This window comes from Anticarsia gemmatalis, chromosome 4 (genome assembly GCF_050436995.1).
Source record: "Anticarsia gemmatalis isolate Benzon Research Colony breed Stoneville strain chromosome 4, ilAntGemm2 primary, whole genome shotgun sequence".
In the NCBI taxonomy this organism is placed as follows: domain Eukaryota; kingdom Metazoa; phylum Arthropoda; class Insecta; order Lepidoptera; family Erebidae; genus Anticarsia; species Anticarsia gemmatalis.
The window spans coordinates 4,719,276-5,872,708 of record NC_134748.1 but is presented as its reverse complement, the minus strand read 5'-3'; the positions used below and the strand labels follow the sequence as shown (position 1 = coordinate 5,872,708).

Sequence of the window (1,153,433 nt, the reverse complement as noted above, 5' to 3'; positions counted from 1 at the left end):
TACGATTAAACTCGGCGCGCTGACATTCGTCATGACTGTAAACACAGTATGGCCTCAATATCATCTAATGGTCACATTGAAAAATGACGTACACGAACAGGAAGGTCAAAAACCTTCATAAAATATCCTATTGTATAAATATGTTACTAAAACTGATAATGCAACAGAAGACAAACGATGCATTTTGAAGAGAAACACGAATCGATTTACCGTCATAAAGTGCATTGCCCCCGAGCCAAGTCGATGCTCGACATGTGATGCAGATAATTGTTTTATTATTGCATTTCATTGTCATCGGACGATAACTTCATCTCGCTGCTGATTAAACTTCCGAAAAATCTCGCAAAGTAGGTCAAATAATAACTGAGTTGTGTACAGATAATAATGTATGCATGCATATTGTTTTTCCATTGTCGATAAAATTAGCCCAAAGCTTTGGACATATTATTATGCATGTAGTGACATTATCCTTATTGCAGACAACGCGCGTTGTACTTGTAAACTGCTTTTCTATATAGGTAGCTAAGTATTCTTCTGAAAATAAAGGTGTAAATACAAATTTCTTCGAACAAGTAATTTGCTGTCAAAGATTAATGACTCAAATATTCAGTTTTTCTTTAGCAGTGCCGTAACCGTTATGCACACAAAGCGACCCAGATAAGCCTTATTGATTTTGAGTAACAAAAGTTTTGTGTTCCCTTTGCGGCACGGCGCTAAGTGGCAACCCACCGAGCACTGTTAGGGATGGCACATTCCCCAGATAAGATAGCGCCTTCCTCGAGTTCTTGCCGCATTGCAATCCGCTCAGTCATCTGACTCTCACTCGTTCCCAAGAAACAGTCTGCAATATTGCTCGAAACACTCATTTACTCTAAGGGCACGACGATAAGTCCTAACCGATTCAGTTACATCTGAGTATTCAATAATCTCACCGGATGTATAATTCAAACAGTCATACATTTCGACGTGTGAGATACTTGATATCTTGTGACAAGCGTCAAGAATATGAAATACAAAAAGGGCTAAGATACGTTTGAATCTCTAGCCTTGACAGCGTCGTAATTAATATGCGTATTATCGATCCATCCTTACTTTATTTGAAAACGCGGGTCAGTGCAAGTCTATAAAGATAACTGATGCAGCTGGCTGAACTCGTAAAACGGGACAAACGAAGCGTTTGTGCGTCCAAGTTTTATTACTCCATAATAATGTGTGTGTGAGTTTATTCAATTATCGATACTGAGAACCAATGTCACGGGATGAGTGATTTACGTCGCGTTGCTTGCCACTAGTTGCCACTGTGCGATGATCTCAATATTGTAGTCTGTAACTCTGTACGGTAGGTGCGGGGAAACATAATGAAGAGACAAGTGTTCCAGCCGCAGCGTAGCAACAGATAACAAAACTCAGACGCTACAGATCTTAGAATCGAATTAACTAATTGGAAAGGTTTCGTCGCCAGCCAATTGGTCCTGTCGAGCTTATTCGTATTTATCGCTGGATATACACGGCCGCATATTCGGCAGGTCTGTTCAATGTAACTAATTTGTTATGAACAATTATTTTAAAGTGCAGAATTCATCATATTGAGATTCTGTATTAATCAATCTACGGAGTCACGTCATCGCGTGAAGCTGTTTTTCTTTGTACAACTAGCAACGATGGCTGTCGATTCAGTTCACTTATCAACAAGCTTATTCAGTAGGTGCCCTAGGTGATATACTTAGTAAACATGCGTCACTAGATATGCGTTGCAATATTAAAACTACAGTAACATTTTTGTTCGACGCAATAGTATTACGTATGTTTGCGCGAGTCGTCCAGCCTGCGCACGCGAATGGACGTGTGAACACACATCTTATTCCCATGGTTAGTACCTACTGCTGAAACTCTAACCGCAGACTAATATGAGCATAAATTTTAGTAAACTTTTAAAAATACTCCCACAGAAACGTCTTTAATTACAGAATGTACAGAAAAGTTTACAAAAATAGGTTTTACTGAAAGAATAGGTTCATTAACGACAAATCTTCCCCGGCAACCTACGTGAACTCTTCAACAGCAAAATCTTTATTGTTTAATTATGGTGATTTTTTTATGGATTCCTTTTAACACAGTGTAATACAAAGACTCGGTAATAAAGAGTAGCCCGACTCACGATTGATTACGCAATTAAAGAATACTAGATCTACGTATATTGTCGTACATGTTTCTACTTATATTTGCAAAATAATTATTCCCCAAGGCAATTTTATAGTCTGCAGTAAAATTGTTGGTTTTATGTTGACATCAATCAAATTATCCTAGCAGGGAACGCGTAAACAGGAACTATAATATTAATGCTGATATAGGCTGTATACTGTTATTGTTATAAAACAGAGTAAATTAAATTGCTCATTGCAAACAACGTAAAATCTTTATGTTGGTACTTCGATATCCTTGCACTGAAGACTAATAAAGTTGTAGCGGTGATAAACTTGAGTAAGTACAACTTTAATTCTCTACTCATCTACGTATTTATTACTTACCGTACATTTTCCAATATTCAACTGTAATGAATACATTATTAAATTTTAGCATTTTTAACAAATATCAATCAGTCTAGCTATTTTCTGCATTATCTGCATTGTTCTTGCAGCGTTTAACAACAGTTAAAACTTTTAACTGCTTTTTTATTATGATTAGCTCCTGTCAAATAGATTTCACAAAATATTTCTACGGTTCTTTTACGTAATTGACTACAGAGGAAACCAACCACGAGGATATAAATATGCATTGTAAGTATTGCTACCGAGGTAGGTAGAATACTGGTTTCCAAGTACTGGTCGTCAGCTGTCTTCCAAAAATTTCAGTTAAATTCAGTTGAACCGTGAATGAATCGCGACGTTAATGTATTTGTCACGTCTGAGGTATTAATAGAGCGTACACTCATCACCTTAATGGAAACTCATTGAGTAGTGTCGGTGGTCCGGCGCCGGGTGTGCGTCGCCGCGCCGTATCGCACGCGGCTTCCCGGAACGATGCTGACGTGAGCTCGCCAGAGCTTCTGTTAGGACAGCAAAGTCGTAGAGACGACGTCTTATATTTTGTTTCGTAGGATTTCAAAAACTTGACAGTATTCTCTATCAATAATAATTCTCTATTGCTTCGCTTCGCTTCCACACCCAATGAGTCGCTATCAATTCAGGATATGAAGAGGTTATAGTAAATTCAAGCTGTGCTTTAATTTACTTTTCTATTAAGAACCTTGTTAAGACCACACCTAATGAATACGTTGCCACTTGTCTTGTCTATACTGATTTCAGGCTTCAGCAACTTGTTCAATGATCCATCCTTGCATAACGTCCTTGGCTACCATAACACTTCGTCTTATTAGACTTCGTAAATAATAAACTATGCACTAAAGAACCACTAAGCGATCGTGTCGTGGTATTCGTGCATAAATCTAAGATAATGTCTACACAAAAGGGAATGTTATTCTGTAAATAAAGGAGTCGATTACAAAATGCCATCAGGCGAATAGGCACCTATCCGGATGAATAATCTTAGACAAAATAATAATAAATTGTTTACAACAACCGATAAATTGTAATTGAAGTTCTGTTTAATATTTATACCACCGTGACGGGGCTTTAATAAAAACTAGCGATTGTTGGCTACATCTCAATCATACCATATTGTGATCTATGACACGCAGTTCATGAATAACTGAATCTTAATGAATAACTCTCAGATGTAAAATAATTAATTCCTGTAGGTATACTTTCGTTTGTACGTATTATTTTCTATCTTACACAATGTCCAACAGAAATATAATCATAGTTTCATAAATAAAATTAAAGGAGACATTTTAATAAGCATTTTTTTACTCGGATGCTACGCGACGTAAATTGTTTTTCAGAGTTTTTCTCCAACATTCTCTCTTCGAACTTTTTGAAACAAAATAGCTACTCCCATCGGTCTTTTCCACTATTAACGTAACAATCCCTTGCACCTTACGTCACCTCATAGGAGTAATGGTCTATTTGCAATCGACACCATGTTTCAAACAGGCACATAGTATTGAATACTTACAGGAACTTAGACGCAATATAACGTTATAATAATTCTATGAATGGAAAAATCCGTTTACGGGTCTGTGCTTATCTTTTCCTGTAAGTTATTAGGTCAACAAAGGGGAATCGGCCTATTTAACGGTGCATGAAGTTGAACCAAGTACAAATAACGTATTACTTGTATGCTCGGGCTTTTTTCATTTGCTACAATAAAATTGATGAAAGGTATAATAGAAAATGAACTGAATAATACAGAAACGAGACATATAAAATGTACCAAATGTACTTACTTACCTACCTAACTTATTTTTACACAGCAACTAAGTAGCTAGTTTGTTATTATCATGTTTAGTAATACTTATTTATTACCATCATAACATTTATTGCAGTTTTTGTCATTAGGTATCATTATTATAACAATCTTATTAATAAAAAAGCCCTGAAGCTTACTTAAGATAGGTGAAACTCAATTTGCGAGGCATGCGAACAAAAATAAACACGATACGCATTAGCATCGCATACCTATGCAAAAAGTGATAGTTTTGTCATGACGCGCTACACCTGCATCACCTGCATAATTAGGTATGTGTGAACCGAGTGAGGATTACCATTCATGGTAATTCAGAGTTCGTTATGCTGCGTGCAGATGGTGAATCACGCTCAGTCCGCCAGGCGCCTACAGCCATCGAGTCCGTCGACCAACCGAGCCTTGACTATTACGCATTGCCCATAAATTTAGACACTTTTGGAGAATGAATGGCCATTATCAAATGGTAGCCTACATGCGCATAATAGGCATTATTTATAGAATTCCAACTACTCATAAAATTAAACGATGTTTCATCGGTATTAGTTTTAAACTTCTGAGTAATTAAAACATCTGTAACAAGTAGGCAATTGCGGTTAATTCTGGACTCAAGTCCAGATATACAATTCATTTTGATGAATCACATAAAATAAGAGATTTGTACCTCCGGAAATAGCTCGATAAACAAAATTACATACTTACTAATAAAAGCTTAGTGTAAGTTGTTATTTCATGCAACTGCCGCGCAGGAGGTTTAGGTTCGAATCAACGATAGGGACAAAATTATTATTCAGTTTTTCAGTTTAGAAATAGTTATAATGTTAAATGTAAAAAATAATAAGTATGTTTAACTCGTATCGTAACACAAAAAAAAATTATGCAACTAGTTAAAAAAATTCAATCTTTAAGTGAATTCTTAGAAATTAGTTTTGAATAATATCTTTCCACAATCTTGAATCGTTTTTGTTTGTGAGATTTTAATAACATACGAGACAGATCTCACAATAAAACACTGATATTGTTTATTAGAGCAGTGATAGCCGAGTGGTATAAGTTAGTACCTGCTACGCAAGAGGTTGCAGGTTCGAACCTGAGGCAACACACCATAGACTTTTCGAAGTTTTGTGTGTATTAGAAATAATTATATTATCACTTGTTCCAACGGTAAAGGAAAACGTCGTGATGCTACCTTGCATGCCTGAGATTTCTTTAACACAGTTCTTGAAGGTATGCAAAGTCAGTTAGTCAGCGTGGTGGACTCAGGCCTAATCCCTCCCTCATTACGCAAGGAGACTCTTTCCCATTCTTGCTGGATACTAGGTATATTAAAGTAATTGAAAATTCTCTAATGGTAGCGGACAACAATAGGCACATGTCAATAGACTCAAAAGTGCTAGTGTCAAACAGAATAAGAAAAAAAAGGAACTGTCAATGACAAGTCCAGAGAACTTGCGTTCTTTCTACCTGTCATCACTATTTCAATTGTCAATATTTGTCAATGTCAAAATTGTCAAAACAAGGCGGGTTGAACCGGCTGGACTGAAAGAAAACAGTTACGGAATTAAAAAACTACATTGTACATATTACCAATCTTCACCTATTCTCAAAGGTTCGTTTATGCATTCAAAACAAATTCTTATCAACCATAACTTTAATATGTGTTTGTACTCGTTTTTAAATAAACGATTTCTGTTTCAGTTTCCAGATTTTGGCGCGAAATATTTCAGTGCATTCAGTGCATCCGTGTCATCACATAATTTAATAAACAACCAATAGGAAAATGGATAAGAGGAAACAATTTAAAGGTCCGCCACCAAAAAGGTTTAAATCGGGCGATGACGATGAGGATAATGAAATGCCATGCAGTTTCGAAGAGCAGCTAGCCTTTATGGACAGTGGTGAGTTTGAATCTCAAGTAGTATTTGGAGAAGGACCGGAAAATCAATCTACAAACATGAAGTGGTCCCGACCTCCTCCACCTTCGCTTGATCCCAAGAAAGAGAAATTAGTATTCCAGCAACTGGATATTGATAACTACATCGGTCAACCTATGCATGGTATGCCTGGTTCACAACTGGCTCCTGTGCCTATCATGAGAATGTATGGTATTACAATGGATGGGAATTCTGTGTGCTGTCATGTACATGGGTTTACCCCTTATTTCTATGTAACAGTTCCTGCCAATTTCACTGAATCATCATGTAATGAATTGAAAACAAGCTTAAATAAAGCCATATTGGAAGATTTGCGTTCTAATAAAGACAATTTGAAAGAAACTGCATTAGAGGTGCGTCTTGTTAAAGCTAAATCTTTAATGTACTATCAAGGTGACAGTGATATAACATTTGCAAGAGTGTCTGTAGCATTACCAAAGTTGATTGCAGCAGCTAAAAGATTAATGGAAAGACAACCAATATCATTTGGTCTTATGGATCCAAAGTTTTATGAAAGTAACATTGATTTTGATATCCGTTTCATGGTAGACACTTCTGTTGTTGGCTGCAGTTGGATTGAACTTCCTGTAGGTGAATGGTTCCTTAGGACAAAGGACACTCATTTTAAACCTGAGTCTAGGTGCCAGATTGAGGTTGATGTAGCCTGGAATGCATTCATAGCACATCAACCTGAAGGAGAATGGTCCAAAGTTGCACCATTTAGAATCCTCAGCTTTGATATTGAATGTGCTGGCAGGAAGGGTGTCTTCCCAGAACCTCAACATGATCCTGTGATTCAAATTGCTTCCATGGTGATTAGACAAGGAGAAATGGAACCATATGTAAGAAATGTGTTTACATTAAAAACTTGTGCTCCTATAGTTGGATCTCAAGTTCTCAGCTTTGAATCAGAATCTGAGATGCTAGCTAAGTGGTCTGATTTCTTCCGTGAACTTGATCCTGACATAATCACTGGATACAACATAAATAATTTTGATTGGCCTTACCTGATAAACAGAGCTAAACATTTAAAAGTCAGTAACTTTGACTTTTTAGGGAGAATCAGAAATATCAGATCTGTTATAAAAGATTCTGTATTGCAGTCCAAACAAATGGGCAGAAGAGAAAATAAGAGTATTAACTTTGAAGGAAGAGTTCCTTTTGATCTCTTGTTGGTTCTTGTACGTGATTATAAATTAAGATCATATACTCTAAATGCTGTAAGTTATCATTTTCTTCAAGAGCAAAAAGAGGATGTGCATCACAGCATCATTGCAGATCTACAAAATGAAAATGAACAAACTCGCAGAAGACTTGCTATGTACTGCTTAAAAGATGCCTATCTGCCTCTCAAACTTTTAAACAAGTTAATGTGTATCATTAATTATATGGAAATGGCAAGGGTAACAGGTGTTCCTCTACTGTGCCTACTTACTAGAGGCCAACAAATAAAAGTGGTTAGTCAATTGCTAAGAAAAGCCAAAGATGCTGGATATTTGATGCCAGCCTATCATGGCCAAGGCTCAGAGGAACAATTTGAAGGTGCCACTGTTATTGAACCTAAAAAAGGTTATTATGCAGATCCTATCTCTACCCTTGATTTTGCATCTCTGTATCCTAGTATTATGATGGCACATAATCTGTGTTATACTACTTTAGTCCCTCCCAGTATGCAAAGTAAAGTTGATTTGAATAAAGATGACTTCACTATAACACCATCTAAGAATATGTTTGTCAAATCAAACATAAGAAAGGGTCTGCTGCCTGAAATATTAGAGTCTCTGCTGGCAGCAAGAAAAAAAGCAAAGGCAGATTTAAAAAACGAAAAAGACCCATTCAAAAGATCTGTATTAGATGGTAGACAACTTGCTTTGAAGATCAGTGCTAATTCTGTCTATGGATTTACTGGTGCACAAGTGGGAAAATTACCCTGTTTGGAAATTTCTGGAAGTGTTACTGCCTATGGCAGAACTATGATAGAATTTACAAAAGGAGAGGTTGAAAAGAAATATACAAAGGCCAATGGTTATAAAGAAGATGCCATTGTAATTTATGGTGACACTGACTCTGTAATGGTTAAGTTTGGTGTTAAAACTCTAGAGGAAAGTATGGAATTAGGTAGAGAGGCTGCTGATTTTGTTACTGAAAAATTTGTTAAACCAATTAAATTGGAATTCGAAAAAGTTTACTATCCATACTTACTTATTAACAAGAAAAGATATGCAGGACTTTATTTCACAAAGCCAGATAAATATGATAAAATGGATTGCAAAGGTATTGAAACTGTCAGAAGAGACAATTGTCCCTTAGTATCTAACATGATGAGCACATGCCTTCAAAAGTTGCTTATTGATAGGGATCCAGATGGTGCTGTGAATTATGCTAAACAAATAATAGCTGATTTATTATGTAATCGTATAGATATTTCGCAACTTGTTATCACTAAAGAATTAACTAAAAATGATTATGCTGCTAAACAGGCTCATGTAGAATTGGCTAACAAAATGAGGAAAAGAGATGCTGGTACTGCACCTAAGCTTGGTGACAGAGTTCCTTATGTAATATGTTGTGCAACTAAAAACACTCCAGCATACCAGAAAGCTGAAGATCCCATATATGTATTGGAGAATAGTGTACCAATAGATTTCGGTTATTATATGGAAAATCAACTATCTAAGCCACTTCTGAGAATATTTGAGCCAATATTGGGCGAGAAGGCTGAATCACTACTTCTCAAAGGAGAGCACACTAGAACAAAAGCTATGGTTACATCTAAAGTAGGTGCTTTAGCTGCTTTCACCAAGAAAAAAGAAAAATGTATTGGTTGTAAAACTGTTATGCCCAATGATACTGTTAAAGCTTTATGCAATCATTGTTCAACGAAAGAAAAAGACATTTATATCAGAGAAATATTTAAAGTGAGACAACTTCAGGAGAAGTTTGCCCGACTATGGACTGAGTGTCAGAGGTGTCAAGGAAGTCTGCATGAAGAAGTCCTGTGCACAAATAGAGACTGCACTATTTTCTACATGAGAAAGAAAATGGGTATAGAATTAGACACTCAAGAGAAAACTGTTCTTAGATTTGGTGAACCTTCATGGTAAATTTGATTCACTATTAAGCCTTAAGTATTTTATTCTCATATCTATTATGTAACAATGAATTTTTGAGTTTTAAATAAAAATGTTCCCATTACATATCTACTTGTTTTATTATATTTCAGCTGTTATACATTATACAATGTGAAAAAGTTACATTTTTGACTGAAAGAAGATCCAACATCAACATTTAACAACACAATGAGTTGGTGATTAACAAATAAGATAGCATTATGAATTGATTCACAATAAAACATGACACTTGGAATGTATATTAACAGTTCGTTTACACACTTTTTAATTTAATATTTTTTTACACTTACATGAGTAACTATTGCTTGTACTGAGAGAACGAAAGTAAATAATATGAGAAAATAGGTACTAGTAAGTCTATAACACCCTACATTTTAATTGAACAGTTAAAGATTATTTAAATAAGGACTGACTAATTCTACACAACTAAGAAACATAATAAAAAGCCAAGAATATTAACAGCTGCTTAATTATATCACAGGAGTATATTATTATGCAAGCGTGATATAAGTACATGAGTAGGAAACTTAAACTTCCAAACTAAAAATTATTTCGACAGCAAATAAAAAGTGTGACTTAAGTACAGTATAATTTATATGGTGGATATGTATATATTATATGCATGTAATAGATGCTCAATAATTCATTAATACTGGTATCCTTTACAAAATTTTAAATCTGAAAGTATAGTAACTTCACAAAAACATATCACATGGGACTTTAAATGAATATACAGACCAATACATTGGTAACTATACTAAAATAAATAAATTAATATTCATCACTACATAAATAGTTCTATAAACAAATCCTTTTTCCAGCTCAATTTAAATAATACAATTCCTTGCAACATTATAATAGGTATAAGTAATGCAAATAGTAATATTTGACCTTAATTGCATTATCAGTGTCTTTATTATTGAGTATAATACGAGCTATTATTGCGTAACTAAAGATATAAAGAAAGTTATTTTTTACATTTTGACTATAGTAACAGGAATGTGTTTATTCAAGTGTTTCACCTATTCTCTTGAGATAGAGTTCGTGTTATACTTTGTCTAGGTGTCTTGATAGCAGGCTGCGCTTTGATGGAGCTGTTGGTCTTTGGAATAGGCATGTCAAATGGTGAATTAGGTCCAACTGTTGAAGTTAATCTCATGATGTCTTCTAGTGTTCTGATGAAGGTGTCACACGTAGCTGTGAGTAAACTTGACGCGTCGTCGATTTTCTGGAAAGTATAAAAAAATGTGTAAGTTTTATTTTAAATGATTACATCTTCACTTAAAGTTGTGTTCTACAAAAACATTAATTGACAACTATTCTGATTTTAAAATAATGTTGCTAGAAGCCTTACAAATCTTCATAACAGAGACAAAGTCTTATGAGAGTCTTGTTTAAATTATCAGATTTATTATTTGTAGAAATATAACAATAGTATTATATACTATATACCTGTATCTCTGGTCCACCATCAGCAGTAGCAGCACTCTTCACAGCATGGACTTGCTGCATCATCAGGTCACAGTACAACCGAAGCTCAGACTTCTTGTGGCTCAGAGAGTTTGCATCATCTAAGGCTGCAACTGGTAGGACAAACTGTTATATACTATGTAATGAAAGGGCACGTCAAGTAACCTGGTAGAATAGTAGACTTCAGCCTTATCTATCTTTAGGCCAGGGGCTCCCAACCTTTCCTTAGGGACCACTTTTATATTGTTCTTGTTAGCAGGGACCACTATGTAACCACTATGTATTTTAAAAACAAAGTGTAATAACCATCCTGAAAATTTTATAGTCATTCATGTACCACCGGTTGGGAACCACTGCTTTAGGCAATAGCAGAGCCATGCCCAGTATTATGTGGAACGATAACAGAAGTTTTTGAATTCAACTTCTCAATTATTTTAATGTATAGGTAAATAAATATATTTCATAATTAAAGCCATACTTAAAGATGAAGGTTGATAATAATAAAGTTAAGTGCTATACAATATCTTATCTTAATAACTTTATTTTCTACATACATATAGAATATCACACCTGTCATACATGAAGGTATAGCAGAGGTGTAATACACCCACATTTAGCCATGAAACATATAAGTACTAATAACAAGCACTCTTAACATCTTAAACTTTAATTTCTACTTTGATTATAAATAAGGTAGCTTTTAACAAGTAAATTATGATTTCATACCATTCAATTCCTTAGAGTCCACACATGCTTTGGCACTTCCTAATGCAACCAGCCACTTTTGCCTCTCCTGTGGCGATGGTGCTCTCAGGTACATGTGCTGCTGTCCAGGTATTACTAGATCCAGTCTAGTGTTATCTATGGTATTTACTAAACAAAAAATAATAATAATTTGTTATTAGGTCATTCTTACTTATAATATAAGCTCAGTATGATGGTTGAATTCAATTTACTTTTGCTTATTTGACGCAATATGTAATGTTTCATCTGTAACATGTAGATTTAAATGGAAATTCTGTACTTTCAGACAAACTAATAAGTGTTTGTTAAGATTAGACTAATTACCTGACAGTCTAGCTATTTACCTACTGATAACACTAATGGATTACTGATAGTAAAAACTACATGGTTGAATAGTGCCATACCACTGCTGCTAATACACTCACACATATAGACTTTCAAATCAATACTACTTTCATTTCATGAAACTGGTTCTTAACATAATTATCGAACCTATTAACTATTAATGAATTTTACATCACTCACCATTAATTTGGCAGACAGATACTTTAACAGAACCTTTGCACCCTTGACTCACTTCTTCCTGCGATTTATAATAGGAAATAACACCGTTTTCTAATATAAACCACCGGGTTTGCCAACCTGGAACATTAACAATATGTTGTTGTACATATTATCTTTGGAAAGAATTTAAATTTATGAAGAAGGTTCAAATGCAAATAAATATAACATATCACCATTCCAGTAATTAGTCCACTTCCACAGAACCCCTTCCATTTTCAATTTAGCCTGTTTTGTCCTTTATTATTTTGTTTTATTTATATTTACTTGCATTCAGAAACAAATGGGAATTTTCGTCTTGTTGGATTGAAAATGTCAAAACTGCGATCTGTCAACATGACATGACAGCATTCGCAAAATAAAAAGAAATAAAAACCGTAAATAGAGTTTTATTCCTATAAAACCGTAATTTATCCTTATTATAATGCTGAGTCGACGCCGAATCATCGAATGATAGCCATTAAAAAAAAAGCAAAATATAGATGATGATTGATTTTATTAAATTCATCGATAATTTTGATTAGGTACCTTTGTTTGAAACGTGCTACAGTATTTGTTTCTACTGAATGTTAACAAATTGCATTTGTCTAATGGTTACCAAACACGACGAAAACCGAATATTTTTTTTGGTTTTTCGTTAATTCAGTAGCGAAACAGAATAAAAAAAGCATAGACAATTTGATGAGGCTCAGAATGGCATGCATTAGCTATCATGTTGGCCTGCTATAAAAAAAGTGGCTCATTTTGCATAAAACAAAATAAATAAACTTAGTCAAAAGGCACCTGGCACATCTCTTTCATTTACAACTAGTTTTAAGTGCACATTCTTAATTTAATAAAGTTTCTTCCTTTCATTACCAAATCTTTATCTAGGGCTTCTAAATATATATGGACCACCGTCAATAGGTACTCATAAAAATATTCTTATTTGAAACAAGATTAGCATTGACTTTGGATTCGATTGACATCTCTATTGTGATGAACGCCGAACGGTCAGTTAGTTAAACGTCAAAACTAAACTACAATTGGGGGAAGGGTGTGGTGAAATTCGTTGTCTTGTAAAAAGTAGTTGATGGTTGTTTTCGCTAAAGATAAATGAAACAAACCAATATGAATAAATACATAATATCTAGTATTGCTATATTGTACTTTTCAGTCTCAAACGGTAAGTAACAAAGAAAAACGTTACGATACAAACACATATAACTTTGTTGTGGTTGTTTACGAACTATTGTTTATTAGTTTTAGCTCTGGAGTGTTATGTGTGTGAAAACCAAGAGGATAATAACGAGAAATGCGTGAAAACTATCAAGAATTGCGAGTACAATCAAGATGTTTGTTTGACTGAGATAAAATGGGGGAGCACACCGTACTGGTCACAAGGGGCTAAGAAACAGTATTACATTTCTAAGCGGTGTTCAAATAGGACAGAATGCGCTAAAACAAGACAACGATACATGCCGCTATGTACACACATTTGGTATCAGGATTGGGTGTGCTCAGATTGTTGTCTGGGTGACCGCTGTAACTATTTTGTGATTGTAAGTATCTGTTTATATTATCATTCAATTGGTTAATACGAGTCACCTTACTAGGAATACTATTCTTTGTATTGGTCTCATTAAACAACTTTAATGCAAACTTGCCCAATAAATATCTATACCACTAAGATTTTATTTTATGAAAGTGCTTCATAATTGTATGTAAATAAATCAGAAGAGTTACACTGTAATTTGAGTAGTAATTATTAATATTAATTTTATTTTTTTCAGAGTGGAGTGGATGCTGTAAAGCCAGTATTATTCACATTGTCGGGACTGCTATTAATTAAGGTTTTGTTATTATAAAGACTACTAAAGCTACTAGTTGCCCTAATCTTATTCTAAAATAAGTGATGACTCCACAGTGCACTAAGAATAGTTTATGAAGAGTAACTTTTTTAATATAGAAGGATACCAATCTGTAAAAAATAATTAATGATTCTTAACTTTTATAAAACTTGGTCTGTAAATAGATACATATTAACAAAGGTGAAAAATGCTTACAGTTGCTATTTCTATCTTTATCAAGCTATCAAATTTAAAGTTTAATCTCATCAGAAAACCTCAATAACTTAAGCTGAAGATCTATCCTGTGTTCATTGTATAATAATTTTATGATAATCAATTATTTAGATACTGCATTTACTTGCTTTGAAATGACTAGACTTAAGATCTGCACTTTAATGTTTGAAGCTACTTAACTTTTTTTATTTACTTATTGAGTATACCTATTTGTTATTTATTTTACATGAATCTCATTAAAGGTAACTTGGAAGACTGCCAAAATTATTTCATCAGAAAACAAGAGTTGATTCAAACATTATATGTTCCATTCAAACGATGCTATATATAAATCTTTATCTAAATAATTAGTGATAATACTATTTTGTTAAGAATGATGTTAAAAATATATTTCTAAATTATAATATTGTATAATGTAATCTACAACAAACAATCTTTAATGGCACAATATGGTGGCCTTCTCTGTTATCATAAAATGTGTGTTCATTGTGTGTATCTCTAAAAAATATAAGCATGCAAATCAAGTGTGAACTGACATTTTGTATTTAAAACCATGAGCACAAGTGTCCATGATACTTTTATTGTTTTATATATTTTTTTATTGTATTGAATTTATACAAACATTTATGACTTTATTCAGTGCCTGTTAATCATGGTGTATTTACTGTCAAACTATGGCAGCAATTATTTTATAATTTTCTTAATGCTAATGTGACACGAAGCTGAGCTTATAAACAGCATCTATTGGTTAAGATTTGTTATGAAAATCTGATTATGTATAAGACAATCAAGTGATAGTGTTTACTGATCCGTCCAATCAAGTGTTTCATCTTGTACCATTGTATTATATTTAAGTGTCATTTTTTGTAACTGAATACCTATGTGACTTAATATCATTATAAGTAATTTTATACAAAATCTTTTTTATTTTTTCTAGTCCTATCATTCCAACAGCTTTTCTTGATCCAAAAAATACTAATTATCATCAAATTAAATCACTGCCTTCATATTTCCAAGTGGTAAACAGTGTTTGCCACTACCAATCAGACATTTTCGAGAGGTTTGATTCCTATGTCGTAATGAGTGGGGTTTTCTAATTTCTTTCAATATCAAAGATCTAAAAGGGATCATGACATAGGTAGAGGAGCAGAATCAAAGGTATACTTGAATTAGCTATTTCATTCACGCAGTTCTCGTCAAACCTTTTAGTTTTAAATGTTTATCTCCGTTATTATTCTAAGCTTCCGCTATACAACTACCGAGCTGGTTAATGGTTGAAAAATATTATTTATCAAATAAAATATCATATATATAATTCAATAAGTCCCCAACCCGCACTTGCCCAGCGTGGTGGACTCAAGGCCTAACCCCTCCCTCATTACGGGAGGAGACCCTTGCCCAGCAGTGGGACATTAATGGGTTAAATTTATTTTATTATTATTACTAAACTATTTCAATAAATATATTGCGAATGGGTTGCCTAAAAAGTTCCAGACCATGATAATATTCATTATAATATTTAGTTTCGCTGTTTAGTGTTCTCTTCCTGTCTGACTTATAACTTAAATCATAGTTAAACAATTCATGAATCCTACACAAATTTTGTACAGAGTGTACCTATAATAATTTGAGTACCTATACACTGATTAGCTCTTTTATGTAGAAGTCGGCAAGTTTCCTAAAAACTCTGACCTCTGAAGTAACCCGCCGTATGTGAAATGTTAATAAATCACTTGCTTGATCGTGCGTGGCCAGCCTTAACTAAAAGTATAGTCTGTGGTAATGTCTACCAGAGAGTCAAGTGCCATCCATCCATCGCTTTCAGCCAACTGCCAAGTGCCAGCAGCCTACACCAGCAAGCGGTAGCGGCAGAAATCTTCCCTTTAGCACCAAAAGTGAAATAATTATCCTCCTACGATGAATTGGAATTCAATAAGTGTATTTAATTACAAACCGCTGGCTTGTGCGATAATATTGGTAAGTAATAACTATTTTATAATGTCATTCTTCATTTCGTAAAAAGTCGAATAGATTGTTGATTTTATGGTCTATTATGAATAAGTAATTGCTGTATAATTGTTAAGGATTGTTATGTTTCAGATATGCCATAGTTTTTACAATCCCACCGATAGCGGTGCTGTGCAAATTACACAAGGAAATTTGGATATGGTGTTAGGTGAGTCGCTTACATATTCCACGTTTTCTAGAAGGATTAATTTACTTTCCTATTATGCGGTAACTTGCTATCACTCCTTTTCCCCACTGTGTCACTGTACTTGCCTATGTGACATAATATGTTTATTGTTGTTTCAATTCTTCATTTGAATATTTTTGTGTATTGGTTTGACTTATTTTTCCTGGTAACTCTCTGGTTCTGATTGAAATGGTTATTCATACATAAGTAATATTGTATACATTGGATTATTTGCTAATCTTATACAAGATTCCCTCATATTATATCTAAGTGTTTCATTAGATATTTTTTCTTATTTCTCCTGAAGTTCACAAAGCCACATCATCAGAATTATGTAAACAGATATCAATTTGTCACAATTGGAACTACTTGTAAACAAACATTTATCTATTTTTACTTACAAACACTATTTATGTATGAAAACAATGGTTAGTGAGAGATTGTTGTTGCCTATTGTTAGTATATTCTTTGTCATGCATACTGTACATACATACTATATTAACAGTGTAATGCTCTATTTCTTAACAGGCTACATACTCTAGAACTGCTTACAAGCTATAATTAAAATAAACCAAGGTTTATTATAATAATGCAAACAATACATTTTTTGTTTTTTTTACAGCTTCCAATGAAATAGTATTTATTAATTTTTATGCTGAATGGTGTAAGTTCAGTAATATGCTGATGCCAATTTTTGATGAGGCAGCTGATGAAGTAGGCAAAGCAGGCTATGACACAGGGAAGGTAGTTATGGGCAAAGTGGACTGTGACCGAGAAGGTTCTGTCGCAACCAGGTTCCATATTACCAAATATCCTACTTTGAAAATGTTCAGGAATGGATTACCTGCCAAAAAAGAATATAGAGGTAAGACCTGGTATCATATCCCTATAATAGAATACATTTTATTTATCTTTATTTGTAAACAAACCTCTACCTCTCTTAATATTATTCACCATTACTCTACAGGTCAAAGATCAGTTGAAGCTTTTGCTGAATTCATCAAGAAGCAATTGACAGACCCAGTGGTCACTTTTGGTGCATTGAAGGAGTTACATGATCTCAGTGAGGAGAAGAGGCACATAATTGGCTACATGGACAGGAGGGATCAGCCTGAGTATGAGACATTCAGAAGAGTGGCTGCTAACCTGAAGGATGAGTGCCAATTCCATGTTGGGTTTGGTGATGCTTCACAGCAAATGCATCCCCCTGGTGAGACTTCTTACTCTGCCTATAATTAAACACTGATTTTCTTATCACTACTTTCATAAGGCAATTAATTGTTTATCAATACAGCATTTTGCAAGCTTGGTTTATCAGTGATTGTGAATTTCCTAATAGAAAAACCCGGTAACTACACAGTTGCAGATTAAAAGATGCTGTTTTGTTATTAATGCAGGTCATACATAACTTCCTCATAGCTTGAAGGTTCACAAATATTTTCTGATTTGGTTTAAATAGAAATAATATAAAAAATACTCATAAAGACATCTACACTGAGAGAAATCTCTTATCATTTATTTGACTGATTAGTCATTACAGTAAATTTAACTTGTTGATAACATTCTTCTAGAAATATTTGTACACTTCTGTACATCTCATTAAGCAACATTTTTTTATTAATATTTGCATAGCTGATTTTAACTAGTGACTGCTGATCAACTTACATTTTCATATTGCACTCTTTATATCACTGCAAGGACACACCTGTGTTTATAATACAATATGTTTCATTAAGTTAGTACATGCATGTATGTTAATGAAAAACCTTGAGGAAATCAAGTGAGCATTCTTTTACTTTCATAAAATCACATTTACACATTATGGCAATAAAAAAAAATTGTGATGAAAAAATATATAACTATTACCTATCCCTCTCATATGAAATTATGAAGATGGTGTCTATATATAAAAAAAAATTACAAAAATAATATAATCTAAATATTTTTTATTTCCAGGCCAGCCAATAGTTGTATTTAGAACAGACCGGAAGGTCTCCACAGAGCCTGATGAGACATACAAAGGTTCCCTGTTGAGTTTTGATGAGTTGTACAAGTGGGCTCAAGAGAAGTGCATACCTATTGTGCGGGAAATTACATTTGAGAATGCTGAAGAACTAACTGAAGAGGGATTGCCATTCCTGATTCTGTTCCATCATCCTACTGATACTGAGAGTGTGAAGCAGTACAAAGAAGTCATTATGAGAGAACTTGAGGGAGAAAAACGTAAGTAAAACTCTTTGTAAAGATAGATCATTTAAAGACTTTAGGCCTAATCTCTTACTCATTCTGACAGGACACCCTAGCTTTATTAGAGGAACATTTATGGGTTATATTACCTAGTATTTCTATTATAGAAGATGTCTGATACAGGTTACAAAATGTGACTTTCAATTATGCCCTAAGAACACTTTTTATTTTAACGACCTTGAGTGGTGTAGAGATTTGTTTCATATTTGAAACAGTAATATTAAGTTCCCACGATTCATGAAATTATATCATAGAACAGTGGCATACTTACAATCTGGTTTTGCAAAGGACAAACTAAGCAAATAATTAATTATTTTAAGCAAAACACAGGCACTGCCTAGTTTAGCACCACTTTCTAGTTCTTATGTTTAAATAATAAACTTAGCTTGAAGTGAAATCGACTAGTAACCACTGTTTATAACATTAAATGTTTGTAAAGGTAGTTTCCTGTTGATATTTCCTTTATGAATGAGTTTACGCTGTAAAGATGGGGAACTACTGTAAACTGTTACTTCATGCGATAGTTCACGTTCTACCATCACTGAGCGGGCTACCTATTGCGGAAAAATACGTATTTTACATACTCCTTAACCTATTATCCTTTATAAATATTTTTATGTATCGGACTCACGATCGAAGATTGTACATATTGCTTTATTGTTCTAAACGCTAAACTACATATTTATGTACGATCGTGCCTTGCTTAGAGACCCCTGACTTACTTACAGTTTTATGGAGAAACAGATTTCTAGTAGAACTACAACAGAACATAGTAATAATAAGCATCTTTCTATCCTCGAAAAAAGCCCTAGAATCCAATCCGTTTTCTAGCAGTATTTATACTATTTATTGATTTGCTAATATACCTTTATGCAATTTCAGAAAACGTAAACTTCTTAACGGCTGACGGAGTTCGCTTCGAGCACCCGCTGCATCACCTCGGCAAAACGATCCAGGACCTGCCGCTGATCGCCATCGACTCCTTCCGTCACATGTACATGTTCCCAGACTACAAGGAAATGGAGAAGCCCGGCAGACTGAAGCAGTTCCTCCTAGATCTCTACTCTGGAAAACTGCATAGGTATGTAATTCATATACTTTTTAAAAGCTTTGGTTGTTATGTTACAAAAATAGTTTTTTTTTATTAGATGTTTATGCCTTCGGCGCGGTCGGTAGTATATCCGACTACTATGGGTATTTCCTAAATTATATCAAAATATTTCTCAGTGGTAGCCCGAAGTTTGGTAACGTGTAGTAAATAGTAATATACCCGTTGGGTCAATGGCAAAACGTGGTTGTAATTCATACACCTCTACCTACACCTTCAAGTAAAACAGGCATAATACTATGCATGTTTAAATGCAAAAATGGCGAATCTGTTTTAAAAAAAAATGTCTTAATATCGATAAACACGATAATAAGTAGTTGTAAGAATTTATCAAAACTAAAATACTTTACGACTCTGTACCGATATCATATTATTATACAAATTGACAATAACATTGTTATCTGAATACCTTTGATAAACATACATTAGGTTGAGTGGGGAAATTACCAGTTTCTATAGTCCAACAACTTTGTAGAGAGCCTTCACATACACGATTTATCTAGATTATAGTGAATAATTCTGTGTATACCCATACAAAAGAAGCTGTATCAGACAGGCCGCCGTCCGCTGTATATGCGGCGGTCACCTATGTTCTTAATTATATAATTTATATATTTTTTCCCACCAGTAATCTTGCATACAATGCTCTCTACTAAGTTATTAGACTATAGGAGGCATCATTTGTTGATAGATGACTCAGCTTGACACTTAAAAAACGCATACATCACACTTTCACTTCATCACAGTACCAAATTCAAAGAACATTTTCTAACAATCTTCAGACTCATAATAAAATAATATAAAACGATAATCTCGTTTAAACTTCACACAAACACAGACAAAAGTATCATAATATCATTTTATGATGAGAATTTTGTTATTTTATAAAACTGTGTGATGAATTGAGTAACACGAGAGCATTGTTTTCATTTATAAAGGTTAACTTATGTAATAATTACAATCTCGAATACTAAATTAGATGTATTTTATGAGGTTAGCTTGATAATATACAGATGCTTATATTATGACGATATGAAAAATCTATATAATACAAACTTCGGTTGTAGATTTGTTCCGTATACAACTATTCCTTAACTCGGGAGATTATGAGAAAACATACCAAGTTATTTGAAATGCTAAGTTGCTTTTTAATTTACACTTATATACACACATTACACACAAAAATGATTTACACATATATAATAATAATTGACATTATTTTTCTCGCCAAGCTGTATACTATAGCTTGTTGGCTTGAATCCAAGGGACAACATTTTCTAATATCAGGCGGTCGCACAAAGTGCTCAACATAATCATAGTTACGTTGTTTTATACATGTACTCATGTACTACTAACTTCCTTCAGTAATAAAACTTGTCAACACTGTTAAAGGAACACCGTGAACAATGACCGCAACGCACTTTTATTAATGTGGTGAAACATTGCATTTGACACTGCAATAAAATAGTTAAACGGTTAATAATAACATGGCGTTTGTTTTATATCGATTGGCAAAAACATTAAAATTTGTTATGGATTTTATTTCAAGTCCATAATATAGGTAATGACCAGTGGTAATTTAAATAATATATTTACGACCATGCATAAATTGCCACACAACATCAGTAGGTTTTATATGAAGGCGTACGCTATAAGTCCTTTAAATGCACGGCTCACAAACAAAAGCAAAACCACAAGGCAACCGCCTGTGCCCGATTTTCGTTGCACAATAAACCATGCGAGTTTTATTCTAACAACGGAACTTGCACAATAATTAGTAAATAAAATATCCATAAAGACATTATATAGTTCATAAACAAATAGTATATTTACTTATGAATGTTTATCATAAATAGTGTGTCTCTCTTTATAGCAAATTAAACAGTTTTACAGTTTACGAATCACTATCACGCTAATTAACTGGTTTGTTAGTTATTGAGGCTATTCCAACCATTTTTATACTTTTAACGATAAGAAAAGTAATAAAATGTTGGTTTTTATTGGTTGGTGTTATAATGTTTTTCATTAATCTGTTACAGGGAGTTCCACTACGGTCCAGACCCAGACACACCGGTATTGAACTTAGACGTGAAGGTGACCACTCCGCCAGAATCTACCTTCAAGAAGCTAGCGCCCTCCAAGAACAGATACACCCTCCTTAGAGACGAATTATAAGGTCGCTGCACTTAGGTCACGAATTTAGTATAAGTCACATACTAAAGAAATACCTTATTGTATAAAAATCGTTTTATCTCGTTTTTTCTTAATGTTGTCTATTTCTTTCCTTTGTTGTATATGTCGGAATTATTACTGAATTATGTTCTTTTCTTGGTTGCGAACTAACTCAGTTGTTTGATCCATTTATTATCTGCATACTCGCTATCGTTTAAACAATGAAATTGCGTACTCAAGTCATATACGAGGGTTTTATTACTTGATCACATGATGCGATTACGCGATTAGATTGCTGTTTATATTTATTTATATTTTTCTTTTTAATTTATTACACGAATGTAGTTAAATATTTTTAATGCACTCTTTCTTGGTCCCGTAGTGTTTCTACGTATAATGTAGGCTGTAGTTGATTATTTGATATACTTAAGTTTTGCATTTGAATGTCCACTACCGACTACTTAACAAATAAGCAATCAATTGCCTGAAATGTAAGACCTCAAACTTCTGTATTTTATTCGGATAATGCGTGGTATGTGTATGTGAGCGCGTGAGAGTGAATGAGAGGGCTTTCGCGGTAGAACTATTTATTCAGTACATTAATTGTAAAAATATTTTGAATGGTGGAAATGTCGGTCGCTGTCTTCCACTTTGTATATAAAACTGCTCACTCCCTTCTTTTTGATATTACACTATCTCCAAAAACATTTTTGTTACAAAAGTATGTTAATATTGTCTTTTATCTTGGTAAATTGTTGAAAATGAATTAATTTATTACATATGAGAATCACAATGGACTCAAATTGTACGCAAGACCAAACTTGTTTTATTATAAGTACCGATGTATTTAAATATTGTGATTCAAATATCTATAAGTCTTATTGTGATTGATGATGTCTTATTTGTATTCAAATATTAATGCCAAGTTGCACTGAAAGAGCAGCTGCGCTTTACCTTACTCGGTTTATTGAATCTCGTTTGCAAGTTTTGTAATTACATACTGAACTGGCTAAAAGGATTCATTTTTAAATGTTAGGCAACGAATGCCTGCGCGTTGTTGCTCTTTCAGTGAAATTTGTCTCATATTATGGACTACAATGTGAATCTATTCGGTATGAAACCTCCCTGTGACGAGATAAAACATTCCTCGATCTAAACTGAATAGTCATTATTTACTTATTGTATAATTATAAAGTGAAATGGTTGTACAAATGTATGTTTTGTGACGTGTGTTGTAATAAATTTTTTCGAGCCGAAAATCAGAATTTTATTGGTTAGTAAATAATGCTAATGTGATTTTTCGATCTTCACTGTTATAATTTTATAACTGCCTTGTCTAGAAAGGAAGATTCGCAAGTATCGCCATTAGTTATTAGTGGTTATACAGTAGTATACACTAATGCTTCTGTAACTTTCCTCAAAACTTCTTCAGTTCATAGCCTTTGAAATAACGTATCTAAAATCGCTTATTTAATCCGCCCGATTTCGTGAAGATAGGTCATTTTTGGGGTCTCAAAGTATCATGTCTCCGAAACAGAGATATGTACCTTATTTAACTTCAATGATATCGTGTCGACATAAGTCCAGGGCATATGGGCAACCGTCTGGTCCACTCCCTGTATTTTTATTCGATTTACTTTTTAAAGTCCAGATTTATTATCCATGAAAGTTTTGTGTCTGTTAACGGGTATTGTACAAAATGTAAACACTGTAATGGCACCGATTTATTAATAAAAAATAGTCAGATGAATATTGATCTCAAACAATAGCGATCTAATCGGTCGTAAACAACACTATTCATAGCTAGTTTTGCTAGTTTAAAAGAAATACGGTAGATGGCGTACAAGGCGCGTTCAATCGTTAACGCGACCCTAACGTTAACTGAAAGTAGTTCTTAACTCGTTGTATATGTGGCGCTAGTAGTCACGAATCGAAACTGAAGGTGAAATGATAAAATTTAAGTCCTTACTGTTGTTGTTCTCTGCTCCCATCTCGATTAAGGCATTTATGCACTTACCTACTAGCTACTGCCCGCGACTTTGTCTGCGTGAAAAGATTTCCCGGTGTAAATATCTTTGGTAAATCCAGGTTTTATGCTCTTGTCTGTATGCTGAATTCTATTCAAATCCATCCTGTAGATTTACCCAACGTGAAAGAGTAAATAATATAAGTACACACGTCTTCTAATCTTTCCTCACAAACTTTCGCATTTAAAATAATAGTAAGTAGGATTTATTCTTCTACAAATAAAACAACTGCTTGGATTTTGTATGAATGACGGGAATTCGCATTAACAAACATATGATAAATTATGTATAGTGTAGTTATTATTGTTCATGCGTGCTTTCATTTTTCAGTAGCTTCAGGGTTGTCTTCCAGTACCTACCTATACTTATTTTTTAAATATGTCTCAAAAATACTAGGTACTACAATTTAAATATCAGGGTAGGTACCTACCTAATGATCATTACTTAAAGGGACAGTCGTGATTTCTCATTGGTCTGTTGGGCAGTTCGCATCATGGGTGGCCCCATTATTTTAATTAGTTCTAGTTCAGTTGTAACGTGTAAGTTCAGATATTATTACAGTTTATCATTTTCACAACAGTATTACTCTAAAGAAATATTTTGGATCACCGGTTACCAAGGCCTTATATGAATTTTATTAGTAGATAACAAAAATATAATATAATATTCGAATAACTGTTCATTTCAGTGATTTCTGAAGGGTTCATATCCAAACTTAACAAAAGTTAAGCAATCCCATGGTAACTACCTATCCTGGCCACTTTATGGTGAGAGTTGAAGGAACACCGTCAGGTTTTTAGTCGGTATGCCCAAATTAAAGCCGGAACGCCTAGTAATAGTGCTCGCGAACACCAATGTCCTATGTAACTACCTTCCTACATAGAGGTAAAGAAGCGATCATAATTCACAAAATACTCGAATCTATGAGGTACAGGTTCTATTAGTTTGTTGTAGGTATAGTTTGTTTGTTGTATCTATTATTTGGTTCTATTAGTATTTTTATAGATTGTTCTAAGCTAATAAGTCTGATGAATCCATCCATCTATTGGTATTGCTTAACTTTTTCTGTTTGTCTTCTTTTATAGAGTTTGACTCTAAATTATGAAAATTATCTTTTATTTGGGTAGTAGCTTTCCAGCTTCTATTTTTTTGCGAAGCTTACATCCACCCCGATATAAATTTCTGTCCGTAATAATTTCATATTAAAAGCCCATTCCGATTTTTTGGATCATAATAATAAAATCAATTGTTTTGTCTCCTCTCTATAAACTTGACACTAATGGCTACGCTCATTCATATTTCCTTAATTACGAACAAGGACGGTCATTTTACAAAAAAAGGATCCTAATGAGAGCAATAGATTGGCGTCAAAAACGTGTCATCGTTATATGTGTGCCGAACTGCTTGTTGTGTAAAACAAACTGCGCTCGAGATGTCGTTTTTACTGATGTGGGGCAATTTCGGCTGTCAGGTCAAAGAGAGAGGTGCGTTTGTAAACGGCCGCGGCGCCACAGGGTGCCATGCTCCGCAGAAATCTTTTACCTACTCCGTATATTTTTTGTGCAGTCCGAGTAGACTTCGCTTTCAGTGTGTGATTTTTGATGATGACGGTTTAGACTGTACAAATAGAATTTAGGCTTTGGTTGCTAATTTTATGAGTTTATTTTTAGTGATATTTCTACTAAACTGCGTCTAGCATAAAAACTTGATTATCTCAACATGGGTAGGTATACTAGGTATCATTCATATTATAAAGGGCTCTACATGAACGAAGAGTCCTTAGCTCGACAATATAATTCCGGAGGTACCTATTCTAGATTTTGTTATTTATATTAACCAGCTTACCTAACGTTCGATTAGTTTCGAGTCTATCACTTAATCTTTAAAACTAAGACCTTAGGTATACTCCAATCGCTATCGAGGTGAATCTACTGTACCTGTGAACGATATATAAAGTGATAAGGGTCGGAGCTTTAAAATGCATACCAGTAAGCATCACGAAACTATCTTGTAAATATAAGTTCGGTTTACGATATAAGCACCAAGATAATAATCATAAATCAATCATAGAACAAACATTTTTTCTTCGCTACTGCTTTACGCAACGATTTGACGGACACAATGGAGTGACAAGGGCGCATCTCTGGTGCGAACCTGTGCATCTCTCATTGTTCTCGACAGGTACATCGGTGATCTTGTTACACCCTCACAATGCACTTCACTCCTTTAAAATACGCGAAACTGAGCGGAATTCCGATCAGATAACAACGATGTCCGTAATCATACAATAGCGATGTAAAACTTATTCGTAACCTGCGTTACATTTGAGCTTTTTACGCCTTTTGTTAGAACGTGTGTATCGTGTTTCGTAAAAAAATATAACAAAATGTGTGATAAAAATGTGAAGTGTCATGTATTCAATAAGCTAATACACATGGCATTTTGATCCTCAAGTAATCTGGAAATGGTACCTGCTTAAGTCTGCCAAAATTACTTAATTTTTAACGTTAGTTCGTTCCAACAAACAACTGAACGCCAAAATTACCGAGTATTTGCAAAGGTAGAGATATAGACAACACTAGAACTAGAAATGTCTATTTCGAATTGATTCAACTCACTGCGGTTAAATACTTAGATACATAGATACAATACATATCTACTACTTATTGGGAAAACAATGCTATGGAAACGTAATTGGCTATTGAGGATTTCTTCTTTGGTTATTAACTTATAGTTTTATTATAAACTTGTAGGTACTTTTGTTAAATAAACCATAAAGAAAGATCTCTATCAGAATTACAAAAGCAACTAAACAAGCATAAAATGTTTCAAAAAGAACGTTTAAGACGCACAATTTACTTCATATTCGGTTGTAGCGTCAGTAGCGTGGGTGCCGGGCTGGCTACCACAATAGTTGCAATCCGACACCGCGTCGGTACTTTGTAAGTTCTCATAAAGCGCCAGATTCATTGAAGCACCCTGACAAAAGTACCAAAGACAGGAAGTGAAGGACAGCGTGCGATAGAACCAATTACCCGCCCACGTTATAAGAAACCTGTAATTAGTGTAAAATACACCGAGCTCTTGAACGGAAACGGCCGCGTTCGCTCGATTCAGATGTCGATATTCGCTAATAATTTTATGATACCATAATCTGTGGCCACGTGTAGTAAGAGAGCTGCCTGTATGCGGGTGTCATACATTGTCTTATGGTATCTTGTTTTATCTAAACTATGTTGTAGCTAGATTTCTCGAGAAGGTAGGCGAGAGAAATCTAAGCGCTATTACTAGATGATAGAAAAATCAAATATTGATTATGAAAAATTTTGTTACAAAATAACTGGTTATAAAGAAGTTTTTAAGGTTTGTATAATAGTAACTACAGGTTTGTATAGAAGAGAAGATATTGTAAAGATTTCATATGATGCCTCATGGTGATGATTACTATGTTAATATTATTGTTAAATACAATCTGGTCCAAAAGCAATATTCTTAGCACGTTGTGTAATATTAGTACCTGCAATGTCTTTATATATGGAAAGTGACAATTGATTTTTATTGCATCGTGTTCCATGATTTTAATTGCATTTCACGCACCGCCAAATAATGAAAAAGCACTTCACCTGATGCACTATGTCAACAAAAGCGGCGATACAAAATAAAATGTATCAAAGCACCGGCAAATATGTTTCACATGCAATATCGGTGCAGTACCGAAGGCAGGCTAGCAAAATGACAAACTACTGCCTTTTTTTGTACATAAAAATACAGTAGTTTGAAGATTTATGGCGAGAGGAGACGATCATAGGACATTAGTAGCCGGCATTGTACGTCATTGTCCACGGCATGTGGGCTTTGTACGATGAACGCCGACTTCGGCACAGTAGCATGTCTCTCGGTCCTTTCAGCCGAACCTATTGTTCTACAGAATCGTAAACATGTCGACAGGTTAACGCATTTGTACTAGAATATACGTATAACAGTAGTAAGTTCGTAGAAACATGTACGACAAAGAAATGAGGAAGCTTTTTAAATCACTAAACTGTGAGTGAATGTAAAGTAATTATGGGCTTTTATTGCACTTGTTCAGTATCGCCTTCACAAATGAAGGAGAATATCAAGTATTGTTTCTCCAATAGTTTTTTTTGACAATGCTTAACTTATGAAAAGACTAGATTGGCAAGAATAATAGTGGTTGCAGAATCTAAAGAGTTTGCTAAATCAGGAGTCGTTGAAGTCGTTTGTTTATGTTTCCTCAAATATATAAAGCAAATATCAGGTCAGACAGGTTAGAACTGCCGTTGCATTATTATTTTTCAATATCGATTGGATATTGCTGCTTAACTGCATTAACTGGAGCTGTAGCAGAAAACATCTATAGCATTATTGGTCGGTTATTTTATATGGTAGATGACCACACCAGCTAAAGCAACTCTACTAATGATTAGGAAACATTTAAATAATTATCTAAAACATATTTTCCCAGGCGCTCGAAACACTGATAACAAAACACCCAAAAATAAACAACATACACTTGTACTTGGAAAGGCAATTATAGAAATAAAAAATATAAACATTAAATTTCGTTGAAGGAAGAAAAGGGAACGTCTCTAAGCGGCGCGGTGTTTAGTAAAACAAAAGCAGAGAGAACGATTTAACAAACTGCCATATTTTAACAACGTGTAATTAAAGGTTTGGCTCCGCTCGAATATGCATAAATCATGCGTCTGCCGCAAACTGCCGACCGAAATAGAGAAAAAATTAAATACATTAAGCTCTCCTGGTCTCTGCTGGGAACTGATTCAACTAAAGAAATTATCTTTGTAGGGTAAGTTCGCCCTATCGCGTCCATCACCTAAATCGCGTCCATTTTTCGAACCTGCCTATAAAAATACTTGCAAATAAATGTAATATCACACTGATGAACGTGAATGTTATTACTGTCAATATTTCAATGTGTACGAAGTACGCACACATAGACAAAAGCTCCGAGTGCCTATTTAATCTGAGTAAAAAAAAAGATTAAGTTTGGTTGTTCAACAACGGAGTGCGGACGAGTGGGATTTTAGTAAAAAAATAGTGTGCAGCGGCGCATTTGACGGTAAGTCTCTTTATGTTTTATGTGAAATTGAGGATACATAGATGTTTCGAGACATGAATCATAGCAAAAACTAATTATATTAATTACTAATTTGCTTTTTTTATCTATTTAATAGTTAAAACAGGGTGGACGCGAAGTGCTACACTGAATTTATTAAACTACCACTTTGCGTCCACGATGGACGCGAACTCGTCCATTTACGTTTTAGTTAGTTGTTTATTTTTAAGTGATTAAAATATTAAAATAAATTGGGTTTTCGTTCCTTTTTTTATTAAAATTACACAATTGTAATACCCAATTTGCGTCCACATATTAAGATTGTAGAAAAAGTACCAATGATAGATCGAACACGTGGACGCAAACTATTCCTATAGGCTATATAATCTTGTAACAAATCGCGTCCGTTTTTATTAAATAATCGCTCTATTTTTTGTAAAATACTGATATCAGGATAAATATAAATATTTTGTTTTATTCAGTATTTTAAATCTAGTAGGTCCAATAAAATGTTTTCTGTGATTCTTTTTTCTGTTTAAGATGAGTTCTTTAGAGTCAAACAAGAAGAAGGAAAAGAAAACTTATACAGAAGAAGATTTTAAGTAAGCGCTAAGCGACATTCGAGAGAAAAAGAAATGTGTAAAGATTATGGAATTCCCAAGACCACAATATTGGATAAAATCAGTGGGCGCTGACCAGATGGAGTAAAGAAACCGGGATCAGAACCAACGCTAAGTGTAGATGGTGAAAAAAAGGTAGTTGAATGGCTTCTCAACATATCCAAATGTGGATTCCCAGTGAAAAAACAGGAATTATTGGATACTGTTCAGAAAATCATTCGAAACGGGGAGATTAAAAATAAATTCAAAGATGACCACCCAGGTCAAAGTGGATTGAAATTTTTTTGGCCAGAATTATAGAAATATCTCTTAAGAATGCGGAGGGCATTAATAAAGCTAGAGCCCAAGGAACAGAAGAATCAATCAGATTGTGGTTTAGAGAACTTAAATAATATTTGGAAAGTATGAATCAGAAAGATATTTTAAGTGATCCAAAAAGAATTTTCAATGGAGACGAAAGCGGTTTTGCTTTCTGTCCAAAAACAGGAAAAGTTTTACGTCCAAGAGATTTTTTTAACAATTATATTCTTAAATAAATAAATTAATAAAATTTAGTGTTTTTTAATATTTCCTTTATAATATCACCCCCTCATACCTTTTCTAAGCTGGTGGACGCGAAATAGTCCCAGGGTGGACGCAATTTGGATTTTGTGGACGCAAAGTAGGTGAAATGCCTAATTCTGTGGTTTGCCTTTTCTTAAAAAAAACTCATGATATTACAAACGAAACTGAAAGTTAATATTAAATTAGACTATATAGTCACCACATTACATACATTTTTTCATTGAAACTAGTGCTGCAACATTTTTATTTTCTCCTTCAAACTTGCTAACTGCACTAAATGGACGCGAACAGGCGAAATGACCCTATGACGTTGACGGCACTGGCCATGTTAATGTAATTAGTTTAATTTTATAAGTGGTAATCTTACTAAGACTTAACATTAACAAGGTAACTGAGATATATTATTAAAAGTCTGTCGCCGACAAAACAATCTCATACGAAAGACATCAACGGATAACGTCTTTTAATACCAATTAGAAATTATTTACTTTCATTTCATTATTCTAAATTATACATAGGTACATCATTTGAAATTATTAGAAACTTTATTTATTGTCGATTGCAAAAGGTCTCATAAGTACGTATTAAGGCCCGTTATTATGGTTCCGCTAATCCGCGTGGAGATAAAGTTCAAAGTAAACAGTGTTAACGTAACCTTTGTTTGGACGGTTGTCGTCTCGCTCTTTCTCCCGTCCTCGAGCCGAACTGGTAAGCTCATAACTCACGGGGCAGGGTGGGGTGTGTCGGAGGCTGTGGCGGGCGGGGCGGGGGGCGCGGGGTGGTGCGCGCGCGCCGCTCGCTCCCTCGGGGCAGCGGGGCCGGGGCGAGGTGACAACCGCTTGTTACGTCTATTCCAAGCCAGTTATTAAAAACGTCTCGGCGCGAACGGTGCGCCGCCCTGTAATTATCCAGTTGAAGGTTTCGTCGCGCAACGTTGTCACCACTGTCCCCGGAAATGCAATACGTGGATCCGCCCGCGCAACAGGTCCGTCCGCCCGCCCACTAATATACCACATTACAGTTTACGTAAAATAATATACGCGCAATCATTTGCCATTAAAGTTTCTAAATTGATGAACTAAATTTTAGGCTCATAATTCAGTGGCCGCGAATTGTTTCTGTAGTTGCTCCTAAGTTTTTGTAACTAATAATTCGTTACGTCTTGCAGATGATGAACATGATGAGTGGCTACGGTTGTGGTTACGGGCGCGGTGATGCGATATCACCCGCCTCGGACCTGTCGTCGTGCAGCAGTGCGTCCTCGGGAGCATGGTGCGCGCCCCCAGCGTGGCGCGAGCTGCCTCCCTACCCGCCGCAGTACCCGGCCTATTGGCCGCCGACACCCGCGGCTGCTGAAGAGGCTCGTGAACTTCAGCGGCGCTGCGCCAAGTGTCGCTGTCCCAACTGCCTCACCGAAGCCGCCGGTTTCGGTCCAAACTACGGCAAGGACGGTGCGAAACGAGAGCATGTGTGTCACGTCCCTGGATGTGGGAAAGTTTACGGCAAAACGTCGCATCTTAAAGCTCATCTCCGCTGGCACACCGGCGAACGTCCATTCGTGTGCAACTGGCTTTTTTGCGGCAAGAGATTCACGAGATCTGATGAGTTACAACGCCATTTACGAACACACACCGGCGAGAAGAGGTTCGCGTGTCAACTCTGCCCGAAACGGTTTATGCGCTCCGATCATCTCGCTAAACATGTGAAAACTCACGCGAATGTCTCAAGGAAAAACAAGAAATCGAAGGAGGATGACAAGGAAGAAACGTCGAGCACCACAAGTGATAAACCGGAGCGTGCAGTAGAGCCGCAAGCTGTGCCTGCGCCCAGTGCGCCCGCGCCGACTGTAGGCAGTACAAATTATGGAACAGTACCATCAGTGGCCGTCGCAAGTGCTCCGAAGCAGATGTCGTTGAATTACGCAGCAGTAGCGCCTAACATGATGCCGAGTGCACCTAACTACAACAGTGGCGCGATGTTCGGCAGTGGTATGATGAGTGGCTGGTATCCTGAAGTGCGGCAGGACACGCTGTACGCGCGGCACGGGGCGGCCGCGCGCGACCACCGCGTCTACCAGCAGTACCCCACGCCCATCACCACGTACCAGTGCGCTACCAAGGATAATTACACCATGTTTCAGGGACACTATAATTTACAACCACCAGTGGCTTTAGGGCAATAAGTGTTTCATATGTCTCATTGTTTGGTGTACGACCAGGATACTATTAAGGTTTGAACATTTCAAAGAAAACTTGCATGTGTCCATATTCGTAATATTTTAAAATAAAATCATTTAAGTTACCAGGTAAATTTAAATGTGATTGTAAAATAGCTGTACATTAAGTAATGTATTAAACATGTGCCTTTTTGTTGTTGTATATGCGATACGTATTTTGATTAAGAAGATTAAATAAAAATATGTTCAAGACTATTTCTACTTTTAATTAATCCGTTCATCCCGCATATCAGACAGTAATTACTTCAGAATACTATCAAACACTCGTGAAGCTGAAGCTTTCGTTTTTTCTTTATAGTCTTTATTTATTTTCTGTAGTCCGTAATTTCATAGCTGATCAATGAATAAAATCATGCAAATAAGCAATGAAATGTACAATTTGTAAAATGTATGTCTACTATTTGACCCTATTCATTGAATAGGGTCAAATAATAGTTTGATTATGTTAACGACACATATATGTAGGTAGTTACAAAACGCACTTCATTCAAAACACATAATTATGTAAAATATCTAAAAATGTGTGTTGCCTACATATACAATGAACTCTAACCTGTTACATGATAGCTTTGGCAACGAGAGGCGGTACACAACTTCATTCAATTTTACAAATTATCATATTAATGGTTAAATATTCAATACATTATGAAAATAAGAAACCAGCATCCATAAATCAAGAGCGATCGGTGTAAAATAAGTATAAATTATGATCTTAATCACTGATCGAGTCATAGATAACGCAAGCTTAAATATATTTTTTAGCATCATCAAATAAATTCATGATTGTATTAAAACGAAACAGGTTCGAGAGTATCTTTGATGGTGTTTTGATGTTTTATAACTTGAAAAATGTAATTTACTAGTCGATGTAATGATCTAAGATTGATTCTTGCTTTTTGCCTGTTCGTGTAATTATAGGTCATGTGTTTTAAATATACGATAGGTAAGTAGAATCCCTCCTTCTATTAATATTCCTGTTCACACATCACTCTGATAGATAGGATTTTCAATGATAACGCATATTTTAATTAAACTGTGCAGTTTTATCGAAACTAACAATCAATATCAAGGCGTGCCTGGCCTCTAGGAGAAAACGGAATAGTACGCGATATAGAAATGTCGCAAATATTGTAGTCAGTAATGACATGCAGTAACTAATGTCTCAAGCTGTAAGGTTTTTAAAGTTACCAACTTATAAATATTAATTAGTCTATAACCGCCCCGGGGTGTATACTTTTCCACTACCAAATTATATCTTAATCGGATTAGCAATTTTCCTATGCATATAAACTTTCACATTCATCATTTAAAGTAAGTATTGATAATACTTACGATATTTGAAATCGTGCTGCCATTTGTGTGGAAACGATTTCCATAATAAGGTATAGATTCCACTGATATGATCTCACTGCAATATTGTTCTTTGTTTCATTTACTCTGAACGAGGAACATTATGCAAAAGGTCATTTGATTTGTTCTACAATTATGTCTGCTCAATAATGAAGTCACAAAGTTTCTACGTTTATAACTCTTTCAAGCTGAATTTACTAAATAGATTTTGCTATTATTTGGCTCGCAGAAAATATCCATATATATCTATAATGATCGCATTACCAGTTATACTTATACACGATGTCATGCAAATGGCACGGAAAGGTTCTACCGCCAGAATCTAAAGGTCTAAAAACATGTTAACCCAGAAATTACTTTTAAAACGAATTAGATTATAACTTTTGGTGGCAACGCTTGCGCAAACTTACTACTTATTTACTAGTAGTATTCGTTGTATGATGATAGTATCAACGGATTTTAATTAAAATTATAAGGGCATGCTACGTACTCGCCGGTGCTACGAAAGTGCTACGCAGCGCTACGAGTAAAGTTCAACTTAATTAACGCGCATCTATTATATTTTTTGGACGCGACTGTCGGTGTTATTTGCTTAAAAATAATACACTGAGCTGGGTAGACAGGTTTGGTGAGAGATTTATTATTTATGTTGTGACATTCTAGTGTTGGTTGGTAAGTTATTTTGGCATTTAAGTTTATGTAGCGGAGAGTAGATGGTTTGATTGTTAAAAGTGAATTAAAAAATAAGTGAAGTAGTTTTTAACTCTTGACTGCATAGTATTATTGTATTGTATTTTATAAGGATTCTGTGGTGTAGAGTATGTAGTGAGTAGTGTGTGGTAGATGCGTCCTCCCGTCACAAGATGGCGTTAGGTGTTTAGTGACGCGACGTCGGCGGCGCGTCACCGCGCTGCGACGTAATTGCACGCTGCTATTATCTGGGCGGCGCCCGGCGCGCATGGCGGCCGGTGCGAGCGGGATGCACTCGATAATACGTAAAACAAAACGAGGGAGTAATAATGGTAAAAAACGAGCAGCACGCAAATTATAGTGAGAAATGAGGCAGCCGGTAGCGGTGGGGGCTCGCGTGGTGCGGTGGGGGCCGGCGCGCGGCAGTCGCGCTCGCTCGGCGCACGCAGACCGCCCGCGCCGCCTGCGCCGCGCCTCGCGAGTGTAGTGACTGTGTGACATGCGCCAGCAGCCGCCAACACCCGCCACCACCGCGGCACCGGCGCCATGAGCGGCAAGGGCTCCTCCTCTCCGGACCTGCTCATGAATGTGAGTCCCCGCTCACAACACTTACCATACTTCTGCCACATTTAATATACTTCTTACTAACAATAAACGACTATTTACTTCTTTATCTCACTAACCGGCTTATCACTGCTGACAGTTGGGTTTACGAACACAAATAATATTATCAATATACCTATCTGTAGGCTCTACGTTACTTCAATTCCTATCCTGTATCCTATTCCTACTGAACATCACAAATAATTTATAGACAGCCTACTGTTTTCTGAAGTATAACCTTAACTCCAGGCAAACTTTAAGTTGCCTTATTTCTTTAGTTCCAAAAGTAATAAAGTTAACTTAGACTTTGGTTAAATTAACGAATGGTACCTAACTTAATATGGCAAAGCTACTTTATGAACATGGTCATTGAAAGATTTAGTACACAAAAGTCAGTTAGGTATCCTGTATTAAGTTAGTTTTAAGCCCGGCACTTTTGCACTCACTATGCTAAGTTACTGTGACAAAAATTTTTTAATGAACATAAATCATTAACTTTGTTAAAGTATAGTAGATAAATAAAAATATAATAAATGAAAACATCTGGTACAAGTTAGTTTATGACAGAAGTTAATCATGAAGCACGATTTTAAGGAAGCGTGGCTAATGGATATGTTATAGTAATCATAAATAAATAAACTTATTATAAGTGTATCCGAAGAATACTTCACGGTTTACAAAGTTAAATTTTGAAGAACAAACCGAGCCAAATAGGTGAGTGTATGAAGCGGTTTGTTAGTGTTTGGGGCACCCCCGGGTATTGTCGATTTAGCACGCACCATAAGCGGCACATTACCCGCGATTGAGTCTGCGGCCTGCGAGCAGTGCGAGCAGCGCGCGACTCCCTCGAGCCCTAACCTCTATTACTATTCATGGCCGCCCCCGCGGGTCGAGTGGACTGCCCCACCCGCACCAAAATATACCCGACCGTAAGAGAAAACATTATGTGTAAATTTTCTTCATATTGCCGTGCCTTTGAATAATAATTCGGTCGCCGTTTACTCGCTCCTACGTCCTGAATAATAAATCCTACCGTAATTTGTTCAAATAGCATAAGTAGGAAATTGGAATGGCTCCTGCATTATGTATCTTTTTAACGGTGTGGAACAAATCACTGCATTGTGAGTTACCTGCTAGTTATAGAACACAATTTACTATTCGTCCGGGCGGCTAAAACTCGGTAGGACTGTTTATTATTTATAAAGCGATATCCGTCACATAAACGTCACTATTATTATCTGAAAATAGGCCATTAAATTTCGTTCCGAACATCACTAGCACTTCATAAAAACCTTAAAGTTAATTCAATTAAATGAAGTCAAATAAAATAAAGGCCGTGCCGCACTTTAGAGCGGTGTATCGAATCCTTAATGACACATAGAGGCTTCGTCCATTTTCTACCCAATTTCCTTTTCATATTAGTTTAATCTAGAGGCAGGACTACTGGCGCCAAAAATTATGCCGCGACGGCCGTGTCGGGCGCGGGCGGCTAATCTGTTTAGCGTTATATTGTAGGCCGCCCGGCTCCTTTGTGCGGTGAAAAAGGAAGAAATTTATGCGTTTCGGCGTTGTGTGTGAGTTTTTTGTGAGAATGTAATTAATAATTCGGCGGCAAAACTAACAGTGTTTTCGTTGTAACGTCGCCTCGTTGATTGATGTCCAATGCCACGGTTGCAATTAGTACGCACGAACAAAAGATCTTGTTCTATTCTTTTATCTTGACTCTACAACTAGTATTTAGATCACCCACGTTAAATAAGAATAAATTGTTTATGAAGTAACAATTTTTATCTTATCCTAGGCATTAAATGCGCCCATGACATACGTTTTATGGAAATCATTGACTGCTGATTTTTATAATTTTATCCACGTATCAATTATACAATAATTTACCAAAATTTACCCTCTATCGAATGTATAAACAGATTTATCAAATCTGCCCACGTGAAGTCATGGAACTGTGTTCGAAAGCTTATTGAACATTTTGAAAGTGTTTCAAAACGTGTTGGAGCGGCGCGCTGGCGCTGGCGTTGTACGGCGCGCGGTGCGTGGGCGCAGGATGCCTAGTCACGCCGCAACCGCCCGGCTCAGGTGTATCATGCAGAGCGATTGTTTGTTTTGTTACACTTGCTACCTAGATGACTCATCTTTAACAAAAGTAGGCCTATCACAATAGCAACAAATTTTACTGTTACTACTCCTGTGAATTTATTTTTTAAAGTATAAGTTCAATTTTCAGGCGGCAAGCTCATAACAATTTCTCCAACTGGTAAATAAAATGGAATACTAACATTAAAGAGCTAAATACCGTTTTGGAAACTAAAAAGCGGCAACAAGTAGGGTGCCAATTACCGCGCGTCTCACGTCACGCCTCACTCAGTGGCCGCACATCAGCTACTCCTGTCACTTTATTTAGATAGCGGAGGATACGAGCAATTCCGAGCAAGTCGACTGTGTTATTTGGCCGGTTGGAGCGCGAACGTACCGTTGGCTGAGAGTCGCCGCACTCGCCGCCACTCGGCACTGGTGCGGCAACATTTTAATTGACCACGCGATGTTGTGCCGCGTCTCGGCCGACTTTTTCTCCACTCCTCAAATTGCTCTAAAGTGCTTAATGAGAGATGCGTGCAATCGCCGTTTCCCCGTACGAGAGGCTGCTCTTATTTTACATACATAAATAGTTCAACACGACGAACTAATGCCGATTCTCGGTACTGTAATTGCGCCTGTGACAGGCTTCCGTCGCCTTTCCAGAGGCTGGCGGTTAAACGCCAAACGTCGGCGTCGCCTAAATTATAGTTATTTCGCATTAATAGCGTACACATCGACTAGTGCGTGCGCATGCGGCTCCAGGCACCATTGACATTTGCAACCAACATATTCAACTCGTTCGAGAACAATTTATTTGATGGATACGTGACTAGAAAATAAATAAGTGCAATTACATCCTTGCCTCTGAAAATGTTCACAGTCTTGATAAAGTATTTAGCAATATAATAAAGACATTTCAATTTCATGGAGTAGTCAGCTCGCTTGTGTTCAGCATCATAATAATATAATCATTGTCATATTATATTATTATCTAAAATGCTATTAAATACAATTTGATATTAAACGTAACATGGTATCTACCTGGCATTTCTGAGAGATTGTTTAATTTCAAAAATCAAGATCAGATTAGTGTTAATACTTAAAACATGTTACAAATCGTCCTTGTCGCCAGAAAATACAATTAAAAGTATTTTTACAAAGAAACGTGTGAAGAAAAAACCGGTATAACAGGGGTTTTATGAACACACAATAATTCACATACACAAATATTTGAAGTATAATGTCATTTTAATTTATGCGAAACACACGGATATTACATTACGCACAAAACATTTTTTTGCAAAGACACACATGAAGGGACATAGTTTGTAAACCTAATAATTTCCTCTCATCAGTATTATCCGTTGCGAAGTATAGGATGTGTACAACGTGGTTAATACCAGGAAACTGATAATAATGTTCTTGACATGTACTTGTATCCATTTAATGTTATTTTTATGGCAGGACCATTTTGACGGTGTAGTGTGATAGATAAATTCTTTTGTTCCACATTATTATTCTACAGCTAGCTTCCCATTGATATAAACGACGTTGCCAAGTTAAGATATTAAATTAATATGGTAAAAAAACTGCGAATAAGGCGATAATTGATCATCGACTTGTGCCATGGGGCGGCGTAAATTCCCTTAAGTTTCTTTGACATATAAGTATTTTACACACGCCAGTAAATATGTTTTAATAATAAGTAAATGTTTTTGATAAAAATGTAGTTGGGGTAAATTGCTTTCGATAATGATGATGAAACACGATAAGATTGTACTTGATACTGTATGTGTGTTTTGTCATAACATCGAGCTGCAGTTTCAATTAATATTTTAGTAATTAATTCAATTCAATAAAAAAAATGAGACACATAAATATGATTAAACTCTCGACTTAACAGACTTCTTAATCTTTTTCCTCCATTTCGCTGTATCATTAACATCGTCTTCGGAAGCGCCACATTCGCTCATGCCTTTCCGCACTCCAGTTTCCCAATTTTTTTCGGCTGTCCTTTGGATTTTTGACCGGGGAGGGAAAGCTGTAGTGCCTTGTTATCATCGAAATCTGGTGGCCGCCGGCTATACGAGATATTTTTTGTAAAATTATTCAGTTAAGTTGTGACAAAATTAACTGTAATGTGGAAAAATATTACAATTTTCTGTGCTATATTGTTCATCGAACTATAAAACACATTATAAGTCTACAGTTCAGTAACATGATCTGTGTTCAGCGTAATCCGTGTCTATTTGTAAAATAGTTTTATAATTTTCTGTGACACAAAATTAACTCTTATTGAGAGTTTATATATAATCATCTAGCTATTTAAATATTTTACAAGAAATTATTTGAAAGAGCAGTGATAGCTGAGCGGTTATAATAGCACGTAAGTGGTAGAGGATTCGTACAAGAGGCAACACACCAATGACTTTTCGAAGTTAAGTGTGTGAAATTATTATCACTTGTTCCAACACCGGTGAAGGAAAACATCGTGATGCAACCTTGCATGCCTGAGAGTCTTTAAAACAGTTCTTGAAGATATGGAAAGAAATAGCTACCCGGCTGTCGGTAGTCGATAGTAGTAGAGAATAGAGCTGCTGCATAGTGGCTATCAAATAGTTGTCCACTGAGAGACGTCATAGCCCCCTAGAGTTATTTCACACTTTTCCCCAATACTACAGAAATGTTATACCTACTACAGACAAAGAATAAAGAAATGCCCGGTTTAGTAGTAAATTGAAAACTCATTATATGAGACTGGTTTTTCGCAGAAGCATTTATTTATAATGACGCTGTGTCATTTTGTTTCAATATCCATCGCAGGTATTTTTAAGGGTACAGATTTTAAAACCGGTCGAATGATCATAGCAACATGGCCGCCATTCGCAATCCAATTAATTTACTCATTAAATCCCAGATCGTATTACAAGATACAGTTGTTAGTTGTGTATTTTTATGAACGCATCTTCCCAACTTATTTATTCCATGGGCGTTTGTTATGTACACTATTTTATTGCTTAGTAACTGAACATCGTATTGTCACAAGATAAGAATAGAATAATTTAAAAATTTCCTGAGGATGTTTATTTATCGAATTATTTAATTATTTTTATTAATTATTTATTTTTACGTTTTTTATGTACTTGGTTAAAAATTTTCACCCCTCTCGATTGCTAGGACTCTGGGTCTCCCTTGTCCAGCTGAGCTCCATAGTAACGGGGTTTTATTTGTCTAGTAAGCTACATTCGAAATATACCTAGTTTCGGTGAAAACTTTTAAAATTAATATTTTCTTTCGTAAAACATGTCCCAAACGAGAAATCTGTAATTTCTTTGCGTGATTCAATAATGCAATATAATATTGAATCGTAATCAATTCATACACCAAAGGCGTAAAAGTCACAGCTATCATAAAATCAATGAATCAAACACAGCTCTATCCGCCACGCCATGAACACAAAAAAGCCTTATTACACCATCCACGTTCTTCAAAAACTCGTTCAGTGAGTACCAAACGTGTCCATAATTACCAGCGATACTTTTTATACGTGATGACGTCACAGGACCTGTTCCCGGTTGACATCGACCTCGCCAATGGCGGGCCGACGCGCCGCGATTGGTCCTACAATCTTATGATCTCTGCTTTTTATTGCTACGTAATGTGAGTTCATTCGAATGTTACTATAATCTATTTTTGAGGTGAAATAAACAGTGGTAGGGCTATCACAGTTTCTAATTGGTCCATGTAAACGAATGTTGATGTTCAAAAATCCTTAAATGCAAAGTGCTTTAAGAATATACCTCTGTTTAAAACGTAAACATAGTAGGTCTCATTAAAGACCACCCCTGGGGTCATTAGTAAGATAACAATGCATTTTTGTATGGAAAAAAATCGCCAACTTTGTTGTGTAACTCACGAGTTTCTTGTTTAAAAAGAGTGGCAGTCTTTATACAATACACGCAGTCGTACACTTTAGGCATTATGGTGTCCTACTTACCCGTATTTATGAAATGCAAGCGATACTCATCGCCTCACCCGGTTATTGGTACTTATGCCGTTACTTCACTAAGTGTGAAACTGACATTTTAAAGATGAAGATACCTACTATACCTAGATATTATCCAGTCACGACTTATTCATGAAATTTCATAAATATTTGTAAATATGCTTGCATACATAATTTATGATAAAAATATGCAAATATTCCGTGTAAATTCAATGTTTATATTTATAAACATAAACATGTTAATGATTACAAATAACATTAGTTTTAAAATTAATGTAAAAGTATGATAAATCGTGGAGGGCGGGAAAATATTAATTTTATGATTATTTTCTGCTATAAGTTATCTTCTCGTTCACTTAACTTATAACATAATTTAATTATTTACATGTATCTGGAAGACCAGCGGGTAATTGAAATTTAAAAAAATCCACAATACATAACAATTCTTTAAAAGAAAATTAACAGAAGAAATGCTTTTTGTACCCTATTTTTTACGAACATGTTTTTTTTACCTAAAACATAAATCTATAGATAGGAGTGCATCATTTCCGGAACAAGTCGTTTTGTCGTGAGTATATTTTCCGGGATGAAGTAGTATTACCATAAAACAGCAGTTTGCTTTTTCTGCGCCGACTCGACTGGAAGACTGCACGTGACCAGATGCAACATGTTTCCGTAAACAAAATCGATTACATATAGAAATGTAATGCATTTGAATAATTTTACTATAGTGAGTATTGCTGGCTATTCAACATCGTGATAGTACTTCGCATGCATGAGAGTTCTTTCAAACAGACCTTGAAGTTTCCAACCTGCACTAAGACAGCGTGTTGAACTGAAAGTCTTAGCCATTATTTTAATGTAAAGAAACCCTTATCCAGCTGACGGACATTAATGGGTAATAAATTGACTATTCTTTACAAGCAGCGAAACACGAATTGCAATTAAACCTGTTAATAACAAATTACTGTCGTTGTCATGAAAGAAATGTGATAGTAGACAATTGGATCTTGGACTTTTAAATTATTACTGTTTCTCTTATTCCAACAGTTTCTGATGTATTTATAGGCATAGCATACACCTATTTCTTTATTAAGCTTGTTAGTTCTGAAGGAAACTAAAAATAACATCATAAACATAATTTAGACTTAAAAAAAACGCTTCCAGGAGACACTAACGATCTGGAAGTTATAATGAACTTGCTATTAAGTCATTTGATGTACACGTTGTTTATTTCTAGCATAGATACAGTAGTACAAAAGCATTTTTAGCGTTTGTATTAAAGTGTGATACAATCTTAGTAACGACATTCTGAGTTATCAAATGATCTCATGATAGAACGTGAGTGGTCGCGCCGCGCCGTCGACCGAGGTGTCGCTCTCTTTGTTCCTAAGCCCACAATGTTGCTCATATTATACGTAATTATTATAATGATTTCTGAGTAAGCGATTAAAATGTATATGGGGTTATACACTTGATACGAACATGGCCAAATGATATTAATGCTTGGATAAACTAATGCGCAATAACCAGGCTGTTGTCATGTTCCTTTCCTAATATGTCGCCCAACTTAATGAATATGAAGACTATTGAATAATGATTACGGTCAAGTTGGCAGTTTAACATCGTTCCTAGGTAATTTATTTAAATATATTATGAGTTTAATGATCGAAGGTTTCGCGTGACGGTTCAGCGTGTTTTGCATTTAATTGCTGACAGGTTTAGTCTTCTATGACCTAAAGACCCGTTATTATTCCTAACAAATTGTTTATTTGGGATATAAAGATATCTGAGTTATTTATTTTACCTAATATGTGTTTTGCTGGTCGGGTATGGGATGTGTTCTAATTTTTTTTTGAATACTGAAATATAATTATGATCATAATAATAATTAATAATGAAATAAACATAATGACATGAATGTATCTCTATACACCTTAGACTTCACCTTTGGGGTAAGGTTATAGTTATAAAAGTAATCCGTCTTTTATACACCCTTTGATACTCGGCAATAGAGTGCTAAGTTACACAACATTTTGTGATAATCGTGTGTAACCCCACCGATCAGTTTCCACATCATTAAACGCAGTACAACGTTTCCTCCACGCACTTTCCTTGACGTTTATTTTTGCGCTTTTTCCTGTATTCTTTGTGATGTTGTATTTTTTATTAGAAAATGCATCGTGTGAACAACTTCTATGTGGGATGCGTTGGTTTTTTACTGCTTATCTACTTATGAGTAAATGCTGTTTTCACTGTGACGTCAATACATATTATGTACGAGTATTTTTCATTTCTCTGTTTTGATTCTGAAGTATACTTACATTATTATTTTACTTCTTTTTATACCATTTGATGTACAAAATTAAATCTCTGTATGGTTTTATAATTAAATTTTTTAGGATTCTTTAAAGATTTGCAAACGATAAGTCCAAGAATGAATAAAAATATTTGTTCATAACCACTCTCTTTGACTACTTACTACTTCGATCAACATCATCCCTTTAAAATATGTCTTAGCTCTGTAACAAACAAGATATGAAATGCTTATATTAACATGTCAGTTAAGTGTGCTAATAATATATGAACCCATTGAGTGAATGCTACTGGAACTATCAACATTAAATTTATCTTTTAAAGAACTTTAAAGGTGTTCAGTAATAACAATTAATTGGCCAATGCTACCTGTCCACGAACCACCCGCACGCATGCACCGAACCCCATTGTAAAACGCAACTCAAAGGTCACTCACAAATGACAGGATTGAAGTCTTTAATTAGTAGTTTCAATATCTTCAATAATACTTAATTGTTTGTTTCGTGAATGAAAGAGTTTCTGTGTAGTGCTTGTTTGTCGCCGCCTGCACTGATGGCCGAGTGCGCCGGCGCAGGGCCGCGTCACGCGACTCGCGCGCCGCCCCGAGCACGACGATTATAATTTCGAGCGCCGATCAACATGAAAATGAAGGTTCATAAATTTATTAGACATAGTGTCGGCTGATCCGCCTCAGGCCCGCATTATACAAAATATGTCAAGAATTAAGCATTATCATACTGAGAATGTTTTTACGCAGATAAAAACAATGTAATACGCCGTTAATCGATGGAGCCAGCAGAGGTATCTACCCAATATATTTTCAAAATCGGCCTCATGGATAGTCGTGAGGAATTCTAATCTTTAAATGTCTACATACGATGATATACTCGCACTTATAAGGTCATACGTAAATAAATTGGAATATTCAAAAGCTTTAACGTGTAATATCATCAGTGTCAATTAATTTCAATCACGTACATCCACACGTAATATTGCAGATATATCGTTGATATTGAGTGACCCAGTCGCCGGCGCGTAAGATTGATATGCGCAATTTTCAGATACGAGCTTTTGATCCTAAACAGAGATATCGGGCCCACGTCCAGCGCGAGGGCAAACTTATAAAATGTAAATTTATTGCGCGATATTTTACATGAATTCAAATTGACCGCAATATATCGCTTGCCTTTACATTACATCACGTAATTACGCCGCGCACAATTATTATAATTTTCCTATAATCGTGCCCGTGAGGACGTGCGAAAAAACATTTTTAAAAGGTAATTCACACTGATTTATGGTTGGTACCGAGGATTCATTAATTTATCAAACAATCTGTAAATCATCTATTTTAAGTAATACTTTGTACACAGTCGACGGTTGTAGTGAAAAGGTCATTAAGTCGACGAGTAATTATAACGTAAACATCTGCATCCACAACAAGTGGTCACGGAAACCGACGAGCGCTCCACGCATCTAATCAACGGTGATTCATCTAAAGAAATATAAAAATTAATTATACACTATGTTCTCAAATCTTACCTGAAATCGTGCTTTTAATTATAACCTGCGTGCAATGATTTATCGCAGACACACGTGTGCCGATGATTTATGTTATCTAGTACTCAAAAAGTCCAAACATTTTTCCACCAGTGATAATATTTCTAAAAGTTAGGAGTATTTGTTCGGTTATTAAGTGCCGTCGTTAAAACTATTAATTACTAAGAATAGAATTGCGATTGAAGTCCAAGAGTCGGTTCCTCGCGTAGTGCGCGTGAAAGTGGACACCTTTCACATAACTAGCCTTAATTAAATCTACGGGTGTAATTATGTCCTTTGCCCCATTTGTTCGGTTGGATTTATTATACATAATTACAGAGCACGACGTCTTTCAAATTCTCTGTAGTACTGAATACGTGATCGGCTAAATTATTCCTCCACTTGGAACAGTAGAAATTTAATTGTGAGGATAGTAAATTTTTGATCAAATAACACCTGAAATAAGCTTCACCGCGACATGAACAGCGTCTAAAAGGCTGATAATTAAAGGCGGTGATTAAGGCGTGTCTCCTAGCAATTAACTTACATATTCCCATTTCTAAGTTAGAATTGTTAAACGACAATACGTAGCTGTTTGTGAATATCAAGTAGTTCCACCGATGGAATATTTAGTGGCCTTACTCAAGAACGTTAACTAAATGTCACTAAATGGATATTTCATTAGCGTTGTAAACTAACAATTAGCTTAATGAATATTCATATAAGAAAATTGTCGAGCAAAAATGTAAATGTAAATGGACATCATATTTTAAGTGTCAAAATATTGACTAAAATATGGGATAGGCATATCAGGTTGATAGGCAATCTAAATAAAATTCTATTTTCAATATAATGAAACAATTTATTTGCGAAAAAAGGCAATGTCCGTTTAACACGGTTCTGTTACTGAAAAAGCAAAACTGTCTAAAAATAGTCATTGAAGCGTTTGAATGTGAGATAAATTCAGTTTCGTCTTATAGACTTGTTGGCTCTTGACTTAATGTGACTTTTATTGCGTTCCACTTCCAGTCTCATTGTGTGGCCCCTCTTGTACCGACATCGACAGTACGTTTCAGCCGTTTGCGACTCAACTGTTATGTGACTTTAATACTTTCTTGGTAAACGTTATGGTTTGGCGGTGTCGTTTTCATCATTTTATGAAGAGAGATGTGCATTGAGGCCGAGCACTACTCTAATAAATCGGAGTCTAATTAATATGTGATTTACGTAGATACGCCTTTACGATTAAGACAAACAGGCCTATCTCTTATTGTATGAAACAAATACTGTTGTTATTATTTCTTACTAGCGGACTGTGCCGACTTCGTCCGGGTATAGTATAATTTTATCCCGTTGATAATATTCCCATGATAATATTACATTTTTTTTTAAATAGTTTTACCAATTTGGTTTAGTAGTTCAAAAGTTATGCGCGTACAATGGCGTACGTACATTTCGGTGATGCATTTTCATTTATTTAGATAATATTTTACATTAATACGAACTCTACCAAAACATTTTTAAGCCAAAAAGATGCAAGAGAGCTAGTATTAAAGTGGTGGTGGTTACAAAACAAACAATGGTTGGTGCCCCCATGGGCCATAAAGGCAAATCAGCCATATGTTGTGTCAAGCGCGGCAATGGGGGCGAGCGGGGAAGTGACCGCCGTCATTCATCATACGACCGCAAATAGCTCGGTGTTTTCATTTTCACTACAGTGTGCGGTAAAAACGTCAAACCGACTATATTTGGGATAGTAGTTCCGTGAAACTTCGAAAATTGACTTTTTTGTTACTGAATTGATGAATTTTACTTTGTATGCTTAAGTTTTATATTATACAGCTACATTATAACACTTGCTTACCAAGAGTTCACATTGTTTATTATGTCTTACCCGTTGAGTTTTGTCTAGATAATTGAAGTTGTGTATTTCACAGTGACTATCAGTAATATGAGTAAACACTCAATTCTAATTGGTTCCTATTAAATAAAATAAATAGACAGAAACACCGTTAATCATCCCCTAGTTTATGTCACAATATTATCTGGCCTACTGTTACTCTTACCCACGATCAACAATTTTCTAAGTAACGGTACCCTAACATAACTAGTCCACAGCGATAAAGCCGTTAACGCTTTTCGCCATAATATTTTTTTCTACAAACATATGAAATGCAATATTTTACACAAAGGGGAGTTTGTGGTCGTAATGATGAGCGAGTAATATTTCTCTTCCGCCCTGTATTAGGTAATGAACCTTAATTGGTTTATTAAGGCTCTCTTCTGAATACACTTGAGTGTGAAACGCATTACGTTCTAACGTCAAGTCACTTCCGCTATCTAAAGGAGCGTAAAAATCGAAAAGGAATAAAAAATTATGTGTGCGGAAATAGCAGCCATTTGTGTTCATTTATTTCACTGTCGTTTTGAAATTCTTTAAGACATAGACAGCTTTGGCAGACGTTTAGCATGACCTTAGTCTGAGCGCTCTTATTTAAGACATTTGTTTCTCGGAAATGTTGTGCGTATTCCTGCGCGCCGCACGCTACGAAATTCTTTCTAACTAATCTCAAAGGCATGTTCACACGCTCCATGCAACTCGCATTTGATATCATGCAATCTGTGATGTCACTTATCCAGATTTTTATCTAGATCCAACTGCCACTGGAAATTATAAAATATTCAGCTATAATTTGTAACAATAGCTTTAAAGTAGTCTAAAGTTCATAAATATTTACTCTAGACAGTTCAGAATATCCAATATCGAATTATCAATAATCTTAGCTGTCTGTCATTACCTAGAACAAGATAACATAATGATGTTGTTAAGTCTAATAGGTCGTCGCTCTTCTCAATGGAATCCATTATATATCAAATACGTGAGCAATTGTGGTCTGTATCTACTAGCACTAATGATGTTCTACATCTTGCAAACATTTACTTAGAATAGAGACATATACGTAGCAATAAAATACTCCAATTGTTATTAACGTTTGGAGTTTTGGATTAAACATATTTTTGAAGCAGCAAAAGTACCCTAGACTGCTTCAAGTTTCTGAAATAGTAATAAGAGGTATGTCTACATTTGTTTATCAACCGTGAGCAATCATCATATTTAAACATTCCTCATACCCTATCTATGCGATCGATTTAGGTAAACTTGAATATGAAAGTAATTCTGAAAGAATTATTTACTAGTAGAGTCTGTGCTATGTTTTTAACCATAATTCAAAGCTGCACAAAGAGTTTATACAGTGATTGTTCTGTATCTTGATTCGCGACATTCCGTCCCCTAGTTTCTGTAAATGGAGACCGTGCGTCGGTTGCTAAGCGCGAGCGCGAATTAATTTTCACCACAATTACTCGGTCGCGTTACTAATTGAGACATCAAAGGCCGGCGACGGATGGTCGCCAGCCTATGTTTGTTGTCACTCTTTGTATTAAAATATTTAACTAATGCCTCATCCCTATTGCGGTTTTGTTACGACGGCGGATTTAATTGGAATGGTTTAACAAAAGAAAATACAGATTATATTCTTTAGTCTCATCTGCATCGCTAGATATAAACTCTTCTTCTTCCATGAAAGGCATTCTTGTTGTTGACTGACCGCGTCATAGATTCCTGCTTTGTTTTTCTTCGGCGTTGATGTAAATAACAATTATTCCTTGTACATAAATTATTCCTACACAAATTCTAAATCCATGTCTCCTACGTGGGCGGCCAATAGTAATGTTAGTCGACTATCAGCGCTCTATATCTATTAGAATTGTATAGAGTACGTCGGTATCGGTACGTAGAGTCTAATATAATTATGCTGAGGTTAGTTACATTGTATATCGATATGGCCAGTTTTATCTAATGTTACCAAATACATATTCATAGTTATAATTGGATCCACGAGTTAAATCGATTCAGTAAATTACTAGCGACAACTTAATTACTTTAAAGGCGGTCCAATAACTAAAAAGTAAACAAGAACGTCTATTTAATATGCAATACTCCGTTTGCTTACTCACGTCAAATCGCCATTACATTGAACTACAGAACCATTTAAAAGACAATGTTGTTCTGTGTTTGTTTTATACAGCTAAACTGTCTAGCTGATAGGTCGATCCATAAAAATATAATGCCTAGTAGCTACATACATATATGACTACATGTACGGTGTGTGTAGTTCAGTCATATTGTGTCCATTAAGGTGTTGGCGGACGGCGACGCACTGTGTGCCCTGACCGACCAACCGCAATATGGGGTCACGTGATAATGCCTGCGTAATTACGCCACCATTACCCACCAGCATGCACAAACACCGCACTTCTTGTTACACGATCAAATGTCTCAGACGTGACTCGTTGCTACCAATATAAGCATTATCTAGATTTGAAATAAATTATTCAGAGGCGCGACCGACGGGCGCCTGCCTCGTACTCACTTCAAGGGCGAATAAGTAGCATTCGTAATCACTGAGTAATATTTAATACTTATCAGTACCTATTTACCATAAAAAAACTCACGTCATACCCTAGTAAGTGTGTCAATACATAACTTTCGAATATCACGGCACGATGCCCAAAGGAATCGATAAAATGAAAATTGGTGCGATCAAAAGCCGAAAGGTGTCGGCTTGATATTAATGGTCTCGTGTAAGCCACATCAATAACTACGCGGTTTACGTGTGGGTGTACAACAAAATGATGCAGTTATTTGGCGTAGAGATAATAACAGTACAAAGTATAGAACGTTTATTGAACTGTTTGTTTGGAGGCTGGAACCGATGGAATGTTATGTCGACAAAAATGAGCAACAGTGTATTTTGAGTGATTACGCTCGAAGGCTGGATGGCAGGCTGAGGAATCTCTGACAGCGCTGATTGTCAAGATGTTTGCGAGACGAACAATCGATCGAGCTCTCCGTGTACAATTTGCGTAGTGGCAGCTCCTCCGGCAATTTGTGTCCGTCGCCTTCGTCTGCCGTTACTCGGTAAACGCTACTGGAATATTGTGCAGCCTGTGGTTGAGTTCCCACTTTTAAACGCACAGTCGTCCGGACGAGTGAGATACATGCTAATTATGGGCAATTTTCAAAATCGATCGCCGAGCTTTTGCCCTGCTTGCGGCTTCCTGCGTTGGCTCGTTCTCGAGAAAACGTAAGCAAACAAGCCACTTGAAATACCGCTTTAGAGTTTTATTTGCGGTTAGGTTTACTCCTTACATCTAGTTATGTGTCTAACTTACTACTGGTATGTGTACTGAGCTGACAGTGGCCGAGACTTGTTTGTAAAATACAAAATCATTACAAAAGTGAATTATGAGCATCCGAACGGAGGCTTGCTCTAGCTACCATTTAATAAAGGTATCATCGAGATATCGACGGTTTGATCTGATGACTGGTTGCGCAATAGCAAGCGCAGTTAGATCGAATTATCGAGCGATCGATGGTTTCTAGATTGCATCTCAATAATCCTTGTCCGAGATATCGCTCCAGATTGCGCGGCGAACGTGCGTCCAGCTACTATCTATGCCTTCCTGAATCGAGCGTAATGAAAACCTGGAACACTTTACTCGCACTCGCCGAGTATTCTGCGATGTTTTTTGTTTGAGTCTGATGTTAGTCTAATAATGGCACACGTTTAGAATGTATATTAGGTATGCGCATCTTGGTCGGCGATGTCGTTGAAACTGCACGCCGGTGACCGTCGGGACGCGGTAATTGATGACGTCGCGGGCAAGCGGTGTCCGCCCATTTTCCGTCAATTTTCGTCACTTGAGTGATGGTAGAACGTCCCGCCCCCAGTGCACCCCGCCACCCGCGCCACCCCCTCAGACGCCCGCGAACGGCACGCGCCGCGCTAAATTTAAATGGGATGAACTTGTAACGGGCGGCCGCCGTCAAGGAATGTAACCGGCATGATACGTTAATCATACATTTGTGACAGTTACATTCATTCTGAGACTTCACTGAGACAACAAGAAAAAATGCACATTGAGGTTCTCCGTTTGTCTTCTCGTATCATTTATAAGTTTGTATCACATGTTATTATTATCATGTGCTATTGATGATCATTTTAATACATTCATTAATGTGCAAAGCATTCAATTTACATTTGTGCAAGTAGGTGCAACCGTACCTCTCAATCTCTGCAATAAATAAGTTCCACTTAATGTTGGCACTACCCTCACGAGTCGCAAAGTCAGCTATAGACAAAAGCTTCCTAATTCCCGTGCAGTAACAATAGCCCATGGGGATATAAATAAGGTGGGAGCACTTAATGAACACATAAACTGAAGAGAGGTAGCGGACCGGGAGACAGACGGTTGCCATGACAACGGTGAGACAAGGACTCTGAAGAGGGACCGTTGACTTTTGTTAGCTTTGAGTGTACGAGTGTTACGGAATTTTCAGTAATTTCCTCTTGAGTTGCTAAGTAAATGGCCTATTAGAGGCAAACATCACACGTACAATACTGAAAACTGAAACAAACTGTTATTAAAAATGCGATGATAAAAGAAAGATATCAAATACCAAATATTGGAGACAAAACATCATTCACGTATCAAAGAAGTTTGGTTTGTTTTATAGATGTAGGTATAATAACATGAGGAACGTTGTTCTTTCGCACATACAATATATATTTTTTTTAAATTGTCTATTAGGAGATGCCCTATAACGAAATGGGAATAAATAGTTCCGTCACTTCACTTGTAAGCAATTGGGTAGATACCTTTATTCAAACTGTACCTACTACCTTTATCAGTCAGATATATGTCTGCGTAAAGTTAAATGAATAAACCAACGAACAGAAAGTAATCTCCGTTGTCTGATAAAGGCTCAGTAATTTCCGAGCACAGAACTGGTCCGCCCCTGAGATACATGCAAGCTCTTATCTACATTATTATATAGAGTGGGCAGCAGTACTTTAATCTGAAACTTAAGAAATCACCTACTGTTAAAGCTAGATCAAGAACATTCCGTAATAAAGATAAATTAGTATCCCGATCTTAAGAAATTGATCGGGAAACTTGAGAGAAGATCTTTGAACAGCAGTCCTTCAGTAGTCTATGTATTTCCTATTGCATTTTTCTTAGATTTTCACTGTATGACAAAAGGTTTATTCTTTTTAGGCTGTTTTCAAAGTTTCTCCGAAGCCATTCCTGTTAACCAAGAAAAAAGTGTATTTAAATAATATGTACTCAGATATAGGAGATTAATTTTTTTGACGTCAATTGTGTAGTGATCTTAATAAACCGATGGTTAGACAATCGGAATTATTCGAGAAATGTTGTTCTTACACAAGTTGGCGCTGATCAAAAGGTATATAAGTAATGCAAAAAAATATGTCGGCCACGAATCAATAACGGCAAGCATAATTCATTACCGCCCATCTGCATTCTGCATATCTATTTAAATGCAGAAAAATCGTTTCTCGTACATTAAATTCATGAATTCAATATCTATAAACAGCCCTTAGCGCAGGAAATAATCATTCATAAAAATTGTCTTGCTGTTAAAGTGCTATTTGTCGGCGAATGTACTGACTCCGAGAGGAGTTTTTGCTGGTTTGACTCAAAACAATCAATAAAACAGTCGTATAGGGGCCAACCTCTCTGATGAGCGTCATCATGCGATGCCAAGCACGTGTTACTTTTTATTATGCCTATTATGCTGTCAGGTGAAAAAAATATTAAGTATATTTAAGTGTTGCTATTGTCTTTTTCTGTGTAATTGCTTCGAGGCATTGACATTGATTTCGGCGTTTAAGGTGTTCCGTAAACTTTGTCTTTTTTTAGAATATTTTTTGTGTCCTATTAATATCTCCACTATTTAGACTAAATGATCTACATGCAAATTGGTAGAGCCTTAGAATTTAAATTAAATTAGGTGAGTTCATGAGTAGAAAACTTCATGTTTTGAAATTGTCCTAAATCTAAATGGCTCATCTTTGATGTCCTTCACAATAAATGAGATGACAGTCTGATTCCCCGTATCATTTACTCTGTTAGTGGAATTGAATGCTTGAGTGCTCTATAATTACAGGTACACAGACAGCTTGCAAATAAAGTATAACATTGTTTCTTGTGATGAAATCATTGAGACGAACAATTGGAACATTGCGTCGCATCGTAATTGGTGTTGATAGACAATTTCGTAAAACTGCGATAAGCTCGAGCTATTATAAGCTAACAATTGCACGTTGTCAATATAATTGTAGGTATCATAACGTCTTTACATAAGTTCATTATATACCTATCAGTGTTTAAGTGGATGTTGAATGTCGCGTGCGTTCCGAGTGATTTATTAATGCATGCGATTACGATGATCTACTTAAAACACTAACACGTTTGCGAATAGTTCATATTGTACTTAACTCAGTCTCTATTGTGAAAACTTAAACGTTAATTCTATGGTGTAGACGACTTTGTGGACTCAGTACCTATCCATTAACGCCAGTGTCTAGGTAATCACAAAAATCGAAAGACGATATTCCTGTTGTTCTCGTGATAGGAGAAATTCTTTCATGTATAACAAATTGTAATACATTATTTATATTAAATTATTTAATTGGATGAGTGTACACGTATATCTGCTGAATAATGAATATTAATATTGTCCTGTGGAGTGAGTAGTGTTGAGACAGAGCGTGATATCACCGCGGGCCGGTTGACGCAACCGCTGCGGTTGTAAATAGCGGCGGGCGGGGCCAATCGATACAGCCTCGATACCGCGTGATTTACCTAACAAATAATAAAGGAACGCATCCACCAATCCAATGCTCTTATCGATAATTAATTCCGTTAATACACACCCGATGTTAATTAACTCCGTGAGAACTCGATACCAAAGGTGAAAACTAATTTAACGTTGATTAGTGTTGTCGATAGTCGTATAATCTAATCGGAATTATAATCTCGATTGTAAAAATATTACAATGTTTGAAATACGGTAAACGTTAATCGAACATCATAGTAAAGATATTTAGATCCCGTAAACATAAACGTTAACGTTAAATAAATTACATTTCATGGTATACCTTTTTGTCATAATTGCGTGACCCCAAGCTAGATATTACATACTTATACGAAAGCGTCGGCTTCAGCTGACCACTAATCGAAAATCGCTGAGAGCAAACTTTACCGGTGTTCGAACTTACAAAGACGACCCGAGGCGAAAACTCCGTAGTGTAGGGACTTGTGACAAGCGGCGGCGTCACGCTGCCTACACACCACGGAAACGCTCCGCTCATGCATTATTCAAAAGCGAAGGCAAATACAAATAAATAGGCACGAAATAAATACAAACAGGCTGAATGGAGCCACGACGGTGGGCGGGGCCGCGCGACATAAATATCGCTCGGGCTGTCATAAGAGCGGCGGATATCTGGCCGGGCTATTTCGGACGAGACGCTTATTCGCCTTACGCCGACTTGTCCAACAACCAACTTTTATAATACCGCACTTAGATTCGTAGAATTATAACCGCAATAAATTTGACGCGCTTGACAAATATCTATATAATCGTTGGTCTGATTTATCTTTAGTGTTAATCAGATAGCAATCTGAGATCATAGTTATTTACATATAATTACGGAACGTTTAATAAATTGCAAGTAAATTATAAGGAATGCGAATTCAAGAAATACCTGAAATATTAATTTCAATTATAATCTCATGGCGATATCTTTGTATTCTGGGCGTATTTATGCAGGACCTGAAGCAGCAACAACAACCTTATCTACTTAGCGCTTTAAACATTTACCTAACAAATGTGACATTTATGATTTTATATAATATATTATATAATAGCTTTATGAAAAGAAAACTTTATCCGAATTAAATGTAAATAAATTAAGTCGGTAATAAAATAATGATGATGCCCGGCAATCGATAAACAGTTAGTCAAATTATGAAGTCTATTCACAAAGTCACACGTGATGTTCAATAAAGCATCGATAATGTAATTATAATTTTGCGTAATTATATTGTTTTGATGAAGGAGCAGATTGTTTAATCAGCCGCAGCTGTTATATGTCACAGGCTTATTATTATGACATGGGCACTGGCTATTATGTATGCAATATTTATCTTGCGCGCATGCGTGCGCGTTGCTCGCTACGTGCGCTCTCGTCCCCGCTCTGCCTTAAATTACGTGCAATTTATTGCTTAAGGGCCACTTTAAATTATCGTATAATAATTTACGAACAATTATTTCATCAAAACTATAATGACAGATACGAGGTTAAATCTCGATGCTGCCTACGTTACTGACCACACGTAAGAAACATCACGTAACGTACACGTAAATATCTAGAAAGCGTTTTTATTAACATATCAGAGCCACTTTCTGTAGATCTCTTGAATCTCTCGGTCAACCGGTCCTATTTACATGATTCTTAGATTTGTATTATCATGAATATTCTATTCAGTGGATGGAAAACAGTCTATTTAGCTTTAAACTACTTAGATAAAAAGTAATGGATTCATTGATTCGAACACCATTTTATAATCGCAATAAAATAATTCGATTTAATTTTATTGATCCTTATTACTGTCCCACTGCTGACTATGTCTCTTTTCCCGTAATGAGGGAAGTGCCTCGAGTCCACAACGCTGGCCAAGTGCAGTTTGGGAAGTTTAGTCATGCAACGTTTCATCACGAGATTTTCCTTTTAAGGATAAGTGAAAGTTATTTCTAATACAGACATATTATCTTCTAAAAGTCTTTGGTATGTTGCCTTAAGTTCGAACATATTTTAATACTTAAACGTTGGTGTACAGTAAATTTTGGTAATGTTGATCGTTGCAGGTTTTAATAACTCATTGTGGTTATTTAAGGTAGTCTAATGGAATATAATTGGTAGGTAATTTGTGGAACATAAAATTTTAATTGAATCCCGGAGTCAATTTCGCGATATCTCGAGTAAAAAGCGCTGCGTCGCCCACTTGTCCGCTGCTCGTAAATTGCGCGAATCGCCATAAATTGCATAAAATCGCCAATTACAAGGATAATGTCGGGAGCGGCGCGCGGCGCGGACGCACGGCTCGCGCATGCGCTCTTACGACGTGCCAAAATCAACTCAATCCACAACCTCTTTAAGCTCGAATAGAATAGCCTCAATAATGTAATAATTAAGGTGCTCTGATCTTATAACGGAATTAATCCGAGAATATTCCACGTCACGTGTCACGTAATCGCTGTTCCACTACGATCCTATATTTAACCCCTGCTCGTGATTGAATTTTCCGTTTACTTTTTTCGCCACTTTACCTCTAGTTGATTTCTAAGCTTATTTATGAATTTCTGTTTATTTCTAAATCTTCAAAGCCAAACACTTAAAAATTAAATAGGTACACACTAAAATACCTAAGCAATTACTTATTTGGCATCCCATAATAACAAATCACAATTTATTGGCAAATCGAAAAAAAAACTAGTTACATTTTTTCTTTTTCTTGCACTTTAGTTACGTTAAACAAAAAGATTCCATGTTTTATCACAAAGTGTGCAAATAAAGGCTATCTAGGTTCGAGTTAGAGCGTGATGTAGTGAGGCTGCAGGTCGGGTGCGCGCGCGGTGACGGAGTAATGGACAGCTCACGAGCGCGCCATTACGTACCGTCCAGCTGCCCAACTTGCGCATGGACACCATAACCGCCTAGTAACTATATCTCTTTCACATTTTATTCTACATCGATACCAGAACAAATACATGTAAATTAAATGATAAAGTAAGAGTCTGCTTTGGAGCTTTTAGAGAAAGGTAATTTGCTTACTTTATAAAGACTATTATAAAATAAGTCAGTTATGTAGGATATAATGCTCATGTATTAAACAGGTAGGTCGTGACGTAAATGTTGTGCATGTATTTAAGCAATCAGCAGGTAATTTCGATGAGATGGCTGCTGACCTATTCGACCGCTGTTATCTTAATCCGCAGCGTTAAATACATAATGATGCCAATTTAGTCTTAAAATTTTAGCACGAAAATCTCATCAAGTCGGGAATAATATTGTCCTTTAAAACGCGAAGTCCTTTGCGGACGGGATCGCCCGAATAAAAGGCGGTGTTATTATGTTGGTAAAACAAAATTCCCCATAATGGCCTCATTATGTGGCGAAAATTGCCCGAGAGCTTTTTTGTGTGGTAATATAAATGTATTTGTAATAGCTTTTAGAAATATTGCGAAGAAGCGGGTCAGGAATCGAGCGGCGTCTGATTACCAAAACTTAATTTATTTTCATCTTTATAAAAAAGGTTCTATAAAAATTGTCCGCTCGGCGTGGGAAACGACCCTGTCGCCGGCGGCCTCTATTACGTCATTATTTTCTATATTAGATTGTATATTAAATGGAAGATTAATAGGAAATCGATACGCTTAATGACCTGGCCGTGTGTTTAAAATTATCTCGACTACACGCCAGTTTGGTGCTCGAATCATTGCTAGACATGAGGATGTGTGTACCGCTTCATAGAGATTAGAACCCGCACTATATGAGTCTTTAGACTCAATTAAGGTAATATATTTGCTTATTTTGAAAACGAAGCTAACGATCAAGATTTCGCAACCCACTTAATAGAGGCGATACTTATCAGAGCACTTTCCGCAAAACGTCACCGCGCAATTTGCTAAACTACGCGTTGATTTACGGCGCAATAAAATAACCAATTGACGATAATAATGAGTGCGGCTCAATTGGTGCTAATAAAGTCGGTGAATGTTAATGAATCGCTTTTCGGTGCGTTGTGAGATGTGTCATAAAACGAGCCACTGGTTCGGGTGTCGCGGCCGCTCCGCCGCGGGAGGCCGAGGGGAGCCTAATTGATTTGTGCCCCAGGCCACAATCAAAACAGATCGTATTTTATAAGACGTATCCCCGGCAGAGGGCGAGGGTGCATGCCACTAAAGCAAAGTTGGCGATGCTGCTGGGCTTTGGTGGGTGCAGGTTCGATTTTGTGACATTTTAACTGGCGAATTAAACCGTCTATATTCTGTAATGAAATAGAAATTTACAACTCGTGTCTTATTCAAATGGATGCAACTATAAGCAAAAAATGTATTTCTTAGTGAAACGAGAGTTGCTTTAAGTTTTCTAAAAACAAAAACTTCTTAAATTTTTATTTTAGAATCATAAAGAGCGCAATTATCTTTACATGACGCAAGAAGAATATAAATCGCCTTTACCGACTCTAGCCTTTCGTCTCTGAAAAGAACATCAAAGGTAAACAAAGTGTGTGTAAAACAAAATGCAAAAAACATATTTTAATAAAATATTTAAATCGTTTAAAAAAGTGAAGCTACCGACCCACGAGCAGTTGCAAATTGTAATGTGTTCAGTGATCAAACACAAGAAAATCAAATGATCATTTGATAAATAGTCCCCGGGGGTGAAACGCGTCGCGCTGTTAATGCGGTCAACTTACCCCCGCGCTCGCGCTATGGGAACAAGCGGAACACTCGGAACGAACCATGAGAAAATCTCATGTTTAGATATGCCACTTGATTTTATAATGGTTCTATTTTGTTACACTTGTGAAGATTTGAGTGTATGTTTATTTTGCATAGACGTTATTTTAAGCACCGGTATGATGTGTACATACTTAATATGTGTATTGATACTGATAGAGGTGATTAATAAACTTTAACCACCTAAATTATAAAATGGTGTGTGTTGTTGTAAGAGTGACTAAAATGGTTTTGTAAAATTAGACTTAACGACAGTACCACGTTTAAGTAAAAGATGCAGTATTATAATTACATGAAGTTGTGTAACGTTTGGCGATCTCATGGAGTAAAGTCAAGTAAAGCGGCGGAGATACCGAATGAAAGTCTTCGAAGGCACTTTAAGAGGTGTAAATATTTAACTGGTTTGATTACGTAAAGTGAATGAGAAGAGTAGTATCCTAAAATGTAAATAATGTGTGAAATCTGCATTTTGCTCTAACTATTGTAAGTCACAATTCCAATAAGCGTCACTTCAAAGCTCTTGCTTCTACGTGATTCAGTTCACTCTAGCTCATAAAAAGTTCGTTCATAATAAATGCTGAGGTTTAAGTACGTTCTAAATAAGATCTTTTCAGTAGCAGAAAGTGCAGAAACCAATCCTGTACCTTATGAATGTCGTCGTAACTCACTATAAAGTTATAAAACTAAAGAGCTAGGTGATTATTTGAGAAGTCGAAATGTCGCTCTATTTAAACAAGGAAAGCATCCGTCAGTTGATTAGAGATTAGAACTATTATAATTTGCATTTACTTTTATTTGATTTAATATACCTAACAAGCACAGCGCAATTTTCCTATTTCTTAGTGAAGCGCTTGCAAGGTTTTCTATAAAAAGCTACTCTATTCAGGAACATTAGCAAAATAAAAGCAAGTTGACCTCTTGTACCAATCCAAAAGAGAACAGTAGCTAAAAATTCATTGGTTACAGACAATAGTTAGCGGTTGTTTCCTAGTATTTTGTCCGGGGGCTATGTGCGGGCAGTAAATAGATCAGGACATTAATCACTGCGCCTGATTCGAGTCGACGCGAGGGACAACTCCTCTCTCGTGCAATAAATCTTCTTGGCAACTGCATTGCGGTACGAGCGCGTTGAAAAATTGCCGATTCAAATAAACATGCCAGCGTGATTGCGTACTGTGAAATATATTAGGTGAACTACATTAGTATTTGATGTTTGGTTAGTACAGTACTGTGGGTGGTATCGTTTGTTTGCAATGAAATTTCATACAATAAAATAATTCTGTGAATTTATCTCTGAATATAATGGACGTACAACTTAAAAAGTATTTTGTTTCTAACATAATAATGTACTATAATTAACACCAATATAAAATGTTTGACTAAAGTCGGTTTTCTCAATGAGGTACTTATCTATATTCATATACCTCTAAATCTGTAATGTAAAAGTGTACATTAAGTTAACTAATCGAAGCAAATTTAAATCAATTATATATCATTTTATTACCATCCTCAATATATTTCTATTTGTAAAAAAATAGAACTGCGTTTCAGATTCAGAACAAATAGAAAAGGAGTTTATTACGATGTTTAAAAAGATCATGTACATGACTAAATATAGCATGTAGCGTCCAAGCACACGTGCACAAAGAATGCGCATGTAGCATGCGCCCACGCATCCACATTGTATGCAAATCGCGGGTCGCAGGTCGCCATTCGCGGCGCATACGCCGACCACGCTCGAACTGGGCATTGTTTTTTTGTGAACCCTTATTGGTCCATTCTTTTGGTACCTTACCTTTATTTGTTCTGATACCTCAATAATATTTATCAAGTTTGTGAATGCACGCCATTACCTGATAGATGTAAACTTTGATATAAGTTATTGTAGGATTTAGTTAGATTCGCTACATAAGAAAATCAAACTTTAAGAATAAAAAAATAGTGCGTAGCAAGTGTATGAACACGCGTTTTTGGTAGAGATCAAAGAATGTCTGTATTTTCTTGAATTGAGTTTGAGAAGGACATTCTATTTGCCTATGTTATTTCGTGGTGAGCTGATTATAGAGCAATACTTTAAGATTTATTCTCTACGATAGATTTATGTTGACAATAATAAATTGTTACCATGATCGGAGCATCTTCAGAAATGGAGAATGTTACTAGGTATGCCAAATCGCTTGAAATTTTGACACAGTATAGCCTGTGTGTATACATATAAACTAGTTTTTGTTTCAGTCAAAAATACCGAATAGTTTTGATTTTATAAGCATTCAAAGTTTCGAAAAATATCGAGTCCCGCTAACAGCCGCGTGAGCGGCTGTGACGTCACACTACATTACCGCGCCGCGCGGGCCGCGTCCCGCTTAGTATTAAGTCGCCAATCGTTGTTGTAGGTGTAATAGCTTGCGTAGTATTTTGTTGTGTTTTCGTCCGCTTATGTATAAAATAACTTATAATAATAGTAAATACTATTCGATTAATAAAATGGATAAAGGATTTTAAAAAGGGCAATCGGATAATCTACCTAAAATAAATGGAATAATGGTTGCGAATTATTTGTGAAACAAATAGAGGTTTTGTTGCTTCCGAAATCATACTTAATATTATAAATTTGAAAGTTTGTGAGAATGTACATATGTACATACATAAGTACATAAGTACATAAGTAATACATACAATAACATACATTTGTCATTGTATGTATGTATGTATGTACATATGTTTGTATATGTATGTATGTATGTACGTATGTATGTATGTAAGTATGTACGTATGTAAGTATGTATGGATGTTTGTTACTCTTTCACGCAAATTTGACTGAACCGATTAAGATGAAATTTGATATATAGCTGAAGAACCAGAATAACACATAGACTACTTCTTATCCTCGAGTTCCCGAAGGATCGGGATTTACGCGGGAAGGGTTTCCATGCGGACGAAGTCGTGGGCGGCTTCTAGTATATTATACATAGGTATAATAAGTAATAATGTTAGATATTTACGATCACTGCATATTTATTGTAATGAAACAGTTTTTAACCGAAATAATCGCATACTTATCGATTTTACATTTTTCCTGCCGCAGTAAAGTCAATAAACTCGCGATCAATCCGGTTAGAAATTGTTTCATTATAAGATGAAGTTATTTATTATTACTTATGTACTTACCTACATAATACTAAATTACATTTAGGCAAAACATATGATTTCCTAGTATTTGAATTGAACATTTTTAAAAGTATTTAGGAATAATTTCAACGTACCGAGCGCGTGACCGCAAGCGGACTGTGTGAGCCAGACTGAGCAAGTGTAGAGTGACGTCACACCGTCACCGAGAACTAGCGTCGTGCGGTTACAACTTGTTTTACTTATAAATCGAAAACTAATTGACGTATCGAAGTAATTCTTTCACCAGTATTTTTTATTTTTAAACGAGAATATGGAGTGCTAAAAATCAAAATTAGGTAACATTCTCCATTTTGCAAATATAACTTTCATAAAAAAATGTACTAGAATAATGGCCAATCGTTCCAATTTTTTAGTTTAAAAAATAGTAAAGCGGTATTCGTTCGCGGTGCAAAGAGCATGAATGGCCGACAATCTGCCGCGTCATGACGTGAATGCCATTGTGTCTCGAAATCACGACAACGACACGACATGTGTGCCGTGCTCACTCGACTCTAATTGTGAATGAATGGGGGTCAGAGATCGTCCGCTCGCTTCAATATCGATACCTATTTCCTGTTATGAATACCATACTTCTTATTTACATTCTATCGACAATGTTAATTTTGTCAAATGTGACGGGCAACATCCTGCGTTTCTTTTGTTTGTGACAAGGACGCTTTTGTAATCAGTCGTGTTATTGCCATAGTTATTATCATAGCTATGTGCATGTATATTTCATAAATGCCATGTCTGTAGAGCGAGGTAGAAAACGTATCGCTACAATTGCAAATATTCATAGAGAAACAAAGATGATCGCATTGTAACATTATGGTGTAATGTGGTCTTCAAGAAACCAAATTGTTTATTTGCGCTACATTCGTATTATACTCACAAAATAAAAAAATCTTCACACAATATCTGCATCTAAACTAAGTAAGACATCCACATAATAACAATATGTAGGTACTTTTATTAATATGTAAAGCTGGCCCACTCGTGGTGGCTTCAAAATTATTCAAATAGGAAAGTCAATTAGGAGGCTACAGTGTCTGATCTCCGCCAGAGATAAAACCCTCATGTAATTAAGTTCAAACTTTACTTCTTCTTTGATACTCAAGTTTTCAACGTTTTAACGGTCACTCTACAATAGGGGAGCGTAGTGTCTATTATTATTCATGCACGATACTTGTTAAATTATGTTTTTATTTAAAAAGCACCTATTCCACGTCGTGTCACAATTTTCTCAATTATTTATAGCATTCATATTCATCTAGAATGACAAAACGGTAGTATAACGGCATAACGCATAGTATTTAGTACTTTTATAAGGTAATTATGCATTAGAGTTTCTATATCGAGACAAGAAAAAAAAAACATGTAATACATTTTATGAAATATTTCCATTACGCGCCATCACCACAAGTCGTGTATAAAAGTGCGACAAGGCGAGTGAGTGGTTTTCCCCGCCAGCCATCGCCACCGATCACGTCTAGATATGAAATCAAATGACCGATGCCTGGCAGCGGTGAGCTAATCCCCAATAAGCTGACCAGATAGAACAATATACCGGCGAGTCCTGGCCGCATCCAGAAATTTACTGTCCATAATTACAGGGTTGGCTCAGTTAATTGCAGGCGGGCTCGTCCCGCCGTGCGTCGCTCGCTTTTTTTGACTAAATAAAAATTGACTAATATTCATAATAAATAATGAACTCTCCGTTCTCAGGATTACGCTATGTAGATATACGAGAGATTAATATTTTTTGAGGTTTAATCGAATGATCGCGGATGCCGAGCGAACAAGTTTTAAAAATATATTCTGGTGCTTGAAAAACACAAGTTAAATATTATGTGTTATCATATTGATATATGATTTAAGTATAGTTGGTTTCAAATAATGGTACCAAATCCTTTGTAATAGTCTCGGAAATCTTGGTTGTTTTATTCTATACAAACATACCTCATCCTGAGATTCACAAAAGCTCGAGTCACGTCATCAGGCTATTAGGATAAGAATAAGTGTGATGAGCAAGTGTCCGTCTCGAGCAACAAAATTATGTTAACAAGAACTGAGCCATTAAGCCCTAATTTAAAACTCAAAAACAATGCATATAAATGAATGATTGACCGATGATTGACCACAAGATACGGCCTTCACTTAAAAAGACAAGACTTTTGAAATATAATTTGCATGTAAACTATTTAAAAAAGAATCCAGAAACATCTAATAAATTTCCTTGTATCAGATGATTTATCGCATGACCTATCGAGAGTATATTTTAGTAAACATATCATAATTTAGGGAACGAGGCAAAAACTCGTTCACCTCGTTGCATGTTGCTCGTTGTTGCTGCAGGCTCTTCTTATAATTGTAGGGTTTCACCCAAAAGCCCTCAATTATAAAATAATAGCAGATGTGGATCATAGTAATAACAATTATTATCACGCTCGCTCGCTATCATTATGGTTGAAATATGGCCGATGCGGCGTCGTATGCAAACTTTGGAATTTTGCCGCGTTCGCGCCGCGATCCATCGTCCGCGCCAGACTGTCTCACTTATCATCTAGATATTAACTGGTTCAACTACATGTTTTATGTACTTTTGACCTCACCAACATTGTCGATGGGATATTGAATCCCATTCAACGCATATTGGTTCGAAAAAGATAAATACACAAACAAATAATTAGCCTGACCTGTGTCCATCTATTGCAGAGGATTCGGGTGGCGTCAGACAACAAATAATCCAACATATAGGAAAAGGCGTATTCTATCAAACATGTAGGTGATTATAATCTTTTGCACAAAAAAACTGTAATAAAGTCGTGACATACTAAATTCAGATGTTAAGTTTAATAACTAGGTAATAAGCGCAAACAATTTGGTTGATACAAGTCGTTGGCAGAATGGCTCGCAAAAATCATTAAAAATTGCTGACCGACTGACTTAATAGATGAACGCGGAACATTATACGGTCCGTTCACTGTATATAATTATATGTTGAAGTCGCGGTATATTTGACCGTACATAATAATGTTAACTTGTAATGCGGCGATTATTCAAATTCTCGAACAAGTGGCCCGCCCCGCCTCTTTGCAATCGCAATCTTAATAAACACTTCCTAGGTGCACTACTAACTTATTTTTATTCTTTTGATACGTTGACCGCTGCGTGTACTTTTAATTAAAGATAAGTTTTAATTAAACGCGAGATGAAGGTTGACTGGTCGTCCCTTTAAACCTTTGGACTTTACTTGTGAGCTCTACCTTACCTTCCCTATTGAAATCTAGTTGTTGTTGTAAAAATCAAGCTTTTAGTCTACTTTTGAAATATCAGCCCTTATAATCTGACTTCTTGTTTGATGTAGAAAAAAAAAACGTTGAGAGGCTGTTATGTTACAACATATTTATCAAGTGTAGAAGTAGAATTAACATTTTTAAAAATCGTATGATGCCTGTGTTCCTTTTTTACTTAAAATGTAAAATATCTTTCGTCTAAAATAATGTAGAATAAGATTATATTGGTGTGTAAAAATTACTAGGTTCATATAATCCCTGCCTAGTTACAGGTACAGCGCTAATAAACTTTCAATAAAATTGATAAGTGTCATTAAACTTTACTGTTAAAACTGCGGCGAATAGCTTCACCTGTGAGAACTTAGTACAGGATGACCACGTTTTGCCTAGTATGATATGAAACAACTACGATGGCTATGGTGGAGTATAAAACATTGCTGAAGTAAAATCAATGAAGATGGTACTTGAATAGTGATAAAAGCTTTTATTTTGAACGAGAAAACAGAAACGAGATGCAGCAGATGCCGACTTGTGTATTTCAGTTGATTTTAAATAGTCGAAAGAACGCGATGTATGTCGCCAGAACAAGTGAGTGTGCAAAGTTCCTAAGGTATGTGCAATTGGCCGGCCAAGTATCTATGAAGCTTGCCATGCGGTGGCGCGGGCTCGCGGACTGCGTGCACCGCATCGCTATGCGCCCGTCATTACATCGGCAGCCCCGCCGATTAATCATTGCAGCTCTACCGGATAATTCGGCGGTTGATTTAGTGAAAAACAACGTGTTATTACGGGATAAATCTCTATCTAGAAAAGCTAAGAAGGCCTAAGCGCTCCTCTGATTTATGGCGCCCCCGGCCATCGCCGAGTTGCGTTTGATTTGTGATTCCCAGACAACTTTGTTGTTTTCATCTTTAGTTGAATTTTAATTAATGGCTCACAAATTATACGGTTTAGTGTGTAATTATACTTTATTTTATCACTGATTATTGCCTTTTCGATAGTACCTACGTTTGAGATTCTGTGATTTATTTCAACGATTCGGTTAAAAAACATAATTATATCATATATAAGTGAAGATTACAATGATATCTATAAACTGCGAGTAAGATAAATCTATAAGATTTATGACATACCAATCAATACAGGCATTTTGGTGTAAAATATAAATAAAACAGGTTCATTGCCTTCAGCCATGATTTTAATACATCTGCGCAGAACATACTATTAACACATTTATACTGTCCAATTATAATTAATTCACTGTATGTCGTTTTAAAAATACGAGGATTTAAAAATACGTTTTCCGTAAGTTGCCAATGATTCATAAATTAAAATAACACGTTTTTGAAGGTGCATCTGTTGATAATGCTCCATTGTACTTTCTGTAGTACACCATACTCGTAATCAATCAGTAATATTTATCAGCTACTTTTTCTATGACTATCGTGACGTAATAAAAGCTCGATGTTCATATCTAATACACACTACCTCTATGTGATTGGTATAGTTTTTATAGGTAGATGCGTAAAGTCGAGGTCCGACGACTTACCCTTTGGTATCGGCTTGGTCGTAATGCTCGCGCGAAGATAATATCTTGATTTATTGCGGCTATCGACCTCACCCCCGCGCCCCTCCCTTGCTCCTGACCGCACACCGCCCCCCGACTCTAAGTTCACCTGATTTGCGTTCTTTCGTCATTAATATTAAGCTTCATAGATAGCCAAGATTGTATAATGCCTGGCTGGATAATTGGAATGCGTGTAAGATAAGGAAAACACTATAACGCTCAATAATTAATAAATCTATCGGCGGTTCATCTGAGGCATTTAGAGGCGTACTCCGTGGCGGGAAATTAATGAAGTCTTCCGCGGAGTGTTTCGCGGTTTAATAGCGGCTATTAATTTTATCTCAACAACGGACATCGCCACGACGCGCCCGTGTACACCTATAAGCGTCTCTCCTATCCGCAATGCGAGCTCGGCTATAATAATATCTGAACCACTTTAATGATACTTTATTCATTATTTCATCCTGCTAAGCCAGATCTGTTACAGCAAATTGATTTGTAACAAATTAGGCAGTAGATCTTGCCCGATCCGTAATTTGTCCATTTCGTCAAAGTAGTTTTGAAAGATTTAACGTTATTAAATGGTTCACATTATATGGTATGAGTATCTAACTACATAGATAATTTAATATTATAACAGCACCTAACATAGAGAAAGCAGTTTTCTAAATGTACGGTCATGAAATATAAATTCTCGATTAAGTTTTCAATTAACAACCGCTATTATTTCTTTATACGTTGCGGTTATCTCTTTTTATAATTGGAAAAATTCATCTCGGGCGTCGTGTAGGCAACTCTCACATTGAGCGCGCTCTGCGAGAGCGTACTTATATGGTAATCGGTGCTTTGTCAGTGTCTCAGAGCATGATCGTGTTTCATGTGTGCCGCGCCGGACATAATATGCACTCTCTGTACTCTTATGTTTCGTACCTCAAAATCACAACTGTTCAAAAGGAAAGTATTTCATCCGTCAAACAATATGATGATGGTACAAACAGTAAACGGATTTAAGACCCTCTTTCGTGCCAAAGTTAAATCCTTAAGCGCGGCGTAAGTATTCAATAAAATATTCTTCAGTCGTAAAGTGAAGCGCGGCGCAACGAGCGGCATTCATCACAAAAAACGCCAAGTAGAAGCTTCGACAAGCTCACAAAAGCTCGTAAAAGCTCTCGACTATTATGTAGTTATTGTTACAGGGTGGAAACACCATTATTACACGGGTTCGCCGGTTTATTTTGTTGTTTGGCACTATGCGGCGCGCTGGTGCCGGGCCCGGCCGACTGCTCGCCGCGCCTCGCCCTGTCCACTCACTGACACGATACACGCGCTTCACATGTGCTTTTCAGACATACTTGCTATATAATTATTTATGCTCGCTGAATATAACGACTATAACATTTTGAAACGCTGCGGCTCTAGCTTAATTCAAGGAAATACTGTTGATAACCATAATATTTAATAGTTCATATTGATTTTGGCAAATTTGAAATTATTTTCATGATGAGATTTTCATCAGATAAGGAATAATAGCCATTTATAAATGTAAATTAAGTTAGTTTGATAAAATTATTATTTCTTGGACACCACACGTCCACACTATATTATTCCAGATATCAAACGACTGCTCATTAGCTATTTTTTTAATAGGGATGACTCTCGTTATACACTGTTTCAAACATCAAATTGTTTAGCTTGACTCTACCTTGCCAACTCATACCAAACCCACGCGATTTACTTGTAAATAACCCTCGCAATCTTATTGTGAAACACCTTATATCCTTGCAAAACACTTCAGGTACTTAACTCATTCAAGTGCTCATGTTTAAAGTACCAACAGTACCAACCCAAACCGTGTTACAATTTGTTATCTCTATAAGATCTAATACAGCATTCAACAAATTTCAATATTTCACAACACAATTCGCTCTCGACGCTTAATCCTATTATGTTCGTAAACAGTAGAGTGACATGCATCAAGTGAACATCTCGACACTGCGATGTTCATTGTGTCGACACTCCATGTTCACACAGGAGCGGATCAGCGGAAACATTTCCAAAGCCTTTATTCCGGGATTACGCGAAATTTTGCATAGGAAACTGTCGTCCAATGTCCTGCTATTGAAACATGAATGAGTCCGTATGAATGGAGATAATCCGAGTACGTCAACAATACGCCTGCACCAAAAGACCAAATCACACGTGTTGTCAATGAAATATGGATAGCGTTTAAGATATCTGTGTGAATTCGATTATCTTTGGTTGTGCCTTATCGAGATGTAGCGTAAAATATTACACCTTCACACAATAGAGATGTGAATACAAATGATGGAGCCGATAATCTATTCAATATTTTTGCACGGTAGCGAGCTACTATTATCAATGCAATTCCACATAATGGGTGCTTACTGTCTAGACTTTCAAATGATGACTAACTTTTTTTAAGTCGTTGCGATATAAAACTATAAAACGAAATCGTTATGCCTCCACGTACCGAGTTTAACAATTAAAACGGATAAATCCTTAATTTTACGACCCATAAAAATCACATTAAACTTTCAAACTCATCATACATCTAGTAGAATAAAGATGAATAATGAATGCAATAGTTAAGCCAACGGTTATCTGGGTACTCCGGTGTGGCGGAAGTTGGTGTAAGATTGCAACCGGATACATTGCATTGCGATGCACCCCTTCTATTCCACGCAAGCAACTGTGTGCTCGGATTGCACAATACACCACTTGAAGGAACGAGTGTACGTGTAGCTACCTCAATACGGAGACCATAACTTGAAACCATTGCCAAGTGCGTTTTGTTCGAAACTTGAATTTAAAAATGGATTATAATTTTACTGGCCATTCTTTTTTCTGGGTTTATAAGGTTCGCTAGTTTGTTTCCCATAGACATACTGTTAGCTTTTTATTTAATAACAGTTGTCGTAAGTTTTTATTTAATTACTTTAATTGACTATGTACACTTATAATCATTTCTGTGCTGTTGCTATTTTAATTTCCTAACTTTGAAACTTTCGCGTATGTTGTTTTGTTAAGTATAACGTAGTATTCAGGAATTAACACGAACATGTATTTTACATTGGAAATACTAAAGTTATATTGACTGTGGTCATAGGCTGTTACAATGCATAAATTTCGTCGCTAATATCATATAATAGAATCATATAATATCATGTAATACATATAATAGAATAACGACAAATTTTGAATTTTGAAAAGTAAATATCTTATTAAATCCAATTTAGATATAGCCTCAAAACAGAATATTTAAATAGGTACTTTATTCTCAAAGTTACAATAAACTTTGAAATATCCTAAATAACTCATGAAACGAATAAACTAACTTTCCTTACTTAAACTTGTAGGATTTATTATTAATTTAGATTTAAATAATTAAAGAGAGAGCCTTGCTTCAATGTAATATGAATACAGTAAAATATTTCTGACACGAATAAATATAGAATAATACGCTTTAGTAATGAAAGGAGTACAGTGTTGTTTTGTGATTGCAATCCGATACGGGTTCGAGTCCAGGGCGGCACTGGGCGGCGACGAGGGCGGCGCGCCTGCGCACGCGACGCAGCGTTGACGCGACTCTGTGACGAAATATAATAAAACCATTGATTATTATTTTGTATTATTATATTGTCGCTTTTACAAATAAAAAATATAGGTCATTATTTGGTACGCAATGGGGCTCAAAGAATTCTTTGTTGTATTTAGAATGTAGAGTGCTATATAATATACCAGATATACGAGTACTAGCAGAATGTTTTTTATTCATATATTTCTTGATACCATGCACCTAGACATCATTTATATATCTTACTCTATCACAATATTATCTGATTGTTCTACTAATCATACTTAATGTTGAACAGAAGAATGCGTGTTCGCAATAAACATATCTTCTCAATGTTGGCTGGACAGTGTCACGTAAAGACACCAATCTACAATCTATCTATCAGTCGTCATACTAAAGTTAAAAACGTAAACTTAGTACGAGCATATAGAGTTCCTACGCCACGTATACAGAGCAACAGAAACATTGTTCACGCAAAATGTTACACATAACCTCTCCATATGATACCAGTGTTCTTTAATACGTACAACACGAATAACAATAGAAGCAAATCCGCGAAGCTGTGGGTCGCGGCATGTGCGTACTGTGTGTAGTTCGCGTCGCGTCGCGTCGCTTGCACAGCGTGCGCGCCGCGATTACAATAATTATGATCGCACGCGCCGCACCTACTTCCCTCTAATCACTATCATTTGCGCATGTTATTCTATATTCTATACAAAATGTTCGCCCTATCGCCCGCTGACATCGACTTGACGTTAGGTCCAGCTAAATAATAATAGTGTAACGTAATCTTATCGCGAGAAATCGCGACTCAATTCGTTTAAAAATTACTTGAATACACTATCTTTTTTTTTGTTTGGCTTCGTAGCGATCCTAGCTTTATGCCTAATTCCAGCAATAATACAGTATTGGGTAAATTATCAATAAATATTTTAAAGTCGCAATTTTTCGAATGCTAAGCAACCATGTTCAAACAAAAGTCCTACTACTCTATCTTCACGATCGAGTACAGTACCTCTATTCTGTACCACTATCGACTACCGGTTGTCGGTAGTGGTAGAGAATCGAGGTACATTACCTTGATTCTCTACCACTATCGACTACCGACAACCGGCTAGCTATCGACATTTTGTCATTTAGAATTTATTGCCAAAATGTTTCCTACGACACCCGTCAGAGGCGCTGATCAGATTTTCATACAAAATTACTCGATGACAGTTCGGTTGTCGGTAGTCGATAGTAGTAGAGAATCGAGGCACTGTTCGCAAAGTACATTTTCTAAATTGACAACTGTCAACCTCTTTTAACTGCATAGATAAAATAAACTATAAAACACCGCGGCAGTTTTATGTGTTTCAGTAAATATCAGCTATTTGTTAAAGTATCGTGTTCCGGTAAAAGTATAAACCTCTTTGAAACGGCCACAACATTAGTTTTCATTCACATCTTCAAGTCCATCCTTCATTTTTCAATTTAACATAATTTCTTCAGGTTTTTTACGTAATCTCAGTGTAACTATTGTTAAATTTGCATCCAATCTCTCTATATCCGGTTACACGTAAAATTACAATTTCTATAAGTAAATCGATATTAAATCCTGCTAGAACATCTGTTGTGTGGCATCACGTGACTATTTCGCATGATACCAACATTGAAAGGAAAGTGTATCCTGTCATATGAGCCGTATCCGCCCCCGCACAGATTGGGACAGTAAAAAATGGACCAATTTTTATAATAGTCGCATGGGGTAACGATCCCGATGTTCTTTATTATAAACCGGAAACATTTATTACTTTTGGATGGTGTAAAATGGTACTTATTATATATACTTACGATTTATATGTTGATCGGTAACATACTTACATAACCACTATCTGCGTAGAAAGAAGATGACGATTTAATGAGACTTGACAATTTTACAATTTTGCATGCAAATGTACAGATACAACTAAGTACTAATTTCTAAGTTGACTGCAATTACTGATGAAATCAGTTAGTTGCGGGAGGTAACGACTTCCTCGGGAAAATGCGTCGTTCGTCCATGACGGCATAGTTACTAGTTATTAGGTTTCCTTTCCAATCACCGTCTCATAGCTTACAGAAATAGAAATACTCATTACAGAATTTAATAGGTCTCCGTTAGTAAAGGCTTATAAGAAAAATAACGACGATAATAACAGTACTCTATATTTTTCAAAAGGCAACTTCACTTACAACGTAATTTTGCTACACTACCGATAAATAAAAATAGGGTTGGTTTTGCTAAAGAAACACATAGAAATCAAGCGGCGCTTTAGACTTTCCATTGTACAAAAAGGGTCAGTACAATGTAGTGAAACAATCAAAGCTTTTATTTAGTAACGCAGCGAGTGCGTTATCGTAGTACATTAGTTTTGCGTGTGCGGCCGAGCTCCCGCCCTCGAGCCGCCCTGCGCCATGCGCCGCCCCGCGCGTAAACAAACGCGCAGAGGCTCGGAGCGCGGCCCGCGAGCGAGACGCAAGACCGCAAGCGAGACGACAACTCGCGCACCGGACCGCGAACCCTACAATTAGTAGGATTAGTAGGCGAGATTCGCTCGCCGCATCGATTCGTTACGAGATAATTGCTCCTCAAAATTTTCCTTTGACATGAAAAAATGTCACGCGTGTGCTAAAGTGTGTTTCCCGGTGTCGTATTAGAATCTGATGTGCCGCAATGAACTGTGCGTACTACCAACAACACGCGGGCTCGCACCCCGTCCCGCATAATGTCAACAATAATTACTTCAACGAGGTAAATACTCTTTTAAATAAATACTCTTTTCTTTTATGAACATTTTAAAATAACTTATTATTTTAAATGACAATTTTATTCTCTATTTTATTTTTTCCTATTAATTATTTTTATTCTAATCAGACTGTGTGTGGCAAAATAAAATCAAAATAAATATTTTAAATTAATTATTTGAATTGAATCCTGGCTCTTTTAATTTGTTAAAAGATTTTATTTATTGCCGTGATTTGTTATAAGCAAGGTTTATCAATTAATTATGTAGTGTTTTAGCGCACAACAACTTATAATTACGGCGCAATTTACAACGTTATCAAGTTGCTAGTTTCAATATACCTAAATATCTGGACGAAAACTTGATTACTGGGTAATTAACTTCTATTCACAACGCAATCATAATTACTGTAAACCGACACCGTTTTTTGTGGAAAAATTGCAACGTTTATTAGGCTTCTCACAATACAATAATTAGCTATTTCATTGATTACGTTCGAATTAGTTGGAAGACGCAAAAAATCGTTCACGCTTTTGACAAACAAAGAGTTTGGTGAATATAACAAAGGCCTGCGCATATTGGGTTCAGTTTACAAAAGGCAGAATGAGAATAAAAATATTTAATTGGTGTGATTACGTGCGTGATTATGGCACAAACACCTCCCGGGGTCCGCCGCGACTCGCGCGACCCACAATAAGCCGTTAGCCGCCTTTCTTCTATTGTTGCTCCTTATAATGCCAGTTTGTTATTTAATTGATTTTTGATAAATATACAATACGATTCAGTTTATTATCGGTGCCTTAGTAAGTTCAAGGAACGTTTTACTTGGAAAAATGTTACTTGTAAATGAATAAAGAAATTTATAGTACAGTTTGATTAATTAGCTTAAACATTTTTTAATAAAGTGTTCATTCGATGTTTGCGTGTCTCGATTCTGAAAACGAATCGTTAACGAGTAAAAAGTATAATTGTATATAATCCATTTAATTCTCGCAATATAATCACTTAAAAGCTAGCCCATAAATAAACTGATTTCGTTTTAAATCATCTTTAAAGCAAGTAAAACGTATATCAAAAAAGATTTAAATCAAAAGATGTCTATCCGAGTAAGTAGTTCGGTATACATTAGTCATTGGCTGAATGTATAATTATCATAATGCGGTATAAAATATTTTTTCGAGTTACAATGGCGAGTCATCGTAATTAAACGTACGATTCACTCCTACTGTTAGAACCGGTGACCAAACACTACGCGGGACAATCACCTGCCGTAACATTAACCTGGTATATTTCTTTGTACAAAGATTTTCCCAAAAAACTAAATTTCCTTATAATTTTTATCATAAGTGATAACAGCAAAAACCCTTAGATACAGGGTTGAAGGTGGCACTCAGGAACTACTAGTCGCTATCGTATGTCAAAATACTTTTTTTAACATCCGATTTCTACATAGTCGAATAACTTTACTGTAGAGTGATTTTTTCGTCTCTAAGAAACTTTCCGTACAATATCTGTTTAGACTGATTCTAATAATGGAGAAATCAGACCAAATAATTTCAAATGCTGAGCCCTTTACCATAGTCCCATAGTCTCGAAGATTCCTTATTATGCTTTCGTGTATTATCGTGCAAGTACAATATGCTTAAAGAATTACGCTTCTGAATAAATACTGCATTAAATAATTACTGGAACATATGTGTAGAACGCAACACTGCACACAAATTAACCTAACCCATTGAATAAAGAAATCTTCTTGGAACTATTTGCAAATGTAAAATCAGTCACGATATTTTCCTCATCGGCATCACTCGAATAAAAACGCCCACTAAATAATATAATTAGGATTGACTCAAACCGTCAGCAACAGGACAGTGTCTTTTCCGTAATTAAAGTTGAAAAGCGAGCAGTGTAAGGATTTCTACGAAATCAAACGAAGCTCGGGAAACGCTGACGTATATCGCTCGATAACTCCGCAAATCTTGTTCATGCGTTCACCTAAAATCCAGCAACATTTAATAGAACCACTGTTGAAATAACGAAACATTTTGTCGAGTTCTCAGGTTTCAAATATTTTTGTCAAAGTTCACATGCAAAACGGAAAAAAACTGGAAACACAATTACGGCCATTTCGCAAAACTGACGCTAACATGGGACTAAAAAATCCGGTATTCTAATTTCCTTGGCTATCTGCGGCTAGGTAGCGGGGGAGGGTTGAGGGCCGGGGTGCACACTGTTGGGTCTCGCAATTACGGGGCCCATAATTACAGGGCTAGCGGCCGCGCGGCGCCGAAACCAGCCCGCTCAGCGTTCAGCCCCGCTCCGACCGACTCTCCTGGCGTAATTAAAAAAGCTCCAAATTAAATTCGCTCGCTCGTGTGTACGGCCCCGACTTATGATATTAACTTTTTAGGGACTTTCTAATTAGTTTTTTGTTTTTCTACATTGACTGATGGGAAAATAGGAAATCAACAATGGGCAGCTTTTTGTTCGATATCAATTTTGGTTCTGGATATCGAATTTATGCTGACCGTTAGGTTTTTGTTTTTAGTCTTTATAAGTCCTTACTGAATTGGCAAATTCTACTGAGATTCAGTATGACCCACTTAAGTTATTTTCTCTTTGTATCATTACGACTCAAGTCTTATTATTCCTTACTTTCGTTATTGAACAATTTCACGATATTCATGACATTTTCTCTTGTTCCAGGTTAGTATCGACCCCGTGACGGCAGATCACAAGGATATGAAGATATTAGTAAGTACAGCATTTGTTATTATGTTTGTTTATATATTTGTGACTTTAGCACTAACAATGTGAGCTATCTCATCAACTGTTGACGTTCAATGATACAGTTCTGTTAGTCTATCGTTACGGTTATGTAGAACAATCATCATACTGGTGTACTTATAAGTTTCTTCTCAAATCCCATTTAAAGCTTACTTTCCTACTCTCTCCTAGATATTAATCACGACAACGCTAGCTTTGTTTATTGGCCGTAATAATAAAAGACAAGGAATAACTTTCTTAACTTACGCAAATTAACATCTATCAGGTAGTCCGTTTCTCTATTGAAGACACGTAGACACGTAGTTACGTACATAAAGGCTTGAAGTCGATATCTTGTCGTTCCAAATTCCAGAGCTTTGTCTTTATTAGGCGAACCTTCCCAGAATCTTAGTACGGTTAGGATTAAGCTAGTGGTGATTAGGTTACTGTTGTAGGATTTAAAATGTTATCGTATAATTTGAAGGATATCTTAACCTAAACGTGAGGTATATTTCATTATCGAAGTACAAACATCTTAATAGTAGCATTACAAATTGCACATGTAGATATCGTGTAATTCTAATTCATTTGCATTGCAATTCCTTAATCATTTCTGAGCGGTCTATTACAATTTTCCGGCACGAACCGGTAAAATTATATCGGAACGAATATTGAATGACGAAATCGGTAAGGCTGTAATTTTGATTTGTCGTCATCGAAGGCTTTTGATTCGATGGACACTGTGAAATGTGCATTGTGAGCGATGAGAGCCGCGAGTAATGCATTCGTCACGGGCCGGGCGCTTCGTGCGCGTGCGCAACACCACGTGACGCTATCCATGACAATGTACTGCTAAGATATTGTGATGCTTTATGAAAGATTTAAGATTGCTTAATGTGAAGCTCTCTTGTGTATGATATAGGAATTATTTTGATGGACATCTTGCGGTCTATTATAGAATAATGTAGAGATTTTTTTCTCACTTTAACTGATTACACTTTTGCATGACTTCTATCTAACCACTTATTAGCTCGACTTAAAATCAATTTCTATTTGCTAAAGTTAGATGAAATTAGAAACTAGTGGGATTATTATTCGTTGTTGACCTTTTATTACCACAGTAAATACACAATTAATTGTATAGAACTAACTCGCAGACAACCTTTGCTAACCTTTTATATGTTAGGTCAACTTACTTAAAACATAGGACCACGTACCTTAAAGGATTTCGTTGTAACCATTATAACTGCGATTCGTAAGCTGGAAATGTTTTTTCGGGTAAAAAAGTCACTTGAGTGTTGTGAGGAGCAAACCATCTAAAAACAAAGATAAAACAATGATCTATTAGCAATATTCGCGTAGAAATTAATCATTTTCAAATCAGTCTTTATAATGCCTCTATTAGACACGGAACCAGAAGTCGTTAAACAAGTATTGTTCATTTAGTTTTACGTAATTATTTGAATACAATACAACAATATTCGCAAACAGATTCGCTATCTCTACCGTCTAAGCTCGATTGCTTGTTTCACTTTACGTTGCGAACATTAAGCGCAATTCAAAAGGCTATCGATGTATGGTACAATGAGCATTGAGGGTTCGGGAGACGCCGCGGGCAGCGCCTAGTGTGTGGCCCGCCGTAGGAATATTAACAAATTATGTTGCTACAGCGACAATGGATAAACAAACATTATGTTAAGGTATCAATAGAATTGTGTTTGAAGATACTAGGCGATCGTGCCTTGGAGATTTGATTGGTTATAAATGATTAGATGGTACAATTATTCGGATGGGTAATAAATTTTGTTAGATATTGATATACTTAGATATTGCTAATTCCTTGTAGTATTTTTTTTGAGCAATAAGTTCACTCTACCACTTTACAAATTTTTAATTTAATAAATATCTCATACTACTATTATTCTGAGTATAATTGGAAATAGAAAATTTTGTAATGATCTTTAGTTCTACAAGTTTCTCGCCTTGTACTTTAAAAAGCTGAGCAGTGTCTGCCTACTTTCGAGGTTTTAAACATTTTGCTATTTTTTAAAGAAATAATTTTCAAAGATAACTCACGAATAGTTCGTGAGTTATCTTTGAAAATTATTTCTTACTAGCTGACCCGCGCAACTTCGCTTGCGTCACATAAGATAATCATAATTTTCCCTGTTTTTTAAACATTTTTCACTGGTACTCGGCTCCTATTGATCGTAGCGTGATGATATATAGCCTATAACCTTCCTCGATAAATGGTCTATCTAACACTGAAAGAATTTTTCAAATCGGACCAGTAGTTCCTGAGATTAGCGCGTTCAAACAAACAAACAAACAAACTCTTCAGCTTTATAATATTAGTATAGATAATATTATGCAGACAGTGCAATGTCAATATTGTGTTGTCCAATAATATTTATATTTATATCAAAACGTACCAGTACAGAATGCACTTTTAACCTACAATGCGCTCTTACACAATCAATACCAATCATTTATTTCTATCCAACCCGCTCTACCTTTGTCGTCACACACTAACAAAAGAAGTAAAACTTTTACTTCACACTGTTTCTGCTAACTATTGTTTTCGAAACTGTTTAATAGGCGATGGACAATGACAGGTTATCATTTGATTGGCTACAACTCGAAACTGTTTGAAACTAAGACTGTAACTAGCGTACTAAGGTGTTATTAAAACTTCTTGTAGGTGTAAGCCAAGGAGCTCATACTTTATTTGTCACTTGTGGTAGTATGACGCAAATGTGGATTCTTGAAAAAGGTCTTTCAATAAAATATTTGACTGCCTCCGTGGCACAGTGGTTAAGGAGACTACGCAGCTACATTGCGTCGGGAGGTCGTGGGTTTGATTCCATTGATGCGCGATCCACAAATAATAGTTTCGGGTTTGGTTGAGCTTTGTGTCTGTTGTCTGTAAAACTCCACGCGACAAAAGAGCTAATCTTAGTGCGGGAGTTGTCTTCTGGATGGAGACAATTTACAAAATTTGGCAATGATAGACATAGTAGGTACCTATATGTTCGTAGGTGTAGATATCAGTTTCCTATGAAACACCAATGTTAACTGGCTGTGATCTGGATGATGCGGGCCGGCGTCGGACACTTCCGCCTATTTCCGCCACGGCTCGTGACGCCGGCCAGTTATTTGGTGTCAACTACATATCTGATAGAGGAAATCGCCACTACAAACTACCTGCTCTATTCGTTGTTAGTAGGCGTAGGCTGAGATTACAAAGATTGTGCTGTCCACTGGTTGAAGGACAAAATTTTCCTTCTACGCGAGATGCTTGGGTTGTAAACTGTATTGCTTGCGATGATGCTGATGACGGCTTTAATGAATACTATATGAAATTATTAAATGATGTACAGAGTGACTTAAATGAAGTATATGAAATAATGTGTATGTCTGTATGCAAACAGATGTCCATCTAAATGGCACTTTTCAATCAATTTGTCTTTGATTTACTGTAGTAAGAGTAGGACGATTACATTACGCGTGGGTTGGATTTTTCATTTCATTGCAGCGATGGGCTCGCGGTAACGCCTATCGTGAAATTTCCATATAATTTGATTTCTTCCGCACACGCCGCCCTTTCACGTCGTAATTTCACATCTCAGCGTGAGTTTCGTGTTCAAATTAAAATGTTTATTGCGTTAAGCGGAGTTCGCACGGTCGCCCATGAGCGGGCTGAGCATTTTTATTTCGTTATCCCGGACACGCCCACACACCCCGTCCCGCACCCCTCGCCGCTCACCTCGCCACGATTTCACTATTTTACGAACCCGATGGCACCCCTGTCTAATGTCGCTATAATGCCTCGCGACTGTCATTTCCTGTCTGTTCCCAATAGGATGTCGTACCTTGAGAGCAACAGTATAAAGTTCACTATTGTTTGCATCATTGACAGAGCATTTTACTCGTGTTATGCGTGTCATAAAACTATTAGCCGTTTAAGCTATTCTCGAAGCGACGACGTTCCTCTAAGAATATTTAGCGGTCTGAAGGAACTCTGGTGTCGGGGCGCGGAAGGGCGCCATCATATTTTTTCTAACAAACTTTGGTGCCGTTTTTTCACGTTCCATTACAAATTATTTGGTCGTGTTTATAATGTTTTTTGTGGTGAGCATTATATTTCATTATGTTTAACACCTTGTTGGTCGTTCACCCGAGCTATTAGACGCGTAATAACGTTCTGTCAGCTGTTCTGTGTGTAGGGGAAATGCTATGAGTAAATGATTTTATAACGGCAAGATTTTAAACAAACGAATATTTAGAATTAGTTCCCTATATTGTAGAGAGAAACAACTTTCTGTTAACCAAGACATTACATAGTCGTGTCTTTTCTCCTAAGGAACAAGTTTTACACGTTCATAAACTGTAAGAGAGTTGTTAGAAGTGCTTTAACAACTTAGCGTTTCAGTGCCTATGGCTTATTCTGCAAAGCTATGACTAAGTTGTATCTTTGTTAGAGGATTGCCTTTGGGTTTACCAATAACTTGAAGAACTAAAACACTATCGCATTTATTTCATGTTGTTGCCTTGTTTTAAAGCATGATTGTCACCTCTCTATGACAAAAACATTTACCCTGAAACTGATTTTTTTCTTTTTAAAGATTATGCGGGATAGCTAGTCACATTTTTATCGGTTTTTTAACATACGTACACATACATACCTAACACCATGTCTGTTATAGACTAGAAGGTGTATACTGAGGTGCAAGAAATACTCACGTTTCGCCATTTCCAATGTCAGTCCCACTTAAGAGGGGTAGAGTCCTGCCATACCAGGCACGCCATATACCAGGCACGCTACCAAACTCTAGGCTACTGTCGAGAAATTCCTCAAGACATAGCTTTTAAGTGTGCCAAAGGTTCTTAAATGTACTGAAACAGTCACCTTATTTTAATTTGCGCATTAAACAATAAATTGCTAGACAATAAAAAGTCGTAGTGACTTTTTACTGTCTAGCAATTTATTGTTTAATTATTTTTAACAACAATTTGTCAACTTTTATTAATACAGGTAATTCTATTAAAATATTTATAGGTATATAGATTTAACTGATAATAATTAAGATAATTGAGGCGCCCATAGCCAGTTGCGCTCACCGGTCGGTAAACGATCAGTGGGTGAAGCGACCATTGGCGCGGTCATTCCGTAAATGGGTGACCGCATAGTGGTATTTGAACTGGGCGTCTCCGTGCTTCGGAGGGCACGTTAAAAGTCGGTCCCGGTTGTTGTCTACTAAGACAACAGTCGTTAAGCCATGTCAAAGGCCTCTCGGGCGGCTTCAACAACTTTGACACTAGGTTGACCACTAACCATACGATAAACAAACATTAAGATAATGTACTCTTTAAGATATAAAGTAAAACCAGGCTTTACCTACTTAAGGCATTTCGAACCACAATCGACTAAACGATAGAATCGATTTTCCAAATGGACAATTGATCAATCGCTTACGTTTATAAGTATTTTTATCGTGCGTAAATTTTCTTTGTGTTCTTTATAACCGAGTGCAAAAAAAGATGAGGATCTCAATTCGACGCGAAATGATATGTTCGCCATTTGTACAAGTCCCCGTAACACACATTCAATTACTTGTAACAGTTTTTTCAAGCGTGTAGTAGGTAATGTGATAAAAGGAAGCATGCCCAATAGTGTCTTAATTGCAAGAATAAAGAAAAATGCCTGTACACATCAGATAGATATGTGCATAACTGCATGCGTTGTCCTTTTTTCTCTTACGGTATGCGTATACATTTCTCGCCTCACAGGTCTTTTGTTATTAACGTAGCGTTGTGGGTCCTAGAAGCAAATGTACAGGCCTGTTGAAGAGCATTGTTTCTGACTTTTTACATCTTTAAGGGCTAGTTTCACATTTTACATTCAAGTGTCAAGATATCCTATCAGTTAAATTAAGTTACAGTAGTAAATATGAAACCAACTGTCAAAATTACATATAATACTTACTCTATCAACTAAGCCACAGACGTGTGATGGGTACCTGTAAAAAAATCTCTTGATTGTAACTTCAATGACTTAAATGTTGATAAAAGGTTTTGCCTCCCACGAAATTAGGCTTTAATCGAGCTAATTCACCCACAATTTTTTGGAGTTCTATCTACCCTAGGCTAATATGTGTTAGAAATATGTATTGATGACTTTTTGACAGTAGATGAAAACTTTGCAAGTGAATACGAAGTCTCCATGCCGCTCTAGGTAGCATGGTGGGCATGCCTAATTCCTTTTATTCTGGGAAGAGTTTGAAAAGGAGTGGGACAGTAGATAAGTATGTAGCTAAATATTTGAAATTGTAAATTTTTATTTCAATTTATTTCAAATTGTTCTTTCTTGCAAACATAAAAACACTAACCTATTTTTTTTTACCAATCCTCTTTATTTAAACAGGTAATTGCTTACCATCAGTTAATTAAATTACCTATTTAAATCCTTCAAAAGAAAAGAGAAAAGTAAACATAATATATACTTAATAAACTTGTAAGTAGATAGGTATTAAATCTGCTTTTCTAACCTAACTGCTACTGTTGTACCATGCATTTAGTCGGCCGGAAAATACACATTAACTTTAATACACTACTTTATTTTATTCAATTATTAAAATAAGTAGGCAAGTGTCTTTAATTTGTACGTACATTAACAATTAGCAAAATGGCAGAGTAAAGAGAGCCCATTACTACTGAATACTTTTTGCACCAACATTAAACTTTACAACTATCAAAGAAATTATTCAAGAACAAGCCTAACGATTCGTAAGGGTAACAGTACATTACACGTAGACAAGACAACAACACAAAGTGCGCCAACTAAGCAATAATTTGAAACAAAAAAGTTTATGCAAATCGAGGGAGCCGAAATAAAATGGAGTCTGGTCGTGCGAGCGCGTGCGATCGATACGCCCGCCCTGCGACCTTGCGGGCGGGCCGGGGAGTGGGCGGGGCGCGGTAAGAGGCTGGGATTGGTGAGCCCCGCCTACCGGCACACCCCCCTCCCCCGCGGCGGAGCCTCCCCCGCTGTAGTGGGCGCTCGTCGGTTTATGGTCTCGCAAACGTCGGTCGCGCCGCTCACCGCACGTCGTCGCGCCATGTTCGCGGGAACAAGTGTCACTTGGTAATGTTCGTACTGTTGGTACTGTTCGTAGTTGTCCTGTGCGGTATGTGTCGCGTTTAGTGTTGTTCGAGCTGTTCGTTACTGTCACGATGATCACTGACATGTACGCGCCGCTGCCGGCGCCGCCGACCAACAAGACCATTGTAAGTTGTTCAACTATTTGTTGTGACGTTTCATAAAACAGCTGCTTCATCAAACATTGTGAAGATGGAGTACCGTGTTTTGATTTTCATATTTATTTTGTTCACATGCTTATATATTGGGGAGTAAATGATCTACTGCGGTGTTATTTGTGATTTCGCATGATTTTATCGTTAGAAAAAGATTGTATGAATTCCAATTGGATAAAATTGTACTTACTTAGTTAATATTTTTTTGTTGTTCTTTTGTATCTTTCTTCATCCATAGCACAATAAGCGTGATAAAGGTTGGGTATAATATGATACAACATTTATGCCTACTGGTTAGATCTTTAACTCCTGAAGCTATGATGTAACCCTCCAAAGACACCAAAATTAATTGATACTTACAAACTCACTTTAGAAACAACAACAATCTAGTATGTACCAGTAGTTTTATAAATATACCGTTTTTACAACCGTCGGCATGTTGCATCTCTACACTTATAAACCTGTCAAACTATGACAGAGGTTAACAACAATGCTACCTGATTTAATACAACGCCATTTTATAGTTAATCAATTTAATTTTATCTTGTTTTATCCTTATTTTATTACGATCTGCAATGACCGTCTTACTTACCTGGTATAAAAACCTTGTTTTCATAAATACTTGGCCAACTTTTTATTAGTTTTTATGCAAGTTAAACCCGACTGTAGCTGACCGTAGATATTATTATTATTTTTGAATTCACCTAAATCCGTAGGTATCCCACAGCTGGGCAGAGGCCGATGTTTCATTGTTTTTAATCAACCTGAATTCGTCTCTCGCTGTTGAACAAAGGCTCTATATCAAAAGAAAAACCTAGAATCACGTTCACGTCACACTGTTCTTTATTATTTAGTATGTTGATCTCTGAACCATTCGTGTCGTATTGCAATAAGAGACAATGTAACGAATAACACTCGGCATATTATAATTAATGAAATAATTACGGTTTCACGTGTTGGGACCTTTTTCTCAGATTTTTCATACATTGTTGCATGTAGTTTGTTATATCTCTACGATCTCCAAGTTCTCATATAGGTACTTATAAGTATCTACTTACTAAGTACTACTTATACCTGTCTATCTATTTTCGAAAAAGTGACATCTCACATTACAGAAACATCCTACTTGTGCCCTTTTGAAATTGCATGTCTGATTATTTTATTTTATTACCTTATTGCAATGCAAAATCTGTGAAAAGTATATTTTTCATAATAAATTTTCCGCAATGCCCCCCTTGTTTTCCTCTAGCTAAAGTACCTATCTTGTGTAGTTTTCTTTTTGTATTTGCATCTTCATTTATTACTATCTCTAACTGTTACATATTGACAAATACTTACTTATTTGTTCTAATTCTTGGTTCTAATTCTCGAAAAAACACGAACTTACATATAACCGAGATACTCGCGCCTTATCTAAATTAATTTGTGGAGAAACTAATTAAATCCTCTCCCTATAAATCCTATCAACAAATACCTTTTTTATCCAAACCAAATTAAATACCGATAGCTCAATTTCACCTACAAACACGTCCCCACCTCTCATTGTGAAAAGGATGTTCAATCAAACCAATCGAATCAAACAATACCTTCCATTCGACTCCATTTGTTTCCTGTTCCATCCATCTTCCGACAAAAATATTTGTCAACGGAACATACAAATCAATGGAGCGATTAAATTCAATCAAATCTTTCAATTTTATTCGTCTTTTGTAACAGAGAACAATGTGTATTGTTCTGAAAATAATGTTTGGAAGATTATTTAGTTATGTTAATATCTATTGAACAATAGCTAGGTATATTATTGGCAATCATTGATTTGAATCTCTTGAAAACGTGGGCTCGCGTGCGGTTTAAGTAATACCGTTACACATCCTTGGGATACGGAATAAGGTAACTGACTATAGGTAATTCAAGTTGTTATAGTTTATGTAGAGTGAGTTATAAATTTTGCTCTTTGCTGTCAGTGCGTCTAGTTATTCGATTCTCAGTTTTCCTTCCTCCTTTACCAGGCGCCGGAGGAAAACTGATTTTCAGTCTGAGTTTGTTACGCTAGATGCCAACTTCAACCTTGTTGGGAATTAGATTGAAATGAAAACGGTTGAGTCTCTGTAAAACTTTTTTATATTTATTATATTTAAACAGATTTATTTTAAGACTTTTCATTAAAGTGGAAGTCACTGAAATTTTCTAGGTATTAATCAATGATTCTTCTTACCTATAAAGCAATAGGTTAAAAGTAAATTCAATGAAAAGATTAGGTTTAAGTAAAAGAGAAACAAAAAATACGAGTGCAAAATCGGAATAATACACTAAAACGGACTATAAAACCGTAAAACCGTGGCGTACATCAGTTGTAAAACTCTTAACCGAGTCAGTCAGGCACTTCACACAACAAATCAAGAACTTTCATCTATCCGCACTTCAGTTCCATACATCGGAGCCATTATGCGTGTCTAATAGATTTTTTTTGGCGCTGTCCCATTCACAGCGAGCGCAGCGTGAAGTCCCTTCAATGGCCATTGTGGCATTGAACCGAATCGACGACCGACAAACTTTTATTTGTAATGCTCCTAAATGGCTGTTATGGGGATTAAGGTACTCTGCTTTGTCATCGTACCATGAGACTCGCAAATCCGATGTTCTGTCGTCGCTGTAGTATTGTAGCGTATCGCTAAATGACCAAATGCTATTATCGTAGTACAAGCAACCACAATACGTCTCGAGATCCGTCACTTTTGATAGAGAATGCGCTTTGTGTTACAGTTTGCTTAGGATTAAACACTTTAACTTCGGGATGAAACCACTTACAGTTAAAATGTTTAGTTAGACAATTTTTTTCTGATAGGATTCGGTATCTGTTAGTTTGACATGCATGTTTTTATGGTGACAATAAGAGTAACATTTAAATAGAATCAAAGAAGTAAAAATTCTTTCTCTTTAACGAGCAAATAAACTCTCATTAAGTAGAGCTCTAAATGAAATAAGTACCTACTTACCCTCATTTACCTTGACGTCATCAACCCTAACAAACAATTAATAACTCAAATCTATTAATATAAGACAACACATGCTTCAAACACAATTCTAATTAAAATACTTGTCGCATGAACCAATTATTTAAAAAAATAAGTGTCGTATCGGTAGCGGCCGCCGTCGGCACCCGCCATAATTCTTTTTTATAGCACCAACTTCTCGTGTTAACCCGTTCATTGACAAAAGGTATTTAAATGAAGCTGTCATGGCGGTAATATTTAGTGCGCGGGCGCATTCCTGCAGACAGTTAAACTCTCGTCACGTGACAGTTGGTTTTAGATTGATGCAGTGGCTTATCTGTTAAATTGATATTTATGTTGCTACACAGAGATATGGTTGATACACAATAAATGCCTGTAATGACTATAAGCTTGATGATAGAAGCAGATTGTCCGCTTTCCAGAAAATTGCAGTGTCTTTTTATAATAAACTAGAGTTGGTGTAAGAAACTTAGTAAATAAAAATTCTGATTGCAGACTTTTTTTCCATTGCTAAACTACCATAAATCCTTGCTCGGAAGAAATATAAATTGATAGCCTAATATGTATAGAATCACCTGCAGAGAACGGCACAAACGTTTTCAAAAGCATCTCGTTAAGTTATTTACGTTGGTATCCGTCAACGCGACGGGTGCCGGCGACAAATTTAACAATGTTAGTCGCGCGTCTGTCGCAGCTACGCTTAAAAAAAATCACTAATGAAGTGCAAATCTGTCAGTGCGCGTGTTACGACGATTTATTGTCGTACGTCTAATTGTTTTGTCGACATTTGGTGCTCTGCTTTATATTCGCTTTATTCGCGGATCGCCTGCGAATTAATCTTTATAATTGTTTAAAAATAATTACCCAGTTTTAATTATAGGCCATTTGTCATAAGAATTTTAAACGGTTTTTATTTGACATTTTGACGGCGGTATGAACATAAAACTTGTTTCTTAAACCCTATAAGGGCTATGAATTCCACCTGTTTCTAAGCCCGATAGTCTTACTAGCTTCGGCCCATAAATATTATAATGTGTCCATCAATTAGGTTAAGTAATTACCGCAAGTAAACGTGGAAACACCAGAAGGCAAAACATAACTGACACCCTGTTCTGCAACATGTACAAAAAATCAATAACAAGTGTCAGACAAGAAACTCCTCACAATATTTCAAAGTTGCACTCATAGTTATTAGGCAAATACGTGCAAGCTACATTTAAAACCGTACATTATATTAAGTGGTGGGACTTCAACCAGATCTATCGTCAATTATCTATAGTTTGAGGCGCAATGAGCCTTATTATTGTAGGTAACATGTACAGAAGAAAAACGGCTCAACCGCAACGCAAGTGCAGTTTCCTCCCGCAACCACAAATGACCTTTTAATACTCCTTGTTAGACGTTAATTTTGTACCGTTACACATAATTGTTGGAGTTTAAAAGGCGTTTACGCCTTTCTCGATATCATGCTTGAGTATTTGATCTTATTTCTTTTGACGTTGTTGCAACCGCTAATTTTGTTCAGGGTCGTTTTGAAATGTGTCCACTTAACTGTCAATGTGTACCAACTCTTTTTATGCATGCAATAATAATTATGTTACAAATAGCATTGGTATTAATGTTTTGAAAAGTTACTTTCGAATTCCTAACACTGGTTTGAACCTTTTCATCGGTGTCTTAGACTGACTTTAAATATTTAATATCGGACACCAAATTGCACCTTGTCAGGTGTGAATTGTCATCAATTTGTTGTCAAACACAATATAAACTGTTATTACTAAAAGGTATTCGGCCTACCTATTAAGTAAATATTTAGGCTATTCTGACATCCTTTAAGAAAATCTAAAATACTTTGAAGCGATTCGATTTTCTCTCAAATATTTTCCAACGTTTACTATACCCTCCATTACAGCTTACAAAAGGCGTTGTTCTTCCCATTTTTTATGCAGATATTTTCCATAAATTCGCATATGACGACATTCCTTCATAAAACCAAGCAACAGTATAAAAAGTGTTTAGCCTTCAAAAGGTGCATTTGAAGTATTTGTTTGGAACGTAACGAGTACTCTGACTAAATGTGAGAAGTCGTTAAGAAGATGTATTGCATGCGCATGAGCAAATACATTTGAACTGTAAAGATGGCTGGTGTAAATACACATATAATTATACAATTTATTACCGATGTTTTAGTACTTAACTTATAATTATATTGGTACGAGCAATGGGTCATGTCACATATGCCAAATAAGAGAAGAGAATGCATTAGGTTTCCATGTGTTATAAAAAGATTATCCATAAAATGTATTTTTTCGGTTTATGTAAAGTTTTCTTATTCGAAATATTTTCGAATATTCAACAAGTAATTGTAGATGATACCTAATGCTTCCTTGCACTAAAATGTCAAAGAGGCTTCTACGGAATACATAAATTATAGTGTTAAACTGACTCTACTTATTGACCAACAAGGAAGATTTTCTTATGTACGGAGACTAGAAGACCAACCTACGCATAATGTACAAAGTAAAAAAAAGCGGTTTAAAATATTCTTAAGTAATAGATGCAAAACTTAACGAAGTGTGGTAAAATTCGTTTCGCTTTAGAAAAAATAACAAGTTACTTGACGCCATCACAGGCATGTTCCAGGAAATTATTTACATTCTCGACGTAATTGCATTAAAACAATCTACCATGTTAAATGTTATCACAATAATAAGGCTATTTATGCCTTTTTCTGTCCAGTTTTTTCAGTTAAGTAAATAAGAACGATAATAGTAAGTATGCCGATCGATTCACATATTCTATATTCTTTTGTAAACATATTTGTTTTATTTCATTTATAATAAGCAAGTCGTGAAAGACTCCTCGAAGCAATCAATCCAATAATCGCTAAACAAACTATCGGAGCACAGATTCGTTGCATCTCACAGTCGCCGCCACAATCACCCTCGATGATTACTTTCGAAGGGCTCTTTTGTACCTCTTTGTTGTTACCGCCCTCGGTTAATAGTGGTCTCCGCCGACGCTCCCGACAACCGAAGGAAACTAATATAGTCGCTCCGAACCCTTGAGACTTAAAAGTGTCGGTCCGATTTGGGAGTCATTAATGTCATCAAAATCGCTCCAGACAGCTCCTGGATATTCCACTGCCAGAATTGTGCTGAGGCATTATGCGCTTTGTGCTATCTGATACAAAGAATAAAATGGAATAGACGTGAGGTTAGATGGTCGAGCTGTGATTTTGCAACTCATTGCATTAGCCCGGCTTGTTAGTGTGTGGAGTAGTGCCGGGGCGGCTCGGAGGCCCGTAATGAAGGCAAGCTGCAAGTCACGGGCCCAGAGGCGCCGCCGCCGCACGTCAGCGCCGTCATCACGCGCCCTGTCAATACGTGATGGCCCGACAACGGAGAAGGTTATTTTCGAAGATGCAGCACCACTAATTAATGCCTTCTACCGGGCAAAAAAAGTTTCAAGAAGCGGCGTTTTCATTGTTCTACTGTCAACTCTAATGTGTTGAAGTATTAGACTAATGCGTGTTACATCATGTTGACATTAGTGGCCATTAAAGAGATCGAGAACTAAATCAATATTGAATCTTTTATTATAAAGGTGTTGTTTTGTTGAAAGGGAATGAAGTATTAGTGTGTGGCCAACAATTAATTTAACACTTAAGGTTGGTACAAGCGTGTGGGTCCGCGGTCGCGCCCCGCTGCGGCCGCCGGCGCCTCCCGCTGCGGCTCTGACACCGATACCACCATTCATACCAGCGCCGAACCGCTGTTATCACCATACCCGATTATTTATGAACCCGAAGTGACTCTCTCTTCTATATTGTGTCACTTGTTTTGGGAACAAAACCCTGATTTGATCACAAATCATCACAACCTCCAACCACAACGTGTAGTGTTTTAACTATAGTTGTTGAAAGAATCCTATAAACGTATTATGGATCCTTTTTTGTTCAGAATCTTTTTACATGGTCTAAATCCTAAATCATCTAGTCATATTTGTAGTTCCAGGAACTTTTAATACTGCGCCATCATTAAAATATGCTATTGTCATCGAACATGGCCGGTACAATTTTTCCAACAAACAAAATGATTCATCGCGTACGGAAATCTAAATTATTTTCACAAGGACGAGCTATAAAATTTTAAACGATGTATTCTATTACCGTAGAACCAGCGTCCCATACATTAGAAGATATATCGGAAATTGCAACTATTTACTATGAGCATCCGGCTTTTAAGTGTAAATTTTCCGGTGGTAATTTGTAGAACTCAAACAAAATGCTCCTTGTAGTGTGGCGGCCATTAAATGCACTCGCCTGTCATGTTATGAATCCGGATGTCTATGCCAGAGGGGACACACTCACTTTTAAACTGAAAGATGAAACAGACGAGCTATTTGTCAATACTTTTGTGTATTGTGTTTCACGGGACATTTGTTTTTAAAATGGAACTCTTTATTAAACTGTCTTGAAGAATATGTTTGTTGATATTTTTAATCTGTCACGAACATATATTTTTTATACGTACCATAATTGTCATTATCAGAAATAACCTTCCTATTTCTTAACATTTTACTTCCCGCATAAATCGCAACAAACCCTCTACGACTAAAAGTCCCATGATTTCGGCAACATCTTCCTGTCTTCCCGTGATATCCGAGGGTCGTGAGCCATTAGCTCCCTCCGGCTATATATCACGTCCTCTCGACTTCGGTAACCACCATGAATACTCGACGCACACTCGACTTTAAACCGCGCCTGACTTTGATAGCCTTAATGCACTTACGAGTACATTGTTAATCTTATACAGAGTATCGATCGCATCATCGTTTGTCAAAATCATTTTACGATGCTTAGACGTCTATTACTTTAATTTTATGAACATAATCTTGTTTATTAATCTTAATATTTTGTATAAGGAGTGCTGACAGGTTTAGGACGGAGGTGCAAAAACAAATTTACAGTAAAAACTCTCGTGGGTATAAACCGTAATTATGTTCAAATGTTTGCCGATAGTCCACGACATGGCTCTATGTATGGACGAGAGCAATTATTTAAAGTAGATAGAATGGTCTCGCATCTGACAAGCGGCACAGCGGTGCGTTGCGGTCTGCGGTCAATCCATTCAGGTGGTGTTCATTCATAACAACTCGCCACAACTGCCCATCGGACGTGTGGAAACGTTTAGTACAATTTGACTACGCTTGTACACTGAAATGCGCTATTCTAGCAATCGTTGTGAACGTTTCAACAGTTTCTGTTTACAAATGTTCCCTCATATTTTACTCTATCGTTTCATTCGTATCAGTTTTCAAAAAAGAATAGTACCTACCTATGTTTTGTATTTCATTTTTGTAACTGAAAAAAGATTCACACTTTTAGTGGTTTTCTGTTAGATTCTCTTCTATTCTATCATATGGTTTTTGTTATAACATTTCTTTGAATTCTCTAAAGTTTTATTCCAAAAAAGAAGTTGCTTGTTCGATTGCCTTTTAGTATCGATTATAAAACGAGTACTTAATACATCTGTGGGAATCAATCTCTAGGCGTGAAATATCGTACGGAGAACTTATAGAATTAGATTAAAGCGATGAAATCGTAGATATCACAGGCGAGTACGTATCGATAAGTGGAAATAGGTTCGATGATGAGGTGCATTGGTGGTCGCGTGGCTGGCGCGACCGCCCGCCGCGGGTACAACACTATGCTAATTCAATTGTGTTACGAGAGCGGATAGCTGCGATCGCGATACCATCTACTCCGCCCGCATTATCATAATAATGCGCGAGTCACGTCGCGCCCGCGCCCGCGTCCGCCCCCGCGCCCGCCTGTGCCCGGCTGTCGACACGCACCTCCATACACGACAGCGTTGTTTTATTACCATATCAGTACAAGATATGTAACAGTCGTATCGTACTATCAAATGTACCTGCAAGGCTATCCACTTGAAATGTAGTCTGAATGACATAGAGTCGATGGCTCTGGCGTAATCCACATTATACTCTACTAGCGCTATAAAGTTATTTAACAAGAAAATCTTTAACCAGTTCTGAATGAATCACTTAATCTCCAAAACCACATCAAAATCCGATGCTTAGTTATGGGATACTCTAGCTATCTTTGTGGTTATCTAATTTCTCATTTCAAAAAATGAGAAATTGAAAAATTACGTACTTAACCAAATCGTTATTATAACTAATAACGTTAATATAGGTGTAAAAACAAAATAAATGCAGTGCAAATTATACCCATAATAGGTAAAATCAGTAAAAGAAATACTTGGATCTAATCGATTCGTCGAAGTGTTGAAAAGCGGCGAAAGCTGTTCTCAGCGATCAGCGGGCGCGGTTCGCCCGCGGCACCTAACCGTACCCATACTTCTTACCGACTATTACATTCATCTAGCGGGATGCAAATTGAATTATGGGACTTTTTGTGGCCGTTCAATTGTGTTGTACCGAGGCTTTGTTCTTCCGCCGCGCGGCTACGTGACGACGGAACACTCAACACTCGCGCTCGAGCCGCTTGCTGTCTCTCCTCGCCCGCGATTGTTCGCCAACACTTTTCGTGACGCCAAATTATAGTCTTTTGTTTTATTATCTAATTGTTGCTATTGTTATAAGTAAGTAATGGACTTTACCAATGCGGTTCGCGAACATGATTGAAAATATTACTGTTTCGTGCTGTAATACCACAATAGCACGATATCTCAGAGGCTAGAGTGCTAAAATAGATGTATGGATACTGATAATGAAATCATTCCGCGCCATTATAGTACATATATCGAGTCTTGTTCTGTTCTCAATGTGCGTATTATTGGTAGAGTCGTTACATTGTATTAGTTTTTGTGCGTGTAAGGAACCTATATAATTAGCTGCACATAGGCAAGCAAATGAACCCATTTACGCAGAAGAAAATATGGTAGAAACGTTGGTATTTCGTAATTAGTGTAAAACAAAGAGTTGAATGCATAATTGTTCGTTTTTATGAGTCGACTGCTCTATACCGTTGTGTTGTGCGCCGACTCTTTGTGGTTTAGGCCCCGGAGGCCGGTGCGTCGTAATTTTCTCAGCAATTAATATCCTACGCTGTTCAATTAGTTAAATGTAAAAAAATATGAAACAGAAGTTGAAGGAAATTACGAGGCCGCATTTAAAATGGTGCCGAGTTATTATATCAACTGAGACCGGATGAAATGTCAACTAATTGTGATATCTGTTATATATCGACATGTGTCACTGCGGTTTTTATAGAATGTCACATTTTATAAGCTCTTAAAACATTTGTTTTATAACATAATTACTTAAATTGTCATGCATGAGGACACACGCGATTTCAAAGAACTTGTCCCCTTTAGGCTATTGCACGAACGACGAATATATAGCGTAGAATGAAATAAAATAATGGAAAAAGTCACTTGCAAACATATTGAGAGGAACACGTCAAACAATAGTTGTAGCTCTAAGTACAGCAAGGTTAGAATGTAAACTAGTCGAACAAATCAGGGCAGGTCGTAACTAATGGAAAAGCGACTCGCGTGCCCTCCGGGCTATGTTCCAACCATTTTATTTGTTTGTTACTATCGTATAAATGGAGCTAATTATAATAATTTCATTGGAAATTACTGGCATTAAGCTGCTACCAAAAATACGTGAGTTTAACAACTTTTTCCTTTTTTTTCTTGGAACTGTCGGCGGAGAGACGCGGGCCCGACGGCGATGTGCCACGCACGCAATGCGAATGTATTTGCACCGCGACCTTGAATGTGCACGCTCCGAGTCTATTTTAATAGCTTGTTTTATAATAAGGAGGCATTGTACTTGTACACCATGTAATGTAGAGGTACATCCTATAACGACGTCGTCAACTGTTTATGAGCACAAAGCGTAGTAAGAAAGGTTTGCACTCGTGTTTAAATCGTCTCGATATTTTTTAAATAAGGTAATTATATACGTTTAAAATATACAAAAACTACAAAAGTGCCGAGCCATGCAACAGCAATCTGCACATTGTTTAAGTTTCATATTGTAATTACAAAATATCATGTTCTCAAAGTTGGTAACATGCATAGTTCATAGCAAACGTTTGTAAGCTGCACCTCTTGTGTACATACCTGTTATGTTAACATACATTATGTATGTATAGTCATTTGAACACAATCACAAAAGACAGACAAAGGCATCGGAGAAGGGGGTCCCTTGTTTCCATTCGTCGGTCGATTGTTTTTTATCACGCTGGAACTGGTTTTCAAATTGGTGCACCTATTATCTGGTCCCAGCCGGTGAAGGTCGACCGACAATATAACATTTTGGAGCAAATTCTTACACGCAAAATATTACTTGGTCATTTTACTGACATGTTTTGATGTGGCTTTTTAGGGCAGACACGGCAAAATGGTTGGAACTAATTATAACAATAAGCTTGTTAATGTTATATAAAAATTACATCAATTAAAATTTACATCATTTCATATTAACACAAACAAAATAAAAGAATACAATACACGAACCAAATTTTAACAAAAAATAGCGGCTCGTGCGATTATCCTTATAATTTCCATCAAACATACATTAATGTTCTACACAAGTTTGTATGATCCGTGTGTTTTCTGTGTCGGGGCATGAAGGCTTTGCCCGAGGCTTAATGTTCGGACAACTAGTGGGCGCCGCACGCCCGTATCCGACACATTACCACACAATTTCAGCGGCTTATCAAATTTAAAGGCTCACATTACGGCTTAGGCGTTGCTCGTGAATATTAACAAAGCATTAGAAGTTGTATTTTTGAAACTTACACGGTTTATTTTCAGTCTTTAGTATGTTAAATAACCTTTGAAGATCCTATAAAATGCCTCTATATATGGGCGATATACGTTACAGCCTTACAGCGACGACAAAAGCTATTGACGTGTGCGTGGGTGTTATACATATTTTCTGACTAAAGTGGATATATTATTTTACGATAGAGTAAACTATATATTATAAGTTAACGCAATATTTTAAAATTTATTCAAAACGGTGCACGGTGTGGACAAAAACTACGTATCATCCATATTCAAAACCAGCCATAAAAGAGCAAGTAATAGGATATGCAAGGAAATATATCAAAAATATTGTCTTATTAAAAGTCGGCGAGGTTCAATAGAGCATGACAACTTGTATCGGAACAAAAAGCTAAAGTTGGCCGCATATGGCGACGGCAGCACACATGCGCGTCAAAGCCGGACCGCACCGCGTCACTTATTACCTTTTGGGGACGACACGATACCGACATGACGGTGATAATGGACAACTTAGTCTCAAAGCCTCAACGGATATAGTAGCTGCTACTTTCACTGTAACTGAAGACTCTTGTAATAGGCTAAACTATTTGTAACAAAATATTTGTAACTCTTCAAAATACAATAATTGATATCAAATTATATTGATTTGATCTACCAGTCGAAGATTTGACAAACATGGAAGTGCATATTTATTCTACATAGCCTCACAGTCATAGAATTTCTGTTGGTCTCATAACAACAACAACACATTTTACTCTACACTTTTAGCTTGGGTAACGTCTAGTGCAGTGACCGTGTCGGAACCAAACCGTAATGTCAAGAAGAGCCTTCGATAATTTCCATTTAAATAAATAATTTGTTTCGGCTCAATTTGAGCGATCTGCCATGTGGCTTGCGCCTAATGACCTCAGTTAAATAGCGCGGTTTCACGCCTTCACTCACCGACATTCATGTGTTCAAACAGCCCTCGTTCACATACTGTTCAGAAGTTCTTTACATTAATATATATTCACTTCCGTTTTTTGATATACCTAATTAGCTGATTTGTTGAGCGATGGAGGGAGATCGCATAGGACCGAGTAGTTTAGCGGTGGGACACATCAGAAGACTAATAACAATTGAGCAAATACTAGACAAAGATCATGTATGAAGACTTTTTTAGTAAATGTAGAGCAAACTTTATCTATACTAATATTATAAAGCTGAAGAGTTTGTTTGTTTGTTTGTTTGTTTGTTTGTTTGAACGCGCTAATCTCAGGAACTACTGGTCCGATTTGAAAAATTCTTTCATTGATAGATAGCCCATTTATCGAGGAAGGCTATAGGCTATATATCATCACGCTACGACCATTAGGAGCGGATTAGTAACGAAACATGTTACAAAAACGGGGAAAATGATGACTCATTCTCTCTTACGTGACGCAAGCGAAGTTGCGCGGGTCAGCTAGTCATAATTATGTGCACGTTTCTTCCAGAATGCAATACAACGCATTGATCTGCTTCGATAACTTCCGTCTATTAACAATATTGTAAGCATTAGAACAATGTTAAACCAATTACGACACAATTGATAGACAATTACACAGTTGTTAAACTTACATACCTCGCCTGAACTACAACTAAGTATTACTTATAATAACAGTAATCGTTGTTCAGACTCCTAATCATAATATCAGTAGATAAATACTTAGGCTAACACTTTTGCGCAATTTAATCATCGTCCAACGTTCATAAAATAAAAATTCTTATTTAGATGCACACCTACATACACAGACAAACTTTTTATAATTTACTTTAATAATGGTATACATAGATTCTATGAAATCATAAAAATATTAATGAACATCTGATAAAAAGCTAAAAACACGAAAAATCCCGCAGCAAGCGATCTAAGTAACAAAAGTGATCTAATTAACTGTAATTAACCTGCCAGTGAGAGTTTCACACATCAACGAGAGCGTTCGCGTGCAAGACGAACCTTAATGTGGAAATAATGTTCCGAAGTCATTATCTTTTACTTAATTCATACAACTTATTTTTACGACATCATACATCGTTTGGCCTACACTCGGCTTGCACTGAAGTAGACACGCTCTATGCTAAAGCTCACATTATAGGAAGAGCCGATCAATATTCCCCCTCGTAAGTGTCAAGTGACAAATAGCACTGTGAACCCTTTAACGGCTGCGAACGTCGCTGCCATAATTAGCGACAGTGTACCGAGTCGCGGCAAATTATTTTGTAATTTGATGTCATATCCTCGCTTCATTAATTGGATAGAACCGATAAATGAGCGATGATTATTCATTCCTAACAAGCTGCGAATGCAGAAAAATATGTTTTTTACGTAAACGTTTCATCATTTTTATCTTTACATCGAGATATTCTTTTTTAAAATTAAATACATATTCATAGGTATTATTATAGGTATTATAAGTTATAAAATTGAAATAATTAAGTCAACGCTTATGCAATTTGCATCAAATGGATAAAAGTAATTTGTATTGCGACACGACATCAAAGCTAACAATGTGTCATAAATTGTTGGTTCCAAATTAGTTGGTTGCAGTTTACATTAGAATCGATGGGGTGTAGAGGGTGGCGATGCTCGGCTGGAGGCGAGCGAGGCGACGCGCGGCGGCGACACGGCGTACTGTTTCACCCGGAATTAACTCGATAATTCCCTAATTGTGCAATTACCCATTGGCAATTTAGTCTCGGCTTATCGACCCAAATCACATCAATTGCCTCAGAAGTGGGTCGTTCTTAACTTTGTTGCCGTAGGATATTAAAATGATATTCATTGCACTATTTCAGATTTGTATAATAGTTGTTTAAACTTATTTTGGATTGTAGGTTTTACTATACTTATTTATATTTATTGGTAAACTTTTATCAGAACAACATTATTAAAATATGTGTGTTGTAAGTTATTAAGACGATATCTACCCCTCTATCAACTTTATGTATATGTGTATATGTTACTGTAAAAGCCCGAACGGTGGTAAATCCTAAGATTTTCCGGTATAACCTAAAATTTACCAACTCGCAATGGTAAAAGTCCGAACAATTCTTTTATTTCGAACTTTTACCTATATTCACTTGATGATGTCGAGATGTCGCCGGAGCCCCGCTTCGCGGGGCTCCTCCTGCTGGGTGGTTAAAAAAAAATAACCACGAAGGCTAAGGTGGGAGCTTCGCTTCGCTCGCTCCCACCTTAGCCTTCTAACCTAACCTACCCATGTCGCTGTGCTCAAAACTCCTTCTTTATAACTATGTCACAGTATATAATTATACCGTGAAATAGTTAGAAACATAGTTATTTACCGGAAAATCTTAGGATTTGCCACAGTTCGGGCTTTTACAGTAACATATGCATATAATACCCAATCAATATTATTATCGTGTATAATAAGATTGTCTGTCGAATAAAGATTAGTCTCATTATATTCAATAACGTGTTGTCGAAAATATATTAGCTCATAAGTATAGTTATGAATTTTATGAAATACAATTTTGTGTATAACGACTTCACGATCATGTTAATAACACGTCGAGAGCTAAGCGTTTCGGTTGAATATTCATTTCGGTTCATCATAATTTCGGTAGATAATTTTAAATTATCCAATCTGCGCGAAGCCGCGGCCATTTCTCTGACCATGGGATACGTTAGCCTTCAGTTGCCACGATTTATTGCTTCACACGTTAATTTGATAATGCTGCTCTTTATATTTACAGTACATGTTATACAATTTCTGTTACAGTTAATACTCCAAATAATAAAGCTTCAATACACACGTAAACATTTTTTAATATTGTATAACGTAACTTCAGTATGACGTGTATATTTCCTAATATCTAAGTCGCATTATTAAGTAATCCGATACGCTTAGTCATTGATACATCCGGTCGCCTTTCGAAATATATGTAGAGCAATGAGAGCAAAGCTTGGTTTCAACAACTATGTTTGTGCGTGTACCTGCTTTGAACCATAATTGGGTAAATCTTTTGACAAGCACGTCAACTCTAGAGCCGTAGAAATACCGGAAGACAATTATCAAAATGTAGAGTCGATTTGTTCTTCATATTTATGTACTAAGATCTCTGCATAATTCGCTTAATCGCATTTCAGATTCGTTTCCTACTAATTAAAATGTTTTTAAACAAACATTTTGCTGAAGGTTGTGTGTAGTTGAAGGCGTTTTTACATTGAAGGAGGTTATAAATACCATTTAGGTAATTAACGTAATTATACAGGCTTGAAGATATTGTTTGTCGATAGTCAAATTGGACCTTGAAAGTACTACCGATAAATAAGTAGTTAAGATATTAAAACTAGATAGGAACAGAGTTACACGTCATGTAAACGATTAACATCACCTCACATGCATGGTAATGCATGACAAGATCATCTTAGCATAATGGTAAACACTTCATATATTATACTGGTTTTTAAATACTACTATTTACTGAAAAAATAAAATACTTGATAATGAGGCCCAATGTAGACACAGGCTCTTGATATGTAACCGCATAAACTTTATAAATTTTTAATATTTTGTTTTTCAAAAAGGGCTATCTCGAAACAGAAAAAAACCTAATCTACCAAAAGTCACCTTTATCCTCGATCGAGTACATTTACCCATAATTACAGTAAGACGATGTTGTGAACCGTGTCAGCTGCGAGTGGCTGCGACTACCTGACCTGGTGATACTACAATTTTGTGTTCACATTAGGTAATCTCGTTTTATTTCATCTCATATTTTTTACGACAAAAGATCTTCGTCATTTTTGACAAGGAAAGCCATCAACATTGTATAATGTGGCTGTGGCGCCGGCGAGTCGGGGCTCGGCTGACGCGTCATCTACGCTTTGATCCAATCTCGAGGCGCGTTCGGTTGACGACCAATTACCCGGTATCACTCTGTTTCGGCCTGCGCCCGCGCCCAAATGGAACATAATGCCTAGGGTAATTATGACTACAGCCATCTCGCCGCTCGCTGTACAATCAATTCAAACCATTCGTCGCCTAATACCTATTATCTATAATTCGAAATAGATTTCAGATTGGTGTCGATTTTATACCTTTTATTTTCAATAGCGACATTCACGAAATCGAATTGTCGAATCAATTTGAGCGTCATTACGGTCTTTGGCGTTTCTGTTGAGACCGACTCTATCACGAGCAATTTTAAGCTCATATAACATTTCTGTGAGCCCAATTTCGGTGAAAAAGAGTTGCTTGGCGACAAAATTTCACAAAATATAGTAAAATTAAAATTAAAATGATTGTGAGGTACAGTTGTAGATCAAGACAACAAACATAATAATTCTGTAATTGAGAGCAAATAATAATTCGTGAAGGTAATGTGCTCGTACACTGGGGACGTAAGTGCGGCCGCAATTTGGCGGAGTTTTATTATTTTTTTATGGTAATTGTAATTGTCGAGTTAATTGAGAGCGCAGCCATATTTACAACTCAGCTCCGTAGATCTTGACGTTTGATAGCGCATGGGCCGCCCCCATTATTTCTATTTACTAGAATGCCGCCGCTCGCCTACAACGGTAGGTATTAATAATACGTCGTGAGCTGTAATTATAACTATACATAATACATCTGCGAGTACCAACCATTAGAAAGAATAGACTAAGCTCTCGTACTTTCGTAGCAATCAATGCAGAGACTCTAATCTTTTAAAATAATGTAAATAGGTAGTCTAATGTTTAGATAGTGTAATATAAAATGAACACATTAAAAATCTCTACAAGCGAAAAATCGCGTGAAGGTAGGTATTAAATAAAAAATAGTGTGATGAATTATGAAGACCTATTTAGGGGTGGGCTTATACTCGTTATACTCGAACCTAATGAATGAACATATTTTTTAAGTATAATATGAACTTAAAGGTATCACAATCAACAATAAGGGCTAGTACACACCACGGCGCAACAGCTGCGCCAATCACAATAAACAGGGCGTGGTCGTACACCCTCCCTCAGCCCGCGCCTCACCTAACCCCTCCCCTCTCACCGCTCGGCCCCGTGTCGTGATCCCCGAATTATATTATTGCATACAATGGAACTTTTTTATCAAGCCATTGTGTCTCACATGGGGTGAAATATCCGGCCGGATGCTCTTATGGATCTCACCTTTATTTAGCAAAAAGAACATCAACGAACGGATTATTATTCTTTGAGATCGCGCTTGTGATGTTGAGTATAGGTATAATATTGAAACTATCGTTTTTAGATAGGTATGATGAGATATTATAATGATTTTAACAATCAGTGAATGAAACCTAAATACTTATAGCAAAACAGATAAAAGTAATACGCTCAATATCAATAAAGTTTAGAGCTAAGTTTTACGACATCCAGTGACGGTGTAGGCTGCATTATTAATTACAACGTCCCGCGGCTGTGCGGTAGCGGCAGGGAGCTGTCACCGCGTCCGCCTAATTGTAAATACACTACCTAAGCTCCTCATAATTTATTTTTATTATTTCTTTAGCCTCGAGGCACCACCGGCACCACAATATCAGTTCACAAATAAATAAGGCTATAAATCTGATTTGACACTTCTACCGATTCCCACGACTAAAACACAGACGCATAATTAAACCCCAATATAAAATATTAGCTTTTTATTCAAAATGATTAACTATTCATTTTCTGTCGTTCCAGGAACACCCGAGCTTACGCGGTACGCCTCTGGCGATGCTGGCGGCCCAGTGCAACAAACTGTCCAGTAAATCGCCTCCACCGCTGGCGGACGCCGCCGTGGGCAAGGGCTTCCACCCGTGGAAGAAGAGTCCCGGCGCGCATTCTCCGCCCGGTGCCGGTGTCACGCCGCGCTCACAGCCGCCCGCTTGCAGTCCGTATGGACGTGCACCCACGTCATGTGCAGCCGCGCCCTCGTACGGCAATGATCTCTATTTCCCGTCATCGGGAGACCAACTCCTAGGCAAAAGTGAATCCAGTGCAAGTCTCGGTTCCATGTATTCACGTCATCCCTATGAATCTTGGCCGTTCAATGTAGGAGGTGGTGGAGGCAGTGGAGCTTTAAAGGCAGCTGAAATGGGTGGCGTCAGCGCCGTCGGAAGCACATGGTGGGATGTACACAGCGGATGGCTCGACGTCGGCGGACAGATGGCAAATTACGCCGGCCAGGATTACTCACAGCTCACACACTCACTTTCGGGTGGCGCACATTTATTACCACCCGCACCGCACCTACTACAGGACGCTTATAAGTCTGTACTGCCTACACAAGGATCTTTTGGACTGCACGCTCCAGGTTCCCCGGCCCCACCTGCACAAGCACCTTCGCCGAGGTCACAGCGACGCTACGCTGGACGAGCCACCTGCGACTGCCCTAACTGCCAGGAGGCGGAAAGGCTCGGACCGGCAGGCGCACACCTTCGTAAGAAAAACATACACAGCTGTCATATACCCGGCTGCGGTAAAGTTTACGGCAAAACGTCCCACCTGAAAGCACACTTACGCTGGCACACTGGTGAACGGCCTTTCGTTTGCAATTGGCTGTTTTGTGGCAAGAGATTTACTCGGTCCGATGAACTACAACGACACCTAAGAACACATACTGGGGAGAAAAGATTCGCGTGTCCAGTGTGCAATAAAAGATTCATGAGGTCAGATCACCTAGCGAAGCACGTGAAGACTCACAACGGTGGCAAGAAGGGCAGCTCAGAGTCGTGCTCGGACTCGGAGGAGAACAGCCAGGGCGAGGGCGGCGCGGGCGGTCGGTCGCCGGAGCACCCGCTCGACGTGAAGCCGAGCCCGCTAGTGTGACGGGGGCGCGCGGCGCTCGCCGGGCCGCACCACGGGCCGCTCCTGTGATGCCGCGCGAGCAGCCGCCCGCACGCCGCCCTGTACATACCACATATCACTACACTGTAACATAGACACACGTGTAACTATAGACAATGTGCCCGCGCCGCTTCACGCGTACGTGTATGTATTTGTTGTGAGACTTAAAGTGTTGTACAGTATAGATACTATTACTAAATAATTATCTCATATTATAGCTAGATATTGTATGTTAAATTAGTTTAAGTAGATACACTCTTTAGTCCAAAATTGCAGATATAATTTATTTTAACAATACCTCAGCATGTTTCAAAAAGATTGTTTATTTATTGTACAGACCTAAGACATGTAAAAGTCATTGTGCTCATAAACAAACATAATATATGTAGTCGGAAAGTGAAATTGATGATGATTTTAAACTACTACAACATACAAGTATGCTATATTGGTAGTACTACATACTATGTGATGTTGTTTTTATCATCACTGAAATGGTATTGCAATCTATAATTAAATGCATATTTAACTTTTAAGAAGCTAATAAAATAACAAAAGAATGTTAAAAGGAACACATATCCTGACCATTATTGTTTATGAGCATAATAAATATAAAAGTAAACTGTAGATTAATGAAAATAATAACAAATTATTGTGTTGCATAACATTCTTAATCTGTCTGTAATATTTGCCCATTACGGGAAAAATATGTTTCTCAAAATATTTTCCTTCTATCGTCTCATGCGCCCGCGCAAGTCGATACTGAAGACTATTGGTGATAATTGTTAGCTTGACAACTATAATTGTAAAATTTATAATATAATGTATATTGTACAAAATTGTGCGAATTAAAAAATGCCTGAAATTGATTTTATAAAAATTGAATATATTTTTCCGAGTGGATATCTGCATTTTTATTTCAAAGCCCAAAAATTGCATACATTTTTCTTATCATCATATTACAACAAGTACCAATTTCCCTTAAACGATTTTCATGCATGACAAACTAACCCCCGGTTTCTGAGGTACTTACATTTAGCGGTAGTTTATCTATTTAATAGCATTTAAGCTCAGTTTGAATGGATAAACTACCGCTAAATGTGCCTCAGAAACCGGGCATAAGTATGGCATTATAAAAGAATGAGTAGCAAAAACAGTAATCTGTTACAGAAAACATTCGAAAAATACAAACACAAAAAATCAAAGATCCACAAAACAAAAAATAAGAGACAACTAATGAGGTAGCTTATTTTATTGAATAACACATTAAAAAGAGCTTCGAAACTAAACAAACAGTAAGCCATTTGATACCCTCTACTGACATCTACTGTTTTAATCAACATGAACCCACAAATGAATTTTGCACAAGTACTCATATAAATGAAAATGTCTTCGAACCCATACAAAATTAATTTGATTCAGACTTTATTACAAGGGAATAAGAGAACTCTTGGTCTGACGATTGACGTGGTGATTACGACATTTTTGGTTAAGAGTAATTTGGGACGCAAAGAGGGCGACGTTCGTCGTAAAAAGCGAATTGAAACCACAAATGACGAGGGGAGCATAGTAAAGATAACAACACATTGAGCTTACACTACGCTATCAAAACTAACACCGTATTACTGAGTACCTATGAATGGAGCAGCTGGTAAGTTGAACTTTAACATACGCCAAGGGAAAAGGTCTGCGGACGGGCTCTGATCGGCAGATCGATCGACTGAAAGGGGCAAACTAATTTTTAGGACCATTGAGCCCATAACGTAATCAATACAGTGTACTATTGCATCTGTATAAACATTAATCCTCCCGTAAAACGAATAGCAGCGGATGTTTTATCACTTTCGATGTAGTGGCGTAAGCTACAGCTGTATGTGTATTAAGTGTCGCCTCTGCGGGTGGGCGCTCGTGCCGTAAAAACCGAGCTCATCTCCAACACGGGTACATTACACCGCAGAGCGCCGGCCTAGCACAATCTGCGTTTTATTAATGACGACACTACGGTGGTCCCGCACTTCTAGCACAATCATGTGTCAAACACGAGGCTACTGTTTTCATTCAGTTTATCTGATTACTTTTACGTTGATGGGTGTATTAACTTTACAAAGGAGAGATAACTTTGTTGCATAATCAAGATGCGACCACTTTTTTCGTAATTTCTTCAGTCTATGAAGACTATAGGCCATAGGGTATCTGGATAAAAAAACAGTTTATTGATTGGACTATCTTTACCTGGCTCTATCTGAACGTATGAAATTGCATACTACATTCTTGTGACTTAAACCACAAATAATAATTACTTCATCGAATCGAAACTAAGAAGGTTTTCATAAGCACTCTCATAATCTGTTCGAAATCATCAAACCAAACTCAATTTACCGATTCTATTAAATAGATACCAGCAGGGTCTAAACAGATACAAGTAAATACATTAAAGTCAATACTAACAGAATTACAAGAAGCGGGCTTACATCTGATTAAACATGAGATTATACAATTAATCAAGTATAAATGATCTCTATAATCACATAACGTTGGCCGTTACCGTCGGGAGACTTCGTAATCAAATTGAATCCTACCCTTATGCCCTTTCACACAGATTTATCGGCCCTAACCGAATTATGCGTAAACTGATTGAAACGAGGGAGGGCTTGTTAACTGTTTTATATTCTAGAGGAGTACTGTCCCCAGTCTGGGAAGTACAGTCACAATATTTGCACAAATATAAGTAAGTGTGTTATAATTCGCCGACAAAATGACAGATGAATTGATTTTTTACTAGTTTGAACACTGTTTTAAGTAGAGATTGTTCCATAAATTATATGTAATATACTCGTATATAGTAGCCTCTATAAAAAACTTAAACTAATGGTATTTAAAAGCAGTAGACTTCATAATGCACCTAGTCGAGGGCTTGGTTTGAGAATTTCGTTCGACTCGTTTGCGTAGTAGCTTTGATAAAGCCTTTGTAGGTATACAAAGTAGTGACTGTGAGACGAGAACCAAAGTCAAAAATACCATCGCAAAACAATATCTGTATTTCGAGTGTGCATTGCGCAATTCTAGGTAGGTATATTGATTTATCAATTTAGGTTGTAATACATAAGCTATAAGTGTTAATTGAAGTTTCTTACATCTTCATCGTTAGTGTAGATCAATACATGTAGAGTCTTCTCTGCTGCAAGGAAATTTTAAATTACAAACACTGTAGGCCAGCTTGAATTTAAGCCATTAAAATTACATATAGAATATATGTAATTTTAATGGCTTTCAAGTCGTAGCTTAAACTCACTAAACATGCTAATAACATATTTATTCCTCACAAAATATCCTTTCAGTCTCGCAAACTGACAAGAGCGAGGTTGTTTACACTTTGTATTGATTTATGTTTCCTAAAGACAGGTGCTTTGACTTAGTTTAGTTGTCTCTTCGAAACGTTCCGAATACTTACCTTTTGCTTTGGACGTTCAAGATCCTTTGAGCGTTTATGTCGCTCGGATTTCAGTACTGTCGGGACATCTTTTGAACACACCTGTAAAAGCTGAATTTCAGTTACTATTATATTATTATGTATCTCGCCACAACTAAAGGTACGTTTAATAGCTTACGGATAAACATCGATAGCATATTGTCTTACTGGACATTATAAATGATATACGTGTACAAAATGGCGTGTCAATTTATTTAACTTAAGCTGATCTGACGTGAATGTTATATAGAATAACGTTTAATAAAGATGTAAATGGAAAAGGGCTGTTTGTATTATTATTTTTAATGAATACCATTTTACTTCTACTAATATTTCAAAAGATATGATATCAGCTTGTCATCCTTTCTCTCCTTTATCGAGTTTACTGTTAATTTCATATAAATCATCGATATGTGGATGATATTATTTATCGATATAAGATTGATACGATCAATATAAACGCACGCCATAATTATTAGGTAGTAGTTCTTCAATTAATAACACAACTATCATCAATATATTTTATGCTCGCAAAGATAGCCTCTGAATCCGAAACCCTATTTAAATCATTTAAGTATTAAATAACTTAAAACAGTCTTCAATTTATCAAGAAGTTTTTTATGACGTCGTACTATAGATTACATTTTAAATGACGAACTTTCGTTACTCGATAGTAGAGAATGCGCTACTTATTATAAAAAGGTTACATAATAATAACAAACAACTCACTGCTATACCATTAGTAAAGCTCCTACAATAACCCAACTTACTTCAGGTTTATCTCATCGCTTCACTATTACGAATTTTAGTGTACCCATTTGTCATATATAAAATACGCACAATAGCTTTAGCCCTATAGACGTATGGATGTCATTGAAGCGAAGGAAGTTTGTAAGGGTCATACCAAAGCAAGTGCCGTTCTCTAGACTCTGCCTACCACTATGGGAAGAAGGCATGATTTTACGTATGTATGTATGTACGAGTATGTACAATAGCCGGTTTTCAGGAGTGTCTCTTTCACTTATTGTAGTAAAGGGAAACTCATTCGTATTCGCATATTGTGCGCTAGTCCTTACACTTATCGATGGAGAGACAGTACGCACATCAAAGGGTGAACATTAACCGAGTCGTTAAACAGACTGACATTTGTGCCACCTGCTTGAAGTTTTACTTATGACTGCGAAATATTTCCGTACCTACAGACTATTGGACATTTTTAGTGTCTATTGGACATTCAGTGACAGCATTTACTTAGTCACATGTATTTGCTTAAAAATTCCCGAGAATTTGGAAATTTTGACTTTCAAGCTTTCGCGTTGTATGTTTTGCTTATTTATATAAAAGATAGATACGGGAATTTACGCGAACAAACATTTTACCTTAGAAAAAATTCTCATTTCCATTCGTATAGACTATATACTTTTAGTAGTTCGCTTTTAGTCATTGACTCTACCTATTTTTAGTGGATGGCTGTGAATCTTTATTTATAACCTCCTGAAGCCATCCTCATACACTGTATGTTAGCAGAAGCAATCACACGATAGTAAGGACATAGCTAGCCTACCACAAATGATGACGCATAAAAATATAATACATGCCAAAATCATCCTAAGACAAAAACTTTTACTTAGTATCTTCTAAAATTAACCTTCCAAAATCCTCAGCCTTCTCGCCCTAATAGATTTATTTAACACGCTAACTCATTAACCGTTTTAAATAGGAACATTAGATTATTATATTAATTTGACCAGGTAATGATCATGATTATTCATGATATATAAAAAAATGTATTCATTTCTAGTTGCAAGCAACCGCTTTTGATTGGCTGGCAACTTGGGGTGACTTTGTTAAAGATAGTTATATCCTTAATTAACGTAATTGCCAGACCACACATGCGAATTCTTTCTTAGAAACATTGGATTATTTTTGAAAGGTTACAACACAGTTTTGTGTACAAGTGCAATATAAAGCATGCTCTATAAAGTTATGAATTATCAATAGCGCGATCGTTTTAAAGGTTATCCATTTATGAAACGTCTTTAATCGTACTTGATGTTTTAACTCCACTTGTGAAGTACCTTCCGAAGATCTATTCTTGATTCATAGAACACTTATTCGTCAGATAGCCGCAAGCGATGTGTTCGCTCGTAAAACTTTCTTTATAAACGGTCCGTTCGTTTAGGTCATAGGTAAGTTTTGAAGCACTGTTAGTTCTGAGAACGTCCACATCTTAAACTAATAATGACAGTCACGGTGACTCTGAACCCTTCAGTGAGAGACTACAGTGAAGCAGTCAGTCATCGACAGCAGGCGGACACATGTACTTGAACACTTGAAATAAAACAGTGTTCATTAACAAGTTATGATTAATATCGACACATAAATTGTAAGTCGTCAGCTCAAAGCGCCGCCACGTGGTGCTGACACCTTCCGAGAAACGATGTCACCATACTAACTTTATATTAATTGGATACTTTTTGGGAACGTTTACAAAGTATAACAAGGCCTGTGTATTAATAAGTTTCTTCGGTATTTTTTACGAAATCTGCAAGAGAGTAACTCTGTGATTACTTGTAGGATTCAAAGACGTTTGTTGCTGTATACCTTTGCAGATCAGTGAGGACCCATTAGATTTCGTGAGATATGTCACAGTTGTGAGCTTGACAAAGTTTTTATATATGTATGTTTTTTCATGCAACATGGCACTAAAAATATCCTAGCGAGAGGAGAATAATTACGCCTCCGAAAAATCTTATTATTGCTACACATTTTCGTGCAGCGTCACATCTACATCATAGTGCGTCTACATAACGCAAGAATTTTTTTTAAGACATTAAGCTTTTTAATATCTGATATAAAATATAAAATATAGTAATTTAAATTAATTTCTTGGTGTGAAAAATATTATCGCAGGATATTAAATTATTTATCAGTTACTTTAAAAAACGTTTAATTAAAGTTGAGTGAAGTTGCGAACAACACCGACTACAAGTAAAGATATAATCTTTAGTCTACAGAAGGTAAGTTTTTTACATATCATTACTTATACCACAAGTAAAAGTTCTTCACCTAAATTCACTTAATATGATATGTAGAGACCTTTAGAGCAGGTCGAAATACGATTAAAATTCTACAGAGATGTAAATTTATTGGGAGCGCGGAAAACTGACTCTAGATATGGATGCTTTGTGTTGTCTGGTCAATGTATTAGATAGTTAGCAACATTATGCAAAAGTTAAACACAAAAGTTGGCAAATCTGTGAAACATTGTTGCAAAGAGCGGCGGAAACACAGGCAGTTTACAACTTTTTAACAACTCTGGCCGGTCGCAGTAAATCACATGGTTTAGTTTAGACCCCCTTCAGAAGTAATATCGACTTCTTCGAACTCCCATTAATCCGCCATACTTCAATATGTGAAGGGAAACGTCGAGACACAAAAGAGAACGCATTTAGCAAACACACAAAATATAATTCATGTATTCGAAATAAACTCGAAAGTAAGACGAAACTGAATGAAACAACTTTGAATGTCTAATTTCACTGACAAAAACAAAAGACGTACCCTTGTGTTTTTTTATTCGACGACACGACTATTGGAGCTGTCAGTGCGCATCATTTAAAGAAGTAGCTCTCTGCGATCTTTCCGACTCACGTGACGTATTGCCACAAAGGAACAGAGAAACACGAGGAATCGTATATTTTTCATACGATATGATTTAGTACGCTATAAAGCAAAAATGAAAGATAATAATAGATATAGGTTAGGGTTAGGCTAACCTAACCATAATATATATATAGAGAGATATAATTGTTCCCTTGTGTGTAAAATATACCATTCACGTAAAAAACGACTTTTATAACTCATGCTGCTCACATTAATTGTCAAAAAGTCTATCATAAACGGCAATAGCATATTTTAGTTCTGAAATTATAATTTATTTTCAAACGAAATTATATTCAAAGAACAGTCCATCCGTCGCTGTTCGCCGAAGGGCAAATCTCCGTTAAAACGTATACAGTATAACTGTGACGGTAGCTGTCAAGTTAAAATGTTTTAATTTAGTGCGCGGTTCGTCACACGCGGGACCGCGCATATCCGCCATCCGCCGCGCCATTTGACACTCTCTACGTTCCGAGAGGTGATAAATCTCCACAACACGCCGCCACTAATCACGGAAATGAAAACAACCCTTCACTTGACTCGTTTACATTTAATGTTCTGCTTAAATGACGACGTTAAGACAAACGTCACAAGATATTAATATTTGAACTTGGAGTAATGATTTAGGAGCGCTTCGACGCACAAACAAATAAAAGTCTTTTCCGATCCCCGAATCACCCTTTGTCGCGATTGACATCGGCGCGGAAAACAAACAATTTACCTATTTCCCGACGCGTCGCACAAAGATCAAACACTGGTTAATAAAGAGGCGACGACGATGCCAATAAAGACTGGGGGCGTCGAGTTCGCACACACGCCACACACAGGGAATTTAAAATTTGTAAATACGCACCCGCCGCGAATACGACTCGTCTTTTTGTGACGTGATAAAATAATGACACCAAATTGCTAATAGGGGTTCACTCGTTGCACTGTGTTTAATTCCCTTCCTTTGACGGGGGCGCTCAGTTAACAAGAACTTTGAGTAGGTAGTAGCTAGGTTTATATTATACTATTCAAGTAATTAACATGTGGGTGTAGATATTAGACAAAAAGCCATTCTCCTATAGAGTAGTACGTCATCAACGAGATGAAACGATCCCCTAAGGTCACAGGGCGAGATATTGTTTGCAATGCTAAAAAGATGATGCAAATTAGCGCATCTATTCAGTAAATTGAAAACTGCTCTGTCATTTGACGGCGCTTAGGGGAGCTTTTCAATCAGCCCTCGTTGGGAGACTTTAAGTATTAAAGCAATCTCGTATTGCGTCACTTTATTAGTTTGTGCTTTATTTTGTTCTTTTGATGTTGGAGAGTAATCGAGCTACTTTGTGTATGCAGTTTATTGATGCTAATTTTACTTTTGAATTAGAAGAGAATCGGCGGTAGGTATGTAATTTAGTAAGAAATATATGTGTGTAGACTAGATACATAATATAATGGCATTACAGTCGCCGTGCACACATCATTAAGTTTTAAAAGAAAGTCGGAAACGAGTGAATCTCATTACCATAGCTACACATTCTGCGGTGATATAAGCGGAATAGGAATGAGCTGGAGACTGCGACATGAATGACAAAGTGGATGCAAATGTCATCTTTGTCGGCGAGAGCTGCCATCGCGGATCAAACGGCGGTACGATCTGTAACAACTAAATGATATTCAAAATTCCTTTTCATGTCGATTTATTAGGAGAAAGTTGCGATCAGAGGTTACTCTCCAGGTTTGTCCTCTTTGAAAGTAAAGACACGGCCATTATACAAATGTCAGTTTTATATAATGTACCTGCATAGCAGGTTTATATGTCTTTTTAGGACAGAAGTGTTCTTCTCTAAAAATATTTTCTATAAAGACACGCCTAAGAAATCCTGATTATCGGACAAATAAGTAGCAACTATTCTGGATACCAAAAAAAACAAGTTCAAACATATAATTTTATACGACGGCAAAAATAATTACCGTAGACTAGATTATTATGATTGAAAATAGTCGTAGAAGCAGCTGTACGAATTAAAAGAATTAACACCAATATGGCAGTATTTTTTTTGAGACGCGTGACTGTTGTTAATGAATGTCGTGTGTCGAGACAAAAACAGGAATTCCGACGTACTAATATAAATCACTCAGTTATGCGGTGTCGGGACCTTTAATTAATTATGTGGATTCCACCCACTGAACATTGAGTATTACACAAAAAATATTTGACACACTTTCTTTGAGATAATTCGATGATATTCGGATAATCTTATTGTTTACAATTATACCTATTTCAGCATAGAAATCATAACTTACAGTAATTTGAAATGTTATCCATTCTTAGGATATAATTTTTTTTTTTTTTAAGTGTCCAATGTCATATTCGTTTTCTGACAACTTCTGAACTAACTGCGGGTTTAGTCATATCGATACATTTAGGTATGTCCATTGCTGTCGGGTGTTTGTAAATGTCGATTTGTAGTTTCTTAATACCTACAAAACTAGTAGGTCTTCCTTGAGTAATTAAAGTATTGTACTCATCGACTATTTCAAACTAACGCAAATGAATTAGATTACGGGTATATTTCAACGAAGTTTGCTCATTGTTTCATTATCTACTCATCAGTATGATTACACATTAGTAATTATCGATGGAAATGAGCTATCTAACTGCTCGGAACCACATAATAGATTATTATTTATTCAATCGTATAAGAACATTCGTGGAATTAACTAAGAGGTACTTAAAACATTACACAAGCTATATGGAACCACATTTTTTTAAGTATACAGAAAGGAATAAGTACTTTTGTGTTGTAACAATGTGTCGTTAGCGTATAGTTCAACATGAATATTGTGAAAAGTGTTAGATTTCATAAAATTTAGTGGGCGGGAGCGACGACGTCTGCGCACGCGCTGCCGGATGCGGAAGTATGTAATTACGTCGCGATTTCGCAAAAATGTCTCAATCGACCCTCGACAGATGGCGCGCGACCCGAATTGTTCAAACATTCTTTGAATAGTTCAGCTGTTTGTGTGTTCTGTACCGCCCACTCCTATTCTTCATCACAATGTGCCAACGTTCGTGACACAGTTGAACATGCCTGAAAACTCACACTTTATCGGACACCATTAACAAAAACACCAATAAGAAACAGAAAATGCAGTACACAAAGGGAAAATCTATCAATTTCTACCTTTGTGCTGTCGAAAATTAATAAACACGGGGCAATTTCGCGGTTTTATTGTGCACCTAACCGGCCGCGCTGTATTGAACACTTTTGTTTAGAGCCGGTCCGGTGCGAATAAAATATGAATAAAATAAATTATTGAATGTCTTTTTAATAAAGCGCTTATTGTTTTATCGGCATAATGGCTGGCTCCATTGTGGTGCGGCGCCGCCCAGCCTTATTCCGGGGACAATACACCAAATAATAAATAGTCGTATTTTGTTGAGATTTTCTGCGCTCGGTCGCTTCGCCGTTGTTCTGTTAATTGGTGACCAAAATAAATTAATTGAATTAGATCGCTCGAGGAGCGCTGACACGTCGGTAGCTAAATGTTTGGACGTTTCGTAATTAAGCTTTGCAAGTGAAGTCATTTGCTTTAATTTAATAACCTCATTGTTTTTCGTGTTGGGAAAATATAATCGTGAAGGGTATTTATAAGTTTTGAATTGGGATGTCGTTAAAATCCTTTCAGTTGTTCATGCATGACACGCAAGTAGACATTCTCATTGTTGTGGCTACAAATCGTACAGTTTAAATGTTTCTAAAAAGAAGAAGCTTATTAAACATCATTTAACAAAACGCTAGTCATGTTTGCGAATAGCCTTTATGAGTGACTTCGCAGATACTCGTAATGCAACAAATTATTTAATAACACTCTCTGAACGGCTACATCATTGTTTACAAGAATAATGTATCAATTTATTATTGAATTAAGTGAGATCATTTTATAGAGGAATACTAGTATCTGCACGCCACTTTAGCTGCGGAAATATCCACAATACTTAATTGGTTTTTCGGCGATATTATTAGTTATAGATACCGTCAAACATAATTTATAGATCCATGTTATTTATTCATTATGATAGTTTTCTAATTATAATACAATTAAAAATTATGTAGCAGTTTTAGAGATCAACGCATACAACCATACAAAATCTACTTTTCTTATTATTAGTACCGATCAGTATAGACAATGTTTATTAATATCTATAACTAAAGCTTTCAATACCTTATAAAGAGACCCAATGATTCTGACTCATGCATTCCATAAATGTTGACTAAGATATTGACTCATGGAAAAATATTATTATAGTAACTTAAGATTAATCGCACTTGTATGCGCTATAAAACTTTATTATTATGTATTTAATCTATTAGAACTTTATTGTCTTGTTGTTAAATAGATAGGTATTTATTAATCTCTTATGTCTATGTCAACATAGTATAATTAATTACATAGTAATCATTCCTAGTACACCTAGTCTTAAGAACTTTTATTTAATCATAACAAAGTGCTATACATTTAAGCTTCAAATATAGAGATCAACGATATAAGCTTACAGTCTAACACAAAGGCGCTAACTTACATGACATTATTATGCTATTTTGATATTAGCTTCTTTGGAAACAAACAATAGCTTTCGTCGACATTGCAATTATTTAAAAAAAACTGCATTACTTAAAAAAAGACTTTTAAGTTAGCGTAATTTAAAATTGAAATTGATTTAATTATCTGTATTTTCACTGATTCCAAGTCTTACTAAGTAAGTATATCCGGCTTATCCGGAAAACCCGTCTTATTTTTCAGGATAAATAAAGATTTTGTAAAGGGTAAACTGTCATCTTTCATTTCGATTATAATTAAGTTAGAGAGATCGTGATATAGTTCAAAACATTTTAGGAACATTTAAAATAATCTCAACTAATCCTCTCCCTAATTCCATCTAGCGGCGAGTAGGGAAAGCACAGGCGGGCCAGGAATGTCAGGATAAGGGTAATAATTTAAACGAAAATTACAACATGCACAACGATTCTATTTATAATATAATATAGATAATTTACAGAAGGAAGGGCTTGAACACCGGAAAAAGAGACAACATTGTGTTTGAAATAGTTTGCGGTTAGAACGTAACTAAGTACTTATTGACGCGACAGTTTGATGACTACTTGAACAAAACTTTCTACCGTTCGCTGCAGTTCATTGTTGAGGCACTTTCTTATTTCTTTATACGAGTAATTACCTTTTAAAAAATTAAACGGTGGTGAGTTTAACAAAAGCCAGTAGCGGGGTAGAGTGGAGTTGAAAAGCGTAGGAAGTAATTAGGGCGGCGGCAGATGGCGCGCGGCGCGTCTTGTCGGTGCGACCGCAACCGTCCCGGAGCGGCTACGTGGTGGCTACAGTCAACCATGCAGCGAGCAGCCACACAACACACATGCCTGTGATACGTGCTTCTACTGCGATATGCGAATAAGTATTAATTAGACGTAATTATACGAAAAGCTGAAAGTCGACTGGTAGAAATACCAAATTATCGACTGAAGTCTGCCTGGAATTAATATTCTAAATGATTATGTTGGGTTACTACGTGATACAAAATAACTAATCATGGTATACAGCCACATGGCCAGAGACATCCAAGTAGTTCAAGCAGTAACTCTACATACTTTAACACAATTTGTATCAATTAAAGAAAGATGCCTTCTCCATTAATTAGTTAGTTATTTAAAAGCGGATAGTATAACTGGAATTCCTCAATGTCTATCAACAATGGTTAGTTTGGTAAAATGGTTTCCAAGTCTTATCTAACTTTAACAATAATTCGAAGACAGAAACCACAGGCTAATAGGAAGCAATTGATAACGGAAATATTTAGCTAACTTTGTTACTGAATGAAGACATATTTTAAAGTGGGCAGTTTTTGCCACAACCACAAACGATGTCCATTATCAAATAAAGTTTTGCGCCAACAAATACTTTAGTGTGTTTTTATTTTAAAACGTCGATAATGGTATGGTTAGGTAGATATAACAGGCAAGTATAAATAAATAAATGTAGGTAGGTATAGTAAAATGTTTTCAGTTAATTTCCTAATCGAAGAAAAACTTTTTAGATTAAATGATTACTTTAAAAGTTTTCAATTCAAACATGTTAAATAATGTCATGAGTAAACTGTAGATCTCTGAAAGACAATTTTTTTACCTAAACTGATTGGCATAAAATATCAATAAAATGGTCTGTTTTAAATGACAATAAATAGCCAAGAAATCCCACAGGCTTATTCGTTGTAAAAAGTTCAAAATAAACAAACACCAAGGATCTATGGAGTACATACATTGACACTAGTATGTTTGATCAATAACTGGCAAAAACTTTCTGTGTTGAAGTAAACAGCAAACAATACTCTATAAGTATTTGTAAAAGCAAACATGAGTCCCGCTGAGCGTTATTCAAATACTTCGACACTATTGTACATTTAAAGTAGGTACCTACATAATATAATAAATTGATCGGCCAGAATCGGCCCCAAATCACTAAGGTAAATAATTTGTCGAGACTAATTACTAGTTACTTGTCTAGATAAAATATTGTACCTATACAATAATAAAAAAATAATCCAATTATGTTAGAAGGTCTGAATCCCGATAAGAGGCCGACAAACTTAATTCTATCTTAACCCAATAGCGTATAACTGAATAGATCATGAAAGGTAGGTATATTATAATTTTTGAGATCTCACAAGACGTTTACTTATACTTACAGGTATTTTAGCACAAGGGCAATATAAAGTTACCAATTAGTAAACGTTTATGGGACAATTTATTAGTTCGATAATGGTCAATACATTCAAATGGTGGTCGCGGTTAAACCTGAACTAATAGGTACGATACAATAAGTAAGTAACTTCAAACTGAGTACAGTTTAAGGAATATTCCGCTATTTATCAGAAATAGTTTTAGTTCTATAAAAGTTCTATTTTCTATGGGGTTTTCCATTCATTTATATCAATCCAACTCTTTGACAAGTCATGTTTACAGAAATATAATTCCTCCAAACAAACAACAATAGTTCAATACGTCAGGCTAATGTGACAAAATGCCGAAAATTACCCTCATTATTGATGGGAACAGTGAACAATGGTCTCATAGCGTACAAGGAGCGATCGCAGCTGGTGACGCGACGAACTCGCGACCACCGCTCTCTGCCCATTCTCTATGCCTTTTTGACTTTGATTTATCGGTTTTTTATGCCCTATTCACCCGTCACGGTTACTTTAAATTATATTCCAGTATCGCTAAACTGCCACTCATGTTAACACAATACAATCCTTACAGTATTAAGTTTAAAGTCCATTTTAAAATGCGACCATTTCGGGTCACGGTTCAACCAAATGTAGCGAAGTGCGAAACGTTCACAGTTGCGTCCGCGCAGAGTATCGCTACATCATCTCTTAATAGTAGGGGATGAAGAGTTTTTATTACATTTTCATAGTAATTTGCTTTTGTTAGGGAACAATAATGTTATTGTGCTGTTCGATTTTAAAGCAAATATGTGCAAGTTTGGAGGGAGTTACGGGGACACGGTACACACCCTCTTTAGTAGATAAATACAAAGTATACTTAGTAAATTAACTTTTGATGACTAAAGTAAATCTTTGGAGAATGTGACCTTTGACAAAGAGGCATTGAATAGATATAGACTTTGATAATAAGCTCATACTTTTAAATAAGTAAGTACCTACAGTGACATAATAAACACTGTATACATAATTTTTACTAAGACAAGATGTTACTGCTAAATATTATGTCACCAACGTTGATAGTGAACTGATAAGATTAGATATCTACCCGTATTTTGATTGAGTAAGGTGAACTTGTTACCTTAATGTAAGCTAGTCGACTAAAGCTTTTAGTTGGATTTGTTTAACGTTACTCTATTTCTCTCAAACAATTAACAATTCAAACACAGCTCCTTACATCCAATGCTATCGCCTTCTAACTAAACACACACCAGCGGTCTACTTCAAAAATAAGTTGAATTAGGTTTATTTCAAAAGGCGCGAAATTAACAACAGCTCACACTTTTTCATCGATAACCAATCATTTTTATTTGCCTTCTTTTCCAAATTTCATTCATGAACACACACAATACGAAGACCAAACATTTATCGACGTCGAACAATCCGCGACAAAAATTCCCATTTGTCATATCATGGAATCGTAAAACGAAGAAGACCCACGAGGCATAATAAAACCGATTTGCAATTCTGTGGAGTATAGAAGTGAAAATGATAGCTGACAAAAGTCATTCGGAAGATTCGTGCTCATTGTGCGGGGAGATATGACAAAAGTGTAGCGAACTGTTCGGTAGCCAACAATGCGGCGGCAACCGAGAGCGGCAATTTGTCAGCATCGACAATACCGCTCGACATATTGACCATTATTTATGGAGCTTTGTGAAATACGCGCACGGTTTTATTGCGGGAACGATTTAACATCGTGTATTACACGCGATGACGTCGCATACACTTTGTTGCAACCGACTTATGACTCTGAGGCAAGAAACAAAAGCTCATGTTTTATTAAAATCAAGTAAATATAAGCAACATAATTGTAAAGTTAGTAAAAAATCGGGATTACGTAATGAGTGGGCTTCGATAGCTTCGGGCGTTTACTTATTGTTCAGAGTAAAAAGCATAGCGAAATGAATTAGTGCGGGGATGTTGGTTAGTGTTCTTTATTCGCGCAACAATCGTTGAGGCGGTGCGGCGCCGCCCCGGCCGCCCCCGCAGCTGCCGCGCTTTGTGAGAACACGCGTCGCGCTGCAAGATGCGACTAAGGTACGATTCAGACCAACCGGCTCGCGTCGGGCCGGACCGGGCGGCATTTTACAATGCGGTAAAGAACATTGAATTGTATCAACAGTAAATACAGTTCATATTTGCAAGCAACTTACGCATAGCTATCTCCGTCGGCATCCCGCGACGCGTCGCGACCTGCCGCGACCTGTCGCAGAATGCGTTCGGCTGTCGCGACGGCCGACCGGCCCCGACCGGCTCCGAACGGCGCCGTCGGCATCCAATCGGCTGCCGTCGGGTCCGTTCGGAGCCGGTCAGCTGTGCGTCGTGAAATACGAACGGAGATTACGGTGCAGCAACTAGCGAATCATTGAAGTTGTGTTCTTCAAGCGACAGTTAACATATTAAAATCAAAAATGGATACGGAAGAAAAACTAATTTCTTTAGTCCAGACATATGATTGGATTCCAGCGGACGCTGTCGGCTGCCGCGGCACGCGTGCGGCTACCGCGGCAGCCGTACGCATACCGCAGTAGCGGTACGGCTCCGGCGGACGCGTTCGGCTGCCGCGGCACACGTTCGGCTGCCGCGGCACGCGTACGGCTCCGTTCCGATGCGGGCCGACGCTAGCCGGTTGGTCTGAATCGTACCTAAGCCTGCTTTATCAGCATCCATTCATATTTTATGAGTATGATACACGCGACCAAGAAGCACATCACCAAAACGAAATACTAACCTTGTCCGTACACAAAAACTTTTTGTTCATTCTTGACACCCGTTACCACTAACTCTACATAACGACCTACAGTTAAGTTAGCATTCCTACTTCCATTTGGAAATTATAAGTTAATACTTATTAGGTAAAGTAATGATTCAGTTTTACAAACTTAGAAACAATTTCTCTTTACATAATTATTGGGGAAATAGAGCAATAGTTTTTAATTTTTCTAGCTAAGCACATTTTTAATCAACTTTTTTGCCTTCTTAATTATTTTTCTTTCGAGAAATACTTTTTTCTGTTACGCCGTTAAAAGTACTTAACAACTATAATAAAAGATGTTGGACATGTCATTCAATACTATCATTTTCGCGGTCAACAAAACAGTCATAAAAATGTACCGAGCGCAATTTATTAACGGTAATCTGAATTATAGGTTGTGATGCTATGTCACCGCACATTGCATGTCGTGCAACAGTTAGGTTCCGCACCAATACAGCCTGGATGAATACCGATGAATGGTGATGAATACAAATGCACTTCGGGGCGGAGCGCTCCCCGAACGTTTTTACGCCATTTGTGAAAGAACAAATGGCATGTTACATCCACGCCCAGAAACAACGGGAAACGCAGTAATTAAAAACCCAATAAACAATAATATTATTCCTTAATTACCATTAAATATTCGCATTACTGATCCACTGAGCATAGTAAGCATGCGTTGAATTAATCATAATTAATATCTAGTTACAACTTTCGTGCAGAAACTACGTTAATGGAAACATTTTTTGTAGAACATTAACAATGTTGATACGGCATTAATATCGACACTTGTTAATAAATAATAATATTGTTTAATAATCCGCTAACATTAAATATTGACACGCCATCTGTGGCATTAACTTAGAAACATTAAATACGCCATCTCGCGGAGAGTAGCAGCTCTAAGGACTCACGTGTATATTAGCTGAAAGATTGGGTTTATAAAACCCTTACACTTCTTTCTTCTTACCCGTTCTTTCGCTTTTTTTGACTTAATTTAAGATAATGTACAATAGCAAGCACTAGATTGATGCAAAAAATATAAATATAAAGTGAGTATGTGTTTAACCCGACCTCCCCTTAATATATCGTTTCTTACTTCTCTTGTATCGCATATAGATGAAATAAGTAGTTTTATTTTTAGTAGCTCTATATTATTTACTTGAGATTTTTTTAGATTCGTTTCGCAAAATTATTTCTTCATGCCTCTTATATCCGAATGTGTAGGCCTCGTTACACAATCTACTGAGTTAGCTCCTGGTGGCGAGCGTACAGCCTGGGTATGTTACTATAAGGCTTGACTATAAAGCTTGGAAAATAAATGTAATTCGATAAGTAGACTGATGCAGTGCGGCAGGAAATTACGAAACTTCTTTCCAACCAACATATGCATGTACAATTTTAGATTAACATTTTTTTTTTTACCAACGGAAAAAAACATAAATTGCATCAATTACAGAATGAAATATCAACAGTCTCGTTAATCTATATTTAGCAGGTGTCCCCAAACAATGATATCTCGATAAATGGGACACGAACCCGCAATCGGTCCCCACACTCCCCACATGAACATGAATGATCATTTCATTTCTTCAAATATGTTAATTATGATACAATCTTTGTCAAATTTGAGACAATTTGGGGTAATAAAATAAAGTTTTATGTCGCATTTACTTTGATGCGGTCTCTTGTAGCATATAATTATCAAACAAAAGGGACTCGGCAGAACGACCGGCCGGACCACCGCCTTCCAGACGCATTTTCCTACATTAATGACTTTTTAAATTACGATAATTTGACAAAAAGAATGACGTAAAAGATGAATGGCAGGTACTATTAGTTTTATCACAGAAGGCCTCTACTTAATTTGTTTGTAACCAGCCGTCAGTGAATAACTTTAATAGATCTCAAATTAAATCAATTGAACCACTCTCCGTAGCATAATTTTACTCCTTTTAGGTAATGCGCAAAAACTTTGTTGCCTGAAATTTCTGTCATTACTTTTGAAACATTGATGGTACTTTTAATACAACAAATTGGTTTGAATTTTAAAACACATTCGTTTTGATAAAGATTGCCACCCTAAATGTCTTTTTTTTTTCAAAATTTATAGGTATATTTTCATTCAAATAGTTATTGAATATTGACAAAGAAAATAACAAAGCCTTTACATTATTAGACACTAAAGTCCTTGCTTGTTTGTAAAAAGCTAATTTCTTTTGTAACAACAATTTACTAAGTATGCTTCTAACCAATGCAAATTGTTCAATCATTTGTCGATCCAACTACAATTTATTCGTAGAACGAACTGACGTCAATAACTGGCTGTATTTGCGAAGAAATCATTATAAAAATTGACGTTCACTTCTTTGTCATTTTCCTTTCAGAAAATGGTAGGCTACGGCCCGGCCTCAATCATAGCGAGTCTTTTGTTAATGCGTTCCCGTTACAGTCCCACGGAAACACAGGTATCACTGCAAACACCGACTCTATAATCTTGTTGTAGCCTCCTATTATGCATACAACACACCAGTCGGTAGGACAATGAAAAAAATCCCATTGGTACATGGAAAATCTAATGCTATTAGTGTCTATTACAGAGAACACACGTATTGTGAAAATAGGTAGTGTGAAAATTACCTTTTTTATACAGTGACAATGTTGGTCGCGGCGTAGTGTTGTGACAGCTGAAATTGAAATTTTAAAACAATAATGACAGAGGAACGCCGAGGCTTTATTTATTTTGCATTGTCTAAGTGCCGGTGGCGACATCGTCGTGGAAAAACTTACTTAAATATACATAAGTTGATGATGGCTTTGCGCCTTCTTTCCACAACAATTTTATTGATTTCCTTTTTTAATCGTGCAAATTATTGGTTTGGTATAAAGAAACGTTTGTTTTCTTGCAATTGCTTTTTAATTGCAGGAAACAAAGAATTTTCACTGACTTTTTTAATAAACATTGTAGTTTTCTTTTGCGTGAATGTACTGAGTATTTTATAAAAAAAAATAACAATCGTTAAAATAAGTCTTTAAATATAATCGTTAAAATAAATCGTTGCTTTAGGTGGGATATTTTCATCACTTTTTCAGTAATAGGTATGTTACTTACTATTAAACGCTCCCGCACGGAACAGAAGTATGGAATGGAAACTTAACAAAATAAATAAATTACTTACGATGTGGCATAATAATATTCGTTTTTTTACTATGCCTGTGAGAACCGCAAGTTATATATCACAGCTCCTGATTGTAAAACGAGTCTGAAGAATTCATCATTTTAGTCTAAACATGAGTTTCAGTTTTCATTATGCATTAAATATGGGATTGTTCATATGATCACTGATATCCTGCTGTAGATTTAAATGTACTACATTTAAATTTGTATCTACAGCCATATCAAAAACATTGATAGAGTCGACAGCGACAGTCACTTCTTACCGCTTCGAAGTTAATATAAAATGAACGAATCGATTTCCGTTATAAATAAGTATCTCTTCAATAACACGAAACGGACACTCTCAATTGATAGGTACAACTCAAGCTGTAAGTCTATAGTTTTCAAAGATAAAAGAAAACTATAAAAGCCGTGAAGTAAAATTGACATCGCAGAAAATTTCCACATAACAGGCAACTGCAAGTAGTGGTCAGGTGTTGCAGTCGCAGTGCCTGTAGCATCGAATCAATTTGCAACAGTATTCCTGCGACCCGCTGTCCGATACGGTTGGTTCCCCTGCCCGTAATCACTGTGATCGTGGTACTAGTGAGCCTGCGGGCCCGATTATGTCATTAGATGCAGCTCTGACTGTCCCGGATATCGAACCGATGAAATGTTCAATACGAATAGCCGACAGCTATCGATCAACCAATTGTCTTCAATGATACGTTGAGTAAAAAAGCTGTTGCTTGTCATTATCAATACTTTCAAGTTGTTAAGAAAAATTATGTCTCGGGTCCATTTTTCTTACGGGTCCGCTAGCGGTATAACGAAAAAATATTACCATAGTATTTTATTTTAAAATCAGACCATATAATATACTTTAAGCTAAAATAGAAGCCCCTCTTGAGACCTTATGAGATAGCACCATTGTCTTATAAGACATTACACTCCAATATGTGAAATCAAAATCTATAACTTCATTGGTGATAATGGCGGCCATTGCAGCACAATTTAATTGTTTATTGGAAATCTAAGGTAGGTACGTTAATGAGATCTTCAGTTATAAAAATGAAATAAGTGTGCAATTGAATTAGTTTGTAAAATTCCACCTACCTCTACCTAAGCCGGATCTCTGTAATCAGAAATTGAAACCAAATTTAAAAATCAGTAACACAAACGTTTGTTTTGAAGTTAAGCTCAGTATTCGGAGCAGCTCGCATCTACCTCAGCGTAGCGAGATTAAAGTAGATTGTGCGGGTGTGGGCGTGGCTTCGCCGCCGATTGGACCGCCCGACGCCAATGCGTGTGCGCCGCACGGTAGCCGACACACACATATTCTCATTATGTGCTTCGATAAATAAAACATACGCCGCACAAAATGTTATGTTATTTTCATGAGTTTTCAATATTTTATTGCGCCATGCATCACGAACTATCCGAGAACCGTAATTTGAAATTACTCTAGGTTGGCATCCGGCGATTACGATGCACTATGATCATTCCGTAAATAATACATACTTATGTGTAAGAAACATTTAAAATGCATAAATATGACATACCCCGAGGCGCTGCGCTCGTTTAAGAAATGTGACCTTAGGAATAAATAAGCAGTGTTGCCATCCTACCAAACCTGCCAGTCAGCTACCTAAGAACGTTTAAAAGTCTGATATTACCAGTAATTGAAGACGTCGGATCATTAAGCCTGCCGGGGCTGGTTCTATGTTGATTACTCGTAGTTATCAAGAATTTGAGCATCGATCGACCTATTACACAGGTCCGAGGACCACGGGCGCTTCTTCGTAATAACCATGATGATACCTGAAATTATATGATTTGTAAGGAATTTTGTTGAAAATGGCGAAAACATTACAGAAAAGTACAGGGGTCGTAACGACGCCGGGCGGCGCGCTGGCCCCGGGGCGAACGCTCAGGCCGTATGCAAATTAAACGTAATCAAAATAATAATTTGGTATGAGGCGAGGAGGGCAGGCGAACCGCTGAAGAGCGAAGCTCTCGCTCTGGCGGGCGGCACCAGCGCCGGCCAGAAAGGAAAAACACCTGCGCCGCCGTCCATCGGAAATGCAAATAGCCTGCGCCCGATTCGCTTTTATTATTTTGTATTGTTTCAACTAAGGTAATTACACACGCGATAGCGGCTTAATGCGCGATATTACTGTAAGTGGAATGAAATATTTCAGTAGTGATTATATGGTTAAGCAGGGCAGTCAAAACGTGATGAAGTCCGCTATATAAACTATGTAAGTCAATTACTTTAATAGTGCTTTCTAGTAGCAATAATACTTGTTTGTAAGAATTATACACACGTAAGTAATTATGCGTCGTTTCAACTATGTTAATGGTCCGATATTACTACTTTGTTAATGGAATAAAACGTTATTTTACCTACCTTTTGAAACAGGCGCGTCATACTTTTTTACATAAAGAAACAATTGCAAACTGTAGCTACGGCTATTCAAAAGATGATACCTGAATGCTGAACGTTGACGAGTAATCAGCAGTACATTACATACTCTGAACTAACCACGACTTAACGGGCGGTGTAGACTTGTAGAGCCAGTAAAGTCAACTCTATCTTAAAGAACATTATATTACGTTTATTCGATACCCTGTTTCACATATATCCCAATAATTAAAAATTATATTAAAGATAACAGATCTTTGCTGGTTTCACACCTCAATCAAGCATACCTAAACAGCATCATCTGAGTCACTAACCACTGGACATATGTACATACAAGTTAACAATTCTAAATAGAAAGTCACCGATTCTATGTCGATTATAGACAACTTTCTCTAATGTTCAATAGAAAATCATTTTATTTTCACTCATTGCAAGCAGGTCTAATCCAGTTTCTGAACTTAGCCCTGACAATTTGCCTTGCGATCACTACCGTTGCAAACTGACCGAAACATCTAGCGAACTATGTACCTAAACAAAAACGTTTTGTAATGGCAGTCCTAAATATTTTGCAAAAAACTTCAAAGGGTCAGTGATTGTATAGGGGGCAAAAATACTAAGTAGGTACGCATTACCCTAAATAATGTTTGATTGCGTGAATCGTCGAATAAACTACGGAAATATTATAAATCTAAATAAAAAATATACATATTATGTATCATACATTTACATTCGAAAAAATCCATGTATTTACTTTCTTTATTACAATTACATTTTTGAGATGGGATAGGGAGCTTATTACTTTTCAAACCAAAAAAGTACTTATGCTTTACCTACTCTGCAGGCGAATTTAAGCCGCGTAGTACCTACTACACAAGCATAGCAGCTGATAGTAGATACCTATTGCAACGCAAAGACACAAAAGTCATGAAATCATTTTATTCCGAACGATTGCATCTTTGCAGATATTAGTGTTACATAGTTACATCATTATGCATTGATAGCTGGGCGGTTGAATACTCACGATTTTAACCTGATAATAACTCAGATGCGAGAACAAATTGAGGTCTACCATTCAAAATGGTATTGCTGCAGGCTAACGAATAGATAAAGGTTATCTCTATTATATACTTGTTTAATACCTATTGGCTATTTATGTTGTTGAATCACAGGAATCAAAGGTCATGGCATGACACTATAAGAAGTGCTGAGTGTCCTAACCTATTAAAACCTATACGAGCATACTGTACTGTAGTGTTTCTGGATACACCTAAAAAGATTCCCAAGACTTCATTTACATCGATAATTATCCGTGATCGACTGACTCTAAGATAAAGATCCAAGTTACCTAACTTTTTGAAATGAGTTTTGTTGGCTTCAGAAAGAATCACCAGCAAAATCAGCCTTTGCGTGTTTTCGTGTGTCTTTGTGTGTGTTGTATTGCAACTAATTATATCCTTTATTTTAAAATTACTTGTTTATAGATTGTTAAATTGCAGAAAATAAGTATGTAGGTAAGTACCTACAGCAAAATCAATTTCAATTCTAAGTATTACATGACAACATTACGTCACGCTCGTCAACATTGCTGCAATCACGTCTATGAAACTCTACGCCTATTTCACTAGTTCCACGAACAAGGTACGATGCAAAGTACCACCAGATACCCACAATGCACTGCTGTTGTCAGAGCTACCGTTTAATTAAGGTCACGCTTGGCTTCTCGCCGGCCAGTGGTTATCTGCGGTTAGAACCGTCACGCCGCACGCCAATTGGTCGCGATTAAAAATAATTTTCATTTTTGATGTCATTTCGCCCATTACTGGATCCCCTGATGCGAGTAATTCCTCTTTACGAGGACCTCCATATCATATTAGTACGGTACTGTAAACCTATGTGTATGCTAATTCCAGGTTATTTACGTCAAAGGTAATCACGTTGTTACCTGTGCTGTGTGCGCACTATGTATTAGAATGGCTAGTGCATAGAAGCATTGTTACATACAACTATTATAGAATTATTGTAGGCTTGATTCAATTAACTAACAGGTACAAGAGCTACTCTAACTGCCCCTATGGTACAAAACAGTTTGTATTCGCTACATTTGAGTGGTAGATAAGTTTCTACTCCAACAATAAGAACCTAAATATAAATTATTCATCCAAAGCAGTTTATTCCGTGCCCTTTTTTGGGGATTCGAGTGTCTTTGAGCTTGAATAATTTATTTTTACATAAATAATCAATCACATTCTAGGTAAATTCTACTACTCTACGCGATAAAAATGCGAAAAATATGATTTCATTTCAAGTATGCATGTCGATTTCAGAGTATTTTAGCCTTAGGAACTTCAAATAGTATCGGACTTATATCCAACAGTAGTGAATACATAAAATACCCACACAGCACATGTATGTAAGTAAATACCTTACCTACATATACTTCCATACATAAGCAATACTTAACCGACACAAGGGCAATGGTTATTACGCAAATTACCACAAATAATAGGCCGGTGACAATTAGATGATTTTCTTGACTGAATACCAATTGGCGGGTGTCTTCCATAGCCTACATACGAATGAACACGTGACGAGATAATTTACATGTCAAACAGATGCTGTTATAAAGAAAAAAAATATATTCAATATTATTTATATAGCTAGGCTAACTTTTATTCACAATATAAACTCTATGCCTCCTTTTAGGAAGACACTGATTGATGATAAGTAATGAATAGAAAAAATCAAGTAAGCGAATAAAATAATAGCCTCTGAATCTCAAGCACCGACGTAATAAAATCAAAATTTCATATTTTATTTCGTTTCTGGCGTGTGAGCGCTACTAATCTAGGTGCATACATCATGGTACTAACATACTTCTACAAGCATTGCAAAGTTGTATCAAACCGTATAACAACTCAAAAAGATACGTAGATTTTTTATTTGTAACTTGAAGCTTTGTAAACATTCAGATTTCATTTCATAAACTTTAATTGATAGGTATACATGAATCGTCTTAATCACGGTTGGTAAACCGATCATAAAAAGTAAAAACATTCGCAACAACGGTACCAACATTACCAACAACCTGTACTCCTGGATCCTCATTACCATACGAGTTAATACCGAAACGATTCGAGTTCACGCTTTTACCGGCAGTCGGCATTATCGGTGGTTCGGCGGCGGCAGTGCGTTAGATGTGCGCAATTTGCCTCCATTTGCCGTAATGACAGACCGCGATTCTGCTCATGGATGCTGCATAATGAGCCGATCCCGATTGATCTACGTATGCAGCTATACCTACCCGCAGTAGTCTGCAACGAATGGTCTAGCATTACTGTACAGTAATTAGAAGTGATTGGAGCCATTTGCTCAGGACGTTGGCTTCACGTATATATGTATCTACGTGCTACAAACGTTGTTATTATACGGTAGCTTTGTTGTATTGTGTAAGCATCTATAGTCGTTTTTAATTCTTTAATGAAAGATAATAAGTTTACAATGTTGCTCGACTTCGAATTGCGGATAAGTACTGTTCGCATTGTAGTTGCAAGACAAATTGGCGATTACAGTCAGCGTTAAAAAGGCTACTCGCTACTCCTATAAGATCTTGCGAAGTATTCCTATACGAAGTTATTTTCTTGTACATTAGGAATTAAATCAGTCGGCATAATTAACAATGTCCTTTAAACATAGGGACTATCCCTCTGGTGGTCCGAATCAATAAGTTTAAGCAGTCCAAACCAAAAACAGAAATTTTGATAGATAACACAAGTCGACAAAAAAAAATTTTTTTTTGAGCCTGTGTTTTAGTGGATATTTTCTGATTATATTAATCAAAAAGAAAACAGGAATAACATTAATAATAAATAAAGTTTGCTTTTGTACTTTATATAACGAAAACTAAATATGTAGGGTTTTGGCAGATTTTTTGAAGAGCCGTTGCATTTATGACTCAAAACCAGGGGTGAGGGGTCTGGGGGTGCGAAGTGGGTGGTAGCAGAGTGTCATGGCAGTATGCGCGTGCGCATTTAAAAGGAATAACACATTTTTTTGCGTCACGGGCTCTAAAAATGGCATCGAAAAAGTGTAAAAACGACGTGGACTCTTTTTGCTACATTTGTGATGAATTTATTAAAGTGAGAGCCAATAAAATTTGCTTATCATCAAATAAGGCATTTTGTGAAGCCTATGAAGCTTACTTTAACATGTCAGTACGAAATCAGGATAAAATATGGGCACCTCACTTCTAGGAATAACTGCAAAAACACTTTAGAAGGTAAGAAAATACTCCTTATATTGAATGAACATTTATATGCCTATATACATATTTTTTTAAATATACATTACATGTGTACATCGTTAATTATTGTTATTAATATTTTTTTCAGCCTGGTACTGAGGAGAGAAAAAAAAGATGAAGTTTGAAGTACCATGAATATGGAGAGAGCCTACTGACACATCAAGTTCCTATTTTCACACAAAAAAAAACCAAAAGTATTCATTTCTAAAAAAAAATTGTATCCTTTTTGTATTTTGTGTTTCTTTATGCCTTATTTCATCATTTAAATTAATAAAAATATATAAATCATAACTTTTTTACTCTTATATATTTATAATTAGTATGTGGAAAAAAGAGCTTTACCATTAAAACTTAAAATTCGTTCTAAAAGCTACAAAAGCAAACTTTATTAGATAAAAATATTATTTCCTTATTAAGTTAGGTATACGTAATCAAAATCAAAGGTACAGAACTCAGACTCAAAATTCGTGTTGACCAATGTAATTCAAGCAGTATTCGCGATTCTCTACCGCCGGCACTATCGAATATCGAGCGTTTGACGTTTAAAATGTACAACAAAAATAGTTTTTCAGCGCCCGCTAGAACCGCTCTGATCAGATACTCAGGTAGAATTTCTCGATAGCTAGCTAAAATTGCTCATTCACATTACAAGAACGAAGTAGCTACATATGATTTAATTCTTCCATAGATAACTCACTTCTGGAACCGAATGTACATGTATGTAGAGCTCCTAATTGTTTCGTTAGCGTATTTTTTTCAGATGCTCAACAATTGCATTGCAGTACGACGGCTAGACTGACCACACAATTTGCTTGCTGCAATTCTATCAATACAGACATTACTAACAAAACAAAATCTCCAATTTAAGGGTTGTTTAAACAAAACGAGGTAGCGTTGCCGAGTGTGCTGTACCATAACGAATGAGTTACAAAAGCATATGTTTTGAGGCCTAGAGCACACCTTATCATTTACCACATTACGTGCGCAATGATTATAGTAATCTGCTCATGAGGGCACAATAGCGCTGCACTCGCCGTGCCACCACATGTGATATGGAACACACAGGGTGATCCCGTATTTCAACAACCGATTTTTTCAAATAACTTTGCCTGGGATTGAAGTAATACTATTTTTAATCATTGCTTATTCTGTTCCAATCTAAAATGAAAGTTTAAAAAAGTTGTATTTATACAAAAGTGTAGAGACACGAATATTACGCACTCTCGTGCCCAATATCAGCAATAGTCTGTCGCTATACACGGTATCATAAAGAAGCCGAATTTTTATATTTTTCGGTCGACCTATCGATTTTTAATTAAATAATTCTAAATTTTTCAATATCGGGAACGCTATTTCAATGGCAAAGTGTATATTATTTATGTTTTAATTTAAACAAATTTAGATGAATATTGTCATTCGTACTTAATGCCGACGGCACACATAACTGGAAAATGAAAGAACGGGTTCATAAATAAAATAAACTTCTCATTGCATTATTCAAACAATAAGTTAAAAACCAGTAAGATTGGAACACGATGTATTTACAATTGTATAAATTTAATAGAAAATATGACCCTTTCACTGTTCCACATAATTAAGGAGTGCGCGACGGCACAAAGCGCCGATCGGCTACGTTTGTTAAAAATGTTTTATACGTTGGAATCGGTTGACAATGGCGCGCCGCGGTACCCTTTCTTCGACAATTTGCCGCGCAGCAGTCTCCGGAAGTCAGACCCTCACCCTGGAATTACTGATCCTTAGGCTCTCCAGGACTCTTATTGTTGAACTAAGAACTCCGCCCCGCAAGAACTTTAACTTGACACGACAGCACGTGACACGCTCTCTGTTCAATTTGAAAGAAAAGGGGTTTCTCGTAAGACCGTTACTAGTCTCAAATTGCGTTTTAAGAAAACGAGAGTGGAATGTACCTTACAACCGTTTCACAGTATCGCTTGGAGCTCAACGTGATTCCACAGACAACTATCATACCGATAGCAGGATAATCTGAAGTTATTCAGGCTAACTAGCCTGGTAAGGTGCAAGCGAAACTTCTTTTCAATACGTGGTCTTTACAAAAGTGAGAACTTATTTTGTTTCTTGTTAGGTAGATATGCTCTAGAGTTTACAAAATAGATATTGCATTCGTACTATTGTACTATTTTAATTGGATTTCAAGATTATTTCTGACGTCGTTCACATTTTGCTAATATCTATTTTACTCACCTAATCATATTAAGAAATGAAAAAGGAGGTCTTTACCTCCTTATAAAGATTTAAGTTTAGATATTTCGTATAAGTTTTGGTAAATTTCTTATTAGAAATCAATCATCATCTCATCATGATAACCAAAGAAAATCTCGCCGACAGTTAATCGATGGCACCGGTACATTTCAACACATCGGCTATCAATACTGTAGTCTAAAATTATCTCGTTGGGTCCGTCTGTGACCTTGTCCACCCATGAACTTGCAACCACTGATTACCGAATTACCGGACCCCTTGCCTATACTTACTGCGGCGATTTAAATAATAAATATCTTATCTAAATAACACCCAAACATTGTTTTGCCCTCAACGATCACGAGGTAATGACGTACATTAACTCTGATCACTAATAAAATTAGGCTCGCCACGTAATTTGACTTAATTTTGCCAGAACCATGTCTGAATCAGACGGTCAGACCCATGCGTTATTAATGCAAGATGTATTTCAAGAACAAAGACCTAATCGACTGATTCCGACTAAACGTTATTACTTAAATATGATCTGAAATATGGACCCTCCCCTATTTCTCATTTATATAGAATTTCCTCGAAAAATTAATACTTACATTTTATTATACCAACATTATACAGTGAAGTCAATGATACAGCGAAAAGCGTTAAACATAATCATGTAGAATATTAAAAAGTTCTTAACTATCGTGTATCGAGAAAACCAGTGAGATAGACCATTTTTGATGCGACTGGGTGACAGATATTTGTCATATCCTCTTACTCAAATCCTACCTTTGAAGAGCACAATCCTTAGCCTCGATTGTTGTGAATTTTGATTCTTCTCTGCCGGTAAGCCGATTGAAAATCTTAGGTAGGCTTGAAAGTCACATGTGTAGGACTTTGGCTTGAACAAATTACCTACTAGGCTTACTAAATTACATAAAAGAAAAGAAAGATTTACTGTCATTAGTGCGTACACACTTATAATACTATGCTCTTAGTTTTCTTATAGTCAACTTAACATCTCTACGCACTTTTCCCGTCCATAATTATCAAGCCGCTTTACGTTTTATGATCTCACCAACAATCCGTGGTACGTGGGTAATGCATTCAGTAGGAGCGTCGTTCACAGAGCGACTACTAATTACTCCGCCATATTAGTTAATTGTTCCCGCCTCCCCGCGCTCTCCCGCCACGCTTCGTGCTCCAATAATTGCACCTACTATTTCCGTTACTATACATTTTTTTGCAATCAATAAGAAGTACTTGTTTTGTACGATATTTACAGAATTTGAAGTGATTCTACGGTTCTTTGTTTATGTGATGTAAGATGACCACTACTAAGTAAATAAAAAAACATTTCAACACTAAAATGAGCAAAGAAGTAAAAAATAATTTAACTAGCCCAAATTTCCTAAATATAAAACTTACTTTATAGGTGTTTTGATACGTGACTAAGCGTTGTTGCGTCGGGAGACAGCTAAGTTGCCTAACTTTTGGAATACTTAAACCAACAAGCCAAACATAATACCTCCTTCATGGGAGAGGGAATAACTTAAGATAGACCGAATTACAAATGAGAGAGTACTCTGTTAAAACTCTTTAGTCATAGACAATCATATTATAATCTCCAACTGGCTGCCACTTGTGTAAAAAATTACATTGACGCCATTAGCTTTTTCTTCTTAATATTTTCTTTTTTTGTTCACATAGGGCTTTAGTCATATTTTTTTGGGGCAATGTAGCCAGATGTATCATCCAGAATATGTGAAACCTTTTTGTATAGATCTTTATGATTTCCTCTCGTCGTTTTTTTTCGTTGAAAATTCAAATAGGTGGAGTAAGTGGTTAGTGGTTACCTAAATAAATATTATTGGACAACTCACACACGGTCATTTGATTCCAAACTAAGCAGAGCTTGTACTATGGTAACCAAATAACTGATAAGCATACTTATATACTTCTAAATACATACTTATATAGATACATTAACATCCAGGCTCAGAACAAATACTCGTGCTCATCACACAAAGATTTGTTCCGGGTGGGATTCGAACCCACCACACGCGGCGCTACGGTTATTGCGTTATTGTTTACCTCCCTCCTGACTTTTAGAAGTAGATAAATGTGAATTATTAAACTATCTATACACATATTATGTTAGTATGTACGCAATAACTATATAGGCGTGTGTAAATTGCGATATATGACATGATGATCAAAGCTTAAGTAAGTACCTATAGTTAAAAAATAAACAAATGTTATGTATCGTTATGTACTTAATTTTTATTAGTTTTGTATCAACCTGTCGGAAGTTTAGGTATAGATATTCCCCATAAATTTGTGTCGAGGCTTTTAAATATAAGGAACAGGTATCTTTCAGCGGTAATTTCAAACTTACCTAGTTACTAATTTATCACGCATAACTGTCATATTTTCGCGCAAGCATCTTCTTTGACTAAGTAAGTCCGCTCCTCGTTCTTAATATCATTCATTAGTAACCAGTCCCAATTAGGTAACTATTTTATGCGTACTGATTTTCCAGCTGAATTACCAGAAAGGTCTTAAGATTCTCTGATCACACAAACCAGAGTGGGATTTGATTCCGCAAGAGACGTGGCGGCCATTGAAGCGAGATGACCACCGATTATTGCGCCTTGGTGTTTGTCTGCATTTCTTCAAGTGACCAACAAGGGTATTGATAAAACAAACCCGAGTCTAGTAAATTCATTAGGTATAGCACTTTTTGACGAATCGTTTAGCACTTATCCTAGGGGTGAGCGTGCTAGCTAGAAACGGCTGATACTTCGATCACTATTGATCCTTTGTGTCACATTAATGAGCACTAGTGGTAAGTAGGTACCTACCTAAGTATCTACTTATTTGATATTTAATATATACCTGGTATAAATTATGAAAACATTTAATATACCTAGGCTGTATTGCTCAAAATGGTTGAAGTGATCATTTTCAAAATAATTATTTTTGTGATTTAACTAATTTCCTATATGACAATAATATTGACTAACTAAGAATAAGAGTTGATCTCTTCGTGGTCTGTTAATTCTATGGGTGAGTACCTACCTAAGATTCAGCGTTTTAAAAGACAAATCTAATCTCGAATACTTATTCAATTCTTGATACATTTTCTGTCATCAGTAAACTAAACTGTTAAACCAATTCGATAGCAAGTTACGGCTATTGGACACTAGATGGCGTATCCGAGTGGTTCAGAAGAATTCGTTTTCAAAACGTTATTATTCGTCTAATTAGATTAAAGTCTAGGAGTTTACCTTTGTCTTATTCATATTTGACTCATGGGTATACTTAGCTAAATGAAGAAAGAAGAACCTTGTTGAACGGTTGTGTCCAGGTATTTTGTAAGTGAATCGCGTGTGCCACCTGCATTTAAATTGAAATGCTTAAACTATTTGATATTAAATAGATTGGTGTATTATTTAAGATTTCACATGTAAATGGTTGGGCGAGGCGTCCGGCATGCGTGCCGCGGGCGGTGGGCGTGCGCCGGCGGCCTGACCAATGGCGACCAAGAACCGCAAAACATACCGAATATTTTCCCTTTTTTCAACGGGCAGTTACAATAATTGAGCTTATTTGCATATTTTGACCATTACTCGGGAAACACATGAGATATATAAATATGATTCGATTAGCTTTGCAGTTAGGTAAAGTGCGGTAAACTACTCATACCACTACTTACTCACACTTTATGAAATGGAGTGATGTAGGCGAATTACAATGAACATAGGTACCTATCGTTGAGCTAGGAGACAAACGTTACAAAAATAGTATCCACTTCACATTAAATTTTGCTATATGTACAATAAGTATATATATAAAGAAATTTCCTGCTTATTACTGTACTACATTAGGTACTCATTACATAGGTACATATTATTATGCCTTTGTAGCGCGGTCAGTAGTGTGTGCGACTGATGATCTTTTGACTTGACTTTGACTGGTTTTGGGTTCAATCACTGAACTGAAAACTGAGAAAAGTGCTATTTGACTTTTCTAATTTATGTTACAATATCTTTTAGAAACGCTGGGCACGTTACTAAACTCCGGGAATGGACTCGCCCTTCCTATGAAATTTTCATACACCTCTCCCTGCATGTTTAGATAGAACAAGCGTGTTATGTAGATATGTATGTAATAAAATCTGTTTAGTTACTTAGGTACCTATTCGTTTTAAAATATCTACGCAACCTATTCAAGTGTATCAAATATTTTTTCGCATAAGGGTTATTTTAAGATCTTAAGGAAAACTATTACTTAAAGTAACAAAAAATAATAAAAACGTGGCAATAGGTAGAATAGACGACTGATAGTTATTAGCACTGGGTTTACGGTCAACTTGTATTTTAAAACACCTACTGTTTCAAGTTGTTTGGCGACACCAATCGGTACCTAACTACCTACCTTTAAATTGTCTTCTTCTTTATATTCTAGCTCTACGTGAAATACGAAATTTATCACATATTTGAAGTTTTACGTAGGTATCTCAAAGATCATGTAGTACATCATTATAATAATAAAAAATAAAGTAGTGGCCTAAAAGCACTTTGTTAAATGTATAAGATATATAGGTCAAATTGCCTCTTTGCACAATAAGTATTTTTTTTAAATATAGTAGAACCTTCTATTGGCTCTATGTTATATAAGATCGACTAAAATCAATTTCAATAACTAAAATCTGATCTTAAGGGTTGCAAGAAATAAAATGTAAAGTGAAAATGTTGCAGAATTGTGAGAATTGGCTATTCTGTCATGTGTCAGGTGATGTCAAAACTTTTGTGTCAAATTCATAATTTAGTGAATAAAATTATTCTGTAGTGGAAATTAGTTGGTCATTCAGTTTTTATATTAAGACTTATATAAATTTATGATATAAAGTACTTAAATTAAAGACTAAGTCAGTAATCACAGGTCTCCTGTGAGCTGAGTAGTTTTATGCGAACAATACAAATAAAGTTTCAATTATTTGTGGGCCTATTTTAAAACCCCAAAAGGTTTGTGTTGACCTAGACACATATTATAATTAGATTTATTTTCCCCATTGTTCAAGTATAACCAAATCATTTAGTTAATTTAAAACTCAATAGTCATTTGTGACCCAATTGTTATATTGGTGTAATGGCATGCTTGATGTGTCAATGATTGTTTTTTTTTTCCTCAGATGCAAATAAACTCAGACCCACGTCGTGCAGACAGGGAGCGTCGCTTTAAACCGCCGCCGCCTACGTCAGCACCAGCAGAAGACCTTACAACAGATTATATGAACATCTTAGGTACATATTTTCTCTTATCTCTGTACACAACCTTGGCCAAGATTTAACTGTACCTACAGCAAATAGTGGCTTATAACTAATACTACTGTGACTACTTCCAGGTATGGTGTTCTCTATGTGTGGTCTCATGATGCGCCTGAAATGGTGTGCTTGGACCGCTGTCTTCTGTTCCAGCATTAGTTTTGCTAACTCCAGAGTTTCAGATGATACAAAACAGGTAAGATGTCAGCAGCATTATTTATGTTATATTTAAAATGTGTTGAACCCTAAAGCTGCCTTATTATTTACATTTTGATGTTTACACTAAGAGTTCTATTAATGCTTTCTTTTTTTTTCAGATTGTAAGCTCTTTTATGCTGTCAATATCTGCTGTTGTCATGTCCTATCTACAAAATCCTGCTCCAATGTCTCCACCATGGGCCGCCCTTACAACATAGCCAAATCATAACATATCATTAACTTATTAATAATATAAAATTAAAGATTTTTAATTGTCTCCTCAGATTGTTTCATTTCAAAGTTCAATTTACCAACTAAGTAGCCTTGTCTGGCTGATTTAATTTGAGTAATTAAAAATACTGGAAAGTAGGTAACAATAAATATGTTGTATGTAGATTATGTTATGCTATTGAGCATAGCTGTATCCTACCCAAGACGATTATAATACTTTTTACACGAATCTAGAGCTGTAAGTCATGGCCGTGTTTAGCGATCTTGAGGTTTTAAAATACGTAATAGCGTTCTTAACACAGAGACAGAACCTAGACATCACTCATAAAATTTTTGCCTTCTAAAGAGAATGTACTCTAGTAATTAAGATTACTAGTGCGTAAAATTAAATCAGTGATTTCATTTTATTCCTGTCGCTTAGAAATGATCGTTAGCAGCTATATTATTATAAATTAATTGTTTGAGCATTCTATTTTTATCTCGAGCAGGTTCAGGTTACTTTTCCGTTTCTAGACGTAACATTTTCTGCCAACTGATTTTGACACGCTGTCATGTCATGTTGCACTTGTCGCAGTGACCTTTTTACTCTGTGGCAAAATTGCCGGATGGGATTTCGTGCACGTTAGCGCTAATTTTCTATGGCTAATACTCTAATAAGTTAAAGTATTTTAACTTAAAACCTGAAGTTTTTAACTTCCAATAAAACTGTGCGTCGGTTTGTCTGAATCTACGAATATATCAGGTAAATTTCTGTCTAGTACTTGAGGTTATCTTTAACGATAAAAATAACATTCTAGATCATTATTTCGCCTTTAATTTGTTTCTAGCCCGGTATACTGGTTTAATTCTCATAAAGCAGTCTATAAAACCCTGCTATATTGTGTTTAATTTGTACGAAAACACGAGTTAAACTATTTACAGCTGTTGGATATAAACACTACCTTTGAAGCCCAATGAATCGTCTAGAACCTGCAGCTTATTAATTAATCACAAGCGGTGATTGAATAACCATAATATACCTGTATTTATTTAGGATTAGCGAAGTATTGTGTATTTTGTTATGTACTAAATCATAGAGATTATGTTTACCTACTTTCTTTCAAACTTTATTTTCATAAATTCTGGTTCCTATATGAATAAAGTTAATAAACTATGTGTTTATGTTCAATATGTTTTGTTGTACCATTTACAGAATGCCTCCTAAAAAGGTTGAAGAGCCCGAGAAAAAGCCACTCATTGGAAGAGTTGGTACAAACTTGAAAGTTGGAATAGTTGGTGTCCCTAATGTGGGGAAATCGACATTTTTCAACGTCCTCACCAAGAGCCAGGCTGCTGCTGAGAACTTCCCTTTCTGCACCATTGATCCTAATGAAAATAAGTATATTTTTATTTTATTATCAAGACTTTCATGGTCAAAATCCTCTAGCTAGCTAATCTGTAAAATCTGTGTAATAACTTCTATGTTTTATATTATTATTGTTGGTATTTTTATAAAAAAAAATGATGGCAGGGTAAGATAAATAGATTTAGATTGGATGTCTGTCAAGCTCTGCGGGTAATACTGTAATAAACATCTTGCTTTTTCTCCTAAATATTTAAACTTGCACACTGGTATTCTGTATTTCATGTTATACTACAGGGCTTAGTAACATTAACTCTGAATTATTTTAACCTAAATGCTTGAAAGTATTTATTGACACTCAAAAGTGTTTAAGTTGTAATATATTAGTACAAGCCAGTCACACAAAAAAAAACTATTATTTAAAACTTTCAAGAGAATGCAATATTTTGACTAATTCATAATTTTGACAGATGTCAGTATTAATCTTTCCAAGATAATTTTGTCCAAACATGGCTAAAAATGAAGATAATTTAGACCTGGATGATGTAAATAATCTAAAAGATGTGTGGGTGCAAGAGGCTGTAGTATACAGTGGAGACACGAAAATTATCAATGACCAAACTCATGAGCCGGAACAAGAGTTACCTCTGCTAGCAGCTGCAGTACTCGGCATTAACAATACAGCAACACCTACACCTCATACATCTAAGTATGCCAACATTTGGACTGACATAGACACGCAAGAAATGTATTTAAATGAAAAACCAACATGTTACTTGATTGTTGGTAAACCAGGCCTAGGTGCCTACAGTCTTGGTGAAGCAATGGCTAAGAAATATAACTGTGTACACTTATGTCCTAGAAATATTATAAATGACGAAATATCACAAGGCAGTAACACTGGAATGTGCATGGATTTTAATATGAAACACAATAATGTTTGCTCATACCGATCTGTATTAAAGATGCTCAAACAAAAGTTGAAGTCTCCCACAGTTCATCACAGAGGATATGTAATAAGTGGCATTCCAATACTCACAGCTAATAATAGGCCTTATAACTTGGTCAGAACAAAACATAGTGAAGAAGCTGCTTTTATTGTGACTGAACTTTTGGTTGATTTGGTTATGAATTTAAAGAAGAAAAAAGGTAGAAAGACTCAAGTTAATCCAGAAAGTGGTGAAACCTCCGCAACCAGTTTAAATATGGAAGAAGGTGAACAATTTCCAGAAGAAGAGGAGGAACAGCAAGAAGAGGAAGCTGAACAACCTGCTGAGGAACAAGAAGTTATTGCAGAACTACCCAAGTTTCATTTGGACAGATGCTCTAAAGTATTTTACAATGTGAAGACATTTTATGAAACTACACAAGCTGGATTGCTACAACAACTTCAAGAATTATTCCATTTAAGTTTAAAGCCAGATATTATTATTTACATTACCTGTCCAGATGCTGATGTTATAACAAAAAAGAGCCACAAATATATTAATTATAAAAATGGTCAGAATACTACTGAACCATTTGTCAACAAAGTTGAATCAGAGCTGAGATGGCCTACCAAATATCACATAACTGAATATCAGAACCCACATGATTTACATGTTTTTAATCCTAAATATAATTGTAGACCTCCCATCAACTTTAAAAAGAAGGCCATAGACCAAATATGTAATTACAGAGAATTAATATTACCTTTTATTGAAAAGAAAATTATGGACTATGATCCTAAGCAAGTTATCAAGTTAGATGGACGCACTTCAACTTACCAAATGATGTATCAAATATCAGAGAGGTTGCTTTTGATGGATGTTAAACCTATTTTCATTCCAGAACCTTTATACATAGAAGAACCTCCAGAGGATTTTGAAGAATTTTGGAAAATGGTTGAAGAAACAAACATCATTCAAAGTGGTGTTTTGAAATTCCGACACTATGCTTCTCCTTGGTTAAATAGATGTCCAGTTGAACTTAAAAAGCGGCAATCAGTAATTGGAAAACCAAAATTTGCTGTTAAGTTTTTCAAACATGTGTATTTGTTGTCTTCACTTCCAAACTTTATTGCATTTTGTAGGAACCCACGACCTTACTTAAAACTACATTACTTAGAACCAACTTGTAGAATGATTGTAGTAGGAACAAAGTCATCTGGAAAAACTATGACAGCTGAGTGTCTATCATTGATTTTTGATACTCCAATCACTAATTTTCAAAAAGTCTTTGAAGTTGAACATGAAAAAAAGTATCAAACATTTGCTACAAACATTCTTTCAGAATTAATAGCGACCATTGAAGATGCGAGATTCGCCTCCTGGCAAAGTAAAGAACTCGATAGAATTACTATGTTAAATAATTGGAACACTTCAGTGCTAAAAGTGTTGAAGGAATATTTTCCATTGTTAATAGAAAGATTCAAATTTGCTAGTGAAGTACAACTACAAGAAACTGAAAGCTCAGATGAAAAACAAGAAGGTAAGGAAGGTGAGGGATCAGATGTCATATCTAGTACGGAGGAAGAGTCTGAACAAGTGGTTGTAGAAGAAAAGCCACAAGCTGATCCCGAGTTTTTGAAACAATTTAATGAATACCGGGAACGTCTTTCTTTTCTCCCGATTTTAGATAATGTGGACGAGTGCCAATCTGCTTTACAAAATCAAAATTTGTACCGATATGCACCTCTCGAATTGACCACAGTTCCTGAAACCCCGGCAGTACCTGTTCTAGGTGATGAGGATGTCAATAAAGCCATTTCGAATTATATCGCAGCTAACGATTTAAAAAAGGAAATCGAACCTACTATTGAAGAAATGATGACTGAAATAAAGAGAATCATAACCACAGTAGATACTACTCATCAGCAAGAAACAAATTCAAAGGAATTTTTTGGAAGATATATAATTGATGACTTCCCCACTGATCCTGAATATTGGGAATATCTCAACGAAGCTAATTTACTCCCAGATTATACTATAGCAACTATGGAAAATAGAGAACTCGAACCCGAACTAATAATGCATTATTTGAACATTGAAAAATGTATGAAAAATTATTACGAGACAATATTATCTGTTAAAGACCCACTATTTATCCTATCTAAGCAACAGAAAAAGAAATTGTCAGACAATAGAGCTAAAATTGACGTGAAGACAATAGTGCACAATGTAGTAGACGCAAGTGTTACTTATGATGATGTTGATGATGCTAGTCCTTACGCGACAGAACCAAGTGCTGAAGCGATGGCATCTTTTACTGAATCTGTCGAAAAATTTCGCGAAGGCTGGGATAACGTAAAAGTTAAGTTGGAAGATAAATTTAAATGTTATATTGAAGTAGAGCTTGAAAATAAAACGGATGTTGAACTATTAGAAGAAATACTTTTAAATATCCGTCAGGGTTATTTTCTAAAAAGTGAGCCAAATGAGGACGAGGAAATGGAGCCAGACGAAGAAAACATTCCTAAAGATCTTCTTACTTACAACAACCCCATAAATCTAGGTGAAACCAGTGTTTACTGCCCCTATACATTCTTTAACTATGGAGTCTTATGGGAGGGTAAACAAGAATTTTCTTTAAAATATGACAATAAGATCCATTATTTAGCTAAAGAAGAATTTGTCGAATTATTTCAGCAAGACGTGACGAAATATCAGGCATATAATAAACCGAATAAAAAGTGGCCGAAATTGAAAATCTGCGTCACCGGTTGTATTGGCAGTGGAACTTCAACATTAGCCAAGCGGCTAGCTACAGAGCTCGGATTACTACACGTTGATTTTGCTCACATCCTCAATAATTTTTATATGCCGAGACATTACAAAAAAGTTGGCCGCCCCTATGAAAATCCGTTTAAGGATGTAACTTTGGAAGAAGAAGGTGTGGTAGAGTTCCAAATGGACGAAGAAAACCCTAATCTCTTAGCTGATATTTTAGCCAACGAAAATGAATTCAGAAGGATGATTTATAATTATTATGAACGTGCACAACCCATACTTCCTTTAGTAATGCACAAGATAATTAAGAAATTGTGGAGCGAAAATCCTTACGTCTCGAAAGGCTTTGTTTTGGACGGTTACCCACGATTACAGCAGGATATTGAAGATATGGTTCAATGTGTTTGTATCCCTGATTTAGTGATAGAAGTAGACAGTACTTCGGAGACAACCCTCGAAAGACTTGGTCCTGTATTATTTAAAAGGTGGAAATTACAATTAAAGGAGGCCAAAGAGCAACATAGAAAATTTTTAGAACATGAACATAATGAATGGATGAAGTTATTAACGAAGAAAATCGTTGTGAAAGTTATAATCGAGGACATTCTGGATCAAATACCAATTGAGGAGGTGCCAATAAAAAGTGAAGCTGACCATCGTTCCGTCGAAAGCTTTATTGTTGACGCGCACCCGGCGGGTTCAGCCAACGTAGATCCAAAGGTATTTACGGCTTATAATGAGACAATAGAAGAGATCCCAATGCCTGTGGACACACGTGAATGGGAAGTACCCAACGAAGTTCGAGAAGGAATAGATTCCAGACTTGAAGCCATTCATGAGGCTGATTATGAAAGCATGCAAGCATTAAAAGACATCGTCACTGATAACAAAATCAAACTGGTGACTATCGACGGAACAAAACCTTTTTACAAAGTTTTCAGAAAGGCTCTATCTAAATTAACACAATTGAGAAACAGAACTAGTTCACTTTTTGAACAGACTTACATAATCAGTACTGATATAGCGGACGTTTTACTCACACAGGGGTATTGCTTCCTAAGTAAATTTGGTCGTCTATGTCCTGTCTACGTGCACGAAAATCCACAAACAATTCTTCACTCGTATAAAATAAGTAGACGCAAGGGGAAACTTTTTCCTGTGGTTCATCGTTCATTTATTTATTTCATAAGCAGTGAAGATAATGTCATTAAATTCAGATCAGACCCCTTAAAATATATAACTAGTGAAGAAATTAAATCTTTTAAACCGTATCCCTTAAGAATTGCAGTTATTGGGACACCAAAATCTGGAAGAAGTACGCTAGCATCAAACATAGCAAAACTAAACTATTTGATATGTATATCCAGAGGGAAGGCATTACGAAGTATATTAGATAATATGCACTGGACTGAGTTAGCTTCCAGAATCTCTAAAAAGCTTTATAACGGAGAAATTGTTGACTTTGATGATCTAATGAGTGCTGTTCAAACTATCGCTATTGACCATCGCACTGTCACTCATGGGTTTGTATTGGATGGGTTACCTAGCACGCCTTCAGAGGGCATGCTCTTAGCAAAGTATGGTCTTTATCCAAATATTATTTTTGATATTTCTGCTACTAAGGATATTGTAGTAGATAATTGTCAAAATGAAGTCTATTACGACATTATTAAATATAAACCGCCGTATTCTGAATCATACATGGACAATCGATATGCGAAATGGACCCAAAGGGGTTACAAAATCAGACAGTGGATTAATAGTGATTATCAAAATATTTGTATTCTAGATGGTAACGCGTCAAAGTGGCAGTGCTGGCAAGACGCATCTGATGCTATCAAGGAGTTAATTTCGAAAATTTATTATTACCTAACTAATGTTGAAACTAAAATAGTGCCTGCTCACGCCATGGCCATTTCAAATGAAATATTTGAACATAAGGCTTCGTCATTTAAGAATTTCTGCCCGGCATGCCTTCGTAAAAATGTTTTGAGACATATTGACTCTCGCGGTGATAAAAGAGGCGTAGTTCAATACAAAAACAGATTTTATTGGATTTGTGACAATCACATGAAAATAGTTTTAATGTTTCCCGATTATTATCTGACCAAAACGGCAAACATCCCTGAAGTCCCTGCGGTAGTTCATGTTATAAGCGCTGATAATGTGTACGAAAACGGGATCTGTATAGTTACATATGCGGAAAATTTACCAGGACAAAGGCTTGAACGAGGGACAAGTGAATTTGCCGCATCCTATAAACGCAAAACTTACCTGTTTTGTAGTGAACGTTGTCTTCACAAATTCTTAGATAAACCTCATCTTTACTCAGACATTACAGTATTCGAGGCATCCAGCTCGTTTCCTCGCTTGTCTTTGAATAAATTGCCCGACCTCGGTTATTTGGAACAAACATTAGGTAACATGTTAACTGAAGCGTGCTGCTCAGTTAATGCTGTTCGACCTAAGTATCCAGGCCTTAATTTCTCACATTCGGCATTAATTTACATAGCGTTGTATCTCAAGACGCACAACCCTCGTTTACCAAAAGAAAAGTTCTTATTTTATCAGAAGGCTTTGAAAATATTTGAATCTCGTAGCAAACTAATATTAGACTTGGGTTTGCGCATGAGGTCTATGGAAAATCCTTTTAGTAGTTACCCTAAATGTCGTCATGATAAGTCTAGAAGATGTTCATACGTGTCTGGAGCAGGCGAAATGTCGACTACTGGCTCGAGACCTTCGTCTATTATATCATCCTCGAGGGATTAACGCTTTTATTTTTAGTTTGAATTTAGATTAATTAAACACATACTTAATTGCTTACTACTTAACTTACTTAATAAAATGATTTAAAAATACTTGAATTTTACTATTTAATAATGTCAAGCACAAAAGCCAAAAGGTCAGAATTTTTAAATAATATATTGTTTTAATAAGTCTCTTTTCATCAGATGTTTAACCTTTTATTTTCTTTCAGCACGTAGGGTACCAGTTCCGGACGAAAGATTTGACTACCTCTGCGAATACCACAAGCCTGCCAGGTAAAGACTCCTTTTATTGATCTTGCTTATTTACTCAGTAACTAAATGTAAAACAAGGGTAGATCTGGTTCACGTAGAATTTCTGTGGAATTCTAAATTTTATTGTCTATAAAATTATGAAAATCTGTTGTAATTTTTTTATAGGAGTAGGCTAGCGCCTGGTAAATTTTGAATCAATAAATATTTGAGAGCTAAAATTGAAATGTGGTAATCATGTCAATGTATGTATATTTCCAGCAAGGTTCCAGCCTTCTTGAATGTGGTTGATATTGCTGGTCTGGTGCGCGGTGCGGCCGAGGGTCAAGGACTTGGAAATGCCTTCTTGTCTCACATCAAAGCCTGCGACGCTATTTTCAACCTTTGCCGTAAGTTTATTGTAATATACACGGATAATTAACACTGTCACTGCCAACAACCTACTGAGTTCAAAATACCGAGTGGGTTGATGGCATCAAAAGTTTTAAGAGCTATCTCTGAAAACTGAGTAGGCAGTTTTCAGAGATAGTGGCACTTAGATATACGTACAACGTATTATTTTTTATTTACTTAAAATATTGGGTGCCATGTAAAGTTGATATAGCACTGGCTCTATTCTTGAAACCGTCTTTCTAAAATCAAGATAAAAATAACATTTTTTATATAGCACAACACTTTTTATATAACCGTTTGTTTCGTAATATTATAGGTGCTTTCGACGACGAGGACGTGATTCACGTAGACGGTGACGTGAACCCAGTGAGGGATTTGGAGACCATCGGCGAAGAACTAAGATTAAAGGACGAAGAACAGCTATTGCAGAACATTGAGAAACTCGACCGCAACGTCAACCGTGGAGGTGAAAAGAAACTTAAGCCTGAATATGTAAGTATACGTCAATTATGAAGAGCTTGGCAGCGCAGTGGTATAAGTGGTCGCTACGTCACTACCAGTGCGTCGAGAGGTCGTGGGTTCGATGCCACTTCGTAGAATTTATAAATTCACTAGCCCTAAATATTGCCGCATCAATTAACGTTTATGTATTTTCTTTAATTTCAGGACGCCCTGCAGAAAATTAAGACAATCTTAGTAGATGAAAAGAAACACATTCGATTTGGTGATTGGAGTGCGGCCGATGTAAGTTTTATGTCTTTACCTTAAAGTTATCTCATTATTTTGTGGCATATAATAATATAATAAATATGTACGGTTTGATTTCAGATTGAAGTGCTGAACAAATATTTGTTTTTGACATCGAAACCCGCTCTGTACCTCGTCAACTTATCGGAAAAGGATTATATCCGCAAGAAGAATAAATGGTTTGTTTACACTTTTAATCCAAGAATTCTAGAATATTAGAGCATAGAAATGTATGAATATTGACAAGATTTCCAAGTCTAAACGTTTACCTTCTCATTTATTGCGTTTCCTATATTTCATTGCAAAAATAATATTCATTGCTAAAATAATAGCTTATTTAATTATACAACGTGTTTCCAGGTTACCAAAACTGAAAGAATGGATTGACAAGAATGATCCCGGCGCGCCTCTGATCCCGTTCTCCGGAGCATTCGAGACTAAACTTGTTGAGATGGACGCTGCTGAGCGACAGGCCTACTTGAAGGAAAACAACCTCTCTAGGTATGTCACCTTGTGTTCTTTATAATAAAGCCCAAAATCAAAGAGCACATGGCCACAAACACTATCAGCCAGTAATATCTTAAGACCTTAAGACCAGAAAAGGCGAATTCGTCGAGATTCTATTGCGCCTAGTATCTAGTTACGCGTCGAATTCGCCCCTTCTGTAGTTTTGAAGACTTCAAATGCGATCAGAAGTTTTCCATGTAATCAGATCTATTTCATATCCAGTGCAGTTGAGTGAGTTTTGACGAAATTTCGATAAATTATAATAAACTAAGTTATGATTTATTTATTTTTATTACAGTGCTCTAGATAAGATCATCGTGCAAGGGTACAAAGCGCTACAGTTAGAATATTTCTTCACTGCCGGACCTGATGAAGTGAAAGCTTGGACTATTCAGGTACGAGGCCATTTCCACACTACGCTTATTGTAAAACGATTCATACATAATATCGCGAATGCTGTTATACCCGAAGTTGTAAGCAGAAATGCATGAATTACACCCACATTTCGCTATTAACAATGTTAGTCCCATTAAAAAGGGGCGAAATTTTTGCCATTTACCGGGCACTTTACCATCCCCCTCTCCCTGCTAAGAAATATTCTAATATAAATTACAAATAACCAATAGTACAGTAGATCAGCAGTTGGATATAATGCCGACCGCGTCACAATGGGAGTCAGTCCTATAGTAGGATTTATATGCTTTATTTAGATTGGACATTGCCTATCCAATGGAGGTACTTATAGGAACTTTTATTATTTTACAGAAAGGTACAAAGGCACCACAGGCCGCTGGCAGAATCCACACTGACTTTGAAAAAGGGTTCATCATGGCTGAGGTGATGCACTATAAGGACTTCAAAGAAGAGGGCACTGAAGCCGCCTGCAAAGCTGCCGGCAAATACAGACAACAGGGTAAGCACAAATAACATATTTAAACTAAAAACCAACTAAAGGGATGCCAATAAAACAGTATATAAATCTGTGAATATAACAGTATACTGTAATCCAACGAAAATTCAATATTCGGTACTGTCCTACCCCATTCCTAAGATAGAGTAGTTCGTGAATGTCCACAAATTATGAATTAAAATCTGATCAGCCCTCAAATAATTTAAAATGTCGGTCGCTCACTTATTGATTGTACCGACTATAAGCACACGACTACACTCTCTATAAATAAATAATACGCGACTACACACTCTACACCGAATCTATTTTTCTACGTAAACAGTTGAATATTAATTTATATTTTTTGCATCTACAGGACGTAACTACGTCGTTGAGGATGGCGACATCATCTTCTTCAAGTTCAACGCGGGCGCCGGTCTAAAAGACGCTAAGAAAAAATGACGTGACAAGGTACTTCTGCTCTTGGTACACTTACTGTACCTCAACCTCGTTCTCTACTCACTACTACACGTCGCTTAAATACGCTACGGTTTTACACTTTAACAATAAAGGCGTGATAATAATATCTATGTATTTATAATCTTATAATAAAAGCTTGTTGATGTTTGTACAATTCACTTTATTTAAGACATAATTGTACTTAGAGTTAATGTTCGAATTATAATACTTCAACAAATTCTTCGATGCGTGTCACTTGTGCCTCCTTTTCAGGTTCGTCGTCTATTTCTGAGAACATTTTTTCTAACACCATTCTTAGTTGTTTTATGAAACGTTTTAGATTGATGTGAGATAGAATGCCTTGTTCTGTGACGGGAGCTAACTTCTCTTTGTCTTTTTCGGACTTTTTAAATACATTGTTTAAGATGTATGATAACGCTTGTGTTACTGCCTCTTCCCATTCCTAGAACAGAATAGTAATGTACATATTATATCATGTAGTAGGTGCGTAATGCATAAATAAAATATTGTAAAAACATAACTTACTTGATAATGTTCATAAAGTGAACTCAAACACATCATTTCCTCTATCAAAGTGACTTTCAAGTCATCTCTAGGGCATTGTTTTAATAAATAAATTACTAGATTCCCGACAGCTGTCATAGCACTACCAGCTCTGAAAAAAGTAATTTACTTTAGTAGTTCAGATATTCTTACACATTTATTGGTATAACTTGTTGGACATACATACCTACAAACAGTCTCCTTACACTTAATAATACCATACACAACCTTGATCAGTCGCTTGTGAGTATCTTTCATAAGAAATTCTAATGGCTCGCAGTCTCCAGGCGGTAACGAGCCATATTGTACGAGAAGTCTCTTCTGTACTACTGTGAACTGCTTCTGAAGTACATTGAGCTCATCCTATTGAAAATAAAAATGTATTTTCAACAAATATATCCATAAAACTTTAAAGAAGTAGATAAATAGTCATTGTTAAACTGAGTATAGAATGCCAAAAAATGTAAAAGCGATTAAATCAACCCTTCGATGTTACAAAGAGGCCGACTTCGCACGTGCACCTACTAGGTATACTTTCACTACATTGTGCATACGAATACAGGCACAGTCTTTAAATTGAACACAATCTTACCTCTAAATCTTTTAGCTTTATTCTTTCCTTCGCGTGAGTTTCAACGCATTTTAAAAACCTATGAGTTAATTGCTTAATAAATTCCTTATCATACTTCAATTTAAAGCGAAAATCTTTCACAGCCATCCTTTTATAGTGGTCCGTTATCCGAATGAGAAAGTGATCTAATATCGATATCATTTCTGTAAAGTCTTCTGCCTCTATCGAGTATTGTTCAACATCAGTCTTCAAAGTTATATACTTTTTAGTTGATCTATAAACGAAAGTTAAATTGTTCCCGAATTTTGTAAGCTCTTCTTCTGAGAAATCTAAAATATAAAATGTATTATCATATTACAATATTATTCTTTCACAAAACAAATTTAGCGAAAATATATAATTACCTGTAAATATCTTTGAAAATTCTAAACATGAATGGTTTGTTTCTATTCGTAACTTTAAGTGGCTTTCGGCAGGATTCTGTACTGGCGTACAGTAAAGACTTAACGGCAGCAAAACTCTTCTGGACATTACTATTATCTTTCCAGAAGTATCGGTGACAGTGAGTATTATTTTCACCCTACTCTCAGTGATATCGGCTTCACTAGTAAGGAACACCTGATTTTCTATAATTTCAGTCCCATTAATGCTGTCGAGACAAATCGTTGGCTCCGAACAAGAAAACGGAGACGAACAAACGTATGTAACTTGAACACTCTTGATAAAATTTGGTTCTTCACAAGTCAATATCACAATAACTGGACACATTAATAAATGGAGAGCCTCATCATTATCGCCAGTAAATTCTTGAAATAGATTTTGCACTGGTTTTCCAACGTCTGCTTTTATTTTGAGTATTTGTTCCACGATTGATCTTTGGTTACCTGCGTCTGAAAAAGACGTGTGACATAGAATGAGGAATCATGCATATTCTCAGATATAGCAACGCGTTCATTCGACATTCCTACCTTCATTGTTGTTGAGAATCTTCCGCAATGATTCTTCAACAACTTCCAATTCGGCTTGCACTTGTTCGGGATCAGTAACGTCATTGATCATGGGAGGAGCGTTTGAGTTCAAATCTGGTTCTGTGCTCAGATAACCAACATTTACAACTCCTTTGTTGGAAAGCGTTACTAAACCTCCTGGTAGGGACTTGAGAAAGCATCGGGAGATAGATATTGCCGGGGTCAAAAGTGAACAAGACCATAGTAAAGTAGTGCCCTCGTAGATAAATAATTTAGAATCGTCTGATGTTACCATGATGAGTTGACGTGCTCCAGGCTCTGAAAGTAACATTTAGACAGAAGATCTCTCATAGTGCCGTATTTTCTCAATGAAAACTACTGATTGTAGCCATATAAAAACCCATGGGTCCTAAGAACAAATTCGATTGAATTCGACTCACCGTAATACCAACCAATGAGGTAAGCATAAAAACAAATGGGCATAAAATCGAACTTAATCATGAACTTCATGAGCCCATTGTCCTGAAAACAGTAGAGATGTCTCTCGCCGAGTGCCACTATACTTGAAAAATTGTTACTGGTCTGCAAATCATAAAGAATTTCGATGATTTTTAAAGTAATCAAAAGTTTAAGCGGTACAGTACTAACACAAGTTGAGATCGTAAATAATTTACCTGAATCACTTGAATACGAGATATTTCTTCACCAGAATTATACACCCATTGTGGTATATTCTTTTTATTCTGCCTTACATTTAGTTCACTGAACTCTCGGAGCTGTTGATAACTAATATGAAATATTAGGTTATTGAATATATTCCAACTTAGATGAATAAAGAGTTAAGTAGATTTTATGTTATTTACCTGTAAATTTCTAGCACCCATGTTGATTTACATATAACGAAAGAATCGCTACTTGGAATGTAGGCCACCGGCGAAGGAATAATAACATCATTGAAAATGCACATGAACAAAAATGCATCTTGATCGAAGAAACTCAAGCTGCCATCAAGGCCGAGTATGCAGATGAAATCTCTCGTTTTAATATTACCAAACGGACCGTAAGTTAAACTGTCTGCTTTACGAGTGAACGAGTGTTTAATCACAGGAGCCAAGAAGTTTTGATTACCTGGAATTTCCCAAAATATATTATATTGTAACTGCAGACAGGTACCTTGAACGATTCCTCGCGACATTGATATTTCGAGCATTTCCGCCCCAGCCCTAAACAAAATTGAATGACGCGCAAGTCGCGTGATTGCGACTTGATAATGACGCACCTAGGCTAGCACGTAGTAGAGCCCATGGTAAAGTTAAGTTCATTTTTATATCAACTATAAGGATTTATTGTACAATTGGATGAAAGGTGAAATTACAGCAGAGGCCAATGGTCTTTGGTCAGCAGAGGTCATTGACCTCTCTGAAAGTTTCTCCATGATGCGCTCGGTGCGTCATAGGCCATGAATCGGTTATTAGGTAGGTTATTTAGAAAGTATTTTTTTAAGCAGTCAATAATACAACACAGCGCAATCGCCATTGTTTGTGTCCATCTTATCACAGGTGCAATTCCCGCGCCGGGCTCCCTTAATGACTCACAATCTCACAATCTGTTTGATTTCTTTCTGTCTGCGCCAAAGGTTGAGAATGTAACTTATTCTAACGTAAGTAACTATACGAATTAGGAGTTGCAGAGATACTTGTATTATCATTAAAAAGAAAGATTTTTCAACTGGAATGCTGTTTTTACTCGTCTGGGTGTGGAAAACAAACAACAAGTTATGCAACATTTCTACCAAAAACCTGTTCGGCGCTATACCTACTGCTAAAGTTAAATAAATTTATAACACTTACCAGCTTCTATGTGACCGTCTTTCCTCTTCAAATAGAAAACTTCGTAATTCTGAGGATGCAGTACTATGATCTGACGATCTTCTGCGCCACTACAAATGAATGTCTAGATTACACATCGTAGTAATTTATTTAGTTACCTAAGCAAGGAGGGAATTCATCGAGTTTCTGATAGGCCACGGAGTTACTGGGATTTTCTCACACCGCCTTTGTACAGTAGGTAAAGGTAAATAGTTCGGGCTTGAAAACTTTTGTTGCTGTATCTACCTACCTATCCGTATTAAACGGATCTGTAGATCAAAGCCACCTGTAACCCTAGGGAACTTCTTACGTGACTTGAACCTGACTTTTGTCGGCTTAATTCACGCTGGTAGATCTGCAACACTTAGTTTCGCCTTCGGGAAAACGCAAGTGTTGTTGCCGGGAATTCCTAATGCATTATAAAGATTCTTAGAAGTAGGTAATATAAAACGTACTGTCTGTAACTTTTGGATTTGAGGTCGTCGGAGGAGAGGAGCACGACAGATTCTGTTAAGTAATTACCTAGAAACTTTAAGTTTGTTTTCGAGAGTAGGCTGTAACAGTAATTTAATCAGATGCATTGTGGGATGACACGATTTACGCAAATCTAAACTTACCTACATGTTATACCTATTTAATAATGAATTACTTAAATAGGTATAAAATAAAAAAAATAATCATGTAAACTCATGAACTTGTGAGGTAAGTAGTTGGTAGATAGTGTAGGTACAGTACCCTACCTGCTAAAAGTATGTACTTACCAATGTCGAGTATGACAACTGAATATCTTAATGGGTTGTTTGGATTTAAAAAAGCTCAAGAATACTTACGCGGTAAATTTCCCGGTTTCAATTTGTAATATAATGTCACTGAGCTGGCTTTCTAACAAAACTTGCGACGACTCGCCTTCTGGTTTGTATACTTTTAAAAGAGATTCTTCACCAACTAATATACAATCGTTATCAGGATAGGAATTGAATTTGTCCACTTTAAGACAGTTGGCATTTTGTATTCCTTCATTTGACTGCTCATTTTGCAGGGCACCGTTGGACCACCATTGCTTAACTTTAAATATGGACATTTCCGTAACCTTCTTATGTTATAATTAAGTAATTTTAATATCATCTGCTTATTGTACCTATTCAGTTGTCATAGAAACGTAGCTGTTAAATTTCGTAAACAAAGACCGTCTAAAAATAGGTAAAATATAGATCGAGCAGAGGCTAGTCAAAGGGTATCTACGCTTTTATACCTACATGTTGATAGAAATAATCAAATTACAAATAACTATCTATTTTAATAAAGAAAATAAATTATTTTATAATTCCTTTATAATATTGCTTAACATTACAATGTAGCGAAGGATTATAAAAAGAACGCCATCTCTCGTCGAAGCTCTAAAGTTACTATCCATATAATCTACAGAAGCTACAGAAGACTAAGGCCCAGCGCAGACAGACCGGAATAATCCTCGCGCGGTCTCGAGCATTTTCTTTACGGCTCGCGGATGCTCGAGCATGCTCGCGACTGCTCGAGCCTGCGCGAGGAAAACTTTCTAGGTTACCATTCTTCATTAAACAGGCCAGTTTTCGTGAAAATTCGTCAACGATGGTAGACTGGGCCATGATTATAATTGCTCTTTTGACTGAAGAAGAATAAAAATGACGTTCTCTCTCTTTAAACTCAGTAACAACATTGAAATTTTTCGTACGATGCTCGCGCGTCCTCGAGTATGCGCGGGGATACCCGCGCATGCTCGAGGACGCGCGAGCATTTTTTGTCAGGTTCAAGCAATTATGCACTTTATTTTAATTAATTTAAAGTTGATTTTCAAGTGCGTTAAAAAAATCCTCTCCGCTGCGCTCCTCTTGGTCTGCGCTGGGCCTTAATCCATCAGAATAGATGGCAGAAACCATAGCATACAAATAATCATAATACTTAGGGCAGTGACCATTACCTGCTGATAAATGACGACACAAGAGTTTATTGACCTTGTAAGGTCACAGAATTATAAAATGTCGTTGACCTGCGTTGACCATCTACAAACTCAAAGGTCAATGACCTTGATATAAAATTAGTTCCTTAATTTGACCTTTTTTAGCGTTAGGGCTAATTCTTGAGGGATTACAGTACACCATGCCATTAGACCATGTGTTCTATGGTCTCAACTAGTCTCAAGAAGTTCAGTCCTTGCGTAGAAAATACACCTACATAAGGACAGGTTAAGTTAAGGCTTTTACGTCCGAAAAATCCTTCGAATTAAATCCGGGACGAAAATAAAATAAAAAAAACATAGCCATTACATTTGGTCTGCTTGGTGGTGACCAAGCAGACCAAATTCCGGGATATTTGAAATGATGAAAAAATATATATTTTTACAGATACCTACAACACTTAAATCCAATTGATGCCATACTCATTATTCATACCAATATTTTTAAGGGTTTAGTAGTTGGTAGTTCATTAAAGGGGGTTAATTTTGAACGTAGGTATATTTAAACCTATTTACCATTTTTTACCATGGAAGTAATAGTACTAACTGGAAGGATCACTAAGACCGAATTCGCGAGCCTCACTTCTAAGGCCCTCTGTCCCTTTCTAGAAGGTGTCCATACTAAAGCGGAATCGTGGATAAACTTGAGACTACTGAATATACACAGTGACGAAATTTTGTCATAACCTTACAAACCATCGATTTTTACTCATCACGCAGGCTAACCTGGTCACAACTACTCCACCCATCATAAAACTCAATACCTTTATTTATTAAATCATCTACCTGAGCAATAAAATGAATGAAAAAAAACTGAATCAAAAGATGTATGGGCATACATGTAAACTTTTAGGGCTCATAGAATCACTTTTTACTGTAAACATTAAACAAAAGCAATTATTTGGTAAAGCTGTTAAATGCTTTGAAATAAGAACAAAATATGTATGATGTCCACAAAAATGTTAAATGAGAGTGACACTACAATACAAAAAAACTCGGAACTATTTATGCTGGGCCGGTGCTTAATTTGCTTGATTTTTCTGTGTTGCTAGAAATAACAATTTCAATTTCCTTGCTGTTTAAAATTGGGACAAACATTTCAAGATACAAACTATCCTTAGTGTGCATCAAGACTAATAAATTATAAGTTGCCCACATCGTACAGCGGCAAATGTTAGAAAGGGGCAAAGGCCCTTAATAGTAAGTCTCACTCGCGACCGTTTTTCGAACAGACATTAGAACTATCAGAAGTAAACTCATAATAACAAGCAGTAAAGTATGAATTTATTTGATATATTTTTCTTGGTGATTCTTCCAGTTATTATTACTACTTCCATGTTTTTTATTTAGATTGTCTGTACTTACGCTTTATATGCTTGCAACACTGACTTCTTCCCCTCCACAAAGAATACCCATGAAGAATACGCGGAGTATAGACAAGATTATAAATCAGAGGAGAGCATAGACTAACAAAGTAGTGTGCTTTTACGACTGTCATTGTTTGCATCGAAACAAATTTTGCGATATCCATAAGCTTTACTGAAAGTTGAGAATTGTGAACTACTGAAAATTTATTAACGAAAACGTGTTGAGATCGTCTTTTTGTCTTCAATTTTCTAAGCAAGTTGTGAAAATGGAGGACGGTCCTCAAAACAATGGTGGTGCTGGTGGAGAATCTGAACAAAGACCAAACGGTGGCGGTGGCGATGAAGGCGACGCATTAGGAAGTCATGATTCTTCACGAGGTGCGCGCTACGCTCGTATGCCTGTTGAGAGAAACGCTCCCTATTACAACATGGGCCACAAGTCACGCGGTATGGCAATTATTTTTAACCACGAACATTTTAATATTCACAGTCTGAAAAGCCGCACTGGTACTAACGTAGACAGTGATAATCTCTCAAAAGTTCTTAAGAGTTTGGGATTTACTGTTACAATTTTGCATAATCTGACATCAAGTGAGGTCCTCGGCTATATTCGTCAAATTGCTGATATGAATCACTCTGATAATGATTGCCTGCTTATTGCCGTGTTGACCCACGGAGAGATGGGTGTATTGTATGCTAAGGATACTCACTATAAACCAGACAATCTATGGTCACAATTTACTGCTGATAAATGCCCTACATTAGCTGGTAAACCAAAGCTGTTCTTTATTCAGGCTTGTCAAGGAGACAAGTTAGATGCTGGTATTGAACTTAATCGAACTGAGACTGATGGATCTCCTGCATCATCATACAAAATTCCAATTCATGCAGACTTCTTGATTGTTTTCTCCACTGTTCCTGGCTATTATTCTTGGAGGAATACCACACGTGGATCCTGGTTTATGCAAGCATTGTGTGATGAGTTGCGGTATGCAGGCACTGAGAGGGACATCTTGACTTTGTTAACTTTTGTTGCTCAGAGAGTTGCACTGGACTTTGAATCTAACACGCCTGATATGTTGCCTATGCACCAGCAGAAACAAGTTCCTTGCATCACCACTATGCTCACTCGTCTTCTTGTGTTTGGTAAAAAGTAATTTTATGCATTCTGTTGTCATACCTATGTTAGGTATCCAAATAGTATATAGTTTTATATAATGTAAGTATTTTTGGAAATATTCCTAATTCCTTAGAAAATAATGTTCAATGGCTGTTAAAAATAAAGATTTATGGCTAGGTGCATTCTTGAGATTATCTGTTTTGCATTTCTTTTTTATAAGTCTGTTTTATTTTGTGCTCTGTTATATAACTATATAACATGCCATATTTGTCACAAATAATTTACTGTAATGATTAATTATACAATTAATGTAAGCTGTGAGGTGTCCATTCTGCTCATTTTAGGTATTTATGGATCTCAGAATTTGAACGCACAATTTGCATGGTAAATTAAATCGAGGTTGCTCAAATTATTATATATTATAAAAAAACGTATGTGAAACTTTGGTGTCATAAATGATTTGAAATAAAAGTATTGTGCAATTTATATTTGGCATAACATCATGTACTTAAATTTAGAGTATGAGTCATAGCATGTATTAAAAGCAATTCAATTTTAATGTAAATTTTACATATCAGAAATTTTAAAATGTTCCAAAATTGTCTTATCCTTATAGGCTCCTTAGAAAATTCCCAAGTTACTCATAAAATGACAATTTTTATGGCTAACATACAATTTAAACTTTTGTTTTAATTTTGTCTTAATTCTAGTGCCTAAAGACATTTTAGAATAGAAGCATTTATTGTTGTATTAGTTGATAATGTTAAAAATATTCCACTATCACCAGTTATGTTAGTTTTCAACTATTTTTATTTTGGTGATGGCTTGTAAAGGTGTCTGTTTGCATGATGGGTGTCATAATAAAGAAATTATTAGTAAAATAGAAATGTTCTATTTAAGTAGTTGCAATGTATCCAAGTAGTGTGTTAAAGAATCTCATTATTAAATATTTAGATTGAGTCCATGTGATTGAACTGACTGATTTATCATTAGTCTGAGTAGTATTGAAATTATCTATGAGGAGTAGAAGCAATGCATTTATATTCATAAAATGTGTGTGGAATTATATTATATTTTGAATAAGTAATTGAAATTGTGCCTTCCTCAATATTTAAAATGTATTTTAGATACAATTATAATTTGAAAATGTTCTATATTTAAACAACTCCTCATAGATTTTTGAAGCAATGAAATGACTGGTTCGTATTTTTATAAATGCTTATATTTAATACATGCATAAAGTAAGCAATAAACTTCTTCCAAACTTAATCCTTTGTTTTAATTATACATGTCATTTTACTTACTAAATAAGTTGCGTAATATTATCGTTTGATAATATTATATATCAGAAAAGTGAACAACCCTCCCTCATTACGGTAGGAGACCCTAGCCCAAAATTAAAGCAGGTTAAATTTATTTAAATTTTATAATATTCGAGATGATAGCGATTCACGCGCAGTTTACAAATGATTAGCAATCAAATCGGCAACATTGCATTTCATTACATCATAATATTTATTCACGACAGTCTTACCATAAGAACACGTTACCTATATCAATATTCCTCTTACACCATAAAAACACTCATAGTTGTTGAGTGGTACTATACCTATATGTACTGCAATTTCTAAGTAGTAAAGCAGGGTTATCTACCCTACAAGTGCTTTGTTATCCTACATTGGCTATGAATGCTACGATGCAATGTGTGTTATCGACTATTGCATTGCGTCCTTCGTTCTCTGGTGTACTATGTATGTAATCTATTGCGCATTGGTACCTACATATATTGCCGCTTCAATAACTTGTTATTCTGTAATATAATTTGTGAGTAAATAAACAATAATCCTTCCTCCTAATTCGATATTAATCATATTATTCTATTGTTCTACTACGGTTTGGCAATGTAGGAAACGTATTATTGTATAATCTTTTTATTATAACACCATTGTTAACTCACAATATGTGCCGCTGCGTAGTTTGTACTGGAGTGACTTAAGAGATAAGTAGTATTCGTCATTTAAATTATTTTTAAAATAGGTATGTGTCCCGAGAACTAATTATTGGTTTACATTATGCTCTTTTAATTGAAATCGGGGTGGTCTATAAAAAGTTAAATAAAAAGTATGCTAACTAATCAGGTCCAGACAAACTTACGAATATTGAAAATTACCAGAATTAATTATTAGCTACTGCTTTCTAACCGTTGTGGAAGGTCGTTAGTGCGATGGTCACTGACTCACATAGCGCCGATAAAAAAACATATAAACACTGTGTATAATGGTTTCTCTAGAGTATCTTACAATTACAAAAAAATGCTTTAGTATATGGTAAAATAAAAGACAATATAGAAAATGATAAAATATAATAAAGTGAATAATTTACATTTAATATTTGGCTTAAACTAACAGGACTGTATACCGTGTGCCTTTTCTCTCAGCTCCCAACATTGATCCCAGAACTGACTGAGCCTCTGTTCGTGGTTAGCGCAGAAGTGTTTGAAGTCTCGCAACATTCGCATTTGGAAGCCTTCGTCTCCTGTCGCAGGTGTTTGTGATGATTTTAGCTTTTTAGATATCATATGATTCCATGACCACAGGAATCCCATCTGAAAAAATAGAATTCTATGAAATTTAACAATTTTATTATAGTTTTTACAGAACTTTCCACATTGGTGACAAAATAGAAATCAAGTATATACGCAACTATCGCATAAAAAACTTTTCTACTTTTGCTGTAGTTACCTATTAAAACATCTTATCAATAAAAGTGTTTGTGGTATCATAGTGATAAGAGCACCGCAAATGTACTAGGTAATATCCTTACCCTTCGGCTGTTATCGTAGTCGTCCTTATTTTTACCGGTCACATGCCTCGTTATGTAGCCCTCGTGGGGACTCGGTGCCGCTTCGGGATGAACTGGATATCTGAATTGAAACATAGATGACACAAAGATAGGTTAACAATTAATTTGATCCTATTGCTCATATGGCTCATAAGTACGACTAAGTATGCATTTCTATTGTAACAGTATCATCACCTGCTACAACAGTGCATTTATTTACTTTTATTGAAAAACAGTTACACACTTATCTTAATTAAAAATATTAACAATCATTTTTATGCAAATGTGTAGCTCACAACGTTGTCCACGTATTATTAGTAGAAAAAATATTGTAAGGAAAAGTATAGCAATGTTAAGTGATTGTAAAGTCAGCAAGCCACACTTTGGAAACTCATGCCTAGCCATGACAACTCCCTCGCCTCTAAGACTTTGTAAGAATAGCTTATTTTAAAATCGTGTATTAGGGAAACGTTGTAATACACTAGAAATTGTCAGTGTTAAAATTACCTGCTATTCAAAGGTCTGTTGGCAGGCTTTGTTCTCAGCGCCTTCTGTTCCGACTTGACAGTAGTAGGTATCAATATGAACATGTTGCCAGTTACGTGCACGTACAAATGATCGCCCACGCCCGCTTCATGTGACGTACTTTCAACTGTGCACTTTATAAAACCGAAACGACCGACTATGGCTTCTTGGAATAAGAATAATCGTTCTAGCCATGTTACTTCGGGAAAACCTGTGAACAGAAAAAGTAAAGTCAACGGCTTGTTTAAGGGAAATTCTCTACACGTCATAATGATTCTTATAAACCCACAAAGTCTTTAGTTTTTATAGTTATTGTGAACTTGTATGACTTTTACTGACGCATTCACTTAATTGCAAGCGTTTGTATCAAACTTATTATTAGCTATCTTTACCTTCGAATAGCGCAGTTTTACTTCTAAGCAGGGGTTCCTCATTCAGCGGAACGTATATAGGCCCTCTAAGCGGGTCAGACTTCAATGTGAAAGGTAAGGCTAGCGGGTCGGCAGGTATTGGAACCATTTGTAGTCTGCAACTCTGAGCTTTACGTGCCCAGCCAAATATCTAAAAAATAAAAGGAATTGTTATATACCGATTTACTAGTAATAAACTGACCAATATTCGGCGACTGTGGCCAGTTAAATTGAACTTGTCAGTGGCGCAGGAGTTCAATTGTAGTGGCCATGAAGGAGTGTTTGCACAATACACACGTACACTTAATACTTCATCAATCCTACAACTCAGTAGAACGGCTGACTGACATGAATTACGGGAAGTCAGGTGCAAGTCCAGCAGTTTCACGTGTTCTCCGAGACACGGAGATCGACGTCACCACATAACGTAGGTAAAGAGTTCTCCAAGAAACGCAGGTAGACGTCACCACCTAGCGCACTTTGGGAAATCTCTAATAAAAAGTCTCGAAGCTTTCAATAGTCTTTTTGAACCGAGCCGGGATTTGATCCTGACACTTCGTGATGTATTAAGCGGAGTTATAGTTTAGTAGTTTACCAATTCAGCGACGATGTTTCCGGAGGCAACAGCCCACTGTATACACATCTCATAGGCCTGGTCTGGACGGAACGTGGCTTGGTATCGCGCGTGGCCCCATTCGATGCGGTCGCTCTTGTTGTTCACATCTATGTCTAGGTGCGTGTTCTTGTATAGAGGCACTGCAATAGAGTAAGTTAAATGAGTTTTGGGTATCATTACAATTTATGCAAATAAATAATAATTATAATGTCCTCCTAGCCGATATACGGCTACGGCGGTCAGTTTCATTGAAACTGGCCATCTATGCAGGACTTTGTTTATAGTGTCCAAGTGTGTGCACAATACACAGGTACACTCTCTATTCCATCACTCTCATAGTCTGGTGGGACGGATAACCGACACGACCAGTGAGAGGTAAGGCGCAATAAGGTAAATAAATAACTAGAGTTAGAGCGGGATATATCTTAAATTATGAATTTTCTAGAAGTTAATTGCTGAGATTTAAAAATATACAAATACATAAAGTACAACCAGACCCGAAACGACTATCTGCGAATCACTCAAATATTTGTTCCAGATGGGAATCGAACCCATGACGGGACTTGTGACGCACGGTTAGGCGTGTGGCGACCACCTTAACCATTGCACCGTACACTATTTTGCTACAACTAAAGTATCGCAACTATAAGTGCTCTGATCTGTGTAACAGGCAAAATTGCAGGAAATGAGTTACACAGCATGTAATTAATTATTTAATTTAAAAGACACTATCTCATGAAACTATTGATACAAAAATACGTACTGTCACTATCACTTCCAAGTTGCATGTAACTCGTGTCAATATTATCACATAGGAAGGCAGGCACGCCCGTGTCATCGGTGACGGGGCTAGAGCCGGATATGTCGATAGCTCCCGTGATGCTCCCGGCCGGGACGAGCGGCGACCGAGGACCTAACACTTCTACCTCCATCCATTCGTTCTCGAAGCTTTGCAGGTCGCCTAGAGGCTTCACGTATTCTGGCATACTGTCTGTATGGGTAGAAACGATTAGTTAGTTTTGTAATTTTAATAAGAGCGCATCAATAGCTTAGAGTAAATATAAATTTAACTATAGTCCAAAAACTTAGTAGAGAGTTTTGTACGCAAGGTTTGCAGCTGTCGGAGTTATACAAAATTCAGAATTTAGTAGGTCAGAGACCGCAGGCTTATGCAGCTGACAGTGGCTGTCCGATATATCTACTTTATTTTGGAAAAACAGCAGTATTCAATCCAAACTAAAAATTCATCCATGCCAAGACTCTGTACTGAGTTGTCGGACTGTAAGTGACGATGTGATGTACCTTTTTCTTTTTTCTGAGGTAGTATGTGATACATGTAGTAGCCAACTACAAAACGCTTTGATGTATCGCCTGACGCGTGACAAATCATTCGTTCTTGGAGTAATTTCTGGAAGAAAAATTGTTTATGAAGAGCGGCGCAAGTCATAGGGTATTATCATAAGGGTAGTTAGAACATGAAGGTGTCGTAATTTTGCTTAGGTGACGTAACTACAGGCCTTCCCATTATTCCATACACTTTGGAAATCAATTACTGCCTATAGAGAGACGATATTCATAAATAGTTTTACCTCCATAATGCTCGTAGCTTTTTCATAAGTCACTCCCTCCATGTTAGCCTGCAGCCAATGTATAGCGTATATGGACACAAAAGTGTGGGACGGAAGGCTGACAGTCTGTTGCAGGAAGCCCACGCCGAGCGTCGGGCTGCGCATGCGCTCCACTACCTCGACCAATGTCGCGTTTGCTTTTAGTTTTGGTTCTAGTACTCTGTAAAAAAAAACTTCAATTTAGGAAACCGCCATGATAATGTACTGCTTCACCATATCTGGATAAGTATCAGATAGCTTAATCGATGGAAAGTTGCCATTTGTTTGTATACATGTGTTGTTATTTATCTAGCAAATGGGTTATAAACAGATGCACATAGGCTGTGAAATTGGCCATTAGTTGATACTAGATTAATATAGCCCATTTCCCAATTTGTTTATATTTTGAAATAATTAATAATTTTATAGATTTTTAAACTTACCCATCGTCATAAGTGTCGTCACTCTCACCAGTCTGAGATTGTGTTCTCTCCAGAACCGTTTTCACAGCGACCCTAAAGTAACAAGCATGTTTTAGTAAAGTTCTACAAATTATACAACTTTTTATAACAAAGGTAATAATTAAGCTGATTATTCCAAACGCTCAAGCTGCCAAGCAGAAGTAATAGAAAATTATGATGAACTATACACCACCAAAATTAGAATTTGAAATAACTTACAGAAATATTTGGTTCGACGTTCAAGTGGTTTATTGCAGATATTTATGAAGCCTATAATATGAAATATTTCTACACATATCTTTACCCTTTACTAGTTAAATATAAGTATATTAGCCCCAACTGTATCGTTAAATAATACTACTACTATTATATTTACCACCCCTGTATTATGATGCATTTACTAGTGAGCATATCCCTGCATTGTGCTATCTACATGACTTGCAACCTGTGCGTAAATATACGTATACGTGTACGTAATCAGATGCCAGACCAAAATTTTGGCACTTTGCAACATATTTTTGGTCGTATACCCGATATACTAAAGTGATGACTGTCTAACACAATAATATGCTCTATGCGTAATAGTAAAACCGGTGTGTCTATTTTTCCAGTTTATTTACACGAGTCTATTGTTAGGATGGGTATTATATGCATTGTATCTTTTTAACAGTATTATTACTAAATCTGCAAATTCTAGAGTGTCGATCTAAAAGTCATGATGAAGCGAACTGGTATACTTACTTGTGGCTTTGACTAGTGTTTAGTGACTTAGTAGGTGATAGTTGCTGCAATGAAACATTCAATAAGGATAAGAATAAGCAACTGATAGGAGAGGCACGGGCAAGCATTCGATGATAGCTTAGCAGCAGAGAAATAACCGTGTCATTAATTTATTGGCATTGCAAAGGATATCTGTAAAAATCATAGTTATATCTTCTAGTTAAAAGGTAATAAGTCTACAAAAATATTTAAATAAAAAGGAGCTTATATGTTTAAATAATATTACATATAGTGATTATTTACTGACATGGAACAGATAACGAAAAATGTGAGTTAATAAAACGTATATAGCGGGTCAGGTTCATGGGTATAATGTTAACAAAGTGAAGAATTTGCACAAGCCCAGCACACCATGCGACTTACACATCGAGCAATCCTTAATTATTCAATGCATTCTTTCATTCACGCTTCATCATTACGTAGGTCGAAACGTGTATGTAAAAATACATAGAAAACCACTGTGTAGTTTTAAAATAGAACATCTTTAACCATTTGTGAGCTGACGTCCAGACACAATAGAAAAGAAAATCTCGTAGTTATGCTTTAGTGTATAGGTTAAAGATGATATTTTTAAAAATACACAATGGACATAGGATACGTAGGTGTGTCGTAGTACTGACATGGCTTCCATCCTGAGCCGCGGCCGATCGTGCAGTCGGGTGCTGCCCACGCGCTCCCTGAACGGAGAGTTCGAAACACCGCCCTGATACACCACACACAACACTCACTTTAACACGACAGTTATCACTTAGATTTTAGCATAACATTCAAAATAGTTCTGTAATGTACAGTCCATGCAACATAATCATGTGGATTTTTTTTTCATCAAGTAGATAATAATTTATACACATAGAGAGCTAGTTTGCTGTTAGTAGTTCGTTGTGTACTTTTTGTTCACCTTACCTTGTTCAATCTTGAACGTAGATTGTCTCTGTCATATTTTTCTATCGACTGTACATTACAGTTGAAAGTGTACCTAACATTATAACTGTACCTCAATATCTGAATGTAGGTATAAATGTGTTGCAAAAATATCACTTGATTATTTATCATTCTATTTTATATGTTATGTCGTTGACTACATAGAAAACTAAAGAAACTAAAAATAAACAAAGAAGCGAGCAAACAAAAGATGTTTCAGTTTTGGGTGCATTCCGTGCATAATATTGCATAATTTTATAATAAGCAGTGCAAATATATACGCAGTTTGCATGTACAATGTGGTCGATCTCATACAAAGATACTGTAACAGGTACATTGTAGAACACTAGAGTCGGCTTGACAAGAAGAAATCTTTGATTTTTATTGAATAATGCAGAGCAAACTTTTCATAGTAAACTGCATAATGCAATATCATTTCAAAAACTGCTTTTTATCGTTGAATGGAACGTATTGTTTGGGATTTAAATCACAATATACATTGGGAATTGTTGGCTGCAGTAGACTTAAAGTGACATCCACCTGGCGAAGCCTAAGCTGCACTGTTATCGATAAAATTACGATTAATCAGTGAAATTAGTACCTACTGTGTTTTCATTAAACTGTTAAAATTAGTCTGTGTGAGTTAAGGTCTAAGGGTGTGAAGATTAGAAGGTCAAACGCCACTCCAATGTTAGGTTAATACAAATTAACATCAATAGTTTACAAACCCTTTTTGAATGGAGCCAATGAGATGAGTGCGCAAATATGCCACAGAAAATAACATCGAAATTATAAAATTTTGATCTCGAATTTAACAAAAACATATAAATTGAAGCGATCAAACGATCAGACCGAAGGTTACGTGTGAATTATTTATTGGAATATTGTTAAATTATATTCACACTAAAACCACTTGGAGGTCTGTCCCATTTGATCGTGGCACAAACTGAAAAGTGTCGTAAGGGATCTGGCGTGGAGACGGAGGGAGTGGCGAAGGTGGCTATACACTAAATAATAACTAACGTAGACGTGACACTAAAAGGTCGCTGTGTGATTATAATAAAGTAAATTTTGAAAAGTGAGTGTGTAACTTAATCCAATCATCAAGAGATATAATTCGTCTAAAAGATAATATTGACCATCATTGTAATCATGTAAAATAATAACATGTTAAAAAAATATAACGAACTATCGATGGAAAACTCAATAAAATTATAAGTGTCTGATTCAATGCGGGCACGATTCAATTGATGGTCAATTTGCGAGTGAATAACGCAGCTTAGTGCGATATTAGTTGGCAGAACGGGTTGCTTTGCTTGATTGTTGTCTCCGTCGTTATCCTCGCAGAGGTAGGTGGTCATGTCTACGTAACGGAACAATATGTTATTATTTAGTGTAGTGTGGGGGCGGTACCTGGTTTCGCGTGAGGATGGAGGTGGAGGTGGAGTGTCGGCGCCGCGTCAGCGCCGAGTCCGCGCCGCCCGCTGCCATCGCCATCTGCAGCACCCACACCTTACAAGGGACCCTTACACCGGGCCCTGGGGCCCTGGGACCCTGTGACGTCACTCGACACGCCGGAAAACTGTCGCCTCCCTCCGACCGAACGCCCCCAATAACGGTATTGAGAGCCCGCGATCTTGAGGCATATTGCTGACGCGATTATCGCACACACGTGTTTAGACCACAGAGCGGAGCCGTGATGTTTGTCAACTAACGACGTAGTAAAATAATTTTTGAAGCGACGCTAGTACCTGTACAGCTACGCCAAAGTATTCGACGTCGTCAATAATAAATTGTTCCTTGAAAATGTAGATAGCAAATGCGTAGTGACAGAAAATAATATATTTGTGAAGCAAAATTTCTACATCACACCAAGGCAGCTGATGCAGCTGATATACGCCCGGTCTGCGGTCTGTGGTATTAATTGTACTCTAGTTAATATCATGCGCTCAGACTCAAACAAGAAATTACAAATAACACATAATGTGCAACATAAAATATATGAAACATCATTGAAATTATTCACATGCCCACATAACAGAACAACATACAATTGGGGAGGACAATATGACATTATTACAATTATAGGGGGGTCAAATATTGAAGGTTTATAAATTAAAAGATAATTATTTTAGTAGATCAACATGCGTCTTACTCGCCAGTGAAATTTAAAATTTCATGTTTGAGTGAACAGTTTAGGACAAATCTCTGTAAATCAATACAGTGTAAATATTTTTGGATATAAAATCGAAAATAAGCAATCAACATCTACGTATTAGGTATTTAGGAATGGTGCTCAACTACAGTACATGCAGTGCAAGTAGTAGGTAACTACGTGACATTCTGTGCAAATACATGCTCAGTGCTTCACTTATAAACATTATTTGTAAACTGTTATTATGATTACATCGGACAATGTCTATAAGTGATATAAATTTAATTATGTACAATACATGGGTACATATTATGCACAAAAATTATATAACATAAAAAATGGATTCCAATTGTAAGATTTGAAAAAAAAGTTAAGTACTGGTGTTGAGTTGTCTTTGCGAGATAAGATTTCATATCGATAAAATTTAAGAAAAAAAAAACTGTAATTTGGAGCTTTATACACTGTTTTAGTCGGAAATATTCACAGTTTAGAAAATCTGTATCAAGTCACGATAAAAACTTTATTTAAACTTCTCATTATAGTTTTAACATGAAATCTTATCTCTTGTGTCCATACTTACCCTCTGCTTGTTAGGTCTTTTAACTTTATTGAAGTACTGTTCAGTCATTTTGAGGAAGCCATCGGTCAACTGATCGAGATCGTGTCTCGTTGGTGTGGGGTATATGTCGCAGTGCGTTGTTTCATCCTCCATTATTTGTTTCGTAGCTGGATTGTTTAGCGGTAAGAGGAGAGTTCGAAACCGCCAGTATTTCAAAGCCTTAAAAATACATGCGAAAGTTTTAATAAGCTGTTATTTTAGAAAAGCATCATAACTTCACACTTTCAGAAGTAATTTCTATAATTATTTCTACTATTCTACCGCAGTGGTCAACTGCGGGGTGGTTTCATAAAGAGTTGCAAAAGTTTTGTTTCTTTGTACATTTTATTTTAATTCTCCATTAGGCAACACTAATTTAACTTGGGAGTCATCTTAGAAATATCGTAGAATATGCTACTTATGAAATTAAGGGAAAGTATTTTTTAATCTCAAGACATAATTAAGCTAATTTGCATTCATGGTCATAAATGTAAAAAAAAAACAGGCATAATAATAAAAAAAAAAAAACTTATTAACACATACAGTTAGTCACACTTGAAGCAAGTTTGTTAGTATTCTAATAAGTGTGACCTTCATACCATGATATTCACCTCAACGAGAGCGAAGTCTGTGTCCCCTCGGGTACAAATATAATGGTCCATGTAATTCCAGTTGTATGTCTCTAACTTCTCGGTGGTGAACGACACCCATGACACTTCGTATGTGTCGTGGTTCGGGGCGTGGAAACGGTAGCGGTAGTGGATGTTGAACGGCGGGTAGGGATGTCTGAAATATGGAAAATTATATTGATAAAACATTAAAATTAGTTAAGGTACTTCAAGGCCTCCATAGCACACTAGTTAGGGTGGTCGCTGTCCCACTACCACTGCCTTAGAAGGTCGTGGGTTCGCTTTCCACACTAATAAATTGTTTTTGTGATCAACAATAAGTTTTTTGGATCTGTTGCTACTTTGTGTCAGATATTTGAATGTTGGTCCTGCGACGCAAGGGGAATCCGTATTACACCAGTTGACTTTCTTAAGGAGAAGATATAAATAAAATCTTCCAGATTTTCTAAATAGAATGGGGACATTAAGGTAAAGACAACGAACGATAAAAGGAATTTCAAATAACAGGACAACACACTAACTGTTGCATCAATAGTATCGGTACTCTAATCTATTGTTGCCTCATTCACATTCATACATCTTGTCATACAAAACCTAATGTTTTTTTAAATATATAACTACTTTACCTGGGTCTATATCTAGTAACAGTAATAGTAGATCCGACTAGCGTGAGCTTGTGGAATATTCTGCCGATAGAGAGCAAGTATCGTTTAGTAGGCGCTGCGTTAGATTGCTTGCCGATCTGCGGGGCCACTTTGGATGGCGGAGGCGCGGCCGTCGATGGACAGTGAGATTCTATCACCTCGTTTTCGTTCACTCCTACTATAAGTTGGAAACCCTGTAATATGAAGAATTATAATGTTAAGGTTAGGTTTCAATTTAAAAAAAATGTTTTAGAGAATGTGTTTCAATGCAAAATAGTTGGACCCTTTACAATAAAGAACTGTAGTACAATATTTATACCTACTCAGTCTGCTTTTTACAAGACGTTGATTATATCTTACGGCACATTTCTTAACGAGCTACGTATTAAAAAGCATTGTTTGTTTATATGAGACTCAATTTAAAGTTTAGGGCAAAAAAGCGAAATGTATTTGGTGATATAGGTCTAAACCGTCTGCAAACGTGCAATAAGAATCGATCTTTTTAACAGGAAACAGACGAATCAAAATCTAAAAGTATCGATGCTTACCTGAGCCAATCTCTGCGACACCAGCTCCTTAAAAACTTCCATAGTTGTCAAAGGTTCCTTATAAATGGCTCTGTTCTTAGCAAAGTCCGCATTAACGTCATCCGGCAACAGATTGTAGTCAGACACTAAATAATCGTTCTGCAACGAACGCTTGTCCGGGAAATAATCCGTCGTTATCGGCAAGCAAGCCGGGATTGTCAATGATTTCCAGTCCACACCTGGTAAAACATTACATGTTATAGAAACTGTATTGGTAAGATGAAAATAAGCCTGAAAATATTAAACGTTGAAATAGATTTTTCTATAGAAGTGTCTTAGGTTTAAAATTGCACGTGTTGGGTGTGTGCTTGAAATACTTTTTAAAGTCTGTCTTAAAATATTTTTGTATCCTTCTTATTTTGATCACAATGCAATCTATACTTTTTATAAACCCTCTCCCCAAGAATGTACGTCTCATTATATTTACAATGCTACCTACAAGCATGTCAAAAACTCTGCTAAGCAAATATCAGCCTTATTTTATTAAAGTCAAGCCTTAATTTTAAAGCTTCTGTGTTATTTACAATATCGGAGATTTTTATAACCCTTTAATATAATAAATTACAATATTACAAATATAATTTTACTGTGCATATGGAAAGTGAATGATATGAAGTGAATATGTGCTATTGTTATTGTAAAAAGCGTTACTTTTGAAAAAGCATGCTTTTGTTTGCCAATATAAAATGCAGCTAGAGTGTAAGCTTTACTTGATACTGTTGGTATAGATATTCTTATTTTAATATATTTTAATTAAATGACGGTCAAGTCAAAGATAAAATATATCCATGGAGTAAAGCTTCCACTCACAGCTTGCAAGAATATCTTCTATGTGCAGTGTGAAAAGTTTAAGCGTTATAGAAGCCTTTTGGAGTTTGTGCATCTTATTACATAACATTTTGCGGTCATCGCGTACATAAATACATATTTAAATTACCTGTATAAATAATTCTTATATTTGCTTATAAAGCTAAAATTTTAAATAGAAATAACATCCCCCGTAGCATATAATAATTATACTAATTAACACATAATAGTAATGCAAAAAACTACTCAATGCAAATCCAATAAATGGAATATCAAACCTATAGCTCGGTTCGCTTCGATCCAATGAGGTTTGAAGATAATTTTCAACGCGATGGTATCATGAAACATCAAAAATGAAGTGAACATTTAATAAAAATAATATATATTTTATCATGAATTCCAATCTGAACACCTTTGTGCACTGTTGTACTAATGTCAGTGAAACACACTCCTATTCCCTTAAAAAATATGTACGAAATTAATTCAAATAGATCTCCTAGACAGTTAATTGAGTAAAATGTATATAAAATATACCAAGTTATGTGAGTTATTACATGCCAATGCTACATGCGGTTGACTAAAACATCTAGAAGAAATATTTGAAATTAATTCCTTTCTGCGGTGAACTGTGTCTTATAGTTGTCAAATCGAGTTGTCGAATAGTGAGATCATGATGTAAGTTACCTAAAGATATCTACGATACAAGATGGGAGTTAGCTGTGATGACTCTGAAATATATTTACACTAAACAAATGTTATTATTGAACACAATTTGGACGCACGGTAGTGCTACCGCTAAGTCAATAGTCAAAGTCAAAATAACATTTTACCAACATTTATTTAACTTGAAATTACTATTTTTTTAACCCATTACTGTCCCACTGCTGGGGTCTCCTCCCGAACGAGGGACGGGTAAGGCCTTGAGTCCACCACGCTGGCCAAGTGCGGGTTAAGGACTATGCATCAAGAAATGTGTTAAACTATTTTAATTACTAAATTATAATAATCAAAAATCAATCAGAGTTAATGTTAGAAATTTGAAATTATATCATAAACAAAATTGTAGTTAATAATCTAATAACAATAATCTTAATTATGATTCCTTCAAACAGGCCTTAAATATTAAGGTAACCTAAAGTTAGTAATGTACCTATATTCAGTCTGAACTCGAGTTAAGACCTTTTAACTCTGTTCTTCCGAACCAAATGCCAACACAATGCATAACTTTACATATTTTTACAGTACCAACCTGTCGTAAGCGCCGGGGTCCATTCCTGTTCACCAGTCGCGCCCCATAGTAAGGCAAGTGATGCGTTATTTGTTGTAGAAGGCGTAGTTGAAGCTACGCCGAGGACTGCTAAAGTTCCTGATGCGGATATCATACGTTTACGACCCATTACATTACCTGGGAAAAAGTATATACTTCATACTGTTGTTGTGGCAAATAAGAGGTATTAAATAGTACCAATGTAAATAAAATATACGAGTTTGCATCAAATTCTGTAAGATTTCAGATCGGCTAAAGAGCTGTGGATTAGTTTCTTAATAAAAAGTCTCTTGATAAGGTTTTGTCTTTTATTAATCAGTTACTCACCATCAACCTGATAAATAGAATGGTTGTTATTAATAATAGAGGTCCCATTCTCTTTAGGTATGTTATTTTCGCGGTGTTCTTCAGTCCTCGATGCTGGCTCGCCGGCTGGTCGCGCTTGGTAATGATGCTGTTGTATCAGCACCCCCGTCGGTCCTGGACAAAAACAAAATGCTCAATTATTTAAAGCATTCTTCGGAAAACGTAGGAGGTCAAGTTTCTCTCACGCAGGTTCTGTGCATATGATTGTAGATTGTACCTATAATATGCATACAGATTGCCGATCTATGTGGGCATAGAACAAAAAACTTTGACAGTAGTTATGTATATTTTAAAAAATAAATACGTTTCCTTTTACTATATTAAGGTATTTTGGCATCATAAGGCTCGAAACCATAATGTATGTGATAAAGATGATATAGACATCAGTGTTTGAGCAATGTGGGCCTCATACAAAAGATTTGTTAAAAGAGTATTATTTTACATTATCGGTTTAATATTAATATTTAGTAATTAATATGTCCCTTATTTACCTTTTGGAAATATATGTGTCCATCTTCGTCTATTACTAGTCAGTTTAACGGTCACGTGTGAAGGGTCGAAGGGGTTGATAAGCGCTCTGCCGGTCCTTATCACGGGCTTGTGTGAAGATATCGAGCTGCGTGGGGACAACCTATTGCTTGATAACGGGGAGTCCGTCGCATCGCTGTTTGTGTCGTACGCTCCTTGTTTGTCTGTTGATAAACAAATTATTATCAATTCTTTTAATAGTATAATAGTATACACACCATTAGTATACTTATGATATTACATCTACTATAATATTGCGCAATGTTATGATTTAGTGTTAAATATTTTAACGTCAAAAAATAACTTGTAAGCGTTACTTATGTCTAAAGGTCTATACCTAATATCTTTAACAGGTATGCAATATATGAGTGATTGTTGAATTATACCTACTATATTCGAGCCATTACAAACGAGCGAACTACGTGACAATATATAATTTTATTGGACTCTGACTCACACTTTATCATACAATTTTTTTTTATATTGACGTAGTTCGAACGTTTGTAATAGCTCAAGAACATCGATAAGAATGTTGACTAAAATATACTGTGGCTTATTGTGGCCTGTGGCCAAAGGCCTCTACCATATGACTTACTACTACTACCACTATTAGTGAGAATGTCAGCAACAGTGTGATGAATGTCTGGGTCGGACATCTTCCTGTGGTGCATAGTAGATGTGGGAGGGCTCCGTCTATTCATGCCTTCCAAGCCGGCTACCGAGGTCTTCTTTGTCCGCGTCACCCTTTGCACACTGAGAAAAGTAGGAAATAAATGGTAACTCCCGCTAATACAATACTGTTTACTTGTCTTTTTAGATTTAACTATGTGATTGTTAAGTCTAAATTAGGTCCAATAATAAGGAACACTATTAAAATTCGTCATCAGATAGATGTAAATTAGCTTAAAAATTCGTTTTTATCAAGCCTTCTAAGAAGGGTCTAGTATAGTGAAATCTCACCACGTGCTATGCGCCGGTGGCAACTGAAACACTTGTGCGTCATACGCGTCATAATCAAATATTGAATTATGCATGTACTCGTCCTCCTTCAACAGCTTCCCTTTACGCTCATCCTCATACATTTTCCTAAGCGGTTCTTGACTTTTACGAGGCGGTAACTTTATTCTGGGAATAAAATTCGAATACGCCACCTTCTTGTTCGTCGAATAAAATGATAAATTAATCCAATGCGGCATTGAATAGTCATCTATGGAGTTTAAATTATTGTCTTTATTGTGGAACTTGAGGAGTGGGACGGCGTGTAAGGGCTGTTCTCCAACACAGACTAAATCGCTGCCAACTCCATTGTCAATGATGCGTTGTTTGGTGACATTCGTCAGTTCTCTGTCGACTTCAAACACGCCTACTCCGGGCGTAATGACCACGCTTAGCTGTCCAGTGCGGTCGAAACATCTATCCAAGTAATGTTTTTCGAAGACTGAAAAGCAAACAAAGAATATGAAGAAAATGCTGCAGTTGTAATAATATAAATGTGTGTGATTATCAACTTTACCATTCAAGCTCATATTTAACACTTCAAGAAAGTTCCCCTGGGCTGCTGTAGAGTTGATTGCTGTCGGAATTTCCATGTTAGGTCGCTCATGGTATTGCAGCACAATCTTTTGGTAGTCAGTAAATAAACGTCTCAGTTGTAGTAAGACGTTGGACCAGTCTTCATATCTCTCATTCTGAACTGCCACCCTAAATACAATTCATAGATATATGTAGTTTTTTATATAAAATTTGCAATTAAATAAAACTTTAAGATGTGTTTTTTTTGTACCTGTAAAAGTCCTCATAAAATCGGCCTCTGTAATCTTTTTGTAGGCATTCTTTCATGTGCTGAGGGAATTCTTCTAAGGACTTGGCTTTATAAAAAGTTCTTGAGAACAAAACGATGGTCACTTCATGGTTGCTGCCATTTTTCTACACAACAAAATAACGAGTATTAGGCCAAATACAGAGCAAATTTGATGTTAAATAATGTTCGGAATATTTCTCTTACCTTCCACTTAGCAAATAGTTCAGCAAGGAATCCGTTAACAGCCTTTTCGAAATACAAATCACCGTGTATATCGAAATCCCACATTTCAGAAGACATTTGTATGAAAAGATAGACCATTGAGGTAGAAGATCTGAACACAATCTTGGTGTCTTCTGTGATGACGCCACAAGCCACTCTGTCACCTTGGGACCACATCTCGTACACCTGGCAACGTATAGCACCTCCGCAATACTCTATTTTTTTATTCAAGTACACACAGGTGCTGACCTAAAACACATTACGAAACGACTTTAGGACAAGAGAAAAGAAAACCGAAGCGTAAAGTTAGGCATTACGCAAAATACATAAAGTAAATCAGTTCACGTGTAGACTTTACCAAATTATTCTTCAACCTCCACATTTCCGACCTTCCCATATATTGATCTTTGAAAGTGAGCTCGACTGAGTCAAGAGCCACATCGGCCACATTTACTATGTTAACATACACATCTGCAAATGTTCTTAATTGAAATGTTGTGGCTATGCTCTGTTCCACGCTGATTGTATCTGGAAAACAAAACCAGCTTTAAACACGTTTCGGCGGACGTCTATTTGGCCGTGGTCGCGGTAATCCGATTCTATCATAAAGAATAACCATGTTACGCGAATGTTTCAATTATAGTTAGTAGGCTTAGTAATTTTAATATACTAAATCCATTCTATTATACAAAGTTAGCAAAGGATTGAAATCTGTATGAGTGATTGGAAATCTCTTATTCAATTGAATCAATATCTTCTAATAGAAAGTAATAGTCTTCCAATAAAAAAATTACATTATAAACTTGACTTTGTACACCTCCAAGTGCCCTATTTTATCTCATGTTGGTAGTTCCTTTGTCAAACAAAGATGTCATTTCTACTATATGTGTCAGTGACACTAGACAACTGTAATCAGCTGTTGACATTGACCCCCTTATCTTTTACTGATAGGAAGGCAATAATAGGCTATTGAAAGTATAATAGGAGGAACATCAAAACAAATTCATTCAGAAAATGAATATGAGTTTGTGAAAAACTTTTTTTTTAAATTTTACAGGTTTTTGTTTACAATTTTTTACGTTCTTCTTTTTTATTTTGACCTGTAGTTGGTAGACATGCAGAATCAGACAGGCATGGTTTAAATTCTTGTGCCATAATTCGCTTAACAATTTAAAACAGATAGTATCACTAATAATATGATAAAACCAAAATAAGAACCATCTGTTTTCAGGTGTGTCACAGTACTGTCCAGGGAAATCAAAATAAGTCAAATCATAGAACTTTCTACTTATATGTCTTTACCCTCTTATTCATTGATTGCAATTTATCTTTGTTGACTTTCAATAAGTATGTGAAGATACCTTAATGTCTTATTGAATTTTGATATGAATGATTCAATATATAATATATAGGAATAAATCTTTATCAGTTGTTGCCATCAATTCATTCCCTTACCCAACACATTATAATTTAATATGAAAGGTGTGATTTAACAAGATCTTCTGGTTGGACCTTCCATAGTTGTTACAAAGTTCTTAAAAAGTTAAACGCATATGAGGATCTTACAACAGATAAGTATATAAATATTTAAAATGATAGTACAAAATATATTAGCACTTATACAGACACATCTACAACTATTTGTTGAAACATTTTTAATATTACATAGTTATCGGAATTCAGATCTCATGGAGTTAAGATCGCATGAAACTTACCTCTGCCTCGTCCAGCAGCATCCACCTTGGCAACTTGCAGTAACAAACGTGGATAATCATTGTCAGGATGGTATATTTCAACAATGTCCTTCTCTTTCAATCCAGGGTAATCTTTGAGGTTTATTATAAGATCACTCGCTGAAATTATTAATATTATTTAGTAACATCTACATTTACAAGATCAGAAAACTGATGAATCACAGTAAAAGCATAACTACCCTACAATAATTTGAATAAAAACATATTACATATTATATAGTGATTTTAATAACAATGTTATAATTATATTAGAACTAGTTATTACACAGTTCATTTGAAAGGATAGTCAAGCGATTGAAATATCGTCCACAAGCAGTTTAAAGTATAATCAGCTCCATTTTACAAGTACAATAACATGAGTAACTTAAAAATAAGTTGAGAATTTACTATATTTGTTATGACTTATTGTTGTTTGACTTGTAATACAAAAATGAAACTAGAATTACGAAGAACTAAAATAGTTAACAAAATCTCTACATTTTACAAGGAATTTTATAATGTTATGAGGGTACTTACTGCTGAAGCTAGACTGGTGGACGATAAGCTTAAACGACTTCATTTTGGAAATGTTTGCAAAGTTCACTATTATTAAGCTACAAAATAATAAAACACAACAACAACAGTCATTGTAGAATTTTGATGATGAAAATAATTGATAAAATTAAATTCTAGCCAAACAACAACATCAATCTTCAAACAAAATTTTGGCTATGGCATCTTTGACACAAATGACAATAATAAATGTCAAAGCATACATAGACAGTAGAGCGATGAAGTTGCCAACCAATTAGGTAGTCGAATATTTGGACTTTAATTAGTTGTTAATATTTAAATTGTATTATTTTAAGCAGTGGCAGTAATATCACATCACCGAGGATAATCTTAAAGGTTTTAGTTTTTTAACTTTCTTAAAGTTGATCATATTTTTTACTTATTTTTAAACACTCGTATAATTGACAGATACACGACACAATTCCTCAACACTAATATTAAAAGTCTCAAAATGACATTATTGTCATTTGTCAATGTAAAAATGTCAATAACTTTGACTTTTGAGTTCGTCAACATTAGAAACGGTATTTCGAAAAATATCTTGGAGTAATATGGTCCTGATATTAGAAATATAAATAAAAACGTAGGAGTGCTTTAGACATAATGTATTTATCGGACTTTAAAGATTTAGTTAGCAGCTTAGCTGTAGTAACTACAGTCTTACAATTTTTATCAGGCGTGTAAGTGAGAATACAATTCCATGGCAATATGTTTGCATTAATTAGAGGCATTGTGTATTGATTTCTATGAGACTTTGTATTGTATTGTTTTAGGCTGGTGTGTAAGCAATATGTTGTTAATAGAACTACGGCCGAGGCCTCGCCATTACCATTTATTTGCGGTGTGTTGTCGTAAGTAGCAGGAATTAGAAAAAAGTACTTTACACAATTAATATTAGATCATTTTGAGTATAACTCATAACGTTCTCATTTTTTTTCAACAGGTGCTGCCTTTGGTTCCTCTATGGATTAGTAAAGCAAGATAATTTAATTATTTTAGTTAATATGATTGGCCTAACGCTAATGGTAGCATATACAATTGTATTTTATATTTTTACGTTTAAGAAATCAACCGTTTTAAAACAAGGGCTACTTACACTCGCATATGTGATAATAATGGTGATTTATGTTACTTTTGAAGAGGACAATGATGTACTTTTAGTCAGACTGGGTAAGAATTAGTTCTCATTATTCTTATTACACTAAGCTGTATAGATCTGTGATGAATCACCAATTGTTTGAGTGTAAAACCACCTACTCCCATAAACTTAAAATAGCAAGAACAGGTTTCTACAATTCTAATATAATATTATTAATTATGTTTCAGGAATAATGTCTTGTTCTCTCACACTGATAACAATTGCGGCCCCAATGAGCAAGCTGTTACATGTACTGAGGGTTAAAAGCACTGAATGTCTTCCATTCCCAATGATACTGATGTCATTTTTTGTCTCCACTTTCTGGTTCCTATATGGTATGATAGAAGAGGATAGCTATCTATTGGTAAGTCTCCTTCAAGGATGTAATCTCCATTAGAATAGATTGTTTAAATGATAATGTATTCATGTAATAACAATAGTTAACATTAGTATTTAAATACCAGACTAGTGTTTTAGAGACTGGCAGCATTTATTATAATTAGGTATCTATTTGGTAATAATATGGTTATATGTATTGTTGGACATTTATACATCAATTCATAATATCACTCTTGTTATACTCAAAGGTTTGACTAGACATGTATGAGATACACCAGCATTTCAACATTTATATTTTTAGACCCATGTTACAAAGGGCGAGCCTTTAATAAATATTTGTCTATAAATTACTTTGCTATGAAGTTCTTAACTACTTGTATACATTGGTCCCAGATACTCCTTGATACTCTTGATACTGTCTGTACAAGTCAGATTTTTTAATTAAAAAATATAGTATTACTTCTGGCCTTTACAATAATCTACTCTAGTTTTAACACGTTCCCTGCCCGCGACGCGTATGTGCGTTCTACAAAACGCACATACGCGTCAGGGGCAGCGAACGTGTTAATAAAGAGTTTGTAGTCAAAGCATGAAAAAGCAATAACATGTATTGTACCGTGTCATAAAATATTTATTACTCATGAAAGGAATTCAATGCAGTGTTATATCTAGACTGCATGCCAGCCACTTGATTTGAAACAATAATGAGGTAGCATGCAGTTAGATATTAATATGTATCACAGTAAATGTAATTCAAGTGTACTGTATTGTATAAGTGGACAGTAACTATGATCTAATCTCTACCTTATCAAGACCTTGCTGTTTCATGTCTATTATTACACCACCCTCATACCACTTATCAGTCTAAACTGTATTTTATCATAATATTGATTATCACTTAAGTATGTTCTTTTTTTATAATTACAGATGACCAACTTTGTGGGTGCTGTGCTGGCCATGTCCCAACTGTCCTTATTTGTGATATACCCCAACAAGCCAATGTCGCCAAGCATAGGAAAAAGTATTTTAGCATAAGTCTGATTGTTGGTTGTGCTGTGAAACTATGCATTTAGTTATCTTGTTATGATAGTTTGAATTTATTTATTAGTAGTGATTGAGATTGTTTTATAGAATTTATTGAGATCTGATTGTAGTGTTTAAGAATTAATTTTAAGAAAAATATCTTATGTGCCAGTATCAATTACAGTATTGTTTCTCGTAATTATATGTAGGCTGGTAAAGATACAAAGGCAATAAACATAGTTAAAACTATGTAAATGTTGCGAAGAAGAGAATAGAGAATGAAATAAGATCATATTTTATTAAAGAGATGGATTGAGATTTCATAATAATTTAATGCTTAGGTACAAAATATTTTTCTAATATAGACAATGTTGACTTATAGTAACTAATGTTACATAACATTAAAGCTTGAAAAGTCATTCGATGTGTTTAATTAATATATCTTTAACACATTATCCTTTTGTTGTGTCATTATATTGTTATCTCTAAGTTACTGGTTTGCAGCATGTGCCCAAATTGGGTATTATATATTGCTAACAATTTATTTTTAATGGCGGAAATGATTTAGATAACAGACACAGTTGTGTGCATTACAAGAGATATTTAAATAATATATTAATATATCAGTCATTAGCTGTAATAGCAAAATGACAGTCTATTTAATGATTTTTTATCCTTGTTTGCTTTTTGGACGCGTAAGTTTGGCAGCACTTGATAAATAACAGGAGTATCCTTTTTTTTGTTTATGCTCCGTTTGAACATGCGAACAATGACTAGCAAACAGGCGCATATATTATACCTATCTACTATTTTATACCTTGAGATGTACTTGTATAGTTAGGTTTCAGGTGTAGATTTAAGTCAGTAAATTCACGGTCGGGATTCGAACCCACAAATCTGTTTTAATCCTCTACAAACCTCCGTTTTATATTGTACTTACCCACAGGCAACCTACAAAAAAGCAATAAACAAACACATTTTAATGCATTAAATATATTTTATATTCATAATATAATTTTCAGAGAAAATACACAGGTAAATAGGTAAATTTTAACAAGCTATTCAAAGATAACATTTTAAAAATTAGCAAATGCGTAATTTATCACAGTTGGATAGGTAAAAAATACTTAGGTTCTCAAAAACAATTTGTAGGGAAGTCAACATTTATCCATTTTTTGACAAACGCAAAACAAACGTTCTCGTCGCCCATGTACACATTTCCCGAGGCCTCTGTAGTTACTGATAACACTAATTGGGCCTATTATACTTCTCTCGAAATTTTTACGCAACACCGTTGCCTCATATGAAGTGTTGCCTGGTGCCATCGTGAACGCTACAACATAGTATAAACTCACTTTGTCTTTGTCGTAATAAAAATGTATCCTTAAAATAGTTTTTAGTGCCAGACTCATACAACCCCAGCATCGCTGAGTCTTTATAGTTTTTATCATGGATGTAATATGATCTACAACAACATTAACACTTTTTTGACCTTCTGTGTCCTGAACTGGAAGAGGGTATAGTTTGTGGCAACTGCACCATTTCTCATGAATAGCTACGTCTTCACACGTTCGATTACTAGATATTAAATTAAATGTACTATGGCAATTTGGACAGCCTTTAGGTGGTTCGTCAGTAACATTACTGCAAACAGCTAATCGTTTTATATCTAGGAGTGTGCTGTAAATATCATACGGCGTCACCAGCTTAAATTGGTTTATTACTACAGCTCGAACTTCAAAAGGATATCTTCCTTTAAAATATACTGGTAGCCAAATAAAGAACATTGGCATTCGATCATCGTAATAACCTTCCCAACTCAACCTCTTTGTACCAAAACGTATGCCGTGATCGCTAAAAAATATAACGAAAGTCTTTGCTAGTGACCCCGTATAGGACAGTTGGTTGAAAAAGTTTTCTACAATTTTATCCGCCTCATGTGGATAGCTTTTTGCATCGTGACTAAAAGAGTTTATCCAAAAAAATCCAAAGAATGATTCTCTTTTATATGTACTTGCAAAGTCCAATGCATAGTCTAGCACCTGTTGTCCCGAGCAGACCATACCTGCGCATAGAAAGGTGCTATTCCTGCGCTTACGTTCACCTTTAAGAAAGAATGGCCGCATATAATGATCTGTCGGTGGTTTCCGGAATTCATAGTCGTTTGTAAAAGTGTCTGGTAACTGAAGATAGTCCTCTCCGTAGGCTGTTACATATCCCGCTTTTTTAAATGTACTCCAAATCATGTGATCATTGCAATTATCCATTCTTCCTAAACATTCTTTAACAATAGTCGACATATTGTTACCGGTGAGCGCTGCCATTAGGTTTGGTAAGGTATTCTCGGCAATCTGCAACAATAAGGGAGATTTTAATCAAACAAATTAATTTTCCTCAAATACTGCTTGCTAGTTGAGTCATATAGATAAGAGTACCTTATGATATCCTCGATTACTAATCCAATAGTCATTCCTAAAATGATCCATAGTTCTTGGAAGTGATTGTACGACGCGAGACAGCGACATTGAATCTAATCCTATCATTAGTACATTATATCTTGATGGGCATTTAACTTCTTCATTTTCAGACACGTTCATTTTTTTAGTGAATGCAAACATATCGTCGTAAATAGTGTATGTTCCATTTTTATCTGTGTATTCAAAACATTGCACGTTTATAAAGTCCGTCTGTAAAGTGATTTTGCTATTATCTTCGAACTTTGTGCAATTCGAAAACCTGAAAGAAAAACTAAATGAATCGAACTGTTCCCATCATTATTTAACCTTCGTGGGGGTAGGAAACAGACGTTTTATAGAAAAAATAAGGATAGGTACAGCTAGCAGCGTATTAAGTTATCCCACTGCAAGTCTATATTCCAATTAATTATTTATTTCATTGTATGACATTTACACAGGTTGTCAATTGTTTACAAGTTTAGTTACAAAGCTATTTTTAAGTAAGTTAGCCATGTGATGGTGTCAGGAAGTAAACTGGGTCTGGAACTGGGCCCTCAAGTGGCCCAGAGTACGCGTACAAGGGACATCTTTGTCATCATGTGGTCCGTAATCTAGTCATCTTCACCAACATCCCATGGTCTACTTCCTTGCTCTAACATAATCGTCAGAAAATGTATTCTATTATAGTTATACTTACGCTATTCTGCCCTCTCGACGTAATTCATCAGTCTGTATTATAAATTTATAGCAGCAGTCAAATCGTTTGCCACTATGTTTCATGTATTTGTGAAGAATATTTGATTTTATAAAGGCTTGCACGGTGGTGCCATCAACTTTTCTTAAAAATACTGCTCTTTTTCCACAAGTTACCTTTCGTTTTGTGTTATTGCTAATAGATTTTACGTAGTCGACCATTACTATAGGTATTTTGCAGCCTGCAGTGTCGATCATTTTTGCTGAAATAATATTATTTGCATTAAGTATACTAACTTAAAAATATCTGTCGGATGCTAATAACTTCTTGTGCTACGTTTATTTTATTTTATTGTGATAAGATGTACTTATACCTACTGGTTGAAGCTTGGGTCAGTTTAAAAGTCCCTACGTGGTTTTGTAACTTACGTAATTCTAGTAAACTAAAATATTAAATAAACATAACTGGCCATGACTGGTAAGCTATGAGTTTAAGAAGGTTGGAAGTTTTTACGTAAAGAATTTATTCAGAGCTCCAAAGCAAGGGGTAAATAACTGCGATAAACAAAACGTATACAGGAAGGGAATAAAAACACTTATACAACACTGTACCTTCAAAAACGCCATCTAATTCAAACAAGTCATCTCTTTCGTCACCCATTTTAACATCTTTGTACAACTCGTCTAACGGAATGCCTTTAATTGGAGTTCCTCTTTTTATCTCTTCTGTCGTTATTATTATTTTTTCTTTATGTCCAACATGTCCATACAATTTTATAAAAGACAATCGATACCAGTAGTATAAAATGACGGTAACAAAACATGAAAATATTATTAAAACACCGACTGCTATTTTCATTTGTCTCATGTTTGATTTCCGCAGTAATTTTCTTAGCCTGAAATATGAAAATATTATGTGTTCACTTCGGTAACATGAACTACTGGTCGTTAATGAATTTACAGCTAAAGGATTTTATACTTATTCGAATAATAAACCGTGCTGTTTGATTGTAGGTACTTAGTTCGATTACTTCTATTTTAAGTAGGTAAAACATTTTTTCTACTATCTTTAGCGTAGGTAGCGTAGGCATCTTTGACTTTGGTATTAAACCTAAATCGAAGTCATACGTGGTTCCTAGTTGCACACCAACTATATAGCAATTAATAGCTACCTAAGGTATAAATTTGAATAATAGTTAAATTATAATTAGTCCAAAGGTCTTCGTTTCGTAGTTTTTAAAGTCACTTTAGAACCACTGACAAACCTTGTTATTGGAGATCTTATTATTTTGAACGCTTTTAAACAAACACGGCTGCATCTTCCTGAAGCTTTGTTCACTTTCATTATCAACAATTTAAATGTGAAACAAACTGTCAACGAAACGACCACAATCGTGAATGACTGAAGTTCTAACTATATTTCTAACTACAATGAAGTTGTGATGTTTACACCGGTATCTAGTACATAAATACGCGTGCGATGTATTAAACATCCACCATTGTCTAACAAACAATATCATTTTGTAAACATACAATTATTTCCAATTCTAAATGCTAATTTGTTTTCGTGTGCAAATAATCTTTTGAACGTTGTTTTAGAAGCTACGTCGTAGCACGAAGCTACGAAACTCGGCTTTCAGAAATAATTGTGCTATATCCACAGAAAAAATCTCAACTGCTTACTACTTTACCTCCTTTTATTTTAAAATAATTAAATAGTTCATAAATATAACCCAAGTTAAATCTTAAACATATTAATGTTGTTGGAACCATTTCTCTCCCTTTAAAAGCTGCTACGAACAAACGTGTTTAAATCAATTTAGCTCAGAATCTAGGACTCTATTGTCAACTGCAGCTATTTTTATCTTCCTATTGACATACAAAACGAAGTAAATAATGACTATTTTGATGGACTTACCCATTTTATAACACGAAATTGCTTAAACGTATAGGCTCATCTTAAAGTTTGTTAATAAAAAACACTAATTGGTAAAATTCTGTTCAAAATAGAGAGGGTTTTAACATTTATAAGAAAATATGCCGACTTGGGATGCTGGGGTGCCATTGTGTCTCTCAATTCTATGACGAATCTACGCATGCGTACATTAAGATGAATGGAAGGTAGAGATAGGTACACCAGTTTAATATACTTTGTAAACAAAAAGATAAGATTTTGATAATTGACCCAGATAAAATCTGTAAAACGTTAATATTTATATTTACAGAGATAATAGGCAATTTCTTAGATCAATTTCTCTTTTTATACTCGACAACAACGTTTTAAGAAAACGGATACATTGAAAAAAAAACTAGTTTGCTGAAAAACTTATGCATCAGAATATACATATATATTACGAAACGTAACGTATTAAAATACGTTTATGATATATCAGTAAAACTTATTTAAAGTTATTTAACTTATACCTTGACATTTTCCTCTAAACGACATCTAGCGGCGAATTTCCAAACATAAAGGAAAGGCTCGGAAAACTAGTATCCGGAGGTTTCAATCGTAGACACATTAACTCACCAGTTTTGCGATAGATGACGTTAGTTATGTTGGGAAGACAATATATGATAGAGTCAATAAACAATGTTGTAACTAAACAAATGACAATCTTAATGTCATCTTATCTTTTTTATTATTCATCTTACTTAAGCCAATTTATGTTTACGTTTACTATCTTATATCTTCATAAATTGAAATTATGGTCCAATGGCGGAACTTGATGTTTAACGATTGAACTAAATAAAATCATTTGTCAATGATATCGTCGCGTTGCAGAGTTTTGCTTTTGCGTTCACCTAATATAAAACTTCACATTACTTTATCGCTTATTGCGTTATTCATAATTTCGTATTTGTTATGGTTTGATTAAAAATAGTAAAGTTGTGTAATAAAACACTAGTGTTTATAATGAAATTAATTTAATAAATACATTATCACATTCACACACATAACCACACTATATTACAATAAGTTACACTCGACTGCGCTTAGCCAGGTATATTCACACAAACACATAAAACTTAAATAAAAATTCTTAATTATACGTTTTATAATCATCTGCAGAGTATGAAATAATAATGGTGTCTGTGCCAAATGCCTTGTGAACGAAAAAATATATTTACAATCATTTTCTGCGGGCATTGAGCTGGTGTTTTTATAAATATGCCGCGATGTGATCATTGCAGTGGGAGTTGATCTGGAAAATTCTGCGCAGATGGCACTAATGAGGCTTAAGTAAATCGTAAAACAGATTCCTAGAATATTTTGATGCACTTTAATTTATGCAACGCACTTTTTGTGGCTCTGGATGCCAGTAATCCAAGCGTTAGTTTACGTTCCTTTAAGATAGAGCACAATTTGCAATTGATCATCTCGCAGCAAATACACTTTATCTGATCTACGTCTAATTGCCAAGTAATAGTCACGGGTATCACTCTTCAGTCTTGTTTTATACGTGGCTTAATTATAATGCTTAAATTACATACTTTATAAACCATATTTATTAATATGAGCAAATATTTTAGAAGAATATTTTGTGTTAACTTCAGCCGTGTCTAAAGTGCTTATTTAAAACTGTGCAAAGAATTCTATTTACATGAGTAAAGGATGTAATTTTCAGCTAAAATACTAGATTTATAAGTGATTTGGTGAATACTTACAGGAGATTATCCAAATTTGCAAGTTTCTATAAAATATTGAATGTTGATAAACTAACTAAGAACATTTTAAGGTCACTATAAATCCGTACAACTTTTTCTTACTGTATTAATTCGTTAATATGTAAAGGGTTGACCGTTTTTAATCGGAATATTGAGCACTGAGATCCAGCCATGGATTGTCCACTAGAGTCGTAAGTAACAGTCTATCGGCACTTCAAGGAGACTGCGGTGGTGCCGGACATTCTGCAAAAAATACAAGTGTAATTTAATTACGGCATTGTTATGCCGTACGGCGTTCTGTTGCTGTATCGTTTGAACACTATTGTTCGCGTAACGGCACCATTTATCGTGACGAATCGACGATATGCAGAACGACGCTCATATTTCACATGTTTGGTCAAGTGGTCACCTAACAGTTCCTGTCAGAAATCATTATATTGCGTGCATTGTAGTGGTTCCAATAAATGCTTTGTTTACGTCACTAGGTTACAACCTATTTCATTAGTATTAACTTTTTATAACGTTTAAATCAAAAGTCGATTGTGTATAAGTAGGTAATCTGTAGCTTATGAGCGTCTATTGTTGTAACGCAACTTCGTTATAAACAGTTAATAGGAGTATGATGACTCCGTTCCGCCTTTTGAGCAGCACATATCTCATGTACGTAGTTGGATACCTAGGTATTCATTACCTGCAGCTGTCCAGGTAACTGTCCAGCAGAAAGTAATTAGACTCAACAACAAGCACATTCTTAACTTAGACCAGATTTATCATAACTGCTATCTTGGTTCACCGTTCCCAACACTGTTCGTATTACAGATACCTACAGTCCAGTTTAATTCTCTACCCATTTTTCTTTGGTGCCTTATTAATAACTGTATTTTTTAGTATAGGTTTTTGTCGATACTTACTACATACACTGCAGGCAATCTCATCGCTGTTGTCGCCGCATCCGTCGCGTCCCGAGCAAGCGACAGCGGTACTCCTGCACCGTCCGTTCCCGCAGCGGAATGGACAAAAGTCTGCCGCACGCCATCTGAATAAACATTATAAACGTGTCACACTAACTACCATAAGGTAAGGTCAAATATTTGGACAAACACCGTTACAGGTCGCACGTGTGATGGTTACGAAATGCATTTGTAAACACCTTACAGATTAGCCTCAGGGATTATTCACTATCGTCCCATATTTTTTCAACCCACTAACAGTTAAAATGTCATTATCGCTGGCCTGCATGTCTTTACAATTTTTAGTGATTAATATTGTATGATGAGTTAAACGGTGTATTGGTACTGAACTATTGAGTAACCAGTAGACCCACGCTCTACCTTATTAGCAACCAACAAAAGGATTCAACCTAGTTCATAAGAAATAAAATCAATAAAATGAAATGAGTTAAGAAACTACCAGAAAATGCTTCTCATGAAATTATGATACTTCTCTTTTCTCGACTGAAAACTTTTCAGGTGCGCTGGTTATTGCACAAGAGATCTTTCTTACAATATAGTGTTTTAATAATCATAATTATTATTGTTTAATAAGTAAAAAATAGTCTATCATTTTCCATTTTCGTGAAAAATAAACGTAATCTTGTGTTTTCATTAATAAGTAGGTACATAAGAGTACGTCAACTTTACACCGACTAGTAAAACTCTATTCTCCACCGCATATAAAATGTATTTCTTAAAAATGAATAAGGGAGATGCACGAAGTAAATCCATTAACTTAAAAAAATGTAAAGCCTCAAAAACAAAATATCACACTTTCACAAATGGTTGAAAAATGACAAACGCACTGATCCATTAATTAAGTTTTTGAATAAGCGTTGTCATTTGTTTGCATTGTTTCTATTATGTATGACACATATTTATAATTTTAAGCATCTTTTAAGTGAACATTCTCTTGCGTGGCTTATGTTTCTCGTACCATACGCCTGCAGCCATAAAACGATACAGTTAGTTTGTCAGAAAGGCTCGAATAAAATAGCAAGGCAATAAAACACAACGATTACGATGTCGCTGAATGATCTATGTTAGAACTACGCTTTATCGGTGTTTGCCGTTAGATACGCAACTTCTATGTTCCCATTGTAAATACTTAATGTGTTTATGTTATTAATATATTTATGACGGACATTCAACTTTATTTTATTTATTTAAATTTAGGTTTAAATGCCACACGGAGTAGGTAAGTAGTATCGATGCGATCAGCTGCTTTGCGAAATTAATTCCAGGTTAGAAACGATTTTATTAAGAAACACATTCATTGATAGCCATTAACTTTCAACTAGGAAATAAGTACGATTTCAGTTATTAACATGTCAAATAGACGGCGGATAAGGATATATTGTACTGTATAATTATCACTTTTAATTTACTCATACACGATTCGATCGTGCGATTGACAATTAAATACATAAGTAAGTATTTTTTCTTACCTTGATTGTTCATTACATAGATGTGGAGGCTCGTCAGATGCATCTTTGCAAGAAATTATGGCATTACAGAATTCGTACTCTGGTAAGCATTCACCAGAACCACACCTGAATGTATGCCTTGGACATCTGGAAAACAAGGAAGTTATAAACTATTTGTCTTATACGTAGTTTGGTTATGTTTTGTTTTTTATTGGCTATAAAAGGCTTTATGCTAAAATTGTTTCCATTACAATAGTTCAACGGCACTACAATCCCACGATGATTTGAATAGAAATCCGCGTATAGTCATTGAACTTCATTCACAATAATTGAATCGTATTCATACAACTCATTATATTTCCATTTTCCCAACATTCACGCACTTTCTATACCCTTTAAACAAGGAAATTATTGCATCAATCATTTCGTTTCCTTGTTTATTCTGAGAGTTCGACTTGACTTCTTCAGTTATTTAGAAAACAGGACTAAGTATACGGTCATGTTGTTGACACCGAGGTCAGAGAAAAGGTATTTTTTCGCAGAAAGCACGCACTGACCGGGCAATTGCAAAATTGCGTCTAGTGCGTACAGGTCAGGGGTGGACAACTTGATTAAACCCAAGATCTACTTTCTTCTGGTCAAACTTTCTGCGTACTGCCGACTGGGTTATTACAACAAATAAGTAAATAAATTACCTATCTGTGAAATAGTACTGGTGGTCAACCTGTTGGCCATCACAGGACCTTATAAAATATTTAAGAATATGTCTATAAAATTTATTGCAATGCTGTAATCATACCCCTTACGCCGCGTCGCTCTGCAGTTCTTTTCATCCTCTCCACCAGGGCATTGAGGAGTTCCATCACATCTGGACGCTCTTGAAACACAAGGAGACCCGGGACCACCACATCTAAATGAGTTTATTGGACAACGCTCGCCTGATAACTCTGTGAACCAAAGTTAATTAATAAGTTTAGGAAGTGTTTATTTTGAAATATGTGATTTGATGATGATGATGATAATGAAAATGAGACGCTTTTTTGGATTGATGCCCCTAAATATGATTAAAGTTTATAAGTTTAAAATGTTTTGGTTTATGGTTCTTGACAGACCTGCGCTAGTAACCCAACACCAAAGGGTAAAGTAATAAGAGAAGTCAAGAGTTGGTCCGGGAATTTGTTTATGAATTAAATTTCACTTCATACAAATTTATATATCTACTTCACATATACATTTAATTATATGTATGAGACAAACTTAAAGGTACTGGTTGTGGAATTCTTTACTATTATGTAGAGACGTAAACTTAACTCTACATTGTTACAAAGCGGTAATAAATGGATAGTGGGTAAGGTCCATCGTTTACATGTTGGAAGGTTACGGGGTCATTCACGATGAAGTATGTTTAGAACTTTCAGAATTTATAGTTTACGAGAATCATAATCAATGTATTTGTTGTCGTAAAATCTTGAGGAACACATCACACAGTATTTTAAGTCCTGTGTACCTAATTATTATCTATTGGCCTTTTCACCCCTTACCCAATAAAAATGTTAATGCATTGTTAGTTCCCTTTTCCCGGAAACTAGTGATTTAAATTAAAATTAGTGACTTGAATGAAGATGAAAGATGTGCATAAAGATTATAAGTGCATAGTGTACAAACCTCTACCAGTACCTTCGCACTTTTCATCGGATCCGTCGGGGCAGTCCTTGCGGCCGTCGCACACGAAGTACCAACTTATACAAGTTCCTGTTGACCGACACTATAAACATACAAAACATTAGGATGAATTAGAACTCATATCGCGAACAACGCCAAGAGGCAATAGTTCGATATATTTTTTCTCCTACAGAAAACTTTTAAAACTATCGTGACTTTAAATATATTAAAATTTAAAACGGTGATTTTTAGTCACGTCAGTGCCCGTGACTAAAATGTAAGTAGGTTGATTTGTGGGGTAGTAAAAAGGTATCGTAACCTTTAAAAGTCCCATCGCGATGAAGACGTTTTACATTTTAATTTTATATAGCAAAAAATACCTTGACTGAGTTATTACGTCTCAAGTCAGTTCTCAGTGTAGATGTATCCGGCTTTCCATAATTAATTTCAAAAGAACAGATGTCTCAATGGATGTGGAAATGCAGGTATATAGTGTCGGAATAGAATCCCAGTCGAGAGACTCAACAAGAAATGTTTCATGTTTGATTGTAGTACGTTTCCGTCATTTGTTTTTGTTAGACACAGGAATTACCTATTGCTGAAGCGAAAAGTTTTTATCAACCATAGAAAAAAACATATATCAATAGAATACGAGACAATTACCTATGTATACATATAGCACAAAAAATATTACTGACTGAAGACTGATTTACATAAAATATATGCGATTATGTAAATGCTATGTCATAACAAATCTTTTATTCATATAATTATAGGCAGTGAAAATATAATTTTAATGCAGTCTTGCCACTAATGCACATGTGACTCATGTGGGTGCAACTAGCAATAAGTGCATAAAGCACTTCCTTTCCGTTCTAGGTTAAAAGGGAACGTTATACTTACTTGGAACGTGTTTGGCAGGCAGCCTCTATTGCGAGCAGAGCACGCCGACGTTGAGTTTGTGCGATATGTGCAGTCACATTTCTTGTTGAGGCAACGAGAGTAGGGATCCACTTGCTGGCACTGTGTGTCTGTCAGACACGGATTACCCAAAGATGTCGGCCCGAGGTCAAACACTAGAGGAAGTTCTGGCCGGTAACGATGCTTATCTAAAATAATACGACTCATTTAACTCTTTATCTTATACTGTCTAAGGCAAGAGGTTTTTAGAAAATGAAAAGTAAATACCTTTAAGCGATGATTTCTTTTGATGTCCACCTTTCTTATTTCCTGTACTAGATTGTTCCTTTGATGAACTGCCTTTTTTGTTAGTTTTCTTATCTGTTGAAGGTTGTGTAACAACCCTGTAGATCGGTTGGTCATTTGCATGTAAATTAGCAGTCATTTCATCTACCCTTACTGTTTCGTTCGGTTCGCCGTCTTTTCTGTTTGATACTGGTAAACGCTTCGTTGGTTCCGCAGTCGGCACTTTCATAACAGCCTGCATCAAGGGGCTGTCTTCATGGCTATTAAATACGTCATTCTTATTCGAGTAGAGGGGTAATTTGCTCGGTTGAATATCGTCTGAACTAATCACAGACACTGGGGATCCAAAGGAATTATGAGAAGTTGACGTTTGTTGAACTGTAGGACTAGGCTCTTTATAAACCACAGTGCCATTTGTGGGTACTACGACCGAGTCAAGTTCAGCTACCACTGCTTCCGTCGCATATGGCGGTACTTTTGTTGGCACACATTTGTCTCCAATTTGCTTGAAGTAGCTATTGCAAGCACATCTTCCAAAAAGATTAAGAATCACAAATTCGCAACGGCTATCCTTGTCCCATAAGCGACAATGTTCATTGCTATAACAGACGTGACCGGGAGGCGCGGCTGAAAGAACAAGATAAAACACGTATCACATGAAGTTTTTTCAGTTTTACGCTAAATTGGCGCACGTGAATCGTTAGTTGAATAAAATACACCCAGGCATTTGTCTACTTCGTGACTATTGATGCACTCACTCGTTTGTAGCAATTTCCCGAGCCTCGGCATACGGTCTACCATTACATGCTCTAATAGTTGGCCAGTTACAGTTTTGACTTGTTTTTATGCATGTAGGTATCAAATAGTTTATTTCGTTATAAAAGGTGCATAAACTTAGTGCATTTATCATAATTATTAAAACGTATTCCGTCGTACCTCTCGTCTACAATTTGATTAAGTGTCGTGAACGTAAAACGCAAATGGTAATATGATTGGCTATTATATGTTAATCAGGAACAGTAAAGCGCAACACGCAACTAAGTATTTGATTACGACGACCTACTCGTACTCATTATGGAATAGTTGTTTTCCTAGCGTCGCGGTTACTATCCGTGTTTTTATTAAATCAATTTTAGAAATATCAAGTAACATTACGACGTCAATCATTCTATTTTGTCTAACTGTTTCCATTTCTAGTACCCGGCGCAATACGCGGAATTATTTCATGATTTACCGTGTCTGCCTTTGATTTGAACTTGTAACCTTTTTGCGGAACGAGATAGATCCGCTAATTGCAGATTGTATCCACCTTTCATCATGGTTGATATGTTTGATTTAAATGTTCGTACGGTTAGAGGTAACGAGGTCAGATAATAAAATGACAGCGTTATTCGTGATCTAGATTCTTAATCTACATATCTTTATGGTGGCATCTTGGCATGTAAAGAATTTATTTATAGAGCTATACTTACGAGTTCTCACAGCGCGGTTTACAATACTCGCATTATGAATTTATGAGTGATAATAAGCGCAGTTCACATGAGCAGACGCCGCCGGTGAATTTGACAGAACAATTACCTCATTTTTCTCACAGAGCTGTTACGATAAATCGCGGAAATAAGGTCTGTTAAGCCATCTGAACCTACTCACGAGTAGAATAGGAGGGTCTATTAGGGAACCGCTATTAGCTTTTATTGGGCTCTTAATGTTACTAATCCCTAACTGGGAAAATGCGCTGTAACGATTCTAAAGCTAAATAAAAACCAGATCATATAAATAAATGGTAATAATATGCACGCAGGTATGTCCTTTTCTTGTATGCTATCGAAAGAAATCGAGAAGATTGAAACCGATGATTTCTCCAGACTCGGTAAACGTCTTAATTATTTACGATCTATTAATCTGCAAATCAAATAATTAATTACTGCAATGAGGTAGCTAATAGCCGTCGCTCGGGCGGATTTTTACGGAGTACGTCGAAACGAAGATAGAGGTCATCTTTATGGATGACATTAAATCTGTACTTTCATCCGGTTTATAGAATTACACGCCTTATTCGTTTCGATACAGTACAGTAAGTTCGTCCGTGACTCGTGCACTTCGGTATGAGACGACCGAAACATTCAAATGAAATCGAAAGTCATCGATATATTGTTAAACTCTTTTGAAAGGAAATTCCGCTATACTTCAGCCTCCGCAGTTCGAATTATATTGTTGTTATGTACCCACTGATGTCATCAAGAGAAAACATTGTTGTGTACCTGAGTTATGTTATAGTTTTTACGTCTAGGTGATTTGCAAAGGCAGATTCCAATAAAATATCAATCTGACAGGATCTAATAAACGCTAATCGTTGTAATTTATATTTTGTTTATATATCGTTTGAGAATTAATATTATTTAAATGTCAATTTGAATAGTTTTAATGACGCTTACATAACCGCACAAATAACAAAGATATAATTTAATCATGAATTCTCAATTAATTAGGTTTTTTTCCTCAACTATGACTGACTATAAAAGTATAATTAGAATATAATTTTAATAGTAGGAAGGAATGCGCATTGTATGGCATCGAACAATGTTGATATTTCCCTGCAATTATACGCATTCGGCGAGAGTGACACTTTTCCTGTGAAAAACTAATGGATAGCCTCGTTACGCTAGTTAAACAACCATTTAAAAAGTGTTTCAACGGTTATAAAAACAATATTACGCACTTTTCCTTTTATTATTTAGTCATAAAAACTGGTATTGGAAAATTCTAAATCAATTTGTTCCTCGATGTTTTCTGTAGATTTACGACTGATTGTTGTTTACTTATAACGACATTCTAACATTTTAGCACAGCAAAGCGTGTAGTAATAGACAGTTGACAAGCACAAGAATGTTTTGCTACAATCGGAATGTTGTATGCCGTTAACTTAAAAAAACGATTTTGCAGAAATTCAATCAATAGGTTCATACTTATGTATGACCATGTCCCAAATAATTTATATTGAGAAACAGCGGCCTAATTACTGTTGGCATATGAATAGAGTTACTTACGTGAGAGGCAAGTATGTTTCCTGAACTGTAGGTGTCCATCGGTACATCGGCACACTCCTTCAAGACACGCACTGTACGCCACTTTGAGAGTACACTGCTCCGATACCGTACATTCTGACCCCAACAGCGTGGCTGTAACAAAACACTACATTGTATCACATTGTACCTTACACTAGAATCTGCATAGACAATGTAAATAATTCGCAGCAAGTTCTGTTGCAATTGAATCGTGATACTGCTATTACAGTTTGTATGTTAAAGTTGCAGGATCGGTGAAATCTAAATTGAATTTTTCACCTAAAGTAGAGTCTGAGTAGGGCAATCTATAGAGTCGCAATAACGTTATAATTTCCATCTAATACTTTGTCTATTCTATCAGTGAATGCGGCTGTAATCTCCGGTCTGGATTCCATAAGAATATTGATCATAGGACATTAATTACTCAGTAGCAGATAGGTCGTGGTGATGTACAATCAGTATGGATGATGAGTGAAGAGGTTCCAGCTATCGACGGTACACATCAATTATGTGTAGGTAAATTTATAATACCTAATACATTCTTGTCACGGATGTCAAGGCATTGCAATTCATATTGGATTCCTGATCGCCATAGCTAATTTATTAATACTTCGTGAGACCACTTTCTAGAGCCTATGTAACGAATCAAGGTGTCAAAAAGCTATTTTTAATCGTTGTCCATTTCTCCGCGCGCGGTTCACGACAAAGCAGCCGTGTTGTATTTTTAAATCGTTTAACAGCTTCTGTGAAATATGAAGCATAAACTTAAAAAAAGGTGATAAAAAATAAAGCATGTCGTTATTGACCACGCGAGCACAGACTTTGATGAAAGTCTCAAACATAATACGCATAATATTACGTTATGACAACCAACATACCACTACAGTGTAAAGTTATTTTATTTACTTTCTAGACAAACAAAAAAGCACGTTCCTTCAAATATTTAGTCTTTAGAAAGACGTAGCAAAAAGTCAAAAATATTGTAACAACTGCAATCACCAACAAGACCATGATTTAAATATTATTCTACAATAACATCAATTCCGTTTGGGTGCAAAAAACGTTTCAGACTTGAAATAGAAAAACGGTATGCTAAAACTTGGAAGAGAAAAGTTTTTTAAAGCGATACGAGTGACAGTGCAGTGAATGACGGGTTCACGACCCGAAGGCGTGTGCGACCCTATTTGATTTCAAGTTCACCGTTGGTCCGTTTATACGGGTGTGGTCGACAATTTGCGTCCAATACATAACAAGGTCCTGCTTACTCCTTCATGAACTATATTAAGGTCGATACTTTTTGATGTCTCAGGAATTCTGTTTGTGTTTACGTTTAGATTAACAAAAAGATAAAACAGGATTTAGTTCGTAGAAGCAACATGTTTATGCATAACACGACTTTCAAGCGTTTAACCATAAATAATAGCGTCACGCCGCCCGACACCGGTTGCTGTCCGAGCGGCAGTTCACAAGAATATCATAGGTAGCTGCAATTAACTCACTAAAATATACAAGATGGATTTATTTACGACGCCTACATTGACCGGCCACCGTTTTTGATTGATATCTCTATTAAATGTTCACATTTCAGCGACGGCAACTTCTATTTGTTGACTAATACGGTTTCTACAATAACATAATCTACATATTTAGTACACATTTACATTTAAATGTTGAATATTTTTAAAACGACCAAACATCATTTAATTCTCTTCATAATTGATCGGTTACACCATTAAAGTGAAGGTACACATAAGAATATTTCGGCAGTTAAGTCAATCAATAAACATACGTGTCACCGATTTAATTGAAAGCCGTTATAATGGTGATTATGTTAAATCATTAAACATTATTTACACACGTTTGCTTTTAGCGAGTAGATGCGGTGCGACGTGGAATGGTTCGCAAACGCTTTCGGTGCTTGTTACAATTATAATTATTATTTTATATTTATCGCAGTTACGATCTACGACGTCTGACACATTAATCCCAAAACGAAGACCACAAAGGTGAATACTTACGTTTATTAGATTTGGCACGCCACTGACAACCGTGAAAAGAGTGTATGTGCGTGACTTTTCGATTTCCAATCCGGAGATTATAATCTTGTTATACAAAGTCAAGGCCAATTCGATTCGTGTAATGAATATAGTGTGAATGAAACGATGTCATTAATTGTCTATTCATTCACTGTGTTTTACATCGAAGCGCATGTTGTACAATGCTGCTCGGTGAACTTTAGTGAAGTAATTCTAGGAAGGCGACGTGCATAGTCGGAGACCCTGTATAGGGAACTATCTTTATAACGGTTATCTAGTCATAGGCGACCTAAATCACCATCTTGGTAATTCACGGGAACATACACTGATCCAATTATGTATAACATACTCTGATGTCTGTTGATCGACAACTTTATACATGTAAGTAAAAATAAAATGCGAGCAAGTAAATTAAGATATTCAAACATGTTGTGAACCTTTCATTATAATTTGTAAATTAAAGAAAGCGTTGTGTTTATAAACATTATAACAATGCTATGAAAAAAGGACGAAACATTGAAACAATGGAAAAGTAAAAGCAAAGGAGCATTTCCCAGAAATGAAATTATGACAGTGATTGTTAAAATAGCAAGTGTATTTTGATGAAGATTAACGTTATTAATTAGCATTAGTCGGTAGATGAGTCGGTACAGTTACATTATTTACAAACTCAGATCCGCGGACCCGCGACGATCTTTGCGAACCGCTATATTTTCTGTTATACTCGATCCTGTAGAATTTTCAGTACACTCGTTTTTGCTCCAATTTTTAAGCTTTAAACACTTTAAGCTCTGAAAGTCAATACATCATCCCAGAACAAAATATGTACATTAATGATCTAAGACACACTTTTCGCAGTCAAAATTTACCGAGCATCGATAAAATATAATAGTTATATCAGGGTAGAAATGGTAACTACGACTGTAAGAAATGACAGAAAACGTAAGAAAAGGCATTGGGGCATTGAACTCTCAAGTACTTACTTGCCTTAACTAGTAGGTGTTCCGTGATAATACACAAGAATTTTAAAATCCAAGTTAATTTTCCACCGATTTGGATATCCTAATTCATACCACATTTTTGTACATTATAAAGGTCCATTATAAAGTCAGATAAAGGTGGAATCTCTACGTATTTTCAGGCGTTTCTTGAGCCTTACGATACTTACATTGCAAGAAATTGTACGCTTGTTAGTTATGCATATCTGGGTTAATGGATGCAAAATGGGCGTGTATAGCGTTCAGAAAAACTGTATGTCATGCTTCCATGCCTTGACATGGTACGAAGACGAGGATTTGTATGTATTCCCATGCTTTTATAACTTAACTACTATGACATGCAAATACTTATGTGTCATATTTTCGAAAAAGTTTTACGTCGTCGACGCAATAAAATGCGGAACTAACGTGCTCTTTTATACGTCACTTTCTTTAATGTGCCCTTAGAAAGTTTACTAATTCTATGTGTGTAAGCAAAATTTTACATGCTTTTTAGAAATATTTGTGTGTTACGTCTGTCTGCAACGCTTCAAGCAATAAACACCATTTTATGCATACCGTTATTACAGAGAATAAACTAATCGTTGGCGTATCTGATGCCATCTGCATTCGTAATGCCACTTCTTTACCCATGAGTTTCATGAAATTTAGTTTCGCTGCGTCCTACATAATTATTAGCAGTCTTAAAATTTTTACTTATGTTTTTATTATTGGCTGCAAACTTTCTACCGCTGCACACTAAAGTAAATGTTAAAATCTCATCTATATTTTAAGAATTCAATATAATAATAAACCTTCCACTTTACTTGAACATTAATGGACCGTTATATTCACAGCAGATTGATAGTATGTGAAATAAACATCGAGCTCAGTAACGGTTAGTCCTAGTAAATAAATGAAATGGATAAGAGTCCCTACATTTCATATCCCTCGAAGGATAGCGGGACCAATTTACGGCGGGCAAACCGGACGATAAGTCAGTGGAAGCTTGCCGACGGTCGCACTCGTAATCATCAACAAGTTTATTTAAATTGGTACCTACCACAAATAAACGCAATGGATATATTCGCTCGAAGGTCCACGCACACGAAGCTTCACAGACAAGGATTTATTAGTGCCATATTATCAGTTATTTAGCTACAAACGGTAATGAGACTATGAATATAACTTTTCGATCTTAAATGTCCTGGGAATATCACATTTCTGAGTTTATTATGTTCAGTGACTTGAACTTAACTATAGTTAGCAGTTGTATGTACCAATTTACTAGTCTGCCGCACAGTCGCGTTCTATTTTTGTGATCGTTCGATACGAATGTAGCGTGATCAAGTTAGTTTGTCTTTATAAGGAAATTTGGCACACACAGTTTTATACTATTCGACATACTACGAGTATTTACGTTTCCATTTTGTTATTTGGTAGAACTCTTGGTAGAGTTCATGATAAATTAGCATTAAATTTTAGGAGGACCAATTATAAACAGACGTTTGAATGGTATCAATAGCGATGGTATAATATTTATATTTAAATTGGAATAAATCCGGCTACGGTATAAAAAGCGAAAGAAATAATAATTCATCTTATCCTAACAACGTAGATAACCTTTAAGATGCAACAGCTGCAAGTATTGACAAGTAATAAACTATAAAGGTATCTATTAGCATTAAGTTAATTAAAAATTCACGCATAAACGGCTTAATCATGAATGTAGGAATTCTAGTGTCTTCGTTCTTAAAGGTTTATGTATTCATAGTGGGTCACTAGAATAAACATTGAGCTATAAAAATAATTTATTGCAAGAACACGGCTATACATTATGGTAAACAATGTTGATACGACGCTTTTTGTTTTTTTCATTTTGTAACTGGCCGTAGAAATACAGGTTAGCACTGAAGTGCTTATTAAATTATCTACCGACCTTTTTCATCATAATGCGACAATTACTGGACATTGCTTTTAAATCAATAAAAAAAGACTTTACGATGCAACTCCCGCGAATATGCAGATTGATAGTCAAAATAGAAGGATATAAAGATTTTTTTGTAAGAAAAACTATATATCATCTCTCAGATTTAAAATCAGTCACAGTGATCAGTTATCTGATCAATAGGCAATCTAAAATGACATCATCGCAATTACTGACTTGGGTTGTCAAATCTATAATTGCAGTATCACGAAGAACGCTATTTTGATTCTATGAAAAAAGATTACGATTATTTCGAACCGCTGTTGACCGATGTAGTGTACATCAAACGGTACGTATTTTCTGTTATTGTGTGTGATATATCTGATGATTGCTCACGCTTGGCACACTGACCACGAGGAAGTTTGAGATGACAAGCTGACAGCTCGCGTCTGCACCGCTCGCTTACCCTCCTTACAACATTGATTATCTTCATAATAATGACTTCCTCGATTTAAGGAAGGTACCTAAGATGTTTATTTTGATATTAACAACTGTGGTTTGAACTTTTCCCGGTATTTGTAATTCGGCGTAGACAGTTTCACAGTTAATAAAAAGCCTACCCAACTGATGTTTATGAGCCTGTGAATCTATAAATTTACGGTAATATAGCCTTCAAGTTATTAAATAAAAGACGCAGATGAACTGAATATAAGTCATAAAATTAGTGTGTTTTACGACTTGGTGGTATAATATTGATGTATTAGATGGCGGTATCCCAGGAAACACTTTACGATAGCGGCGCACACATACCGTCCGATACCTTTCTCATAAATACCTAGAAGTAATAAAGTAAATATGTGTGTAATGCCATTTACTTTACAAGCGCTGAGCGCAAGACACACCGAGAAAGGACGAGATGGGAATTATGATTATTGATTACCCTGTTAGTATGGCGCGAGCTAGCGGACCTGTGTTCAATCCTGGTTAGAAATGTCGTTTGACTGGACCCGCTCCGCAAAGTATGCTACTAGCCGCATCCGTGAGTAGTTCCTCTTTAATGCATTCATCTTAGCACATGTATCTAATTAAAGGTCGTGGGCAAACAGTGTTAATAAAAGCCCGTTATAGCAGTTCACGTAGAGCCGTAGAGCCAAATCCGTAAACAACAAAATTTCGTTTACTGTACCGGTCCTTATCCAAAAACAAGCGCGACATAATCGGCGAATGAACCGTTGTAATCCACCCATGATCCAGTTGTTCGTTTTCGGATTCGAACTTTTGTGGCAAAGAAAGTGAGACGAGCGTGGGATCATAGGACTATCAAAATAAAAGATCTGCGATATTGTCCGATAGTATCGAGTTCGCATAGCATCCAATTGGTTTTGGTAACCGCGCTTTTGGCGAAACGAAATCGAATGATTCTAGTAAGATACAGTCTAGACAAAATAAGATGTTTTTTCTTCTTAGTCTTTCGTGCTTTTATTCAGCCTCTGTTAAACTTCCATTAATAGCGTTATCCGAGTGTGTGTCTAACTGAATGGTTTTATTTATGCTAAATGTAGTGAAAGCAAAGAGAGAATGCAGAACATTAACGTTTGTTGTTTAAGTATCTTTCAGTATCAGTCACTTCACTTTTATAATGATACAACACAATAAAGAATCAACTTGGCCTATACAATGATCGTCAACATCAATAAACATTTCGATTGATCATTACAGCATTCACAAAATGTGATTGGAAAGCGAAATTTGATTTCGGTAATATGAAATTTAATTTTGATGTCCTATGATGAAAACTGCCACTATTAGTTGATAGCTATTGATCATCCGAGTGAAAGTAATTTGTTAGTCCCGCCACAGAGTTTACCACATGAGAATGATTAGGTAAGGTATTGGCAATATGAACGTCGACGGAAGGTGGAAACCGCGATCCAAAGTGCCTCAATTACGTACGGGGCGGACACGTTTGAGGAAAAAAGGATAAAATTGTGCTTCAATACATAATGGTGCAAAAAGTCTCTTTGAAAGAAGTCAGTGAACAAAAAGGAAAGTGTAACTTACATTCAAGACAAGTGGAGTTGTCAACCCGTGCGTAGTACGGTTGACACGTACAAATGCCTTTTTCGCAATGGGAGTTGGTGACGCCGCATTCAGTGCTGGCCCGGCAGCGTGCCCCGAGGTACGATGCACTGTTATCTGCCTGTACTATCTGCAAGAAAAAAAAACTTTAGTGTTAACTTTCATGCCTGGTCTTTGTACATTTTTATTTTTTTGAGTTAGGTTTGATCAAAAATATTTTTCTTTAAATTGTATAACTTCATTAATTTCCTCGTAGAGTTCTTTGTACTTAGAAATTTATAAGATCTTGTAATAGCGGAGTATTATCTATAATGAAAAATCATTACATGTCGTAAAAAATTACGACTTGTTAGGAGTAAGTATTGCTTTTACAGCTCTATATATAATATTTCCCTGCGCATTTGCTTTGCATTTGCATGCCAAGGGAAGGTACCCCTCGCGATGATTTACAATGATCGTAATAACGCAGGCGTATTAATCACGTCTGCCGCAGCAAACATTTCCAAGAATGCTCCTCAGACTGCCACCTCTTGAGTTAAGTCTTGTGTATTTCGTGGTTTTGTGTTATTTTTAAATTTCACGCTGGATATTTTTACTTGCTCCATAAGGGCAACGTTCTTGTGTAAACTTGCATGTCGACCTTGGCAACTAGAACATCCTTCATGCGAGTAAGTAAGCAGTGAGCACGTATGCTCAAATGCGTGAAGAAATGAACATGTTTTAGGAGCGGATTACGATTCGTTCCACTTCGTTTGTGTTTGTGTATTATGTCATTGTTGCAAATTGCTATGACATTCCTAGTTGTAACATTGTCTTCGCTTCTATGAGGATGTCCGCTCCGCCTACGGATACCCTGTGATACATCATCCTCGATACATTTCTGACAGAAATCATTACGTCTACGTCTTTCTTACCGTCTGAAAATTATCTATTTTCGGCAAACCGTCCGATGTAGAGTTTACGCTTAATATGACATCAGAGTTTAAAATCAACGAGTGTGTTACATCGTAATATCGACCGAAATTAAAATTGTATGAAACGGTTCGGAATCGTAGTATAACTTATTCAAGCTCCGGAAACACGAAATTATACAAAAAGGAAGGAGGGTCGGTAGTACGTAAGTATTTACGTACCTAAGTCTCTACATTATTCATGAGAAAAACGTTTTGTGAAGCTATCTCGCACAGCGATGAAAAACGAATCACTGCGCAGATTATACTTGATACATGAACAAATCACGTACGAGATGTATACAGAACGTTATTTCGTTTGCTGTTGATAATTGCATTCAAGCCTCGTTAGGAATAAAGTAATTACTTCCTTTCTTAAGTAACGGACGTATCGTGTTCTTCTCTCAGGTATAGTGATTTAGTGACCCAATTTCGATGCAACCAAATTTAGTATAACCAGTTTTTTGTTTAAGAAAGCATTGTTACGAATCCAAACGAGCAAACGCAAAAACGCGTCCGTTACCGTACCTATCATGCGGATTGCGGTTACTTCGATTGTATGTAATGTTAACAATTATCCGACGAAACTTATTTAGCCGTATGATTTGGTTTCACCGCGTCGTTGGCGCGTAAATGACCCAAGCACGAACGTAGCTCTCTCATCAATTTCCTGGTAAATCACTAACCACCCATAAGTCTATACTTACTGCTCAATATCCACAGGTCGTGCAAGTAGATATTTTATAATTTCTGTTTTGCTATTGTGGAGTAAATTTATTTGCGGAAATTACGGAAGCCTAAAAACGGTAATGATCTAGAAACTTACCTTTCTAATGCAAAAAAGTTATTGGTGTAAAGCAAATAACTCGTTTATCTGCGAATACAGCGACACTAACAAGTCGTCGAGTGTCACGATTACAGTCAGGTGAAAGATAACTTTCATTCCTTTGATGGCAGTAATGACGTTTGAGTAGCATTTGATCACTCTTTAACACTCCATTAATAATAATGACATTATAAAATACTTTACAATATGACAATTAGTGTTATTCAACTCGCGAGGTTTTCTCTAAAGTAAAACCGGCTGGCTGCTGGTGCGATCTCTATCAGTCCATTACGTACATTACCATATCGTGTAATTGCGTTACGTGACATAACAGCTCATATTAATTGTTTTAATTACCCACCCTTCTAGGAGATATTATCTGCGAGCCAAATGAAATGTGAGTAGTTATTTTTTAATGAAGTAAATCGACGTAATCACGGGATCCATGAGAGCGTAACGCTATACTACGATTATTACTATGTGCCACATAGAATGTAGCGTTTACTCGTGAGACTTCATGTTACCCAAACATGCTCTGTTTTTACACCAATTGGTTGTGTACGACAATAGTAACGACATTGAACTCGGTAAGAAGATAACTGTTGTGCCTTGAGAAAGCACGAAGGGAAGCAATTGACACATCGGGACATGACGAGAATATATGTGAGGATAGTTGGTAATAAATACTTGTGCTTTTACCAGCCTTCGCCGCAAATGTATTATGCAGGGCTTACCATATACGGGAAAGAGTTACGCGCGAAGAATGAACATGCTATGAATCATTCTGATTTTAAAACTCTACATTTTTAACGAAAACAGGTGACAGATACAACAACAGTTACGTTTAGTTGGACATATTATTATGAACCATTGATTAGAAAATACGGCTTACGTAAGCTTTGGAATAAAACACTTGTGCATTTCTGTTTTTTTTTATTCCTCGGAAAAATTCAATCAGATTGTATATTTCCAAATGAATGACAAATAAATTTATCCCTACTATTCTATCGGAAAACTAAACGAAATTAAATGACCGTTGACAAACGCATGTATCATAAAAAACTTTATTTCCGCAATCGTCTTGTCATTTCCTTCGTACATACGTATTTAAAGGGGATTTAAGAAAAAAATGTTGTGTATCATTTCTTATTTCCACACGGATGAAGACTAAGATCATCAGATAATGCTGTAATGGGTGCTCTTGATGCAAGGATACAAGTTTCCCTTGATGACGTCATAAAGCCTAATGAGGCAGCCATTAATGAGAAGTTTTTGTAGCGAACGATATTATTGTGTGGTCTAGGTACTTACGTCATTATTACAGGAAAATGTGCACACACTGAAGTAAAAATGGCGAAAGCAATTTGGTTTTCTGACTCTAAGGAAAGTTTAGTCCGAAGATTCAGTGCTAAATCTTGGGCTTTGTGACAGGGAAAGTACCTCTGAAGAAATCTTATTTGCTCGAAACGGCGATAAACTTTATAGTTAACGTCGTGTGATTTATATTCACCTGTTGTAGCTCTATAAATAGCACTGTTACTTAGTGGTAGAGGTCCCGTGATATCGTCGCACACAAATTTAATTAGCAGATATATTTAAATCGTAAAACGTCGTTAATCGTCGCCCCTAACCCTCAAAATGGTTACACAAATTACACATAGATGCCACAAATATAAATCTACCAATAACATTAACCCTGAACTCAGCAGAAATGTTATTGAATAACAAAATGGCATGTGTAAAATTTATGGCTGAGCTAGAGTAACAATACAAAAGGCAACAGTCATTCCAGTGAACAATAGACAGGTTGGGTGTAAACCGCATGAGAATATTGCACGTTGCGGTCACCATGGTTATCACCGCAACTTACGCACAAAAAAAAAAGGGATAAACTATGAAAATTCCACAAAATGTACAGGTAACAGCAAAGAGCCATAACTCCAGCCGGTATCTATCGGTGACAAATTTCACGTCAATAACCTAAACGCAAAATGTTTTATTAATCAAGAAAGCTGATTTTGCGGTAATATTCTGTATATAAATATTCATATCACTATTAATTTGAACATTATTACAACCAAATGATTTAATGAACGGCTCCAAAATATTTTGTTAACAAGACATCTAGCGGATTCTTTTACGCCATTCAAAACATTTAGTAGAGCAAAAATTTGCATATTCGCAAATTTTGAAGATATATATGGTCGAAACATCCATAATAACTGTAGGTCACGAGGAGTTGATTTAAATAAAATACGACAAAGCAGTCATTAACATTAGCGACTAAATCAGAAACAGTTATTAAGTAACTGTATTGACGACAACATCAGATTGTTATAAGAAAATTATGTTAATTCTGTAAGCGAGTTTGAATGCGGAAATCTTCGAAGGAATTGATATTCTGTCACGCGAAACATCAACTACGGGCAGTATGAACGATGCGCTGTTTGCCAATCAAGGCTTATTCTTAACTCCACTTAGTTATTCCAGACGGTGTAGAGACGCACCACACATGAAATATGAAGTGTATGACGATTGTTTAAGACTCAATTCTTGATATTCCGTAAAACGGAAGTGAACGTGCAAGTGTAGGCTCTAAGTATTAAAACAAGAAACGCACCAGTGTGTGCTTATATTGATTAACTGATGTGAAACACGCTTCAAATTGTTTACGTATTGTATATGGAGGGGCATTTTTGAAATAGCTTTTTCTTCCTTCTAAAAATGTTATAAAAAAGTCATAAAACGTTAAGTTCCCTTTGTCACGAAAAAAGTTCGGTTGTATAGTCTAATAAGACTAATAACCCATAATCTAAGGTCGGAATGAAACAATACGACAGAAGTAGTTAAAGTTATTACAATTGCCATAAACCTCACATGATGAAAGTATTTTCTAAAGAATGTAGAGTGATGGATAATTTAATGCATCAATGCTTTCGATATCATTTACGTACGAGAAAAGTAGCAATTACTTTGGTAATTAAAGATAACTACCTATCTTACCATATCATTAAGTAATGAGTAGGCACCCTGGAATAATTAAAAGGAAAATATGACGAGGTCTAAAATCATGATGTGTATATTCTTGGGTTTTATGTAAGCTGTAAGGCAGCAAGTGCTTCCCGGACGTATTCAGTGACACAAGTCGTGCGCGGAGACGTGCGCTTGCGCAGCTCGCGCGCTACAGCTCGTACTTCCCATGCGCGAGTGAACTTGCGCGACGTGTAGTGGTCGATGACCGGGCACGCGCCCTCGCTGCGATCGGCGAAGTCAATGGGCACAGCATCTATGACGTCTCATTTTATATTGCACTGATATCCGATCTCCGAGGATAAAGTATCACGGCCATTGTTAACACCGCAAAGGACAGGCGCGCCGCGCCGTTCTGACGTAATTCTCTCGGCTTAGCGATACTTTATTGTCAAAGGAGCTAGCCGAGAGATCTAGTTGAGCATTGTCTCATATTACATCATTACAGCGCATCATCTTCTGGTAGGTGTTTTATAAGTTTACCGTCCGGTTATTTAAGAAGGATAATTCTGTCAGCTTTTCAGTCTGCTTGGGAAAACATTTTCGGCCACTTTTTCTTAGGTAATTCAAAAGAGGTGTTCTCAGATATCTAAATGAAAACCATACACATATCGCAGTCACATGCTGTATTGTCAACAAATGTGTTTTTGTCAAATAAAACACATAAGATACCAAGTTTTAATGTGGTTTTTAAACTGTCATGTTCTTTTTATCGCATTAGCTCGTCAAGTCATAACTGATATGACTGTGTTACATTTATATTACAAACAAAATCAGGCTAAAACATTCTCACATTGATGGTCCACGACCTTCATTCACAGTCAACTTATAATCTCATCAGTTGTTCCATATCTCGACTCCCAATATCAATCGCTTGGGAATTTTGGAGTGAACTTTTCTGTGTCAAAGTTGAACCGTTAAGTGGTGCAGTTAGCGTTCGGATAGGTTCACGATTTCGCCAAAGTTAACAATAGAAATTGTATCACAGATATTATATTCTATTAATACTTTCTTTCTACGAACGAGTTGCTTCTTTTGTTGTTAATGGATGTTGAAATGCGCACAAAAAATTGTCTTATCCAATTTTTTCTTGATTTATAACTATTATCTTCAACCATATCGGGTCTTTTGTACTATGGCCGGAAATACGGATTTTAAAATTATATTTGTAACCTGTTTTACTTACAGCTGTTTTTGTTAATGATTTAACACTATCAAGTTCTGTTTTCAGGTTATCCAATGTAGGCTATGTTTTGAACATTCAGTAAGTGAGAGTATGCTCAGAATAATGACGATACTTACAGAAGGCGATAATAAAACAAATAATGCATACCAAGTAAAATGTAGGTAGTGTTTCTTATTAGTCGAAATGCATCCTTAAGTAATTGGTCTTTACAGTTTATTTTGGACCAATGCCCACATTCCGTTGCTTTTATACATCTACAATCGCATAGGTACTTAAGAGAAAAAATTAAGTGTTTTAACACAATCTCCAGATTATTGATACTTTCCCCTAATGGCGGCTTAAAAATAATTACAAAAATATGCAGAAATTCGCAGTGATAGTAAGTGGCAAGCATTCTTTTTTATTGTAAGTAATTAATAACTTGAGAATGCTTTCTCCTAAATTCTCGAAAAATATCGTAGTCATCTACATCCTTACGCAATGAATCGTTTATAAAGGAGTTATATGTTGCGAAATAGAATAACGATGACTTTATTGGTTTGCAATATTGGCATTTCCCCGGGGGGCGCACCCTCGCAGCACCGTCTAGACTACAGAGCGGGATCAACTTATTTTAAGCATCTGCAAATAGAAGAGCTCTTGTAAACAAGTTTTCTTTAATAGAATGAAATATTGTTAGCTTTCGCCGCTGTATCTTGGAAAAGAAAATTTATCGAGAGTACTTTCTTTTAAAATAAGTTTATTTTTATCATAAACTTTCTTAGGGATCAATGAAGTTATTAGAGACAAGATTGAACGAACACATTTATAATAGCGCGTGTCATGGTCTAGTATAGTGTAGGGTACAGTGAACACTATAAATATGTGCGTAATCTGTATAATTGATCGTGTCAATACCGAGTAGCAGTCGATGAGCCATGTAATGAGTAACAAGACGCTGGCCGCTTTTTCATACATGCCTCGCGTGTCTAGTATTGGACCAGGTCATGTTCGGCATCCATAAATTGTTCAGAGGTTTATTCATAAATTAGCAATATAAAACTAGTTCCAAGACGGTTACATAGAGAAAAAATATTTGTCATATTTATTCGACCGGAAGAATTTAATTATGAATACAGACATGTATTTTGGATGTAGCAAAAAAGTAACAGTACCACTCAACATTTATGAAACGCAAATGCAATTAATACGTCAGTAACAATACAGAGAAATCACGATACCTTCTTGTAAATTTTAATTATTCGAGAACTCATAAATTTCGTATGTCTAGAAAGTGCAGAGTAATCGCACAATTTATTTAATTTCACATGACGCTGTCAGACACGTCTCGAGATAGAAACATTTTAATAACGTTTGCTCTCACCCCTATAGATTGCGGTTGAAAACCTAATCTTCTTTCCCCGGTCCGTGCGCCGATCTGATGCCGAGTCTATAATTGGGTATTAACGTTAATACCTCTACATTACGAGACTCCCGCTCTTAACACAAAGAGTACATTCATAAGCGTATCTTGATATCTCTTATGTACATGTACTATGAGTATGCAATAACGAATTAGTATAACAGCGACATATCTGTTCTCATAGCGGAACTAAAGTTAAACGCAGAATACATTACTTGTTTAGCGCCTAGCACAGGTTGTGGGAGCCAGGTGGGGAAATCAGGTTCGTAATGTGTTCACAGGTGATGAACTGCAACCTGTAATACCGCTACTTGAACTATTATGGGAGTCTAACACATGAACGATTCAACAAAATGAAAATAAACGAATCGACAGACGTTTTAAAAGCAATTGAGTCGTGCGTTTGGTGAGCAAGTTACATTATTACGAAGCCACATTATTGATACGTTTATTTTTTCTATTTATATTTGATTGTACGACGTAAAGTTGGTCTGAGCGTTGTATTTGTCATCATCAAAACATTAACGAGGACAAATTTACTAGGTTCAATTAATTTGTGGAGCGCTTAGGGTAGGGTGTATCAATTGTTATATTCGGCCGCGTGTCCGACCGGCGGATTACAAATATTATAGAAACGCCGTAATTCGGACAGTGATTTATAGAGCGGGGGTGTGTGCCACCCTCGCTTCGAGGGGCACCGTCCACCGCGTATCGCAAACAACATTGATTTCTAGAAACGAGACACAAGTTTGAGTTGTGTCAGTCTCGCGTTATGTAATACGGGTATGTGCCCGCTACAATCTTTTCCATGACATCTCTGATTTCCCAGATGTGCTGCACGAACTGGACCAAACTTGTCGAGGTTATGTGTGTGAAATGTCACATATTTCTCTTTTATTCGTCCAATTTTCCACCTACATACACGAAAACATGTTACAGTTTGAAGTAATCAAATAAACACGGAGGGACCTCGTTTCGGCTACATGTCGTCCATTTGCTTTTATGGGAATCGTGATAAAGCGAGCCAAAAATATATTTTCAACTATAATGTTATGTTTTCCGTGTTTCTCAGTGAAGTGGCAAGCGAGTGCAAATTCTGTTCATCCATAACAATAACGGTTTTCAGTCAAAAGAGAGTTCAACGGCGATCGCTAATTTTTTGTGTTGTTCTTTTGTGCTGGAACTAACTGTGTTAATTAATTACAATTATCCTGATTAGAGTTATTAGTGATAGAGGTAAGTGGGTCGCGTATCATGTGTCAGTGTTTGTGACGGCTCGCGGTCGTGGCCGACGTCCGCGAGTGTCCGCGACAACTTTTTGCGCTGCCTCCACAGACATCGCCTGTCATCGGCGTAATGGTTACTTAATTGAATTAAACACTCGCCTCGCAAAAAACTAATAGATGAATGAATAAACATTTTGATCGCTTTTTTGTTTGTACAGTTAATAATCAATTCTGATACAAATAACTAATCGGATTCAATAAGCCTCAAAACCTATTAACTGTAATGAAAATAGAGTATTTAAAATTTAACAATCTAATTTACTTATTCAATTGCAACTCGTAGAAGCATAATGTATAATAGAATACGGGAATTAACGCGAACACGCATTTTACCTTAAAATGCCTAACGTTTCGGCTTAGGTTGCACTCGTAGAAGCTTTTTCTTATATAGAAACTGAAGTAATAGTATCGTAAAATGAGGAAAACGACAACTGTTACTAGCATGCATAACTTCTAGCATTTAAAGTATCCGCCTAATGTAGATTGTAGAGTCAACAGAAAACGACTCGTCAAGTTGAGAGGTACGCGCATTAAGCAGTTGCGGCTTCAATTTAAATTATTTAACTGATTTAGCTTAGATTAAGCGTGATGCAAATAAAGTCGCAGCTTTGTGTACTCGTAAAGAAGTTTCTAAAGATTTCTAGTAATTGCACAATGATCGTAAATTTCAACTGTTTACGATGCTGTGTTACAAAGTTGGCGTGTCAGTAACTTGTCTTAATAATATGTGTATTAAATCCGATACATGCACGTAATTTAGATACAATGTTCAAAAGTGGGCCTGATGGACTTTCCAAGCTGGTTAGAATTTCTAAAGGCTTTTACTGTACTTATATGGATCGATAGGGCGTAGGTCGTAGGCACAGCGACCTGACCATTGACGGCACGCAACGGTACTGATGGACTTAGCACTTACCGCTAACGTGCAGTTATGTGTATTTATTATATTTTATTATATGCAGGATCATAACACCGGGAATGTCTAATAAAAACATCCCTATTACCTCGGCTCTATCATTAATGCTAAAACTACCTTATAAACCATCGCAGTAGGTGGCCAGGCGACTGAATTGAAAGGAATTCTTAGGAACGTAGAAGGAATATTTAATACCATGTCTTCGCTGTCAGGGCTTGATTTTATAATAATGAAAGCTGTTTTTCCGTCACGTCGCCTCGTATATTAATGGAAAGAGTATTAGCTAAAATGGTCTTGGTGAAACTTGAATGCTTTTCGTATTTATACAGAAGATGTTTTGTAAACAACAACATAAATGTGATAAAGAAAGCAAGTTTTTCTATGAAAATAAAAGAAGTGCGATAAAAGAGGGTGCTAAGTTATGCACAATTTCTTTTAAACGCATCGGGCTGTGAATAGCTATTCAAATAGGGAGCTGAAAAAAATGCTCATTTTCTATCGTGCTCTATTCAAACTTATCGCTAAAACCGCTTTTAAATCGATGAAATAATTAAAACTCGGAAACTTATTTTTAAATTTATGAATTGTTAATGAGGCTATACAGCAATAATTGATTATGGATCAATTCATTTTCACTTTAAGCGCACTTAAGTAAGTACATAACGGAGGTCGTTGTATCTATTTTCAGATCCAACGCGTGGCGATGCAGCCTGCGAGCATAGAGAGATATTATAACATTTTGCTTTACCGTGCTTGATCAATTCCATAAATACGTGGTAAATGGTCAAATATGTCCTGGGAATCTTAAATACTCCTAACATTAAATCTATACTAATAATAATAATAATCTATACTAATATTATAAAGCTGAAGAGTTTGTTTGTTTGTATGTTTGAACGCGCTAATCTCAGGAACTACAAGTCCGATTTGAAAAATTCTTTCAGTGTTAGATAGCCCATTTATCGAGGAAGGACATAGGCTATATATCATCACGCTACAACCGACAGGAGCAGAGTACCAGTGAAAAATGTTACAAAAACGGGGAAAATTTTGACCCTTTCTCTCTTATGTGACGCAAGCGAAGTTGCGCGAGTCAGCTAGTGTAATGATACACGGACATCAACTAGCTCGACAAGACGTTTCGTTCATGAACACAAATAACACTCGTTACGAGTCACTTCGGATTAGTATAATGTTACAAGATAAATACACCACTTGGAGATTAAGATAATACCTAGATAGATGTCTGTTTCTCTTTACTAATGCACTGCTCAAAAGTACACGTTAAAAATTAATGTGATTATATTTAATCAATGAATAGTTGCTATCTTTTTTTTAAGTGTGTGTGGTCGGAGACAGGTGTTTATCATTAGGCTTAGTTGTAGGTAATGATTTTCTGTATAAAATATGAGCATTTGATGGGTTTATTATTTTTATAACAATCGGTGTTTTATTTTTTGCACATCATGACAAGTTTTGAAAATAGGTAGTGCGACAAAATGATAGAAAACGAAAATAAAGTCATGGAAACACGTGATATTTTATGCAATAAAAAAGGGTCTTTGTAACATGAAACCAGCTCAAGAATTCCAGGGTTGATGAAGATAGACGTGGGTAGAGGATGTGCTGACCCTGCATAAGTAGTTTAGAACCGAAGACAGTGCAGAGAATAAATATATAAATGTATGATGTATATTCATAGTGACGTAGGTACTGTAAGTCTCTACTTACTCCCACTTGATGTGTTATGTCTGTCTATGTTTAGATATAAATAAACTAGGGTCATTAAGATAGCTATCAGTCTTTACTCCTGCTGTTGCAGGAGTAAAGACTGATAGAACTTAGGTATGTTTTTATCTTTAGGTGTTGCAAATAAAGATAAAAACATACCTAAGTTCTGCGCGGGATCTCAAATTATGTCACTAAATAAACGCTTATTATTTTGGTAGCTATTATATAGCTTATTTCATCGATCATCGAAAACAAATATTCGTGAAAAATTCGTTATTTTCGCTTATGTCTGCATACTGCCTACACCGCGCCGAAAAGTATAATAAAGTAAGGAATAGTCATAAACTAACACCTTCCACATTTTACGAATTTAAATTTTTCGTTTTCACGAATCTTAGTAGGCTCTCAGACCCGAATCCATATTCCTGACTAACTACATATTATAAGTATATTGACAAAGTCCAAAGGTATTAGAAGACATATCCTTATCTCTCTGTTTTAATTACTCAGAACAATAAAACCTTGTTAGCAGCGAGTTATGTTATAACTGCTTATTAGACAGTAAAACAAATAATATACCAAGTTATTTATAGTACTGTAAACATACATACAATCACACGTAGCCGTTCGCTATAGCTTGACAACCTAGTATGGAGCCTTGGCGTGCACGAACTATCAAGATTATAATTAAGAATTCTACATATTTCCAAAAATAAATGCTTTATCAAACAGGCACACAGGCCACCGTAAACATGAGGGTCATTGATGTTCTAAATTTTCAATTTTGTATACCTCCGCCAACCGTGAACCTTAAATACAAGGTTCTGTACTTAGTTGTTGGACTATAGTACTTAAATGTTCCCACACAGGTATATCCTGTGGTATTCCAGCTAAACGCTTAATGACAAGGGAACGACAAGCGAAGGTTGTGTGACAGGTGACACGACGTGCTGAATCATATTGAAGTACTATAATTAAATAACTACACATCTAATTGTATGGCACCTAGACAGTAGCGGCTCCTGATAGTTACAAGTAAATTTATTACAAGAAACTAATATGTAACAGTCACGAATACCTGTCATCTACAACATTCTCAAATTTATTACTAATGAAACCTTACAAAGATGTCGTAATCCATCAAGCCTTTACTGTTTACTAAATTTATTTGAAGTTAACATGCATCGAATGTTTTGTTTTACACCGTAATATGACACTTGATGCATATTTATGCTCCTGGCTGTAATGAACAGCTAATTTAATAAATTATTGCTCCGTTATATTATAACTTTAGTACACGATTACTAGCCTGGAAGTACAGTTACGATAGAGCCAACGGAAATTAATAAAAGGGTTTGTATATTGATCATTACCAAGGTGCTACAATTTTCCTTCGGTTATTACGCGTTGAAATCTATAAAATTATTTATGCACCTTGAGTATACAGTTCTGTTTAATTACTAAGAAAGATTACTTTAAATTCTTTGAGTGAATTTCCCGGTGTTGAACTGTCGTTCGTTTCCACTCTCTACTAGAAGACTCTTGGGTTTTTGATACTGACTGCCTAAAGTAACAATTACCGTTAATCGTACATAATTCAATTCATAATTCCCACATCTCTCGACTCATTGTCAAAAAGCATATTACGACGTATTTGTTTGTTTCTTTAGTAACAATAGACTAATAAAATATTTACCTACACTTAACGGTTTGTTAGCTATCATAGTATCACGACTGCTCCTTGGTGAAACTGGTATGAAACCACATACATCAGATTCGGTTAAGTGAGACAGGACGACGCCAATGTAAGACGTCAAGTTTTACGTTTACAGGAAAAGGCACAAACGCGAACATAAAACTTTTGTGTGTGAGTACTTTAATACGGGATAAAACGTATTATTCATTGTAAAAATTACTGTTTTTAATGCTATTTGACATATTTCTCCTAAAAATTAATGAAAAATCTCTTAAATTGTACACTGTAGAAAATACAGCAGTAAAGAGTAATACAAGTACTTAGTAGTAGTTGTTATAGTTCTGCTTACATGCTTTAGTTACATGAGTGCTTCCATTTGAAAAAATAACATCGCAGTTGACGGAGAAACTTAAAAGCCAAATTTTTAATAGCTTGATTGAGTTTGAAGAAGACTACTAGGTTATGCATGATAAATATTTTCTTATCTCTCACTATTTTCATATTAAACACGCACGTAGAACTCGCCAATGACACTGAATAAAAAATGCTAGACTGACATGATTGTCGTTAAAATATGTAATCTACCCAGTTAATCTCGATGACAAAACAAACAAAAAGATTGACGATGACAAGGTAATGATCAAATCAATTAATTAATTTGATTTACCGTATTATTGTAAGTCATGCGACTCGACATTTTATCGAATTTTAATAACATCCTTTAGACTGCGTTTTTATCGATTCCAAATCGATTCGACATCAAGTTCATTGTACGCCAAGAGGTTAACTGAGATTAGTATCTATTAATAAGATTAACTTATAAGGCGATTCAGAGAAACATCTATTTATGCGCATAAAAGGATCGAACGAATGACTGAATGACCAACGAACAAAATAAGCTGATGGACTGAATTATTCAACGTCATTTCACTCAAATCGCTTGCATTTAGAATTCAAATTGACGGCGAGAATGCCTACTTTGTAAGTAAATACTGGGTATGTACGTAAATAGTTGGCTTTATGTCAATCTCATAATAGAAAAGGGTGTATAGGTGTAAACAACTTTAAATACTTAGCCACACATACTAGTAGTTTTCACTTGTACGGAAAATGGTTACATCAATATGTAGTATTATTATTTTTACCACAAGATCGACCGCCCACAAAGTCCAAAGGATCTGTCACGTGTATTTACAACTAAAAGGTATGCGGAATGTTCGTAAATTTCTTTGACATGGATCATGACTATCAAAGACTAGTTTTTCCAAACCGGAACATGCCGAATGTTTTTGGGGAACCTACTTAATTTTCAAAGACTAATTAGTGGTCAATCAACCAGGAAAATACAAATTGAAGCTAAAATTTGTTTTTACGAAAGTAAATCTACAAGAACATGTAAAACCCATTCGCTAATTGTTTGACTAATAGACACAGAGTGTGTAAACTTATACGTATCTACTTACATACATGTAAGACTCACTTTCAATACCGTCATAAGTGCAGTTAGTATATTATGTACATAATGGTACGCATATCTACGCATTATTCAATTATTCAGTGTTCCTGCAAAGAAACAGATTACGTATTCACTTTTTGTATTCAAGAATGACACTCCAATAAGACTTGCTTGTATTTATATGTAGAGCCGTCTAACAAACTACGACGCTATCTGTATAGTTATCGTAAATTGGCTAAGGCTTGAAAAAACCAATTTAATTCATTGAAAAAAAATCTTCTATTATGCAACGATAATTGGTTTGGGTCGTTGACTCGAAGACGCGGCAATACACATATGACATGATATGGATTCTTTTTTTCTCTAATTATTTTTTTTGCAATCACTTTCTCACTTGCTTTTTATGCAAGACCACGAGGTGCTTTGAATCGTTTAATGTGGTTTGTTACGCATGAGTAGCAAGTGGAAGATTAAAAAAAGTATCTAATTAATTTAAAAAATGTTGTACGCGAACGCACGTGCTCATTCATTGAATTACAACTAGTATTTTTTTAGATTGATAAACTACGAGGAAGGATTGTCGACACTGTATGATAAACCTATTAACTTTTTCAGCACACAGATGCCAACATTGCATTAAGCCGACATATATTTCTTATTTATGGATGGCAGGTAGTGATAAATGACTATAATTACTACGAAAATTATCTAAATTTCAAATTAGTATGAAGTTAGAATTCTAACAAGCGCAAAGGAAACAAATTGTAGGCAGTAAAGTTTATGATGCTCCTTACGGTTGTGTTTTGGTTGTGGTCTCATTGCATCGACAAGGAGAGTCGCAATAAAAACAGTGCGCGCGGTAATTGACTACCCTCCGCTCCCGGCGTTCCCTAATTGCATAGCCGGAGACGATTCTCACGCGCGCGACTGAAGATCAGACACCGAACGAATAAGACCGTCGTTATGTAACTTTAATCAAAATTCTGTGAATAGCGGCAGGGGACTTCGCATCTCAACCCAAACGCACGACACTTAACAATAATGCTAAGTAAATTAATATCTTTGTTGACAACAAAACATGAAGCCGGCGACGATGCTCCGAGGGTCGACTAACCGGTGATGAAATATCGGTCTTGCTATAGAAACGTAGAGTTTGGTACTGAGCGATCATGAATAAATATAAAAATATAGGTAGGTACTCCAGATATTTACTAGTAACCTAAATATAGTAAATAAATAAAATCTACGTTAATAAAAATTAACAAAATAAGTTTAATAAGTATTCATTTTTACGCTTTACAAAGATATCTTACAATAATGACTGAAGATGCAAATGTCATCTTTAAATACTCTAAACACAAATGTATTCAAAGCAATTGTAATGTTCCCATATGAAACAGAAAAATGCGACTTGAATTTATACGCATCACACTGATTCACACTACTTCCTTTTAGCTTTCCTTTCACGATCATAGCGGCTTTACACTAACGACGTGTAATGTGTATGGAAATGTAAGTAAAGTTGTCATCATCATTGTTTCGACCTAATTCCGCTCACTGTTAGAAGCCCTCTCATGCCACGCTTCGTGGTCCTTAGTAATAAGTATAACAGTACAAACTTATACGCTATTAACGTGTAAGTACAAATGTATGTGCAATAAAAAGAAAACAGCTTTACTATAAAACCTAATTAATCGAAAAACTAAAGTGATCATTTATAAAGATAACGCTCTGCCTACTTATAAATCAAGCTTTGCAATAAGGAACTCTACAGCGGAACAACGCTAAGTTTTATACACGGTTCGGCTAACTCATATTGGCCACAAGTTAATAACAAACCAAGCACCCATGGAACTGTTTTGTTCATATCTTATCTCTCCCGATTAAAAGTAAGTGCACTTAATATCATTATCCGTAACTTAGCGATAGAATACGCGTATTCAACAGTTTTAGTTTTCAGAAATATATTTTTAAATTAGCTTAGCCGTCTATGCCATTAAATTAAGTTTAATACTATTAGCTATCAAAACTAATCTCCGGTAAAAATCTGCTTTAGCCCGTGTGAATTTATTTTAACGCTTCAGATACGGATCATTAGGCAAGTACTGACTGTTTTTCTAATTTTGTTTATCACGTAAATTCCACTATTCAAATTCCTAGTAAATAAAAAAGGTCTGCATTTAAAACGTTTTGAATATTGAACGTCACCGTTAATCAAAACCAGCGGGATTATTTCCTACAACTTAGTGTTCTTAAGATGTGAGAAAACAATTCAGAAGTTACACTTAAGAAGTTGTGTGACTGAAAAAAATTACTAAAATATACTTACCTACTATTTAGGCAACAGAAATACTGTTTAGTAATAATCTACCTAAGTATGTATAAATAACGCAAAGAAGAAAACTAACTTACAATGGTTAAAGTAATAAATTGCAGTGTTTACGTATTTTCCTGGTTCAGGTATTTTCTGCTTATCGAAATTCTAACATTTTATGGAACCATGTTTTTTGATGATGTTCGTTAGTTGCTTCATACTTAGGTGCATGCGCAATGATAACGGATATTTGTTTTTAGCGGAATATTTCAGATTAACTGCAGTGCAATTAAAAATATCTTGAGTCTACATTTCTTGGGAAAAAATTATAGGAATTCCCTGTTTTGTATTCGACTTGCTTGTTCACAATTAAACAATAAGTAATAGAGATTTAGTTAATCCGCGACTATATGAGAATTTTAAATTATACATCCTCATCGAACATACTTTTAATGGGTACTAAAGCAATCTCGAGACTGATGAATAGGAATCATGTGAACCAGAGCTAGTAATTGGGTGCACCAGAGCGGCGCTAGTAAATTGATATGGCAAGCTAGCGGTTCTCGATCGGCGCATGCATCTACGCCCTTCGATATGTATGGCATTTCGATCCGCAAGTTCATCGTTACGGCAATCGAACGACGCTTCTGGGCGGAGATCGATTCAACTCCATGCCTCCATGCACGATGTTGCAATGGTTACAGTTACTGGACACGAGTGATATTATCTTATGGTAATTGAACTAAATGTTCTCGCTTTGATGGTACTTGAGGGACGTGAATGAAAAAATGGGTTAAATCGTCCGCGGTAATGACCGAGCTTAAGTGCGTGCATGCGACCCATTGCGCGAAATAAATGCTTGATTGCGGACGTGGTTTGTTCTCAACTTACTGTGGAATATATGAATCATGAATGGAGATTTATTGCCATAAACTAACTCCATATACGCTTTAAAAATATACTCAAGTTTGTTAACCTTCTTAGCAGGAACTGTATTAAATAAACTCACTTCCATTTAAATGATTATTAACATTTACATCGCATTTAGAATGTAGTTTTCTGAATTCCACAATTTTTAAATTAGAGCTTATTTTTGTGGATTCAAGTTTTTCATTATTCTGCATATGAAATTAGTCACGCACATTTTTTTTATAAATAACTTAATCAGCAGAATATTATTTTCCGTAAATATTTTGTTTTATCTCTCTAATTGTGCACGCAAATATATCAGTAGGTAATGATATAAATTATATGCATAAAGTTCTAACATTATGACAGAATAAACGAAAATTTATTTATTATGTTCTTGTTTGTAACTTGCCAAAAGTAAACTGCTTGCATATATATTGTCATAGAGACAAATGTCGCTTACGCCATAACAAACAAATAAGCTTACCATAATATTTATTACGATGAACAATCGTAAAAGCATCAAGGGGCTGGATAGTATAGCCATTATTCACGAATTTCACATAAACTTTATATTTTAAATTGTTTTATTTAGCAGAGTCAATTTTCCGCGAGCGCGAGCTTTCCTTTCCCGCCAAATGTTTGTTGGAGTGAGCACACCGTACGCGGCTGTTTGCTGACGCTAAGCCCGCCAAACTGAAGCAAGCCGTAAGCACCGTGAGAGAGCTTCGCGAACCGTCTCTGAATGGCCCACTCCACTAGAGGGAGAAATGGCGGGAGTCGCGGGAGGGACGATCTTGTAGGGGAAACCGCGTCAACCGCCTCCGGTAATTCACTAAGAAAAGTTATTTGACGACTAGCAGCATAGGGGATCGCTGTTGTAATAGAAAAATGAAAACGATTTGTAAAGTGAATAGGCGATTTGAAATATCGCGAACACACTCACTTAAGTATTATTATCAAAGAAAATGAGAAACAGCATGGGGAACTATTGTTATGAGTCTAAACCAATATTAGTTTCACCTCTTTTTTATGTGCATATTATATACTTATAAGGTAGCGCGTAGCAAAATTTCAGTTATCGCTAAGTCTACACTAAATTCGAATCAGATCTGTTTATAAAATTGTATCACCAAATAACTTCAGTGAATTTACCATTTTTTTATTGACGGAATGTGCCTCTCAGGCTCTTTCTTGGTAAGTCACTGCAATCTTAACAAACGATGTCATGTTTTTACGCATTTTGATAAATATTTTATTCTGCACTATCAAATTACTGAGTCGGATATAAATGTTTTAAAAATAAACTCAAGTGCTTGTTTAACTATCTGCATTCACGCAAGGGTTCGCGACACAGCACTTATTTACAGCAATGAAAATATATTAAAAGATATCTTACGAAGTCAAGTATTATGTTTTAGTAGTTAGGTATGTTTCCTACTACTGAAACTATAATATGTTGTTATTTTCCAGAGTACAAATAAGTACACAAAGGTGGTAGTTTAGTTTGCTCCGGATTACAAAAGATATCTACACCACTACACCGTTTAACTGTCAGTATTTTAATGTTGAATTAGATACACTCTCACCTTTGATTTGTACCTGCTTGATTGCTTTGTTCTTTTTTTAGACAACTTGCATAATCACGTCACGACGCATTTTTGTTGCTTGTTGGAATCGAACCGAAGACAATAGTTGGCGGAACAATTACAACGCTGGCACACATGTACTACTATCGACTCTTCTTACGTACCGTACCTACTTAGGTTAGTACTTTATGAGACTTAAGGCTTAAAGATGTTTTATCACTTGTTATCCTGCAATTAAAATTAGACTGTTAATATTATTTTCGGATTACTATACTATAGGTTCTGTACATACCTACAAAAAGTCTAGCTAACATTAGGTTTCTAGTTTGTTACGTTATTTATTTTAACATCAATTGCATGTTATATAGGTATCATGCTGTACAACACACGACATTATATAAATTACAGCGATTCGTACAGAACTAAATCGCCAAGCAGTTATAATGCAATAACTAACTTGTTTATTATAACCGCAAATTGCAAAATTAGGTTTTGGCATTTTGTATCGAGGCTCTATGTGTGGGCTGTGGTATTCCAGACAGAGCCGACCAAAACAACATTACTGTGAAAACCACAATAGACAAAAGAAATAGATTTTTGAGATTCCTTTTTTGTATTTCTAGCCACAGATTTAGAAAATTCAGTTTGCAAAAAAATAATGAGTATATGTGAAAGGACTCGGGCAGTGTCCTGTATGTACTGAGTTTTTAAAACGGAAACGTTTGTATTGTTTGCGCATTTTTCATTATCTTTGAACTCAATCAACACACCTGAGAATTTGTAGCCATGTTTTAGGTACTTATGTGCGAGAATAAAGAGAAAAGATAATATTGTCGCTGAAATTACTTTATGGGAGTCACTTTCAAATTCATGCATTTAGCGTTATCCGTCGTCAAAAGGTGAAAATAATTTCGTTCTGTAGTAAATCCATTTTATGAGGAAGTTTAGTAACTAAACAAGTATACGTAGGTAGAAACATTAAAATCTTATATGTCAAAGCAATATAAAGATTAAAATAATATTATAAAGATTTTCGCAATAGTCTATTTATTATACAATAGCTGGTATTAACTTGCACAGATAAACTGTAATCCGTGAAATTGTTAAGTTCGTTCTTGTTTACGATTTGCTGAAAGAATCAATGCGTTGTTTTTATTTTGCAATACACCTTCTCAGAAACAGTTAGAGGCACAGATTACGATTTATTTTTGATTAGATATAGTTAGCAACATAGTAGTTGGACTAATTATTTAGTACTTTTTTAATTATTGATAGTTAAAGGTCTTAGTACTTATTATTACCCTAGTTCTCTACCCACGTCGTTATCGTAAAAACAAAAGTTATAATGAGTTGTACAGTTTTTTTTGCAAGTTTTGTTGTGTACTGTACTTTATTATTAAATACTTGTACCACTTCAGACTTCCTACATATATGGTAATCATATTTAAATGCATTATGCATCCGTTTATTCGCACTAATGATATGAGTTGTATGTGTCATATCGCAATGAACATGGCTAAGCATTCCACTTTAGAAAATTGGTCTTGGATTCTCGGTCTCCTTTCAGAGTTAACCTAGATGTAAGAACGGTGATAACAACCCGCCTTAGCGGATTTCAGACAGCAGGGACTAATTAGGCATCCGTAACGAATATGATCGATAGATTTCCGACAAGCGCGGAGACTTTGATACGTATACATTGTTGATGTGCCGGTCGTAGCTTCTGTTTATCATACCTACTGTTAGAAGCATACAACACAGTAATGTTTTAAAGATTCTGATATCTATGGCATACAGTCATTAGCAAAGAGGTAGTATAGGTTCGCTTCATGTCAGATTAAGTGTCTATTACAATATTCTGAATGTGCTCAAGTCAGACGGCGCGGCAGTGATAATGATTTGCGCCTGGTGTCGTGGATTCGATTATCATATATTTACCGGAGTGGGACTGGAGAAAACGAATAGTTTTGTTGGTAGGTGGGATTTATTAGTTACAGGGTACAAAGTATGCGGGTATCTAATCAGATTTGATTTTATATGATATGGAGAGTAGGTACAATGTTGAGTGTGTATGATAACAAATTAACAACATTATGCAACGTTTGTTAAATAATATTTTGCACTCATACGAAGAGTAACATAGGAAGGATGTTATATAATATTAAATAAGAAGAGATTTTAACATTATCTTATCACGGTTCATAACATAAGTAATAGTATTTTAACATAATCAGAATCAGTTGATTTAATAACGAGTCAATGAACTCAAATGATACACGAACACTGCCATCTATGTATGATTAGAAGAACTACTTGACTTGACCTCGAGTTGGGCAGCACTCTAGCAATATTTTTCTTCACGTCCCTTGGTGGCGCTAGCATAGCTTTGCTCGTAGCCATTTCCCTGTTCAATTTATTAATATGCGCAAATTGAACGGTTTTTTCCATCATGGAGCCAAATAAGCATATTTATTCAATCGTAGTCTGTATATAAAATAGGTAAAGGCTAGAAATACTATTAGTCTAGCACCTATGTATTTCTCGCTTTGTACTGAAGGCAACTGGTTTCAAAATTGGTAATAAGATTTGTTTATTTTCATTTCCACTTCATTATTTAGTTTATGTGACATCATGAATGTATCTCTCCCGAGGAAATACACAATGTTAATAGTAAGTACTTAATAGTGTATCCGTGCATAAACATAATGTAAATTAAATTTAAACGTCACTACTTGACGAAAAACAAGCATTCATTGTTTGCTCTCATTTAAAATTACTATGAGTTACCTAAGAGGTCAAGGTGAGGCCGAAATTCAAAGTCTACAAAGAATATACTTTAAAAATGCATTTATTACAATAATAAATTAGAATAATTGTTATAAATAATGTTTAAAGAAAATACCCTTGGATCCCTTTGTGACGTATAAAAATTCATACAAATATTGGTAATAAATCATTCACAGGTTACACAAAGTCTTGTGTCTATTAGGCAGTCATTTACCTAAACTCTTCTTCAAGTTTTCAGCGAGTTTGTCCATAAATTCGAAGGTTTCGTAGTAGTCTGACCTCTTCACGTTGTTCATACCCTTAATGCAGATAGCAAGATCCTTGGTCATTACTCCAGATTCGATGGTGTCAATGCAAACCTTTTCTAAGGTTTCGGCAAAGTTCTGAAGTTCGGCGTTGTTGTCCAACTTAGCACGGTGAAGGAGACCTCTGGTCCAGGCAAAGATGGAAGCAATAGGGTTGGTGGAGGTCTCCTTGCCTTGCTGGTAGAATCGGTAATGTCTGGTTACTGTGCCGTGAGCAGCTTCCGCTTCGACGGTCTTGCCATCAGGGCAGATAAGTACAGATGTCATTAAACCGAGAGAACCGTAGCCTTGAGCAACCGAGTCAGACTGAACATCTCCGTCGTAGTTCTTGCACGCCCATACGAATCCACCTTCCGACTTCATCGCGTAAGCAACCATATCATCGATCAACCTATGTTCGTACCAAATACCGGCAGCTTCAAACTGCGATTTGTATTCCTTCTCGTAAATGTCTTGGAAGATATCCTTGAAACGGCCATCGTATTTCTTAAGGATGGTATTCTTGGTGCTCAAGTAGAGCGGGTATTTTCTGTCCAGAGCGTACTTGAATGAGGAGTGGGCGAAGTCGACGATTGATGCGTCAGTGTTGAACATACCGAGAGCTACACCAGCACCTTTGTACTCATTAACAACATGCCTGATGGGTTCACCACCGGCAGGTGTGTATACGAGCTCAAGGGTTCCGGCGCCGGGCACTACAAAGTCAGTGGCTTTGTATTGATCAGCGTGGGCGTGACGACCGATAATGATGGGCTTTTCCCAGCCAGTTACAAGACGAGGAATATTCTTGCAAATAATGGCTTCCCTGAAGACTGTTCCTCCGAGAATGTTACGGATAGTTCCATTGGGACTCTTCCACATCTTCTTCAGTTTGAATTCCTCAACTCTCTTCTCATCGGGAGTGATGGTAGCGCACTTGATGCCGACATTGTATTTCTTGACGGCTTCAGCGCAATCAATGGTAACTTGATCGTCAGTCTTATCACGATTTTCCATACCCAAGTCGTAAACATGCAGTTCAATGTCCAAGAAAGGTAAAATAAGTTTTTCCTTGATGAGATCCCAAATAATTCTGGTCATCTCATCACCAAGGATGTCAACAACGGGTCCAGCCTTTATTTTCGACATTGTGGATACCTGTAATTAAAGAAAAGAATACAATATCAATATGATGACTTGATAGAAAAAATAATACTACGAAAAACCGCAATCTCTCCTACAAAACAATCACCGAAAATTCATCAAATATACCAAATGAAATGTTACTAGTTAGGTAGTTACGTATCTTATCGCTATTGATAATGCAAACATTGCCGAACCGCAAGTGTAACCTTGGAACGTGCGAAACATGTCAACTCATAGATAGTGAGATCCTGAACTTTGTAGCGAGAGGTTAATTATTTTTATAACTTACTATTTAACAGGCTGCCGATTAGAAAACTCGTATAACAGATAACTATGAATATGATAATCAGGTCAAAGCCCTAATAAATGGCTCTTCTTATCAGTACTGAGATTTGGTTGGAGTGTTAGTTTATTATGTAAATATTAAGATCACTGTAATACAAATAGATCGAAAATATGTAAAGAATAACATAGCAACGAATTGTGATGTCAGTTAATCCTCATTTGCATCCAATGGCCAAATATTCTAAGTACATTGGTCACATACAAATGGTTGGTAATGAATAGTAATGAAATAAAATAATAAGGTACTTCCACACTGTACCCCCGGCATGTTTATTTAATTTTGATTTAAAATAAACTGAAGGCGTAGCTACATACTAATACATAATTAATTACTTAACTAATCAAAATGTGGGTGTGTCTATGTACCAATCAATCTATATACCTATGCCTATTACATTGACAAAAGAATTATTACTCACAATAAAAACATAATGTCTGAACTAATTAAGTTTCTTGTGTATTATCTGTGCAAACACAAATATCACAATGATCTTATTCAACTGTATTGCAATGCACCAATTGACGTACAATGAAATGACCTAAATGCTGTAAAGATAATAAACTATCTATTTTAATAAACATGTTTTTGGTTTTACAAATAAATTCCAGTTTTATCGTTGCATTTCAATATAATAACAACAAGAGCATGATGAAATAAACCACATGTTATTGTCTTTAATTTCATCTTCACTTTCTCACATCAGTATTTACGTAGCAGACTATCAGTTTAAAAAAAAACTTAGGCATATAGATAAAATATTGACAATGGTTTTCTTTTTTTTTCTTATAGCTAAGTACAGTTTGTAATTAATGGAGAATTACAATGATAAAAGTAACGCTGTAATTATAAATGTTACATACAACATTTAATTTCATAGATTTACTAAACAAATATATTTGTCCATAGTAATATCAAGGTAGGTATGTTGTAACCCATTGTATTGTTATCAGACAATATCAGTTAAATGATATTGGTCTATTTTACGCTGCATGGTTTATTTTTATTTATCACTATTGTTGTACTTTTTTACAGGTGGCCAGTAGATAAAGCTTGCAATCAATAAGGCCAGTTAATATCTCATGAAATGAATCAATAATAAAACCTATGGTTAGGTAAGGTTTTAATTATAAGCATACAAGGTCACTAATAATAAACAACATTATTGTAGTTTTATAAAGTACTACTTTTAACTATAGCCAGTTAAGTAAATAACTCCGAAAAAATAATGAGCAATGAATAATTAATGACTACTAAATATTTGCAGAATTTGGAAAAACAAGAATGACAAGCATTATTTTCTTTTTTTTTTTATCTAAATGCATATCTTTTCTTTTATTTAGGAATAGAGATAATCATACATATTTGTTGAACATAGAAATTGTTATCAGAAGGCTTTAAGTACAAGTCAAATACAGTTACCAAGAGTGAAAGTAAATTTCTCCAAAGCTATGCTCAAGATTGCCTCCTCTTTACAAGTGATTAGGTACCTACTTTTGCTTTCCCATACAAGTAACATCATACCAACAAAAAAAATAAAAACAAACATGCAATAAATACAGGATTTCTAAGAGCATAGAGCACACTAAGGCATTTCAATTGAGTCTGGAATGTGATGTTCATTGAATAAACAGATATGTACCTAATTGTTACGTGTACCGGAAAACCGATGAGTTCTAAAAATATATACCATACATAACCTGCACATAAAAATTATAATATGCCGAATATGAAACTGAATAAAAATATTTTGAGAGATTTTTTATAGGATACATAAACTGGTTCGTCGCGACGTTAAGAGCAAAGTCCAAAAGGCTTGAAATTATTTACCTAATAAGGCTTTGAAGCATCAGTAACTAAGTGAAACAGTGCATGAATGCATAAATATCCAGAATACGGAATAATAACATATTAAACTTAATGAATCAATGAAAGTCTTACCAATTAATGTTTCGATTCAGTTAATGATAATATTTATACGACTTAGGGCACGTCGTACTCCTCCCACTTCTTGACTGGACTGAATAAATCGGCTGATCAACTCGCCACTTGCCAACGAATGATTTATCAATATACGTGTAAGTTGAATGACTCGATTATTCACTCAAGGAAGGCCACTTCAGGGTAGTTGCTAGAATAATTTATACAAAATGAAATGCAATTTTACCTTTATTCTCGTATGTGAATCGACTGGATACTGGATAGTGGACACAGATTGTATTTTCGGGATGTGATACGTCGATAGATGACGTTTTAGTTCAGGAATTAGGATAAAATGAGAATTTTATTACTATTTGCGTATACTCTGTATGAAATGCTTTTTTAATAATAAGTTGCCTTGGAATGGTTATGTGCTCCGAGTTTTTATTGCTTATTTGCGTGGTTTTGTAAATATTCTCACTATCAAGCAAAAACAAATAAATATTTTAGTTCCTAAAAAGACTCGTTATCAAATTTTGAATAAAAAAGTTGTATTACCTACCTACCTTATCCTCTCGAGCGCCCCAACGTCAAAATTCAAATATACCGTTAAGCGTCCAGGCCAAAAATGGCGCGCGAAATTGAATTGGCGGTTGGCGTTTAAGCGCCGATTCCGTCATATTTTAATACTAACACCCTAGCCATACCTTATATATTTGAAATCTACATAAAATTTGCTATAGATTAAAAAAATAAACCACAAATAATATTTGATAGTGGTAGTACAATAGTCGGTTTAATCTGAATATTGTGTGCTTTAGGCATGTGTTTGAAGAAAGTCTAATAAATATTTTTAGGCAAAAAAAATAATATGACGAAAGGTCTTATCGTGTAGTTAATGAATAATGACATTAAAATCCAACTGTAAAATATACTCAAATCTTTAAAATTAGTTAAAAAAAGGATTTACAATATTGGTCATAAAGGAACATGTCGTTGGGTCAGATGTTGTTTAAGGTGCTCTCTGGCCTGTATCAACCACTTATTCAAGTGTGTGCATTAGATCGTCGTCTCATTTCATCAGCTTCAATGTCAAATATGTTTGAAAGGGATAAACATAGGTTTAGCATTTCGTTTTTACGTTTTTAAATGTAAGATCGTTTTGCCGTACCACGGTGGCGGGGCGCTTGACGGGGGTAGAACATTCAACCGTGACACGGTGGCCGGGCGCTTGAGAGGATAAGTTACCTACAAATTTACTTTAAAAAGGGGAAAATAATGAGAGTCGATTGGCGCTTGATGTTCTCACGAACAAAAAAGAGCAATATATCACATTAGAGCAATTTAAGGAAGACTTCGTTTTGAATTAAGGGTTTACGAAATTTTAATGTAAAAATGAAATGAAGGTTTTGTAATGTCAGGAACTTAAATTTTTTGATCGTGCAACATTATTGCCCTTCATGCCCTTCACCTCGGGCCCCGCCCCGTCAGCTCCACACCCCCTCCAAAATAATTGTTTGTTGTAAAACGTAAATGTATGTCTACAAATTACTGAAATTCATATTGATCAATATTGAACTGTGAAACAATGTTAAACTTGTAAATGAAATTGTTGTTGTTGTAGTATGTAAATAAAAAGAAACTGTGAATGAGATTGTTCCGAAATCGAAATGGTGGTGCAAAAGAATTGGAATAACGTTGATGCGTCGCAACAGAACCCAGTTTCCGAGAGTTCCACCACTTCATGGAGCTTTCAGGCACCAACCAAAACGTTGACTGTTCGGCCAAACAATACTTGCACAATGCAGGCGGTAATTATTTATTCTTCCATTCTATTTCGATGTTTTCATAGTAACAAATGTCAAAGCCATTGAAAATCCTTGAGTACAAGGACATAGGGCTATCAAAGCAGACACAATATGTTTTAAGTAAATGAATAAAATGTTTGCAGTCTAGAATTATTATCGTTTGTTTTTTAACATTACTTACGGTAATGTTGAGGGATTTAAGGGCTAATTTAAATTGTATACTTATTGTTAATAATATTCAGACTCAGTAACTATCTTTCCAATTATCTACTATCTCTTTGTAGAAGCAGCCAATAACCAGGCAAATTGCCATAAACACACTGGCAGCTATGCACAGAAGGTTCAGCCTGCCTGGACCAGTGCAGCCACACTCTAGACCTATAGCGGAGTTCAGAGCCAGTGCAAACAAATCATTGGATATGCTGCGACAAACCATACAGTCTGCTGTAACTAGGGAAATTGATCTTGTCATTAAAAAATATCTGGAGGTAAGTGTGTTTAATTTTCTTTATTGTATTTTCAAGGCATTATTTAAAATTAAATTAAGATCACAAACAATTTGATTTTTTAAATTTTTTTTTTTTTTTTTTGTTAAAAAAAGACAACTCCCGCACTAAGAATTTCTCTTGTGTCGCGGGGACTTTTACAAACATACAAACAACGGACACAAAGCACAACCAGACCCGAAACAATTATTTGTGGATCGCACAAATAATTGTTCCGTGTGGGAATCGAACCCACGACCTCCCGTTGCAGTGGTATGGGCGTGGCGACCTAAACCACTGCGCCATGGAGGCGCAGTGGTTTAGGTCAAGGTTGAAAAATTGGCCTTTTGTTATATATTTTCTCTTGTTTTTAGTTATAAGTATTTTCAAATAACTATTTGGTTTATATTTCAGAAATTCTTTGTACCTGCTGTAAATAACATAAGATTGAATCTGGGAGATGAATCAGTTAATGAAGATCAGGTATGTTCAATATTTGAATTATATTATTAAATGATGAATTATACTCATATTATTATACAAAATATACTTATCTATGTAATGAGAGAGTCAGGCTTATAAAAAAAATAATGTGTTAGTTATTCTTGGTACTAATGTTATTCCTTCTTTATATTCAGGTAAGAGCAGTCTGCAGAGCAATGTTAGATGCAACCCGTTTGTTATATACTGCTCCATCACGGCCAGCCCAAACATCATACGAAAATAGTGATTCGGAATCCAGTAACAGTGCTGACTCCAAACTTGGCATAAAACAAACAGTAAGTAACCAAATATTGATAAATTATATAAAAATATTCACTTTTGTTGATCATCCTTTTATCATGAAATGTGAAATGCGTAAGCAATTTGATAATGAAACAAAAATATTATTGCCATACCTCTTTCTTATGTAATTAAAACAGAAACAATGTTGTGTTGTCTTTATATAATTAGGCATTATGTATTGATAGAAGTTATAACATTAATTATATTTAAACTTTTTGCATCATTAGTTACAGAGTCCATCACAGAAACGTAAGGATTCCGATAATGAGATAGACTTGAACATCAAACGTAAAAAGATCAAACAGGAAGACACCACAGACAGTGCATCCTCATCACCGTTACCATCACCTGCTATTAGAGACCCTGAGAAATGGAACCCTTCAAGACTTACACAAGATACATTATTTATTATGGGCTCACATGCACATAAGGTTGGTATATTGTATCTTAAAAATATTTTGTATTTAAAAATTCACCATCGTTTAAGTTATACAGGATGATAAGTTAAATAGGACCTTACTATTCTGATGAAAATAAAATAATTGTCGATATAAAAGTAAAAAGTCCTGGGTCTTTTTTGGATCCAGCATTACAATCTGAAATTGATAAAGATATTTTCTAATGTGGCAACAGGTACTAGGATTGGGAAATTCGCGTGGACGACTCTACACAAGGCACTCTGGCTTACTAAGGTACCCAGCTGATAGTGCTGACAAAGAATGGATTGCCAGTCATAATTTAGTCAATGCTGTTGGTGGGAAGACATACATAATGGTAAGTTTATCAAATCGTTTTATCATTATTATCCTCTGTGCAGTGAACTTTACCTTATATTATTGTGATTTCCAGGTATTAGAAGACATCGAAGAACTAGCTAAGAGTGACGCTTATAGACATAACTCACTACCAATGCTTGGGGAGATGTCAGGATTCAAAGTTCCTATGTTTATGCTTCGGAAGATAAAAGCGTATGTTCTCAAAAGGGCAATCAGTGACGAAATTAGCAATGTTGGAAGTCCTATACCATCAACAAGTAACTTTCCAGAAGAGGAAAAATATAAAATAGAAGACATCAAAGTTGAACCAAATCATGATAATTTTGACAGCAACAGTTTTGATGCCAGTCAATATATTGGAAATGGGGAAAATAGCAGAGATTTTTCTGACGTTCCGACTTTGAAAGAAGATTCAGATTTCGCTGATATCAAAGTTGAGGACATTGACGATATAAAGGTTGAGAACATAAAAGTAGAAGATCTAGATGAAATAAAGGTGGAAAGTATTAAAGTTGAAGATGTTGACTTGAATAGAATGAAGGATAACTTCGGCGACATAAAAGTAGAGTCAATTAAATTGGAGGACGATGACGCTTTTGGTCTCTGTAAGGAAGAAGATGACCAAAGTCACTTAGTTGATGGCTTGCTAGATTCAGATATAGAATTTTTGAGTCGGAACTTGGGCAACATTGAGAGTGAGGCAGATGCTAGGAAAACTATTGAAAAGTTAACTGGGGCCAATCCTGATACACTCACGTTGGTTGGTGATGAATTTGATTTGGGTACCACATTGAACACTAGTAACGTAAGTTTCAAATCTTAATCTATTTCACTCGCGTATCTTTATTTAATCTTTGTAATGTACCTTTATTTGCTGTGATAAACAATTTCTCTTTAACTAATATTGAAATATAACGATAAAATGTGATGCGCAATAAAGCTTATATTGCAATATTACATACACGACATTTCTGGTCGTCAATTTTTCAGTTATTTCCAGTAGTTGAGGTGGTAGTCGTTAAGATGATCACCACAACTTTACTAAAATGTGTGAAGTTCGATCCTCACAAACATTAATCAAACTGCTTATATGTTAAAAAATATATAACAAGAGATATAAATATGTTTTTTCTATTTCCAGTTCTCAGTAAATCAAACGAAGTGCATAACGGTAGCGTCGACAACGAGCGGCATGGTGCACAGCGTGCCGGTGGCGCACCTGGCCCCGCCGCGCATCACGGGCAGCACGGTGCACTACTACACCAGCGCCGTGCCGCCCGCGCCGCGCACGCTGCACCACCTGCCGCAGGCCACCGTCACCATCCAGAGCATTCCCGGCACCACCTCGCAGATGATCCGCGGGTCAGTACTATACTTTATCCATATGCTCCATACAATTTAAGCATTGGACCAAATATTAACACATAAGTATTGTCAAAGTTACATCGAATGAATTTACCGAGAATTCAGTAGGTAGAGCCAACGAGACTAGAAACTGTACCACCATTTTTAATTGCCAAGTAGTTTTGAATCATTTGGGTCGCCATGGGTATTCTATCATTGAGCCTCTTCATCGTTAAATTAAAGTGTTGGCGTATTCCTGGAAGCGTGAAAAAAAAATTGCTCGTAATATGTTACGTCTATAAAACTAAAGTTAATTTGACTTCGGTAAATATATACACATTTTATCAAGTATTGTTTATAAAAAAGATTAGAATTATATGCCTAACATAACAAAAATATTGACAGTTTTATTTGTTTAAAATTAAGATGCTATTGACCTTTACGATTTTATCGACTGTCATTAGGCTGATTAGTTTATCATTCTACACATAACTTTTATGTGTTTACATACAAATTTATTTTCGTAATATGAGTAAATATTTTGTATTTTTGTAATTTGCAGGATACCTATCAACACAAAAACTGGAACATTTAGCACCGTGATGTCACAAGGCACAGCAAGTACAATAATTGGTTTTGGCACGCGGACATCAAACGCGACTATTATTGGAACACCTCAGTACGTCAATGTGTCATCAAAATCTTTCCCGACGGGCAACATTCTACATAACGCCATAGTATCACGAAACATCATTAATAGAAGCAATCTTGGAGCGCCTTCCTCTACAGTGTCCTTCAACGTGACTGCAGTGAGGCCAGTGCTCCACACATCGACACCAAAGATAAGTACCGTGGTCACAGCCAGTACTAGTGATTTTGATAGTATTTCCACAACCAAAGATATGATAGACAATGCTTGTAATTCTTCTGTCATGTTGAAGAAAGTACTCACTCTTGGTAGCGCGGGCGCTGCTAAGTCGTTTATGATGCATAATACTCAAAAGGTTTTGTCAACTGGGTTCGCAAATGGTGTAACTCCGCCACCTAATGTGACTATCGTTAGTTCAGGGACAAGTGGTGGTTTGATGAACAACAATAATATTGGGATGTCGTCTTCAAGTATTATGAGTCCTACGTCTGGTACGTTAAGTGCGACACACGCCACACTATCGGCTCTGTTAGCTTCAAACGCCGAGAACGCTCAGCAAGGTAAAAACTGATATTATTCCAATCTCCATTCCAAAACACATAATAATTCTTGATCTCATTAATAGTAAGATTATTTCTTCTTAAAGATTCATATTAGTGAATGACGTTTGCCAACATTAAGCTTTTTAGAGCGCAGCAGTAGAAGTAGAGTAAATGAGTATTGGGATACGTAAATAAGGGGCCTAAATAATATAATTCTTAACTTTTTCTCTCAACCCTTTACTCTCTCTGAACGTTGTAATCGATGTATTAGGTGTAATTAAAAGTCAAAATTTCAATAATTAACTAGGGATTCGGGCAATTAATCGTCTAAAATGACGATAGATATGTTTGAAGTTTCTTGATTTTTAACTAAATCACGATGGTAAACTGCCACACTGCCTACAGCCCGGTAAAGAGAGCAAGAAGGACTTATAAAGACAAATTATTTATTACAAACTGGCAGAATTGTGTAGACATACTTATAAAATGAATATTTGATTCAGGTGGGTTATGTATGCACCAATATCCTATCAATCACTACTAAAACGAATTAAGTCGTTATTATTATACAAACTGCAATAACATCCGACAGGACTGGAGTAGGCTCCTAGCTGGTATCCTGACACATTTTATAAATCCATTTTATTATAAAATCATAGTTACAATATTGTTACTCTTATTGATCTCTTGTCTACACCTTTCTGTAACATGTTACATCAGTATTACTTTATTCTTATACAATTATAATAATATTGCTGTAAACCAAGTAACATATTTTATGTACATAAATAATTGATGTGTGTGCAGAGCCAATATATTATGTACTTGTTGAATCTACCTCTTGTGTTACCTGAATATAGGTGATTTCCAAATAGTTGGAGGTCTATGGTTGTGTATGTATTATTTATTATAAAAGTACAAAAGATGACTGCATGAGTCAGTATTATTTGTGTAGTATTTGGTGTTGTGTAGAATGTCACAATTATTTACATAATGGTAGGTTAATCTGTGTTGCTGTATCAGGGTATTTCTTAAGAAAACAATTGTTAATGTAGGCTTCTTCCCTAACATTTACTTCTTTCAACTACTTTTATTAAACTCACTTTGACTGACTATTTCAGTTTAGAATTTGAATAATACACAAAAATCTTTATATTTTTTGATGATGTATGAAAAACTTTTTATGTAGACGTTCTACGATTTTTATTAGCCATTCTTTCTTCTACACATTTGATACAACTGTGTTCGAGATATGTAAACGTAATGTAAGGATGTTAGGCCAATCTAGATTTAGTGTTAGGCACCAATGCTATGATAATAGGTGTAATTTGTTCATAAAGAACAAATTATTTAATGTGTAGGAACTGTAGGAAGTGAATAGTTTAGAATGACAGGATCTTTCTCAAGATAAAACCGGCTTTTTTCATGAAATTTCGTTGTTGATAATTTTGCAAAATAATATAAGAAAACTTTTTGTGACTATAAGTTACATTTCACTTCGTTTTCGAAGTGTTACCTGAATTATAATTGTGTTGTCCGACTAGTAGTAAATGAGAATAATCACTATCTAAGCTACTCATCTCAGCAGTTTTTATTTGTTATAGAATGTTAAGGTACTTGTTTTTATTATGAAAATGTGCCAAAGTTATGCCAAGAATGTGTTATGGTTGTAGATTTTAGGATTTTTTTTAAGTCTGTTAGTACATATTTGCTAATGCCTGTTTTACCTGCTAATGACGCAACTGCTTCTTATGCTTCAAAAGGCCATTAAATGAATACTATTTAACTTACACATAATGTAAGTGGAATCTAAACGAATGTTCTCAAAAAAATATCGTGCAATATATTGTTTTTATTTCCTTGGTTAGTGTTGTTTGATATTAAAGACTGCATCTGATAATCTTCGCGCATGAAAAAGTTTTTTGGAGGTAGAAAATCACGAAAGACTTCTTCAGATGCGTGCGACTAGAAAACTGTAGCCTAGACCGTGGTAGCGCGTCGACCCAAAGTTCGGAAAGAACTGGTTATGTCTTTATAAAATTATGGATTTTATCAGTGACATAACTTGGCAAAATTTTGCAAGTTTTGGTATGTTATTGAATATTCTGTTGCCGACTACTTGCACATTCACCACCATTACATTGTTATTTTTTACATGTGATATATAATAGAGATTTAACAACAAATGGCGAAATTTATTCAAATTGTGATAAACGATGAATGTTTTTATTTAAATATCGTTGTATCGAACGTTTCGTACCATGAATATTGCGGTCCATTATTTTTATTTTTTAAGCTTTACTGTTATCGAGCTGCAATAAATATATTTTGCTAGGTTTTGCCAGCGTATGATTTTGGCTTTAATTATTATTTGCTTGCAATATTTTTTTCTGCTTGTGTGCAATGTTATTTTATTTATTGTTTTAGGCGTTATAATGCTTTTTGTTGCAATATTGTTTTAGAGCGGCTTTTTTGTGTTTTTGCCAGCCTCTTTGTTACTGCTTAGCTTAAATGCAATCACTATGTTAAGTTTCGTAAATACAATCGTATTTGGCAACTTTGTTGTAGGTTAGTTATTTATTTTTTTATGTTTTTTACTGAACGTGTTATAAATTAAGTCTTCAAATTGTTCATGTGTATCTCAGTGCTGTGTTTGTAAAATGGCTGTGTTTTCACGTTAGTGATGTACCTTGTTCTGGTAAAGCCTAGAAAGGCGACATATCTTTTTGGAATGCATGATTCTTTATGACGCTATGGTCTATTCGAGCTTCGAAAATATTAACTGAGCCGGTCTCAATAGATAGACCTAGACAATAGACCATTGTAAAATAGAAATTCTTTCAATAATAAAGCAATAATAATTTACGGTCTTAACATTTTTTATATATATATTTTTTTTTTCATTTATAAAAGTATTTGTCGTTTCGAAGCCTGATTGACTATAATGTTACGAAATCATTCAATGATCGTTACAATGTAACGTAATGGTATTTGTTGAATCAGAATAAAGGATGATTGTTACACTGTACTTGAGTCAAATCTGAATTGAACCTTGGCATTGCCTTTGTTACAAAAATGTATGAATGGACTAATTTACATTACACAGGTCGGGCAGTAATTACTTACATGTCAAATTATAGTATGTCAGTGGTTGGTAAAAGGACAGTCATGAACACAAGTGTATAGTGGACCTTTAGTACAATCAGCCACAGAAGTGATAGTGTTCATTTTCAGAGTATGAGGTTGACTGTACTTATGCATTAGCTTAACTTATGTCTTTGACTAAAAGTTTAATTTAATAAATGAGTTGGATCGAGAATGTGACAGTATTTTTCAGATATTAATGCTTATGGTTATTTATTCAGATTCGACTCAGTGTAGTAATAATAATTAAAAACAAATAAGTAGTTCTACTAGAGCCGCCATATTGGCTAAATATAATGTAACCACTAGGTAAGAGAAGAATTCCATATTTATGGTTGTCGTGGTTGTGTCAAAGTATTGTACTTATTCCTACTTATCGTCTGTAACTGGTTGTTATTCGTATGGTAACGTATATCTAGTGAAACTTTGATCTCTCTAATTATGAATAGAATGTATTCAATGCTACTCTTATAAACTGAACTGCCATTGGTGTAGCTGGAGTCTATAGCAAAACATATTAAAGAATTTTTTGATCTTCAATCCCATTTTCTCAGTAACATCCGTTTTTAAAGTCTTTCACGTTAAGCCATATCATGCATGGACTATCTTTGGATCGGTCCGTTTTTGGCGAAGTGAAGTTACTCTGGTAAAAAGCTTATGGTTGTTTGTTTAAGCTCATATACATTTGATCGATGATGAAGCTTGCCATAGACTCTGGCTTCTCCATTGATAATTGCAGGCCTAGTGCCATTAATGTGGTAATAACCTATATCTCGCAGTACTCGTGAAACATTCTAAATCCCTATATGAAATATTTATTTTAGCCACATTAAGCTTGGTCTACTGACAGTGATAATCTAACTGGCCGCTTCGATACAGTAATCCTTATAGGATAATCTTAATTTCATATTTTTATATTCTTTTTCCCAAAAATACTAAAAGTTTCTAAGAAAGTATACGTGGGTATAAAATCTCAAATGCTTAAGCAAACTGAAAAAAAATGTAGGTAAACCTGCATAAAAACAGGAAAGTTTTAAAGTTACACTTTTGGTCTTGTTATAAGATTTGGTTTGCAGGACATTCAAATGTCCAATAAGAAAGCCTTATAAGAAATATTTTGGGCCCAATTCATGGACTCTGATTCATAATGAAAGCATGTACTATGTTTGCGTGAAACGGGATATTAGAGCGACTTAAACCGAGCGCGTATTTTTTGCCTAAACCTATTTCATGACGTACCACTGTCATCAATATATTGTGGTCCTTAATAGAAATACACGATTAGTGGACTGCAAGTCTTTTGACTGCAGTTTCATTATTTAAGAAAGGCTTATGTACCTACGTATACGGCGACGAGCGTATAGGTATACGTAATGAATACGTGCCCGGTAGCTAAGCCCTCTTAGTCCTACAATATTAAACAGCAAGTCAATAAATTCTTACTCAGTGACTATCCAATTCATACTATGTATGTATTCATAATATATTATAATTAAAATCCTTGGGTATAAGCTTGGGATAGATAACTATGTGAATTAGCACTGCCCGCTCTCAAATATACGTGTTTAAGTAAATAAATGATATGTTTAACTTAATTTTTGTTGTATGATTTGGTATCTTTACCCGTTGTTTGTTATACATTTTAGTATGTATAAGTTATGATCTAAGTAAAACTTAATTAGCAATGACTGTGTGACGGTCGAACACTGAAACGTAGTTTAAATTTCAGTAACATGCCGCACTTGTCACTTAAAAGTGTTTTTATAGTGACAGAGCGCTACTCAAATATGAGCAACTTACGTTTCTGTTTTCCTCCATAAAATAAATTTCTTATAAAGTAGGTACCTACTTATATGCCATTTATATTTTGTTATCAAATCTATGTGTACCGATTAAGTTCTTACCGGTTTTAAGGCTACTATTTAAAGACTTTATTATTGTAACAAAATTCTAATGCAATGGCTAGAAACTGAAATGAAATTTAATTTAAGTCTTATACTCCTATTGGATAAGATCCAAATTAGATTTAAACACTTGACAGAACTTCATATAAATGGTCACAATCTCAAACACTCCGCCGCGAAATGGGTACCTAGTACATAATAGGTACAGATAAATTGAATAAGTAATTAGTTACAAGAATAATACCATCTCTAAAATTATTCAGTTTGACAAAGAATCTAGGTAAAAGAAGGCCGTCTCCAAAAATATAAATAAAGCTGAACTCTGAAATGTCAGTTATAGTTAGGCAATGCAGTTCAGAACGATATCACATTTAGCAGCCAAAAGGTAGGTCACTTATTTTCGTCCAGACTAGCCTTTGGCGCGATGCTTTCTATTCTAATATAAATGAATCAATAAGGTTTAACCGAGAAAATTACTAAATCATGCTCTTCAAGGCACCTTTTGAATTCTTTGAAATTCAGTCGAGTTATTTGGAACTGTAGAGCGTTCACAATCCTTCGATGCCAGCCGATACCCACTGTAGTAGTGTCGAGAGCTTGACATATAGTTTTTTATGTCTATTTAACACGCTACAGGAGTTGATCACAATCATCAAAATCATGGTTCGTGATCATTCCTTTAAATGTTGTGTTTGTTCCTTGACTTATGGAACATTGAACAATATCTACTACATATTTCAAGAATGAACCACGCTAATGGTTCTTATGAAGGCCTATAACACTTGAAAGCTTAAGGTTTTACGGCCATGCGTGGGCTCATAAGATACGTGACTGAGACTACTTCGATCGTTATACGTTCTCGCCCTACATGACTGCGTCGACTAAAATTACGATACATGGGCCTAATATTTAACCAAGCTCATTTAATAACTAGTCAAAAAAGGCTAATTTGTGGAGATACTGAAGTGTAAATGAAGCCAGCTTTAGAATCAATGTAGTAGCATCTACTTAGTAGCGGAGCGAAAGATAATAGCACATTGGCCTAAAATTATAAAAAATCAATATAAAAATTTGGATTTGTGCGCTTTAGAAAATTATTATCTCGCTACACGCGAGTACAAATAGTCTTACAAGTTGACTAGCGTACGATCCGGTCGCACCAATGCAAACACACTGCAAACGCACACTATTTTAGATGTTATTCAAACATTAATTAGAAGTCATGAATTTCCCTTATAATTATGAACAGTGTTAATCGACCCGGATGAAATCATTACTTCAAACCGCATTAAAATTTATATTGAACTGAAAATGCAAATATCCTCAAAAAGGCACAGTAGACTAGTTTAATCCATTTCTGTATCTGCTAAAGTAGGTACTTCCATGACTCTCATTAGTCACTAAAAATATGATGAGCCTGCCTGCCTGAGCTCATCACAATATTACGTCCCCCTTTGTTGAGCGGCTGGATCCGCCGCAGCATTTATTTTAACTTAAAATAACAATGAGAACAAAGTTGCTATTGATAGCAGCAGGCGCTACATTATAATTTCAGGTTGGAACTATATTTGTGCAGACAGACTGCAGTGATTGCGCAACGTCCTACCTTCCATAAATAGATTTATCCCCATTTTCAGTTTTAGAATGGTTTTGTATTGATTTGACCGTTATATCGGTTCATCACTTCCATCTACATGCTTTGTTCGTTAGGACAGATTGAACCGACAGTATTCCACATGATAAATATTTATGTATTGCGCATGCACATTGTATATTAGCTTTTGCTTTGGGAATTTAATGAGACTACAATCTCATGCAGTCTGTATATTTTAGGTGGGTAAATGCATTATCTGGCCAAGAATACAATCCATCCAAAAGTCACAGTTGTATCTATGATTAATTTAAAATTTAAGTTAAGTTTCCATAATGTCGTAATTTTAACTTTAGATCTTATTGTGGGTCAAATTCTATGATCGTTTACGAATATATATATTATATATTAATAAAAACGGAATAAATAACACTTCAAACTATTTAACACAAAATGTAAGATCTTAAAGTATAAATTATTATGCTTAGTATTTTCGTTGGACCTGACATCCATTTGCTCGTGGGTTTTTGTCAGGCGCCAATGCGGCGTGTGCGCAACTTCGATAACTTTTGGTTAATTTTCTTTCTGGGTTTGATATGCTGTTTTGAATTTATTTATTTTTCATAAAATATACTATTTGTAGACAACGCTAACGCCGTATTAGGTACACCTTTATTACATCACAAAAAATCGAGCTTTTTGACATACTGTCAAACGTCTTTGGAACCATAAATACGTGAACTTCTCTTGTACACTTTAAGCTTTTGTATGTTTTAAAATAAAAATTATTTTATTATAATGCCGTGGTAGGGAAACCTCGCACCGATGTTTTTATTTTTTCTCGGCCGGTGAACCTTATCTTACCAGAACTGAAGCTCACTATATGCTAAGTTAAATAACCAAGCAACTGTAGTAGGCATACATACTCCTTTATCGGTTATGGATTATTGTGGTTCGATTTTTTATTTCTAAGGTTTTTAGAAATAGATTTTAAATATTCTATCATTTTTTACTTACAAAATATAAATAAAGGTAAAATTATTTTCGGCATTGGCCATTATTATTAGGACTTAAAGTTTGCCTCTCTTTTGATTATAAATGAATTACAAATTGTTTATAGATACTTATCGTACCTATACTTTGAGTACATGCTTATTTTTTCAAGACGGTTTAACATTCGGATTATTCAGAAAGTTACACAAATACCGCGTTTAACAAGTATTTGCTATTTCTCAGTTAGCGGCAAATAAGTAGTAAAAGAAATCCTAAATCTTCCTATTCTGCATACGTTATGCGGTACGTGGTATTTTTCAATTTCGTCTGAAAGGATGCCTGAACACGCGAGGTAAGCGTGAGACGGCAAACTTAAGAAACCATTTAGGTATTGCTTGCTAACTTTATTTTATATCTAAAATGTCAAATTCAAAACAGAATTAAGTTATCGCGGATTTCACAATTCTGTTAATTTTATAAGCATTTATGTAGTACCTAAATACATTTAATATTTGAAGCGATTAATCTGTGCAGTAGACAAAGTGTACGAGTAACTTGAAAACTTTATATTGCTAACATAACTTTACGAGCACCTACTACGATAAAATTATTACTTAAGTGCACAAGGTGCGCTCGTGGCTCGTAGTAGCGTTCACGTCGTAGCTCCCCGCTACGAACGTCTGACAGCACCGGCACCGGTCCGGTGACGTCAGGTACACAGGTTTTTCACTGCTACGACACGATCGCTTTAACGCCTCTGTATTGTATGCGAGTGTGACGTAACATCTGTTTTGTAGATAGAGTTTTTATGTACTCATGAAAACAATATAGGTAAATTTTCTACAATGGAGTTTAAATATGTTTATTAAGTATTTGAAACTTAAGTTTCGGCGTCAGACATCGAATACCAAATAGAATATTTTTAAAAGTTGTACTTGTTGAAACTTAATTATTAATATTAGTTTCGATAAAGTTTGGAAGTTGGGTGCTCGGGGGTGGTTCGGCGTGGCGCTCGGTGGGCGTGCTCGTCGCGCGGGCGGGGCGGAAGCGCCGCTGTGCGGGGTGGGGGGAGGGGCACGAGCACGTGCTGCGCGCTCACGTGGTGGTGCCAGCGCGCTGCTCTTCGCGTCCGTCGTGCAGACCGTATGAATAATTGTACGGAGTGAATGAATCGATGCGGCGGCAGCGCGGGCGGCGCGGGTGGCGGGCGCGGGCGGGGGCGGCCGCTGCGTGGAGGGGTGCGCCGCGGCGCGCCAGTCTCGTGCCGGTAGTCGGTAGTGCAGCCGAGCGACTCCGGGAGCCGTCCCCGCCGCGTCGTCGCTCGCTCGTAGTCGTAGTGCGCCCGCCGCCCGGCCCCGCCGGCGCCCGAGCCCATGGAAACCCAGAATCAGGATGCGGCCAGAAGCCCCGCCGAGGTGCCCAACGACCCGGGGTACGTCCACAGCCTCCAGGAACCTTCGAATCGCGCTCTTTTCCGTGTCTGATGGTCATTGTTTACTTGCAGGAAGATGTTCGTCGGAGGCCTCAGCTGGCAGACTAGTCCAGGTACGCTCGTCGGTCATCGGCCGCACTCCGCCCGCGCCTCGCACGGATTTGCATCCGATGCACAGGCCGGCGTCGGCTGACCGCCCGCTTAGGTCGCGGAAGACCGCCTCTACTAATCGTGAAATGAGAAACGCGGCTCGTTTCCAGTGATCGAGTACCGTGTTGGGTACATAAACACCGGTAAAAGTTTGATAATCAGCTGATTACTTAACGTGTTCAGAAGTTGTCGTTGTCGGTGGGCTGAAGTGGTGCACGTGATGATATCGGTGTGAGATGCGTCCGGATGGCATTTAAGGCATTGTGAGCGTGTGTAATATGCTGTAATTCAGTTATGTTATCGAGTTGTATTGGCAGTCAGGTGTGCGGTGGCGGCCATGCCGGCTGCGCGCGCACTCGCCGCCGATACTTCGGCCTCTCCACCCCTCGAGCTTGCGAGCTATTTTAGTTCTTATCACCATTGAAATTGAGTGGTGAATTCCAGTTGCATTTTCATAGCCGGCTTTTGCCCCAAACAGTTATCACAACATAACCTCAATCTTAAGTACGTAAAGCTCGGTACCGGCGCGTTTCCGCAAGTCGACTCGTCTATTCATACTTAGGTAGGACAGGACAACAATTGGCTTTAAGTAATATTTTGTAACTGAATTATCTTGTAAAATATTTGAGAAATACAAAACAAAATAGTATTTATTGTTTTATTCCAATCCTTTAACGCAAAATAGGGAAGCGGCAAAAGTAAATTATTTGGATTCTGTAAATATTTTCAATTCATCAAAATTGTAGATAACATCTAAACAAATTGCACAATAAATAGTACAAAGTATAGTTTACATTTTGATAGAGCTAGCGTCCTATTTACCAGGCAGTGTAATGAAGTCCATCAATTCTATAACGCACACAAACAAATTAATTGCGCGCTGCATCACGCAAAAGGTCCGGTGCGCGTGCGCGAGTGATGTGCCGCCCGCGGTATTAGGTCGAGCGCCCACGCTGCACTTTGATCCTCACTATATCTATGCCAACTTTGTTCTTCTCTGGAGATATCTAGGCCGCTGCATCAGCGATTACGGGCCATGCACTCGAGATATTATCGGATCTATCATCGATCCCGCGCTCCTATATTGGGACCTGTCATATCTGAGTGCAGTCCTATGTCGAGCGCACGCAGACAGAATACACGAGCTCGCACTCATGTGCCACTTTTCTATTAACGATTTACTTAACTACTTTTAGACTCAGACTACTCAAATCGTCCCGTGATCTCCTCACGTGATTAACATTATCTGCCAATTTTCGTTTTCTGTTCTCGTTACCACGAGCCTATATACATTTTTTCTTTCCGGTTCCGAGCCAATTTCTTCACAAAAATCTTGTCGCCGGTTAATGTCCTGAGTAGTTTTTTTACATAAAAACTTGTCCTCAAATGACGCTATTTGCTCAAGATGTTTGCACCTTACCGGAGTTAGTTCGATAAGATAAATTTTGATATTTGTATCACGACACACCAACCGTTATCACTTATTTTGATAGCGAATGAAGCGCCCTACTCGCGTTAAGCTCAGAGTTAGAAATATCTAAGTCGTCAATTATCGGGCTGTCTGAATTTTTTAATAAAATCAATCACAGTTTTGATAAGATTGACAGGTTCATACCTACTATTGTGCAATCTATTAATGCTACGTTGTAGACTGACGCCTGTCCGAAAACTAATCATTTTTCGTAAAATTGCCAAGAACATTTTTTCGTTCTAGTGTTTGAACAAAAATCTATTTGACATAACAGGTGATCTTTCTCAAAAATAGATTAAATAACGATAATAAAATTTAATATAGGAGACGGTGTTAGGGAGGAGGAGAGCACATTTAATTCAAATTAACGGCAAATATGATTTGTCTGTCGACAACGACATGCCTCTACATAATTTATTTATTATTCTACTATCTCAGTAACGTATTACAAACACTAATGCGTTCTCTTGATGTTCGAAATGCTGGTAGATATTATTGGAAGTAGTCATAAGGACGACGAGTCACTGAATTCACGAGTCTTCATTTCATTGGTTATTCAGATTAACGGCCCAGATATAAAAGTAAAATCAATTGTTATAATATATAAATATCGGTCTAAATATAAGGTGAGCCGATTGAAATCGTCTCTGCAATCAATTATTGAATTGGAGAAGGCCGATATTACAACTTGTTGCTGTACAATAATGGTAACAGATTTCAAAGCAAGATGATCTGTTTTGTCTTTAACACGATTAAGTAGTTTTTGCCGTCGATCGATTTTCGCATTATTAACAATGTAATTGGAATCTAGATATGTTGAATTTATGCTTAATTTTTTGTCATTTATTATTTATCACGTGCTCTCAATTCGCAAAATGTATAGATTGAATAGCTAAAAACATTTTCTTGTATCGTAAAATTTTCCGTTGTCCGATGGTCCGACGACTTAAAGTAAAAAGTTGGGATGCGGAAACCTTGATACTGTAGCGACATAATAGAGACATGTATCCAGACGGTCAAGTAATCGATTGCGATAGACTGAGCTATGTTTTCGTGCCTAGTACACGAACACTTTGTATAGTTTATATCTTACTTAGTCTCTACATTATTATGTTACAAGTTTTCATCATTAAACATCGGCAGACAGATTTTTAATATACTTAAGATAGCCTGGGAATAAGTTGTTCACAAAATGAAGGTTTCTTAAACAACAAACGACTTTCCGCTACACAATTTCTAAATTAGTATGATGAGGAAACAATCATCAAGGAAATAGCGTGAGAACGAATGTGCACCAATTATACTAAAAATTTCCAGAAACTATACTTATAGTGTAATGACATTTTAATGTCAACCACTGTTATTTTCCATCAATTGCTTCTGTGATTTCGACAAACTACTAGAAGATCGGTTGGTTATCAAGATTCAACGCATGCACTCGGTCAATCGTCCCACCAATTATAACATAAACATAATATTATGTAAATGTAGGCAGACAGTATATGCGCGGTAATGTAGGCACCATAAAATAGTACAAGGATGACATATGGCCGTACATTTATGTGCATTGTAACTAATTATTTGTAGTTTTAAAGTGATTCACGACGAGTGTATTCTAGATTTTCTGAACAAAAGGCTTCTCTATTATCTGAAATTGCTGCAGCGGACCAACATTAACGCGACTCTTGACGTTTGATTGACTTGAGACCTATAAAACTATGTAGCCACTTAAATATATTTTTATCTAGAAAAAACGGTACCCGAACTTTTACTACATGTCTGCCTACACTTTCAGAAAAATCTTATAGGGTTGTCTTATTTTAATTGTTCGGTTAAATCGCGGCCCCACATCATCGACTCATGAATATGACATTACGACATAAATATTATAAGGCAAGTAGTAAAATTAACATATCAATCGGATTAGACTTTATTAACCCTAACAGAAGAACGTAAAAAACTTTCATATTCATAATGTTATTATGATTATATGTATCATAAACATAAGACTCGTATTCTTATTAGACTTCCTCTATCAAATTGTGGCAAAAATACGTCTGAGTATCAACTCTACATAATAATGTGGTACTATATTGAGAGAGAAGAGTCTACGAAACAAATATCGCGTTTATAAATGTTGTTAAATCATTGAATAAATCTGAAGTTTTATAAATTGTATGATTTCGGGTAGAGTCGTTTAATATTGATGTCACATGAAACCAATTTAGGTGATTGAGAATATCGTTTAATCGTCTGCCATTTTTTCTTTGTACAATCTATGAATGTGTTAACAATAAAAATAGGTTTTAGTTTACAGCTTAAATAATCATATGAATACATTGGTAAACCTTTTCTATATTTACCGCAGAGGGATAACTTGTTACTACTTACTATCAACTATCGACAAACTTTTTATGAAAACCTGATCAAGCAAAGCCGTAGGAACGATTACTTCAGTGCATTTTAAATGTCGAACTCTCGATACTCGATAGTGCTTATCGACTGTAGTAAATTAGCACTAAATTAAAAATTGTAATTTACGTATCGCGTTCGTGTGGAGAATTTCGCATTCTAAAACGACTCAATAAATAGTTCTTATGAACGACGCTAGAGGCGCTGATCCAAATTTTATTAAAATGTTGTCGATATCTATTCGATAACGAAGTCAAAAGAGGTTCGTAATCTCATTTGATTATCTCACAATCATCCCTCAAACAGTAGCGCGATTTTCATCTGTCGATACCAACTATCGACAAGCGAGCGTTTGGCATTTTAAATTACTTAAAGATTCTTGCGAATAACGCTAGGGGCGCTGAACCATATTTATATGCAAAATTTGTCGATAATTAATAATCGTTAGTGGTGTGATTTGCCTCATTGAAGGAATATTTGCTTCAGAAAAAAACGGACCGATTTGTTCAGTTCGACTTGAGACGTTTAAAATGTTAGTTGTAAACAGTTGATGAGGTCGTTGCGTGCTCGTTGCCCCCAACACAATACAGATGCAAACGGGATCGACGCCGGACTCGTTACGGTTATTATCAAGACGATTGTTTGCCGCAATCGTGCCTGTGCGCACTGCGTCTTTACTTTTACTGAACCGTTTTGTTATTCAGTTCCCTTTGACTCTTTTATGAGCACGCTTCACGTATACAAATGCTTATTGATGATTGGTAATGTTAATTTCGTTAACGGTACTAGAAATTCAAACATCACTAATCACATGACACTTTTTAGACATGAAGGCGATGTTTTAAACAGCATAATAAATTACGATACACATTTATTTCCCTAAGTCGGCTCCTAACATACAGGGTGTCCCAAAACTCAACGATAATCCGAGACAGGAGGAAAGGCCAAGTCATACCGGTTCTAGGAAAAATAAAAATAAAATTCCATATCACTTAGTTCAGCAATAATAGACAATTTTCAAAAAAGTTAAAATTCCACACCCTTGGTCGCATTTTCAAGTCCTGTGATCACCAATGTCACAATTTCGCTGCGTTTTTTTTTTATTTCGTGATCTTTATTAAATATGCTATTAATCGTAAAACAAATTAATGCACAAAACATCGTTAATTTTCTAAAAAAAAGTTAAGTTTTAGTGAGTCATGGTTCACAAAAATATCGTTAGTTAACTTTGACGCTTCATATTAGAAAAAAAATGTACTACACTACCCTTGGCAAGTTATTTCAAAAGTTGGCGCATTTAATCAAGATTACAAAATGGTGCAACACTTGCCACTTTTCTTGCCAATAAAAATGTTATTTTTATTTGAACGAAGCATATCCTCACAGATGGATCGGACGCAGTGGTTGAATTTTATGGCCTCATCGCTCCCCCGATCTAAACCCAGAGATATTTTTGACTGGGAATGCATAAAAGAGAAAGTCTATTCGAAATAAATACAAAATCTATCAGATCTTCGCTAGAAAATTGACACAGCGTCAGAAGAAATAATACCAAGGAATTTTGCACAACTGGTGAAAAGGTCTTTTTTAAGGCGTTGCAGAGCCTGTATTCGTGCCAGAGGAAAGCAATTATTTTTAGTAAAGAGGTAATTGAGTTAGTCCATAACCAATATTTAATGTAATAAACATAATAGGTATTAATAATTAAAAAAAAATATTGAACGACCCATGGTTCTTATTTAATTTTTCTCCATAAACTAAAGTAATTCCGAATCGTTTTCCTCTGGCACGAATACAGGCTCTGCAACGCCTTAAAAAAGACCTTTTCACCAGTTTTGCAAAATTCCTTGGTATTATTTCTTCTGACGCTGTGTCAATTTTCTGGCGAAGTTCTGATAGATTTTGTATTTATTTCGAATAGACATTCTCTTCTATGCATTCCCAGTCAAAAATATCTCTGGGTTTAGATCGGGGGAGCGATGAGGCCATAAAATTCAACCACTGCGTCCGATCCATCTGTGAGGACATGCTTCGTTCAAATAAAAATAACATTTTTATTGGCAAGAAAAGTGGCAAGTGTTGCACCATTTTGTAATCTTGATTAAATGCGCCAACTTTTGAAATAACTTGCCAAGGGTAGTGTAGTACATTTTTTTTCTAATATGAAGCGTCAAAGTTAACTAACGATATTTTTGTGAACCATGACTCACTAAAACTTAACTTTTTTTAGAAAATTAACAATGTTTTGTACATTAATTTGTTTTACGATTAATAGCATATTTAATAAAGATCACGAAATAAAAAAAAATGCAGCGAAATTGTGACATTGGTGATCACAGGACTTGAAAATGCGACCAAGGGTGTAGAATTTTAACTTTTTTGAAAAATGTCTATTATTGCTGAACTAAGTGATATGGAATTTTTTTTTTATTTTTCCTAGAACCGGTATGACTTGGCCTTTCATCCTGTCTCGGATTATCGTTGAGTTTTGGGACACCCTGTATAATGAGACGATACATTAGACTTTGTAGGAATTTCTAAAATGCAACAAATGACAGCGATATGTTCGTCCCATCTATCCGCGTCTAAACAGTTCTATTTTTATTTCAAGTGGAGTAAAGTATGCAGTACTATTTTTATAAAAGTTCTTAGGGTTGAGTGATTATATATCTTTCTTTTATCTCTAACTAAATATGTAGAGATAACGGTATCATTGATGGACTCGAACAATTCCTTTTAAATTGATAGAAATTATCATTAAATTTCCCGTGAAGACAAAAGCTCGCGAACCCGTTTCGCACTGAAAGGGTCACAACTCAATTCCTTAGTCGATTGCGAGGAATTCACCTTCCTAGTCATCTATTATTAATCCGGAGATTTTGCATACGTTGAATAATGCAACAGCTGAGTCTCTGATGCAGAACGAACGGATTGTCCTTATTTAATTTCCACTTTGAGAGGTTCGAGGAAGCGCCGACTCGCGAACTCGGGTACCAATCAGGTAGAAACTTAGTGTTACCAACAAACATTGTTTTGCCTCGAATCGACTTCACTAATAAGTCTGCACTGTACTTATCGAGAAAGCTTCTTATTACAACTAAGAAGTGAACAGTAACACCCGTCTCGCTGCGATCATAGCGAGTAAGACATTCGTAAAACGAAACCAAGCACGTCTGGCTCTCCTAAAAAAATCTCAACAGGTGCTTTACCGTTTTAAAGTCTAATAGAAGCACAGTGAATTGTTCGACTATTTTAAAACTAAAAATAGCTAGTGTTTAAAAACATTTTAAACGAAGCGGCCAGAACAAAAAATGAATTATATTTTTATAAAAATCGAAGCTGATGCGTGTTAAATGTTCAGTATAAATCCTTTAATATGGTCCTATTGAAACGTATCCATTGGTTGAATATTTTCAAGCATACATCTCAACTGATTAAAGCCCAAAATAGTTAATACAGGCTATTCTAAATCAATGCGGGTTACTGAAAGCCGCAGGTGCTCATCAAAGCTTCAAAGCGCATTCAATGTGTATTAGCCAGAGAGGAACATTATTCCGTACTAGTCGGTCAGCGAGTGATCTGACAGGGAAAAGATTTAGCAAGTGGTCAAAGAGGAAAGAGTGTGCTCCGACTGAAGAGCCGACCGCATTACCGCAAATCGTGGTATAATCCCTCTTACAAAGAGCGCCGTGGTCGTATGCGAGCAAACAGCAGTTTGGGAGCCGGCTAGGGACCGGATACACGTTTCGTTTTGCCAGTTATTTCGGCCTGGCCGCAAATAGACATGGGAGTGCGTGTGCGAACACTTCTTTACAAACATAAATCAGGACACAAAAAAATAATAAATCATTGAGGAGCGTCTAGCTTTTAGCGCGTAATGTACGACAGGGCTGAAGTTTATTTGTTTGCGTTTTACGTCATAACTGTCTAGTCACGATCGGTATTATAAGCTCTTTTGGATTAATAGCGATTTATATCCGGCAGATCAAAATATAGCACAGCTATTTGTTTTTTATGAGACAAATAGGTAGCGTAAGCGCATCTTCATAAGTGCCGCTCATAGTAATAAAAAATTTGTTATACAGTCCCGCTGAACGATTGGAACTGTAAATAAAAGATATCTCGTTGAAAGCAGTTTCGTGTGAGATGTATCTTGGTGATAGATAACTATTTTTATGGTAAATAGTCCAGGATTAGGACGACTTTTACATTTTCTGTCACTATTAAAAATTGTATGATTCTGATTTTATGTTTACATGCATAACACCCGCATGAATATGCGTCTTCTTATTTTTTTTCGTTGAACATTGATTGACCTGAATACAAATGTGGTTCATCCGACTCACTAATAATACTGTCATATCCATTTTGTTTTATTAGCTTTTTTTCTACCCGCTGCCGAGAGCTTTGAATCAAGAATTATTGTTTAGGCAAATATCATGGAAATTATCTTTATGCTGCCAACACTATATTCATACGCTGAAAATTTAAATTGTTTCGTGTGTGATTTAAATTGTTCATATAAATCTTGTAATAATTGTTCACAACGACCTATATTGCTGTAGCGTTTGATATTTTACTAAATATTTTGTATTTAGATGTAGACATTCGGATGTTTCCAATTTTCCCGACGAGGCCGACAATCCGCCTCGGTATTCTTGTACGTATGTAGGAACAAGGAATATTTCTCTGCGGCTGCCGGCTTGCATAACTCGTGCAATCCGTGCATCCAGACGCACATCTGGGAACGTTCGGAGACGACACACGCCGCTGCGTTGTTGTCATTACTCATCTGTCGCGCACACGACTTCATGCTCCCGAGCCGCTGTCGCCGTTTACAAAACGCCACATTTCACGATTTCTTCTCACAATAACAGTCTTTAAACCTCTCGCAGCACGGCATAATTCCAATTCCCAAGTTTTTCTGTGTACATCCGCGCCGAACTTGTGAAACGACGGAGCAGCGAGTCTTCAAACGACATGCTAATTGACGGCGGCGTGAAGCGCGGGCTAAAAGCTGGGACTATTTTTTCGAATTTTTAGTCACGGTGTGATATTTGTTCTTCGAACAACTATTATAAAAAGTTCACTCGATTGACGTTACACTGCTGTGTGGCGTTACATTACAAGCAAAAATTTTGAAGTTAATTACAGAACGGTGGCTTGTATTACAATAGAGAATGACATTGTTTTATGATCTAAGAACTAATATTAGTATAACGCGTAATCGTTACCGTCAGACGTCACATACGGACTGTTATAAATTGCTTTCGTATAAAAAATAATAAAGTAATCTAAATTATAGAGTGTTGGCGTATAGTATTAGTTTGACCCTAAATCACAGTGATATGACAATCATATTTCACAAGTGACGCTTGTAAATGATGCAATGCGTATAAACGCGTTATTTTCTAAGATAAAGTATAAAGATTTTGATAACAACATTTTGATAATGTTGTAGAGACATTGCGCAGTCAAGTTTTATTACGAAGATTAGTATCTGTAAGATCCGTATCGTCGATAGCATTAAATAATATCATTTTTAATGTCATCAAACTAATTGTAGATTGTAAATTGCTATTTTTGAAACAATCAATCACCTGGTCTCGATGCGATCGTGCTTGTAATAAAACACTTGTTAAAATACCTAATCACCTGACCTTTTTTTAGAACAGTGTTCCTACAGTAAATAAAAGTCAGAGAAAATTGTCACTAGTCTCCAACCGCATCTTATTTAAGTACTTGATAAAGGAACCAGTTTTATAAACAAACCCAGAAAAAAGATTACTTGGTTCCACAGGAAAATATTTATATTCATCTACCTCCTCCTTTCATTTTCTTTACAAACAGGGGTTGATAGTTTTTATAAAATTGTCTTGATACTTGAGACATAATTCCGCCTTCATTTTTGAACGTGAAAAGAAATTAACTGTTGACTCTGCGTAATAAATATTTATCCCGGTGGTCGGAAAAGATTGTTTTAAGTCCTCCCTGAAGAAACCTTTTGGTGTTTGAAGAAGGAAGCTAAAGCGCCTTTATTAGATTTTCTCTGTTCAGTGAGATGTATCTTATACATAGTTTTATTGAGCAAGTTTCTATACTTAATTTTATTTGGGGTAGAGGCTCGCTGCGTGTTCATCTTTTACGATATTTTATGCTATGGGTATACGGACATTGATCTACCCGATTCTATCGGCATACTTGCTCTCGATAAGAGGGGCAAGTGTATTGAAGAGGTTACGGCATAGATCGATCGGGGAACTTTACAGATTTCTACTGACGCAGTAAAATTTTTAATAGGTTATTTTATTACTTAATACTTAAAAACCGTGGAGAGTTAGTAATTTTGCATTATTTATTAAAATAATTAATATAGTAATAGAGTGCTCATAATGTTTAACGTATCAGTTAAAATGAGACAAAAATGCGCCTCACACTTTTTCAGTTTATACATATCAATGTGATATGTTAATATAGACAATAAAAATGACTTACTTTAAGGCTTCTAGTAAGAATAGAATCATATCTGTTTATTTTTGGCTTTTTAGTGCAGAACATTTTTGGTCCTTGAAGACTGGTAATATTACAACTTACTACTAAAATATTTTTAACAACGCCAGGATCGCTTTACCCACTTTTACAGCTTGTACGACATATCTTAATTTACATAAAAAGTTATTAAACCAGGTACAGAAGGTATCTAGAGCGGTAGAGCTCCGTTAAAGTTGAGGAAGCACGACCGTGACATTCTTTACATGAAGTTACTTAGTCATATTACAACTCCTATATCATCACTGTAATATCACCTCGCTCCTTACGGCTAACATAATAAACGTGAACTTTGAAAGACATAAAGTATTCTATATCATTGATGTTTAACTTATTAGGTCGTACCTACATTCATTTAAACTGTTAATGTCAGTAACGTTTGAATTATATCAAAGTTCACACATTTAATTAGATAATGTGGGTGGAATACATAAATAAGATATTCTTAGACATAATTGACGTAATTCATCTTGTGTGTATGTACTGTTACCGTTTATTTATATTAGATGCGAATCACTGATTGAATAGATGAATGCGGAGTTAATAAATTAAATTGATTTTCACAAGTCTGAGGTTTCTCTCAGAATTTGTGTGCGGTTTCAGTCGGACAGTTTGACCTGAAACTTTAGAAGCTATTAATCTAATTAATAAACCTAAAGTTATAATAGTATGAGACTAATGTCTTTTAACTGCCAAAGTTATAGTATTATATAGGTATGTATCTGTTGGCCACAATGTCTAGGATTTTATTCTTAGCTCAGCAAAAGTTGAGTTGCTTTTTTGTACGATTTTTATTGCGACCTTCACGTTGGTATCATGGGTCATCATCATCTTATATATACTTCTTCATAGTTTTATAGGATATATCTTATATCAATTCTTTGATAAATAAGCATATTGATACCTCGTTTTACATTTCTTAGAAATGACAAAGTATAAGATTAGAGACATTTATGTCATCTAAAGGTAAATTAAAATGTATTTCATTAGTGTATTTTTACGACTCTTCGTAAAACTATACTTACGTCCTTGTTGTATATTATTCCGAGACAATGAGACCACAATGAGAATAAAACTACTGTATGCTTCCAGCAACATGATATCCTGTCTTTTAGCGAAATATTTCAGCTCCATTAGTTTATCCGTCTAGACTGAATTAAGCTCACACGTACATTCCACAATACTAGAATGCTGGATAATACTATTGTTGATTTTCACTACTCTAAAATAATCATTTAGTTATTATCCTTTAAAACTATATTTATGTGCAGCTATCAGTGAAGGCTGTGAAGGAAGGGTTTTTTTATTTAAGCTAGTATTTCTATCAAGTCCTTGGGAATGATGATGACTTCCAGTACGTAAAGCAATCTTAATTCTCAAAAGATTTACGAATTCCATTTTTATAGCTTCATGCTTCAAATTACTTCTATGATACATACACAAGTAATCATTTCGATGTCTGTTAACTTTAGTAAACATTGATTTTGTATTCTAACATCGAGCTGCCGAAAGTATATTCACGATATAAGGCAACGACTGAAGTACGAATTATTATTCCGGGCAGAAACGGAAGAAATCACACACATCCATGTCCCGCTTTATTTAGCCCCACTTCTGTAAATAAAGAAATGCTAAGCGCTATTTTATTAACTTCTTCAACTAACTTATTGTTGAGCGGAATAAAGATGAACGTACATTATATTTTGGCGCCGAAAGACACACTAAGCTCCGTTTTCTCAATCTCTCGCTAACATACAGAGAAAGCAGCCAAAAATAAAAGGTCACGTTCGCATTATCGGAGCTTCTATTGAAGATTATTGTCAAGTTTGTTACGATCACTGTCTAAATATGAAATGGCTTTTTTGCTAACTTACTGTGATGGACATGAGGTTGCCAGGTACATATCTTATTTACAGATCACAAACGTTTGTTTCGTTACAATCTTTTGTGATGTAGGTTGACTGGCATCGTTTGATTTCTTATATATTATATCTATAGTTCTATATGATATAAAAACTCGCGCAACTTATTTGATGTATCTAGCCGATACTTATGATTCAAGGTATCCACGTCGATATCCGTCGGTGTGGATAATTGAACGTCATCAGTTAATCATCGTGTTCAGTGTCATGCAATATTTAATTAAACCTTCATTAAGTTCGATGCGGGCGAAAGTAATTACCCCGGGCATTCCAACAAGCTCTTCTTACTTAACGACAGGCGTTATACACATTAATACCGCGTCGAACGTCTAAAGAGAGGATAATGAGATACATAATTTCTGGGAAGACAAATTAAATGGGAGGCTTTAAATTTGCTATATTTAATGTGTGTAAGCTTTATTTACGCGTGACGTGTGACGCAGCTTTAGATCAACTTTAATGATTTGCTTAATTTATCTGCTGTTGTCTTGTGTCTAGATGTCTAGGGCCCTGTAATATTCCTGATTGCGTTGGTAATGGAATCTTAAAATTACATTCCAATATCATAGGAATTAGGATGTAACGTGCTAATGTTGAAAAGTTTCTGACCAACTGCATCGAGATTACTTCCAGTGTTCAATTTACTAAAGCATTCGAGGAACTTCTCTAAAATGTTACAAGTATGATGGATATTATCAAATGTATGAGAAATTATCGCGCTTTTCACTATATTTCATTAATTTGAGCTACGTTGGTGGCATCTTCATGCAAATTTAGTTTCTAAAACGTCTGTAGCCCATTTATTAAGAACATCATTTAGACGCGGCCGTCCTACAACTTACGCACGGAATGATAAGCATCTTACAAACTTTTTAGATCAAGATTAGTAAAATGAGAGAAAATAACAAGTCTGAAAGCGTTAAAAATCAACGAGTAGTCAGAATGATGTCGGAAGCTTCTATAGTTTGTGTATTTTTGTCCACCTATAAAGTTCAAAATTTACTTTCTCGTGCATGATGTACGCGTTGAAAGCAACCGTCCATATGTTCTAAATTAAGACTTTATTTGGTAATGTTCTTCTGTACAAAAAAATACAGGGCGCATTGTGGTTCTAAGTTTGCAAGTAAGTTTACTGAAGGTAGTGTTTCAGGTGGAGCAGACTGCTGGTCTCTCCGACGTGCGGCCCACAATTAATGGCCCTTTCCGTATACTTGTGGAGCACCTAATGGATGTCCGCCGCGCTTGTCACCGATTCACTCTATTTTCTGTCTATATTCTTAAGTTTTGTTGCACATTTTATATACTTACCCAGTTTGAAATTTTCTTTAGTAGAAGAAACAAATTACGGCTCTGTCATAGACTCTTTTATACGAAATTAAAATTCTTGTAGGCTATTGACTTGTCAAATAAAATAGAGAAGCTCCACTTACGACAACTGCTGTCGGAACTTATTAAAGGTGTCTAAAAATAAATAATATAATTACGATTTATATGATAACTTATAGTGCAGGATTTATTTTCTTATAAGAAAATATAGGTGTTTCAGTTTTATGCAATGGCCACATGATTTGAGTGAAAGTGGTTGGATGAAGGCCAAGACTCATCTCTATGTCACGATATGCTCACGAATGCAGCAAAATAAACAAGTTTGTGCCTGTCCACATTTGTGATTTAACATGATTCTCGTAAACCTATTAGGCACTGGTCATTTGTTTGTAGTCAATTTGCTATTTACGTACAACTTTATGGAAAAACCTTTCCACTTCAATCCTGATATTATAAATATAAAATGTTTAAACGCAGAATGTCACAGACTGGCCACGTGTAATTTGGGATGTCGTAATACTTTTTTCTTTACAATTAATGCGAGGAAACTCGCTGGCGAATTTATTTAAATATGTTTTGGGAGTAGACTCGTTGCCTACTCATAATAAAATACTATACATTTCTTGAAAAACAGTTTTCTAATGTTGTCGAAAATATACATTGTAAGTAAACCTACAGCTACTCTGTACACAAACGATGTCACAATGTTTGAGTTGACTAAACTACATTATGAATTCGAAGCACGTTGTGATGTCGATAGCTAATTATATTAATAGGAAAATTTATAAACTTCTGATTAAAGCAAATTATTTTCAGAGACCTTTCGTCCGCACAACGCAGCGTTAGCTGTGTGTAGGCGTCAAAACATAGTCACTTGCTATTTACAAGTAAATGCAAATGTTAGCTTAGGCAAAGGGCACTCTGTACTCGAGCGCGATAACATACCGGGAAAGGGATTAAATATCGTGACTTTGTCACTTGGAGCTTGTTTGTAAACTCATATCACCAACCTCAGGTAAAATATTTCAACCAAAGTCCGACACATTAAACAAAATTAAGTCCATTACAGATAATAATGAACTCGACGAGTTATTTTTATGAATAGCTTTTTAAGATACAGAATATGACTTTACATTTTGTTATGAGGGGAATATTATATTTCTTCGAAAACACGAAATGCAACTGCGGTAACTAGCGCTGGATCTAATTATTATAAAAATTTCTAATTATTATAAGTTATACCTAGTAGTGGCATGGCAATCACCCTTATGTTTTAAAATAACCGAAAGAAGGTACAAAGATCGGTGTATAGAACTACAAGTCTTAAAATATTAATGTTATAATTTCCCCGCGTTATTTCAGGCGATGTTTTGTATGATGACGTATAAAAGCCACGTGTTCGTCGTATTCTCTTAGTAGTGGGTGTAAGCGGCCATCGACCGAAAATTGCTTAGCATTATCAAAGGCTGAGACTTCGCGAAGCCTTATCTATTCCGGCAGTAAGGTAGGTCGGTAACAGAATTAACTTAATGTTATTCAACCTTATTCAACGTATTTTTACGGCAATTTGATCTTGTTATTTCAAATTTAAGTCACGATTAGACGTAGTTGTCATTAAAATTATTGATCGTGGAGTCTATATAGAGTTTAGAAGCGATTTAATAACACATATAAAGACGGTAAGGTAAACCTCAATTGTAACAACCTAAATGATGACATATTTACGTTCCTTACGTATAATAAGATATGATTATAGTCTTAGGTCTTGAAATGACTGTAAAGAGAAAGCCTAGCGAATGGGACAGTTAATGAACAGGGTTGTTATTACATATAGTGGAAGCACCGAGGCGTTGTCGCGGGCGACGTCGCGTGACGAGCTAGTCTTCAGTGTAAAGAAATATTTCGCTTCAAGACGTGAGTGGTGAGTGACAGTTAGCTGGGTCTCAGCTGAGACTAGTTACGTTAGTTTGCGAGACGATTGCACACACGCGACCTTTGCGCGGGCGCACGCACTGCACGGCTGGCCTGTGATAGCCCGCACTAATCCACTTAGAAACCAATACCGGTGTCACGTCATTGAACTTCGTTACATAACCAATGTTTATTATCCGTCCTCATCGAGTTCCAGGAACGTCACGCCCTGCCACTACACTCTCAGTTAAATACGCTCCTACAGCGAAAATAAATAGCCGATCGTTCATTAGTCATACTCCGAACTTTATTGGCGGCCAAAACAAATTTAACTATTCATAAATCCAAACTGGTTTAGATACATTTAAATTGATTGATTGCATCTATATACGAGCCGGGATGACAAGATAAAATATGTTTATGCACTTTCAAAATAGTATCTGCATCGGTGCACTTCATAAACTTGAAAGTATTTCAGCCATGCCTCTGTGTAGTCGGGATAAAATGTACTGTGTACGTACACTGCTATGCGACGATCTGGTCGAAGATAAGAAAAATCCACGAGAACGCAATAGCAATTTCGTAGAAGTTATTACCAACATTATTTGCTGGAAATAGCAACGACTAATGACTTCATTGTTTTGAGTCTTTTCTGATCTCTTTGCTATGTTGGCACATGCATGCGGACGTATGCAGAAATAAATAAACAAAAACTTGAGTCCATTCACTCCGCGCTGACATTTCTACGACGCCGTTTCGTGCCAATCTGCCTATTTTATAGTATTCATTTTTATTGAAGCTTCGTGATAAATGTTTCCTGAAAATATATTTAATTGAACAGTTCTTGTAATTCCAGTAATGAAAGCAAATGGTTAATATCAGAGGTATTTACACCGGAATTCCAGTAACGAAATTTGACAATTGCCAGACAGGAAAACGAATATTTTTATGGGAAATTTATTTAAATAAACATTACGTTTTATTCTTTGGTTACAGATCGGCAAAAATGGTTTGTAACTTTTTTCAACTGAAGTGAAGGAAGCTTCGTTTAATGTTTAATAACGTATGCCTGTAGCCTTGTACTGGTTTTAAAAAGATTAATAAAACGTAAGCATCAAAATCTCAAGCATTTATTTTGGAATTTGCAAACATGTATTGAATGTGGCAGCAATATTGTATGTAATTAGTTATATTGGTGGGTACAACATAGTGATCAATATGCCGTGTCGCGGTCGACTGGCAACGTATTATTCTTGTTGCTCTAGATTATATGCATTTGTCGTTAAAGATTTATGTTTAGCTACACACAAGTAAAGCAAGTATTATCTTATTTAACAGAAAATAGAATATCACACGCACGTTATCGCCGAAATATTTTTTTCTGAAGATTTTCGTATCGCAGATGAGAAAAGTCATAGATTTGAAAACGATAATAAATAGGTTTGAGTCATAGTTATTTTTGAAGTACTTGAAGTTGCTTCTGATAAAACAACGCGATGAACAAATAACTAACTACACGCTGTTGTCATAATATGTCCAAGTTATTCATTTTACGACTCTGTATTTTAGGATACATTGTGTGCTGCGGTGAATTAGGATTATTTTCGCTCACGCTTTTGAACAACATAGTTTTAGGCAATTGCAATAAAACTAAGTAAAATTATGTATCTCGCAAAATTATGTGTTTTTAAATGTAAATTTAAAAATAGGGCAGAGTTAGATTTTTATTTTACTCATCATGTGACTTTCTGGATTATGTAAATTCAATATGGCGGACGTAAAACCGAAGCTAATGGTTTTAAAATTTATTTTTGACACAAAAATGTGTCAACTAAAGCACCAAACAATTTATTTAGTGTTTACGTGTAAAGTCCCCGCAGACAGGATTTATATCTCTCTTTAAAACCGCCTCAGTGTGTCAACATGACATGAAATGATTTGCTACGACATACTAGAGGGATGTAGCTCTCTAAATAAAGTAATATAGTGGCGGACACGGCGCACGCCGCGTGCTAATGCTTTAGAGTAGTGGGACTAGTCGGTAGTCACAATTCATCACGTTTTGTATGAAACAATGAATTGCCTCCATGAGTGTGTGAGCGCACAAAAGAAAAATTGTCACGAACGTGCGCTTGCGCCGTTACCGAACTCTATGTGGCCTAAATAAGCATGTTTAAATACGTCTTGTCAACTCTACGGCAGTCGCGTATACTACGTTTATTTTTCATAGTTATTGCGCGATAAAAATCTTATATCGCGACAGATATTAATTGTAAATAACTTAGATAGCGAGTGTTAAAATGTTCAGATATAGGTATTCAGGTTTATAATTTGTTGTGGATTTTGGTTTTAACTGGAAGTGATTACCTTAATATAATTTTAACGATCACTTGTAAGCGTGTTTGGCTCAATTGGCTACAGTCGCGCAAATATTGACAAATGCACGTGAGAGTTTATTAGTTACTAAAATTTTAATACGTATTTTACGACAATTGAAATAGGCATCAGCTTAGCTTTCCGTCAATCATGTTCTAGCCTAATAAACTTGAAATACGAAATTTGCTGTTGTTTTTAATTTATTTGTATTTGAACGCTCGGAGACGCACCGTACATTCCTATACTCATAAACTAGAGCAGTATTTATTTTCAAGGCAAACTACAAAGCTGAAATATTATTTTGTTATATTGTAAGTCTATAATTAAAGTGTGAAGAGAGTCGAACTGTTTCAAAAATAGCTGTTTGTGTGACACCGTAAATCTCTGTTACGACGAAACTTACTGTGTAAATCATTGGGCCATGCGCACACTTAATGGTACATTGAATTTTATTGCACACTCATAATAATAAAATTATGTCATAACCAGTAATTAACAACGAAGGCGATTATTAAATAAGATAAACAACCGCCTCTTGTTTATATTTACTTGAATTTTCTGTCAAGGGTTTGTCGACATGCGTGCTTATACAGTTAGGGTTGTTCATTTTAAATGTGATTAAAAACACCATTGTTCTGCGGGTGTACCGGTACATTTGACACAACAACACTGCGTATAACGATTCTCAATTAGTAATAAAGCGTTGGTAAACCGCAAGTCTGCAAATGCATCGCGCCGCGTAAAATCAAATTATTAGTAAGTTCACAATATTCCATTTCTATTTCCACGTAACCTCTACAGCGTTGCAGCGCTACAAATTCAACCGCTATCCGTTAATCGTGTACATTTACAATATATTAGTTTCGCAGGTAAACAACACATTTCATCGTGCGCGGCACGCGTGGTTAACGTTAACTTAATTTAATAGAAGTGCCCTATCGTAGCGTAATGATATAAATCGCGAACGCAGCGAGCTACTAACAGCTAGTTTCCAATGAATGGGTCAGTAATCATCTGCATTTGAGGCCATTATCTCAATTGGCGAGCGCTCAATGAGCGAGCGACCTCCACCGCCGGACACCGCACCCGCTCCGGTTACTCTACAATGCTTGTTTGTTTGCTTTACAATGTGCTTTTCTGTACGTACCAATTATTTTTTCAACCGAATATACCTACTTTAAAGTAATCTGCATTATTTTTGAGCTCCCATCCATACGAAGTAATAATATGCGCTTTGAAAATTAATGAGTTTACTATCTCATTAATTATATTTTGTTATCGTCGTATGTATGTGAATCTGGAACACATTATCTCGCGGAGAGTAAATCATTTGATTATGACCGATTTACCTATTTATTTATAGTAGACCTCTAAACAGTTGCGATGGCAATGTTTTAACTGAGACTCAGACATTGTTATTATCGCTGCTGTTGATAATGTAAATTACATAATAATACGTGTTGTTTAAATCTAAACATTGCAAATTTCGCATTGTTTATTGAAAAAATACTCCGGAAAATTTTATGATTATTTTTAAACTGGATATTTACTACATAAACCGTTTTGTCTGAACGCGGGAACTGTGTCGTCATTATCTTCTGTTTTAATATAACTATTAGCGTAAGTAGTTAGATAATATTAATTAATATTTATTAATAACATGACATCTTTTCCAGGTGTATCTACACTTAGTATTAACTCATAAAATGGTAATATTTATTCCGACAAATTATAATAACTCACTTCTTGTTGATGTAGACTATACTTAAGTATTTCTTATTTACCTTCACTATTGTCTCAGTCTATTATCGTAAATTACGAGCAACATCGAGTATTAGTTACCAATTGCTGCAATTGTGTGTTAGTAACAGGTGTATACTTTACGTTAGACATTGTGTTTTTAGTTACCTAGACTATTGTATTCATAGAACCGACTAGCGGTCCTAGTATTTTTATTTCGAGTTTTTATATTAAGTAGAACATGTCCAATTGAATTTTGTTTTGAGTACAAGCAGACACCAGAGTACAATCCACTCTAATATATTTAGTGTAAACAGATCGAACCTAAATCTTCCTCACCGAGTACTAGCAACGTATATGAGCATGTTAGATGTAAGATGCCACACCCCGTGCAATATAACGGTGTAATTATTGAACTACCCCCCTGCCTATACTATAAGAACATCCACTATATGAGAATTACTGACACGTTAGATTCACGGAGAAAATATTTTTCCCAGGGTTACGCAAGCGGTAATTGTGGTGGAGCACCTTAGTTGCCATCTTCCGAAGTTTGGTAAGTGAGGCACTCCATTTATACACAGTCTGCCCGACGTGATTCCGGAGAGAAATATTTTGTCGATTGTACCGCTCATGCCCTGTTCACACAGCTTATTGACACCAACAGAAACAGTGCGGAACATAACGCATAAATAGATCTTTCCCGGGAACCACCGGAAGCATATCTCACACCGTAGTCTAGCCGCTTGAGACCATACAGAGCTTACTAGATAGTTGAGCGTCTAACGGTCGATGTCACGCTATGCATGATTACGATAAGAGCACGATTATTTTACTATATCTTGTTGTTCACTTTTATGTATATTGTGACGCATTTTAGTGTTTATTGCACATTTTTGATGTATTTTTTACTTTCACCTTTTGTACTTGTATTGAAATCAATTTTGATAACTATGTTATATTCTAGCGCTACTTCGGAGGTAGGTAAAGCGGGCTGATATCAAGAAACCTCTCTTGGTAATTGTAGAAGGCTGCAGGAAGGGCTTTAGCTAGTGAACCTGAGCGCAAGCCAAGTGATCCGTGTAATGGAAGGCTGAGTTTGGCTCGGTTGCCTAGCTCCACCAGTTTTATGCATATGTTATTTATGTAGGAAGTTGCCAAACTCGACAGTATTAGTGATGTCTCATTTAGCGCTACTCGAGATTTTTGTTTGATGTTGCGGTAAGCTCATTATTTCCTTGGTAGTGGGAATACTTATTTAAATCCTGGGTAAGGGTCGAGTCGTATTTATATGCGGGTGCCGTGCAAGGCGTATGCGCCGGCAGTCGGCAGACGACACTCGCCCCTAATCCGATTATGTGTAACAAAATGCTACGCGCAGCCACTCGCCGCGACTTGGTGCGGGGACGTCGCCGCTCTCCGACTAGTTTGTGCAGTGTATGTTACATACAGCACTTGCTCGCATCGTGTACTTTGTGACTTGAATTTATGTGAGCAACACCCACCCACTACCCAGACTAACTTATAATTATCTCTTTAAACTACGTGCGATTTATTTTGCAAAACTAGTAGTAATGAGAGAGTAAAAATAGATGGTAATAAATTGACGTTTTCATCATCATCAACTATACGCTGAATATGGTTAAAGCTGTGTTATTCATTAAATATTTCTCAGAAATCGAGTTTTTGCATCCCGGAATTTTGAGTTTTACTAGTCACAGATCTTTAGAAATCTCTATAAAATCTATGAATGTAACTTGCGAGCAGTTTCCTCTCCATCATATCTTATGTACTGTAATATAATTTAACTCCTCACTAATATTGGAAAAGCAAATTTCTATTCAATTACGTCAGAAATATACAGTTTTGTTATTCTTTAAAGTTATTGAACAGCCCGTGAGAACGAGTGTCTTTATTAGAGTATTGTTTTGTAGGTAAGTGCCTTCTGTTTAATGCAAATGTCACGGTTATTTAAAAAAATATTATTTCAAAAGCAATATATCCCTCAGAAAGCTGTCAGAAATAACTTCAAATCAAGAACATAATTACATTAATCATAACAATATTATGCCTTAAGAAAAACATAAGCGTGTACAATAAAGAATTGACTAAAAGGTTCTAGCTTGCAAGTGCAAACAATTGCTTTTATGTAGTTTCCTTGACCGTTTGAATGTGGGAAGACGTGAAATGACGAGGTCCCGTGTAATCCGATTATGAGACAAAATGTTCTGTCGCACTGTTCACTTCGACCTTTCCTACCTCTCAAATTGATATGTAATTACACCATTTATAAAACTCCTTAAACTCATATTATAGCTTGATAATTTAGGGACTAAATCTTCTTTTATTTTTGGTGAGTCATGGACTTATCATTTTGGTCAGATAGCATTTAAACCAGTTTAGCGAACTTTGGTAAGTATAATAGATTTTTTTTATCGAGTTCATCAATGACACATTAAATAACTTCACAAATTCTGCTTTTTGAGTTAAGTTTAGGAATAATATATATATCGATATTATTACTATTTAAATAGATAATAAATTTAACCCATTATTGTCCCACTGCTGGGCAAGGGTTTGTAGTTTTTAGACCTTCCAAGTATGAGTAAATAAACTGTCTTCTTATTCTATAAACGTTTCCGATACGTTTGTTTCGAATTGATTTAACGATGAGACTGCCTAAAAAGAAAAAATAAACCAGGCAAGGTGGGAATGTCGATAAAAATCAATCCGTTTGGTAGCAAATGGACGCTATTGTCCAATTTTAGATGGCCTGTTTTACAGTAACATATTCAGAATCACGTATAGAAATGTATTGGTAGTTTCGCTCCACCGATAAATTTAAATATTGATACACGTAACACGGACATGTCCCATGTTTATTTAACTATTCAAAGCTCTATAATAATGAATTATTCGCTACCGTAGTGACATTGAAAGTTAGAATAAATGTTTATTGCAAATTAGATATATTTTTAACTCCACGAGCAACATAAAATAATGTTCTCGAGTCTGAGGGAATATATCATCAGATTATAATCAAGAAAACAAAACAGGTTAGATATATTACAATATGTTGAATGTGTTTCAGCAAAATTCTTAAGGTAAAAATTGTTCTTAGTTAAACCTAATCTATCGGTATCACAACAAAATGCCAATACATTAAAATAGTTTAAAATCCAGACGATTGTTTCTATCTATATGCTCATGGCCTTTCAATATTCTTTTATTTACGTTACCTCATTTTCCGTTACAAATGGAACGGACTATTGAATAACGCTTAATAAAATACACATTAACGAGTAATACAGTCAAAATTGAGTGCTATTATGTCTTTTGTGAAAGGTAAATGTTGACGGGCGTACTGAAACAACATGTCGTTTACCTGACTCATTCATTTTTGATATAACGACCGCAACAGAGTGGTTCTAACTGTACTTCGTTTCGACTTTTCATTTGCACAACAGTTTTCATATTTTGTTTTTGGATCGTCGAGGGTTTTGTTAATGGATAGGTGATCGAGTGACTGCAAAAATAAAAATAGAAAGGATATTGTTTCACAAACCATGAGCCAATGCTACGATTGCTATGGTCTTTGGCTTTTACTCGTTGACTGTGTTATTCTTTGTCATAAAGTAAACCATGGTTGAATAAATGTCCAAGTATTGTTGTAAGTTTAACTTTTTGTTATAGTAAATAGCAGATGATGGCTACGATTAAAGGAGAAATAAGGCGTAAGTCATACTTAGTAGCACTCTTGCGATGGTTTATCCACTTATCCGCGAAGAAAATACTTATAATTTGGTTACGGAGTATACAAATGCAATTTCAAAAATCTCCGTAATTTAATTTTGTGTAGCTTTACTTGTAAACGGGTTTGATCATAATCTAAAACATGTAAATAAATGCTTAATATTTAAAAGTGCTGATAGAGTGCAGATCAAGAATTGCTGCTGAAAAGTGACATATTTATTTAAAGGATGTATTTAATGTTCCCCAACTTGTTCGTGAGGATAAGTCAGTATCAATATCGAAGATTTCAATTCGATCGGATAAGTCGTTTTATATGAAGCTAAGGCAAACAAAACTCCCCTCTCGCAATGTTTATTAATAGTGTAAGCTCACAAGTTGCTGGAGAGAATTCTGAGGAATATCCTTCGTTTTTAGAACAGGAAGTAATGGTTCAATAGATTCTGACTTTTAAAAGATCTATTTTCTAAAAAACGTTGTCTAAGATATGTTTAAATCGTCACTGCCGCCAACGTCCAGCCGAATTCATGGCATCTTTAACATTTTGTAGTTATGTGAGTATTAGAAATGAATTGTCACTTGTGATTATGAAGTAAAATATTGTAGGAAATCGAAGGATTTTGAAAAGAAACCTTATCTCAGATAACTGATTTCGTCATAGTAATGGATTAGATAGAGTAGTAGAGTTTTTTTTAGAGTCTTTCATAGTTGTGCATTGAAGAGGGATGGGAAAGGGTTAAAATCAATGACAGTATTTGAAACTATCATATAACTTCCTTCTCATTACTTCTTAATAATATATTTTCCTTTTAAAGTATACTTAAAACATTGTGCATGTTTAATCTCATTACTGACTGTTATGTTCAGTGAGTCACTTCGTTAAAGAAATGATTCCACTCATGACAATAGTTGGTTTACGTGATGACAAGTCACGCCCTCATTTTGTCATACAGATTATCTAGTCAAGAGAGCCTTGGTTAAATGAATGACTGTTGAAATAGTAAGTACACTTTTCGTTGTAGAATTACATTTCTTTTTAGTTTAATAAGGTGTTTTCCTTTAGGTGTTTATTAAAAACCCTATGGAATAAGTGATAATTTCTATCTTGCAATTTGTCAAAAGACGTGAAGAAAAAAAAAAGCCTCTAACTTCATTAAAATATTAATAAACGTGCAAAACCTAACATTTGAGATGTACATATTTATTGTCCAGTTAAAAATATCTTTACAAGACAGATACATAGATATAAGCCACAAAAATAAACTCTTTTTTTTAAACCATTTTGTATTTCATTAACGACATATTTCATTTTCAAATTCATGTCTAATGTCACTATTTCCGCTTTTAATATTAGCTATAAAGACAGCTATTTTAGCGGTCGACTATAAAGGTACTAACCCACTGTAGCGCAAGCTACGCACGCCTTTGCGGCAACTATAATATATAATCGTAGCGATTGCTACAATAGGTTTATGTAGATGACTTAATTAGTGCAGTCAATTAAGCTTAAATTAGGTAAGAATCTCGGAATTCGAGATACCCAGCTGTAAGTCTGTAAATACTTGTATATTGACACCCTAAAAGTTGTCTCAAAACCTACATATGGTAGGGTGTACGCAACTATAAAATTTCAAGGTCCAAAGTCCCAAAAACCGGTTTTTTGAGCTTTTTTTGTAAATATCTCATTTCCTATGGAATTTTTGCATTCGTATTCATTACCAATATTGTACAGTATAAAATTCTCTACAAATTTTGTTTGAATTTTTTTTTTACGGTGAACCGTTTTCGAGATAGAGGGGGGAGAGCGCGCGGTCACAGGATCATTTCAAGTCAACCGGTGCCTCCGGTCGAAGATGCGCCATATATATTATAGTTGATGAACTATCGATAAATCAATGATTAATAAATATTTGTCAATTTCTATTAACTATTACAGTGAGGAAACCTTGAATGAATAAAATTTGTTAAATACATTTATTGAGGGCATGCAAAGTCCCCAACCCGCACTTGGCCAGCGTGGTGGACTCAAGGCCTAACCCCTCCCTCATTACGGGAGAAGACCCTTGCTCAGCAGTGGGACAGTAATGGGTTAAATTTATTTATTATTATAATCATTGATTTATCGATAGTTCATCAACTATATATGGCGCATCTTCGACTGGAGGCACCGGTTGACTTGAAATGATCCTGTGACCGCGCGCTCTCCGCCCTCTATCTCGAAAACGGTTCACCGTAAAAAAAAAAATTCAAACAAAATTTGTAGAGAATTTTATACTGTACAATATTGGTAATGAATACGAATGCAAAAATTCCATAGGAAATGAGATATTTACAAAAAAAGCTCAAAAAACCGGTTTTTGGGACTTTGGACCTTGAAATTTTATAATTGCGTACACCCTACCATATGTAGGTTTTGAGACAACTTTTAGGGTGTCAATATACAAGTATTTACAGACTTACAGCTGGGTATCTCGAATTCCGAGGTGAACTTACTATAATGACTGGACTAAATTTTCTTATAATATGAAAGACGTCTCTTGTAGCATGGCCGTGGGTAGCAGTGGGTTGGCAGCTTTAAAACGAGTGTACGTTCAGTAATTAATCATTGACATCTTACGTCTGGCGTCGACCTAACACGAGCATGCTTCGTTACAGCTAATCGTTGAATATTTTATATAATTCAATCAATCAGCCTGTATCAACTACTGGGTGGCTTACAATGCTCACAGTTTCGACACGCCATTTTATTGAATCTCTCATGCTCTATTTATTAGGTTACTAGTTTTTGCCGGCGGCTCTTCACGCGTGGAATTTGATTTCTACCGTCCTCGTGGGGAGAGCGAACATTTTCCGGGGTGAAAAGTCTTTATTGCTAATCAGGGATGTAGACAATCTATCCTCACAATTTCGTTTCTTTTATCGCGTGAAGATTGAATACAAGCGTTGAATCACACGGCAAATTATTTCAATCCATTTCTCTAATAATTCACATTTCACATTAACGTGATTAGTGGTAATGTGATTTTTTTATGTTTGGTTTTCATATTATCTCGAAGTCACACAATCATATCATTTATAAACGTTAGAAAATTTTGTATTTACGTATTATTTTTTGTTTTTGATCTTCACACAAAAGAATCATATGTGCCCTTCACGTCAGCCCTTTTCGTCGCTCCACTTTGTCTTAACACACCTGTCGTTGCTTATAATCTAGCTAAATGTTCAGTGATTTATCACTTGCTCTAAAAATAAACGAAACTAAACTTTTGTTCTGTCACAAGCGTTTAACTTTGTCATTATTTTGAGACTAGGTTTGCTCCCGTGACTCCGCCCACGGCGTCGTTACGTAAATAGGGTGATATTAGTTTATATTTTTGTGTAACTACGTCATGTCAATATAAAATAAATATATTGGACAATTTCTCCGACTGGACTGTAATGATAAAGCTGCACGTCAAGTCGCCCAGTAGTTTTTCTCCGGCGCGTGGACAAATAAACAACGAAGCAGAAATACCGCGTGAATAATATTTCATTAGCTTATTTATAATATACTGAACTCATTTCATTTAAATCTACCATTTCACTGACACTCTACAGTAGAACTGTGAATAACAACTCGTCTCAATTCAGCAACACAAAAACTTTCATTTCATAAAAGATTCTGCAGTTTCCTTAATATTTCGCTTTTGGTTTTACCGAAAATTTGTAAGAAAACACTAATTGTTATTTCAGATAGTTAATTGACGTGCAATGTTGTTCACCTATTTTCATAAAACAAACAGTATTGTTTTACTAAAATTCGTTATAGAAACGAAAGTGCTGTCCGCCAATAGACAGGAAACTTATTGTATTCCTAAGTAGATGTCTCATTTGACTTTTTTTCAACAAAATTAGCATGTGTGTTGTTTTAAGCAGTAAAAATCAGCTCGGGCTGGCCAACTAATGTCTACGAAGTCGGACAAAAACCGGTAACAACTAAATTAACAAATGCAAACGTTCACTTCCGTGACAGGAAAGCAACACTTATCGTGTATATTGTACGGTCGGCAACAAAGTTCGTTCACTGCCCCTAAGACGTTCATGTTAATAAGGAACTACTTTTTTGAGCTATTGTTTTTTTTAGTTGTCAATGTGTCTGTTTGTTGTTCTAAGTCCAAGTTTGTATCACGCGTTTCAGGTTACAATGCGATAGAAAATATTTATGTGCAACAAAAGAAAGTCTAAAATGGTCGACATGCATTTGTAAGACAGAAAAGCTGTTAATAGAAAAGGTAGTACAGTAGAAACAGACTTGGAACCTGGAAGAGACAACCGCATCGATCGAAGCATACCTTTGTCTATTTATAAAAGGAGTATTTGTTAGACATTTTAATTGCACGACGAAGTGTTCAACATTTGGAGTTTTCACATGATTGTGTAGTAATGAGGGTAATAATTTATTTCGAGTTCCTAGAATAGGTACATTATGTTGGAATTGTCGTTTAACGTTTTACGTAAGCTGGGTTTATTATGAATAATGATGATGTCCCTCTAATTCATTTGAATTAAAATTATGCTTTTAAAAGGTAGAGCTGTAGTTAAATGTTGGTTTAGAAATTACATTGAATCTGGTTAAGTATAATTTTGATGGGCTTAGGAAATGCAGTACAGGTTTGATAGTAGGTACAAGATCAATTCGTTGTACAAAATTAGTGATAATTTTCCAGTAGGACCTACTTAGTTCTAAGAACCAAGTAAGTTCTTAATAGTTATGAGTAATGACGACCAAATCTCTCATCATCAACATCAACACCCATTATAAAAATACTGTAAAATCGGTCCTAAAATCATGATCCACTTTATACTAAGAGAAAATACTGGCTTTTGTAGCATAAAAAAATGTCGTGAGAATATAATTCTTATTACAAAATATTTTCTAAGCGATTGTACGTCGTAATTCACCTCGTGTCATATTAGTAGTTTCGGTTAATTTGTGACGCGGAAACCGTCGAATTACTCACTATTTAGTTACTGTAACTGCTAGAAACAAGAATTCTCAAACACATGGTCCTTTTCTTTTTATTCAATCTTATTTACTAAAGCATTTTTAGTGTCTGTTTAATGTAATCCGTAATTGGAAATTAGGTCTAAAAAAATAACCCATTAATGTATCACTGCTGGGCAAGGGTCGCCTTCCATAATGAGGATACAAAACAAAAAAAAGTTATTTAGTGCTGAAATGTTACTTTCCACTATAAATTATTTGAATGAAGTTTAATACATTTAAGTAAAAAGAAGAGTAAAGATTGTTGTCGAAATAAGAAATCCGATGAAAAACCAGCATAAGGAAAAAACAAGAAATATAAATCTTTAAGAAACTATCACTTTTGAAAGCGTAAAAAGGTTGATTTTAACGTTTATTAGCACTTACGTGGTTTTTAAACCAACCATTTAACATTTTTAAAAGTATTGCTACACACACTGTTTTTATTTGGCCATTTTACTACTGGGTTATTCCCATTCCCCATACCACAAAGACTACGGCTTGAAATTGGTCAAAAGTGCGTTGACCCCTCCAATTGGCCCGCTCATTAATCAACTAACCGAAATGACTAGGTATGGAGTAGTTCATTCATTTTTTTTGTATTATGTAAGAAAATATAACGATATGTATTTCATGAATAAATAAATACATGTATATACAATTTTCAAAATCCGTTCATTACTCATTTTAGTAACTACCTGGACAAAATCAGGAAGGTAATATAAGTATAGTTGAAATTAAACTGTTCAATAAATGTATTTTTTTTACATGGAATATTATGCATGCTTCAGAATATGCTTTAAAAGATTGAATATGTGCTGCAACTCTTGGTTCTGACGTCTATTAAAATTTTCATCAGCGTAAAAAAACAAATAGAATAATCTACAAACTTTCTTAACTTATTTTCGAACGCATTAACATATTAAACTCAACAAAGTTTACTTGTTCGAGGCCAAATATTTCTATACTATTTTTATATAACAAACTTTGGGTTAAGTTATTCGCGAGTTTCAATATATTTTATACGAAAGATGCTGTGAATACTCGATGTTTGATAACATAGTAGTGATGGAAAGTTTTGTACGATTTTTGGCAATGTTTACTGTACAGGTCTAACAGTCATAATAGTAGGTATAGCATTAAATTGTTAAAATCAAAAATAAGCGTCAGGGTCAACTTTGAAAAGTAAGAAGTCGAAATTACTACTCATGCCCAACGACTTAATATTGTCATCAGAAAAGAAGCTATATTGTATTAGGGCCATTCTTAATTATGACTTGGACTCAAAGTACAACACTATACACTTTACGATTACTTTCTATGGATAAACGTACTTCCAAAATAGTTCGTTGAAAATACGCTAGAGTCGCTGATCAATTTATCAAATAAAAATTCTCAAGTGTGAAGATTTTTTATATTATTCCCGTAGTAAAAAAATCTTTACTTTAAAACAAGCTGTAGAAAACAATACTACAATAAAATTAAAACAAAACTACCATTTTAGTAACAGCACAATAGAATGAACGAGCCTATTTCAGTCGCGTTTTAGCTATTCACATACACATGTAGGTCTGAGCAATGACCAAATGAATCACCAGCGACTGCGGACAAGCTGATTGATACCTTCCTCTAGTCTAGTATTGTCTGCTACGACATTTTGCGACTTCTTAGAGAGTTTTACAATGTATAGCTGGATTATGCTGATGTTCTAGCCTCTAGCAAGTCAAATTGGAATGAATTTACTGTGAAGATAGATTCGGACGGACTTAGTTTGTTTGGTTTGTGCCTCTAATGTGTTATATATTTTGTGTAGTAGTACTAGTTCTTGATTGGATTTTTTTCCGTATTGGATGATTCATCTTAAATGCATATGTTTTTCAAGAAAAAATTTTTTTTTAGGAAGATACGAGTAGTTTTCTCTAATTAAGAATTTAAGACATTTCTTACTGTATAAAATCCGGAATAGAATTAGGATTGAAGACAACCTTTGCTTTACGTTATTTAAAAGTAATCACAAGCTCTTTTCTTTAAAGAGCTCAAATAATCATAAAGCTAATCAAATTTTTGTTACAAAATATTGTTGATAGAGCTGTGCTCACATACTCAAATTTTGTACGCGCTTATCGTATCCAGCCAGTGGTTGTAAAACGAAACATCTCTTGGTTGCGAACAAGCACTGTTCAAAACCACTAACGAACTTTCATCCCCAAAGGGGTGAGAGAGTGAAGGTAATTGTTTCAAAAATTCCACTTCATAGGCATGTAACTAGGGCGGTATATAGTGATGGCTATCTCCGATCAAAGTGCCTAACAGAATTTTCAGAAGTCCTCGGTTACCGTGGCATGCCGTGAATTCGCATACCATAGTGCATTTTTACACAGAGTTTTGGCAATCGCTCGCAGCTACCATAGCAATTTTACTTTAAATAGCTTTTGGTAAAATTAATTGGCTAATTCTTCTATCACAAAAGCTACTTATTTTTTTTAATTCACAACAAGTTCTCTGACAAAAACTTAAGTAGGTTAATCATTAACATAATATGACTATTTGTTGAGTCTTTGTAATAACTATAAGACCATTTATCGATTTTTTTCTAAACGTAATTCTGTAAGCTTAAAGTTGGCAAATATATTATCATACTTTATATTGTTACCTACTGGTAACATATGCAAACATAGCGGTTCACACTGGGTGATAATTTTTAAGGCGCCAACAAGTAACCGTGCCGCGATATATCGGGAACGACTAGGTGTTCTATCATTCTGATAAAGCAAAATGTTTTCTTTCCGAGTTCTTAAGATAAGAATCTTGTGTTTACTCGTCACAATCTGAGCGGGTAAAAAATCAGGATGTCAACGCGATAAGTGGCCCCTTATCACCAACAACTTAAACATTATAACTCCGCTAAGATTGAAGACATACAATAGACTGTGAGAACTGTGCCTTCAAATACGGAATGTTATAATGCTTAAACTATCACAAAAGCATAATGCATTCAGGCAGATGTCAATGAACCGTCGAGTGATGAATGGAAAGGGCGTGCTAGTGCAAACAAAGTTGCATTTTATTTGCGTTTCAGGGCTGAGAGTCGAATCAAACGTGAACTAACTCAGATCGTTAACATGTTGATACATGTGTATGTTGCCAAAAAATGAATGGATGAATATCTCATTTCATGTGTGTAAATTTTATATAGGTGATAAAATTAACGAGGACATTTTATTATTATGTCATAACATGACTCAGTGTTCATGAAGAGCTATAATAAAGTTTAATAATATGAGTTTTAAAGTGACGTCACTTATAATAATTCTCTTCAACCTTGTTTATTAAAATATTATTATATGGAATGCCTCACAGTCGGCCACTTCATTTAGTTGTGCGTGAACGCTCTGAAATTAAGTCACAATGACACACCGAACACAATTAAAACAAGTTTTGATTAATTAATTTGGCACATGCCGAAAATGTTATCCAATTTATAAAATTTATTGACGTCGTAACGAAATTAAGTTCTTACATTTCGTTACTTAACAATATAAATGATATGTAATATGTATGAAGCTAATTCTGCTTGTGAATTTTGTAGGACATTACTTTAATATATGATTCGATTTATAGTCATTCTTATTACAGCTTCGCCGGCATTCGAATGCTAAGCAGATAGCATGATTGGAGTAATCTTCATTTGTATGTCTACTACATATGCATGTGCCATTTCGAATTTTGTGGATAGTCCAAGAGAAGACAAGGAATATTGAACTCAAGGGAATATGTAGATAAGTCTGAGAGTTGCATCAGTCAGCTGCGCAAGCACGTATGGGACGCGTCAGCTCGTGGCGTGAAGAGTAGGTGCTCGACTGCGTAACGTCAAAATCGGGTTTCAGCAGGACATGCCCCTAAATTTGCATATCGCACATGTACTACCGCGTTCCTCTATGAAATATTCAAACAATCTACTCCTTCGCAATTTAACTTTGCAGAGAGGAAGCTCACCTTTCAGATAGCACCGACGAAAATATGCCATTAATTAAGTCATCGCATTGAAAATTCTCGGTGCACGTTCCATTTTTAAGCTTTTCTTGGCTAGGATGAAGAATAATAGTAGTGTTATGATAATTGTACGACTTGAGACTTGCGAAAAAGTAACAAACAGTGTATCCTGGAGGTCAGTGCAGCTGGCGTGTCTTTATTTAAATGTATATGGGAACATGAATAAATTAGATGCAATATCAATGCCAGATAACGACAGTAATTGCCCTATAAAGACGAGGAACGATGTCACAACGCCTAGAAACGCAATTACGTCCGCAAGCATGCTTTCACGAACATACGTAGCTATAAAACGTCCGTCCCCCCGCATTTATTGCTTACATGTCTACAGATTTTTGGGAGCTTTTGAATCAATACAATAGCTTTAAGGAGCGAGGCGCGTGTGACTGGATTGAGAATGTCGTTTTAGATAGCAGCCGACTCTCGCAAAGGAACACATTCATTGGCTGAGCAGGACTCGTCATCGCGTAAAGGATGAATTGTTCATTGATTCAAAGCGCTTTATGTCTGCTAGGTTAACTCCAATTTATTTCTATATTCAGTATGGATTTGTTTACATATGTTGGGATTACCACGTTCTTATAGAATTATTGGAGCGATCATAACTCGCATTGTTTCAAGCAAAGGGCATTTTTAATGGTCTTGTTGTATTTTTCTGATTTTATGTAAGACTAGAACTTAAGCGTTTACTTACCATTGATGTGTAATACACATACGCGTTGGTCACTATTTGTTTAGAATCAAAACAAAACGTACAACTGTAGATAAATATTGCGTAGATAAGTACGAATAAACAAGCAAAATTAAAATAGCGTAGTATTTCAAATGTTATATCGTATAACAACCTATCTAACCCAACTCAGTAGAGCAGCAAAATAATCCGATTGCCTAAATTGTGTTACAACTGGCGTAGGATTTGAAGGTTAGTTTTCTTCCTTCCGTAAACCAAAAGGAAAATAACTTTAGCATTTATATAAATCACTGGAGCAGTAGAAATATTTTTTATTTAGTTGGCCTTTTTCAAATACACTTCATGGTTTGCTTGGATACTTAAGGAATTTGTTCTATGACTCATAATTCGCATAACCGAAATGCGAGTTTTGCAGCCAAATGGATGGCAATATGGAGCGTTTGCTGAAGCGTTTTCAGAAAATAGGATACGAGATCATAAACTTCTTCTCTTCATACGGGAATAATTCAAAAATTTGGCTGGTGAGTCCATAGCGAGCACAAATGTAAGTGCACAGAGTAATATGGTCCACAATGTATGTCGGATTTAGGGTATTTCCGAAGCTCTAAGAATATATACGGCTGCAGTTCGCACTCACGAGATATTCGAACGCTCTGCCAATAGCGTACTTAGTTCAACTAGATATAATTCTTTGAGATTCTCCCAAGTGAAATGCGCGACTTAATCGAGGTGAGGGATTCCCTTAAGCGTCTCTGAATTATATTCCTAAAATTATCTCTGCATATTTATTCTCTCATAAAAGCACTTTAAGAATAGAGCATTTAAAAAAACATTGCGAATAGGCACTTTGATTTTTACCTCGATTTTATGTGTTATCGTAATAAATTTTGGAAATTAACCGTCACGCTCACACTTGTCATAACACGGTTATTAATTTCTTGTTTATGGGGTTCTAAAGTAATAACAAAGTAATTTGTGCACAGATTTAATTTATATAACAGATACGTAGTACTTCCCCTGTAGTATTTATGAAATAATGTATAAGAACATTATTTCGCGTTTACTTTGTGCAGTGTACCGTAGACTACCGCGTATCCGAATCATCGTTTAGTGTCGTTTTGTTCGGCGTGTCAGCTTTAATCTGCAACGGGAAGGGTGTTCGAAACTCACTGACTGTCCAGTTTATTCTCTGTCTACGTGAAAGCCGAAGCTACGGATTCGAAATAGAGCACATTGAAATTTAGCAACTGTCTGTCGAGGCGCATTACCGACTCCGCTACCGTATTTATAAATATTCGGCCGACGTTTTGAGCTATCCGTCCAGTTATAGGTCAGGATATTTAGAGCTTAGTTAAAAAACAACAATCACAATTTTGATTCATGCGCTGCGTATCGGCCGACGCTCTGAACGAAAGATATATGATAAAAATAGACAAGCATTCGCACGATATGATTGTATAAATATTTTTCGCGGATATTTTACTGGAACTGGCTACAATTTGGCAACAGGAATAATTCTTATTGTCAGTACGCATATTTGTTTATAAGCACATGCTATATACAATTGGAAAATGTTCTATTCCATGCAGTCGCTAAATAAGAAATACTAAAAAGAGAAAAATGCAAAGAGGGCGGACATATGCGTGTATAAACTGTCATTAAAATCAAATTTTGGCATTGTTCCAAGCCTCAGAAATATTGTTTGCCGTCTCCGCAGAACGCATAAGCACCCCGAGTCTCAAGTCTGAAGATCTTTGGTGCTTATCTTGTCCTATTATACTCTTTTATAGTTAAAATGCTATGAAATGTCGCATGATTACTCACAGACAACTTACACTGACACAGTAATTTTTAAATTCAGTTTAGTTTTAATCGAACATCGAGCTATAAACATAAGCTGTACGTGTATAAATACGTCAAAGTAACCACTAACAGTGATGCATATTGTAATAATCGTATGAGATGAAAAGATTGTGTTGAAAAGATTTTGTTTTTCTAAAAATATGTATCATTTGTAACGTTATTTAGTGGAGACGTGTGGTCTAACGAATTTTTAGCTAATGGAATAGTTTACTTCTCAACTGTGGGCACCTCGTTATTTTAACAAATAATTTGTCCATTGACATGATGGATGTTAATGTTACCACTTGTAATGGTATTTAGCACGCCTTTGAGAGAGTGATGAATCTAGGATAGCTTCCTGAATGTAACTGTTCCTTGTGCAAGTGCACTAACTACTACTCGTATAATGGGTATCTTGTATCCAAATACTGGGAACTTGGCTCTAAAGCGGCACTAATTAGGTTGATATATTGCAGTCACGTGATTGTGGATTCAAAGCCTAACTATTAATTAATCTGAGTTGAAAAACAACTTTGTTTAATACGACATCAAAGTAAGTGTGATTAAAGAAGTCTGTGACATTTCTATTTATTTTTATTGCTATGAGAAAGGGCTACTATTCCATAGAACATGTTATTTCTCACGTTTGACATTGGGAAGTTCTCGCGCGACAGGTCGACGAAACACGGCTTCCTGGAGCTCCCATTACTGTTGGTATGGAGTAGTATGGACCGAAATCTGACCTCCTCGACCATCGTGTTCCACTGATAGAAATTGTCAGGGTCAAGTACTTGTCAGCTAGTTTAGTTAACTGTACATGAGTATTTAGTTTCAGGGCGATTACTTTTTCGCTTTACATTTTTCTCAGTCATGAATAATACTATACAAAGTCATAATCTGTAAGGTAACGATGCACCGTCTATAAATCAATAGTAAATCATAGTATCAAGGTAATAAACTCCCGTAGGTTTGAGGGATACTTACATACATAATTTTCACCGAAAGCAATCGAACCCAAGTCGCGTAGAGCCAGTTATTCATAGGTCTAGAGGGAATTTTAGGGTCTTGCTCTCAAAGTTAAAATTGGATTCACGAAGATATGGGCATACGGAATTTGGATAGATAGTTATTTATAAATACAGTATATAATTTTCCAGTGGAAGAGCGGTATGAAAAAGTATTTTATTTGTCATAGAATTAATTGACGTGGAATGACAATCGAGAGGTTCATTAGTAGTCCTGCGCAACCCTAAAAATACGTCGCAGTCGTCAACAGAGCCCGACCAAAAATAAAAGCAACCCACATTGATTGATGTCGAGTCTCACGCACGCATGTTTTTGACGTCTCGCCGTCAAGAAAGGAGTGCCAACCGATGTGCCCTCGGCCGCTGCGGTTTTTTCTGTTAGTTGGAACGTAACACCGCCCGAGATGGCGCGTGGTCACATGAGCTAATGAATTTTAGACGTTTTCTTTCAAACAGGAAATTCGTCGTCACACTAAATACGATGACACCGGGCGCAACTCGGTTCAGACGGCGAACGTCGAACCGCGCTCGAGGCAGAAATAGGAATATGATTTTTATTTCGTTTCTGTAAACGAAACTACGATAGCGAATTGGCGCATTCCCTCCCACGTGTACAGTTAAAAGTGTCGCCGGGAGCAAGTTTTATTCGATATTTTCACGCAGATGATTGAGTTAGACGGCTTGCGCAGGAGGCTGGGACGCAATCTCCGGTGGCGGTGCGGAAGCCACCCCGGCCCTCCCTGCCCGCGCGCGCGCCCGCTGCACCGCCAGACAGGCCCTAGAGACGTCCCCACTACGTCTAATTAATAAATCTGATATAAGTAATTATTTATTTGAAACGCGTCCGTCAACTTTGTTTATAACCAGCCGTTTAATGCTATGAATTACTGGGAATAATACACGTGCCGACATATTGAAAATATATTAGTTATCTTATGTCTAATTTAATATGAAGAAGTTTACAGATTATCTCACGAGCTCGTATATTAGCAGCTCTTTTGATCATGCTCCTACATTTTAATTACTTGCCATCTAAATTCTAATTCTGAAATGTGAATGTGAATATATTTAGCTACAATAAAAGCTGCGGCACAATGATATTTATTAGGTGCAATAAAGCTCAGAAATAATAAAATGGCATTGAGCGGGGTGTCGTATCTTACTACTTAGTTGTAAAGCGAAGTTGTGTCGGACGCGACGGAAATTCGGGGGATATTTTCCGATCAGAGTTAGGGATCTAGTTTCCGCAGTCGCGCGATAAACAAGTTATTGGCGTTAGTGAGGGTCGAGGGGGGTGCTACAGGGTGTGAAGGGGTGCGGCGCAGGGATAACTCGCCCGTGTAATTAATAAACGAAGCGAAAGGGAATTTGAATGGATTTGATGATTTGTGAAAGTGTTTAACGCGGCTTGACGCGTTAAGATTGTTATCGCCGATCACTAACTCCGTATCGCCCTTATTCTGTGCCACTTGCACGACTATCTTATACAAATTTATGATCACCATTAATTTATAATTAAAATTCTTGCAGCACATTAGCCAAACGTTAGGTGACTATTCTAGATCAGAATAATGTGTGCAATTATAATTAATTGGCGAATAAATTTTAGTGGTCGACATCAGAACTTTTTAATCCGCCCGAAAGTTATAGTAAATGAGAATGTCTGTATCTTATGTGTTTAACTATGTGAAGTGATTTGTTTCAATTAGAAAGATGTGCGTAAAAGGGCGTGAAGTGCTTGTATATATTTCGCTCCGGTTTACACACACATATTATTGTCAGCGACGACGACGACGTGTCAAATGTCTCTCCGACCGACTCGTTGCGGCTGCAATAGAATGCAGTGCAGTGCGTTGAAAGCGACCAGACCTGTTTGCTTATCTTGACTTTTCTTATGCGAAATAATGCTTTAGTTAACCGTAATATAGGCGACAATCCTTTGCACAGTGTCACAGTTCTAGATAGCCTTCAGCTAGCAACAGTTCATTTGTTTCCGTTAGCACTTCTGGTCCACAGCTTCTTCGGGAAAGTATCAGATGTTGGGCGCTTTTTGATTAGAGATGCACGACTCTAGCCATCGACAGTTTGAAATTGAGTTCGACCGCTTTGTTGACTAAAAAGAGGATTCTATAAAAAGTTCTTGTGTGATAGAACTTTTGTGACGCGTTTGACGAACATTTTAAATACCGACGTGTTAAGTGTGCCGTCACGTGTTTGAATGTAGGTGATATATGCGTAGATATTTGCTGCAAAACACCATGATTTGTCGTTTAGCGTTCCAGTAAACAAACAGTTAGATCAACGACCTGAAATGATGTACTATTAGGTACGAAGGAAACCGCGTAGTTGAAATTATTGGTGGTTGTTTCGTACGAAAAATATTTCAATGAATTATGTTATTATACGCATTCGAGCTTGTCATTATATTATGTTGTAGGAAATATATTATTTGACCAATTAATTTTGAAAAACTTGCCATTTTATCATCGTAAGCTCACGACGTAGAGTCGGTAGAGTTAATCAAATGAAACATCTCAATCATTATCAGATCGGGTCGCGTTGCACGATGGGGACGAATGGAAGGTATTTTTACTAACAAAAATAATTGTGTGAATTTATTTTTGTTTGAAAGAATTTAAAATTTATACCTATTACTTAAATTATATGTGAATAGAGCTATATGAATAATGCTATTGTCTAATAAAGTACGTGATAATAGGTTTAAAAAAATCATAATCTCAGTTGGCCCTGAACGTTTTATTATAACATTAATTATTCAGTAGTAAAATGTTAATAGACGTATCTGTTAGGTATTTTGTGCGTTCACGCGCATAAACGTCCAACTCTACCGGCATGCGCGTAAATAAGATTTGCGAAATATTCCGCAACGACGTGACGCTTGACTGATTGATATTTATTAATTTGTTGGGATTAATAATATTTTAAGTTTTAAAAGGTCGTAACAATTTCAGTTTTTTTATATTTCTATACGCAGGTTACAGTTAAGACTTTCGTATTCTGTGATTTAAGAAACACATATAATTTTTAATCAGATAATAGCGATAATGTACTCATACATTGTTAGCGATTTTTATCATAGGTCAGTATTAATTTAACGCTTCAAGCATCTAATATTAAAACCCAACTATGTTTAGTGTTATATAAAATTATTAATATTATTTTATGGTCACTTTACGGCCATGGCAGATGATCTCTGGCCGTTGCGATAAGCGGTGTTATAACAACAAGTAAATATGAATAGTATACGACGCGTCATTACAAAGTGCAGTGAGTGCAACACGCATTACGTTATCGCGGGTTAGGTCCGTTTATCCAATTAACAAATAACGGTTAGATTACATTGATGTTGTTTTCCTCACTGGCCATAAGTAAAGGAATGATATTCACTTATAAAGGGAATGACATTTTTGATGAGCCTGAAACTGAGATGCTATGACGCTATGACGCTATGACGTAAGGCGCGATTCTGTTTCTTGGTATATTCTCTTTCCTGTGACTGTGATCGTATGTCTTATACTTGTTGGGTAATAAAAAATACTTCCATTGCATGAGGATGTACGGATGTATCTTTTTTATAAAACTACAAAAGGTAGACGTTTAAGTAGAACATTATTTAACACCTACTTTTTTAAGTTTTTGGAATCCCTATTTACTTGTAAGGGAAAGGCACATCGTAATAGCGACAAATAAGTTTAGGAAGAATGAAAAAAAAAAACATTTTATCACTGAAACCATGATGAGCATAATAATATGATCAGTCTCAATAATTTATGAATACATCAAAGTGTTATTACACAACTGTTCTCACGAACGAACGGTACTAAGGGCTATTTTTATAATCGCTTCGCTTGGCAGGCGGAATGAAATTCGCAATACGATGTTAATCCCTTCAATAGAACCGCCTCTTATGGCACTCGTGAGAAGTGCAGTTTATTTGTAGCTGAGCTCGTAATACTGTGGTAACAAGGAAACTTCAATACTTGTTGCTTACCTATACGATTATTATATAGTTCGGATCTTTTGTATGAACAATCCTTGTGGTAAAATACTCGTTATCGCTATTCTTAATACAATACAAAGTTATCAACAAACTAACTAGCTAATAAGGCAAACTGAAATATGTTTATAATAAACATTCGGTCGTGTCGTTAGATCGAACACATCCGTTTTGATTTACTGGAAGTCTTAAGTTGGTCATTCATCGTGGGATCTTCAAAGCTTAATTTTTTTATTCACATAGGTATAGTTAGTGGCCAGTTCTTGGATTGTTTTTTTATGTAATACCCAGAATTAAATGTTGCTTTCGTGATCCCGAAAGTGATAGTTCGGGTGAAGGTGTCTTTTGTACCCTTAAAGGCTATGTTGATGTTTAGTTCATAGACATTTTTTTATTAGCTGTTTGCAAATTTTAAATAAGTTAGTATTTGCAGTGTACTGTGCACCGCACCTTATGTAATAGATGTCTTGTGTAGTGACGGAGTAGTTAAAGTCGCCCGGAGGCCTTTGACTTGGTTTAACGACTGTTAAGCAACTCAAAGGTGTCTTAATTGACAACCGAACGAACCGACAACATTGGTTTACCGTCCGGTGATTGTCACTGGGTTTGAACACACGTAGCAGAGGCGCGATTTTCTACCACTACCAAATAGCTATCTAGAAATTATATATGAAAATCGGTCCAGCGCCCCTGGCGTATTAAAAAGGAACTAATGTGAAATACGCGTGCCAAACTATCGATACAATAGGAATGAGAGAAGGAAATCGTGCTTATAAAGGGCGATTACTATCACAATCGACGGAACGGATTATTGAGAAATTAGATTGAAAATCTGATCAGCGACCCAAGCGTGATCCGTAGGAACTAATAAATAAAATGTCAAACTCTTAATACCAGAAGACACGATTGTAGGAATTCGTACTGTTGCTCTAATTTATTTATTGACTAATGCAGTATGCTTCAAAAAGAGCTGTTTTGACTGACAGATGTCATTTTAATTGATTCATAAGTGCCAAAATGTATAAATCACACTAATTTGCAAACTGTCACTTGTCAGCTATTTGTCAAAACGTCTGAAATGCGTTTTGTATTTTTTAAGGTTACCTAAGTGACTGTAGCGTTCTAGTGTAGCTTCGTTATAACTCACATGATATTAAATTGTCACATATGGGAGCACTTCGTAGATCGAAATAATAGGAGCGTTCAACGTATGTAATTGAACTTAATGACATTTAACAAAGCTTATGTCTCATGTCATTCGTATTAAAAATTGTCCTTTTCAAAGTAAAGAGTGTAACATAAAGTCAGGTTCTGTAAATCTTTATGAATAAAAATGAATCATGGAAGTGTATGTACGCACCAAATCAAATATTTTTTTTTAAGTATTTTTAATTGTCAGGATATGGTTCGTATTGGATCAATGCTATCCGAGTTCCCATGGGACGAGATCAATCGGAAAAAAATAGCTATAATTCCCGAACGAAGTCGAGCCTTGCCGCTAGTATGTTATTAAAACACTCATTGCAAGTTCTCAGGTCTTTCACATGCGTAGTTTTACAACCCGGAAACATTAAATTTTTCATTTACTTTGCAAAACTTAATACTCATTGAGTTGAGTTCGCAAGAAGGTGCAGATTTATTCAGTGATTCATGTCCCACAGTGCGCATGCGCAGGTAACAGTGTAACACCGCACTGCCAAATACCGCTATTGTTGATGTATTAGCACATAAAACTGTCCTTTCAGCGGTTCGTATTAAAGTTCCGTTGTTTTTCCCCACAGACGTGTTAAGTATTAACCGCTACACTAAATTGATTGCCGTTTTGTTGCATTAAACTTTTCATTTTGTATTCGTCGCAGTGTTTAAGATGTGATTGTTTGAAGACCGTAAAAAGAGTTAGCCGTATTTTTAATTTTTTGGGTCGTTTGTGTTAAACAAGATAGATTATAAATTTTTGGTTACTAATAAATTTAACTGTAAAAACAATAACGGCATCATCCATTGCAACGACACTAGTTATAAGAAAAGACGTTTTTAATCATCAGGAAAATATTTTTCATTCGTTTGAATCTTCTGTGCGCATTGTCATTTCACGCATATTGTTAGTGTATTTTGTAACAGAATATATCTGAAAAAAGTTTGCGTGCATCACCAAATAAGTACCTACAAGAAAACACCCTAGGTATTTGGAACACTCTCCAGTTCACATTTCAGGCGAAAAATTTTAACGCTAATCGGCGCTGTCATTACAGAGTCTCGTAAATTTTTTTGTCCAAAGAATTTTGTACAAAAACATTTTTTTTCGTTGTACAGCCCTGTAATTAGTCGTGGCCTAAATCAATCAACGTTCATACCCTTTGTCATTAAGTCGTTAGTAACTTTAACATGTGCTACTGGCTGCCATGTGTTTAGGCGAATTCTGCTATTTTAAATCGACTATGATTTTTTTTCTTTTATAAACACCGTTCCCTAATCATTCATGATAGTTAGTCATTTCTATATAGTGTTTGAAGTTAAAAATTCTATTAAGTGCTATTTGAAAAATTAGTTACTGATAACTTGATACCCCATGTGACAGCATAAGATAATTTCAATCACGTTGCGTACGAATATATAGATTTGGGTTTTACAACTTTGTTGATGTAATAAAAGTGTAATACCACTCAAGGTCGCTATAATCGTAATTCGTTCATTGTGCCATTAGTTATTGACTCTCCGTCACTTAATAAGTACATTGTATAGGAAGTGATTTTCCTAGTCTTGCTGTTTATCTATAATTAGGAGAGCATCCTAATCCTTACTAATGTTTGATCATTATACTATAGAATATTATACAACGAAGTCGAAACCTTATTTCAGACAGGCACCTGTTAACAATAAAATGGATTCCATAAATATACAGTATTAATATAGCCGATCGTTTTTCTAAAATGAGATATCTATTATTATATTCCATGGACGCCAGCGGACATCCCCTGTCTGGCTGTGCGTCGTTCAGGCTTTAGACCTTTACCACGGAAATGTCACCGCTCTGACGTCAACAAAATCTTTTACTCCATGAAAATAATATACATGTATGCAGGCCGCTTTTCTCAAAAATAGAACACATTAAAATTAAATTCTAAGCATGCCAGCATTCTCTAAGTTCATAATTCTATTTTTAAAATTCACTTCACATATTTTCCAGTGTGCCAGTTACACTGTTCTCACGATACAAAGTCTTGCCGATAATTTCCATTGCAATCCGTCATGCGTTGACGTGCAGGTATATCGTCCCATCAGATTTTTCTGTTTTCAGACGCAGTGCGTGTGTTTGCTTTAGTTAAAGTCTTCTTAACAATCGATCACTGTCATGAGTACCTACTTGTATTATCAGGGGACGTTGAACTGTTTAGTGTGTTTCGTAGTCGACGCACACAAAAACTTCATTGTGACTATTAAACGATCTGATAACACACACACGTAACCCCACCGAGACCTTATCTTGTTTGCTTTGTAAAATTTTAGATGTACGTACATACCTACCTACTTACATAAATATCTGCATTTTTTGTTGAAACGAAACGAGTGTCTCTCAGGATATGAGAAACGGATTTGCAATCGAAAATAAATTTTACCCCTGGCTTAGATTGATATTGACAACATTTTCGTTCAGTCCCCTAGTCTGTCGGGGCCTGATTCTAGTATAACTGGATTTTTGTCTATTTTCACAGAGAGATTGACGTCTGATCTTTGTGACCTAACTATTTTCGATCCGAATAATCTACTGCTATCACTTGTGACATTTCTCAAGTTTGTCGTAGCCGAGCTCTGAATCGTGTCGGGTTTGAACTACTTTCTACGATATTGTTATGAATTATATAGATATTTGAAAGCTTGGGAGATTTTTTATACTCAAACCTGGGACACTTTTAAGATGACTAATACATTATATGAAGGCCTTTATCTGGTTCCAGTCCTAGTCTAGTTTGATATTGGATATATTAGTGCCTTTTTCTAAATCGTAGTAGCGTAACATCTCTGCTGTAGTCATTTAAAATATATTTTTAATGGACAGCTAGAAGCATTCTCGAAGCGCTAAGTCTCAATAAACACCGTGATGAGGCAATAATTGATAGTGCAACGATTCACTGCTCTTAAAGACAAGGCACTGTTCTCTAGGTATAGGTCTTTTTATTGCCTGAAGGTAAGTAGCCTGCCTCCTTAATTGATTTCGAATCCCCCTGTCTTGAATTCTTAGCAGCCGGTAGAGTTGTATGGAAGAAAGAAATCGATTGTACGAATCGGTACCTTTACTTATCTCTGTAAGAATGCTGATTGTATTAGCAATTCTTTCGAAATAATTTAATGGTCTATCCCAATTAGAGTTGTTAGTCGAGTAAATAACGAACTTAATTCGAACATTTTGTAAAAATACGTTGTCGTGGCGTATAAAATGTTATCATAAATCTTGCTGAGATGAAACTTGAGGGCTCTTACAGCATACATGCACATATACAAATATACACGTGAATGTCGGTGATGACGACGACACAACATCATAGCTGCACCGCACAGCATAAATCGTAGCCCGAATAATAAAGCTTGGACTTTAGCCGCGCTGAGTGCCAGGAATTCAGCGGAGAAGTTATTTGACATTTCCACAAATAACTCCATTAAGCCTAAGAGCTGATAGTTGAGTGACTACTCTATTGTTTCAAGCGTCAAATGAACACATAACGTACGAGGGAGTTGTTAAAATTTCGCAGTCGGCGGTGGTACGAGGTAAACACGCCCGACGTTGTTTATATTGTCGACCAACTTCTTAAGAAACGTGAACGTCTCTCCGTGCTCCAGATGAGATGGCTGCGTTGAGATACAAGTGTTGTTTATTTTTCTTAGCGCTCTTTTTGAATCTCAGGCTCACGGAGAAAATTATACGCAGTTTGTTTCTCAGATAGTTTAAGTGTTCTATAGGGATGGCTGGCGTCTCAAGTTAATGTTGTGTTTACATTCCGTTAAAAGGTTGTTGAGATTATTATGTCACGCTCGCTATCTAGCTTTTAATTACAACTTTTAGGTCGCGTTTTGAATAAAAGTCTGGAGTCCGAAAGGTGGAAAGTAAATTGCTATCATTCGTTACGGAATCTGTTTAAAAAGTATTCTGTACGATATGAAAAGCCTAAAGATTTCTGGTTGTGAATTAGGGTCGAGTCTAATGAGATAAACAAGAACATATTATTTTGCATAAGTACTTATAAAAACATGTATACCTTTACTTTAAGAGCAGTTACTTAGGATTAGTACAACAGGTATCTGACACTAGGAACTAATATTTTTATTGGTATTAGGAAAGTCTATTCGTATATGTAAATACACGTATCTATTTCACGCTATAAAATTAATATATTTAGTCAGTCTCGGTATAAGAGATCGCGTTGAAAATATTCGTAATTAATGTAAAATGATATTATCATTATTTAAACGTTCATTTGCTAATCACATTTCTCTGAAAGGTATCTAAGATGTTTTACCGAGAATCTCCTTATGATAGTCTGTTTCTTAGAAAAATGATATTGTTTTTCTGATATTTTTTGAACTGAGAAAAGATCCTGTAAAAACCTCTATAAACGGATTTCATACATATACAAGGTTCTTAGTTACTTTCTGAGTAAAAGTACTTTTTGAAAATAAATTACAATAAAATATTGTATAATCGTTGATATTAGCTGAATATGACTGTAGAGTACATTATGTTTTTTTAATTGAAGTATCCTTTGTCTACTAAGTATCAACTAGGAAATAAGACCTATTGAAGAGGTCAGTAGAATCACTATGACATCAATTAAATCAACTGATTTGAGTATAGAGTCGTTTTTCTCTTTTAAAGTTTATTTTACAAAAATCGTGTAGAGTACAAACTAGTAACGGATGTGACAGTACAATAGTAGTGCGGTAAATATAGGTAAAACCTATATTGCAAGCACAAATAACTTACTACTGTATTATAAGCCTGTGTGTATGTCATATCAAAATTATGATATAATAACTATACCAGAGAATAAAGTGTAGGATATGAAAAGAAACTTATTTCATGTTAATCTGTATGTGAATCATTCGACGCGAATTTGTTACTATATCTAGTTACGATAACATCGGGAGATGATAATCACGTACCAAATGAATGATTCTTCCGCGAGACATGTAGGTTATCAATATAAAAATCTCTTAAAATGGTGCGCTGGTTAATCCTAATTATTCTTTATTTTAATTGCAAAGGCCTCAATACATTTTTGTGTTCTTGACAATTCCTGTAGAGGAACGACATAGATTGGGTCGTTAACCACGCTTCACGGTTGTGACACATTTAGCCAGCCGTAGCTAATAGTAAGTACCCTGTATGTAAAGACACGCATTATATATTAGCCCGACACTGACTGATAGCCAAACAGTCCTCCGGACTTACGATAGCAGGACAGAGTATATGCACACTCCCTCAGATCTTAATTATTGTATGTAGGCCGCAGGTCCATTCATACTAGCAGCTTCAAAGACAGTCAGTTAACATTTGCATTAAATGTTTATTAATTAATCTGGCGATGAATCATGACATGTGCGTTCATGCCTTTCTAGCTGGTAGAAACTATTGTGTAATATTGCGACCGCCTTAATTTTAACCCCGTCATAAATAATTGGAACTAAATATTTGGCAAGCATATTGTATTTTATAAATCTAATTCAAAAAGCCTTATTATAAAGTAGTTTAAATCATGGTAATTAAATGTAGCAAAACATTACGATTCCATGTCAGTTTATACCAAAGCTTAAAGCTTAGTGTGCGGGTATGTCGGCGCGTGTGGTGCCTGATAACTTGCCGTAAGCCGGCGTGCTCGTGTTATCTCAACCACTACCCACTACCAATGCATGCTCTTAGCTCCTCCTGACACATATCTATTAATACCGTTTCAATGCATACTCTATTTATACAAACCACTTAGACCTAACCGATTTTCCATTTCCGTCCCACTTAAAAGTTGGCAAAAATCATAATATATTCCATTAACTACAATATTCAAGCTGAAATCCGACTAAAACTGTATGTGGATAATTCTGGAAATGTCACATCCAGAGTGGGTCAACAGTGGCGGTTTTAAATTTAAGAACAAATGACACGGTGCCTCCATTAATGTTGCAATGTTTCGGGCAGGTAGACTTGCTAACCGGGTCGGCGCGTTTATACTTAGAGCGATCGAAGCATGCTATTATTGGGTTGGATTGTTTCGGATGAACGCTTCTGGATTTCAGCTGCCTTTTCCCGCACCGGCCTGACTGACTGGTGATTAAAAGCCGAAGTAATTAACGCTCATACCCACGGATTCCCACAATAGATCATTGTCTGTTTATTGATAAAAAGCAGTTGGGATTATCTTAATGGCTGCCGGATTAATTTAAGCTTGTAGTCCACTTGATTTATTTGCAGCTAGAAATCGCAATGCTATTGCCGCTTAACTTATTACTGTAATTTGTTTCCTACGTTTAAGTCGAGTAGAATTATTATTTGTTTATGGTCAATTAGTTAGTTGACAGCTCTCGTAGTGCCTAAGTACTGTTGCATGTAGAATGTAAATCGTAAGATAATTTTACTTCAATTCAATTAAGTGAACAATTATGACCTGTAAATTGTGTAGTAATTAGCTTAAAGTAGTATACTCCTAAATATGAGTTTTGAGGTCTAACATTATTTTTTTACTAATATCCTCAATTATTACCTTACTATATAAATTAGCTCCAAATACCCCATAAGTTAATAAATAAAGTAGCTACCGATCAATTGCTGCCAGTGTTTATATTAGACTTATTGGATGTCCTGAACTCCTATACACGAGTGAGCTGTACAAAACAAAGCGAATGCAATGTTTCTAATTAAAGGAAATAGAAGGTATGTCTTAATGGAACTGCACTAACACATTTTCTTCTTGTTTCAGGTAGAATTATGCAATAAATTGCACAAGAAGTTATTTGACTCGTTCCGTCCCGATGTAGATGTGGAAGAAACGTAAGTTAACATAACGAGATTAAATCTTAGCTATAAGATTTTATGAATTATTAATTCTTTGTCCCAGACCGACTTGAATAATGTCATGTTACTGAGATTTATGGAATTACATTTTTGAAATGAACCAATTAAACGAATGTCCGCTGGCAAAATTTAATTGTAGAATTTTAATAAATCAACTATTCGTACTGTAATTCGCAGAACCATTTATTAGTTTGAAATTGATAAAAATAGTTCATTGTTAGCATTTTAGAACGAGAGTATGAATAGTTGATTTATATCCGATCGACAAAATGATGAAACGAGTCGTCTTTAGCCGTCATGGTTGTCAAGCAGTTCGATAAATCGTTGAGACAGACAATCAGTGTCAGTCATTGACCAGATGATATTGAACAAATTAATGAGAATCGATTGATATGCAATCGATGTTACCAATCGATTTGTTACAAAAAAACTTAACGTTTTGCAGCTGGCACAAAGTTCTAAGTACACGGTACGGTAGTTATGATGTGTTTACGAATAGTAATGACTTTATTTACACTGATGACGGTCAGTGCGTCACTGATAACGTTGTACGCACGCAAAATTGCCATTTACACATCATCGCAGATCTTGAATGAATTAAGAGATACCATCGCCTGACATTACCATCACAAACGTCGTAAATCGATTTAATCTAAACCCGAACAATGCGTGTGCCGTAAGTATTTACATAGTACGCAAAAGCCGAGGTATTTTAACGTCATAACATTTTTATTCGCGAAATCACAGCTAAAATTAAACGCGCCAAGAAAATAAAAGTTAATCTTAATGAGCAATAAAAATGGAATGATATCAGATTTTTTACATTTTCTCCAAAATTTAATGTTAACAATTTAAAGAGGAAAAAATTCCCTCATTGTTAGCATTAAACGCTTGCGGAGGGTGGGCGGCGTAATAATAGGACATAATATATTCAGGGCGAGTCAAATAAAATTAGCACGGTGAAAAATGTAAACGGTCCTTTTACTGCCTCGAGGACGTGTAAGTATTAGGCTGTACCGAGTGCCTTCCTTTGTAGGGGAATTCCGCACCGTTTCGGCTGCGTACGTTCTAACAGATGAAACAGAACCATTCCCATTTTTTCGCATGAGCTAATAGATTAAATTAATTAGAATGATGACTCCGACCCACATTACTTTCGCAATTTCAACTTTGCTGCCGTTACCGAGTATCAGCGTCGGCATTATCACCTAACAAACGTCTAAGAGTTGTATCTCTTACAAAAAGATACACTTCTACTAACGTTCTTTATTTGCGTAAAAGTTCCACCATTTGTTTATCAGCATCTCCAACAACGAAAGTTTTCTTTTCAGAGAACAAAGCTTAGTATAATAAATCGTTTTAAAGAATTTATAAAGATACTGATTCGTACTGTGCAGATACAAGGTTCTTCAATAATGCGTACGATAGACGTTACACTATTTTCATTTTAAATATGAACATAATTATTTATAAGCACGCATGAAAAATTGTCTAGACACCACGCTGTGAAGAATATGATCAACCCGTAATAAATAAAAATATCTATAAAAGCCAAGATGATATATTGAATACGATAGCAAAAGAAGTGTTTGAGATAATTCAACAATTTTCATGAGTCTTTGAAGTTAGTTATACGAGCTATTATAATATGAGTGAGTGTGACTTTACCGGAATAATTCTGTTTGTATCTCAGTTATCTCAATAACATAAACATCGTCGGAACATTTTGCCATCAGGCACCAATATCGTTAGCGTTTGATCTTTAAGTAGGTACAAGACGAATGTAAGAAATGGTAACAGAAGTTCGATCGGTGAAATAGTAGAGAGTAACTAAAATATACGAGGAGACTATACATAAATGAAGGCTTCAGTAGTTTTCGTGGAAGGCAGTAAATGCCTAGTTACTTTAAATTAATGCTTATTATTTGTAGAAATTCAGCTCAGTGGTAACGATAATTAATTGAATCGAATGAAGTGTGTGTAGTATTGCTAATGCGCCAGTATCGTCGCAAAATACATTTGTGTCATCTTAAAGTACAATTCATATTTAAGATACTATTGCAAGGATTATGAAACGATATTCAGAGATGGGTTTATGTTTTTGCGTATGAAATCCTTTGAACATAACTTTCGAATTGAGATAACTAGGTTTTAGCTAGATTTAAGTGCTTAAAACATTTTATTTAAGTTTATATTAAATTTGAACGTTAGAAAGTTAATACGTTGAGATACTAAAAAGAGTTTAAAACAAGTATTCTTTTACAAAAAAGATTAAATAAATCCATTCAAACTTGATGTAAGTGCAACACGAAAGTGTTTCAAAATGAAGTTGATTTTAAAAACAGTATTGCTCAAACAATGCATCTGTTGAAACATCTGGAACGTCTTCGTGAAAATTTGCTGCTTTGCAACATCTTTTTTTTGCTTGCTCCACTTTGGGAGCTCCAATAGGAAAACAGAGTGTTTACTTTACGGTAACACAAGTTTTTCATAGCTTTTGTCTCTGCTTCTAGCACTTTTCAATACGTGTTCTGAATTAAACTTGCATCTCTGTTGCCGAAATTAAAACTTCACTGAAAATACTCTAAAAGAAAATGTTTTCAACTTAAATCCTTCGTTCAAAGTCAAAAAGCAATACGTGGTCGAATTTCATGAAAGTAAAAAGCCACTTATTCTGAACAATAATTTCTTGGTCTGGCCTGGAATTGCCGCCAAACATCCAATTTTCAACATTAGCCGAACAAATGAGCGTATTAGCCTGAAAAAGGCTCTTAGCGTGTGGGTTTAGTGGCGTCGAACATATGAATGGAGTTAATTGGACAATCAGTTCATTGAGGCGTGCTGAGGCGGGCAGTTTGGCCGGCGCGGGCGACTCGCTTGCCAGTTGGCGGGATCTCCCTACCCGCTAATCAGCTCGCTGGGATATTCTTGTGGCAATCGTTAGATTGTCGAACACCGAATTGTATTTGCATTTCTCTTAATACAATTCAAAGTAGCATACTTCATTTGCATTCCTCAAATTGAATTGAAATTGCAATGTTAGTTTTAGATGAGAATCTCATTATGGATTTTATTTGCATATTACTTTATCAATGTTTGTAAGTGCTTACGTCTGAATGATATTTGCACTTCAATAAGGCTAAAGAAATTAGATTGCATTCGTCATTTGTGCGTCATAGAACCAATACCATTATCTTGAAGGCTTTGCAAACAAACTTTTCCTTTTAATTGTAGCATAGGTATTCGTTTTGCGGCGTTGGTTATCGTGATACAGTTAGAATTAGCGAGTGGTTTGGGAATAGGCCTCCGTTGGTAGATTTTTCCGCAGGCGCTCAACGGGGTGCCACTAAGTGCTGATTAAAAGTTTCATATGTTGGCAATAGGATCGAGGTTACAGGCTCTTTGAAAGTACCAGCTTCATATGTAATTCCACAAGTATTTTAACATGTCCTCTTTGTGGTTGTTTTGTTGCTTTCGTTTTGTATGTAAAACATTGTTTCGTTTGAAGTGGAGTATCAATTTAATGTTTGTTGCTCTTCTTTTTAATTAACAATGCATATTATTACAGGTGTAATATTTGATAAATAAATGTATAAAACTAGATAAGTAAATCAAAAATTAAGTTTAAAGAGTAAAAAAATAACTTCTTATTATGAATTCTAACAGGTATTCACAAAGTATTGAAGTATAGAACATTCGCATTCCAAACAAAAAATCAACACAACAACAGAGCTTTAACAAAATATGCTAAACATAAAATATGCAAAGTAATAATTCCATTGTCAAGGAAAATGCTTTGGTTTCCTGTAGAATAAACACCATAAATGACACGAACATCAACCTTTAGCGTGGCCACACGTTCGAAACATCCACTTATGCCAAAGAAAACAAAACTAGAAACAAATCAACGCTGTTAGCATAACAAAGTAAACTCCGAAGCACTTGTTAGGTGTAACCCGACCGATTTTAATGTCACTGTTTGTTGTGTGACAGTTCGAGAGGGATGTGCGTTTAGATTTTACCGGGTAATTCTGTTAAGGTGCACTCAAGTCGAAAAATCAGCACGCGTGAAGACTCGTCTGTAGGACAAGGACGACAAACAGAGAGGTGCGAAGAATTATTTCACGGTGCGTAAGCATGGTGCTAACGAGTAGTGTATGGACCCGGCCGTTGAAGGGTTGAATTTAGTATGCGAGGAGACATTGATCGTAATTGAGTTTAGACAGACTTACGACACTTACGGACTAACGTTGTTAGGCCTTTCGGAGATGAGACGAACTTGGCCTTCAGAAATCGTAGAGCGTCCAAATTGTATTTTTAGCAGGATTCTTTCTTCTTTTAGTACTTTGTGGCACAGAAAATATTGTAATTATAATGGAACGTTTTCCACTATCACGTTCTTCACTGATATGAATAACGTGAAACCCCCTAAAACACGTTTACTATAACGATAATTACATATTTGAAAGGCACTGTGCTGTAAATTGTTTACTTCCTTACATTGTTTATTAAGATTATGGTGATAGTCAGCTATGTAGGCTACTGAATAGTGGCGTACTCTAGTTGTCAACTAAGATTCGTGATATACGTATTGATCAAAGGTACATTTCAAAATTAGAAAAAAAATCCAACTATTTAAACCTTGTAGTTTCATGTCGAAAAGTAAATATAAATAGAAATAATAATTCTAGATGAAAATAGCTATATAGTTACGTTTATCATTGTTAGATTATGCAGAGAAGTTTAAAGTCCAGAATACAAGGACATAATATATACCTAGATACTTAGGCATTAATGCAATGTGACAAATGTAATACCATTCCTATATTGATAGTTCGACGCTGTGCCAACAACATTTCACTGAATAAAATATAACTAAGGAAAATTTCTCTTATACTGCCTCTGTGGCATGGTCGATAGTGTATCCGACTGTTGACCACGAAGCCCCAGGTTCGATTCCCACGTCACACAAAGTGTTGTTTGGTCTTTTTCTAATTTATATTAGACTAGCTGACCCGCGCAACTTCGCTTGCGTCACATAAGAGAGAATGAGTCAAAATTTTCCCCGTTTTTGTAACATTTTTCGTTGCTACTCCGCTCCTATTCGTCGTAGCGTGATGAAATATAGCCTATAGCCTTCCTCGATAAATGGACTATCTAACACTGTAAGAATTTTTCAAATCGGACCAGTAGTTCCTGAGATTAGCGCGTTCAAACAAACAAACAAACAAACTCTTTAGCTTTATAATATTAGTATAGATTATAATATTAGTATAGATTATTCTCAATGTTAGTCCCATGTTTGGTAAAAGGCCCGGTACATGGTAATAGGCCCGCCACTTCTTCATGGGAGGAACGTTGCTGATGTGGCAACGCGGGAATATGTCATACACCTCTACCTACACTTTTGAGAATAACAGGCGTTGTGGTGTATGTTTGTTGCCAGTATATTTTCTCTCTCTTCTCTTTCTTTTTTTGTGGTCAGTTTTGCGGTTTTGTTAATCAGTTCAGCAATAATTAACAATTGTTGAAACGTAACCAACCGCTGTTTTCTCATCATCTCGACATTGATCTACTACCTTGACTACTACTACCTACTGTGAAATTTTCCTTCATATGAATCAATATAGATTTCCTCCACTTGCTATCACTTATGTATAATATACATTAACAGGTTTTTTAAATAGATATTCTTATACAGTTTCCAATGGAATGTAGAATTAACTTACAAATACATTTTAATAGATTGAAACAAGTCTCGGTAACGTCAATAAAGGATAAAAATCTGGAGTTAAAAGATTTCCGGGTATAATCTTTTTGTACAAAGGGATTGCCCATGTAATTCTTATCCTATGTTTGTTTAAAATTTCCTTATTAATTAGAATAATTAGAAGTAACGCAATCTAATACAAACCATTGTCCTTGTAGGTATTTAATATTTCTGTGCTCAACATTTCTTGGAAGATCTAATAATGAATTTCGGTTTAAACGTAAGTACCTGAACTCTGAGTGCCGTGTCTAGAGGCATGTTTTAGTCTCTACCAAGAAACGTAGCCTTTGGAAACGGTTAATGATGTACGTAATCCTAGAAAAGACTGCGACATAATTACTCCAGACTAGATCTAAATTTACTTTAAACAAACTATACAAATTATAAGTTTAAACAAATGTTTTGGAAAGGAAAAAAACTAGATTAATTTAGCGTAAAATGACAATTCCGACAGAATGAATAAAGCACAGGAAACAATATATTAGTTGTAATTGCAGCATAATACACGCCTAACTATTTGTACCTACTGATTACATATCGCACGAATGTCGCTACGGCTCACAAAACGGAAAACAGCATACAATGATAAATGATTTAATTAGACATAAAATGGCCATAAACAGACAAGAAACATGAAAGACAAAGGAGTCTACAAATTGCTCGTAATTGTTAACTAAACTATAGGACACTTTTAATAGTTAGTACGTAATTGAGGAGGCGGGTAATTATACTCGGGTATAATTTCATTTTATTACTTTATTAAAGAGCCGCTTCTAATAACAGGCAAACGAGCCGATGCACATAGGAAATAGGCAAATATCTTCAGCATATTTTGTCACCAGTAGCGTTAAATGAAGCAATTTCCGCCCCTTAAATTGACTCTCTCTCTATAAAATTGCTTTTGAGAAATGAGTTTTAACGCTTAATTTGGTTAAGTGAGTGAAGAAACAAAAATTCTATACATAACTGAGTAACTTAGGGCTTAATTATCCAAGACTGTTTTAATTTGAGTACAGTATTAAAAATAAATTGAGAAGGGCATTCTTCTCGCTCAGATTTAGTTAACGAGTTAACGTTAGAATCTATCTAATATTGTGACAGTTTTATTGTTATAGCCGAAGAAATATTTTGATAGATTTTTAAGGAGAATCATCGAAAGGAATGGCTAATTTAAAATAAAATACGGAGGGGTGTTTTCCGGTTTAAAATCTAAAAAACGAATTGTATAAAATATGGTTATGACGACGATAAGAATTCGCATGTTTTGAAAATATAACAATGAAAAAACAATTATTTGATTAAAATACCTTTTGGAAAATTACCCATTTAAATATTTTTGGGTTAAAACGGGCTCATTATATTTTTATGCGTCCAGGGAAATTAGTCCTATTATGTTTTAAGCAGTACGTTACGGGTCTATGATTGTTTGAGATAATTTTCAATCTTATTAGGTGTTCTTGCGTTCTAATAATTATGATGATTGAAAGAGATTGATTACCTTGTCTAGTACCCAGAAAGCAGCGCTGAGCTAAGTTGTCATACTCTCTCACAGTTTAAGAATTTCAGCGATTTTTAAGACCTTAAATAACACATAGACATCAAATAGATGCTAGCCGCAAATATTATTTATAATGTATTTCAGCAAGAATGTTCATATTGCCTGTAATATTATATAATGCTAGCAATGCAAAGGCTGAGAGTAGCTTATTTCTGCGGCACGGTCAGTACTGTACCATTTAGTACAATTAATTCAACATCTGTATCGGAATTTCCATGGAATGTATCCTGGATTTCGCGATTCAAATATAGTCTTTGTTTAACATATGGGATTAGATAAATTATATTCTGTCTCACTCTGCAGAGATTACAATACATTTATGTCTTTCCAAACGACAACACAGTGGGCATTAAGCGGATTTAATGTTCATATTTATATCCCTCTTTCACGAATTAAACCTAATAGATATTGGACAGTTATATCCTGTGTTCTATTTCAAACTTTGTTTATTTCTATTGTGCCTACTGGAAATCCGTTCAGTTTGAAACTTTTTTATAAATCCAATTAACTATGTTTGTTTTAGAACTCTTTGTAATGGATATGACATTTTAGGATTTTCCATTTGCTCTAATCCAGAGAGTATTTTAGTATTCCAGAGGTATTTTAATCGAATACTGGATGCAGGTATTATGGACTCGTGCGGTGTGCGAGTAAATGTCAGAGAGCGAAAGGAAACATAAAGAATAGGACGTAAATCAGAGTAGCACATGAAGTGTAGAACGTAAATCACGACTACAAACATCCGAACAAATCGTTCGTTGCTTTAAATTGCGAGCTTCAACAATGAGTGATTATAACGGCTTAGTAGCGGTGTACGCAGGTCATTCGTATTGTGGACATCGAGAGTATAATAAGATGTAACGTCAGCCTCTAAAATACTATTTTGTGAAATTATTTAAATGTACATATCTATTTATCAGACGCAGGTAATCTATAAGATAAAGGTCAAGATAGTAAAGTCGTTGATGTACTATAAGCGTCTATATGTACTTTATCAATTCTCAGCACTCAGTCTATTAAACGAGCAATTTAGTTGTAGCTAGACTAATCGTCATAGAGACGCTTCAGGATGTACGTCTCAATCCAATCCTAGTTGTTATCACTAGATAGCACCCGTCCAAGTATTAATGTGCGCTATAAATGTGTAATATTATCACTATCTCCTCTGCAGATTTTCATAAACACACGCCGCGGAAAAATATGATAATGACATATTAATGAACACAATTTTCACGTACCAACATTTTGATAATAACAAAGCGGGGCCATAACCCTTAATGTTTGAGTCATGTAACTGAATCTTGTGTGTCATTATGCAGAGATAAGTGGTGGGAGCAGGCCGCGGTCATAACTCATGAGGTCCCCTAGACCCTTCGCGGAACTGTGGAACTGTCACGTTTCCAAGCAAGCCTTCCACCATTATTATACAAAATTGTTCAGCGGAAAGTGGCCTTATTAACCTAATTTTAGAATTACTTATTCAAATACTAATAGACGAATTTCTGTTTTCTTTCAAAGGTTAACTCAAAATAACAATCGTTGAGAATAGTAATAATAGTTATAGGTAAAGTAGGTGATGTGAAATTTAAATTGAATTAAAAGCAAGTAGTATATAACCAAAACAAGTTATGAATATTATGATAGCCATTAAAAACTACGAGTCATTTGCTCATACAAGGATTAAAAACAGATTTAAAATTTAACTAGGCGTCTATTTTATTTGAGCCGTATTCACAAAACCCTAGTAATTCCTGTTTATGGTAACTATTACGGCCATAACTATTAATAGGCAAAGTATTCCACATTCTCTTCATTATACTATCATATTAATAATACTCGATAGTCATAAACGACGAAAGGAAATTATCACATAACATGTCTGCTTTTAAATTCAGATAGACTATTAACTTCAATGACTCGACAACTTAGTATAACTTTGTAATGTAATTTAGCATGTGAGTATTAACATCTAGCGCGGTTTAATGCGTTTTGTCACTCATTATACCCTTATATTCTCAGGCAGTAAAATAACATATCTCAGTGATGTCACGTACAGAAATGTGGCATCTTCAGTTCAAGAAAGTTATTAAATCTTTTATTTATGCTGGATCTTACGTCTTTTTTCTTTGGAAAATTAGCATTAGTGACTATGTTAATATTTTCCGCGTGATTTCCCAAATAATTGGATTTAATGATTGATTGATTTTTTTTTGTAAATTACTTTAACCTAAACGGAAGACAAATAATGATATAAAAGTTTTTCTTTATTCCTGTCTGAATGTTATGTGTTAAAGTAGTCTGCCTAAAATTACAGCAGGTAGATACAATCATGCAGCGTTTTTTCCTTTATTTACAGTATGATGAAACTATGATGTCATGGAAACAAAATTGTGTTAGTCGTGTATCGTAAATTTACTATCTTTCATGGCGATAACTACGTCAGTGGATTGTTGGAGGTGTGTTTCACACCTACGTTTATCAACTCATTATAATCTCTGCGTAAACGTATTTCATAATGTTTTATGAATTTCATCATACAAACATCAGATTTTTTGTATGATCGTACTTAGCAACATAGAGCAGTGTACTTTGAAATCTCTAGACTTTATCACTGACGTCTGTCTTAGTTCCGTTTTGCGCATTTAGCTGTGATTAAAGATATACTGATATAATAAAAGGATAAGACTGGAACGATCTGATTCGTTTCGCTCGTTTGAAATTGCAGATTTCTTATGATAAATCTTGATAAAAATATGGTCATGTACTATTTTTAATTATGAATATTCAAAAAGCTTGATCAAGTTAACCTTGGCGTAAAGACAATATATACAGGTATATAATAAATATTTTAGACGAAGGAGTTTGTTTAGCGACTTAACCTGTTCATAGGAATAAGAAGAAACATTATTAGATGTATTGATTTTGCGAATGTTTTATACAGTCATTAGCGTTTCCGAGAACCATTAGTCGCAAAACCTTTCAATACATAATACGCTCTAGTAGTTAATTCTTCAATCAACGCGTCTTCCAAACAACTGGTTTATTAGTTCCTCAATAATGTCACGTCGATTTTCGAGATAAGAGCGTGACATGCTCAGAGTAGGGGTATGTCGGCATAATTGCTAACTAGCTGAGAAGGCGGATTACTGATAGATCGTAAGACGATGTTATCAGGTGGATCGATCGTCTCCGATAATAGGTATAACATATACGACGTTGTTTATCCATACGTGCAATATTCGTGTCAAAGTTCAACGACCTGATTTAAATTGCATCATACGAAAATGACGGTGGCAATTTGATAGGACTACAATTTGGCTGACTGTAAAGATCTGTAGATTGTTGGATGTTTTTTGATAGTGTATCTAATATATCCGACACTTCCTTATCGTAACATCGGACTAGTATAGATATTGCCTCATATGAATTGTAATCGTGTAATGTTCATCGTAGGAAAAAGTAATCACAGCACAGCAACACAGAATCAGTCTTCAAACTCTGAGATAGATAATACTTATAAAAAAAGCAACCTTGGTACTACTGTTTAAAAAAAAAAAATTGAGAGAAATCTCACTGTGATCCCTAAAATCGCCAACGTGTGATGAAAACAAAAGTCATTCACAAGTATTAAGAGTACTTTAAAATAAACGAACCTCAATAGAAACCCTCGCACTTGCGGTTAAAAACAATTAAAAACTCTCCGTCCTAAGTTCACAAGTGCTTAGGTGTCTGGGATATCGTAAATTGATAATGTAGAAATCGGATCCACCCCCTTAATCTTGTTCACCACAACCGGATCCCGCGCTTCCACCGTCCACAAGTTTTTAATTTGATTACAAGTCAGAATTAACGACTTACTTTTTACCCATTCTCCATTCAGCGATGGATCGAATGAATAACTTGACGTAAACGAATTAGCATTTTGATTTTGTTGAGCTTTATTTTTTTAATAAAGTTTTGTTTGCTGAGTAATGTTGTGATTGAGTTCTTAGATTCGATTTGCTTTTTAAATAAGACGATAGAACTATATTGTTTTTTAGTTGTGGTTTTAATTTGCATTGTCTGAGGGTTAACGACCTGATACAAGTCAGTGCTCTGTGTGATTAGCTTCTAGTATTACTGTATTGACTTTTACAAGCTTCTTATTTCATTAAGCAGGTTTAGGGAAATCTTAACATTAGCCACTCTTAAAATTAGTTATTATTCGAAAACAACCTATGTATATCTATAAAATATTAATATATTTTGTTCTAGAGTCATTCACAAACTAAAAAGAACAGTTGTTCCAAAGATTGATTTAAGTTGTTTCAGTCAGCGTGATGCTTGCACTAAAATGTTCATCGTTTACAGTCGCCTCGCACCTGTCTGACTATGAATAAACACCCTGGGAAAAACAAGACGCAACTGCGATTAAACCGTAAACAAAACTACTTGAAGTTCTCTTTGTAATCAAGAGCTAAGGCGACAACTTATTTCATTTACATAAACAGTTTAGCATAAGCGAGAATATTTTATCTGACTAACGAACGTCGCACCTTGCTTCTACAGGTTTTAATTTCCAATATTTAAGCGTCTGAGAAAAGGTTCTGAACTCATTGAAAACTTTTTGATGGATTTGCATGCGTTTTAAATTTCGCCAATATCAATTAAAGGGCCTTAGTTTTTTGCAAGGGTCGCTCTTAAAAGAGAAAGTAAAATTGCGGAGTTACTTTAAAGTGTTCAATGTAGAGTCATTAAAATAAGGAATGGGCGAGCGAAAAGCTCCTTTGACTAAAATTCTAATCCTTTCAATAGCGATATAGTGTAAAACCATTTGTAGAGGGCGGCCGATGCATAAATCTGTAGTTAGTTAAGCTGCGTAAGCGGCAGCTCAGCGAACGGTTAGCGCTAACCCCGACCGGGCTTGAATTAGTTGCAGCCCGCTCTAGCAGTCGTTTAATAGCAGCCGTGGCAAAGAAAACGCGCTATTAAATTAATGGGCATCGGGTTAATGGTCTAGTACTGGCTCGGGGCAGTAGACACACTGCAGAGGCATCGTATATGGTAATTACGCTTATTCGCAGGTGTGATACGAGGCGGCGACGCTCTCGTCGCCGTGAGATATTACTTAACCGTCATAAGCGTACGAACGACGTGTTAATACGTTGCGTACACGTGTACTTGCATCGCTTGTTGCGATGTAAATACGGAGTCGCTAATCGCTATCGTAATCCGGTTCAGTCGCAGGGTGCTTCGCCTGTCATTTGGTTAGCGATGTGATCATTATTGACGTCGTGTTTGCGATGCTTGTTTCACGGATTTTGGGTCTTGTTGCTTACTGTTTAACGTCAGTTAACGGTTGGTATATTGTTTATAGACTGTTTTCCGTCTAATTTTGAAAAATGTTTTCAAAATAAATTGAATATTCGCATATGAATTACGTGCTAGAATGCTTTAATTGTCAATAATGCAGTATGTTTATTCGAATGTCACTCTAATGCACACACTGTTTAATAGTAACCAAAACGCGGACTAAATTCGCATTCAAAGTAAACACTGATAATATCGAGTAAACGTAAATCTAGCCGTTTTCAATATAACCCAATAGTGTTTCGTATTCTCTCGTTTGGGTGGCGGGCGCAATCGTGTGAACGGTCCATGGTTGGTGGTTTTCCATAGAGCGTGCATTGTCGGCCGCATCTTTTTATGCCCGGTCAGTATTGTCGAGGTATAATGCAGGTACGTGAGTTTCCCACGACTCTCTCTATGCAATAGTTCGTGCGATAGTATGGATGACCGAACGATTGCGGATTCTACCTTCCTGTGATCCGATATTGTGCTATTTTCTAGGATTTTACCTAGCGAACGCTTTGTGAGGCGATGAAAAAGAAATGTACTCCTTTGATTCTTTGTGATCTTGAATATAAAAGAAAATGTTGTTGTACTCAATTGATACTATTACAGTATATTAACCCTGAGGACAAAGACCGTGAAAATATATAATAAAAGACTTTTAATTTTGTTAAAAGTAACTATATATTTGTAAATTACAATATTCTTGCAATTATCGTGTCCATTACTTCAAACTTTTCTATTGTTTAAATAAAAACTGTCAGTAAATTTACCTAAGTACTTGAATACTGTCTTTATCGTCAAAGCGCATTCACAATACTCGACATTTACAAAAACCGCTATTTGTTTTTATTTATCTGAAAACTTTTTCAAAGATTTGTAACAACTATTAATAGGTTTGGCGTGCGAACTATCAAGTTTATCCTCGTTGTTCCTGGCAGTAAAGCCGATAGGTACACGCCATGTTAAATTATGACAATCCAATAACGGGTTAGGTGGCTCGGCCTGGTCCCAAATTGTCCGTATCGACGTTGGTGCCAAGTCCTCGCACAAAGCTGCCCCGGCTCGCGACGCACACGCGCGCATCAACCTACTACACACCGCTGCCCCGATGCCAACTGAGCCCGTACCACACAGCCTAGCTAAGCTATGCTAGAACATACTCTGCTTTGGCTTTAGTTCCTTACATCTCTATCATTGAAACAGATGACCCCGACGAGTTACCGTCAATGATCTCAATATTATGTAGTCATATAATCTGCAAAATGACGACATCCTAGATACATCTTCAGTTACAAATTTGAAATCTTATTCTAACCATCTCTCTCACCCTAACAGTAATCTTGTGCTTGTAGATCTTCTTTTGCCTGAATGCTGAACTCCACAAATTTTCTCGATCATTGTTCATTTTATGGGTACGTATGACACCACTTAAATATAATAAAAGTTACTACATTGCATGGTTACAAACCAATTACTTAGTCTAAGGGATATCAAAATGTTTGGAATGACCCATTATCTCCAATTTAATCTTGTTGTGACATGCGGGATAAATAAACAGCTCAGTCCGAATAGAACTTCTCTAGTGTTTGTTTATTCAGACTATTTTCATGTAGTAGTGTGGTTATTGGAATGTTTACTTTGTTTACCGTCCATTTAATCTCACCTACAGTAAATTACGAAATGTAGGTATGGTTTAATGCTCGATGTCATTGCAGCCCACTATTATCTATAAAATATAAATCCAACAAAACAATGTCAAAGTACTTTCGAAGGTTTATTTCACTCTGTCATGTGCAAATGTAAGCAAAGAAACTATTTCACAATATCACCTAATTTTTAGTCACGAAGGCAATGATTTGCAATATCGGTATTTCGACGCTTACTCATATGCCATATGCGGAACTATGTGAATATGAGGAAAAACTATCATATTTATTTGAAAAGTTCATAGTCATGCTAGCGTATGAAGTATCGCGTAGATATTCTATCGCATTGCAGTAGTATAGATTCCTAAATGCACGCTGCCTTCAACTGTACACGTATGACGCAACACTTATGTGCAATGTACAGTCGCGATACATTGTTCGCGTAATGAACGACCTTATTATTTGAAGGTTTTCTCAAATTAGTTTTTGCTGTATGCTTGTTGACTGTATTTAACTCAAGCGGAGAGGAAATGCAATTACTCTGTGCAAACTATGAATGTTTTCTAGTTAATTGAGCTGTTTTACTTATGTAATTATGGCATTTTCATACAAAAAATCGCGTAAAACTAAAAAATTACTCGGTACCGCACTATTTTAAGTGTCGTTTTCCTTACCATATTGACTTCAAAGCAAATAAAGTTCCCTGTATTAACATAAGACTAAATATTACTATTAGTTCCCACAAAGCGATTGCTATCTGACCTCCGCGACCCAAAGGCTTAACGGTATTTGAAGGTTTAGGCTACTTGTCACTACGTTAGAGGACACTGACTTTTTACGAAGGTTGTCCCACGCTCACGCGCCGTGCCGCCTTTGTATCTACTAGTTTTCCTTCTAAACTAGATTTTTGCTCAGAATGAAGTAAATTGACAATTATTTCTAACAATAAATTATGTGACCTAAAAGAGCCTATCATAAAGGAGCAAACTGGACGCGTACCAATTTTGGGATGTTTGTTCTCCTTGAATCTGTTTGACACATTTTGTGATCAAACGTTCACATATTGTGATCAAACGAACCTCAGCCAAAATTCTGCAAGGATCAAGGCCATGCTACTCTTAACATGGCCTTGATCCTTGTAGAATTTTGGCTGAGGTTCGTTTTCATTCTTGGCACTTTTAAGATTAGCCTAATCTGACAAAAAACGCAAACCGTTCAATCATCGTACTTTGTAACGCACACGGTTAAGTGATAAGCAAGACGATTATTACCCGTTACGAGTTACTCATGTTGATACAAGCAAACACGTTTTATTAGACTCTAGATTACACTCATTAGACATAGCTGCAGTGTGGTCTCACCCACAAATAAACCAGACAAGCCCTAAAGGCGTCTAAGATGCAATTATAGGATTGCAGCGGATTATATTTCTACGTAATATGACAGGACAGCATACACCTGTTTGATATTACCGCTGTACTCCGGTTTCTGATTCACTTACATAGATAATTCACATGCACATGAGTTTGAAACTGATTGATCACGGTACGATGATGATAACTAGCTAATGAGAAACCCTGAGTCTTTAATGGAGCTTAGTATACTTTCCCACGGAGGCAGTTCTTGAGTTTATACACGAACAAGTTTGGTTTATGTTTCTATCTAGTTCGGACAGAGTCGACGATGGGCCGGAATCTCGGAGTCCCTGACATGTTGAGCTACGCAAACACGAGTTTACTAAACCTCGTTCGTTATAGTAAAAGCATCAAGCCGGCTATCTTGTCCATACTGAAATACCATTTCGTTCATGACTTCCGCAATCCAGTACTATGCGACATACTGAAATAATGAAATTTTGCGGTCGAACGCTGCGATACAGACTAATCCAATCTCCTATTATAGATGGAATAAAAATAAAAAAGGAGGTAAAACTATGGACAGACAATCAGAAAGATATCGGAGCGTGTAACTGCATGAACCGGTACGTATTTCTGAAACCAAATCGAATGGAAAATTGTCTGTTGCATGAAGTCGTACGAAGGAAAATTAACACTTAAGACGTTTATTTATAACACAAGAATAATCCGTGGGTAGTGTTTTCATTTGTAACATGTTCCACAAAGAATTCTTTTGTAATATTGTTTAAGTTAGTATTAATTTTATCGGCGTTTATGAAGTAATTGTTGAGAATATGCTCAAAGGTATGTAACCCATGACCCTATGAAGTCGAAGTACACATTATTATATACCGTTCTCATTAGGTATAAATATTTGTGCGATCCACAAAAACTATTATTATCTCATATTAATATATGCATCAACGCAAATCGTTCAATCAGTCTTAATAGCAATGTTGCGATGTGAAATGTTGTTGAAGAAAATGTATTAACTGCTTTTGATCTTTGTTAATGCTAAAATAGATATACACATCAAGACAAGATCAATCTTAAAATCTAATGTATTGACCTCTACATATAACGTAAATTATATGTAGGTTTATTGCAATGTGGTACATATTTGATGTTTATTCTAAGTATAAGAAGTTCGTAGACCACTTAATTTCCCCGATACATGCAAACACAAGACACGATCAGTCTTCACGAAGTTTTTGGTTTTACGACAAATGTCTGAATATGAGTAAAGTCGTATAAACAAGTATACCATTCGTTGAAAAACAAAGTAAACTCATTTACAATATTACTACTATTAGTCTGTCTATATGAAGCTATAAAGGCAAGGCTACACTATTCACTATTTCCGTTGTTGTGAATCCTATTACCCATCAGGTGCCATAAGCCATGGGTGGCATTAAAAACTTAGCGATGTAAAAATAACATCGTAATTTGAAAGAGCGTAAAAGTACAGTGTAGCGTAGGGGATTAACGATATCGCCACCACGCAGTCAGAAGTACTCATAAAAATACTTTTATTTCTTAGTGGTCTTTTCGTGCAAGAAATTCACTTTTGTTTGACTGAGATATAATGGTTCCGAACAAAAGATACAATTACAAAGCGTATCTATTAGAATTTATCGCGTCTTTTGTATTTCGTAGGTTTACTTACTGGTATCTATTTTGTAGCTGGATACTTAATACATGTATTTTGATATACAAAAAGATAAATGATTTAGTTGATGTTTATCAAATTTGTATAAACGAATGACAAAGAAAAAAGTGATTAGATAGTTGGGTATACCCAACTATCTAATCACTTTTTTCTGACTTAGCATTTTCCATACATCGGTTATTCTCCTTTAGTTATCTAATATAAATAACTTCAAAGGAAAAGTTAGTAAAAGTGTTCTTTAAAGAAACAGAAGCATGAAATAAAGATGCGAAGATTGAATACTGTTGCAGAAGTACTTAAAATTTGTTGTCGTAAACTGAGAAGGAACACGACGCATAAATGTTTCTATCTCATTCTTTTTATTTACTCACTTTATGTTCGCAGGGAGCTATTTAGTTGAGATGTCTACCATAAAATTTATGCAGCTTTAGTTGAAGAGTTATATTGTTTTGTAAACAATCTCTATTGTATAAAGCGCTGTACTTAACGTCAACAGTAGGTAATTGTGTTTACTTGACTACGGGTCGAGTTGACATGTTTCTAGAAATGAAAATGTCTTACTTCACTGGTATTTTTATACAACTATTTCAATGTTAGGTCAGTAACATTGGGAAGTTTACTTTTGGAACATTGTTATAGAAAGCCAAACACAATTGACACGTGTACGTGTAATGTAGCCGAGGCAGGTATATGATAACGTCGGATATGTGGGTCCACGTGACGTGATCCGGCGGACGCTGGGCGGCCGGTCGCGTGACACCAATCTCCTCATTGTTGTGTCCGCTGGTCGCAGGACGTACCAGTCAAGCCCTGCCACTGAAACAAAGAATGTCATATTACGTTACGACCAACCACTGACCACTGTTACCAATGTTCCGCTGCGTTACACCAACATCATGCCACAACTCACAAATAAATAATCGTAAACACCGCTTAACCAAATCATGACCTTATTATTCTTTTAAAATGTATTAAAATATTTCCTTTTAACGTGCCGGGAATACAATTGATAGAGTTTCAAACTTTCCGGGAATCCATTACAATTGTTATTGCGAGACCGTAAAACGTACGGAACCGTATCAGAAAAATGTGGCAACAATAAATTTTGTGGAAACTCCACTGACAGACCGTCAATCAAGCGCGGATAATGAGATTCTCATAAAACCTGCCTAACTATGAGGGTTTTAAATATAGCTCTTAACATTGTTAGCCGTTTATTTTCAACGTAAACTTGGCAGATTTCTTCTATCTTCATTTCAAGTACCTCTACCTACTTCTTTGTAGTGAAAAAATAATTTCGCTTTAAAATTATAAATATATCTGAAAATCAGTTTTATACTCAGTAAAGATTGTTTGTGTTATTAATTAATTTAAGCTCACACATAAGGCCAAGATTGTATTTAAACTTGGCTCAGTAGAGTACAGTTTTGGCATAGTAACATTACAGATATACATTTAATTACTATGCTCATCTCCGCTCAGCTTATCTGTACACCGTTTATTTGTACTTCAGTCAGACATGACCTTTACACTTGAATTTAGACTGAATCGTAATGCGGTATCAAATAAAAACTACCGAATACGATCACAGTTGAGTATCAGATTAAGCCTTCGACTGACCCATGTAAATAATTCAATACCGTCTAACACGTGTGTGGTCCTAAATGATCCGATCGCCATGATCCCCAACAAATAGGTACTTAGTGATTTACAGGAATAGAGCCGGTTGTCGCGCACCGGGATAAATGTACACGTTTCACATGGACGCGTGAGCCACCGGTCACGTTTTCCCTGCCAGCTCAACGTGGAAACCCTCTAGTGAAAACAATAACAGTAACTACCACAACTTTATATAGTTCCAATTATTATAAACTGCGCTCATTTAGGTCATTTACGTCACTAAGGCACGTTTCAGAATGAAGAATGGATTTATCGGAACCTAATTATTTGTGATTATTGACTTTTGTCACGATAAGATACTGTAATTACGTTTTTACTTAAATATTGATTGTTTATTATGCTGTGAGAATTGAGATGTCGGGAATGTGTTGTTTGACGAGTGCATGACGCGATAACGTACGACGTATTTAAATATTCAGTTGTAGGATTAAAGCTGCGTTAAGATTCCGCACCACGGCAAACTCGGTTGCGCTGCGCTGACATCGGAGGTAGGTTAATGACTCCGCAGAGGTCGCCCATTGTTTTGGTAAACAATGCAGCGACGGCGGGCGCGCCGTCAATCCTTCCAGTTATTCGCTTCACTAGGTGACGCGCCGCGACCCTTTTAGCTCTCACGTGAAAAATGTACGAGCTAAACGCGCCTTACAAAGGTTTAATTAAACCTCCGCTCGTTACACGACGTGTTTACAACAGCATTAAAACGAACTTCGTCGCAATCCGCAACAAAATGATTAATAACTCAGCACACTTCGATAGCCACTCCTCACAAAACACGGCAAAGAAATTAGAATTTTCTTTTCTTCGACGTCGCGAACAAAACAGGGTGAAGCATAATTTGAGATCATCTTGTTATGCAGCTCTGAAAACTCACTGCTGGATTGTTTCAACTTGAGCTATTTACGTCGTCCCTCACTGAAATATCCCTTCAATTAACTTTGGACAAATTAACGGGAAAGAGAAAAATATAAAAGCGGAATGGAGTGCGGGCAGAGGAGGGCAGGAGGGAAGAATAACTGGGTTCGCGGATAATTAATGGTTTCATTTATGTTTCTGCACTTGAGAGTCTTGATTGTGCTGAGTTAGGCCGCCATTTTACTTTTTTCCAGTTTCGAATTGCCATTGTTCAACTGAGACCTAATTGAAAATTGTTGAGGTTCGGCGATCACCTAACGAAGTACCCCGAATGTACCAATTATACAGTTCTTTACTTGTATATCTATTGATGACTCAATGTGCAATAGTTTGTAAATAAACTCTAATTATTTTATTTAAATTTGGCTTGAGCAGCCAATTACGATAATCTGTGACACTTCCTGAGCATTATTTGTTTAATTAAACGGTGTCAGGGTGTCGTCACCGTCGTAATTGCACTGTGCAATATATTGCAGAATTGATGGTTCTTAAGAATGTCAGTACATTAGCTGAGCGCAAGCGTTCAAATTCTCATAGATCTAACGTTATAAATGTGTGTTGCCAACCCTGTCTCTCTGTTGTGACTGTTTATGCTACAAAATGTCATCTAATTCCATACAATGTTGCCATGCTATTAATATGACAGATGTTCAAAGCATTCCGCCTTTGTTGTCGTTTTAAATTTCAAAAACGTGAATTATTTTGTTTCTCTTATTTGATGCGTGTGTGTAAAACCGGGGGAAAATCAAGTAAACTGTACTAAAGTAATTCAATTAAATGATTTCAGTCAACTGTTGAACAATTAATAACTAGAAGAGCAGACTTTGATATCAGTCGTAAACTGGTTCATATTTTACAGTGATAGTTTTATGGGCAAGCAGACTGGTCGGTCACGGGGCACTAGAGAATTTTTCATAGAACGTACGTCAATGGAGAGGTTATTGACTCAGTTCTTATAAAGATGCTTTAAAGAATTTCTATTTTTATTTCAATAAATGATGCTCGATCATGTGATGCCTATTTTTCATGCGGTTTAAACTAACATATCTATTAGTGGTCTTCCACGAAACATTAAAGGCATTCCCATTAACACAGATATTGTAGGGAATGTATAAATAAAAATCGTAGAAAATCTCGAGCCTAGTTTTAAATCAACGCAGTGAGGTCAATATTTCGTTTCGTATAATAAATTCCACGATACTGCCACCATCCATATCCCAATGAGTATTGATGGATCACAATTCACCCCATGCGAATGCATTCCATATTCGTATATTTCAAAATATTGCATATTTCAGCCACACTTTGCCCAGGAGAGGAAACTCTTCTTGTAGGGAAAAGCATAAACGCATTTAACATTTAGCTTGGTCTAAAGAATTAAACCTAGCGTTAAATCACTTTTGATAGTTTTATTAACTGTTCTAGCGATATTCAGTTCGATCAGTAGTTTAAGTCAATAATACTAGATTAAGATAATGTGTTAATAAATATCCTCCAGACAAAACTCTGGTGTGTTTTGTCCTCTGAAAGCCAAACATATGGTAGAACTCTCTAAGACAAGTGAGTGACAAGTACCAAACAGGAATAGATTTAGGAGTTCACATCCTTTCTGAAAACGACTTACAAATTAAATGAAACATAGTTCGGGTTTTACAGTGGTATAATTAAGAGGCATAATAATATGTGGACTTAGGTCATACAAACATAATGTATAACATAGGGTATATTGATTTAATTGAAGTACTTATATCTCAATGACCAAAGTCATACCATATTTAGTAAAGGACTAGTGCATGCGTCTATCAACTTAATAACTCGAGAAGAAAAATCTGTAGCACGTTACGTTTATCTAAAAGTAGATGTACCTATGTGAAAAATGCAAGTAATAAGAAACTAGGAAGTCAAAAGTCGTATTTACAAAACGCTACATTCTTCTTTAAACTTGTGAAGGAAGTAGTCTTCCTTACAAGTTTAAAGAAACATGTTCGAGCAGGTACGAGTACGACATACAAAAGTTCCCGTTTAATCTTACACCGGACTGCGAAATCGGATCGAACGGTATATGTACATATTGTTATGCAGATTCAAAGTCGGGATTCTAAACGTGTAGTATTGTTATTCTCGACACGAGAGTTGGGGCGCGTCACGATTACGTTTCGTCCCAACCCTGACCCCATGAACTCAGGGAAATGTCACGAAGACGAGACAATTTTCGCCTTTCGTGTACCAAGAGTTATACTCCGCGATTTTTATTATCTCTATAACGCCCTGTTTGGATTTCAGACATTCGATTCAAGTTTTTGAATTTGTCATATCGCTTCATTGGTGCTATTAACTTTTATTGTCTCACAGAAACATTTCTTTCACCAATGTATTGTGTTAAAGTTGTAAAATGTTTTAATTTATTTTTCCGACTTTTCTAAATTTGTTTCAAAATTATACAGCTACATTAAATCCCAACAAAGTTCGTGTATATTTTGATAACTTTCACAGCAAATTTTAATTACAGAGCTGTGGTTTAATTCTCATGCCAGCTGTTTAATACAAAATTAAAGGCCTTTCTCAGAATTTCCACGTGGATGCTTTGGGCATTGACTCCATTGAATGCTATACGGGTTGTTGACGCTCCTTAGCTTTGATAACGAATTGAACTGATTTGTTTTTGTAGAAAATAAATGATTTCGGCCATTGGAAGAATTTTCATGGCATTTCAATTATTTTGATGCAAAAACTATTCAAAATAATCAATGTGTCATACTTTATAAATGAACTTCTAAAACTACGAAAGACACATTTTAAAAACGTAATCTTAAACCATAAATAACCCTACATATAGCTAAAGAGATTAAAATGATACATTTCAAGTAGCGACGGCTACTTCGACATCCATAATTTTCGCGAAAATGTTTTTCCACTAGGCCTTACCTATTTTAAATAGTTGTTTAATGGGTACGTCCTTAATTAGAAACTGTACGGAGTGAAATTGATGCTCCTCTTCTGATTTAATGAGGAGGCAATCGCGTGATCCCTTTCGCACAGAATTGGCCCCGCCCATCGGGCGGTGAAAATCAATAACATACTCCAGAAGTGCGTTTAGTGTCGTACCTTGCTGACGTTGCTGGCAGACGGATGTAACAGTCAAAAAGCATAGACATGTAGATTTTCTGCTTACAGCTGCAGTTCACGTCGAGTCGGTGTTTTATGCAAGGCGGGTCTGGTCGATCAGCTGTTTTGTGACGTCGCCTCTATACGTATCGCAATGTCAGTCAACACACTGCACCACTCGGCCGGTAATACACGTCTGTTGTGATTGACGTCCATTAGAGCGACATGATTATGTTAGATCCTAATAACGGCCGTTCCATGTATTAATTTGAAATCGTGCGGTCGGTTTAATGATAACTATTAATGGTATTATTATTAGTCTCGATGTATCAATGCTTCGACGGAGTTAATGTTTGTTTATACATGAGTTAATAATTTATAAATGCACTATAATCAATATAAACTGTCAAAGGAGATTTAGGGGATTTATTACAGTCGTCGATTAGTAATCGTGTTCTGATTACATTACCTTATCTCGTTTTCATTGTAAGTAAGTCGTTACGTCGGAGTACTCGCCAATTAATGGTACGCTGACCTTCTTTACGGCAGCGAAACGCCGTAAACAATCTTGAGTACCATTTACACCATAAAGTTATAAGCCGCTCTTCAATTGAACAATTACATTCTTGAACGTCGTTTAAAACCCCCCGAAAAGCTTTTAGCAGAATTAATATAGCATAATAATTTCCCGCGTAACGTGTAACAGAAAGCGAGTTTCCGATAATTGCCGAAGATCCTCTCGGTAAGTTTGCTCAGACGCGAGCACCTGCATTAATTACAAGATTTAGCGTCATCCCCACCATTAATAAGGAATAAACCACTCTACTTTCTTTGTCCGCCTTTGGATGTTTATTAAACCAAAAGATTAATTACGATACCGAATTTTAAGAATTCGCAACTTTGTTGAGTCGGCGGTATTCAGAATTTAATTTAAAAATTCCGAAGTTTAACGAGACAGGTGAGCCGAACTGCTAAGCGCGTTATGAATTTTACCCCCACACGGTACTAGTTTCGGGAATTTTTCCTGACTCCGGCGAACTTTATGGCTTATCCCACACGCGTACCTATTCATGCAGAATTCATATTATAAAGCAACATATTCCTTGTTACATACTCGTCCGTATTTTGTTGCTGTTTTCCTTTAGAGAGCGCGTAAATCAAATGTCAAGAAGCAAGGATTCCCAGTTCTACCTTGTAGGTCACCGACAAATATGCCTAATATGTCTACGAAAAAATACACACACTTTTAGATAGGTATCTATGTTTCATAAGAAATATCTGCTTTATCTACGACTGTATTTGTTTCGCGTTCTACTTATATAGGTAAGCTTTTGTCTCATTATTTTCCGTCAATAAAGTGTTCCAATAAAATAGCAGTAACTTCTATACAGAAAATTTACGACATCGACAACGAATGAGTCAGTGCATAGAAACAACAACAGTTGAAACTTAGGTTGTTTCATCACTTTTAATTATTCATAAATCACCTACCGGTTAAAATTAAGATCCCGTTTGGCAAATTTTACGAGTGAAGTTTGGAAAACCTGCTTAAAATGAGACGTGTGCGCAATATTTACGTCGATATTTCATGAGTTAATACTGTTATAATTTGTGATTTGATGAAAACGTACGGGTGGTATATAAACGGGCGGTGAGCCTAGGCGCTGCTTGCGATTTAGGTCACGTCAGAATGAGTTGCATTGTCAATCTGACAAGTGCGGCGTATATCAACAGAGCCAAATGATAGTGCTTGCTGTAATGCACTTGCTATAAAAGATTGACGTGATGTTGGCAGATCTATTGATCTTACTATTTGAGGAGACGTGTGACACACGAAACGTTGTGAAATACATTTGGTCATAGATTGTTTATGTAAAAACTCAACACCAGCGCGTTGGTATTACTTCTGTAAATACTGAAGTGTAATATTTGTATTGTATTAGTACCTACTCAAAAATATTGGAATGTTTTCTAGATTTCTCTTTGCCTTGTAATATTACTAAACATATGTATATTTACACATTAATTTACATAATAATTATGTATCTTTTAAAATCAGGATGAGATATTAGTCATAATATACTCTACTATAACTATGCGATTTGTGAAGATGGATGAATATCTGTATCTCTTTCACGCAAAATGAAAAAGGAATGATTTTAAAATTAATCTAAGGACATTTTCTTAAATCCATAAATTCGCATTTGACTCTGTTAGATACTCAGGTTATAAAAATGATCCATCAGTATGACAGGGTTAGGAGATAGGGCTGTCACCGCCGGGGCGCACCTGCATTAATTAAGAGACTTATCCCTTCCATTACGAAGGAGAGAGGCCGCCAACCCTGGCCTCGAACTTTACATCGCTTCACTTGTACACTTTTGATTGATTTAGCCAAACAATACAGCCATCTATTTCCTTCAAATTATAAACAGAAATTTTGAGGTGCCGAGAAATCTATGTTTTACAGACAATGTTATTGGGAGATTTAAGAGAGAAGTGTTTTTTGACATATTGTTTGATCAGAAGCTGTAAGATAAAGAACTTGATTATAATCAAAAGTGCAATAACACTGTTTGCAGGTATCTCGCCTAATTTTAAGCATTAAGAATGACTTGTACTTGATGATTAGTTCTGCTGAGTTCCGCTAGAGGCGCTGTGCGGCGCCTTAACTGAAAAGCTACTCAATTTCAGTGCAATACTTTAGCGTTTAAACGGGTATAATTGTGCAGATATTTTATTATACAGAGTCCATTTCCTCGAGAGTAACTTCAGTTATTTCAGTGAAACATAAATATTCTAATTGAATAACTCGAATAGTTCGGCGAAATCAAACTCAGGTTCTTCCGTCGGAAAGCCAAGGGACTCAGATATTTAGTTTAATAAGTTTTGCCGCAAACTTTCTCGCTTTACTTCGTTATGACATTAATAAAGGTGTTAAATGGTCTTTAAATACCTATCCTCTCGCAATTAGATTAGGTTTGGTACTTCGGAACATTTGCTGTAAGACCGGCCGAAACTTTGAAGCGACGACATCACGCAAAGAATCAAGTCGTTTACGTTTGAAATTAATTATAGAACGATTTTCACTTGAAAAGCTAAGTCGTTGTAGTAGAAACCAGTTGATTCATGTTTTCGGAATCTTGTTATCATGGTGAATGTGCTAAAGGTGCATTTATTTTGGGTTTTTCATATACGTTGTGACGCAAGTTGGTTAGATAAAACGATTAAAATTGTATGACGAATATATTTGAAAAGTATTCATCAGTTCATAGAATATATCAAATGAAAACGCCATCAAAAAACAAGTATAACATTACAGCTTTACTTTATTCGGTGTTTGAAACAAAGAAAACTATAGCAGGTACATTTTTAGGTAGAAAATTGGGAACATAGTAGACGGCGTTCCCCTAGCCTTATTGTTGTTTTACACTATTGTTCCGACTCTGCTACGGACGGTTTAATAGCAAATCTAACAATCTGTTTGAAAAATATGAAAATCTCCGCGTTTATACGTTTACGCTCTGTTTGTGGCGGTTTTGAGTTGTATTGGACTTAATTGTATAGTGCTACATTGTTACTTGTACTAGTGGTGTTATAATATGAAGTACTGGATGTTTTAAAGGATTCATATTCCATTATTTATCAACTACTATATTTATAATGTATTTTGATGACTTATGGTTCAGTAGTAAAGTTGTACTGAGTGTCATAATATTCTTTGCACAGAGCTATACTGAAGTAGTCAAAAGAAATTATGATTTCTGCGTTATGAAATTTACAGTCAATGAAGGTATAGTACGAAATTAGTGTTTATAATAAAAACAAATACTACCGTATTTGTTATTAAAGATAGTACTTTTATATGTGTCATTATTATTACAAAAATAAATGCGACAGAATTTTGTATTAAAAAAACTTTGTATGTATTACAAGAGTATAATGAGAAAAACTGTGGTCTATTTCTCACTACTATCATCAAGGAAATAAAAAAGGATAAAACATAAAGTTGAAAAGCCTTGTTCAGAACATTATATGTTTGAGCTAGCGGTTCTTTTTTAATATCCTGTATATCTTTTATGATAAAGGTGGGGCTCCATTGTGGTATTGAGTGCACACAATAATGTCCGTGCCGTATACATCCACGAACACACGTCCTGTCTTCGAAAGTGGTTTCTCTTTCAAATTGTGTGCTACATTGATATTGGTGTGATATGTTTTCAGTTAATTTTCTCTCTTTTCTGTTTGTTTGATGGAAATGGTTATACGTATATCTTGATTAGATTTTTCATAACGATTTAAGGAAATTTATGGTAATATTGGAAAAGAATATGCCTCAAATCTATACGTTGCAAATATTTTTTTAATAAAAGTCGTTGTAAAGTACACTTATGGTTCATAATTTGTCGCAGCTATGTTGCATAATGCTCATAACTTTAAAAAATAAGCGTGACAGTTTGAGCATATTTTACGCTCGTGACTGTACTTTCATGTCCATAACCCATCCTACTTTATTAAGTCCCACAGGTTAGAGCGGCGGCAAACACGAGATCACACGACCAAAAATAAAACCCCTCACTTTCACATAAACGTCAGTTTATAAATAATATCATATAAAAAAGCTGATTTTTAAACTGAAACACAAATAAAACTAATTCGTAACTGTTTATTTACGTCAAATCGACGGCTCTGGGAAATTAAAAAGGAAAATTAAGCCTTGACTAAGATAGCAATCACACTTTCTTTTAATGCAAGACATAAAGATAAGAATAAATTGTCCTATCCGACGTAAATAGATACTCCCTGGGAAGTAGAGCTTTGCTTAAGCCGCGTCATCTGATGCTTTCAGTTGTAACTTCAACAAATCACGTACACAGAATATGTTTCGTTTTTTCTACAAATATAGCGACTAGTGTGTTGGTGACGAAAACAAAATACTGAACTGTCTTTCATTTTGTCAACTTGATCTTTTGGTGGCTTTTCAAATACTTGTAGAAGTAACCGTCTTTAAATCATTTTTATGTGTAATTATAACTTAGCTTAGTTTCAATAATAGTTAAACTGTCAAAATATTTTTATTATAGGCTTACAACAATTGCTAACTAGTCACGAAATTAAGAGCCAGCTTCTTTATTACTAAATATTAGTTGTAATTAAAGCCTTAATAAACTTATTAGTTGACTGTAAAAAATATCAGTCATAAAAACAATTTGTTGAATGTTTTTGTAGCGCACAAAACTGAAGACGCGGCTTTACGAAGCCTGTCAAAGACTTTGTATACAAGTTGTTAGTGTAAGTTTATGTGACAGCTGATGTGTTTTTGCGTAGAAAAGTTACAAATTATTGTAGTGGTGATTAAGCACTAATATAAAAACGTCGCGTGACTTTTATGAGAGTTACACTTGATGTGCAATTGAACTCGTTTTGTTAATAGGGGAGTTTGGTAATCATTCCGTGTGCTGGATAACGAGATACTTTATTTTTAGGTGATATTGTTGAAAAACGATGATCTTGGCTATTTAAAAGCGGCTTTACACAATACCTAAATTACACATTATCATAAAATAAACCCTGTATTACATTAAAATGTATAGTTTTTTCAAGTAAATTGTATTGTAAGGCTTGTATTGTTTCTAATCTTGGGAAAATAAATCTTTATGTGAACAGTAGGTCTTCATAACAGGTAGTCTTTAATATTTTACCACCTTGCTGTTATTGATACCTTAAAAAAACGTAACGTTAAGAAGAATTAAAAATATTAAACTAAATATGGCAATTGATTAATAAATAAACTGACCACGTTGTTTTTCAAACTGTTATAAGATTTTTTATCGTGTGCCTATTGTTTTATCAATATTTACTTCCTTATCATGCGTTGTTTACAAGTATTTTTAAGTAAGTAGTTCTGTTGCGACAGTTCATATGAGGTCAAAGTGTCAGGCTCTTTGACGCAACCTGGATCGACAATTAATAATTAGACCTATAAGTCAGTGTCGTCATAAAATAAGAAGTAAAAAAATATGCGTGATTATGAAATATGGGTAATTAAAGCATCATACCACCTTCAACTTCTGTACTAAGGTTAAGAATTTAGAGATACAAAATTCACTACTACTAAATTTATTTACTCGTTACTCGTTAATTGTTTTTCAGTAAGGTGATTAAATACGACAGCATGTGTATTGTGCACTTGATGACAACTATTTTAAAGCTATACATTGTTTTTTTTTTTACGATTACAGTGATTATATTATATCTTACGCCGAAACAGTACTAAACAGTGCCTTTCAATTTGACGTACTCTTCTTGTCAACTGAGATAAACAATTCGCATGCTGATCACCTTTCTCGTATCAAGAATCGTATATTATATAGATCCCATATAAGAACTAGGACCTTTAAATAAATTCGTCTTCCAATAATGAAATGTCTGACGGACTCTTCGCTAACACTGCAAGCTAACTAAAATATTGTTAATAATTACTGAATTACTGCATTTTAAAGTGCAATGCTAGAAATAATTAAGCCTATTAAATCCAATGGTGCAATTAAGTATTTAGACGATGACGTCAGTTACAATACTATATCACGTGAAGACTAACATTTCGTCTACAAGAACAATCATAATTTATACTAAACCAAGGACCATAGCAGGAAAAAAATAAGAAAAAATTGAAATTACAAATTGCGGTCTTATCGCATGCTTTTGTATTGAGCACGGGTATTTCAAGCCTAAATAAGAATTATTATCTACATTTTTCCTTGAGTCATTTTGTACGTAAAGTACACATTGTACTCTTCTAACCATTTTATTTGTGTAAGTCTACGTACGTCTATACCAAATACTAATGAAATACCTATTTGCAGTTCCAATAGTCTCAATTTCATTGGAGGAAGTGAGACGTATAACAGTAACGGTTATTGGTTCATTTGTACGTAACAAGTGTTTGTCATAACCTCATTTAGTATCGGAACTGGCCCGAGTTTACACTGGTAATTAAAATTGCTATAAATCTTGTCAACAGTGAAACAGCGACATCTAGGCTAGTTCGACGGTACTAGTGTTAGTTCTTGTGAGGGATAGGGGTGTAAAAGTTAGTTCATATTTATTCAACTGTAACACATAGAAAATTGTTTTCCTGAAATCTGGTATCTTTCTTTAATCTTATTATGATAGAGATAACTTAGTGGTAGAAAGACATGCAAATTATTTCAGTAACTTATTTTAAGTGTGTGTAAAATGTGTATTAAGTGTGTGCGAAATATGGATAAAGCTTAATATACCCATCGCTTAAGTTTCATTTTATACGTGTAGAAAATTTTATAACAAGAAATTTTATTCAGTTAAACGTTTTATTAAAAATTAGCTTCTGCGTATAAAATTCTGTACACAAGCGTAACAAAATTCCTAGACTGTTCCTAAAGATAAAAGAACGCAATATCACATAAAAAACAAAACGGCCGAGTACATAATATACCGACGTTGTCTCTTTTTATTTCGTTGTAGTAGGGCTAAAGCAGCTTCGCCCTGACCCAAAATATGTAAGTAAATATCGTCCGGACTCGTGCCTGCAGAGATTTAAATAACTAAAATATCAACCTGGCTGTACATTTCGACAACCGCGTGCCGTAAGTAAGGGGCGAGGTATGTATTGAACGTATCTACTATCGATCAAATAATAAATTCAACTAGGACGCCTTGGCTGTCACGCACACGAAATAAAATAATACAATTTGTAATGTTCGACGTCCCTATTTTTATTCGACTTTTAGAAGCGGCCTATAAATAAACCGCAAGTCGCGAGTGGGAGCGTGTCATGCGCCTGTTATTATGAAGCCCACGCGTACTCAGTGTACTACGATAAAAAGCGTGTTAAAATTCAAAGAACTTTAATTAGGTAATCGTAAATGACAAAACATACACATTACACGCGATTATGGGCGGTTATGCTACGTTCAATTAGCGAGCTTTATCGGCGGCGACACGTGTGGTCACGTGGTCACGTCACTGTGCACGTGTGTCCCGCTCCCGGCTCCACCCGTTAACGCTAACATTCCTTTAATACAAATAGCTTTTTAATATTAAATTAGATGCTACCGATTCCTTTGGTAATCATAAAACGAAACGCTTTTTTGAAAAGCTTATTGTACTTGCCAGTTACTGTTATCCTCTCCCCTTTTTTCGTTAATTTGACGAATGTATTATTCTTAGGTACTGTCACGCACAGCGATGAATTTAACTTAAATGTCAGTTTGAAAGGTTAAATAACGTTTTGTCGTGCTTGTTTTATTCAAATGTTAGAAACGTATAGAAGCTCATAAAATTTAATGTAAAATAGATCTGTACAGTCACAGTGTGATTTCTGTTTATATTTTCACGCCTCTGCATCTCGCGGTGAGGAAAGTATCTCAGGAAATCCACGATTCGCTTATAGGATTACAAGACAAGATGTTTAAACATTGTTATAATACTTTTAGTATTGTTCACACAAGATAATGCTCTTCAACTTCCTTGAGAAACTAATAATTTTTAGTTTTTGACTTTTACGACTTGGACGTGATTGTAACATTTTTTTATCATTTCGAAATAGAAAATGACTATAGATAATGACCCTAATGATATAAATGTTGATGTGATAAATTGTTTATATGCTATTTTCAAAGCCTATAGTCCCATCTGCAATTTATCACGTCGACATACGTAACATTATTCACGCGTTTTAAAATTGCTGCGCGCGGTTAAAAGAAACAAAACCATAGGACTGACACAACAGATACATATATACGTATAACACAAACCGAAAGCCCATTCCGTAAATCAATCAGTAATAAGTATGTTGGTAGGCACATCAAATATGTATTTTCAGCGAAATATTAGCCGCCTTTGTTGGGGATTTCGCAGATATTCCGGCAGGATTAAAACCCAATCTCTTTTTGTTACTCTGCCAGAAGAGATTATATTCGTAACGAATGTGCGTTGTATGTAGCTCGGAATATAATATTATTGTTATACAAAGTTGTAAAAATTATTATTACGACGCCAGTCGACAGTTTTTATTCCGCAAACTATGATATGAAAAGAAATCGAGTGGCTTTGTATTTGTTTAGGTGTGTAATTTTATTGTTTGAGTTATGTCAAGTGGGACATTGTATCGTGATAGGGATGTGCATTTTCCGACTTTATAATTGTAAAAACATTATTAAAACAAGTTAGTTAACGTACTCGAGTAATATAGCCGACATGAAAATATATAAACCTAAACCACTTACTTTTAATTGCGTAATGAAACGCAACTAAAGTTATGTTAACAACAATGGTCTTAATTCCCCGGGCGAGCCCATTATCTATATCATTCGTCCAACGTAAAAGTTTAAAACTTTTATTCATGAGTATTTAATTAATTTATGAGGTGTAAGTATTTATAACGCAAGATTAGAGATTAAAAGTCCGACATGTCGTGAAAGCTCTGATGATCCATTAAAATGTTACAATTTGCGAAAGCCGTCACAGCTAAGCTTTGAAACCATAATTTTATTCGTAGCGATCACAACTGACAAATTTAATATTCTCCCATGATGTAACGAATTAAATAAATCAAAATCGTTACCACCTGTCAGAGAACGTTCGCTCAATAAGTGCTCTTTAATGGGAACGGCGCAAATGTAACAGCCCAAATTGACGGAGCCATTTTTTTATTCCATTCATATAATGCAATGAAAATTTTAACAGAAATGCCTCTCGTCATGAGTTTGATATGTTTATTTTTTATTAACGCCTGAATAACGTTGCTATCAGTTTTATTACAATCACAATAACGTTAATTTGTTTGCAAAAATAGCAGCGAATTTCAGTAAAATGGTGAGAGCATTTTACGGAACATTCTTACAAACGCTTATGTTATTAAAGTTTCATAGCAATCAGATAAGCGGTTTAGTGTAAACACGTAACAAACAAAATGTTCCCCTTCACAATAGTTATTCGTTCCCTACACGCTGGCTTATATCGTTGCTACATCACTAAGCACTTTGTAATGTTTTGGCACTTCCTCAATGACAATCGCTTTAATCTATCCCAAACGAGACTTATCTTAAATTTTCCTATGGCAGACTAAACAAAATTAGATGCTTAAGGGAGCATTCTAGTGTGCGCGACTAACGTGTAAACAATTTAGTGACAGAAAACAAATAGCTGCGTACGTGGCCCGTCTGTTTGATCAACAGAGCGCTGCTGTGCGAAACTCAATAATTTAAGGGTTTTTATCTTTTTATTCGAGTGGGTATTAACGCAGATTCTCTCTACCAATATTTGCGCAAGTGCCGGCTGGCTGTTTGATTGCCAATGAATATTTTCGTTGTTTCATTAATCGAGCAATACTGCGCAAAAATGCAGGTGAGGCCGCTAGTTGCACTGCTTACAACCCAAATTGTCGGCGTTGTTTTTATTTTATCCACTTGCACCTTATATCTGCTGTTGTACATTTTATTAATTGACAATTCGCGAAAATTGTATTTCTGTTGACAGCGCTATACGTAGATTATCTTTTGTTGTTTTGGCACGTTTATTTTGAAAGCAAATTCACAGCGTTATTGTTTAATATCGCTGTTTGTTTCTGTGTTTGTATTGAGTTTATTAAAAATTGGATTGATTTTTCATTTGTTCACATTTTGGAAGCTCACGTTATAATAATTTATATCAACTGTTTTATTTTAATTTAAAACATTCTTTCAATATAAAATTTACGGTATGTTCATAATATCCACGCCCACGTGCGTTTATAATATTTTCAGAAACAAATTGTTTGAGAAAAATGTAGTAAGTATTGAAAATAGAACGTTTAGACGCGGTGGGGATTATCGTGCATTCTGTACGGGATTACGGGATGCGTATCGTAAAATTTTCCATGATTTATATTGGGTGTGCGAAAGTAGCCAAAGTCCGGCGTCATGTGCACGTCAGTGCGCGTGACGCGGCGGGCGCGAGCACGCATCACGCATTGGCCGCGCCCGCCGCGAGCGCGCTCCCTGCGCGTCACTACACTGTGCTGACTGGCCGCGTGACATGACATGCTCTCTGTCATGCCGCTGCCGCGTCGACACCCTGATGATACACTGTTGAACTATCATAAATCGATATCAATGTTTACGTCACGCGCACATTCGATGACACTAGTCAACAGTCAACTTAAATTTTATTGCCTAATAATTTATCAATGTCCAGTTGTCTAAAATGATCAAGTTACGTCACCCACATACGAATAAGCCAGACACTTAAAGGATTCATAAACCTTGGCAACAATTTGAACAGACGCAGCAAATATTCACATTTATTCGTGCAGAATGCGAAATAGTTATAAAGGGCGATTTTTGTGGACCATTTAAAAGAAAAATGCTATTTTGTTCCGAATGAGTTAGAGCTTTTGAAACCGAAACCGCGAACATAATTGTTATGGTTTATTTAAATCTGTTTTCCCCGCAGCTTGCGTCATCGAGCGTTTGTCTAGAGCCGTCATGTGACTTAAACGTGGCTTCCGTTATTTTCCAATGTCTAAAATTGATTGCTATCAACGATTCTAAAAATATGTGTTGTTAATGGTAAAATTATTTCACAATGTAGTGAAAAAATATCTTGGCAGTCTGGTTAAAGAAATTCAGACTATTATAATTTAACTCGTAGAACAAAGTACAAAACAGACAAAATAAAATTATGGAGATATGATGCAAATTAATGATGACTTTTCGATATGAAGTTGAAAGAGTGGTTGGTGTCATTGAACTTTATTGATGTAACAACAGATAAGAATGACTGCGTTATTGTCTTTATTAGCTGGTTACAAGAGTGACAGTTCATTATTCGTCGTATCGAGTTGAACTTCAACGGCAATTGCGATCGCTTTTATGATTGTTCAATCACGTCGAGACCACTTGCGTATTTATAGAGTTTAGCAGATTTTTATTTATTTTTTCATATCACAAGACTAATAATGTTGTGTCTGTTGAAAAAATAAATAAGTAATAGCAGTAATATGTTTGTTTTAAAACAGGAATGTTTAAATTTATTGTTACTTGAAGTTTTGTCTTTCTCCTGCCATTAGAACTCATGAAAAATTGTGACCGTCAGTGTAGCTGCGATATTTCATTAATTTTGAACGTTGCCAAATTCTATTAAGAAAAATTAATGGGAATTTTAATAAAAATAAATTTAAAGTATTTTGGGTGTGTGTAGAGTCTCGATGCGTCTCATTATGTCGAGGGGCGTGTGATAAATGAGCGTATTGGAAAACGCCTTGGCACGCCTCACACGTCACGATGACGGGATATAAATGAGTTTTATATTGTCTGTTCTCACCTAAGCCCATCTCTCAACTCGCCCTGATAACCGATCAGGAACACAACGAACGTCTAAATGTCGACTTGTTTCATTCATTTTGCGACAAGACCAACTTAGACGGCTAGTTGAAATGTTTGGCTGATGTCCAACGCTGTAAATTAACGCCTTTTTTATTGTTTTCAGGTAAAACGCTGAAAGAGATCTCAGAGGAAACAAGCGGAAGCTTCAAGTCTCGTGGTCCCCGAATCACCTACGTGACTGCGATAGTTTAATATAGCAAATGTTTGTTATTGCTGCGTAGGGTCGCCAAATGTACTGAAAGTCACTAAACACACATGTATGTACGTGTAGGCAGTACGACGATACAATAATAAACAATGGACAGAAATAGCTTAGCATTTTTATTTAGATAATTCACCAAATTTTAATATTTTATGCTACCAAGAAACTGCTCTTTAATAATGTTAATATTTACTAAACTCAAGTGGGTAGGTAAGATTCAGGTTGTGGAATAAAGGTAGGTACGGTTATAATAAAACCGTGGTAAGAATATTAGCTGTTTTAACAACAAAGAGTCGTAGCGAAGACGGTATAGACGCAATTACATGAAACTTGAAAGCAAGAGGTACCAGCGATAAAAGCTGACTAAGCAAACATCAGGCTTCCACTTAGCGACTATTGCCAAACTTTAATATAACGCGTACGTACTCGACGTCGTCATAGTGTTGGTTCAAGTGGTTTTGGCAAGCAGACGGGCCAACGTCTGCTCGACTTAATCAGGCCGCACCTTAACCGGGCTTAAGCTCAGGCACGAGACGAGCAAAACTCGTAATGAGTCGGAACCGATGAGCGCAGCCTTAACTCCGTTCTGCCTGCTCAAGTATTGTTAATAGCACCATTTTCCACTCGGAAATTTTATGTGCAATTTTTTAAAAATTCCGCACAATGTTGTAGATTTTTCGTACAATTTTTCGTCGTAATTACACGGTGTTTTTGTTTAATTTGATAAGTTGGGAATTTTGTTGACTGTAACAAACAATTGTTGTGCCATCTAACTTTGTACAATACGGTTCATTTGTGAATGTATAAATTGTAGAGACAATGGGTAGCTGCGGTACAACAGTAGTCAAATTACGAGAGATGTACAATCGGCACTGATTCCAATCTATATGCGATCGCGGTACACAAAGTAAGCGGTAATTTGCGAGTGGCAGAGTCACGTAGCGTGTTGCGCTTTCCGTCGAACGGCGATCAACAGGCGTCGAAATTTGAAAATTACCACCCATTCGTAGCAATAAATTTGTTGAGCTGTCGCTGGCAAGTGGCGACCATTCGCGATTGTAGATTGATTCGTTGATTGAAGAGGCCCATTCGTTTCAGCCGTGTACCGACCGGCACAGTCTTAATTGCCATCGGAGATTGCTGTATCGGAGTCATTATTGTTTCAATGTGAGCGTTCCTTTACATACTGCAATGTTTGCATAGCATATTTTGATTTATATAGCAGTATTGGTTTTCAATCAAAGCTAGGGGTACCATTAAATACTAGACGGATCTATTACAGCGAGAGTAATCTCGTTCAATTTAAACGAGATACTGCATTTAACAAAAATCTCTTTGTATCGTTACACTAATCACCACTACAAAAAATCTAAGCGCTTACGAAAGTAGCTGCAGTAATATACGTTAAAATTTAAATGAGAAAAGAAACTTTGTAAACAGAATCAGTGCTTTACACTTTTTCTTCCTTCCGTAGTGGTTATCTAATGAAGTAATTCGCAGTAACTGAATACGCAGAGAGAGTGTGAAATGTTCTAAAACAGTACAGTGTAAGATAATCGCGAGTCCCCGGTGGCGGACGTCAACACATTTCTTCGTAAGGTTGCTTTAGTTGCCGGGACTTCTTTTATTCAACCCACTATACCCCCTTTTTCTCGGGGCCCGTGAGTTAGGACCGTCTTGAGAAAAAAATGAGAGTAATATTGAAATGAACATGTAGAGTTAGGTTATATCAGAGCTGTAGTTTGTAACGTACGCTTTTTGGGTTAAAAAATATGTAATTTTAGGTAACTTTTGTTATTCTTCGGAAAACTGCATGAAAATGTATGAAACCTGGGATATAAAAGTGAGTTTATTTATATTTTACTTTCAAGAATTAAACCTTTTAATTGTTAAATGTATTTATCCAAAACTTCAAATTGTAGTCCATCTACACCCTTCATCTACTACGAGACATTATAAGGAAAAATTCCGTTTAACGAAAACTAGTTTCCATATTTCAATTACATATCACCGTCAGTCACATGTAGTCTGTTTCCATAAAACGATAAATTAAACCATGGTGTTTGACATAACAACGTATCTGGAAGCATTGCGACGATGTCAAGGAGTCCACGATTACGCTGAAGTGGGCAGATGTGCGAGCTAGGCATTGTCGCTCTCGACCTCCGCCGACCTACTTTATCCGACCATCGCGATTTACACGAATTGATTTTTTAAAGCACCGACGTTTTTGTCCTTAAACGTCTCAACTCATGTGACATGAATTTTCAATTTGAAATTGTAGTTTTGTTGTTCAGAAAGTAGAGTTACAAGAAATGTGTAGTGGCTGTAGTATAATTTCAAATGTTTAGATGATTGTGTTGTATTTATAATGTTCCAATTCAAATAGACGGTCAAACGACGATTATCACTAATGCAATAAAGAGTATTAAACATTTGTATTTATAATTGTATTTAATTGTTCAGTTTTTTATGGATTATCCAATTTTTAGTAAATTAATGTTGTTAACTAATTTCCGTTATATTTGTTATTTAATTTTGTGTACTTTTAACAACAATGTATAGTTTTTTTTTTAAATATTGATTTATATTTGAAACTAGTTGGTACTCGTACTAATGGTGTCGCACGGCGCCTGTTATTTTCCGTTAATTTTATCAACACCGTGAAAATTCCTGACACAATTCAGTAAATGCTTACATTGCATATAAGTCGTGTTTTGCATATGAAACAGATAAATTCCCACTAATCGGACGTAATGGTTAAACAATCGTATGTATTCTAGTCATGCGATTAATCTCTATAACGACTGTATAAATTATTCCATCGGTACAGGATCTTTGGAACCTACAATCGGGGAGATTATCCATTTAATAGGGAAGGATTTTTTTTTTACAAATTGTGTGCCTGAGAGTAATTTCCTTAGTCATGGTCTTTTTCGTACTCTGAACTTGTAAGTAGACGGATCGTTTGTAATATTGGCTCTTGAAAAGTATAATTGACAACAAATAACATCTTGGCTAATTATTGTGTATGATCCGGGTGAACCCAAGACCTCGTGATCGGTTCCACACAACCAATAAACGATCACAATCAACCAAAATTGTTATGTTTTACAACACGTGGCCTTAGTCATATGACAGTCCACGATTATAAATACCTTGATATCAAATGATGTTACATTTTGTATTAAAATACTGGTTTAATCCACGCTAATCTACTTTATCTAATTAATTAATCCCTTGTAAATTCTCTACTTAAATATCTATAAGTAAATAGGAAAGATATGCCTTGTGACAAATTTAGTTCGTGTCTGAGTGCTTCACGGTCTAAAGCCATTAAATGCAATTTATTATTTTCTCGCGGTATGAATTATTACACCCAGTCGGTCTAATATCGGCCTAGAGACTATTGCAATTAAATACTGCACTCAATAAATAATTTATTCAATTAGCTTACTTTTATGTCCACGTGATTACTATTCAACTACCGCGTCTGTTTCATTTTTTTTATATTTATCGCTACTGTAGTTTAAATGTAAAAATGTAACTGATAATAAGATAGAGTTATTTTCGCTATCATTATAGAAGACCAAGTACATATGTTCGATTCTATAATCGTTAAATTATTTCGTTTTAACAAGCTTTAAGACGAAATTTGGGCGATATATATAAGATACATCAAAGATTTTACTATTCTGGATGTAATTAAAGTAATCCTCTTATTTCGTCAAAATTTGCACAATAGAAGTAGTTGAAACTTCCCACACAATTTGTATTTAGGCGGGTGAAAGCACTAGACTCTGTAGTGTAAAACAAAAAAAAAGTATTTTCAAAATTCAAATATCTCAGCAATATGAGCAGATTTCAAACATCGGCTGTTTCCCAGCCGGGGCAAGTAGCCAGTTGAGAACCGCTCCGTGTGTAAGTGGCCTCGGCTGCCGCGAACCCATTCACTGCTCGATGACACTTAAAAATTCTTTGACAGATACAAGGCTCGGTCCCCGCCACTCGCCATCTTTTACATCCTGGAGTACAAAACCTTTTGATGTACTAACTTCATTTTTTATGTCCTTATTTTTCCGAATATGTGTGGGTAGGGTTTCGATTTTGTGGTTTGTTGATGTTACGTCTTGTTATAAAAGTGTTCCGTGATTTTAACCTGTAAAAATACTGTTGTTATTGTATTTCTAACTGTTTTTTGTAAATAGAAATAATTTTCTGATAGAGCTCAGACTGTTTATAGTTCCCGGAACAAAATTGTGCCAATAAGATTACAAAAGGCAAATATTTTAGATAAACGGATTTTTAAGAAGGTACATTATTAAGAATAAAGATAACCACGTTTTATTTACTTTGGAGTAGAAGATAAATGCGTAATAAGCGCTCGATATCTAGTTGCGTAGATATTTAGAGATTGCGAGTATTAGCTTATCTAAAAGTGATTTACAAATTCTGTTATAAAATTACATTCGATAAAAATAAAAGTAATATCTTTGCACTAATAAAATACTGACTCAGCGTGTTTTCAATTAATATCAACAGCGATTACTTAAACTAATTAGATATAAAAAATCCGAACATAAAAAAACAATAATCAAGTTTACACCGAAATATTAAACTGTAAATAGCTGTACAAAGGAGGTTGTATTAAAATCTTGTATCCAATTATTTGTCAACAACGCAGGCATAACAATCAACAAGAACACTCGGCGTGATATTGAACTTGGCCGTTGCCGCCTCTCGTTCTTAATAGTAATCATTAGGGCCAGGAATGTTGGTTGCTCTGTTATACACTTGACCTTTGACCCACCGCCTCTTAATAGGACTTTATTTACCTATTAAGTACGCAAATACCTTCATTTTGTACATCTTGTTAAATCGGCAGGTCGGATTTTGTAGTTGTAACAAATTGGCAACAGATTTTATTTGCGAATAAATTATGTTTTGGTATAAAAAATATTAATACTTAGTACATTATTGTATTCTGGTCCGTAACGTGTAACCTTGTAGGCCTCCGGCTGCGTGTCTGTTCGAATGTAAAGCTCTAGTAAACTCATATTTTTATTTCTCTGTAAGAGATTTCCACGCAGTCGTAACTTGCTGAAACAACACCGCGCTGGGACATCAACAATGCAAATATTAAAAGTGCCTTACGTTCCCCGAACTATTTTAAAATGGAAATCTCTATAATGTGGTTTGCGTTCACATTAGATGCGACAAATAAAAATTCATCAGCCACTCTTGACCGGGTCACCGCGGCCGGGTCTTTTGCGGCGAGATCGTCATCCTTTCAATTCTTGATGGCCCTCGAGAACGCTTCGTGGCTCGCCAGTGAGTATGCGGGCTAATTCACCCGTTTGTATCAGCTATTTGCGGCATCCGTTCGCCTCATTAACGGTTTACAACTCGTTTTGAACGCGTTAAATTTCATAATGCACGGCCTTAAGTACCCACCCGATTATTTTAGGGTTAGGATCAGATTCGCATGATCATTGCATGTGTCGTTATACTTGATCGTGATTTTGTTAAGTATCATTGAAGGTATATTTGTTTATATGTATATTTTAGGAATTTCAGTTAAGTTAATCTGTCCGTGATTCTTACACGTTAAACTGCTGTACCATTTTTAAAAACATACTACAGGAAATGCCCAGACTTTTTTCATCAAAATATCCATTCAAGGACATTGAAAAAAACGAGGCACTAATACAAATTCATCGAATGTAACATAATGTATGTCGAGTTCCATAAAAAGATTTTTTTTATACAATTTACAATATCCATAACCATCTGGATAGTTCGACAGGTGCTATCACAACATTTGTTAAGATTACAAAGTCCGTCAATTTTCATTCGCAAACACTTTGACAGTATGTCACATGAAATCACTACGTGTTATCGAATTACAAACGACTTTACTTGTCAATCACTCTATGATGGTCATTTTTTATGTGTGTTCTTGTTGATAACTTATCATTTGTGTTTCTAATGTTGAGCAACAATAACATCTTGTAAAACGCTATTTATACGTTATTTTATCTTATTCATTTACACCCTCATCACTATGATAGCTTACTCTCCACTTACTTAAACCCCATTCGATGTTAATTGGCATTTTATTCCAATTCCCACAGCTTCAGATTTATTTGAGTTTCAAAGTCTCAACAAAATCTTAATACAATTTCGCACACAATCAACTATGTAAATGTTATTCAAAAATAGTAGCTAAGAACCTCCTCGAACTTCGTAACAAAATAAATAATAACATTAAAATAAATAAAAACAAAACTACTAACTGCAAACAAATTCATTTAAAATTAAATTACACGAATAAAAACAAAAGCAAGTCCATTAAAACAGAGCGCAAGGCCCTTAGAATTCGTAAATTGCAAGTGAACACAAAACTTTTCGATGCATTCATTAGTGGGTTCAAAGTTTCTTAATCCCGAGCTAGGATTACACCCGCGTTGCTATTATATTCCTCATTATTGCACACAACATGTTCCATCTTACATTACACAAACCAAGATGTTTAAATAAACTTCTGTTTAAACCGTGCTCTACACAATTTACTACGTGAAGATAAAATTATGAATCTTCAAAGCTGATTTAACTCGGTTTAGTGTTGCTTTTATTGATCTCGCTTTTAATTAAAGTGATAGTCACTTCTAATTATTGGTTAAGCAATTTATTTGCAGAAACTTTTCAATTTTAGTTTTGTTTTCTATTACTCCAAACTTAATTTAACGCAGTTTAAATTAGTCGCGCCACAAACATAAAACACTGAGAGAAACTTTTAATTTGTAAATGTTAATTTCGTTCCATATTAATTTTTACTATACAGAGTTGCTTAATATTTTCATAAAACGACAAATTTAATAAAGTGCCCGTCAACGTTGAATAATTCAGTCGCGGCGGGGACGTTATACATTATTTATGATGATGACATGTCGTAGGTAACATAAGTCTATCTTTGGTCTGCGGTTTTGCATCTCGGGCACGTCGCGCCAATATTGAGAGGGAACTAGCAGCCACTCCTCGCGGACCCACTTCACATGGGAACGAACAACGGGACTCAACCACTTCAACTAACATGTTAAATATTGACGGCTAGTTGTCCGCCTCTTCATAGTCTTACGTCCTTCAATATTATTAATATTTACTGTATAATACTCATTACTCATAATGACTAAGCCCAGGTTTTATCCATGAAAATGCAATGTGCAACAATACTTTTTAAATAATTCATATTCCGCTTCGTATAAATTGTTATTTTAAAAGTTTTAAAGGTCAATTTATACCAAGGTATTTTGATGGAAACATAAAGTTCCTATTATATCAAAAAATAGATTCAAAGGCACACCTTAAATAATTTTATCTTGCTTCCGTAGTTTTGTACGAAGTAGCCATATATGAATAAATTAGGATTACGTAAAAATATTACATACTTTGTCAAAAATATATTAGGTACGTAATTTATTTTGGCTTAAAGACAGTAAGTACGTTTTATTTATTGCGAAATTATTAATTAATTTATGCGTGTCCGGTTTGAATATTAGCCATATGCTAGCGTAATATAATTTATCGTTGATACTTTTTTGTCTTCTTATCGACATACGAAAAAAGAGTTCTTATGTAAGAACTTTTAATATAAACAATGCATGAAAAGTTAACACGATTTTACTACAAATACGATCTTACGCGATCTTAATTACTACTTCGTTTTATAAAGACATACTTAAAAGCTGTACTAAATATGATTTACACTAATATCCGAGCAAACTAAACCGTAAAACGCATTTACCTCATTACAAACAAATCGTTAAAAACAAAAGTACTTACAAACATTCAAAGGAATTGCTCACAAAGGTGTGTCACGTGACTACAGTTCGTAAGACTCAGACAAGAAAGGTAACGACCTGGAACTGGCCTTAGAGAGCCTAGTTAGAGTCGTTCTGTCTAACTGGTAGAACAGATAGCTTGTTAAAGTAAAGATGCCGTATGAGCGGATTAGAAGGCTCAGTGGGCCGAGTTGTATTGGAATTTATGTTTTACCATGAGTAAGCTGTTGCGTTGTACCCTGCTATGTGACGTCATTATTTTATAAGATGTCTTTGTTGCTGGATCGGAGACAATATGTAGAGGTTAGAAAATTGATGTAAACGTTTGCGATCATTTTATGGCTTAGTTATTGCGACGAAGTATGTTTTTGAAATGTTATCAGTTTGTCAAGAACTATAAATTTTTAACTTAACTTTAGAGTATTATTGCGTCATGATATATTAGATATTGTAATGTACGACTTCGAAATATTTTTACATTTTACATAATGTAGTTAGAAGTACATTGAACAAGTTAATTCATGATGATGATGCAAGTTTAAAATGTTTAGCTAATACAAAGAAATACTCAAAATTTCAGTATTAATATACGTATTTGTTGTTAGAATGTATATATATTATTACTAATAATCTAACAATAATTATTGTTATTATGCCGTGCGTAAGTGGAACTTCTGAAATTAGATAATTTCGAGGTAAACGACATTATAGTTTATCTGTTGAGATAAGGGTATCATAATGAATGTTTCGGGTGCATGCGGGCGTTTACAATGATCTACTGCTGCTTATTATGACTAATTATGTATTTACATTACTTAAAAATTCTAGTTGAAAACATAGGCTATAAATATTAGACCTTGTGTCCATTACTAGATAGTATTGTGCCTTACCATACAAGTTTTACGCCTAGAGCGGGATTAGTTTCCATTAGGGTTGTTGTGGATGGCGATTTTTAGAAATACGAAGTTATAGCGGAGTTTTATTCAATACATCCGTACGGATGCGATTTTTTTTTATTAATGCGGATGTTTTGCGTTTGCGGATGCGGAAGCGAATATTTGCAACACTTCTGGTTTCACTAATAATATATAATCAAACATTCATCAATCAATATTTGTTTGGAAAACTACTCTTAAATTATAATACATATTATTTAAATACCTTGCTATATTTCAATAGATATTGTTAGGAAGAAAAGTACGCAGCTTGTTTTATCTCTACATACATATTTTGACTCATACTCGTTCTCACATTTCATTACACGCGCCCATCGATTGCGAGTACTACGCACTACACACACTAGTTTATTCTGCGTTGTGTTTGACAAGCTTTCTATAATATTAGTCTCGTGTAGAAGACCTACCTCAACTTACAACACATTGACGATCTACTTACCTACTCCTCATTGAATGTACCTATTCGTGTTATTAGTCGCGTAGCTGAAGTCATACTTCATGATTGGTTACCGTTTTTAGGTATATTAATAATGTAATACATGTGTTGATGTTGCAGTAGTAAGTACAGATGTATGTACGTATAGAATCAGACTTTGTGAAGGACCTTTCATTATATTTGCTACTCATAACTTATAACTTGTTACAACTACATATTGTGTGTAATCAACAACTAGCTAAATGATGTTATGTGTCTCTGCTCTATGTAAACATACAGGCGTATTAGATATAGATTCATCGAAGTTGTACTTGAATTATCATTTAAATATAATTCGTATTCTATTATTTTTCATTTACAAGGAATATCGTAATTTCTGTTTAACAAGTCTTTATAGTCAATCATATAAGCATATTGTAACACAGGCGTGAATAATCATAACAAGGTACATTGCAATAGATGCGAAACACATGTGCGCGTGCGCATCGGTGACGCGAGTTCGAACATCCCAGCGTTACACGGTCTATTTAAATCGAACTACATTGCTTTTAATGCAAATAGAAGAATCTGTAGTTTATAGACTAGACTGAAGTCCTGACTTCGCGTGGATAGGATTCATTGTAGCAACGACTTGCTGTAAGATTTATTGAGCGCATTGTATTTGCTGCTTCTGGTTATTACCAGGAATAAAGTTATAAGTTTAGATTGTTGATTTGCGATATTAAGCTTTAATGAAGTGTTAATATTGAAAGGGAGTGGTATAATAAGTTAGCAAACGAACTTTATGACTAAAAGGCTATCAGAATGAGAACAAGAAATATTTTCTTGGTAGTAGAGTCTTCCTGGAATCAATACATTAGTTTGTAAGTGAAGCCCATTGTGGGTTTGACTAGTCAGAAGTTTCTACTTTTCTTGCCGTACAAATAGAGTAACGCTAATTGAGTAACTAATATATTATTTTGGATACATGTACTTTGTAATTGGTGTAATTAAAGTCTGCGTCCAAGAGTTGACCGCAGTGTACGAGTCGTCTTTGCTACAAAAAGAGGAGCTGAATAACAAACGAAGTCTATTTTCAAGAGTGTATCAAGCCGTTGTAGTCAGTCGGATAGACTATGGGTCACTTTACTATGTGTTGCATTGGCTGTTCGAGGAGCCATTTACGCCCCATTTTCCCAATTGAGTTTGCGTCGGCCAACCAACGTTTCTAATAGATACAAGGACTTGTAAATTGATATAGCAAGTCGCACCTAAGATTTGATTAGATTTTTAGTTTTGGTTTAGTTAAATTAGGTTTGTGTTGGGAAAGCAATACTAAAAAAGAAACAGAAAATCATACGTGCCTTGTTTTAGTAACTATCTGTGACAATTTGTTATCTTTATAAAAAATATCTAACAACTTATTTCACATTAAGTAGAGTCGGTACAGCGTGTCTTATTTCTCTTTTCGTCTCTATCAGCCGTCAACTCTCTCTGAACCAGACAGCGATTAGAAAAAAATGTAATTGGGTCCCATTTTTACCCTTTGTGCTTACACATACATACAAAAGAACAAAACATAAAAGATCTATTGTATAGGTTTTCCAATGTATGTAATTTTAACAGCTAGAAAAAAAAGGTTTTTTTTTTGCAATACGCCAGGAGCGCAGATCCATTTTTCATATCAAAATGAATATCGAATGTGGATTGTGATCGCTTTTCTGAATACAGTTGGTTGCACTGTCTCTATTTCAAAAGTCGGCTTACTATTTACTTCTATGTATTTTATACAAGTCCACTTGGTCCGTATGAAAAGATATTGGAAGAAAAAGTATCCTGTGCGTTAATTCAGATTACAAAGTATCTTTGTACCAAATTTCATCAAAATCTGTTCTGTAATGTTGCGTGATTGAGTTACAAATATCCATCCAAACTTTTGCCTATATACATATTACTAGCAATTATTCTATACTTGTAGTCAACCAAATACCGTGGAAGGGTATTCAAAATCGTAAAATCGTTATATTTAGTTTAGAAGTAAAACATTGTTTCAACATGCATTTGATTTCTTAATACATATTGATATTGATTCCTTACTGATCATGAAATAATTTATAGTATTCAATCTCGAACGCAATCGTAAATTAAATATAGTTTATTTCTGTGAAATCACGACTTCTTGGAATAGAACGGCCTGAGTGAAGTGGTTCATTTGTTGCGTTTTACTTGAATTAAATTGAAAACAGTAATAAGAGATGGTTATTAAATTGTAACACAAGACATTAAGATATACAACTGATTTAATTTAATTGATGCATAAATAGATTTTGAGAATACTTGGTCTTGGAAAAGATAACCTAAGACAGTTTTGAAATAAAATCTATCTACCTAGCATATATCTTTGTTTTGAAATATTATGAGGAAAAAATAAACTTATTGGAAATTGAAATATGAAAATTCACATTCGATTCTAATGCCATGATTGACAAGCATAGCCTACCTTTCAACAGCCTTTAACTTTAACAATCATAGTCTGTATTCCTATAATTATTTCCAGTTAGTATTAAATGTAATGATAGGCTTACTGACATCGTGTTATTCACTTCGGAGGGCGTGAGACCACGAATAGTATTAAATTTTCAAAGACAGCAAAATCAATATTGTGTCGGACATTGTATGCAAAGAAAAATACACGGTGTTTTTCTAATGTCAGTGTTTAAAGGGTTCGAACTAAAGAATATTTTATGCGTTGTTGTGCCTCCTGCCTTGTGGTTATGACGCGAGAACATTGCAGGTTTGTTTATAGTTTTTTTGCGTATAAAATTATGCACGGTTATTGAGTGTTTCTGTCCTTTAATTTTGCGGCTTTCTGCTTAGTAATTTCAGTTGTTTGTTTGCTGCAAATACTGGGATATTTCCTACTACAAATTACGGTGTTTGTTACCTTCAGAGTAAAGAGAATTTATACAAAAAGTGGCAATAACGAAAAGAAAATCTATAAAATCGTTTTTTTTTATCTCTTTATTTCTAGCATTTCTTTAGTTTACTTCAGTCACTTAAAAAGTCTAAACTAGTAGCCAACTTCAAATAAGAAGTGCATAGTATATTCAGTCGGAACTATTGAAATTGTCGCAGTAACAGTAATTTATTCGAAATCTCCAGCAATATTTTAGCTATAACGACATATTGCTGCACTTTATACGATTCTTTCAATTCCAGTTCTCCAAATTAACATTCTGTAAACCAATAGAGGCAATAAAAGGCAATCTTATCGCCAAACACATAACCGTATATAACACTATCTTAAATTATCCCACCTTAGAGCCGCGCTTTCCTATACGTGATATTATTAGACTGTCCTTTCTTCTTATTGCCTATAACGTTAATTCCAAATGATAAATGTCCTTGTTGTTAAGTGCGATACTGACTATAAAACTATCATCATCCGTCGTTTTGATTCCTCATAGATTTATTCGTACAGATGTAGTTTTGTCATATTGTGTTGTAGGTATATTTTGGCGACGGAAACTGGCCGATGTTAATTTTAGCAGTTAAGAGCCAGTCATTTATTTTTAATTGCGTATTTTATACACATACTCCTTTCTAATTTATTCTATTATTTATTATACGCTAAATCAATGTAAGAAATAATGTTATTTCTTGTAGTTTGCCTATTGAATAATACTAAAATATGTTCTCGGCAAGATCTCTGAGATACTGGGCAATGCATAGTTTAAGTCAATAACTATTTCTACACTTGATATAATTGCGATGCTACATAATTTAAAGGTATAATTTGTTTGTTTATAACGACATTAATTTCAGTAGTAACTAGTCATGTTAATTTTACAAATATTAGGTGCTGAATATATCAACGGTAGCTAAAGTTCAAAGCTTGAGAATGCAAGACAAATACGAATGACGACCATTCATACATTCGTACGTACTCTATTTGCAATGTGTTGCGAAATCTAAGGTATCTGCTTCAGAGATTGAGGCCAATTATGCATTACACATATAACCGATTATAATTATCAATAAATTCATCAAAGGTTGACGCAACAAATCCTCACCGTGACGCACTCATACGACATAAGACGTAAGAACTAAATGTGGTTTACTTGTAGATATAAATAATTACACAGTAGAAACTGTATTCGTAACATTGTCACTGATCTGATTGTATCACGGAGATAAATGATGACCAGCTTTCGCTTAAAACTAATTGTTCTAATAGTAATTTCTCAATCTACCGGTGACTGTGACGAATTTGTTCAGGCACGGTGTGACGACATTATTTATAACTTTCAATTTGTTATTTGCTGATTATTTCTTGCGACTTCATTGAATTTTCTAGTTACTGTAATTAGATTGAGCGAACAATTATTTGCAGTTGTCTCCGATGAACGAAGCAATTAGTTATAAGAAAGAATTGATCTGTGAACACGACTTTCTTTCTTTGTTCTGAATTTATAGAGCTCTACTCTGTTAGATTGATGTACTACCTGAAGTGCTTCATTAAATTTATTGTAAAAAGATTATTGTCTATTTTGTTAGTCAAAATATACTTAATGTTTTTAAATGTGTTTACACAGTTAGGTATTCGAGAAAATTAATGGGCAAGGGCGTGACGGAGTATTTAACATGATTTTGTTTTTTTTTCTTAAATGTTCTCTAGTCAAAGCAGTTTATCTGCAATTTATAAAAACAATGAATATGTAATGCATTTGACTACCTTCTTGGTTATAAATAATAACATCAATCTTTAAAATGCTATGAATCTTCCATTGTGTATGAATGTTCCGTAAATTCAGATATTTCCACTGAGCTCAGAATCAGATATAACAGCTCACACAATAGCTTCTATAAAGCTTCTATGCGTGGTGCTTTGCAATTAGGTTCTTTCTCAATTGAAACGTCTTTGTCTCTGCGGGTACCGGCTTCCATAGCTTTTATTCCTTTTTGTCTTCCGCTTTGCTAAAGAGGGAAGTGGAAACTGACTTCTTTTCTACTCCTATTTTTTTATGATTAAGTTCTTTTAAAATTATCTTTTAACCCTCTAAGTTAACTTTATATTATCCTAGCACCCTGAGAACCAGCCGTGCTTTGTAAAAATAACTCACTGAAGTTAAAAAGTGATTTACGTTACAATTTTATAACCGCGTAAAAATAAGTACTTCATCAGCCATTTGGAAACCGACCTACCTCAAATCACAATGATCAAAATTTAAAGTTATTATAATGGTTTTAATGCTAACCGGTGACGATGCGGTGAACGTTGAAACGTTACTTAATTAACAATAGAGCAATTAAGTTGGTCGAACAACGCGTGTCGGGGCAAAACGAATGCCATTTCGCGGACGCGCACCACCGCCCGGCAGCGTTACGCTCCGACGGACAATGCATTTCGCTGATTTTGCTGACTACGTTTTCGCTGATCCCTAGTTTTTATGCAGATGGGATTCAGTATGTTGCGACTGAGAGGTACTAAGTTATTGCATTAGAGGAAGAGAATAATGTGACGTTCGTTGAAGCTGTTTTATGAATGGAACTGAATATTTTCTTCGCAATCGCAACAGACATTTTACAAACAATTTTCATATTGATTTTCTGTCTTTAAGTCCGCTGCAGTTCTGTAAATTATTTATGTCATATCGATCAGTGTGTATGTTTTCGTAAATTCTGGTTTTCATTTGTATTAGGATAGTGAAGTTGCACTGAGTTTATATTTGAATAAAGCCTGAAAAAGGAAAATTACAACAGATTTTTGGGAAGTGAATGAAAGCGAACCGCTAAGCCGACTTAAGACCTATTAAACTTGGCACTTCCTAACTAGTAACGGTTTCCACTTAGGGATATTTGGACATTTGCAAATAGATCTGATAATCCAACCCCCAGATATCGGTCGACACTTGTTTTAAAGTTTAATTAAATGTAATAATGTTTGGGTGATGATAAATGTCTTTAACGATATCGCCGAACAGTTTCAATTGGACGTGAAAATTATATCTAGCTTATTGGATAACGGTGTAGTTGGCTACGAAGAAATTAATTATCATTTTCTTTACGCGAAAGCGAATCGTCTTGAGGAAAAATACTTGAGATTTCATCAAGATATCAAGTGGGATGTTAAGTTCGAACATATAGTTTAAAATTTACAACTGGCTTAAACTATGAAGCAGCAAAAACTTGTAGTATTTAACCTAAAAGTTGAGTCAGGATTTAATATGGCAAATAGTATTCAGTCTTATGCATGTGCATAAATTTGTTCAAGTATATAGTACTGGGGTAATTTGAACATGATTCACGTGGTGGACATACGCGTCGTCCTTGAAAAAATACTCAACCGTAGCAATATAGCACAAGGGGTTGACGATAGTGAATATAAAGGCAGTTTGTCATATTGCAGATTTCCCCATTGTATAACAAGGTCACAGGTAATATCGTTGCCAAAATACCTGACAAAATCCATAGTCGTGGCTTACGACCGCGGGAAATGATAGGTCTATTCATAGCCGGGACCACACAGCGAAAGTAAATACATATTGTTTCTTTCTTTAGACTATTATTACGGCTTGCGTCGGAAGATAAACAGCTTATACAGTCGTTCGTTTTCTTTTATTGCTGGATCGTGAAAGAAACAAATCGCTCGCGGAAAAACTAGTCGTGCGTATGCAATATTGGGGATTCTAATATTTCCGGAGAGGTCAAAGTTTTAGTTTTGTTGTACGAGCTTTTTGAAAACATGTAACGTATCGTTCGTTTACATTTGAGCATTTTTGACGCTGCTAGTATATTATTGTTATGTTTCAGTATAACTTAATGTATGTTTTGTTTTATTTAAAGGTCAGGTTTTAAAAATGTCACGAAGAAGAGATAATGATTAAGTTAGTGCGACTAATTGTTGTTACATTGTCTACACACATGTATGCATCGTGGTTAGATTTGGTAGACTATTAATCGCACCGGTAATTTTACAAACTTGGTGTAGTAATTAGTAAAACGAAAAGGCACAGCGCCATTTTTCATATCTTTTATATCAAATGTTATTACCCACTGGGTAATGAATGTAAAACAAACAGAACAACCCTTAAACTAAATAACTTCACTGATATAGATCGATCTAAATAGCATTTTCAATGTTATGCTAACGGCATTCCCCACATAAATATACATAACAGTACCACATTATGTAAGTACGATATTAGTTATTAAAATACATGCGGTCCTCAGTTTATAACACATTCAACGTTCCTTTGAAGCCTTACATAGGCAAAGTGTAGCGAACTGCACTGTAATAAATGCAGTTATTTAAGATCACAGTCTAAGGAAATTGCATTTACTTATCGCATGCACCTTGACTCATTCTCACCTCTCGCGTTACTCCGCTACTAATGACTCAATTACACACACTTTACATTTAAAAGAACTTAAGCGTACACAATTTTCACAAGCGAAATTGAATCGTATTGCTTTACGATACCGTTCACATTTGTCTGGTTATTTTTTTTCAGTATAACACATCGCATGAAGAGTTATAATGGTAAATCAAGTTTTTTCCCGACATTAATTACATGTTGTAAACGCGATATTAATTGTTGAATTGAAATAGTGTTTGTTAATGTATGAAAGTTAATTTTATGGGGTTGTGTGTGAGGCAGTTGTTAGTTTAACTTAGGGTTATGTGCCGGTTATTATAATTACTTGCTTTATTTATTGCTTTTCAGATAACCTTTTGAAATATTGCTTTAGGAACTGTTAGGAGCAATTTCATATATGTGTCGCTGTAATTATTGAAAAATTTGTTCGATAGTAAAATGACGGTATTTCTATGTTGCTGAGTTAGAAGCAAATCACGCTAACGTAAGCGTAATCTGGCAAAGATACTTTATGGGTAATTACAAGATGTGACTGTGAAAGTTTATGTCCTTATTAACTTTCCTTAACTATAATTTCCTTCAGTTTAAGATTCAAGTTTCTACAGTGCTAAAACTGATGGTGCTGAAAGATGTACCTATACTTCTTAGCTTTTTATTTCCCATAAATGTTGCAACAGCCAGGAATCTTTGAAAAAAACGACAAAAAGTTAAAATTTTAGTGAATATCGTGAGAGACACGTCTGAAACTTTAATTCTATTGAATTATTTAAATACAATACTGTACCATGACGTCAACGGGGAAGGAATTGAATATATACGGTTTTAGTTTCGCATCATTTAGTAGGACAAATACGATTTACATAGAGATCGAAAGCTTGAAGGGGCAATAGAATGAAATGAACCAGATTATTTACTTTACTATATTATTCATTTTATTTAAGCACATAATATATTAATGCTAAAAGACATATTTCTTTAAACAGTGCTGTTGTATAAAATGTAATAATACAATTGTTTTTGTATTACAAAAATAGGCTGCCAAAAATGATTTTGTTAATACTTATAGAGTTACTTGTAACTGGTGGTGTTGTAGATGTGGTTGAATGATATCTATTCCTTGCAAAGTAAAGCAAAATACGTACATAAAATATTAGCCGTCCATAACTAAAAGTTTATTTAAAATTTTACAAAGAAACTATTCTATAAGCACCACATGTACTTGGGGCGAAACAAATTGAAAAGCAAATAAAAAGGCTTCCCGATAAAAACGACGTGAACTTTTTCAATTACAAACTTGCATGGCGCGGCCCGATGTTAAGTATGAGAACTGTACAATTTATTAGATCGATACTTACTAATATTTTACTATCATACTATAGTCTGAGAAAACTTTACAAAATCCCCACTTTACTAATTTATATGTCATATTTGTTTAGTAATAGGCTTTTTAATAAACTAGCAATTTGCTTAAAGGATCATTAAAAAAATTGAGCTATTTAGACAATACAAATAAACACCTGCGTATGATGCGCAATCTGTCATTGACACGCACCGTGCATTTGACGCATTTGTGACGCACTCTCCATGCTGATTGTAGACATTGTAGTCAACAACACATTATTACGGTTAGATAAATCAACATAATATAATCTGTAGATTAGTATGTAACACAGTGTGCAGGCCGTGTATCCGTGTTTACTAGCAAGGGACAACAAGGGTGCGAGTTAGTGCCGATATCGACGGCGGGTAGGGCACTCGCGAAAATTAAATCTCTATTAAAATTTCAGAAAAGGGACTAAACTTTTATCAGTTATGAACTTTCGTGACATTTTACGAAGAATTATTATCGCCTTATCTTCCGCACAGTTTTCCGAGGAGGGAATTCAACTTCGCCTGTATTTTCGTTCGGTGCAGTTTCTTTCAATTAGTTTGAGCTCCGTCCCCACTCACAGCGAAAGAGTCGACTTATAAAATTGACATTTCAACGCTCGATGGCGTTCACTCTCCAACGCAGACAACTTTCCGTAATGCTGAATCCATAACAATGCAGTTTTAAATAAACGAAATAATTACAAAAATAATTAAAACGGGTTTTGGAAACAAAAAATACCGTCAAAAATTTAACTGAAAAGCTACTGAAACCGCGCGTAAATTAGTCAGCATTGTGTTTCACTCCCCCGCGCGTCCCGCACCCCGCGTCCCACAAACGCAGCCAACAGTAAAAGTTAATTAAATAAAAATACCAACGGAATCCGCTCCCGCTGAGGTGTCAAACAGCAATCAGCAAATAAAGGACCGCCAATAAGTTAGCGAGGCTATTCACAGAATCGAAAAGGTTCTGATTCATTGTCACGTCTCGTTTTGATTGGACGTGCTTTGATACCGATAGCCGGGATTGCGATCGTTCAAAATTTTAATATTTTTTTACTTTCCTCATATTCGATTCTATCCGTTGCGGTTTGGCGATATTTATAACGTTTTGTTTTGTTTTGCCAAATCCCGGCTCGAGTGTTCGATTGTAACTGTTGCCGTTCATTTATTGAATCTCTATCGATGTGTTGGATTTATGAAACACGATGTATACATATTCCGGTATTATATATAGGGTTGGTGGTTGAATTGTGTTATGCGTCGAGATGCGAATGCTATAATGCATGTTGATATCATTATGGCCATTGTTTTGGCTGCTGACTTGAGCGGATATTGCACACGTGATAACGTTATCGTGCATCATTCGTGTTGGATTATGTATTTGAATCAATTCTGCATTAGTTTATGACAATACATCATAGAAAACTTTATGAATTTAGGAACCAGACGTAAATTTTATTCACAATGTTCTCTTGTAACGTATAACATTGGTTTTCTTTCACCGTTTCAAATATTCTAACCACATGTATGGATACAAAAATATGAATCATTATAGTTTCAAGTTACAATTTGGAAAGCACGTGTGTTTCATTAAACACAATAGATTTAGAAACATGTTCTTTTGATCTTTTTTCAATTAGAACACACTAGGAGAGGATCGTCAAAACTAATTAATCATAGCGAAGACTATTCTTAACCGGTTGTCAAAATAGTAAGGTCAACGCACAAACATACTTAAGAATATTATTATTTGTCAACATTATAGTGATATTTGGGTTGATGATGTTTTAAATATTCAGTATTTTATAATGACACTTTATTTTTATGTATAAAGAAACCGATACAAACGCAAACATCTGACTTAAATACATAAAATAGTTTGAGATTAATCTAGAAATTTGAATGAATCCGCAACCGTTCTCCTATGACCGGTTCGCCATTGGACTGTTCGTCGACAGGATGATTCATTTATTTCCTTTTCCCCAACAGAGTCTTTCACCTATGGACATTGCGTCGACAGAAACTTTCATCTATGTCAATTTCGACGACAGGTCTTTCCAGCTACAGAATATTCCACCGACACGACGATAAACCTATTACTCTGGTAACTACAGACCTTTTCATCTAAGGAGAATAGGCTGTCAATTTTAACACAAGCGATAAAACAAAAATATACATATCTAACAGCTACAGCTTACTGTATCTTTACTAAGAGAACAGGGTTGGTTACTTGCCTTAGAGAAGTCAAACTTTGCTTACAACATAAAGAACTTAATTCTCAAAATGAGTTAGTCTTACCTATAAAAAAGCATTAACTACTAATTTATGTAGTTTTGATTACTTACATCCTATTCGATTCTATGAAAATAAAACAACAAAATTATCTTATACGTAAGTATTGTAGTGATAATTTTATTGCATGTGCATAGATACCACAGTTGCATCCTTTACTTACTATGTATTGCACCGGAAATGATCTATGTTAATATTGCGTTACAATTCATTTATTTTACATACTACGAACATATTTATAGGTAGCAAATTTTAATTTATTTGTGAGTAGGTGCTTGCACATAACGTATAATTGTAAATAAAAGTGGGTAGTTTCATATTATCAGTAACATTTTTCTTTACTTGTTTCTGGGTGTAGTGCATCTTCGTCTTAACAATTATTTGATGCTTTTAAAATGAGTAAGTGTGAAATAGTGAAATCTAAACTACAATACTTACGTATAAGATAATTTTGTTGTTTTATTTTCATAGAATCGAATAGGATGTAAGTAATCAAAACTACATAAATGAGTAGTTAATGCTTTTTTATAGGTAAGACTAACTCATTTTGAGAATTAAGTTCTTTATGTTGTAAGCAAAGTTTGACTTCTCTGAGGCAAGTAACCAACCCTGTTCTCTTAGTAAAGATACAGTAAGCTGTAGCTGTTAGATATGTATATTTTTGTTTTATCGCTTGTGTTAAAATTGACAGCCTATTCTCCTTAGATGAAAAGGTCTGTAGTTACCAGAGTAATAGGTTTATCGTCGTGTCGGTGGAATATTCTGTAGCTGGAAAGACCTGTCGTCGAAATTGACATAGATGAAAGTTTCTGTCGACGCAATGTCCATAGGTGAAAGACTCTGTTGGGGAAAAGGAAATAAATGAATCATCCTGTCGACGAACAGTCCAATGGCGAACCGGTCATAGGAGAACGGTTGCGGATTCAAATACTATTTCTACTATAGATCTCTCTTACAGTCGTAAGTATTTCATGATCACAGCTGTAATAAGGAAATCAAACGAGATTTGGAATGTACCATCTTCGTCACAAACCGCCGAACTGACAAAGAGCTTTGTGCTGTAATCAGTAGGTTAGGCAGGAGGATTGATGACCGCAGTAAGATAGTAAACAGTCTAAACAGCAGCTGCCCATTCACCCGGTACAATCCTTTAGTCCCTGTTAAGGTGAGGTTTGATTGAAGTGGAGCCGAGCGAAGCGGATTGAACCAACTGGATTTGAAGTACAACGCTGAGACTAGAACGGAGCTTCAAGAAAACTTTACTTAAGTGTAATCTTATCTTTAGATTAGGTTCTGCTGAAGCAAATGTATGTAAGGGTTAATAATGTAGTAGACTTTAAGATGCTTCTAGATAGAGTAAGTAATAGAAAGGCAAATCAATAGTCCCAATATTGCTCAGTAGAGAACCGCCCATTGAGTTGTTACCAACAATTTTCATGTGGAATATTACCAGAAAAATGCTTAATGATGAAAAACCTATTTCTTACGTATTATTTATATTTTGGAACCCGACGCATGTACAAAGTATGCGCATACGCACAACACTTTAAGTATTACAGAGATGTTATTAATACACAAGTAATCTTTTCATATGTTTTGTTCATATCTATTTATTTCCGTATTACTATAGACGACTTAGTAAGACATAGTTGAACTCAACTGAACATGTCTCCGCTCCAGTGAAACCTTAGATTTAGTATCAAGTGCCCACACGGGATGTGATTGGGGATGGGGGCCCATTCTCAAGCGAGACCACACAGTATGCGCTGTTGTTACGAGGTACAAACAGCTCGGGTACCCACACGTGTTAGAGGAATGTATCTAGACAAACTCAAGCCTAAAAAACAATAGATCAATGAGATTTCGTGGTCGCTTAAGTTTGAATAAAGATATTTTTGAGCTTGGACGAAAACTTTTACGCCTGTGAGTACCTACATACTCCCTTTTTTACTTTGGCTTTAAGACGTTTAAATATACAGAAACTCATCTCATACAGTCACTTTCAATTCGATGTGAAGTAGAGGCAGCGAGCATCTTCATTTTTATCTTCCACTCGACCCAAACTTAGACACATGAAAACAAAGCAAACATATTGCCGACTTATACTGTCCAAGTGATCCTATGAACTTCTTAGCTTACGTAATCGAAACACGTAAACACTTGCAGCGCTACGTCCAAGGCGAGTCATGCTCGGTGACGGCGTGACGTCATTCTTCGGCCACCGTGACGTAACGGCTTGACGTTTCATTCATTATGCGGCGGTGAATGCGATCTGCGTGGTATAAAGCGTCTCTAATTATTTCCGTATCTGCCGTCATCGAAACGCGGCCAACTCTGAAAATACGACTTTTCGTATCGATCATGTGGTTTCGTGTACAGAGATTCTTTTTCAGGATTATTCGAGGCTTAATTAAAAGTTGGGATTAAAATTTAAGGGCATAAAGAAGCTTACAGTGCACCTGCTGGTTTTATCTTTCATTCAGAAACAATAATAGAAGTAAGACAGGTTTAATCTGCCTTTCAGAACATGTGACTTTGAGTCAGCTTGCCAATGTAGGTTCAAATCATTCTTGGAATGTAGCTGTATAGAATTTTGAAAAGCATTTCTTAATTGATTGTTATCACATCTTATAATATATGTAGTAGCACGGCATTCTGTTATCATACTGAAACAATCGTTCTTGCGGCGCCCGCTAGAGACGTTGATTACATTTTCATACAAGATTTCTCGATAGCTAGCCGGTTTGCCAATCGTCGATAGTGCTAGAAAATCGAATCGCTATCGATTCTATGTAACATGATATTTAAAGAAAATAAGTGATTCAAAATATTTATAAGTAGCCAGTAATATGTAGGTTTTAAGTAGGAATATGGTCAGCGATCCTCATAATAATACAAAATAAACAGTCTTTGATATTCAGAAGTTCTACTTATACTATCCAAACTCACGTAGATAGTTAACACAGAACTAGCAAGTGTCAATACAGCGTGCATCGGCTCTTTTGCTAGACGTATGGAAACTAGTTGTTGTTGGATTTGAGTTTCATAAGTGAAACTGTAACTAGAACTATCAGAGAGATCTATCTAAATACAGATGCAGTACTAACTTGTGACGTCATTTTGTAGCGCGTGGACTACGAATGACGTATTTTCAACGCAGATTTCAATTTGGAAATCGTGTAATCATGTAGTAGAATTGTAGTGTGATTCTTTATCACTATAAACTATCGACAACCGGTTAGCTATCTAAAAAAAGTACTTATGATCAGCCCCTCGAGGGGGTGCCGTCGGAACTATTTTGAATGACAAATTCTGGATACTCGATAGTACAGACTGTACGGAACCGTGCTACTTTTAATTTATTCGATACACCTAGTTACAATTCGAAGATAGCTGAACACAGTAAGCATAATCGCTTAACTATGTTTTAAAGTGGAGATATTTTCCATTCCTTGAATTTTTGGTATCCTGTATCGTGCTTAAATTGCAACTAAAAGTTGGCAGTACCGCTGAAAGATACATATAATTTCAAAGATGGCTATAATTAATAGCGGCAATTAATATTTCTATCTTTGTGAGATAACATAGCAAACGAGTTCTATTTGAGATAGTATGTTCTTCTTCGTCATTGCAGGTCTGGGCTAAATAATAGGGAACGCACGGACAGATTTATCCATCGATTAAGCAACAATGTTGCATGTAAGATTGAGGTGTGTCATCGATCTCGAAGCACTGACGATGTATTTAATTGTAGCTGGTTTAACCTTAGGTTATTTGCAGACTATGTGGAATTTAGTCTAGAGGTATGTGGCTGGAAATTCTAAAGAATGAGTTATGTGTGTCTGAGTATGTATTGAGTAAAGAAGTATTCTGATTTTCAATAGTTGTCTGTTTGATTGTTTTAATAAATAATTTTATTGATATCTGAATATGTGATTTAAGTGATCGATCAAAATATAGTAGTGGAATATCTTAAAAGCAGAGTAGTAGGAATAAGAATCTGATATTCTGATATAATAAAAAATAGTCACATAAAGATGCTATATAAAAACGCATTATAATCTTATAATAACACTGAAATCATAAAACAACTTCTGAATAAACAAGTTGAATGAGTTTTATAACTGAGCACCAACATAATATGATACATCACTTCTGTAGATGACAAACAAATGTTGTGACACGACGCGAATGGTGCTATTCATGCTCCAGGATATACATAAATAAGTTCAGAACAGGTGCGTCCTCGTCGTTCTAACAGACTAACAGTATGCACTACAATGATAACCATCTAGCCATCTCCACGTCAGGTAAGAGTGTAAGCGACGATATTTTAACGTATTTTAGACTCATAAGAGACAAACGATAAAAATCTTGCGAGAGTAAAAATTTTACGACTTGTGAAATCGGGAGCTCAGTGCAGGAGATAGCAGAATAATTTTATACTTATGATACGCTTTCGTGTGTAAAATGAATATTTTTTATCGGTAAGTACGCAGGATAACGTTTGAAGGCAATATGCGAATGATGACGACGTTCCAAATACGGAGGAATTGATAAAAATATTGGAAGACCAAAGTTTCGTGTCGGGTTTATTGTGTGCCATTGGCAACGTGGCGAGTGAAAATTTATCGACAAGATGCAGCACACAGCGTTTTGTGAATTGGCTCGCAGGCGGCAGAGTCGGCTCTATTTGTCAACTATGTATAATTTCGCTTCAACCAAGCATCGTACGGGCGACACGCTCGTTTTGTTTCCAACCGTAATAAGAACGAACATCGCTTATTGCCATCGACGTACCACAAGTATCTGTTGCACTGCGTCGCAAATTCGAAGCCGTACAGTTATTTGTCAACGTCTGTGGTTATTTCTATTGCAACTCACTGTACGGAATCAGAGCGTACCGACTTAGACAGAAACGTCGTGTTCTGACAACTGTGTTATTTTCTATGTTTATGATTTAGTGGTTTGTTAGTGACACACGATGGATGATGTAGTAGGCGTGTTCCCGATAAAATTACCACAATAACGCTTAATGCTCACGCAAAATAGAAAGCCCGTATTATATTGTCTGAAGGTAATATGAAATATGTTTTTCGTAATGAGTAGTTTGCTTCCATATTATACGTCCGTCTCTATTGCTAAAGTTCTAAGAAGAGTCGTGTCAAGAAACTATTATTGTTGTTCTGTTATTGCTATGAACAGAACTCGAAATGAATGGTGTGGAGAGGATGCAACTCTTTAGAACTAGAGTTTCGCTGAAGATACAATAAAAATGAATGATTGAAACTCGATAATTACAGAGTGTCTACAGTACTCTTGAATTGCAAATACAACTTTATTCTGTAGTTACCAAACTGTATTGTTTTCAAATCAAATATTTAGATTTTAAAGGTGTGTCCGTTTATTCTATTAGTATTTAACAGTAAATATGTTACTTAGAAAAATAACGATCGGTTGACTCGTATAAACATTACCAGCTATCTAAAATTTTATTTTCCGCTTCAAATAATAGGTAGTTAGATTTGTTTGAACCATTTTTTGGTGGTTCTATAAAATTCGAATGTCAATATATTTGATTTGAGCGTTGTGTGAATACTTAGAATTTTATGAATATGTATATGGTGTTAACGATCAAATGTAAAAATATTTTGATTGAATAATTTGTTTGAAAAGCGTCGAGCCAATGTTTTTTCTGGTTTTTTATTACTTCCATAAAACTCTTTGTAAATAAATATTTTACACATACCTATTCGTAATTTATTTCTGCGTATTTTGCGTAATTATTATAATGACTAGAGCGAAATTAAATACGCCTTTTATACTTTTGTCTTTATCGAAAGTACCATAATTGGCATAATATTATTGGTAATCAAATATTTAAATTTGTAATTTGCTCATTTTATTTCATATTGGTGTCATGCCATGTCTTAACATTTTATACAGATGTAATGAAGAAACGGCACTTATGTACCGTTATTTTGTACAACTAACAGTTTCTGAAGCAAGGAAATTGAAATTTCAAATATAATTCATTCATTTGACGTATTCTGCGTAATTACTGATTTTTGTAAAAACAATTTCTTTCTTTAATTGTATATATAGTCTATCGGTAATAAATCTATCATAAATCGTAAATCGGATTACAGTTATTATACACAAGCAATATAAAGTCGAACAATAGAATGAATATAAAATTGGTCCTATCCTGCGCTATATGGCAGTGATCGCACCATTTATTGCGTCGGAGAACAGTTGAAGTTTCCGCTTGGAGCGTACGTAAGGCTGGCTGGAGACACCAAGACACTACTCGTTCTTTTACAAGTTTTAAAACGCTTTCCATCCTCGCCCTCTGTAAAATCGCAGTTAAACCAAGATAAATGTGTGATGTGATATGTAAGAACAAAGTTTTGTTGCTTTTATCGTTCTACGATAATACTGTATTCGACAATGGTAATGTCTCTTCACGTTCAGTTTCGTTTAAATTGATTTTTGGTGAATTGTTTTAGTTCCTTGTTCAGATTTATTTAGACTTAGGAATAAACTTTACGATTTAGTGCATAAAATGACAATGTGTGGTTATAAAGTATGTAGAAAACGTATTTATATTATTAACCACTCATAAAACCACGAGTATTCCTTAATGATGGCGAAATATTATTGATATTAGTGTCGTTATTTTATGCCTACGCATTGTGCAATCCAGATACTTATATTTTAGTACTAAAGATTTCTCATAATCATAAATAAATAAATTAATTAATTGATCATGTATTTCTATTGTTTAAAAAGTTGTAATGTTTATTTTAATGGTATACGGTTCCATTATTAGATATCTGTTACTTAATTGAAATTATTGTCAAATGGGAATAAGCTGTTGGACTTTCTCTTAATAAATAACATAAGTTCATAGACACACAAACTTAATCTCATGATTGTTATTTTTCACGATTGACAATTGAAATTTCATTCAATAGTAGCCCTCAAAACCTGCCTGGCGCTGCTACCCACTGAGAATTACATTAAAAAGATAGAGATAGCACGCAATTAGCATTATCTAAAATTAATTACGTTTTAGAATTTATTTTTAAACACATAAAATTGTTTTAAACTTTTAAAAAGGATATTATTAATGCACAATCATTTAATAAAGTCGCAGAATCACTAAATTAGCAGTAGGTACCGTATTATACCACGCTGTAAGTATTTCTTAACGTGCACTGCAATACCTTTCATAGTAATAACTTTATAATAAACGGGTGCGACAATAAACAATTGACGTACGAAAGTTCCATCGAGGTCGGGTGCAGGTGCAACAGATTAAGATTGACGTAAGTCGCACGACCGTTGCAACAATGTGCGTCATTGTGGACTTGTTAAAGAAAAGGGTTTGATTGCTTGAATTATTCAATAGACTTGTTTATTCCTGGCTGAATTTGATGATTTTAAAAAAAGTTTGACGTTTGGCATTTAAAAAAGGTAGCATAACATTTTGTTCTTAATTCTAAACAGTATTTGTTTGAATGTTATACATTCGTATTCAGTGTTCTACGCCTATGGTACCTCATATAAGGATTAAGAAATGTAAAATAAACATAAGGTACAAAAATAACTCGGAAACAGTTAGCCAATGGGAACTGCCATATGTATTTTTAATTAATCCTTCGAACGTCCTCGTACAAAAGCAATTATCGCGCGGCTATGTGACTCATCAGCAGAAAGGTTAATTTTCTTCTTTATTATCCAATGGAAAGTAACAATTAAGAGCCGAGGGGATTAATTTCATTTGAACTCATGAGTGTCTTCAAAATCCTATGATTGGAATTGAAGACAATGCGCTTTCATTTTGATTATTAAAATTGTTTTTGCATAGAATCTTATTATACGTATATTTATTGAAACATTATTTAATAAAAGTTACATGATAATTGAAGCTAAATCTGGCTGAGGTCAATTTACAAACAACAATGCAAGGATTATAAAATAGTAAACAGACTAGTCGATGTGAATTTGAATTAGAGTCGGTATGTAGAGAACGCTTTATAAATAGGGTATATTGTGTCGTCTCAGCATTATAAAGTCGATGTAGTCCGCATTCAGACATCCCGCGGCCTCCAGCCTCCACTACAGACTTCCATTGTGTTCGCCCTTTTCTGACTTCAATTTAATTTCAGACGTTTTCCTACACCTTACCTTTGTATGATATTGCACAAAGACTTCATAATATTAGGCATTTTTATTCCTCTATTCCTCTTTACACGAGTACACAACAATACGTGTATGCCAAAATGATTACAGACTTAAGATCAGATTCATAGCTCCTTTACATTTTTGGACAGGTAAATATAATTCAAACGTGTCTTTGTTAAAGGCTACCTCTTACAACAATAGAATCTCTCTGGCGTCTCATTATGAAGCAACATTTTTTTGCATAACAAACAGTTCCGAAACAATAAGTAAATTCTTCTAAATTAGCTTCCGCTGTTTCTGCGCCTGCGGTGGGGACTTTCTTTTCAATGTTCGTGCGCTTCGGTATTATTTACACGTCTATTCTAGGTTTTAGCAGCGGAAACAAAGAACAAAACGAACAATAAGATAACAAACCGACAGTAATCACTTTAAAAATAGATCAATAACGATTTCTCGGCAGAGAAACGTTCGCGACCGTGAAAGAACAAAGTGGCTACTGATTTGTGGTCGTCGGCGACGTCGCATTCAGTGTCTCATTCCTAGAGAGAATGCACGATACATAGTTAGATGTTGCGGAGTGAGCATATCTCGTGTGTGGAGCAAAAAGAGCAGGCTGGCGTGTGCCCAACCAAGTACAGTCGCGGCTTGTTTCACGCGTCACATTAATTAAGCATCAGATACAATCTCGTCGAGCGATGCTGTCTGCGATATTTACGATAAGCTCTAAAACTCGTAAACAAATATTTTGAACACCAACAGGTGTTTAACACCACGTTTATTACTGGTTAGATCAAAATAACGTGTAGTATTTTAACGATTCAAAACTTTCGCGACTTGTACACATAATAATTATTAGGTGTAGTATTTTATTGGAGGCACTGCTAGTGGATAGAGGATTCGCAATTGTTCCTTATACATTGTAAATCAGAGTCGACAAGAAAGCTCGAGGCATGTGTCTCAATAACGCCTTATGTGATATGCGATAGTGTCGCTACTGGAACACGACGAGAAGACACTCTTTTTATACGTTGCGTCGATTTTCTTCTCTTTTATACTTCTAATTCAAATCTTACACAATTCATTTTCACTTTGTATGTGAAAGTTCGTGTTATTTTGGAATTGTATAATGTAAGTGTGAATAAATTACATAGGCGACGGTTTTCGTGTTGAAACATGTATATTTTTAACATATAGTCTGATTATCACAGGTAATGAATTATAAAACTTTTGTTTAGTGCATAAAACGTGGTGCCAAAGTTAGTTCAAAACTTAAAATAAATTTATTGTATGATAGCATTTTATGTTAATCTGCCATGTCAATGTAGCCATGTTTATGTAGAGATGTACATACATGTGTGTGATTTATTAATAAAGGTGATTCGAAATACTGGAAATTTATTATTACGAACTAAGAGTAAATGTTATATTATTATAATAAGACTAATAAATAATATTGGGGCCTAATCATAAACTTCAATGAAATGTGGCTTAAATACAAAATATTTTGCATAATGGAAGCGATGTGTAGAAAATTATAAAAGGAAAATGAATAATCTGTCTGTTATATCTAAAATCAAATGTATTTTGGCGTGTAATTAAAAGCCGTACCGCTAGTGCTCTGTATTTGGACCAAAAGCGTGAGACGGTGGGTGGAGGCGGCCATTTACATGAGGGGTCAGCCGGTCGTCTGCTATCTCTCTGATTTACAGCCATATTCAATTGTTACCACTGTTGTATCAACAGCTGCCACCGACAAATATATAGCACACTCTCTGTGTTCAACACCATGTACATTGTCACGTCATTTGTTCACATTAAATTTATACAAAGCATACCGCCTTTCTTTTAAACACCTAAACCCCTTTATAACGACTCAGACAGAATTAACTTAATAGAACAAATGCCACTTCAAAATATGCAAAATGCCAGCAATAGCAATACCTAAAAGATTTATATAAATGAAAATTTATTTATGACTTTTAAAGTAGAATGGAATTCTTAAAAGCGACCTCAACACAATTCAAAAAATCCGAATCTGTTATCGCACATTTACAATTCAAAGCGTTTTTTAGTTGGATTTAGAGGCGCGAATGTTCACAAAAAATGTACTAATACATTTTTCCTGGAACTGCTGGTACTGGCGATAGGAGTTTTAAAGCGCCAATGCCTTTAAAAACATATAAATGTATTAAGAGTTGAGAAAGGGGTTCATTCATACGGTACGTAGCAGGGTAAAGTAGGCTGGGTTTTCTTTGGCGGCTACGTAGGAAGGCCCGTGGTAGGTAAACAGGGTGGCACGATTTATGCGCAGTTTGAGCGGCTTTCGTTCTTTGTTCTAGGTAATGACCCCGCTTTCATCCCGGACTCAATGGGCGCGAGCAAAGAGTTCGCAGATACCGGCTACGTCGCGACTCAGCCTCGGCACTAAGTAACGGACATGTTTTTGAGTTACCAATTGTTCCGACGTAAGCTAGTTCTGAGGAAAATTGTAGGGTAGTCCGACACGGTAAGTTGAACACACTACGTTGTATATTGAAGTACATGTTCAAAGATTTATTTGCTAACAAGAGGAAAATACTTTTGTTTTAGATTGAATCTTTTTTCACAAACTAGTTACTGGAAATGGAGGTGGTTAGTGAACGTCACAATTAAAAGATCCAATATCGAATTTCAGTTCAACATTTGTGTTAAAATTCATTTCAACCAAAACGAATAATATATTAAAGAAACAACAAACGAACACGCTCAACAAACAGTAAAGATATTTAAAAGAGATGTCACAGCTTTCCCCTTGATTTATTAATATGCTAGGTGTGCGGACTCAAATGAATTTAAAGCAAAAGCGACTTAACTTTGAAAGAGTCATATTACAAATTCTGATTCAATTGGCTCTGAAACGTTTTTCACCAGTTAATAAAGGCTGTTGACGAATTGCCTTTGCATTTTCTTTTTTAAAACACGATGCACGTGATAAAACTTTCAAATAAAACACATTCACATTTAAAAGAAAGAAAGCAGTTTTTATTCGGTTCGGGTTGTTTCATACGTAATTTAAGTGTGCTATTGAGTGTCTGGCACGATATAGCTAGCACTAAAAAGGTCTATTACAAAGGTCATTCGAAGAAGCGATTCATAGTTGAAGTTAAACTCACACAGACACCTTTTTCTCGAGTACAGTCAAAACAAGCGATGACTTGAGTATGTACGTGAGTGGGCGGGGCTACGTCACTCGGCCTGTTCCCACTGTAATGACCCTATAACGGTTCGCATTATTATTTATGTTGTGTAGCTGAGAACGGCATAATAGTACCATAAGAATGAAATAAATTCTCGCAAAGTTTGAGTTCTTGGCTTGGCTTGAAAGCTGCGATAGCACTTATTGTTTCACATTTGCGAAAATGTTTTTTTAGACGTGTTTTGCATGCGTCGATTATTTCTAATTTTTTGAGGGCTCGTGATATTTTTGTGACGTGAGAAGTGTGTGATAAGTGTTGTGGGAAAATTTTGTAGTATACTTCTATATTCTATAACTTTAATAGGTATATTAGTGTGCTAGTTATTGATAATATAAGCCTATCATATTTTTCCCACTAATCAAATATATACCTATTCATTTCGTAGATGTAACATATATTATTAGAAACAGATAAAAAAATATACTCCGTCACTTTAAATAAATGTGAAATATTTAGTTATACCCACTTTTCCTATCACTATAAAATAATGATACGTTAGATTAAATACCGAAAATCGAGTCAAGAAAACTGAATTTTCAACGTCAAACCTTTTAGTACAAAAATTTGATTCCAACTGCGGCGGAGAGATGGCGCTAGTAGTAACATCGGAGACAACGGATTAATCCAATGTGTCCTTTTATTAGGAACACTGTACGGTTTAATGGACCACCGGTAGATACCTAAGTGACGTCACTAAAGCCTTTGGTAGCAGCCACAGACCGAATCGGTCCATCAGTCTCCTGTTGCTTTACACAATACCGCAAATAGCTCTTTAGTTTCCAATCTGGTTTTGTACGGATTTCCCCAATTTGTTCAATTAACTTTATAGAAAATGTCTAATGTTTATTTTATAATATCACCGCTTTCCTTTAGGATAAACCAACCGCTGTGTGATATAACAACTACATCAATACAATCAGCCAATTATCAGGTCCCATATTAAAAGATAATAAGGCTTCAGCTATTCACCGGATACTAATTTTCGAGCTGTCAACGAATTCTAAACAGAAAATCATTATTTAACTATGTTGGACTCGAAGACCTAACCCTACATTTCATAAACTACAATGACATACTTAGTTCTTCCAAAAATACAAACAAAACAAGACAAATAGAGTCATTTGTTTTAATGATATCAATTTCCCATAGAATGTCTTGTAATAATAGATTCTCTATAACTTCCCATGGGTGATCGCTAGTGATTTAGGGTTAATCATTAGTACTAATATCATGTCATTTTGGTCACCGCTGGCCGCCATTGTGCTGTCAAGTGTAGTAATTATAGCAATATATTAACCAGGACCGTCTAATATAATCTATTGGTTGCATTTGAGGCAATATTTTACAAAATCTATTGACTACAGACCTAATGTTAAATGACACATGTAGAATTAGGCAATTAATTACAAAGAACACGTGTAATTGCAAAATAAATCGCAAGTCATATGTTTCAAATTTATCTATAGAAAGATTGTGCAGATTAGCGTTCACAAATTATTCGCGACATTTTCAAATTGTTGATTTTTTTGGTCTTTAATATTTATGAAAGCTTTTAGTGAATGATAAAAAATATAAAAACTACAAAGCTTCTGATTGGGACAGGATAAAAATTCTTGTTTCAAAACCGCGTGATCGTACTACATGTCTTAATATTACGTACTGCCAGTGATTACTTTATTATACACAAAATATAAGTAGTTGATCCATTTACTAAATAACTAGAGAAAGTAAGTCAATTTCCCCGAGCTCTATTATTGATAGGTTGAAAATGAAAGTTAAGCTCGACTGGTCCAGGCATGAGCGATGACGGAACGAAAAGTGCGGCCGATCCGATGGACGTGAGCGGCACACGTAAATCTGTTGATGAATGTTCTCGAACGTACGATGTGTTTATCGGTAACAGTCGCTTAAGGTGATGCCCCGAGTTACTGGCACTTTCTGAAAGTAGAACCTAATTTAGAAGGTAAAGAGTTCGTGTATTACTTACTTTTTTATGAGGGTGAGTTTGTATCATAACTGCGGATTTGATGTACGACGTACGTGGCTCGTAGCGTGCTCTGAAAACGTATTTGGGTTTTAGTAATCATTTGGTAGATTTATTCATATGATATCTTATTTATTGTCATGATGTTTCAGTTTAATTACCCGTATTTAACAATTAACACACAACTAATAAACTAATCGTATTTTAACATCTCATAATCAAATACAATTCAGCACTATAACAAATGCTAAAATATATTTCAAAAGTTAAAACTGTTCAGCGAATATAGAGGCAAATTTAAATAAAATAACGCAACAATATCTAACCTCACACCTAGCAAGAGCTCAGTATATTCTCATAAATAAATAACGCCAATCGCCAATGGATCCGACGTTATGAATATCAGATGAATCTTCAACACCACATACTTCATTAGCACTCGTTATTCCTAACCCAATAACGTATAAATGCACTTACTATTTCTCTGGAATAAGACAATATTGTTCCAGGAAAATAAATAAATATGATATAGTGTGTTGTATTTTTAGATTGTAAGGTGGTTTCTTGTATTACTAGTTACGAGTTTGGGAAAGGTTTTGAGATCTTCAAAAGTTAACATGGAATGAGTAGTCTACTCATTTCAGTGAATGTAATGTAGTAAAGTGAATTGAAATTTTGTAAAACCGTTATGACAAATGTACAGATAAAAATTGTATGTAATGGTGAGAGCGAAATCTTAAAAACTCTGAGATTATAATAAATAAGTAGTGCTCTTTTTGATTGATTTGGTTGTTAGGTTTTTATACAAATCGTCTGTCTAATAAACTACGAATTTGTATCAAATACAAAAATAAGTTTATTGTAACTTATTTTTGTATTTGTATTTAAATATAACTAAGTTGCTTAGAATCTTGCCATCTTTAAAATTATTTGTAACATTAAAGAGCGCCTTTAGCTGTTCCTAAAGCTTGTCTTTGAACTGCAGAATAAATGAAAGATACATTACAGGTGTTTTCATATAAAATATATTATTAACACCGAGAGAGGTCTTATCATAGAAAGAGTGCAGTCAACGGCCGGGAGATGAATTAAGATGTTTTTCCTTAATGTTCTTCGCGTTATTTAATAAGGCTCTGGTTTAGGATTAATCTTACTACCCTCTGATGTACTCACTGGGTTTACGTGAATAAATATTATTTGGTTGGTGGATTTTAATTCACACGAACATAGAAGACACTGTACGTATATTAGCAGTCGATTTCAACACGTTGTAGAAAAATATTCTAGACTTTGGTAATTCGTATCTCAAAACTTGGTATTTCAAATTTTAAACAATGTAAGTTAGTGCGGAATTGCAATGACTAATAAGAATATAAAATACTTTTTTTTTAAGTTTAAGAACAAAAACAGGTGTAGTGATACTTTTGTGTCTAATACTTTTAATTTGTTTTACCTTTTCAAGATTTATTAACGCATAAAACGATAACGAACGCGCTTAAGGAAACACATAGAAAATGAGTATGTATAAACATGTTTTACTAAAGAACCACATTACAATACAACCATATACTATTGTCCTTCAAAGGTAAACTATCTTTTGTTAACCACATAAACGATGGTTTAATCGAAGATATTTCTCGAACCAAATACCTATAACCTTCAATCATCGATAAAGAAAATTAGCTGGCCATTACAATACCAAGTAAAAATGAAGTGAAAAAGGCACGCGAGCCATTAAAGAGCCCTAACGACGTTGATCAGATGAATAAATGATAGAATTTTCAATTAAGATTAGAGAGAGCGCGAAAGCGAACTTTGTTGACAATATCGGGACTTGAACCGGCGACAGGGCTTTAATACCGTTTCATCAGCTACTTTCTTACAGCCCTAATAATTGTGATTGAATTATATGAAGAACACTTTTTTCAAATTAAATTTTCTTGTAAATGATCAGGTGCGGGTTTTAAATGGTAGAGTAATCACGATCTTCTTTAATTGAATAATACTTTGGATTGATGAATCTGCGTATCATTAATTTCAGAGATTGATTTTAGTGATATATTTATGCATATTCCTATAAATAAATCTTTTAGCAAAGAAAACGAAGCTATTTACAAGGTACGCAGTGCCTAGCGAGTGCAGAAAACGTTTGCTCATAATTTTCCTAGAGGCACGTGCGTTGTCGCCGACAACTGCTTCTTGAATTACGAACTAGTTTTACATTAAATAACAAATTAATATGCGAATGTTTTCACGATTTTCCTTTTTTATTTTTTTAATTAAAAATGGTTTTAATATAACGTTTTCAATATTTTCTGGCTCTAGTATATTTTCATAAAAAAATTGAGCGCATAAATCGTGAACGGATGCCGGTTTTTTTACGTAATACAAATGAAGATTGTATTTACATTGTTCATTGTAATAATACGCATACGATTTCGAATGAATAATCAAATTGTGATACCAAATCAATTCAAATTCTACTTCCCATCTCTCCGTCGTAAATAAAAAGGAATAATTCCAGTTGTTTTAATTTTTTATGAACTTTGTAATCATTGCTAGGGAGGTGCCCAGTGAAACAAAAGGGTCTTGTTGTTCATTTATTCAGACGCCGAAGATTCTTTGCCCCCGACGAAACTTTCTTATTTCGTTTAACGATAATTAAATTATAGAATTAACCGTGGAAATTAGTTGAAAATTACGACAATACTTAGGCACGTTGTAAATGTTAATTTTTTTTCACGAAAAAAAAAAAAGGTTGTATAAGATGAAAATTGTTAATGGTCTTGCATTTTGTTTGTTCTTTTTCCATTTTTAAATTGGTTTCAGAAGCATACCGTTTTCGCTTGTTATATTTTATGGACGGTTTTTAATTTGAAACCCCAGGTGCCTTATTACTGTAGGTGTAATTTAATACACGCTGAACGTTACGTAAGAGTTTAGACAGAAGAAGGCTATGTTAGCCGCAATATTTTCACATTTCTTTACATACAAATTATATTTTAATCCTTCATAATTTAATGTCTTTTTTTCCTTAAAGAAAATGTGTTTCTTTGCGTTAAAATACTTGCATATTTTAAATTAAAACTAGTATTTATTTTTCATCAACAGAAGGCATTAAAGCGATTAGACCGTTAATAATTCATACACATACTATATTATTAAACCATAAACACTTGTTTATCGATTAACACAGTTTATCGCAGCTATTATTCATCAGTTTGTTCATAATTTAGCGCTAACGTGTTGTGAATTACTAATTAATTTATATTAATAGTATATAATTGAGGCGAATATTGTGTAAGCAACATGTTCTTGACGATAGAAATATGTAGAACATGTCCGGACGCCTGTCTAATTATAATCGATCCTCTGGAGATTGACACATGTCGTGAAGGTACCGATAGAAGAACAATGTGAAACAAGACTTTAACATTTTACTGTTCAGACTTTTTTATAAAACTTAGTACTTTTTCTTTAGGTCTTTTTCTTGTCTTTTTCATTTATCACGTGTGTCCAAAAATATTTTGTAAATAAGTACCGTATTGGCAAATGCTTTATGACGGCGGTTTAATCAGAATACTGGTGGTTTGATATCGTAGTAGTAGTCGTATGACATTATCGTTACAGAAATCTTTACAAATATTTTTTACTCACAAAGAAAATATCCTAAATATACTTAATTACGTTAAGATTGAAAAATGATAAAGCAATCCTAAGGACCATGCAAAGTCACGATCAACGTATCCAAAATACTGGTGTTATCTGAGCTATTTTTCCTTAAGGAAAAAGATCCTTGTAATAGAATATTATGATAAAATAATACCATGAAAAAACAGCCAGTTATTTTTTATTGTCATTTGATTATGGGATCAAATCATCATCACTATTTCGAGAAAAATGTTCGTACGTAAACGTTTTAACTGTGACGTGCTGATTCTAAGGAAGATAACTTAGATATTAAGACAAACTAAAGTAACAAAATATATATGAAAGGTGAAGCTTGTCACATGAAACAAAATATTAATAATCTGATATACAGGAAAAGCCGTTTTAGATACAGTTAGATTACGTATCCGTGATTTGTATATTTGCAATGGTTTTTCTAAACATTATCACTATAACATAGAACAGTAGGTTTTAAAACATAGGTGTCAGTAAGAAACTAAACTTCAATAACGTAAAATCAGTAATAATAATATTAACTGTTAGAAAATAGTTAAGAATTATGTCAACGGTACAAGGTACAGTCATCAACGGTAGACGTGGAGGATCCCGTCGTCGACTTGACGAGTGACATACCTTTTTTCCAGCGGGGAAACAAAGTACCTATGATCTATTTGTGTCCCCTCACTAATAAAAAATAACACCGACATATGCGACGCACGTGTCATCCTCAAGATTTCCTCTGAATTATTACTTCTTAATTTTCTCTCTATTCCTGTATTATACTATATTATAGTATATTTATAAAGGTTAAAAATCTAATTTAAAGACCTCTAATTAGTGAACTTGCTCTCGAAAGTGTTAATAATGTCATTAAATCTATAAATATCTGCTCATTTACGAAGTTGTTTTTGAAATTTTATTTTTGTACACCTGAATATTTCTAGAAGATGACGTTTTAATTATTGTTTTATTAGATTCTGGAAGGCATCTGGAAATAATATGCAATCAAATCATGATGATTATGATATTGGTAAAGAATACATCGACATCTTGAACAACAAGAATCTGTTTTTTTTATTAGGAGTTCTAAATGAATATTGGTAAAAGGAAATGAGTCATTTTTAAATTTTCTTTTAAGTAGGAATTACATGAGACTTTGAAAGATGACATGTAGCTATTTTAATATTTTGTGTAACCATATTTTAAACTATGTTTTGCCCACATGTAGCCGTGCTAGCATATTAATGGGGTTACCACACGATTAAAAGGGCGCCCTTTCTAATTTATGAACTCTTGTAGTCTACAAATAGTCTTCAAATTAAATATAAATGTGCTTGTTTAATAGGTGTGGTTTTCAAAAAGGTTGCTCTCTCTCCGGGACTTACCAACCCGGAAGGGATTACACTGTGAGCGATAGAATGTACCGTGTGCCCTTTATTGGCCTTTTCGTTTATATTTTAGTAAAGTTCATGAGTAGGCAGCCATATTTTTGAATATACGCACGTGATATACATAGCAAAGTTGATATTAATGCCTTTTCATGCAACTCACTTATAAACGGCAAGTAATAAAATGTAGATCAGATATACAACGACAATCATACTCTAATTCATTTTTTGTGGTTAAAAAATTAAACGACCTCTATTGGAAAGCATCTCTAATCGGGAATTCTCCGCCCCTTTGGATTTAAAGATTGTGTACACCGCCATCTAGGGAATGAAGTTGAACTCATTTCGTCACATTCTGTTGCAATGAGACGAGCCGCATTAAAGTGCATCTCGGGGTCTCGGTTACATAGACGCGAGACGACTTTTTATGAGTCTCTACGATGTACTCTATCTCAAACTGTTGTTACGTACTTTTTTCACGATTGAAACCATCGTTTTACAATACATTAATGATAATATCGACAGAATAAAGACACATGTTCGAACTCGGCAATAGATATCATGCAATCCGTTACAAATGCTCGTAAAAAAAGTAGGCAGAATTTAAATATTCACTGTGAAACAATCGAGATAGATAGCTGAAGCCATCAATTTTACTAAATGGTCCACCAATTGACAATCGATTAGATTTACCGTTTACTGTGTGTGCTAAAGCTTACGTAGGTACAATGAAAGATAGATCCATATGTACCGAGAGACGATTACAGTCAATACTTACCTTTTGCCTCCTGAGAAATCAATGGCACTTCAATATAGACTTTATTGCTTTGGGAAAAGGATTTGTAGTAATAGCAAGGAAGCCCTTAAAGGCTTAGAACGCGGCCGCAGCAACGACGAAGCATCGTCTATTTCGACGTGCTCGGTGCGTTGACCGGCCCATTTCGACGCAGCACAACAGTCGATAATTATGTTGTCAACTCACTAAAGCAAACGGGGCTATACAAAGCGGATCTGGGCCGGATCAGTCGCTTTTTGTGCACGACAAAGGCCATTACGCGATCCGTTTCCGAGCGTAAAGTCAACACTGTTATGAAGTTTTCATTGAGTTTTCGCTGGAAAATCGGCTAACGTGGGAAAGCTGCGATTGCGATTTGAATGGATAATGAGCTCCGGTGTATTCGTTAATTGAGTCGATATGTAAATAAACAGGCCGCGAGCCTCACTCAATCATTGCTGGACTCAAAGGGTAGTGCTATTTTATTGTAGCCACTGCTCTGATTGTTAGCAAACTTTACGCTGTAGTTTGTTTACGTAGGTATATATTTACTTTGTAACAAAGGGACTAAATATTTATACTGCACTAGTGAGGCTTCTATTTGCGTATTACAGTCTATAGAAAAGTTTCCAACTCGTGTATCGGTGTATTGTTAGAATTTTATACGATTAAATATTGCTGTTAAAATTAATAATTTTATTAAAAATGCAAATGAATGATCAGTGATGCAGCACTTTGTTTACCAGCTGTTGTTTGCTCTATAAATAGTTCAATAAATTTTAATTTGCAATAACAAACGTAATACAACATTTTCTATGAGTAATATGAATTTTATTCAGTACAAATGACATATCACTTAACAATTCATTGCGATCACGTTTCAATTTGTGGTCTATACAATGTAATAATTAATTTATTGTCTATTTACTCATTCGGAACTGAATCAATTTGTGCCACGCTGTGAATTATGTTTGCGGATATTTTAATATTTTTTAGAATCATGTTTATTTAATTAGTTTTGGTGATATGGTGTAAATATTTAAGTAGCTCGTTATGACTAGGTATAAAATGCAATTAAGTTAATTTAAACATACAACAGCGGGAATAATATTTACTGTTAGCTTTTAGATTGTCACTTGTGTTAAAAAACAGTAGTTTAGTATTCATAATGAAATACAACCTTACAATCCTGTCAATCTGCCTGGCATACAAGAACGATAGAAAATCAGTACCCAGAACAGAATTTTATAGAATAGCAAATGTTTTATTAATCTAACTTCATCGAATTTTTAGTTTTAGGTCATCGCACTTCTACAGTTCACATTGAACGGTATCAATTAAAACTGTCGCAACTGATTTATTTTATTGGTTTGGCAATTGATTACATTACGCCAAATTGACCGCAATGAATGGGAGTCCTACGACACCGCACTGCGTTCCATCTCTCACACCAAATATGTATATTTTTATTATATTTTTTATGATTTTTGTTTCGAATTTCTTTGTTTTATCGGTCGGTATGCTCAACTTTTTTTTATTACAAAAAGCTTAGCCAGAAATGGTAACTAATTTGATATTTGTGTCCGTCAACGCTATCAGTACATATAAGATTCCAAGTCACGATCGGGTTGATAAATGAAAATATGTAAAAATTGTCCTAATGCTTTTAGAATGCCTATATAAAATCGCTAATATTCGTTGGGCATACAGTGAAATCACGATGACTATGTAAACACGTTCACGGCAATATAGCGAAAAGGGATCGCACCTATCTATAACAAAAAAGGTATTAGATAACTATCCCAACTTCGGTTCCTGGAGGAACTATCAATCACCTCACTAATTGCGTTATTTATCTACCCTCATTCTGAAATCGCGCTGTCATCGGCCTATGTAATTTCACTTAGTGGCCTCTTTAGCCACGTATTATTTCTTAATAATTTCCCGCCACTCATCGTGGGTTAGCCACAAAAATGACAGGCTTTTCAGAACAATTTTTAGCCTATAAAGGTCAGGTGATCACTTTTTCCTATTTTGCTTGCTATAAAATGTTTAGCGCCCCTCTATTCTGAGGACATTAAAGATTCTTAAGTTTATTGACATTTTACGAAGACGGATTTCATAAAAAATATTTCTGGAACGAATATTTATGAACACATTTAGCTTTCTTTTATGTATTATTTCTCCTTAATGTAAATTATTACACAAATAGAACCAGCTGATTTGTTCTTTTGTCGTAAAACATACATATTTCATGTCTGAAGGCAACTTTCTAAGTAAAGCAATAACGCATTAGAGTTCCCAACTCGTATTCTAGAAACGTTATTTGCGGCTTTTCGTACGCACCGCATTCGAAATATAATTGACAACCCTTTCGCCATTAACTAGAATTGGGTTGTCCAGTCAATTTCTGAATGAATGATGCCCGAAGTCACCGGGTTTTGGGTCGAGCAAATCCCAAGTATGCGTGACGAAATACTTCTCAGAAATAATTTGTATAGTTTGTTGTATGCGCACGCAAATGAAATGGCCCAAACATTCGGTTGGAACTCGTTAACCAACTCGTGTTTCTGACGCCAAGATTCGGTGCCGAGTTAATTTAGGTTGTCGATGACGGCTTTTTGAAGCGATTATACACGCGTCGTTTTACACGATGTGCTAACGATTTTGCTAGAAATTACGCAAATTTATCGACTAATTAAATAGATGTTATAATATTAATAAACGCTGGAGAACAATTTAGAAGCGAACATAATTTGTAATAAGTGGTTAAATAGATACACGTTTAGAAATACAACACGTTTACGTTAAGAGCTCACCATTATTATAATTATATTATTTGAGGGCAAATTTATCGTAGGAATTGGAAGGTAAACATTTTTCGACTGTGAAAATAATAAGATTAGATATCTGGGGGCACGGAAGTGCCCCCGCAAGTCGAGCAAAAAAAAGCGGCACGGCCGTAACATCCTTTTCTCGAAGCAATTCGGGCTATTTTGACACCCCTATAATTTCGTTGTGGATAAAACAAGGAGCCTGGATTTTCAGCAACTAATCAGTCATTGTATAAACACTGTATATTTCAAATTTCATTCAATTTGAACCAGTAGTTTAAGAATGACAACTTGTTAAAATTTTGAATTTTGTCACTCACTGATTCACTGACTCACTGACTCACCGATCATCAAAAGTCTAAGGTACTTCTAGCAGACTTAGAAGCTTAAAATTTAGAATACAAATAGAGTTTAGTGTCTTAATCATGGGAAAAATTTAATATTTTCTAATTTCGGTCCAGTTTTCTAAATACACCAACTGCAACAATAACTTTGTAATCTCATATAAATGTATAAGATTACAAGGTTACATTTGCAGTTAATTAATTATTATTACTGTAGAAAATAAAATAAATAGGTGCCTACTATATGAGGCATAACGGGAGGGGGTATAAGGTGGGTAAGGGTGTTTAGCCCATGAAACTGAACAACATTCCCATAGGAAAATATGTTGAATTGTGAAAAAAAAACCTCTTTCCATACAAATTGGACTTATGTTCGCTGTACAAAAAGAAGTGAGATACCATCAAAAACATTCTGTAAAAACCTCAAGTCTCGCCGTAAAAAGTTGTGAGATCTATATAATACCAAGTCGATTAATCTATTTAGTCTCTACTTAAAGGACCTTCTGTCTTAAGTTATTACGTATGTTATTATCATACCAATTTAAAAAAAATACCTTTAAAACAATAGATCGACTTGGTCATCGCAAGAAAACACAAATTCGCCATTAACATTTCAGGAGCATTAACTTCTCGTCGTGCTGTGTAGTGTGATACATACTAATAATCAAATCATGCGATGGCCAGGTCGGTCTAATTGTTTTAAAGGTATTTTTTTTCAAATTGGCATGATAATAACATACGTAATAACTTAAGACAGAAGGTCCTTTAAGTAGAGACTAAATAGATTAATCGACTTGGTATTATATAGATCTCACAACTTTTTACGGCGAGACTTGAGGTTTTTACAGAATGTTTTTGATGGTATCTTAATATACATCACACAAAATGTCTACCTAGTCATTTACGTGGACCAGTGATTGTAATAAACGTAATAATAGGTTTATGAATGCTATATTTAAGCGGGGTATTATAAGAAGAGTTTAGGCCGGGTAACAACGAGGGTGATTCTCACTTAGTTAAATATTTTGAGGAGGATTCGCGCGCGCGTGAGGAGGGTCGGTGGCCGGCCATCCCGGCCGACTCGAGAATTCTGGCGATTGTGATGATATATGAGGGCGCATTATTTTCTTATCTTTTCTCTTTCTAACTCCACCGCCCATACTTCATTCCCGCTCGTATTATAAACGTTTTACTTTTCATATCTCGTAATAGACGCCTTGGGCCCGAATGGTGTTAGTATTACGTAAATTTCGGTAATATGTCATAGCCGTTGAACCTCTGAGCGCTCTTAGGGCCTCGTGATGATTTCATTTTGAGCCGGGAACGATATAAATTAATTTTTGTTTGAGCGTGACTCAAAGGAAATTGTTTCTTGAAAATGATACCGTATTGTAGATGAGGTTATCACAGTAAACAAGGTGGCGGCGAGACTGAGAACGAAAAATATTTTCATTCTATTGAGAGTCGGCGTAATCTTTTAATATACAGCGCTATGAGCATTTACTGCTTGTAGTGTTCCGTTTATAAACAAATTCAGTTTCATGTTGCGGGACACAAGGAAATTTAAACACGTTGATTTTTTCCTCTTGTTTGTACACGCTAGTGCTAAAATAGTGTTGAAGAATTGTAAGTTTGCTGACTATTTTCTTCAGTTTTGTTGTTCAGTGAACCGGAGCTTTAGGTAACAATGTTTAACGAATAAATAATGCAGAAAGAATCACAATGTATTTGATGATGTTGCTGTTGAATGGTGTTTAAAATGTCTCGTGTTGAAATCTTACTTAGTATAAAAGTAGATCGGAAATCGTTCATAGTATTACCGAGAATAGAAACTAGTTTAATGAATAATGACGCTTATACAAGGAATCTCAACAGGAAAACCCTGTGAAAGCACTTAAAGTTTTGACGAGATTGAAATTACATCGTATTTCATATAACCGAAGTTAGTATGCACAGATGTTAAATTGCGATTCCAACTGACAAAGGCGACAAATCTTCGCAGTGAGATTTCAGAATCTGTAGAATAAAATACATGCGATTATTCAAAGGGAGAATTCAGCACCTACGTACGAACCGTTCTGATGGACAGCTGGCTTCCATTACCATAGTTTTAAAAGTCAAAACTGGGTGACAGTTAGATTGGAGACGAAGTAAACAAGTTGACCTTGCTATCACCTTGACTCGATCCTATGTCACGTTAGTAAAGATCATATGCGGATAGCGGAACACGGCGACCTAAATGTAAGTATTCCGAATACAGATGAGTTGATCGAAACGAGAATAAGCGTATTCCAGATTATTTATCCATTTCAGCTTTATTTTGAATACGGGAATTTATTAGCGGAACTTTTTGAGGTGAACATCTTTTGACATTGAGATAAGTCAACTCGAGTTGTGATTGTTTTTTAAATAACTACCGATCCTTCATGTTACCTATCCGTAACACGATTCTCTACAGCTGAAACCATCGAGTATCGGGAGATTGACATTTAAACTAGTACTGCCAAAATAGGTTCTACGACGCCCGCTAGAGGCTCTAAACTGACTGTCACACAAACTTTTTTGATAGCCAGTTGTCGGTAGTTGGTAGTGGTACAGACTTGCGATACAGAAACGTTTTAAAACAAATTACATTACAATATACGATTGGTTATTTTTTAGTATCTATTCAATACGGAAATCTAGAAAAACTGAAAATATTAAAAGAATAGGTTCTAAAAGAAAATAGGAGCCTAAAAAGTGACGAGGAAGCAAAAACAAACTTATAATAATAAAAGACTTACCTTTTAAGTAAAATAGTATTCAAGAATATTTTAAGACATGTTTAAATCCTAGGTTTTATAGTCACATAATAATATAGTTTTATCACTACTTACTGTGTGTCTGTATTTGAAGACCTCTGTTAGTAATAGCTGAATCAGTTGGGTCAGTTTTATTATCGTGCCTATCTTGTAACTTGACCATGAGAGCCCTAGACTTTTAAATCTTGTTACAATTCACGTAAACTGTATAAATTGTATGATAGGTGTTAGAAACAGCTGGTAGAAAAACACTCTGTATATTTAAGCGGTTTAAACGAAGCATTCGTTAAACGTTAACAAATAATAGGCAGAAGTATCATGATCATAATGATATAATAACTATTAATGAAATAAATAAAATAAATTTTCCTTAAAGTGGACCAAACCACCAACATCGTTATCACCAATTTCATAAAAAAGCTCGCAAGTTATCGACCATAAGGAAGCATTCCCTGCAACTACGGCCATTGAAAACGCCCTAAATCATCGTTATAACTGTACTATCAAAATAAAACCGTCACCATACTTTGTGGAACGTCTCAATAAAATTTTATAAAATATTACACAAAAAGAATGAGACGACGGTATTTCATAATTGTGGAGCGAACAACGTCTACAAAATGTGTCGTTATACGATCAAAGCTTAATTGCATTGACCGCGCAGCCGGACGTCCGGTGATCTCCGGACAACGAAGAAAATGGATTAAAATAAAAATAGTCGCTAGTGGCTACCTTAAATCGACTTTCGGTTTAGTTGGGCTTGCCCGCTTCCTTTTTGTTTTTAAATTGTATTGGCTAGTTTGTAAGTGGGGGTTTTAAAGTCGCAGAGATAAATATCTGGTGGAATGAGATATTTTCAATTGTTAGTAGTCGGAAAAAATACAGTTTGTATCCGTGTGTAGGGATAAAGGTAGACAACAAATCTCTGAACAATAAATGAAGGGAAACAAAATCAAAAGGAAAGTCATTAAATAAAATCCAGTGGAAGTCATGACATCTCGACACATTTTCCAACGAAACAATCTCAAAACAAAAAGTTGACACAGAAAACGTGTCTCGATACAAGTTCGAACGACATTCATTGTTGTCGATATAAAAATAACGACTAACTTGTAAAACAAAATCCTTAACTTTGTATATTCGTAGAGCCGCAGGTCACATTTGGAGTTGTCGCACCGTTGTTCTTACTCGGTGGAAGCCGCAACGGAAAATAAAATTGATATCGCTCCGGCCGCGGGCGCTCCGAGAAAAAGCATTTCGAAATAAATGACTTTTTAAATTTCATCGTTGCACACAGTTTCTCTATCAATTGTCGAGGCTCGGTCCACGTAACTGGATTTTGCGACGGGCATTTATTGTGTGCGACACACAAGACATTGCGACTTTTATACTGCGACGTTGATAAGTATGAAATAAAGGACGTGGACGCAGTGCCCCGTCGACTATTGGCAATCAGTACAATTTCATAGACCGCCTTTGACTCGGTGAATACTGCTAAGTTGGCGTACAGTCAGGCAGATGCTTCTTACATGGCGTACATGATTGGTATAGGGTTCCACAAAACATGTAACCTTTTGTAAATAGAATATTTATGTAAATATTATTTAATTTTATGATCATGCCTTCCTTGATGTGGTACACGAAAGGCTCGCTGTTTATGAAAATCTCTGTTTAATATCACAAAGAATAAAATTTAAAAATGTGCTCCGCAACATTTTCAAGTAAGTACCTACAGTTCTGGCCAACATGTAAAACAAAGAAATCTCAAGCCCATAACAAACAATTCTCTAATTGAATGCTTCAAGGATTTAATTTCATAAATGAATAAATTGGTACGTTTGCTATGCATTCATTGTTTCATGAAGTATTTACGTAAAATAAAGCGTTGTTCATTTTGTAAAGGTTACATTACCGAAATGAAATTATTTAATTTCAGGAAATAAAGCGCTCTCGTGATTCATTTCATACATTTTTAAATATTTCTTTATTTAATTGCATTAACCATCCATTACAGGAAACGTGCGTATTGAAAATAAGTGACATATTTCGAAATATGTGACATTAATAATTTATTGTGTAATTACAGTAATTATTTTGCTGTAATTGTTTACTGAATATTTGCATTGTTGTTTAATTTAAAATACACATAAAATATAATATACAATTTGTTATTAAAGTAGGAAATAAAATTAATTATTTTTACAATTATCATAAATAGTAAAGTTGATTATTTTCAACCATTTTACTGTACCCTTCTGCGTATTTGCAACTACATTCTTAAAAATACACTTTTTGCAGAGCCCCTTAGAGGCTGACAAATTGAATACTCATCAAGACTTTACTGTCACTTTACGACGCAATATACTAGTAGACACTAAAGCTTAAAAACTACGTCTAGTAGCTGGAACATAGTAGCTAAAGTGTAAAACAATTACCCAACACCATGTTCTTTAAACAGCTACATGAATAAACATAATAATACCCTAGTAATACATATTTCGGGCAAATAGAATTTGTATTAAATAATAAGGAGTGCCTCAGGGTACGATTAGGTACCCACGTCATTATTTATTGAAATATTTGCTGTTTTGATCGCTATGAATTGAAGTTTAATTAGTGGACATAATACCACGAATCTATTGTGATAACATTCTCTTGTAAACTCGGTATTGTTGTTAGGAAGTAAATTGCACGATTTCAGTAAATGGAATTCCTAGATTATATTATGAAGTACTTATCTACGTATTTATTTTTTATTGTTTTTATTAAATGTTTTAAAATAATATAATATGCAGTATCCCAATGTATGCTATTAAACACGTGGTTGTATGTTGAAACATTTCATGAATTAGAAATGTCAGTTTTCACAGTAGTTTCACGAGCCAAAAGTTAGTTTAAAAGCAATTGAACAATACAATCTATCAATAAAACTATACAAGTATTGAGCACATAACACATTGCTGTTAATCCCTAAGAGAAAATAGTGTCACTATTATTTGTTTCATTGTAGCAGAGCCGATTGTGAAACTTGTGATAGCATAGCCGGCAGGTTTGTCGTAAAATGTAGTTACCAACTTGTTGTTGCTCTGTGGAATAAATGCAATGAAATACACAGCGATATCGCACATACATGATACTCATACTTTTACATTACTATATTTTTATGTGACCTATTCTACATAGTGTTTTCAAGTAGGTTACGCATTGTAATTTGTTGCAACTTGTTTCTGTATTTGTTTTGATTGTAAGCGAAATTAACAGCTCTCGAATATGTTCAATATTACCATTATTACATGCTCAGTATTACTAAATATCTGATAATCAGGCATTTGATTCAGTATGTTTTGATTTTATTATCAGAAGAATGCACAAGCCGCGGTCAGACGATGACTGTCTAGCGTCGCATCGCCCGATCTGACTATATTCCGTACTACAGTATTTCAGTGTAAACGTTTTAAACAAATTCTTATCAAAGCAGCTTGAAGAACTTCATTTAGCAACAAACAATGATAGCAGTGATCCGAGCTCAGAGAACTTCAGACACAAAAACAGTCGACTTTATCAGTGACCTGGCTCGAGAAAATTTAAAAATAAAAAAGGAGATACAAACAAATTCAATGAACCCTTACTTGGCGCGTTCTTACATGCAAAAATCCTTTGCGTCAATGAAGTTTATTCGAGTAGTTTTAGTAGAAATGTTTGCGAGAACTTTTTTGTTTCCATAGAATAGTTTAGCGAGGAGCCGATGGAATCTTTAGTTAAATCTACTACAACTTTTGCAGTGTAATATTGTAGCAATCTGCATGCCTACAGTGTAGACTTTGTTTCTTCTTACTATCCGTTTCTTTGAAAAGCAAGCTTAATAAAATTATCTTAGTAATTTGTTAAACCAGTTTACATAGAAACTGGATTTAATAACACACATACAATATCCACTGAAGAAGTAAAGGCTTTAGAAATTGCTAGTTTTAATAAAAATCATTCAATAAAAAATCATTATTTATACAAACGGATGGAGACGTCCTCAAAATCAATTGGAAATAGTTTATGTAGGTACGAATACAGTACAAAATACGACAAACACAGTGAACCGTATCCGCGAATGTAACCTAGCACTAGCATACCTTTCGAATAACAAGCGCTCGGCTAAGTGACAGAAAGTGTAATCGAATATAATGTTACATAGTTATTTAATACGGGAGGTGAAAGCATACACCGGGCGACATCGCAACATGGCAGGACAAAAACACGAGCCGTGCCGCGGTATGACTGACGTTAATGAGATGTGCGCGCCAATTTGTTTATGCGCTTACATGTGATATACTTCTTTGCATGGTGTATTTGCTATGGTAACGAATGTAACGACGGCGACTAAAGTAGCGCAAAATTATGCTGTCACAGAATGTACTACGTAATGAACGTACTCGTGTAATAAGAATTAAAAAAACAGTGCCTGTATTTTTCTTTAGAGTTTAACTCTATATCGCCGTATTTATATTTATGCCTGATTCAGCACGACAATCGATTTTGAATTTTAGTCACCGAATTTGAACAGAAAAACAAACATGATAGTTACTCGTAAACGTAATTGATTGGCTACTTATAAATGATTAAGTATCAAGTTCAGTGATTAAACATGAAGTTAACACAATTCCTTACTCTCCTTACTCCATGGTAATATCAAAATCATAGCTATCTAAAAAGGTATCATTACAATAATACGACTTGACATCTTCAACAGGCATGTCAACAGTTAAACTCATTTATTACCGACCGACAAAATAGTCAAACAAAAATCCCGCAGTCCCTCTATTAAGGTGTAGGAGTATATTTCAAGTACGGTATAATTTCATGGATCGTTCACACAATAAGGACTGCACAATTAGAACTGTAAGTCAACAGAGTGTAATGTTGGGTGATCTTGGCTGTCACAAACCGTTATTTCCATAAGTCACGTAGTGGCATCGTAACGAGCTAGGAAGGGCGACCGACAGTACTATTCTGTGATTTATTACTTGTAGTCAACTTAAACGGACTGTTTGTTAGTGTCAATATGTGTTACAATAAACCTGGGCTTGTGATCTATATGTACAGCGAGAATTAACAGCAGTAAGACAAATTAATGACTTAGAATTAGTGAGGAGCAATGTTCAAGACGCTATGTATATCTATCGTTTATAGTAAGCTTTTACGAAGGTATGATTTAAAAAAGATTTCATAATAGCTATTTGTTTATTTTTACAACCAAAACAATGTTGGAATTGATTTAATAAAATATTGCAGATAATTTTGCAACAGTAATTTAATTGACTCGAAAATTATTTATCCCACAGAGAACATAAATAAAGAAAGTACGTGTACTAAAATCCTTTGTAATCCTATGAAAATGACGCAATTCAATTTATGTTTGGTTTGTCCTATTGTAAATACGGCACCGATACGTAGATATTGACAATTCTACAGTAACAAATTGCGTTACCGCCTAAACAATTTTCGATATTTCAAATTCAAATCAAAAATAGAATACGCGGTATTCGAACAGGATTTCACATTCTATATAAAAATTGTTTCACATCGAACAACGCAAGTAACGTAGTTAATTGACGGACATAGATACGAGCATCGAATGGTTCGACCGTCGCACGTGAATTCGAATTCGATTACCGATGCGTACCACGATAGGATTCTGGAATAAGTCCGCGGCCGGCTGTCACTCCCCGTTCAAGATCATGGCCTCTCCGGCGGGATTATGTATGTGCTTCGAATGACAATCAGTTGCACCGCATAAGTTTCCAACAAATGGAACTTTTAACTGTATTTGAAATTGAAATTACGGTTTGTTTTGAGCCACAATGTATTCACGAATTTTTACAAGCCCTAGATTTTTACATATCTTGTGCGGATCGCACGGATAAACTTGTTAATTCTGATTTACTTGTAAAATTACATTTGTATTCGTCGATATTGATCACCATTCACCAATATATCGCAGTCATTTTATGAAACAAAACTTTAAAAGTAATTAATTAATTGTCATGCTGTCATGGCACTTCAGCTTTCAATAATTATTATGAAACAAAATAATAACAATCTGTGGTTTCGTTGAAAATTATGAAAGCGTACTTGACCGAATTTTACAGTGGTCGAAACAATCGCAAATTACATTAAGATTAAAAGCACGTTCGTTAGTTACATGTTGAGCTCGTATAATATTTTATAATAAAATTATTTCTTATGATTTTCCTGATCGCATGAGTCTGTAAGTGCGTAATGAAGCGGACGGGTCCTCGGAGGGCAGTACAAGGAGTCAGTGATGCGATCAGCTCACCGCATCAGGAATCAATTAGGAACGGCTGTGCGGCCACGACGTGCCTACCGCATGAATTATTGACGATGCTGCCGCTCGTACGCGCGAGTTCACGCTACTACCAGAACTCGATTGCAACTCGATAATTGTTTATTATTTCCAATGCTATTTTGTATGCGGTTGAGGTTTGGCATGATTTTAAATCGGTGTTTTTGCGAGAACTTGTTTTTTATATTCAAGTACCTATTATAGTTACGAGAAAACTATCGTAAACATCAAGCGTATACATAACAAAGGGGAATAACTAAGTGAGAATATTACTGTCAGCATTAACTAGAATTTATAATTGACTATAACATTGATCGCTTAATAATAAATCATAACTCTCTCGAAATCAGTGAAATTCATCTCTCTTTTTCATATGAGAATAAAAGCTTACCAAGCGATACAGTTTCTAGTTTCATTCGACAAAATTCGGTGGCGCAAAGCGTCGGGTTTAACAATAGCCATCTAGTGGGCCGATTAGCGAGTAAACTAGATTTCCTTGTCAGATTATACTGTCCATCATAGGTACTGAATGCACCGGAATTCAGTCCAGGTGTGTTCCCAATTGTTAGAGAAATCAGTTTATTTAGTTCATGTACGTTTGTTTAATCTACCTACAGCTTCGTTTCTGGATATTAATAAGAGATGGCGCTGCCGTATGCTTCATAAAGAAGAAAATGTATGATTGTTTTTCGTGAATTGAAAGAAAATCAATGAGTACTTTTGATTCTGTTCGATACGTAGAATAATCAGTTCTTATTGAATATGATAGTAAGTATGTAATTAAATCGACATGATATCTTTCTTAAACGAAGATCGTTTGTTATAATTTAGAATGTGTTTATTGGTTATGACAACTGCGACAGATTTGCTGAGAACTAGGACTATTTAAGTGAGTTTCAATAAGAAGAGGTCATTCACATCATAATGTATAACATATCCGTAGATATTTACTTAGGTTATAGATACTTAGGTTAGCAAACGTCGTTTTAATTCTAGTAAGAAAATGATTTGTAGTTTAGATCTTGTTTTCTTCTTTGTTCTTTGTTATCTTAGAGATAAGGCTCGGTTAAAAATCAATAGTGTATTCAAATCTATAAAAGCACTCTTATTTTATTTTTATTAACGAAGAGAAACAATATAAAAATGTTACTGAATAAACTAATATTAGTTATCATTATTTTCTTCAAGAAAAGTAACAAGTACTGCGTAGGTGAGTTTCAAAGCACTTTCAAGACAATCGTATTGCATTCAATTGTTTTTACTGAACATTACAAAAGAAAGAATAATATCTTTATTATTTCTTATTCTATCGTTTATTTTAAGTTCAGTTCACTAGTGGTTTTATATATATTTCTAAATATCATAATTTACACAACACCAGTAGCGCGATTCTCTACCACTATCGACTATTGACAACTGGCTAGCTATCGTAAAATTCTCTACTATAATCTTGTAAGCACCTCTAGCGGGCGCCGAAGGAACTATTTTATTTTTACAGTACATTTTAAATGCCCAACTCTCGATACTCGATAGTACCTACAGTGGAAAACAAGTTACCATTTAATAAAGAAAACATATTTAGAGTTTTTCATAGACATACAGATCTCTAAATATGAAAGGTAAAAGTTAATTCTTTATTGTGAGATCGTGGCAACTTTAGCTTTATTTAGAGGTACAAAATAAATAAGTAGATTACAGACTTCATGTGATTACATTTAAATGTTAGAAAGCTATTTATTCTGCTTGAAAAAAATACGTTTTGATTTCATCACGTTGGGAATTATGGTTTGAAATAAAACGATATAAATCTCATCTCGCTTTTGTTACAATGTTTATTTGAAAGTCTTTGTTTGAGAATTAAATTAATGCTTTTGTATGAATTTATGAAGACAAGTTATTGTTAAACAAAAGGTGTCAGTTACAATGTACGAATAGCTGACCGAGTGATGAATGCAACACTAAACCAAGGATTTTTTATGAAAATGTATGAATAAGTACATTTTTCGACGACTTTTACTAACTTGTCTCTACATAGTAATGTTATTGAGTAATCTCAGATGCTTAAATCCGTTCACAAACAAAACGATATCTTTTATTTTAATTATAGAAACAACAGCAATCTAGATTTAATTGAGTGAAACCAATGCTGTCCTGAAGGAAAATACTCAACAGTTCTAATGCTAACTCTTTCTAACTATAAGTACTATTTGTTCTATCTCTGTCAGACAATTCCTAACTATCTCCGAGTATAGTAACGACGTGAATCGAGACACTTGAAACTGTCGCAAAGTGGGGATTACACAAGGATCCATTTGTTTGTCATCCGTGGCCTTGCAAGTATAACACTCATTATTTTAATACCACAAAGCTTACGATATTATTGCCACTAGTTTACATATTTCTACATTCAGTTCTTAGACGGCGATTTACTTTATTTGAAAGGTGACTTTTTGAGTTTTAATAATAGATTTGTATTGTTATTTTGTTAAACTGGTGTTTCGCTGATATTCTTTACTTAGAATTCAGAAATTGTACTGTTGTAGAATGATAATATTTGTATACAGTCAGAGAAACGCTAATATTACCTACCTGGATCCTCAACACCACGCTGGTTGTTAAAATACGGGAATCAGTAAAAAAAATCTTGTAACTAAACTTTTAAGACAACAATAGAACACAGTTCAATAGCAACAGTGAGTGACAAAAGTTACATACATAACAAGGGAAACCAAGGTAAATATAAACTCGATTAATATCTAACTTCTCTCTTCTAACGTCAGTCAAAGGTTCAATCAGACACCTCAAAATCATGAAGGCTTATTATAAAACCAATCAACACGTATTTCACACCATAGCTGTAAATACAAAATAGCCCAATAATGCAATACATTGGACGTAGATATAATCGTCTGCGTATCTATTACGTATGTTAATATTTCATCATTCAATTATTGGTTTGCATCGCCCGGCGACTGTAGGCATCTACCGAATATATTCGTATTTTAGTGCATTTTGTCCGCCAATATTCAAATTCGGCGTTTTCATTAGGCATTCATATTGACGAGATGAATAACCGACTAAATGGTATGATTATTAGTGCTTTCAGCTTTTTATACGCCGCGTTTACGGTCCATATGTTATTTACATTGACATGAATAATGTCATTCAATTCAACTTAATCAAATTCGGTTTGTTCAATTGTGCGATAAAAGTCAATTTTAAATACGAATTTATGTAACACATGTTTTCATATATTGTGTGTTTCAATATAATGAAAGTTTTAAATTACACAGCCCAAGGGGACAAATTCAGAAATGTGATAAGGTACAATTTATGAAAACCGCATATTTATACTGAATGTATTTAAAGTATCAAAGAAATACTGGACCACTTTTAGTCCAGTGTGACTTTGATAAAGTTACTATTATGATTATTCCGTTACTATGCTTGTCATCACTTAAAACAAAAGTAACTCTATCTAAAAATTCACTTGATTCTAAAAGATTGCGACACAAAGCTGAAAAAAAGATTTGAACTTAATTTAATTTCATGAAAACATTTCAACGTAATTCCATTTTTTCGCTCGGGTTTTACACTTTCGCTTTTCACTAAAAAATATAACTTGAAAGTTAGACTTACAAGTTTGAAGTTAGAATTAATACTAGAGGCAACTATTTCTGCTCGTAAAATATATTTTTAACTTAAACTAGGAGTGTGAAAAAGTAGTCGTGTTGGATGATTTTGTTCTTTTACAAAACTTACTAAGCCTCGGGTGTCTGAGCGGTAGTGAAGGTATGTGAACGCGGATGTTCAGTTTGTTTCTCAGCCACTGATAGATTTTCCTGTTCGTAAATTCTCAGTAGTGGCAACGTCCCCAGTAATTGGCAACAAGCTTGCAACTCATTCCATGAAACTTAAAAGTACGAATACGGGAAAAATACTTGACAAAATATTTATTGAACCTCTTTTGCTTACACTTTTACGGAAAACAGGCATGAAGTTATAAAAAAATAGTAATAACTTTTTACGTTATTCCTTTTTACTTCCGTCATACTTTATAAATGCTAGGTACTGAAACGCATCTGCGACTTTGTAAAAGAAAATTATAAAAATGTAACAGCTGTTTGTCTTGTGCTAGTCGGAAAAGTCAACTGAAGTCATTAGATATAAAGAGGCTTTGCAGACATTGTTACTTGTAATCATATGATAGTAAATTGTTATTTAAGCTCTAAGTATTAGATCGATGAATAAAATTAGAACCAAATAAAAAGAACTGATTTATTTTATGACTGTGTACTTTCGATGTAATTATAATCGGCTTGTTTACAAAGATTATCGTCATCTAAATGCTAACAAAACATAATATTATTCACTGCTAACGTTTTGTTTAACTATTGTATTCTCACCCAACAATTTAAGACGAACATAATATTAGTCTCAAGATCATAAGTCGCGCGCACTAACAAACCGCAGTAACAATTCTAGCCACGCACTCAAGAGTATTTCAATGCTACCAAATTAGCTGTTTTGAACAAACCCCTACAAAATTCCCCTCTAGAATATTAATATAGCATCGCATCTGTTTTTGCACTACCTACTAGTTGAATAGCTCTTTTAATTAACTCCGTTATGGCAACATGTGACGTGTTTCATGCAAGTGTTCGAAAGCGGAAGTTACTCGGAGGCTTTGATCCTCAGTTTTGAGGTGTGCCGGGCTCGTGCCGGCGCATAGTAATCCATCTCGGGAGAGGAACTCGCGACAAATATCTAGTGGAAGTTATGGCTGTAGAAATAAGCATTATCGAGATTTACGTGCCCCAAAGTGTGGATAAGGCTTTTTATTTGCGTACTACAGTGTGTTTGTTTCCGCGGAGTGAGAACCGCTTTTATTTGTAGCTGTGATGTATGTGTTTAAGGTTTATTGGTTTAAATATTACATATATCTGTCTGGCAGAAGAGATTCCTAATTTGTAATGTTGAGATATAGTTAAAATTTAGCAAAAACTAATAGAGGAACTCAGTCTTCATCACCTTATTTCTTCAATAAGTACATAACAAAATGTTCTTATCTGAATTAAATCGCTGATGAGAAAGAGAAAAACACTTATAAACAAAAATATATGAATAGAATAACCTTGTGATAAACTCAAAATAAGAAAAGAAATGACTCTTTACATTTTTGATCACAACGTCATTTTTCCTCACTTGAACAACAAACGATAATAACACGTGTAAAGACTACTAAATTATTTTGTATGACGTATTGCCAGTTGAACTGAATCGATAGTTTAGTTCGTACTCAAAGTCATACATAGCTCGAACGGAACATTTCATCATTCTAGCGAACGGAACATTTAATCGACATAAATCAGTCAACTGTGAGATACTAATACAACCCTTGCGGAAACCAAACGCGGATTAACATGACGTCATAAGTATGAATGATCAAAAACGACTGGACAATTACAAAACACTCTTCCGAGCGATACAAATCCAATAAATAACTAAGCAATAAAGATTTTATATTAGCTTTGTTTTATCGCAGAGAAATGATTATATTAGTAGTAATTATCACTTAGATATGAACAGTTTTATTCAAAGGATTTTCTATGCAACACTTTCGTAATGAATACCGCGGTTTGTTTTTCATGCTGGTTAATTACTTAAGCTCTCTCTCGGTTGCGATTGAGCTTTATGTTTCTATTATTTCATGTCGATTTTGTTTCGTTGCTTTTACAATGGCTGCTATTCTGCGGTTCTGTGAGTACAATATGCAATTATGTAAGCAGATTTATTTGATTACAGCTCGTCTTAATGATGTTATAGAGTTGATAGAGTTATTGAATTGTGTATTTAGTATTTAATCTGATTGCGTCTTAATGACTGGTGTTAATTAAGATTGGAATGAGATTTAACTTTATTAGTTAGATGGGAGATAAAATCAAGTTTACAGCTGGTAGAATTAATTCTTAATTTATCTAATAAACTATGTTCTGTTCTCTCAAGTATTTATATTAATCTGTCCATTCCTAAAAACTGCTGTCCCTGTACAGTCAATCGGTATTGTAAAGACGTCGTCACCGATAAATGTAACATTGTGCTTTATAGTTTATTCAGAAAGTGCAACACTGCACTAAGCTGTGTCAGTGGCGTTCTATTTACATAACATTTTGTACTCCGGTGATGTGCCATCTACGTGTGAGACATAACCATAGCTACGAGTATGTTGCACACTCGCTCCACAAACGTCGCAGTTAGGAAAAAGAAAACGTTTCACGGCGGTTCTCTTTTCCAAAGTGCTTTTTGCGGGCACAAGTTTTTGCCTACTTAGATGGGCACAAACACATCGAAACTATCCACAGTTTATGTAATCCGAAGCGACACCGAACCACGTCTGACACTATGAATATGCGGGAGTCCGATAACTTATCTCCGATTCTTTGAATTATGTACCTACGTAGGAAATCGCCTCATAATATATTGGTATTTGAGATTGAAGTCGACTGTGAAATATGGCTTATTGGTAAAGTTTTATTGTACTTGTCACAGGTGCGATGTTCGGATGTTTTACTTTAGTTTTACCGTTACTCTCTTTATCGATTGAGTTTGGAGTTACGCTTTCGGTATTTCAAAGTTTTTACTTTTTCTACAGTTGTGCTTACATGTTATCCCGAGGTACATATGTATCTAAGTTACATTATCTTTGTATAGCGTGAGTCTTCTCTATTGTGGCAAAGGTTACCGAACAATGTTTTTACTATAATTCGATCAGGCATAGACAAAAAACACGAGTCACCTATCATGTATTCATAGCTGCTGACATAATTTGGCATTCTTTGTCCCATTACGTTTATATCAAAGCTGAATGCGTTCACAAATTGCGTTCAAAAGTATGTTTTATAAGGTGTTACACAGAATACAAGCCGCGATATTTTCAATTTCACGAAACAATTATTCCGCCATGTCATCAATCGGATTCCCGCTTTGATTGCGCGGCAAATTCGTTTTGTTTGGACACAAAAATTGCAATATAAAGAGCTGCCACATCATTCCCTTTTGGGTTAACGTAGATTGCTTCCAAAATGTAATATTGTTTGCAATTCATTTTGAACAGGCGATTGCCCACTTTTATTCCATTTATTTTTTGATTCCGATACTAACTTAATATTTAACGCGAATCGTATAATAGATCCGTGCAAAACTATGAAATTGAATTCATATAATTTAATTGAACGGAAAATCTCGAGGAGGAAATTGTAAAGAAAGTTGCGGAAGGCGCGAGTGGGGAAGTGCCCAGGGCACAATATAATACTTGAGATAGAACAAATGCGAAAGCACCTTGTTGCGCCGACTTCTTTGTGCGTCGTGTCAATAATAACACTTTCCTTTATTTTGCAGTAAAAAGAAAACTTTTTACACGTTTTATTAAGAGTTTCAAGAAATCTTATTACGCCGCGAGCGACGAACACGACTTATTAACACTTCTGATATGTGACGGAGTAGGATTAAATTTGCATATTATTGACTTCTCGAGATTAGCGACTTTTCTCCGAGAAAAGAAAGTTACTTTTTACAGAAAAAGTGTATACAAATCCTCATCTCAGAATCGGAGGAGGCTGCGACGGGCTCTCTTCTTACATAGCGACGTAATCAGACTGCAGCCTCGAGCTAATCTTGATGTACTATTCCTAGGCTCGACTATGTTCGTGTTATTGTACTCTTTTCACGTTCGTATTATTACCGGCCTCGGCTGCGTACGTACTTGCGAATTTTCAGATAAAAGAGTCGACGAACTCGGTTGGTATTTATTTAATAATACGAGGAATTGTTACTTTACATAATGACGTTGTGACTTAAAAACAAGATTTTTTACCTTGTCGGATATTGCGAAAACTTTACAAAGTTGTCTGTGTAGTTGTCAGCGTCTAAATCATAAATAAAACGCGGGCGTTTAAAGCGGATGAAGTTTAAAGGACTTAGCGGGATGAAAGTTAAAAAGCGCTGCAATTCATGCAGCGCAGGTGACCAGCGGTTTATCAGCGCGTCGCAGCCGGAGCGTCGCGGCGCATGCGACGGCGACGCGGGGCGGGAGCGGGCCGGGCGCGGGGCGGCGGCGAGCCGGCCGGACACCACACACCTATCGTGAGAGGGACCTGCGACGCCGCGCCGCGGATAATCGCCTCATTTATAAAGTTTAGCGGGACAAAGCTGCGCGAGTTTTTGATTGAAAACAAACTTAGAAGGGACAGCCTCATTTGAATAAGTATTCTGCGAATAAAGTGTGGCTTTATGTTTTCCTTTAGGTGTTTTTTTTCCTTTGTTATGCAAAACATTGTTCCACCTTGTTTAGGTACTACAACACGCTTTATTTTTGAGTGAAAGACTCTTTTGAAGTTAAGCTTTCCTGTATAAATTATTTTATTTTCACTGTATTGTTCTAAAGAGCCAGCCTTTTGAAACTTTAATGGTCGTTGCGACTCTTCATCTTGGAATCTCAGTTTATCATTGTTGGACTGTGGAATAATTCTAAGCCGTTGTGCAACAATGGAGTAGAGCGCTGCACAAATAGAAGGTAATATTAATATTGTCTGAATAGAAGAAAAAAGGCAGGACTAGAAGGTGGTAGGGACTAAGGATATTAGGTGGGTTAATGAAGTGACAAAGTCTTGACAAAAACGTGTGCATGAAGCGATTTGTGGGCGACCGCTAATGGTTGTCCCTGTGGGTCGCACTACGCTAATCGCGCACATTCTGGAACATGTTAACTGCTGCGACACTCGCTAATTGAGTCCAGACACGCTGGTGCGAGATTTGGCTGATCAACATCGTAGTGTCACTGCGATAATTCCTCAGTGGCCGGCTTCCTGTTTTTAATGCCGATGTAAAGCTGACATCACAACACAACTGTATTAATTTTGACATTGCTACGGACATGTTTTTAGATCATTTCAATGTTTTAAATAGCATAGGCATTTAGTACACTCTTAAAGACGATGAATATCATAGTATACATTACAAATGGATATACTATGTGTTTAGAACTGATAGGTACGCCACAATTAGTGACTAGTTTTGAACAAAACAAAACTTCAAGGCTGCTATCAAGTACTCTCTTCAAAAGCACTTGTCTGTGCTATAGTTTTAAGGGCAAGGCATTTAGTTTTAAACGGTCGATTTCTATTAAATTTTCGACAGGTAAAAAAGGGACGGCAATAATAGCCTCGTCTATTCACTCTAACAAGTTACTTACGATCTTTTAAGAAATATTTAATGAAGGGGCGTCGGTCGACATTCACAGTCGCAACACAATTAGAAAAAATCAATATCAATCAGGTTATTTATTGAAAGGCTCGGGGTACTCCATTGTAGTATTTTTCTTGTTTTATATTTATGAGAACGTTCATTCGAATGAAAACGTTAAAATGCCTAATAATTATGTTGTTTTAACATGTAGATTATGTAGAAAATAATGATCCACTTACTATTTCAAGGTGCAATAAAAGGACTCGTGTGCAATAAAATAATATAAAATAGATTTTTACTTCACGTATAGGACAGTTGTTCAAGTGGTCATATTAACAGGGTCTTCTAACAGCTCATAACAAAAATATACGCGAGAACTACTAAGACTTAGTGATTTCTATACTTGTAACTTCTTCCGCTATACGAAGTTTATTTTCTAGTGCGGGAGTTATTCATAAGTTTTGTATTGTTGTGAATAGAAGACTTATAAACTTCAAGTTACGTTGGTAACAATGTAAAAACGGAAGAATTAAAAATTACGTTCTCACTAATAGAACCATGCAATTATACGAGCGTGAGTCTAAAAGTCAGTATGTATTTCACAATGTCTACTAACTAGTACACTGATCTGATAAAAACTATGAACACACAAACAAGCCATTGTCACATTCGTATCGAACATAATGGTTTATTTGTTATCACGTAGTGTGCACTTTTCATAATAGTTGTGACGATTTACGCATCAATAAAATTAAAAAAGCAACGTGTGTGTGCCGTGCTGGGTGTCCACTGACAGGTGTACTGACATTTATAGCTTTTGTTGACACGTTTTATGCGAGGGCGCAGAGGAGTATGAGTTGTGGTGACATACTACTGCACGACTTTATATTGCAAACGTAACTTCTGTATTTAGCATTTCCTAGCTTTCATTGGATAAGTCAACTAAGGACTAGTATTTCCAGCGACAGTCATCTTTATATGAATGATGTTAAACAAAAATTATTTCAGACTAGAAAAATTTGCCCTTTAGTGCGTCAAAGCTACGTGTGTCACTGAATACTTAGCATTCAACTTCAGTCAGCGATAATTTAAGGCTACTAAACAAGAAAAACTACAGTAACATAAAAACACGGTGCAAGGTTTGGCAACAACTTAATTCTCACAAAACATAGAGGAAGTCATAAAACACAAATAATGTATGTCACCAAACATTTTATAAGATTACGGTATATCGTTCACATCGCTGTCTCGTTTGTTCCTCGCTTAGCTTGAAGTAAAGAACTGCCCTAAGACATGCGATGGAACCACACACCGAGCTTAGTTTAACGATCATCATAAAACGGTACAATTTTACTGCAGTTGCTAACCGCTAAGAAAAAGACACCGCCGAGCTGTCACACCAACAATGTTAATTCACCACTATTCTGAAAACTACATTACTACCTAACTACTACCTACTTTTTATTTTAGGCATAATTTAAAAAACATTTTTTTTATTTAATTCTTACATACGCTAACCACACTAATGTGTGGTTATGAAAGAAACTAATTTGTTTTGAACATTTTTAAATTTGTACCGTTTTTTTTTTCTTTTTTACCTAATATTTGTCCGCGTGAAAATTTCGTAGCGACAAAAAATATTTTGTGATAAACTGTTATGTTTTTCAGATTTGTGTTTCGATTCATTTGAATAATAAAAACAATATAATTTATGTCTCTAACGTTCCAGAATTTATTCGGCATAGCAGACAAATAAAATTGTAGAGTGAACAGCTGTTTCGTATAATAATTATAAGCTAACGAGTTTTCGTACATGTATTTACATATTTTACATACAGACATTACTGTTCTTCTTTATGTCTTAATAACACACGATTTGTTGAAAGCATTGACTTTCAACTGAAGGATTTACTGAAAGCAATCAACGTTATAGTTTACATACGCCCAGAGTTATGATCTACATGATTTAGCCAATATGCGTTCACACAAATCTACTATATTATAAACTACGATAAATTTTACAAGAGAGCCAAGCTCAGAGGTAACTAAATCACAGATAGTCGAGAAAATCCAATTATCGCTTGCACAATGGGTCACGAAACAATCTAAACTAAGAAAATTAATCTTCTGAGTCCAGAGAGGAGCTCTGTCTGTGCAAACTTAGACAATGGATTTATAGTTCATCGATTTGGGGCCATCGGTGGCTGTACGGGTATCATAGTCGGGCGTGCTTTCACAGATGTCTCAGGGTCGGGTTGCGTAGTAACTATACGCTATCGCTGTTACTCGACACTTATGAGAATGCGTATTAAGATTCAACTGCATATACCTATACGTGTGAGCAGACTGCAAATACGCGTCTAAGTACCACACGAGTGTGGGTACAAACTGTACGTAGGTGTATAACGTAATTTCATGTTCAATTCGCTTGTGTGCATGTTGAGAACTGTTGACGTCAAATAAGGATCATTAGCCAAAGCGAATGCATGTGTTCATGGTATGGTAATAACTTGTACTACTAATACCATAATGAAATGTTCAACCAGGCATTTTTAAATTGTAACACACGATTTAAAAATTCTTTAACATGCTTATGGTATGCGGAACAGTGCGGTAATATTTCAGGTTAACTATTTCATAGTAATAAACTTTTTATCGCTTGTTAAATGTGGATTTATTTTCTCAATTAGAAAATAAATTACGGTAAGTATTAGAGCACTTGATGGAACAAAAATGAGTTGGAAAACGCTTAAATAATGAGGTGTGCATCACGAAAGAAGATAATATTATATAAATTGAACGCAAAACTTCTTGGCAATCTGAATCTCGTTGAAAATGAAGCAAATAAAGTAAGAAGGCACGACGAGGGTTGCGATTGCGTCGGCCTAGCATTCCGGAAAATTTGTAAATTTAAATGCGAAAAAGTCAAATTTATTTACAGTAAAAATATATCATGGCGCTTTCACTGTAACAGGGGTTTTATTAATGCTTTTATTTTTCAATTATAGATTTTTTATATTTGTTTTGTGAATGAGTTTAGAGTTTACTCTTAGCTAATGAAATACGGTGTGGCTTAATATTAATATGTTTTAAACTTTATGTCGCACCTTTAGCATTAAACCTAGTGGTAGTAACTCGAACGTGAAACATATAAAGCATATATTTTAAAAAGGAATCCTTATTACCGGAGTACTTAGTTATATCAATAAATATTAACAAAACCTTATCGTCGTGTAAGTACATGACAGAATATGTTTATTAACAAAAAGTTACTGTTTTCAGTTCAGTCAAACAAAATGATACCACATTATAACTTTATTCATGGCACTCAAATAGTTTAATTTGCGTCGGTATACAATATTAATTGATTTGTTTTTCTGAATTGCTATCATAAATAATTGACGACTACACACGCCGAAGGTTCAGCGAATGAGATATTCACATATTGATGATGTTGCCATGTTCAAACCAAACAATGCACGCAATAACGATTGGTTGATTTCAATCTATGAAACCAATGATTTTCAGTTTCAAACAATGAAGATACTGAATAAACTATGAAAAATATATATGGAAATGAAAACGAATATAAGATTTTTTCATATATTTTTTCCTTTTTGGTATATTCATTGTTGACAGGACATTCGAAAAAGGAATGTTTGAATCAATTTCGAAAAGTTTTCTGGAGTAATCTTTTACCGGAATTAAATGAATTATTGCTTTAACACAGAAGAAAAACAAAAGGAAGGTAATCTGCATTAGTTAGGTTGATTCGAGGAAACTAAGTGCAAAGTTTGTAGAAAACAGAATTATCACTGAAAAATAAGAGAATTGATGATTTCTTTGACTTGCTAATTAGATTAGCTTACAACTTTACTGATGCTGATCTTAACTTTGTTTTTCTCTGTATAATTAAAAAACGCTTATCTTTTGAGTAGGTTAGTAAAAACATATTCGATACTTACAGTTGGTATAAACTCAATGTGCCAGCAATTTTCATAACTCTATCTCGAAATTCCAAATAAAAGAGTGCAAAATAAACAAACATTAAATAAAATGGTTGACACAAACGTAGTCGAAAACAGAATCAACAAATGCAACGAATAATATAAATAAACAAAGTATTAAAAAATTATATTTTCTTGAATTAAAATCAAAACGAGCGGCGCTGCATTCGTGAGATACGGTTGGCTGGGCGCGTTTCCTTCTAGCTGTCACAATTTTATCTTTACCTATTTTTAGTTATTACTGCTTTACATTTTTCCCTCTTTAACGTTATGTTGACGTTAATTTGACTTTGTATTCTATTATATTCCTTTGTTTATCTCCAAGGAGCGAAAAAGCAATTATTAAAAATAGTTCATCTCTTCTATGATGTAAAAGTATGTAGAACACATCTGTGAACGTCTTTATCTGGCTAATAGAAATATTTCACAATAAACCAACATTTTTAAGTCAAACCACTCACATGAATACTACAATAATATGATTGTTTTCACAAAATAAACGCGTAACGTCAAAACATTTGTACGGTATCATATATTTGGGGTACGTCGGCGCTCATTTGATTTGACACAGATATCAAATTGGCGGGCCGGTGTCCCGTCGCGGCCGTCATTCCGCCACGTTTAATATTTTAAGCATTCCGCTCACGCTCCATCTTCAACGGCCGTCCTGATTGCCGCTAAATTGAACTAAAAACTTCTTCAATGTCTCTAAAACGTTTCAATTATATCTATATTTTCGTGAATGCAAATGTTGATCTTATATTTTATACATTAATCCTCTGCTATCGTCCGATACTAAAATTCCCGAGCAGATTGCACGAATGACATCGTTTTAAACGCTCGTTCGACAATCTGTTTAAATCATGTCGTAATTTTAAATTTCTGCTTGCATTTTGAGATTAAATTTTAACTTTGCTCGATTGTAAGTAGTTTACTCGACGGCAATTTATTACCATAGCGTGTAGAAGTACGAATAGCGTTAAGATGATTTCAATAGAACGCCAACAACGGGATGAAAAGTTTAGCAATAGTGCACTCTCGGATCGTGCAATTATTGCCAACCAGAGTCCTGATTGAATTCTTAGGTCAAGTTTGCGCTCAAAGTTTGCATAAAAGAACCCTTGGAAATTAGCAGTGGGATTTTTTGTTTTTAACCGAGTTTTTGTAATTAAAAGAAAAAAGTGAAACAGGCTTACAGTTAGAACTCGCATCCAGCTGGATCCATTTGGGCGGTCCGGTTTAATATTGTAACGAAAATTCGACGTAGGTAAACTGTGTGAAATTTTCACGTTGAAATTGACCAAGCGCCAACATTTCGTTAACACGCATGTCATGTCTGCAAGTTCCGTTCGTGTTGTCGGTAGACTATTCGGAATTTAAAATGGATTCGTTTATAAAGGCATTTACTAGGGTTCGCATTTTCGATGAGGGAGAGGCGGCAGGTGAGTGAGTTGTTTGCCGGTGGGCCGCGTTCGCCAACACGAGCAAAACTCCGGACAGTTTAGTCGGCGGCGCCGTAGCCGCCCGCCCTCTATAAATCAGCCGGCGATTGACGCCTTCCTACAGGGAGTGATCTATTCTGCCCCCACCATGATACAGCTTCACTTGCAAGGATTTTTCAGCTACGGACAAGTTTCCACGTTAAAATTCACTACTATGCACTTACGTTGACGACGTTAAGTACGTACTTTTCAGTTTTCGCACAGGTACCGGCTTAAAACTCTTTTTAACGAACGCTGTGCTATACGATAAGATTAGTTTCCTAGTTAAAATCTCGTAACTTTGGTTGTCTCGAGTGTCAGTTACAAACCAAAGAGTACATAAAAAATAACAGTCATAATCCCTCAACCAAAATTCAGAAATTTTACAGAAACTTACTAACTAAATAGTAAACTAGAATATCATTCTAAAGCTCAAACTCAATGGTATAATATTACATGAAACCGAACTCTAGCAAAACATAGGCGTAAAACACCTGTGCCTATTCCTATTGGGAAATCAAGCGTGACGATATTGTCTATAACTAATCTACATATCCCATACCGTATTCAGGATTTACGATTTCAAATACAATAAGCGTATTGAAAATGAAAACACATACGTACACTTTAGTAGGGAAATAAACTGAGGGAATATATAAAGTAAGATTTTTTCGTGGCCCGAATAAATATTAGCAAGATGTTGATCTACAACTGTGCGGTAAAGACGTCACGGGCTTATATCATAAAATATAATCCGCTATATTTTACATCAAGAATACGTAATGTTTCTTAAACATGTTTTATATGTTGTTTTTTTGCTTGTTACAGGTAAAACACCGTGTTTGGAGGGATGTTTTTAATGCTGTAATGATAAGTATAGAACAATAAATTGGATAGAATAGTATCATATCAACTATTTCATTTATTTCATAAGTAACTATTGACCTAGGTTTCTTTCCATCATTGTTTTGCTAATTAACTAACTATTAATTAACTATTTTATTATGATACAGCAAAGCGGTCAACTTGAATTTACAACATTTTCTAAGTTTTGTAATCATTTTACTGCTTCATTTCTAGTTGGTAAAAACGTTTATGGTAACAAAACCTGACAAAAAGTAAGCTATCAAAGTTTCTATCTTGTTATTACGAATTCACTTTTATTTGATTTTGGCATCGGGTTTATGCACAAAAGTGATTTTTAAACCAAACACTGCCTATACGCGGCTTTTAGTTCTACAAACGTAAAACGCAAACGCAAATGCATCCCACTTGTGGTTCTGTACATATCACACAAAAACAGCTATGCCGATTGAAACGAAACTTGGTCCAAGAGCAATGGTTACATTTTCATTTTTGATTTCACGCAAATAAAAGCTGTTATTATGCTTGTAGCTGGATAGTTTTATAGCTTTCACTGAGTTCTATCGTGTATTTGTCCGGTGACAATAGATATAATAAATATTTATAGCCCACTTGTCCGATGCACATCGCTGTGGCTTGCTCACAAGCGGTGAGTTTAATATTTTACCGAGTCGCCTCACGCGCCGTCTTCAACGGGCCCTGATTGCCGTCCGATCGAAATTATATTTCACGGGCGCATTCAAAGCTCACTGGACAAGATTGCCATTCGCAGAACATGTAATATAATATAAGATATATTCTAGTAATTCGTTTGACAACGGTTCGAGAACTAGGCCTTTGGATTCGGAACGTATGCATCAAATAACATCAATTTTAAATGGAATGCGATATTGTTGCTTCTTTGAAGCGTTCATGCGTGTAAATTATGCAACGTGTCGGTCGAAATTAACACAATAAAGACAGCATAGAATTAGTTCATTAGTATTTACACAGCAAGAAGGCATGGAATTATAATTACGTGCCTTTATGTTGTTAGTGAGCGATCTTGTAGAGTTAGCAGTACACTGCTTGAGTTAAATCTCAGTTTGCTATAATAAAACAAGGAATGGACAAGTTTTAATTGTGCTTACAGAAATATTTAGCACAAATACCTAATAAACGGACATCTCTGCATAACTTATAAAATAAAGTTTACTTGAAATCTTTGTCGTTGCTCGCCTTAGGTCGTGTACTGAGCAAGAGCGTATTTGATTATGAGGAACTTGATTATAACTACAGAAAATGTTGTGACATTATTAGTGAATTATACAAACGGTATGAATAAAACACAAGTCAAATAACAAAATTTCCAGCTTCAGTGGTGTAAATATACTTCGTTACATAGTTTCACAGTATTTTTGTAGATTTTATTATGTTTGTTATAATAATTCAGCTGTGGTTTATATGTATGTACGTTATCAGGTTAACAAAATGGAGCGAAGCTAAAATATTTATTTATTCTATTTTTGAACTCACCAAACGTGTTTTTCCGCTAACAGCGTATCAAATCGCATAAATTCGTTAGCGCACCAAATGACCTGGTATTAAATCGTCCAAATCCTAATATCTATTCTCATTTTTTCTTTTTTCTCGGTGTAAGCGGGCATCGCGTGACAACCCGCCATACTTCAGACCGACCAGAAAGAGTAGCCACAGTGTTTGTTAATCTTGCTTTCATTGTGTAAAATATTTGGAAATATACCTCCGTAAAGCCTTTGTGGGCCCGGCCTAGCGGTCTATCGTTTGCCAGCAAACAATGCACGTTTAAGTGTTAAAACTGAATTAGGTAATTGAATTTTATACTAGTTGTTACTATGAAAGCGGCTTCGTTCCTTTTTAGTAACATGAAATACTGCCTAAAATGTGTCTGCTGCCGAAAATGTGGCCGTTATTATAACAATATTTAAGCTGATGATTCATATTTAAAGAAGTTGCTTGGTAACATTTACCGTTGAAATATAATGTGAAAAGTAATGTCGTCTTTCGAAATGTCAATCATAATTTCTGAGCCATCGTTCGAAATAAGACAAACAAACAAATATAAATAATACTTGGGTTCAGAAATCGTTTACTTAATAATATAAAAGGTTACGTCCCACATTCCTACTGAGTCTTTATCGAATTGAGTTCGTGATTGGGTACATTGGAAGTTCGACTGCCAATTATTGAAGGCATTAGTGGCGGGAACATCCCCATAGAGTCGCAGTCGGGAACTTGAGCGTGTGGGACATTCTGCAGTAATGTAGTCTGCGCTGTTACGCCACTGTGTTTTGCTAATGACGAATCTTGTTGTACGCTCTTTTAGCTGTTGTTGAAGTACTGACTTAGTGCTCGAAAATTGGATTAAGGCAGACAAATAAAAGCTCCTGAAATAGCTTCTGTAGCTCTCGTTTATTTTTTTATCGCTCTCTCTCTAAGTAAGCTATCTTTTGTACGAAGGTAGCTACTCCAATTACTTAAATTAAAACACGTTCGAAGTCCAATTGACTCGTAAACATATACATTTGTAGAATATCATAGTTCAAAACTAAACAGAGTAACTTTAAAACGTAATACCATTAAACTGTATCGGAATACAGAGCTAACCTTGCAACAAAACCCAAAGATATCCCCAATAGTTTAGTTCAATAGTTAATAATGAAGCAACTAGAGCTATTTTGGTACCCATTTCAATTTAAGGACAGGGCTTGCACAGAAACTTATCCGAGTTCCAACTAAAGTTTACAAGAAGCTCCATCCTTAGTGGTATTGTCTATTAAATCTACAAGATACACTTCTAGCTATCGAGATGTTTTCATACTCTATACAATGTATCCGTTTGACTTGCCGAGAATTATTCAGTAGGAGTCATTGTTTTATCGTAATTGTCGTTGGTTTTCGTTTTCGTGTGAATACGACAAATAATTAAAAATGTAAAACAAGTGGAATGCATATTAAATAGCTCGATTTATGTCGCTCCTGCCATGTTTGTTTTTAATTTCGGAAATGTGTTTTAAAGTTAATTACTCTTTATTATCGTCCAGTACAGTGATAATAATTTGGCATATTTACCGATCGTTTTATCATTAAAGGTGAAACGGTACAGGTATTTTTACTTTTACTTCATGCGGGAATATTCACGTAGTGATTTTAAAAGGGAATAATAATGAAAGATTGTTGATACGATTGTAAATTGGTACTGTTGAAGGCATTTTACTGACAATATTTATGTTGTTTTTGCCAATAACCTGCAGTTTTTAACAAGTGGTTAGTCCAGTTCCAAATTACACATTTTTCATCAGAATCCTGTCTAGGTATCAACACTAAAACAACATTTTACCTAAACATAAGGCTGTGTACACACGCGCGCGCAAACTCAATCTCCTCATGCCCTCTCGATTTTGATCCTCGAACTACCTACAAGTTCCGATCAAAGATCTGAACGTCTCGACCGGTGCTCGGCGTGACAGCTTCAAGTAATCCCAGATGGCGTGCCCGCCGATGAATTAAAGTCACTCAGACAAGTTGACTCGAGAACTGCAAGATACCTATTGTGTATACGGCTTTAGACTTCGGTTTTGTAATTAATTGTTTGCGTTGATATTTCAAGTGTTAGATGTTGCGGATTTCGAGTGGAATTTATTTGTGACTAGCTGTTACTCGCGGTTTAGCTTGCGTAGAATGTTGATGAATAGTAGTTGTGATTTCAGTTATAAGTTCTAGATTATTGATGACTCTTTCGTAGCTTAAAATTTCAATGTATGTTTTAATATAGAAGGGGTTAGACCGCACTTGAGTACGTTGGTCAAATACGTTGACAGACAAAGTCTGCTAAAAATAAAAATAATCTAAAATGGGTAACGTTGTTAGTCTGTCTGTAAAGTTCAATAAACCTCTCCCTCAGTAGACTATTAAAATGGCGCGTCTTTTCTATTCTCATTTTAATCTCAGATCGCTTACATCTGATAATAAAAAATAATATCAACTCTTAAATAAAACTTTCATCGGGGAGCTTTTTCATAACATCAATTTTGTTTAAAATTGCTACCAGTAAATTACATTGACAATTGCAATTACGCTTTTGAAAATAATGCTTCAAGCTTTAAATGTTTGTTAATTAAGTGTATTTGTAAATGATGATATTTTTCAGTAACTAATTCAAACACCTCCAATGTTCACATGTGGAATTGCAATCAAAAAGTAAATATTATAGTTCAAAATATATAATCACTTATCTTTATATCAAAATTTAACTTTATTTTATAAAATGCGTTACTTCACGAAATAGAATAAAATAATACTTGACTACTTACTCAGCTGACGATAAGCGCTGTCACAGAAAGTGCTTAGCGGCTGGCGTCGGGATTAAACGTGGATTATCCGTATAAACGAAAACAATGATACTAAACAATAAGTTAAAATCAGTAACAATATCACACGCGCCCATAAGCGCATATCTACGTACAAACAAGAGATCCCAACTTAAGGCAAACACGTGTACTTACATAACTCAGGCGTTGTGGGGAAGCAACATTATAAACAAGCCGAACTTAATATTAGACCACAACGGCACAGTTTATTCATGTCACCAGGTGTAGAAAGACGGCCTAACGCTCCAAGTTACCGTCATATTATACGTAATACGATATTCAGACACATTACACTCAACTTTACGACTCCGACTGAGGTAGAAAGCTTACGTTTATGAATCTTTAAACATCTTTTAAAATCCATATCATGACGTATTTTACGTTCACACCGAGTGTTAATATTTAGTATTCCGCGGTGTAGGAATGCTTGCGGCCGCCGATTGTACCACCACATTACGCCAGATACTCGCTTCACAATGATGAAATAATAGAAACTTCTAAATATTCGCAACAAGTTTGTAAAACCTTGGAGCAAATAATTATTTTACAATGCGAGTAATAAAGTTCGTTAAATTCGTTGCGAATTTCAAATTCTGTTACTCGATTTTGAATTTGAAACAATAAATAGCAGGAACACATAATAGGGGCGTTATTTATTGTCGTGTATTTAATTGCCGGTTCTATTTCCAAATGTAATTTATACGTAGAATAATAAATTAATGTCACATGTACAGGCTCGGAAGAGTTCTGGTGCCGATTAAAAATATGCTGACTAATATCGGCATTACTGCACATATGTATAAAGTTGATAACTGCATGTGGGTCGATGACAGTCGAGTGCATGTGCGTCGGAGTAGCTGTTGTCTGATCCCATTCACGTTTGCGATCGGCAAATGAATGGATGTCACGAAATTAGCAACGTATCGTGTGCCAGCTCATATCTCATAGAGACAGCAACGGTTGTTCTCAGAGATCACGACAATTATACGGTATTACCTGATAATATATCGTATGGGCGTTATGCAACTATCGCCCACTCAATCATTCCTTGCGACGTAACGTCAAACGTACACGTTGAGCTGCGTCTGCATGCACTACATCAGTGCACGCTGGATACACACGGACAATTGAATAAATCTACTGCTATTCTTACAAAGTATATTTCTCTGGGTTGGTTTTGCGAAGTGGAATTAATATTTTAAAGGTAAATGTTATTACAATTGAATTTCTAACTTACTACCATGTTAGTTTTGAAATAACTGTCGAATTAATTGTAGAGTCGAGCGTTTGATTCCCAAGGAAAGTTACATTGAAGTATTGAACAGCTTCTCAAATAAATTATAGTTTAGATTCACTTCAATCATACCTATTTCTAAAATAATGGTGAGAAGTTATGAATTCTATTTAATGGCAACAATCTCTGTAACATTCATATCTCCCTAAAACATGCATTAAAAATATAAAACACAAAATGGCAATACGGTATAATCCCATGAGAACTGGGTTACGATGCATGGGGGATTTGCTGTATGTAAAAGAACTGAAAAAAGCCTATTTAATCGTGTATTTTACTGGCTCATGGAAAGGATTAATAAATGCTAGATTAATTAAAATTCAGAACTTGTTCCTACATTTTCGAAGAAAATAATAAATGATGTGTATTTTACTAAAATTATCATTATTAAAATATGATTGTTTCTTTGAATTTTACGTTTGGACAACAAATTAAAACGAAATAACAACAAATATTTGAAGGTGAAATACGGTCTTTACATTTCTGGTTACAATTACCTGAAACTTGGAATATTGGGTATTGCTGAATAAAATTCAATAGGTATATCATAATAATTACTTTTCACAATAATTAGGGAGGTGATTTTGAAGAATTTCGGTAAGCCTTTGTCAACCACTTTTAAATAAAATAAAATATGAATAAAATTAAATTTATTAGTGATGTTCGGAAACAATTATTTTATACGACTATGTATTGCTGATTTATATGATCTCGGAATAAAATTTTAGTCGGTTAACGATTTCATTTAGAGGAACGAGAGCAGACCGAGGTAACTTAATGTAAGTTAGACATGGCGGGCTTACGATTCTTTATCGAGTCTATGACGTACAGTTACTTTAATTTTTAACAGTAGGTACGCAAATTCATACCATTGCCGACTATCGTAAAGAGAGCTCCTAGAGTCTTTTTTGAAAACTATTTTCCGTATGTAATTTTAAATGTCAAATGCTCAAAACTTGAAAGCACCGACTGTAGAGAATACCACTACAGACTTAAAATTAAGAAGAACTTCTATTTATCGCCGTATATTATATTTTCAATATAATTATATGTTCATAGATTTTCAAATATTTTTTTTACTTATTCTTGTATAAGTTCTACACAAATCCAGATAGTGTTACAGTATATGTTGGTAGTCAAATACACTCACATTGTGTTGCTGTATATTGTGTATGTTCTGTGTAATATCCCGAGTTGTGAGATTACTTTGGCATGTCATCGCGAAGTTTCGACAAACATTCACTGGGTAATTTTAATTATGTTTTATTAGTGAATAAGTGAGTGTACATTTAATTTTGTATAGTGTTAATGTAATTATAACTGGTTTATCATTAACATTTCGTTAAGTTTTTAATTTTAATCGTGAAAATATTTGTAGTAGATGATTTCTACAATTTAACGGAATCTTTCTTTAAGTTATTTATAACTTGATTATAATTATATAATTTACTAGCTGACCCGCGCAACTTCGCTTGCGTCACCTAAGAGAATGGGTCAAAATTTTCCCCGTTTTTGTAACATTTTTCATTGCTACTCCGCTCCTAATGACCGTAGCGTGATGTTATATAGCCTATAGCCTTGCTTGATAAATGGGCTATCTAACACTGAAAGAATTTTTCTAATCGGATCAGTAGTTCCTGAGATTAGCGCGTTCAAACAAACAAACAAACAAACAAACAAACAAACTCTTCAGCTTTATAATATTAGTATAGATGAAGAGTCACGTAGCCTTTCTAAAGCAAAAAGTAAACATCATTGTTAAATATAGACAGTATTCGTATAACACCTTTTTGTTAACAATAATCAATAGTTTAAAAAGGCTCTAACTTCAAAATAAAGCCAAATTTATACAAAGATCTACAAATATAATTTTAGGAAAATATTCCATCAACATTACAACATCACAATATGAGCAAAGTAATGTTTACAATTAATTGAAAGTGTACGTACATTACTGCGGCGTTTGTATGTTCCTCCAAGATTAGTTGACAATGTCACACGAAAGTTCCGTCAAAGTTCATCTCGGAACTTCGACGCTGTGCACCCTTAAATTGAAACAGTACAACATCTGCACTTGCTTTGATAGTTATTGGGAATAAATTACCCGTCTACTATCTTTGACCTATTTAGTTAGTTAATTTAGTTAATTTGAGATATTGAGTGACGGTTTTAGTTTATAAAATGTGTAATTACAAGTTAAGTTATAGAATTTTCACAGATTTTGAGAAAGTTTCGTGTTTTCTTCTAATGCTTGGGTTGAATTGTCTAGCTTAGTAATGAATCTTTAAATTTAAGTATCCAATTTGAAACCCAATATTAAGTATTCAAGTAATAGACCGCAATATTGAATTGAAATAATACTATGCCATAACAAATTGATCAGATAATTCCATTTTTAATTAACTAGGTATATTTTAGGCTTGTTAAGCTCAACTTTCAACCGCACTGAGCAATTAATAGTGCGTAAACTGAAGGACACATCTGTCACTAGCACGTTGATCGCTCATTGCTCATGACTAACACAGACCGAATGAATTTATATTATAGCGGACGCCTGTTTATTTACCTATCCTGCCAGTAATAAATAAACTGAACGAATACTTGGTACAGTCTTTCATTCGGGAAAACAGTATAAAAGCATATAAATACTACTTCAATCAAATAACCTAACCTTTTTTGACATACGCACTTTTGTCTACACAAGTACCAACAATAAGTGCGTATTGAGAATGAAGTGCACCTGCCGCAAACACGACCACTGCCGAAAAACGAAAAAAAAACCAATATATTACGATCGTGTATATTATGGGCGAATCTGAATGTGTCAGTGCGTAATTTATCGCGGTACGTGTTTTTTGTGGAGGTTCTCTTGACCTCATAAAACACAGAGCCGGGTGCAGGGACGAAATCAGAGGGCACTCGAACGAGCTCGGCCCGCGGCGTTCATCGAAAGTGGGAAAAACAAGCGATCGCCACTCCACCGAGACGCCCCCGATGGCACTTCACACGTCGTAGTGATTTTTACAACGCTCCCACTCGACTGTGTGGCGTTTTTCGCCCGTAATCACTTTGATGTACGCAGGTCCTTTCCGCGTTTGTTGGACTCCAAGGTGCAGACTCCCACTTGAAATTGAAATGTTTCTTTTTTATTTCGAGGACATTTTTTATATTTGAATAAAACATCAAGTAAGGTTCTATTGGCTGAAACGTATATTTCAGTGTCTGAATCTATTATTTCTGTAGAGAACTTTGCGTTCAAACGTCCATAATATAAAATCAAAGGACTAATGCAAACAATAAAAATAAAAATGGCGTTGTTTGAATAACTACAATGTTGCCACAGCGTCAAAATGTTCAAAAAGAATAGATTTGCACTTCTATCGTTATTCGAATCGCAAACGTTTGATTATTCAATATTTATGTGTCGATTGTCGAATCATCGCAAACGAATGCAGCGGGGCGAGTGAGAGATTCTCAGATTTGGACGTGTGGTTCTACGTGCTTGGCAGGTAGCCAACCGCAATACACATTTAACTGGGTGATTTTATACGCAGGACACAATTTTAAAGTAGTCTATAAACGTTAAAAGTAACATTAAGCAACTGTAGTGCTTTGTTTTTCCATTTTCTTTTCAAATTATCGTCAATGTTTTGCAGTTGGAAGATATAAATGCAAATAGACAACTATTGTCGTATCTGATACGCAGAATATGCACATTTTACACATTTGGAATGCCAGATATACGTATAATACTGCTTATATTGCTGAACAAAAATCGATTTCAACCTCCCCAATGTTGTCGCTTTCGTATTAATATGCCGCATTTTGTCAAGTCGGTTAGTGCTTTCGTTCGGTTAGGTTTTAGTTTTAAAATAGGTAAATTAAGTAGTTTGTAACAGTCCTAAAGTAAAACATCAATCAAAAATACTGGACAGCATCAGTCTTTGTTTCCGAGTAGGATAAGACAGAAGCAAACTACACTCATATTTCAAAATATGAATGGAGCATATTGCCACCGGCTTGGCACTATTCCTAATATTGTGCGGGCACTGAGTAATTTCTGACAAAAAAAAACTGAGTAAAATGTAACCCGACACTTCACAGCAAACTAGCTATCGTAACGCAACATAGTTTAAAATAAATTGCTTTAAAATGTATCTAAGTTAGTCATACAATATTACACGTCGAATGTAAAATATTTAAAACATTTTAGCAACACCTGCTATAAATTTCAAATAAAATGCCACCATCCCTTAACGCTTACGTACAACAAAACACAGGGTGGTTTAATTGAAAAATGTACCTACAAAAATGTACCTATAGTGTGTCAATTTAGTTCGGGCCGTCGCAAAACTATTACTGCGCCACTTTATTTGCTGACAGCAGTGAAAATTTGCGTCAGGCTAAGTGCCAAATTTATAACATTGGACTGTAGTACGGAAGGTTTTCACACTAATTGGTTCGGTTGGGCAAGGATTGTTAAAGATAAAATATGCGATGCGGAATGTTTTCGTTTACATATTGATTGATTCATCATTACTATTGCTTTTCAATACCGGTATGAACCAATGATATCCGTGTTTATGTTAAAAGCTTGTCAGATGTGCCGGCTTTATGCAGAGCGCATCGATTTATCTTGATCAGTGACGCGAGATCTATCACTGTATAGAATGAAATAGTAATTGCGTTGGTGCGTTCTTTTTTAAAATTGTACCATTGCATTCGAATAGAGGCAAAATTCTGAGAATAAAAAATATCGTTGTACTGGTTTGGATTTTTGTTACCTATAGAATATTGCTTTCAAAATTTGATTGAAATATGCGAAAATACTAGGAAGTTTCGGAATGAGTTATAGTAACTAATTGCTCGTTACCCTCGATTGAATTCCCCGGTGTTCGCTCTTAAAAATTGTATAATTTGAATTGTTTTCGAACGAAACATTTTCATTTACTCCAGCTATAAAATCGCGAGAACACTATTATGAAGTGAATACAAAAACGGTGCAAATCAAAAACTTCTTAAAGTTTCCCGAGATACTGTTAAACAAGTTGTTGTTTGTAAAAAATAAAGTTTTACGAAGTAATACAAAAGCAACTAAAGTGTCTGTTATCCAAGATCCAACTCCAATAATACTGAAATATAGTCGTATATTTATTTGTGGCTTCCGAACAGATCTTATTATTAGAAGCCATTTAACTTGAATTATTGCTCAATAGTAAACAGTATATATATTATGGGAACGCAAGCAAGGAGGCCAATGTTTTCGACACGGAAGTGGGTAAAAAAGGGGACAACCCGTGTTATTCTGCATTTTAATACAGCCATGTGAGTAAACATATAGTAGAAATTCTTTTATTCGTGCGATTGTAAACTTTCATATTTTATTTAAAATTGTAACAAAGTTTTTCATTTTTAGATGTTTACTAGCATGTTTACCTAAATTGGCATGGATTTCTATGCCATATTATGGTGAGTGACGTCTATAATGTTTTAGAAAGTTTCTACATCAACTTTACAATAAGACCTCAATTTTACACATGTCCCTACTTTACTAATTCAAAAACTACAACAAATTTTAACAGTCAAAGTCAAGAGTTCGCAAGAAGCAGTGTTGACCCATTTATTGAGTAAAAAATATACGAGACACGTCTGCCGGCACGTGCCGAAACATGAAATATGTTGTGAAACAGGAAAAACAAAATACTTGTGAAAATGCGGTGACATTGTATACATTGTAGTTAAACGTACAAAGGTACAGGTGCGGTGGGAAATTTTAAAATTGTGGCTGAACTTAAGACTTTAAGTGGCAGTTGCATGTTTATGTTTAGGTCACAGAGCTAAATTGAGAACAGAGTTACGTCAGTCTGGCATAATGAAATTATGATGTAGGATGAAGATTAATAGAGATAAGTTTTTGTTATTTATTACTTATACGTTAGGTAATTATACCTTATATAAAAACTCATTCCGGTTGTAAACAATTTTGTGTAGCCATTGATTTATTTTATGTAAAAATTGAAATTGATTTTGGGACAAATTATAATAATTTAAAATAGTAAATATACATGTATAAGTAGAAAGAACACATTATAATTATGCCTTTGTAACAACTTTAAAGTATTTTAGACTTCTTTGAGTAAAAGTATAATGGTTAAACAAAATATAATTATAAAATGTTTCACTCTCAAGTGCTGGTTGTGTTTCAAAGCTTAACACATAATGTAAATTTTCTTAACGTTGTATTTAATATTGTTTTTACGTAATTTGTCCGTTCATTTCGGCTGGACTCGCCGGCTAGTTTCCAATTTTATGGTGGTTGGGCAAGTGGCGTAGGCCCCTGTACACATAGGACGAATCATTTGGCAAACTTCCGTGAAAGGTAACGAAATAAACTATGCGAGAAATAAGATCAAAATCCACTTTTACGCACATGTAACGGTTAATCAGATTATTGCCGAATATCTATGTCGCTATGAATAACGAGTCTTATATGTATAAAAGGCAGTTATCATTTTACTACTAAATATATTTCACTCTAAAACAACGCTAGAGACAAAGTCAATTCGTTTACAGCGTCATATTCATGGAATAAATAAATTTTAAATGTAGTAAGGCAAGGGTCTAGTAATAGAATCTAAACTGAATATAAATTAGTATTTATAATTTCGAAAACTACCAATTTACACATTCAAATAAAAGTAGCGGCAGAGTTGTTCGCTCCAACTTTAATAAGAAATATAGCCTATTCTAAAACACCATAAAAGCGATCCGCATTTAAATCAAGCAAATTATCCTCTCCAGTCATTATAATTTGCCAAAATAAATTTATAAATTTCAGTTAGAAGGTTTTGATTCGTTTCGCCACGACCACGACAAGTTGCTCCCTACTTTTGCTGAATTCTGTACAAAAGTTAGTAGATTAAAACTGCCAATTAGGGAGCATTTGAATTCCAAGTTGTTTTAGAATTCGCGTAATTATTGTTGGATGAACAATTACAGAAAGGACCAGAATGGATATTTGACATTATTTTATTTTGATAACTGTGTTCTGTCCGCCATTTATTTCTTGGAGACTCGTTGACCAAATACAATGATTTAAGTGTTAATTGATCAGTCTGTAATATATTGTGATCCTTAAACGGGTGGACACAAAAATCTTTATGTTTCGGTCACCCATTACCACAATATGGTACTTTGCATTAAAAATGTACCTGTAATAATTGAAACCCGAGTAGTTTTCATTTATACCAGGCAAACAATACAAAAATGAACTACGGAAAATTCAAATAACTAGTATTATTTTGCACTGACAGCAGTATAATTGATAACAAATTATAAATATTTAAACGAAACAGTTTTGCTGTACTCATCAAAATGAAACTGGTATAATGACGGTGTAATTCAGTAGCAAGGTAGGTAGTTCAGGAAGTGTGGCAAGTTCCAATTTAATGGTGGCTGAGCAACTGCTGCGTCGGTGCCTCCCTCATACCACTGACAATATTAATAATTTTATTGCAAGCTAGACGTAATACGTCATTAAACTGTAAATGTTGTATAAGAAAGAAATAAAATGTTTCATTCTTGCGGCCATTATACGTTTATTATAAATTAAAGATAGCCTACGGCAGCGCTATAAAATGTTAAGTGTTTTTATTGCTGTTTTATTTAGAAGGTGTGCATGTTTTGGAAATGTGATATCAATAAAGTTTTTCTCAGAAAAGCTTGAGGTAATTTTCTTTATAGCTTTAAAGACTGAAAAACTACATGATATATATTATTCAAACGTGAATTTCTAGTACGTTTAATGTTATTTCAATATTTTGGCACTAACTTCGAATTTTTGGTGAACGTCGATATAGTGAAGAAACGCTTCAAGAGTTTAAAGTAACAAAAGTAACAACAAAAAAAAATACCTACCATGCGTTAGAGTATATATTAAACTTATCTGTTCCTTAGTTTATAAAAAACCAAATCGTGTTCAATAACTATCAAAAATCATTTAACTCTCTCGCATAGAAATTAGCAACCAAATTTTTACCGTCAACAGTTACACAAAAGAAAAGGAAAAAAACCCACATTCTCGATCCCTTGTGTCTTGAGAAGTAGCGGCCGAATAATTCAGGTGGATCCGCAGCTTGTGTTCGGATGAAAATGCTACTAGCCAAATGCTAATTTTATGGTGGTTGAACAAGTGTGCCGAAGCCACCCGCGCCGTCCTACTACTTGTAGGCGTCATCTAAATAAAATATAAATCCGAAAGGGAAAGATAACAAGGGTCCGCGAATAGTTTAGTGGGTATGAGTGTCGATGGTCTCTAATTAATTTGTTTTTCTTTAAAAAGATTGGTAGTGTTGTACCAGTTTAGTGAAATTCGGTTTGTTCTTAATGATGGGTAACTGTCATAATGTCTTTGAATCAGGACGCAAATATTATGCAAGGTTTAATCCAAAGTCCAAAAACTCTATAGACATATTTGATATATGGAATTTATCTGTATTTCTAATATATTTTATCCGATAATTCTTTACCCGTAAAAAAACACTTAAGTTGATTACAAATTCATTTGTGCTACCGTAGTAATATAAACAACCAGAAACTCATCGTTATTAATACATGAAGTTTTCATCATGCTCTTGCAATTGATGCAACAGTTCCGCTTATCGTAATTAATATGATATCCTATCTCATTTTCGGAAGTGGACGCGCAGCATTAGCGTATAATGGCTTCGTAATCAAAACGTAACATCAATATACCAAAAATATATAAAGTTCAATATTGGTTTTCGATTTATAAGCACTAACGGCCCCAGAGCGATATGTTTCGTTTAAAATATTTAAAAGCGTATTTTCACTAAACACAGAAAATATTTACAAAACGATTTCCTTTGAAACTCTTGTATGCTTTATGTAGCGCTTATAGTTTTGGAATTTAAATACATTATTATGTCGGAATTATACGCTTTTGTTCGTGTAGTTATGAGTATTTTGCGGTGAAGTATAATATAACTTTGTTTTCAGATAGTGGGCATTGCATACTATTTTGCATTTACATATTATTATTTAGTTTAACATGACATACCATGCAGTACATTCTGCTAAATAATAAGCAACATTTTAACTCTCTTTACAATTATTCACCTCGTGAAGTAAGTTATGAAGAGTGATTACAGAAACAGGTCCACCTAAAACAATCCTGTATACGTTTTAGTTCCTTGTAAAAATTGCATATGAAGATAAATGGAACAATACATAGGTATAATTACCGAAGCTTGGGACTGTTGTGGTCAAAAAACTGTACGTATTGTAAGAACGAGGTCATTCTTCACGGATCTAAAAACGTACCCTTGTATGTGTTGCTTGTGATTAATGGTAGCGTCAGCATGCAATCGTTACTTTTCATTACTGTTTGGAAGTGCAGAACCAAAGGCTGGGGTAGCGGTCAGATTAGAAAACTTCCACCCCAAACAAGTCGAAAATCGACTTTAAAAACATAGACCAACATTTGGTTTTAGAAGCACCCCCGTTATCGAATTGAAGGCAAGTTTAAATTGGAATGTATCCCGCAATAAGCCTCTCGTGATTGGCCTGTTTGTTCTTAATTAGTATTAATCGGGAACTTCACAGGTTCCGAGTAAGTTAGTATCGAGCTTTTGTTTAGAACAAATTTGATTTCGATCGTTATTATAGGCCAGACGTGCCATAACAGACGCGCCGGAAGATAGATTGTTGACGTTCTGTTTGCAAACTTTATTCATGACGTTTTTATATTTTTGCATATAAAAAGAAAGGTTATTCATCATACTCGATACATATTTTATGATATATTTATATAACTTACGTATTATAATTCGGGAGTATATTTTATGTATTAGGTAGACTGCGTCTATACAGAACCGAAAGTGATTAAACAGTGTAACGTGTCGGTTGCTGACCGGAAATTATGTAAAATACGCCTAAAAACACGGACGTGGGAAATCAGCATATTCATTTTAGAGGGAGCCCACCCGCCCTATCCATTAGTGAGTCATACGGCGGTCGCAAACAAATCTCGACGTGGATGCTCCTTGCATGTATTTAAGGCAGACGTTCGAGACGTTTTAACAAGCCAATATAAATAGAGAAACATGATACTTAATACTCGAGCTTCTTGTCGAAGCAAATCTCTTGTGACACGATAAACAGCCGGAACGTTTCTGCGGAGCGTGCGCTCACAAACATTTGCTTGACGATTCCTTCAGTCATTTGAAGGGAATGACTCTTATCGTTTTACTTTTATGGAGTGCGAATCGAAAAGGCTTCAACGTTACAAAACGAGACCCTTCTATTGTGTAGAAGTGTTGAGTGAATGTGCCATGAAAGTTCTTTGTCGTTGTACCAATACGTACTTCCAAAATACACGAGATCTCTGCTCTAAAAATAAGACCGAACTAAATATCACTGACCCGTATGTGTATAAAAATTGGCGTTGCAAAAAAAGAATCAAAATTTATTTTACAAAACAATCATTCCTAAATTCACTTAATGCACACTCACAAAATACCTTTTAAATAAGGATCTAATAGCCCTTGCGAAAAAACAAATACTTTAAGTACTCCCCTAATATACGTATGTTTGCGAGTTCATTACATATTCACTATGTTTAAACACAATTTTCTTTCCTTTGCAGAAAGCCTCCGAGACTACTTTAGCAAATTCGGCGAAATCACAGAAGTTATGGTTATGAAAGATCCTACAACGAGGCGGTCGAGGTACGTACTGATACTTCACTTCACTAACTTTCATTATCGGCGCTTCCCAGGAATACTAACTTTACCTTGTTTACATGTGCTCTGTGCACTCCACACACTCCACACGCCGAGATAAATTGATAGATTTCTATGAAAACTGGAGAAACCAAAGTTTCACAAAAAATCAAAACAGCTTTTACCGTAGATACACCTTATTTATTACCTTCGATAAAATAATATATGGACCTATAGTCAAAGTGGGTCTGCGATTGTAAGAGAACATGTAATTGGCAAATTTTGAAATATTGTAACAATATCAGAGGCATAGGAATGCTTTGTTGCATAGTTGGCGAGCGGTGGTCGGCCGGGTAGGACGGCGGCGTGAACTGACCAACTCGACTCGTACTAAAAGTTATCGGTTTGCAAATAAGTTTCATTCTATAGAGAGGCACACTCGTTTCGAAATTTGCGGTTACCTTTGAATTGTAAGCAGTTAAATGTTGGACTTCAAATTTAGGAACTTAACAATAGAACTCGAATTATTCCAACTGAATTAAGCGTTTGGACGAGTTGAATGAGGATTTCGGTATACACTTTACAGGTTGCTAAACTAAGTTCCTTTAATAGCTGTATTGCTTTGGGCATAGCTCGAATATTTCTCTACGTATTCCCTGCCGACCCTTGTTTACCTTAAAGTTTTTAAGCGTTTGTTACCTCTAATATCGATGCGGTGCTTCTAAATGAAGGCTCTTAGCCGGTTATTAGTTGGGAATTGAAATTGTTTACGTCCTTGAAAAGTCTCGAGCTTTTACAATCACTATCGCAGCGAACAACAATCAAGCCGTTACGTACACAAACTGAGTGGCTTAGCAACTCTAGAGACAAGAAATAAGTTGTCAAAGTGTCGAGCTAAAGTTGCTCCGTTAGCAGCGTCTCCTGTTAGGTAAATCGTCGGTTTCACAACTCAATATTGCCCCGCGTCCCTCCGCCCTGAAATAATATACCAAGAACCGATATTGGAGCGCCTCAGCTGGAAATCTGAATGCAGCCTGCCACCCATTACGTGCCCCGCCTCCCAGCCAAATGTAACGTAAACGTCTTTTGTTTATGCTTATTGTTACCGAGTATTAGTTTTGTACCAACACAGATTTAATTAAATTGTGATCTTGGCTTACTGACCAAAAATACGAAATGTTTTGAAGATAGCTAGATGATACCTTTTAAAGTAAATATACAATACAAGCAGCACGTATGAAATGAAACAAAAAGGTCTGGTATTTTTTGGGGTTTTAAATCTTGTGCGATTGTGTTACGCGCAGGGGAGCACAAAAGTTTTTAGGTCGACACCTTATCGTAAACGTAAATCAAGTGGACATCGGCGAAGGCGAGATGTACCGTTCTGGTGTCCTGAAAGTGATAACAGTTTAGAAGTTGTTGCCGTAAACAACGATATTAGGAGCCCGTACCTTGCATAGTTAGATACAGATATTTACGGTCAGCAATAAACTTTGTTACAAGTTGCCGATATCTACAGAAATAAGGATAAAGTAAATAAACTTGTTATGGAAGTTTGATGCCGAAAAAATGCGAATATAAGTTATGATTCAAAGCGTCTATCGTTCATCAGGATTTGCATGCATTGGTTTTCAATCATGCTACACGCAGTCGTAAGTCCCGTCTGGCTCCCGGTGTCCGCACACACCAACTTCGCCCTTAATTCTTTAGATCAAAGGCCGTTTAGTTTGGCCGCGTGGTCTCGCCCTAACTACAGCTTATGCAAGCAAAGTAAATCAATATCGAAAGTCAATGAATCAAGAGTAATATATACGGGTACATAATAAATGTGCGCTACCTGAAGGCAATATCTGAAAAATTTGCCTGCTCGATATTGCTTACAAGGGAGTTTCCTTTCTCCCCAAAATTTAATGCGTCGTTCGCATTTTTATAAAAAGAAGTAGGTAAGTGAAATAATTTGCGGTCGGTGCTTTATTTCCTTTTATTTATTTTAATGGTAGGTCTCCTTTCATTGTTTTTTCTTTAAGGCTTAGGGAAATGAGGGTTTTCGTGAAGAAAAAAAATGTGTTAACTTTGTGTACCTATCGTTATAAATGTCGGAATTTATACCGAGGTGTGAAACAAATTGGTTTAGTTATGATTGTAAAAAAAGAAAATTAATTACGGTATTAGAGTTCTGAGGCGGAGAAAGTAAAACGGATCTTTGTATCAGATTTTTGTAAACGGATGAAGATTTTTGTGGATAAATGTGACGTCCTTATACAGATTGTTGTTTTGATGTGGAGCACTTGTATGAATTTATAAAAGGTCTTATTGATGTAAGTGATGTAATTCAATATCATCTGATTTTGTAGGGCAATGTTAATATTTTCCTTAGCAGGAAAATTGGGACAAAATGTTTTTTTATATTGAGTTAAAGTATTGGGTTAAAGTTGAATATTACATAATATTAATCTGTGCTTTGCAAACTTACGATAAACTGAATTGCATACGTAGCGGAAGTCAAAGATTTTAGGGGCGTTCTTTCATTGAAAAATATAATTCCAGTTTTTGTATACGCAACCCAGCATCTGTCAACCAAACTCTATTGTCTGATTTTTCCAAACAAATTAAATTAACTTTTCCTCAAAGTATCGTGTTGATAACACCCGGCAAGTTTATTATTTGTAGGCGTTAAGTATTTAACCACAAACCATGGTTTTATTCAAGTCGTAAAAATGAAACCTTTTATCATAATTTTACGAGCCAAGCTTCTCAAAGTGGGCACCTACTTCGTGTTAAGGGTTCCATTAGATTTGATTTAGTAATTAACTAGCCTTTATACCGCGGCTGCGCTCGCACGCCTTTCGTTTTCAGCCAGCAAATTGGTCAAAAATTGCTCTATAGCTCGTTCCTTGTTAACTAAATTGGATTCAAATAGCTGACATTATGTTGTTCAGATAGGGTTACTGAGGTAATTTTTAAAGATGTTTATGATGTAACCAGTTTTAAGCTTTAAACTCTTCAATAGGTGTAAGCTATACTTAATAATAATATAAATAAAAATAAATGATATGCCCTAACTCTGTAATGCAAAATGGAAAGTCACTTGGATCACAATTCACATATTGCAAGTCGATTTATTAATATACAGGGTGTAAATGACAGCTAACCGAAAACTTTACTTGTAAGTTTGTGACACTGTATGCGCGAAATTTACTCCAACGATATTTCTCGGAAATGATTGGTTCCCGAGTTAGTCATTTTTGAGCGTTCAATGTATAGTGAACAACGCGATGTATCTCCGCGCATGCCTACGAGATTTCTGGCGGCGCACTGTGGATCGAAAATCGGCTGTAGAAGACATAGGATCTCGATGTCGCGAATGTTATTTTTTTTGATGGAAATGTATTCTGCTGATCATTACTGTTCTATAAAATGTCATATGACGTAATTGTGTGCACAAATGGAAGAGTTATAATTTTTTTAAGAAAATTTTGTATGGAGCTGACATGAAAAATGAGAATATCTCTGGAATCGCAAGGTTGGCCGTTATATCCTTGCACACTGATATAGTACTATTTATTTGTGAATTTTTGACATACTTTATATCGCGGCATCACTTGCGATTTTTTTTCTAAAAATCGTCAAAATTTTCAAAAAAAATATTTTGTTTATAATACATTTTAATGCTTAAGTATGACAATAACAAGTGTAATTTACAATATTTTTTATGCTTAGACCAAAACGTTCTAAGAAATCACAAAATCGTACTACTTCTCCTCGAATGGTGTTCTCTAAACCTCGTATAATCTTTGTTTCGGGCCTCTAAAGCTTCTTCCGAAAGACTTCCAATTAGTACAAAAGCATTTACTGCAATTATGTCCCCTCCGTGAATCAACAATTTGTGGACAGTTGATGACATGTAGTACCCATCATACAGTTCCACGTATTTGCAGCGGTTGTTCTAGCGTATTCTTAAAATTTCGGCACGTCTACAAACTCTCCAGATGTGATAGCTCTCAGAATCACAGCAAATCTGCATATTTGGTCTTCATCGAATCCAATGATCGCTGCAGTTTTACAAGGAAACTCAAAAAATCGCCTTGCTGTGTTCCCATCGTTAGTTGTGTCTAATCCACGCTTAATGATGTCGATCAAATGGTTGAGATCATCTCTGAATCGTTCTTGGATGAGTTTTTTTCGTGAATGCAGTGTCTCTTGATGGCCTTTTCCTCGTGCAGACCACTTTTTGAAGTCTAGACGATACGCTATGTGTAAAAGACATTCCGTTTATGCGGGCATGAAGTGATGATAATCCGAACTCATACACGCCAGAAGAAACGGTTTTTGACGCAATGGCATCTAACTCATTCATTTATGTGGGCTTAGCCGAATACAGGTAGAGCAGGCCGCATTTCACTTCGCTACAGCCAGATATGTAAAAATTTTGCCATCAATCATCGTCACCATTAATTGGTCACTAATTTCAGTACTTGACATTTTGAGGGTACGAGAGATTTTATTTGGTTATCCATTGCAGTTTTTTCATTTATGACGACTTCTTTGGATTCTTTCGCAAAAGTAAACTGGACTGGATGGCAATACATAGGTGAGCAGGGTTTTAGATTCACCCATACGGTATCACCGTCAGCTATCAACTTTAATGGAACCAAAGAGGTCATAAATGAGCTGGAATCATCTTCAAACCCCCTATCACCGTCAAATCCCCACCTTGGTGTTAATATCATTTGTTTATCCTGCAGTTACAAGTTCAGAATTTGGATAAGACGAAGACCTAATATGCAGATTTGCTGTGATTCTGCAAATTATCACATCTGCAGAGTTTGTAGACGTGCCGAAATTTAAAGAATACGCTAGAACAACCGCTGAAAATACGTGGAACTGTATGATGGGTACTACCTACTGCACATCATCAACTGTCCACAAATTGTTGATTCACGGAGGGGACATAATTGCAGTAAATGATAATATATAAAAATATGATAAATGATATTGTACCACTCGGAAGTCTTGCGAAAGACGCTTCAGAGGCCCGAAACAAAGATTTTAAGAGGCTCAGAGAGCACCGTTCGAGGAGGAGTAATTCGAAATTGTGATTTCTTGGAATGTTTTGGGCTAAGCATGAAAAATATTGTAAATTACACTTACTACAGTCATATTTAAGCATTAAAATGTATCATAAACATAATATATATTTTTTTAAATTTTGACGATTTTTAGAAAAAAAAAACAGATTTGCTGTGATTCTGAGAGCTATCACATCTGGAGAGTTTGTAGACGTGCCGAAATTTTAAGAATACGCTAGAACAACCGCTGCAAATACGTGGAACTGTATGATGGGTACTACATGTCATCAACTGTCCACAAATTGTTGATTCACGGAGGGGACATAATTGCAGTAAATGCTTTTGTACTAATTGGAAGTCTTTCGGAAGAAGCTTTAGAGGCCCGAAACAAAGATTATACGAGGTTCAGAGAACACCATTCGAGGAGAAGTAGTACGATTTTGTGATTTCTTAGAACGTTTTGGTCTAAGCATAAAAAATATTGTAAATTACACTTGTTATTGTCATACTTAAGCATTAAAATGTATTATAAACAAAATATTTTTTTTGAAAATTTTGACGATTTTTAGAAAAAAAATCGCAAGTGATGCCGCGATATAAAGTATGTCAAAAATTCACAAATAAATAGTACTATATCAGTGTGCAAGGATATAACGGCCAACCTTGCGATTCCAGAGATATTCTCATTTTCCATGTCAGCTCCATACAAAATTTTCTTAAAAAAATTATAACTCTTCCATTTGTGCACACAATTACGTCATATGACATTTTATAGAACAGTAATGATCAGCAGAATACATTTCCATCAAAAAAAATAACATTCGCGACATCGAGATCCTATGTCTTCTACAGCCGATTTTCGATCCACCGTGCGGCGGCGGCGCGCTGAGCGACGACATGTCGCGACGCGTCGTAGGTACGTACGCGTACCACCACGTCTATGCGCTCACTAGTATGCAACGCTATCATTAGATAACAATCTTATGTATCGTTTATGGTATCGTAAGTAGGCCCGTATGTTACAATAGCTCATAGTAAAATTGTAAGTAGGTAGGTACCTACTTGGCTTACGTGAAATCAAACAATAATAGCAAAACGTAACCAATAATAAGAAAGCGCTAAAACAAATTGTTATCAATGTCTATCAACACGCAAATACCTGGTGTATGGCGAGAGTTTGAGTACCTTTGGATCCGGACGTACAGGTGCAGAGCACGCCGTGCACTTCCACGTGCTTCACCATACATAACACATCAACATTTCTTCCTATTTACGAACACAACTGCACTTTGAAAACAATAACAACAAAAATAATAACAATAAAAACACTAACAACTCAAAACCGGAACAATAACAAGTAATAATAAACAGCAGTTCACACACGACACGACGAATAGGACATAACGAACGACACCGGTGAAGAGCTTCCGTCTTCCGCGAGCGAATTGCTCGAACTATCGATCAAAGAGAGCCGCCGGCGCGGGCGCCTCTCCGCTCACTCGCGCCGCCCCTCGCCCGCGCCACCCGCTCCCTCCGCGCCGTCCGCCCGCGCGCCGCCGATTTGGTGACGAGCGACGAGTTAGGATCCCAGCGAGAGATTAGATTCAATAAAATATTGATGTGGCATTACTATTTTTACTTGTCACAGTTGTTACTGGTTGCATTGTAGTTTTATTCAAATACCAAATAACATTACAAACATTATTGATGTAAGTTTAAAAAACTTTGATATTTATAACATAAAATCAGCTTAAAGTAAATAAAATAAACACGAAACGTTTATTTAATTAAACCATAAAAAATTTAGGTACATAACAATGATAACAATCAATATCCATTAATATTCTTATCAGAGAAACTAACTTATCATTATTCATAATCCCCGGAGAATTACTTAGCATCCATTTTGTCGCATCCCATCTATGTAACATCCACGCGCGGTCGCGGCGTCACGCGTCACTACGGCCATCTACTTTTCGAGTCGCACCGCGCTTGTATGAAGTATGAATGAGCGTGTAAATATCGAATAGAATTTTGCAAGAACAAATTTTAATGGAACAAAGCGACAATACATGTTAAATTGTTTATTAGAGATTTTTATAGCGCTAAAGAATATCAATAGGATTTTTTGTTGTTCTGTATGTATTTGTACGTGTAATAATAAGATATCACACATTTTAAATCTTATGAATTTACCTTTTATCGGAGAGCGAGATAATTATGTAATTTTCATTTTTAACATAGAACAAATACTAAGTAACGCTGCATACTAGTGAGTGTGAGTGCTTGTTCACGTTGGAACTCGCGGGCGCGGTGGCGGTCGCGAGCGCGGTGACGTGGCGATTTGTGTTCACGTTGGCCGCCAGGCGGGCGTTTGGCTCAAACTGGCTCAAACTGGTTAATCTTATTTGACATCGCGAGTGAATCGCGCCCGCCACCGCTAGTTCGACGTGAACACACACGAACATCTTCACTTGTTTGATATTGGCGCGAGCGCGCCACGCGGGCCGCGCGCGACGCCGCTAGCTCGCCCGCAACTTAGACCGCGCGAACGGTATGTACGTGAACACTTCGGTACATCGCCATATGTTTGATATTTCGCGACCGCGCCCGCCACCGCGCCCGCGAGTCAACGTGAATGAGCACTGAGGTTGACAGCTGTGTGCGTAATCGTGTCTGTGTGGCGCGCGTAGGTACGCGGCGTGACGTCGACCGTCGCGGCCGGCCGCCGCCGGCGCGGTGTCGTTGGCCGAACAGCTGATAGCGAATTTATACGTTGTTTTAATCCATTGCTGTTTTTTGTGAAAAACAGTAATATGACGGTTTTTTTTTTCATATTCATGTTGCATTGTGTAGTATTAACGAAATAATACCAGAAAAAATAAAAAAAAACGCATAAAAAATCGGAAAAATCAAGAAAAAACCGATGAAAATTTTCAACGCCATAAGCACCAGAATCGTGTCTAAAGTCATTTTTTTTCGTTTTCGGTAGGCTGTCGTTTACACCCTGTATACCTATTTTAATTGTGGTCAAGATCGTCCAGACAGAAAACAAACAATAATTTCTAATAACTGAACGATAGCATCACAAACATTCCTTACTAATTGTAGAACACAAATTGCACGTACAAATGTAGGGATAACTTCAGGGCTTGATATGTGCCCGGGTGAATAGCAGTTTATATCATCGCTGAGGCTTACATCGGCTTTAAACGAGCGCGTCTCCATTCACGCCCGTTTCATACATTTCGCTTTCCACTAAAAATCTAAAATCAATAAAGGATCACGGCATAAATGCAAAGATTACTGTTCGCTTCACTCGCAGCGTGAAAAATGTACGCGCCTTTACATGAGCCGTCCGAAATAAAACCGCGAATCACTATGAGACTGTAAGTAGCACCATAAAAGGAGGATCCTTCGTTCAAATCGCTTCGGCAAACACCTACAGAGGAATAGAGCGGTGTTAAATGAGAGGGATTGCGAGTCCCCTCTCTCCCCACCCCTCACCGCTACTTAAGACGACGTCGTATTAGTAGCTGCCTCGCAAATGGGTGAAATACTTTTTCATATTTTAACGAATCATTAAGCAATAGTTGAAGTAATGTTTGCAACTGCTTTATCGCAGCCATCGCATAGGTTTGATATCTTTTTAAAATTTATGACGTTTATGAATCTGAAAATGTAAGAAAAGTTTGATAAAATTTCAAACAAGGTTTTTCAGATTGTGAATTTTAATGGTGGGAGTTATTCCAAAGCAATTTCAATGATCACTCTTTTTTTAAACTGACATTGTAATAATATGTATATCAGTCGTTTAAGGCAGATCGTAATGTAGGTTCGGGAAAAAAAGTAGTAGAATTTGCAAGCATTATTATTGATAAGTCATTGTGATCATTTATCCGATATCAGTGCCATCTACCTTGTGCAGCTAGAACTAACAAAGAAAAGTTACGTGTGACATTTCAAATGTGGTTATTTGATATATAACCGTGATATAATAACTTGTATAACTACATATAATATTATTAATATAATAAAATAAATGCTTAAGATATAAAAAAAGACGAATATTTGTTAATAACAAATACTGATTTATTTTACTCTATTCATCATAGCATATTCTTAAATGCAATCACTAGCTTAAAAACATTCCTTAAATTAATATTTAAACTACCTTTTAGCTATAACATATTACCGTCGGCAACATCAAATCTCTATCCGATAGGATATCGAATCTAATAACCATGTTGAGGCATCAACGCCGCATTATTCTGACCGATTGCGCAGCTCCATTGCGCTATTGATAGGCTATACCGTATGTTCGCTTGTGAATTTATACTACTAATTGATATAATGAAAGGGCAATCTGTTAAGATGCATTTACGGTAGTTGCCTCTGCATTATATATTCGGTGAAATGGTTGCCTATTACCGGTCAAGGACCTTCACACATAAGTGGCCAGATTTGATGACAGCTTGATCAAATTTAATCGATACCGTCGTGAAAATTTAAGTTATTTAGTGAAATTCGAACAAGTCTTTTGCTTTCAACAATATTATCATGAACAAAAGATAGTAATAGAAGAAGAAAATAGGTACTTTGTAAGTAAATTCGAACGCATTTTAAAATGCTATTCGCAAATTGTCAGTTGCAAAAGTTCCAACGTAGAACTGAATCGTTGAAAATTTAAACTCTTCGGCGAATCCAATCCACTTGACCACCAAGTCTCGAAAACAATAGTTACGAAATTTTACCGTGTAACGTTCATTACTAGTTCGATAATCGGTCTGAAGTACCGCGGATGCATAATCAAGTAGTCGAGTCTGGGTCCGTGGGGGGTTAGGGGCGGGGAGAGAGGGGAGGGGTTAGTCGTAAAACTATTACGGCAACGTTCTGCGGCGCACTACGCCGGCTTCATTAATCGGCCATCGTATGAAGCTATCAACCAGCGTTATGATATGACGTAGGTCGACATATCGCTACGAAGTGTCTACGGGCTACGAGCCCGCTACGGGTTCTGGAGTTACTTCGACAAAATGATTAAGCTAGTTTTGAAAACTGGGGTTTATATTTTGGTGCGTGTCGCGTTGAGCGATGTGCAAGTTTTATTGTTAATTATGATGTTTTGAAACTTTTGTGCATTACTTGCGGTAAATTGATTATAAGGAGTACCATTGGTGTTGTCTGCTGTAACTGTACCGTATATGAAAAAAAATGATATAAATATGCATTAAAAACGAATAATCAAATATAACTAAGGAGTTGTTACGATGCAATTTAAAGTCATATAACTTTACAATAGTTTCCATTAACCAATTCTCCTTGATTCTTTAATTCCAATTCCAAAAGTTTAAGTGAGATACAAGTTCTCAAGATATTCTTATCCTCCCGCTAGTTGGGGTACGAAATATGCAATTAACGGTGTTCGGAACACAGTGGAACAAATTGTAGGATCAGGTAACATTGTGCCGATGAGGGCGCAATCTTCGGAAGTGGTAAAGTCGGTGGAGCGATCGCGACCGACGGCGAGCTAACAATTCTGTACCGGTGCGTCACTGCGCTCGATCGAATTGGGTTTGACGTACACTGGTGTATGGAAATCTATTATTTATTAGAATAACGTCATTCCTGGTATCAATATGGTTGCAGCAGCAGCTAAGGTTTCTTATATGCTTAGTATTAGTTGTAGATATACTTCTAGTGATTGTCTTTTTAAAAGTTTTACTACACAGTTTCTCAATAAATAATTTATCGTATATTTGCTTCAGATCAGCATTAAGTTGGTTTATTTTATGACATCGTAATAACATTCTCATTTCAAATCTCACCAGTCGCCTTTCTAATGAACTTTGAATTAAGAAAATTATTACAACTAATCGTAATAAATAATTTGATACAACTTTATTTTCTAACAATACATTAACTGTACATTTTGTAACACGAAAATTCGTTGAAACAGTTATAAGTAATTTTAACATTTTAATATTGTGTAGTTGCCGAGAGAACAATAAAATATAAATTAAAAAAGTTTAGTAAAGGTTGACAATCTGTCTAACTATTTTTTATTACCAGCTGTCTTTATTAATCCCATGTACAATATTCATTGGTCCGTACATTTTTGGAATTACAAAATAAATTAAATGAAATATTCTTATATAATAAACAAATATTCATTTGTTATTTGCTTACCGTAGTTGCTAGCGTTGTATCATATTTATTCAGGCGTAGTTCTGTTATATGCCGTCAAAATATATGTACGAGTAAATTTTTGTGGTTAATGAATTCTCTGTTTCAATTAATTTTCATTACTCATTCTGTTTATATTATTTCCAAGTGTTTGTGTGAATATGGTTCCTTTCATTATGATGCGAATAGTGTCCGCTTCATGATTGTGTATTTCTAGGAGTTCTGTTCAGAATTTGGGCAAATTAACATCAAAATATTTTATTTATTATGTTTGGATTCGTTTTTAAACATTTTGTAACCAGAAAACTCAGTAACAGAGTAACCAGGAAATCAGGAAACAGTAGGAGTCAAAAAGCTTCTAGTGTGTTGTGAACCTAACAGTCGCGTCGGGTCGTAGCAGATTGGGTCGGTCTAACAAGACCGCCCGTGTACTGTTGCATTCGCTAGCTGCACCCCGCCACTCACTCCTATTGCCTATTTGGTTAAATTTACCAGGAGCCCAGAGACGTAAGTGGGTATAACGATTTTGCTAAACGACTTCTGCGTTCGTATCGGTCAGATGTTTCCACTGTTGCTCTCAACGTGATTTTTTGAGTAGTTTCTCTATTCTGAAAGTGGGGTTGTGGTTTTTGAAACTAAAATTTTGTATTTTTGTTTCAAAATGGGGCAACATGTTTTTATAAGTGCAGGGACAACATAACGGACCAGTATATTATTATTAAGACATCTACTAAGTAACAAAATGTGTCTTCATTTAATTCATTTATATTCTAAAATAATAGCTTATAATTATTACAAGCAAACTTTGCGCGACATTCACTAAATAACTTCTAAACTATTATCCTTACATATCTACTTAGTTATAATAATATAACGTTCTGCGAAACAACTCTGATATTTAGAAATAATTCTCCACAAATTTTAATAGAACATTCAAACAATAAAATGAAAATACTGTTTTATTATCTCAAAAGGTATGTCGAAGAAGTTAACATTTAGAATATGAAATCATAAAATTAAATCAAACGTAATGAGTTTTAAGACGTCGAAATTGCTGTTACGGACTAAAATAGGTACTCGTACCTTAGTCAGTACGGCTTTAATGCCTTTTATAAATAATAATTTTCATTTTAGATACGCAAACACGGCTAATTGATACTAATAAGTCAAGAAGTAATATCAAATAAAATAAACGTCTTCAAATCCAAACACATTGACATTTTTCCCCGCATTTTACCAACGAAATTTGATATTCCCATCTCAAACTTAAAAAAAGACGTCCCAATCGGATACAGTCGCCAACGCAATTAGTTATACAATCTGTCAATTTCATAACTTTCAAAGAAGAGTGGTCTTTATTGTGTTGAGTTAACGTCTAGAGTTGTGGTTTTGTATTGTTCGCTAGAGGATTTCTATACCGATTGATATTTTTATGCGAACATGCCGTTAGCAGTGTGCCAAGGATTAAGCATTGCAATGTCGGACACAAACAAATAGACACCATTACATACGAGAAGTGATTGATTCGCGCGTCAATATTGCGTTGCCTATGGCGAGCGACTTTTGTTATGTCCTGGTAATTTGTTCGTTAAAGCCAATCTATTATGAGGAAAATAATAAAACTATTAATCAACTACACTACATTGTAGATATCGTAATAAGTTTTATATATTAAAATACGGTGGTGGTACTAATTTGAGGTCAGTCAGCAACGAGTTTTATACTCTTACACGATTAAAACCACCCTGCAATGCGTTGTCTACTCGAACGTGCATAAGATTATTGAGCGGTCTTATTTCAAAGAGGAAAATAAAATAAAAACATAAAATTCTTTACGTATCATATTAATATTTTTAATAAAAATACTCCACAAAATTATAATACAATTGTCTGTGCCACCAGTTTGCTATCTTGAAAACTATAATGTGGTAAAGTCGGACTAACTAATAAAAACGAACGTAATAAAGTCCTTGTAGTAACTGTGATTTCTAACTTATTAAATTAAACATGTAAAGCTCGCAGAACGCTTTATCCTTTTAATAACTAGGCGACTTTTAAATAACACCTTATTAAACACCCACACTCCGTTTTTCATTCAGATTAGCTTGTTGTTTTTACCCTTAATGCATACTCCAAACAGAATTTTTTGCCGTCTGCAATACTGAGATAATTTTTCAGCAGATTTGAAAAAGAATAGATGACTTGCGCGATATAATCTTTTTCTTAAAAGCAATTCAAATATTAACATCAGCTTCAGTTAATAAGATTATGGACTATCTCTTGAAATGAGTTCACGATTTTCAACTGTTTTTCTTTTTCGTGGATAGTTCGTAGCCGCGGTGACTTTATGTTTTTAATAAGGATTGGATTTATTGTTATGATATTTGTTACGCTCACTGAATGTTTTATGAGTTTGCTGTTTTGCTTGCATAGAAGGCATAGAAAATGTAGAATCTGTAGATATTGAGATTGGATCTGGAGTTATTGGCATTGAAAATCACCTGCAGGATAAATATTTTCTTTTCTGTCACGTTAGCATCAAAATGAAAATGAAATAGATATTATGTTTCATTTTTAAGGGTACAATATCTGGCCTAAGTTGATATTGTTTTATTTTGCTAATATTAACATGCCTTTATTATCTCTGAGTAATTTTGTTCTCACTACTAATACGACCTGAAAAACATTTCCAACATGCTATAAAGTAAAATTCAGATCAAAATCCTTTATAATAAAAATCTCTGCAGTTCACGTTAAGTCCAGCCAAAATAAACAATCAGCTTAGTTCTACAGAAGAAATAATTAAGGATTATATTGATTGCATTAGATTCAATGTTTGCAAAGGCCCATATTATTTCAGTTGATAATGTTTCATGGGAAGAATGCCAATAAAACAGCTTACTTTTACCACCGGTCTGCACAAAATGAAAGCCGGTGGACTTTGGTTCTCATATTTTCCAACTCATGTATTATTTATAACGACCTACCATTGGAAGTCTAGACCTAGGACCCGGTGTGAATGAGATGAATTAATGAAAAATATATCGACTCGGTACAAACTGTTCAGGTTTATTGGCGGTCTAGAAGTGATCTTGCCACCGCTGTTGTCTCCTCCTGTAGAATTTTTATCGGTTAATTTTCGATGTTGATATAATTGGAAATTGCACGTGTGGTGCTTTGAGTAAGTGGTTACCTTATTGATGTGTCGATGCAGTTGTGAGGTGACTACTGCGTTCGGCTTGCGTTTTACAAAAAAAAAATAGTTAGTGGTTATATTTTGAACGATCATCATACAAAGACACTGAGAGCTGTGTTATTTAACTAGCTATGATTTTACACACAGATTATTATCTATTGAAGCATAAACAAAAAAAAAAACACTTTTTCTTAGTATTACGGCTATAATCTATGGAAATCAACTTTTTCATAATCTTTACCAAGTAAATATAATATTTTATATCGCAAGCGAAAATTCTTTCAATATCTAGTAATCCAATCAGTTATGACAGCCTTGAATAAAAGACCATCACCTATTTATATAAATCCCTTGAAGTTATACTCCATTAACATTTATTTTGAAGGTCACAATCAGTGGAGCGAAAAGTCTTTAGTATCGACTAGACGTCCCACAGGATTAAGTTTTCTTACTTTTCTTGCATATGGAGGAGTAGGTTAGGAGGCCAAATACTAATATTTTATGAACTGAATTAGTAAGTTTCTTACAATTTTTGTTGTTACGTAAATAATTTAATACTTTGGTATATTGAGAATATACCTAGCGCGAAGCAGAAATGATCAAATCTGCAGATATTAAAGTTAGTTGGAAGGATTTTAATTCAAAAATATAGATAATAATGGCACGCGTCGTTCTTTTGGGAAAGACAAAATTTCATGTAATGTTATTTAGCAACTTAAAGTCCAAATACAGGTATACACATTAAACATTTAGGAGGGGACCTACTTACCTGCTCTTATAATTTTCACATTTTCATTAAAATGTTTTATTTCGTTATGTCACCCGTGTACATATTGTATGGAGCGCGGAGCGGAGGACGGGACGCACTCCTCGAACAGAGTAAACAATACACGAAACAAGATTAATTTTCTAGAAGATTCGCTTTCGCAGATATCTCGACTGGAATATACGATTACGTGTCATAAGTTTTATGCCCCGAAAGTTTCAAAGTAAATTCGAACATCCATCGATAAATCTTGGCGACGCTCGGAACGATTTCATTTTCGAATTTCAGGAGCGATTGCCTCCACTGTTAAAGTTTGCCTGAAAAATGTTCGCGGACGATTGACTCGCTATAAACGGAAATAAAAAGTTTTGTGTTAGAGCAATAGCGTTGTACAATGCGCATATAAAGCTAAGAAAAAGCTCCAAGGAGGATCACAATTTAAAACCCTCCTAGATTCTCCAGATTTAAAATGTGACAACTTTTTACCAGACAGCTATTCTGAAACTTTGTTGTAACGAAATCGTAATTCGAGATATTATTTTCAGTGGCGTCGCACCTTTAATGCAGTTTTTAGTTTTAATATAAAAATATAGTTAGATGAAAAACAAACTCGCCGTGGCAATAAGCGTAAACACGAAATTCATATCGCACAAGTTTAATTCAGTTAAGCTAGTGTAGCGAGAGCTGCGTTCCGCATTATCATTACTAAACAGCTTTTATTATTCCACGATATTTGGCTAGAGGGGCCTCACACGCGCGCTAATGGAATAAAAAGTAAGGTTACAAAGTAAAAAGATACAGAGCACCTCCCGCGGCGGCGGTTCGTGCGAATTTCGACTGAAAATTTTATACGTTCAATCTATTCTGAGCGCCTTTATGCTGTGTCTCGCGATCCCGCCCCCGCGCAAAACAGTTTCGTTTTCAATTATTGCCCACTTGTGGAACAGGATTCGATGGAAAAACAAAAGAGCTAGAAATGATATTTTATAGACAAGTCGCTTTATTCGATGTTTACTGCACCTCGATTTGTTCTCGAGCGAGATCTGTGATGTTTCAAGAAAATTATTGACGGAACGTGCCGGGATAGAGCCGGGCTCGACTAGATGGAGGTATATCAGACAGAAGCCCTTCGCCGCTCTTACCGACCGATTGCTTTTAATGTAACTCGAATATTTTGTTTGAATCTGTAATTTCTTTCTAGTTATAATGTAAATCTCCCTTTTTTAAGAGAATACTTTTTAGAGGCCGTAAAATTATATTGTTCGTCGTAACTTTAATTCACGTAAAGCGCTAAAAGAATTAAAATTCCAGCGAGAAAATGAGCTCTGACAAATAAACGTATTAGCTTTTATGTTCTCCAGAAACATTTTGTCCAAAAATTAATTCCGCTAAATTAATTTAAATAATTACGTTGTATCCACTACGGTCGCCTGCGATTCAATTAATAAGAACGCTTACATTTAATGGTGGTAAAACTAAAGCGGAATCTATACATTATTTATGTGTCGTGGTAAATGAAAAAAGGTCTAAATATTTTGATATTTATTCAATTTTTTTTTCTATAAATCCACGCGCTCGCTTCAACTGTACATAAATTTGACTTTATCGTGTATAAAGTTTATGTTTGCCTACATAATTATGTAAATGCAGGCGATCTTTTAACGTAAATTATTTTCAACGTTTGTTTGCTAGCGAAATAATGCAAGAGAGCCTTTCATTAGGGGAATGCACGCGTCGTTTTACATGTATTTTTGTGAGATTACAAATTTCGCGAATACCGACATGGTGTTATCTTGAAGTGAGTGCAGACGGCGAATGTGTGCTATCTGTGGAGTTGAATGAATTTTTGTTTGTTTTCATCTTTTAGAAACATTTATTTACAAGGAAGTTTGCAACTTTGTCTTATTTTATTAAAAGTTTTATCAAAACAATGCATCCTACTGTAGATAATTTCTTGCTGTATACGATATCATTTTATTAATGTATATTTTTATAAAATCTATTGGACTTAGACTATCCAAAATGAAAACGCACCACAGTGCAAAAATAAATTGAAAAATCACTTTTGATAAAGATGAAAGAAAAACCAGCTGATTGAATAAAATCGTTCTTACAGAATGGCTATCAAGTGATTTGAAAACGTTAAGCGAACGTGTGCAACTGTTGTTATCCCATTTGGACTATCGGTGGAATAAAGAGTGCAAGTTAAGCTGAAAAACAGCCTGTGCGATGTGCCCACAAAGCTTTGAGAACAAGGAGGCTACCAACCACTGAAACACACGGAACCAACACCCTGTAATTTGAAGTTGACATCGCTCTTTGAAAGCATTACATCTTGTGACTGAAAAGTAACTGTGTTTTAGTATGAACTTTGTATACTGACTATAAATAGAATATTTTTAAAATGTTGTCCATGTTATAGTCCGTTTTTACTGATTAGGTCAAACACTGTCAAAGTTCATGGTGTTATTTTAAAGACGAATAACCCGACAGCGTTTTCTAATTGAAACACATCCACATTTTGAGCTGTTTGCTGTTGATTGTACCAATAAAACGGCCTGAATTGATCCATCCAAAAATATGAAATTACATAGAATTCACACATTCTTATTTCTATAACGGTAAAGTCGAATATTCGACTTAAAAATTTGACAGTTGTGCGTGGGCACTTTAAGCGATCACATCGGACCGTCACATTCATTGTTACGTTTATTACGTGAGCATTGTTGGATGAACATTGCCAATATGTGATAAGGGAGGACATTTAAATGAGTATCGATATAACTCGGCAGTTGATGGATACGAGATATCGATTGTAACAGTCGTAGCGGATCGAACCCGGGCCGGTCCGTGGCGCAGTCGGACGACCGATCAATGCAATACGAGTACATTTTGCATAATTGATGCCCCATTCACGAGTACGGGACACTTATTCATATTCATGAATTTTACAAATTTTTCAATTTGTGCCGCCAGCAAGTGTATTTACAGTATTGCCGTGTCGTATTTGCGCCAATACAATCTGTGTAAAAGCTGAAAGGGGAGTCGCCGGTCCGTGCCGCGGCACAAACCAGCGATAAAGCTAGCCTCTAATGCGATATTTTTGATGCTACTGCCACCATCAATAGCAGTGTCGCTGTTATTGTACCTCTTGTTGTGGCTCGCTGTGTTTTTAGATTCTATCTCTGGAATTGCCGGTCAACATTTCAACTTTCTACAAATATATTTTAAGCCCGTTACTTTAAAATTCTCTGAACTAATAGCGTGAAAGAGGATTACGACTGAGTAGAATAACATTGATCAGCGTCGAAACTTGATGGACACGAAAATCGTTCAAAAGGAAAAAACTGTAACAAAACTGATTCCCAGTAGCGATGAAGCCTTGGAGGTAATGGGAGATTGTAAAAGGAGGCAATAAAAGCTTAGTATTGTGTGTGAGAACCGTAGGGGAGTCCCTGTATTGTGTTCGGGTCCGCGGAGGCCCCCAAGAATCGTCTGACCACGGACGCGGTCAAATTGTACAGAAATGAAATTATCAAGGTACGCTGCCGATTTTCCGAACCAATGAATCAAGATCCAATTCCCTTTTGTAATAGAACATCGTCGCGAAACGCGCCCATGGAGTTACACTACCCACTCAGTGGACGCTTAGGCACCGTCCACACGAGGGTAATACAGCCGCGGCATTATTTATTGTACGTCATGTAGAACATTCCATCGGATTGTCGAACGGGCTCGCGACACGCAATCCAAATAACAAATCGTGTTTTTAAACGTAACTTATTTGTTTTTCCTGTGTATTTTACGGTATTTAAGGAAAGATGTTTAGATTAAAATTTTATGGTTCACTCGGTTCATAAAACATTTTTAAAGAGATTAACATAATCAACAGGGATCTTTTACACGTGTGCGTATGATAAAACTGAATCGCTAATTTTTGGGAAAACGATGTCGGGTGAAATAGCCTAATATTATATTCAAGTGCGTAATAAACAGAGCTTAAGAGTAGTCTCGGCCTCACTAAGAGGCAGTAAGATTTGGAATTCAATTCTCGCGACCGTTTTATTCATTATTCATATCAAACGGAACGTCTACAAACATGTACGTTTTAGTAAGATTCTGCTCAGTCGTCCCGTAATCTGCGTCAAATTGACTTTTCCGGCGGAGAGCTGACGAGTCTTCGACTGTAATATGCCATAAACGACCCAAACGTATTGGACCCGATGCTAGGAGGTTGATAAATTTCGTTGATATTTGAATGCGTTATATTCCTTTCGGGTTATAGCCGACCGTCCCTTCAATAAATACTCGGGCGCCGCGAAAAATTTGTTGACTCTCTGTAAGCCCTTATTAATGAAAACCCACCGAGGGATTCTATCACAAATGAGCCATTTTGCGACGTCACACTTAAAAAGATTTAATAACGTTTGTAAAGAAAAGTTGCCGCATCACCAAAAGCTAATATTATTCCAATTCGGAAAAAAACAATTTTCTCCCGAAGTTATAAACCTACAGATTTCCATTTCTTCGCAGAGTTGGTACAAAGTAATTCCTCCGGTTCGAAGATAAATTTTACGTCATTTCCTGTCTTCTTGGTGCTCGGCAAAAATTATCAGGCATCGGCTCGCCTGAGACCATTTAAAATTAATGAATAATGTTATCTGATAATGATTTTGAAAAGTTTAATTAAAGTTTTCTTTTTCGAGATTTCGTCACTTGATCGCATGAATATCTTTATTATTTTTTATCTTGGAATAAGCGCCTTCTTTAAAAGTTTGACCGTGAATAAATTCATGATAAGCTCGGCTTAACGTAATGATTAATCTTATATTCTATTTTGTATTTTTTAATGTTCGAGACTGGAAAGTTCTTCACTGCAGCGGAGATTAAATTATATCGCATATCATTTTATGTTTCTGTGTACATTTTATAAAGTGCGGCGAGATTTCATCTGCTTTTTAAGTTACAAATACTACGAGTAGTTGTAATAATTTATTAATTGTATATATACATAAAAATATGTGTCAAACTTTGCGTTTGTCAGTATATTACGTTTATTTACATTGTTAAACAGTACCCAACTCAATCCAGGGATTGAATTACTTAATGTTTTTAACTTAATTGCAGTAGGTAAAAATGCACCAAACATTGCAAACTACATTTTGACGCGCGAATAAAACAAAAGAGAGGATTTGCAAAAAGAATCCGCTGTATTTACAGTGCACTGCGGCGAGAATAAACATTCGATTTTTTACAAAATCTTATCGCACCACAAAAGAATCGTGATGTGTGGTAGGAAAAGGCGAAACGCAAAGCCAAATATAAAGAATTTAGATCAAAAAGAGCGAAACATTTGGGAAATCGCGATAACATCATCATTCAAAGGATGAGGAATGGTGAGCTTTATACACCTTTGAGTGAGTAAAAATAAATATCTCTGGATCTACGAACCCGGATCGTCGTCTCGAAATTGCTACTACTTCTAGGAAACAACTTTAACACTTTTAGGTATTAAGTAATATGGTATTTGACGTGAACAGTTATAATGAACTATTTATTTAGTTTAGCCATAGCCTAAGAAATAAAGGAGTTATTATAAAAATAACAGACTGTGCTACCTTTCCTCAATCAAATAAAAAATGCATGATACAAACATGCAACACGCTTCACTTCGACTGCACTTCTTAAGCGATGTGTCGTTAAGGGTTTTCCAAACAAGTCGTGTTCGCAACTTAAAGAGCCTACGTTATAGTGCTTAATCGTCTGAATACAGGTACCGTCATATTTTTGCTGCGGAAGTGAATGTGGACGGTTTTAATTGAAAAGTGAGGATTCAGGAAATAAGAAGCTGCCACAGATATTCATTTTAATTATAAATTGAATCACGAAATGCTGGCTGCATAGTGCAAAATTAAAACTTTCAATATTTCACGTCAATAAATTCAAATAAATTAAAGAAAAATATAAACGTACTTAAAATTAAAAATATGGGGTATAAATAAAATTTAAATGGCATTGCTTCTCAATTATTCATTAATGACGTACGTATGCCAACTATTATGGAATATTTACCGTATGAACGCAAAAAAAATACCGTCACGAACGCAAAAGGTGAGGGGAGGGTGGTGTCGCGGTAATTGCTGGCAATTTGTAATGGGCGTGTGATTGCCGGGCGGAACGTCGACTCTAAACTGTGCTATTAATTTCGTACATTTGATTAACGAAACTACTTGTTATGCTAATGAACGCAAGCAAAGAATGCACGCTAACGTGCTAACGCGACGCCTTGTCGACACGTTGTCGAGCTTGCAATATTTTCGCTTCGCTTCCTCTGTAATTACTGCTGCGATGTTTTGAAATTTTAAAAACTTATTTATAATTTTGCTAACGAACGCTGTTTTTAGCGCTTCCCTATTGCCGACTATAGCAACACGGTCGCGATAATTCACTTGATCGTTGACAGTGCGCGTGACACGTGAAATCGGGCAGGTGTCATCGCCCTACCTTTTGAGACAATTTATCTAGTTAACTTCGCTAACAAAATCACGTTCGAGTCGTGTACCTTGGTACGTCATCGGACGCCTTCACGTTTGTGGCAATTCATGTTAAAGTCAAATTCGTGACTCGTCGATACCGCATCGATATCGATTCGATCTCAAGACAGACGGCCCGAATGAAAAGCTTACAACACGGAAAGTGATCGAACGCACGCAAACCGTTATCCGCATGGAAATTAGGAACCCTAAATATCGTTGTAAATGCTAGACGTACATACATGTCATGGCTGTACACGATAGTAAATGTGTTTATCAATAAATCTTGGGAATCATGACAATTTACGTTTTACGTCGTAAAGGGTTGAAGTCACGTTGTCGCAACATAAATCATTCATCCATCAATTGCAAAAGCGTATTGGGAAACCCACACGATATATCGTGTGTGTGTAAGGGGCGTCTTCCGCAGAGTAACAACTACTTTGAAGTCTATTCAAAGTGCATGAAGCCCGTAACCGGTCGATTTTATTACGTGTAACAGTCAAATTAAAAGAAAAAGAAGAGCCATTTTCCTTTTGTTTATTTCAGTTTTACGGAGGGGCGTCTCGTCAAAGGAATCGAAAGTGATTTTATGCATTAATTAAGACCACAGACCGAGATTTACAATTACACGGCCTCCTATAAACAAACTTGATTGCTTTACAAAAACTCAAATAACTAAGGCAGTGTCTTAAGTAGAGGTTCATTTGAATATCAAAGACGAAATTCAAATTACGGCGTTTACAATAAAGGCTCAGCCGGTACGGTATTACGAGCTGATGTAAATTTCCGATACTCATTTCGAGGATGAAGTTCAGATGTCTTAGTCGTGGTGCTTCAAACTAAGTACGCTATGAAAGTGTGAAATGTCGATACTTTAACAAGACCTCTCTTGTATTTTAAACGCTCGTTCCACCTATCTGAATCGTAAATCAAATCACGGCTAATTTTGTAATACTGGGATCGTTTTTTAGTAGCTGAACTTTATAAATGACTGGCGACCTTTACTGTGAAGGTGTCTATTCAACCTAAAATGAGACCCAAATATTCTTGCTTACCTACAATCCGTTTTTGTAGCTCCATGTCCACTTTTGTGTACCCCTATGGAATATAAAGTCGTGTCTGTATAAAGGGGAAATGTTATTTGTTTATACATTTGTTTTTGATTTACAAAAGAGGGGCTATTCGGTCGATATGAACATGAATAGGTTACAGTGCCCAAATATATTGAATCATATCTTTGTGTAGTGATGCTATAAGGGTTTGGTTAAACTGTGTTTTTTATGATCAGATATGATTTCATATTTTGCTTTATGTTTTTTTATTCACGAATGCGTTCAAATTTAGCCGTGCTCCGCTTCTCTCCTCTCAGTACTACCTCACCTCCTTTGAATATAAAAGCCTCCTATTTTTCTTTCAAAAGCAAAATAGCGTGAAAGCAACATCCCTATTTCGAAAGCGGATTAACTGTTTACAACTTGTATCGCAAAATACACTACAGTAGACCGTCAATGTCAGAAGCTACAACTTTAAATAAACACACAGAACAGTCACTTATTTTATATAAATGCCTATATTTTAATCAATATATAGGCAGCAAAAATAATTTCAAAACTCCATTAGAGATGTTCATGTTTACAAAACAGCTGACAGTCGACGCTGAACATTCACAGTCGCCTGCGTCGAAACATTTGAACGAGCGATTAGCTTAAACAACCAAAAGAATCACAGTCGAAAATAACATGAAATGGAGAGAAATAAGCAAGTCAATATTCTACCAAATAAGTTAAAAAAACTGGGAGATACGTTCCACGCTTTATTTCTCCCTTCTGACCTACAATTTATTCGATGCTTTTACGGTTGACTTAAATGCCAAAGCATCGAAGTTAAGTCGCAAATCAAGTTCTCTTTTTGGTCTTTTTACGTTGGATTTGTAAAAAAGTTATTTTGAACGGAACTTAGGTGACGCAATTGTATCGAGTACATTTGGGATGTTAGTAAAATGTTACAGAATTAGTTATTTTAGTGCCCCTTTTTATAAACCGCTTTGATTTATGATAAAACGAATTTTTAACTCGAATTAGTTTTATGTTTATTGTATAGCCATGTTAGTTAAGTAGGTTATTTCGAATAAATAAACGAAATAAACGAAAAGCATAAGCATGAGCTTAACATGCAGGCATTATGTTTTCTCAAAGATCTAGTAACATTGATATTACATAATTTATCAATAAAACACATTTCTTTTCATAACCTTTTATAAAAACTCTTTCACAAGATACTAATCTGACCTTACTCATAAAACATCTATAGATAGAGCGGCGCAATGAAAAGATTCCAAGAAACTGCAGAATCTGATTGCTTGAAATAATCAATTCAATCGTAAAATTTCATATTTAAATTCGAAACGAACTTCAACTGAACGCCGGTAATACAAATAAAATCAGAAGCAAAAGGCAGCATATTTAAATTTAATATAAATTACGAGATCAATTTTGATTTTAACTAAATTATCGTTCTAAACTTGTTTACTCGCCTCTTTCAGATAACGTGACTCCATTAGGCAGCCATAACGGTCACGAGCCGCTTCCTTTTATTACTCTCTGCAATGCTTCCTGTTGCTTCTTTTTTTCTCTGAAATATTCTGCTAATTAAGGAAGGAGTGGAGGCTGAAGATTTCCTGCTGCTCAGCAGATTACTGGCGGTATCTCCGAGGAAAATGTAACTCTCAGACGGAATTCATTTTTGTGGCTTAACTTTTTGTACGTCATTTAAAAAGTTTAAGCTGCGAAGATACCGCGAAACACGGTCTCAAATAAAACTGCACTGAGAGAGTTATTGCAAACGTTTAAATCAATTAATGTCGGCTACTGTTGAGTGAATTGCTTCTAAGATAACGCCTTCAGTAGAGGACAATAGGACTATTATGTGAGAAGCTTCATCTCGCTCCATATACGGGGGAACTAACTGGCATAATACGATCAAGCTATGATTCTGAGAGCCGAACTTGCATTGAAATGTTATACCAGGTTTGATTTCGATCGAGACGTCTGCGTATTATCTATTGAAAGCGCTTGCACTTTGTCAATTCGACAATGGATGCCGAAAACTTCTCCATCAAATACGAAAGTTGTGGATGTAATAACAGTTCGAGTAGTCGAAAATATTAAGATCGAATTTCTTCTTTGGATAAAAGATGTATTTCTTTGAAACTATTGAGTTTTATATGCACTAAAGCTTTTGTAGTATTTTTGTTATAATTTATTAAACTGATCTGACAAGACATCCTAAAGGTATGAAGTTTCTAAGACACGTATATATAAATCAGATTTATTCTATTAGCAATTCATAGTACGCTTCAAAGTAAACAGTGCCAATATCGATTAAAAGCAAGTAGATAAAGACAGCGTCTACTAAAACCCGCTCTCATATCCCTTCACAATCTAATAATTAAAACCTCAACAAAGATCGCACGTAAATTACCCTTTTACCACGCCCATATTACGTAGGTAGCTTTGTAGGTACGCATCAAATTCGGAGCATTGTTATGTAAATACTGGTGGTTCGGTTTGCTAGCGTCAGTATGCAAGACAAAGCGACGTTGACGACCGACATCGGCTGTTGCTATCAGCTCCACATCGTATGGATCCACTCGACTGGCCCTAGCCTTGTTATAGGGTTGCCAGGCGCCAAAGACGTGATTTTGGGACGTGTCGAAATGTATCTAGCCGTCAATATTCGAACGGAGTTACAAAGCACGTTGTAGACACAGAGAATGGAATTCTAATCTAAGTTTGATTGACTTATAGCTATCTCCTTACGTCGATTTATCGTGATGTAATTGTTCCTGGAATATTGATTAATTAATTATCACAGGTGCGTATTTGTCAGTCTCAGATATCAATGTTAAGTAATTACAAATAGAAGACAGAATTTAAAAAAAAACTTGATATATTAATAATGTTCTTCAAAAACGAAACCATTTTTTTACTTTTTATATGAGATAGTTTTTTTTCCGCAATGTAAAAACATTTTTTTTCGGGATCATCCTAAATACTTTGGCCTTTTGGTAACCATGGTTTGTTATAACACTGTATCATCCCACACCCTCGTGCTGATAGCTTGAGGGAATATGACGGAGAGGGCTGCGATAGTGATTACAGATTAACCCTCCAGTTACCATGTCGGACTTCTTTCTTTGCCAAATGTAAAAGCGGAATTTATGCACATATACTTAGAGTTACGGCGACGTCAGGTTTTTCTTTTCATGTTTACTCAGTATTTCTACAAATGAAAAGCATTCATATGGCTTTTTAGAATTTCTCATCTTCGACGAAACCAGCAACAAAATACAGAAACGTTTCTATTCAACTTAAGCACCAGTCTGCAACCAATTAAAAGTTGATTGCACTTAGTTCTATGATTTCATTCCACCGAACATCTCAAAAAGTCAATATCTATTGAAATAGCTTTATTTTGTTCAGTTTTTACCGAGTAAATTGTCTGACGGCCCACGTTACTGCGTAGCGCGCATAGAACAGCGAATAGAATTTTTATTCTAGCAAATTCTTATTTTCTCGAGCACTGTAACAGAGTTTACGCAGGTGCTTCTAAAACGCATAGAATTTCAAATTGCGTTTTCATTTTTTCTCTTGGGGCATCCCGGTATCAGTCGGATGCATAGCCTTGAGATGCAAAGTGTGAGGCGAACGAGAGCTTTTTATATTTGCGGCATCCACGCTTGGATTTGCATAATATTGCTTCCTTAACATTCCTCTGTAGGACTATGAAACAAAACGGAACACATCTAGGGTTCGAGGGGATTTACATGCAGGAGAATGAGTAACTGTGGGGCTCGGAGTCCGGGGGTCATCGGACTTAACGAAAAATAAAACTCCTACATTTGGTCTGTCGAGTTTCACGTGGTGGAGTATTTTGTAATTTTCGGAATGTAAATGCGTGTTGCGGTTTGTTTAATGTGATATTTTGTTCAAGTAGAAAAAGCAAAAGTAAAATACGGACAACGAGTGAATTTTCATATTGTCAAATACATGGCTAACTGCTTGTTATGTAAAAGGGTACTTATTCATATTGAACGTATATCGAAGTTCAATCACTAGAACTAACAGTCAAAAGTTATGTGTTGCAGATTCTCCTTGAACATAAGAACCATATAATATAGATCTTCTATCTTAAAGGATTGACTTGTATGAATTCTTGAAAATCCTACAAAATTGCTTCTACCATTCATCTTAATAGAATATTAGGGTACATTGTAGCAATTAGCTTTGTGTCTTTAATATATTGTTAACAGCCATGATTTTAAATGTCCAATCTGCATAATATTGCTTCTTTAATATGCCAACCGACAAAAGACTGAGGCGAAATTGCTTTTTTCAGTGCGAGAAGTCAATGAAGTCAGTGCGATAGTGGGGGCGCTTCTGATATGTTTGGCTAAGCAAATGCGATGGAAATGCGGTTCAGATTCTAAGAACCTTTTTAAAGTGTTAACGGGTTTATCAAGTGCAGTAAAAGTGTATTATATTTTAGAAATAGGCGTCTTAAATTTTATTTACGAACGCAGTCTAGTTTTTTATAGGGAATTGTGTAGAATATTTAATTTAGGTTCACATATTATGTATAGACTGACAGTGAGCGTAAGCACATGCAAAATGTCTATGCTGTAATTTGCTGAACATGCGTCCATGACAATGTGAACCAATCCCAAGGCGTAAAAGTATAATGCAGTCTTAAGATTACGTTTCAACACTCGAACAATGAAAACTTCTACAATATAAAGTAAGACTTCATAAAATAAATGCACTTTATATAGACCTGATTCATCATTAGCGTTTCAAAAGAAAAATCGTAAAAACACCGCTATGTTGAAGTCACAATCGTAAACGATGATAGTACGAACACCTGTCACTTGTAACGTTTAAAGTTTCCACCGTTCACATTGGCATTTGTCGTGCCCGTAACCTAAAAATCTGCAAACTTAAGTATTACCTTTTTTATTGCTACATTCGAAAGACATAAACCTTTCCAAGTCAAGGCGGAGATTATAAATCATAGCGTCGTAGCTTCCGTCATGCAATAAGTATGTTACAATCAATAAATTGTACCATTAAAAGTCAGACATGTTACAATAATCTCTTTCAAAAAATGTTCCCTCATAGTCGGGGTGAAATTAACAATAGATCGACTTCCCTGTCTGAAATGTGTCACATATGAGCAGGTGCTCTTTTCAATGACAGCCAACGGCGCACGTGAAGGTGACGTCGTTATTTGCTCCCGGGTTTATTTATTCGAAACTTGTGCCCGTTTCGGATGACCACCGTCCACTCACAACCTGTCACTGTATTTCCCTGACCCTTTATTTTCACTTGACAAGAATATTCCGAGCCGCGTCCTCTCGATATTACATTCCGATACGACTTTTTATTCGTGATACATTTTTCCAATTGTCTCCGTTGCACGACTCCGCAGTGCGAACTAACGGAATACAATTTTCAAACAGTTTTGATTGATAAAGGTAGACAGGTTTTCGTTTTCTTTGTTTGCGAAATTAGATTCGGGAGGTAGCGTGAAACTTCAGAGTTCCACTTGATTAATGGTGATTCGGGGGGTTCCGAGAAAAAGAAACGATTTTAGGCCATTCGATTTTCTATACAGAACGAATTACCGGATCGTTTTTATTCGGTCGGTTAAGTTTCATCTGAAAATAAGCGTGTTTAGATTTAGATGCATGAGCGCAATATTATCCCATTTGTCGAAACAACGCTCGAGCTGTGTTAATATTTGATGTGTTCTCGACTTTTCTCGAATTTAACGCGCCGATTAAACAACGTCGGGCGAAGGATTTTATGTGAATATTTAAAATGCTATATTGGTTCTAGTTCAGCAGAAAAACAAGTCCATTGTTCATGTAACATCTTGTTACGTTAATTTATCGCTATTGCTTACCAACAATAAACTTTTATGAGGGAAGTAAGATCAAGTTCAATGAAATTAGAACAAGTTTTTTGAAGTAAATCCAAGTCGTAGTACATTCTCGTTACACAGGGCAACATATTGTTGAATGCAAATTGTATTCTTGTATAAAATTGGCGAAGGTGTCAGGAACGGATAACTGCGAAGCAAATTGGACACATTGTTGCATCCCGCAGGTTGGAGGACCATTAAAATAGAAGGATTACTTTTATGGCCCAGTTGGCCCGCTTGAGATAATATCGGTAAATTTTATGGGCGTAATAAAGGGAATTCGATTTTAGCCAGTCATCTGTATGTGATTATGTAGGACCCGATATCATACAAAAGGCATTGTTATTAAAATATTTGAAATTTATGCTTAATAATATGGAAAATTCTCTGGAAACAATAGCAATGCTTCGGAGTACATTAAAACCGACAAAAAACGGGCAGTTTAATTTGGGGGATGATTTGATTTACGGAACTCATAAAAGATTCCTCTCACTAAAGAATAAGAACTTCCCAAAGTTTACATTCACACAATCAGAAAGTGGGTTAATGAGATTCCCTCAAGAAAAACATCTCGTTAAAGCATACATTATTCAAGCTTTTGCGAAGTTATTCCGCGTTCACGCGTTCATTAGGCTGGCGAATACAAACTTGCGATTCCCGTAAAGCTCCCAGACACACCCACTTATCACCCGGACAAACTATTCATAAGTATTTCGGGTAGTCGTTCCGAACGCACGCCGCCCTCCTTGTTATTTAAATTTATCACTCAACTTTTATCCTCTAAATTCATTGTAACAGGTAATATTTTACAGGTTATTAATTACGTTACGCCGGCATCCTCACGGTGTAACTCTTATTACATTATGTCAGTTGCAAATTGAAAAATTCCCGGGGCGTGTGTCCCGTCTCTCCGAAGTATTTTGGCAAAATTATTCTCATTCATTAAGTCGAGAAGTGGAGGGCGCGCTCGCGAGATTGGCGACCTACCATTCACTCGTGAGTAACGAGGTGACTTCCTGTTATTAGTTATGTTGGCAAATTGTTTTTCTTACGCTTTTATACTTACACCTTAGTTAAGCATCGAATTTATATAAAAACTTGTGCAATACTCATGTCACACGATGACAAAGTATCGTTGTGAGTTTGTTAACTTTTTGTTCACCCTCATCGACGTAATTATGAAGTTCATTTTTATTAATCAAATAACACGCGGGTGTTGTGGCACGGGGCGATTAATGTGGCCATACTTTTCCAGTAACATGTATGAGGTCAGCAGTGTCCGGTTGAGGGTTTGTAACTGAACGCTGTCCCCGGCCGCTACGCGTGTCTCCAAGTGCCAATCCATTAATTAAAACTTATTTTGTAGCGGTAAACACGATCGCTGAACGTCGACAAACAGCCGCTCCGCGTGCCTTGTTACCAACTCTGACTTACAATTATGGAGCACATTTGGCTAATAGATTAGTGTGATTAAGTAACATTGATTAAAAGGGAGCTTAGCCTGAATACCGTCGTATTTACAAAATCTAATTATATCTGAAAACTTTACGATTAAGAATTATTTATATCAGAGTATGTGTAAAATATTTACAAAGTAATGTGAAAAGTTACGATACAGCCGTACAAATATGTTATATTAAAAATCGGTTCTGAAATGCGCTGCAGCCTTCAATTTCGACATCCAATACAATCCACCCCAGAGCTTCCGCAAAGATGGAAAATCTCTCAAAGAATAGCGTTTAGCACGAGACAAAGACCGATTTAGATCTCCTCTGGCGAAGCCTTCTACCGGGCCACTATTTACTTTTCTCAAGGGACCGCGCACTTCGTCAGCCAGTGGCGTCCGAACCCAATTTTACAAAGCGAAAAACTAGCATTTTACAGCGACGCCACGCCCCCCAAATCGAATGCGATGAACATTCCAGGTACGTATATATTAACTTTGAAGCCGTATAATGTGAACGGCGCGCGACAATGAGCGGGGCAGGCGACGTGTCCTACGAGTGCCTTAGGCCATAATCCCGAAGTGTTAGCGTACGTGCCACCGCCGCCATTCGAAGATAATTCCTCCTTATAATTTCCCATGCTTAACTCGGCGTAATGAAGTTTATTCGTCGCTACTTCATTGTGAGTCGTTTGCAGCGGAGGCGGCGAGGAATGTAATCAGTTGCGAACTAATACCGTGTCGTTCGCAAAGCCCCCCTCGCGTATGGAAATGCCTCGTTGGAGCCGCCGTTAGTTCTTTTGATTGCTAGCTTCTCCTTGTCGAATTAAAACCGAGATCGAGCTCGGGTGATTTCGAGAAAATTAAAGGAGCGTTTCATTTTCAGCGATGGCTCTTTACGGTTAATATTAGTATGATTGTGGGTGCTCCTCTTGCTGTGAACTTAAGTACCCACTTATTTTGTCTTCAACGTTTATTTTAATTAAGTGAATTTCTTATCAAGGTGAGACCGTGAATGTACGTTTAAGCTCTATTATACATGAGCCCTTTTTTGAAGTGAAACCCTTTCAGACGTACACTGACTCGAACCCTCAAAGAAAATGCAAAACATGCGGTAGGACCGAAAGCGAAGTAAGATATCGCATGCGATACGCCCAAGTTCACGCAAGATTGAGTGCACGCCATTATAAACTTTAAATTACAGGGATAGGATCGAAACTTTCATATCAAAGCGACTCGGAATACTATGATTAATGCATTTTAAGAAACGTTTTAGTTGCAACAGAAAACTTTGACTCGCCGAGCGTGACGGAGCAGTGCGATGCTGCGAGGATTATGTCATAAACTAACAATAACATACGTAAAATCAACTCTATTTCAAACTTTAAAGGAGCATGTTTAACCTGAGTAAGCAGGAATGACTTAGTTAATCATGTTACCAAACGAGACAATATGTTAGTGTGACAAATATAGAGAAGCTTCCTTTTGAAGTTGAATGCCGCTATTAATTACTTAATACGTAACACGCAGCTCGCAGATAATGTCGGCGGAATATTTCACAATGACAATAATTCATTAGCAGATTCAGACGGTAGCTACTCTGAGCCCTACACTGATTTATGCAAGCCGCCCGCGTCATTATACTTGCACCCGCCCCGTTGTCGCTGACGCCTTTATTTTGGCCTCGATGCAAATTAAATTACACTCAAGTTTCGCTGACTTCGCCATACTGCTGGAAGGATAACTCGTTTCTTGTCGTTCACTAAAGACTATACATCGCATACCTAATCTTTAATGAACCATCTAGTACTTAGGAACAGTTCCACTAGCTACGCAGTCAAACTTTACTAATATAACTACACAAACATTCCCGCAAAAGACACCGAAGGGGTGGCGCATACAAAACACAACAATAAAGTTTTGCCGGATCTGCTGACCATTGCAAAAAGCGCATCGTTCGCGGCGTCCTGAGCACAATACCAACTTAAATTGTTCGTGAAAACGTTATGCACTCGACGGTTTCAATTTCCTCGCGAACTAGCCATTGCAGATGTTCGGACGACACTCATAAATATGATTTGAAAATCGTTTTATGTATAACTCATAAACTTTTATCTTCAGCGCGGGTGAGGCTCTTGGTCTAAACGGTTCCAGTTAGTTTCCTGCACAAAAGCTGCAGACGTTTTAATATCGGACCGTCTGCTAGCATGGTACGTATCTGCCAGTGTAAATTTCGCAGAAGCAAAACGACCCGCCAGCACGCCACCTCTGCCTGGTCAAATAATACCGTCCTAATGGCTAACTATTGCCTAATGTATTTTGGCGAAATGGAAATAATGTTGGAGGAGCTTCGCCCGTCCTTACCGGAGGTTGCGATTTAGATAGTGCTTAGTGCAGTCGAGACCGCCGGAACTACTGCGCTGGCTATTCAATTTCAGTTTATTAAAATACGTTATTATGGTGTTATGAATAAGACTGTGGACCCAACGGCGGTGACTACACAACTTCGATGAATACAGGCAGTGCACATTCAATATTAACTTTGTGTTTATACGGTAGATATTATTGTCAAAACTATTTGAAACTTTAACTACCAAGTATATTGTTTAGGTGGGTCAAGGAACAATCAAACATTTGTTTTATTTTAACTGTGGCTCTCTTAATACACATACTATTGTTGCTGTTGGTTTTCGAGAAATAAATAAATAGGATAGACAACATTTCTCTTATTGATGACATGCGAGTCAGTCAGTGAAACTACATAAAAATTCCAAGAGAAAAAGGCCAATAGGTACTAAATGCTAGCAAATGAGCGTTAAGGTATCCTTAGAGTGTTCTGAGCAGTCACATATTAAAAATAACTAAACACCTGACAATAACCCAAAAATTTAATAGTAATATAGAATATACAAAAAATCCTTTCCATACTTAAAACAATGAACAATGATACAAAACATTAGGTGTGAGTAAAACAATAATTTAGCGCTAAAATGTGGTCAGTGAAATGTAATTAATTACAATAACTAAACACGCAAGTACTTAGCAATGACTTTTAATTGCTCGTTCAAATAATTATAGTGAAAAGATATAATGACTGTGTTCTGTTTATGTATCGGGATTGTGTGTACTGATTTATATATCCATTAATTGCATGTGAATGTTTTATTTTATTGATAGTATTTTGTTTATAGTATTAATTGTGTTCAACGATAGATGTGAGGCTGGAGGTTTTTCAACTTTAGAAAGTATTAGGATTCATAACAGTAACTCTATTTTAGAAATATCATACTTCACTTATCGTATTTGTATACTTATCGTCAATCAATAAATATTACTCGATAATATTTTTTATCAAGTCCTATACTCGATAAAAATATTTCTATTTAGAATGGACAAAATATTGTTATCAAATGTTGCCATGGTCATTTTCCGGATTTATCACATTTGAGGTTGAACAATGTATAGAAGCTAAACCAATTCCAGTTAAACGATACAATTCGATAGAACTTGAAAATAAATTTATTTTTAAATTTAATTGTTACTGGCTGTAAAACTATTGAAAAACACAGTCACCGCCAGTAAAAGCTAGCTATCACAATAAAGTGCAATAATCACAATCCATTAATCCACAACAGGAGAGCTTTCCGTTACAGGCCACAAATTAATTACATAACACTACATAGATTACGAGCGTCTGAATAATTATTACGAATGCATTATTTTGTTGTGACGGATCGTTTCCTGGTTAATTGCGACAATTCGTGTGACCAGTAATGTTGCCAGTCATATATCATGGCCACCTGGACAGTTATAAACATGCCTCGTGACAGATAGCGAAATGGTGAATGTTTTTTTTTGCTGTAATAATTTAGGTTGTTTTTGCGTTTCGTTTATAGACTGTTGTCGTGAATTTGCACGTTCTAGTGGAAATTTTATTTATTTATTTTTTAAGAAAGACCGAGATATTATACTTACGGTTACGGAATTAGTGGCGGAAAGAAAAACAAAGAAAATACAATAAAAGAAAAAAAAATCCGTTAAATCAAAAACTTTTAACTCAAAAACGACGTGTAAGCTCTGATTAGTACTACAGTCTTTTTCAATCATACATTGTTCATGTATGATGTTACAAAATTGATTGAAAGTGACAAAACAATGTTTAACTAATCAGAGCTAGCCAGTAAAAACACGATACTGTCTACATTTATGTGTAACGTCACTTTAAAAAGAGTCTCATCAAAAATCATGCAGTAGTTTTTACTAAATGATTTATTTAACACACAGACAGACATTAATGAGTTCATTGTATAGGGAATCAGTACGTAATTTTCGAAAACTGTTTGTCACAATGTACGTTAAATAATTGAGTTCTGTATCATAAAATATTAAAGTGATTCAGTGTAGCAATTTCATTTAATTTGAATTTTCTGTGCAAATGTATTTGTTTTGGATTTGTTTATGATATTTGTAATAATATATAAATGAATTATTTAAAAGTAAAAACTTATTTATTTTACTTTATGCATCAATATTATACACTGCATTGAACATTTTGAGAAATACCTTCTCATAAATCTTTATTTATTAAAAAATATCGTTGTTTATGTAACTACACATTGTCTGTAACAATTTTTATATTTAAATATGGGACTACAACAGTAATTACAACAATCATTCAATTATTCACCCACAACCCATTCAACTATAACAGCACATCATCCGGAAATATCGCAAACATCTTAAACCATTACATATTTATAGAACATCCAATTATAATTATTTAGCCAACATTACGGCGCTGGCAATGTGTTGGCAAATACTAGACACATAATCAATAACCTGGGATATGGCCGTAGCTTATGTAATTATTAACTAAGTACACAGCGGCCTCTATCGCGGTATCCTTGTACTCATTCGACAAACAATGTCCAATGCATATTGTAAACAAATAATATGCGATGAATTATTGCTCTTGTGACATTGGCTATCGTTATATAATTATGTATTATGATTTAGATAAAATGTTTAAGATTATTGAGTTTATTACGTTTTTATTCCTAACTAATTTGCTAAAACTATTTGCAATACTTTCTGCGTCGAGTCGTTTTGGCATGAAAGAGTAACCTTCTTATATCGGTACGAATTACTGAAAGAATTATTACGTTAATGATTTCACAGAAAAGTTTCAAGAACGCGACGCGACGTCTCGGATATTTTTTAAATCTTAGCAGTAATCATGACTGTCTTGTGACAAAAAAAAAGATTTTTATGAAAACCCAGATTTCGTTTATCTGCTACAGAACATTGTTCAAAATGCATTATTTTTATTCAAAAAAGTATACACGATGCGACAGTTTGTGAAAACAGAATTTCAAAAAATGTGTTATAACGACAGGAGTTTGACAGGATTTCCTTGTAGTCTTGTATTCTGTTACACAGAACAGGAATTCACATGCCTACGTTAGATTCCATCTAATAGGCAACTGGCCTATTGGTCGAACATCGATGGGTTCTCAGAATTTAGAGACAGATAGCCAATAATAATTTGAGTGACCTGTGAATGTGTAAGCTGGTATTCAGTCAGTGGTTACTTGATATGAGAACGATTTCTCGGGATACGTGTAGCAGGACATATTGAACTATAGTTATATAAACTATAATAACTTAGCAGAGATCTTTGCATGCAAGTTTCGCTGCCGAATGATGTTATTTAAAAAATGTAGAATTTCAAACATCAGTGACTCACAGACTTATACAGCTGACGGTGACCTGTTTGATATATCTACTTTCATCACGACTATACGTACTAACTCAGTTAAAGTTAAACAAATGAAATTTTAACTAATGACTTGAAATAACGTTTTTAATTGATTGGCCGATACATACGCTCACAAAAAGAAAAAAATGCCATGTACCGAGATATATTTAACAATGAACAGTTACAAGTAAATTATGATTGGAAAATGTAGTTATTTACTAAAAAAAACACCATATGAACACTTTAATATAAGGCGAACATTGTATTTTCTTGGCTTATGTTACAAAGCTTATAATTATATTGCTTTAACGACATTTGCATACATAACGCGATTGTTCAGGATGATTGAATATTGCACTGAATTTAATTACAAGATCCTCATACCCTGCTACTTGGAGACAAGAAAAATCTACGAAACGTAGCTGTAATGTTTGGGAATTTAAAACTATAATTTATGTTTCATGGCGTGTTATGAATGTGAGTGAACGTCACACTGCTGTTTTTTTTGACATTAAATATAATATTCTCTTAGCAATTGAATTAACAAAGAATTTACAATTGATTTTAACCAATTAATGTCCCAATGCTGGGCAAGGGCCTCCTCCCGTAATAAAGGAGGCTGTTGTTCGGCTCGAGTCCACCGTACCGGCCAAGTGCGGGTTAGGGACTGTGCCTACCTTCAAGAACTGGTCCAAAGAAGTTTCCGATATGCATCTCGATGTTTTCCTTCACCGTTGGAACAAGTGATAATAAAAAAATTAGCTGTCTAATTTGCAGCTGAATTTTTATTTATACTTTCTTTAAAAACGTTGTCTTTCTTCTAAATCTAATTCATCCTTACACAACACTATTTGTCTAGTTTAAGATTGACTTGGCAACAACACTTGTACACAAGTACTTGCACTGATAAGACTAACATATGCACTGTGAATGCATTTTCGTTGAAAACGGCACAGTTTAGAACTTAGGAGTACACACATTAGGATTAGGGAGCTTTGATAACGTATAATTTAGCTTCGGATTATCAAAGATGCTACAACATTTTCTTGAAATAAAAAAGGCTGTTTAAGCCAAGCAAATAAATTATTATAAAATGAGAAAAAGGACTGAATGTCGGAACAGATGAGTGATTCCCTACTACTATCAAATATCAGAAACCGCTAGAGGCGCCAATCCAATATTTTTAAAAAACAATTGGTTCAACGCCTCTAATGGGCACCGTAAGATTTATTTTTACAGTATGTTTTAAATATCAATCTTCCGATTCTCGATGTTAATGACTGCAAAAAAATATAGAAAATTTTGTACAAGGATTCACATCTATTTCATGCTGACTACATAACATATTTAATGAAATTTTATTCAAAATGAGGAGCAGCTATTTAAAAACAAAAATTTAATTCAAAATCTAATAAATTCTAGGTTTGTGCATAACACGGTTGCATCAGATCATAATAATACTGAAAACAATAATTTTCATCGAGTTTAATTCGATTTGAGCAAACAGACGGTGAACAAAGGCGACTGGATCCGTACATTGTCAACTAACATGACTGTTTGAATCGTTCTAATCGCATTCCGGTGTACTATTAAATACCCATATGATAAGTACGTATCAATCCCTATGACATGACAATGCGATATTAGCGAGATTTGTTTCACAATCTACTGTGATTCAAGTTTATTCTAATATAACGACGTTAGTAGTTTTTGGCGATTTGGGAATATATTTGTTGGACCTCAGCGAATTGCTATAGCGACTTTATTCAGTATTTACTTCTATTGGTTTATTTACTTTACTACTTGGTTTCTAAAATTCAAAAATAGCAACCAAAAATTTACTACGAATACATTTTTCCATAAATAAACTTTATTTTCACAAGCTAAAATTCTTCTATTAACTCGCGAAACCAATGGATCGTCAAAACAATTTACAATTCACACAACAATAATGCGAAAGCAATAGCACCAAAACTACTAACTATGGAACACTCCACATCGGCATATCACAGCCAAACTTGTAACAGTCGCGAAACCTCTACAAGTCTACTAGGCTAGTAGGTTGGTAATAAATAAACAGGGTGTGTGTTCAGACCGATAAGGCTGAGTCGCACCGACGTACACCAACGAGCTGCGACACTCCCCCTCCCCGCACACTCAGAGCCTCGATAGACACCTCCACGTCATTATACATTAAACCACTGTACTGTTTTATTTGTACCAGGTCGCAAAATGCACTGAACCGGTGCCGCGATGAGATTAGGCCGTCTAAATTCGGGCTTAAATTTTAATCGCCGATTAAAGCTCACCCGTACCGACTTTCTCCCCTGTATATTGAAAATTCCAGCGTCATTTTCTTAAATGTATGCTCCTTAATCAGACTCGGATAATTATTTGAGACGGCGGGCTGACGGCGTTGTAATGCGGAATTTTAATTTAATAAAAGTGAAAGAATCAACGCGGTCAGGATAAAAACAGAAGAGTTAATACAAAAGAAATTATTCATCTAAGTGGTTTGTACAGTAATCGTGACCAGCTAGACGCGTTATTTTTCGCTCGGCTTTATTTTTACGCGGAGCTACATCGACGGCCGGTATCGAACGGGATTCTAATCAATTTAATTTATCAGGGATCCCCCCGGAGGCGGCCATTCACTTCATTTAATGCGCGTATTTTGCGGCAGAGCTGATTGTTTTGAACCATTCGGCTGTACGGTCCATTTAGATTAATTATTGGATTACTTAATTTCGCTGCGGTATATTTTATACCTTACTCGTTGTATAGAGAATATTTAGGCAAACGAACTGTTTTGTTTTTGATGCTAATTAGGTATATTGTGAATGTGAAATATTTTATTTGTATAATTGAAATAAAAGTATTTAGTTAGACCTTTAAGAACTTTATCTACGAGAATGTGTTTTGTAGGTATAACATTTAGGTTTAGTAGTAGGCTAGTAACTACGTATACATTACGGTGTTAATATTGATAGACGTCAGATAATTAGTTTTGGTTGTGAGCCACTTTCATTAATTCATTCGAATTTTACACCGCGAAAATGATTTTGACCAGAATAATTAAAGCTTAATATGTAAATAACAATGTGATCATGTTCGTAAAACTGCATTATCCTAAATTATCATAATTGATCTAACGAAACACGAGAATGAATGTTATTAAATTCAGATACATAATTACATAAACACATAATGATTTATGTATTGTAATAGAGAAGCCAAATTCGATATTGTTTACCTTACAAATTGCATCATTGATTATATTCATGCTGACCAAATTCCGTCCGGCAGTAAATCAACTTAATTTATCTACATCGTGTTCACAACACGGCTATAGAAGGCGAGTACTGACCACGTCAACGGCAGAGCCTTGCCGTAAGGAGCATTAATTATCGTCAAGATTAAATAAGAAAGGCGCCAATCGAAGAGTGGAATAAGGGCGGAATTACGACAGAGGCAGCATTTGTCCCGGCAACTAATAAAGGAGACAGTATTGCACTCGATACGTATAAATGTGCGAGCAACATTTGGGGCGTGATATTAATTTCGCCAGTAATTGCTATCGGTTTCCACCCGAGGCTGCAGCCATGAACCATGAATACGGGAGTTACCGCTATTTGTTCCTGACGTTGCGGTTTAGGGTTTTACCTCGACCCCGCTCTCTCCTATATTTATTTTCTTCGAGTTTTGTCCAAACACAATAGCCGAGTGGATTATCGGGCCCGTTTCGATAGTTCGGGACTAACGCCGCGGAAAACAATGGGCTTATTTCAAATAACACTATTGTGCGTTAAGCATACGATTAACATCCAAAAAACAAATATTTAGAGAACAATGTTTGTGCATTTTGTTATCAAACAACAATATTATTTTTAAACTGGATACAGTAATGATAATAATATATGATTACAAAAATATAACAACCGTAGTGTAAGGGTGTATACGGTTTAAGTTGGATCAATAATGTCTTTGATAAATTATCTCTAATATAATCACATATAACCTCATTGCTTTTTAAAGACAAATAGCAGTAAATCTTCACGTAGACAAGTACACTAAGACCACAATGCAAATATAATATTACGTCTGCAATCCCCTGAAGGGCTTAGACAGACGTGTATAACATCCACAATTCACTAATTATGTTAGCTCCCGTGTTATAAGGGGCGCGCAAACCATCTACCGGGTACAGTTTTAAACTCCGCACTGCTAATGAAAATGTAATAATAACACACTCCATTCTCTGTTATTCTTTAAAGTTTAAAAAATAAATTCAAGAAGCTATATCACCTCAAAACCCTCAATAAATAGTTTTATTCGACTACCGTTGGTCAGCAGTGGCTGACAAGCGATTCGTTTAAGTTGTAACCGGATAACCGTTACGGTAACAGTATCAAAATCTCTTCATACATAAATTAAAGGAACGCGGTTACGCCTGCTACCGGCTGAGCCGTTTAAGCTCCATTGTGCATAACCGAAGAGGGACAGGAAACAACAGCTCTACCTCTACCGGGAAGGTAAAATAAAAAAGCATATGCTTTAAATTTTTAAATATGTTCATGTTTTGTTTGGACTAGAGTTAAAAAGTGTTTTTGGTCTACCTCTCTTTGTAAAGCTTCTGAATTCTTTATCGTCATTTGTTACATACATTTTTACATTTACTTTATACCTTTATTCATAGTAGGCAGGTAGAAAATATGAAACGCCGGGTATTAAATTGTAATACTCCTAAAGGATTACAGAGAAGTTATATGTATTCCTTCTAGAGCACGATTTTATATCTTCGGTAAAATGTTCCTTGGTAGAGCTATTCTAAAACGATTCATGAAATTACGCCAGATTAATAGCAATATCTCAATCGTTCATCACATCAAGATAAATGGCGTAATGGAATACAATAATTATTTATTTCTGTTTATCTTTATGGCAGATCTTCTTTAAGGATACGAATTACTTATTTCAATAGAGATGTGCGTCGAGAAAATCGATAAACATATTTTTGTAGCGTCTATAAAATGTTTTTACACCGATTGGAATAACAAAAACCATTCATAAGCTTATTACCATCGTTTTGTAGGAGAGAATTGAGTTGTTCCTCTTTTGCAAGTGGAAGAAAATAAGGCACGTCCCCTTAAAGATAAGTACGACGTAACTCCATTCGGTAAAGGGCCTCTCCACTCGTAGCTCGCGTAGTGGCTCCAAGCTTAGAAGAGCCCCCACGTCTCCTGTATCGGAGTGAAGATCGGGCGAGATACGGGTTATTGGAAGGTGTACTGGAGGTCAATTAGAAGTGGTCGGGTTGCACATAGTCGGCTTGATGCGCGGTGTGAACGGAGGCCCTCGTTATTTTCAATTTCCATACACGAACGCCCTTCCCTCTATACGTTTTCGTACACGAGTATGAGATGCGAGTGTATTAAGCCATGAATCTTATAAAGACCTGAGCTGATTTAATACGTTCCCGAGGATGGGGTACGATTGTTTTCCGATGTATGAAATACTAATAAAAAGGGGATTATTGATGATTCGTTGCTGTGTACGAATATATCCGTGGAAACTTAGTGCTATGTAAGCTGCCTTAAATCATTTTTTGTATCTATACAATAAACACATATTTCATTTAGTATTTGAGTGGTACTTTTATGACAATCCAACAAAAGTATATCACAACAAATTACCTAAACAAAACCAATTAAAAGTTGTGATAAGAAAACTCTGTCGAAACGGTGGCAAAATTCAAATTAATTTAAGACATTCCACATTATCATAAGCTTTAAAAAAGGTTTTTTCCGGCATACAGTATCACAGGAAAACTCCATTATGAAACCGCTTACGTGAATTTTTAGCGAAATGAAATGAGCGTTTGTGTATAACTGCACGATATAATAAAAAAAGATTGGTACTTAAGCATTAGTTAATATGTAGGGAGTTGATTAAATTTAACATTTCTGGGATTTGAAATGAGACGCGCAATTATGTCGGGGTTTTCTTGAAAAGAGGTGTGTGGTTAATATTTATAAAAACGAGTATGTCGGGTCGAGTTGACTTTCTATTAGCGCCGTCTACGGCTCACGCCACTGAATAAAAGTGAAGAATAACAAGTTTTAGAAGGCCGAGTAGGCGTTCATAATAAACTTTTTTTATTATAAACGTTCTCTCGTTCCAGTCATGAACTTAATTGCAAAAATCATTTAGACGCCTACGAAGCCTTTAGTATAAGAATGATTAAATAAATCACCCACGCATTTTTCATTTTTAATCATACTTAATAGAATTTTAAATCATAGTCACGTTCCAAATTACTTCCCGACGTAAAAATACTAAAGCTTTGTCCCAAGAATATTATATTCTGTTGGATACAAAAAGACAAATCCAAAAAACCTTTATAAAAAAGGTTTTTCCCAACATTTTAGTTATATCTAAGTACGAAGACTCGTCTCAGCCGAAGTCGGTCGAGAGCAATCGAAGAATTATGGAACACCTCACAAAGAAACTGAGTACCCCGTACTTGACAGTTTTTTTCCCGCGAAAAGACCCACTCAAAAATATTAAGGAAGCGTTGTTATTATAACACATTCGTGGCAACACCTGTAGGTAGCGGGGCCGTCCGCGTACAACGAGAAAATTGTATTTCCATTTTTACAATTTCAATTTAGTATTAATTCGAGTCCCGAGAACGGTCGGGCGCGCCGCCACATGTAAAATATGGATCGGCTAAGTGAAATTAAAATGCTCTATAAATTGTGATTTTTGCAAGTCCTAAAGTGGAGAAGGCTTTTTATTATTTATCGCCTCCCGGCCGTGGCCAGCGCCCCGCTTACTGAAAATCGCTGTGTTATTATTCAATTTACTTGTTTGAAATATTAACTTCAATGAGAATAATCTTTGTATAATCATGTCTTGTGAATTAGATTTTTGTTTCTTTTACTTCGCACTTTTAGGTGGCCGTAATAATTTAGTATCTTGGCCAAAGGTATTATTTAAGGAAAATTGCGAGAATTTCCCACTTCAAATACTATTTTTCTATTTTAGAAGAATTTATTTGAGACTGTGTAGGACATTGAGTACCTCGTTAGTTTAGTGGTCTTGTTCCAAAGCTGTTTTATTGTTCTTACGATTTTTAGTTCTTCAAACGAGTTTATAGCAGTAGTTTGATCAAAGATTAGTCAACATTAAATGTCGCTGGAAGCGAGATCTTCGCAAAATGAAAAAGAGGCGATATTAAATTAATTCTCACTACATAATTCGAGAAACTTAAAAATACCTAACAACTTAAACTAAAAATAAAATCAGGATAAAGATTTCCAAGGACGTATTTTACTTTTAAAAAGTTCCTGAACAAACTTGAAGGTTGTGCAAAACAAATATAAGCGTCATTAGAGTGGGCCAGGCAGGTCCGTCGCGCAATCAGTGAGACAGTTCGTATCGAGTAGTGCGACGTCCTTGCCTCTGTATTCTGCGCTACTCTGTACGCTCCTCGGTGCTAATGTTTCACTTAGACTTGGAAAATGGAGGGACTTTAGGAAAGGAGTACTGGTATAGATGTATTTCTCTGTTGCAATCTGCGGGAGTCTGCCATTGTTCTATTTTTCGCTCTCTGAATAGTGATTTTTGAAGACGAAACGCTGCAGGTTTAGGATTAGTTTGAAGTGAACGTAAAGATTCGTGACTTTAGTCATCTTAGGATAATGAAAAAAAATGTTAAGTAAACAGTCGTTTTTCATATGTTTTTTCGGAAAATTAAATTGAAAATCTATTGGTATTATTATTAAAGCAAATTTTTAATTTATAAAAACTTGTGTACCTATGTTTGTAATAATTGTAATTGTATATTTACAGTGTATTTTTTCTTGTTACAGGGGCTTTGGTTTCATCACATTCGGCGACCCAGCTAGTGTAGACAAAGTTTTAGCTCAAGCAACACACGAATTAGATGGAAAAAAGGTAAGACCTCCTAATATTTAAGACATAACTACTAAAATTTTAACTATTTTGGAGATAAAACTAAGAAATAAAACTAAATGCGAACTGATTTTGAATATTTCTAACTAGAAAACAAATACTCATTAGAAGAAATCTCATAAAATAAGAATAGATGAATAGAAAACAAAGCGATACTTAAGTAACGATTGAGTGTTGTTTGATTTCGAAAGAGAGTTTCTTAGTTAGGATTAGATTGGACACTTAAATCAATAGAAGTGAACAATTCTAATCTCGTCTGTACATTGTATTGCTTTACCATACACACTTCTAATTGTATTTTTGTTTTCATTTGTAGAGTTCACTTATTGAAATAAATCCTTTTACATATATGGCTATAGACTCAGTATATTAGCAGAATTTAATCGAAGCATCTTGGTATAAAATGAAGCTCGAATAATCACTGGTTACGATTTCGTGTTAGGATAAAAGACCCAGGAAAAATTATTTCTACTTGAATGGTTATTTTTGATGGCTCGCAGACTCGTAACGTCGTGTATGCTGATTAGGACAAGGGGGCTACCCCTTGTTGGTTATAGCCGGCTATGCGATACATCCATGTCCAATGCCAGTTATGAATGTGCATAAACGTGTTTAATACGGTTTTATTATACGCGTGAAATGCCTCTTGGTGGCCTGTTTACCACAAAGGGAAAAAAACATAACATTTTACGCAAAAGTTAACAGACATGGTGACGTTAATTACGGTGTTGTATTTTACCTCTCCTCCGGCCAAATAGCCTCGGCGCCACCATATAGTGTTAAATCACGGCAGCCTTTAATATTTACACACGAAAATTTGTTTTCCTACAATTAAATTACGTCCAATTTTAAATTCGCCCGGTTGACTTGCGGCTTGCGTTAAACTTACAGTTGTGAATTTTTAATTAATTTTTAACATAAAAAGTTCAACTCTATAAATTAATTTAGTCGCTATTTTTACGTTTCATTAAACTAAAAGTTATATTGTTTTGCAAAGTTCGCTGATAAAGCACTAGGCGTATTTTTGTATGATGGAAACCGTTTTGTATTTACGCCAATTTATTACGTTCATTGTCCATTTATTCTGGCTTCGAATGTATTTTAGGAACAGATGAATGGGTCAACTGTTGCGAATGTTTTATTATACGAATATAACGAAATATTTCGATAAAGCGTACAGTTTCCGCCAAGTATCGTAGCAAAAACATAAGAGAGACTGTTATTTATATAACGTCTTGCCATTTATGTAGATAATAATCATCTTTGTATCTTGGGATTCGAGACACATTACGAGTTCTCGTTCCGAGCATTCACTGTATACAGATGGAGAAAAAAGTCGATTACTATCGCTCGCCACGAAATAATCCAGATAAATTACAGTGCCCGTCGTTGTTTACTTTGATTAAATTGTAGTCGACTGGCGGAAGATTAGCCGAAGCCTCGCAAATCGAGCGAGAAGAGAGAGCATTTTCTCAATTTACATAGAACGAACGCGGAAGATCGCGATTGTGTTTACATTCCACCATTTTATATCGACACTATTACTATTAACGAGCCAGCGCCATTATTACGCTAACAAATTAACAGCTTTATCAGTACCGATGTTGTCGATACTCAAAACAAATACCCGCCGTTTATGTGTAATGTTGCAAATTATACAAATACAAATGTATTTAAAAGGCACTCCAAATCTATCATTCGACAAAAAATATCGATACAAAAAATAAAGGGAAAAATGTTAATCGGAAAAATTTGAAAATACAGCTTTCACTGAAGATTCGGAAGAAAATTAAAACCTTTAAGAGGATTTTTAAAGCTTCGGATAATCCAGTTATTTTTTTAAATCGTAAGGTTTGCTTTGGAATTTTATTATGCCGATATTGAAAAAGTTATGATTTATAGAATCTTGCGGATGAGGTTACATAAATTATTATCTAGAACCGAACGCTGTGTAAGTGGTGTTGTGTTTTACTTCGCAAGTTACGGATAAAATATCTCCATATATTATTTATAAATAATGTGACGCTCTTTTTATGATAAATCAAAGCTATTTGCGTTTATTCGTTATTTAGACGAAATTATAACTTGGGTATTTTTGCGTTGGTTGAATATGAATTAAACTCGTGCTATGTTATCTGAACCATTCAGTTCAGTATAAAAAGACTTTGTAAAATCAATTATATATCAAGGGGATGTCCGAGTAGCGTCATAATATACACTTTCCTCCGTCAAAATTCAGATCAAACAACCAGTTCCAACAGTGATTCACCCCTGAACTGCCTTAAGATACAAAATAACGATAATGATAAAATAACTCCATAACGAAATCCGTGTATAGGCATACGTAACTAACAGGGGTGCTCAACCCTAGTCCAACCAACATTTCTATTATTAGAAACAACAGTGTCGTAATTCTAAGAACTTATTACGGTATCCATTAATTGTTACTAACGCCTACACAGTACTTGGTATAAAATAAACGTTCATATATTGTTTTCGTGTACCTGTACGTGTAAAACGTAGGTAACATACACATTTAATATTAGCTTCTAGAATTTCTTCATTTACTAATGTTAGAAGCTTTTAAGTAAAGGGAAAATTAAAGAGAGAGCCTTATAATATATTTCATCCATATTATCCAACTTTAATTCAAACATGTTTTCCACTTATTGAAAAATTCATTGACCAAATACCAATGTGTTTTATACAAAATATAAAACCCTAAAAACTATTATTTCGTTTTCATATTTTGCGTGAAATTTGACACCTAAATTTTTATTTATTTAGCAAACTCCATTTTTATATTTACAATGTGCTTTGCTATCTGTACATTACAAAAAGCTTTGGCGTAGTTTCGGACTGTAACCGATATATGGCGATAGGTTAGAGATACGACGAAATGGGCTACGGCTATAATGGAAATGAGTAGTAAGGGGAAGCCTAATACCATCAGCAACGGACTGTGGGTAAAGATAAAAGAAAGGGAAGAGTAATAGGGAAGGTAGATAGAGCTGCACCTTTGTCTGCCCTGTAGTAGGGGGAACGGGGTACGCAGAAAGTAATTATTTTTATGTAGGCTAATGTTAATCATACATCACATGACGTAATCTATTGGATGTTACTTTGAATCAATGTTTTGTTTTTATAGGATTATTACAGTTATTTAATCGGTTTGATAGATTATGAAGTATTAGGCTTTCATTTAAGAAGGTACTTTGAATTGAATGTTTGCAAGGCGTTGCACACATGATATAAGCCGACGCTCCGTAACGCGTTGTGAACATGTTTTTTAACGCTTTGGAAAAAAATAAAATACATTTTAGACTAACAAAAAAACTTGTGAGATTTCGAATTTTATTACCCCGTCATCGTCCTTATTACTAAGCTTGAATACAGGAACGTAAAAGTACATTTCTTTTGGCTGAAAATAGAGTACACGCGTAACCAATCGGGAGGTAAGAACGATACTATCCACTGACGTAATACCTACATGAAATTGCTTTCTAATGTATATGTACTGTTTCAATTCTGTTTCTAAGCGGAAAAGTTAATCGCATGTCTTTACGTCGTAAATTGTGCACATTTTTCGGGAGTATGCCTGAACATAATAGCTTTCTGCGTCATCAATATTTATTGAGAGTTTTACGATTGAACCACTAAACAGCGTGCACATGGTGCCGGGCCCTTTTGTGTACCGAATCAAAGGTCATAATGCGATATTCTACTACTAAATAATATATTTTGTCGGTATATTTTCTTTATTTATTTATTGTTGAATGTATCTTTTATGATGGCTGTATAGAGCGTATAGCCTCGGCAAGGTTATTTCATTTTCTCATAAGTATTTTTGTAAAGTAGCGCTCACTTATGATTTATTACCGGACAAGTTTTTAAGGGCGTAAAAGATATTTAGGTTCATAGTAGATATTTCAGTTGATATCTAAAACAATTTATAATCCCAATCGAAGATAAACTTTATGATTGTTAACTAACACTTTATAAACCTCAAACAAATCAGTTAAATAGAATATCTACTAATCCCAAAGTCAATAAAGCAAACTACATCTGTATTAGCAAACAAACTTAAAACGATACAACAACTCAAACCAAGTTAATAAAACAAAACTTATTAAATACGTACGTTTTTGATAAATTAATATCAGCTATCATAATAAATTCAATTCGATATTGAACGTATCTAACACTATCTCGGGGCGGCTCCATCCCTCAAGTACAACTAAACTTTCCCCATTTATATTTTATTAAAGAGGAAATATTGAAACTTATTTAGTTCCTCATCCAAGTTTGTTCCAAGGCTCATCGATTTGAAACGTTTCAAAATAACTAGGTTGTTGTAAAGAAAGAAATTTTATTCTGTTTAAGTCGGATACGATTGTATTCAAATGTCTTTTGTTTAGTGTAGTAGAAAATAAAATTTGTGAAATACTATCTTTAATGTAGATTTTTAAAACGGGTTTTATGCGCTACAGTAATACAATAACGGTTCTGTATTGTAACGTGACTGAATATAATGTGATACAGATTTATTTAGGAAATTACACACGTGCAAGTGAACTTTTACAGCGATGTACATAGTCTAAAAAAAGTTAAAAAGATACTTTTTAGAGGTATATTTCAAAAATCTTTATTTTATTTTATATCTCTCATAAAATTGTTAAAAATATAAACTTCAATCACTTTACCATGTCACTCCAAATTAAGTTCTTTAAAAAACTCTACCAAAAATAAAAATCATTCAATCAACATTTTTCGTTTGACTTTCACAAAATACCAATTTTTTATACAGAAAAATAAAATAGCATACAAACGTTTCAGAATCGGTACTCTTTCAAATAGTTCACAAAAGGCATGAAAAGCGTAAAACCTGGATTAATCATACTAATACAGTTGATGAAAGTAAAGGATAACGAGTTGGACAAAAAATCTGATATTTTGTTGAACTCCGATATTAAATCTGCACTGACCTTTAACAAGTAATATGAATATTGAAACGAGTATTTATTATTTTGGATTAAATATAGATTTTGTATGATATCAATTGAAATAAATGTTAAGCCTAATGTTGGCTTGGATTTTCATGCAATTTTTTCTTAACGAATTGATCTGTATGTCTACGTGATTGATCGTTATAATGAATCTATAAAGTTAGTCCTTTTTGGTTGACGCTTTGCGTAATACTTAAAAAATACTCTGGATGGTAATTGCACTTTTTTGTACAGATTTTTATAGTTGTGAGATACAATCAATCGATTTGACTTATAAAAGATACAGGAATCAACTAGCAATCTTTCACTATATTACAAAAGGCACATTCGATATAAGCGACATCGCACTCCTTAAAAAACTCCGTGATCCAATAATATATTGTTTTAAAATTCGAAATACCTGACGTTCAATATTGCAGATAGACGCGAAGAATGTCAAAGGTGGACCGACATATCCATTTCGATATTAAAAGATTCATCAATGAACGTTTAAATAAAATTACAAAAATAAATCTGGCAGCGCTTTAGGCGATACGTCGATGGACAGTGGGCAGTGCATTGTGCTTCGAATGAATTTGTAGTGACAGGCCACTGGGCCATAGCTCGCAGGGCCTGTCCAGACCAATAACACTTAGTTGACGTTTATAATACCTGTTGGCAGATGATGCCAGTGTGAATATGCTCGGATTTTACTCTCTTTTCACTTTATTTATAACTGACCTAGGTTAATCTACTTCTATTCTATGACTACACTAAATATATTTTTCCTTTACTGGTAATTTTTTGTATTATATTTTACCCACTTCAATATTTGAGATGGCTCCCAAATTTAACTTAAACAACATCGACCACAAAATAAATATTTATGATTTGTACATATTTTACCGGTTCAAAGCCGAAATCATTTTTTCCTTAAACGGACCCATCCGTTGGAATTATTTTAAAAACAATTTTAATGACATACTTGTGGGGAATATATATAGACAATTTATTTTTTCTCGTTTAAACAAAATTTCATAAATTGTTTTGTGCAAAGTTCCGTTTTTAAATGTGTTCACAATAAACTTTGAACTGAATGAATGTTTCTTTTTATAGTCTGCACTTCACCAGATTAATAAACAAACGACCTAACACATTGACCAAGCAATAAAGCATTCATTATGATGTCTGGTCGAGCAATTATTATAACTCGGCGAATAATGATGATGTGAAGCCACCCCCGACGGCCCCGACAGACAGACGCAGATTTTGTCTGTACATTTTTACAACTTGTCTAAATGTTACTTTTAGAAGTGTTTAATACATGTATATTTTCCACAATACATGTTATTCACATTTATTCCTGTCCTTAAAGCTGTAGAAACTATTTTTTAGAAGAAACGCATTTTTTTTAAATCTGCCATGTAAAAATCTGAAGATTTACATTATAACGTCGAAGGATAAATATATTCTATAGAACCTGGTGTTGTCAAACGCATCTGTTTTGATTTAGCACTCTCGAAACCCTGTAAAAGCGATTGATATTAATCTCAATTCTGATCTAAATTCTCACATGTCTGTAGATGTGCGGCTGTCCTTAGACGACGATAGAGTGCGACGTCAAGTGGACAATCATAACGTTATCGACGTATTGTCAGAGCGACGCGGATGTGGACACAAATGTCTCCCCTCATCTCGCGTAAATGGCATAAATGGCGTTTACGATCCCGCATTAATAAATCACGAATTTTAAAATATAGAGGCGGCATTTTTCGGAAAATTAAAATTTTCACTTCCACGGGAAATGTTCGATGTTTTATGCGGTTTCATATCGGTGCCTGTTTAAAAATATGATGCACTTTGTAACGCGGTACTGACGGAAACACGCTGACACACATGCTTGACCAGCATTTATTGGTTGCAAATTACTTTTATTACTATTTTATTGTAATGTTTTGAGGTAATTTGGTTTCGGTAGAGCACATTTCAGTAATCCTGAATAATTAATTCAGGAAACATTAAGCTTTTTTGTTCGTTTATAAGTATAGTATATTCTGTTTTGACAACAACAAGACTCAGAAAGTCCAAGAATTTGGATTAGTAAAGCTCAACACACAAGATAATGTAATACAATGTTCTCTGTTTCATTAAAATAACAGACCGCCCTAAAGAGGTAGCGATTAAACTGTCCTAATTGTTTCAGACTTCCTCCAAAATATGAAAGTAAAATGTCTGTTACACTAACAAGAACTTTTGTATAATGAATAAAGTTTAAAATGGAACACACTTTTCATTTTAAGTGGCCGTTAGGGCCTATCAAGCCATTATGACTATGGAAGAGGACCGTATTTTTTTCCTTCTCTACCGTCTGTCTTTGACGCCTTATCTGGCATCTTTCTTTGCGAAAATACGATACGGCAACAACCAGTCTGCGTGAGAGTCAATTAAAAAATGAGCGTTATTTTTTTGAAACATTTTGCTAAAATAGTTAAAACCGCGCTCCGTAACGAATTGCGCCGTGAAAAAAAGCCTTTTATTTTGTAAGTTATATGGGCTTTTATTTGGAGGCCAATTAAAAATTCCTTTTCCCGCTATACGCGGTCCCTAGGGCTCCCTTTTGTCGCGGCCGGATCTGCGTGGAGCCTCCACCCGACTGAGATGACTCTTAAATTTCATCTAGTGAGCCCTAACGAGACAACGAGAAACTGTCTGGAATTTATCGAGACAGACTAAATATAACTTTTTCTTGCTTAAAATTACACTCACCTGCTTACTGGAACGAATGAAATGTTTTTAAGTATAAATATTTTTAATAATGTTTGTATCACCGTATCAATTTGAAAAATATGAAGAATAAATATACGAAGTATGAGAAGTTTACGAGGCTATAATTTTGTTGAAGGATAACAAATATTTGGCGTAAAATAAACAGGGTGTATTTAAAATCTCTTTTTAAGCAAACTCTAAACATTATTTTTCTCTACAATGCAAAACAAATAGCGAGGAACCAAATAGTCCGTCGACGGTCAGTCAAGTGTAAAAAGTGCTTAATTAAATTCCGATGCGTATCCCGCCGAATCACGTTCGCCTTTAAACGCATTTAATTCGCCATGATCATAAATTCATATTGCCACCTAACACGTTCACCGTTCTCTGGCTGAATTCGAAAATACGACACGGCTATACTAGTCGCCGTCGTCCATGGAAATAAAATGCTTTCCAATGCAGCCATTGAAGTATGTTACGGTGCAGCAGCATAAATTTGCTGTAGTACGCTATTTGAATTATTGCATAACTTGTAAACACGTTTAGACCAGGCGCGCTCGCAACTCGGGGACATTCCTTTTTTCTCTTATCGACACCTTTAAAATATGGAGCGCACGCGTTTCAGGATATAAGTACATTTTGCGAGTGAACGCCGTGCTCCGATGCATTATATCAACTTTTTTAATTTAACTGTAATTTATTTTCCACATAGATTTTCTAGAATATTCCCTGGTTTACACGGATCTTAAATCTCTAACGATAATAGAGCGATACGCTTAGATTTACACCATGGTTTAAAATCTTTATTGTAGGGTTACAGCGTTTTCTTCCATTTTAGAGAGGTTCTCGCGGACGGAGCGTTGCGGAATATTCCTGAAGTGAAAGTTAATTTTCAAATAAGTATAACAAGTCTCGTTCCACGTAAACGCTCTTGTTATGTTATGCTCCCCGTAGTTAGTAGTTAGCGGTAACGTCTAGAGCGGCTACTCGGTTCGCTAAGTGATTTTTATCGTCCGACGATTACGTTCCGACAACATTGAGAACACACATTTGTGTGGCACCACTACATAATGTAGCCTCGGCTTGTTTTTGCGCTGGATTACCCGTTTAAACAAACAGAGCAGCCGGAACACCAAATAAAGGGAAATACTAACCGACGCCCGCGTTATTCTTACAAAATTAACTCATAACGCCAAGAGCTCGTTGATTTTTTTTCGTCCGTAATCTGCTTTAATGGGCACGGGGCCAGTCGCTTTCGTAAATCGGCTGCACGCGACCACCGCGAAATGGGAATCTTTAAATAGTGTACATACATTTTTGATGTCGTTTTAATGTCACGCTCAGGCCCGATTGTGGCAACAATTAGCGTTATAACGAGTTCATTAATGATGGACGATATAAAGGCATTTTTAAAAACTGTGAGCTTTTATTCGCTGCAAGATAACAGCTGGCCGTAAACCACTGCGCCGTTCAAAATTCTAGGTTTTTATAGGATTGGCTTTTAAATTTAAAAAGTGTGAGATAAAAAAGAAATATATGGCAAGGAAAAAAACGCCAAGAGAATTTAATAAAGGGATTAAGTTTATGATACATATGTAAATGTATATTACAGGCGTAGGCTGGAGAAAAACAAACGCTTCGCATGCGGCCCCGAAATAATAAGTTGAAGTAGAGTTCATGTCCCGCCCGCCCACCTGAAGAGATTGGGGGGACAGGAATGCTTAATATAGAGTCCTTTACTTGCACCGGGTCGCCAAATAACATTGCCGACTTCGCCAGCATTACCTACAAACGCTACGCTCTCTCCTCGTGACTGATTTTCTTGAGTTTTGTCTTTATTATTTTAGAGAGGTTTTACTGCAAATACTACAACATTTCTTTGACTTATAGTTTCCAAAGTTGTATTTACTACTGAAACTGTAAATATTATTAATATTTTTACTAGAATATGAAACTTTCCAGATATTTTTTTGAATAGTTAGTGTCATTGCAAACAATCCGACGCCCATAGCAAGGCTATCCGCAATCCACAAACTAAATAATATACCAAGTATTTTGCTTGCATGTTTACGTTCGGCTGACAGGCATTCATTCTATGCACGAAAAGTTTCTCCCAGTCGTGTCAGTTCAGAACTTCCCGAGCTCGGACATCAGGAACCGTAGATAGTTGCACAATGGAATAAAGTAACATCGGAAGCTCGTTGGAGTTAATAAATAATACAGAGCCAGAGTGACATGCGCAGAGTGCAGTTGGTAGCGAGCGCCCTAAGTCTGTTTTGACTGCAAATATCTGCGCCGGATGTCTGCCGGACCGGCCGACGTAGATTGTTTGGTAACTAGATAGGTCATTGATCAATCAAACAAACAGGATTAGAGAACTGCCTGGCTGGCCGCTGCGCTTGACGTGATCGAGTTCTTGGATTTATGAACTTGTGGCCTAAGGATAGCGCACAGCTAAATACGCTGTGATGTATTTGCACGTGAATTACCTATGCACACACTTACATGTAGAACTCACTGGACACTTGATTAAGTTAAGCGATAAATTATTGAGATAAAACTAAAATAAGGCACTTGGGTTGATTTCTTATTTATAATATTGAAAAAGCGCCTGTAAACAGAGAAGAAGCAAAAATATCAACACTGTTCAATCAAATAAATGTTTCATAGAAAAGACACTGAAATATAAAACGTTAAACTAAAACTCACATACCGAAACATAAAGCTAAAAAGTGCAACAAAACCAGTGCATTCTGACAAAAGGTGCAGCACATCCAGTGAGCTGGCGCTATCAGCGACGGACGGGGCGAGTGCGTAATCTTTGTCTCACGAGACCGCCGACCACATTGTGCTAATGCTCAGGCTTTTGTGCTGACCTGAATCGCTAGATAAGCTTCAACTTTGTCCGACCAGTCAATGTATTGAAATTTTAAGCAATTTTACATGCTTTTATTTAGTTCACGTAAATGTGCTGCAAATCTTTTCAGTTTGTTGAATGAATGGATTTTTTTAGACCTTTTATAGTGTAATGGCAGACATTATTGAAACTTTTTCTTTATAAGTAGCCGTTGGTGCGAATGATATTGAAGTTAAATCCAAAGTCAATCGTATTTTCGTACAAAATATCGTTTTTATTTACTAGGCATTTTTTTGCATTTCATTTCTCATTTTTTTATTATAACCATTATTGATCGAATGATTAGATAAGTAAAATACGACGCGGCTTCTTTTCTATTTGTGATCGTACACCTTAATTAAATAAGCATTCACATGTTTACAGAAAAACAATATCTAATAGCAAGAGCGATTATAATATAAATGGAACAACATGACGGCCCCTCGTGGGGTGAAGCAAATAAACGACGGTAACACTTAAACAAATGTAAACGAAATTAACAAGGGCATTAAGAAAAGAGAACTATGTCGTTAAGGTCCCAGGCAATTGTAGTCGACGTGTTACACACAGTGAAGGAAAGGGGCGATGAATAAAACACACGTTAATAGACCTACGTCTAAGAACACAAAGCGCCCACATTAGCGCCTAACAAATAAGGTGCCTCTGATGGATAAGATTACGTCTCTCCTCTTCCGCCGTTTACGCTTTCGACGCCGGTGTTTAAGAGAAAGTAATATCTGACAAAGTGGATAAAATATATTTCGGCTGCACTTAGATGCGGAGCGTGGCCGAGGAGGGCAGCGTGTCGGTTCCCACGCGGCCGCCTATCTCCTGTTACACCCAAAAGAATCCCATTTTTTTTCTCACAGAATTAAACGAGCGATAAAATTCTTGCGACGTCGCATGAAAATGTGCGTTACCTGCCTTGCATATTTATGCGTGCCCCAGTAATGACGTTTGTCGAGCCTCCACCCTAGCCCGGTTTCATTACTGCTTGTCTCACCGAGCGTTAAACCAAACCCTACTTTATAAACAATCTGTGTCAAGTGTTTTCCGATCGCGTCGCAACTTGTTTGCATTTTTCTCTACAGAATGAGTTAAAACTGTATCAATTAAAATAACCACGTAACATTGTTGGCGTGCTATTATTTGTCTACGTTGACGCGAGCCTCGTTAAGTCTTTCTTGTTGAGGTGTTTTGCCGCAGCCTTCTCTTTCCAGTGTGCTGAAAGTCTATGAAGGCGTCTCGTTCTCGCAATGGCATTTTCACTAGCTTATGCTAAGAATGTGGGTACATAAGTCGTCACTAAACATTAACTCTGGCTTAAGTGTGCAATATCATTTATCTCGGCTGCGAGGGTAAATATTGTTCTTAATTTAATTCAAGTTAGTGTGAGCGCACGTGGATGACGGCGTGGCGTAGCGCGAGCTGCGAGCCGCAAGTCGCGCGTTGCACATCGAATATTTCAAGGGGGAACGGCGCAGAATATACTCGCAATAGCTCGCCCCTAATCTTGAGCCAAGTCGAGTGTTGCACCTGCAGCCAAATTCGTTCCAATTAGGAGGAGTTAGAGTGCGCGTTGCTGACTGAACAGCAAATGATGCGGTCCCCACTTAACGCCGCCCGGGGCGACACTTACATGTCGTCTGCACGTAAATAAATTCAGTTACCGCTTGCACTGAGTGCACGTCATTAAACTTTCTTGTCCTTAACTCAACCTCGACGTGTGACGTTTGTTAATTATCAGAATTTAACACGTTGATCGAATTGCGTTCGCAGAATGTTCTCTTGTTAACTTCGCTACTGTTTGATGTTTAGAATGTAAGCTTATCAAATATAGCATACAAATTACACTTATTTGGAATACCATTCAATTCATATATGATTTGAAATAGACTCTATAATCTGATGTACGTGTCATAATTATCAATACAGCTTTAATATGCGCAATGTTTAATAATACCTTGTAGGTACTTTGTAGTGTGATAGGTTAAACAATAAACGGAAACAATGAACTTTTTATTGCGGCACGTTACCGCAATGACTTGAAAATACACAACACATCGATAAAACTGTTTGCTTGATATAAAATTTAACGTAATCGACTTTACGTCGATGCCGTCGTAGCGAGTACATAAAGTGAACATGCTCTTTTGCTACCAGTAGTGATATCCCACTAATGTGCTTTCGCCTACAATCTTTTCTTGCGATGACACGCTAAAATTTTCCGTTCGCATAAATGAATTTGTATTCTATGCTGTATAGATTAAAGAACAGTTTAGTTTATATGACGTATTTGGAGTTAGGATAATTCGAAAGTTAAGGTCGGTGATGTCAATCTTTATCGTAAGGGAAGTTGTAGGAAGGGGGAGGTCGAGCCGGCTGAGGGTGCGCCGCTGCGTCGATTGTAATCACGCAAATGGCTCCATATCAAAATGTCACATTTGTATCGATGTTTTCCTGTCATTTTGCGCAGGAGTATGAACTTTTTAGAGCCCTATTACAAACTTGGTGCTGTTTCATACCCGCACACCGTAATGAATAGGACAGATTGATAAGATAAGTAAATCATTGCCACGATATACTCTTACGAGGGGAGCAGGCTAAAATTAATCGTGTGTTAATAATCACCTTAAATAAGATCTATGCACAATACACCGTAAGTTTACGCTCGCGACAATGATATCATAATTCGCCAACATGATGTCCCCAAAATTAAAGCACAAAAATGCATTTTAGGGATTTGATAAAGATTTCGTTTCACTGTTTCTTATCTCGGCCATTTTCTTCCCTCTTCCGAGTATTGTTAAATTCATTTTTATTTTTGTGGAAGTAGCAAACGTTGCTATAGATAAGAATGCCACCGCATTTTATAAATTCAATTACAAATGAAATGACATTTCGGATGTACAAAAGGCGTCGTTTCAAAAAGCAATTATCGTTAAACGTTTACGAAACAATAAAAAAATCACGGGGTCACGTATTAAACAGTCTTTTTGGTGAGTTTGGTTTTATTTTTCTATCGACGCAGGCTGCCGGCTAGCCACTGACTGCGATCGCCTCCATTAAAATAACTCGTTAAAATTTATCATCGACCCGCTTAATCGCTTTAGCGCCACCATCTGCGATTTTATGATTTTTCTGCTTGCTCTGTATACTTTCGTGGTCATTTTACAACGTTTACAAAATTGCTTGCGTGAGGTGGTTAAAAGCTTTCCAACAACGTTTTACGTCTCCTCTTTGCGGGTAGTGATATTTTTTGTGGCAGCCTCACGTGGGTTGCGTCGTTCGTTATAATAATTACAATTTACATTTTCATCAAAAAATAGGAATTATCTTGGTGGAAATCCAATTTAATCAAATTACACAGGATTTTCTGCAGCCGTGGTGTTCCGTGGCGCACTCAGAAGATAATTAAATAATTAAGAATGTATGAATGACGCTGTAAAGCGGTTTCCCTGATATTGTAATAATGCAGTCCTCTTGGGCGAAATCTTTTAAATTATTCTCTCACGCTTTTGCTTCGTAATTACGCGGACGTGGATGCCTACCGGCTCCGTCTATTGTGCGGTGTACGACTTAAAATGTAAGTAATATTTAAAAGTTTGGTGAATAAAATTGTTCTTCTAAATTAATTTAAAAAATATATTAATTTAGAAGTCAATATAAGTAAGAACCGTAGTATGATTTTTTTATTATTTTAATTGATCTTTAAACAACCTCAAATAAAACATAGTAAACATAATTGTCCTAGTTCTAGTCACAGTTTTGTAACTAATTAAAGAAAGCAAATAGCCAATAACATTCATTGTAAAGAAGCTCGCTTTAATTCAAACGAATAACGTTAAACCGTACATGTCCATACTTATAAACCTACATTTCTCTACATTCGTAGTTTAAAAGTAAGACTTGCACTAAAAAATCCTGGAGCATTTCTGCTGAATGTGGAAAACGTTCGACAAAACGGTTAGCACGAGTGGAAATGAAACGTTTTACCTCTAAAATGTCAAAGGTAGCTTCTTTGGGTTTATATTTTGCGTTTATAGCGGTCAACGGCGCGTCGAGATACGAGCAAAAAGACCAGGAGCGACCGCTCGCTGCCGGGAGAAAATCTGAGGGCTTAAACAGTGCCACGTATGAAATAGTAGAGCTCGGTTACATGAAAAAGACGAGAGGCGAAATCGAGTGACAGGACCACGGCGCAGGATTTTCAGTCCGATGGTTTTTTGCAGCCGGGATTTTAGGACTGGACATTGCAGCCGCAGAGACGATGCGAATTTATCGTGCCCGCTTCCCAGGCGGACGTGCGGTCCATGATTAGTTGGGGCCGACGCGACTCACTGATTTTTTTACATTTTCAAAGTCACCTACTCTACTAAAATTAAAAACATTCTACAACCCCAACTTACATGCTTTGATCTGAATTATGTTAAAATGTTGTGTTTTCAATTTCAGATTGACCCCAAAGTGGCCTTCCCCAGGAGAGCACACCCAAAGGTAAGCTTTTGATAACATTTCATCACGTTGCGGTTAGACGTAAATTGAAAATTAAACCTTTATAATAAACTCATTCCGACATTGTATTGCCACAAAACGGCGAAGCAGCGTAGCAAAGTTACGACATATTGTGACTGTAAAACAAGCGGTTCAACGCGGTTTGTTTATTTTCAAACATTTACACAAAATATTATTTTAGGCTGGACATAACTCTCGCTCGCTATTAAGATGTTGGTCCACGATGCATAAATAACTAAGGGCTAATAATTTAGTATGCGGGCTGTGATGCCGGGCTCGTCCGTAACCTAGATAGTCCTGTGATTGAATCGCATAACAGTCTATTTAGTCCATTTCCTTTTTCCCCCGTTTGCGTGAGTACGTTTATTTAATCTTGTATACGAATAGCATTATAAATGGATTAGGAAAACAATCATATTTCATTTTACTTTTACATTGCTTATAACGCAATTTTCTTTTAGTGCAATAATATAGAGCACGTTATATGTACGGTAAATTTTATTCGTACCAAAAGTATTAACAATTTTTTCAACCAATGGCTGTGCACACAAACCTTAAAGTAAAACATGTAAATATTATTTTAATTTACTTGCAACCAACTCAAAAGATTATTAAAAAACCGCATAATGTAGATACTTTAGAATTCAGCAGCGATACTATAATATTTTCGAGTACGGGCGAATTCAGCACATATTTATCAAGTTAATAAAAATAATGAATTCCAAAGAGAGGTTGTGTTTACAGAAGATTGCAATCAATCGTTAGCAATTGGTAAATACCCGTACTTATGTACTAGGTATTTCGATGCATCAATACTTGTTACAAAAGTAAAAAAGTTTTTATCATCGTTGCCATTCAGTGAAAAAGTTGATGTAAGATTTTAGCATTTACACCATGTTAAATTAAAATATTAGAAACCAAAATGCACTGTTCCGAGAGTTTACATCATAATACAATGTTAATTTTCTCTGAAGCCTTGAAAACAAACGTGTATAATTTTTCGCCGAGCTAACCGGATTTTTGTGCGCATAATTTCACAAGTTTTTACTTAACACAAAATATTAAGCTCACAATAGTAAACACTAGTTTTGCGGCTCCGGCAAGTGTAAGTTATCATTGGTGGGTGCAAGCCGCATTTAATGTAAATTGGCGTCAGGCTCGCCGCTCGGCTCGGCCGCATCCAAACGTTTTTACTTTCAAGTAGCCTGATACTTGAGGTTTTATTTGACCTCGCACAGAATAGACGGTAAGCTCTTGCTTTTGTATTTGCACTGTTGAATACTAGAGTGTAGTCAATTGATAATTTCCACCCGTACTAAACGGACGCGAGAGAGTTTCGTGAGGTGAAAATGAGAAAGTCGACGGTGTTGTTTTGTATTAACGTTTATAAAACTTGAGGTTGTCGGGGAGTCTTGCAACAAGTGAATTTCCTCAAGAGATGCTGAAGATAAGCGAGTCTAGGGTGGCGTGCGCTTAATTTTGAGTACAAAACAAATAAATATAATAAAAATGTCTAACATTTGCAAATTCCAAAAATCCGCGGATAGAGTCGGCACGCTACCTCCTTCTTTTTATATGGACATTAAACGTGATGGATGGTTTTAAAACATCACGTTATATTACTCTATCCGGGCAGCCAGTGCGGTGTTGCGTGGCCGGTCAAAGGGGATGCCGGCTATGCGAATTACATGAATACATTAAGGGAGCACTGCCTCGTACATGTTACACTGTAATGCTCACGAATAAATTTAGACCATGTTCCTTCATCATAGCACCGAACGGCTACCATGTAGATATGGAAATTATGAATATAGATTCCGCTTATTATTCACTCCCAATCGATCGCTTAGCAACGGGCCCTTGCGCAGTTCGAGATAAAATAAATTCGAAAAGTTTGTCCAAAACAAAATGTTTGCTGACATAAACAATTGCCAGAAAAACCAAGATAATATTTTTTGTTCGCCTAATTAATTGCTATGATAAACGACGCACAAAATCGGATGATTTTGTCAGTGCCTTGTGGGGGCGAAATTCAAATTTCTGATTATCGTTTGCCGCCGCTTCTGCTTTCCCTTCTTACGCAAACAATGGAAAAAAGGGGACACCGCTTCCAAGGCGCAAGCTAAGAACAAAACAAACGAATTTTTAATATCGTCTTTATCGATAATTGAGACTCTCTCGAAAACCTCTTATTTTGAAAAGTTTTAGAGACTGCAAAAGAGGAATGGTGAAAGAAAATGGAATTGGAAGAAAAAACTTTTTTCATCTTCTTTGTTTGACATTGACAGTCACTAAACTTTGTATTTTCACAGTGGATCTATTTAATTTAGAATTGATTCAGCGGTATTTAATTGTCCAGTCAGCATCTGGCAGATGACTACGGCAGATATTAAAATTTTATATTTTTGGAATCTCTCGCTTTTATACCTGTCTAATCTGGATTATTCGTAAAAAAATATTGGCTCCCGACTGCTTTCTTTGTGTTAAAGTCGATAATTCTTCTGTCTGTCACAATTTTCCTGCTATTCTAAAAACATTTCTATATGTATGTGGAATTGTTTGTGTCTCTCGCAGATGTTAAAGATATGCCATAATTTCAGCAGTAGCACAATAGCGTAATAATATTTAACCTCGGATGCAGATGAATAGAATATAAACTGGTACGTTGCAAGTGCATAGGAAATCACGCACAGCCGCGAGCAACATTACCTATCTATTATCTGGCAGTACATACATACAGTATACAGCAAGTTTCTTGCGAGTAAATACCGGTGGGTAGTAGGACGGGGATGCAGGGGAACAAAGGCTAATATGTCATCGCGGCCAACTTAATTGACGCGGTTTCCGCAGCGACGCGGCGGAACGCAGCCGTCAGCGTTTCCTCCGCTTACATATTTATACGGAGCGACTGTGCTGCTCTCCGACTCTCCTGCTCCCGCCCTCAAATAATACATGTACGCTTTTAATTCCAACGGATGTGCACTAAATTTAATATAGCATACACTTCTTGGAAGGATTTTGGATTGTCAATAAGTCATGAGTGTCGTTGAACTTTAGGAAATGTCACATAAAAATACCTGTACCGATGTTTCCATTTATATGCCAGGACTGGCGGTTAAATACAAAGGTATAAATGGCTGATCAAAAGGTCCTTTCACTCCAAAAATAAATAAGCAAGTTACAAAAATAAATACATATGGAAGCGATGGCTGAAGCTTATTATCGATAGACAATACAGACGCGGAGATGAGATTATATTTAACATGAGTTCGAATCGCCTGCCCAGAGTTTATCACAGGTGATTTCAATTAAAAAGCTTTAATCGACCCCGAAACGGTCGCCGAAATCGGCGGCATTTGTAATCACCGCGGCGTGAGTTTATACTCTTTAATGGACTTTGCAGAAGTAGTTTCAACTCTACTTACGGCTAAGATATTTGAGGAAAAACTACCCGCCACCTACCGCAGTAAGTGGTGAAGTTGCCGAACTATGGCAGACGTGGAGGGTATGGGCGGCGTGGCGTGGCGCGCGCCCTGGCGGGCCCACTTGGCGCGATTTAACGTGTTTCATTAAAACGTTTTGTCGGTGTAATCGCAAGTAATTTAAGTGAAGAGAGCCGAGCTTCCGACTTTGTAAGTATTTTGTGTTTTCTTTTTTAATTACTTCGTTTTAACTTTGTTGTCGGGCTTTTAAAAGCTGACTGACAGCCAAATAACGAAGTTCTTTATAACTATTTAGGGAGGATTTAATGAAATTGTAAACTTTTATGCTAAAACACTTCATTAAAATGATTATACAAACATGTCTAGACAATCGTCCAAGTTAACAATACTAAGTTAAGTGATTTATAAGCCCCATTTTTATTAGGTAGGTAACTATTGAGATGTTACATCTTACGGGTCTAAAAATAGCAACAATAAACTGCACTTCATGAAATTCAAAAACAAATAGCTACTAGCATGCCAGAACGTAATAATTTTAACTTAAACGCATCGCTATAATCGTCTAAAATATCCCACAAAACCGAGTAAATCGCAATAATTTAGCTATAACAAGCTATGGTTGTTAAACAAGAGGCTGTGAATGATGTAAGCGCAGCAGGCTGCGGTCGCGGGACTTATGCGCCGCTGGACGCTAGTTATGACCCAGCCCCGCCATAAGTCACCTCCTACATCTGTTCCATCACTCCGGAGGTGTGCCACCAGCTTTATATAGAAATTAAAATTAATCTCAAAGCGGCTAATTCAATATTTACAATGGTTAAACAGTGTTTACGTAGGCACAAGTTTGAATTGTCTGAACCGACGGTACAAACGGTGTAAGAAAATTAAATGTTTTATGATAAAAAATGTCGAATGTAAATTTTCTTTCTTTGCTACTGATTGCATTTATGTGCAAATTCTAATTATTGAGCGTTCAGTGCGTGAATTGTGAATTTGAGTTTTCAATAAGACATTTTCTATATTCACCTGCAGTATTCATAAAAAAGCCCAAACAAAATAAATTAAAAACAAAATTAAATGACGTATTTTAATTAGTCAGTATACACATCGTCGTTTATATCTACAAGGGACAACACACGATATTGAAAGGGTGCGCAGTAAATGCCCATAAACGTCCTCACTGTCAAAACAAACGCGCAAATGAGTATATAACTCACGCGACCGTTCTGCATAAATCCCAACTTTTACCCAAAACTGAAGCGGTTAACACTCGTTAATTTATATATAAACCTTTATAAATAAACTAACGAAATAAGTGGGTGTTTACCAACTGTTATGCGTCGTATTCGTAGAGAAAACAAAACGGATTGCACGCCACTAGTGGTGTAGCGTGACGTAGAAACCACGGTCGCTGTTAACTTTTACTTCCATAAAGTTGACGTTGACACGAAGAACATATGAAGCCGTGAGTCTGATCGTTTGTTGTCAAGACACGAGTAAATTGTTATGGCTTGAGACACTAACCCTAAAAACAACCGATGATCTACTTTTTAACTTTAGGAAACTTGTGGAGATAACTAAAGTTTTTATTTTATCATTTTGTTGTAGTATTGTAACTGTCGGTTCGGTATAATCAAACTTTGTTATAGAAATTAATTCGGATACAAAATAAAAGTCTTACCCATGAAAAGCAAAGCTTAATGTTATAAGTATTTCATTCATGTTGTCAACATTTATAAAATACTAGCTGACCCGCGCAATTTCGCTTGCGTCACATAAGAGAGAATGGGTCAGAATTTTCCACGTTTTTGTAACACTTTTTACTGTTACTCTGCTCCTATTATTCGTAGCGTGATGATACAAAATATGCTTTTTTTTTTTCACGAAAAATATTCTCAAAATTATTTATATCTCTTAATATATGTAACGAAGTTGCGCTAAGGCACATCCGTCATTAAAACAGTTGCCATGACAACGGAATTTTGTTAATTCAATGTCATTATAATATTGATTATTCGCGACTTAATTCGCCACCTGAATTTTCCCGGGAAATGCGTCATTTTCCCGGGATAAAAAGTAGCCTATGTCCTTTCTCGAGTATCAAAATATCTCCATACCAAATTTCATGCAAATCGGTTCAGTAGTTTAGGCGTGATTGAGTAGCAGACAGACAGACAGACAGACAGACAGACAGACAGACAGACAGACAGACAGACATACAGACAGAGTTACTTTCGCATTTATAATATTAGTATGGATTTCGTAAACAGGAATTAATAAACGAAAAGTATTCAACTCTTTATAAAAATATTATCTCCAAAACTGTGAGACGCAAGAATCCGGTCATCTAAAGCAAAAGTTTCACCTACAAGTGGATAGCATACTTCGTAAAGAAATTGCATTTAATCATGTTGAGACCTCGTAACTTTGCTTCCACTTCGTATATTTTATGAATTTCAAACATACTTCTCGTCAACAATTACTTTAATAAAAAAAAAGTTCTTATTATAGGCTTTTACGACAAATACTTTTGTGAAATTAAAAAGTTTTGTGGAAAGTACTCGATCAGATCGCTCGTTGGTGAATTCTTTCTTGTGTGGGAGGAGTATGGGAGTAATTTTCATCGGAACTTGGTTAGGTGGAAGTTTGTTCGATTGTATCAACTGTATTGCGATACTTGAAGCGTACACTGTTTATAGTTTTTATGATCAAGGGCCGGTGGACAACGGTATAGTTTTCTTGAAGATGTCGTTCAAACTTTTAATTAACTGAGTACCTAACTATTGCAGATTTGTTACATGAGTTATTTATCCCAATAATTCTTCGGATCGGAATTTCATATTTATTTAAAGCAGAAAAAGACCCAGTTTACTTTGCAAACAACAACTTAACATCATAAGTTTCAATTCAGTTGAACAACCTACACAATGTAATGGCCAACAAAATAAACTAATTTTTCCATTTTATAATATCGTCGTTCATTCATGTTTTAAACACTGTTTTAGTCTGTGGCAATGTGACGGGAAATGTGTAATCATCAGCGCCTAAATAATAGCAATATTAATTAATAACTTGAAAGTCAACACCCTTCACCCTGTCATTAGTTTGAACAGAGACGCACGAGTATATCAATCATTAGTTGCGTTATCGCGCCGGCACACGACGTGCCTTCAGCCAACTTCGTCATCTCATGTTTGTGTTATTTGTTGAATATTTCAGCGAAGACCTAATTTCATTAATTTAAACGTATGTACCATCGTTCCGGCGCGGGCATGCGCCCGGCTGCCTCCGCGCGACCGGTGTTATTTCGAACCTGATAAAAAATTACACACCTTTGTTTTTAGTCCGAATTTAACGCTGTAAACTGGATTTTGAAAAGGCCGGGGATCAGTGCGGCTTTGCGCATGCCCACCACCGTTACTTTTCAACCCGAAATTCCTAACCGCGAATTTAATATTTAATCTCACCCTTGTCTAGAACATTTACCGGCCGAGTGTGTCCCGAAATACTTTCCCTATCTGCGGGAGAGGCATACATTGGTTAGGTACAGTTTTTTAATCGCTCGGCCACCACTTGACGTGCGGTCGTGATGGATGGCGGCCTGTACCCGGGTCACGTTTTGTCATTTTATTAATACTTAAATTGGTCACCCGTGACGCGGCCGAAATGTGAAGAGGACAAAGCTTAATACAACACTTTAATATTTTTGTTGCAGCTCGTTTGACCCACGTATGAAATTGGAAACTTGGGCGCGCTACAGAATTAATTCGCACTATTAGTCAAACGAACCTTGTTTCACAATGTCGACACCTCGGGTATTACACGATTTTTTAAAATATAAAGTCGGCTACAAAATACAGTTTCATAAAGGCCGTTTGACATTGTAAACATGAGATATTTTAACTGTAGGTGGGTGAGAATAACTCTATAATACTGGGTCGCTTCATTTACAAGCCCCAAGCATCATGTCCGGTGCGCCGTCATAGCTACGAGTAGAACATGTAGCTACACAACACAAGTAGGTAGGTACGTCTCAAAACATATTAGCGAAGTAAGTTAGCAAGCGCAGTCCGCCCTGGGTTAATGGGGTGTCATAGCACATGATGGGTGGCCCGCCTTACGAGTTACCAGCTCATCAGGAGCACACGACGATCGACGATCGCACCGACACCCTTTTATTGACACTCAGTTTTACACTGAAATATGGACTGAGGTAACGTGAAAATAGGGGCTTTTAACGTTGTTGTAGCGTATCGATGAAATTTTCGGAGCTTAGTTGCTAATGTAATATTCGCCTGAACAATAAAACTGACCTGAAATAGAATAAGTATGGGTGCAGGGTGGTTCAAACACTAGAATAATGTAGATTTAAGTGATACTGAAATATTCATTTATTCATTCTCATTTTCCGGCTGTTCTCTATGATGGAGGTAGAAAAATTATTCGCTACTTATTCCGAATGTAGCTCTTTTTACATATCCAGGCAAAGTTGGAGATAACTGCTGTGTAGCAACTACAATAAACCTAGTACAAAGAGGTGTATTACTATTTGAATGTACTTTTAATTTTTTAAACAAATTAGCACTTACTTTTAAAAGCTTGCGTAATTGGTCAAACATTCTGCTAATTATGCGGTCCCGGTAGTTCATTTTCAGGTCGGTTTTTCTGTCGGGAAATGTTCAATAAAAGCCCGGAGTTTAGAATTATTTTAGGTATTACGGTAGTCGGTTTTAGCTCCTATTAAATTTTACCCAGTTATACTACACGTGTAAAATATAAAAAATATCGTTTTATAATCTACATGAAACGAATTTAAATTAGATACTGGAGTTATATCAAAGCCTACGTATTTCCTGGTAATCTAAGTTTGTATCTTTTCAAGGAATTGCTGATCCTCGTACAAAGTCTATGTAAACACACTCAATCTTTATATAATGTAATAAAATTATAATTGTCGTAGTATTAGAATAATTCAAGTAAGTTTACACATTAAAATGAAAACTTAATGAAACTTAACATCATACCTAGTCCCATGAAAGTTTAGGCTGAGGTACACATTTCGTTGGTTATGTTAAGTCCGTAGTAATCCATGTAATATTAAATGGGCTAGTGTGGTGCCATCTGACGGATAAGATGCAAAACTTTGTTGTATGACTGAAGATAAAGCTATGGACCTGAAATTAAATCATATAATAAGTTGTGCTTTAAACAGAGCTGTATAAAATATTATTATAAAAATATTTTGTTATTTTAACAACTGCGCTTTTTTGTTTATCAAAATCTAATATAAAATATGAAAGGTGTTGTAAAAAGTAGTTTAAATTAAATCATCAAAGGCCTTATAATCCAAACTCATTTCACATAATTTAAAACTTCAAAAAATCAATACCCGAATACGCGATCCCAAAAATTTATTATACGGAGATATTTCAAAACTTTTCACTAACATTTCACCCCTTTATTACGACAACAATATTCGAAAAGTTTCAAGTATAAAACTCTTTTAATAACAAAACACTTTACAAAGACATCTCGGATATAACACGCGAGTGTGTTGTAAAGGACTAATGACACGTCATCGCACGAGCCCGCCCACACGCTCCGACGATCACCGAACATTTCTCCGGTAATAAGTTTATCGACCATCGAGACTAGAGCTCATTTCATCTTTTTAACCGCTCGGGTGGGTAGCATTAATGTTTCAAACTAGCTTTAGTTTATTACACTTTAAGTGTGTGTTGACTTTTATAAGATTTTTGTTAAACGATTCAGGTGTAATCATTTGTTTTTATTCGATCCTTTTTATTTGTAAACATTTTCAATGTGCCTTATAAAACTATTTCTTAACAATGTTGAATGTTAAAAATATAAACTTACTAACTAAATTAGTTTACACGCCAGTGGAAGGAACAGTCAGCCTATTTAAACATCATAAAATGTATTTTTAATCACTACACTCTGAGAAACTAAAATAAGGCACTTAGAAACTTCCAGTAAGTTTTCCATCAAACATTTGAACGCAAAAAGTTTACTTGATCTCCCACTGGATCAATGTGTGAAGGCGCCACTCCATCACGGGTCGCTCTTATAATCTGTCTGGAGCAACTAATTGTATCACTCTAGTTATTAGGGTCCAACTTATTACTCGAACTTTTCTATATTTTATGACGGCCCTGAAGAAAATTAAATTAAACACGACTAAGTAAGTAACAAAACTTTCGCATTCACAATATTAGTTCAGATTATTACCCACCTGTTCTTCTAACAAAGTACTCGAGTAATCTATATTGCTTTTAACAGTTATTACGACTTGGTCGAGGTCACGACTTTCCTTCGCTGAGGGCGTGAAACTCGTCTAACACATTTTGTCAAGCTTATCTATTATGTATCTCCCTAACAGACCTCGAAACAGTTTTCTCTAAATGGATACTATTACCACAACTGCGTTAGTCAGCTGAACCTTTCCACGCACTTCAGTGAACTTCATCCATCAGCGATCCACGTTTTCAAAGGTTCCGCTTCCACAAAGCTTTACCTGTTTGCATCGAATCGAAATGAGAATTGCATCGAAAAGCTTGCCAACAAGATAATACAATCTGTACCTCATCTTCCGTACAATATAAAACTCTCAACCTGCAAAGTAAATGCACCTTCAAAAAGCGAAGAGTAGCAATCTAGCGGGGAATAATTTTTCCGTGCGATTGCGATGCGATGTTTTGGCGCATCGTTCGACAAATAGCCGCGCAGCGTCGCAGTCCGCAGGGCGGTCCGCTGACGCTACAATATCTGCCACCCGCGCCCGCTCGCAGAGGCACCGGCAACTAGGAAAAAATGCCGAGATTGGCGAGGAGAGCGCCGCAGCCTTGGGGTGTCGGCCGCCAATTCGCCACGTTGCAACACGGAGATTGTACCGTCTGTTTTGTTTGCCTCTTACCGTCTTATTTCCGCGCGGAGAAATTGTATGAAAGTGCATCTGACTTAAAATTGTTATTCTGCAAGTTCCCAAAAAAATTCTCTCGAAACAAAGTAACTCCCCGGAGAACTCCGATTACACTCGAAATAAAAACACAGAAGCAGAACACGAAAAAGAAAAATTCACGCGGGTACCACAATTCACGTCTCGGATTTTTCAGCCGCAAACGATAGTTAACGCTATCTAGTTAGTAGTTAAATAGCTCATTCTCATTCTTGGAAACGTTCCCTAACGTAATAAACGACAAGAGTAGGAAGCTTCGCGTGAAAGTTGAGAGCGTATGCTATCTCATGCAAATTACGGCAGATTTATCATAAGACGTCTCCGTAATTGCGACGTGAGGAGATATGGCGGGAGCGCTTAAAGCCACTCTCCAGAAAAAAGGCAATTAAAGGGATAAACTGGAGCAGTTAGGTCGGGCGTCACGCTTGCGATATCTCTGGAGAGGTGGCGGTGGCGGCAAGTCGCGAGAGAGCGCGGCGCGACGCGGCGCGACGTAGCCGCGTGCGTGCCCGCGCGCCACCCGCCTTCAGACCCCACCGAACATGTAAAGGGCGTGGAGCAATATCATAGACTACAGACTGGAGACGGGGGTGGAACATCCGCCACTGACGCTATTGCACTTGAAGCTTTACAAAGCTAAAAGCAATACAGTTATTTGATTTAAGTCGGGTGTGTACCACCGCCTTCCGCTGGATTGTGTTTGTTCTGGTTTGGCAGATGTCAAAGTTGTATGTTTTGAAACAGAGCCTCACTGTTGTTTGCGATGTTTGTTTCGAGATAGATGGTATTAGTTACCTATACCTACGTACCTAGTCGACATGAATGCATCATGACATATAACTTTACAATGCGACCACACCACGTATCAATCGTGCACAGGCATTGAGTTAAGCTAATGACATTAATTAATAACGCGTTGGCTACCTATTATAAAACAGCTAATCATTTCAATTACAAATACAATGTGGTTAATGGTGTTCATTGTAAAACTTTGTTTTGCACTTGTTGTACCGGACCAGAAGCAGGTTAATACAATGTTTGTGAAGCACATTTTTTGCTAGTAAATAAACACAAACAGCACTCGACAAAAGCCACTCGAAGTTGGACAGTGAAAGCAATAATCAAAACGAGGTCCATCAAAATAATGATTTGGTGTATGAGGACGATATGTGACATTCGGTACGGTAATTAATGCAAATCATTGGTTGGACGTGCGATTGATTCCGGACTAGCGGAAAGCCGATCAATTACGTTAATGAGCTCCTGGATCCATATCGCTGACGTTTCAATATTATGCAAATGCTTACGCTTATTTGCTGAGTAAGGGCGACCGTACACACTCAGGACCGACACCGTATGGTTCAATCTTACGACCCAGTCTTGTTAATCGACGGTTAAGATAACTGCCGATTGCCAGTAACGGCCAATTCCGAAATGCATATTAACTTCTTGACTTACCTACACGGAAGCTAAGGGTAGCTAAGTGTAAGCAATTTTAATCTCAGTGTAAAATTTAAAACTAGTTTCGTTTTTGTATCAGATTTTAAATTTAAGAAAATATTTTTGTGAAAGACCTATAACTGAAACAGCTTAAAAATGTATATTCGAAACAAAGTTAAATAAAAAATCACTTCATAAAAATAAGCCATTTATACTAAATCTACGTTCAAATCGCTCCGGTAATTCTATCTCCGTATTTTGTAAGTCTGCAATAACCTCACTGGTAACGGCCATTCACTAGATATGCACCTTTAAGTTGTTCCCGCGCAATTTGTCGATTACTTTGTATCCAATCGGCTGTAATATTTTAAGGGGAATCTGTTATAATGAATCTTCGGTACCGCGTCAGACTATCCTTCAGTGATATATTTTATTTTATTAGTAGTTGCGGGGTAATGTAACGTTGTTTTATGTTTTGTCTGCAAAAAAAAATTTCTAATACTACATAGATAAAGCTTTTATAACAACAAAATTTCTTCTGTGATATAGAAATAAATAAAGTGATACATCTTTAAAAAATATAATTTAATGTTAGAATAATGTATAGAACTTTAGCAGTTAGTCGCATAATAATTTATATTAACTATAACTTTTGAATAATACCGAAGACTAGAGAAGACTTAATATTATTATATCAACTGACTGAACTATAGATCGGAATGACATTTCGGGCCGGTAATTGTCATAAAATCTAATACCATTTCACGTCCCGTATAATGTCATATTGTCCGGCTAAAGGTTTCATTTTAATCGTATAATCCATCTGTGTGAAACGCACTTCGGATTAACTAGTTTCCCCTAGGCCGGCCTAGTAACAGACTCACTTAAAACGGATTAGTTCAGTCAACCAGCTTGTCATAGTAACTGCTCAACAATACTAGATACACTGAAGAATCTTCTCCTATTAAAATCACGGATGACAGCTATTAAAACTGATAATTTGTTTCTTTTTATTCAGTTATGGAATGATTTCTTCGTCTACAGATATTAAATATTTCTGCACGAGTAACTTAATTATTTATAACAATTTTTTACTGAAATATGTAAAGTAAGTTTGATGTTAGTACTATAGCTAAAAAAATATTCCAAGCCTGAGACCTTTACACTTTTCCACATATTTTATTTAATGACTGGAATAAATATTTCTGACCAGTGTTATTAAATTTTCTAGAAAATCCTTATGTTCCGGATTAAAAAACCTATAGCAAATTCTAAACAGGGAAAAGAAAATATCAACATATTAGTAGCAAAAAGAAACTCATTCGAACTCGGAAACAACATTTTTGAACAAAACTTGTTTACCTTATTAAACTTATTGTATTGCTAACTTTTATGAAACCGACTTTTTGACTAGGGCTTACCTTGTCAAAAACATAATTACGTCTTTTGTTAGTTTGACAACAAAAGCTAGATATAATCTTGGCCAGTGTGTTCCCAGCCGTATTCCATATCGTAAGCCGATCAATGGCTAATGAGCCCTAGGTGTATCGGAACCGTTTCAATATTATGCAAATGCTATCAGCTAGTCGCCTGAAAGCCTCGGCCGTCTCTGTAACGTTACTTAACGATAACGAAAGCGTTCCCGATACAGAATAGGTTTATTTTCATAATTTTAATAGAGTTGCGTTTTAAGGCGCTCGCCCACTGAAAGTGGAATTGTTGCCAAAAAAAGCTATCCACTTTATTAATTTTGCTGACAACTTCATATTTCAACCGCATTTCTTTCCACCTCTATACGTGCTACATACTTTTCTAGGTTTAAAATAAGTGGCAGACTATATTCCAAATTAAGTCTTTGCTTATGCCATAACGATCTTAAGAAAATAAAATACATTTTCGCCCTCTTTATTTCACTAGAAAAAAATACATGTCTATTAACCCGACAACACACAACCCCATAAAGCACAAGCAGAAACAACAGCATAACTCCGCAGAGAAAACATCGGAACAACATACCTCAATGTCGAAAACGACGGTTGTGCCCACTTACAATATTCCACTTATGTGCAATAAACTGTATCAAACAAATAAAGGACTACTATAAGCGTTCTTGTTGGACGTAATATCATGTTAGTAGTCATAAAAAGTACGCGGATTGAGTGTAAACAAGGGTGGGCTGAGATGTCGGAACCGCAATGCACCAATGTGACGTAGTTCCTTGTAGGGTGACACTGACTAGCTCGTTTATCAAAGTCAATATCGGCTGTCGTATGTATAGCTTGCGTAGTACGCGTGTGTGCCTAATATCATTGATTTTGATGTGCTGCTGTCGATCTGGAGGGACGGTTTTTCATTTAAAGCTCGTTGGTCTTATGTCTATGTTCCTTGCTATAAATTCACTAAGCCTTATATTTGTCTATTAATGTAACGCTGAGCTCAAGTTAGAAATGCTCGGTCGAAACCAAACTTAAAAAAAACGCAATAAATAACAGGTATTTTGATTTTACTACCAATATGCTCTTTAAATATTGAGTATACCTATTCATTTTCATAACATTATCTACATTTGAATAGACCAAATCCTAATAAAAGCAGCATTTAAAATTATTATTTTCTGCTAAATCTAAATTTTTGCTGTATAACTTTTATCGTACAATACAATTTTGATAAATCCCGAGATTGGGCATTGGCTTTAGATAACTGAAATGATACAAGTTTCACAAATATATTTCAAATAGTTTTCAGAAAAAGCCTATTTTATTATTACATTTGACAAAAGAAAAAGTTTTTGTAATACGCTTAAGTTTTTCATACATTACGGTAAGCCAATAAAAGTTTTGATAGATACGTGTAATAAATAGAATAAAAGACTAGATAAATATAATTAACTATGTGCCTAAAGTGTAATGTTGAACCACCGGTGGAATGTCTAAGGATCTCTCACTAAAAGACGGCTTAGTTCCCAGCTTAAGGTATAAACTACTCTTTATCCCGGTCGAAAGTTCCCCAGAGACATATAACTAATAAATATCCAAAATTTATTACAGTTTTCACGTGAAGTCATATGTAAAAATTGCTTTAAGCTTACGTAGCGTTTTATCTTAATACCAAAATCTTCGTATATTCATTCAGAAGTAAGCCTTTTTTAACAAGAGTCGTTCTCAGACTCTATCTGTATAAATATTTGCGTTTTATTCACTAATATCACCCCAGTGGCCGTATGAAACACTAAATAGAAAACTCCAAAACACCCAAGGAACGGTACACGGCCGTACAATTTGTCCTGAAAACGCTGTTTACAAAAGGACCTAAAATATATTCGTACATTGTAAATAGCGCCTGAACTCCGAGGCAAGATGTTATGCTAATATCGTAAATATTATTTCTTAGCTGGAAAACGTAATTGAAACCGCGGCGACTTTCTCGGAAAATACATCATAATTAAAATTCTGTTACACCGTACATCTAGAATTGAATTTTAACCGGCTTTTCGTACTAAGCTTAGTTCCGTAGCTATCACATGTCGGAAAACTTATTTGAATAACAACGCATACAATAAACGCTGCCGTGCATAACGGTACGAAGGCGTTTGACAGGAACAGAATAACCCGCCCCGTATCGCAAGAAACAATACAACGCGCAATACTGACATAAATCAAATTTTTGTATTCGTACGGACTCGATATTTCTGATATTAAAACTCGAGTCACGGTGGGTCCCGCGTCTCGCAAGATCGCCGCCCGTACACTCGGCAACTATTAAAAATAGAGAACACTCCTGAGCGTATTTCAGTTGTCATATTTCACGGTTTGGCCGATGCTGTATAAACACGTTCCCCGTTCAATCATCCAGCGATAGGCGGCGCCGGTGCGAATAAATCAAGTCTCTCACTTTTTCACCTGCCACACACAAAAGCTTTCGCACTGAAACTTGATTCGGGTTATTTCTGACGAAATATCAGCCTATTTGTTATACTATTGATACCGACGCACGTGCGCCGCGTAAGTTTGTACTTGTTGACGAGAGGGGATTGAGTGAAAATTGCTTTCCGACAATGTGCATAGAATTTGATGGCACCCGGTGCCGACTCACGTGGATGTTACGGGTTTTTTCGATGAAAATAAGTTCTGATTTGCCACCAAGGGTATATGATATCAACCACATGTCAATACAACTACGATATATATCAAAAATACAATATCCTAAACAAATAGCGACACATAATGGCTCACTACCGCCAATGAAGATGACAAATAGATACTTCTCTATTATCTTTTTGTCACCACGGATGTTACAACAAAAGTTATAGTTAACCAAATATCAGATGGATAATATTTAACTAAGAAGTATAAGCATATAACATTTAAAACAATTCAAGATGGAGCTCTATATTCATAAAAGATAATCCAACGAACCGAATAACATTCAAGCGCTACCTAGATTTACTACGACACTTATCATGTAATATGATTCATTTTTCTTCAAAAAGAAAATACTACATAACAGAAAGACGTGACTTCCCTATGCATACCGTAAAAAACTCTTTACTTTATCACAAACATAACAATAACTCAGGCGAGTCGTTGATACCGACAGTGTATCGCAGCATCGTAAATATCATACTCGAACACCTTCAGTGTGTAATAATTCAATTATGGGGTAAAAACGCGTCACGTATCGTTGGTGATAGCACAATCTTGGATCACGATCTAGCTAAGGAAGCTGTGAGGCGTCTCATTGCGGCGTCGGTAAGTGCCTATTTAGACTACGTAGCCTCTTACGTCGACGGGGGCCGATAGCGTAATCCGAATCGGCGTGTATTGTGCGTCGTCGCGGTACGCCGTACGCCAGGCGCCAAGCGGACTATTCCGAGAGCCTATAATCTTTGCCGTAAATGGATTTAATGCAAATTTCTCCACGGCCGTTTCAATGGACTGATAAAAATGCTTACCTTACTCCTTTTGTGTAGTTCAAATTGTTTTTCATTGTTAGTGTTGGATTTTGTAGAGATTTTGGTTAGCTTACTACAAATAGGAACTAAACTTCCGTGTTCCATAATTGTTATTTCTTTGGAATGGATTTTCCTATTGCCTAATTTATATTTCAATTCATTTTCATTGTTATATTTCAATTGTACTCGTCGATTGAATTTCTTTAATTAAGCTCTTCTACAAAACTTTGGCTTATTCCGTCACTATTTTTGTCAAGAAAGCCTCGAATTCTACAACAAAGGAAATTACAAAGGAAAAAATGCAATATGTGTTCCATGAGCCTATAAGAATAACAATAAAAACAAGAAACAGAAAAAACACTTCTATAAGACATGTGCGTGCGATTTAGTAAACAATAACATCGTGTAAGCAAACGAACAACTACACAATTTTATTACGAACTACTAGTAGTATTCCCGGAATTTCCCCGACGTGGATTTCCTTATAAGAATCAGAATATAATCCGCAATAAAGAAAGAGTTATATCAATCGAATGTTACCTATGTTTTTCTGTCTTACAATTTCCTTCTTTGCAGCGAAATATGTATTACAAGGAAAATAGCAAAACGTTTTGTATAAAATCCTTTGATAAAACTACATAGTGGATACTAATTTAGGACTTTAAGAATGTCAAGTTCTTTTTCATAGAAACTTAAAAGTATAACTTTGATAAAAACATCGCCAATGTGTAGGGTTCCTAAGTGTGATTCGCGTCAAAGGCATAAAATATTTTAATTACTAATAAGTACAACATACTAAATAGCTCACTCCATACTCTTACCACATACATTTTATTCTAATGAATACAAACATGTTAGTAACAATAGGTATGCGAAAGCACTCACTATGCAGCAAATCCTATCAAGCTCTCAACCGCAATTATTGCAATTACATTCCAAAGTTCAATCAGAACTAAAATGAAACGTTGTAAAGCATTCGGTCAAATACGCCGATCGTGGGGAAGGGTGTACATAACTCAGACAGATTTACATAAACACAGCTCAGTCTTGCGGCTGTTATCATTCAATTAAATAAGACTTTGCGATACCAAAACCACACCTGTTACGTGGACTCGAAATCTATTTCGACTTCTATTAACTAATGATTTCCGTCCCGAATTTGAAACTTTGAATTCGTTTTAATTGTTTCCGCTACAAGTTTGATTATAAAATAATTTTAAATTGAAAAAGTCGTTAAGTATTAAAACGTTATTACATCACTTTGGTATCGCGCAATACATTTTCTTCTGCAAATTAAAAGCCTGGCTTACATTTTTCGTATTTCCTGTTAATATTTACGGGATGGCGCGATCAATCTTGATTTAATAAAGTGATAATAACGTCATCAATACGGCCTCTTATGAAATATCCATCGTATTATCGTAAAGACTATTCATATTTAAATAAAATTAAAGAGTCTACCGTGACCGCGAACGATGTTAAGGGCGTGTAAAATGAAAATTATATTTAAAACAATAAGCTTGAAATAATCCGTAAAGTGAGTTTAATTTCAGGTATCTTTTGGAAATGATAAATTAATATTTATGCGGTTAATGCATGCTGTCGCTGATGGCTCGGTGCTAAGTGGCTACTGCGCATATCGATCAATTTACATTATTAAGCACTGCTTTATGTTGCTTGTTCTGAATGGGTCACCTTTATGTAGTCAGAATAATAATAATACGTTATTAAAATTCAGCGCGTGACAATAATACTTATATGTAGGTGCACTTGAAGTCTAAACGTATTATTATAGTGAACATTGTTACTATCTAAATGATTGAATACTAATAAAGTTTACTAAAAGACTTATTCCTTCGGTTTTAGCTTTCTGAGTAAGACGTGTGTATTTTTCATATTATATTATACTAGCTGACCCGCGCAACTTCGCTTGCGTCACATAAGAGAGAATGGGTCAGAATTTTACACGTTTTTGTAACACTTTTTTACTGTTACTCTGCTCCTATCGGTCGTAGCGTGATGATATAAAATATCCTTTTTTTTTTCACGAAAATTATTCTTAAAATTATTTATATCTCTTAATATAACGAGGTCGCGCTAAGGCATATCCGCCATTAAAACAGTTGCCATGACAACGGAATTTTGTTAATTTAATGTCATTATAATATTGATTATTCGCGACTTCGATCGCCACCTGAATTTTCCCGGGAAATTCGTCATTTTCCCGGGGTAAAAAGTAGCCTATGTCCTTTCTCGGGTATCAAAATATCTCCATACCAAATTTCATGCAAATTGGTTCAGTAGTTTAGGCGTGATTGAGTAGCAGACAGACAGACAGACAGACAGAAAGACAGACAGACAGAGTTACTTTCGCATTTATAATATTAGTATGGAAGTATGGATGTATTTAAAAAATGTAATTATTTAACGAACAAAGCTTTTGCTTTTAACGAAACTTTGACGTCATATGTATCGTGTAAAACCACGAGTAAAACTAAATCTATGCTTAAAAGCGTAACGGCTAAAATTTCTCTACTCCGTGGTTGTTCACAACAAGACGTGTTACAACAAAGCTAGTTAAAATTCCACTAAGAATGTGTTACTCTAACCGTGTTTGTACATCCACTATATTATTTCCCATAATATTCTTTCGCTTTGCAACAAATAAGTTAGAGTAAGTTCGGGTGAAATGCGACACAGCTTACGGCGCTTTGTCATCGTGTATTATACTCGTAAGCCCTCACTTGAGATACCTACCAGATATACTGCGTCTTGGCTTTGTCTCTCTATATTGGTGCATTGTAAGGATATTGAAATCTACAAAATTTTCACGATAAATCTCGCAGTTTTCATAAATAAGATTCGATTGTATACGGCTTTGCGATTTGCATGAGTTGTTATGACTTTGACATGTATTCAAGCGTAAGTTTTTAATCATTTTAAGAGTAAATATTTTATCGTTTTTGCAATAAATATAGTTTTAAGCAAACGTTTGATTTCAAATTTAAGTTCACGAATATTAATGACATAATTAAAAACTAAGAACAAATATTTGTTAATTAGTTCTAATAACACAGTGCTCGATAAATTGATATGAAATTTCATTTTAGAGATTTTTAATTTATGGTTTTTGAGAGACTTTTTAATTTGTCATGTTGTGCTGTATTATATTACGTAAATTATTCCAATCTAGTAGAATAGCACTGTACGCCACAAAGGCTACCTTTCAAACCAAATATCGATGTAAAACCGAAGCTAACTAACCAAGTTTGCCTATACAAAAGTACATCGCCGCACCGCATACATTACGCTAAAGCCTGAGCAGCTTCAAATAGCGACGCACCAGACGGCTATACATCCAGTAATCAATGACTAGGTATCATCGAAGCACTGCGGCCTCGTCAATCCACTAACAGACGATTCGCCAACATTAATCTTATCAATTCAGAACGGGAGCTTAACCACGTTGCTTAGAATTTGAATACCGCATTCAAACGGTGTGTGTTTCGCCCTATGCACTCATACGTGTTCGAAATGCGTGAGAGACTTGGAGATTTGTGCGTGAAAGACAACGGCTTGGGACGTTCGCTATTGTTTCTGATGTTTAAGATCGGTTTATGTGGTGTGGAAATACGTGAATGTAAGTGTATGTTTTAGTCGTTTAAGACAGGACTCGTTCAGTAGAAATAAAACGTTGTTTTATAAAATGGGGCTGACATTATAACAAGACTGCAACGTGATATGAATAAACATGATGAAGTAGAAATAAAAAATGGATCTTTATTGACTCTAGTATCAAGCTCGTTTGATATGTAATCTCATCTGTGACCACTAGACCAACGAGTCAGTTATTAAAATGTTTTACCGAAATACAATATACCGCACCGGAAAACTTTATGCATTCATACGAACGTTTCCAATTTTGTACAACAAACATATTTAAATATTTCACATACCAATTAAGTCCACCTGAAAATAATGCAAACAATAAAAGTCACGCGAAAATCCATATCCGAAATTCAAGATGAAACCGCAGAATAAAGTAATGACAAACAGTTGACCAACTTCGGCCATTCCACCCAATCAAGTGTTTTAAACGTGAATATGTTGGTGAAAATGCGCAGCAAAAGACAGGTATGAAAGTACGATATACTGAGGAGAGCCAATCAGTTCTATTTGCATTTCAGTAGTCGCCATTATAGCGAATCTCTCGCCGCGTCGAATGCTACAACCCAACACTGAATTTGTGAATGAATTTCTGTCGAAATGTATTTAAAGCGTTTATTAACTGCGTGCCAAGCCAGAAGCGTCCTGGATAATGAAGCTTTTGCTATCAACTCTAAATTGTTATTTAACTTAGCAGTCCTGATGCATTTACCATTGAAATGCGCGCTTTCAATGATATTGTTAATATAAACGGCTGCAAATGTATTTTATTACTGTTAATTAACGCCAGTAAGTATTCAATGCGGATGTTTATTCGTGATTATAAAGGCGTTGATTTTGTTTAATATTGTGGTGTAGTGAAATGTTTTAAATAGTAAATGCTCTGTGAATACTGGAAAACTCGCATAAATATGGCAAGTAATTACAATAAGAAGCGAGATCGTGGAAAATCACTGGGTAGCGAGTCGCAATTAGCGGACGAACACCCAACGGAAATAAATAAGGATATTAGCTTCCCCACCGCAGATCCGACTCAGGATAAAAATTATATTATTGTGTTTGCTATACAGTTGTACGTGTACGATCCCTCGCCAAGCTTGCATTAAATAATTCTTCGTTCTTATTTGTAGTTTTAGTACGAGTTATAAAAGTAAGCGACATGATTGATTAACCGCACACAATATATTATAAAACTTGGAACTAATGTTTTTAAGTGCTATGACATCATGGCTCCGATCAATTTACCCCTTTGTTCGTTCGAAGAAAATAAGACAAACAACTTGCGCTGGACGTGGATAAAACGGCAAAAACGTACAACTTTCTGACAAACAAAACAAGTATTTTTATGGGAATTGTATTTGGTATTAGAAATATTTAAATCTTAAGTGTAGAATTAAGACTAACAGCACACAGTAACGAAAATAGCTTAAATAGGCAAACTTTTCACAATAAATTATGCGATAACCAATCTAAACAATTACCAAAGTATATCAAGAGCTGATCAAAAAAATATATCTTATTAGCAATTATCAAAATATATTCTGAAATAGGTGTATTATTTCAATGTAACAAATATTCTGTTATTTAACGAGTGGCTAACGGGTTAAGCTAGGATTAAGTAGGACTACACACTTTCCGTTCTTAATACAATGAGGAAAAGAACCAGAATGAGGTTCTATCTAATCCACGGCTTAAACTGTTGGCCGGCGAACTTATTAATTGATATTTACATTAAGAAGTGGTACAATAAAATAACGAAGAAAAAAGCCTTATAAACGATCTTATATTTGTTCTAGGTAAAAGGTTAGTACTTAGGTACACTGTCTGGGTATTTGCTAGCAAACAACAATTTAGTTTAGGCTACAAACATGCTACTATTATTTCTCGTTCTCTAATAGTGTTAACGTTAGAATGTGATGGAACAAATATATTTGTTTGTCAATATAAAAGGACACACGTGTCGCAGATTTAAAAACATTTCATGGAATTATGAGGCACAAATTAATATTTTTGAACTACTTATTATAAAAATATTTATTAAGTACAAACTATTTCTTATTAATTATTTATTATTATTAATAAGATATTAAAAAAACTGCATACTCTTTTTAAAAACGAACATTTGTCAACTGTAATGACAAAATACAAAACACAAAAGCAAAGCGTCGGAATAAAATAAAAAAAAAACAAAACAATCTTAAAGCAAATATTCCGTGGGATTGCAACAATGTAATCAACTATGAATGAATCAAAGCACGGCAAAGAAATATATCCAAGTGATACAATATAAATAAAAGCATGAGTAAAACGCGAGATAATCATTATAGTGGAGTGTATCGTTATAGTGAGCGATCGAAGCTGTGGGCAGGCAAATGGCACGCGGGACCCAGTCGTGATTAGGTCGGGGACTGCAACGGCCAACGCACCGCTATCGTCTTTTAGATAGAGAAATATTGTTTCGGATTATGTCTTCGTACCTTTTTGTTTTAGTTTGGGTATGGAGTTTACTTGTGGGTTGGTATCGATTTTTTTATCTCTGGTAAAAACACTGACATGTTGATGGTCATCGTAATCAAACGTTTATATTGGGCATTTTTTAATTTCACAATGATAATACAATTTTATTTACTAGTGAATTTAATGCTGGCTAGATATAAATTGCAGTATCTCGTGTTATTAACGATGTTCTTACGTGTAAATATAAGAACGCTAATTACTGACCATTTGAATGAGCCTTCAGGCATGCAGCTCGTATTTCTAGCTCACACTTGAGAAAGGTAAGCATTATTATTGCGCAGCTCCTCGTTTTATTCAACAGCCGGTCCCTAACGCTTCTCTTCGCTAAAACCGATTCCTTGTTACTTGATTTCTGCATTTCGAAAAAGCGTAAATATTTTCCTCCTGGGTGCTTTTGCAGCTATGAAGAATTCAATGGTCGTTCAACATTTCGAATTATTAAATTGTAATGTAACGAAATTCGTTTCGGCGTGTGTAAATAAGTGTATTTTCATTTATTTATCCACTCTTTTATTCCGCGTCATAAGGGAAATATTTATGTTGGAGCTGCCTAAAATAACATTGAAATCAATATAACGGCTAAAGGCTTTGATGTCGTTGCGGATTATTGTGTTATCAATGAAACGCCGTGATGGATCACTTTTTTACTGGCCAAATACTATTTTCCTGTAAAGTTACAGTGTGTAAGTGCAATTTTGTGTTGGATCCGAAATAAAATTTGCTATGTATTTCACGTTCATGTCACGTTCTATTTTTGTAGAGTAAGCAAAATTTTCAGGAAGTGCATTACGGAATGGATTGATATACTTTGAGGTAACGCATACCCACGCTAACGGGATTTCATATCGCAACTAAAAATGTTTCACTCATGTTTATAATTTCATAAGTGCAGCAAATAATAAAACAAATTTACAAACTTGTAATTACTTTGGAAAACGACGCAGCAGAATTGATTTAATTTGGTTCATAACCAATGGCTGTTTTCGCGGAAGAGCCTATACATCAAGGGTTTCAGCAAAAGGCCCGGTAAGCACGCATTTCATTTGAGTAAGTGGCGAAGTGGGGTCGTGCTCCTGCCACAACTTTGTGCTCTAGAACTTTGGCCTTTTCTAATTTAAACGCTGCTCAACCGTACGGAATGCCAAAACAAATACTTTAAAAATCAACCAAACGAATTCCCATAAACGCATTTGTGCCCATCTATCTAAATAAAGGATTGGATTGAAAAGCTATCAATCCAATTTTGCTTTTTTGCGAGTTTTAATAAAAATTGAAACATATTTCGGTTTCTGGTAAAAGCTAAGTACATTCGGGGCTTTTCCTGTGTTTTTTTTTCCTTTGTAAGAGATTGCGCTAAGTGATCACATTTCGATATTAAACCATTTGCCGAAGGCCGGTGCCGGCTACGTATTTCATTTTACTGAGTGTCTGACGTGAATTTTGGAGACTTGCTTTTTGTCGAAATTATTTTCCAATCTTTTTATTACATCTAGTGTCAATTTTGCTGTCTCCTTTTTATCAATGCCCTTTTATTCAACGTGTCTTTTGCAAACAAGATTGATTATTTGCCTGACACTCCATTGAACTTTTGCGGTTTTGACAAATTCTAATATCTTCGTAATGAATTGGATCGAAAAATACTGTGCTTTCGTTTATTTTTGAATTAACTTTCAAATTATCATTTGTACTCGCGTAATTGTTCGGGTCGTTGGATTTGCCGCGTTTTACACAAATCTTCCCATTACAATAGACCCAAAACCTTAATCCTAGCAAAAACGAGCCTCACACATTTGCATAACTACGTACGAGTATTACGTGGCACAGTAAAAACTTCATGATTATGCCGCCTGTAATCTGTTATTTTACAAGTTCCCCTTCGATGTTCAAATTAGTGAACTTCGAACTAAACTTTGACGTTAAATAAAAAAGTCTTTATTCGCGAGTATCTCGGCTTGAAATAGTGAAGTTTTGATACGATGAAAACATTTTCGTTTTTTTTAACTTTTCCGTAGCTTTTAAATTAATTACATCAGCATATTCCTTTGAAATACATTTTATTTGGGGTAAGGTTGGATTGTGCTGCACGTAGCAATTTGTGTTTGCGAAATTTTAGAATTACAGTCGAATTCAAGCGGAGCATTCATGTAAAGAAATAGATGATCTCTTGCCCAACGTTGAAAGAGGAAAGTGTAGCTCGTTTCCTGCTCGATCCAGCGCGTGCTTAAGCTTGTATTGCGTTATATTATTTATTTTGTTTGAAATAAATATAAAATATATGGCGGCACTGTACGTAGTTGAAGAAACTTTAATTTATTTATGTAACATGATAAATAGCTTACTCGGCATTTTATCATACGCTTTAGTACGTCAAATGTATTTACAGTGCCAAAACGTACAAAACAATAAGTACAACAGCCAAGGTAAAATAAATATAAACCGTATGAACAATCCGTGCACAACCGAAGATGTTGAAATATGAGACAGAAATTACGTCGTATTTATTTTATGATGCATTTCATTTTGTTCCCGCGTAGTTGTACAAGTCCTCCCCCACTGTTGTAACAGCATTCGGAATTGAAACTTGCAAGATGCTTTCGTGAAGTTCCTTCGCTATACAACTCCCAGTTTCTTCACTCATTAAGTTCATTAACAAGATTCAGCGTCAGTATTTTTGATGCTCTCAGCTCGCTTTCAATATTTTCTATTCGTATAATTCACTTTGTGTTATGCCCGACGTCTGTGTAAGCGAAAATATTTCAGAAACGCTTTGAATGTCGATGTTTTATGTTTGAGGTAAATAATTTAAGCACTTGTGAAAACTTCGTTCTCTTGATTAACGGGGCTCAATTAGGTACTTAAAGTTAAACATTTCCAACAGCGCTACTGTGTAATTGTTAAGCAATGTTCATCGGCTACTGAAACAAAATTCTAAGTACGACGCTTAAAATAATACTTAACTCTCCTTTATGTAAGTCTCGAGCGTTTCAAAAACGACCCAACATTTCAATCTGGGAAAGTGCATAATTTAAAGAAACCGCAACGGGAAAACAGTAAAATGAATCTTGAAAAATCTTAGACACGTAATACAATGCCTGGATTTAGACTCAAATTTCAAGATTTTAAATATTACAATGTACTTCGTCGAACTGCAGTGCGGGCTCTGTAAATTCCATTTAGCTAAATAGCTTTTGAGAGAGATAAGAATCTACCATACAATGCTTGCCTGCTTCGAGCGGGAAAGTAAGAAAATTGAAAAGAGAGTCGCCAAGTAAGACTGCACCGTCGATGGTCCGATTTCAGGAACCCGAGATTTCGAATTACTAACGTCGTAAAAATTGAGCGTCTGTAAACACTTGCGACTCAAGCTTAGACTGAAGTTTTTGTCGGACGGGAACCTCTCGGTCTAGCAATCTTGGTTTTAATAAGTATATAACGTTCCCAAGATGTACCTGTGAGTAGAGGATTTACATAATCATTACCATATCTGGCGCAGTGGCGCGCGTATTATGCCCGAGAGGTTAATAATGCTATTTTCTCGCCACGTTTTCACGTTGCTATTTCACGTTATCGACCCCCTTTATCTGCGTCGTCATTGTTACTAGCCACTGGCGGAACGGTCTGCCTTGGCCCTCTAATACTCCATGGGCAAGTCTCATGACGCTTTTGCTTCGGTTCTACCTTGTTATGGTAATAATGGGAATGTTGTGTGCAATCTACTGATGTAATGTGTGTGTTTATCGTACAGCTCTCCTATGAACCCAGTCCGTGCAGGATTAGTTTAAATCAGATTTGTACCTTTAATGACTGTAACTAACCCTAATGGGGTGGATAGGTTACAAGTGCTTCATTATTTCCCTCTCTGTGGTTTTGTTTGTCATACTTCTAACTAATATTGTGTAAAGGATACTTTGGTTTGTTTGATTGTATAGCGGGGATTTAAACTAAAATACCTTTGCGGATTTAATTGTGGTTTATTTTGTTTCACAATGAAAATTCTATTTAGTTTTCAGTGCCCATGATCACGGAAAGGCAACTTGCCACGTTTACATTCCGTAGGCTTTTTTATTTGTCTTTTTAATCAATCCGGTATTTCGCTTATTTTTTTAGTAAACCTATAATTTTTTTTTCCGTAACTACAATTTTATCGCACCACTTACAAAATAATAAAAACAAAACGATTTTACCACTCAGTAAAAAGCGTGTTAACAAATAATGTGTTATAATAAACATATTGTAATTCCGCCACAAACAAATTAAAAAATATTAAAATTGGGGAACACAATTAGGATTGAACAAGTTTCAATGTAGAGAATAATTCTCGTTACGTTGAAGAGTCAGGACGCGACAAGACGAGTGTGTCGGTGCGTGGCGAGCACACATGCGCGGAAGTCGGCTCTACTTACTCTAAGTCTATTTAACGGATCGCGGACTTCGTTCCTTCAAAAATAGATAAGTAAGCGCTCATGCGTCACAGTACTTCAAATTACTTTTTGCATGGCGGACTGAATGGAAGAATTGAACCGACAAAATGGTCCCCACTGCTGGTAACGAATGTGTCATTTCCAACTGAAATGTGAACCCGAATATTAATTCGCATTGTGTCTATTCTCCATATTGTTCTGCTTTTTATATCTGTTTTATAAGCTCTACTTATTTAGTATAGAATATCTTTATAAAGGTTAGTTTTAATCACGTCTTGTTCTGTTTATTGGATAATAATTAAGCTACAATTTTGCCACTGTTCAAAACAGATAGGCATGTTTATCTTTAGTTTCGTAACTTAGGAAGTTTTCCCTTCTAAGTCCTTTTGCACGACATGATGTCAACTACACTAAACTACTGATAGTGTTTATTATGAAGTTTTTGTTTTGCTAACAAAACATATTTTAACGTTTTAATTTAAGAGCGAAGATGTTTTGAAATAATTAAGGTGTAACGTAACTATGCATATTTCATACAAAGAAATGATGTATGTGAGCAAGATTTTATTACCTTTCAATTTATAAATGAAACTAAGCTAAAAATATTATACCTACGTATAAAATATCTCACAAAATTATAATGTAATATTTTATGTTGAATACGTAAAGGTTAACGTTCGATATATCGCCGAGTCACCTTATTTTCACCCGTCAGCGATCTATAATCACACACAGATATGATTTAGTATTAAGAACAACTAAAAGCAGCCGAGCGAACTTACGCAATGGCCAATAAATCTAAACTTTGGAAGAAAGTAATTCTGTTTCTATGCTGAATGTGCGACACGATATAATCGTACCTATTTGTTTTGTTGCTCAAGCTTTATTTTACTTTTCGCGACATAATGGCTAAACCATAGGCGTAGGTAAAAATCAAGTAAACTTTACACCGACACAATAGGGATAGTATCTCGGCGAGTAAACACAAAATCTCTTAGAATTTTCACTTGGATGGTTAAGAGCGTGCTTTGTCACTGAAATAGGAGTTTTTCAGTGGAACAGTTACCTTTATAAGGACTTAACGTCGCAGGAAACGGGCGTCTAAGTATACGAGCGCAGGGGCGCCCTCTCGTTGCTGATAACAGAATTATCCGAATGACGCCATCTGTCTTTTAAATGTGCACCTTACTTTCGGGCCCTGTACGTTGTTGGTGTCACACACACGTATCGCCGTAGACTTTTTAAATATTCATGTATTGTTTGCTTATCAATTATTTAAACTGGTTATATGTTATTTAACGTCTTCCATTCGTTTAAGTTTGGGTACATTATGTTAATGTTGTGTACAGTGATTGGTGTGCCATCGCTATGAAGGCTGTTGAATTAAATAGTAGGTAGTTCTGACGGTTAACATTCATGTAGGGGGAATAGGTTTTTAATAATTGTTTTACTTTAACCAAGGTTTAGTCATTTATATTTCACAAATAAACACTTACTAAACTGAGAATACATCTCAATACTTAACCGTAAATGATATAATTGACTATAAACGTTTCCACATACGAACATAGTATTAGTAATATCTACGAGTCAATCAATTGGGCTGCCCAACTGGGTAATTATCGTAATAACTCTGTGAGAGTAGAGATTGTAGCGTTCGTAGCGGGCTCTACGGGAGGTCTACGTTAGCCAGAGAAGTTTTACGACATAATAGGAATACCATTCCATGTAATATATTACCAAATCAATAGATCAGGTTTGTTCTTCATGTCAACTTGTTAAGACAATTGCTTAGTTAATTTTATCACTAGTAAAATATTCGGTAAATTGGATTACCTACTACGAAAGGCTATTAACAAATGAACGTTTTGAGTAGTAATATTAAATGCAAGAAAAATATAATCCTCTTCAAATAAAAGTTTTAACTATCGATTTCGAATTTGACATTTAGTGCTTTAAAGTAATTTAGATCACATTTTGTCCGCTAGAGGCGCTGTTTGAATATACCAAACAAAAAGATACCGCTAAACGACACGATGATTGGAAACAAACCATAAAACTATTTGCAATCGAAATACAGTATATCTATTGTAGGTACCAGAAACAAACAGACAATGTGTAATGTTGTCCACAATTAACACTCCATCTCGCTCATAGTTTCCTTAAAATATTTGTCCATATCCAACAAGAAGCGGAAGGTGTCACCAGTTAATTTGTACTAATATTTGTGCTGTTCCGTCTTGGTTGTAGTTAACCGCATAATGCATTAACTGATTACCACCGCGATCCATCTTGCGATGCGTCGGACACGCTCCACCCTACGTCTTGGGTGCCTCGTTTAGAACGCACTGGAGTTTAGTGGGTCAGTAAGTGATGACAAACGGGCGACAGTTTTTTTCTTTATAAGTTCGTAATATTCTCAACTTGGTGAAGTTTTTTTTTAAATGATTAGAACAGTGAAAGTGTGAATCAAGAGGTAGCAAATACGCTTGAATATACAACAAAAATGCATTTCGATGTTAGTTTTCAATAAAAATACCCATCTGCAACAAATTATAAGAAAACGTTCTCGAATTATAATATTAAATAGCAAAGAGTTAATTTAAAGTTACTTATTTAATAGATAGATATTTCACTATATTGATTATGCGGATTAAAATTTTGATACGTTTTGAAAAATCACTACACAAAAATACTGTTTAAATGTTAGGAAAAACCTACACCAACATTCAGTAGCGAGTAAATATTGAAGGCAAGTATACTTTCACAGTGTAAACGTTCCACATACACAGACGATAACGACCACGATAGTTATTTTACAACGGAAGATAGGTGTTCCCATAATAACTTTAACGTGAGTTTAATTTGAACTATCAGTATGTAGGTTCATTAGTGAGCATGCTGATGTATCGCTTCTGTTGCCACTTCCCACGTGCTCGTAGTCGTGTACCTTCGTACTTCACACAAACTGTTATATCCTCTTCGCACTTCCTTGCATCCTGGTAATGTATTTTTTCACCGTATTTTATGTCAAATTATCTATTCGGCAGCAGCCCCGCTCCTCAACCCACGTATGCCAAACACACATTTGCAACTCCATTATTTATCCCCTTAAGACGATACATGTAAGCCAGTAAATATTGCGTTCTGTTTAAAGAAAAGTATGTTAAACACGCACGTTTGCGGCTTTTGTTGTTGAGAGATGTATCTGGGACGATGATTTCGTTTCGCGCCAATGAACACATTTTTTTCATTTTGAAGGAAAATCAAGAGTATAAGAGCATTAAAAATCTCTTGCCTTTTTGTGTGTACCTTTATGGCTTGTGAAGAGGATATTTACGATAGAAAATATTCGTTGATGTTTTCTGATAAAAATGTTTTTCTCATCTTTTACTCTAATGAGAATAAGCAGAGGAGGCGATAAATTGAAATTTATTTCTTCGTAGAACGCGCACACATACTTATATAAATATTTATTACTTATTAAAGTCGGTAGCAATTCATTAAACAGGTTTTACGAGTTATTCAAATGAGATTTATAACTCAGAAAATGTGTAACATTGAGTTGTTCCTCACAAATTAAGCGGATACAAAATCGGGCTATTACGATTGTCCGGTTTGATTCGGTTTAACCGGATAACTAATAGAATAACAAGCGATCCCGGAGCGCACTACAAAACTTCTGAGGAAGTTTTCTTATATTTAATAAAATGACTGGTGTTTGTCGAACTTTTCCAGCGCACAAATTATAAGTAAGGAACACAAATAATAGTTGACGTAGGGCCCGGGGCGGTCGAGGCCGGGGGGCCACGCTGGCGGGGGTGCGGGGTGCGGCCGGGGCGAGGCGGTAATCAGCCCGGACAGTAATTCGGGAGCCTTAAGGGTGTGATCGGTTAGCGCAGACAAGGGTACCACCACTAGCATCCTTAGAGAGAAGAAATACTTTAGTTCAACATTTCCGATGTGGTTTTGTTTTGTAGCTCTTCGAGATTAGGCAATTTCTCAATAAACATGCGACCGGGCAGGCAGCTGCTATTGCTTAGTTTGCGAGACGTCTCCGGAGAAATTAATGTAATGTGGAATATAAGTTAGGGCACCGTAATAAGATTGGGTTCGATGTTTCTGTCTGTTTCATCTCCTAGTTTGTTTAGGTGTGCGATATAATAGACTATTGCGAGTAAGTTGTAATAAGTTGGCTCCGCTACCGTCTCGCTAATCTAACGTAGTTAAAACAACTTTTATGGTAACGAATATGATACGTACGCAGACAGGCAAACTTGTACGTCAGTCAGAAAGAGCTCAAAGAGAAATGTTAACGAAGCAATGGCAACAAAAACCGCAACTTTATCCCAATTAAGTTCGGTTTGAATCTTTGAACGGAATAGAGGAGTAACGTCAGTCTACGTAACACTCATCGGTTTTGAGTACACAGCCGACCATTGAGGGCTCTTGAGGCCCTCTACTCGGTAGACTTCGGGTATCTTTGCACCTTAATTACACTCAGCTACGGTATAAGTACGACACGTATCTCCAACGCTTGCCGAAAAAGGGGAATGAAAAAAATCGAAAATCGAGACCTTTCTGCATGAAAAGCCCGAGAGCCTTTCACAGAAGATTTTAAGACATTAGAATGTTTCTCTCAAATTGAGAGTCGACTTCGATTAACTTTGATGTATTTTATTTTAGGACGGCGCGACGCGAGGCTAAGACAAACGCTTCACAATGCTAAATGTTTACAAAGATTTCGCACTTCGAATTCGAACTTTCGCTTTGTGACCGACTTTCGTTGACGGTGAACATTCGCTATTTAATGCGTGTACCATTTTTTCCAAACATCTGTTTACTTTGTAAGATTTGAATTCGGAGAAAATGTTTTATCTAAGACAAATCAATAATGTGAGAATTTTTCCTTCATGTTATAAAAAGAAGGTCGCGAGAAAATTGTGACATGACAGAATAAATAATAGAAGAGACTGTTAACGTCCACATTTTCTATTTTTTATTAAAAAAACTTCACTATGAGATAACAGCGTGGAAATGGTTTGCGAGTGAGATCCTTAATCAAAGCAAATTTGGTCGCAATGTGTATTTTTAATAAGCTTTTTGCAATCATCATCACTTCAATATGTCAGGTTTTATGTCTGCTACAGACGCAACGTTTTGATGGATTTTAATGTTTCAGGTGTCATTAGATTCCTCACAATCCCTCGAGTGGCATAAACACACTGCGTAACAAAGGAAAAATGAGAGTGGCGGTCGCAAACCTCAACTTTTTAGTTTATACGTTACGCAGTCGGGATTTTTAATATTTTTTAAATTTACTCGTTAGAAATGTTTTTGAGCACTTGTGGCTGTTTTTAAAAAGAGGCTTACCTGGAATTGTTTATTTAGGAAACCATTTTGTCTATTTTGATATATGAATGGCTCTCCCTAAAAAGCTAATTATTAAACTTTATCATTTTGTCAACACAAGCAGTATTTGCTTTCAACCGACTTCTTAGTTTTGTTATTTTTTTTTTTTTATAAGCTTTTCCTAATCGCACCGACAACAATAACTAGGTAATATACAATACGGTTGACACTACTATAAAAGTCAATATTCGGCCCGAATTAGTATTTCAATAACATACAAATATTGCCAATACACTATTCAATTACCTAAAAAGTGTAACAGCAACTTGACAATACATAATAAACGAACAACGGCAAGAAAAGAGGAAATCGTGATTCACAAATGAACTACAAGCACTTCTCAGAAATGAAATCGATTTTCTTATAACATTTATAACACACTCAACGTTTCTCTAACAAGTTGTTTCTTTGTACATTTCAGGAAGAGACTTACAACCATGCGATATTCTTTTGAAGTGGTTACCAATTAAATGTGTATTGCCTTTAAGTGCTTGTTCACGTTGGAACTCGCGGGCGCGGTGGCGGTCGCGAGCGCGGGGACGTGGCGATTTGTGTTCACGTTGGCCGCCAGGCGGGCGTTTGGTTCAAACTGGCTCAAACTGGTTGATCTTACTTGACGTCGCGAGTGAATCGCGCCCGCCACCGCTAGTTCGACGTGAACACACACGAACATCTTCACTTGTTTGATATTGAACAACGTGTTGTGTTTGATTGTCAACGTGAATGAGCACTAAGTGCTCATTCACGTTGACTCGCGGGCGCGGTGGCGGGCGCGGTCGCGAAATATCAAACATATGGCGATGTACCGAAGTGTTCACGTACAAACCGTTCGCGCGGTCTAAGTCGCGGGCGAGCTAGCGGCGTCGCGCGCGGCCCGCGTGGCGCGCTCGCGCCAATATCAAACAAGTGAAGATGTTCGTGTGTGTTCACGTCGAACTAGCGGTGGCGGGCGCGATTCACTCGCGATGTCAAGTGAGATTAACCAGTTTGAGCCAGTTTGAGCCAAACGCCCGCCTGGCGGCCAACGTGAACACAAATCGTACGTCCCCGCGCTCGCGACCGCCACCGCGCCCGCGAGTTCCAACGTGAACAAGCACTAAATCGAATACACCTTAGAATTTCTCTCTAGAAAAAGATACAAAATATTTTAAGCTCTAAAAGGTATAAAATATAATACTTCCTGTTTTCTATAGCGACTAAGGACAAGTCTAGACAGCAATGTCGTGTGCGTCTTGATCATTTGAGCATCGATGAACTCGGGTCAATGAACTCTGTATACCTCTGCAATTGCCTTATGATGCAGCGCAGTCTACTGTAATGAGATTCAATTCACACTACACCAAACGAACTATTAGTTGAAGTACTCAAATATAGTAAAAAGTATTTTGAATTCAAATTAGTTCTATTCGAGTATTCGAGAAACAAGGATTTTTACGTAGGCGTAGAGCCGCGGGCGGACGCTGATTTTAAAATAAAGTTCATAAAAAAGTGTGATTTTTATTGTTTTATTCTTAAATCTCGTAACACCTTACTAAGCAACAAAAGTTTTGTACCTAACTTAGTTACTAATAATATTACACAAGTAATAGTGTGCAACAAATATTGGTATAACATAACCTGGTCGAAGTCCTCGGAGCTCAGTTGGTAATATTCAGCTTTTCTGAGCGCGCGCCGAAGCCTAGTAAAGCCTGTCTTATCTGCCAACTTTTACATTATCTGCCGAACTCTTCCATAAATTTGAGCCCAAGTCTACTTACGCTTATCAAGTCAAAACTACCTAAGCGTGTATTTATTTGTTTCTATTTTCTGGCTGATTGACTCTGCAACTTGTACGGAAGCGACGGCGGTGTGGGTGGCCTACCTTGCGAAAGTTCCTCGCCCCTGATTCGAAATCAGTTAATGCAAAAGTTTATTTTTATAAGTAAGATTACACGGGAGTTTGGATAGAAGTTTGCAGGAGCAGCTTTCTTTCGGAAATCCCACAAAGTATGGAAGAAACGATGCTCGGGACTGGGTTCGAGGATTAATACTGAATTTAAAATGATTTTGGGACTCTTTTCCGTTTTGTTGATGTCCGCGAACTTTGTTATGTTGTATATCATTGGCTAACTTTAACTTTCTATCGAGTTTAACAAGATTTACAGTCCTTTTATTTATAAAAATATTTAAAATAAATACGGTTAACAAGAAGAACTTAATTTGGCCACCAATTTGGGTGACATATTGTTTTGCTGACAAGGGTAGCGTTGTTATAATTTTATGAGAAGCAATAGCACTATGATTACATCATTCGTGGCTATTTTCACCTACTTGTAAACAATTACCAAGCTTAATACGGTTAAACCATTGTATCGCGTTATCGTTCGTACACGTCCAATCGTCAGAATTTATGTACGCTTCCCGATGGAGCTCATAAACATTGTAAAACTTCCGGCAGATGGTGGGCAGGCACCCGATTATGTTGCTACGCAGCGGACCTCCCCGCAATGTTATAATATCATGACGCCGACCTAACAATTGTAGCCGTATGTGTAAAATTTAAAACGTATGTTTTGTTAAGCGGATTTTCAAAAACAAACAAAAAGTTTGTAAGCGCAATTGTTATCATCGCTTTAGCTCGGTTTGGTTTGGATTAATACTTAATACGACGGGAACGAAGATATGATGAACCAACTTTGTGTGGTGTTATTTTATGGGAAGCCGCGGTAATATACGGTATGAATAAAAAGCGCTAGCTTAAATTACTTTAAAGTTCCAAGCCACCACTTATGAAGGCTTCAATTAAAATTTTGTTCCGTGCTTAAAATCTATTAAAAGTTAATCTCCATCCTTCTTGGCCATCAAAGAGCGGGCTACGGTTAAAAATCTCGATACGGCTACATAATTTTCGCGACATTCACTCAGTCACAATACGCCATTAACGTTTGAGCGACGTAGCCTCTAATTCACGTTTAAAAGCCTGCACTCGACTCAAAGTCAGCTGTAATTTAGTCTTAGCCAGCAATACCCGCTAAAAATCTAATTTGTCAAGATGTTGCGGCCACTAGAATTATTATATGAAGCGATTACTGAGATATTTTCATGAGAAATTAAGTCAATTTCACTCAACGTTACACTAATGATACAGATTCGCAAAAACGTAATTTTCAGCGATTCTGAAATGTATTCTGTAATTAGAAAGACGTTAGAGACGTGTTCATGAATGATTGTGAAATTTTGCTGATGTTTTATGTCTAAAAACTTAATTTGCAGACAATTTAAAACCTTTTCAATTTGTGTTTGCGAATAATGTACGTTTTTTGATGGCAACCGTAGATAAAATTAAATAATGTAACTGTTTTTTATTACTAGTAAATTATTACAACAAACCATATTTTCATAGTGCAATATGTACTAATCACAATAGTATTCCAAAAAACTTTACTATAGGTATGTAGTTTGAATAAAACATAATAGGCAAAGTACTTAATCAGAATCCTATGTTTGGCCATGGAACTAAAAAGCAAACAAATTTATTAAAATGAACTCCAATAAATCAAAATTTACACCGCTTTCCATTATACAATTCAGTCGCTCATTTTATATTTAGCCTCGCAGCTAGGCCGGCAAATAATATATACTAATTAATTGAGTAGAAATCGTTGTTAATCTCTCAGGATATAATTGAAACGAAGTGGTACAAATAATTAACGATATAAGCGACAAATACAAAGTGGAGTGTAAGTACGTAGGCAATGGATGGAAATTATTAATCACAACCTGTCACGGTGTAAGATAAAAGAGACCTAAATAAATGGAGAAAGATTTGTTGGGCTGACTTTACGATTCAACAATTTTAGATTACTACGGAACTAGATAGGAGGCCATCGCTGCTCCGCCTTTCAATCTTCTGTTTCATTATTTCTACCTTGTTTATTTGGAAAGATACAATAAAGTAAAAATAGCGAACAATTTGTTTCATATTTGTGTATTGTTTCGTATTCCGATCGTATGTTAAATAAAAACTGTGCTTACGTTTTCGAATTTCGCAAAAATTGGAATTACATTTAAAAATGTTATTTTTCTTATTTTATTTTTGCATACGGCGCTTTTGAATTTTCTTTATGAAATTCAGTTTAATACATGTGTATGTATGCGTGCATAAATAAAATCACGCCTTTTTTCCATAGGGGTAGGCAGAGGCCTGAGAAAAATTGCGTTTTGTGCAAGTACATAATGATGCAAAGTTATCGTTAATTACGCCATTAGGCTCTATTTTGAGTTGCCCGACGGCAGATGCCAGCGACTTGTCTAGAAGTGACAGCATATTGCATTAGCAATCTGTCTGTCAAAATTGATTTATGAGGATTGTGAAATGATAAACAGCTATGAATTGATTAGGAAAAGATGTCGTATATTCCAAAAATCTTCTTAATGTGTCGGTTTGTTATCTAAAACATTTCTAGTACATAGTAACTACAACACACTTGGATATTAAGTTTTTCAAGTTCCCCGTGAATCTATGTAGTTAAAGTAATTTGAATGAATCTTTTTTGTTTTTAAATAATAATATAAGATTCAATGCGCTTGATTAGTATATGCTCACTAACGCCATCTACAGCACGTTTTGAGCACTACAATATTTCAGTTAAGACACGTTACCTGGAACGTTTACTCTCATAATATTGTAGAACCATTTCCTGTTCTATGAATTGTGTTGATACAAGTTTACACCTAATGCTTTATTATGAACGATTTGTTTTCATGGGCTGCCAGAGACACGCAGGTCGTGGGTTGTGGGCCCTCACGCACCGGTGCACCGGACCTTAGGCGTCGGGTGTATTGTTAGCGAGCGCGTTTAGCGATTTTATAAGAAGAATGTCTTGAAATAAGTAAGATAGAATAGGTTAACGATGGCTTAAAAGCGTTTTTGATTATGTTTGAAAGAATGACAAAGGTCTATAAGTTCTACTAGATAAACAAGTTACACTAGCACTTTAATAGAAATAATGACAGTTCACTTCATTATCTAGTTAATGGATTTTAGAATTGAATAGTAATAAAAATCCTTATAAACGCTTGCTTCTACCATATTAGTAGGCTGAGTTGAGTTTAAGAATTTTATCTTTAAGTACACAGACATACAAACAAAACAATTAGTAACTAAATACCAAATAGTTTACCACATTAAGTAAATAGTATCACTAAAAACATATCCTAACATCGAGTTAATGGGTTAAGTAGGTGGAGAGAGTTGTAACTGTTTCTCCTTTGAAATATATTTAGAAGTTCCACTCAAGTGATTCAAGGATAAGAGATGTTCGTGAGCATATTGTTACTTTATAGAGCCAAGTAACTGCCAAAGGATATACATGATACAGTAGATTACTTCAGTGATTGTGAAATTATGATCGTGTATTGGCGTTTTGCTTTGATATTTTGTATGTTGGAATGATGATTGGGATATGGAGTTTATATTTGTTCTTCTAAACTTAGATAAAAATGTTATATGTTTTGAAACTTAATCAGAAAATTAGTTGTTAGGTAAAAGTCCTTTTTATTTGATGCTACTTGCGGTTAGATAAGATGAGATCAGCACGTTGTGTATCTCAGTGGACAACTAGTGAATTTTAAATTGTTAGACACTATCCAGTACATTTGTGAGTTGACGTGAAGTGTTAATCAGAATCACGATAATCTAAGGGATAAAATAATGTATAACATGGGGTTTTTTAATAGTTGTCAAGTGAGACACACAGACAGACAATTTTCAGTCCAAACCTTTGCTCCAATATTGTCTATAAGCTAAAAAGTATCACACAACAATACTTCTTTAAAGGCATTATAACAAAAATAAATTAGATAGTTCACGTGATTTCTACTTTATTTGAATCATGGAATAAAAATGGCGAGACTGATGAAACGAATTATGGTTTCAATAATATTAAAATTGCCAATTTATCTGCCATGGAAGTAATATTAGATTTGGATACGCTCAAACACGTAATACTATTCTACCGTTACTTAGGTATTTACTAAAAATAGGCATGAATAAAGCTTATTAGAATTGAACTTTTATAAATGTAACAAGACTTACAATGGTATTAATTTTTCCTTTCTTTTTTTCAGGTAAGACAAATCAGCTAAGAGTTCGGTGAACAAGGTAACTTCGCCCACACACATTACGCACACCTGAAACAGTAAACAAAAAGAAATTCTGTAAGAAGCTGGCGTTCACAAACCAAAAAATCCTTTACGTTTTCAGTAATGTTCTTGAAATCATAGACTATTGTTTGAGCCAACGTACGCGACAAAAACATACCTCAAACCTCATTCGAAACTAAATTCGGAATTTGTAACAAGGAGACCGAACGATTGTTTCGGGTACGCAATACGAAAGTTTAATAATAATAATTCCGTTATCATAATCACTAGTTTACAATACCATTATAGCAAATGTAACAATAGGCCGGTGTAACGGCACATCCGCCTTACTTTACATCCCAAACTATTGAATGCTGGTTAAATTGCCTTCACACCAGTTTACGATAGCTAAAATGCGATAACCCGTAGGTATTGTAATAAGCAATTTATTTTAAAATATACGAGTTAACGCGTTATTGCCACCCCTCCACATAAAATCCAATTTTCTAAAAATCCAATGAGTCCTTTCAATTTGAATTGAGTTTTTATCGACGCTTATATTGTATTAACCGGCTATCAGTAATAAAAACAGTAAATTAAGATATTGGCCATGATGATTTATTCTTTTTTTTGCGAATAAAGTGATAATTTAAATAATGTGATTCAGATGGTGTCGATATTGTCGAAACGAACGATTCTAATAAACGCATCCAAGTCTACAAAGTCTTTACTCGTAAGAATTATATCATTCATCCTTAAAATGGATTCCAAAGGAGGAAAGCAATTTCATTTGTGAGAACCTGCTCCTGCTTATAATCCGTCCGAGGTAATAACATTTCATATTCGTAATAGAATCATTTTGCGTCGCCCGGAAACTTTATAGTCTCATTTTCATTGAAAGCGTTTAGTAGGAATAAACTTGTAGAATATTTGATGCACGGCCGTGGCAAACGCGCACAATCTCCGGACTGGCTTGCCCGGCTAATCAACCAAGTCCTTGACAACAGTTTTTCGTCATTGTTTAAATATTACATAGTGCTGTCGAAATTGGATTGATACATATTTTATGAAGGAGAGATTCCACCACGAGTTAGATTAAAGACAATCTATGTTAGCGTTGATACGCAAAAGCTTTTAGGTTTTGGTAAAGTTATAGCCTGAAGTTTTGTCTTTACGCCTTGAATATGTAGCGACGCGACGGTTTAGAAGACTTACGTTAGTGATTTCAATAAAAAATCCAGTACTACGGTGGTATTTACTAATACAATTTTATAACTGCTTGCAGTATGTATTATAATGGCTTTAGCTCGTATATACATATTATACATATATTAATAAGATATCACTGAACGCCCTGTATTTATTTGTTTGGTTCACCAATTAAAAATGAAGGGAGTGTATGTGCACATAACATTATATCAGTCTCATAATAGGTAGAACGTAATGTAACAAGATTTTTGCCCAAGAATTACCTCGAATTCCTCAGCACATAGCAGTTTGTTACATCGCACAATTGTTTACCTGCCGTGTTTTATACGGCGATGGCGCTTAATGATAATTAATTGACGATAATTAAACGCAACGTGTAACATCCATTTTGCGCGTAAGCCCAGACACCTTTAGTCTTGCGAGAGATCCGTGTACGTATATATCAAAATGATGTATGTAGGTAAATCTATACTGTAAATATTACATGGAGGTTATTAGCACACAGGTATATAAAGTAAATATACTGATGAACGTACATTTATGTACACATTTTGAAGAAACCCTATCTCCGTTTACTTTTGAGTACGTAAAACCGGTTGTAATAACATTATGTCCACTTTAAATGAAACGTATCACTATCAATACACATTCCATCGTACCATATAGTAAAATTGAAAATATTTCTCTTATTATCATAAATGTTATCATATCAACTTTCAATAATAATCGACAATCAAATAGTTTTCGAAAATGTTGTGTGAAAGAGTGCTCAGCGCCCCTGGCGTGTTTTTCAAGAACTATTTTTAAATGTCGAGTACACGCTTTTAATTATTTCGGACTGTAAAAAATCGCGCTACGTGTCAAAACGAGTTTAGTATGTTGACAGTATTTATATATTTATGTTTTTGACTGTATCATATAATAAAGTAGTGCTGTACTTAGGCGTAGGTGTAAAATACACGTACTTATTATACTAGGATGACAACAAATTAGCGACAAAACGACATGAGTGTTTTGCCTGCTTAAAGCCTTTAAAATTTACTGGTTAGTGTACATACGTAGGTATGAAAATAAATATACTGGGGAACTGACTAAAGGTTTTACAGAAAATAATACTTAATACTAGTTAATGAAATTTAAATGTAGTTTTGTTTAAAGTTTATTTTAAGTGGTATAGTGAAAGTTTGTGTGATTAATATTTTACAACACACAACACATAGGCTTAGATATATGGAATATTTGAAATGTGAATATTTGGTCAAAACAGATATTTTTTTTAGCATTTTCAATGTTGATAGTAAGTAAGTATATTGAAATCGCCAGATATTGTGTATATTTGAACAAGTACTCGTTTATTTCAATATAGTTCCGACTATTAAGAGTTCACTGTAGATTTTGCAATGTCACTAAGCAATTTTACAAATATTTTATTTACGAAAAAGCTTGGTTTGCCGTTTATATCGATGCTACCTCGATTGCGTTCATACACTCCCATATATTTTGTACCTGTAATCAATGGTATTTTATGGCTAATAATTCATCGTAATAGCTTTCATGGACATATGGTTTAGCGGCAATTAGGTCAATTACTCCGTACGTAACGATAAATTTTACAAAACTTCGTACTCATTTTAAGATTTTATTTTTCTGTATTTTTTTAAATAACGTTATTTTTATAACTACGTTCCATAGTGACAAATAGTTGTTATTGTTGGTACTTAATAGGTTCTAAATGAGTCTTCAGTTTCAATTCCTGTACAGTAGGGTCTGTATTGACTCAATTTACTTAAATTTACTAAATAGAGTGGATACTGCACGTTTATTTTCACCAAAAAGTTCAAAGGTCTGACATAAGAAGGTGGCTATAGATACCTCGTGGGCACAGTTCCAAATTTCAGGCTGCTACTGAAAATTTCCTGACCAAAAAACTGAATAACAATTTGTTTGACCTGGATACGTAACCAAAACCCTAGGATCAGCTGACGTGCATACAATCATATAAAAAATTGAAATAATATTTACTTTATAAAGGAATTTTAAGTGTCAACATTCAGAAGTAGTTGTGATTCAGACAGCACCACCGCAATAAAGTAGTAAGTACAATTAAATCCGTCTTCTATCATAAAGCTTAATTAATTGTCAGCACATAAAAATACTCTGATCTAAAGGTATATGCATTACTCGTGTTGTGGTACACACGACAAAGACTTTCCAGGAAATTGTTAATTAAATCCAAAAGCCGTAAGTAAAGGTGGTTTTGCCATCATAAAAGTTCCCCTATGAGCACCCACCGGTATGTAAGATTACGTTCACAGTATTAGCAATTACAATAGAAATTGCACTTTATGATGGTATTATAGGGTGGATATTAGCTTGACAAGATCATTTGTGTTTGTGAATCCAAACACCTATTGTGATTATTGACTTGGATTAGTTATCTCGCTTGTTGTGACATGCACATGCTCTTTATCTATTGAGACGAGAACATTTGTCTAATTATATCTGAGCGCTGTAGCTCCCCTATTTATTTACTTAGGTATTTACTCTGTCTACGGCTTTTACATGCATAAAAATACTTAGGATTATTTTCTCAACTCAGTTTACTCAGACATTCTGTTTATCTTGTTTTAAGCTCATTCAATTTAAGCCAGTCTCATTTCACTTGGAAAAATTGTGCGTATGTTTGTTCTAAAGAAGTGTTCGCTTATGAACATTGAGCAAACGTGTCTACAAAATAAAGAAGCCACTCAGGTGTAACTCAATAAAGCGTACATAGATGTTAAGGGCTGTAAATTCGAATTTTTATCATCACTCGGGCGGGCGCGAAGAGAAATTCTAATTTGTTGTGTTATCGAATTCATCGGAGGGTGGAAGTGCGTAGTTACCTCGAGAGGTGAGCTGGCGCCGCACGAGTTCCCGCCAGGACAAGATTTATGTAAGGACTTTTGTGTTTGTACGAGTAGTTAAGCAGGGGCGCGGGGCACGCCGACGCCCGCGACGCTCATATACATTCGCTTTTACTCACTCCAGATACCTAACAAAGTATAGAGAGCCCACCTTTTGTCTATCCTCTCGCATCCGCTACAGTTTTCTTCAACGAGAAGGAGGAAAAATACGGCTCGTTTTAAAATTCCACGCGTACGTACGTAGAGACACGTAGAAGTTACTTTTTCTTTTTTTTGCAATTTCTCGCCATAGACACATCATCTGGCGTGGATGAGTTTTTGTTGGGACGTAGGAAGTTCCTTTGTCTCCGCTATGAAAGTCAGAACTGTTGTAAGGAATATCCAGCACGGAGTGCCGTATAGGCATTGTTTCGAGAAAAATCTAAGCTTAGACTTTTGCGTTGCAGCGCTGCGTCTGGGAGCAACACGTGGCACGTGCCTCTAAGTAATGAAATCTACTCGAGTTTAATTAAAAACTCCTTCGAGCATGACCGTTAACCAATAAACTATAATACCTTTTATGTAAAAGCTTGCCTCGTTAACATCATAGCGGTATTAGTTGAAGTAAAAGGTGGGAGGGTCATACATAAAAAGTTATGAATCAAGGATTTGCTGTAAAAATGCTTGTTTAAAAGCCAGTAAAGCAAGGATTACGAGTATTTTGCTAACCCTTTGCGACTCTATTATGTTGAATTATACGAAATTTTGCGAGAATTTTTCTATTTAATGTAGAAAATATTCGCAATTTTCATTGTATTTAGAAGATATGTCAAATCTGACTCGCATAGTATATGTATATATTTTGAAGTAACCTTCACGCCCGTACACCTGAAAATATTTTTATACCACTCATTTTTACAAATAATAGTAAAAGACAATATCACCACAATAACGTAATAAAATTACAAAGATCAATCGCGTGGTGCTGATTCACGGACATAAGTATTTAATCATCTAAAACACTGTGTCATTTAAGAGAACATGACAAATTCGACCAATTACTCAAACACATTGAAATAAATCAATTTATTTACTTGATGATACATTGCGTTTAAAAGTGAGAGCCTTACTTTGATCCCGAAACCTCGGACTTGGTCTCCTGAATATAATTAAAGCAATACAATTAAGTAAGATGAATGATGTTTCTTATGAACAATCGTTGCAACGCCTGGGTACTATGTAGGCTTGTCCCAAAGGATTTCAGCGGCCAAGACAACGTGCCATAGTCTTCACGTTATTGCCTCAATTAATCATAACTTTGTGTTAGTGAAATTTCTCTAGTGGGTAGAGTGTAGGCCATTGGTGCATGAACTCACGAAGGCATGAAATTGGTTCGCAAAACCTTAACGTTCGCCTCTTATAACTAGGACGGGAGTGATTTTGAAATTTTGACAAAGCGTACTTATCATAATAATATTTCGTCTAATTACTTCAGCGTCGTTCTCAGAATTAATGTATTATAAGATGATTGTGTCGAGTTACGAGAATCTAGGTTAGTACCTGAGCCTATGTCTGCTTTTGGCTTTAATTAAAATTGAACTTTATGTAATATAGACTGGTAGGTTTATCTAATATTGTTATATCTTCGAACGGTGGAACACTGTGTTTGCTTTTCAAGTCGACTACTCTATGTACCTAATTTCAACTAACAATTTCTGTAATATGCGACGCATGATAAAAATATCCGCTATTCTACTATTAAAAAGCATGTGGTTGCTCCTGCTTAAAGTTGTCTCTTGTTGAAAAGTAAAAATCCAGTAAGAATGTTTAAAATGTTCTATTCCATAAACCGCAAACATAGTTTATCATTCGTGTCAAGCACCATAAACATGTGACCATAAAAACGTCATGGCAAAAATAACAGCCGACAATTACATAACATCATTATACCGACACCGTTAGTATACATAGGTAGAACATCGTCTTGAGAGACGGTACATCGACGTGATAACTTTTGGACGATCGCCCATTTCGTAGTTTGAATTAATTGCTATATTGTGGAAAGGATGCTGCAAATTGCACAAACAGAGCTAAGGCCAGCTTCGTGACAGAACGTGTGCATAGAATTATGATAATAGTTTTAAGGAGTTCAACAATTTAGATGCGCCAAATTTTCAGTTTGCCGTTCGCACCGTAGCAAGTGCTACGTCCGTGGAGGTCGTAGCGCCAGCTACGGAGATGTAGACACCTTTTATTTATGCCTTGTTCACAAGTTCAGGTGACTACTACAACAGTTGTCATATTATTATTTCAACAAAATATTAAGTTGAGAATACTGCTGATGCGGATATGTTATACTTTATTTGTTTTTTTTTTCTAATTCACAGGAATACGTTACTAAGTCGAATTAAGTAGTTTTGCAGTGCATTGAATATGGCTACTTTATAATTTTACTCGACTACGTATGAATACGATATTAGATATGGCAAACTTTTTTTATTCAAATGTTATTAATAACACGAATGTATGATTCGAGGCAACAATTTTTATAAAATGTTTCTATATACGAGTGAATTCGTATACAAATATTTTATTTCACAAAACTTTTAGAACACATAAAAAAATCATAAATTCACAAACATAGTTTGCAAATAAAACACGAAACCTAATTGTACTACTGCATTGGCAAGTTATCGGCTTTTTCTGTTTTATTTTTATTTGATGCATTTTGGCCTAAGCTGATAAATTTAGTATGTATTGCTCGATCCTTTTTTAAAACACTAAATAAAATTACTGGAAAAACTACATTCTAGGGCCAAATACCTTTAACGGCGTAATTTTATAGTACGCTCATTAGATTGGCACATAATCTGATTACGTTGATCGGAAAGTTAAATGCAAGCACTAAAGCACTTTGTATTACAATTTTCTCGAGTAAAAAATATGAAGAAATAAATTTCCTCTATTGAAACCATCAGGGTGTCTTTACAACTGATATGATGTACACACCTTTAAAGATAAGTATTAAAACTTACAGAAAATTATACTATATAAATTTCTCTATACAATAATTTTATACTTAGTTAAATGTTTTCATAAACGAAGCGACAATTTGCTATACTATAAAATTAATGGATCCACTTATAAGTATTTGCAATATACTGTGCTATAAAAAACGGTTTTATTTTTAATTTAACTTGAACGTATTGTCGTTGGGAAGTGGCAGGCTGGCGGTACTCGTATGGCGCAATTAATTGGTATTAGTGTGTGAGGTCGTGCGTTCCATTTGCCACTTATTTTTCACGTTACGAAAACTCGAGTGCCGAGGGCAGGCGCTCGCGCCACCGGATTATTGAATTAAAGTTGATAAGTGTATTAGCCAGTGTTGTTGCTCCATTCTCTTGATTAATGGGCGACCGTTGCTTTTTCTCTCTCATTTATATGATAATGAGTCGGCAGCCGCGACCGAACACAATTATTATGTGTAAATGAATGTAGTTGGAGGTGAAATCGCTTTTTGAAAAACGACCAACTACACAGCGAATTCGAAATGATCAGTGCGCGCTCGTGAATACGAATACGCGGAATTTAAAACGTTAAATGTTCGATGTTTTAACTAAAATTAACTTTGCTTATTTTCGCAACGGGATTATGTTAATTAAGTAGCTGCCGTTTCGACGGTGAAATTGTAATCGAAAACGCCTAATGTTTATTTACTTAATCAGTTTGTTTTGTAATACAATGACGAATTAATGAAATTAATTGAAATTTACATTTCAACACAAATACATGCTTTTAGGCTTTTATTGTGTTTTTTACATTCAACTCGTGAACGTGCAGAGTGAGATATGTAACAATTTAACGTGGCAACGTAAATGTATGAGAATAACAAACAGCGAAACTGCCATGAAGATAATGTTCGTTTCAAACGTTTCCATCTCTGACACTAGGTGGCACTACAGCAAGCGGTGCAACAAAAACCGTGCCACAAAAATACGCAGCAATTTTAAAAACACAAACAAAATTACTCGCACTCACGTTGGCTTATTTCAAAAAATAAAAATTGGGATGCGTGACGTAAGTACTACGAGCGCATTCGGTACAGAAGGTGGAATAAAGTGGTTCGTGCCCGCGTTGGTCGCGGCTCGGTACACCGCGCTGTCTGCTATTTAATTCCCCTTTGTTTAATACAATCTACAGGGAACACCGGCAGGGTTACGTTATGATGACATTTGGATTTGCTATGTGTAATATAGTGCGCTCAGGAGGGAATGAAATCCGGAAATATGAGTGCATCGTCGCGAGCCGTGAAAGCACTCCTTTCACCCGGAGCCATTCGTGTTCCTTGGATATTAATGATGTCAAACGAAGAGCGTCTTTGTCTGAGAATTGACGAGTTTCCACGGAAACTACTTCATTTGTTTGAACTAGACGCACTTTGACAAAACCTCTGTATTTGTACCTTGTGTTTTCATGGTATTCTCTAATGTAAACTCACGTATGCCATCTCATTGATATTAAACTCTGGCACGATTATATTGAAATTGGATCAATATTTTTGAAACATTATTATAGTTTTTATACTGGCTTATCTGCACGAAAATAAAAAATAATTCAATGGCTCGCGAGTTTTTTATCACATAAAAAAAACAGAAAGTAACTTCTTTGAAAGGAGCATTAATAATTTACTAGTCTGCAATACAATTCACAAGTTTTAGGTTTGCTAGAGCATTTTACTTTGCAAAAATTCATGGTAGGTAAATCTAACGGAACTTAAGTTTTCACCAAAGAGCGCGCTACCCGACACTAGAACAATACGGCGCTGTAAAATTCTATTTAGCCGTTCTGAAAAGGCCGTCAATCTGAGCGAGATGCCCCGACAGCTATCAACAGATAGCCGCGGGCTCACATGACAGCCTCCACGGCGGTACGCGCAAACCAATCCGACAGACGATCACCTAACAGAAAGGCTTCGAGCAATTTTACCTGTCCATTACTCACTCGCCGTTCAGTCATCACCCGTCTCGGAGAACAAAATTTCAATATTTGCACTTTCACAACTCGCCCACACCCAATTTTTGGTCCCATTTGACATCAAGTAACATTGTCATAGTACGGGTGGAACTTCCAACGGTTCGCCTCGAATCCTTATTGAACATCGAAGTTTATTAAGCGAAAACGGATGCCACCGGTGCTCGCGCGTCCAACACTACCTAACTTTCCATAACAAAGCGCTGAGGAAAGACGAAAACATACCAAAAAGTCGTTCCTCTACAATAGCAAAGTTTACTCCGTAGGTCGGTGGAACTGTTGCAAAAAATATGACGTTTGAAAAATTACACGCATTCACAAATCATGCGGGGCCCCCTTTGTGAAAACTTTCGAATCGCACAATGGTCTACAACTCGTTCTTGAGACGCTAAATTCTTTGCCCGTATACGGCGCGTGTTTACCTATTTTCGTTCTCTACAAACTAATTGGTTGCTCGGTACAAAATTCATATCGCGGCACTCCACGGGAGAGAAAATAAATTGTGTCAAAAATCTCTCGTTAGGGCGTGAAGTAATAATAAATCACAGAGTCCATAACACACCTGAACAAGTGTACCGGGCCGGACAAAAACGTCGAACGTTTTACGAATCGAAATACAAAATTCCATTTGGTGCCGTCGAGAGGAAATGAAGCAATTAATTCAGCAGATGGCGTCGCAGTGCGAGCATTAATCATCGACTAATCGTAACTGCAGTCTTCGATTTATCCGCGCCGGCACCAGGGACAGAGATGCGCGTCGATCGCACGTCACGTTTTATTATAATCTTGTTTGCGTTCCAAATGTTCTATTTGAACGTTTAAAAAGCTATTTGTGTATCGTCATCCAGTATTCATATGAATATCATTTGAATTCTTAGTTCTGTTTACACTGTGTAGGTACACTCGCCTTTTATGTAGTTATCGTATATATCACATTATTTGTTTATGTAAATCAGTTCAACAATAGCTTATGCGTGACTGTGAAATGTATCTATAATTATTAGTTAAGATTACCATCGATGTGGCCATTAATTTTCAATTTCACGAGCTGCTAAATAATTGGTTCTATCTGCATTTAATAACAGTGAAACATCAAACAGATTCGTATCTCGTCCTCAAACAATGTCGGATCATTTTGCTAATATAAAATCTTAATTCAAGAATTACGTCAATCAATGACAAAAGTGCTCTAAACTCGGCTTTCTTTACTAAATTAACACCGATACAATCTATTGTCGCATTGACGGCCTTCAAAACTTATCTCCGTAATTAATTTCTCTTTGAAAATTTAATAATGGTACAGTGAGAAGGCAATTAAAAATGGATTATACGTAAAAATGAAGCAAGTGGCGCGTTTAAGAGTCGGAATCGAACCGAAAGCGGGTAGATTAAGGCACTTGTCCGCTCGGGATTACCGGACAAGCTAGTGGTAATGAAATTCGCCCCGAGGAAATGGCGGGATACAGAGGCCTAGTGTTTTAAGCTCTGTCCAGGCAACCGCTGATTGTATTTGATGAGAGTTTTATCTGTTTTGTTCTATCGGAGGCGCAATCGTCGCACAATCATGCCGATTTAACTTTGTTCGCCTTTGTTTAATTGTTGTTATTTCGGATTTGAAGTCGCGTCGATCAACTGGCTTAAGATTTGTTTGCGATCTTAATTAATGTTACTCGCTCGTGGTGGGTTTTAGTACAGAATTATTTGATTCAGAGTTATAAATTGGATCGCAACAAATAGCATCGCAATAAAATATCGTTAATCGAATAAGTACGTGCAATACAGTGTCGCGCTGGTAAATAAAAGTGTTTAAGCTGCTAGTGTAATCACTAACGTAGATTTCATTGTTGCGAATTTACTGGAATAAAGAAAAAATCTTCTGGAATTGCTATCGATAGAGTATATATACTAGTTTAAAAAATATTTGCTGGCGTATTGAATAGTAACGGAGTCTAGAGAGAAATCCCAGGTTCGAGTCCCAAGCTGTAGTAAATATTGTTACGTTTTCTGTGAATTCCCACTAACACTCCGGGCTAGTTTGGAACTCTGCCCGAATATATGAGAATAGACTGCCTAAAATAGCAAGATAAATGCATGTATATACAGGCCGATAACTGACTTTCGATATGTTAGTCGTCATACGTCGGTCGATGTTCACTAAACGATATAGTATACTCGTATGTAACTTCGAATACTTAAGTAGAAATATTCTTTCTCTCTTTTTTCCTCTGCCTTTAAATACGACACAAAACTCAATCAAAGCTTCCTCTCAGTAGCGAAAAGTCCTCTATCTAACTTTCACAAGAATCAGATCGTCAATAATGACGTCACATGTACACCAAATCAAAATGTATTCACGCACGCTTACCGCTCGGAAAACTTTTCAGCACTGATTAGGGGTGCTCACTCAAAACTATCGGAGCGTGGCATCGGGGCCCCGAGGAGACGTCGATTCTTACCGGTCCCTATAGACTGGCGGCCGAGCGTGCCTTACGTCAGTTCTACAGATTGTGATCCAATTAGGGGCTGCGCATCCTCTTACGTATTTAACTGGACGGCACACCGATCGTTTTGCTGGTAGACACACAAAGGTCTGTGACAACCCTGGGGAGTACGCGCTTACGAATTGTTTATTATTTTATGAGTGCTGTGATACGATTTCAGTGTTTGTGGATGTCGTTATGTGATTTTTTTGTTGAAAAACCTTTTTTAAGCTGTGATAAATTGACTGTTGGAAGTTTATTTCAAACTGTTCTAGAAGACTTTTGTAAAATTGTCTAGCTCGTACCGAGTCAGTCTGGTCGACAATAGAGTGGATTAAATATTTACTGCAGTTCCATTTTATAAATCCAATCACCGAGATTGTTTTCGTTATTACAATCCGCAAGCATTGATTAACGGGACTTAAATAATATTTTTTTATAAAAAAAAAACCATCCAAAACTGTCTTGAAATATAGAAATAAAATAGCACAGGACTGTATCCTTTCTAATTAGAAACAGACACATTCAAACAGTCACAAAACATTAACGGATCAAGTGCACTAAATCCAACAATATAGGCTACAATAACATTTGACGGGTGTTCAGAACAAACTATTCGCCATAATCTGACGATGACTGCAGCTTGCATCTTTACGTTTGCAACTAAGTGCGGCCAACTGGTGCGCCCGACGTTAGGAAAGTCCTACTGTTTCGCCGTCTTAACTTACTATCACTTCCAAACCACCCGTTTGATTTAACTGTTAACGAATGCTTTCTACCAACTTCTGTTTGCAATTTTCTGGGTTAATTCAAATGGAGTTGTGTTGAGCATTTGTGTTTTGATTGCGAGTGTGCTAAATTAGTTTTAAATTGTATATTGATTTGATTAATGTGTTTGATACTTGCAGTTCTTTTTTGATTCTCGTGTTTGTTAAATTAAATCTTAACATAAACCCTTGTTTATTCGAAAGGAGACCCTTATGCAGCAGTGGGACAGCCAAGGGCTGAAAAAAATATTAAAGACACATTTTCACTTATAAGTTTAACGACAAATATATTTTATTATGATGAAGTCAATAAAAGTTATATATTCTTTAAAACATCAATAAATAACAAACCAATTATTAACTAAATTATCCGAATCATACTAACATTGACCTAAAAAAGTAGAAAAACAAATTAAGTATTTTCCGAAAATAACAAACCAACAAATATTTAATACTCCTCAATATTTATTAGAAATACGTTTATTAAATTGCGGAGATAGCAAAAATTTGTTGGAAAGCGTAGCGATGTAAAGTTTGAAGATGTTTAACGGTGAAAGTATCAAGGGAATATATTAAGTTGGCAACAAGTTCAAGATAGGTGCTCTACGATAAGAAGCAAATAATATTGAAAAACGTACGTAACTCTGTACCTATCTGCGTAACATTATGTACCTGGGAGGAATTGAAAACAGTTTTTGATAGTCTGTAGCAATGAAAACTTATGAACTAGGCACTTCAGAGGGGCAATTTCCTACTACTATTGACTAACGACAACCAGCTAGCTATCGAGAAATGGTATGCGAAAATCGAATCAGCGCCGCTAGCGGGCACCACAGGAACTATTTTTGCAGTTCCTTTTAAATGTCAAACTCTCGGTACTCGTTAATACTGACCAGAAAATTAACCATCAAAATGGTGGTTTTAATTCAAATACAAATAACAATTTATCTAAAACAATCTCAATAACCATTACATACAAAAGCTGTGCGTTACTTATTGAATAATAAAATAAGTATACAACAATACTGTTACTCAGTATTTAAAACGTTTCTTTTCACATTAAAAAGTACAATCCTATATTTCTATTAGCAGCTCTAACACACTACAAAGCGTCTAATCTTTCTACAGTAACATCATGAACACTCCTCGAGCTAATCACTCAGTATCTATAATCACGGTACACAGCATCTACAAGACCATCACAGCTGTCAGTACACCAAGCATATAATTAATCACGCTGGCAAACAAAAGAAGCCCTTTACTGATACTTACAGGACTTGACACACTTTTTATACCCGGTTTTTCCGATATTTTCTATGCAGTTCGAGATAATGATTAAGGAAATCGTGAGTTTTAAATTCTTTTTTTGTCGTAATATATTTTTGAGATAGAGGTCTTTTAAGTTTGATTAATTATTATTCTAAAAGCAGCTTTTTAGGTAGATATAAAAGTAATAATTTGACTTCGGTAAAAAAATTCTTCTTTATACAGTTATTATTTTTATATATCACTTATAAATCACAGAATGAATCGTTTAAAAGTTATTATACTTTAGTCAATGATTAACAACCAACGCATGTCCATATTTTCTTCAATGAAATCAATTTATTATTCACGAAAATTGGTACAATCTCATCGGTACTTCCGAAACATGTAAATTGTACATTTTATTTACTACAGATTCGCACAAAATACAGATTTTATCAATTACACCCTCACTTACCATTCTGGAAATGCCCGAAAACAGAAATTGCTGTATTATACCTTAACATTATATTTAAAGAAAAAGTAGCGTCGAATATTCTTGCAAAACTAAAGGAATATTAAAGGCGCGGCTATAATTGAGGCCCTTCCACCCCAATCTCAGGTAGAAACCTATTATTTTTCATATCTCTGGTTCCCTTGCAATTGCCGTATAAATAAATAAATAATATAGCACCTAGGAATCATTCGGGCAGAGGAACATTGGGTATGCATCGATATAGATATTAATATTTAATGTTTTGTAGGTCTGTTGTGTTTGGATTTATATTTTATTTATAAAATGTTTCTGATAACATTCAAATCTATTTGTGGTATACATGCGATGTCGGGTTCTTCCTAGGTTAAGAAATATCGACCGTTGCAGGGCGTTCGTGTTGAATTTTTAATATGCAAACCCTTATAGCTTCCCTCTATAAACATTAGTACTTCAATCAACTCTAGGTACAGAATACCCTTTAGGTTTGATCACCGTCTGTCCCCTAAGGGGCCCGTCGTGAGTAAACACACAATTACTTTCCCCCTACAAAACGTACCAAAAATACAAAAAGTAGACGCATTTAGATTTAAGCCATGTACCTTTAATCGGGCCCGCATATTCACCCTACAGGTAGACGTACCTATTATTTTTCATATCTATGCTTCCGTGCCTCGGCAACGATTACTTTTAATTTCAACCGTTGAAAAGCATGTTGTACATTGTAAAAAGTGTTTGTGAAACATATTTTTAATGAACGCCATCGAGTTACGGCTTTGACGTGTGTTTTAGGTCGAGTTGGCGCGATTGTTTAATGGGAAACTAGTGAACATGAACAATTTAGAGACAATGCATTCGACTGAATCGGGAGCGATATGTATTTATCAATAGATAGCTATCACAAACTGTTTATTTTGTTAGTACAGGATGAAGTGTTACTTACGGTACATAAAATACATATTTATCAAACGTTGTAACTTACATACACTTAACAGTAATTGCAATACGTTAATTCCTGAATTGAAATGTTTTAAAATAAAACTCAATCAAAAGTCTTTTAAGTACAAAGATATTTTAAAAACTTAGGAACACTATATTAAAATTAATATTATAAGACACCCGGGAAATGTAACGACCGGATAGTAACGTATTAATTTGATAGAAATAACGCAATAATTGTCTAGTAACCAATTTTTTGTTGTACCGAGATTACAACAAAAAAGGAAACATACTCATACTCTAAACCATTACAATTCGTTATAACCCATATGTTTTTTGCAAGTGCTATCAAATCAACTATCTCGAAGGTAACAAGGACACTTAGAGCTAAATTCACAGTTAATGAAAAAGTGTCTGATAACGTTCTAGATAAAGTGACAGCATTTATAATAACAATCTTCAAAATTTACCAGATAAGTTACCCGATACTTATTCAGCAATTGTGAAGATACTTAAAAGGCTAGCAAGTGTATAGTAAATACCAGTGAGTTGAGTTAGACGGCGCGACGCCGACTATCCATGACAGCGTCTACCAGACGAATAACAGACTATCACGTTTAGTACGTGTGAGGGAGGGTAATGTTCTAGGCCTATAGTTTTTAAGCGTTGATTTATTGTAGAATAGCAGTCTTCAAGGTTGCGAGTAAATTTCTTGGTAAGATTGTTCTAGGCCTATTGAGTAGAAGTTTGAAATGTAGTTATTTTTACTTATACTATGGTTTTATTGAATACAAAATTGAAATTTTCGATTCTAATCATTTTAAAATTTTATGAAGTGTAAATTCAAATTGGTTTGCCTAAATTAGTATCAGCGCTATTATCAATTTTGTAAAAGTATGTTTGTATTAGTTTATCAAGAATTAAGAAAAACAAACATCAAACTTAAACCAACGCTTAGAAGCCAAGAATACAAATAGTAAAGTCAACCATTTGTATAATACGTATTATTATTATTGATCTAGCGTAAAAGTTTACGAACAAATACAACAACACATTGTACGTGACATATTTGTGCGAGATATTGCTTTATACTGAGTTTTGAATAGCTCAAGTGCTCCAACTTATTGTAAAATAATACAATGTTTCAAAGACCAAGTTTTATGTTTCTCGAGTCTCTACCCCATATTACATTCGTCAGTGTCTTACAACTTTTATTGCAGCGCGTATGATAGATACACACACCACAATCTCGTCTGGATCAACAGCATTTCTCATCTAAACTATAAAACAAAATCGTACAACAACCGCCTAAACAATTTCAAAATGGAACAAGGGTGGCCGTACTTTGTATAAAAATGCCAAGACGTCAACCGTTTACAAATAACTCCTTTCCTTCGCAAGGGTAATTTTTGTTTTCCTCTTTACCGAAAGTTATGACACAAATATGAAAACATTAAATTTGAATCGCGGCCAAATATGTTAAGTTCTTGAGGGTATGCAGGACACGAGTGGACTGCGAATACTAATCGCTGGGCCGCGGGCGCGCACTCAAAAACCGTGGAGGCGTTTTAGCTACGCCGTAGACACGTGCTACGACAGGCTTGCAGGCTACGACCGTGTACTTGAGTTTCTCTTCTGTCCTTGAACAGTTTCAGAAGCACGTATGATTTTATTGATTTACGATTAAATATCTTTTTGTTTGTAAATTAGTAAGTATTTAATAAATAAGTACTTCTAGCCATTATACTACCTATCAATAAATTAGGACGTTCAAACAATGAGTCAGCAATAAGGCGCGCGGATGTTTCCTCGTTTTAGCCACGTTATAATTTTAATTTAGGCATATCATCGAGAAAGTTATTATTTTTATATCATGAAAAAATAACTTTCTCAAACAATGATGTTAACTACTTAATTTTGATCATAATAAAAATATTGATGCATTTTTATAAGATGTTCATTTATTACGATCAATCGATGCTAATTAGTAGGTGAGCGTTCGACACCAAGTTCCATCGTAAGAATATTTCAGAGCCGCCGCGGTGATAAATCAAACTCGAAACCGTAATGAAAGCGAACGGATCGCGTCGCGAAGAGAAGGGAGGAAAAAATATCACGGAAAAAATCAGGTGCGTCCCCCGGTCGGGTGCCGAGAGAAAAACAGTCGGTCGGGCGTCGGGGGTGGTGGGCGGGGGTGGGTGGTGGCGGTCGATGCGGGGGGCGGGCGCTTGGGCGGGCGACGCGTGCGCGAACCTGCCCCCGGCCGGCGGGCGCGCGGTGGCGCGGCGCCGGCGGCCACACTCCCAGCGGCACCGTCGCTCGTCGCTCGTCGCCCGCGTACCGTCCGCCGCACACTCCGCGCCGCCGCCGCTCCGACCGCGCCGACGCCGGCCCGCGCCGCGCGACCAAACACTCGCGTGTCCGCTCCCACTTTACATGTCCAAAGTGCTTAAGTCAGTGCTTCCCATCGCGACCGCGAGAGTGCTCCCGCAGCCTATTCACGAGCCGGACCCGACCTGCACGCCGTTCAGGGTTAGTAGCCTGTCCGTGACATCCGTGCACTGGTCCGAGAGTGCAGCCGGTGTCAGTGTTTCATGACGCACGTTACAAAAAGTTTATTTCGGGAGAGCAAAGTTTGGTAAAGTTGAAGAGTGCGCGCCGCGTCGGATGCACATTGCCCCAGCCGCAAGTGGTTCCTATCGGCCGGGCGGCGCCGTCGTGTCGCTCCCTCTCCCGCTCCTCTCGACCCTCACTAAAAACAACAAACAGATCAATCGACCTGTTATATTCATACAGACACTCAAAATACAAATCTTCGCTATGCTATTTTGTTTGGCGCAAACGGATCCAAATAGACTAACAACAACCAGGGTATTTTGTTTTTCTGCCTAAATATTGCGATAAGATAAGAGTCGCTACACTAATAGCTAGAAATAAAATTGTGGAATCGCATGTAACGGTGATATTAGCTGTGAACGTTTCAAGTTTACCTACTTTTTTCTTAAATTAGTCCGTAGACGATTTTGTAGAAACTAAAATTCATACATTTATTTATACTGTTTTATTATAGTTAAAACAAAATTTGCATTACGATAGAATAATTAAAAAGTGATTTATGTGCAGGAAAATTTTAAAATAGAATTTATATGAAATAAAGTGAGAATAAATTTTGTTCACGCAGCAAAATAAGCGCGGTATTGCATCGGACTAAGTTTTTAGAGTTCGTAAAACTTTTCCTATTTACCCGGCGGGTAAATGTTTGACAAAAATATTTTTGGAGCTAAAAATACGGCTACGAGCTCTTTGTGACGTGTATTTCTGTTTTTGATGTGTATTTCTATTGAAATCGAAATTATGCTTTACCCGGAATTAATTGCCATTTCCATAAAAATTGCAACACAAAATATGCATTTTTGGCAAATTTTGATAAAAAATTATTATTTTGTAAAATAATTCGTATAATCGCCAAAACATGTGTTAATTTAAAATGTAAGTATTCAATTCTTTATTGAAATGTGTAAAGCTAAGAAAGGAAACGAAAAATAAAAAAAATCCGCTTTATCAAATTGTTATAATTGAAATTGTCTCTCCCGAAAATAATTCTAATCGGCAATGAGACAGAAGTCCGGTGCAATGGTAAGTTGAACAGCTGCATCATGACACCTGTAGGTATTCAACCCAAGTGCGTGGGTTACGGCGACCAATCTTGCTTCACCGGTTGTCGCTTATAAAATGATATCCATGTCGCAATTTCCCCTTTTACCTTCATCACTTCCCATTTAAAGCAATATAACCGCCAAATATTTTTTTGTAATTTATCCCGTAATAAAATATTTTTTTCTATTTTTTCACATAAAATTGCCAAAAAAAAAATGTTTATCGCAATATCAAAATCTTTAAAGTATTTTTGAACACGGAAATAATAATAATTACAATTATTGTAACGTGAAATTTTATTATCGAGATTACCAATTAATTAATTTCATTTCACAGTACTTGGGAATACGCCCACGCTACTGCTGTTTGTTATAACGGAAATATCCTATTAAATTTTTGGTATCGAAGTAAATAGATAGCTGGCAGTTGATTAGTTTCGTAATGAAATTCCTATCCTTCTGGTTATTAATTACGGCATAATTTCACAGAACACAAGTATTATTTTAATTAGTCTAACGCGTTATATTGGTTTATATGTTAACATAATCTATATAACGTAAAGAAATCGAATTCAATCGCAAATCTAAATCTTTATTACCACCATTACTAAATGTTCAGTAGGTTTTTTTATAATTTTACCGAATAATACTAGAAATAATAAAATAACAAATAACTTATGTATTCTTAAAAGTTTTCATACGGATATAAAAATTATTTAACAATAAACCTCACCGGTAGAAAGTTAAATCTCAGCAAAAAAACATCTACGTGCGAATGTATTCAACAAAATGTAGTAAATATGAGCCAAAAAATAATTGAAATCGTATTTATTTTGGAAAAATATTACGGACGGTCAAATGAAAAAACATCGCATTCGCATTTCTCGCAAAATACCTATTCATGACTTTTGTTTCTTTCGCTACCTTTTTTACAATCCATTTTACACGGATGATCATTTAAAAGGCTGAAAATATTCAACGAGATTTTCTGTTCATCGAATTTTATCATATCACGGCCAGTGAATATAAATTTTGCTCATTCTATAATAGAATTTTATACGTAAATAAAATATGTGAACCATTCACCCCATAACAGGAAATACAAATTTTGAAACTTCTTTGAAAACTACTTGATGATCTATAGTAAGATATTATTGTACAAAAATGTATACTTAAATCGCGCAATTCGCGCTAAAATCTCCCCGTAATTATTAAATTTGGAAATCAGTTGGCAAGATATAAATACCAAATGATTCCAATCGTACTATATTTAGACATTAACGTTAGTATATGATGCAATCCTCGCAGTTTCGGCAATGTTCCGGACTCATACTTCAACCGTTTAATATTCAAAAGGAAATAATAATCAGCATAAAACCATTATAAAAGTGACAATAAATCTATCGTTAAAATATTGATCATAATTATCGGAAGCAAAAAATCATTATACAGCCTTTATTTAGAATCCCATACACGGAAACACTCTTCAACTTTACCTCTTAGATATTCAAAGACTGGATCAGCCTTCGATAAAATGCGAATAGATTCCCTATAGTATTAAGCCGTAATCCTTCCTTCCCGACAAAATAGTTGTACAACTGTACATCTCTTTTCAGCCCGTAGAGAATTAGTTCAGGAGATTACAGGCCTAACAATTTCCTAACATAAACTTGGTATCTTGAGTTGACTCTTTTAAATATAACCTATTTAGAAAGTAAACATTGACCCCATTTTTTCCCCTTAAAAAAATCTCCGGGCACCCGCAGTTCCTTTAGAAACGTTTGAAGTCACTTATAGGAGTAATATATAGGATGGAACCGTTGTAATAGTACACACATAATTAAGGGTTGCTAGCCCATTGCTTACAAGTACCGCATTAACCCTTTTCTGTCTATTAAGCATTGCTCTGAGTATGGGAAGTTGAGCAGATGTTTCTTTCGGCTGGTTAGGTTTAGCCTTGTCTTTGACGAGCATTCCGAAGGCTTGTCTCATATAATAATTATCCTCAGGAATCGGGATCGACATCTTAACACGCCTTTGAAGTTTAAATATATTTGTTCCAAACGGCTAGCAACATCTACATTATCTTCCGTGAGAATAATGCCTTTTTATGATCCAAACAATATTCCTCAACATACTTCTCAGTAAATCTCACCGCTTAATGAACTAGAAAAATATTAAGTCACCATATTAGGTAACTTGGATCGTCAAAACAAATCTGTCCCTTTACAGTGTTTCCACCATAAAACTCCGCTAAATATAACAGAACTTTTACGATGAAAACGTCGTAAATTTACTACAGAATGACGCGATCTCTATTATCATACGCAATGACTAATAATAATATATGAAGAACGTGACCATCTGCAAAGTTCATGTTTCCATTGCCGGTCTTGTAAAGTGTGAATAATCACCCTTATTCAAGTATTACGGAAACGGTTAACGTAGATGATACAATTACATTTCCTCATATTATTATGACAGCTAATTTACGCTTTGCGTGATGTCCCCGTAGAAAAATACTATTGTGACACAAACCTTATTTTTCATTGTTATACTTTACCATAAAAAATATATGTGAGATTATGATAGCCGAATATTGTTTAATGTTCCGTGTTGTATTAAGGGACAAATTGATTTTTAAATTACCCGATACATATTATTGTGCACAAGTAACAATACCATGAGACAATTTAATGTCCAATATTGAAAAGTCTAATTAAAATCCGTGTCGAGGCATTAAAAACTGCAATTTGGTATGCATTTAAGTTCCTTTAATACAATTAATAATATCGTATTCCAAAACTTAATAAAAAATACAACGACCGTTGATAAAATTACAATTAAACAAGGTGTGGTTATTTTACAACCTCATTACATTTAGTCAAACGTCAAAACTTTGGTCACGAAGCATTTTAACAGTTTTTTCCTATGAAGTTTTTTCATGAAGGTTTAATCAAGTTTTCTGGGAAAATGTCCATCAAATACAGGTGTCATGTATTGATAGATTAAATTTTCAAAGGAAGAGCGACTCCCTCAAAAAAAGTTTGTACGTGCTGTCAATGAACCGAATACGGCGAAGAGCCGTGGTAGAGTAAAAAATATGTGGACTTTACTAGGAATGATTATAATAGCGGAACAGACTGCAATGTATCTTGATTTCGCTTTAAAGAGATAATAAGAATAAATAAATCCTTTCCGTAAAATATTATGCAGTCATTTTTATACGAAAATTCTAGGTAGATTAAATTTGACTTTTTACACAACGTTATAATTTTAACCGATTTTCCTTATGCTTATACATAGGTGGCTTCTATGTTATCAAAAGGATAATCGAGAAATAAAAACTGGCAAGTACAAAGCTGAAAATAATTCCATCGAAATTTAAAATAAATAATGCATTCGGAAACACTTTCTAAAATATATTCGCACCTCTAATGTCGATGCCAAGAGAAATATAAACAGACTTTCAAACGTCTAATGGTTTTCGAACGGACAACTATATTCCATTGATATTTCAATAATAGATCAATTTTAGTTTGACCTTATTCTGAGATGTGTTTTACAAAGATTGGCAGTAGAAAGTGATGATGACCGATGGGTTATGACGTCATAACTCGAAATATATTTAGCAACTGTGATAAAAATAAACAGACTTGATCGTGAGTTCGTTGCGATTGATGGCCACTTCTATATTTTGCTTCCATCTTCGTCTGATGAAGAATATTTAGATCAACGTGTCTAGAAAAGAAAGTAGGCCGATGTATTTCAAGGAAAATTAAGTGCAAAACATAAAAATAAATATACAACGGAGACAAAACATGCGATTTATATTGAGATAATTATTCAAACTAAAATACGAACTGAAAAATCACTACGCACAGCGCGGCGCTTTGAAGTTAAGACTTCGGAAACTATGAAGTTAATTAATAATAAAATATCTCAACACTGTATATTTACAACGGACCGATACGAAAAATTTAAGACAAAAAAACTGATTTTCATCTTATGTTTAACAAAGCCAACGCAATAGCATAGCGATTACTTTCCACTTACACACTACACACAGATTATACATAAAATATTCTTTGCAATACTCGTAACAAAATACAGACATATCAACCCGTTATCCACTCTCACACTAACTCAAGAAGTTTTATAAACCTTAACAGCAATGCGATGTACCTTGTCTCCTTGATAGTAAACACAGCTAATGATCGAAGAGGGATGATGATAGATGGCACTAACATGTCTACGCACACCTAACAGTCTTGTTTGTCCGACATGATATAATATTATATCACAGTATATAGTATTGATTGCTTTCCCAACAATATCTTTATTGTTATTATTGTTCTGTTAGTGCGTAGAATATTCGGTTGAGGATGAACGGATTTAGATATGGAATATTGTAGAGAATAGAGATGCATATTTAGAGTAGTTTCTACCTCGAATAATCTAACTCGAAACTTCCATTTTAAAAGAAGCTTAAGCGAATTTATTTGATTGGCTAAAAAAAGACTGGAAATCAGAATTGTGGTTCTAAAAACAATTACTATTTAGAACACATTGGAATATTTATTTTGTATGAAAAATGCATACAAAATCGAAGAACAATTTGATACCTTAAAAAAAAATTGGAAAAGAAATTTAGCACAAACCAGTAAAAGTCCACTTAAAAAAGAATATATTACTTTATTATAAACTACCAAATTTTATACTCTTGATGTTAACGGTCATCGCAAGTAACTTTATGAATTAGTAGCGTTATAGTTTTAGAACTAATGTTTACAATATCTTGAGATCAAAAAGAAAGAAGATACTCGATTTTAAGCCGATATTGAGAACTCTTTAGTATATTAAAACACTTTCAAATACATCAAAGAATGTATTTTATGTATGAGAAAGATTTGATTTTATGATTGGGTTATTTCGCAGAAAAAGATAAGTCTAGGAGATTAAAAAGCCGATATTCATTTATTCAAGCACGTGGACTAAAGAGGTTTTAAAAATGTTTAAAAAAGATATGTTTTTTGCTAAAATATGTGACTTTTTATTTTAAAATCTATACGACATAGTAAAATGACAATACATTTTTCAGACTCTGAAGCACTTTCTCTGAAAACTTTGGTCTTTGTGGAAAAATCCTTGAAATTTGTAGGTCGCATCTTGAAAACAACGGTGTAACGAGGTTGTAAGGTTGGCAACTCTATAACAAGCACTTTACGAATGACATTCACGCACTAAAGAGCTTATAAGGTCATTATTTTTATAAGCTTTTATTATTCTCAATAAGTTAGTGTGTTAAGTTTGGTGGCTCAATTTATTACGAAGTTTATTCTATAACTTATTTTCTAAAGTACCTACTACAATTGTTCAAGAAAATTTTATATCCAATATTGTCAGTGTAACATAGCATCCGATAAAAAAAAGAAAAAGCAAAATCTTTCCGATCACGGAAATGTGCCAGCAACCGTTCTTGTAACATAATTTTAACTTTTTCTTACTTGCTTATTTTCGTAATTTCCAAAAATCATCTTATTCTATTTCGATTTGCCCTAAGTACTCCCTACTAATGACGCTATCTAAAATATCTGTTCAGTATCAGAGTAAGGAAAATTACTTTGGGGAATGTAATTCTCTCTCATCTTTTAAAAGGCTTCCATAATCGCATCAATCAGCTATTAGCTAATTTGGTTACACAGAATTTTCCGATTCCAAAATATCCTTTTCGCTTTCAAACGAATATGAAATAATACTTTGACGATTATATCGAATGATAATTATGTTTTCAATAAAATACATGTTAAAGAAAACTGTTGCGAATATGTAATTCAAAACGAAAAAACCTTTCATTTGTAGCCAATAACGATTTTGAAAGAATAATTACAATAGATATTAATATAAGTCGATGGTTAAATATTTAATTAGATGATTCTTATTTAATTCAGATTATACAAAAGCACAAAGGTAAATTACACTCAAGCTACGCTATTTTATAATTCACGTAGCTGGCCACATATAAAACTTATTACTTTCTTCTTTACCTACGATACACGCGACTTTCCAGTTCAAGGAAATCTACAAATATCATACAATACGACGAACGAATACGATTGAATTGATCAAATATTCCCGTTCAAAGATCATAAGGTAACATGCAAGACCGCGTCGTTTAACTAAATAGCTCGTATTTGCCCAGTAATTGACCACGGTTGAATATAAAACAACACTCGACATTGCCGTTAGCTGTTTGACTGAATAATAGTGGTTGTTCTAGTTGTAATTACTTAGTAGTTTGTTTTGAAGCTTATTATTATAGCGCGCCCACTGCTTCCCACGGGAAGCGAGGGTTGAGGCTGTAGTTATTAATTCATAACTTCCCATGTACGCTGAAGCCTCGATAATCTTCCACTTTTTGACCGTAATTGGTATATTTGTTTCTGCAGACAAATTGGATTAAATAGATTATGGCAAGCGCCCAGGTTCTTGTTATATTTCCTGGGAAAAAGGAGGCGTTGATGTAACATCTTCAATTGGATATTTTTGGGAAGTTTATGTTATCATTTTTACGATCAAAATTTCAATCGAAATGTAATAACTATGCTTGCTGACTTCAACATTAAGCTCAAAATTTGAACTAAACTTCTTAATGTAATGGTTTGTTAAGAAGTCTTGTCAAGAATTTTATTCGATTATCTTGTAAATGGACGATAAGTTGACTTTCTTTGCTATATAAAAGGTTGGTGAATTAGGCATAATAAAATTCTTTCCTGCGAGGGGCGCTTGTTCATGTCCAGTCAACTGTGAGAGGGACTAAATAAAATAAAAGAAAACAATATATTAAAGTACTACGTTTTAAACAAACATTATTCTATTCTTGATTAAAAATGTTAACACTATTTCAAGCTTTTCAACGTTAACACCTAAGATTTTGTAATAAAAATGATCACAAAATACCTGAGCGTTATTATAAATACCCGTGCGAAGCTATTTTTACTGAATCTCGCGAAATAATTAAAACTACGTACCTACTCGTAACGTATTAAAATACACATATTTTAAATATACATGGGCACTTGCAAGTAATCGCTTTAACTTATTTTAACTCAAATTAAAGTGAAACGCAAACACCTCTCTTGCCTCGATTCAAAGTTTCATACTTATGTAGTTTCAATACTCGTAGTTGTAAAACTTTCTCTATGATGGTAGCACATTAATTACTAACCGTTGGCGGGGGTAAAGCCCAATAGGACGGTGTATTAAGTTTAACCATGTAGATTTACGATCAAACCCTTTCATTAAACAGGTATTAAGGCGACAGATAAGCCTGTACATTACGCACTTGTTCATACAATTTGGGAGTTTGCATGAAAGGTTTATAGGCACAAATGAAACTGCCCGACCCGACTGACTCAATACAACTATCCACCCTAATACATAAACGTTGCGGTTTAATTTATGTACGTACGAACTTTCCTTGAATACCTAGTGAGGTTTCAATTCTCAGAAATTCGAATGGTTACATTCGTAAAATCAAAATTGCAACTATCTCGTTTCTAGGGATACAGTTTGGAATGTAATTCAACTTTATCGTCCTAACTCTGAACTTTAATGTTCATTACAACTAATTGATGTATTGTTAGCACGTTTTACATAGTGGATAAAGTTTCTTCGCTTTCTTTAATTCCAAAGTATAAATATTTGAACGATACAATAAATGTTTATAATGCAGTAATGAAACTACTGAATGAATTCAGTTTTATCGCGTTTAAACGATGCAATTTAATGTGAACAGATTTTAACGAGACGTGAAGTTTAAGTGAACCGTAGATAAATATACTGTAACAGTTAGTGAGTTTTAGTGTTTACTTTAAAAACTAATGCAGCTTTCAATTTAACTTTTACGGGAAAATTGTCGGATTAAAGCGTTAATTTAGCCGAGGTGTACGTTAGATGGCAGCCCCTTGTTTCATTTTGCACTTACAAAGAGCAATCGATTTTAAAGCTCGCTGGATTGAAAATTATATGAGGAGCCTTAGAGAGCGGGCGGGTGCGGGTGTGCTGTGTTCGTGAGCCGCCAATGCGCTTGTCTTTCGGTTCAGTGGGCTTTCTTTAAATTGGCGACGGCTCCGCCGCTGGCCGCTCCGCTTATTGCATCCCCCGCCCGCAGCGTCGCGACGTCCACGATATTGCCTCCATTCGACCTTTAAGCAAATAGAATTTCCCAGTCTGTAAATAGGATAGCGTTATAGGTAAATCTTAGGCGTGTTCTCGCGTCGTTTACGGGTAAAAGGTAGAAATTCAATTTTTATCGACGTACTCGATTACCATCGGGCCGAGGCGAGCCACAGCCGGTAGCGCGCGTTTGCTCCTTTGCCAAATTTGTGCGTGATGAAGGACAATCCTTCACCGCTCGTCGGGATATTGTCTCGTTTTAGCGGGTTCCAGGCGTTCTATTCATATTCATGTTCAGGGCTCGGCGAGGCCAACGAAATGCCATACAATGTCGTTTTTATTCTGACGAGTGAACGCCAAGAAAGTTGCGTGCCGCGAGGATTTTCATCATGGGACCTATCAAATAATAACGAGGTCGTCCTTCTCAACGGTGCTCCGCCCGATATCGTGGCTCGATCTATTCGGAACAATCGTGGACGATCTTTTGTATTTTATGATAATACATGTCATTGTTATTTAGTCAATCGTTTTTGTATTCACTCATGTTACATAAAATGTTACGCGTTGTACGACGACATAAGTATATAATTTGATTGTAGCATGACTTTAAATAGTTTGGAGTCGGTTATATTGATTGAGCGCTTATATCTGTGTATCAGCGAAACGGTTGGTTAATAGATGGAAGGAACTTTCGTCTGCAGGAGAGCGGCGGTCCGCCTTAAGCCTATTGTCGCGCGCACGAGTCATCACGAATTCTACCCACGATCTGCTCTAAGGTTTATTGTAATTTACAAAACTGACGGAGGTTTTGTTGCTATCATTCCGTTGAACGTTTGTTTTGTTACCGCAAAGCTTGGCGAGGGACGGCCAGGTTCGGGGATTACGCTTCTTAAATGAAGTTCCATGTATACCTAAACATACTTGAGTTTTGATAGGCTTCTTTCAACATACTTTATGTATTAAATATTATATTAGAATTACAATTTATATCAGATGTCCTTCGTATACACGAGCAAAAGATCAACAAAAATAAAAACAACAAATTTCTAATAATTTTATTACGAAATCCTTTTGTAACATGCGGTAAACAAATTCATCAGGTCCTACCCTTTGGTCTCAAATTATTTTCACGTACACATTATATATTTTACGGAGGGCGGAAGGCTACTAATGGCATAAATTGAAGAGCGAGCGCTGGAAGCAACCACAGGATTTTGCGTATTTGAAATTCAGTTACTCGGTGTGCGCAGCGTAGCGACGGTTCGAAGCGATCGCTTGTAGACCCCACGTTATATTTTCTATAGAACGAAGGAGATGGATCGCTTTAAAACTCGCTAGTGGAACCAGAATTTGAAATTTGCATCCCGCCGTATCAGGAGTAGTGAAACGTTGTAAGTGGTGTGCCTCGGAACGTGGTTTCGAAATGTTCACGATGTGGCTCGAAATTCGTGTTCCGTTATGCAGTTTAGGAACACAATTAGTCTTTTTGGCTGTTTATTTTGATGTTCCAGAGTTATGGGTGGAAGTTTAGCTTGTTTTATTCACAATCTACGGGAAAAGCTTCAGCCATTCTATGTACAAGCACATATATTTATCTGTGATATGCTAGAACAACATACATATTATCGTTCGCTTTTACGTTACTGTAACATCAAAAATATTTACATGAATCATAAATTATGATTAGTCAAATATTCTAGACTTGAAAAGATCAAAGCGAAAACTGCGTCACCTGAAGATATTGAGGTGACTATAGTTGTATAGACGGCGATCCCATTACAAATGCATCGGGTTGTCTGCTCGAGTGACAGCGACGCGGCGGGGCAAGACGATGCTCTGTATAGCGTCATATCAATCACCATTGCCGTACAGTCGGATCCCTTGGCACTTGGCCTAGATTCCAAATTACACAAATTTACGTAGTGGGCCTAACCGCTGCCGTTAGCCCGGCGCGGGGATTAAGCCTAGAGCGCAGCTTACATCGGATACACCCGCCCCCAATACCACGCTCAACCGATGCCCAATCTTTATACTTACTACATTTTTAGTACGCCATACTTTGACATCCAACTTGCGCATAAATAAGCCCTTAATACACAAGTTAATAAGTAGAAAAGTTTGAATAAACTCATCTTAACTCGTCAATGTTGAGAGCCATCAGCGACTGTCTACTTTGGTGAAAGTTAACGTTAAGTAGGATTTGCGTTAAACTTACGTTTCCTCGAAAGGATTAAAGTAATAGCAACGACATATTTAGCAAATTGTAAGTTCTATTTTATCTTCGATACGTTGATATATTATGCGGTGGTTTGGATGAATATTTGAGCGGCAATTTGAGATCTGTTTCGGGCGCTACCGAATCGTAATTTATAGAGATTCAAGACGTGGGCGTAAGAACTATTTGTTATGTATCGTTTTTGCCGTTTCTCGGCGTATCGTTGTTATAGTAAACACGCGTAATACCCTTTCATTTATAACTCCCGTTGCGGTTCTTGATATAGGCTCGCCCTTAATTCCGACTTAATTAGTGTCACGCAAGTTCCATAATCCTAGGCTCGAGCATCGTACGACCGTTCTTAAAATGGAGATTAGTGCGGCAAATATCTCGAACTCCGCTATCCGTTCATAAAGCCACTACTACACTACGCCGCTCCCGGGATAAATATTCAGTTGGGGAGCCGTAAGGGTGATTTATCTGAGAAAAATCTTGGTGTATATTCTTACTCTGCTTGCTAATTGTTACATATGCCCGGCGATTGAGTTATATACCAATTTGTGTAACGAATGCTACAAGAATACTCGTAACACAGAGAAGGATAAACTAAAACTTAAGTAGCTTTTCTACTCGGTAATTCGGTGAAGATTTTAAAGTATGTAACTATATTTTGTGTTCACTGTCGCAACATGTCGGCACGAAGAGTCAACTGCGACGAGGAATTCTAAAAGAACTGAACATAAACATAGTATTTTGTGTACGGAAGTCCTTCCGCGGTCGCGTACAACGGATGTGCAGGAAAACGCTTGCATACTGAGTAGGCGTGCCTAAAAGACACTGCGGACTTTAGTTTACCTACAGCGGATTACACGAAACTTAAACATGCCACCTAAATCTGCGACAAACCGTTAGAACCGAAGCATTTAGCTCACTGGCTTTACGGCCCCGAGCCTCTAACTACGTAAAATTAAAGCCCGATTCTAAATAGCGCCACTTCACTTTATTCTTTAGATTAATTGAATTTGTGTCGCTCTATTTTTGCAGAATGACTATTTCTAAAAAAATATAGGTTGTGTATTAACTTTTGACACCTCTCACCTCATTTTGGTTAAGCTCATTAAAATTTTAATCTTACTCCCAGCCGGACGTCAGGGAGTATTATTTCTAGATTGTCCCCCAATATGTCACTCCACAAATTAGTCACGGATTTGTTAGTGCCGATCGACGGCGATTTTATTTTTAACGAGACATCAAACATTATCGAGGGCCCCCGAGGAGTTACTCAAGCGCCTGTTTACAAATAAGAAACGTCGAGGAGACGAGTGCGTAATAAATTTTATAACACAGCATCGATTCGGATTCGAACGTAATAATAATATATCGGCTGGAAATATTGGAATGTGTCGGTGCGCTCGGCGCGCATCTTAAAATAGACCCTCATCAAAGACAAGCAGGTTTGCAGCTGTAAATCCATTTCAGTGTGGCTTGTCCGCATTATAAATTGGGGCGTACATATGTATGGGCGCAACTTTGTTTGTGTGGCGTTTAAACAGAATGAACGTGAGCGAGGTGTCCTGCGACCTCGCGTTTCCATCTCATGTCGCACCACATTCGTTTGCGTTTTCTATTAACATGTCCGGGACACTATTAGGGCGGCTAGATGGATGTTGTAATTTGATTTCGTATACATTCGCCGAATTAGAGGAAAACTGCTAGTACATACAAAGACGCGCGCGCTACGATGTTTTAGCATTAGGATTTGCAATTCCAATTTGTGCAAACAGTAAATGCAGAAATTATTCAGAGTTAGCGAAATTTTAAAATGTAAGCTGAATATTTTATAGAATACAATGTTAAAAAAGTCGTCGTCATTATCAACAATGTCACTCCGTTGACAAACTACTTGTGTATGATAATTTGAGTCATATTGCATTTGATGAAACGCGGTACGCGAGCCGGGGTTCGCTGAGCACTCTAGACGACCGCAGTGCATAGATTTGCATTTTACGGTTTTGATACGTTGAGCGAATATTCAGTGCGGTGTCGGCGTAGGTATCTTTTCAATTCGACGCGGCGGGCGCCGAGTGGCCGCTCGAGGGCGCTCGAGTAGTGGCGCGTGCTCGAGTGCCGCGCGCGATGCGCCTGCGCAACGCTCCCCCCTCGCCCCCTACAACATCGCGCGCCCCCCACTCGCTCCACTCCCCATCCTTCGAAGGTTATTACAATTAACTACAACGCCGAGTTAAGCCTCAATTTGGCACAAGTTACTGCTGTCGTTAGAGACTAAATTGTGCTATTTCAGCGTTTTTTTTACTGATTTGGTATTCAGTTTGAAAAATATAGGCAACAGTTTTTCGTATAAACTGAGGAAAAATATTCTAAGATCCCAAACATGAAGTCTTTAAGGACGTGCCGTTATTCGTGGTCGCGTGGCACGGAAGTCGGCCATATTGCGGCGTGTCAGCTGGTCGCAGACGGAAGCGTCGTCAGCAGCGCTAGTACAAGACGAACATTTAGCTAGTTTTATGTCTTGCCACTCATAAAACTTCGTACATTTGTCTAGTACGTTGTGTCTGAGGCTATAGAGTAGTATTACAAAGTGATATTTTGTGGTCAGGGTCGAAACTTAAACATTACGCTAACCGAATATGCATAATATAGTTTTAGGTACGTCCACATTCACAAATAAAAACCAACCACACGAAGTTCAATCTTTGAAAATCGATTGAATTCGCTCAAAGCGAATTTCTGTGGACTCTTATCTATAGAATTGCTTTGTATGTTGCACTCCAAAAGTCTGGACCACCGGCATGGAGAATAAATCATGCGTCAAACACACCCATCGAAGGGGGAGAGGGCGAGAATCTGTCGTATGGGGCGCAGGGACAGCGCTTCCGAACCATTCATTCATTCGTCCGAGATTCATCACGTCACCGACTCATTGGCCGACCAATTAGTGACGCCGATTCATTTTCTTTATTCTTCCTCAAGAAATAGATACCTACCGCCGAAAGTTAATATCGGATTACTTATTTTCCTTTTCGCTGAATTGTACCAGAATCAAGGTTTTGGCAAACGTGAGTGATATGATTTGACGAGAGAAATATCCAAATAGCCGCTGAAGGACCTCCTTACTTGAGTAATAAAATTTTCATATTCATATGATATCCATTATTAAATTTCAAAAGAGATTACGATCTCGTAATCGTGAAATATAACATTTTCTATTTCAGCGAGCTCGTTTGAGGAGGACGCTTAAAATTTATCGACTCTGGACTTGCTTGGTATAAAAGTGCAAAAGTTTTCCACGAAACGCACAATTTACTACGTTTCTGGCGAGTTCAAACTAGATTTAATTCAGCCGCTGTACACATATAAGCTATATATTATGTAGGTAATTATTTTGTGCAAAGTTTAATCCTGCAATGCGCCATTGCCGAATTCATGTTTGAATTAAAAAATATTAGTATACGGTACTAATATAAATTGAGAATTCCTTTTGCTTAAAATTATAAATATGTCAAGTATTTGTGTGTGTTTCTGAGGTATAAATAATTAATTGTCGTCCTTTGATACCACTTTCCAGACGTCTAATTTTATATTCTATTTGCCATTCAACTGTGTGTAAAGGATATAATTTAACTAATTTCCAACATGTGTGCGAGAGGAGCTGAACATTTTCGTGAGTAGTAGAGTACATACCTTTTGTATAATTAAACTGCGGGCAAACCCAGTTTAAGTTTAATCCTATAGCCTCTTGACACCGCACTCCCGCCCGGAGGGGAGCTTATTTTGTTCGTCAACACTATCGACCGATGTGTAGACGAAAGCGCTCAACCGCGCTACAAGTGTCACTCGAAATACAACTGTTATACTTATGTAACACGGTTTGTTTTCCAATGTGCTATTGTGGGGACGCCGTTTTCTTTTTGTAGGGATAGAGAAAAAATATAAGGCATATAGAGTTCAGTCAGCCGGCGATCATTCATAAGGATTGCATGTTTTGTAAGCAGCCTCCGTCATCCGCGACAGTTGTTCCTGTAGTTTGTATTTATTTACTCTTACTGATGGCACTCACACATTCGGCGGCGGAGGAGGGGTTCGGTGACGTCGAGTAGTTTGCTTAGAGTAAGAACAGTTAAGTGACACTTAGGATGGATTCGTATCACGGCGTAGTGCCTGTACAATTGTGTTGTTAGTCGAGGCGCTCTGTAGTCTGACATCAATTGAATTTTATGCCTTCGCATTAAATAGGTTAAATGTTAGCGCTTTACTAGGTAAACAAAAGATATATTCATCCTATTGTGTCCCTACATTGTTATTTACATCGAATCTGTTGTGTTCAGCATAACAAAATAAACTTGCCTCCATAAACAACAGTTCTTAGAATTGGTGTAATGTTTGTTAAAATCATACTATCATGTGAACTAATATGCGTCGAACTTAAAATATTTTTTCCAATTTTGTGCAAATTAATTTATTATAATTTCTAACTTATCAAACAACATTTTATTTTTATTAATAAGTATGTGGCAGTAGTATTATAACCGTAGTTCGCAAAAATGTATTCATTTCAAGCCAAAACTACAAACCGTATTCCTAAGAAAAGAAAATACATAAATAGTCCAGTCATTATAGTAAGTTCACCTCGGAATTCGAGATACCCAGCTGTAAGTCTGTAAATACTTGTATATTGACACCCTAAAAGTTGTCTCAAAACCTACATATGGTAGGGTGTACGCAACTATAAAATTTCAAGGTCCAAAGTCCCAAAAACCGGTTTTTTGAGCTTTTTTTGTAAATATCTCATTTCCTATGGAATTTTTGCATTCGTATTCATTACCAATATTGTACAGTATAAAATTCTCTACAAATTTTGTTTGAATTTTTTTTTTTACGGTGAACCGTTTTCGAGATAGAGGGGGGAAAGCGCGCGGTCACAGGATCATTTCAAGTCAACCGGTGCCTCCGGTCGAAGATGCGCCATATATAGTTGATGAACTATCGATAAATCAATGATTATAATAATAAATAAATTTAACCCATTACTGTCCCACTGCTGAGCAAGGGTCTTCTCCCGTAATGAGGGAGGGGTTAGGCCTTGAGTCCACCACGCTGGCCAAGTGCGGGTTGGGGACTTTGCATGCCCTCAATAAATGTATTTAACAAATTTTATTCATGCAAGGTTTCCTCACGATGTTTTCCTTCACCGTTGGAGCATGTGACAATTATTTCTAATACACACATAACTTCGAAAAGTCATTGGTGTCATCATTTTCTTCATAATTATATTAAATCTATATCTTTTCAATAATACTGATTTATTTGTTTTTTTTTCATCATGTAAGAAGTTATTAATATTAATTAGGTTAAAATTCAAATATAGTGCCTATATTTTCATGAAAAACTCTGCAATTACATGGGCTGGTAAGTGTTGATAAGTTAATGAATACTGAATAAAAAGTGGATAGGTTATGAAAAAAATGATAATAGAATAGAAATAGAAATTGACAAATATTTATTAATCATTGATTTATCGATAGTTCATCAACTATAATATATATGGCGCATCTTCGACCGGAGGCACCGGTTGACTTGAAATGATCCTGTGACCGCGCGCTTTCCCCCCTCTATCTCGAAAACGGTTCACCGTAAAAAAAAAAATTCAAACAAAATTTGTAGAGAATTTTATACTGTACAATATTGGTAATGAATACGAATGCAAAAATTCCATAGGAAATGAGATATTAACAAAAAAAGCTCAAAAAACCGGTTTTTGGGACTTTGGACCTTGAAATTTTATAGTTGCGTACACCCTACCATATGTAGGTTTTGAGACAACTTTTAGGGTGTCAATATACAAGTATTTACAGACTTACAGCTGGGTATCTCGAATTCCGAGATTCTTACCTAATTTAAGCTTAATTGACTGCACTAAAAAACAAACGCAAAACAAATACAGACACATACTGCATGTTTCAAATGTGTAAGCTTAAAGTTTTCTTTAATGTTAGTTCTTTTACCGCGACATTTATTGTTTATTTACAAACTCTGTTCCCACTGAGCAAAAGTAATAATAAATCCGAATGTAAAGTTGAAGTTTGCGTTAAAAGAATGTCCGATTGTCCAGTCCCCTGGTGTTTTAATGAATGCTCTTGGCAACCCCGCGACGGCTTACAACATTTAGGTCCTTATTACGCATTCTCGACATTTGCTTAATGTATGAAAATTTGAAAGAACGAACCATGTTGATGGTACTCGAAACAAAATAATTGCTACGGTCGCGCGGTCCCGGATTCGGCCTCGACATTCATTATTCACTTTTTATTTCGCCCTCCCCTCGGCTTATAATTTGACTCGAAACATAAAATCAAGTTTTATTTGATTATGCGTAGCAAAAAAGAAAAATTCCAAGTATCTTGTATCCTTCACTTTTAATAGGGAGAGGAATCTTTACATTATGTTTCACTTAAAAAGTTCATTTACGTTATCTTCAATGATACAGCTCGGTACAAAGGGGATTTATATAGTTTTTTCTAGAATAAGTAAGAACACCATTTTATCTTTGTCTATCATTGTATTTGAGTCACGCAAAATTCAAATTTTATCGTCTGACGATATACAAAGATTCGATTTTGAATATTCAAAATAGAAGCAGAATTTCAACTACACATCCATCTCGTACACTTACATCACGTCTGCATACTCCAAACAAAGCAACCTCAGTCAATCTTACAATAGCCTAGGGTTGGTATAGGCATAGTTTTTGCATTTAGCAAGAAAGGGGAGTTAGCGGCAAGGCGTCCCGGCGTCTCGCTTTCATCCACTCGCTGGGTGCTACTACATAAAAGAAAGTACGTACATGCGCTATGAACGAACCCTTACATATATGCATTTCTGATGTATTCCGAATGGCTTTCGATGACAAGTGCACTGAGCCGGTTCACTTTTTAGGTGCCTAAATGCTGCCATTGTTTCGGGAGCTCTTATGGAACGATTTCTGAAGTATGAAGTTGGTATAGTCGGTTTTTGAGAGGGTTATAAAAGCTGTTTGATCTGAAAAAAAAATAGATTTCTATGAATATAAAACGATATTATACCATCAACAATCAAAATCACATTAGAGGCTATGGCTGGTGGCAATGTAGATACATTTAACTGTACAGAATGAAGTAGTCTTTTGTTCGCGAGTCGAGGGCTGCGTACGAGTAACAGGAGGTAAAAAACTGAAAGAAGCAATATCCGAGACCTCTTCATACCTACTCCATCCGTTCCTTTCCACCATTGTACGGATCCTCTTTAAATTTTTCATGGGCTTATCAACGCATCGATCAGGCGTTATTTATTCAGCTCACGATGTAATTCTGAGAAGTTTGTTCATTTACATGTATTCGTTTTTTTCGTATTTACTTGTTTGTGCTCGCTTTATCGGATATTGAATGAAAACGTACGTCGACTTCGGAAAATTTTCGTTTATATGATTTATTAAAATGTTTATGGTATTAGGTATCTTCGTTGATTCGTTTCCCGTAAAATAAAACCCTCGATTGTTTATTAGAGAGCGATGCGCTTTGCACGTAGAGGTGTTAATTGAATAGTAACACTGAATCATTTCAATTTCACAACAATGGTAGATGGAGGAGACACAGCGATTTGTTATTCCTGGAATTAACTAGTCTGGAGAGCGACAGACAGTGAGCATCAGTACGAGATAGAGATTAATACTGTGCAAGTGTCGGTGAAGCCGAGAAGCAATAACGTTTCGTTAATGTCTCCCATTTAGAACGTACGCGGTTAGTGTCTTGCGTCGCTTGACATCGCACGCCACAACCGACTACGTACTTATTTCACGTCGTGTCGCCTCCCCACCGAACTAACGAGACTGGCACCCTAAGCCCTGGAATCACCATTTGCCATCCGTGCGGTCTGTGTATTGTTACAAATGGCATAGATCTGTTCGAAGACGCCCCGTGCGAGAGCTAATGAGCTGTGAAGTAGATAAGGTGTGCGACACGAGAAGACGGGATCATCCCCTATCTATGCGAAATGCTCACTGCGCCGAGCCAAACGCCGCCGATACATATTTAGATATATAGTTATAATGTTGCCAACGAATAAGATAAACTTTCTATACAGTACGTATCAGAATTTCATACGTTGTTTGCAAATTTTGTAACATGAATTTGCACGATGGAATGCCAGTTTGTGTACGAAAATCAATTTTCGTTTCCACCAAAATACTTTTCACCGAAACTTTCCCGGCAAACGCACAAAATGGAGTGAACAAAAAATTGAATGAATGATAGGGAGGTCACATTCTATCCTGTGGGTGTAATAATAATGAAAAATACGTGCTTCAAAATACGCATTTATTCAGGAAGACAAAGAACAGACAAGCGGGCCAGAGGCTGTGGGCAAACAAAAATGAAATGCAACGTCAGCGTCGGGTGGGTCGGTCGACCTTTGTGCCCTCGCAGCGCGACGATCCCCCGAAATTCTCTGTGTAAAAATTGATTAATATTGTCCCAACCGCCTCTGCCGCAATAAGTGGTGTATATATTCACTCTTTCATGTTGTGTAAAACTCTTCAAAGAAAACGTTTCCAACTGTATTCCACTAGCAATAATCTATTTTTTTTACAAAAAGCGAAATAGGTGTGCAGCGTAGAGTGGATTTGGAACAATAAAAAATAACCATTTGAAGGAATTGTACGAGTGAGACTGCTGACGTTGGATGCATTTATGCGTTTAGTTTCATGTCGTTGTCACGTTGCGCTACAAAATGGAATATGCTCCGGATAAAAACATTGTAATATTTTACTTACATCTTTCAGTACAAACGCCTGAAAAATGTACGTATACGGACGTTTTAATTTTTCGACCGATAAAGTTTATGGCGTTTATTACCAAAAATATAGGTGGCGACATTTCTGTGCGGTACGGAAGCGTCGTTGGTTTGAAACGTAAAAATGTGAGCGCAGCGTGCACGGTGCTTGTGCACATTATGAATTGAGTTAGAGCAACTCGTAAGCCGGCACGCGGCACGTAAAGTGACGGCATGGACGGTGGTGGTGCTGGACGGTGGACTCTACGTAATTGGTGTGTGTAGCTTTTTGTCGTGCTGCGGCCGTTCGGTGTTTGCCGCTCGCGGTCAAGTTAGACTAAATTAAATTGTTGTATTTTTCACAACAAAATGACTGTGACGTACTCGTCGGTTACCACCGCGTCCTAACGAGGCCGACGCTAATGTTGTTTGGTCGACGATGCACGTACCAAAATTTTTGACTCGCGCACTACCATAGTTAAATTTCAAATAAACTAATTTTGTTTTTACAAACCTTTATCATATTTTACTGCTCGCTGCGTTTACTTTCGATTCATTAAATTGACCAGTTTGTTTTTACAAGTTAGTCGTAAAATGTTGCTTAGAAATATTTACGAGTATGACAGGATTATAAAATGTTCAATGTCTTTTAATACCCGATGTTTTACACCGGCTTTGTGTGATCTATTAAAAATAAAATGAGAGGTGTCAAACGCATTATGAACCCTAACAATTAATAGGAGCAATCAAAGGTAACGCGTACCAATTTAGGGCGCGGGCTAAAAATTGGATATGCGGTGAATAATAATTTTCCCAGTGGAGTGAACTGCGTTGTCCACATTTAAGGTAATTGCCAACAGTTTCGGCTGACGTGGCGGCCGGTAAGCCTGACACTCGCTCCCATGGGACCACCCTTTACAATCCCATTTATAAATGCCGCTTAATCAAATTTTTATTTATCGCTCCCTGAGTATTTTAGCCGTATGAATCGGTGATTATTATAATCCAACGTCAAAGCTTTGTAATTATTGGTAATTTATAATCAGACGTACGAAACTTTTATGTTTATTTCTTAATATTAAATTAACGATTTAATACACTGGATTATTTTCTTTAGTAATTTTAATTTTATTTATTTATATGCATTTAATTTTGAATCATTAAGTTATAGTAAGATAGGTATAGAACATATATCACGTGTCTTAGCATTGAATATAAATCTATCAAATTTTATATTTTACGGGCAAAAAGGTTGATGGGTACTACACATATTACCCGGCCAATGCGGTTATCGATCAGTCAGACTGGCCGTCGTGTACATAAATAAAAAAAGTATGATCATGATCCGTTTGCACCTTCTTTTTATAGCCACTTCGCAGTATATCATTTATATTGAACACGGAAAAATATTCCCCTAAAATTTTATACGTTCATTGGTTTCATTGGGGTTACGGCAGTAACTATAGCAACGTAATAATGATATAAAAGTATACAACTTTACAACGCTCACGTTTTAATGGAAATATTTTTGCTTGAAACAATTTATGAAGAATCTCCCTTTGAAATTATACGTAAGAGCATACATACATATGATGTAGAGGAGGCATTGTATTTTAGTATCTATCAAAGCATTTTCCAATTCCGATATGAGATTAAATTAATGTGGTTCGAATATTAAAGTTGACATAACAGCATATATAGAGATGCCTGTTTCACACGAAATAAATGTGTCGAGTATGCAGTAATATTAACAGACTAGTTATTTTTATACATTATAATCATAAAGCTGAGGCAGTAATACGATTTCAGTTTATTTCTCCTATTCCCAGGGCATTGAACTGACGTTCAATGAAAATACTGTTTGTTTTGGCGGTTGCCCACCAAATGTTTGCCTTACGATTTCATAGTACTTTTGATACACTTCATTTTTTCTCAAGTAACTGCGGCGACGACGGTCTTGCTTATGAAAATAACCTAACAAAACGTGTAAACCGACTTTGTTTGCTAAAGTTGTACGACGTCTAAAAAGCTCTAAAATTTCCGCAACACAGGTAAAGGTGTATTAAACTTACTTTGTCAGAGTTCCCTGCGGCTCTATAGAACATGCGGAAAAAAATTAAAACAGTATAAAAACGCGTTGATTCGGTGAGACAACATGACGGGGGGCGCAGGGAAGCGTTGTCACACTTGAGATTTACAGGGAAAAGGCAGAAGGAGGGCGGGGTGCGCGGGGCGAGGGGGAGCGCCACTTGGACACGTAGCGGACGCCCCCCGCCGCACCTCACACCCGCCGTGCCACTTATTCATCATTTACGTACATTTGAGTGTGATTTCGTTTGGGATCGTCCCAGAACTCCGGCCCTCTTACTCACTTACATTAGTTACATTAGACGTTACCGAATCTTGTTTTATTCAATTTCCACATCGCTATTATCTTTCGCCACTCATAGTAATAGGGATTCCTTTCTGACGCGTAATAATATTTCTCGTTACTGCTCCCTCAAAGGTTTAAGGGATTGTATGTATTGTTATATGAAAGCAATATTATTTATTTTACTCAAAACTCAGCGAGCTGAATATATGAGATTGTATCCTTGAGGTAGAACCGCTGACAATTTATTTGGGCATGTAAAGTACGTTTACTGTTACACAAAATTTTGCTTACGATATTACCTGTAGGCGAGGGCTATAAACATTTTAATTCTCAAGGCTCAACTTTACCACCTGACATAATTCTATCAGGTTATACGAGAAAACTCTAACAATACGGGAAAATTGAGTCCACATTTCTACAGGCGACCGCTGAGTTTGAAAAACGCCAGCACAACAGCTCACAGGGGGTTAATTGTTTGACTTTTGTCGTTAACTTTACCGGTCATATGATACGTAAATGTCGGGTGAAGCTTGCTCCCTTACGTACACGACATCTGCTAACTTTGTCGTGACGTCATAATTATAGTATCGAGCTCGGCTCCGGTTCCTACCTCGTTACCGATAAGATACCCCGTGAAAATCTCGACGACCATTGTTAACTTGACGCGGCGTGCATTTTTTCCTCTATTATTACCGCGCATAAATATTCAAGGAGAAAACAGGTACCGGCCTTTGAGATCGAGCCGTGCAGCGATATTGACATTATAATGAATCCCCCTTTAAACGTCTACGCTTTGATTGGTGAAATATGCAATGAATAAATAAAATTAGCTACACGCTCAACGATGATCCCGTGTAGTTAGATGAGATAGATTTACATTTTACAAATCTACAAGATTTTAAGATGATTTCTTGCAAGAGTAGTTTCTCCGACTAAGTTAAATAAGCATTTTTAGCGGACGTACAGACGTACTATGTTCAGACCGACATAGTAGTATGTCTGAGGCCGTTATTATCCTCCAAAACCATTATGTATTATGCGTTCTTCAGAAATATCTCTTAGTAACCTTTGCGAGAGGATTGCATAATATATTAACGGTAATTATTTCAACATTTTGCTCTCGCCGACTGTGCGTTGCTTTCACTTCTCTTCCAATTGTTTGTACGTTATGAACTATCCGAACAAATTATGCGGAATCCCGACACATGGATGCTCTCTTTTGTGCTTACTATTCATATAAGCTGATGCTCATAAAAAAAATATCTGAGTAAAAACGGAATTCATTGAAAAATTAAACTCGTTGATAAAATATTTTTTGCCCAATTTGCAAAATTGGTTTGTTTACGTGTTGATTCATCGTTATCATATTTTATTGAATCCGAACTCACAATATCATGTTTGTTTCAGATGGTCACCAGGACAAAGAAAATCTTCGTAGGAGGGCTATCGGCACCCACAACGCTTGAAGACGTAAAGAATTACTTTGAACAATTCGGACCGGTGAGTACCTATTGCAATGTTTTATCGACACGTTAGGTTAGGTTAGTCGTTATCGGAGTGTAGTCGCGTAGCTCGGCTGCTACGGCTATTAGCAGAACGAATGGAAGCGTTTAGCCGACATATTCCACGCAACGTGTCTGCGTTGCGAGCGCAAAGTTGCGCCAACTTCGTTCGCGAAATTTAATTTTCACCAAACTTTTTGGAAAAGTGTACTGAATTTGCGCTGTCATGTCTCATTTGTTATTAGGCAACGCTAATTTTACCCGCAGCTAAATCATTTCGTGCACATAATAATTAAACACGTTACCCTCAAATTTGGCGCGTCGGTCAAACTTGCAAACTGTGTTATTGTGATTATATGCTCGCTTTACTTGTTTTGATGGAAATTCATAATACAGCAGCTTAGTTCCGAGCGATTAAACTGTAGATAGTACTCATTTTTATTTAGAACGAATACCGTTATATAAAATTGAAGCTTTCAGTTAAATTAATGTTGTTTTAATGGATACTAAATAACAAAGCCGTGATTTAAATCAAGGAAACAATTTCTCTGTCCCGTATTGTCTCAGGTCGATATTGAATAAGACTGTCGTCTTAGCACCAATCTATCGTCTCGTTTCTCGAATGGCGTCACTCGAAAAGAGACCTTTGTTAGACTATTTAAAGTTAATATTCGCGTGGCGATGCGCGCGTGCCTGTAAGTCTGCGATAACTTGGTCTTTGTCTGGCGGCCGCGACTCGCGCAGGTGTCTATCAACAAAAGTTTCGTCGTAATTAGCCCCGTATCTAGCGTGGATGCGGACTAAGGAACTTTTCAGAATTCAACATTGGCTACAGCCGGGGAGTCATTGTGCCAGCTCTCAAAGTAATCGGAGCCTGCCAGCCGCCCGCGACGATCAAGACCTTCATTACCTATTATGAGAGTTTAGAATAAAGCCAACGAGTTTTTCGGAGTGAATGTGATTGATGCCGAGCGAAGGAAATATCCCGGGAGAGATAAAAGGAATTTAATGAAGAGTCTTTAAGAATAATGATTAAGGGAATGGTTATTCCTTTTGGTCGGCGGCCTAATGATGGGGTCTTTCAATTACTTTTTGTGACTACGAAATATTGTGTAACCGCAATTATTCTAATTAAATACGAGATGCAAAGAAATAGCCGGCTTGTCAAATACAACAAAAATATTCATAAAGCTGGATTGATATAAATTAGAAAGTATTGTTTTACTAAACAAATCAAGAATGTATGGCCGATAAAAATTTAATGTAAAAACGAACCTATCTTAATTCATTTTCCTAGGCTAATACCGCCGCTTACAAGCGTGTTGTTTAATAGGCCTTTAATATCTCTACATATATTATGCCTAAGGAAGTAAATATATTACGAAATACCATTATTACATTCAAGAACGCACACCGAGAATTCTGATTACAAATTAATTCAATAACATTGAAGCCGTGCACTGTGCTCCCGAGCCGGCGTCATTTCGTAAGGGTGTCACATTTTGAGCAAGTTTAATTAACAATCTAGTCGCTTTTGTAGGTGCCTTCATTAGTGTATTTGTGGATAAACATTGCGCAAACTCGACGCGTGTGAGGCTCGTGCGAGAGGCGAGCGGCACGACTTGAGATCTTACATCAAGTCGGCCGAGTCACGTGCTCCCGGTACACAAGCGGGTGTTGTGACTGGCGCGCCCAAGCCTACGCACTCGTCGCCTGTATGCGTAGTACACTCCGTGACTCCGATATCCCGATACCGGCGTTCTCCCTACGTGCGAGCTTTTCGAATGCAAACTGTCTCAGAATATCAAATGAGCCACTTAAATACCGAACACAATGACTACGCCCACCTGAAGCAAAGGCCGCGGGGACGCATGCACGCAACGCCGCCGTAAATGAAAGCCCGTCGGGCCGGGGGTGGGCGAGGTTCAACCCCGGTAACGATTTCCTTCAGATAATGGAGAATTTTCTGATGAAAGCTGCTCGACAGTGCCCTTTCAAGGATTTAGGAACCGTCGGATTTATGGGCCGAACGGTCGACGCAAATTTTGTTCGTCACGACATAGTTCTGCCTATCGCATGCATAATAGCGATCTGTTCGCAAGATTTCTCCGTGAGAGCATTCTTTCATTGAAGAACTTTTAAGTGGGACTGCTGGGGTAGAACTGCAGAACTAAAGAGTTATGGAGATAACGTGCCTTCGGTAGTTTAATCTGCACAGATGTGGCGAGTAAAAAAAAGAACAGATTGCAGCGAGTTAATTTTATGGCGCGAGAACGCTTAAGCTAAAACAAACACGTACGGCAAATTACTTCCGGGCATACATTTTGTGAAACAGTTTTAAGGTGAAGGTAATTTGCCAAATCCAGTTGTTTATTAATGTACTCACGTTATTCTTGCAAGGAGCTATCCTGCTGAATACTTATTGAGTTATAAATACTATCTTGGAACGGGGCGTTAGCGTGTTTATGTTGGACGTTTTTAAAACGCGAAATTGTTTGAGAATATGAAAACATAGTTTCGAAACTTAGAAAACATTGTATATGAATGAGAGCGATTTATCACAATAGTCAAGTATACGTTACACGATAATTTAATTAACGCAGATACATGACCGAAATCATTAATTACTCGGCACATTACCTTATCCGAGCCAATAACCTTCATTAGATGTTATCTAGACATTTAAGCCCAATCAGGTTGTAATAGTCAGATCACTTAGTCGAAACAAGATACTGGTACAATTGTAGCATTATCGAGTATCTCCTTAACTAGGTAGTAGGAAGTTAGCTAAGCTCTCATATCAGATATCACTGGCTAGTTTTCACATGATACATTGATTTGCCGGACAATTAACACATGTTTTTTAACTGTTTCTCTGGCGAAAAGAAGTGATTTCGCTCATTCCTACAACTCGCTTATTATCACGAAAATAAATTCTGAATTCAACCATTATTAGTACGCCATATTCACAACACATACATAACTTTTTGTTGGTACTTTGATAGATGAAGACTTAACCAAATTTAGTCTAAACCAAGCTTCAGTACTGAAATAAATTAATGGTCCATTATTAAGAATCTGATCAGCAAAACGAAAGTCTGCAGGATATTACATAGAAAGTTGAAACAATTCAAATAACTAATTTCAAACAGAAATTAATTTGAAACGTTTTACGAGAACCGCAACAAAATTCAAATGGTGGTTTGGAAATCAAGAAAACAGAACTCTTATATAATATGTAAATCGCAGTTGAATTCACTTGAAAGTCGAAGCTGCCGCTCCGAGATGCCGACTTAAAAATTAATTAGCCGAACGACCGGTGTAATCGCTGAAGCCAGTACCGATTAAGAGTTATCTGGAAGGGACGGCGCCGGGAATGTTGACTCCATCGGCCGGTGCGAGAATGCCCTTTCCCTCGCCTCCCGAATGCCGCTTAGGCTCTTCTAGCTTCCCGCCCAGCGGCCTCCGCCTGCCAATCTCTGCCCCCAGTCGACAGAAAACGCACACTTGGCCCTCACAATTTCACCACGGATTGCTTATATTTTATTTTTTTCTCTTCTCATGAAAATGTATGCCGTCTTTATCTGTCTATCTGCCTCGCTAAAGCGATCTTATATTTAATGTTAAGCGGACAACTTTATTCACAACAATTTTGGGCGGAATGTTTAAGTAAAAATGCTTTCTTTCTGTGAATATTATTTTTAGATTTGGTAACGCGAGAAAAATAACCGATTATATTCCATCCGCCAACGTAATTGTTTAGTGATATTTTCAAGGGAATTTACGTCAAATTACTCCAACCTTGTTTTGTAAAATGAAATTATGTGAAATGAGTAAAGTATTTTTCATAATCAGATTGTACTAAAATTGTGAATGATAGCTGTGAATCTAATGGTATTTCCTCGTAATTTAGCGCCTTGTGTTGTAGACTGAAGGGCTCTAGGCAGTGACGTTGAAGTTTCCCAACCAATATAAAGTTAGTGCGCGTTCGCTAAGCGTCGCACGCACAAGAGGGTGTCTTTGAGGAAGTTCCGTTGCATGCTTGATTCGCTATTGTTTTAGCCGTCGAGCGAGACCAAACTCTGACCGTCGCAGCTCCGTCGATAACTAGTACGCAAGTGTGTTGCCTTGCGATCCAACTTGCACGATTACTTGTTATTATCTCAACATACGCTGTTAACTTTGTATCGGCTATCGACATGTTCTCCCCGAGTCTTGACTGCGACTGGTGGCGGGAATTGTGAACAGAGTTGCTCTGCACACGACTGCATAAGTGCATATGGCTGGGGAGTGCTGTTTGTGCAATTGTTTCAAATTTGAAACGCTTTGATTTCACTTAGTTTCTTCGATTGTGCATTTGATTATTACTTTGAGGTGGTTTAGTACTTCGATGTATTAGTTTTCATGATAGTACTTTATCTATGATATAGTTTCTCTAAGCTCCCACATGTGAATTCTCAATTAATTTTATCCAAAATTACTTACAGGAATCATGTTATGAGAAACCACACACTTGAAAAAGTACTTATAACGAGGAACCGCGAGTTATTTTTATTTACCCATAATGTTATCATAGGACATAAACCTCGAGTAGTTATTGCAAAATTCAGGGTATATCGTCGAGTGTATTTGACCAGGGTAAACAGACGAAAACCGGTAGGTAGTCAACTTTAACGCGCTCACTATCTAAACATCGTTTAATGTCAACAGTACTCGAACTGTGACTGAGGCGGGTCAGGAATTCGGCTCAACTATCGTGTAGTTACCTACGATATCATCGGAGGCCGTATATCAATCAGTTGTTACAACGCTCCACGGTTGTCGTTTATCTTCGGGCCCGCTCGGATCTGTCTGTCCAGATTCGTGCATTGTTCCGACATTAGCCAGGGCCGCCGAAACGGTGGATGTCTGAAATGCCAGTGCGGTAGTATAACGTTCCTGTTGCAAGCGCATCGAGCGCCCGATAGCGTTTCCAATTTCCTGACTTAAATTGCTCTAATTTGGTTATGCGCTGACGGGTGATCGAAGGCTGCTAACGCTGACCACCGGCGACACTCGCTTTTTGCTTTGTAATTTTGGTAGTGTTTGTTTACATTTCCCTTTTGTGTCTATATTTTTGTTTATAGTTACAGTGAAATTGAATTTGGTCACTTGAGTGCCGTACTCTATCCGAGTCACGTCATATTTTTTGGGAAAATATTCCATAAGTACTTACAATTCTCCAGCAATACTTTTTATTTTAAAGAATCTCAGCTTTACCTTATCGTGTATGCAGAGAGGCATTTATTTTTCCGTTGTAAAACAAAACCCTACTGTAGGCACGTATATATTAGGGTAATGGAGAACTAATTACCCTCTCGACCGGTTTACAGAACCACGCAATTGTTCCTTAAGGACCTCTACACTTTCTAAATATTTCTATACATTTTCTGTTCCGTGCGCTCGAATACCTACCTACTTCAAAATATGTGTGCTATGAAGAAATTGTGGACTGTATTATTAGAATGTACAGATTATTATTTTATAACGTTTTGTTCAAATGGACATATTACTGAAGTTGTACTTGATTCAATTACGGCTTTGTGTTTAGCGCACTAAAAGATAAAATACTATTGCAAGATATTGGTACAAAAATATGACTATCGTGAATTTGCAGACTTGTAAAGTGAAGTTTTTTATGCTCATAAACCCTTAAACAGTTTGAGACATAAAAAAGCAAAGTAAAACAAAATAAATCGCGCTAAAATCCGTAAAACTAGTTCAATTTCAATGAATGGATTAGCATAAAATTTACTTTGATCACTAAATTTTTTAGGTTAATTTTAAACCTTCCAGCCTGTTACGACTCCCGAGGGAAGTGTTGGGGTTGTCTATTCAATGTCAAGACCAACACTTTCGTACAATTTATATTCAAAGTATCTGTTTACTTTTAAACGCTTAAATGGCTTTTGAAAATCGCTATAAATTGTTCGAATAAAAAGAGCCCAAAAACCAAAATGGAACAGGAAAACAGCTGACTATATGTATTTATAACGAATTAAACATTTATAGAATCACGGTATCGGAATATCGAATAAAAATCTATGGGACAAAAAATATATTCGAGTTTAAAAACAAAATCATACGACACTCGGTCTCTTACATTTGAAATATAAATTGAAACGATAATATCTTCTATTATGCAAGTACGTAGGTTTATTTTTGTGTGAGCGAACTAAACGTACATTGATGTAATAGTTTTCTTCACGTGAGGTATAGGGGCGAGCTCTACAATAGGGTCGCCATATGTCGAAATATTTGAATAAATCGGTACATTTAAGTGACACTTTTGATTATAATTCCTAATCCCTTCTTGTAATAGGTTTTATACCGAAACACATTTCAAACGAAATAACATAAGGGAACTTGTACTCAACACAAAGACAACATTACATGTTAAATTAAGTATAAACGAGATTATCGTGATACAGTCCTGTATTATTAACACTAAATAAATATCAGCCTAAATTCACAAGTTCACTGAACTACGGGTCCCTACGAAGGACTAAACACACATTAAAACCTCATACACGCTCATTTGCTCCCACTAAACGCACACATGCACACTTTTCCTTTTTCCAAATACGAAAAATCCTCGTAACAAACGTCTTAAGATGGTAACCCTATTTGGGATAAACGTACCCCGCGGGCGAGCGATTTGTATTAGCCGTCTAGTACTGTACTCGTAATTGTCGACGCTGGAGGCTACATCGCACACTCTACTTCGTAAGAGGGGCAAATCCAAAAAAAAGTAATGAGAAACCTCCAATCGATAGCCTCTTTCCTTGTCTCGTTCGAACTTGCTCATTATTCTATTAGAGTTTTGTGTTTTGATTTGTCGCTCGTATCGGCATGTGATTTTGCGGCAAGGAAAATATGAAAGATATTTTTCTTAATTAAAATATCGAAAGGTACTTACAGTGATTTGAAAAGTAGAACGTGCTTGAAAAGTACTTTTGCTGTACCTACTCAATTTGTTTGGAGGCTGACCAGCATAATTATATTTTCAGATATTTACATAACATGCCTATCTTCTACAATTTTCATTGTAGTTTCATATTTAACTTTTTGGTCGTGATTTCAAATAACAGTAGAATTTACTTACAAGTCTTGAATTTACTGCTTCAATAAAAAACTCGCCTACAAAAACAAAAAATAATGACCACTTTAGTCAATCCCCACTAAAATCACAGCACCGTTTTAACCGTATAAAATGTTTTTACACTGGTACACGGAATATAAATTTATAAACTCAATTGAAATGCTATAAATACAATTCACGCGTCAACTGCTTGATCCCGTTACAATGTTCGAGTTGATGGGCCGATATAAGCCGATCATTTGCAATATAAAAATAAATGAAAAACAACTGTACCGCCGGGAACTGCGTTCTATCTGCTGAGGTTAATTCCGGTTTTGTATTATCCGGTATTGTTTGACGACCTATATGATGTACTATACCAGCCTTTTGTTTGTCCGGGTTTGTTGCGAACTCAATGTTTTCATTACATACTGCTTTTTATTCGTTTTTTAGCGGCGGTCTACAGATAAATCAGCCTCTTTGAGGTTTAATATTCTTCAGTTATGATTTAGGGTGTTAAATATTTTTATATTTAATTTAAAATGGTTTTCCTCGAGCTCATTAAAAAGCATTTCTAAATTTCACAATTCTTAAATATCTGTTATTGAAACACTGTAACGTGTTTATACAAAATATATAATAACATTCTCAGAAGTTGCTGTAATAATTAAAATATGTCATCCGCTATTCGAATGACTCGCAGTTTCCATTCCTGGAGATTATAATATTAATACGGCAAATAAACTCCCTCAGAGCTGTATTTAAATAGTCGAGGAAAACAAATACACAATTATACATACATAACAATATATCAGGATACACTAGATTACCATTTTCTTCTCTTTAATTCTTGCAAAGATTTATCTTATGTGTTTTCCGATTTACAAGTAAAATGGGAAACCGTTTTAAAATAGGAACAAACATTACGCATATTACATCTTAGCACTCACTAGTAATACAAAAGAAATAGCGTTTCGGTTGATACAGATACATACTGCAAATTAATATTAATATCCTGCGCGTACAATAATTAACATTAGCGGGTACACGCAGCAAAACTACATTAATACGTTACGTGATAATTATATCAAATATACTTACTGAGATTCACTTATCTAATACCTAACCGAAGGATCGTCTCAAACGAGAAAATCAACGTAGGCATATGAATGAGCTTGCTACAGATAGACTCGCCTTATTCAAAACTCTTATAGAATCTCAAAAGGTTCGTTCCACGCGCGTGTGTACGAACTCACTTCGCCGACCACGTTATAAACTTGCCTGAAGATGATTTGAGCATCAATTACTCCCCTCATTTCTTTCAATCTGACGTTAATTAAAGTATTTTAATTTCGCAATCCCCTTGTCTTCGCACCGTATATAATTCTTTGTTCTCACATCGACTTTTCCTATAAAAAACGGCTTTGCATGTGGATCAAGCTGTTATATTATTCCTAAATTTTGATTGCCTCGTAGAAATCCGTCCGGATTCAGAGGAGGGGCTCTTCGTTTTTTCATTTCAGTTCCGAGGGACAATTAGGTATGCTAATTCATTTATTTTATGACGGGTTTGAGCAAAAAATTCTGGGAAAAGATCACTTTTGGATGGAGATGACAAGTGTGGCGTTTGTATTTACAGGACAAAAAAGAAACAAAATGTCCTTATCCCGCAATCATTCGAGCTGAGCTAGAAATATGTTAATAAATTCGCTTAGGTTTCTTATTTATTTCTGCTTTACTTTAAATATTCCACTTGAATAGCCACGTGTTATGTAAATAAATGTACGAGTGTACGAGCGAGCCCTAATATTGTCACACATTGCGTACTGCTAAATAATCAGTTCCTATAAACATTTAGAGGGGATGGAAGGAATTCACGTCGCGCACAGAGGCAACGGGACACGGTAAACATAATTAGGCGAACGGCCATGTTGATTGGACTAGACGCGCCGACACTTCCCGGAAGAAATTGCACGTGAAAGGTAATATTTCACTCGGATGAGATCCTTTGATACGCATCTTGGTCACGGCACTTCTGTTTTATACATAAAATAAGATTAAATTTCCTAGACATCCACATCTTTTCCTGTGACTCGAACAAATTAAAATTTTTATCGAATAATTCTCTCTTGCAAAAATAAGTTTTACACACGAAGTAATCGTAACTTTGTCATAAAAAATCCAGGTTCGCTTGTTTCGCTGGCGAGTAATGGTTATTTTCAATAGTTAAATTCAAAACGGCCGGGATCGACACGAACATTGTTTACTTAAGTATCTTCGCGCCGGGTTCATCCGGAACAAAGTTTGAATTATATTGTTAATGTTAACATTCGGTACGCAAACTAACGTAACTGGAGTATTGTTAACAAGTTTCAGTTTGTTTTATCACTTACGCATTATCCTGTGACGTGAGGAGGAAACGACGAAAAATAACAACAGGAGCGGGCGGGAGGTGACAATTCAAACTGTCAAATAATTCAAGATGCGGCACGGCGTTTCTCACAATCAGCGAGATCTACAGCCGTTGCGAGCGAGACACCGTACGCTCCTTTTTTCCATTCGGTTTGTTTATTTCTCGTTTCACCTTATAAATATAAGAGTTCGGCATCTCTGCACGAATTCCCAAGATGAAAAGGTATTTTTCACACGCGGAGTGCGGCGCGCCATTGCGCCTCGCAACGGCTAAACTGTATTCACTGCAAAGCTTTACGGTATCGATGGATGACTTATCATCATATTTATTTCAATACTTGTACGTGTACGTATGTAACATACTTTCAATACAAAGTATTTACTCTGTATTATAAACCAGTGTTAACTCTTCGAGCTACATAAACATTGTCTACTGTTGAAATTAACATAACCTAACATGGATTGCAGTCATTTACATAATGAAGCATTATAAATACAAGAGGATCAATACCATTACATAAACCGATTAATAAGTTAAATATTGAGTAGAGGTGGTCATTCTATCACCGTTAAATAAATAACGATTGACGCTATTTAATCGTCGCAACAGCATTGCTCACTTGCAGCATATCGTCGTAACGTCGCATTTTCGTTACGGTAAAAAAACAAAAGCAAAGCGTGCCCAAAGTAATAAAGCCACTCGATTTCCGCTACTCAGAATTGAGAGAATTAAAGTTCTTTTAAAGCAAAGTTGATTTTAGTATACGCGGAATGTATCCAGAGTAATAAGAATTCCCTAGTGGGGCGGTCCGCGCGGGGCAGGGGCAGGTACTTTGGCGAAAAAACGATGATGAAGCACGATCATGTCGTCGAGATCCCCCGCCTAGCTGACTGACAAATTGTCGAACATTTTTTTCGCTAAAATTCCTTTCCTTCGAATCCAATTATTGAGTCTCACCGATAGAACAGTTCAGTGTCTTTAGTTGGTCCTGCGCGAAGCTTATTTACTTGTTCCACTCGACGCGATCTTGGGTTATTTTTAACTGTTGGCTGAGCCGCGGCTGCGCTCGCTCACATAAATTGTGTGCGCTTTGGGTTTGGGTTTGTTTTAGTGTTGCAAATATCAAAAAGACGTGGAGAGGTCGACTGAATATTGTCTCCGGCGAGGGCGCGCAGGCGGCCGGAAGGGCTGATGGAGTAATATTTCCAATGCAAACATATTTTCGGTGCGCTCTAATTTTATTCTGCTCCACGTTTGGTACAATAGGATGTGCAATTTCGTTCAGCTGAGGCTGCCTAAATTGGTCTGTTATGCAAGCATCAAATAAAAGCGAGTGTGTGTAAGCATTCCGTAATATAATATGAGCGATGTTGAAATAAGCTTACCATTTGGAGAACAATTCAACGAATACGTTGAATTTGTTATTGCTTGATTCGAAAAGCGCATCTAAAATATGCTTTCAGCACTCCACGTTTTTCATTTCTGACTTTGGTTTGTAAGTTACCAAGCATACGACAGCTAATATGTGTGTTGGATAATAAATGTTGCAGAATTTTCTCGTAGCATTTCAAGTGTTTATTCAGCCGTTTTACTCTGGAAACCTATTGTTTGATTTGTTTTCTGCGAAGCAAAATAAACAATCGTATTACAACAAAGCGGCACAAGTGTGTTTAATAACTTGCAGTATTATATATCAACTCGTAATTCGTACGAAAGCCACAAAAGTGACGTTCATGAAAACGTTATGGTGTCACAGAGAGTCAAAGCGCAGCCATCAGCGCGTGATGTCAAACATATATCTGCCAACTGTTTCCCAGAACGCGGGAAATATGTAGTATTGACAGCTGTAAAATATAAACATGCAGATAATACAACACGCCCGCGTCGACCATCTCCCTAAACGGTAGAGCCCACTACCAACACTCTAACTCGATACAAACCGTGATAAAGGTTCGATTGTATGCAGTAAATAAAATATGACTTGGCCATATTTCCACTTTCGTTTCTTCTCGTTTTATGTCCCTTTTTTCTGGCCTCCCTGGGAAACCGTTCATACAAAATACCTTTCCGATATTGCCCAACTTTATTAGCATCGGGCACGTGTTTTTATATCTGAAATATCTTTCACTTCTGCGGCACTTCTGTGGAATAAAGATTGCCACATGTGCTCCGACATTATATCATGATATATAAGAAAAGTTATTTCCTTTCATTCCTGTAATTTATTATAAGTGCTATCGGTGTTGAGACCTGGCAAGAAGACGCGATTTCATTTGCAACAACTTGCGTCGTTTATCAATACGCGAGCCTTAATAAAACTGTTTTATTAGAACGACGAATTTTGTCATCTTTTTAAGAGCATCGTTTACGGCCGAACGTGATGGAGAATATAATTTTAAATATTCCGCTTAATTTAAAGTGCGTGGTCTGAAATCGGGCATGAATTGAGCTTACGGCGCAAATAAATAGCTTCTTCGAAAGCTATCCTGAAAGCGAATTAGAATAATGCGCTGCGATTTGGCGTTTCAACAAACGAGAGCGCAGAACGGCCCTCGGTGGATTATTCGGCTGTTCGGGTGGGTTCGGCTGAATTTGGGTATAAATGGAGGTGTCGTGACTATAAGGGAGATTCACGATCGGCTGAGGAAGCACACTGTATCGGATAGTGCAAGAATCAATCGTATGAATGTGGAACATTACAATACATGAGGATTTTTTGTTAGAAAACAAAATGGGATCAACGAGGAAAGTAGAAACAAAGTGTAGGCAAATTGGTTGAATAAGAAAAGCATTATCAGATTAAATTTGTACATCGAAATTTAAAAAAAATGTGTATGATAAAATAAAAAAAGTAAGACGAAGCAAGATTCAACGATGATGTTCTGAAATCTTTCCAATTTTATATAACGCATGATAAAGAAACCGCGTTGCTTAGTAACAAAACATTCACTCAAAACGTATGAAAGAACACGACTACATTAAAGAAAGTATACAAGCAAAAGTTAGCAATGACAATAAAAATCTGAAAGATATAAAAACGTCGCAGTAACATATAAATGTCACATTAACAATGTGCAAAATCATACAAAGATACGTAATGTTCCGAAGTAAATAGAGTACAAAATAAATTGTCACACCGTACTTTTGTCGTTTGCTACCTTTACATTGTTATAAAAAATAATCGTCACTGTAATCTAAGGAATGGATGTTATAAGGATATGTTCTTACTACGCAAGAAAGTAAACACTACCTTTTTTCAAACAAAGACTACCACGAATGTTCGTATTGCTAACATATCAAAGTGAAAAAATTAAAAGAATGACAAACAATAAAATAATTTGACACTTTTTTTTAAAAATTAACTAACTTTTTTGTTTAAATAATTAATTTAGTTACAATACATTTAACAAACACTTGAAAATGATTTTAAGATAATCATAAACAAGATTTAAAGTAAATAAAATTTTCTCTATTTCAAACACTGCACGCAAACGTAAAACTAACGAATAATATTCCGAAAATAGCAAAATTCAACCACATAACAACCTCAACATGTAACTGGCAAAACCGCAAAAGATCCTTATAATATTCCCCGTAATCTTCAGCAGTGTAACCGCAGAGAAAATGTATTTCATTACGAACATTAATAAGTAGCATCACAAGTACACACATAAGCTGTTCTCGCGTCGGATCAAATGGCGACCTGTCCCCGTGATGCTAATGTATGCGATTAATGGAATTACTTACGAGTGCGACGCCACTACGCCACGGAATATTCTCGTCTATGTATTCTGAAGATGGTTTTAGTAAAGGTTTTTTGGAACATGATATCAGGTTTTGCGTTACAAATTTTCTCGAAGCCTTAAAAAGTCTTTAGGCACTTAAAGTCATAGTTTGGCTTTAAGGAAAAATATGGCAATTGAAATGGTATAAAAATGTATTAGACAGAATAAACGAAATCTGATATCAACTTATTAACTGTTATTCAAATAACTCACATTGGTTCAAAAGACCGCGGATATTATTATAAAAAATAAAGCTTTAAAAATAAATATTCAATAACTAACTAAACAAAAGTAAACAAACTGTGTTGCGATACGTAATATCGTAATCTTCATTTCATACGTTTTGTCATAATACAAAAGATCGTAAATCAAGAAATTGCCAATAAATAAGTTGCAATAAAGTATACTATCATGGAGGAGCTTAACTCATTTTTGAATTATTGGACGGCGGGAGATCTCATACGGCGCGCAACATGTGTTTTATATCATCTCATCTCTGCTGTATTTCGTAACATCAAGCTACATAACAGTACGTACCAGATTGAAAACGGAGAAACTACACAGAGGATTCAATATAGCAAAGGAACGAGAAATAGGAAGCCGAGTTGCATTCATACATGTTGAAAAGTCATAATATGATTTCGAATCGAATGCGGCGCGTATGTACGTTTTTATGGTCTTTGTAAGCTCTTCGAATAAAATTTTATTCAAATGTAACCCCATCTTTATACATCCACAGGCTTAGGGACGTACGTACGTTCATCTTTTGGGATATCCGATGATTTGAGCTCTCCATATATTCCGCGTGTACTTTATCTTTTACATTACTTTAAATCCCCACCATCGTTTTTATCCTTGTAGAGTTTCAATAAAAATCTCTTGTTCCTCAAAATATTCATAACAGGAAAATATCTGTTCGCCGGTTATTTAATACTTTAGCGCTGGACGTCCAAATTTTCCGCAGTTTCGCCTTTTCAAAATTTTGTCTATTAACTACCGATCCTAAAACTTTTTATGGCCCAACATGAAGCTTTAAATACTCTCAAATGCCGTCCTTAAAATCAATAAAGGCGTACTTTCATCAGCGTCCAAGTAATAAAACCTGCTTAACTGTTATCCGCGGCGATGGAATTAGATAATGTATCTTTGTGAAAAGTTCTTTTTACTAAGTTTAAAGCTGTAAAAAATCTAATTGCTATAGCAATAAATATTTGGCGTTCGGAGCGTGGTGTCGCTGTGAATGTCGATAGGGCAGGAGTGTTCTGTAATGCATGTCAATAAGGATCCTTACAATTTACACAGGTTCCGGTGTAACCAAATTCTTGCCGTCATACATTTCGAGGATTTGATTTAGTGGATACTTTACATGTAAATCTTTGATTGCGTTAGACACTACCTGGAATAGAGGGATAATTTCATTTCTGAGATAGATAGTTTTAGTACCCGAGCTATCTTAATATTTCACAACGTTCCATAATTTTATAAGATTAAAGTCCAGGCTGACATTGAAGATGAAACTCGTCTCACTGTAAAAATCTTTTTGAAAAAAATAATCTGATTCTATTACAAAGATACGACCATTACCCAAATTGTCAAAGAAAAAATAAGCCACTCAAACCCCTAGATATTATTTCACATTTCGTAGACAACTAAACAAGAGCAGCGATATAAAAATAAAACCGTCAATAATCCACAAAATTTTCCGCGACGTTCACCTTTATTCTCTACGTCATAAACTGTCTGATTTGTCATATCAACTCATAACTCAAGGCATCGGTGGGCAAGATTTAGATTCGGGTATTGCTGTCAATCTGAAAAAAACGTCACCGCTTTCGTGTCCTCAGCCAAATTGACACTATGACGTAGGTATAGCGGAAACGCGAACCCTTTTAACGTCAGTTGTATATGGGTTTTTGATGTATCCCCCACGATGCAAACAGATCACGATGTGTCTTTTCAAACGTCCCTAGTAACTAGCTAGTTCAGATTATAGAGTAACTTTCCTTGACTTTGTATAGCCATGTGATTTCCGGAATAATATCAATACCCATTTTAGAGAAAAATGGGTAGGAGAAGACATATTCACAAAGCTTAAGTAAAAGACTTGTTGAAAATTAATGGCTACTAATATGTTTTGAAAGGTATTGGTAGGAAATTTTGGACTTAATCAATATGTTAATTACAATCTCAACCTCTTGGCCCGTATTGGTACATTTGGTACACAGAGGCTTTATCCTCAAATCGTCTTACCGCAAACAACGCACTTGGCAAGCTTGAGAAAGCAGTTTAATACTATTAACACTCGACACAAGTGGACAGTGTATAGACAAAGACATTTGGGTATCTGAGAAGTAATAAAATTGATACAAATCCTACTTTTTTTTAAGTGAATGCACGTTTTTTAAAGTTATTATTGTGTTTTAAAGAGCACTGTGAACCAACTGTGAACTATAAAAAAATATTTGTTTCATAAACTTTCACAAGATATTATTAAACGACCAAGTAAGAGAGATATTATTAGTACTAACGAAAACTACTTGCCTTTGATTTTAATAACCACGTACCTTTCAACAAGAAGCATAAAAATATACATTACAAAACATCATAAACTAATCCTACACCAGAAATATATCCTAACGATATAAATTGACATGAAACAGTACCTCAAGTCGGGAATACTAAAGGACATTTTATTGTCTCAATTACGCTAAGAGTGAGTTTGAATCTCTTTGTCTTATAATAAACAAATCTAACTTTTGTTCAGGTTGGCTGAGTCTGGTATCTGTCAAAGCATTCCGAAGAAAACAACAAATCTAGTAGAGAACCTTCGGAGTTTGCACGTTATTTGTTACGTTAGGAGATATTTGATTTCGTTATATGGAGCTACTTACATTAAATTTTAGGAAGCATTTTCGTGAATGTGGGTCACACATGTTTCTACTTTTACCTGACAGTGACTTCGTTTTATATTTGTTTTGTTTTGGATACGACGGGAATGTTCATCAATTTTACGAAAATTAAAGTTAGAAAAAAAAACTTAGGTATTATGATTTGAATAAGAACACGATCTCCAATTTATGGTAGAAAAAAAAAACAGGATTGTATTGATTTATTTTGAACGTTTTTTACTTATAACATTGTTATTGTTTTCAATACCGGCGTAAACGAACTCAAAGTACAAAAGAACCGGCACTATTTACAAAGTGCAACAAAACATCAAAACCAAGCTCAGTTATTAAGCAAAAAACTTAAAGCAAATTAAAACTCGCATATTTTGCACAACCTCAAGCACCCTCGACCGGACAATTCAAAAGAAATCAAGTCTTGGCTTCTTACCCTTTAATGTCTCGCTTTTACGGAGACCATAAGACTGGGGTAGGTAAAAAACAAAGTGGAAGTAAATAAACATTAAACACAAGTACTTAGAACGTTTTCATTAGAGAGCAACACTGCAAGCTTGTGCCGACAGACAACGATTATTACGAGGAAATACTAATTACTGATGATACTCGACACTTTAAGTGTTATGGTAGATTTTTTACAAGCTTTTGTTGCATGTACGGGCATAATGTACACATGTTGCAAGCATATTTGGAGCCGGGTTTATAAGCAATTTGGTGTGTAATAGGGAACGAATTTCAAGAGTATTTACTCGCGTTGAAAATATTTTTTACGCTGTCATTAACAAACTACATTATGTTATGATATATTATTATTTATTTATTAGCATTGGTTGCTTAACTCCCATAAAAGATAGAATTACTTTAAGCTTTTCTTATTGATGTCTGAAAAGATTCCTTAATAGATACATTACTATTTAAAGAAATTCAAATTAGCATATAAAAACGTGAAAAGCGGTATCATTGCCACTAGTTAATAAAGCAGAGTTACAGTAATCAGATCGCATCGCGAGTCGCGATAATTCAGTAAACAAACTATAACAATGTTACCGACAGCTATTGTAGTTCGACTGTTTACTTTTATTAGTGTGCCTTTGATAGCTGCAAGTGTCGTTGTTTTTATGGCTCCAAGCTCAGTACCTAATCATTTAATATTAAACTGCTTTGACCGCCACTCCAGCAATGTAATATAAAGGAAATTGCTGATGTAATACAGTTTTGTTTAGATAAAGTCGTGGTGATTTAAAATTGATACTTATCGGGGAATATTGCAGTCATTTACGTTTTTCTGTCGCTATTGTAAACAGTTATTTGCGGTTTAATGTACCATGATTTGATGTTTATTATATTACCTATTGTACTGTTTATTTTGCATCATCTTTCTATACAACTACTGTTTCCGTGAATAATATAAACGGTATGAAAAAGTTAGACAATGAAAAGATAGATGAATTTTAACTGGTATTTCTTTCAGTTACTGTCTCCGTAATCTTTCCGTTGACGTAAAACCGCTCAGGGAACTTAAAACCACTCTAAATAGATTACCTATTTCAAGTTACTTTTATTTTGTTTTTTAACAGAATGGACAAAAAAGTGCTACCTGTTATGCATTGAACGTAAAGCGTTTTAAAAATGCAACAACATATATGAAAAGGTTGAAAACTGGCTCAACAACAGTTTTAGTTGAGTTTATTTTATCCCAACAGCGTACCGCGACTTAGTTTAGGTGAAGTAAATATAAAATACATTTATTTACCTCTTACAACAATATAATGTATTTAGAAATTATATTTTATAATCTTCCTGCACATTCAAAGCGTATTCTTTGTACAAAATTAAGTACGTAAAAAGTGTTAATAGCCAAACCAACTTTAGTCACAATGATTATAATTTCAGGAGGATTTTGTTAATGGACAACACTAGCCTGTATTGTATTTTAAACCAACCGCTTGCGCTGCATAAAATTATGATATTATCCTAATGTGTGAGTATTAACACGCCGTAACGGATATTGTATTACAATCTATTATGTTTAGATGCGTTCAATGTTTGATAATTGCGTTATAATTCGTGTAACCTTAGCTACCTACTTAATGTATTAACAGCTATTATTTTAACATAAAACTCATGTCCTGAAATCTGGTTAAAAACATCAATAACAATTCTTTACTTTAAATGTTTTTGACAAACACTAAAGTTAGCGACAAATAAAACTATTGTCAAAGAATGATAAAAGCCAGTTTCCCTTGGTGTGTATCTCGATCAATATCGCCCGGGGCGCACACCTGTACGCCGTGTAACACAAATAACCAAGGAGTCCTGATAAAGCCCCGCAGTCCACACATCGAGAGCGGGCGGTCGCAGAGATTTATACGACGTTTTTATAGTTCGCCACGGACGTTCCTTGTTTTAATTTCGCGCAAGGATCAACGCGTTTCTCGGCCGTCGGCGGCTGTGGCCCTACTGCGGCGGTGTCTAGCGCCCCTATTTTGCCGCGAGCCTAATGTCGCGAGGCGACGAAATTTATCGCGCCGCTTGTAATTCCGCCCCGCGAGTGCCACCCCGCGCCGTCACCCGCGTCACCCCGTCACCCGACAACACACTTATAACGTTTTCTAATGAAATTGTCCACAAACTCCCGCTCGCCGCAACCCCCGGCCCGTCGACGCCGCCGGATGAACCGAAAAAAGTACAGCTCGCGTTACTAATGGCTTCATTTATCACAGTCACTAACAGTGATACACCGCAACGACGTTTTATATTTAATTTGGCTCTCTGCGGAATAAATTACGGTAATATCGAGCCCAGAACGATAAAGGACGAACGGCAGCCTTCTTGAGTTATCGGGACAGGTCATAGTACTAAGACTGTAATCTTCTTGGATTAATTTGTTCGTGGCTAAGTGATAAGTTAGCCGGCGCACCCGCGTCGATCGAAACTTACTGTGTCGCTCTATGTGGACACTGAGTCGACGAGTTGTCGGAACGATTACACTGTTTCGTGTCGATACGCCAGAGGAACGTACAAAGTTAGTGAGCGAAACGAATACGGCGACACGAGAGCAGTCTTGAAAAGTTATTCGACAATAAAGATAACGTTCATGTGGACGTTTAGTGAGACGTGTAGTAAATTAAAACAATAAGGCGTATTGCACGCGTCAGGTCGACGGTGAATGGCGGCGGGAACGAGCAAAAATGGTTGCAAACACATTGAAATAAAGAAGTGTTTCTTGGCACTTATCGCGAATTGTGGTTCTCTTTACAGGTCGGTTTATGCCCCACGTAATTCAAAGCCCATGGAGCCTGACATATCGTAGTAGTTTACTACGAACGATAAACAATCACAGAGATAGAACGGCACACGTATGTTTTCTAGCAACTAGTGTTTAGTGTTATCTTAAGAGGCGTTTCTAGGCACTGAATTAATGAGTGCTCTTACGGTAACTTTGCATTTGCTTTACCAAATAAACACATGCACTTGCTACGAATAATAAATTCTACCTACATCATGTCGTACAAAGTTTAAGTGCAAAAATTATTTACTATTTTATTAAAACACCTTTTCAGACCAATATCGTTCGAGAATATGCAACATTTACACCTAAAATTCAGTTCTAATGTTCGTATTTTTATAATTGTCAGTCGCATAAACTCTAATTTATCATTTGATAATTGAGTAGCTGACGTAATCAATACTTGTACAATATCTCAACATCCGAAACACAAATAACTCAAAACAAACCACACGTCTTTAAACAGTTATACATGTCCACGAAACCATTCAGTATATTTCTAACTACCACAATTCGGCAGTACGTAGGCATTCGCTCGCATTACCGTCTACATCGCGAGATTAAAGTAAGCCCACATTTAAACAGCGAACCGCGTAATTTGGCAACTGAGCTGTGATTAGATAGTGCTTCACTCTCGTTAGCTTAATGAGAATGGCTTTGTTAACCTTTGCTTTAAACATTAAACAGATATCTCGAAACAGAAATTGTGATTGTTACGTATTATGTCATGTGTGATCGAGATATCGCGTGTGTACCGATCGGTTTGTTGATAAAAATGGGTTACGGTTCTAACTTTTATGCTTAGGAAAATAATAGAATTTATGTTATTTGAATCGCAAAACGGATTCAGCGCAATTTTTATGTGATTTATAACCATGTTATTTGACCAAAGGTAATCAACAGATGTTAAAATAATTGTGCCAAATATAATTATTTTAGTAAGTACCAACTCCATTCTAAAAGAAGCAAAGTTAGGTAAGATGTTAAAAATTCGATATAAAATGTTTTACATTCACACTTTGCAACAAAGATACAAAGCAACGAGAAAAAGAACATAAATCAGAAGACCTGTACGCAGTTCCTTGTAGTCCTAAATCTGAAATTACTTCCACGAAGTTTGGCGAACTCCAACATGAAACAGCTACCTCCTAAAAACTTACACAACGTACCCTACAAATTTCATACCCACTTATCAAGGTAAAACCTCTGAAAAACCTTATTCGTGGCTGTTCGCATTCTTTCGTAAACACAAAATAGTTGGGTGCATAGCTAAGTTGAGAGTTGGATGCGAGTGTGGAGAGACTTACATTTGGGAAGCAATGTAAATCGTCGCGGAGAAGGCGAACTTCGCAAGATATCCGACGAAAGGACAAGACGCTAATATATGCGCAATCGTGCACACCACGTATTGTTGCCTAATGCCGAGTTTGTCGGCCACTTCTATTTACACTTTGCAAGTCGCAAGTTGTAAGTCGCAAGCTCATTTAGATGCAGTTTCAAGTTAGGTCATCTAAATGTTTCAAATTTTTGGTTAGAATTTAGTGTATTTTGAAAGAAGATATATTTATTCTTGTTCAAGAATGTCGCCGTATTCTACATGCAAACTATACAAGGATTTGGATTGAATTGATTTGATGATCGCTTTAGGTCAGTTTTTAGGAAAGAATAAAGATGGGTGGAAGATATAGATTTAATAATTACGTCTCTCTACGCTTATTTCAAATGGATGTGCCATAAACAACATACAAACGCGTTTTCCAAGTACATGGAAACTACTGATATCTACATAAAACAAACATTACTATGAGTCATCACTATAATTAACTTGTACTTTGAATGCAATGCCAGCCACTCTGAAGTACGACCAACTTATTTTTGTCTAGTTCTATGATCCATTGTTTTCAAGTCTGTGCTGTCACACAAACAATAATACAGCTAATTCCTTTGTATCTACACCTTTGTCTCGTTGCTATTAAAATACAAGCGGGCTTCCGGATTCTAGCAACTGGGGCCATTTCTTAGGCCCTTTTCGCTTAGTTAATTTAAATTAATTTATTCCTTGCTCATCCTGGCGCGGAGTAAACTTCATTGTCGTATTTTAACCGTGAATATGACCCACCTACGCCGAACCACTTATTTTCACGCACCGCGTAATTGTTTAAATTTTGTAAAATAATCCTTTGTAATCTTTATTGTTTTTGAATGTGTGTTTATTTTGTAGTTAATTCTACTTACAAAATGTACAGATTGCGGTAAAGTTCGTTTGCAAATTGTACAGTGATTCTCATAATGTCGAGTTAGCAGAATGTAAATACACCTTAAACCTTTTAACCGCAGTAAACCAAAACACGGGCACACAAGTATAAAATATCCATAAAGAAATGTAAATAGTTAAACTGTAACGTCTATGAAAAGAACCTTTACATTCGCCTCAAACAATCCGCTCTGCTGTGAGAATTTGACTGAAGAATAGTGTTTGTATTTCATTATCAACAAAAGCTTCGTTGAAAAGATGACGCTCAGCGCAAATTCGAGGTATAGCCGCCCACGAGCAAACTCGAGAAAAGCCGCACTCAGGCCGGGCCCGAGATATTTCGCAGTCGTATTTACTCAGGCGTGCCTAAATTGTTTGCTTACATGTTTGACGCGCCGCACGCAACTCTCATTATGGCGAACGAAGCTTTGTTCAGACTTAGACAACATATTGTTACATCCGATGGAGCTCAATGTTCTTTATATGTTTATTTTTATCATTACAGGTAAGTTCCTGAAGCGTTTGCGGCTCTTTCATGGCGCTGCGGTGAGAGTATCTCTTTGTGTTTACATTATTTTAATAATGCGAAGATGCATTCGCTTTTGTATCGTATTATCGTTACATTTTCAAATGGACTGAGATAATTGTTATCCTACAAAGAGATGGGACACTGACAGCGTTCGTGTTTACTACTTAGTGTCTTTTAACGGGACGCTCTAGGGTTGAAAGATACAGGCATTAGACATACCACTTAGCAACCGTAAACATTCATTACGTTTCTTCCCACGCGGGGGCAGGTTGGCACACTTAATTGTTCATACAACAAGCCAGCTGGGAATTGGCTCTAAATGTTCCTGTGTCCGGGCTTTGGTCGTACCACAAACGCGCTACGCGGTCGTTCTCCACAGCACTGAGGAGTGCGAGCCAAAATCGACCGCGCACTCTCATATCTTAGCTTGATTTTCGCGGGAAAGCCGAACCGAGTTCGAGCGAAGAGGGCCGTGATGGAAAGCGCAATAGGCGGCCGTTTACACCTGCGATTCTTCTTCATCTTACCCTAAACTGGCGCGCCGCTTTACCTAAAGTAATTATGCCACATAACGTATTAGTCTTTTGGGAGCGAACACGTGTTGGAAACGCTTAATCACTTACTTTACATTTGCGTACGCAAATAATCCGTTAATTTAATTTCGGTGGTGGTATTTATGACGCTTATTTAATTTATTATCATATCAAAGTGTAGGCTTTATTTAGCGGGTTTTGTGTGCGTGCGAATAAACGTTAATAATGAAATCATGTAACAGTACACAGGGGAAAAATTTTAACGATTTCATAATGTTGACGGTTAGAGCCGTTTTTCTACATTGTAATTTGTACTCCCGGTAATAACCGTCTCGTTATTTTTATAACGTACTTACTTGTCGATGTCGGAGCAAAGTTTTGTTCAGTTAGGAGGAATATAATATTGATCATTTCCGAATCTCAGTATCATCTGTCGTAAAACGCATTCGGTCGCGTGTTTGTCCCCATCTCGCTTAAATCGCTTCGAGCCCTCCTCGCCATTGATATTTATGCTTTTTTCGGGATTCTTTTGGAGGGTAAGTTGTTTTGAAACTTTCCTTTTGGGAAGGAATGGCCGGGTTCACTGGATTAATGTAACTAGAGTGTTGTAATTGGTTGAGAAGTTATTACTTTTCTGTTTCTTTTCGAGAAAAACATAAAGCAATTGTGCAAGTTCGCTGAGAGTGATTTATTTTTATTCTGTGGAACATCTTTTCTGAACTTAAAAACAATGTCGAGGAGAGCTTTGTATATCTTACTGATTTATTATTTATTGCGTTTTGGTTTGATAAAAAAACACTCAAAACTTCCGCGCCATAAATTATCTTTTTTTTGTATTTTTTGCCTTATTTGTATGTAGAGTCCCTGATATTTATGGTGTAATGGATTAGGTTTTTAATTTATAGGATATCAAGACCAAATAAGTATGACCAATAGAAGCTACTAAAAATATTTATCCGGATACTACATTCGTCTTGTACATAAAATATACGGCGGAAAGCCTTATAAAACGTATCGATGATAAGCAAATACCCAAAACCTTCATTGCCATCGATTTATAACTGAACCAAACATTTGTTTCGACTCTAGTGAAACGGCCTTAAAAATATCCGGTCCAGAAAATAAATAACAAAAGCCATTTTATCTGACAGGACCTTGTTTGAAATCATAACAAATAGCCTTTTAGAAAACCGCATCCCAACCCGAAGTGTCGTACAAAAAGGGGTTTCGTAAACACATTACAAATCTTTGCCGCGGCAACGGGCAGTTAAGAGGGATGTCAATGAAATCCCCCTTCTCGGACTATTCGTTATGTGTCTTAATGGATTACATGGAATAAAGTAGGCATCGACAAAACAAAAGGCCTACCCCGAAAATCTCCGACCACATAGTTTGCGGGCTAAAACTAAATTTATTACATTTGACCTTAGTAATTCTTGCCAAAGGTTTTCTATCCTAAATGTGTAATAGCCAGTTACGGCTTTCAAAGGTACGGCTCGCGTTCGCCCGCTGCGGTTTTATACGCAACTAAATATTTTATGAGTTACAAAATAGTTGCGTAAAAGTTCCAGTTTTGGTTTGATCCTATCAATAAAATACTTTTATAACAATAACTGAATTGATATTTTATTCGTATTTAGTTTTGTGATACCTCTTTAAATATGAATGTCACCGCGGGCCGTCAATGTTACGTTCCAACAATCTTAGTCGTAAAATAATATATTATAGAAAATCATGTGATTTTATAAAGTACCGATATATCTATAATAAAATAATATCTATCCAATAATGATTGTGTAATTGTGTACTGAAACCAATTTCTAGCACTCAACTGAATATCTCATAATGCTATTTTCTTCCTAAAGATTTTGTTGACAGTCATCGTACCATGCCATCTCATGTAAATAAAACAAATTCTGAATTCAGTTCTTAATAATATCTAAGAAAATATATAGAACTTATATTCCTTCCCAAGGTTTTCCACGAAACATCGTATCCAAAGTTTTGAGATCAATCACTTTCAAATGATAACTCTCCATAATTTATTAAGATAGATTTATTACAAGACTTGGAATAATAATAAATTTATTCTTGCAAAATTATTACTCAAGTGTTTGCAGCTGACCTCAAAACTCTCTTAAAACTAACCGTATCAATGTTACAAACGTACTCGCTAAATATTGAAATTCATTTTGCAATATTCAAGTAAAACATCTAAAATATTAAATACGGATTTATTCCCCTAGCGACGCATTATACCATGAACATGGTAAATAAACACGCATTTTAGTGTATCCCGCCTGCAATGGGATTGCACAGTTCGATGCTCATCATATGAAAACTTATTTCTGCACCGATCGCCTCGATTACCTGTTCACGGGCCGTTTTGCAAGTTATACAGATGCGTTCCACTTTGAACGTGCTCATTTCGCGCCCTTTGAAGCCGCTGCGTTTAGAAACGTTTGATTTCAACTCTTTCGTCGTGATTCGCGCCGCGCCTGAGCGACGCGTTCCGCCTTTACATTCTGTAACAAATGAAGAGCTGCACAAGGAAAAGTTTTTAATTCGCCTAATGCACACGGAGTACCTGTCTTTTCCTAACTAAAGTGCACTCTTCTACGGCTTCGCTGCGACGCCGGCACGCTGAGCGTTCTGTCACATCGACTGTTGCATTGTGAGCAGTTTATTTTAGCTCCGTCTTGAATGCATCCCATTTTTCTCAAGGCAGACTTTTTAAAAAATGGACGTGTTGTTTTTGTTACATTGATATAAGTACGGCGTGTTTGTGTGGATATATACGGGTGTCGTCATTAGAATTATTTCAGAAACGTTTTAAGTTATTAAAGCTCTACTAGAGATCTTGAAAGTCATTAGGAGATATGGAACATAAAGAACTTCAAATTATAATGAATAATAATAAAATAAACCGTCTTAATCTTAATGAGATCGAGCACTAATTATCTCTAATTAGTTAGAAAAACAAAGAAACCATGGCAAGTGCGATTTGTTAGGCGCTTAATCAGACTTAATGATTACTTTGATTTTCATCTCCCGCCCAACGAAACGAGAAACTTAATGAAAAGTCAAGCAAACTCAGTCGAATACAAATTTTAGCATTAGTATGCAAGAGTAAAGTTTTTATTCAATATAACTTGCAATGTTTTATCTTTCGTTTGTCTTACTCGCATCAGCAATGCACAAGTTATTGTTACGTACAAACGCTGAATCGAGTTCTCTGTTTATGAATTGTTTATCTTTTAATTTCTCTGCTCCATTGAAATTGTATACAAATTATATCAAAACAATATTGAAGTAAGACGAAGACTTGTATAACGCTAATATGCTTACACTTGAGAGAGTGTAATGGGTACGCTTTTCCCGTTAATACCAGGACAAACATTTCTTGTAGCCTATGTCGTAGTATTCAGAATAGACTTATCTGTCTTCTCACATATGCAAATGACTTACGATAAAAACTCTTAGAGGAAAATTGTTGATTTAGTGTCTAGCTGTCAACTCAGCAGACTTGGTTAGTTCCGTAGTCGTCTCGTCCTCGTCGCACGGCATCGAGTGCCGCCTCCTACCCGCCACCTAATTCTGATATGAATATGAAATTGTATGTAAATGTCGGCCAAATGTTGCCGCGCAAGTTGACAACTCGACAGCGCTGTAAATATACGGGTAACGTTGCACCGACTAGGTATACCGAAACATGCGAGTTCGTAGTTTACGACCGACTGCGACTGTTTGAATAAATTGTTTAGATTGTCGTCTATGTACATACTTACCGCGCGAACCCGTGCAAAGGTGCCGAGCGCGACGCCACAATCCACGCAAGCCGGGAATTCGTATAGGAACACAGTTAATATAATGCGGAGTGCCCTCGCACCGCAACACTCTAACGAGAGCAATATCACCTAACTACGTTCAGCGGAAGCACCCCTTCTGTTTTAAACTAGAATCCATTTCACGACTACAAACTCCACAAATGTGCATTTTCTGGTGCGGAGCGCTCCGCCGACGCGCCACAAAGTTAAGTTTTACCACTTGCCATAATTACCAATAAAACGTGTTTCTGCTGATGGCACGTCAACTTAGGCCGCATCAGAATTATGAAGTTGCCGTCTGCCTCCGTGACACCGCGTTATTGCCGACATTTTAGCCTGATTATCTTTAATTAAAAAGTTGTTTTAGGCCTCCTTGCCGAAATACCAAGTTATTAAAAGAAATTGTCGAGACCCCGCGAAGTGGTAACTCACTGAATTGTCATAATTAGATTAAAAAAGACCGACTGAACTAGGATTTTGGACAGAGATTTCCCAAACCATAATTTACAATTGTGTATACAAACGGAGTTAGCTCGTTTCTGCACCGACGTAGGAGAACGGGTTTAAACGCATCGTATGCTCAAAGAATATTGACAGATATGATCACTTCTCGATTGGAGCTCGGCCAACAATGTCTAGATTTTCTGTACGATTTGTAACTCGATACCCTGGCTTCCGTTTAGAATAGATGTGCCATTTTAGAGTGTTGTGTCTCTCTCGAGTTCGACATGCGTTCCTGAGATATTTACGACGTTATGCACTTCATGCATTTTCATGATATATGTATATGCGTACGTACAGTCGATTACGCAGGCGAGTTATTATTTGTCATTTTTGCGTGTAATTCGGAATCGTTTTTTACTTGAATTATGGAACGAATATTGTATTCATACAGTTGAGTTTGTTTTAATATTGATGGGCGCGTTACATTGATACGTTTGAATATTTGTGGGGGTGCGGACGAGCGCGGGGCGCGCGCGGGCGAGCGGGCGCGGGCCGCTCGCGTCATATGATTCCTTTTATTTATTTTAATCAAATGTGCCGCTTGTTGTTTTGATGCGGCGAGGTTTGCTGTCGTGGCAGTTTGCATGCTCCACATTCGCCCATGAATTCCGGTGTGCGGACCTGCGGATAGATGAATGCTTTAACATTTTACATATCCGACGAATGAATTCGTTTTCCCAACTGACGGTTTTTCATTTTATTCAGTTATTTGATACGTTTTATATTTATACCAGCCGGCGTGTTGTCTTTGTCGAGTTTACTCTCGGGTATTGTTACAATATAGGAATTCATACTGGTGTGCAACTGTGCAGTGTCGTGCGTTACTGAAACGTACCATGTCGATGGCCGATTTATTTGTTCGATTAACAAAAATGGCGCCTGTACTAACGTGTGACCACTTCCCCAATAAAAAAATAAAAAACTTGACTGTATGTAAACATACGAATCGGTGTTCGCTACATTTAATTTATTTTTCATTTCTTGACGATGGGTACTGAGTAGTATGAAAATATTTGAAATTCTTAGGACGTACAAAATTTGTTACAATCCAAATGCACGTTATTATTCAACATAGCTAATGGTAGCAATGTCTAGCATTTTAATCTGAATAATTCGAAACCACAGCTCATTATAAAGCGTACACAGAGTAAAAGGAACAGAGAAATCGCCGAGGATAATGAAAATCTCGGATGTCGTATTTCTTTTTGAAATTGGTTCACATTTCTTTGTAACTGTGCGTGCGGTAGGCTGCGGTTCGATTGTGCAGGGCCAATCAATAGTTATGAGTGCGGGGTAGGCAGGGTCCGCAGTAACGTGGCGCCGCTTGCACACGGCGGGGGACAGTAATCATTTAAAAATGGTGAGCACCCATTGTGAAACGCATCTCGACGATTGCCGTTTACGTTCTACAATCAGATCGTCCTACCTCTCTCTCATATCGACTTTTTCCACTTCGTTTGTTGCGCCCGGTTTGGGAATAGTTTTTGTTTCAACCGGACTAATCAACGCCCGTACATGGCCGCCCGACCGGGCTTTTCCATTTTGTTTCAGAATAAAATATTCCGTAGTTTATTGTACAATCGGTCATAATAGTTATGAAATTTTGAACAAACGCTCTCTATTAATTTTGTGTAAGTTAACACACTGAAAGCGCTTTATTCATTCGTCCAATATTAAATGTTGCAAAAAGAGTGTTTTAAAGTTTACATTATGAATAATCTCTGTAACTGCTCAACCGTTTTGTTCATCGATCGTTTAAATAGCTTGGGGAGCACTTTTATTTTAAAACCATTTAAAATGTGAAACACATTTCCACATTACACGAGCAAATATTTTTGCACTTAACTTGTGAGTTTTATTTCTTTGAAAGTGCTGTAATAACCTTGTGGTATTACCGCTGCTTTCCTATGAAAGCAGTTCAGGCTTGGACTGAAGGCACGCATTTGAATCCTCTGCAAATTAGAACCGATTTAATATTTAATACCTCTTTTGAAAAAACTCCTCCATGGCATACGTATATTAGATACATACTTGTCCCATTTCACAACCGTAGCTGAACAAAAATCTCTCGAAACAATGTATTTTAGTAAAAAAAAGAATAAGAAGAAAAGATTTCAATTAACATTGCTTTCAAAATCGTACGTAATAAAGTAGAGTAATTGTCAATTGAAAACATAATTCAAATACAGGTAAGACACTCCCAAATGTTAGTTAAAAGCACCCGCAAGTTACGGGCTAGGTAAACCGGAGTCCCACTACTGAATTATGGAATTTACATAATATTATTAAATAATCACGTTTGCCACGTCGCTTACAGCGTTTTGCTCCTGCAAATGATTTCGCAGGAGTAATTGTGGTCGTGCGGTGCAAATATCGATTTACATGCCACTGTATAATTCACGGGTTGAATAATGTATTACCTTTCATTAGCACATTGGCCAGTCCCGAGGCGTATTTGCACATAAATTCGCTTACCCACACCCTCAAGGAAGCCTTACGTGTGAACGATTATATCCTTCGAAGCGAATATGCCATACGAATCCCCTTTTGTTTTTTATTTTTTTCGCCGATTGTTTTATTGTGGGAAGATGTTTATGTCTTATTTATTGTAAAATATGCTGGTAGATGTAATGTATTGGTTTAAGAAACCACGAAAATATTGTTAGCAGTTTTATGTGGGTTCGAAAACAAATGTTATTGTTCTCCAACACATAAAACAAGAAAAAATGGTGACTAGCCTAAATATTGAAATAATACTTCAAATCTAAACGTTACTATAACACAACTCTTCCTAACTATTCACAATAAAAACTACAACTCCCAACCCATTTTACGTACTAAATAAACATTTGAAAATTGAATTTAATTTCAACCGAAAACCAAAACATTACATTTATCTATCACACAAAAATAGTCACCACATAATATCCCTCTGAAAATAGCATTCAAACCGCGAGGGACCGAAGCGACCGGTTAATTACATTATTGATATTTTACAGATACCACTGATGAATCTAATGATTGACAATCATTGTCCATTTACAGGCAATTTAAACGTGACTGGCTAGGAATAGAGTTCGTTGTTCTATTGTGTGTACATTAAGGTCAGCGGTCGTAATGTTGCTCCTTACAACTTGTTTCAAATGTTGTATTGTCGAAATGAAATTTGATTCTATGAATGTAGAGCTTTTATGTCTATACCTACTACTAAGGTTGTCATCACAAAATAATTACGGTTTTAATAATTACAAAAGTTGCAGTGTATTTTTGGAACAGGAAGGTCCTTTTACTAAATTAAATGAATTTTCCTCGTCATAATATTAGCTGAATATACAGAAATAACATTGTTTTGTTTGCCAATAACTAAATACCCATGGGGCCACGAGTTTTATGAACAAACTTTCTCAAAGTTCAATATATAACAATGATTCATAACCACTTTTAATTACACACACAGCGTTAGAAGGCAACAAATCTCTGTAATATACGACTTTATTCCACAAAATAATACACCTAATAGCTAAGTATAGCGCGATACTTACGAAGTCCAATAATTGCAGGCTTAACGCGGCACGCGTGCTATTACCTCAGAAACGGCTCACCTCAATCATTATAATGCCCGTTTAATTATTATTCATTGCGCGACCACCGGCGGTCGTCTACAGCTCCACGAACACCCATCTCCATTCGCGATCATTACACCGCAAAAACCTCTCCGATCAACCCTCCAGTATTAGTCTGATCGATGTATTTACAGTGTCGTTTTAGTTTTAATTAAGCTACAGCTTGCCCGTTAAGCCGGACCGCGCAGTAAAATGGACTGCGCGGCGCGTGCGGTGCGTTAATAAGCCAGCGCGAATTTAACTCGGAGCGTGGACCGTAAATGAGAATCGCCAATAAATCGGGCATTATAATAAACATTAACGTTATTGTTTCCCGTTAAACGGCCCCCGCCCCCCTCGCCGCGCCGCAGGTGCCACCACAACAATCCGCTCGGAATTTCAACGACTTCAATTATTGAGTGCCTACGAAAACCGAACCCTTTGGCTCCTCAAGGGGCCGGACTGTCCATTTCACCGGACGATAATGCCGTGTGGCACGCGGGATGTACCTACATTAAATAAGCCGTTATATCCGCATCCCTTTTTGTATTTTTTCATGCGAAACATTTTGAATTTAATTATAAACTACAAAAGTACGCCTTTGACCGAACGTTTTATTTATTACAAAAAGATCGATTGAAGCTTGTTCATATTTTATTATGATGTTCTGTTTATTGCTTATCGCGTTGAGAACTAATCAAATATTTATACTTGTAAAGCATCTTTCGCCACAGCATGAATATAAGATGTCCAGCGGTAAGGAAACCGTGATACGATTAAAAATTTACATAATTTGCAACGTACATTATTATTATCCATTGTTATCATTATAAAAAACATGACTTATAAATCTATACAAATAATAATGATAAATAAGTAATCTAACTTCATGAAATTGACTGATGAATTCAGTCAATTTCATTTCATAATAATATTATTATCTACTATGACTACATTTTACAGTGCCCGTTCACTTCCTAGTAATAACCCTCTAAAACTTTACGAACTATTCCTCTTACATTTTATTTTAACACGTTAACTGCCACGTCAGGCACCGGTACCTGACGCACCTAGTATCTGTTAGGGCCATGTCAGACACGGGGGACTGACGCAGATGCATATATTTCAAATCAACCCAAGGAGCCGTCTGGCACGTTTATCGCATTTTTCTTTACGGTAATTGACTGACAAGGCCCCAGAGAAACTATGTGCAGCTTGGCCCACCATTTTCATGATTGGAACGAAAATTAAATAGGAAAAATAAAATACGACACTATGAAATTTTGCAAATGCTTTTTATTTGGCGAAATAATAACATTATTATCGGCGTTACCGCTGAGAGAATTAGAAATAAAATAAAATAAATAGTATTAGAAGAAAAACAAAATTTTAAATTTTTTTATGTTCTTCATTGAAACATTTTAGACAATAATGTGGTTCATTGGGACAATTTGGACAATAGGTATTTACTTGCTTCGTTTTCCTTCTCGCATGATTTCTATCCACTGTTTCTACATTAATCTTATAACACCTCGAGCAATATTTACGAGATTTTTTTACATTTGATTTTTTTTTATTTTTTTTTTACTTTGAGTCAAATTTTGCTTTTCCAGTTCGTCAATAACTTGTAGATCAAGTAACGATAGTTCAAAATCATCCATATTATCAATAATCGACATTATTAGTAATAGTAATCGTCACATAAATAACTTTATCTGAGAGCAATAAATTTACGCGCCTACTTCGACAACTATTTAGCAACGACTAAAAAAATGCATTTACTGCATGCTAGAGACCCCCGACAGGTTGCAACGTGCAAGGAGCGAACTATTTAGGTACTTACAGTCAACCGATCGCAGCCCGCAGTGAACGAAAAGTTTTCCCGCGCAAATGCAAAATACGCGCGGCCGCAATATTATTACTTGTTTCATGACAATGCCTGACAAAATGCCTGACATGGCGCAATAGGTATATTTTATACCGTTTGGGCTTTGTCAGTCACATATGCCTGACAAATTTCTTTTTACCTAAATCTTACATAAATAATCATGGAAATTAATACGACATGATCAATTATCGTAATTTATGTCAATATGTTACATTTCAGAAAAATAAAAAAATGACGTCATAAAATTTTGTATTTTTTTATCTTGGCAGTTAACGTGTTAAAGACTTTATCGGAAAGTGAATCTCACCTTTAGAAAATAGTTTCAGTATACGAAACGTATTTTTACAGATTATTATCACTACAATTTACCGGAAAACTTTTAAACAGAGGAGAATAAAGTACAAAAGAAGCCACACCTAAGGTATTTCCTAACTATATAGTGCGGTTAAGGCATTATCGAAACTAAATTAGGGTGGTTACACACACGCGTCACGTTGTCACTAATCTCGACTCTTAGCGCAATCTCGAGCCATTCCAGTGAGAAAACAATGCAGCCACCTTTCACGGGAACAAAGAGGAGAAATAACAAAAGAATGGACTGGACGAATCGCTGTACTGCGAATTATCGGACCGGCTCTAACACACGTGCGAGTGCCGCTGATCGCCCTTTAAAACGAACGCTCCAAAGAGAAAAAATCACTACACAATTGAAGTAGAAGGTACGTTTAACACAAGGAAAGTAAATATCAGTATGATGCAACGTGCGGTCGAACCTTTTACATTTTTGGTATTTACTATGTGACCGCTTTGTGTAACTTCAGTTGCAGCGAGGCTTTGTGTTAAAAAGTTCGCGCGTCCGCCGGTCCGTCTATACTAAACAGGGGGTTAGCCGCTGGAATTTCACCGACTTTTTTCTGTTTTATGATTGACAGCACACGGGCCGTGTTCGGTCGCGCGTTCCATGTCCAGCGGGCCGTGATCCGCTACTAAGAGAGCTACCTACGCCCGTCGGTTTTCCCACATCGTCACACGTTGCATAATACAAAAGCTCTCTGAATACATTTGTTACATCCAGACTCGAACCATCGAACTGCACACAAAAGTCATCCTCTCGAAAAGGGGACGAACAATGCAAAAATAGAACCTCCTTAATTTGCGTCTAATTAGGAAAATGAAATCGCTGCTTTCAATGTGTGCCTAAGCGTAGAAAAAAATAGGTTCGTCTCGTTAAAACTTTCGTCTGCAAATATAAAATTCAATTTCTGAATGAGCGCAAAAAATCTTCTACCTTGTTTTTCGCGTTCATTTTGCATCAACCGACGTAGAATCCTAATTATCTTTCCCAGTTAAGCTTAAGTGAATTATTCCAGCCGCCCACTGTGGCGCACAAACAAAACGGCACTGAGTTCGCAACCTCAGTCGAAAATACTAAAACATTAAAGAGCATTCCCGGCGTACGTATAATATCCGCTAAGTAGTAAATATATGCGGCGCATAAGCCCGCTATCTTGGCGGAGGTAACAGAGCTGCGCTTTAGCCGGCTCAACTTTTAATAACGCCCGCAAAATCATCTAATTAATCTGATTACGGACGGACCCGCACGCCGACGCAACACTCCGCACTAATGCTTACTTCTGAGCATTAAACAAACTTATTTGTCCCATGTAGTGCCACTCGGATTAGTCAGGCGGACCTTGGCCTGTCTCCCTCGTAGATTAGCACGGGCTTTCAGAGGTCCCGGACAAATACAACCAACCATCATTCGTTTTTCGAATTACGTCATGTTATTATTTATAAAGCATGTTTGTAATACCCCTCTATCAAAGCTTTCACTAGCACGTCAAGTATTTGCCTATCTTGAACGGTATTTTTTACGGCTAAAGATACAAAACTTAATCGACACATGAAAAAAATCGTAAAATTTAGAGCAGAGGAATTCCATTAAACCCGTCTTTGAGATTGAAATTGTTTTTACCTAGGCATTTCAAATATTCTCCCAAAAGATACATCCTTTTGGATAAAGTTGGGATACAGTCTTGCCCATACCCATTTTCCGGTTCAATGCTTACCTCTTTACGACTTACTGCTGATAGAGATTTCCCTATTTTATTGTTACATGGAAATACAACGTATAACTTATATTAAGAAAATGGTAGGTAGTGAATCTAAGCATAATGTTTGAATATGACCTTTCAAGTTGAGTAAATAAGTAATTAGGAAAAGTGATGGTAATATTTGTATCACATTTTCTCTAGGGTTGGCTTAAGAAAGTACACAGAGTTCCGGCTCCTTTCAAGCTTAAGATTAAATACAAAAATGCGGTAATTATCCGTAGCAGAATGTCAGTAAAGATGTAAGAGGCGAATATCAGATTTCAGGCGGGCCTGTATGTTTGTGTGCGCCCCCTATAAGTGTAATTACGTGGGCTCGAGACCGCTCCTTCAGCCGGCTTCACGCACACGATGAATGAGATCTGCCACTAATGGAGATCTTATCTTTACTCCAAGATGGAGTAAGGTGGCCGTCCTTAACAGTATAAACTTTGTTATGTATAATACAGGGACTTATCTTAGCCAAATAGGACAGCCCAGTCCAGGTCATAAATAAGGCCCGGCTTTGATTTCTGAAGGTGACCCTCGCTTTGTACGTTCTTCGGGGTCGAGGATCGTGAGATCCCTTTTAATAGTTTCCAAGGAAATCTTACTTAATTCGCATAATGATCACGTAATCCTTAATACTAATCGGGACCTCTATAAATTATGTACTAGAGTTCACATTGTGAAGACCGTTATCGGTGCTTTCTTGGTGACTTTGTCCTTTACAGATATGTACTTTGGTATTAATTTCTCAGCAATTACCCGCTAATCCGTTTTCTTCTCAAATTAAATATTTAAGTCGGCAATTTGTGGCGCTTCCGCTTTACACAGCGCTGTACAAAGAAGAGAGGACTATTTGGTGAAAGTAATTTTCAAAATTATATTGTTACTTCGCCTTTAGATCTTGTAATAATTATCTCTGGTCTGCTTTAACAACCATTTAATTTGAGTAGGAAATTAAGACTCGCTTTACATTAAATTGTTCTTGATAAGGAGTCAAACGATACGCGACAAATCATAATTTTCTCATAACGATTTCGTAACGTGTCTGTTTAAATACGTTGCTAAAATTACTCACAATTAAAATTTTATACAAGGCGAACGTGAAGATATTATTTGTATACCGATAACTTTATACGCGTACCTACTTTGCTTCCTTGAACAATGCGATATGAAAATCAATCGAAACTCCATTCAACTTAGCTTTTCAAAAAAGAGCTCAGTGATTTCGATAAAAGGCAAAGCCTATTGGCAGAACGAATCGAGGGGCAGAATACAGAAGGAGGTTCGGTGCGGGCGGCGAGTGCAGATAGGCAGCTCGAGCGACACGAATGCGACATTTCAATTTGAGTATATATTATTCATGGTAATGCGTTAAAAGCGCCAGCATACAAGTCGCTGTGAGCGAGCGCGGGTACGGGCGCGGCAGCGAGCGCGGCGTCGAGTAATCGCCGTGCACGTGCCGCGGCCAGATACATAATAATATGTATATTCAATGTGTGCTTTAAAATTGTCGTTTCGCGCCATTTGCAGTTGCCGCGCCGGCCCGCCCGATGTGCTTCGCTTATAAAGTGACTCCGCGAAATGTGGCACTCATTTTTATTTATCGACACTCCACGAAATCGCTTTTTACCTATCACTGAACAAAAGTTTTTGTTGTATGTACAAAATCTGCAATAGAGTAAAAAATATAGAGAAATGGTGTTTCCGTACGTGATATGTTTCCGATTAATGAAATAGCCCGAGGGGTGGCTGCGTATTGAGCCGATACAAACAAGATATATTGAATACCGTACATAAATCTGGTACGGCTATAGAACCGAGTGAATCCGTTGGTACCGCAACATTACCGGCGTAAATGTTCAAATAATTCCTATGCACGCATTCCGAAGCGGATTCCAAAAGTGATATCTATGAGGCCGCTACCAGCTTAGAGCGTTGTTCAATTATTGTCTAAAGGTTGTTTGTTTAATTCATAAGCAGGGTAAAAGGAAAATATATAAATATAGATGATTTTTTATAATATTATGATACTTAAAATTTAATATATACCTTAAAACCCACTCATTGCTTATACTGCACGTACGAAACGAATAACTACCAAAGCCGGGACAGATTTGTGACATTTTTATTTATTTGTCAAATAATACTTATTTTGTAGTTTTTCATAGAGCATTACAATGTATATATGACTATCGCGATTATAGGGTTCAGATAGTTTCTATGAAAAGTATTTAAAAGGGGCATCCTAAAAATTAATCAATGGACAGCGGGTATTCCACAAATGTGGCGGGGATAGGTAAAGATAATATTATATTGGTGCAAACATTGTAGTGTGTTTAACGGACAGGGGGTAATGTAGGAGTGTGCGTGCGAGTGCCGAAGAGGTCGAACTGTGGCCAACATCTATTATTCATCGCCGAAGACACGGGAACGAAATTTGTGTAAGTGTGTTGTGATCCAACCAATCTCACAATCTTTATTTCATTCTCCATAAATGGATTACATAGTTCTCGAACCTTGTTGCGTTCGCGACTTTTTGTCTACCCTCCGAACGATTCGTGTAGTACTTATTAATGCATAGCCAACTTTTCGCACATTGTGAATGAGGAGTCATTTACGTGATTAGTTTGCGCGGATTTTTTTAGCAATTCTGTTAAAAGGTTGCCTGGGACATGTCATTTTGGATGGTATATTTTAGGTTGCACGTGATATGTTTTTATAAATCTTTACCGAGGGTTTTACAAAATATTTTCTAGGCGATATATAGGTACTCAAAAACCGTATACAACTGTACAAGTACTTAGTATTCTTATAGAAGTGTCAATCCCAATATTTAGTTTGAATTTCAAAGGTTAGGTACCTAGGAAGATTTCGAATAGAAGCGGTTGTTTGCGGTGTTGGCTACGCTGGCACGCTGGATGTGTGTGGCGGCGTGTGGCGGCGCGTGCGTACGCATGCAGTGTGCTGCGGCTGCGTGTGATGGATGACACTCAATATATCAGCCGCTACATGCTCGCCGAGCCGCCCCCTCGCCTCATCTAACGAATATTAATCAAGTTTATACGCAGCCTTATATCGTACAGAGCGGACCTCTTAATTTTCTTCAACTTATTATTTTTCTCCTTCAAATATACGTGTGTAATTTTTTCTCAGCTCTTTATGTTGGCGAAAACAATCCCTCATTTGAATTGGCGAATCGTGCCTCTTACGCGAATCCCCTTCCCTAATTTACTTACGTGGAACTTTAAGGCTCTCGTGCTCATAAAAAACTTGTACTCAACATACATATTGAACTTTATAATTTATATGAGGGTAGTTAAGCAGTTAAAGGCCTGGAAACCTTTCCTCAAAGCCGTCTTAAAAAATTGAGGAAATTCCGCGGGGACTCACCTGTGACCCTCTTCGGTGCCATCGTTTTATCGGTACCCTGAGACATAAATTACAAGTAAAAGTAATCGTTGAAACTTTCCTGTAGCAGGCCGGAGGGCCAGAAGCTTGGAATTTGTGCAGAATTACCTGCCACTGGTTTTAAGACTTGTAATTTATCAGAGAAGGCCCCCACGCCTCGATCGGCCGTAGGCCGGCGGCGTCCTCCCGCCCGGAAAATGGCCCGTATCGTTATTCGAAGGATCTGCCGGAAAATATTAGTTTCGACGTTACCATTACTACTTGTTACAAAAGCAATAAGCATTTAGATGTCTTCTTAACACATTACAAATCTGTAAATAAGAAAAAAAGACTTGGAATAAAGACATTAGTTAAAGTACGGTTGGTGGTTTCTGCGTACGGTATCTGGGAAAAAGGCGGGTTTTGATTGACGCTGGTAATCGGCTTAATGTAACCTCGAGGCAAGTTTTGCGCGGCACACAAACGACTGGTTAAATTCGGAGGTCGACGCAAAGTGACGCAATCTCTCACACGTCACACAGAAGGAGCTTTTCATATAATTCATTTCCCTATTCATATTTGTCTTAGAAGCTGACTCAAGCACGTACTAAAAAAATCTAAAAAGAAGTTACGCATTAAGCTGATACTGTTTTGCTTTTTGAATAATTGAAAATGCTTTACGGAATACTCCTTTACATTTAAGTACAAAATCTGTCCGAGAAGTTTTCAGGAAACGTGAATAATTACTCAGTAGATAATATCTCGTAAAACCATTTGATTGTAAAAGAAAAAAAGGTACGCAACGTGAGTGTCGCGTGCCCCGATCGTTGACCTCTAGATATCCTCTCGTCGAATTCCGCATACCCAATAGGAAAACTTGTCTGCCTTATGGTTTATACTCGTCGTTCAAGTTTACGTGACTGGAAATAGTAAAATCGGATGATGATGTTGATAATGTAGGTCGTAATGGGCCATTGCCAATAAAACCTTATAGGTAAGCGATGGATTAAAAGGAACTGGGTCAGGGCAAGGCCCATACCTTATAAAAATAACGCGCTTTGGTAGGTGGCTCCCGTGTACTAAATGTCGGAAGTGCCAATCGCGTTATCTATCCACCGAAGCCTACCTGCTGTGCAAACAATACGCAAACTAAACTCGCTTACTAACCAAATACGTTCAGTTGATCGACAACGTTCGCCTTGAAAGTAGTTTGAACAAAGTTTTCATCTAGATTACGAGTTTCGCGTAAATATGTGAACACATCAAAGACATAAAAGTTAATAGTTACAGTCATGATAAAAGTGTCTTTACAGGTAAAATAGTATCGGGCAAATGGAACGGCCAATCACACTAAGTTTCTTTTAGTTAGTACTTTAGACTAAAAGGAAAGTTACATGCACTCAATAGGAGACCGCTTAAAAAGTTTCCTTCGGAAACGTCAATGGAAAAAGCAGGCGCGCAACTTCGCAATATCGCCACTTGTCCCGGCCAAATGAATAATTATTGAAATTTAAATTCTTATTTTGAGTCTCATTACGAAGTTTGAAAAGGGTCATGCTTTTTGTATAATTAAAGAGCTTTCCATTTTGTGACGCTAACTTGAGATCTGTTGGGAAATTAATTGAAATATTTTAAATCAATTTACCTATTGGTTCCTAGCGCTGAGCACTAATAGATGGGTGAGGCAAAATTTATTCGATGTAGGATGAGAATATTTATAGATGACTGTGTACTTGGCAAGTATGCGAGGTGGTGGTGTCAGAGCGGTGCGGTGGTGGCGGGGTCGCTCGCGGACGTGGTCATGTTTTGTGCGCGGGTCATTTGCGCCCATCGTTACCAACAGCAGGCGTCGCCCGCACGCACAACAATCTCTTCATTTTCACACGGAATTTTACACTCATAGTAAACGTTAAAACTCATTTTCGTGTTCCATTTTTTCTCCCTCCAACGTTCACCAAATTTTGTATTACCTCGTTTATTGTGAAGATTACTGCCAGATATTAAACATTAAATATTTACAACGGATTTTCCATTCCATCTATTGTTACTTACTAGTTTCGATCTTCAGACAGATACGACCCTAAGTCAATATCGTAAGTTCCGGCCGCAAACTTAGCGACCGCAGTGGCCGGTCGAAAGTTTCATGTGGCTGATAATTTACATAATAGAAGACTAGGTCTATCCACTATCGGGGTCATCCAAACTTCTGTGGATTAGAGCTTTCACGGGCAAGGCTTATCGGATTTTGAACGAATTTGGGGTTGCTTGCGATAGCGACGTCATTATCGATATCCGATTTATATGCAGATTGGGAGTGAAGTGGCTGTGGCGTGGGCGCGGCTGTGACGTCACGCGCCGCTGCCGCCGCGAGCGCGCCGCACGCCGCCGCTCGCTCGCCGCACTACACATAAATAATCCCACTCGCCGACCGTCGTCTTCAACTTTGTCTTATTTGAAGATTATACAATTAATCCCTTCCCTTTACATTCCCGTCGGAACTGAGATCCTTGTACAACTTTTGCGCACTCGACCCGACGAAGACAGAACCTCCATTGTGAGGATTTAACAATTTCACCCGCCTCGTTGCATTTCACAGAGTAATAATAAAACATCACAATGGATGTCAACTCTATTCAAGATGAGTATCCAAGACGGAGAGCGTCAGTGGCATAATTCAACAAATCAGATATGATGAAAGAATTATTTTCTTTGGGTAGGGCTGTTTCGGAACCGTAACAATATTATTATATCTTTATTCAATACGTAAAGACGGTAATAGGGTAAATTTTGTTGTTGTATTTGTACTCTCAATGATAACAATGAAGCATCAGAAATGTAAATGTTATCTCACTTAAATATGTCAGTAGATAGCTACAGAGAGCAGTGCTCATAAAACACATTTTATACTTGTATTGGAAGTTTTTAGTTCACGTGTAGCGGCGGATGCCAAGCGCTGGTACAGATTGCGTTCATTCCCGCTCTGACGAGTCTCGTAAACAATAAGTAATTTCGAAAATGGAGGCGAACGTATGAAAGCGTGGCTTTCCCCATAGGTAATGACTGGCAACAATCTACATAAGACTAACGAGTGAAACTTCAGTGGCGTCATTATGTTGTAGCGATCGCTCGGGCGGCGTCGAACGCTCGCTCGTTCGCCATTTTTCACCCTGTTGTATAATCTAAACCGTATTTATACTATCCGATACCGACCGACACAGTAAATCAATTAAGCGAACCTGCACAAGTTTCGGTTGCAATTAAGCTGTTTATATTAGGTATTAGCTACAGTTTATCAACGTAACAGTGTGTGCACGTGAATAATTAAAGTAAAACACCATTTGCAACACAGTTTCAATCACGAACGAAGAATATTTACGTTATCTGTCGGCCGGCACGCTCGCGCCGAACCTACCAGTTATGCCAATTAGACCTCTATTTGTGTTATGTTCAATCGTTCAATAATAGCTTACTGGTACTACTGCTACTGAATAATGATAGGCTATTAGATAAAAAGCACTTTGGCGCCTATCACGATGGATGAGTCGAAACCGTTTGAAATTTCGAGTGCCCATTTATTACCCGTTTGTCGTTTAGAAAATGTTTAACGTCAAATTCATGTTGTTGCCGTTCAACAATTCATGTTTCCGTAAATTTTCGCCAAAGTTTATAGCAAAAAAAGGCAACTTTGATGCCAACACATCATTCATCTTTCAACCGAGCTGTCTATTATGAGTTGCAGTTTTTAAAAAGTTGGTAATTAACACCGGCCCGCAGTCCAGGCCAGGTCCCAACTTTTGAAGTGTTCACAAAGTTCGGAAAATACCCCAATAATTAAAAGCGAGGGGCTAGGATCATGACTTTTTGTTCAGTTTGCATGATTGGACGAGTCACGTAATTAAAAGAAGCCAGTACTCGCATAGAGACTCGTCTCGAGTGACATTTCACTATTATTTTATTACTGAACGCGGAAATCATTGAAGCACAATGTTTTCTTTTTATTTACTTTTGCTTATACCAATAATAAAGAAAACCAATGTTATTATGGCGTAGAGAAGTTCTTTATACAAAGCTCAATGTGCCTTTGATGTCCGAGACATTCATTCATTCAAGTCTATAGATAACAATAGATCTGTCTTTTGAAGTGTTTCAACAATTTCGGAAACGTGGATTTTCAATCATCAACTGTACTCATAATTTATTATATAAATAAATATGTTTTGTGAATTAAAAGAGAATAATATGGATTTTAATCAAAAGATTGTTGCAGTATTCAGTAGAAGCGTGTACGTAATATAACTACATCAAACAATAATCGTATTTACTTTTTTATACATTTTTACAAGTATATTGTTACAAGGGAACGTACTCGTACGAGTATAAGTACAGTTCTTACAAAAGTTATGTCCATAATAATGTTTGCATGGAAAATTCGTGTCTACAAAATTCAATAAGTGGAACTGATATAGTGGGCCGTTTGTTCGTTCAACGGTATTTCCCGTTTGTCTGGCACTCAAGCGCAGGTTAATAAGTAATGAAGCGGATTCGGCCGAGTTTTGTTTGTTAAAGTGATTATTCAAATACGAAAAACGATTTCGGGTTTTCCTAAACTTCCCTCATATTTTATTCACAGATTTTTTTACGGTTCGGGGAATACGTAATTTTATAAGTTTGACGTTTCAAGTTTTTATGAGCTAGATTTTAGTTTCGAAAATCGCAATAATCAGAAATATCTTCAATTGTAATTATTAATCTTGTTACTTTTTTGTAGCTGTCGAAAGTTATATTGTGTACAGATAGTACTATATGTATATAGCAAAATATAGAAAGCAACGCAAGTAACTATCGTCGGTACGTAATAAAAATAAATAGAGTAGGTTTAGTGTGTCACTGCGGCGTTTGTTTTTTTCTCTACACAGATTTTTCATGATGGAATTTTGTTACATTTTAAATGAAAATAGTTTTACTGTACACGTCTAGGATTATCTTACAAAGAAAAAACTTACGACCTCATTGAAATAAGTTTTAAAAAATATTGAAAATATCGGTGCTCAAGCTTTTTTTTTTTTTTCTTGTATTAAGGTCACATTTAAATAAACAAATTGTTAGAGTATTGCGAAACGAAGAATACTTTCAGATTGAACTTTACACGTTGCTGTGCAATACATATATTTTGTGACGCCGCGCTATTTTTCTGTTTCCATGCAACAAACACGGAGAAATAAAGTTTATTGTCTGGAGAAGGAGATTGTACGCGAGAGTTTGCGCCTCCGCGAGGTTAACGTCTCGAAATGAAATATTTGAATTTATCCTAGGATTAGGAAAACTTCGCTGCTTTTTTTTCTATCCAAATCCCGAACGTTGTAGTAAAATCCTTCGTAATTTGACACGCCAATAACCAGTCGTACAATAAAACCAGAACTTTGTTGAACAAACGAAATACGTATTCCGCTCGAACAGTTCCAGAGACTTCTAATATTTAATTACTGTTGTCCGATAAAGTATACTTAAGGGGTATGTTAATAAGGAAACGGCGAGTTCTCGCCGGGAAAACTTTCCTAAGAAAACTAATCCCATCCCGAGATTATTTCCAGTGGTTCCCAATCAATTCGCCTATAAAAGCACAAGGATAAAACGTTGCTATCCTCGGGGAGTTTCCTCCACAGAGAATCATTACGAAAATACGACAAAATTGTAGACTGTCTGTTGCCGAGAAGGGGTGTTATTTATGGAGGCCAGAGGCTGGAGAGTGTATCTGAGTGGCTCTATTAGCTCAACTAATATTTTCTTCTTCTAGTTAATTGTTATGTCGCCTTTAAGAGCAGGTGGCTTGTCCCATTAGGCCGCCGCGGGCGAGTTAATGCCGAGACACGAAACTTGAGAGCCACTGAGGGAACTCCGACCCGCGGAAATATTTAAACAAATTAAAACTTTTTCTTTATGCCATTTCCCGAACAGTATTCTTATTGTGATTCGTTTTTATTGAGTTAGCTCGCAGTTTTTTTTACAACTAGATTAAAGGCATACTCAACAACTACCAAGATCTCGGGATCCGTTTGTTTTTAATGAAGTGAAAGCTTCAAAGTTTGAAAATACATTTAAAACGAGATGTCTTTTAGTTAGTGTACACGTAAACACAAAACTTCATCTAATGAAACTCAAGGAAGCTTGTACCACTTAGCAAATAAATGTCAAACTTGGTTTGCCAATATAACTCCTTACAAGAGCGGGTTTAAACGATACTAACAAACCAAGCATTGTTAGCAACACTGCGTTGATTGACGTCGGGTTGACCAGCCCTGGCCATTCGGAACTCGAGTCCAAGTAACAAGATGCATAGTTCCGGAATTCCTTGTAACAACTGACAGTTCGAATTTCAAATATTAGTTGTAGAATGAGTAATGGTATTTGTTCAGGATCTCATTTGCATGGCATCTAAAAACAGATAACTCGTCGATGGTTTGGTTGGAATTTAATTTGTGTGCGTATACTCTGGAACTGGACTAGTTTGCTGTATTTAAATTATTCTACCTCTTTGTAAATAAGAAAAGTATGTGAGATTTTTAGTTGATGATTGAAATTTGTTTAAGAAAACATATTTATCGTGTTATATTAACCATGAATTAAATGAATGGCTAGTTAATAACCGTTTATTTAGAAAATTGTGTCTAGCAAAAATCCCGTATGCTTTTTCTTAATTCGACAACATTTCATACGTTAAATTCATTAGAAGAGAGATAATATTGCGTGAACCAAATGCTTTCAAAGAGAAAAAACATAAAATATATTCTCAAAATTTCATTTCCGTTGCAACGTAGCCTAGGGGTAAACGCACGCGAGTATAAACAGGGTATGTTTAGAAATGTGACGTCACAGACAGGCTGACAAACAAACAAATCTGTCTGCATCGCGACTGATTTGTTTGAACGGCGCGATTCGCGATTGTTCGCAATGTTCAGATATTAGTTCATCGCGGGTGTTAGCGCGCTATCGCGCCGGCTTTGATGAATCGCGGTGCTAAATGTAATCTACGTACTGCTGTTTCGTGTTTGTTGTGTTTTCTAATAGTGATTTTGGATTTATATTCCCTTGCGGGCGATTGATGTGGTTGCGCTGTGTATACTGTGATCACTGTTTTTCGTAGCGTTTCGTAGCAAAATGCTACGGTTCGTAGCGCTATAATCCTATTATATTCGATTCGGCTTTTAAATATTTATTCAATTGCGAACAATTACACAGACTTGGTTTAATAAACATAATATATTATAACAGGAAATGACAAGTTTATAACTAGCGAGTTTACAAACAAAAAATAATATTGAAATATAATTATATTTGCTTTTCATTAAGTTTGATTGGAATACGATAGCGCGTACCAATATGTTCATACAATTGCAGGGTTCCTAGAAAACTTGTTATTATAAAATCGAATGGAATATACGTTACATACGATATGCGTGTATACAATTTCTTTTATATATTCGTATATTTGAAAACGTCGAAAACAGAGTAATGTATAGATAAACGACGAGATTCAACCTATAAAATATTTTATCTCGGTTTCATCCAATCCTACATCCGCAAACTTTATCACCGCTTCCTAATGTCCCGCAAAATCTTAACAGCAACAACAAAAGTAAAAAATGTTGTGTTCACATAGCGAATTATTGCGACAGGTATCCTCAGGGACACACCGAGTGTCACTCCGTTAAATGAAATACTTAATAATGGAGGCAGCTTAGCACAAACGTAGTGACATTAAAGAAAATTGGCCCTTTTGTTACACCACCACTTTATTGATATCATTTTAGTAATAGCTCACTATAGTTTCAAGATATTATCTTTGTATGTGTAAACATGGCCTGCGATTGTCATGGCGTGTTTTATTAATCAAACACAATTTTATTGCTGTTTGTACACGGTGTATTATTAAACCGTGAATGTTAGTTAGTTTATGTAAAACTGTTACATTGATTCCTGTGTGATTGCATTTTTAACACGCGACTGGAATAGTACAGTAACACTTTTAAATACTTTAGTGAAACTTTGTCATGACTTAGTTTACACGTTATTCAGAGTATTTTGAAAAGAACTCATTTAGTTGTTTCTGTGATGATATTTCAGAAACAAACTTCCCTTATTTATTTTTCCGAAAGTTATATTAACACAAATCAGTCTTCCCGCTTCCCTTTACCTGGCTTTACTTCCTGCACCATTAAATTATCGTATATTTAGCAATTCTTCCACTATGTATTATTTTATACGAGAAAACAAACGGAATCAGAAATCCGTTTTCCTCCTACGTCGCTTGCTCCAGAAAAATAAGCAAAGGTTTTTCATTCGTGTTTGTAGCACAACGCGGAAATAAATCACACATAAAAGCTCAGTGTTGTACAGATACAGACCCTCCAAACTTGTACGGTAAGGAGTTAAACAGCCGCCAGTGCTCCAGAGTGGCGTGTGTATGTGACATAGTGAATTGCATATAACGATTTTATCTTAAATATGTTTGCAACTAACGATCAGGGCTTGTTATTTGTAAATTCGTCGATTGGTTCAGTTCAATTATAACTACAATTTACTAAGGTTCACTTTGTAGTTATAGACAATGGTTCCTTGTTATACTTGGTTCTGTAAAGTGTCAAACTTTAAGAGTACTGTGGCCATACACAACAGTATAATATTTGTACATAAACAATCACTAAAACCTGTGTTTTATTCCCGCCATGTCCGGCGCTCAACTATAAAAATTCCGGCCGTCTACGGCGAACATTGTCTCCAATTTCGCTCACTTACCCCGGACTCGTTGTGAAAAATATTCGAGCAAGAGTGGAATTAGCAAAGTTCCCGGGAATCCCGTGCGAGGGCGCCACACATCGCCCGAATATTAAAAGGCGAATTAGAGTGGTCACGCCTCGATGCGTTCATAAATGTTCTTATTTGGGCTCAACTTGTTAGACCACTTGTGGTTACGTGACTGTAGCTGGCTGTAAAATTGGGTTTTTCACTGTGCCTACGTATGTAACATAAAATGTGGTTTGAATTCATAGAGTATTGTGGACATAGGACTTAGCTGACTCGCACGTTCATGTTGTAGGTTTACCGTCTTTACGGACATCAACCGGACGCTTCTGCAAACAGGCCCGATGAAAAACGGTACGAAATCGTATTATCAACGATGTTTAGCTGAGCAAACGTTGTAACGACATACTCGAGATTAGTTCACAATACACACAAAAACAAATTAAAAGTTAAATCACTAGAAATTAAATCGACCAGTAATCAGATACAAACATTAACTCAAAAGACACCTCCGAGGTTCGCATTGATCACGACCGAAGTTCGGTTTTACCGTAACGTCGCCCTAGGGACCAACCCCGAATGCCGATCGGCCGTCCCTGTCGCACGCACTCGATCACAAATGCGAAAGAAGGTAATGACGCGACGTAGGCCTCACAAATTGACCGTAACAATACCGCATTAGGTCACAATCTATGTCGCAAGAATACAACATAATCTATTTTTTTCTTGGTAAAATCTTTATTGATTCGGTCAAACAACGGACGGACGATCCCGTATTATGATGAAATAAGTATTACGATTGGTCTATTTTGCTGTCTCCCTGACTGAAGTAATAAATTCTATCATTTATATAAGTTAAAAGATATTTATTGCTTTGCTATGACGCAATACTGGCAGGTTTTTCCTATTCTTATCATTTAAGGTTTCCGCGTAAACAAAAATCAATTCCTAAACTGTGTATTTTTTATTTTGAGTACATAGCATATGCTGTTTCATTTAATTGATCGAAGTAGTTTATTCTAAATATATTTCAGTACGAGGAAGGCACCACGTGACAGCTGCTTATTTTCTCAGCAAAGTTGTAACGGTTAACGGAGGGCAACATGTCATTGTATGTATGTGTACGGTATCATTCTCGAAGGTGATACTCGCCAGCCTGTTATTACTGTTATTACTAATGCGCTATCTACAAACCCGCCACTTTTATATAAGCAAAAAGCAAAAATTGAATTGTAACATCGAGTACTCAATCTTATTGAACACTTTTCTTGCTAAGTCCGGCTTAACTTTTGTTTTGAAAGGTCTCTATATCCTTGTGCAAATTCTACCCGAATTTGGTGATTCAAAGAAAAAGTATCTACGTCATATCAAACTATTTTTAACACATGAACAAATAGGATCACTTCTAACGAAAATGATGATAAAGTTTGAGAAAAAAATAAACGAGATCTTTTACCTTCTCTTCAGACGGTATTAATGTCAAAGATAAATCAGCGTCCATGTATGTCCGAAAATTAGGTGTTATTTTTTTATTCACCACAAAAGAGGGTTGCTCACGTCGCTCGGCCAACAAAAGCGTGGCAATTCCCGCTCAAACAAATCACCACTAAACAAACGTTTCTACAGGTAGGAATAATTCAACGAAAGGTCACCTGTTACGGGTATTCGACATCGATCATCGGGAGTGCGTCGTGTCGACCTCCCCGCGTAATGTCGCCCAGGGGAGCGGCCGGCGCCGGCGACTGCGACGCCGAGACAAAACCCACGGGCCCCGGCCTGTCAAACCGAACTTGCCCGCTTTTGTATACACGCACATTTTTCAACGCGGGTCATTTCATACGCCCGCTGTGTACCCTTGGTTGTACCGCGATACATGACATATCTGATACACATCTGAAAAGTTAATAAGGAAGGAATTTATAATTAAGTCGTACGTACAATTACGTATGTGGAGGCGTCACGCGTCGGCATCAACATGAATATTTACGATGCAATTTCGTTCCATTTCAGATTTATCACTGTTTTGTTGGCGGACGGGGAATTTTAAAAATGTTCCTTCGTGGCCAAATTTAGGTGCGAAGCGAGCGAATCGCGTTAGGCGGGCGGGCGCGGTGACAGCGCATCTCCGCTAGCGTGTATTGTTCGTGTCCTAACCGCCGACTTTCCATTTATTTCTCTATGAATACGTTATTACCTGCTCGCCCCCGCTTATCAAAGTTTATTTGCAGCGTGTGGTTTACTCTGTACCGGTGCTTATTCGTTATTACAACGGCGGAGTGTTTTATTGCCGGGGCTGGGCTCAAATCGCGCACGACGCCCTTGTTTTCCGCGGTTTTTCCTCGCGATTTTTTTTACTATTTGAAGTTAATATATATTTCTTTTGTTACAGATTGAGGACGCCATGTTAATGTTCGACAAACAAACCAATAGGCACAGAGGTAAGTTGTCATTATTTTAGCGAGCGGATAATACAACAAATGGAGCAATCGTCGACCCTAATAAATCACTGCCCCAATACTAACAAAGTAGTACTACTATATTATATTAATATCTGTACATTAATAAAACTATTCCAATAATGTCGTTGTATAGGTATTCTTGCGAGTATCCGCGATTAGGGACTGAGAAATAACATCAGAACTAATAATATCAATGGCGTGGATTATACTAAATAATATTTTTGGTGTTTATCACATAAAAATGAACGACAAAACACGAGTCATTCCTCCACTGACATATCGTTCTATAAAACTGCGAAATTCAAAACCGTAATAATATTATTATTTCCCTGTCGGTAAGTTACATGAGGGAAGGCACGCACGAGCGCCGCGTCACCTTATTTTTCTTCACAAAAACAACGGAACTTCCAAAGGCTTGCATGTCACACACGGAAACATATCATTTTTGTTTGTCTCGCCTCATTTCTCTGGCCGTCTTCGCCACAAAGTCGTCACTGGTTAACTAGCAACGGATAAATATAGGCTTCGACCCTCAGTGGAAGCTGCCCAGTGTAAACAGACATGTCACAAACTAAACAACGCTCCTTGTATTGCTCAGAATTGTAGCTAACAGGAAAGGCAGAGAGGTCAGGTTAGGATGGCAGGCATCACGACTGGGGCGAAGCGAAGCGAGACGGAGGTGGCATCGTCACTAAACAGGCGCACCGTTTTCGGTATTGTGCTCCCTCCCCATGTTACGACTATTCCCGGCTAATAAATAACAAATCGACGCCCGGATAAAATATACGGTTTCCTCGGTAGGAGATTTTGTATTATTGTGAGGGTAAAACCGAAGTTACGCTTGAAATCTGCCTATTTCAATTTCGATGGTTGCGCTTCCAATTTTTTTTGTGAATGAATCACACATATACGTCATAAACAAGCCAATAAATTTTGTCCCAAAATACTAAAGTCCGGGACTCACGTAATCAGTTTCTTTCATTATCCCCGCAACGCGTAAGATTTTAATTAAAATCCACGAAAATCGTATCAAGGCGAGCCATCTTTTGTTGCCAACGAAGGTTCCCTTGTAGCAGTTACAGCAAATACAATGTTAAATTTGCTTTTGTAATCCCCATTACACAAAAACAGGTTGACCCAAATATTCAGGCTCGGTGAAATATCGTTGCGCCGTCATTTATGCAAGTTCGCAAAAACGAATCCTGTTTCATACCTCGCCGAGGGAAAAACGTCCCTTTCTTGTCGCTGTAAGACATAAAATAATTTACTGATGTTTACAAACTTCCAACTTCTGCACCCTTTGCGTGTCATTTGGATGATATTTTGAGATCCCTCAGCTTGTAATTAGATAAACATTGAAATAAAACACGGCAACGTGGCTAGAATAGATTTAAAATGTTGCCGCGTTAACTTCCACAGAGACCTTGTTTACCTGTTCAGTCAATTCATTTACGTGCCGCCATTCGTGTAATATAAATAAACGCGTAACTAAATATGAAAAGCGCATATAATAATCTAATATAAATATTCCTTAGGCCTCCCCTAATACTACAGTCGGGTTATTATCCCCGGAACGTAATCAGTTGGGTCGGGTTATCCTGGCAAGAAATGTAAAAATATCCGCTGTTTATTTGTATCAAACTCGGGCAAGAGGCAACCCAAACGCGTATTCAAACTGAATATGAATGCAAACTGCCCCGGCGAACGGGCGGAATGGCGAAAATCAAATTAGGTATGGCGTGAATACTTCACGGCGACGTCGGGAAAAAAAATTGAAATCAAATATTCATTGACTTTCAACCGGATAAGCCGGCCCGCAGCCATTTCAATACATTTTATTATCTATTTTCGCTGTGAGGAGCACGCCTCGGCGGCGGTGACGCGACCCCCGACACACTATCTTTCTACCAGCCATTTCCAATATTAATAATCCTGAACGTATTACCGATTTATACGACGCCATTATGACTAAAAACGAAACGAAAACAAACCATATTGCCCTACTGAACCGAGGTCACTACAACAATTCGATAGGTTGTACTTTAAAATTCTAAATATTGTATGGTTTCTTTTAACCCCAAGATAAGATGAGTTTCTTGGAATTTTGCCTTTGGGATAAAAAGGTCGAATTTTAGAGATTGAATTCATCTTGTTGTAGTTACAGCTCGGAACAAATATAAAGCTGTAGAAGTATTTATTTGCGACGATGGCCAGTCATACGTTTAAAAAATAACAAAAGGCAACGCGTTTACGCTATAATTTTTGATAATTTCTCATATTATTTAGTCAATAAATCACGTGTTGAATGGAGACTTAATTCAAAGGGTGATTTTTATGTTAAGCTGTTGAATCTGTGAAAAATAAAAACCTTTTAGCCTTTTCAGTACATTAAATATGCGCGAATAATGCGTTTAATAGCACCCTTTACTTTTATTTACGACCTCTGCCGGTTGAAAAAATAATTAACGATGTCCCTTTGCAGAAATATTTTCCATTGTCTCCCTTCTAATAATTTAATTTTGGATATAAAATACCTATGCGAATTAATCCTTTATTGCTGATATAAATTTCCATATCATAGTATCGGTAACCTAATATGGGGAGGCAAGTCGTTTCGTATCGTAATCAACGAAGCGTCGCGGAATATGTTCACGTTCGTTTGGCATTCAAACTGTCAACGGAGCTTGAAGTAAATGCCATTACACAAAGGTAAACGCGACATGTGAGAGACAAAGTTCATAAATATTAAACAAAAAAAAACTAGCGCAGGCAATCTCTGCGGAGCGGATTCCATTTGGTCGCGCGAACCACCTCACGCGCCTGTGGGACGCATTTCTACGAGTGCGTGCCCTGCTACCGTGAAAATTTCACCTCTCACTTTGCATAAAAGTAGTGCCATCTATATTTCATTCTACACAGTTCGTGATGTGTAAAGACGCCTATCGCGTGAATCATAAATGGCGATCGTTTTCTTCGAGTGCCATAAAATTTCCCTAAGTCAAAAGAGGCACATCACTAGAGTATTTTTAAACTTTATGCCCTCCGCGTACTAGCGTTTCCACGTCCTTTCTCTTTTGTTCTCACCGCCCGTGTTTACGATTTTCTTTATAAATTATTATTGTCGTAAATTTCCACCGTGTGTAATAAAAACGTTAACTCATTTTTGCAATTCAAATACAATAAATATTTACAGGTTCACAAAATAATCTATTCGATAACAAGTCGGTGGAGTATTCGTTGATTTTTATATAATCTTATCTGTATTCAATTCACTTCACGAAACACTTCAATTTCGCTATTTTTGTACATGTCGAGGCAATTCTAATACCGGCAAAGCTTCTGAAGTAGAGCTCTCAGACTGTGTAAGGCTGCAATCTTACTTAGCACCTCGGTACAAAGGAATCTGATCTTTATATGTATAGTCTGAGGGTTGTTTGTTGGTTTGTGTAAATGTGTTCGGCGAGTGCTAAGTGGCTGCACGTGGCTCGGTCCCCGGGGAGCACCGGGAATACACAGGGTTTAGATGCATCTTGCGGGCAACCAACAGCCTCTGTTAATATTACGTGTATTACAATTAATTCAGTTTAAAACAATCTCGAGTTTGAGTGGACTTTGTTTATTCTAACAACTTTTACGTTGTTGTTTGTAAGCGAACTTTGTAGAGGTATAGTTTATTTTATATTAACACGTCTTATTATTGAGATTTGTAAAACTTGTTGGCTGTTTCACTTATTATTTTAAAACCATTCGTGTTGTCACACATATTCAAAGGAAAATCTTAGTTCCAATTTCTAGAACTCGAAAATTGGTATGATTGTATTGACGAAAAAGTTTGTACATTAGTAAAATTTTAAAGTCATATTCTTCAAAAATTAATTTTCAAGTCCAGCCTCCAATTCCCATACAAAATCAAGGATACTCAACAACAAAGGCGCATGTGACATCTTTGAACATAATACACTACATCATGTTTGCTATCACATTAGTTCATAATTACCATTCTATATCAACATGACATTCTCGAACCACTACTCTGGTTATTCTCCCCGGACTAGAGGCGCGACAGTGTATCGAGTCGCAAGTTTATCGAGTCCCCGATCAGTAGAGTCCCGAGGGATATTGTGGCGAATGCATCTCCGTGATGCATCGATATGAGAAAGTAGAGAGAACACACGGGAACCGAATAATCACCTGTTTACCGAATGACACTTCTTTCTACTTTGAAAGTCGCTTTGGTTTTATGTGATGTTAAGATGGGTTTCGATTTTGTTTTGCTAGAAGCCTTGTACAGATTGTTTGTTTACACAAATTTGCCAATCTAGGTGGCTAAGTTCAAGTTCTTTTTTAAGGAAAGAATAATTTTTATATGATATTTTTACTACATTAGCGCTGCGTTAATGACATGTTAGCAAATTGACAAAAAGTTTTAGTCACTCACTGAAAAATTGTAATTGGGCTAGATATAATAAGCTTACAATACAAACTAGATATGTTTTATACGACATTTTTCTACGTATCTACAAATCCATGCCTCTATTTGCTGAAAACTTTCTCCTTAAATTTTTAGACCCTTCGGTCTAGCCTAGAACGGGTCAGTCTGTATTTGTCTTGTCTAGACCCGCCGCCTCTTTCGTGGTCTGCCGCGAGCCTACTCTCTGTTCCAAAATCTTCGTTGTGGTTGAACATAACAACTATACACCTACAACATTCTATTACACTCATTGATACTATTCTAAAGTACAATGTTTTTCTCTAAAACTAGCTGACCCGCGCAACTTCGCTTGTGTCGTCACGTAAGAGAGATTGGGTTATAATTTTCCCCGTTTTTGTAACATTTTTCGTTACTACTCCACTCCTAATAGTTGTAGCGTGATGATATATAGCCTATAGCCTTCCTCGATAAATATACTATCTAACAGTGAAATAATTTTTCAAATCGGACCAGTAGTTCCTGAGATTAGCGCGTTCAAACAAACAAACAAACTCTTCAGCTTTATAATATTAGTACAGATATACAAGCGAAAACATTGTCGTTCAAAAACAAAACATAAAACAGCCGCCGGCCATTAATCGATAAACTTAAATTCCCCTCAAGTAAATTAACAGGCAACATAAATTATTAACATTGTTAAAAGTTTTAATTTAATACGTAATAAGCCCGCTCCTACAGTACTCGTCATTAATTAATCCTGTGTATTACCGACGCGTCCAAAAACTACCATTATTCGTTAAACTCATTAAGCTGCCTCTCCACCGCATGTTTTGTCTTCAACATTCAACAAAATCATTGAAACATTCAACAAAAACATTATTACAATAATGTTTATTGATTTATTTAATAATATTAATCTCATGTCAATGTTCTCAAAATTTTATACGACAACTAAAGCTTATTTTAAAAATATATAATTGGGATTTAATTCATTGTTACTTAAAACTTTTACAATACTTTTTGAACTGATTCGATAATATTTCAAGAAAATCTTATTGAGAACTAGTTAACGTTAACCAGTTGATATTATAAGTTCATTTGCACGTACTAAGGCTTCAACAAACCCCTACGGAATGGTACGAACAGTGAGGGGAAACAATAGAGAATCATTTCATATTCTTACTTTTAGTTTATGTTGGCTCCACATGTACGTTTTATCGAATAACGTTTATTTAATAGAGCAGGATTTTATGATATGAAGCTGTCTATATTAGTTCGTTCGGCCAAGTTTTATTGGAATGAAAGTGTTGATATCTGTTAGGGAAATTGTGTTTGTTTGGCGCGCCGATACACTGATGGCTTTTTCACAGTTTTCAGTTGAAATACTTTAGTCTGCGGACTACTTTTCCATTATATTTTACCGCGGTAAAAACTGATGCGCGTAGTCAATATTTCACGTTACCTTTATGTTTGATACTGTAAAATAATTATAGGATTTCAACTGATTGTTAGGTTTTATATTTGTTGTGCATTTATATAAAAATGCTTAGATAACAGCCTAAAAATGCAAGTAGCCAACAAAAATCTCATTACTATAGAAATTACGTATCATACATAAATCAATGTATGACAAACTTTTTCATTCACGATCTTATATCCCATGTTCACGTAATTCAAGCAAACTAAATCACATTCCGGCCGAAGCTCAATACGCCCAATAATTCCATTGGAATCAACAACAATAGCCCCTTAAGAACGGATAGCAATAAATCGAAACCACGAGCATTGATCGTCAATAGAGCATTAAGGAGCTGACGCTTTCACAATACACATTAAGAGTGTGTTTTAGCAAATCACTTCCTACGGGACCGAGCCCCAAAAAGGATGGTTAAAAAAATAGTGAGTGCGGGAAATGACATAGTAAAAACCCATTGACGACCTCCTTACCCGCCTTAAGGTAAATAAAGTGCCCACAATTGAATAGTCACTCCATTCTTTCTAAGAACGGTGGAAAATGTCTGCAGCATTTACATTGTCAGCTTTTCGAACAATAACCGTAGCAATCGCTGAACAAATAAGTCGATGTGTTGTAATTATTACGGGGTGTTAGTGTTGCGCCGTTTATCGGCGATTTTCATTGTTATTACTTACATGCTTCGGGCGCGCACGCGATAATAACTTGCGAGTAGATTCACAGTAATTCTGATAGTAAAATGCACAATTAACAGAGGTTTAAAAAGCTGTTATTTCGCGATACGCGCTGAACGTTCCCAGAATTAAATTTTTATATGCTGTTTTATTTTCCGGAATATTTTTGATTTATAGGAGTACTGTGAACAAAAAATGCACGTACGTTCTTTATGAAAGCAATAATGTTAACTATACAAAAATATTTTTGTATAAAGCGTGGATGAATTCGGCATTAACTGGTATTACCGGGGTTCTATTAATCCGTTTAATCAAATTGTAGCGTCATTGATACTTTTGTTCGTAAAATGTGAAACAAAACAGAATCAAACGAATTACGGTATGATTAATGAGTGGAGTGTAATATACACTCTAACCGATTTAAACGAAATTACATTAAAATGATCGTTACCCTGAAAGTACGTGTAATATAACTAAATTCTTACCCAATTTTAATCCTCGTCAAGCGGTTAAGTGTAATCTGGTTAATAGGCAATTTCAGCGTGCCACCTATCCATGTTCGCAGTATCCTAGCTGACAGGATGCCGTGCAGTCACCCTTGGGACACCCTTCGGTAATTATTTTCTCTTACTCATCCCACTACTTGCGGTACTTCGATTCAAAATTGGATTTTACACACGACTATGAAGTCGGGATAGTTATGTGCGAAATATTCGAAGGCTAGCGAGGTTTATTCGAAAATCTGCAGGTTTGTTGCTACGGAGTAGTAACATTCGAATGATGCCTTTCATTAATTATGACGATCTACGGTATAATAACGACGATATACGGTATTATGATTTAAAATAACAGTAATTGAAATAAATTTAAAACCGAACGTTTTTTGACATCATTAGTGTCTATTTACTGTACTTTCTCAAAGAAAATGGTCAGTTCTTAATCATAGCATTGACTATCGCGAGCTTACCACTAACCTATTTAAAGTAGTAGTTTTTAATTACAAAACCAGACAAGACCAAGCGTAATAACGAGAACATTCGGAATCCAATTTGAGAGCGCGAAGATGGTTTCGTCACGAGTGTCTCAACTGTAAAACAAGACACGTCTCATTAAAGTAGTGATATCTTAGAGCTATATAAAGTAATTCCGACCAACTGTAGCAAGTTTCGCTCTAAAACATAACTAGAGTCCTTCTGTCACATTATCACGAACGCTTAAGTGCAAATTATTCGTCCTTGTTTTGGTTATATTAAAGCATTCCTGGAATAATTATCACAAGGCGACTTACGCACCCATTTATTAACCATCTTAATTACTAAGGCCAAGTTAATTACACCGAGTAAAACTTAGCGCCTAAAGAGCGTTATCCCGTTAATTTAGTACAGAGTAGCTTTTGCGGAAATCTCTTTATGTCATCCCCCTGAGCGATATCGCTAAAGTTGCTTCGGATGATATCCAATGGGTACGTTTAATGTCCTCAACTTTTGTGTAATAAAATTACGGAAAAATTCTTCGGCTGCTTTTAACATTTACCTTTTATTTATAGCCCTAATAATTTACTGTCACCTAAATTAAAGCAATGCTTGTGATATAGTACAAAAGCACCTTTATTCTTTGGCGGATTTTCGAACCTTCGGCGAACAAGATGCGGTGCCTTCAAGATATTACACAATGTAAATCTTGAATGACCAACTAAAGTTGACCTGTACGCTACAAACAAAAAAGTAGGTAATAATTCTGACGTACAGAATAATCCGAGGGGCCATAAAACGTAGAATTAAAACTGGTAACCTGTTGAGAACACTTCATCAGGATGTTTAAAATGCTACTTAAAACGTGATTATCAAGTTACCATAATGCAAGTGAAACATAGATAGTATTCACAATAGACATAAAATCTCGAAGCCTGAACAATATTTTTGAATCATGAATATCAATGTATCATTTCAACTTTTGCGTTATATGACTCTGATAGACCAACTTCGACCACAGCAAGTTTAAGTCCTCAAACCAAGCAGACACGGCTAAAATACACGATTATATTAATTTCTCATGTAATATTAGATAATTGTCAGTACTTATATATTCGGAGGTTTTTAATGTGACATAATTTACATTGCCAGATAAGCGGACTATTCACGTGCCAAATTATATTTATCTTATGCTGGCTGCCAGCGGCCGGTTGGCAAATTAATTTGTGCCATATTCTATAATCGAATACTAAAACGTCCTACAATGTTGTTCTCTACATAATAATTATAGTTTACGAGAGTGGTTTTAGATAAATTTTAGATAGTTTAACGTAGTTATTTGCGGGCAAAATTAATGTCAAAATACTAGTTATTTGGGTTAATTATAATATTGAGTTAAAATAAACAAAGTTGAATAGTACAAAATTTGTTTATAGAAATGGGTGACTGATGGTTTGACGAGTGTCATGACAAGTAATGTAAATAATCATCCGGGCTACACGTGAATATCTGAATAAAATACTTAAAAAGTTCAATTTTTTTTGTTGAATAAAAACAATTACCACCTTTTCCTTTTATGTCGCATCTGGATTCGCTTTAACAGAGCTTGAATTGTCAGTATTTACAAAAAGCTACTTCACTTTTTCAGAATCATATAAAGGATAGAAAAATCCCTAATCACTCTATCCGTACTTCAAAACGTAAATAACTTATCTTAAACATGCAAACTAAAATCACAGAATTTTATAATTGGTTTTAGGCCACCAAAGCGTCAATCTCCAGTCAATCGGAGCGTGTGACGTCACAATGTAATAAACAAAGCTCCGCTGTGGTCGAGTTGTCATGAGGTTACGTGTCACGCCGTGATGCTCTGAGTTTGACACATCACTATAGTCATCGTTGGAAGGCTTGGCTAAAACTAAAATAGATTTCTATATAAATTCTTTAAAAGTTTCCAAACCGTGTAGTCGTAAATGAAATACTAAAGAATATATTTTAACATAGTTTAAAAAAATATTGCCAACATAACGATCAGCTACGAAACTTTATATTTGGATGCAATAGACTGGCCAAATATAAAAACGTTTCAGTTGAACTAATTATAGCCAAACATCGCTAAATTACCCCATCGGTTAGCGTGCCATTCGAATTTCAAAACTAATTATTTATGGTTGCAGTATATAGTACAGGTGTTCAGACAATGATAATGCGGCTGAGCACAGAAGCCCATCTCATTACCCAGCTGACCGCAGTTGAGTAATGACGCGCTGAACAACCAGTCACGCTACCGGAGCGCTCACCGCCCGCGCTTTTTGTGGCTACACATAAACAAAATGCGAATTCATAAAACATTACCCATTGTTTATTCGAATGCGAAAAGATTATATTCTGATTATTATTTTCCTGTTTTCTGCTAGTAATGGTTTGTGCACGCACAATGGATAATGAGTTTCACTAACACTTAAATACAATGAACACAAACCTCCCAGGCAAATATTACTCCATTGCGCCTATTATTTCACACGCATTACGACAATCACCAAAAAATCAATGCGTGGCTATTTAAAAGTAATTAACTCAAAACACGACCGCAGGAATCCTTTAAATAGTTACACAAAACAATTATACAATTCGATCGTTGATGGAATTCCGTGAGTTCCACGCATAGGCTATTTCAATCGGCTCGCATGCGGGAGGGTGCGGTCGCGGTGTTTCACCTAGCGAGCGCACAATTGCAATCAGCCTAATATGTTGAACAGTAGGTCCATCTCATTACCATGGACGACCACAGGTGAATGATGGCGCGGCACTAGCGCCGCCGGCCGTTTTGTTTGTGGTCGATTTAACGCCGACGACAAATTGCGTGTTTGCCACCGCGGCCGAGAGATCATCCCCACTACTGAGAGAAATAAATCCACTGATTACTTTTGCACAATTTGAAATATTAACGTGAATTGTTTCGCGCACCGCTGCACCTCTGTATTGTTTAATTCTGTACGACTGTGAGTGATGGCGGCGCATTTACTTTTGTGTTCAACTTCGCTTCGGTTATCGGACAATCGTATCGCGCTCTAATGTAACTGTGTTTTAATAACTTTCACAAACGTTGACGCGATTTATGTCTGTGATTACTGACTGTTGTTTACTAATCTAAATTGTATCGACCATAAAAAGTATAATGCTTATTCCGGATTATTGCCACAGAATTATAAACAACTTTAACAGCTAGAAATCACTGTCGTAGGCCAGCATGAATCTCAGCCACCAAAAGTTTGTACTTAAATATTCTGCGAGAATAGACTAAACGCTACTCGCTGTTAATATAAACTCTATGTAAGGTATTGTGTCGTTTAAAAAAATCAAGTACAGTGGGAAATGTTAAATGGTTACGAACTACAAATTCGTTGGTTCATATAAATCTGCAGTTAGATAATGACTGTAACTGTATCCTTACTAAAATATTTACTGTAAAAGTTTACCAGCTAAGAAATTTTCCTCCATTTGGCCGTTTATTCTGAAATAGTGTAATAAAAGGCAGCTAAAATGTTCGTACCGTTATAAAAAGAAAGTACCCTAAAAAAGTTCATATTTATTTCCTTGTAGAAAACGAACTAACTCTTGTTTTCATCCTCTTAACAAGAAAGTAATCTGTCGACCTACGTCGCGATAACGGGATTTTTATGTAACAAACTCGACTCGCGCCTACCCTCACCTAGCCCGAGGCTCTCTCGAAAAATCCCCGCATTGTCAGATTCTACTAAGGATTCGGAGTAATATACATTTCCCCGTGTTGGAATTACAGCTGTATTTTGCTCATGCTACATAAAATCGGCGTAAAGGCGACGCCCATGAAAAGGCTCGGGTGAAAACCTATAGCCTTTATTTAGTTGGCTCGAATGTAACAATCCACTGAAAGTTTTAGTGTCGGCAGTTTGGGCGGCGGCCGTTTCATAAGCGTGCTACATAGTAAACCGAACGGACTAGTAGTCAGGAGTACAGCGCAACAAACCCACGGCAAGACGATTTCCTCAGTAACGTGATATGTCGAATCTCGCATCTCGCCTTGATGGCTTGTTCCACAAAACAAAAGCTAACAGAGAGGGAAAGAAGTATATGTAACTGCTGAAATAAGAAAGAGATGGAGAATTAGGAGATAATATTCCAAATGTTTCTACTACCTGCTTGTAAATTGTCAATACACAGTCACAGTTAAGGATTCAATCAAACCCACTGTAGCTCTCTTTCAGTAAAAAACTCTCTCCAAAACACACTCTCTACCACATACTCACTAAAACATTCAATAATCACATCTAAGTGCCTCGCAACTATACTAAAAACAGCACTAACTCCCCGTAAGTACGTATACCCAAATGCGTAATATTACCTAACCGCTCGAAAATTATATACAAGCGTCGCGTACGGCTTGTAACACGTATGCCACTAAATTTTAGTTAAAGTCGTTGCCGGCAACAGGTGTGCCGGATGAGCCAGTCGGAGACTCGTAATTATCATGACTCTGCTTTACGCTTCCGGCTCATATACCTACCTATACTTGTCTTATACAACGCGACGCCATGTCGATCGGAAACCCGATTGGATATCCGAAAAATTGGTTGCGTTGTGTAAAGTCTGTTAGCTCGCTCGAATTCGATTTTTAAATTTTTGTGTCGCCGAATTAAGTTTGGATTCGATATCGAACGTCGAATGCAAGGTTTCCAAACGTTTTGAGAATTGGATAACAGCTAACGTGATAAAAATAAATTTTTATTAAGGTGTGTCAGTAAGTTCCATACGGAAATCTCACAACTATTTTATGTTTTCACATAACGTGTATTATCCCATTTGTTGTCCCATCGCTTTGGACAAAATTCTACGGCTTTTTGAGCATCCGCATGGAACAAATAGAAAGGTTCTAAATCTAAACTGCCATTCTCACTGCTAAATACAGCCCCTTGACTCCCCTACCCACCCTTACAACAGTCCTGGGGGCTACAACGTTCTCTTTATCTTGTCTTTCTTCCCTTAATCGCCATTTTAATATCTTATACCACACAAATACCAGCATACCCAGGTGTGTGCCGAACAAAAATGTTCGTCATTAATGCCGAGACAAAATAAATTAGCCAATATCAATTATAATGATAACGACAACAAACAATAACGAGTACATTTGTTTAATATTTTGAGGTTATAGTTAATACACAGCAAAAACATTGATTCAATAACCGCAGAATATTAATCTCTTTTAAACATACAGTTTATTAAAACAATTTTAATTAACTAGATTCCGTCGAACGCGACCGCCGATGGACCGCCCTTTAGGTGGCCAATTTATATTTGTTTTAAGTTTATTTTGCTGACAGATGTTTGCGGCAGGCGGCCACCGGCCGACAGGGCGCGCGATGTACCGACAACGGCACATCACATTTTATTCACTTGTCAATTAAATGTCACACGCGATTCGGTGCGAATTTACTCACTGGGTCGCGAATATCAACCGCCCAAATGGAAATTTGCATAAAAAACACATAGGTACGTACAAAGCTTTACATCGGTGCGTATCATTTAGTTTGCGAAGCGGACGACCCGACTGCGGCCCTTGCTGTTTACACAAAATTGGATCAAAACTTGTTTTAGTTTTAAAATAGCCAATAAACTATTTGAATCGAGGATATTTTAGCGGAACTACGGGCCGGTATTGATAATTTAAATATTTATTCGAACAGTCTGACGTATAAATTCGGTTTCCATTAAAATATTTTGATTGTGCTTTTGCAGCGCTGAGATATTGTTTTGACTTTTTATTAATTTCTGGGCCTCGTGGAGGTTATATTTTTCGGAATTATTTCATCACGACTAAAGAACAATGTAATAAAGCATTTCCTGAAGGAGGGTTGTAATAATATTTATCCATTTTATTGCAAGACAGTGTATTTTGGAAGTTTTGATGGAGCCGTGAGGGGCGAGGCCCATAAATCCGAGACAGAGTGAAGCACGCAACGAATGTGTGCGGCGAACAGATTTATACGTTTGTCTTGCTCCACGGTGCACGTCCACAAGCAGACAAAAATATTACTACCACTGCCTACAGCTTTACATACAAGTACAACCATGTAAAATAACTAACAAACGCAATATATTATTTTCTTACATGATTTAAACAGCTGCTGAAACTGCACTGATTAGTCAAATTAAGGATATTTGATCAAATAAGCTCTTATATTAATTTATATTTTTTAAGAAAAATCCTATTAGGCACTTTTTTCTGCTATATATTTAAAATTTCGATTCTAATCTACCACGACGCTAAGTGCGACTCATTATTATTTCCTCCAATTTAGTTCGAAACTCATGTCGAGTAGGTACTACGGAATTTTAATTACACTGAAAATGTGTAAATTTTTCGCTTAAGCTCTCTTAGTAATTTTTAAAGTAAATGCCAGAGGTAAAATCTGAAAAGCCTTTTAAGGTTTATTAATTTTATACTATTGGTTTTTCAGTTCAGGGACAAAGTAGAATTTCTTTATTAAAATTATGCTTTAACTATAAATAAAGTAGGCACGAAATATATTTTTTACAAAATGTTGTTATACAACTTTGAGACATCGGATACTAAAAATATTGTTCAACAATCATCTAAATTTGAATTAACACTGATTTGAAAACCCCAAAAATGTAGATTTTATTTACTGTGAAAAGGGTCCTAAATGTGTTTTAAAATCACAATATTGGATAGATTCTGATGTGTCAATCGAGAATTAATTTAAACTTTGCTGGCCAAAGCGAGCAACGAGCAACCCAAGGGACCAAACGGGCATCAAATCGAATAGAAGGTTATAATTGACTGCGCTAAACGAACAACAACCCTCGCGTACAGTATTAATCAATCAAATTTGAACTCTAAAACGTGGGTGTTAGAATTCAAAACGGCATGTAAGGTGTACGTGTTGGGAATCCGTTTTCGCTTGGACAAGGATAAGCGCGTGTCGTGGTGAGTCCAACACTCACTTAGTAGGTGTTCCACAAAAGTAATTTGCAAGGCTCGTGGCCGATCATTTGGATCTTCCCACATTTACATAGTTAATTAACGTTTTCCCATATTATTATCCCGTCTATTATTAGTATCAACGGCACATATGCTAAACTCGGAGATCGTTTGTAACCCTACAAATGGCTGAGTGCGATTTACTTTTGTTTGTCGTGGCATTAACGCCTTTTATACGGAAGTAGGTTTACATGGAAAAGTTTTAATGCATATAGTTCATGTATAACAAATTTTCTTTTTACGCGTGTATAGTAATCGTGCTTCATAATCATATAGTATAACACTAGTATCATTAATGTTAGCAAGCAAAAAGCAAACTAATTAGAAACACAGCTAGCGTTAATCAAAAAGAGCCGTGTGTTCAAATATTGATTAGAGTTTCCATGTTAAATAAAATCGACACCACGCTGACAATTGCCTAGTGTGTTCATGATAATTATTTTGTTAATTAAACCCCTTGTTCGCTAAACGGTTGAATACTACAATTAATGCTCTGTAATATACATATAATAATAGGTATCTCTAAATTTGAATGAGTAGGTTTAGTTGTAATTTGTGTGGTTTATTGTACCACTGATTTTATATTCAAATACAACAGTGTATTATCTTCAAACGCAATTCTATTTGTTATTTCTGGATACGTTTAAGCTCCGAGCTGCTACGAAGGGTTTTTTGACACAATAACACTTTGCCCGACTTTTTCCTCACTATCGAATAAGCTCTTCCAACTATTAGATCAAAAAACCTTACCTATTTACCAAGGAAATATTTGTTTTGCTATATTACTATTTCAATTATCAAATTCAAGTAAACATAAACGTAAAAATAATTCAAAACAGTTTCAAAACTAAATTACGCGGCATCGGAAAGTTAATTTTACATTTTCATTCGAATTCACTAAACGCAGCAACTTTCCAACTAAAAACAAATAATTTACAATTCCAACCCTCAAATGCGAACTACTAAATATCAGACCGCGAAACTATTAACTTTGAACACAGAACAACGTGCCCTGAGGAGCTGGCCATCTCCTGTCTACGCGTGACAGGGCAGGCGCCTGCGAGACTTCAAGCCATAACAACTACACCCTCTGGTGGCAAATTAAAAACGTCAATCAGCCATAGTAGCTATTACTGATAAATCACCGGCACCATTATTCCCGCCTATTAATTGCATTCGGCTTAATTGAGTTCATTCATTTGTGTTTCATTGTAAGAAAATAAATGAAGCGTTTTGATTGTGCGGTCGCCGTTCGAGGGTTAAGACGTAAATAAATTTCTAATTAACACCTCGTGGTTTATTTTGAATTTGCATATCAAGTCTATTGAGTTATAATAGATTCGTGGCGATAACGCAATCTTGTTGAGATTGTATTAACACTTAAAAGATGTAGATGATTCGATTAGAGAATAGAAAATTGAGAGTACGAGACTCTTTGAATTAATTAAAAAGTAGGGCTTTATATTTATAGGCTTTAGATTACTACGATTAAATGATATAATTCTTTATTGTTATAAATGTTTGCGTCAAACTTTCAACGACGGCAGTAGCTACTAAAATAAACCTAAATTCTGAACATTAAAAAACAATCAGCAACAAAAAAAATCTGTTGAACGAAACCCGGATCTCAAATTACTTTGAGGACACAGTAGTACTGTAATGTCAACTAACAACGAAGATATTTCCCAAATTAATAATAATAAAGCTAAGAATTTTACGGTCGGCGAGTTGAAAACCCTTCAATCCAACGTTGTACTTAAAGGTGTGTTGTTCGAGTAATAAAAATTAACATTTACTTTGTAGAACCTCTTGTAATCATTCCTAACAATGGCCCGGGGTTGTTTTGATGTCCGCCAAGCCTCTCGATTAATTTTGCCTTTTAATAAAAAAATATGGAACAAAATACTGAAAGGCCGTTCAAGAAAAGGTTAGGAATTTAAAATACTGGGCAGATGCTGTAGATTTATAGACGCATTATAATTTCTCGGATATTAAAATTTCTGCTTAGTGGCTTTTGACATGAAGTGGGCGGAAAATGGAGGGGAGATAAAAAAGTGCTCGATTAGCAAAAAGTAAGGTAGCGATCTAATTGGTTTAGATATTTCTTCTTTTAGTTTTATAAGGCAGAGAGCAGCGCTGATTAATGTAGACGTGCATAATTTTATTCTAATATATTTAACGTAAAAAACGCCTCGGATTTTTTCCTGCGTACCTACTGTAGAGGGAGGAAAACAACTTTATACATTGATGAAATGGAGTTAAAACTTTTCGATTTAATTTTTGTTCGCTCTGAATTTTCTATTTTTATTGGAACGCGGTCTAAATAAAACTATTTTCTGGTTAGAGTAATCGGACTTTAACGAGTACAGCTGGCATTTTACTTCTAAATATAAACCAACACACATACATTAATTATAATTCAGTCATACGCATGCAAATGCCTAAATAATTTCACGGCAACGAATGCCTTGTCCCAAATATTTATGCCTTCGTTTTAAAAACCACACAACAACCATCAGACTTGGTACATTTAAATACATTCATTAATAAACCATGTTAAATTGCGATTTGATTTCATTATAAACCAAAAGCCGTAACTCTACGCAAGCGAAATCCGGCAAATCAAATTTGCATTTAGTAGATATTAAAACCTAACCGCATATTATGTTATTAAAACGATTATTTAAATTGTTTGGTACATGAATCCTCTCTTTAAATTGAATAGACTGGACATTGATGGTCGTAATAGGTATTTCTTTATTACTATTGTTTTGTTTGCGAATTAAAAGTATGTATATGAATGAATAACATATCATATTTTAACACGTTCTCAACATACCAAACGAATATGAAACGATGAAGATTCATATAGAAAACCTCAGTTAAAACTATTCTCTAAATAAATGCTAGGTTTATAAATCTAAGCCATCATTGAGTTATTCACACTAAAATCTTATTTATCGTGGTAAACGAAGCGAGTTTATTTGTCTATTAAGCTATGCTATCACTCGTACCAACAAAAAAATAGACGATTCGTTTGAAAAATCCTCAGTTATCATATTCCGGAAACCGGGCCGAATAAATAGCGATAGGCTCGGACCTATCACTTGGAAATCTATCATCGATATCGGCAAACTGTACGAGTGCGTACGATAATACTTCACATACCCTTTTAGGCGGGATTACAGTGAAGCTTATTTATTTATTTATTCTTTACCCTGCTATAGTTTTCTGATCATATTTTCATAGATATTTCTCCCTTGGTTCGCTTAGTCTTTAGAAACACGCACGGCAATTTATTATTTTCTAGAGACGGAATTATTGGTACCGCACAAACCTATTATTTACGAGCTACAAAGTAATTCCTCACCCCAGTAAATCTCAACTTACTCAAAATGATAAGGAACTAATACAGCCGTACCGAAATCAACTCACAATTATAATACTCAGTGAATTCTCCAAGTAATCCCACACGGGACTTGTTAGGAACTGTATTACTAGAGGTACTGAACCCTTGTTTTAACAGTTATTAACATTTTGACCAGTGATTATAACATAATTACTAGCCGTGCTTACTTTACACCGGTTTAATTGTTATAACTTTCGTAACAAAACGGCTTTAATGAAATCTTTCATTTTGCGCCGAGTGTAACGTAAATATTCAAATTGGATGTTGATTAATCTTGAGCGTTGGTGGGTGAACAGAAAGAGCAATACTGGTGTTGATAATTGTATTAGCTTTATTTTGGAATATGTACGTTGAATCTGATATTTAGGGAATCATGTAGAGTACATTCGAGATAACTGAACACACTAAGATTACTTGTATGCTTGATACATGCGTTTGGTAAATGACACTAATGAAAATTTAAAAACAATTAGCAATTTGCATCTCAGTAGTTATTTACACAATGAAGTACAAAATACATTTCTACTTATACTACACACGTGTAGTTTCCTTTACCATCTACAAGACGTTTGGCAACAAATGAGCGCGCACAAACCGCACGCATTAAATCATTTGTTTAGTATTCAATTATTGTCTGCTCAAAATAGGTACGAGCTTTCAACAAAACCGCAAATAAATATTTAACCGCAACCATATTTTAATTTCGTCGAATAAAAGTCCCGCATATGCTTTGGCGGTAAAAACTGACAGCCCTCATTATGGGTAATATTTTAATCAATGACACAACTGAAATAATATTTTGTCAATTCTATAGATGAATTTTCATAAAGGAAATCTTTTTTTGCAGGAAAGTTCTGAATCATATCTGCTTTTAATTACTTACTTTAAACAAATTTGTAAGTAGGGCATTTTATACATGAATTCTGGCGAACAATAGTTGTGTATACCATCGGCAACTAAATTTAAATCGTTATTAAAAAATATTTACCATAAATGACAATGTTTTTCACACTTTTATGTCTACTCAGATGAAGAGAAAAATAAACGCTGATTCAGTAAAACCACGTAAACCGTTTAAGATATTAACAGTGCTTTAACGGTCCTAAGTTGTTGGCATCATTTACATAACTGTGCGAATAAGAGGCGAGAAATTGGTTCCATTTTCCTAAGCTTATAACAAGTCCACGCTAAACGAGTTGCCTACGCATTATGTTTTTATTCTATAAACAGTTCAGTGAGGAAAATAACCACTAATCTTTAGTTACCATAAAGGATTCAGGATTAAAACTATCAAAACTCTCCGGTTATTAATAGAAGGTTATTTTTGGGTCTGTCTATCGAACACCTTAGATAGTAGTATTACAAATATATGATCTAAGCCGTCATGAGTTGGTAAGTTAAAGTCTCGATATCTTAACTACTTCCATAAATTTTGAAAAAGAGCCCACACTAGTGTTTAAAACACTTCGTATCGGTACTTAAGCATGTGTAAAAATAGCGTCTTAAGTGTCCAGCAGTTCGTTTAAGTACCTATTACCGTAAAAGCAGTTAAAAGTCATCAGTTTAAAATCGGATCGCGAGGTGCGCGCCGCCGCCGAGCCGCGCGTGCCGTTAAACATTTACGGGTTTAAGATAACGCCAGCTTTTTGTCTACCACTGCAACATTTTACTGCTCTTTTATTGCTCATTGATCTCATCGGGGCCACTGGAGAAACTTATCTACAACTGTCAACAACCAGTACTTAATTACTATGTGTAATCGACTTGTTCATACAGATACCTATTTATTTATTGTCTTTCACATTTATACTTATAGCGATTGCAGATCGACGTACTTTACGTGTCGTACGCCACAAAGGAAGATAATTTAACGAGATAACCTTTTAAGATACCGTTTCAATAAACGTTAAAGGTCCCTATTAGAGAGGCATCATCCAGCGAAGTATTCTATTATTTTAACCTACGTTCGGCTGCTTTGCCTTCCACTGTGCGGAGCGGAACCGACCACCCCACTTTGACTTGTTGGAGCACAAAAAACAAATGTTTGTTTTACCTGACCAAATTCCAGATTAAGCCCTTTCAACTTCATGTAACAAAAATGCGGTTGTTTGTGTCAATAGGGAGGGAAGTTGGCATTGTATTACATATTTTCTACGTCGACCATTCTAAGGATAAGAGTGGCCGCCGGATAACAAACAACACAAAAGGCGAAATAATGAATAGTCCAGAAAAACGGCGCGGCTCTCGTTATGAGCTACATGCATAAATGATACGGCGAATCTGACAAATGGAATGGCAGAGTATAACAATGCTAGTGCCTCCAAGTGGCCGTTCAATTATGCAAATAGGCTGTGCGATGTTCGTCCGGCAATAATAAAACTGTTTGACAGCTGACAAGCGCCCGCCGCCGCCGGTGAAACATTTTTGTATTCAGTCACCCGTCTAAGCAATAAAACAAAGGCAGGTACATCATCCATATGACGAGATGTCCCCCGCTCATATTAAATTAGACCGCCGCTGGTCATCCACTTTATTTTTATTTGAATCCCATGAAAATATGAAACGTGTTTGCTCGTTCACGTTTCAGAGTACGAGTTGGCAGCGTTTTATTCGCAAGTCAATGTTTATGAATTTGTTAATAAACACGGCCAGCTCCATGCTGTTACCTTTGCAATTTAGGCGCGGAAAAATTCGCGACAAAAGTTTCATTCACGCCGATGTCGCCCGTAACCGTTATCGCTAATTATCCAGAGTGGGTTATTCGACTAAAATAAAAAGTAATCCGATAGTAATTTGGATAAAAGAGTCTCTCTTTACGAGTTTTCAGGAGTAGATTGTCGTAGGTAGAGTCGTCTTTAAGGAGGGGTTATCATGCAAGGAGCACATAAACGCGACTGCGAGTCGTGTGTCGCGCTACGAAATGTTATCGGGCCATTGCTTTGAGTCAATGTAACCGCTGGTACGACGTTATTTAATGCATAATTTATAAACGCTTCAAAACGTTTGACTTTATCTATATTTCTTCATGGATAGTAGATTAGTCGTGAATAAGTACAGTTATTTAATAATGTAGATATAATTATGGATGTATAAATCATGTATAATTTTTCGTCGGTAACTCCTCATTAAACTGATCCACAGTGGGTGCTTCATCACTCAGTCAAATTGCGTTTCGCTTAATTTTCTTTCCCCGGCAGGTGTGTTCGACAGAGCAATTATTTACACCGTCAGCCGTGACGTCACTGCCGCGCACCCCTCGCCCCTCACCCGGCCCTCTTGTGTGTTTCCTCCGAGAATAAAACTTAGTATCGTTGTCTAGATAGTTTCAAACTGTAAGTTATTCCCTTTTAAGTTTTCCTATTTTGTTTTCTTCACAAACGCCTATCGCAACTTGGTAAATTGCGCGTTCATCATTAGGTTTCATGAAGTGGTTCGACCCTTTCTTTGTGAGGTGAGAAAATGTTACTTTTTAATTACACGGAAATAAAGTGTAATGGACTTTCGTCTTTCCAATTTGGAGTGACCCTTTGGGGTAGGCGACACGAAATGTGTTTTGTATATTTTTGGGCGACTCAGTCGGTTTGTGTAGAATTACTTGAGAACTCGAGGTGGTAGTTAAATCTGGCACGTCTAACAATAGCAATTACAATCCGTAATGTCACTCAATTCTTGTTAAGAACACGCGTTATATCTTAAGACATAGTGACGTAAACGTTAGCTAATTCGCACAACCCTTCTGCCGACTCCGCATTAGACTCAAGGTCGCTTAAACACTTGAATGTCAAAACCATTTGTTCCCCTCATGTTTAGAAATGTCAGTGCGCCAGAAACGCCTATGGTGTAGTATCTCTAATTTGACAGTGACATATACGATTAAATTAGAATGTCATGCTACGCAAGTAAAATGAATTCGCCGGGATTGAGTGGCTTTCACTGTTGTTTTTGATATAAATGATCCTTTAAATACGTGTCGCGTTGTTTTGAATTTTGCAGCGCTGTTGATAAAATATGTATTAGAATTTAGGCTTATTACGCCTATGTTTGCTGTCAATCTAATGTAATAAACAATTGTGCATACCCAATGTACAAATATTGATATTAGTCTCGCTAGTCCAACAGCGATATTTAATCATTTATTTACGCGCGTGTATTTTCACAAATAAAAGTGACTTTAATTTGAGGGCAATTCAATTTGATATACTAATTAAATGGGTTGTAGATTGTTTAAAATCTAATTTATATGAAAGCTATATTATAATTTGTGCTGGTTGAAAATAATTATTTATTGGCTATTTACGTATCGCATACATTAAAATCAATTGGTTAAACGTCGACCCGCAAACTCTATTTACCTTAAGCGGTAGACAAACATCTACAAAAAACACAAACAGAAGCAGTTTTCCTCATCTTATACTCAAACAGAGTACTTTCGATAGGAAACAACAACACAGTGAAACATTCGTATATTGACTTGGTGTGTACTTACAACTCAATGTATAAGCGCCTCCTGACATTTGCACACGTGAACACTTGACATTTTACCGCACAAACAATCAATACAACCAAATAACCTTTTAGCTTTAATACTTTGTCACGCAATAGTACATTTTCTATTTTCTTTCACATCACCCTTACATTCTAATAAAGCTTTATTACACATAAAGTCTTGTTTAAGAAAAGTAATATTACATTACTATTTTCACAATCTGTCTTTCTGGCAGCTATCATAAAAGTCATTATCAGATTTATTTTTCTAATAACCATAAAGGCTGAACGCTCTTTAAAAATAAATAGAATTTAGAACCTACCTACCATTATGTTATGTATATCTCTTATCTCAAAGAAGTTAAAAATCAATATCATTATAACCTTAGTAATAAACTAAGTCCCATATTAATACGAAAAAACTACAAATTAATCTACAAATACATTTAATAGGTAACACGTTGAGTTTGAGCTAAAATTAAATATAATTTTATTGCAATTCTCAAAGACAAACCGCGGACCTTAGAATTCATTAAATCAAGTTAAATCAGCAGTAGGTATTTTTCTATTATGTACTCGAGTGATTTCTTTTTAATAGAAATATTTAATAGCCTGTGATCGTGCTCGTATGTATAATCTACCACGCAGTTCTTTTTAAATGTACACGTAATCGTTCAACAATTACGTTGAATAGTTAAAATAACGTATTGCATTTTTAATTGTGTATAACCAGCAGTGGACTTCAAAAAACTAATTGATTAATAGCATGCTTCAAAGAAAAATAAATTGAATATATATTTTTTTAATATTCGTACAAACTGTCTTTTTATAACTCCAATAATTCTTAAGTGATTAACTATAAAATCTTCACCTTGCTTATTAAATTGCCTTTTCTTTCCAAAACCATTGTGACTTAAACTTCGATTTCATAAGAGTTTGAATAATTAAAAACCTCACACAAACTCATGTGTATATTTTTTTTGTTGTAACTCGTAACATCATTTAGATAAATACAGAACAGTGAAAGGTCAACGTTTACATTTAACTGAAATGTGAAATTAATTTAGTAATGGGATATAATTTAAGCAGCCTAAAATAACTTTACTTGTTAAAAACAAAACAATGGGAATGGACTGTTTCAGACAATTTGACTCTGACTTTCTCACTCACAAGATGTGTTTCTGATGTCTGTTTTCATCACTGGCTTAATGTTATTTCGTTTTGTTAGATAAATATTTGTTTGGTACGTACGAATGTTCGTAATTCTAAGTAGAACCTTCGTAGATTAAAAAGTAGCTACGTACAAAGCTTAAATAACCCAATCACTGTATCTCCCACCGCCTACGTGTAAACACATACATTCAATAACATTTTATCAACATTTATACGTTCATTCTTAAAACCAATAAAAGTCACTCAATAAATAAATCAACTCGAATCGAAATGTAAAAAGCTCCAACATAAAACAATTTGTCTTCAATCCGAGGAAAAACCTCTGCAATATTAGTGAGTATTTTAAATATAATAATCGAATAACCGCACCAATAGTGCAATGAACAGCGGTCGAGCGTTGCCTCCGACGCAACCGTTTTATAATAAATTCTCCAGTTCCGCACCCAGTGGGATTAATCGTCTTACTTTTCTCTCTCGGCCGTAATCCTCACAGGGAATTGTGTGGCCAGGATCTAGTTTAACCACTACCACTTTATCACACGCGATAGAAACGATGCATCTGACAAAAGATTTAACATTTGAGACGTACTACAGCCACCTAGATCCAGAGCTCGTGATAACAAACGAATCGACTCCAGTACCAAATGAAATTTTCGAATTCCAAAGTCATTTATTTAAAGCGCAGAATTCCACTTTTCGTAGTTGAATAATAGTTTGATTATTTTTGCTGTGATAAATCGACTCCCTTTTAGGTAATACGAATTTTATACTTCAACGATTTTTAAATCGAATCTCGGCACTAAAATTATATCCAACTCTAGACAGTTGTTCGTGGAATTCGTGTTATCGCTCGCCAAATCTTCGCAGGAAACAATTTAAGTTCTGGCCTGTAGTAAGAGCTCAGGTTTCAGAGACGTAAGAAGGGATAGTTGCGAAGTGTACTCTTAGGATTTACTGCATCACTAGTTGCTAGCAGATAACTATCGCCGGTAACGCTTTAACTTATGAAATGGTCCCTTTGTACCGTACGTCTGCGTCTCTGTTGACTGAATGCGAATAATTGCTTTCGTTACCGTTGGAATATGGATGGTGTAGTTTTAACGTAATGGGACAGTTTGTGTTCTTAGTTAATGGCTGTGTAGACTGACGTTCTCTTTGTTGTGATAAAAACGTTTAACGTCGTTAGGTTCACACGCGACCACGTAAAAGTTTCTGTGACGTATTGTCAAAACATAACGCGGACGAATTTCACTCGACACGACAGTGGGTAGATGAAAACAAATTTATTTTGTAGTGCCGTTGAATGCGTCCACAATATTAGGTAGTAGGCAGGGGTTCGCACCTGATGGGTTTACCGTTGGCAACAGGGTTTAGTTGGTGTCACAATCGGGGGCCAGTGCCGCTGCAGAATTAACCGCCGCGCCCGGTCCGCTCTAAATGTCACTCTTATTAACGTCTGACACTTCTGGATTACCTAGGATAAATTGTTTTAACGTTTTGGAGCGGCCATTTCACTTGATGTTGACGTTTGTTATCTTTCTGAATTAAAACTCCACTCGCCGGTCCTATTTTAATTCGAGTTTCTAGCGGACCTTTTTCAACTTTGTTTATCACGCTTAATTTGGACTTCTGTGTGAACCGGACGAAGTCAATTTAGCTCGCGTTTGATTGGTTGCAACAATCACTTACGAGCGACAGTGTCAACTTTGACGTACGAATGAAGTTTCACGGGAGGCAGGGCCGCACTACGTCTGCTAATACCATTTTCCGTTTGGCTAATAAGTTTAGCATGCGCTATTACCAATCTACCGTCGAGCTTGGCGCCAGTCGAGCGCCTCTGCAGCAATCAATTTGTTTCATGTTCGGACGTTTTGATTCTCTGAATTTCACTGGAACACGGCAGCGACTGTACGCTCGTTGCGGCGTGTCTTCATTTGCAAGTTTATGTTGTTTTGTTTGCGTAGTCATGTAACGTTACCTTTGCGATTAAGTGGTGCGTCTAAATTCTAGTAAATAGATCCCACGTAGATTGCTCAAACTCGCTCTCTAACTTTGCATAAAATAGTCTAATTGCTAAGCGTCTCACGGCGAATTTTCCATCTCCTAATTGTTATCGATACAAAATCGCAATATGTAAATGATGGGTCGGGCTTTTAGCAGCAGTCCCCGAGCCCTGAGGGCTGAGGGCCGCCAGTGTGCTGCCACTCGAGTTCATTTGACATTCGGATCACGATCGCCTCGAACGATGTCTCCCATCTCGACTCGCTCGCGCCGATTGCATTAATTTTGCCATTTTATAAACGATTTAATAGACAGTCTTCAGATTTGGCTATTTGTGACCTTTGAAGGCAAACTTGTGAAACATTATGAGGACTTTAAAACAGATAGGACGGTTTTATTAACGTCAAAGTGAATATCGTTACCCTACATTTTGATTTGTTTAGATTGAACGTTCACTCATTTTTGATGGTCCAGGCGAAGCATAATTTATTCATTACGCCGCATTTTCCCGCTAAGTATCGCTCACGGAATGAGAATCTCTGAATAAGAATGCGGTTTGTCATTTTTCGCTAGCCGCCTTCGATATATCCTCGAGAGTATTCAAATCAATCTCTGAACATTTTCAATTTATTTCAGTGTCCTTATCTGTGACAGGCTCGGCGCTGAATTAATCTGAGCGGACTGGGCCTCCCCTCGCGCCGCGCGCTTCCCTCTCACCGGAAATTAAACGAATTAACGCCATCCAAATGTACATTTTTCACTTTGGGACTCGCGCATCCTATCGATGAATCTCCAGTCTTTTTCATCGGAAAGCAATCGGTGGATCTGTGCGTTTATCTGTCTTCGCTGAGATTGAACAATTGATACGTCACTGATGTACGTAGAATTGTAAATTGAATTCGCGTTATTGATTCGTCTACGCTCCATTTATTTGGAAAGCGATTTGATTAAACGTAGCGACACTGTTATATCTTAACTAAGCGTGGTTTGAATATAATTTTATGCGTGCGTAGTGGTAATGACTAGGGATACATGTTTAGCATACAAATACGCGGTGCTCGATCGATTGTCTTCGTGTTTATCGCGTTTTAGGGTAGGGGTAGTTTCTATTTTCCCGTCGGCAAGTTTCTATTGTTTCATAAAGGTCTGTATAGTAACATAAAAGCGGGCAATGTGCGCGGTCAATCGCTCAAGCGGTTCAACCCCTATGTATTCCGTAACTTAATGGCGCTGTAAAGCCGTATGCACACCTGCCCCGCTCCGTACGATACGATACTCACTAATTAATTCAGTACTGGCCATTACTACGAATGCGATACCCACTATTATCGTATCGGGTTCTAAAACTGTTCATTGTTATCTAATCTGAATTTAGAATACAAGAGAAATAGATGGCAGTCTCTTGATAAACCAATCGTAACTACTAACTAAAATATTGCCACTCAAAGTCAATCAGGTCTATATAAGTATAAAACCGTAATTTGACTTATCAGTTTACAATGTTTCAAGTAACACTGGCTATAAACAAATATTATCGCGTAGATGAAAATATCAAAGATCGAAATGATTGTTTACATAAAATGGGGCGCTGGCACATAATTTAAACTGAGAGCTTTACTGCTCATCCTCTTAACGAGCTCGCACTGTCCAATAAATTGCTTCAAACTATGTACATTCTGATTAATAAAACTGATTATGTTTATCGCACGGTTTAAATTTTAAATTCGCTGGCTTATTACTCATTATATTCAAAATGCATTCGTTATCGCGCTCAATATCCTGCGAATTGCAAAGCATTTTCCCGTTATGCTGCCTACCTTATTATAACTACCGGCATTACAACTATACAGAAATATACCTATATATGACAAAAATATTTTGAATAGAGCTGGCGTTGGAATGTACCTCTCGGAGCAAGTACAGTAAAACACCTTAAGTGTTATCGCCGGTCGGGAGCAGCTGCCCCGCTAACTAACCGTGATTGCCCCCTCTCCGCGCGCAGCACCACCGCCCCCCCCGCACCCTGGCGTGTATCATTTTTTCAACCCTCTCCGGAGGACCGGCTCAACGTCGTCTTGAGATTGCTATACTTAGCATTAAATTGTGAGGCTCTTAAAGGGCATTTCGCCTGGATTACGCGGGGCGCGGCGTCTTTTTTTTCATTGCGCCCGTCTAGATTGCGGCCGCTTAGCTGCTTTGTAAATACCTTAAAGGTATCGGTTGGCATAAACTGGCCCCGGATCCGCGCTGACGTTAATGAGCCGTCCCTTTCGCTATCTCGGAGACGTACGGTTATAACGGTAGAAATTCGCGATACTTAGGAATTATCTCGGCCCGGGCCTTTTTTCGCTTACAATTTTTGCAAACTCCCATTTAGGGAAATCAGTTCTGTAATGGGGTAGCCGGTTTCATATTCGACAACATAATGCCCTCTCATCAAGTAAATTATGACTTTAATCTCATAGAAAGTTCCGCTGAGAATTTACTCGACTTTACTTTTAAACTTCTCCCTCTCTGGCATTCAGCGCTCGGTGATTTATGAAAACTAGAAAATTCTGAAGTGTATAAAGTATTTTTCATTGCTTCAACTAACTTTGTTGTCATGGCTAAAAGAGTTTCAATATTTAAAAGTGTAATTCAAATTCAATTTTTGATGTAAGCGGATTCGGACGCCGAACAAATATTTCGAGTCTATGCATTTCATTTCCACACGTCAGAGCTGCATTTTCCGCGCACTGATTTTTAGAATAACAAAAATGAATCGGTGCTAAAACTAGATTACTTTACGCAAACAGATTTTTTAACGCATACGTAAAAAAAAATCACTGAATTTTTTGTATCGAGGCTAGGAATCTCCACACGGGACAACCACGCGATGGTACCAGGCGGCGTAGGCACAACGTAGCGATCGAACATTAATATCAGCGTATTTATTTGGTATAAAGCACTCTAGACTTATTTACTTCTCTAATGCTGTCTATTTGGGAAGATAAAAGAAGTTAATTTTATAAATGGGCCATTCCCGTATAGGTAGGTAATCTTGCGTCGGCGGCGTTATCGGGGTCCAATCGGCCAAAGACAGATAGCGCGGTCGACACGCGAACGGCGATTGATTAGCCGGGCCCGCACTACCCTGACGGGTTAATAAAGCCTCCTGCTGCCCGCTGATTGCCTTGTAAGCTACCCATTCTGCTTTCCGCCCGAATTCCATGAATCGATTACTTTATGCAATCCATCATATTACAGAGAAATTGGGAGCTTCGGAGAAACGGAATTAAAGTCCGAACACGAGTTTCCAAATTGAATATTCGCATGAGGATTCGAAGTTATGCATGAATTTTCTCACTGCTAAGGCAAAGAATTATAAAAGAGCAAGAAAAGTTACCACCATCTTTAACTTCGTAGAGTGTGGAAAAATATATTTTCATATCATATAACACATCACGCTTTAGTACCTACAGAGAACAAAAAAATTACAACGAATTGTTTTTACCTAGATTAGCTTAAAAAGTTATAATTCGATAGGTACCTCCTATCAAAGCCAAAAGTGTATTTTTTTCACGAATTGATTTCTTTTGACGTAGTAGACAGTAACTGAAAATAACAGAAATTAATATTTGTATGCATACAAAGGTTAAAGAAACTAGTTCATAAAGCTTCCCAGCGATTAACACAAGTTTGTATAGTATTCATGCGCAAACATATCCCTTTAAATGACCTCTGGATCATAAGTCCACCTTAGTTCGTCGCTCCGTCTTTCAGTTAGCATTGTTTGAGTAAGCTTCCATCACGTTCATCGACTTATTGGATTAGACTTAGAGTAATTGAGCAAAACTTTAGTGAATAATGTTTATATAGAAGACTGAGTAGTCATAACAAACAAGTATCCGTTTCAGATTAACAATCAACTTTCACGGTTGGCGTATTTATTGGGATTAGGCAGGGCGAAAACAACAGTTCTGTTTTAGCGTACAAAACTTTATTCCTGTTTGCGGTGTAAATTAATCAAAGTATATCGTATTGTGTAGTAGGCGATTATAAAGCGGCGGGTGACACAGGGGGCGGAGGCGCGGGGGGCGGTGAGCCTCGTCCGGCACAAGTTTGGGCAACAATTCTGGTCCGCGGATCGGATTAGGCTGGGGGCTGCTCGCGGTCACTAGCAGGTCTCATGAACACGGTATACGTTTCACAAAGTTCTTCCCGCCAGCGGAATTAGAAAGTCACTCACCAACAACAAATCTGGATTTACTTGGCGCTCTGGAAATGACATTTTTAAACTCCCGTCTCAACGTCGGTCGGTCCGCACGAGCTGCGAGCATTAGCCAAGGGCGAAATGGGCTTCGCGCGTTGCGTGGGATTATGCAACAAAAAACGTGCGTTAAAGCAACCCTTTTTTGAGGGGGCGAGCCGATGTGACGTGAAGTTTCTTCCGGCGAGCTGCCGCGCGGCCTTGCGAGCGACGCGGGCTCGCAGCCTAATTGTTTGACGAAAATAAATGATTCCCAAAATAAAAATAAACGAGAGTTTCGCGTTTCGAATTAATTTTTAACGTAACGTTCCCTTTCACTTGCCTCGTAGACTAGGTTAATCGAAAGCTCAATGACACTAATAAAATCGTTCATTACTTATTAACATTAGCTATATAAAATCCAACGAACTTAATTTGCCATCAGCTATTTGTACGTGGAGTAATTAGTGCGGATTAATTTTTGATCGCCTAACTCGAAGTGAAGTATAACAAACTTTTTTAATTTCTCCGTTGACGATAGAAACTTATTAAATGTTTTGTCCCCCACTCATTAAGTGTTTAAACTGACAAGGAAACATTGCGGCACTTAATGGAACGATAACCCGTAGGAGTGGAGAGATAGAGGACACAAAAATTATAATTACCTTGTATATGTGTAAACATTAAACTGGTTTTAAACCGTGATTGTTAGCACGCACGCCAACGCCCCCTACCTAATATGGGTCAGAGCCTCAACCCCCGTCTGCGATTATTATTTACGTTAGTGAGTCGGCATAATTCTATCATGTTAGTCACTTAATCGTTCCAACTTCAGCGATCCTTACCGAAAAAATATATTGAAATCATTAATTACAAAGTGCGGTGGCAAGGGCATTCACTCGAACATCAACTGACGTGCTCCTTTATAGATATTACCTATGACTTTGGTTTTTAAATATAAAAAATACTATTTTTGAAGAAGAAATGACGTGTAGCAGAATTTTTAAAATCCGATTATATCTTTGAGGTAGATTCTAATAAAACTCCACACGATGTCCAGTAACGGATAAAAATAGCGCTTCGTTGAATAAAGTTTAGATAAAAGGTTTCAAAGCATTAATGGATTACATTTTGCTTTTTCACGTGGACTTGGACTTTACAAAATCCGCATGACCTACGTTAATTGGATTACTCTTTATCAAACCGCAGTCAGATCCATAATGGATGTGGTACCCGTGATTACGTAGTTTAAAAGTAACATTTGTATACCAAGCACTCATAAAGCTTATAATTTGGAAGTAACAGGCAATCAAGAGTTCGCAAACGCAATATTTATCCAAGCAGGGCTCCATCAAGTAGAACGTGAGCCTTGTAGAGTCACGCGAGGTTAATCTGTCTTCATTTCCTATCTATCAGAATACCGTCCGACCCGCGGTTGGAACGAAGTGTTGTAAAGCATTACTCGCTATCAGGCGACTCTGTTCTTGAAAAATGATATTCTACCACACCTTGGCGTTGTCTCCTCGCAATATTTCAATGTTTGCTTTGTATTTATAAAGGTTACTAGGTTCGCGTGTCTACGTTTCACCTGCCTTCTTTTACTAATGTACTTTTCTTTTTGATTCCAGGTACGTATCGTGATAGATAAACGTAAAGTAAGTAACGCCTTCATTAGCCGGTGACGTCACTCGGTGCGTAATTGCTCCACGTTTTTACTCGTAATTTTACCCAGGATGTTTATGAACAGCGAAAATGAAATTATGTTTGAAAAAATTTTACATGTTTGAATTAAAATTTTGCGGCTGTTTGATGTGTTTGTCAAACAATTTGGGCGCTTGACGTGTCGGGGGAAATGATTGGAGGTTCTTTTTTATTAAATGCTTTTATTAATGCACGGTGCCATTCGGTTGTAGCTAAAAATACGCGCAGATTTTTATATTAAAACAGGAAAATCTACGCTTTTAAATATTTTATAAAAATCTGAATAAATGTATTAGCATACAAACAGTAATCCAATGTTACACACACAATCTTCAAGGATATTCGGATTCAAGAATTTATTACGCTTGGATAAGTTCATATTTGTGAATCAATATAACTCTCATCATCGAACAACAAACCTCGATACAATTGGAGTATCTATTGTTGAAGAAAACGTAATTTACGTATCTCGTTATATCCGAGAGTGTTTTCCGATCGTACTCCTAGTTTTGTTTAAAAGAAATCTCTTAGAACGTTAAGAGCGCCCTTTAAATCACTTTATTGTTGTTTAATCCAAACAAAGCTAGTATTTTGCAAAATCTTTCAACCCTATTTCGTTGAACGTAATTTAAATTGAGGATGAAACTCTGCGAGCAACATCCTACATGGCAAAACAATAGAATAGTTATCCCGGTGCTCTCCAACTAAGTCGGGGACGGATGATGTGAATTTTAATTACATTTTTATGATACTAAAGCGCGTAGTCGAGTATGTACTAGAGGCGGGACCCCCGTCATTCAGGCTGACTCTTCCGGCGTTCACACATAAAAACGGTAACCCGCCCCGACTTTAAACCCTCATTGAGACGGGCACAATCGAGCCACTAGTCTGTCGCATGCGATCGATCCTACGTGCCTTTTCATATGAAAATTGAAAGTGCAGTTTAATAACACTCTACTAGTTTTACGTCGCATAGGTTGCACAAAGTTCAACCCCTAAAGTACACACTGCTCTATGCACGATATATTCTACGTGTACTAAGATTTTTATATCTAAAGCCATCCAAAAACTCTCCGATAAATCTGTTTGCTGCAGTTTTCTTCACGACATCGTATAATCTATTCCTAAACGTAGACAGGGGCTGCGAAGTTATACGTTGATTTATTGGCTACACTCTGTCGAAAACTTACAACACTAAAATATTATTTACAAGTAATAAATTTTGTTAAATGTATGATATTGTGAAAAATAAAAATTGCGTTCTGGTCGTAAGTGCCTTACTTATCTGCGTTTCGAGAGTATAATGCCAAGACGATTGAATATGATATCGGACCATATTTCACTTAAAGATATACGAGATGGTTGTAAAATCCGAGATTCTACGTGCAAGCGGCCATTTATATCTTATTTCGTCCATTCTATTTTACGTCCGAATGTTTTACGTTCACACAGATAGATGTATTGGTGATGCAAATAAGCGATATTTTCCAGTAAATCACGTCGGTTTATGTTGGGGATGGAATGGGCATTATCCTCTTTTACATAACGCAAAACAAAAGCATTTCTTGGGCACACATCAGACCCAGTCTATAGTATGCGATGCGACGCGATGCGAGGCGATTGCAAACGTACGTGGAGTGCCCATACCGCTGTATGGATAAATCATTCGTCACCGGAATTAAGCGCGTCGGAAGAGCAAACCGAAAAACAAATCATTTTGTAGGCACCGACGATCACAAAAATACAATAAATAGAAAAAAAATTAAGCGTTAAAATGAAAACCGACAACAACAATGAAACGTGGCTTTCCATAAATAACGGTGCAGGCTTTCGTTACGGATGTGGGTAGATTTTGAGAGTTTATATAGCCGCCGAAGCGTGGCCGGTAAACAACGAGAGAAATTTGAATTATGAGATTTAACATTGAAATCGCTCGCTTCTGTTTTATTGTATAAAGATTTTGCTGTTGGAATTATTAAGAAGGGTCCTGCGGGCGTAACGCCGATACCAATATATTGACCGAGGAGAATTAGTATGCCCACCGCGCTCTTGTTTTTGCTCGGTAAATTTTTGCAAAAAGGGAAATAATGATATCATAAGTCAAGGGGAGATAAGCCTAAGCGTGCCGTATTGTTTATCACGTCCCAATTGAGATTTTTTCGCTTTACAATGGGGGTTGATGATATTATTAATTTCGCTTCGTTAAAACGTTTCTATCTGATATTTTGTTTTGTCGAGTTTTTACGTCGTATTTTTCATTTTCCGCGGCACTGACGTTTTAGCTTATCGACGTTAACACTGATACGTAATCGTCGAGCTCGCTTACTAAACGTCAGACGCTTTGTGCGAAGATGACAATGGCTTTATGAATTTTTAGCACGTAATCGGTTTACCTTGAGTTCAGGCAGACAATGAGGGTTCATAGTGTATGCGTGCGACCGGATGCGAGTGGCGGGGAGAGGCCGGTCCTTCATACATAGTTGAGTGGGACACCCTCGCTACGAATTTAAAATTCACCTCGTAACGACGGGAAAATGAGGCTTGCTGTTTGGACGCGATCATCGTTGTGATACTGAAACAACATCGAAAATATGTTGAATCTTGTCCAGTGTGACTCGTACAGTACTAGGTATGTTTCTTGTGTAGCTCTTTATATGTCCCCGCTGGGCAGTAATAATCTGCATTGTAGTTTACATGAACGATATTTTTTCAGTGGTCGCAAAAACATCGGTACATATAGTGCTCGCCGTCGGCGGCGGCGTTTGATACCGCGCGTTATTACAAATATTTTTTGTTGCTCACGATATGTTTGCGACTGTTGCAACCGTTGTATTTACATTACTTTATTATCAGATTTACGTCCGTTAAAAAACGTAGGTGTTTTATCGTGTAACATGTCAGTTTATTCTGTGTCATAAAGTGAACACAAATGCGAAACATTCGACAAAATAACTGACTAAATAAAGTACCTCTGTCTGCCGCGAGGGAATATACACAAGAAGATACTTCTATTTTCAGACAGCTATTGTATTAAAAAGGTCGATGAAAATTTATAAGGAGCGAATGAGCTCACAAAATGATATAAGCCGATAATCCGGTTGGAAATCGATTGCGCCGCAACAAAAGAAACGACGGAATGGAAAGATTAAAAAAAAGTTGTAAAACTACACGGAACGATTACGGGCGATCGTTTGGATCGTCATGAGGCCGCACACGGGGCGATCGGGCCGAGATAGCCGCAACATAATATTACGGCTATACCCGTATCCGGCTCTTATCTTTTGTGCGGTGAGCGCTGCATTTGATCCAATTTGCCAATACAATCGGATCCCGGGTATTGCAATGGCATTATCTCCGACAGTCGTGGGCCGCGCGGTTTCTAATGCGATCTACACTAAGAACTTTCGTTTGCTTCTACCGCCTACCACCACTTACCTACGAGCCGCCCGTCCCCCTACACACCGACAATTAGTTATATGTACTAAAATCTTTGCCCATAAAATAATGTTCGTTTGAATTCAAGCTGAAATGTTACTTATCTTAATTCTTTTTGTTACACTTTCGGAACATAATAATATGTGTCATACAGTTAGCCAGCAACATTATGCGTGTTATATTCATATTACCAAATATTTCACACCTTTTTTCTAAGCCACCTGAATAGAGAAATACTGTTTAACCTCGATTATACGACGATTTCAGATATAAATATCGTTTGGCTAAAAATAAATCATACTCTTTTTTCAATACATACATGATATTTCTTTCTTCTTCTTTCTTTCTAACCACATAAATAAAATATTCAATTCCAAATCCCAACGACAAACCCGGTATAACCCCTATAATTCCCTAAAAAAAGTTCTAACGTTAAAAAATGTAAATCTTTTGCCGGTCGAATACACGCATAATAATTTGAAATCCAATCGTCGAGCCCGCCGCGGTGCCCAGGGAAATCCTCCAAGGTGAGAGGGCGCCGGACACTGGAAAATCTTCCCCTCTTCCCTCCCTGATAAGATTGTCCAGTGCAACTCCCAAAACGCAGAGGGATTGAAAACTTCTACCGAAACGAAACCGAACATAGTATCCTGGGGGATCAATACGTTCGGAAATATAATATCTGGATAGTTCGCGCTCGACTTGAGATTCTGACTTTTTGCAATATTTTTTTCTGCCATATTAGTTTAGTACACGCCCTTACCCTCTGCGCCGAGTTGTTTCAAATAAATTTAGGTATACCTAAACTAATTCTGTTAAGAAAAAACTGTAACATAGAACATTGTTACAATAAATACCAGATAAAATTATTTTAATGTTCAGAAATCTTCTCGACGCTAAATATATGCAAAAATATTCGAAACTTTTTAACTATAATGGAGTTTACTCGAAATCTTATTTGCGCTTCTTTTCTGTTAAATGTTTGAGTTAGAGGGTATTATTTGTAGAGCGATACACTAACCTAATTTGTCGGTACATTCGAGCGCTTTCAGTACATCGTATGGCGCTGTTATGTCGTCGCACTGTCACCGTATACCTCTGAGACGTAAATAAGTGGGTTTGCGAATTTTTCCTGGTAAAGTTGAGCGGTTGTTTACACTGAAAGCGGAGTCGTTTACTTTGGGGGCTAGGGACGGGGGATCACTAACGTAATTAGCGCAGTTTGTCGGCGTCTGTACCGGCGTCAACTAACTTAATCTCGAGAAAAATGTATTGAAACAATCAGAACTTATTAGTGCTGTGCGCGTACTGAAAAGGGAGTGAGAGCGTTCAAATTGAAAGCAAATCGAATTTCAATTGTCTTTGTAGTCTCCCCATCTCCCGCCATTTGTTTCACAAAGTTCTTTAGAGATTCAAGTCTGAGAGGTTCACGCACTTATCTTTAACGTGCAAAAATAGCTTTTATGATACTTCTCCAATTAACGGAGAGATGTTACGAGTTCCTCGACGTAACAAGGCATTTTCCGTTTACATTATTATTCTTTCTTTCAAATTATTATTGAATATAATATCTTCTGTTACGATCAAAGCGAAGCGTAAAATCAATTTTCCGTTATCAACGGAAACCAAAAAATCAAAGCACGTTGCATTACGCACAAATGGATACAGAACCACATCGATAACATACGGCAAGTTTATTTCTACGCTAGAGAGAGACATTCGATTATACCCTTGAACGTTTCTAATTTCCTGGTACTCGAATGTGGTTAACGCAATTTCCGAGACTGTATGTATAAGGTACCTGGGGACAACCGGGACTCGCTACTGGGGCCATTATCGTAAAATCAAATAAAGAGTCTTTTCAAATTATACGATTGAGATGAACTGTCAATAAATATTCTTTGTGTTTATATTTAAGTGGATTATTATTTAATCATTGGATGTTATTTATTCACAACGTGTTAAGAACAATAGTAACTGTTACATAAAGTAACATTTATTCGAGTCCGAGGCTCGATTTTCACATGCATGTATTTCGTCCGTACGTACATGCAGAACTGCTCCATAGTAATTAATCGACAATCATTATTGCACAAATGATACGGCAAGTAATATGAAATCGAAGCTAAGTCGTATTTAATTAAAAGAGCTCAGTTATTTCACATTAAAATAAATATGGAGGCGTTTTAAATATGAGTAAAATTAAAGGCTCATTAAATACAAGCACGCCATAATTCCCCACAATTACTCTCAGAAATTGCTACAATTAACAATCATTGAATTATTTCATATGATAAAGCATTGGAAATAAGTTGTTTTAAATTATAACTACTGTCTACTATTAATGAGTGGGAACAAACGGCTTTTCCGCGAATCTCTTCGGCCATAATTCATTCAGGCAACTATTTTCTTCAAGGCTTGTATGTTTTTACATTATTTTCTTTTTATAGCCTTCGGTGAAAGAATACGATTTTAGTAAAAAAAATTAGAGACTAACATTTTTATTGATAAAATTTCAATTTGAATTTGTATAAGTATCCATTGATAAAATCAAGTAATGCAATTACTGTATAAGACGTTTCTTTTGTCGTTCTCTATTTTGTTTTAACTTCTCCGTTATAAGTTTGAGAGATTAATATTTATGAGACTTTAATATATAAAGAGATTTTTATTTATACGTCTAGAACAAAGTAATGTAACCCAGGGGAAAAACAAAACATTTCTGCTACAAATGCGTCTATTCAATAAAAGTTGCCTATTCATTTTATTAAGACGAAAATCGTGGAATAACTGGCAAGACAAAAAGTCTCAATACTTACATACCGACATTCTCGACTCCCAGATATTGACATTGCCAAGAATAAGAGAAAAAGATAAATATTTGACAGTTCGCAGTAGGGAAATTTTCCTCACTGAATGATTGACAATATATACTGAGCTTTTCGTCGAGTTTCGTCTCTAAATCTCAAATATAGTTATCTTATATAGAAGATACGTTTTTCATCATGCCACTATATTTCTACCATAAGTTTTATCTTGATCTATTTGACTCGATTCCTGTATGCTTATCTACGATGCCGATGTAAATACGAGCGTATGCGGTTAATCGAAAAAACGACGAGCTTAAAGAAAGACAATCGCCAATTTTTAAATAACTCTGTGAATTTAGGGTCGTTAATACACAAAAGATATTGCCAGAGGCTCGAACACATTGTTCTACTTGCACATAGGTACATTATATACTCAAGAGTATAGGGATTTCGCGCCCCACCGCGACGTGTCAAGACAGTTTTTAATTTTCAAATTCACTCGACTCAATCGACGGTGGCACTCGGCGTATTCGTCGTCATTTATCATTAGCTTCATTTATTTTTGTGCCTCGAGGAGATATGATTTATCACACCAAGGCTACGAGCGTAGGTCTGTTTTTGCTTCGCCCGCGAAGATATTAATCGTTATCGTGCGCGTGCCACCAGTCGTTTGTTTTCGTTACACTGGCACAACCCATTAATTATCAATGAACGTCCGGCCGTACTATGATGAAGGTACCGTTATGTCCCAAGCTTTTCCAGGTGACAGCAGCCTCGCTATCAACCCTTTTTAAGCCTCAGCATTTAACGCCGAGTGTCTGATGTCATAAAAGTGTCCGAACCGGGAACGTGCCGCGGACGTTAAATTCGTGATTAAATTGTTCCGAACGGCCCGCTTTCCCCCGTAATAAAAAAATAAAGATCATCTTCTGCCGTATTATAAAATGAGGCTTTATTTTCAATGAATATATTAGGCAAATTTCTTAGAAAATTTAATTCACGATTATTTTTTATTACATCTGTTATTTGGGTTATTCTGATATTTTTATTGGATTATTTCGGTTGTGTCTGAGGTATATTAAAATTGGTCGTGAAATTATAATATCACTTAATTTAAAACAAGTGGTATAATCTTTGGCTCAACTGTATCAATAAATTAAGCTAGCAGCACTACAAACTTCTGCGGGTATTTAGGAATGTAGCGTTATTTTAGAGGCAAATCCCAATACAATTGGAAACTAATAAATTAAACTGTACTGGCTATAAACATAGCCAAAGATGAAAATAGGTATCACTTGCCGAAAATTGTTTTCTAATTTCTCTTCGAGCAGTGCTGCCATCTGGCGTGGCGCGTCGTGTGCCATGACACATTGATAGATGGCGCTAGTCACACGCCTGATTGATCGTTGACGTCTCTACGAGTCTGACGTTCCTATCATAGCTCCTCTACACATACATACGGAAAATTAATGGCCAAAAACATAAATATAGCGCCTCCACTGCGATGGCTTTTTTAACGGGGTATCAATTTTATATGAGCTTAAACTCGAACACGAATATACAGCTATAATTCAACTTAATATACTGTAATGATAAACAATATATCTAATAGATATAATCAGTATGGTGAAGCAATTTATCTCCAGAATCATTTAGAGAAGCCCTCTCTTTCGGCGAATATATCAACTCACGCACACAAATTCAAACCGCCAAACTTACGTAGACAGTAATAACCAAAAACAACTTCTAAGTTATTCCCCGGAATCAAACCTTCCAATCCACTTTAAATCAAACTGGTGACATTAACGGGCATGAGGTACATCCAATCGATGGGATTGTAATTGTAAAGTTTGTTTCTAATTGAAGATTCCCGGGTCGCGAGGGTCGACGCCACGTGAACGCAATTCCGGCGATTAATGATGCGAGCTAATCCAACTAAGCAGAGATGGAAGGCATCATGGGACTCGTCAGCACGTCCGTCCTACTATTTGATCTCGAATAGTTGGAAATGCCGGAATTATATTGAGGTTTATTGCCAATCTTTCTGACTCGGATAAATTGTGCACGTTTTTCAGCGATAGGGATGTCAGTTTTGTCGAAATTTCGTTGTAAAAATGTATTGTTTGAGTGCTTTTCATATTCAACATTGTATTCAAACGTTGGAATATTTTTAGCTTGCGAATCTTTTCAATTTTGGAGTTGTTTACTTTTGACATTAGATTTGGTTAAAAATAAGTTGAATGTGATTAAAAGTCACAACTCGAAAGCGAGTGAAATGTCGCCGGAGCGAGTTGTCGTAGTAAACGAGGGGACACGCCGCTTCATTAGCCCAACCGTATTATCTCAAGCCTTAATGATTTCACGCTTCCCTACAACATTTCGACAACTTTGATGGCGGGTGGATCCTGTAATCATAACGTGAGTTACGATTAAACTTTCGGTTTTATCTTGCTCGCTTGTTGATTAACCGCGCTGAATTACCGTTCGGGTGTGTATCTCTAATCGATGAGCGGTTAAACTCTTTGAAAATTAACTTACAACTTTGATCATACGAACGTCTCCCTGAAAGATGTGGTTGCAGTGATATTGAAAGTTGTTTCTTAACATTTTATATTGGTACTAACTTTTTGGATGCCTTAACTTTTTGAGGTTTTGTTTAAGTACAAATAAAGTTGCGTAAAAATACATAATATAAAGATTTTTGTAAATTATATTAAAGGTCGACTTACAACTTCAGAAATAACTTATAATTTTGAACTTCTTTTAATAATAATAATATCAAAATGCTTTTATAACATTAATACTACAACAGGCGAATTAAAGCACACATTTCCATCACATATCGTATTATACGAAATTATAATTCATAACATCCAAGAATACACAAAATAAGCGCGTAAACGTATTACTTTAAACACGTACATTTGGGGACGTGAAATTAACTCAGTATTTACAAAATTTTAACATTATATATTCACTTTGTACATACACATTACCGTGCGGACTAATCCGAGTGTAACGTATTCATTCACATGATGTGCGTACAAGACTCGAGAACCGAAATAACTAGGTAAATTTCGTAAGAACAAAAGCAAATTAGCCCTTATACCGTAGGAGTAAAACGGCAAAACGTGGGAAGAAGGAACACCGCGCCAGGTGATACGTCGACATATTACTTTATTTGCTTACTCGAATTTAGATACTATAATCTCCGTACTACGAACGATGTACCACGCGTTCAGCCGAGATACGCTTTTGTCGAATAAACCTTTATTTTATCCGCCCATCGTGAAATATTAAGTCCTTTTTTCGATTACGAAGTACGTCGGCTGAGTTCTCAGAATGCCTCGTGTAATAATGTCTGTACAGCGGCAGCGGCGGAATGGAAGCGATGAACTGACTTGGCGGAATTTTTTAATTTTGTATTTTTTTTATTGTATTGACTTATAAATATCTCACAGAATAGAATTTGGGTGAATTGTCCAAGCTTAAGATTTAATAAGGTATTTTTTTGTACTTTTCATATTTCTTATAGCTTAAATTTAATTCACAGAAAGTATTTAGTAAAAACAAGCCGAAAAATGGTTTATTTGTCAAGTCGTCTTTATTATATGAAGTAATAATAAACGTAAAATAAAAAGAAATATGGATACAATTAAATCCGATAAAATTATTTCAAAACTAAACTATAACTTAAATGTTTGCGAACCAACATAACTTATTTCTTATATAGAATAGAAGGATCAACGTTCAAACTTATTAGTACAACCATTTCAAAGAAACAAAACCGCTAACTTCATAATCACAAACGTTAAAAACTTAGTTCATATAACAAAATTAAACTTCCACAAAACTAACGTACCCAAATGATATTCCAGCCAAAATCACTTAAAGCTTACACGTCTACGAAGTGCTACGTATGTAGAAGCGTGTAGCAACCAGCTACGAGCCGTAGCCGCACTGCGTTACCTACCCTCATATAAATCTCACTCGAGGATTACACGGATTCGCTTACAAGTTCTTGGTTCCTCCCAAGATATTAATGCTGAGTGCACCAAAAGTATCAATACGACAAAGTTTTGGATGATAAACTGTTTATCGCTACTTTAGAGTTCCTAAATATGGCTGGAGCCGAATATCTTGCACTGTAACTTATTGTTTTATGGCATTAGCAACCCCTGGGATCTTTTCTCCGCGTTTTATATGGCTTAGTAAAATCTAGATCACAAAAGTTTTCAAACTAGTAATTTCCTTAAAATATGGGTTATCATTTAGATACAACATAGATGTCAATGTGGTCGAAAATTCATATTAATTAAACCCTTTTTTTTCAATACACATAGACATGATAATTTCGATTTCAAATTTTCCTACCAAAATTCTGTAGCCGTACAAAATAAAGTTCAAAATTACGTTCTCTTAATTAGTATGGATCCTAACAGGTTCACACCCCACAATGTCATTCCCTCCAAAGGCAAAAATATAATAAGCACAATGCAATTTTAAAAGCGGAGTTACGTCGGCAATCCTGACTCAGTTATTATTTACATTCGCCATCTTCCTTCAACATTAATGGACTATTCTGTCAGATACATCTTTAACCACAGTCAGCTAACGAGAATGGCCTGTCTGTTTGTTGATTTTTAATGTCGGGATATTAAAAGGAGAGACAAAAGGTAGTGATTCTGTTGTTTGAAATAAGCCGCTGCTTCTCTTTCTAATTAAAGGATCTGTTTTATTAGCTCGCTGTTTAAAGGACGATGATTGTAATATGATGAAACTTGATCAATATATAACTTTTAATGTACTTGAAAACCTATTAAATATGCCTTAGTTTGTGTAGTTGTATGAAAATATAGACAACTTCGTCGCCACTTGAACAAATATAAACTATAATGTTTTTGGCAGTTCTCGACAAGTATAACTTAAAAAGGTGTTAGATAAACTATGAATTTTATTAAAAGCTGATTGCTCTTTTCGAATACATTTTGTAAATTTCTAAATATGATAAAAAGTCGGACTCGGATCCATTAGTCCACGTTTTAAACTTGTCAAATAAAAGGTAACCCCGAATCATTGGTCATGCAAATTGCTATACGCAATGAGTAAGAAACAGGATTTCCATTAGGATTATAACACTATGGTCTTGGGTTGGGTCAAAGCGGATAACTTCTCTTAATCCTGGGTCCCAACGTAATAGCTGGTATTCAAACACCGGTAAAGCGGCACATAAGGCCTGAATGAACTAGAATATTCCAACTTGATATTGCATTCAAAATACAGAGGTGAGCTATGCCTAGTGAGGCACAGGTGCCAATACTAATATTGGAATAATTTCGTCTTACTATCGCTTCTATTTGAAATAAAAATAATTTGGAAAGCAGACTGAGACAGAGAGGCTAAATATATGGTAATAGATGTTCGATATTTTGCTAGATAATATACGTAAACAAGTCTTGTAAGAATTCTGTTTTGTATTATATCTATATGTATTTGCTTTTTGACAGCTAAAAATAATACTGCATATAATAAATGTATGGTTACTAAAGTTTATTTTTTCTGTTACATATTTTATGTAGATATTGATAGTACGATACGTGCTTCTAGATTGTGTCCTATTAATTTCCGACTTCGTATCTATATTTAGTTAAAAGCGTAACTTAGTAAACAAAATAACGTTGATAACCATATTAATATGTTATTAGTACTTGCGAGGGTGAGCTGATGTCCATCCGCCTTACTCAGCTTGTTACCTTGCGCACTCACGTTATAGCCACATTGTTAACACGCTACACGTTTATTAAGGTAATTTTACCCTCATTACACAGACATTGTGTTTAAACCAAAATATTACAAGTTTACATCACTAACCACTGACTGCCATTCATCACAATAATGTTAATTCAATTTCAATTTGACGTTAAACCCAAATAATAACTGCGTCTGAAATATTCTCTATTATCATAACAAATCCAAAATCCCGAAAATCTACTGCTAGACTAAACCACTTACAACTTAAACGAGGAACTATTTAATATTAACAGAAATGTCTTCGGTATTAGTATAATGTAATAAGAAAGCAGGGCTCGTAAATCTCAGTTAATCAGACTTAAACCACGACTAAACTAACGCTCACAAGGCCCTCAAAGAGACCTCGTTCTGCAACTACACAGCGGCATTGTTCTCTAAATTTTACATTCACATTAGACGGAAATTTCGTCTCGTCCTGATTTACGATCGGCCCTCTCGGAAGGAGCATCTAACAGCGAGATTATTTATTCCTGGCGCTTGTCTAACAGTGAGGCGCGGGCGCGGGGCCGCGCGCACCGAGGCGCCGTCGATTTGTTTATGCTAAACAACCTGCAACCGAACTCGAACGGCGCACACTCAAAAATAATTTGCATATTTAAATAAAGAAGCGCGACACGACAACTTGCGCTAATCCGCCGGCCGCCATAAACTTGTTAATTCTGATTAGCCGCGGTCCGCTGTCATTATTTTTGTAGATAAATCACTGCGACCGAGGCGTGTCCCTTATTAATAACTCGGCGCCGGGCGAAAGAGTTAACGGCGTTCCGACACGATTGTTACTAAACCGACGGAATTTTAATTCGTCTCGGAGTTTATTAAGTGCGTAAAGTTTTAGCGGGGCCCCGACGCGAGCGGTAAATTAAGTGAATTTGCTCGTAGGCTCGAGGGGAGCCCGCGCTCGCGCCGTCGTCCGCTCTCAATCTGATCACCGCGATATTAACCATTTTAATTGCAGTCTGTCATTTTGTCGTTTTGCACCCTTTGCTTATGTTTGTGTTTCTTTGTTACAGGTAAGACACGAACTCCAATGACATCACTAATAACACAATTTACATCCCCCGTAAATGCTATTTTGTATTCCGAGATATAGAGGTCCTGCATAAAAAGGTAGGTAGTAAAATGAAGTGAAATGAGTGAGACCCGTAAAACTCTTTTCATACAATATTCAATAGAAGATATTTTATTATACTGAGATTTCCACAATTTACCGATAAATTCGTGCTATATCTCCTGTTTTATATCCTTCTGCAGGGCAAATTTGTTTCTTTTTCACGTGATACAGTTATAAATCTAGCGGTATGCGTACGCTTCTTTGGTTACGAATCTATTTTATGACCGCACACGCCGAAGGTTAACCAATAAAACCTTTTAACAGCCGTAACTATTTCGTTATAAGTTCCGAGTACGCAATAAAAACGGTGAAACAGAAATAAATCTGGGGGCACAATGGCCGGCAGGAGCCAGGACGAGGAGGGCGCGAGGCGGCGCCCGCGCCTCTCCGAGCGCAAGAAATCAATCACGATCCCGCGCGCTTTAATCGTTCCAATTTAAGTTTTTCCTTTCTTGATAGAACAAATTGATGGAAATAGTTGAACGTTAAATATTGCGATTCGTCGAGCTCCAGTGTACAAACTTCCTCTTACGCGCGTTTACGGCCATCCAATAAATCTCAGCCGCTTTGTGCCGTCTCCCTCAACATCTTCAGCCATAAACGGCACGTGCGCTGTTATCTGTATTTTTGTAACGACCTGCAAGTGAAAAAATGTTGTTAACGTCGCCATGTTGTTGTTCCGCTATTGTTTCACGCCGGCAGGTATTGTTTAGTATCAGGCCGAGATATTTTGGCTCGCCTCCACACAACTTTGCCGCTCATCGTTTTTATTCAGTTATTCGGCCGCAGCGCTTTATCTCAGCTTCGGAAACGCGTCCCTGAATTAGAAATAAGTTGTCATCCACTGCTTCTGGCGGAGACGATCTTGGCTTTTTAAGCTAACCCAAAGATAAATTATTCCAGAACATTTCTCATCACGATCCATTCTTTTCTTGGTCGACAAAGCGTCAGTGAATCCCTGGGACATATGAGCGCCCTTATCCGCAAAATAAAATGAGGTTTTGTGGAGCGCAGTTACTAAGTAACGTCGCCACAAGCTTTCGTAATGTTTGTACGTAGTGAATGTTACGCTCTGTACGTAGCGCCTACATTGTCGTTGTGTATACGACGTAAGTATGAATCACAGCTGATAAGCACGGCGCGCAGATTTGCAGGATCGCGCGACCGCGCGCTCGCTGCCAAGTTTCTTGTGCCACGCCTACACATTTGCATCATACAATGTACATACCACACTGTACATATGTATTAATGTACATGTATGTAGCCGCTACTATTCGTCCGTCGTAACTACCGAGAGCGGTGACGTACGTTCACACAATCTATGTCATACAGTTCTCGTATCGTGATTCGCGTGTCGAATCAACTCATATTAATATCAAAGTGTGGTATAATTATTATGATTTTATGTAGCTAAATGCGGGAGGCAGCGGTCGACCCGTGCCCAGCGATAAATCAGCGTTTGTTGCAAGCGTAAACAACCGCAACTCGCTCGCGTTCAGCGTCCAATCATTACTCAAAGCATTCGAGTGCAGCAAAAAGCGGACTAATTGCGCTCTTGAAGGACAAGGGCCACTCCGCGCGCTCTGTCGCAAATGTACTTAGTCACGTTTAATAGTTTTTCTGTCTCCCAAGGATTTCTCCTCCGGCACGCTTCTAACGTCTATGTTATGTTGCACTCAAAGTAATCACTATTCTACTGTTGAGCGTGAAATCACAAATTGATACAACGCCGTCTTATAGATTTCCTATCGTCTTCTTCCTATATGTAAAATAAAATATAAGTAGATAATAAGGAAAACGGGACAGAACGAACAAATAGGGGAGTCGAGTAAACAAAAATATAGGGACGAAACGTCGCGCAACAGAAACTTCAATAAATAAAATAAGACGAACGAAAATTTTACTTTTTATTTTTGAAAAAAGTTTTGTTTTTAATATTCTTCGTGTAACCTGTGAAAAGATTTCGTGAGGGTAGACTCGTTTTTGTGTAGAGGAAACTTGTTTGCAAATATTTTTCCAAAAGTTGGTTAATTTCGAAAAGAAAATTCTCTGGTAGCGAGCGAGAAGAGGTTTAAGTTTTCGTTCACATCGGCCCGTAGTCGGCCGCGCGGAGTAAACACCTCGCAAGTTGCCCTTTCGCGAGTTCTAAGAAATTGATTTTTAAACTGTGCACAAGTTAGGACGGTAAAAAGCGCGAAACATGATAAAAAAAACTATTCTAACACGAAAGTTTGGAATGAAATTAGTTTTAAGCGACAAGTTCATTTCAGTTTTTTACCGGCGAGCCGGTTCTGCAATTGCTCGGAGATTCCCGTAGAAAGTTCCCCAGTGCAGATTTTGATTACACACGCTCCTTCAAGAAGTTTCCTGCCGGATAGGAATATTAAATCTTATTTAAGTTAGACATCCGCGGCGGTTCGCGTTGTTATTTCGAATAAGGTGCTTTATAAACTGAGTGCGCCGGTGAACTTGCTGAGAACATTTTAACCTTTCTGTTGGATTCGTCTTAACAAAATGTCGTTTTTCATATTCCGCCGCCTTCGCAATACTTAATTCACTCTGTTCGGTACCCAGCATCAGGTTTCATTCTCTAATGGCTTTATGTTTTACCTAGGTTTTATGTCTGGTCCTTACTGATATTAACGCAAATATTTGCCCCTCTTTCGCGTAATATTTATACTTGGTTGTAACATTTACTTCTGATTTTAGGTACAACCTTTTAGAACGCTCGCCACGCTCTGTCGAGATGAAATAGAGTACCGCACAATCTTCCGTACAATTTTAGGAACGCTTAAATTTTAATTGTGTAGTAAAAGTACGGTTATATAATAATTACGGTGAACAATAGGGCGGCGAGGCGCGCGAGGCCCGCTCCTGCCGAGTTCGCGTTACATGGTGCATTTGCCTAATTACAGCTCAGTTCACTGGTGTGACAATTCGTGATTACCGAAACGGTTATTTCAGGAGACATCCACTCTATTCGGATTACGTTTTACAGAACGGCTGAGACATCATCCGCTATTATATCCCGACCTTTCTTATTTAATAAAATACCGAACGTTTCGCCTCGTCCGCGCCGGTAATATGATATGCAGCCGACGAAAAAACCTAAGTGAGTCCCGACCCGTCGTGTAGGTATCATCCGTCTGAAACATTTCTTTCGAATCTCTCCAGGGCTCTTACTTACTTATCTCATATTTCTCAAAGTTGTGTTTAACAAGTTATGAAGTTAATATAAGTCAGTCGTACGGCTGCTGGCAGGGAAAAGGAAGTCGAAAAATAGAGTAAGCACAGAGGGCGGGAAGAATCGAGAAGCGGCGCCGTGACGGCGGCGGAGGCTCTTCCGTGCGCCTCGAGTATTTTGGGAAACAGCGAAAAGTTCGACGCGTCCCGGCCGATGCATTCCGCGATGTTGAGTGACGCGCGCCGCCGCCGCACTCGAGGTGCCCCGCATTTCTCTCCAACTCCCTGAGACAGGCCTGATATTTACGTCCCAATCGAACCGACACAACAATCGAATAAACTCAGAGACACGGCGTAAATAAATTCACTCTTACAACACAGTTTCAGCTTTAACGTTTAACTCACTCTCTCGGTACAACTTTAAGTGATTTTAGTGATCTCACGTCACAACTTCTTGAGGAATCGTCTTCTCAACTTTTCAACACAGTTTATTTACTAAACTCGTAAATAGCAACCCAACTAGCACACAAGCGCTATAACAAGCTGTACAATGGCCGGTTAAAGGATTTTTATAACGCCTTAGGCTCCTTAGTAAGAAGTATAGTGGTTCTATAAGCGGCTACAGAGCTCTTGTAGCGTCAAATAGGCCCATACTGTCCAGCTTATAGCTCGACATTGGATCTACAGTGGTCGTAAATAGTAATTATAATAGTACGTAGCATAGTAGTAATACAGGAGCGCTAAAATAAGATGAAGGTGGTATAATCGCGCTACAAGAGCTTTTTCGCAGCTTCGTGGCGCTTACCAGCTGTTGTACAGAGGTGGTTAGCGCCACGAGCGTTCGAAAAAGCTCTTGCAGCGCGATTATACCACCTTTACCTTATTTTAGCGCTACTGTGTAACGGTTATAAATGCTAACGCTCTAAATTAGTAATATAGTCGGTTTATTATGGTGTAAACTAAATATATTTTTTTAAAATGAATCATCAGTGACAAATGAGGAGACATTTTATTTTTACGGATTGGATTATTAAAATAACAAGTAGTCTATCGCTTTTATTTCTTTGTGTACGTGATATGAAAGTGCGAGTTCAAGTTTGCTGTCAATATATATGTATATTATCGTCAATATTTTCATGCGCCCTCAAAATATTCAGTTTTAAGTGCAAAAATTATATAGATATGTGGATTTGGAAATTGTATTTTGAACATAAATAAGACTTTGAGGGCTACAGATAATTTAATTAGGGTTATAGGTAATAAAAAATGATTTTAATTATGTTAACGTTACCAGGCTATAGATTTATATGATCTTCAAAAGATCGTAATAACCTCAAAAAATATGTTTACCAAATGCTATAATGGCGTCTCGATCAAGCAGCTCTCAGAGTTGGTTACATCTGCTCTAGCGCCTTAAGCTGTACAAAGGCTCTAGTGTTTGCTGTTGTAGACCTCAAGGTTTTGCAGTTGTGGCATAGGAGTGCTTCAATATAACTGTTTTGGTCGCACACCAGCATTTTACTCGTACTTTTAGGGGTCAGTCGTTGAATATTAAAATAGTTTGAAAATCTTTTTTATTTTATTTTATTTTATTTTATTTTATTTTATTTTATTTTATTTTATTTTATTTTATTTTATTTTATTTTATTTTATTTTATTTTATTTTATTTTATTTTATTTTATTTTATTTTATTTTATTTTATTTTATTTTATTTTATTTTATTTTATTTTATTTTATTTTATTTTATTTTATTTTATTTTATTTTATTTTATTTTATTTTATTTTATTTTATTTTATTTTATTTTATTTTATTTTATTTTATTTTATTTTATTTTATTTTATTTTATTTTATTTTATTTTATTTTATTTTATTTTATTTTATTTTATTTTATTTTATTTTATTTTATTTTATTTTATTTTATTTTATTTTATTTTATTTTATTTTATTTTATTTTATTTTATTTTATTTTATTTTATTTTATTTTATTTTATTTTATTTTATTTTTTCTTTAAAAACAGTTGACAGACAGAACCACCACTGCACCTATGTAAATATATTATGATAATAATTTTAAGCTTTAGTATAAAGGTATATTACTCGGTTATAGCGCTTTAGGTGCTTAACATAATTCTGTAATCCCCATGGCTGTAAAAATGTTTCGAATGACACCTTATACATCTATTTGCCGTACAGAAGCCATATAAATATCTGATATAACGCTCAAGGCGCTATTAAAGACCTACGCAACTCTTTTATAGATGAGTAATACACTAGCCCTAAAAAAATCTGTTATAGAACCTAAGGCATTACAAAAAGCTTATTTACGCTCTTGAGCGCTATAAGCGCAACGCATAACTCCGTATAAACTCCTTTATCTCCTAAAGTCCCCTTATACAGTTAACGGTGTTATAGAAGATTCCATTAACTCAGTTATACTTCCCTAGGCTGTCTAGCGATGCAATTACATGCTCATATATCACTATAAGTCATTAGTTTCCTACTAAACGGCTACTGTCCCGCCTAGCTGTTAAAGGGTTTTTTAAATAGCTAGTATACAACTTATAGAGAATTGTACAGCATTTGAACGACTCTTATGCAACTATCAGGCTGTATAACGACTGTATAAGCAGCTTGTGTGCTAGTTGGGAAGTATTCTATGAGTTTTTGTACAAAATGTACTGACAGACGAAGACGATTAAAGCGTTTTTCTGAGAAGAGAGAATATTAGAATCGAAATACTGTTACAGAGCCACCGTAAACATCGAAAAGGGCCCTTCTCTGACATTTTAATTTTATTAAACATCTCCCGGTGCCCGAGATAAAGTAGATTTCTTTCGCTGCCAAGTAAGAATTTCGACTCGTATAATAATTTAGATTACGTAGCAAGCAGTGAGCGTTCATTATCGTTCTTTTGTACCTGATTTCGTGGAGATCTCATTCGGATAGAGCGCCAGTCCGCGGCGCGGGCCTTCTCTCGAAATGGAAAGTGCGAAAATGAAATTATAAAGCCCCGCGATAAAAATAAATTAAATCGGATTTCGCATTTGCCAGTAGCCAGGGTGAGCAGCATTTTGTAGTCTGCGGATTCCTTTCTCTTTTTAAATATTTGTTTTAACAGTTGATTTGTGGCGTAATGAGAAAATTCTCACTTGGCAATTTTTTCCTTGTCTCTTTATAATGCTCGGATATCTTTTTCATTCATTTTCATTTTTTATTCACAATATCTTTTAATTCAAAGCGAAAATGAGTCGTAGTTGATTTGAAATTCAGATAAAAGCATACATGAATCTTAAAGGCATTAGCAGTGCTTGAAGTTCTCTTAGAGCGGTGGCGCGCTGCGGCAAATCACTCTGCATTCTCACCAACGATTATTCAAATTAGGTAACGGTACGACAAAGACGAATGGTACTAATATCGTTCGCTTCGCGATCGCCAGGCGCGATAATACGCGCGCTACGTGCCCTACACACGCGCAACAGATTTCGTCCGACGATAAACACCGATTGATCCCCGCGATACGCTTTTTGCGTAAATATCCAAGCAAGTTTTATGCAGCCCGCGAAGGCTTTGTGTTCACTATGCCGTCCTACATACTGCCTGACAGCTCTCATTAAAATATACGTTACGATGTGAAGAAAGCTAATTACTTTGATTGATTACACGCCAAGGGAAAATCATGTTCGGAACATTAAAGAAAAACGTTGGAACCAAACAAAGTTGAGTCCCCAATGAGTTTATCTTTATCTAAATTAAATGTGTTTGTCGAGGTATCAAAATAAATAAGTACCACGCAATACCCAAAACTGTCGCTTCGAAGTGTTTTAAATAATACGCTATTTTGTTATAACGCTCCCAAAAGTGTAATTTAGTACCGATTTTCCATCCTAAATACGTAATTTACTCGCCTTTTTTCCTTACATTATTCGTTAATTCGGAGTAAAACAATGTAATTATATTTTTATTGCTCATTCTATGTCCAGTAAATCGGGGTTTGAAATCCCGGAGGTCGTTTTAAGTGAACCGACCCTACTTAATAGTCGTGCTCTAGGTATGGGGTCAGCGGCGCGTCACTAGCTGCTTTTGTTTATACTTTGCGTCCCCAGTGTTATGTAATCATTAGTGTAATTGTTGGGATTAAGTTTTCTCTCATGTAGAGCCTTTTGCGATTAGGCTCGGAGTCCGTCGGGTGTGCCGGCTAAGTCCTGCTTCAATTTGCGACAGCGGATAATAGTGGAGTAAATGGACCGTGTCGCTCCCGTTACAACAAATACATAAATTTTTGTACGCTATCTCCTAAATAGACTGAGACTAAACTAGGCAATTACTGTACCTACGATTTAGTTTGTGTTGCCATACATGAAACTAGTTCGAGATATAGATAAAAGTAGTTTGCTCAAAAGTTATGCTTTATCTTCATCATGACTTGTGTGGGTAGGAAACCTTTGCCTAATTTATATCTGAAATAAGTATTTCATAAATACTGTTATTTAAGACAACATTTATGCATAAAATCTTATCAATACGAAATTGAGATAATTTTGAGACAATGCACATACTTATAATGCTTTTAAAGGATCATCGCAAACCGCATAGATGTCTAAAGTACATAACATATGAACGGGTACAACATCAGTTCCTATTTCTAAAGTATTCGTATTCTCGGCGTAAACACGTAGAGAGTAATATCTAAGATAAAAGTGCATTACCAAATTGCTTTCGCACGCCGTTAGCGGACGACTTAGAGTGACGTCTCCAAGTCATTTTGCCAAACGAAACGACACCTGAATTTCATGAAACATGTGACAAAATATTCACGCGTTGCTGTTTTATGTAAACGTGACAGTTTTTACACGATAATGTAATATGTCCTTTTTATTTATTACAAACAAGTATGAGTTATAGCCCTTTAAGTTAAATAGATACGAGACATAATTATAGTAAAACAAAATATAATTTGATCACAAGTTGCAAATCGATGTATTCAATAAACAAAGTTGAACTCTAACAAATTATACTTCAATAATATGGCATATGAAAATACTGCAGCAGCATGAGTATTAAGATACAGCGTTCCGTTCGTTCCGTTTTAAACTCACATTCGCAAAATTCACTAAACTAAATTCAAATTCCAAAATAAAACCGGCCAAGCTGAATTTAACCGAGTAAACCTTGCACGAATACAATGTCCCTCACATATCAAAACAGCGCATAAATTTTTCCACCACAATCCCGCTTAACCAAGACCTTAATTCCAAATATAGCCCAGGGAGAATGGCGTCGGCCGCGTCCCTAAGAAAGCGTGTTCTCTTTAATCTAGTCACAAAAGAGTCACCTGATTCAGCGCGCCCATGAGTACTCTTTCCACACAAACGTGGAGGAATGAAGCGGAAGAGCGGGCACTCCGAATTACTTCCTAATGAAAAGAGGCTAGGAGTGGGACAGAGGAGTTCGTCACGCGGCCGCTAACGAACGCGGTAGGCCCTTGACGCGACTCGAGAGCTCGCAGACGTGAGGTACTGCTACGCTGGGCTTATTAGTGTGTGCTACTGTGACACGAGATCGAAATAGACGCAAATGGTAGCTTGCTACGTGATTTGTCGCATCTACAACTTGGATTACGATGTCAAAGTATCTAGTCTTTGAATATTGCCAAAACTTTTTTATCTTTCTAACATGGATTTAGTTCAAAATTCTCAGTGTTAGTACATTTTCCGAGGCAAAAATAAAAAGCTAGAAATTTACACGCCAAAATATTACGACGTAAAACCATAAAGGTAGTAGAAGATAATTTTCAGCTATCTATTTGTGAAGAAACAAAGTAGAGCTCGGAAATTCACACTATAATCTCACTCGAGAACACCTAACTTAGCTCATTTCGTAGAAAATTTTCCATCTCACTATAAAAACGTAGGCACATTTTGTTGGGCGAACTTAAAAAATGCGATAGACAGAATAAATTCTCCTCATCTCCATTACTTACGGTAGGTAGTTTATCTCAAAACCCACCTTAAAACGGTTTTACTACAAGATATACCATTTTATTAGTTGGAGTAGTCCTGACTAACAGAAATTTGTAGTTATCTCGCTCAGTGTAATATTTTACAACTGTTCATATTTTATTTACATGCGTGGGTTTACGTAGAACAGACAGGTAGTCTTATATATTTTTCTTGCTGTTTTGTTAAACCTTTAATATAAAAAGCGTACATATTATATAAATTCGCAATATAAATAGACTTACGAAATCATTTCTTGCATATTCTATTATGGTAAAAACGAAAACAAAAGCAACCTAAACGGAAAAATGGAGCATATCGCGCAGAAAGACCTAATTATTAATTTAAAAATCCATGCTCTCATAGTCTTATCATACAATCGTATTAGGTAATTGCCAGACTGTGCCTCTGGAACAAAAATGTCGAGGTGTAGAGCTCTCGCACTCCACTGTATTTGGTCAAACACTTTTAGATGGAATCTCACTACATTTGCATTTCATTGAACACTCGCTTTTTAAACCAGCTCTTCTGTACTTAGATATTTGTTGGAATAAAAAAAATACTTTAAAATTCGACTGTAGTCCAAGCCCATTTTGTTAGAGCAAAATTCAAATAGCAATTACGCCTTCGAAAAAGTATAAATAAAACGAATGTAGTCTTGTCACTACTATTCTTGTTGGTTTTCAGAAAGCATTTAAAGCCTACGCTGATGAAATTCAGACGCAAAAGACATAACATTATACAGTACAAACAAACGAATATAATAAATTCAATGATCGAGTCACTTCTGCAGATTCGCACTCAATAAAAAACCAATCGAACATCCCGTTTATCATATGACAACACACAAATATAATAAAAGACAATAACAATTGAGCGCGATACATTCACAGATCCTTGCCACCGCCAACAGATGGCGTTGTCCGAACGTAATGATTCGAATATCGTTCCAACTGCATAACTGGCGAGATCAAACATTTTTATTTGTTTGCCCATTCAACCGCACGACTGAAACTAATGAAGAGGAGTTTCGATTAAATTAATATCGGTTTTATTTCCCGTTTTTACTCTTACCGACAGACGTGAGAGGTTTTTTACGTGGCGATCGCCCGCTCGACGTTTCATAACTATAATTGATAAAATACGCTTCATTAGTTCCGATTTGCTGTTGTTTTTTTTTGATTGCGCATTTACCGTTCTGTTTTATACCGATACCGGATTAGTACCTGTTTGGTTTGGTCTAGTTTTGTGTGCTCTTTGTTCGTTTATTTACGTTTGTGTGTTTAAATAACTTTGTCTGATCTTTAAGCTACCGGGGTTAGTGGGTATTTCTGCTACTGCAGTCTTTTGTGGAAATGTATATAACCTGTTGCGAAGAGCTGATCGGGGACGGTTTTACTTAGCATAGAAGCTGAGATTTTTGTAGATAGAATTTGTTTCTTATTTTGTTTAGTTTCATCTACAAATAGACTTTGCTTTCCGGTTTTCGCAAAATGTTACTTGCATTTTGTAATCATGTTTAGATTGGATGGCTGTTTAGTGTTCATTTTAAAACAGAGAATAGAGATGATTTCGTAAACTCAATGATTTAATTAAAATCTTCACGTTCTCAGTATAAAACTTAAGAAATAAAATATTTTCGAAGTCTAACCAAATCTATACTAATATAATAAAGCTGAAGAGTTTGTTTGTTTGATTGTTTGTTTGTTTGAACGCGCTAATCTCAGGAATTACTGATCCGATTTGAAAAATTCTTTCAGTGTTAGATAGCCCATTTATCAAGGAAGGCTATAGGCTATATAACATCACGCTACGGTCATTAGGAGCGGAGTAGGAACGAAAAATGTTACAAAAACGGGGAAAATTTTGACCCATTCTCTTAGGTGACGCAAGCGAAGTTGCGCGGGTCAGCTAGTAATTAATAAAGCGTAAACTGCTAGTTTTATAACAATAAAATAACTCTAATAACACAATATAACATGTTGATTAACACAAAATCAACGACACATTGTGGTCATTAAACACTTTTTACCGTTTAAATTAACAAATCAAACGAACTGCGTATTCAAGCTGTAATTGCATTATTTACAATACACGCGATCTGTACTCCGATAATAATGATTTCAATTTATAATACCACTAACGACTGCTGTTCAAATTGTTGATTTTTATTAAATGATTTAAAAGTTTTGACAATGAAAAATTATGTATTGTTTGTTATTGGACGTGTATCAAATTTAACCCGTCAGTTCAAATAAATAATCCGGCAGTGATATTTTTATAACGTTATTTTATGTTACTTTTAATATATTGCATTAAAAATCTCTTACAGTCTTTGAAATACGGACAATACGTCATTTATGGTATAGAATAAAATCTATAATCATCACATTGTTCAACTTGTTTTAAGAAATATTGCATCAAAATTATATTAATGTGCTAACAAAATATTTAACAACGTTTAAAGCTTATTTTCACCGCAACGCTTAGCAGACTAATATCTGGCAACACCCTACTGACATCATAATCGCCTGTTATGATACCACCGATCAGTGATGGATTACTGTAACTTTGTAGCATAAAATGATGATAAATAACCAACGTTGCATGCCACAAATGGTAAAAAATGCTATAAAATATGCTTTTTTAGGTTAATTTAAAAGCATAGTTATAGCTTCTATTATAAGTACTTTATATATCTAAATAAAAAACTGAATAAACTATCTGACTACATAAAAATTTATATGAAAGTTTATAAGTGTAAATGCCTTTTAACTCATGATGCATTTATATCTAAACGGACTTTAACGGTACACCAATCCTTACTGCATCACCTATAAAACAGTTTAAAGTTAGCTAACAAAAGTTTAAAACAATTTGATTGGTTGTACGATGTAACCAATCATCCTATCATACAAAACTCAAGTTTTAATGAATACCGCGTTACAATCACGCCATGAAAACAGCATTACAGAAGTGAAAAACCACAAGTCTCACTACAATACCGTTTTATTTCAAGGTTCAAGAAGTTTAATAGGCAACAACCACCGATATTCCGTTCCGCGTTAAGTTCTGACTACGGTTAACAAGGTAATGTGGCGCACGGCATGTTTTCAACTGCTGTTAAACCAATGGAGTTATCCGTAACATGGTTATCGTTTAAAACTAACAATGTTAATATTAATATCTATGTTATTCAGTCCCCCGTTGAGCGTTTTAGTTGCGTACAAGGATTACTATGTAGTTGTACGACATGACTCTTTGAAACTTAGTTGTAAAACGTTATAGAAAATGTATTTACTCTCAATGTTATCTTCCAGTCGTTCAGAGATAAATACTTACTTGCCTATTTAGTATGATAGTGACCACACATCCCAAAGTAAATAGGATTTCATTCCAATTCTCATCAGGACTCTGTACGGATCACCGCTTATCTTAAAGACAATCAGCGTATATTAAGAGCCTATCGCAAACTCTATCTTAAGGGAGGTCTGTAAATCATTATTTTTTCTAAACCATCGATTAGACGAACATCATCACGCACAGGCCGGTTTTCAATTAAAACCGTAACGACTACTTCAGACCCAAGAAGGCATTAAAAGGATATCTAAAGAAAATCAAATCTTACGACGGTGGGTAATCGCGAGGCGGAATCAACCACGGTTATAAATCTCATTAGGATACCGACTTACCCGCCGTCCTCGATTTCGTTTCCCACGTTTCCAAATGATTCAATCGTACAGTCATGTACCTAGATTAAACATTTCGATTTAAAGATCGGTAGAGATGGCGAGATAATTAAATAATTATTTCTCGGTTTATTTACACACTTCTGAATATGAAACCGACTTGTGTTTATTATTTGTATGAAAGGTTTCAATAGTGTACACAAAATTAAACAATTCTCGTAACCGCACACAAAACTGTTCAAATATGAATTTATTTTCGCATTTTCGACGTAAACAGTTCTTCATTTGCTTTTCATTCGAAGATACTTTTGTGCATTTCTTGGTAACGTGTTTTACCTCAGTACAACAAAATATTCAGAGTTTTGAAATACTGCATCATAACACTTGCAGAAATTGTAAATTCAAAATCGGAGCATTGGGAGGACGCAATAGCAATTCCAGTTGGTCGGAACTAAGACACGTAATAGCCTCGCGTATCTTTTGTTCGAGGCAATCTGAAAGAGCGCGGATAGCGACAGATCGATCGGATCTGGCCGGAACACTACGAATCGAACAGTCGTTAATGAAACTTCGCCCGCGCAATTAGGTAACCGTCTTGGTTTTATTAAATTTAATCAAGAACTTGTGTAATATTACGCAGATTGGGCCAATCGAGCCGTATACAAGTTTCGATAACACCGTAGTTGGAAACTAATTTGGGAAATAAGCGTAGTTATCTCGGTTTCTACTCGATCGCCTTATAAAAAGGGGATCAATGTTCTTTAACAAGATTAGTAGATAAGGCGGTTGTGGCGCCAAGGGGAGACTGTGTTTCTGTGTAAATATAAACGAGTTTGTGGTCGCTTCAGTAGCTCCGTTACTCGCGGATCAACATCATAGAATGCTCATCAGATCTTCACATTGATTTATTAAAATTCATTCTCACCCATTATTTTTTACAGACTTTGAATTCCAAGTGCAAAAATCCAAATCATTGCAGGACTTATCTGACAAAAATAGCGTTGTTGTTCATAATGTAGCTTTCTTACATTCGACAAAGATACTTATTTAGTTTAAAGAGTTACTCGTATGTTGTATCATGCATACTAGCAATAACTTAGACAAAAGCAATAATACCGTTCTCCCATTTTCTTTAAATATTAAACAAACATTGTCCAAAAATCACTTTCACTTCCGAAAACATTTTCGTAATTTTCATATTCAAACGTGCAAACGACCAACATCGCAACCTCTGTAAACAAACAGTCTTAGTGTACATATTAGGCTGTATTCACAAGTGGGTTAAACCGTCCATGCAGTGTCGTACGTGTTGTTATCGGGGTGATAAGCGTGCGGAAGCGACGGCGGGTGCCGCTCGCGGCTATCTACCGCCAGTCAACATATTGCTTTCACACTACCTCCTCTCTCTCAGTTGATTTTCGGTGTTTCCTCGACACCGACTAATCAAAACTCGACGGTTTTGATTAGTAAGTGTTGCTGGGAAATATTAGGTCGTGGCTAAATTTATTAGGCACGGGAAAATTTAGGTTTATGTTTTGAAATATATATAATATTATAATATAAAGTTTTAATATTTATTATCATATATTCATAATCGAGAATCAAAATAAATCGTTGTAGAAACTACATCTTACTCTGTGTCAAGTTACAGTTTCTAATGTTAATATCCAAAGCATAAAACTACTACTACAAAATAAGTGAATATAATAATATGTATAAAAGAAACGCAGTCCAACAGAAACTTTATAAATAAACGAACTAACAATACAAAGAAACGAACCATTGAATCTACACAGTAATATAGTTAGGAAGAATTACAGCAGTTTTAAAAACATTAACCGAACAAAGATTCAGAAAACTTAGTCGCAGTAGCATTGTGGGCCACCTGAAACCACAGCCGCCGTTACGAAACAAGTGTTGCACAATTTTAAACAAAGGTATAGGTATTACCATAAACTGTGGCTACGAAGAAGCGCAAAATTGCTTTTTTGAACTCCCGCAATGTTACTATTAGGCGAAAAAGTTGAATAGAGACGGCATACGTTCGTAATCGTGTGCCGAAGTTGGCTCGCATCGCCCACTGAAGCTTGCGTGCAACTCCGCTGCAAGATTAGAACTATTCCACGTAACTCCCGGCGAAACTTTTTAGCAATTCTACTAGTGGCACTTAAAAGCATAGTTATCGCTTGCAATGTAAACACTACCCACTTTCTTATTCATTCATGAAAGTTCAAGTGGAATCTTGAAGATATAGTGCCATTGCATTGCATCTTTGATGAGGACTTTACGCAATCATTTTTAAGTTACGTAAATGGAATTTTACTGTAATGTTATGTCTGTTTTGAAGTAGTTTTTGGTTGCGATTCCGTTTAATAAAATGGTAATGTAGAAACGCGTAGAAATATACTCGTTCTAATTTGAATTACTGATTTCAACTAGTATATGTAGGTACTGTCGGAACGAAAAACGTTGGAATATAATAATTTTCTTCGAATCAATTACAGGCACTCCAATAACACCACAAAGACGGTATTACCTAAAATTATTACAACTAATATCAATAAAGAAAAGCAAATATTTGCTTGAACAGATTCTGCACGCCTACTTTCGTATTCCAAAATACATATTCCGATATTTCACAACAAAAAAATTCCGGGTACACACCCGCATAGGCAAAGTGGGGCACTATAAGAATAGGTGTACATATACTACGGATTAAAGTATGTATATTATACCGGAGGCATATTTAAGGCCGTTTGCGCGTAAACGCCCGGAACAACGATGTTCCGAGCCCGTATCGGGGCGTGCGTGAACATATTTTATCTACATCCGCCGTCCGCAGACCACCGGCAATTATCAGCGTGTTTTACGTTCATAACAGAACTCTGTTCCCTTGCTCCCCTTACAAATATCTAGATCTTAGATAAAAAATCCCGTCTAACATCATTAATCCACCGGCGAACTGTAATTAACGCTTCAACAAATCACTAACGGCGTATCGCATAGTATCGTATCGTAAAGATGGTATCATGAAGCCAGCGGAATGGGGGCGAACAGGTCGCTCAGGGTCATGTATGAGACAGAGGCACGCGAACACTGACTTTACTTTTGTTGTTCCCTTATCTTATGGTGAATAGCTATAGTTTATGTGATTTGATCAGCTCTTTTATTTATGTTCTATAGATTTTGGGGATTTGGTAATGTTGTTCGTTTTCAGTATACACTGTTATGTAGTTAGAAGTTTTTCTGGTCTTTCTATCTAACATAACTTTGAGCCACAAAATAAGGATGTATTTCTATTGTAACGTACGACTATCACTTACAGCCAAAAAAGAAAACAAAACGAAATCACAAAGTGATAAAAACACCTCATTATCCCAATAAGTCACGTGTAAGGAAAATAAAACAGAACAAGAACTGATTTGTTGTTATTGCGTTATTAACAATCGGATATCGCATTTCCCGATAACATAATCACTTTCCTCATTACTTGATTGTGTCGTAACGCTGTAAGGTCACAAGCGACATTCCGATTTCCTACTAAACGTACATTTTAATTAAGAAACCTGTACATTTTCCTTTGAAACAATGTTAACGATTTATACATTATTATGGGAGGTCAGAAAATATCTATTACGTTATTATGTTCATTAGTGATGTAATATGAACCGTTATCTCGGTCCAGCAATTAGGGAAAATAATTGTTTACATAAATACACGGATTCACCAATAACAGTACGTAAATATAAGGTGGAGATGGTTTTAGGTCTATTAATGTAATCGTTCGGAGTGGATGCTAATAATTGAGATAGTTAACGCTTAGTGCCACGTGTTGTTAGACGCGTGACAGTGTTTTAATCGCTTAGAACTGAAAATCATAATAATATATTGTATTGTTGTATAACGTGTTGCGACTAATGTTCGTCTTAACGACTTGTATTTATTGCTCTTCGCTTATGGAGCGCGGTTTGTGGATATGACATAGTTCTAGAGTTCATGTAATTGACGTTTATCTAGTTTCAAAAAACTTAAACTAATCCGATGAAGAGTTTTCGATACTGACTGAACTTTAATAACAGTTACCAGTTTGGATTTAAATAATATTGCATGCACATAACACAAAATATTAGTATAACTAACAAAATATTTACTTCAGCTACCGCGAGGCAATTTTCTTCATCCCGAAAAATAAACCTCCTCCGAAAGATAGCCTAACGAACTCGAAAGCCAAGTGAATACTAGGAAAACATAAAAATATAACGGTATCTGTAACTCGGATACAGATGAGGATGTTTATTCTCTGTGTAAGCGGTGTGCAAATTGTTTGCATCTCCCTCTTTACCTGTACCAAGAGTTTTCATAACACGCTGTAGCCCCCGGCATAGTGACAATTTGTAAGACGCCTTCCTACGGAGGATTTGTCGACGACCTAACGTAAATATATTCTCACTTTATGAGAAATACAAGAAAGTTTCTGTCAACATAAGAAATTGGTTAATTACGATTGCTTACGAGTGTTCGGGTGTACGCGCTGCCAAGGCTGTATGGGGAAATTATCATCATAAAAATTTACTAGGACATTTTGTCAGAGTTATTCGTTACATAGAATTACACTAATTAACTAACGAGCTTAGCTGCCAATCAATGTGACTATTTGTCGCCATACTAAGGCAAGATATAAAATTCTAAACTTAATTCACGAATACTATTTCGTATAAATATTTTTCGTATTAATGTAAAAAGATCTAATGACTCTTTCATTTCCAAAATCTTAACCTCAAGGGTTTCAGTCCATAAAACATAGAATTTGAAACTGACAACAAACTTTTACATAAGCCATACACCAAACATTTATTCTAACTAATAAGAAATAAAATATACCTACATTCGCGTACAATTTCAAAGTAACAATAAGAAATAGGTGTCAGTATTCCGTATAATTTATGTAGCACATGCAACGTCAGTCGGTTGAGTTTACAGGTGTTTCAGTACCCACACTCTAAGTAAATAACAGCATTACTACACCACTATAATAGCCGTGTAAATTGTACATTCGCATTATAATATTATCGCGGTAATAGCCAGTGATTTGTACGACGGACATCGCTTTATCTATGTTATTACCAAACTTTAATTGCGTTTATCGAATCGTATGAATATTTTTTATGAACTATTCATTTCATAGAGTACAATTCGGTATTCGTTTTGTTGTTAGTATATCTGGCGTATAAACGTTAACTTTTTTGCATTTAAAGTTTTGTCAGTATTTGTATAAACTTGTTACGAAAATTACTGATTGAGATTGAAAGCCTAAAAACTCTGATAAGTAATAAAAAGTTTAGCGGCCGAAGTCTGAAACAAAAAATAAGTCAAATGTCTGGCGTATTTTTAGCTTAGTCACCCTTCATAGATGATACATAAATAGAGTAGAAATTGATCGGTAACCACGAAATTGTGGTGCCCCAAAGTGATTGTTTAGGACAAAATAAGTAGACATTTTCGTTTTACGACATTGAACGATTGGTTTGGTTTAATATTATATTGCTTAATGTTACAGAAATAGGTTTAAGACTAGTTTTTCCATTTTTAATAACTTTTCGAACAGGAAAGTCATACTGTACCGAAATACATTTAACGTCAATCGCGAACGCAACTGATTAAAGTTAGACCGCCGATGAGAAAAATAAAATAATAACTAGAAATTTAGTAAGCTTACTTTAATGTTGGATTAATTTGCGTATGCAAGTTCTTCTTTTTTATGCTACAAGTCTTAAACGAAGAAAAAAAGCGTCCGTCATCAACAAGTAGCCAGTAAATAATAAATAATTTTAAATATTCATAAATTGTATTGTGTCAGTGAAATCAATTAAAGTTATTATGTAGCAGAAGTCGTTATGACACGCAATTATTATTATGTCACCACTCGACATTAATAAATAAAATTGAGTCTTCATTTTCCATAATGCAATTATTGTACATTTTTATCGTAAGTATTTCTTGTTATTATTTTCTTACTGAAACACTCAATCGGCTCACCCCCTATTAAATGGAAATAAAATTGTTAATGGCGAAGCGAGGCTGTATTTTATACACCTTTGCCTACATACTATATTATAACATTTGTAATAATATGTTTGTCGGGAGAAAAATCTTATTTATAGTTTTTTTTTGTAATCTTTTATTTCTGTTTTAAAATATTTAGAACATAAAGCTTTATTTGTTCTTCAAACTGTACGCCTTTCGCTAAGATTTTTGACTTCGTCTCAAACTTCAAAGTTCGCGTTGTTGGCAACTGTCTTTATCGTCAAATGATTCTAACTTTATATTGAAGAGACGTTGAGAAGTCGTCCGCGTATACTGTTCGTGTGCGACTTCGTTTTATGAGAAATTTATAACGCTTTCAATAAGTGTGTACCGATTTTAAAATGTGTCGATTTTCTTGCCAGAATTGTTCTCAGACAGTCATCTAACATTTAGGTGATTTCGTGATTTGTATCGCTAACAATTTAAAACGTAAAACAGATTTCAAACATGGCAACTTAAGTGTTTCTTAGAACTGGATATCGATAAAGTAATCAAATTAGTATCTCACATTTTCTATAACCCAGACATTTCTAGGATAATGAAGGTTTTGCGAAAATCTCAATAAAACTTTATGGAGCTATAATATGCAAAATAAAATACTTGATCGCGCTGAGAGCTATTGAGAGATCGTGTAATTCGCCAGCGGGTTCCGCTGAGCGGTTCATTTTTTCTTCATTAGTTATTCACGCGGGCGGGATCCTCGATAGGGCAGACGGCCGAAATCGCGAACCTCGCACAATTGTTGGAAAACGAGAAAAATGCTCCATTACCTACAAGTTTGCGAATTGTTGGCAATATTCACAAGTTTTTACGATGTTTGTTTCTCGCTCCCTCGGGCGGGGATCAGTTGGACCCGTCGCATCTGCGTGCTGTTCGAGCGGTCATGTTTTATCTTATGATATATTTTCGTGCTTAAAGTAAAATTTTAAAACGTACCGTTGTTACCAGAGATATAATTCAAAAAGAAATATACGAGCACAAATGGATATTTCGCGTGAATTTGTTATTTTACAACTATAGTGTTTTTTGGACCGAACTTTTTCTTAGTAAAAAGTTTTAGTAGTTTTATGAGCATGTACCGCTCGCAGATATATGTTATAGCCTATAAGGCGTCAATAAAAAGTTTTAAGTTTAAGTGTATGAAAATCACCTCTATAAAGTCAATGTTAACATAAAAGCGTATCTTTTCTTTTATATCAGAGTACTTTTTTATTAATTTTGCTCGAGAACAGTTTAATAAAGCGTTGGAGAAGTAATAGTATTTACAAATCGACGTCCATTTTAGGGGTGCATTCTTGGCGATAGTGGTAGCGACAAGGAGGGGTAGAGGGAGGCTTTGTGGCCGCACGAGACTTCATTAGGAACGACCATCGAGCACCGAGGGATTGCAACGTCACTCCTCCCTAGTAAGGAGGGAATCGGACCCGTTGGCAATACTGGACCGCAAAAATTAATGATATGAGCATCCAGAATTATATTCATGTTATGTTGTACTACGTCGTGGTTATTTCGTGTTTATACATATATACAAAAAGTTTTTAACTGAAAATATGTTAGAAAAACCGATGCATTCTAAAACCTATTTATCTCTTGTTAAACGGTAAATCTCACGTAGTCTCTCTCATCTCACTCATTCGTATTCGCATATCTTATCGTACACGTAAAGTAATGAAAAGCACTCCGCTATTTATAACTTCGTATTGAAACACACACAAACACACCAATCACGTACGCTTCCTATCTACGATATCGTCTGTCAGATACCAGCCCTAGGCAGCATCCACTCAATGTACGGACAGAAAAATAGAGTTTCATTACTCAAACAAAGTTTTATTTAAGTATCGCGGCGCTAATTAGGTGAGTGCTGTTGGCGCAAAAGTCAAAGCAAACTGAGGTATTACTTTTTAGTTCGCGCCGTCATATCTCCGGACGAGTACAAGCGAATATGCCCCTTTACAACGTGAAAAACGACTCGTATTACAAGGTTAGGTTACATTCAGTAATGAAAGCCTACAGAAATATTAGTCGTACGTTTTTGAAGCCCTATTTTCCGGCAGGCATCCTTTTTGGTGAAACGCCTACGCGCACATCAAAAATAACATCACACACTGTGAATTATTCAGAAAAAAATCCACTTTCATAAAATACCTAAAACATTATCTTTACATTATTCTTGATCTAGGCGTCAGTCCGCGTCAAACGCAAAACGAAATCTCTCGAAATATATTTGCTATATAAAATAGAGAGGTGGATGTTATTTTTTACAAAGCGTTTTTGTTCGGGCTCCCCTAAGACTTATAAATAAAAAGGCTTGGAGAAAGACAGAGAAATGTGTGCGTGACCACGCGTAAGAAGTAAGATAAATATTGTGGCGTAGTTAAAATCTGTAAAGCCTTATGCTGTATCTCCCGAGATGCATCATTATGGGGGTGTGGCGTGCCGCGGAGACTTGAGTGGTTGAGAATGGGCGAGGATTTTGTACACGCGGAAGCGATAGCGGGAAAGAAAATGGTCCATCTTAGATTTTAACCGCTCATTTCCTTGGTATACTCAATGAGTAACCTTGCGGTGTTCTCGAACTTCCCAGAAACCGATGACTAGGCCTAAATGTAACACGCAAATTCGAATTGTTTCCGTGTAATCGGAAGCACAGAAATCACTTGAATATATTCGTAATTTACAGAACCTTGAATAAACTCATAAAAACCATTACGTTTAGTAATAATCAAGCTATATTAAGCATTAAATTAAATGAGGAAAACATACAGATAAATATGATTTTTTTATACAGAGGCTTATTTAAAAACATAAAAATTGTACAGTCAAACGATCTCAATGATCTATTTTATAAAAGGCAATCTTAAATAAAATAAGAAAGCATGGTCTTTTAAAGAACAATATCTTTCTATTTCAACTAAAATAAAGGCCAACTTAGTTTTATCTTGATTAGAAAATATAGTCTAGTTGTTGTTTATCACACAATATTACACGAAATAAATTAAAGACATTAAAAGCAAGACACTGTGCGAGTTCGTTATTATTTTACTCTGCTTGTTTTAGTTTAATTAGCACTCATTAATTTTAGCTTAACGCAGTTTGTTATTTAGAAATCTAATTAAGATTGTATTATGTTGTGGTGAAAACGATGAAATTTTATTTTAGAGGTAATTTTTTCTTTAGCCGCTGCCCGCTGTTTTGTGACCGCGGCCTAATATCTCATTTAAGGTGTGTTTACATAGTGTACCTACTCATCGCGACGCTACGTCTTTGCCGAAGTGCATACACGCCACGTCGTGGTATAAAGGTTGTGAAAAAAGTTTTTTGAATACAAAGATTATACTCGACTTTAAAAAAAGACGTCTTTTTACGACATTCAATGCGTAGTTTTTAACACTAATGTTTTATGTATACTGAAAGAAGAGAGATATAAAATGAAATGAAAATGGAAAACAGTATTACGAAAACAGTTTTACTGTAGATAATCGATTCTTAAGGACTTATTTTTCTCGAACGTTCTGAAATATAATGATAATCTCAGTGACTAACGTTTTATACGTTTGCCTTTGTTTCAAACAAATATTTCAGCAGTGATTACCATAGCAAGGAAGTGATTGTATCTTAAAATCTTATACTTAAGCCAAATTAATTTCATATTATGAAATAACGTATAATATCCAAGTATAAAATTAAAATTAGCCACAACTCCGCGTAAACTCGATCCAAACGCACATCTTAAACACAACCTGCAAGCCTTAATACAAAATGAAAATGCAGAAACCTTGTCTAAATTAAAGCGAGACGCTCATCACCAACTTATAACATGTTATACCTGGTATATTACATGCAACATAACATGTTATATAACAGTTTGTGTGCTCATCGTGCAAGCTGCGAGATATTAATATGCGCAAATCATGCAGATGGCTTCTTCGGGTAACATCGTAGGTTTAATGAGTCATCCGTGACTGAAACGTCGGGTGAAGCTGACTTGACACAATGTGAAGGAGTAATGTGATAGTGTGAGCCCTTGTAGCCCTTGTCAAGGGTTTAGTAGGGTGGTTTTGATGTTGTGTGAGGGAAAAATAAAGGGTTCTGTTTCAAGCTGTGAATCGAGGTTCGGTTCTGATTAACGGAATTGTTTTTGAGGCGTATTCGAGGTTTGTTTGAAGTTTTTTTTCTCTTAAAAGCCTCGGTTTCGGTTGTAATTTATAAAAGAAATAACCTTAGTTTTGTGGTGCCTATTGCGATCTGTCAAACGGTTAAAGATAAATATAAATACCTAATTCTATTAGAATACATTGAGGCCGATCAACGTTTGGAACCTCTAGATTATAGATAATTACTGGATAGCTTTTGCCGATAGTTGATATTTTAAGTCGGACGGCCTCGCGGAAATTTCAGTAATTAAATATGCTTTGACAAAAAACTAAAGTCTTGTTAGAACTGTATTATTCCAGTCCCAGTATAACGAGAAAGGACATTACGTATCCTCCAATTTAGTTATACATCTGTCTGAAAATTTAATCCCATTATTCCCCAGTCTAAACATGTTTCACGTGTTGGAAGTCCTCATGAACAAATGTACAATTGTAATGCGAATTATTTTCACATTTGATACATACGTAATGTTTTAGATAATTTCATTTGAGTAGCTCGCATGTTCACATTCACTCAACCGAATAAATTAGAACAGCAAATGCACATGAAAATATGGTTTGAGTTAGACGTGCGTCATGTTTGATAGATATTAATAATCATAAATTTCAAACTATGCTCATCGTATCACATGTGACATGACGTAAACTTACGCGAACAAAACTTGAGATCAATTATTAGTGACGTGCGGTAACCAAATAGCGAATTAGCGCGGATGTGTGAGTGTGTGATGTGAGGCGTCATATCGTCGAGGATTACGAGGACGTCTCGCCGGCTACGTCGGATGCGGCGCGATAACCAGCCACGTCAATCCTATCCGAGTCATTATCGTAAATGTTAATGACCACGACAATTACTGCCAGCCTCCAAGCTTCATCGAGAGGCCGCCCCCGAAATTGAACATTCCCAATCTATCGGCCGCCGACCGATTTGTCCCTCTATAAACTCCTTTCGTTCGAGCGGCTTTAATTAAAATAGTTTCACGGGAAAAATAGTAAGGGGCTAACTTCATTTATTCGCAGCCGTCGATATTTCCAGACAGTATTTTTACGGATGGCCATTATGTTCTCTCGCTCGCGGCGGTCTGTATCGGTGCCCTACTCTTAGATCCCGGCCTAAGTTTATAAACATTACGACAACACCGGAACGCATACGATCGGTGCTCGCATTTGATTGGAACTAGTTTGGAGCGAAACGACGCGAATAGAACGGATTCACACGACCACAATCGCATATGCCGACTGTGCAGTTCGGTTATGCCTCGGCACATATGATTATTATCTGTGCTTACGCAGCTGTATTCATTATTACGTATATGGCGTTTTACGTATATAAAGCCTAAATGTAACCAAAACCTAAAGGCACGTTATGAGCCGTGACGTTTTACTGGAGATGCTTATTGCTATTTACTAATGGCGTCCTTTATATGAACATTAAATTTAATAGTAAACACAATTTCAGACTTCCTGGAGGGAGAAATTTCGGTATTAAACAAACAAAATCGAGTGACGCCACTAAGTAAATGGGTCCGATGCAATATTTTTGAGAGGAAAACTTTTGAGTAAAGAAAATGAGTAGTTCGTTTCCGTAGAGAAGTCGACGCATAATATACAAAGAGGCGGCCACTCCAGAGACAATGGACGGGCGAGTAACTTTCAATATTAATGATGCGCCGAGAATGCACACAGAGCCTGCCGAGTTTCAAAAGCCTCCCATTGATACTCATTAACTATTGATTCATAAGTAATACCCTTTTACCGACCGGGTCGGACGCTCACCGACAACTTTTCAAATTTAAATGTGAAAGGGGATTCAATTTTTAAATGAAACAGCGGCCATTTTAAATGTGATAGAAGTTTGATTTTATTTCGCATAAATTGATAGATGTTTATACCGGTCAAATAAAATATTTACATTTTTTGGCTATAAAAGTGATTTATTACAATAACGACCACTGTTAATTCTTGTTTGAATGCTCATGTAGTATGTTTGAAGCGGTGAGCGGCAAATAGGTGACCGTTACAAATGTTGGTAATAATGATTGTCATAAAAGTATATTAAATTATGTTAAATAGACCGCAATATAATAAATGGGTGTATATTACGAATTTCAGTAATGTCTAATATACACTCGCATTTGGAGATGTAACCCATAAATTGAGTCGTAACATTGTTGATGATTGCCATAAAATGTACATAACAAAGTTTCGAGTCAGAAGCGCGGCCACATCTAGAGCATTAAAAATCAAAATGTAACCCTACCGGTGCGCAGTTGTTTCATAAAATTCTAGTTGAACACGTCTCTAAACCTTTAAAACATAGATTTCGACAGAATAACAAGTAACAACTCGGCACAATACCCCGGCGTCTCTTTCGGGTTTATTGTTCTAACATCTGTCGGGATATGCAAAGTCGGACTCGTAAAACAACGTTTCGGCCCGCGATTACTTCGCGCAGTTAACTCTCTCTTACGCTCATCTTTATTGGCCGACCTACCTGTAAATTTGTAATCTGATGCCCTCTTAACGACTTTGATTAGATGAGCTTTACGAGCTTTTAGTAGACCGTGAATCGAATCCGAACTTTTTTCACGATTAACATAACACTTAAATAGTAATAATGTTTCGGCCTCCAACCGGATTGCAGGAGCGCTTTAAGGGCCGTCGTTTTATACTGCACAACAATTGAACAACTAAACAAAAAAGTCGTAAATTTTGTACGTGTAATCGTAACAGTTAAAATCATTACGTGCTCGAGCTCAACGCTCAATTTTAGCTCGACTGGAGCGACGCGTAATCGCGCAACGCAAATACGTTCAGCACTTATTGCTCGCCACTCGTAACAGGTGCTCTGTGTGTGTTCAAGTCCTCATAGCGAACAAAGCGATGGATGAAGCGTTGATGTGTTGAGAATCGACTTAACCCTTTATACCGATCAACGATTTTTGTTAGTATTACTCCTGAAGCGCACCAGATTCAAACAACTGGAATGTATCAAATTTTCATTTCTTTTCCAATATGTATTATTCAAATTCTATCCTCTGATTACCAAAAGTAGATACTAACAACTATTATGTAAGTTATTTACTATATACCAACTGCGATCGTAAATAATATTTATATCTTAAATATAGTATTTTTCACTCAGGTCACCTTGTTAGGCACTCGCTATATATAACATCCTAACGATTGCCATCCAGACATGATTTAATAAACGACTCATATAAAAAGCAACAGAAAAAGTAACCTAAATGATACGTCTCGTCACTTTATCGACGAACACATTCCTTATCATAATGTCTCGCTATAAAGAAAGCTCATCATCGGTGTCAGGTCTGTTTCATCTATGTATTTATTTGAGAAAGGATAAACCTCAATAATCCAGCATGGAGATAACAAGAAAGTGCATCGTTTAGACTAAGTCCATGATGACATGGACCAGCGCGATCCCGCGATAGACAAAGCGGAGAAATATACTGCGTCTCTTGTTGGAAAGAGACAAATTAAGGTTTCCCAACTCCGTGCCCGCCCGCCGCTACTTGAAGAAATGTCGTGAATTGCGACGTTGAGTGGACGCTTTTATTACTAGATTTACAGACTCCGTCGACGATACAATTCGTATTCTGTTTCTGGTTTTATTATTTTATAAATTCCTGGTTTGAAAGAATCTATTTGCGTTAAATCGTACCAAAATCTGGTCAGCCCGATATTTTGTAAAACTAACTTTTCGCACAAAATTCAAACTGAATATTTTCGGCTCACGAGTTATTAAAAATAAAAAGTGTGCCACAATGTTATTATGGCTGCCACTGCATCGTGACGTTGAACAACTAATATTGCCAAAATCAGCACGAAACAGTTGTGTAGTGCTGAGCAAACAAGGTCGGTCTCGCAATAACCTCGACCGGTGCGAGGCTGGTCACTCGAGAACTCAAGCGGGGACAGCTCGAAATACAACCCTCGTAACTTTACCCACCAACTTTAAGATGGCTCTTTTTCGAGTGCAAAGTTTTGTATTTCGGATGCAATTGTAAATATTTGGTTTTCTCGCTGCGGTCTTCTTAACAAGTGAACCGTGGCGTACGTGCAGCCTCTTCATTCTCAATCTGCGCAAGTCTCGGCCGCGTCGTTCGCATCACAATGTTGCTCTCCCTCCACCCGCGCTCGATTCACTCCTATTCGCAATTAAAACGATATTATCAGAGTCATGCACTCGCCCCCGTCATAACTTTTACATTGGACTTTTTTCTCGGAGCAATCCAATATAGAATATTATAACTTTGCACTAGTGAAGACTCTTGTTATTATACCATTTTCTGTTATTGCGATTGAGACCATTATTATCACAGTTTTCGTTTTAAAGAGAATAATATTTGTCTGAATAATAAAGTGGATGGTTCTTGGACAACAGTAGTGAACATCGAGTAGTGTTGTAACCACAACAAGGGTATTCCCGTCTTGTGTCCGATGATCCCGCAAATCCCGTCCCTCGCGTCTGGGGCACGTCGTCCCGGCGGGATTACGCGATCACGGGACGATCTTGTCGCGATGCCGAATGACCGCAACAATCATACCGGACTACCTCCGATACTGTATATGTAATCTTGTCGAATTAAAACTGATCGATTACTTTACTACATTGTTTTAACGCAATCGGATGAAAAATCAAAGTGATGAACTGCTTAATAAAGAGTTCTTCTTTAGATTTATAACGTTGCCAGTATCTATACATTTATGTATACCTACTTGGTTAATAAGAAAGCGATTTAAATATAACCTGGTCTAAACGTCCGGTTGGTGTGTATTTATATAGCACAATAATCAAACAATACTATAAAAATATTCTATTAATTATAGTAATCAATATATTAACTACTGAGCAATTCCGCACGTATAATTTTCGAAAATGTTATTAAAATTACACTACAATTCAGGTTGCAATAGCTTATTCACTAAATTGTTTTACCTAGACTGTTGTACCTATCGTAAACTAATGTTTATGAGGTTCATACAAAAATTGGTCCCCCATTCAACAATGTTACATTTACATTATTATGTGCTATAAATCGCAAATTCGGGTTATGGTTAGTATAAATTCATCAAATTCTTATTGCTTCATTCCGTGCGACAAACGATCAGCTTTAGAATTTTTCCTTACTATATTTTTGTGACTTAACTATTTTGTGCCCTACTAAACTGAAACCCACATGTTTCATTCAATACAGAAGTTACATTATTAACAATATTTTGAAATCATTGAAGTGGCAAATAATGTTATCATGAAAAACGGAATGAAATAACAAAGCACTTGCCTGTTTGCCAATTGAAAGCAAGAATAAGTGGCGCTGTCTATGCGTAACAGTTAGTTAATACATTCCATTGCAAAACACTTTGTTTGATGATTAAATCATCATTGATTCTAAAATCCACTCTCCGTTCAAACAAGTAACATCAATCACACGCTCCAGTTCTTAAAGAAAGGTAAATATTTACAAAATGAAGTCATCACCAACCACTCGGACTCAAATAGCTGTGAGCTGATTTGTTAACGCTTGAGACTTAATACAGTTGATTGCCGCTTTTCACAGTTTTACAATCTATTACGACAGGGTCAGGGATATTCACTCACTGGGCAACAAATTCTGGTACTAAAAAAAAACAATGCGCTTACGCTGCTCGGGACCAGGTCAACATCAAGGGCCAAACAGTGTCGTAAAACAACACACTCGCGAATAAAAAGGACGGAATCTTATTAAAGTAAATATTTATGGCATTGCTATCAGCCGATTGGACGAGGGTACAGTCGCCCCTGATAAATTGTCCTGCCGGTTGCGGCCTGGCGGCCACTCGCCCAAATATTTCTCGTGTTACGGATCGCTCTAAAAATTCGATGTGTTTGATTTATGGCATAATTTCCTTTCACGCCTTTTGATAAGTTCCCACAGAATTTCTCAAGCAAATACGTTAAAGGACGGCTTTTGTAAAATATCAGATAAGTTCTATGCACGATAAATACCTACGTCACAAAATTGTTCACTTGTATAAGAAATCATGTAGCGAATTCCTCGCCAAACACGCCCGACTAGTCCGAAAATTCTTTTTGTGTCAAAAGCTTTAAAACGTTTCTGAAGCAATAAAACAACTTGGACAAACTTCGGGATTTTAAAAGTTGAACATCTTGACGGAAAAAGCACCGTGGAGCTGTGTTTCTATTTTACTTACCTGAACGTAGACAATAAAGGTGTCTCCACACAATCAGGCGTCTAGCAACTTGATAGTTCGTGTCCCATTCAACTTAACAATAGAGAAAATGAGGATGAGCCAATTCTTTCCAGCTTTTATTTCCCATTTTCTTAGCTTGCCGAAAGTTTACTTTTAGACTTTGCACACTGCTACGAATGCATTAGAATGAGCGCGTATTTGTATTGGCACTGGAAATGCTGTAGTATTTTGATGTGGCTATTACGAACAACTACTTGTATTTGAATCCTCGATAGATTACTTTACCGATAGCGATGTAATGTACGACTGTTATGTTTACCTACATACCGACCTGTATTCGAAATAGAAATAAATATGTAATAAGAAACTCCTATAAAAATACGATCAATCATCCATTAGACCATACTAGAATGTAATACTGTGATGTTGATAAGAAAATAACTTAAAAAGAACGATTCCAACGGTCTGAAGTTTGAGCTTTACTGTGATTTATGGATGTTAAATTTGTATTAGGTGGTTCAATATTTTTTGTGTCATTTTTTTCTTACCTTGCTATGCACCTAACTGATGCTATTTTTCTGTGATTAATTGAACGTAAGAAACTGATTGGCACCAGTTCGATATCCAATAGGCTTAGGCGAGGCCACCGCTGAACTTTCATACGTTGCTATAGGCATAAAAATGAAATTTTTATAAGAAGGTTCAAAGGTAGACCGCCCACATGGAAACAAATGTTCAGCTAATAGGTTTCTAATAAGCATTGATCGCGTAACGACGGTCGACGGAGGCAATTCCGTTTTCTTATAACCTAGCCTTTTTCTCGATAATAACTATTGCGATTAACTTGTTATTATTAGCTGAGCTCAGAAGCAATCCGGCAATTATTTACGTAGCAGACATTCTGTCACGATGAGAGCTCGTTGATAAAAGTTTGGCTCAACTATTACGTCAGAAGGGGCGATAGACGAGTATCTCTTAATTATTGTGCCGCGTATTTCGTATTACAATAATGAAGCGAAACAATAACAAAAGTTGGGACGTCGGAGCGCGCCGCGGCCACCGGCCAACTCCGATGATCATTTGAGAGCTTGTTGAGCGCGCTCCTAATGAAAACTTGCTAGTTATCGCCGACATACAACATTACTTTTATTTTCTACAAAAACAAGAACAAAATTGACGCTACGATGAGTCCTGTTGACTCACTTTGTCCGTAACGAGATAGTGTTTTATTAACTTGTATACAGTTGTTGTTTCCAAATGACGAGCAGTAAATACAAGGATACAACTAGCAACTAGCTAGTGCGATCAGCCATGTTAAATCTCCAGTACCTATTGATAGGGGATCGATAGAGAATTAATCTCGTACGTGCGCCACGTTCTATCCACGTTTTGCACCATTGAATTTTTCGCAGCGCAGGTAAATATTTATTTTCAGTAAAGGAAAACATCTTGAGAAAATCTGCATGTCGGAGAGGAAATTCTGCATTAGTGTGCCACCTATAAAAAACGAATCGAACGCGATATACCGTGCTCCTACTTGCGGTTTACTTAAAAAGTATATAACATGTGTGTACTTTACGTGCTTACGTTTTGTACAATTAGATGTATTAATGCCAGTGGGATTACAATATCAGAAAAATATTGCAATAAATTCCATTGGAGTATTCGTTGGGAGCGCGAAGGTTACATAGAAAGAGTGTGGCAAAGCCCGGGGCGTCGGTGTGGCACAAAGTGGAGGCCTTAGGTTGTATAACGTCCGTTATCGACGCCTACAATAAGTCGCGTTTTATACGGTTATTATAGCGCCATAAACGCCACCGGCCGGTGTTTCATACAGTGCCGGGGCAGATTATACTGCCTATGGCCCCGATTCGGGGGCGGGGGAGAAGCGCGCGACGGGCGGGGCGGGGACGCCGCCCACTGTCAGCTCCACGTGCCTCCCGACAGATGTGTCGAGATATCCGATATCGGGAGACACATTCATAATCTTTGCCTCAACCTCTCGCTTCTTATATTAAAATAACGAGCGCCGCTATCGCAGGTGCGAACTCGATGGGAATTAATAAAAATTGGACGCCGCTTACACGCCTGCAGAATAGTAAATCTTGCGAGGTATTTGACTGGCTGATTGGGTGTATAGAAATAGGCCTATTGATGTCAAAGACGTATTGGAATGGAAATATTCTGAGAAATATTCACTTACAATATCGATTAGTCATACTGTCAAAAGACATCAAACGAACAGAACATAGTTGTACAAAAGTAACCTTTGAGTTATATTCTTCTATACACTCGTTAACCTTTGTGATCGTTTGTTTTGCTGGAAAATACGTGTGTCGTAACAATTCTGAGTTAAGCTGATAGAGCGATGCGAGTTCAATTTAGCAAACAAAGTAGAGGACCAATCAGCGCTGACGGACGCAGATCACCTATAAGCCGTCAGATTTAATTAAAGTATTCCGCTTAAAAAGTAAAGGTGCCCGGTGTAATTGAAGTTGGAGAAATATAAAGTTAATTCCTGAAGCGACCGTGGAGAACTTTCATTAGTGTTTCACAGCTACAATTGCGAGTTCAAATAATTATGTTTACGGAATCCTTTTCTTACGCAGAGATTATTTATCTTCTCCATTGTTACGAGAAGTGACGCGGACGAATTTCACGAAAATACCCCATTTATCTAGAGCGAGCACACAAAGGCAACACGAAACCCAAAACTTTTTACGTGGTCCATAGCGCCCATAGCCAGTTGCGCTCACCGGTTGGTAAACGATCTGTGGGTTAAGCAACCGTTGGCGCGGTCATTCCATAGATGGGTGACCGCATAGTGGTATTTGAGCGGGGCGTCTCCGTGCTTCGGAGGGCACGTAAAAAGTCGGTCCCGGCTGTTATCTACTAAAGGTAACAGTCGTTAAGCCATGTCAAAGGCCTTCGGGCGGCTTGAACAACTTTGACACTAGGTTGACCACTGACCATACGATAAGAAGAAGAGTGACAATGCTATTTCTCTCTTTTCTCTTAACGTTTCATTTCCAACTTTTACGGGTATTGTATTTATTTGAACAGTTCGCGTATATGGTAACAATACATGGAGAAATTTAACGTCGCACTAATCCATTTAGAAGAAGTTCATTTAGTTTGATCGTGCGGTCCGATTTCATATTTGCTCAACCATCTCGCCCGCAGATAACTTTACTCGGCGGCCGTCGATGTTGCTTACTTCCTACTTTATTCGGTTTGCAGACCCGCATAAATAAGGGGGGAATCGGCTCCGCTCGGCACGCAACTACATAATATCTGTCGTACGCGCCACGCCACGCCGCCAGTCGCCACGCCGACTTACAGACACACAACTCGCTGTTCGCCTGTAATCTAAACATCAAAACAATGCGTTATCAACTTCCCTACTACTTTGCCAACACCATGTTTTATGTAAGTGGGGATTGTTTCCAATCGTTTTTATTGGGAAAGCAATAACGCAGAAACGATTCACTTGATATACCGCACCGACCTTATAATGCATAAAGAAAATACGGTCATCTAACGGAACTCGATTGAACCCCTATTTGCCTTTTCGGGGTGTTACTATCTTTGCCTCGATTCCTACGCAAAGCCACCCGGCCGCGCGTGAAATACCAAGTGCGCCCTAGTTTCGACGGACGGATCGTGCTGTTTGTTTAGGCCAGCCAAAAGTCGTGAAAGGTGATGGACTAAATATGAACAAAAGAGCCACACTGTCAGATTGTAAGTATCGGCTCGGGCGTAACATTTACAAGGGTATCGATTAGCGACCGTAGCTGTGGGCGATTGTCGTACAAGTTGAGTTTTGAAACGGCTCTGTATAACTTTTGGGATTGGCGACGTTGATCCCGTGTCATGAAGATGTATGTCGCTCACACGTGCCCATATCAACACGTGGACATGGGACGAGTCAAAAGTTTGAGCGCGATACGGCGAATGTACACGTACGTGTCAGCATAATCGCGGCGCCACCGACTGTTTGTGGAGCGGCTCGCTAATGCTATTTGTCGTCGTGGGTGGATACGTCACGTCACGTGTGTGTGTCTTAATCGTTAGCAGACAGAAACACGCCTGCTCATCGCCTTGTTTTGTTTGCCACTTTAAGCGGAAACTTGGTCTACGTCAGGTGATTACGAATTGGGAAACACGACGCGCCGTGCGCCGTGTTTCGATCTCGACGGATTTATTTGTGCGACAGATTGTAAGAGTTGTCGCATAGAATCTTGTAAATATCGGAAAGCGATTCGAGTGCGAAACTCAAAATTGCAATTTGTAATTCATGAATCGTGCAAGGGCGAACTTGAACGATCTTTTGAGTCGGACGGAGAACATATCGGCGAAGTTGGTCGACGCTGTGGCCGCGTGAATGTGTAGGAGCATTTAGAAAAGGGAAGGTATTGTTTAGTTTGTCGCCGGTAGGGCGCGCGACGACAGGGGCGCAAGTTTTATTAAATTGGCGAGTACAAAGGCGGCGGGCGCGTGGTGCCTGCCCGCGCCGGCCTCACAGCGCACAATACCCTGATAGGTGTTGTCGAAAACTGATTGACGCGCCTTTTGAAATTAACTTGACGTGAATTGCCTTTAATTAAAACGATATCAAAGATGAGACTTTTAACGTTCTGATAACTTGAAACGAGGTAAATTCGAAAACTTTTCGGACTAGGTATATTGGGTTTAAAGATAATTCTACATTCCAATATATGGTTTAAATTAATGTATTAAAGATTGGGCCTTTATCGCTACAAGATTTCCTCGTTAGCACTTTTCTTCAATCAGTTTTATTTATTTGAGATAAAAATGGATACACCGACCTTAAAAGGCCCTATTGCAATATCTAATGTATTTTTTTTCTTGTTCCAGGTTTTGGGTTCGTCACATTTCAAAGTGAAGATATAGTTGATAAAGTGTGCGAAATACATTTTCACGAAATCAACAACAAAATGGTAAGTACTGATTTTACATCACAATTTCATTTAAAGCCTCAACGTTTTGATTATTCTTGTGTCCATATTAATTCTAACTAAATACGTAACGTGCCTAATGTATTCAAATAATATATTATACATATTATATACAAAAAAACACTCGACAAAATTATCAAATAGTCTCATAGTCTACCAGTCTTTCCAAATGTGCTCTTAAACAACAGAACACAATTTTGTCGTAGACGTAAAGATTTAAAACGTGCCATAAAATATTGTAATACTCAAGTGATTGACGATAAAAACTAATTCTATTAAACTAGAAACTGTACAACAATGTCCACATAAAATATTTATGGCCTATGAAAATCTGGACAGCGGTAAAGGGTCCATATTATTATCAATCGATAGTTTCTAATAACCGCAAATCTGAGAATTTCCGCTATCACAAGGTTGAAACAACAAAAACAGTATTTTTTGATGATTAATTTGTTTTTACGCTGAATGAAATAAAGTATGTTTTTTTATTGGTGTATTAAGTTTTAAATAAGACCGTTCATTATTTCATTCCAAGACTGCCAAATCCACAAATCTTAAATTCCGCTTAACCGATTAAATATTATCCTTAAAACTTGGGATGTTAGACATACAAGGAAAGTTATTCGCTTGTTAAAACTTTAAAAGTTGCTTAAGCAAGTTTCATTATCGTTCCTTATTCATTCACTTACAACCGACGGTTAAAAGTGAGAAATTTTGATTATTTTCAGTAATATGCCTTTACTTCTATCAAAGTACTTGTGTTATATACAGCGACTATTTTGTCCTTCAATGCATTAATAAATAAGCTAACTCAATAAAACTTCCAATATAACTGCTATAACTTTTAAGCTTAAACCTAGTTAGATTTAAAACCAAACATTCAATTTTAATCAACAAACAATTTAGTTCCATTAAAATCTTTACTAAACTATGTACTCGCAAAACACTCGTCTACAAGAAATCTATGTAAAGTGAACGTTTTCGGTCAGATATCAATTAGAAGCGAAAGGAGCAGAGCTGGCGGGGCTCCAAATGGAGCCAATAAAACGCTACTAAAGCCAGCTTTTACTGTGTTTAGATTTTTCCCCACCAAGCGGAAGGGGGCGACACTGTGACATGTGTATTCCAGATGTAGCCATGAACTTTACTAACACTGGATAGATTAACGGCTTAATTGCACTAGTTAACGCTTGCTCCCTCCGGTTTGTCCATCTATTCGCTTTAAAATTACCTTAGTCGAATTCAAACTTTTAACAATGCATTTCGTTTGTTCGATTTTTACATAATTAAATCTATTAGCACGGCGACGTAATAGTAGAGAAATGAAATAATGAATGGAATCGAAGAAAAAGTTTTGAACAAAAATGCGTCGTTTTATTTGACTTGCGTCGTAGCGCTTAACGTCGTCCATTTGTCGTAATACATTACCAGTCACCCTTTACAAGACTATTACAATCATGTGCGCCCATAAAGCTTGCCCCCGATTAACTTGTAGCCGGCTACAACACGCACACAACATAGCCATTGTCTTGCTCTAATGCCACTTTATTATTTTAATGTAAATTTCGGGACATAATCAAATTACTGTGGTCATCCACGCCATGTTTGATAGCACTAAAAGGAGTAATTAACTAAATACAAGCTAGTCAACGCTGAATATCAACGGTTTTAATTTCAAGAAATATTTCTACTTAACATGAAAATGAGCTCGATTCTTAACTTTGAAGTGTTGATACAAATGTTGATAATAAACTTAACGCCTATTAATTTTTATAATGAGACGTTGTCACGTTAACAATGCCTTTGTCTAAAAGTAAGAGGTGGTGTTAAAATATTCAATCACTCTTGTTTTGCAAGCACAATAGAAGTTGTATACACGCCTATGTAGAGCGAAGTACTCAGAAAGAGTACGAAAAATCGGCGCCACGATGCCTATACCTATTCGAGCCATTACCATTGTCTTTGTCGCTTGAAGTTTCCATCGCCATTATCTGTCGTCCCCGCTGAAAGGGCTGGGGAGCAGATACCACCCTTTCCCGTTGTCGATGCATATTCCTGATTATTAATGCTTGTTTTTTGTGTCTTGCCCCATTGTCTCGCACCTAATGGCTGTACGAAACTCACGGCATGTGTCGGCCGGAATCGCAAGGGTGATGCTCGCCCTAAGTGGAGCAAACAACGAACAAAGACATCAAACAAATGGGTAGTGTTTTAGAGTAATTACGGTTCGCTTCCGTGCGAAACGAGAGGTGTGCATGAAGCAAGCTTTTCTCTTGCGAGCCGCGTAATGTATATACGACGGAGCGGGAAACTAATCGCTTATTATTTCGTACCTTTTTTGTTGCGTGTCGGAGAAAATGATCAATGTTCTCGAACTCCGTTTTTACACAGTTTTTGTAAACAACGTACGACGTTTCAGTCACAAAGTAAAACGGAAACACTGTTTGTTTAACGCTTACTCTGTGACAGTGTACAGGGTGTTAACGTTACGATCATCGGTTATACAGTGTGTACGTGACTCGTAAACGATTCGGCCCATTAAAAATTCGCCTTAGCATATCATAAACACATCTAATAGTTATATTTACGTACGCAATAAAGAAGACAGAGGCGTCACGTCAGCGTCGACGTTTACGCTACGGGTAGCTCGCCCTCGTAAATTTAATATGTCATCTCTTATATTAAAATGGTCGTTAAGCTAATAGCTGCTCCGCCTTCCCGCACGAAGTGATAGGGTGATGCCGCGGCTCACTTTGAATAATAAAAAATATCTTTATTTCTTTGACGATTTTTGTGTTTAATGACCGAGGAGTAAATGACACAGATTTAATCGGCGCTGCTGAAATTATAATTTTGTTTCAAATTGTCAGCACTTTTAAATACCGTTGTACCGTCGGCGACGTGACTATAGTTCTGTAATACGATCAATTTCAAGAATAAAATGTGGGCTACATTAACTAAATAGGAACGTAATGACGCTTTTAATAAGACAGTGTAGTCAGAAATAATTGCGTTATAAATGATTGTGATAATTATAAATGCGAAGAGACAGGAAGGCTGGCGGTACTGCATTTTGAAACATAAATACGGACGTCCATTAAAACGCTCGCAACAAATTCCCGTCACTCCATTACGTCCTTACACATTACTCCCTTAATTGCTTCCGCTTACCATGAATTTTAACAACAAAGCACCGACGCGCCTCGAAATGGCTAAAATATAGTGTAGTTTAGATTTCACCTACTAACATCAATTTCTATTTGCCGGATTTAACCGTCCCAGGGACGCGTACACCTGTGTTTCTTTACGAGGTCACACCTGTTAAAGTCATATCGCTACACGATATATGAGGGTGTACGCATCAAGTTTGGGCTCCAGATATTTTCTACTAAATGTTCCGATATACCAAGTTTCATCATAATATTGCCTTCTGTCACGAATACCTTAAATATTTAGTTTCTCGGGTCTACACTTTCATACGAATTTAGCCTACAACATAACTGGTAAAATACTGAACCTATTTCGTTCTGAGAAGACATGTCATTTTAAGTTGAGACAGCGTTATTTATAAAATGAAAGTTCCCGTTATATTTGGCATACAATTTATTTTTTAAGTTGCTCAAGGAAATATCAGTATCTATCACGGTCGAGTTATAAGTTTTGCCCGGATCGTCCAAGTTTCGCGTATAGCGGCTTTTATGACGTAAACTACACGGGCAAACACGCGGCTCGGTTTTAGTTTTGCGGACTGCGTTACTTTTATTGAACGTTTAACTAATGGTTCCCCAAAACAACGTGACAGCATGGACTGCGATGATTCATATCCGAGTTCTCGTTTTTTGGTCGCACGCACTCGCAGCGATACAACTTTTAATATTTTCGAAGTATATTTTCGGTTGCAGTTCGCCGAACGATACTGTTGAATATAATAGCGCAAATGCACTTCCCCTGGAGCAATCTCCTCGCATAAACACTTCTGAGAAATACTCGGCTATTGCGTAAATTTTTCTTCTCGATCGTGCATGAGGCAAACAAATGGTTTCCGTTTAGGAAATAACACTAAAAGTAGGCACATTTGAAAGTGCCACTTAAATCTTGGGATCCTCAATCGCCATTTCTCTTAGCGTCTTAACAGTCCGTAGGGCTGGTAGTCGCACCCTTGTCGTTACTACCGTATTAAAGAATGGCTACACACCCATGCGTAACGGACGCCGCCGATAGATAGACAGATAAGAGGAGGGTTTTCTATTGCACACAGTCACGGGTGCCATTAATAAATACTTTCGGCGAGCACGTTCACAAAAAGGTTCGCTAACCAAAATGATACTTGTACAACAAAACGGAAAACACGTCTTAGTCCGTAGTAGTGGGCTAGTGGTGGGCGGCGGTCCCCGGTCCGCAGTAGGTCTCGTCGAACAATCAATCACGCGTTCCTCCGCAACCGTGATTACCATAAACTTCCCGTTTTAGCAGGACCCAGCGCGCTTCTTCTAAGCTTTATCGATTCGTCCGCGCCCATTTTTGCGCCTTCTATATATCAGCCATTCGGTGCGACCGTCCTTTTTCATTGAAACTTGCAATTGGCAAGTTGTGGGTCCAAGATTTGGATGGATTTTGTCTAGTCCTTTTCTAACTTTTTTATTCAGAAAGAATGAAATGATTGAAGTATAAAAAGGACCTCGTTTGAATGTTGAAACTCGAATAGGTATGTGATATCGAATTGCTATTTTCAAATGAATATATATTCAATGTCTTAAGTCCGAACAGAGGCTAGTAAGTTAATTTTATTTTTCAATATAACGCTGGTGATGTTATTTACTGAATAGAGTTAACATTTTAGAAACAGTTTTAGGCAAGGATTTTTTAGAACTAGGTACTTTTGTAGATATAATATATTCCGTAAGAAAGGTAATTTCCAAAATGATGCCGGAACTTGTAAGTATTCAGAAATTTCGCGTGCAAATTTCGATAGCGTGATTTTAGAACCTGTCATTCATCTGGGGGCACGGAAGTGCCCCCGCAAGTCGAGCAAAAAAAAAGCGGCACGGCCGTAACATCCTTTTCTCGAAGCAATTCGGGCTATTTTTGACACCCCTATAATTTCGTAGTGGATAAAACAAGAAGCCTGGATTTTCAGCAACTAATCAGTCATTGTATAAACACGGTATATTTAAAATTTCAGTCAATTTGAACCAGTAGTTTAAAAATGACAACTTGTTAAAATTTTGAATTTTGTCACTCACTGATTCACTGACTCACTGACTCACCGATCATCAAAAGTCTAAGGTACTTCTAGCAGACTTAGAAGCTTAAAATTTTGAATACAAATAGGGTTTAGTGTCTTAATCATGGGAAAAATTCAATATTTTCTAATTTCGGTCAAGTTTTCTAAATACACTAACTGCAACAATAACTTTGTAATCCCATATAAATGTATAAGATTACAAGGTTACATTTGCAGTTAATGAATTAAATTATTATTTCTGTAGAAAATAAAATAAATAGGTGTAAATATGTATCTACTATATGAGACATAACGGGAGGGGGTATAGGGTGGGTAAGGGTGTTTAGCCCATGAAACTGAACAACATTCCCATAGGAAAATATGTTGAATTATGAAAAAAATACGGCTTTCCATACAAATTGGACTTATGTTTGCTCTATTCGCTCTACAAAAAGAAGTGAGATGCCATCAAAAACATTCTGTAAAAACCTCAAGTCTCGCCGTAAAAAGTTGTGAGATCTATATAATACCAAGTCGATTAATCTATTTAGTCTCTACTTAAAGGACCTTCTGTCTTAAGTTATTACGTATGTTATCACCATGCCAATTTAAACAAAAAATTCCTTTAAAACAAATAGATCGACTTGGTCATCGCAAGAAAACACAAATTCGCCATTAACATTTCAGGAGCATTAACTTCTCGTCGTGCTGTGTAGTGTGATACATACTAATAATCAAATCATGCGATGGCCAGGTCGGTCTATTTGTTTTAAAGGTATTTTTTTTAAATTGGCATGATAATAACATACGTAATAACTTAAGACAGAAGGTCCTTTAAGTAGAGACTAAATAGATTAATCGACTTGGTATTATATAGATCTCACAACTTTTTACGGCGAGACTTGAGGTTTTTACAGAATGTTTTTGATGGCATGTCATTTATCGCACGGTAAATGTCACTGGTGTCTTTATTAGACTAAAGAAAATGTACAGTACGAGCTCTTAAATTTTCATTGGCAAAAACTGTAACAGAACAAATTTAATGTTCAATTCTCGAATACAATGTAGAGGGCGAACATATCCGGCACATGTGTCGTCCTGTCATTAATAATAGAGCGGTACTATGTACTACACTAGACACACTAGATGCACTACTTGTTAACGAGATTTTGTACCCGGTATTTCGTACTGCCGAATTAATTAAACTTACTTGTTCCTTCCACTAAGGTGTTTCGGAAAGTGTGTATTGTGTACCATCCCACGACATTATACAAACACTCTACATGGTATATCCACGAAATATTAGTTTCAATATTCATATTTTAATTATTGTGATATTGAACTATGCTACAAGTAATGTAGGAAGGTATTAACGTATTCAAACGTCGATCCCACACGGATAACAGATTAATTTTACATTAATAACACGAGTCAAATAAAAAATAATAACGCTAAATATTTTCTGAGGAAAAAATTTACAAGTTACGATCACAATCTGGCGGCAATCACTATTTGAACAACTACCTAATTTCCTATGTACGTATATAAATTTAATGGTTATAAGGCGCACAGCACGCAATTCTCAAATGACGCAACTAACTGAAGTCGAACGAAAAGACGTAAATTACGGCTCAACAGGCCTTTCCGGCCGTTAACGATTTCTACTCGAACTTAAATTCGAAGCGTGAAAGAAAATTAATTAATCACACGTGGTACCGGCGGCGAGAGCGATCGACTGAATTGTGCTCGAGCCGTCATGTCTGGGGCGCAACCTGCCTCGCTCGTAACATAGCCAACATACATAATCTTTGCAATAAGTTATTATCGTTAAAAGTTCGCAATATTCATACCGAAATTCTGTTTACAAATAGGTATTATAAGTTTCATAAGATGCAAATAATTTGCTCGAAACTGAGAATATATATTAAATTATGCACGTAAGCTTGAAACAATAAAGGTGAAGTGACAAATCTATTAATCAGTCATAATCAACACGGAACATTTCCTAATCTAACTTACTGAGTGATTAATTACCCGTTCGCTGTATCCCACTGGATGTAATTAAACGTAACAAAGAGAATGTAGGATTTTCATCGGAGCATGTGTTCTCCAGCTACGATCCGACCGCCATAAAGTATCGTAAGAAGCGTCGCGTAATAGAAACTATGCCGCTGCGTAGGGAGACAATAAAGTAGTAACTGTGTTGAGGGCGCGGGTGTCATCAATAAAGGCCATACGTTAGGGCAGGCCGGTTCATTACGGCGCTCGGCGCGTCGTCTCCACATTCCCATTACGGGGGAGTTAGGAGACGCGAGCGGCGATAAATAGCGGCCGAGAAGCCCTGCTTTATTTCTTGCACACAATTTCATTTACATTAGAGGTGCTGAACTAAGTCTCCTCCTGAGAGTCATATGAAAGTCGCGTACAGATTCATGCAAAACAAGTTACGAGCGGCGGGACCGCGTGCCGCAGACCTTAATCTAGTCGGTAGTGGTGTGACAAGGCGCCCCGAGCTCCAACCTACTTAATTACAACTAATTGCTACAGCTTATACATGTACGTGCGTCATAAACTTTCTCACGGGCTGTTATTAATTCTGAATATCACCTGAATTTGTCTTGTACGTTTTGGTTTATCTACCCTTACTTTGATGAAAAGTTTCTGATTTATGTTCGTTAGTCATTATTATCGGGTAGAGATTTTCAGTTTCTACTTGAAATATCTCGACACAGAATAAAACCGTACGCTCTCTAACAAGATCGTCGGTCGGGATGAAAAATCAAAAGCGAAATCGCATCCATATTCAGTATCTATCCATATAAAAGACATGTAGATTTTTAATTAAGAAAGCAATGTTGTTTGATGAATAAAAATAGCCACTTCACCGCGTATAACAGCATCTAATTTTGCAAATTGAAGCTGCGTGAACACACCACGACCACAAACGGCCGACATTCAACAATTACTTTAATGCAAACTGCACTCATACGCCTCTAACGTCGTTCTCTGAGCCAATACATCGTTTGCAATTTTATTTGAATTTCGTCGAGGAATTTTCCGGGGCGTTTCAATTCGTACATGGAAACACTTTTACAAGGTTTTCGTTTGGTCGTTTCTGGCTAATATACAAATTTCATTATACGTTTCAATTGGGCAAACGGCGCGGTCGCTGGCCGTTTACAATCGTTATATTCTTTTCCTCTTATGTTCGAGTGGGCTCTTAAGCGTGATACGAATTAGTTAAGCAGCGAGTGGTCGGTAATCGTGTGTTTACTTACAATTGCAAACGCTGCTAATACCACTGAGTATCAGCCAATATAGTTTGCTAGTTTTGCTTTCAATTTAATTGGTATTTTGTTTGTTCAACTATTAAATTGGATTATGTTAGAAGTTATCCCGGTTGTTTGTCGCTCTACACTGCAACGAGTGGCGGAACTATTTAAAACTTTACATAGTTCTACTTTTTAATTTGCGTAGTTTAGATTTTAAAATCTCGTCTCTTGGAACAAACGTTGTGGAAATGTATTGTGGCGTAAAAAGCAAATAAAAGTTAGTATGATATTGGTAGCAATAAAGCGATGTAAAACGTCTTGGTGGTTTCGCGTAACAAACTCGCCGTTGCCATCGACTGCAATCGATTTCCCAGAAATAGCCGAGGGCGTTTGACAGGCTTCCGCGGCGCAATGAATGTTGCACGCCGCGCGCCGCCCGTGTATGCCACCCCTTAATATTTAATGTCTAACTAACATTTCTATGACGGTGAATGTGCGGCTCTAATTTAAAATTCAACGTGAATGTGACACGGCGTATTATTTCCTATGTCTTTGGTTAGCGTGCATTATGTGCATTGGATATTTGTGTACCTAAATGTCATTCGCGACGTTCCTTGTAGTCTTTGTGAGTAGTTGTTTTAAAAAGAGAATATGTGAGTGGCTTTTTACCGAACCGGTTGAGTAATGATGACAAATAATAGTCATTATATTTGTTTATTTTCTGCGAAGGATTGTTCTCGGTATTTATAAAAAAAGAATTCTGTCTCACAACAGGTATCATGTTCAAGTTTTGTTAGATTAGAGAGTGTCTAAAAGACATTTTTTACGTTACATCATTTGAAGATATTTCCATCGGTTTCGTTATAAGCGTGTGCAATACGGTGATGGTTAAGGCGGCAGGCGGTCGGGGCGAGGGCGAGGCGACGCTTGCAGGTAACGTTACCGCTTATCGACGGCGACGCGACGACTCGATCGCTTATATCTGATTTGAATTTCGCGCATTACGGCCCATCAAGGCGCGGCCCTCTCCGCCTCTTCACCCTCTCAGTAAACACTCCAACACTTTAAGTAACCGTGCCGAAATTCAACGGAAAACGTCGACTCGCGCTTATCTTATTTCTTCGAACAACAGTTACGTAAATATGGAAAGAGCTCCCGGGGCGCGGCAGAGTATTTCATTATCCGTGACCTGTTGAGCTCAAGATTTGTGACTCATCTCCTTTACGTAACGTCGTACGTTCGCTCTAGGATTTTTCTTTGGAGCTATCTAGTTTTCTTGAATATTTAAATACAAGGTATTCTCAGAGTGATTTTTAATAGTGCTGCAGTATACTCTTACTTAAATGTGAACATTGAATGTTTGAAATTCTCTAAATAGCAATTTATTTAGAAGGAGAATGTAACATATATTTAAGTTGGTACACGTAAAAGTGCTTTTACAGTTTTATCTTGGTAAATATGTAATTCTGGAGCTCTTACCTAGCCTCCGGTTCCCACGCTCCGGCTTCCGCTCAGCGGCAATCAGGGCCAGGCTTGCGACGCTCTGTCAATACGAAGGCGAGAGGTTTCCCTGATAAACTTATCTAGCGAGCACGCCCCCGCCCCTCGACCCTACCCCCTGTCGTCTCCGTTTATCTCTCACGTATGTACGTACGCTACGCCCGCACCACATTACTCTCCAGCAAAGTTGCTTGCTTAGTACCTTCTTGACTTTTTATATTTCCTATTTTAAGTTACTAATGTTACAAATAAAAAATCTTGTATAGCTGATGCATATTACCATAAGCAGAAATCATATGCCGTGATCCGTCTTCCAAATACAACCTTATCACAAGTTATCGCATCATCTCCGAAGAATTAACCAGCATCGGTTATTTTCTTATCAATAACATGTATTTTATCAAAACTCGTTATTAAACTCTCTCATATCACAAAAAAAGGACTCGTATAGAAAAAACTAGCATATTTAATGCTACATAAACATTTTATTTGGCGAACTGTCTATAAATACTCTTCGGCACCTAATCGGAGAAAATATCAATTTGAAAAACTAATTCTATTTTAAAATTCTCATTTAACGTAACACATATGCAGGTAAGTCGCAGCAATAAGTAGTTGAAAGAGCTCTCTTTATTTTGTAGTTTCTTGAGCGGTAGTCGGGCTCGGCGCGGTCGGAATGTGAAATAACGTCCAAGTACAAGTTGTGTGCAGAGGCACAGCCGCTACGGTGCGTAGCACACCGCACTCACCGCAACCTCCATCTATTTTATTCCGTAGATATCGCTGTATCGTTTTACAACGCCATCGCTTAATCTAACCGTCTTTGTTCCAAGGGTCCCCCGTAGGTCCGGGTCGGTAATAACTCATCGGTACCCGCAATATTACACACCGCAATACCTATACAAATGGATAAAATGTTAATTCCGTCTTTTATCTCTCAAAATATAGCGACATTTTACTTATGGAATTTCAATTTATATTCAACACTTTTATACTCGATTTGTGTTTTAAGTTAAAATCTAAACATTGAGAAACATGCTATTATTTTCACAACAATGAAGAGAAAAATTAGGTCGATTGTTATAAACTTTATAATTTATTAATGTACAAACACTCCGTACCTTTCGATTAAATACAAAATCAATGTTCTTAAAAGGTAGGCATGATTCTTCTCCGTCGAATTTATTGACATTACTGTTTTACCTTAAAAGGTTTTCACTCAAAATCAATCGAGCGAAAATTTAATGACTGCTTTCAGATTCGTATTAATTCACGTTTACGTGCGAATGTTCAGCCGAAGTGGTGGAGCATAAAACGCTGTGTTTTCTCGCGAAACAATTAAATTCCTCATACATCGATGGGATTAGAAGCAGGTTTCCGCGAGGTGGCTTGAGTCGGGCGGCATTAAGCCAGGGCGCACTGGAGCACATCTTAAGTCCGCTCGGTTAAACCGAGATCTTCGCGTCGGTGTCGAATACTACTCGATCTGAGTCGGATCGATATATCGGCGGGAGGGAGTGCCTACCTAGCGGGGGCTAAATACAATTTACCTTTGTTATTTTTCGTGTCATTAAACTGCGTCGCGATCTCGAACGCTTGATCGGGATTGCGAACTCCGATGCGAATTGTTTGTGAGCTTTTGTTTCCCACTCCGCTCGCCAGCGACGCGACATCAATTAACGTCGGATCCCCTCGCTGAATTTTCTTCATGGCTGTTCGTATTATTGTAGATAGATTTAAAATGGAATCATTTTCCGCTGCTGATTACACAGAACAGATTGTGTTTTCGTGTTTCGTCTCGGCTTCTCGATTCAATTAGATAGACCGTGTTACACCGAGGTGCATGTGACAGTATAACAAACGATGTTTCCTATCTCAGTTTTAAGTTAGGCTGGCATTTATCTGGCATGTCCCCTTGGTTGCGTGTTGCCGAACAAATGGGGGGTGGCCACGGCGCTGGCGGCCGCTGGCGTAGGCGCCTGTTCATTTGTAAAGCTTTATCGCTCCTGACAAATGGCGACACTCACTATTTTTATGTCGCGGACGATCGAAGAATACTGTTCATGTTACACGACGATTTAGCACCAGTTTGCTAACACCATTTTCTCTAGCTTTTGAAAATTGTGTTACTACATAGAACATCGTTAAAAGGTTTCCTACGTACTCGTTTTAGTATTACATCCCAACTTTTTTTTACATCGTATGTCTGAGAACGTGCTTTATTACGTGGTTTCGTAATCTCAGTTCCCAACTTTAATATTACGTGTTGATTATTCAGCCTTATCTAGGCATAAAACTTGGTGGAAAGACACTCAGCGCTGTAAAGCCTCGCTCACTCACTTCCCCGCGTTAATGCAAAGGCACGTAGTTCCATGTCGACGCAGAAAGTTGTGCAAAGTGCACAAAGTGCGCGAACGCCGTGGCAAAGCCTTCATTTGTCGGCTTGTGACGGCCGCGTGACAAATGTGGACGCGAGTTTATGTACCCCGCCCGCACACCGAACGGGGACACGTCGCGATTATGCACCACTATGAAAAATGTAACTGGAAACTCTGGCGAGACACTTTAAATGTTCCGATCTGTTCTTACCTCATCATTTTTTAAATTGTCTCTGAAAAATGAACAACTCCGAAGCCATTCATTCAGTCGACTTTAATTTAAGCCTATATACTTTTCTGTAATGTTGGCGCTCTGTAGCGAAATTCTATTGCTAGAGGTTTAGGTTAGCGTAGATTGGGTAATTTATACTTGCCTCCAGACCTCCCCTCAGGGTCGGAGAGGGGAAGATACAAGCATTGAAGAGAGCCATACTGTTCGTTAAAATTACTTAATGGATCGATTAAACGTAGGGTTTAATTATGAGGTACATTAATTTACTTTGGTTTTCGTAGTCCCCGGCAGAGCGTCGGGATTGAGTTGATGCTTTATTTATTTATTGCCACGCTTAATACTGGCCGTTATTTTTCATCGCTTAATCCGGTTGTCTATCGGAAAAAAAATATTTTTTAATTTTCGGCATCAACAGGTTTCGTCTCAGGTTTCATAACCAAACAAGTTGTAAGATGCGACATAATGATAGCGAATAATTACATCGGAGCTCGTAAAATTTGTCGTGCTGTATAATAAGTATTCAATGATAAGCTCCTTGACTTGGTAAAGCAAATTAAAATTCAATTTGTTACTCGAACCGTGAAGCATAACGGATTGTCGACCGATTTCGTCGCCCCCTTTCTTCCATAATTTTGCGAGTCACTCGATCTTGAAGATATTTGCTTCGTTCTGCTGACTTCAGTAATACCTAAGAATAGAAACAAGGAATTAAATAGAATATAATAGAGATACCTGTTTGTAATAGAAACCGATTGGCTTCCTTATATTTATATAATTTATTCAGAGTAAACTATAATTTATTTATGCCATTGATAAATATGTAATCCAAAACGTGACAGATAATATTAAAAATCTTACACTTAATACTACAAAAACCTGGGTGCCGTGATTTAAATTGTATTTTGTAACATTAGGTAAATATATAGTTTTAGAACTAAAGACTGAGACTTAAAACATGTGTTTAAGTTGTTATTTTTATTGTTACAGGTGGAATGCAAAAAAGCACAACCGAAAGAAGTAATGCTCCCAGCAAACTTGGCGAAGACGAGAGCCGCCGGACGCGGCGCGTACGGTGAGTTGCTAGGTAGCGGCGTGGGCACCGGCGCCGGCGTCCGGTACGCGCCCTATCCCGTCCACGCGCCGGCGCAGCTGCTGGTGGGCGCGAGCGCGGGCGCGGGCGCCACTCCCGCTGCGCACGCGGCCGCCTACCGCCGCGCTCTAGCCGCGCTCCGACCCACTCCGCGCCCCCCGCGCCCTGCGCTCGCGCCCCTCGCTATTCCTCCTCTCACGTACTCCGTGTCCGAGCTGCTCGGCGCACACGCGCTCGACATCCCGACCCTGTACTCGCCCCTGACTCACACCACACTACCGACGCCTCTGCCCCTCTGATCCGCGATCCTCTTTCAGCAACATCCACACCACCCCTTCTAACCCCGCTGGGTCTTTTCATTTGATCGAACCTCTCAGATATAATTCATTGCATTCCTCGCTACGCAGTGTCGGCTGTCCTGTCCATTCCTAGCTCTTTCTTACATTCCTGTTCTCTTTTCTCCTACCAAGCCAAAGTGACAATTTTAATGTACTTTAAGGAAACTGATAATATCCAAAGTGTCTTATTTTTAGTAATTGCCATTAGAGAATCAGTTAGTTAGCAAGATTTTCGAAATGTGTACCAAAATAAATTAGAAGAGCTATAGAATCAGTTCTTATACAATAATTTATATAAATATTCATACATTTTGAGGAATAGTAGAAACAGAAACTGGAACAATTTTACGTAGGGTTGATAGAAAGCAATATTTTTCTACCAGGTAGTAGGTGCTTAATTCAATTTGATTTACAATACATACTTACGTATAGTTAGATAATATAGTATTGAGCCTGGTATTTTCCTGATTTCTGAGTAGCTTTTTACTATGAATTAATTATGAAACGTGGACCACGAGGTCCCGGTGACTCTTGCCAGTTTTGCTACACATCCATCCATGAAGTAACTAACCTTAGCACAGAGCATAGATAATATGTCATGAATTGCGGACGATTGATGATGTTGTTTGAGATATTTTCATAAGTGATATATTGAATTCTTTAGCTGTTTACCATGAATAGCTTTACACCTTGATGTCGGCTTTTCAAAAATGTTATCAGTGGAAGAAAAGAGGTACCTGTTGTCTGTGGATGTTATTTATTCAGTTTTTATGGAGATCATTAGACATTTAATTTATTTCTGTTGATTTATTTATGATTGTTTTGTAAAGAAATTTAAAATTAGGTACGTTCAAATTTCCAGTAAATTATTGTGTGTCCATAGCTATTATGATAAACTTAGGCATATATATTTAATTTGAATCCTTACTCTTTACATATTTATTTATATTATTGTGCAATGCCAAATACGACTAAACATATGTTCACTATTAGTTTATATTTTAGTTGTATCTTCCGATTCTTCATGATTAACTGTTACCGTTGGTTTAACAGTAAGGTCTATCTTAATTCACCCATTGTATTATGGAACTTAGCTCTCGTAAACTAATAGTATTAATTGTACTTATTAACTTATTAAGTAGGTAATTTTGGTAGCATTTAGATTAATAAATATCATTTCTAAAATATTTAAAAATGTCTGTTTGTTTAACATGTTTAGTTTTAGACTAACAATGTGTAGAATAGATTAACATTGTCTACTGAAGGAATCATCGCGTGCGATGATATAGACTACTAACATACCCCATTATTTGGAGCCACTTTAGAAAATGTTTGAAAGTAGACAGCCACTTAGAAATGTTGAATGCTCTTTATATAAATATAAATTAGATATAGACATTATATTCACCATATACTCAGTATTATGTAAGTCAAAATTCTTCGCCAAGCAAAATAGTGTCTCAAGGCACAATAATGAATATACTATCACTCTAGATAATAATTATAATATGACAAATACACACACATATATAAATGTAAGGTGTAAGGATCGATCGATTTATGTAAATGTTTTTACATTTCTAGATTTCATGTGGTCATTGGGGGCGCTTCCTGACGGTAAGTTGATTCACATTATATTTTCAAAAGTCACTTCATAATATCTGCTATACCCTGCATCTGTCAGACCATTTCTCACTCTATGAAGCGTACCTACCTATCTATATATTCTATATATATAGCTTGTATAATAACGTTCGTAAGCGGACTATTGAAGTGCTAATCGGGGGTACATGCCAAAACGGATTATGGCAATAATTAATTAACTCAGTAATTCAGTTAAAGTGTTGGTTGTCGGTGTAGATTGAATCAATGGGTAGCGTCGCGGCGCGCTCTCCGCTCCGTCCATCTGCCGAGTGATGGATCGCGTCGCCTGACAGATACACTATTTTGATTGGCAATAATATGATAAACGATCCGGTATAGTAATCATATCAGCCGACGTGGACGCTCCGGCCATCATTCATTTTACATTTAACAGACTTCATTTTGTTAACGAAACATATAGTACGTCAGGCGGACATGCGCCGACTCCGCGTCCCTAGTACTATTTGTTTCACATTAGTAATAATGACATGTTTTGATATAGAGTAGAGTTGTGTTTGTTCATATTACAGTAAGTTTGTTAATGAAACACACTAGATATCTGTTACGGCGGCATAAAGCCGTCGTTAGTCCACTTATATTGTGTTACATTAAACGATGTTTACAAAATATCATCCGCTGGACATTGTCCAAAGCAATGTCGTACCGAGCGTGTGCGATATACTTGCCTACCTTTTATGTGACGGCTCTATTTTAGAATTGGGCCACCGGGACACGTGTTACATACCAAATGTTTATATCGGCCAATGAATCACTATCAGCGACGCAGTATTTAAAAAGCAACGTTTGAAACGACATAACGCCGAAAGCATGCGATTCGACGATTAACCTCCGCTTGTCAGTCCGCTGGTCACAGTGGCGATGTAATAATAACGTGTGATTGTTTGTTGTGCAGGGTTCCCCGCAGCGTATGCCGCCTACGCGGCAGGACGTAGCTATTCGGGCTATCCTAGCTTCGGGCTGCCATACCCAGCAGGTAATCCCCTGGCGAGCTTGCACCACCAACTGTCCGGCAATCACTACCACCACCTGGCGACACTGCTGCCATACCACCCGCTAGAGCTCAGCGGGGTTTACAATGTACACGCCATGCATCTGTGAACTCGCGCCCCGACAATGCATTCCACTAACCGCTAACGTCTCTCTCGCAGTCGGCACCGATCCGCTTACAACTGACATGCTGCTCATTTACAAACTTAACTACGCATACGCTAATTTTCGTAATCTGCTGTGGTGACTATGTCCTAACTTCCCATTTCAACTAACTCGCTGAGGCAAAAGTTCGTGTGAACTCTCACTAACAACTTTACTAACAAGTTAACACCCCTAACAATGACTGAACCATCTAGATAAATCTGCCACGCCGTCAATTACAAAACGTCCATGTTTTGAGAAACGCTATTTATTGTTTATCTCCAGAATTTTGTCGAGACAATCCGGCCAATTGCGAGCGCCTCGCTCCATGTTTACAGACGATTCGCCCTAACGATTCTCAAATGCTACGCGTCGGGCAAACAAACTCTAGCGCAAATACCACGTTCGCGTTCGCTCCAGCCGGCACCGGGAGGGGGAGGTCGCGCCCTGTCGCCCCCGCGCCCCGCTACTAGTATCGCACCATCGCCCGCTCCTCATTAACAGCGAAAGCTTTTAAAAGAGATTTAAACAGATTCAAACAAAAGTACTGAAAAAGTGACGTCCTTTTTGTGGTGACTTCTATGTAAATCTCGGGACGGACGAAAAAGAATTCCCACTAATTAAAAGTAGTCCACCGGCTTCCAGTCGATCCCGTCGAATGAGACCAGAATGTTAATTTTTATGCGGTTCTTATTGTTCTTTGGAGATTAGTTCGTCTCGCACTCCGGGGAGAAATAACACTAGACGATAGAGTAGGCCGAGCGGCGGCGGGGCGCGGGCGCGGGCAGCCCTAGGTGAGCCACGGAGCGCAGCTGCTCAAATACTCTTCTCGTTATTTGTCCACACTCCGTGTTTGAGCTGCCTCGGCTCTACCATAATTACGCCACTAAGCTTTGGCTTCCCACTTTTTTCCCGGCGGCCGGGGCGCACGCCGCGAGAATTTTTCGGTTGGACGCAAACAGACTCTTAAAACGCGAACACTATTTCAAATTCTAATTGACCATAGTAGTAGTCTTGTGTATACCATGACAAATAGAAATTGAGTTAATATGTTAATAAATTTGTGATCCATAATTAGAGTCCAAAACACGCGAGTGTCTCCCAGAGTGTCTCTTTGTCGTTAAAAAAACAATTGAGGGCGGCCGATGAATTGTAAATATAATTGGACAAACGAAGCACCCAATAATTACTTTCAAATAAACCGCTCAAATTAATGATGTACTCGAATTCGAACACTCAACGTCTAAACAATTCACGTGCCGAGTGGAGAAAGTTACAAAGTATATTTACCTCTTAAAACGGAATTTTATTTAGGAATGTTTCATAATTTATATGTAAAGCTTGTGTGGGAATATGGTCGACACAAAATCAGTTCACAGTGCATGTGGCGAGCAATGTGTTGTGGACGTGCGTGCAGTGTGCGCCGGCGCGGCGGCCCTCACACAATTAATGTCCGCCCATTTCGCCCATTAGCATTCCTCAGCCGACGCCGCCACTGGCTTATTGGTAACGTCATCTACATCACCAATATTTAGTCGACCATAAATTATCAAACCGCAGATACCCGGTCAGGAGTCGGTTAATTAAATTTCACGATTTGAATGTTAATATGAGTTCGACGCGCAGGCAAGGCTCGCCCTCAATATAATTTTATTATGAAGTAAAACGCGGTTACGTCCTTTGATGCAGCAGATGCTATGACAAAGTGGCGCGCCGCTGCGATCCACAACTTCGTCGCGCTCCTTTAATATGAACTAGTCGTTTCCTCCAACTTGTAAACGACTGCACGTACGACTCCGACGAAGACAGTTTTCGAACGTATAAACAACTTTGTTAGTCTCTAATGGGACGGAATTAATGTCAAATAATTTGTAGTGCTGTTCTTGTGCGACGACGAATGCGAGCACTTTTATTTCAAAGATATTTGTTTACAAAATTCAGAAGACAGCCTCGTTAACCACACGTCCCGACGAAATATGAAGTCGCTTGGGCATAGTTTACACATAGTTCCGCTTTGCTGACAAACAACATCAGAAAAATATTCATGTCATAGGATAGACTCCGTTGGTCGAGAAACGCTCGAGAAAAAGGTGTTAATCTTTGTTCTAAACTCAATTACAAAATCGCGATGAACAGGATAATCAAAGCATTTAAACCTTACAAGCTAAAACAGCCGAAATCATAATCTAATTTGCATATTTATTGAATATCGTAGTCCGGACTAAATTATAGTACTATGGATGATAGACGTGTAATTTTAGACTCGTTTAGAGATTTTATCTTCTTCCTCTCTATTATCTTAGGTGTAAACAATCATAGCGGCAAATAGATGTAGTCTAGAACTTTTTAGCGTCAGTTATCATATATCGATATCCTCTACATAGCATGCTGTAGTGTGTAGCGTTTGGATTTACATAGGACATAGGTAAAGACTGAACACAACATCTCATACAATACAGTAACAACGGTTATCAACCACAGTGCCAGAACGTTAATTGTTTATCTTATCTTCAATGCTTAGGTAAATAAATCGTTTTATTTCGATTTAATTTTGAAATCAATTCAGATATAGATCTGAATGTGACACCAAACGGATAGCCGTTTGGTGTCACACGAAGGCAAAACACTAAACCAAATATACCATCATACCGTATCGTATTATAGGGACAATTTATAGTGAATTGTAAACAAAACCGAATATCATAGTAGGGCCGGTCTGCTCCCTGTGCATGCATATGAAATGAGTCGGAACTCGGCTGTATAACAATAAAATTAATATGAAGTAATTTATCCTCGTCTATGTTTACATGTATGAGACAATAAATTCAAGTCGAGCTCACCAATAGCTGGTAATAACAACTATACATAATTAAATAAACTTTTACGTGTGACAACGAGATTGACGCATTTTGTTCAGTGTATACTTAATAGCTACGATCATTTATTCATGGCCGCTCCACTGAATAATATTGTATTTATTCAATTTTTCTTTTTGAAAAACAATGAATAATTGAATACTGTGTTAGGTGATGCTCGTGTGCGTCTGGAGTTGTGTTCAGTCTACATAATAGTATCTTTATTAAATCTAAGAGTAAACTTAATCAATATAGATAGATAAGAAACGTAGAACAGTTAATTTCGAAAATTACTAAGTTTAGAGGATGAATACTAACCGACATTTAGAATTTCATTTGCATAGCTTATCACAAGGTTTAGCATTAGTTTAGACTCGTACGTTATGATTTACTCATTATAATAATAAAATAAACAATACATCGAGCTTGAAAAGTGTTATTTTAATACTTTATTGAATATTCGCTATAATTATATTGTAATATATGTATGTATTTGATTTTAATTTTAAAGTAATTTCTCTATTATATTTTAAATATTTACACTGCTTAAATGATAATGTTATTGATACTGATATTTATTGTTGTTGTTGTATAATATTTTTGGATGCATCTATTTTACGCTACCTTCTTCGTGTTATCGTTATTATAAAGCGGTTCAGTGTATTTGAATAAAGGTGCAATCCCTATAGTGGAATCCGCGTCTCCAAGCGATCGATCTAAGTAATCATCGAACTTTTATAGCAATAAAATATTGCTTTATCATTACACCTCGCAATAATTATTTGTCAAAATTAAGGTATTTTATCGAAATTATTACGTAACAATAAGTTAACATTCGATCATTAAATCGCTACGTGTGCGACCGTCCTTATCGCCATCCTCTAAACTAGTCATACATAATGTAAGCTTGAAATATGTATTATAATATCGCGTCGTGTAAGTTTACCCTTAAAGTGTGTCCACCGCCAATGTTTGCTATTATTTCTTTGAATAATCGCACATCTCGTTTCTATATTCTTCGTCGAATAGGTTAACATTAAGATACGGTAACGGTAGTCGTTAGTGTTCGGGCATTAAAATTGACTTTTCCCCTTTACGTGATCCATTGCGTGTTTACATATACTAATATCGAATGTAATATTCAGTGAATAACACCATGTAGTTGATACCGTTGTGGATGATGGAATCGATACGAACACACGACACGTAACGAGTTCAGGGCGGGTGGCCCGTGCACCTCGCTGTGCGTGCAGACAGCACGCTTCTGCCCAACAACATTAATAAAGTCAGTCCATCATTTCGTGCGTGCAAACAATTTTAAATAGCCCGAAAACAGTAAACAGGAAACTATCAATTCCAAGTTTCCCCATAAAGATTCGATGAGTGGAGCTCCGGGCGATGTTCCTCCTCCTTTACTCCTCGCCGTAATGATATTTTTTATATCTTTTGTTTTCCCCTTCATGTTAATTTTTGAATTAGACTATGAGTTCTTATCAGGGTTCCGCGTAGTGTTTTTTCCTTATAAATTCAGTGTTACATGTGGAGTGTTTGTTTATTTAAGCGCGGTTCTGTTGGCGGAACCCTCGGTAGCTCCGTAGCCGGCTTTGTAGCTTTTTTATTTTGTTGCCGCAGGTGTAGTGGGAGTTATACCACCGGAAAGTCGTCTGTTGGTCGGTGCGGAGTACGTAAACCCGGCCGTGCTCGGGCAGAGCTCGTGAGCGACGCGACAACACGCGACAACACGCCCACCACCACGCTTTACCACTCTCTTACCCGGAACACCCGTTAACGGCTCCCGGAATTTCTTACGAACATAAATAAATCTTTTCTCAAGCGAATAGCTCTTTGGTATTACGCCCTCCGCTTTCCCTCTCGAATCTCAAACAAAACAAGGAATGCAATGTCGCAATAATTTTATGTTTTCTGTAAGCAAGGCCCGATTTCGCAGATGCGTGTCACAATCGCCCGACTAGGTTTGCCCATATAGCACGATACGATACTCAGATGTAAACAGTTTTAATATATAAACATTATCACTGAGTTGCGGTATCCCTCAGGAAGTAATTCCAATGTCTTAAAATTAATACGTAACATTATAATATTATTATAGTTAGGTGTCGTTCATAATGCACAAATATCTTCATGATTGTATTTGTAACCCATGTGTCAAATTCTTTATAATAATTAAGTCTATTTTATAATCATAAGTTAATAGTAATGTTCTTATCGCTGTTCTGACATATCGTCTTATATCATTATTCGTAAGTTTATGATATTGTGAAGCCGCTATATTTTAAAATAAAGGAAATTGCCGTTGTATAAGCAAAACGTTTTATCGTTTATTGTCCAATTGATCGTTTATAAATCGAGGTCGATCAGTGCCTCACTTATTTACCATTCGTTCGCATATCGATTGCGACGAAAATAAACTGGAAGAGATAGTGTGTTACCGTGGAGTTGGCTAGCGTGCGGTGAACTCTGATTATTCCTTACGGCGCGGCGAGTGAACTTTGCCTCAACGTCGCTTTACAAGCGTATTTTAACGTTGGCATTTCGTTTTTCTGACTCATCCAATGCGGCACACGCAGCGTGGTGCCCGCGCCGGGGGCCTGCCCAGCAAGCCGGTAAGCGAGCGCACAGCGCCAGGCATCGCCGCGAGGTGGTGCTCTGGCCGAGCCGGCACGCGCGACCGCGGCCCGCCCGCCGCATCGCCAACATTCCGCACATTCAACACGCTCGCCCTCAGAATGCAACCCGCGAACCAGACACACCCACACAACTATTTTGCATAGTTCGATACTCACTTGCACTCTTATCCGAACGACCGGCGAATATTTTAAATCTCTGATCGATTCGCGTTTAGACTCACCGTTTCAATAAACGATCTCGGGTTTAATTTGCAGCTCGTTCGGGATGCAAAGACCAAAACAAAAGCAAGGAAACGACATTACGACAAATTAGCGCCTTGAAACGAAATTACTTGAAGGGTCACACAGCCGTCGGTTCGAATCCAAATAATTAGTTGGCGAAGCGGCGAGTGGCCGCGCGTCGTGAACAGTGCCAACTCCATTTGTAATTTAAGATATTTGACCGTTAATTGTGTTAGTAACTGTTACGTTTAGTGCTTGTTGCTTAGGTCGGAGTGAGTGCGACCTCGTTCCGCACTAACCTTACAGCACTTCTTAGAGACTCATGTAAATATAGTTGATAGTGTACCTTCATAGCGCTCAGCGGCCTCACGCTGATTTAGCATTACGAGTGCTGTGTTTGGATGGGTCAGAAATTTTTATTTATTTACTTTAGTTAGACTTTGTTTTATGGATGCCCATAGATTTTTACTATAAATTTGCGCTAGTCTAGCGAACTCCATCGTCCATAAATTTTTATTGTAGAATTTCACCGAATTGGAGTGTGTCCGTGAGTCCATAATGGGCACTATTAGCATACTAATCTCTTCTAGTTAGTGTCGTATTGAGCGCACAAATCCTGCGCAATGTGTCCGGTGTACGCATAGTAAGTCCTTTCTCCCCTGCATGGAGGACGCTGCGCGTTAGCTCCCCGACCGCTCTAATAGCCCATAGTCCGTGTCGCATTCACCGACGAGCCGATACACACTCTAAACTGCTCCGAATGGGGATAAGGGATTTACATACACACAAGTTGTGTAAATACCTACCTACTACGCACCACGAGTGCGAACAGACGAGTTTGTGATGACCGAGAGAACAGCAGTTGCGCGGAACGAGTGTGACATCCTCTGCATCTCTAGGGCGAGTAACTTTGATACTTTCAACATTACAGTTTGGTCACTATCGTTGAGACATTAGAATAGTGTAATAATGTGTGTAAAATTTGGAAGAGTTTCATATAAACTGAAGTGTGGTAGACATTTCATAGTGTTTTCAGCGCTGAGAAGTACATTAGAACAATTAATGTAGACGAAACGTTGTATAGAATTTAGTTTAGAATAAGAATTAGACAAAATAAAAGCAAATCCGTGTAGAATGTTCTGGCAGTCTAACAAAATTAAAAATTCCCGATAGCCTAGTCTAGATACTTTAAGTTATTACGGGCGATTTTTATTACTTAATGTATTTTAGAGGAGCTTCAAATTAGTGTCGACTTTCAAGGTTTCTGTGAAAACAATAACATCTTTAAAGCTGGAAAAACTAAATTGCTTTTTTCTTTGTAAAAAAGGTAGCTATGTAAGCGACTAGAATAGTAATTGGTGGTAAAACAAAATAATGTGATTGGTGGTGCAAACTTTCTATAGATGTATTTTACTGTTGTTTAGTTTTAAGAGTTTATATTTAGAATAGTATTATTGTAATTTTGATATTTTTGCCTTAGGCAGACAGTTCGTAACGTATAGTTTTCAATTGAAGTGTTAATAATTTCTAAGAAAAAAGAATCAGCTAGAAAATAGTCAAGAAGATTTTATAATAGAATAGTCAAAAACATTGTAATTATTTAAGCTGTAGATGATTTAGTAGTTGTAAGCGGAATTAATCCGCCAGTAGGTAAATTATAATTTGACTACATGGGTAGTAATTTTTTAATTGAAGGTTTTTAGTAATTTGTAGACAAATAATTTGAACTTTATCTAATTAATTACTGTGTGTTTTATGAAGATTCAAGTTTCTGAGATTTCTTTTCGCTTCTTTAATGTCGCTTTACGTGTTTTCTCTGACTAATTCCATTCTATGACTGAACCTCGGAAATACCTAATGAAACCATGACTGAGTAAAAGTAAACACCTTATCGAACGAGTCAAGGAACCGCTGTAAAAGGTAGACTCGAAGACTCCCGAGATTTAGAGAAAGGACACGCGGTTCCTTCTTTGAATAACAAATGGGAACGCGCGTCGGCGCGTGCGTGCCCGCGGTACCGTCGGTGCCGGTGGTGCCGGCCGACAACAACCAGCATAGAAATTCGATTAATTTGCAATTGAGATAAGTCCCAGCAGCTAAACGATCGAAAACCCGCAAAAGCGTATCATCTTCTCGGTGAGTTATTGATGGCACCTATTAAATATACGTTTCGGGTGCCGCGAGACGTGTGCGCGAGGCGAGATCTCCGGTAAACGCTCAAATAAAACATTTCAATCGTGCCAAGTGGGAAATGAAGTATTGCGATCTTGTAGGTGAAGGATGCGAACATCCCATTTTTAGTTGCCGCGGTATTTTTGAAACATTTCCTTATTTTGGCCAGGCTGACTGATAAATAAATTTCACCATCACTAGTAAGAGACGTAATATTTTTATGCAATTATACAAATAGGAAAATATTTAAGAACACTCCTCTAACAAATCAATATACTTCGATAAATATTGAACATCATTCTTCCTCGTTACGCAGACGTGAAACATGGGAAAGCTTTAAGTATCTACACAAAAGAATATTGATTCTAACTTTTCCATCTCTTTGTTATTACTTTCATAAGTAAAGCTAATAAAATACTTACCTACTCATACCTTAAAATTCGGAAAGCTGATTTTCGTTGGCGGGACATTGTACGTAGCACATAAAAAGTCCCGCGTAATGTAGTGGATTCAAGGGCTGGCGTTACGTCGCTACTACGCTCCGTGAATATTTCGTTCGACCGTCATCCTACTTCTGAAGAAGAATTATTAAGTTTGCCCGAACTTCGCAATTATGAAAGTTCGAATAGCTCTCGCAAGACGGCCTCTGAATTTATAGATGAATGTGTGCTCCCCCGCGCTCGACAAGGTGAGACACACTCAACTCGCAACTTATTCTTGTCTACGTAAAAGATAATATAGATGAGCCACTTTCGGGAAAAGATATTAACAAGAAAAAGTAGTACAGAATTAGGTGAACTGGAGGAAAGTGTACACGATTCGGAATACCAAGCTTGATAGCCGAAAGTTTGTAAGAGAATTCCCTAATTACACGTGCATTAACTTTTTGAACTTTAAACTTTGTTGTTCGTCCGCCGTCTTCGCTTCTGCCTCCTCGGTTACGTTCAAAGCGTCAAAGAAACTTTAACTATTACACGCACAAATTACACGGAGAACATGCGTTAACATGTCTGTAGAAACTATCTATTAGCTTGAAGCAACGTCCGACACAGATATGACCGCTGAAGATAACTCGCCTCACGCCGTGCGCATGTAAACTGAATTGTTTAAGTCGTAAATTATTTGAGGTCAGGAACATGCTTCGCACCCAACTTAGTTGTGTTTAGAGCCTGTTTGTGACTTTGTTTGTTGTGAACCGACCCGTGAAGTATGATTGAAGCAATAAACAACGTTTTATTACAATAAAACCTCCGCGTATTTGAAGGTTAACTGAACTGCATTATCCTATATTATATATCCTAATTTCTTATTAATTATTCTGAGTTTAGGATGACTAGCCTAGAACCGTTATATCTAATTGTTGACATCAGCACTGAGTGAACACTTTTTAAGTTTTCGAACCCTAAAAAATTCCCGCATCTGTAGTAATAGTAACTTAAACTAGAGTAGTAGTAGACCCTATACAATGCGATAATATTCATAACTATAGCGCTCTCAGTTTATTTTTCGATAAACAGTCATTACTTGTAATCATACTTCTTTAAATTAATGAGTAAAGAGAGCCGTCGGCGCCTCGCTATAATAGGAAAAGAATGAACTAAGACCGATCGACATATTAATGATACCGAGACGTGTCTGCGCCAACACTCGAATTCTTATTTATTACACTGGGCCCTCAAATAAATAGCCTCTCACATCGCAAAGTAATGTTATTAAAATGTGTCAGCATTTTAGCAGCGTTCGCTATGGGCGCGAGCGAGCGCGCGGCCGCTCGGCGGGCACGGGAGTGGGCTGCCCGCGACGCCATCTATCATTCATCCTCCATTACTTATATTGTACTTTTTTCGCAAAGTCACTCGCAGGCCGGTAATCACCTGGTGCGACCGCGGACCTCCATTTTTCACACTAAATCATAACTCGCGCATCTGACAAAAATAAAATTTGTCGTACAAGCCAATAGGGGTAAATGGTGACACTATGAGCAAGCAAAAAATGTGGGACGAATATTAATCTAGTTATTGTTGAGATGTCGGGTTATGTTTATAATGAATCTACATACCAAAGTTTTGTGGCCTTCTTGTTGTCGTCGAAATATGAGGACGCATTTGTGTATTATCTATATAGTTCGAGTACGATGTTGATTTAGAATATTTTATGCGTGTGTAGAAATATATAAGATTACATGCAAAAGTTTGTATAGCTCAGTTATGGCCGGCATCATTATTTATTCTGCAGTATATGTACGGTTAAATAGGCTTGTGAACAGGGTGCGTGCGGCTTGTCGCGCGGGCACGCGGCCGGCGCGGCGCGTCGCAAGTCGCAAGACGCTGCGACGTGCGCCGTATGCTAATGTTCTTCCCTATTCAATAAGCAGACCGCCGCGTGCCACCGAGAACTCACGTCGGATAATTTACTGGATATTTTGTAAAAGTTTTTTCGCCCTCTGTGATTTATGCCCGCGAAACTTCCAGCTCTCTTTTTCATTTGAATGCACGTGACATACGTGATATTTTTTTGTTCCGACATAATCTGAGCCCGGGGAGTCTTCTCTGTCCTCATTCGTCAGCTCGGCATCTGTCTCCAACGGTTAAATTATTCATGCATTTACGCGCTTCAACTTTATCCACGCCAGAAAACTTTAATATTGAGTTGGGATTACATCGATAGTCACTTTACCGTTCAATATGCTAAATTCAGAAAAGATGAGGTGTAGCGGACGCGGCGAAGACACTTTTGAATTTCAAAATTTCGATGGTTCAGTCATGAATGTGTGCGTGTGCTATCACTAACGAGTGTGTGCGTCACTCGTGTCTGTGGAGCGAATGCGAACCGTGTGTATGTTTGCAGTTGACCTGACCAACGGCCAACTGACACCCAACAACAACACACCGCTGCTCGCGCAGGCGCTCTCAGGTGAGGACGCCTAACATACCATTACTTCTGTACACCCTACACGTTACACCGATGTTCAAGAAACATTAATCACGACATTACACTGGTTATCATGCCATGGTGTTAATACATTCGCATGACACTTTCTGTAACTGCATACTTCCTTAGCTCCCACATATCTGTGTACTCGTGCTAAACACGACATCATACATCACTCAAACCTGTGACAAGTCATCATAACATATTTTACGAAAATACGCGCTTGTATTTTATGGCTTTGTGTGCTACTTGTTGACTTCTTACCGCTTCTGGTTATATCCAATCAGTGTTTTTTCCTATTCATATTGAAATAGTACTTTCAAAAAAATTGAGACAATGTCTTCTTGCGAGTTCACATTTTTGATTCCGCGCCAGTCGATAGGGGATCCGAAACAGCGAAACCAATCAGAGAACCTTGACAATGCTCAGCTTGCATAACCGAGTTGAAATTACACCTTCGAATTGGAAAGTCGTCACACCCGCCTGAGGACGGTGATACGAGAAAAAAACATTACAACTGGCACGCTGTTTCGCATTTTCACTGGCTGAATAAATACGTGCAGTGTACTCTATCTAGCTTCCGTCACGGTAGAAACGAACCACTGAGCTTTGGCCAGTGGGTGGCTTGACTTTGTACAATTTTTTGTCTGGAATTACGTGTGTAGGTATAAGTTGCTTTTGTTGCATAGACAAATATATATCGTGTTTATTTTTTGGTTTCCGAAATAACAGTTGAAGGGGAAAGCTGCGGTATAGGTTCATTCGCAAATAATTTACGGACACATCAGACAAAATCTAACAAATTATGTATTAAAAAGGTTTTTATGGAAAGATTGCTGGACAAGGTATCCTAGTATAGAATGTATTATGCAAATGTCGACGTAGCACACGTTGACTCACGATTTGTGATGTGTCCCCAGTGATGAACAACTACCAGGCGGCGGCGGCTGGGTTTGGTCCTCCGGCGTCGCCGCACGCGGCTGGAGGCCGTGCCGGATTCCCCGCTGCCAGCTCGCCGGGCCCGGCGCTCGATGTGTACGGCTCCGCTGCCGACAGCGTCGGCTATGTGCAGGCCGCCAGCCCGCAGCCTTCTGGATTCCCGGCGATCGCAGTCAGCCGCGCACCACTCAATTACACCCCAGTGAGTCATTTTTGGTTAACAAATCTGCCGATCGGCAACAGGCTAATGAAATTGGAATCAAAAACTACATCAATAATATATTAAAATCATAAAAAGAATTTATGAAAAGTTTCCCGTACTTACTTAGTTTATTTCATGATGAATGGGATAAACTTAATAACTTTTGATTCTAACTTTTTTCATTTATTACGTCATGCTCAAAATGCCTTCAGTAACGCCCAAATGAAGGCAATTCCCAAAATTGTCCTTGTTCGAGAACTTTCAACTGTCACAGCATTCAAATTAATGTTTGTTCTGTTTTGTTTTTCTCCAGGACGTTTGATTCGCGTTCTGTGATGTTAAAATTCATTTTTGCATTATTCATGGTAACAGGAAAGAAAAATAACTGTGTGTTTACACGTTAAAATTTGCCGAAGGCGGTAGTAAATTCGGTGTGTCTAGCCGGTGTAAGAATTTCATTAGCAGTTAGTCATCTCGGGATAAGGCGCTAAGTGCGCGGCGCGAGTGGAGCCGCCGGCGCTGCGTCCGCTGAGCGTGGCTCGGGTGTTCGGGCGCTCGGCGCGACCGACGCAGACTCAGACGCAATTAGCAGCCGACGACACTCTAAAATTTTAGCGAGACGGTCCAATCTCATCATGGAACCGATCTTCCTTGTCGCTCTTAAAGCGTAATCACCATAAGTTAGCGAGCGAGTGAAGCGTGAGAGATGCGATTATAAAGTGTTCCGAAATATGAGCGCGGCGGGCGGGGCGGGCGGCAATCTACGCGGTGCACTGCCGCGGGTAATGGCTTTTTAAAACTGCGACCGCGCTCCATAACTGCTTCCCTGAGACGCCATCAGTCTTCATTGCTTGTCGACGCCCGCCACCGCAGCCACCGCCGCCGAGATCTTAACTCCTCACGTCGTGCTATCTCGCAGACATTTTTCAAACTACACTCGAAAGCTGCTTTAATTTTTACACTATCAAAACGCTGGCCTTTGCCAACTTATTACACGGTCGTATGAACTTTTAAATGGCGTGTGGCGAGCTCACATTGTAGAGGGTGACGATAAATTCGGAGTGGACGTATCACGTTGATTAAATAATCGGGACACAGTCAATCTACAAGGGCCGTGTTGTAATTAAATGTAGAACAGGTATTGGAGTCGGGCGAGCTGACTGATTGTTACCCGAGGCTTAATTCGAGTCATTCGCCGGCGGCGCTACACTAAGCTACCCTTTCGTTTCAGGCGCGTCATATATCAAACGGGATATTAACTCAATCGTCCGTAATCGGCGGGGCAAAACAAATACGTCGCTAATGAGAGAATGAACGGTCCGGCCGGCGCGGCCGGGCCTGACCGGCGGCGCATGTGGTTCCCGGGTGTAAAACGGTCTTATTAGGTAACGGGAATGCCCCCACGGGCAATAACCGTAAATCAAGGAGAACAAGCGGTGTAATTACCGTTGCCGAGCGGTCGCGCGCGTTGCTCTAACTCATCCACTCACTGTTTTTATTTTGTTGGCCACCGAGCCCGCTACCACTCTATCGACTGCGAACACCGAACTTACTGCCTTTAAATCTGCCCCCGGAGAGGTTAATGTTTGCCTGAACGCTTTATACTTCCATTCAATTATAACATCGACTGCACGCCAATAATTTTAGGGTACCCACCCGTACTATCTAATACTGACGACTGTGTATTTTTCTCGTTCCAGGGACCCCTGATTCCTGCGGCTTTTACCAACGGTTATCATTGAAAGTGTTTTAGCACAAATATTTTACGTGAGTATTACAGTATTTTTAATGTGCTTTTGCGTACCACTCTATTAAAATGTCGTTACGCTGAATAAAATCGTCGGCGTGTGTATTCATAGCGCCGCGAAATAAACACTCGCATGGCAATTATACAAAATGTTTTTTAAATGGTCTCATAAGACTCATGTTTTATCACTTTACAATATGCTGGTCGTTGGTTATAGGCAAAGAGTATTGTTAGTTAAGTAATATAAATCAATCAGTGCTATCTCCTTAGGCAATACAGAAAAATTATAACGGAGTTTCAGACGAGCAAGTAAGAAAGTTATTGTGGTCGCAGGTGGCGAGCGGTGTGGCGGCGCTTAGCGTCCCCGAGTACAGTTGTCCCGGCGCCCGCGCCGCTGCCGGCGCCGCCGCCCCGCGCCCCGCACACCAGCCGCCCCCGCGCCACCCACGACGGAGCCTCATCCGTCCGGTCAACGCGCCGACCATTCCGTCGACCGCGGCGTCACACACACTCTAACCCCAACCCACCCCCTTCTCCTCATCCCGGTCCTCATCATTCCCCGTCATCCCTCATCGACCTCGATCACCCTTCGACCCGGTCATGAGGAGACCCCGTCTATTGTAAATAACGATAATCTACTTTTTGTCGTGTGAACGAGAGATAGTCTATCGATTGAACAGGTATTTTTTCAAATTTTTCTCGCTTTCGACTGTACCGTAGATGTGTTGTCAGAGTAATAAACGATTTAAACTACAAAAAAAAAATACATTTCATAATTATATAAAGTGCATCTAGACGATTTTATTGCAGGGAGGTATATCTTAAAATATTTTATTATTCATAGTTAAATTACAGCGTAAGGTGTAAATGGTCCTCGACGCGCGGGACTTTTATTAGTAGTGTACGGAGGTGGTATTCGTTTGGCAGCGTATTCGTACCGAGGGTGGAGCGCGCGTCGCACGCGGCGAGTGTGCGCGGGCCGTGTGAGCCGTGTGGGCCGTGTGGGCCAGCTGGGCCATGTGCGCGGGCGCGCGGGGCGGCGCACACACGCGCGCGCCTCCCCGCTCGTCCACCACCACACATATTTTATTCTATCTATTTTTAATATTAATGTCAAATATTAACATAATTATTATACTACTATAATTATATTACGCATATTTTACCTATGAATGTAATTATTTTCGCCTAATTCGAATTGTATAAAATCACCTCTTTGAACGGCTCTTCTGTTTCAGTAGCGATCAAGTTTCTCGATTACTTCCGTATAAGACTATGTTAGTTACGTGTATACATACTTTCTAATATTATGTATTATGATATAAAATTTTATCCTAAGGATAATATGATCATATTTACGATTCATAAGGACGTTTGGAAAGCTAAGTCGGAACATTTCAGTATATCTCTCATCGCGTTAAGATAATAATTCGTTTCTATCTTGTACCTTTGAACGTAGGTATTGTAATTATAATAAATAACAATTTTGTGCATTACGTAATAAAATATTTCATTGTTTCTTACGATTGTATTTACCGTAATATAAGACCACTGTTGAAAAAAATTACGAGGCTCCATTGGTATGAGGAGTCACACCGTACTTAGTTGTATTTAAAATTTTAATCAAAATATTAATAATAAACAGTAACGTTTCGTACAGACGGTATAGTTACACGACACAAACATTTCAATAAACTAAAGACAGGGATATTAAAAAATTACAGCCAAAGGCGCAGGTTTGAGGTAATAGATTAAAATATGAAGTCAATTCATTAATCATATTCGTTAGGTACTGGAAACATTTTTATCGACCACTTCGTCTAGTTTGCAGCATTAGGGAGCTACGCGGGCTGCGCGCGTAGCAGTTGCGTAGCGCTTGCTACGCGCCTAGTGCTACGACCGGCTGCTAGACGCCCAAACCGTGCATGCGTTCGTCGCTCGCTATATACATGCACTCAGTTGCATTCATTCGTTATTTACTATTATTATTACTCATTACCTACATCAATTAAACATTAATATTATAAATCTAGGTATTAAATTTTAGGTAATAATAATAAACAATCTTTTAAATGCTATTATTATATAAATACGTTATAAATATAAATGTTTCCTGTTACAAAAAAAAAATATTGAAAATGATACGAAATAAATCAATATTCTTTTTAATGGTAATTTATTACTTATGAGTATGTAGTTAATTGAATAATGGAGTGTTAGATGGAGTGCGTTCGTCGCCGAGCGGCGCGCTCGCTTCGCGTTTTATGTTCGTTCGTGCCGAATTCGTTCGCTGAGATGACGTCACGTGCGGCCGGTGCTAAGCCGAGGCCGCTCCGCAGCAGCGCCGCGGCCGCACCGCGCCCGCGCCGCGCCGCACACATACCGCAGGAGACGCGACCGCGATTATGTTGTTAAAACGTTAGCTAGGAAATTGATAATGAAATCGAGAGGTGTGTGTCTATAGGACGGTCGGAATATCGATATCATACCTAACAAATTAACGTAATTATTTGTTTTATATTTACGGTGTTATAGGTATTTAAGACATTTTTTCTTAGAATATTTAATTATTACGATGAGATGTTATAATTGTTAGGCCCGGGCCGGCGGCGGAGCGGCGCGTGCGCACCTCGCCGCCGTCGGCCGTCTCATTCACTCTCACATCCTCACTATAATTATATTTTCTTACCGACCTTTTTAACGTAGGAGAAGCGCACACGGCCGCTTGTCCCCGTGCGAGTACGAGTACAAACATACAAACAAACATATAGTGAGAGACGTTCGTTTCGCCGCGTTCGTGAGAAGCCATCGGTTCGCCGCGATTGCATCGAGACGATACATAATGACAATTATTGTATATACATAGTTAGCCGCATGTGTAAAAAGACGTTTAGGTAGGCGCCACACGTGGCGTGATATTGTATGCGACAGATGTACCGCAGTGTCTGGCGGGCCACACCGCGTGACCAGCGAGCCGACAGTGTTACACCAATCTACATGCGCTATTTCTAACGTCAAACGCCATACATGGCACAACGTTACCGCTAAAATAACTGTTATAAGTAAGACGGAGCGTTCAGGACTGAATTTTTAATGCGTGTTCACTTTGAACAATAATATTCAATGGTCGCAAAAGTTTAGTGCGCAGTGTGGAGTATCGTTAAAAATACGTTTCATGATAGTTTGGCGGCGCACTCAGTCGTTACCATCTGGTCGATATTAGATTCATTCGAGCTGCAATCAGGATTAGCTGACGGATATTAGTTTCATTGTTGTTGTTATGCTTTGTTGTAACGGTTTGTGAGTTTCGTTAGTGTCACCCCTAGGGCTTCTGCATTCGGACCATGTTATGCACCGCGTGCGAATATATCAACATTCAGAACCCCATATAATGGTTGTTTTGTTATTTCTATATTTAGTTTTAAGTTGTATCGAGTAATTTTATTTTTTAATTATATTGTTCCATTAACAGATATTAATTTTACACGCTTACGTACATAATATTTTGAATTATCTTTATAATGGCGGTAGCTAATATGGACCGTAGTGGAGAGCCAGTCTATTCGTGTCTCGTCCGCGGAAACCGCGCGGTTGCTATGCAGTCGGCTTGCGGTTGCCCGCAGTCGGCCTGCCGTAGTCGCCCGGTCGCCTCGGATGACGCGCATTTTTCCCTCTCGCTTGTTCGTGTACGCGTTAGTTGAGTTACTTCAGTCACCATTTAGACGTGTGTTCTATATCAGAATAAAGACTACGTATTAATAAGCGAGATCTCAAATTTATTTTAAAAATTCGTTATGTGATCCTAATATTGCGACTTATCGTATGTATAATAAAATTAAAAAGATAATTTATTATATTTTGTATAACATTCTATGTTATTTTACACTCGATCTACTTTATATTGTTATTAAAGATAATAATTAATTTTAATCTAATAACGTGACAGACTGGTAAAGTTCGTAGAGTCGCCGTGGCGGCCATAGATCTTGTAGCTTTGCATATTCGGCGATGGCCAACTAAGAGTTTCTTGGACCAAAGGTATACTTATTCGCGTAGAACCGGAGGCGCAGTGGCTCCGCACGAACCGAGCCAGCCGATCGGTCGTCAGCAGTGAGTGCAGTGAGGATCGCGCACCCCCGCACCCCGTCCCGCTCCCGGCACCATCCCGCCCCGCGCAACGCCGCCCGCTTGGTTTCGTTCTCGCGGTTACTTCTCGATTGCGTGCTTCGCGTGCTGACTGATTTTCTATAGCAATAAAAATCAATTACCTAAGATTTTACATTAAAATAAATTTGGATTTATATACGTTCGAATTTGGTGTCATGTACATTTAAAATATTAGAGAAAGGAGATAACGATAGGCGAACGATCCGCGACGTGTCTCGTCGCGGCGTCGGCGCATTATTTTCGTCATTTCTTCGTGTATAATATGTTACATGAATCTGTATACAATATGGATATAAATCGTAATGATGAATAAAATTAGTTTTTACGGCATCTCTTTATTAAAATAATGATAATATCAAAACGTTTTGTAAAAAGCGGTGGGTATGTCCGCCGCCCCGATTTCGTGCACCAATGCACTTTCTTATTGGAATATTACATTATATAACGTACATAATACTATGAGATATATAATCATACAGCCTTTCGGGGCGCGCGTGTATGGCGATGTATGAATACACATTGTGCAATGTACATATACCTTATATAATACAATGATTTAAGACAAGGTTCACATCGTGCCGTGTGTATGTGGTAATAAATATAATATGGACATTGTTCAAACAATAACCAGTTGTTTTATTTATTCGCTGATATCCCCGTCCCATATTCATTAGTTAATTAATTTACATTGTTTAGTAATAATGGATTAATCAAGTTCAATGAAATGATTCAAAGTGACACACAATTATATCACACACTATTAGACTGAATTACATAAATGAATTATAATTGATTAGAATTCTTACATACACTAAACCTCAGATCATTTTCAAATTAATTTAAAAGCTTTTTTTAAAGTGACAATTAAAATATAGACACAAAATACACATTATAACTCAGCTACTACAGCGACAGCCGTGGAGATGACTACAGTGAAACAAGGTTGCGGTCATCACTATATGCCATCGTAAGTATTGGATCATAAGTATAGAGAATTGTAAGTATAAAGAGTAAAGAAAGTGCAAAAAGATTGAAAAGACAAAATTTCGAAGCATAAATTAAGATAATGATAAGACATTGTACCAAAAGTATAAAAAGTTAGTGTGAAAGTTAATATGAGTAAATAACCATTTTTGGAGTACATTTTCTCGTAAATTTGTAAGTTCGTCGCCAAACTAAAAAGTGAACTGAATTCTCCATTTTTAAACCTAGATAAAAAATCTTGTAAAATAGAACTGGTTTTCCAAAAAAACGTACTATACGTCTATAAACATACGAGTGGATGCCTATTATGATGTTTTCTTTCACTGTCAGAAAAAACTTATCTCTGAGATCCTTCAATTTGCCAAAATGTTCGAAATGTATGCATTGAGTCAAATTTATAGCAATTTACTAGTTACACTATTTTTAAAATTTTCGTGTTAGACCGAATAATACCTAAAAACACTCGACCAACACAACAGGTCTCAATAGTATTGAAACATCAAATGCAAAACTATATTTCAGATATGACAGAAAAAGTTCCGATTTAAAAGTACAAAACTTTATCAAAACCAGTATTATAACCATAGGTATATCTATAGATCAATCAAATATTTGTTCCATATCTATAACTGAACATTAAACAAACATAATCATATATCTGAGAAACTATGCAATAGTACTAACATAAATACGTAAAATCAAAATATCCCACAATTTGAAGCACAAAAACGTGCGTAACTCACAAACAGATCAACATGTTATGTTACGTTCAAGTAATAACAACAAACATACGTTTCTTTTACCGCCCCCAGAAAATAATAACACCGGCCAATATGCCTCAACGAGCCCGTGTAAACGAGTTCGAGGTAAACAGGTGTGACAAATCGACGCACTACTGAATAAACATGTTAGGGTTAATGTTTGTTGCACGATCACAGACTAGACGACACTTTTGAGGTGGTGTAGCATATGAAATACTATGAAAAAAGCTATTTGATAATCTCTATATAGTTTCATATAGTGTATTGATATTGGAGATTAAAAAAAACGATTTAGATTTATTGAATGTCGATGTACATTGAGTAAAGTAACGGTATGTGTATAATATTATCTTAGGTGAAGGATTTAATATGTTAGCCATGTACGGACTGCTTTTATTGACTAAGTTTAGCTCATTATAATAACAGCAGTTTTCATTGGATGTAGAATAAGATAGTCTATCTACCTATACGTTCAAAGAGATTTTCAACGTGAAGACACAAAGGAAATAATGATAAAATGAAAAAGAAGTGAGCTCTAGAATACTACCGCTTTTTCAATCGTTTACTTAATTGATAGTAGAAAAATCTGTAGAACGGTACTAAAGAAATAAAAAACAAAAATAAGGAATAACAAACATCCATAAACAACAAAAAGAAATTCTCATGTGTGAAATTGAAATTCAGTTTCAAGACATGTGTTTCCGTTCGTAAAGGCAATTTGGTTCATTCGTTCAGCCTACTAGCCTTTATTCGAGCCAGCCTACGCCTGTTAACGGAGTCACCTTTGCCTGTAATACAGAGCCTTCTTATACGTTACGTGACTCTATTTAGAAAGCAACCGACCTCTTTCTAGCAATTTACCTCCGCCCAGCTAAAATGGCCCAATCTGTTAAAGCATTGTGATGCCATATACAATTTGTGCAATCTTAACTAAAGTGGTTTGACGAAAATCAGGAATTGAGTACGGGCAATTACTTTGAGTATTATTCGAGTGGTCAAGTACGAAACGAGAGGGAATTAAATTGGATACATCTAGGAGTGGGTCAGACGTCCAATTATTAAGAAATTCTATACAAAACGTGAACGGGAGGTACGAGCTGACTATTAGATTCAATTTCAATAGATCCCTTGTCGTAGCCGCTGCGCAAATATCCGGAGATGTAGAAATATATTGCGCAGGCTTTTCATTCTTGAGAATAAGCTGTACCGCCTTTAGAGTCCATTGTGTAGTGCCTCGATTTAAAGAGCTAAATGCTACGATTGTTGCAGTCGGGATAATGTTTTTGGGAAATCTCTACAAGTAATACGGCACGTAGTATCTTATTGAAAATATTATAGATCTTTTAAGTAAATATGTTTAAGTAGTCCGAGAGGACATGTACAAGCACATCTATACTAATATTATAAAGCTGAAGAGTTTGTTTGTTTGTTTGTTTGTTTGTTTGTTTGAACGCGCTAATCTCAGGAACTACTGGTCTGATTTGAAAAATTCTTTCACTGTTAGATAGCCCATTTATCGAGGAAGGCTATAGGCTATATAACATCACGCTACGGCCATTAGGAGCGGAGTAGTAACGAAAAATGTTACAAAAACGGGGGAAATTATGACCCATTCTCTCTTACGTGACGCAAGCGAAGTTGCGCGGGTCAGCTAGTTTTTTATAATTAGCAATACTGAAGTTTGTTTAGCTACACAGATGCAATAATAGCTTGTATATCGGTCTAATACTAAGCATTGTTTGACCGGCCAATAATGATGAACAGATAAAATCTTATAATTATATTAAACGTGCATTACACCGACCGCCGGTTTCCATCACCCATATCACACATCGGTTCAATACAATTAACACTCGATAGCAGATAAGCGTCGAGATAATCTGCAACACATTTCCATCAGCATGGGCCGTAACTCAACAAAACATAACCTATCTAAAATACTGATCTAACATACGAAATATCGTTCAAAACTCGTATAAATTGAACGTTTCGCACCGCAGACGATTTTATCAATTTCATTCATGATCTACCCGTGCTCAATAAAGTAATCTGATTTCGGGTATCGCATTGTCGGTCTGTGCGCACGGCTGTATTAAAACGAATACACTCTGCATTTGGCAGTCGAAATAATCTTTACACTCGAGCGAGCCCACCGGATAATTAAAGCGATTGGTTCGAGGACATAAGTTGGCAATTACCCTGCAGAACGCTTGTCGGATTAAGGTGTATGTTGTACACTGTTACCTCGTCACTGTATATTGTGTTATGTGAGTTAATAGTGTTTCGTGATGAATTATTGTGGTGCGGAATGGGATTGGTTAGACGCATACAACGGTCTGGGGCGTAATTGTCACAACCGCTATTCCAATGGTTTTGGCTGTCTAATTTCCATTATTTTAGTGTTCAAAATCAAATTTTGAGTATCTAAATACATTTTTGGGATACTGCTCTGTGCATATTTTATAAAAAATAACTTGCTGTTACGAGGAAATAAATAAATTGGTAAGTTTTTCTCAGTACGTTTTGAAGTAAGAATTTAGAAAGTAACATATCAAAAATCACCAATTTTACGTCACATTTTGACACAGAATAAACTAACCTCCTAAACACAATAACATTTAACAATAATGTCTAGCTCACCAGACAGAACATATTAATTTTAATACATATCTGGTCTATCCAATTAGGCTTTCCTAAGCATTAATATAAATCTATTCGAATTCGAGCATTATACGATCAGTTGCAACGATAATATTAAATCTAAATCAAATAACATTAATGTGTTTCATATAATCCTATCAAGCTATTAGGATTCAGCGGATTGCGACACCATACGGCACTGTACAGGTAAATTAGAAACTGAACCGATATTGTAATGACGAAATTCAATCCCGATTGGGTATTTATGTTTTTGCTACACTTGCTTCCAATCCCAGGTTAAATAGGTCGATGGGATTAAGCGCAAATAGTATTTTACGTAAGAGGCTGGTAGTATTATTTATCCCTCGAGTGGTCAACACAAATCCTACGGATAGTGTACGATTTAGGAGTTTAGAAGTTTGCTTCAACTTAAATTATTGAAATGTTTATTACATGAAACATTTATTAGCTTAGAAGTAGTACAGGAGTTGGTAAGTACTCAAATTTTGTTAAGTTTTAAAAAAAATAATCGATATAAAAAAAATATCATTTACATTCAAGAAACGGAGTATATTTTCAATACGATTGTTTACTTTTATTATCATTTTGATTAATCACTTACCTTCAAGCATCAACGTTTCGAAAGGACATTGTTTAGTAACAATTAGTATTATTTTATGGTTAAGGTGGTTAACTTGGTGGTTAAGATTTGGAACAGGTGTTCCAAACCTGAATGTAGATTTATCTTTATTCATAGGTATTAAAAAGTATATAAGCTTATTTATCAGTTGTCAGGTTACTAGTTTTCTGTTTACTTTATTAGTTTATTCTATATAAGAAGGCTTTAAAAACAGCAGCGTCATTTAGTTTTGTAGTGAATTTAATCGAGTATACTTATCTATCGGTCGTCGGAATTGTTCCGCTAAATCCAAGATTATCTCCTATCCGCCGTGTATCGTCGGTCCCACGGTTATCCGGTTAAAACAAAATGTTCTAGCAATAATAGTTGCATTACGCTATGTCGAGTATGGGGATAATCCTCTAGGTATAATGATATTTATGTTTGTTACAGCTTAGTAAGCTGTGGTATTTTAAATTTATTGGAATGTGTTAACTTTTCGCGTTAATCATGCGTAGTTATATAACTTACAATTGTGCGTTTGTTAGCAAAAGATAAACCGTATTAAGATTTCGTAAATTTTGTTGTTTTAAGTACCAAACACGTTTTTATAAAAAATGTTGTTTGTGATTAATAAATATTTTTGTAAAGAATACCATATAATTATACTGCTAAAAATCGTTGACTTCGTAGACCGTCTACGAGATGTCGCAGACCCTCTACGATATATTGTAGGCCCTCTACGATATTCTGTAGATCAATATTATAAACACCATCAATTAAAGTTGCAGATTTACTAAAATCTTTCGTTAAAATGTATTTGTAAAACTTACTCCAAACCTTATTTATAACAGAAAGACATAATTCTACACAAATAATACTCTGACACAATTCTATTCTTCCTCAAAACATTTCATAACAAATAATTTCCATATAATCCCTTCCATTTTCAGATACAATACGTCTTTATAGGTTAGTTTTATTCATTTTCAATATATTTTTTCCTCTCGAGAACATCGTTGTATCCCAGTAAGTTACATATGCCAACACATTAACGTCAGATTGATGGGGGCCCCACTTCCGGTTTGAGTTTGAGCGCACAACTTTATGTGTGAGGATGTGACGTAATCTGTCTATGTATCTCGGAATTATCTTCTACTTAGGATCGGTTTAGACTAAGTGTGAATATATTTGCAGTAATAATTTAGGGATTTGGTGTTATAAATTGCATGTGTTTTAGAAAGAAAGTGCTTTAGAGTTGCTGAGTGGATTGTATGTTTGTCTGTCACTTCTGTATACTCTGTACGTCTTTGATAAAGAAAGTTAGATACAAAAATTTGTGTTAAATAGGAGACTGTGAGAAGTATATTTGATGGTATTATAACTGGGAGTTCATTCGATCCACATTCCGTAGCAAAACTGTCTCGTCCCGCTGATTATAGTTGATATTTAAATAGTCTCTCAGTTCTAATATTTAAATATACTTGTTTGATAGCTGGATTCATATTAAATTAGCATCTATAGTACATTTTAATTCATATATAATAAAATTTATTGCAATTTAAAACAAATAAAATTGGAACAGTAATTCATAGATAATAGACTAATTAATACCATTATCAAATTAATTAATATTTACAGTCAATTAATTCATGATAATTTCACATTTTAATACCGTACACAAAATCGAAACTAAATTTAAAATACCATACTTAATCACACTCTGTATCAACTAAAAATCTAATTATGAAACAAAATAAGCTATACATTTAACACCTGCCCCAACAAATTACAATTTCAATACAAACAATATTATAAATGTTCTTAACAGTATAATATATTGGAACAATAACCTGACCCCGAGACAAGAAATTACTCGCAATTAATTACAATTTATAACCTAAATGATATTAAATACCAAGATTGCGCGAGAACCATTCAAATTATTACACAAATAAGTAGCTACTCAAATCTGCGAAGATATTTTAATTTCACTTGGTATCTTTGATTTACGACGTCCATATGAAAGAGCGGTGCGTACAACCAGTTTATTATGACCTTGATAACATCAGTTGTTTACCTCTGTACGGGATGATTTATAGGTGGATAGAGAGGTGCGGGAGGTCATGTGATAGTGGTGCTATAACTGCCATAGGAGTTCTGTTTCATAAGTTATATTAGTTTAGCTATTCATTACGACGCGTGAGAGTGTGTTATCTAAAGTTAAGAGTCTAAACTAATTCGAACAAATACGTATAAGTAGTTAAGTTCAACTGTACTTTGCTCGTGCTAATATTATAAATGCGTTAGTTTGTGTGCTTGTTACGTATGTGGAATTTTAGTGAAGTCTTTTATTAAAATATATAGTTTTATGTTTTTATTGAGATTCAGACAATTATTATAAAGTTATATTGCCCCGTGTAAAATGAATTTATTTTTTAGTTAAAAAAACTGTTATTTGCAAAACTCTTCGTATAAAAAATGCAATCCTTAAACAGTATCATAACCTATTTTATTCCTAGGAATATTATTGGCAAAACAATGATCTATTTATGTAAACATTATTATACTCTGGCAGTTTTTTTATTATAAAGCAGGAATAATTATTTAAGCCTCATTTTGTGCAACTGCTATCATTAAATAAGTAATACTTTTACAATAGTATGCAAGTAAAATTTATAGTGCTGTACGTAAATGTTTTCTACTCGTCGCATTCGTGTTCAATTACTTTTATTGCATTCAGTGATTGTAATCTACATTGAATTTAATGTCTACATGTAACTTTAAAATGTAATATTAATTGTTACCTTGTTACAAATGGCATTTTTAAAGCGTGTTTTATGAACTAATATAGATTGAATCAGTAACCAGTGTCCGTTACTCAAATGATTACAACAACTGTTAATTTTTATTCAGTTTTTTTTTACTATTGTACACTGCGGATCGAGTTTCTTACTAACAAATCGGTAAAAGGTTTTTGTCTTAAGTCGAAACTACCCTGGAGCTCGGTTTACAAAAGATACGCTACGAGTATCTTTATCGTAATACTACATACTCGATAAAGGAACTACATGCAAGCATCTATGTTCTACTAGATTATGAACTCATGTAACGCTTACAGCTTAGTGTTCTATAATTCCGCACAATCTGTTCTATCTGTGGGTCGTGTTCCAAAGTAATACGCTTTATAATGCACAAAACTATTGAAGTAGGTGCAAGCAGACTGGTCCAGACAAGTTGGCGAACGTTGCGCACTCGGTGGATTAACCAACTTCCTCGCAATCTTCCCGCGAAGCGAACTTAAAATTCTGACATCAGTTTCGGGAATTAAGGGATTCACTCCATAAATTTATAAAGCCCGCTTACTCCAACTTAATCTTGTTTGTTTATTCCTAGCTCTATTAGCGGATAAATCGAATAAGTTATTCTCTTTAGTAGCTCTTCTTTGATTACGGAGGGCTCGCAAAATAGCCCCGTGTAATTCGCTAATTATTGTGGAATAACAAATTGCGTTAAGTTTTCATAGATTAGCGAAATCCCTCAACAGTGCATTTTGTAAATAAATATCAATTAACGGTAGACGCCGAGAAGTTACGACGAAAATTATGTATCAAAATTCCCGGCATAAATTATTATCCTATTCTATTTTTGTCTTTCATTAGTGTATAGTCCAACTACATAATCTACTTTTATCTAAAAAAGGAACTCGCTTGCCAGAACTGACATAAAATATTTAAAATAAAATATCTCCGTTGCGTTGTATTCCTACAACTGTTGCATAACAAAATGAACAAAATTTTAGTTGAAGTGTTTCCAAAAATCTATTATGGAGGTGTCTAATTTCCGTGGAGCGCGCTACAAGCCGGGGTTGAGCGTAAGCCCGTAAGGTGCCTGTACATCATAGGCGGCGCTGCGCCGTGACACAAGGCTTTGGGCTATGATGAAGCACCTGTTCACATATTTTATCGTGCGCACATTGAACCAAAATGTATAATAAGATGCGTGTTAGGAAGATTCATTTTTACAACAATTTACGAACTGTGATGGCCTGTGTTGTAAATTGCTGCTATTTTTAGGTAGATCTAATTTTGATATTTTTTTGTGTTAAAAAATAGTTTTCATAGAATCATCTTAGTAAGTCTAAAAATATATAAAAAATATATAAACAAAGACAATTGCTTAATTATTGTCATTCTACAGCTTATTTTACTAAAGCAAGTTAAATAAAACCGTGTTTTAGCTATTAATAGTCAAATATAGGTTGAAAATCGTAATGACTTACACAAACAAAAGTTTTTTTGGCCAGCGAAAAACAAATCTCAGAGTAATTTCAAAGTTAAAATAAGTTGGTGAGCCGAAAAATTAAGTTTGATACTAACAAACCTTTCTTTTTTTATATTAACAACATGGATTGAAAAGATATAAATAATTTTATTTCGAAAAGAATTGTAAAAATGTGTACGAAACTAAAATATGTGCAATAAAATTTAGACTTATTTGTTTCTTGCAACAAATACATATACTGATAACATTTATTTATACACTATACAATGGAAAATATATATAGTAAAGTGTATATTTGACAATCACAAGAATTATTACTAAATGATAATTTAGTATAGAGAAATCAAATTATTTTTTTTGAGTTTTTTCTTCAGATTTCTATTTAATTAAGATATAATTTTACGCCTATCACTTTCACGCAGCTTTTGTTTTAAAATAATGTATGAAACAATTATTATTTAAAGGAAATTTTTAATAAAGAAAATGAACCTTACCTGCGTGTATTCCTTGTTGCCATGTCCTTTAACTTTGAATAGGATTAATTTCAATGTAAACATTATTACCACGCTGCTTGCTGTCCCATAACGTTATATTGTCTTAACCATGGTTTACACGCCAAATGTTGTTGATTTATTTAATACAAGATAGGTTATAAAGCAACGATTTGAAGTGAGATTATAAAGCTATTGATCTAGTTATCGAGGAAATCCAAAAAGTTTCTCTAGGTATGTATGCCATAAGACTTTTTTAGGTAATTTAAAATAAAAAACATTCTTCTATTAAATGACATACAAATATTAAAACTTCAACGTGTATATTTTTTATGGTTATATTATTAGTAAGGCAAAAACCTGTCTGATCAAACGTATACATGACTAGTTTAAGACACAAAGGGTGATTTTTTACAATTTCACACATAACGACAGCCGACATGGTAAAATTCTAACGATACAATGATAAAAAAAACTAACATTAACATTAAAACTAAAAGTTTTAGTACTCATTTTAATCTTGTTTTCACAATGTGTATTTAATTCCACAAAAATCAGCTTCCCGACTCTCATCTAAATCCGTGCATCCGTTTCCACGTAATAGAATGACAGACTCCAAACAGTCGCGTTACCAGCTAAAGCACGATTCTAGTAAGTGGACTAATCCAAGTGAGTCTCTTTCGTATAATCTACAGTGACATGTAACGTGATGCGATTTGATATCATTTGTGTTGTTGACTGTTTTCCTGGGATGCTAGTTAATCCCTTTGAAATCTGTTCCGATGCTAACAGGATGTACGAAGAGACAATGTGGGTGCATTTCACTAGGTCGTAGGTTTTACTCCATAAATAGATTTTCGCGAAAGCGGTGTAACAAATGAGTCTTTATTTTTATTGTTTGTGTTATTAGGATGAAAGATTTTTAGTTCGTTATGTGACATAAGGTTTTCAACCTTATGACAATGTTTTTTATATATCTCTTGTAAAGATCTTTGAATTTTAACTTATTCGTTTTTGTTTTACAGAAAAAGAATTGAAATAAATATCGTAGAGCGAAAGTAAACACAAATCTATATTCATATATCACGCAACCTGTCCATTAAATCCTTAAATCGATTGTTTTGCAACTACAAGTTTCTGGCATCTAACTTTTATTTATTTGTTCTCAAAGTTTGTAAGTGAAGCTTAGGGCTTTCGTAAGTTTACAACGCAGATTTATACAAGATCGATAGTTCTAGACGTTTCTATATAATCCGTAACACTTCGTAAGTGTTGAATTGAAAATGAAGGCTGAAAACATAAAACTTTAAACGGCAAAGGTCATTCGAAACTCTAATTTGTAACTTTCCAACAAACGTGGTTCCATTTTAATATTTTACATAAAATACAGTAACACCTGGTGTTTAAATCTCCTGTTTCATACCGCTGACTTTAGATAAAATGTATTATTCTATTTTAGTTCCTGCTGCAGGATAGAAATAATAATATAGTACTTATTGTTAAAGCCACTATGAGTTATGGGGGAAGCCACAGTTGTGTACCTAAATCATTGTAATGTATCGCTATGTACGTACATAGTGTGCAACTACGGATTTGGATTTAGTGGTTTGTGAAGATTTTATCTTACTTAAACACGTTAATCTTAAGTAAATGTTGTCTTATTGAATACATTATGGCGCTATTATAATATGCATATCACTAATTAAAATGCTACTGGAGAAATGTTATTTTTAAATTGAAGAATCGGGCACTCATAGGCTAAAAATAATTTGCTGTTCTGTTAACTGCACTCGCGTCTTTTTTATAAGTAATATAAAGAAGAACACAATACCTAACAGGTAAAATATGTTAAGCAAAAACGGACTTTTCCCCTCACAATTGACTACTGATAAAAAACTTTAAAGAAAATTTTCCGAAGTAAATCACAATCGACTCTAATCAGTATCTTACAAGCGATAGTTTGTATCCGAATCTCAGTATATAGCTCACAGTCGGATAATCGAACTGCTAATATAGGTAATATATCCACCGGTACAAGGTTGTTAACATGATTTACTAATCTAGACGTGCTATGCAAACGTACGTAGAGCGAGCGTCCGTCAGGATCAGTGGCTGTACAGATTTAGTACGCTGTTCTATTTAGATATGCAATAAATTGAATTTTTTGACCACATTTTAAGTGATAAAGAATTTGAAAGGTGATATTAGCAGGTATGGTGGACTTTTTGATGGATTAACCCCCGGTTTCCGAATACATTTAGCAGTAGTTTATCTATTCAAAAGCGTTTTTTTATATGAGTTCTGACACTATTGAATATATAAACTACCGCTAAATGTATTTCAGAAACCGGGGGTAAGGCGATTAAAATTGTGGTTGTGACTTTTTTTAGTAACAGTCTTACCTACTAAAGCTACCAACTTAAAATATAACTTCATTGAATGGTCATAAATTATTACAGCCCATAACGTTTGAATATTTGTACATTACGTTTAACAGATAATTTAATATTACAAGTAAATGAAATAATATTGTGTTACTTTCAGCGACAGTTTTTAAAAAATCCTTGACTACTATATTGATTTTACTTAGAGCTTCAAATGACGCGAGATTTTTATAATTATTTAAATCCAAAAGTTTAAGTTTTTACTTATCAAATAACAATTACAAATTTATTTAAAACCTATCTATATCAAGGAGATTGGCCGTCGGAGTCCAAATAAGATTGCATTAAAGTTAGACGTTCAATATCGAAATATGCCGCGTGTGCACCGATAGTGCCAACTTCACTATTCTACAAGATACCTGCAGTTTTTACACGGATACCAGTTCCATTGAAACTATGCTGCATGCGAACTCGATTATAATATTTTGATGAAATGAGCACTCCTTTCTTAGGAGATTGTGAGCGTGTTTTATTATGAACGTTATTTTATAGATTAAAAGTTGCTTATGATAAAATTTAACCCATTAATGTCCCACTGCTGGGCAAGGGTCTCCTCCCGTAATGAGGGAGGGGTTAGGCCTTGAGTCCACCACGCTGGCCAAGTGCGGGTTGGGGACTTTGCATGCCCTCAATAAATGTATTAAACAAATTCTTAGGCATGCAAGGTTTCCTCACGATGTTTTTCCTTCACCGTTGGAGCATGTGATAATTATTTCTAATACACACATAACTTCGAAAAGTCATTGGTGTGTTGCCTCGGGTTCGAACCTGCGACCACTTGCGTGGGAGGTATCAACTTATACCACTCGGCTATCACTGCTCTTGCTTATGATAATAAATGCCAAACATCTTTTCTCGTTGTTCGTTCTTTTTAAATGTAATCCAGTGGTGTAATGTAGCCCAATATAATGTAATGTTAATGTGCTAATGTAGCTCAATATAATAATGTATTAAGCGAAGTAAATCTAGCAAGGATCCATATCCCGAATACTCATTTAACTAGCCTAAATAGCAACTATCACACTAACCCCATCAAAACTTGGCTTCAAAACTAACAATACAAAATTAATAGTCCGCATATGATACTGAAATTCGGTGTAAATTAAAATTTCGTGCTTCCGCGTCGATTCGGAACTATTAACAACTTCAATAAGCAATCAACATCACACCGCGTTCCGACGCGTAATGAATAGCCACCAACTAATTCTACGTTACCGACATGAAAAGGCGTAGTTATAGTTCCACATACTTGTAAACTACCCTGCCTCCCGCGTACTTACTGCAACAGGGCGACAGAGGGGGACCTCATATTAATCTGAGGGTCTAAATTGACAGGGCGCACGCACGAACCGCTCTTTCATATGGACATCGTAAATCAGAGGCGCCTGCCGAAATTAAAACCAGGGTCGCAACGTGTATTAATTTGCAGCAGTGCAGGGTCGCACCGGGGCTCGACGTCGACAGATTTCGTGGTATTGTAAGGCTGGAAATTGAGACGAGGCCTCCACCTGGCGGTTGCCTTCCAATATTGTAGCGCAAAATGTGTGCAGCCCAATGCCTACTTGAATCATTCAAATGCTAGATTCATTTGCCGACCCACTCGGTAAATGAGTTCACGATAAATTACTTTCTGATACATGTTGGCTTCGTAAACGAATGTATCAGAATATTTCTCAGCTTTATTGTTATCAAAGCAAGTTACAATAATTTTTATTCCATGAAAGTGAATTATAAACTTAGTATTTAACTGTGGTATTACTGGTAGTGTTACTTTACAGTTAAATTCTGATGTTTGTTTGCTCGTTCTTTGTTCTTCTTCTCACACGAACACAAGTTTATATTCAATCGCACAGTTTTCAATACGACGGTAGTAGATTAAAGCCTGACCAAATACCACTATTTAAACGAGATAAATATAACCGGAGCTAGAGCGGTGCGTTACCACAGATGAAGCGATAACTCACTAATAATAACATCATAAATGCAAACAAAAGCATTTTAGCAACAAAATAACCACAAATATATGAACAAATATTTCAAAAATACTTAATAAATTGGTTGGGGTTTATTTTGTCAACAGTAATGTTTGCCAATGCACTGATGGAGTATTGTTGGCACAAAGCTCATTTGGACCGAAGTTATAATCATTAGTCGTGTAACAAATTGTACATTCCCGTCGGCTTATCGATGTTGTATCAACTGAATTGTTTATCATTTGTTCTCTCCACATTGCTGTGTGAATTTTAAACACCATTTCCTGAATTAAACTGGGATTTAAAAATGCTCTCCGAGGAATCACAATTCAGTTGTAAAGATAATTTGAAATTATATTTAATGTAATTCGAACCTAACTGTAAAATGTTTCTTGTTTAAAATAAATAAATTTCGTAAATTAGGCTTTATACTTAAGGTTATAAATATAAGATTCCATAATATATAAATAGTCAGACAGTCAAAAAACAAAGATAAGAGAAAGAGAGGACTAAGTGATGAATATTTTTTAGCAAACAATTCTTAATCGTGTATAGTTTTAGAGAAAACTATACTTGTGAAAACCTAAAAAAATATTTGTTATTTACCCGTAAAAATAAACAATTGATTACCAACCACTACAAGGATTCTTGTTATAATTGTTAACGAATTACGACAGTAGAAGTAATAATGATACTGTTGAAATCAATACAATATAACAATGCGGCCCACCGCCAGTGGACAGATATTATTTGAGTTATTTGTGCCACCCGTTGCACTGCTTCCCTAACTATAAACACGAGAATTTCAATCGAAATACCAGCTTGACAATATTAATAGAATACAATTAATAACAATAGATTTCATTATTAATTATTCATATATACGTGTACTAACAAATATATGATTGAATTAATTCAACACTTATACTGTATATAATTATAATTTGTATATTTAGTAAGGAAAACTAATTTATGTATAAAAAATATGACGTCTACGCAAAATGTGTAGGTATTTTTTTAAGTATTAATTTGCCTTATAACGTCTAGTCACCTATGGAAATTAGAACGAAAGACGTTGATGGCTTCATTGTGTTGTATATTAGTGTATTCTCGTAGACCAAAGGTCTACAGAATCGTAGACATATTTCTTGAAATTTCCGTAGAAGATCATCCATCTGTTACGGGCAAATTCGTAGACACCCGTCCTATACAAAATTTTTGGAATGTAGGTACTACAATAATTGGCCACCTACGTTTTCTGACAAACACAATAAAATTATAATAAATGGTCTTTCCAAGAATGATTGTGATAAATCGAAAACAGATCTGTTAATTAGCTCATGGTTTATACAATACAGTAATATGATATTGGTTTAAATCCGAAACAATGCACCATGATGTTATTACGAACAGTGGATTAAACTTGCTTATTTAACAGTATATAAAGTTACTGTTTCAAGTAATAATTCCTAATTTAACCCATTACTGTCCCACTTCTGGGTGCGGGTCTCCTTTCGGTGTGATTAGGCCATAATCCACCATACCAGCCAAGTGCGGATTGCCAAACTTGGCACTCCTTCAAGAACTGTTTAAAAAACTTTTATGCTTCTTTCTCACAATGTTTTCCGTTACGTTTAAGCGAGCGACAGTTAATTTCTAATACGTTGGAAAATTATTTATTAGATAGAAATAAGATTACAGTGTGTGAAACCAGTATGTAAGGTTTATACTTATTATAACCTATTCATATTTCTTGCTGGACACATAAATAATTTAAGGTATACATACATACATAAAGTCACGCCTTCTCTCCATGGGGATAAAGGCAGAGTTATTGAGGTATACATTGTTCCTCAAATGGCCACTGAAATCATAAAAGTACTAACTCATTTCCAAGTGCTGTAACTTTAAACCTACCTTCGGTATCTTACGACGGTTCAACAATAAGTGACTTATGAATGCAAGTAACATAGTAGGTTCTCGTTCGTCAAATGGACGGGTTTATTCAAGAGCGTCTACAGGTGCCCGATAAGACACCGAGATCACCGTACCAGGATGAATTCCCTTCTTGCTTACATACTACATATCACCTACCAACTCTGACCTATATTTCGTATTAATATTAAAACACGATTTTTCAATTTATTTGATCCTGTGAAATAAAATAGAATCATTTAAAATGTATGGTAATTCCTGCAATTCAATTGACGTCAATGTTGAATAAATTATTTATTTGATTTTATTTTGCTACCAATTTTATGTGCGTCCAATAACAATGAATCTGGGTATAAAAACTTTAAATCCTACTGTCAAATGTTTTTGTTGATTGTAACGCTTTCTAGTTATAAAAACAATAGAAGATTTGTTTGTTGTGTGGATATGACATTCTAACTATTTCTAACGCATCAATAATTTTGAAGTAATTCTATCAATTTATCTATACGGAAGCGAGAGAGCAGTGCCAAGTAACGAATGGAGCTACACTAGCTATTCATTTATACGATTAGAAAACAAAATCATATTACAAAACATTTTATAGAGCATTTTATAAAGAAGGAATTTCAGAATCACTTTATGAGTCCAGAGTAGTCTAGACTGGTAATTTCTAATCGACGATCTTTCGTCAAATTTGTATGAAGAACTGATCAGCGCCCCTTGCGAGTGAGATGGGAACAAATTTTAAGTAAAGTTTCAAATGTCAAAATCTTGATTTTCGATTAACTGTAAAAAATTGTTATACTGTAACTGTTAAACTTTCGCGTCGTACATTTACTATATAATAGAACAAGAAATTAAAGCAACACACATTTTACTTTAGAATGAATCGCGCTACAAGTATTGCATAGAAGCGGCCGCCGTTGGTCGAAGGTAATTACTGCTAGTTATAACGAGTCTATTGTCTCTCAACAACTTGGAAGTAGGGTCCTCGGCATCGACACACTGACAGCAACAATCAGCCAAGTAAAACGTCATTATGAACACTTATACGATAGTTGTTATTACGTACGCACTTGCTATGGCTATTACATTTAAATGTAGTGCATTTTGTAATATATTTTTGTTTAGGTTCGGTTTTAGGGATCCATCTCAGACAAAAATTTCTACGTGGTATATCGTGGTGGTAGTAGCGCCGTAGCGCGTTCAATAACGGTATTATTTGGTTTGGTTTACGACTTCTTTTAAATATGAATAATATTTGTAATTAACTTCAAAATTGTAGGAATGGTTTACCTTTAGTCAAAATGTATGAAAATATTTATTTCATCTTATCAGTGCCCTTAGCGTATTCTGCTCAAACTATTTTCGAGCTTGATTTATTATCAAAACCTTGCAACAATGACTCAGCGGAGCTATCCTTGAACCTTCAAACTTTACATGACTAATGCTTTAACATACAACATGAAGAACCTCCACCGTACTAACTCAAGAAAATGCATTATGAATTAGACCAAAATACGAGCAACTGTCCCTACCAAGTGTATGTAAATTTTACACTAAGTCTGAACAAACGTTGAAAGATATAGTACAGATATTCAGAGCACATATACACAATGAAACTACAAACAGTACGAGGTTTTATTTTCCGGTATAACAAAATAAACTTTTAGCTACATTCGATTCAAACCGCGTTTTTTAGAAACACACGAAACAATAAAATACCTCGACATTTGTAAAACTAGCATACACAGAATGAATATCGCAATATGTCTGTATGTATGTTCATTTCAACGTGTTATTCTAGCTCGGATTACATCGAATAAAATATATGAAGCACCATAAAATATTCATAAAGATAGTGAATGCTATAAATATTGAAAGTAATTGTAATTGCTGCGAGATAATATCTAAGTGTGCCGTTTTTCTTCAGTAATACTTTAGTTGCAATTAATTTTATATTTATTATCATGTTGTTGCGATTCGTATTATCTAAAGAAGCCAATAAAATGACGATTCAGATTTTGCGAGTGATACTTACATCAGCACATCGAGTAATATTATGAATGTCGAATATTAAATAACTTTTAGGCACTTCCGTTTTGTGGAGGAACACTGTAGAACAGATAATAATAGCAGAGGTACCTTTTTTTATTCTTCTTGCTTTCTGTTTCACCCAGTGATACTGTACCTGTTTGAAAGCATCCCTTTAATGAATACCTATTTGGTTAGTTAATACGGGACTGTAGCATTCTCATTTATACTGGTCATATCTGCCCTATCGTTGTGTCATATGTATCATAATAAGCTTCCAATACCTTTCCTTTAGCTGCAGAACTGGAAAAAACTGCTGGCTACTGGTTCGTTCTTACAACACGTCTAGTAGCAAATACATACAGAATTGCTAAAGTAAATGCATTAATTAAAGAAATAAATACTTACGTAATGCAAATCATTCCTACATTCAATATTAAATCAAGCACACATACCTCATAGAGTCCACTCGATAGCAATAGTGTCTGGCACACGCAATACCTCCGTGCGCCTATGATTAATTCCGGCCGAGCGGGTGACTCGTGCTCAATCGCCTTCTGCCCTTATTAATTGCCTTGTCACCCGTAATCGTATGTCCTGAGCCCCTACGCTTACGCAACCTGATAAAATTGTTTTCGACATAGCCGTTACAATCCCGGTAAATAGATTTTGTAGACAGATGAAGGTATTGCTTTTATGTGTACTGACAGAATGTGATTACACATGTCACCGGCTTGCCTAGACTGGCTTGTACTCTAATGTATATGTAGTTTCGATACTGAATGTGTTAGCTGAGATGGACACGGTAATACTCGGTAAAGAAATTGGCAATGAAAAGTTATATTGCATCTAATTGCGTAGAATATAAAAAAAATACATGAGGCTTAAGAATTCAAACTTTTCCTGAAGTTTGGTAACCAAGATATAGAAGTATATTTTGAAATACAGTAAGTGTTAGATAAACTACTAGACATATGTATATATGGCTGCAAGTACTACTTTCATGGCAAAACTACTAGAGCGTAAAATGTGCTGAAAATAAATCAGTTTCGTCAAAGCAAACGCATTTTCATCAACATGAACAGCTCCGTAAATTTATAAAAGCACAATGTTCATTTTTGTAAATATTTAATCACAAACATAAATTTTCCGAAAGGTTATTTAGCAGAATAAATACAACATATTTTGATTGACTGATCATAAATTAATTTATCCTGTCACAAGCATAATGATATCAACAGCGAGCACAATAGCGCTTTTGGGAAAATTCCGTTAAACTTATTTAAAGCATTCCAATAAACAGTTGGGAAATTACCAGTAACTGGAATCGTGGTTGATAAATGGTGATTTAATATTGTTATTTGTGAATTATGGACATACCTATGCCTCCACCACTCCCGTGTGACATTCTGACGGCGTAATGGGTAATTTATTAATTAAAATTTTAAATTAATATGATCATTAAAGATTTAATGATCCAAAACTTTAATAGGACTAAAATAAACTGTTTAATTTTGATGTCGTTTAATTATTTACGAGGTTTCGGTTTGGTTTTAATGTTATTTGGATCTCGTTGTTGATACGTTATTATTTTATTAGTAAACTAGCTGACCCGCGCAACTTCGCTTGCGTCCTATAAGGGAGAATGGGTGAAATTTTTCCCCGTTTTTGTAACATTAATTACTGGTACTCTGCTCCTTTTGGTCGTAGCGTGATGATATATAGCCTATGTCCTTTCTCGGGTATCAAAATATCTCCATACCAAATTTCATGCAAATTGGTTCGGTAGTTAAGGCGTGATTGAGTAGCAGACAGACAGACAGAGTTACTTTTGCATTTATAATATTAGTATGGAGTATGGAGGATTTATGTACTTCCAGTCAACACGGTTTTATAATAATTTTATATAAACAAAGCCATGATGATTAATAAGGGTTGTGAAATCCCATGGAAGGGTTGAAATACGGGGTTTTTTAGAAATGTTTTTTAATCAATTTATTTAGCGGGTTTTTTGTTGTTTTGCTTTTTTTTGAAAGTGATAAAACACAATGTTTGTACCTAGTAATATTATCAAAATTCAAATTCAAATTCAAAATTATTTATTGCAACAAACATGGTTCAGAGTTCTTATTTATAATACAGTTTCACATATTTGGCCGTTATAGGGACGCTGCCCCCGCCGCCGCGGCCGGCCCGTACCGTGCCGCAATACTAATATCGTGATATCTCCTAAACTATATGTCTAAATAACACACTGTAAACTGCAAAAATAATCTAAATTAAATGCTCGTGATGATGAACTTACTTATTTTGATAAGGATATATGTATTATTGGTTATATCACCAGTTAAACATCACCCAACGAATTAAATGTTTTTTTAATACAGAAAAGTAGTTTTTGTGACTTAAATAAAAAAGCTGGATATATGTCATCGCGGACTTTTTTGTAGAACTAATAAAGACCAATGTTTTTGCTATACATTGTTCTTACTTGTATCCAACGGTATAAGCGGCGCACGCACAAATGCAATCTTCAATTAGATTTTTTTTCTGACTTCTTGGACATAAATCGCTATAACTCAGCTAATATAGTTTCAATGTATTTCAATTATATATAAAAACCTGTCGGAGAAAATACTCTTTCTATTAGTGAAAACCGCATCAAAATCCGTTGCGTAGTTTTAAAGTTTTATGCATACGAAGGGACTACAGACAAAATGGGCGACTTTGTTTTATACTATGTAGTGATAATGACAAAAATAATGATTTCATTTTATGAAAGTGCTTTCTTTGTGCTTAACAACTATGGTATCCAACGAACGGAACATTGTTAATAAAAATATGCTATGCATAGCAGTCTGTCGGTTTAAAGACGAACTCAAAGTTTTCAAAATTATTTTATTAGTATTTCTCTTTTTGAAAATATATGTTAGAGTAAAACAAAGAACAAAATAAAGCCCAGCGACCCATTGTCTCCAAAATAAATTAGTACAACCTCCTTAAAGGATAACATTTCGTTTTAATTCTGTGTTTAGAATTCCAATGTGGAATTACCGTTCCTAATTCTCGAATGAAACAATCCAAAATATATATTTGTCACGCGAAACAGTCCCTTTATAACTAGCAATGTATTTAAACATTTGTCTTTTCTTTTATAGCGGATAATTTAAAAAAGGTTTGTAGTGTTATACAATTTCTTTTTGTATAAAACTGTCTAGAACCTGATTCATCGTTTCTATGTTAATCTAATAGCATCTTAAATAATATGGTTCTTATGTTGTTTTTTAAATCCACCGTTGACAGTGTATTCCGAGCATTTCATGCAAGTTTACCGACGTTTGACATCTAGCATAGTAAATAAAAGAGCATCTAAAAACATTTTTTGTTCGTAGGTATATCATAATAATTATGACAAAATATAATATTCATCGAATCAAAACAATTCGAAGGACACAATCATTAAAACGTCACCACAATATCAACATCAATACCGCACACGCTCATCAATCATTCATTACTCCCTAACTATTAATCTGGAGATCACGGCTGACTTATTAGTAGCTAATTATATTAGCTAGACTTGTATTTAGCCAGACATATCGGTGTACATAACGTTCGTTTTGACTAATGACATGTGCAAGGCAGGACAATCAACAGATGACAAGCAATTAATTGAATTAATTGCAGGCGTATTCCCGACAGAGAGTGTTGGACAGAGACCCTCGAATGAATCCTTGCCCAGTGTCCTAAATGACAGACCTCAAATGAATTGATTGGACACTTCACGTTATATATTTACTGCCTTTGAATTTATGGATTATTCTGTGGATGAATTGGCGGTATATAATTTATTAGTTATTTTACTACTTCATTAATCTGACCTTTATTCAGATTCTCTAATTTCTAGACATTGAACTTTGACATTTCTTAGCACTCAGTTAGGTCACTCTTTAGTGCAAGAATTATCCCTAATCCCTAAGTATCTTATTCTAATGTCTACGATTACTTTTAAAGACTTAGAATATGTAATCGTTAGTTTCTTTAAACAACCCAATACACAGTAAATATAAAAGCTTCAAAACCTCATACTAACATCAAAACTTCATTTGATTTTCCACTTATCTTCTAACTGCCTCAAAATAATGTCACGAACAAAATACAGTACACCCGATACTTTAAAATGGATTTTCTTCGGCTAATAGCATAATGGCGCAGTCGGTCTGGAATATAATACATATTGTTATTAACCCCGATTCCCTCGTCCCTACGAGAGGGCCGCAAAATTTTACCAGCCATGAGGTTATTGTTTTTGTACGGACATCGGATCCCTACAGGTAATTATGTATTAGAGATATGTATTCCCATATTCCCTTAGTGAAGTACATTAAGCGATCGAGGTGGTATTCCAGAATTAACTTTTTTTTTGGTACGAAAATTTGCTAAAAATAGCCAATATTTTTTGTGTAATCTATACCTGTGTTGCGGAAAAAGGTGTTGATAATTTTTTTTTTATTAAATTATTTTAACCTTGTATTTTTTTACCAGTGCCGTTCTATAGTGCTAAAAAACATCTTACAAAACTTCGCAAGTATCTTCACTTAAAATACATGTGTAGGTTAACAACAATAGGTGTTTTCAAAAATAGGCTCAGAAATTAGTAATTACTATTATGTAAACATTTCATTTATCTTGTTCATTGTTATGTTCTCAGTATAATAACGAATAGGTACACGTCAGCGCCCGCTCCCGCTCCGCTCATGCTTAAGGGCTTCGGTTGCGGAATTACAGTCAAAATCAATTATGTGGGCAGGTACTTATACCTGCCATTAAAAGCACTTTATCTCTTTAGGTATTCAGAGCGATGGGTCGGAAAAAAGAAAATTTCGAATTTATTTCAGGGCAAAAATGTTTAAGCTCACGTCTAAAGCCGGTGTAATAGATAAAATAGTGGCGCCGTATTTTTATAGTCACGTATAGAATCCTCTGATTTGGAATTAAAGTGGATATACTTTTATTTATCTTTACCTTTCTTTCTTTTTTATAATCCTTGGTTTTATAAAAAGGAAAATAGATGTTTAGAGACGGAGAAATATACGAGTAATATGAAATCTTTAGCGTCTGTCACTGCAAGATACAAATCATTATCGCAAGCTAAGATCCAACTAGTTATACCGTAACGAGGCGACCACAACCCCAGTACCTATCCGCAAGATCTCTCGAACGCTGTTCTAAGAAACTCTTCGACTTAAGTAGTATAATATCATAATCATTATCTAATTATACACGTAAGTTCGAGTATATAAAGTGGTTCTACGAAATACGGAAAAATGTGTTACGCACAATTTTATGATCAAAAGGGAAGTATGTTGTAAGTGCGATGAATACTCGTACAATGTTATACCAATGTGGCGGAAAATTAATAGTACTAATTAAATATTATAAGGATAGTTAGTTTTATGAACATACTTATGATTTTTACTACACAAAGGTAAGTTTGAATTCATATTATCTTGATATCCATTTTGTTGGTAACTATCTTTACCGGACAGTTCCTTCTTGTTAATACCCCCTTGCCCCTTTGATATACATTTTTAATAATATTATATAGTTTTAGTAATGGTATCTAAGATATAAAATCTAGATTATATGATTTTTTTTTTTTTATCTAGCCTGTTTCTGTGTCCCACTGCTGAGCAAAGGCCTCTCCCCTAGACTTCCAGACCCCTCGGTCACTTGCTGCTTCCGGCCAATCTTCCAGGAACGCGTCTATGTCGTCCTGCCATCTCCGTTTGGGCCTTCCCCGTTGCCGCCGACCATCTTGTGGCACCCACTTCGTATATATAGATTATATGATTATCAGAGAATTATTGAAGAACGATAAGAAATACGTAATTTGTTTCTAACTGCTAATATTAGTGTCCAATACACATCCTACAGAATGACAATTTACTTGAAATAACATAATTCTGTCCACACGGATGTTGAGAGCTACATATTGCCACGCTCGCCCCATATGCCAAAGACAGACGAACGTCAAACGCACAGAATCTCCTCATTCTGATATAATATCGTATTCCCTATCTGTATTCAATGCAAAGTGAAAAATATCAATATATTCAATGGACGCGATTGAAAATAAAAGGTTAGGATATATAATTTGTTTACCTGAAGTTTCGATCGAATATCAAATCATCATCTTTCAATCATCCACCGTGGTATTTTCAATGTATATTAATAAAGATAATATTTCTAAATTGAATTTTTTTGTAATACTACTATGCAACTTCAGTCCACGAGTTTCTCCATGTGTGAGAATTCTTTATTTTAAAAGTACCTGTAATGTGTTACTCTAGAAAGGAAATTTGCCGAAATTCATCTTTTATTTATTAAGTAGCTTTACTCCAAAGAGTGACTTACATACATACTATACTTTAGCCTTTATAAAATTGAGTACTAAGATTTTATAAAAATGCTTCAAGAACGCTTTTAATATCGGTAACAAATGCTTAAATTAATTTCACTATATTCTTCTAAAGTTTCTTATTTTAATTCGTTCATTGAATATTCCAATATAATGGACGGTTCAAATTAATTTATAGTCCCTCATTATAGTAATGAAATAAAAGAAAAAGTGTCGCAAGTTAAAATAATAGATTGTGAAAATATCTTTTGTTATGATTCTTCGTTAAATAGGCCATTTGTATAGATTACAGATTGCTGTAGAATGAAACTTTTTCATATTTTGAGTAATTTGCGTTTTGATGATATATGAAGTAGATATTATCTATTGTTAATAGGATTTAATGAAGAAATAATGAATATGGTAATTTTACTTATTATTTCACTAATTTCTTATGATTTGAAAATCATGTCTACTTTAATCACCAACAAAGTATTACCACACCAGCAACAAGCTTAACAAAACAAACAATACAAACACGCATTTAGAAAATTAACTAGACACAACAACGGCTTCACCCGAACCGAGCGAATAACTGAAATTAACCATAACACATGACGTTATTAACGTTATTAATAACCGTAAAACGATACTACACAATAACATTCAAGTGCGCTAATAGCACGTTAATCGCAACGACATCGGATATGCATTGTTTAGGTTGTCACATTGGAATAATGACGGCCAACAATACGGATATAAACTGGCTGTCAGCACCAATTACCTCAATTGTACCTAACTGGTAAACAATTACTGACACTATACTGCGCCCCGACTATGTTCTTGATTAAATGTTTGAAGAGACTTGCTCGGTTATGCCTATGTACGCTTAAGAATAGGCTTGGTATTCCCTAAGGGGTCGTAACGGTATTGTAGTCATATGATCAAGAAACGCAGATAGAGACATTCAGCCGGGACAAGTGTAGACGTCGGATGAACAATTCTGTTGCAGTCTGATATGATGGAATAAGATTTATGCCTCTAAAGCTGTAGTTTGTTATTTATTTTCAAGTCAAAATTTTTAATAAAAAATCTGATGATTAATATTGGTATGTCTCTTATCGAAATTATGCAATCCGATTTTTTATTTACCGATTGAAAATGCAGCACTTTGTTGTGAAGAGAATATTGATCAATCTCAGACTAGAATAAAATAATCTACAAAATAAGTAGTAAATATTTCGCTTTAGCTTAACAAATGATTACATTTAATTTACATTAAGCCTTTGTTTTAATAATAGAACATAATATAATCTATGTACTTAAACTGAATCACTTCGTCGTTATAGCCGCCCACTACTATTTAAAATTACTTGATTGCTTCGTTCAACTTTAAGCAATCTAGAAATTCTGATGTTACATAAACTAACTTTCACTTAGTTACATTAAATTTCCTTAGAAATGGATAATAATTGGTTCTTGAAACAGACAATGTGAAATGCACACAATATAAAATATGAATTGTGGCAGAAATATTTGTAATATATTTTACAGTTACTAATTGAATCTTTTACGTCGAAAACAGATTCATCTTTTGACCTGCACCTGTGCTTTTAAGCCCATCACATGTATGTAACCAAATTAAAAAACAGCGAAATAATCTCGAATATTTTGCTTGAAAAATGACACGACCGTAGGGGCAAGGACGGGAGTGTCAGTGTGCTATATTTAAAACAGCCAGCGTACAATCTGCGATTCAAATCAACTTTATCATCCGAGAAGGCAACAAAGCGTATGTACGCGCGACTCTCCAAGTTTTCCGGGCCTGTGTCACACCTGCTACTTTCCCACAAATTGTAACCGGTTTCAACTCGCAAGTCGCCCGTTCCCGCCAGCCAACTTGCCCTTCTTCTCTTCATAATTAATTCTTCATTCGAAACAACTTGGAGTTGGACAGAAGCGGGCCGCGTAAGCACTTAAATAGTCTAAATTGTGTCGGAGACGCGCCCATTTTTAATTAGTTCAAAAGAGCTCTTCAATTTTTAATGACCGTGTTTCCAAGTTTTGTTGTTAATTAAAGGTGTAATGAAGCCGCTTCTGGGTGGTGCCGGCCGCGATTGCAACCTCTAATTTTAATACAAACAACACCCTAGCAACTTATCGCCTGGAGCCACAAGTTCCCCAGAAAAGAGATCTTTAAGTGATTGGTGTTATTCTTGTAGAGAGAAATGATTATTGTTTAATGGCGTTCGATGTTTGCGAGAAACCTTTCTAAGGGCAAAGGTTCGTTGAAGAAAACGTCAGTGTTTAGGAGTTTTGACAGCCGATAGGATTTCTTTGATCCTTTTCACCGAAGACTACGCTGGTTGAAATACTTGTTACAGTTGTTTCCTACTCTCGCTTCTACTTTTTGCAAGAATAAATTTTCATACAACTAAAGAACTAACTTGAGATGATTGAAAACTTTGTTTGATCACTTATTTCATTGTTCATAGATAGAGTCTATATAAAAACCTGTCTGCCTCGCTTCCTTTATTCGAGAGCACTCACGAATATATACATAGGTATAACTAAGAAAAATATTTTTATCTTCTGAGATCCGACTATTTCACAATCACGGTTTAGAAATTACCTAACTTGTTTATAATCTTTGATCCCTATAGCAATCACATCTAAAAGTTAGCGACCGGGTTTATTCCTACTTCATAAATAATAAAGAAGTTGACCAAAAATCTAATTTAATTATTGCGGAATCTAATGCAATTCAAAATAAAATAGGGTACAAATGTCATACTAGGATTATTCAATTTTCAAACGAATACTTGAAAAGAAAACTTCTTTCAATTCACAAATACAAAATATATAAGTTGAAACAAAGCCACAACAGTTCCCAGTACGAGTCAGTTCCACTAACATTTGTAGTCCAAGTAAAAATAGATCTGAATCGATAGTAAACCGCCTTACATCTACTAAGTCTAATAACAATTCGCGACTGACTGTCCTGTCTATATTTAATAGAGACTTGGATCGATAGGTGATATGTAGGTTTAGAGGCACTACACTACAATTATCTACAAACGGCGTAGGAATAGGAATATAGAACCTTGTAATTAAACGTTTCTGTGTCCGTTGTATGTCGTTCTAGAAACGAATGTTAATTTCAATATGCATTTTCATAAGTATAGAGAATATTGGAACAAAGGTTACTTTAATATTATGCGGCATCTGTGTTGCTCGATATTAATTTTGAACAAACATATCATAGTCAGAATTTATAGAAAAAAGTGATCGAAGGTTCAAATACTGTAGTGTTTTCTTTGTATTATATATTTAACATAATTAATCACTTAAAGAATATTTTTGATATGTTACAGAAAACTTACGATGCCATCAAAAACATTCTGTAAAAACCTCAAGTCTCGCCGTAAAAAGTTGTGAGATCTATATAATACCAAGTCGATTAATCTATTTAGTCTCTACTTAAAGGACCTTCTGTCTTAAGTTATTACGTATGTTATTATCATGCCAATTTAAAAAAAATACCTTTAAAACAAATAGACCGACCTGGCCATCGCATGATTTGATTATTAGTATGTATCACACTACACAGCACGACGAGAAGTTAATGCTCCTGAAATGTTAATGGCGAATTTGTGTTTTCTTGCGATGACCAAGTCGATCTATTTGTTTTAAAGGAATTTTTTGTTTAAATTGGCATGGTGATAACATACGTAATAACTTAAGACAGAAGGTCCTTTAAGTAGAGACTAAATAGATTAATCGACTTGGTATTATATAGATCTCACAACTTTTTACGGCGAGACTTGAGGTTTTTACAGAATGTTTTTGATGGCATCTCACTTCTTTTTGTAGAGCGAACATTAGTCTGATTTGTATGGAAAGACGTTTTTTTTTCATAATTCAACATATTTTCCTATGGGAATAATGTTCAGTTTCATGGGCTAAACACCCTTATCCACCCTTTACCTCCTCCCGTTATGCCTCATATAGTACGTACCTATTTACACCTATTTATTTTATTTTCTACAGTAATAATCATTCATTAACTGCAAATGTAACCTTGTAATCTTATACATTCATATGGGATTACAAAGTTATTGTTGCAGTTGGTGTATTTAGAAAACTGGACCGAAATTACAAAATATTAAATTTTTCCTAGGATTAAAACACTAAACTCTACTTGTATTCTAAATTTTAAGCTTCTAAGTCTGCTAGAAGTACCTTAGACTTTTGATGATCGGTGAGTCAGTGAGTCAGTGAGTCAGTGAATCAGTGAGTGACAAAATTCAAAATTTTAACAAGTTGTCATTTTTAAACTACTGGTTCAAATTGACTGAAATTTTAAATATACCGTGTTTATACAATGACTGATTAGTTGCTGAAAATCCAGGCTTCTTGTTTTATCCACAACGAAATTATAGGGGTGTCAAAAATAGGCCGAATTGCTTCGAGAAAAGGATGTTACGACCGTGCCGCTTTTTTTTTGCTCGACTTGCGGGGGCACTTCCGTGCCCCCAGATTCTTATATAAGTATCAAATATGAATGAAAGACAATTGAAAGAGAGAATATAGTGCTCATAAGAAAAATTATGACTCTGGAACCGCTATTGTGATAAAATTGAGATATTTAATTAATTGGATATACCTAAAAATATTGAAGTGGTCCGAAAACTGAAAACTAATTGAAATGTTTCAAAGATGGATTTTCTTATTCTGACCCAGACCAATTAGTAGACGTCTTCAAATGTGTAGACAATCGATTTAGTTGACAAAGTCATCTCAGACAGATTTACTTCGGCAAAAAGTCAATCATTTAGCGTACTCTCGCACCGGCCATGGAAGGAAACAATGCGCATAATAATCAGACAATCTGAATGGCGACGCTAATTAGGTCTGACAGTGACAGAGCGAACAGTGTTTGCGTAGTGCAGCCCGCACTCATTGTTCCACAGTCATTGTGCCGCTCGCTTTGTCGTACTCGGAATACACTGTTGGTTACTATTGACTGTTTAGTTGCGGATTTGTTTGTGGGGATTAAAGTTTTTCGTGCAATGTATGATGAAAGTTTTCGGAGACGAAAAACTCCCTGTATTACAAACGACATCGTAACATATCGCCTTTCCTGATATTTGATTTCATCAGCCACAAAAATTAATTCGCCGTTAACACCCGTAATGTAACTAACATGCGAATAAAATAATGAAGATAAACCAATATTATTCGTAGGCGTCACTGCCACCCACACCAAGCTCGAGCGACAATCGTGCGCGGAAAATTGTGACATATTTCTATTAAGTTTAGAGATTATAATCGCTGAGCTTTTATTTGGTAGATGGCACATTTATGTTTGTATGTGTGTAATGTTCACCGCTTAGTGTAACTCTGTCAGTGTCAGGCCTAATTAGAGCCATTGAAATTGGCTGATTAATATGCGTAATGCCAACGTGGTGTATGTGCCGATGCTCCATTGTGGAAGCGGCCGAGTGAATTATGCACACGAAGTGAAATGACGTGATTATATCCGATATTATCGTTACATATTGTCGACGCATAATTATAAAGTGTGACGCGATTATCGGACAGAAATTGTCGTTCAAACTTCAAGTGGTTGAACGGCGATCAAGTTGAAATTTATTGGCTGTTAAAAATGAATTTTGCGGAGTTTAATTGATGTCCCCATAATCGTGCTTTATGGCTGCGGTAATCTGTAATCTTGATATACATTATTTATCCCGTATGAAGTTATAAAAATCTGATAATAAACGTATTCGAAAATTTGCACATTTCATTTCTACAAAGTCTAAAGAACAACGACCAATTAAACAAAATTCAAAATTATTCCACTTAGTACACACAACAAAACACACGCGAGCCCATTCTTAGCCATTTTAAACCCGCATCAAGCTGACACGACCCAAGTTAAAACGGTGGCCAAAAACGGAGAGTCCACACGTCAAACTAATCCAAATATTACAAACGCCTGAGCGTCGCGAGTGGCGAACAATAGGATAACCATCTGTCATCCGGACGTAACGAACTTAAACTGTGCCTACAACAATGCTACAGCGCTGTCGGGAGCAGACCTCGCACACGGATTGATTTGTCAGCGCTATTGTTCATTCTACTGTTACATTCATACTTTTAATTGTTTACATTACTTTTCGGGGATCGGTTTTATTTTTTGGTGGCAACGGGAAATTGCTTCTGTGCTGCGTATAAAGCCTACACGGAGAACTGAAAATGTTTTCACATCTGAATTTTAACGTAGTGCAATTTTTTAATTTCGATTTCTGTACCACGGCATGAGTTACAAAGGATGAAATTGAAAAATTCAATACTCACTAGACTGACAATATTATGATTTATTTTCTGTAAATAAGTTAAAACCTTAACTTACTTTAATCAAAACGAACCAAATCATGTACATTTAGGTATTCCGGGTTCGTGTCGCATTTTTTAACTCTAACTTGGATTATTTACTAGACAGTGGTAGTTTAGTTACATTCAAAAAAGAACAATATATCAAAAGTTACATATGCTGTACCTATGTAAACTAAAACCAATTATAAAGCTGTAAGCATGTAATAAACACTTAGTACATATTAGGCGATAGATTTCACCTGTCACTACGTAAGCAATATCGCAGACATTAATCCACCGAATGATATCGACGCATATAACATATCGACACGTCTTGTTAATGACGCTAATTGTTCGGGTTCACCCTACAAGTAAACACTTTGTAGAGAATGATAAAATTTGCAGAATATTAGAATCGTTTGTTGATAAATCTTTACGAAATTATTAAATTTAGGTGACTATTTTCTACTTGTAAATATAAAATTAGAACAATATGAATTAGAGGATTTAGAAGGATTCAAGTAGGTACCTAATTTTTGGCTGGTTAAAAACTTTGTATGTGTTCCAAATGTGCTTTGCCGTTTTGAGTTTACAGACGGTATGTAAACTATCATCATAACGATCAGTAAATATTTTTTTGTTTCCGGAAATAGATTTTAGGTACTACTATATAATATACACACTAGGATTCGTTAAATAAAGAACAGTAATAATGCGAGACAGTAGTAAGTTGGTATACATAGTGTTAATAATATATGTTCATATAGTGAGTAAGTATAAATAAAGAACAATAAAGTAAAAATATGCCTACAGTGCTGATTCAAAATAAATTACCGACATTACATTATCATCATTGTCGTAAAATGCATAAAAACTGGCCAATGGACATTATTTATGGAAATAAAAAAGGACAGTTTAACTGGCGTATAAATTACGACCGTAAAACAGCTAACTTGGTTAAAATTAAAACATAAGTAACAATATTATTATAGTTAACACTTAACGTGATTGAATTTTTTGAAGCAGAAACTAAAATATATGGTTTCTGGATACAGATAAAGCGTATTTTCTCATTTTGCTGATAGCTTCGTATATTTTTTGTGTTAATGCATTGCATATAACACTTGTTTCAAACTAAAACTCAACTGCTGCTTTGACTACAAACAACTATAAGACACTACTGATCACAATCAAAAATTCCAATTAGTACAATTTTGTATTCATTTTTTAAATTAGGATTATACAATTTGATGGCGCAGGGGTAACGCTACTACCAGTGTACCGGGAGGTCGTGGGTACAATTGCCACACGGAACACGTATTAGTGCGATCCACAAATAGTAGTTTCGGGTCTTGTTGTACTTTGTAACCGTTATTCGTATATTAGTAAGAAGTCCCCGCAACACAAGAGAATGCTTAGTCTTTTTTTAAAAGAAAAAAAAATGTTGTTTAACACAAACAGCTATTTTATCTACAAGAAAACTAAAACACTTTTCCACAGACGAAAAATGAACAAAACTGAATGCTTTCCACAGATTGCATCCACTTAAGAAACACGCTGAACATGGAAGAAATTGATCGACTAAACTAACCACTAAATGTGCAAAGTAAAAGTTTTAACAACTCAAACATTACAGCCATCATAACTGATGCCCCGAGAAAATTACCACTTTTTGTTGATAAATGTTCTCTCCCTCGCTCGCTGCTGTTTATGTGGCCATTAACATGAAATACTCACTTATTAATAATGAGTAATCTATACTTATTACGTATATAATAATGAAAAACTGAAGAGTTTGTTTTTTTGTTGTTTTTAACGTGCTAATCTCAGGAACTACTGATTCGAATTGAAAAAATATTTTTTGTGTTCAAAAGTCTATTAAATGAAAACGGCCATATAATACTACGCTATGACTAATAGGAGTGGAGTAGCAATAAAAAAAGTAAGGAATAAACGTTCAAGCAGACGAAGTCGCGGACGTGTGCTAGTATGTTATAATTACAATTATTGTAACGTCTAGAATGTTGGTAATGTTTTGCTGATAAAATGGCGAATGTCGCGCGACACGTGTGCCACAATAAATGTGAACAGTTTAGTTTCATTAATAACGACAATGTTTTAGTTGAGGCTGTAATGTTCTGTTGTTTATGTACGTCGTTTGTGTTATGTATTTACTGTTTGTTGATAGAAACGCATGGAAGAGCTTTACGTGTTATAATTAATATTGTTAGTGGAATGTATGCAAGGTTTTCCACGTTTTGGGAAATTTATTTTACTGCTAAGTATCTAATGTACTGTCTACTATAACATCATAATAAAAATGTCTGTTTTTAATCTGTAACGAATTGTAATCCTACCAATTCAATAACTGCTCTACACTTAATACTTAACATCGATAAAAATTCTTACCTACTTGAATGTCATTCAGGTTTCACATTTTGTTTACAGTTTTATACAAGTTCAGCGGGCCAAATATATCTCCAAACTGCATCCAATAAACACACCATTATTTAAAATATCACTCATACAATTTTCTTATACAAAATAAAGCACAACGCGCAGCGTCCGCCACAAAGCTAGAACGCAGCCAATTAAAGGGACGATTATAACTGGCGCTTTGTCAACTTTGCCATACCAAAAACCGCTCACAGATCGTTAGGCACACCAAAATATTGAACGGCCGGCTAGTATCACCTTTTAGAGGCCCTAGTTGAGCTGCCGTCCATCCGACAGCCATACTAATCGGATTACTATGCGTCCACCATCACAGTGGATGTCAACATCAAAGGTGTATTGGTCGCTACTTCACAATCGGTGCGTCAATGCCCAGCTTTATATAGTTCCGTGTGTAACTCACGTTGTTACATATTTTTTGCATTTTAAAATCTATTTTTTTTGACCTTTTTCACAAACTTCCATGGTCTATTCTGTCGTGCAGAAAGTAATGAATTTCATTTCTCAAATGATAATGCAAAAATATCTGCTTTTTGTAATTAAAAATCTTCATTCTCCATCTTATAAAAGCAAAAACAAGGCTTGCTTCACAATATCCCCTTAGTACGGTTTCCTACGCGTACTCCAGTCTCTATGAACTTACGATGGATTTATTCAATTATATAGTTCTTTGTGTCTGCATCTGGTATAAGCATTAACGGCCTAATTAGCATAGCGACGGCGCGTTCCCCTCCTACGAGGGTAGGGGATTCGATTCCCGCATTGGGACGTATATGGTTATAGATTTGTATCAAGTCTGGATGTTTGTTGAAATTGATTTGTGTTTGTAAAAGCTTCCGCCAGACAGGAATGCAAGGGGTGCACCCACGTTTGATATTGTACCAATATTAGATATACACCTATCATTCTGAAGGGGAAAGTTCGTAGGTACCGTAGGCACCGCTTTTATTTGCCGATGAAGTTTCAATTAATTTAATTGCAAATCATCACGCATCGTCTGTTCGGTAGAGCTCTACACTATAATTCTAGTTTCTAACTTTTATTGATATGCAACTTTAATATTTTTTGGTATAGTTTTAGGGAGGGCAACTTAAAACTTTATGAAATCTTAGGAAAATAATATAATTGTGAAGATGTAATTTTACAAAATAATTATAGCTCATAGATTTTTTTCTAGAAACATTGGCATTTAGATAACTTATCAGTATCGAGTGACCTCAGTTCTCTTCCACCGGGACCAAAAAGACCTCTAAAAAATATAGGTTACTATTGTGTCTGAGAAACAAAACTATAATATTATTATTATACAGTTCGTCCTTCACAGTACATTCTGAGTGTTCATTTACAGTCTATTTCGATGTAGCGCGATAGTCCAATAACTAGTTGCTGTATGCCATTAAAATCCTTAAACGCGGGCGATAACATGTAAAGTATGTAGTTCAAATGGTGCCAAATACCCTCGTTGATAGCGCTCACAGACTAAAATTGGACTGTTAAGGAAAAACGCGTGATATCACTGTACCAATGAAAATAGTTATACTGTAGTTTACTCATTTGATGTTATTATTTTATAGGGGCTTGATAGTTTTGACATTACGAGCTAGTATCAAATGTCGAGATTTTTTTAAGAAAATTTATCAGTTGATAGACTTGTGCTAAAAGTAACTCTTGTTAAAGTCATTTAAAATCTAGATATAATAATGGGTGGATCAACCTTAATGCTAGATTTATTTTGAGATAATTTTAATCCGATTTTAAAATCGTGGTTTGATCGTACTTCTATAAGTCGGTTCGTAGATTTTCTTTTCGACTTATACAACGAAAGCCCAAGGTTACTTTGACAGACAGAAATATATTTCTACAAATATTTCATGTGTGAAACATAAATATATACTTATTTTAACAAATTGGACTCAGTAGTTGAGCCAGTTCTTTCAATCAAGCAAGCAATTTATTTAAGTGTATCATAAATGTTGGTTTCAAATCGGTAGAGCTATTATACCAACACCGATCTAGAATATCACCCCAATAATTAATGAATGGGTACACACAGAGATACAACTAATGACTTGAAAAGTACAACGTGACTTATTTTACACCTTATACAGTTGTAATAAAGTACATATTTGTTTAAGGAATCTTTGACAGATGGTAAAATCAGTTGTGGCGTAAATCGTAAGTAGTGGAAACGTCGGGTATTGTGGGCGAATACCTTACAGTAATTATTATAAATAAATGTGCTAACTTTTGAAAGTTGCTCCATTTATTACATGTCAATACAATGTTATACGAAATAGTCTATATTATTAACGATTGTTATCGGTACAAATCTTGATTTGTTGCTTAATAATACAAGTATGGTGTGGAAAAGTACTGGGTTATAGCCTTCGACTGCTGTAGTAATCAGCATATTTAGTAGTTTATTTGAGGTCATGTAGTCGGGAATTTTAGAATAAGATTTTTTTAATTCTGTGTAATAGAGATAAACCTGTTTCAAAAAAACAGTAACAGTAATTAACCGAATACAAATATGAACACAAGATATGATAACTAAACTAAAAATGAAAAGTAAACTCCCAGAAAAAAGCCAGTATAATATAGAGAGCCTAGTTAAAAGGCGTGCTTCCCTCCCAAAATAATTCCGTTTTAAAATCCTACATAATAGAATAGTTTTACCACAAAACATATTTAAAATACGTACCACAATTTCAGCGGCAAGCACCTACAAATTCTGTTGAAACCGTCCAAACTTTTTAACCATGAAACCTTACACGTAAAGTGTTCAACTATTTTACGTGAAGCGTGTCAGGCCATGAGCGCTGAAGAATATTAGCGTTAAAATTTATGCTTTTAACACCATCGATTATTCAGTGTGTATGTACAACATATTCGTTGAGGAACTCAGACAAGGCTTGTTCATTTACATGTTAATGGGTCGCGGGAAGGCTTTCGAGAACATTCTAGTACCTTCTAGTCGCAGATAGTGCGAACACTCTTTGTCTCGACGGAGGTTAATCACTCTATTGTTGTACAATGTTGTGGTTTTTTGAGTGAAATTTTACGTTACGTAACGGTGTTATGCTAAGAGTTGTGTATAAGGGTATTTTACTTAGCTTGTGTGTTATTCGGAGTGGTATTATGTGGACCTTGCTCTCAATTCTGAGATTTCCCTGATAGTACAAGCTTTGCCACACATTTTTTCCAGCCAGGACTCAAACTTATTACTTGTAGTACAAGTCAAAGAGACAAATTTTCTTGTCTACGTGTAAGTATTTTTAAATTAACATACTAAGAGCTCCATAGAAAATGTAAAAGAATTATGATATAGTGTGCAAGAGTCCATTAAATTTTTATTTGTTTTCCATGACTATTTTATTTGGTGCTTCGCGCTTCAGGGAGTTGAATTTCACAAGCAATTTGGACTTACTCGTCCACTATAAAAATGTTTAACCTTTATCCTTTAGTCGTAATATTGGCAAAGCACTGAGCATTACTTTATTACTGCTACTTCTCACGAGATTCGAAGCCTTAGAAAGGCAAGTTGTAAAGTTGAGAGGAATCCGTTAATTGAATTATAAAACACTGTCACAATATACATTTTATGAAACAAACATTTATTAAATGTTTCACAAATTGTAAAATTGTATCGAACGTCCAAAATAAACACCTATTTTCTCATTAGAGATAACATTTTAAGCGGTTTATATGTAATACACCTACGTGTAAAACGTCATGCAGAAAAATATAGCCTTTATACGTAATCAAATAAAAAACTCAAACAAACCGTCACAACTTTTAGCATGTCACAAAAGTCAACCTTTATAACCTGCCAACATTCATACCGCCATCAAGAGAGCTATAAATAAAATAAAAAAACAATCGCACAATCCTCGAGTCACTCAGCTCACTCAAATTACAACTCACTTCCGAAACATTGAAATTCGCATTTCCACGTTCATTTCGCATTAACCACATCATAATAATATTTTTCTTATATCGTTAGGGGAAAAGAAAGCCTCTAAACATCGGGAGAGCACCGCAAATCGCTTTATCAGCCTCGAGACTCTAAAAAAAACAACTTTACCTCCTTATATCAAGTAAAGATAACAGAAACAGTAAAATACCATAAAAATAAATACGCTACGTACGAATACATTTTGCGATAATAATTCATTTTTATTGTATCTTACACGCTGTTTGCTATATTTATTGTTCATCTTTGTAGCACTCCACCTGTATAAAATATAATGTACAGGGTGCAGTTAATAGGTCATATTTTCACACCGATTGCCACCGACGCTAGTTTGCGCCTACGTTAAAAAGGATATTAATGTAACTATTATTGTTAGGAGAAGGTAATGTTGTGCTTTATGAAACCTGTTTCGTGTTTTTGGAGATTGTAAGTGAAATATCTGGCCTGTCAACACACGCAATATGTAATAAATTGTATCGGCGTAATGGGTAAACTAATAACGTAAGTAATTTATAGTTCTTGTAATTGGCAATTATACCTGTATTAAGCAAAGAAAACTGTAATAAGTAGACCATAAACTACCAATTAAATACTAAGGGTACACCACTTCTCGCATAGCATTATTTTAAACGCAATTTCATAATTGCTGCAGTATAAAATTTGCATTCTTGTTATTTTAAGATTTCCATACATTTTCATCCACTCAAAACAGGATCACGAACTTTCCAAACAATATAATCGATCTCATCCAAATATCAAACTTTCGTCAGTGTTAACGGTTTGAAATTACATATAAATTATTTCATTGAACATAAGTTAAAGGAACTGCTGAATATCCAAAGGTTTCCTTGCCACTTACGCTGAATCACTCGCGTCGCCGCCAACTGCATATTGAAAAACAGTGTCGCTTTGCATCACATAGAACATAATGTATCGTTCTACCGACGTCACCGCAGGATGAAACTAAGCCTAAAAAATATTTAATGGTTTCCTCAGACTTCTATCTACAACACATATTATTATAATGCTTATAGACTTAAAGCTAAACCAATAGATGCAACAATATAAACCAAAGTTTTCTAAACAGAAACTAAACATTTCAGATAGAATTCAGTCACCAAAATCAGTACCAACTAAAATTCAAGTAGGAGTTCCAATATGCTACGTATTTACCTATATCTTAGAAGCACATCTATATTGTTTACTTACAAGTTATTGACAGCCTACACGGGCTTCCATCGTTGTTGCATTTTAAACCTTATGTTTGTGACATAAGGTTGTTTTTCACATGTGATATGTCAGTAAAGTTTTAGGATATGCGGCTGTCCGTGTGATCGCTCGGAAGGGGCAAGTGCTCCTGACAGTAGGTCGATTAGCGTACGGGACATGGGTTCAAAGACTGGCGATAACTTAGCGAGGTATCCTGAATTATGGTCATGTTAGGCCATGCCCACATGAATATGCGTCGATAAAACCTGGATTTGGGAGTTAAAAGCTAAGTAAATCGTTTTAAAAATACTATTAAATAATCTGTTTTGTTTCATAAACAAGACGAGTTTTTTTATTTCGTATTTATGTTACTATGTCATAGAGTTAACAATATACAATTTGTATTTTAACGCAGTAAAACTACAAAAACATTTACGACTCGAGTTGATGGTTTGACTCTTGACTCTTACTTATTAGACAACATACAAACAAGGCAATAAAAACTGAATGTTCAAATAACAGAACGCCTCGCTAAACCTCATAACGCAAATACGTAAAGATATTTTAATTTTCTAATTACCTGCACACGCTCGCAATAACCCCGTTTTATGTAATTGCAACACGTTGCCATCAAACTATCTACCTGTTGAGCAAATAATCATAAAGCGCGCGTTTTACGGACGCCGTGTCGCGCGTCGCAGCGTTTTGTCGCAGTTTTACGCGCGACGTAAGTGCGCGACATCGGGAGAACGTAATTAAAGCCACTGTCAAACGTAAACTGTTGCAACTCTTCAATTGTGTCTTACAATGTCGGTTAATGCCGAGATCATTTTTGTTGCAGTTTGTCGCAACAATAGGGAACGATTAACGACGTTTTGTTACGTTCTACGAACAGCTGCAATTAAAATTTTACAATTACCTGTAGATAACTAAAGTATCCACTGTAAAGACATTTCTTAGTAACTTTGTTATAATAATTTAAAATATGATTGCCTTGAGTAATATTATTACTTCACGACCTTTACTTAGAAACGACCGAGTATCACAAATACATTCACGATATCTCGTTCTTATTATACTTATACTCAATTTTGCATTCCGTTTTTTAATTTCTTAGAAATATTAGTTTCAAATTTACTCCACTGAAATATACAAAGTAGAAAAACACTTCAACAAAATCAATTAATACCTCACGCACCAATATAACCAAACATTATAACATAAATAATTTAGTAATATTTAACGACAGTTAGCCATTTGAATGCCGTTAAAAATTTATAGTCTAGGCTATTCATGGCTCTTTATTACCTGGCGATACGGCGGTCTAACATACTAGGAATCTATTAACTATGCCCCTGACATATCGGTCGTATTGCACGGACATTTGTCAAATACTCGTAAACCCTCATATATCTTGGACACATTGTATTGTAATTAAACGTAGACAAGTATTATGTACGTAGATAAATGTTTAACATTGTGTCACGATTTAGTTAGTAACTCTCCTGATATCTGTCAGATAATAAATCTTCTTGTGAATTGCTATTGTCATTTTGTACTGTTTACACTAGTAGATATTCCTTATTAAGTTGCTACCACTTAGTACATATTTTACTTTAAAATACTTATTTGTTACTAAAATTGTGAATGCGAAAGTTTGTCTGTCTGTTATGCGCATACGGCTAAGCTGCCAAACCAGTTTGATCGAAGTTAACATAAATAAACCCGAACCCGGAATCAAACATGGGAGACTTTTCTTTCACAGAATCTTCTTTGTACTTACCAAAATTAGACGCAAGCGCTAGAAAACATTCGAAATACATACTCAATCACCCTCATTTATGAGACTCTATGATTTGTAACACAAATAAATGATTATTATCATTCAACGGTAACAATTTTAGAAAATTTACTATTAAACTGTGACAGTATTCCGAAATACCATTTATTGAGCTAGAATTCAACTCACTTTGGTAATATTTACATGAGCGCTGTTCATTTGCCATACAAATATCGACGACGGATTCGCAAGATATTTACTATTGCTCTTAACGTCTCCGTGCTTTAGGAGGCAAGTACCTTGGAAGCTAAACGTTTAAGATATCAGTTAACTACGTTTTAGTTTTGAAAAACCATTAAACTTTTATAAAATAAACTATTTTAAATAAACCATATAGCTGACGATCTGGAAAAAGGTCTGGTGCATAGTCATCGTAACTGTCGGCCCTGTATGAAAAGACGTATGAATGTGACTGAAGCAAGGGAATTTTGTAGTGATTATACCAGTTAGCGTACTTTAGTCCTTCACTATGAGAAAAAGGCGTGATTATATCTATGTATGTAAAAACCATGTTACAAAAACTCCTATTTCTAATTACAGTAAATAATAAAAAACGAAGGTAAATTCTAATTAGTTGCCTTTTTGTAAGTGTCGCCGGTGTTACCGTAAATAAATCTCTACAAAGTAGTGAGCGCCGTGTAAGGACATAAAATCTATCAGTAGTGTCTCGCTCAATTACTCCGCGTTAATCAATTACTATGTATCTGTATTGGCACTTGGGAGGAGAGTTGCAAAAAGCTACGGAATTGGCTTGAGGTATTTACTCAGATTAAAGGTCTAAAAATATATTTATATCGGTGTTTTATCTATACATACACATTGTAGTCTATCGTAAAAGTATGACATAATCTTGACAGTATTCTACTAATTCTTCTTTATTATTTTTATTATTTTTGCTAACTGCAAGACCCCATCATTGATAGCAGTTTTAAAATCACAGTTAAGTAGTTACCGAAACACTATTTTCAAAACCAGATCGCGTATTCTCTGTTCTGATTAACCATCTATATCTCAGAGAAATATGTATGACTTTCTAGTATATATGCTAATGTAAAAGCAAAATCACTAGTTTTACTAATAAAGGTTAAATCCGAGCCGCCGTACTGTGGCTCCGACTGCGCAGTTAAGTTATAGCGGGAATGGACGCCAAATATATGGCGGTCCAATTATTTAATGTACAAATACCCACCTCCTTCGGTTCGAAACGCGGTCAAATGCACTTGCAAGTTATACCGATTCAATAAGGTAAGCTTAAGTAACGTCTCTAGCTTAAATAGTATGTTATTCAACACAAAAGACAGTGCATTTAGTTAGACTTGAATTTAGATATTGTTCGGTTAAGTTGCTAGACAGTTTCTTCGAAACGAGTGGCCTTATTTTGTGTGCTTTTACATTTTAAAGTATGTTACTGTTTTTACTAGCGTCTGTGTTGTTTCGAAAGGTTAGTCTGACGTAATTACACCTACATTTCAGTTGTCATGTGAAATCGTACGTGAAAGTTGTGTAGCTTTTATCAAGTATTTTTACAATGCCTTCTGGAAAGGGCAATTCGATCTATGCCGAGTTACTTAATCACGCGATCACGAACTTTCAATATGGTATCGAATTCTAAAGGTAGTATTTGCAGACGACTGCCGACTGCATACGCTACAGAACCGGTCCACGCCACAACTAGCGGCCTACCGACCAATTGCAGTTGGAAAATAATATTGTACAATATTGCCGTCTACCATCGCTGCGGTTATACAGTTGTTTTCGGAAAGAATATGATTGAGTCACTATTTATTCAAAGTTGTAGCTTATAAGATCAAGCTTATAGTAGCACAGATGAAAATTCTGATCTCTTAATAAAAATAAATCTTATTTTAGAATTGAATGTAATTAGAAATAACAAGAATATATAGACGTAGCTTTGTATAACTTGGACCATTACGAAATCTTAGGTAATAATCGTAATTTATTAGTTTAGAGTCAATGATGTGTGAGTAATTCCTTACTAATGTAGGTCCAACACAGTCAGCCCACTCATTCACGCATTTAGTCTTCTCTCTCTCACCTAAAACGGTTTACATTCATATACACATACCGCTAAAGCCTTCATTATCAACCAAAAACCTCATTATACAGAACAAAGCATTGTTTTGGTCCCAAAAATGTGAAAAAACACTTGAAATGACGTCATAAAAACAAAGCATACTTCGCCGCAGCGGTGTGCAACCCAACGAATTTAGTAAACAGTCTAAATTGAAATAATAACAAGTATAGTTGCAAACGACTTGTCTACATTGTCGTGAATTAGGCGCATTAAGCGACCGGCCCCGTAATACACTGTGACAATGCGTTTATCCGTGATTATGCACCGCACCACCGATGAAATGTACAACTAAAGTCAACCTTACCAACTCAAAATTAAAGTTTACTTTCGAGTGTGTGATATTCGGTGGTAAAGCTTCCTTGTTAGTGGTACAGCCGTGACTATTTGTAGCAAGAGATAACAGCACACGAGTCGGTAGTGGGACCTGTTGATGATAAGCGCCGTCGTCGATAAGGCCGTCTGCTGATGGACGGGCCCAGCCAGAATTTCGGCGAATGCATATTTCATGAGTTGATTAAATAGTTCACGCTTTGAATTTCCCCGCACATACATACATATGTACGACTTATACATATGTAAAGTCGGCCACTGCAGTACGACAGACTGAGGCGTATTTAGCATGCTTCATGTTTTTCGTTGACAAAATGTCCCTTGGTAATAGACTTGATGTTTTTTACTTGCGTTGTAACGTCGCTTTACATGTTCATCGAAATGAAACTAGGACGAAGCGCATACGTAAGGAACATCTATCAAATGACTGTTGTTACAGAAAGATGAATAAAGTTTCGAATGTAAAGCAGTAGAATACAATTTGCGATAAGAAGCCATTTTTCATACAAACTGTAGTTTGGAGACTTACATAATATAGCAACAAAGAACTAAGGGCTTCAAAAACAAGCTACATATCTCACATTGCATCTTCTAAAATTCTTTGTAACTAGTCTATAGTCATGAAATCACAAATTTGACACACCTAAAGTCACTGGTATATTCTGTTTCATCCTACACAATGTATAAAACATGATTTTTAATCGTTTTACCTTAATTATAATAATATTTATTCATTCGTATTATCACTGGAGCGGCTTACCACATGAAAAACGAGAATCTACGATAATTACACTTCACATTTTATTTACAAAATATCATTAAGTACAGTGAAAATTAATTTAAAATTAGTAGTGCAAAGTTTTGCATTTATTAATTAGCATCATATATTTTCCTAGCCGGTATTAAAATTGAAATAATTAATACGTATAAACCTCAGTCTGGAAATTATATTCCGTAAATAAACTTAACGGATTAAAATCGTTTGTGGAATAAAATTGAATCGGGTTATAATATGTAGCAACCGATAATTCGGCTTACTGTCTTTGGTCGGGTAATAAATATTGTTTTTAAACCGTGGTGGGGTTTGAAGTAACAAATAAAGTAGCAGTAGCTGTGTCCACATCGGCGTACATATATCATTTTTATCGGTCGCACTCGGCCCGCCCGTTTATTCATTGCTTACCTATTGCACACGCAGCTCTGTGACGACTGATCTTCTACCATTTGTCCTCAGGATATTGTAATAGTCACGTAATTCTAGAATATTCTAACTATATTACTCAACTCAACTATATTACAAATACAAAACATGAAATCTATTTTATTTAATGAAGATGAATACTAGGTTAAGTGCAATCACTTTCTGCATCGTCGTGTTATAGTCAAACTCTTACGCACTTCAATCCTTCCGCATATTCCCTTTCATTAAAATGTAAGAAACTTGCTTCTAATTTGGCCTAGTAGTAGCAACTAGGACAAGAGAAAGCTCTAAAATAAACTTAGAACCGCATCTCAGGTATTCTATTTCAGTAGCTTATAATGTTCATTGAGTAAATACCACTATCATCAATACAAGTTTGTATGAGTTTGTTAGTTAAGTTGGCTTAGCGATACTGCGCGTCTCGCTAACTTGGAAACGATATGATGACCAGAATAATAGACCAGGTATTTCTAGAATATATCGCTCGAATTTGCCATTGCAATCATTGTACGAATATACATTAGAATATTTTTATTATAGTGTTTATTCGTAATTCGTAATATCAGAATAAGCAGAATCTAATTGATTCTATTTTTTTTAATAACTCAGGTCACATATACATCAGTCAGGAAGACAATCTATACATGGAGTTAGCATAAGAACGAACAATAAACTAACAAAACTTTACAACTGTTTCAATAAAAAAATAGAGATTATACTGTCTTGCATAACTAAAGATAAAAAAAGCTCTGTGTTGTCCCTAATTATAATATAAATTACGTCACAACCCAAGTCCTCAATAGTCTTTTCTCATTTAATGACCTTGTATAGTTGCAATACTGAAGAATCTTCAAGAAAAAGTAGGCTATTGTTAGATTTTAGCGGCTTATTATCCCGCCCGAGTAGTAAAAGTGGACTGTCTTTGTCGTAACTTTAGCGCTAATAAATAGCATTCACGAAAGAGGCGGGGTCCATAAAACCTCCGACAGACGACAAACATTTAGATCTATTGTGGGCTAATAGATAGTCACGACATATTGCAACATTGTACTAAAACTAGAAGGTATTTTATACTTTGTATTTAGTCAATGAGCCTCTACGCTGAGCTTAACATTAAGTCATGAACTACATGTTGGTCGTTCTACGGGCGTAATAGATTGTGTGACACTTCGCTTGGTCATCTTTTACTTTCCTTTATCTTCTTAGATAGTTTGTAGTATATGGGTGCACAAAAAACCTCGATTTTGAAACATGGTTTTAAGTTTTCGTCATAAACACGTATATAAATTAAAGTAGTTCAACTACAAGCTATACAAAGTTCTAAACGCTATGGCTATACAAAGTTTCTATAATCCAAACCGCGAACAAACCCGTATTAGTAACTCCTTACGGTGGAAGTTCGTAGCAACGTAGCAACCGCTACGACGTAGCACGTTGTTTCTTTCTCTTTGTACACAATACTCATTTTAAACTCACTTCTATAGAGCTATTAGGACCCACAGTAGGGTCCAAACTGTGTAGCAATCGCACGCCCAAGTGAGACCGTATTTCTTTTTTTACAAACGCCGTTTAGTCAACTATGTATTGAAGATGAATGTTTATCGGTTTAACATTCGTTCTGAAAAAGGTAGCGTAGTGATTTATTGATTACTACTAACAGCAGTTGTTGAGATATCGGCCTTTTAGAAATTAGGCCGTTTATTCTGCTGATATATTGCTTGCGACGGTTGAGACAATTGTAAGGTTTTGAACAACAGCTATTGTGGTATTTACAATTCTAGAAGCTTTTATGTCGCGACGGAGGAAACTTTATTAAACTAGTTACGTAAATCGATTTTCAAAGACATGTTTGGATAAATGAATACTATCCCTTTCTGCTATTTAAAACAGACTGTGGTTTATCACCCAGTAAACATATTTCTGGATCATTTCTCAATACGAAAAAAAATACCTAAACAATTTCTAGGAAAAAAAGCAGAGCATTTAATTTGTTACAAATTTACAACATACTGTAGACACGAAATATACCGTCAGCGTGTCTGTCTTAAACCTCGCGCAACATATTTATACACAGGCGGATTATATTTCAGCAAATTTACATAATGTCAAAAAGATTCCACATTATTACGAATCTAGAACCGTCTCTCCGACTTCTAACTTCTAAAGAAAATTAATTTGAATAATACATACAGCAATACCCGACTTACGCTACACATGGAGTTTCCTACAGTTTTAAAATTTAATATCTCCGCCTTATGGGTCAAACAAAAAACTTTAAATGTAATGTGTTCATGAAATATAAGTTTTTGTTACTTTAACACGTTTGAATGGTGAAATAAAAGATCTTAATGTATGTATAGAAGCTTTCTATGATATTTTCCAGAGTTTCTTAAATCGGCAATTCCGTACTTTTTTTGTGAAAGTGTGTCTCTTTATGTGCCCTTTTAAGGATTTGATTTACTTTTTTATTTCTCGGATTCTGTTAGTTAGTCTGTGCTTACGTCACTACTGTCTATAATTATAGCAAAGTGAATATAAATAGACGTCTACTTTACCACTATTTAGCAACTAAAGAAACAATAGTCGTCGCCATTATCAAATTAAATAGAAACTAATTTTAAATCTCAAACACTCTAAACGAATTCTATATAGGAGAATCTAGGAAATCGCACTACTGGTCTCCATAACTCGCTTCCTTAACGAAACTTCGAGTCAAACAAGTATACACAAGACATTACATAACGGAAAAAGCTGCAACATAATATCTGATCATGAATAACGTTAGGCGATGCCAAAAACTAGAACAATAACAATTGAAACTTGCCACGTACTTTACTGCACGTGTCAAAAAAACTAACCTCGAGGCTCAAACCGAAGTTTTGTAAGAATGTTGAAAGTTAGACATACATGTACCGTTCCAATACACGAATGGAATTTCAGTTTTTATCTTTCAAACGAATGAAGTAATGGATATTGAAATAACAGGAAAAGTTGCGACGAACAAATAGGTGTATTGTGTTTGCATTGGCAATGCTCAATTGCCTGTACATACTTAGATAGAAAAGTAATTTTAATGAAGATATTACCCAATATTAACGTAACAATATTGTATTGAAATGATGACATGAGGTTAACTTAATAATATGTTGATAAAGACTAACTAAAAATAGCATTCGTCTTGTACAAATAGTATTATCTTTCTATTACTTACAGGTACCGTACTTAAAAAATCCGTAAATAATCACTTATCTTGTTGCCGAAAACCGTAGCGTTTCAAAATTTTCCTTCATTTACCTAGTACAATAGGCTTTAAAAAAGTCAAGCTTGCAAATACAAAAAGTAGTTTATGAAAACCCTTCCATATATACATAAAATCGCAAAATATACTACCAAAATACAATTCCGACTGTGGCCAGTCTAAAGTGCTGGAGCTCACAATCACGACATAAGCCATACTAAATCATAACACGACACCATTAAAACCATAGAACAGAGAATATCATTTTTCAACATACCTGTACTTGTACGTAGGTAGTCGTACTCGTATATTTTTTGCCTAATGACCGTCTCTGCCGGGACGCTTCCTGCAGATATAGCCTCGGAAAGGTTAGCCTTTACCCCACGCATTAAGGGAATAGTTGCTATGAAATGAAATACTTATGTGAATTGATAAATGTTTTTGTTAGATGTACGTGGAGTTAATGTGGAGCTTTGTGTTTTGATCTTTAATATTGTAGAACCATTTATTTTATATCATATATTCAGAGAATTATTGGAGTGTTGACAACATCAGTAACTTTGAAGAAGTACTGAATAAAAATATCTAAACCACCACTTTGGGTAAACAGGTAACTAAATTTTAAATTTCTAGCTAGATAAGCCGTCAAAGTAACCAATAGTTGAAACATCGGACCATTAGTCGTTATTGAATATGCATTCCAAAATTCGTAGCAATGTCGTAGCTCGATTCGTTGCGCATCCGTAGCACAAACGCGTAGCAAAGATACCTCACGCAAAGGAGTTACAAAAACGCGTAGCAAGTACAGACTAATACTACGCCATTAAAACTTAGTTTTAACTTTTAACTAACCTCTTCCCTTTAAATGTGTCTAATTTATATTTATGCCTTAAAGTTTAGACGATAATCTTAAAATTATAGCGTAAACGCTTGTCGATTTCAATCAACCTACTTTATTTGAGCTACTTACATACCAACAAACGAAACTTTTCTTTTATATTGTTAGTACGAATTTGACTTTGACATTCTCTATGTCAAATTAAGGTCGCACAGTCTAAAAATGTTTTAATCTGATTACACAACATTCGTGATAAGTTAAAAAGTTAAACATTGTGTGGAAAAACAAACATTTGGCGGTCAAGGGCTAAAAGTAGATTGAAAAATATATCCAGACTTAATGTTGTATTGAAGGATTAATTATTTCTCTTACTTAAGATATTTATTTTGCGACTTTTGTTTCGCTCTAGAACATATTTTAGGTCAGTTTTCGCTCATTACAACGTAAAGATAATATAATTATATAATTACACAAATGATTACACATGGTGAGATAATATTATTTGCGAAAGTAATAAGAAAGCTGACTAGTTTATTTTTTATACTATACTTAGAGATTGCTTGAAATTATCGTTGCATTTGCCACTAACAGCTTTCAGCGTTCATCATAAACAGTTGTAATATCTCAACTCAGAAACAAACAAGAATAGTGATTAGTTGTACTCTAGTAGATTATGAGTGTTTATAAATCTTTTGTTGGTGCTAAAATAAGGCACCTAGTAAAATTTTATAGAAATGAATTAATTATGTTACGTATATACATATTTATGCAAGAGTAGCGAGTTTTTCTAGTATTAGTTTTTCTAGCACTATAGGCTATCGGTAACCGGCTTTTGACACAATGTGTAATATTAAAACCTGATCAGCGCTCCTAGCGGTTACTGTAGGAACTAAATACTAATTTAGTACATGTCTATTGTCAACTTGATCGCAAAATTGAATTTTTCACGTTACATTTTCTTTAAAGCCAGGACAAAATGTTATATTATCGCATTGTTACATATAATCTAAAGCTCACATACTTTGAAAACGTTATGATGTAACATGTTAAGGTACATAGTATGTACAAATTACAACGATATATGAGAAAAAATACATCAGAACGCTGTAATTTGAATTTTAAAACCGTAACAAGAATCAACACCTCATCAAAAGAAACAACGAACAATGAAAGCAAATTGCAAACATTTAGAGCGCGATAAGCTTGCAACGGCTAAACAGTATACAGTAAAACACCTGTAATTGACAGTAGAAAATATGATAATATTCAGAAGTGTTGGTTTATCCAAGTTGTGGAGCGGTTGAATCAATTGCTCGGTCGTACCTAACGGGCCAGGAAAGGCGATAAGCTAAACTTACGACGTCTTTTGTATTCTATAGTTTATAGAGATCTTTGAATTCAATGTTGTATTTTTCGAGTGCGGTTACGTTCGTGGAATAATAATGTGCATTGTTTTCGATAAGTAAGTCATTAAGAGCTCTTGTTCGGACGTTTAATGGTTTTGCTAAGATCTCTTAAGCTTGTAATGGCCGTTTGTTTAAGATAGCTGCATTAAATGTGGTGCATGTGATGTTCAAACTATAAAAATGGAGACCAAACTGATTACTTTTTCATATGATAAACAGAAGGTGCATAATTATAGTGTTTTAAAATTATTTGTGCAATTTGCAAAAAATGTTTTCAATATTGTACGTTTCTGTAATAAACAAGGTTATTTTTATGGAGCAAATAAAAAAATATTCTTTCTTTGTATATATATAGTACCCTCATGGATTTTCAAAATTATAGGTAATAATGTAAACTAAACACACGCTCACTTATGAAATATTAAGCCACTTAACAACTATAATTTGACGATTTACAATTACAAACAATAAACAAAGCGATATTCCTCAATTATATCTATTTTCGATCGCATGCATATTGTATGTGTAATGGCTGGAACTACAGAGGAAAATAGAATAACGGTAAAGACACCACAATTACCGGCTACTAGGAACTTCTTGGAAACCATTTCTGACGCGAGGTCACCGAACAAAGCACACTCGTTTCCTTTACCTATTCGTAAAATACAAAACTTGATTCAATCCACAAAATAATGAGTTTTGGGTACTTACCTAAAGTAAACAAGCACGTAAGAGGTTAAACTTATTGTTCCATAAATGTAAGTGAAATAATAAGAAAACATTTATGACAAACAAAACACACCAACCGCTTAGGACGCCTCCACATAAGCAAATTAGCCGCGCGATTTAACGGCGCGACTATCGCAAACAGTATTTTGTGTGTAATCTCGCACTTAAGTCGCTAATGTGTATAGCTCAAGGCGATTACACACAAAATATTGTTCGCAATAATCGCACGGCTAAGTCGCCAATGTGAAAGCAGTCTTAAAATGGATATGCGAAGGTTCTCAAAACATATTAAAGACGCAGGCAGATCTATTCGGCGCACGGCCGCGACGCAGTTACCCCAGGTATACCCTCCATAAGTGCTTCGGAAATGGTCGAGCCCATGAAAAATATGACACGAGGAAAGGGAAGCGAGCCCTATAAGCCTTTTATGAAATCGTTAATGACCCAGTTGATGGGCTACAATGAGGTTTTTCGGTGTTTCGCGTACTATAACACGATTTTTGTGTGCCTCTCTAAGTGTTGTTAGCAGGGCATTGAGAATTCATACTCGTGCATTACGCATCAAATTGACTGTGTATGTCTGAGGCGCTGTTACGGCTTCACTGTTATAGTGTGCACCAATCTTTTTACGGATGTGAAGCTAACTGGAATGGGGTTTTTACTAGCGCTATAAAGAATGTACCGATGGTATTATTAGAGCTGTGAGAAGGATCATGAAACTGGCTCTAACTTTCAAGTTAGTAAGCTACTTGAGTTTTAAATCTTACTTGAACCTTTCTAGGTTTACGATGCCGGTAAAAACTACACATTAGCATAATTCTCTATTTATCTAGAATAGTATCGTTGATCATTCTGAAAGTAAAACTCTGTTTGAGCAGTTAATTACTTGCGATCGTTAGAAAAAACACTGTACAAAGTGATTGAAGCCTAAATCAATAAGCAATTTTGCAACGCAGAAGTCCTTGCAAAAACACATTGAAAGATAGATACAAACACAGACTAAAAAAGAAACTGTTTTAAATCACAAACAGAATCCAGACACGTTATTGTCACGTCACTTCTAAATAATAATTAACAACACGCTGTAAACTCAGATAAGACACAGTTACCGCTTTATTTGTTTGCATAAAATAAAAAAATAATAAAGCTCGGTCTCGTCGGCACCGCACTTGACATTCGCAAGTTTTAATTGCGGCACTTCGTGGCCCTCCTGCGGCCGAAGTGGGCGACCCGCCGCGACCTAAGCTTTCACAAAAACTACAACATACTGTAGGTTTAGTAGTAAACACGTCGTATACAGCCGCAAATATGTAGCGACATGTGCTCTGATTCAGGGTGCCTAATCTCTACTGCACTTTGTAACTTTTTAAGAATGAGGACTTTGTTGTGCCAGTAACCATATAAATGATTGCATTGTTGATACAATTTACATATTTTAAGACAACAATGTCTAAGTAAAGCTTAGCTTTTATTGGCGCATATCGCAACAACGTGCACGTAAACCAATCTTATTTAAAATTTTCAAATTCGATAACAAAATTCGATGTATGAAGAAATAGCTTAATTGCCGTGGAATTACTACGATGTTATTAAAGAATAAAATCAATAATAATTGATAGACCGAAGTAAATCAATATGTTTTTTGATTTTGTTGGGTTTTAAACCTGCCAACAAAGGATGGAAACCCAACTTCCGACAATTAGTAAATCAATCATAGTTTTAAACAATAAATAACTCAAACCCGACTAGCACTTGACCGAATTTTTAATTAAACGCCGTGCAGCAGAGAAAGAAAAAGAATTTCAATATCAAAGTGCTATCAAGAGCACAAAGTTAATCCTCCGTACGTGATAGTCATTGAACAACTGCAACGTTCGCTATCACTGACTGAACGAAACAAACTGCACGAAGAAAATAAAAGTAAGTTCAAAGCGTCGATATAACATGGAACTACTAGGTCCGAGGCACGCATTTTAAAAAATGGCACAGCTTATGTTCCCGAGCGAGAGAGCGGAAGCGCCGCGAGGATGCGGCGCGGGGTGCGGGGGACATGGTAGTTTATGGACTGAACTGATACCGGGGACCCAGGGAAGTGCCCCAAGCTTACGCTTAGGATTTGTGTGCGCGACGAATTTACATGGAATTCTGTTTTGATAAAATGCGTGCCAAAATTATTGCAAGGTGCTACGTGCGTTACTTTATTTTACTTTACCAAATACTGTTAATGTGTTCACTTGTGTTTTATTTTGTCTTGAATGCTTATCACTCGCAATGTAATGTCCTAATGAGTACATTCCACGAACAGGTGTTATCAAAGAAATGGACGCAATTAGTCGCACGCGCTCCATAAAAATGTAATCAGAGTCAAATGTCGCGCAAATCTGACGAACACGTCGTTAGGTCCAGTTGTACACCAATTAATGACGACTGACTAAAAGTGTTGCTTCGGCACTGATTAATCTGACCAGTTTTAGCCACTTGCCCGTTAAATAGACTATTGATCATACTTAGTGTGCGATAATCTTCAGGGTAGGGCGAGAAATGGTGCGGGATCGTCCGGGGCGGACGACGGGCGGGTCGGTGCGGGGCGAGGGGGGGGTCCTGCGGCAGACATGACTTATTACAACCACCAGGATACAACCCTATTTCGGCCCTAATGACGACGCTTCGTATAGGAGCCTTAATTTCGACGCCCCACGATTTTTATTAACGCATTCAAGTAGCGCGCAATTTAGGACGTCTCCATTTTATTGTTGCCGATGTCGTACGCGATTAACTAGCCTTTCTTACGATACTCTTGATTAATTTCTTTCGGACATGTTACATATCCTATGGCTGGAAAAAACTAAGACGTTCTATATATTCAAGATAGTTGCGACAGAGTAATTACAAAAAAGGTTCTGAGCTAAAAAAACTCGTAACGTAAGCCTGAGACTTTTAGATACAAATCTATTGTGACCTCCCTTTAAGCTCGTACAAACTTCAAGAGAGGCAGAAAGAAAGCCTTTACCCTTTGCTCAACAAAAGATAGAAAAGTTACTTACATCACGAAACACATTTATTCTGTCCAGTAAGTTTATACTGTGTATATGTAGTCTAAAAACAATTTTGCCACTCACCAACTTTTTATAGGTCGCACAAATGTTATTCGAATTACGGGCCATTTCGCCTGTATTCCTTTATACACTCGAACCCTTCATAAAGGGCAGACAATGAGGGAGAGCTATACTTCCATTCTTCGTAATTTGAGCTCCATAACCGGCACTAAACCGTTTATGATGCGGCTCTCGGAAAGGTTAAAAACGGCCGGAACGGACAGCACGTAAATCAGTTACAACAAGCTCAATAAAATGCTAAAATGAAAATGTTTTTGCGGCAACACTACAATATATGGAACGCGGTTTATTAGGATGTTCGGCCGTTATGAAGCCGTTGGGCTTTTAACTTTCATGTGCGTTATATTGACGAAAATATGAAGTTCAGATGTGACCTGTGCGGAGTAAGCAGGGATTAAATCGCGTGTCACTCATCTTGAGTCCTTACTCAGCGAGTTTGTGGTGACGATCGACAGGTGACGTCGAATTTTATAGCATATTGCCACAAATGAAATTGATTACATAGTTGGTGTATCTCATCACTACTTTTATTGATAAAGTTTTTATATTATATTGGAAACTTAATATTAAACCTATGTGTAATGTTTCAAAACACAAAGTACACAACATTCAAGAGACAAGTACTAAGTACGGAACAGAATGCTGGCTTAAACACAAGTTGATAGTGCAGCCCTCATTAACGACAGACTACCAATCAGCGGGGCAACAGCAGGAATCCTAATTAAAACCAACAACACATCTTCGTGTGTCGCTGTCGCATTACCTGGCTGACTTGTTGAATTCTCACTGAACATTTAATACAACATCCTTAAATAGTTACAAACTACATTAAAGTACATATTTTTATATGAAGATAATAGAAGTCGGCTTGTACATACATATCATACATAAGTATGTATTATATTTTGCATTCTCAATACAAATAAATAGATTTCACATAACATTCCAGTCGATGTTAAGGGATTTTTTCGACGTCATCTTTCGTTTGTGTCCGCCATTTTGGTTTGATAATGACGCCATATTGTATGGAACATTCCTCGAGTTCAAATCAACTGAAGCATTGAGACCCTCCTCGACAACATACCTACAAAAATACATCAAACATAACCCTTTGAGTTTCACCATACAACTCCAAAATACACGTACATTCACACAAAATTTCACAAAAGACTGCAAATTTTAACTCATGATACAAAAGTTACATGTTCCCAACGAAACAATGTAACAACTAAGTAAAGCACATAACACAATTGTCCGCATTATGAGAGGACATATGAAAAATCCTTTTTTCATACGACTTCTCAGTGAGCCATGCTACCCTAGTACTTTAGCATGGCGTATGATGACAAACGTTGGAGCACAGTTGAGAACTTTGCATGCACAATTTAATTAGGGAGCTCTGTAACTCGACAAAGTCCACCAATCCCCATATAATATATGTTAAAAAGTCTACTAATTGCTGTAAATTGTTTGGAACTCTGTTAAAAGTGTATTTCATTTACATGTTGAAGTGAAAGCTAGTTGATATGAAGTTGTTTACGGTTAGATGTTTGTTATACAGTGCGTATAGGCGGATAGATCGTTTCATTTAATACAGACAGGACCCACGTAACCCAGATTAACATAGAGGCTAGCTTTTGTGGAAATTTATACACAACTAAATATTTGTAGTGCTTGTCAGAACATTATACACTTTATGATAGACATAATTCTGGTTTTGTAAACATGTACGCGTAAGCTTTAGAATAAAAGTGGGTATATCTGGCTTTTACATATGTTATAACTTGATTAACATTATGCTATGTCTCGTATGTTAAAATAACTACTATTGTGACCATTCTGTCGATAATACTATACTATAATTAATAATATAATTTATTGATTTATCCCAATTAGCTAAAACTTTAAATCTTAAAACCTTCTTTATGTTTACTTACTAGGAAGTATATTATGATAACTTAGATAAGATGACAATATATCAGACACATTTCAGTGTCTCGATTTGTTTGAAAGTAATTTCTACGCATCAGTAATAAGCGTTTAATAGATGCCTCTACCTATAAATATAAAATTAAAGCTTGTAAAACATCACATTCACACTCTCCCCTACATAAACCGCTACCATTCATTTCCATAGAATGATACATCGAATATTCGCGAGGATACCCGCGGCCTGTTCACATAATTACCGCAAGTGCCTCGATGATCAACCGTTAATCCCGTAACTAGAATAAATTTGCATTATTAACCGCGTTTGCACGCATTCGCTGTGCACAAGTGCGTTCAACTAATATAAATTTGCTAACAGCACGCTCTCTGTAATATATTCACCTATATACCCCACGAGTGGTGACGGGTTATACGGAAAAATAAACTGTATTATGAGTGGGAATGTGTGCGAACATTATGAATGTGAAGGGTTGTTTTTCCTCATAAACATGTCATGTTCTCATTGTTGAATATTGCCAATTCTTTCTTAAAGAGACGTATGGTGAATGCTTTGACTTATTGATTTCAAAGCGAAAAATATATCTTAAAATATTATATTTTGCAATATTCGGTTCTAGATTCAGCTATCTTCTCATTTTTGATAAGCTAAGGTATTATCATCTTAAGACAAATATCAAGAAATTTCCCAATAAAAAACCTTCCAATCGAAACTGTAATAGAATTTATCAATCTTACAAAACTTCGAACGGAATCTTACCTTTGGTTGTACAAAACATTTTACATGTACGACACAGCAAACTTTTCTATTTCGAGTACGTATTAGAAGCGAACTAAGTGTACAACTGCAAACTGCCAGATTCCAGTTACCGTAACTGAAGTTCGCTACGAAATTGTAAGCTACCAATAACGGAGCTCGCAGCAAGTTTGCACAATTATATAGTGTAACAAACCCATACAAACTACTTCAAGGATATGTAAAACCGTTTCAATTTAGGTATGTGTGTTTAGTTCGACTCACTAGTCTAATTAGTGAGAACTCCTTATGTTACTGCGATCTTGGTACTTATTGCCAATAATGTTTCTTTGTTTCAATTGTACTTTATTCAGAGATAAGACTATTTTGTCGTTGTTGTTTTAACTCTGGCTGATAAGAAGAGAGGCATATCCTTCCCCTACTGCAAATAAAAGGAGGAAAAATTGCGAATGCCTCCCTCGAGACCTCAGTAAAGAGGTGTTAGATGAGTGTTTTAGTTAGCTGGAGTCCGACGAAGTCCCTCTTACCTGAATGGAAATGTATCCAAGGCAGAATTGCTCCTTAAAAATAATATAATCAAAAGAAAATAACACGAAGGGATGGTAAGACATTCAGAACAAAATAAAATATCAATTTTACTCGTAATAAACTACTGTGAACGTTTTCGACATCTGTCTCACGTTAATGTCACTTTCTGCCAGTTAGATAGTAAATCAATGCTCTGCCACATTTAAATATGCAAGCGAGACCCGTATAACATGGCAAAACGCACGCACACATGAATCAAAAGTAGACATGTTTTAGTGTGAAAACAATTATGTTGACATGTCTAGGGGAGGCCAGACGACTATCTATCTACCTACGGTACCCCTACTTATAGTGTCCGAAGCTCCCCTATGCCGGCTAGCCCCCAGCCATAGACTAAACCCTTTACCGTCTGATTTTCAATTATTTTCTGTTTAAAGAGTTATGATATTCGTTATTACAGAAGTTGGATGAGATCGATGGAAGTGTGGAGGTAGAAGAGAGAACGTGCATAAAATGTCGATGTACTTTTTTAAAAGATCTTAATGTAATTTTCGAAAACAGATGGGTGTTATTTATAGTTTTGGCGAGTTTTGTAGAAAACTTGATTTTCATCATTGTTAGACGAAATAATTAGTGTAGTATCATTACTTTTTTTTTCCTTCGGCACCTTAAATACTACACTTACTACATTTCAAAATTAAGTGCCAAGTAATATATTTAACAGTTAAATTTTATAAAGAATGTAACATGAAATATTCCTGCGAACCATACGAGTATGACAAAACATTAAATCATACGATATAATCTGTTCACGACCACTAAAATACCAGACAAATCCAGAAGGGTCACTACAATTCCGCGCACAGAAATACCAACATTACCACGTCCATTATTCCGTACTAACAACAGCGAAACAAATTTCCATCGCAATTGTACGTAGAAGTAAACCGTAGCTCACAACAAATCTCTATTACTAGAGGCGTAAAGAAAGGCGTGCGTCGTGTGGCAATGCTTTAATTGCTACTGTTTATCGTGCCTATTAGTCTTTGGGCAGGCTTAAATAGCGGCCATATATCACTCCCGCCATGTAATTATTTTCCACGTGAAACACTCGAAAAACGTTGGAGCAGCATCTTCGAAACGACTCTCGTTATTCTATGGGGACTGTTTAATTTGTCTATTCACCTTCATTAGGGCATACTTACAAAGGGCGTGTTCAAATATGGGCGTTTAGTGAGCGATTTTCAGCTCTAATACCGATGAGCAGTTTCACTACGTTTTATTGTATCTGTTACTGGGTGGGTGTGCAGTGCAGTTTTAAATTTGCGACTGAGGGATTGGATTTGTTTGCTGTGTGAAAGGATTACGTTTTCTTTGTGTCAGGCTTAAAAATGTATGCGACTTAGTATATGAAATGTGTAACTTTGCATTTTACCACTTATTGAAACTGTTCTCTACTAAGTGCACTTTCACATTTTGAATAAGCTTAACAACCAATCTTAAAATATTTTAGAACTGAGTACGATAATAGAATAAATACTGACATATTTATAAACATAGCTTTCAAGTCAGTATTATATTACTTCTTATCTCTTTTCAGGCTAAAAGAGACTTTATAAATAAATTGGATTACACGGTATCAAACCAAGTTTTTCAAGTTAACCCAACCGAATAAAAACGAACCTACATGTGCGCATTTATATCAGTATATTTCCGCAACTAGCTCGCTATATTTTACCTGAATCCGTATAAAATTCTCGCTGGCGATCATTGTAATTTCGTTGATGCATCTGCCCACTACGAGCCACCCGCTCGATACCTAGCTCTCTGATGTGTCCTATATTCTGAAAGTAAGCTAAACCGTGAATAAGATTGAACTTTATATACACTTCTAGTTGAAATACGTTTACTTTATGTAGATATAGGGAAGACAGGTTAAACGAAATTTGATTACGTTACAGATTCATTTGATAGAGTACCTTTCGAATATTATTGGGATTTTGTGAAATTGACACACCCTTCGTCAATGTCGCTAACTTATCGCCTACTAAAATCTTTAAGCCTGAAAGCCTATATTCAAAATTTGACCTCACTCATGTGTCCTGAAATAAATAGTATTAAAACTATTTTTATGCTTAATTATTTTATTTTTACGAGCTGAAAAAATACAAGCACATATTTTCATTTATTGTTGACATTTACAATCTGTGCTTGTACAAACCGTTTTGTATCAATATATCAACGTTATACTATACATTTATTTTAAATACCGTGAGTATATGACATATATTTATGAGTACGATAATAATTGACTGTAGGGAACATATTTGAGGTGAAATCTGTGTGCAGATAACACACAACGTGCCCTCGTGTAGCGTTATACCGTAGAACTCTTTACTTCTTAACACTCGATACTCGTTGGCTTTATTGCGAAACTTTTCCGAGCATTCCTCTTTTATTACTCCAATTTTGTACGACTGAGCCTATCCAGCCAGGGGGATGGTTCGCGATCTTTATTATTTAGATTTCGATCGTTTACCAACGTTCCGTACTATGGGTATCCCCTATGGCGCACTTCACAATAGCGATGAGACCTTCTCAAGTCAACTGTCTGACTCAACACACTATAAATATACTGCAGATTTGAATACTCCGCTATTGTTATCCTCCTGCTTTCTGCAGACAACATATATTTTAATCCCCATTTTTTCGGTACAAGGGTCTCGCTACAAACATGTTTATGCCTACGATAAACTTTTGCCTCTACAATATACTCTCGGAACGTTTTGAATTCCGCTCCGATATTACATTTTTAAAGATTAATTAAAACCTTAATCTTGTTGACGTTAACACGAGTGAATTCGCGGAAATAAGCCGTCGGACCGATCAATATTAACAGATTACGTGGTAAAATTGTCTTCAATTACACCTGCCGTACTCGAAATAATTAATAGGTATTGATTACACGGCGCCACTGTAAGTACAGCGGGATTCAATTTAAATTGTACCAAAACAGTGGAGTTGTCGTGTGATACATTCGAAACAGGTCGAAACTCATATAGACAGTTAGTCTGTGTCAGCAAAGGTCCAAGTGTGCCATTACGAAGGTAATAGAGAAGCGGACGACGTAGTTCCCACCGCAGTAGGTCGAAGATTGCACTGCCCGACCCGTCGAATCCCGAATCGAGCATATTAGATTAGGGATGTCGGCTGGCACGAACTATTTAGCGATCTACTTGAATCGAAGGCAATGTTTCGATGATTGAATGTTGTGGAGAAGGCTTCTTTTTGAAATATGTTAGGTAGACCTAATGCCATTTACTAAACGTAATACGTTGGCACGTCAACATTACTTAAAAAACTCACCCGTCTAGAACATTCTCAAACACTCAAGCCATTCTTTACACTTAAGAATTTTCGAATTAGGCTCTTGTCTCAATAAATACTTGTTATACGCCAGCAAACAACAATAAAATTAAGTAACGGTTACAAAAGTTCTTAGCGTGAAAAAAGAAATTGACTTTCCTTTATATCACTGTCGTACGTAAGTAGGTAAAACAGATAATCTATTTCCACCGTAGGCTATAATGTCTCGACATAAATTCACCGACCGACTTCGCCGGTGCCTGTAATCACCCAAGCGAGTTGACAAATATCTCGGTCACACGTATTTCTGAGAGAAATCCAAACGATAATCCGGCTTCGTCGTATATTTAAAAAAAATAACCAGCTAAATCATTTGAGCCGAAATCTAAATGCCATCAAACGAGTTTGGCAAAGCCGTGTCCACAAAATGTCCGCATTGTCCGAGCAGGTATGTGACATTTCCTTCAGACACTGACATGGGTTATAGCCGCCCCACCACCCCCCGCCTTGATTATGATAAACGACTTATGAAATTAAAACGGTCTCGTACAACAAGTTGCCATTCAAATGAATACGCCCTTTGTTGAGATTCATTCCCTTGACAAATCGCCGTTCTGCACTCAGTATACATTGTCTGTTAAATTAAATGGGTCGACGGCTATTGAAATCGTTTCTACGAAGGCTATTCCGAGACAAAACTATAATACGTCAATCGTTCGCGTGGCGTGTCCGTTCAATTCTAACATTTCTAACCTGAAATAGGCCGGTGAATATACAATGCCTGCGATATATCGATCTGGGTTACGAGTGGAGGCAATCTTACAAATGTCTGTCCTATTATAGCTCTTTCTTTAACAGCCTTATACTGGACAAAGGCTTAGTGAACGGAGCCCGAGCGGTTTTCCAACCTAGCTGACCGTTGTAGCTTGATGGATTTTTATAAAAACTATTTTCTGTCCTTAGCATTTTCTCGGCTTCACTATAGAACAAAAAGGAGAAAAGTATTTCAGATTTTTCTTATTAATACACAATTAAAAGGACATTATCCGTTGAAGGAACGTTTCCGTGAATTAATTTGTTTAACGTCGTACATATTTAACGTTTTACTAGTCCTACCAGATTGTTTAGTTAGTGAGTTATTTAATGCGTCCCAATCCGTCATTTAATTAAAAAGCTATCAAACTATTTAGAAATTCCTACCGCGCTAATTGAGTAGCAGTAAGACACCTACCCAATATTAAAAACTCGAAATTAATAAGAGTTTTCTCTATTAATATTCGTTGTGATTTCGTATACGGAGTGTAGATAACGAGAGTAGAAAAGGTGGAAAGACGATCTCTGACATCGTTCCAATAACTTTGACACGACGCTATCTCACCGCTGCCGCGCCCGCGCCCGCTCCCGCTCCCGCCTCCGCCTCTCCCCGCCCTCACAAATTTTCGGCCGAAGCGGACTGTAGTTTGTTTTCTTTGTGTCATTTCCTTATCGCTCTGCCAAAATACGTTTCATGACTGTTACGTCAGCCGAAACATACTTCAGGTGAAAAATATAGTACGTTCGTGTGGTTTTGATTCTTTTATGCACCAGATTAAAAGTAAACCATAATGTTTTTGTAACATACTGTGAGTTTACACGTATATTAAGTGCGAGTGTGGCACAGTGCGGAATGTTGGTATAAAAATAATGTTCACATTTGCTAACGTACTGTTTATGTTAAATATTCCGTGAAAATATAGTACGTACAAAAAGCTATTATTTATAAAAATCTCTTTGAACGCACCGCACAAGTGCTTGTCCCAGGTAACCGCGATATTACCAGAAATATTTTATGTTGTTACGAGCCCATCGCACTCACTCCCATATTTCACATTATTCCATTTTATAACAGTTAGCAATTTATTTTTAGGTTTAAATAAGTTATTTTTCCTTTATGTTTTTATCGTAAAATATTGTGCGGTGTTCTATTTACTTAAGTCTTTTCAGGTTCATATTTCTGAAGTTTAGCTTTTATCTCAAGGTTCATTTGTCTGTCTGTCACAAACGTAAATATTTTGAGATCATCTACAGAAATTTACTGTTATATATACTGTTTCTTGAACATTTATATTACTTACAGGACTGTCTAAATAGCTTATTTGATAGGGCAATATTCATTTCGGAATTGGTTTATTTAGGAAGTAAAAACAAAAAAAGTGCGTTAATGTTGCGTGGATCAAATTATTTTCTAGTCCGTTAAAAAAACCTAGCTTAATTATATCTAATCGTACATTAACCCCAATTAAAGTGACAGATCAATCCATCAAGTAACCTTTCCGAGCTTAGCGCGATAATGCTCTCGTAGACACAATATGTTAAGTTCAAGTGTCAAGACTGTGCGGCCACTTGTCAGCACGTGCATATGCCCCGTGCGACAGAGCGCCATGCAGCGAAACAACATCTATTTGATTCTTATCTCATCCCCCCTCTCAACCCCCCACTATCCTACTATCCCCACCCACTAACATCCAAAATATAAACAGGTAAAATGTTTTCTTTGTGAAGAAAAAGTCCATTTCAAAGACAAGATCGTCTATCTTTTTTCAAATACGTAAAGGAAATTTTGTGGCGTACTTTTTACTTTACAACGAAATGTTGATAAAATCTTAAACTTAAACAGAAGTCACACTCGCCAAGATTTTGATGAATATTGGAGCGAACTTTACTGTTAAATTTTCATGTTCATTATGCTTTTTATTGGCAGGTAGTAACTAAAATGATTCGTGATAATAATACTAAAACCTAAACATTTTGAGGATTGTAAGTAACGTGTTTTTATTTTTCATAACTAAATATGAATTTTAATAAAACATGACACGGAAGTCCGTCGTAAAGTATACCTACATACCAAAATTAAATCCTGCTATTACTTATATTGAGATGAAAATTCTTCAAAAAGTTTTTGTCAAAGAGAAAACAACCCACGAGAGGTAGGTAAAGTAAAAAATTCTTCAGCGTTCCAGTAGCAAAAGCTTAGTTTGTGAACGTCAATAAAGTAGAAGAATTCGTCCAAACTGGCTTGAATAAATTACGAATTTTATAGAACTCATCTCGCAAAATGTTTCCAAAATCATAGCGCACAATAAAAGTTTTATTGGCTCGCTATTGTCTCGCGGAGCGGCATAGGTGAGCACCGAGCGGCGAGCGAGCGGAGAGCAGGCGAGCGGCCGCGGAGACGGAAGCGAGCGACCCACTAACTTCCAACTTACTCGGACATAAGAAAGTTGGGTAATTTTTGCGACACGTCGTTCTCCCGGAACAAAGACGCGCAGCACATGCCAACTTTTACAAAATTCGCCTTCACCTGAAGAGTGATGCAATCTTAAACCTTTGCCGTTAAACAATTCATTAATAGAAAAAGTTTCCATTAGGTGCCTTGGTTTTATTATTGTTACAGTAAAAGTAGAGATGCCGAGAAAATTGCAGCTTCTATTTTTATATTTCTCGGCGAACTGCGCGAGCCGAGCGCGATCCGCGAACTAAAAGAAATCGAATCTAAATTCATCGAATACAAATAAAAGTGTGGAACTGTGAAAGTTCTACCATGCAATTAAACCGCACTTTACTGCTACAATCCCTTGAAATAAAGAACTTTAAAAGAATGTCCTTTTTGTTCTTGCTCCTTTATTTCTTACCGTACACCCGTTGCACAGAAAATAGTGGGCACTGCAATAAAGGTGCTCGGTCCTGCACTATTGCACACGAGTACACGACCCTCCCACGAACGCGCGGTTTTCCAAAAGTAACATTTCTTTCATACAGCTCGGTCCAAGAACTAATATAATTAAGTCGTACATTTTCTAAAAACCTATATAGGTAGCGTAATTAAGTTCACGTGTCACGTTTAAGTAAGGTATTTGCACACGTGTGCGCAACGGTTAATTACGTAGATTACGCGGTTTCATTGTCAAGTACTTCGGAAGTGAACTTGGTAATAAATAATTCTTACTGTTTGCCGTTAATAATCCCCAAAATCCACGGCGTGTTTAACTAAGGCCGCTTTGTATTATCAAATGGGCAGGTATTCAATGGCTTGAGCCTTGGAAAAATGGAAAAGACAGTTCCTTTTCATTGTCGCAGTAACAAAGCGAGGAGACCCCTCGTCTTCCGGTATTTAGCTGGACTTTGTACTTATACGCGGTGCTGTGGCCGACTGTGTGCCTGTTTCAATGCGTAGTGCAGCGCTAGTTCAGCCGCGGCGATATATTTAAATGTTCCATGTAAAATGCACGGAACACCTACACGTGAGATTAATTAAATTTTATGAAAAACTTTTTGCACTACCACGGAACTTGGAAATGTAAATTTTTGTTTCTCCGTGTTTACGAAGAATTTTACGATTTACGCAGTGATTAATAGCTTTTTATAAAAATATTTAACATTTTAAAATTCCAGCCACCAGCCGTAACCACTGTGTTTTCGGATGAAAGTCCACCGTGGCGTAATTTTATTGATAATGTAGATGCAAATTCTTTAATGTGTGTAAACACGAGTTTTTACACGGCTGAAGGCTTCTCGTGATCGTGTGACTGCATTTAAATTGAACTTCTTTTTAGACGATTAGTTGAGAGATTAATTTCCTAAGTTGACAAAAATTCCCTCGCTAAAAGAGAATTATGGCTCATAAGTTTCGACACTCATATCGCTTTTCTTCTTACCGAGCTCTCAAGACAAGAGTGGGGGAGGGGCAGCTCGCATAAATATCGTATAATTACTACTCTCCGCGAACAGGGACGGACTTAGAGGAGGCTGGCGGCCATTAACCCACAATACAATGTACAAAGTATCATAAAGATTAGATATATTTGTTTGTGGGGAAACAAAGATCATCCATGTATGGGTCAATGAATAATGAATGGTTCGCTCGTCGATATGTGGGTAATAGATCGGTCGATTAATAACAACAATAAACTTTGCACCCCTTGGTTGGCAAACTCATTTCTATCTTACGTTGCACGGTATACTTTTGCTAATAACAATATGAGTCAAGTATGAACGCATTTGTTGTCAGGCGCACGTATTTGGTTTGAAGCCCCCTCTTTCATCGATTCTAATGTAACTCCTGCTTCTTTCATCCTTTTGGGTGGCCTTAGTTCGCGAATATTTGGATGACCCGATGATCTGAATCGGTTTCGTTGCCATTAAAGTCGTTGTTAAGTACAGTCCTGTCCTCAAACCCTAATCCGCACCAACGAAACATCGCTTGCATCCGATACAAGTGCGCTCGAGTGGACCCTCGGTGAGGCATTGTTGCCAGTGGAACAAAGCAAAGGGCCCTCAGCGGCTGGCGTGACCTCGCTTCGCCCTCTCGCCCTAGCGCGATACTCTTTGTGATATCACGTTTTTAGGACGCCGCTACTGTGAATTGACTGTGTTGATAACAAGTGTCCCTCGAAGCGATCGAGATGTATACCGATATGAACCGTCACCTCTCGCGAAGTGTCGTAAAATCATATTGTTTGAATTGGTTCGCACCACACCGCCCTACCTACTTGAGTTTCAGTCCCGCAGCGTTTCTATAAATATTCGAATTTGATGTCTTCCGTTCTGCAACCAATTTTGTTGACCGGTGCAAGAAAGTCCGATATTTATGAGTATTCTTATTTACCACCTTTGATTTACTTGGTATCAGTAAATAAAATAAAAGTACCTATTCGGCGATAGAAAATGTAGAGATAAGTCTTGATCGCTAAAAGTCTGTATACAAAAAGCACTATGCTGCTGTTTGAACTAACCGTCATTATCTTCATCATTATTAGAATAATGCACTATGTGTTACAAAAACCTCCCAAGCAAACAAAACCTATTCGAACACACATATTCCAGACATACTAAAACTAAACTCCCTCCAAATACTTTGTACCAAACTAAAAATTCCAAGACGAAACCCTAAGAATATATGCTTGTGATATTGTTAAATTGTTATAGGTGTCGTGAAATAAACACGTCACCGCGGTAAACAGACACTAGGAAACAAAGACATAGCTTGCAAGCCACGACCACTCGGCGCGTGGCTCCCGACACCTCTCAAACTTACCTAGTGAGAAATTCCACTTCAACTTTTTGGCACATTCGACTTGAGAATACACTGTTAACTTAATACTGTATTTTGTAAGTGCTTGTTGTAATTGTACTTTCACTTGCGTTTAGTGGTTTGTTGCGAACATCTTGTTTTGCCTAATGCCTTCTTCCTTTGATTTTTTAATCGTGAAACTATTTTTGTTTCAGCTGTTTTCAGATTGTCAGTGAAATAGTATTTTTTCCGACTACACGAATAAAATATTATGTTGCCTTACAAAATAACTTCAGTAAAAGTACGAAACAGAATTATAAACATTTTTATATGCGCCAGCCGTCAGTCTTATTATTTCATAACTAAGCAAAAAAATCGTCTGTGGAAAAATATGAGTGCGTCAAACAAAAACTACAGTATTAACGTTGTACCCGCTACCCTCACTTAGCAAAGTGCTTCAACATCTGTCGAAAAAACTTTCTGGCGGCAATAAAAAATAACAAGTCTGCTCATTTGATAAAACGTTCTGATTGTAACGGTAAAATTAAACGAAAACTTGTAAAGTTGTTAGAGAGAGTATAAGAAAGTTGGACGACGTGGGCCGGACACCGACTGCAGTATTTATCCACTACCGCGGCCATCTGACGAGACAAAGAATCTTAATTATTTTAAGCTGAGCGAGCTCTCTCGTAATTTGTAGTTTAGTCCCTGAGTACTACTTATTTTATTGTATCGTCAGCTAGGGACCGGCTTAACTAGTGCGGGGGTATTATTTTACAGATTTTCACGGCGTCTGCACATCTGAAGAGAGCTGTAACAATTGCGCTTGTCTTTTAAGACCCATTCTTTTTAAAGTGCTCTCCATTGGAATTAAGTTATTCCTGTCTGTCAGCATGGTTTCGAGTTCCTACAGTGTTTCTTGGTAACTCGAGAATGCTTTACAATGATGTCTCGACTTTGAATAGCACTTAATAAAACTCAATGCGGTTACGAGTTTGAATCGTACAATGAATTTGTAATGTAAGTGTAATTAACGACGATTGTCTCATGATTTGTTTGTCACGTGAAGCGTGGGGCGACGTTCAAGAGAGTTTAGCGTTGTTCAACGATGTTTAGTGCGACTGACACGACTTTCAGAGATGTAACTAACTTTGAAAGTCTGCTAAAAAGGGAATAATAAGAAATTTGAAATATTCTTAGTTAATCACACAGAATTAGCAACAATTACGGCAGTAAATATTTCTTAAACACAATCGATAAACGTATACTGAGTTAAACTAAAACCTAAAGAAACTATCATTGAATACGTTTGCATTCTAAACAAATATTATTCAAGAAAAACAATCGAAAGAAGACAACACAAACAGAAATAAAATCCAAATGGCCGTTACGGTAAGACATTGGCCCATAACTAAGGACACTGCGCCGTAGAAGTCAGTTTCAGTAAAAATCTAAAAACGTAACATGTCGATCGCGCCAGAAAAGATGTTTCGCGAAACTTTCCGGACACTTATTGCAGTGAAGCGAGGCTACGAGTTCAAACCCTGCTGAATAACACATCTCTTTTTGTTTTGTTATAAAAATGTGTAAGGAACGCATCGTGAGTTAAAAAGATTTAAGGAATTTTAGATTTAAGGTATGACGATGCAATGATGTGCGCATGTATTGTGTATTATGGAAGTCAAAGGCACTGTGATATGTTTATAGGTTGGGTTATAGGTTTTTTCAGTCTCAAAATCAAGCTTCTAAATGGAGATTTTACTTAGGATGCGGATCTATAAAAGATTCAATGTTTATTTTTAAAATAAACCAATATTTAAAGCTCTCCTAAAGAGTGGAATAATTTACGCTACATTTCGATACGCAAGCTTGGACCAGGATTAAATTGCCACTGGTCAAACCTTGAAAGAAGGTGAGTGACTCCGATCGTTAACGTGTAAAGTACATAATCTATCTCAGAAAGTATCTCAGTATCGCATATCTCACGAATAATTCTGACCGGCCATTTAATTTTTTCTCATTGCCAATGCATTTTCAATTTAGTGATTTAGTGGCCCCGCGCGTCAAATCTAGCAAATACTATTCAAATATTCAGCTAATCGGCTTAAGAACCCAACGAGTATTGATCGAATATTAATATCGAGAGCGAATAGATTTATTGCCTGCCCTCTGGCCGTCAGCTTGCACTGTTGCAATTTTTATTCGAAATATATTTTTCAAAACCTATTATGCAATTTATTAGTTCATATTTTAATAAACTATAAACTTATTACTCGCTTTATTAACAACGCAGAGTGTAACACGTAAAAGACACACGTTGCTGATGTTATGTTAAAGTCAGAATGATAAAGAAGACGTGTTAAAAAGCTTAAGCCTTTCAAAAATGCAATTTCATGAAACTGGGTTCCAAAATACGTCTTTGACAATCGGACATACGGACACTCGTGACGAATGACAATCAGAATTGATACATGAATGAAAATGATAGATAATAAAAATGGACCACCCATTTATTAAATTATTTTGTTTGACGTTTAGCTCTAACCGATGTTTTTTAAACACTCAAAGCAAAAGTTAAGAATTGAACATTGAAACTCATAATTATTACTTGATATTGTTATAACATCTTTTCAATATGAAATTCTGGAAGTAATTCTCTCAAACCGAGAAAAATAACTTAAAACTATTGAAGCTACACTTTACACTTAAAACATTACCAATCAAGAGTGGTTGCGTCACGTAATTTGGTTCGCAGGTATCCTAAATAGAGTTAAAGTTCATTAAGTGAGGTAACAAGGCGGGGTAAACAGCAAGTTGGGAGGCAGGTCAGCTCCTGAAGTGCGGCGAGCGCGCGGCCATGTGGCTCACCTCTACTGTCTCAACTATGTCCCGCTTTATACGGTCAACCGCCGCTCTAAGTCGAATTACGGACACGAGAAATTTGGATGTACCTACTTTGTGTTGGTATATCGGTACTATTGGTAGATTGAAATAAACAGTCACTACCTAATACAGTAGTACTACTTATAGAAGAAGTAGAACTAATAAAGGTTACTAAAAATATGTAAGAACATTTTCAAGTACATGATGAAAAAATATAGGTATTACAAAGTATGTAATTCAAAGATTAGTTTTATTCTTCCTGCTCTCTACTTTATCACTAACTACTTTAACTGATAACTAATACTATGGTTACTATTGTAACTCATTCGACCTAAAAGTGATGAAATCCGAGTTAATATGCATGGTGGTATTAATTTCATGTATTAGAAGACATTTCTTATTAACTAGGTGAAAGGTGTACATATTTTGGAAGAAAAATTTTACGTCGGAGGTGGTATACTTTATCTTGTATACAGAATCTTGGCTGTTTTTATACATCAACTTACCAATATATTTTAGAACTAACAAACAAGAATCATCGGTTTACCTACTTTATATACTGTAAGGTTTTATGCTTTGTGTAATGAAATTTCATTCTAAATATTTTTCAACGTCTTTTTTATGACAATTTATAAATACAATTAAAATTTGTTACCGTCATTTTGTAATGACAACACTGAAATTATTTATTCATCAGTTATTTCTATGATCTAATACATAACATTCCATTTTGGTCTGTATAGCGCGTTGCTCATAATCGCTAAGACCACTAGTCAGTTGTAAGACAGACAAGGTTGTAGGATGCTATGTATGTATGTTAATACGGATTATACACCATAGCTCGCCAGTTGAAAGCCGGGACATTGGCTGAACATTAATTAAATGCAGTGTATGCAACACGTAAATGCACTTTAGTCGTCTATAGATGCCTATGAAGAGTTATCGGTGCCTTTTTTCATTGTATTGAGTTGTGAGGTGATTTAGGGTTCCTAGGTTCAATGCAGCAATATGATGTTAGGCTTTACTGCCAATAATATTTTTTTGTGTAAGTAATTAAGTATAGAGAATATTGGTGTGATTTGTCTTTGACTAGTGACTAGGATGATAGTAAACTTGTACATCTCAAATGTAAGCGTATTTCTGCTTCCTGATTTTTCTAATACGATTGTATAGTAAAAGAAAGAAGGATCATGAGAGCTCTAAGCACTGAGACATATTTATTTCTACATGTTGTATTTTAAATTGGCGTTTAAAGCCCTTTACTGTAAGAAATTATATCATTTTCTTTTTCCCTGTAAATTTTTCAAAATAAATCCTTTGGTTTCATGTTTCAGTTGCGGCATTACAAAATAGAAAGAATAATCCTTCGGAACTATACTTTCGTGGACCGATACACACTTTGCCAATTATTTGTCTTCGGGTGATGCGAGAGTGAAAGTGCCGTGTGAGCGCCGGACTTTTTTCTTATTGGGTGTTTTAGCGCCTCGGGCTGAAACGTTATAAAATACAACTTTACTTACAAAACATTTTCTGATTCATCTAAAAAGATCTTTTTTGTAGTGTAAATGTAATTTATAACATCGGGTAAACTAGTTTAGTATGGAGATTAGAAAGTAAATACGAATTTATAAAGACTTTGTATGCTTTCTAATCAGGTATTTACAAAAAAACTTGGTACCATAATATGATCTTAGTTTGGCACAATTTTCCGATAATGTAAGAAATTTGTTATTAAGGTTTATTATGGTATTTTCATTATATGTAAAACAACTAAGGTTACGCTTTTGTGTTTCATTGAAATGTTTTATATTTATTATATTGATTGCTGTACAAATATATTTTAAATTACCTTATACTGCTTCACAGTTAGAGATTAACATAAAACATTAAGATATATTTGTACTCGATTAAAACGTTATTTTCATACACAAATATCAATACAAAATGTTCGCAATATAGTTTGTAAGTTATCGCATAGATGACATCAAACGAATCGACAATTCAATTCAATGTCAAAAGTTGGTGGCGTAGTGCGCGAAATTCACAACTAAGTTGAGGGGGATTTTTGAAAAATATGATATAACGGAGCCAGAGGGCGGAGGGTTTGCTACAAGTTTGAAGAGGAATCGGCCCCCAGGGTGCTGTGATGAATCTTTCACGCGTTTTATCGCTTTGCATCGGGAATCGAACCCAAGAATCTCTCGGACAATCTACGTATTTACGCTGTATTTTCCGGATGTTAAATCGTATTATTGGAGAATATTATGAGGATTTTTCGTGTTATGAATAACTTTATAATGTAAATTAGAATTACTTACCTCTGTTTCCCTACAGTGTAAACTAATCAGCTCATCAGTAACTAATCAGTAACTATCGAGCATCGAGAGTTTGACGTTTAAAATTTACTCTAAAATAGTTTCTACAGCGCCCGCTAGAGGCGCTAATCAGATTTTCTAATATAAAAACACTTCTCGATATCTAGCCACTTGTCAATAATGCATATTATTAGAGAATCAATCGCGCTACAGAATTCCTTAATCTTAACGTATTTTTAATAATCTGATAGACATCATTCTATTTCAAGCTCATCGAAAGATATTCCAGTCTAACTATAGAGGTCAAAACTTAGAACGTTGGCAAATAACCAAAGTTGATTAACCTAGATGAAGCTGATAACATAATTACAGTGAAGGTATTTCAGTCTGAATGGTGACCTTTATGCAATATTCTCGTAGAAAAGGAAGAGATTCGCGGGTGAATGAAATATTTCCTACTGACGTCACAAGCTCGTGACGCAAGCAAATGACGTGGGTGGAGCGAACGGTCGCTGTCCTTACAGCTTTGTATACTTTTGCTTTTTGCAATTCCGAAGTACATTACGAATACTAAGTAACACATCTGTTAATGGGATATTTGCTAACATTTAGAAACATAGCTTTATTGAATTGATATAGAAAATATATTTTTTATTCCGTTGTTAGACTTCTTTAAACCAATAAGTTCAATCGGCATACTGAAGGCATAAGCAGGTTTGCAATCGTAATTGTTAAAATTTCTGTTTGCGTGTAATGTAAATATTCTTTTACTAATGATTGCCTGCCGTTTACTCCTGTTAAAGTTTAGATAATGAACATTCAGACACACAAATCATAATTATAATACACAACATATAGTTTTATTATTTGGAATATAAGGTAAGATATTTTAAAATGATACGTATTTTGTTCATCTAATTAATTGTTAAACATGGGTTTTAATTTCAGTTTCTAATCACGATTAATTTTACTATTTATTATTTGTTTAGTGAATTCAATGACATTCCTATAGACAAATGTTGTATGAAAACCTGACCAGCGCCCCTAGCGGGTGCCTTAGAGACGACTATTTAAATTACATTTTAAATATCAATAGCCTGCTTTTCGATAGTATCGACTGAAAAAAATAGCGCTACTGTAGCGCAATTCCTGACGTTAAATACTATCGAGCATCAAGAGTTTCACATTAGAATGTCCTCCATAAATAGTTCCTGCAGTGTCCGCTAGAGGCGCAGATCAGATTTTCATACAAAGTCTATAGTAATAGGAAATCGCCTCATGATCATTGTTAATTATTAATAAGATCTAGATTTAAAATCAAACAATATAAAATTAACAATGGAAAGTAATTTGGATGTTCTGCATCATAATCCAATTTATACACTAATCCCACGTCTAATACCATCAGATCTATAGCCACAAGATTACAACTAAACCGATAATTTTCACATACAAATACGTTCTGAATTAATTATATTCAAATGTGTAGTAGTGTAGTACGTCTGTGGATATAATTCGAATATACAGTCTTGATCTAGTGTTGTGAGAGGCAAATCCCTGGAGGTTTAATCATAGTCGTAGGCTTCACACGAATCTATTATCAAATTGTGCCGCCATATTAGTTGATTATACTACTTGAGGCCTGCTACCTGGAGAATTGCTATAAATATTATATATTATCGCAGATCTTATATCTTATAAGTATATTAAGTAGGTATATAACCTTACTGGCTAGCCTGATGCGTTTAATTCAGATACCTGGATTGAAAGAAGGTTAGATTCGACCTACTGCCTAATAAATTCTGAATTTTAAGGATATCCATTTACTGCCATTTAGAGAGATTAGCGTTTTTGAGAATTTTTATTTTCTAGACAGGGTACTAGGAAACAAAATTAATTGTGGAGACTATGGCGAACGATGTAATTTTTTTAAATGATTGAAAATGATTGAACATTTAAAAAAATTACTCCGTTAGGAAAAACAGTGCGGAGACATTGATGGGTAACTGTTAAGTTTTAATAAGCAATTGTTGAATACATATACAAACAAAATGTAGTAAACCGCCCACTCTCTATAAAACCAGGCCGGTTCTAGACACACGGGCAAAAAAATGTTATAGGAGATAGGTATATCCTGTTGTTTCTTATCTTGAATTCTGTAATAGAAGTAGAGATAAACCTATTGCTTGTCGCGTGAATGAGTGAACTTCCTGGAGTAAAGGAAATATTAAGAATGGATACAATAATAAAATAACATCTCTCATACGTGGGTTTCATTATATCTTTAGTTTAGTTTACGTCTCTTAAAATCTGCCAACAGTAAGAATAATATACAATGAAATTCATATTTAGTCTCATACTCATATTATTGCATACGACCTAGAGAGTGACAATCTTTCATAGAATATAATCTAATACATATTATCTAGCAACATCATCATATTTTTGCACAAGACCTAGAGAGACAATTCAATTTAGTTATTGAATGCTACATTCATTAAATTTTCTTGCTGACTTTCCTGCCATATTCTTTAAAGTAAAATTCCTTACTATATGTGTTGCTATAATTTGTTGTATTCACAAACATTAAAACTGCATTTCTTTCCTATACGACTGTTTTACGTTTTATTACATCCTAAGTTCCCAACACACGCATTGACCTGAAACTGATCTACACTCAGACGTCACTACATTTCCCTCTATCAAATACTTCAACTTGAACAGGAAAACATATCATCTGATTTCCTTATCCCGAATCAGTATAAAAAGATATAAGGGCTACAACACATAGTACTTCAAGATTAAATGTAACATTTTTTATTGGTGATTTCTGTAAATCACTTTCCAAATAATGGAATGCTCGCGGCGATCTAGCTGCTTTTTTAAAAGCTGTTGTTAATGTGATAAAATCAATAGAATTATCGGAGTTATACTTTATTACCTCTCGTCTGCTTGAAAATTCAACGGCCAGTGTTTTAAACGAACGCATGATTGCTAAATGAACTTAAAATATTGGTGATGTAACGACAAAAGTATGAAGAAGGTAATGCGTGTAAAAGAAAAACGGGTTAAAGCATTCAAGTAGGGTGATTGCTCATCGTTTTTCTAAAGTATCCTATAGACTATGGCCCTTAAGCAAACATGTAATACATAATATAGTCGTTTTATTCCGTGCGAGTAAGTTGAAAAAGATAAGCAAGAGTATGGCTGTGTGCCATATATACGCAACATCTATGACATCTTAGCCAGCCTTGGACAAGTTTGTTCTATTAAACTTCACTAGTCTTTTACTGCTATATAAAGTTTGCCTTTTTTCGACAACATTTTGTCACGACTTCCGTATAAAGGATGTGTACCGGAATGTTATGTGGGACTGGATTTCGGAGATTTTATTAATAGATGAAATTCAGATTTGTTGATATAAATTCACTTTTGAATTCTTTTATTTTTGAAATTCAGCCTTTTTTTCAAGAGAGTTTTGAATAGCCGACATTTCGTAGTATCCAATTTATTTTACGCATCTCCCTCTATACGTTTCCTAGAATCGTTCAAATCACCTGTACATATGAGATGTACGCTTGATCGAAACATTCGCAACATAGCTTTCTAACTTGGAAAACGCAATAATCGATTTGGAAGCTAATAAACTAATAGTGTGCAATCCAGCGACAGTTGAGGCGAACTCCAGTAACTAGGCATTAGTGCAGCCGCCACTCAAATTGGCCTCTCTCCTTGATTACAATTAACTGGCAGGTCGTCGCCGACGGCCACAAACTGCCGGCCGAGGATCATCGTGTGAATTTAGGATACAAGTGTCTCCTAGACTAGAAAGTAATTGACGGCGAGCTTTGCCAAAAATCTGTTTATGTCAACCAGCATTTGGAAGATATACTGTTTTGTAAACAAATTGTTGATTGCTTACTGTTTTCTTGTCTTGTTTACCTCATATTATTATTGTTCCTGTGCCAGTTAGTCTAGATTGTCAGTTTAAAAACACTTTCCTAAAACTGTTTTCATCATGTAATCTTTCCTTGTCTAATGTCTATATATTGAAACTACATTTTATAAAGTTACAGTCACCGATTAAGAGCGTCAACCTAAGTGTTCAATCATCTCTTCCAAAAAACGTTAGTATTTTTAAACATACCTATGTTTAAAAATACTAACAGCAGCATTTCTATCCAATTTTAAGTTATAAAATTTAAAATCGTCCTGAACTGCTAACCTTCTCGAAGGCTCAAGTGGAACAGGCCAATCGAATCACACGTAGAACACATTTGTTTTGGCAAAAGTTCAATAAATGGGCCAACTGCGGACAGATCTTGGAAGGTTGATTCAGGACAAGCAATCTTGGGGCAATCTTTTATTGGTCCAAGAAAAAATATCTGACACGAAAATATTTAGTAAGCATTAAGTTTGACGGTACATATGTTACAGTACTTATGATAACGGTATTGCTTGAGTGAGGCGGCTTCTGTTACTAGGCGTATCTCACCCGTTTCTATAGATGAATTTCTAAAGGATATCAGATACCTGAGTAATCCAACTGCAACTGCCTATGTGTAAACAGTGAACATTTAAACAATATGTTCGTTTATCAGGTAAGGTAGAGCTTTATTAGTAAATTTTATAAGAAACCCCCCGTTTATACTCTTCTCCACGCCTAAACTCAATTAAAATTCACACTAGGCGAAAAAAATATTATTTCGAAATATTAAATTTGGACAACTGAAAAAGACTTCAACTTGCAAGATCTTAGTTAAGAAGCTCATATATGAGGAAAGTATTATATCTTTACTATTTTAAAGCATAATAATGAGTAACAAGCATCTAAAAACGAAAGTAAACCACAACATAGGCCTAAGAACACCAAACTGCATAATATTCATTAGTTGCATCCACACATCTGCTATCCCTTTCACTCTATCGATTGAATAGTCCCTCAGGGCTGATAATAATCGGATGATATTCATTATGCGGGGCTCTCGGCTAAATGGCTACTGGGCACTATGGTCGGTCACGCGGCGACCGGCGCTGTCATCTTACATGTTTGTGGGACATTTACATATCAAAACCTCTCAGTGGCTTAGCTAGATGCGAACTTGATCCCTGCATAGACGTCTAAGATTGTCGTTAAGCCGTATACGCATTGCCAACTCTGTTTCAGTAGTTATCGTTCACGAAAATTGGAATGTGTTGGTTGCGACTACACTGTTTAGATGTATAGGATTCGAGAAATATGTAAGAAACAAACATACTTGTAGAATTCGTTTACAGTCGGCGTTTGAAACATTTCAAGAAGAATGAACTATTACGAAAAATCTAAAAAAAAAATAAGCAAAGAATTGATTATCTATGATTCCGTTACCATGATTATCTTTTTACAGTAACTGTTTTCATATAAAATTTTTATAAAATGTTTGTGGCATCTTCACTTTTTTGTATCATATACTCTATTACTCTATATCTAAAAGCGCATTATTGCAAAAGTCGCCTTCCTTATTTATAGTCTCCCGAAAAATAACATTTAAACTGAAAATAAAAATTTCCGCTAAAATACACAAACACATTAATGATAGAAACACAAAACTACATAGACAAAGATAGAAAAGTCACGTAGTTATTAAAAAATAAATCACAAAAATTATTTGAAAACTTTAATTAGAGTAATAATTTCAAAGTTGAAATGGAGCGATAGTGATCTTTTTTCTTTAATGCACTATTACTCTTGAACTCCAAACTTGTTTAATTAATTACTATTAAAACTCAGTTTTTACTAACAATGGCAAATTTTGAGCTTTAATATTTTTAGGTGAATATATACTTTGTTTAATAAATGCAGTATGATCCCAAATGAAATGAGCTGTAATGTTTTTAATATGATTTGATACTAATCTGAAGTTAAAATTGTATTATTTATCCAAATGTTTCTGGAGTCTGCGTTTTGAATCTCACCTTTATTTCTAAAGACATCACCGATATTTTCAAAAACACCTTAAACCCTTAGCGTATTCTAGTCGCTTAGTTTAGGTGGAGTTTAGAGGAAAAAAACTGCCCGATCATGTCAGAATTAGTTATATTAGTTCGTTTCATGGCTAGTGATTGTAACCAAGTCTAGAACATATAGAATATTTCCCGCTTTCCGAGCCAGTGCTAGATTCCGTAGGTAAATTGTACCGACCATGTGTCAAGATTTGATGAAATTAATAAATGATTTGATTTGGTTTTAGAAAGTCTTTTATTAAGTAACGTCTACGTAATGTACGTACGACCTCTTCAGCGAAATGAATAAACGTTATATTTTAAAATAAAACTCGTTCAGAAACATTTTCAAATATTTTAACAACTATGTCATGATGCTAGAACAATAGTCGCGAATAAAAACATCATTAAACTGCGCTCGGTGCTATAGTTTCTACTTTACGATTTACTTTTTACAGAGGGAGGGTAAAGGATGAAAATCATTATCGTGACCTATTTTGGTAAATGAGGTTCCATGATGACACTGAAAGTTTTCAAACAACGAGTGAATAACTGTTCTACTATTTTTCGGTTTTTCCGACGAATGGTTTTTGGACCTAATTATTTGGAGACTGAAATAAGTTTGTACTTTGACGTATAAATAGAATAACGTATCAAATAATTATTAGTTTAAAAGTTTTTTGTTTATAGTTTAGACTTTAACCTTTTATTTCTGAAAAGACAATGCAGAAATATATCAGAACACTTCGCATAGAAAATACAAATCTTCAAAAATCTAACGGTCCATAAATTTAAACTCTATCTTCTTCAGACATTCTATATTATAAACATGCTCAAAAAGTAGTTCTAAAAAGCGTAAGTGTTGTAGCTGTACACGTTATTACGTACTAATATATATCGTAATAACGCATACAACTTCAGAGTAAATAAACATTTTCATTAACAAAACAGTTAATTATTAGCATACCGTTTTAATAATCCACCAATCTGCCAATCTAAACCCATCAACAGTCTATCGGAGAATTACCCACCAATTTTACTACCATATTGATTAGAAATTAGCAATTTCAGCTTGTAATTTCGTTGGAAACTTGCACGTTGCGCACTGAAAGTTAAACAGCGCGCATTAAACAGTAGCAAACATGATGTGTAGTACTGTATAGTGTGTAACTGTGTACATGTGATTAGACGCAGCCACAGGCGAACACAATCACATTGCCTTACTGATGCACAGTTTAATAAGCATACTCGGCTTAAACTAATAAATCAAACTGATTTGATTATTTACTACTGGCTGTATCACGCACGTATTTGATGTTGGATTATGCTATATCTTGTTAGTGTCTTGGACATGATTTAATTTATGGACTTGAAGAGCAGAAAATAGTTTATTGGGTTTGTTAATGTTTCCTTATTGCGTTGCATGTATCGAGTTAAATATGAAGGAGTAATAGAGTCGGTAGCGTGATTCATGTTTTTCAGCTTTAGGATAATGGTAAGTTTGATTAATTAGATTTGGATGTTAGTGGAGCATAGATTCTACAGTTTTTTCTATGATGTGGGAAATAACACTTTGTTGAACGATTTGTAAGATTAAAACTGATTTGAGCAATTACTTAAAACAAACATTATTTTATGCAATGACTGTACTTCTCACAATATCCAATTAGGTAGCAACAATGTTTTAGCTTAAATAGCAGTTCATCTTTCTATAATCCTTTATGCCAATAGTGACTCCGAATGCAACGCAGCTGCCAAAATTTAATTAAAAAAAAAAATGGATATTCATATAGTGCTGTGCTAAAATAGTTGCTGAATTAATTTCACAATAAAAATAAAATATATGAAAATTCAGTATGACATTTGCGTACAAGGAACGATGAAATCAACTGAAAGTCTGTAGCAAAGGTGACAGGAAGCGCGGCGCAGCGGAGCGCGGCGAGCAGCGCTGACTCAGGACAGAGACACCACTACTACACACACTCGAACGTCCTTCTCACTCACGAAAATCTCGATTACTATCCAGCTCATAATCGCTCTTTCGAGATCTACAGTTTTAATTTGTTAAAACATAGTTGCCGTATCATAAATTTTATGCTTAAAAAGCGACTTATAGTCCCACATTTGTTATCCGCTCTGGTTAAAAACTTGTATAATATTTTACGTATGTCGACCCAATGAATCGCTGTAGTTACGTTGTTCTTTTACATATAAGTAAAAGGAATGTTTGTAATAATCATTGCAGAAAATATTTTAGATTATCGTGAAATATATCATCAGACTTCCGCAGAAAGAACGGTGTTAAATTAGAATATGGACACATAGCTGTTCATATATTTGACAGGCATAATATTAGACTCGTTAGCATTTTCCAAATGTTGGCTCGTTATACATCGTTTAAAATAAATTCTATAAAAGAGACTGTCTGATATACGTAGTTAAAATTTATTTAATTTGTGCATAGAATCTGTCCACTGAATTCGCTCGTAAAATGTATGAAACAAGTGTTAGTGGTGCGGAGCCGCGAGTAAGCGATTTGGCACATTGCGCCCGGGAGCGGGCGGGGGCGAGCCACGGCATAATTACGTACCTACGAAATGTGAGCTGTCGTTTAAATCTTGCACTGCTTAAATTTGAAGCGAACTTCACTGAGGCCGTGTTATTAATTTAATTATATTCGCTCCTGGCGACGAACACGTCCATTGTGCTCTAACTCACACGTGGCGCACACTGTGACCGCCTCTAAATCACACTATCTCCGGGTACAAACAAAATCCCTTTACAATTTAGATACAATTTTGTTAAAAAGAAAGGGATATTTATGTTTCAGGCCTTCACAGATAAAGTCGTCTTACAACACTTATCAGAAATCTCCTCACAAAAAAACACAATATTTTAGGCGCAACCGAAAGATTTCGAGAGCAATAACGCCACCCCCAAACATATTCGAGATGAAAGTGGACGAGAGTAGACTATTGCCGGAACGCATTAGACTACCAAAGCTGAACAATTTAATGACGATTGACTATTCATACCACATTCAAGCGGTTGACCGCTTTGCTACTCTTGATTTAGAGTCTAATTATTCTGCGATCTCAGCCGTAGCGGACGCTTGCAGAGTACGTAATGAGAGGGGCGAGGCGGCGCGGGGCGGGGGGTGGCGGGATGCAAAATGTTGCAATTGCATTTCCCCGTCAGAAAAACAGCTTACACTAGCAAAAATAATTAAGAGTATTAGTGGAGTCGGCGAGCGGAGTGTCGCGCAGTAAATAGTCTGCTAAATACCCACCTACATTTATTGGCGCGGGGACTTTGGGAAGGCCAGTGTAATGGCGGAAACAATTTTGCCTTTTAAAACAGTGTAGGGCGCCTTTGTTTATAAACGCTTCCGTTGAACGAGTACATAACTGCGTGTTTTACGTGATTTAAAGTGATGTCAAAGTGAAAATATGAGACTCCATTTTAATAATGGTAGTACGTGGGTAGACCGTTACTCGGTTTTGAGTGCTCATTTTCAAAAATATTTTACGAAGTTCTAAATGAAAGTAAAACGAAAACAATGTAAAATAAGTCACTCAAAACTTTTTAAAGCGAGGTATTATTGTGTCATAATCACATCATTTTTATTTTCTGCTGAAATGTGAGCCCATATCAGGTCGCATTGTAATACTACATAACAAGGTGATTATCATGTACAGTACCTTTTTACTTGTTATAAAACACCAATTTCACCGCGGATGCGTTTAGACTATCCTCTAAATAAGATGAGAGCAAATGTATGTAAATGCTATCATGATTCCAATAGTTACCATAACAGCTCTCATTAAACCTCCTCTGAAAAACGTTTAGTGTAACTACCAACCTACGGATTACACAATCTGCAGACACAGCCTAAAATAATTTCCCATTGTTATCAGTTGTCAAGGCTTTAAGTGGCACACATTAAACAATTGGCGATGCATCATTTGTCGTCTGTCGCGGCTCCTGACAACGGTCCGTCCGAAACGACCAAAGCGGAAAAAAGATAATCCTCCAATTAAATAGAACCACTAGCCGTGAAATTGTTTACCTTTTGAGGTAAAGAATTTCAGGAACAGTGCTCTAAATAATGTTGGGGTAACACTTATTATTAACCCTAGATGTATGAAGATTGACCATTTTAAATATATTAAATAGGCAGCAGTTATTTTGCAGATTGACACTAATAGACAGGCTTTCTCATTTTATTATTTTATCAGATTTTCTTACTGAGGTTTAGATTAACGATGAAAGTAAAAGTATAATACCTAAACAACGGATTATTCCCCATATTCAATCATCTAATTTAAATTTTAGTCGATAATATCAATCTTTTTCTTTATTATCTCAAAAAAAAAAACTTACCGTAACCCCAAAACGTCGAGTCATCATTTTTGTACAAACCGGAAAGCCTCCAAAAACCCTAAGATTAAAACCCATATGATCTAGGTCCTCATAAATAAAATCCAGCAATGAAATCAAAATTTTTATGTCCCGCACACATGTGATCTAGATTCGCTTTAGTGGGATATCCATCTTGAGTCCTTGAGGGTTTTTATTTCCCATCAATTTATCAAGAAGCGGACATGTCTGTGTGATCGGTTGACGACAAAAGGTGACGGAATCCGCGGTCAAAACCCACTGTCAGCAAACGCGATTAAATGCTCGCATTCGATGTTATTTAGTGCGATTCGATGCTAATGTCTGTATAATTGAATTAGAATTTGGAGACAGAATTATGTAGACAATTTAAAGCAATTTTTGTACGGTTCTTTTATACGATTGTAATTTTGTGACAAAGGGGTAATTTGAACCAATGTACTTTTTAACTTTTTGCCGTAATGTACCGCACGGTGACACCATTGACAATAAATTAAAAACTGTGAGTGAAATAATGCCTTCACTTAAGTTAGTTTTGTCTGTTCCATAGTTACAGACTTATGTTGTCTTCTCTTGTACGGATAAATGTAATAATTATATACATATATCAACCTAGCCTTTCCTCCAATAATATTGGAGTCGGCTGCCAGTCAGCAGATGCAACTGAATACTAGTACTTATTTTACATGGAGCGACTGCCTATATATGTAATAATTATGTTTGTATTTGTACGCTCCTGAAAACGTAGATAATACTTAGAATCGGAACGTAAGGGTAAGATGAATTCGTACGGAAGACGAATAGCCATGAAACCACACTAAAATCTTGACGGATCGGCTGATCGAGACAAGTTGCTCGGGACAGGACATTTCTACTTGCAATTCAGAGAAAGGAAATTCACACTGTCTAATTTCAAGCTATACATCGCACGAATAATACAATAGTGCTGTAACTCAAAATACAGCTTTTATCAAAATCGACGAATAACTTGTTTATCACTCCCTATTATACTCGTAGGTACAAAAAACTAAACGCTATTTGCGTTTGAAAAATGAAATAAAAGAGATTAATTCCTTTTTACATAATTTATGCTCATGGCGTCACTTAGTTATGTAGGTTTGAGTTATAACCTAAATCTTACACTGCTAGTTTCATCGTCTCTGAGTAAATAAGTAGGTATCAAATTATATTAGGTTATCAAATGATGTTAATGTTGCTGTTTTTGGATTTTCTAGCATTCTGCCGTGACGAACAGCTGTATCTCTGAGCCTCGAATCTTCTCGCTCCTATTTGATCTCTTTCCATTGTGGTACTGTGTACCTACCATCTGTGTCGTTTACGACCTCTATTTCCGTGCCTTTCTTTAGGCGTCCAGTCCAATTTCTTGGTTTAATTATTCACTAATATTTGGATTGGAGTCTATACGTCTAGTATAAGCGGGTCAATAATTTCAACTAGGCAGGCATCATTTGTAGCAGGTAATTAGTTGGGTCCGAATATGTGAACATTTACGGGAGCGAGTTGGCATTGGGGCGTTGCTGGCGACCTCCCAACCCTCGGAGAGACGAAGTGGTCACGTTTACCGCCGGCATTTGGCAGTCTTTCACTGCATAGTAATGTGCGTTCAATTCATGTTGCATTATCATAGGTTTTAAATAATTTCCACCTTTATTGCTGGTGATTTTGGCAAGTTTCTAGTTGACCTTACGAAGCCTACCTGGAGGATCAATAGAAGTTTGATCCTATTATTGCAACCCGCTGATATATACCCGTGGATGTTACACCAGATTTTATTAAAAAGCATTTTTTTTTAAAACCTCAAGATGTCACCCCCTTTTTAATTTTCTCTTATTTAACCAGAAAATTAATATATTAATTTTGCACAGAAGTAGGAGTTTTGTTTAGTAGGTTACGATTCGAATCCGCAAAATTAAATGTAAGCGGATGCATCAGACGTCAATAAGTATTAATGCATTTGTTTTTAACAAAATCATTGTAGAGACTTAAAATTATAGTGGAAACACATACAACTTTTCCATTATCACATTCCATAACATTCCATATCCACAAAGGTTAAGTATAAAAAATACAATATTTTAATAAAAAGGCTTTATTAATAATCAAATAAATACTTAGGTACTTACAATAAAATATAATCTGAACCAATGGAATGTTCATAAAATAACAACGTAGTGAATTATGATATGTATTTGATAACTACATCTACTTATTGCTTTAGTTGCACGGATAAATCATTTATAATTTATTGCAAACAAATATGTATTGAGATTTCGTTGAAAACTACAGGCAATTTAGAAGCCTGTATTTCTCTATTCTTTTTACTATTAAATAATATCCATAACCATTTCAATTTGTACCGACAAAGGCACTAAACTCAGTATTATCTAACTAACATAGGAAGTTATAACCAGATAGAATTAAATAATTATTGCTCATATGCTTATTCTTGCTTAAATAAAATTTACTAGTAATCAGCACACACTAAACCAGAATTATCAAATTTAAGTTGGTTATAACAAATTCTTTCACAGAACTATGAAATCGTTTTCGTCATAAAAAAAAATTACGAAGATGTATTTTCATATAAGTTTTAACATAATATGTAGCTTTAGTATCAATTAAAATTTTCACACAATAAATATTCAGATTACCATTCCCTTTCTATAGCCTCAACTTAAAATATTATTTTTTACGACCACATGATCGTAATCGTGTTTTCGTTGGGTAATGACATTCATTTTTACTCTTGATTTTTAGTTCTTACATTAACTGGTACTTATTCAAATCAACAGTTTTTAATGCTCGCCACAATAATCAAATATTTTATCGTCGATATATTTTTCTAATAAAATTATGTAATTAACAAATAATGATAATTCTTACAATTAGAATTTCGATTTAGGTACATTTTCATATATCACAATTTCGTATAACACTGCCAATTAAGAAATGACTAATGTCTTTGGCACAATACATTTTAATTTGTTATTATACCTTCATAAAATTCATTTCAATTTATTTCAAAATTTCTTGATCTAATAAATAATGACAATAACAGTGCTGTAAATTTTCGCATTATAGATGGCACCACTTACGCGTGTGCCGGGAATATTTAGATACCTACATAAAGTTTGCATAGCATGTTTTATTCGACATTTGAGACATTTAAGACCACTTTCACAGCTCTTAAATAAGTGTCCGATAACTTATCGGTTACAAAAAGTGATAACATGTATGGAACACTTATCCAGAAGTGGTGAAACTGGGTCTTAGACGTTGTCCAAAAGAGACGAATTTGCTGCGATTCTTTCAAGCGTATTTCGCCCGAAAGTTCATTCCACAAGAAGCGTGAGCTTCGCGCGTATTATAAAAATTTCGGCGCCTAGTATCTCGGTAACGCGCGAACGAATTCGTGGCGTATTCGCCCCTTCTGAACATTGCCAGGTACAATCTGCTACTCAAAATAGCATAAAGGCGCCTTAATAAAACTTAAAAACATTTCCTGTAATAAATTATTGGAGCAAGAAGCTTTAAGATACAACTCGAGAGAATATTATCTCCAATTGACCTAAGAGTGTGAGATATAGGCTTTTACATAATGTAACCGTTTCAAACATTGACAGACTTCTTTGAAACAGGCACCCGCGGAGAATTCGAGTAGATTTTCTTGAACAACGCCGGTATGTTGTTGTCAGGGAACAAGTTTGTTAGGATCGCTGAAAAAGAGATGAAAACTTATTAATCTCGTGGAACATTGTATTGCATTTATAATCAACGGGCACAATAGCGCTTGTCAATTATTCTTCTTGAATGCTTTACTTTAAGTTTTATAACAATAATTGTCTTTTATTCCTTTTAATTTTTGCAATAAATTACTTTAGCAAAAGAAACAACAACTTATTAAAGAGCTTTGTAGGCAAGAGGTGGTAAAGAAATCAGAATTTGTTACATCAGTGACCCTCAGTGTGGTGGAGCTGAAAAAGCCTGTTTGATACATTTTTTTTTTTTAATGATAATCTAGATAAATTGTGCATGCCAAGACTGTCAGCTAAGTTGCCGAAACAACTTAGTACAGAGCCTTGTCTACCAAATTCGCATTAAAAAGTATACTTTAGTTGAGAAACTACTTACATTCAAGCAATACAAATATAAGTCTTCTGTTGATCTCCTGTGTTTGGAACAAATCGAACACCGTCAGTAACCCTCGTCGCGCTGTATCCGAACCGACTATGTGGCGCAAATCATCTGAAAACAAAAATTTTCAAATCTGAAGTCAAAATCACTAGCAATGCTCACTCATCTTTCTTTGAGTGTGAGCATAAAAAAATGTTCTTGAGGTTTTTTTTTTTGTTTAGTTTGATGGCGATAGACTTTCGCGTAAAATAGTTTTATTTTTTGAGTAAACCAGAACTAATGTAACATTTTGGTATATGGGATAAATCTGTTTAAATAAATAATTCATACCTGAACAAGCGGACAGCAAAGCGACTTTGGCGGCGACTCTCGTCCTAGCTTTCGTCGCAGCGTCCCGGTTACCGTAGTTTGAGTTGTTGCGACTGGTCAGCCATTGCCTAAGACACATTATTGAGTATTACAATAAGTTCTTTACTACGCAGTCAAAAACTGTTGAAAAATCTATTATCTAGTAACATTCATAAAACAAAAGCGATCTTCTATTATAAAATATTTATCTATTAGTATACTCACTTGAAAGTTTTTAAATATTGGACGACATTTCGAGGCGAAGTCAATGACGACACGAACTCCAACACTTTCCTACGAAATAAAGAAAATATTAAGAATTTGAAAATGATAAAAAATATATTCCTAATTATACATTGTATTAATTTTTTCACTTACTTGTTAACTCTGTCTGCAATAAGTGTTCTAATAGGAGCTAGTAATCGGCGTCTGAGCCACAAGCCTCTAATGCCCAATACTTCTTCAAACAGTTTTAAAGCCACACTTTCGTCATTTTCCTAAAGCAATAAACCAATTACAATATGAAACATTGTTTTAAAATAGACATTATATTTGTGGTTTCTTTAAAAATAATGAATGAATATTAGAAAAAGCCTTACCTCCTGGCCGTCAGATGAGTTACCACTTTTAAATCCATCGTAATAGTTATCTTCGCTTTTACCTTGAAATACTTTAGAGATACCTGAAACCAACAAAATGCAGACATATACCAATATCTTCTATTTCTGTGCTGTGACGTCAGTGTACCAACTTCAAGAATTTCTCCCAAAACAAAACATATTTTAGAAAGACAAAAAAAGACTTGGATTATAATATATTTTGTAATGTACTTATTTATTAATTTCCTGTAGGACTATAAAGTATTAAAATAAGAAATTTGCAACAAGAAATTCTTGCCTTCTTTACTTACCATCCATTACTCCATCAACCGTGTTTGCAAACTGATCTGGCATATTCTTCAAAGTCCTCATGCCAGCTCTCAGAGAATTTACCAACAACGCGTCGATCTGTAAGTTTGAAGAATAATGTTTGACTTCTTTTTGATTATCTTGAGGTACTTAGTGCGAAGGCGCAATCTAAAGCTATCATGCTTTAAAATAAAGATAAGTTTTAATGAATAAAAGTGATTTTTACATAACATTAAACTCAAATGATAATCAGATAATTTATTCTGAAACGCTTTTAAAAAGAAATTAACGATACGAAAAATATTCAGAACCAAATATTGGTTAGTTGTTTTAAAAATACTTTTATTCATAAAAATATTAGCGTCATCAAACTGGGCGTATTTTCGGCATTTGTTATTTTTTAAACTCACATTATTTTATTACGATAATCTATCATACGTATACGTATATACATATACGTACACATACTCTGCGTATACGTATATACGCAGGGTCTTCTTAACACCAACTTATACGTGCCTAAAATAAACCCATAATGTGAACGCATTTCTAATTAAAATCAGTTTAAGCGGGGAAAAGAATACTGCCTAGTCCACAGAATGCTTGGTATGAACCTAAATACTGTTACGAGGTTTACATGCCAATGAAAGTACATGGCTGGAAAGCCAAGAAAGGAGTAAACTTAATAAATACAGAACAAGACATTTTCACCTTTCTGGAAACAATATAAGAAAGTAACACAAATTATACTGTTTTATAACAGGTATATTCTGAGGTTATAATAATACAACATCGAGAAGCTCGATTTTACTTCTAAGTAAATATCAGATAGCTTATTGGGTAGATTGGCCAGCTGTTTTCATATATCTGCTGTCACTTTATTTAGCGGACGGCTATCTGACACTTATTTGTAATATGTGAAACTGGCCTTTACTATTTCAGATTGTAGAGTGACCAGTTTCAAAACTAATTATTAGTCGTTAAGGTGACAATATTGATGAAATAAACACACACAATAAAGCTACGAGCTAATTCTATCAAAGGACATCAATTTTGTATTATTTTTTCTGTAATCTATATAACAACTTACCGTATTACTATGTTTCTCAGCCTGATTCTCAGGGCTAAGGAAACCCCCTAAATAGTCCTGGGACAATAACGTCATATATTTGGCGTCTCTCGCTAGACTGGCCATAGTTTGTAGGTAGCTGTTCAACATGCGCTTACGACTTTCTAACACTGAACGGGATGTGTTCTGGAATGTTTTTTTCGCTGGGAAAGGAACGTTGCCTAGTTCTGGCCACTGTGAAAGAAAAAAATATAATACTTCTATAACAAAGTAACTTTGGTAAGTTTTGTCTTGACTTTTCATTTAACCAGAAGATTAAAAATATGAAGTATGTTGCGTCTGGCATTATAATATTGTATGGGTCTTTCACAGAATAACATTCAGGCTGCTTCAATATAAACATAGCCACATTTTCTAACTCAGTAAAAAATATACTGGTACATAGGATACGCTGTATAAGTTACTCACTTTATCCTTTATAGAAGTATGCAAGTCGTAGAAATCACTGTATCTTCGGTAGATATGCCACACTTCATTGTCTGACAACCTAGTCACAGCGATTGCATAAATACCAAATGTTTTTCCTTTATCTTGTACCAAAGCTAAAAAAGCACATGATAATAAATATAAATATCATATTTTCATTATAAATCTTATTTTTATTGTAAGATCAAAAGATAAGCATCCAGAAAAAGGCTAAGCGAATTATATAATCCTCAAAATTCCTTATTTGAGGATTTTGTAGTTGCTGTGCAAGATGTCGTACCAGTTTCAATAATACACGCAGATAATGGTGATAACAAATTCTTCGTATTCCGACTGATCTCTGAATGAGACAGTGACAGGTTACTTGTATTCGCCGACGTTAAATTCGATGGACCTGCGAAATACACAAAACGAATAGTCATTTCTATTTCACTGTAAAGCATTATAAAGCATTTAAATGTGTTCATTGTAAAAAGAACAGATACGCATTTAACGAATTATTGAAACAAAAATTGTTTTAAAACCTGCACTTTCGTTGATCATCCTAGAAGCGAAATTCCCAACAATATCCGATCTCGAACGATTATGTCTTGTCCCGGGCACCGGTAATAAATCACCTGAAAATTGTTTCCACCGCTTAATTTGTTATAAAAAAAAGTTTATACTACAATACTACGCACACATACACGTGCGTATTTAAATCTGAAGAACTACTCTATCACATCAGTTCACTATAAAGATAGAAATAAGACGAGGTTGGACTGTAAACGAAGACACCACAATAAAAATGGTAAAATATTTAAAAAAATAGAAAGATTTCGTGAATGGATACCTATATGCATGTATACGTATAAGTATCCGTACGTAACCGGTCTTATTGTTTTACAGTGACGCAGAAAATATACGAAAAATAGGTCTTAATAGCCGAAAGGAACGATATAAAATCGATTTTAAATGATTAAAGTTATACAAAAATAATTTGTTCACAATTTTTTGTTTACAGTACAACCTCAAAAGAAACAGAGTGTCCGAAAAGAAGTAATAAGAATAATAGAAACAGTACTATCTAGCAAATAATCACCAAGTTGCCTGATGCAAGGATGTAACTACAAAATAATACGCATACATCTATTGTGGAAGGTTGTCTATTCACTTTGTAATGTTATACCAAACGCATTGCATTTAGGTAGTGTGTGGCTCTTGTTACTTGGTACTCTTCGTGTGAGGGAGCGAGGGAACGTGGAAGACTTATTCGGCAGGTCGTACTTGTATTTCGACTTGTTGAACAACTTTGGCAACTGATTGAGACATGACTTCATAATTTTCTTGCATTTTTCTGCGCATTACGGACGGCAACCAGTTTTAAGTTAGGGATGTTAGGAATTAGTAGTTAGAATGAAATTAGATTTAATAAAAATAAGGTTATTTGCTTACCGCTGTATTTCTTGTTTTCTGTTTTGTCATCTTTTTTGGCCGTGTCGCTGTAATAATTGTGATAAAAATGTATTTATGAACAAATTATGAGAAAGAAAAGCAGCTTAAACATGAAAGTAAATTATTGTTACCTGCTTCTCTCCGAACTATCTTCACTGTCCATCATAAAATCAGATTGCCATGTAGGATCGTCCTAAAATACACGCAAAAGAAAACAAATTACTATTAAACACGTAAAAAAAGTAGAACTACCTTCATTTCTTCGATTACAAGAACAACTAGTCTATACTATGAAAACCATTAAAATTATTTTGTTTTTTTTTTAATTCTTGTTCTTTAAAGTTAAATTGACACAACAGTTACTAATGTGTCTAAACTTCTCAAAAATAAATATGTTAATAATTTCGTTATTTTTTATCTTCTATTAAATATGTAAGTTTAGTTTGACAGATCACAATATTACCTCAAGTGCATCACAAACACATTTCTGCACATCATCAAAACAAATAACCGGACTGGTAGTGAACTCTTCTCCTTCCGTCGTGATCTTTCTCACAAGGTCCGCGTGACAATGCTCCGGTATACCTAACATGGCTGGACGATTCGGCGCTAAGTAGAGATCGCATAGCTCTAGGGCAGAAGAACGGAGATTGTCGAGGACTGCTTTTGATGTGTGAGGAGCATCTGAAAAATAGTGAGTAGTCATATTTTATGTTGATGTATATTCACATTAAACTATATTATTTATATATTGTTTAATGTGAATATAACAAATTGGGACAAAAGGGGACTAATATATTATGAACGTATACATAAGTTTACGTATACGTATGTATGCACATGGGCGTAAAATAAAAAAGCCCCTCTTTGATCTACGCCCACGTAAATACGTTTACTTTTTACGTTCATATACTCACGTAGAAAAAAGGAATGTGACTGTATTAAGCAATAAAGTGTTCAGGCCAGAAACTGTAGTTCCAAAATATTGGTACTTAGAATATTTAACTAGGCCAGAAAGCTGGTAATGTGTATGTACCTGCTTCGTTCAACTCAATCTCGAGTAAGTACTGAGCATTTGATCTCCATGCCGTTGTAGCTCTCAAGAACTTTAATGACCTTGACACTTCCTCTGGCACTTTCTCTGCATTCGCGTTTGATGAACCTATGAAAGAAAAGACCAATATAGAATATCTGACGGTTTTCTAATAAATGTTAATTGTTTTTCCTTTGCTTAATCAGTTTACAACGTATTTATTGTTTTGTACAGCTATAAGAAATTTACCTTCTTGCGGTCCTAAAGTAGCTTTTCTTGCTTGAATGATCCTCACTACATACTGCAAGGAAGAGAGTTTTTGTCGATCCTGCAACTCCCATTCTCCAGCACTGTCTCTGGAATGCTATAAAATATAATATGTTAAATTATTTTCTTTTGTTATCTTTTAATGTACTCATTAGCCACCTTTACACACACACTCTATCGCGGATGAAACCACAATCGCGCGTGAAAGAGCGTGCAAGGGTAAAGGAAAGAGCGCGCGCCGCGCTCATCTGTCCGCGCGAGCGAAGAGCGCGCCATCTTTCCCGTGCGTAATCCTGTGCGCTCCTAATAACGCGGGATAGAGCGTGTGTGTAAAGGCGGCCATTGAATGTTAATTCTAAAACATAGTAAAAAGGTCTTTATTATAGTGCATCGACATCGTCCCACTTAGAAAGTGGAGAGAAAAGATAGTGGATTGCTCCGTGATATTTCGAATTCGTATAGTAAATACGTAAGTATGTCTACTTACTAATTTCTGTATGTCCTTTTGTACAAGTTCTAGAGTGGCATCCAACTCTTCGCCATCACTACAGCACCTTATTACTATCAGAAACAATTCCGATGGCAGACACGAGTCGCGGCAACACTGGGAACAAATACACAAATCATCTTCAGTCAAATTTAATATAATTGGATGTTCAGGGTAAAGTACATTTTTTGTCGATTAATAATAAATTATTTAGTATTACGTTATTGTATTCAAGCTTAGAGTGTGGCAGCTTCCATGTTCAAAATGCGGCCAGAAAAATGCCATCAACTGTTAAGTACACAGGAACCAACCCATGCTGCAGGCATGAAAATGGTGGACTTCAAAACTAAAATTTCTTTCTTAAAAATATTATGGTAACTTTGTACATACAAACTCACATTTCTAACGATAGTCCTGTTGATATTATCTGGATCGCTTAGCAGGTTGATCATGGGACGCAATACGACGGCCGAGAGTAGTTCTATAAGTATCAGTTTGAGCGCGTGACACCGCCACGCTTCTTCTGGCGCGATCAGGTATAATACGGCCTCTGATATTTCACAAAGTAACTCTGAAACAATACGAGATCGTAAGGAACATTCAAATAGAACAAATGACAAGTGTTTATTACACTACGAAAAGATTTTAAAATAATGTAACACACACACACAAGACTGGTGTTAGCTTTCAACTCAGCCTTACCTGAATAGTAAGGCTAAGTTGAAGTGGAAATCAATCCATAGCTATTATGTAATACTTTTTGGTTTGAGAAACAATAATAATACCAAAAAACTCACCATATTCTTTCTCAGGATCCATACAAAATATATCTCGACACTGTTGCCTGTTTTCTATAGAACATTCCAATTCGAAAAATATATCCTTCAATGTTCTCCCGCTTATGTTTTCTGAACTGTCGTAGAATTTTGATTTTCCGAAAGTTTGAGAATCTAAAACAAGACGTAATGTTAATATTTTTCAAGCAATAAAGTTTAAATTAGTCTGACAAATAAATCTTATTATTTCTTGTTTTTAACACAACTTTTATTTTTTATTATATTTTACTCTTGCTTCACCTGTTGATTAATGTGTTTAAAAATAACATCCTAAATGACTTGTTAAGGTGAATAGGTGGAGCAGTATATTTTTTATTTTTTAAGGGTTGATCATACCTTTACAAAAAATAAAATAACAAAGTACCTGGTGGCCAAGACAAATCAGTTTCACTTTTATTTCTCCTATGAGTCTTCTTATCATCCTGTTTCTTGGGGCTAGGCTTGGAGTTCCCATTTGACACTTCTTTGGCACTCATCAGATCAACATGTTTCAACCTCACTCTTGACTGTTTGAACAACTTTAGATGTGTTGTTAGTTCTTCAGGGAACCGGGTGGAGAGGAGGTGGATCCAATCCACACATTTCACTCTAAAAGAGAAATTATTAATGAGCATTTGCTTTAGCAGTGAAGTATCACATTTTAAGGAAAGCCTTGTATATTGTACACACAATATAACTGTACATCTGACTATAGCCACAAATAGATGTCACTGTTGTCATGTCAACATGACACCCACTCAAGTTAGATGGCTCTTTAATAAATGCCACTTGCTGCAGTTAACTTAAACTTTCAGAAACACCTTCATATCATCTGTTAAGATCCTATATAGAACCTAGTACCATTAACTTAGATTAAGGAAACTTAGCTAAGCTTTTGGTAGAGGACCCTTACCTATTAGCTACATTAGCACCTGCAGCCAGCACCACTCGTTTTATAGCATGGTTCGTAAGCTCCTCATCACTGGTCAATATCTCATACCAAGGAGTCACATAGTCATTGATGATGATCGTAATAATTTCATTGAGGAAAGAATCCACTGTCTCACTACCAGTGATCCTGTTGTCATATTTAGGTACTGATGGCTCTTTCTTAAATAGTTCTAATACCTGAAATACATAAATATTTACATGAATGAAGCAATTCCAATAAAATGCAAGAGGAAATGGTTCTAGGTTAAACATTACAAGTACTGATTTTCTAAGCAAGTAACATATTGAGAGATGGACTGATTTTGTTCATGTGATAAGCTGCCCATAAGTTATAAAATATACATGCTAAGATTATCTGATACAAACCTTAGGTATTTGAATGGAGAAATTAGTTTGTTGTAGCGGGTCATCCAGTGAGTCAAGATCTACTGAGAATATTTTCTTGGGGTCGTATGTGAAGTATAGAACTGTGAGTATCCTGAAAATGGCATGTACATTAAAATTACAATCATTATGCATAAAGAACCAACATAGGAAATTTAATTTAACAATACTGAATTACTAATCAAAATTAATAATGCCTTATAAATCAATTCTGAGCCGGAAATGGGTTGTTTTCCCGCCGCATTGTGCACTAACAATAGGCAACATTACTTTTAGATTATAATTTATTGGTCACAAGATGTGCATAAATGGAAGATTAAAGAGAGAAAGCCTTTAGATATTTAGGCAGGTATATAACAAGGGGTTTTAAGGCTTTTAATAGCTAACAATTACTGCCAAATCAACAATTAAAAAAGTAAATACTTAATGTCCTACATACAAGATCCTAGTTACACTTCGCCGACAGTTTATCTCGATACCATATAAAAAGAATTACAGAACGAGCGGACTCATAACAGGCGTATCCATAACAATACAATTGTTTTTATAATTATAAATTAAAGTGTCCTTATCAACTCACCCAATCAGAAATGAAACGAGAAACGTAAGTATAGTCAAATAGAATCCAAAACCAAACAAACCGGTTATAATTATCGTCACTAAACAGTACCAACCGACAATTCTTAAGGCCATAACTGTATTTTATTATTAAATAACTACAATTTACAATTTAATAACAAAATAAAAGTGAAAACAAACTTCAACGCCACAACTTGACGATTTATTTTTGTAAATCTGACTGAATATTATCTGTCACTAATGACGTTTCAAGTCATTTGTCAAGTGTTATAGTGATGTGATACTTGAAGAGTTTCATTTTGATTCTTATCCATTTTTTTTAAGGAATGCTAATGCTGGTGGGTTCGTCCACATGGAAAGGTTTCTTTTGGTCTTAAGACAATTTTCATCTGATTACTTGACATTGTTAAATGTATGGCTTCCATGTAGACAGAAAATAAAAACTAATTGTCATAAGATAATAATAAACACATTAGTATTATATTATTATTATGTCCTTTGTCAAGGGGCGATAAGAATATTATGTTATCTGAAGGTTTTCAGTTATGTAATAATAATATGGTTTCCGTTGGTCTTAAAATACGAATATTTTACCTGGTAATATTTCGTAATCGATGTAAGTATCTTTTAGTCTCTAAAATACCACAATTTATTTTCAGTGGTCAACAGAGACTGTTTAGAACTTAATTTTCATAATATTATATACTGGTAGGTAATAACACAAGAGTTATTATTATTACTATTATCTAACAGCTGAGTAGGTACAGCACTAGCTTTGACGATGCAATGACGTAAAAGGAGGCGTTTATGAAGTAAGCTTGTAAAATAAAACAGGAATAAGGTCAAATATAGACTTGTAAGTGAAAAATAAAGGTCATCGAGCAAATAGACCATTTTGACTACACAGCATTCTTCAAATTTTAACACATATTCATTGAAAAATATAACATACTGATTACATACAGAATTAATTAGTCACTCATCATTACTAGTTACTCAACTCCTTAACATGTTTAAGACGAGTGACTGACGAACAACTACACCTAAATCGATGATAATAATAATAGTGGTTACTGGATACTTTGGGTATTTTAAATAAAAGAAAGTCTGCTTAACAGCATTTTGATTTATTGAAATACAACACAATCACATGAACTGTTTATACAGTAGGTATAGATAAAATAGTCTTGAGACTACCTAATAATACTAGTACAATAATTTTATTGTCAAACATGTCAAATAAATATTTGAACATGATGGTTCATCAATACACATTTGAGGTGAAATGCTCAAATCGACAACTGCTGAATATACTCAATTAAATGCATTTTAAGTAGTTTTAGGCAGAACATAGCCACACCAGTAGCAGTTTAATACATACAAAAAATGATACAATGTATAGAATAGATAAATTTCACGAGACTAAAATAGTAGCGATATTCAGAAAGTGCGTTAACAATTTATTACTTATTAAGTTATCAATAAGTGCATAAAAATACAATTTCAACATTCATCACCAATTCCTTTGCCAATTATTTTACAATCACACAATTAATTGCATAATTCAAAGTATAATGCTTCCCAATATTGATTGAACTCACTCGAAAGTTGATAGCATTTCATTACTAAATTAATATACTAAAAGTTTATTTATATTACAATATTGAAATTATAGTTAACATGGGTTAGTATCCCATAATTTTAAAAGACATACGATACACAACCTTTATAATTTTAAAATATTTGATCTAAACAATTTGATACTCATAATAATTGATATAATATACAACTTATTAGAACAAGGTTCTGATACTATGTACTTAGTATACATTATCGAGTGAGTTTAAGGCCAAATTCATGATACTTAATAAGGTTTTTCATCCAAGAATAGATAATTTGGAAGAGCAGTTTCGTTTAATAGGATTCACGTGAAAATGGGCAGTAACAGCAAGACATTATTAATTTTAAATGAGAAACAAATAATTGTAAACATTTCAATTCAAAATGTATTTTGGGAAGCGAAACTGGTGTCCTTATCAGATATCTATTCTCTTAGTAAACGATGTAATTATTATCACATTTTTTTATAAGAAATTGGAATTCTTTTAGGTCGAATTTCTTAAATACAAAATTGTGAGACATCAATATTTTCGGTGTATTTACACCACGCTGTCAATTGATTGACTGACTTAAGTAGTTTCAAGAAAAGTTTTATTCATAGAAACATTGAGAGTTAAATAGTTATCGCTTTTGAAACATTTACAATAAACATACATTTAATTATTAAGTAGATTATGACAGTGAAATTGAAAACAGGAGGTGGTAGATTCCATGATACTTTGGCAATTGTTTATCGTTATTTCTATCGAACATATTATCCAGTATTACACACATTTTCCATTACATTGTTTTAATTTAATATTAATTTGCATATATTATTCAATCAGAAAGCAATCATCTATAATTGTATCATTTGACGGATTTTTCTTATAGTTTTATTTAAATAATCCAATATAATATACATGTACAATAGCCAATTTAATTTTTTCTTTTGTTTTTTACCTATGGCAATACATAAATAACATCGAAGCGTTATTGCTTCCAAGTTACTATAATTCCTTTAAATATACATTCAGATCTATAACGATTTTATAAACACAAATAAATTATGACTAAAATAATAATTCTGCATTACGTTGTTCATTATCAACCCTTTGAATGCCAGTTATATTACGTAACATGGTTTTATTAGTCTTTATCAGTAAAAGCGTAGTGAATGAATCACACAATTGTACAATAAACTTCAAACTAATGGCTAATAAATTCTCGCTTCACAATAAGGGGTCTCATAAATTATATTTTCAATGTCAATGATGCATTCAAAGAGTGAAAATAACTCGCCTTATTGTAGCCTCTATACAGAACTAAAATGTTTAAATAATACCTTACGGCACGAATAAAAACTAGTAACTCCCACGGACTTATAACCCGCGTACTCGTACCTAACATTACCGTAACCAGGGCTATTCGACTATTCGCACTTACACTTTAAAAGTAATTTGTTAGTCTGTAGAAAATTATTGCTTTGTCGTATCCTACAACGCGTTGTGTACATTAGTCTAACAAGAGCCGTCCGGCCGGCGGTATATTGAACTCAATCAAAATCGAACCAAGCTGCGAATTTGAGCTAAGTATTCACTTCCAACTGGTGCCCTCACTACGTGCGATCTGTTCCCTCGTACATCACTTACAAACGATGCATTACACTTGTGCTCTTTATTTAGCTAGAAAATCGACTAATAAACATACAGCATTGGACATGCGGCAATGATTCACCTAAAACCATCGCCATTAACATAACTCTTATATCGAAGACGTATTTTATTTATTAACTTGCTCATAAATAATGTAAGCGTTCAAAATAAATAGAACAACTGAACCCCTCTGCTGTTATTCAAAATATACACTCATGGCATACTCAATGTTATTATTTTCCTATAGTTAGTTGTAACATTAGTTTCTATACATTATATTACATCATACTCAACAAGAATATCAACAATGGACTCAATAACTATAAATACATGTACTTACATACAATCGTTTGTATATTACTCATACCTAGAGGTAAGGTACCTGCGGATATTAAGGCCTGTCGGGTAATAAGGCCTAAATAACAAAAAACGTACTTAAAACAGTAGTTGACGATCAAGATTACTGTCACACAAGCTCAGAGAGTATACGAGTCGCTGCGAAGTGGCGGACGCACTCTAGCACTTCTCCCCCCGCAAATATCGTCGAAGTAATTCAGAAGTGCGGTTCAGCAGCACGAATTATAAAAATTGACTCCAGTAAAACGTAAGTTGTTTAGAAAATATCATATTTACAAACCTGTATTGACTGTCCGCTTATTAATTAAGGTATGCTTGTCCGTAGATTACCGTTTTAAGCGACTTGCACTTTATAAAAATTATATTATTATTATTTTCTGTAAATAGGTGGTTGGCGGATATTAAGGCCTATAAAATTTTACAATAGGCCTTATTATACTCCTGCTTTTTTAACTGCTATATAAGTAGGAGCGTGTATTAAAAATGTTTGTTAGCGGGTAGTATATACGTGGTTTATATTTTCAAATTATTTATTATTGTTTTCAGTGCTTACAGTCACGATGCCTCCCAAACGATCATTGTGGTCAGAAGGCGATCTGACAAAAATTAATCACAAAAAAAAAATATTGCTACTGTCATGCCTGCAGAGAATATAGAATGGATGATGCAATGAGGCAATGTTCGCGATGCTCCAAGTGGTACCACGAAGATTGTGTCGGTTTGACTGCAGAATATACTGATGATTTCAATGTCCTGATGGATGCGAATAAGGACAATTTATTTCATTTATTAAGACTACTATGCTTTCTATTGCCTTATGTTAATGATTATTGATGTCAAGAATACTAATTTACTTAGTTTAAGTTGATTTTTGAATAGTTTATAGTATAGGCCTTTTTACCCTACCCTATTATAATAAGGCCTAAAGACAGCGTTTTTTTTAAAGTGATATAATGTTTTAGTTTAAAGCTTTAGAAGCTATTTTTTGTTTAAACTCGGTAGTAATATAAGTACATGACTGATTATTATAAAAACTGGTTGATTATATTGGATATTCTTCATTTTATTACAAATCTCCCTTAGCTAGGCCTTAATACCCGCGGGTACCTTACATAATGCTTACATACACTTGAGAATTAGGTAACATCTGGGTAGGTAATATTTAGTTAAACACCATTGAGGCAGATCTTGATCCCACTGTGAAATCTTTGTATTGGGAGAACACACACAACTGAAACAAAACGTAAATACTTAGAAACAAAAACTTACCAGACAATTTTAGATTATACAATTGTACACAAGTCAATTCGTCAGTGGAAATAAGTTTATCATCAATCATATAGATAGGGTTTTTTTAGTGACGTCTAAATAGTGGTTTGTGCACAAGTGTGTATTCAAGTTTCGGACTGTTTAAATATGACTTGTATTGAGTTGACTGATAAAACAATAATCAAGCTGCGTCAAGTATATAATAAACAATAAAGGCCAGTGACATAATCTTCAGATAAACATCTATATTGTTGATAAAACCATCAATAATATTAAAAGTAATCCCAAATTTTACTAATTCATATCAATATCTATAATACAATTACTGCAGAACACCGAAATCTTATCAACGAAACCATACACTTGTCGTGTCACGTTAAGAATTAAGATAAAAACTGATTCTGATATGCTTTCGCTACTTTTTCAAGATAAATGTGTGTAGATATAGACAAGACAATGACACTATAGGAAACATCACTTACGCACTTGGCAAATATTTATGAAATAAAAATTTTTCGCTGTAAAAATATCAAGATAAGAATTCGTGTACATAACAACAGTTTGGTATAGACAAGATAATAAAAGTAGGCTGTGAGGCATCGAATTATCTATATAGATTTTTAACTGTTAAATTGTATAAGATTCATATTGGAGATACACGACGCGTACTATATCAAGGATAAAACAACCATTGCACATTCGAAATATATTACATATTTGAAACATATCTTTGTAACAGTTATTTTGTCAACTCATAATCCGAGCATAGGTCATTGACGTGTCCACACTGTGAGAATAACAATCACACAATCAGACCATCACTTTAGTCCGATAACCGCAGCTGTATCAATAAAAAAGTTAGTTTAGAAGCATACCTTATCTTTAAGTTGTTGACACATATGGAGTGCAGCCGTCAACATGAATAAGACATCGCTGAGCCATGGTACCGCGCAGTCGGCCTGGCACGAGTCGATGCGCATCGTGCCGTGCACTGAACTGAGTTGATACGCGACAAATATGAGCTTGTGCGACTGTATGTAGAATGATATTGCTAAGTCTTCAGGTAGATTTGGCGATAGGGCTTTCTGAAAACACATACAAACATCTTCTTATCACATGAATTCTTTATCTTCTTTAACTTCCTTTCCAATAATGGGAAATCACTATCACTATCAGGATTTTACACTAATGCTAGGTAAAAACCTTTTCACATAAATAGGTAGTATTGGTTTAGATAAAAATATATCAAAATGTACTGAATTTTTGTTAGTGAGTGTATTGATAAGGCTTAAAAGCACAATAAAATACTCTTTTTAGGTGTTTATAAAAATGTAGGTTGCCATACCATATTTCTACTCTTCATAAGCTCATCAATTGCTTTTTTCTTAGGCAATACTAAGGCGGTACGTGCTCTCTGTAGAGAACCGATCAGACACTGGATTATGTGCAATACTTCTTCGGATGACCTGAAAAAAAAAACACATTTATTAAAAAAAAACTCATTGTAAAAAGAGTGATGTTGGTTCATAGAATAATAGACTTCAGTAAGAACACGCGGAAAAAATGTAATTGCTATACTGACACTGGGTTATCTGATATCTCGCTAATTAGGTCAAAGAGACCAGATGTCAATTGATTATTAAACATGTTAGATTAGAGAAACTTAACTTAACCCCTTCATCTATTTAAACTGCAATATTATAGATATATGTGATAAGTACTAATATAATCTTCTTCATAGTAAAGTTACAAATAACTATTAATCTTCTGATGAGAATTGTTCTACTTTTAAATGAAGTTCTATGGCTTATGGTGGCCTAGATGGCTATTTCTATTGATCTATTTCAATAAGAAATTCATATCCGTTTTAATCATTCTTAATTATAGGCTTACCATAGTTACTAAGCAACAACTATCATAACCTGTTATTTTACAAAAACAACAAGAATAGCAAATAATCTGTAATAGGCCTACTATAAGTTATTGAAAATAGCCACAACTGGTAAAACCTGAATCACACTGAATGTTGCTTATATGTGAGCAGGTGTTAATGAGTATTTAATATGTAAATATGCAAACTAAGTCAGGCATCTTGTATGTAATATACCATTCAATAATCCTGTACACACATACACAGCTTTGAATAATCAATTGCCGTCCCAAGTGGTTGTAATGCAATATGCTAATGTGTCACATGCTCTACACTTCTTATCAGTTACATAATAAAATGTTAAAGAACATAAACATGACCTAGTTTTTACAAAATTTGTGTTATGGCCTTTTCCATTTAGTAGCATGAAGGTTGTGACGAGGAGCATGATTATTGTTTGTTAAAGTTATGGTGTTTAGTCTGTAAAATGTGGGAGAAACCTGCCATAAAATGTTTTTATTTGTTTTGATGCTAATCTGTGTTTTTCTGTTTAGATTGAGAGAGATAATTCTGTTTAATGAAAGTATACTTTAATGAAGAAAGAACACTGTACTTTTATGAAATTTCGAATTATAGTAAAGCAATGATAATGTTTCAAAATATGTTGCAATTTATAGAATCTTTTTGTTAATTTCGTTTTTGTGTTTGTAGGTGCTTTATATTGGTCTATTTTTTATTTTTTTACTTAGTTCAAAGGCTAAAGTGCCTAGTAATTTCTACTTGTTTTATTAGTAAAATATTCACAGAGAGATTACAGGATGTTGTTCAAAAGACCTTGGTTAACTGTCATGCAATTATCTCATTAAATCTAATCAATTCAAGTATGTACTAACAATTAATTATTTCCTGGCTAGTATCAAATGTGTTTGTTACTATTTTAGTCTAAAATATCAACTACTGTAGACAGATAACAGTAGAATATTGGTGTTAATTGTTATATTATTGCTAGAAATATACCATGTTTAATTCATTTGTACATTACAACAAAGTAGTGCTTGATTATTAAGTAGAGTACTGGAATACATAGTAAAGTTATATAAATTTTCTTTATACAAAGCCTTGTGTTGTAAAGAATATTATATTATTTTTATACATACCTAAATACATAATGTTTATCCACATTGTCAATGTAACCAATAGCTTGCTGCAAATGATTTGCTGCATCTTGTATCTGCTGCAGTTTCCACGGACCTTCCTGATTGATGGATGTACGGCATATAGTGTGCATTTGCCGTAGCACCTTGAAACTTATATCCTGACAAACAAACATTGTATTATTTACACACCACTTTGAACTACTGGCACTGTAGAATAAATTAGTTCCTACTTCTCTTTGCATGTTACACTATCTTGATTTATTGTTTCTTATCAGCTATAGTCAACTATAAAGAAGTGCTAAAAAATTATCTGGTGAGAGAAATATAACTGAATAATTTAAAAGCAATACTTACTGCGTGAGTTATACTGTCTCCAGTGAGTGTTACAATACATTTTAGCTGTTCAGGCTGAGATGTCAAAATAAATTTATCTTGTTTTTGGCCCTCGTTACCGTACAAGGGCACGGGAAATCTGTGAGCGCACTCCTAAAATGCAAATATCGTTTAAATAATCGTCCTAATTAATATACAATCAATTTCGCCTATCTAATTTTAAAAACTTACGACTAATACAGAATGTAGCTGATGTAATATAGCATGTACTTCTTCACGAAGAACCCATTCGAATTCCTCTTTCTAAAAACAATTACACATATTGAATGAATAATAAAATAAGTATAGAAAAAGAACGTAACGAAAATGTTCACGTATTGGTTTCATAACAAGTCGTTGTAACGAACCAAATTTGCTGCCTCTTCTTTTTCGTTATCACACATCTCAATAGTATGTTTGGAAGCCAAATAATAAATAATATCCCGTTGATGATGATGAACGTCGTCTAATCACAAGAAATCCTCAATTGAAGGGGCGATGAATGAAGGAAGCGGGGAGCGCTTATTGACAGACAGATTTCATTTCGTCAAGAAATTTATCAGCCGTAATAATACCTGAATTAGGTAGGTAATAGGAACATTGTTAATAATTATACCTGTCTCTTAGCCTGAGACGCTGTGCCTTATAAAATAAAATAATTATTTTAGTATTTATTTAAAATAAAAAAGGCACTTTTTTGTTGCATATGTATAGGTAGGTAAATAAAAAAGGTAGGATACGATTGCAAATTGAGAAAGTAAATGTATCAAAGAGAATAAGATTTATTTCTAAATATTGACATAAAACTTAAATTTTTCATCGATAAAATACAGTATACACTGCGTTTTCATCACCATTTTCACAATCCTATTAATTTGTGATCTAAATAATATAAAAATGGTTTTTCCACCAGTCTTACGAGGAATTTACAAAAAAATGGAAGAATCTTGTCGAGCGGCTGGAATTATTGCCGGGTATGTTAATATAGGTACCTATAATATTATTAATTTATTGTATTACAAAAATAATGTTGTCAAAAATGAAATTATAAAATGATGACATTGTACAAAACTCAATTTTTTCAGAAAATCTGGTCGGCACATGAAATTCCCGTATACATTATCTGCAAAAATTGCTCAGTTTCCGATTTTCTTTTACATGCAAAATAACTGGATATGGATGTATTATCCACTTGGTGGTGTAATAGCATTTTACCTCTTTGCAAAGATACATGGAATGGCTAATTCTGACGCAAACGTAAGAAGTTGGGCAGAAACACAAAGGAAAATTGCCGAAAAGGAACATCATCATTAGATTGTGTTTTATTTTATGATATTGAGTATCAAAATTTGTTGTTGTTTCACTTGTCAACTTAACATTAATAAACAATTTATAAATGGTTTTAGAGTTTATTAATTTATGTTTCATCTCGATGCGATGCCTGATGAAGCTGTGTTATTATAAGTGAATTCAAAAGGTAGTTTATGCGTGAAAGAGTTAAACACGCTTATAATCTTTCGTCTAAAATAAGCTGTAATGTAATAACCTATAACGTGGTTAGATCTATCTACAATAATAATTAGAATATGCTTCGACTTCCCTGAATACCTTTATAAAAACATCCCCTTCTTTTTGGTTAAAAACCTCTGGCTTCAAATACAGTGTCAATATCTGACATAATCGGTATTAAAAAAAACAGCTGTCAAATATCATTTGTTGTTTGTGTGTCCCAGTTGGATTTTTTCTGTTTTCAAAAATATTTCACGATATAGAAATATGTTTGTATTCGGTGGAAATTAGTTATTGAATATTGTTTGTTTATCCTGAAATTCGAAATGTGGGTTAAACCTCAAGAAATTTTCATAAAAACTGCGTTGTGGTAAGTATGTTTACGATGGCTGCTTATCACTTGAATTTTTGGATGTGAAATAATGTTGGTTCGTTTTGCTGTAGGGACACCGATGAAAATACATTATATTTTGTTCAACAAAGAAGAAAAGGTCACGGAAAATCAAAAGGGCTCTCTTCGCTTCTCGTGGGTACCTTGGATAGCGTTCGAGACACAAAACCTGCGCCCTTTAGGATTTTACACCAGACACCTAATTCTGAAGTGTATTATGGTAAAGAAAGCAAAGCTAATTGACTATTATTACTATTAACATTTTATTTTGTAGCTAAGTTTCCAACAAGTTCATAATTTTGAATTATTAGCTTATAAAATCATATTCATATTCTAGTAGCAATATTTGCTTCTCTACCTAAACTCAATTATTAATCCATGAAATATATACACAAATCAGGTTTGATTTTTTTCTACAGTAATTATATTAAAATGTTTATCCTCTTAGTGATAGCAACAGCACTGACAGAACAAGAGATACGTCAGGATTGGCAATGGCTGTTTGAGAATGTTTCTCCAACACTACATTCATTTGATACTGAGGAAGAGGTTACTGCATTTGTCTGCTGCAAAATTAACTCAATTATTGCCACTGAACAAGAAAACTTGACTGAAGGTAAGTAATATACAACTTTGTTCATTGTTTTTGTTTGGCTGACTGTCTATGACTTATATTGATGTGAGGTTTTAACTTTTTGGACATGGGACATCAGATACATCAGTTTGTTAATTTTTTAATAAATTTAACATTAATAATCTGATAAGAGAAGTAACATAATTAAATATAGTTTGATTAATATTTCTACATATAAAATTACTTGTTTATATGACATTTTAAATTAAATAAGCCAATATATTTTTTGTACATTTATTATAATGTCTTTATCACAGATAAATATAACATTCCTCTAGTCAAGTGGCCAGCTGGCCCCATATTGCTTTACATTTGGGGCCAACTAGTTAGGCTACAAACAAATCACTTTCACTTTTGTTTGATTTGAAAGGCAAACCTTTGCTAAGGAATGTTTATAGTTGCAAACAACCATTTTAGTACAACTTAAGAGGCTCATTATACTTTAGTGGGCCATTATTTTTCTGAAGTTGGGTCCTGATTATTATTGGAGCTATGACCTTTTATTTTTACTTTGAATGATGTATTAAAAACATTTTTCCTTCCATTTTAATTGTGTGTGTAAAATTAATAGTCTTAATGGTATTTGATTTTTAAAGATTATAAATATTTTTCGTAGTGGTTCTATTACAAAAAAAAATCCACAAAAAAAAACTCTCTAAGTATATATTATGTGTTTTATAGTAAAATAATGTTTCCAGTAATTATTTAACCAATAGTCTTAATAAAAAAATTGTAGTCTAATTATTAACTAGTATTTGCTTATTAGAATCTTAATTGTTTCGTCTGTTCATAGATGAAGACACATACAAAAATGTCGATTACGAATTTCACGAAAGATTTCGGATGCCCAAAGATGAGAAACTCGTGTGTTACTACTCCTGTAGGTAAGTAATCAATTTGACCCTACTTAATGTAATTGCTATTAGCTGTTGAGTACATCATATACATATGTATAGTCTAGCGGTTGGTGATTCACCCTAGTGTGGCCGTCTGTTTGGCCGAATCGAACCGGTGACAAAGACCTTTACTCACGCGATATTATATTATGCCTAGATGTATATAGACCCTCCTTTTACAGAATAGCGTCTTTATATGAATCATACCGATGAAATAAAGGGAGTTAATGAACTCGTAATGAGAGGATTGTTTGTTTGTAAATTACGGGGTGATTACTCGTAATAATAATTTAAGAATATATTATTGGTTAAATAATAATTAGGCACTACAGTTTCATACAACTACATCTTGGTTTAAAGAGCGCGGCATATTGATGTGATTTGACTAACGTAATGCGCAGCAAATGAAACTGTAAACTTATCAACACGGCGTTTTTGTTTGTTAAGAAAAATATTCTAGTTGTCTGACTAGATTTAAACAGTAAAGTAGGAAAAATGGGTTACTATACAATATCACGACTTAGCAGTACCTGACTAGCTCCCGGAAACTCGCACATAATAATTAAATATTGATTACGTAAACGCGCTTACGATCCGGAAAGCAGTAATTCAATTTTGTTAAACAAAATTTTAGTTACATAGTAACTTGTTAAAACAACTTATCGCCGTTGCTCAAGCCTCTGTTCGTGGGTCACAACTTGCGACCTGGATAACCCACCTGAATGTCTTGGCACTTTGCCAGTTACTCTAAAGCACTCGAGAATCGGGCTCATGAAAATAAAGTTCTTTACTTTATTCCTAGAACAAAAATAATAGTGCAAATAGTTTTTGATTCGTATCAAACTAAAATAAGCCTGTTGCATTACGAATTTATGAAACTCGCCGTGCATTTGATTGGTCTTACAAAATTTTCGATATATCTTTGAAAATAATTACTTTAAGAAATTCTTGTTTTTAGGAAATGTTTATAGGGTAGGTACACATATGGACATAACTTTTTACTATTTATACTATGCTATTAAAGTATCAATCTATTTCCATCGTGAAATTTTTAGACCAACACTTCTTACCGAGAACTAACAGGCAATTTTTTACAGTTACTGGAAAGGTAAAATGCCCCGTCAGGGTTGGATGTATCTCTCAGTACATTACATGTGTTTCTACTCATACATATTCGGACGCAAAACTTCAATCAAGATCCGATGGGCTGACGTCACAGAGCTGGCAAAGACCAACAGTCTTTTGTTCCCGGACTCCATAAAAGTGGTTACGAGGGACGGCGAGCACTACTTCACGTTATTCTTGAGGAAGAATGAAACCTTCGCTCTGATGCAGCAACTGGCGAATATTGCTATGAAACAGTAAGTACCATAAATATCCTGATACAGTATTTAGTATTAACCTCGCGTTACTTCTCGAACCAGGCGGCCGGTGCTCAATTCTCAGAAATCGTCCGTTAAGCGATGTTTATTTAGGTGAAGAACCTTGGTATTTCGCCGAACTTTTTAGAGAGACAAACAGCTACTGGGAAACCGTTTATTAGAAAACATTTCCATTATTACTTTACGAAAAGCTGACCACTAAACAGATCTCACAGGGAGGAAGGGGAGGAGTACTTATTCACTGCCTCTCATTTAAATATAAAATATTATTATGCGTTGATAAATATTTTTTCTATATCGGTTTCTAATTCAAATTAAGTTGTGTAACAAAATTTTATCCGAATATTGCCATCAATTTTCGATTTTGATAGAAAGCTAGTTAATCCATATGGCGATAACGGTGTACGGGATTTAGATTAGGAAGTTGTTAGTTTGAAGGTTAAACGTGAGTCATATTCATGTCTAAAATTATGGAAACAAAACTTATACCTACTTTCGTACGATGCAATTAGAAAAAAAAAAATTTTCAGACCCGTAAATAGATATCGATAAAATTACACATAGTGTTCTGAAATAACGAGTGATGCATTGCTCTGTCGGTCTACGTGTTGCGCTTCTACATATAAGCTGCTAAACCAACATAATAGTATGTTAAATCTATACCTACTCAAAAACTACTTAGAATTGAAGAAATCCTTTTTTTGTCGAATAGTCCATTTATTGAGGCACGCATGTCTAATATAATGAGCTGAAAATGTTCGTGTCATAGATCATAGCTCGGGAAGACTAGGTAGGCCACTGACTACTCTGTACAAAATCCACGCAACCACTCTTAAAATAAATAAGAGTAACGTAGTATTGCGTTGCAATTGAGATGTTTTTTCAAGGATGTCTCATTAAATGACCGTTCCATGTAAATCACAGTCTTAAAAAAAACAAAGCCAGCTCAATTATTCTTAGATGACAAGCAAATTGAAGAGTTTAATTATCACTCAATGATTGTGCAAGTAGCTGTGCAAGAACAGTGCAAAATTTATCAACACAATCTGCGATTTATTGTCGATAGAGGGAGATAGCAGATTGCTGATAGGAATCGATACGATAGTGTCTACTTGTGTAGGTGACAATGAGTGTGATGTACACTACAACATGATTAGTAATGTCCTACCTGCTTTTAACCTAAATTACGAAATTGGGTTGACGTTTATGTACACGATACATTTTTTACGTCGCAAGGAAGCAATAGGTACAAAAACTAAATAGAAGAAAAAAATGTTTTTACTTTTAAAAAAATCATTAAAAATTACATATCGTTTCTTTTGTATACTTCGGTATAAGGCATTTAGAGCAGTCATATAATTTTTCGACCGTTTCGGAAAAGCTAGTTGCACATAAAAGAAAACGGCAAGAAACTCCCGGCCAAATAATGCTACAATACCGATCAGCGCTGCGCTGATCGGTACACGGCTTAATGCGCTGACAGCGCATTAAGCCGTGTCCTATGTCAACACAAAAGGTTTGACTATGTACTAGGCTCCTTATGTGATAGGTTGCATACAAAAGGATTGCAGTAATACCTTTCAATCCATTGTTCAGATGTAATTACTCATTGATAATACGCGGTCAGCTCACCCATAGTACCCATTATAAATAACAGATACTTGAAATATGCTCTGCTCTTGTATTGTATCAATGCTACAGTAAAATCAACAGATATCTAATGCATGTAATGGAACTATTAGGAAACAAAACAATCGAAAATAAATCGTAATTCTCAAGCCATAAAGTCGAAAATATCTTGCCCATAAATATTCAGGTCTTCTCGTGTCCGTTTCGACCTTGACAACGAAAAATAACAACAGAAGATGAACATACATTGTATAATTAGATGTAAAACGGTAACAAATCGAAACAATTTTTGTGAAACAATATATGTTTTTATCTTTTTCGATAACGCCTTTTTATTGGTTCAAACTGTTTGGCTATATATATTGCCGAGCCGATAGATATTGTAATTACTGGCCATATGGTTTTTAGGATGCGAATAGATCGAGGTATTGGATATTAGTAAAGATGACTAGATTATAAATGATTTTATTTAACAACTGTAATAAGAACATACCTATAAAGGCATATATTCTGGTGTTTGTTGTTTAGATATTTTATTTATTTGTTAAGGTTTTATCCACAGCGCCTGTATACTTGTTGTGGTTTGCGTCAAAAATATTACAATATTAGCTGCAAAATGTTTTCAGCATTTCGTAATCTTAATATGGTATGTCAATGTTTGCTTCTTCTACAGGTTAATAGACGACAAATCAGGAACATTCAACATTGATAAGGACCTGTTAACAAAACTAAGCAAGAATGTACCAAAGAAACCTTCCTTCCTCAAAAGAGACCTGGATGCGAGGAAACAGTCCAATCTCTTCACGCTTAGGTTCAGATTACCACAGAACGAGAAGTTGGATGGCAGTGAAGAATGCACCTTATGGACACCATACAATAAGAGGCATAACTGGGGAAGATTGTACTTGTCACAGAACTTCATTTGCTTTGATAGTCGGGTGAGTTGTTACCTTTTTCTTTTGTTTATTGCTGTTCAGTGTTGACAAACAAATGAATTAGACTTTCGTGGAATAGCCAGAAGAATTACCGTAGAAGATTATACGTGGAAGAATGCGTCAAGGTAGACTAATATATTGCTAAAAAACTTAGTAGTTCTGGAAAAAAAATGACGTCAAATAAGAGTATTAAAGATTCAAAGAAGCCAAATAATAAAAAGATACTTAAATAATAAATAAAAACATTTTAGGAAAACGTATTCAACCGGTAATAGGTAAACCATTTTAGAATGAGTTTGTAATAGTTTTATGTATTAAAATCTAGAAGAAAATGAAGTGTTATTACGTAAGCCTTCGGAAAATTGAGATAAGAAACAAAGTTGTTTTGAGATAACCGGAAATATAAATACATTAGTGTATGTTTGTACTTCCATGAAAATGTACACAATATAGCCGTACCCTGCGGCTTTTTTACTCAAGTTTATACAATTCTGCCCTTGTGCTAAAATATTCAGTTCGGCAAATAAATATAAAAAATATTTTGCTCCTAGGTAATTAAATAAAAAGCATTCTATTATCGTGATCAGAGTTTCGTGAGTTCTAAGAATATTATATTCAGGCCACGCCCATTATCTAGGGGGAGGAGCCAAATGTTGTGGGCCCTACCCTTTTGTTCACCACTGTCAATAAGGTGCTGCGCAGACGACGATGAGTTTATGACCACAAAACGAAATGCTACAACGCGACACTATCGCAGTAATTGACCAGACTCTCGTAGTACATAAACAACGCAACTTGTTTTTGTGCAATTGGCTAATTTGGAGCTGTAGTTCGATTCTCAAACTACTAAACTATCGAGAATTTGCAAGCCTTCGAGATTTTTTTATGAAAACCGGATCATTTTAGCGAGCGCCGCAAGAACTACTTTTGCAGTACATTTTAAATGTCAAACTCTCGATCCTGGATAGGACCGGCTGTAGAGAATCGGGCTACTGGTTACCATGGCTGAATAGCGGAGATGATATTATATGAATGGTGGAGAGTATCTGCAAACGAATAAAGATTATTAATTTAAGAACTATTGTGCATTCAGCCACAATATTTTATTACAACAAAATTAATAATAAAATCAATTTCTAATACTGCTATGCAATTATCGTTCTTAAGTAAAGGCGTTAAGGTATATTTACAAACCTTTAGTACTCAAGTGTGCTCTAGGTAAATAACGAGATATTTATTATCAATACCCTGACTCACAAAACTTATTGTTTTATTTGATAACTAAACGACTTAGTATTGTGTAGGTACTTCGTTTTCAATTATTTAACGTTGTTTAATTCAATTGATTTTATTTACCTTCTGTAGATAGTTTTGATGTTACGCCCGTTTTTCAATAAACTATCTCCACTACTGAATAAGTTTATTATTGATTAGAAACTTTACTAATTGTAAACTATGGTTATACCTACAAAAGTTTAATATCTCCTGCAAAAGATAAGTTGTTGAAAACAAAAACAGCCGTAAACTGATAACTATATTGGTAAACTTTGCAATGATCGTTACGTTACTGAATTGTTTGTTTTATATAACCAATATTTAAATAAGATATATAAAAACAACTAGTTCTTCACGATTTATTGTACTCATTATTTGTTTATACTTGAATAGTTCACTGACAATGCTAAACAAAACTGACTTGTATAATCTTCAATACATATTATGAAACATTATATCCCTAGTAATATACCTATGTGTCCATCGACTACAATGTTTCGGGCTTCATCCCCAATTGGGCTTATTTCAATCCATACCCGTAGCCCAAAGTGTATGTATTGACGTATATGACAATAAGCGAGCCCCTATTCTATTTGTTACCATTAAATAACAAAATAAGCACAGAATCAATTAATTACATAAACCTTTGACTACACTTTTAGGTATAATAGAGGCCGTAAGCGACTTCGTCTGCGTAGATACCCTCTCCATGTAAATCCCGATCCCTCGGGAACTCCGGGATAAAAAGTAGCCTATGTGTTGTTCTGTCTCTTCAGCTACCTACATATAGACCAAATTTCATCGTAATCAATTCAGTAGCATTTGCGTGAAAGAGTAACAAACTTTCGCATTTATAATATTAGTAGGATTAGTAGGATAAACGCCTAACAAAGCTATTACTAATCGTATACCGACAAAAAATATTGGAACTGATAAATCTACAAAATCTAAAGTAAAAGACATTTCACAGGTGACAAATCTAGTTCGTCTTACGATACCTCTTCGCAACGTGCATCAAGTAGAGCGTGCCGACTCCGGCGGTACGGGCAGTTCGTCCGGCGACTCTGGCAGCATCCTCATCACCACAGCCCATCACACCAGCTTCCTCTTCGGCAGCATATCTGACAGAGACTTCCTAGTCCATAAAATATCGGAACTCCTCGCCAAATTACCAAAGTAAGTTCCGTTTTGATTGTTGCATGTTGGTGACTGATATAAATTTTATTTTATGGGTTTAAATTTGCAGTGTTTATGCTTGGGTAACCTTTTTGAAGACTTGCAAATTGTTTTATTTTTATAGTTTATATTTGAATATTGTATAATGTGTATGTTTTGATTGATTTATAGCAGTGGTTTCCAACCTGTGGTCCGTAGAAGTCAAAATACGGTCCACGAATGATTTTTTTTTTTCTGGATTTTTATTACACTTTATTTCGAATATACTAACATAGTGGTCAATGCTAATAAGAATAATATATAAGTGGTCCCGGACTAAGAAAAGGTTGGGAACCCCTGATTTATAGGCTCATATCCCATGAATCTACATACCGATGTTTATTGAGATACTTGTCTTGTTTTCCATCAATTTTATGACATAACGAAATACTATGCTAGTTTTAAGACTTACAGTGGAAATTATATAAGCCTGTATTTCGTTCTGGGTTAATAACAACAAATAAAAAAGCGATTTTTTTAAATCTGTTAATTGTATGACTTGACGTTTCTCATGTTCTTTCATCGCTCATACTAACTGGGATTTAAAATGTAGTGCGTGGCAATGTATTAATTCATTGTCACGCATTACACTTTTTACTTTCTATAATCATGTTTTTGGTGATTTTCTATTTCCATTAATTAATTAATAATGACTTGTGTCTGTTTTCTATTCATATTTGTTTAACAGGGTTCTTCATATAACAGCATGTTCCTGACATCTCTAACGTGGACTTTCAACTCTGGGCATGATATATTTAAGGTTTATTTTTGCTCACTGACTCAATTGCGTGAATGATAGTGATGTGTACAGGGAGAAGGCAACGAAGGCCGTGGCGCAGTCCGACGTGGAAGGATGGACTCCGCAGCCGCCACTCATGACACTGTTCAAAACACACCAGACTTCACCTATCAGACAGATACAACAGAAAAAAGTCAGTTATAATTTCTATTAGTTATGTTTTAAGACCATATTATTATATTATTTTTGAGATTCTAATACCTAATGCAGCATGAAAGCAAATTTAACGTTAAATGACTATATAATTCTTAAATTTTAATTTTCTAACAATAATTTTACTACACTTTACTTAGTGCACTTTCACACGTGTACGTACACGCCCTGTTCGTATACGTCACGTATTATAAAGCGCAGACATTTCGTGATTTAACTGATCTCTTTTTCTATAGGAAAAGCAATGGGAGGACCACATGGCCGAAGTAGGCCGCGGGGTCAGCATGTATCAAACCACAGAAGGAAGCGAGCTGGTCGTCAACGGCATCCCTGAGTCTCTCCGAGGAGAGCTATGGAGCGTGTTCTCAGGCTCCATACTGCAGAAGACACAGAACAAAGGATTGTACGAACGACATGTGAACGAAGCGTTGTCGTCGAAGAATCAAGCCAATGATGAGATTGAAAGAGATTTGCATAGGTCTCTGCCTGAACATAGAGCGTTTCAGAATGATGTTGGTGAGTTAATAAGACCTAACTTTTTAAATCTATGATTTTTTTTACAAGGCCTAGGCTTTCCGTTGCTTAAGCATGTGAAACAGTAATTTTACAAATATAAGAACTACGTTTTTCTTCTTTAGAGTCTCCTTTTGAAAATGGGGATGAAATTTATTACACCCTAGATTAACACAGGATAATTTTGACCCCTAGAAATAATTTTACGCGTATGAAGGCGCGTGTAAAAGCACGTCTCACCTAAATAAGCCTTAAACTAGTTTAATTAACTGACAACTTTCAAATTCGGCATTTTCATTACTGAGACCGAGTTACTTATAGATTTTCTATCCTAGGCATCTCTGCGCTCCGTCGCGTCCTCTGCGCGTACGCTTTGAAGAACCCAACCATTGGATACTGTCAAGCAATGAACATTGTCGCTTCGGTACTACTCATATACTGCCCTGAAGAACAAGCCTTCTGGCTGCTAGCAACTATTTGTGAAACTTTACTACCTGATTATTATAATACTAGGGTAGTTGGAGCTTTGGTAAGTTACTTTATATATACTACTTATTCTTACCACTTTATATACTCGTTATTTTTTTTCGTTTTATAAGTACAATTTAGTTTAAATTTTATAGTTTGTAGAGCTTAATTTAGCATTTAAATGAAGTCAAATAAAAGACTAGTAAAATATTTTTTGATATAAATTATTATTTATTTAACGATCGTGTAATGTGTGTCAATAATTTTGCACATGTTGCTTTTATAAATAAACTTTCATGTTTGTTTTTCATTTGTGTCACATTGTGTAATGCAGCTATACAAGCCAACGACCTCAGCAATGGATGAAACAAATAGAAATTATAATTATAATATACCGCAGGCAAATGCATTACCACCAAAAATCCCCACCGAAAAACAAGACAGTTACTCAATTAATAATTTCTCAGTGTGGCCAATATAATATGGTCTTTCATTTCTTTTTTTTATAACCAGCCAGATAGCTGATAGTAACTTAATAATATATTGCATCTTCAGTACTAGAAGTGTACTGCAAAAATACAAAACTAACTGGTAAAGTACGTCGAATAAGCCCCTAATAAAAGTCGACACCTTTTCAACAATAATACTTATTTAACTATTGTTTCAGGTCGATCAAGGTGTCCTTGAAGAATTAACCGAAGTGCACTTGCCGGAGCTGCACGCTAAACTAGACGAGCTGGGCATGATGAAGATGATCTCTCTGTCGTGGTTCCTGACTCTCTTCATCAGCGTGATGCCTTATGAGTGCGCTGTCAATGTTATGGACTGTTTCTTCTATGACGGCGCTAAGGTTATATTCCAGGTGAGCTGTAGGTTAATTGTTTTTGAAGTGAAAATAAGAAAATGAAGATTTTAGACGTACGATTTTTACATGTTGTGATCAACTGAAAAGTATTGTTGCGTTACTTTTGACGTCTTCTGTAGGAATTTTATCTGGCTGTTACAATAGCAGTATTTGTGTTTACACTTTACAATTGACCAAAATCAACGTTTTTTACCATTTTAGTGTAAAGGAGCTCCCTGACTTTTGTGGTAATTTGAGACTAGAAATCTATGGTGTTTAAGAAAAATGAAAATTATCTATTCTCTAGTCGATATGTGGCTACGACGGCCAGTTTTATTGAAACTGGTCAGCGGTACATAACTTATAGTATATACCTATGCTACAGAACACATACAAACATTTTTTTTTCTTTACTTTAGGTGACTCTTACAATCTTGGACATAAACCGTGAGAAGCTGTTAAAATGTACGGAAGACGGTCAGGCCATGCAAGTCCTCAACGATTACCTCGGAGGTATCTACAATGAAGAAGCTATGGCGTTATCTACTGAACCTAGGACCGCTGACAAGGTTTGTATCTTTTAGCGTAAAACTGTTACTAACACACTAGTTTTAATATTCTAATGATGAAAATGTAATAAATCGGAATTAAAAGTATAGTAAATGAATTAACATTTTCCTTCCTCATAATTTCCGATTAGCAACAGATCAATGGATATTCTGCTACTAATTTATCAACATCGAACTTATTTTTTTAGATACTTGATTGATCAATAAATCGAATTATATTATCTATAGTATAGAAAGTCGTGTTAATTGCACTATTTATGTCTCGAAAACAGCTGAACCGATTTGGTTGAAAATTGGATAACGTATGTTTGTAACGTATTAACGCAATAAAAAATATATTATTTATTGCTTGTAAAGCAGAACAGGGTTCACCGCGTCAGCTAGTATTTTTATAGATCAAATTTCACAGTAAACCATGTTTAAGCGTAATTTTTATACATTTTCCAGACGATAAAAATCCAAGAGTTGATCTACCAATCGTACCGCACGTACGGCACGAGCGTGACAAGCGAGAACATTGAACACTTGCGCCTGAAGCACCGCCTGAGGGTCGTGAGGCAGCTGGAGGACAGCCTCGAGAGGAACACGCTGCGGGCGCTGCAACATGACAAGCTGCTTGAACTTAGTGAACTGCAGGTAACGCCTTACAGTGATATTTAGCTTGTTTCTGAAGGACGGTTCTTATGACCTTTCTCCAATTAGTGCTAATTGCTCGTTAGTTATTGGTTTGTATAGAGACAATGCCTAAAGTGATAGATGTTACAGCAGATCAGATCATGCGTCGCTTTATATACCAATATACTTTATATACTTTTGGGTGAACGCTGGCAAATAATGGGCCTACATTTCGTTAAGATTTTAGTCAAATTAGTTTGCTTGTTGTTTAGACAGTTTACGTTGGTTGTGGTCCCAAACTGATTCTCATTTAGCTTTGAAAAGAGACGCCGATATTGTCAGCCTCTATACAGTTATTTTATTAACATCTTTTAATCTCTGGTTTTAGGAGTTACTAAGTGCTATCCGAGAAGAGTTGTTATGGGCAAAACGCGTGCCTTGCGAGCGATTGGAAGCTCCATACGAAGCATACAGACTGGACTATACGCAGTTCAAGACTCTGTACAGTGCTCTTTCACCTTGGGCTAAAGGAGATTTCGCTGAGGCCATCACTGCTAGAATGTTCAAAGTAAGTATTAACCAAATAGCATTTAACCTGATTTCCGGGGCAATTCAAAGCTATAGACTACAGTGTAGGAACAAGTAATAATGGCTCATTCCGTCTTTTTCGTTGAATTTAGAAATCCTTAATCGTTAAAGTATTTCTTGTTTCACATTAAAGTGGGATCTATTGGATTCTTTGAAGTATTAAAAATAATATAATTTGGGACTCACGAAAATTCGACAATAAGGAAGCCAGTATAAGAATAATCTATATTAATCTTATTTTATTAAAATAAGACTAACTTTTCCCCAGTTAATGGACGTAGACGACGACGGTATAGTGAGTGCTCGCGGTCTATCCGTAGCCCTCGGGCTATGTTGTCGCGCGGACGCGGCGAGGCGGCTACGAGCACTCTACGCCAGTCACGCGCCGCCCTTGTTACCTCGTCGAGATCTACGACCCACACACTTTACTGACACCGGGGAGGAGCTGGCTACTGATGCTATTTCGTTCTTTGACAGGTATGTACTTACCCTAAAAATCTAAATAGTTAAATTAGAAAAAAAATATTTTGTGCAATAATGATGATGGCTGGAAAAAGTGTTGTGTCAGTCAAGTAACTATAGAAAAGAAAATTAGCTTCGCGGTTACGTCTGACGTCACCTTCGTGTTCACTATAAGTATATAGGTTAAATATAACATTGTATTTCTGTCAATGAAACATAGTTGAATGTTTTATGAAACCTCTGGATTTTCTCAGAAAATAAACCACGAAACACAACAATTTTTTTTTCATTGAGATTATAAAAGTGTTTAATAGCCTGTTTTATTAATTTACAGCATAGATGAAGAGCCTACGACACCAGAGCCCTTGCCAGGATCTATGCAGAGGTCAATAAGCGAAGTGTGCGGTGAAGGCGGCCCTATGGATAAGAGTGATTCTGATAACAGCCAATGTGGTGAGTTGATCAATAAATAACTTTCTCTTAATCAAACAATTGCACTGTACTCTAAACTCTCATGTAGCCAACAAAAATTGAATGTAAAGCATTTTCACCGTTTTTTCGCGCATTTCTTATATGCAAAGACCCGAGAAGATCAACCCATGAAGTATAACTTTTAAACGCTCGCTTTGCATGTTTAATGTATAATAGAATACGCCTAAAGTTTCGGCGCAGGTTGCACTCGCCGTGGTCGCAGGCTAACTGGCCCGAGCGAGCCTAAGTAAAATGCGTGTTCGCGTTAATTCCCGTATTCTATTATACATTAAACGCATGAAGTACATTCTTAGATTTACCAACCTTATTATGCCCATATTAGTCAGTATCTATATAAACCAAGATTATTATTGAATTTCAGGTAGCAGCACATACATAAGTGCAGACAGCGTGCGAGCCTGTGGTCTCGCCGGTCTGTCTTCGGGCGGCAGCACTCCGGCAGCCCCACCCGCGGCCCCGCCTCTACCTCGCGACCACTTCCTACAACTACTAGCTGTGTTACACGACCTCACTCAACATGATCCTGTGGTTTATGAAGCTGTCGTTTTAGCTGGTAAGTACTCTGATATAAATAAATAAATTTAACCCATTATTGTCCCACTACTGCGCAAGGGTCTCCTCCCGTAATTAAGGAGGGGTTAGGCCTTGAGTTAACCACGCTGGCCAATTTTGGTTAGTAAGTACAAATTTGTTTATTATAAGTCGAAGCCTTAAAGTGACGTCACGCACGTTACACAGCTGGTTTCATATTACAGCCTTTAATTTTGAAATTGTTAGTCCGTTGCGTGTACGCTCGCGCACGTATACGCTGCATTAATACATGTCATTGTAATACTCACGCAACTGTTTGATTGTTCTACAAACTGTCATAATGGTAATCTTATAGCTTACTTGATAGATAAAATGGTGATAAATGACAATTTTTACTTAATTTAATTATTTCCTAGGTACACTCTTGCTGCAACTGGGTGAACTAAACCATCGCCCACAGTTAGATCGTGAGATCTCGCAAGACAGTTTGTTCTTAGCCGCGGCTGCAAAGCAACCCGAGGCACAGGTATGTATTGAAAACTCTCCTACTCTATTAAGCATTTAATTAGATTAATTAACATATAACATACGTGGGTGATTGTACAGATACTCAAAACATGTTAATCTTATAAAAAAATATTGTGTTGTTCTTCCAGTTGGACCCCAACGGTAACGCAACGGAATCAGAACAAGAAAGCGCAAAGCCTTCTCCATCAAAAGAAATGGAGCCTGAAGGTGTATGGTCTATCACTCTGGAACAATTCCTCGCTACAATGCTAGCTCAGCCTGCCTTAGAAGCGTTCTTCAACCAAACTGTGTCCATCCTGCCTCAACTCGAGGCCTTGAGGCAGAGGGACAGGCTCGAGTCGGTCTCATAGCTAATACAGATAGCCGGGTTGCTAGGCATAGCAATATAGACCCTGCTATACACAGGTAGGTTGATGTGGAAAGAGTTTGAAATGTTTATAAGGCGGTTTACTTTTAAAGTTATTTTCTTTGGACGAGAGGAAGTTTGTTCAGTAACCCGGGTATTGCCGTCGGAATATACCAAATAAGCGTTGACGGAACAATCGGTGAGGCACGTCTTCAATGTGTAAAAGAAAATTGCCTTAGTATGTGTCATAAATGTAAACGCATTCACTAATATTGCTATACACAAACTGTCTTAGTAATAGAAGTCGTGTTTCTGATCTATATGTACCATTTTATACTAACGATAAGAAGATGAAGAACTTGTTTGTTTGTTTGAACACGCTAATCTCAGATGCTGGTTCAAATAAGTAAAGAATTGTGTTGAGTCCATTTACTAAGAAAGGCTAGGCTTTACTAAACTAGAGAAGCAATAAAAATTTTTGTAAAAACGGTAAAGTAGTGTTTTGTCTCTTTCACTCGAATACAGTTTCAAAATTGAGTGAAAGTGACAAAACATCGTATCACTAATCTGAACTTACACGACTTTTATTACTTAGACAGTATAAATTGTTTATGTACCCGCTTATATCCGTGTAAACATTGTACATAGAATGTAAGTAGAATAAGATACATACTGGAATTATTTACTAATGATCTTTCTTTTAACTTTAAGTTTATTTGATTGGTACTAAAAATTATGTATTTTATTTAAATTAACTAAATACAGGGGAGGGTGACTATAAGTCATTTTTCTAAAATTAGACCTAAGAAAATGCAGGAATTCCAAAGACCATATTCAGGGTCTTCTCATACAAGGTGGTCATATTTTGCAACGCGAGACTGCCCATGCATATGTAGCGTGATTCTGTACAGTCTGAACTATGGAATATCAAGAGTTTGACATATAAAAACTACTTTATCATGTCCATTACTTCATTATCTCCACATTTATGGGACCGGCACAGCAAGTTTTCTTTCTCAAATACTTACTGTAAAGGGCTTTGAATAATGTTTTTATAAACAATTTTTTTTTACGTTTTTTGTTTACACGTAATTATGATAAGATGCATTATTGGAATCGCCTCCCAAAATATCACCAGCTATTATGAGAAGACCCTGTATACTGCATAGAAACTATAACTCCTTATGTAGGCGAAATTCCTTTAATATCTAAACCTGAGTAATTATTATCGTTGAAAACAATTTCAAGAATTACTTACATTCCACTAAATTTCTAAGTTTATTACACATAGTTACTTGAAAATTACATAGCCATACTATGTTTAAGTTAGTTAACATAAATAACATTTGTACCTAATCTATATTTACGTTATCTCTAAACAGAATTCTTAACAATATAATACTAGATTTAGTACAAAGTAGAATTTTCCTGTATAAATTATGTAACATTTTTATATAATACTTTCCATTAAATGGTCGCCGAATGAGACAAGGAGAATTTTTAAATTGATCAGAAATCAATTTTCTTACCAATTATATTTACTAGTTATCTTTATGTCCGAAGATGTGGGCAAGGGTGTTAACAAAAACACCCAACTTTCGCGTTTGTAATTTTGTCCTATGTAATAAGGGGCCAACAACTCTTCTTCACTATTCGGGAATATAACTAGAGACCTCGTGATCTACTGTCGCATAAAATACTTTTTGAACAAACAATTATCGCAAGTACCATTATGATAATTGTTTAAAATTTGCAAGATTTGTATGCTATAACGGGTCTTGGTACCACCAAAGGAATTGCTTAACCTTTTTCTCTTGTCATTTTGGTGATCCTTATATATTCTACTATAGATGTACGCTTCGCTTGAAAATATTTTTGTATGCTTGTAAATGTATTGCCAAATAGAAAACCTTTTTCTACTATAAAGTATAATATGTATATAACAGTGCCTATAGATTCATAGTCGTCGGTTCGTGCTTCGTTTGTAATGGTGCTTCACGAAATAATATAAAAAATAGCAGAATAACAAAAATAAAATTCGGGTTTTGTGGACATTATCCAGCCGAAGCTTAAATATAAACGTAGAAAATTAATAAACATTCTTATAATATAAAAAAAGAAAATAAGCAATATCCTAGGCTTATAGACAAGTGTATATTAGTCATATTTATTTTTATATGCCACCATTTCTCTAGGTATAAATACATAACGAATATTGGGTACAATCTTAGAAGCTTTTAGGTACAGTCGATTGCAGAAAGAAACAATTATTTCTTTAATTATTTATGAATAGTTTCGAGATACCAATGCACCTAGTCAGTGGCTGAAAGCTGCTCGCTTCACGAAGGATACTTGTCTCTTTTGAAATTGACTGTACGGCTAAATATTTTGACAATACACGTATATTAAAATCATTGTCCAGCTGTAAGACAGGCTTTTGTATTTATTCCACACGCCTCCTGCATTCTCATTGTGGCTTCCGAAAATACCTATAATATATAAAATACTTTAGTAGTGTGTATTTATTTTTATATTGGTGAAAAATTATGATCAAACATGATGTTTAAGAAAAAATCTGGGTGCCAGATGGCTTGCTAGACACATATTCGATTCGGAATTAATCGGCCTAGCCGGCCAGCTAAACCAACCAAGTGAGTAGAGTCGGTTGTGTTGTTCGATAAATATTGCCAAACCGAAAGTGCCGAACCGAATATTTGTGTATCAAGTATCAAGCCTTACCGCCATGGCAGTTTTTGATATGCGGCATACGTTCAGTCAACCCTTTACACCTTTAGTTATCGTGATCATTATTTTAGTTTACATCCACATCCAAATTCAACATGAATTGTATTTTGTACTTATGAAAAATTCTTAAAAAAATCTTGCAATAAGGAATATACTTTTGTTACGGTTTTATTTTACTTCTCTTAAGCACAAAATGTTATATTTATTCCTTTTGTTATCCATTAAGATCTAAACTATGTCCATGTAAGTAGCGATATTAAATATTATACAAGTTTCATTGAATACACTTGTTTGACGTTAAATATTTGAATTTTATTTTCCTGTTTGTTTCACGATTTTGAAGGAATAATAACACTTTACGTCTCACTCGCCCCACGTAATGATACGCGGATTTGCACTAACCCCGACGATATACTCTTTCATTTCAGACTTTACAAAATATTTCTAACGTATTCGACTAGTTTTGACGCAGATTATGTAGTCCTCTTAATATTTTATTTAAAAGTTTTCTAACTCAGAAAATGTTAGGTCACTGTAGTTCAGAAAATAAAACGAAGCTTTTGGTAAATCAGAGTCATATTTTATTTCTATAACTTTAATACCATATTTTATTTTAAAGTAAATTTGAGAGTCCACGCGTGACTTGAGGTAGTAGTCGCCTTGTCTGGTAACTTGATATCTACATCTCCTTTGTTAATTTGCCACTGAAAGAAAAGTTATTATGTTAGAAATATTCAAGTAATTATGTTTTGAGATATCTTAACGGTTGTTTTTATCAAAGATTTTAAACTCGCGAATCTTTCACATATTTATGATTATGCAACGGGTCTTAACGCGATTGAAAAATTCAAAATTATGATTCCTTATTTGGTTACCCGATGTTTCGATCGATTAAATCGTTGTCATGGGCTGACAAAAATGTTATCATGTTCAAACATTTTGCTGATAATTGTGTGGATATTATGATGGTTGTTTGAAAGTAGAGCAGCAATGAAAATATTTTTACGATCCACTCAATACCGATAATAAGCTGTGAGCTGTGGTATTTATTTACATATTTGAAATATAATAATGACCCATGCCTCAGGCTTTTACGTAACAATAGGGCTTGGCAACCATAACGCATAACATTACCACACATGACTTCATTATTCTCTATTACTGTTTTATTATATGAAATTTACAAATACATTTCTATTAAGATAAGTATGTTTATGTCTATATATTATTTAACAACATAAATAATCTATCAACTTCAATAATTACTAACATAACCGTAATACATCTGTTATTATTATAAACAACTTAAGATAAAGCGTATTTGCTCTCATATAGAAAATATTGCGTAAATTAATCCAAATATTTACTTACTTCTAAGTACCCTTTGTTGCCCAACATCTCGACTTTATAAGTGCCACTATGCAGTATGTCCATAACATCTCTTACTGTTAGTACGCTATTAGAAGGCCATTTTAAGATAATAGCATAGATTGCTGTTATTTTCTCGCCCTTATGTGGCATTGCTGTAGGATGCACAGCATTGTAATTAGGTTTAACACAAGTGTACCAAACATTCCCATTTAATGTGTCGTTTTGCGAATGCCATGGAGAGCTGCCGTAGATCGCCTCTCCATTGATAGACAACCAGGCTCCGAGTGACAATAAGCGCTCTTGGAAAATCGGCGCGATGGTACCTTCTTTCGTTGGTCCGACGTTGATGAGAGCATTGCCTGCAAATAGAAATCTTATTTTGGTATAATGCTTTACTTATTTTCCCAATATGGATATTTATTTAGAGCATTTAATCATTTTATCGACTGTTCAGTAGGTGGTGTTATTTTCCTGTTGATTCTGGGATAAGAGTAATTTTATTCAAAACGTCGCCTTTAACGGGTAAACTAGAGTGACTGATAACTGTAGTGACCTTAAAGATTAATCATAATGAATATTAGTTGTTCAAGACAATACCAGTAAAATATGGAATGTTTATATTATGATTAAAGTTCTATTATTCAAAAAGAGTAAAAAACCAGCTGCCACCCCCCGGCATTTTCAATACGGCGACATTTTCAATATTCGATATATTGGAATCGAAAAAGTAAAGCTATCTGGCATTTCGTACGAAGTGTACTGTCGCTATCAAATACAGTTATCTCTTGAAACCTAATATAACATAGTTCTTTTATCAGCAAATAACATACTTTAAAGTGATTTCGTGTTACTATTTTATGAATTGTGAGGGCACTTACAAAAAGGATATATCTGTATACAAGTTATAGGAGTGACTTACCTCCACAACTTACTGTTGAAACAATTTCATAGAGTATCTGGTTGAGGGTAAATATATCGGTGATAGGCATATTTCTTCTAAATCCCCAGGACTTTTTGTCGACAGTGAAAGCATTTTCCCATTTATGCTCCATAAGTTTACCTGCAAAAGGTATACACCAATTTAATCATTTAAATAAAAAGTTAGAAAAAAAAACTACTTTTTAAGTTAGTGTCATTAGTAGCATATTTATGATTATTGACAACAAGCTAATATTATTACTAACCCGGATTATATCTATCAGCATAGTTGTAAAAATCTCCATGTTTTCCAGGAATATCTATACCCCATCTGTCATTAACAACCACCTCATCCTTAACTGGACTGTCATTGTACAACCACGCTAATAGCTCAGGAGATTTCCAATACACATCATGAGCTTCCCAGTCACCATCGGACCAAATCACTGATGGTTTATAATCATTTACTAATTGTTTTATATCCGGCCATAATTTGGTCATTACATACTTGTGAGTGCTAAAATTAGCCCTCTTGTCCTCATTATAAATAGGATTAAACCATTCATACAATGAGTGGTAAACACCAAATTTGAGATTTTTATCTCTTACTGCTTTAGATAGTTCACCAACTATGTCTCTTTTAGGGCCTACTTCGACAGAATTCCAGCTGAAGGATCGTCTGGATGGGAACATAGTGTAACCTTCATGATGTTTGCTTGTAAGGACAATATATCTGAAAATATAATATTTTTTATAAATGAATGCAATACAAAATTTTAATTCCAAAGAAGGTGTGATTTAATGTAGTAAAAGTATATAAAAAAATATAATTGTATGAAGTTGCATTATTCACTTATCCTGTATAAAGAGTTACAGGAATTCAGTTAAATATGTCTATAAAATAAACATGTGAGCTTTTTACATTATTTAAAAATACTTATAATATAATTAAATCTAAATTAACATGTAGGTACCTGTCATTTAATAACTTACTTTGCTCCTGATTTAGAAAATAGATCAGCCCAAGCTTTGGGATCAAAAAATTCAGCTTTAAATTGAGGACCAAACTCCTGATAACTAAACCCTGGTGGATAGTTCTTCTCCATAAAATCCGATATTTTATTACGCTTTGAGGCTGAAAAATTATTTAATGAATCAATATACCTACATATATAAATTATTATTTAGTAGGTAGTTAATTAGTTTCCTGTGTGATAATAATACATTTATAGATATTCATTGTACCAACCTTTCCAGTTCACCCAGAACCATTCAGATTCATAACTCGGTACACAGTAAACTCCCCAGTGCAAAAATATGCCTATTTTAGCTTTATCATACCATTCCGGCAGCATTCTCGTGTCCAGGTCAGACCAGTTAGGAAGAAACTTCCGATCAAAATTAGATTTACGGAGAATATCATCAGCGTCGTCGTCCAAATCATTCATATTTGCATATTCGTCCATTTGACTAATAAGAGAGTTAATTGTATCTGATATCGTAGCGGCAGCTACGCCAAAGATCGCGAATAGTATTAATATTCGCATCGTGCTGTAAACAAACAAATTCATATTATTTAAAAAAAAGCCGGGCAGGTCTGCCGGTACCTCCTGTTGTCATCCAGAGTAACTGGACATCTGTCATAATCATATCCAATAAAACGTCAGTCAGACATGCGTCAGGCTCAACGAATTACGATGTTTACTTTCCGAACGAGTCTTCTGTTGTATTTATAAACATAAAATTCACCACTCTCATTTTTATTTAATTGATTGGTACGTTAATAAAACAGACAGAAAACCGGTAATTTGCTTCACTGAATATGTATTTATCGACCTTTAGATATTTAACTTGATACATGACCGCAACATGTACTTATTTGAGCTTAAAAATAACAAATCTTACCGTTATTTTACTGATAAGCTTGGAACAAATCAACCTCACTGAACCGAAGTCTAGTAAACACTGATACGCATACGCTGCGTTATGCGTGTTATTAGCCGGCTAAGCGGGACAATGGTTTACTTATTATATTGATTGTTATCAATTAGTCCGCCTACCCATTAAAAATGTTCAAACGGTAAAATAATAATTAAATATTTTTATTTATACAATGAGGTACAGTACACAAATTTTAATGTTGTCATAAAGTTCTATTAACAATGATATTATCGTCGCAACCCGAGAAATGTATTTGTTTTTACATGATGGACCACCTATATTTATTTTATTATTCTATGTTGTTAACCGAGCATATCGAGTGAAACATGGTGCCTAGGTTCATGCAATAACTACGATGAGGCACCCATAGCTAGTTGTGCTCAACACTCGGGCAACGATCTGTGGGTTAAGCAAACATTGGCGCGGTCATTCCATAGATGGGTGATCGCATAGTGGTATTTGAATCGGGCGTCTCCGTGCTTCGGAGGGCACGTAAAATGTCGGTCCCGGTTGTTATCAGTTAAGATAACAGTCGTTAAGCCACGTCCAAGGCCTTTGGGCGGAATGAACAACTTTGACACTAGGTTGACCACTAACCATACGATAAGAAGAACTATGAATCGCTTCGCGGGAAGTCAAGACTCGGACCTACTGTACTCATTCGTTATTTCTGACGTTGAATCTGACGTCTTTATAATATTATTTAAAGTTATGTAAGTACATAGGTAGTAGAAAGCCATTGAACGAAAGCCACGGTAACTTAGCAGGCGGTTTGGATTACGTTATTATAAAGAAGTATTTTTTTCGTAGTAGGTAGGTACCTACTTATATTATTTTGCTTTACTAGTTAATTCACGGGTAAATATTATGTGTTCAATTATAATCCGTACTTTCTCTTTATACGTATTTTTTATTAAGCTGTAATTTTAGTCCCCTGTGCGGTTCTTGTTGTAGATATTATTGCTGCTCATCTCATTGATTAGTGTTATGCAGGTAGTACTATAAGTATTGACACTATTATGATTCTTGCAGTACATAAACGCAAAATATACCCATGTACCACCATCAAAACTCGTTCTTCAGTTCATCGTGTGTAAGAACATCTCCAAGATAGAAAATAAAACACATATTTAATTAAAATACTTGCATTTTATTTGTTTCGCCTTAACTAATTTATTGCCTACTTACATAAGACGCAATATTTGTAAACAAATATTTTGACGAGATCTACATTTTCAATACTGTTCAACATTTTTAAAAAGTGTGATGTGGTTTACATGTATTTTTTTTGAGGTTTGGTGAGTGATAAACAAATTTCCTTTTTTTGTATATTATTATGTAAAACTTATTTACTACACAATTATTGGTCTCACATTTGGTATACATAATCGCACCATACACTGTTTCGTGTTAGCAATAATGCAGTACTAATTTGTAAAGAATAACGAATTGTTTCAATGCATAACATTTTTTTTTTAATTTACATAGTTATTTGATTACCATTAAACCAGTTCTGTACATAATGGTTATGAAGAAAAATGACTAGACATTCAGTCTATTACATAAAAAAAATTACATTAATACAATACTTTTGTAATAAATACAAAAACAATACCAATAATTTACTCAAACATTACATGGAAATTATTGCTTTTTATTTATCCAGAGAGATTACACTATGTCCCAAATAAAACTTTAGTAGACATTAGTAATCTTTTTTGCTGTTGTGTGTAATTACTCTTATACAAGATAAGAAAATGGATATGTACCAAATAAACAGTTTATTGCTTTTCTATTATTAAATAACCAGTGTTAACATTGCCAATAACAGCATAAAATATATTTTCACAATTTTCCTTTTACACTCTACATACAATAAAAATATGCAAATGTAAAAATGTGGCTAGCACATACTACAGGAATGGCTCCTAGTTTAAAATAATGGCTCATTTGTCACACTATGGCTTAACATTAAAATGTATCTTTGTCTACAGCCTTAATAAGCAGTAAGGGATAAACTTTACACAGTTAAGTCTACAATTATTATCTAGTTAAAAAAGACTATAATACAATTGTGTCCGCCTATCCCTTACTGACAAAAATGTAACAAATTTGGCTGTTAATATCTAATAGTGTGCCTCATTTTTATCCACTTCCTCGTTAGGAAGTGGATGGCACTGCTATTGTGTGTCAACTTTAAAGTTCGGGTAATGGCATGCATTGTTGTTACTGATTATAATTTCACTGATGCCTGTTGTCGGAGGAGTGTGGGAAGGCAGAGGTTCTATATGAGCAGTTGTAGTCATCACAGGAGTTGTATACAGCTTGCTATTATGCATAGTTGTGTTATGAGGTTGAGTGGTGTTCGCAAACACTGTACATAAGGGCTGGTCTAGTCTGGGCTCACTCATCATTCCCATCTTTACTTCAAATATCACATCTTGTATTTTTTTCTTGGCTACCAGGAGATTCTTCTCCCCTTTCAATGATCTTAGTTCATTAGCTATGTATTCTCCAAATACAGAGAATTCATCTCTATTTCTAGGTAATGCTGGGTAGATGATTTCAGGTTTAACTGTATGTATAGGTGGCTCTGATATTCTAGAAATCTTGTGAGGTGGAGACAAGTTTGTGAGTTTACAGTCACTTGCATTGTCAGAGTGTGATGGTAAACCGCTCAAGTCTGAAGTATCCTCCTGAAACATTACAAGTATTTGTTATAGTTTTGTTTTTTGTAGTTTATATCTGAAATGCAGGCAAAAGTTGTGTAGTGGAGTAAAATACAGAACCCTACGGCAGAGATTTGTTTTTTGATATACCTAGTAATGGTGTAAAGCTAGTATTCATTAGTAATAATATTCGTCCCTTTTCAGGCAATCCATTAAAATTAACTAAGTAAATACATACCTACCACATACTATCAGAATTATAACAATATAAATAAAAAAAAATAAAGCAATAAGTAATTAGATAGTTCATGTAAAGGTACAAAATATAAACTACTAACCGATTGTAATATTCTGTAAGGCTTGTTGGAGTCTTTCAAAAAGTGGAGATACTCAAACGCGTACCAATTACTGACGTATCTATCATTGGGGTCTTCCACATAGGCCCGCACTTCTCGCGCCCATTCTCTATTGTATTGCGTGCGAAGATGTTGGATTTTTTTAGTAGCGTCTGGCACAGAAATACCTAAGATATCAGCTATTAAACGTAACTCTTCACGACGCTTTTGTTTCTCCCTACGAGTATCACACGACGATGAGTTCCACAAACTAGCATTCACTTGCAACAACTCGATCAACTTCAATGTTTTATCTTTCGACCACTCCATTGCTCGATTTGTTTACGGTCGCTGATTTTAAACATAAACACTAGATCCAACGACCAATCGTTGGAATAATCGCTAAACTCCGTCGGAGTCGGACTTAAACGTCAATAATTTCAATTTAATGATTGTCAAACGCAGTGAACAAGCGCGTTTCATACTTTGTAAATAACCTGACTCTGAGCATGACTATAACTTTTGTCTCTTTTTCTCTTGTGCAGAAACATGTTATGCGTGTCTGTTCCCTATTCTCATGTCATGTATTGTATAAGAGGGTGGATATGGAACGGTATAGTTGTAGGCTGACCATATTCTTCGTTTTTAGTTATTTTTAACAAAATTTGTATTTTTGTAATCATAACATGAGGATGAGACGGGCTTATGATATGACCTTTATAGGTACCTATTATATATATTTTATGATAGGTACCTATAAAGGCCGCATTCGTATTTTACACTAACGAAAATATAATTAGTTCTATCTATTAGACGATCTGTTTGAGTCTTTCAGCTTTTACAAGAAGAGAGACCAATAAGCAACAAAAATTTATAGCGTGGGTTTACTGACTTATTTTACCTTTGAGCGACTTCGGGTCGATAGAGCCGAGATTTGGGTATGCATGCGGTTTGCGAGAATTTGCATGCAATAGGTATAGGTTCTACTCTATATTGTGATACTCTATCCATACTTCCATACTAATATTATAAATGCGAAAGTTACTCTGCCTACCTGTTACTCAATCACGCCTAAACTACTTAAGAAATTTGCATGAAATTTGGTATGGAGATATTTTGATATCCGAGAAAGGACAAAGGCTACTTTTTACCCCGGGATAATGACGCATAATTAGAAAATTAAGGTGGCGGACGAAGTCACGGGTGAAAGCTAGTATCTCTATATAGGTACCTCTCTGTTGGTCAATTTAAGTGCAATATTTTTTATTGGTCCGCAGTCCTGACACTCATGACGTAAAACTCAAAGCGACAAATAAACTAGTAGAAGCAGGATGTTGCAGTGGCGCTATCTCTTGGGAAATGCACTTTCGCGCTTATCAAAGCGGTTCATATGCGAAGCTCTGTTGTTATAGTTGAGCCTGCACTATAGAAGAGCTTCGGAAAATAACCGTTATCATGATAAAGAGATCATCCCTCGTTTGGGAGGAGACCCTTGCCCTGCAGTGGGACAGTTAAGGGGTAAAAATAAAAAAAAATGAAGAGAGAAGGAACACATAAGAGAGTGATCGAATGTCTCATCAATCAATTGTCATCCCATAGCTTTAGGTACTAGCAGAGGAACGATTGTCGAGTTTTAGTGTTCAATAAAAGTCAATATCTAATTCATTCTCATTTATTTACAGACTATCATGTAAGAAGACTATCACATTATAAAACAAGTGCTCTAAAATTATATTTACAATATTTACATAAACCATTTCCGCTGACAAATGCATTAAGTAAAATATACATTAACTCAAATAATAGGAGACTCCATCCACATCCATTTAGGACAATAATTATTATTATTTAATTATTAAAGGAACCAAATAACAATTAAAAGGAACACAAAAGCGTTCGGAATCATGTGATCTTAAAATTAAATATATTAAAAATAACTTATTAGCACTGTAGTGAAAACATACAGGGAAACAATCAGTTCATTTCATAAACTAACAGTCACTCAATAAACACAAGTACCAAGGTTCTATTGCCAGTTACTGATTAAAGTTATGGTACATAGCAGTAGGTGTAACTTATGTTGTACATAAACATATCTTACACCTACTGGAACATAATTTTTCAGATTATGTACATATTGCCATGATGTGTGTAATTACAATATAAATGATTAGTTTGGGTCACTAGTAGCAATGTGTGAGAAATTAACATGATACCAAGTTTACATATAAATAACAACAACAATAAAAATAAAACAAAACTAAGGAATATTAAGTTACATAAATTAATAAATCTGTTCACCAAGTTGTGTTGCCCAATCACAAAATCGTTAACTCAGAGATTCTTTGTATCAAACAATTCATTGAAAATTATTCACTGGGTAATATTGTAAAGTTTTAGCATAATGAGGATACAGTAATATTAATTCTATTTTATTACATTATAATATGACAGCATAATATATCTATTCGGAGGTACACCCAGATATCAATAAATTCAACATATAAAATATAGAGTCTCTATTTTCAACAATTGACAACAATTTGTCTATTTTTTGTTACATCTGGTGGTCGTTATAATTCAATTTCTTATAATTATAATGTGTCTCAAAGGTTACAGAGTATTTGTGGAAACTCTACATACACAGATATTATTACCAACTCGCGATGATAACAGCTCTCTACTTTTCAATATAATATTAACTATCTACTGATTTTCGGATGTTAACAACCCCAAAGCAAGTAGACAGATGTGCACTACACTATAGTCCAGATACATTAGGCCTACTGAGAACTTCACATTCCACTTCTTCACTCAGGTATAACAATCGTAGTAACTAATTAAATAGATACTAGCTACCTACTGACTGTACAAAGTTCGACCTAGCTCGTCACTAGTGAGCATTGTTTACGTGACGTCTAGCGGCCGGGGCTCGCGAGATCTGAAAAAACCTTTCTCGGTGCGGCACTCGCGTATCGTGACTGTTTGTAAGTTGACGGTCACGTCCGTAATAAAGATCTGGTCAGCGACAGGGGAGCGCGCCATCCAGTAGGCGGCATTACGTCGCGGAGCAGGCGCTGGTGGCGGTGGAGGAGGTGCTACCGCAAGAGGAGCTTCACCCCACGAGTCTTCGTCCTCGGGCTGGGGTGCTGGAGGCGGGGGTTGGGCGCCCTTCGGTTCCGCCGGCGCTGTTGCGGCGGGTTGGGTGTCTGTTCGTCTCTCCCGTTCAGGTGGGGTATGAGCATCAGCCTCCTCAGGGGAAGTAGGCGCTCGTCGCGGACCAGTGCGAGGTGCGGCTGCTTCAGCGGCAGGTGAAGCGGGTGCAGCTGCACCTCCAGGCGGCGCGGCCGATGGAGGAGGCTGAGACTGCGGTATCACCGGGGTGCGTGTGCCGTTTACTTTGGCAGGATCGGGGCGGTCAGTGCGCTCAGCGCGATCAGGGCGCTCGGCGCGGTCAGGACGGTCGGCACGGTCGTGACGCTTGGCGGGCGGGCTCATGGTGATAGTAACTCCAATCTTGCCGGACTCGCGCGACAACACCTCGGCCTTGCGCTTGCCGGGCGGTGGGTGGCGCTCCTCGGAGCCGCTGCGCGCGCGCTCCACGGGAGAGTGCTCGCGCTCGCGCTTGCGCCCCTGCCTCCTCGCTTCCTCGCCGCGCTCGAAGCTGTCGATGAGCCGATGGTCGAGGATGTTCTCCTCCGGCTCCCACGTGTTGTGCTTCGGCTTCCAGCCTTTCCATTTCACGTAGTACTCCACCTTGTTCTGTAAAGAGAGAGCACGTCGGTTAGAAACGTTGTATCCATGTACGTGCGGGTCGGTGCGCTGACGTGGCGCGACTGCCGGTGGCGTGCACGGGCGCGGAGGGTTGCACATAGCCTTGCAGATTTTATGCGATGATAAAATTACAGGCGAAAACGGATATTTAGGTGCAACGCAACGTTCAACGTCCAATTAATAGGCCTGCGGGGAAGTTATTGAAAATATCGACGGCGTGGAATAGTGTTGACAAGTATGGCAGGTAAAGTAGTAATAAATAAAAAAGCCGTGGATATATTGTGTGCTTGTTGTTGTGTTTGCGAGTGTGCGCGCACCTGCCGGCGCCAGCTGTCGCGATCAGAGCGCGCCCTTACTGCACGGAGCACACGAGCACCGTTACTGGTGCACGCACTGCCTACCCACTGCCCATATACACACATACAAACATACACTTCGCACTACACCCAAGGACATTGCAAGTATAATAATTAGCTTATTAAGTAACAAACAACAAACAGGAGTCGTGCACAGACAAGACAAGGCTGAAGGCATGCATCTATCTAAGCGTGCATAAACACATTCCACTGACCTCAAAATATGTGGTCACTTACAATTAAGTTGGTTGGCATTTAATAAATAAATGTCGTCATTAAGTTCCCTAATGAAAGCAGCTCGGTGCAACCTGCCTAATTGTTTGAAATTAATTACATCATTAAATATTCATAGAGCTATCGAACATTGTGGCTAATTGATTGGTTCTCGTTGGGCCATGTGATTGCGATCAAATAGGCACATTAATCTAAGCGTCCACCTTTTGTTTTTTTTTTCTGAAGAAAAGACAGAAAGACTGGCAAGTGGCATGACTTGGTAACTACTACAAAATTTTGTTATAGAACTGCTAAAGAACTTATCGATCTGCGTTAGCAAGCATTAGGTAGAAATTCATTAGTAATTCTTTTATCGATACTGTAATTTTCTAAAAGAAGGTCTTGTCCACAGTATCGATAACGTGACGGCTTAGGGTGTCGTCCCTAAAGGAAATGAACGACATTGTTCATGGGGAGGCGAAAACGGCATGGTTCTTAAAGCAAAGTAATTGATGTCTAGATACTTATTTGATGGTAGTTTTCAGAACATGTATCCCCTAACTGCAAAAGCCATTTTTTTCGATAGAAATGAAATTTATGAAATATTTATGTGCTTCAGCTAGTATCAAATCTTCCTCCTCATCCTCAATACAAGAGACAAATGGAAATACGAGAAGAGACAACCGTTTAGGTAGTTTGTTAAGATAAGTCAATAACTAAGTTAATTTTTTACTAAGTCCCTATTTTATAATAAAAAAATCTTCGTACCTACAGTTATTTCCAATTTTTCAAAACGAAAAGAAAAAGTAAACGAAAAAGAATTTTTTATAATAATAAAACCTTTCCAAGGGTTAAGTCATTTCTCAATATAATGCGATCAACTAAAAACATCTGTGGCGAAGTCGTAACACCGCACCGAGGACATTCCCCAATATGAAATAGCATATTTTATTACGAGCCTTTTACCTTTGACACTTAATTTGATTAAACTTGCCATTTCAAAACTCTCCTAAACCTATTTACAATAGGGTATAAAGTCGTTTGTAATATTTGTCGTTTAGGGCGTTTCACCATTGAAGCGGGGATTTGAGACCCTCGCGTCTTATTGGTTTTACAGGCGGAGGGTGAGTGAAAATTGGTCTGCAAGCGCTAACCTTGCTACGACGTCCGTTTGAAGCGAATATTTTTATTGATGTTATTGGCGTTTATGATTCAATATTATCCCATAACGTTGAATTATTATTATTGAGAAAACTCAATTACATGGCTCGATTAGTTGGTTTAATAAAATTACGAAAATATTCAGTAAGTTTAACTGTCAACTGTTGAGTTTGACACAATAGCAGAGTAACAAATGGCAGGTAACTCGGAATTCTATTAAATGATTCCAAAAAAAAATTACAAGTATGAATCCCTAAAAACGTTGTTAATTAAAAAAAATATCGACCGTAAAAAAGACAAGTCCCTTTCTTACACCACACCAAAAAAATACAAAAACGAAAAACAAAGGCGACTGTTGTATTCACTAATACCAATAAACCGAGACATTCAATTCAGATTACAAAGTCAGAAACCAAACAAAGACATTATCATTTAAAAATAAAATAGAAAAAAAAAGGATCCGCTGGGACGTGTGGGCAAGGTGAGGTCGTACGGCTGTCGAGCGGCGATTGGACGGCGCGCGGGGCGGGCGGGGCAGGCGGGGCGAGGGGGAGAGCCACATCACCCCCGCTTCGTCGCACTCCACCCCCGCTTGCATGAACCGACCTACCACATTACCTATATCGCTAACATGGCCCTTAAACCAGTACGATAAGGTTCATTTTTGTATGCTTAGTTGGTTGCGTTATGGTGGTCGTTCCGATGGTATTAATCGCGCCATGGGCGGACCGCGTCTCGGAAGCAGAGACGCCAATTAGCGCGGGTCGGAAGCCGGTGGCAATTATCGAGAATAATTAACGTTAATCCCATACAGGTGTAGGATCGATGGTGTTGATGGAACTGATTGATGGCGTGTGTGAAGAGTGATTGATGCACCTATGATCGTATGACAAGTTGGCTAGATCAAACTAAACGGCTTTGATCGTGACGGGTATAAATCAGTTCGAACATTATTGGATCAGTGCTTCAATATATCACCCACTGTATTCACGTTTCCGATAGCTTAAAGGGCAGATTGGTTGAGAAGTAAAGATGGATCGAGCGCTTACGGTGATCGAAGCGAGAGAGATCAAAGAGATGTGTGAAAGAAAAACAATAACAACGTCATATTAATAATTTAGAAATAAATTATCCTATGGTCTTAGATTTCAAAAATATTTGGGTTACCTACTGCAATTTCTACAATTTACCAAGACATGACTTGGAAAAACGTCACAACTTTTCAAGTGACAAAAATCAATCAAACCAATGTTATACTTATATTCTAGCGAGCCGCTCCAGAAAGGTACGATGACAATTTGTCCATAACAATTACCGCAATTTTCAATACACGAAAATATTTCCCATGAGCTGCAGTTTCTATCAACGCAAACAGCATCGAAATCGGCTCAAAAGTTAGCGCGATTAACACAGAAATCAAGAAACGCGTCCCAATCAATTATTTACATTAAAAACTGACTTAGGAGTCTACTCACATGCTAAGAATCTCACACATGAGTGAGTTAACTACGGACCTTTATTTTCAATGGAAGTTTCACTCGGTGAATGTGTGAGTTTACTACTCATACATTTTAGAGGTGGTTGAATCACCTGATTAATAATAATTAACTTGAACATAACGTTTTATTTCTTATTATCATCAAATATCATTGCGACATATAAAAACATAATTTAACATAATAACAATAAAATAAATTGCACAGTCGGCTGCAAATTTGCTAATTATTTAAGTTTAATTTAATCAAGTACTTCATCAAATTATTGTTAAAATTAAAAGGACGATTTTATCTTTTCAGTTTTTCAATGCAGTGTCCTATCGAAATTTCAGAATCGATTAACTCCCGGATTGCATATTCGATAACTTTAAACTTTCTTTAACTTTTCGGACATAAACAAACAGTAAATATGATTACACACTATAATAAGACACTATAATTTATAATTATTTACACACTTCCGCAAACATAACCGCAAATAATAAGTGAATAGGTGCTAAAGTTTTATGATTCACCTACATTCAAAATATAAAAAGATTTCTCGGATTACCCACTATACTGTAATTTATTACAGGAACATGTCGTTATTATTTTTTATACTTATTTAATTTTGGTATATACTTTCTATATGTATACTTGATGTTTCCATGTTATCTACTAAGTAAATAAATAATAATGTGACTTTTATTTTTAACAATATTTTGATGAAGTACTTGATTAAATTAAACTTAAATAATTAGCAAATTTGCAGCCGACTGTGCAATTTATTTTATTGTTATTATGTTAAATTATGTTTTTATATGTCGCAATGATATTTGATGATAATAAGAAATAAAACGTTATGTTCAAGTTAATTATTATTAATCAGGTGATTCAACCACCTCTAAAATGTATGAGTAGTAAACTCACACATTCACCGAGTGAAACTTCCATTGAAAATAAAGGTCCGTAGTTAACTCACTCATGTGTGAGATTCTTAGCATGTGAGTAGACTCCTAAGTCTAAAAACTAACAAACCAGCATAAACCGTATAGCACGTCTTAACGTTACTTTATCTACTTACTAAATGCAACATGACATACAATTTTCCAGCATTCATTTATAAATACCAATCTAGCATTTTCGCTTAATCCGGCGAGAAATATAAGAAATTTAAGTTTTAGTGCAAATTGCTGTTAATTTTACAGAGTTTGTAAAGTGCTGATCTAATTTTCGCTTCGTATTTTATGTTGAAACATGAAATGAAAATAATTTTAAGCAAGTGTATTAAGAGAATTCTGCCCCGCTTTTTAATTTTCAATCGTGTTAAGATGTTCCGTAGTCTTTATCATACGTAGGAATGCAAAATAACGAACTTTATGTACGTAAGTCATACAACCGATGTTTTGTATCAGAGATTAGCCATCCGAACTCATAAAACTAGAATTTAGAAACGGAGAAAATTACTGGTTGAACCTAAATTATGTAAAGATAAAATACCTAACTAAGTAAACCACTGATACTCATAATAACATCGGAAGCTTTAGAGCACTGCGAGATTGAAGGGGGGTAAAAGTTTAATGTAAAAACTATTCAATCGGATATCGAAAGCTAGCAACATAATTAAAACCGCGTCCGATACAGATAACATTTCAATGGAAACCTAAATGAAAGCGATGTTAAATAAAGAGCACTATTTTATACATTCGTAAGGATTATCTTGTTTAAAATTATGAATATTGAAAATATGATTTCTGTAGCTTTCATAAATCTGCAAGCTAGAACAATATGTAAGTAAGAAAACTCGTACCCGTATGTATCATTAGGTAAAATTACATTGTGTTCAAATGAACGTTTTTTTTAGATTTAGAGAAATTGGCGCGCGTTTTCTAGAGTCGATTCGATAGCATTAATGGTTTTAAGGTAAAACTTTGCACGAAACAAGTTAACAAAGTTTAAGAATATTCCTTCCATTTCCGTAAATTCGGACAGCTTTTTTACTTTGTCCGTGTCTGCAGCATATTTTTCGTAGCAAGAAGAGCGCCACTTTACTGCACCAAAATTAAAGCGTATGAAATTACTACAACATTTAAAATTGCTCGGCTTCATAAGGCTATTTAATAAAAGGTTCGGTACACGCTACACATAATAAATAAGGCATGTAATTACATCGGTGCGAGCACAAATTAGGTGCCCGCATATTCAAATGAATCAGTGATTGTGTCTGAATATAAATCATTTAAGCCGCGAGCTGCATAGGTCAAGTGGGTATATTGGTTCATTATGCATTGGTTTGTGGAAAAATGTAATTTGTACATTGAGAGCACCGACAAAGTCAAAGCAAAAATTGCATTTTGTACGGATTGTACTATACATGTCAAATAGAAAGCAAAAAAAGCGGGTGCTATGCAGTTCAACCGCGACTCTCAAAAAGTCCGCCGAAAATAGTTTGAAAACTACGGAAACGGTTTGCGCGCTGTGGATTTGATTGACCAAATAGCCTGTCTACTCTGTACAGCGATCGCTGTGGTATTTCAAATAGATTTGAGGTTTAGTTACATGTCACAGAGTCAATGTCGAGCTGATGTTTATGCGAGTGAAATATTTTTGAAGCGTTAACGATCATCACACTTGTTGACACTGTAGTTGACGGTTTTAACGAGGGAGAGAATAAGAGTGAAATAATTTTGAACTCACGATATCATCAGAAACAGTTTTATGTGAACCAGAACAGATAGGTAACACCTACGATAAAACGCCTACTTTTATTATTATACGTCTACATAGAATTGTAATGCATCAAACATTGCTTTCTATCTACTACATTCATGAGTAACACCGCAAATAGTAACAAAATATTGTTGCGTTTCCATACAGAAACATTCACAATAATAGAATGGCTGGAAATATAATCCACAAAGACCATAACGAATACGGAGAATGGCAATACCGAGACAATGTGTATCAAAACGCCTGATAGAAATACACTAGCAAACACGCTGAATCGCTACACACTGCGCTGTATCTGCGATAACGAATGAAAACAATATCTTTTAATGCAGTCCGACAACTTAGTTTATACTAATATACAAGTCACAATAAACATTAGGTACCTAACAGTTCTATCTATGTATTTCCAAAAAATGTAGCAGGATCAAACAGGCCACCGTCAACTGCATATGCCTAGGCATCACTGATGTGGAGTTCCACAGCAACTTCGCGGCTCTTTACAAACTTATTGGACTATAAATCTGACCAGTGTTCTTTATTGTGTTAAAATGTAATGAATAAATTCTTATATTATACCTAATAAGCCTGCTACTTCGTGCGGAAGATAACACAATCAAGTTTTTCAGGCGGGAGTGTGATGCTTCCGAATCAAATTGAAGCAATTATCGGATGTCCGTCATAACAAAATGAAATTTCAATATGATATACAGGTAGTTTAGTGCAAGCTGACCTGTGCTGGCCTGTCCTTGACACGGTTTGATTACATTCCCGTCCGATACCAGGCAAGCCAGAGTGCGATTCACGGAATTCGACACAAATGAGAACTGGCCTTTACAATATTCTGCGAGAGAGTAATTAAAACTACCGCACTTTGTATACATATAGCATACCCGTTCACGTTTCAGAATACTGTATGTTTAAAGTTTTCATTTCAGAATAGCGGAGTGCATGTGATTATTCCCGTTAAGTTAGGTGAGTAGAGCATAATTAGACGATTAAAAATATAGTCGGCTTTTGGCGTTAGTTTGCGGTTTTGTTAAGGACTCTAGTGTGAGATCCCCGAGAAGCGCGAAATTTGAGGTTTCTGACCGGATAGAGCTTGTAAATTTGGTGCAATAAAACACACACATTATGTAGTAGGTACGTTCGTTTAAAATCTAGCCGTTTTCAGAGACTAACAATATACACGGCATATTCAAATGTCAGAATGCTTTGACGTTGCGTAGAACAACCCACGTAAATTACGCTTTTAGTTCTCTACAGTAAAACGTGAACCTTTCCTAGAACATCCGGACCTGTAGCGTTTCACTTTGCCAAACGAGGATACAACGAAAATAAAATGACTTTTTTAAAAGAATAAACGTTTCGGGGAAATGTGCGAAGTTTTAACAAATGTATTTTGTTTTAGGAACAAAACTAGAAGACTTAGCTGTTGGTTATATGTTGAAAAGCAAAACAATTATGCTATCCAATGCAATTCCACGAAGTACGCAAATCATTTTAGCACCTTTTTTAGACGTAAAAGCAATTTCTGGGAGTGGCCAGGCTGAGAACAGCGAAGAACCTGCGTCTTTATTGTTCTTCAAACACCACTGTTTTTTGACAACTTGGTTTTTCGCGTACTTACTCAAATATTGTAATAATTGCACAATTACACAACAATATTCATCTTTTCAAAAATCAAAAATATCAAAAAGACACATCGTAAATTCAGCCAGTTAGAGTAAGGTGGAAAACTAACATCACTTTTATGATTTCGTATTTTTCACGACACTTTTCTCCGAATTTCATTTGCCATAGTGGCCGTCACAGGGTTTATAATATAGGAAATGAAAAACCTTTTGACAGCAGCGGGTTCGTGGAAACTGTTTGAATATCTTTGTTATAAAAGAACAAAGTGTTGCGGGTGTTGTTTTAGTTTATGTTTTTACCTCTCGATATGCATTTTATTTTGTGACTTCTTTTCAAATAATCGATACAGCAGCAGCGTCAGCTTGTATATTAATACTCGTGACATTTTTTTTGAGCTTTTTCTTATGTTGTTTTTGCTTGAATTAACTACTGGCGACATAGGGTGAATAAGAGCGAAAACTTAAGATTAAGAGTTGGTTAAGCGATGTGAACATAACTGGTAGTACCTTTGCGATGATACTATTTATTGTTTAAATACTTAAATGGTTTTATCAAGTAAGTACGCAGACGTTATTTTCTGCTCCAATAATATATTCCACGAATTGAACGATGTATTTTCAATTTTCCCAGTATTCCACATCAAAACGCTTGGCGGTAATAAATTGTAATAACATTATTGCTCCACAATCTCCACATGTCATCTCAATAAAAGCAAGCTGTTATCCCCTAACAAAAATAATATCCAAAATCATTTCTAAATCGCAGTAAAAGTTGTTAAGAATGAATGTCTTTTAATAAAGTGTGTAGTCTGGTTGGTAGTAGGGGAGAGGTACAATATATCGCGTCGGTAGCGTGCTGGCACCGTGCCAGAGTCGTCCACGCTCCGTACATCCGATGTCTGCACTCAATAACGCGTGTACTCAGAGAAAATGGCAGAATAAAAATGATCGAGAATTTTAGATTGTTTGCTGTTCAGTATCATGTTTGTTTTTGTATTATTTTTGCATTTCATTGCTTCTCTTTGTACGATGGGCCCTTGATGCTGTACTTAATTGAACCGGTGGCTTTGTTTAATATAAAGTACTTATTCAGAAAAAGAGACCTGAATAGCACAGTTTGCACTATGCATGGAAGAGCTTAGACAGAATTTTAGACCTTGTTGTACCTTATGAATGAATTATAATTTAATAAAACACGTTATGTAGTAGTTACGAATATTGTGTCAATAACGTACTAAAGTTAGGAAATAACAGAATAACAATGAAACCTTTGAATAAAAGTCGAACAATAAAGTAATATGAACTAAAAATTGCGACTCGTTTCATCAAAAGATAAAGCGAATATTTCATATGCCATATAGAAATGATTGCAATGTGACGTTAGAATTTTAAACATTTTATATTTCGTATCAAAGTTGGAGCTTTTATTTGTGTGCGTCCTTTCGAAACATCGTGTTACATCGGCCTCGTTGAACAACGGAAACCTTTCTGTAACTTCTAATATGCGTTTAATTACTTTTATATTTCAACTATACGAATTTGTTTAACTGTTAATAGTTATTTAACGTATATGACTTGTGTAAGGCCACTTCATAGTAGTTACATTACTTGCTTTGCCCGCGGCTCTAGTGAAACATAGATCATGTCCTCCCCTAGGATATGAGGGTAATCTATCACAGCGAAAATTTATTCGGTTTAGCTGCGATGGAGCGGCTAAACGGACTTAAGAAATATTAATATTTGTTGCACGTGTCTTTCAATTTTAATTAACGTTAATTAAGTCAGACAATGCAACCGACAGCATGTCAAAAGAACATTTGTGATGCACCTGTATACATACATTGCGAAATAACATTACAAAGAATTAATTGGTACCGCAATTGTACCGTCAAGAGTAAGAAACGAAACGTCGTTTTATAAAATCCCTTCTATAAAACTTGTCGACTCGATAAATCGCAGTTTAAAAAGTTGCACTGATTCAGTTGAATGCAATTTATTGGCGAACTAAGTTGAGCTAAGTTCTCTAATAAGGCCATTAAAGACAAAGTGCATTTAACAGCAAGCGAGTGGAGCGAGTGGGCGCGACACTTGGGCTCACTTGGCCGCTATCTCCTTGTTCCCGAGGGGTCGGTGGAGGAAGGGGGTTAGATTAATGTTCCGAGCACAGTTAGCCACGTCGCCCGGGACCGATCACCCGTTTAAACACGAATCCTCTCAAATTGCCCGGACACGGGGCAAAGAGAAGGGTTTGTTTGGTTTAGTTTGCGAAGTAATTTTGATATGGAGTAAATGTTGGTTTAAAATAAGGGTTCGAAGCGATGCCGGGTTATTAATTTTTTTGTTGAAATAGAAGCAATAGGTGTCTAAAATTGGATACTGTGCGTCTAAAATTGATGACAATAAATCAGTCTCTATATGTAACAAAAAAACGTCGAGACGTGGGTGTAATTCATACATCGCTGCGTACACCTACGGGTATACAGGTATAGTACGCGTAGGTGTAAAAACTATGTCAATTCGATTTTTGGACCGGTATTCTGTTGTCAAATACACCCTTATGATATAAACATAGGCAATTACTGATGTAATTATCGTTTCTCTCATCATGTCGCTATGTTGATAATGTAATTAACTTTATATGGAAGCATAATTATTTGGTAATTGCACGAGATGAGCTTCAGCGTCGGTAGTTTGTGATAATGGAACAATTTATCGCACAAGTTGTCTACGTCCCAAGGAGGACAGTTTGAAACTTAACTTTGCCGCCTCTGGATAAGTTATCAAGTATGTATCGGGAACTTTAGCAAGTAGACTTTGGAAGGTTTTTAATACCCGACAATATGTTACTCCGACCGACTTACTAACTACTAACTGACTAACCCCTGGTTAAAAAAGCGTTAAAACTCATATAAATAAAACGCTATTGAATAGATAAACTACTGTACCTCAGAAACCAGGGGTAAGTAAGTGGTGGTGTAATTGTCAGTAAGTCATTCATTTATAGGGTTCAAATATGAGTTTTCGGCAACAAAGAATAAGTCCTTACTGCATTTTTGCAAACAAAGATATTTTTATTATTATATTTATAAAATAACTTTATCTTCTTATGAAGGGCAAAATACCTTATAAATAAAGTAGACACACTAATAGGTACGCAACGTTTTATATTAAAGGGCTCGGAGGTCGAACAAGTAGTTAGGAACGTTGATCGCTTACAAATATTCCGAGTATTTTCCTCCGGTGATTCTTGGCAGAGGAATGCAGACAACGTACCTAATGTACCTTTATTGCAGTAACTAGCTTCTTGTCATTGATATAAATAAAAAATAATCTCATTTTTTCGTTTATGATTAACTTCTGCTATTTTGTTTTAAGTCATTGGTTAAGTCATAAAAGTATTTTATAGTATTGGAAAGAACAATTAGCGTAGAATATATATTATAACAATATGTATTCGGTATAGATGAACCATTAATAATTCAGTTCCTATGAACTTTATTGGACTTTTACAAAATGTATTAGGTACGGAGGCGTTGACAATGATTTAAAAATATTCTCGAATTTTGCAATACGTCTAGACGTTAATTTAAAGCCACGATAAGGGTTTTATTGGAAAGTTAAATATCGCCGCGGGAGCTTGGGGTGAGATTGAATAAAACTAGTGGCGGTGACAAATAAGCACCTCGGTGCCTTGAACTTTGTAGACGAAATACGACGGGTTCTACCAATTTACAACTAACAAATAATGGGTAGGATAGAAACAATATAAAAGAGCAGATTTACTAAAAAAAAAATACATTAGCTTTTATGATATTTGGATGGATCTCATTCCGGGAGAAAAGCAGCGGCTCGCAGAAGCAGATAACATTAATGGGTTAAATGTACTTAGTTCCACATTACGTGTATCTTCCAGGTACCGTTTATATAATAACAGATACAGACGCGTGACTGAGCAAGCTCGACATGTCGCCGCGACTCAACTCGTCACATTATGGGGCACAGAAAGCGTGACGCGCGCGGGCACGACCGACACTCGCTCATTAATCGCTGTCCTTCTTAACCTAAGCATGGCTTAGAGGAGACGGACATTAATTCCGTGTTTCGATAAATAACCGATTATTATATCGAACATATCAGGGAAACGATTAATAATTTCATAAAAATACATTTATATCACTTCACAGTGTTTAGTTTTTTGAAGAAACTAGCATCATTAGTATAGGTAGCATTGACTACAACCTACTTGTCTAAACCCAATACAATAAATATTATTCTGTGTATGAAGACTCGATAATTAATTCACGGGCGGTGCGATAATTGAAGTGGAGGTTTATATTGAGTGGACTCTACGGTAGAGTCTATACCGGAATGGCCAATATTTATATGTGAGAAAATACATAAACATACAGTAAAGAGGCACTTGAAACATACCTAAGTTTACAAAGCAACTGTAGAAGTTTGGAGCGCTTACGCTTGCCGCCCTCGGTCCTGTCCGGCCCTTGTTTCTAACACTTTATGGCAACAATTACAACTGTGAAAGATAGCTGCTGTTTGATACTTGTCTAGAGTCTGTAGTTGTTAGAATTCCTACGCTGTTAGGTAAATGAAGATTTTACACTCTAAACTTGCAGGAGTGGTTAAGCTAAAAAAAAATAGGTGTCGAGACGTTATCGTGTACAGTTAACGTTCTGCAGTGAAAATAAGGCTTCTACATTTTCTGTCATCAATAAGCCAGTCCCCTTTAACCTCGCCCGTATTGATTACCTGATCGCTTTCACACCTATTTCACGAATAGTATCGCACATTACTGACGATAAGGCATTGCTCACTTCGATAACATTAAAATTCAATATCTAAACGTACAGAGTTCATAGCAAGGCATAACAAGCCCAATATCAAAGCTCCTGACGGTGTAAATTCGAGTATAATTCAATCGCTCCATTTAATTTCGTAGAGGGAATCTCGAAGCGTTAAAAGGACGGAGGGACTGGGGGCACAGAGGGTGGAAGAGGGTGCAAAAATGACAGGATGAATCCGGGGCTCGGGGCCGCAGGCAATTGGCGCAGTAACGATACCGTGATTCATTTTTCAGTCGCGTTTCTAGATGATTTGTTGACTTATATTTCTATTTTGTACGGGAACTTGCGATCTGTCTTCGCCGTTACAAAGCTGTCGGGGTTCTCAAAGATTGTAAGTGGAAAATGCAACAGGTATGCTTTTGGCTGTCCGCCATCAATTTATTATTCTGGCGGTTTCCTTTAGTTTTAATGAGATACTTTGACGACACCCTCGAACACTTCTCGGTAACATGATTAGCATGATACATTAATAATTATTATCTTCTTGTTACATAACGTCATTAAACAAACAGCGCTTCAACGCTAAAACAATTAGCTTCGATAGTTTGTCGTCGCCTCAAACTCGAGTCGCGTTTAGCATCACAAACGGGTTAAATTGGACGAGGTTCACACCCCAGACACTTCGCGTGTTTATTCCAACCACGTACGGACCTCCGCGGAGCCGGACGTGACGTACTCATCAGCGTCCATTTGCCACGCATCCAACATGTGCCAACCTCTCTGTATGCGTACATCGACACCGCTAAACAAATTACTAAACTCACTTTGAATAGACGAATAAATCTATCTATGTGTAAACTACGGTTTCGTGAAATACATACGTTATATACGTTAAAGTTTCATGAGTGACATAAATAAACTATAAAACGTACGATAGCAATGCCACAATAACCATAAAGAAAACAAGTCTATCCGCCGCGAATATTTAATAACAGTCAAAGGCCAAAATAAAATGTCGAGAGGAAATAGAGGTTTTTTTATTTTCGCAGTATCGCGGCATCGCGCGTATTCTTTCGTAACTCAAATACCAGGAGCGCAGAGCTGCTGAGGAGAACGTTTGAAACCAGAGCTGTGTGTGCGAAGAGAAAATTGATATGTCAGACAAGGTAAGCAAGTCTGCCGGCCGGTGAAACGACGCGACCGGCGTCAGACGGCAGTCGGCTCGCGACTGCGCTACCATGCGGATGTCTGATGTGAAAATTTTATTTACAGTGTTTACTAATATCATTGTCTATGATCATAATAATATTATTCGAAGGTGTAAATTGAATAAGTTACGGTTGTGACTACGGTCGTGCTCGACGAGCTGTTCTGATAGATTTGTGTTTCAATTTATACTCCAATTTATCGTAGAAGCAATTAGGTATTTGTGGAGTATGGTATTTCAATACCATTACGATTAAACGTGTGCAATTTAGGTATGCGATATACTGCTGATATAAGCTGTTACGTAGAGCCACGTGGGTGTTGAGTTTCATAAGGTTATCGGAATGCACGCGCGTAGAATTAATGGAAATTCCTGAGGGAATATCGTGATGTACATAATCAGTAGTATAAAATATATCGGTATAATAAAACGGTTGTTGAGAGCGGAGACTGCGCTAGCGGTCGCACGGTCATCGACTCTGAGACAATTAAATCGACGTATTTGTGAAGTACCGAATGTCATCGGCTGCTTCACGGTTATTACTTCAAGTGTACAATTAAAATTCACCTTTTATAAGTAATTAAATAGGCTGACTACACTCTTTAGCAACTTTAATTTTATCGACTGCCGTTTGAGTTTTCTTGGCTAATATAGAACGCAAAACAATAAAATCAAGTTATAAACGTTTATCCCTGGCATCTGCAGTTTATAAATACCTGCTCAGCAGAACCTAACAATCAAACGGGTCCCCCAAAATATCCTATTTGTACAAATTACAGGATCAGGATAGCAGCAAGGTAAGCAGGTCGTTTGACAAGGGGTGAGCGAACCCTCGCCACTTGTGGCAAGTCGGAGAGCAAACACTTGTGATGTATGTAGGGGATGTGTGATTTGCCCACTGGCATCGTTCGTTAGCTTTGTGAGAAGAAATTTGGAGAATTACACGACTTCGTACGTGCAGAAAGGAATCATTAGTTTAATAGATACATGACGTTAATAAATGATTTTGTTATGGGGACAATAGTAGATGAACTTTACAATAGTAACTTCTGCTAGAACGAAAAACATTTTTTTTAATGAGCCTAGGAACGTAAATGCAACACTTATTCTTAATTCACTTACTCTACCTTAAACTGGATTGAAAACGAAACACTCGTAAAATAAAAAGGGTGCAAAACGAACAGATATTTATAGTAATCCCGTAATAAATACGTCAGTAATAACTCAATTAAGGGAGATCACACCCCATGGCGGGACGAGATAAGGGTTGGGAACAGATAAGAAAAAAACACAATGGCTTGACGAGCGGGTGTTTCTGGCGCACAGCCCAAGGGGAGACTACAAATATTTTGTGATAGCCTGACCCTACCTCCTACCCTTCATAACATCCGCGTAACTGATTACATTCCATTGTTATTGAACGCATTAAACAATGTGCAAATATTGTTGTTATGGTACACAATACACGCACGTGTTGTTCGTCATTAAAGTGTCGTGTGATTAAAGATTTCACCTTATTCATTGACCAAATTAAAGTTTGAGATTGCTCTGAAGGTTTATGACTTGCAAATTCTTACTCAAGAAAGAAAGTAAGAGAATGTTATTACTGCAATTAACGAAAACAGCGATTATTACACGTGGGAACATCTCACCTGCGTTGTACGTCCTTCTAATTACCATCCTTATCTGAATCAGATAGCGGTGCACAAAAACCCGGCTCCTTTCCATTTCGTTGCATTTACATAATAATGCGTGGGGCATAACGAGCGGGCCGGCCGCATTATTATAATGACGAAGCGCCGGCGCGCCGACGCGTCTCCTAAAAGACCCTGCACATTGACTTATGACAATACAGTTGTATTGATAAAAACAACATCTTTTAAATTCGTTTTAGTTTCGATAAAATCCCATTGAAATCCTAAAACCGGTTATAAAATAATGTAAAGGAGAAATTGCAGATTTGGTAGCGGAAGCATTAGCATTAAAGTGGCTTAAAAATAACGAAGTACGTGTAATGACAGTGTTGCCGGCTACAAAGATTTACGCAAGACCAATCTTTTCTGTTCAAATAGTCATATGCTTGGTACAAATGTAGAACAAAACCATGACAAATATCAGTAAATTAGGCTACGATTACCAAAAACTAGGAAGTCTGTCTATCCAATTTCACATCACAGTTGCAACAATCGTGATCTTTACAATGGTATTGTCAACGTATTAAATAAGAGCCAAAACCAGTAGTAAGGAACAACTTTTTATACGACTCCTGTAACGGTAAGAGCAGACGGAAGCATCGGTAGATCGATGTCAAAGATAAGCGATACAGTTGTACAATCCAAATCGATTATTGTCCCTGCACTATATTTTTAATAATCGATCGTTAATTTTAGATATTGGACCGTTATTTTAGTCAACTTAATTTATTTTTAAAACGTTTATAAAATCTCAGTATGTTGTATAAAAGCAAGATTTCCAAAAATAGAGTAAGTACAGCCATCTAGCGGACGAAATGTCCAATCTTTACGACTTAACATCCCAGCCATCACACCACAACATTTCGAGACTTTCTTTTACCGTGTGAAATAAAAAGAGACTGTCTTGAACCATAACTGCATCATAAACCACAGAAACCCACAAATTAAGCTTAAAACATCGAGTTTCAAGTCGAGTATCGTTACGGCAAGTTCTCACTCGGTTGCGGTGTAACGGAATGCACGAGACAATGCAGTCTCGGCTTAATTGCGGGAGCTCCCATATGACGCTTCCCTTCACTACTTTAATATTCCGAGCGCGATTAACTATGCTCTCTAAATATAGGGGAGAATTTCACATAGAAGTTTTTATAAGAGGGGTGGCGTGTACCTACTGCTTGTACATAAGACCCTAGTTATGTCGGTGCATCACAGAGCCGTCCGTCGAGTACACTTTGTACTGCAAATTTAATTTTTACTGAATTAAAACTTTTAACTTGCAAATAGAAGTTCGCTGTTAGGAAGCTTTATTTTTATAACCGCTCACGTCGGTAACGTCTATATCAGGTCAATCTCAAGATTTTAACACTATGTTTACTCCTAAAATTGTCCTCTAATGCAATTGAACTCAAATTAAGAATGGTATTAAAAACCCTTCCTCGACTTTCAAAGTGACTGTCTCATATTTTATTTGCCAGTTCTGGGTCTAAACTTTGTTATTTTCTCCTGAACTTTTCAGAAAGAACAAGAAACGATGTATAGAGCAATTTGTTTTACATGATAAAATATATAAAAAATAAAAAAGTTAAACGCACATTATCACAAATAATTAAATAAAAGACCGAAATGCTCAATAAATATTTCTACTCTACAGCTCTCGATGTTCCCCCGTCAGTTTTTTACACCATTCCAATACAGGGATGGATAAAATTACGGTGAAGCATTGTGAAGCGATTATTTATAGAAAATTTGGTCGCTTTGTGTCGCTTCCGAGTGTTCTCTTCGGACGACTTTCGAATTATTATCGCTTACCCGTGACCCTATAACGGCCTATTTTTTTGCCTCTCGTAATCTCTTTTTTTGGACAAAATTTGGGAAAACCGTTATAAGTTAGAATTCACAATTAGGCAGTCCCCCAAGAAACATTTAAAATAGCTTGTTTTATTGATTTATTTCGTTTTGTTCTTACCTTAACTACACTTTGACACATTGAAGCAGATGCTAGATGGAATGAAGTTCGGCTAAAGTTTTCCGAAAGTCCAAAAGCCACTGAAGGAACACCCGTCATGGAAACAAATCGCCTCCCTCAGCATCAAGTTAAATAGCAGTACTGTTATAAAAACGTACTATATTCGTTTTTATTTCAATAACTGCAAAATAGCGCCATCTAACAAATAACCCACGAACTATGTCGTCCGATATTTGGCTAACAACATCAGGGTGAGAATCGAAGCAACCATCGAGTTGACGCTTGACCAAACTATTAAATTATTCTAGAATTTGAAAGAAAATAAGTTTGTAAATAGTGCAACTACTAGAAATTACTTGATAATAAAAAAAACTTCGTAGTAATTTGTATCACAGTAACACACAACGTTACTTTTGCTCGGCCGGAATACTGCTCGACGCTGATTGGCCGAACGAAACGGCGGGGAGCATGCGCAGCTCGATGGTTGTTCGGTCGAAGCCGAATACTGGCGCGTTCGCTCCGAGATACCAGGGACACAGAGCTCTGTAGGAGTTTCTATGTTTACGCCGGTCGGCTAATCGAATTTACACTTTATTTTCAAGGAATAGAACGTACAATGGCTTGTTCCAAGATGTTACATTTATGTCAGACCACGCTGGCAGATAACGAGGCAAATGAGCCGTAAACGAAAAGGGTCTTTATTCTGATGACGTTAGAGTGAATTTTGTGTTGGGTTGAGTTTGTTTTGATATTAAGTAGTTTCCTAAAACTGACACTGGCGCTAGGAAGCGGACACGCGGCGCTCGGCCACTTTTGGCGGCAGAGAGCTATCGCTGGCAATGGAATGGAGGGAAATTGCGGCCGTGACTGTCTAATTGTTTGTGCTTCTCGTACTCCGATGAATTATAAATTGCGATAACGCACCTACCTACTCGCTAACTGTAAATAATTATGATGTTTTGAGTATTACTGCAGTATAAAAAAGATATGAGAACCTATTTGTGTATGCTTTGTAATAAAATGATAATAAGAATTCAGCAAAGTAATTCTAACTTTGATGGAATGTCTTTTGAACTAGACGCAATGGACAGTAATGGACATGAAGATCTAGGTACAAAGAAATCTGATTGCTTGGTCAGTATGGGATTGATGGCGCTACGTGAGTGGAGCAATAGAGAGCTATCTTTGTGACCTACGTAATTGATGCAATAACGTTGGTCTTAAGGCCAAAGCAGAGCTATCAAAATGTGTAGTACATTTTGATAGCGAGACGTTTAAAAGGGGCTTTACGTAGTCTTTGAGTGATGAAATTATAAATCCAGGATTGTCCAGATTACTTAAGTCGAAAGGTAAAAGCTGCTTGCAGGTTAGGGGTCTAGACATCGATATGAAGGCGTTTGTTAATACTCTTGAGGTAAAATTAAGGCATAAATGCATTAGAAAAGTTAATTTGGGAAGAATCGCGAGTTCATATATTATTAGAAATTAGCAAACAGTCTATAGAAATTGTGAAAATGAGATCTTGTAAGCAGTAGTAACGAAGATTTCAAGGAAACCTAATCCATTTATTCCGGTGGCCGCAAAAACCTATGATTTCTATTTAACAAAGTTTTTTTTTTCTATCCAAACTTGAGGATTAGGGTAATTGTGTACTGTACATATTTTCGGTCATCACACAAAAATGGAAATCGCCGTTCAACGCACGTTTTGGCTCATTTTGAAAACACGCCCAAATCCACTTTCAACTATTGGTTTTTTAAAACACTGTTGAGCGTAGGTTTAGTTGTGTTAGTTTCAATATGAGCCTAGGAATTAAAAAGCCGACACTAGTGCAACAAAGGAGGTGGTACTATCAGGGGGAGGCCTATACTCAACAGTGGGTGGTAGGCTGATTAGATACACAGATAGATACAGCAAAAGTAAAAACAATGTATTGTCATATAATCAAGAGGGTGCCCGTGTTGTTTGTAAAACAGCGATCAAGTGACGTTTAAACAAGAACAATAACAAAAACATTACCGTACTCCTTTAAAAATAAAACTACCAATTTCTGTGATTGTGCCCTCGTGAAGATTTCTATGGTAAAAATAGTGTCTCGTTTGTTAATCCTGGTCATAAACTAGCTATCTGTGTGTCAATTTTCATTATTTTCTATATATCTAGAAGTTTCGTGTAAAGTCTCTAGATACCAGCAATGTTATACTTATAATTTTATGATAAAGTAATGCGTACAGAGAGCCTTCCTGATCTTCTTTTTACGAATAAGTTCAATACCCAGAAATTACATTCTGTAATAAGTCAGTTCCTGTGAATTGCTAAGCTCGATAAGCCCCTTTGAATAAGACGTTCTAGGTAAATTGCAGATCCAACAAATGGAAACTAGAAGTATCTATAGCGTCACATTCAAGTTATAAGCCTTCAAATATGAACTACTTATATTCCGTGAAGAGTATCAATCACACTATTTAGCGATCTAGTCATAATAGCATAGTGCTTTCCCGTATAGGGACCAAATTATAAAACTGGATAGATAACCGAGCTGCTTTTATGTAAAATTTTCGAATAATCCTGATCGACATTATAGTATAAAAAAGACTAAAAACTATAGTGTATCACTCAACCAGAATAAACTACTCAATGAGGAACCAATTTTAAACTAAGGCTTCTTCTGTGTTTCTAATGTAAAACCATTTTAAAATTGAGCAAGGACCAATATAACATCAGCAAATAAGTTTTTTGAACGAACAAGATTGATTAACATTAAAGAAAACATAGACTCCTTGAATAAAGTTTTTATCTTACGATAGAAAATATCGGTCTGCACCATATATTAGAAAAGGTGCAATTATCAAGAATTCTAGAAATTCGAATTCATTCTGGTTAAGTCATACAAAGAAAAAGATGTGCCATCAGGTACCTACCTACGTCGCAAATAAAACATCTCTTTCAATGTATTACAAAGGACTTGACTTGTCACTGCTTCCATCAAAACACAGTGACGTCAGACTTATTTGAATATTAGGGACTCGTGTCTCGAGATAGTGTGTTAGGTTTTGAGGTTATAACTTATAATATTTATGCCCCATAAACTTCGTATTTTTGGTCATCTTCTAAGGTAAATGCAATTTGTAATGAACCAAAAACTAACAACAAATTATGGGAAAAGAAGATTTTATTTGCAAAGTGTAGTAGGCAGGTTATTTAGGTTGGATTCCCTTCTTTTTCTTAATATTTGCTTAAGTCAACAGTCTTCTCCTGTCTTATTTGAACACCAGTTTGAGCACTTCATTTGGCATAATAACTTGATGATTCAAACCAGTTTTTGATATGACAATAGAAGTTACGTTTACGTCTATTGCATTCGAGTTAAACTCGAAATATAGTCAACAATTCCAGATTACAACATTGTACAGGGTTGCCTATAGGTTAGAATAACAAGGTAAACCCGTAAACGCGATAATATGTGTCACCTACAATAGAAATTCTATTGTGACGAGTCTAAAGTGTGTGTTGTCAACAAGTAAAAGGGTCAACTGATGGCAAATCTTTCCCTGTTCACTCACCTGCTTGTTCATATCATGTAGAACTCGCCGTAGTACCAGCAACACTTACCTTTACAGTCCTCAGGTGTTGTTTAATCGAACAATGGTGGGATTCATTACACAGATTGCCGATATTATTGTTAAGAAATGCATGTTTTTGCTACGCAATATCAATTTATGTTCTACGCCGACTTGAACGACCAAGGAAGCGAGATTCGTAACGTGTGATAATTTAATCAAATAACTTCCTGCTTCTAGACCCGTTACAAAATCGGCAACTGCTAAAGAATCCCTTCATTGATTCCAGAAATAGCAAACAAAAACCTCATGCCAAGAACCCAATTCGTAATATATTGTTATCAATACAAGGATCAGGTTAGCAACGGGGAACCAGGTCAGACTACGGCGAAAAAAAAAAGCTTTATGCCACAAGGTTGCCCCTCACACGGCTCTTCCAAACTTGTTTACTGTCAAAAACTTAATGTAATCTCAAGAAGGGGACTCATAAAGAAGTATTCAGTTTCTCAGTGCGGGCCCCGGCCTCAGTGAACCTTGTAAGGGGAGCCCTGATAATAATAAGCACGAAAAACACGCGTGAAAAGGAACACAAAACCCTTGCGATCATTCCTGTACAGCTGCCACCTCACAATGCCAGGATTAATATACAAAATCTAAATTACGATCCAAATTTTTATATAAAGCATTTTATAAGCATGTTTTGAAACTTGGTTCAAACGAAAACAATCGGCCGTGTTGCGACACGAGTAGTTTACAAATAAAACGCACCAATCGAATCACCGGCTGATATGTGATCTCGCATGCAAGTTTCGCAAGGTTAGAATCTGTTACGGCACTCATTTGCTAAATATTAAAGCTCACCTTTCTAATTCTCTTCTTCATGATACGCTCAGCGGCGTACACGCTGTCGCCGAGCTCCATCTTATGCATCCCCAGTTTGATTGAAAAGAAAAATGCAAAATCCAAATCCAAAAACACTGCAATCCAGGTATTATGATCCAATCACTGCATCCGTTCGGTGTGGCACTGCAATCCAATACACATTCTCTGTCACAACAACACTCCTCGGCACTGTTAGTGTTCAAAGTTGGCGCGTGAACGATCCTTATCGCTAACGCGCGGCAACACGTCCTCCTAGCACAACGTCACGGCCGAAACTGAAGTAGGGGGAGGCGTCCCCGGCCCGCGCACCCCGCCTTCACTGCCGCGCTACACTCCGCGCGCACCCGATAGAGTGAGCCACCGGTCACACAACACCCGCTCGATATTCTGTAAACAACGTTTATTTTCATCAGTTTTGTGTTTTCAGCGCCCACGCTTACGTTCTACGGCTTAATTACTATAGTATTAATTAGTGGCTAATTAGAACCGGTCAAATTAATATTTTTACTGTTAAAATAAGTATGTAAACAAATCTATATACTACATAATTAAGTAAATAACATGGTATATAGTTTCAGTACATAAGTGCTTAAATAAGTTATTAGTATAGCATAGTGTATGATACAGAATGAAGCTAATCCTATAACGCAAAATGTAAAGTAATATCGTGATTGAACTGGTCGTGGTGTTCGTTATTGTAGGTATATTGCGTCGGCAAAGTCGGTGTCGTAGCGTAGTGAATGCGTCTCGCTCGAGTCGGTGGCGGCGCGCGGTGATCCCCGCGGGCGGCGCGGCGAGGAGCGGTGAGGTGCGGTGAGGCGCGGTGTGGCGCGGTGTGGTGCGGCGCGGCGCGGTGGAGGCACAACAACACGCCGAGCGCGCGCCACGTTGCCGCGCCGCGCCAGCTGCGAGAGAAAGACCGAGCGCCTACCCTATTATTTACGCGCGACGTTGCCAGCTCGAACGGCCTACGTTGATTACGAGGACACCGCTTTTACGTTCGATCATCCGCTCCACAAATACTCGTTTATCTTATGAATTACGATAAATATGAAAAATCCAGTTTCACCACCTATATTATATGATGTAGACGAGTTAATTGGCATAAAATTTTAATATATACCTGTTTAGATCAGCCGGTAGCGGTTAGCGATGTAGAGCGTAGCACATTTCGCGTCAACAGAGAACACGAATTCGGTATCGACGAGAACGGCTCGATAGTATTTTCGCTGGAAGCGAGCGAAAGCGACCAGTCAACAGTGCGCGCGTGAAGTAACTAAGGCATTTTCGGTCGTATCGAATCGGGTTGGCATTCGTGAAAGGTCGGTATTTTGGGCCTCGCGGGGCGCGGGACGCGAGTAACGAGACGGTCTGTGATTGGACGGCGAAGCCGGGCGGCGGGCGCCGTGCGCCACGGGCCAATGGGAGCATCGTACGCAGCGGGCGGGGCGGCTCGGTGCGACTGTGGGTCGTTTTTGTCTCGCTCGCACGGACGGTCGGTCGATCGGTACGTCGTTTTTTGTACGCAGAGCGGCTCACATAGAAAAATAAACGGACATTTTGGAGCAGATTAGGCGCGGAGCGAAGGGTCGCGGGATCCCGGCGAGCACATTTATTTATTTAGTGTGTATTGTTGTAGTGTGCTAGCGCGTAGGGAGAGATATGGCGCGATAAATAGATAGAGCGTCGCCACACTCGACACACGTCCGGCTATTTTTAAAACTGTCACGTTTGATGTATGAGCAGCGCATTTAATTCGGTTGGCTCCTCGTGGTATTGTAAACGCGTCAGTATTCTATCAGTATTTTTTGTAAGGATGATGTTATTTGTTCGGCATCCTCCTTATTCTTGTCTGAATGTCTAATCTACATAACTGGTCGTCGTAAGTAGGCAGGTTTTGGAGGCCAGGCAGTTTTGTGAATTGTCTATTTTGCTTAATCCGTATCAATAAATGCAGCATTTAATTTTGTGTTGTCTTAAATTCTCAATCTACTAGAAACTCTAGCTTTAGATAGAGTCCTCAAAGGCTAAGTAATTGCAAGACTTACTTACTTAATTCGTAGCTATCTAATTTAGCAACCTAAAGTTGCTATGTAAAGGTCTTGCCACTAAAATCACGGGCCTATAGATAGAAAAGACGGAGCGCGGACGCAATTGATTAGAAGATAACAAGACACGACTAAACGTTGGTAGATACCTATATAAGTACCTGGGTAGATATGTAAATATGTTTGGTCGAGTTCTCATTTTTCTAAACATATAGATACCTACTTACCTACCTAGCAAACAAGCGCGCACGCATTTACCGCGGACGTGCACGCTCGCGTATACGATCATATCGTATCCAATTTTAAGTATCAATAAACATGAGTCGAAATAAGATTAGAGAAGATTTTGGAGAGAGTACGACGTGTTATCTTAAAAACCCCTTATGCCAGTGTCAATTCGGAGTAAAAAGTAAGTATTCAACTTTACTACAACCTTGCGCTTGTCTGCGTATGATTCTTTCTGAAATACGGGAATTTTCTTCAACGAATCTCGATATTGGGATGTGTTCGTTATATACTTAGTAGCTTAATAATTCACATTACATAGATAAAAGACAAATTATTTGCAATTAGCTATTACGACACGTCATGTATCTATTTAGTGTAGCTGAATTTCTGAACTCTACATACAATACGCACTAAAATCTTAGTTCCCGAAACAAAATGCCTAACATTCGTAAATTAAATAACAAGCAGAATAGATACCTGAAATCGTGTCGAAATGTGAATACGGATGACTATCTTTCAATCTATCGTATGGCTAACCTAGCTACAAAGTTGTTCCAGCCGCCCAAAAGGTCTTTGACATAGCTTAACGGCTGTTATCTTAATTGACAACAGCCGCGACCGACTTTTAACGTGCCCTCCGAAGCACGGAAACGCTCAGTTCAAATACCACTTTGCGGTCACCTATCTATAGAATGACCGCGCTAACGGTTGCTTAACCCACAGATCGTTAACCGACCGGTGAGCACAACTAGCTATGAGCGCCTCGGATGACTAAAGATAGATAACAAGCCCTAATAGAAACTAACATAAGTATGAATATGTTCGAGGAGTAGATATGGGCAGCACAGAGCCCAGTCGCATGCAGAAATTAAACTCTACCGTGAAAATACTGAGATACGGGTGAATTTTCTTCATTCTCTTTGTTTTTCGATTAATTATCGAATAATAATGTATAAGTAATTCTGGAAAATAATTGCTGCTCTTTGTATAGTCGTTTGGTAATTCAGCCAGTGAATGACGATTTCTGGTGCTAGCTTCACAAATGTGATATCCATAGGTCTAAACTAGGCTTAGACTCGTAAACTAAACTTTAGGAAAATAGTCCGTGATGAGTGATGACTGTTAAATGTTCGAGACTTAAACTGAGACGAGAATTTTAAGGTTACGATACCTTATTTGTTTCACGACGTTTCGAACGAGTTACACCTATCATGGAAACGGACTGACTCACAATTTAGTTTTAGGTATGTGACTAAGCCGCGTTTGCTTAAAAACTTTTATTATGGTGTATAAGTTCTAATTCTAATGCTATAGAATTATAGATGGTAGAGTCTAGGTAGGTACCTACCTATAACTAATTAAGTAGATAATATGGATATTGCCTTGTTTGGACATGTAAAATATACGTTTCTAGTCGCTGACCGCTTCGGTCACTAGTTGTCGAATGCTCTGGCCACTCACCTATGTACCTAAGTATGTACTATTAGGCATTCATACATGCTTCAGGTAGCTAAGTCCTTGTTCTAGCTCGCTAACAAACGACAAACATAGCTAACATTTTCCAGTAATTATTTTGTGAGAGAAACAGGTATCACGCGTTCCAACCGTCGTTCTGCACGGTCGTCTGCGCAGTCCCTGGACGCTCGTGAGCATGCGCATTTACCTAATGCGATTATTGGCTTATCTAACTAATCTACGTCCTATGTAGTAGAAAGCGATGAGACGCGACGGTGCTTTGCAACTTGTCACATGGTTTCGAGACTGATGAGGCGATTAGTAAGACGTGAAACTTTCAATTGACTGGACTGGGAATGATGATTGAAACTTTTTTACAGTAAAAAAATTATGCTTAGTTAGATCGTAGTTGGATGGCAGCTCTATCTATATACGGATGAGTCAGTAAAATGTTTTTAAGCTTATTCTGGATGACAGCGACAGCGGTGGATGACGGCAACGCGACGTTTTCAAATGTGGTATGGAAGTGATCGAGATCAAATCTTTTCGAGAAAAAATTTGACTGCCTCCCCGGCGCAGTGGTTTAAGTCACCACGCCGCTACCATTGTGGTCGGAAGGTCGTGTGTGTTGGTTCGATTCCCACACGGAACAATTATTTGTGCGATACAAAAATAATTGTTTCGGGTCTGGTTGTACTTTGTGTCCGTTGTTTGTATGTTTGTAAAAGTCCCCGCGACACAAGAGCAATTCTTTATGCGGGAGTTGTGTTTTTTTTTAAATCATCTCGCACCAGACGAGATCTTAGACGTTACCAATATTTAGACGTTACTCGAGTTTTGATTTCAGACTGGTTAAACAACTTGGAACGGGCCAATAGGAGCGCCGAACGTCAGAAACGTTTCGATCGCGTTAGCATAAACGGCGGCGCGAGAGTGTGAAAATCGCGCCGCTTCCGTCACTTGCGGCTAACGAGTTGGCTGCATTGCAAAGTACATTATATTTTGGTATTTCCAAGAACACAGTTAACGCTATGTTTTGTTATTTTTATTTCATAAATATGTTTCAGCATATTTATGAAAAGTAGTACCTACATAAGCAATTCAAGAAAAATATAGAGTTCTAAGAAAATATTGTAATGTAACAATTTCTCCTCGGGAACAGACCATTATGGTATATAATAGTACGTAGGCGGTAGGTAGCCTCCGTTCCCCGCAGTCGCACCATGACGAACATAACAAGACAAGTGGACACCCGTCGCGAACACACAATACAATTTAACTTGAACACCGTGAATGAGCACAAAGAATTGTCCAAACGACGGACATTTCCACTTTCCGATGTGTTGTGAAAGTCGAACGCATTCGTCTGTTTAACCGACTTCAAAAAAGGATGATGCTTTCAATTAGACTTTATTTATATGATGGTAAATTTAAGTTATCTATACTAATATTATAAAGCTGAAGAGTTTGTTTGTTTGAACGCGCTAATCTCAGGAACTACTGGTCCGATTAGAAAATTCTTTCAGTGTTAGATAGCCTATTTATCGAGGAAGGTTATAGGCTATATAATCATCACGCTACAACCAATAGGAGCAGAGTACCAGTGGAAAATGTAACAAAACCGGGGAAAATTCCCATTCTCTTATGTGACGCAAGCGAAGTTGCGCGGGTCAGCTAGTTTTACATAATTTGATGTAAGGTAAGGTCGAATACTTATAGCAACGTTATGGTTTCTTGTCCTTTTATAATGTTAATAAAGCCAGAATAAATAATTTCCAGCAGACATTCATAAAGAGTGGCTATTTATCTGTACAATAAACACTTACATGCGACACTAGCGACAATTTAGGTTGTTACAATACTTTGTGTTCGGAATAAGGGCGTTTGTCCACCGCCGCCGTCACCGGACTGACGACACCGAGAACGAGATTATTTCGGACCGAGTTTAATATGACGGAACGGCGATCGTTTGTCCACCGCGATCAATTTCGCTGGTTTAGTTTGTTCCAGCTGTTATGCGTGGTAGTCGCGTTTTCGAAGAAATAAAGTGATGGCTAGGTTAAACCGGCGACGAGCTAGCGGTCACGCCAGTCTACTCGCATATTCGGCGGCCGGGATGACGGCGCTCGAGTGACGGATGTGCGGTGGACACGCGGCTAAGTAATTTTATGTATCTAAAGTATGTACCGCTACTTCGGCGCCGTCACCTCGTTCTCGGTGACGTGACGGCGACGGCGGCGGTGGACAAACGCCCTAAAGGTAAATATATGGCCATATTTTTCGGCCATTATTGACTCAGGCACCTTTGTATTATTTTGAAGTAAACAGTTTAGTCGTAAATGAGCATTTGACTTTATACAGAAACTCTCTACGTGAAACAGATTGGGTGCTATAGAGAGCGAGTTGGAAGATAACGTTCTGCGCTCATCGCTCTACCAGTCGGCTGCACAATCCTGGATGTTCCCGAGCACGCGCGATACAGTCACTGTGTACCTATAGTGTGTACATTACGGACAATTACGGTGATAAATTTTTATTTATATAGATGGAAAGTATGTGCATATTGTAGTACATGGGGTATCGCATGTGATGACGGAAAGTGCAAGTGGTAATCAGGGTATAGGGAATATTATCGCGTTAATCACAATTTCTATGAACGTACATACATAGTATCGCGCCTGATTACTGTTATTTTTGTAAGTGTATGCAGAGGTGTATGAAACACACCCGCGTTTAGCCATTTAGATACTATGTTAGTCCCATGTAACGGAGCGAGCAGTCATGAACTAACACGCGCGGTGCCTAGAAACTGGATGTCATTTTAGCTATACGTCGCGGATAATGGCTAATTCGCGTTACTTTAGAAATAATTCACTTTATGTAATGTACCTAACTACCTAAGTAAGAAAATGAGGTAGAGCTAATTATTTTTAAATACGATCAGCTACGCTCAATGCGTAATAAAGTCGTTCAGACGTGGAAAAAATGTAGAGTCCTTGCTATGTACCGTGCTCTGCAGACCTTGCTCTGCAGACCACGAAACTAAATTATCTGATGTTTAAAGTTTTTAATATTATGCTAAGAGCGTCATGTGAAAGGAATTTTAATAGATTTTTTCCTTGATTGGTCATCGGATTCGTAATTTTGTGAATGATGCAGCTATCCTTGTAGGTTGCGCATCTAGGAAAATCAGCTTTTGCATTGTTGACTCAACAGTGTTGACTCATGTTCTGTTGTACCTAACTTATTAGGTTTTGTAACTTAGTCTCTTTTATGGTAGATGCAAAATGTATGACGACGATAGACAATTTATAAAAGTTTACGAAACAAGGGGTATTTCGTATTTGAAAAATTATAGCTATCGGAGGGACGGATGTTATATTAGATAGATTCCTGCTTGTTTTGAGAAAATCTAAAAGAAATCAACTAGCTCGACTCCAACATTCCTTAGGTTTTCGCACGAGAACAGATTTCTACAGACCGACTTCAACATTTATCGCAAAACATATTTTGCCGATAGAGCAAAGTTTATACCAATAGCGAAAAATATTGAGTAGGTATACGGTGGTAATTATGCATTTTACTAATCTTAAGACGTACTTAAATAATATAATAAGCATAATAAAATAAATTAAGAAGATACACCTTGCGTTTTTAAATAAACACGGAATACAAATCCAAATCAATTTTTTACATTAGATACAGCCGTCCAAAAGTTAATACCATCGGTACGAACAAGGGGTATCAAATGTGCGCGTGGGCAGCCCAGATCGTTATCTCCGGACTTACCCGACAACACACGAATTAATCACTTAGAAAATTTCTAACGACTTTTCGACGTGCGACGATAAAAATTATATTGTAAGGTTTTGTGATAAGAAGATCTTTGTATTATTTGTGTTCAAGTATGATAAATTGTGTGTCTTTTAGTGTTGGATAAAGGTTTGATGTTTAAATTTTTGGTTTAAGTGACACGTACAAAGCGAAAGAAAACTGATGTTTTTATTTATTCGTATGAGAGAGTTTATAGTGCAGTACAATATGTTGTTCAAATTTGAAGCCATGTTTATGGTTTAACTCTTTTTTGACTCTATTTATAATATGCTGAATTAATTGATTCGGATCTTGTTTGGGAAATCATTCCGTTTTTTCGTGGAAATTAAAGACAGTTTCGGGTTTCGAATATAATCTCAGGCCTATAGAGTGGTCATAAACTGTTAAATTTGATAACAAAAAAACGAAATGACCTTTCGAACAACCAAATATATTATGTGTTGTTTAAGGAAGGGTTACATATGGATCAGTCGTTTTTATGTAAATTTCCTTTTTGTGTGGGTATGATTGAAGATACGTTTTAGAAGAGGGGTCTCTACATTTTGTATTTCGATGTGTCTTTGATAGAGAAAGTTTATGCTTTATTTTTGTCAAACATATTGTTTGTAATAGCAATTATCAGACTTTATTTGAGCACAATTTACAAGAAAATAGATATTTTTTAAAGTACTTTTTCCATAAATCATTTAAACACTAGCCAACAATTGAGCACAAAAGAAAACAAACAAAAAAGTCTCAATAAAGAAACAAAAACCAAAAAACAATCTCATCATCTGTAATTATCTACCGGGACCAACTAATCATAACATAATGGCACGCCTTGCCGCCATAAATAAAATCTTTATGATCCACAACCAAACTGGTTTCCACAAAAAAATATATGCAACACAAAAAACATTTGAAAAAAGGACAAAAGGTATCGTAAATACCTATTTAGAACTCGAATGCAAAGGAAAAGGTCTCGAGGCAATGAAACTGAAAAACCCCGGGCACCTTTCTATTGAAGGAATCTTGAAGCGTAAAGCGCTTGACAACATATTCGTCTAGTGTACTAAGTTTAAAAAAAAGCGGCACAGCGCTGCGGTCGTGTAAGTAATAGCTGAGACACCCGGAGCGAAATAACTGGGGTATCCCATTGATCCCCGCGTGCTTCGCCCGTGCAAGCTAAATTCTATTGTAACTGTAGTGTTATAAGGTTGATATTAGGTTGACAGTTCTGGTTTTGTAATAACCCTGGCTTACATAAAGGGGATGTGAGATCTCACAAAATTGCGCGTTGTAATAACGCACCGACAATAGGCGTTCTGGGAAGCCAGTGTTTTTTGCGCACACTGTGCAAATTTACGAACGAACACCGCATGGAACGTACAAAAGAACGAGTTGCAATAATTATGGTAAGAAAGCGAATTCTTGAAACAATGGCCCCAATGTTTTGGGATGAAATTATATACATTTGGCCTTGTTTTGGTTTAATTAACGCGTTTTTGGGAGCCGAGATAATATCTGATGCTTCTGAGGAAGGTATTATGATGGTAATGCTATGGACGTTTGGGAGTCTCGTTAAGTCTTTTATGGTTTGTTATCCTTTCTTGATTTCTGCACGAATATCATTAAAGTAATCACCAGTAACAAGTGTTTTGAAAGCCCATCTTGTTTAAGTACCAATCTAATTGTATCAAACTCATTAGTACGATGACGGCTCAAAATGTCTTCTTTTTACCCAGCTTTTAACACCCCATACGATTTAAACTTAGGTGACTTAGAAGTTAAGTAATAATCAATATAGAAAGAAATAGTATAACAGCAAAATGAAGCACAAAAGTACCAAAACAGTGTCAATAAATACCTTTACACACACACATCACGTACATAAAATTATGCCTTTTTCCCATAGATAGGGGTAGGCAAAATGCAGAGAACAGCGTCAATTAAAAGCAATATTCTCGAGACCATCTTCAGAATGCGATCAACTGATAATGCTATAAACAGCTATCGAGAATCATCTAATTAGCAACTTTTTGTTTGATCCTGTGAAGGCACTCGCTCATGTACTGAATGGGAAACGTTATTGGTAATTGTAATGCAAACTTGTCGAGAATAATCCACAAGAACACGAACATCGTTCGACTTTACGTAAAAATAGATTACCAAGAAATGGAGTTAACAAGTCGATACTTTTATTCATACTAAAAAACTGGGAATACTATTCAAATTTCAAAGAAATATTTATAATAGACTCTCGTTTATGTGCTAAATTAATGTTTTCAGGAAGGATAGAGGGCACCTGACAGTATCTTCTGCTTATAGCTCTGCTAAGTCACTGTACTAACTTACAAAAACATTATTTTGAGAATAGAAAATTGGAAGATATCGGTTCCATAAAATACTACCATTGAATAAGAAACCCTTCAGAAGATCATAATAACAATTACGTGCAAAGACTTTCAAAAGTTTGGGGAACAAAATCAGAATGCGCTTCTAGGGTGATTAAATGAAGACACACGGAGGAACAAACTTTATTATAATTAGAGATCGCACGAAATTATAGAAAACGATGGATCAAATAATGAAGCAAAGTAGCAAGCAAAGCTTAAAAATATTCGACCAATAAAAAAAGGAAAAGTGATCAAATTTTCTACAGCTCCCAAGGGTATTTTAATAAGCCTTGCTGAAAGTCATGATAAAATCTGTTCAAGCAAAAAGTATTTTCTCTTTAATATTTATAATAAAAACTCGCTGCTTCTAAAAGAAAAGCCTTTTCATAAGGGATTTGGGACGAAATTGGAAATTTCTTCATTTATACGCTTTTGGGAGCTCGCCGTTGATTACAAGGCGGCGAATTTTACCCAGTATTTTAAGTTTTGGAAGAGGTAAAGTGCAGCTTAAAGGCAAGTAGGTAGTGTTATTTTAGGAATAAGATTGAGTTTTTCAAGAGTGAATAGTACATGTGGACTGGCTGCTATAGCCATAAGATGTATGGAATTAAAGAAATATGTCATAAGAAATAATTGTAGCAGGGTATTTATTCCCTGCGGGTGCTTATATTGAACTGAAATCCCTAAATATGATGGCAGAAAAGTTTTTTTTATGATTACATCAGACCGAACAGAGCGGCATAAAGGAATTTGGCGTTTGACGGAAAATTTTGCAGATAGATAGGTACTTACCGGCTAAATACAGCACGCGTAATCCTCCAATTTAGCTTCAGTCTTGTTTATAATCTTGTTTAATTCCATAGATTAGTGAACAAATCGCTCAACATTTGCCGTGATCGCTTCATCACGTGACAGTTTAAACCAAATCAATTCATTTTAAATTATTTTCGGTCAGTACTTGGAAATGTACCAAGGAGGATTGAAGATAATCTTTTTCGCACACAACATTGTGGCTGTGGACTTTGAGGCGATTTATCAAGCTTTGTTTAATTTAATTGTATATTTCGGCTGTTGATTAAATATGTATTGTAAATTGATCTGTGCTCTCTCATGTTCGTCTAGTCTTCTTTGTTACACTGCCAATATGAAAATGTACAAAAAAACAGTATTACGGGTTCGCAATTGCACAAGATAGCATTTTAAGATATTGACTGAAATAAAAGTAGTTAATCTGATTATCTTGTTTGCAAAATCTTATACTAAAAAGCCAATAACAGTACTTTTCCGTAATATTAAAACCAAACAAAGATCTAATTCAATAACAACTCTGGATCATAATTTCCGTTCTCCTAAAACTAAAACAGACATCCGCGGGTCTTCGTTCCATCAGAATGCATGAAGGGATAAATATTCAGAGTCGGCGCGGTGTTTTTAATAAAATTACTTGCTTCGGGCGAGGGTGAGCGCCTGAGCGGTGTAATGCGAAGGGTGGGTGGTGGTCGACCCTCGCACACCCCCGTTATCTGCAATATTGTGAACACTCGCGGCTCGCTGATGGATTGAGAACTTTGTGATTATTGTTGAGTGGAACTTGAGAGGAAATGTCATGATTTTTTCGTATTTTTTTGTAGTAAATCGAGTGGGAATGGAATTGTAGGTGATTTTCTTTACGTCATGGTAGTTTTCCATGTGTGTTATTTTGTTGTACAAGAAAAGTGTTTTTTGTGAAAACACTTTTTTTGCTTCGCGAATTGAATATTATGCATAAATCAGTACAAAAATGTTAGCAAATCGATAGCTTAATATATCAATAAAAAAAAGGAAATTTTAAAGAAGTAGTGTAATCGTCGTGCGCGCGCTCATCAAGTCCTTCAATACAAAATCTTTATAACATTTTATCTCATATCTGATATATTTTAACCTTCGCTCCAGTAATTAACTCATTTATTATAAGTACCTATACTTAATAACAAAGCAAATTTTACTCGATTATATCGATACGCTGATACACATCGATGATAAATGAGCGACAAAATTAGTCGACTTCGTCTTTATCTATAGCTATGCTATAATCCTTTACTGAAAGTAATAATGTTCCTAGCTTTTGGTATACTATTTCATAATATACTTATTTCAATGAACTATAATGTTATCATGGAAAACAAAATAATATACCTGGACAGCGATCTAAGCTATGAGACAGCTATTAGTCGTCAATTGTTTTAAAATTGTTGACAACAATCGATTAATCGCCGCTTTCTGCGTCAAGCGTCGCCTGATCTTGTGATATCCGTCTGATAAACCGATGCTATATCATAGCACAGGGCACTACTATCGCAGTTTTTCCAATGAAAACAGAAAACTTACCTATTTCTAGTATTAAAGGCAATGTCTCTCTCGTATTGTAGACAAGAATGTTAAAGAAAAACATCGTAGAGTTCATAGAATTGAATATAACAACTAGATATTACATACAAAAGCATATTTTCATCGTATTTCACACCATCAGCACCATATACGAGTAACAATCACATGGGACAATGGTAGGCTGTAGTGTATAGTGAGAAAAGTACATTTTTACCGAGTCTCGTGTGAGCCACGCTTTCACCGAGGCTGCGTCGTGAATACAATTATAGTGTGCTTCATGCGGAACCGAAGAATATTGCACGTTTTGCTTTTACTACGGTACAGTATTGTTTATCTGTAAGCTACTGCGCTTAGCCTCGTGACAGTGTGTAAAAATTACAATAATCATATATTACATAGAAGTTATCTTTAATTGATTTATTGGTTAACTTGATTGACAGGCTGCAACGTGGTCTGCCAAAGTCGGCAAGAAAACTGAGGTTAAATTTATGAAAGTAGTTATGTTAGGCGAAAGTTATGATAAAAAGAGAATTGAAGAAGAAGCTTCTGTATCCTGGTTCATTCGAAATCGAGATTTCAAAGAGATTCTCGAGATTTCGAGATTCGGCACTCGAAAGCTTGAGAATGTCTTGTCTTATCCTACCTATAGGATTTAATCAAAAGCTTACATGACATTAATTTATTAACAAGACAATATATCTCTGGCCTAGAATGTTAATCTATAATACTTACTTTTTGTCATACCCACCACCTCTCTAAGAGTCCTCATTAGTCTCTTTAAATACTTCAGTCTTTTCCTATCATTCATACCAAAGCCGTTTTACTGGCAGTTTGTTAGCGCGACGACGGCAACGTTCAGGCAAGTCGTGACTCATGTCGGGATCCATCTAAAACATACTTCAAATTCGTGTCTTTAATAATTTTGTATTATTTTCCCAGTCCCACAGTCAGTTAATGTTCCAACGTATTAAATACTTATTTATTTTTCGTATAAAGATTAAACTCTTCAAACGTGTTGGAAACGAGTTTACCTACCTAATTATGAATTCAATATGTCGAGTCTAAGTGATTACCACGATTCTAATCTAAGACTTATATGATACTATAGCGTTAATATATTTTTTATTATTAAAATTTGTAATAAAATTGTATAATTTTATGGAAATCGGATATATTTGCGACTGTTTATTTGTCGGCTCCTCTTCGAAGGTTCGTTGCTTTATTAATTCAATAGTTATGGTTATTTTACGTTTCGCAGAATAGAGATTAATTGAATTCTACTACTTGTTGATTTTGTTTCCAGTTGCTTGAATTCAACAAGTTGTTTCCAAACCGCTAGTTTTTCTTTTATTCTTTATCCTCCTCTGCGCATGGTCGAACTCTGCTTTAGTTTCAAACTTTCCAACCAAATACATTACTTAGAGGAAATGATCTTGAGTAAAAATATACCAGCGGAGACATATTTTGAGAGATGTAGTGAAGTTTTTCGTAGAGTTCATTTGACAATCGACTCTACAAATAGATTAAGGTAGTCTGCAGAAATAGGTAAATTGGTAGCCATCTCTCTATATTATCAGTATACGCCGCCTATGATATTAAAATAAAATTGCACAATATGGCATATTGCAGAATATTTTGACGGTACAGGGTTTAAATAATACAATATTCTTTCCAGTTTCCATACAATTTGCATTGTACAATATCATTGTGCAAACTTATAGCGCAATATTATTTACAGTTTATAGGCGGCCTAAGTCCATACTTTTACTACCAGGCTGCCTTCGTCTAAAAGACCACACAAACCATAACTGTTTGTTCATAAACTATATCTCATACTTCAGTAATATGTACAAGACAATAGGTCTCTTCGGACAGGGGGCGCCATCCATCACCTCCGTCCATTGTGACGTCACTATACCTCGACCACTCTCACGGGCTCTCACGCTCGGCTGTATCATTCTTAGCGTCAAAACTATAACAGATTGTTTTAGGATGTAGAATAGAACGATTGTGGAAGCTGGTAACTTGACTGGAATAGTTTAGTTGAAGCTGGTGCGATTGAAGGTAGGGTAGCGAAAGCGAGTTGCGTGATAAAGATAATATATAAAAATAAGTACAAGTAACAATACGGAAATTAACAGGAACACACATATTACCCTAGCATGCCTGACGTTTCGGCGCAGGTTGCACTGGCTGGTTTATTACATACTTAGTTTTGTTATCAATAATTTGCATATATAAGAAAGGTATACATTTTACTTGGGTATGAGTACTTTCCTCTTCCATTCTCCCTTTGTCTGTAACTGTTACTGGACTAACAATTCATTGATAAGAGAGAGTTTTGAAAGGGAATTCGACAAGATTTTTCAGTTTTAATTATTCAGAGAAGAAGGAAAAGAGTGCTTGTGACAAATACAGATACAGATGTTTTTGCTTTTCTTCGTTTGTCTGTCGCATTTAAAGTGATTCAACTATAATTATAAAATTACAAACATCCAAAAATTGAAAATTTGTAAAACAAGAGTAATAACAGCATAAAGAAACTCACCAAAAACCGAATATACAACCGCGAAATGGGCCTTTAGAAAAACGACTTTCTTAGACACAAAAGAACAACACCAAGGCGTATAAAGCAATTAGTGGCTTGACAATTGGCATTGTTGGCACAAAGAGCCGTCATTTGCCACAAAACGGCTATTGGCAACGACGTCCATTGCGCCATATGCCAGACATGTGCCAACTCTATCATTTTCTATGCATCAACGAATTTGGGTCTTAAAGAAATTATTGATTAGTATGTTTGTGAATGCGTTTGAAGTTTATTAGGTGTTGATATGGCAGTTAGCGGTATATAATAGACACGTGGTAATCATAGATACCCGTGTTTATCAGCATTTCCCTTTACAATACCGGTGAAACAAAATAATTTTGGTAAATATTATAAATTAGTATATGTTAATAATGGGGAGAGGCCTTTGCTCAGCAGCGGGACACAGAAAGAGGCTAGATTAAATTTAGAAAAAAAGGTGTTAATACCATTAAGATCGTGCTATCCAGTTTACACTAGATTTTGCAGTAAACTAAATGGATTCCTTTTAGCGTTAACTACTAGACTGCATTTGAGTTGGCTTATTGTCGCTGTATAAAAAATGTAAACGGGTATACTTTTGTACACTTGTAACAGGTATACCTTAGCGTTGCATGATTTATTATCTACATTATAGTAAACGGAAATAATTGCAATAATGGACCATCATTAGCTTGTAATACCCGCTACTTTATATTACCCGAGGTGTTGAGTTGTCAGATTTAACAGAACTGTCATTTGATTAAATAAATAAATAAATATTATGGGACAACTCACACACGGTCATTTGATTCCAAACTAAGCAGAGCTTGTACTATGGTAACCAAATAACTGATAAACATACTTATATACTTCTAAATACATACTTATATAGATACATTAGTTAGATCTGGGGGCACGGAAGTGCCCCCGCAAGTCGAGCAAAAAAAAGCGGCACGGCCGTAACATCCTTTTCTCGAAGCAATTCGGGCTATTTTTGACACCCCTATAATTTCGTTGTGGATAAAACAAGAAGCCTAGATTTTCAGCAACTAATCAGTCATTGTATAAACACGGTATATTTAAAATTTCAGTAAATTTGAACCAGTCGTTTAAGAATGACAACTTGTTGAAATTTTGAATTTTGTCACTCACTGATTCACTGACTCACTGACTCACCGATCATCAAAAGTCTAAGGTACTTCTAGCAGACTTAGAAGCTTAAAATTTAGAATACAAATAGGGTTTAGTGTCTTAATCATGGGAAAAATTTAATATTTTCTAATTTCGGTCCAGTTTTCTAAATACACCAACTACAACAATAACTTTGTAATCCCATATAAATGTATAAAATTACAAGGTTACATTTGCAGTTAATGAATTATTATTACTGTAGAAAATAAAATAAATAGGTGTAAATAGGTACCTACTATATGAGGCATAACGGGAGGGGGTAAAGGGTGGGTAAGGGTGTTTAGCCCATGAAACTTAACAACATTCCCATAGGAAAATATATTGAATTATGAAAAAAAAACGTCTTTCAATACAAATTGGACTTATGTTCGCTCTACAAAAAGAAGTGAGATGCCATCAAAAACATTCTGTAAAAACCTCAAGTCTCGCCGTAAAAAGTTGTGAGATCTATATAATACCAAGTCGATTAATCTATTTAGTCTCTACTTAAAGGACCTTCTGTCTTAAGTTATTACGTATGTTATTATCATGCCAATTAAAAAAAAATACCTTTAAAACAAATAGATCGACTTGGTCATCGCAAGAAAACACAAATTCACCATTATTAACATTTCAGGAGCATTAACTTCTCGTCGTGCTGTGTATTGTGATACATACTAATAATCAAATCATGCGATGGCCAGGTCGGTTTTTGATGGCATTAGTTTTAGAGTAATGAATATAGAGCATCTATGTTAAACAAATTCAATAACAATTGACCTTAGAATGCTTTTATGGAGTAGTGTTTTAGCCGATATCCAACTACGGCAGTCAGCTTCAGTGAAACTGGTCAATGCTGCAGGACTTAGTTTGTAGAGTTCGGGTAAGAGCACAATACATAGATAAACTTTCTATTCCTTAATTCTCATACCCCCGGTTTTTTTATATGAGCTTTTTTATGCGAGTTTAAACGCTATTGAATAAATAAACTACCGCTAAATGTACACGGAAACCGGGCAATAGTCCGGTAAGACGGATAACCGATACAACCAGTGAGAGATCAGGCGCAGGACCGACAGCTTTACGTGCTCTCTCTCGTGTTTGTAGAGCAGGACCCTGCTAACGAGCTGCGCATACGCATACCAATACTTCGACGAAATATTACAACGATTTTAGAGACTCATGTTTGGTTACTGGATGTTTATTGTCGTTTGAGTAAAGAAGGTTAGAATATTTTGAGCTTTTTAGCTTAGCAGCTACATCAGTCAGCCCGTGAGTACGATCAAAACGTGGGGTAACAAATAAAAATGTCGTTACCTGAAAAATTGTTTTCGCGTTTAGGATCCGTTTAGCAATTTGGTATTAGAATGTAAGAAGTTGGTACTTTAAGATTGATTGCGTCAAAAGTTGGAATATTATGGGTAGAGTCTTTGGTAGCCGATGGAACTGTTTAGCCCGATTTTTGTAAAAATAATTACTGTCGTACTTATGTACCTAATATGACTTGTTTATCGGATTTTGAAGGCACTTCTAAGTGGTAGTTCCGATAGTAAGGATGTAGAGAGACTATACGGTGCAGACATAGTGTCTTTTGTTAAAGACTTTGAAACTTGGTTGAATGCTCCGTTGACGTTTTGATACCTTATTGGCGCTTTATGTATTTTGTTACATGTTTTGTCAAACTACTTTCTTTCGGAATTTATATATACATATCTTTACCTTTAATGTAAGATGTAGAGCGAGAAAAGAGATTTACAATCGACAACCACGAAGCGTATCCATTTTAAGAAGAATGAGTATAATAAGTATAATAAGGGTCGTGAAACGTTATAATGAATATATAAATGATCAAACTGACTTACCTACTTATAGTAAAAAGAAATCTATGTAGGTAATAAAAATTTCAATAGGTAGATATTTTAAAACATAACGCCTATCTGACATTTTATTTATAATGCCGTGCTAAATTCATTTCAACAAATAACCTCTCTACCTTTGCCAAATAACAAAAATCAATAAAACACATACACCCTCCCACAACAAACATTAAGCCGTAGGTATCCATCAAATAATAATCATCAACTGAATCTCAAACCACGATAATATAATATTTCTTCCAACACAATACACATTGATGTCAAACAGAAGGGATTAAGTTCTCAGAGAGTTCCCACGTCATCCGCGGACGTCTTTATAAAACCGAGCATTCACGCACTTGACCCTTTCGGCATAATAGCGCCACCAAATTATCAAAACGAATAAAACGACGCACACACACAAAAACCCGCTCTAACAAACACACACATAACAGATAACCTCATTCGGACGTATCAAACGTTCGAAAACATACTCACACATGCACATAACGTACTGTTACGAACGCACACGCAGATAAAATAAAACGAAAACACGCACACGCACACACTGACATGAATAAATCGCTTGTATTAACGTGTTGTGTCTACAGGGGTATTTGTCAGCGTGCGTGTAGGAACGCTCCACGTTTCGGTGCCAGCGGCGGCACTAGCTTGGAGAGTTGCGCAGTGCGATTCGATTGCGGAGTATTTTTAGAGCTGATGTGTTTTTGCTAAGAGTTACGTTACCGTTGGACGGAAAAATGCGTCCGAGCATTCGACCCGCTAATGAGACATACATACTTTGACTTGTATGGTAATGCCAGTTTTTGTGCATAGACCTTTGCTGTTAATTACTGCTTATCTTGTTTTATTTTAATTGATTCTCATTCTGTATGTAATCTTGATGATATTATGCCAAAAAACCTGAAGTCTAAACTTGCTTAGTACAGACTTTTTATCATTATCGCTTTAAGTAATGGGTTAGTAACATACAGTATGATTCTACTGAACGTGTCTAATTATGTATGCACGTAGTCGTTCCAGTATATTAGCGTAGTGCTAATACAATAAATTATTCCTATAGGTACCTACCTATATACTTCAATGTAACGATATTTCGTTCCCATTAATTTTCCTGTAAACATGGTTTATAACTATTTTTGTTGTAGCCTAGCGCGTTGAAGGGGAACGAGAGGCGTCACTAAACTGGAGTGCCGTGGAAATTTATTTCTCCTCGTATTATACGAGTTACAATAAACTTACGGTTTATTAGTTACGGTTTCTCATTATACATACGTAAAGACATACAAATGGTTATTGTGAAACTCTACCACACGTTTCTCTTTGTAAATGTTTTTTCCAAAAAGGTAGTACTTAGTACCTACCTATATCATAATGTGCTAAATCTTTGATGAAATCCGATAATGCAGAATGTACCTTACTAACCCCCGGTTTCTGAGGTACATTAAGCGGTAGTTTATCTATCCAATAGCGTATAAACTCATATAAAACAAAAATGCTATTCAATAAATATATACATATAATAATATAATAGATAAACTGCCTCTTAATGTACTCAGATACCGGGATAAATCATTCTAAAAATACATCGAAGTACAAGACGATAACTCTTAAAAATACACAAAATAAATATATTTTAATCATAACTCTACAACTATTCCTATCTATAAATTCCTTGCTAAAAGAGAGGAACTCTTTTAGCAATTATTAGGAATTTTCTTTGATCTATACAAAAGATACTAATAGACTGGTTAATGGTATTAAGTATGTTTACATGCAAGCATACATAAAATGTCATGTCCGTAATACTCGAAGGTTTACGCATAGGTGTACGAAATACACCAACGCTTCGCTATTAACTATACTAGTTATGGCATAATAATTAAATTATTAATTAGAAATGGAAAATTCATGAAAAATAAAGAAAGCTGATAACATGTAGGTCATTGTGGGAATGATAAAAAATATACATAGATTTTAATCAGCGCGCTCTATAATTTTCACTTTTCAAGCATATTTATATTCGGGATTTATTCCTTGGACACCTTTAATAATATCTTTGCTAACAATCGTACGTTAGATGACGTTTATGTATCAAAAACTTTACACAGCAATCGTTTAACGAGGTTTTAAATAATATAGAGCCTTTAAGCCGACAGCGCGGTAGCGGCCACCTACAATCACTTTTTCTATAAACCACTTACAACACAAGTAGGTATAGCACAATAACAATTCTAGGAAATCAATGATTAACAGTTCATTTCATAAAAGAGTGATGACTATTTATTTATTTTGTGGTTTTGAAATAATTCAAACGTAGTGGGTGTGTGACGCCCATTTGTGTTCAGCGTAAACAGTGGAGGGTGCGTCATTTCTGACTAGACCATACCTACATGACTTGAAGGATTATTACGTATGATTTTCAAGAACTTTGAACTGCAGTCGTTGGTTCTCTTTTCAGCGCTTTCAGTAAATTTCTTTTAGGTGAATTATTATCTAAGTGAAATGACTTGGCATTACCTATAAATGAAAGTCCCGTACGTGGCAACGGTTCGCAATAAGCTGCTATTCTATAATAACATATTTTAATGCGGTTTTTACGATAAGATACCTAGAGTAATTTCCGAGCAAGGTTTGGGGGTATAATGTGTTTAATTCGGTGAGACTCGAGCCAAATTCTTGCGGGCCCGTGTTTGCATTTGATACGAATGCGACCAGAAAATGACCAAGACTTGTCTTTGAAAAGATCTGGTGCTTATTGGTGCAATAATCAAGAATTGTTATGATGATTATGCCTTGAATCAGTAAAAACATTTTACTGCTTAAGGCATTAAACAACTTTTAAAATCTACAATATCTAGTTAAGATGACTTTATTTCGGGAAAATCTACCATTAAGATACGTGAAAGGAATAAATAACGTATCAAATGTTTGGTAAAAGATTCTTCTGGTCTTACGGCATGCAGCAAGTATGCGGTCTTCATGCGTCAGAAGACATTGAATGATGCGAAGGTGACCGATGCATGCTGAGTGCTGTGTCATGCGCTCAATCCGCCTGATCGTCGCGTCATCGATACAAGCGGATTTTATTTGTTTTGGCATTATTTATTTTATTAACTTATATTATTAGCTGTTGTGTCATGGGTTTTACCAAATTAATGTAAAATTAGTTTGACTGATAGAAAGCTTTATTATTTCGAAGTAACATTGCCGGGAAGGCGGCGAAATATCACCAAAAAATAATTCCGCGCGAACCAAGTGATGGGGAAAATGTTGTAAATGGTTAGATTACAGTATTATTGTACTTATGTTCTTAATAATTAGACTGTAAAAGTCTTGATTTTATACATAAACTTCTTATATAAAGAATATTTAATAGACTTTGGACTTATTTAACTGTAACCTGAAGAAACATTTTCCCGGTATTAAACACTTGAAACCAAACTGTTATATTGGAATGATATTACGGTAATACGAAATTCTTTATGCAGAAAATGTCTGACAATCTTAATGTTTATTTGAATTAGATATTTTACCTTTCTAAGAACGGCCACGGGCGATCGCAAGGACTGATCCGTTCTCAGTATTTTTGAGATTTCTACAGAGGTGCACCCAAAATGGAGGCTGCAGTCTTACCGCGACCTTTTTGCAAATGTACCTAAAAGAACAATGTTGATAATAAAATATTATACTTGTTATGACTGTTTTGAGCCATAGAGTGTTGTTGTGATTAGTAAACAACATGAAGTAAAAATATACATTCAAATTACAGGCCCAGTATACATAATTCTTGAAAGATTTTTCGGAACTAATTTTCCATCATAAATCCCGGAGAGTAACGGGCGCTGAAGTAGTCTGTGGATCAATTTTTAATTATTTGTTTTTTCAAAAACTTTTTTTAAGTATCATATTCGTTGTCGAATCGATTTTTCACCGTTGTGAAAAATAATGACAAGAAACGAGCTGCCAGCCCGTAAACTTGGGTTGGAGGCTCTCTCGCTATTTTACCTAAAGTAATACGCAATACAACTAGGTATGCAATTTCATAAATTGTTATTTATAATTAGGTAGATATGTATGTATTCTCCTTTCCTTCTATTATTCATACAGACTTATTTATTTCAATATCATGTAAAGCACTTACAGCCAAGTTATGCCGTATTTATTTGATAAACGTTCGTAGGCTTTCCTGTTAAATTGCAGCTCATGGTCCTAATAACGTGCCGAACTAATTATATTATCGAATGAAATACCGTTGCGTACCTAATTATAAATACCAAGAAAACTGGTTTGTTGCGGAATCATTTGCAAAACCACTGAAACAATTCTGAAAATTACATCTTTTACGCAGATAAATTATTATTTTTGATTATTACACGGTACTTTTATTTCAAGGATAAGTCAGAGATCGCGGGAACGCGACCGATATGTTAAGAGGAGACGGGCAGAAAAACATAGTAACCAAGGCATTTCAGCTAGCTCTCGAAGATCAAAAACGGCCCAAGTCGAGCTGGGAAACTGATGTGTGAAAAGACATGAGCTGCTGTGTGGTTTCTGAAGACGAAGTTAAGGATAGAGCGAAGTGGAGGAGAAAGATAAGGAATTCTGACCACACTAACATATTCGATGCATAGCGGGAAAAAAAGAAATTAAGGAGAGAGAAAGAAAAATAGAGAGAAGATTTAACGATTGACAATTAAGGATTAGGATATCTTATTTGTTTACCAGACGCAGAAGTTTCTATTGAGTTGCATCGACCGTGGTCACGGCCGGACTGATGTGCCTGTCAAGAGATGCTTTTGTTCAGTTTCGCCAGGTTTCATACCTATTCAGCTTTTCAATGTCTTGTTCTTACTACCCGATGAGAGACTTCTAATGATTCGACAGCTATCGAGAAATAACTAGAAGTTATATTTCTAGTGCTTCTCTACAAACTTAGTTTCGAAAGTAAAAATAACGTATAATTGTGTGCAACTTTTGAAACAGTTCATAAAAAATGTGTTGCGAAGTCTGCAAAAAACTTCTCGTAAAACAATTTGAACTGGTTTCACTTTGATTGTTTGCTTTTTGCTGAGAATATAGTTTTTGTTTAGAATAGCATATTTTATGTTCAATTACGAAACAAGAGAAGTTTTCTAATACAAGCTGTATTGATTTCTTATTTTTAAACCATCGTTTATTTATCAAATACGGGATTTCAGGCGAACATGCGTTGAGAGGGCTTGATGTCGGCGCAGGTGTTTTTGGCTAGTCTCAGGCTGATATATACATATATGAATATTAGATAGTACAGATGAAGATGTTGATAGTAAATTTCACTTTTATGGTGATGACTGCTCGTGACTGAACCTTTATCCTATTGACGTAATCTGCTGTAAAGCATACGCAGGTATTATTTTTTGCTTTGTTCTGAAATAAAGGAAGGTTGTACACAATATGGAAAATTTTACACAAAATATTCACAGTCACAAACGCAGAAGCTTAAACAAAATCCTCGTTAGAAGTAATGCATGTTATTATAAAGCAAAAGCGCGGCTAGGCAATAACATTTAACGCACGTATTGATATTTTTCAAATGGCACAGCACAATAGCTAGTGAAAGAGTCTCGGCACAAAGCATTGAGATGTGTTTGAATGACAATCGTTGGTGCGATCACGTGGTGGCTGATGCACGATCACGATGGCCTCATTCACATCGGGTATCAACCGCCGGCGGCCCCACTCATCTGCATCTACCATTTGAATTTGAAATCAGATTTGCGGGACTCACTTCATCCATCATTCATTAGCTCCGAGTGCTCCGACGCGATGTTAACGACGCTCTTAAACGACTATTCCCCTTAATCAATTAGATGAAGGTAAAAAGATGAAATCGCCGCTCGGGACTCTCGCCGCGCCACTAACCGCTCATTATTTCTTCTCACACGTTTTTTATTGCGGCAACATTATACGTGGGTGTGGTTGTAATTTCCTTTCACCGACGTAAGGGCACACACGCAATCCAAATACTTCACGAGCAATTTACAACTCTATGAATGCTTTAATAAGGTCGAAGTTTCCTCAATCGATTGCTTCCTGATGAGAAGATGCCTGATAAAATATTAAAGTGTCCGTCCCTTTCTGTCCTAAGAGGTTGTTCTCTGTCGCTCTCGCAGTAGATTTCTGTGGATGTTTTTACGCGCGCCGGGGGGCAAAATGTACGTTGTTTTGGCGGCAAAACGCTTCGGGGACTTCGTAACTCAATAACGCGAATATTTCGAAGGGAGACAGGGCAACATGTTTTATTTACGGCGTTTGAATTGAGCTCCGTTGGTTTTCCGGAGCGTAGTGTGGGACTGTGGGTGATGAGTCAGCACTCGGACGCAACGTGTGCGTGACAGCACCGCGTGACGTCGCACAGCGCTCATATTGCGCTCCGGAAAATAGCCCGTTTATGAGATTAGCTGTGTTGACACGCAACCGCTTTAGATATTGATCGACAATGATAAATAGACGAAACCGGGTCGACCGATGTTTTCTTATGAAAATGTCTTAAGATATGTAACTAGGCGTATTTGTATGAGTTGATTGATGTTCTTGAAATGTGAATGTTTGACGTAAATGGAAGCAGCATTAGATATTGCGTAAAACATATTATCTAGATCACGACATACTTAGCAAAATATGAAAATAGGACGCAGATACCGTCAAAACAGCTCCAATGAATCAAAGCATACAGAACGTTGAACTAAAAGCAAACAGAACACGACACGAAAATCTCAGCTAACTAAAATAAATGGCGGCTTTGATCCGGGCTCATTCTTTATTAAAATGCGTACGCGTCATGCATTACCCCAATTTAAGCGTGCAATTAGTGAGCGCGATCCCTTGGGGTGGTTGCCACCCCATTCGCCCCCTACGAGGGGATATAGGGGGTGTACGGACAGCCTTTGTGATCCCCTTTGTTCCGTACCATTTTCCTGACGCGGACAACGGATATGGAATTGGAAAATGATTTGGCTTTTAGTAGATTGGTTCGCACTTAGTTGTTGAATACAAGCTTTTAGTGGCTATTGTTGATTTAGTTTGTTTGTGTACCGTCTTTGAAGAATATTGATAGGGTATTCGATACACGTGATATTTGATCTTAACATTAGATTACTTGAAAGGTTTTTGTTAACGCATCTTGAAGGAATACAACAGAAAGTATGGAGACAATTCGTATTTTTATACTTGTATACAGACTTAGCTTTCACTTATTAGTTGCGTCCTAAACAACTAATCTCTAGTAGAAAACCTTAAAAAGTTATGAAATCATAATAAGTGCACAAACTTTCATAAAACATGGATTCATCTTTTTACAACCCTCATTCGGAATCAGTCAATCAAAACACCTTTCAATTATACTTCAAAGGCAAGCATATCAATTCAGGTGCGATCAGTCACAAAAGGTGATATTGGTTGATGACAAAAGAATGATATCAAAGGGTTGACAGGCATTGTCACGTTGGCAAGGGCTAGGATTATCCTGCATTATATGCCAGTATTGCGTAGCTCACCGTTATACGCAAGATCGAAACTTCGTCGTGCTCGTTACAGAAGAGAAGAGTTAAGAATGAGACTATACCTGCACAATTGTAGCCGCTAGCTGGTCAGATGCACGAGCTGTGTAGAGAGAAAAGTAAGTAGAATATAATACGGAGCTCGTGGCTTAGTTAACAACAGCCGCGCAGACCGATCTCCGAGGTTAAGCCCCGCTTGCCGAGGATGTTCTGTGGATGGGTGACCATCTCATACATATCGAGTTCCTCCGTGTTTGTGTCCGAAACGCACGTTAAATTGTGGGTCCCGGCTGTCAATTTCGAAAATCTTTGACAGTCGTTAACAGTAGTCAGAAGCTTGAAGGTCTGACAACCAGTCTTACCGAAGTGTTATAACCTAAGTAACTGGGTTGTGGAGGTCAGACAGGCAGTCGCTCCATGTAAAACACTGGTATTCAGCTGCATCCGGTGAGACTGGAAGCCGACTCCAACATAGCTTGAAAAAAGGTTAGCCATACAATACGCAATTATAGTAATAAGCCTCTGGAATGAAGGATGTTAAGACCAAATCTGCTTTAAATAGATGTCTAAAGACCGAACAAGGCTAGGAAAAAGAAGTATAAAATGTTACAAAAAAAAGCAAAGTCAAGCAATCTTACAGCCGTCGCGTCGTTCTTGAGTTCCGTGTTATTTGAATAATGTGTACTTATTCACAATTCGTAGGGCACATAAAACGATGTTCTTGTCATCATGCCAACTTCTACTTGACCGGCTTAACAACGCGTTTTAAGGCTAGCTGAATAACTATATTTTCTGTTTGGTTATGATATTTAGTACTCTACGAATAAGTCTAGCCTTAATAGAAATAGTCCGAATAAACTTGCGAAGCATTAAGTTCTGCTATCACAAAGAATTTAAGAAGTGAAATTGGTTTTCTAGTTCCGTGCCTGTTTGTAAATGGTACTAAAACTACAAACTTTTGTACACACTCTTAAACATTAGGTAACGGTAGTACAAGATATTTTGTAGTATTCTTGGTTAGTATTGTTCTATTTTGTGTAGTAAATAAATAAATTATTACAGTAAGGGCCCGTTTACTAGCTTACTTGCCCAGTAGGTGAAGTTAATTGGTAAATAGCACATCTGATATATAAAGACACAGATAAAATTGTGAAAATACTTTTATCTATTTACATATTCACTTTATCTATACATTTCAAAAGAAACGTATGACACAAAAATAACCTTTATTTAACTTAATATGTCCAAATAAAGGGACTCACGAACTTACTTGAGGCAAATGTAAAGAAATATCTTGCTGTTCTACATTTTCGACATGTGCAATAAATGTATTTAAGATGTAGCACTGTGTCCGATAAACAAAGATAAACGACTGACTGATGCAGACGCATCAAATATGTCTTAGAACTTAAGCTGCTACAATGAGATAGCCATATGTATGTCCCGGTGGCCGATATTCGACTATGGTATCCAGTTTCATCGAAATAAGCCAACTTTGCAGGATTTTATTTATATCCAAGTGTGTACTCAATACACTGGTACACTCACTATTTCTTTAACTCTCAAAACCCGGTTAAACTGACAGGACTAGTGACAGATCAGGCGCAGGACCGACCGGCTTTACTCTCCGAGGTACGAAGGTCTACAAACATAAGTTCCTAACTCCGGGCAATTTCTGAGAAATTCTTAACAGAATAACCTTAGATAAGCCATCTCTGCCTACACCTATGCTTAGAACAGGCGTGAGCTAATGGCATGGTTTTCTTGCTGAAAATAGTAGTATGATTTTGATAACTGATACATTAAGTTGTCTAAAGTCGTCGATTAAACAACAAGTTAAGCGAAACTAATAGGTAGATAGTGCTTATTAAAGTAGATACAGGTATTCCCTATTTTAAGTATAACTATTATAACTAAATTATTCATAACTAAACTGTGTTAATTTATGATGCTGATACAAATTTTCAAATGCTTATCAATATGTAAATGATGAAAATAAACTTATTAAAAAAAAACGCATACTAATCCAAGGTCTACAAGTATCTGTTTGCTGAATTTCTTGAAAATCAGTTTTGAGGTCTCCAAATTGCGCAAATCATTGATTTTAAGCATTAAAAGTGGACCGATGTGAAACATCCCTTATTGCTATAATTCTCGTTTAAAATTCAATAATAGCAACGCTTAGCGGAATGAAAAAATAAAAGCATTAATTTCTGGACAATATCGTATGTATTAATTATTTGTGGCCTGTAATTTGTGTGCCTGCACTCCAATAAAGAGATCTTATCACGAGACGTTGATGAATGATTCAAAGGTTTACGTGATATTTACTTTTTAATGGCTTTACTTTACTTTATTACTTGCGGCTTAATTTTCTTCGCAGATAAAAAAGGTTAATTAAATTGTGAGCTTATTGTTTTATTAATTGGAAAGTTTCTATGCACGTTATCTGGTTCTGTTCCTTCTTTCTGCACTTTGTCTCCATTAAAATATTTCACAGAATCTTTCCACTTTGTAATATAATGTTTCCTATGTGTTTAAAATATAATGATTTTTTTACAATAGCGAAGTAATTCTGAGTGCCGTTTCAAAAATTTTCGTTTAAAATTCTAAGCTCATATCAATCATTCGTATTCAGAGAATTTCGGTGTTTGCGTAACCAATTCCTGTAATCCTAGTGCTCTTCTAGTTAGGTATTTCTGTCAACAAACAAACAATTCTACTTTTTATATAAGCACGTAAATAAATTCCGCTTAGACGTTTGATGGGTGAGCTGTCACAAAATTCTCTCAAACCCTTCAATTTTGGTCAGCACCTGCTTTTTACCTAGTTAATTAAGTGCTAAAACGTCGAACAGATAAAAATTCGCGCGCATATATTCTGCAGTCATTAAGCGGAGTGCGCAAAAAGTGCGCACGCGTTTGCGTGGCTGGCGCGCATGCGCTGTAATTTAGCGACATTAACGCACCGGTATCAGCCGCGCAACTGTACCGAGAAAATTGTAGTTACCGTCAGCTCTGTAAAGTGTATGATAGAGAACTATTACCTACATTTCGTATTTAATTACTGCTTTTAATATACATGGGTAATGATGTGAAATAATTGCTATATTGTTGTTAACCAGTATTGGATGAAAATGGTTATAAAAATAATTTAGTGTTAATGTAGCTAGACAAAAAGTCTGAGAGCCCGTTTCACGGCTTGAAAATAAGTGTCTGATAACCTGTCCGACGGATAAAACGACGGCAAATTGGTGAAACAGATGTCAAAATACTTAATAAGCTAATTGGCGCTTACTGAGAAGTGGTAAAACCAGGGATTAATATTGTATTAGCTGAAGCGCTAATTCTTTCACGTTCCGCCATTTAAATGATAAAATACGGTAGTTTACTTCTATTTTTCATTTTATTTAATAGTGTATAAAAACCTTTATATACCAATAAACTATTTTTTAAAATACAAAGATATTACATTCAATACCTGTACCTAAAGGTACACGACTATCTCATTATAATGTTCGTAAACTGCGACGAATGTATAACAAGATTATTAAAACTATTATTTTATTTTAGTTGTTCATGTAGTTTAATTCTAATTTACCTAGTAGTTTAGAAAAAACTTTACTAATAGTTGTTAGTTTTACGTTACCAGCTGCGGATTCAATATAGTTTTTCTATTAGGTACAAACTAATTATGTTTAGGTTTATCCGTTTATACAAAATAATCCGCGCGACTTCGTTTACCTTCATAGTTTTATAGTCTATTCCAGCTTAGGGGTTGATTTGATAAAAAAAATAACCAGTAGTTAACACAAAGTTTTACTATCCCCGTATAATATTTCATTAAACTCTATTCTGGATTTATTGCGTGAGAGAAACAAACATCAATCCACACACCTTCGCATTTATAATATTAGTAAGAGGATGTATGCAACCGCGATTTTCCTGAAAATATTTCAGCTTAGTATTATTTCGTACAAGCACTTTGTCACGTAGGCACGGTGCGCCCTTGTCACGTAGCCCTCTGCATTGAATGTATGCGTGAAACGTGCAGTCTGCTTTTGTGATAAGAGAAGTACTTTGAAATTCACATGCATATTAGTGACAGTTTTGAGATTTGGATTAAATTAAAGCAAATTGGTTAGTAGGTAGTTAGTTTTGTTGTTCAATTATGGACATTTATGCCCGGTTTCTGAGGCAAATTTAGTGGTAGTTTATCTATTCAAACTGTTTTTTTATTATGGGTTTAAACGCTATTGAATAGTACTATTGTTAAATGTACCTCAGAAACTGGATATTAGACAGTAAGTAGTAAGTTGTGTCGTTTATATTAAAAGAGGCAAACAATACGAACGATTCAAGTTACGCTGTAAGATAAGGATAGAGCTATACAGATTTAATAGCGCTATCTTTTTTCCACAGATGAAGTTGGTTTGTTTTAGCTACTTACTGCATTGAGTTTGAATTGTTTCCAGTTTTACATTTATCATTATCCTTTCTTAGTCCAATGTAATTAAATTATTTTATTGTTATTAGAAAATGCTTGATAATTACTAGCTACACTATGTAAAAAAATAGGAGATTTTTTCCCAGCATTTTATCGAATGCCTCAATATTATAAGTGTGTCTTTTTCTGACGTTGAAGGGTAATTGGGATGATAATGTAATGATGTAAATGTTTTAGCGTTGGAAACCAATAATGGCGTAAATGAACTAAAAAAGGTTTTACCATAACTAAATCACGGACGACGTAACAGTCCATTAAAATAAATAGACAAATCTTAACAAACCGCATAAACAAGTCTTTCGTACCTAATCATAAGTGGGTACAATAATAATTACGAGTATATCAGGTGAGAGCTCAAGCCGCACCCAATACATACGCGCAAAAAGCATTGCGCTGACATTTGCACCGCGATTACGTCCTACATCTAAATATCTAGTGGCTACCATGGCTGCTATACTGCTATTGACTAACGTTTATGGCCCATAAAACTATTTTAATCTACCCATTAGTATGCCACTGGCCGTCGTCAATTAGGAGAATGGCCTGTGTTGCCACATTACTCTATCGCTCCCATTTACGGCGGTTTTTTTACCCATATTTATATCAATGTGCCAATAAACGGTGACGGCAAATTAAATTTTGATGTGTTAGCTTTCGTTTGGTTCTTGTTGAATGCGTTTTATGGTCATGGAAATTGGTTTCTGTTTGTTCTTCATCAGTTTTACGTATAATTATTATTTCTTGTTGATACGATAAGAGTTTTTTGTCTTCTTATTTTGAATGGCATGTTGTAACGAATAAGCTTGTATTTTTTAATGGTGTGGTATAACTATTATCTGAACTAAGCAAATTGGAATGCATATTCACTATCCAAAAGATCAACGAGAACCAAAATAATGAGTCACACAAATCACCTCGCCGCTTGAAACTTATTTTTAACAAGTAAACATAAACCCCATAAAGAGTGTAATCTGGCAACCCTGCTACAATCATGCTCGGAGTTGCTCGCCGAAAAAACTCTTGCACAGCCAGTTGGACCTGTTTCACGTTCGCAGAATGAACGCGAGAGCGAGAGAAAAAAAAACTTAAAATTGCTATCGACCGGTGGCCCGAACGACTGAATGTCGTCAAGGATCACAACTTTTATATTTTTGTTTAAATATGTACGTAATTGATACTAAATGTCAAGATGTTTTTATGAAATAGATACACTTAAATGGGTATAAGTTGCAGTTGACTTTGTAATTAAAGTTTCTAGTAATCTTATAATTTATTCATATCTTTTGTTTTGTTAACTTTAACGAGCTCGGTGTGAAAAATAAGTTAATATTATACGAAGTCCAATGCTAAACTATGTTATATTAACTAACGGCTGATATTAATTTTCGGATTTAATGTTTTCAGAATATAATCTAAATTATGCCAAACCTTAAGGTACGGCGCGAAAAGACTGCAATTTGCATAAAGTTATAAAATTTTCATACTTGCTTAAATTCTGTGCGTATTTAACAATAGAGATAGTCAATTAACTATCAACAAATTTATAAACTTTTAAACTAATTTAAGAGACTTTGAACCGTTTTTCCAGAATAGAATAAACTTCGGCCATCGTTGGCTAGCGGAAGTTGTCAACGGACGACAGCTTTATCAAACTACTTCTAATACAATTTCCATGATAAAAGGGGCACATAAATCATAATTTTAACAAAATAAATCCATAATTTATTCACTTGTTCTCTCACCGCTAGCACTTGTAACTTGTACCGCGTTCATTTGCGAAAAGACATGCATTTCCAAAGGCGAAGCGATTAAACATCGCTGTTTATATCAAAGTTTCGGCGAGCAGGCAGATGCATCAGTATCCTTATATGGACACCCATTAAATAAGCTTTTATATGGCTCGCAAATTTACGAGAAAGTATATGAAACCAATTTGGTTATAAAGATTGTGCTCTTATAAGGATTGCAGAAATAATGAGGGAATTAATTGTATGTAGGCAATGCTGTTTGGCTGATTTTTTATAGACAACTCACGAACCAAGAACTAGTTTTATATGGCAGGGACTTTCGCAAACTAAATATAAAAAATATGGAGAAAAAATATCTACTATCAAATCAGAACCAATAATTTGGGGATTACATATTTGTCCTGCGACGAATACTAAAGTCTATTCCTGTCATCGTCAAAGTGAGAAGAATAGGCAGTTAGCTGGTCACATCTGGAACAAAATCTGAAGGGGATCGACTATTTCTGGACTGAATATCATGCATTGGGAAAGCCCAAGGTTCTCCTCTGCTGCAGCAACATGATGTAAATGGAAGCTATTAAAGAACTCAAACTTAGACAAAATGCAGAGACGTCCACCTATTGACCGAAACAAGCTGCGATGAATGCTACCAGTATATAAACTCGTGATACAAATGGCGTGGAAAAAAATCTCTTTGGTATGTTTTGATAACAATACCATTATTCTTTCGCTGTGTTTTTGTTACTGTATAGCACTAACAGATATAGCGTAGCAGAGAATAGAGACTGTCACGTAGCGCGATACTCTACCACTATCAGCTAGCGGCTAGCTACCGAGAAACTTTGTATGAAAATGGCCGTAAAAACATTTTTTGTAGTATGTATATTTTAATTTCTCGTTACCTGATAGTACGGACTGTACAGACTCGCGCTACTGAATGCCTTAGACGGTTTTTCTAACACAAAAGATTTCCATTCCCGGAATTTTATAAGGTTCTCGGAGAGGGAAAGGAAAATCTTTTGATTCATTGTCCCTTCAAAGCATTTATCTTTACCTTGCTGTTAAAATAATAGTCTTTATCTTTATTCACAATCATTATGATACCAGGTATTTATTATTTCGTTAACGATGATGTATACTGCCAAAGACAGATCAATTATTACTCACGATTTTATCAAAATATTTACCCAATTGTGAATTAAATTGCTTTACATTAATAAAGCCGCGTTTGTCTTTAAAATAATTTATATTGATGTATAATTAGGTATCAATTTATTTACGAAATAAATCATCCATTTTTTAATCATCGTTTAATTTATATACCTTTTCTTATAATTACTTATAAGCAACATTTTTATCTTCGTATAAGTATCAGATACTTTTATAAGTGGAATCGTCGAATTTCCATATATTTGCTGTCGTATTATATTTATCAGATATCTACTCCACCCCTCATTATAGTCCAACAACTTGATAGAGAGCCTCGGCCCATACGATTAATATCGATTATAATTAAAAACTCTGTTTATTTCCAAAATAAAGTAGACGCACCAAGCAGTCGGATGACAGCTGTCCGCTGCATAAGCCTGAGGATCACTGATTTTCTAATTCCAAATTATTTTCCTCCACCAGCCGCCAACCTTTTTTTTTTATATATTTTTGTATGACATCATTTAGATACCTTCCGCAGCGCGGAACCGCTCTTGCTGTGTAAGTACACCAGTTAAGTTAACTTTAAAGAAAAAAAAGCCTCGTTCCTCTTCTTAAGTAATCGTATTCCTATAAGAATATTTCTTAAAAAATGTATTATTTGCTTTATAACTCTTATTATGTTGAGTGTACTTAATTGTATAATAATTATTATTAGGTACATCAGAAAGAAAAAAATGGTAATCAAGAATTTACAAATACGGCATAGTATATAGAGTACTTATAGACTCAGGGGCATCCCAGAAAAATACCTGCACTTAGCCATGGTACAGTATTTATTTGAAGGCTCCTCGGGTATCACAGTGAAAAAAAACAAGAAACGTTTACATTAAAAGATTTTATTAAAAACTTTACAACCCCTAGACTCTGGGTAAAAAAATTACAATATCCACGAATGAAAATAAAGTTGTTCGTTCAAAGCTCTATGAGGAGGTACTAACGCAAATGTAAACAAGCTCATTAGTACTAGTTAATTAGGTGCAGTCACACGCATAGCTGCGTTACAATGTGTTATAATTACTACGTGACATGGCGGATACGCGGAAATAATTACAATGAATGTGTCGCTGCAACTAATTTTATGACTGCATTGTAACTTCTATGTACACATTTTTCGAATATGTAAAATTGAATGTCTTCCCTTTTTCTAGCACCTAATTGTCGATCCGTTGTAGAAAGCCAGGCAATACATTTCCTCAGGATAAAATCAGTTTTACGGAGTACTCGGTAGTACGGCCTACTATATTCATAAAATTTCGATAAGTTTTGTTAGTTATTGGCGGTTATCACAAATTAACTGAAAGCTTACGACAACTGACAACTCTGTTGTATAGATACTTACTTACTTTCTATGCTGATATTATTAAATTGTAGAGTTTGTTTGGTTGAAAGCGTTAATCACAGGAACTACTGATGTGAATTAAAATATTTTAGTGTTGGATAGCCTACTTATTGAGGAAGGCTAGGCTATATAACATCACGCTACGACCAGTAGGTGGAGATAACCAGTAAAAAATGTTACAAAAACGGGGAAAATTGTGATCCATTCTCTCTTATATATGACGCAAGCAAAGTTGCGCGGGTCAGCTAGTATTGTATAAATGCGTTGTGTATTCTACGATTTATGGTTTTAAAATTCGCTATCTACCGAGGTTTTACCGAGGTAACATAGGTAAACTCAACGCTTTGTAAAACAATGCTTTGTAAAAGCATTTATATAAAAAGTTCGTTTAAATGGTGCTTTCGTCTGTCAATATCGTAATTTAAATGTGTAAAACAAAGCACAACGTAGTTCCTTAATTGATAGCTTTCCCGTTACATGTTTATTTTATTATAGAATACGGGAAATAACGCGAACGCTGAGTTAGGGCACTGACTTAATTCCTTTAGTACCTATACCTACGGAAGCCTAACTAGAGCGTACCTTTAAAGCGTAGTAATTAGTCGGCGACGCGGAAAAGCAATTAGATGTAAATGTTAGTGTCTGTAAAGTAGTGCTTGAAGTGAGACGGCAATAGTAGCTAGTGCTATTGTCTTTGTCTCTCGAGCACTAATGAACGTGTTGCGCTAACACCGGAGGCTCTTGTTAGGGTTGTTATACGATTTGTTTGTTGCGGGATTTATAATAGTTAAATCTGTTTTCAGACTTTCGTATGTCGCTTTTTTTTAAACAGGTACATTGTTTGGAGTTTGTTGTGAGACGTTTCATATTTTGGTATTGTTCGTTAGGTTATTTATTTACCGAGTTAGCTATTCGATCCCTTTTTTTGGTATTCGTGTCAATTTATATAGTTTATTACTCATAAGGCCAATGTTTCTACAGCCAGATCTGTAAAAACTATTAATTGAATATAGTGATCTGAGTATGAGACATCGACTATAATTGTTTGTTTTTATGTAAGTATATCGAAATGTGACAAGTACTAGCGGCCGTTCGCGACTACTGTCGCGTCGATTTTAGTTTGCCTGTCTTCACATTTCTTATTGCTGTTATTGCACTGCAATTAGTCACCGCGTGACGTTATATAAGCTTAAACCTTCCGTAATAAATTGACTATTCAACACATAAACAATTTTTCTATTCGAACGTAAACTGTTCCTGAGATTAGCGCGTTCAAACAAACAGACTCTGCTATGATCTGATACGTCTGTCGCGACCCGTAGGCTACCTATTTTCTTGTATATACTTAAACCACACTTTCAACGAAGTGATAAGTATAAATTGCACAATCATAGAGAATTCCAATAACACTTTCCAATAGCGCATTCAAACCAAACTATTTCACGTACCATACAAGGTACGTAAAGCAATTCCATACTAATTAAATGTGGGCTGAACCAGTGCGCGTAGTTCTATGAATTCCCCAATGCCGCGCACAGCAACCAAATTTCCATCAGAAGGTGTTTTTGGTCATAGAACCGTATTACTATACCTTTGAAAGCTGATACACTAATATGATACTTTATCTATTTACCTGATTAAACGCAAACAACTATTTTACTTTGAATTTCTTGACGTTTCGGCGCAGATTACAATGGTCATGATCGCTTGCTCGGCAATCTGACTATCAGCATATAATTATATACATTATTATTTATATACCCATCACCCTTTATAGTAAAGGAACACTACTTGTTGCATTTTCCGGATTGTATAACATTGTACAATTTTAATATAACGAGTATTTTTTTATATTTCAGTTAAAGACACACATCTATAGAGCCTTAGCCGTAAGCCGTAACCCTACGCATAGTTTTTGACGTTGCGCTAGATTTGTCAGGAAACCTACCAAACTCATTTAATCGTAATTTATTTGGCAGCATTCCGACTTATGTATATGCGAACTACAAAACCACACTACACTTCCATAAAATGACATGTTCCGAGACCACACGGCTTCATTATATATTTATAGTGATCATAAAAACATTACGCACTAACTCTTTGTTCAAGGCAGATTGTAAAATTCATGTGTTCGAACAATAGTATTTACAAGTTATTCATGACGTGCGTGCGTTCCGCGCATATTGATCGCTTACGATATTAATGTTTATTCCGACTGTACTTGTATTAACTAATTTCATGAATATTGGATGCGTATGCAGTATTTGATAGAGTTGTTTGGTTATATTATGACTCTTGACATATTTTTTTTAACGAGTTACAGTCCCTCTGCTGGGCAAGGGTCTCTTTTCGAACAAGGGAGGAGTTAGGCCTTAAGTATACTACGCTGATCAAGTGCGGGTTTGGAACTTTTGTATACCGTCATAAATGTATTAAACAAACTTTTAAGTATGCAAGGTTTCAGAGTGTTTTCCTTCACCGTTAGAGCACGTTTTAAATATTCGATTAATCATAAATGAAAAAGTTTGTGTGGATTGATGTCCGTGTGTTTGATACTCTTGACGAAAAAGCTACAGCACCGATAGCTTATTTGGATAAACGCATACGATACTTTTCACTCCGGAAAATCGCGGGTAGAAGCTAGTTATTTATATGATAGAATACGGGAATTTGGCGAGCGGCCGCTAGTAAATAATAATCAACGAAAATATATCTCACAGAGGCTAACTAAAGTGTACTTATTTAAGTGTATCTTTGAAATTCACGTAATTTTCCTTTTAAAAGCAAGTATTTCATGTGAAATGACTATTTGAATGTGACTTATACGAGCTCGTTTATTGAGGATTTTGAGTGATAGCCATATTGCACGACATCGGTAAGTTGCGTGATTTCTGCAAGGAATGCATGCTGTGTTAAATTTGATACATGTATATTTAGTATTATTGATTATATTATCAAATAATATAATTATACATAATTTATGACTATATACATATGCATATATATACATATGCATAGATATAAATGAATTCTGTAGTAAAATATAAGTAGCTGTATTGTTTATTTACTTTCAAAGATAACTTGACTGATTCTTTTGAAATGTTAACACGCAATCATTTTAAGTTAATTTTATTTACATAGAATCTAGTAAGTATATTACAAATACATATTAAAGTAAATATATCACCAGTATATACCAAAAAAACAAAACAGAACAAAACTAATTACAACAAAGTACAATACCGCATTCAAACTACCCAAATTCCTTTATAAAATTTAATGGCCGTCGCCCACGAAGCAAGGCACATCACACAGATCATAAAACAGTTCATAAAACTAACGAACCCTTATTCCTTTTACAATTTCACTTGTATTCCCAAGTACCATAACACCGTAGTATTGAGCAATAAGAATACATTGTGAAAACAAGGGGAAAAAGGCGTGTTTTTTAACGATAGTCCTACGGTAGCTAACTGTTGTGCGGACTAATTATGAGGTACTCTGATGTAAATTATGCTGCGTTTTGGAAATAAAAGAAAGGTTTTTGGTTATAAATTATTTGTTGAAAGAGTATTCAGAGGGAAATTTTTCTATGGTAATATTTTAGTTTTGTGTGTGCTCAAAGGCTATCAACTCCCTTATTCCGGGAGGAGATTGCCCAGCAAAAAAAGATTCCGTAATTTTGAGTGTCTTGATAAGTCCTATTCGTGTGCCCTAATTTGCTTTTAGGTTCATCGATAGTTAAAATTGTAATATTAGCATCTATGTTTCAGTTATCAGGAAATCTATACTTCTCTATAAAGGAAATATAGCTGAAGAGTTTGTTTGTTTGTTTAGACTAAGTTGTGTCGATACTCGATTAGTCAATTTATTGAGGAATACTTATAGACTATGTAGTCAAAAGTGGAGCAGCAGTATAAAACAGGTTGTGGAACAGGAAAATTTACTAACCAAAAGTCCCACTAAGGAAATCGCGGGCGGTCGATCGTATTCAATAAGGTTTTTTTATGACTAAACAGAAATAATAATTGTTTATTTTTTTGATGTACTCTACAACTCACTTTCAACGATGTCGTGAGATAGAACAATCCATTTTACACATAAATCTAACACATAAATGAGGGAAATTGTAAAAAAAAAATAATGGCCAGTTTCTTCATAAATCAGTGCAAAGTTGTAAAGCCGCAATAAGAAATAATTAGCTAGATAATTGGTACAAATGGTGGAAAAAACGCTCCAAAGAAATGGTACATTTGGAGAAAGTGTTGGTACACTTGGTACACGCGACGAAGACAAATTGCCTCGATGTTACGCATCATGTAGTACTTACTGAGTGCTTGTATAAACTAAAGAGTATTTGTTGTTTCTTCTTGTGTGTACCAATGTTTTGGCGAATATGAATAGAAGGTACTATGATTCCTGCTGCCAAATATTTTTGGTAGCGTTGAACTTACGTTTTGTATTAGTTTAGCTTTTGGTAGTCATAAGCAACGCTTAACGTTTTCTATACGAAAAACTAGTGGTAATCCGTAAGTAGTATGTTTATTATCACAAAATAACAAAGGTTTTCTTTTGAGTTAGGAATGGATAAATAGATAATAAATATTTTTATTGTAAGTACTTCTTGGTAATGTTGAGAATAAACTAGAGTGGCACACGGAATGATCAACGAAAATGGGAGGCGGCTCATGCCTTACAGTGTGTAAATGATGATCATGAATGGCGAGAAAACAGTGAAGTCTTTGACGGAGGAAATGGTTCGGTTCTCAAATAAAACAAACAATTATAATTATTAGTGAAAGCAAATTATTGTAGTTTGAGGTCTACGTGCACTCAGAATTTATCTGGGGGCACGGCAGTGCCCCCGCAAGTCGAGCAAAAAAAAGCGGCACGGCCGTACCATCTTTTCTCGAAGCAATTCAGGCCATTTTCGACCCCCTATAATTTTGTTGTAGATAAAACAAGAAGCCTGAATTTTTAGCGACTTATCAGTCATTGTATGAACACGGTATATTGAAAATTTCAGTCAATTTGAACCAGTACTTTAAGAATGACAACTTGTTAAAGTTTTGAATTTTGTCACTCACTGATTCACTGACTCACTGACTCACCGATCATCAAAAGTCTAAGGCATTTCTAGCAGACTTAGAAGCTTCAAATTTAGAATACAAATAGAATTTAGTATCTTAATCATGGGAAAATTTCAATATTTTCTAATTTCAGTCCAGTTTTCTAAATACATTAACTGCAAGAATAACTTTGTAATCTTATACATTTATATAGGATTACAAGGTTACATTTGCAGTTAATGAATTAATTATTACTGTAGTATAATAGAAAATAATAGGTGTACATAGGTACCTACTGTATAAGGCATAACTTAAAGGTGTTTAGCCCATGAAACTGAACAACATTTCAATAGGAAAATATGTTGAATTATGAAAAAAATAACCGTCTTTCCATAGAAATTGGACTTATGTTCGCTTTACAAAAAGAAGTGAGATGCCATCAAAAACATCCTGTAAAAAATCTCAAGTCTCGCAGCGTAAAAAGTGGTGAGATCTATGTAATACCAAGTCGATTAATCTGTTTAGTCTCTACTGAAAGGACCTTCTGTCTTAAGTTATTACATAAGTTATTATCATGCCAATATTAAAAATATTTCACGTTTAAAACAAATAAATCGACTTGGTCATCGCATGAAAACACAAATTCGCCATTAAAATTTCAGGAGCATTAATTTCTTTAAGATACTCATCTCAATCATTATATTCGGAAGGACCCTAGTGAGGATTTCGGTTGCTGGCCCGTCGTGCTGTGCAGTGTGGTACATACTAATAATCAAATTATGCGATGGCCAGGTCGATTTATTTGTTTTAAACGTGAAATATTTTTAATATTGGCATGATAATAACTTATGTAATAACTTAAGACAGAAGGTCCTTTCAGTAGAGACTAAACAGATTAATCGACTTGGTATTACATAGATCTCACCACTTTTTACGCTGCGAGACTTGAGATTTTTTACAGGATGTTTTTGATGGCATGTCGTTTTTCGTTTATTGTATGTTTTGAACTTCGTCACCACTCAGTATTCCGTATTTTAATAGAAAAATAATCAGTTAGCGTTAACCGCGCCGAGTACGAAACGCGATTAACACACATCTTTCAGTTCCTACGAAGCGTGAGTAGGCCCATTAAAAGTACGTGAATTAAATATGACTTAATACAAACGATGAATGCAGGCAATTACGGGTGAGTTTATTATAGCGAGACACGTTAGTATGGCTATTAAACTACTTACTTTGCTACTCACTGTGTGGATGCCTTTTTATGCCAGTGTTTATTTATTTTTACGGGAGAATATTTCATAGGTATGAAATATTCTTTTACGGCTTTATACTTCTAGGGATCATAATGAATAATTTGAAGCATATGAATGCCTGTATAAATGACATGAAATAGTGATACACATTAGTCAAAACGAAAGGCGAAATTCATTCGATTGATATAAATTAATATTTATTCCTCGCAAATTCCGAATTGATGAATCTATTGTATATACCTACTATTTGTGACATAATAACAAATCAAGCACTATGTAGGTTTTTGTAGACTTGAAGGTTCCAGCAGCCAATCAGAGCTTTATTCCATGTCCTCTAATATGCTATTTTCCGTTCTAATAACCTTCCCACAGAAGACATCTTCGTAAATGATTCATAAGTTTAGACGTTCCAGAAAATTCTACTTCACAATAACTATTGAGTTACGGTCAATCTATAACCAGAACTAGAAAGCTACCTGCGCATGCGCTATGCAGGTATAGGTAGGTTCTATCAGTTCTCCCGCCCTAGAATATGACCTAGGTGGTCTTAAAATTAGATTATTCGCGTGTGACTGTTGGCGATACGATTGGTGTCCGGGAATAGGACAGCTGGCGGTGGAAGCCAATCAGTTGATAGGTCGATGACTTATTGACCGATGGCATCACCTGAATAATGATTGGCATAGAAATGACTGTTGCTTAAAATGGTTGAGAAATAACCTATTACGGGTAATATGAATTAGGTAACTATACTAGGTATTCATCGATTGATGTTTGACCGTTCTAAAATATCACTCAATTTAATAACTTTATTTTCAGAGGTTTAGTTTCCCTTTTTCCTAAGTGTGGAATATCTGAAATTCAATCTGAGAAGCATAATAAATCCCAATGATTGCTGTTTCATAGTTTGATTCCGTTCATTTTCAGAAAGTTGAGTAGCGGCTACCGTTTTTAGAAACAATACCTTTACTATGAAGTTCAAAGATGACAAATTAGGTAATTACCATGTTTGAAGTTTAGACGGCAAAGCTCGATAACCTCTTATATAGTGAGGAATGTGTTAAGAAAGAAAAAAGCAGTGAAAATATTTCAATAACACATTTGAAATTTTAATCAATTGCCGTAGACGTCTCCCCTCTTTCTTTAAAAATGCACAAGAAAAACCTTTTATTTTCCCTGTTCTATTTCTTTACATAGTTGCGGCAATAAATTATTGTCTCTATACATAATACCTATGTTTTTTGTTCCAGGAATGTGGCATCTGCTTCAAGACTTCACTAAACACGTCGGCACTTTAGTGTACACGTATTTGGACTTAATTTATTGTTTAAGACAGATGCAGTTAGTTTTGAGTTTTAATTAACAAAATAACAACTGACGGAACTTAAAATAGACTTATCATCTTTCAACGCGGGTTGATCAGACTTCAAAATTTAAAAATACCTAAATAATCATCCTAGTCTTTCTTACAACTATGTAGGAGTCGGGTACCAGTCTTTTACATGGAGCGACTGCCTATTGGACTTCCACAACCCACCTGGGTTATAACACGTTACACTTCCGTAAGACTTTCAAGCTTCTGACTGCTGTTAACGTCTTTCAAAGATCTTTGAAAATTACAGTCGGGACCGACAATTTAACGTGCCTTTCGAAACACGGAGGAGCTCGATATGTATAAAATGGTCACCCATCGACAGAACAACCTTGGCAAGTAATTAATACGCAGATTAATTACTAAGTAGATTAATTTAAAAAGGTCACCACTATCATCTCGGTAAAGTATTAAACACTAAATCCGTAGTATAAAGTATCAAAATCACCAACTCAGAGTACGCACAGAGCGAGTCTCTCAGAGCGTGACGAGCGACACTAATGACTGCCGCAGAACGCACCAGTTTGATAACACGGTACTTGTCAAGTACCACGGGACTGTAGCGCAATTCTGTATAGTCTGTACTGTCGAGTATCGAGAATTTGACATTTAAAATGTACTGCCAAAATAGTTCTTACGGAGCCCGGTAGAGGCACTAATTAGATTTTCGTGTACAATTTCTCGATAGCTAGCCGGTTGTCGGTAGTCGACAGTGGTAGAGAATCGAGCTACAATTGAACGCTAAAATGTTTTTAGATATAAGAAGTCTTCTCATTAATTACTAAGGTTTGTTTGTTTTATGTTGTTAGGATGTATAACTTCGGAATAGTGAAGCTGAATTTAAACTGGTAAGCTTATTCTTGAGTGTCATAGAAGTAAAAAAAGAAGGGATTATTTTATATTGAAGAAGTTTTGTTTGCTAAATGCGAAATAATTATATGAGATGTTACAACAGCTGTTGCAAGATTTCTGGGTAAAGTTGCGGGCGAAAGCTAGGTCCTTTTGAGCGTTCGTAAAGTCTCTATTTGTCAACATGATAAAATAGGGTCTACAAAAAAATTACGTCGTGTTTCAAGTTTACGCTTCAGTCTATAGAAAAAGCAGTGACCAAAAGTTTAAAGTTTTAGAAGTTAAGTTGATTCAATTTATCCAAAATGAAAGAAGACTTAAAAGTGAAGCAGGACGCTCCCTCATTTGCCGCTCTCGTTTTTGTGTTCCGCGTGCGAGCGAGACAGGCATACAAAATAGAAAAGGATAGCAAGACCTGTCTCTATTACGTCATGACTATATTTGTTCGTAAGTCATAATTTATTAGACAAAATTATTATTCAAATGCAACAACATAATTTCTGAGTTAGTCTTAGTATTATTTGTATCGAAATAACCAAGTATTGTGGTAATTTGCATATAATTACGCGTGAATAAAGCCTATGTCGAGGTGTACTTGTCATAGTTAATTAATACGTTGTCGTGTTAAATGGTTTTAGCCATGAATAATATGGTAATATGGTGTTTCTGTAATTACTGTTTACTTTTAGAATTAAGACAAAGTAGAAACGAAACATTAATTTAACCTATCATTGTCTAACTGCTAGGCAAGGAAGAAACTTAAAGAGGGGTTGGTTAGGCTTTGAGTCACTGGAGTGGCCAAGAGGAGGCAGGGAAATTTTATTCGTTCAAGGAAAGTGGTTTCTAAAGTAATCACACAAATTCTATATACATTTGCTAACAAACAGAACTAGGTACATCTTACCTAAGCGACTAAAATTATCATACTCTTAACTCGGGAGATAGACGAAATATTACGTGAATCTTAACATCGCGCTGCCGTATGGTATTATTGTACTAACCTTTGAAAAGCGTTTTAATCAAAGGGTAATTTAGAGGGTATTAACTGGAATTAAATATCCAACACATAATCCATACAAGCTTCACTTATTCTCTTAAATCGCGGGAAATCTTTCAACACAAGAAAAGTTGCGGTCGCAAGTTATTATTTTATAGACATTTTTAATCATCATATAAAGGACTAGCTGACCCGCGCAACTTCGCTTGCGTCACCTAAGAGAATAGGTCAAAATTTCCCCGTTTTTGTAACATTTTTCGTTGCTACTCCGCTCCTAATGACCGTAGCGTGATGTTATATAGCCTATAGCCTTCCTCGATAAATGGGCAGTAGTTCCTGAGATTAGCGCGTTCAAACAAACAAACAAACAAACAAACAAACTCTTCAGCTTTATTATATTAGTATAGATAATATTATGGACCTGTTAGACTAAGATCTTTGTGAAGATAACACTGTTTATTTGTTACAAGTTGCAATAATTGTACGTCTTCCTTATCTCGTTACTTTATCAATTGCAGCTTGATTCTATGTAGTTAACGTACTTTGATTATGTTGCTTCATTCCTATCGTCATCAGTGCAATGATATAGTAAATGAAGCTTGGTCATTTTCACTGTTTATTGGAAAAATTATTAGTTTTAATAACAGCTTAACCATTTTTTTTATGAAACAATGCTCTTCTTCCAACTTGGCGATCGCTTCTTAACTGACCGTGTGTTAATCCAGTCAAAACAGCAAAAGAAAATGATATTTTAGACTTTTTATTATTTATAACAATCCCTGTAATTTTCATAGTTAATCTGTTCCAAGTCAAGCTCGACAGGGTTATACGTATTTCGAATTAGAAAAGTAAGTAGAAAACTAGACTAAGTATATACTTAGAAAATAAAAAAGTAGAGTCCTCTTGGTAGATTTCTTTGACAAAGCAAGTTTTATCGTGGTCGTGATTCAGGGTGGTGGAAGTAGAAAAACTATTTGTATAATTCATACAGCAGTTCATTTGTTTAACTCTACATAGATATATTTTTTCCACAAAAAACACGTTTCTCAAAACTATTCTTACACATTTTTTTTCTTTAACCAATTATCTGCTATTGTACAAGTACAATGGCCGTCTAAACAATTAGAAACTAAACGCATAGACTGAACAAACAATGCCAGTAGCAGCTACCGGCGGCGTTGAGTGAGCGGCACGAGTGACTCAGCAATTATCGAGAATAGCGCACACAAACGAACACACTTGTGAGGCGACGTTCCAAGAGTGATGCAGGGAATGTGATGTTTGAATTGCTACTGTTGATTGTAGTTGTAACAATATTATTAGGACTATTTGTGGACTAAATTAATGGATGATTTCACGAAACTTTATTTCATTTAGGGGCCGATTTTTTCCGTCAGATAACTAAATTAAGAAATCTTATTACAAGTTAAAGAATGGACAGTATAAAGAGTGAATCAAAAATGAAAATTTCTTAGAATAGAATATCTGAATAAATCAACTCTAGTTTACCACAAATTAAAGAATCAGCTAGATACATGTCATAACTCGTAAAGTATACGAGGTTTGTCATTATTATCAGTCCTATGAATAAGTACCTTTTGTAGGTAATAACGAGAAAAAAAGATTATAAAAGAGCGTCATAAAAGTAAAAAAAAAACAATCTATTGTTGAGGTAAGTAGGTAGGTTGGCCGAACAATAAAACAAACCAGCTCTAACAAAATTATGTTAATGCAAGAAACACAGACGTGTCAAGAGTTTGGTGGGCTTTGTTTGGAATCATTTGCAAACATACAAACAAGGTGGATGAGCAGCGCATCACTCTATTCGTAGGTACTTCTAGTCATTGTATAATCAAAGGTATCGTAGTAATTAAACGAATGTAATGATTTATAGGAAATGCTTTGAATAATGGATGATCTGCAACTGGTTTCCAATGCTGATGCAACCTATTATTGATCTAGCCGATCAATTTTTATAGGTTTTTTTGAAACCATTTGTTGCTTAAAGCGGCTTATTCTAATGTACTTTGAAGCACAGTGCTAAGGGGTCAATTCGCATATTTTCTACTCCGTAAATATGACAGTCAATCGAATGAATCTCACGTGAAGGCAATATTTTTCGATATAGATATTCTTTAATTTTTGATATCTTTCCGCATCGACAGGTTGGAAGTAGTTTTTTTTTAAATTGGTACCGTAGTATTATAAATAAATAAAAGTTATCTCTTGACGGGCAAAAAATAAATTTAAATAAACATTTTTCCTACACACCATATACATCTGCACACCTTGATGTTGTCGCAAAAACGACAAAAACAGAACCAAAAACCAATCCATTAGTACCATTCAAACATGCCTACAAGAATATCCACCGAGACTTCCGACTTAACGCAATATTTGTGAGACGGAGGGTTCTCAATTATGTAAATGAGGGAAACAGTCTAGGGACTGACCTCTTGTGTATTTTGATGGCGTATGTAAATGTATGCGTGTATGCGCCGTGCGCGAGAGATTGATGATGTGCATGTCGATTCTGCAAGAATATGCTGTTTACGATGAATAAGGTAGTTTTTTTTATATGAGTTTTAACGCTATTGAATAGATAAACTACCGCTAAATGTAACTCAGAAACCGAGGGCTATAGGTACAGATTAAAGGACTATGTGTCTCTCGTAGAGTTGTCAATGCGCGTAATCTCTTAGCTGTGTATGGTTCACTAACTATACGAAAAGAAAGAAGAAAAGACTATCGATGACAGTTTCATTGACCAGGTTCCAATGATTTTAAGTCATTCTAAGATATTTCATATAGATTAGCGATTGGATAACAACCCGAATTGACTTTAGCAAGCCGTCCGGTAAAGAATTACCACAAAATGCTATCCAACTATGGAATGCCAGCGCCATAGGTTCTATCATACACGTATAAACATTGAGCCCAAATGGCTTTGACCACTTGAATATACCTATTCTAAATACTAACTTATATCTTTAAGTATGACATAATAAAAAAAAATCCGAGCGCAAATATTATGACCACAGCCGCGTGCGAAAACTCGCCCTATTTGATACTGAGTATTTTAAAATCTGCACATCAATAAATTTTCCTTCAGAAGTTAATTATTACCTAGAGTATTTTTATTCAAGCATAAACAATTACCAATTGATTAGTCACGCACAAAGATTACTGCTATGTTTTATCAATGACGTAGTTTTTAATGAAACTATGAAGAAACATTTACTGGTATTTCAGCATTTGAATTGCGCGAATTAAATATCTGAAAACGCTGCGGGCGCATTCATATAGTTTTGGTTACTTACCATGTTATGTAGTGCTCTCAGATAGGACACGTAAAAATGAAAAACGTGTGGCAAACTCAGGTATTTTATTTTATTGGTTCTAGACTCGAGTGTGATATATGTAATAGGGTCTTTGGGCGTAATTGAAAAGAGAAGACATGATCGCCAACAGTGGCCGAAAAAAATGGTTGTGCATGATGATGACGAAATCGCTCCGCAATTACTTCTTATGGAGTAAAGTCTTATACAAATGTTAGTGGGTATCATTTGAGTAGATAAATACTTATTTTTAAAAATTGCAGGTTAAAGTAAGACACACATATACAGTTCGGAACGTTCGATTCGGCAATATTTATCTAACAACAAAACCGACTTTACTTACCTGTTCGGCTTGTGCCGATCGGGTAAATTTACACATACTCCGTTTTGCCACCCGGCTAGGCCGATGAGTGCCGAGCCCATGCCGAACCTAATATGTGAGTAGCAAGCCTGACAGTTCATTAAATGACTGCCTTTATTTTTTAAAATTAAGATAAAGTTAGTGAGATGAGGTGGTAACAAACTCTAGGCCGTAAATAGACTATTACCGCTAAACTCGAACCTAATCGGAAATCTTATCTGCGACTGCATCCAGTATCTTGAACTACGGAGGCTTCAAAACAAGATGGAAAATTTAATGTCCTTGAAACCGGTCAATCTTAGTAATATAAAAGTAATCACGTTCGCAATATCTCGCTAGATATTGGGTATGCATCAAGGCTGAACGTCGGCAGCTGCGCGTGCAGCGGAAGGCGATAACGGCTGATAGCGTTATCAGCGGCGATAGCAACGCTTTGTCGCTGCGGCGCCGACACCTGGGGACTCTACCTATGTCGTTTGTATGTGTTTAAAATATAATCTCTATCAAGTTGCGGCGAAATTTAAATTAAAATCACTTATCTGGAAACTGATTCCAAATCACCGTCTAAGAGTAATCTTAATTTTTAAATGACATTAGTTAACTGATTTATATGTATTATGTAAAGTGTTTTATTTTGTAATTTTGGATGTCAGACGCTTAAAACAAAGGCGTATTAAGTACGAACAGCTCATCATCGCGTTACTGTAGAAAAGATTCTCAAGAAGTAACGAATGATATTATATTTTTTTCGATTCAATGGCTCTTTACCCAAAGAAACTCCTGTCACGGCTTTGCTACATCTTTCGAATCATACCACCAACGGCATTTTAACGTACATAATAATGCCTTATTTTCTCTGAAAACGTTAATGCAGCCGCAACCATACCGCCTAGATATTCAGTTTAAGACCTTGTTTTCCAATGAACAAAAATCTAACTACATATATACTTTTCTTAAACAAAAATCACGCGGCGAACTACCAATAATATATTATGTACCTTTTAATACTAATGTCTGATTCCTTCAATTTTACCTTTTTATTCGTGTAATGCAATTTAGATATGAAATCACGATGTTATTTTAGTTGCTTACGTTTTCGAATGAGTGTTCCTGTGGTTTTCTTACCGGGTAATACTTTCGAAATTCCACATCAATGATTTGGAATAAACAATGAGTAATTATGAGAAAGGTATTTGAACGTCATGTTTCAAGGAAAATTTGTTGCAATGTATTTTAAATTGTTGTTGTGTTTACGTCTCTGTCTAACGGCTTTTGTTTGAAAAGGATAGAAGCTCTGTGCAGTGGATAAATAACTTTACTTTGTAGTTAATGAAATGAAAAAGGTTTTTTAGTGGAAGTCGTGTGTATATAGTACCTACCTACATATCTCACATAAGAAATTACGAGAAGAATCGTGTGGAAATAATGTTCCAACAACTGTTTACGCAAAAGATATAAATAAATATAAAGGTTGTTTACATAAAGACACTTAAGCGGAAAATTACGAGTGAGTATTCATAGTGGCTGACGGAAAAAAATATTTGTCATGTCTCTGTTTTTACCTTGATTGTATAAAGTTAGTCAAGTGCGGTTCGATTGACGTGATTTCAGTTAATATTTGGACATTTTAATGCTTCATACGGGTATTGTTTTGGTTTACCGCAGTTATTGATTAATTGGCTACACGAAAATAACTTCCAAAACAGTAGATAGGGTTTATTTTATCAAAAGTTCGGAGTATAATATGCCGTGAGAGGCAGCCGGAGAGGAACGGGGAATAGATAGAAAAACTAAAGTCTCTTTCATTTATTTCATATTGAACCTCCATGTACCTACTTACTTATTTTTCCAGAAAATCATCGTTTTAAATAAAATTTACATTAGTTGCCTCAATTCTCCGGTGACGACGCTAAGCCTTTGATGTTAGAGAAATCTATACTCATATTATAAAGCTGAAGAGTTTGTTTGTTTCTCTGTTTCAACGCGCTAATCTCAGGAATTACTGGTCCGATTTGAAAAAGTGTTAGATAACCCATTTATCGAGGAAGGCTATAGGCTATATATCATCACGCTACGACCAAAAGGAGCAGAGTAGTAGTAAAAAATGTTACAAAAACGGGGGAAAATATGACCCATTCTCACTTATGTGATGCAATCAAAGTTACACGGGTCGGCTAGTGCTTTGATATGATGCAAATGCTATCAATAGGTATAATATAATAATACCAATGTGTATTACATACCAACTTACATAAAGAATAGAAGAATCAGCGATATTTGAAGTGCGAGTTAATATGTTTGCCGACTAACTTTTATTTCAGAATTCGTGTCTTGTAATTGTTTGTTCTCAGTTTTAATTGTTTTGGTTTTTTTAAGAATGCAAGCCATTAGATAATAAGGATAGTCCGTAGCCGTTAGTTAGATTATGAGAGGTTTTTCTTCGCTGAATAAATATATCAGGGGATCGTCCCGTTCGCCTTTATTTTAGTTCCTTCTATTATTTTAGTTTATTCAGAATTCAGATCACAGTAGGTACCTATTTGGTGAATAGGTAATTGTGGGAAAATGATAGAGAATAATTTTAGCAGCATTTTATGGATAAATGCAAGACTTATTATATAGATCAATGTTCTGCTTCGCTATATCTAATAGCCGAAAAAGTCGCCGAAAATAAAACAAAATATGGGTAGTAGAAACAAAATATAAAGCGTTGAAGCAAACGCATTATATCGTATGAGTGTGAACAGTGTGAATGTGAGTGTCGTGCAGGAGTCAATGACTGGCGCAGGCAAGATTAGAAACGCGCCGCTTTCTACCGGAGGCGGCACTACTCTGGACACCGCGTTGCCGCTCTGCTCGATCGAATTTCGAATTTGTTGACTGTATTTTGTTTGTATATTAATTGTATTTTTGTGTATAAATACAATATAGGTATATTGTATTTGTATTAATACTTAAAGTTTATTTTTAAATTAATATTTTTTATTAGTATGTTTATAATTTTAAATTTGCTCTTAAATACTATATATATGAAGTAATCGGTATTAGAAAAGTATATTATTTTATAGAGTAGACTTGTCGGGTTATACGATAAACGATTTTGATTGGACAGAAACGCGACGTACAAAATGTAGATAACTATCTAAAAAATGTTTATCTGTAGTTTTAAGGATTTAAAACTATGTCAACGATATACATAAGATTAGAGAGCTTCCTGTTATTTTGATATAGGAAATTAACATGATTTTACATAATCAAAACATTTTTTGATTCGCGCCGAGAAAATTAATTCTCGAGTTTCGATCTCCTGTTTTCTTAAAAACTAGGTATGTGTTCTGTTGTATTTTACATATAGATACATCTTAAATACATTATTTTATTATACGTGTATTTAATTTTATAAAACAATCGAATAGAAAAATATTTAACTGCAATTACATAGCCATGCGCGATGTGAAATCGTGGAGAAAACAACCGTAAAAGCGATTTCCTAAAGGTTTATACGACCTAGAAACTAGATTTTCAATACAAATAGTTAATCATCATGAATATCACTAATTTTATAAGATTTTTTTCTTACTTTTAAATTATAAGCACCGATTTTCCCATTTAAAGCAATACGGAGTCTCCGCTTGGTATTTTTAAGCATTGGATGTTTTCGCTCTAATTCTAATAAACCAACAGTGCAAAGGGACTTGTGGATATAAAATCTAATTAAAAACATTCTTAAGTTATTGGTTTAATGAATTTATTTAAGTTTTTTCTATAAACTACTTCTATCTAAGACTTCGAAGATCGCAAACGAGAATTTTATGTGGTCTCTACCGCGTTAAAAAGTAAATCTTTTCCACATCCGTAACTCTTGATTTTTGATATTACAAATACTGTATTCAGACAGTTCCTTAACTAAAGAAAAGGAGTATATTACTTTCATAGTCATTTATTCAATAGTTAATTACAAAATCGATATTTATTCCATAACTCAGTGCCGTCTTCCTCCTTTCATCTTTCGTTGTTGAGTCCACCTCATGCGTTTTAATGCTTCAAGACTTTTATATGATGATGTAGGACTTTAAAGACTATTACACAACATTGCTGCTTAAATTACCTTTTTAGTGTTATATGTATCAAATCCATAGGACAAATAACAATGACAGGAAAGGAAATCAAAACACGCTCTTGTTAGCATTGCCGAGTTCCTAAACGGCTTGCATGTTTCGATCATTTGACTCTTGTTATAAAAGATTTGTACTTTTTAAGTATGAAATTATGTATTTTAGTACTGGTACATTAGTTTTTTGATAGTGTTATAATCCATAGTCATTTTAATATAGAAATAATGTCCAAAATGTAGAGTTTCTAAGACAATATCGTATTGAATATTAACGGAAGGGCGCGATTGGGATTCGTATTTGATCGATATTTCTAATAATAGGTGACCTAGAATATTTCTATTTATGCAGCTATATAGCTATTTATATAGATAACAAGGGGTATTATATAGATTTTAGAAAATATTAGACTCATATTGTATTTTAGAGCAATCGCGTGTAAGAGTCGAGATCTTGGTTTCGGTTTGACATAGTTCAGTAGCGATTTTTAATGTAAAGGATACTTTAAGGACAATAACATTGATACAGTATATTACTACTAATATGGACTTCATAGATTTTTATGTTTTACAACAATATTCATAATAATTATCATTGAAAACAACGAATGGTGGCACAAGATTGCGATGCGTGAAGTCCAAATTACGAGAGTGTAGAGCTAGATGCTTGAAAAATACCTTGAAATTATATGATAATACGTTCATTTCTATAGTTAGCATACAATAATATGTGTTTTATCATACACAATGCTTCGCTTCTCATATAAATGAATAGCCATTGAGTTATTCGCGGTTTAGCTCTACACAACAAAGAGCTCTTTGTCACGAGTTATTCTTGCAAGGCAGCATTGTACGACTTATGACACAAAATGCAAATGTATAGAATACTAATTAGTGTAATTAACTGAAGAATAAACAATACGGTTTAATAAATAACAATAATTGTTGAAAATATCAGTCCCACGGCGTGTCGTGAGAACATAACCAGATATAATTAGCTACTAGTTGTCCAACAATTATTCGCCTTCATAAGACCTTCACAGCAAAATTAATTATTGGTTGCGAAACGATCCAACTTAAGTCCGCCGATACTCGTATCGAACCAAACCTATACATAGCCACCTGGACGGTCACATAGAAAAACTGCTTAGTTACACACCGTTCTAATTTCAAAATTAACTTCTAAATTCAACTCTAACGCAAACCAAATAGGGTAGAGTTTAAGGAGCGCCTGTCACATAGAACCCTGTCGCCCTAAGTGTGCGTCAGTATTCTGTTAATATACAATAAATATTCGGCGCCAGTTGTTGCCAGAACACACATATACATAGAGGAGCAACGTTGTAGCTTGCCAAGAGCGGCAACGTCGCACGCTTGCCGGCGGATTCCAAGCTTGCTTCAATTTAAATGTTCTTAGTTTGATAGAGTTCTATGTTTGAACTGGATGAAAAAAACAAATAATGTCAACTCTATTGTGATAGACAGAAGGTTGATTTTGAATGTGTTTTCGTTGTAGTACTTTGTAATAGTGAATGTTATCGCGGCTGTGTCCGAGGGTAGCGGGACGCGTGGCGTTGTCGACGCATTGTGTTCGTTTTTTTACTCGACGCGATAGAATCGATGTCAGTTGGCAGATTTTTTATTTTACCGTTTTTTGGCCTTGTTTGTTTCGAATAGATACTGACAATGAACGGAGCGAAAACAAGCCACTCTGATACTATAATATTACGGAAAATAGAGTTTTATCCTCAAAACGTGTTTGTGATATTTTTCTGGATAAGTATTGACCTAAACATTTGATAACCCTGTTAGGTTTGTTTGCTAATGGCGGTTTGGAAAAACCAATCGACTGTTTTTTATCATGGTATACTGTTATTAAACCCGGTTTTACCGCTAACATTTTGTTAAAACCCCCAAAATGCTACTTAAAACTATATTTACAATAAAAGTAATATCAATAATACAAATCGCATATCTTACTTAACACGTTTTATATACCATAATGGGTATAAGATTATTAAATATATCGAAAAACCACATTTGAAACTCAACAAAATAGCTCTACCTTTGAAAGATGAACTCCGATCTTCCGAATATTGGGTATTACTACACGAAACTTTAAGATAAAGGTTAAAAAAATATACCAATAGATAGCTAAAAATATGTTCTATCCAATATACATATTGGTATAACCATAATTATTAGTAACCATCCCAATAACACACTCTAAACCACTCGACTATACCTTGTCCAGCACCCGATTTTACGATCTCCATCAAAATTATTCGATTAAGACTATATTACAAGGCGATATCGTAATGGAACTTTTGAATATATATTAATAAATAGTCAAATAATCGAATAACACCATTGGAATTAATTAAAATATTGTATTTCTATCAATTAAGACCTAAATTCGGACAGCGTTCTACCAGAATTCCATGCAAAACAAACTACGACTGATGGAAAAATATCAAATTGGTATAGATTTTAAACATCTATCTATTATATTACTATTGCAATACTTTAAGTATTAAGTGTTAAATGTAAATGTGACGTTATATTGTTCATATCTATAAGTATATTCTCAGGAGAGCCTTTTAAAATCAATAAATATTCATCGCTTTGGCTACAATATTCTACCTTTCAATATTCTTGTTTGAAATGTTGATTAGAATACTCGATATTATTATACATTTACAAAAACAGATGATGGGTCTCCTGTATTGTCATAATTGAATATTTTTATTGTGATGTTTTATTTCAATAATGCGATTCAAACGCTGAGAACTGCAGCATTTAACGACGAAGAATTTTCAAAAGTGACTTTTGGTAATCGTTTTGGCACAGAATTAATTTATAGATCTTAATGGTAAGTATAGTAACATTTTCTTAATTGTGTAAATTTACTGTATTCTGAGTTCTTTTTATAGAAAAATGTGCAATTTGAGGTAAAACAGATAATTGAACGATTCAATACCGGGGCGGCGACAGAGCGAGGGTCGAGCCGTAAAAATATGCTCTGTTCTTATAATTTTTAAAGAGGCAGATAAATATGAGTTTACATTTTATAAAACTTATTAATCAGCGGATATTTCCGTTGTACATTGTTAGTAGCTTACTTTATTCGTTTTGGCAGTATTTACCAAACAAACGTCAGCGTGCTACATAATTTATCCGTCGTGGCCATGACAGAAATCTGTTGTTCCTTACAACTTCGCTTTTAAGAAAAAATAAAAATACACAACTTTTTTCTTTGAAACATCTTTTATTTAATTGTCATCTATCTTATATTATTTAATTAATAAATTATCATTTATTTAATTCACATCCAACGCGGCCACGATAGACAGCATTTTCCGTTCCATCTAAAGAATCTTAACAAACTATTCTATTTTCTATATCAAACTTAATTCAGCCAAGACCATTTATAGTCAATGCATTGCTTCTACGAACCATGAACATACATACAAACAAAAGCATAATAATCAAGTAAAACAATGAAGTTTCCTCCTTCGATTCCGGCGATTGAACGCTAAGTTCAAGGAATTACTCATTGTATCTAATTAACAATTGTAATGTCAATATTATTAGATATTCAAGTCTACTGGTCTTACTTTAGAGTATTTGATGTATTGTTTATATTATTTAGTTTAGCTATGTACAAGAAACTATATCGAAAAGTGCTTGAAGATTTATAGCGTGAGACCGACTTTTTCTCTCACCTTGACATTACTACAAATGCAGTTATGTCGATAAATCTATTACTAGATAAAATATATAACGTATTGTATTTATTGTTTGCCTATTTGACCCTACTAATAGTAATTTTTCACAGTTCTCGATAGGGTTTCAAAAAGATTGTATTCTCGACGGGGCGTCTTCACGGCATAAAAGCCGCACATCTAGAATTACTATTGATTAATGATGAAAAACTATGGTAATAAAGAGCTCATAATACTTTCGATTTAAAATATCGACTATATAGTGTTATCAAGTAGATAGATAATTTTAATATTTAGGTAAGAAATATCAAACAATCGATGGCGACGCAACATTGAGGTGAAACCGCACTAAATTATGACAAGTGCCAATACATTTTTTATTATATTGTAAAAATAAGTCTAATAAATGCAATGTGTTTCATCGAACACACACATAGGTACTATTTTCATTAACAATAGTATAATAATGTCATACGGCGAACAATACATAGTCCAACCTGTGTCAAAGTAACATTACATAGGTACAACGTAATACAATAATAGCACTTATTATCAAACTAGTTAATAAACAGTATTCGCGATAAACGCCATTTTAAGGGCATTATCGTAAATAACATGGAAAGTAATAAATAACCGCCGACATGATGTTTTTATCCTTGTTTGTTGAACCCAACGGTTACATTGTTTACCGCCGTTTATACACCCACAAACCTATCCGTCAACATTTACGTCAATATCTCAAAAACGACTCAACCGATTTTCATAAAATTTACTTTGCTTTGTAGCTGATAATATAAGCTTTCTGTTTATGTAAGTTTTATCCAAATCCGATTAGTAGTTTTGTAGAAATAAACGTGCAAAGTAACAGGTAAACAATGACTAAGTACGTATTACTTACAAACTGTTACAATGTAAGCGAAAATGAATGGTTATGTACTTATTATCTAGACGATTGTATGTATTGCTGTTAAGTACATGGATGGCCTTAATGTAGTACATTCGGAGCCCTCTATTTATTAAATATTATTGTAATTAGAGAAAAAGTTTAGCGATAATAATGTTGTGTTTACAATATTGATTGTTAAGTAGGTACTTACCTACCGTTTGTTGATTGAATATGAAGTTAACTTGATAGAATTATTACTTGTGAGCTACAAGTAGTACCGTAGTCACCTAACGCATTTGTGTAGGAAAACCGTTTGATTGGTTTGGTAACAACAGAAATAAGTATTTGTTATCACACAGAGCACTTTTTCGTGTGGGACATATGAACACCCCCGATGCCGACAATGCAGTTTCATCACCATACACGGCTACTATATACCTCAAGAATTGATTTTGTTGGAGACCAAGAACTTAGTTATTTGAGCACAGCTCGAAGATAGATACATTTTAACTTGAATTGGTTGACGTTTCGCCGCAGGTTATCCTAGCTGTGATAGCAAGGTGACTGATCTCGTTAATTTCCACATAATATAAAATTATAATAATACAACACAAAAGTTAAATATTACAATTTTCACCCTTGGAAAATTCCCTAAATGTAAATTAATGTAGATACCTAAACTGAATGTAACTCGTAGTTTAAAGTTTTTTACTGAAGTATCAAAAATTACTTCAGTCACGCTATGTTGCATAGACTCGGATTCGTTCGTCTGCAACCGACTTTACACCGACATAATAATATGTACCTATGTATGTATGTATGTATGTACATTGATGAAAACCGAGATATAAATGTGAAGTACGACATAGAAAACACATTTTATGGTCAGAAGTCAATCGTGGCCGGTGCAGTCGTAAACCGCTCACAATGGCTCGTAAAAATGCTTTATTGCCAGTGTTTGCTTCGGAACCTCTACTATGTGGGGGAAACTCGGTTTGAAGATGTGATTCGGTTTCGAGGAAGAGATATTTTAAACTGGAGATTCTGATCACCCGGTCCCGCTTTCAATTCTTGTACCGCGATTCTCTACCACTATCTACTACCGACAACCGGCTAGGTATTAAAATTTTGTATGACAATCGATTTAGCGCCTCTAGCGGGCATCGTAAAAAACTATATTAGCAGTACATTTTAAATGTCAAAGACTCGATACACGCAAGTATCGACTGTCCAGAAGCCTGCTTCTGTAGCACAGTATCTCAGTTGACATACTAGTGTACGTACAATTGATGGTCATTATTCAATACGTTGCCGCTTTGACGTAAAGTATCAGTTACTATAATCTAAGTAAGAAAACAATGTATAGCATAGTTACCACTAACCTAATACGATAAGAAGAAAGAAGAGAGAAAAAGTCCGTGTAGATCGCTTTTTAGTTCTACCGTAATACATAAGTTTACTTTTAAATGTTTACTGGTTTTAATTTCTCAATATCAAAGCAATCACATTGGTTTATGAACACTATTCGTCCGTTGTTTTTCACATTTACAATGGCTATCTGTCATTTGGAGTCCGTAGCGCCGCATCCGGTGTATATTGTGAATATCGTTAATCACACATCACGACGTTTTTATTGAGAGGGACTTCTCTGCAAGGTTTTAGGGGAAAATATGGCTTTCCTTTTTATTGGGAAATTCGGCAGTTTGGTTGGTATTGATAGTACAAAAATGACGCTTGTTTATAGAATTCTACGCCTGAAAATACGATCGTTTTTCTGGTGGCTATGATAGTTTTTCAAAAGAGTCGGGGATAGGCTATTTCCGATATCTACAGATTTTGTATACAAAATAAAAAAGGTGAGTCGTTAAATAAGTTAAATAAATATTTACCAATATTAACCTTTACGATCAGGGCAAATTAAATTGCTTGCAAAAAGCAAGTAAATATACAAAAGGGACATAGCTTTTGTATATTTATCATATATGTTGATAAACTAAAAAATATGTAATAAAAAAACCGACTCTATCTACATCTACAAGAACTAAAACTGATAATACGTATCTATTTGCAAAACACTCAAGCAACACATTTCCGTATCTACAACAAAACTTCTATAACCTTCACACACACAACAATATGAATTTAAAAAAAAGACCTACTAGTTTTTTAGCCATAGCCTTCGTCAGCCATTAGTGTGATGACGTCATCAGTTGAAAACGACTAGCGCATCTACTTCCGTAATGACGTAACGCCATTTTAGTGCTATGTTTTGAATAACATATTTTTTTGTTGCTAAAATAAACATAAGTGGCATAATTAGACAGTATACAGGAACTATTTAAATATGCTGGCTGTTTTTAAAGATAAATATTTTCGAGTCCTTTTATGATAGTAGTTTTTGCTACGGCATTGAAAGGTGTGTTATGTATAAGATTGTTTTGTACATATGAGAGAAACCAACTACATAAGGATCGTTTTTGAAATAAATATTTGAATGTAAGGGACAGTAACGTAAAATTAAAATGTTTTATAACTGAAAATTTCATTTAATTTTATTAGTAATGAGTAGTAGTATACTGCGGCAGATTAATTTACCACATATCTTGTTCTGGAGTACATACGAATCTAGGATCAAGAATCACCCTGTATGACTTCTTTTTGATAGTAAAATTAACAACCACTTTAGCAGTAACTATTACTAAAACTAACTTTTTGTCAGGGGAAAATCCCATTTTATATAACGTACTTATAGTTTAGATAAAAGAAGAGAGAGAATCACGAGATATCTCAGAATTCCCAAAGTAAACTGAAATACACCTAAATACTACGCTGACCGAGCGCGTGGAGACCTCAAGTAAAAAAATACGTGTTTGGAACTTCCCCGTGATTATGCAGGGGTTATTCCCAACCGTACAGAGTCGTAGGCATTTGATAACTAAGATATTTAAATTGTATAAATTACTCAGTAATAAAATTACATTTTCTAAGAAAAGTCGCTAAACATGTTAGCTCGTTACAATCGACGATGATCGGGTGTTAATAAAACCGGGGAAACCCGGGGGCGGTATTTTGTGCGACTTCATTAAAACAAATGAACGACACTGCATCGATTACAGCTTTTAGACGCGGCTTTGTCTGTTAAAAGGTATCGGGTAATTCCTAGTACCTATATGAATTATTGTCCACTAACAATACGACTCTAATATTTTTAGCGACATCCAGTAAGTTTTATGTCTGAGTGCTTTGCCAAAAAGTGAATGAGGAGGATCTAATTCGGCATTAGACACCCGTTAACCACAGAAAGAGTACAGTGACGACTATGAGGAAAAACCAAAGAAAAAAGGCAAGCCACCATGTCGTAAAGCAAACAATAATATAATGCTGAGATTGACGATGAGCTAAGCCTCCATCTTTTCTAGCCAAGTGCAGCGACCCGGTAATATCAGCTCGATTGCTTCGATACACTTCAGTCGCCACGGTCAAATAATCCGAATAATGTTATTGGTAACGCTTTAAAAAAACGTCTGTTATTTGAATAGTGACGCGTACTGTTTAAAAACTTACGATTCAATTCAATTGTTCGATTTCTTGCAGTTTTTTGTAGGTGTTAAGAATTTTATACGTAAGGTGAACCTTTAGTTGCGTAGTTCCGTACTTTATCTGCGTAAGTTATAAATGGTGTTTAGATCGGAAGATGTTATAATTTTAGCTTACTATTTAGGAAGGCTTTATCCTAAACGATGTTTTTGTTGAAAAGTAGTATTCGACATGAAATACCCGGGTCTAATTATCTCCAAGCAAAATGTAATAAAAATCAGTTCTTTCGTATTTATAATAAGCTTATTATGTATGTATTAATTATATTAAGTGGGTACGTTATTTGTTAAAATGCTATTGTAAAAGTCTTGCAAAAAAGTTGCTGAAACTCGTGGTAGGGGTAAAACTCGCGCCAAACGACAACCACATTGGCAATGAACAATGAAGTCTTAAGTATTAGGAAATGAGCAGGCAGCTCGTAAAGACGCACTCGCTGTACTATTTTAATTAACTCTGACAGAACACTGATTGGGTTTCTTAGTAAGAACCCCTACTCATGGCTCCGTGGTACTTACGATTAGAAACAAGGGAGTTAATCACGATTTGATTAATTGGATTTATTTTATAGTATTGATTAATGAGCTGCAAATTTTTATTCGTATTCTAGCGAATTGGAAGTGCTTACTTGTCGAATATTTGAAAAGATATCTACCGGGTTCTGAAAGCGTGATACAAAAACTAAATATTTTTTAAGTACATAATGCTTTTATTTGAGTTTGCTTTTGACATTGCATATAAGTCTAGATCTATTTTGCATCAGAAAAATGCATTACTGCATGACCTGCTCCAGGAAGGAAGCAGGGGTATGTCGTGCTCTCCCATCGGCTAGGCGTTCCAGCTTAACTTTGGCATAACAACTATAAACCTGACGGTGTTCCTTCAACTATCAACATAAGGAGGACGTCCCGATGTAGATTATACGTAGCCTGATGTACAAAGGAAAATTCCCGCAATATGTACACATATAAAATTAAATTACTTTAAATACAGAATTAGGTACATTTACATATAAATTTTATCTGTTTTTATCGTTTCCAAGAACACAATTATTAGGTACTACTACACTCATATATTCAATTACTTTGATAAACTATCTCATTATGTTAAACATTAATTATACTTAATGTAGTTAAGATAATAATAGCAGGAAAATTAAAATTAATACGCAAAATATACCATACTAGCTTTAAACTTAATTAATTTAAATGATTTGCTACAATCATATACCGTTACTTATTCGACTGTTTCCCGAAATTTAATTCATAATATTTTCTAGAAAAGTAGTCCCAAGTACATTTTCATTAATGTATCTATATAAATATTGAGATAAAGTGTCAATTTACGTTATTAAACTACTACTGCCCGGTTTCTGAGGAACATTTAGCGGTGTACATTATGCGGATAGTTAATAAATTAGATATCATAACGTTACATTTTTTATCTAGGTATATATTTTAGGTTATACCCGTTTTGCATATTTAAGGATCACGTATCGATTAGTGTAGATTTCAATAAGTGTATAGTTTACTTATGCATTCAAAACTAATAATTACGGAAAAAACCCCACAGGTTTTTACCCGTAAGTAGCAAATATTTCACAGTACATCATGAGTCAGTGTCAGTAATACATAAGCAGTGATATATGATACAGTAGGTAGTTTATCAGCGGCGGTGTCGGCAGCCGGCTCGTACAGACAGAAGGATAGCCCCTGACCCGCCGATATGCGCCCGCGCGGCTCACGTGATACTACACTATCAATCAGAGTACGGGGTGTTGGATAACCAACACTTATATAAATTGAAGTTTTTAATGTATTTGAGGATTACTCTGAGACATAGTTTTGAAAAAAGACGAACACTAATATGACGGGCAGCTAGAAATGTACCGAAATTTTAGGGCTGTTTTTGATATTTATATATTTTTATTTACTTTCTTTTAGAATCATGATAGTAATGCTCTAGGAAGTTGAAATACTCTTAGCTCTTTTATCAATTTACGGGCACCTATATCTATAAATAGCCGTGACATTAGTTAACTCAATATAACGTAATATCAGCAATTGCTAAGCGTAACGGGCTTCAAGCACCACTTTTTAATCAAATGATTATCTTGTATTTTTTTTTAAACTACACATTTTGTGTTTATTCAGGCAACATTACTCCTTGCCCATATGTGGTAAGTATTGCTTTCTGCAAAAGGACTCTCGCCCATTCTGTTAAAGGATGATAAAACGTGATAAACGACTGTTCTTCATCATGTCTCCCTGGCGCCATTCATACTTCCTTTATCTTGACATTTTCAGTTACACATGTAACTGCAATCTACTGCATCTAGCTCAAGTCTCTGCTCTACAAACTTCTTAGCAAATATTCCAACATCTATTTCGAAAATAAATAGCTTGACTTAACTAAAAACAGCCATTGTTTGGCAGTAGGTAGGTAATTTTAATTTTATTATTATACTTACATTATTCTTTTTGGAATAAAAACAACAGCCTGTATTATTCATACTTTTGTTTATTATTTAATTTATCTTTAATCTTCTATCCAAGGCTGTTTTCTTCTCTCTCGGTATTTAATTAAGGATTGTACAATATTGTTTAATAGTATATCGGTATCTTTAGCGTAATATATGCGGGGTAAAGGAAAAGTTACCAATGTTACTGTGTAGCTGGCTAATTATTTTCGCGCATAATAAGGAAGGACTAACAAATGCATGAATTTTTTCTAAACTAGATATTTTTACGTACCTACCTATACTCTTTAAGTAGAAGTAGGCCACTATATTAAAATGCCAACAACGCGTTATTTCCACATAATTTCTTCAGAACAGTATTCGCGAGATAAAATCCGTTACGTGTAGTGAGAAACGATGCCAATTAAAATATCTAGATATGATTATTTACTTCTCCGCGGCTCTCGCCACGGGAGATCATTAAGACGGCATTTTTGTACGCTATTAATTGCTCTCCCCCGGTTTAATATTCATTTTTGTTTACTTTTTGCTATGGTGATGGTGGTGGAAAAAACTTCATCTTAAAGAGATGTAAATTCTTTAGATCGCACCTGGTTTACTAAGTAAATAATAATGTGAGGCCACGTTGGGAATATTGATTTATATGACGAAATCTTTAAATATCAGTTATCTTGTGAAAATTGATTAGTATTAAAATCGCATTTTTTTCTACTGCTGCACTGGGAAGAAAATTCACGTAAAGAATCAATACGCCTCGTTACGCAATAATCCGATTTCTTTTGAAACTATGCGCTAAACTGGAAAATGTCTGTTTCACATGCTACATGGATAATTTTGATACATGGGGTAGACATGTAAAAATAGCCCGAGTTACCTATGTACTTGCGTGCCACTGAAAAGTTGAATTCTTTATAAAAATACACTACTAACTTACACATATTCGAATAATGGAATTAAACGTTTTAATTGTAACGGGTAATAACTAACTCAGTTAACTGACAGTTTAGTTAACCATCAGCTAACGTATCACAATCTATCAATCTCTCCAATCAATCATCGGTGCAGTCTCCGCGAGGCGGGCAGCGGGAAACTGCGGCGCAGATCTACGAGGGAGGTGCACCTGTGGAGTTAGTGACGAAACAGAATAGATAAATAATATATGATAGACACGTTTAGCCTGTGGCTCTATACGCTTGAACTATGATGTTTCCCGGTTTTCGTTTTTCTCTGATCCGTTTATGTAAATATTAGGTATTGTTGAAGTTGTGTGTCGGAAAATGAAGCGTCTGATGCACATACATTATAATAATGTATTTAGGGAACAGGATAATTAAAGTTGGTTTTCGTTGCACAAATACTCTATTCGGCCAATACCACATATTTGAATTAAAGTTTAATCAAACAACATTCTTAACTTAGGACGTATCTCTAACTATTTACCATTGTTTTCGCTTGAGTTTCTGGAGTAAGGTTGTCCACCGGATTTGGGAGCAGCGTTGCTGTGCTGATATGATCATTCAATTTTATAGCGAACGTTGAAGCGAAGAATTTACGTAAATCTAACGGACATGTTAGCTAAAACTCAAAACAACCGTTCATTCCATCCCCGTAATTTAACGGTAAAAATAAGTAAAATAGTAAAAAAGCTAGTAGTATTGACAATTATCCTTCGTTTGAAGGCGGTCGATAATACATGGTCATTATCATTAACCTACCTCCGATAACGGTGTCATTAGCTGAGATAAGCGCGGTGATTAATTCACTACAGTAACATTGTCGCATGTTGTCGCATCGTACGCATTACCTACTTCAACATAATTATATGAAATTATAGAGATTTTGTACCGCTGAATAAATAAGGTGGGTAACTCAAATAAGGGCTATGCCCTAATAAGGCCTATTTCTTAAATTTCCCGCTTCTCGGTTTTGAATGGCCGCCAATGTATTTAGAAGTGTGCAAGTACATTAACTAACGCTTAATAATGTGGTAACCTACCTTATAATTAATACGAATCGAGTAGATATGGATTCAAATCTATATATAATATATTTTTAAATTGTAGAGTTTGTTTGTTTGGTTGAACTCGCAAATCTCCGTTTTGATTGTTAAAAAAGCGAAGTGGTAGAAAAATGGCAGATAAGTTGACTCTATCAGGAATAAAGAATCTTTGAAAATGGCGAAGCTTACCATTGTTTATTTAACCAAATACGCGCCGATTGGTCACTAACAGAATATCTGTTTCATTAACAACATATTATTGCATGCCTATACCTATTATTATTTATTTGTACACCCTTTCTCAACTCACTCTCCTTCTCTCTAAAAAAACATTGGGTATACTTTGGTGTGATGCAGAGATTGCATCACACCAAAGTAAACTGGCAGAATATATACAACCTCTGGCATTAAGCCCACTTATTGAACACCTTTGTACAATAAGTTTAAATAAATTAATAAACAAAAATGTAAACATACATACTAATCATAAAAGCCCAATAACAGAGACCCGTTAAATGTCAAAACTATCAAAAATAGCTATAATGACACAATCTGGGACCATATCGCAACTAACCTAGATATCCATAAAAACATAATAAACAAGACGAAACTAAAATATGTGATGAGATTGATATTCAAATCGAAAGGTTACATATTTATATTAGCATAGCAACAATGTTTCAAAAAGCCCGAGTTAGTTAAAACGTACCGTTATTATATAGGTACTCGTATCTATACATAAATGTAAAGCTGAAGAGTTCGTTTGTTTCTTTGTTTGAACGCGCTAATAGCAGAAACTACTTACAAAAAGAGTCCCTTTATTGAGGAAGACTATAAGCTATGTAATATCACGTTACGTTTAATAGGTGCAAAGCAGCAACAAAATTGTTGTGAATACGAGAAAAATTTAGTCCCCGCGGGCAGAACCTAGTTCGTTATAATTTTTAATTTTTAATAGAGTTAATCAGCTAATATTTAATACAATATATCCGCATCGTAATGCTATGGCAACTAGTTCCTGCTTTTATGCATTAATTATTTCGTTTGTGGTTATATTTCCTAGATATTGAAAAAGATTGTAGATTATGAATTAATCATTCTGAGTGATTCCGTTCGCGTATAATGTTTAATGTTTGCTGCTAAGAGGTAGTCTTTTGAAAAATAAGGCTATTCTTGAGCACCACTCTCCGAGTATTTCCTTGCTAAATTCCATCAATCTTATTTTATTGGAGTTGCCGCGAAAACGTAACCGACTGAGAAACAAATAATCTTTCTACCGTTTATAAAGTCATACAAAAATACATTTGTATGTATGTATTATGTACTTACATGTTAGATTACAGCCTGAACAAGTAGCTTTTCAAGTGAGTAAAAATCCTATCCTACGAATGTTCTCGTATATTATAAATGCGAAAGTTTCAGAGCATGGATGGATCTTTATTATTATTCTTTCACGGAAATAACTACTGAACGGAATTAGATGATGACTTTACAGTAATATAGATTATACATCAGAATAACACAGCACTTTTTAACACGGAAAATCTTTTCCCGCGGACAAAAGCGCTGGCGGATACTAGTTATGAAGTAATTAAGTAACGTATCGTAACTTTTAGTAATCAAACATCAGAAGGAAACCCTTCCGTAAATAGAATCATTTCAGTAATCTTCTCTATATCGTAGTTACAATATATTGTGTCCGGTAATACCACGAACGACCACGAAAGGGACGGAGCCCATATTTCACGGAGATCCCTCGGAGTTCCGTAAAGCCGTACGCAGTAAATATTGACAAAGCGGCACAAGGAAGGTATGAAATTTAAACAGTATGTAGTTTATAACAAAAGTAGTGTTAGTGGCCGGTTTTAACACTCCTGAATAAGTAGCGGTTGCCGGTTAGCTTATTCTTATGCTTAGCGTGTGATATACTTAGGGTTGCCAGATCCAGGCGGATCATGTCCTGGACATTTCTGGAGTCACGAACGGAATCAGAGCTTTGGTCTCCGGTCCGAAACTACATTAAGGAGGAATGACAAAAAAAAGCTAAGTAAGAACAAGTATTTATCATTCCGGGACGATAAAGTAAGAATACGGGACACGGGACAACACGCGAAACTCTGGGACAGTCTCGGAAATCCCAGCCATCTAACAACCCTAGACATAATGGCTTTCAATACTTAGTGTTTAATAACATGTATAATATTATGTTAATGTCCGATTGATTAATTGAAATGACCGTCAATCAAATCTCTAGCCTAATTAACAATTCTATCAAATCAATATAACAACAGTAAAGATCAAATTTCAAAAAGATATTAACATTTAAAGCTATAATCACATCCAATTATGCAATGTTATTACAAATTAACATATCAACAACGTTACTGTCAAACAAAAACATGATTATTTCCTCACTCGTAAGCGGAAACCATTAACTAAATATATGATTAACACGCGTGTCCGTGTCTACAAACATGTCGGCCATGTAAATGCCATATTCAAATTATCCTCCATTGCAAAATTAAATAAAGACAGAAAGAAAAAATGCATGTGGCACGCTTCACGGCTCTCCACCCGCCCCGGGGTGTGCAGAATGAATAGACATGCACGAGGGCGCGACACCCTCAATCAATTGAACCCTCTTCTATTACTTTTTGTCTCGCTCTAACACTCACATCTCTATATTATCCGTCCCTGTCGAAACTACGATTCGATTGCGAAAAATTCCGAATAGCGCCTCGGGCTTCGTTGCGAGTTTTGAAAACAGAATTCTTGTGATCGTTTACCAACTTAGTAATATCGTTGAACCAAATAAATTGTCACTTTTATTACTGGCCAATAAGGTCCACAATCAATTAAATTTGATATTTTAGTCAGCATCTGTAAATTTGTGGAATGTAGGATTGATGAAGGCCTCGGTATCGATGATGACAGCGAGATTAAATCGCGGTGACGCTTTGGGCGGGAAAATGGAAATTAGGAGGGAAAGTTTATTGCTTTAACTTTATGGCATGTGCCATAAACACGTTGGAAGGTTTCGAGTTACTGGCGGCTAAAGAGAAATGTTTAGTTGTGTTACTTTACTGCTGTGGTAATAACTTTATGCTTTTTAAAGTATAATTGGCAGATTTATTTGAGCCTTTACGATACTTGGTTTCTCAGAAATAGAGTTGTATATTCGTAATGTTTAAAATGCCTGTGTTTATAGTTATTTTGTTGGCTAGTAAGTCCTACAGTGCCTACAAGTTGTAGACATAGGCAGTCACTGAAAAAAGATGATTTTGAAACGATGATCCAAAATCCCTAACTCATTTTCAACAAGTTAATCATTTCCAACAGTATCCCAAGACATGGTTTCCTCAAATTTTGTTAATATTAATAACTATACCAATAAAGACTTAGAGGATAAGAGATTTGTCCTGTTCTGCTTTTATTGAGCAATTACAAATATGCAAGCTACGTCATAATCAACATAATCATAGAAAAAAGACAATGTGTAAATGCTAAATAAAAATTCCGACAAAATGACATGACATAGTTCGCGCGTTTGTAATAGCCCGCGTATAGAAATTTTACAACATAATTGGTAAGTTCTTAGAGAAGCCATTTAACTAATTGAAAGCGTATCAGTAGTAGCGGGAGTGTAAACTGATCCGTTTTACTATTCAGTTAATTGCTTTACAAGGGAGCGCGTCTGTTATTGGGTCAATTACAGTTTACGTTAGAAGGCCCGACTAATTGCATTAAACACTAACTAAATTATTATATTATCTGATAGTTTGTACCTTACTAAAGTTCAGAAGAATCAAATTATTAGATTGAAGACGCATTAACGTCTATTGGAAGATTTCCACAGCAGTAGGAATGAATAAATAGGATCCAAATCTGAAATTTATCTGTAGTAACTTAGCTAAAAAAGCTTTAAAGACAAGCCACGAAGTTTACGATGTTCAAAATATTTACGTATTTTTTTTTCTGATAAAAAATAGCTTGTTTTGTCGTAGAATGTATTGTTATGTTGCCGGTATTGGTTCTGTAGTTAGCTATTCCCTATTGACAGAAAACTAAACATTTACTTTGCCGCTTTACACAGCTTTTCCAATCAACAATGCAATACGGGAACGCAAAAATGTATTTAACATTTGCATATTTATTTAACTGCCGTTATAGTAACTTTTAGTCTTGTTAACCCTTAACTAGATTTCATAAAATCGCGACTCGAACACACAATTTAAAACAAAAGAGTGCTAAAAGCGATGAAATTTAAAAGAATTTTGGCCGAAACGTCGGGTAATACAACGTATCCCCAATATTGATCACGAACTTGAAATTTTCGGACCATTCGCGTTGGAGTAATTAAAAATATTTAGTTATAAAATCAGCTATTTCAGCCTTGAGCGGGGTCGGAAAAACTGCGTACAGCTACTTTATTTCATAAACATTCTTTTAGAAATATCTCAGTAACAGTCCAAGTGCGTCATTCCTAGTCGTTTACGGCTATCTGACCATATGTTGCACTTTATATGGTTGAAAAGTCATTATATTTACGTCATTCACCGTTATTTATTACGGCTATCATATTTTCATACAAATGTTGACGTGAATGGAAGTAAGGCTATTTTTGCTAAACATTAATGCTATATTTATTTTTCTTTGTTTTTGGTTTATCTGAAATTAATAACATTTGATTTATAGTTTGGTTTTCTCATCGTCAAGTAAACAACATCAGAAACAGGACAACATTACTTGAAACGGATAATATGTAATGTTTTTCCAATATCCGTCAAAATGACAGAATTATTTTTCAAATAGAGTTCTAGAGTTTTAATTAATTTCTGTATCTGACGGGGGTAAGTTAACATTACAACCATTTTTAATAAGAGAATAATAAAATACGTCAACAAGATTATAATAAATCAAAGGCATTGCAAAACATTGTATTTTTGTCCAGAAGTCTTTTTAGAGTTAAAAACATAAGTTTACGTCATTACATTAATACTGAAAAAATATTTTTATTAATCAGATAAAAAGTTTTATTTATGTACTCATTCGTAATGTCAGGCTGCAATATGTAATTATTTATTTAAAAGCTATACTTTATGTCCATTATCGTTGGTACCGACCCCGCTCTACATCATACTTTCACGTTTTTTCATCCTACCACTCTACATTTTGCAAATTGTTTGACAGCATTCCTTTATTAATTAAAGTTTCGCTTGGTTTATTGAAATTGTATTTTACATCTGCATGGTTGCATTACTCCGCTCTATAATTCCTCTTACGTAGTTTATCGCGAAGAGCCATCTATTGGAAATGTTAATGCAAGTTAGGAAAATAATAATTTTGCAGTGTATTTTACTTATTCACAAAAGTTATAGAACCCGTGTCTGGTTTCAATTTGTTTTTCAAACTACTAAATCAATTTGTCTAAGTAGATACATATGTATGTTTTCTGTCCAGAACAATGTAAAATATGCGCGATTGTGACTCCTCTAGCGGATGTTTGGAATGACTGCGGATCGCCGAGCACCGCGCCACCTCGACCGACACGCAAACGATCTCAGATACCAGGCGCTCAGACCGATGCAAGAGCTCTACGAATAAATTCTGTTATTCATTCTATACCCGTCCCGCTCGCGCTATCGACGACCTCAGCTCGACGGAACGAGGCAAATGGCCTTCTCAGCTTCCACCCATCCAAAAAAGACTCTTACATCGCTGAGATAGAGCCCCTTATACATTGAAGTGTCGTCCCCGTTCGACTTTAATGATCCCCATCCTCGAAACCTCCATTGTGCTACGAAAATGGAAACGTTTTCTGAAACACGTGAAGAATTTCTGTTATATTTCGTAAACTTATGGTGCCCTAATAACATCGATGCTTACGGATCATTTTGGCGTGGTTGACATTCCTTTTTTGTACCGCAGTGGAGAATGCTTTGAAACAACCCGAGATCGGCGCGGTCGTGCCGTGTCTGATAAAAAATAAAGTGGAAGAAATTATTAAGCGGAATGTTTGGTTCGGCGGCGCTGCGGCGGTTTTTATCAACATGTTGTCAGCTCTACCGCCGACGTCCGTGCTTGCCTCCTATCTCGTGTGCCCACTAGCATTGATGTTTATTTACTCTCTTTGGATCTTCATTCAGAATAAATAATGAATGACGTAACATGATAGATGAACTTCGATCATTTAGTGATATTGTTGACGTTTTATGTCCCTGTGATGTGTGTGACAGGAATAATGTTCATATGCATATTTAACTAAAGTAATTAAACCTTCATTTGTTTGTGACAAATTTTATTATTTTAAGAAACAGTAGGTATTAAAACACCGGTATCCTTATCATGATCATTGTACGACTCTACATGATTTCGAATTTTAGAAACAAACAACGTCAAGGTTTTTTTAATGTATAAAATGGTTGAAATATCGTGCGTCAGTGCGACATTGGAGCTGGATGGTAGAGTACGCCACTGGTGCGGTCACTGCTGCGGTAGAGAAGATGGCGCGTGCCGCGACATAGCGGCCGATAATACCAGGCTACCAGAAACACGCGGAGGTGAAGCGTCCGACATTCCCGCTCCATGCATTCACTGAGTATTTTAATAGCCTTTATGGCGTAGCTTCAAATTTCGACTCTATATTGAAAACATTAAGGTGTAATTTAGTTCGTGGTGTTTCCCTAAGCATGTGGATGAAGTCAAGGGGAATGTGTCGCACGACCGCCTGTGTAGTATGGTGTCCGGGTGATCAGCGCGCACTGCGCAACTCCCCAGACACACGACGTCACGCACGCTCCGTGCACACACAAGCCACACAAGCCACAAGCACAAGGCTGTTCGACTCAGCTATTATGCAAACAATACCTATCAGACCGGCTCGCCGCCATCGCTAATAAAACGCAAACACTCCGTGTTTACTCGATACTTGTTAAAGCATCACATGTTATTTGTATAACAGATTTTAGTAGGTGTTTCGAAACGTCTTTTGGCATTTTAGACTTAAATATGCTCATGTATTCTTGCGTCAGATTAATTTTAATCCGAAAACTTAATAAATTATTATTCTTGGTATTACATTATTATTCCGATAGCTCAATAACAACTTATAATAATGTTTCTCATGTTTGTATCCCTAACAAACACTCGTGTACTACAAACAAACAACAGCAAATTACATTCACGCGAGTGTACCATTACATTCGGAAAATGAATAGAAGTCACACACAGACAATATCAGCTATTTAACCACGATACGGGTTCTGTTATGCACACAGAAACAGTTGTATCGCTTATGTACTAACCACCAGTTTACAGGGAGCTTTCTATTCTTCAATGTTATCTCAAAAGGCATTCAATTTTATTGTAAGCGGAGGGGTGAGGGAGATCTTTATAAGTGGCGATCGTCGTACTGATAGAGCTCTTCGTTAGGTCTGTGCTCCTAGTAAGCTGCGTACAGTGTGGCAGGTTGAGACCGCATCGCGGACCGCGGCGGCAGCGGCTGATGCCGTCGAGCGGGAGCCACGCGGCGCCGACCGGCCCGCGCCGTGGGAGGGTCCCCCGACAACGGGGCCCCTCGCCCGTCGTCCCTTAGTCGCTGGGCAAACATCACTAAGTACCTACACATACCTACAATACGCGACCTCTTGATGTTTACCACTGTTAATAATGCTAACTGACGAGGAGACTGCTTCGACCGGCCGATAATCAAGGAAAAGTTTCAGTTTGTTTTGTTTTAATCAATTGGTTCCATTAAATATAATTCCATTAAAACAAATGAAAAAAACAAAATTCGTTTAGACATAGGTATTGCAATTCTTATTATGATGGATTCATGGTAGATTGCGTTACCAATTTCTCTCAATTTAATTTGAAATCGATTCGTTTAGCCTTAGGTTGTAAGAAATGTATTTGATTTTGCGTATTATTTTTTATTCATTTGTTTGCATTTTATGGTTGTTATGTGGGTCGTAATATGCGTAGTTTATTGGATAATTCTGTTGGTTGGATTTAAGCCTTGAATTTATAATAATCCACTAATGAGACTCGAAATACCTACCTACATCGAACATTAGTTATTATGGATAAGCTGTTAGTGTAAATAATAAACCCATGTATTATATACATATTTATATACATTAGTTGGATGCACGTTTGGCATATTAATACCAGTCATGGAAAGTCTTTAAATCGAATAATGAAAATAAATCTATTCACCTTAATTATAATCTTACGCGAGTAGAATATTTCACTTGGTTATTGGAGCTTCTGTTTTTGCCAATTAAGATACTGCTGTCTCTGTAATTCGTCATGAAAATAAACTATATGACATGATGAATATGTAAATGAAAATTAATCAACTGAAGAGTCGTGACATACACTCATAAATACAATTTTAAAGATACCGAGTATAATGCCAAATCTTTGAAATAAGCCATTAATATCAGCTAATAGAAGGAAAATTGATTAACGTTTCTAAAAATAAGTGATTTAGTGCGAAATATCGCCATTGAGTTGAAATAAATTTGATAATTGAGTCGTTTTATAACAAATTAGCATATTTATCGTACTCTTGGTATTTTATATTCGACTAACATTTTAGATTTCTACATCGTTTTGAAATTTAAGATGTTTGTTAATGCATAATGGCATTTAGATGTCATGTTTTTTAGCATTCCCTGATGTTTTATGTGCAATTTTTATTTGCATAAATAAATGATGTTTCTGTGCATGATATACATTTATCGTTTTGGATAATATTTTAGTAGATTGTCTTAATAATTTGAGATAAGAGGCTCTACATTTACATGATGTAATTTATTTCAGAATCTTGATAATAAAGAACACTATATTCGTTTTGTTAGAGATTATGCACTTTTAATTGCGTATGGTTTTTTTTTTATATGTAATGTACAATTAATTAACATAGGCGATTATTGTCATGTTAAGACTAATTATAAGACGCACCAAAATTTAACGATTATTGAATCCTGTACTCGACAATATTTTTTTGAACATAGTTCCTTGTAAAAAAATACAAAATGGGGAAGAATTTAGTTTTTATCTCCATTTTTTCTGTCTGCAACGCACTTTTGTTGTATTGCATTACATTGCATTATCGTAACCATACAAAATGCGGGTGCATCGTAAATATACATAAACACAACTTTAAATGAAGATAAAAACATCAAAAGTACTAAAAATACTAGCAGAACAACTTGTTTCCCGCGCCTGTGGTGTTCGGCAATCCTCGGCTGCGGCCGGAAACTGCCGAATGTTTGCATCTCGCTCTGTTTCTACGTGCTAGAGCGAGATGGTGCGATTGTGAAATTCGACAGCTGCGGTACGTAGTACGGTTTATCTGGAATATTGATGGATGTTTTCTGTTATATTTGGACGATTAAGTACGGAAATATAAATAACATATTTTTTATACATACATTGAAATATTACTGCCTTGTACGTTTGTGGGACTTGCTCTGTAAAGTATTTTGTAGGTAATAAATAATGAATTACCGTACAAAAGTATTTGTCTTAAGTTTTAAGTGTTTGCTGGCTATTTAAAATATTTTCTGATTAATATAATGTATTGTTTATGAAAGAGATGAATACTGAAATTACAATCTACGATGTAAATCCTTAATACAACAATTGGACAATAACTGTACTGAAATTCAGGAAACCAAAACCAGAAAACCAAATTCACCAAACCCTTTGCGACTCTACCTTTTTAAAATAACTTTTTAGTAATGTTGCTCCCATTCCCTGAAACTTATACATATTTGTTTCTGAAAACTTTAAAATAAAAGTAAACCAAATTATTAAACATAAATTTTCCTGAAAATCCACGTGGCTTATAAAGCCAAGTCCCTTATAAAAGGTAAATCTATTGCTGCTGCCATCTACCGGGCGTATACAACAAAACACCAAAACAATATGTCCGATTACGTCCGTGTCAAACCCACATCCGGGAACAGTTTTTTATTACTAGGAAGTCGCAAGTTTAATAGAAAACCCGTTAATTGAAGATTCGTGCGCGAAATGACGCCAATGATTTTACTGAGAATTCTTCAGAAAATTGATAAAAAAGTCTTTTATACGCAAGAATTGATTTCTATAGAAACTTGTAGATTATAACGCTGATGATGAGCTCAGGTTTTCTAGGAAAATTATATTGAAACTTTCTCGTTAGAGTGTGAATGAAGCTTTCGTGGAAATTATAACAGCAATATCTATAGTTGTCGAGTTTACTCGTTAAAGAAACGATTATGCGAGCCTATAATAACGGTACATGATTTAGGTTCTAGTTACCATGCATCAGTTATTAGCCATCTCCATGCGCATCAGCGCCAATTTGATTAGGAGTTGAAGTGATCGCCATGGAAGAAATCGGTCGGATAGATCATCATCGCTATGCAAAAGTTTTAGATCTATAAACCGGTGTTAATTTCATAAAAAATCAGCTTGCTGTTTCTCTTTTTTGATCGTTCGAAAACTAGTCGCAGGTAAAATGTGGACCTAGATTTGATACGCATAGACGGGTAAGAATAAAATAATAATAAAGAAAACTGTGAACGGAAACTATGTAAATTCTGTAATTGGTCTACGATGATTGCGGCCACCGGATGGAAGAATCTTGGGATGGTATTTTAGTTCGACAATTAGCTTTCTTAATCTTGATAGTCCTTTCATTGTACATAGCCGGACACTAGCAAACTAAGTTGACGATTGATGTGATTTGGAAATAAGGTATAGTTGAGATCCAGGAAAGCAAAGGCTTTTCAGAAATTCGTAATGTGGATCATCAGATAGTTTGGCCGTAATGAGGAATCCCGGGATATATTGTTAATTCGCTCTTAACTAGAAAAATGACAGACATTTTACGTACCTAACTCAATTATCATTTTATCAGTTGCCAATATTTCCGTCTGATAACTTATTTGTCTGAAAAACCATTGACGTTTATACACCATCTTTAACAATAACATTGCAAATATTCTTTTTGCGATTATGGAAAAGTCGGCAGGTATTTTAGGCCTAAATTCTAAAATACACAATTTCTGACTATTCCTTAAACGTATTTGAAACGACATATGTATGGAAGGACACTTAAGACAGGTGAAAATACGAAACAACAGGTGTTATCAAAGTAATTTTGGAGCGACGTTTGTTCAGCTGCAATATGCAGATTTTTACGCTGATAATGATCATATTATAATAATATTAAATGTGTTTCTTTTGGCAAGATTAAGCTGTATTCTAACTAAAACTTAATGTTATTACAAAAGTCTCGCGGCTTCCATCGCGAGTAAAAAGGGAACCTTTGTTTAATTCCTTCATTCTAAATTTCATCAGTTCAGCAGCTTATCCGGGAAAATGTTAAAAACAGACTTTCCTTTTTATACGTTTTGAGACTTACTGTTTTTACTAGATATATATTCTTTCTAGATAAAGATATTTTACCTTTTGTGGTAGATAGCAATGATCTGATTAGCCTACACGCTCACTCGTACCGCTCGGTCGATTTTATACAATTCCGCTAATATCTCTTTTTAGAATATGTTATTGTCTGTAAATAAATATCTAATAATAAAAAAATATTTCTAACCCGCGGAATCATAGAATTACCTTGTTGTTCTGAGAAACGTTTATAAAAAAGCTATTTATCCCCGAACACGCGGACAACTTGCATCACGGAGAATAGTCGGAAAATATTGTCTTAATATTCTTATTATAAAATGCGAAATAGGAAAAAAAGGAAGTCTTTCTCGTAATTTCAAAGCTTTTAACATGAGTTTTTTTATAAAAGACTTCAAAGGGATGCAAGGATACCCCTACAGTCTTGTGCCCTACCCTCGGAGAGAACTTTGCAAAAGCTCAAACTTGGTCAGCGTGGTGAATGCTGGTGAACCTAATTTTCTCATTACCATGTTAAGCATTGGGACTGTAATAGGCTTATATTTCTTTTATACTTATTTTTTGACCCAAGCGGTAGGTCCTCCGTTTGTCCACACATAGGTCTAAAGAGGTCTAATGACGGATCGTGACCGAACAATAAGGGAGCGCTGTTTTCCTTCCATTTTACTTTTAAGAGACCGACGTGTTAATGCTTGTGTATGGATTTTTTGCATGCGGCAGATAATGGAGCACTTATTATTCCTTTATTTGGCAAAATAAATGAGCTCATCTGCAAATATTGGGGAGGAAAAATATTTTGCCTTTTGAAGTCGAAATATGTGAGATCGTGTTTTGTAATGCGTGAACAGAAGCGCGGTTTCGCTACCTCCATCTACTGTAGACAACCGGCTTATCATCGAGAAATTTTGCATGAAAATCTGATCAGCGCCTGTGACGGGCGTCGCAAAAACTATTTTGGCAGTACATTCTAAAATTCTAAATGTGAAAATTTCGATACTCGACAGAATCGCGCTACTGTAGCCCGGTTCTTTACCATCATATTCTACTACTACTGACTATAGACACCTGGCTATCTATCGATAAACGTTGTATGAGAATCCAATCTTTTGGATCTGTTAAAACTACATTTGGAGTAAATTTACCATGTCAAACTCTCGATACTCAATAGTACTGACTGTAGAGCATACGCGTTTACGTATTATTTGGTAAATCATCATATTGTCAGCATATAGTCTTTTAAAGCTTGCATATAAGGGTTGCGATGTGTCCGTTTGGCGGAATATTCTTCGCAAAGATTTTCCGAAGTCTATTAGTGAAGTATACCATTAATGCAGTTTTTGTCTTTTACCAGAGTATTAGTATTGTTTTAATCAATAACTTTTTACCATCGATAAATTCAAGTCTTAAAATCAATCCGAACAGTAATTGTTTACAATAATTTATTTCTAATGCCCGTAAGATTATTGATGTATTGTATCGCCTTTAGTTAATATGATGATTGATGTCAAATTAAATCATCAATTCTAATAAATTATAACCATTGAAAACTCGTCAAGGTAGAACAGGCGATCGCGTTAGATATAATTAGAAATTATAACTAATTGATTAACTCGCTTTGATATCGTAATACCATTGTCCTCTTAAAATATTACCCAATTCTATTCAAGACCGTCAATCAAAGATAATAAAACATTATTGAAATAAAAAAATACTTAAAAAAGAAAATTTCGTAATCAATAAATTCTAAAAACATTTTTATGCAGAGACTCAAATATAAATGCTCCGCGATTTTCTAACAAAATTAATCAGTGAGTCCAAGTTAAGTCCGCCCTTCGAGCCAAGAGCACTCGAGTACAAAGACCCACCGGGGTAGGCAGTACGGCAACATCGCACGACCGCTATATCGATCCTACGTATACAACAAAAGCGCTTCAAGCAAAGTAAAAAAAAACGTTCAGTAGACGCTGTTCTAAGGCAAAGCGCTTCAGCGGATTTTTGGTCTTACTTATTCTACGCGTACAAGCGTTCGTTGTTTGAATTTTCAAGCGATACAACGCTGTCGGAATTTTCCGTTCATTAAACCCTACATTTAGCATACAGCGATAAAGCGCTTTGTAACCAGAATACCAATGATGTATAGAAAAAATGTTGCTATATTAACTTGTGTTTGTGTGTGTTAAGGGTTATTAAAGGGTGGCAGTATTGGTAGTATTTGTAGTTAATAAATATACCTACAGTTATTTGGTGTTGTCCGCAATTGAGTCATGTCGCCGCATTAGGTCTGCAATCGTAAGCATGTCATAGCGCATTGTTACCGACAGTTCAATTATAATACTGATATGGACGGTAATTGGATACCTATTAATTACCGGCTTCCTATAATTTGTAATTCAAGGATTTGTGAGCTGTGTCGAGAAAATTGTAACGAGGTAAACTTATTTATTTATAGAATTTTAATTACAATGGCGTATAATAAATATTGAATATTTTCATAACAAAAAATACAATAAGGTCTGTATTTTCTCGATTTGTGCCTTTTAAACGAAATGCAGAATTGAAACCAACGATTAAATTAGTATATTAACCAACTACAATACCCCGCAACAATAATTTTGGCCGTGAAATATTTATTAGTATACAGTTCACTCTAAATTACAGCGTGTCCTTCTCAATTAGTATTAAGCAAAACGTACTTTTCTTTGAAAAACAAAATAACATAAACATTATACTACTAGCTTATTTTGGAAACAAACTTTAAATAAACACAGCGTGTTATCAGGACTTTTTCTCCTCTGAAAAACAACTAACAACAATATACAGAGCCTTATTAAGTAGCGCCCCGCCCAAAAAGCGCTTACTCTCTCCAATATAGGAGACAAAAGGCTTTTGTTTGCCATTTCTAGACCTTACACGAACTTTCTGTTTTAAAATTAAACACTCTTATACGATTTTATAGCGGTTTTACTACGAGAGATTCGGTTCGAAGACTTTTAAACCGTAAATAAACTTTTCTTTTCAGATCCGGGATTTCTTTGATCCTGATAAATTGAACTAAAAAACGATTATTCACGGAAAGTTTCCATTTTCTCTCAAAGTACTGAAATTACGGTTTTGTGACACGCAGAATAAGCGGCAGAAACTTTGATAGAAACGCATCTAGAGACAGAAACTTTGTAGTCATCAAGTTACCTTGATATACATAACATATAAAATCACGCCTTACCCAGCGGGTAGGCAGAGACCAGAGAACGTCACTGGGTACGATTTTTGCACACTTTCTTTGCTTCATTCACATCCATAAATCTTGTCACACAGGACCGCACCTGACCTGTTTGCAAGACATCACCTATCCTTGATATATAATATATCAGCAGATTTAGATAAAACTTCTGCTTTTATGGCTTTTCTATAAAAATTACTTTACACTACGATTTCGGTAAATATTCTGCATTCACACTACGATTGAGATCCAAAATACGACACGACTTGTACATAATAAAGACAATTTTCATATCCAAGATATTTATCGAGTTGATTCTACGAATTTGTATCGTAATATATTGAAGACTTTTATAGAATCTTAACAAGTATTTTTGAGAAATCATCTCCTTGAAACTTATTTCGTCTTAATATCGATACATATTTTTCCTAACTTTTTATTCTGTAATTCTGTAAAAATATCAAACGTCTTTACCCAAATTGAAGTTACGTTTAGAAGACTCGCTATTTTTCTCATTAAAAGTTTCGACGAAAACAAAAATACGGCATTTTTGTAAACTTTAACAATAATATAAGTATGTAATTATTTTCTACTATCGCATAAAGTTTCAAAATAACATTATTCTTTTCTTGTATGTGATGTAATGATTAAGTATTGAAGAAAATAATGCTATACCTAGAACTTTTGTAAGAATCTTATAGTATATTGAATTGTATGTCGATAACATTTCATCCACCTCTGCCTACACCTTCGGTTAAAACTGGCGTGATACAGCGTACTTATATCTGTATCATTCCTTAATTTAAGTCTATCGCAAATTACCTTCGCAAACCTATACTCTACTTTCTCTGAGTCACTTTCGACTCTAAATCCTTAAAACAATTTCTCCTAAGAAACGACTAAACAATCAAAACAAACACTTAACCAGTTAGTCTAGTTAATTACATATTTATCGGCAAACGAACTGGAATCAAGAACATATCGCCGCCTTATCTATTCGGCTCGCGATAATGCCGCGAACAAGTGGGCGTTGGACGAGATAACTTTATACTAGTATTATCAATGCTAAAGTCTGTCGATCTGTTTGTTACGGTTTTACAACTCAATAGTTAATGGCTCTGGAGTCAAAAATAGGCTGTTTCTTTTGTTAAAAAAATATAAGATACACGCAAGCGTAGCAGTGTTCATCTGTAAATCACAAAACTGCGCTTATGTTTGACTATCTGTTTGTTACGCTTTCTAGGGTATAATGCTACGCCGATAATGATGACATTTAATATGCAGATAAATTGAAGACCCGGTCATGGTAGTCAAACTTGGTATGGTATTCTTACAAAACTGAGCTACTTAAACTAAATGGTTTAAATATAAATTAAAGATTTACTTTACCTTACTTGTGCCCGTGGTTTGTATGTTTGTAAATGTTCCCGCGACACCAAAGCAATTTTAGCTCGGGAGATGTCGTAAAAATACTTTTTCAGGAGGTGACCGTTGTCCAGGAGCGGGACAAATATGGCTTAAATAAATAAAAAATTCCCAAATAATACGAACCAAGCCGCGTGTTTGTCCATAAAATGTATTGTATTTAATCGCTAAGACCTTTAATTTATACGTAGTAAGGCCGTGATTGAAGCAGTCGTGACTGGACGAGTTGCCCGTTGTATGCGCCCGCGTCGCCAGAAGGCAAGGATTTGAAAATGCATACATCTTACTCGTGTGTTTTGTGTTTTAATGCGAGGAATAATCTTTATTTAGTATTCAAGCCAAACAGTGTACCAATCATTAGGGTCCGGCTTCAATTCTTGGGATCCGGGTTCAATCTCCTTCAATCATGATACTACGGCATTGCTTTTGGCCTTTCTGCTTGGAAATTCTTCTGTTTGTGAATTTCTCTAATTGTTGGAAGACTTCAAAAATCGTATAATAATGTTAAGCAATTGAGGTAATTATGTGAAAACATAATCATAGAGCTGATTTTACAAAGCTAAAGCAGCAACCGTAGTTTTTACTCTGCTGCTGGATTTAATATAAGTATAGAGTTCAAGACGAAAAAAAGCTTATTGTTACAGAGATATCCAAGAATTTCAGACGAGGAACATGAAACAGCTTATTTCATTTACAATGTTCGACTCGCTGCTCCGCTCACTGAGCAAAAGATAAATAACTTCCTAGAACAAAACCAGCTTTTGTGTTTTTTGCTCTTTCAGCTATGTCCTCATGAAAAATCATATCAATTAATGTTACCGTGGTGACGTGTAAGCTTAAAATGCAGGAACCAGCTTAAAAAGGGAGAGAGCAGAGAGAAGCGCTCTCATTTGCGCAAAAGTTAGATAAAATTTCTCATTTATACACTGGTAAAATAATTTTAATACTTGTATCAAGCCAGTAACATGCTTATTTAGATCAGCTGCATTCATACGTCTGTATTCTGCAAATGCTAAAAGCAGGAACTAAAAAGGTAAGGGAGAGAGCAGAGAGAAGCGCTCTCATTTGCGCAAATGTTAGTTAAAACTTCCTATTTATACAAGGCTTCAATAATTTTATTACTTATACCAAGCCAGTAACATGCTTCTTTAGATCAGCTACATTCATACGCCTGTATTCTGCGAATGCTATAACATTTGACCGATTTCCCGAGGACAGCGCGAGTTGGCAGACGACACCGCAACTTCCGAGAACTCGTAAAGAACAGTTTGCATGAACTCATGCAGGTTTTCTTGTGATACTCTCCATTGATGTACAAACAAGTAGCGGTATACATTTATTATCGAAGATTAGTTTTAAAGTTTTTGAAGAGTAAGAAGAAGAAGCCGCGACAGAGCGAGAATGATTATGTGTCTTAGTGATTCTTATCATCGGCTATAAAAACATTTTGGACTAGGGTACCAGTTTGCGAAGCTGATGAATGTTCTAGTTGTATCCTGTCTTTAATCTATATCTTTGTCATAATCCGATAAGTTTCTTAATGCTAAGAAACTTTTTCTGTCTGGCAAGTTTCCGATCAGGCTTAGGGGAAAAAACAGTAGCCCGTTTTAAAAACAAGCATTGAATTAACTCGGCAGCTACCGAATCTTTACAGCTGTACTAATTAAAATGAACACAAACTAAAATAAACGGCATGTCCAAACAATAAACTGTGCGCAAAACATCAAACAACACGAAAGCACACATTCCCACGAAACAACATCAAATACCTACACGATACAAACTTACACGCCGTACAAAACAGCAACGACAATACATTCGCTCTTATCTCCGCAATTCGAATCTTAAAATACAGCCTCCTTAGGTACGCAGCTGTAAATTATCGCTTTTATTGCTCGCTCACACTGGAGGCCCGCGGGCCGTAAACTCGAGAAATGCATGACCAATCAAAATACCAATGTCGGGTCACCCACACATACTCACCCTGTAGCATCACTGTTCGAACGTAGAACGATTACATGTGTGCGTTAGAAATGCATTAATATTTCCATGTGTGGGTGTGTTGCTCACGCACACATGGACCGTGTTCAGTGAGATGGAACACTCGTTCGAGGGATAACGGAGGGCTTACATTTATCATGATGATATAGTGTGGATGCGCTTCCGATTTTTTTGGATAAATATTTTGTTTTTCTATAGAAATCCTTTTTGATGAAAAAACTGGTTGAATAACGGTATTGTTGCACCATTGATATGAGCTATTCGACTGGAAATCGATAAGTTTAGTGAGTCAATATAAAGTTATTTCGCTTGTAGCTGCGTAACGCAACGTGATAGTGTGGTTGGGGCTGTTTGCGTAATACGTTGAAATATCAAACTACAGCGATTGAGAGCATTATGTAAGCAAACTCGATAGTGGTATAAGCCACGGAAGTATTGTAAGCCTAGGCCGCTATTGTACATTATTTATTGTCATTGAATCATAATTAATTTGAATTGTTAATGCAAGTACATTCTTTGTCGTTATAATAATTGTCTTTGATTTATAATAGTTCCGGCCAATTACGAGTTGTCATAACAGAATTCCTTTTGTAATTTTCAAGATTATAGAATGAGTAATTTAGTAACAAGTATCATATAAAAATTTATGAGCAGTGTCATTATCCTTACCCAGGAATTTAACTAGGAGGTATTCAACTTCAGCTAGTCAAGAACTACTTTTATATAAAACTTGACTCCCTTAACGTAATTGTATAAAACGTATATCAACCAAAATCTTCATCACCAATTTTCTCATAAAACCAGTCAAAATCAAATGATCCTCATTCGTTTTCGGTCTATCAACGAGCAACAAATAAGGTAAAACGCTTACAAAAATAAACAATAGTTTATACAGAAAAGCCTGAAATACAATAAAAATAAATCTCAAAAATAATATTCCCGTCGTATCCACACTACGTACGGCCAGGCGTATGGTAGTTCCCGCCCACATAAAAAATGACATCTAAATAAATCCATTAGAGTCTCTTCCTGTGCCCTTTATTTGATGGTGTTGCCATGGCGGCGGAGTACGGCGCCTTGTTTTGACATCTACTATGATTTGTGACGAGAAACACGCTGTATAAGTCCGACTAATATGATTTTGATATTGATGGGTAGTTTGAAGTATGATCGAGTTGTCTACTTCAGTAGTTCGATTCTGTTTTTGTTTGATTTGAATGGTTTATGGTTGCAGAAGCTAGGCACTTTATGCCGTAGTTGATGAAGATGACGTTAGATGGATGGACATAATATTGGACATACATAGAATGGATGGACTTGATGTTAACAATTTACTAAAAGACGTCTAACGACATCTACCGGTATGAAAAGTTGTTTTTTTTGCTGTAGGAGGGTACGAAATTTCTCAAAATAAGCCAATTCTAGGCATCAGACTTGATATTTTGCCTATTTTTTATGGAACACGATATTAAGACTAGTTTTGTATTAGAAAACTTGGTTGAGAACTGTTTTTCTGTCGACACGAAGGTGATATTTTTCTCATAGTATCGAAATACAATCAACTTTAGTTAGCCCGATAAAACTACTAAAAGCGCTTTTCGTCTATAAGGTATCTGCATCTCTCATCTCTCTTTTACAAACTGTTACTAACTAGAAATTATGGTCCCAGTAACTTACAACAAAGACGGCACGAAGAGGTTATCCTGTAGATAAAACATAAATAAGTATTGCGCGTGGCACTCGTCAAAAACATTGTATTTTTATGTGCGTAACATAGTAAACATTGTATAAGTCAGTACAAATTTCTTGGTGACAAAACTCATGCCTGGAATATTTATTGCCTGGAGATCGCAGCCAGAATTTTTACGCAGCTTCATTAAATTATATTACTATCGTATATCTCAAATAATGTTTTGATAGCCAGTTAATGATTTACATTAGTTTTATAAGTGACGACGCTAGAACCAGAGTGATCTAGAGCACAAAAGTAATGTTTCTAAGAAAATTAAGGCAATGCGTTGGAGACACACAAAACGAACCATATTGCAGTTAGATATCGCAATCCCTTAAAATGAAATGTACCGGGCACTACTATCGAAAATCGGCCACCTATCGAGAAAATTAGTACTAAAATCTGATCAGCGCCTTCAGCGGACGCTGATTTTTGCAGAACATTTAAAATGTCTAACTCTTGATTTTCAATAGTACCTATCGACTGTAAAGAATCGCGCTACAGTGCGTGGTCCGAAAAGAATATGATGAAAAAACGAATAATTGGTGTAAATGCCTCTAAGATCACTCTAGTTTAATACTAAACTATAAGCTATACGGCAGTATTTTATAAATGGCTGCAGCAAAAATTTCCGCAGCGATATCGGAAATCATAACACTATCGCTACTGCGGACGGCAAGATCGAGAACATGCTTCCGCTTGCAGCTTCCCTCTTGTGATATTGTGATAAACTAGACTCTATAGAATTTATACTATACTATCTTATGCCCCCGGCTTTAACTGCGTTTTGTTTTCCTGTAAAGTATTGTCTATGTTTGATCTCGGGTTAACTTTATTCGTTATTTTCATGAAAATCTGTTTAGTGGTTTAGCCGTGACACGGAGTATGACTGACATAAAGGCATATTATGATTGGATCAATGGGTGTTTGGTCATATTTTCGATGATTGGCCAACGTTGGGAAATCGTTTACATACTCTATAATTTTCAACTGACAGGAAACTATACAATCGTCTTACACGTAAGTGGACACAGAAAAAGGTTGTTTTTGTGCTTTCCGAAGCAAAGATCCAATAAACGTCTCCTCTTGAAGGTATCGTAGATGAATACAAAACGAAACAGTTGAAAGATTAAGAATAATCTCTATCGAAGTTTTAAAGTCAATTAAAGCTTGAATTTAATAAATTTGCAGAGCAGTAACGCTTCTTTCGCTAGAACGTATAAGAATAATTTGTTTTTATCCCAAACAAATATTTTACTAAAACAGTTAAAATTCAGGCTCCCAACTTACAGGTGATTTGGTTACCGCGCCACTAAACCAAATTCTCTGCAAATTGCTAAATAACATTGCTTAAACAAGTGGCTGACAGGTAAAACGGATGTTGTATCACAATCCTATTACCAATCGATGTCACCGGCAGGATTGTTCAGTCTTCAGTTCAACAGTAAGCCGATTAAAGTGTTAGCAGGATTTATACTCAATCGAGTTAGTCTTCGGCTTATTACGTTAGTTCAGTTTATTTTGGACGATGTCGCCTAAAAGTAAATTGTGGGTGTATAATCCTTAAAATGACTTTCAAGAAAGAGAATTTCAAGCAATTCTCTCATGATAGAAAGCCGGCAGAAGTATCTCTTGTTTCACAATATGTCTTCATTTAAACAAGTAAAAAATACTTGAGTTAGGTTAAAAGGCATCTACTCGTAGGTTGAAGAAAATATTAAGCCCAAAATAGGAAATTAGTTAGTTTTGACAGACGATAAGTGGATATGTTTGAATTATATATTATAGCATTCGTCAAAAGTTGTAATCGCATATTAATAAAGTATTCAGATATGTTGCTCAATTGCTACAAATAACCATAAGGACTTGCTGAAGCGAGAATGTTGGTGGATTTGTAGAAAGCTGGTTTAACCATTTCTGCATTGCCTACAGCGTGATTCCTATTCTGATTGGAATTCGTTCCGCTTTACCCAGAGATCATTGTTCCAATTTCAAGGTTCTCCAGGTTTTGATTTGAGCGATTAAGGATATTTAAATACGCTAATAAGATGTTTTTTTTTATATATGAATTTGCTAGCAATTGGCAGTCACTGTTATTACGTAAAAATGTGTTAACGGCAATGGATGCCAGACATCAAAAGAATACATTGAGCATCTAGCATACCCTGTATATTGAAAAAGAAATGCAGTGCGTAGCTCCCTATTCACTTTTCCCAAGACGGCAACGTCTAATCAATAAAAATATTAATGTTTTACATAGTACATGCGTCTGCCTTTGAAAACAGAAAACAACAATAACCTCGAACATATTTCACAAGCGCCATTAAACTTGCAACACACAACTAATCGACATGAATCTAAACAATACGAATTAACTAGCAAATGAATAATAAAAAAAACTATTCAACAAAGGGCATGTACGAATGAAACCTCAGCAAATAGCAGTGTTCGCAATACTTCGCAATGCAGCACGCACGTGACCAGCGTACGTTGACCTTCCTCACCTCCCGCGATACTAGGCACGTAGGAACACCATAGAGGTATAGTAGAACATAGTGAGAGGTCTAGATGATCTGGCCGGTGTGGTAGGCAGTAATCTAAGCGTATTAGAGCGCTCGGCGTCGCGTGACGCTCAGTACATTGACCGCGCCGCTCACTGTAAAGCAATTGCTCGATTAACAGGGTTACCACTGTGGTTGTACAATTTGTGCAACTAATAGCTGCTGAGTGCGACTTCATCTGTGTTTTGTATTGATAGCATGTCTATGGTTTTTCCCTATTTATTTTTATGGTTTTCCTCAAATACGTCTAAAATGTTGTATTTTATTGAGATAAATAATTGATCAAATATATCAACGAAATGACACTAATCGTTCAACCGACAAATCAGTATGGTAAATAAGTGCCATGTTACATTAAGGTTCTTGATGAGCATGATCAACGGATATTATATTACCTACTTATTGGATAAGGCTGTTATATTTCTGTCGATGTGGGGAGTATGGATCATGAAATCTATGGAATTGATATTTTAACCTCCATTATACTTCCTTTGAAATCTTACTGATTGTATTTTATTTAAATATGAGAAAAAAACCCCAGGAAACAGAATAACACTTAATTGAAATATTAGATAATCCAGAATAACACCAAAAATATATACTTTACATTTAAAACTGCTGAATTCAAACTTCACTTCTAATAAAAGTAATAAATAAAAAAATGCAAATTTTCTTTACACCTAGTTGTTATCAACTCATTGCGAGGGTAATGACCTCACCCTAGCCTAGTTGATAACACTACACAAAACATTCAAGAAACCAAAAATAATTCACCAACATTATCAAAATAAGTACGCAGACCGCGTCAACCCTGTACGATTAGTTGTACGAAATCTGTGTAGTGATTTGTAGTGAGTGCGCGAATGCAGGGCAACGACCGTGGATGCAAACCGCGATAACGGTCTGCGTGCACTCGCGCTGTTTTGACGGCCCAACTGCCAACACAGCATTACACTAACGAGTTGACACCAATGTGACATACATTGTGCTAAGTGATGCGGGGATTTGGTTGAAGATAACGTGTAAGATAATTTTAGGAGGTAATTCACACGGCTACAGATCAATAAGAGCCTAAGAGCGTTGTGTCACATAACGTCTATTATATTTTGCAAATTAAACAAGCCGCTTAACCAACATATGCACGTAAAATCTAACGAAAATACGAACTACGTAGAAATCCTTGGCCGATATTCGGCTACGGTGGCCAGTATCATTGGAATCAGCCAACTGTGCGGGACTTTTATAGCCTCCAAGTGTGAGCACCTACGTGCACTCTCTATTCCTTATCCCTTAACCCGGCGGGACGGATAACCGACACGACCAGTGAGAGGTCAGGCGCGGGACCGACGGCTTAACGTGCTCAATCTCCTAACTCCGTGCAATTTCTGAGAAATTCTTAACAGAAAGCTTACTCAGAAAAGACTTTATGGTCCGATCCAGGATCTCTTTCTTGCGCGTCTACCGACCACGCTACAAAGGCAGTCACAATAATACGTAAGCTTCTCAATGTCTGAGCATTTAGACGATACACAGGAAACTATAATGCTCACCAATGCAACAATAAATATAGATATTAGTTTAAATACCACACATAAACAAGCTACTAAGTCGGCTAGTTATTGCGTGAACTCTCCATAAAGTAAATACGGCTACATAGTTTACGTGCTAACTACACATAAACTACATACAGGCCACGAGTTCAAACCATGTACCATGATTTATGTATTAAGCTTTTACTAGCCACTTAAATACGCAAGACTTATTAACATGTCAGACCTTTTTATTTTGCCGTAAATAGTGTGAATAGAGGTTTTTAATTGTGTGTATTTTTTCATTAATAAGTAGGTAGCAGTTTACTTTCATTTGTGATGGTACCTTCGCTCTCGTGTAAGAGGGATAATCTCGTCCCTATAAAGAGATCTCTTTCCGTGCTTTCATCAGTATTTAAGTGAATAGGTACATAATTAAACTCGGCTTACTCTGTGAAATGACACGAGACTCAATAAAAAATTCAGGCAACCTCTTTATATGAAAATAGGTAACTTATTGAATATTGTTATCTTAACATCATATAAATCTTTTTATGTATTGTTTCAGATGAATCTTGTAAAAAAAAACAACATCTCTAATATATTATTAAAGGTAGTAAATATAGTTCTTCTTTCAGCTTATCAATATAAAACACCACGTTAACGCTCATATTTTCAATTAAGGGGTTGAGAAGAGATTCACCTGTATTGTTTTACACTCGCTATTCAAGAGTTCTAACGTATCAAAGGGTGAGCGTATTAACGTGCTCAAACCTTATTTATTGAGACAACGCTTTGATGAAATAGATAGAGAATAAGTGGGAAAATGGATAATAGACTATTTGTAAACCTGAACTTGGTTGTTTTTGTTTGCGTATGTGTAAAATGTTATAGTTCTCTATGATGTGTTGTGAGTAAATGAGATATGACGAACACGCAAATACTAATATCACACTCCAAAATAAACCATTTATATTTTTTTATCATTTTTCGTTATCATCCGATAGATCTTTTTTCAGGTTTATAATTGAAATCTAGAAAAGTGACCGTACGATTTGGACCTTCTGACATCCTTACTATTTTGCACAGGTCTAGCTGTGCAGTATTAAACAAGCCTATTGCCATTAACCTACAACATAAATAAGTTTCGAACTCTAACTAAACATACGAATTTATTGTGAGAAAACGTAGGAAAACGAAAAGATCATCGCAGAAAAATAAAAATATTACACGTACTACCAATAAAGCAGTTTTACGCTTCACACCTACAATCTAGATACCTAACAGCGAAATAAATTATACATAGCAATGCATTGCCGTTTACAAATTAGTAGTGAACACAAACTCCTATATAAATCCGCAAGCATGATTAAATTAATCTTTTGCGTCATCGTTATCGGCGACTGGTAGAGCCCCCGAATGTCTTGTTTAAGTGATAAACAGTTGATAGGTAAGTATTTTGCAGTACATTTCATCTAATCTTCTAGTAAATGCGTCATTGAGTTACGTACGAGCCTATGTTATCGATCCGGGTGACTTAGTCGCTTATTTATTACGTCAAACGTATTTTTGTATCAGTTTATGTTCGTGCATAGTTTTAAAACCTCTTAAACATCATTTTCCGATTGACCATTAAGCAATTTACCAGATTATCTATTCGCCAGATTCACCATTTATCAGATTTGTAATTAACTCGAAGTTAATACGAAAAAAGTTTTAATTTTCCTAGCCAATACATTTTTTGGTCTATTTTCGTGCTCACATTATTTTGTTATACCAATATGACCACGGGGATATACATAGTAGGCACATGTTCTTGTGCATGTTAATCTGGCTACTTCGGAAACTGTTAAAAGCGGAGTTTGCTATTCTGCGAAAAGTCTAATAGTAAAGGAGAAACTCAAAGATAAAGTCACGGTTTTTTCCCATAGGGGTTAGCAGCAACTAGAGAACGCCACTAGTTACTGTCTATCTATCTAATATATATGTATATACATTTTTATGTATAAAATAATATCCACTCACTGAAGTTATTTATGCCGATCGAGAACTCGAGAAACTACACAAAAAAAAAAATCTCGACGAATTGAGGACCTCCTCTTTTTTTTGGAGTCGGTTAAAAAGAACCGATGAAACGTCTGTCACCGCATTTATTATAAACACTCTAACCGAACAATAGTCGTAGGTATAACCCATCCATTCCTAGTAATGTCCCACGAGATACCCGCGTGATTCGCTACCACTACAACAGATGTGTAGTGGCACATCTGGGTACAGTTTGCTCGTATTTACTTAGTAACAGTTACGACTATTGTATCTGTCATATTTATATGTGTCTTTTAAATCATTAATTATCCACTGATAAAACTGTAATTTAATCCACACTTTATGTCTCAGAAACTACCCAGAGAGCACTTACGGAGAGATCTACGTACCTCGGAGAGCACGTAAAGCCCGTTCGTGTCGTTTATCCATCCCTCTGGGTTATACGAATGAAGGAACAGAGAGTGCACCTGAGTATAGTGTACACAAATAGACACTATAAACGTCCTGCACCGTTGACCAGTTTCAATGAAATTGGCACGTAAATTTGGGTCGTGTAGTTTATCCGTCCTACCGGGTTATTAGAGTGAAGGAACAGAGAGTGCACCTATGTATTGTGCACAAACATAGACACTATAAACAAAGTGCTGCACCGTTCCCAGTTTCAAAGAAATTAGTCGTCCTAGTCGGGTATCGGCTAGGAGAAAGGAGGAGCCTTTCTCTTCTTGTTGTGTACTATGTACTATACTGTGAACACGTTTTTAATAATAAAATCCAAACATTCACTAACCCCCGGTTTCTGAGTAATTTTTAATAGATAAACTACCGCTAAGGTAGTTTATCTATTAAAAAGCGTTTTATTTTATACTAGCTGACCCGCGCAACTTCGCTTGCGTCACATAAGAGAGAATGGGTCAAAATTTTCCCCGTTTATGTAACATTTTTACTGGTACTCTGCTCCTATTGGTTGTAGGGTGATGATATATAGCCTATAACCTTCCTCGATAAATAGGCTATCTAACACTGAAAAAAAATTTCAAATCAGACCAGTAGTTTCTGAGATTAGCGCGTTCAAACAAACAAACAAACAAACAAACTCTTCATCTTTATAATATTATAGTATAGATGAGTTTAAACTCTATTGAATAGATAAACTACCGATAAATGTACTTCAGAAACCGGGGGTAATTCATTTATGCGATTTGTTAAATCAAATCAAATCAAATCGTTTATTTACGTTAAATTATGACCGGAATCCGTATACCCGGATGAAGCGTCAGTTCGTGGTTGTAAGAATGTAATTCATGTATTATGTAAATGACAGCAACACCCACGCGATGTAAAGTGTTTTATTGTATATTTATGTATTGATTCACATTTTGTACCCAATAATAACGATTATGTTCGAAGTGAACGGTTCCGGGTTAACAACCAATAATGGCTTATTTCTATATCAGAATATTCGGAATCAATATTTAGCTTTTTCGTAATGGTATGCGCGTTTTTAGAGGAATTTGTGGGACCTCCACGTTACTTCAATTATGTTTTGGGTTTATTGTTTAAGGCTATCGAAATTTAGTAGGTCTATTTATGAAGTCTGCATTGATAGGCATATCTACAATTAGCAGACCTGCCCAACTTCGCTCGCGTCACATAAGAGAGAATCACAATTTTCCCCATTTTTTGTAACATTTTTTGTTGCTACTCCGCTCCTAGTGGTCGTAGCGTGATGTTATATAGCCTAAAGCCTTACTCGATAAATGGTTTATTCAACACAAGAAAAATTTTTTCATTCGCACCAGTAGTTCCTGAGATTAGCGCGTTCAATTAAACAAACAAAATCTTCAGCTTAATAATATTGGCATATAGGTATAATAATCCATTAACATTTTTTTGTTTAAAGTGTTAAGGACAGTACACACTTTAAGAAGTAAAAGCAGGTTTTAAGTAAACAACGGACACTTAGCCCCGGTTTCACTACATCTTAATAAGTAATTGATTAATTTATCAGGTAAAATTGGACAGCGGTTTTCATATATGTATTAGACGTAATTTTATCAATCGGATAAGTTATTAGACACTTATTCGTAAGCCGTGTAAGTGACTCTAAGCTAAAACGGCCATTATTCTAAATTCTAACCTTCACATCAATATAATTAATTTCCGATGTTGGCTAATGACATGTGAATTTGTGTTTGTTTGACCTTATTTTAGGGTTCCGTACCCAAAGGGTAAAAAAGGAACCCTATTACTAAGCCTCCGCTGTCTGTCTAGCCCTCTGTCACCAGGCTATATCTCATGAACCGTAATAGCTAGAAGGCTGAAATATTCACAAATTATGTATTTTTTGATAGCGCGACCGAACCTTTCATATAAGATTTAGCTAAGAAACTAGAGAAAAGTCGTAATGCGAGACAATAGACGGCAGAGATATTAGCAAGTATTAATCACGCCTTTTCCAAAAGGGGTAGTCAGAGACTAAAGAATGCCACTTGGTATGAACCTTACTATTTCTTACAAACTTTGCTTGCTTCATTTACATACATCCAACTTCCAATTAAAGAAAAATAAAACACTTACATAGGAATATCCAGAAATTATAACCTTCTCTATCTTATCAAGTAACTAAGAATGTATTTACAAAAGATAACTATCTGTTCAGCGTATTTCGGTATTCAGATACTGTACAAAGATGTGTGATGATTGATGGTAGGAGCGGTAGATTATAAATATTGCGGTGTCATCTTGCGTACGAGGTTTTACGTTGTTGATACACAGATAGGATGGATCAATCAGAATGAGTGAGGAATTAGAGTGAGTTGATAGAGAAATATAGGAATTAAAGGGTTTTGAATAATCTCTACCTAGTACTCTCCCGTGGATACTTTAAAATAGGAAATTAGGGAGCGGTCTTAAACAAAATATAGCTCATGTTTGATTTCGGATGAAACTCAATGTTAAATCTCATCGCTATGGGTTCAGCCGTTTAGCCGTAAACACGTAAAATACACTATATACTTAATACTACGTACAGACACACAGATCATATTATCATCATATCTTGAATTTGTTGGACTTCTAGGCATGATTCTTAGCCGTTGTTGAAGTTGTGTTCACAATAGTTACGCAACGCGTTTGATAAGAGTTAACTTAAGAGTAAGTCTAAGTAGTAAGTACAAATCTAATAAATCTTTGAATCTGTAAGGAAGAAATAGTTACCAATCAGTTAATGTTCCGATCATTAAAAATTTATTTCTCAAAACATGTAAATAAAAGTTCTTATAACATTTCTCGTTAAGTAGTTGCGACAGTACACATAAATTAATCTTTATGTTATTGAATATTGAACAGTCCATACATATACATTTATAATTCATACAAAGCACCGATTACTTTCTAAAATACAACGAATAACATAAATATATTAAAATATCTCTCGGTCGAGTCCAAATTACTTTTTCAAATGCAGACAAACTTTCCATAACAGACGTTGCCTTAAGGCTCTTGACGCAATCAAACTAATTTACAAGTCTTTATTTGGAAAATTACTCTGAGAGCTACTCGTGTTCAGAGAACAGACCTTGAAACTAGAGAAAATGCACGAGAGGCCACTGCAAACTGGTTGACCAAAGTGTACAGTTGATACAAACTTAACTAACAAACACAACACACAAAAGTCAATCGTATTTCATAAGCAGTAAGGCCTAAAACAACTGCAGGAAAAAGTTTGTAAATTTGTATCCCAGACGCCAAGAGCGAACCGTGTCACCGTCCTCAAATGTTGCCGCTTCGTGACGAGCGAGTGGGAAATATACGAATCATATATAGGAGTGAAAGAGACGGACAAAACGGGGACAATCCGAGTAAATTGCCTCATGATTGGATAATTATTTTATTGATACAGTTAAATGCCATTGTTGATGGACCTTAGGGTTTGAATGGAGGGAAGCGTTTAAGTAATTTACGATGACAAAAACTATTAGTAGTAATAAACGAGGATGCATATTAAAGATGAAATACAACGCTATTTGTTAATTATTATGTACTGCAGTTAGCCTTAATTATTGGTGTTTCAATACAGCTTTTTGTTATTCATTGCTAGATAAACGTTTTAACAAGAAGTATAGATTTGTTAGTAAATCCAGTACGTCAGAGATACTGTGTTTAAAAAAAAGTCGTAACAAAATCTCGCTTCTGTTGCTTTAATGATTCTTTTGCATGAAGAGCTACTGAATGTTACTGCATTACTGTTTTAGGTCTATCTACCTACAGTGAGCTAGAATGCTTAATCTACTAAACCATAAAAGATGTGTATTTTAGAATTATTAGAAGAAGAACTTGATTGATACAAATTAATCATAACTTAACTCGCTTAACAACAAGATTTGTTGATAACTCTATAATTTCTATTCAATATGAAGTGCACATACACGAAATCTCTAACTCTAGCTCTATCCATGCACAACTTCGGTATTATTATTATAGGTAGGTACAAACAAAATTTCCTAAGAATATGAATTAGACACCGATACACATCATCGTCAATAATCAAGTAACAAAACAAAACTACACAATTTTCAACAGACACTGTATGAATAGACTCTGCAACGCACAACGCCATCTATCGAGAGAGTAAAACATAAAATAAGTGTGGGAACTATCCCTACTCCCAGCCGTTCGCTTACAAACCCGCCTTCGTACATCGCTCCGGGTAAAATATTTAAAATTGATGTTTATTCACAAGAAAATAAGTGGTTTGCGATGAATATTAATTGAGAGCGGGTTTTAATTAATTTAATAATAGATTTTATTACACATCTCGCTTTTATTATAAAAATCTATCATTATATTCCTTTAGAATTATTCCACCTATGAAATTAAAGACAAATCTAGACCACTAAGTTACATATCGACGGTCCCTACGTACATTCCCTCAAGTGGTACTTAGGGGATTTGTCTTTTTTGTTTCCGTGACCTTCCGGTTGTCATATACTTTCGATTGATTAAAAAAAAATTAGTAAAAATGCTTTAATTCTACCCTAAATCAACACTCGACAAACCCCAGAACTACAACACTTCCAATGTAAATTGAAACTTCAAACCGCTCTCCTGTAAAATTTGCGTTTTGCAATTAGGTTATTGTACGTAGGGACCGTCGATATAAAACCATAATTTTGGAAAGTTATTAAATTTTATTATGAATAACTTGCGAGAATTTCCCTGAAATCTTTATTTGATTTGATTTAGATTTTAGATAAACATACGCTTCTTATAGCTATAATTTGTTAAGGGCTGACGGAATAAATGCTTCATAGAGAAATCAAAGCTTTTAGCCATACTTAACAGTCAATGCATTGCATTTACGTGTGGTATAGTCGAGACGAGAACATACATGGCTCATTATAAAAAGTTATTAATTTCCATAGCAATCAAAGCTCTTAGCTCTCCTCCATAGAGGTATATAAACACCGAATGGTTAAAGTCGAATCAAAATATATCTTCTGACCATTCCATTAAAGTCGTATGTATTCCATAGGTAGAAATTAAATTATTACTAACTAATTGTTCGTCAGTGGCCATACAAAACAGACTAGCCACAAAACTTACTTCTTTTTTTTCCAAAAAGGACTTTGTTATTTCGGTCATCTTGATCCCACGCACGTGTAAATATAATCTTATCATAATAAAACTGACGGTAATCGCGTCGCTGCACTCCGCTTGTTTTAAATCGCTTTCTGTTAAGATAAACACGATTCTCTATCTTTATACCTTTTTACGGGTACGATATAATATAGTCCCGATAGTAAACACCCTACTTTAAAATATATTATGTACATACATTCATAAATATTCAGATTACTGTGAAAATACATACGTATATACTAATCTATACTAATGTTATAAAGCTGAAGAGTTTGTTTGTTAGAACGCGCTAATCTCAGCAACTATAGGTCGGATTTGAAAATTTATTTCAGTGTTAGATAGCCCATTTATCGAGGAAGGCTATATACCATCACGTTACGACCGATAGGAGCAGAGTACCAGTAAAAAAAATTACCGAAACGGGGAAAATTATGACCCATTCTCTCTTATGTGACGCAAGCGAAGTTGCGCGGGTCAGCTAGTCACGAATAAAAATATATACGCAAATTTCGAGGTTCTGCCCACAACTTTATCCGCGTCAATGGAATTCCTGTGTGTCAAATTTCGCTTAACTCCATCCAAAATGAACTAGCGGAGCGAACTTAAAGAGTAATTAATATATGGATGTAAAATGATATATACCAAATCATGATTTTCATGATTCCTGTGATAATATTGTGTAATCTTTCATTCGCGAGTATAACGACCACGACATTTATTGCTCTCTCCGAGTTTCCGCAACTCTGAAATTTAGCTAATATACCTGTAAAGCAATTTCTGAAAAACAGCTCAGATACGTGACTCGGGGATCAGCTAGCGTGAAGTTTTGCGATTACATTATTATGTAGATTAGTATGATTTAACTAATTATAGACTAAGTATGACTTAACTATCTACGAAATAGATAGCTGAAGGGCTTAATTTTATCAAATCTTTTTCAGCAGTATAGCTATGAACGTGTAGCAGGCAGACTTTCACTTTATAAATCACTGTAAAACGGACAGTAATTCGTAATATTTAATAACTGTATTTTTTCCACCTTTATAGAAAACTAGCGTCACCCCACGAATTCGTCCGGGTGATTTTTTTTTTGAAAAAGTTAACAAACATTCATCCTCAAAAACCTTCGCATTTATAATATGAGTAGGATTTCAATAATATTTAAGTTATAGCGAGGAATCATGTTATTGATATTTTCCAGTATTAAGTACCAAAGTGGATTCTACTGTAATTATACCAAAAAAGGTAAATTGAATGTTGATATTATTGCTTTATGCAGTTATGTTGGAATATAAGCTGTTAATAGTAGACGGGAATTCACGCGATCGTTCATCATCGACTTTATATGTAATTATAATAAAATGGTAGTTCATGACGCTTTTCTATAAAGTAACGTAGGTAGTTATTTATGCTTTTTATATTGCTTGTATATTAGGGTGTTTCATTTTTCTGAAGTTGTGATTTTAATGTGACTTTGCACGGCCCCTGAGTCTCAATGGTACAAACAACATTTCAGTCAAATTTCATTGTGATTGGACAATATTTAAAGGTTGCACACATATGTGACTTTTATCTTGATATTGTATAATTTCGAATTTTGTACCATATTGTGCTAGTGTGGGATTTTATTCTATAATTCTTACGTAGGATTATATTTATCGCAGTTTCGTAATCTATTTTAAGCATAGGGACTAAAAGAGGTATTTGGTTATTAGAAAAAGTGCCTATTAATGAATTTTTAAGAGCAAGACTTCTTTCAAAAGACCAAGTACTTTAGTGTTTGAATATCACCGTAAGGAAATGAAACAAACACTCTCAAATGCCGCTAAATTTACCAGTGCTAAATTCCAAGATGTGTGGATGAAAGCCAATAGTACCCTTGTAAAGAATTCATACACAACAATTTTAGACAAAGACTCTCCTATTCAATAATGTAAGTAACCATTATCAAACAACGTGTGATAATGGTTACTTACATTCAAGGTATTCTAAGGGACGGAAACCATCCAAGAGAGGACTACAAAGAGTTGTTACAACTCTCACTCCATTTATTTAGAAGGTTGGGCTGAAATCTACTTCAGTTTCAGAATTCCATCAGGCAAGAACATGACAAAAGCATAATAATATTATAATGCACTTAAAATTGTTCTTTTCTCTTCACAATTGAACATACTTCAACGCGATTCGAAAGGAATGAAGTAAGGAGATGATTTCGTCAGTCTCATATACGTCCGTGTTTGGCACTAGGCACCTGTAAGCCGATGGGCTCCAATACCTTGACTTATGTACTACAGTTATTAAATTCTTACCCAAAGGTAGACAAAAGTGCTATTTCAGCGGCCAAAAGATGTCTGACATCTATCAGAAACAAACGTGTGACTGGCTTCTTTTGATGAACGTTTACGTGAAGAAGTGAAGGAAAAGGTAATTCAAAATTAAGAAATTTATGGTACCCGCAGAACAAAACTAATTGAAGTGGTTGGAAGGTAAAGGATTGGACTTTAAAGAAACTATCGTAAGCGATTTTGTGACCAAAAAAACATAGCGTTTCTTCGAGTTGTTTGGAATCGACGATTTGACAGAGTACTGCAGTGATTTACTAAGGATCCAAGTATATGCTCAGAAGGTGGTTATTAATACTGCAGAACAAGGGATAGTTCTAATATAAGAAAAGTTTAATGAAACGGTGAAAGACGAGCAACAAGAACCATTCTTGTTGATGGTAGTCAAAAATCATGGAAAAGAAGTCACCGACCGTGAACTAAAGCTGAGCTACCATCTTATAAAATTGTTTGATGCGTATTGTTTATCGTCAATCATAATGTATATTAATGTTATTATTTAAAGAATATTATTATTTAAAGTTTTGATTTCTAGTTTTTTCAATAAATGTGATGAATATTGACAATTTAGTATTTTTTCATACATTTTCAAAAGTGACCAAAGTGTGCAACCCCTAAATATTATCCAAACGGCTTGAAATTTGGTATACATACCTTTTACATGACTGAGATCTGAAAGGCGAGCAAAGTCTAGAAAAATAATACAATTTTTTTTTTCCCTTAGTAAATGAAACACCCTATTGTATATACCATAATAGTAATTATACATGGATGAAAAACGGGGTCGTGAGTTTCAACTCTCACACCGAACAAATGTGAAATAATTATCACATGCTCCAACGGTAAAGGAAAACATCATGAGGAAACCTTGCATGCCTAAAATTGGTTTAATACATAATATATATTGAGGGCATGCAAAGTCTCCAACCCGCACTTGGCCAGCGTGGTGGACTCAAGGCCTAACCCCTCCCCCATTACGGGAGGAGATCCTTGCCCAGTAGTGGGACATTAATGGATTAAATTTATTTATTCATTTATTATTTGTTATTAAAGATAAGTCTCATTCAAATTTAAATTATTTGTTTAACACATTTTTTGTGGGTAAGCAAAGTCAACTAATCCAACATCCCGCGAACCCGAACCCGCGTCAACTCGCGTCGTTCACTCAAATTTTCCACCAAATTCAGAAAAGCGTAACATAAGTTTCCAATAAAATCAAATCAGGTGAAATATTTATTATATAGGTATACAAATCTATACAATGAGATATTTTTAGTCAGTGTTCAGTTGCATATGTGATGAATATTACGAACATATCGATGCTCTCATTGATAACGACACAAAGGCGGCTTTCAATAGAACATGCAATACGGACTACATATAACTGCGTTCGATATGTGAATAAAGACAAAACGCTATCTCGATCCAAATATAATAAAAAAGTCATGGGTTATTTTACGTATCCGTATGGCCGTTTTCTTAAATGAGTCAAGTGTCTACCTACCTGAAACAAATAGATAAGCGAAGAGAGAGAGAGAGAGAGAGAGCTAAATGCAGAAAGTTTCATACTCCCTTTAGCATTAGCGAGGTTTTGTTACATTTAATTATTTAAGTGAACAAAGCCGCAGGGTTGTTGAAGTTCAAGTTTTGTGTAGTTCAACTAATGCGGTGAAAAGTTTTCAACGGAATACCAACATTGTACATAGTGGAAATATACCGACATATTTCATGAATAGTAACTCTAGCTCTTTGACGAGTATTGTTTAATATTTAAGCTTTAAGCGTTGGCAGAGGCACCCGCGTTCCTCTATTTTTTTTCATGATGCCCGCTATACCCATTTCATTTCATTATTTCACATTTTTATTAATATTTGACAATAGGATGGTAATGGTAAGAGTGATACTTACAGGTCATGGTATTAAACAGCAAGCCGGTAATGAACCAGAAAAAAAAACCATCTGATATTCTCTTAAACTTTCACGGAAATAGAGAACTCGTGGTCAGTAGAGAGACTGACAGTCAGCCTGCGACCACGGCGAGTGCAACCTGCGCCGAAACGTTAGGCATTTTAATAAAAAATAATTCCCGTATTTTATTATAAACTAGCTGACCCGCGCAACTTCGCTTGCGACACATAAGAGAGAATGGGTCAGAATTTTCCACGTTTTTGTAACACTTTTTACTGTTACTCTGCTCCTATTGGTCGTAGCGTGATGATATAAAATATGCTTTTTTTTCACGAAAAATATTCTCAAAATTATTTATATCTCTTAATATAACGAAGTCGCGCTAAAGCATATCCGCCATTAAAACAGTTGCCATGACAACGGAATTTTGTTATTTCAATGTCATTATAATATTTATTATTCGCGACTTCGTTCGTCACTTGAATTTTCCCGGAAAATGCGTCATTTTCCCGGGGTAAAAAGTAGCCTATGTCCTTTCTCGGATATCAAAATATCGCCATACCAAATTTCCTGCAAATTGGTTCAGTAGTTTAGGCGTGATTGAGTAGCAGACAGACAGACAGACAGACAGACAGACAGACAGACAGACAGACAGACAGACAGACAGAGTTACTTTCGCATTTATAATATTAGTATGGATTATGCAACGGGAGAGTTTAAAAGATTTTGTATAGTTGATACTTTCGAGTACAGAGAGTTTAACATTTAAAATGTACTGCAAAAATACTTCCTACGGCATCCGTTAGAGGCGCTGGTCAGTTCTTCATACAACATTTCTTGATAGCTAGCTTGATAGTTTATAGCCGGTTGTCAATAGCGTTGTCGCATAAATACCATTCCAGAGAGACAGTCGATCAACTATTTATATTATGTATGTTCATAATCAAGCAGTAGTCACTCTTCTTCAGTTTTTGTTACAAGTATGTAAGTACATTATCACGTCAATAAATTAATGAAGACTCGCTGAAAATGCGAGTTACGTACAGAGTGATGTCATTGATGTTCTGGCCAAGGCCGCACATCGCGCGCGAGTCTTGGCGAGCCGCGTCAAAGGAATCAATCGTCATTGTCAAAGCGGAGATCGAAGCCAATCGCATACCAGATAGATCACTAACAAAGTAGCTGTAATATTAATAAATTATGCTGAAACTAAGTATACAGATATTGAAATCAAAATATAGAAAGTATTCTAAGAAAACGTATCATGTTGGGTGTATTGGAAGTACGAGATCGTTGCTTATGCTTAATGCTGTAAGCATTCACTTACAAGGTAAAGACTAGTAGTAGGAACTAAGGCTAAGAACCACTCCACAAGTAAAACTACTGAATAGGTACTTGACTGAAGACGGCGAAATAGGCCGCAAGGCATGCAGATGCTCGCTTAAGTCCTCTCTTCGTTCTTATTAATGCCGAATCTGCTGTAAACGTCTTTATCTATGTGTAGGTAGTTTTGGGAGGAAGTTTGTATGCTCGTCTCTATTAATTGAAATGTAAAGGGATCGGTAGCATATTTCAAGTTGTTTTTTTTGGTGTTTGGTAATAATGCCGGTACTACGGCAAAATATCACTTGGAACAACTTGTACTCCTACGTTATGTATTTGTAACGAACGTTTACACATTCCATATAATAGGAAAAAGAAGATATATAATAGTAATTGCGGTACGATGCTACTTACCAACACCAGCCCATAAAACGGCAGAATGATATAAAATCCAGTTAAAACTAGTTTCACATAAAAACAGATTACCTAAACACCGTACCATCATGCAAGCGTTTCGTGGCTGTAATTGGTTTGGCCATATCTTATCAGCTATGTGGTTGTACTCTTATCATCGTGTTTACTTCACTTTGACGTCGTTGTTGCTAACCAGACACGCTGACCTCTCTCGCCCCGCGCTGGCCGAACAAAAGACCAAATAAAAGAAGAATTTATGAAGAGATGGATAGCTCTATTTATAGTGGTTATATTATTAGTTTGTTTAAACAAGTGAGGAAGAAATATTTTCATTTAGTCACGGCCGTTTCCTGCATGTTTTGAAACGAGGAATGCGTTGTTGCGCAAATTAATAACATGGCTCGAACAGCCACAAACAATGGCACTGGTTTATAAATATATGTACAGACGATCTTGTGGTACGTATTTAATGGTAATTGATTGATAGTTTCGATGAAGAAACGATCATTGTTTGCGTGAAAATGTTACGTAATTTGTCACGTGCCGGTGACTTGGAAAATAATTCCTTTATCAATTTCAATTCGAAAAAGAAATAGGCATAGTACATAAATATAGGAGAGTAGGACAGTACAAAGCAATAATAATGTAAAATGGGTGTGCCTGACCTATGTAAAAACTTACAATATTTCAGAAACAAGGAGTAAATCTAAATACCTAACGCTGATAAATCTAAACAACGTGTTCAACAGAAACACAGTTATCGTGTATTACTGTCGTAATACATATGAAAAACTAGTATTGTTTTTAAACCCAACGATTATTTCTTGTAATCCACCATACACCATTCATAAATTTTCTAGTAATATCTTAACTCTTTATTTATTCATTTAATACCATCTTACATTTATAAGCATCTACTAGACGGATAACATTTAGGTACATTAAAATAAACAGAATAAAGTAATAACAACATAGAAAACAATCATACAGCATAAATCTTAAGATATAAGTACTTATAATTATAGGATCATCAGCTTAAACTATCTCCATAAGTCAATAAGTTTTAAGTATTTAAAAGGTATCCTACGATCAAGAAGTTAAATAAAATACTCAAGTATCGCTTGTATTGGAAAACTCGATCCGTTTTTCCCCGGAGAACCTTTCAATATCCGTAGTGGAAGCCGCGGGAAGCCGGCAAATTGTGTAATGAAGTGAGCTTATGACTTTCTCTTGGGCATACGATTTTATATTGATTCCAAGAACATTATAAATTTAATATTAAACCTATTTATTTGCAGGTATGAATAAAGCAGCGATTACTATACTTCAATTGATTAAAAATGACTGTTGCATTATTCTTTTCTCGTTTCTAAATAGTGTTTCATGATAACTTTATACCTGACATTCCGTAAATATGTTGATCGATATACTGGCTATCCAATATTTGAATATTTATATTTTCCAACTTATTTTGTATGTAATTACCGTTCGTATTAACCACTTCCGATACTACTGAAAATTCGCCAACTCAAATCATCCTATACTTTACCACATTGTTTTCATTGGTAGTCAGGAAAGTCTCTATTCATTAACATAATCACCATGCTGTTGGAAAACAGAAGCAATATAGTAGAAAAATATTGGTCACATTTTTGTTCACATGCAGACAGCTTCGCGATAAATACATAGCTCAGTGCTAAAATTCGGAAAGTGTTTTAAAACTCCAGCGGCTTTACAATAATCAGATCTTCGTAGCGCGTCAAATTAGCGCATCACAACAACAATGGTTTAAATCAAATTTAACGCATTATACGCGATCTCGCTCCCGTTGAGTAACCTTGCGTAAGTTCCCTAAAGTTCTAAGAACGAGGACAATTGATGTACCGCGCAATTCTGAGGACACGGCATATAAACATCGTAAGCCGAACCTAACAGTATATTTGAAATGTCAAAAAAATCTTAACATTTATCGGCAAATGGCCAATTTCACGGGCCATTAGCGTTACGCGCAGTCACTCTACACTTAACACCACTAAAATTTTAAACACCTTATTTCAAGGGGATAAAGTCCATTTTCCTTTGTGTCAGGGGTCAGGTTAGAAAAGTTATTGGTTGATCTGAAGCCGAGAATTCGATATGGTTGAAGATTGAACTGTGAACACCCGCGATGAGTTGCTTCATATTTGTGGCGATTCGCTGATCATATTTGAGTTGATTTAGTGAGTTGACACGTCAAAGCTTGGCATTTTATTCGACGTTGATTTCTTTTTATGAGAGACAGATTGATATCGTAAATTTTGCTCTTTATTCATTTAGTTCAGGTTTTATAGCTATTTACTCCAATACATTTTTCTTGTGTATATTGTGTCGAAGTCGACTAACTGCATGTATTATTTATTGTTGTTATACACTCAACGCGTGCCCACTGAATTGCAATAAATAATTCGTAAGTATAGTTCAGTTCTTTTGTAAATGACGACAATAACTTTTTCTTCAGAGTGTAATGAGAATATTTTAATTCACGTATAAGCCCCGGGACACACTGAATTGCAATAAACAATTCGTTAGAACCATTCATTTGTTTAGTAATTGACGGCAACTACTTTTTCTTTAGAGTGTAATGAGAATATTTTAATTCACGTATAAGCCCCGGGACACACGTAGTTGAGGGGACATCACGCGGCGCGCTACCCCAGTTAATCCGCGAATATATACTCCGCAAACAATTTACGTTGTCATGTTATCAAATGCTGCACTGCACCATTGCTTACCTCGCCATAAATGTTATTAAGAAGTTTCGAATTCGAAACTTTACAGATTATTTGCAGTTAAAACACATCATAATATTCCCAAAATGTTTCAAAATTCGAAACTCGACAAATTATTTGCATTCAAGTGTCACAACATTAAAGACTTAACTTTAGTCACCTTTATGAATCACTTCTTCAAAGTCATAATACCCATTCATAGACCACCAACAAAGCATAACCACAACTAACCACAAATAAGTAGCAGACCTTAACACCATATTTATCAAAACGATTAAACAAAAGGACTCCAATAAAAGGCCTGCTCGTATCGTAAACAAGTTAAACTCGGCGTGCAAAAGCACTTTACCTGTTAGTAAGTGCCCCTAAATCAGATTACTGCCCACCCCCCCTAGTGAGGGGTGAAGGGTAACGCTTTGTGATGCGCCGCCTCGCTAAGCCGAAGGTCATTTGCATTATATTGTTATGAATTATTGAAGTATTCATGTTTTGATAATTGTCATGAATTTTTAAATCAGAGGATTATTTTCCTTGTCGTTGATTGTTACAACAAAGGATAACATTGGACAGTAATCAGATGAAATTGTTGCCTTGTTCCATAAAATTATTAGTACAATTTTTATCTGCCAGTTTTGCATACAGAAAAATTTTGATTAATAACAGGTAAGTACCTATCTCTATTTTATGTTTTTCATTTCGAGGATCGACGAGATCAATAACCGCAAAAGTACACAAAGTTTTTGGATGGCGAGTTATCGTACCGTTAATTGAATTAATAAGGTATTAAGTTTTTTACAAAATCGTACTATGTAATTTTTTACCGATGAAGTACACAGATTTAAGTTGGTACTATTCTGTTCAAAAAAGTGTTCCTTACACTACAATCGCCGTAGCAAGTCGGCACGCGCAAGCCCCTTCATCCCTTACATACTTTGTTCGTTCCCTCGCTCCCCCTTCTACCTACTGCATATAATGAAGCCAATTATCGAAACATCCCGCCTGCTAATGATATGCGGCCAGCTTCTAATGAGAACGGAAATTGATTTGTATTGGACATGCAGTATCAATTAATTTCCCACTGATTGATGACTATGAACTGTATAGCTGCCAGTGACATGTAGTCCATTGAAATGTTACAATTTGAGGGCCGAATATTGCATTTCTTAGAGGACGCAATTTTATTTTTGAAACATGTAGGGGGGGTCAATAGAAGCTTAACTTGAAGTTTGTGGGGTCGCCACTCTTGTCCCCCGGCCGCCATCTTGGAAAAGGGGGTAGAAACACTTTTTTCGCTATATCTCGGAAACTATGCGTCTTACAATAAAATTGTAAAAGCATAATTTGTAGCAAATTATTTTGCCTACAAATATGTCTAATAACTTTTTGTCCTAAATTAACAATTAAAGAAGTTGTAAGCACACTAGTGAAATTTTTTTTACAAAAATTTTCTTTCCAAATCCGGTCTATTTCGGATCTCTGTTACTGAGTTTCTAATTAATGAAATGAAAAAAATATATAAGGTAAAATTTTCCTCGAAAAATACTCTACAAGATTGGTCTGAGTTATTTTTTTTTAATTTATTCATATCAGCTTAGCCTTTTTTCCAAACGATGTTGGAGTCGGCTTCCAGTCTCACCTGATGCAGCTGAATACCAGTGTTTTACATGGAGCGACTGCCTATCTGACCTCCACAACCCATTTACCTGGCATATAAAACGATACCCCTGGTTAAGACTGGTTGTCAGACTTTCAAGCTTCTGAGTACTGTTAACGACTGTCAAATATCTTCGAAAATGACAGCCGGGACCCACAATTTAACGTGCCTTCCGAAACAGGGAGGAACTCGATATGTGTAAGATGGTCACCCATCCACAAAACAACCTCGGCAAGCGTGGCTTAACCTCAGAGATCCAACCGCGCGGCTGTCGCTAAAAAAAGTTATAGAGCAATAAAGAAAATAATTATAAAAAAAAATGTACTTTTTTGCTTATAACTTCTTTAATTGTTAATTTAGGGCAAAAAATTATTAAACATATTTGTAGACAAAATAATTTGCTACAAATTATGCTTTTTACAATTTCATTGTAAGACGCATAATTTCCGAGATATAACGAAAAAAGTGTTTCCACCCCCTTTTCCATGATGGCGGCCGGGGGACAAGGGTGGCGACCCCACAAACTTCAAGTTAAGCTTCTATTGACCCCCCCTACATGTTCCAAAAATAAAATTGCGTCCTCTAATAAATGTAAATTTCATGTAACATTTCAATGGACTAATGTTAATATTGAATGATGTAATTTTGTTTGCGATTGACGTCAAAAACAAATATGATCTATGCATAATTATGTTGCGGAATTCCAAAACAAAAAAATTGCACTTTTTATATAATTTTCTTACTGTCAAGAGTGTGAAGACTCTACGTCATCGTCATTAGGAACTAGATTATATGTACTTAAAACGAAAAACCTAAGACGTAAATATACACCAACTGTTTAAACAGAATATTATAACAAAACTCCCTAACTGACCAACCGCGTGTGAGAAAAAGTATCTATAGTAAAAAAAATATATCTATGCAAAATTTGATCCAAATTGCTTCAGCAGTTGATCCGTGAAAGCGTGGCAGGGAATCATACCTCGAATGATTATGTATTGCCTCTTTTAATGACAAAACAATATTTACTATTAGACAAAATTATTTATTCATCTTCTTGGAATATCTAAATCTTACTACACAATAAATATCCTTTTCAGTAAATTATATTCAACGCCAATAAAGAGCTACGTGTCGAATCATACTCCAACACCCGCGTGGTGGTCACTCAAAGGTTATACACAAATACTTTATGACTATTAAACGGCTCCATCTTAACGGCAATATAAATCATTTCTATTCATAAAAACATGTCCGACTGTTTGACGAATAATTTTATTATTTTGATGATTCTAGTTCATATGGGCGGTTTAGCGTATTCAGGAAACTGTACGTGTAGTAAAAGGATGTAGAAAGCAATCAGTCCATAGATTGGTGGGCTTTTATGGTATTTAAAATACGGAGGTGTATGGTATAGCGACTGTGGATGTCAGTCATAAATTCGCAGAAGGCTATTTTGACAAAGACTTGATGCTTTCGAAGAAACACATGAGAAGAAAAAATATTTTATCACAAGCAGGGGTACACAAATACAGAATTAAAAACTGATTATAGGATTTAGCTTAACGTGATTTCGTAATTCAATTTAACTTGCTATAAACGAGACTAACGAATTCAGTTATTAACAAACCATTGAATTTCCACAGATCGTGAATAAATTAGTTTATTCGGTAGAAAATGTCATAGTTTAATGAAGTGAAAATATACATATATACCGAGAACGATTTTGTTAGCGTTCACAACAACAATAAAGTGTTGTTTTAATTAGGGTTGCCGGTTAATTGAACCAGCTTGCCAATTACGGGGAATCTCGTCGTTAACCGCAGTCACGGTAAAATTTACGGGTTGAAACAATTCGTATTACGATGTAAACCCCCCAGGGATTAACGCGTGACAACCCTGGCTGTGCGATCGGATACCAAGCGTTGGTCGATTGCGGTGTTTTTAATCTGTATTTTGTTTGACAGTAGTGACAGGTAGTGGAATAATGGTGGATTTTATTGATGTTTACGCTAGCGAGGAGAATATTTTAAAGGATTTTAAGCGTTGTATTGGGTTATAATTATTATAATAATATAAATAATTCGAAATTATCACTTTGTTATGAATTAACGATAGTTAAATCATTATTGTTAATTTATTACAACGTCGCGAATGTACTAATTTAGCATCAACATCAAAATGTCATGCTTCACTGCATATCTGTCATTTCAGTGACATTAGCTCGATACCATCGCATCGAAAGATTACGCTACTGTTCATTCATCTGAGCTGCAAGCATTAAAATCTCGTAGATATACCATAAGGTTACTTTCCAAGGCTCTCTCTTCCCTCTAATACTTATGCTCATCAATCAGTCTGTCAAGAGAGTGGAAAATGTCCTGCCGAGATTGTTAATTACTGCTGAGAGAGGCTCGATATAGCCACGAGACGATGGCTTGACATGGGTCTTTAGCAAATAGAGAGAGATTTAAGCTATTGCTCGATAGGCAGATACAGTTTAGGAAATAAGTGCTGAACTTTAGAGTGGTTCGTTTGAAAAGCAAATTTAACCGAAGAAATGTTGCATATTTTGAGCAATTATTAATACCAGAGGTTGCTTTACGATCAATTATAGGAAGCCAAAATTGGTCTAAGAAAGTAAAAGACACAAAAAACTGCATTCATTTCGGGTTAAATAAAGTTGAAAATCTAACGAATTGAAATTACACCTACACTTTTTACCTCCAAACCTTTTTCCTCTTTAAACACAGGCTAAAACCTTTGCATTTTTAACTTAGCCAAATAAAGCGGATCCAGTACAGTCGCGGTGGCATTTGTGGTAATTGTCGGACAGGGCGCGCGTGGCCGGGGAATATCCCGGGGGATTATCACGACGGCACACCACCGCTCCTCACCGCTCCCTGGACCGGGCGAAACTTTTTAATAGCTTAAAGAGGATTTTCTCGCTGCAGTGGACTTTAATGTTGATAGAATATAAGGTTAAAGGTTATGAAGGGAGAATGAGTTTATGAGATAGGTTGGTGTGGAATAAATAGGAAACTATCTTTTGCGAAGTTCGTGTTTGGGTGTCAAGTCACTGTCTCTTTTTGATGACCGCAGTTCGATTTTAAACTCCTTGAAGTTGTTGTTGTTGAGAGTTTAATTTGATGAAGAAAATTGAGGGGAATTGATCTTTTCCAGTTTTTAATCTAACTAATTATTTATTTTTATTTATTATAATTTTACTTATTTCTTATTTATTGTACCTAATAAAACAAAAAATAACAAGACGCTTCTGTCCATGACTCCGTTTTCTTTTCTTCTTCATATTATGATGAAGATTTCTTCCTGAAACAGAAAACATTTTTCATTAGTACATCCTAAAGATTTAAAAATCTATTAAATCTATAAAGATACTAAGTCTTTCTTCAAAGTGAAATGTGTATTACTAAGTACAATCTAAAGAACACAGTAGCAAGTAAGAGTATTATTCCAATTCCATGCGTATCTACGAACGGAATGTAAACAAAAGCTACAAGTTTTTGCACTCGCTACTGTCAGAACTTCACCCAACTTGTAAAGAAGGGATGTGCAGTCAACTTAAGTTCACAACTTGGAACCAAGTTCGCGAAGGGAGAGGGAACAAAACAATTATTACTTTTGTTCTGCACGGTACCGTTTCTTTTGGATATTGATTCTTCTTAGTCACGTGGAATATTTTATTAAGTATTCCGTAGACTTAATAGGATTACTTAACAAGATTGCCTAACCCCCGGTTTAAACGCTATTGAATAGATAAACCACTGCTAAACGTACCTCAAAAACCAGGGGTTAGTAATGCCCAGTTAAAACATTAATGACTAAGTTAAAATGTAAACAAAATAGTAAGTCGTTATCTACACTTTTAAGATTAGTTACTTAAAACACGAGTTCATGAGTTTTTTAGAAAAATTCGTGGACTACATACCTAATAAAACTGTATTCTCGTTCGATTTTATCAGTACGATTTGTGCACCAATATTAACATGCTAGTTTGCAACTTGTGCTTATTCTACAAAGGTGTAAATGAATTAGATTTTAAAAAGCATACCTATAACATAATAAACATATAACGCAACACATATTTATGGTAACAACAAAATATATCACATCCATTTCACCAGAAAGTAAGTTAAAAACTTCAAGTCATTAGACCTCAAACTGATTAAACTTTATTGACTGTACGATAAGGGTCAAGTAAAGATAGTAGAGCATCGATATTTATCTAATTACGGACACTTCACGGTGGTCGTTAGTGTCGGACCTCCGGAGGTCGGACCTCTGAGTGCTTTGACGTATAGAATATAATTTGTACCAGTCCAATGTGTTATGTGGAGGTAGTTTTAATTAACCGTATTTCTGTTCTTGGTGGTCTGGTGGTAATTGAATTTTGTAGTAGGTATACGTGGTAATAACGATTTGAAGAGAATGGTGAAAAGTTAGAATTATTAAAAAGCGAAAAAGATGGATAGTGATGAATGAACTTCTTTTTGTTCACGGTCGATTTCGCAGAGAGATTTTGCGCAAAAATACCTTTTCCTTAAAATAAATCATGGCTCTGTTTATAGAATGATGACGTGCTAAAGTTCGGAAAGATCTGGAAACGACTGATGGAACCAAACTGCTTGGAATGAAGTTAAGATTTTGCTTCTTCATTTATAAGAGAATTTATATTTGGTACTCGGACCCGCGTAGTTCCATTCACGGAGAAAGTTTCATGCCTTATTTAATCCACTTAAGGGTTATCCTTATGAAACGTCTATGTGATGATATCTTCCTCCTGAATTTTATCGGGTTAGCAATGAAGGCTTTACACCAGAAAGACGGCCGGACAGATTTTAGCATTCATATAATTAATATGGATGTGCATGTTCCTCATAATGTTTCAACACTATTACATAAAACTCTTGATTGCTTCCTGCTAAATAGTTCCATAATTAATTCACGACACCACACCCAAAGTGCCAACGGTGTCAATTACCATGTACAATCGTGCCGGGTCGTAAACCGTGAATTAAACTCCCATAAACCTTGTTGTTCGATAATGCTATGTTAATGAGACGCTTTGTATTTTATTTGGGAGATAGTTTTAAGGTTTTAACTCGTAATTTTGGACGTGTGAGGTTTTGGAGTTGCTTAATGGTTTTCGTTTGCAGAGAAATGGCGGATAAGTATGTTTTTAAATTGTGTTTTTTTTTCATAAGCGCGTTCATTGAATGTTTAACAAGGTCTTGAAGTAACAGAACAAGTATTGTCTGTATAATATGGATCTAGGTGTAGATTCATTTCATTTCGATTTACAAAGTAGAGGTTCAAAATACTTGAATTCTTAATAAAAATTGGTGAGATGCAAGTTTATGTTTAGTGAGACCAATTGCATTTAGGTAATTTAAGTTTTGATGTAGGTAAATTCTGCACTGCATATTAAATTTGTAATTCCAAGCTAGGTACATACAAAGAGACTTACTGTCTCTCAAAGAATAAAAAAAGATAATTTTTCCAACCTCCAGAATTTTAAATATTTATTTCAAAATCAATTTTAATGTCTACCGATAAGATGTCGTTACATAAGTCAGATATATTAATTGTATGGCACATAAAAAGGGAATAAAATTAATTAGAGCGGTGTAGACGTTAGTGACGGTGGTCGGCGCTCCGGTGGGAGATGGGTTCGATGCGGTGTAAAAAATTACGCCGAAACCGTTAGGGGCCTGTATATTTATTGTTCTTTTTAAAGTTTAAGGGAAAGTCGAAGTAAAAATCTACCTTGCTAGTAAAATGATTTAATCAGTTGTTGTTTCTTTCAAGTTACGTTACTATGCGTTGTGTACTGAAAACGCGTTTATGGTGAAATCTGACTTACTTACATTGGTAAGCAAGGTACGTAAGCATTGTTATGATTTGTAGTCGTTTTCCGAATTATTAAGCAGTAGCATTTGAGACAAATAATCTCTTTGTCATTAACCCTTTGACTACCACGGTCGACTATACTTGACAAATCAGAAAGTGCTCACAACGTTATATTTTTGTCGGCGGTCAAAGGGTTAATTAACTAAATGGCGATAAAGCAGTCGAAACCTAATCAACTTTTCATGAAATTCTTATAAATTAACAGATCAATTACCAACCATTTGTCTATTTGTGATTTCCCACTAAAATTATTAAGCGTTTGAAAAATTCTCATCAATTCGCTATCCTCAATAATGAAAGCCTAATTCCATTTATTTCGAAAACTAATTCTCAAGCGTACCTACACTTTGTATGAGGTCGTTTAATGAATTTCCCGCACGTCCTGGTATCTTGGCCGCGGATCTCTAAAACAAAATAAATTGCCGCTCTCGAGCCCGCCACAAAGAGGCGCGCGCTGCCTGCCTTTATTTCATTCAGCCTATCAATAGGAATGCTGAGGAACACGGACAGCGGTGCAGTTCATGTTTCGATAGGAATATTTTTTGATAATGTGGGAAAATATAATTGAGTTTTAAAGGTAAATTTCGTACGAGTTTTTGAGTGTGATAAAGGTTACAATGTTTTACTTTTGCCGTTTCTGAGATAAGTTTACTGTATTTCAAAATAGGAGGGCTAGAATATGCGATTTTAGTCAGAGAGAGCCAGCTTCAGTTTTATACTATGTTTGTTATTCACAAGACATTTATGACGTATCTGGTAGGTACTACTAGTCTAGACTTTCAAGTGCTTGATAGGTTTAACATTGTCAAGTGACTATCTTCTTTAAAATCTTATAAACTCCATACTAATGTAAATAAATGATTGCTTATAAATTACGGCTTGTAGTCGTGTTTAGTGTTTAGTGTCCTATATTAATGATTACATAGTGTAAAGATATTCAATTAATATGTAAGAAGTTGTAAATAGGTACCTAGCAACAAGTTTACTTGATATTAAGATTAACATTAACTGACCTACACAGAACCGGTATAAATACCTACTCTGTTGACACTGTCGACCTTGCACTATACAATTACTAAATAATACAAAGAAGATTCAATAATAAATGAAGGGTATTACAATACTTATATTTTATTAATATAATCCCGTGAGCGGCAACGATGATCCATTCCATTAACAGAACGCGAGCTCACAACTGGTTGTCGTGGGTGTCTAGGGGTATCGATTGATGATAAAAAAGGACAGCATTATAACCCCATAAGCGTGTTAGAAGGAGACATAAAAAGCCCTTCCGAGAACAAGATAGCATCAAGAATAACGTCAGGAAGACAGAGACGTCGCTGGCGCAGTCAATAAAAGGCCCTTTTTTATTTGAAACTTTTTTTCATTTTTTTATGATTGTTAAGTGGTTATTTATTCATAACACCTTTGTCGGTTTTTTGTCGCGCTCATTAAGTCGAATTAGTTTGAACAGGCGTGCGCCGCCATAATGATTGGGTAATTATGAATTTTAATAACCGGACTGTTAAATTTTAATTTAGGACGTCAATTACTTTTTGTAAATTGAAATATGGTATTGACTGGGAATGATGCGGTCCTTTTTACTGTACTTACTTTTTTCTTTTTGGGCAAGAAGCTTCTTCTTTATTGGAAGTAACCGCAATAATGTTACGAGTACAGCATTTTTGCCAAATAATGGTTAAATTTTAAAAAAGTGATTAAAGAGTTCATTCTTATCTAAATGCCTAAAACAGACGTCTCTGGACAACACCGAGACTGCCTGTTCCTTAGATTTCGTACTTCATAGAAACTATTTAATAATATGTCATGTATTACATGTCTACTTGTCATATTATTAGGCTGTTCTAATGTACTAAGCTACCCAAAGACTACAAATCCCGGAGACCTATGCTAGAACCTACCAATCGTGTTATCTCAATATGCCCTTACCTTATACCAAAAAAGTATTCTAAAAGTATCCTTTCCCCTCAATATGTCGAAACGATTGATAAAAACTGCGTATAACCGTCTTTCTACCGTCGTGTGTTTTAGTTGACAACTAGAGTACGTCAAATTGATGGTCACTGTTCAATACATTGCTGCTTTGCCCTAACATGTTAATCACTATAATCTAAGGGAAAAAACCATTGTTTTCTCCCTTAGATTAAGCAACTATTTGAAAGCCACTATGCTATCCATTGATAGCATAGTGGCTTTCAAATAGTTGCAATTTAAATATGTGATAGCCCACCTGGACCACAAAACATCATCACCTGTCTAAAACTCAGTAGGATTTGTCACTTCTCTATCGACTTTACCTGTCGCACTGTGACGTTAATTAACCACGACTGTGAATGGTAATTAATCATATGTAACAGGTTAATAGTTGGTACTTTATCAAATATTTATCTGGAATTAATAAGGTATCCAATTCTGCAAATATTATAAGTGCGAAAGTTTGTGAGGTTTGTTGTATGTTTTTGTTATTCTTTCACATAAAAACTACGAAACGGAATTAAGATAAATTTTGTACACAGATAGTTAATAATATTTAAAAATCGGTAAACCTGTTCATGCGGATGAAGTCGCGGGCGCAAGCTAGTAGTTAATTGAACATGAATTCTTAAAAACGATATGTATAGGTATAGATCGCGTCGAAAAGAATTCCGGTTCGCTATGGGTGTGAGTTAGATCCTGAACCATCATCATCATCCATGTATTGTAGACAAAGTTGTATTTGTAAACAGCTTAGTCCAGACGATTGCGTTCTAGCATCTCTTTCCACCTGCAACCAATTCAATTACAAATTAAATTTCAGTAATTTATCACGCAAACCTGTGTCCGCGTAAACCAATAATTAAGTAGAAATCATTTATTCTATGCACTACGAGTAGTTATTAAAGATTACCTGCTTTATGAATAAATTATTGATTGATTTCATAATGAGTATGTAAGAATAGGAAGCCGGCTGACATATGTCATGTATCTTGTTACAATGTACTAAGTAACTGTTAATAAGTGTAGGTATCAAGTGCAGGTGTTGACTCGAAATATGTGTATCTGTTAAAGGTTAAGCCTACTGATAACTATAATTAAGTATCAAACCAATTTGATCGAAGTATACTAGATGTGGTTGAAACAATTTTCAGTAAAAAATAAAGACTATTTAATTATAGTTGGTGCAGTTTTATAAATTATCGCTTTATTAAAATAGGTAATTTAGTACGAATGCGAAATTATTTATCGGACGCAGATATTCCTTAAATAATTGCGGGAATGTAGGTAAATGATACCAGTTAGTTAGGATGCTATGTACTAACTCATTTTTTTCATGGTTGTCGAATGCCATTAGCGGTTACCTCATTATGAGTTGCGATGACTACTATCTTTTAATTGTTACTCCAACGCTCGGACAATAACAGTAATTAACTTTTATATACAAGTGTGTGTTACAAACTCAGCATTACAACAGTGCTGTATTGAGCTTGTTGATTTACTTTTATTTCTTAAATAAGCCCGCACTTAACGGATAAATCGGGTCCGTAACACAGACGAGATGCAAAGATATTGGGTGTAAGTACACAGATTTATCTCCGGTCGCTGTAAACAATGGATGCCATCCCTTAAAAGGTAAGGGTAGTGAGCTTAAACGAGCAACTAAATACTTATGAGATTTCCTTTTTTTTAATACCAGATCTACGCCGAGGATCGTACTAATATTAGATAGGTATGCATGCGAAAGTTTCGTGAGTTAGTGTTTTTTACGCAAAAGCTACTAAATGAATCTAGTTTGAATTTGGTAAAGATGTAGTAGAAGACTAAATGTCAAGCATATTTTTTCGAAAAAATATACCGCTGGCTGAAAATCGGGATGAAACTTTGAACGCATACGAAACCAAACGACTTAGCTAGTAGCAGTAATATAAACGGGAAAGCCAATATAAACCAATATAGTTTAACCAATTCGGATAGATTTTAGCTTAGATACAAAATAAAGACTCGAATACAAATATTGACCAACATTTTGTAGTATCAACCTATTAAAAGTTGTAACAGGGAGTGAAAATTTGATAGTTTGCCGGGTGGCGCGGGTCACAAAGTAATAGAAATTTATTATTTTATAATCATATCCGTTACTCTCGTAACCCCCCGTTTCTGAGTACATTTAGCGGTAGTTTATCTATTCCATAGCATTATTTATATGAATTTTAACGCTAAATGTACCTTAGAAACCGGGGGTAAAAGATTCACCATGATGATTTATTTCGTCACTCTTCGATACTTCGCCATTTTATCAAACAGTTACAAAACTACAAGCCGAAGGCATCACCTAAACAAAGCTATTGTCTAAGTATCGAGTCTGAGATCTAGCGCATAGCTTCCTGCACTATTGCACGCATACTAATATCCTTCCTGATTCACCTCGCCTTGTTTGTAGCGAATAAATTGCATTATTTTACATGTTATTAGGTGTAATGGTGTTGCACCTGGCCGAAGGTTTTGATGTTTACAGATCTGGATAATTTATTCGTGTTTGTACAATCGCTTCTATGCGTGAGATGGTGACATCTTTGTATAATTTAGTAAGTATTCTATAACAAATGTGATGGATGGCCTAAAACATTAATTTGAAGTTAACAATTTTATTGTACTTATCCGAAAAACATCAAGCCTGATATAATCACTATAATATGGTAATAATTGTTTAATTTCTTTTTTGTTTACCAATTTGCTCGTACAGCACACATTTGATAATTGAATAGGACGGTAAAATAATTCCCTATTCCCTCTAGTTTCCCAGAATTAAGATTACGAGATTGCGAGCGAAGACCAAAACGACTAGTAATAATATTCTGCACAAGCAAAGTACAATCTGATAAAAACATAGCTAGTCAGTTTTCAATATATCCAAGAGCATTGGCGCCTCTAATAAAAAGAACTGGATACTTTCGTAGGTAAATAATAAAAAGAACATAAAATTCAACAAAACGAGTCAATTTCCTCGTCAAAATCAATTTAAAATACATAAAATCTCTCAGACACTTTTACGTCGCCACACAGACAGACACATTGATGACACAATCGTAATATCTAGTCGTAAAATCTGATTACAATAATCAAGATTATTATCAAAGAACGATGAATTTGAAGACTTTACGAAATACGTCTATGCTTGAATATGAAAAGCGAATTTTTTATGCGTTTACATGGTTTTTAGATTCTTTAAAAAATGTCGAATGATGATTTGAACTTTATAGCTGAGATAACGAAAATAATAAAAGTGCGATAGTCTAAAATGTAAATAATTATTGGCGGAATAGAAGTTGCTTCGATAAGATACAATCGATGACCACTTTGATATTAATCTGTGGCTAGAAACTCATTATAATTAAATCTCTGTATCCTCAAATAAATTATGAGAATTGTATTTTTTAATAAAACTTACTTGCTTAATGATTACCAACGAAATTATGTACAAAGCTGGATTGCAAGGTAGTTTACATTACATTACCTTTTTTTCCGTGTTTCTAAGTGGAATAAATAGCAGCATATGAAGTGATTTTTACGCTTTGTTCTCACCAAAATTAAACACAATTATGTTTACAAAATTCGATTATATACTTTACCGGAGTTATAAATACCGAAATAGCAACATAAACATTGATCATTTCGGAGATGTTAATCTTTTAATAGTAGTCACAAGCCACATGTGGTCACAGCAATATTAAAACGGCTCTATCATTCCCATGAATGTTATGACAGCCGGAGTAAGTCTTTTTATACGTTTTTGAGACTTGTGATATAAAAAAGTTTATTCCTTCCGTGATTCGGAGGAAGAGAAAAAAAGGTTCTCAATGGCCCCAAAGGTATATTTATTTTGGTTGGATTTTATTGTAGGGATGCGTGGAATACTTTAAATTGTACAAAGAAATGAATATAAGGGTGTGCGTGCGCTATGCAATATGCAATGCGTAATTTTACGTGCATATTACGCAAATCCGTAAAAAACCTTGATCGAAATAATAAAAGTAAATTTCATCATGTTATTTTTTTATTTTGGTTTCCGTTGTCTTGACTACAAAAACATTTGATTTGGTTTTAAATTTCTTTTGACTACATCCTGTTGGGTCAATTTAGGACGATCTTTATTTTTTCTCATCATAAGTCTGCATTCAATAACCATTTCTTTTGCTACGACTTGTTGCTACTGTTGCATATAATTCATCGCATTTTTACCAAAAACAGCATGCCATGGAATCAAGAAAACAAAACATAAACAATTTAACGTTGCCATGGCAACTATGCCTCTTAAAAAATATCTACAGAGTGGAGACTAGATGCTCCATTTAGCTTACAGTTTGGTGCTGAAAAGCTATCGTTTAGCTAGTTACTGTCTATCCGTCAACTAAAGTTTCTATCATTCCGTGAAAGCCATAAAAAAATCCCAATATGGTTAGATGGTATAATGGTTATTTGAATAAACGACGCAAGATATAGTAAAATGTTTTCATTTCGCGCCGTGACCAAAGATGTTCTCGGCACGCCAATCATTTTTACGACTATCTTTATAGATGCAACACGCATGACTTACGTCGATACTTGTGTTTCACACGTTTGATAGTCACGACTGTTAATCGGCTATTTTAGATTCTAACATTTGGGAAAAAGTAAACATAAAATATACTTCCTATACTAAAGTTGCAAACTAACGCTACATTGCTACATACAGACATACGATACTGAAAAAGTGTGTTAGTAAATGTTAGTACTTACAAATGCACCGCTATCCTAACAAAGAGATAACAATATAGTTTATGGTAACCAAATTACACACAGTTTAATGTCAAAAATATGTTGCCGTTTAAAATTAGCAAAAATATACGTTTGCAATTTAGCACAATTATTCCGTCATTTTCCGGATTATTAAAATGCACAAAACACGTTTCATTTAGAGTAAATCTTTTCATTAACATAACAACCTGTGAACAGTAAGTATTAGAGTATGAACAGAATAGGGTAAAATACTAAACCCGGTAGCGGTAGTTCACAATCCCATTAGCAGTTGTATTCGAAATTGGCCGAGGCCCTAGGGAATAGACGTCGCTATCATACAAAATTTACATATGCCTGTAATCCTACTTTATTTGTCCACTGGGAAATACTACTGAACAGTATAACGATGATTCCTAACCATATATTTTGCTTATACCTATACTTTTACTCTAAGTGTGGTAGTTTTCAAAATAATTAAAGACTTTTCTAATGTAAATTAATAAATAGGCAAAGGAGCAGTTGAAAGCTATTAATGAATTGAAATATCAGCTCTCCGTAGCTGTCAATTCTCAGTAAAAAAATTGTAGAATTTTTAAAATACTTCATGGTATTACAACGACAAACGACCCGTAATTACTCAGAATTACTTTTGTTTTACATTTTTAGCACTCTTTCAACTTTTCGAGTTATGAGACGGAAATAATTGTAATCTACGTTACATACTACATGCTAGAAAGAGACCGAGCTAGTCATTAGAGCGTTGAGGAAAATTATTCGGCGCTTTGAAGGTGCAAGGGAGGATTTAAGTCAAAGCCTCAAAGGAACAAGTTTTTATTTCACGTCGCCTCGGGCTATCGGCGTTCATTAAATTCGTCCTGAGATGAGAACATTGGAAAACAATGGATGCTTTAATTATTTAGCTTTGTGAACTTTTGTTATGAGACCTAGAATATGTATTTATAGAATCAACAAATTTTTGTTCTTATTCGCATTTCGGCTTTTCACTGATATCATTTTGATTACATTTAAACTTTTAATTTAGTATTTCGGCCCTTAGGCAATGCACTTTTCTATAGTCCTGCTTATGTTTGGTAATGACTACAAGATTATTTTTCACAAAGCAATATATTCGCTTAGCCTTTGTTCCAAACTATGTTGGAGTCGGCTTCCAGTCTCACCGGATGCAGCTGGATACCAGTGTTTTACATGGAGCGACTGCCTATCTGACCTCCACAACCCAATTACTTGGGTATTAACACGATACCCTTCGGTAAGACTGGTTGTCAGACTTTCAAGCTTCTGACTACTGTTAACGACTGTCAAAGATCTTCGAAAATGACAGCCGGGACCCACAATTTAACGTGCCTTCCGAAACACGGAGGAACTCGATATGTATAAGATGGTCACCCATCCACGGAACAACCTCGGCAAGCATAGCTTAACCTCAGAGATCGATCCGTGCGGCTGTTGTAAACTAAGCCACGAGCTCCTCATTCATTCATTCACTCAAGTTTTCACAAAGCAATGATTTTAGAAAAGTAAATGTGCTTTATATTCTTGTATCTACTCATAACTATGTAGAGCTCGAATATGCGCTATTTCTTTGACGCCTTTTACAAAGTATGAATTACGTGAAAATATTCAGAATGTCTGTTTTCCTTCTTTATATTATTAGGACTGTTCATCCCAAAGTGACGCGTAATTACGCTAATGGTCGTCTTGAGATTGAAGTGGAATCTAATGTTAGTCGTGATATTATCTCTACTCCCGACCATTACCACTTGTTCTCGTAAATATGATTTTCTTTAGACTCCAGTGAGATGCAAACATTATGCTGACAGTAAAAAAAATGAGCATTATTATTTATGAATTGATTTTTTGTAATACTTCATAAAATGTGCTCGATACAATTTGTAATGTACGGTTTTATTTAGCTACATTAAAAATACGGTCATTTTTTACATGAAGTCGATAATAAAAAAAACCTTTTGAAACTTTTAAAGTGGAAACCAATATAGGTATAACGCCGTCATATTCTCATACATATTTACTACATAGCAACAGGTGTCATTATTTAACTTTAATCAATTTGTGTTATTTACTTAGCAAATAAACCACCACCTTATAAACTTTAATCACCACTTAAACAAACAATAAAACAGATTTCAAACGTCAAAAAGTGTTGACATTAACGTACTACGTTACTCGTGACGTCACGGACCCCTCAATGAAACAGCGGGGGTGTGGAAGTGACGATAAACGTTAATTGCTAGCGATAATCGATTGCCTTTCTGTTTTACCTTTTAAACTTTTATCTCAGCCACGAGTTTAATTACTTTTCATTTTGTTTTACGATAACAGCTCAGAATTTTTATGTTTTATCTTTAAAGTTGGACGTTGCTCTATCATATGAAGCTGTAGTGTTAATGCTAAAAAGTTTTAATATATTGAGCACTGATGTTTTTAGCCGTTCTCATAATCTATATATATACTTATACTTATATACTTATCTATACTAATATACTAATATACTAATACTAATAATATTATAAAGCTGAAGAGTTTGTTTGTTTGTTTGTTTGTTTGAACGCGCTAATCTCAGGAACTACTAATCCGATTTGAAAAATTCTTTCAGTGTTAGATAGCCTATTTATTGAGGAAGGCTATAGGCTATATATCATCACGCTACGACCAATAGGAGCGGAGTAGCAACGAGAAATGTTACAAAAACGGGGAAAATTATGACGCGTTCTCTCTTATGTGACGCAAGCGAAGTTGCGCGGGTCAGCTAGTAAAGAGGTATTTCTAGAATGTATCAATTCATAGATCTTTTAATTTCATACCATTCAGATGACAGGTCGGATTGAAAGAAGGAAGTACGTTCGATACGATTTGCGAAGCGTTAATAACTTTACAGGTCAACAATATCTATTTTTACACGAAGTTCTTCAAAAACTATAAATAATACCAGTCTACAAAAATAGTATAAACCAAACGTGGCTATAATAAACTTCCCCTAAAATAAACCACATCCAAATTCAGCATGAACCGGCAGAACTCTCCAATAAATCTAACCATAGTAGTCGCCCGCGCTCGAAGTGAAACCGCGCCGCTTTCTACTGCGCGCGCGCACGATTCGCGCGCCGCATTTCTATTAATCATGACGTCAATGTCACGACAAACACGCCGCGGTCACGCCACGTCGCCATCACGTGTGCTGTTGGCAATAGCAAGTGGTTGCGTATTCTCTTGTACTGATTGAAATGAGATAAACGCATGCTTTTAATGTCAATGCGGTTCGGTGAGATCTGTGACATGTAAATTGTTTGTATGTTTTTTAATGAGCTGATGTTGAAAGGGAAAACCTTTGTTAAAGATAGCTACTAAATTAGCGAAGGAAAGCTTCGTTAGCATAAAACCGGAGATACTGTTGGGAAAACAATAAAAGATCCAAAAGGCCTTACAACAGATTTTTTTTGTATCCTTATTATATAAACATTTCCAGGTGTAACTACAAGACCAAACCAATAACTTTTATGAAAATTACTTTATCTAAAAAGATAATTATTAAAGAATTACAATATTATATCAGAAACGTCGCTATGGTACCAAAATACCATACATGCAAAAAAAACATAATAAACTTATTTACCTCTATAACAAGTAGCATTCATAATTTCTCTACATTCAGAGACAGTTTCAGCCCTGCAGTGCATGAAAAATTGCAGATCCATATGGACCAGACGTACAATCGATTCAGGGACGCGTCTTTTTTTGTTTTTCACAGGAATTGAACCCGCTACATGCGGTGCATTATTAATTGGCGTGTCCACCACTTTGCCGCAGCATCGAACGTAGTTTTTTTGTTTTGCTTGCTTGATTCCTTTTGAAAAAGTTAATAAATTAATTTACCCTAGTTGCCTTTCCAGGTCCTAACGGCCTTACAAATCATCTGATAACTCAAAATTTGTTTCGTCGTCGCAGTCAATGTTTGCCATTTTTATTTTATCCCTATATTTCGATTGTTACTTTTGATTAAGAAACTGGCCGTTAGTCCGCATTGTATAACAGATAATTGAATAACATAGACACAGCTCGTAGAAAAGCTATTTAAAAATCGATAGAAATTAATAGGCTCAGTATTAATTACTCAGTTATATGATAGCCAGCAATTTCTATTACACGTAACACCTCCCTCCAATTCATATACGTAGACGTAATAACATCCATTAGAACGTAAGTGTACATTTACACCTATTATCCGATTTAACACACTGCTTAATTTTATACCATACTGGTTTGGAAAGTTATCAATACGGGTGGTTATGTGTTTTAACTGCCTCAGTTACCAAACGGTTTTATATACTTTCACACATGTTACAGGCTTGATCTATTATACCAATCTATCATTGTTTTGTGGTCGTTAGACAGGTTTTATTACCTTCTAAAGTAAGTTCGACTACCATCTATGGTTCATTTGAAAGTATTAGTCAATTATGTTATCGATACTACACCCTTACATAAATTCTTCTACCATAAGACTATTCGACCAAAGTATGAGTAGAGTTTGTGTGCTTTATATTTGCACGCTCGCCCCCTATAAGATGAGCCTAAAATATATATCTTATGCCCGGTTTCTGAGTACATTTATCGGAAGTTTATCTATGTAATTGCGTTTTTTTTATATGAGTTTAAACGCTATTGAATAGATAAACTACCGCTAAATTTAAGTACCTCAGAAACTGGGGGTAAATAAGGTCCATCTAATAAAAAGAATAGGCCGAGTTATATAAAAATACAGCAGGTTCAGTAACTCTACAAAAGAATAACAAAGAATGCGGATGAGTGCGAAGTGCGGGTTATGAACAATACACGTAACCGTCTCAATATGGACTTGCGAAACTAGGAAATGTAGTAATATCTGTCAAATTATGAGTTACCGAGTGTTTTTTGTAAACCGTGTTACAATTGAATTCATTTCAGTATCATTATGAGAAATTATGATGCATTATTTTCGCTCCTTTATTGAATCTTTGACACTTATGAATATTTTACGTTGTACTTAATCCTTTTCTAGTACGTAGCAGAAGACGTCAGATCAGCTTTTCTGACAGCTTTTATTATATTTTCTGATGTAAGAATGTTTTTTTCAAGTGACAGTGAATACTTTTTAGGTTATTACAATCTGTATTTTGTCAACTCTATTGTTGTCTAGCGTATCTCCTATCTCTTAACAAGGGGGATACCCGAGCCCAGTACCTAATAGTTCAACAGTAATAATAAGTTAAGTCTATGTAAACTTTTGAAAACATCTTCAACCAAATCTCATTATCATTGACCTGTAGCTCGATTCTCTACTACTATCGACTACCGACAACCGGCTTGTCATCGAAAAATTTTGTATGAAAATCTGATCAGCGCCTCTAACGGGCGTCGCAGGAACTATTTTGGCAATACATTCTAAATGTCAAACTCTCGATACTCGACAGTACAGATTATACAGAATTGCGCTACTGTATTGCAGACGATTCAGGTGCAGCAGGCGAAGAAGTATTTGTATCGAAGTATCATCTTCGTTCGTGTCAAAAAACTCCTATACAGGAGTGATATATTTTATATCATGAACAAATCCGTAAGTTACCCATATCATGTAGGAAGCCAATTCTCAAGCCGCGCACGTTGTTCCGCCGTGGTCTGAAGAAATATTGTGAAAATAAAGAAACTGCTTTATCTTGGCAGTCACGTCGGGGTTCCTTGTATAAAGTATTATTGTTAGCAATACTTACTGTTTGTTTTAAAACTTACTTTTGACTGTGATTCTCACTTTTGGTAGATTAGTTTTATGGAATGTAATGTCTGTGTAATCGCTTTGTTTTAATATTCTTTTCTGTTTATTACAGTTTTTTTTGTTTTAAAATGTTTTAAGTGTTTAGTTTTTCAAAAGCATTTTAATTCCTCTTTTTTATAAACGTATTAAATCTCGTTAACCAGTAATAATAAATGTAGATAATAATTAATTTAGATCTTTCCCTTTTAGGTTGATTTTAAAATATTTTTGTACCCAACCTTTTTATCGGCTGTTTTAAATTTGTGTAGATAAAATGACAGTTATATCTAATGATTAATTATGGTTTACTTATCTGAATTGTATTAATTTATATCAGTTTTTAATAAAATATAGTAACAACATCGATCATAGTGAGGCGAGGCGACATGCTAAGTAAAGGTTGTTACTGTAAGGTAGGCAGTGTTGTAGCTGTTGGTGCAAATTACCTCGTGTCAATAAAGTGCGAGTTGATAATGTAAATATTATGGAAAATAGTTTCACGAGCACTCATACTATAGTTGTTAAAATAAGCCATTGATTTTCATTACCACAACATTGTACGAAATAAATATAGAAGTAAATTGAATTCTAGTGAATTGGCGTCGGAGTAAAGCAATATTAGCGCGATCAGACTAAAGATGGGTTGTCGATAAACATATTGTATTCGCTATGTCAAGATAAAATGACAAGTTTGGCTAGTGACTGATTTAAGGTTTTAACATCTTTGTCGATTTTAAAGCTTGAAACGATTTTAAATAAGCATTCTGTTGATTGATTAAGTACTTATGAGTAAATAGAATAACAATCTGTGTAAGCTATATTTAATGAGAGACGTTCTGTCATGTATTGTCATGAGATGTATTCTTGAAACATTAAAACAAGTGGTTTTTCCATGAGGGTATCTTGACTCTACTCGATAATTGAGAGCAGTATTATCACCTTAATTTCTGTAATTCATCTACAAAGCTATTAAACCACCTACAAATGGATTGATACGGGCTCTTCATTACAAGCCATTACATACAGCAAACACATTCTATCAACATTCGACACCTTTACAAGATGTTACATTCCCTTCTAATTTATGTGTACGGCATCCAATATGGTCAACCAGTCAGGACCACACAAACTCTTGTAGAACATGATTGATCGACCATGTTATGACACGAGCGGGGCCGAGTGGAACCGAGCGGTGGCGGCGAGCGGCGCGGAGAGCGGCGCGGACCGAGGCGCGGTAAATCACTCTGTTTACCAATACGCCGCGCGGCCGCATTACCAATGCAAATGACGCCCTATTGAGCCCGCTTGCTTTGTACCGATAGCAAATGTCACTGTCTACTTTTTGATTTGTTTTTGTTTTTTTTGTCTGTTTGCGTTTAACATCTATGTGTATTACTAAGTGTGAATGTGAAATCCGAGTAATTTTATATGATTTAGAAGAGTGAGGCGAGACGATGATGTTTCCCATTCATATTATTAGTAGAAAAGATATTTTATGAAGGTTTCAAGTTCACGAGACTAAGCTACTTACATAATAAACCAACAATTCTTCCGAAAATATATGCTTAAGAAAAAAAATCCATGTTAAATTCGTTTCATTTTTACCTACCCCAAATTGAAGCCACCGCACGTATTAAATTGAATGGAGTGGGAGCTGAGCTTTTAGTAAAATAGAAAACCAAAAATGCGTAGGAGACGAAAGTCACCCCTGCAGCAAAACACGTACTTATTTTAGTTACGTTTTAATTTGACAAAGTAATATGACGTAGGTTTGAAACAGTCTGTAAAAAACGTGGGCGAAATGGTAAAGGTGAGTGAAATGAACATGACGCGTTACATCTGTGGAGGCGGTGGGATGCAGTGGGAGCTAGTGACGTCATCAGTGGGACGACAAAGGACATTTGATATCTAGGATAATGTTGATTGTTAGTTCAAAGGATTGTTCTACGTTGATGTGATGTTATTGGATATGTTTGACAGGTGACGGTTTAGTAGTGACGATGTTTAATTGTGCGTTTACGTGAGTGACAGTTATAGTATTAATTGTATTTCAAAAAATCAATGCCAAATTATTAAAATCTGAAATTAAGTTATTGAATCAGTTAAATTAAATTGATGCTGGACTTAATGGGCGAAAATAAAAACCGTTGATTAAAATGCATATTGATAGACTAGATAACATCCTATCTACTAACAAGTTTTTTACCCAATGTTTATACCAAAGCTATTACCGTCATGCAATATTTCTCTCATCTCACTAAATTAGTCTCAACACCAGTTCGATGGGATTAAGTAAATGAAACAGTATTTTTAAAGAAAATCAAATAAACAACTTGGTTAGTTGCTGACCATACATAAAATTTTCGACAGCATGTTTTGCTTTTGCGTGCCGAGAGATTATATGTGTGCGTGCTGACGTTACAGTACGTTACACATGAATTAACGACCAGTTTAAATTGAGCTGTTGTGTCTCCCGCGCTTTTATATAAGCTGGGACTTATAGGGGTAGGTGGGAGTTGTATCAGAGGTCAATGTATTTTGGTTGTTTTAAATATATGCGTGGTTGTTGGTGTGCGTGTATCGTGAGTGCGGTGTTAGCACTCGGCTCACCTTCGTGCGACCTCGTGTGTCGACACCGGCGGCCGAACAGCTAGTTATTGTTCCCCCGAAGGTTCGCGCGTTGCGCGCGCGCCGACTACTGATGAGCTCTTAGCGCGTTCTATTTTTAAAGTTCGATACGAGTTTGAGATGTATGAATGTAAGATAAGTGTGCAAGGATTTTTAAACGAGCGCGTTTGTAATGAATGGGTTAGTTTGTTAGCGTGACTTGCGCTGTGAATTGGTTTACACAATACTGGAGAGAAATAAAGCGTTATGTATTAATGAAATGGACAAGTTCTCATAAATCTATCTCTATTTAAACTATGGTTGAGATAAGTTTTTAATGTATCGCGTCGTTACACTTTTCAGTGTAACAACAGTTTCAAAGTTCAACACCGCACGCAATTACCCGTATAGTCATCTTAGACGCATCTCTTAAATCTGCTATTTATCAACCATACATATATCTACATACATCATACATACGTATATCCGGGAAATTAATATTCGATTTACCTCCCTTTCACTCTAAGTCTGTGAACATTAGAGCTTCCTGTAACCAATGTATTTGACGCATTTGTTATGGTACGCAGCAAATGATGTGGAAAAGATAACCTACGCAAACCCGTCGTAAGTAGGTACCCTGCGTCATACATATCATTGTAGTTCAGAGTAGCGTCTTGTAAATGTAGAGATGTGAACACAAGTGTATGGCACTTGATAGTGATTGGCGTATTCTACGTAGCAGCTGGATAAAACAATGAGAAGTATTGTAGACTTCTTTATCACCGCCACTCCATATGAAAATGGAATCTGTACGACGATTATCAACAACCAGCTAACTATCGAAATATGTATCTGAAAATCTGATCAGTGCCCCGAAGTATTTTTGCAGTACATTTTAATAGTCAAGCTTTTGATACACAATAGTTCTGAATGTGGAAAATCACGCTACTGAATGCCATAAAACATGAGTTTAATCAATTAATGATTGATTAATATTTTATTTATGAATGATTAATGAATTCAATAAATGATTGATCCTACAATGCACGAAAGAAGAAAAAACAGTGAAGATATTATTAACCTGAAGACGTAAACCCACACATTTGCACCACACGAAGAGTAAGCGGCTTATCAAGCCGTTTCCTTGAGACGAGTTTGAGTATTATCTCTGAATGTATCTCCAGAGTTCTTCACCCGCTTTTAAACGGATTAACATAAAATCATATGTGTCCAAACATTCATATGAATCGTATCTCTCTGTATACACGCATCCTATAGCTCGACAACCTAACTGAGAGCTTTGAAATGCGCGAATTTATCTCAATTATACTTGTAAATTTAGGTGTTTGATCAAAATAGATATTAAAAAGATCATAGTGGCGCTTCAATATACATGAATCTTTAAAAGTTTATGTCCTAGACGATAAGCGATAAGACATAAAAAAAAAAACCATCGAAAGCCCACTTTTTGTCTGCCCGTCTGCAGTCGTCTGTTCATCACAGAGTTTGGTTTTGCCAGCCATCGAAGAGCTCACGCCAGGTAACATACATAGTCCGGGTCGCTATCATCGGATGCGGCGAGGAGGACTATTATATGTATGACTAGAAAAATGTAGCCGTAGCAATTAGGCAGCTGACGACTGAAACGACGTTCTAAATTCTAACTTTTGTACACACCCCCACAAGCTCCTTACGATGCTATCTACGAAGTTGTCGGACTATATCTATAAAACGGACTATAAACGGCTACATTCTTGCTTTACGATGTACTCAACACAAATCAGTTATATTTGTAAGCTGAAATATGTATGTTTGTAAATGTTTTCATGAGGGACTAGTCGGTGTCCGGTCAAACACGACACCCGAGGGACAAACCTTTTTGTGATGACTTTTGTCGACGAGATCCGATAGTATTTTTCTTTGGGTTTTGTGACGCGATTTGATATTTGCTTTCGATACTATACGTTTTCTTTTATTTTAGTTTATCTATACTAATATTATAAAGCTGAAGAGTTTGTTTGTTTGTTTGTTTGTTTGAACGCGCTAATCTCAGGAACTACTGGTTCGATTTGAAAAATTCTTTCAATGATTGATAGCCCATTAATCGAGGAAGGTTATAGGCTACATATCATCACGCTACGACCAATAGGAGCAGAGTAGCAATAAAAAATGTTACAAAAACGGGGAAAATCTTGACTCATTCTCTCTTATGTGACGCAAGCGAAGTTGCGCGGGTCAGCTAGTATGGCATAAAGTGACCATTATGCTAAAAACACCTGAAAATCAGTTAAGAACATACAAAGCGAAAACCTTTCATAAAATGCCACTAATAAATTCACTACCGTTATGTGTTATCTATACTTACTAATATTATAAAGCTGAAGAGTTTGTTTGTTTGTTTGAACGCGTTAATCTCGGGAACTACTGGTCCGATTTGAAAAATTCTTTCAGTGTTAGATAGCCCATTTATCGAGGAAGGCTACAGGCTATATATCATCACGCTACGACCAATAGGAGCAGAGTACCAGTGAAAAATGTTACAAAAACGGGGAAAATTATGATTCTCTTATGTGACGCAAGCGAAGTTGCGCGGGTCAGCTAGTGGCTTTATAATATTTCAAAAAAGTGTGCTGTTACAGAAAGTACTCGTATGAATACTCGTATTTATAATGAATTAGTATAGATAAATAAGTATAATGCCCTTGATGAAAACCTTCTTGTACTTTCGTGTGCCCTTGAACAACAAAACAATGAATAATTCTCAGATGAATTAAAATACAAGAGACAGATTTTTTGAACAACTACGGACTAAATTAACTAAGAACAGCTCTGGACCGTTCTCCAAAAAGATAGCCTTCAGAAACGAAAAATAATAACACGAAGCGCAAAATCTATAAAATTGTTGACACTAACCATGATATCTATCGTATCTTATCGTAGGAAACAGAATACATAATATGATTATATCAAAAAATTGTTTCAGTAAAACACTCGCATGATTATATCGAAAAATAGAAGAATAGTTTTCAGTAAAACACTCGCGTGAACTCAAACTGCGGAGACAAATTATTCAAAACTTACATACCTAAGTTTGACATTTTCTTCTAACTACTCACCACGTATCAAAATTCGTAAAGCCAGCTTTATTTTTCAAAAGTTTTAAGTCCTTTGTACTCTCTACGCTCCCTTCAAAAGATTTCCCCGTAAATAAGTGCATGTACAATGTTATTTGTTTTTTACACGGAGCTTTCTTTCAATTTCACGGCGGCTTGCCCCCGGCTTTCCCTTTGTACTGCATAATTTATTTTCGCACCTCTATGTTGCTTTTTGTGGTTTTAGCTCTTTGATACGAAAGATTTTTATTTGGTTTTGTGATGTGAAAAACGCTGTGATGGAATAGAGTGATCCCTTTAGTTTATTTAGGGATTTGGGTTCGTTAGACATGAAAGAGTGGAAGCCGATCCCGTAATGCTATAAGGCTTTGGTTTTTTATATGTTTAGAATGAAGTAGTGTAAATAAAGTTGCCTTTTTTATTTGACGTTTCGATATAAATCTGTTTGTTTCTTTTCTGTTAAATATTAATGTTTCAATGCTATTTCAACATTTTGAATTTTATCTTACCGAAATAATAAATAAATAAAAAAGTGGAATATACCGTTCCAGTTAGTTCTTACTGATGGCAATTAAAAAATAAACAGCCCCCAATATTTTACATTTTCTACATTTCCAACGAGTCAACTTAAACGCTTTCCTACAATAAAGAGCCTAAAGATTTGATCAAAATAAAAACAAGAAAAAGCCAGTCACAAAAGAGAAAACCTAACATTAGTAAACGTCATGCAAATGCGTATTCACAACCCAATTTCCCTTTGAATCCCAATCGGCTCCGGCCGTCCCACTCCTGGGAATTTCCCAACGTCCGCAGAGCAACGCATCAGTCATCGCTTTGTTTCATTTGATTCATATTCCTTTGAAATATTCCCAATCGAATGGAGATTTTTGTACACTGCACATATGACTTAATTTCCATAAAATTATAAAGAATGAAAAAATAAGCCTATGGTCAAATCATTAACAATCTCAACTTAATTACAATAATTTTCGGTATCGGGGACGAAATCCGCGGTTTACCTATTTGTTTTTGGACATATCAGTTAACACAATCATTACAGTCTTGATTATTTATTTACTTGTTGTAGTCGTAGGTGTTGTGGCTTTGAATAAGGATTATTTGTTATTGCATTGATTAGCATTGTGAAAAATTTTTGTTTTGTTTTGTTTTGTTTTTTAAAAGACAACTCCCGCACTAAGAATTGCTCTTGTGTCGCGGGGACTTTTACAAACATACAAACAACGGACACAAAGCACAACCAGACCCGAAGCAATTATTTGTGGATCGCACAAATAATTGCTCCGTGTGGGAATCGAACCCACGACCTCCCGTTGCAGTGGTATCGGCGTGGCGGCCTAAACCACTGCGCCACGGAGGCAGTCAATTACTTTAGATGGATTATTCATTCTTTCCGGTAGGACAAAAAATCGGTTTTGGTACGTGCCTCTTTAGGCACTTAATCACTATACTTGTATGAAATGAATTTCTCAAAACATCCAGAGTTCAAATCAGAAATAAGTATCCAATATCTTTTACTTCTGTTTAAACGCCACTAACTAACCCGAAACTGTTTGTTAAATTCCCACACACTGTCTTAACCGCAATGATATCACTCTGTTTGTATTAGCATGTGTTGTGTGTACATTGGCGCCGGCTAGTGGCCACTACTCGCATAATCTCTTTAGCCTGCACCACAGTACGGAGGAACTAAGTGGTGATGCATTCGTAATTGGACAGGCCGGACTACGACTAGACTTTGTGCACTGTGATGACGTACAAAGGATGTGCTATTCAAAGGAATTTCTAGGCTGTATGGATTGTGACAAAATTTTCTCTATTTGCGAGAATTTTAATGAACGTAACAAAATTAATAATGAACGCAATTTAGTTTTGACCGGACTAGTGACTCCACCGCGGTGGCCAAATGCGGGTTGGAGATTTTGCCTTTATTCAAAAACTGTTTTAAAGAACCCTGAAGAATGCAAGGTTTCATCACGAAGTGTGCCATCGCATTTCATTATTATTCATTCATACCTTGTAATATTAGATTTTATTTACCAGGTGCCAGGTTTATTAAATTCTGAAATGTTGTTAAGACTCGCCTTGCGGAAAAGTCGAATACCTTTTTTGCCGCGTATTCCTCAGAATTTTTAGTGATCCGCACTAATCCGCAGACCTCTAAGTACACCAGTAATTAGGGGAAGTAATGGACGATTAGATACAATTCCAAATTTGCTGATCTTTACACACTATGCAATACTAAATAATAGAAATGTAATAATAATATGTAATTCTAAATTATCTATGTAACGGAGTCACACACAAAAATTCTACTACCTAATGTTTATTTTCCTCTAAGGAAGGAAACTTGCGTAAATACATCGGATTCCCTTTACGCCATGATCTACTTATACATATGTATCGTAAACTGATAGCTCGTAGTACTCTCAGCTTGATTGTTATGCATTCGTAATTGGACAGTTCGGATAGCAGCTCTATGCAGAAACGGTAATGGATATCGTTTCAGGGCAGACGTAAATTGAAACGGCGCAACATGAATTTGTAATACAGCCGTATCTTGTATCTACAGATTGTGATAGTGTTTAGAAAATAGATACGTAAGTGATAGATAGAAGTGTTTGTGGGAACAAACGGGTTTTCCTGGCATTGTCAACTATCGCCAACTAAGAAACAATAAAAAGAAATGAAGAAAATGAAGAACCTTAATAAGAACGGCACCCAATCCAAGTATTTTGCATGTCGCTTTCTAGGTACTCGATATATCAGAATGTAGGATTCCGCGCTCGCAAAGTTTTGGAGAGACTGCCTTAAGATGAGCGTATGCTTTATATGCATTGTAATAATGAACCCGCTGGTTTAGCCTGAAAGGGCAGATAAAGAAAGGTTTAATGATGAATAGAGTACTCTTAAAGCCACGATGGTCTGTATTTTATATCGATGTTGTTAATGCTATGTAAAGACATAGCAATACGAGATTAAGAAAGAAGAAGAAGATTTGTAAGTCGTTGTTACTCTCCATAAGTAGGGCTGTTCAAGTAACTTTTCTTTTCACGGAGATTTTAGAAAACCGCAATATATTTGAATTTAAAAGAAATCTGTTTATGGACTGCATGCTAATTAAATTTTACAAAAAGAATATGAAATCATAACAAGACGTCTAACATTGTCATAATAATTGGACATGGCAATTCAAAACAGGCTGCAAAAAACTGCTTATTACGTCAATCATTTTAATAAGACAGAATACAAATTGATGTGCACATTTCTAATTACGAGATTAAAGCTCGTTTGAATCTTGAAATACACCTGTACATGAAAACGACGAGAATCGGCCGGACTTGTCCGTCGTCGACGGCGATTCATTACCCGACTTCCAGACGTAACATGAATATTATTCCGGTAAAAAACACTACATCAATATGAACCTTATCGACAAAGGTCAAGGTTGATAATCCCTTGTTGGAACAGAACCGATAAGACAAACTGGAATCGGACATCGAATGATTACTAGTCTCGTGTGTTTGAATTCGAACGTCGTATTCGTTTCGAATGCTAATTAAAATGAAACTGTAGCGTGTATGTAATAAGGTTAGTTTTGGCAGGTCAGGTGAGCGTGTAGGTTGTTTTAAAAGCGCGCTTCGGCGAAGCAATGAGAGAGGGCGTGCGATAAATAACCGCCTTTGTGCCGTCACCGGTCGGCTAAATAACGGCTATTAAAATGTATTCCGAGACTGCGAGAGTTTTTTTGCGACGGACGCGGGTTCCCGGGGTTAAGATCGAAAGGTATGCGGTTCGGACTTGGCCTTTTTTTGAGATATTCTGTTGAGTGGTCGTAAATAATGAAATTGTCTGTGATAGGAAGGTATTTGTGAACAGATAATTATAGTTTGGAATTCAATAGAAAATTTTAGATATTTACAATACTACGTGTAGATATGGTGTTCGAATCGTATTTTATTTTTATAAATCTTTGATAGTTTTAGAGACTTGAATAGATAAAAAATGTTTAGAAATAATTAAAAAACATTAAGTATGCAATACAATTTGTAAAGCAAACATCACAAAGCAGTTAAATTAATATTTTGCCTTCAGTATTTTCCAATATTCGTTCCCACACCATCGTTGTTGGTGCAACTAGCGCCATCTGTGGAGCGCAACCGAATGTATTCCTGCTCTGCTCTACATTCACGACACGTTGAAAATATCTCCTTTGTTGCACGGAAAACAATATGAACTAACGTAATATTTTGTGTTTATCAATTAAATATAGTATGATACTCATAGATTTAGCATTTTTATATATTAGCGTCATAATTTTCTAATTATTTATATACCAAATACACCAAACCCGAAAACAGGACAAAAAATGGGGAAAATCTATCAATTTCTTAAGAACAATAAATTAGGCAAAAATAATATTCCAAATATTCACATATCAATACCTGCAAAATACTAACAAATTCTTGAAAGATGAATCCAAAAAAGACATCGTCGTCGCAATAGACTTCGAATCTACTCTACATCATAATAAAATAGTGTGATATCATAAAAGTAGTAGGTAATATCAGCATCCTCGATTACTATTTTTTGTGGTCAGTCTCGTTGACAAAGTGGTTTGATATTAAACTTTTTATAGAGCCTAGACTAGGCGGAGTACCGCAATGATTTATACCTAGCCTAATGTCTTGTTTGATCGTTTTTGTACCAGCAACATAGAATGTATGATCGGTTTAGATTTAATAATGTCATTTTCTTCCCATCTTCTTTATCATTTTGCTTGTGTAAACCAGTAGCGTTATTTAATGAGATTCGTTCGTACGGTGCCTCTAAATTGTAAACTGTTCGAGGTAGTAAATGATAGAGAGTTACTAAGTACTTAGTAGAAAGTGTAGAGGGTAAGCAAAGTTCATCTTAAATTACTTACCAGCACAAACACATAATGTCTCTTCCTATTTGAAATTTGTTCAACTTGTTAATATTATGGAAGAGCTAAGTGTTCATAGTACTAACTACCTTAAAGCTATCATAGCTTTAGGGTAGTTGCAATAACTTGATTATTTCATAGTAAGCGAGACGTTGTACACCATAAGGATGTTACTCGTAGTATAGTAATATCCTAATGATCTCACGTTCACACTTTTATCCAAATTGCTACGACTAAAGTAAAGTCGTAGTAGTAGTTCAAAATTCCAACGACATACATATAGGCAGAGTAATGTTTAACCAAATATTCAATCATTCATCGATGTATTCCATTGCAAATCTCCAATTTATAACCGCAGTAAACGCCGCAAACTGACCACTAACCAGCAAACTGTAACTGCAGTATCGATTAATTTGTCAACAGATTATAACGACATCCAGTACCCGGCTGTGACGTCACACAGACACCTATTAGTGCCAGCATGGATGTTTTGATTGGAAACACTGCGGACACCGGCATGTTTTGATTGGACGAAGCGAACCGACAAACATTGTTACCCGGCTCCACGATGAACACTTTATGCAGGTGCAATGTCGAACATTGTTCAATCACTTTGAAGGTGTTTGATGAATTTTGGATGTGTTTAGATACCACTTGTACCTATTCTATACTTGTATTATTTCACTTTCATAGATGTCACCACTGAACCGATTTTATGTAACGACTTTTAGCATAGTTGAAGACTACATCAGAAGAATATTTTTTCGAAAGTCATCATCTGAAATCAGCCGCTGAAATAAGGGTAGCTCTCAGATTCAATAAATATCATCAAGGCATATTTTATTGGTGTGATTTGTTGAATAAGAATTTTAGAAATGATTCCGCAATATTAAAAATAAAGTAAATAATAAAATTGCTAAGTAAGTAGAAGGAATGAATAATTAAAACATTGATATCAGAAACTGTAAATGCCATGTAACTAAGGTTTTGCTTATTCTACGTAAAACAATATTCCAATTTATGTAATTTGCCGAACTTTTTTCTGACATTAATATGCAAATTAAACTGTACCTGAACAGTAAACGTCATTAGTCATGATGATTTGTCTATCTCTCAAACCAAATCTATCTACAGAAATATAAAAAAGCTACGCCAGTACCTCTAAACAAAAACCATCACCAAACTAACAACTCGCAAAAAAGAAATCCGCAAACGCGTAAATCGTCACTCTATCTTACCCATCGTCACGTTATAAATTAAGTGGAGTAACCCTAGGCAATATGAATGGGCATCAATCGAAGCGTGAACGACACGTAGTAGGCACGTAGGCAGATAACTCCGCGCTCGGGGAGACAGGGTGACAGGTGGTAAATCACGAACTGCGACGATTTTTACCCTGCTTGCCCTCCGAGTAGTGTCTCGAGAGATATGGAAGTAGTGTCAGCAGATTAATTCAAAGTCAGTTTGGTTATTTTTCTTTTTGAAATATTGATAAAAAGTGATAATCGATGTGTGTTTTTGAGAAAAATATATGGTTTAAGGCACAAGGTGAACTTTAATGCTAAATGCAAAAACGTCCCCTAATTTTTAGCAACTCTTATCGAATCATGCTGTCTTTGTCACTTCAACGTGTATTGTAGAGACAGAAACACGTTTGAGCATCAATTTAATAATGTTTGCATTAGACCAGAAGGGTCGATATTTCATCTTCAAGAGGTTCAAATCAGCAATTAAGTAGGTAGGTAATTTTTTTTTATTAACAATGCTTATATTCACTTGCATTGTAGCCAGGTACAAAACACGTTATGAGCTATTTGAACTTGAATATTGTCTAAGCAAACCGTTTACACAACGTTTACCGCATTTAGCGAATAACCGGCAATTAATTCATCAGTTCAACGTTCGTACGTATGTTTGCCAATGAATCGCCACTTTAAGAACAAACTTCAACTTCCGGGGCAATTAGCCAATTAGCGGCTGGATCTAGGACGTAGATACGAATGATGTAAGAATTTTGAACTGGAGTATTGCAATTTACAGACTATGAATACTCGTGTGAAAGAAATTTTGCATGTTGCGTTTGCAACTTTGGTTTTTAAAACTGAATAAGTCGTTTTTAGTTTTATAGTTAGCAATTTGATTAGTTTAATTTATTATTTATTTCTTTATTCGACAAAGTATCTAATAAACTTTATTTTTATGTCAGTTACAGATCTAAACAAAGACTTGATTTTTTTTACTTAGTCGAAGTTCTTATGCAGACTTAATCTTCAGTTACTGCACAATAATACTTTAAATGTAACTCAATAGATTAGATATCCAGTAGTCGTATTAGTCCAAAAAGACAAAAACCAAGATTCCTAATACACCTAAACTAGACACGAAAAAGAAAACCATTGAAAAATAAAATGCTGGAAAAAATATTTTTTCTGCAATCAGTAGTATAGTGAGGGCGTGGCGTCGGCCTCATTATTTAGATATTAATCCGGACTCTCCCTCTATCCGACGTGAGGGGTAACCGGGGGTGCAGCGGGGGGTGCGGGGGTGAAACGTCGTCTGATTTTAATTAATATACGACACTTGTGGGACACGGCTGTTCCGCTAGTGTTCAGCTTTGTTTGTTTCCAACTTTTCTGATATGATGTGCAAGTTTTGAAGGGTTGTGGATTTATAAAAGCGTTTTGATGCTTTGTGGGCTGTTAGTGGTGGAGCTACGGAGTCGGAATATTTATGCAGTATTTGAGAAAAGTTTTTGTTTGTTTGAACTGACGCTAACTGAATGAATTAATAAACTTTGAACAGGATCTAAGTAATAGAATATAAGCATTACGTTTTCGACCGATACTTGGACAGAGCAGTCACATCGGAGGAGTTACTGCGCAGGAGTTGTGTGACATTAGGACTGGCAGAGCTTTTATTATTAATTTCCATACTCTAAGTTGCCACTGCTAGTTTCTCGGCATAAAAAACTCATACTATATTACCCAATTTGTTCGAAACGGAGCTCTCTGTTACTACCGTCGCTAAAAGCAATAAAAAAACAAAATACCACTTACAAAACCATAAACCAATTTCCCTCAGCATCAAGTCATTCAAGTTTATAAGGCGTGTTAAGTACATGCGTATAAAGTGGCAGTCATTACGCTATCAGTGTCGTAAACAGTAGCTGTTTATTACGAGTATCATAATACTGTTGTAAAGACATGTGTGTGACCGGCTTTGAGATACGGTGGATATATTATGGTTTAGGGATTAGAAGATAAAATATGAGTATAGATAGCTGTTTTAAGTTTTGTATATTACTATTTTAACTTACTAGCTCAGAACCAGCAATGTTCAATTTTAAACGATAAATAGTACTAAAATACGACCATACAATTTGCACAAAATATCTATAAAACATACCGCTAGGCACGGGTACAATTTCAACGGACAAATTGCGGTTAATTTAGTATTATAAGTATAAAGTATTTCTTCGTCGTAAAACACGTGATTATTAATTTGCAAAACTACTTGTACGCCTTAGTTGCATCCTCCACTCTGGTACCACCACATTTACGCAGTATGGCAATCCTTTTTACTTGCGTACAAAAATAATCGAACTAACAAGTATACTAGGTAGGTACTAAATAATCAATGTTTAGAAAAGTATGACAGAAAGCAGTCTCACAAAACAACTTAAATTTGGCTGCCACAACATCCCAAGGGGCATCCTACGCGTATATTTATTGGTCATTTAATTGGTCACTTTACCGCGACCCATTTGATTTGTCCCGGCTCCCTTTGTCCCGAGATAAAGCCGGGATGGCCGGGATACAGTGCGGGAATGCTACACCGGGACTATTGTTCGAAGGTGTTGGGGGAGATAGGTGGGATGAAGTGGACCGCAACACAATGCCATGGTTTTGTTTCCTTAATTAAGTTTCATATGATGTTTGTCTATTGAATTCGATAAAATTTTACCGGCAAATGAAGTTTTTGAGACGTTTATTATCTATACTAATATTATAAAGCTGAAGAGTTTGTTTGTTTGATTGTTTGTTTGTTTGTTTGAACGCGCTAATCTAAGAAACTACTGGTCCGATTTGAAAAATTCTTTCAGTGTTAGATAGCCCGTTTATCGAGGAAGGCTATAGGCTATATATCATCAGGCTACGACCAATAGGAGCAGAGCAGCAGTAAAAAATGTTACAAAAACGGGGAAAATTTTGACCCATTCTCTCTTATGTGACGCAAGCGAAGTTGCGCGGGTCAGCTAGTTTTAAAATATAGCTATTGAAGTATCGAATGCGATTATATTTATGTGTAAACAGCAGTAAGAAATGATTTTATAGACTTGTTCTATACATACCTATCCTATATATAGTACCTATAATAGGGATTTTCCCGGGGTAATAAATAAAAAAAAAACTGGCCAGTCAAATAAATGTCTTTTTTTTCACACAATAGTTCACACAGTTAAAAGCATGAGAGTTACGGAGCGGAGAGTAATGACGTCACGGTGTCGTACATTTTGTAGGACACCGTGACGTCATGCGGCTTTTCTACTCAATGTATCGCCGTTATTATTTGATTTATTATGTACAAAGGAAGAAATACATGTCTTATATTTATCACAATCTACCAGACTAATCCCCGGTTTCTGAAGTACATTTAGCGATAGTTTATCTATTCGATAGCGTTTAAACTCATATAAAAAAACGCTATTGTAAATGTACTCAGACACCGGGCATAAGAGATTAGAAATAGTCAACATCCCTATTGTTTATCAATGTCTGAATGAATACGAGAACTGTCAACTGTAATTTTGATCAATGTTTGCTTAATTAATCCTGAGAAGTAAGCATTATTTCTAGGACAAATAGGTGTTTATGTGTCATTTGTACTAACGGTAATTCACATGATTACATGCTAAGAGGTAAACATATTTGACGCAGTTACTCTTTCCATTTTTAGACCTTTTTACCACAAAATTGAAGCAGAAACTTTCTGTTTTATTACTTGGTAAACAGTAAAGATCTTTAAATACAGTTTTATTGGCTTCCATAGAACTCGATACTCAATAATTTAGTCTGTTTGAGTGTGCATACTGTGCGTGTATACGCGGTATACGACGGAACCACAGGGGGTCATTAGTTAGAAAATTATAATCCTCTTATATGAAACGAGATAAGACCCCAATATCATAGTGATGAATCAGACAGCTGATTGAAGCGAATATTTATCAGGAATATGTATATTTTACAAAAATAATAATAGTCATATTTTGCAACGATGGAGGAAAGTGATGATAGAACCATGCGTAGCACCTGACAGCTCTTGAAGGACTTCAAAGTTCCAACTTGTACTTTTTTCCTAGTAAGGCACTGTCAAGATCTAAAGTGTCTATCATTCTGCTCTTCTGGGAGAAGATCGTAGTCCAGCAGTGGGGTAGTAATGGGTTAAACTGTCTCTGTTTCTTTTAAATGACACAACACATTATTATGAAATGTTAAATTCTGGATGTAAATTTACATAATTACAAATGCTTTAAATAGATTTCTTGAAATCCCTTCAAGGAATTAATATTTACATAACTCCATAAAAAAAAATCAAATGTTACAGTTAAAATATCTCTTTGTACCTACAATTAAAATGTTTCCAGACTTTTTATAGTGCGTGGAACTTTATTCTTATTTCAGCGGCGTAGAATAATAGATCTGTTCGCTTTTAGCTGATTGATCTGAATGTCAACATTTTATGAGCTCAGGATCTATATTGAATATGTTTCTATTCCAGAATCAAATATATTATTTGATTTGAGATATTTTCTTATAGAAATATCTATCTTAGAAATTTCTTGGCTGCAAAGAATCTTTGGATCAAATATCTCGTATGATTTTTACTTGTTTTACGTTTGTAGACGAAATTGAGTGCTTTGTTAGTGTCGGGAGACGCATCGCGGACACGCGTCGTTGTTCGTTGTGACGATGTTATGCTATAAACAGGACACGATTTACGACCAGCTCTGATCGTTCTGTACACGTGCGACGCGTTTAATCTTTATTTCACGCCTCGTAGCAACTAGGTACGACTCATTGACGTTGTTTAAACTTAGGTACTATCCATCATCTGTTTTACACATATAGCTGCTTCATTATTTCTAGTTAGGTGTATTGTATTAACACTAAGTCCCCTAACGCACGTCTCCGTTTCATGCGATTGCCGTTTCGCGCTTTCACTTTTTGATCGCAGTGTATTACCGTGTATCTAGGGTCATTTCGCCTGTTCGCGTCCATTTAGTGCAGTTAGCAAGTTTGAGGGAGAAAACAAAAATGTTGCAGCACTAGTTTCAATTAAAAAAATTATGTAATGTGGTGACTATATAGTCTAGTTTAATATTAACTTTCAATTTCGTTTGTAACATCATGAGTTTTTTTTAAGAAAAGGCAAACCACAGAATTAGGCTTTTCACCTACTTTGCGTCCACAAAATCCAAATTGCGTCCACCCTGGGACTATTTCGCGTCCACCAGCTAAGAAAAGGTATGAGGGGGTGATATTATTAAAGAAATGTAAAGAAACACTAGATCTTATTAATTTATTTATTTAAGAATATACCTAATTATTAAAAAAATCTCTTGGACCTAAAACTTTTCCTGTTTTTGGACAGAAAGCAAAACCGCTTTCGTCTCCATTGAAAATTCATTTTGGATCACTTAAAATATCTTTCTGATTCATACTTTCCAAATATTATTCAAGTTCTCTAAACCACAATCTGATTGATTCTTCTGTTACTAGGGCTCTAGCTTTATTAATGCCCTCCGCATTCTTAAGCGATTATTCTTTATTTCTGGCCAAAAAAATTTCAATCCACTTTGACCTGGACGGTCATCTTTGAATTTATTTTTAATCTCCCCGTCTCGAATGATTTTCTGAACAGTATCCAATAATTCCTGTTTTTTCACTGGGAATCCACATTTGGATGTGTTGAGAAGCCATTCAACTACCTTTTTTTCACCATCTACACTTAGCGTTGGTTCTGGTCCCGGTTTCTTTACTCCATCTGGTCAGCGGCCACTGATTTTATCCAATATTGTGGTCTTGGGAATTCCATAATCTTTACATACTTGACTTACAGATTTCTTTTTCTCTCGAATATCGCTTAGAGCTTTCTTCAAATCTTCTTCTGTATAAGTTTCCTTTTCCTTCTTCTTGTTTGACTCTAAAGAACTCATCTTAAACAGAAAAAAGAATTATAGAAAACATTTAATGGACCTACTAGATTTAAAATACTGAATAAAATAAAATATTAATATTCATCCTATTATCAGTATTTTACAAAAAATAAAGCGATTATTTAATAAAGACGGACGCGATTTGTTACAAGATTATAGCCTATAGGAATAGTGTGCGTCCACGTTTCGATCTATCTTTGTTACTTTTTCTACAATCGTAATAATGTGGACGCAAATTGGGTATTACAATTGTGTAACTTTAATGACAAAATGAACGAAAACCCAATTTGTTTTAATATTTTAATCACTTAAAAATAAATAACTAACTAAAACGTAAATGGATGAGTTCGCGTCCATCGTGGACGCAAAGTGGTAGTTTAATAAATTCAGTGTAGCACTTCGCGTCCACCCTGTTTTAACTATTTAATAGATAAAAAAAAGCAAATTAGTAATTAATATAATTAGTTTATGTTATGATTCATGTCTCGAAACATCTATGTGTCCTCAAGTTCACATAAAACATAAAGAGACTTACCGCCAAACGCACCGTTGCACACTATTTTTTTTACTAAAATCCCACACGTCCGCACTCCGTTGTTTAACAACCAAAATTAACTTTTTTTTTACAGAGATTAATTAGGCACTCGGAGCTTTTGTCTATATGTGCGTGCTTCGTACAAATTGAGCTATTGACAGTTATAACATTCACGTTCATCAGTGTGATATTACATTTATTTTCAAGTATTTTTATAGGCAGGTTCGAAAAATGGACGCGATTTGGGTGATGGACGCGATAGGGCGAACTTACCCTACTTAGCCCACTTTCAACGACGCCGGCTTAAGCCCAACAAAACTTCCTTTGTTAATACAGCCGACGCTAATAGTCACTAATATGGTTATATGGTTCAACTCTTTAGCCTTTTTAGCGCCTCTAAGTTAGCGCAATGCAACGCGAGCGAGTGCACGCGCTATCGTGCAGAGCGGCAACGTCGCGCTACGCGGCTATTATTACGTAAGCGAGGTTGCCGCTCCGCCAGACACCGGTCTCGCCGCTCTCGCCCTGCCCCTCAGTCTCGCTAGAGCGCTTTCGATATTACAACGTCAATTTCGACATAATGGATTCTAATTCGAATTCGTGCGATATGTTTTCGCCTAAAATAGAGATAGATTCGGAGAGTGAGAGGGAGTACTCTAGGCGCGAGTCGAGCGGCTCTAAGCAGTACTGGAATTCGGAGAACACGATGAAGTTGATCGAGACGATGGAGAAGGAATGTAAGGAGTTGTGGGATCCGAAGAATCCGTTGAATAAGGATAGGAATGTGAGGCACGGGAGGTTTGAGTATTTGGCGGAGATGTTTGGTACGACACCGGAGGAGATCAGCAGGAAGGTGCACAACCTGCGGACACAGTTCAACAACGAGCTGCGCAAGATAAAGCGGCGGCAGGTGACTCGCAGTGGGTGGGAGTACTTCGACGCGCTGTCGTTCCTGATGCGCACGCCCGTCGCCGACCCCCTCGACACCGTCGACGCTGTCAACCTTGAGGTACAACAACACAACACACACACGTGCCCACAACTGTCACGCTTTGTTTGTTTTGATTACGCCTCTCTGTTATTATGACATCTAGTTGTTTCGGGCAACTATAATTTAAGTTACGCTACGTTACATAAAAAGGAATAATGGATATGGGTAATTACACAGAGAATAAAAAAGTCCCAATAAATTTTGGTTAATTATTATTATTTTCATGTTTGACAGCTCACATTTTCACAAGCACTACCCATCTAAGTAACAATAAATTGTGTCTAAATTAAATAAACGACACTGTGTGTGGTTCAGACCTTGCGGTCACAGATAAAATAAATCTAAACAAACGTATAAAAACAAATATTTAATCATGGCATGCGTAATTACTTATGAATTTATGAATAAATATTTGGCTCATTCGAACACATTCGGACTAATCACCGACCCAACCATTATAAAAGGAAACAATAAAATCACTTAATAATAAACTTTAGCACTTCAATATAACGTTCAAATTAGCCTAGCGCCAACTTCATTATCACACCTTCGAATTGACAGCGTCGCTGAGCATTCTGGTCATAGAAATTTGAACCCTTTGTGACGAGCAATAGTGTCTAATTTCGTGTTGTTGTTTACTGTCTTGTCCTGACGATCTAATAGATCCGACTTGACACTTGTATTATTAATTCAATAATTTGTTATATTTCGTGATTGTATGTTTAATCCGAATAGAAGACATTAATATTCACTAATGGTGATAACTAATATTTTGTACTGCACGGAAACATTACTTGTTTAATGAATAGATTGGCTAATAAAGTACTTTATTCACTCATAAATGAATGTTCTTTGTTCACTGTATACCTATTCCGCATTTACAAATTTGAAGACCATAACGTTTCCTTACTTTTCGATTTGCAAACCGATACAACATTTTCCTCTTTCTTCAAATTCGTGACGTAGGTACTTTTATAAGAACGAAGCCTGGAATAATGTCATTTATACACAACATGTTTTTACTATTATATAATTATGTACAGAATCTACAGCAATCATATTTACACACTTACTTGAAATTTTAGGACAGGATCGTGGCCGCGTGGACACAACCTGTCAAATAATCCAACAAGCGCCAACAACATCAAAAAAATACTATTTTTCCATACAGTTAGCAGAATTTCAAGCAGATGAAGAAGAGGAATTCGGAGCAGCGGCTCGAGCCCACGTAAACCTGATCGCACAGAACAATGCTGGTGGTAGTCCGAGTAGACCGAGGCCGAAGCAGTCTATTAGAGTAGCGGCCTCCGCTCCGCCGCCTTTGCCGCCCAGCGCTCACCCACTCATGTGGCCAGAAGAACCAGTGCCTAGAATCAGACCAGGGTTGAATGCTGATGAATGTCAAGTAAGTTAATTGAGGAATTTGTTGCCTTCTGATTGATCCTAAAACCATATTACAGCCATGAACTTATGTGAAATTTTGTAGATTATTTTAGAGATTTTTCAATGAATACGCGATCTTCCCCACATTTTCTTGTTACAGAAAATGTATATTCATATTCAATTTTAAGATAGGCTTTCCTGTAAGAGTATCTGAAAAAAATAATTATAATTATAAAACAACCTTTACCTGAATCGATCAAAATTTGATAACTTATGAAAAGGAAACATAAATATGTAAATGTGATTCACGAGTACATAATTAAAGCACGCAAAATTTCATACCTCGCAGTCCTATAAAACCGCACGGGTGGAATTCACAGCATTGAATTCATTTCAATTAGTCAGATACAATTGTTGAATGTTGTATCCAATTACAGTCCGTTCAATCGAATAGTTTTTGTTCTCCTTCCATTTGAAATGAACCAGCATTGTTCGAAACATTTGCCTGGTTTAACAGAGCTAAGTTAATATAGGAAAATGTTATACGCGGCAAATAACTATGTGCGTCGGAATATAACAGCAAGCTTGCAAGTCAGCAAAAACGGACAGGAATGTAGGAAGAGTGTGGGTGACGGAAAGGCTGAACGTCTTCATTGATAAGTCACTTCTCTCCTGCGACTCTTGTTAGGTTTCCGTAGCCAAGCGGCATAAACGGGATCTATTGCTGAGACTTTGCTGTCTGTCGGTCACAAGGCAGTATAAACCGAGATATTTAGACACTTGAAATTTTCACAGATGATGTCATTGTGTTTGTGTTACTGATAAAACAACAAACAGAATAATATAAAATCGATATAAAGGTGGACTCCCATACGATAAACTTTTTTTGCTTATTTTTATTTAAACGCACAATTTATTTAAAGCGTACTCTCGTGAACAATTTTTATTTTTATCATAGTAATATTCTCTTTCAACTTTGATGGACGTACTTTTTAATGGAAAAGTCAGCTTTCATTTGTTTAGTTATTCCCTTTTCTACTGCCTTTGACTTTGTTCTGCGTTTAAATGAGACTCGCAGTAAAAAGTACTGAAAAAACATTTTTTATATTTAACGTTCTCTTTACTATCACGAAGCTAATAAAGCTGCAAAAAATACAATTTTAATATACGAAATGTATACACAGTCCCCAACCCGCGCTTGGCTAGCGTGGTGGATTCAATCAAGGCCTGACCCCTCCCTCATTACGGCAGGAGACCCTTGCCCAGCAGTGGGACATTAATAGATTTTATTCATTTTATCTATTTAATAAACAAGATAATTTTACGTATTTGGGATCATTACAAAATATACCTCTTACATACCTTCCAAGTTCCAACCAATAAGGCCGTGAAAATTGCTTTGGTTAAGCATTCCTTTGTCTCCAGATCTTCGGCGACTTCGTAGCCTCAGAGCTCCGTACCCTCCGCAGCAATGAATCCCGTAAAAAGCTGAAGAGGATGATCCAGAAAGCCATCCTGCAGGTCGGCGAGGAAGAGGACGTGAACATCATCAGTGGATGACAGCGACGCCTCTCGCTCGATTCTACCGAGTAAAATGAGACAATTAGACATAAGTGCAATATTTAACAAACGTTGGTTCCAATGTTCGTGATCTGTGATGTTTGTGTTGGTGATATTGGACTAATTCGGTTATGTGGATAAAGTGACAATATTTTGAACTAGTGATCTGATGAAATGTGTTTGTTGTGACTTTACAGGATGACTTTCCAAGTTTCACTTTGTATACGGATTCATATTGTGTATACAGATACAGTGCAAGATATTACTGTGACGATGTATTGTAAAATACACTTTATGGAATAGGAAATAGGGTTGATTTTAGCTTCTCAGATAGATCTGTCTGAACTAATTAGAGCATAGCTGATACTCCGTTGTCGGTCAACTAATCACAATCGGTACCTATGTTTGTATGTCAGATAGGACATTTGCAATTGATTCTCTTGTTTGAAGTAATAAATACATACATAATATCAAGCGGTAAGCAGAGACCAAAGTACGCCAATTGGAACAATCCTTAGATACTTCCCTTGCCTCATTCACATCCATAGATCTTCTTTTGAAGAAAAAATATTATAATTAAATGAGTATAAAGGTTAGTCTCACCGCTTAAGAATAAGTAATTTATCTGCTTGATAAACTGACAGTAAATGTATGAAAACGGCTGTCAAAAATCCGTCTGATAACCTATCCGATCGGTATCCAAAAGTGGATACCGGATCTTAATCTTTACTTAAAAGTATTTATTGTGAGTTGGTATAAGAGATACAATATTCCGTGCATTTATTTAATACTTGTCTGTTACAGTACCTAATTATTATATTTATAAGTTTGTAATTAACCGTGATTATTCTAGGTTAAGTAAGTTAGTTAACATTAGGTTCATATTAACTTGGAAACATGCTTATAAGTACCCATTTGTAACACTTTTTATACGGAACTTAGTTTATAATTATTATTCTCTACACTATACCCACAAGATTTTCCGCTAGAACATTTTCTTTAGGTTCATTATACTAATATAAAATAAGCAGTCTACAGTCTATATAGCTGATTAGGACATTTTCCTTATATACATTTAAAATCTGGTATGCAATAGCAGATTTCAAGGGTTAGTTTACATTCGTTGACAGTGACCTTTAGCAGGAAAACCGTATTGTTTGTTTACATCGTAGCGCTCCAATTTGAATCTAGGTTACCTATATAACTGACCGTGAACCTATGAGTAAAGGCTTGATAATCAATATTGTAACCTGTACCTATGGTTGTAGGTAATGCTGGTTACCGTGTAATTAATGCTATCTGTTTCCAGTTGATGTTCTCATGATTAGCTTTTGGCAACCTGTTGCATTAAGTATACTATCGATGGACGTAAATTGTACGTGTTTTTTTTCTATTTGGGTGTTTGCTAGTTCGTGTAATATTTTTTTCTTGTAATGGAGACGTTTGTTTTCGAAATTACGTTGATTAGTCTCGGTGTAGATTATTTGTGTGAAAATTTAATTTGATATAATCGTAAGAAAAAAATGTGATGTTAGATGGCTAAAGATTTGTTTTATATACTATCTAGTTTAATGTGTATCTAACTTTTTTATTCTAATATCGTATTTCTTTAATACCATTAAATACCACATAGATTTAGTGAATGTTTAATCATTTAGAAAACACAAATTAAAATGTATAACACGTTATCAATAATACACTAATATACTTACTCGAACAAGATACCCATAAAATACAAATACTTTTTCATGGTAAAATACAAAACACGTGTTTGATTAATTTAATTAAATATCCGTAGAAAATAAAACCTTTTTATTTATTTAAGCCTTAATACGTACCTTCCTACTCCTTAACATAAGTATTACTATAATTATTAAACATAGTTTACTTTCATGATTAATGATTAATAAAAATACAACAGAAAAACTTTCTGTTTGTTATGAAAAATCTTAGGAAGAAAAATGTTAACGACATTTTGAAGAAATAAAAATTTAATTCCAATGATTAAAAGTTTTTTTCTGAACCTTACCTCCACTCGTTTTATTTTGCCAGTGCCTAAGTAGATCAGAAGCCTATTAATCTGATAGTTTAGTCTATCTGCTGCATCTATAACTAACTGAAAGTGTTACAACCTTTCAAGTAATTATTACCATATCTAAAAACACAACGTCACATGGTATTTCGTATAGTCTGAATTTGGTCTTTATATAAGAAAACTAAAATACATTCATCATCGAGTAATTAACTGTGGGTAATTCTATTGGATAGTTTTTCCATAAGTATTCAAACCGGCTCATAATGTTTAGAAATACTTCACTGAAAACAATGACTGATTGTTATACAAGCGTGAATATGAATACATACGTAGGTACGTACGTATAAAATATGTATATTTGTGCAGACATACATTATGTCATACTAGTTATATATAGGTACTAGGAAACGAGGCTCTTGCCATATACCGGACACAATGCATAGATCTAAATCTATTGAAAAATCTTCTAATATAAATTAGAAAAGGCTAACATATCACTTTGCTCAACCCGGGCGTAGAACCCGGACCTCATGATTTGCTGTCGGATACACTACCGACCTCACCCCAGACTGCCTTAAACGCAATATTTTCATACATATTTTGTTTATTAATGACTTTCGTTTTATTAATAACTAATGAATTCCCTTTACAAAATTATAATATGAGTAATATAGTTAATTTATGCCGTGGTTTTTGCATGAATTATAATTATACCTACATATATTATGTTACTTAAATTCATAATTATGCATAATAACTTCGCATAAAAAGCGTAATTTAATACACAGTGTGATCTCAATGTATAATTTATTCCAATTCGAATATTCATGGAAATCGAACCTGTATAGTTATGGTATTTATAATATTTTTTATTAGTCATAGGCCATATTTCTAATGAGTGATATTATGATTTTTAATATGTTTGGGCCATAGAATTTTTGTTTATTAGGCAGTATATTAAATGTTGTGAAGTTTTCTTAATTAAACATTTAAATTATAAAATTATGGAACCAATATAAAAGTTTAATAATTAGGGCTTTTAATGTCTTTAATTTTGTATTGAGACACTGTTTGACAGCGACAAAGAATTAGGCCCTTAACTATACGAGTAAAATGATAAACATTTTTCTAATAAGTATGTATCTTTTACAACATTTTCAAGACTTTATCTGTTTTCTTTTGTCCCATTTTTATGATATTTATTCGTTGGATATGCTATCCGGCACGTATTCGTAAGTTATCGTAAGCCCCTTCAATTTCAACAGGCCTCATAAGTTTTAACTACCGTAAAGTTAATTAACTTTAGGAACTTTCGTGTTAGAATCCAGGTTTTAATCTGCTAAAACTGTGGAATAAAGGAAAAGGATCGAATAAAAAGTAGTACTTATTGTCTCTTTCAGTTTTCATATACTTTCCTACTCATAGTAATTGACGGGAATTTTGTACGCTTCTCTCACCAGCCCCTGTGGCCTAATGGATAAGGCATCGGCCTCCTAAGCCGGGGATTGTGGGTTCGAGTCCCACCAGGGGTACAAATTCTCTTTTTCCCATTTGTTTTCTTTATAAGTCTTAAGAAAGTTGTGAAATTATTTTGAATTGAAAGATTAAACAAAATTATCTCAAAAATATTTTTAGAAATGTTTATTTTAGAAGTTTTCCCGTTTCGCGATGAATTTTGAGCAATATCACGGGCCCGCACAGCATTGGAACTGGGTAGTATTAAAGTTAATTTTTACTTTCAAGTACTTTGTTATTTCACTACTTCATCCGTGCTACGCTCGTCAAAAACTTAGAACTTTTTTCAGATTCTTAAGGGTTCGTTTTTGCAAAGGGTTGCCTATGTTTAAGTAGTCTTCAACTATCTGCATGTAAACTTTGACCGACGTCGGTTCAGATATTTGGCAGACAAAGCGCAATAGACAGACAGACGGGCACTTACAATATTAAGTGTGAATTCAACTAAAACAACTTTCGGCTTCGAGGTGCAATATTGCAAAACCTTTCAGACATGGCTTTAGGAAAGTTAGCGAGAGTTTGCCCACAAACTGAATAAACGCGGTAAGTTTCTCTTTGTACTGGTTAATAGAAAATAAAATACATTGGAAAATAAGACTTTCAAAGTTTGTTTTTGCCAGGCAATGTTAGTTGTGAATGTGTTAGACTGATCTTATGCACATACCTATGTACCTACTTGTACTTAGGTGTAACTATAGATTATTATAGTTTGTATTGGCCGATTTAGATTGAGCCTTTTGTAGTTACTTATTCAGATTCGTTACATCAATATTCAATATAAGCTGCGTAATAGACGGTGAAAAACCTACTTATTGTTACATTGTTATGTTTGTTTTAAACAATAAAAGGCTAGATATGGCGTAGCCATATAAATAGAATTAAGAACAAGATAATTTAGGGGTGCGTCATCATAATATAGAAGATTGTTAAAGGATATTACTTTGCTACTATTTTAAACAAGACAATAAAAGAAAAATGCTTTTTATTTAGTACTAAAAATGCTTGCTTAGTTTTATTGGTACCAAAATTATTATTATATTTTTAGTACTTATTATTAAAACATACAATAATATAATCATACGGTAACTAATCATTACCCAGTTAAAAATCCATAAACCAAATTTTGCTATCTCACCGCCTCTAACAACAGTAAGTATAGTACAAATATCAAACAAATTATTTCCGCTACTTATCGACTGATTAATTTTGTAGCATTTTAGGGTTTTCGGGGTACCCGGGGTATTACGAGGTACCCCGATTGCCCTCAGAAGTTCAATCGATGTCAACCCGTGTCCGTATTGATTGTACCCTCATATTGTTAATCACGTCAATTGGACATTTTGTCAGTAAGGGTTGAATGTCAATTGGTACTTTTTTGTCATTTTTTATTGTCGTAATGGCTTACCGAAGGGGGCCGTTTTTGCCGTCGTGTTGCTACGATCAATGTTATGTTGCTAAGTTATTTTAAAATTAATTTTGATTGTATTTGCGTGTCTTTTTTCAGTGGACAGGAATATCAAAGTAAACAATTAATTTATGTAAGTACTTACACTTGAAAAAAAAATGAGATAGTTATAAAAAAGTTATAAAAAATATAAGAAAGTAGTTATAAAAAAGTTGGGAGAGAGATCTCCCAACTTTTTTATAACCACTTTTCGAGTAAAAATTAAATCTAAGTACTTACTACAAATTTTCAATATGTTTACATAAACTTCAACGATGGATTTATTTTAAAATCAAATCATTACGTTATTAACGCTAATGTTGACACCACTATGATAGCCGATACGGCCGTTCTTTAAGCGTTCAACAAATACTAAACTTAAATAATGTTTAAAATGTATGTAGAACATTATATAGCCATACAATTCTTCAGTTCAAACAAAACGTCAGTCATTGTAAAGTTGTTATATTAATGATGGAGCGGTTCTGTAGGTGCCAAGCGCAGGTGAAGAGAGTTGTTCGGGGCAAGTAGACCTACCCCTAATTGTGCTGTCTCGCCGGGACAACGTCACGCGGCTAATTTATTACACCTCAAATAAAATATTAGAATCCTGGACTTTGTTTACGTAATTCTAACCCTCTTATTTATAAACACACTATAAACCTATTTTCTCTTTTTCATTTCGCTAAGGAGTGAGAGAAACAAAACACTATATAAGCCTTTCATAACTTCATATATTTTTATGAATAAGAGAGTTAGTATTTTGCTTTAACCGTGGGTTTAGGTTGACATTTGTGTTGCGGGAAACGGAGATTCATTAAATTTAATACATTTAAATACAATGCTCTCTCTTTCTCTCTTCTGAGAGAGAAAACCTAACATAGTAAGTAATAATAAATAGCGCCATTCTGTCCAGTACAGGCCATTTTTGATTATATGTAGAAGCGAAGTTGCGCGGGACAGCTAGTATTAATTATTTCTTATACCACTCATTCAGTTTATAGTGATAGTTCCTCAGTATATTCCAAGTGAATTATTAGTGTATAGCACGCTAGTCTCTAAGTCTCATTATAAACTTTCGTTAATGACAGTTGTTGTATGGGACACGCACGCGATTGATTTATGAGTGTCATTTCAGAGGTATTCGGAATCAAGATACAATCGTGAATATTAAATATTCGTCGTTTTGAAATTAATTAATTATTAATTTCAAACCATTAACATTTTGATGATTATATTATAGTATTTAGAAAGGTGATATAGGCACTATTATTCTGTAGTTTAATAATTTTATTTCACTACTAAATATGTACGTAAAAAAACTAAATATGATGCTGTATGCAGTACATTGGCATACGAGTAAAAATCATCTGGACATTAGTGTCAGAAAGAAATAAAAATAAGAGATATAGAAATGTAGAGTATAGTACGAGAGAGGGATATATAACAATGACGCGACGCCATCATTCTGTTCCATTAGCTTCGAAATAACGATAAACTTGTTAATTAAAGTATGATTTGATTTGACAAAATACAACCAATATTTGTAACAGTAATGAACACGGAAAAAGTTAACAAAGAAAACAGATTCACAATTTCCTAAACTATTCGTATAAACAATTCATAAGTAACCCGCGACACGTTTACTCATACCTTAAACATTCTAACCAAATTCAAACACCAATCCAAAACTTTCAATAGTTTACTCACTTTAGCTCAATCAATATCAACTAGGTATTACATTTAAACCTATAAATAATCGTGATCAGAGAAAATCTGTCGACTGTTAGTAATCCTCTTTGTGCCTTCATCCTCGTAATAGGCTTATTCGCGGATCAATTTGTGTTCCATACAGTCCCTATTGTCCTCTGTTTGCTATCAAACTGTCATAAGTGGTATACTGTATTGCTATTGTTTATTATTGAAAGTAATTTACTTCTACGCTTTGTAGAAAATTCAGTTATTTACATATCGGTTGTGTTAACCACTTTTTATACGTTTTTAAGGCTACGCCCAAATATTAATCAAAGTGGATCTCGGAAAATTTTTATCTAGTGATGCCAATTAAACATTTCTTTGATAGTTATGTAAATCCTAGCCTAAAAGAAACTAAACCCTCATCTACCCTAGTCACTAAATATATTTACATGTTTAAATGGATAATATAAAAAAGTTACATCATTGACATGAATTTCATATAATAAAGTATCCCGTATTAAAAATTGGTCTATTTATAGACGGGTTGCCTAAATAGGGTTCACTCTATTCTACTCGTAATCAAAAGTTGCTCAATAATTAGAATTTTGATTATTTTAATATTTACTTAAACTAAGAGATACTATTCTCCATTTAATTAATTTCTAGTAAATTAAATGAAAATGTTCAAATAGATTTAAAATATTAACGGAAACTGGGTTCGACATATCCATTGAATTATGAAACTGTAAAACTGACAACGCTGCGCTTTCATACTGTTAATTCAATTTCCTCTGTTATTGAATTATTTACTGCTAGCCGCTGGCTTACCGAGTACAATCATAAACTTGGTACGACCGCGAAATGAAATGTTAATTATTATTTTATGCAATAACTACTAACTCCATTTTGACAATGACTAGCGCAAATATAGGGTGAGAAAACCAGATTTTCTTTTCGAGCGGATAGTAAAAAAATATCCTTACTTACATACACTCCCATTACATAGACATATTGTTAATGCAATCAAATTTTGCTTGACTTAAGGTTATCGGACCCCTTCTGACTGATACCGTTAATAATGTCTTAATAAGCATTAATGCAATATTGTATGTTATTCGTCAAACTTTAAAAGATAACAATCCGAACCGAACAAAATATTACACGAACTCGTTAATCTTTTCGAATCACTAAATACATACCTACTAACTTCACATGTTATTTACAAAGTAGTAGGTTTAACCACAAAGGCTGTCCGTCAATACCAGAGTTGAAACTAGGTGCAGTAGTTAAGTTAGGCGCTACCTGTAGATGGCATCGCGCCGCCCTGCCCTTTGTTTACCCACTGAAGCCATTAGGTGGACAGGGTAATTACACAACTGTAAAGATATGCGTTGGGAACGTTTGTGCAGAAATTAGCGCGTGTTATGTGTGTTGTTTTGAGAGGTATGGATGTACTATTAGGTAGTTTTATTTTAATTTGTAAATTAGTTATATTGTTGTAAGCTTGCTAGTTGAGTATCAAAAACTTAAATGTGTGTGTGAAGTACAAACTTTTACCTAAAAACCTTTATTTACGATAATTTGCAGACAAGTAACTACATGTTGATGATTTATCGAGCGAATGTAGGTAAAAGTGTGAAAAACAACTTAAAATTAAGCAGAACAGGGGTCAGATAATAGGATTAAAGGAGAATGGGCAAAATAGTATGGAGCCTGGGCGATCCGCGGCCAAACTTGATTTTTTGTTTTTTTAATGTAGTTTAGTCCTATAATTACCGTGTAGAAGTTTTATTGCCGCGACGCACTTATATGACGAACAAAATACATTTTTGTTTTTGAGCACTTTTAATAGTATAAATACATATTTTTGGCTTATATTCGGAGATTAAATAAAAAGTACTATTCATATTATTGCATACCAATATAGACATTATTAATATTCGAACAATCATAACATGTAAATATATAAATATCGTAACAAGTAAACATCTTGCTCTTCTATAATATATTCACTGAGACGACTTATCTGTCTTGAATGCTCAGCTTAAAAACGAGGCGTTCATAGCCAGTTGCGCTCACAGGTCGGTAAACGATCTGTTGGTTAAGCAACCGTTGGCGCGGTCATTCTATAGATGGGTGACCGCATTGTGGTATTTGAACTGAGCTTCTCCGTGCTTCCGAGGGCACGTAAAAAGTCGGTCCCGGTTGTTGTCAACTAAGATAACATTCGGGCGGCTTGAACAACTTTGAAACTAGGTGAACCATATGATAGATAGATACGAGTTACGATTATTGTTCATTTTGATGGCATTGCAATCGTTATAAGAAGATGTAATGTTATTACACAACATTCAATGCATTACAGACACGAAATAATTGTATTTGTTCTATGAAATTCCATTATATTTACATGTCAATATATTGTTTCCTGAAAGGATTGCAGCGAAACGTTCTTAGTAAAAGTTGTTCCTAGTTATCATTACTTTAATTTGACACTACTTTCATTAATGGCCGCCGACCGCCCAGGAGTGCCCATTCTCCTTTACAGTCTAAAAAAACTTATCATTATATCAGGAATTTGTCACATTTTATTCATAAAAGTGGTTTATTGATGAGAAAATTCAGTTGAAAATGGCTTTAATGAAATTAAGCGTTCAGTATGGAACTATCGCAGATCGATTTTCCATGAAATTATCGCAAGCGAAACCACAGTGTCAGTTACTATACCTGTAATTATGCTTCTTAGCTATTAATAGCTATTAATATTCCTAATTACAAATCAATTGCTGCATCGCTTTGATTACATCGGATCCTTTGACCCGTTGAGATGTCACATCTCACGTTGACGCGTGTCACAATGGTCTCTCATCTCAAAGCGCATTTGCGTCTGTAATAGATCTTGTATCATTGATATGTGGAATTGACATCAAAGTCCTGGTACCTAGACAAGTATCGTCATCAGAATTGAATAGTATTAAGTATTTAATATTGAATCTAGTGTTTGATTATATTGAAACCAGCTTTAACATATTATGATTCCACTTTTGAGATTTTCTTCTATTACAAAAGGTAATCATTATTACTTTTGTCCTGTCCTACACAGAGTCGGGTGGTATAAGATCTTCTTCCTATTAATTCTGTAAGCTGTCTTTACCCCTGTCATTTTCCTCACTTTAAGGTCCCTTATATGCCGTAATACTCTGAATAGAACATTTAAAAATACGTTTCTTACCATCTTACGTCAGTTAACTAACCGCAATTTTACTCTGAAAAGAGTATATTATTGTCTAAGTAGAATAACAACGCACTCCTACCTAGTATTATTCTTTGTAGAATTGATTTACTGCTTTAAGAAAAAGTAACCTTTTAACGCTTCACAGTAGGTAGATTGATTTAGGGTGATTATTTTAATTCAATTAAATAAATTAATTTTCCTTTTTTATTATAAATTTAATTATACATATAAATAAGCGTTTAATAACAATAACTAAACATAAATTGCAGTTAACTGTAATGTAATGGTTTAATTAATATTTTTTACACTCTGAGAAAAAGTTAACACTTTACACGCTATCATTAGACTCTCATTTACATGTAAAAGATGAAACGCACGCGATTTCGTTGTTTTTAAATGTTGAAATACGACTGTAGATACAAGTATCCGTTTTCGATTTCTTGTTTAGTATTGTTAGATTATTTTCTGATAGCTCTTTTTCTAGTATTACAGAGTTTTGTAGCGTGGTGAATGAAAATAGACTTTTTGTAGACTCATCTACTTTTTATTCATAAATAGGTTTGAAGAAATATGGATTACTTAGATTTCTATGTAGGTACTTATATTGATAAATAAATGATTGTACAAACGTACTTTTGTTTCGAAAAACAAGGATATGTGGCAGCGTCGTCTTACTAATTGATAGGTAGGTAGGTGCTAGGCAGTGGAGAATCATGGATTTTTGGTTATCTGCTCTAGGAATATCTGAGCGGGAGAAATTTGAAGTGCTTCGGTCTCCAAGTTTGCAGCTTTACCTGAGTAAAGAATAAAGTTGCTTACGAGCATCCTTATAGTATTGCTAGTGGCAATAGGGTTGTTTCACACACCGCGGCTTTGGGCTTCCGACTTCCCACTTAAGTTGATTACAGATAGTATTGAGTGAGAAGTGATGAAAGCAGCTACTTTTGTGCGTCACAATTTTGCGGCCCCATACTGGCAATATGGATATTTCATATATCTCTATAAAAAATAATAGGTATGAATCAATGCGATTATCTTCGAAAGTCGTACAAGAGCATATTTTCTATAGATACTTAGTTGAATGGTACAGTTATATACCACAGCAATTGCTTACAATGACTTGTGTTGTGGACGCTGCGGTTTACCTTTTGTGGCCAACAAAAGCACTTTAGCATGTAGGTGGAGGATTATAACGGTGACTATTATAGAGTACCTTACTATGTATGGATTTGTTATCTTCAATAAAGAACTTTGCTTGATATTATTGATTCCGCTCTAAAACGCCATTGGTTTCTTTGATCACTAGTGATTTACTTTGATTTTCTAGTGTTTCAAAAAAAGCTGATATAGTAACAGGATGGCAGGAGCTTGGATTATAAGTAGCCATATCATATACGTTACTTTACAATGAACTGTAATACCTGTAATCAAAATAATATGAAGGCCAGTGATACAAACATACGAATTCATGACACGCGTTAGGCTTCCTTTTTCCCAAATGGGAAGCCGGAAACAAAGAATAACAAAGACCCTAAACTCTCACTCTCCATGTCCTTCGTTACCTACTTTGGTCAATCGATAATGCCGAAAATTTGTAAAGAGAATGTTCCCACTAATTTTCGGCCTACACTCGTATTCCCAAGCAACTTCTAAGTTAAATCGAACAAAAAGCACAATCCGTGTTTTACTTTACGACCGTATTTGCCAGCACTTCTCGTCTTGCTCTCTCGCTCTAACCAACATTTTTATGTATTGGTGTCCTTGTCGCACGGCCGTCGACCCGCCACGGCACCATTAGCCCGCACGGTAAAAGTACATACAATCATACAGAGATTGGATTTTATTATTGGACACGTTTCATTGGACATGATGCAGTTTCCGTCGTTTGTACTGTCTTCCTATTGAGTTTTTGTTCCTATTGACTATAACCATACCTTGGCTGTAAAATTATAGTTTTTATTGAAACTGGTAGTTTAAAATAAATTGGCAATATCTTTGCCGTTATTAATTGAACAGTGGGTTTAATTTCACACGCTTAATAATTGGACACCCAGGTAGTTTCATTCAGCATTAAAACCGAAAACATTTATCTTTAAAACAAAATTGCAATTAACTCATGAATGAAGAAGCAACAAAGCGTTAAACTTAGAATTCTAAGAATCAAAAGCAGTAGCAACAAAGAGGCCATGAATGATGTTCTGTATCCGTCATGAATTCGAGCAGGCACTCTAGTTTATGACCAGGAGCACATAAGTGTGGTGGAGCCGGCGGTTCCTGCAAGGACTCGATGACAGATAGACATGATAATTGCGGCCGGCTGTCGTTCCCGCTATAAATATTTAGCAGACACTTAAAATGTGACGCACTAAGCAAGATCGCTCTCTGATGAAGTGCCGAATGATAAGCTTGAGTAAATGTAGCTGTTGTGACTGGTAATGCAAGTTAGTATCAAAATAGCCGTATTAGGTGCCGCAGCTCACTCGCCTGGAATGACAAAATTAAAGCGACGATGTTTCACTTACAAGGAATTAAAATACATGTTTAATACGTTTTCTCTTTTACTGTTGCAGGTTCAAATTGCAATTAACAGCCATGGTTTTTACTCAGGTTTTAAGAGATTGAAACTCCAGATTTTTTTATAATAAAGTAACATTGAATACATGTGCGTATAAACGAAAAAATGAAATGGAATGTAAGATAGGGGACTATCTTACATTTAAAAAACTGCTTACTATAGGCCGAATTCTCCATCTTCCTACTTGTATTCAACAGATATTTTTTATGCTTTTGACCAATATTCTATTAGAATTTCACAAAGAAGTAAAGATCATTGATATCCCTACATCAAAGACATCTGACGAAGAAAAAATTGATGCATATAGGATCTCTTTTATGTTCGTGACTGTATCAGCCTAGCCTTTCTTCCAACTATGTTGAAGTCGGCTTCCAGTCTTGCCGGATACAGCTGCATGCCAGTATTTTACATGGAGTGACTGCCTATTGGACCTCCACAGCCCAGTTAACTGGGTTACAAAACTATACTCCTTAGTAAGACTGGTTGTCAGACTTTCAAGCTTCTTACTACTGGTAACGACTGTCAAAGATCTTAGAATAGTCACAGCCGTCCACAATTAAACGTGTTTTCTGCAACACGGAGAAACGCGGTCAGTAAAATATGGTTACCCATCAACAGACCCGCTTCGGCAAGCATAGCTTAACCTGAACCGCGCGGCTGTTAGTACTTTAGTCACAAACTCTTTAACGTTCGTGACTGTACAAGTCCTTAAACCGCCGCCACTTACGAATGGAGTAAATTAATATATTCATCACATTCAAGTCTGCAATTACATTAACTACTGCAATAACTGGTGGCGCAGTCGCTAGATAAAGTGTCTGCGATAATCACTGATGAAATGAGTACTTGACCACTTATTATACCGGCTACTTCATTACACTCTGTCTATATATAGGCGTGAGACTGACTTGATTTTTACTGCATTCTTATTCGAATGCAGAAATAATAAAGAAAATGTTAAGCACATTTTCTTTTTGTTTACGATTCTGTACTTTCGAGCATCGAGAGTTTGATATTCAAAATGTACTGCATAAAAAGTTTCTACGACGCCCGCTAGAGGCGCTGAACCGATTGTAATTCGCAATTTTTCGACAGCGAGCCGGTTGTCGATAGTGGTAGAGAATTGCATACTAATGACAATACACGACAAATACATGTAGAGCTGAAGAAATACCTTGAAAGACTAAATTAACTTAGTCTTCTACAAACTGTTTATTGTTTGCATAATAATAATGTCTGTGACTATGTGAAATCTATAGGCTGATATCCTAAAGGCGAAATTCTGCAGTGAAATGCAAACCGTAAACGCACTGTCAGTCGCAGTTGTAACAGAAAACAGAGAAGGCTTTAGAGATGAGACACAGGTGAAGAAGGCACAGCTGCCGTCTTTATCACCATCTGCAAGTCTTCGAAATCTTTCGCTTAAATTTAAATTGTTGTTAGTAGATATCTACTAACACAGATTGACATATGTTAATCTTACTAAAATTTGCAGGTTTTCCAATTGTAGTCTTGCTTTCTAACCTTTTTAGTAACCCCCCTAATCATAAAAGTAGTTCCTCCATAACATATTATTAGATGATTGCAACATATGTAACTTAATCAAACCATCAACGGAAGTAGGTTATTGCGAACATCCGCTTAAAACTTAGATCAAATAAAAATTTAGGTAGTTTTTTCACCTAAACACTAGCGAATTGCTGATAAACAAACTAACATTCATCGTCTCTTATATACGATAAATAATATTGTTGCTAGTAAATTATTTGCAGGTCAGTATTATAAATTAAAACTAAAGAAAGAGGGATGCAGAAATGCTCAAGGCTATTTAGAAGAGAAGTGTCTCCGTACTACAGTCGGTACTGTCGAGTATCGAACGTTTGACATTTAAAATATACTGCCAATATACATAGTTCCTATCGCCCGTTAGAGGCGCTGATCAGAATTTCATACAAAATTTCTCCAAAGCCGGCCGGTTGTCGAAAGTCGATAGTGGTAGAGAATCGAGCTACAGGAACTAACCCTTAATTAGCCACTACACGAGTCTACTCTCGAAGCCCATTGTTACCAAACTGTTGTAATAATTTCTCATTGGCATCCAAAGTTTTAATCCTGGATGCACCAACAATAAGCACTAAGTTACCGCAAAGTTCTGGATCCGTGCAGCTCGTTACGGATAGTTTAACAACTAGAGCATGTGGCAAAACTATGCAGATCGTTTCTCCCTTAATACGTTCCTTTGTTCACGATTAACATCTATATACATAAATTGCAATTAAACAACTGAAACTGTTAAATTCTGCTCGCGATCACATTCGCATGGTTCATGTAATCTACGCTTAGAAAATTGGCATTTAATTTTAATTCCGGTAGAGGAGGTTAGGTTCCTTAAAAACTGCTTTTTGAAAGGGCCACGGGGAATTTTAGTCTTCATAATTTTTTGGCAATTTAAGCAATTTCGAAGCCCGTATTTCGCAACACCACGAGACACATGGTGCTCGCTGACTAAGTACATCATTATCATTATTCTTACTTCCCACTAGCCTCATGTTACGCAATTATAGCTTTTTTTATTATTTTCATTCATTCCGATGTTACGGCGCATTTTAATCCGTTGCCGCAGCCATTCATTTTGTTCGGGACCCGTCAACCGAGACGGGCTTGTGTAATGTTCCGGTCTTCAGCCCTCTCTGTCGCTCCTGGGGTTTGATGTATGATGTTGTCCTTGTCCCCGCACCGCATGGTTCCTTTGTACCTTCAAAGGCGATCAGGGGGACTTGGCACGTTCCTGAGAAAACGGCAGATGTTGTAAGTTTGTTTGCTTCGACGACACAAACTTTTGATAATGTAGGCCCCGGATTAGAAGTTTTGAAGGCTTAATAAAGTTTTTGTGAAGATCCTGTGATAATAACGTAGCGGGAAAAAGGCTTTGTGTCCTTGTTGTGTAACTTCCTCTCAACCGGAAAGTAAAACGAATCTGTTGCATCCATTGTTAGTGGGCAATTGAATGGAAATTGCCTGTAATAAGACTTTATTAAAGGTGCTTCTTACTCGTAAGCACGTTTGTTGTATAATTTAATACGTTGCACATTTACTTAAATATTCACCCAGCACAGTCACTTTAATTATCTTGGTAGTTTAACTAAATAGGAACTAAATGATCCCTTGATATTGTTGACAGAAAATCATCTCTACTGCCCACGACGTAGGACATAACAGAGAGCATTGTTTCCACTTAAAACGAAATACAGCTTATTTCATTTCTATTTATTCTAAGAAAGTATATTTTGAAATCTCAGCTTAAGTAACTAATCCTAAACGTATCAGCAATCAGTGTACCAGGCCAGGAGCTGTTTGTAGCGTAGGTAACTAAAGTCACTCGGCACTACAAACTTTAGAACCACTTATCTATTAGACAAATTTATTTACCTAGATTTACATAGGCTTTACATACCTACGGAATGAAATAAGCAATCAAAATGATTCGTAATAAATAAAGCTAAATGCCACGATAATAAATTAACGCCTCCCATTCACAATGATGGCACACCGCCCACACGCTGCCGATCCCCTCTCTGCAATTTTACGGGATTCCAAGAAGTCCAATTCGTAATATGACTAATCACTTGGTAGGTAAAAATGCGTAGGTAACCTAAACCTACATGCATGCCGCCATTGTTACTTGCACGAGCAAAAAAGACAAAAAAAAATATTAAAAAGGTTAATAAGGACGGGAGCTGTTTTTCAATAATTTAATAATAATAAAAAAAACAATTACTTTCTTATTTACAACCTTACTTACAACTAATAAAAAATCAACTTTTGAATTTCGATAAAAAAAACTGAGTTTGAAAACAGAATTTCATTCAACGCTATCATTTATATTGCAGCGGCAACAGATAACTTTACTGGCGGAATGAACTCGGCTATCTGCAGTATTGTCGCGCGCGCGTGTGTGCCACCAATATTCGAGAGACATTTCCCGGCTTCCGTCGGCCCCCGATAAACTTCCTTGTGCGTTATGCGGCTCTGGTACTTGTCACCAGTTCCGATTGAGCATTTAACGCGTCGCTCTCATTAACTAGCGCCGAAAAAAATACAAAACATTGTTAGTGTGCTTTGTTTTAACATTATCTTCTATTGTAATGTTAATGTCGACATTAGTTTTTTAAAACTTATGTTTTAAGAGCCAAAGTGTATTTGTCACACAGATCACGGGCGCAAAGTTTGTTGTAACTTTTATGTCAATCTTTTTTTATTTTTCTTTGAAAAGAGGTCGGCCTCGGAAGCCTTATTGACTTACTAAGAAGGGACACTCCTACTTTTTGCTGCTATTTTTTCAGGTTGTATTGTTACTTTGAAACCTTTGACTTTGTGTTTTAAGAACTAGGAATAATATTATGCTTTTTATGCTAGCTGATGTATTTTCTTGAGATACTTGTAAAAAAAAAACGACTTTACGCAACGATATTTATTTATTTTATGTAAATATTCGATAGAGCGTATACAAATTAGGTATTCAAGATACAATTTCTTAAGCCGTAACTATTGTTGCTTGTAGAGTAAAGAATACGACTCTTTAATCTGCTAAAGGCTAGATATACAGTTACCTAGCAATTTATCACACTGTTATGGTTCTACTTTTCATACACACAGAAACAAAGCAATAAGAGCGAATAACCAATAAGCCTAAGGCCCTGAATGAATCCATATTTAATGCGCAAGAAGACAAGTTTTCAAAATGGAACCACATTCTCACATTTCCATGCTCAGAAACAAGACTAATTAAATTTTCATCCTGGCAATCAAAATGCAAAGTACGTTTTATTAACTGGGCAAGTTTGCGCACCAACTCTACGTCGCGAAGTGGCAAACACAATAAATTGCCGTCTAGAACTTTGCAGACTTCCCATAGCCAAGCAATAAAGTATGGAGTTTTGTTGGCGACGGCCATTACGTAGTCCCCGTTCCGCATTCGGTACTTATTTTAGTTCCCGTAATGGGCCTCAGAACGGAAGTTTTTTCCGTAGAGGCTCTTTTAATTGCTTTTAAAGCTTTTCTGCATTTATTTTACTGGTACGAATTTTGTTGTTGAAATGGTTTTACAGCTATAAAACGTTTGGTCTATTTATCCGATAAAAACAAATAGCTTTACAACCCCTAACATAACAAGTACAGATACTTTGAAACAATGAGTAAGTACTGAAATACCATACTCGGTCTATTTAGATGCTAAACCAGAATCGAAAATATCCAGAGATTGGACACCTTCCAAAAACAACTCTTAACACTAACGTTTGCCGGCTTCCCTATCTAAAACCATGTTCTAAACTACTCCTCGTAAAATATCCAAATAGGAATGTGGATATATTCCGTGGAATCAAGCAGCGGTATGTTGTCCCGTAAACGACGACAGATAAAGACGGTAATTGACGTCCACGGGTGCTCGCTGCCAGACATTTAGCTCACTCGTCCACTTCTGTTACTCTATAAAGCTTATAACACCCGAAAATACACCCAACCGGTATGTTAATAAGTCTGAAAATCGCTTGCTGGTGATTACTTTCGTCATTACGCGCCTCAGAAGTAATTTGAAGCCGTATGGTTAGGAGCGGACAACATATGATTTATGTCAGTATAGGCTCGTGTGCGTCGGATACGTGCACGTGTGCGTGCGTTCAATAATGTGACGCATGCGCGGTGTATAGCAGTGCCATCTGTCGAGAGCCACGTGGTTGTGAGCTCGGTGCGATTGCGCGACCTCATCGATCCTCACCTTGACTGTTTAATAAATTCATGTACACGAACCCACGTTTTGTTCATAAGTATCGAGAGTTTACGGGCCGGGTGACGTTTGGATCGGGAGTTTGCGTCATTGATGGATTTGCTCTGAGCTAGTATTTGCCGATGCGGCGTTTTGAATGATCGTACTGCTGGTTTTACTCGATGCGGCCAACGTTTGTTTACTTTATTCACAGTTTTGCAGATTTTTGTCGGTAGAGTAAAAAGTAAATGACATTGAAGTTTGCGAATAGAATTCGCTTTTGATCCTGAACTGCGAGTACATTAAAAAAAATCAAAAGGTAAAGAATTTTTGAGGGCTGAAAATTTCAGCATAGTTTTATAATGTTCTGAGGCAAGAGAAGGCATTTTACATCTAAGCGTTGGTAATTTAATTAATTTCTAGCGATCGAAAACCAAAGCAATTGCTGAAAATATTTTTGGGTCTGCGTAAAATTCTGTTTTGGGCACATGAATGTCTTTTCATCAGATTTGTAAAGACATTTATCGCTTTTACAATTATGAAATATATTATAATAAAATCACTCTATCGTAATACTACATTCGTACTTACAATATTTTTCGTGTATCAGATATTAAGAATTCTGCTTTACTAATAAAAAATGAATTCAAGATAGGCCTGAAAATACAAACTCAAAGAATGTCCTTAGGCATGATTGATTGTTTGAATACTTATTTATACATAGGTATGTATCGAGGAATTAAGGATTAAAGATAAGGTAAACATTTGAAACAATAGCATGATTAATTAATGGGAGACTTTTACTCATTTTGATAGAGACGTTTCAAGACGCTCGCTGTAATTATAATTGAAAAGAAACCGCTCTTGAGATAGATAGATAAATTCCTTATTTACTTACTGAGTTTAAAATAACAATGGGTAACAATAATAGGTAGAAGTACTGATAGTAAGAAATATATGAAAATGTAGTCCTACTAAAATTATCATTTTGATCAGTGAAAGCTTAATGACTTAACCAAAAAATATTTTGACGGTAGATATTATTTAGTACCCTAAGTTATATAAGTATCTATCATCATTCTGAATGTATCATTACATTTTTTGTTCAAATAAAGTTATCTCGCGATTGAAAAGTCGGTCAATGAAGCAGTTTTTCCGAAGGATGAAATATTGTTAAATAAAAAAAAGAACGGATACATAGAAAATATTAATAGATAAGATATCGAAAACGTTTTACTCTACATTAAAGAACAAACCAAAAAACAAAAACACAAGTCGTCCCATCCGTTTCCGCGCGTTTCTCCCGCAGGTAAAAGTGACGTCATGGTACCAGGAGAACATAAACGCACAGTGGTGTACACCACTTGTGGCTGGGCACAGAGCGCAGTGGGCACGCCCACGAAGCTCCCCTCTACTCGTGAAAGGGCGATGTGGGACCGCCACGTGGGACGGAGAATGTTTTTGAACTGTATTTTTAGAATCGTTTGGAAATAGAACGGCTTGGCTGAATGAATGCTGTTGACAAAGCTTCGGTGAGATAAAAAGTTTTTGACATTAGTGATGTTGTAACTATGTCATGAAATTTTGATATTTACGGCGTTTTCTTATTAGTTCATTAATAAACGCTAGCCGAATAACAGTGAAAGCTTTGATGAATTAAAATAAGTTGACGATTAGGCATATTTTTTACTAGCTGACCCGCGCAACTTAGCTTGCGTCACTTTTCTGATGGTGTTCTGGCTAGCTTTACCTATGAATATTCTGCGAAGAAAGATGTTTTACTCTCTGCGGAGTAAATATATAATAATCATGAACAATCTGTGTACTCAATGAAATCCGTTCTGTAGTTGGATTCCGCACGTCGTGTTTCGTGTTTTTCATTCGAATATCATGGAAGTATCTTGCAATGCAATCTTGCAAAGGTACACGTGTTGCCACATGATTTTCACTCTATAAGATAAGGAAAAGCAGATCAAAAGAGGATCTAGAAATACCCAGATCTAGAGGGTACGTGCCCGCGAACTGATATTGTCACTAAAATCGAACTAATATTGGCTAATTTGGTTCGTAGATCGCCTGAAACTCATTAAGGTTGTTTTACGTATCAGGTACTCTATGTGCCAGATAAGTAACTTATGATGTGATGATTTACTTTGCAACCGACCCCTGCTTCAAGCTTAATACGCGTGAAGATATAAAAATACACATTTCTGTAAATGGAAACACGATGTTATTTAAATATTGTATTGAAGTAGGAGTATTAATAGTAGGTACGATACGAGTGTATCGATAAAGGCCATTATGGTTAAATGCGTTTATCAGTACACTGTAATAACATTACTGATAGTGGTGCTAGTTTACGTTTTTAATAGGTAAGTATTGTGTTCAATTTAAATGTGTTACTATGTTCATAAGTTTATACTTTCGCGTTTCATAAGTATTTAGTTACTGTTATCTATCGTTTGACTTTTGATAGATCAACGATATATCTGTACCCCTTACCCCCGGTTTCTGAGGTACATTTAGCGGTGGTTTATCAATTCAATATCGTTTTTTTTATATGAGTTTAAGCGCTACTGAATAGATAAACCACCGCTAAATGTACACAGAAACCGGGGCTTAGAGGCGCGGTCAGTCATGTGTGCGACTGCCGCACAAAGATCTCGGGTTCGAATCCCGGGTCGGGTTAAAAAGTTATTTCTGCGAGTAATCGTTAGTTTTTGGTGTTATTGCAGGGTTTAGGAAGATAAGGTTGCAGACCTTTTCATCTCGCAGGGCACGTAAAGCCCTCTCACTGATTGTGTCAGTTATCCGTCCCACTGAACTGTGGCAGTTATTTAAAACAGAGAGATTAGATGCTTGTGTACACGCATCGTATTATGCACTGTTGGCTGGTTTCAATGAAATTGGCCGCCGGTATATCGGATAGGGAAATTATTTTTATCACTAATCAACTCATATAAGGCCTTATATGAGGGTCTGATAAACGGAGACTTGTCACCATTGAGATAGCTAGCGGCCACTTTTTTTAGCGGCGGCTTTGTTTGCACCAAATACCATTGTGTATCTGAGAGAATGTTTGTTTGTTTGTCGTATGGTTAGCAGTATCGTATATCTATAAGTGTAGAAGTTGTTCAAGCCGCCGGAGAGGCCTTTGACATGGCTTAACGACTGTTATCTTAGTAGACAACAGCCGGGACCGACTTTTTACGTGCCCTCCGAAGCACGGAGACGCCTAGCTCAATTACCACTATGCGGTCACCCATCTATGGAATGACTGCCTCTGTGGCGCGGTTGGTAGTGTATGCGGCTGCCGAGCGAGAGGTCTCGGGTTCGAATCCTGGGTCGGGCCAAAAAGTCTTTTCTGAGATTTTCTGTTAAGAATTTCTTGGAGATTGCCCGGAGTTGGGAAGTTGAGGTCGAAGACCTCCGTGCCTCGGAGAGCACGTAAAGCCGTCGGTCCTGCGCCTGACCTCTCACTGGTCGTGTCGGTTATCCGTCCCACCGGGCTATGAGAGTGATGGAATAGAGAGTGTACCTGTGTATCTATTGTGCACACACTTGGACACTATAAACAAAGTCCTGCATAGATGGCCAGTTTCAATGAAACTGACCGCCGTAACCGTATATCGGCTAGGAGGACATTATGGAATGACCGCGCCAGGGGTAGCTAATCGTTTACCGACCTGTGAGCACCACTAGCTATGAGAGATAGGTACTACTACTACCATATACCTAGTTACAATATATAGCAACCCGTTGCGTTAAAGGCAAAGATGATAGATGAGTGCAGGTGACCAAACGGATTCAAGCCGTGTACGAGAAAAGCGGGATTCCAGACCCTCTATAGGTACCTTAAAATGCAGGTCGACTTTAGGTAAGAAGATGCAACCTAAGTCTCATATAAAAGCGGGCGTGCCCAATACCGTCATATACCGGGCGAGGCACCTTGATTTGGAAAAAACCCAACCGCACTTCTGTCAATTCACAAATTCAACGTCGGACCATTGTCGACCACCGATAACAGCACAGAGTGAACAAAAAAGAGTATTTTTAATATGACTACGTATGACTTCCCTGTAGATATAAATATAGCTACAAAGCGCTTTAATACGAGAAACACATAGCGACAGTCACACAGGTCGATATGACATAGTATGCAAAAGATAAGCTAATGGCTTATTAGCACAATAGGTACGACATTGTTACAAAAAAACCGTATCTACATTTCAACGTGTAGAATTCAACGCTGCATATCCTTGGCGCATGCCGTATTCTTTGAAAGTACCCACCAAATTCGGATGTAGGTACTTTTATAGGTACCTGCATAGGTAAGTTTCCTTAGATTTCGCAACCAACATCGAACTTCAGAAGTACAGTAGTAGTTCCACAATCAGCATTTTTGTTAGTACTGCAACTACCTGAGAAGATTCATCGCTTATTACTATTTGGCGGTCAGGCACTAGCACTACACAAACTCCAAGTCAGGCTCAAAGCATTTAAAATTTCAGTTCTACCCTATTCCTCTTCCCATAACATCCCGTGACTCAAATCAAAACTCTAGACCCGAAACTGTTAACAACAAGCCCCCGAACGGCCTTAAATGATATTGGAGTTTTTACTTTTGCCGCCTCTCGTAGATAAGTAATACGGCCGTAACTTCTTACCGCAGCAAGAGTTTCTTTTCAGTACTTAACTAAACTTTAAATATATGTAATGTGAAATAGATATATTTCAAATGTCTATCTGTAAATATACAGGACTTACAAAAGAAAGGATTTCGTTCAAATGATTCACAAACACTAACAAAAAGTTTGTCTATTGCCGTACAGCGCCATCTACTTGTCCAAATCAAACAACTCGAAACGAAAGGAGGGTTGGTACATTTCTAGCTCCAACGATAACACAAAAGCAAAGTTTCGAAAAAAATATGTATTTTTTTGTGTGTGACACTATTTAGTTTTTTTTTTATTTCTACTTTCTAGTTGCAAATATAATTAACTAAGGTTTAGGTAAGACATATTATTTACATCGTACCTACTTCTGATCGGTACCTAGTCAAAAAAAGGGATCAAGCTTCTACCTACGTCTAAACTTAACTACATAGTTGTCTTAATTAATTGTCCTTATTAGGGAAATCCTAATGAGAATAGCTCTATCGTAAACTTTAAACATAGGATAACATCATTTTTATTATCGCATACCTTCCTCCTTACATATAAAAGTTCTCATGACAACATTACCCAAACCGAAGTCCTTGAAATAAAATCAATAGAACGGACGCAGACGGTAAACTATATTTTTCCCAAAAGCCCCATTCATTACAAAGCTCTCTAGCCGGTGCCTACCTACTAACTAAAACTCACACAAAATCGCACATTCAACTCAACCACAAAACTCAAATCATTCAAAATCAAACTTCCAAATTCCATACATTTATCAAATCATTCACATTACAAATTAATCATACGTTCAAAACCTGACCACGTCAGGCCCTACAGGTACTTGATCGAAGGGCTGGGGGGCGGGGCGCAAGGGGCGTGGCGCTCCGCCTCCGGGAGTGGCCCTGCGCAAGCGCGCACGCCCGCGCACCGGCCTTGCTCCACGACAACTCACACTGAACAATATTAACCAGTATTTTAATTGATATTAAGGAAAAATGTATTTTAATACGGATAAGGAAATATTGGACACGAATTGTTAGCACATTTGGGAATTTTGTTACTTAAATGATTTTTTTGTTCAGTGTGCGTTTAAGGTCAGAGGCGGTAAAAATTGGATGACAGACCGGTACTTCTTCAGTCGTAAACGCAGTAAGTAAAAATACCATGTTAATTAGCACCTATAACTTGAGGTACGTACAGTGTAGTCTGCTTGGACATAAAATAAGAATAGATGTAAGTAAAAACCAGGGTGAATTTACTATAATGAAGAATTAAGTTTTATAAAAGTATGGATCATGTTGCGGTACAGTCTAGAATCCTAAAAGCTTTCTTTTGCGGCGTTACGTTAATAGACAGATAGATAAATAATAAAGTTTCGTTCAAAGGTATGGATAGAGTAATGACATTAACAAAGTAAAATATTTAGTTTTGGCGCTTTTTTCTGATTGAGTTGTTATAATTTCTTTTTTAAGGTTTATGCGGTCGTGTCATCCCCCGATATATTATTTTCATTACGGATGGGCTATTCTTTGAGTTCGTTATCTACATACCTATCTGATTGCAGATAAAATGTTTCACAACATCAAATATTTTTTCGGGATTTGACTTATAGCTAGGCACACTTGGGTGGGTAGTAGGTAGTATACGTATTTGTGTGTCTGTGTGTGATATTGCTATAGTAAATAATGGCTACAGAAGACATTAGGTACCTATGTAGGTACCTAATGTCTTCTGTAGCCATTAGAAACGGATTGTAATTGTGGCAACTCGATCTATTGAACGTCTCGACTAAAATCTTCACTTATCTATCAGAAATATAGAAATCGTGGCGCGAACGATTCGTTTTGGGAACGATACTTCGATCGCGATACGGTGACAATCACTTACCGAGTTAATATGTGTGCTGCGATGCGAAGGCAATTCTCGCCCAAAGCAACGAGCGAGGAGAGCGAATGTTTAGACGAAAACAATGTTTTATATTCCTTCGATAATCGTATCTTCGAGACGAGAAACTCTCTTCGTCTAAATAGGCCTTTACCCTCATTGCAATGCGCAGTCGGGTAAAAGGGGTTAGAATTGATTGCGTATTATTGATCGACGGAACTATGATTAATTCCATAATAAGTATACTTAATACTTATACATGAATAGGTAGGTACTGTATAGATACAGTGTATACCATAAATGGCGACGAGGAAAAATATTCCCGTAGGTAGAAACCACCATCACAATTATGTTTAAGGAAATATAATTTAGCGATAAAATAACGGCTCAAAATTATTTATAAGCAAAATGATTTCAGTCATTACCAACATGTTAAGAATATTCGTCATTTTAATATAGTTTTACTCGTGTGGGGTGATATGCAAAGAAGTACGGCGACGCATAGCGCACTCACACATTCTTTTTATTTTATATTTATGTTCTTCTAAATATTTTGCAAAAATTAATGCCTATAGTTTAGCTTAGTCCTAATATCTTTTGTAAATTTTCATGTGTAAATAAATAAATCGTAGATGTCCGAGAGGGGACGCCCTAGAAAGACATACCTACAAACTACTACACAGATCATACTGGTGATGTTTTGCAAAAAGGTCAGGTGCGTAACCGCATCCAAAGCGGAACGTCAACCGTTGGGACGCGGAGTATTCGATTGGAGGTACCGCGTCCTGGCCACATTACGGTGACTGTTGAAGGAACACCGCCAGGTTTATTTATTCGTTATGCCCAAATTTAAAGCCGGAACGCCTAGCCGGCGGGAGAGCCCGACAGACCTCTAAAGACCTCTTAAGCCCGCAGAAATCTAATAAAAACTACTACATACTTACTTTATATTAATTCTATAATCTCACTAGCGCCATCTGTTGAGCACATTACTTCTAAAACAACGTTCATGACTTTCTTGACATTTCGTCTCACAAGCAAGCTGTATTTCTGAAACGATATATTTTAATTGTTTTGGATACCTCTTTTATCTTAAAAATAATAGAATTTAACGTGATCATGAATTTACTTTAAAGATTTACTTGATACCACGGCTAGTATAAACTGCGCCGCAAAATCAAGCAATCAAAGTTATCAGATACTTATTCAACAAAAATATCTTATACATAGTATATGTATATAAATGCATGTTGGGTGCAATGGTTAAAGTGGTCACCTCGCGCAAATAACAGTAGCTCCGCGTGTGATGAGTTCGAATCCCACCCGGGACAAATATTTGTGTTTTAAGCACGAGTTTTTTAGTTATTTGGTGTCTATAGTACAAAGCTTTGCTTAGTTTGGAATCAAATGACCGTGGGTGAGTGAGATTCTTCTTATCGTAAGATTAGTGGTCAACCTAGTGTCAAAGTTGTTCAAGTCGCCCGAAGACCTTTAACGTGACTTAACGACTGTTATCTTAATAGACAACAGTCGGGACCGACGTTTTACGTGCCTTTCGAAGCATGGAGACGCCCAGTTCAAATACCACTATGCGGTCACCCATCTATACCATGACCGCGTGCTTAGCCGACGTTATCCGACCGGTGAGCGCATCTGGCTATTTATTATATATATTTTAAACATCAATGATTACGATATTCTACTTTTGCAATTCATAGAAAATCGTCACTCGCAATTCGGTAAAGTTAGCTATGAATTGTTAGAAACACCCACGGCTAATCGCTCACGTACCTACAATGTTAATCGAAGGGTAGAGGGTTGCGAGGGTGGGGGAGTATCGACCCGCATTACCACCCGCTGGGGAGGGTGGGTGTAGTGACTTTTATACTGCACGGGAGAATATCGGGTGCATGTCGTGACGACATCGGATTGTTGTCGTGGAGAGATAAAATTCATTGTTTTTAACCTAGCAGGTAGAATTTTAACAGATTTTTTATAAAAATACACGGATAAATGATAGTCATCTTACGAAAATGCAATTCTTTGAACCTTTTAAACCCCCCAATTAGGTACTTGGTTTTGTAAACAGTGATTGTCAAGTCAAGGCGTAGATAGTAGGTAAGACGTTCAATATTCTCTAAGCGTAACTCTATTATACTTAACTCAATAAAAAACTGAGGTTGAGGTAAGGTCGCTATTCACCGAGCATTATATTACCACGTCTAAAGAATTTTGCGCAATCACGAGCGAAAAAAAAATGCAAACTAATTTTTGCGTACTGAAAATTTAAAATTTTTTTGCGTAAATACTTAGTTATCTATGCAGTATAATATGTTTCTCGAAAAATTAAATAAATGTTTTAAACAAAGTCGTTCTTGATATCGTGCAGTCTAAAAGAGAGCCACAATTTAAAATTATGTTATGAATCTGCAAATTTTCTTTTCAACTAACTTATACAATTTTGATGTATAAATTGAAGTCATTAAGAATTCAAGTTTAATTTTTTATTAAATTAGATTTTAATTTTTGCAACAAATACCTAGCAGATTTGATAAAAAACACATAATTACTTTTTTTACCGTAATAATGCTAAGGGCCTGTCTCACGACTTACGGATAGCTCTCAGCTAGCCTACCTTACAGACAAAAGTGACCACAAATGTATGAAAATAATTTTCAATATACCTACTCCTTGCTACGCAAACCGATACTTACTTAGGAGAGTGAGATAAAGACTGATACGGTTTTCAATTTCATTGTGCAATATTATGGACCGTCTAAAGGCTAATCATCTTAGGCATTATATTAAAGGCTAGATTTTTATCGCTAACGTCACATTATAATGTACCTGCACTATTATATTGGGGTAAACCTGTAAAAATAATTATAAGTATGAATAAATAAATAAAAAAATAGTAACATAAATATATGTTCACTTGTTCCAACCGACTCTACTTGTTAGAAGAACGGCTTTATATAATTGAAGTTTCAAACACTGAACAACAAAAACCTAATATTTTTTCATCAATAACTAGTTAGATCAATTATCACATCAACCACTTCATGCATAAAGATGAACCAATAAATTAAAATGTAAACATGATTGTATGGACATTTTAAAGCAAGTATGATAAATGACCCTAAGGCATGCTTCAATTTCTGCTGTAATTAATAACAGCTATAATCAAACCTGTTATACCCGAGAGTTTAGACAGAAGCGTATGAAATATTTACACCCACTTTTCGCATTTTACAAATTTGTATGTTGTCTACATGTTATAAGCCACATACCGGGCTCTTCCCCAATCTTAGACCTTACTGACGAAAAATATTTAAATAAGTATAAAAGATAATCAAAAGCGATCAATTTGCTCTACCAGGACATCGAACCCGTGACCACTGGTGGTTGATCAGCAGTGGGGTACACTACTAATAATAGAGTTGAAAATAAGAAAAAATATAATGCTAATATTATTAGATAGGTTTTGAAAAAAAATTAGCCCTGTTTAAAACTGGGTCTTCAACCTCTTCAGTGCTTTTCTTTACTCATCGCAACACACAGCAAATAATCGTACTCGACCTAATAGGATTTTTATAACATAATATCATAATAATATCTATAAGACGACCGGCATGGCCTCATTCACGTTTTTGAAACCGTAACCCAGCTCCTAGAAGTCGCCGATGTTATGACACCCAAAAATAATGCGATGATCAAATATATGATGCAAACATTTAGGGCATCTAAACAAACCAAATCTTAGCTTTATGTTATTTGCTTAGATATAAATAAATATAAAATTAATTGCAATACTAAACATAACACTTAAACTTACAACCATTAAAGTAATAAATAAAAACAACAACATTTTTTTATTGACTTATCCTTTATTAATTTAGGTGAAATTATTATTTACATAAGAATATTTACAAATTACTATTATATACATAATATACATACACAAAATCTAAAACAAAAAAAAGAAGGAAAAGAAAGGGAGAGTGCTCTATGCGTCGAAGTAGATACTCCTCCGCATCGCTGTCTACCGGGAACGTTCCCAGAATGCTAGCAGCATTACCACGTTGTATGACAAGGCGATCCCTCAAAAATAAATCCTCCCGAAAAAATAACATCTAAACCTAGCCTCATAAAGCGTAGGTTTCCAAAAGGACCTTTAATATATCACAAAAGACGTAATAGAAAAGAAAAAAATACAACAACAGGCAAATAATACTATAAGTCATATCTACAACACAAGAGATGAAGCCGTGTGCAACAAACTTTTACGCGATCATCCCATTCAACCCCATGAGGGGTGAATATAATAACGGTTGGGTAATGTTCTAATTAATATTTACGAACTTCTGTTTGGACAGTATTAACATGAGGAAAGCATGTTTGATTTAATTTATTAATAAGATTGCCAACGTTTATGTAATTTGTTAGATTTTTTTGTTTGGATTTTTTTCCTGTATGGAGTAAATGTAAAAAGTCGTACTAGAGAACTATCGAATGAGTTTCCCTTTTTTTTTCAAGTAGGTATAATGTAGGTAAGTATATTGTGCCCATTAAAAAAATAGTAATGAGCATTTATATTTTCGTTGTATTTTTGTAGCACCTAAGTTCTTTACCTATGTTTGGAAGCACTCTTGATTGTAAATAGACCGCTGATTGATCAAGTTATTACGTAATCTTGCAAAAACATAAAATTCGAATTTAAGTTTTAATTGTAGTTAAAATCAAAAGTATTTGGAAACCTTACACCTTACCCTCGTAAATTCTAATCCCGGCAGTTGCCTTTTTTAAAAGGAAAAAAGTAAGAGTTAGTACGTGAATGAAGTTTAATCTTTTATTACATAGGTATCTATTTATTGTATTTCAGTGCAGGTTATTCCCATTCCCGCGATGGCCGTCACTAAACAAGCGTTTGTATGCATCCACTGTATATTAATTAATGTACATCAGTACGCATGCATACGTGTTGTAAAATTAATTCAACTGACGAGAGCATTTTATTATGTAAATTGCCAGTAACTTGCAGTGTTTATTGAAAAATTATCAAGTTAGTATCACGATACACTTATATACAATACATACTAATGTTATAAATGCAAGTCTGTCTGTTTGTTACGATTACACGGCTAAACTGTTCGACCGGATTTCATGATGTTTGGCTTAAAGATATGTGAGGACCACTTTTGTAAACCCATCATGTAATGTTTTCTTCAATCGAGGGTGCTTTTTTTTTCTTGACAGCGGTTTCGTTATTTTAATACATATTATTATATCAGTGAGGCGTATTGACCCATCTGTCGAAGCGTCGAAAAAAAGAAAAATGGAAAAGATTTTGTCAGTTTTCTTTTTCATTATTGTTTATCACTTTCCGGGCGTCGGAAATTGGAATACCGTTGTAAAATTATGTATCGACACATAATCTTAAACAATAAAAAATCTTAATAAATATCGTGAAAATCTTTTTCATATTTCTCTACGCGGCTGTGCCCGCTATGTTATATTTGTTTAAATTAGAACGTGTATCTATCCCCGGAATATAATCTCTACTGTACTACTACGTCAGGGAAGGACATGCAAACAAACAAACACACTTGCATTGCACATTTATACCGAAATGTCAACCGCACGGGTGGTACGCATAAAATAATTACTAAATAACAATGTTACATTTAACATTAATTGACATTTCATAACGTTATACCTATACATGCTTTGTTATTTTCTACTCATGTTTATCTATACTAATATTATATAGCTGAAGAGTTTGTTTGTTTGTTTGAAAGCGCTAATCTCAGGATCAACTGGTCTGATTTGAAAAATTCTATCAGTGTTAGATCCGTTTATCGAGGAAGGCTATATATCATCACGCTACGACCAATAGGGGCAGAGTACCAGTAAAAAATGTTACAAAAACGGGGAACATTTTGACCCATTCTCTCTTATGTGACGCAAGCGAAGTTGCGCGGGTCAGCTAGTACTTACATATAGATATAAAATCACATCTTCCCGTAGGGATTGGCAAAGACCAGAGAACGCCACTTGGTACGATCCTTACAAACTTCCCTTGTTTCCTTCACATCCATACATCTTATCATACAGGTATGCTTTTTATATCTTTTATAAACCAACAACGCTAATAGGTATTTTTATGTCAACACAAACCGGTTTGAAACAGGTGGCATCATTTTTTAATTCCAAACACGTAACTTCGATATAATAATTAATTGTAATGGATATTGTTTTATCAGACACCTGTTACTTGCAGTACTTTAACGCGGTAAATACCACCTTATAAATAAAGACGTAATATACATCGCGATGGATTCACGGGGCTATTAAAGTCATTTCCAATGATAATAAAATATTAAGATGTGATAGTAATGCCCTCCTAATGCCAGCTGGTCACAATGGTCAGTTTCCTTGAAACAAGCCAACGGTGTGGGACTTTATTTATAGTGTTCAAGTAGTTCAAAATACACAGGTACATACTCTATTCCCTTACTATCATAGTCCGGTGGGACGGATAGCTGGCACGATCAGTAAAAAGTCAGGCGCAGAACCGACGGCTTTTCGTGGTCTCCGAGGCACGGAGGTCTACAACTTCCTCAACTTCATAATTCCTGACAAATTCGGAAAAAAGATTGTTTGGCATGAGGATTAAAATTCAACACCTTTTCCCGGCAATCGCATTCACTACCGATCGCGGAACGGAGTCAGAAATTTAAGATTAAATATCATACAGTCAGTATAGTAGATGAGATATGGATAGAAAGATCTTTAAATTGATTTTGAACCCGTGAATAAAATCTAGTTATTTACATATATTGGTTAAGTACATTTATTATTTAACCCTTCATATTCTTATTAAAGATCTTGATAACAAAGAATAATTTCCATTATTATACACAGCGGTGTACTCTGTGTATTAACATTAAATGGATAATTTATTTAAAATTGCACATTAAATAAAAGTACCGTATTTATTAAGTTAAGTTAAGTACTTATTATTAAAAGCATTCGAACAGACAATCCGTAAAAAAAATGTAATTGCCGTGTTTAACAAAAATACTGCTATACATAAAAATATTTATAATTAATTAAACAATATACCTATACGAAAACCTAGGAATAAGAAATGTCATAATAAGTAATAATAGTAAAAACATAAAGATCAAAAGATACTTACTCCCGTCTGTTTTTATTATTCTTCCCTTACATATTACTAGAATAACTGCTTTTAAAATGTATAAAAATTAACCTATTCACGCTTTGCTGTAACACATTTCACTATTTAACTTTCTTGGCATTAATCCAAAACTACCCCGTAACCACTAACTGCACTAGTATTCTAATAAAACTTCGTGAAACTTTATTAGCTCTATCTCGAATAATACGCCACATTACTCCAATATTACATTACAGTAATATCAAAAGAACCCTTAAAAATAATAAAACTGTATTATTATAATAAAATACTAACAAAATATTATTATTTTTACAACATTTCAAAGTCAAGTCTTCCCCTGTCACGGCACGCGGAGTGCGCGAGTTGGAATATTTAGGCCTAAACGAACGGCGTCCACGATATGCGCGCTTCTCTGCTGGCCTGGTACTTATTGTTATAATTATTGCTTCATTATACCCGTAATAACACTATAATAACGGATTATTATTAATAATTACTATTATTTATATTAAATTAATAATATTGCTGGAATAATACCACGAGATTCGCGAAAATACAGTATTTAGGTTTCTTACAGTTCTCTCTCGCTGAGTATTTAATAGAGAAAATTACTATTGTGTTGCTTCTTAAATTAATAGATTAATCAAAGCATTTTAATGGTTTTAAAGATGATTTATAGGATATGTTAAAAATCTTAACTTGTTTAACCATCATATTTTTGTTTGACGGTAGGTACATTTGTTGAATATTGCCGAAATAAACTAACTTTAACACATGAGCAGTAGCAGTTTATTACGATGATTAAAAACTATAAATAAACTATAAATTATATTAAAAACTATAAATAGCTATATGAAGATCTTATGATATATAGGTACTTCGAGTTGCCCTTCAAAGTCTGACAGCAATATAGAGGTAAGAAACTGAAAATTAAATCATTTAAACGTAAGCGTTAAAGAGAGGGTCTCTTAATAAGTACTTGGTTGGTTAATTAATATATTACTTACGTTTTTTGTCGAAATTGTCCTTAATAGTCCTTGAAGTGAACTAAAAACTCGCATGTACCTTTCTAATTTATTCATAAAAATTCAGTTGTATCGGTCGCTTTCTCGCGGGTCACGACTGCACAACATCCGTTCTCTTCTGAATGCACAATAGAAAACGTGACATCTCTTTCTAACACACATGATTGCATTATACCTGTCTCGCTCTATCCGTCACGCGACGTTGTCAATCCTCTGTGCCGTACGTAATGACCTTGTAGCGACGTTTTACGGTACAAAGTTAGGTATAATTTATTGAACAATTATAGTCGAATTTTTCAAGTTATTTTTCTTAAAATGATAAAATCCTGTTGATTATATTTGAATTTTTAACGTAAATGGGTAATTAGTCATGATTCTTATCTTGTTTTTAAAGTTATGTAAGTATATTTGATTGGATAATTAATTGGTCGTTATGATCTTTATCTGTTACTGACGCTAAGTGCAGATTAAAATATAAAAATATATTTTTGTGGTTAATTATTATCGTGTGCTCACATATCAGACGTTTTCAGACATAATTCAAGCTTTTTTAAGACTCAGTATGAAATAAATTACCAATAATACTTCATTAAAATGCTTCAGTTACTAGGAGTCTCTAATAAACTCTACTATAACCTATATATGTATAACCACTTATCAAACAAACAACTCGGATAATATAAGGTACCTATTTGGTGCGGTCTACAATATCTTACATACTTGGTCAGTATCTTACAATATATTTTATTGACAGTGTTTGAAAGGGATGCGGAATCATAATTGCGGGTACTGTTCGTTACTTAGCGTTGCTGACCATACTACTCTCTTTCGGCAGAAGACAAGTTCTCAGTATTTGGACAGTAAAATGAACATGTTAAATATTTTACTTATCGTTACTTAAAATGTTATAGAAGTCTATAAACTCTACCAAACAAACGGGAGTTAAAATATCAGTAAGATACATACAGAGCCATCTAGTGAGCTTCAACAAGCGACAGTCACACCTTATTTCAGAATCAAGTTACAGCTTGTCACTATTTTTAGTTAGCACCCTTACCAAATATAGATAGGGGAGGTTTTTCAATTTATTATACTCACGAATCGAGCAAAAAGTTTGAAAACTGTAATAGAGTTAAAGATTGATGAACTGTAATAGAGTTGAAGATGCAATGTGGCATCTTAATGGTATCTACTGATTTCTGCTCATTTCCAAAGGTTATTCTCGATAAGCTATCACCTGTAAGATGTTCCTTGAAAAAGTTATGTATAAAGCGATATTATTTATTAACTGAGCCGTTTTGTGATAGGTGAGCCGAGCGTACTTCGTAGGGCACGTTAAAAGATTGTCTTGGTGGCAAACTTTAGGGGAGTTAAGTAACTTTAACATTTATCAAATTAAACAAAAGATAATTTAGATATAAAAAAGAGACAGACCTACTCGTATTACAGTTCGATTGCCTAGATCTGCTCGTTATTTAAAGGACGATGTTATCGCAATAGTGGCAGTATCACACAGCCGTCACTAGTAAGGGTCCTGAAAGAAAGCGCAATTAAAATTCTTGCCGTAGCATTACCTATAAAAAATAATACCAGCAGTATGTAATAGTTTTCATTTACAAAGTAGGTAGTACTTTTTACGTTGCACCTCTTGCAAATGTTATTTCATCTTCACTATTAAAATGAATGTGCTCTTGTACAACAATGCACTACCTACTTCTCTCAGTTTTAGATCACAAGTTATTTGGCAACGAGAGACCTGGAACTCCAAAAACGGCACTTTTCTTCGCCAAGTTTTCAAAATATTCTTTATCATTTTGCATTCTTTACGGTGTATAAATTCGACAAACTTTAGAATTGCACTGCGATATTTGCAATGGTAAATTATAAAGTTTTGGCAGCGGTACGCGAGGATTCATGCGATTGTGTACCTTTTATAATTCAATTTGATTAACTCTAAGTTGTAGCATTTCACATTGCTAACTAAGAATTGAAACTCAAACTAATTTAGCTTTTATAATTCTAACTACCTAAGTAATTTTGTTGCAGACAAAAACACAATTTTCATTTCGTTAGCTGCAAAATAACAAAAAATCGAGCAACTCTTATTAATCTAAGCTCAAAAACCTGCTAACTTTCAACTCTTCCTTAAAATCCCATATCAAAGTCGAACTTTAATAAACCCCTCATTCAAATTCATGGAGTGAAACCCAAGCGGCGTCGTATTATCATTACTGGCCGAAAAATATCGCGTGTGCCACGTTACTTAAAACCTTCAGTCGCACACGTCCAGGGAAGCATTTCTTATGCCAATGTGTAAACACGGATTCCATGGAACATTCTATACCATAAAAACTTAAGTCTCATGTACTGGTAGGTGAAATACTACTCTGTAGCAGTGTATTTAGAGTTGATTTTTATTTGCGTGTGTTTGGTTTTTGTTGTCTTGGTACACGTGTGACTTGATGTTTGTTCTTGGTCTATTTTTGGCTGCGGTAGGCGGTCGCTCGAATGCATCTTGATTTTTTATATCTTTTTAAGAGCCTTTTTGTAGCCCGAGGCTATGTCTGGATTTAGTCCGTGTTTCCGGCTATTGTGAATGCGTAATTTTTCAATTAAAATCCAAGTTTTCGGACCGTTGGACGTTATGGGTATCGGTTCTGTGAATCAATGTCGGAAGAAATATTTCTGTGGAAGTCGTTAGTCGGAAAAAGTTGTAAAGTAAAATAAAGTTTGGTAACAAACCGTACATCGAAAGATCCTACGTCTTTCGGGATATGTGTTATTATTATACTGAATAAATAATATATACCTAATTTATGATCGTAATAGTAGGTAATCCCTTAGTCCCTTAGTAAGTAAAATCCCTTTTATCCCTATTTCTACTTCACACTAAGTGCTTACCGATCCACGAAAACTATTTTCAGAACACTCAGGTAGGCAGGATTTCTAGTGGCATTTTCTTACACTTCGATAACCCTCCATTCAAGTAAACATGCTATCTTTCCAGTGCTAATTGTATTCTTTTCAGATATCTTTCAAAAGGGTACTTTCTCTAAAACCTTTTCGTTGTATTCCTACAAATAAAAGGAAGGTATAAAGGTACATGCCAGGTGCTGTGTGAACAGATTTTCACATTCTTGTTTCCAATAGCGGCCTCCCGCGACTTCGTCCGTTTTCCCAAAATTTTTTGTTTGTAGCGTGATGATAAAAGATCTATAGCTTTCTTCAAAAACTGGACTATTTAACACAATAATTAATATTCAGATCGAACCAGTACTTCCAGAGATAATCGCGTTTAAACAAACAAACTCTCCAGCTTTATATTATTACTAGCAGCCGCCCGCGACTTCGCCCGCGAATACTACTGTTTTCAGTGTTTCCACTAGGATCGTGTCTTAATGCTGCTCTACAACTATTAGTCATAGCGTATTGCTACTTACGATTTAATAAAACAAAAATATTTCTTTAGTTCGAAGTTCGAAGCAGTATTTTCTGAGACTTGCGCGTTAAACAAGCGAACTCTTCGGCCTTATATTATTAGTATAGATTTTCAAAGGGACAGATGTCTTCGCCTGAGGTGGATGCACTCACTGTTTGATCCTGGCTCAAGGGCTTGCGTCTAGACTTATTTAGCGACATCGATCTTTTCAACAAACTTATTTAAGTATTTAAAAGGTTCATTTTGTTTAAACTGATAAATTCAATTTCTTATTTTACTTAACCTTCATTCTCGTTGTTTTTTTATAGTTCTGTACCTAGAAGGTAAAAACGGAACACTATTAGATACTAAGCCTTCGTCTGTCCGCCTATCACCAGACTGTATCTTATAATTGTAACTACATACCTATCTGGGGGCACGGAAGTGCCCCCGCAAGTCGAGCAAAAAAAAAGCGGCACGGCCGTAACATCCTTTTCTCGAAGCAATTCGGGCTATTTTTGACCCCCCCATAATTTCGTTGTGGATAAAACAAGAAGCCTGGATTTTCAGCAACTAATCAGTCATTGTATAAACACGGTATATTTAAAATTTCAGTCAATTCGAACCAGTAGTTTAAGAATGACAACTTGTTAAAATTTTGGATTTTGTCACTCACTGATTCACTGACTCACTGACTCACCGATCATCAAAAGTCTAAGGTACTTCTAGCAGACTTAGAAGCTTAAAATTTAGAATACAAATAGGGTTTAGTGTCTTAATCATGGGAAAAATTTGATATTTTCTAATTTCGGTCCAGTTTTCTAAATACACCAACTGCAACAATAACTTTGTAATCCCATATAAATGTATAAGATTACAAGGTTACATTTGCAGTTAATTAATTATTATTACTGTAGAAAATAAAATAAAAATAAATAGGTGTAAATAGGTACCTACTATATGAGGCATAACGGGAGGTGTATAGGGTGGGTAAGGGTGTTTAGCCCATGAAACTGAACAACATTCCCATAGGAAAATATGTTGAATTATGAAAAAAAAACGTCTTTCCATACAAATTGGACTTATGTTCGCTCTACAAAAAGAAGTGAGATGCCATCAAAAACATTCTGTAAAAAACCTCAAGTCTCGCCGTAAAAAGTTGTGAGATCTATATAATACCAAGTCGATTAATCTATTTAGTCTCTACTTAAAGGACCTTCTGTCTTAAGTTATTACGTATGTTATTATCATGCCAATTTAAAAAAAAATACCTTTAAAACAAATAGATCGACTTGGTCATCGCAAGAAAATACGAATTCGCCATTAACATTTCGGGAGCATTAACTTCTCGTCGTGCTGTGTAGTGTGATACATGCTAATAATCAAATCATGCGATGGCCAGGTCGGTCTATTAGTTTTAAAGGTATTTTTTTTAAAATTGGCATGATAATAACATACATAATAACTTAAGACAGAAGGTCCTTTAAGTAGAGACTAAATAGATTAATCGACTTGGTATTATATAGATCTCACAACTTTTTACGGCGAGACTTGAGGTTTTTTACAGAATGTTTTTGATGGCATTACTATTTTGACGAGAAAAGTACTCCGAGTACTATGCCTTTTTTAGCTGCCTGTATCCTTGTTGGAACTTGATAATGATCCTCCTTACTTGTCTGGAAAGAGATAGAGCGTTACTCAAACCGCTCTTAGACTACGGCAACGCATATTGTATATGTTACTGTAAAAGCCCAAACGGTGGTAAATCCTAAGATTTTCCGGAATAACCTAAGATTTACCAACTCACAATGGTAAAAGTCCGAACAATTCTTTTCTTTCGAACTTTTACCTATATTCAATTGATGATGTCGAGATGTCGCCGGAGCCCCGCTTCGCGGGCCTCCTCCTACTGGGTGGTAAAAAAAATAACCACGGAGGCTAAGGTGGGCCTTAGCCTTCTAACCTAACCTACCCATGTCGCTGTGCCCAAAACTCCTTCTTTATAACTATGTCACAGTATATAATTATACCGTGAAATAGTTATAAACATAGTTATGAAGGAGGATTTTTTTATATATCGTAACATAGTTTTTAAACTCTGGCTTGTTCGGACTTTTACCATTGAGAGTTGGTAAATCTTAGGTTTTACCGGAAAATCTTAGGATTTACCACAGTTCGGGCTTTTACAGTAACATATACATATAATAATGTGTATTCCTTCAAAATATCTGCGAGAAGGAAATTCAAAACTATACTAAAACATCTATGAAAATACAAGAATTATATCTTCTTTATACTTGCAATAATATTTTACCGATCTCTATAAAACACGGTACAGACGCTCTCCCGGTTATTGGCTCCACTCCATTTCTACTTACTACCGCACTTACTGTTACTGTCCATAGCTATGGAGGGTACCTATATCACCTTTTTATATTCACAAGAGGTTATATTTTTACAACCCTCTTGACGCTACTAATTTGACAGTTGAAGACAGTGCGACGGCGTTTTTTTCGCCCGTAAAAGGCTTTTTCATCTGATTCTTAAGTAAATGAAAACGCAACATTGAGCAATAGGTGAATATATTGGCGTTGATCACGAACCGCTATTGTAGAAAACGTACTGATCGTGAATCGTGATTCTGATCATGGAAATAACAGAAATTAGTAAGTAAACTTCTTTAACTTTCAAAAATCTGCATAATCTTTTCATTGCGCATAGTAAGACTTGTTTCAGGTGTTATCATGCTAGTTAGTACTTAAAACGTTAGATATGTCATAAATGTTCATGGGTAGTTACTTACACACAATGGTTTTTCCTATGAAATAACATTTATCCATAATCTAATATCTGATAAGTTTGGTTCTTATTCTTCTTTTAACTGAAGTCAGTTTACAACTGAATAGGCTACGTAGATGTTTTAATCTAAACTGTTTAACCGACGTAAGTTAATTGATGTTTCGTTTTTCAGCTGTAAATTGCCACTCAATACCTAGTTGTCTCAAGTATTAGAAAATTAACTAGGTATTTTTTTATGCGAAACTATACCATTACCAAGCGAATAGACTTCTTAACATAAAATTTTATCGCACACATAATAGGTATGCTACTTAAGATATCCATAACGGGAATATTGCAAAACTAATTTAAATTGCAATTTAGATTGTGAAGGTCGAGGAAGGCGGAAAATGAAACAACAAAATCAATAACGTATTTCCTGCTTTATAATTAAACACAATTTAAACCGATAGGTACAATGAAAATATCGAAAAACAATTGAACGTTTCAATACAACCAGCATGTAAATTGTAAACAAACTCAAATTCTGTTTCACACCGACTACTAACGCCATCTATTACAATATATGCGTACTACCAAGGCAGCGTTGAACGCTTTTCATTGGCCGAGAGTGACGTCGACATCGCCTTGACAGGTGAGACAGAGCTATCGTAGTTACATGGAGTTGGAGAGGGACAAAACAATAACAAAGAACCATCGATTCGGAGGTCAGGCGCGCATGTCAAGTGCATTTCGATAAAAATAAATTGAGTCGCGAATGGCTGAACGCATGGTTCAAGTAAGATAAGATAGCAATATGTAAGTGCTGGTATGTCAGGACGTGTTGATATCGTACTTAGGGGGATCAAATTGTAATAATAAATTCACGTGGGATTAGGGGGACTAGGTAATTTAAGATGCATTTCGGCTGTCCAAAACAAAAACCTAGCAACGGACATTTTTTTAGAAATACAGTTGTTTTTGGCATAGACGGAGCAAGCAATTTTAGGATTATTGGTTTATGAAAAATGTCCCCTGCTAGATTTTGGTTTTGGACAACCGATTTTCGAAACTAAATATTCAGTATAATATAATGATCTAATAAACTATCTCTGTAAAAATCTCAAAAAGTATAAATTACGAAAAAAAAATTATCCGTAAATGTAATCAGAACATCATCTAAGTAAAGCCAGATTACTGTAATAAAATCATTCCGTATCTAATCGGATTGGGAGAAAATAAAAAGGCAATTTGGCATTTGGCAGACAAAAACCTAATCATGTCTCACACATTCACGTCTAATAAAACGCACATCTACAAAATAATGGTTCCTTAACGTGAAACGTGTTTGATTGTATAAATAAAGATAAGTCACGTACTCCTACAACACACAAAATATCTTATCACGCTGCTTATATTGCTCTCTCATTTTCTCTCACGAACATATCGTATTCGCATCCCACTCGCACGTTTTTCACTCATCCTTTTAATTAACAAAATTTACTAAAGACAGTGTCATTGTATTATGAGCCCTATCGCTATGACAATAAAGAATTTTTTGTTGGGAAAATTTGTAGGGATAGATATATTATTGTGAAGTTTATTTCTGTGTGTGAGTGTTCGATTCACTTGCACAAATGAAAAAAGGAAATTACTAATGATAGGTTACTCGTTAATACGAGTATTGTTGGTTTGACACCGACGACCTCTCTTTCCAACTACGGGTGTGAGACAAGGTAAGCAATAGGTGGAAACGAGTGAGTATTGAACGAGTTCCTATGGTAAGGTTCACCCTTAAGCACTGGGATCGATCTGTTTCCAGGGCAGGGTATACATGAGATTATGCTTTCGCGACGGGGATTAAAAAACCTAAGAGGACTTTTTAAACAATATTTATTTTCCCTGTTACTTGTTTTAATTTTTTAAGTTACAGATGAACTATGTCTCATATTCTTATGAAATTTTAATATTATGATAAGTTTAGCTATACAGTTTCTATTACAGGCACTTATCACCTTACTACTACAGTTTCGGGATAATTTATAAACATTCGCCTAACTTAGGACGATCACAAGTACTAACCTCTAAAATGTCTAGATTCCATCACGCCGTTCAGGAAATACATCCACAAATACATACTTTTTTAAGCAACCAACGTTAACTATTTGTGTTTTTCATGAAGTAAGACGAATGTATTTCATCGTATAAATGGTTAAAGGTTCAACACACGTTACACACTCCGTGTTAAAGAATAATCAACATGAAATATATTTACATTAAGAAAAGTCGCTCAGCTGAAGATAAAAAAAGAAAACCCTGAAAAAAATATCTCGGAAAACTTCACACCGTGTGTACCAGTATCCACTCACACACGCTCAAATATTTTCACAGTACACGCACAACTACATACACGCAACGCATACCAACAGGCACACATAGACACAATTAAACGACACACACACATACAAAACGACATGCAACTCTCGCCCTTACGGACACAGGCTTACTCTCAATGTGTCCTACATTTACCGATCCCCAAGTTAACCTCAAAATTTGAGTTTTTGACCTGAACAAATCATGCTATCGGTTGTGCAGTTATCTTCGAAGTTAAAACGTTATTGCAGCTAAAATCCCTTGGAGTTTAGTCGTTATTGTGTGTGTGTGCGAGTGACAGCGGTGTGTCTACAAATTGGGACATTTTTCGGGCAATATTCGGTTGTGTCTGGATCGTGGCAGTTGTAGGATGTGGTGTGGAGTGCTAGCGTTATCTAACGGTTTATGATAGTGTTGTTCCTAACAAGTAGATGACTTGCAACGATACACTCAGAAGAGAATGAGCGTAAGTACCACCACTTAACACTCACCTAGTAATTTGTTTGAAGTTAAATAACATCTACATAAGTTTACAGAATTTTTTCTAACTTTTCAACTTATTTCACAATAATTTCGTTACATTTAACGTATTGTTATACTTTGCTATTTTTTTATTACCCAGAAAGTGTACCTAAAATAATATTTTCCTGATAATTTTGTATCAAGTTATATTGTTTTCTATATTTATCCGTACTTTAAGTAGGTATAGTTTTTGTATTATATTCAGCAGACAGTGACGAACGATATCAACATAAAGCATTATCTAATAGTTCAAGGCAATCTTATCAGTTCATCACGAAATATGAATACATACTCGCCATATGGATTCAATACACAGCAGTATTTTCACAACTACTTAACATCTATAAATACATTAATTGTTCAAAGAAAAACATGTACAGAACTAATAAAATATCTAGAATAATTATTTTAAAAGACTCGCGAAGAAACCTTGTAGGCCTAAATGGTTTATAAATTTCTTGAGAACATACAAACTCCAGACCCGCACTTGCCAGCGTGATGGACTCAAGGCTTAACCCCTCCCAAGTTCGAGAGGAAATCTTTGCCCAGCAGTGGGACAGGAATGGGTAAAAAAAATTAATTTAGTGTTGTACCTAAAAATAACTTATTCCTAAACTACCAAACTGTTATTCGTAATAACTAAAAACATAGCTATATTAAATTAGCAACCTGTTGCCGTTTTCTCAGAGTGTCATTGACGAAAATTCCATGTTCCTGAACGTTTTCAGTCGCTGCATTATACATTATACAACGCCCAGCCGGGACTGTGGGAGTCCCTTTTCACAGCTGAAAACCGCAAAGCCTTTAATGATTCAGCCAAATGTATTACGATATAAACGTGAATGTGTATTTTTCGTAGAGGCATTTTTCCTTTTTTGTATCTCTCTTACTAATGTAGAAAGGGTTTAGTTTATTTACGAACTAATATTTTTATTGGCATGGCAATGTTGTTGTTTTCTAATGTACTAAATAGTTTTTAACGCATTATAAAAATGATTTTTAAACTTAATTAATGCGGTTATCTTTTCTAATACACTATTTTGTACGGTAAGCAAATCTTCTATAGCTTAAAACTCGGCAAACATCCTTTTCATCTGTCTACCAACAGTTAAAAGTTTTAACAGCTGCTGAAAACTGTGGGAATGCAATTTAATAGTGATTAACGTTGTGCATTACAGTTTTTTCCTCTGTAACTAATCCCACTGCTGGGCAAAAACCTTCCAACGAGGAGGATCGAGGGAATAGTTAGGTCTCGAGTCCCCAAAAGTCTCCCACCCGCATTTCGCCAGCATTCCACTAAGTAACAAAATTAAAACATACATTTACTATTTTATTACGTCACTACATTATCATATGACGATAGTTCTACTTAATTAGCATACATTATACCGTCACGTATAACACAACACTCGGCCAACTCCCATGGGTCTTCATACAAGCTTATCCCATTCCATTTCACACTAAAATTAGATACGCGAGACAATTTTGTAACCACCTACTATTTCTCAAGGGACAAGGAACGTACCTATGTCTTTGTCTTCATGTTTATTTTATTTTTTCTTTCTTTAACAAATTAAAATTCATCTCGTTACACTCGCCAGCCAAATACCTACCCACACTAATAAATATAATACGAGTTTTTCTTCTTTCAAAATACATAATGAAGGGTCATTTTATGACATTCCTCGGCCAATAAACAACTTTATTAGTATCTATCTATCATGAAGTAGCAAAATTTAGTAAGGTATTTGCGTATTCATCTTCAAACCGGGAATTTCAAATCAATATTGTCAATGAATTGCAATCGTTAAGGTAATTAAAGGATGTCGAGGGGCTCGGCACCCGGCGCCTTGATTAACTTTGACATTGAGAATAAAAAGAAAGGCAACGTAATTTACTGTCTCCCATTTTTCTATTTTCTATTGAGGGAGACAGACGTCATCATCTAATCAACCCATCAGTACAACTTTGAAAAAGGCCTGATAAATAGACGTTTATAAAATCACTCTTTTTTCCCATTAAGTCAGGCAGAGACCAAATATAAATATAGTCCATAAAAAATCCCCTTTTCACGCCTACCGACATTCCAATCTAAATATTTAACTGAACCAACAACAGTGTACTTATTTCATTAACTCTTCAACGTTAAATATTCGTAAATATTAACAAACTCGTTGAACTTACTTCAGAACTTAATCTTCTCGTGAAAATAATTTCCAGTTTCGTAATCTTTCAAACAAAATTACGTGAAGGCATGTGATTTCTTATTCAGAGGAGACGCCACAAAGGCCCGTAATCCAAAAAAGATGGCAGAACTTATATTTTATCCATACGTTTTGAATACATAAGCTTTTATTGACAGGTAAAGTATTCGGTAGAATGCTTTATAAAGGTATTTCAAGGGTTTTTTGTATAAAATTGTGGTTTGAAATCGTTTTGCTTAGCGAGCAATTTAGTATAGCCGAGCATGTGACGATGTAATTGCTTAGGGTTAAGGGAAAACCTATTAAAAAACTCAAATGCTTTTGAATGCATTTAGGGCTCTTTCAATTTAGCCGTATCGTGTCGGACCGCAGCAGTGCCGAAACGGTGCGTTTGTCGTACGGTGCACGGACGGTCATTTGTTTTCATACAAATCGCTCGGTGCGGCAACAGTGCGGTGTCGGTACCGAGAACGCACGACGACAGGACGGCAACGTCGCAAGCTCCACGTGTTCATTTCGCTGTTGAATAGTGCGGTGACTAAACGTGACAGCTAATTTCATAGAATTTTCATGTTTATTATTTGCTTAAAATGGATGATATAGACGTGGAAGAATTTATAAATGAAATTGAATTATTGAGTAATTCGTAGAAACATTCTCTTGACATTCTTAAGTAATTAAAAAATTTGCTTGGGTCTTGTTTTAACCTAGGATAAAGAATATGGAAATCACCAAAATTACATGTTAATGAAAACATCGGTAGTGTTCTTTTACGGGCGCGGCGTTTTTGTTTCTGTTTGATATTTTTTAACAGGAGCACTAACAGTAATGTTTCTTCGTCAGAGTCCATGGCTACACTGCTGTCACATGAATTTAAAACAACACTAACATACAAACGCACGGCAGTCAGATACGCTTTCAATTTAGGCGTTTGGTGTCGGACGGCTAACGTACCGCAGCGGTACGGCAGCGGGCTATAACCAGCGGCACGGTTAACGTGCGGCAGCCGTACGACACGAAACGTCTAAATTGAAAGAGCCCTTATACAATGCGTGATGGTTCACCATGTCTATTATTCATAGTACAATTAAAAAATATCTTATAGGATTACTCTACAAAATATTACGAGATAATAAATTTTAATTAAAATTTTATCCAATTACCTATCCTCAATTTACTTTTCCTTAAAATATTTTAACTGTTAAAATGCTGACAAACTTAATGTTATAAAAATTACAGTTTCCGTTCTTACTTCTTATTTTAAAAAAAATGGCTATAATGTCATTAGACTTCATAATCGGTAATATTCATATTAAAAATACATTTATTGGTATCAAAACGCAACATAATCGTATATGTTTCGTTGGTTGAAGCCGATACTAAAATATCACGAATTATTTGCTCTCGTAATCGTAAAACACTGAAACTACTGACAACGGATGTCAGATATTGATAGCAATATATTAATAACGTTTTTATGTTTTTGAACTGAATTGATCAAACAATATTCAGATCATCATATTTTGTTGTTGAGCAAATGAAAGTCGCAAAAATAGTTGTTATCCAAATGTCTGTTTTTGTGTTTGTATTTATTTACTTGTATTAATATATTTAAATCTTTTAACATAATATACATTTCTATTTAAAATTGTTCAAATTATACAAAAATATAAGAACAAAAAAGTGATTGAACGAGTACCGCGCCTTCGTATTACAATAATGAATGAGTAACTCGACTGTATATTTTCCATTTCTAAAGAAAATCCGAAATCTTACAAAATACATTAAATATATTATCCCCAGCGTATTTTTAGACAGAGATGGAATGACGAAACCGCGGATAAAAGCTTTCTCGGGTGTCATTATGTACACATGATATACATACTTACTTTTACCAGGTATATCGTTTCCCCGCCGACATCGTTAAACGCTGGTACAAATCGTAAAACGCGCGATAACATCGGTTACCCCACGTTACATTGCGTATTTATTACTACAAAGCACTTACAACGGTGTTATTGGACACACAATGTATACGTAAACGGTTTTGTTTTAATATAACCGCTTGTGGGGACGATCAACTTAGTCCGGCAATAATTGTCTCGGGAGGCCCATTGTCTATTTATTAGAGGCCCTGTTTTTCCTGGGTGATCATTTATTAAATACTCACTGTTGCTCCTAATGTTTTGTAAATGGCTGGCGGGTATTTTAATTTGGATAAATGTTGTCCCTTTTGCGTTACCTTTGAACGAAAAGGCAAAGTTATTAAAATGAGATATTATTTCGACGCCGTTTTAATGAGGGGGCGTTCGGATGTGAGTGAATCATATTTAATACGGCTGTAATGATAATGTTGTCGGAAATGATAAGCTGTAGCTGACATATTGAGAGAAATCTGTACAGTTTCACATTATGTAACATCCACGGGATGGGATTGTTTGGAATGTCACCATTGTTACGGGTCGGAGCTTACAACTAATTGCGGTTGAAAGACAATCATTGACAGAGAAGATACACTATGACAAATATTACCGTATTATATTAAGTATTATTTTGATTACGAGATTGAGGTTTAGTTATTACAAATGCTTGTTAAAGCCAGGTTAAGAATTTACTAATTTAATCAACAATAATATGATAGCAATATATCAAAAGTAACGTTATTTTAAGGCAAAGAATGAAAAAGCTAGTAAAATACCCAATCCTTCAGTGTTCTATTACTCTAACCTTTATATTGATTTTCGTAAACTTTTCTATATTCAGTGAATGTCGAAACAAATCGTTTATAAATCCAATAACGACAAGCGATCCACGTGTTTCACTGAAGCGTACATTGTTCTCAATTGCACGAGTTATTCTATCTAAGGACTATCTGAAGTTTCTTGCAAGTTTTTCGTATCAATAATTTCGAAAAAGGCACGTGTCTTTTACATAGATAATGTTAGTTATATGCACTTTTCGGACAGCGTATAAACAAACAGTCCGTCTGTCCTGTAGGTGTTGGTGGGAAGGGCATGAATTACACCCTCCTATTGCCATATCGAGGCACCAAACTTTGAACAACTATTGAGAATAGACAATCTTATATACCTACCTAGTATCTTATATACATAGTTTAGAAAAGCCCAATAGTATGCTCCTTCCGGGAATAGACAGGAAAATCGCGTGATTAGCAGTTGGACCGACCGCATGTATCAATAATATCAAAAAAGGCAGAAATATTTCACTTTGTGACGTTAGATATGCCCTTTTCGAACTGCATATTCTAGTACTATCGATTTTAAAGAACACGTGTAAGCAATCGATCATGTAGAATGAAAGGACAGTTTTAGTACAACTCTGTCCCCAATATCTAGGAAAGGACCTACGAAATTGTATTTGGCGATTCTATTAGCGCCCGTGATTTTCTTGCCAGTTCTACTCTTCTCGTAAATGTATTTATCAGAACCTTTCGAGTATCTCGCTGTTGTAATTCTAATAAATAAAAGTTATGTTACAGTTTGAATGAGAATTTTGAAACTATAACTTTTTAATATATTGTTTAATCGAAAGAATGTGATGTTTCAAAACAGGCTTTGTTTTATTTAAACAAAAATAGTATATAGAGACATTTGTTTTATTTCCAAATAGGTATAATATATCAATAATAATAAGCTAGGGTTAGCCTTATCATCGTAATATTTATCATAACTTATATTTTGGGATATCTCTACTTGGTCCGAAACACTGCTTGAAACTTATCTCATACCCTAAAACTTAGCTTAATTCTATATCTTAAGCCAGTCATTGTTATAACAAACTTGGCCAAACCACCCACAAGTATTTACGAAGCCTTTTAAAGCAACCCTTTGTAACAAAATAAACAGTAAATAATTCAAGTAGTCAGCCGCAATTTGAGCACCTTTATCAATAAGGAAATAAGGTGTTTTAAAAATAATTATTTATAAATAGAGTGGTTTAAATACCCACCTCCTACGCAAGTGGTCGAAGGGTTCGAATCCAAGGCACCAAAGAGTTTTTAAAGTAATAGGTATATAAGAAATAGTTATCACTTTAAGATATGATCGAACGCCTGCCTGACAGATCTTGCAGATATGCAAAGGCCCTGATTCAGAGCTTGTCTCTCGTTGATAAGGTAGATGACTACCAATAAAATCAACTTCTCTTTATGAGATGTCAAAAATATATTTTAGTAGGTATATGAATACGTAATAGTGACGTCACTGTTTCGTATTTTTGTTGGTATCAAATGAGTGCCTAATAAAATGTTTCAGTCAGTAGTAAAAATTACCAGCAAAATTACATAGCCTGGGTATTTCATATGAAACTTTTACGAATACCAGTTAAATAATTTTTAGTTTACCCAGTCAACTAGCCAGTTACTGGAAGGCTTTGCCCAACAGTGAGATATTAAAGAGTTCATCTATACTTATAATAAATCTGTAGAGAGGTCAATTCTGTACATTGAATATATTAAAAAAAAAACCAATGGGGGATGTTTAGTAACGGATACTGATACCGAATCTGCAATTTATAATTTTCTTTTCTGTCTGTCTGTCTGTCTGTCTGTCTGTCCTCCGTCTGTATGTTACGCTATCACGTAAAAACTACCGGATAGAATGCACTGACATTTGTTATATGCATAGAATAAGTAGTGGAGCAAGTATTGGGATACTTTTTATCGCATAAAATTTCATAGATTTTTAGAAAATTGAATAAAATACGTAGAAATCGTTTGAACCTGCGTTTCCCTAAAGAGACCATAGATGGCATTGCAATTCATTTCACAACATTCGCATATGGTTAACGCGGTGCCTGCCGTATCGATACCTGTTGTTAGCACCAACCAATAGATGGCGTTATGGTCAGCAACACAGCATGTTTTTCCTAATTAATTTATTTTGATTGCTTTATAGTAAAAAAAAATACCTTTAAAACAGGCTATACATTTATAAGATTTTCAAACATAAATGTTGTATGATATATTACACAAAAATGTTGGTTTACGTGGTTCCGGTGCGGTCGGGATATCCTAGATGGCAAACCGAGTAATTTCGTTTGTTGTCGTTGTTCGCCGCAACTAACAGATGACGTTGTAGTTCGTAACACGTAACCAAATTAATTGGTTGCATTAAGGAAATAAATTGGATAGCTATGAAACAGACTATGTGGTAAGTTTTAAAAAATAAACGACGGATGATAGATAAAAAATAATTACGGGTTACGCGGTTTCGGACGTATCAACGCAAGTATACCTACATTATTACGCGTGTGAAGAGCTGCGGCACAGATAGGTCTGTCTGTACCTATAATAATATTCTGAATCCGGACGGGTAAGCAATGGTCAGTCTATAATAAGGTATTATATTTTACACTGTAAACTGGTACGGATACAGACGAGAGCGGAAAAGAAGGTAACCACAGGAAATCAGGCCTGCCTGAGCCTGTGTCACATTGTGTGCTCTTCGGGTCCCTTTCGTAAATAACCATTAGACGACAAAAGAGTTGTTAGCATTTTTATGTGTAGGTGTGTAGGTAGTGCTTCGCAATTCGTGTGCTCAAACGAATAAGCAACAGTACGAAATTCACGCGAGCAGAGCCGCACGGGTCAGCTAGTAAATAATAATATATAAATATCTTTCCTTCCTTATTAGATATTCTGTGGAGCAACTTCAATACACGTCCGTAAGGTCTGACCCGAAGTGAAAACAATTTGAAAGGTCAGAGCCTCGGAGGCCGAAACTTGCGAGGGAAGCACAGCATGATAAATGACAGTATGCTTGGCAGTCTGACATGTTTCCTTTGCTGTTGAATAGAGGAAAATATTGATTTATGAATTCAGGGTTTTAAGATTCATGACTATTATTTTCGTGTTTGTTTTTAAGATAATAGTTTTAAGTTTTATATATGACGTCAGTTATTTCTATTTCAGTATTTACCTAATTCAGAAGTTGCGTTTTGTTTCACAAGTAAAGTTGAAACCGTTGAAAGTCCGTAAGTAAGAATCAAACAGAAAGTTTGTTACTGAAATACCTATTTGTGTGTACAATCGTGTAACAAGCACCTATATTCACCGGTATATTTTGTATAATACTTACTTTGTACTTAGTTTATGATTATTTAACGTAAAGGTCGGTTTCATGACTTAAAATAAGCATCTCCTTTCCCATCCCTCGGATAGACTGAACAGGCTAATGAAACCAGTTTGTATTTTTTTTATGCAACTCCTGCACTAATTATTGCCCTTGTGTCGCGGGAACTTTTACAAACATACAAACAACTGACACAAAGTACATCCAGAACCGAAACAATTATTTGTGATACGACCTCCCGACGCAATGGTAGCGGCGTGGCGACCTAAACCCTTGCGCCACGGAGGCAGTCAAACTTCATATTTATACAACTTGTATCAGTTTGAAGTCTACATACAAGTTATTATTTATTATATAATACTATTGCCTACCGACTGCTATTACGAGTACGAGTGTAATCGATCAGATATTTACGGTTCATGTAAATTGTAATTTCTATCAATATCGACAGCAACTACGCATAAGGTCGTATACAAAATAAGGCAAGTTTACAGTACGGGCGTTTAAAGTTTACTTTTGTCATAATCTAAAAAAGTGAAAGAAATTTTCATTATAATGACGCTTATAATTAGTGATACCCACATATCATCTTTATACAAACAACATTGATAGAAAATGAATTGTAATTAATGTAAAAATACTGAAATTTTATACTTACGACTATATGCGTAGGGATGCAAGTATTATATTATAGAGTTACGACGAGTTACGACGATATGCGTAGACCAAAATTGTCTTACCTTCAAGTTACGTCGGGTTACTACCTTATGCGTGGCTAGAAATTTACATACCGGAAAGATGCAAATTTTTACGACGTTAGTCGTGGTACTTAAACATATTAAAAAAAAACATTTTTTTATTGTTTCAAATCAACTTTATTATTAATTCACAATTACCAACCGAAATTTGAGGGTAAGTCATAATATTAAGTTTTAGACCTGAGTTATAATTTGAGGTAGATAACTTTAACATTGAATAAAATAAACAGCCAAAGGAATCCTAAGTATTATTATATTATATCAGACAATAAATCACGGACGACAACTTTAAGCAATTTTCCACTAACATAAAAATAACAGTTTTGCTTAAAATATAATCAGTCTTTAATTATTATTTAGTTTGGACTTATCGAATAATCAGTCAAAATTATGCCTTCAGCTTTATTTGCACTCAGTGCTTTACAATGAAAATTCAAAAAAATTTAATTATGTTAACGTTACCAGGGTATAGATTTATATGATCTTCTAAAGATCGTTATAACCTCAAAAGATATGTTTACCAAATGCTGTAATGGCTTCTCGATCAAGCAGCACTCAGAGTTGGTTACATCTGCTCTAGCGGCTTAAGCTGTACAAAGGCTCTAGTGTTTGCTGTTGTAGACTTCAAGGTTTTGCAGTTGTGGCATAGGAGTGCTTCAATATAACTGTTTTGGTCGCATCCTAGCGTTTTACTTGTAATTTTAGGGGTCAGTCGTTGATATTAAAATAGTTTGATAGTCAATTCATAGTATGATTGAAAACAGTTGACAGACTGAACCACCACTTCACCTAATGTAAATATTAAATATAATAACTTTGAGCTCTATTATAAAGGTATATTACTCGGTTATAGATGTATAGTTACAAGAGCGATAGTTCATGCTATTAAAACGCTTTGGGTGCTTTAACATAGTTCTGTAATCCCCATGGCTGTAAAAATGTTTCGAATGATACCTTCTACATTTATTTGCCGTACAAAAGCCATATAAATATCTGATATAACGCTCAAGGCGCTATTAAAGACCTACGTAACTCTTTTATAAATGAGTAATACACTAGCCCTGAAAAAATCTGTTATATAACCCAGGGCATTACAAAAAGCTTAGTTACGCTCTTGAGCGCTATAGAAGCAACGCATAACTCCGTTTAAACTCCTTTATCTCCTAAAGTACCCTTATACATTTAACGGTGTTATAGAAGACTCCATTAACTCTATTATACTTCCCTAGGCTGTCTAGCGACGCATGTTACATACTCATATATCACTATAAGTCATCTGGTTCCTACTAAACGGCTACTGTCCCGCTTAGCTGTTAAAGGGTTTTTTTAAATAGCTACCATACAATTTATAGAAAATTGTACAGCATTTGAACGACTCTTATGTAACTATCAGGCTGTATAACGACTGTATAAGCAGCTTGTGTGCTAGTTGGGTTGTATTACATCTTGAACTGAGCGAGTATTATGTAAATCATTTAATGCCAATTGTACCTCTTGAGAACTTTTCCTGGCATCATTACAATTACCGCTCCTTCTTAGCGATATCTCGACCATTGACTTGTACAAATTCCAATTATGACCGGATTCACCTTAGACAGGTTCTAAAAAATAATAATAACAATTCAATAACCACTACAGCAAATAAAAATGGTTCAAAATTTTAAATTTATTCATAATTTTAGCAAATACATAATGTCATAAAGTCTTATTTAATATATAGTTCGATTCATAACGTCGTATGTTCTAGATACGACTATTGTTACTGAGATTTGGTTATTTCATAACGACGCATACAGAGGTAAGTATTAGTTACGACCCCTAACTTTCAGAAATGAACAACGCATAACGTCGTAACTATAATGTTACGACGTTATGCGTGGGACTAGCTTAAAATTATAAATATTAAAAGAACTACTTAAACGTAAGAAAATATCTAATTTAACAACTTTGTATTGCGTTATCATTTAGAGTGTTTCATAATTAAACAATCAAATATCAACCAAAACTTACCGATTCGACGGGATTCATTGGAGGTTATGTTATTATTGTCATTAAGCGCTAATTTAAAAATTCTTGATGATCGTAGGTTGTTCATTTTGATTATATATAATAATAATAGATATTACAACATAAATCACATCAAAGTTCTTATTGTTTACTTATTTACTTAAAATACTTTATCGCACGCGCTGTCAGTGACATACGACCGCGGTAACTGACTGTGATTGGTCAGGCGCGAACCAATAGCGTAACGCATATGGTCGTATATCGATATGCTACCGTATGCGTGGTAACTTTCAAAATATACGACCATATGCGTTAATGAAACTCGTTAATTAAAAGTAATTTTACTATTCTGATTTCAGGAATCTATTAAACTCATACCCGTAATTACAATAGTATAAAAATTGGATTTTCGATGAAAATAGTGTTCCGACCTTATGCGTGGTTGCTGTCGATATTGTCGCCGCTCGCGCGTAAATTGAGGGGAAAATTACACACGCGATATACGTAGGGTCCGATTCCATGTTGTTACTCGACAATTACTGTGTTATTAGGTGTAGGTAAATCATGTTTGACGTTTAAAGCCATAATTTTATGACCCTAAGGTTAGGCTATAGACAAACAGGGAATCCTGATTAAATACAAATTTTATAATAGATGCAACATTGATGATAGACTGTTTTATTATTCATTTTATATCAGAAAGAGCATTGCATTACCTCGAATTTTCGATATTAGTTATTTTTTCTTTTTATTTTATTAAAATGGTACTTATACTAAGGAATATTAAGTGTATTTATTTCTGATCTCAAACTATAACTAAGCATTTTCCAACTAACCCTACCCCATTTTCCTTGACGCAGGAATTAACCTCGGGGCTTCGCGATTTATTCTCTCACACATTATCGGTTGCATCCCAGAAGCAATCTTATTATTATTGTATAACAAATTTTAAATTGCTAAAAGATTTTATAAAATTACCTACATACTAATGGCTCTCAGAAAGAAAAGAACTTTACGTACCTTCATACTAGTTCCAACCTACTAACAATCCTTTCGCATTAACAAAATTAGTAAATTATGTAAAACGAGTTTAGTACCTACGGGAGTATGAAAAACGACTTAATCTAATTCTAATTTTAGATTTTAATATATAAACATAGAAGAAAGTTTTCAGCTTCTCTTATAATCCCGATAAGATTAACACGTAGGTGTATATAACGGGTAAACTTCAAAGGTGTTTAATGTGTTTATCCCAATAAGGTGAAAGTCCTTTAACACCCAGAGGCAATGTATAGATGAAACATCTTTATAAATGAGTAAATATAACGCGATGATGAGATACCTTCTATACCAAATTAGTTAATTAACTAAACATATAAGTTGTGTATTTTCTAGTGAATTATATATGTTCCCTAAAGTTATACTGCTGTGAAGTATGTTACTTCTGAGGGCCTACCATTGCAATAGAAAACGAAATTGCGTTAAATATTGAAGGCTGTTTATGCCATTTCGTATTCAATTTTGATACGGAGTAACTATACAATATCGGAAAAGCATGCCTTATATTAATTATATTATGAAAAATCAGTGCGAAAATTTTGCCAATATTCAAATCGCTCGCAAGAATCGTAATTTTTCTTTAGGTTTATTTTTATTCTTAGCACCTTACGTGTCCACCAACTACTCAAGTTGGTAGTATAACTGAGATAACATACAATATCTGATTAATGTTCACCATTACCTACACACATAACTCACCAACTAACAAAACATCCTCCTTTCATACATAACTATCTAATAAATAAACTCCGAGACAAAAAGATCGTCTCAATAAGAGTACATTACATTAATAATCCCTTTTTTATCCGTCTCATAATGACGCCCACGCGAAATATGTTCTCATTCACAAATATATATGAAGGAAAATATCATACATTTGATATAAATAACATGCCTTGTTCCCTTGGGCAACTGTGCGACATTTATTCATAAGCAAAACTGTATTACTTAGTACAAAACTTGAATAAGAAAACGGTCCTAAATGTTATTAAATTCCAACTATGAGATTAGAAGTATTATTAGATTACCAACTCCTAAATTTCAAGCTACAGAAAACGAAGGCTTTTCATTACTAAAATAACCAATACTTGATTGATATTTATTCTTCATTTTAATTCGAGTAAGTCTCTCGATTAAAAAAAGTATTACGTAAAGGTTAAAAAAGGCGATCTAATTTTAAAATAGATTGAATTTTCTAAAGATAAGCCGTTTAAAATTAAGGTCCTTGCCCACACAAATTCGAGCACGCCAACTAGACGGTCGTAAAGCTATTTAAAATTTTCAATAAATCAAATAAGCGATCCCAAATCAATACAATGTAAACAGACAATTACTTTGCCGACGTACCCTTATCACCCTGAGTCCCCGACCCTTCCCGAACTTGTCCGAACTCATCCGATCTTAGCCGAAATCACACGACCTCACCAGTTGAATGCGACATTGACCTACATCAAAGATAGAAGGGGAGCCCCGAAAAATAAAATTTTATGTAAATTGCTAATGCGATTTCTTTTCACTTTGCATTCATATTGAGTAGAGCCGTCCCCTCTCATAATTCTACTTTGATGACAAACTATTAGAATACCAAATTTTGGGTTTGATTTGAAAACAATCCCTTTTTTTATAATATTACGTCAGTTACTTCGAAGCGCAGATGTTTTTTTTTATATATGTACTAGATAGGTCCCAGATAGTATCAACAATGACAGATGATGATGATTTAAGACCTAGTTTAAGATAATAAGTAGGGATAGCTAGACAGTAACTAGAACAGTGGACACATAATATCCAAACAACGACATGAAGGCTACTGCCATTTTATTTTCAAGAAAATTGTTACGATAAGAAGTATCCTAAATAATTAGTGATATAAAATATGATACTTAATATGTATGGATTAATCCAATTATTAAACCAAAAACACAATTTTCTGTAGTCATCACCGAGGCGTTTTCGTCATCGTCAATATTTTGGGCTACATTTGAATATAGGTAAACTCCAACATTTTCAATATCAATCCTTGTGAAGCGATGCGTATAAATACAGCTATGGAACTGTTTCAATTTCCGCTGATTTTAATGAACGGTGGAATATTCATCAATGGAAGGAAATAAAAGCTACAGCGAAATGTTATGAAGTCAAAATAATGAATGAGGACGTCGTGATTTTGTTTTCTAAATATTGACAGAACAAATTGAAGGTGTTTTCTCTTATTTTATGACAAGACAATAACTTTACGACAACAATTTTTTTACACAAATATTCTTACTCAGAATATGGACACAATTACAACTAGACGTAATACTGTAACCCATGCAGTATTTTTTTTATTTATCCGTAACAAAATAATATCCTCCATTTCATTTTAAATACACATAGAGCATTAAATTTTTTGTACATAATAGGGAGTAAAAAACAAGTTACTCGTCAATTCTGAAAAAAATGTATTTTGAGTTGCCACGCTACTGTGTTTAGTTTATTAGTGCTATTATATTAGTGCGATATATAAGTGGGATTTAGTATATAAACTTACTCTTTACTAATTAAAGTCGTGTAAGCTCTCATTCGTTATGCAGTGTTTTGTCACTTTCAACCAATTTTGAACGTGTAAATTAATGAAAACGACAAAACACTGTATAACTTTTGTATCTAATCAGTACTTTCAAGACGTTTAATATAGCCTCTTGTAAGCTACGTAAGTGAAAGTATTTAGAAAAGGTCCCTTACGTGTATTCGGAAAATCAAAATGACTGACTTTTTCAAGAAACTCTCTTCTCTTAATAGAATCACGAGGGAAATAAATTTCTAAAAACCCTTTGTTACTACGTTACATTATTTAATTATAGGAAAAAACTTTGTACAAAGTTAAGTAAGGTTAAGATCGCAATTTAAGCAGTGTGTATATCTGCTCGGACTAAAGAATATAGCCACTATTATACTTATTTACTTTAGTATGATATAAAACTGAAACATGTAACGTTCTATGGCCTGAAACCGTCTACCAAAAAAAAATCGTACTAAATTATTTTCCTTCTAACCTCACTCGTGCCATCTCCGAAAAATCTTCGGAACTAAAAAAGAAAATTCTCGGATACGAGCGTCCGACGGCGTCCCTGAAATTCACGAGACGGTCGTATTCCTGAAACTTTCATCTCGTTCCGGACGCTACCAATAGGTGGCGTTAGAATATAATCTTCACAACATAACATACATAGCTCTCTATGGAATTTCTGCAAACTGCCTGAGGCATCGTCAATATTCGTAGGCAAAGTAAATAAAAATGCTGCCATATTGTTTCGATAACAATTACGCGTATTATTTTGTTGTTATAGGCATGTTTGGCAATAGCCCAAAGTATGATTTATAATTTCTGAGAAACGGAAAGGGGTTATTTACTGTGTTTTTCCATCATAAGTTGTAGATTTCTACGTATTTATTGCTGATGGCAATAAAATATACATTTAGATTATCCAGATTTCAAAGTTGTAGGTTACTTTAGAGTAAAATTTGCCACTGATCTGAGCCACGATAACAGCATTCTTTAATATATTTTATTCTTCAAAAATATTTTAACACAGACACTTAATAAACCGTCACAGTAATTCACAATTTTAATGAACAACATTTCATATTAATAAACCAATAAAATAAAGATACGAGACAGTTTTACCGACATGTTCGCAAATATAAAATCACATTTCCATTGAGCGACTGGAGGTAAATTGAGTACCGGCCGTTAATGATGAAGCCGCAGTCCACGAGTAATTGGATTATACTCTCTTAAAAGGTCATGTACATACATTCAGTTGCATAACCCTACAAAAAGGTTAAAAGCCTATTAAAATGTGCACTTATTATTACTTCGGCGAACTGGAAAATCGTGATGTCCATTAAATCGATATTATAAATATAAATAACGTGATAGTTAATTTTATTAAAATTAGCAACGCACGTGGATAACCTTTCTATCTATCGGAGAAAACCGCACGAAAATCTGTTTAGTAGATTTTGAATTTATGGTAAGACGAAAAGACAGACGCCGCAAGGGGACTTTATTTTAATAGAACTTTCGTATGTAGAATTCCAGTACAGCAGGCTCTGTCAAAACGCAAGGCTAAGTTGAGGCATAGTTAATTCAATTCCTTCTACTTATTTTCCACAAATGATAAGTAGAACAGTAATTTAATCTAGTCAATCACTCTCTACATTTCAAAATATAACTCAATCAAAACATTAATGCATTCCTCTTCATTAACGGATAAACTCACAGGGTATGTTTTATAAACGGTAATAGAGGTAAATATGAGTAACCCTATTCCCCCACTCAGCCCGGAGCGTCGCCATCAAAGTGTTATTTTTCAAAGAAAAATCTCGCGATGTACCACTCTCATATGCAAAGCTTATTTTATTTGCTTTACGTGAACCATACATAGCCATTAGTTACTTTACTCGCGCAAGTGATGAAACGGTTTGAGGTTTTTAGTATTTTTGTAAACGTGAATTATTTTGATGTTATTATCATAAGTAAGGGATGTCAATGTGGTGCGTGTTTTTGGCTCGATGGCAATTTTGTTGTGATTACGCCAATTATAAAGTTTATAAACACAGACAATTTACCGAGTCGATATAAACTACTTACTTTAAAAATGCTGTGAAAATCGGTCTTGTCAACCATGTTGGTAAAAAATGGAGCAGGCCTTTTTCCAGTATTGACCTAGTATAAGCTAACCTTAATACTATCTTAATAGGAAAACTTAAACCGTTTATATTGCAATAACACGAAAAATTTTTAGTTACAGTTTACGTAACTAAACATTTTCGTGTAGAATATGTTTGTCTTTAATTTGGGTACAAATAACTGAATATTAATATATGCACCTAAAATAATAAACAGCAAGATAGCCAGTCATAACATAAACACAACGTCTAATATACATTTTATTAAACAAGTAGGTGCCGTACAAGGCGAAGTTTCGCGACGACCACCTCGGAGTCGGGACGAACAATATGTATCTTGTAGGTACTTTATATGTATGTATGTATGTATATGTTTGTACAAATAGCACAATACACGTTTACGTTGCTTCAAATCTCGAGTTACGACTATTTAGTTAGGTTTGTTTCACACTGGAGTTTTGAACGTGTAAAAGTTATTAATATGTGTATTATGTGTGTTTTAAATGAATAACAGTTACGCTAAAATATATGCTGCACTATAGCAACTTATAAGTTGGACTGTATTGTTTATCTTTACCAATATACTAACGTGAAAAACCGTGCCCTCTTCATTGAAATTAAGAAGATGTTGGCAACTTGTAAGCAAAGAAGACAAAGAAATTATTTTTTTCTCATAGAATATAGTGACTAACACGTTACATCAAAGCAACAATGTACTAAATATTGACCATCACAAATACGTGCAAAGCCCGAAAGTTTGACCTTTGTTACATAACATAAAAACTAACTTGATAAGGGAAGAAAAAGGGGTGTATTTTCTGAGCTACAAACCACAGCACCACATGCGTAGGTCACGTGTGTAGTCCATTTATCTTATGCCTAATGTCACGCGCTACCCTTTTTAAATGTCTTTCGTCCCCGTAATACAATTGGGTGCTTTTCTGTCGTAAACACCGACTGTTGCTGAAATTACATTAAAGCTAAATGTCAAATCTTCCCACTTAGACGTAGGCGAATCTAATAACATAAATATATAAGTACAAAAGATTTCGCAACACAAATTCGAAGTACAACTGACCAATTTATAACTGTGACCTATCGCCCACTCTCACACTCTCTCGCACGCTGTACCTGATGAGTCCACCTACATTTCTGTTGTACAGTGCGTAAAAAAATACAACACGAACTTTATTGTAAGAAACATATAAAAGTACCCAATATTTATATCTGAAAACGTCTAGAATCCTGGTCAAGTTCCATCGTTGCCAGTACTACAGCACGATTCCGTACAGTCGCAGTCGGTACTTTCGAATACCGTGAGTTTCAAATTTCAAAATATATTATGAACTGCCAAAATTGTTTCTACGAGGCCCGCTGAGGCGCTGAACCGAATGTCATACAAAACTTTTCGACAGCTAGCCGGTTGTCGGTGGTCGATAGTAGTACTTAGTAGAAAATCGTGCTACTGATCACCATACCAAACGTTTTAATTATTTCGAAAACAGGTGGCGCAATAATATATTAGTTCCTATTTAGAATACAGTCTGCCTCATTTTACCTTCATCCGCGATAGCGTAACAGAATAAATTTTTGTATTCATTACAAAATTTACAAGTCTCAGTGTGCACACACCCTACTCGTCCTATTAAAGTTCGTAGGGCCGTACAGATAGTCGGTCCCAATTGTAACTCGACACGGTGGGACATCAGATAACACGTACGCACCTACAGTGTGTCCCCTCCCTACAGGGTGAAATAACACCTGTTTCACCCCTCTAAAGGTTTTCTACTAAAACAATTTGTTTTACGGAATTAAGATTGACTTGCCTTGTTTGGCAGCTGATTCAATTAAGGTTTGTTAAGATTTTTTGGGAAATAGGATAAGCGTCTAGCTATAACAATCCCGGCATTATAACGAAAAGTGCAATAACTAGCTGAAAACTTATTATAATAAGGACCTAAGGAATAAAATACAGCTCTATGATTTTGGTTCGATTTCTGGCTGAACAGAACATGTCTACCAAAGTTCTTTTACATTAGTCTAAACACTATTTTGATTTCCATAGTTACAATGTAGGTTGGCATAAAGCTAGAGGTAATATCGTGTAATAATAGCCCAGGTTACTGAGTTGTGAAGGTCCAAAAGGGAGTTGTTCAATGTAAAATAACGGTAATCAGTTGCATCCGGTAACTGGAAGCCGACTCCAACAACGTTGAAAGGAGTGCTAGGCTGGCAGATGTTTACAAATGTAAATTTCATGTAAAATTTTCCACAACCGATGCTATATCGTAGGTACTGTGAGGTCCATTGTCATAATGATGTTCATTAGGCAATGCTCCTAATGACGTCGTAATTACAGGAGGCGTCCCAATTACAACGGTGTTTGTTTACAAAGTGAATCGCTTGCAATCGGAGCGTGTGATGTAAACATGAATACGTGATTAACGTACTGAGTTATTGATTTTATACTGGATAATGTGTCGTTTGAATGGATCTATTTAGATATACAGTAAGGACAGAATGATGAAAAATATAAATTCTATAGTCATAAGTTGGTAGACTGTAACGCCTTTACCTTAACTGCTGAGCAAATGTTGATGAAGTTTATAAGGCCAACTGTGAACTGTGACTGAAAAGACAGAAGCAAGGTTGGCAAAATACATAAAACAAGCAACCATTTACATCGAAATATTATAAATCAGAGTAATAAATACAATAATCCTTCCTCCGTAACTGAAATCAATTAAAAACTATAACGACATAAACGTAGACCTGCTTTACGCAAGAAATAAACTTTTCGCTAATGCTTTACGCACGCAATAATATTATGTCAGGGGAAAGGTCTTTTCGCAGTATGTATCTATGTATGAACTTGTAATAAAATCTCTTTGGCTTCAAGAATCACAAATGAATACACGGTCCATTAGGTTTCTTTCAGTGACCTCGTGAGGTAACCAAATATCGAACTTTTTTGTGTAGAGAAAAGATTGTATTACAAGTTCATACATACTATAACGCGAAAAGACTTTCACCGACCTAATATATTGACATCTAAATACATTTAATACATTAACTCCAATGTAACAAAATATCGTATTGGTTCAATTTATGCAAGAACCACACGTTTACCTCCCTTTCCGAGTTTCAATGTAAGTAAACAAATAGTACAAACAAAATCTTGCTTCAGCTGAATCTCATTAATATCTGGGTTCTGAATGTATGCATGCAAATAACGAACGGCTATGATAATTGATCGATAGGTTGCTAGCCTTAAGGCATTGTAAAGCAAGTGGAAAGTCGGAATTTCAGTGATGTGGGAAAGGTTAAAAATTGTGGATAAAGAAGGATATAAATTAATAATTAAATGTTGTGTGAGTGTGTTTTGGTGAAAAAAAAATGGTTTAGAATCTTATATAATATTTATTTTAGAGTCAAATTATGTAAAGTTCTTAATTATGTAAAGGAAAACAGATTTTAACCATCACGCTATGCGACCAACGTTTTTTTAACTTGGCCTTATGACTTCGACGAAGGTTAAACTGAGAAAATTCTAAAGTAACAAACTGTTCCAAAACGCACCTTTTTTATGACACATTGTGTCAATTTTACTAGCCAATTTCTCGGCAAAAAATTATGATTGTGAAAAAGGGTAATTTAGCTTAAAAAAACAGTTTTTCAGATTATATCATAAAAGCTCAAATAAAATATAACTCATTTAATATATACAGTACATACACGATCAGAAATTTAAATAAAATCAAGTACATAAATCCACGAACGTAACAGTTGAGACTTAACCTTACTCAAGTCTGAGAGCGTCGACTAAGAGACGACAGCCAGTCCTTTGATGTTGTCAAGCGCAGAACAGCTCATATAAGCCCATACACTGTAAACTGGAATCTTACCTAAGTCACCTGTTGTATACGATTTACAACATTTACATGATTAGGTCTTTGAAAAACATGTTTTCTTAATAGTAGATGTACTATAACAACACACTTACTTTGATGTATAGAATTATAAAAAAGTGTGAAATGGAACGCACAGAATAATTAAAAAAAAATTGTTTATTTTTTTATAGATAGTTGCAACTCAGACAAACTATTTGGTTACTCTCGTTCAAACGCAGATATTATACTGGCCATTTTCGTTGAAGAAAAAGTTGAGATGCCGTTAAAGTTTATTTTTAAAATATTTTTCTTTATATACAAATGGCTGGTTGTCATTTTTTTCACCTACATTCACCAGTTATTTAACATAAAATAATTTTATTTTTATAATAAAACTTTTTCGTGTTCGTTTTATTCACGCAATTAAATAATTTAATTAATGCCTTCAAGGTATGTAATGTGTCATGTTTTTTTGTAACGGAATCGAATGTTATCTTTTTTAATTGACTGCAGTTATTATTTAAAACATTATTTACCATGTCAGGGTTGTTTTATGCGGTGGCATCAAACATGCAACCCATGATTATTGACTCTATAATTATATCGAAACATATTAATGCACACGGTTGACGTAAATATATTGACTGAATGTAATTACAATCTGTATGTTAACTATGTACTATTGCATTTTATAGTTTTTTTTATTTTAAACTAGGGATAAAATAAAACGCGAAAATTCACAAGCTTCATTAAAAAATTCCGAAATTCGTAGCAGCTACCATTTTGAAGACCCGTGTCCGAGAGGACCCATTACGAGAGGGTTTTTATCAAAGTGATGATATTTCATACTCTATTCATTTATCTTTGATGTAGAAAATATTTGATGAGAGACATGTGACGCATTCAGACTGTTAAGAGTAATATCCATACTACTACATACTAAATGCGAAAGTAACTCTGTCTGTCTGTCTGTCTGTCTGTCTGTCTGTCTGTCTGTCTGTCTGTCTGTCTGTCTGCTACTCAATCACGTCTAAACTACTAAACCAATTTGCATGAAATTTGGTATGGAGATACTTTGATACCCGAGAAAGGACATAGGCTACTTTTTACCCCGGGAAAATGACGCATTTCCCGGGAAAATTCAGAAAATTCAACGAAGTCGCAAAAAAATAATATTATAATGACATTGAATTAACAAAATTCCGTTGCTATGGCAACTGTTTTAATGGCGGATATGCCTTAGCGCGACTTCGTTATACTAAGAGATATAAATAATTTTGAGAATATTTTTCGTGAAAAAAAGCATATTTTATATCATCACGCTACGACCAATAGGAGCAGAGTAGGTAACAGTAAAAAGTGTTACAAAAACATGGAAAATTCTGACCCATTCTCTCTTATGTGACGCAAGCGAAGCTGCGCGGGTCAGCTAGTTGAATCATATTTAGGACAGCCAATAACTACGTAAATTATTTTTCTAATTAAAAAATATTATTATTATAAATACTAAAGTTTGTAGGAATCTAGGCATGTATGTATGTCTGTATATTTATTCTTACACGAGTAAAACGATAACTACTAACAAGATTTTATAAAATGTTGAACGCAACACATTCACGCAAATCTTTTAACAGGAAAGTCACTGGCAAAACAAAGTCAGAAGTAAATATAGGAGGGATTTTGTTAGTCTCTCTAACGCGATGAAAACGAACCGATACGCTCCACGCTTAATATCGAGATGTAAAGCTGACTCAGTAGAAAATATAAATTTTTCGTTGTTTATATCACCAGCATACTAATGGAATAATATTTGATCAAGTGTAGAGACGACGTCCTCGTCTGAGTATTATGGTACTTCATTTCAATCAGCGATAGTTGAAAATAAGTTCCATATTTTTTTATATTGTAGTATTTTATATAGTATTAGCTGACCCGCGCAACTTCGCTTGCGTCACATAAGAGAGTCATAATTTTCCCCGTTGTTGTAACATTTTTCACTGGTACTCTGCTCCTATTGGTCGTAGCGTGATGATATATAGCCTATGTCCTTTCTCGGGTATCAAAATATCTTCATACCAAATTTCATGCAAATTGGTTCAGTAGATTAGGCGTGATTGAGTAGCAGACAGACAGACAGACAGACAGAGTTACTTTCGCATTTATAATATTAGTATGGATACTTATTGACCTGTTATGCGATAATGCGATCATAATTTTTGTGAGCATTTGCCAACATCTAATATATATACTCTAATATATATACATCTAATATATAATAAGGTTAAATATTTTATCGCATTTAGTTCCATATCATATCAGATAACATTCTATGTATAAGCGCGTTTTTCTACGGTCATGCCTCACCTGTTCCTTCTTTTCCAGCAAATGGCAACAGACGACAGCATGAGTGACGACGTGTTTGAAGACGACTCCCTGCGAGCGCCGGCGCAGCGCAGCACCCCCTCCCCCACGGGGTACAGGGACTACCATCCCCCCGCTGAGACCCCCGCACGATCCCAGCCTGATGACGATGTTCCTATACATAAGGTAAGGTTTTAGAATAAGTTTAATACTAATAAGATTACTATGCAATTTCGGATAATGAAAAGAAGAGAACATATCATAACTTTTAAACTCTCGCGTTGCATGTTTAATGTATAATAGAATACGGGAATTAACGCGAACACGCATTTTACCTTAAAATGCCTAATGTTTCGGCGCAGGTTGCACTCGCCGTGGTCGCAGGCTGACTAGAAACGTTAGGCATTTTAAGGTAAAATGCGTGTTCGCGTTAATTCCCGTATTCTATTATACATTAAACAAGAACAAATCAGCCGAAAATCCTCTAAAATGAGATAAAAAATTGTAGGGCAATTTTATTACTCCACGTTTTGACCAATTTTCAAAGGTCTTGGTCGATCACAATAAAGTTTCAGTCATCATATATTTCTAGAAGGAAAGTGTACATTTGTTTATAGGTACTTTTTGTCTGAAATTAACGAATGCACTAGTCTGTCTATTTTACGCAAATTACTTTGAAAAACCATTTAGGCGTAGGCATAAATTTTATTACTAATATAGTTTTATATTAAGTATATTAAATGTTGATTATTAAAGGTAGGCACGTGTAAATATTTAAGTAGCTGCTTACGTCGATTTCCAACCCTTATCTACATTATTTATTAAGCTTTTGTCCTCCGTCAATAGGCCTAAAGCTTCTTAAAATCCTTAATGTTATTTATTAAACACACACAATGTACTTAATAAGTAAGTCTAACATAATCTTTTTGAAGTATCTCTACATACTTATTATAAAACTATCCCTCGCCGCGTCTGTCCGCTTATCTTTTCATCATGAACTGATCATAAACCGAACGGATTCCCATGCGGTTTTCACTAATAAATAGAGCGATTGACGTGGAAGGTTTTAGTATACAATTTTTTAAAGTTCAATCGTTACAAGCCGAGCAAAACCTAGACGGGCCGCTAGTAAAATATAATTTTAAAAGATTAAGCCCTTAATTGATACTTAAAACAGAACATCGTAAGCCTTAATTCTATTCTTTAAAGGTGTTCTTCAAAGACATTTCGTGCTAAAGATCTTCTCCTGCCTTTAGGGTCAAATCAAGCTGTCAAAACGTCCGACAAATAGAGCCCTTTGTGTTCAACATTGCTTTATTGATTTCACAAGTGCGGGGTTACAACTTGTTAACGTTTAAATTGGTTTATAAATTGAGAGTTGCTTCTACAACTAACTTGGACGGCAAATTGAGGTGAATAAAAAGGTGTACTGCAATTTTAGTGCTTATGTTAGTATATACTTAATATTGCAGAACAAATTAACTTTTGTATCTTGAGAGTAAATTGCATTTATATAAAAGGCGAACTTTTGGCGAGTCACTTTTTTGTGGAGAGGTTCAATTATAAAAAAAGTGTCCAAATCGTGACGCGAATGGTTTCCTGGCCTACTGTGTCGCCATTCTACCTTCAGACTTTCAGTGTGTAACGATACTTCCCACCTATCTATCGTCTTCAACATCCGAACAACATGTCCTGCGTAATCCCACTTAAGTTTTATGCAGCTTTATGGAGGAGTCTACCCATCAAAGAGACACAAAAAAAATCGATCTTAAGCCTTCAAATGGCATTAACATTTACAACTTTAAATTGACACGAAAGAAGAAACCAAGCAAATATTTGCAAGATTCAACACAAACATAAACAGTAGGTACTTCTAACACGCATCTAATTGCACGGTTCAATGACCTGTGTTGACTTTGGTCAGCGTCACACCGTCATCGGGATGAGATCATTCGTTTGTTTAGGTCGTATACCTGATATTTAGTCCGTATACAGACAGGCGATGTAAAGGCATGTACTGACAGATCTTGATGTTCGTGCTCAGTGGAAATGCAAGCATGTGTTTGATAAATCCACCCAGTTACAATATTAAGGCTTCACCACTTCCAAATACCTGTCAGATTCAGCTTATCAGATGGGATTTTGACTCATTCATTTAGCAGATAGGTTATCTGACACTTATCCATACAAAAACAGTGAAATAGCCCCCAATTCGCCTAAATTGGCCGCGCTATCTGCATATTTTTGGTTACGGTATTAAGTCTAGTTTGCAGTAATTGAATGATCATATGAATATGCTTGCGACGAACTTAACGAAACCTCCGATTAGTAAATAATTATTTTATATATTTTTTTGAAAAGCTATAGTTTAAGTTCTTTTTATTGAAAAGTACACTTTGCTCAATGTTCAGTCGGCCATTAAAAAAAACATTACAGTGAACACATCCTTACCAAATATCATAAGTAGGTAGCGGTCAAATTATTTCACGTAATGTTTGCATAAACATACCTAAAAAAACTAACGGCCTTTAAAAAACAAACTGCTACTACATTTTTATAACCATCATAACAATAAATGAGCTAGTCTTTGTTTGTTTTTTAGCCTTCCACCGCCGACGATCATTAAAAAAATGTCACATCAGTGTAAATTAATTACGTATTTCTATTAAGTTGTTTGCACCTTTCAAAGTGTTTAGCATAAAAGGTCAGACGGTTTTATTGATAAATAATGACAAAACATTGCTTGAGGTCTTTATTAACGCGCTTGTGGATAAAAAATGAGGTGTAAGAATATCAATATTGATTTAACAAGCTATTAAAAGACCCTTGTTGAGCAGTAGGTATTAATGGGTTGATTATGAAAAAGTCTTTGACAATTTCGATCATTCGAGACATAGTACAAAGTTTAGTTCGTTATTTTTTTATGTCCACGTTTTTTTTTTTTCCACGTCCCTCTGCTAGGCAAGGTTCTCCTCCTAAACGAGGGAGGATTTAGGCCTGAAATCAACCATGCTGGCCAGGCGCGGATTGGGGTACTTACTACCTACTATTAATATTTTACAGAGGTTACATTAGTTAGTAAACAGTTACATTAGATAGTAGAAAGTTACATTAGTAACTGTTTGCTAATTTTCAAGGTTAAACTGCTCAACAGATTAAATGTGGCAAATTAGTTGCTTATACTCTGAGGAAAGATTACGACTCTACGTATTTCCAAAAAGAACTTCGCCAGCAACCTTGGACAAAATATTGAACTAGTGAATATTTTTCTAGTGAAAAAAAAAATCACTAGTGAAATAAGCGAGTAAACTCAAAACTTATTGAATCAACTCTACTAAGAGTAAAGTTTTGAAAGTCACAATGACTCTATCTATCCAATTATCCGAACTCATATCACACTATAGAGAGGCTTTGTTACCGACTCTACGCTATTGTTCACTAATCTTGTTGCAGCGCATACAAATTAATTGGACTCTACCACGCGGTAGAGCCTAATAAGGATTTATTACTTCATTGTTGAACTTTGAATGTGATTTTTTGCACGTTAGTGATGTTGTTGATAACTAATAAAGTTTGTTAGAGCAATATAGCATGTAATTTTATGTTCTGTGAAACACTTGAACATATTGTTTATTGTCCTTATGATAATTTAAGATACTCAAGGTATATTCAATCTATGTTAGTAATATTTTCATGTTTTTAAGTAGCTTTTATTAATCTCCAAACAAGAGATGATGCTTCTGAAACACCTTCAATGCTATCTACAATTGATACCTCCTAAGTATATGAAGTAATCTAAGAAATTTAGGATTGTTTTTTATTTTTATATAAACGTACCTACACAATAAACCATGATCTTAATGTTTGTGTTTTTTTTTATTACTACTGTGTCACTGACTCGTTATAATTAGGACGTATCGTAATGATGTATTGAAAAATTTATCATATATCCTTTAGTTTGATTAGCATCCATCTTGCAATTTTACACCAGGAACATGAGAAGCGATACGGAAGCATTTTAGTATGACTACATAATAATTCAAACATAAATATAATAACACCAGTCCACATTACAAATTACCCAATAGAGATTAAAAGGGCTCTACTATTCCCTTGCGTCCGTGGATTTGTGATCCTCACATACCAATCTCAAACTCCCAACCGATGACGTAAGACTTAAGCTTAATCTGTACTAATATTATAAAGCTGAAGAGTTTGTTTGTTTGAGCGCGCTAATCTCATAAATTACTGGTTCGAATGGAAAAATTATATTTGTGCTGAATAGAGTTGTTGTGTTGATTATTTATCGAGGAAGACCTTAGGCTATATAACATCACGCCACGGCCCTTAGGAGCGGAGTAGAAATGAAAAATGTTACAAAAACTGGGAAAATTATGACCAATTCTCTCTTATGTGACGCAAGCAAAGTCGCGCGGGTCAGCTAGTCTTTAAGAAAAGGAGCCTCATCTCCTCCACAGCGAGACTCGAGTATAACATCTTAAGTATAGAACATAGAACTATTATCCAACGGTATCGGTACTCCGTTGCGGATTCGTTTCCAACCACTTTGATACCTAATACTTTGATTGCAAGCTTTTAGTGCACAATGCTGTCTTGTATTGCTTCATCAGAACGTTCTTTGTTATCTATATTTTTATTTTGCAACTTGTATTCTTCAGATAGATCTAAACTAATATTATAAAGCTGAAGAGTTTGTTTGTTTGAACGCGCTAATCTCAGAAACTACTGATACGAATTGAAAAATTATTGTTGTGTTGAATAGACCATTTATCGAGGAAGACTTTAGGCTATACATACATATAACATAACGCTGCGGCCATTAGGAGCGGAGAAGCAACGATAAATGTAATAAAAAGGGGGAAAAATATGACCCATTATTTTTTAGCTCTATTTCAGCTAGTCTACTCTAGTCAGCTAGTATTTAATACACATTGCATTAGGTAAGGTTCTCAGTTCGGTGAGATCAGATGAATACACAGTGACGATTAAGGTTTAAAAGAATAACTAAAATGAACGCTGATTAATAGAGCGATTCCATTTTATCGTTTTTCCAGTTTGTGTGATTGAATAAAGCATTTGCATAGTGTGTTTCTCAAATCTTTATAACCCGAAGTTTCTTTTCTTTCGATTTAAGCTCTAATAGATATAAAATGATTGACGCTGTATACCATATACGACCTATTATTTATCTAGATACTGACTGTCAAGCGCAGATTACTTACTACCTAAAGGTGTTTGAAAGTCTACTAGAGGTTTAAAATAAAACACATAATTTTCTTTCAGTTATTTTCGTTTGATATGTTCCGTGATGTGTCAAGTTTTCAACTTATAACGTAGAGGCAAAGTTATATAGATGTTTAGATATTTTGTTACTTTTCATTGGATGAAGTTTTTAATGAGGTTTTTGAAAGAATTACATATTGGGAACATTTTAGCATTGAGTTGACATTTTGAATGTTGACTCATTTTATACTTTACTTTTTAATATTATGTCAACAAATCCATGTGGCCCCGTCACGTATATAAAATTCATCCCTAAAGTTAGCCTTCTAAAAACTTGACTTTCTGCAACAAAAAACTGGTGATTTCAGGTGTAAATTCTATTTTTACTGTCTATGTCATTATGATCCAATATAGAAAAAAAACGTAAAAAAGCAATTCCAATAAATTCGAGCATTACTTTCAATTACCCGACAATCAAATAAACAACTAACAACTAAAACTACTTTTACAATCACGGGCACGCAACGCAGCCATTAAAACCGATAAAACCTTTTGTTTTTCGATACAAACAAAATCGACTCCTTACAGTACCCACAACTTGCGAGCTAAAGCGTGTACCAAGCAGATTCGCCGTGCATAGCTAAGTTATTAAGTTATGTCACTGTAGAAGAGCCGAGCGGGCTTCACTAACACGATTTGTGCTATGAACGGACTTCAAAAAGCCGTGTAATCACCATGAACCATGTATATCGCCGTGAACATTTATCGGGAATAATGTGATTATTGACAGGATGTGGATATGTAGCACATCTTTGATCATGTTGGATAAAATATGGATTTACAAGTAGAGCATGTTGCTTGAAAATGTTGCAGTACTGCTGGTGCTTTGGACCCGCACGAGATGTTACTACGGAGCAACTGCAAAAGGCTGTTCCTCTTACTGTCAGTAGTTAATGGCGTAATGTATTTATTTTACTAAGCTACACAGAGATAATACGGCGAACTTTACCACAAAAGTTTTATCGTGTGCGAAGCAGAGTAAAATTAGCGAGTAAAATTAGTATCTACTTGGTATTATAAATTAGATAAATATTTACGCGCAGCTTATTAAATATAATGTTAAAAATTTGGTAAAGTATTTACGAAATACGTAGTCAAAGTATACTTCAGCCTTGTTTGGGCCTCAAGCTTTTTTTAGAACACAGTGTAAGTGGATTATTCTGTTAGAAAAATGTATTATCGAAGTGTACATTCTGTTCGAAAATATTCTTTTAGACCCTGTTTCGTAAAAAGGTTGTAAAGTAGAACTAGGGTTACACTTTACTATATTAGGATCTAAAATATCCTTTGCCTTTTTACTACTTTCGAAAATCTTTTGTGAGATTATTTACTTCTTCGATAAAAAAGAATCTATAAAGTACCTCGTACCTCGGACTTTATTAATCACTGTTCATAAAAAAGATTGTTAATCCCGAAACATAAACGAGAAACACAAAAATACTTTCAACTTAAAACAATGCCGTAGGAACATTTCTTTCAAACTTGAGTTTTAAAGAACATCAGCTAATTAGAATGTTGCGATTAATTAACTTTCTTCAACAAAAAACAATGGTAACAAACATTTTATAATGAAGCATTTTTTATAACAAGACAAAAGTTTATTTAGAAAATGATAGAAGTATACAAAAATCAAAAGAGAATCGCGAAAATTAGATATTATGGGTATCTGTAGAGAGTTGTCACTGCCTACAAAAAGATGCTAGGATTACGAAATATACCAGTAAAATTGCTGATACGTAGCGCGATGTCAATTATCTATTATCTATATAAAATAATAGTAACTTGTACAATTGACTGTACAGTATCTTTCCCAGTCATACATACATATAACCTTCTATCGATGTATTCGTTCAGCGAATGTCTGCGTCGGAACGAACTGTCATAAAGCCTGTTGTAGTCAATCAATTTGCTGCAAATACTGCTGACGCGAGCCGTAAAGTCGGGTCAATCCACGTGAACCGTGTGCCAATATACAAGTAGGATATACAACATACAACGGCTGTAGTAAAGAGATAGTGGGATTTTCCTTTAAACTTTATATAAGTAGACGCGTTTAGTTTTTATGAAGTTTGAAGTTAGTCATTTATGAAGATGAAATTATAATATAAAATGTACACATGTCGGTTTTATATTACTGTGAGAGCCTAAATGAGACAAACAAATTTTCACCAAGAAATAGCAAAAAGCCGTAGCTACATTTAAGCACAAAGTGCTTGCTTTCCATATTTATTTAAAAAGGAGAAAAAACCTTATTATCGCATTTGTACCCGGCAATATTGGAATGAAAGAAAAACAGGTCGGCGTTAAAGGCTTATCGTGGCAATGTGTTGTCGGCTCGATTGTACGGAACACGAAAACAAGAGAAAAAGCAATGTTTGTAGATCCACACTCGTTAACATGTAACCTCCCTCGCTTTTTGATTCTCAATTCGGGGTGATCAGGCTGCGGTACGATGGAATCGAAAATGTGATGTTTGTTTACAGTAACGCTTCGTTCATATACCAACGGTGTCAAATAATAAATGACGTTTTCATCATAGCAATTTATTGTGAATGATTACTGGTTTGATATCAACGCTATACTCGATTATTTGCTTAACACGTAAATGAGTCGTTTCGTCAATAGGTTGATTGTTAAACATTAAACGTAAAAACAACCTATTGTTCTAACGAAAATCTGCTTACTGTATGTAGTAAGCGCGTATATGCTGCAATGGCCTAGGTGATCGCATTGTCATTGTGCAATGCATCTTGTCCCACCCCCAACAAATAATTTCGATATAGTTTAAATAAATATTGGTAAAGTATGGATATTAATATAGAAAACATTATATTCGTCGTGTAAGCTGTGAATAGTTATACCTACAGTGTTTTGCCATAATCAATCAATTTTTATAATTGTATAAGAGGGAACACGATGTAAATAAGTAAGACAGTAAAGATTTAACACAATTATACCCTTTTTCTATTATTTTTCTTCCTTATATGTTAACTCTCTCATTTCTATCAACAGACAATCCTGCTCGGTGACAGCGGAGTTGGCAAGACATCTCTACTAGTACAGTTCGAGACCGGTAAATTCCAAGCAGGCAATTTCTCCGCAACCGTCGGCATCGGTTTTACGGTAAGTGAACGTTAATTTACGGTTGAGAAACCGTAATTTGTGTCGTCGTGAATTGTGTATTGTTTGATCATGAATTTGTGGGTTATATTTGTTTCAGATCTTAGATTATAATGTTTTATTAACTGTTTTAGTATAATGAAAATATGCCATTGTGTTAGGAAATAAGAAACATTAAAGATTTCATAAGTATTGTTTATACAAGTTTAAGTTAACTTGTTAGTAGCTCTACCAGTTACTTTATAATTACTTAAATACCAAATACATAGTATGTTAAAAATATCCATATTTATGCCTAATAAACACTACAAGATTTCAAATTAATTTCTACATAACTATCCCTAATAAATTCATCGAAATACTCCCTCAACCCAATAACCAATATTTCAAACTAACTAGTAAGTAACTATTACAACAAAATCAATTTCACATTCATAACATCAAAATCACTAGACTGAGAATTAAATTAGTGGCGACAAAGAAACCGGTCACCTATGAAGTAAGGGTAGCTACCCCCCGTGAGCCACGTACATTGAATATAAGCGAGCGAGCATGTCTCTTACACCCCCCGGCGACTGGACCGTCTATACGTGTAGCTTTAAGTGAAATAAATGCATGTTTTGATGCTGTGGGATGTTGAAGGTACGACTTATAATATGAATAGGTATAAAATATTGTGAAGATATGCTACTAGTTTTGGTTTCTCTGTGATCCGGAAATTAGTACAAATATCGGTTTATTTATTCAATGATTTCTTTTAAATGTTTCTGTCATATGTATTTTTAACGGCACGTTTGTTCTAAACCTGGATGTAAAAAGAAGCTATTGCTCAGAGCATGAGAACTTGGTTGATAGACCTCCATATCTATCCTGCACAGAACCGTGCTCGGCTTTAAGTGCGTGACGGTGGCTGTCTTATCAGTACCCTATCATAAACCCTAGGATGTGTACGCAGACTAGGACACTATAAACATATTCCTGCAAAATTGGCTAGTTTTAATGAAACTGTCTGAATTCATCAGCTTACACAACCTACATTTACGCTACATGAAATGATTCTTCATAATAAGTTCAAAGCTGACCACTGCGTTCTACACTATTTTGCATACTGCGAGACTCTGATTGCGCATTGTCTACTGTCATAGAATAGCAAGCCCGACTGACACACGTCACACCCACTAGTTTATATGAAACAATACGCTGTACATCGACGGCTTCACACGTGGATTTCAGCATACGTTTAGATGCCGTGACGCAATGTAGAGCGTGTAAGGTATATTAGACGTGTTCTGTTTGTGACAATCGTTCTCCGCGTGTTACATTTGTCTATAGACGATCAGTGATTGGAGCGGACAGTCTATTGATGGGTTGTTGATTAGTCGTACTAAACGAAGGACTACTGTTCTTCGGAAGGCGAGTATGGAGCGATTCTATATAGTGGTCATTAAATATATAAGTAAATTCAGTATCATTGCCATTATTACAGCTAGATGATTACGCTATTTACAATGAAAAAGCGCATACGATAGTTCCTGATCACAAATATCTAAAGCTTTCAGTAGCGCAGTCATTTAAAGTCGGTATTGCCGAGTAGATATCGAGAGTTTGAATGTCGAGTATCGAAAATGAACCGCCAAAATAGTTCTTACGGAGTTCGCTAGAGGCGTTGATAAGATTTTCGTGCAAAATTTCTCAATAGCTAGCCGGTTGCCGGTAGTCGATAGTAGTAGAGAATCGAGCTATAGAATCACACAACAAACAATGAATCATGCTCATCCCAGACATGTGCCGCCTTGCACATTCGCACACTATTTCTCACTTCGCTTGAAAACGTAGCACGTAGTAAATATCTGTGAGCCGCCACTCCGCCAGTGCTACCAGTATTTTGGTAATGTTTGTTGAATCACACTAATGGATTTTACTAGCAAATGCAAATCCTCGTGAGTCTTACAGATGAAGTCGGGTTGTACAAACATTTTTAAATAGAAAATGTTGTAGGATGTTATTTTGACAAAACATGCACGTTTCGGCGTACAAAAATTCTTTTTACTAATGAAACATTAACATAACCTCGCCTTTAATTAACATTAGATAGTTATGCTACCTTTTTTCCGAGTGTTGTGCGATCTTTCAACAAGGTTAAAGTTGTAGCCTATTTTCGTAATTCACTACAACCCTTTGACTGCCATGACTAACGCGTTGTTATCATTATACAGGGTGAAAATGACAGCCTTCTGTTACACCCGGTATAATATGGCTAATTCCTAGCACAATCCTTGTTCCGTATCTTATGTCCTTTCTCGAGCTTCAAACATTGTGTAAGTAGAAAATTTCATCCAATCGGTTCATAAAGGAGAGACAGACTAAGTTACTTTCGCATTTATGATATAAGTAGGAATTACTTAACAATAAAACGTTGTACCTAGTCAATCGACAAACAACAATGATTGCAAAAGTTAAAAAAAGTTCCGGTTCCTGTTACAAACAAGTTGTTTTCCGTCATGTCATTGATAAAAATTAAATGAGTTCGCCGGTCACGTGCTTGTTTTTGTAACAGATTCAATTTGTGACGATCATTTATTTATTTCTTGCGTTACGTAACTGCTTGATGGTAAATTAGGCTATTTTTAGCGTGACGAATCGCAGACGGTGAAAAAGCCTGCCGTTTTTAAAATGAACTGATTTAATTATTCTAAAAGGAACGGGGAAGGTTTTTTTATATAAATTGCTGTGTAATTGAATGAAAACGGCGTATTTCTTATTAGTAACATTATAAGGAAAAGATCATAAGTAAAATGAAAAGGAAACTTTCAACTTATTAAAGTTTTAAAGACATATTTATCTTATCAGCCAGCTATCTACATATTTCTCAAATCTAGAAGCTTGTTAATGACATCGATTTCTACTTACTTAACAATGAACAACAATGTACCACATTTCTTACAGAGTCCAAACAACAAGCCTCTACATTAGTAACAAATCGCATACACTGAATAATTTTGGACACGCTTATCCGTATCAAACCGCGATCAGCTGTAAAAGCCTCCGTGTGCCTTCAGCTGTGAACAAAACGTAGTCGCTATTTATAAACGACTTTAGTATGCTTAAATAAATATTCTTAAAGGCAGGGAATATTTTTACCTAGTCTATAACAGTGATAGCCAAATGGTATATGCCAGGACCTCCCACACAAGTGGTTGATAGTCGACGAGACCACACACCGGTAACTTTTCGAAGTTATGCGTGTATTAGAAAAATATAAATTGCTTTAACGGTGAAGCTAAAAATTGTGACGAAACTTTGGATACCTAAAAATGGAAAGTCCGCTACCCGCACTTGGCCAGCGTGGTGGACTTAAAACTTTTAAACCCTCTCTGGTTTGCGAAAAGACCCTTGCACAGCAGCAGGACAGTAACGGGTTAAACAAATAAATATTGCGAATCACCGTAGTATAACATTGTTACAAAATGCTCTCTTCCCCGAAGTAAATTACGAAGTAATACTAATAAGTATGATTATCTCTTATACGTGTTAATACTTCCAAGATTCTATACATATTTGACTTATTCAGAAGTTAATAACATCGTTCACTTCACAAGTCTTATCATAAATATTATATTAAAGATAACAAGAAAGATTTCTTCCCGAGCCGTGGACTTAATTAATTAAATAAATGCTCCATTCTATGTACACTTGAGAAACTTGAGATTATGAAGAAAAATTAAGATGTAAAGCTTGTAGCAGACATGATACTGTTTCACCATTAACGTAGAGCTATTAAAAGAAGAATAACTTAATGCCTGGTTTCTAAGTACATTTAACGGTAGTTTATCTATTCAATTGCGTTTTTTAATGAGTTTAAGCGCTATTGAATAGATAAACAACCACTAAATGTATCTCAGAAACCCCCCCGGTTTCTGAGGTACATTTAGCTATATTTAAGCATATTTAAGCAAGCATTTATTTAGGTATATTTAAGCAAGCATGTCTCTGTTAGAATAAATAATCTCACAAAAAACTGACTAGGATTTCAAGCATTGTAGTCTTATTTGATTTTATTACATAAAACAAATTATGGGTCTATTGGTCGACAGGGCGTGAAGGCTCTATGTAACTTGTGTTTGATTGAATCTACACTCTAATGCATCATCCGACCAAGTCTCTTTATCATAAAACTGCGAAAGAATACACTCTCCTTAATGCCCTACAGCAAAAGTAGGAATCATGTGTGCTAAGACCTTAAACGTGCATTTTATATTAGGAAACATTTATTATTGTATAAGAGTACTCGTCGAGATTTTAGGCGTGCCCCAGGGACCGATTTAAGGTCGATTTTCCTTTAACTTTGTGTATAAATTCTACCTTGGGATGTTGAACTAAGAGCTTGGTTTCTTATAGCAATTTAAAAGTATTCGATAAATGAAATTGCTGTATAGGATTACTAGTACACCGGTTTACGGTTCTATTTATTCCGTTTATAGGCACTTAGTCTTTCTTTACGATGGTTGTGTGTCGTGTCTTCGTGTGGTTTATTTCTAAAGAATGGCTGCTTTAGTCGTCTGATGTTGGGAAGTCTAACGACTTGACTTCACTATTTCTAGTTAATTAGCTTTGAAGAACACTTAACTACTTTTCGTGATCTTCGCTGTATCTTTGGAAATAACTTACGGGTTATTAAATCATTGTGATAAAACCAACCTCAAATTTTAATGCCGTAGAGTTTTTGGTACTTGGAATCTGAAAATAAAAAACCCAGAAAAATACATCGAATATTTTTCTGGATTATCCTAAATACCATCAATATAAAACACGATATGATTCCCAGGAATTTTTATTCATTTATAAATCACGATAAATTATACATAATCCGTTAAAATATGCCCGCTATTTGGCGAATATGTGTAGAAATATCATGATATTACTCGCAAATGAATATAGCTATTGTATGAAAAATATATTTGGATTCGGGGAGCGGTAATCTGTGAAAATATATGAGATTTTAAATGTTATTTATATTTCCGCTATTTGTGGTAAAATACATGTTATTTTAGGTAAAATTGCGTAAAAAGGTTCGCGTTCTACGGCCATGTTGTCGGTGAAACTCGTTTTACTTGTTACTGCTAATGTGATTGAATTTGATGGAAGTTAGATTTCAGATAACTTGAGTAGTAGTAGAACTATATACTATAAACTATATACTATAGATACGTTTACAAAGGCTAGTGTGTTCTGAGCACATAAAGTTATAAGAGATATAGGGTTTATGGTGTTAACATACAGATTGCAGTATAGAAAAAAAACCCGAAATTTCTAAAATATAATTTATAACTTATATATTAATAATAGTAATAATGTGTGTAAATATACCAATATTATTTTAGTATTTTGTGTACTTGTTACAATAAGAATCTCCAAAAAGTAATTGTAAATAAAGAATTATCATTACTATATTATTTTCCGGTATATAGTTAGGACATCTCATCAAGAGGCTCATAGCAGGGAAATCTTGGGTAAAATGGAACTGCTACTCAATGACAAAATAATGAAGGATCGACAAAATCGCTTCAATTTATGAAGGTACTACGCAAAATTTATACAGCCCTTTACGAGCCAAAGTAAATTATTAGAGAAAATATTCGATTTACCTTAGAGTTTGCAGGAAACTTGAAATTGACTGTTATTCGGAAACCTTATTAATTTTACCTGGAAAAAGTTCGCGTCGAAATTAAACGACAACTTGTGTAAAGTTCACGGATTGCGTCGGATTTTAACGATAAATTGGAAATTTTCGAAATTAAAGTTACATCTTGTTCGATGTTGTAAATAACGTGTATTACCTAATAACTTTTATTATTTTTCCTATCAACGTCGTCTTTACGTTTCTTATTTGAAATATTCAGTGGCAATAAGATACTATTTTAAGAAACTATAAATGAGTAATAACGAATAAGTTTTCAGTACAAATAAGTTTGAAAGAGTTAAAATGCAATAAGGCCATTTAACATTGCTAAAATGATAAGTTCAAAAATCGTATCAGAAAATCAACCTCGGAAAATCTTTTCACGTAAATGAAATGACACTATCGACTACTGTCCACAAACCATGGCCTAGTTTACAAACTTTACATGTCTGATTTCCATCCACCCGTCTGTATCGTAGGTATGAATTTCTATCACACACATATCGATTTAATGCGAGCAAACATTTCAAATAATTAATCTTGATAATCACAAACTGAGAGCCGTAACACACTAGTCCGTTCCGGAAAATTTAAAACGACCGTTTGCGGAATCTCAGTGAGGGTGGAAATCCGGACCGGGATATCCGCACGCGTGCGATCGGACTTTATCGTTCATAACAATCTACACTGAATTTTATTTCTACGTATATTATTTGCCTTCACATATTATTGTTTATCATATGTAGAAAATTCAAAGAAGTTTTATATTTTCATAAACCTTTGATTGGGAGAAAAGTGCTACCAAAAACATCAAAAGCAAGCAATTTACATACATAGGTCTTCATAAAGCCATATTTATGGGTCGTTAAATTGGGACCTTTGGAAGTAAAAGCCGATGTGTGAATTTAAGATTAACATCGGCTCGATATCTGAAACTGTGAACGGGTTTCATCTGTCAGCGATATAATTTTAGTTGGTGTATAGCGGTATAATTGAGGTGGAGAGGCCATAATCGAACTGTCAGACCGTTAAATTAATGGGTAATCTATAGAACGTGTGATTGTAGACTTGATTTCTATAGATTCTATAACCTAGTTCGCGCCGAGTTATATTCTATGAAATAGTTCAAAATTAGACACCTCTGTAACTTTGTTGTATATAACTAGTATGTACTAAATTGACACTTCAAGGTGTTTGCTTCTATATATTAATGTGATCGTGTTAAAATTAAAAGTAAGGACAATTTGAATTAACGTCGGTGAACTGCGACAGAGCGCTCAAAGGCTTGTCAGTCGCCGAAACAACTTTCTAATGAGAACTTTGAATGTACGAGTTTTTGGTATTTGGTTGAGATAAACATTTTACTTTTCTTAAGTTTAAATTTGTTATTAAGAAAATATTATATGCTTATTACTTACGTAAATATCAGCTGCCGGTCTTCACTTAAAAATAATGTGATTTTGAATGCATTCAGTATGCATTTTAATATGCATAATATGCATAATTTTTTTTTCTCAATTTCAAAATATTTTATTTTAATTACGAAGGTAACTTTTATTCAGACTCCGAGTCAGTGTTTTGCGACTTTTATTTAAAGATTGCTTAATTACAAACTGCCAACTTTTTCTAATTTTAGGCAATTTTCCCAGCTCTAAAATTTAAAATGTGTTCTTAAATAAAAATCTGAGCGAAACTCATTAGTCTTTATTCTTTGCAGTCTAGACACAAAACACTGATTGAAGAAAAAGTTAACGAAAAAACTTAAATAAAAAGAGATTCTCTCTACTAAATAATTCATTAACCACACGTAGTTGCCTTAACTTTATCCAATACTCATTAGTGCAACTTAACAAACATTTCAAAGTATTTTCATACTGTCACACGAACACAAACCGCATCCAATTTGCGCGGGTACAAAGGCTAGTGGCTCAATGCCGTATCCAGAGCGACAAGCGGGAAACAGCGGGAGGTAACGGGAGGCAGGGATGCGCCCGGGACTTTCATCCCGGAGAGTCGAGCAGTCGGCACGGGACGACGGGCGCGAACACTCCCAACACTGGCTGAAATTAGCGCGGGAAAATCGCGACAACTTTTCGCACGGATGATCTGGCGGTTGCGTTCGAATTTCGAGTCGGAGTTTAAAAAGTGTTGACTTTTATTGTGAGTGCCAGTATTTTTCGTGGAGTGTGTTTTTTTGTGTGTTAATTAAAATATTTTTTGAATATAAGCTAATTAAAAATATAATTTGCAGTGAAATTAATCAGAGGAGATAGATTTCAATCTATATCGTTGGACTTTAAAACCTGAGATCGATACGCATCAGTATTTAATGGAACCATGAGCAACTACAAAGGCCAATAATTGATGTTAATTACTTTTTAATTACAGTTCGTTTCGATAGTGAGATCGCTGTACCATATTATATTGGTAATGATGAGGGTTTTCTTTGATTCGGGGATTAACCGTACCAATCGGTAAGTGGGGTAGTGATAATTACTATGCCTGAAGCTACTATTTTTTTGCGGATTACATTCCTCAGGCGATATTTTTTTGAATTTAGGGTCTTACTTTTCGAACTTGTTCATATTTGGATTTAGTTGAGAGTTATAGAGATACAAGTAAAAAAATATACATAGGTATATTTATGTAAATGGTTTTGAATATTTTTAAACTGTTGCGACACTTTACATACGGGTTCACACAATTTTTTTGGAGCAAGTACTATAATTCTACCCACTGCGTATAGGTATGCCTACATAGAAAATGTGTGATAATTCTGTCAACTTTTGCCCGCAAGCGGAAAAAAGATGAGATTCGCGAGATAACTTTCCGTTTTATTACGTTATGCAGAATAGACGCGCGTCAAAAAATTGCGGGACACTTGATCGATGATAAAAGTATGAGAAAACATAAAAAGTATGTTTATTCTTGAACACGCAACAATCCCTATCCATCAAGCTAACACTGAAAATAACGTTCTATCTGAGATATATGATACTCATTTATTTATTTAAACTAAATATACCTACTAAGCTGTGTGCCAAAGGCATTTTCCACTAGTCCATCTGGGATGATGCAGAGAATTAATAAAGTTTGTGTTTTAACAAGAAATTAAAGCAAGATATTAATGCTGGCAAATAGTATTTTAAAGAAATAATGTCACTATAAAACAAAAATGCAAAATGGAAAAATATTTTTTGGTATCAATAAAAATGGAAGTTACTTTTAACTGGCTGAAAATATTGATGATGCGTAACTTATGAATTTTAAATGGCATGTATAATCGGAATATGAGAGTTACAAAGTAAAAATAATTTTATAAGAAAAATTACAACAGACAGAAACACGGCTTCTAACACAATTACGCCAAAGAACATTTTAAAGCGAGTATTAAATTACGTTCTAAATAGACTCAATATGGACGGCTCTCGTTACATTTAAATAAATTGCCATTTTATTCTCAATTTAATCTAATGAAATCTAAGCCCACTTTATCCTATTCCGGGATTATCCTCACGCCTCGCTCCGGGGTTAACACGTGTAAAAAATAAAACCTTTTTAAATACTAATTACTTTATAATTGTACTATACTGAATAAATAGCTAGACTGTTTGCAGAGGCGTTTAAATAGGCTCTATTTGCCGGAGCTTCGTGAAATCCCGGCCATTATACTAATTACGTGATTGCTGTTCTTAATTTTTCATATTTTACATTTAAAATGAGCGATTTTACTATGTAAATATTAAACGGCAACGACTTCTACTAGTTGTATAATTAATTGAGCTGGATTCGGATTAAGTACTAATTGGAGACATTAAAGGATGATCTTTTAAAGCTCGAATTTTGAGTTACGCCGAACTAAATTTTGATAGAACTGGAATTTTCTAATATAAAATTTACATTTGTAAATGTTCTTAGTAAAAGATATTGCTTTAAAATTAAATCTCTGGGATTATAATTGAACGTAAATTTATAAACATAGTAATTTAAAACTTTGAATTTTACAGGGGTAGGTACCTATATGAATAGTTTGTTTATATGTTCATTTTATCTTTAGGTATACATATCCTATCACAAGCATTTGTCTGCAGTGTATTTTATACAGAAGTCTTTTAAACGTACTTTGAGCGCTTTGCTGAGCGTCTCCGTGCGTCTAGAGGACATGGTAAAAGTAGTTTAAGTTAAAAATTACCTATTGTTAAGCAGTGTTAATGGAAAGCCTAATAAACTAAAATTTTGATAGTATATTGACGACTAATAAAATAATGAATTAACAAACAAATAGCTATAACCCACATTTTTCTATGTGCAACGATATCGGCATGAAACCCTAAATGACTATAAGTATTAAAATATTGTTGTAAACTTTGTTTTTATCTTTATATTTTGTAATAGGACTATGTATATGTACGGTGCGTGTTTTACTTATGACTTCATGTTCATGCCATAAAATATCTAAATAACTGAAGACAATGACGTCAACGTCTTTGTCAGTTATTCAGTATGCATATGAAAAATTCTCTCATACTTTCATAATGAAATTTAAGCCGCCATGCGCCATGACTGGAATCCCCAAAGGGATTGTGGAGGCATATATCTTGTTACTTTACACTTACAATTTGTTATGTTGAAGAAAATCTTAAAAACTTCACTTCTTCTAAATTCTTTTTTATGTAAAGTAGGTTTGCATTAGTGTAAAAATGTATTTTTCTGGTTTTTACTTTATTCGTCGCAATAAACTGTCTAATTTAAATTTTTAAACTAAAAGTGTATTGACGTGTTACGGATAAATTCTCTGTGATCAACGTTAATTGCATTGACATGACTAGCGAATAAACGAAGTTCTTATTCTTAGGATTACTCAAAGTTCAAGAAAAAATATGCAAATTATTTAGAAAAATATATAAAAACACAAAGAGTAATGGTGAAGAGCTTTGATTTTAATTGTTTAGTAAATTAACTTATGTCATTGAAATCAAACTAAATAAAGAATTAGTTTACAAAAACAGTCTCGTTTGTTGTCGTAAGTAGATAAAGAGCATTCATGATCGAATAATAAGGTCTAATTGAAAGCTTACTTTATTTCGTTGTCTGTCTGTAAGAAAATCACATTAGTGAACATTAAATATTCAAGATTTGTTTTTATAAGTCTATCAGAGAATTACCTACTGCCTAAACCTTCAGAGAATACTACCTAAATCTTATTCTTATTAAATAGGAATAAGATTTAAATCACTTTGTATGGATTAGGTACTCTATAGTGATTTCGATCTGAGTACATTTTTTTTCTACAGCTAATTAAGTCGCCATTTTTCTAAGGTATGTACAATGTATGAACCGAATACCAATACACTTTTGCGTATCTATACTAATATTATAAAGCTGAAGAGTTTGTTTGTTTGTTTGAACGCGCTAATCTCGGGAACTACTGGTCCGATTTGAAAAATTCTTTCAGTGTTAGATAGCCCATTTATCGAGGAAGGCTATAGGCTATATATCATCACGCTACGACAAATAGGAGCAGAGTACCAGTGAAAAATGTTACAAAAACGGGGAAAATTACGATTCTCTTATGTGACGCAAGCGAAGTTGCGCGGGTCAGCTAGTTCTTCATACGAATAATTTAAACTATTTTTGACGGAACAAAATCTGTGTTAAGTGCATATTACCTATGCGAGTTTAAAGAAAAACATACACGTACATATAAATAATTTACATAAAAAACCCGCACGTAACTGCTTTTATAACCATACAAAATGTCAGCTAAACTATTAAGTGATTAAAAAGCCCGCTATAACAAAACTACTGACCTACCTCAAACCCCAATAACCTACAAACGAGTATCGATTTCATTAATTTCGGCTCATTTTATTCCCGTATTTCGAGCGTCGTGCGCGCCGATGCATGCGACCATTCTTCTGGCGCAGTAGTGCGAGAAAATCGGGCGATGTCGCGCGACATTACTAGTTTTATTAAGTTGCTTATCCGCGCCGAACATTCGTGCGAGTCGGTGAACAAATGGGACACAAAATGGCGCTCATTGAGTGCACCCCTTTCACACCCTGTGACCCTGGTACACGTGTTTGTTACTCGATTTTATGGGTTGTTTATTTTTTAAGACAAAATAGATATTTTCAGCTAACCTAATAATTTGTGATTTACCTGTAGTAGTACTTAATAAGCAATTAAAGATTTGTATGAATTCTGAAAAACATAGTTATTCGAAACTGAAAAAACAACTAATTTTGTAAGTAAGTAGAGATTACTTTTAAGTAAAATTAAAAATAAAACATCTTTATTAATTTTACTGCTTGAAAAACTAACCAATGTACAGAATTCATTTCACGCATATGAACTTTATGTTCATTACTAGCTGACCCGTGCGGCTCCGCTCGCGTGAGTTTCGTACTGTTGCTTATTCGTTTGAGCACGCGAATTGCGAAGCACTCGATACACATAAAAATGCTAACAACTCTTTTGTCATCTAATGGTTATTTACGAAAGGGACCCGAAGGGCACACAATGTGACACAGGCTCAGGCAGGCCTGATTTCCTGTGGTTACCTTCTTTTCCGCTCTCGTCTGTATCCGTACCAGTTTACAGTGTAAAATATAATACCTTATTATAGACTGACCATTGCTTACCCGTCTGGATTCAGAATATTATAATAGGTACAGACAGACCTATCTGCGCCGGAGCTCTTCACACGCGTAATAATGTTTACTTGCGATGATACGTCCGAAACCGCGTAACCCGTAATTATTTTTTATATATCATCCGTTGTTTATTTTTTAAAACTTACCACGTAGTCTGTTTCATAGCTATACAATTTATTTCCTTAATGCAACCAATTAATTTGTATTATAGACTGACCATTGCTTACCCGTCTGGATTCAGAATATTATAATAGGTACAGACAGACCTATCTGCGCCGGAGCTCTTCACACGCGTAATAATGTTTACTTGCGATGATACGTCCGAAACCGCGTAACCCGTAATTATTTTTTATATATCATCCGTTGTTTATTTTTTAAAACTTACCACGTAGTCTGTTTCATAGCTATACAATTTATTTCCTTAATGCAACCAATTAATTTGGTTATGTGTTTCGAACAACAACGCCATCTGTTAGTTGCGGCGAACAACAAACGAAATTACTCGGTTGCCATCTAGGATATCCCGACCGCACCGGACCCACGTAAACCAACATTTTTGTGTAATATATCATACAACATTTATGTTTAAAAATCTTATAAATGTATAGCATGTTTCAAAGGTATTTTTTTACAATAAAGCCATCAAAACAAATTAATTAGAAAAAACATGCTTTGTTGCGAGCTATAACGCCATCTATTGGTTGGTGCGAACAACAGGTATCGATACGGCAGGCGCCGCGTTAACTTTATGCGAATGTTGTGAAATGGATTGTAACGCCATCTATGGTCTCTATAGGGAAACGCAGGTTCAAACGATTTCTACGTATATTTTTCAATTTTCTAAATTTTTTTGAAATTTTATGCTATAAAAAGTATCCTAGAAACTGCTCCACTACTTAATCTATGCATATACCAAATTTCAGTGCATTCTATCCGGTAGTTTTTACGTGATAGCGTCACATACAGACGGAGGACAGACAGACAGACAGACAGACAGAAAAGAAAATTATAAATTGCAGATTCGGTATCAGTATCCGTTACTAAACATCCCCCATTGGTTTTTTTTTAAATATATTCAATGTACAGAATTGACCTCTCTACAGATTTATTATAAGTATAGATTAACACGATCCAATCGTTACCTGCACAAAAACACCTTGCTACAAAACGGACTACTAACGCCATCTAGCGGCAATCCCAACAACTAACCTCTTTTCACCAATGTAAAGTAGTACCTAGTACGTATAACCGAATTAAACATTCTGTGCTCATTGGTATCGAATTATCGGTACAATATCATAGCCGATAGACCGATATCGGTTAATTAGTGGTTTGTACAAAGTAAAGAGCCTGTTTACGACCCCAATCGGCTCGAATTTCGTTAATTGATAAGCTTTGTAAAACCTTTTCTATGTACTTCGAGTTGAGAGCTCTCAAAGGCGTGCAGTTCTCAAAGAGTATCGTATTTATTTGGTTCTAGCGATCCGATGTAGCAGTATTTAATTTTAATTTGCTGCCCTTTTGCTGCGATACTAATGGAGTTTGTGATGAGTTTTTGTACGATTATGATTTGGTTTACTGAAATATTGTAGGTAAAAATTATATGATGTGGCTATTACTTTAATTAACTGAAATAAAAAAAATATGTACTTATAAGGAATTTTCTGCACATTATTAGGTAACATTGAAAACATTTTTATCGGAAATTTATTGGAATTTCCAATAAAACAATAACTCATGGCAAGAAATTATTTCTTTAACATTTCTTAACTAATGCACCAACCGACATTTTATTCCTCGAATAAAATATGAGCCGAGCTGAGCCGCGCAGGTCAGCTAGTTATACACTATCTAACGTTTATTTAGTTTCAACACAAACCTTCTTTCATCCATCTGCAGCAGACAAATAAATAATAATATTATTCGCTAACTAAACATTTTCATTTGAGTACACTTATACAGCATGTTCTCATTATTATTACTATTTTACATAAACAGTACAGCAACGATATGAAAGTGCAATGTTCGTTAATACCCCTCATGAATACGTTGAACGCTCTATTCGGACGGAAAGATTCAATTTCCGCCCGTATTTTACTCGCCATGTATCGGTAATTAAAAGGCAAGTCTACTTATACTGTTTATACGTACAGATTTACCTTACTAAATATATGAACTAGCTTCTGCCCGACTTTTCCTGCAGATATCCCTAAAGGCTGTTTATATTAATCCGTTAATCTCGGCAACCACCGACCCCGGTTTCTGAGGTACATTTAGCGGTAGTTTATCTATTCAATAGTGTTTTTACACTATTTAATAGATAAACTCATATAAAAAAACGCTATTGAATAGATAAACTACCGTTAAATTTACTCAGAAACCGGGGGTAAGTCTATTAGAAAAACCTTTTACCGATTGATAACTGCCTTGCAATATCGCTAAGTGCAATGCCCATATAGAATTTTTTTACCAATGTTTTTACGCGAACAAAGCCCCGCTGGACAATCAATCCAAAACAAAATCCGTTGTTGCGTTTGTCTGCAAGTTGGTGATAAACTCAAAAACTACTGAATCGTTTTTTTAGTATGTATGTACGGATAGTTCTTTAGGACTTTAAGTGAATTAATTTATTAATTGACATAAATATAATAGTGTTTGGTACAAATGTCGAAAAAAAGTTGTACCGCGATCGATCTTTGCATTTGGGGAGCCCATGACTGGCAGGTCGGCTACTAACTCATAAAATCACAGCATACGCTGTAAAACGCTCCCGTTTCCCTTATTCAGAACAGTTTGCACAGAGAAGAAGCGAGCAAACAAAGCTAGCTAATAAAGCTGAAAGAGCGACGACGTAACCTGATATACTTCTGTAATACCATTTACTTGAGAACCCTAAGGTAATCTGTATATTTAAATCCAACGCCAAACTTCAACTGTCTTAGTTTAATGGGATATAAAAAAATGTTTATCTAAACGGATTAGGTTCAGGTTACATGACTCTTTTACAAAACCGTATAAGAACTAGATATAAGAAATGTGGCAGAGTAGAGTAAGATCCGTTCTTGCATCAAGACTTTGATAAGATTGGCAGGATGATAGCTCACTTAAAAAATCAATATAAAAAACATTTACGTAACATATATTTATGATTTTTACGCAAAGTTGCATACTATAGTTATATCTTATCATATAAAAGCTACATATTAAACCAACCCTACTACAAAAAGCAGAAGTAAATCAAACCCAATACAAAAAACACTGTAAATAAATCGAGTAAACATCGGCATCATAAAGAACACAGTCGCAGTTCCGTTACAAGTCGCCAGATTAATTAGTTTTTAGTTTCACACCGACACCTGTCCTTTGAAAACGTAAAGTAATTGCTTCAACAAACCAGCCATTTCAAACTGACCGTTGCAATACTACACTCTAACTTTATTCCAAGTAAATTGAAAATTCTTTTTGCGATTTTCTCTAATGTTGCAACTTCTTCGTGACTTTGCCCGCGTGAAGACTTTGGTAAAAAAAACTTCAGTCTGAATCCGTTCTGAACTATCTGCCTGTTGCCACATTGTAGAGAAGACGGGTCGTGGAGAGAAATTATTTTAGATATTGAAAATATAAAAGCAATCATGCTTTTATATGTATTTAAACTAAAGAGCCTCTTGTTTTATAACCCCAGGCATAGATTCCAGACTTCTCCTATGGAGAATATCGAAACTTCATGTACGGGAATTGGACAAACTCAGTCGTTTAAAACTGTTAAAAACTGTATATAGTTCAGAGAAGCTTTCAACTTTCTACGTGTAGTGTAGTAGTTTTAAGGTAAAATTAGACCACGGAACAAGAACAAAATACTTTGGAAAGTTCCTGACTGCTTCGGTAGTTCTTAACAAGGAAAACTGTCTAGCGCATCTCTACATGCCCACATCATATTTTTATTACAAATTATTACTTCTAATGCAGATAAACTATCAAATCACATTCACTAGACATGACAAGTTAAAGATATAATTATAATGATTAGATATCTGTATTTAAATATATGTCTATCACAGCGAAAACTATCCGACGGTGTCTACATTGACGTCTCTATCGTTCAGATACTATATACCTACATACCTCTACGTAAGGACTCTAACGTGAAAATCTTCGATGTTCAATCAATACTTTATATTTTACGACTTATGAATTTTCTTTACATACTTTATCAAGATTTCTCTGAAAATTTAAACAATTTTTGAAGCTTATTTTTTCAACTAAACTCGTCAAAAACTTCGTGGAAGCACCTCAATCTGCATTTTTAACCCTTCCGCCGCCGCATTATTTACATTTTTATTCGTAATTCAAAGGATTTTGTCACATCATAAATTCAAATGTATTTAAAATCTAAATTGAGTTTTTCACCGCTGGTAACCCTTTGGTTGTCGTTATATTCTGTTGGTTTGCAGTACCTACGTTCGATGTCAACGACGTTTCTTGTTTATTTGCGTTGGCTGAGAGCGTAAGCTAGGGGCTGGGGAGGGTACAGCAAATATCAATCTCGGTCACGAGCTGTTGTTTTTTCGTTTTAAATAGGTCAGACCTGTTTTGGATAGAGAATTGTGCTGATATAGATCATTTATATAATATTTTTTTGTTGAATAAACTCAGAAACAAAAGTTTTGCGGTTATTATTTTGAGGTATAATGAGGCCTACACCTCTATTAAATCACGTCTAGTGGTACCTTATGAATAGGTATGGTAGGTACCAAGGAGTGATACATCGAGATTTTTAAACTTTAAACAATAAATTACTAAAAAATTTTAGTACCAAATTATGTCTTCTAATTGTATAGAAACTTTATTATCAAACTTAATAGGATCCAATTAAATAGAGTACTTTGTAATAGGTATACGCAAACGGAACATAAAGTAGATAGCAAGAATCACTTGGGAAGTTGGAACTCTTGACAAGAACTCAGAATACGAGCCTTTTATTTCATTCTTACAAGCGTTCTTTGATGTGGACCCTTTTAAGGCTTACGTGGAGTTTATAGACAATACGCACTTAGGTTATGATCGGAGGAACAAATAAAATACATCTGCTAAACGGAGATGTAAGTACCTACTGATTAAAGAGAAATTGGGCCAAGAAAGAAACTACTTTAAATATTATTTGTGCTGTTGATGGGAATTAATTACGAAAAAAAAATCTACATTTTTCAAAACTAAAAATAATATACATCGTCACTTTTAGACTAATAATTTCTAACCATCGAGTAATATAAACCGTCGACAAGACGCTGCGCTATTGAAAGATTGTGACGTTTTTGAAATTTCGATGTCTGGTATATGATCGAATTTGGCAAAAATCTTTTAAATCTGTTATTTTTTTAAGAGATAATGCGTGTTTTCTTTAAGGATTAAAGAATATCTTCTATAATATGTACATAAATATAAAATTGCTTCCCTTTTTTCATTTTATCCACTCTGTATATGTACCTATATAGAGGTAGTACAGTCTAAGATAGTCGAATGTTTGGCCTCCCACGCAAGTGGTTCGGATTCAAACCCACGCAGCTTTCTTTGACTTTAGATAAATTGTGTGTGTATTTAGGTATTGGAAATCAAATGTCATTTGGTTATACGTTGAGAAAAACATCCCACATATCTCGAGTTCTTAAGTCAAGTTTTTCGTGTTGACACGATTAATCAATACATGCCTACGTACATAAAATCACGCCTTCTCCCCATCAAGGTAGGCAGTGGCCACAGAAGGTCAGAGATTAAAGACTATGCCTCTCTTTTTATTATTTTGCTATTAAACGCTAAAAATAAGTTTTTTTACCAATTTTCTGCAATTTCAGTAAGGATTAGTAAAAGAAGCATGCCAAAATACGCACTTTTTCGTATCGAATTAATGATTTATTACCTGAGTTACGAGCGAGAATTGGTAGAAAATGTATGTAGGTATTTTAAAACGAATTTATCCAAGATGTATGGTTTAAACCTATTATTTTCAAAATGGAAACTAAAATTCATGGAAAAGCGATCCTAAATAAAGTCGTGTGACGTGTCACTATCACGAGTGGATAAACACAAACCCTTTGAAGCTTGAACCAATAGTTTGAACAGTGCCAGTAATTTACATAAAAAATCAATGAATCGCTTCAAAAAGCGTTTGTTTTTAAAAACTGTTTTAGGCGTAAAAGTAAGCACGTATGGCCCGGTTTTTGTTTATAGCAATACATTAAGGTCCAATTTTATCACTTTTCAATAAGCTGGATGCTGGACTGTTGATCAGGTAACAACCTTAAAGTTTTTTTTTTGAATTTGCGGTTACACTTATCAGTCAGATTAATTATCTGACACCTACTAAATAAGTTAACTAACTGTCGTATAGTGTTGTAAGAATAACTTGCTTTCAAAATATTGTTTATACAAAACAAATTTTAAAATATTCGAAATTAATATTGACGATAAGGTTGCTTAACAATTATCAGGCAGAAATAGCACCTTATATTTTCCATCAAGATTATATCGGGAATTTTATATTTTAAAATAACACCCACCTATAAGATCGGAATTAAATAAAGTAGATAGTACAATATTTTTGGACCGTTGTAAAAGATAGCTCTATTTTTCAAACCCTTATCTCGTATTCAAACAAGAAGGACCTAAATCGGAACTTTGTACGCTTATCTTTGGACATTCAAAGCTAAAGATTGCGATAAACGTTTATAAAGTTAAAAGAAAATAAATATTTTTCTTAAATAATACCTTTTCAACGTCTGTAAAGGATTAGCACAGAAATAATATTACAATATGTATAAACCAACATCATCAAAACATTGTAAAACGTTAAGAAATAAAATAATAACAAAACAAAGTTGTATGGATTTACGACTTACATGTTCAAATAAAAAAAAACACTGAAATATTTTTCAGAAAACATTCATGCCTATCGAATCTATGAAACTATAGGTACTTAAAATAAACCACACCTACATCATATTCAGTGAGTCTCAAACGTAGAAACAATTTCTGTTTTCAAAAGCGGTTCGAACAGCTTCATATTTCTAAAGGCTTAGTCGATCGACTCAGCATCTTCATATCAAAGCGTTGGAAAGTGGAGTCAACACAAGTCCCAGTGCAACGTTTCAGAGAACCTGAACGTTCGCCGTTAATTACACAAGTTGGTAACCCTTTGTGTGTATTTAGAACTTCAAACTTTGATAATTGTTTGTTGTATACACTGTAATTAAAAATATAGCAGCACAAGCAAAAATAATTTTAAACTAGTCGTGATACTAATGAAGTCCCCTACTCGACTAGTGTGGTGGACTCATAGTCTAACCCCAGGCTCATTTCGGGAGGAGGCCCAGCAGTGGAAAGTTATTGAGCTAAATAATTAAATTTTACCAATAAATTTATTGATTAAAAACATAATGATACATATCAAAGCTACCTCATTGATAACTAAGTGCTTAATGAGGCACAGAAGTGTCAACTTTCTAACTCCGGGCACTAATTCTTGAATCAAAAACCCCGATATTTGAGTCCAAATCTTCTGCGCGGCGGTCTTATACACTTATCCTCATTTATTGATACGTCAAAGCGGCCAATCATCCCCAATAATAACCTATAATGACGTACGAAGTGTACTCCCAGCATCATATTATGTAAATGTCTTTACATATTCATGATACGATAATATGTAGGTGAAAGGGTTCTCTATCATTATCGATATTGAATGCAATACTCGCTCATCTCACCTCCTAAGGCGTTAGAAAGACATAATAACTTCTTTAGTAAGTGCGGTTACGGTCGATTAGTTTATATTTATGAAGCTTTTTCTGAAATACTTACATTCGATGTCAATTTCGATTCGCCTGAAATTAGACCGGAGTCGCATACTCATTCGGCTGCACAATGGTTCCATACTAGTTACATACAAACTTTTATTACCTACTTAAAAAACTAAACTGAGGAATGAAAGTTCGTACGCGGGTCAGTTAGAAAAACATACTTTCTATAGTTTTTGTGCGTTTCATCAATATTGCTTTCCACAGTAGCGTTTTTCATCGGTGTTATCGGCTTAACAATAAAAGTGAGGTTGGTCGCGGCCAAATACTGTTTCTTTGATGTTTGGATACGACCCAGCTGTTGTTTTCTACCCTCGCTGTTTTTATTCAGCATAAATTGATGTATCCACTGACTTTTTCAAGTAATATTGGGAAAATGTTGAAGTTTGTGAATGAAGAAATTAAAATCGTGTTATTTGAGCGGTACGATATTTACGAATACCTTAAAGCTGAAGCTACCTTAAAGGTTTAGCCGAGGAAGCGGCACAGATAAAGTTTTATTTGTATGATATTAGGTACTAGTTTCTGCCGGTGATTTTGTTTGACACGCAATGATGATAGTAATGATGGAAATATCCGAATTTTCGCATCTATAATATTAGTATAGATTACTAGGGTACTAGGATTACTGAGAATTTACGGAACTAACAATTTTCAAAACAATCCAAAAAACACAGGGAAGTCCCGCTAACTAAAAATGCTTTTTCAATAGGTAAATGTCAGACGGTTGTTATCAAAGGCCATTGTACAAAGCGTCGATAGAGCGATGTTGACTTTTTTCAAAGTTGATTGAAAAATTCTAACCTACGGAATGTTCGCGAATTTTTTTCAAGCTGAATTTGCTTTTTACATTCTCTGCCTTTTTGCTAGTGAAAAATCCAATCCCGTGGCCAAAAACTTTGAATGCGTTTTAGTTATTTAGGAATAACATCTAGTTTACTTTTGCGAACATTCATTTGAGGTATCGGCCAAACTAGAAATATCTTATTTCCACTAACTAGTCGGAGGCATTAACAGCGATCGGCGAGAGCAACTAGCGCTAACCGGTCGATTGAGGATCATTGAGTTAAACAACCTCAGCGCTGACATCAATAGATGGGTGGCCGCATAGTGGTATCAAGGCTGAGTGGCTCCATGCTTTGGAAGGCACGTAAAGAGTAGGTCCCGGCTAACATTGACATTAGATTGACCACTAACTGAAATATAAAACAATAATTAACTAGCTTCTTCGTTCTGACTCCGGTAAAAAAAATAATCCAAATGTTTCTCATAATGTATCATACCTAAACCAACATTGGCAAAACGGGTCTAATAAATTATAGCAAAATAATTCACAAAATGTCAAAACGGGGTCGCTATGAAAAATATGTTTTTCAACAATTCCAACATTTTATCCGGAGAATTTGTTAAAATACACACCGTGTTCACGTAGAGGCAAACGATCACTTCATCTGATTTATATGTCTGAATGTTTTTAATTTTAAAATTTGTTTGTTATTTGCGTCTGTAAATACCTATATAGGTACCTACTTAAAATATATACTATACTATTCATACCTTCATGCTAAATGCTACATTCATGCTACAGTTAGATGCGAAAGTCTGTCTGCCTTTTCCGCTTTTTGAGCAAAACTGCTGAATCGATCTTAATGATAGGTAGAAGAGACTTATAGACAAAATCCTAATTAAATATTAGACGGAACATGGGCGAAATTATCTTCTTTAAATTGGTGTTGACGCAGCATTCATTTTCGTCACCTTATACCACGTTAAAGAGAGTCGGTTCATCATGTTTTCTTTCTCTATTCATCTATATTATACGTCAATTCTGTCTTAAGCCATATTTTATCCATGTCCTCTTCCATATACTCGTAATGTATTTTTTTACCGTTATAATGTATTCAAGGCTAATTAATATTATTAGAAATTGCCTTCGTTCGTCTATTTTGCTAAAACCTGACTCATATTCGTCAAGACACCTAATTAATATGTGAACAGTATCAAAAAGCCAAAATTCTGAGAAATATGTATCTAAAATATTTGATATTTGCTATTTCGTTGAGTAACTTTGCTAATTAGATAAGTTCTCGGATTACTTGAGTGAAGTTTGTAAATAAGTTGTCGACATTTAACATAATACATTCGCGTCGAATTCGAAACGGCTCGCCCACACCTCAAACTGTTTTCATAATATTGCATTGACATTTAGAAGGAGAAACCCTCTTTAAACTTTACTTTATTCTTGTCTTTCGCTTGTCTTATAAGTAATCAATTCACTACTAAAATAAACCTCGTTTCTTTTGTACTACAATATTAATCATAATTTATGGTGCTCGCGGAACTAAAGCGTTTTGCTCAATTAAAATAACCTATGTTTTATCTCAGGCCTCCAACTAATACCGTGCAACATCAGAATAAGTTCAGCTAGAATGCAGTGAACGCGTAACGGGCATACCGAATTCCTCATTTATAAAATTCGTCTAGTATGGGTGCCTAAATGTCCAGTGCAGTCTTCTTCGACAGATATCGTAAAAGCGACTTCAAATCACATTCGCGTGCACGCGCTGACAACTAAATTGAATCGCATAGTGCTTCTAAAACAAAGAATATATTCCATTGAATCTGTTATTTGTTGTACAAACAGCAATTGTGTAAATATCATGAAAATGTTCGAGATAAACTAACGTACGAATACACTAGTGGACGGTGAGTAAATATCAATATGATACGCTAGTTCCAGAGGGAATGTTAGTCTAATACGGATAATGGATGTTAGGGGAACTGGAAATGTAAGGATTTACTAGTGCAAGTTTAGATTTGTAGTTTGCACAAACATGCATAACGACATGTAATGCGACTTACTAAATTCAGTGCCTGTGGCCATCGGCTAGCCATTGACCGTATAGAGAACTAATCAGTGTCTGTCACATGAACTTTTTAGCGTATGTCATTTGTAATATCAAGCACTCGCAAGTCGATAGTACTACGTCGACGTAGTACGACTATCGACAACCGGCTAGCTATCGAGAAATCTTGGATAAAAATCTGATCAGCGCCTCTATCGGTCGTAGTAAGAACTATTTTGACAGTGTATTTTAAATGTCAAACTTTCGATCCTCGGCAGAATTGTCTGTAGAGATTCGCGCTACAGAATACAAGCAGGGTATTCTTTGGAAACCAGTCCACATAGAAACATAATAATCAATGGTTGCTATGTCGAATAAATGAATATAAGCAATAAATACAGCCTTCATCGTTTCATACAAATAGATCGCAACGGGGCGCCGGTGTGCTCGAAGTGAGTTATCGTGTTCAGTTAGTAACTAACTATGTTAAGGCCTTTTATGATAAGTGGAAAAATTAAAACATTACCATTGTCTTAATATGAGGCGTAGAAATTTGTAATGATACAGTTGTATAGCTAGGTCAAAAAAATTGCTAACACAACTAAGTCAAAGGAACCTATTTATTAATTTTTTCAAACGGATCTCCTACCTTACAAAGGAGTCCTTGAGTCCGTCAAGCTGTGATTGTTGGAAACTTTTGCATAGCTTTAAGAAATGTGTTAAACAATAAAAAAAATCATTTAGTAACCATTTTTTCATTTAACATTACGCCACTATGAAATGAATAATCATTCAATATTCATCGAAATCGATATCAATATCAAACTCATTCACAAATAGATTGACTTTAAAATTCAAATCAAACAACACAATAGCAACATGCAATCTATAATCTGGGAGGCGTCGTAAAATCGATTGATTTATATCGTTAAAGTATCGATCAAATCGAATCTTTATTCAACTTTAGCTGTTAATATAAAGTTAAGAGCTTTTATATGACTTATTAAATTTTCTATGTCTTATATTCAAAGTACCTGACCCGACAAACATTGTTTTGCCATAAAAATTTAATAAAAAAACATTGTCCAGCGGACAAAATTGTGAATCTAAACCATTCTCAGATCCCCTTGAACACACACAAAAAATTTCATCAAAATCGGTCCAGTCGTTTAAGAGAAGTTCAGTGACACACTTACAGAAGAATTATATATATAAAGATAAGGTTAAATGCCTTAATTAGATTTTAGTCTAGTAATTTTTTTGTACAAAAACATGCAAGCAAGATTTAATTTAACCATCTTTAGATGATCATAAACTCCTGACGCTTAACTTTAAAAATAGGATATCCTTGATCATGTAATTATTTACGCGACAAACTTAATTAATTTATTATTTTAATCGTTAATAATCGCAACCAAATTTCAGCAGACCTTCCGAAGCACACACCCACACATATGCTTAACTTAAATAATTAGCGACTACCCATCGGTGATATGTGTGCGCCGAATGCTGGTTAACGTTTTGATCACTTAGCTGTGAGCGTAACGAGCTTTAGTTAATTCGTAGCCTTACTTACCCGTATATTACATTTCATCATACGTACATAACGTACCAATTCTAAGTATTATGTACGCCCTTAATTATTAAGAAGCCATCAAGTAAAGCCATCTGTCAAATTACATTTTACATTAAAGTTAATGAAGAAATCTTATTCGTGTGCTCTAACTAACTAACTTTTCTGAGATTAACCAAATTAATGTCATATTTGAAAGTCAAATCATCGCGGCCTTTCTTCCAACTATGTTGGTGTCAGCTTCCAGTTTTACCGGATGCAGCTGTATTTTATATAGAGCTACTGCCTATCAGACCTTCACAACCTGCGTTATAAAACGATACCCCTCGATAAGACTGGTTATCAGACTTTCAAGTTTCTGACCAAAGATCTTTGCAAATTACAGCCGGGACCCACGATTTAACGTGCTTTCCGCAACACGTAGGAACTTGGTATGTTTAATATGATCACCCATCCACTGACCAACCTCGGCAAGCGAAGCTTAACTTGAGAGATGAATCCGCGCGGCTGTTGTTACTTAGCATATATTAAAGTCAAATGTAGGAAAATATTACCTCGAAGATTTAGTTAGCTATGCAAATAATATTACATTATTAATCAACGTCTACATTTAATATACATTACCTATTATATAAAATGGGTTTATTAAAGCCCCTACTTAATATTTAAATGATCCAAAATATCAAATGTTTAAAACGAGGACAACCACTAATATTTGAATAAATCATTCAATGTATTTATTATTCACTCTGCGCTTAGAAAAAAACTAGCATTGTGTCCTTCCTCGCGATTAAAAATACTTAACAAAATCGGTTCAGTTGTTTTTCCCGTCAGTAATTGTAGCATGAGTTTATTATGCGAAGCAAGAAAAGGTATTATTTGAAATTGAATTTAGAATTTTGCTTTTGACTAATCTTCAATAAATATATTTGAATTTGACTAATTACCAATACAACCCGAGACGTTTCATAAAAAATACTACCTTTACCTTTTACTACGCAAATATTTTAATAATCTTTAAATTGTCAACCTTAGTTCTAAAAATCAGTACAGCAAGTTCACAAGTTATTTCAACAAGCTTATTTTAAGCATGACAATAAAAGCTGAACTAACTTTTCGTCATTTAATCGCCGAAAGTGATTTGTATACAATATACCCAACATAATTAATAAAAATGTATAATATTTGATCTTATAACTGTAGTTTGAGAAGGAAAACTTTATTTTGGAAGTGAAGTCTTTACCTTCTACTGCGAAGGCAAGTCGCTCGAGGGCTTTTTGACTCAATTACCTCCGTGTCGCATAGTTTCATAGGATCGCGATTCTGGATAGTTGGGAACTTTTGACATGATATCAGAACCCCTTGCTGTAACTGATTGACCCATATTCAACACGACTCGATAATGTTTTTACCGGGGACTTTTTCTGGAAATGTATTTTAGGAAGTAATAGAGATACTAAAACTAGAATAGGAACTTTCGTAAGTTAGCTATAATTAAATTCATATCCCACTAACGTTATAATTTTGTCTGTTTGATACGCTTTCACGACTTAACCGCTGAGCTGATTTTGCCCTGATGAAATTTTCCCTGCATAATACGAAGACCGAAATCGAAGTCGAATGTAAGCAAAAATTTTACACTTTTTTTAGGTGACTTTAGGTCAAACAAACTTTCTTCGCGTGAACGCAGCCGCACTGGTCGCTATTTCACTTTCATACTCTTTAAAAAGTTTTAAAACATGCAATCTAAATAAGTTTGAACAAGACTAACCTCGGCACAAAGAAAGAATGAACTTTGATAGCTTTTCAACTTGCACTAAGTTACAAAACTTTCTCGTTCATCTAGGTAGTTAATAAACCGCTTGTTTTCCGTACTTGCTCTAACTCTTGCTTAGGAATATAACTTTCCTCGCATCCTTATACTTTGGCATAAGATTTTAATAGAATATGAGAACTTGGATACTATTAAAACTGTACTGTATTGAAAACCTAGGCAACCTCACCCTCAATTTACTGCTTCGGGTACCGAATTTGATTTATGGTAGAGAAAACTTTGTTAATCTTTCTATGGAAGTTTCACTGGTTAACAGATTACGATATTCTAAGGAATAAATATTTTATATCCTCCTTAATCAAAATAATATTTTTAGTACAAATAATGCGTTTTCTTTTAATTAAGATAGATAACTCACAACCACATATTACAACACGTTATTTGCACACCCACCAATTCAGTATCCCTGTATTTAAAGTATTCTGTTAAACAAGCCCACATTCAATTGAATTACTTCAACAGTAAATCACAGCGGACAAGTAATTTTCCCGCCTCAAACAAATCCATCGGGTCCGATAAAAACAATTACGAAGCAAATAGAATAAAAGCTTATGAAGTGAAAGCTATTAGAGTCTATTATTAATTCCATTCTCGTCCACACGGGGACACCAGTCAGCTAAAGCGGGTAGAAATCTTCCCTTTCCGTAGGGGAACCATACTTTATAGTAAAACAGGATAGGTCGATTATTGAACTGTCGTATTTTCTTATAATTTTTACTTCTTATTTGTCATATTTTGTATCTATAAAATACATTTCGAATTGCTTTTTTTTGTCAACATTCTTGTCGAGTTTGTTTTTTCTACTACGTATATAATTCAAACGTTTATAAATGTGTCGACATTTTGCTAAAGATCTGCTAATCCGAGCTAACGGAAGCTATCCGACCAGTCACATTTATAAACCCTTTAAAACTTAACAAGAATACCAAAACGCATTGTAAGACCAAAAAAACAGTAGTCACACAGACTACTGTTCGACGACGAGGCCATTCTTGTATCAATAAATTCATTAATTGGTAATTTCATCGACACGTGCCATAAAAATACGACTAAAAAGCAAAACAAATCAACACAGAACACTTACACGTTCTCAAATGTCACAGAAACCGGTCGGGATGAGCCGATGAGGTCGTAAAACAACTTTGACTATCAACGTCGCGCGCCCGTAGCCAGTTGCGCTCACCGGTCTGACATAGATCTGTGAGTGAAGCAACCGTTGGCGCGGTCATTCTATAGATGGGTGACCGCATAGTGGTATTTGAGCTGGGCGTCTCCGTGCTTCGGAGGGCACGTAAAAAGTCGGTCCCGGTTGTTGTCTACTAAGATAACAGTCGTTAAGCCATGTCAAAGGCCTATGGGCGGCTTGAACAACTTTGACACTAGGTTGACCACTAACCATACGATATGATGATATGATGAACGTCGCGCAATGTTTACCAATAACCTCCGATCGGCTTTAAACTGATTAAACTGTGAAAGGCAAGCCGAGAAGTTTATGACGAAGATTTTATATTAGATATTAGTTTAACTTTTGCGAGAATAAAGTAAAATTTGGAATAACAATAACAATAAAGTTTCAGAATAAACTTTTAGAGAAACAAATTAGAAATTTATTGTTTTAGTTTCGACAAAGATCATAAATTAGATAGTAAGAAAATTGTGACGTTTCTTTTCTGTAGAGAGCGCTTAGTTTATTATGAACATTATCACATATACATTATACAGGCTTCATTTTATATCATATTCACAAATTTTCCTTAACACAAAACCAAAAATATTTACCCTCTACCCAATAACCTCAATAATAGCCACGACATATTGACGGAAAACTAACACAAACACCGAAAAGTCTCTCCAATATCGTGGACCCTAAACAAAACCGATGCCTAAACAAACACATGTCGATGTAGAAATAAGCAAATTGTCTCATCTCGTTCACAACCCGTGCACCCCCCACTTAACCCTTGTCGAACTAAAAATAGCTACATCACATGTATTCATTGAACCAATTCATGTGGACTTAATTCAACTGCTTGTAAGCTTTCATCGTCACAACACCGTGTATAAATGCTTTATTTATGTATTTTAAAATTAATATGAGAATGCTGAGATATTATTTTTAAAAATAAATACAGGTTTATAAAAATCTGTTGAGAAAAATCATACCTACGTTGGATATTAAAAATGTTGGTTTAAATAAATTGTAGCCTATTACTGTCCTATTATGGGGCAAAGGAATGGGGGAAGAATCAGGCCTGAAGTCCACCACGCTTGTCAAGTGCAGGTTGGGAGGTTTACATACCTTCACGAACTGTGTTAAAAACTCTCAGGCATACAAGTTTTCATGATGTTTCCTTTACAATTGATAATTGAACAACTTCAAGAAGTCACTGGTTTGTTGCCTCGACTTCGAACCATTGACCATTTGATCACACAAAATTTTCTAAGAAATACTGAAGATTCTATGAAAAGTGAATAAATCGGCAGTTGCTACCGTCCTTCAGGCTGCTCAAACAATATTAAACTAGTAACAGAATATTTTCAAAATTATTTACATATTTCAAGCGTAATATTAATCTCAATTCATGTTTGAGACTTCTTCAAACTTCAAAAGAGTGATTCTGCGAAATAATTATTAACTTTTCAGTCAGACGTATGCTCGTTTAACAGGTTTGAGTGAATTTTAAGAGATACGAAATGTACGTTTCGTCAAATTTTATAGACGCGAAATATGAGATTTATAGTCTTTTACTATTTATCGCGTGATAAAAAATAACCTTTGTGCTGTTTATATAATCTGTGTATGGCCAGAATCTTTTTTGTGAAAAAATAACAAATACCATCCACATCCACACAAACTTCCCTTTTATAATATTGGAAGGATTATGACTATAACTGCTGCTCATCAAAATCGGCAACTTTTATTATTTTAGAAAATCCCATAATTCAATTGACCTAATAAAGAGGGGTTTTCGAAAAATGTCTAAACTTTTCTGGACAGGTTGTGAAAATTCCGTCGAGTAGGTCCCTCGAATGTCCTTTATCCGCAAATTGGATTAATTATCACTTTGCACCGACACAACAATAGGGATCACCCATTGTGTACGAAGAGTACCGGTTTATCGTTTTTGTTATCGGTTTTTGGACCGCTTGACAATTCTGTGTATTTCATTGTTATGTAGAATGGATTTACAATCAGCGTTATTGTTATATGATAATAAAAATAATGCTTTTGTATTGCGACTCTGTCGTCGAAAACATGTCCTAGGAAAACGCCAAAAGAGCGGAGAGCTCTCCAGTTGGTATTCAATGTTGAACAATATTAGGTACTTCATTATATATATATATATATATATAGAGATAAGAGAATAACCTATGTACTTATTATAAAATCATCTGTATTTACGCACAAGTATAGTTTACTTACACGTGAATAACATCTCCTGTATTGTATACAGTATGGTGTATAATCACTGACACCCACACCAGATAAGGATTAAACAACGTATAACTAATATCTGTACATCGTATCCACCGTGTATCGTCCACATCAATGCGCGTTGATATTAACTTTGCTTCCTCTAAACTGCATAACCAAAACTTAATCCCTGAATTAAGAATGGCACTCGCACTTCATAGTGCTTGGTGACGATGGCGCGAAAAGGACATGATCTGGTGGCATCAATCAGTATTAAATTTTCTTGATTTTAACATGGCATGACTATTACTTGATCGAGAGTGTACTCCGCGGCAAAGGCGAATGAAGTTAGCCAAAAAGTTAGGCATTAAGAAAAATACCTCCATTAAGTATGTATCGCGTTTGAGAACCCTGAACGTAAGGTAAGCAAGATGAACGTAATATAGCGTATAAACGCATTGGTGTGGCATCGCTATTGGGAGATTACGTTGTATTTATAGGACAATGTCCACCTGCTTCCTTCTCAACCCTTCATTTCGTATTCACTAGCGGTTTGGACGTAAGATCCTTTTGTTACCTTCTTACGTGCGGTTGGTACGCATTTGGCCATTATACTGACGAGAGCCGTAGGAGATATTGATAACCGTCAAGAAAATCAATTTTTCGACTTATGTTAATGTATCAAAAATATTGTATGAAAATGTTTAAATGTTTGAGATTGAAAGAGTTATCTACATAATTGTGTTCCTAATTCTAGACATTGGACTTGTTATAATGCAACGGGTCTTATACGCGATTGAAAATTTAAAGGTTAGGATACCTTATTTGCTGCCCGACGTTTCGATCGCATTACAACGACCGTGGTCACGAGCTGAAGGTATCCTAACCTTTAAATTTTCAATCGCGTATAAGACCTGTTGCATTATAATATTATGTGTACTAGTCGCGAGAGTTTAAAAACATTAATTGGACTTGTTTTCAGGAAGAGTTAGAATTAAGTGCTAGAATATTGAATAATGTCTGGGCTAATTACAAGCAAGGATAAGTTTTCGTATAAAATTACTCATTATTTTTGTGCTCAGTTGTTTTTCTAAATAACAAGTAGAACTTTTCTTTAACAAAAATAAGGTACAATAAGTTTGCATAAACAATTATTCTGTTAGACAAAATAAAATTGCCTAACTAGGTTTATAAATCGAGGCTACTAAACAACTTTGGCGACGAAGAGTGTAAAATCTAATACTTTTTATACAAATTGAATTTTCTATAATCATCTTATTCGCGTGGGTTTACGTCAACTTCTTATCTACTTTCCGATGTAGTCAACAAAAAAATTAAGATTGTGTCGGAGGTGACCTTGAAGCGAGATAAAAACTGTAGGAATAATAAAATTCATACTTCGTAAATAGTAACTCTTGACAACAAAAGAAAAGATAGAAGTAATTTCAGCAGTCTAGAATTTAGAACGTCGAAAACTATAACCTGAAAATTGCCTTATCGAAAACTATAACCTGAAAATTGCCTTAACCGTATTCCATTAATGGATTATGCATGTTTAAGTCACTGCTATGTCCTCAACAGTATGACAACAAAATGATATACAGTAATTCGTCGATAACGGAATCGTAATAAGACTAACATACATACATACATAATATACGTACATAACATCACACTCGTTACATCCAAAGGAGTATGAAATACACCCACATTTAGTAAAGTAAAGTTAGTCCCATGTAATAAGGGGTCTATTGCCTTTTACCAGGCACACTTAAAAAACCTAAATGTGTCTAAATATCCCATCAATCGTAAACCTCAAATAATATTTTGCTAAATACATTTTTTTCCTTATTATTCTCAAATGAAGCAATAAATCGGCTAGCTCAATAAACGGAAGTTTTGAGGAGATCATTTTATATGGCGTCGGTATGTCAGACATTTGATATCTATTGAACAGAAGAATATTCCGCTTGACCTGGTTCTACTTGTTTTAAGGCTTGTTTCCACTGTATAATAGAATACGGGAATTAACGTTAGGCATTTTAAGATAAAATGCGTGTTCACGTTAGCCCGTATTCTATTATACATTAAACATGCAACGCGAGAGTTTAAAAGTTATGATTGTTTCCACTGTGCAAAGTGATGAGAAATTAGTGAAGCGAAAATAATTTTAATAACTTACTACTAATTTCCTGAATTATATGAAAGATTTCAAGCACAAGAAAGCATTTCCACCGATCTTCTTGCTTGAGGAAGCAGACCGAGTAACTCAAGTAACAGTTTACGGAAATTCGCATTATTTTTCACATCTATTAATCTTGTAGGTATCAGTAAGAACTTTTAATAATGTAAAAATATGTAAGTACAAACTTTATAGTTAGCAGATGCAGTTTATAGATTCATAAAGACCCCAAGTTAAGTAATGTTAAGCCCGTAAGTCATACGAAATTGTGAGTTTTAAAGTACTTACAACGATTTGATTTGTGTGCCATAATTCGTCAGTCAGTAGAGAGTTTTAAACTAAATTCTTTAGGTTTTAATATTTACGAACAGTAAGCTCAATGAGAACGTATCCTTATATTTCACAAACGAGAGAACATTTTATTTGACAATCATATCATCCACATTCAGTTGTTTGTTCAACGTGAAAAATGATGCCTCAATTGACCATTGTTTTGTGCTTCCAATTGTTTTTCGTCGCTTTTATCTTGGTTTTACTGAATATTTCAGTAAATAATTTCTAATATTATCTACATTATATAGTGCTAATGAATTAATGAATTAGCGTTTACCTATTTTTATAGTTTGAATATTAAAGGTACTTAGGCAGCGAGTATAATAGGTATTAGAGGTACTTAGACATACACAAGGCTAATTACATAGATTTCCTCAGTGCGTAATAATCAGATGATCTACATCTAGATGTGACCGCAAATCTCATTAGGATGTTTACTACCGTGATAATTACAAATAATCATCAACATACCTTATTATTATTGATTATATACAAACACGTGTTATGTATAAACGAGTCTGTAAATATACAATTGTGACGTCACAATTTTATTACTCTACAACTAAACATAAATACTACCCAACGGAGAGAAATCCATACGTGGTGAAATACAGTTTATTTTCATAACTAGACGTAGAATAATTAAGGCCGTACGCTATTCTCTAATCAATTATTTCGTACGGCAACAAAACCACGAATTTATTAACAAATAAAACAGTGTGTATACAGGCGCGTCAAAATTCTATACGAATGTTTATTAAAAGTTCGTCAAAGCTGTATTCAATTTCAACTGAGTTTTGTACACAAACTGTTGCTGATTGTTTCTCTCGGAACGCTATGAAATATCGAGCCTTTTGAAACAGGACCTGCGAAATGAAGTTAATGCTTCGCTTAACGCGGATGCAATAATAACCTGTCCTAATTTCCTTTTATTGGCTACTTTCTTGATATAAGAAGAAGTATAGTTTGATGAACAGAGCGGTGATAAACAGCTGCCAAACTTCGAATATATAGTTCGACAGTAATGTATTTACCTACGTAAATACTTAGTTATGAATAATTGTATGCGTTTTCAGGGTTAAGTTTCCATATTGTCATGTATGTATTGCAGTGCCCCCAATGTCTTTCCCATATTCAAGTAAACCAAAACGAGCGAGCAACTTAACTAAACAACGCGCCCATTCATCTGGACTTGCCGAAATGAACAACGGACAAAAGATGTCCACTAAGGAATATCATCGTCCAACAAAGAGAACATAAATATTTATTTCTCTAATAACGAATATGATACTAAAGTTATGTTCCAAAGTTCGCGTTTAAACAAGGGACCTTGCAAAGTTATTTACTTTATACAGCATACTTCAAGGGGACAGATATACAAAAAGAAAATAAAACATGATACGACCTTCCCGTAGTTATTGAGATAACTTCGAGAACGCAGCTCGTTAGATTCAAAGACGGCTAGGAAATGATAAAATAAATCTCGTTGCTTTTAAATGTCGGTACTATGAAATTTGCTCCGGGCGCTTTTCAGTGAAAATTTTCCTTGAATTTTTATTTTTTAAACGGACTTTGTATTTAAAATAGGCTCTAGACTCGATACACATTATTTTAATATCTACGCGTACTTTAGCCTCATTTCTGACAGGCATGAAGTCTAGAAGGATAATGTCAAACATCTTTTCTATTATACCCGTGGTTTTTACTTTGAAATCTTACAGGGATTGTCGGAATCATGCAAGGTTGTTGCATTAGTCAAAGGTAATTAGGTAACATTAATTAAAGCAGAACATGAACTTTGTTTAACGTTTCACAAAAATGCATATTCTGCTTCAAAGCCAACTTTTAAGTTACAATTACAATATAATATAATATATCACTTATAATATTACAGTGCATTTACCTTAAAACCTTCTTAGAAAGTTTACAAAACAAAACAAGACAGAGACGTACATAGAACCAACACACACCAATACTAAAAGTTACAAAGCTTCAGACCGCAACAGAAAACATAATATCTTACATAGTAACAATACACACAATAGCAGATCAATCATCAAAATACCCCATAACATCATTAATACTAAGTGGCAGCTGTTATAACGGGGTTAGCCGTCAACTCGTCGCCAAATGGACTGAGAACGACGTCTATTTAACTCTATTACGTTTACTCCGCCATTACTTTACGTTTTCACCCTCTTTGTCTCGGAGATGAGGGGTTGATCGAGCCCCGAGTTCTTAATCAACAGGTTTTATCGCTTTTTCACCCTAAGGCTGTACTCTAGAGAGAAGCGATGAAGTGATACAGTTTTGAACGGTACTTTTGAATTAATAGGACCCTTCGCGCTTTTTTTGAGTAGATTATAAAAAGGATATAACTGTCTCGCCACTGAGCAATGGTTTGCTCTCGGATTATGAAAGGAATTTGGCGTTGAATATTGAGTAAAGTCTTGAATTATGTTTTGTATGAATAATGTCAATTTATATTAGAAGCTGACCCGCGCAACTTCGCTTGCGTCACATAGGAGAAAATGGGTCATACCTAATTAACCCCGTTTTTGTAACATTTTTTACTGTTACTCTGCTCCTATTGGTCGTAGCGTGATGTACATAGCCTATAGCCTTCCATGATAATTGGACTATCTAACACTGAAAGAATTTTTCAAATCAGACCAGTAGTTCCTGAGATTAGCGCGTTCAAACAAACAAACTCTTCAGCTTTATAATATTAGTATAGAAGTACCAATTTAGTTTCACAATAAAAAAGCCTTTGCCTACAGGCAGAAAAATGTGCTGAACAGTGTGTCAGTAGCACAAAACATTTTATGAAATAAACAATGAACATAATTAACAGAATATTAATAAACTAAAAGACTTTAGTACACCGAAAACGCAATGTTGTTGTTTTAACTCTAGTGTATTTTATTCATAGAGTAAAGATATACCTACTTATTACTGCAAATGTTTTACTCTGAAAAACATAAAACTCATTAACAGTATCTTTTTAACAAACACAGAGATTTTTGTACAATAACATTACTATTACGGAGAAGAGGCGGACTTAATATTAAGGTACTACAAAAACAACAAAATGAGTGAATATGTTGAAACATTTTATATAAGTCGTAGCACTCGTAACTTTAGCGGTTAACGGTATTAACGGTTTTAAACTTTTCTCCATAGAATTTACCATAATTGACAACATTTCATTTTTTTAAGTAACATATATTATCATTTTATTCTAAACTAGATGTGAAATAAAGGGACCCATATTTTTTATTTTTGTGATATTTAGTTATTTTCATTCATGATTTTCACTTTGAAAATTGTTTCATTCTAAACAGACGTAAGTGCCAAATGACGTCACATATACGGCGGAATAGCATAATGCCTTTGCCTCACAAGTCACATCATTTAGAAAAAAAAATATATAAATGTCAGTGTCTTGTCAACCTGGCGCGTCTATCGTATTATTGTTTGCTTACAAATACATTAATTGTTTTATAAGTTATTATTTTCCGTTCTCCGTTATTTATAAGTCATGAAGGTATCTGAAGGACTCCAAGTTGCTGATAGTGGGAACCTGCCCATAGTAAATAACTTAATGCTTTTGGAATATATGCACGAAAACATACTTACTTATGCATTACTTTGTCCATATTTTCTGAAGAATGTGAGAAGCGTAAAATAGCCTCAGGACTAATCCTGAATAATTGTGGTAAACATCAGCCTACTTTAAATGATCACAGCATATTTAATTTAATGCTCCAGTATATACACCAGCAGCAAGACCATAGCTATAGGGATTTTAATCACTTCTGTCAAGATACTCAAAGTGAAAAGGTGATTGACAGTGTGGCTGAAGCAACAAAAGATCAAGCAGATTCAAAGCTGTGGCATTCCATGTGTCAGGGAAGAGTCACTGGTTCTAGGCTCTATGAAGCAGTACATTGTCAAACAGGAAATGATGTTTTGGTGCAAAGTATCTTAGGTGGCTATAAGGTGCCTGAATTTAAAGCCATATGACGAAGTAAAACATTATAAAAACAATTAATTAAAATATTCGAAAATGATTTTGGAGTAATTCTAAGTTCAGGCCTAATTCTAATTTCCCCTGTTACTGGTGTTCCACCAGATAGGATTTCTGCGAAATTTGTTCTGGAGATAAAATGCCCAATAAGTGGAAAAACAATCAAGAATTATGTTAAAAATGGCAAACTCCAAGGATAATGTAAGGCCCAAATAATGGTTCAGATGCATGCTGAAAGATCTGTTTTGTATTGCTGATCCAACTTTTGAACAGACAAAATTAATACACAAATTAAGTATGATGCAAATTACACTACAAAGATTTTAGAAGACGCTGAACCATTCTGGAAGCAATATATTGTTAAGACTATTTTAGAAAGTGTTAAATAAAACAAATTGAAATTAGTTTACGTCTTTTTATTCATTTTTTATTATAGGACTATGGAGATTTATTGACCCACATGTTACTGTGACTTTTTCATCTGAATTAGTTTCTTATATATAACAGTGTGGCTTGAGTATCTTAAACACGGTCACACAACACCCACAGCATTACACTATTCTTGCTTGTTTGAGTTAGGCGCAGCAAAAAATTGTTTTCGATCGTCTCCAGAACTGTTTTCGTAAGATGGCACAAAACAATATTTGAGATTGTAGTGAATCTCCTCTATTTGTTTATCAACGTAACCGGCACGCGGGTACATCTCTATTGTTTCTCAACGTAACCGGCGTGCCGGTACATCTCTAGTTCTCACTCACTCACTCTCACTCTCCCACGCCGCGCGCGCTTTGTTAGTTTTAGAGGTTATATGTGATACGAATAAGAGAGTCAGATTACTCAGATTGTCGCCTCACTCAACTAGTCATATTAAATAAATATAATTGGACAACTCATTAGTTTATGTGTATTGTGTATTGTCCTCCTCTTCAAGATCCTTCATAACCCTATACTGTTAACTAGGATTCATTTCGAGAAATCTATAATGTTTAAAGTTCATAAATGATGCTAAATACTTCAGTAACCTATTTATTGTGGTATTTTCGTGTTTGTTTACTTTAAAACATTAATGACATTTCAAATGTCAATCTACATAACTTTTATTCAAATTGCAAAGGCAAAGATAAGACGTTATTCTTCCGTATATGTGACGTCACAGCGTAATTTTTGGTTTTTATTTTATTTCTCCCGAAATATTGAGCCAAAAAATATAAAAAAATATGTTTTGTATTCAGGATGAGAAAATGAAGAAATGGTATTTTTATTTTAGGTACTTTAAAATTTTGAAATGTTGTCAATTACTCCTATTAAATTCTAATGTATTTATTTACTTATCATACGTCGAAATCGTATTTCTTTGATAAAAACATTGTATTTTCTTTCGTAAATCCATTCTTATATAGGCTTTTCGTAAAGTTAAGAGGCTACATTCCGTTAACGTATATCTTCATAGATTACAAGCAAATAAAAAAATAATTTAAAAAATACCTAAATTTGAATTCTTATTTCCCCAAATGTATTAAGTAAGTACTTAGGTAAAATTCGCATTTTTCCTCCAATTTTTTCTACATTTACCTTATCTGTAAGAACCGATAATCCCGTCGGAAATATTCGATCATTATTTCCAAATTAGGCATTTTTCCCTTGTAAAATAGTACCGTTCCGACGTAAAAACCGTAAGAATTTTTTGCTTGTTACTCGAATCTACCTCTACATCTAGAATGAAAAAACAACTACATTTAATTATACCCTGCGACTTATGAATTTCAAAGTACAGCGAGCCTTTGCGGTTTCACTTGAAATTCGGGATAAAGAGTAGCCCCAAGCGCTCAGACACATATCCAGAGTAGATGTAACTTCCTAGAATAAATCCCAATCCGACCGTACAGACTAATGGTCAGATGTAGATCACAGGATTCCGGTGCGTTCAAAACGTTCTTCTTAATTGTATTATACAAAGAACCTTCTAATTATTTGTATGTAGATTGTGTATTAAAATTGATTTTACTGCGACAGAAAAAGGCCGATAAAATTACGATTATAGAGAGGTATTAACATGGCAGCGGTGATGAAATGATGCATTCTAACAGCAAAAGGGGAACAAATAAATTCCAGAATTATCCAACAATCAAATGAAGCCAGTACCAAGAAATATTGGCTTATTGGTGAGAAGCCCAATCAAACTTTTCAATACCAAGAAGCAAGAGATCAATTCTTACAATGTCAGATAATAACTTAACTCTTTTTGACATGAAAATCGATTAAAAGATTGAAACATTGTTTGTTTGCAAAACTTTGCTGGAATACTAAAGTTCAGAGCTGATTGAAGCTTACTGGGAGCTCACCTTTAATTGATTAAAAAATGCTGTATCTACAGAATAATATTTGAAGTGGTTTGTGTTGTTTCATCGAAAATCAACTCGGCTCGTATGAATATTGCCGAAAAAACAATCGCGTTACGTAAAATTTAATACCCGTTCAGTTCTGTACAGAATTTTATTGAATAATTTTCCTTTTAGATTATATGGTTTAGAATATTTATTCTTATAATCAGTTTGAAAAAGGGATTATTTATAACAACCCAATTGAGAGAAACAATAAATACAAGTTTAATACTGCTATAATTTTTTTTCTCTTGTGTAAGGTATATAATTATGATTACGATTTAAAATAGCGGAATCTGTACCTCGATTCTCTACCACTATCGACTACCGACAACCGGCTAGCTATCGACATTTGACATTTAGAATGTACTGCCAAAATTTTTACTACGACACCCGTCAGGGGCGCTGATCAGTACCTCGATTCTGTACCACTATCGACTACCGACAACCGGCTAGCTATCGAAATTTTGACATTTAGAATGTACTGCCAAAATGTTTCCTACGACATCCGCCAGAGGCGCTGATCAGATTTTCATACAAAATTTCTCGATGACAGGTCGGTTGTCGGTAGTCGATAGTAGTATAGAATCGAGCCACAGATTTTAATACAAAATTTCTCGATGACAGTTCGGTAGTGGTAGTCGGTAGTGGTAGAGAATCCAGGTACTGTATTAAAGCTGTAATATAACATCGCCATCAAATATTTAACTTATCTATTTCCGTCTATTACAAGTATTGCTAAATATGCTACAGAAATAGCTGACGTTAGAACACATTTAGCTCGATAATTAGAGAGTTCTACGAAGCACAAACTTTAATATAATCCATAATGATTCTTTCAAGGAAATATAATTTGGAAAATTTCAGAGAAGTATTCATAAAAATTACATTTTCATGTACATACCAAGTTCGGGGAATTTAGCTGAAAGCTAGCGGTGATGGTGGACGTGGGGTCAAGAAAACACATTTTAAATTTAGCACGTAACGTTTTACGTAGCAAAACCAGTATGCTTATTACGTATCCCAGTTGACCACGCGTGTACGTGAATTTGATAGTCACTAATCAGTACATTGCTGTTTTGACGTAATAGCTATAATCTAGGTGAGAAAACAATGTAGGTACAACATAGTCGCTTTTAAATTGTTATTAACTGAGATACGTAATAGCCCACAGAACGGCCAAAAATAATTAAATACCCCAATACTGCTTATGAGCAAACCGCGCCTTTTACTTAACAATTTACATAAGCAAATCTCCTTTGAAGATATCTCCTACCCTAATCTAATTAGTATAACCTCAAAAACATATTATTGTACAAAACAGATCAAAGTAAACAATATAGGTAGAACGCGAGCCTACTGCAATTTATTCGTTACCTTCAACGCTCGTTGGTGTTGACACACTACCCGGAAAACGTTTAATTAAAGGCCAAATTGAGCTTTTAACGTAATTGTTTTCATATAATACATGTTACTAGAGTATACGATATTTGTGTATTGGGATCGATTCATATTGAAGAGCTGGCCATTGTGATGGAGTAGTCACGCCAAGTTAACAGTTCGGAAAGGAGTATAATTTATAATAGGCACTAATTTTAGTAATAAGTAATACGGTCTACGTGGATATTTTGATTAAGTTGCCCGTGACAAAATTAACTACTATGGTGTCGTGCTTTTTCAAATCATAATGAAGATTTTAAATACTATGCTGTAAGTAAAAGCAACATAATCGTCGAGTAATGTGTTATTTTAATACGGAAACAACAAAAATACAAATCCTAAAATCTATTAATCGTGAATTTCCCATTTTCAACTAATAATTCTATGAATGATTCTTTATTGTGCCAAGTGCTATTGATTAGTTTCTACCCTGGCTACTTGAAGTACTAGAAACTATGAGAAAACTCATTTTAAGTAATTCTAGCGAACTAATAAAGCCAGAGTGGCGAATGCAATCAAGGCTGTTGGCGGCTTTTTTCTTGATTTGTTTGTTCGCAACTTTTCCCATCATTTATATTGAGTTTACGTTCAGTTCAGCCATAATTATACCTCTTACCACTTGCAAATTGCTGACGAGTAATGGTTGCAAGATCGAGTGAGTTTCTTTTCTCTCTATGTAAAAAATTACAATTAATAAGACTTTATGTATCAACACAAAAAAAAAATTCAGTTCAATATTTGCTCTATAATAATCTCTTATTTTAATAAAGGTTATTTCTCAAAGCAAATTATTTTCTTTTTTGTCTTACGAAACCTAAATCCTAATTGCTTTTGGAATTAGAAATTTCGTACCAACGTTTCCATTTCGAAGCTTATTGTGAAAAACAATTTAATTGTGTTTGCGGTACAAATTCACATGTCTGTGCTATTTCTAAGGTTTTGTTACGATAGCCATTATGATCGTCTACCAACAATTTCTTAAGCAAACACAATTACTTGCTAATTATAGAAACTTGCTAAGGTCAAGGCACGATTGTCAAATATTTGAGGATGTTTAAAAATAGCGGGTGATACACAGTTGATAAACTATTGCTCGAAGATCCAATAAATATGTTCTTGTAGACGCCCCTTTTTTTAATAATTAGCTGCAAGACCTATCCTGCACTATCCAGATTTAGTGTGAGTAAAAACGTTATAGTACGGTATTGATAAAATCCCTTTCAGTAAGTAACTAAGCTACGTATGTACGACGTTGTGAACTTGAACGAAAAAGTATTTCATAAATCTGTTGACAACATGATATTTTGCTAAAATATTACGACAGAGAAAAAACAAATAAAGCCTTATTATAGCTCACACCAAAGGGGAAAGGCGATACATAGGTATAATATAATTACAAAATCCCGACAGCGATATTCCGTAAATTCAACTCATATTAAATTACACCATACTTTCACATACTCGCAATTTACTCTGAAAGCTTTGATAGAAAGCTTTGATAAAAATGAACGATACAAAAGGAATTTCTAAATAATTTTAGCCCGAGCTCGGCAACGGAGGCGACGAAATATGTACGTTGTAATCAGCTGATCCTAAAATTGGGATAACAAGCGCGAAATTAAATATGCAGATTGGAGAATTCAATAATTTATTCTGTAATCCATTCAGATTCCGCACGTCTTTTGGAAGTCTGTTGCAGAGTATTGAGTAATGAGTTGGTTATGTATTTGTTTATATTATGTACTTAATGAATTTGGTGAGGGGTGACTGACGGTGGTTCAGTGATAATTTTAATATAACTGAGCGTTTCAAAGAATACCTACGTGTGCGTGGTAAACCATAAAAGGTACACTTTTTATATACCGAATGTTTCCGTATGCTTCCACGATGAATTCAATTTTAATTAATCAGTTTTCGAGAAGTATACGAAAATGTATGAAACATTCGATTAGGTACATTATTTACTTATAATACCCAATATTCTCCAAACTAGACTTAAGCTCGTGGAAGAAATATTTCCTTTTGTTTTACGTTAGGTAAATACCTCCTCTACTTTAAAATTGTACAATACAGTCACAGCGATTTGCCAGGATTTCTATGAAAACATTATAGACAAGCTTTCTAGAAGGTACCATTTAACTTTGTTGACATCTTGCTGCGAAGTTTTCTCAGAAACGAAGCGCAGTGTCCCTTAACGTTGCATCTCAGAAGAATATTATAGCGTATTTTTACAGAACACGTTTACATTTTATAACATTGTTATAAAGGTAAACAACTTATTGGTATTTATTTTATGTATTTGTAAGGCACGTATGATAAATATGAAGAATTAGAAATTATAATCATAAATTATATTATATTAAACAATAAAAATAAGATAAAATATTGGCGGATAGATTAATGTTACAATGGCAGCCCCGTGTAATAAGGTATCAAATTACTGCCATACACTGGCAAGTTTATATGACTATACCAGAATAACACTTTGCCCTTCCTAGAAATCCAACCCGAGACCTCGTGAGTGAGTGACTGTGAGATCGACTCACGCCATAGAGGCATTCGGTTCATACTTATAATAAAAGATAAAGTAGAGACATGCAGTACTAAAACGTATTTCAATATGAACTTGAACATCTATAGACTAAAGTTATTGATGTACCTGAAGCTTTATGCTTGCAATATATTAGTTACCTAGGCGAGCGAGCCAGCGATCTAGTGCTTACAGCTGATCCCTTTCAATATCGCGACAAATTGGCTACAACCTTTATCCCATATTGATTCTGCATACCTGCAATATAACAATAGGTATTAGGTATACTACTACTTGCATACTATCGATAGCTCACTGAGTCTTAAAGAATCACGAATGTTTGATATAATTAAATTATTTTAAGAATATAGTTCGAATAATGCGCCCATAGCCAGTTGCGCTCACCGTTCGTTAAACGATCAGTGGGTTAAGCGAACGTTGGAATGGTGATTCCATAGATGGATGACCGCATAGTATATTTGAACTGGGCGTCTCCGTGCTTTGGAGTACACGTAATAGATAGGTCCCGGTTGTTGTCAATTAAGATAACAGTCGTTAAGCCACGTCAAAAGCCTTCGGGCGGCTTGAACAACTTTGACACTAGGTTGACTACTAACCATACAATGAGAGTGAGAGAGATAGTTCGAATATAGTGCGAACTAATTATGAAGTAGAGTTTTAAACGTCAAACTCTAAACGTTTAAACGTTTAAACATAATCACGCGACTGATCTTTTTATACAAAGTACACCAAATACATAGCTCGGTTGTCGATAGTTAATAATGGTAGAAAATCGTCATTTTATTTTGTAGATAAATACGCACAGTGAATTCCGATCGAGATTAAAATGTGGGAAGGTATTTTAGTGGGTAGTATATTTGTATAGAGTTGTTATTAATGCAATGTTAATATTAATATTTACATTCCTTTAATTAAAATGCCTTGTTAGCTTAAATTGCTACGAATAATTAAATAATATTGTTATTTTTCATGATATCTACGTGTTTGATTAAAATGTATGAATGGAATGCGTGTGGTTAATCAGTCCATTGTTATATTTTATGCTATTTTATTTTATTCGAATACATGCTATAGGTACCTCAGTTCTGATAAGTTCGTAATTTTCGGCTAAATTTTGGCAATTTAAATGTGAAAAGATCCATAGTCCATATATAATTATTAGATACTAAATACTTACAACTAATAATGTATTTTTATAAAATGTCTACCGGTGCACAGGTGAACGTGTGACCATTTTCACGGAATCCATCGTTAGCATAGAAAGCAAGTATCTTCAACCTCAGCATATATCTTTATTTCACGTCATTATGTTCCGTAGCCTTGTGCAAATACTATATCATTTTATAAAACGAGAACAGACGGGATATGATTGATTATAGGGGCGTTATCTAGACACACTAGCTAAATTGTACACAGTTCGGGGTTCCACCAACATAAAAATGAAAAATAGATAAACAAGAGTAAATTTTCGGAAAGTTTTGTTTGTAGCGTTTATTGAGGGGGGTCGCACTAGGCCATTGTGGTGGACTCAAGGCCTAACCCCTCCCTCGTCCAGGAATACAAGCAATGAGACAGGTACTAGAAAAAAACTCGCATTAATTTGTAGAGCCTGAAATAAAGGTCACATGTTCGTAATTCTCATTGTTCTAATAGATTGTCCACGCTATTTTGAAAATGTCTTATTGACTCCTTTGGCTTCCCTATTAATGATATTTTTCTCGCACCTCACTGCCACCTTGCACGTTTATTTATACCTTACACTATAGTATAATCTCTCTCTACATACAAAGTCACGTAACTGGTATATTGATGCATGTTACAAAATACAAGCTCTCTCCCGAGGGCAGAATACCACCTACAGTTTATTACCTACATCTACATTATGATAATGCAGTACTACCGTTAATTCTCATTATACGTACTAGGATCTCTCACTTCGCTCATGCGATTACCTATTCAATTATCTTCGATGTAATCGATCCAGGTAATAGTTAACCTTCATCAAGTAGTATGACGCACTTAAGTATCTGCTAACTATAGGTAACTGAACTGAAAACTCGTAATGAAGTTATCGAATGAGACATTTAAAGAAAAGGTGTTCACCACGTCGTCATTGCCTCGCCGCGTCGGGAGGTCGTGGGTTCGATTCCCACACGGAGCAATTATTGGTTCCACAAATTGTTGTTTCGTGTTTGGTTGTACTTTGTGGCCGTTTTTTGTATGTTTGTATAAGTCCCGGCGACGCAAGAGTAATTCTAAAAAAAATCATTTTTAATCGGATACGTATTTCGTAAGATTACCCCCTAATCCCAATTTCTTTGTTACAACTATGTTTTATTGCAGAACTTACTGGATAGAAAATTACAAATCAATCATAACATGTATTATCATTTATCCGTCATACATAATCAAACCAAAATAACTAATACAGAATTCAAATGTGAATCGTATCGTGAATATAATCGCATTTGTAACGACTCAGAAATTCCTACGATATCCCAAATAAATATTAGTCTTACATATTTCGGTAGAGAATTAAATTCGATCGTATATTATTTTTGGTTGAAATCATTTTCAGACGAGAGCCCGAGGCGCTCTGTCCGCGTATGGAATAAATATCGCTGCTATATTTTCTATCTTCTCATAAATATGTTTTTGTTAGCGTATGTTAGAATTTAATACACGAACCCGTTCTCCTCTCATCTTTACCCACGCATTGTGTTTTTAATACTAGATTATAATAATATTAAGTACTACCATTTAATAATTGTTTATTACAAATAGGAAAGTATTTTCAAAAACCATACTGCAATCAGAAGCAGATCGTAAGTCACTCTATCAGAGTCCTGCCAGTTATTATAAAACGGTCCAATATTCGATTCGGTAAATAAATTCAATCGATTCCATACTTAAAAACTAAAAATTTCGGCAGTTTTAGGGTGGTATGGTAATCACAGTAATAACTAAACGAACTTAGGTGATAGTTATCGGCAGTGTGTTATATTTGTGGTTAATAAATAGAAGCCTCTAGTACCTACCAGAGCCTGCAATGAACAAACATAAGAGAAAAAACAATAATTGTAACATAGTACTCCTTACTCCGAAACCGATAAAAAATTGAGCAAGCATTTACCCATTTGAAATTAGTCTATATTAGATTTATATACTCGTTTTAAAATGTTAAATCTACATTGCATTGCAAATTTAACATTTTATATCAACAAGTAAAATTCTATTACAGCTAATATTGTAAATGTACCTATAACCGAGCGCAGGTTAATCCCCCCGTACATCGCCTCACATAATGGACCACAATCAATAGTTGTACAACACTGTACCATGTAGATAAAGGCTTCACAATCCTGTGTTAAACCGTTAAACATGTTTATGACTAACTAGAATTATAACGTAGGGCCTACAATACTCGTACATTCCTATATTATTCTTATTCCCTTCATAATAAACATTCTGGAATCAGATTGATACAAATAATTAATTGGTCCGAGTGTGGTTGTGGTTAATATCTCTTGTTTGTATGTTTGTAGACCTCCTCCTGAAATATGTAATAACATAATGTGGAAACTTGTGTAAAACTAAAAATTAAAGAATTATAATTGTGGATACTTATGTAAAACTTAAAACTAAAGAAGTTCAAAAATAACACATTGATTGTCTTTAGAAAAATGGACTAGGTAGGTATAATAACTACCGTTCTTACTAATAAAAGCAAAAAACCTAGCGTTAGCTTGTTATTGCCAACTTTTATTTAGTTTCATGTGTCCCAATATTTTTGGTGTAACGAGCTTCAACTTTTTCACACACAAAAAGTTTGAAAATGTAGGTACACTAATTTACGTAAAATGTAAAATAATGTAAAACCACAGATTCACAAACATGAATACGAAATAATTTAATTACACACCGTTTCTCCGTAATTATAGGTTTGCCTAATTAGTTTATTTTCATCTAATTGATACCAGGTATCAATTTTCGATCATAATTTAATTTACTTGCTAACCTGTACGCGAATTATACGAGTACTATAACAACTACGAACTACGAGTCGTGTCCGTGCATCAAATCAAAATACCTACTTAATTAAAATTCAGCCGCAAATCGTGCCTAAACACTAGATTCAGTTGATTACAAACCTATATTTGCAGATAGGAAAGCCATACTATCCAAAACCTACCTCACTGAGTATTATAAGTACAATGCGTACATATTATGTATAATATGTCCCGCCCAAGACTCAAAAAGATTATAGATGTTTCATTTAAGGAAGTATGGGAACTCCTTTATAATTGACTGTAGTTGTAAAGCAACGAAACTGGTAACGTTCTCCAAAAAAAAAACCTTAAGATGCCATTAGATTTTTTTTCTTAATTTTATTTTCCTTTTAATAAATGGCTTATGTTACGATTTTTTTACCGAAGATGGACAGTTCTTTTCATTTTACTTACATTATTTATAAACTTTTTACTATATTTTTTATTAATAGAACCTATTATCATTTCCAAAATAAATTCCAGATTTTATAATTAATATACCGACCCATGGAAAATGTATTAAACGGCACATCCCGATCTTTTTCGAACTACCACGAGCTTATAAGCTTAGGTTCGCCTAATCCATTCGTTTGACTAGGGTAGGTTTCATTAGTCTTTGATATCTTCCCTGTAATCTAGTGAACATGAATATGTTTACACATGCATACTCTTGCATGCTCGAGCTTACACGCTGGTATCATTATGCTATAACGTAATTATTATGGAAAATAGATATATGCATGCAGTTTTTCTTCGTACCAAGCCGCTTTTCTTCAACCTTAAAGCTAAAGTTAATGAGGTGAAGGATCTTTAAGACAAAAAAGTAGTAGTAGTATTCACTTTTTTTTTCTTTATATACGTAAAGGAAAAAATAACTTTTCAGCAGGCCACTAAACGAGAATCCTTAGAAATACTTCTATGTGCATTTTACTTACCTATACATAATATGTAATCACCACCTACTCCCTTTTGCACCTTTTATACGCATTTAGTTATAACTTAACAGTATTTTTAAGTCCGTTTTTACTATTACTACGCCTATAATTAGCACAGCAACAAAACAACAGCCATAAAAGTCCAACAAAAAGCAAAATAGTTTTCCTAACCAACCGAAATCAATCAATCAATTTAAACGGGCCGTAAACGCGTCAGTAACGGACCTTTCCCTCCCACAAGTAAAATGAGTCGCTTCAGAAGGATATTGCTTCGTATTCATCTTACTTATACCCTTGACACGCAGATTGATGGTACTGACTAACTGGCAGGTGACGTCGACTAATTTTGACAGGTATTATGAAATTCGCGCAATTTAATTTTGTGCTATCGTTCATTGTAAAGTTTATAGAGAGCTGTACCTCGATTCTCTAACACTATCGACTACCGACAACCGGCTAGCTATCGACATTTGACATTTAGAATGTACTGCCAAAATGTTTCCTACGACACCCGTCAGAGGCGCTGATCAGATTTTCATACAAAATTTCTCGATGACAGTTTGGTTGTCGGTAGACGATAGTAGTAGAGAATCGAGTTACAGTTTCACGATTCTGTACAATCGGAACCATCGAGTGTCGTGAGTTTGACATTTAAAGTGTACTGTCAAACTAGTCTCTACGAGGCTCGTTAGAGTCGCTGCACCGATTGTCATAAAAAAAAATGATACGATAGCCAGCCGGTTGTCAGTGGTCGAAAGTGGTAGAGAATCGCGGTATAGTCGTATGTTATGTTAATCCGAAGTTTCGTTACAAATTAGACGCTCGATAACAATCGTGTGCTTTAATAGATTTTTGCATTTGAAATATGAGTCAATGATCAAATCTCATCAAATTTTACTTGACGTGTCTTGAGAACGTAATAGATATTATGATACTATTTCTACATACCCACAACAACATGTACAGTACTTTACTAGCAAATAGCGGTTCCCAGATGTGAAAGTCATAAAGGCTTTTCATATGGATATCAGAAGCTTTGAGAATCCCATTACACGCGTATTTGAGCAGCGCCACACACGTTGCGCTCCCCTGGCGGTCCATTCAGTTCTCTTTGATAGCCTCAATCAGTGCATCCCGAGAATCGCTGACTAGTTTCCAACTAGTCTACAATTCGCTTGGCAAGAACTTCAGATTTCCACGTAACATGAACGTCCAATTATATTCTGTACTAGCTGACCCGCGCAACTTCGTTTGCGTGTATCCCGCTACTTCGACAAATACAGTCAACGCACCAACACATATTGGATACTAATTTTCAATTCACAATAACTTCTCTTTCCCTTAACCGCGTTTAAAATATTAAAATGTTTTTTGGTTTCTGTGACTCTTCTTTGATCGCCCCCCTATCAGTTTTTGGAAAAAATATTTAAGTAATGTACAGATTTTTTTTTGTCTTATATGTATAGATCAAAGTCGTAGTACGTACTTTTTAATATTATTTATTTTTTATGTACCGTTTTTTTATATTTTTTGTTTTTTTTTTTATGTACTTACCTACTTTATAGGGACGCTGCCCCCGCCGCCGCGGCCGGCCCGTACCGTGCCGCAATACTAATATCGTGATATCTCCTAAACTATATGTCTAAATAACACACTGTAAACTGCAAAAATAATCTAAATTAAATGCTCGTGATGATGAACTTACTTATTTGGATAAGGATATATGTATTATTGGTTATATTACCAGTTAAACATCACCCAACGAATTAAATGTTTTTTTAATACAGAAAAGTAGTTTTTGTGACTTAAATAAAAAAGCTGGATATATGTCATCGCGGACTTTTTTGTAGAACTAATAAAGACCAATGTTTTTGCTATACATTGTTCTTACTTGTATCCAACGGTATAAGCGGCGCACGCACAAATGCAATCTTCAATTAGATTTTTTTTCTGACTTCTTGGACATAAATCGCTATAACTCAGCTAATATAGTTTCAATGTATTTCAATTATATATAAAAACCTGTCGGAGAAAATACTCTTTCTATTAGTGAAAACCGCATCAAAATCCGTTGCGTAGTTTTAAAGTTTTATGCATACGAAGGGACTACAGACAAAATGGGCGACTTTGTTTTATACTATGTAGTGATGAACGGGGTATTAAGACATTTGAGTACCTGACTACAGACTTATACCTTGTCTAGAGTACAGTAGGTAACTAAGTAATAGTACGCCTAATGAAAATAGCACAAGTTTTAGGTACCTAATTGTAAAGTAGGTAGGTTCGCTTTTATTCTCTGCTTATGAATGTCACTACTAAGATGGAAAAAAAGCCCGGAGGTTTTTGCTGTCACTTCTCACGAGCAACCAACCTTCTTCCGAAACGGTCAAAAACTATGTATATGACTACTTAAAATACTGTGTACGAAATTTAAGTAAAATATACAATTTTGAATTGGTGAAAGGATAGCGTATTTAAAATAGAAATTTGAATCCGACTACTTTTTACTAAATAGTCAGGCACCTGATAGTAACTGGCAATTATTCTTTTGTAAAATATTAAAAAATTACATCCCACATCACGTCAAGTTTCGCCTTTTTCATAAAATAATGAAGAAATACCTAGATATGTGAACCCCGGAGGCAGGATGTTGTTGTATAGCATACTATATATAATAAATATATTAAAAGCTATGTTGCTTTAGCCGGAGCGCCTTCGCCCGGGTGGAAGCGGAAATGCACTCATACTCGGTATACCTATCTATTACTTATAGAATTCTGCACGTGTAGCCTTTGCGATATTTAATACTAGCTGACCCGCGCAACTTCGCTTGCGTCACATAAGAGAGAATGGGTCAGAATTTTCCATGTTTTTGTAACTTTTCACTGTTACCTACTCTGCTCCTATTGGTCGTAGCGTGATGCTAAAATATAAAATATGCTTTTTATTCACAAAAAAATATTCTCAAAATTATTTATATCTCTTAGTATAACGAAGTCGCGCTAAGGCATATCCGCCATTAAAACAGTTGCCATGGCAACAGAATTTTGTTAATTCAATGTCATTATAATATTGATTTTTCGCGACTTGAATTTTCTGAATTTTCCCGGGAAATGCGTCATTTTCCCGGGGTTAAAAGTAGCCTATGTCCTTTCTCGGGTATCAAAATATCTCCATACAGACAGAAATTTCATGCAAATTGGTTCAGTAGTTTAGGCGTGATTAAGTAGCAGACAGACAGACAGACAAACAGACAGAGTTACTTTCGCATTTATAATATTAGTATGGATTAAGTATTAAGTATGGAGTATGGATACCTAACTACAGTTAGGATTTCTAAGTCTTTATTCGAACGCTCCCTTATCTACGAATTTGTGCCGATTGGAAAATAATCTTTAGACGTACACCGAAGGCGGTGCAAGTTGCATATAATTCACGTCACATTTGGATATACTTAGATATCTTGGCATTGAATTTATCGTAAATCATACTGCAATTACAAGGACCATTACAATGACCTTTTGGGCTGCTTAACAGCGTTTAAGAGACCACAAGAGATACGAAACAACATTTAGAACCGTTTTGTTTATACCTATAATTTTTATGTTTTAATCAGATTCTCCATTTTAAATATAGCTACATATCTAGAGATATAGTGGATGTAAACAATCTTTGTTTATTTTCTGAAAAAGATCCCAATAATACAAAGCCACGGAATACTAAAAGCTTGCAAGGGACAAGTAAAAGTCTTATGAATATAAACATCTTAGTGGTCCCTCGGATAGCAGACAGTGGTTTATAGATTCATGACACAACCTTTTAGCGAAGCATCGAGAGTATTCTATTTGAACTTACAGATTTTATTGAAACTTGAAAGATAAAACGTCCATTTCTGTAATAATACTATGTTTTAGTGGTTTACTTTTGACGTATGGTTATGAATTTGTAATGATGAAGAGGGTTCTCGGTCGCAGAATAAAGAAGTATAACAAAGATTTTTTTTTAATCCCTCCGTACTTTAGCATTATCAGGCTGTGGGAGTCGCATAAGTCAGGTAGATATCCTACTAATATTATAAAGCTAAAGTTTATGAGGATGTATATTTGTTAGGCTTTCAGGAAAAACTTGGGAACGAATTTTAATTAGATTTGATACACAGAATGATAGTTTATAACCAAGATTGACTCATGGAATACTTCTTACCACCGGAAATCTTTACATGAGGACAATGCCGCGTAAGTCGAGTAATAAATAAAACAGAAAAGATTTTTAGTAACTTGTTGCTGTTAGTATGTTTATATATCATTTTTATACTCTACTTAAACAAAAACTCGCCGATTGCCAGGATCTTTTGATAGCTAAAAGTGAAATTCAAATCCCGTATATTTATTGACGTAAACAAAAAAGATATATTAAAAAGAACCCCTGGATGATAAAAAAACATCTTAATTGGCTTCTCTTAAGTTCCCCGAAAAATATATTACAAGTAGGTAAATACATCATATTTACGAATAACTCAAACACGCGTGGAAGGAAGCCATATTTACCAATCATCGGTAATATTGATATTTGGAGTTTAGAACATTCTACGAGTATATAAAGCTTGCTTCACACATATTCTGTTCGTCTTTAATTGGCTTAGCCGGGCGGCTAAACTAAATATATGTATATGTCTAGCCTCCGGTTTTTGAGTACATTTAAGCGGTAGTTTATCTATTCAATAGCGTTTAATCTCGTACAAAAAAACGCTATTGAATAGATAAACTACCGCTTAAATGTACTCAGAAACCGGGAATAGATGAATCCGATCGGCACAACCCGAACAAGTGTGTCGAATCGGTTTTGCTATTCGATACATATTGCCGAACCGAATATGTGTGAAGCAAGCTTTACAGATCTTAAAAGCTTAAAGGACATCTAAAGGGAATAATTTGAGGATATCATAACTGTAACTTTGTCAATGCAAATAGGACCTTTTTTTTTTTTTTTTTTTTTTTTTTTTCGTCAGGAAAATGCATTGCTGCATGTCCCGCCCCAGGGAGGAAAGCGGGGGTCTGTCGGGCTCTCCCGCCGGCAAGGCGTTCCGGCTGACTTGGGCATACCGACTAAAAACCTGACGGTGTTCCTTCTGCGGTCACCATAACGTGGCCAGGACGCGGTACCTCCGATCGGATACTCCGCGTCCCAGCCGGTGACGGCCCGCTTTGTATGCAGGCCCTACTTCGAGCGGGGGCAGGCACGAGGATTGCCCCCCCCCCTAGCTCTCCACTTCAAGGGGGTGTGCCAGGAACACACAGCGCACTCCCCACCTCTCGGACCTGTTCCCTGTCCAGGCGACGGAGCGTTCCGCCTCCGCCGCCCACAGGTCCGCGTCACGGGGGCCGGAGATCATCCCGGCGCCTACGACGCCCAGTGCGTCTTGCGCGGGAAGGGAGGGGAGCGTTGATTTCCCGCTCCCGTTCCGCCGCCTCTTTTGCGGATATAACTTCCTCGCAGAACGAGGCGACGGCCGACCACGCTGCCTCGCTCCCGACCATGGACAGAACCACGGCCGAGAGCGAGAGGTCGCTCCCGACTACCCCGGTCAATTGACGGCGCTGCGACGACCACGCCTGGCAGTGTGCCAGCGTATGCAGCGCCGTATCGGGGCAGTCACCACAATGGTGGCACCTGGGCGTCTGCTCACGGCCTATGCGACACAGGTACTTGCCGAAACAACCGTGTCCGGTCAAGACCTGCGTCAGCCGATAAGTGAGCGCGCCGTGCCCTCTCTCCAGCCACTCCGTGACCGCCGGCCGCACGGCCTCGATGGTAACTAGGCCGGCGCTGGGGTTCTCCAGTCGCCGCTTCCACGCCGCCAGGACATCTTGGCGGAGCTCTGCTCTCCGCGCCTCCACTTCTTGAGGCGCTGGCAGTGAGCCCCCGCCTTTGGCCTCCTCGCGCCATGTATAGAGTGACGCGAGGGCCTTCGCGTCCAGGTCCCACGGCGGCGTTCCGGCCAGTAGGCACGCCGCTTCGAATGAGATCGTGCGGTAGCCTCTCACGGCCCTGACAGCCATCACGCGCTGCGGACGTCGCAGCGCGGCGATGTTTTTGGCCGACAGGGCATTGGCCCAAATGGGTGAGCCATATAGGGCCATTGACCGCACGATCCCGGCGTACAGCCGTCGACAGGTGTTGTTTGGCCCCCCGAGGTTCGGCAGCAGGCGTGAAAGAGCGCCCGCCGCACCTACCAGTCTGGGGGCCAGCCGACTGAAATGGGCTGTGAAGTCCCATCGGCCGTCGAGAGTTAGACCAAGGTACTTCATCGACGATGCAATGCCGATGTGGACTCCGCCTACGATGATGCTGGATCCTGGAGGCGGGCGGCGTCGGGGCCCATGGAAAAATAGGGCCTCCGACTTTTCAAGTGCCACCTCCAGACCCAGCCGCCGGATGCGAGCGACGACCTGTGCGACCCCAGCTGTGGCCAGCACCTCCGCGTCGCGGTGCGTCTTCCCCCGGGCTGTAACCAGTGTGTCGTCGGCATAGCAGAATACGCCGACGCCCGGCGGGAGCGCACCGCGCAGAACGTAATTATAACCAATGTTCCACAGGAGAGGGCCTAGAACCGACCCCTGTGGAACCCCACAACACACCATTTGGCGTGACCAGCCATTTTGACCCGGGTAGATAATCGATCTTTCCTCCAAATAAGCCCCGATGATACGGCGGAGGTAGGGTGGCACTCGGTGATATTCGAGTGCCACTCGTATGCTGTTCCAGGGGAGGGTGTTGAAGGCGTTGGCGATGTCGAGTGACACCGCCAAGACGACCTCTCCCTGGGCTACTGCGTCCTCCGCCAGGGCCCTAACGCAATGCAAATAGGACCTAAGCTAACATAACAGTGAACCGACAAAGAGTATCTAAATATCAAATTAGATGTAATAGTACGATTTGCTTATTAACTAATATGTTATCTATAGTTGGCACTTGCATAGAAGGAGAGAATTTGGGTAGTCCCAACAAATGGACAGGTTTAAAAAATATATTTCGGAATTCGAAGTTAATAAGCATATTGACACTAAATTCATTATTTATTATTTATTGTTTTAACCTAGAACATTTATTTTTTTTTTTTTTTTTCGCATACATCAAAATTTAATTTATATACCATGGGGAAGGTCCGAATACCTAAGCATTTAACTATACTCGTATGCATATTATCGCCATCGATAAAAACATTTGCCGTCTTTTTAAATACCAATTTGAAACGTTAGTAAGAAAACAACAGTGATTATTACCGACCTAAAGTCCTTCCACCGTTTCGAAGAATACCCAACAACTGCAAACTCTCGCTCGCCAAGTTAAAAACAAAATGACTTCAAAAAGTTTAATTAACCTTGACTACAAGGAAAGACTTTTACGAACTCCGTAGAAAAACATCCATTCAATATTTCTTCAATTGCCAACAGCAATTAAATCGTCGTTACAAAGTATTGCGAAGTACGATTCTATTGTAAAGTTTGAGCAAACTCTTATTCTGTAGACAGTAACAAAATAAAATTATATGAACGCCTCTATGACGCTGTCGGTAGAGTTTACAACTGATCAGATTCGGTTGTCGGGTCGGGCAAAGTATCTTTTCTTATTCTAAGATCTAAGATTTCTAATTCTAAATTCTAAGATCTTTTCTAATTTATGTTAGAATATTTCTCAGTAGTAGCCAGGGATTCGGTAAATGCCAATAAGCTTACCCTTATTGCACGGGACTAACATTGTTAGTGGCGGAACGCGGGTGTATTTCAAACACTTTTGCCTACACCTCGGGGTATAACGAACATAAATTAAGTATCTTCTGATAAAATTCTAGTTCTCAAACTACGTTTGTGAAAGTTAGCCCGTTACGTAATCAAGGATTGTTATTTTGTCTCTCTGTATTATGTACTACAAACTTAATTAATTTGGTTCTAAGCCAATTTAAGTTTGTTTGAAATCCTCCTCTGATTACTTGATCACTGCAAAGACATTTAAACAAAGGGAATACAATAACTGTTTTCTTGTTTTATAATCTACTTTTTGTTTGTTAACGATTTTAAACTCTCGCGACTAACACATAATATTATAATACAACGGGTCTCATACGCGATTGATAATTAAAAGTTAGGATACTTTATTATGACCGTGGTGAGCCCGTGACTACGGTTGATACAATTCGATCGAAACGTCAAGCAATCGAATATGGTATCCTAACCTTTAATTCCGAATCGCGTTTAGGACCCGTTGCATTATAACATTATAGTTTTTGTTGATCTTTTAAAAGAGTGACATCCTTTGATTTGAGGTCGTAAACTGAGAAATCTTGTGAGTTATTACCTAAGGCGTGTGACGAAAATAGGACTTTCAGCCTTGAGACGAAGTGACGACTCAAAACAGTGTTAAGAAAAAACAAATAAAAAGATGGACAATACGGTTCTTTCGTAAAGTTTCGAAGCTCTTCGGTATTAAAGTGATGGTATAAAGTTCTGTTCAAAATGTGGAATCCAAATACGATGGACAATAACAGGCAGATGGAGAAACGCGTGGTGGTGGGTCGTGTGAGGCCGACGTGGGCCAGGAACCTGCCTGAAGCGAGAGACGATGATGACAAGAGTGAACATGAAGTGGGCGTGATGCCTCACAGTGAACCACCTTCCCCTACGGAGACATGGGAACAGCACTCGAAGCAGGAAGACAAATATGATGTTTTTGGAAAAGTGAGTATGACGTTTTGTTAATGTTTGTATCGTTATTAACAAAGACAACATAAATTTTGCACAGTTCTTAAAAGTTATTTTATTGATGTACCTATTGGCACCTAGGTAGGGATTAGTTTAAAGAACAGGAGTAAGGTTTTTTGCGTGGTATCAGCATTCAAAGCCAAATAATAAGCAAGCAAAAAAGACGTATTGATTAATATGTGACACAACGGCAATATTTAAATAAATAGACACGTCTCTTTCGGTTGCTTATTGTTTGCTTTACTTAATAATAAAATATATGCCGGTAAAACCAGTCTTAATAATAAACAAGAGACAAACTTAACTTACGAATTCAATATATAATAATCAATGAACATTCTAAGACAATACACAACAGTCACAGTTGCCAATACAGAAAATTAATTTACGACAAATATCGGATCTTTGATGTTTGATATTGAACTCGGTATTACGAGGAAGGCCTAATTAAACACGTCTACAAACATTCCAAGGAACCTTACTTAATTAGTAAAACCTTGTGGACACCACGGTAACTTAAAGCCTCGTTCACACTGACTGGACTTACATGAGACAGTAGTTTCTTCTGTTCTGTTCGGTTTGATAACTATGAAATAGACTAGAAAGATTTTCTATCTTAATCTTGTCTAGACTTTTTTGTTGCTTGCTCAATGTGTATGCAACTTTACTCTTGACATTCTATTCTTTAGAGCCGTAGTTTATAATATAAAGGTGTATTTGAAGCCCCCAATTACCCTCTTCTGGCTATCATCACAATACAAAACCCTTTTTATCTTCATAATATATGTTTTGTGTAGAGCTTTTGCATTGTAGTTCTACAGTCATCCTCCTGGTATATAATTTTAATGAGCTCATATTCCATTGATATGAATATTAATATAATCAACTATAGTTATTCAATTATATATGTTTTTATCTGGGCCTTAAACAACGAACGAATGCTTTCAGCTTTTTAACACAAAAATATTATTAGAATCGTTATCTATTTACTAAACTAAATAGGATTTTCCTCAATGTTCGCAGGTAATGCTTCTTGGCGACAGCGGCGTCGGCAAGACTTGCATGTTAGTGCGCTTCCGGGACGGCACATTCCTGGCGGGAAACTACATATCTACTGTCGGCATCGACTTCCGGGTACACTCACTCACAATGCACCGGCACACGTGTCGACCGCAATCTCATTATTTTATTTACCTGGCTTCCCTTACCCATACATTTCAAACAAGATAGATTAAATGTTGTTTTCTGTCTTGCTTGAAAAACTAAATAACAATACTTACCTACCTATCCCATTTTTTTAGAAATTTACCTACTAAAAATTAAAAGCTACGATAACGTTAATTTAATCTTTACCAAAAACTTTTCAATCTTATATTTTTACCCTGTGATTTTACAAGATAATAAAATAAAAACGAAACTACGTAACAAAAAGGTTTAATCTAATATCGTTCAACGAAGTGAAACGCAAAAAGTTCCGATTGGTAAAAAAACCATAATACCATTATCATTTTTAATTCTTGCAAAAAAGGTAATAATTAATGACCGTCAAGGGTTCCAAGTTCAAATGGGCCAGTGAATGGCTGCACGCGGTTCGCTCCCCACACGCTATTGGTGTTCGAAGTTTGGCGCGCTTTTTCCGTACCCGCCCCTTGCCCATGACAGCTGTGATTGAATCGACTGCTCGCCTGAGTGATTTATTGTTGTAAATGTTTTTTTTACATGTTCGGTTTTTGCAGTTTGATTTATTGCAGCTGTTATTGTGGCCTAGAAAAAAATGCATTACATAATAATAGTAATGAGCTTTTACGTACTTGTTATTCTATATCTGTTTCATTTTTATAGAAGTTTTTGACCAAGTAGGTAATAGTTAAAACTATAATTAGGGAATAAAATATTTTGAAAAAATTGTAACTAAACGTAAGAATTTAATAAGGATTGTTTATAACCATCTTCGAGAAGCATAAACAAAATTTATACCTACCTTTGTTCATTTTAGACCCTTATCTTTAAAATAACTTGTTTTCTATGTTAATGTTACTTATCTTTTATATTTCAATGGCATATTTTCATTATTTTACTTCATGTCCAATTTCAGACTTCTATCGAGTAATTTCAGTTCTACTTGTATTCATAATTTTATACAACTAGCGCCATCTGTTTGCAGAATAAGGTAGTAACTGTAGACGGCGTGAAGGTGAAACTTCAGATTTGGGACACCGCCGGGCAAGAGCGCTTTCGTAGCGTAACACACGCATACTACAGGGATGCACATGGTAAAAGATTTTATTATATTAAAAAAACGAACAAAATTATAGTTGTTTTAATGTTATTAAAGTTATAAATTTATTTATTTAAAGTCCATTAGATTTTTTTATTACTTCGTATGTGGTTAGTAGCGCCATCTATTGAGCGATGTTGTACTTCATTCCTCTTATTTTTTATATTTTGCAGTTGTCCTTTCGTCTAGCACGAAATAATTATTACTAAATCTATTTTTAAATTTAAACCCGATTTTTACTTCAGACCAAATCGTTGATTGAACATAAAACTAACCACGTACCTACTTATGTACTTTCACGAATAAGAACAATAGAGACGACGATTTATCATTATAATTTGCCTTCTGGTAGAATCGGAAAGAAATAGGCAAGCTTATAACAGCAATTACATGGTAATCTATAGGCAGAGCAATTAGATCCTTATTCCTTAATTTTATAAAGTTTTATCCAGTCAACTTATTAATTAGAAAGGCAAAAAACAAATAGATAGACCTACCTACCTACTCATTTATTTTTTTAGTACCGGACAGGCGGACTAATTAGAATATTTATTTCGCTACCCTATCAACATACGCGTATTTAAAATTTAAAACACGTCCCGTGGTAATTGGTCTCATGCAAGTCTCATGGCTGGATAAGAACAGAGTCTTGGCCTCGACCTGTTTCCGACTGAACGTCAAACCGGCTCACACATTCGCACACGTGTAAAACTAGATTGGGCCATACTTGACCAGCCACATCATGCCATTAACTTGGTGTCTAGTGTCCATAAGTGGTTTGATCTTAATTGATTCGGGGTATGATAGATGGTACTATTTTTATGTGACTTCCGTCTGTCCGACCCTCACAAAACCCAACGAATAACATTACATAGAGTCCCTGTTGCTACTGACACATACAATTTAATATAAGTAGGTACGTAGATGTCTACTCATTTACACATGCGTGAACAGAATTTTACCATCTATACCAGAAGTATGGTGACCTATTTACAAGCCCATTCTGTGGCGCAGTAATCATTCCCAGACTAAGATGAAAAAGACAAATATTGCAACAGCAAACACGCTTCTAATTCTCTAATCTCGATGTATCTATAAGCTTTATCCAGAAGGGGTATGGCGAGTTACATTGTTCATTATACCTACCTACTTACTTTTTTTATATTCGTCTGAATACAGAAGTTCACTGTTCGCAACGGTCTATTACCTTGGTAACACAATAAGTCGAATAATCTGCCGTCTTACAAAATAATACAATAGAATCCATCGAATACGACACGGGTCTGCTTTGTACATTGCCCCTGGACGCTTTATTCAATATGCTGTGCAACATGTGAGCGTGGTGCGCTTGCGCCGATGTGATACGTCATGTGCCCGTCTGGAACCAAGCGCTTTGTATCGCGAAGTTGCTTGTTGTCAAGTGCCACACGCCGCCAATCTCATTTGTATTGTGGCGAATCTATTTGTCGTCCAACACTCCCCCTCTCTTAGATGGACTATGTTTATGGCCAGCTAAATGACCGTCGTTATTAAGTGTAAAAGATTTATTATTACAGTAAGAGTAAAGATCATTGAATAACACAAGCTTTTAGTGCTATCACACTGGTATGAAAAATAACGCACTTCCTGGTGTACAAAAAAGTGCCTAACCGATGATTAAACACAGGAAACTCTCACACTTGGACTTCTGAGTCATCAAGTCACGCGATTGACTATGACACTTGTTTTGATGTTAACAAAGTTCATTTTTCACCAGCTCTGCTACTCCTATACGACGTGACGAACAAGATCAGCTTCGACAACATTCGGGCGTGGCTCGGAGAGATACGAGAGTACGCTCAAGACGACGTTGTCATCATGCTCCTAGGTAAAACTAGCTTTATAACCTGTACTGCAGCGTACATCCAGTAGGTTCACTTCTCAAGTTTTCGTTATGCACCTGCTAGTACCTACCCAATATTAGCACCTGTCGTCTCTGACGACAGCGGCTGATGTAAGTCAATGTAGATATATAATTTTGTCCAGTACCTATGCTTTGCATTGTGGAAGTCATTAATTTCCCACCTTAAGATTTCAAAAAGATTAAACTAAACTCATGCAATATATGTACTGGTATTTGGTATAGGTATCAGATTGCAAGAATTTAAATCAAAATCAATTTGAAACTACAGTAGCTCTCCACTCTTTGAAACAGGGTCATGCAAACGGAGATTGTGTAATGCTTGCAGGTAACAAATCCGACAGCGGTCTAGAGAGGGCGGTGAGGCGGGAGGAGGGGCAGCGCTTAGCGAGAGAATACCAAGTCGCGTTTATGGAGACATCAGCCAAAACCGGACTGAATGTCGAAGCTGCCTTTGCTCATGTGGCACGCTCTCTAGTAGCGAAAGCGAACCCTGTCGACCCCTCGAGGCTGGCGGTGCGCGCGCAGCCATCTCAGGAACAACGATCTTCGTGCCCGCCGTGTTCGTAAATTCTATTCCGTGCTGTAATCCATTTGAATTGAGAACATTTTTCTTTTTCGAAGTGGACCAAATTTGAACTTTCGTGAACTTATAAGTTGAGTTGACGTGTGTTGGAGAGAAGACCTAAATGTGTTGGTGGAATGAGGCTTTTACAAAAGCGAATAAATATTTGCACAAGTTGATGGACAAAATGTTATTATGGAGTAGTAAAAGTACCGATTTCTATTGTAATTGTGATAAGGTACTACGTTCATGTTTATAGTAATAAAGGTTTCTACCTGACTTAGGTACTGTATCTTCCTTTCCCAGATAGTTCACAATCGATAAATGTACCTACCTACTTATCTATAAATAAATCTTGACATGATGATATGAATGCTTTATTTACCTAGGTCAATGACCATAGTATTCATTCTTATAAGATCATATCCAAAAAGTTATAGAATTATTTTATAAAATATAATGCTTGTAAAAATGTACTTTTATAACGTAGCTAATGGAAAATGTTTACAGTTATAGATTTGTAAAACTGTACTTATTATATTATTATTAATAACGATATTGTATGCAACTGATAAAAAGAAGTGGTATTGCCATATTTCGAAAAAAAATCGTTTTGTAGGCAGCGGTCTTTGTACCTACCCTTAATTATAGAGATGCTGTAACTGATCGAATAATTTAATATGACAATCTGATCCTAGAACCTACTGCTCCAATAAAAAGGACGGTTAAAAGAAGTCGATGTTCTAGTCTAGAGTGCTCTCTGACTGAATAAAGTATATTATTATGCTGCTCAAAATTCGTAAAGTTTTATCAATGGCTTAAATAAGTCAACGATTTTAAAGATAATAAAACGAAGACGCACATCTTTAAATACTATTGTTTTAAATGGTCACGAATATTATTATTTACTTACGGCGTAAATGGACTTATTATTATTATTATTATCAGCCCATATTGTCCCACTGCAGGGCAAAGGCCTCCCTTCCCTCTTTCCATCTATCTCTGTCTAAAGCTATTTGATGCCAATCTTTAGTATGAGAGTCCAACTCATCTCGCCATCTCTTTCTGGGCCTACCGCGTTGTCGTTTTCTGTCAACTGGGACCCAGACTTATGTTATAATTAATACATTCCATAAAAATTAAGATATCTTTAAACCTACAAAAAATATGTTGCTTTTGTATTTTAATTTAATTTCGTTTATCTTTAAGTAGTGTGTAAGAGAAAACATATAACTAAACTAAAGTAGGTTTAAGAGACAACCCTTATCCCTGTGATAACGATATAATGTATGTATGTCATATAATATCATAGATATTTAATTACTACACTACATATCGAAGAATGTATCCCGATTCTAGCACTGTTTTATAATGATGTCGGTACCTTCCTATCGCACGAAAATTTGGCCAGGACTTTGTACTTTTGACAATATTAAACCTATATTATTGTAATCACTATGACATTATAATTCCACAAAATAAGTATGTTGCAAATTAATAACTACCTACCGAAATAGTTTTTTTTAACAGAAAACTATTTTTAAGTATAACACGGGATTATGTACTATACGGGATTCATTTTAGCTAATATATATAGAACTAAACCCTTCCTCGTTTGGGAGGTGACTCTTGCCCTGCAGTGGGGCAGTAGTCGGTTAAAAAGGAAGGTTATGAAGTTATAAAAAATGTGTTACAAATATTATTGCCTATGTATTTTTTTATAAAAGTATTCCCATTTTATTGATTTATTGTTTTGTCAAAGTTTTACCATTGTTACCTAAAAGGTTATTGTTCTTTGATATTTTCCACTGACAGTTAAATGTTAATATCTGAAATATAATAATGAAATAAAACGTAATAATAAAATGTACTAACTTGTATACCTATTTATAGTATTGTACTATCACCTATTGTCGTTGCATTATTTTTATTTTAAATGATTAAATGTTGTGTGGCGTTGAATGATGCTTGTGCAAAAAATAAATAAATACAATGAGTTACAAGTGTACTTTGCGCTTTATTTTTGTCTTACCTTCTCCCTTTTTTAATTCTGACAATTTTATGGCGCGAATTGCCGTGACCAAACATTAAAATTGTCCAAAGCTTAAACACGAACTAGCTCCCGTGGAAGTAGACAGGTACCTTATTCGGAGAAGCATACAAATATTTTAATAGCGTTTGCGAGTCGAAGACGCTCTGGAACTAGAAATCGTATTTAATCTTCAGGACAATGAGAGTCTGTACCAGAAAAGGCACAAGGTACAATCAACAAATAAAAATTCATTAAAATTCGTGACCTCAGTGTAGTTTAATTAGTTATTGTGTCAATAACCAATAAAAGCCATCGATTGGCAATTCTCAGAAATCAATTAGAATAGTACTGAAAAACTGACTGCTGCCGAAATAGTTGCTATTTAATATGCTACCGGTATAAACCAGTAATCAAGTTTTAACGAACCTACGGTGCTGCGGACAGTCTTGAGATGGGTGTCCGCTTAACGACATTTGAGAAGAGCATTCTGCCATTCTATCTGCTTAATAGAGCTATTGTAGGTAGGTAGGTAGGTATGCGTTTTAGTATGCTCTAGCTTAAATTTAAGCTTACCTATTTGGAATCCGAGTGGATAGAATTATATAACTAGCTTCACTACCTACAAAGGTACTTTTTTATGATAGGATTTTAAGTGATTTTAGTTGGTAGTTACGCATTTAATGTCAAAATCGAGTTATTGCGAGACTCCTGCCCGCCACTGTAGATAGGTATGCATATATTATATTAAGTACCATTTGTGGGACCCTTTTTATACCTATTATGCATCAAGGGTTGAATAGATAAAGCGGTA

General features: G+C 35.8%; 26 protein-coding genes, 1 long non-coding RNA gene and 1 other non-coding gene across 56 annotated transcripts; 17 read left to right on the top strand and 11 right to left on the bottom strand.

Annotated features, from left to right (window-relative positions):
• Window positions 1-5,846: 5,846 nt before the first annotated feature.
• On the top strand, window positions 5,847-9,493 carry PolD1 (DNA polymerase delta 1, catalytic subunit). The gene is made up of 2 exons (XM_076113281.1): window positions 5,847-5,971; window positions 6,061-9,493. The coding sequence occupies exon 2, from the start codon at window positions 6,143-6,145 to the stop codon at window positions 9,398-9,400; it is 3,258 nt and encodes a 1,085-aa protein (XP_075969396.1). The 5' UTR covers window positions 5,847-5,971; window positions 6,061-6,142; the 3' UTR covers window positions 9,401-9,493.
• Window positions 9,489-12,532, bottom strand: LOC142972293 (pleckstrin homology domain-containing family A member 3-like). Its single transcript, XM_076113282.1, has 5 exons — window positions 12,379-12,532; window positions 12,167-12,283; window positions 11,624-11,770; window positions 10,880-11,010; window positions 9,489-10,655 (listed from the first exon to the last, which is right to left on the bottom strand). The coding sequence occupies exons 1-5, from the start codon at window positions 12,416-12,418 to the stop codon at window positions 10,446-10,448; spliced, it is 645 nt and encodes a 214-aa protein (XP_075969397.1). The 5' UTR covers window positions 12,419-12,532; the 3' UTR covers window positions 9,489-10,445.
• Window positions 12,533-16,068: 3,536 nt separating this feature from the next.
• Window positions 16,069-23,245, top strand: ERp44 (Endoplasmic reticulum protein 44). Its single transcript, XM_076113280.1, has 7 exons — window positions 16,069-16,242; window positions 16,366-16,441; window positions 17,082-17,324; window positions 17,427-17,669; window positions 18,416-18,682; window positions 19,589-19,787; window positions 21,854-23,245. The coding sequence occupies exons 1-7, from the start codon at window positions 16,183-16,185 to the stop codon at window positions 21,987-21,989; spliced, it is 1,224 nt and encodes a 407-aa protein (XP_075969395.1). The 5' UTR covers window positions 16,069-16,182; the 3' UTR covers window positions 21,990-23,245.
• A 7,869-nt stretch (window positions 23,246-31,114) lies between these two features.
• LOC142972290 (uncharacterized) lies at window positions 31,115-32,726 on the top strand. The gene is made up of 2 exons (XM_076113278.1): window positions 31,115-31,280; window positions 31,464-32,726. Exons 1-2 carry the CDS (start codon window positions 31,251-31,253, stop codon window positions 32,475-32,477), a joined length of 1,044 nt encoding a protein of 347 aa, XP_075969393.1. The 5' UTR covers window positions 31,115-31,250; the 3' UTR covers window positions 32,478-32,726.
• A 2,272-nt stretch (window positions 32,727-34,998) lies between these two features.
• On the top strand, window positions 34,999-103,584 carry Sp1 (transcription factor Sp8). Of its 5 annotated transcripts, none has more exons than XM_076113273.1 (3): window positions 34,999-35,159; window positions 75,683-75,730; window positions 101,545-103,584. In XM_076113273.1, the coding sequence occupies exons 1-3, from the start codon at window positions 35,118-35,120 to the stop codon at window positions 102,670-102,672; spliced, it is 1,218 nt and encodes a 405-aa protein (XP_075969388.1). In that variant the 5' UTR covers window positions 34,999-35,117; the 3' UTR covers window positions 102,673-103,584. The 5 variants fall into 5 exon arrangements, with proteins under 5 accessions (XP_075969388.1, XP_075969391.1, XP_075969387.1 ...); XM_076113272.1 differs by lacking the exon at window positions 34,999-35,159 and adding an exon at window positions 72,715-72,984; XM_076113276.1 differs by lacking the exon at window positions 75,683-75,730.
• A 32,672-nt stretch (window positions 103,585-136,256) lies between these two features.
• Window positions 136,257-137,270, top strand: LOC142972672 (protein Asterix). Its single transcript, XM_076113962.1, has 4 exons — window positions 136,257-136,493; window positions 136,661-136,772; window positions 136,874-136,989; window positions 137,111-137,270. Exons 2-4 carry the CDS (start codon window positions 136,661-136,663, stop codon window positions 137,207-137,209), a joined length of 327 nt encoding a protein of 108 aa, XP_075970077.1. The 5' UTR covers window positions 136,257-136,493; the 3' UTR covers window positions 137,210-137,270.
• A 525-nt stretch (window positions 137,271-137,795) lies between these two features.
• Window positions 137,796-148,527, top strand: LOC142972287 (obg-like ATPase 1). 2 transcript variants are annotated; one of them, XM_076113269.1, is made up of 11 exons: window positions 137,796-137,964; window positions 138,415-138,596; window positions 145,255-145,315; window positions 145,553-145,680; window positions 146,001-146,176; window positions 146,351-146,428; window positions 146,513-146,610; window positions 146,792-146,932; window positions 147,237-147,333; window positions 147,704-147,851; window positions 148,204-148,527. In XM_076113269.1, the coding sequence occupies exons 2-11, from the start codon at window positions 138,416-138,418 to the stop codon at window positions 148,287-148,289; spliced, it is 1,194 nt and encodes a 397-aa protein (XP_075969384.1). In that variant the 5' UTR covers window positions 137,796-137,964; window position 138,415; the 3' UTR covers window positions 148,290-148,527. The 2 variants fall into 2 exon arrangements, with proteins under 2 accessions (XP_075969384.1, XP_075969385.1); XM_076113270.1 differs by having other exon boundaries at window positions 138,415-138,600; window positions 145,259-145,315.
• LOC142972284 (adenylate kinase 9-like) lies at window positions 138,629-145,245 on the top strand. Its single transcript, XM_076113257.1, has one exon. It carries the CDS (start codon window positions 139,074-139,076, stop codon window positions 145,041-145,043), a length of 5,970 nt encoding a protein of 1,989 aa, XP_075969372.1. The 5' UTR covers window positions 138,629-139,073; the 3' UTR covers window positions 145,044-145,245.
• On the bottom strand, window positions 148,506-153,338 carry BBS9 (Bardet-Biedl syndrome 9). Its single transcript, XM_076113268.1, has 11 exons — window positions 153,088-153,338; window positions 152,240-152,328; window positions 151,253-151,517; window positions 151,064-151,175; window positions 150,830-150,971; window positions 150,390-150,707; window positions 149,826-150,311; window positions 149,443-149,750; window positions 149,038-149,213; window positions 148,833-148,962; window positions 148,506-148,749 (listed from the first exon to the last, which is right to left on the bottom strand). The coding sequence occupies exons 1-11, from the start codon at window positions 153,336-153,338 to the stop codon at window positions 148,507-148,509; spliced, it is 2,520 nt and encodes an 839-aa protein (XP_075969383.1). The 3' UTR covers window position 148,506.
• A 2,342-nt stretch (window positions 153,339-155,680) lies between these two features.
• On the top strand, window positions 155,681-158,006 carry Drice (Death related ICE-like caspase). The gene has a single exon (XM_076113271.1). The coding sequence runs from the start codon at window positions 155,884-155,886 to the stop codon at window positions 156,772-156,774; it is 891 nt and encodes a 296-aa protein (XP_075969386.1). The 5' UTR covers window positions 155,681-155,883; the 3' UTR covers window positions 156,775-158,006.
• Window positions 158,007-159,082: 1,076 nt separating this feature from the next.
• Iml1 (GATOR complex protein Iml1) lies at window positions 159,083-176,974 on the bottom strand. 9 transcript variants are annotated; one of them, XM_076113258.1, is made up of 27 exons: window positions 176,773-176,974; window positions 176,218-176,355; window positions 174,861-175,030; window positions 174,485-174,751; window positions 174,263-174,405; window positions 173,993-174,180; window positions 173,440-173,917; window positions 173,075-173,232; window positions 172,443-172,643; window positions 171,913-172,065; window positions 171,568-171,723; window positions 170,597-170,611; window positions 169,473-169,690; window positions 168,907-169,118; window positions 168,251-168,437; window positions 167,634-167,831; window positions 166,312-166,395; window positions 164,598-164,680; window positions 163,180-163,251; window positions 162,719-162,917; window positions 162,432-162,537; window positions 161,893-162,120; window positions 161,109-161,269; window positions 160,496-160,664; window positions 160,086-160,314; window positions 159,561-159,660; window positions 159,083-159,342 (listed from the first exon to the last, which is right to left on the bottom strand). In XM_076113258.1, exons 1-27 carry the CDS (start codon window positions 176,813-176,815, stop codon window positions 159,139-159,141), a joined length of 4,560 nt encoding a protein of 1,519 aa, XP_075969373.1. In that variant the 5' UTR covers window positions 176,816-176,974; the 3' UTR covers window positions 159,083-159,138. The 9 variants fall into 9 exon arrangements, with proteins under 9 accessions (XP_075969373.1, XP_075969379.1, XP_075969376.1 ...); XM_076113264.1 differs by lacking the exon at window positions 164,598-164,680 and adding an exon at window positions 163,939-163,982; XM_076113261.1 differs by having other exon boundaries at window positions 168,263-168,437.
• A 311-nt stretch (window positions 176,975-177,285) lies between these two features.
• On the top strand, window positions 177,286-179,727 carry slv (sugar transporter SWEET1). Its single transcript, XM_076113963.1, has 5 exons — window positions 177,286-177,488; window positions 177,582-177,659; window positions 177,752-177,978; window positions 178,135-178,310; window positions 179,213-179,727. The coding sequence occupies exons 1-5, from the start codon at window positions 177,412-177,414 to the stop codon at window positions 179,318-179,320; spliced, it is 666 nt and encodes a 221-aa protein (XP_075970078.1). The 5' UTR covers window positions 177,286-177,411; the 3' UTR covers window positions 179,321-179,727.
• Window positions 179,728-180,344: 617 nt separating this feature from the next.
• Window positions 180,345-183,838, bottom strand: LOC142972671 (uncharacterized). Its single transcript, XM_076113960.1, has 6 exons — window positions 183,723-183,838; window positions 183,070-183,353; window positions 182,462-182,720; window positions 181,744-182,044; window positions 181,323-181,659; window positions 180,345-180,641 (listed from the first exon to the last, which is right to left on the bottom strand). Exons 1-6 carry the CDS (start codon window positions 183,800-183,802, stop codon window positions 180,466-180,468), a joined length of 1,437 nt encoding a protein of 478 aa, XP_075970075.1. The 5' UTR covers window positions 183,803-183,838; the 3' UTR covers window positions 180,345-180,465.
• A 1,530-nt stretch (window positions 183,839-185,368) lies between these two features.
• Window positions 185,369-219,950, bottom strand: LOC142972283 (uncharacterized). Of its 2 annotated transcripts, none has more exons than XM_076113254.1 (10): window positions 219,687-219,950; window positions 201,480-201,627; window positions 194,461-194,592; window positions 191,396-192,040; window positions 191,111-191,316; window positions 190,211-190,310; window positions 189,345-189,492; window positions 188,567-188,692; window positions 187,038-187,162; window positions 185,369-186,369 (listed from the first exon to the last, which is right to left on the bottom strand). In XM_076113254.1, the coding sequence occupies exons 1-10, from the start codon at window positions 219,744-219,746 to the stop codon at window positions 186,341-186,343; spliced, it is 1,719 nt and encodes a 572-aa protein (XP_075969369.1). In that variant the 5' UTR covers window positions 219,747-219,950; the 3' UTR covers window positions 185,369-186,340. The 2 variants fall into 2 exon arrangements, with proteins under 2 accessions (XP_075969369.1, XP_075969371.1); XM_076113256.1 differs by having other exon boundaries at window positions 190,223-190,310.
• Window positions 219,951-223,618: 3,668 nt separating this feature from the next.
• Window positions 223,619-227,660, bottom strand: Idh (isocitrate dehydrogenase [NADP] cytoplasmic). 2 transcript variants are annotated; one of them, XM_076113253.1, is made up of 2 exons: window positions 227,516-227,660; window positions 223,619-225,017 (listed from the first exon to the last, which is right to left on the bottom strand). In XM_076113253.1, exon 2 carries the CDS (start codon window positions 225,006-225,008, stop codon window positions 223,782-223,784), a length of 1,227 nt encoding a protein of 408 aa, XP_075969368.1. In that variant the 5' UTR covers window positions 225,009-225,017; window positions 227,516-227,660; the 3' UTR covers window positions 223,619-223,781. The 2 variants fall into 2 exon arrangements, with proteins under 2 accessions (XP_075969368.1, XP_075969367.1); XM_076113252.1 differs by lacking the exon at window positions 227,516-227,660 and adding an exon at window positions 227,290-227,446.
• A 961-nt stretch (window positions 227,661-228,621) lies between these two features.
• On the top strand, window positions 228,622-238,385 carry LOC142972281 (uncharacterized). Of its 2 annotated transcripts, XM_076113251.1 has the most exons (10): window positions 228,622-228,803; window positions 228,893-229,079; window positions 229,361-229,564; window positions 229,976-230,044; window positions 230,200-230,340; window positions 230,575-230,778; window positions 230,981-231,121; window positions 231,197-231,928; window positions 232,265-232,485; window positions 233,030-238,385. In XM_076113251.1, exons 2-10 carry the CDS (start codon window positions 228,939-228,941, stop codon window positions 233,685-233,687), a joined length of 2,511 nt encoding a protein of 836 aa, XP_075969366.1. In that variant the 5' UTR covers window positions 228,622-228,803; window positions 228,893-228,938; the 3' UTR covers window positions 233,688-238,385. The 2 variants fall into 2 exon arrangements, with proteins under 2 accessions (XP_075969366.1, XP_075969365.1); XM_076113250.1 differs by having other exon boundaries at window positions 228,622-229,079.
• Window positions 238,386-242,451: 4,066 nt separating this feature from the next.
• On the top strand, window positions 242,452-714,190 carry Rbp6 (RNA-binding protein 6). 7 transcript variants are annotated; one of them, XM_076113242.1, is made up of 15 exons: window positions 242,454-242,722; window positions 242,795-242,835; window positions 410,494-410,575; window positions 454,380-454,464; window positions 469,585-469,626; window positions 550,296-550,388; window positions 599,712-599,760; window positions 678,750-678,832; window positions 692,444-692,528; window positions 694,469-694,501; window positions 695,442-695,522; window positions 706,425-706,490; window positions 707,429-707,649; window positions 709,350-709,416; window positions 709,730-714,190. In XM_076113242.1, the coding sequence occupies exons 1-14, from the start codon at window positions 242,664-242,666 to the stop codon at window positions 709,389-709,391; spliced, it is 1,062 nt and encodes a 353-aa protein (XP_075969357.1). In that variant the 5' UTR covers window positions 242,454-242,663; the 3' UTR covers window positions 709,392-709,416; window positions 709,730-714,190. The 7 variants fall into 7 exon arrangements, with proteins under 7 accessions (XP_075969358.1, XP_075969360.1, XP_075969357.1 ...); XM_076113243.1 differs by lacking the exon at window positions 694,469-694,501 and having other exon boundaries at window positions 242,452-242,722; XM_076113244.1 differs by lacking the exon at window positions 706,425-706,490 and having other exon boundaries at window positions 242,455-242,722.
• On the top strand, window positions 324,131-326,826 carry LOC142972280 (uncharacterized). The gene is made up of 2 exons (XR_012959447.1): window positions 324,131-324,500; window positions 326,622-326,826. It is a non-coding gene; the product is annotated as an uncharacterized LOC142972280 (long non-coding RNA).
• An 83,073-nt stretch (window positions 714,191-797,263) lies between the features above and the next one.
• LOC142972277 (sorting nexin-13-like) lies at window positions 797,264-808,302 on the bottom strand. The gene is made up of 23 exons (XM_076113241.1): window positions 808,081-808,302; window positions 807,483-807,594; window positions 807,079-807,293; window positions 806,551-806,774; window positions 806,148-806,300; window positions 805,749-805,921; window positions 805,351-805,467; window positions 804,846-804,960; window positions 804,600-804,725; window positions 804,027-804,247; window positions 803,695-803,756; window positions 803,564-803,610; window positions 802,654-802,746; window positions 802,410-802,523; window positions 802,112-802,245; window positions 801,665-801,877; window positions 800,577-800,673; window positions 800,266-800,348; window positions 800,045-800,163; window positions 799,892-799,960; window positions 799,649-799,755; window positions 799,316-799,429; window positions 797,264-798,900 (listed from the first exon to the last, which is right to left on the bottom strand). The coding sequence occupies exons 1-23, from the start codon at window positions 808,191-808,193 to the stop codon at window positions 798,794-798,796; spliced, it is 2,928 nt and encodes a 975-aa protein (XP_075969356.1). The 5' UTR covers window positions 808,194-808,302; the 3' UTR covers window positions 797,264-798,793.
• A 4,349-nt stretch (window positions 808,303-812,651) lies between these two features.
• Window positions 812,652-816,874, bottom strand: rogdi (rogdi atypical leucine zipper). The gene is made up of 7 exons (XM_076113240.1): window positions 816,727-816,874; window positions 816,551-816,622; window positions 816,341-816,472; window positions 815,987-816,144; window positions 814,305-814,425; window positions 813,835-814,044; window positions 812,652-812,921 (listed from the first exon to the last, which is right to left on the bottom strand). Exons 1-7 carry the CDS (start codon window positions 816,760-816,762, stop codon window positions 812,853-812,855), a joined length of 798 nt encoding a protein of 265 aa, XP_075969355.1. The 5' UTR covers window positions 816,763-816,874; the 3' UTR covers window positions 812,652-812,852.
• Window positions 816,875-818,070: 1,196 nt separating this feature from the next.
• Window positions 818,071-836,173, top strand: Tbc1d8-9 (TBC1 domain family member 8/9). Of its 2 annotated transcripts, none has more exons than XM_076113239.1 (19): window positions 818,071-818,237; window positions 818,312-818,478; window positions 818,707-818,874; window positions 819,686-819,776; window positions 820,886-821,149; window positions 823,473-823,737; window positions 825,980-826,185; window positions 827,036-827,156; window positions 827,413-827,692; window positions 828,025-828,218; window positions 828,825-829,019; window positions 829,421-829,570; window positions 830,018-830,206; window positions 830,574-830,753; window positions 831,042-831,250; window positions 831,570-831,688; window positions 832,089-832,280; window positions 832,675-832,784; window positions 832,915-836,173. In XM_076113239.1, the coding sequence occupies exons 1-19, from the start codon at window positions 818,194-818,196 to the stop codon at window positions 833,134-833,136; spliced, it is 3,366 nt and encodes a 1,121-aa protein (XP_075969354.1). In that variant the 5' UTR covers window positions 818,071-818,193; the 3' UTR covers window positions 833,137-836,173. The 2 variants fall into 2 exon arrangements, with proteins under 2 accessions (XP_075969354.1, XP_075969353.1); XM_076113238.1 differs by having other exon boundaries at window positions 827,024-827,156.
• A 262-nt stretch (window positions 836,174-836,435) lies between these two features.
• Fuca (alpha-L-fucosidase) lies at window positions 836,436-840,212 on the bottom strand. 2 transcript variants are annotated; one of them, XM_076113237.1, is made up of 7 exons: window positions 840,072-840,212; window positions 839,416-839,717; window positions 839,160-839,301; window positions 838,433-838,899; window positions 838,168-838,308; window positions 837,249-837,607; window positions 836,436-836,581 (listed from the first exon to the last, which is right to left on the bottom strand). In XM_076113237.1, the coding sequence occupies exons 2-7, from the start codon at window positions 839,711-839,713 to the stop codon at window positions 836,486-836,488; spliced, it is 1,503 nt and encodes a 500-aa protein (XP_075969352.1). In that variant the 5' UTR covers window positions 839,714-839,717; window positions 840,072-840,212; the 3' UTR covers window positions 836,436-836,485. The 2 variants fall into 2 exon arrangements, with proteins under 2 accessions (XP_075969352.1, XP_075969351.1); XM_076113236.1 differs by lacking the exon at window positions 840,072-840,212 and having other exon boundaries at window positions 839,416-839,807.
• A 1,035-nt stretch (window positions 840,213-841,247) lies between these two features.
• On the bottom strand, window positions 841,248-843,554 carry LOC142972670 (uncharacterized). The gene is made up of 2 exons (XM_076113959.1): window positions 843,115-843,554; window positions 841,248-842,803 (listed from the first exon to the last, which is right to left on the bottom strand). Exons 1-2 carry the CDS (start codon window positions 843,439-843,441, stop codon window positions 842,288-842,290), a joined length of 843 nt encoding a protein of 280 aa, XP_075970074.1. The 5' UTR covers window positions 843,442-843,554; the 3' UTR covers window positions 841,248-842,287.
• Window positions 843,555-844,767: 1,213 nt separating this feature from the next.
• On the bottom strand, window positions 844,768-869,841 carry Pc (chromodomain protein polycomb). Its single transcript, XM_076113235.1, has 3 exons — window positions 869,683-869,841; window positions 868,539-868,946; window positions 844,768-846,873 (listed from the first exon to the last, which is right to left on the bottom strand). Exons 2-3 carry the CDS (start codon window positions 868,605-868,607, stop codon window positions 846,019-846,021), a joined length of 924 nt encoding a protein of 307 aa, XP_075969350.1. The 5' UTR covers window positions 868,608-868,946; window positions 869,683-869,841; the 3' UTR covers window positions 844,768-846,018.
• Window positions 869,842-1,012,202: 142,361 nt separating this feature from the next.
• LOC142972270 (uncharacterized) lies at window positions 1,012,203-1,017,728 on the top strand. Its single transcript, XM_076113228.1, has 3 exons — window positions 1,012,203-1,012,805; window positions 1,013,959-1,014,192; window positions 1,015,596-1,017,728. Exons 1-3 carry the CDS (start codon window positions 1,012,377-1,012,379, stop codon window positions 1,015,728-1,015,730), a joined length of 798 nt encoding a protein of 265 aa, XP_075969343.1. The 5' UTR covers window positions 1,012,203-1,012,376; the 3' UTR covers window positions 1,015,731-1,017,728.
• A 1,496-nt stretch (window positions 1,017,729-1,019,224) lies between these two features.
• Window positions 1,019,225-1,019,297, top strand: TRNAR-CCU (transfer RNA arginine (anticodon CCU)). The gene has a single exon. It is a non-coding gene; the product is annotated as a tRNA-Arg (tRNA).
• Window positions 1,019,298-1,057,490: 38,193 nt separating this feature from the next.
• Rab26 (RAS oncogene family member Rab26) lies at window positions 1,057,491-1,152,598 on the top strand. Of its 5 annotated transcripts, none has more exons than XM_076113234.1 (6): window positions 1,057,491-1,057,805; window positions 1,080,931-1,081,095; window positions 1,089,226-1,089,336; window positions 1,148,012-1,148,120; window positions 1,149,882-1,149,992; window positions 1,150,354-1,152,598. In XM_076113234.1, exons 1-6 carry the CDS (start codon window positions 1,057,800-1,057,802, stop codon window positions 1,150,593-1,150,595), a joined length of 744 nt encoding a protein of 247 aa, XP_075969349.1. In that variant the 5' UTR covers window positions 1,057,491-1,057,799; the 3' UTR covers window positions 1,150,596-1,152,598. The 5 variants fall into 5 exon arrangements, with proteins under 5 accessions (XP_075969349.1, XP_075969347.1, XP_075969345.1 ...); XM_076113232.1 differs by lacking the exons at window positions 1,057,491-1,057,805; window positions 1,080,931-1,081,095; window positions 1,089,226-1,089,336 and adding exons at window positions 1,096,966-1,097,173; window positions 1,145,475-1,145,823; window positions 1,146,871-1,146,981; XM_076113230.1 differs by lacking the exons at window positions 1,057,491-1,057,805; window positions 1,080,931-1,081,095; window positions 1,089,226-1,089,336 and adding exons at window positions 1,096,966-1,097,173; window positions 1,145,412-1,145,823; window positions 1,146,871-1,146,981.
• Window positions 1,125,408-1,125,932, top strand: LOC142987831 (uncharacterized). Its single transcript, XM_076136770.1, has 2 exons — window positions 1,125,408-1,125,706; window positions 1,125,842-1,125,932. Exons 1-2 carry the CDS (start codon window positions 1,125,465-1,125,467, stop codon window positions 1,125,930-1,125,932), a joined length of 333 nt encoding a protein of 110 aa, XP_075992885.1. The 5' UTR covers window positions 1,125,408-1,125,464.
• Window positions 1,152,599-1,153,433: the final 835 nt, after the last annotated feature.

Bases quoted from the DNA above. Each gene is read 5' to 3' on its own strand.
- LOC142972672 (XM_076113962.1), top strand. From the start codon at position 136,661: ATGCAAATAAACTCAGACCCACGTCGTGCAGACAGGGAGCGTCGCTTT. The intron at 136,773-136,873 runs GTACATATTTTC...GACTACTTCCAG, and splicing joins AGATTATATGAACATCTTAG to GTATGGTGTTCTCTATGTGT. The intron at 136,990-137,110 runs GTAAGATGTCAG...TTTTTTTTTCAG, and splicing joins TTTCAGATGATACAAAACAG to ATTGTAAGCTCTTTTATGCT.
- Pc (XM_076113235.1), bottom strand. From the start codon at position 868,607: ATGCATAAGATGGAGCTCGGCGACAGCGTGTACGCCGCTGAGCGTATC. The intron at 846,874-868,538 runs GTGAGCTTTAAT...CTCTCTTTACAG, and splicing joins TGAAGAAGAGAATTAGAAAG to AACAAGGTGGAGTACTACGT.
- LOC142972277 (XM_076113241.1), bottom strand. From the start codon at position 808,193: ATGGCCTTAAGAATTGTCGGTTGGTACTGTTTAGTGACGATAATTATA. The intron at 804,961-805,350 runs GTAAGTAGACAT...TATATTTTATAG, and splicing joins AAAAGGACATACAGAAATTA to CATTCCAGAGACAGTGCTGG. The intron at 800,349-800,576 runs GTAAGTAAAGAA...TGTTGGTTTCAG, and splicing joins GGTTGATGGAGTAATGGATG to GTATCTCTAAAGTATTTCAA.
- PolD1 (XM_076113281.1), top strand. From the start codon at position 6,143: ATGGATAAGAGGAAACAATTTAAAGGTCCGCCACCAAAAAGGTTTAAA.
- LOC142987831 (XM_076136770.1), top strand. From the start codon at position 1,125,465: ATGCTCCAGTATATACACCAGCAGCAAGACCATAGCTATAGGGATTTT. The intron at 1,125,707-1,125,841 runs GCCTGAATTTAA...TCCACCAGATAG, and splicing joins ATCTTAGGTGGCTATAAGGT to GATTTCTGCGAAATTTGTTC.
- BBS9 (XM_076113268.1), bottom strand. From the start codon at position 153,338: ATGTCCATATTTAAAGTTAAGCAATGGTGGTCCAACGGTGCCCTGCAA. The intron at 151,518-152,239 runs GTAAGTGTTATA...GGGAAATTCCAG, and splicing joins AGACGGTCACATAGAAGCTG to GTAATCAAAACTTCTTGGCT. The intron at 151,176-151,252 runs GTAAATAACATA...ATTTCATATTAG, and splicing joins TGGGTGCTAGAAATTTACAG to TTATCAACAGCTCCGAGAGT.
- LOC142972283 (XM_076113254.1), bottom strand. From the start codon at position 219,746: ATGGCTATACTATCCAGCCCCTTGATGCTTTTACGATTGTTCATCGTA. The intron at 201,628-219,686 runs GTAAGCTTATTT...TTTTTCTTGCAG, and splicing joins TCATCGTAATAAATATTATG to ATAGTACAGGCAGATAACAG. The intron at 189,493-190,210 runs GTTTGTACACTA...TTTGGTTCACAG, and splicing joins GTGCGAAGGTACTGGTAGAG to AGTTATCAGGCGAGCGTTGT.
- Drice (XM_076113271.1), top strand. From the start codon at position 155,884: ATGGAGGACGGTCCTCAAAACAATGGTGGTGCTGGTGGAGAATCTGAA.
- LOC142972287 (XM_076113269.1), top strand. From the start codon at position 138,416: ATGCCTCCTAAAAAGGTTGAAGAGCCCGAGAAAAAGCCACTCATTGGA. The intron at 145,681-146,000 runs GTAAGTTTATTG...GTAATATTATAG, and splicing joins CGCTATTTTCAACCTTTGCC to GTGCTTTCGACGACGAGGAC. The intron at 146,177-146,350 runs GTAAGTATACGT...CTTTAATTTCAG, and splicing joins AGAAACTTAAGCCTGAATAT to GACGCCCTGCAGAAAATTAA.
- Iml1 (XM_076113258.1), bottom strand. From the start codon at position 176,815: ATGAAGTCGTTTAAGCTTATCGTCCACCAGTCTAGCTTCAGCA. The intron at 172,644-173,074 runs GTAAGTCATATG...GTTTATCAACAG, and splicing joins CACTAATAGTGGTAGTAGTA to ACAAACAAGGAGCGTACGAC. The intron at 162,538-162,718 runs GTAAAACTATTT...TTTTTCTTCCAG, and splicing joins AAGCTACGAGCATTATGGAG to AAATTACTCCAAGAACGAAT.
- LOC142972270 (XM_076113228.1), top strand. From the start codon at position 1,012,377: ATGGATTCTAATTCGAATTCGTGCGATATGTTTTCGCCTAAAATAGAG. The intron at 1,012,806-1,013,958 runs GTACAACAACAC...TTTTCCATACAG, and splicing joins TCGACGCTGTCAACCTTGAG to TTAGCAGAATTTCAAGCAGA. The intron at 1,014,193-1,015,595 runs GTAAGTTAATTG...CTTTGTCTCCAG, and splicing joins TGAATGCTGATGAATGTCAA to ATCTTCGGCGACTTCGTAGC.
- Sp1 (XM_076113272.1), top strand. From the start codon at position 72,907: ATGAACTGTGCGTACTACCAACAACACGCGGGCTCGCACCCCGTCCCG. The intron at 72,985-75,682 runs GTAAATACTCTT...CTCTTGTTCCAG, and splicing joins ACAATAATTACTTCAACGAG to GTTAGTATCGACCCCGTGAC. The intron at 75,731-101,544 runs GTAAGTACAGCA...CTGTCGTTCCAG, and splicing joins ACAAGGATATGAAGATATTA to GAACACCCGAGCTTACGCGG.
- slv (XM_076113963.1), top strand. From the start codon at position 177,412: ATGTATTTATCGGACTTTAAAGATTTAGTTAGCAGCTTAGCTGTAGTA. The intron at 177,489-177,581 runs GTAAGTGAGAAT...GTATTGTTTTAG, and splicing joins TTACAATTTTTATCAGGCGT to GCTGGTGTGTAAGCAATATG. The intron at 178,311-179,212 runs GTAAGTCTCCTT...TTATAATTACAG, and splicing joins AAGAGGATAGCTATCTATTG to ATGACCAACTTTGTGGGTGC.
- LOC142972671 (XM_076113960.1), bottom strand. From the start codon at position 183,802: ATGAAAGTGAACAAAGCTTCAGGAAGATGCAGCCGTGTTTGTTTAAAA. The intron at 183,354-183,722 runs GTTTGTCAGTGG...TTCATATTTCAG, and splicing joins ATAAGATCTCCAATAACAAG to GCTAAGAAAATTACTGCGGA. The intron at 182,045-182,461 runs GTAAGTATAACT...TTTTTCTTTCAG, and splicing joins CGTCGAGAGGGCAGAATAGC to GTTTTCGAATTGCACAAAGT.
- LOC142972281 (XM_076113251.1), top strand. From the start codon at position 228,939: ATGGTGGTGCAAAAGAATTGGAATAACGTTGATGCGTCGCAACAGAAC. The intron at 230,045-230,199 runs GTATGTTCAATA...CTTTATATTCAG, and splicing joins AATCAGTTAATGAAGATCAG to GTAAGAGCAGTCTGCAGAGC. The intron at 231,929-232,264 runs GTAAGTTTCAAA...TTCTATTTCCAG, and splicing joins CCACATTGAACACTAGTAAC to TTCTCAGTAAATCAAACGAA.
- Rbp6 (XM_076113242.1), top strand. From the start codon at position 242,664: ATGGAAACCCAGAATCAGGATGCGGCCAGAAGCCCCGCCGAGGTGCCC. The intron at 242,836-410,493 runs GTACGCTCGTCG...TTTCCTTTGCAG, and splicing joins CAGCTGGCAGACTAGTCCAG to AAAGCCTCCGAGACTACTTT. The intron at 678,833-692,443 runs GTAAGTACTGAT...TTATTGTTACAG, and splicing joins ACGAAATCAACAACAAAATG to GTGGAATGCAAAAAAGCACA.
- LOC142972293 (XM_076113282.1), bottom strand. From the start codon at position 12,418: ATGGAAGGGGTTCTGTGGAAGTGGACTAATTACTGGAATG. The intron at 12,284-12,378 runs GTGATATGTTAT...TTAATGTTCCAG, and splicing joins GTGGACTAATTACTGGAATG to GTTGGCAAACCCGGTGGTTT. The intron at 11,011-11,623 runs GTATGAAATCAT...TTGTCCTACCAG, and splicing joins GGACTCTAAGGAATTGAATG to TTGCAGCCTTAGATGATGCA.
- Tbc1d8-9 (XM_076113238.1), top strand. From the start codon at position 818,194: ATGTGGGTTAAACCTCAAGAAATTTTCATAAAAACTGCGTTGTG. The intron at 829,571-830,017 runs GTTTGTATCTTT...TACATTTTCCAG, and splicing joins AACCTAGGACCGCTGACAAG to ACGATAAAAATCCAAGAGTT. The intron at 830,754-831,041 runs GTAAGTATTAAC...ACTTTTCCCCAG, and splicing joins TCACTGCTAGAATGTTCAAA to TTAATGGACGTAGACGACGA.
- LOC142972284 (XM_076113257.1), top strand. From the start codon at position 139,074: ATGGCTAAAAATGAAGATAATTTAGACCTGGATGATGTAAATAATCTA.
- ERp44 (XM_076113280.1), top strand. From the start codon at position 16,183: ATGAATTGGAATTCAATAAGTGTATTTAATTACAAACCGCTGGCTTGT. The intron at 16,243-16,365 runs GTAAGTAATAAC...GTTATGTTTCAG, and splicing joins TGGCTTGTGCGATAATATTG to ATATGCCATAGTTTTTACAA. The intron at 18,683-19,588 runs GTAAGTAAAACT...ATGCAATTTCAG, and splicing joins AGAACTTGAGGGAGAAAAAC to AAAACGTAAACTTCTTAACG.
- Idh (XM_076113253.1), bottom strand. From the start codon at position 225,008: ATGTCGAAAATAAAGGCTGGACCCGTTGTTGACATCCTTGGTGATGAG.
- rogdi (XM_076113240.1), bottom strand. From the start codon at position 816,762: ATGTGTGATAACGAAAAAGAAGAGGCAGCAAATTTG. The intron at 816,145-816,340 runs GTAAGTATTGCT...TTTGTTTGTCAG, and splicing joins GAGACAGTATAACTCACGCA to GATATAAGTTTCAAGGTGCT. The intron at 814,426-815,986 runs GTATGTATAAAA...TTTTTTTTTCAG, and splicing joins GATAAACATTATGTATTTAG to GTCATCCGAAGAAGTATTGC.
- LOC142972290 (XM_076113278.1), top strand. From the start codon at position 31,251: ATGCAATACGTGGATCCGCCCGCGCAACAG. The intron at 31,281-31,463 runs GTCCGTCCGCCC...TACGTCTTGCAG, and splicing joins TGGATCCGCCCGCGCAACAG to ATGATGAACATGATGAGTGG.
- Rab26 (XM_076113232.1), top strand. From the start codon at position 1,145,602: ATGTGGAATCCAAATACGATGGACAATAACAGGCAGATGGAGAAACGC. The intron at 1,145,824-1,146,870 runs GTGAGTATGACG...CAATGTTCGCAG, and splicing joins AATATGATGTTTTTGGAAAA to GTAATGCTTCTTGGCGACAG. The intron at 1,149,993-1,150,353 runs GTAAAACTAGCT...TAATGCTTGCAG, and splicing joins CGTTGTCATCATGCTCCTAG to GTAACAAATCCGACAGCGGT.
- Fuca (XM_076113236.1), bottom strand. From the start codon at position 839,737: ATGAATTTGTTTGTTTACAGCACGATGCGAATATTAATACTATTCGCG. The intron at 839,302-839,415 runs GTTGGTACAATG...ATAATTTTTCAG, and splicing joins GTTCTGGGTGAACTGGAAAG to CCTCAAAGCGTAATAAAATA. The intron at 837,608-838,167 runs GTAAGTCACTCC...TTCTATTTGCAG, and splicing joins TTCAACAGTAAGTTGTGGAG to GCAATGCTCTCATCAACGTC.
- LOC142972670 (XM_076113959.1), bottom strand. From the start codon at position 843,441: ATGGAGTGGTCGAAAGATAAAACATTGAAGTTGATCGAGTTGTTGCAA. The intron at 842,804-843,114 runs GTTAGTAGTTTA...GTAATGTTTCAG, and splicing joins CTTACAGAATATTACAATCG to GAGGATACTTCAGACTTGAG.